The sequence below is a fragment of the Triturus cristatus genome, chromosome 2_1 (genome assembly GCF_964204655.1).
Source record: "Triturus cristatus chromosome 2_1, aTriCri1.1, whole genome shotgun sequence".
Classification (NCBI taxonomy): domain Eukaryota; kingdom Metazoa; phylum Chordata; class Amphibia; order Caudata; family Salamandridae; genus Triturus; species Triturus cristatus.
This window is the reverse complement of record NC_140581.1, coordinates 5,723,530-6,706,803: the sequence shown is the minus strand read 5'-3', so window position 1 is coordinate 6,706,803 and position 983,274 is coordinate 5,723,530. Positions and strand designations below refer to the sequence as shown.

General features: G+C 50.0%; 2 protein-coding genes across 2 annotated transcripts; one reads left to right on the top strand and one right to left on the bottom strand.

Moving 5' to 3' along the window:
- Positions 1–116,544: 116,544 nt before the first annotated feature.
- On the bottom strand, positions 116,545–594,774 carry LOC146863595 (NACHT, LRR and PYD domains-containing protein 3-like). Its single transcript, XM_085627604.1, has 12 exons — positions 594,648–594,774; positions 499,036–499,264; positions 488,935–489,115; positions 466,605–466,673; positions 354,134–355,841; positions 307,366–307,452; positions 292,228–292,395; positions 228,115–228,201; positions 217,291–217,458; positions 200,698–200,784; positions 174,794–174,961; positions 116,545–118,076 (listed from the first exon to the last, which is right to left on the bottom strand). The coding sequence occupies exons 2-12, from the start codon at positions 499,258–499,260 to the stop codon at positions 117,974–117,976; spliced, it is 3,051 nt and encodes a 1,016-aa protein (XP_085483730.1). The 5' UTR covers positions 499,261–499,264; positions 594,648–594,774; the 3' UTR covers positions 116,545–117,973.
- Positions 594,775–773,904: 179,130 nt separating this feature from the next.
- Positions 773,905–979,908, top strand: LOC146863594 (THAP domain-containing protein 5-like). The gene is made up of 4 exons (XM_085627602.1): positions 773,905–774,061; positions 843,527–843,731; positions 933,726–933,866; positions 973,172–979,908. The coding sequence occupies exons 1-4, from the start codon at positions 773,979–773,981 to the stop codon at positions 973,445–973,447; spliced, it is 705 nt and encodes a 234-aa protein (XP_085483728.1). The 5' UTR covers positions 773,905–773,978; the 3' UTR covers positions 973,448–979,908.
- Positions 979,909–983,274: the final 3,366 nt, after the last annotated feature.

The window sequence follows — 983,274 nt, the reverse complement described above, 5'->3', positions numbered from 1 at the left end:
CGGCGACAAGGTGTGCAGGAGACCAGACCCTACCAGGCATAGGGAACAAAGAGCTGCACTGACAAGGTGTGCAAGAGACCAGACCCACCCAGGCATAGGGAACAAAGAGCTGCAGGGACAAGGTGTGCAGGAACTAGACCCACCCAAGCATAGGGAACAAAGAGCTGCAGTGACAAGGTGAGCAGAAGGACAGTCCCACCCAGGCATAGGGAACAAAGAGCTGCAGTGACAAGGTGTGCAGGAGGACAGTCCCACCCAGGCATAGGGAACAAAGAGCTGCGGTGACAAGGTGTGCAGGAGACCAGACCCTCCCAGGCATAGGGAATAAAGAACTGCAGTGACATGGTGTGCAGGAGACCAGACCCACCCAGGCATAGGGCACAAAGAGCTGCAGTGACAAGGTGTGTAGGAGATCAGACCCACCGAGTCATAGGGAACAAAGAGCTGCAGTGACAAGGTGTATAGGAGACCAGACCCTCCCAGGCATAGGGAACAAAGAGCTGCAGTGACAAGGTGTGCAGGAGGACAGTCCCACCCAGGTATAGGGAACAAAGAGCTGCAGTGACAAGGTGTGCAGGAACCAGACCCACCCAGGCATAGGGAACAAAGAGCTGCAGTGACGAGGTGTGCAGGAGACCCTCCCCTCCCAGGCATATAGAACAAAGACCTGCGGTGACAAGGTGTGCAGGAGGACAGTCCCAGCCAGGCATAGGGAACAAAGAGCTACAGTGACAAGGAGTGCTGCAACCAGAGCAACCCAGGCATAGGGAACAAAGAGTTTTGGTGACAAGTTGTGCAGGAGACCAGACCCTCCCAGGCATAGGGAACAAAGAGCAGCAGTGACAAGTTTTGCAGGAGACCAAACCCACCCCGGTGTAGGGAACAAAGAGCTGCAGCGACAAGGTGTGCAGGAACCAGACCCACCCAAGCATAGGGAACAAAGAGCTGCGGTGACAAGGTGTGCAGGAGACCAGACCCACCCCGATGTAGGGAACAAAGAGCTGCAGTGACAAGATGTGCAGGAGACCAGATCCTCCCAGGCATAGGGAACAAAGAGCTGCAGTGACAAGGTTTGCAGGAGACCGGACCCTCCCAGGCATAGGGAAAAAAGAGCTGCACTGACAAGCTGTGCAAGTGGCCAGACCCTCCCAGGCATAGGGAACAAAGAGCTGCAGTGACAAGGTGTGCAGGAGGACAGTCCCACCCAGGCATAGGAAACAAAGGGCTGCAGTGACGAGGTGTGCAGGAGACCAGACCCTCTCAGGCATAGGGAACAAAGCCCTCCGGTGACAAGGTGTGCAGGAGGACAGTCCCAGCCAGGCATAGGGAACAAAGAGCTGCAGTGACAAGGTGTGTAGGAGATCAGACCCACCCAGGCATAGGGAACAAAGAGCTGCAGTGACAAGGTGTGCAGGAGGACAGTCCCACCCAGGCATAGGGAACAAAGAGCTGCAGTGACAAGGTGTGCAGGAACCAGACCCACCCAGGCATAGGGAACAAAGAGCTGCAGTGACAAGATGTGCAGGAGACCAGACCCTCCCAGGCATAGGGAACAAAGAGATGCGGCGACAAGGTGTGCAGGAGACCAGACCCTACCAGGCATAGGGAACAAAGAGCTGCACTGACAAGGTGTGCAAGAGACCAGACCCACCCAGGCATAGGGAACAAAGAGCTGCAGGGACAAGGTGTGCAGGAACCAGACCCACCCAAGCATAGGGAACAAAGAGCTGCAGTGACAAGGTGAGCAGAAGGACAGTCCCACCCAGGCATAGGGAACAAAGAGCTGCAGTGACAAGGTGTGCAGGAGGACAGTCCCACCCAGGCATAGGGAACAAAGAGCTGCGGTGACAAGGTGTGCAGGAGACCAGACCCTCCCAGGCATAGGGAATAAAGAACTGCAGTGACATGGTGTGCAGGAGACCAGACCCACCCAGGCATAGGGCACAAAGAGCTGCAGTGACAAGGTGTGTAGGAGATCAGACCCACCGAGTCATAGGGAACAAAGAGCTGCAGTGACAAGGTGTATAGGAGACCAGACCCTCCCAGGCATAGGGAACAAAGAGCTGCAGTGACAAGGTGTGCAGGAGGACAGTCCCACCCAGGCATAGGGAACAAAGAGCTGCAGTGACAAGGTGTGCAGGAACCAGACCCACCCAGGCATAGGGAACAAAGAGCTGCAGTGACGAGGTGTGCAGGAGACCCTCCCCTCCCAGGCATATAGAACAAAGACCTGCGGTGACAAGGTGTGCAGGAGGACAGTCCCAGCCAGGCATAGGGAACAAAGAGCTACAGTGACAAGGAGTGCTGCAACCAGACCAACCCAGGCATAGGGAACAAAGAGTTTTGGTGACAAGTTGTGCAGGAGACCAGACCCTCCCAGGCATAGGGAACAAAGAGCAGCAGTGACAAGTTTTGCAGGAGACCAAACCCACCCCGGTGTAGGGAACAAAGAGCTGCAGCGACAAGGTGTGCAGGAACCAGACCCACCCAAGCATAGGGAACAAAGAGCTGCAGTGACAAGGTGAGCAGGAGGACAGTCCCACCCAGGCATAGGGATCAAAGAGCTTCAGTGACAAGGTGTGCAGGAGGACAGTCCCACCCAGGCATAGGGAACAAAGAGCTGCGGTGACAAGGTGTGCAGGAGACCAGACCCTCCCAGGCATAGGGAATAAAGAACTGCAGTGACATGGTGTGCAGGAGACCAGACCCACCCAGGCATAGGGCACAAAGAGCTGCAGTGACAAGGTGTGTAGGAGATCAGACCCACCGAGTCATAGGGAACAAAGAGCTGCAGTGACAAGGTGTACAGGAGACCAGACCCTCCCAGGCATAGGGAATGTTAGAAATGAGGGGGCTCTGGTTGACGCAGGTGTGTACCCACAACAAGCAGGGCCCCTTTACTTCTTGTCAGGGCGAAGGATGACTCCCCAGAATAACCCCTGCTCACCCTCTAGGTGCGTGGCGCGAGCAGTCTAGGCTAAGTCTCAGGCGTACACGGTTAAGCAAATGCAATTACACATACAGTAAACCCCTTGCATGCACCACAAACGGACGCCAATCAGGAAGTATATAAAAATAAGCTTTTATGTAGATTCAGCAGATTCAAATACAAGGCCCAGTAACGTTGAACTGATGGGGCCTCAATTCTCAGGAATACGGTAAAGTTCTCTTTGTTACGGAAAGTTCTTTAGGCGGGCACAAAGTAACTGTAGGCCTCAGCGCACTTCGTGCTGAGGCGGCGCCCGGGAAGCACGCGGCAGATGACAGGGAAATCAGAACGTTGCGGACCCTGGATCCGATGCGAGCTCGCGGGTGAGTTCGTAAGTACAGTACCTTATTTCTTGACGCAAAGGCGGGTGCGGGATTTCAGCGGCTCTTCGACAGAAGGGCGAGAGGGCGTCCGAGGCTCCCACACTTCACGACTGGAGTCTGATCTTCAGGCTCACGACAAGAGCGGGGTGTTGCAGGTGGCGGGTGAACAAAGCGGGGCAGCCGGGCACGCAGGTTACGTCCGGGCCGTCCGAGGCTTGGAGATGCTCACAACGCCGATTCCGGCGGGAGGGTGAAGGTGCACAGCGAGACTCCAACGAGCGAGGTGACAGGGGCAGCCCAGCACAGCGTAGGGGGAGCGGCTCCGATCGAGTGAGGCTCTTCCCAAGGCGGGGGCGGCTAAGCAGTCCTGGTCACGGCTCAGGGAGGGACTGGGGCACGAGGGTCACAGCTCCGGCGAGGGGAAAGGACACCACAGTCCAGCGGCAGGCGAGTGAAGATCAGGTAGAGCCCAATGGTCCTGGGGCTCAGTTCAGGGGGCAAGCTCAGTTCCAAGCCCTTGGAGATCGTTTTGGAAAAGCACAAGTCTTGAAAGTAAAAATAAAGCAAAGTCTTCAGCAACAGTTTCTCTTCTCCCCTTTGGCAGCAAGGTCACCACTGCAGGCCAATCCCCGAGGATAGGGACAGTCTCCTACAGGTTTCCCGGTGCCTCCTCCTCAGGCAGAGATTCTTCTTGGTCAAAAGCGGATCTAGTTTCTTAGGAGCAGGGCTCCTCCATTTATACAGCAAATCTTTTGTTCTCCCAGGCCAGGGGGTCCTTTGCCTAGTTCAGTCCGGTTTCTGAGCACTTTGTTTACGCGATGCAGGCTTCTACTTTCAGAGTGCAGGGCACAGTCCTCAGACGCTCCACAGGGGGCAGAGCCGGCATTGAGGTGGCAGAGCACTGTCCTATTCAGAGCCTAGGAGCACTCTTCCCACCCATCTACCTGTCGATCGTCCTATTCACCACCAGGCTACCTAGCCCTGCCCATCTGGGTTCCCTCTGCCCTGTCACTCACACCAGCCAGACATCAGATACACATCACGCAGAGGCGGGCTGAAATGTTTAGGCAAGCAAAGGCCAGCTTTCTAAAAGCGGCATTTGCAAATGTGGAATATTAAAATAAACCTTGGGAAAAGATGTACCTTATTATTCCGAGTTCAGGCATACTAAACTCGATCTTCTACCATGTTCCCTGGGTCGGCTAGGATCGTAGGATGTAACAATCCCAGCCGCCCATACTGGCCTATGAGAACAGGGTAGCCTTACAGTAGTGATCAACAAGATGGCGGTCATTCACTACTAGGAGATGCCACGCATCCAGGCTTGTCCTACCTTATGGCTGCAACGCACCCTGCCCGTGGGCCTACCAGAGGGGTGACTAACATGCAGCTAAGGGAAGGTGTTAGGGACCGGCAAGTGTGGGCACTTGCCAGTCAGCATGTCAGTACCAGACTGCACGCAGGTTCTGCGATGGCAGACCTTAGACATATTTTACCGGCCGCTTCTGTGGGTGGCACAACCAGTGCTGCAAGCCCACCAGCGGTGTTTGCATTTACATGCCCTGGCGCTCCTGGCGCACTTTACTGGGGTCTGACAGTAAACCAAACAATCCAATCATGGAATCCAACCAACATATACAATTTACATAGGGAGCACTCGCACCGCGACACTGGTTGGCAGTGGCACAGCGCGCTGAGCGGCCAACACCATAAAAACACATGAGGCACAGCGACAAAAAGAGGGAGGGAGACTCACGCCAAGGTGCCAGGTCTAACAGGGAACAAAGAGCTGCAGTGACAAGGTGTGCAGGAGGACAGTCCCACCCAGGCATAGGGAACAAAGAGCTGCAGTGACAAGGTGTGCAGGAGACCAGACCCTCCCAGGCATAGGGAACAAAGAGCTGCGGTGACAAGTTGTACAGGAGACCAGAGCCTCCCAGGCATAGGGAACAAAGAGCTGCGGTGACAAGGTGTGCAGGAGACCAGACCCTCCCAGGCATAGGGAACAAAGAGCTGCAGTGACAAGTTTTGCAGGAGACAAAACCCACCCCGGTGTAGGGAACAAAGAGCTGCAGTGACAAGATTGCAGGAGACCAGACCCTCCCAGGCATAGGGAACAAAGAGCTGCGGTGACAAGTTGTGCAGGAGACCAGACCCTCCCAGGCATAGGGAACAAAGAGCTGCAGTGACATGGTGTGCATGAGACCAGACTCTACCAGGCATAGGGAACAAAGAGCTTCAGTGACAATGTGTGCAGGAGACCAGACCCTCCCAGGCATAGGGAACAAAGAGCTGCAGTGACAAGGTGAGCAGAAGGACAGTCCCACCCAGGCATAGGGAACAAAGAGCTGCAGTGACAAGGTGTGCAGGAGGACAGTCCCACCCAGGCATAGGGAACAAAGAGCTGCGGTGACAAGGTGTGCAGGAGACCAGACCCTCCCAGGCATAGGGAATAAAGAACTGCAGTGACAAGGTGTGCAGGAGGACAGTCCCACCCAGGCATAGGGAACAAAGAGCCGCAGTGACAAGGTGTGCAGGAGACCAGACCCTCCGAGGCATTGGGAACAAAGAGCTGTGGTGACAAGTTGTGCAGGAGACCAGACCCTACCAGGCATAGGGAACAAAGAGCTGCCTTGACAAGGTGTTCAGGAGACCAGACCCTCCCAGGCATAGGGAAAAAAGAGCTGCACTGACAAGGTGTGCAGGAGACCAGGCCCACCCAGGCATAGGGAACAAAGAGTTGCGGTGACAAGGTGTGCAGGAGACCAGACCCTCCCAGGCATAGGGAACAAAGAGCTGCGGTGACAAGTTGTGCAGAAGGACCGACCCTCCCAGGCATAGGGAACAAAGAGCTGCGGTGACAAGTTGTGCAGGAGACCAAACCCACCCTGGTGTAGGGAACAAAGAGCTGCATTGACAAGGTGTGCAGGAGACCACACACACGCCGGCATAGGGAACAAAGAGCTTCAGTGACAAGGTGTGCAGGAACCCTCCCTTCCCCGGTGTGTGAAACATGGATCTTCTGATGGATACATCTGCCAGTGGATTCCTCACCTTGTGAATATCCCCTGCGCCAGCAACATTCGGAAACTTTTGTAGCAGTCCACGCCGATGGGGTCGAAGATGACGTCACAGAGGCACGGCTCCGCTCGCGACTCCACTGACGTCACCGGCTACATAAGAAGACCTCCTCGGCGTGATGACGTCAGTTCCCTTTTTTCCGCGCCGACGACGCCAACGGATTTCGGGAATCGTTACTGGTAGCTTTACCTGTTACTTTGTGTTTATTCCGAAGTTTCTCTGTCTTTCTTCGAGAATGTCGGCAAGGAAGTCTGGTTTCAAGCCTTGCCATGAATGTGGCAAACACATGTCCATCACTGACCCGCATGACGACTGCGTTTGGTGTTTGTCATCGGACCACGATGTTGAAGGATGTTCGTGTTGCAGGAAGATGAGCTCGAAGGCTCTTAAGGAAAGAGAGGCAAAGCTCTTTATCGCCCGGATGAAGAAAAAGGAGAAAAGAGGTAGAAGAAGATCCAGGTCGAGGTCGAGGTCGAGGTCGGCTTCCAGGTCGACTTCGGGACATGCTTCAAAGAGCAAGAAGCATAAGAAGAAAAGGAGGCATTCGTCTCATCATAAGGCCTTGACGTCGAAGTCTAAATCACCTGCTCGGCGTCGAAGGGAGTCAGTGTCTCCTTCTCCTGTCCCGGCTTCACCTCTTGCTCCTTCTCCTGTGTCTTCTCCGGCTCCGGCTGATTCGCCGGTGCCGGCGTCCTCTCCGGCGCCGATGGCTTCTCCAGGTCCTGCAGGTCCTTCGGCTCCGTCTCCGACTCCGGCCCAGGATGAGGATGATCAGGCTCCGGGTGAGTCTGTGACGCCGCAAGTTCCACCGTCGGCGCCGGCAGGCCCGAGTCCGGTGTTACCTGACCAGTATCCGGCTTTCCCTAATCCAGGTCAGGACCCCTCGCATTATCTCAATGCGATGTATGGGGTGTTCTCACGGGCCATGTATTCCTCTGGTGCACCTATGGGTCCGATGGGTCCGATGGCTTTTAATCTGGGAGTGCCGCAGGTTTATCCTCAAGCACCGTTTATGCCTTTCTTCCCAGCGACGCCGTCTTGGCAGATGCCGGCGCCGAGAACATCGATGCCGCTTCCCTCTTCACCGGCGCCGACTCGACCTCGTTCGACGCCGGCTGCTCCAGCTGATCCGCGTTCGACGCCTCTGCCGGCGCCGGCGGATTCGATCACGGCGCCGCCGACGCCGCAGGTGCGGATCCGTTCCAGAAGGGAGGCACAGAGAGTGCTGGAGGAGAGGCGCTATCTTATGGATGAGGCTGAAGAGGGAGAATTGGTCGAATCCGATGAGGTGTTTGACGAGTTGAAGGAGGCAAGTGGGTTGGATTTGTCTCCGGAGTGGGAGATCACTCCTCCTTCAGATGAACCTTCTAAAGACGCGGCACCTTATCATGCTGTAATCAGAAAGGCTGCAGAGTTGTTGGACCTTCAATTGCCATCTGTTGAGTTCAAGTCCAATATCTTGACTGAGGTGTTGCACTCTCCAACTGCGGTGTCAGAGCCGCTGTTGCCTTTTAATGAAGCAATATTGGAGCCTGTGTTGGATGTGTGGCGCAAGCCTTTTTCGGCTCCTGCGGTGTCCAAGGTGGTTGCAAGGAGATATAGGGTGGCTCCGGGGGATCCTGAGTTTTTGTCATCACACCCTTCACCTGAAAGTCTGGTCGTTCAGGCTGCTTGTTCTGGACGTTCAAAAGGTGCGTTTCCTCAGGTCCCAGGGGACAGAGAGGCCAAGAAGGTAGACCAATCAGCCAAGAAAGTCTTTTCTTCAGCCAGTATGGCATTAAAGTCTTCTAATGCGACTTGTTTATTGGGGCGCTATATCCATGCGCTTATGGATTCAGCTAAAAAGTTGGCACCGAAGCTGTCGGAGGAGGATAGGGCAGGCTTCAGTGAAGTACTGTCGGATGCCCAGGCGGCTGCTCGCCAGGTTATACAGAGTGGCTTGGATACAGCAGACTCAGTTGCCAGGGTCATGGGGTCTTCAGTTGCCACCAGGAGGGGTGCATGGCTTAAGTCCTCCGAATTTTCTTCGGATGTCCAGTCGACCTTGTTGGACTTACCTTTTGATGGGTCTGGTCTGTTCGGGAAGAAGGCTGATGCTGCTCTCGAGCGCTTCAAAGAGAGTAAGGCTACGGCTAGGTCGTTGGGCCTTCAATCCCAGCCGAGAGGTACTTTCAAGAGGTACAGAGGTTTTGGAAGGGCGAGTTTTCGTTCTTATAGACCAGCCCAGCAGCAGCAGCAGCAGCAGCAAAGCTCCAAGGGATATAGAGGAAGACTTAGAGGTCGCTCACGTGGCCGTCAACTCTCCTCCTCCTCTTCCTCTTCCTCAGCCCCTCCCACCACCGCAAAACAGCCCTAGATTCGACATTCCGGATCATGTTGGTCCTGTGGGGGGCCGGCTTACCCATTTTCTGCAAGATTGGGAGTCTGTAACTACAGATCTCTGGGTTCTGGATCTTGTAGAAAATGGGTACGCCCTTCCCTTTCGGGAATTCCCTCCAATTTACCCTCCTTGCCAGGGTGCTTGCTCGGAGGACCACCGTCTTCTCCTGCAGGAAGAAGTCCTGAAGTTGTTTCAGAAAGGTGCGATAGAGGTGGTTCCGGAGCAGGAGAGGGGTCAGGGATGCTACTCCCGGTATTTTCTGATCCCGAAGAAGGACGGAAGATTGCGTCCGATACTAGACCTCAGAATCCTGAACTTTTACCTGAAACAGGAAAAGTTCAAGATGCTCACCCTTGCGCAGGTTCTTCAGGCGCTGAATCAGGAGATCTGGATGGTGTCGCTCGACTTGCAGGATGCGTATTTTCACATCCCCATTCTGAAGTCGCACAGGAAGTATCTCCGTTTCACGGTAGGGTCGCAACATTATCAGTTTGCGGTCCTCCCGTTTGGTCTTACTTCGGCACCTCGAGTCTTCACAAAGGTGATGGCAGTGGTGGCAGCCCATCTCAGAAGATCGGGAATTTCGGTTTTCCCTTATTTGGACGACTGGCTGATCAAGGCGGAGTCGTCGGAGAAGGTGCTGTGTCATCTGCAGGATACAACTCGGCTGTTGTACAGATTGGGTTTTTCGATCAACGTGCCCAAATCTCACCTGGTGCCCTCTCAGCGCAACCTGTTCATAGGTGCGGTACTGGACACTACTGTGTGTCGAGCATTCCCTCCTCCTCAAAGGATTCTCGACATACAGGAAATGATTCCTTTGTTTTTCAGCGGAGCGGTTGTTCCAGTTCTGAAGGTCCTTCGCCTGCTCGGTCTGTTCGCTTCCTGCATACTGTTGGTCAACCATGCACGCTGGCACATGAGGGCGCTCCAGTGGTGCCTCCGCAAGCAGTGGTATCCGCACAAAGGGGATCTCAGGGAGTCTGTGAGGATCTCCAGAGAAGCTGCAGCGGATCTATCTTGGTGGAGCGTGGAGGGCAATCTGTCTCAAGGAAGGCCCTTTCATCTACCTCCATCGGTGACCACAGTGATAACGGATGCATCCACCTTAGGGTGGGGTGCGCATCTGGGGGATCTGGAGATCAAGGGTCTTTGGTCTCCAGAGGAAAGGTTGCTTCACATCAACCTTCTGGAGTTACGGGCGATACGCTTGGCGCTCAAGGCCTTCCTCCCTTCCCTTCGCGATCAGTCTGTTCAGGTCCTGACGGACAACACTACCGCGATGTGGTATATAAACAAGCAGGGAGGAGTGGGGTCTCTTTGTCTATGCAGAGAGGCCCTGCGTCTTTGGTCCTGGGCTCAGGACCATCAGATTTGTCTGATGGCAAATCATCTGGCCGGGGTGCTGAACGTGCGTGCGGACAGTCTCAGTCGGCAGTTCTCCGCCGACCACGAGTGGAGGCTCCATCCGGAGGTAGTTCGTCACGTCTTTCGGACGTGGGGAACTCCTCGGGTGGATCTGTTTGCCACTTTCGAGAACGCGCACTGCCTGTCATTCTGCAGTCTCCAGTATCCGATGCAGGGGGCGTTGGGGGACGCGTTTCAGTTGAGTTGGGGCTCACGACTCCTCCCATACCCTTGATTCCTCGGGTTCTGAGGAAGATTCGCCAAGACCGGGCCCAAGTTATATTGATCGCCCCAGATTGGCCAAGAAGGGTGTGGTACACAGATCTTCTCCACCTCTCCTCGTGCCCTCCGCTCCGTCTCCCTCTGAGGGCAGACCTCCTCTCGCAGTCGGAGGGGCAGGTTCTACACCCCCACCTCCAGAGCTTACACCTTCATGCCTGGAGATTGAACGGGGCAACCTGAATTCTTTCTCTCTCCCGCCAGATGTGGTGGATGTTATTTTATCGGCCAGGCGACACTCCACCAAATCCATATACTCCTATAGGTGGTCTAAGTTCGTTCTCTGGTGTGGAGAGAGGTCGATTGATCCCTTGAAGGCTCGTTTGTCTAACATTCTGCAGTTTGCTCTTTCTCTTGCTCAGCAAGGCTTTGCTGTGGCTACTGTAAAGGGATATTTATCTGCTTTGTCGGCTTTCCTATGCCTGCCGGATCAGCCGTCCTTATTTAAATCACCTATTGTGCTTAGGTTTCTCAAGGGCCTTACGAATAAATTTCCTCCTACTCCCTTAATTGTACCTCAGTGGGACTTAAACCTTGTACTGACTTATCTTATGGGTTCTCCTTTCGAGCCCTTACATAAGTGTCCCTTGAGGCTGTTGTCTTTTAAGACGGTTTTCCTCGTTGCTATCACTTCGGCAAGGAGAGTAAGTGAGCTTCAAGCTCTTAGTTCAAAACCCCCATTCTTGACTGTGCATGCTGAACGAATGGTTCTCCGGACCAGGGCTGCGTTTTTGCCTAAGGTGGTAACTCCCTTCCATCTGGGGCAGTCCATTACCCTTCCTACCTTTTATCCTCCCCCTCACCCTTCCAAGGAGGAGGAGAGACTTCACCGCTTGGACCCTAAGAGGGCGGTGAGCTTTTACCTGGACAGGACTAAGGACTACAGGATTGATGACCAGCTCTTTGTGGGCTTTGCTGGCTGCAGAAAGGGTCGTGCGGTGCACAAGCGCACCCTTTCAAGATGGATTGTGCTATGCATCAAGATCTGCTACTCCCTAGCTGGTAAGGAGCCTCCGGAGGGTTTAAGAGCTCATTCCACTAGAGCAAAGTCTTCTACCTCTGCTTTGTCTAGGGGTGTTCCTGTGGAGGACATTTGTAGGGCGGCAACTTGGGCCTCCCTTCACACCTTTGCAAAACATTATTGTTTAGATTCTGAGGTGAGGAGGGACGGACATTTTGCCCGTTCCGTCCTTCAGGATTTTCTGGTATAGGGGGATGGACACCCTCCTCCGGGAGTGGGGACTGCTGTGGAATCTATTCACAAGGTGAGGAATCCACTGGCAGATGTATCCATCAGAAGAACAAGTTACTTACCTTCGGTAACGCTTTTTCTGGTGGATACAGTATCTGCCTGTGGATTCCTCACTGACCCACCCGCCTCCCCGTTGTCCATCCTTCTATTCCAGTGACTCTATGACGGTAATTCTATTGATGATTTCAAATGTATTTATGACTGTCAAGGACATTGGGTTATTTCTAGTGCTTTGATGTTTCTTCTCCACACTGTGTGTGTTGATATGCATATTGTGTACTGTGTATGCTGTTTATGTACATATTGCTGTCAGTCCGTCCGTGTGCCTCGAAGGCACGGAAAAAAGGGGCGGAACTGACGTCATCACGCCGAGGAGGTCTTCTTATGGAGCCGGTGACGTCAGTGGAGTCGCGAGCGGAGCCGTGCCTCTGTGACGTCATCTTCGACCCCATCGGCGTGGACTGCTACAAAAGTTTCCGAATGTTGCTGGCGCAGGGGATATTCACAAGGTGAGGAATCCACAGGCAGATACTGTATCCACCAGAAAAAGCGTTACCGAAGGTAAGTAACTTGTTCTTCACTGACATGGTGTACAGGATACTACACCCACCCAGGCATAGGGAATAAAGAGCTGCAGTGACAAGGTGTGCAGGAGACCAGACCCACCCAGGCATAGGGAGCAAAGAGCTGCGATGCCAAGTTGTGCAGGAGACCAGACCCTCCGAGGCATTGGGAACAAAGAGCTGTGGTGACAAGTTGTGCAGGAGACCAGACCCTACCAGGCATAGGGAAAAAAGAGCTGCAGTGAAAAGGTGTGCAGGAGACCAGACCCTCCCAGGCATAGGGAATAAAGAACTGCAGTGACAAGGTGTGCAGGAGACCAGACCCACCCAGGCATAGGGCACAAAGAGCTGCAGTGACAAGGTGTGTAGGAGATCAGACCCACCGAGTCATAGGGAACAAAGAGCTGCAGTGACAAGGTGTACAGGAGACCAGACCCTCCCAGGCATAGGGAACAAAGAGCTGCAGTGACAAGGTGTGCAGGAGGACAGTCCCACCCAGGCATAGGGAACAAAGAGCTGCAGTGACAAGGTGTGCAGGAACCAGACCCACCCAGGCATAGGGAACAAAGAGCTGCAGTGACGAGGTGTGCAGGAGACCCTCCCCTCCCAGGTATATGGAACAAAGACCTGCGGTGACAAGGTGTGCAGGAGGACAGTCCCAGCCAGGCATAGGGAACAAAGCGCTGCAGTGACAAGGAGTGCTGCAACCAGACCAACCCAGGCATAGGGAACAAAGAGTTTTGGTGACAAGTTGTGCAGGAGACCAGAGCCTCCCAGGCATAGGGAACAAAGAGCTGCGGTGACAAGGTGTGCAGGAGACCAGACCCTCCCAGGCATAGGGAGCAAAGAGCTGCAGTGACAAGTTTTGCAGGAGACAAAACCCACCCCGGTGTAGGGAACAAAGAGCTGCAGTGACAAGATGTGCAGGTGACCAGACCCACCCAAGCATAGGGAACAAAGAGCTGCAGTGACATGGTTTGCAGGAGACCAGACCCTCCCAGGCATAGGGAAAAAAGAGCTGCAGTCACAAGGTGTGCAGGAGACCAGACCCTCCCAGGCATAGGTAACAAAGAGCTGCAGTGATAAGTTGTGCAGGAGACCAAACCCACCCCGGTGCAGGGAACACAGAGCTGCAGTGACAAGATGTGCAGGAGACCAGATCCACCCAGGCATAGGGAACAAGGAGCTGCAGTGACACGTTGTGCAGGAGACTAGACCCTCCCAGGCATAGGGAACAAAGAGCTGCAGTGACAAGGTGTGCAGGAGACCAGACCCTCCCAGGCATAGGGAACAAAGAGCTGCAGTGACATGGTGTGCAGGAGACCAGACCCTCCCAGGCATAGGGAACAAAGAGCTGCAGTGACAAGGTGTGCAGGAGGACAGTCCCACCCAGGCATAGGGAACAAAGAGCTGCGGTGACAAGGTGCACAGGAGACCAGACTCTACCAGGCATAGGGAACAAAGAGCTTCAGTGACAATGTGTGCAGGAGACCAGACCCTCCCAGGCATAGGGAACAAAGAGCTGCAGTGACAAGGTGTGCAGGAGGACAGTCCCACCCAGGCATAGGGAACAAAGAGCTGCGGTGACAAGGTGTGCAGGAGACCAGACCCTCCCAGGCATAGGGAATAAAGAACTGCAGTGACATGGTGTGCAGGAGACTAGACCCACCCAGGCATAGGGAACAAAGAGCTGCGGTGACAAGGTGTGCAGGAGGACAGTCCCACCCAGGCATAGGGAACAAAGAGCCGCAGTGACAAGGTGTGCAGGAGACCAGACCCTCCGAGGCATTGGGAACAAAGAGCTGTGGTGACAAGTTGTACAGGAGACCAGACCCTACCAGGCATAGGGAACAAAGAGCTGCAGTGAAAAGTTGTGCAGAAGGACAGACCCTCCCAGGCATAGGGAACAAAGAGCTGCGGTGACAAGTTGTGCAGGAGACCAAACCCACCCTGGTGTAGGGAACAAAGAGCTGCATTGACAAGGTGTGCAGGAGACCACACACACCCCGGCATAGGGAACAAAGAGCTTCAGTGACTAGGTGTCCAGGAACCCTCCCTTCCCCGGTGTGTGAAACATGGATCTTCACTGACATGGTGTACAGGATACTACACCCACCCAGGCATAGGGAATAAAGAGCTGCAGTGACAAGGTGTGCAGGAGACCAGACCCACCCAGGCATAGGGAGCAAAGAGCTGCGATGACAAGTTGTGCAGGAGACCAGACCCTCCGAGGCATTGGGAACAAAGAGCTGTGGTGACAAGTTGTGCAGGAGACCAGACCCTACCAGGCATAGGGAACAAAGAGCTGCAGTGAAAAGGTGTTCAGGAGACCAGACCCTCCCAGGCATAGGGAAAAAAGATCTGCACTGACAAGGTGTGCAAGAGACCAGACCCACCCAGGCATAGGGAACAAAGAGCTGCAGTGACAAGGTGTGCAGGAACCAGACCCACCCAAGCATAGGGAACAAAGAGCTGCAATGACAAGGTGTGCAGGAGATCAGACCCACCCAGGCATAGGGAACAAAGATCTGCACTGACAAGGTGTGCAAGAGACCAGACCCACCCAGGCATAGGGAACAAAGAGCTGCAGTGACAAGGTGTGCAGGAACCAGACCCACCCAAGCATAGGGAACAAAGAGCTGCAATGACAAGGTGTGCAGGAGATCAGACCCACCCAGGCATAGGGAACAAAGAGCTGCGGTGACAAGGTGTGCAGGAGGACAGTCCCACCCAGGCATAGGGAACAAAGAGCTGCAGTGACAAGGTGTGCAGGAGACCAGACCCTCCCAGGCATAGGGAACAAAGCCCTCCGGTGACAAGGTGTGCAGGAGGACAGTCCCAGCCAGGCATAGGGAACAAAGAGCTGCAGTGACAAGGTGTGTAGGAGATCAGACCCACCCAGGCATAGGGAACAAAGAGCTGCAGTGACAAGGTGTGCAGGAGGACAGTCCCATCCAGGCATAGGGAACAAAGAGCTGCAGTGACAAGGTGTGCAGGAACCAGACCCACCCAGGCATAGGGAACAAAGAGCTGCAGTGACAAGATGTGCAGGACACCAGACCCTCACAGGCATAGGGAACAAAGAGATTCGGCGACAAGGTGTGCAGGAGACCAGACCCTACCAGGCATAGGGAACAAAGAGCTGCACTGACAAGGTGTGCAGGAGACCAGACCCACCCAGGCATAGGGAACAAAGAGCTGCACTGACAAGGTGTGCAAGAGACCAGACCCACCCAGGCATAGGGAACAAAGAGCTGCGGGGACAAGGTGTGCAGGAACCAGACCCACCCAAGCATAGGGAACAAAGAGCTGCAGTGACAAGGTGAGCAGAAGGACAGTCCCACCCAGGCATAGGGAACAAAGAGCTGCAGTGACAAGGTGTGCAGGAGGACAGTCCCACCCAGGCATAGGGAACAAAGAGCTGCGGTGACAAGGTGTGCAGGAGACCAGACCCTCCCAGGCATAGGTGTGAGACCGGCCTCGTGGCGTGGGCCCTCCCGACCAGCAAGTTACACTACAACCACGCCGAACCTCGTGGGCACGGCCTCCCGGCTTCCGTGGACCAACATCCCGAGGGCCGACCAGATCCCCAACATGCATGCCCGGCCGAGGGAGAACGAAACCCCCCCCCCCCCAAACCAGACCGAGAGGCGCCGACCCTGTCACACCTCTGGTCTCTTCCCCGAGGGAGGTTTCGATCGATCACCAGGCCCCCGGTGAGCGGGCGCCTCTCCTGCTGGGCGTCTGGAGTCCCTCCCGGACACACCTGAACAGATCAAGGGGCCGAGCGACAGGAAACCCCGACACACCGCCCCCCAGGCACCAGACCCCTCTCCGCGAGGACTCCGGACTTCAAAGAGGAGGGGGAGTATAACAAGGGGGGCTGAAGGGACGAGAGGCAGAGAAGACCTGGACTGACGAGAGCCTGCGGACTAGGTCGCGGCTCGATCGCTCCCCGAACAGAAGAACACTACCCGAACTCTGAACAATCTGAGCCCTGCGGACGCTGTCGCGGCTCCCCGAACTCTGAACCATCTGAGCCCTGCTGACGCTGTCGCGGCTCCCCGAACTCTGAACCATCTGAGCCCTGCTGACGCTGTCGCGGCTCCCCGAACTCTGAACCATCTGAGCCCTGCTGACGCTGTCGCGGCTCCCCGAACTCTGAACCATCTGAGCCCTGCTGGCGCTGTCGCGGCTCCCCGAACGCTGAACCATCTGAGCCCTGGTGACGCTGTCGCGGCTCCCCGACTCTGAAGCATCTGAGCCCTGCTGACGCCGTCGCGGCTCCCTGAACTAAGACCCTCCGGTGCCTGCTGAGTGACTCGCGGCACGCTCCTCCAAGAGAATCGGCAGAGATCGCCGAGAGAAGCAACATCCCCTCAGCTCGAGGATTGAGAGCTGGGCGCCGGATACCTCGCAGAGACACTGATTGAAAGACTGTCCCGCTACCCCTTTCCCCTCCATCATAAGATCGCTGCCGCTTGTGGCATTAATCCTGCACCTGCCGGCCGGATCATAAAGATCCCTGATAACCACCGATAAAAGCTTATTATCTTGCAACGATTTACTGTGTGGTGTCCCTCTATCCGCAGAAGAGAGAAGCGTAGCGTGTGCGATCCTAGGTGCGAGACCCTTCCAGGAAGGGCCTCCCTGCTCTTGCTCGGCCTAACTCTGGGAAAGGTGGGCCTCAGGGTGGTCAGGAACACATTCCGCAGCCTCTCCGGGGAACGCCTTCCAACATTTGGTGGCAGGCGACGGGATCCGAGCCAACACCTAGAGATCGTGCAGTAGACGACATACGCATTACCAAGAAGGATGGAAGGAGAAACTTCCCTAGGTGCCGCAGGCACCAACCCGAGCACGGCATTCCAAAAAGACCAGTTAGAATCTTATACACACCGAGAACTGAAACAATTTTGCAAAGACTTTGGAATCGCTACCACCGGACTAAGCACGAAAGAGGACTTCCAGGGGGCATTAAAAACCTGGGTCGAGGCAGAAACTCCCCGGACACAAACAGAAGGAGAACCTCCCAACGAACCACGAAGCAACCCGGGGAGGAACGGTGCCCCCGAGAGGGGCCTATCCCCAGAGGAACTAGCGGACCGAGAAAGAGATCGCAACCACGAACTAGAACTAGCAAAATTAAAAATCGAAGGAGAGCTAAAGCTGGCTGAGAAAAAACTGGCGGTGGAACAGTTACGCCTACAAGGAGAACTAGAGGAAAAGAAACGACAGAGAGAACACGACGAGAAAAAACTCCAACTAGAGCACGAACGTAGCCTAAAAGAAATCGAGCTCAAGGCTAAGAAGGCGGAGGCCCGACCCTCGGAAACCCAACCCATCTCCTCCACCGTGGAACCAAAGGTCCACATCCCCAAAGATGTGGTGAAAGAATACTATAAGAACGACGATATTCAGCAATAGTTCAAGGCCTCCGAAGTCGCCATGACCTCCCACCGAGTCCCGCAGAAGGACTGGGGGGCTGGGCTGTGGGGCCGGTTCCTGAGCGAGGGGAGAGATACCCTGCTGGACCTGCCCTCCACCGTGATGAACTCCTACAGTCACATGAAAGAGGCTCTAATAGCCAGATATGGGCTCACCCCTGAAATGTACCGGCAACGGTTTAGAGACTGCAAAAAGATACCCGGTACCACCTGGGTGGAGTACGTGAACTTCTACAGCCGGGCCTTGGACGGATGGATCAAGGGCAGCAAGGTCTCCACCTTCGAGGAGCTGTTCGACCTAATCGCATGGGAACACTTGTCCGCGAATTGCTTCGTAGAGCTGCGCCAGCACCTCCTGGACAGCAAACTCACAGACCCTCGAAAACTGGCCGTCGAGGCTGACCGATGGGTGAACACCCGGGCCTCCCGGGGCCCCGTGGGGGACTGCGGTCGCCACAGTCAGGGACCCCCCCGCCAGAGGGGCGGAGGGAATCAAGGCCGGCAAAGGGAGCTTCCGGGGGGATCCCCGCTCGGCCCTCCCAGAGGACAATCTCCGCCCTTTCCAGCTCCACCTCCGGCCAGCACCGGGCCACCAGGGAGGCCTGGCCCCGAGTGAGAATCACCTGTTTCCGCTGCCAACAGACCGGACACTATGCCAGCGACCCCCAGTGCCCCCTGTACCAGCGGTCCACCAAAACAACCCCGCCGACTCGACAGATGGCCTCCGTAGCCCTGGGGGAAGAGATAGAAGACTCCGAAGAATGGGAACCAGCCGCCATGGCCTTGGTCTCCCTAGGGGATCGAGAGATGGTCCCCGGAACGTCCCTGCCCGCCAACACGAAGAAGTACCGACAGCAGGTGACGGTCAACGGTCACCGCATCGAAGGCCTCCGGGACACGGGGGCGAGTGTCACGGCGGTTCATTGTCACCTGATCTCCGAGGATCAGATCCTGCCTGGCGCCTTTTGCCCCGTCATCTCCTCAGACAATTCCGAGAGCCTCTGTCGGATGGCCCTAGTCCCCTTCGAATGGGGGGGAGTCACCGGCAAGTTAAAGGTGGCGGTCCGAACCTCCCAGCCCGTGGACTGCCTCCTGGGCAATGACCTTGAGAACTCCCCGTGGGGACAAGTGGAACGAAGAGCCCACCTCGAGATGATGGGCCTCCCCGAGTGGGTATGCGCCACCACGCACTCAATGACTCTCCGGGCACCTCCCTCCGAGGGGGAAGAGCCCATGCCGCTAGACACCGCCACCACCCCCGAGATCCAGAATACACCACCAGAGGCCAACGACCCCCTTCTGGACGAGCCGACCGCTCCCGACGAAGGGTTAGTGCCTTCCGACCCCGAAGCCCTGACTCACCTCGAGGACCTGCCAGAACTGGCCCAGTGGCCCTGCGAAGGGGGCCCCTCCCGTGAAGAATTCTGCCAAGAACAATCCACCTGCCCGTCCCTCATCGGACCCCGACAACAGGCCGAGGCCCAAGCAGCAGGCGACCAGACTGGCACCCACTGGGTATACTGGGAGGACGGCCTCCTGTACAGCGAACAGAAGTCGGCCGAGTTGGGATCGGCCCGGGTACTAGTGGTACCCCTACGCTTCCGAAGTCTCCTCCTGGGCCTGGCCCATGATGTACCCCTGGCCGGACACTTAGGCCAAGATAAGACCTACCAATGGCTCGTCACCCACTTCTATTGGCCCAAGATGCGAGCAAACGTGGAGGCCCACTGCAAATCCTGCCCCACGTGCCAGGCCAGCGGAAAGAGTGGGGGCAAGCGCAAGGCTCCGCTACAGCCCTTCCCCGTCGTCAGTACCCCTTTTGAGCGGGTCGGAATCGACATTGTGGGACCGCTGGACCCCAAGACCGCCCAGGGCCACCGGTTCATCCTCGTTGTTAGAAATGAGGGGGCTCTGGTTGACGCAGGTGTGAACCCACAACAAGCAGGGACCCTTTACTTCTTGTCAGGGCGAAGGATGACTCCCCAGAATAACCCCTGCTCACCCTCTAGGTGCGTGGCGCGAGCAGTCTAGGCTAAGTCTCAGGCGTACACGGTTAAGCAAATGCAATTACACATACAGTAAACCCCTTGCATGCACCACAAACGGACACCAATCAGGAAGTATATAAAAATAAGCTTTTATGTAGTTTCAGCAGATTCAAATACAAGGCCCAGTAACGTTGAACTGATGGGGCCACAATTCTTGGAAATACGGTCAAGTTCTCTTGGTTTTACGGAAAGTTCTTTAGGCGGGCACAAGGTAACTGTAGGCCTCAGCGCACTTCGTGCTGAGGCAGCGCCCAGGGAGCACACAGCAGATGACAGGGAAATAAGAACGTTGCGGACCCTGGATCCGATGCGAGCTCGCGGTCGAGTTCGTAAGTACAGTACCTTGTTTCTTGACGCAAAGGCGGGTGCGGGATTTCAGCGGCTCTTCGACAGAAGAGCGAGGCGGCGTCCGTGGCTCCCACACTTCACGAGGGTGTCTGATCTTCAGGCTCACGACAAGAGCGGGGTGTTGTAGGTGGCGGGTGAACAAAGCGGGGCAGCCGGGCACGCAGATGCGTCCGGGCCGTCCGAGGCTTGGAGATGCTCACAAACGCCGATTCCGGCGGGAGGGTGAAGGTGCACAGCGAGCCTCCAACGAGCGAGGTGACGGGGCAGCCCAGCACAGCGTAGGGGGAGCGGCTCCGATCGAGCGAGGCTCTTCCCAAGGCGGGGGCGGCTAAGCAGTCCTGGTCACGGCTCAGGGAGGGACTGGGCACGAGGGTCACAGCTCCGGCGAGGGAAAGGACACCACAGTCCAGCAGCAGGCGAGTGAAGATCAGGTAGAGCCCAATGGTCCTGGGGCTCAGTTCAGGGGGCAAGCTCAGTTCCAAGCCCTTGGAGATCGTTTTGGAAAAGCACAAGTCTTGAAAGTAAAAGTAAAGTAAAAGTCTTCAGCAACAGTTTCTCTTCTCTCCTTTGGCAGCAAGGTCACCACTGCAGGCCAATCCCCCAGGATAGGGACAGTCTTCCTCCTACAGCTTTCCCGGTGCCTCCTCCTCAGGCAGAGATTCTTCTTGGTCAAAAGCGGATCTAGTTTCTTAGGAGCAGGGCTCCTCCATTTATACCACAAATCTTTTGTTCTCCCAGGCCAGGGGGGCCCTTGCCTAGTTCAGTCCGGTTTCTGAGCACTTTGTTTACGTGATGCAGGCTTCTCCTTTCAGAGTGCAGGGCAGAGTCATCAGACGCTCCACAGGGGGTGGAGCCGGCATCGAGGTAGCGGAGCACTGTCCTATTCAGAACCTAGGAGCACTCCTCCCACCCATCTACCTGTCGATCGTCCTATTCATACCAGGCTACCTAGCCCTGCCCATCTGGGTTCCCCCAGCCCTGTCACTCACACCAGCCAGACATCAGATACACAACACGCAGAGGCGGCTGAAAGGTTTAGGCAAGCAAAGGCCAACTTTCTAAAAGCGGCATTTGCAAACCCGGAATATTAAAATAAACCTTGCGAAAAGATGTACCTTATTATTCCGAGTTCAGGCATACTAAACTCGATCTCCTACCATGTTCCCTGGGTCGGTTAGGATCATAGGGTGTAATAATCCCGGCCGCCCATACTGGCCTATGAGAACAGGGTAGCCTTGCAGTAGTGAACAACAAGATGCCACGCATCCGGGCTTGTCCTACCTTAGGCTTACAACGCACCCTGCCCGCGGGCCTACCAGAGGGGTGACTAACATGCCGCTAAGGGAAGGTTTTGGGGACTGGCAAGTGTGGGCACTTGCCGGTCAGCATGTCAGTACCAGACTGCACGCAGGTTCTGCGATGGCAGACCTCGGATATATTTTACCGGCCGCTTCTGTGGGTGGCACAACCAGTGCTGCAAGCCCACCAGCGGTGTTCGCATTTACATGCCCTGGCGCCCCCGGCGCACTTTACTGGGGTCTGACAGTAAATCAAACTATCCAATCATGGAATCCAACCAACATATACAATTTACATAGGGAGCACTCGCACCGTGACACTGGTTGGCAGTGGCACAGCGCGCTGAGCGGCCAACACCATAAAAACACATGAGGCACAGCGACAAAAAGAGGAAGGGAGACTCACGCCAAGGTGCCAGGTCTAACACGTGTCCCCTCCAGCTGAAAAGTGGGGAGAACTACCCTACCCCAGGGAGTTCCTCATCACTAAGGCGGAAAAATCTGGACAGACCGTCAGCATTGGCGTGATCTGTACCAGGGCGATGTTCCACCGTGAAATCCATACCCTGTAGGGAAATGGACCACCTCAACAGCTTTGGATTCTCACCCCTCATATGCATCAACCATCTGAGGGGCCTGTGGTCCGTCTGAACCCGGAAGTGAGACCCAAACAAGTAGGGTCTTAGCTTCTTCAGCGCCCAGACCACAGCAAATGCCTCACGCTCAATAGCACTCCACCTTTGTTCCCGTGGAAGTAACCTCCTGCTAAGAAAGGCTACGGGTTGATCTAGGCCCTCCTCATTAATCTGTGAAAGAACAGCCCCCACACCATGCTCTGAAGCGTCTGTCTGAACAATAAACTCTTTGGAGAAGTTGGGAGCCAAGAGCACGGGCGCCGTGCACATAGCAGTTTTCAAGGCCTCAAAAGCTTTCTGACAGGTGTCAGTCCAGTCCAGATCACTTTCCTGGGCTGCTTCTTCGAAGTCAGCGCTGTCAAGGGGGCAACCATGTTGCCATACCCCTTGACAAACCTCCTGTAGTACCCAGTGAGACCTAGGAAGGCTCTCACCTCCGTCTGGGTTTTGGGCGCCTCCCAATTCAGGATGGTTTCTATCTTGGGCTGAAGGGGTGCCACCTGGCCACTCCCAACTTGGTGTCCCAAGTACACCACGGAACCCTGCCCGATCTGGCACTTACTCGCCTTGATCGTGAGGCCTGCCTTGCGCAGCGCCATCAACACCGCCATCAACACTTCCCAGAGGTGACGCAAGTGTTCCTCCCAAGTGGAGCTGAACACTGCGATGTCATCCAGGTAGGCTGCACTGAACGAATCCAATCTCTGGAAGGTGGCAGGGGCATTCTTCATCCCAAATGGCATAACCCGGAACTGGTAGTGCCCATCTGGGGTGGAAAATGCTGACCTCTCTTTGGCCCCCTCGGTCAAGGCGATCTGCCAATACCCAGACGTTAAATCAAACGTGCTGAGGTAGTTGGCAGCCCCTAGCCGATCGATGAGCTCATCAGCTCTGGGGATGGGGTGTGCGTCGGTCCTAGTGACCGAATTGAGTCCTCTGTAGTCCACACAGAACCGGAGTTCGGGTGTGGCTCCCGGCGCTGCAGCCTTTGGGACCAAGACCACGGGGCTGGCCCAAGGACTGCTAGAAGACTCAATTACCCCCGAGGGCAAACATCTTGGAGACCTCCTCCTTGATGCAGGTCCTCACCCTGTCAGTCACCCTGTAGGCCTTGTGCCGCACAGGTGGACTATCCCCAGTGTCCACATCATGGACGCACCAATCAGTGACACCAGGGACCAGGGAAAACAGGTCAGAAAACTGTCCCAGCAACTGGCGACAATCATTCTGTTGCTCAGGGGTCAGGGTGGAAGAGAGGATGACACCATCCACTGACCCATCTTGCTCCTTGGCTCACAGGAGGTCAGGAAGAGGTTCTGTCTCCTCTTCCATTCCAGCATCTGTTGCCAAGAGCATGCCCACTTGGGACCTCTCCAAGTGGGGCTTGAGGCGGTTGACATGTAGGACCCTTAAGGGGTTCCTAGGAGACTTCAGGTCCACCACGTAGGTAACAGGACTCTTGCGCTCCACCACCTCAAAGGGACCGGTCCACTTATCCTGGAGCGCACACGGCTCCACGGGGGCCAAGACCCATACTTTCTGTCCAGGCTGAAGCTCTACCAGAGTGGCATTCTGGTCGTACCACCGCTTCATCTCCTCCTGGCTGGCTTCCAGATTTGCCTCAGCAAGTTGCCTGAATCGCCTAGTCTGATTCCTGAAGGCCAGCATGTAACTATATACATTCTGGGGAGGCTTCCTGGGAGATTGCTCCCAGCCTTCTTTGACCAGACTTAGAGGTCCTCTGACTGGGTGACCATACAGAAGCTCAAAGGGACTGAACCCCAGAGACTTCTGTGGCACCTCACGGTAAGCGAAGAGAAGGCATGGTAAGAGGACGTCCCACTTACGCCTCATGGCTCCTTCTAGGCCCATTATCATGCCTTTGAGGGTTCGGTTGAATCTCTCAACCAACCCGTTTCCTTGGGGGTGGTAAGGGGTGGTGAACTTGTAGGTTACACCACACTCTTGCCAAAGAGATTTCATGTACTTGGACATGAAATTGGTACCCCGGTCAGACACCACTTCTAGAGGGAATCCCACTCGGGAGAAAATTCCCATCAGTGCCCGTCCCACCACGGGGGCCGTCACTGTCCTTAGAGGAATGGCTTCCGGGTACCGGGTGGCATGGTCCACCAGGACCAGGATGAACCTATTGCCCATAGCTGTCCTGGGGTCCAGTGGCCCTACAATGTCAATCCCCACTCGCTGGAATGGGGTACCGACCACAGGGAATGGCTGGAGTGGAGCCTTCTGCTTCCTTCCACTCTTTCCACTTGCCTGGCAAGTCTGGCATGTCCTGCAGTGAGTATCTGAACTCCTGCGCATTTGAGGCCAATAAAAGTGGGTGACAAGCCTTTCAAAGGTCTTGTCCTGCCCCAAATGCCCTGCCAATGGCACATCGTGAGCCAGCCCCAGTAGGAAGGCTCTGAAGTCCTGGGGTACCACCAGCGCACGGGCTGACCCAGGCTCAGCAACCTTAGGCTCTGTATATAGGAGGTCGTTCTCCCAGTAAACGAAATGCGATCCTGACTGATCACCTGCGGCCTGGTCTGCAGCCTGCTGCCGCACACCCACGAGAGAAGGGCACTCCTTCTGTGCCTTGCAAAAGTCCTCCCTGGTGGGACCCCCTTCCTGCTGCCAATGGGTCAGCTCCGGCAGGTCTCCCAGTTCAGCTATCTGCTCCCCTGTAGGCTCCAGGGCATCCCCCTCAAGGTCTGCTTCCTCCTGGACCGTGGGAACTTCAGGGGCCGGCTTCCCGCGCCCCTTGCTCCTTCTCTCTGAGGCCGGTTCCTGGGCCTCCCTCTCAGGCTCCAGGACCTCTTGAGTACCTCTACTGGCTGCCATGGACCGTGTGGTGACTCACGCCCAATCCGGCATACCCAACATCTCCAGGTGAGCACTCCGCTCCACCTTAGCCCAAGGTGAGCTCTCCAAATCGTTCCCTAACAAACAGTCTACAGGCATGGCGGGCCTCACAGCTACCTGAAGAGTACCAGAGACCCCCCCCCACTCGAAGGGAACCTGAGCCACCTTGCAGTGCCTCTCTGTGTTGTCAGCGGCAACAACGGGATAGAATGCATTGGGGACCACCTGCTCCTGAGACACCAGGTGACACCTGACAGCTGTCACACTGGCTCCTGTATCTCTAAGAGCTTCCACTCTATGGCCATTTATGGTCACCCACTGCCTGTACTTCTTAGTGTTCTCAGGCAGCTGGGTTGGAGGGACCACCTCACGGTCTCCTAGCGAGACCAGGGACATCTCTGCGGGACCCCACCCACCTTGGACATCCCTCTCCTCCCCCAAGGCTACACTAGTCACCTGCCGGGATGGAGCACCAGTGGGTGCTGGTTTACCAAACAATGGACATTTTACATCAGAGGCAAAATGCCCCAAATTGTTACACCTGTAACATCTTACGGGCCCCTTTTGAACAGGAGGACCTGTCGGGGCCCCGGTCGGTTTCTGGGGTGGGGGAGGCTGAGAACCCTTCCCTTGGTTCCCTTGGGGACTATTTTGGGGCCCTTTTTGGAACTGCTTCTGTTTACCCCTGTCCCCCCCACTCTTCTGCTGGGGACCCTGCCCACCTTTGGCGGAATCTCCCACGGTACCCTTGTGGACCCTGGCACTGACCCAGCCGTCCGCCTCCTCAGCAAGCTTCCTCGGGTTAGTCAGCTTACTATCTATCAGGTGCTGGCGTAGCTCAGGAAAACAATTACTGGACAAGTGCTCCCATGCCATTAGATCAAGAAGCCCTTGATAATCATTCACCTTACTACCCTTTACCCAACCATCCAGCGCTCTGCAAAAGAAAGTCACATACTCCACATACGTACTATTGGGAATCTTAGTGCAACCCCTGAACCTCTGTCTATATAACTCAGGGGTCAACCCATACCTAGCCATCAATGCTTCCTTCATATGGGCATAAGAATTACGAACATCAACAGGTAAATCTAACAGTGTGTCCCGCCCTTCACTCAGGAACCTTCCCCACAACCCCGCTCCCCAATCTTTCTCAGGGACCCGGTGGGAAGACATGGCTACCTCGTAGGCTCTGAACCACTGCCCGATGTCGTCATTCCTGAAGAACTCCTTCACTACATCCTTGGGAATATAAACTCTTGGTTCCGCCGGTACTGGCGGTGTGCTGCCACCAGCGGGATTAAGCTCCAAACTTTTTGCTTTCAGCTCCAGCTCCCTCAGCTTCATGTCATGCTCTAATTGTAGTTTCTTTTCTTCCATGGCTAATCTTTGTTTTTCCATATCCATCTGCCCATGAAGTTTTGCCATTTCCACCTCGTGTGCCCGGGTTGCTGCCCTGTCCGCCAACTCTTCTGGCGACAGGCATCTGCCAAACTCATGGACACTTTCCGGTGGAACCACTTCCACCTGATTCTCTGGTGCCTTTGACTCATACCAGGCCCTCAGCGCCTTCACAAATTGTTCCTTCTTTTTCAATCCCGTTTGGGCAATCCTGAACTTGGAGCAAAGACCTTTCAAGTCTTCATTGGTACGATTCAGAAGTGCGTCTTCTTCCCAATCTACGTCTTCAAATCCAGAGATTATGGAAGCCGCCCTTCCGGCGGAAAGTGAACCAGGCATGGCTCTAACAACGGAGACTCTTGGCAAAACAAAAACAAATGCTAGTCTTGTGGCTGTGTCACTGGTCTGCTCTCACTACGTGGTGATCAGTGGTTCACTATACGCAAACCGCAAATGCAAATCCGTAAATCCTCACCGCTGCCACCAATGTTAGAAATGAGGGGGCTCTGGTTGACGCAGGTGTGAACCCACAACAAGCAGGGACTCTTTACTTATTGTCAGGGCGAAGGATGACTCCCCAGAATAACCCCTGCTCACCCTCTAGGTGCGTGGCGCGAGCAGTCTAGGCTAAGTCTCAGGCGTACACGGTTAAGCAAATGCAATTACACATACAGTAAACCCCTTGCATGCACCACAAACGGACACCAATCAGGAAGTATATAAAAATAAGCTTTTATGTAGTTTCAGCAGCGTCAAATACAAGGCCCAGTAACGTTGAACTGATGGGGCCACAATTCTTGGAAATACGGTCAAGTTCTCTTGGTTTTACGGAAAGTTCTTTAGGCGGGCACAAGGTAACTGTAGGCCTCAGCGCACTTCGTGCTGAGGCAGCGCCCAGGGAGCACACAGCAGATGACAGGGAAATAAGAACGTTGCGGACCCTGGATCCGATGCGAGCTCGCGGTCGAGTTCGTAAGTACAGTACCTTGTTTCTTGATGCAAAGGCGGGTGCGGGATTTCAGCGGCTCTTCGACAGAAGAGCGAGGCGGCGTCCGGGGCTCCCACACTTCACGAGGGTGTCTGATCTTCAGGCTCACGACAAGAGCGGGGTGTTGTAGGTGGCGGGTGAACAAAGCGGGGCAGCCGGGCACGCAGATGCGTCCGGGCCGTCCGAGGCTTGGAGATGCTCACAAACGCCGATTCCGGCGGGAGGGTGAAGGTGCACAGCGAGCCTCCAACGAGCGAGGTGACGGGGCAGCCCAGCACAGCGTAGGGGGAGCGGCTCCGATCGAGCGAGGCTCTTCCCAAGGCGGGGGCGGCTAAGCAGTCCTGGTCACGGCTCAGGGAGGGACTGGGCACGAGGGTCACAGCTCCGGCGAGGGAAAGGACACCACAGTCCAGCAGCAGGCGAGTGAAGATCAGGTAGAGCCCAATGGTCCTGGGGCTCAGTTCAGGGGGCAAGCTCAGTTCCAAGCCCTTGGAGATCGTTTTGGAAAAGCACAAGTCTTGAAAGTAAAAGTAAAGTAAAAGTCTTCAGCAACAGTTTCTCTTCTCTCCTTTGGCAGCAAGGTCACCACTGCAGGCCAATCCCCCAGGATAGGGACAGTCTTCCTCCTACAGCTTTCCCGGTGCCTCCTCCTCAGGCAGAGATTCTTCTTGGTCAAAAGCGGATCTAGTTTCTTAGGAGCAGGGCTCCTCCATTTATACCACAAATCTTTTGTTCTCCCAGGCCAGGGGGGCCCTTGCCTAGTTCAGTCCGGTTTCTGAGCACTTTGTTTACGTGATGCAGGCTTCTCCTTTCAGAGTGCAGGGCAGAGTCATCAGACGCTCCACAGGGGGTGGAGCCGGCATCGAGGTAGCGGAGCACTGTCCTATTCAGAACCTAGGAGCACTCCTCCCACCCATCTACCTGTCGATCGTCCTATTCATACCAGGCTACCTAGCCCTGCCCATCTGGGTTCCCCCAGCCCTGTCACTCACACCAGCCAGACATCAGATACACAACACGCAGAGGCGGCTGAAAGGTTTAGGCAAGCAAAGGCCAACTTTCTAAAAGCGGCATTTGCAAACCCGGAATATTAAAATAAACCTTGCGAAAAGATGTACCTTATTATTCCGAGTTCAGGCATACTAAACTCGATCTCCTACCATGTTCCCTGGGTCGGTTAGGATCATAGGGTGTAATAATCCCGGCCGCCCATACTGGCCTATGAGAACAGGGTAGCCTTGCAGTAGTGAACAACAAGATGGCGGCAATTCACTACTAGGACATGCCACGCATCCGGGCTTGTCCTACCTTAGGCTTACAACGCACCCTGCCCGCGGGCCTACCAGAGGGGTGACTAACATGCCGCTAAGGGAAGGTTTTGGGGACTGGCAAGTGTGGGCACTTGCCGGTCAGCATGTCAGTACCAGACTGCACGCAGGTTCTGCGATGGCAGACCTCGGATATATTTTACCGGCCGCTTCTGTGGGTGGCACAACCAGTGCTGCAAGCCCACCAGCGGTGTTCGCATTTACATGCCCTGGCGCCCCCGGCGCACTTTACTGGGGTCGGCCAGTAAATCAAACAATCCAATCATGGAATCCAACCAACATATACAATTTACATAGGGAGCACTCGCACCGTGACACTGGTTGGCAGTGGCACAGCGCGCTGAGCGGCCAACACCATAAAAACACATGAGGCACAGCGACAAAAAGAGGAAGGGAGACTCACGCCAAGGTGCCAGGTCTAACACTCGTCCTAGTGGATCATGCCACCCGTTACCCCGAGGCCATCCCTCTCCGCACCGTGACGGCCCCCGTGGTGGGCCGGGCCTTGATGGGGATCTTCTCCCGCATGGAGTTCCCCCGCGAAGTCGTGAGTGACGGGGTACGAACTTTATCTCCCGTTATATGAAATCCCTCTTGCAGCAGTGCGGAGTATCGTACAAATTCACCACCCCGTACCACCCCCAAGGAAACGGACTAGTCGAGCGCTTTAACAAAACGCTGAAAGGAATGATCATGGGCCTCGAGGAACCCCTACGCCGGAGGTGGGACGTCCTCCTCCCATGTCTCCTGTTCGCCTACCGGGAGGTTCCCCTAAAATCCCTGGGGTTCAGCCCATTCGAACTATTATATGGACACCCCGTCCGAGGACCCCTGAGCCTGGTCAAGGAGGGGTGGGAAACAACCCCCCGGGGGACCCCTCCGGACGTGTTCCGATACATCTTGGCGCTCCGCAACCAGACCCGAAAATTCAGGGAACTCGCAGAAGCAAACCTCGAGGCCAGTCAAGAAGAAATGAAGCACTGGTATGACCAGAATGCTACGCTGGTCGAGTTTCAGCCGGGCCAACAAGTCTGGGTCATGGCCCCGGTGAGACCCTGCGCTCTCCAAGATAAATGGACTGGGCCCTTCAAGGTGGTCGAGCGGAAGAGCCAAGTCACATATCTCATCGATGTGCAGTCCCCGCGGAACCCCCTCCGGGTTCTCCACGTGAACCGCCTCAAGCCCCACTTTGTACGGACCGAATTAAGTCTACTCCTGGCCACCGACGATGGGGCCGAAGAAGACACCGAGCCCCTTCCAGACCCCCTGGGGGCGAAGGAAACCGATGGATCCGTGGAGGGAGTGAGACTGTCGACCGCCCTCACAGCCCAACAGACCGACGACTGCCGCCAGCTACTAGGGCAGTTTGCGGATCTCTTCTCCCTGACCCCCGGGGTCACCAGCTGGTGTGTCCACGACGTGGACACCGGAGACAGCCCGCCAGTGAGACATCGGGCCTACCGGGTCCCTGATCGGGTCCGGACCTGCATCCAGACCGAGGTGGCAAAGATGTTAGACCTCGGGGTGATTGAACCCTCCGACAGCCCCTGGGCCAGCCCGGTAGTCCTGGTTCCGAAAGCGACTACCCCGGGTGTTGCCCCCGAGCTGAGGTTTTGCGTGGACTACCGAGGCCTCAATGCGGTCACCCGAGCAGACACTCACCCTATCCCCCGTGCCGACGAACTCATTGACCGCCTTGGGGCCGCCTGCTACCTCAGCACCTTCGACCTGACCAGTGGGTACTGGCAGATTGCCCTCACCGAGGGAGCCAAGGAGCGCTCCGCCTTCTCCACCCCGGATGGGCACTACCGCTTTAGGGTGATGCTGTTCGGAATGAAAAATGCCCCGGCCACCTTCCAGCGGCTGGTGAACAGGGTCCTGTCCGGACTAGAGGGGTTCAGCGCAGCATACCTCGACGACATAGCGGTCTTCAGCTCCCAATGGACCGAGCACCTCCAGCACCTCCGCCAAGTCCTGCTGGCTCTGCGCCGAGCCGGCCTCACCGTCAAAGCTAGCAAATGTCAAATTGGGCACGGCTCCGTAACCTATCTGGGGCACCAGGTGGGGAGTGGGCAGGTCGCCCCCCTCCAGCCGAAGATCGACGCCATCTTGTCCTGGGAACCCCCTGCAACCCAAACGGAAGTCCGGGCCTTCCTGGGCCTCACCGGCTACTACCGAAGGTTTATTAAAAACTATGGCAGCATCGCAGGCCCTCTCACAGAACTAACCTCCAAAAAACACCCCAAGAGAATACACTGGACTCCCTCCTGCCAGAAGGCGTTCGACACCCTAAAGGCCGCAATATGCGCGGCTCCAGTGCTCAAAGCACCCGACTACGCCCAGGAGTTTGTGGTCCAGACGGACGCCTCGGAACACGGCATCGGGGCAGTCCTCTCACAGTACGACGACAAAGGCATAGATCAGCCCATAGCCTTCATCAGCCGAAGGTTACTGCCCCGGGAACAGCGGTGGAGCACAATTGAACGAGAGACGTTCGCAGTAGTCTGGGCCCTCAAAAAGCTACGGCCCTACCTGTTCGGAACACACTTCCGAGTGCAAACAGATCATCGACCCCTGCGGTGGTTGATGCAGATGCGAGGGGAAAACCCCAAGCTGCTACGCTGGTCCATCTCTCTCCAGGGGATGGATTTCACTGTGGAACATCGCCCCGGGACTGACCACGCCAACGCGGACGGCCTGTCCCGATTCTTCCGCTTCAGCGAGGAGAACTCCCAAGTGGATGGGTAGTTCTCCCCGCCTTTCAGCTGGGGGGGGCACGTGTGAGACCGGCCTCGTGGCGTGGGCCCTCCCGACCAGCAAGTTACACTACAACCACGCCGAACCTCGTGGGCACGGCCTCCCGGCTTCCGTGGACCAACATCCCGAGGGCCGACCAGATCCCCAACACGCATGCCCGGCCGAGGGAGAACGAAACCCCCCCCCCCCAAAACCAGACCGAGAGGCGCCGACCCTGTCACACCTCTAGTCTCTTCCCTGAGGGAGGTTTCGATCAACCACCAGGCCCCCGGTGAGCGGGCGCCTCTCCTGCTGGGCATCTGGAGTCCCTCCCGGACACACCTGAACAGATCAAGGGGCCGAGCGACAGGAAACCCCGACACACCGCCCCCCAGGCACCAGACCCCTCTCCGCGAGGACTCCGGACTTCAAAGAGGAGGGGGAGTATAACAAGGGGGGCTGAAGGGACGAGAGGCAGAGAAGACCTGGACTGACGAGAGCCTGCGGACTTGGTCGCGGCTCGATCGCTCCCCGAACAGAAGAACGCTACCCGAACTCTGAACCATCTGAGCCCTGCGGACGCTGTCGCGGCTCCCCGAACTCTGAACCATCTGAGCCCTGCTGACGCTGTCGCGGCTCCCCGAACTCTGAACCATCTGAGCCCTGCTGACGCTGTCGCGGCTCCCCGAACTCTGAACCATCTGAGCCCTGCTGACGCTGTCGCGGCTCCCCGAACTCTGAACCATCTGAGCCCTGCTGACGCTGTCGCGGCTCCCCGAACGCTGAACCATCTGAGCCCTGCTGACGCTGTCGCAGCTCCCCGACTCTGAACCATCTGAGCCCTGCTGACGCCGTCGCGGCTCCCTGAACTAAGACCCTCCGGTGCCTGCTGAGTGACTCGCGGCCCGCTCCTCCAAGAGAATCGGCAGAGATCGCCGAGAGAAGCAACATCCCCTCAGCTCGAGGATTGAGAGCTGGGCGCCGGATACCTCGCAGAGACACTGATTGAAAGACTGTCCCGCTACCCCTTTTCCCTCCATCATAAGATCGCTGCCGCTTGTGGCATTAATCCTGCACCTGCCGGCCGGATCATAAAGATCCCTGATAACCACCGATAAAAGCTTATTATCTTGCAACGATTTACTGTGTGGTGTCCCTCTATCCGCAGAAGAGAGAAGCGTAGCGTATGCGATTCTAGGTGCGAGACCCTTCCAGGAAGGGCCTCCCTGCTCTTGCTCTGCCTAACTCTGGGAAAGGTGGGCCTCAGGGTGGTCAGGAACATATTCCGCAGCCTCCCCGGGGAACGCCTTCCAACAATAGGGAATAAAGAACTGCAGTGACGGGGTGCAGGAGACCAGACCAACCCAGGCATAGGGAACAAAGAGTTTTGGTGACAAGTTGTGCAGGAGACCAGACCCACCCCGGTGTAGGGAACAAAGAGCTGCAGCGACAAGGTGAGCAGGAGGACAGTCCCACCCAGGCATAGGGAACAAAGAGCTTTAGTGACAAGGTGTGCAGGAGGACAGTCCCACCCAGGCATAGGGAACAAAGAGCTTTAGTGACAAGGTGTGCAGGAGGACAGTCCCACCCAGGCATAGGGAACAAAGAGCTGCGGTGACAAGGTGCACAGGAGACCAGACCCTCCCAGGCATAGGGAATAAAGAACTGCAGTGACATGGTGTGCAGGAGACCAGACCCTCCCAGGCATTGGGAACAAAGAGCTGCAGCGACAAGGTGTGCAGGAGACCAGACCCACCCAAGCATAGGGAACAAAGAGCTGCAGTGACAAGGTGAGCAGGAGGACAGTCCCACCCAGGCATAGGGAACAAAGAGCTGCGGTGACAAGGTGCACAGGAGACCAGACCCTCCCAGGCATAGGGAATAAAGAACTGCAGTGACATGGTGTGCAGGAGACCAGACCCTCCCAGGCATTGGGAACAAAGAGCTGCAGTGACAAGGTGTGCAGGAGGACAGTCCCACCCAGGCATAGGGAACAAAGAGCTGCGGTGACAAGGTGTGCAGGAACCAGACCCACCCAGGCATAGGGAACAAAGAGCTGCAGTGACGAGGTGTGCAGGAGACCCTCCCCTCCCAGGTATATGGAACAAAGACCTGCGGTGACAAGGTGTGCAGGAGGATAGTCCCAGCCAGGCATAGGGAACAAAGAGCTGCAGTGACAAGTTTTGCAGGAGACCAAACCCACCCCGGTGTAGGGAACAAAGAGCTGCAGCGACAAGGTGTGCAGGAGACCAGACCCACCCAAGCATAGGGAACAAAGAGCTGCAGTGACAAGGTGAGCAGGAGGACAGTCCCACCCAGGCATAGGGAACAAAGAGCTGCGGTGACAAGGTGCACAGGAGACCAGACCCTCCCAGGCATAGGGAATAAAGAACTGCAGTGACATGGTGTGCAGGAGACCAGACCCTCCCAGGCATTGGGAACAAAGAGCTGCAGTGACAAGGTGTGCAGGAGGACAGTCCCACCCAGGCATAGGGAACAAAGAGCTGCGGTGACAAGGTGTGCAGGAACCAGACCCACCCAGGCATAGGGAACAAAGAGCTGCAGTGACGAGGTGTGCAGGAGACCCTCCCCTCCCAGGTATATGGAACAAAGACCTGCGGTGACAAGGTGTGCAGGAGGATAGTCCCAGCCAGGCATAGGGAACAAAGCGCTGCAGTGACAAGGAGTGCTGCAACCAGACCAACCCAGGCATAGGGAACAAAGAGTTTTGGTGACAAGTTGTGCAGGAGACCAGAGCCTCCCAGGCATAGGGAACAAAGAGCTGCGGTGACAAGGTGTGCAGGAGACCAGACCCTCCCAGGCATAGGGAACAAAGAGCTGCAGTGACAAGTTTTGCAGGAGACAAAACCCACCCCGGTGTAGGGAACAAAGAGCTGCAGTGACAAGATGTGCAGGTGACCAGTCCCACCCAGGCATAGGGAACAAAGAGCTTTAGTGACAAGGTGTGCAGGAGGACAGTCCCACCCAGGCATAGGGAACAAAGAGCTGCAGTGACAAGTTTTGCAGGAGACCAAACCCACCCCGGTGTAGGGAACAAAGAGCTGCAGCGACAAGGTGTGCAGGAGACCAGACCCACCCAAGCATAGGGAACAAAGAGCTGCAGTGACAAGGTGAGCAGGAGGACAGTCCCACCCAGGCATAGGGAACAAAGAGCTGCGGTGACAAGGTGCACAGGAGACCAGACCCTCCCAGGCATAGGGAATAAAGAACTGCAGTGACATGGTGTGCAGGAGACCAGACCCTCCCAGGCATTGGGAACAAAGAGCTGCAGTGACAAGGTGTGCAGGAGGACAGTCCCACCCAGGCATAGGGAACAAAGAGCTGCGGTGACAAGGTGTGCAGGAACCAGACCCACCCAGGCATAGGGAACAAAGAGCTGCAGTGACGAGGTGTGCAGGAGACCCTCCCCTCCCAGGTATATGGAACAAAGACCTGCGGTGACAAGGTGTGCAGGAGGATAGTCCCAGCCAGGCATAGGGAACAAAGCGCTGCAGTGACAAGGAGTGCTGCAACCAGACCAACCCAGGCATAGGGAACAAAGAGTTTTGGTGACAAGTTGTGCAGGAGACCAGAGCCTCCCAGGCATAGGGAACAAAGAGCTGCGGTGACAAGGTGTGCAGGAGACCAGACCCTCCCAGGCATAGGGAACAAAGAGCTGCAGTGACAAGTTTTGCAGGAGACAAAACCCACCCCGGTGTAGGGAACAAAGAGCTGCAGTGACAAGATGTGCAGGTGACCAGTCCCACCCAGGCATAGGGAACAAAGAGCTGCAGTGGCAAGTTGTGCAGGAGACCAGACCCTCCCAGGCATAGGGAACAAAGAGCTGCGGTGACAAGTTGTGCAGGAGACCAGACCCTCCCAGGCATAGGGAACAAAGAGCTGCAGTGACATGGTGTGCAGGAGACCAGACCCACCCAGGCATAGGGAACAAAGAGCTGCGGTGACAAGTTGTGCAGGAGACCAGACCCTCCCAGGCATAGGGAACAAAGAGCTGCAGTGACATGGTGTGCAGGAGACCAGACCCACCCAGGCATAGGGAACAAAGAGCTGCGGTGACAAGGTGTGCATGAGACCAGACTCTACCAGGCATAGGGAACAAAGAGCTTCAGTGACATGGTGTGCAGGAGACTAGACCCACCCAGGCATAGGGAACAAAGAGCTGCGGTGACAAGGTGTGCAGGAGGACAGTCCCACCCAGGCATAGGGAACAATGAGCCGCAGTGACAAGGTGTGCAGGAGACCAGACCCTCCGAGGCATTGGGAACAAAGAGCTGTGGTGACAAGTTGTGCAGGAGACCAGACCCTACCAGGCATAGGGAACAAAGAGCTGCCTTGACAAGGTGTTCAGGAGACCAGACCCTCCCAGGCATAGGGAAAAAAGAGCTGCACTGACAAGGTGTGCAGGAGACCAGGCCCACCCAGGCATAGGGAACAAAGAGCTGCGGTGACAAGTTGTGCAGGAGACCAGACCCTCCCAGGCATAGGGAACAAAGAGCTGCGGTGACAAGTTGTGCAGAAGGACAGACCCTCCCAGGCATAGGGAACAAAGAGCTGCGGTGAAAAGTAGTGCAGGAGACCAAACCCACCCTGGTGTAGGGAACAAAGAGCTGCATTGACAAGGTGTGCAGGAGACCACACACACCCAGGCATAGGGAACAAAGAGCTTCAGTGACAAGGTGTGCAGGAACCCTCCCTTCCCCGGTGTGTGAAACATGGATCTTCACTGACATGGTGTACAGGATACTACACCCACCCAGGCATAGGGAGCAAAGAGCTGCGATGACAAGTTGTGCAGGAGACCAGACCCTCCGAGGCATTGGTAACAACGAGCTGTGGTGACAAGTTGTGCAGTAGACCAGACCCACCCAGGCATAGGGAACAAAGAGCTGCAGTGACAAGGTGTGTAGGAGATCAGACCCACCCAGGCATAGGGAACAAAGAGCTGCAGTGACAAGGTGTGCAGGAGGACAGTCCCACCCAGGCATAGGGAACAAAGAGCTGAAGTGACAAGGTGTGCAGGAACCAGACCCACCCAGGCATAGGGAACAAAGAGCTGCAGTGACGAGGTGTGCAGGAGACCAGACCCTCCCAGGCATAGGGAACAAAGACCTCCGGTGACAAGGTGTGCAGGAGGACAGTTCCAGCCAGGCATAGGGAACAAAGAGCTGTGGTAAAAATTGTAAATTGATACTTGTATAGCGCACTACTCACCCGCAAGGGTCTCAAGGCGCTTGTACGAATACCGCTGTGGAACCCATCCTGGCTTTCCCTGTGAGGCGTCCACTCCTGGGCACCCCCAAGGTGGAGGCCAGGCATCCTTGGCGTTGTGGGGGCCGTTGTGGAGATTTGAGCCCAAGACCCGCCGAGGCGGGGAATTGAACCCTGGTCCCGGGCTAGACCTCTGCATCAGGGTCTGCCGCTCTAACCATTGAGCCACACTTCTCCACACTTCTCCACACTTCTCCTCCGCGGTGACAAGGTGTGCAGGAGACCAGACCCTCCCAGGCATAGGGAACACAGAGCTGCAGTGACATGGTGTGCAGGAGACCAGACCCACCCAGACATAGGGAACAAAGAGCTGCAGTGACAAGGTTTGCAGGAGATCAGACCCTCCCAGGCATAGGGAAAAAAGAGCTGCACTGACAAGGTGTGCAAGAGATTAGACCCACCCAGGCATAGGGAACAAAGAGCTGCAGTGACAAGGTGTGCAGGAACCAGACCCACCCAAGCATAGGGAACAAAGAGCTGCAGTGACAAGGTGTGCAGGAGATCAGACCCACCCAGGCATAGGGAACAAAGAGCTGCGGTGACAAGGTGTGCAGGAGACCATACCCACCCCGGCATAGGGAACAAAGAGCTGCAGTGACAAGGTGTGCAGGAACCAGACCCACCCAGGCATAGGGAACAAAGAACTGCGGTGACAAGGTGTGCAGGAGGACAGTCCCACCCAGGCATAGGGAACAAAGAGCTGCAGTGACAAGGTGTACAGGAGACCAGACCCTCCGAGGCAAAGGGAACAAAGAGCTGCAGTAACAAGGTGTGCAGGAGGACAGTCCCAGCCAGGCATAGGGAACAAAGAGCTGCAGTGACAAGGTGTGTAGGAGATCAGACCCACCCAGGCATAGGGAACAAAGAGCTGCAGTGACAAGGTGTGCAGGAGGACAGTCCCACCCAGGCATAGGGAACAAAGAGCTGCAGTGACAAGGTGTGCAGGAACCAGACCCACCCAGGCAAAGGGAACAAAGAGCTGCAGTGACAAGGTGTGCAGGAGGACAGTCCCACCCAGGCATAGGGAACAAAGAGCTGCGGTGACAAGGTGTGCAGGAGACCATACCCACCCCGGTGTAGGGAACAAAGAGCTGCAGTGACAAGATGTGCAGGAGACCAGATCCTCCCAGGCATAGGGAACAAAGAGCTGCAGTGACAAGGTTTGCAGGAGACCGGACCCTCCCAGGCATAGGGAAAAAAGAGCTGCACTGACAAGGTGTGCAAGTGGCCAGACCCTCCCAGGCATAGGGAACAAAGAGCTGCAGTGACAAGGTGTGCAGGAGGACAGTCCCACCCAGGCATAGGAAACAAAGAGCTGCAGTGACAAGGTGTGCAGGAACCAGACCCACCCAGGCATAGGGAACAAAGGGCTGCAGTGACGAGGTGTGCAGGAGACCAGACCCTCCCAGGCATAGGGAACAAAGCCCTCCGGTGACAAGGTGTGCAGGAGGACAGTCCCAGCCAGGCATAGGGAACAAATAGCTGCAGTGACAAGGTGTGTAGGAGATCAGACCCACCCAGGCATAGGGAACAAAGAGCTGCAGTGACAAGGTGTGCAGGAGGACAGTCCCACCCAGGCATAGGGAACAAAGAGCTGCAGTGACAAGGTGTGCAGGAACCAGACCCACCCAGGCATAGGGAACAAAGAGCTGCAGTGACAAGATATGCAGGAGACCAGACACTCCCAGGCATAGGGAACAAAGAGATGAGGCGACAAGGTGTGCAGGAGACCAGACCCTCCCAGGCATAGGGAACTGTTAGAGTCGGGGATCTCTGATTGGCGCAAGGATGTCCTTGTGTCAAGCAGGGACCCACTCCTCCACGTCAGGGCAAAGGATAACCCCTTTTGGAATGACCCTTGCTCACCCTCTAGGTGTGTGGCGTGAGCAGCCAAGGCGATTATTCAGGCATTGTTGGTTAAGAAATTATAATCACACACACAGTAAACACATCAATCCCCCCAGAAACGGACACCAGGCTTAGGTATGTGAAAATACGCTCCTTTATATAAAAATAGTTATCTCAATATGCAGACTCATCACAAGACTAGTAACGTTGTTTGGATGCCACCAGGTTGTAAAGCAGACAAGCAGTTCTTTAAGCGGGTACTTCTTTAGTCTTTTACCAATGTCACTTGAGGGATTCCAGTCTTGACTTACTTCAGGCCTACCGCGGCTCACACGGATCACTGACATATTATCGACAGACACATTATCGAACTACACAAATATCGCATCAAATATATCGACATCAAAAATATCGACATTGTATACTTATTTAAAAAACTACACTAATATCGACACTACAATATCGTAATACAATTATATCGATCACTCAAAAATCGCACACATAAATATCGCAATACTAAATATCGACATGAGTAAATAAATATGACACATGTCACAAATATCGATAACCAAAATATAGACATCAATAATATCGTTTTTTTAAAATATATCGACAATTCTAATACTAATAAAACCAATACTTTAAACAACATAAGGACAATATTTTCCGAAAACATACATTTTCAAATGAGATTCTACTTAAACATAAACCTAACATTTATAACGATCTCAATATTTAACAACATAATAAAAAAACACTGAAATAATTATCACATTGGCATTTCGAACACATTTAAAAAAAATTACAACACATTATAAACAATCTGTTTATATATAATTATTTAAAACTCTCCTCCTTTAAAACTAAATATACTCTTACTTAGCATTTTCCATAAAAGGAAACCAATTAACTAAAAAAAATTCAAACCATCCAATAGAAAGGCCACATACAGAAAACAACCAATAACATTCAAGAAACAATTAAAAACCACTATATAAACCAATTAAAACAAGTCTTCTACTGTGCCTTCAACCAAAGCATTGAACGAAGAAGAAACTCTGCTAAACAGAAGAAACCTACATCCTACTACTATTCTAAAAACGTAAGTAAATATTCTTTTCTAACTAAACTGCCAAATTAAACTAAAACACTAATTTATCTTTACTCAAATAAATAACTAACTTATATATTCCATCTCTTTATGTTTCCACTACAGATATTACTCCAAACAGCTAAAGAAAATATTGAAGATTGCCAGAAAAGACTCACTAAAAAGTAAGTATACTATCAAAATACTTTATAAAATATTAATTAAATCCTACTCAAACCCCAAAACATCCTAAACCCCTAAACAAATCCATGTTCTCTTTTTTTAAATTTTAAAAAACCTGTATAAATTAACACCTATAGTCTATACCACTGGGCATGAGGGAAGGCTCTGTTTGCTTAGGGAGAGGTTGGGCTACTGCATGTTATTTATTAGGGAGGAGGGGCACATAGTAAGAGGGGTAGGGGACGGGGGTACATTGACATGTGGTGGGGGAGGGGGGGGGTAGAGAACTGGGTGGGAAGGTTGTTCCTTCTCCTGAATAATTGGTCTTGATGATAAATGTGTGGTACTTCCGGGACAGGTGAAGGCGAGGGAATGTTTGTTACGTTGTTGATTTGTAAAACAATAAAATACGTTTCAACAAAAAAAATATAGTCTATACCAAACAGCAATACCACCCCACTTAAAAAAATAAACCAACCAAAACAATATATGTTCTTTAACTTTCAGAGACTACATCAACTAAACAGCATTTTGTCTACAAACAACATCTTCATTCAAATACAACCAAAAACACTTGGTAAGTATATATAAAAAAGTAGTTTGTTTCCTATTTTTATACAAATATATAAAGTACTATAGCATATATTTTCATATACATTTTTTCCAGATTTCTAACACATCACGATGACAAAAGAAGCCCAATTTATAACTTCGCAGAAAGGAAAATTCCTCTTGTGTTACATGGGTTACACATACACCCAAGAAAAGCAGACGAACCGAAAAGTGAACTGGAAGTGTTCTAAATATTATTCGAACAAATGCTACGGACGAGCAACAACAAGAGAAACAACTGTACTATATACAAGAGAGCATAACCATCCACCCAATCTCTCTGAAATAGAAATCAGATCAACCCTCGAAAATATCAAAGAATTAAGCACTGGTTCACAAACTGCTACAAGTGTAATCCTAAAAGAACTATTACCTAGAGTGCCCAAAGAAGCAAGAGGCCAATTACCATCAATTGCTTCTATAAAAAGAACTATTGCTAGGACCAAAAAAGCAACCACGACAACTATCCCATCCCCTAAAACTTTTCAAGATATCATCATTCCACCAGAATTAACTATCACCCACAATAATGAACCCTTTTATTTTTTTTGATAACAAAAGCACAGAAAAAAGAATCATAATGTTTGCTACTGCAAACAATATAACTAAACTCCAACAATGCCAAACATGGATGATGGATGGCACCTTTACAATATGCCCAAAACCATTCTACCAGCTTTACACAATACACGGTCAATATCACAACACTTCCATACCTTTAATTTATGCACTATTACCTAACAAACAAAACACAACATATAATGAAATGCTAGGAAAACTAAAACAAGAAACAAATGATTTTTACCCTCAAAGAATTATCATAGACTTTGAGCAAGCCATGATAAATTGCATTCTAAAACTGTACCCCCATACAGCTATCCAAGGATGTTACTTCCATCTAAACCAATGTATATGGAGACATTTACAAAAATCTTCACTAAGTGTAGAATATGCCACTAACATAAGTTTTGCACATCAAATAAAACTTCTAACAGCCCTAGCTTATGTACCAACCACAGATGTTGCAGTACATTACAATCTTTTATTAGAAAGTCCATTCTACAAACAAAATGAAGTAACGTTATCTCCCCTATTAGATTATTTTGAAGATACGTGGGTGGGGAGACTACACAGATCAGGCCATAGACGTCAGCCCAAGTTCCAAATACCTTGGTGGAATGTATATGTAAGTACACTCAACCAACAAGCCAAAACTAACAACGCCGTCGAGGGCTGGCATAATGCATTCCTAACTTCTACTGGGAGAACAACTTCAACACTACAAAAACTACTAATTGCCATACAAAAGGAACAAAGTTTCCAAGAATTAAGAATGCAACAATCTGTCCTACAATTAAAACCAAAACAATCTAGACAAACTACTCAAATGTATAATTACCTACAACAACAGGTACAGCTATACCCATCCACAAGAGGACTTGAGTACTTAAATATAATAGCTCAAACTCTCTTCTAAACCCTTTCCTAAATATTAACCCACAATTCTACTAAAACAACTATCACAACATAAATAAACCACTTTATTATATCACATATTTAATTATGTGGTCTAAAATATATAAATCAATTATATCGACATATATTTAGACAACATAATTAAACAAACCAAGTACACAACAACAATATTAAATATATAAGGTTTGGCCACCAACAATTAAAATATTTAAATGAACTTACCTGTGTAGTTGCTCCAATGGGATAATAACATTCCTTCCAAATAAATCCAGGTAGTTCAAAATCCATAGGTATCAAAAAAAATTCAAAATAAAATGTAAAAATACAACTGTTTATCGAAAACAACATCCATTAACCATAAAAATCCCGAAAAATATTAACAAGGTAAATAACCGCTCCTGGAAACCGGAACAATAAAGGAAGTGTAAAATAAAGATTAGTAAACACAACTAATACACACTTCCTTTAAAAAAAAAAGGTATTTGAAACCGACGAAAATATCTTCTCCGTAAAACCTACAAAAGAGAAACAAACATTCCCACCCACCCACAAACACACATAAGTCACCTAAAAACATCACTACAAACATTATTCAAACACTATAAAACTTTAACACACCGAAATAACAAAACACTAACCAAGCCACAAACACGGAACACAACGTAAATTATAAAACCGTATACAAACTATTACTAACACCCTAGCTTCTAAAACATCAATCCATACACACTTATTACAACATTACTACTCCCACAAAACACTTAAAACTATTTAATAATAAAGAAAATAACTCTTACCTTCTCAAACGCGAAACAGCTCCCGACCGCGACCTGGATTCGACCAAAATAACCCAAAACAACAGCGAGCGGTTACAAAATAAAAGACCCAAACAAACATAACAACTAAAAAAATACCAATAAATGCCCTATTTATTTAACATTACACATTACTTTAAAAATTAGTAAAACATTCGAATAAAATACTCAAAAATAATACCTATTTTTTTTATCTATGTGAAAATTATTTAACGTATAAAAATAAATATAATAAATAAAATATATTTATTAATATAATAATAAAACTGTATATATTACCAAAATAAATTGATGAACATGATATAATTAATATATTGTATCTACAACATACCAAAAATTAAAATTAAAATACATATTCTAAAATGTAAACAATTTCAATATTAATTTTCTAATATAAATATTAATAATTAAAATATATTTATCATATATTTCAAAACATACAATTTCTTATGAATTCAAATAAAGTCTAAAAATATTGAGATTACACAATATAAATTTAAAAATATTAAACAGCTATAAAAATCAATTTTTTTTATTTTTTATTATTTTGTGTGTTGATATATTCATGTCCAAAATATACATTAAACAAATATATATCCATTATAAAAAAATTATGACAATAATACAAATGTTAAATATTAATATTTTTATTACATGTTTATTTCAATAATTTAATTAGAATATGCGTAATAATAAAAAATATTTTCTCTCTAATGAAAATACATTCCAACAACTATAAAACAAATCTTATTTTCCTTTCTACAATTTTATAAAAAAAATTGGAATTTGCATTCTGATATAACTTCTATCTTTTATCCAACCAAAACTAAAATCTACAGATTTTTTGTAAATTAAAACAAATTAATTTAACTGTTCCTATTCAACTCTATATTTAATTCTAATATTTGCTATTTACCAAACTTAATTAACATACTACTGCCACTACAGACTGAACTTAATTAATTTACCATTCTCACTCCAACCTATATTAAAGTAAAGTAGGTGCTGTACACTGAACTAAATTAATTTACTATTCCCACTCCAGTCTATATTTAATTAAGATAAGTGCTGGACACTGAACTTAATTATTTACTATTCTCACTCCAACCTATATTAAATTAGAGTAGCTGCTGGACACTGAACTTAATTAATTTACTATTCTCACTCCAGTCTATATTAAATTAAGATAAGTGCTGGACACTGAACTTAATAAATTTACTATTCTCACTCCAACCTATATTTAATTAGAGTATGTGCTGGACACTGAACTGAATTAATTTACTATTCCCACTCCAGTCTATATTTAATTAAGATAAGTGCTGGACACTGAACTTAATTAATTTACTATTCTCACTCCAACCTATATTGCATTAGAGTAGGTGCTGGACACTGAACTTAATTAATTAACTATTCCCACTCCAGTCTATATTTAATTAAGATAAGTGCTGGACACTGAACTTAATTAATTTGCTATTCTCACTCCAACCTATATTGCATTAGAGTATGTGCTGGACACTGAACTTAATTAATTTACTATTCCCACTCCAATCTATATTTAATTAGGATAAGTGCTGGACACTGAACTTAATTAATTTACTATTCTCACTCCAATTTATATTTAATTAGGGTAGTTGCTGGACCCAGAACTTAATTAATTTACTATTCCCACTCCAATCTATATGTAATTAAGATAAGTGCTGGACACTGAACTTAATTAATTTACTATTCTCACTCCAACCTATATTAAATTAGAGTAGGTGCTGGACACTGAACTAAATTAATTTACTATTCCCACTCCAGTCTATATTTAATTAAGATAAGTGCTGGACACTGAACTTAATTAATTTACTATTCTCACTCCAACCTATATTAAATTAGAGTAGCTGCTGGACACTGAACTTAATTAATTTACTATTCCCACTCCAGTCTATATTAAATTAAGATAAGTGCTGGACACTGAACTTAATAAATTTACTATTCTCACTCCAACCTATATTTAATTAGAGTATGTGCTGGACACTGAACTAAATTAATTTACTATTCCCACTCCAGTCTATATTTAATTAAGATAAGTGCTGGACACTGAACTTAATTAATTTACTATTCTCACTCCAACCTATATTACATTAGAGTAGGTGCTGGACACTGAACTTAATTAATTAACTATTCCCACTCCAGTCTATATTTAATTAAGATAAGTGCTGGACACTGAACTTAATTAATTTACTATTCTCACTCCAACCTATATTTAATTAGAGTATGTGCTGGACACTGAACTTAATTAATTTACTATTCCCACTCCAATCTATATTTAATTAAGATAAGTGCTGGACACTGAACTTAATTAATTTACTATTCTCACTCCAATTTATATTTAATTAGGGTAGTTGCTGGACACAGAACTTAATTAATTTACTATTCCCACTCCAATCTATATTTAATTAAGAGAAGTGCTGGACACTGAACTTAATTAATTTACTATTATCACTCCAATCTATATTTAATTAGGGTAGATGCTGGACACTGAACTTAATTAATTTACTATTCCCACTCTAGTCTATATTTAATTAAGATAAGTGCTGGACACAGAACATAATTAATTTACTATTCTCACTCCAACCTATATTAAATTAGAGTAGGTGCTGGACACTGAACTAAATTAATTTACTATTCCCACTCCAGTCTATATTTAATTAAGATAACTGCTGGACACTGAACTTAATTAATTTACTATTCTCACTCCAACCTATATTAAATTAGGGTAGGTGCTGGACACTGAACACAATTAATTTACTATTCCCACTCCAGTCTATATTAAATTAAGATAAGTGCTGGACACTGAACTTAATAAATTTACTATTCTCACTCCAACCTATATTTAATTAGAGTATGTGCTGGACACTGAACTAAATTAATTTACTATTCCCACTCCAGTCTATATTTAATTAAGATAAGTGCTGGACACTGAACTTAATTAATTTACTATTCTCACTCCAACCTATATTACAATAGAGTAGGTGCTGGACACTGAACTTAATTAATTAACTATTCCCACTCCAGTCTATATTTAATTAAGATAAGTGCTGGACACTGAACTTAATTAATTTACTATTCTCACTCCAACCTATATTTAATTAGAGTATGTGCTGGACACTGAACTTAATTAATGTACTATTCCCACTCCAATCTATATTTAATTAAGATGAGTGCTGGACACTGAACTTAATTAATTTACTATTCTCACTCCAATTTATATTTAATTAGGGTAGTTGCTGGACACAGAACTTAATTAATTTACTATTCCCACTCCAATCTTTATTTAATTAAGATAAGTGCTGGACACTGAACTTAATTAATTTACTATTCTCACTCCAATCTATATTTAATTAGGGTAGATGCTGGACACTAAACTTAATTAATGTACTATTCCCACTCTAGTCTATATTTAATTAAGATAAGTGCTGGACACTGAACATAATTAATGTACTATTCTCACTCCAACCTATATTAAATTAGAGTAGGTGCTGGACACAGAACTTAATTAATTTACTATTCCCACTCCAGTCTATATTTAATTAAGATAAGTGCTGGACACTGAGCTTAATTAATTTACTATTCTCACTCCAACCTATATTAAATTAGGGTAGGTGCTGGACACTGAACTAAATTAATTTACTATTCCCACTCCAGTCTATATTAAATTAAGATAAGTGCTGGACACTGAACTTAATTAATTTCCTATTCTCACTCCAACCTATATTTAATTATAGTATGTGCTGGACACTGAACTGAATTAATTTACTATTCCCACTCCAGTCTATATTTAATTAAGATAAGTGCTGGACACTGAACTTAATAAATTTACTATTCTCACTCCAAACTATATTAAATTACAGTAGGTGCTGGACAATGAACTTAATTAATTTACTATTCCCACTCCAGTCTATATTTAATTAAGATAAGTGCTGGACACTGAACTTAATTAATTTACTATTCTGACTCAAGTCTATATTTAATTATGGGATTTGTAAAATTCTAAATTATATTTAATTTTTCTAAATAATTATTTTTTAAAATTAAAAAAAATATAATTTTTTTTAAATAACTGCCCACCCTTATCCCCTATAACCCAACATCCCGCTCCTAAAATTATTAGTAAAATTCTAAATTTAATTTTCAATTTCTAAATAATTTTTTTTTTAAATTAACAAATATCTAAAATATTTTTAAAACACTTCCCACCCTTATCCCCTATAAACCAACATCCCGCTCCTAAAAATATTTGTAAAATTCGAAATTTAATTTACAATTTCTAAATAATTTTAATCAAAAATTAACAAATATATAAACGTTTTTAAAACACTTCCCACCCTTATCCCCTATAAACCAACATCCCGCTCCTAAAAATATTGATAAAATTCGAAATTTAATTTACAATTTCTAAATAATTTTAATAAAAAATTAACAAATATATTAACTTTTTTAAAACACTTCCCACCCTTATCCCCTATAAACCAACATCCCGCTCCTAAAATTATTTGTAAAATTCTAAATATAATTTACAATTTCTAAATAAATTTTACAAAAAAATAAACAATATATAAACATTTTTAAAACACTTCCCACCCTTATCCCCTATAAACCAACATCCCGCTCCTAAAATTATTTGTAAAATTCTAAATTTAATTTACAATTTCTAATTTTTTTTTTTTTTAAATTAAACAATATATAAACATTTTTAAAACACTTCCCACCCTTATCCCCTATAAACCAACATCCCGCTCCTAAAATTAAATATACATTTCAAATTTTAAATAAAATTTACTAATTAAATTTGACAATATATTAAAAAAATTAATTAACTTTTTTAAAACACTCCCCACCCTTATCCCCTATAACCCAACATCCCGCCCCTAAAACAATATAAATATATCTCATATTATATACATTTTAACTATTTATAAAAACAACTACAAAATATTTACTAAACACACAATAACGATATTTTCACATGTCGATATTATTACTAACGATATTACTTACATCGACATATAAGTAAAAAAAAAAAACGATATTTTTCACATCGATATCATCTATTTCGATATTTTGTACATTCGATATTTTTGACTCGATATTTATGTCCCTCGATATTAAAAAGTCGATATATAGACTGCTCACCGGCTCACACATCTGTCGTGGGCGCGCCTGCGCCGTGCACAGCTCTTCCCGGCAGCTCCGGGGCGGCGGGAGGTGAGACGGGCGTGCGGTGCGGTGACTCACTTACCCTCACGGGGTAAGTCCATCGGACCTTGCTGGTCTGAACCATCCAAGATCTTCATTCCACACGAGACTTGCAGTTGCCCAGGTTTGTTGGCTCCAATCCGAGTGCCGACACCGCCATCAGCTGCAGACGTTGTGGGACCCTCCAAATCCAGCTGCTGGTCTTCCTCGATCTCTCCTGGACCACGTGGGCGAAGAGACAAAACACCATCAGCGGCGTGAAGAGACTCGACAGTTGTGGTCATCTATCCTGAAGGCCACTGGTCACTGGCAAGTGACTCTGAACTCTGTCCCCTCAATTTCTAGGTCGCCTGCAACTCCAATCCATCGTTGGATTTCCACGGACACTTCACCCGACGACACAAGCAGCAAGACTTCAACGATTCCCATTGAAAGCAGCATCGCGACCCGACACCAAAGGACACCTCTGCACCCGGCTCCCCTGAGTGAGGTAACTCTGGCATTACGGTGCCCAAGTGCGCATTGGCTATCGAAGTACTTACCCTGTAAGTTGTTTGCTTGTTGTCCATTCCGAAGTGCCCTAGAACTGTAAAATACAAACCGCGACATTTGCCATTGAAACGCATTGAAACCCGCGTGCGTGTTTAGACACTGCACGCGTCTCCTGTGGGCTGATTACTTACCTATAAACACTGCAGCAGTGAAGCCCCAGCGATTCCCAAGGCCCTAGGCCTCTTACTTTTGCAAGTCGAGTTTGTTATACCACTATTTTAGTATATGGTCTGGTACGCCCCTAGGGCTACAGCCATATTTGTGCTTAATTTATTGAGAACTGTTGATCTTTTGAATGTTCACCTGGCCCTAATCTCATAAAGAGATTAGTAGAGTATATTTAGAAATAAATACATATATATTTGATATATATACCTGTGTGGTGTCTTTTCATTTGGTAATTCAAGAGATTATAAGGTAAAACAAGCTGCTTTACATTCCTCAGAGACTTAGCCTGAAGGCTGCTCTCCACAGCTACCACTAGGATAGCTTTCTTTAAAAGGTTGTCTTTAAACCTATCTACCAAGAGTCGAATTGGACTGGTGCAAGGTGACCACTATAACTAGTGACCAGCATATGCCAGGCCAACTTCTCACATACATGGATCTCGCAAATAACCAATCCATGCAAAGAGATCTGTCTGAGAGACTTTAGCCTTCAGTGGGTGACACCGGAGACTCAGTCCTCATTCTCTTTGCCTTTTTTCCTTCTGGAAATGATCTGACCCAACATAACCTAAGACCAACGAGTACCAGAGAATCCACACTCGACTTAATGATAGCACAGAGGACCTTCTCGCAGTGGAGGAACTCGTAGCGGGGGACTGTTCGATGGGCAGAATCGCTTTTAATTCTTACCCCTGCGGCTCTCAGATACTCTGACCCTACCAGGGGTCTCCAACCTTTGTGTAATGGGAGCTGCTTCTCTTCAGTGTAAATCGTTCAGAGCTACTATTATTGCCAGTGTTGTAATACTGAGCGATTGAGCAGAGGCCACTGTACGCAGGATTGCCAGCAGTGGACTCCATGCGTCCGGCTCGGCTGCCAGGAGGAAGGTGTAAAACATTGTCGATGTTGAATGCCTCTGTATGTTTAATACACGACAGCCATAGTTGCCATTCCCCTGGCACCAAGATATTACGGGGCATATTAACAAGGGCCGGCGATAAATATCGCAAAACGCGCTTAGCGCTTGCATATTTATCGCTGGCTATCTCTGGAATTTATCGCCCGGTTAGAGCGTCATCAACAACGCGCATCGCCGAGGCGATAAAAATTCCAGAGATAGTGTGGATATCGCCGTTTTCCATGGTGGAAAACGTCGATATCCTCGATGATGTCGAGATCCTCGATGGTGTCAGCCACTCAATCCCCCCCCATGTTAAGTATGCCTTAGTCAGGAATTTAACAGATGTTAAATTCCTGCGTTAAGGCATACTTAACGCGATTTAAATAATCGCTACCCTTCCTTGTTAATATCACGAAGCTGCCTTTGCGATATTTTCCCTGGTTGGTTTCACAGCCATACCTACTTTGCATCTCATTAGCGATGCAAAGTTGGGCGTGCTGGAAACAGGCGCTAAGTCAGCAAAACACGCGATAGCGTGTCTTTGCTGATAAGGTGATAAAATTATCACCGTTTTTCGGCCGAAAACAGCCGCAAAAGTGGCGATAATTTTATAGCGCCGCCTTGTTAATATGCCCCGTAGGGTCTCCATTATGGTGCATAATTAATCACTCAAATATCAGCTTTAAATTTATTTTGCAGCCATTTTCCTCCACACATCAGTTTATAGGTTGTGACAATGCACATACTTCCATCTCAAATAACAGACTTGTCAATGTTGGTATTCATATATTAATTCAGCCAAGCAGAAGCGCGCAGTTTAGTTGGCATGTCTGCAGGCAGGAGAGCTACTGCCAGGCAGCTAGACAGCTACCAGGAGCTCTCAAGCTACTCGTTGGAGAAGACTGCCCTACGCGAACTGAAAAGAGACAGAGCCTGGCTTTGTGACACCAACAGCATTGAAATCAACTCACTGAGCCACACTGCACGAGACTGCTGCTGCCCCTCAGCTGTCATGGGTGCCAACGTCTCGACTGCCCGATGGGACGAGTTTCTTTCAGATCTGCTAGCGGTCGCTGCACTTTAAAGCAAAAGAAGAGACCTAACCACCCACCACGCTTCAACAGGGAGCTATATAAAACAAGCATTGGCAATGCAATAGGTCTCGCATTTGCGATAGTTTAAGCTATTGGCATTGTAATGACAAACCTTTTATTTATCTGCTTTCAAAACCAACACATAAATAAAAGGTTTGTCATTTACAATGCCAAAAGCTCAAACTCTTGCAAATGCGAGACCTCTTGCATTGCATACGCTTGTTTGCATTTGCCATCGGGTTGATTCGCAGAGTTGGCCGGTGAGCAACTGCAAAAAAAGCATTTTGGCGTGCACGAAACCCAAAGCAAATACCGATTCGGTGCTCGGAAGAGGAATCTCTTTCAAATATCGAATCAAAATGGTGGGTATTCATATTTTGCGACCAAGTTCCGGTCCCAACACCTTAATAAGTTACCAGCTCCAAACACCCACCATCGCTGAGGGACCCCTTTCCCTTGGTAATTGTAAAAGGCTGTTTCAAATGAGGCCGTGGTCCATGGGCCTTCTTAAATAAACAAAAAAAGAACGACATTTTTTTTTTTTTTAAACGCAGTCCCATTTTATTTAAGGGAAACGAGCTGCTTTAAAAAAATAGTTTGCATTATTAAACAAGCATTGGCATAGCCAACAGGTCTCGCCTTTGGGACCTTATAAGTGTTTAGCCATGCAGCACATTATCCCCGCTGGCATGCCCACACACGCTTAACATCTTCGAATAATTGTACAATTTGTTTTTTTCTTTTTTTAAAGTCGATATGAAACAAGAAATGTTAAAAAGTGTAACAATTGCTTATTATTAGTTGACATTTTTTGTTGAATTTTCTCCTTTGCACCTCTCTGCTACCATACACTAAGTGATCTTTTTGCTGTTTTTTGAGAGAATGCCACATTTGTGTAGTGTCCCTGCGGCTCACGTCTTGCCAGCACTCTCCGTGCTGGATGAGAAAAAGGCAGTTTATGGAACCTATGTACAAGAGCGGGCAGCACTCGGCGATATATTCCAAATAATAATGCAAGCTGCCACTTTCGGAGTGCACATGCCCTAAATGGCAAACCACTGCTCTTCCCTCGCTCTTGCTGCAGCCCCAGCTCCCATTGCGTCTGTTGTCATATATGCATTTATTATTCACCTCAAATGCGTGGCACGTTATGTGTAAGGGAAGCTCCGGCTGATTGAAGCCTCATACAGCAAGCAAATTCCCGACTTTAGACGTTGTGCGTAACAGGAAAACTGGTGAGAACACTTCAGTCCTGCTTAGTAGCAACTTGCTTTTATGCTCAGCCATAACTAGTTTATTTGCATATATCCCCTTCCAGTTTACCTCTTGCTGGCTCCGCCTCTACTAATCCGCCCAGAGCAGAGCACCTCACGCTGATACCTTCAGACCTTTGCGTGACTCTGCGATAGAATGCGTGCGCGGTCACGACGATGGGCCCGGGAATCATTCCTTTATTCTGGCCAAATCCCCCAGTCTCCTCGTGCTTAAAAACTGACTGTGACCCCGTGTAACTGGTGCTAATGTAAAGCGCTCCTCGGATTCAGGCTCGCACTATATAAAAGTGCAAAAATCCGAAACAAACAACATCAGAGGCAAATCTTGTCAAACACAGAAACTGTTAACTGCTCCCTCGCGCGCATACGGTGGTCACGATTGTAACTGAAACCATCTTAAACATTTTAGCACTAAAACCTCCTGGTGTTAATGAAAATGTGACCCCGCTTACATTTCAAGTGCAAAGGAGAAGGCGTGGCATAACGGCCAAAGCAGCCGACTTTGGAGCGGACGGAACCAGGTTCGAGCGTCCTCGTCGGCTCAACATCCTGTGATTCTGGGCAAATCACTTTATGTCCCCATGCCCCCTGCCAAACAAACATGAATGTGTCCTTGTGTAACCTAACGGGTGCTCATGTAAAGCGCTCCAAGACCTTTGGGTCGAGTTCATGCTATAAAATCTTGAGGGGAAAAAAGTGCAAAACACCTCAATGGGGCCAGAGTTTCCCATGCGCATCCTGTGAGAAGGTGGCCTGATAGATGCTGTCCACTAGTTCTAGTGGGCACCCTGTATCAGTCCAAACAAACCCTTATGGTGATTGGTTAAAGACAACCTTATGTGAAAGCTATCCTAGTGGAAGCTATAGAAAGCAGCCTTCAGGCTAAGTCTTGAAGGAATGTAAAGCAGCTTGTTTTACCAGTCTATAATCTCTTGAACAATCAAATGAAATGACAACCACACCAGGTATATATTCAAAATATATGTATTTAGGTTAACACACACCCCTCTAGTCTCTTTATGAGACTGGAGTTTGAAGTACTTAAGTTACAAGATAGCAATCATCAGTAATAGCACAAATACACGTTTGGGCCCTAGGGGCGTACCAAACCATATACCAAAAAAGTGGTATAAGAACCACGACTGGATTAGACACAAGGCCTATAGGCTCTAGAATCGCTGGGACCCCAAGGGAACCACCCAAAGTAGTGACACAAGGGACCCACGGGTAATGTATGCAGTGTGTAAACACAACCGTGGGTTTCCGTTATCTTCTATGGGCAATGTCGTGGTTGGAAATTTAAAGATTAGGGACACTTCTAATCGACTCAGGACCAAACCCTTTTCGACTTAGGAAGTTCTAGGGCTAGCACCCACGAGAGCACCGGAGTACTCGACTTACCTCACCCAGGGAAACCGGGTGCATAGGTGTCTTTTGGTGTCGGGTCGCGTCGTCGATTTCAATGGGAGCCTGCAAAGAACTGCTGCTGCCGTGAAGAGGAGAAGTGTCTGTGGAGATCCAAGGCCGGATCTAGGATGGAAGGAACCTGAAAGCAGAGGGGACAGAGTCTGGGTCCCTTGCCAGTGACCAAGGGCAGGATGGACCAATGCCCACGGATGTCGGGTGCTTCAGGTGAGTTGATGGGTGTCTTGACTCTTCAGCCACGAGGTCCAGGAGGCATCAACAAAGTCCCCGCGCCGGATTCGAGCTGTTCCATGAAGTCTGTCAAGTGCTGCAGTATCGGCGACCAGAATGGACCCAACAAGCCTTGGCAACAGCAAGTCACTGGAATTCAGAGAAAGGACTGTGGTGCAGACCAGCAAGGTCTGTGGGACTCACCCAGGAAGGGTAAGTCAGGGCACGTCTGGAGCAACCAGGAAAGCCCAATCAGAAAAGGAGTTGCCTTTGTGGGGACCTGCTAGCCAACAGGCTAGTGATTGCGAAGGAGCCTCGAGCGGTTGCACTTGAAGCTGGCCCACGGGTCACTCGTGGAGTGGAGGCCAACAATCGTTGGTGCAGGAGGTGCTCAAGGCTGGGGCTACTCGGAGCCCAAAGCACAACTTCGAGGAGTACCAGGAAGATAGTATTGCTGCAAACGTTCACGGTGTCCAGGGGTCATGGTTCCTCGTCACCCACGATAGCCACGGGCCTCAGCTTTGCTGTGGACTCAGGGTAGCCTCGGGGAAGTTTGGAAATCCACCTCTGGTGATGCAAAGACTTCGGCGTCCGGCAGGAGCTTCAGCAATGCAGACCGGTCAGTTGCTTCTTTGGTGCCTGCCAAGCAGGGGAGTCACTCCTTGACCCCAAGGGAGATCTCTTCAGTCTTCTAGTCAGCATAGAACGTCAAAGGTCCAGGATGTACGTTGCAGAGTTTCATCCAGGGTAATCTAATTCCTATACTGATAGTAAGTTTAGGGATGGAACTATGGGTGGGTCTGGAAAGATGGGTGGTTACACCCATTTCCTTTGTCCAGTTTCGTGCCAGAGCAGGGGCAGGTAGCCCCTGGAACCGGTTTGATCTGGGCTATGCACAGGGACAGCAAACGTGCCCCCAGTGCAGGACTTCAAAGCACCAGAGAGTGCTCCCGCCCAGCCCCAATACACATCTGCCTGTCTGGGGAGGTGGTTACACCTCCATTCAACAGGAAACCCATTGTCCAGACCTCCCCTGCCGGAGTTTCGGTCAGCAGCAGGAGGCCAGACCCGTGTCTGTGGCATCCATTTTGTGAAGCCAGGGCTCAGGAAAGTCCTACCGGGTTTAGCCAGTGTGAACATGTCTCACCCTCTGGAAGGGTTGAATGCTATCCCCGCCACCAGAACTGGCGGTGGAGGGTAGTATTCCAAAGCGTTTGACACGAAACACAACATGTTTTGATGCAGCCATCCCAAAGTTAGCATTTACCGTAAGGTTATAATGCACTTAAGAGTATATGGTATGGCTGTATCACAGAACAGCCATAAGGAAGTATTTCCGAAAGCTGCAGAGGAGCTCAGCTCATGGTTGGGCACCCTCTCACATAAAACCAAGCAGTCTGCCTTCAGGATTGTCAAGGCCTGCCATTTGAGTGGCTTATAGGTTTATATGTGTCTGTATATATGTGTGGATATAGGTAGCCTATACCATTGTAAGGGGTGCAAGCACACCCTTACCCAGGCTGCAGTAGCAGACCTGTGGTGCCATTTTGGAGTGCTTCCCAGGGGTGGCATAATATATGCTGCAGCCCCTGGAAGGCCTCTGAGGTACCTATGCCCTAGGTACATAGTATACCATATACTAGGGGCTTATAAGGCACTCCAGAATCCAATTAGATATGTACATAATGTACATGGAAACCATTTTAGAGAGGGAGCAGCTAGACTGTGGTCCTGATTAGCAGGGCCACAGCCAGACTAAGGTCGAAAAACAGTGAAACACCAGTAAAAAGTGGGGGTACCCATGTGAAGCAGATCCTACTCTCCTACACATCCTACAACAGAGCCTCCCTGAGTCACTGCACTGATAAAAAGTAAAGACAGCGCCACCACATGCTCCAAAAGCAAAATAGCAGCACACTGGGGGGCAACGACCTGAGTGGGCACACACTCGCTGTGCTTTGTGACACTGTGTACCTCCCTATAACATCCTTCTGTGCACAACGAAAGGCAAGAAGAACAAGATGCCAGGCAGCACACGACAATGAGCGGAAGGAAATCGGAGTACCTGCGTGCCGCTGAAGCCAAATGCCTGCTTCAGCACTGTAGCCTTGAGACCCACGCCGCCCCTAGTCCAGAATCCACCAAACAGTCCACACACTGGAAAAAATTAGTCATCCAACACCGTGGCACACCATAAGTGAGGGAGGGACATCTTGTGGCCACAGTGCCGTTAACCTGCCTTGAGAGGGATAAACCAGCACCAGAAACACAAAGGCGAGGGAGGCCAGGGCTGTGAATGGGAACCGATCGCCCCCCAAACACATGGTGCTGGCAGCCTCCCCAGGGACCAGGAAAGCATCTCCTAATTAGATCCGTAAATGAGGGAAACCTTTCTCATTACCTGCGCTTGCAGCTGCGGGCCATGAAGATGCTTTCTGGCAGAGCAGGCCCGTGTGTCACAAAGCAAGTGTCTTGGGGTATGATTGCGGGGAGGGGGGCGGCGGGCTGCAGCAAGCAGAAGTCAGGGGGATACCCAGTTACGCCACACTCAGACAAACAAGCGCAGCCGTGAAAGCGGCATGGCCGTGAAAGTGAAAGGCAAGGCTAATTAAAAACATATGGCGCCTGCGGCTGTAGATGCTGAGGGCATATCTGGTGTTTCCCTTGCGGGACCAAGCAGCAAGGCACGATAATTGCTGACAGATGCCACCACTGCTCGCTCCCGCAAGGGAAACGACAAACGTGCCCACGTTGCAATAGAAACCAATGCAAAAGGTCAATCAATCAATCAATCAATCAGTGACACTTATAAAGCGCGCTACATACCCGTAGGGTCTCAAGGCGCTGGGGAGGGGGGGTGCCGCTACTGCTCGAACAGCCAGGTCTTCAGCTTCTTCCTGAAGGAGAGGTGGTCTTGGGTCAGGCGCAGGTCGGACGGGAGGGAGTTCCAGGTCTTGGCGGCCAGGTAGGAGAAGGACCTTCCTCCTGTAGTCGCTCTTCGGATGCGGGGGACGGCGGCGAGGGCGTGGTTGGCTGATCGGAGGTGGCGTTTGGGAGCGTAGAAGTTGACTCGGCTGTTGAGGTAGCTCGGGCCTTGGTCGTGTAGGGCTTTGTGTGCGTGGGTGAGGAGGCGGAAGGTGATTCTCTTGTTGATGGGGAGCCAGTGAAGGTCTCTCAGATGACCGGAGATGTGGCTGGATCGTGGGATGTCGAGGATGAGTCTGGCTGAGGCGTTTTGGATCCGCTGGAGTCTCTTCTGGAGCTTGGCGGTGGTCCCGGCGTAGAGGGCGTTGCCGTAGTCCAGTCGGCTGGTGACGAGGGCCTGGGTGACGGTCTTCCTGGTCTCTGAGGGGATCCACCAAAAGATCTTTCGTAGCATGCGTAGGATGTTGAAGCACACCGAGGAGACGCTGTTGACTTGCCTGGTCATGGAGAGGGAGGAGTCCAGGATGAAGCCCAGGTTTCGTGCATGGTCTGTCGGTTTGGGCGCGGTGCCCAGGGCGGGAGGCCACCAGGAGTCGTCCCAGGCGGAGGGTGAAGAGCCCAGGATGAGGACCTCCGTCTTGTCCGAGTTCAGTTTCAGGCGGCTGGTCGTCATCCACTCGGCTACCTCTTTCATCCCTTCGTGCAGGTTGGCTCTGGCGGCGGCGGGGTTGTTGGTCAGGGAGAGGATCAGCTGGGTGTCGTCGGCGTAGGAGATGATGCTGAGGTGGTGTTTGCGTACGATGGCCGCGAGGGGGCTCATGTAGACGTTGAAGAGGGTGGGGCTCAGTGATGATCCTTGGGGGACGCCGCAGATGACTTCGGAGGCCTCTGACTTGTACGGTGGTAGGCGGACTCGCTGTGTTCTTCCGTCGAGGAAGGAGATGATCCATTCCAGCGCCTTGTCCTGGATACCGATGTTGCTGAGGCGCCGTGTTAGGGTGCGGTGGCAGACCGTGTCGAATGCCGCGGAGAGGTCTAGGAGGATGAGGGCCGCTGTTTCTCCCTTGTCCATCAGGGCTCGGATGTCATCGGTGGCGGCGATGAGGGCGGTCTCGGTGCTGTGTTTGGCTCGGAAGCCGGACTGTGAGGGGTCGAGGGATCCGTTCGTCTCGAGGAAGGCGGCCATCTGCTTGTTGACGGTCTTCTCGATGACTTTGGCTGGAAACGGTAGAAGCGAGATGGGGCGGTAATTCTTGAGGTCGGTGGGGTCCGCTGTTGGTTTCTTGAGTAGAGCGCTGAGTTCGGCGTGTTTCCAGCTTTCGGGGAAGATGGCGGTGTCGAAGGATGTGTTGATGATGTCTCGCAGGTGGGGTGCGATGACAGCGTCGGCCTTGTTGAAGACGTGGTGAGGGCAGGGGTCGGTTGGTGAACCGGAGTGGATGGAGTTCATCGTGCGGATGGTGTCTTCTGTGCTGATCGGGGTCCAGGCGTGGAGGGTGGTGGTGGGGGGGGGTGGCAGGTCGGTCGTGGTGTGCGTTGGTTGGTTGTTGAAACTGCTGTGTATGTCCGTGATCTTGTTGTGGAAGTATGAGGCGAGGGAGTTGCAGAGGTCTTGCGATGGGGTGATGTCGTTGTTTCCTGCGCTGGGGTTGGAAAGCTCTTTCACGATGTTGAAGAGTTCCTTGCTGTTGTGTGCGTTGTTGTCCAACCGGTCCTTGAATGCTGTTCTCTTGGCGGCGCGGATCAGCTGGTGGTGTTTCCGGGTGGCCAGTTTGTAGGAGGTCCTGTTGTCCGGTGTCGGGTCCTTTTTCCAGACTTTCTCGAGGGCTCGGCAGTTCTTCTTGGAGCTCTTGAGTTCGTCGGTGAACCATGGGGCCTTCTTGCTGGCGGGTCTGCTGGGCGGGGTCCTCAGCGGGGCGAGCTCGTCCGCGCAGGTGGTGATCCACTTCGTGAGGTTGTCGGCGGCCTGGCTGGGGTTCGCTGAGCTGGCAGGAGGGTGTTGGCTCAGGGAGGTGGCGAGCTGGTCTGCTGTGATCTTGTTCCAGCTTCTGCGGGCGGTGTGTTGCTGGTGTTGGTGGGTCGTCGTTCTCTTGAAGGTGAAGTGGACGCAGCTGTGGTCCGTCCATTGAAGCTCTGTGGCGTGGCTGAAGTTGATGTCTGTGCTGGATGAGAAGACGGCGTCGAGTGTGTGTCCGGCGAGGTGGGTGGGGGTGGACACCAGTTGCTTGAGTCCCAGGTTGGCGAGGTTGTCGAGCAGGGTGCTGGTGTTGTGGTCGTTGTTGTTCTCCAGGTGGAAGTTCAGGTCCCCCAGGAGGATGTAGTCGGCGGAGGGGAGGGCATGCGGGCTGACGAAGTCGGCGATGTCCTCGCTGAATTGCGTGCGTGGTCCAGGGGGTCGGTAGATCAGGGTGCCTCTGAGGGTGGTGTTCGGGTTGGTGTGGATCTGGAAGTGCAGGTGTTCGGCGCTGGTCAGGGTGTTGTCGGTGCTGGTCGTGAGACGGATGGTGTTCCTGTGGATGATGGCGATGCCTCCTCCCATCTGGTTGGCGTTGCGGTCCCTCCGGATGATCTTGTAGCCCTCTGGGATGGCGATGGCGATGTCGGGAGCTGAAGAGGCGTTCATCCAGGTCTCCGTGAGGAAGGCAACGTCAGGGGCTGTGGCGTCTAGGAGGTTCCAGAGTTCGATGGCGTGTCTGTGGACGGAGCGGGTGTTGAGCAGGATGCACTTGAGGTGGGTGCTGCTGGAGTTCGACTTGTCGGGTGCTGGTGCGGGGCTGGTCCGGATGCAGGAGAACTTGCAGGCGTGGCAGCTGAAAGGTCCGTGGGTGTGTCGTGGTGTGGCTTGATGGCATTCTGGGAGTCGGCCGGTGTTGAGTGCGATGAGGGTGGCGGCGGAGTACGTCAGGCGGGTCGGTCGGGCTCTTCGGGGGCCAGGGGTCCTGGCGCTGGTCGCGATCCGGTCGCGGACGGGCGCAGACGGGCTTACCTTTGGCGCGCCTTCGGCGCACAATCGGCGCGCCCGCTGCGCGTGACCGCTGCGCGTTCGCACGGTCGCCATTTAAGGCCAAGTGCGCGGGTGGGCGGGGCAGCTGGGAGGCGGGAGCGGGGAGGGTTACAGAAGAAAAAGGGGCGGGGACAAGCGGCGGTGGCGGGAAGGGAGGGCGGGGGGTGGCGTGGTAGGCGGGCAACAAGGAAGGAGAGCGCACACTTTAAAATACAAACAGGCAAAAATAAACGACAAAAAACGGGCAAAACAGAGGAAAACACAGATCGGCAAGACAAGCACAAATGCTTGACAAAACCTGGAAAAAAGCGGCAAAAGCACTCGCAGCGGCGGCAGCCGGCAAACGAGGCTCAACGAGGCAGCAGGGCAGGCAAGGGGCACACGCAGCAGCTGGTGGCCGTGCGGCGCGGGGGTGTCCCACAAGTGGGTCACACTCACCTGCGTCGCACGGTCGCCATTTAAGGCCAAGTGCGCGGGTGGGCGGGGCAGCTGGGAGGCGGGAGCGGGGAGGGTTACAGAAGAAAAAGGGGCGGGGACAAGCGGCGGTGGCGGGAAGGGAGGGCGGGGGGTGGCGTGGTAGGCGGGCAACAAGGAAGGAGAGCGCACACTTTAAAATACAAACAGGCAAAAATAAACGACAAAAAACGGGCAAAACAGAGGAAAACACAGATCGGCAAGACAAGCACAAATGCTTGACAAAACCTGGAAAAAAGCGGCAAAAGCACTCGCAGCGGCGGCAGCCGGCAAACGAGGCTCAACGAGGCAGCAGGGCAGGCAAGGGGCACACGCAGCAGCTGGTGGCCGTGCGGCGCGGGGGTGTCCCACAAGTGGGTCACACTCACCTGCGTCGCACGGTCGCCATTTAAGGCCAAGTGCGCGGGTGGGCGGGGCAGCTGGGAGGCGGGAGCGGGGAGGGTTACAGAAGAAAAAGGGGCGGGGACAAGCGGCGGTGGCGGGAAGGGAGGGCGGGGGGTGGCGTGGTAGGCGGGCAACAAGGAAGGAGAGCGCACACTTTAAAATACAAACAGGCAAAAATAAACGACAAAAAACGGGCAAAACAGAGGAAAACACAGATCGGCAAGACAAGCACAAATGCTTGACAAAACCTGGAAAAAAGCGGCAAAAGCACTCGCAGCGGCGGCAGCCGGCAAACGAGGCTCAACGAGGCAGCAGGGCAGGCAAGGGGCACACGCAGCAGCTGGTGGCCGTGCGGCGCGGGGGTGTCCCACAAGGTGCACACTTTTTGCCAAATGTTGATCGATTCCAAAAGATCCCCTCCTATGCAACGCATGCGTGCTGCGTAGGCGAGACCTAAAAAGCAATCACAGACATGGTGGTCTGCTGACACAAGCAGGACACTATTCCTGTGACGGAAAAAAAGGTGAGAACAGTTCCTCTTGATGGCCAAGTTAGTAGGGATCACTATTAGCCAGCTGTTAAATCTGATCTGGGAGGGAAATTTAAATTTCAGATCTTGTTGCCCTCACACACCTGTTAGGGTGTCATGCTTCATCATTGGGCGCTCCTCGTCGGACCGGCGCTGCAATGTCCAACGGGCCTGGTGGCATCTTTAGCGGAGATCTTCTGATCTGAGAACGCCGTTAAGGGAAGACCATGTGTGAAATTGTGGAGGGCAGTGACTCCTAAATTATGTGGGGACTCGAAAGAGCTAAAATAGACCCTGGCCCCTAAATGATTTTAATTAGGTTATGTACGGCTGGGACTAAATAAAACCAGGGAGGCTACTCATGTGATTCTAGGTATCAGGGTAGCCTATAGTTGACAGAGGTCAACATGTTTCGTGTCGTTAGTGCTCAAAATCGAGCGGCACTTCTTCAGGACCGTGGGACCACCTAGAAGTGTATATACCTCAATTCTTATCAAAGGGTATCCTGGGTCAACCACAAGTAATGCTGAACCTTAATTATGGTCCAGATTTGAAGTCTCCGCCTCAAAAAGAACGGGTCAGAGCTTCATAGATGATGGAGAAGCAACCGGACCACTGGAACGGTCCCACCGAATGTGGCTTCGGGCAGGCCAAAAAAGGACGCGTCTTCTCCTCACCTGGATATTCCTGTGACGACATCGACTCCTAGTGGTTCACAAATTGTGACCTACCTCATAATGTTCATGAGGTAGCTTAATTTGCGATACTCTAGGAGTTGCTAATTTAAAATTAAACTTTACATACATTAGGAATTGTAACTTCCGAATTGTGATTCTGTAAAACTCTCAATTTGGAAATCCCAATTACTAATCTTGATACATATGGTCCTTGGCAACTTTGCTGGAAAATGCTAAACATAGCAACACAAAAACGACTTCCTTGACAACAACATACAGCTCGCCCATAAAAAACCCAGTCACCCATCGCCCCCATTGCCCTCCAAAAACTAACGGTCGGCTAAAATGACTGATGCATTACCACCTTTCCACTCTAGTTCATTACACATTCATTTCTTCAGCCAAAGCCATGTACATGCAATACAGCCACGTAGGGCATACAACATTATATAACACGTGTATTTGTAAAGCACAAGTACAGGGCGTGGCCTGCAGCCAAACGCTTCCGATAGCACGCACAGGGTCTGGCCTTTGGCCATGCAGTGTGCAAGCCAAGTACAGGCGTGGCCTGCAGCCAAACGCTTCCTATAGCACGCACAGGGTCTGGCCTTTGGCCATGCAGTGTGCAAGCCAAGTACAGGGCGTGGCCTGCAGCCAAACGCTTCCGATAGCACGCACAGGGTCTGGCCTTTGGCCATGCAGTGTGCAAGCCAAGTACAGGCGTGGCCTGCAGCCAAACGCTTCCTATAGCACGCACAGGGTCTGGCCTTTGGCCATGCAGTGTGCAAGCCAAGTACAGGCGTGGCGTGCAGCCAAACGCTTCAGATAGCACGCACAGGGTCTGGCCTTTGGCGATGCAGTGTGCAAGCCAAGTACAGGCGTGGCCTGCAGCCAAACTCTTCCTATTACACGCACAGGGTCTGGCCTTTGGCCACGCAGTGTGCAAGCCAAGTACAGGCACACCAGTCGCACTTTCATCCTGGGTGCATTGGGCGTGGCCGTCAGCGCTTCACTTTCAGTGGTGCATACAAAGATACTAGGTAGATAGAGCATGGCCTCTATCTTTGATGATGTCACATGTTTTCAAAGATGTCAATGATAAGGGCGCTTTCTATGTCATATGGGAAGTCATGTGTGAGGTTATGATCAGTGCTCTTGGGCGTGCAATGGTAGCAGCTGGCTATAACAACAGACTGTCAGTGTGTTTGTTGTTTTTGATTGTTATGATGATAGCTCTTCAACAACTGTTCGATAGTGAACTTTGTGTACTGCATGTTGATGTACTTTGTGTAACGTTTGCAGTCTATACAGGGCATAAACTCTGCCATATCCTGGGGTTCTGTGCACGGGGCCTTTGGCCAGACTCGTTGCTCGCTACCCATTAATGTACAATTCGCAAGGCAAGGCCTGCAGCCATGCCTATGGGGACTGGGCACAGCTCATGGCATGTACCCATGGCCTGTAGCCATGCCTATGGGAACTGGGCACAGCTCATGGCATGTACCCATGGCCTGCAGCCATGTGGACTGGGCACAGGTCATGGCATGTACCCATGGCCTGCAGCCATGCCTATGGGGACTGGGCACAGCTGATGGCATGTACCCATGGCCTGTGTCTAATACCTATGCTCTCAGCAACTAGAACGATGGCCTGCAGCCATGCCTATGGGGACTGGGCACAGCTTATGGCATGCACCCATGACCTGTGTCTAATACCTATGCCCTCAGCAACTAGAAAGATGGCCTGCAGGCATGCTATGCAGACGCTGTACTCCGGCTAATGCCCTGTTCTCAGCACCTAGTAACATAACATGTGTATTGATAAAGCGCACGTTCCCCCGTGAATACAATCTTGCCGCTAAACAACTATTGTTTGTTACCCAATTCAATGGTACTCATCTTATCGACCTCAGAAGGATGAAAGGCTGAATGGACCTGTTGGGATTGGAACCTGTGACCATGAGTTCAAATACAGGCACCTTGGCGTGAGTCTCCCTTCCACTTTTTGTCACTGTACCTCATGTGTTTTGCTGTTGTTAGCTGCTCAGAGCACTGTGCCACTGCCAACCAGTGCCACAGTGCAAGTGCTCCCTATATCAAATGTATATGTTGGTTGAATTCCATGATTGGCTTATTTGGTTTACTGTCAGACCCCAGTAAAGTGCACCAGGAGTGCCCATGGCTTGTAAATACAAATGCTGCTGGTGGGCTTGCAGCACTGGTTGTGCCACCCACAGAAGCGGCCTAGTAAAATGTGTCTAAGGTCTGCCATTGCAGAACCTGCGTGCAGTCAGGTACTGTCATGCTGACTGGACAAGTGCACCCACTTCCCAGTCCCTAAACCTTCCCTTAACTTCATATTAGTCACCCCTATGGTAGGCCCAAGGGCAGGGTGCATTGTAAGCATAAGGTAGGACAAGCCCTGATGTGTGTGGCATGTCCTAATAGTGAATTACAGCCATTTTCGTTTTTCACTATTGTAAGGCTACCTGTTCTCCGTGGCCAGAATGGGCTGTTAGAATTGTTACATCCTATGATCCTAACAGACCCAGGGAACATGGTAGAAATTCGAGTTTAGTATGCCTGAACTCAGAATAATGAAATACATCTTTTAGTAAAGTTTATTTTAATATTCTGTGTTTGCAAATACCACTTTTAGAAAGTTGGTATTTGCTTGCCTAACCATTTCAGCCCGCCTCTGCTATGATGTGTATCTGCCTGTCTGGTTTGTGTGAGTGACAGGGCTGGGGAAACCCAGAGGGGCAGGGCTAGGTATCCTGGTGGTGAATAGAGAGATTGACATCCAGATGGGTGGGAGGAGTGCACCTGGACTCTGAATAGGGCTGTGCTCTGCCACCACAATGCTGGCTCCACCTCCTGTGGAGCGGCTGATGTCTCTGCCCTGAACCCTGAATAGAAAGGCAGAGTCATGTCAACAAAGTGCTCAAGAACTGGTTTGGACTGGGCAAAGGCCCCTCTACCCCAGAGGAACAAAGGAATTAGGGGTATAAGTATTGGGACCCTGCTCCCAATAAATTAGATCCTGCTTGACAAGAAGAACCTCTGCCTGAGGAGAAGGAACTGGGAAAGCTGTAAGGAGGAGTAATGTCCCTGACCTCGGCGATTGGCCTGCAGTGGTTGCCTTGCTGCTGAAAGGAGAGGAGAAAGACTACAAAGACTTTATTTCAACTTGTGCTTAAAATATCTCCAAGGGCTTGTGCTGAGCTTGCCCCCTGAACGAAGTCCCAGGACCAGTGGACTTCACCCCCCAGTTCCCCAGAGTTCTTTGGAAGTGCCTGCTGCTGTTGTTGGGCCTTTTGAGGGACTGCGTGTCGCAAGGAGCTGGAAACGCGACTCAAGAAGGAGAAGCGTGCCGCCATCGGAACTGCTGTCTTCGCATCTCGAAAAGGGTGTCGCTGCTGCAGCATCGCATCGAGCGGAAGCGTCTCGCATCATTCCGGAGGTCTCGCAACGCCGAAGAAGCGTGTCGCCATCGCAGCCATCGTAGCTGACGCATTGCACCGCATCAAGAGAAGAGTCTCGCATCGAGGAAGAAGCGTGTCGCCATCGCAGCCATCGTAGTTGTCGCATTGCACCGCATCAAGAAAAGCGCCTCGCATCCACGGAGAAGCGTGCCGCCGTCGGAACTGCTGTCGTCGCATCGCGTAAAGGGGTGACGCCGCTGCAGCATCGCATCGAGCGGAAGCGTCTCGCAAACGTCAGAGAAGAGTGCCGCTGCCAAGGCCGCTGTCGTCGCATCGCGTAAAGGGGTGACGCCGCTGCAGCCGACGCATCGAGACGAGTCTTCTCGCAACATCGGAGAAGCGTAACGCATCTGGAAGATCTTCACGTCTTTATTTCTTTGCACCAAAAACTTCATTGCATCAGCATCGTTGCAACACTTTCGTTGCCCTGCGTGTCGCATTTAAAAGGTACATTGACTTTAAGTGTCGCATTTAAGAACTTAAGAGATCTAAGCAAACTTCTACCATCTAAAGTAACAGTATTGTGTATTTTTGTCGTTTAATGGTCTTGCGGTAACTCTATATAAAGAATCCTTATTTTTAATATAAAAACCTGTGTGGTGTCCATCTGTAGTGTTGTCACTTGGTTACTTTATGTGTTCACAAATGCTTAACCTATAACGCTCTGAGATAAGTCTTGTCTGCTCGCGCCAAGCTACCTAGAGGGTGAGCAGGGGTTATTTTAAGAGTGTAACCCCTTACCCTGTCTAGAGGAAAGGTTCCCTGCTTGTCACAAGTACCTACCTGTGCCAACCAGAGAACCCGGATGCTAACATTGGTGGTCAGCGGTGAGGATTCTGGACTTGCATTTGTGACTCATGTACAGTGATTGGTGAACACTACTTAGTGAGTGCAGACCTTAAACGCAGCCAATACTTGTTGGTAGATTTCTTTTTGGGACTGTCTATTTTTGAGCACTGCCAAGCTTAACCATGGTGGAGAAAGCAGCATCCATAGTCTCTGTTAATACTGAATTTGAATGGGAAGAAGAGAAATTGGATAGCTACACTGCCAAGCAGCTGAAATTCTTCTGCAAGAAATTTAATGTTTCTACAACTGGATGTAAAAACAAGTCAGAGTTCTACAAGGCGCTGATGGCCTGGGTAGAAGCAAGCAATGCCACTGAGGATGATAATGCAGAGGAGCAGCTGGATGGGCCAGTGGGCTCAAGAGGAAGGAGAACCCCTTCCCCTGCAGGTAGCAGTGTGTCTAACCACAGTCTATCTCCAGAGGAGTTGGCAGACAGGAAGGAAACCAGGTCATGAAATAGAGATGGCGAAACTAAATGGACAACTGGCAATGGAACAAAAGAGGCTGGAAATGGAAGAGAGAAAAAGCCAAATGGAGCATGAGATGAAATTGAGGGAGCTGGAGTTGAAAGCCCTGGGCTTGGGAAGCACTCCCTCTGGTGGCAGCACACCCCCAGTGCAGGTAGAGTCCAGAGTGTACATACCCAAAGATGTAGTGAAGGAATTTTAAAAAAATGATGACATAGGGCAGTGGTTCAAAGCCTACAAAGTAGCCATGTCCTCCCACCGGGTCCCTGAGAAGGATTGGGGAGCGGGGTTGTGGGGGCGGGGTTGTGGGGGCGGTTCTTGAGTGAAGGGCGGGACACACTGCTGGATTTGCCCTCAGATTTGCATCACTCTTACCCCCATATGAAGGATGCTTTAATGGCCAGGTATTGGTTAACCCCTGAAATGTATAGACAGAGGTTCAGGGGTTGCACTAAGATTCCCAATAGTACGTATGTGGAGTATGTGACTTTTTTTTGCAGAGCACTGGATGGTTGGGTGAAGGGTAGCAAGGTTTATAATTTTCAAGGGCTTCTTGATTTAATGGCATGGGAGCACTTGTCCAGTAATTGTTTTCCTGAGCTACGCCAGCACCTGATTGATAGTAGGCTGACTAACCCTAGGAAGCTTGCTGAGGAGGTGGACCGCTGGGTCAGTACCAGGGTCCACAAGGGTCCCGTGGGAGACTCCGCCAAAGGTGGGCAGGGTCCCCAGCAGAAGAGCGGGGGAGACAAGGGTAAACAGAGGGAGTTCCAGAGGAGGCCCCAAAGTAATCCCCAAGGTAACCATGGGAAAGGTTCTCAGCCTCCCCCACCCCAGAAACCGGCTGGGGCCCCGACAGGTACCCCTGTTCAAAGAGGGCCCCCAACCTGTTACAGATGTGGTGAGCTGGGTCATTTTGCCAATGATCCCAAGTGTCGCCAGTTTGGTAAACCAGCGACCCCTTGGGCAACCCCCCGGCAGACGGCTAGTGTAGCCCTGGGTGGAGAGATGGGTGTCCAAGGTGGGTGGGGTTCAGTAGAAATGTCCCTGGTCTCATTGGGAGACCGTGAAGTGGTCCCCAAAACCCAGCTGCCTGAGAACACTAAAAAATACAGGCAGTGGGTGACCATAAATGGCCATAGGGTGGAAGCTCTCAGAGACACAGGAGCCAGTGTGACGGCTGTCAAGCGCCACCTGGTGTCTCAGGAGCAGGTTGTCCCAGGAGCATTCTATCCGGTTGTTGCCGCCGACAACACCGAGAGTCACTGCCCGGTGGCTCAGGTTCCCTTTGAGTGGGGGGGGGGGGTCTCTGGTACTCTTCAGGTAGCTGTGAGGCCCGCCATGCCTGTAGACTGTCTGTTAGGGAACGATCTGGAGAGCTCACCTTGGGCTAAGGTGGAGCGGAGTACTCACCTGGAGATGTTGGGTATAGCATATTGGGCGTGTGTCACCACACGGTCCATGACAGCGAGTAGAGGTGCTCAAGAGGACCTGGAGCCTGAGAGGGAGGCCCAGGAACCGGCCTTAGGGAGAAGAGGCAGGGGGCATGGGAAACCGGCCCCTGAAGTTCCCACAGTCCAGGAGGAAGCAGACCTTGAGGGGGATGCCCTGGAACCTACAGGGGAACAGATAGTTGAACTGGGAGACTTGCCTGAGCTGACCCATTGGCAGCAAGAAGGAGGACCCTCCAGGGAGGAATTCTGCAGGGGGCAGAAAGAGTGCCCTTCTCTCGTGGGTATGCGGCAGCAGGCTGCAGACCAGGCCAACGGTGATCAGTCTGGAACACATTTCATTTACTGGGAGAACGACCTCCTGTATTCTGAGCCTAAGGTTGCTGAGCCTGGGTCAGCCCGTGTGCTGGTGGTACCCCAGCGCTTCAGAGCCTTCCTACTGGGGCTGGCTCACGATGTACCATTGGCAGGACATTTGGGGCAGGACAAGACCTTTGAAAGGCTTGTCACCCACTTCTTTTGGCCCCAAATGCGCAGTAGTTCAGACACTCACTGCAGGACCTGCCAGACTTGCCAGGCAAGTGGGAAGAGTGGAAGGAAGCAGAAGCATTCCAGCGAGTGGGGATTGACATTGTAGGGCCACTGGACTCCAGGACAGCGATGGGCAATAGGTTCATCCTGGTCCTGGTGGACCATGCCACCCGGTACCCGGAAGCCATCCCTCTGAGGACAGTGACGGCCCCCGTGGTGGGACGTGCGCTGATGGGAATTTTCTCCCGAGTGGGATTCCCTCTAGAGGTGGTGTCTGACCGGGGTAACAATTTCATATCTAAATATATGAAATCCCTTTGGCAAGAGCGTGGTGTTACCTACAAGTTCACCACACCTTACCACCCCCAAGGAAACGGGTTGGTTGAGAGATTCAACCGAACCCTAAAGGTCATGATAATGGGTCTCGAGGAACCCATGAGGCGTAAGTGGGACGTCCTCTTACCATGCCTTCTCTTTGCTTACAGAGAGGTGCCACAGAAGTCTCTAGGGTTCAGTCCCTTTGAGCTTCTGTACGGACACCCAGTGAGAGGACCTCTAAGTCTGGTCAAGGAAGGCTGGGAGCAATCTCCCAGGAAACCTCCCCAGAATGTATATAGCTACATGCTGGCCTTCAGGAACCAGACTAGGCGTTTCAGGGAACTTGCCGAGGCAAATCTGGAAGCCAGCCAGGAGGAGATGTAGCGGTGGTACGACCAGAATGCCACTCTGGTAGAGCTTCAGCCTGGACAGAAGGTATGGGTCTTGGCCCCAGTGGAGCCCTGTGCGCTCCAGGATAAGTGGACCGGTCCCTTTGAGGTTGTGGAGCACAAGAGCCCTGTCACCTATTTGGTGAACTTGCTCTTAGCGTCAGATGCTGGGATGGAGGAGGAGACCGAGCCTCTTCCTGACCTCCTGTCAGCCAAGGAGCAAGATGGGTCAGTGGATGGTGTCATCCTCTCTTCCACCCTGACCCCTGAGCAACAGAACGATTGTCGCCAGTTACTGGGACAATTCTCTGACCTGTTTTCCCTGATTCCCGGTATCACTGATTGGTGTGTCCATGATGTGGACACTGGGGACAGTACACCTGTGCGGCACAAGGCCTACAGGGTGACTGACAGGGTAAGGGCCTGCATCAAGGAGGAGGTCTCCAAGATGTTTGCCCTTGGGGTAATTGAGTCCTCAAGCAGTCCTTGGGCCAGCCCAGTGGTCTTGGTCCGAAAGGCTGCAGCGCCGGGAGCCACACCCGAACTCCGGTTCTGTGTGGACTACAGAGGACTCAATTTGGTCACCAGGACTGACGCACACCCCATCCCCCGAGCTGATGAGCTCATAGATCGGCTAGGGGCTGCCAACTACCTCAGCACGTTTGATTTGATGTCTGGGTATTGGCAGATCGCCTTGACCGATGGGGCCAAAGAGAGGTCAGCATTTTCCACCCCTGATGGGCACTACCAGTTCCGGGTTATGCCCTTTGGGATGAAGAATGCCCCTGCCACCTTCCAGAGGTTGGTCAACCAGGTGTTTGTTGGGCTGGATTCGTTCAGTGCAGCCTACCTGGATGAAATCGCAGTGTCCAGCTCCACGTGGGAGGAACACCTGCGCCACCTCTGGGAAGTATTGATGGCGCTGCGGAGGGCAGGCCTCACGATCAAGGCGAGTAAGTGCCAGATCGGGCATGGTTCAGTGGTGTACTTGGGGCACCAAGTTGGGAGTGTCCCAAGATAGAAACCATCCTGAATTGGGAGTCGCCCAAAACCCAGACAGAGGTGAGAGCCTTCCTAGGTCTCACCGGGTACTACAGGAGGTTTGTCAAGGGGTATGGCAACATTGTTGCCCCCTTGACAGCGCTGACTTCAAGGAAGCAGCCCAGGAAGGTGATTTGGACTGACACCTGTCCGAAATCTTTTCAGGCCCTGAAAGCTGCTATGTGCACGGCGCCCGTGCTTTTGGCTCCCAACTTCTCCAAAGAGTTTATCGTTCAGACAGACGCTTCAGAGCATGGTGCGGGGGCTGTTCTTTCACAGATTAATGAAGAGGGCCTAGATCAACCTGTAGCCTTTATTAGCAGGAGGTTACTCCCACGGGAACAGAGATGGAGTGCTATTGAGCGTGAGGCATTTGCTGTGGTCTGGGCGCTGAAGAAGCTAAGACCCTACCTGTTTGGGTCTCACTTCCGGGTTCAGACAGACCACAGGCCCCTCAGATGGTTGATGCATATGAGGGGGTGAGAATCCAAAGCTGTTGAGGTGGTCCATTTCCCTACAGGGTATGGATTTCACGGTGGAACATCGCCCTGGTACAGATCACACCAATGCTGACTGTCTGTCCAGATTTTTCCGCCTTAGTGATGAGGAACTCCCTGGGGTAGGGTAGTTCTCCCCACTTTTCAGCTGGAGGGGACACGTGTTAGACCTGGCACCTTGGCGTGAGTCTCCCTTCCACTTTTTGTCACTGTGCCTCATGTGTTTTGCTGGTGTTAGCTGCTCAGAGCACAGTGCCACTGCCAACCAGTGCCACAGTGCAAGTGCTCCCTATATCAAATGTATATGTTGGATGGATTCCATGACTGGCTTATTTGGTTTACTTTCAGACCCCAGTAAAGTGCACCAGGAGTGCCCAAGGCTTGTAAATACAAATGCTGCTAGTGGGCTTGCAGCACTGGTTGTGCCACCCACAGAAGCGGCCTAGTAAAATGTGTCTAAGGTCTGCCATTGCAGAACCTGCGTGCAGTCAGGTACTGTCATGCTGACTGGACAAGTGCACCCACTTCCCAGTCCCTAAACCTTCCCTTAACTTCATATTAGTCACCCCTATGGTAGGCCCAAGGGCAGGGTGCATTGTAAGCATAAGGTAGGACAAGCCCTGATGTGTGTGGCATGTCCTAATAGTGAATTACAGCCATTTTCGTTTTTCACTATTGTAAGGCTACCTGTTCTCCGTGGCCAGAATGGGCTGTTAGAATTGTTACATCCTATGATCCTAACAGACCCAGGGAACATGGTAGAAATTCGAGTTTAGTATGCCTGAACTCAGAATAATGAAATACATCTTTTAGTAAAGTTTATTTTAATATTCTGTGTTTGCAAATACCACTTTTAGAAAGTTGGTATTTGCTTGCCTAACCATTTCAGCCCGCCTCTGCTATGATGTGTATCTGCCTGTCTGGTTTGTGTGAGTGACAGGGCTGGGGAAACCCAGAGGGGCAGGGCTAGGTATCCTGGTGGTGAATAGAGAGATTGACATCCAGATGGGTGGGAGGAGTGCACCTGGACTCTGAATAGGGCTGTGCTCTGCCACCACAATGCTGGCTCCACCTCCTGTGGAGCGGCTGATGTCTCTGCCCTGAACCCTGAATAGAAAGGCAGAGTCATGTCAACAAAGTGCTCAAGAACTGGTTTGGACTGGGCAAAGGCCCCTCTACCCCAGAGGAACAAAGGAATTAGGGGTATAAGTATTGGGACCCTGCTCCCAATAAATTAGATCCTGCTTGACAAGAAGAACCTCTGCCTGAGGAGAAGGAACTGGGAAAGCTGTAAGGAGGAGTAATGTCCCTGACCTCGGCGATTGGCCTGCAGTGGTTGCCTTGCTGCTGAAAGGAGAGGAGAAAGACTACAAAGACTTTATTTCAACTTGTGCTTAAAATATCTCCAAGGGCTTGTGCTGAGCTTGCCCCCTGAACGAAGTCCCAGGACCAGTGGACTTCACCCCCCAGTTCCCCAGAGTTCTTTGGAAGTGCCTGCTGCTGTTGTTGGGCCTTTTGAGGGACTGCGTGTCGCAAGGAGCTGGAAACGCGACTCAAGAAGGAGAAGCGTGCCGCCATCGGAACTGCTGTCTTCGCATCTCGAAAAGGGTGTCGCTGCTGCAGCATCGCATCGAGCGGAAGCGTCTCGCATCATTCCGGAGGTCTCGCAACGCCGAAGAAGCGTGTCGCCATCGCAGCCATCGTAGCTGACGCATTGCACCGCATCAAGAGAAGAGTCTCGCATCGAGGAAGAAGCGTGTCGCCATCGCAGCCATCGTAGTTGTCGCATTGCACCGCATCAAGAAAAGCGCCTCGCATCCACGGAGAAGCGTGCCGCCGTCGGAACTGCTGTCGTCGCATCGCGTAAAGGGGTGACGCCGCTGCAGCATCGCATCGAGCGGAAGCGTCTCGCAAACGTCAGAGAAGAGTGCCGCTGCCAAGGCCGCTGTCGTCGCATCGCGTAAAGGGGTGACGCCGCTGCAGCCGACGCATCGAGACGAGTCTTCTCGCAACATCGGAGAAGCGTAACGCATCTGGAAGATCTTCACGTCTTTATTTCTTTGCACCAAAAACTTCATCGCATCAGCATCGTTGCAACACTTTCGTTGCCCTGCGTGTCGCATTTAAAAGGTACATTGACTTTAAGTGTCGCATTTAAGAACTTAAGAGATCTAAGCAAACTTCTACCATCTAAAGTAACAGTATTGTGTATTTTTGTCGTTTAATGGTCTTGCGGTAACTCTATATAAAGAATCCTTATTTTTAATATAAAAACCTGTGTGGTGTCCATCTGTAGTGTTGTCACTTGGTTACTTTATGTGTTCACAAATGCTTAACCTATAACGCTCTGAGATAAGTCTTGTCTGCTCGCGCCAAGCTACCTAGAGGGTGAGCAGGGGTTATTTTAAGAGTGTAACCCCTTACCCTGTCTAGAGGAAAGGTTCCCTGCTTGTCACAAGTACCTACCTGTGCCAACCAGAGAACCCGGATTCTAACATTGGTGGTCAGCGGTGAGGATTCTGGACTTGCATTTGTGACTCATGTACAGTGATTGGTGAACACTACTTAGTGAGTGCAGACCTTAAACGCAGCCAATACTTGTTGGTAGATTTCTTTTTGGGACTGTCTATTTTTGAGCACTGCCAAGCTTAACCATGGTGGAGAAAGCAGCATCCATAGTCTCTGTTAATACTGAATTTGAATGGGAAGAAGAGAAATTGGATAGCTACACTGCCAAGCAGCTGAAATTCTTCTGCAAGAAATGTAATGTTTCTACAACTGGATGTAAAAACAAGTCAGAGTTCTACAAGGCGCTGATGGCCTGGGTAGAAGCAAGCAATGCCACTGAGGATGATAATGCAGAGGAGCAGCTGGATGGGCCAGTGGGCTCAAGAGGAAGGAGAACCCCTTCCCCTGCAGGTAGCAGTGTGTCTAACCACAGTCTATCTCCAGAGGAGTTGGCAGACAGGAAGGAAACCAGGTCATGAAATAGAGATGGCGAAACTAAATGGACAACTGGCAATGGAACAAAAGAGGCTGGAAATGGAAGAGAGAAAAAGCCAAATGGAGCATGAGATGAAATTGAGGGAGCTGGAGTTGAAAGCCCTGGGCTTGGGAAGCACTCCCTCTGGTGGCAGCACACCCCCAGTGCAGGTAGAGTCCAGAGTGTACATACCCAAAGATGTAGTGAAGGAATTTTAAAAAAAATGATGACATAGGGCAGTGGTTCAAAGCCTACAAAGTAGCCATGTCCTCCCACCGGGTCCCTGAGAAGGATTGGGGAGCGGGGTTGTGGGGGCGGGGTTGTGGGGGCGGTTCTTGAGTGAAGGGCGGGACACACTGCTGGATTTGCCCTCAGATTTGCATCACTCTTACCCCCATATGAAGGATGCTTTAATGGCCAGGTATTGGTTAACCCCTGAAATGTATAGACAGAGGTTCAGGGGTTGCACTAAGATTCCCAATAGTACGTATGTGGAGTATGTGACTTTTTTTTGCAGAGCACTGGATGGTTGGGTGAAGGGTAGCAAGGTTTATAATTTTCAAGGGCTTCTTGATTTAATGGCATGGGAGCACTTGTCCAGTAATTGTTTTCCTGAGCTACGCCAGCACCTGATTGATAGTAGGCTGACTAACCCTAGGAAGCTTGCTGAGGAGGTGGACCGCTGGGTCAGTACCAGGGTCCACAAGGGTCCCGTGGGAGACTCCGCCAAAGGTGGGCAGGGTCCCCAGCAGAAGAGCGGGGGAGACAAGGGTAAACAGAGGGAGTTCCAGAGGAGGCCCCAAAGTAATCCCCAAGGTAACCATGGGAAAGGTTCTCAGCCTCCCCCACCCCAGAAACCGGCTGGGGCCCCGACAGGTACCCCTGTTCAAAGAGGGCCCCCAACCTGTTACAGATGTGGTGAGCTGGGTCATTTTGCCAATGATCCCAAGTGTCGCCAGTTTGGTAAACCAGCGACCCCTTGGGCAACCCCCCGGCAGACGGCTAGTGTAGCCCTGGGTGGAGAGATGGGTGTCCAAGGTGGGTGGGGTTCAGTAGAAATGTCCCTGGTCTCATTGGGAGACCGTGAAGTGGTCCCCAAAACCCAGCTGCCTGAGAACACTAAAAAATACAGGCAGTGGGTGACCATAAATGGCCATAGGGTGGAAGCTCTCAGAGACACAGGAGCCAGTGTGACGGCTGTCAAGCGCCACCTGGTGTCTCAGGAGCAGGTTGTCCCAGGAGCATTCTATCCGGTTGTTGCCGCCGACAACACCGAGAGTCACTGCCCGGTGGCTCAGGTTCCCTTTGAGTGGGGGGGGGGGGTCTCTGGTACTCTTCAGGTAGCTGTGAGGCCCGCCATGCCTGTAGACTGTCTGTTAGGGAACGATCTGGAGAGCTCACCTTGGGCTAAGGTGGAGCGGAGTACTCACCTGGAGATGTTGGGTATAGCATATTGGGCGTGTGTCACCACACGGTCCATGACAGCGAGTAGAGGTGCTCAAGAGGACCTGGAGCCTGAGAGGGAGGCCCAGGAACCGGCCTTAGGGAGAAGAGGCAGGGGGCATGGGAAACCGGCCCCTGAAGTTCCCACAGTCCAGGAGGAAGCAGACCTTGAGGGGGATGCCCTGGAACCTACAGGGGAACAGATAGTTGAACTGGGAGACTTGCCTGAGCTGACCCATTGGCAGCAAGAAGGAGGACCCTCCAGGGAGGAATTCTGCAGGGGGCAGAAAGAGTGCCCTTCTCTCGTGGGTATGCGGCAGCAGGCTGCAGACCAGGCCAACGGTGATCAGTCTGGAACACATTTCATTTACTGGGAGAACGACCTCCTGTATTCTGAGCCTAAGGTTGCTGAGCCTGGGTCAGCCCGTGTGCTGGTGGTACCCCAGCGCTTCAGAGCCTTCCTACTGGGGCTGGCTCACGATGTACCATTGGCAGGACATTTGGGGCAGGACAAGACCTTTGAAAGGCTTGTCACCCACTTCTTTTGGCCCCAAATGCGCAGTAGTTCAGACACTCACTGCAGGACCTGCCAGACTTGCCAGGCAAGTGGGAAGAGTGGAAGGAAGCAGAAGGCTCCACTCCAGCCATTCCCTGTGGTGGGTACCCCATTCCAGCGAGTGGGGATTGACATTGTAGGGCCACTGGACTCCAGGACAGCGATGGGCAATAGGTTCATCCTGGTCCTGGTGGACCATGCCACCCGGTACCCGGAAGCCATCCCTCTGAGGACAGTGACGGCCCCCGTGGTGGGACGTGCGCTGATGGGAATTTTCTCCCGAGTGGGATTCCCTCTAGAGGTGGTGTCTGACCGGGGTAACAATTTCATATCTAAATATATGAAATCCCTTTGGCAAGAGCGTGGTGTTACCTACAAGTTCACCACACCTTACCACCCCCAAGGAAACGGGTTGGTTGAGAGATTCAACCGAACCCTAAAGGTCATGATAATGGGTCTCGAGGAACCCATGAGGCGTAAGTGGGACGTCCTCTTACCATGCCTTCTCTTTGCTTACAGAGAGGTGCCACAGAAGTCTCTAGGGTTCAGTCCCTTTGAGCTTCTGTACGGACACCCAGTGAGAGGACCTCTAAGTCTGGTCAAGGAAGGCTGGGAGCAATCTCCCAGGAAACCTCCCCAGAATGTATATAGCTACATGCTGGCCTTCAGGAACCAGACTAGGCGTTTCAGGGAACTTGCCGAGGCAAATCTGGAAGCCAGCCAGGAGGAGATGTAGCGGTGGTACGACCAGAATGCCACTCTGGTAGAGCTTCAGCCTGGACAGAAGGTATGGGTCTTGGCCCCAGTGGAGCCCTGTGCGCTCCAGGATAAGTGGACCGGTCCCTTTGAGGTTGTGGAGCACAAGAGCCCTGTCACCTATTTGGTGAACTTGCGGTCTCCAAGGATCCCCTTGAGGGTCCTTCATGTTAACCGCCTCAAGCCCCACTTGGAGAGGTCCCAAGTGGGCATGCTCTTAGCGTCAGATGCTGGGATGGAGGAGGAGACCGAGCCTCTTCCTGACCTCCTGTCAGCCAAGGAGCAAGATGGGTCAGTGGATGGTGTCATCCTCTCTTCCACCCTGACCCCTGAGCAACAGAACGATTGTCGCCAGTTACTGGGACAATTCTCTGACCTGTTTTCCCTGATTCCCGGTATCACTGATTGGTGTGTCCATGATGTGGACACTGGGGACAGTACACCTGTGCGGCACAAGGCCTACAGGGTGACTGACAGGGTAAGGGCCTGCATCAAGGAGGAGGTCTCCAAGATGTTTGCCCTTGGGGTAATTGAGTCCTCAAGCAGTCCTTGGGCCAGCCCAGTGGTCTTGGTCCGAAAGGCTGCAGCGCCGGGAGCCACACCCGAACTCCGGTTCTGTGTGGACTACAGAGGACTCAATTTGGTCACCAGGACTGACGCACACCCCATCCCCCGAGCTGATGAGCTCATAGATCGGCTAGGGGCTGCCAACTACCTCAGCACGTTTGATTTGATGTCTGGGTATTGGCAGATCGCCTTGACCGATGGGGCCAAAGAGAGGTCAGCATTTTCCACCCCTGATGGGCACTACCAGTTCCGGGTTATGCCCTTTGGGATGAAGAATGCCCCTGCCACCTTCCAGAGGTTGGTCAACCAGGTGTTTGTTGGGCTGGATTCGTTCAGTGCAGCCTACCTGGATGAAATCGCAGTGTCCAGCTCCACGTGGGAGGAACACCTGCGCCACCTCTGGGAAGTATTGATGGCGCTGCGGAGGGCAGGCCTCACGATCAAGGCGAGTAAGTGCCAGATCGGGCATGGTTCAGTGGTGTACTTGGGGCACCAAGTTGGGAGTGTCCCAAGATAGAAACCATCCTGAATTGGGAGTCGCCCAAAACCCAGACAGAGGTGAGAGCCTTCCTAGGTCTCACCGGGTACTACAGGAGGTTTGTCAAGGGGTATGGCAACATTGTTGCCCCCTTGACAGCGCTGACTTCAAGGAAGCAGCCCAGGAAGGTGATTTGGACTGACACCTGTCCGAAATCTTTTCAGGCCCTGAAAGCTGCTATGTGCACGGCGCCCGTGCTTTTGGCTCCCAACTTCTCCAAAGAGTTTATCGTTCAGACAGACGCTTCAGAGCATGGTGCGGGGGCTGTTCTTTCACAGATTAATGAAGAGGGCCTAGATCAACCTGTAGCCTTTATTAGCAGGAGGTTACTCCCACGGGAACAGAGATGGAGTGCTATTGAGCGTGAGGCATTTGCTGTGGTCTGGGCGCTGAAGAAGCTAAGACCCTACCTGTTTGGGTCTCACTTCCGGGTTCAGACAGACCACAGGCCCCTCAGATGGTTGATGCATATGAGGGGGTGAGAATCCAAAGCTGTTGAGGTGGTCCATTTCCCTACAGGGTATGGATTTCACGGTGGAACATCGCCCTGGTACAGATCACACCAATGCTGACTGTCTGTCCAGATTTTTCCGCCTTAGTGATGAGGAACTCCCTGGGGTAGGGTAGTTCTCCCCACTTTTCAGCTGGAGGGGACACGTGTTAGACCTGGCACCTTGGCGTGAGTCTCCCTTCCACTTTTTGTCACTGTGCCTCATGTGTTTTGCTGGTGTTAGCTGCTCAGAGCACAGTGCCACTGCCAACCAGTGCCACAGTGCAAGTGCTCCCTATATCAAATGTATATGTTGGATGGATTCCATGACTGGCTTATTTGGTTTACTTTCAGACCCCAGTAAAGTGCACCAGGAGTGCCCAAGGCTTGTAAATACAAATGCTGCTAGTGGGCTTGCAGCACTGGTTGTGCCACCCACAGAAGCGGCCTAGTAAAATGTGTCTAAGGTCTGCCATTGCAGAACCTGCGTGCAGTCAGGTACTGTCATGCTGACTGGACAAGTGCACCCACTTCCCAGTCCCTAAACCTTCCCTTAACTTCATATTAGTCACCCCTATGGTAGGTCCAAGGGCAGGGTGCATTGTAAGCATAAGGTAGGACAAGCCCTGATGTGTGTGGCATGTCCTAATAGTGAATTACAGCCATTTTCGTTTTTCACTATTGTAAGGCTACCTGTTCTCCATAGGCCAGAATGGGATGTTAGAATTGTTACATCCTATGATCCTAACAGACTCAGGGAACATGGTAGAAATTCGAGTTTAGTACACCTGAACTCAGAATAATGAAATACATCTTTTAGTAAAGTTTATTTCAATATTCTGTGTTTGCAAATACCACCTTTAGAAAGTTGGTATTTGCTTGCCTAACCATTTCAGCCCGCCTCTGCTATGATGTGTATCTGCTTGTCTGGTTTGTGTGAGTGACAGGGCTGGGGAAACCCAGAGGGGCAGGGCTAGGTAGCCTGGTGGTGAATAGAGAGATTGACATCCAGATGGGTGGGAGGAGTGCACCTGGACTCTGAATAGGGCTGTGCTCTGCCACCACAATGCTGGCTCCACCTCCTGTGGAGCGGCTGATGTCTCTGCCCTACACCCTGAATAGAAAGGCAGAGTCATGTCAACAAAGTGCTCAAGAACTGGTTTGGACTGGGCAAAGGCCCCTCTACCCCAGAGGAACAAAGGAATTAGGGGTATAAGTATTGGGACCCTGCTCACAAGAAATTAGATCCTGCTTGTCAAGAAGAACCTCTGCCTGAGGAGAAGGAACTGGGAAAGCTGTAAGGAGGAGTACTGTCCCTGACCTGGGGGATTGGCCTGCAGTGGTTGCCTTGGTGCTGAAAGGAGAGGACAAAGACTACAAAGACTTTATTTCAACTTGCGCTTAAAATATCTCCAAGGGATTGTGCTGAGCTTGCCCCCTGAACGAAGTCCCAGGACCAGTGGACTTCACCCCCCAGCTCCCCAGAGTTCTTTGGAAGTGCCTGCTGCTGTTGTTGGGCCTTCTGAGGGACTGCGTGTCGCAAGGAGCTGGAAGCGCGACTCAAGAAGGAGAAGCGTGCCGCCGTCGGAACTGCTGTCGTCGCATCTCGCAAAGGGTGTCGCCGCTGCAGCATCGCATCGAGCGGAAGCGTCTCGCATCATTCCGGAAGTGTCTCGCAACGCCGAAGAAGCGTGTCGCCATTGCAGCCGTTGTAGCTGATGCATTGCACCGCATCAAGAGAAGAATCTCGCATCGAGGAAGAAGCGTGTCGCCATCGCAGCCATCGTAGTTGTCGCATTGCACCGCATCAAGAAAATGGCCTTGCATCCACGGAGAAGCGCGCTGCCGTCGGAACTGCTGTCGTTGCATCGCATAAAGGGGTGACGCCGCTGCAGCATCGCATCGAGCGGAAGCGCCTCGCAAACGTCGGAGAAGAGTGCCGCTGCCAAGGCCGCTGTCGTCGCATCGCGTAAAGGGGTGACGCCGCTGCAGCCGACGCATCGAGACGAGTCTTCTCGCAACATCGGAGAAGCGTAACACATCTGGAAGATCGTCACGTCTTTATTTCTTTGCACCAAAAACTTCATCGCATCAGCATCGTTGCAACACTTTCGTTGCCCTGCGTGTTGCATTTAAAAGGTACATTGACTTAAAGTGTCGCATTTAAGAACTTAAGAGATCTAAGCAAACTTCTACTATCTAAAGTAACAGTATTGTGTATTTTTGTCGTTTAATGGTCTTGTGGTAACTCTATATAAAGAATCCTTATTTTTAATATAAAAACCTGTGTGGTGTCCATCTGTAGTGTTGTCACTTGGTTACTGTATGTGTTCACAAATGCTTAACCTATAACGCTCTGAGATAAGCCTTGTCTGCTCGCGCCAAGCTAGCTAGAGGGTGAGCAGGGGTTATTTTAGGAGTGTAACCCCTTACCCTGACTAGAGGAAAGGTTCCATGCTTGTCACAAGTACCTACCTGTGCCAACCAGAGAACCCGGATTCTAACACCCCTTCAGTGGACAGTACATCGCCGGATGCATACCCTGATTCCGTTCATTCAAGCCCCGACTCTACTAACCATGCGATTGCAAACTGGAAACAAGTTCTTTGTAACCCTCATTCAGTAAAGTTACGCACAGACTCGCCAAATAGAGTCACATTTAAAAACACTCCAAAGCGCCTTTTTAATAGAATAAGACTCAGTGATTGAACCAAAATATAGCTTTCTTGCAAACCTTGGGGCAGATTTATGTTTCCTGGCGCATCCCTGCAAATCAGCAAGGATGCGCCAGGAATGATGCGTCACGCAAGTTTACCCTTGCGCCACACATGATGCGCCGCATTTACAATGCGGCGCATCATGGCGCAGGAATAAACAGATGCGTGACGCATCCGATGGCGTAAGGTTGGCGCAGTGCTTCAGTTGCGTCGCAAGCGCGACGCAACACCAGCACTGTTCCAACCTACCCTATCCCTAACATGGTGCGTCAAGCCTTACGCCTGCTTCAAGCAGGCGCAGGGTTTTGGCGCATCAGCGTTGGGAAAGTGACTCAGTCAAATCTTATAGATTTGACTGAGTCACTTTTCAGGGGCGTTCCTGCGACGGAACGCCCCCCCCCGTGTCGAAACGCCCACGTGAAACCTGATGCAGGTTTTACGTGGCGCAGGGCTTTACATCGTGACACATCTCCATAGATGCGTCACGATGTAAATATGGCGCAACGTGGTGCAGGGTTTACACCGCCGCTGCGTCACAAAAGTGACGCAACGGCGGCGTAAAAGTGGCGCATCTCCAATATAGATCTGCCCCCTTGTGTTATCCTTTCAAATGCCCACAGTGATATGTGTGTGTCCAAGATAGCGGTACAAAAGGGGGTGGTGATTGACGGAGCATCAGAACCAATCAAACACTCACACCCAGTCAACAGATCTGGGTTTGATCCATCACCGTTCTTTAGCCCACTCTGCCACCCCAGTTCAGACATGGCCATATGCAAATCAGTCTGACCCTGTGCCTCATGGGAACAGTCCAGCCCGAACTGCCAAGCCATGCCTTCCCTGGACCGGAAACAAGCTTCCTAGGACCGGTTTCTGGCATTTCAGCCGTCGTCAGCCAGGATAGCTTGACTCCAGTGGCAAAGTGAGCAAGGGACTCATGTCTGAGCATATCCTGCCAACTTATGGCGAACAAAGCGGTACAAAAGGGGGTGGTGATGGACGGAGCATCAGAACCAATCAAACACTCACACCCAGTCAACAGATCTGGGTTTGATCCATCACCGTTCTTTAGCCCACTCCAAGATAGCACACACCCAGCTGAACAGAGAGACAATGACTTGGTCATCACAGCTCATCGTGGGGAAAATAAACGTATTTTTGTGAATACTTTCAACCGTTTCCTAGATATCTTTAAATCAACCTACAAAAAACGCATAGTTCTTGTGGGCCAGATACTATAGTCTTGAGTTTGAAAGGTGGGTGCATCCTTTGATGCCCCTTGACCTCTGGAGCTATTTCTAAAGCACTTTTTTTGCATTGTAAATCGTCTCTTCATAGTCAGGAAATTAGCAATATATATATTTTTAAGCTGGCACAAGTGTATGTCATGCGTGGACCTGTAGTGGTCCTTAGGGGAATTGCTTCTGGGTACCTGGTGGCATGATCCACCACCACCAGTATAAACCTGTGCCCAGATGCAGTGTGAGGATCCATGGGACCAACAATGTCAATCCCTACCCTCTCAAAGGGAACCCCCACCACAGGTAGTGGTATCAGGGGGGCCTTTGTAGTGCCACCTGATTTGCCACTGGCTTGGCAGGTTACACAGGAGCGACAAAGCTCCTTTGTGTCTTCAGACATGTGTGGCCAGTGAAAGTGAGGAACAATTCTGTCCCAAGTCTTGTTTTGGCCCAGGTGTCCTGCTAGGGGAATATCATGGGCTAGTGTCAATAGGAAGCCCCTAAACCTCAAAGGTATTACCAAGCTCCTGGAAGCACCAGGCTTGGGGTCTCTACTCTCTGAATATAGGATTCCATCATCCCAATATACTTTATTGGACCCACTAGCATTCCCAGCAGCCTCATCAGCAGCTTGCTTTCTGAGGGATTTAAGAGAGGGGCAGCTAAGCTGCTCCTGGCTCAGATCTGCCCTGGAAGGGCCCCCTGTCCCCAAGAACTCAACCTGGTCAGGTTCAAGCTCCTCTGGGACAGTTCCTTCTTCAGGTCCAAGATCATCTCCCTGAGGAGACTGATCTGCATTCTGAGTCAGGGGGAAGGCACTGCCTTAACCCTACTGCTCCTCCTCTTGGGAGGCACCTGGTCCATTCTTCCAGAATCCAGGGCCTGTTCAGTGTTTGACATTTTGGCCTGTGACCTGGTCACAGAAAATACATGTGCAGGGACCCCTAGCATTTCTGCATGTGTCCTGTGCTCCACTTCAGCCCAAGCTGAAGTTTCTAGGTCATTGCCAAGCAAGCATTCAACAGGGAGGTGTGCACTTAAGCCTTTTTGAGCCCAGTTACCCCTCCCCAGGAGAAATTAACAACTGCCAAGGGATGGTCTGTCCTGACATTGCTAGCATTGGTCACTTTTCACCAAGTATAATCTGCTCAGGACCCACAAGATCAGGTCACCATTTTGACACTTGCTCCTGTGTCCCTTAATGCCAAAGCCTCTTTTCCATTTATCAAAGGCTGCTGTCTGTATTTGCCCAAGTTACTGGGACTCACAAAGGAGGACATATCCATGCCTCCATCGCAGATCTGTACAGCCTGAGTTGGAACTCTGACTAGGCCAGAGTCCATCTCAGAACCCAGGGTTAACTCTACTACACCCTTATTCTGAACATTACCACCACCAATTGTAGCTGCACTAGGGGGAACAGTTGCCTTAGGGGCAATGGTGGCTGGAGTTGAGTCTTTGGGCTTTGTACAGTCACTAGTCCAATGGGTTTTCTGTTTACAGATTTTATACCATGGTTTCTTTTGGCCATTACCTTTGTTACCCTTTTCCCCACCCTTGTCAGAGTTCTTTGAATTTTGCTTCTTTGAGTCACCACCTTGGTTCTGAACCTTCTGCTTCACCCTGGTTCTGAACCATTTGTCTGCCTTCTTTCCCAATTCTTGGGGAAAGGTCAGCTCAGAGTCCACCAGGTACTGATGCAACAGCTGATTTTGACAATTATTAAGGATCTGCTCCCTCATAATTAGGTTGTACAATCCTCTGAAATCACACACCTTGCTGCCAAGCTACCAGCCCTCCAGAGCTTTAGTAGCACAATCTACAAAGTCTACCCAGTCCTGATCCTGTGCCTTTTGGGTATCTCTGAACTTTATCCTGTATTGTTCAGTGGTTGGGCCAAACCCTTCAATCAGTGCACTTTCAAGCTTTGGTAATCATCAGCATCCTCTTCTCTTACAATGAGGAGCTTATCTCTGCCTTTGTCTGCAAAGGAGAGCCACAAGATTGCTGCCCACTGCTCCTGAGGGACCTTCTGTACTTTACAGGCCCTTTCCAGTGCAGTAATCCATTTGTGGATGTCATACCCACTCTGGTAGGGAGGGACAATCTTGTTTAGGTTTCTATGGTCATTGGACCTCTCCCTAACAATAGGGATATTGGGATGTTGCTGCCACCATGGGACTCTAGTCCCAACTTTTTTGTAGCTCTATGAATCTCTAGGGACTCCCTTTCTAGGGTTATCTGCTCTCTTCTGATCCTAAGCTGAGCTTCCTCATACTTGAGCAGTCTCTCTTTCCTCTCACAAGTAGATTCCCTCCTATGAGAGGAAACAGAGGTCCCTATGGAGGTGTCAGAATGGTTAGACTCCTGAGAAGGAGATCTGGACCTTCTAGGCACACTCTGAGGAAATTCGATTTTCGATCACGATCGTATTGAGCCTCCATTTTGTGCTCCGCTGCCATTTTGTGTTGCCCGCACTCAGGCAGCACGATGAACGAAGTCTTTTCTGCTTTTCCTGCAGTATTGTGTCAAAATAGCCTTGTGCCTCTGTTTACAAAGCTGGTGTTAGAGACTGGCCGAGTACACTAATCCCTGTCTGGTTTTTCTAATCCCTGTCTTAACTATCTGTTGGTTCACACTATTCTCTTCTGACTTTATCATCTTCTGGCCTTCGCTGTCCTCTGCTCGTATTCTCTTGTTTCACAACTGTCCTCCAAAACACACAAACGTATGTCGCCACCTGCAAGTCAGTTACAGACACGTTAATACCTTAACCTGTGGGGAGGGGTGGCAAACACAGTTGGAGGAGAGGCTTCTTCGGGTTACTCGATACTCTTGTCTTTCAATTCTTTCTACTGGCTCTGACTTACTTTCAGACTATTCTTATTGGTTTTTCATGTATGTCTTAGGTGTGTCCTTCGTTAATGTATATGTCACCTATGTACTATAAAAGATTGTGCGCCACGGAGTGAAGTGGCAGTCTCTTGAGAACATACCGTGTGTACTTCTAGGATAACTGTACTAGCTGCAGCTAATAAAATCTGATCTATTACGCCGACAGAGTGTCCCCGTGTCTCTGTTAGCTGAAGCAGGAGAACCCAGGAGATTAAGGCGTACCCTGCGCCGCCAGGCCCATAAGGTTTCTGGTTCTTCAAATGGCGCCCAACGTGGGACGGCTTCAGAGGTAGTGGTTCTGCCTGAAGGTCGTGAGGAACCCCGCAAAAAATATTCTGGAGGAATCGCGAACCACGTCAAGCGACCCCTGTATGTCGAAAGTGGTCCAAAGGTCTTTTGCAGCGTGGTTACTCCTTCCTGACGGCTACTGGTGACTGCCGCCCTGCCATGGTCCTCTTTTTGGTGATGTATGGTAAAGCGAGACGATAGACGGGCCTCTGTTGGTGTAAGAAGACATCTTAGTTAAGTATTGGTGGGTCGCTCCCACATTTGGTTCTTTGGTTCTTTGGGTCTTTGATTCGGGTATTGCAATAACCGAAGCCGAGGGGTAAGTACATTTGTGCTGTGTTAATTGAGTTAACCCCCTTGATGTTTGTGAACAGTCCAGTGAAATAACGATGCCTGGTCTGACTAAGTTTAAGAAACTTTGTTGCTTTGGTTGTAATAGGGATTCCCGGCTGGAGGACTCTTGTCCGATTCCTTCGGTTGGACCTCCCACTTATGAGCTCCATTCTAAACATGGTGTTGGCCCCATTGCCTTTAACGAGACATGGATCCGATACACGAAGAATGATGGTGTTTTAAAATGGCCAGAAAATGGTAGTTTTGAGCCTGACATACTAGATAATTTGGAAACTATTTTAATTAAAAGAAAAGTCCGGCCGGCAATGTTTGACTCTTTCCGCCTTTGGCGTAAGGAAGCCAAACAGCAATGCGATGGAAATTTCAGAGAGACAGCATCATATGGCAATAGATAAATGCTATCCGATGTTGCCAGCTTCCCCTTCTGATAAAAGAAAGGATTTAGAGGAAGATCCCTTGATGTCTCACCTATTGAGATTGCCTCCGCACTATGTACAAGGTGCTAATGCACCCCCGTTGTTACAGCCTGTTCAGCCGCCAGTTGCGCCTCCGCTTGCTCCGGCTCTTCCACATTTGCCCCCTCAAGTATTGCTGCCTCTGCCAGCTTTGCCTTCGACTCCTTTTCCTTCATCTTCTTTGCCCTCTGCTTCCCCGGTAATTACTGATTCCTCTTTAGTTAGTTCACCTAATACCTTGTCCCCTATCCTTATGTCCAATTCTCCGTCTATGCGTAAACGACTCACAGATACGGTCTCTGGTCTTTTATCTCCTTTCTTTGAGGCGTTAAATGTGTCTCCGGCATTTTCTCGAAGACAGTCTCATAGTCAGTGCCCAGCTTCCTAAGAACGAGAAAGGTTGGACTCTTTCGCTCGCAAATGGATTGAGAAGGGTCCTCAGTATTGTGTACTCGACATTATGCCTACCTTCTCACAGTGGAATGCGCCTACGCAGAGATATGTTTTCAATGTTATGTGTGATACTCTTGTTAAAAGTTGGGAGGATATGGGCTTGGGTTCGGTTCCTCAGGGTCTGTTAGATATTCAGGCTAATTTTGATAAGGGACTCATTGTAGATTCTAAGGTTGAGGACGCTGTAAAGACACTTGTTATCTTTAGAACTTTATTAACCTCACAGACTTTTCTTGACTCCGATCCCTCAGTTAGGTTGACACTGAAAAATTACCCAATGAGAGAGGTTCCTCCGGTATGGAGAGAAGAGGTTGCAGCAGCAGGTGCTAATCAAGCTATTCCTGCTCACTTCCAGCGAATATGGGTACATGTCCCCTGGAAAAGATCTGAAGTTTTGGCTCTTAAACAGTCTCTACCGGATCCTCGTAAGAACCCTGCAGGTTATTATAAAGAATTGTCACAGACTGTTGATGCCTGTATTATGAATTTAGCAGATATTGATATGTTGATGGGGAATGTAGTCCCACAAGCGTTATGGGCTAGGATTCGTAAAGAGAATCATGCCCAAGAATTAGGTGGAGACTGGGATTCTATAATTGCCGCAGATAGAGACCAAGTGGGTGGTGCGAAGCCTGATGCTTTGATTTCAGAACTCCCTGGTAGGATTATTGCATTAATGAAAACGATGATGCCTGCCTTGAGAGTTAACTGGGATAAACTAGCCGCGTGTAAACAGAAGAAAGATGAGAGTGTCTCCGATTTCTTCACTCGTTTCGAGGAGACATTCATTGATCACAGTGGTCAGGACATGACTACGGAGGGTGGACAGCGATTATTTGTAGATAAGTTCGTATTTAATCTGTTACCCGAGCTGTCGCATAAGTTGAAAGACTCCGAGAGTTCATGGGCTGTTTCCTCTTCAGCCCAGATATTGGCTACTGCTCAATATTATGAAAATAGAGATAAAGAAGAAAAAGATAAGCAAGAGAAAAAGACTAAAGAATTGAAAACTAAGGTTCTCTTGCAACAGGCTTATCCACCTCGTTATGCTCAGCCCCAGTTTCAACAGCCTCCACAGTTTCAGAGGGTGTATCAAAAGCCTGAGCCATATATTCCACGACCTTTGTTAGGTCCTAATCAATGTGCCTATTGCAGAGAGGAAGGTCATTTTAAGAATAGTTGTCCGGTTTTATTACAGCGCAATGGGACACTATCTGCTCCACGAAGTCGTGGTGGCCTCCAGTCAGCAAACAGAGGTAGAGGTCGAGGTATGTTGACCCAAGAACAGCGTACCCTTCCTCCTCCTAATTCCGTGAACTACTTTGATCAGCAAAATGTTCGGTCTACACAGTATTACAATGAGGATTGTTATGTTGAAGGCGAGAATGAAAGTCTTCATGCTAACTAGGACAGCCATGGACAAAGTAAGAGAGTTATGTCGATTCCAGTAGATCAGAATGGACCGTATGTTAATGTCACTACAATGGGTGTTTCAGAGCCATTTCTTTTAGATACTGGTGCGATGAGAAGCTCTATCATTCATTCAAAACTCCCTGGGGCACCTTTGTCTGGCTTAACGAATGTATCTGTAGGTTTTTCTGGTGCCCCAGTTCGCAATCCGGTCTCTTGCCCTTTGCCTATTTCAATTGGCCCTTATGATTTAGAAGTTCCGCTTCTATTAACGAATGGTTGCGGCGAGAATCTATTGGGCTTGGATCTATTGAAAAGATTACATGCAACAATATATTGCTCTCCTTCTGGTGTATATATTACTTTAGGACAGAAACTGACTTCTCCAATGTATTTGTCCAAAGATCAGTTTCCACCTGAATTGCTTTCTCTTCTGGCAACCCTTTGGGCCACGGGTCCGAACGATGTGGGTTGTCTTGAGATTCCACCTTATGTTGTCACTCTTAAGCCCAATGCTGAATTGCCACGTGTTCCTCAATATAGAATTTCCACTGAAGGTGAAAGAGCGCTTTTGGAAATCATTCATGACTTGATTCAGAAGGATGTGGTTGAGGAAACGAGAGATAACATATGTAATAGCCCTATTCTTCCTGTTCTTAAACGCACTGATCCTTCTCAGCCTCCTGTTTATCGCTTTGTAATTGAGCTTCGGGGGGTAAACAAAATTGTTGTACCACAGTTTCCTGTTGTCCCAGATATCACTGCGCTGTTGACGTTGATACCTTCTACAGCGGTTTGGTTTTCTGTTATCGATCTGAAAAATGCTTTCTTTAGTGCTCCCATTGCCGAAGAGAGTAGGGATATTTTTGGCTTCTCTCTTGGAGGCCGAAGCTTCTGGTTCAAGCGAGCACCTCAAGGCTATTGTGAAAGTCCCTCTATTTATAGTCAAGCTCTGAAATGTCATCTTGATGCTTTTTCTTTGCCGTCTGGTGCTGCTCTCATTCAGTACATGGACGACTTGTTAATCGCTGCTGATTCAGAGGATATATGTAAGAATGTGACGGTTGCATTGTTGCGACACTTATCCAATCTTAATAATAAGGTTTCACCTTCTAAGCTACAATATGTTCGCCGAGAGGTTACCTACTTGGGTCATCTCTGATCGAAGGAGGGAAGACGATTAACCCCAGAACGTATCCAAGCTATTGCGCAAATGTCTGTGCCATCCACACAAAGAGAGGTACGTGCCTTTCTGGGCATTACTTCCTATTGTAGGCAGTGGATCCCTAACTTCTCTCTGTTGGCCAAACCTTTGTTGGCACTCACTTTGAAAGATACGCCTCAGCCCCTTCCATGGACTGACGAATGTTAGAGGAGTTTTACTGACTTACGTGTTGCTCTGTGTTCCGCTCCTGTACTAGGTACTCCTCATTACAGTAAGCCTTTTATGCTCTATGTTCATGAAAGAGAAGGTTGTGCGTTGTCAGTCTTAACACAATGATTTGGAGATAAACAACGACCATGTGCTTATTTTTCGGCTACGTTAGATCCAGTAGCTAAAGCATTGCCTAGTTGTCTTAAAGCGACAGCAGCAGCAGCAATTTCTATTCGACAGTCTGCTGGAGTGGTGCTAGATAATACTCTCATTGTTATGGTGCCACATGCAGTGGATACCTTACTAAACAGAACGAAAACGCAGCATCTTACGAGTGCTCGTTTGTCTGGATATGAGCTGACGCTCTTGGCTAGCCACGTGCATATCAAACGATGTAACACTTTAAATCCAGCTACTTTGTTGCCTCTTCCAGAAGAGAAAGGTATTCAAGAACAACATGATTGTTTCTTCCGTACTGAGGAAGAGACAAAAGGTAGAATTGACTTGACAGATACGCCATTAGTGAACCCGGATGGAACGCTATGGGTAGATGGTTCTTGTTTTAAGCTTCCTAATGGAGAGACAACTTCAGCCTATGCTGTTACTACCTTGCATACAGTCGTGGAAACAGCACGCATCAGACATAATTCAGCTCAGGCAGCTGAACTGATAGCCTTAACCAGAGCGTGCGTGTTATCCAAAAGAAAAAGAGTGAACGTGTATACTGATAGCCAGTACGCTTTTGGTGACGCATTCAATTTTGGACGTTTGTGGAAAGAAAGGGGATTCCTTACTTCCCACGGCACTAAGATACAACATGGTCAGTTGGTGACTGACCTTCTTGAGTCACTTGCTTTGCCTACCCAGATAGCAATTGTGAAGTGTAGCGCACATAAGAAGATTACTGACGATGTTGGTCGTGGGAATGCATTTGCGGATAAGGTAGTGAAAAAGACAGCCAGAGATGCTACAAGTCGCATGTATGTTGCAGGCCCAGCAAATTGGGTCAGAGAAAAAGGAATGTATGAGGACACAGTAGAAAGTGTGAAATCAATTCAAGAAGAGGCTACAGAGAAAGAATTGAGAAAGTGGAAAGAAAGTACAGGAATGTTAGACGAGATGGGATGTTGGGTGGAATTGTCCGAGCACCAACGTTGGCTGTTACCAGACGCTTATGTACTACCTGTAGTTACTATGGCGCATGGTCCAGCCCACCTAAGTGCGAAAGGAATATGCAAGCTTCTGGCTCCAGTGTGGCAAAACAAAGGAATCCCAAAGTGTGCAGAAAATGTAGTGAAACATTGCATTATTTGCTTAATGTACAATCCGGGAAAGGGAACCCCAACTCCAGCAGGTCATTTTGCTCCTCCGACCTATCCATTTGAGGTGTTGCAAATCGATTACATTCACATGGAACGATGCAACAATCTCAAATATGTTCTAGTGGTGGTATGTGCCTTTTCCAGATGGATAGAGGCTTACCCCCTGAAAGACAATACTGCTTTATCTACAGCCAAAGTAATTCTAAAAGAGTTTTTCCCTAGATTTGGTTTGCCGCGCATTGTCTGGAGTGACAATGGGAGCGAATTTGTGGGCCAAGTCATGCAAAAAGTTTGTGCAGGTCTTGGTATAAAACAGAAGTTCCATGCGGCAAACCATCCACAGTCAGCGCGTCTAGTGGAATGCTACAACGGTACTTTAAAGCTTAAGCTTGCGAAAGTGCAGGCTAGTACAGAACTTAGTTGGCCCGATGCCCTACCTTTGGCTCTTCTATCCACCAGAACAGCTGTGCATTCTCGTTAAGGACTTAGCCCTTATGAGATAGTTTTCGGACGCCCAGCTAATATATGGGGAGTCCCTCGCCCTAAAAAGTACTCTGATATACCATACCCGATGTTGATTGATTATTTGCACGACCTCACAACTAAATTGCGTGTTCTCCATCAACAGGTTCAGAGCGCTTTGCCAGAGGCCTCCACAGACTCAGGTCATTCCATCCAACCAGGTGACTGGGTTTGTGTGAAGAATTTCCAAAGGACGAGGAATTTGGAGCCTCGCTGGAGAGAACCCCGTCAGGTTCTTTTGACCACTCGTTCAGCAGTGAAGGTTGAAGGAAAGAAGAACTGGATTCACGGCGTGCACTGCAAAAAGGTTCCTTTGCCTTTGCCCTTTGATCAGTGGGTCCGTAAGGCTATAAGTGACTCTGAAAGAGAGAAGGTTCCCCGATTTATACCTTTTAGTGATGCACGCTTGAATGGAACACTGTCAGAAAAAGAAAACAACGACATTCTCCAAGAAGCTGTACCACCACATTTTCGCTTAAATACCACAAATCCACAAACATTGTTTCAGGATCAGACTGTACCTAATAAGGCTCATTACGATTTAAGACCTAGATTGAAGAAGAAAACTTGAGATTCTCTCTTCCATGTAGTTTCTATCCCGGTTGCAGGGTCACGGTAGGAGTCTTGGTTGTGACCTGAGTAGTGGCAATAGGCCTGCAGGACTTGCAGTGTCATAGGACGGCAGACAATCGTGACCAAGTGATTAAGGAAGATTGCCGTGAGCATCCATTTAGAAGATGGAGACTATATTAGACGAGAGAGAGAGAAAGAACAAAGTGAAAGACAATCATTGTAAAATAATGTACAGTCGTTGTGGTATAACTTTATGTGTTTTTATATTATTATGTATTTTATTGGCGTGTATAGGTTGGATTGTTCATGCTATGCAGCAAAAAGTTGTCCCTTCTTCTATTACTGTGCCTCCTTATTCTACTATCTCTCCACATCTATTTCATACACTTCCTCAACATGAACTCGTTAGAAGAATTGAATATTACAATAATTTGTTTATCCAGTTATTACACCAACACCAATTAGTAATTAATACAACCGATTGTTGGGTGTGTGGACTAATGCCTCATACCACAGAAAAAGGAATGCCATATTTAGTCCTTCCGTTCTCTTATGAAGGTTCTGCTTGGGCTTATTTTGTAATTTTCTCTAACGCCTATCAAAGCCGATTTAAACGACCTGTCAGTTCTTATATTGGTGGACCATATTTCAGTCTTAGTTCATTGATAAAGGGAATGGTAGCTATGGCCAAATCATGGAAAATAGTAAAATTTCTGTTGATGAGAGAAAAGCATATACTAATTGGAACGTCACTCATTATATCACTAGCCTTAGTGATAAGGTTAAACAGGGAAAATCTCCACCAATTTGGACTGTACCTCATCAAGGCAATTTTTGTTTGCAAATAAATGGCCAGACTACTGACACCGAACAGAGAAAAATCTTTTGTTCCCATACTTACATCCACTCATCTCAGAATTCGCCGCCGTTAGTGCCATCTCAGGGCACGTATTTTATCTGTCACGATAGAGCCTATACGTGGTTGCCAACTGATTTCTCTGGAACTTGCTATATAGCTTTTCTTCTTCCCCCTACATACACTGCTTCTTCAAATTTTCATAGAAACAGATATGGCAGAGCAGGACAAGAGGGAGGAGACTTCCTAAAAGGATTTCTTCCTTTTTGGGGTCCTATGACAAATAGCAGGAATATGAGACAACTGGTTTGTGTTGTAGAGACTACCATAGACATCACTGTAGGAGCTTTGAGTAATATTACAGCGGAACAACAGGCGGATCGTCTTATGACTTTACAGAACCGAGTTGCCTTAGATGTTATTCTTGCAGATTGTGGTGGAGTCTGTAAATTGATCAAATCAAGTTGCTGTATTTATATACCTGATGATGCTCCGACAGTATACTAGGCCATCTCTAAATTACATATAATCTCCGAGTCGATTTATCAGGACGAAGGAGATTGGTCGTTATTGGGATGGTTTTGGGGACTACTGTCCAAATGGGGTTGGAAAGTACTAACATTCCTTGGTATGGTTTTAGCCATTGTTTTTTCTTGTTGTCTTTGTATGCACTGTGGTCCCGCCATCTGCGACCTTTGTGCTACTGTGTGCATCCCAAAACCTAAGACACAAAGAACAGAAAATATTAGAATGATGTTACAGCAACAGCTCGATGACCTCATGGCCATCGACATCGACTCAGATTAACGTGAGTCTGTGTATCTTACCTGAGTTCTGGCAAAAGGAGGGTCTGAGGAAATTCGATTTTCGATCACGATCGTATTGAGCCTCCATTTTGTGCTCCGCCGCCATTTTGTGTTGCCCGCACACAGGCAGCACGATGAACGAAGTCTTTTCTGCTTTTCCTGCAGTATTGTGTCAAAATAGCCTTGTGCCTCTGTTTACAAAGCTGGTGTTAGAGACTGGCCGAGTACACTAATCCCTGTCTGGTTTTTCTAATCCCTGTCTTAACTATCTGTTGGTTCACACTATTCTCTTCTGACTTTATCTCATCTTCTGGCCTTCGCTGTCCTCTGCTCGTATTCTCTTGTTTCACAACTGTCCTCCAAAACACACAAACGTATCTCGCCACCTGCAAGTCAGTTACAGACACGTTAATACCTTAACCTGTGGGGAGGGGTGGCAAACACAGTTGGAGGAGAGGCTTCTTCAGGTTACTCGATACTCTTGTCTTTCAATTCTTTCTACTGGCTCTGACTTACTTTCAGACTATTCTTATTGGTTTTTCATGTATGTCTTAGGTGTGCCCTTCGTTAATGTATATGTCACCTATGTACTATAAAAGATTGTGCGCCACGGAGTGAAGTGGCAGTCTCCTGAGAACATACCGTGTGTACTTCTAGGATAACTGTTCTAGCTGCAGCTAATAAAATCTGATCTTTTACGCCAACAGAGTGTCCCCGTGTCTCTGTTAGCTGAAGCAGGAGAACCCAGAAGATTAAGGCGTACCCTGCGCCGCCAGGCCCATAAGATTTCTGGTTCTTCAACTCCTAACTCTTCCTGGTGGAGTCAAGAGAGGGCCATCTTCCTCATCTTCCGGAGGAGTTGCATTGTCCAGGTTAAGATCCTTGTCATCTTCCTGGCCAGCACCAGAGGTCAGGGGGTCTGTACCCCTGGGCCCTTCCTCATCTGCTGCCCCGCCGACTCTGCTTTTTATTTACAGCACCTCTATGAGGCGTTGGGTGTTTGCACTTTTTCCCGTCTTCAACTTCCTAGTACTACACAATGCTCTCAATTCCAAGAATGGGAGTTTGTCATACTTGGAGGCTAGAAGCCCACTGTCTTCTGGCAGGGACCCACTGGGTCCTGGCCTTGAAGACATCACTAGTGAGGTGTGGTGTATGCACTACCTACTCTAGTGTGGCCTACTAAACTCTCTTTAGTTGTAGAAAGGGTGTGCTGAGTGTAATAACGTGAATCCACACCAGATGAAGATATGTGGTAGGAGGTATTTATTACAGCCTCAACCAACAGGCAGCATATATCAACTGTCATGCATAGAACCCTGCATGAGAGTACCTCAGAGCAAGCTGGTTCCATGCCCAGTGTTCTGGCATGGAGCCATGTTACATCATTACACTTCTTCCTCTTTACATTAGAACAAAAGTAACATGAGAACAATAAACACATTTGAACAACAAGAAAAAGAGGGTAGAAAGAACTACACAAAATCACGCAAATGTAAAGGAAACCTGCGTGTTCTGACACTCCTACAAGTATTATCAGACCTTAAATCAATGTCAGAGGGAAAACGATAAGAAGTATCATCCCTCCTGTCGGCCACACCACACCCCCCAAAATGTGCTACACGACTATGATTCCAGATGCGACCATCATCCGTCTTGACAGCATTTTTAAACAGCTTAATGATAGTTTTTGGAGAGGTATATTTTGACCAATTTTGACACCCAACAGGAGCTTTGACCTTTACTTTATCTCCAACCTCAAAATGTGTAACTTTCGCATTATTCCTTTTATCAACATAAATCTTTCGTTTTGTTTGCAGAGACACTTCTTTGTCTCTCCATTCCCCAATACCATTGTTTTTCAAACCCTTCCCAGCAACCATCCAGCCAGGACACAAACAAGTATTTGGAGACCTTCCCCTGAGCAGTTCAAAAGGAGTCTTCCCCGTTGATGCATGAGGAGTGTACCTGTAGGCTGTTATACGACCCTGCAGTTCTTTTCTCCAATCTAAACAGTTTACCTTTGCTAATTGTATACTCTCCTTTAAAGTCCTGTTAAATCTCTCCAAAGCACCATTCGCCTCTGGATGATATAACGCAATTTTTTTATGTACAATTCCACAGTTTACAAAATACTCCTCCATCTGAGCAGAACAGAACTGCGGACCATTGTCAGAAAGAATAGAGTTAGGAAAACTCTTGCGTTTGAACACAGATTCTAAAAAACTGATCACAGAATGAGAAGTGATCTCTCTCACCAAACTCACCTCCACCCATCGTGAATACAAATCCAGCAACACCAACAGGTAAGGAGTCTGATGTTCTCCATGCAATGGTCCCACAATATCGATAGCTAATTCATCCCATGGACATTTTGGTAAACTTCTACAAACCATAGGTGAACATATTGGTTTGAGCACCTTATCACTAGCTTGACAAGGTGTACACTCCCTAACAGTACGTTCCACCATCAAATCTAATCCAGGCCACCAGAAATCCTGACGGATGCACTCTTTGGGTTTAGAAATGCCCATATGCCCTTCATGAGCCATGTTCACGATGACTTCTCTCAAACTCAATGGGGGAATCATTCTTGTGCCCCTCATTAGAACACCATCAACAATGGCTAACTCATTCGCAACTAACGACCAAGGTTTAACCAGACTTCGAGGCTTATGCTGTTCCAAAAGAGACATCAAAGAACACAATTCACTATCCTTTTGCAACTCATCCCTCCATTCATCTTCCTTTACAGCCCCCAGCGTAACATCACAAACTCTTATGCCACACTCAGCATCACATTGATCATTTTCATCCTGAGATTTATCATTCTCTACCACCTCCACCAATCTCGACAGACAGTCTGCCGTTACATTTGCCTTTCCTGGAATGTATTCAAACATGAAGTTATACTCCTGTAAGGAAATGACCCATCTCCTGATCCTCGAGGAAATTGAGTCCAAACCCTTCTTCTCAAAAATTTCTTTCAGGGGTTTATGATCAGACCTGACTACGAAAGAAGATCCCCACACAAATTTTCTGAACTTGTTTATGGCCCAGAAAATTGCCAACGCTTCTTTCTCTATAACAGAATAACCTATCTCCGCCCGTTTCAAGCATCTTGAAGCACAAGCTATTAGCACCTCTTGGCCCTTCCTGATCTGAAAGAGAAGAGCACCCAGCCCCTTTATACTCGCATCAGTAACAATGAAAGTGGGATTCCCAGGTACAAAAGCTTGTAAGTTTGGTGCATTCCTGAGATCCTTTTTTACTTGTTTAAACTCTGTACCACACTCTTCCGTCCAAACAAACTCTGCATTCTTACACATCAACTTCCTTAGATTTACTGTCTTATCTGCAAAATTTCGTATAAATTTGTTATAAAATTCTGCCATACCTAAGAATGAAGAAACCTCATCTTTTGTACACGGTTCTTTTAACATTTCGATAGTGTCCACCAAATCCTTTTTAGGACTCACCCCCTGCCGTGAAATATGATGACCCAAATAGTCCAGTTCAGTGACTCCAAATTTACATTTGCTTCGCCTAAGAGATAACCCAGCATCAAGCATCCTTTTAAGCACAGCATGCACCCTCTCATCATGTTCTCTCACGTCTCTCCCACATATTAATACATCATCCTGGTAGCACTTTACACCTGAAATGCCTTTAAAAAGATCTTCCATAATCCTCTGGAATACTGAAGCCGCAGAAACCAGCCCAAACGGCATACGCAAAAACTTGAAGGCCCCCATTCGCGTAATAAAAGCCGTTAATTCTTGACACTCTTTACTCAACGGAACCTGATGGTATGCTGATGCCATATCCAGAGTGGTAAAATAACCAGCACCATCCAACGATGATACTAATTCCTCAATATTGGGAAGTGGGAACTTGTCAACCACCACTTCTTTATTTAAGGCACGAAGATCCACACATAAACGGATTTCATTATTTGGTTTACGTGCCACAACAATGGGAGCTAACCACTCCGTTGCCTCTACAGGCTGTATAACACCAGTGGACAACAATTTATCTATCTCTTTTTGTACAGCATCTTGGATACAAATGGGAATGCGTCTAACTTTTGCCACAATTGGTACTGCACCCTGTTTCAACTTAATATGGTGATTGTACCCCTTTAAACACCCCAAGGTGTCACTGAACAATTCACCAAACGCTCTCACAAACTTGTTTTCGTCACCCTCAATAGATTGTACCTGAACAGATGGATGTGCATTAGGATTGAGAATGACACCCAAACGTGCTTGATGACTCCAGCTCAAAAAATTATCGCCCCTCTCAGCAACATAAATCCTAGCATCAGTGAACCTACCATTGTACTCAATGCAGTCATCAAAATAACCTATTAACTTAATTGGCAACCCACCATAACCCGTAGGTTTAATATTAGGTTTGAACAGTTTCTTCCTTCCTTGAAAATTCTTCATAAAAAGATCCTTTGAGAGAAACGTGATGTGAGAGCACGAATCAAATTTCATTTTGACTCTAACATCCCCCATCAAAACCCACTCAGAGGGATGTTCCACCTCACTCTCACTAACTTGAAAACTGACTTCCTTTATTTCTGATCTAGAATCTCTCCTATTCCTCATCCTACAATTTTTTCCAAAATGTCCTCTTTTTCCACAAACATTGCAAGTAACCCTATTAGCAGGACACTCACGTGCATTAGCCATGAGTCCAAATCTTCCACATCTGTAGCAACTTCCCTGAAAAGGTGTTGCAAACCTCCCATTCCCTTGTGTCTTTCCTGCGTTTTTTTCTATTACAACACCTTTCTCACAGACACCCTCATAATTTTTTTCCTTCTCATCTTTTTGTATGACTCGACACTCCACTTCTTGTGCTTTTACACTGACCTTGTCTTCTTTATGTTCTTTACTTAGTTCTCCAACACACTTTAACATATGCTCTACCCTTTTTGCAATACTAACAACCTCATCCAACGGTGGCTCGTCCTTTAGCCAGAGTTCTTCCCTCACTTTATCACTGCAACACCTCAGCACAAACTGATCTCTAATCCTTTCCTCTACCAACGCCCCAAATTTACAACTTGAAGCCAACTTCCGTAAAGCCGTAATATATTCTTCAACACTCTCCTCTTTCCCTTGCTCCCGCAAACCAAAATGGTACCTTTCCATAATAGTACTAATCTTTGGCAAGTAATGTAAATCTAGTTGTCTTGCACATATTTCATATTCATTCAACCCCCTCTGATCAGTTTGCGACAATGGAGGTAGATTTTCAAACACCTCCTGTCCTTCACCCCCTAAACAATTTAACAAAAGTGCCTGCTTCCTTTCACCACTCAAATTCGTACCACACACCCTGGCGTAATTCTCAAAAATCTTTTTCCATTTCTTCCACTTAATAACCGGTTCTCCTGGATCTGACAAGAAAAACGGCAGCGCTGTAACATTCTGCATACTCACAAGAGGTGTAAAACACTTCTTCCCCACAATATATTCCAAACCCTACTAGTTGCTAAAAGTACTTAAAGTCCATCAGGTGTGTCAGTCACCGTATGTCCCAGCACGATACCGCTATATCAAACACGTTTCTTGAGGTGTTTGTCACCGCAGAGATGACCTTTTCAGTTTAATTCATTTTACAACGCTCAAATACTTGTATTCCACAAGTGCAATAAAGTTTCCAAAGAAATGTATATTCCCGTGACCACAAACCAATATAGTGATCCTTATCCAGTCTCCGTCTAAGTTTCAACTTCGAATAGACCGTCGATGATCTTCTTCGATGTCCTCCAACAAATGTGCTGCAAAAAAAAAATTTAAAAAAATTCCTTCTTCCTCATCTAAGATGGCCGCCACGAAACATTTGGTCCGTTTTCTTCAGGCAGTTGGGCTTGCTTTCTCTTTGAGCAATCTCGGATCGTTTTCCTCACTCCAAATGGCCGCAACCAAACATCCGGTCTATTTTCTTTAGTTAATCTGGCTTGTTCTTCTCCTTTCACCACACTCAAGATGGCCGCCAACAATTCCCACAGCCTTCAGTCCTTTTTCAATTGCTCACTGACCTTCTGACGTCGTGAAGCATACAGAGACAACTTAGATCCTCAGTACATGCTCAAACAGCTTTCCACAAAGCCCCTACAACCGCAATTTCCCACTTTTCTCCGCTAGAACATGCTGCAAGACGCTCGATCCTCGTCCAGCACGTCTCTGTAAGTTATCACCGTTTTTCTCTTAAATAATCCAAGCTCTTCCTTTTTTGTTGTTGTTGAGGCTGTCCCTTCCTCTGGGTTCTTTTCTCCGCCCAATCGTCGCCAGTGTAATAACGTGAATCCACACCAGATGAAGATATGTGGTAGGAGGTATTTATTACAGCCTCAACCAACAGCCAGCATACATCAACTGTCATGCATAGAACCCTGCATGAGAGAACCTCAGAGCAAGCTGGTTCCATGCCCAGTGTTCTGGCATGGAGCCATGTTACATCATTACACTGAGCCCTTAACACACAACTCTAAGTTCAGTAGAACTTACTTTAGTTTAAGCTTGTATTATATGTACCTTAGGTACCTTTAGTGGTACCTTTAGTGGTTTTCAGTTAGTCACTTACTTGAGATTATCTAGTAAAACAATGGCAAGCTTGAATCCAAACCGCTGCACACCAATGTGAGAAGTTGGCCTGGTATATGCTGTCCACTAGTTATAGTGGGCACCTTGCACCAGTCCAAACAACCCCTTATTGATGATAGGTTAGAGACAACCTTTATTGAATGCTATCCCAGTGGTAGCTGTGGAGAGCAGCCTTCAGGCTTAGTCTTGAAGGAATGTAAAACAGCTTGTTTTACCAGTCTATAATCTCTTGAGTGGCTAAATGAAAGGAGGCCTCACCAGGTATATATATAAACTATATGTATTTATTACTAAACACACCCCTCTAGTCCCTTTATGAGGCTAGAGGCAAAAGCACATAAGTTACACTTAAAATATTACAGTAAATGACCACAATACACGTTAGGCCCCAGGGTCGGACCAAACCATATACTAAGAAAGTGGTATAAGAACCACGACTTGACTAGACTCAAGGCCTAGAGCCTGTAGAATCGCAGGGACCCCAAGGAACCACCCAAGGTAGTGACACAGGGGACCACGGGGGCCGTGTGCAGTGTGAGAACACAGCCGCGAGCTCCCGTTAGCTTCTATGGGAAAAGTAGCCGTTAGAATTTTAAAGTTTAAGGACATCTAGGGCCAACACTCACAGGAGCACCGGAGTACTCGTGTTACCTCACCCAGGGAAACCGGGTGCATAGTTGTCAAATGGTGTCGGGTCGCGTTGTTGTTTTCCATGGCAGATGACTGAAAAGTGCTGATGCCGGGAAGAGGAAAAGTGTCAGAAGAGATCCAAGCCTGGATCCAAGATGTGAAGAACCTGAAAGCAGAGGGGACAGAGTCTGGGTCACTTGCCAGTGACCATGGGCACGATAGACCAATGCCCACCGATGTCGGTTGCTTCAGGTGTGAAGAGGGGAAGCTTGACTCTTCAGCCACGAGAGAACCAGGAGGTGTCGAGGATGACCAGGAGCTGGATTTGAGCTGCCCCACAAAGGATGTTGAGTGCTGCAGCATCGGTGCCCAGATAGGACACAACAAGCCTTGGCAACAGCAAACCACACAGGAAGAGAAGAAATGCTTCGGTGTGGACCAGCAAGGTCCTGGGGACTCCCCAAGCGATGGAGAGTCAGGGCATGTCTAGAGCAACCAGGGAAGCGCAATGGAAGTAAGAGTTGCCTTCACAGGGACCCACCAGTAAATGGACCAGGGATCGCGAAGGTACCTCGAGCGAACACACAAAGGGTGGGCTCACGGAACACTCGTGGAGTATAGGCCAGTGATCTTCAGTGGAAAAGGTGCTCGGGATCTGGGCTACAAGTAACCCAATGCACAGCCTCAAAGGACGTCGAGAAGCTGATGCACTTGCAAATGTGCACGGTGTCCAGGGGTTCCAGTTCCACAGTACCCATGAGGGCTACGGGTCTCAGCTTTGCTGGGGACTTGGGTCAGCCTCTGGGATGTCTGGAAACCCACCTCCTGAGTTGCAAAGTCTTCGGCGTCCCGTGGGAGCTTCGGAGATGCAGACCGGACAGATGCGTCTTTGGTGCCTGCCAAGCAGGGGAGTAACTCCTTTACTCCAAGGGAGATTCTTCAGTCATCTAGTCGTGTAGATCGACGAAGTTCCAGGATTCTGTAGCAGAACTTCGTCCAGGTGTACTCTAAAGCCCTGTAGTCAGGGGTTCCTTCTTTATACCCAAGGAAGGGGTTGAACTAACTCTGGGGACCCACCTATGGGAGGGTTTGGAAAGAGGGGTGGCTACACCCATTTCCTTTGACCAGTTTTGCGCCAGAGCAGGGGCTGGTAGCCCCTGCAACCGGTTTGAGCTGGACTATGCGCAGGGACACCAAATGAGCCCCCAGTGCAGACTTCAAAGCACCCCTGGAGTGCTCCCACCCAGCCCTGATCCACTAAGGCCTGTCTGGGAGGTGGTAACACCTCCCTGTGATAGGGAACCTGATGTCCAGGCCGCCCCTGCTGGAGCTTAGGTCAGCAGCAGGAGGCCAGACCCGTGTCTGTGGCTGGCAGCATCCATTTTGTGATGCCACGGCTCGGTTAGCTGGCACCGGATATACCTGTGCTGTCGTGTCTCTCCCTCTAGAAGGGTGGGATCATACTCACACACCAGTTACTGGTGTGGGGGTATGATTCCAAGGTGTTTGACACCAAACACGACATGTTTCCGTGCAGCTAGTCCAAAGTTAGCATTTACCGTTTGGTTATAATGCACTTAAGAGTATATGGTGAGGCTGCATCACAGACAACCCCTGAGAAGAGATTCCGAAGGCTGCAGAGGGGCTCATCTCATGCATGGTCACCCTCTCACACAAAACCGAGCACCCTGCCTTCAGGATTGATAAGGCCTGCCATAGGGGTGACTGATAGGTTTCTATGTGCAGTGATAGGTGAGATATAGTGAACCTATATCTCAGTAAGGGGTGCATGCACCACCTTACCCAGGCTGCAGTAGCAGACCTGTGGTGTCAAGTTTCAAAGAATCTTTATTCGAATTATTGCAACTCATAAAAGCACATCTTATAACACACGAAAAAATCTAATTTCCTTAGGAACATACAGATTAGAACGCATTATTATTTACACATTTCCATCGTTCTGCGCGCATGGACAGCGATCTTTAAAAAAGTGAAATCACGAAGGATTATTTCCTCATTTTCAAGTGTTAACAGTGCCTGATAAGATTTGACCAAATTAATTGGTCTAAGTTTTTTAAAATAAGGAATTAAAAACCGTTTTGTATATTTCAAGTAAAAATTACAGAGGAAAAAGAAGTGCAAATCACTTTGTTTACTTTGCCCATTGCAAGGACAGCTCATCATAATCGTACTTTTCTGATAGCCCAAAGGAAAATTTAACAGGCACCTAATAGTTCCAGCCCTCAAACGACATAGAAGACTTCTTTCCCAATTTGTCAATTGTAAAGTTAAATATAATGCAAGGGGGTATCTGGGTACTACTATATCCATGTACCTCGTGACTGTGGGTTTCTCTTGCTCCCTCCTAAGTCTCCTTAAAGAGTACAGTGCGCTTAATGCCTCTTTTAATTCGAGTTTCTTAGTTTTACTGGCATGGCTAGGATTAATAAAGATGTGATCCATGCCTATTTCTCGCAAATTTGTGTATACATAAGAAATCCACGGAATCTTCAACCCCCTGTCACAACTTAAACAATCAGTTAATATCTCTTGCGTAAGTGACGCTGATTTGTTCATCCAGACCGAGTGCCAAAATAGCACTGGTCGGGAACTGACAAAATCCGAGATAAAATTTAAATTTAATTCATGATGTGTGATAAAATTGGACGTAAAAATTGGCACATTTAATAGTCTCCTACAAAACCGATTCTCTACTTGCTGAATAGAGATGCTGTTCCCAATGCCCCATACTTCTGCTCCATAAGTTGCCACTGGGACACATTGAAGTTTAAAAATCTTAACAATCGCCTTAGTAACTCCTGATCTCTTTGGTTTAGGAATGCTTAAAATCGAGTTCGTGGCCTTTGAGAATTTGCTCGCGGCCTGGGCCAAATGCCCAGACCACGAGCCATTCGCAGCAAAGGTCACGCCACAAATACGGGAAGGTGTTGGTTGCAATAAGTTTTTCTCCCCCGACTTGTATGGAACTCAATTGTTGTTTACCTGGACCACATGCCATTATAAAAGATTTTTTAAAATTGACTCGTAAGTCCAGGTCATCCATAAATGTGGTAAAATTAAGACCCAAAGAGCGAAGTGAGTTTGGCGTACGGCCCATTAACACCACATCGTCTGCGTACAGAAGAGCGGGTATGGCTTTGCCATTTATTAAGGGTACGTCCGGTCTTGACTTTACAAGATAGTTACTAAGCCCATTTATATAAATAATAAAAAGCAGGGGTGCTAAAACGCACCCCTGCCTAACTCCTCTTCCAATTTCAATGGGTCCAGAAAGTTCCCCACCTACGCCTATTCTCACTCTGGACTTTAGGTCCGTGTGTAAAAAAGCTAAAAAATGGACCAGGTAGCTATCCAAACCATACTCTAATAAAATAAACCAAAGTTTGGACCGATTAACCAAATCAAAGGCGGATGACAAATCCATAAAAGCTAAGTAAATGGGTGCAGAACGGGCAATATTATACTTATCAGTGATTAATTTAAGATTAAGGCATTGTTCCACTGTGCCAACCCTTGATCTAAATCCTAGTTGATAGGGGGATAATATCCCAGTTTCCTCTGTCCATGTAATTAACCTATTATAAATGACGCGACCTAATATTTTCAATGTATTGTCTAACAATGAGATTGGTCTATAATTTATAGGATCAGACCTATCCCCTTTCTTGTAAATGGGGACGATTATGCTGGTGCCCCATGTATCAGGCATTGTTGATTCGGGCAAACTATTGAAAACATTCACCAATATGGGTGCCCAAAGATCGGGTTGCCATTTGATGAGGTCTATCGGAAGCCCGTCTGGGCCAGGAGCCTTATTGCCGGGACTCTGGGCAATTGCCTCCTCCACTTCTCCCGCAGTTATCTTTAAATTGACAATGGTTTCGGAGATGTTAGTGATTGAGCCTTTTACCGGGGCGGCATAAATTTTAGAAAAGTGTAGTTCCCAGGATCTGGCGGAGATGGTACAGCTAATTGGGGTAAATTGTTGGCCCATATTCCGGAGTTCTTTTACTGCTGGCCAGAATAAGTTACTCGATTTCCTTCCTGCAGTCAGTGCCAATGCTTCCCAGCGTTCACCCAGGAGCATAGATCTCCTTTTCTCTAGGGCTGATTTGTAAGCCTTCCTTGCTACACTTACTTTTGCCCCAACTCTAGGGATTTCTGTGAGTACCTTACGTAGGTTCCTGTTTGCCACAGAACAACTGTGGTCGAACCACCTGTGATCTTTGGGGCTCTGGGAGGCTGCGACCAGCAGCATAGTCCTAACTGTGGCACATATTTTACTAAAATGTGTTATAATTAGCTGGCCACTAGCTGTTGGATCTAGACAAAAATCTATAGACTGCTGATTTTCCCTTAACAAAGATTCCATGGTTCCTGCTTTGTCTATACCTTTCCACTTTAACCGTAATTTATCAGTAGTTACACTTAGGTCTTTCGCTCCCTGCATTGAACTATAGACCGGTTTTGGCGCTAGTTTAAATGTTACAGTTATAGGGTTATGATCCCCAAAATCTGTCACTACCGTGTCAGTTTCCGTTATGCGGTCAGCCATACCAGGGGAAACAAAAATGAAATCAATGGTTGAGGTACTGACTGGTCCTCTATGTGTGGGTGCCTGCTGCGGCGATAATTTTGGTCCACAATCCATTATATTACTAAAAGGGCTCTCAGTTCCTGACCCCTTTGATTGGCGAGATACCCCTTTCGCTGTTCTACCTGCCATACATTTCTTGGGAGCTGAGCATTGAAGTCCCCGGCCACAACAATTTCAGTTTCGGGCCCAGTAGTTTTTCCCCATCTATCAACTGATTTGGAAATGAAATTAGACAATGCTATAAAATTCTTATTTGGAATTGTTATAAAATCATTATTATAAAAATTTATTTAAACAAAAGGGGTTTTCCGCTTATACTCAATGGCCTGTATGTTAACATTATTGGTGTCGATAGCCCTATGATTTCCCCCGGCCATTATACTGAAGCCTACAAACAACCCACCAACAGCCCGACCATATTGCAATTTGCACGCTGGTATATTATAACAGTGGAACCCATTAATATGCAGATTATATGGTGCCCAAGTTTCTTGGAACATAATTATGTCGTACCTTGTAATTAGCTCAACCCAGTCTTTATCCTTTAGTCTGGGTTCAAGGCCAGCGACGTTCCAACTAAGTATTTTTAAATCGGAGACTTTATTCTGCTCTGTGTTTGGGAATCTTATAGGTTCACACATATATGGGGGTAAATCCTTAGGTGGGTTTTTGTTAATCAATGATTCATTAGCGACCACCAATTGTCCTGGGTATTTCTTATTCTTGTCCTGGTCCCCAAAGATATTTACGGACAGTAAATTGGGGCTGGCCTTCCGGTCGACAACTGGATTCAAGGTTACCTGCGCCTGTTCTTTGATTACTGCACTACCTTTTAATTCAGATGGACTAAAAATTGGTAGTGTCAAGATCTCTTCAGAAAGTCAATCCACACCCTCTTAGCCTTGGAAATTAAAGGCATCAAAAAGATTATAGATAGGTATCCTATATTGATTGTCATAGTAGTCAAAATGCCTACTTTCATATATGGATTTTGGGCGTGTGTGACTTTGAGCCATGAATCGGTTATCATAATGATCGAAGTGCCTACTTCCCTGTGTGTAGTTTCGAGACATATTTCTTTGGGCAAACGGGGGGGGGGGGTGGATAGAAATAGCTAAGGTCCACTGTTTGAATTCTGCTTTCTAAGTCACCCTCCCTCCACCCACTAATGTAATTTACTAAACGTCTATCTGTAAAATTTATAATAATGCAGTCACCTTCATAATCCTTTTTCCTCTGTCCCACCCAGTTTAATCTTCTAACATTAAGTATTTGGCCATTAAAATATGGGGGAATAGGCCTATGTCGGGATAGCCAATGGCTGACCTTATTCTTCAATTCAATGTAATTTTCTGACTTACCCTCTCCTAAAGTTGGTACTCCTATCATGGCCACAGTGAGAGGGTGCGATTCTGGTGGTAAGTCGACACGTATACTCTTACTAAGTGGCCTAGGTCTCTCGGATTGTTCCTGGGTGGCATTGCTGCTGTTACCACATAGTCCCTCGGCTGCCCGCTCACTCCCATCCTTCCCAATGGTGCGATCTGTACCTAGATCTCCAATCTGTGCACTAGGGGGAGATGGCGCTTCTTTTACCTCATCCCAGGTCTTTTATGGGGCCGTTAGCGACTCCTTATGCCCATTGTTTGAAGTTATGAGTCGCTGGGATAATTGAATATGCTTGCTAATGCCCGATGCATCTCTTAAAATGTTCTTATTGTTTCGTGGATGCCCTGGCTTGTCATTAATGTTATTTTGACTCTGTGTTTGTAGAGACTGGGCAAATTTCGACAGGATTTCATTATTTTGCTGTTGGGCTTTTTCAATTTTCTCCAACCTTTCCCCTATTATTTTTACCCTTTCATTCATAGGAAGCATGAGGACTTCATTAACTGTTCCATTCTAGACATAAGGTTCTCCATACAGAAATTGTTAATACTTTCCTGGTTACACAAAACAGTATTAACAGTTTCGTGACCTGTATTTCCCCGAGTAACTGTTTTCTGTAATTGATCTGTATGTATTATAGGTTGTATTACCCTATTAGTGGTCCTTGACGCAGGGCTCGCATTTCTACCCTGCCCTAATCCGTGTTTGGGCCTTACAACTTTTGATTTTACCCTTAATTTATTAGCAGCCCTCACCTTTCTTTTGGGTTCCAGCTTGTCTGTACATCCTTTCTCTCTCGGGTGATTACATGTTGGATTAACTTTATCAGATACATTGCTATCTTCGTTAAGGATACAGACATCCGTCCCTACCTCGCCTTCTACGACGTTGATAAGTGACGGAGATTCTATATTTGTCTGAGTGTTTGGGGTCACTAACAACCTACTTTCCCAGTTTACAAACTCAGGGGGGAGATTTGTTGTGAGGGAATTATCTGATTTATCTCTGTTACTGGGAGTCCAGCAAATGAGCCCATAAGAATAGAATCCTGTGAATATGCGGTGGTAATAGAAGTATTTGCACCGATATTTATACCCTCAGTCGATTGGGTCGATAGGCACATGCTTGGTGGTAATGAAAGACGCCTTTCGGTACTCTCAATCGCGTTGACTACGACTCCTATGGTCTTTTGAAGCATCCTGTCTATAGCAGTGATGCTAGGGAGTGATGTAATAACCTGAGCCTTTTTCCTGGAAATTGAGCGAGTTGCAATTGGTGTGCACTTGATTTTGCTCATATTCTTCCCACTTGGTGCTCCTATGGGTTTTAAGATGGTACTATTCCCCTATAAAATCTGAATATCGTATGGATGAAATGAAATAGCTTACAAATAAGATATGTCAACAATGAAGTCACCCCTTAGATAATACAGGTATAGCAATGAGAAATCAGAGAGCTTGTGATTCTAATGTCTGTAGTGGACGAACAGCCAAGGTCCCTGGCCCAGTCCAGTCTCCTCGGGCCACAGAGGGCCCGCCCTTTGCCCGGCGCTGCCCGCGCGCTGTTCCCGCGACGCGGGAGATGAGCAGGAATTTAACGAGCCTCCAGGTGCGTCAGCAAGGGTCTCAGGTTCCGCCTTCCGGCGCTTGGGTGCCTGGGAGATGGAGTCCTCCTCACAGCGGCCGCGATGTGTTTGAAAGGCGGCGGCGGGAGGGAGATACAGCAGCAGCACACAGGGCGATTGCAAAAGAACACGAGTAAGTTAGTTCAAAGGTCCCAGTAAGAGCCACTGACCAGCTACGGGTCCCGCTCCACCGAAGGTGAGCAGGAATTTAACGAGCCTCCAAGTGCATCAGCAAGGGTCTCAGGTTCCGCCTTCCGGCGCTTGGGTGCCTGGGAGATGGAGTCCTCCGCACAGCGGCCGCGATGTGTTTGAAAGGCGGCGGCGGGAGGGAGATAAAGCAGCAGCACACAGGGCGATTGCAAAAGTACACGAGTAAGTTAGTTCAAAGGTCCCAGTAAGAGCCACTGACCAGCTACGGGTCCCGCTCCACCGAAGGTGAGCAGGAATTTAACGAGCCTCCAGGTGCGTCAGCAAGGGTCTCAGGTTCCGCCTTCCGGCGCTTGGGTGCCTGGGAGATGGAGTCCTCCGCACAGCGGCCGCGATGTGTTTGAAAGGCGGCGGCGGGAGGGAGATACAGCAGCAGCACACAGGGCGATTGCAAAAGTACACGAGTAAGTTAGTTCAAAGGTCCCAGTAAGAGCCACTGACCAGCTACGGGTCCCGCTCCACCGAAGGTGAGCAGGAATTTAACGAGCCTCCAGGTGCGTCAGCAAGGGTCTCAGGTTCCGCCTTCCGGCGCTTGGGTGCCTGGGAGATGGAGTCCTCCGCACAGCGGCCGCGATGTGTTTGAAAGGTGGCGGCGGGAGGGAGATACAGCAGCAGCACACAGGGCGATTGCAAAAGAACACGAGTAAGTTAGTTCAAAGGTCCCAGTAAGAGCCACTGACCAGCTACGGGTCCCCTGTGGTGTCATTTTGGAGGGCTTCCCAGGGGTGGCATTAAACATGATGCAGCCCGTGGTAGGTCTCTGGGGTACCTATGCCCCGGGTATATAGTATACCATATATTAGGGACTTATAAGGGCACCCCAAAATCCAATCTGTGGTGTACCTAAGGTACTAGGAATCCATTTAGAGAGGAAGCAGCTAGGCTGGGGTCCTGAATAGCAGGGCCCCGATCAGACTAAAGTCAAAAAACAGTGTTACATCAGCAAAAAGTGGGGGTAACCATAAGAAGCAGATCCTACTCTTCTACATGCAAGAGATTGGAGTTGCATGGCTTGACTCTCAAAGCACAGAAGTGCACATTTTGCTGTAAAACTGTAGAATATTTGGGACACACTTTATCTGGTAATGGAATTGTACCCAAGAAATCTCTGGTAGAAGCTATTGTAAGACCTCCTGCGCCAGATACAGAGAAAAGTTGTTGTCATTTGCTGGGTTAAGGGAATATTACAGCAAATTAATGCAGAAGTTTGCTTCGAAAATGGAACCTCTCAGGGAATTAATAAGGAACAAAGCCGAGTTTGTATGGTCCGAGAAACAACAAAATCCATTTCAAAGTATCAAGGAGGAGATAGCACATGCCCCTCTCTTAGATCATTTTGTATGAACAAATTGTGTGTGATAACCGTGGATGCCAGTTTATATGGAATTGGTGGAGTGCTGAGTCAAAGTAGTGGGAAGGATGAATGGCGCGTGGCTTTTGCATCCGAAACATTGACGGAACGTGAAAGGAGATATGCTCTTATTAAGAAAGGGTCCCAGCATCTATTTGGGCCATAGAACACTTCAGAAATTACGTTTGGGGCAACAAATTTCGTTTTAGAACTGACCACATTTTGTCACCAGGAGGAGGCTGGAGTTCCACTGCACGTACAGCCAGACTTACTTCTAGGTTACAAGAACCACATTTCGAGTGTAGCATGTTCCTGGCAGATGCAATGTCACAGCTGACTTTTTGTCCAGTAACGAAACAGGATGAAAGAGAGGAAGAGTGTGAGGTGGTTGCTACCTGGGGAGATTTTGTGAGTGTGCGGTTCGAAGGAATTTCAGAGGAAGAGTGGGAAAAAGGGACGGATGAAGACCCAGTGTGCAATGTAATAAAGAGTGAAGTGAGGCCTTATGCTAAAGTTGTGAGTGAGATTGAGTTGGAAGGAGGACTTCAATTCAAGGGTGGAAAGTGACCCCACCGGGGATTCTGCTGGAAGGGATTTTGAGGTTGGCTCATGTGCGACACCAAGGTACGTCTTCTATGGAACGCCTTATCCTTATAAGAGAAAGGTTTTGGTGGCCAGGTTTGGATAAGATAGTGGACCACTTGGTCAGAGAATACACGGAATGTGTAAAAAGTGATAAAATGCTTAGAACATTTACGGTTCCATTGAAATGATGTTTCATACTTTTAAGGATGTGGATAGTTAATTGAAATGTTTCCAAGATGGTGGTCCAGCTGCCAAATAAACCGGATTTTATACCACTATCGGCTTCAAGTATTACTAAACCTAGCTCCCCCCAGCCTCGGCTCCCCCAGCTCCGGCCAGCCCCAGCTTACCCAGTCTTGCCTACCCTCCCCCCAGCCCCAGCTCTCCGGAGCCCCAGCTCCCCCAGCCCCAGCCCCAGCCCCGGCTCCCCCCGAGCCCTGATCCACAGTCCCCACTCCCCATAGCCCCGGCTCCCCCCAGCTCCTGCCAACCCTAGCTCCCCCCAGCCCTAGCTCCCCATATCCCCCTCCAGCCCTGGCTCCCCCCAGCCCCGGCTCCCCCCAAGCCCTGCTCACCAGTCCCCATTCCCCATAGCCTCAGCTCCCCCCAGTTCCCGCCAACCCTGGCTGCACCCAGCCCTAGCTCCCGATATCCCCCTGCCCCAGCCCTGGCTCCCAGCAGCCTCGGCACTCCCCAGACCCAGATTCCCCCAGTCCCTGCTCCCCATAGCCTCAGCTCCGCCCAGCTCCCGCCTGTAGAGAGCCACTCGGGCTCTCCACTACAATGTTGCGCTAATACACGCATCCACACACCCCTGGGGGTGGGCTCGCCCCGAGGGGATAAATAAAGGTGGGCGAGACCGCACGTGCCATGGTCTCTATGGTGTAGCCCAGTAACTGAGAACTGCGTTTGTGTCCTTTACTGTCACCCTTACCGTAACTGCGACCCTGGGCCCGCACCTCTACACTGGCGACGAGGCCAGTCGTGCCCGTGCGTGCGACGCTGCTGGAGAAGCGAGAGGAGCAGGCGGAGCCCACCCGCGCTGGTCGCGCTCCCACCTCGCGATCGTCTCTGCCGCTGCCTGCGGTGCCCACCCGCGTGGTGGAGGAGGCGGCCTGCCTCCGGCGGAAACCTGCTGTCGGCGGAGCCCACCCGCATGCTGGAGCGCTCGTCTGGAGCTGCTGGTGCCTTTTTGATGCTTGGCCGGGTGAGTGGCAGCACACGCGCACTCCCCGGTGCTCTGCAACGCCTCAGTTCCGGCGAGGGGGCCTAGGCAGGCTGCCCTTCGCGCTGCCGATGGGGAAATCCCCGATTGTGCCGCTCTCGGCTGCCGGCTGCAGCGCGAGGACTCCCTGGTGGGCGGAACTCGACGGCCCAAGGCAGGGAAACCTGGTCAACAGTCACTAAGCATTGCCACATCCAAGTCAAGGCGCATGAGGACACTGTCTAACCACACAAATACAAAAGCATAAGGAAAGGGGGAAACACGTACCCCATCAGGGCAACACTCCAGCACTGGTAAAATACAGGCAGCCCCAAGCCACAAGATGACCACGAGGCCGGCAGCTGCCGCAGGGACGTCGCAAGGGAGCGGACCCGCCGCGGGGGCTGGCAACAATCCCCCGCCGCCTTCGGTGGTCACCCACACAGCAGTAGCGCCTTTACCCCCCTTCAGCGAAGCATCGGACCCAGCTACCGCCGCCCCAAGATGGAAAGCATGGGTAGGTCGCTTGAATCACTACTTCAGAGGGACCCGAGAGACTGACGGGGCGGTGAAGAGATCGTTACTGATCTACTATGGAGGGGCTGAAATATACGAACTGTTCGGCACGCTTACCGACACCGGGGACGAGGATGATTATGACGCCACAGTCGCGGCGCTGAACAAGCATTTTGATCCCCAACTGAACCCGGACTTCGAAAAATTTAAATTCAGGAGGGCGTGTCAAACTGACGCGGAGTCGGTTGACATGTTCTATGCGCGGCTGCGCCGGCTGGCCAGTACGTGCCCGTTCACAGATCAAAGGGCTGAGACAAGGGATCAAATTATTTTAGGATGAGGCCGAAGTTTGCACAACAACAGGTGCGTCAGATCGTACACGAGGATCCTCTGCCGAGCGGAAGACCTCAACACCAGGCGCAAGACCCGGTGTACGAGGACGAAGACGACGAGGTATTTGTGGTGTCGTTCGTCAGCAGGACAAGTTCCCGGCAGAGGCCACCGCCCATGTGCTCAGTCTCCGTGGGAAGTGCAGAGATCCAGGCCCTCATCGACACAGGCGCGTCGGTCAACGTCATGGACTCAGACCAGTATGACCGACTATCTCCAAGACCCCCGTTGGCGTCGTCGAAGGCGCGAATATACACATACGGAGGGACGGACCCCCTTCCTCTCCGTGGTGTCATTACCACCACCATCGCCAGCGGAGGGTATTCCACGCAGACGCAATTCTATGTCACGGAGGGCAAGAAGGGGACGCTGCTCAGCTGTCACACTGCCGAGGACCTTGGCCTGGTCTTCTTTGCGAATCAAGTTCACGACTCCCACGCGGAGGACATACTCCAAGAATTCCCAGCTCTCTTCACCGGCCTGGTCAAACTGAAGGGCAAGAGGTTCAAACTGCACATAGACCCCTCCGTGAGGCCGGTAGCCCTTAGACACAGGAGGGTACCGTTCAACTTGCGCCCGCAAGTGGAAGAGGAGCTGAGGAAACTCGAGAAACTGGATGTAATTGAGAAGGTATCCGGCCCCACGCCCTGGGTGTCCCCGCTGGTCGTGGCACCCAAGCCCAAACAGCCCAGAGCCATTCGACTCTGTGTCGACATGCGGTTGCCCAACACCGCGGTAAAAAGGGAAAGGCACATCACCCCCACGATGGACGACATAGTGGCAGATCTCAACGGGGCCAAGTGGTTCTCGAAGCTGGATCTAAATGCGGGATACCACCAGCTGGAACTGGATCCCAGCAGCCGATACATAACAACCTTTTCAACACATGTAGGTCTCCGCAGATACAAGAGGCTAAGCTTTGGCGTCTCCTCTGCGGCAGAAGTATTCCAGAACGCCATTCGGGAGACATTGTCGGGACTGCAAGGGGTGATCAACCTCAGCGATGACATCCTGGTCTATTCCAACACCCTGGAGGAGCACCATGCTCACCTGAGAGCCACGCTCAGGAGGCTGGAGGAGTGCGGGTTGACCCTGCACAAGGCGAAATGTTCGTTTTATCAAGACAGGGTGGACTTCTTCGGATATACGTTCACACGCGACGCACTGCTGGTAGACCCGAAGAAAGCGGAGGCCATCAGAGCGGTACCCACCCCTCGGAGCCCTACCAAAGTGCGAAGCTTCCTCGGAATGGCTACATACTGTGGGCGGTTCATTCCCCGACTGGCCGCGATGTCTGAACCGCTGCGTGCCCTCACGCGCCAAGATCGACCATGGGAATGGACCCCTGAGGCCCATAAAGCGTTCCAAGAGATCAAGGAAGGGCTCCTCGACAAGACAATCATGGCATACTTCCACCCGCGACGGAAAATGGAACTGGTGGTGGACGCCAGCCCGGTGGGCCTGGGGGCCGTCCTCCTGCAGCAGCACAACTCTGAAGTATGGAAGCCGGTGGCATATGCCAGCAAGGCACTGACAGACACTGAAACGAGGTACGCCCAAATTGAGAGAGAGGCGCTGGCAATCAAATGGGCGTGCCAGCACTTCCATTTGTATCTCTGCGGACAAGACTTCACAGTGGTCACCGATCACAAGCCTCTGCTCCCCCTGTTCACGGGATCGGCGAGGCTTGCCCCGCCCAGAATCAAAAGGTGGGCCGTCCAACTGCAGGGGTACCAGTTCAAGGTGGACTACCGGCCAGGGGCCCACAACCCTGCGGACTACCTGTCCAGAAATCCAAAGTCCAGCCCCGATGCAGGAGTGCAGGAAGACACCTGCAACACGGAGGCGTTCGTGAGTATGATGTTGCAAGGAGCCTGTCCTAAAGCGATGACTCTAGAAGAAATCGGCATAGCCACACGGGAAGACCCCACTCTTACCCGAGTCCGGAAAGCTCTAGATCGTGAGGGATGGACCCATTTCCTCGATGGGGCTCGGGCTCTGCGGCCAGAGGTCAGTCATGCTCGCCAGCAACTGTGGCACATCCGGAGTGAGCTCAGCGTGGGGGACAAAGACGTCATCCTGAGGGGACGGCTGATAGTGGTCCCAGAGAGCCTCCAGCAGAAGGTCTTAGCACTTGCGCACGTGGGCCACCAAGGCACGGCCAAGACCAAAGCACGACTCCGAGACAAGGTGTGGTTCCCGGCGATGGACACCAAGGTCGATGAAATGGTCAGGCAGTGCCATGCCTGCACCATCACTGGAGGGAATCCAGCCCCCGCCCGGGTGATCACCGAAGAGGCAAACACGTCGCCATGGACGCATCTCAGCATAGACTTTGGAAGTTTTCCGGATGGACGGCAGATGATGGTTCTGATTGACTCCTTTTCAAAGTTCCCGATAGTGGAAGTCATTGCGTCCACAGCATTTCCCCAAGTCAAGAGAGCTCTGGACCGCGTGTTTGCAACGATGGGACTGCCCGAAGCGATAAAGTCGGACAACGGGCCCCCATTTCAGGGGCGGGAGTTTCATGAGTACCTCACGAGTCAAGCCATCCGCCACCGGAAAATCACACCCCTGTGGCCGCAAGCTAATGGGGAGGTGGAACGGCTGATGAGGACACTCAACCGGGCACTGCGGATCGCCGTGGAGGCCAGGGAGGATCCGGAAGCAGCCTTAAGTCAGTTCTTGGGAGTGTACCGTCAGACCCCCCATAGCACCACGAAATGTGCACCCGCGCACCTCCTGTTCAAAAGAGCCCCGAGGGACAGCATCCCGACGGATCCCGCCTGGACTCCTGCAGAGCGAGACGGAGCTGCCATTCAGGCCAGGCGAGAGGTGATGAACCGGAAGGCGAGTGAAGCGCGCTGAGCCCAGGACATGGAGCTCAAGGTTGGAGACTGTGTGGTCATTAAGGACCGGCACCCCGGCTGGAAGTTCCGAACCCCCTATGAACCCGAGAAGTGGACAGTGACTGGGGTGCAAGGAACCATGATCACGGCACGTCGGGGCCCGCAGGCCATCACAAGGAATGTGTCGAGCTTCAAGGTGGTGCCGGAGACGGGCCTGGAGGTCGAAGATCCTGATCTGGCCCGGGGCGGGGCCATGGATGGGGCTCCAGCGTCTCCCACCCGAAAAGCTTCCCCTCTGGCCGGTGGACGATCGTCCGAGTCAGGTGAGGAGGTCAACCAGGGGTCCGGGAGTCAAGACATCGGGGCGGGTGATTCTGGGACTCTCCTGTGGGACAGGTCACTCGACTCTTACTCCAGGTGCCCGAGGTATGGGCTGCGCCCCATTCCGGCGCCTTGTCAGAGACTAAGAGACTATGTATATACTTTTCCAAGAGTGTGGATTTTGTGTGGACTATATAGCTAAAACAAAGGAGGGATGTAGAGAGCCACTCGGGCTCTCCACTACAATGTTGCGCTAATACACGCATCCACACACCCCTGGGGGCGGGCTCACCCCGAGGGGATAAATAAAGGTGGGCGAGACCGCACGTGGTCTCTATGGTGTAGCCCAGTAACTGAGAACTGCGTTTGTGTCCTTTACTGTCACCCTTACCGTAACTGCGACCCTGGGCCCGCACCTCTACACCGCCAACCCTGGCTCCACCCAGCCCTAGCTCCTGACATCCCCGCCCCCCCCCCCCCCAGTCCTGGCTCCCAGCAGCCTCGGCACCCCCCAGCCCCAGATCCCCCCAGCCCTGATTCTCCCCAGCCCTGGCTCCCTCCAGCTCCCACCAACCCTGGCTCCCCCCAGCCACGGCACCCCCCGCCCCGGCTGTCCCCAGCCCTAGCTCCCCCAGCCCCAACTCCCCACAGCCCCAGCCAACCCTGGCTCCCCCAAGCCCTAGATTCCCCTAGACTCAGCTCCCCCCAGCCCCGGCTCACCTCAGCCTCTGCTTCCCCCCAGCCCTGGCTCCCCCAAGCCCATTTCTCACCCCAGCCTTGTCTTCCCCTCCAGCCCCCCCAGCCCCAGCGCCCCCCAGTCTCGGCTGCCCCTCCATTCCCGGCTCCTCCCACCCCATTTCTCCCCCCAGCCCCCGCCAGTGACTGCATCTTTGAGTGGGCTGCATCTCCAGTCCAGGAATGGGTTGTTCGAGGTACTTCTTTTGGGGGGCTTCACAGGGGTAGGGGGCTGCTTTAAATTAAGCTGCTTGAGGTATCCCCCACCCACAGGCGTTATGCGCCACCACTGCCCTGACATGTAATTATTAATAACGCACATCACACAAGGCTCTTAAGAGACGGACCAATAAATATATACTTTATTGTAACAGCTGCTTGAATATAAATAAAAGTGTAACATTTCTGAGCACAGTACTCACGACATAGCGTCACGACATAGCGTCACGACATAGTGCCCCTCAGGCATTCTCCTGCCTGGAGTAGCTACAAAGGGTCTGGTAGTAACTGGGTGACACAAGCTTTTGACCTTTCGTTCAACTCTGGATGACCAGCCTTCTGCCAGGATAGAAGCAGACCGACCCAGAAGGGCGAATACTGGCAGACAGCGCCCAGGGATGGTTAATGCAGTCTAAGGCGCTATACGTTGGCGAGTCTAGTTACCAGAGGCGTCCCAATGACCTAGTGCCGGTTTTCGGAGGCATAGTGACGTAGGCAGTCTAGCCACCAGAGTTGCTTCCTTGATGTCTAGGCACTATACCTTGAAGAGTCGGTCTAGTGCCAAGAACTTGTGCCTTGAGTCATAGGCACTATATCATATGCAGTCTAGCATCAGAGGGCAGCTTGAACACTGGGCCCTATAGTCCAGGTAGTGCGCCTAGCACCAGAGCTGGCTGCTAGGCGCTATATCATAGGTAGTCTAATTATTAAAGAGTTTCCCTTGTCTTCCAAGTAACATTCCTTATGTAGTCATTAAAGCTACTGAAAAGGCTTCCCTGAGTTTTAGGCACTATACCTTAATGGCATATTTATCAATATGTCACACAGCGCAGCAAGCCACCTCGCTGCGCTGCGTGACAGGGAAAGGGCAGGAATGCGCCGTACTTAACATAATACAGCGCATTCCTGCCTTGTCCCAGCGCTGGCGCACAATGTGCTGCCGTGCGCCAACGCAGGCACTCTGAAGCCATGGCCCAAGGGTGCCGGCGTTGTAAGCAGGATTGTTTCTGTGCAGAAAGGGGCACCTTCCTCTTTCTATGTCTGCTGCAGAATGCAGCGCACTTAAAAAGAAGAAACAATGAGGAGAAATAAAGATATTTATTCTCGTTACACCTCACCTGGTGAGGCCCAGGATGTTGATGCATTCCCAGGTTTACCTCTAATAGTAAATCTAAGAAGGTGCCAAAATCCATGGGCGTTGCATGGAGCACCATGGAACACCTCCCAGGGGCAGAGTAAGGCAACGCAGCAATTTGCACTGCGTTACTCTAGATTTATCAAGACACTCGGCCATGCAAGGGGGCCGTGCATGGCTTGATAGATCGCTTCTTAGGGGTTGTTTCACCAGCACAATGAGTCGCGCAACGCTGACGCAACCGCCTGATCAATGTGGCCCTGACTAGTCTGTGCAGCGATCAGAACTGGCTCTTTGAGAACTGCATTCTACACAGTAGCTACGCTTACACCTGCAGGTAAGTCCTTGAGTACTCAGAGTAGCTCACAGAGTTGGTTACTAGAGACAGTCCGTCTAGGCACTAGAGGGAGTGTTAGAGCATCACTCTCAGCTTGGGGCGGCAGCTCTTCAGCTCCGTGTTCAGGTCTCGGAGAACCTTCCTTCCCTCGGCACTCAGCATGGTGTTTCCAAAGAGCCTGCAAATGGAGAGCAGAGAGACGGTCAGTGTAAAGCGCCTCGACGCGGGAGGGGGGTGAGGATGCAAAGTGAGAGCAGAGAGACAGTCAGTGTAAAGCGCCTCGATGCGGGAGGGGGGTGAGGATGCAAAGTGAGAGCAGAGAGACAGTCAGTGTAAAGCGCCTCCCTGTGGGAGGGGGGGTGAGGATGCAAAGTGAGAGCAGAGAGACAGTCAGTGTAAAGCGCCTCGACGCAGGAGGGGGGTGAGGATGCAAAGTGAGAGCAGAGAGACAGTCAGTGTAAAGCGCCTCGACGCAGGAGGGTGGTGAGGATGCAAAGTGAGAGCAGAGAGACAGTCAGTGTAAAGCGCCTCGACGCGGGAGGGGGGGTGAGGATGCAAAGTAAGAGCAGAGAGACAGTCAGTGTAAAGCGCCTCGACGCGGGAGGGGGGGTGAGGATGCAAAGTAAGAGCAGAGAGACAGTCAGTGTAAAGCGCCTCGACGCAGGAGGGGGGTGAGGATGCAAAGTGAGAGCAGAGAGACAGTCAGTGTGAACGGCATCCTTCGGGGGGCGGGGGGTATGGACGCAAAGTGAGAGCAGAGAGACAGTCAGTGTAAAGCGCCTTCGTGCGGGGTGTGTGGATGCAAAGTGAGAGCAAAGAGACAGTCAGTGTAAAGTGCCTCCTCACGGGGTGTGAGGATGCAAAGTGAGGGCAGAGAGACAGTCAGTGTAAAGCGGCTCCCAGCGGGAGATGGGGTTAGTACGTAAAGTGAGAGCAGAGAGACAGTCAGTGTGAAGGGCATCCTTCGGGGGCGGGGGGTATGGACGCAAAGTGAGAGCAGAGAGACAGTCAGTGTAAAGCGCCTCCCTGCGGGAGGTGGGGTGAGGACGCAAAGTGAGAGCAGAGAGACAGTCAGTGTAAAGCGCCTCCTTGTGGAAGGGGGGGTGAGGATGCAAAGGGAGAGCAGAGAGACAGTCAGTGTAAAGCGCCTCCTCTCGGGCGTGTGAGGATGCAAAGTGGAAGCAGAGAGACAGTCAGTGTAAAGTGCCTCCTCACGGGGTGTGATGATGCAAAGTGAGAGCAGAGAGACAGTCAGTGTAAAGTGCCTCCTCTCGGGGTGTGAGGATGCAAAGTGGAAGCAGAGAGACAGTCAGTGTAAAGCATCTCCTCGCGGGCGTGTGAGGATGCAAAGTGGAAGCAGAGAGACAGTCAATGTAAAGTGCCTCCTCACAGGGTGTGAGGATGCAAAGTGAAAGCAGAGAGACAGTCAGTGTAAAGCGCCTCCCTGCGGGAGGGGGGGTGAGGATGCAAAGTGAGAGCAGAGAGACAGTCAGTGTAAAATGCCTCCTCACGCGGTGTGAGGATGCAAAGTGAAAGCAGAGAGATAGTCAGTGTAAAGCGCCTCCTCACGGGGTGTGATGATGCAAAGTAAGAGCAGAGAGGCAGTCAGTGTAAAGTGCCTCCTCTTGGGGGTGTGAGGATGTAAAGTGAGAGCAGAGAGACAGTCAGTGTAAAGTGCCTTCTCACGGGTTGTGATGATGCAAAGTGAGAGCAGAGAGACAGTCAGTGTAAAGAGCCTCCTAACGGGTTGTAATGATGCAAAGTGAGAGCAGAGAGACAGTCAGTGTAAAGTGCCTTCTCACGGGTTGTGATGATGCAAAGTGAGAGCAGAGAGACAATCAGTGTAGAGTGCCTCCTCTCGGGGGGATGAGAATGCAAAGTGAGAGCAGAGAGACAATCAGTGTAGAGTGCCTCCTCTCGGGGGGGTGAGGATGCAAAGTGAGAATAGAGAGACAGTCAGTGTAAAGCTCCTCCTAGCACGGGTGTGAGGGTGCAAAGTGAAAGCAGTGAGATAGTCAGTGTAAAGTGCCTGCTCTCGGGGTGTGAGGATGCAAAGTGAAAGCAGTGAGATAGTCAGTGTAAAGTGCCTGCTCTCGGGGTGTGAGGATGCAAAGTGAAAGCAGAGACAGTCAGTGTAAAGCACCTCCTTATGGGGTGTGAGGATGAAAAGTGAGATCAGAGAGACAGTCAGTGTAAAGCGCCTCCTCACGGGAGGGGGGGGGGGGTGAGGATGCAAAGTGAGAGCAGAGAGACAGCCAGTGTAAAGCGTCTCCCAGCGGGAGATGGGGTTAGTACGTAAAGTGAGAGCAGAGAGACAGTCAGTGTAAAGCTCCTACTCGCAGAGGTGTGAGGCTGCAAAGTGAAAGCAGTGAGACAGTCAGTGTAAAGCGCCTCCTCTCGGGTGTGTGAGGGTGCAAAGTGAAAGCAGAGAGACAGTCAGTGTAAAGTGCCTCCTTGCGGGCGTGCGAAGATGCAAAGTGAAAGCAGAGAGACAGTCAGGGTAAAGCGCCTCCTTGCCGGCGTGCGAAGATGCAAAGTGAAAGCAGAGAGACAGTCAGGGTAAAGCGCCTCCTTGCAGGTGTGTGAGGATGCAAAGTGGAAGCAGAGAGACAGTCAGTGTAAAGTGCCTCCTTGCGGGTGTGGGACGATGCAAAGTGAGAGCAGAGAGATGGTAAGTGTAAAGTGCCTCCTCACGGGGTGTGAGGATGCAAAGTGGAAGCAGAAAGACAGTCAGTGTAAAGTGCCTCTGTGCGAGGTGTGAGGATGCAAAGTGAAAGCAGAGAGACAGTCAGTGTAAAGCACCTCCTTGCGGGCGTGTGAGGATGCAAAGTGAGAGCAGAGAGACAATCAGTGTAAATCGCCTCCTTGCGGGATGTGAGGATGCAAAGTGAAAGCAGAGAGACATTCAGTGTAAAACACCTCCTCACGAGGTGTGAGGATGCAAAGTGAAAGCAGAGAGACAGCCAGTGTAAAGCACCTCCTCACGGGGTGTGAGGATGCAAAGTGAAAGCAGAGACAGTCAGTGTAAAGCATCTCCTCACGGGGTGTGATGATGTAAAGTGAGAGCAGAGAGACAGTCAGTGTAAAGTGCCTTCTCTCGGGGGTGTGAGGATGCAAAGTCAGAGCAGAGAGACAGTCAGTGTAAAGTGCCTCCTCTCGGGGGGGGGGTGAGGATGCAAAGTGAGAATAGAGAGATAGTAAGTGTAAAGTTCCTCCTAGCACGGGTGTGAGGGTGAAAAGTGAAAGCAGTGAGATAGTCGGTGTAAAGTTCCTGCTCTCGGGGTGTGAGGGTGCAAAGTGAAAACAGAGGGACAGTCAGTGTAAAGCATCTCCTCGCGGGCGTGTGAGGATGCAAAGTGGAAGCAGAGAGACAGTCAGTGTAAAGTGCCTCCTCACGGAGTGTAGGATGCAAAGTGAAAGCAGAGAGACAGCCAGTGTAAAACACCTCCCTGTGGGAGGGGGGGGGGGGGTGAGGATGCAAAGTGACAGCAGAGATAGTCAGTGTAAAATGCCTCCTCACGGGGTGTGAGGATGCAAAGTGGAAGCAGAGAGACAGTCAGTGTAAAGCGCCTCCTTGCGAGGTGTCAGGATGCAAAGTGAAAGCATAGAGATGGTCAGTGTAAAGAACCTCCTCATGGGGTGTGAGGATGCAAAGTGAAAGCAGAGAGACAGTCAGTGTAAAGCGCCTCCTCACGGGCATGTGAGGAAGCAAAGTGAGATCAGAGAGACGGTCAGTGTAAAGTGCCTCCTCACGAGGTGTGAGGATGCAAAGTGAAAGCAGAGAGACAGCCAGTGTAAAGCGCCTCCTCATGGGGTGTGAGGATGCAAAGTGAAATCAGAGACAGTCAGTGTAAAGCGCCTCCTCACGGGTTGTGATGATGCAAAGTGAGAGCAGAGAGACAGTCAGTGTAAAGTGCCTTCTCTCGGGTTGTGATGATGCAAAGTGAGAGCAGAGAGACAGTCAGTGTAAAGTGCCTTCTCTCGGGTTGTGATGATGCAAAGTGAGAGCAGAGAGACAATCAGTGTAAAGTGCCTCCTCTTGGGGGGGGTGAGGATGTTATGTTATGTTAAATAGTTTATATAGCGCATGAATCACCCCCGAGGGGGTCTCTCGGCGCTTGCGGAGCTGTGAAAGGTAGGCGGTAAGATGTTATTCTAAAAAGAGGGTGGTTTTCAGAGTCTTTCTGAATTTGAGGTAATCAGAGCATTGTCTTAGGGGTAGGGGGAGGTGGTTCCACGTTAAAGGCGCTTGGTAGGAAAAGGTTTTACCTCCTAATCGTGTTCTTTTTATCCTTGGGATTAACAACAGGGATTTAGAACGAGATCTCAGGTCTCGTCTCGGGATATATAGGTGGAGCCTCTCCGCAAGGTACAGAGGGCCAGGACCCCACAGTGCCTTGTGTGTCAGGCAGCAAAGCTTAACCTTCACCCGTTTCCGCACAGGCAACCAGTGAAGTTGTTGAAGCAGAGGTAGTGAGGCTGACCTGTAGGGTGCCTTGGCGACTAACCGTGCTGCGGTATTTTGTACCACTTGCAAACGGCTAAGGGCGGTCTCATTTGTGGCGACCATAAGGGCATTACAGTAGTCCAATTTGCTCAGTACAAGAGCCTGTACGAGTGTCTTACGGAAAGAGTCCGGTAACGCTGACTGTATAGGAGACATGGTCTTTCATGGTCAAGGCCTGGTCAAGACGCACAACTACGTTTTTTGATGTCATTTTAGGGGAAGGGGCAGAGCCCAGTTCGGTTGGCCACCAGGTAGGTGACCACAGAAGGGGAGCATCTCCGAAGAGAATAATTTCCGTTTTGCTGGCGTTCAACTGGAGAAAGTTGCTGCTCATCCACTGCGAGATGGCCAGCATACCCGAGGAGAAGGATGCTTGGGCTGTCTGAGAAGATTTGTCAAAAGGAAAAATAAGTTGGGTATCATCCTCATAGGATACAGGGATGAACCCGAGTGTTCTCAGAAGTGAGGCCAAGGGGGCCACGTAGATATTAAACAGCGTAGGGCTCAGACAGGAGCCCTGTGGCACACCCTTGGTCAGTTTTTCAGTGGTGGAACGGAATGGGCCCAGATTGAGAGTTTGGGTACGGTTGGAAAGGAAGCTGGTTACCCATTTCAGCGCCGATCCCCCCAGTCCTGTCTCCCTTATTCTCCCGAGCAAGGTCTGGTGGTCGGCCGTATCGAAGGCGGCGGAAAGATCTAAAAGGACCAGGAGGGTAGACTGTCCTTGATCTAGCGCGAGCCTGATGTTGTCAGTAACGGCTACCAGAGCAGTTTCCAGTGCTATAGTTTGCACGGAAACCCGATTGAGACGAGTCTAGGTAGCCAGTTGCTTCGATGTGGTCGGAGAGGTGTTTGTCCACATGTTTTTCAAGGACCTTACTCAGGTAGGGGAGGAGGGAGATAGGGCATAGGTTGGAGAGGTCGTCCATAGGGGCTTTGTTGTTTTTTTGCAGCGGAATGACCTGGGCCGCTTTCCAGATGGAGGGTACCAGTCCTTTTTCAAGGGAGGAGTTGAGTAGGGGACTGATGTAGTCGGCAAGCATGTGGGCAAGGGAGGCCGAAATCTTTGCAGGCATGACATCTAGGGGAGAGCCAGATTTGACCTTGCACATAAGTGCTATGGTCTCCTCACGTGAGAGGGGAGGGAAGGTCAGCAGAGTTACACGATCAGCGTTGGGGGTTTCGGGGTTATCGGCTGACGTAGATGTGTGGCATGATTTTGGGAATTTGTCGTATATGGTATCGATTTTTTGTATAAAGAAAGAGCTAATTTTATTGCAGAGCGACTGAGAGGGGTTGTCGTCTAGATCACAAGCTTTGGGCCAGATAAAATCTTTCAGAATTTTATAGAGAGTTTTGGGAGTGTTACCTGCCTGACTCAACTGCTGAGCTATATGGGATCTGCGGGCCTGTTTGATGTCATTGTGATATAGAGTAAGCGCGGCTCTGTAGTTCTCTTTGTCGGTATCACGGTGGGTGCGACGCCACCTTCTTTCCAGGTTTGTGCAGCGGCTTTTAGTCTTGCGTAGTTCGGGAGTAAACCATATGGCCAGGGTACTTCTGGGAACTTTGGAAGAAGTCTTTAAGGGGGCAATCGCGTTAATGGTCGCTAGGGCCGTAGTATTGAAGAGAGTGAGGTTTTCTTCGAGGTTGTTGGTCGGGGTATACCTGGGCGGTGTGAAAGCTGAGGGAAAAGACTCAGGGCTGATTTTATGCCACTGTCTGTAAGAGAATAGAGTATGTGCTACCATTGTGGGGGGCGCGTGGAGCCGCTGCACTTGAAAATTAATGAGTGCATGGTCCGTCCAGCACACAGGACGTGGGGCTTCACAAGTGAGCCGAGGAGTGTTAGTGAAAATGATGTCAATAGTGTGGCCTGCTGAGTGAGTAGGGCGGCCATTCATTTTGGTAAGCTTCAATGCAGATAGGTCGGCAAGAAAGGATGATATTTCAGGAAGCGCAGAACTTTCGCTATGTATATTAAAGTCTCCTAATAGTAGAAAATGACTAGTGGAGATTACATGGGGGGCTATTATTTCCATAAGTTGTGTGGAAAAATCTGTGAAGGGGCCCGGAGGCCGATACACCAGTGCCCCTCTCCATAAGTCGTGGGGGACCACTTCCATCCTAAAGATCAAAATTTCGATCTGTGCATTAGTGCGTTGTTCGAGAATCGTGATTTTTACGCGCTCGTTATGAATAATAGCGACCCCTCCTCCAGTTTTAGACTGCCTGTCGAGTCTCTGAATCCTATAGCCTTCTGGAATGGCGACCGAGTTTGCAGGGCCACTACTAGGTTTCAGCCATGTCTCGGTCAGAAAACCCACATCGGGCGATTCGGTGTTTAGTATGTCCCAGATATCAATGGCATGTTTGGGGAGAGATCTTACGTTACCCAGAAACCCTTTCCAGGTGTTGCGATGTTTAGAGGGAGCAGCCTTGGGGGTCAGGGTATAGCCGGTAGTGTCGGCAGCCAGGGGGGCATAGGTAGCTGTGACGAGCTGCCCAGGAATAAGTGTTGTAGGGGCGTTTTGTGGGATTTCTATGGGGATTTTGCTGTGATGTCTGCATTGAATGCAGGAAAAAGGCCCTTCCAGATATTGCAGCCCCCCATTGGGGCACAGCAAGCTGGGGGAATGATAGTTATCCCGAATTAGCCGGAGCTCTGCCCCACTGTATGTGGGGTTGCTCTGGCCAGGATTAGAGGCTGCGTTGGCATAGTCCCAGGCGCCTGGCGATGTCCTGGCGCGGACGGGCGCGGACAGGCTTGCCTTTGGCGCGCCATTGATGCGCGTCCGCTGTGCGCTCCGGGAACCATCTGCATTTAAGCAGTGCGGCAAGAACTAGTGCGCTGACCTCCCCCCTGGCCGGAAGTACCTCCCTCCACTCAATCAGGACAACCCGTGGTGGACCGGGGAGAACGGCTCGGGGGAGGGAGCGCGAGGCAGTTGTAGTGACAGGTAGTATTTTCAATTACAGTTTGTTTCTACACAACAAGTGTTGTCGCCGCAGATAAAAGGAATAAAATATCCTAAAAGCAGTGATATGTTTTAAAATAACAGTAAAATAGTTCAGACCACACTGGGGAAAAAGGAGCAGCTTGCACACCGTACCGAATGCTTTCAAGTGTGCGTCCGCTGCACGCTCCGGGAACCATCTGCTTTTAAGCAGTGCGGCAAGAACTAGTGCGCTGACCTCCCCCCCGGCCGGAAGATGCAAAGTGAGAATAGAGAGATAGTCAGTGTAAAGCTCCTCCTAGCACGGGTGTGAGGGTGCAAAGTGAGAGCAGAGAGACAGTCAGTGTAAAGTGCCTCCTCTCGGGGGTGTGAGGATGCAAAGTGGAAGCAGAGAGACAGTCGGTGTAAAGTGCCTCCTCACGGGGTGTGAGGATGCAAAGTGAAAGCAGAGAGACAGTCAGTGTAAAGCGTCTCCTCGTGGGCGTGTGAGGAAGCAAAGTGAGAGCAGAGAGATGGTCAGTGTAAAGCGCCTCCTCGCGGGGGGTGAGGATGCAAAGTAAGAGCAGAGAGATGGTCAGTGTAAAGCGCCTCCTTTCGGGGTTTGAGGATGCAAAGTGAAAGCAGAGAGATAGTCAGTGTAAAGCTCCTGCTCTCGGGGGTGTGAGGATGCAAAGTGGAAGCAGAGAGACAGTCAGTGTAAAGCACCTCCCTGTGGGAGGGGGGTGAGGATGCAAAGTGAGAGCAGAGAGACAGTCAGTGTAAAGTGCCTCCTTGCGGGCGTGCGAAGATGCAAAGTGAAACCAGAGAGACAGTCAGGGTAAAGCTCCTCCTTGCCGGCGTGCGAAGATGCAAAGTGAAAGCAGAGAGACAGTCAGGGTAAAGCGTCTCCTTGCAGGTGTGTGAGGATGTAAAGTGGAAGCAGAGAGACAGTCAGTGTAAAGCACCTCCTTGTGGGAGTGTGAGGATGCAAAGTGGAAGCAGAGAGACAGTCAGTGTAAAGTGCCTCCTTGCGGACGTGCGAAGAAGCAAAGTGAAAGCAGAGAGACAGTCAGGGTAAAGCGCCTCCTTGCAGGTGTGTGAGGATGCAAAGTGAAACCAGAGAGACAGTCAGTGTAAAGTGCCTCCTTGCGGGCGTGCGAAGAAGCAAAGTGAAAGCAGAGAGACAGTCAGGGTAAAGCGCCTCCTTGCAGGTGTGTGAGGATGTAAAGTGGAAGCAGAGAGACAGTCATGTTATGTTATGTTATGTTAGCCAGATTTATAAAGCGCACAGCTGCCCCAGCAAAGGGGCGTCCCTGCGCTACGATAGACAAGATATCAGGCCACAGCATAACCAGAGACAAAAGCATAGCATTAAATGTTCTGAGGAAAAAGGAAGGTTTTTACAGCTTTCCTAAAAACCAGAAGATCGTCTATAGCACGAATGTGGACAGGGAGAGAGTTCCAGAGCCTGGCCGCTAATACTCTGAAAGAGCGACCACCGGCCCTCACCCTCTTAAAACGTGGAACTATAGCAAGATGAAGTCCAGCAGACCTTAAAGTACGCAAAGGGACATAAGGCTGAATAAGAGGCTCCAAGATTTGAGGAGAGGAATACTTGAGAATTTTAAACAGTAAGCAAAGAGACTTAAACTTAATACTCTGAGAAACGGGAAGCCAATGTATTTGCTCAATGGATTTTTTAGCCGAGCAGAATCTCGGTAAGCCAACGAGAGCTCTGGCGGCAGCGTTCTGAACGCATTGGAGTCTAGCAAGTTCGGCTAGGTTGGCTCCTAACAGAAGGGAGCTTGCATAATCCAGCCGAGACAAAATCGTAGCTTGGGCAATGAGTTGTCTGGTTGGAGCATCAAAAAATGTAAAAGTAGGTCTTAGCCTTCTAAGTATCCCAAAACAAGTGGCAGCAGTTTTCTTTGTGTGAGAAACAAAGCTGAGTTTGGAATCTAACCAGATCCCAAGATTTTTAACCTCCGTGGCAGGGAGAGGAGTAGGACCAAGCTCCGATGGCCACCAATGATCGCACCAAAGATGACTCTGCTTGCCGACAATGAGCACCTCGGTCTTTTTAGCGTTCAATTGCAGGCAATTATCAGTCATCCAGCGCGCTACTGAGCTAGTTCCCTCCCGGAACTTAGCAGCTTTGAGGTCGGAAGCCCCACTTAATGCTACCGCCAGCTGAGTATCGTCCGCGTAGGACACCAGAGTCAGGTTCCCACGTTTGGCGACAGCAGCCAGCGGCTGTACATAAAGATTGAAAAGTGTGGGGCTGAGAGCCGACCCCTGTGGCACGCCCTGGGCAATAGGGTAAGGTTTAGATTGGAAAGGAGGTGTAATAACCCTAAATGTGCGATCAGATAAAAATGATCGAAACCATTCCAGTGCTGTGTGACCGACACCAGCCTCACCCAGACGTTGTAACAAAATGGCATGGGAGACGGTGTCAAACGCGGCACTGAGATCGAGAAGCACCAGTGCCGCCGTTTGACCTGAGTCGACCAAGGTTCGCAAATGGTCGACCATGAAAAGCAGCGCCGTCTCCGTGCTATGGCCGGGTCGGAAGCCATTCTGAGTGGGGTCCAGAATATCAGCGCGACAAAGATGATCCGATAAGATGGCGTTAACATGGGCCTCGGTCAGTTTAGCCGCCCACGGAAGGAGTGATATAGGGCGATAATTCTCCAACTTAGATGGATCCAGGGCTGGCTTTTTCAGAATGGGCATCACCTGAGCTTGTTTCCAACTGGCAGGGACAGACCCGGATGTTAAAGATAAATTGACAAGGTCGCGCAGTGGAGGAAAACAGAGTGATGCAACCTCTCTAAACTGAACAGGACGAAGAGGGTCCCTGGGTGAGCCTGATTTAACTTTCACCACAATTTTTGTGAACTCCTCTAACGAAAGCTCAGGAAAAGAACACAAAGACAGCGTTGTCATTGGAGGAGATTCCACCTTAACCGGGGGAACGGATAAAACAGGAAAAGAACGGTATATAGCCGCCACCTTTTCCACAAAGAAGGCGGCCAGGTCCTCGCAATGCAAGGCAGAACAAATCTCATCAAGTGAGGCTCGGCTGGCTGTGATATCCTTAAGTACCCGGGTTTTACAGACCGCTCTATGATAAAGTCTAGTCTTAGCACGATACTCCCGTTTTTTGTCGGGTAGGTAAGCCTTACGCCAAGCTCTTTCGGCTTGTTTACAGGATTTCCTTAAAAGCCGAAGCGTATCGTCATACCAAGGACTAGGCTCACCACGACGACATTTAAACTCGACAATAGGAATCAAACAATCCAGCGCTCCAGTCAGCCAGTTGCAAAATAGATCATAGCCCGTCTCCACATCGGAGAAAGGACCCAAAGCCTGCTGACCAAGGAGCCGATGAAGATCAGCGAATTTCAATTTGCTCCATGGACGTCTCAGTGACACAGGAACCGTTGTTTTATAAGGGGAATCCTTAATGTCAAGATGTAGCTCAATGAGATGGTGATCTGTCCAAGCCATAGGTTTGGGGGGTAACACTTTAGCCGATGTCAGTGTAAAGCGCCTCCTTGCAGGTGTGTGAGGATTTAAAGTGGAAGCACAGAGACAGTCAGAGAGACAGTCAGTGTAAAGTGCCTCCTCGCGGGCGTGGGACGATGCAAAGTGAGTGCAGAGAGACGGTCAGTGTAAAAGTGCCTCCTCACGGGGTGTGTGGATGCAAAGTCAGAGCAGAGAGACAGTCAGTGTAAAGTGCCTCCTCTCGGGGGTGTGAGGATGCAAAGTAAGAATAAGGAGATAGTCAGTGTAAAGCTCCTCCTGCACGGGTGTGAGGGTGAAAAGTGAAAGCAGTGAGATAGTCAGTGTAAAGTTCCTGCTCTCTGGGTGTGAGGATGCAAAGTGAAAGCAGTGAGACAGTCAGTGGAAAGTGCCTCCTTGCGGGCGTGCGAAGATGCAAAGTGAAAGCAGAGAGACGGTCGGGGTAAAGCGCCTCCTTGCAGGTGTGTGAGGATGTAAAGTGGAAGCAGAGAGACAGTCAGTGTAAAGCGCCTCCTTGCAGGTGTGTGAGGATGCAAAGTGGAAGCAGAGAGACAGTCAGGGTAAAGCGCCTCCTCGTGGGCGTGGGACGATGCAAAGTGAGAGCAGAGAGACGCTCAGTGTAAAGTGCCTCCTCACGGGGTGTGAGGATGCAAAGTGGAAGCAGAGAGACAGTCAGTGTAAAGTGCCTCCTCTCGGGGGGGTGAGGATGCAAAGTGAGAATAGAGAGATAGTCAGTGTAAAAGTGAAAGCAGTGAGATAGTCAGTGTAAAGTTCCTGCTCTCGGGGTGTGAGGATGCAAAGTGAAAACAGAGAGACAGTCAGTGTAAAGCATCTCCTCGCGGGCATGTGAGGATGCAAAGTGGAAGCAGAGAGACAGTCAGTGTAAAGTGCCTCCTCACGGGGTGTGAGGATGCAAAGTGAAAGCAGAGAGACAATCAGTGTAAAGTGCCTCCTCACGGGGTGTGAGGATGCAAAGTGAAAGCAGAGACAGTCAGTGTAAAGCGCCTCCTCACGAGGTGTGAGGATGCAAAGTGAAAGCAGAGAGACAGTCAGTGTAAAGCGCCTCCTCACGGGGTGTGAGGATGCAAAGTGAAATAAATTTTTTAAAATTTTATTTTGAAGGTTTTATCAAGAAGTATAAGCAGGCAGGTCTCGCCATTGTCAAGTGATTGATGGATGTCATCTATGACATTGAGCATTGCCGTTTCGGTGCTGCAGCCTTTTCTGAAGCCAGATTGAAAGGGGTCGAGAAGGTTGAAATTTTCTATGTGTTTGTCTAGTTGTAGTAGGACACATTTTTCAAGTACCTTTGAGAGAAGGGGGAGGTTAGTGATGGGGCGGAGATTTTTTACGTCATTGGGGTCCGCATTGGGGTTTTTGATTATGGGCGAGATTTGACCAAGCTGAAGGGAGGAGGGGACACAGCCGGTGGAGAGAGAGCTGTTGATGATTTTGGTCCAGAATGGGGTGATGATGTGCTTAAGGGCAGGGACAAGGTTGGAGGGTATTGGGTCTTTTGTGTGGGAGGACGGTTTTAGATTGCCAATTATATTGAGGACTTCAAGCTCAGTGACGGGGAGAAAGTTGAGCAAGGAGGCATTGTTCTTAGGGTGAGATTTAGGGGAGTTGGTTACTGGAGATGTGGAAGGTGAGAGGCCTGTGGAGTGGTGGGGGGAATGGAAATGGGCAGGTGAGGAGGCTCGCTGGGGAGCGGTAGGATAGAGGGCAGAGGAGAGAGAGTGTCACCTGGAAGGGGGATGTGGAGTAGGTATTAGAGGTGAGGACAGGATTGGATTGGAAGTTGGAGGATAGTTTTGTGGGAAGAAAGGATTGGTCAATTTTGGCAATTTTTTCCGAGAAGAAGTGAGCAATTTCTTCACATCTGTCTGATGAGGCTGTCATATTTGGAGGTGCGGGGGAAGTTTGGTTTCAGATCATTTTGAAGAGTTCCCTGGGTCTGTTTTTGGCACGGTCAAGTTGGGTGCGGAAGAAGGATGCCTTTTCCTTGAGGATGTGTTTTTTGTAAGTGGATCTGGCATGTCTGAGAAGTGTAAGATGGGAGGGTGAGGGATGGTGTCTCCAGGTTCTTTTTGACAGTCTGAGTGCCCGTCTCTCATTATTTATCTCTGTATTAAACCAAGAGTTGGAGGGGGTGTTTCTTTGGATTTTTAGTTTAGGCGGGGCTAGTTGGTCAAGAATATCTGTAACAGTATTGTTAAATAGTTCAGTGAGCTCATTCGCATTTTGGGAGGGGGGAATGAGAAGAAGTTGAGCTTGGAGTTTCGATTGTAGAACTCCTGGGGGGATGCCTTTTAGGTTTCTGGTCAATTTCTTAGGTCTGGGAGTTTTAGGGGCAGGGAGGTTTGCTGAGATAGCAAAGGTGAACAGAATAAGGTGATGGTCGGACCAGTCAGTGGGGATGATATTGGTAACGGAGGTCAGATCATCGTTGGACAGAATTACGTCAAGTATGGATCCTTTAGTGTGAGTTGGAGATTGGCAGAGTTGTTTGAGTTCGTTGATTTCAAGAAGTGTAGTGAGGAGGGAGATGGTGGGGTCATTGGTATCATTCCAATGGAGGTTGAGGTCCCCAAGAAAGAGATTTTTTGAGTTGGATAATGCTGATTGCGCCAGTAGATAAGATAAGTCCTCAATGAAGGGCTGTGGTGGTCCCGGGGGGCGATAGAAGTTGTGTAGACGAATTGGGAGGGAGTTTTGAGTTAACAGTTCTGCTTCCAGGTATTCGCATGAGGAGTAGCCTGGGTTAGTGATAAGGGAAATCTGAAGTTCCTTTTTGAAGATGATGGCTAGCCCTCCCCCAACTCTGTTAGGTCTGTCTTTTCTAAGAATAGAGTATCCCGGGGGGGAGAGAAGGTCAAGTATGCTCGTTGAGTGGTCATTTAGCCATGTTTCAGTGAGGAATGCAATATCAATGGATTCACTCAGGATGGTTTCCGAGATTTCCGTGGCGTGTAGGACCGCGGAGCAACAGTTAACTAGCATGCATTTCAGTGGTGTGGGGTTGGGTATGGAGGGTGGACAAGAGTGGATCAGCGAAGTTGGGGTGGTGGTCTGGGGGAAGCGGGGGAGGAGGTGGTTCTATTTGTCCCTATGATAACAGGGATGGGGGCATAAGGGAATGGAGGGTTGGTGGTTGGCAGATTAGGAAGGTAGGAGTTACAAAGGTTGGCGAGGTCGGACGGGGAGAGATGGTTCGAGGTGCGGAGAGGTCTATGCTTACGGCATCGGAGAGGGAGTGATCTCCAAAGGTTGTGTTTGTTATTGGGGATGTTTGAGGGAGGGAGGATGGTGGTTTTATGGTGAGGGAGGGATCTGGTGCTGTGGACAAAGAAGTATTTTCTGAGTCTGGCAAATTCAGTAGTTAAATTAGATAGGTCACATTCAATTTTGTGTAGGATCTGGGCAATTGAGGAGAGGGGAGGTATCAGGAGTGTGTGGTCTGAATTATTTGCAGAGGGTGGACTAATGTGTGAGGGGGGAGATGTGGTGGATGGTGTGGGGTGAGCGGTGACGGGGCTGGGAGGAGTGAGGGGTTCGGAAGTTAAAGTAGGTAGGACGAGTACAGTGTTGTGTAGGCTCGGGGTATTCCGGGTACGGGGAAGGAATGACGGGGCGTAGGAGGTGGGAGGAGAATGGTCTGGGGATAGGGAGTGGTCGAGATGAGTTGCGGATGAGGCCTACAGTGTGAGGGGGGAGATAGGGTAGTAGGTATGGAGTGATGGCTGACGGAGCTGTTAAGTGAGAGTGGAGGGGTTAGGTTCTACAAGGGGCAGAAATCTTCAGGTGATGTGGTCAGAGAGGATAAAAGGGCATGAGGCAAGTGAGAAACAAATATATTGGTGTGATGGGGATGTGTAATAATTAATGGTTGGGGTGAGGGGGTGTGAGGGAGATGGGTGTTTATTGCGGGTTGAGGTGTGGGAAGCAGAGACAGTCAGTGTAAAGTGCCTCCTCACAGGGTGTGATGATGCAAAGTGAGAGCAGAGAGACAGTCAGTGTAAAGTGCCTTCTCTCGGGGTGTGAGGGTGCAAAGTAAGAGCAGAGAGACAGTCAGTGTAAAGTGCCTCCTCACAGGCATGTGAGGATGCAAAGTGAGAGTAGAGAGAAGGCCAGTGTAAAGCACCACCCTGCGGGAGGGGGTTGAGGATGCAAAGTGAGAGCAGAGAGCCAGTCAGTGTAAAATGCCTCCTTCCGAGGTGTGAGGATGCAAAGTGGAAGCAGAGAGACAGTCAGTGTAAAGTGCCTCCTCACAGGGTGTGTGAGGATGCAAAGTGAAAGCAGAGAGACAGTCAGTGTAAAGCACCACCCTGCGCGAGGGGTGGTGAGGATACAAAGTGAGAGCAGAGAGACAGTCAGTGTAAAGTACCTCCTCACGGGGTGTGAGGATGCAAAGTGGAAGCAGAGAGACAGTCAGTGTAAAGTGCCTCCTTGCGCGGTATGAGGATGCAAAGTGAAAGCAAAGAGACAGTCAGTGTAAAGCACCTCCCTGCGGGAGAGGGGTGAGGATGTAAAGTGAGAGCAGAGAGACAGTCAGTGTAAAGCACCACCCTGCGCGAGGGGGGTGAGGATACAAAGTGAGAGCAGAGAGACAGTCAGTGTAAAGTGCCTCCTTGCGGGGTATGAGGATGCAAAGTGTAAGCAGAGAGACAGTCAGTGTAAAGCACCACCCTGCGCGAGGGGGGTGAGGATACAAAGTGAGAGCAGAGACAGTCAGTGTAAAGTGCCTCCTTGCGGGGTATGAGGATGCAAAGTGAAAGCAGAGAGACAGTCAGTGTAAAGCGCCTCCTCGCGGGGGGTGAGGATGCAAAGTAAGAGCAGAGAGACAGTCAGTGTAAAGCGCCTCCTCACGGGGTGTGAGGATGCAAAGTGAAAGCAGAGAGACAGTCAGTGTAAAGCGCCTCCTCGCGGGGGGTGAGGATGCAAAGTAAGAGCAGAGAGACAGTCAGTGTAAAGCGCCTCCTCACGGGGTGTGAGGATGCAAAGTGAAAGCAGAGAGACAGTCAGTGTAAAGCGCCTCCTCGCGGGGGGTGAGGAAGGAAAGTGAAAGCAGAGAGACAGTCAGTGTAAAGCGCCTCCTCGCGGGGGGTGAGGATGCAAAGTAAGAGCAGAGAGACAGTCAGTGTAAAGTGCCTCCTTACGGGGTGTGAGGATGCAAAGTGGAAGCAGAGAGACAGTCAGTGTAAAGCTCCTCCCCACGGGAGGTGGTGTGAGTACGCAAAGTGAGAGCAGAGAGACAGTCAATGTAAAGCGCCTCCTCGCGGGGGGTGAGGATGCAAAGTAAGAGCAGAGAGACAGTCAGTGTAAAGTGCCTCCTTACGGGGGGTGAGGATGCAAAGTGAATGCAGAGAGATTGTCAGTGTAAAGCGCCTCCCTGTGGGAGGGGTGTGAGGATGCAAAGTGAATGCAGAGAGATTGTCAGTGTAAAGTGCCTCCTCACGGGGTGTGAGGATGCAAAGTGGGAGCAGAGAGACAGTCAGTGTAAAGCGCCTCCACACGGGGGGGGGGGGGGGTTGTGAGGACAAAAGTTGCACATCTGCAGCTCACAGCTGGATCTGCCCATAGGGGCGTGGCCTGTTTGTGGGAGAGCAGCTGGTTCCCCTTGGTAACAGGAGCAGAGCTGGAGACTGCCTGTGAGGCCTCAGTGTGTGTCTGTCGAATAGGAGGGTGGGTATGATGGTGTGTGGGGGTGCTGGGCCTGGGGGACTCTCATGTCCACCTGTATTATGAGCAGGGGGTGCTGAGTCACCCCCATATCCATTTGTGTGATCGGTGAGTATGATAGGCCGGGGGTGAGTCCTGTGTCTGGGGGACTCCCATGCCAATCTATATCATGGGCAGGGGGTGCTGGGTCTCCCCTTATCATTTTGCATGATGGGCGGGTACGATGGGCCGGGCGGTAAGCACTGGGTTCGGGTGACCTCCTAGGTCAGTCTGCATGAGGGTTGGGTATTACGGGTCTCTGGGTGGGTGAGGGGGGTCGCAATGGGGCGTGGTTATTGCTAGGTCTTACGTTTTCTGGGTCAGTCGGACTTTGCTTGGGGCCTGCTTCACACCAGGCGGTTCTCTTTCTTGAGTAGTGCCCGCAGGGTCTCGTGTGGTGCCAAGGGTGTATAAGAGTTCATAATGGGGCACCATGTACGCATGAGCCATGGAGGCAAGTTCCCATGGGGGAGCCCCTATACCTCTCAATGGTCAGGGTTTGTGGTGACTGACATGGGTCAGGGGGAGACCAGTGAGTGGGCAGCCTCGTTGGGCACCGTGCAGGTGGAAAGCATATCAGGGGCAGTCCTGCTTAACTCTTTGAAGATCCCATGTCCAATATCTAGACAGTGGTGACGCCAGGCCAGGATACGAGACGTCAGGACGGAAACCTTCAAGACACCTATGGGGGAACCTTCAAGACAGCTATGGAGGAACCTTCTAGGCAGGGAACCTTCAAGGCACCTATGAGTCGAGAGCTTCAAGGCACCTATGAGTCGAGAGCTTCAAGGCACCTATGAGTCGAGAGCTTCAAGGCACCTATGGGTCGAGAGCTTCAAGGCACCTATGGGTCGAGAGCTTCAAGGCACATATGGGTCGAGAGCTTCAAGGCACCTATGGGTTGAGAGCTTCAAGGCACCTATGGGTTGAGAGCTTCAAGGCACCTATGAGTCGAGAGCTTCAAGGCACCTATGAGTCGAGAGCTTCAAGGCACCTATGGGTTGAGAGCTTCAAGGCACCTATGAGTCGAGAGCTTCAAGGCACCTATGAGTCGAGAGCTTCAAGGCACCTATGGGTTGAGAGCTTCAAGGCACCTATGGGTTGAGAGCTTCAAGGCACCTATGGGTCGAGAGCTTCAAGGCACCTATGGGTCGAGAGCTTCAAGGCACCTATGGGTCGAGAGCTTCAAGGCCATCAGCTACCTCTGTTCACCATTGTCCAGCACCAAGATTTCATCAATAGGGTCCTTTGGGTTCTTAGGCCTTGTTTTTCACAGGTGGGAGGGGCCCACAATCTGCTCTTCGTTATAAAGGTGCAGCTTTTGGCTGCCACATGGGCATCTACGACTGCACATATAAATGAATGAGGCCCCTTATAGTTTAATTTATAAACTTGACTGTACATTCAAAGGATGTCATCCTAAGGAGGTCTCAGGAGGATAAAGTGTCAGAGTGGGCCTCCACCGTGCAGAGAACGCAACTTCCCTCTGTGCCTCGTGTTCTAGAGCATCGCAGCACTCAGCATGTTGGAGTCCTCAGCGAAGACAACATGGCGGCACCGGGATTCGCATACTTTGTTGTGGGAAAAGGCAACGGGCTACAAACATACGCAAGACATCACTGTGAGCCCTCTGCTGTTCACCTACACCGATGCCCCCTCCTAGGGTCTGCGTCTCTGAGGAGGGATATTTACTGGTCCCAGTGCAGCTAAAAGCAACCAAGAGCACAAACGCCTACATAAATGTAGTGACTGTGGGAAGAATAGAAGCAAACACCATATCTGGGAGAAATATCGCGAGAGCAAGACCTTCTGATGACTTCTCCCAACTCTACCTTGTTACAGGACTGGTAGACAACATCTCCAAGCGTGTCCTGGTGAGGCAGGAACCGCAGGCATCATAGACAGTGGTAGCACCAGCACTGGTACTCATGAATACCCCTTTACTTAGGATTACCATGACTACCACAAAGGTGATGCCCAACCTGAACATCTTAGGTGGCCCCAGATGTTTTACATGTACCGCAATAGTGTCTAAGGTAGGGAGCGCCAGCTCGGCTTGTGAAGATCTGTTACCGAGCATGACACAGCTGGAAAATATCCTGATTTAGGAGAAAAACAGTTACAGAAATGTGATGAGGAGCAGATGATAATGATGAGCAGTTTTTATTGAACGCGAACAGCTCATCAAGCAGGTGTCCCACTGCTAGATCAGCACAGCCATCTGTCAGTCAGACTAACCAAGCAGACACATGCTTGGCAGGTTTTTACAAACCAGAGAAACTAGCAGATCATTCCGTACTTTCGGAGCCTGGGAGCAGAAGGTCTTGCCTCCCAACTCTACGTATCTAGTCCTGGTATAATTGTTAATCCTGTATCCTTAGATCATTCACTGTGACTTGGAGTGTAGTGTTCCAGCTTGTAGGAACCTCAGCCACATTGACTGTCTGCTCTAAGACACATAGGTCAGCTTTTAAAAGTGATCCTTTGCTGGACTGGCGGCCAGGGACGTTATCTCAAATGCCCTGTGCTGGGTTGAGTGAGGGGAGTGTTAGGAAAAACCTGCCTGCTGCAGTCAGATGTTTTATACAGCCCTTGGTTAGATCATGTTGGTAGCTCTATGTAACGCATATTACAGTGATCAATGCTTGATGAGTGATGGAGTCAGTACTTCCCGCAGCATCTTGAGATGATGGAAGCCCAGAGATCTAATGGCATCCAAATGTTGAGTAAAAGTAAGTGTCTCATCCATGAAAACATCCAGACTCCTTACACCTTTTTGGGGGGTGGAGACAATCCCAAATCAGATGGCTCCCTTCTGGAGACCAGACTATAGAGACTCCCCCAAACAGGAGCACCTTCGTCCTGGCTCCAGCGAGTGAGTCCCATCCATTCCACCACCGATCGCACACACTCCTGGAAGTGTTCTCTACAAGCCTCCATACCTTGAACAAACGGCAGCACTACCTGGGTGTCATATGCGTATGCCGTTAGCAACAAACCAGATCTCCACATGAGCTCTGCAATGGGCATCATGCAGATATTAAACAGAGAGGGCCTGGTGCCAATCTCTGGGGCACCCCCAACCTGCAGCTTTTTTGGCTCCAGTGGAAATGGTTTTACAGCCATAGCTTGGGCTGTATCGTCAGTATGATATCAGCCATTTTAGTAATTAATTACAAATACCAAACTCTGCCAGTCTATTAAATAAACAACGATGTGAAATCATGTCAAATGCTGCGCTTAAGTCCAGGAAGATAAATGCTGTGCTACCTCCTTGGTCCAGAGTTACCCGAATATCATCCGTCACTGCCTGTAATGCGGCCTCAGTCCCATGAAGGGAGTGGAAACTTGCCTGATAAACATCTACTCTCTGGTATTATTCTCGATACAGGGAGGATTGACCGCCAGTTCCTCTTTCAAGTACTTTCACAGGCTGCCGGAATACCGATACTGGACAATCATCGTTTCATACTTTACGGTCTTCTGTAGGCTTCATCAGATGCAATCCTTAAGGACCAGGTACAGCCCCCTGTTTGACATGGATCAGAGCTAACCCCAAGTTTGTTTTTTCCTTCTCGATGATCTTTGACAGCCATGAATTGGAATACCAGAAGCATGTCGAAGACACAATATCCATGTAAGGGCAACCAGTGAACCTAGGAACTGTCGTCTCCTAGCGAATAACAGACTGCTTAAGACGTGACTAAATCTTAATGCATCAGACCTTGGGAGGCTCAGCGGCAAAAACTGATTCCTTGCTACTGAGTGCTGGAAACACAACCTCAGTCTCATCTGACTGTTTCCCTACAACCTCCCTGTCCTTTGTGGATCCTGGACCTCCAAGGATCTCCTTTCTATCCTCGCTGGATCCCATACCTCCAAGGATCTCCTTTCTATCCTCGCTGGATCCCATACCTCCAAGGATCTCCTTTCTATCCTCACTGGATCCGATACCTCCAAGGATCTCCTTCCTATCCTCGCTGGATCCAATACCTCCAAGGATCTCCTTTCTTTCCTCACTGGATCCGATACCTCCAAGGATCTCCTTTCTATCCTCTCTAGATCCGATACCTCCAAGGATCTCCTTTCTATCCTCGCTGGATCCCATGCCTCCAAGGATCTCTTTTATATCCTCTCTGGAGCCTCTACCTCCAAGGATCTCCTTTCTATCCTCGCTGGATCCCATACCTTCAAGGATCTCTTTTATATCCTCTCTGGAGCCTCTACCTCCAAGGATCTCCTTTTTATCCTGTAAGTGTCCTGTGTGGATCCTTAACCTCCAAGGATCTCTTTTTCATCCTCTCTGGATCATCTACCCCCAAGGATCTCCTTTCTATCCTCGCTGGATCTGATACCTCCAAGGATCTCCTTTCTATCCTGTAAGTGTCCTGTGTGGATCCTTAACCTCCAAGGATCTCTTTTTCATCCTCTCTGGATCCACTACCTCCAAGGATCTCCTTTCTATCCTCGCTGGATCCCATACCTCCAAGGATCTCCTTTCTATCCTCTAATTGTCCTTTCTGGATCACATTAATCTAATCATTTGTTTGTATCCTCCAAGTGTCCTTTTTGAATCCTGCACCTTAACCTCCATGGATCTCCTATCTTTCCTCTAAGTGTCCTTTTGGGTCCTGGACCTCCTAGGATCTCTTTTCAGTCCTTTAAGCATCCTGTCTGGACGCTGCAAGTGTCGTTCACGGAGCCCATTCCTCCAAGGATCTCCTTTCTATCCTCACTGGATTCCATACCTCCAAGGATCTCCTTTTCATCCTCTCTGGTCTCATAAATCCAAGGATCTCCTTTCTATCCTCACTGAATCCCATATCTCCAAGGATCTCCTTTCTATCCTCTAATTGTCCATTCTGGATCACAAATGTATCTAATAATCTCTTTCTACCCTCCAAGTGTCCTTTGTGGATCCTGCACCTTAACCTCCAAGTATCTCCTTTCTATCCTCTGAGTGTCCTTGTGGATCCTGGACCTCCAAGGATCTCTTTTCTGTCCTTTAAGCATCCTGTGTGGATGCCACAAGTGTCCTCTCCAATGCCCATTCCTCCCATGATCTCCTTTCTATCCTCGCTGGATCCTATACATCCAAAGATCTCCTTTTTATCCTCTCTGGTCCCATACCTCCAAGGATCTTCTTTTCATCCTCTCTGGATCCCATACCACAAAGGATCTCCTCTGTTGATCCTTAACCTACAAGGTTCTCCTTTTCACCCTCTCTGGATCCCATACCTCCAAGGATCTCCTCTGTGGATCCTTAACCTCCAAGGATCTCCTTTCTATCCTCTAGGTGTCCTTGTGGATCCTGGATCTCCAAGGATCTCCTTTCTATCCTCTAAGGGTCCTTGTGGATCCTGGACCTCCAAGGATCTCTGTGCTGTCCTTTAAGAAACCTGTGTGGATGTCACACCTCGAAGAATCAGCTCTCTGTCCTGTAAGTGTGCTCTCTGGAGCCCATTCTTCCAAGAATCTCTTTTCTGTTCTCTAAATGTCCTGTTTGGATCCTTTACCTCTAATGGTCACCTTTCTGTCCCCTCTGGATCCCCTGTATCTCCATGGAATGCTTTTATATGCTCTAAGTTTTGTGAATGGATCCCGTCCTTTGAAAAATCCTCTTTTTATCCTCTATGTGTCTTGTGTGAATCTCATACCTCAAAGGATCATCTTTTCATTCTCAAAGACTTCTCTCAGGATGTTTTACCTCCAATGATCTCCTTTCTATTCTCGAAGTGTCCTCTCCGGATACGATAACTCCAGGGTTCTCCTTCCAATCCTCTGTGTCTTATCTGGATTCTATACCTTGAAAGGTCTCCTTTCAATCCTGTGAATGCCCTGTGTGGATCCGATGCCTCAACTGATCTCCTTTCTATCTTCTAAGTTTCCTATGTGGATCATGTAATACAAAGAATCAGCTTTCTATCCTTTAACTATCCTCTCTGGAGCCCATATCTCTAAGGATCTCAATGTCATCCTCTCTGGGTCCAATACCGCCAATAATCTCCTTTCTATCCTCTAACTGTCCTCTCTGGATCGCCTTTATCGAAGAATCTCTTTCTAAGTTCTAAGTGTACTGTGTGGATCCTGGACCTCCAAGGATCTCCTTTATATCCTCCGAGTGTCCTGTGTTCATCTGATGGCCCCATGGGTCACCATTTGTTCTCTAAGTGTCGTTTGTGGATCCTTTACCTCCAAGCATCTCCTCTCAGTCCCCTAAGTGTCTTGTGTGGGTTGCGGACTAGAAGGTATTTCCTTTCGATCCTCTCAATGTACTCTGTGGATGGACACAGAATTTAAAAGGATCACTCTCTCCTTTCTATCCTATCAATGTGCTCTGTGGAAAGACACAGAATCTGAAAGGATCACTCTTGTCTCTCAGTCCTCTCAATGTGCTCTGTGGATGGACGCTGAACCTGAAAGGATCACTCTTGTCTCTCTATCCTCTCAATGTGCTCAGCGGATGGACGGTGAACCTGAAAGGATCATTCTTGTCTTTCTATTATCTCAACATGCTCTGTGGATGGATGCTGAACCTGAAAGGATCACTCTTGCCTTACTATCCTTTTAATGTGCTCAGTGGATGGACGCTGCACCTGATAAGATCACTCTTGTCTCTCAGTCCACTCAATGTGCTCAGTGGATGGACACCGAACCAGAAAGGATCACTCATGCCTGTCTATCCTCTCAGTGTGCTCTGTGGATGGACGCTGCACCTGAAAGGATCACTCTGGCCTTTCTAGGATCTCAATGTGCTCTGTGGATGGACGCTGAACCAGAAAGGATCACTCTTGCCTTTCTATCCTCTCAATGTGCTCAGTGGATGGACGCTGAACCAGAAAGGATCACTCTTTTCTCTCTATCCTCTCAGTGTGCTCTGGGGATGGACGCTGAACCAGAAAGGATCACTCTTGCCTTTGCTATACTCTCAATGTGCTCTGGGGATGGACGCTGAACCAGACAGGATCACTCTCTCCTTTCTATCCTCTCAGTGTGGTCTGGGGATGGACGCTGAACCAGAAAGGATCACTCTTGCCTTTGCTATCCACTCAATGTGCTCTGGGGATGGACGCTGAACCAGAAAGGATCACTCTTGTCTTTCTATCCTCTCAACGTGCTCTGGGGATGGACGGTGATTCTGAAAGGATCACTCTTGTCTCTCTATCCTCTCAACGTGCTCTGGGGATGGACGCTGCACCTGAAAGGATCACTCTGGCCTTTCTAGGATCTCAATGTACTCTGTGGATGGACGCTGAACCAGAAAGGATCACTCTTGCCTTTCTATCCTCTCAATGTGCTCAGTGGATGGACGCTGAACCAGAAAGGATCACTCTTGCCTTTGCTATCCACTCAATGTGCTCTGGGGATGGACGCTGAACCAGAAAGGATCACTCTTGCCTTTGCTATCCACTCAATGTGCTCTGGGGATGGACGCTGAACCAGAAAGGATCACTCTTGTCTTTCTATCCTCTCAACGTGCTCTGGGGATGGACGGTGATTCTGAAAGGATCACTCTTGTCTCTCTATCCTCTCAACGTGCTCTGGGGATGGACGCTGCACAGGAAAGGATCACTCTCTCCTTTCTATCCTCTCAATGTGCTCTGGGGATGGATGTTGAACCGGAAAGTATCACTCTCTCCTTTCTATCCTCTCAATGTGCTCAGTGGATGGACGCTGAACCTGAAAGGATCGCTCTTGTCTCTCTATCCTCTCAGTGTGCTCTGGGGATGGACGCTGAACCAGAAAGGATCACTCTCTCCTTTCTATCCTCTCAATGTGCTCTGGGGATGGACGCTGAACCAGACAGGATCACTCTCTCCTTTCTATCCTCTCAGTGTGGTCTGGGGATGGACGCTGAACCAGAAAGGATCACTCTTGTCTTTCTATCCTCTCAACGTGCTCTGGGGATGGACGCTGCACAGGAAAGGATCACTCTCTCCTTTCTATCCTCTCAATGTGCTCTGGGGATGGATGTTGAACCGGAAAGTATCACTCTCTCCTTTCTATCCTCTCAACGTGCTCTGGGGACGGACGCTGAACCAGAAAGGATCACTCTTGTTTCTCTATCCTCTCAGTGTGCTCTGGGGATGGACGCTGAACCTGAAAGGATCAGTCTTGCCAGGCTTACCTGCCAGGACACTGGAAAAGCCACAAAAGTAGGGGACTGTGCAGCCCACGGGTTACTTGAAGAGCGCAAACCGTTTGCTCCACTCTCTCCACAGACAAACCAGAGAAGACACTCTGCAGGGCTCTGGCATGACAACATCAACATTTCCCAGTCCTAACAGCTGCGCCAATCCCAACGGAGCCCTTATTTTATTCTACCCATGACAGAGAAAGAGGCCCCTTTGCATTGCTTCAGGTGAAGAGGACATCCTTAGTTCAAGAAAGCCTCTTTGTTTTCAGGCACAGACACACCTCTGGAGAGGTATGGTGCATCCTGCTTAGCATGTCCACATGTATGTTCTTTCCTGCCTCCAAGTAGACTCTTATAAGAGTTTGCAGTATTAAAAAACACATAGGTCACTTCTCGAGGGGGCTCATAGCTTCAGAAAGGAACCCGTGTGGTGGTGAAGCTCGCAACTGCTTATTAGATTTTACACTGTTCTAGTTTTCACCTGAACTACACAGAAGTCATCGATAATGATTGTAATATGCATCCCCAGGCGCAATAGGCTACAGCCAGGTGACAAACTCAGGCAGGATGGAGACGCAGGCTGTTCAAGTAACCTAGCCGTCATGTCTCTGGACTACAAGCCTCTTTATCCCAATGGCCAAGGATGTGGTTCTAACTTTTGACTTCTGAGGACTTCCCCAAATCACTACTGGTAGCTGGGGTCCCCAGAACTTGTCTAGAAGGTAGCATGTCACTTTGTTATTTTGCTTCTAATGCATGCTCTCTTTTTGTTGCTGCATGTCTGCTGCGTCAAATAAAATCACCAATCGTCTGCACTAGACGTCATTTGGCGTACTGCGCGTCTCCCACGAATCAAGCTAAGGGTGACAGCTTAATTGTTTGCTTCCAATTTCACATTGCGTCAAATGTACAAAGCAATGTAACACTGTCAATTGTTGCTTGTTTATGTACATATACTTTAATAATCTGATAATGTTACTCAATTTTCTAAACAATCACAGACTCCCTAATTAGGCATTGCCGGCCCCCATGTGTCCACAGCCCCCCGACTAGGCGTTGCCAAACACTGTGTGTGCACAGACTCCTTAACTAGGCGTTGGTGAACCCCAAGAGTCTGCTGCCCCCGACTAGGCGTTGCTAACCCCCATGTGTCCACAGACTCCCTAACTAGGCGTTGCCAAACCCCACGTGTCTGCTGCCCCGACTAGGGGTTGCCAACCCCCATAATAATCCACATTTGTAAAGCGCGAACAATCACCCGTATGGGTCTCTAGGCGCTGGGGGCCGTTGGGAAGATTAAGCAAGCTATTGCCCAGAGTCACATGGTGCTGGGCTAATCTGCTGCCGGCGCCGGAGATCGAACTGTGATCCCCAGGTTCTGGAGTCAGTCACCCTGGCCGCGGCGCCACACCTCTTCCCATGTGTCCACTGACTCCCTAACTAGGCTTTGCCGAACCCCACGTGTCCGTTGCCACCCCAACAAGGCGTTGCCAACCCACATGTGTCCACAGACTCCCTAACTAGGCGTTGCTGGACCCCACGTGTCAGCTGCCCCTGATAAGGCGTTGCCAACCCCCATGTGTCAACAGACTCCCTAACCAGGCGTTGCTGGACCCCACGTGTCAGCTGCCCCTGATAAGGCGTTGCCAACCCCCATGTGTCAACAGACTCCCTAACTAGGCATTGCCGAATTCCACGTGTCCGCTGCCCCCAACAAGGCGTTGCCAACCCACATGTGTCCACAGACTCCCTAACTAGGCGTTGCCGAATTCCACGTGTCCGCTGCCCCCAACAAGGCGTTGCCAACCCACATGTGTCCACAGACTCCCTAACTAGGCGTTGCTGGACCCCACGTGTCAGCTGCCCCTGATAAGGCGTTGCCAACCCCCATGTGTCAACAGACTCCCTAACTAAGCATTGCCGAATTCCACGTGTCTGCTGCCCCCGACTAGGTGTTGCCAACCCCCATGTATCCACAGACTCCCTAACTAGTCGTTGCCGAACCCCACGTGTCCACTGCCCCCGACTAAGCTTTGCCAACCCCCATGTGTCCACAGACTCCCTAACTAGGCGTTGCCGGACCCCACGTGTCCGCTGCCCCCCGACTAGGCGTTGCCAACCCCCATGTGTCCACAGACTCCCTAACTAGGCGTTGCCGGACCCCACATGTCAGCTGCCCCCGATTAGGTGTTGCTAACCCCCATGTGTCCGCTGCCCCCCGACTAGGCGTTGCCAACCCCCATGTGTCTACAGACTCCCTAACTAGGCGTTGCCGGACCCCACGTGTCCGATGCCCCCGACTAGGCATTGCCGAACCCCACGTGTCCGTTGCCACCCCAACTAGGCGTTGCCAACCCCCATGTGTCCACAGACTCCCTAACTAGGCATTGCCGGACCCCACGTGTCCGCTGCCCCTGACTAGGCGTTGCCGAACCCCACGTGTCTGTTGCCACCCCAACTAGGCATAGCTAACCCCCATGTGTCAAAAGACTCCCTAACTAGGCGTTGCCGAATTCCACGTGTCTGCTGCCCCCGACTAGGCGTTGCCAACCCCCATGTATCCACAGACTTCCTAACTAGGCATTGCCGAATTCCACGTGTCCGCTGCCCCCGACTAGGCGTTGCCAACCCCCATGTGTCCACAGACTCCCTAACTAGGTGTTGCCGGACCCCACGTGCACGCTGCCCCCCGACTAGGCGTTGCAAACCCCCATGTGTCCGCTGCCCCCCGACTAGGCGTTGCCAACCCCCATGTGTCTACAGACTCCCTAACTAGGCGTTGCCGGACCCCACGTGTCCGATGCCCCCGACTAGGCATTGCCGAACCCCACGTGTCCGTTGCCACCCCAACTAGGCGTTGCCAACCCCCATGTGTCCACAGACTCCCTAACTAGGCATTGCCGGACCCCACGTGTCCGCTGCCCCTGACTAGGCGTTGCCGAACCCCACGTGTCTGTTGCCACCCCAACTAGGCATAGCTAACCCCCATGTGTCAAAAGACTCCCTAACTAGGCGTTGCCGAATTCCACGTGTCTGCTGCCCCCGACTAGGCGTTGCCAACCCCCATGTATCCACAGACTTCCTAACTAGGCATTGCCGAATTCCACGTGTCCGCTGCCCCCGACTAGGCGTTGCCAACCCACATGTGTCCACAGACTCCCTAACTAGGCGTTGCTGGACCCCACGTGTCAGCTGCCCCTGATAAGGCGTTGCCAACCCCCATGTGTCAACAGACTCCCTAACTAGGCATTGCCGAATTCCACGTGTCCGCTGCCCCCAACAAGGCGTTGCCAACCCACATGTGTCCACAGACTCCCTAACTAGGCGTTGCCGAATTCCACGTGTCCGCTGCCCCCAACAAGGCGTTGCCAACCCACATGTGTCCACAGACTCCCTAACTAGGCGTTGCTGGACCCCACGTGTCAGCTGCCCCTGATAAGGCGTTGCCAACCCCCATGTGTCAACAGACTCCCTAACTAAGCATTGCCGAATTCCACGTGTCTGCTGCCCCCGACTAGGTGTTGCCAACCCCCATGTATCCACAGACTCCCTAACTAGTCGTTGCCGAACCCCACGTGTCCACTGCCCCCGACTAAGCTTTGCCAACCCCCATGTGTCCACAGACTCCCTAACTAGGCGTTGCCGGACCCCACGTGTCCGCTGCCCCCCGACTAGGCGTTGCCAACCCCCATGTGTCCACAGACTCCCTAACTAGGCGTTGCCGGACCCCACATGTCAGCTGCCCCCGATTAGGTGTTGCTAACCCCCATGTGTCCGCTGCCCCCCGACTAGGCGTTGCCAACCCCCATGTGTCTACAGACTCCCTAACTAGGCGTTGCCGGACCCCACGTGTCCGATGCCCCCGACTAGGCATTGCCGAACCCCACGTGTCCGTTGCCACCCCAACTAGGCGTTGCCAACCCCCATGTGTCCACAGACTCCCTAACTAGGCATTGCCGGACCCCACGTGTCCGCTGCCCCTGACTAGGCGTTGCCGAACCCCACGTGTCTGTTGCCACCCCAACTAGGCATAGCTAACCCCCATGTGTCAAAAGACTCCCTAACTAGGCGTTGCCGAATTCCACGTGTCTGCTGCCCCCGACTAGGCGTTGCCAACCCCCATGTATCCACAGACTTCCTAACTAGGCATTGCCGAATTCCACGTGTCCGCTGCCCCCGACTAGGCGTTGCCAACCCCCATGTGTCCACAGACTCCCTAACTAGGTGTTGCCGGACCCCACGTGCACGCTGCCCCCCGACTAGGCGTTGCAAACCCCCATGTGTCCACAGACTCCCTAACTAGGTGTTGCCGGACCCCACGTGCACGCTGCCCCCCGACTAGGCGTTGCCAACCCCCATGTGTCCACAGACTCTCTAACTAGGCGTTGCCAGACCCCATGTGTCCGCTGCCCCCCGACTAGGCGTTGCCAACCCCCATGTGTCCACAGACTCTCTAACTAGGCGTTGCCGGACCCCATGTGTCCGCCGCCCCCGATTAGGCGTTGCCAACCCCTCATGTGTCCGTGTACCCAGGCTGAGAATCGCTGGCCTAAAGGAAGGCCTTGGGGCAGGGTATATGTCCTAAAGAATGAAAGTGAAGATTTTCTATCAAAAGGTCCTGTTACCATTTCTGTGCATTAAAACACCAATATCTCAGTGGATTAACCCATTCCTATGTAAAGTGCACACTGACTGCGCTTCATAAATGTTGTGAATAAAATAAATGAACAACTGCAAAAAGAAAATAGGTCTGGGTGGCATTTTCAATAATAAACCAGGGGGCATATTTACTATTATTTCACGCAAACAGTACTTAATTTGAGCTGTTGGTTGCCGGTGGGGGGCACTGACACTTACTTTTGGGGGACGACACTTATTTTATTTTCCCCATCAGAAACTTACTGAGTGCAAAAGAGGGAAAAGAAAAGACGCAAATCTGAAAGACGAAGGAAGATGAAAACATAAATCCCGTCACACAAAGGGAGAATGCTGGAGCCTGCAAGAGTTAGTTGAAGATAGAGGAGTCTCAGGTAATGGATCAAAGAGACATTGAGTGGGGTTAAGACTTTCAGCCTGGCATTCAGCGCACCGCCGCTTAAATGTATTGACTGCTGGCATCCGAGCGAAGCTTCGGGCCTGGCACTTTTATTTCACAAATTAAGCACTGCACTCAACGCAGGCAGCGCTGTAAAGGAACTTTCTGCGCTGTGAGAAAGGGAGAGAGCAGAAATGCTCCATATTTACGAAGATATGGCACTTCCCTGTTCTCTCTGCGCCGGTGCACACAGTGCCGTCCAGCGCTGGCATAGGTACCCCTGCGCCGGTGCATACAGTGCCATCCAGCGCTGGCATAGGTACCCCTGCGCCGGTGCATACAGTGCCATCCAGCGCTGGCATAGGTACCCCTGCGCCGGTGCATACAGTGCCATCCAGCGCTGGCATAGGTACCCCTGCGCCGGTGCATACAGTGCCGTTCAGCGCTGGCATAGGTACCCCTGCGCCGGTGCATACAGTGCCGTCCAGCGCTGGCATAGGTACCCCTGCGCCGGTGCATACAGTGCCGTCCAGCGCTGGCATAGGTACCCCTGCGCCGGTGCATACAGTGCCATCCAGCGCTGGCATAGGTACCCCTGCGCCGGTGCATACAGTGCCATCCAGCGCTGGCATAGGTACCCCTGCGCCGGTGCATACAGTGCCATCCAGCGCTGGCATAGGTACCCCTGCGCCGGTGCATACAGTGCCATCCAGCGCTGGCATAGGTACCCCTGCGCCGGTGCATACAGTGCCGTTCAGCGCTGGCATAGGTACCCCTGCGCCGGTGCATACAGTGCCGTCCAGCGCTGGCATAGGTACCCCTGCGCCGGTGCATACAGTGCCGTCCAGCGCTGGCATAGGTACCCCTGCGCCGGTGCATACAGTGCCATCCAGCGCTGGCATAGGTACCCCTGCGCCGGTGCATACAGTGCCGTTCAGCGCTGGCATAGGTACCCCTGCGCCGGTGCACACAGTGCCGTCCAGCGCTGGCATAGGTACCCCTGCGCCGGTGCACACAGTGCCATCCAGCGCTGGCATAGGTACCCCTGCGCCGGTGCATACAGTGCCATCCAGCGCTGGCATAGGTACCCCTGCGCCGGTGCATACAGTGCCGTTCAGCGCTGGCATAGGTACCCCTGCGCCGGTGCATACAGTGCCATCCAGCGCTGGCATAGGTACCCCTGCGCCGGTGCATACAGTGCCATCCAGCGCTGGCATAGGTACCCCTGCGCCGGTGCATACAGTGCCGTCCAGCGCTGGCATAGGTACCCCTGCGCCGGTGCATACAGTGCCGTCCAGCGCTGGCATAGGTACCCCTGCGCCGGTGCATACAGTGCCGTCCAGCGCTGGCATAGGTACCCCTGCGCCGGTGCATACAGTGCCGTCCAGCGCTGGCATAGGTACCCCTGCGCCGGTGCATACAGTGCCATCCAGCGCTGGCATAGGTACCCCTGCGCCGGTGCATACAGTGCCATCCAGCGCTGGCATAGGTACCCCTGCGCCGGTGCATACAGTGCCGTCCAGCGCTGGCATAGGTACCCCTGCGCCGGTGCATACAGTGCCGTCCAGCGCTGGCATAGGTACCCCTGCGCCGGTGCATACAGTGCCGTCCAGCGCTGGCATAGGTACCCCTGCGCCGGTGCACACAGTGCCGTCCAGCGCTGGCATAGGTACCCCTGCGCCGGTGCATACAGTGCCATCCAGCGCTGGCATAGGTACCCCTGCGCCGGTGCATACAGTGCCGTCCAGCGCTGGCATAGGTACCCCTGCGCCGGTGCATACAGTGCCGTTCAGCGCTGGCATAGGTACCCCTGCGCCGGTGCATACAGTGCCATCCAGCGCTGGCATAGGTACCCCTGCGCCGGTGCATACAGTGCCGTCCAGCGCTGGCATAGGTACCCCTGCGCCGGTGCATACAGTGCCGTCCAGCGCTGGCATAGGTACCCCTGCGCCGGTGCATACAGTGCCATCCAGCGCTGGCATAGGTACCCCTGCGCCGGTGCATACAGTGCCATCCAGCGCTGGCATAGGTACCCCTGCGCCGGTGCATACAGTGCCGTTCAGCGCTGGCATAGGTACCCCTGCGCCGGTGCACACAGTGCCGTCCAGCGCTGGCATAGGTACCCCTGCGCCGGTGCACACAGTGCCGTCCAGCGCTGGCATAGGTACCCCTGCGCCGGTGCATACAGTGCCGTCCAGCGCTGGCATAGGTACCCCTGCGCCGGTGCATACAGTGCCATCCAGCGCTGGCATAGGTACCCCTGCGCCGGTGCATACAGTGCCGTCCAGCGCTGGCATAGGTACCCCTGCGCCGGTGCATACAGTGCCGTTCAGCGCTGGCATAGGTACCCCTGCGCCGGTGCATACAGTGCCGTCCAGCGCTGGCATAGGTACCCCTGCGCCGGTGCATACAGTGCCATCCAGCGCTGGCATAGGTACCCCTGCGCCGGTGCATACAGTGCCATCCAGCGCTGGCATAGGTACCCCTGCGCCGGTGCATACAGTGCCGTTCAGCGCTGGCATAGGTACCCCTGCGCCGGTGCATACAGTGCCATCCAGCGCTGGCATAGGTACCCCTGCGCCGGTGCATACAGTGCCGTCCAGCGCTGGCATAGGTACCCCTGCGCCGGTGCATACAGTGCCATCCAGCGCTGGCATAGGTACCCCTGCGCCGGTGCATACAGTGCCGTCCAGCGCTGGCATAGGTACCCCTGCGCCGGTGCATACAGTGCCGTCCAGCGCTGGCATAGGTACCCCTGCGCCGGTGCACACAGTGCCGTCCAGCGCTGGCATAGGTACCCCTGCGCCGGTGCATACAGTGCCGTCCAGCGCTGGCATAGGTACCCCTGCGCCGGTGCATACAGTGCCGTCCAGCGCTGGCATAGGTACCCCTGCGCCGGTGCATACAGTGCCATCCAGCGCTGGCATAGGTACCCCTGCGCCGGTGCATACAGTGCCATCCAGCGCTGGCATAGGTACCCCTGCGCCGGTGCATACAGTGCCGTTCAGCGCTGGCATAGGTACCCCTGCGCCGGTGCATACAGTGCCGTCCAGCGCTGGCATAGGTACCCCTGCGCCGGTGCATACAGTGCCATCCAGCGCTGGCATAGGTACCCCTGCGCCGGTGCATACAGTGCCATCCAGCGCTGGCATAGGTACCCCTGCGCCGGTGCATACAGTGCCGTCCAGCGCTGGCATAGGTACCCCTGCGCCGGTGCATACAGTGCCATCCAGCGCTGGCATAGGTACCCCTGCGCCGGTGCACACAGTGCCGTCCAGCGCTGGCATAGGTACCCCTGCGCCGGTGCATACAGTGCCATCCAGCGCTGGCATAGGTACCCCTGCACCGGTGCATACAGTGCCGTCCAGCGCTGGCATAGGTACCCCTGCGCCGGTGCACACAGTGCCGTCCAGCGCTGGCATAGGTACCCCTGCGCCGGTGCATACAGTGCCATCCAGCGCTGGCATAGGTACCCCTGCGCCGGTGCATACAGTGCCGTTCAGCGCTGGCATAGGTACCCCTGCGCCGGTGCATACAGTGCCGTTCAGCGCTGGCATAGGTACCCCTGCGCCGGTGCACACAGTGCCGTCCAGCGCTGGCATAGGTACCCCTGCGCCGGTGCATACAGTGCCGTCCAGCGCTGGCATAGGTACCCCTGCGCCGGTGCACACAGTGCCGTCCAGCGCTGGCATAGGTACCCCTGCGCCGGTGCACACAGTGCCGTCCAGCGCTGGCATAGGTACCCCTGCACCGGTGCATACAGTGCTGGCATAGGTACCCCTGCGCCGGTGCACACAGTGCCGTCCAGCGCTGGCATAGGTACCCCTGCGCCGGTGCATACAGTGCCGTCCAGCGCTGGCATAGGTACCCCTGCGCCGGTACATACAGTGCCGTCCAGCGCTGGCATAGGTACCCCTGCGCCGGTGCATACAGTGCCGTCCAGCGCTGGCATAGGTACCCCTGCGCCGGTGCATACAGTGCCGTCCAGCGCTGGCATAGGTACCCCTGCGCCGGTGCACACAGTGCCGTCCAGCGCTGGCATAGGTACCCCTGTGCCGGTGCACACAGTGCCGTCCAGCGCTGGCATAGGTACCCATGCGCCGGTGCATACAGTGCCGTCCAGCGTTGGCATAGGTACCCCTGCGCCGGTGCACACAGTGCCGTCCAGCGCTGGCATAGGTACCCCTGCGCCGGTGCATACAGTGCCGTCCAGCGCTGGCATAGGTACCCCTGCGCCGGTGCATACAGTGCCGTCCAGCGCTGGCATAGGTACCCCTGCGCCGGTGCATACAGTGCCGTCCAGCGCTGGCATAGGTACCCTTGACTGCACTTGCCGGCTTCCCCTGTTTGCTGCTGCCGGTTTTAGGGCTTCGATGCCTCTTTGATTTTATGCGCTTTATAAATTCCAAATTCAAAGTCTGCGTTAAGGACAGAATTGTTTTTGTGAAGGGAGGGCCACCTTCCTGCAGAAAAACAGTCCTTAGATGCATCGTTCTCGCTTTATGCGTGATACAGAATGCAGTATGCATAGAAGGAGAAAGTGGCAAGGAGAAAATAAACTGTTTTCTCTTCTTTACACCCTCATCTGGGCTAGAGGGGTACTGATTTGACTCAATCCCATCTGGATTCAGCAGGGGCTCCTCCGTTCAGGCGGAGGAGCATTGCCCCACCTTCTGCGAGCGCATAACCATTTTATCATTCTGTGTGTGGCCGCCGGCCGGCCGTGCAAGCGTGATGGTAGGGGTGGGGCAGACATTCTTGTGCATTGCAGGATGACTGCTTCAAGTGCTTGGATTGGCCGGTTGCCTCTAGCCGGCCAATCTGTCATGTCGTTTCAGAGCCTGCAGTCCCAGTGTTGTAAAAAAGCCAGGGGATTGCAGGGATAGGCCCACAGCCTCAAAATGATCCCAGGGTTAGCCTGCTTTTTAACCAATTCTGGAGCTGCTAACAGCATGAGAACAACTCCAGGATTGGTTGGATTTGTGTGCAGGAAGTAAACCACCTGCCTTTCCTGCTCGTCATCGACAGGAGCAGATAAAGGCAACAGGCCTCATTTATGGAAAGTGACGCATCACTGCGTGAAAGCAGTGATGCGTCACTTTTCACTGCGCCCTCCCTGCGACTCCAATGATGCGTCATATTTACAGTATGACGCATCATGTCGCAAGGAGTCACAGATACGTCAGTATTTCTGACGTATCTGTAGGCGCAAAAGTGACGCATTGCTGGAGTGTGTCACAAAAGTGACGCAACTCCAGCAATGTGTCCTTTCACATGGGGCAAGCCCCATGTGATAGGGACAGCGTCAGTCTTACGCCTGCTGTGAGGCAGGCGCAAGATATTGACGCATTTGCACCCGAGAAGTGATGCAGTGAAATCTCGTAGATTTCACTGCGTCACTTCTACGATGCTTACTTACGTGGGAACGCCCACCCTGCATACATTATACCTGACGCAGGTATAATGTAGCGCAGGGGTTTATAAAGTGACGCATCTAGGTAGATGCGTCACTTTGTAAATATGGCGCATCATGGCGCATGTTTTACGCCACTGGTGCATCACAAAAAGTGACGCACCGGTGGCGCAAAAGTGACGCAGGGGGCTCATAAATGAGCCCCAACATATCTATGAGTTTTACGTTGCGCCACACCGACATTTAACGTTGCAAGCTGCCCCTGCCTGGAATTATCTCAAATCCTTCGGTGGGTACTCAGGATCACTCATTCTCCACCCACGGATGTCTCCCAGCTCAAATTATAATGTAAAACAGCGCAGGAGGCTGCGTTACATTACAGTTCTTTACAAAGTCAAGCAAGGTAGCACAAATCCCCCATTGCGTGGCTTTGTAAATCTCAATTAAAGAATTGTGGGGGGCGTGGCCAGGCGCCTTGGGAAATGGCCGCTTGATCCCGGAGCTCCGCCAGAGCCGTTGGTGTTCTTCGCTATCCGGCCATAATCCGCACGGAGGGGAGCGCCCTGAGCTTCCCCCCAGATCCCCTTGATCTGGTGCCCCAGAGAGCTGCTCGGCGACCTCCGAAGAGAACCACGCCGCACGGGAGATCGACCGCGACGGGCGGCGGCGGCTGGGCGCATCGGCCCTGGAGCTCCGAGACTGCTGCGGGCGCTACTCGAGGCCCCGGCTCGAGGCCTGCCTGGTGGCCTATGCGGAGGAGCGCCGGCCCGGAGGGGCACGGCCTCGTGTGCGGCGCTGGATCGCTCCTGAATCCGGGCGCCTGTCGCCAAGGCCGGCGACCAACAGTGCGGAGGGACGCGACATCGCGATTGAGGCTGGTGCGGAGTGACTCCCTGGCCGGGAGAGGGCGCCATTTGCAGCCGCAGGAGCGGGGTGACGGGGCCCGGCCGGGGCTGTCTGCCAAGGAACACCTAGCACAGACGACAGGTGGGGACCGCCGATCGCGTCCGGGGACAGCCTGCCGCCTAGGAGCCGGGAGTGGGGCGTCGAGGCCCGCGCCAGATTGTGGGCCTGCCTGAGTGCGACGGAGGCCTCCTTCCACATTGGCCGTGAGAGAGCCAGGGACGCGCCGGAGGGCGCAGGTGCCGACCGGGGGGCGCTCGACTGCGCGGCGGGCGGAAGAGAGCTCTTGGCCCCCGGGGCACCCGGACCACCATGAGGCCCAAGGGCGGCGCCGCGACCCAGGCCAACAAGCTTGACCAATACACGGTGACAAGGGCGCCGCCTCCGACAGAAGGGGCTACGAAGGAGAATGCAGGTCCGGCGGAACCGTCCTTGCAGTCCATAATGGCCGCGATTCAAACCCTGGGCACAACCCTTGAAACGAAGATGGACAAAATCACTATTGAAGTGAACCTGCTCCGAGCCGACCTTGGGACGACAACGGACCGCTCCAAAGCCAATGAAGTCGATATCAAGGCACTGCAGGACTCGGAGAAGAGGCTCGAGGGTCGGGTAAATGAGCTAGTGCACCAGCACCGCCTGATGGCCCTGCGGCTGGACGATCAGGAAGGCAGGGCCCGGAGAAGCAATATCCGCGTCGTTAGTGTGGCGGAGGGGCTTGAAGGGGACTGTATGGAGCTCTTTCTAGAAGACCTGATCCTCAGGCACCTGAAACCCAAGTGTCTCACCAAGTTCTTCACAATTGAGAGGGCGCATAGAGCCCCTGTCCCACGACCCAAACCTGGGGCTATGCCACGGACGATCATAGCGAAAATCCTGAACTTTCGCGACAGGGACGCAATCCTCCAGGCGGAGAGACAACAGGATGATCTAAAGTACGAAGGGGCCACGGTCCGATTCTTTCCCGACTTCACGCTCCAGGTCCAGCGGGAAAGGCGCTCCTTCCAAGGGGTCAAGGCGGCGTTGCGAGATCGTGGAATCAAATACATGATGTTCTTTCCCGCCAAACTGAAAATTATAGCTGGTGGCCGCTCCCTCTTTTTCAACTCGCCTGAGGCGGTACAGGAGTGGCTGGATGCCGGAGAGGCGACTCAGGGTTCACGGCGTGAAAATGAGCGGCGGCGCAACGCGGGCCTTCCCGCCACAGAGAGAGAGTCGGCGGTGGGACGCCCAGAGGGTGGTGAGCTGAGTCAGCGGTCCTGGCGTTCTAGGTCGAACAGTCCCCGTTGGGACTCGCCGGGAGAAGGAACGCCGCGTCGGAGCCACGAGAGCTGACACCATGAAGGCATCGAATAGTAATGTATAACACATGTGCTTTCACTCTGAGACTAGATGGCCCTGGGGCGCTATGGTTGCAAGTCCTTTGGGGGCTGGCTCCAGTTTCCATTTGGCACCAGGCCTTGGGGACTGAATGAACTGAGACACCACGGACGGGCGGCCAGGAGGGGGCTTGCCCACGAACTTCCCAAGTACAGTTTCTCGGTGGGTTCACCGGGGCAGGGTTGGGCGACAGGCGCTCTGCTAATTGGGGTGGTGGGTAGTTCGAAACCCGCGGAGCAGGGGGCAGGGAGGGGGGGTTTGTTTTTGCAGGAGGGGGTAGGGATGTTGGGGTCAGAAACGGGAGGGAGGGTTGGCCGGATTGGCTTACTAGCCTTGTTGTACACTACCTGTCTTGCCATGGTGGGGTGGGACCCAGGGAGGGGGGGGAGTTGGGGAATTGGTACGGTCACACGAATCTTGTCGAAACTTATGATACCGGGGTGGTGGGACTTGGCACCCTGATGAGACGTTGCTATGGCTAGGAGATGGGAGAAAAGTTTGAAGATCCTCAGCTGGAATGTCAATGGATTGGGGGACAGATTAAAACGTACTATAGTGTTACAATTTCTCAAACGGCACCAGCCAGATGTGGTGCTATTGCAGGAAACACACTTGCTGGGGAATGTGTGTCAGGCCTTAAACAGATATGGCTACACGCTAGCGGCGCACTCAGGTTTCACCATGGGGTCGAGGGGAGTGGGGGTCCTCTTGCGCCGCTCGCTGCCTCTTCACATAGACCTCACCAAGACTGATCCGCAGGGACGCTTCACGGCGGTGTTGGGGCGTTGGGAGGGCCGGACGCTTAATCTCCTCTCAGTCTATGCCCCCCCGGGCCTCCAGACCGGGGCCTTTGCTGACCTGGGCTCGTTTCTCCTCTCGCTTCCTGAAGGACAGCTGGTGCTTGGAGGGGACTTTAATGCAGTAGTATCGGGATCACGAGATAGGCAGCCCCCTAGAGAATTGCCACAAGGGCAGAGGTGGATGGCGGACTTTCTAGAGTCCTTTGGGCTTACTGACATATGGCGCATGCTCCACCCCACCGAAAGTCAATTTAGCTTCTTCTCCGGGGCACATCACTCCTTCTCGCGGCTTGACCACATCCTTACCCTGCTGCAGCACGATATGGAGGTGCTGGAGGCTGCACTCCTCCCTCGCGGCATCTCTGACCACTCACCGGTCCTTGCACACATCGTATTCGGGAATAGACGAGAGGGCTGCACTGCACCAATAAACGCCTGGCACCTGAAACATGAGGTCACGAGGAAACACATTTCCACCTCCATATCGCGTTACTTTGCAGAGAATGAGGGGTCGGTGGACTCCCCGGTCACCCTGTGGGAGGCATTCAAACCCGTGGTGCGGGGTGAGGCGCTGTCGGCCAGCAGGTCACTACACTAGAGGCGCAACTGGAAGAACTGGAAAGGGAGGCGACGGCTAGCGGGGACCGGGAGGTTAGGCACAAGATGCAGCTCAAGGCTGCGGAATATAGAGCGCTGGCGACCCACGAAGCTCAGGCGGTGGCGCGGCACAAAATCGGCAGGATATACGACCAAGGTGATAAAGCCGGGAAACTCATTGCTTGGCTTGAGCGGAAACAACGTGCCGGTCGGGTGGTGCCTGAGGTGCGCACTGAAGACGGGAGAGTGCTTACAGAGCCGCGGGAAATAGTACAACAGTTTGCTGATCACTATCAGCAGGTCTATAGGCGGGAATCGGACCGGCCAGAGGAGGACTCTCTGGACCTCCTTGCTGACATACGCATGCCCACTCTCTCGGACACAGACCGGGAAGCCTTGGATAGCCCACTCACTGAGGCTGAGATACAGCGGGCGATTGGGGACCTCCGCCCGGGTAAGGCGCTCGGTCCAAACGGAATTCCCATAGAGCTCTACAAGCTCCAGCCAGACGTCACTAGTAAACACCTTAAACCCATGCTGCCCCGGGATCAGCGCATAGCGACCATAGTAGCACTCCCGAAAGAGGGAAAACCTAAAGACCTATGTGCATCATACAGGCCCATTTCGCTCCTAAACGCGGAACCCAAAATACTGGCGAAGACGTTGGCCAATAGGCTTAAGCCGGTGCTAGCCTCACTAATACACCCCGACCAATCAGGGTTCATGCCCGCCGCAACACGGCCCTCAATATCAGGAGACTCCATGGGGTGCTAGGGCAATGCCATAGGCTGCAGGAGGATGCGGTGGTGGTCTCATTGGATGCCACCATGGCCTTCGACACCCTGGAATGGCCGTATATGTTCGCAGTCTTACGCAAGTTGGGCTTTGGACCTCGCTTCATCGAGTGGGTGCGCTTAATGTACGCAGAACCCCTGGCGCAGGTGCTGGTAAACAACAAGGTGTCTGAAGTCTTCACGCTGGCCAGAGGGACGCGGCAGGGTTGCCCCCTTTCGCCACTTCTTTTCGCCCTCTCTCTGGAGCCGCTTGCGGCCTGGATAAGACAGGTTGCCACCGTGCAGGGCATAGCATTGGCGGAGGGGTGGGAGGATAAAATATCGCTGTATGCTGATGACATACTTCTTTACCTCTCTAAGCCGCGTGGCTCCATGATCGCGGCGTTGGACATCCTGGCTAGTTTTGGTCGCAACTCTGGGTTCCGAGTCAACTGGGCTAAATCGCATCTCTACGTCTTGCGCGGGGACCCTCCCAGACTCCCTGCCACTTGTCCTATTCGGGTGGCAAAGGACGGGTTCAAGTATCTCGGAGTATACGTCACCGTTAATAAGGCCCTCCTGTACGAGCACAACCTCAAACCGCCGCTGCTCCGGCTCCAGAGGGAGGCGAAATCCTGGCAGAACCTTCCACTGTCCTTGCTGGGCCGAGCAGCGCTATTTAAGATGTTATCGCTCCCGCGCTTCCTCTACGCGCTGCAAAACTACCCAGACCTGGTTCCGAACAGTTACTTTCTGGCGATCGAGACCGCGGTACGCACCCTCCTCTGGGCCGGGATGCCCCGTATCTCGCTGGCTAAGCTCACACTGGGGTGGTACGATGGTGGAATTGCTCTCCCCGACATCCGTAAATACTACTGGGCGACTCACCTGTCCGCGATTAACCAAGGGACATACGGGGACGGGACCGACCCAGCATATGATATGGATAGGTGGTTGCTCCCCGGTGGGAATTATGAAATAGCACTCTACTCTAAGAGAGGGGCGCGTGGACTCACCAGTCCGACACTCCACTCGGTGCAGATATGGCATATCGCCCAGAAGAAGCTGGGTTGGTATGGCGTCCTCACGATGGCCACGCCACTTTGGGCCTCCGAAGCACTGGGCAATCTCAGACGCACCAAGGGGTTCCGTAACTGGGACCTGATTGGCATCTCCCAGATCAAAGACATCTGGGGGTCTACAGGGATCCGCACGTTCGCCCGAATGCGAGAAACGTACGAGCTGGCGGAGACTGAATGCTTTCGGTACTTGCAGATAAGTCACTCCCTGCAGGCCAATATCTCACCGGAGGCCAAGCTGCCACCTGCCTCCCCCCTCGAAGATAGGCTGCTGGACGGTCATCTCGCGGAGCACGCCATCTCCCTCACATACAAAAAACTTGTCAATAACCCCCCAGATATGCTTCTTCCCCTCAAAGAAAAATGGGTCGCGGAAGGGTTGGAGATAGATGACGAGGAGTGGCTTTATGCCCTGGCTTCCCCGCGTGAAGTCGCGATATCGGCCCGATTGCGGCTAATTCAATTGAAGATTCTACATAGAGTCTACATCTCTTGCACGAGACTACACATGATGGGGAGGGCGGACACAGCACGCTGCAGGAGGGGTTGTGGGGACACGGGAACCTTTTTCCACATTTTGTGGGGCTGCCCGAAGATTCAGAGGTATTGGAGGAGGGTGATGCGGTGTATGGAGGAGGTGTGGGAGGTGGAGATTCGCCCGGAGGCCAAAAAATGCATCCTCAATATATGGGAACCAACCGACCTGCCGCCAAAAGGGAGGCTCTGGGTCACACTTGGCCAAATGGTTGCTAAGAGGAACATAGCTAGGCTCTGGGGAACAACGATATAGACTGGTGCATGCTGCAGGAGAGAACTGTGTATGTGGCGAGAGGGTGCCCTCGTAAGTGGGTTGAGGTATGGACCAAGTGGAACGATTATAGGGGCGGCATTTGTGAACCTCCTGCCATCGCGCAGGAAGAACCAGGAGATGTATAGTATCCTGCTGTTGCGGCTGGGGTGCTGGGAGGGTGGCGGCGGCTGCAGCCCAGAGCCTTGGACAAGTGAGACGAGCGTAGTGTTGACCGGTAGTTAATGGGTGGGAGGAGTTTGGTTGTTTGGCACCTTAATGCAACTTGGGGCACTCTGCCCATATCTCTGTGGACGTTCTGAAGGACACTAGACCTGCCACATTTTGGTCACACCTTGGTACACCTGTATCCTTAAACGCCGCCGTACCTCCGGGTTGACGGCATAGGGCTGTGTGATTCGAGACCTATGCAAGTATATTTATCGCGGCCGGCCCATAATGGTTGTAGGCTCTCTGCTGTGTACCTTGAATTCTTTGAATAAAGGATTTAAAAAAAAAAAAAAAAAAAAAAAAAAAAAAAGAATTGTGCTTCCTTGCTTTGTCTTGTGTGATGCAAGGACAATGCAACTTCTCAATAAATCTGCCCCTGGCCTGTTGGCACTGCCAGTGCTAATTTCCTTTAGCTTATTTCAGGAATCACCAACAGGTCGATCACGAGCTACCAGTAGCTTGCTGCCTCAGTTTCAGCAGAGCTGCATCCATCTCAGTAGTTCGCTGACTCTCAGCAGCTTACTTCCTCCGTCTCAGCAGCTCACTGCCTCCCTCTCAGCAGGTCACTGCCTCCCTCTCAGCAGCTCACTGGCTCCCTCTCAGTAGAGCTGCCTCCCTCTCAGCATCTCGCTGCCTCCCTTTCAGCAGAGCTGTCGCCTTCTCAATAGCGCTGCATCCCTCTCAGCAGCTCACTGCCTCTCTCTCAGCAGATTGCTGCCTCCCTCTCTGCAGCTCACTGCCTCCCTGAAAGCAGAGCTCCCTCCCTCAAAGCAGAGCTGCCTCCCTCAAAGCAGCTCACTGCCACCCTCTCAGCAGCTCCCTGCCTCCCTCTCAGCGGCTTGCTGCCTCCCTCTCAGCAGCTCACTGCCTCTCTCTCAGCAATTTGATGCCTCCCTCTCAGCAGCTCACTTCCTCCCTCTCAGGAGCTCACTGTCTCCCTCTCAGCAGATCACTGTCTCCCTCGCAGCAGAGCTAACTTCCTCTCAGCAGCTCACTGACTACCTCTCCGCCAAGCTGCCCCACTCTCAGCAGCTCACTGCCTCTCAGCAGCTTGCTGTTGTCCTCTCAGCAGAGCTGCCTCCCTCTCGGCAGCTCGCAGCCACCCTCTTAGCAAAGCTACTGCCCTCTCAGCAGAGCTGACTTTCTCTCAGCAGCCCACTGCCTCCCTCTCAGCCATTCACTGCCTCCCTCTCAGTAGTTCGATGCCTCCCTCTCACTAGTTCGATGCCTCCCTCGCAGCAGCTCACTGCCTCTCTTTCAGCAGTTCGCTGCCTTCCTCTCAGCAGAGCTGCATCCCTCCCAGCAGCTCACTGCCTACCTCCTCAGCAGCTCGCTGCCCTCTCTCAGCAGCTCGCAACCACTCTTTCAGCAGCTTGCTGCATCCATCTCAGCAGAGCTGCCGTCCTCTAAGCAGGGTGGCCTTCCTCTCAGCAGCGCTGCATCCCTATCAGCAGATCTGCCTCCCTCTCAGCAGCTCACTGCCTCCCGTTTGGCAGCTCACTGCCTCCCTCTCAGCACAGTGGCGTAAAGAAAGTTGAAGGGGCCCCCCTGCAAGGTACACAGAGTGGCCCCCGTCTGGATTTAATCCGGAGCTCTCCGGTGTAAGTACAGTGCTGAGGGGGCCGCTGCAGCTCTGGGCCCCCCGCACTGCGGGAGATGCAGGGGCCTGTGTTGCGTCCCTGTCTCAGCAGCTCACTTCCTCTCTCTCAGCAATTTGGTGCCTCCCTCTCAGCAGCTTGCTTCCTCCCTCTCGCCAGCTCACTGTCTCCCCCTCGGCAGCTCACTGCATACCTCTCAGACAAGTTGCCGCACTCTCAGCAGCTCACTGCCTCTGTCTCAGCAGCTCACTGTCGCCCTCTCAGCAGGGCTGCCTCCCTCTCAACAGCTCTCTGCTACCCACTAAGCAGAGCTACTGCCCTGTCAGCAGAGCTGCGTTTCTCTCAGCAGCTCACTGCCTCCCTCTCAACCGCTCACTACCTTCCTCTCAGCAGCTCACTGCCTCCCTCTCAGTAGCTCACTGCCTCCCTCTCAGCAGCTCACTGCCTCTCTTTCAGCAATTCACTGCCTTCCTCTCAGCAGAGCTGCTGCCCTCTCAGCAGCTCACTGCCGCTCTCTTAGCAGCTCACTGCCTACCTCCTCAGCAGCTCACTGCCCCCTCTCAGCAGCTCGCAACTGCTCTCTCAGCAGCTTGCTGCGTCCCTCTCAGCAGAGCTGCTGTCCTCTCATCAGAGCTGCCTCCCTCTCAGCTGCTGGCTGCCTCCTCCTCAGCAGAGCTGCCGCCCTCTCAGCAGCTCACTGCCTCCCTCTCAGCAGCTCACTGTCTCTCTCTCAGCCAAGATGCCTCTCTCTCAGCCAGGCTGCCGCCTCCTCTCAGCAGTTCACTGCCTCCCTCTCAACAGAGCTCCCTCCCTCTCAGCAGCGCTGCTGCCCTCTCAGCAGAGCTGCCTCCCACCCAGCAGCTCGCTGCCTCCCTTTCAGTAGAGCTGCCTCCCTCTCAGCATCTCACAGCCTCCCTCTCTGCCATGCTGCTGCCCTCTCAGCAGAGCTGCCTCCCTCTCAGCAGCTCACTCCCTCTCTCTCAGCAGCTTGGTGCCGCCCTCTCAGAAGAGTTGCCTCCCGCTCAGCAGCACGCTGCTTCCCTCTCATCAGAGATTCCACCCTCTCAGCAGAGTTGCCTCCCTCTCAGCAGCTCAATGCCACTCTCAGCAGCCCACTTCCTACATCCTCAGCAGCTCGCTGCCTCCCTCTCAGCAGCTTGCAACCTCTCTCTCAGCAGCTCACTGCCTCCCTCTCAGTTGAGCTGCCATCCTCCCACCAGAGCTGCCATTCTCCCAGCAGTGCTGCCTCCCTCTCAGCAGCACCGCCTCCTTCTCAACAGCTCGCTGCATCCTTATTAGTTGCTCACTGCTCCCATCTCAGCAGAGCTGCTGGCCTCTCAGCATAGCTGCGTCCCTCCCAGCAGCTCACTGCCTACCTCCTGAGCAGCTCGCTGCCCTCTCTCAGCAGCTCGCAACCGCTCTTTCAGCAGCTTGCTGCATCCCTCTCAGCAGAGCTGCCATCCTCTAAGCAGGGTGGCCTTCCTCTCAGCAACGCTGCATCCCTATCAGCAGATCTGCCTCCCTCTCAGCAGCTCACTGCCTCCCTTTCAGCAGCTCACTGCCTCTCTCAGCCAAGCTACCTCCCTCTCAGCAGCTCACTGTCTCCCTTTCAGCAGCTCACTGCTTCCCTTTCAGCACAGTGGCGTAACAAAAGTTAAAGGGGCCCCCCTGCAAGGTACACAGAGGGGCCCCCGCTCCGAATTTAATACAGAGCTCACCAGTGTAAGTACGGTGCTGAGGGGGGCCCCTGCATCTCGGGCCCCCCCACTTCGGAGGATGCTTGGCCTTGTGTTGCGTCCCTGTCTCAGGAGCTTGCTGCGTCTTTCTCAGCAGCTCACTGCCTCTCTCTCAGCAATTTGATGCCTCCCTCTCAGCAGCTTGCTTCCTCCCTCTCTGCAGCTCACTGCCTCCCTCGCAGCAGAGCTGACTCTTTCTTGGAAGCTCACTGCATACCTCTCAGCCAAGTTGCCGCACTCTCAGCAGCTCACTGCCTCTCTCTCAGCAGCTCACTGTCACCCTCTCAGCAGAGCTGCCTCCCTCTCAACAGCTCTCTGCTACCCTCTAAGCAGAGCTACTGCCCTCTCAGCAGGGCTGTGTTAATCTTAGCAGCTCACTGCCTCCCTCTCAGCAGCTCACTACCTCCCTCTCAGCAGCTCACTGCCTCCCTCTCAGCAGCTCACTGCCTCTCTTTCAGCAATTCACTGCCTTCCTCTCAGCAGAGCTGCTGTCCTCTCAGCAGCTCACTGCCGCTCTCTTAGCAGCTCACTGCCTACCTCCTCAGCAGCTCACAACTGCTCTCTCAGCAGCTTGCTGTGTCCCTCTCAGCAGAGCTGCCGTCCTCTCAGCAGAGCTGCCTCCCTCTCAGCTGCGCAGCCTCCCTATCAGCAGATCTGCACCCCTCTCAGCAGCTCACTGCCTCTCTCTCAGCACTCTCTGCTGCCCTCTCAGCAGAGCTGCCTCCCTCTCAGCAGCTTGCTGCCTCCTCCTCAGTAGAGCTGCCGCCCTCTCAGCAGCTCACTGCCTCCCTCTCAGCAGCTCACTGTCTCTTTCTCAGCCAAGATGCCTCTCTCTCAGCCAGGCTGCCGCCTCCTCTCAGCAGCTCACTGTCTCCCTCTCAACAGAGCTCCCTCCCTCTCAGCAGCACGGCAGCTCTCTCAGCAGAGCTGCCTCCCACCCAGCAGCTCACTGCTGCCCTCTCAGCAGAGCTGCCTCCCTCTCAGCAGCTCACTCCCTCTCTCTCAGCAGCTTGGTGCCGCCCTCTCAGAAGAGTTGCCTCCCACTCAGCAGCTCGCTGCTTCCCTCTCATCAGAGCTTCCACCTTCTCAGCAGAGTTGCCTCCCTCTCAGCAGCTCAATGCCACTCTCTCAGCAGTCCACTGCCTACATCCTCAGCAGCTCGCTGCCTCCCTCTCAGCAGCTCACTGCCTCCCTCTCAGCCAAGCTACCCTCTCTCAGCAGAGCTGCCTTCCTCTCAGCAGCTCACTGCCTCTCACTCAGCAGTTCACTACTGCCCTCTCAGCACAGCTGCCTCCCTCTTAGCAGCTCGCTGCCTCCCATTCAGCAGAGCTGCCTCTCTCTTGGCAGCTCACTGACTACCTCTCAGCCAAGCTGCTGCCCTCTTAGCAAAGCTGCTTCCCTCTCACCAGCTCACTGCCTCTCTCTCAACAGCTTGCTGCTGCCCTCTCAGCAGAGCTGCCTCCCTCTCAGCAGCTTACTATTTCCATCTCAGCAGCTCACTGCCTCCCTCTCAGTAGCTCACACTTTATTGCCTGTCAGCTGACTTCAAAGTATGCAGCTGCCCTTTTGCACAGGCAGCAATTTGAAGCAACGTGCACCCACTGTTCTGTGAGGCCAGGGACGCTTACAGTGCTGTGTACCCTCTTCTGAAAATGTTCTCAACTGCTCCTCATTTTCTATCTACTTTTAGGTCTCGCCTGACCCAGCGCATATGCTGGTCTGGCGAGACTTATTCAGAGGGCTCCAAAAAGTGCTACCAGGCCAGCCTAGAGCTACAGTGCATGTGCGCGAGCGCGCGCGCCGCGCTTTACCGCAATTACTTTCACTTTTGCGGCTGCTTTGATGTTTGATCGCGATCACTTTCACTTTCGTGGCCGCACGGCCGCTTTGCATAGCCAATAGGTGTCGCTTTTGGGACCTTATAAGTATTTAGCTATGCAACTGTTGCATAGCTAAACACTTATAAGGTCCCAAAGGCGAGACCTATTGGCTATGCCAATGCTTGTTCTTCTTACTTTCTCTACCTCCTTTCTTGGTTCGTTCTCTTTCTTTTCTTTGTAGACTTTATTTGCTTTCTCTTCTTTTTCATTCTTTTTCATTCTTTCTCTCTTTCTTCCTATGTCTTTCGTTCTTTGCTTCTTTCCTTCTGCCTTGACTTTGTTTTTCTTTTTCTTACTTTGTTTATCTTTCTTGCAGTTTTTTTCTCCACTTTTCTCTTTCATATGCTTTCTTCAACTGTTTATCTTTTTTGTTTTTATTTCAGTTTTGTTCTAATTCTTTTTTAATTTTGTTTTCTTTTTTTCTGGCTCACTCTTCTTTCTTATTATTCTTTATTTTATTTCCTTCTTCCTCGCCTTTCATTCACTCAATTGTGTTTATTTCTTTTTGTTTTCACTTCTTTCTTTTCTTTCTCTTCATCTGTTTGCGTACTTTCTCTTTACTTCTTTACTTTACTGCTTCTTTCTTCCTTTCCTATAGTTCACTTTTTCGTTCTTTTAGAATTTTTTTCTTTAGTTTGTCCTTCGTTTGTATGAAAATGAAATGAAAATATCATTTGTAAACCGCAGCTACCTCCCGGGGGTGTCTAGGGGCTGTCTACTGAGGTGCCAATAGAAATAAGCGCTCTGAACAATTACTGGTTGAACAGACAGGTTTTTAATTTTGTATAAATTCCCTCAGGTTCCGCTTGTTCTTAATCGTAGGGGGTAAAGAGCTCCACAAGCTGGTGGTGCTGGAGACAAAACTCTTTTCGCCCTATCTGACAGTTTTGGACGTGTGGACGACAAGATTACCACTCAATGAAGAGCGAGAGATCTGGACGGGACATCGGGTAGAAAAGGCTGTGTTAGTTGAGCAGGGCCAAGGCCGTGGATAGACTTGAAGGCAATACACGAGGCCTTAAATGTAATCCGCTTTTTGACCAGCAGCCAGTGTAGCTGGACTGGAGCCACGTTCTGAGGAATCTGTAGCTTTTTTAAGCCTCTGTTGTGGGAGCTAGTGCAAAGGGCATTGCAGTAATCGAGTCTTGATGATATGAGTGCTGCCACTGCGGCTTTCTGCAAAGTCGATGGGATATATGGAAGGACCTTCCTGAGAACTTTTAAGATAAAAAACATGAGGCGGTGGTGTGGTTGATCGGTTCATCAAAATATAGTTTTGTGTTGAAAATTACACCCAGGATTTTAGCTTTGACACTGGGAGCTGGACGGGGTCCAAGTGCAGACGGCCACCACTCAGAAGACCAAAAGGATGGATTGTTACCGAAGAGTAAAATCTCCGTCTTTGATGAGTTCAGTTTTACCCCTCATCCAGGGCCCTCTGTGGAGCATACAGTTGTGGAGCTGAGTCGCTGTTGTATCTAGGTTACCTGTTACCGACACAGAGTTGAGTGCCGTCAGCGAATGATACCAGAGAATCCATGAGATCTGATCAGGCCAGCCAGTGGGGTAACATTCACATTGAAGAGCGTGGGGTTCAAGAGGATCCCTGGGGTACCCCATATACCAGAGAATCCATGAGATCTGATAAGGCCAGCCAGTGGGGTAACATACACATTGAAGAGCGTGGGGCTTAAGGGGATCCCTGGGGTACCCCATACACCAGAGAATCCATGAGCTCTGATCAGGCCAGCCAGTGGGGTAACATACACATTGAAGAGCGTGGGGCTCAAGAGGATCCCTGGGGTACCCCATATACCAGAGAATCCATGAGCTCTGATCAGGCCAGCCAGTGGGGTAACATACACATTGAAGAGTGTGGGGCTCAAGAGGATCCCTGGGGTACCCCATACACCAGAGAATCCATGAGATCTGATCAGGCCAGCCAGTGGGGGAACATACACATTGAAGAGCGTGGGGCTTAAGGGGATCCCTGGGGTACCCCATACACCAGAGAATCCATGAGATCTGATCAGGCCAGCCAGTGGGGTAACATACACATTGAAGAGCGTGGGGCTCAAGAGGATCCCTGGGGTACCCCATATACCAGAGAATCCATGAGCTCTGATCAGGCCAGCCAGTGGGGTAACATACACATTGAAGAGCGTGGGGCTCAAGAGGATCCCTGGGGGACCCCATATACCAGAGAATCCATGAGATCTGATAAGGCCAGCCAGTGGGGTAACATACACATTGAAGAGCGTGGGGCTTAAGAGGATCCCTGGGGTACCCCATACACCAGAGAATCCATGAGATCTGATAAGGCCAGCCAGTGGGGTAACATACACATTGAAGAGCGTGGGGCTCAAGAGGATCCCTGGGGTACCCCATATACCAGAGAATCCATGAGCTCTGATCAGGCCAGCCAGTGGGGTAACATACACATTGAAGAGCGTGGGGCTCAAGAGGATCCCTGGGGGACCCCATATACCAGAGAATCCATGAGATCTGATAAGGCCAGCCAGTGGGGTAACATACACATTGAAGAGTGTGGGGCTTAAGAGGATCCCTGGGGTACCCCATACACCAGAGAATCCATGAGATCTGATAAGGCCAGCCAGTGGGGTAACATACACATTGAAGAGCGTGGGGTTTAAGGGGATCCCTGGGGTACCCCATATACCAGAGAATCCATGAGCTCTGATAAGGCCAGCCAGTGGGGGAACATACACATTGAAGAGCGTGGGGCTCAAGAGGATCCCTGGGGTACCCCATATACCAGAGAATCCATGAGATCTGATCAGGCCAGCCAGTGGGGTAACATACACATTGAAGAGCGTGGGGCTCAAGAGGATCCCTGGGGTACCCCATATACCAGAGAATCCATGAGATCTGATCAGGCCAGCCAGTGGGGTAACATACACATTGAAGAGCGTGGGGCTCAAGAGGATCCCTGGGGTACCCCATATACCAGAGAATCCATGAGATCTGATCAGGCCAGCCAGTGGGGTAACATACACATTGAAGAGCGTGGGGCTCAAGAGGATCCCTGGGGTACCCCATATACCAGAGAATCCATGAGATCTGATCAGGCCAGCCAGTGGGGTAACATACACATTGAAGAGCGTGGGGCTCAAGAGGATCCCTGGGGTACCCCATATACCAGAGAATCCATGAGATCTGATCAGGCCAGCCAGTGGGGTAACATACACATTGAAGAGCGTGGGGCTCAAGAGGATCCCTGGGGCACCCCATATGGCAGAGAGAAGGATGGTGATAGCAATTCTCCCAAGGCCACCGATTGGGTGCGGTCTGTGAGAAATGAGGACAGCAGGGCCAGAGCTCTGTCCTTGACACCAACAGATGCAGGACGGTCAGTCAACACTGCGCGTCGACCGTATCATGTGCGGCCAACAGATCCAGTAGGATCAGGGCCGCCTTCCCTCCCTGATCCAGCGACTGCCTCAGTTCTTCAGCAGCGGTAACTACAGCGAGTTCTGTGCTTTGCTGGGCACGGACCCTGAACTGGGAGGATCGCGAGATTGAGTTGTCAGTTCTTGATTAATGGACTTCTCAACTACCTTTGATGGAACTGGAAGATGCTGTCTTGGCCTAGAATTGCTCGGGTCGCTACCATCTAAATTCACTTTTTTCAAACGTGGAGTGATCAAAGCTTTTTTCTCCTCCTTTGGGAAGTGACTTGACCAGAAGATTTCAATGAATATAGGCGTGAGATGTGTGGCAAATGCCTCCGGAGCAACGTGCAGGATTCTTGAGGGCAGGGATCCCCTGGTGAATCGGATTGGACTTGTTTTAAAAGTTTTAATGTCTGGTCGGCGTTAAAGCTGGGAGACCAGACAAGGTGTAGTTCAACGTATTATGGAGAGAGGGGGCCTCCGCTGTGGGATACTTGATGTGCTATCCTTCTCTAGTCGAGTGTTTGATCCATTACTCGGAGAGGAAAGGTTCCTGTTGTGTGGCTCCTCATATCCGATCCTGTAGTGCTAGAGATGGAGAAAGAGTCGTGCACCGTTTTCACCTTAGCTTGAAAAGCGGCTACCAAGGTATCACAAAACTCTTGGCTTGCCGATAAGTTTTTCTTCCCAGGTAATTTTTTATTTTATTTCAAATAATTTTTATTAAGATTTCTAGAAAATAAACAGCAAAGTACACAGAAAGTAAAACAAAGTATAAAATCACAACAGAAGGATAATAAACATAATTCCGGTCAGAGAGATGCTACTGCTGGGATGTTTAAAATTAAAGTAAATAGAATCAGAGGTAATTTTGAAAGTTTTTTAACGGTTATAAATAATTCCTTGGATGAGTTTTTGAAGGCATCTATTTTAGCTATAAAATATTTAGATTTTTCGGTGTGAATCATTTTTTGTAAAGTAGTATAGATGCCTTATATAGTTTTTTGTCAGTAGGCTTGAAATCTAGTCTCCATTTTCTTTCTAGTCTGCGACATTTCTGTTTCTGAAGTCTAGTGTTCTGGTTGAACCAGGGCTCTGAGGGAGAAGATTTGCAGTTGTTGCCGGCCCAAACTGGGGCGAGCCGATCTGTGCATGATTCCGGCCGATGGTGGTGATTCTAGTCGCTTGATCGAGAGCCATAGAGATATCGGGGACAGTCTGGGCAAGTTTTAAAGTTGACTGTTCAGCACTGATTTTACGCCAGGGTCGGTGTTGGGCAAGTTCAGGAGCAGTGTCTGGGTTGACTCTGCCGGAACGACCCCTGATCTCAAACCTGATCGCCCAATGAGCAGACCAGACTCAAGGAGGAGAAGTTAGCCAGAAAAGCTGTGTGTTTTCAGTAGAGATTCCATCGAGAAGATGGCCAGCCACATGTGGGGGGCCCTCGACCACGTGAGTTAAGCCTGCTCTTGACATTGGGTCTAGGAGACTGATAGAGCCCTTACCTGCAAGGTTTTCTAAATGGTAACTGAAGTCAACAAGTATAGTGAGATCCGCGAGGTTCGCTTCTAATTCCACCAGACGACCAATCGTCTCGGTAAATTCAGTTCTAGGCCCAGGAGGGCGGTAAAGTAAAACTCCTTTGGAGGAGCAGTGGCTGCTGTATTCAATTTTGGGATCAAGTGCTTCGCGATCTTTTGCTTGAGAGAGGGCCTCGAAGGAAGTTTTGAATTGACGCCTACGGATAATCGCCAGCCGCCACCTCTTTTCCAACACGGTCAAGCCTATAGATCTTGAATGCTGCTTTCTTTTTCTTTCTTCCTTTCTTTCTATTTTTCTCCTTTCTTTTTTCCTCTTTCTTCATTACTGTTTCTACATTCCATTCCTTTACATTCACTTCCATTTCTTTTCTTTTCTTTTCTTTTCCTTTATCTGCTCCTTTCCTCTCCCCTCTTGTGATATGGCTGTCGCAACAATGCGATAATGCTCACTGGAGTGCACCCGGGGTACTCGAGTCACGGTGTTTAAGTTGTGATCCCTTTCGGAATCCTTATTTTGGGCAGGGGCTTAGGAAAGTTTTCCATGACTTAAAGTAGGTCCCACTATGGACAAGTTTGGAGGCCCCTGGTTTTATTGCTGTTGGATGTGCATTTCGTCACCTGCACAAGAAACCGCCACAACTGTGCGATGGCTGTTGTAGCAGTCGGTGAGCTTACACATGCACTTTCTTTACTTTTACAACCTAAGCATTTTCCTCCACTTTATGACAGTTGTTTTTAGACTTCCAATTATTGTTTTTTGCAGTTCCTTCTCGGATTCCACGCTGAGTTGTTTTTCAGCAGTTTGACGTCTTGTTCACTCGCTCTCGAGTTGTCAAGCAGACCTTTCAGATGTTTGATGTTCTTCCAGTGTTCTTTTAATGTACTAACACAGGCAAAAATTCTACTTGTGTGTGCTTGCAAACTGAGTCCAAACCTACAGACTTCTCCAATGCTTAGTGTCCTGACAGAGAGCAGAAGCCTGCAGAACCACAGGCCATCATGCCACGAGGTGTCCACCTGACAGTGAAGGGACCTGGCCTGCAGTACAACAGGCCGTCACGAGGCGTCCACCTGACAGTGAAGAAACCTAGCCTGCAGTACCACAGGACGTCACAAGGCGTCCACCTGGCAGTGAAGAGCAGAAGCCTACAGAACCACAGGCCATCACGTCACGAGAGGTCCACCCAACAGTGACCAAGGGTCACATAGTGCAGTGCAGCAAGTCACCGTGCTTTGCTGCACTGAGTGACAGGGAGACGGCAGGAACGCGCAATGCAGTGCACATAAAAAGAGGAAATAAGGAGAAATGAAGATACTTCTCATTGCTACGCCTCTCCTGGGAGGGCTCATCTTTTTGGCGCTATCCCAGGTTCAGCCTTACTTTTAATCTAATAATGCATCGAAATGCATGGGAGTTGCCTGGGAACACCCACGCACCACCCATGGAACGCCTTCCTAGGGCAGTGTAACGCAATGCCATGATTTGCGCCACACCGCTGTACTCCGGATTTATTGAGCCACTCGGGGCCATGCAAAGTGGCCTCGCGTGGCTTCATAAACCTCACTTAAGGTTTGCGTCATGCATGTACCACAATGTGTGGTGCAAACGTGACATAAACAAGGTCATAAATGTGGCCCCAAGCCTGCAGTACCACAGAGTGTTACTAGTAGCCCACGAGTGAGCATCAGAGGCTCTCACCAGGTGTCCTGGAAGTGAGCAACAGCAACAGGTGGCACCGCAGAGCCGCGGCTCTTAAACTGTGGTCCGGGAATCCCTGCGGGTCCGCAACGCCTACTCAGAGAGTCTATGACTGCTTAGAAAGTTAAATAATATAAATAGATCAATAAAGTGTATATAAATAAATAAGTACAATTTACAATTAACGTTCTGTATATGTGAAGGAATTTGGAATTGAAGGCTGAAAATTCAGTTCGCATCCTCAGATTGATTCGTGGGAGCAGCGCAAGAGCATCAAACTGAATATAGGACTGACGATGAGTGACTGCAACTGAATTTAGAAATGGTCAAACCTTCCAATTGATTTTTTTCTTTTTACATTTGTTTGTTAATTAAATAAAATATTTCAGCATTTGTGTATTTATTTTATGAATGCTTGTTTCTGTATTTTTTACGTAATATTTTGCAGATCAAACCATTGAAAATGCTTAAGCCACGGTCTCTCTTCCAGTAATGATTAAGTGGGGGTCTCTCACTTCCAGTAATGATTAAATGGGGGGTCCTCAGAAGTGATAAGGGCAATAACCGTTGCCATAGACTGTTACCAGGTGTCTCCATAACAGTGAACAGAACACACCTGCAGTGCCAGAGGCATACGTAGAAGAGAAGTGGCGGAGCGTGTCGTTAGCCTCCTTGGCTTAACGCAAAACTCCGCCACTTCAGAAACGCAGGGCTGCACCATATTTACAAGAATATGGTGCAGCCCTGAGTTTCCCCCTGCGCTGGTGCTGTACTTAGCAGCCTAGCGCCAACGCACGCACCCTTGCACCATAGTGCAAGGGTGTCTGCGTGCAGGGGAAGATTGTTTATGTGATGGAAGGACCCTTCCTGCACAACAATCTTGAAATGCTGTATTGTAACTGCTACTTAAGGCAGCACACACAGAAGTTGCAAAACGGCATTTTAAAAAAATTATTTTTTATGTGCAGATAGGGACCCCTACCGGCACGTAAACAATCATTGGCCTTTTGTGTTTTCATGCGTGCTGCACAATGTAGCACACATGAAAACAGCAAAAACAAAAACAAATTAAACATTTCTCCTCGTTGCACCAAGTGAAGACCAGGTTTTCCCTGGTCTTAATTCTGGCGCTGCCTCCTATTTACGCTGCCCTTGTACATAGGGGGCAGCGTCAGAATCAATGGGTGTTGAGGGGAAGCGCCCATCGCTAAAGACCCACTGCCCGCCCCTTTCATGCTAAACACAGCGTGTAAGGGGGCCTTATTTAGAAGGCAGCGCCAAGCCACCTTTAGTGGCTTAACGCTGCCTTGTAAATAAGGCGAAGCACATATCGCCACAGGAACGTCCTAAAAAGTGATGTTGTGGTGGCGATAGGGACTTGTAAATATGCCACTAGGTGTCCCGAGAGTGAGAATCACAAGCCCGCAGCATCACAGGATGTCACCAGGTCTCCCAAGGGTGAGGTATATTAGCCGATAGTACCACAGGCTGCCGGCCTATGAAATAATTCTGTTTGTAGCCGGACCGACTAAATTACACATCATCAGGAGAGAAGGGAAAGCTTGGAAGTGTGTAGAGAAGTAGGGTGAGGAAGGCACATGACAGAAAGGGAGGCGCAAGGCATGCACTAAAGCCGGGTGGAGAAACCACCTGGCAGGAGAAGGATCATGGCATGTGGTGAAACAGGATAGGGAAGGGACATGGCATGAAGAGGGGTATTGTGGAGATGATGGCGGAAAAGGCACACAGCAGGTCGGAGAAGGTGGGTAACATGCAGAGATTCAGGGTGTAGAATCTACACTGTAGGGTGGAGAAGGTACGTGGCATGCAGAGAGGCAGGGTGGAGAAGGTGTTTGTCATTCAGAGAGGCAGGGTGGAGAACATGTGTGGCATGCAGAGAGGCACGGTGGAGATGGTGTATAGTAGAGTGGAAAAGGCACACAGGGCCCGATTCACAGAACAAACTTAAGACTAAATCCTAAACTTAGTACCATTCTGGTATTCACAGAATGCACCTAGTACTTCTGGTATTCACAGAATGAACTTACTACTTTTGCTATTCACAGAATGAACTTAGTACTTTTGCTATTCACAGAATGGATTTACGACTCCTAAACTTACGTCCGCACTCGGGCCGGAAATTCCGGCCCGGAGGCGGAGCTTCCGGCCCGGAGGCGGAGCTTCCGGCCCGGAGGCGGGGCTTCCGGCCCGGAGGCGGAGCTTCCGGCCCGGAGGCGGAGCTTCCGGCCCGGAGGTGGGGATTTTGGCCGATTTAGCTATGGCTGAAATCTCCACCTCCGGACCGGAAGCTCCGCCTCCGGGCCGGAAGCTCCGCCTCCGGGCCGGAAGCTCCGCCTCCGGGCCGGAAGCTCCGCCTCCGGGCCGGAATTTCCGGACCGAGTGCGGACGTAAGTTTAGGAGTCGTAAATCCATTCTGTGAATAGCAAAAGTACTAAGTTCATTCTGTGAATAGCAAAAGTAGTAAGTTCATTCTGTGAATACCAGAAGTACTAGGTGCATTCTGTGAATACCAGAATGGTACTAAGTTTAGGATTTAGTCTTAAGTTTGTTCTGTGAATCGGGCCCACAGTATGTAGAGAGGCAGGGTGGAGAAGGCATGTGAAATGCAGGGTGGAGAACGTGCATGACATGCAGAGAGGCAGGGTGAAGAAGGCATGTGAAATGTAGAGAAGCTGCGTGGTATGCAAGGTGGAGATGATGTGTGGTGTGCAGAGTGGCAGGGTGGAGAAGCTGCGTAGCATGCAGAGAGGCTGCATGGCATGTAGAAAGGCAGGGCGGAGAAGGCATGTGATATGTATAAAAGCTGCGAGGCATGCAGAGAGGCAGGGTGGAGAAGGTGAGTGGCATGCAGAGAGGCAGGGTGGACAAGCTGCGTGGCATGCAGAGATGCAGGGTGGAGAAGGTGAGTGGCATGCAGAGAGGCAGGGTGGAGAAGCTGAGTGGCATGCAGAGAGGCAGGGTGGAGAAGCTGCGTGGCATGCAGAGAGGCAGGGTGGAGAAGGTGGTGGCATGCAGAGAGGCAGGGTGGAGAAGCTGCGTGGCATGCAGAGATGCAGGGTTCAGAAGGTGGGTGGCATGCAGAGAGGCAGGGTGGAAAAGCTGCTTGGCATGCAGATTGCCTGCGTGGCATGCAGAGAGGTAAGGTGGAGAAGTAATGTGGCTGGATGGGATAGGACTCACAATATGTCTCTCAGGCGGGTGCAGCTTCGGATCATGGTGCTGAGATGTGGGACAGAGAGGTCACTGAAGGCGTTCCCGCAAAGGTCCAGGCGCCGCAGAGACAGATTGGTCCTGAGCGTTGAGCAGAACTCTTGGGCACCAATGTCGGTCAGGTTGTTGTCTCTCAGTCTGAAAGGAAAGAGCCCACCAATTTAAAATGTGCCTATACAATACAAACACATTACAAAGCGCACGGCTGCTTCCTAAGAGGCGCCCCGGCGCTAGCAGTTTTTTGGTGCACTAAAGGATTGAAACATGACCAGTGCTAGTTGCCTCGTTATCCAACAGGCAGAGTATCGTCATTGGCATCCTTTTACACCCCTCCAACAATATATACATTTCCCAAGAATAAACACACAACACAGATTATTTGTTTGGGTAAAATTGCTGCAGGTTTATTACATACACCGTTATGTAATAGGTGGGTTATCTTACGGGCGATCCAAGGGCAGGCAACCAACTGGGCCGCCTGCCCGCCTGATGAGCCAGGCAGCACCGAGGCGAACCCGCATGTGCTGCCCTTACTAGTGATCCTCTTCTCAGATCACGTGACCATTGATACCTTCTTACTCACGCCCCTTTCAGGGCGGAGCGTCGCATAGCAAACTCCCCGGTTGTTCAGGCCCACAACCGCCCAAAGGACTAGCGGGGCGCCGACACGGTTTCAAGGACCCTCCCATGAGGCTCCTCAGATTTGGCTCTGGCACCCCCTATGGTGCCGCTCAGAGGTACCCTTGGTACCGGCCTGCTTCCAGATCGCCCTGTAACTCCGCCACAGCTCTGGAGGTGGCCCCCATCACTGCCAGGGCCCCCCACCACAGCTATGGTGCTACCTGCAACCTCTCCTGTCTAGAGCTTCCTGCAAATATAGATGAAAGAGAACCATCCCTACTGGTTATAGATGGCCCCATCTATATCCCAAAGCCCTTGACGCTAGCCTGGGTCAATAGTGTCTGATGAAACAAAAGGCCCGTTAGGCCTGAGAAGTTGTGCCAAGAACTATTCACCCCCATGAGGGAAAGTTCCACTGCTTCACTTGCCTCAGCCCGAGCCAAATCTGGGCGGGGGCGATGCCGACACCCAGGCTCACAAAGCCCCATCTATTTGCTGATGTCACCTAGCTGCCGTCCCTTCAGCACCGAGTGTGCCTGAACACCTGCGTGCCCATCTATGGGACAGCAGCCCACTTGCTAGGTGACCACTCCCCCACCCGCCTGCCTACTTTGGCTATTATGGCGAGAGGGAGTATACTTAGCCTTTGAACATTCCCTGGGCTTGCCACTGAAGGCGCACAGGAATGTCCATGTACTGTGACAATGAGCCAAGTTGCCCTCCAGCACTTGCCCTGCAACCCTTATTCCTGCAGGGAATTTCGCCCGCTCGGCTCCCTCTGGTGGAGCCCCCTAGGCATACCCGCTTAGAGGATCTGTCTGATTCGATACAGGGTGCACTGTCTGTACTATGGTACCCAACATTTGATGCGGGAGATGCCACGCACCGCTTAGTCATGGGAACCTTAGGGAGCACAGCATTTCCCCCCAGGCGTGCCTCTAAATGGGCCTGGCTCCACCCAGCTGTAAGGCCAGAGAGACATATATATTCCTCCAATCTACTTGGTTTTTGCCCCCTGGTACCCGACTGGTTGCCGCTCTGTGGTTTTGTGAAGCGCGCGTGCCCCCGGGGCCCGATGTCACTGCACAGCCGGTGTCTGTTACCCACTTGCTGTTACTTATCTATCTCCAACTGCCCTTACTTGGATTGGAGGAATGCTGGGTGCTTCCTAAGGACTGTGGATTTAAAGCTCCAACCTAGTTTGACCCCCAAAACTTAGGGAAAACCCAAGTAGTAATCATGCCCTTCATGGTATATCTACCCCGGCGTTGACTATCAACGTATTAGTGGTGCCGGTCGCAGAAGGTGCCCCTTCCAATCTTCAGGTTCTGGCCCATAGAAAGAAGACCCAGGGGGCAGGCAAGTCTGTAGGAGACAGACGGGAACCTTCTGTGCAACTACTTGCCCTTTTCCGGAATAAATGAAATGCCAGGTCATTAATACCCTGTTGCCAATTGGCTCTGGCGCAGTGTTTACTAACTTTTACGCATCGCAGCACCCTTGTTAGATGACACTACCACCACCCGCCCGCTGTCCTGACTAAAGCGCGGGTGAATGTGTCTTTCTGAAGCGACCTAAAACCTACCCATGGTTGCAGAGGGATGCCCACCCAAGCACATGGTATTCGTCTATTTGATGCCAGCCGATGTTTGAATAAGGCCCTCGTGCCGAATGCAGCTCAGCGTTTCGCAGCGCCTCTCTTTGCGTTGTAATTTCCAGAGTGAGAGTGAAATTATACTTCCCACCGTAGGGCTGTTCACCAGTGGCAAAGGCAGGCAGACTCGGGCATAAGAACAGATTCAGAGTAACGTCCCTCACCCAGCCTATGTGTCCCATAACAAAGTTTGCTACAGTATCCCAGCGTGCCAAGAGGTTAGTCAATGTACTTGGATAAGAGGAGAGGGCGTAAACATACTCAACACTTGCCCCTTCTGAAATAGAGAAGCCAACTGGACAGGTAGCTGTGGGCAGTCGTGCTCCAACCACATCTTCCCAGCCTGGCGAATGACGGCACCGGTTCAGAAAGCTCCTGTGCTGGGGGGAACAAAAACGTTCACATTTCCTCTTCGGACTGATTGAATACCTTCACCCGGTGGTATCTAGGCGCTGACTAACATAGCCAACTCCATGTGCTTGCAAAGGACACAGTCCTTTATCAAGTTGGCGCCAACCAAGAACTGGTTTCTTTTTAATCCTCTCAACCTGTGGGAGCAAAACTAACATCAATGGTCGCACTACCGACCCACAGCGCTCCGATTACCGACCCCGGTATGCCTACCTGCAAAGCTTACCATGCGCTGCTTGGGCCATGTGTTCCACACTTACCATCACTAGCAGGTTTCACTGGTAAAACAGAACCTCCTATCTGCTAAGTGGTGGAGTCACCTTTTATTTTCAGTAATAATAGTGAGCTGCTGCTGTGTAACCGTGTTGAAAACACGCCACCATCCCTGAATATTGAATGCAAACTCATTTAGAAGTTGGAAGGGTGTGCCCGTGCACTGTCAGTAACTTTCCCAAAGTGGGCATAAAAGGGCTGGACTTTATCAAAACCAACGCTGTTCCAAACAGGGGCCCTCAATTAAGTGTCTACCAAGGGCAGCTGCTAATACTACCGCATGTGCTGTAGTGCACGGGTGGGCATTCCTGACCTCAAACCTTAAAAATGCCATGTTAAACGCGCCAGAGACAAAGGCACAAGTTTTTTTTTTTTTTTGTTTTTTTTTATATTGCCCAAGTAACTGCCTTTAGTCTTACTTTGCACTTTGGCGAATGGCCAGTGCAAAATTGTAGCATACATTAAGGTCCCTGACTGGAACCATAAAAACCCCTGCATTTCATCGGTAGCATGTATCCACTATGTGCTAGCCTTTCATATGGGCAGCTGGGTCACTGGATCTTTGCATGCCCTCAGGGCTGGACTAAGAATATTTGTTTATTTGATTTCTTCATAGAGTTTTTATATGGCGTGAACTACGACCCGAGACGTCGGGTAACCGAGCGCTTTACATGAGCACCAGTTCCGTAACCTGAGGAGACTACATATTGTAAGGCACGGGGAGGTTAAGTGATTTGCCCAGGATTCCAGGCTGTTGAGCACACTTATCCTGCCCACCACATTACTTAGCACCATGGCACGGGAGATAATTGATTTGCCCAGCCACCGACGGTATTGGCACGCTAACGTGCGTGAGCACATTACAATGCACAATCTGGCACAGGAGTCAGTATCCTAGTAACCCACGAGCAATCGTGTCGCACTCATCCAGCCCGCCGCGAGGAAGATGATTTGAATCGCTACCTTCACTGGATGGGGGGTGCACCCACCACCCGCCGCACTCAAGCTATTCTGAGTAATGGCGGCAGGCAGAATCAACACATGGGCACTCATCGCCCGACCCCCCCCACCTTCCGGGCCAAGCCCACGACATAGCTTAAAACGTATAGCGATGCAGGCCACGCTGACTTTAAAATAGGCAAGAGTGCCGGAAATATACAAATAAAAGCAGGCTACTGCATGCGCATGGAGCTCGAACCCCCCACCATCCGGGACAGGCAGGCAGCATTGCTTAAGGCATATCGCAATGCATGCCCCGCCGGATTAAATAAGGCAAAAGAAGCCTGTCATGGGGGACAGCAAGGGCCTCCAGGCCCGACCTACTTCCTTCGGGACAGACTCGTCAGGCAACGGAAAGGACGCGACTCCCGAGGGACGAAACCCCTGAAATCCAAGTGCCCTGGGGCGGGCCTTGCATCCAAATGTTTTCCGCCGGTTAATTTAAAGACTTGCATCCTCTAAATTAGGCAGCGGCCACCCTAGCGTACATCTTCTCAGTTTTGTGTGCTGCCTTAAAATCAGCCCCCCCCCTCCCATGCGGGTGGCACACGAGGGGGTGCGTCCCCTAGGCACCGACCCTGCCGCTGACCGCGGCCCCCGCAGGGGGCCACTCGGCGGTCGGCGCCTTAGTGGCCCCGGGGCCCCGGTCACCCCTCCCCACTCCCTCCTTCGGGGGGGGCAGGGATCCTGATTGTTGCCCCCCCTCCGTGTCGGGGGCCGGAAGTGACGCGCAAGGCGCGTCACTTCCGGGCCCAGGTGTGAGGGGAAGGCTATTTAGCCTTCCCCCACCCCACCTCGCCTTTTGATCGGTCGCTGTCTCGGGGTCGTTGCCGTCGTCATCGCCTCGCGGGCCCCATCGCCATCATGCGTTTGCACTACGGTGAGTCTTGCTTTACCCTTCCCGCCCCGGCCCCGTCCCTGGGCAGTACCAGGGTGACGGGGCCCTGTGGCCCGGATGGCCACGGGCGGGGAGGGCGCAAGTTGGGCCAAGAGGGCGCAGGGCCTCGTTAGGGATGCGGTGTGAGTGGCAAGTCCGGTTGCGTGCGCGTAACTCCCCCCCCACCCCTCGCACGATGCGCTGTGGACGGGATGGCTGCACTGCCCATTGTGGGATCTGGGAGGCTGTCGGCTAACGCGCGGTTTCGCGCGGACACCCTGCCTCACCTGCTGCTCACGGCTGGTGGGGGGGGGGGGGGGGGGGGATCTGCGCCCGTCCTTGGAGCTTCGGGAACCGGGTTCGAACCTCGGATACGGGTTGGCGTTCTGGGAGTACCCTGCCTCATAAAACAAGATCCCCCCCCCTCCCTCCACGGCCACAATTCGGCTGCTCGCCTGAGGTCCACGGGGGCTGAGCGTGCTGGGCGTGATTGTGGTGCACGACAGAACCGGGAGGCAGGCAGCGCTTACCGGGTATGCGTGCAGAGGTATGCGAGAGGGAGCCAGCCTAGTTCGGCCTGTTTGTCCAGGTCCTCTGATACCGGGCGGCCGCAGTGTCAGGGGGCTTTACCTTGTGCTCTCCTGACGTTCGTATTGCATATTGTAAGCATTATTTTAATTAAAGATTAAAACGACCCTAATCTCTAAAACGGTGTCTTTTTCACCAATATCAGCGCGAGAAAAAGAGGTTGTGGCGTAACGGCCAGAGCTGCCGACATTGGAAATAGGAACCAGGTTCGAGCCTTGGCGTCGGCAAAACATCCCGTGAGTCGGGGCAACTCACTTAATCTCCCCGTACCCAACAAGAAACAAGCATTTACGCGAGTTTAGATTATTCACGGCCCCGATGTGTAAATTTAGATGGTGATTAGGACATTCGAGCACCTGCGTGGCCCGGTGATCAAAAGGCATATCATCGGTTGACTTATGCGCCTAGTGCCTGGTTGGGTAATGTAATTAGGGCACTTATGTAAAGCGCTCGAATACCGCCTCTATCACGCCGCGATGAGGATGTCTCGCGGCCGTCAAAGGTGTGGTTTGCAGGTTGCAAATCTCTGAGGCGCGTCCACACCCTGTGTTCGTAGTGTACCTTAAAAGCCCGCCGCCATTTCTGTTTAGAGTTTCACACTGTAAATTGCCAATTTAACTGCAGTCCTCAAACTTTTGTCAGAAAATATTGGATGGATCGTATTTCTGTTATTTGAGACTCTTTTGGGAAATCCCACATAGTCGCTAAACATTCTTATATTTACCTCAGAACAGAGTGCGATCACGTGATCCATTGAAAATATGGTGGCATTGAATGTTTATTATGTCTGTAGCATTGATCAATGACACTGTGAATGTACTCCGGTTTCAGCTTAAGTAGACTGCGATGAGTGCGTTCCAGGAGGGGCCATTGTCGGTTTTAATCAGCCTCCTCCTATTTGTCCGCATATGGGGTGCTGTGGTCCTATTTGTCCCCATGTGGGGTGCTGTGGTCCCACCTCCTGATGTTGCGGCACCCAGGGTGGGAGCGCAACGGCACGGGAAGCTTTCCATGGCTAGCATGTTGGCTCAATTTGGTGTGTTGGGCTTAGGGGGCGGTGTGATTGCAGTGCGTTCGTGCTGCCTTCCGCCCGTCGATCCGCTTTTGATTGCTCGGACTTCTGCCGAGTTACGCGGCTTTAGGCCACCACCGGGTTGTGAGTGAGGTGCGGGGGGCGTTACGTTCCATCGTCACGAAAGACACATAGGATGCATTGCCAGGGGCCGCGCTAACCATGGGGGATGGCTTGTTGTTGGCCATATTTGCTTTGCAGAGGTCTCCGTGTCCGCGCGTGGCATCTGAGCAGCTCTCAGACTTGCTACCCAGTAAGCCACATTGTTTGGAAATTGTGGCGGCAGAGCTTTTAAGCCTCCAAACGAATTTTGAACTTAATGGTACTTCTGCTCGCTAAGTATTTTCCTGTGTGTTCAATTTCTTGGCTGCTCTCAGAAAAGTGGACAAGCTGCAGAAAAAGAAAAACGTTTGCCGCGTGCCTCTAGGTAGCGCTACCCATGTTGACTTGAAGCACATTTCACGCGCACTAGCTGACTTATTAACGAAAATGGAAAGCTAGGTCTTGCTTTACAGACTTCAAACTCTTTCTAAAAATGAGCTTCGTTCGGTTGCGCGATATAGTATCCTGGGCAAACCAATTAATCTTTCCTTGCCCTGAAAGGTATTTTAAATATGTACTCAGGCTCAGCACTCAGAGGACCTTTGAGTCTAGCCCGCGCAGTGACTGGGTGATTCATGTAGCGAGAGGGTTGGCCTAAGGGCTCGGGCGGTCATCATTGAATGTGGGGACCTGGTTTCAAGTCTCGGCAATAACGCTGTACAACCCAGTGATCCTGGGCAAATCACTTAATCTCCCTGTGCCGGATATAAAGGGAATGGTGTCCGCATCTGTGCTCCGCCTCGCTATGATACCCGATGTTCCTCCAAGCGCCTGAGCCCACCCCCACTCACTGCCTTATAACATCTCATGTCAGGAGCCCGAAGAAATGTTTAAGCTGTCCCATCAATCGGATCAACTCTTTCATCCCATTTGCTAGACAACCCCGAATTAAAAAATAGACGCCCGCCTTCCTGCTATCCCGGTAGCCGCCTCATTAGCGGTAAGGCTTGGGAGCATATGTGCAAGCAGGGCTTGATCCCACATAACGAGATGAACGCGTCTCAGCATCGCCGGCACTGTTGTCTGCTCTCCAACAGAAAGAGACAGATTACCGGCGTCGGTAACAGATGGCGCACAGAACGGCACACTGTGGGATATCAGAAAGAACATTAGATCTTGTTATATTCAGTGAAGTAGTATTTACCGCCACTGCTATCCACCTGTCTGATACTTTTCCCCGCAATGAAATGCACTCAATGGATTGTCAGGAAATGACGTCAGGCCAGAATATTCACTCATTTGGAGATAGTGCTGGGTATGTAGCTTCTTCAAGGGTCCCCCGTGGAGAGGAGTTCAGCTTTACCGAAAGTTACGAATCGATAAAGATGTAGTTAATAAATAGTGATTATTTGGCAGATATCCTTTGTAAAGACCTAACTAAAACGTCAAAATGCAAACCTGGTAGCTAGAGGGCGTAGTGTTCAAACACTAGTACCATCAAACATATAAGGCGCTGAAAGGGCTGTGCAAAGGGGGTGACCAAGGATTGCCTGCATAGAAGGTGACATCGCTGTAATCTTTCTTGTCAACTCGGAACCCAATACACTTTAAATCTGCATCTGCACATGCATAATATTTAACTTTTATGATGTGATGGTTGGACGCTAAGATGTACATTTTTGGGTCGTGGGTGAAATCAACAGTCTCTACTTTGTGATTTAATGCAGACTGTTGACGAGTCAGCCTGCAAAGGGACTAGTAGAAGTAGCACTCGATCACGTAATATTGTATTTTGAATTAAGCGCCCAATGCCTGGATGTGTAACGTAAATAGGGCACTCATGTAAAGCGCTCCGGTCGATCTCGCACTATATAAATATGCAACATGTAATTGCGGGCTGCCTATATAGGCAGATCCATAATACCAGTGCATGCATTACTCGCAAGATTTTGCTCCATATACTCGAGCACGTAGGAGACTAGCGGGGTTCACGGCCCCAAAACACCAGCACTGCACGGCTGGGAGCTGCCTGGGTCCCCGCTGATCGCGGGAGGTGCAACACATGTGGCGCTCCCTGGTTAAGGTTATCGCCCCCCCTCCCGTCGGCTACGCTGCCGTTGAGGGTGGGGGGGCATGCAGTGGGCTGCGTGCGGCAGGCACAATGGACCTGGCACGGGGATTGTTTAGTATGATACGAATCTTGTAAGCTCCCCGTGCTTGAATGTGTAATGTAAATAGGGTGCTCAGGTAAGGCGCTCCAACACCTTCAGCTTGCGCTATATAATTATGCAACATGTATTGCTGGCTTCCTATAAGGCAGATAAATAATACAAGTGCATGCAATTTTCACATACGCGATTACTGGCATTAATAAACCCCCCGCACCTCAATGGAGAATCTGGTGCGGGACTCGCGCGGTTCGGTCGGGGAGCGGGTAATATGGTATGAATGTCGTAAACACCCCCTGCCTGAAGAGGTAATATAAATACGGTGCTCATGTTAAAGTGCTCCAATGCCTTCCGGTCAAGTTCGCGCGATATAACTATTCATCATGTAATTGCAGGCTTCCTATAAGGCGGACACATGATACCAAGACATGCACTGTCCACATCACGCGATTACGGGTATTACTAATCCCGCCCCGCAAGGGTTAATCTGGTGCGGTGCTCGTGTGGCCGGGCACGGCGATCGTGTTATATGGTACGAATCCCCTATTCTCCCCGTGCCGGCTTGTGTAAGTACGGTGCTCATATACAGCGCTTCAATACCTTTGGCGTCGAGTTTGCGCGACACAAATATGCAACATGTATGTGCTGGCTTCCTATAAGGCAGATACTTGATACAAGTGCAGGCATTGTTCACAAAATTTGCACCAATACCTTCCGGTCGAGCGCGCGCTAGATAAATAGGCAACATGTGGTGGCTGGCTTCCTATGATGCAGACACATGATACAGGTACATGTATTACTCACAAGTAGTTGCTCGTGCCCACATTCGCGCGATTTAGGCGATCCCGGGCATTACGACTCCTCCTGCACCTGAACGGGTTATTTGGTCGGTGCTTGTGTCCGGCGCTCTAATTATTTGGTGCGCAGTACGGTTTGAGCTAATCACTAATCGACCGTGCCCGAATAAGGTATGTAAATACGGGGCTCATGTTCTGCACTCCCAACACCTTCGGGCGGGTCACGCGGTGACTCTGGCCAGATAATTATTATCCACGTGCCTGATGATGTATGTATATACGGTGCTCATGAACGGCGCGCCATTACCTTCGGGTCGAGTTCGCGCGACATATAAGTGCTAATTACAGTAAGGGTCGCGCAGTCCGATCCTGACCACATGTGACCACGTGTCGCTCGTCTCCAACCTTTTGCTGAAAGGGGGCTTGGGTCGCTTGTCATTGTGTCTCGTTACCCACCCCCATTGCTTACGGCCTCGCCCTCCCAGGTGCATCAGTCCTTGGGCAGGGCGGACCAGTGTGGGGATAGTCCTAACGGAGAACTGTCATTGCCATGTTAGTAACAGTTAAACACGGGTCGCTGCCGACAGTCTAAAAGAGGTATGCTTAAGCCCGCAACTGCCCCCGCGCCGCCTTCAACGGTCACTGACATGGGGAACTCACACATATCTAACGGTAACCTAGACACCCGGGTGGGTGCCTAGTCGGGCAGGGCAACGCAACCGAGATGGAATGGTAGTTATTATCTAAGGCTAAAGGAAGTCTGGATTGAGCCACTAGATGGGTTAGATATGGGTGCAGCTCAGCGCCCCAATCGCATTGAATTCGGGTACGCTTTGACATAGCGGCAAAAGAATAAGTGGTCGCCACATAGCGCATCACTAGGGCCTAAATCACGGCACAAGGTTACCGGCGTGATTGTCCAAGTGGTGGCGGGTGCGCCGCTCGCGAGCGGATTGCAACCCGTGGTTTACCTCTGAGCCGATTGGCCTGCAGAACACTGAGCTGGGCACCATAACCAAGAGTTAGGCCTGCAGGAGGAGTGGTATGGTTGTTATATAGCAAGTGTGCGGTCGTTCAAAGTTTGGTAAAGACCACGTAGAGCCCCAGGGCATCAGGGCATTATTGACCGTGCAGCACTCGCTACGTTCAGAATAGGGCCGGTATTTGCACCAAAGTTTCCGGTTGGTTCCCACAGACTTGTCTGCTCCCAAGGTTAGCCTCTAGGGGTAGAACTTGAGATTAAGGGGGCATTGCCTGCTTCGGCGGCACAAATAAGCGATACCTACGCCGGGATGGAGTTACCATTCAGGTCCTGCCACCACTGGGTTCCCCCCAGGTGATGGGATCAAGTTAGGTGGGACCGCGAAGTCTACGGTTCTTGGGAAACTTCCTGCAGTAGGGCATTTAGCAACAGATAAGGTACCAGCGTGTGAGCATCAGATATCTGCTTTCCAGCAGCACCATGCCCGGGGAGCACACGCGTTGCCCTAACTCTGTGGCCCGCCCACAAGGGAGCCGGGTAGCAAAACAAGTGCATAGGCTCCTTGGGCGGGCCTCTGGCCTTCAGCTGGGTGTAATCACCATCAATTGGAGAGAGGCCCAGGTAAAAATGGGCTTTCCGTACTGCTTGGAGGACCATTGCGGTTGGTGGCACCCCCCACCGGAATCACTGGTCGCGTACGGCAGCTGCAGGAGACTGGTGCTGCTGTCCCAATTCTGGGGTGTCAGCGGGGCAAACACAAGGGGACATTATGACAGCGCGCAACGCTTAAGCCAAACAGATTCCCGAAGCTGGTATGCCTAAGGGATCATCACTGAGGGATCCGTAGGGGCATAATTCCTATAAGGTATAAGGGATGGTGGGCAGGGGCAAGAGTCGCCCCTTGCCCATGGTCACGCGCTGGCAGTGAGGTGCACTCCTGTGCCCCAGGTTAACTATCTGAGGGGACTGTACAAATGTTAAGTAACCCTTCTCGTCATAATAGTCAAAGCGGGCAGGCCCAGGATTGTGAATAGGTGTAACCTTCCCGCTGGGGGGCGAATAGTTATCGCACATCTTCACAGGCCCCTCTATTTCAACAGACCCTATCCGGTTGGGATAGCGTCTAGGGATTGGGGACATAGATGGGGCCATCTACAATCCAGGAGCTATAGCTCACTGATATGTCTTGGGCCTGTGGTTATAAGGGATCTCACAGGGTTTGAGTCCCGCCCAAAGGGGTTTGGGCTTTATTCGCCATGAGATGATTCGGGGGAATGTAAAGGGGTACTTCGACTTGGATGGAGTACACCTCTCCCAAATAAGCATGGACCTGTTTTTATTGGATTTAAGCGAAGCATTGGTGAATAGAGGGTGCAGGTAAAAGAGCTAGGTTGGTGGGGGGCCCTGGCTGCGACTGTTAGCCGCCTCCAGGGCTGTGGCGGAGTTACAGGGCGATCTGGAAGCAGGCCGGTACAAAGGGTACCTCTGCGCGGCACCACGTGGTGCCTGAGCCAAAACGAGGAGCCTCCAGAGAGGTCCCGGAAGCCGGTCGGCGCCCCGCTAGGCCTGCGGGCGGTTGTGGGCCTGAACAACCGGGGGCTTGCTATGCGACGCTCCGCCCCGAGAGGGGGGTGTGAGTAGAATTTCAACGGCACGTGATCGAAAAAAGAATCACTTGGGGGGCAGCACTTGCGGGTCGTTCCCGTGCTGCCCGGCTCATCAGGCGGGGCAGGTGAAGTAGATGGCCGCCTGCCCTTGGATCGCCCGTAAGATAACCCACCTATTACATATCCTGGAATTATGTAATAAATCCTGCAGCATTTGTTACCCATTTACAACGGTTTCTTGTGTCTTCTTTGGGTAACCTAATTTGGGGGAGGGGGGAAAGCGGGGTGCCCCTGGGGGTACTATGCCGCTGACCGCGGCCCCCGCAGGGGGCCACTCGGCGGTCGGCGCTTTAGTGGCCCCGGGGCCCCGGTCACCCCTCCCCACTCCCTCCTTCGGGGGGGGCGGGGGCAGGGATCCTGATTGTTGCCCCCCCTCCGTGTCGGGGGCCGGAAGTGACGCGCAAGGCGCGTCACTTCCGGGCCCAGGTGTGAGGGGAAGGCTATTTAGCCTTCCCCCACCCTCACTGGCGACCTCTTTGTCGCCCACCTCGCCTTTTTACCCTCCCTACCGCTTACCCGGCGTGGTGTGGTGGGGTGGGGTTTTTGGCTGAACGTTTTAATGTTTTTCTTTTCGTTGCAGGCGGAGTTACAGGGCGATCTGGAAGCAGGCCGGTACAAAGGGTACCTCTGCGCGGCACCACTTGGTGCCTGAGCCAAAACGAGGAGCCTCCAGAGAGGTCCCGGAAGCCGGTCGGCGCCCCGCTAGGCCTGCGGGCGGTTGTGGGCCTGAACAACCGGGGGCTTGCTATGCGACGCTCCGCCCCGAGAGGGGGGGTGTGAGTAGAATTTCAACGGCACGTGATCGAAAAAAGAATCACTTGGGGGGCAGCACTTGCGGGTCGTTCCCGTGCTGCCCGGCTCATCAGGCGGGGCAGGTGAAGTAGATGGCCGCCTGCCCTTGGATCGCCCGTAAGATAACCCACCTATTACATATCCTGGAATTATGTAATAAATCCTGCAGCATTTGTTACCCATTTACAACGGTTTCTTGTGTCTTCTTTGGGTAACCTAATTTGGGGGAGGGGGGAAAGCGGGGTGCCCCTGGGGTACTATGGTTTCCCACCCCAGAGTCGGCATTGTATAGCGCCGTCAAGGGTATAGGAACGCTATACACGAGCCCCATATTTCATTGCACATTCACGCATGGGCAGATTGGGGATAAGGACTAAAATACCCGAATGAGGATTGCTCTGGCGCGATCCATCAAGCACAGAGCGAGGAATGTTCGTCATTCTCGATCACCAGCAAGGTCTGTCTGTCACACGCGGCCCCGTTCTGCACCCAGCTACGGGAGCCGCGCGCCGCACCCCGACCACCACCCAGAGATAGGCAGACACCCGCACTAAGTCGTCTGTCTCGCCAATGAGTCTCATCCCCTCCCGATGGGGAGGGGGGCCCCACAGGCCACAGCAGGACCAGGAGCTGCCGTGCGCCGGCACGTTCAGCCGTGGGAGAGGGAAGGTGCCTGAGCACAGGGAAGCAGGCAATAGGACACGCAGCCCAGAGTGCCCAAAATGCAACCCTCACAGGACTTCACCCGATGGCTAAAAACCCCAAGGACAGCCGTTCGCATGCTACTCGTCAGCCAGCCAGCTGACGGGCCACGCATGACCCCCATCCGAGGCGATGGGGCCGGGGCCCTGTGGACTCCGCACCCCCATGTGTCCTGAAGTCCACACACTGGGAGGATGCCACGCTGCCACACAACGCGTGCACCGCCTCAGGGCCACAAGCAAGGTGAAGGCCTCCCAGCCACCAAGGGAAGAGCCAGGAGCGAGGGAAGGGCAATCGGGAGCGCATACAGGCAAGTCCGGTACCAGCGGGGGAAGGGAGGGTGGGTGCCCAGTAGTAGGCCCGCTGAAGGGCCTGCTACATGCGTGGCACGCGGTTCCCCACTGCTGCATCTCCTCACAAGGAGCTGGCAACTGTGGACCCAGAACCCCCGCAACCTACCGCTTTCACCATCCCTCACACAGCCCTGACCGCGGGCACACTCGGCGGGCCTCTGAATTTCCATGGACAGGGATCTACCCGGTTCGAGGCCAGCATGGTGACGCAGCCCGCAGGGATGGGTGACCGAGGCCGCAGGGAATGCCGCCGCGGAATGCGACCGGGAGTTGAACCCCCTCCGCCCCAAGTGCCGACTGAAGCCGCCCCCAGCTGGACCACGTCCCGGGATGCACAAAAGTGGCGGGGCCCCCCACTGCCCGTGGCAGTATGGTGAAACGGGGGGAGAGGGGTGACCATTAGAGGTGTTGAGTTCACCTCAATTAACTCCACTCGCCGTCCGCCAAGTCCAAGATGCCCAGGAAGTGACACCCCTCGTGTCACGACCAGGCAGGAAGTAGGGGGGACTCCAACCGGGGGGGGTTTTGGTGCCCAGGCGACACTAGAGCGCCGACCTCTCTAGTGGCCCTCTGTGGGTGCCTCGGTCAGCGGCATGTGTTCAGGAGTTTACAGAAGACTGATTCAGAGGGCGCAAAATGGAGCTCGGAAGGCAAAGAGTTCCCAAGTTTGGCGGTTAAGGAAGAGAAGGAGTGACCGCTCTTCTCGCCGTACGGATCCTCGGGATAAGTAGAGGTTTTTGTCCATTGGAGCACAGGGCTCCCTCCTGATAGTAGGGAAGCAATCTTTGGCTCAGATAGCCGGGGCCTTTGTGCTCACATGCTCTGTAGGCCAGAGTTGGGGCTCTAAATTCAATGCAGCTAACAATGGGCAGCCAATGAAGACTGCGCAAGGAAGCCACGACTGTGCAAGGAAGCCACGACTGCGCAAGGAAGCCACGACTGAGCAAGGAAACCACGACTGCGCAAGGAAGCCACGACTGTGCAAGGAAGCCACGACTGTGCAAGGAAGCCGCGACTGCGCAAGGAAGCCGCGACTGCGCAAGGAAGCTACAACTGCGCAAGGAAGCCACGACTGTGCAAGGAAGCCGCGACTGCGCAAGGAAGCCGCGACTGCGCAAGGAAGCCACAACTGCGCAAGGAAGCCACGACTGCGCAAGGAAGCCGCGACTGCGCAAGGAAGCCACAACTGTGCAAGGAAGCCGCGACTGCGCAAGGAAGCCGTGACTGCGCAAGGAAGCCGCGACTGCGCAAGGAAGCCGCGACTGCGCGAGGAAGCCGCGACAGAGACTCGAGCTGGTATCTTCAGAATCAGCCGGGCTGCCGCGTTCCGAGTAATCTGCAGATGGTGAAGCAGATAGGGCGGTAAAACTGAGTGCAGGGTATTCGCATAGTCTAGTTTGGATGTTACCAGAGCGTGGATGACAGAGTTACGGCGCTTCTCCGGGATCGAGTGGATCATCTTCCTAACCGATTTCAGCCTGAGGAAACAGCTGGCAGACACAGCTCAAGCCTGGGGCTCAAAGGATTGACTGGAGTCAAAGTTGACGCCCGAGGTATTTTACCACCGATGCAGGGGACGCAGGAGAGCCTAGCTCACAAGGCCAGCAGTGGCAGGCATCTGGATGATGGCAAGTGCCCAAAAAGAATCTCTGTTTTATCAGAGTTTAGCTTGAGGCAGCTCGCATCATCCATTCGATGTCGGCCCTCGGGCATCCCTCAAACACAGTCAATGCACGCGCCGCCTTCTCCTGGAAGGAGAGCATCAACGGCATATGTCTGCATAAAAATGATCCTTACGTCCCACTAGCTGAGCCAAAGAGGCCTAGGAGAGATTCAAAAGCGTTGGGCTCAGGGCAGAGCACAGAGGTGCCCCGGAATCAGGTGAATTACTTGTGGATTTGGGGGAGGGCGATAAACGCTTTGTGAGCAGTCCTCAAAAAAGACTACAGCCAGGCCCAAGCTGGACCTTGGATACCCACATCCCATAATCTGCCCAAGAGCATGCAGTGGGAGACCGTATCGAAGGACACTGACAAGGCAAGGACAGCCATGCCAACCGAACCCTGATCAAGAGCGACCTCCAAGAGTGCAGAGTCCATGCTGTCGCCTGCACGCAATCCCGACTGAGTAGCTTGGAGCAAGTTGTTATTTTCCAAGAAGCTGGAGTTTTGCCCCACTTCTCTAACATTTTGACAACGGCCAGAAGCAGGGAGAAAGGCCAAAGATTGTTACGTCCCTTGGGATCCGCATTAGCTTTCTTCAGCAGAGGTAGAAGCCTAGCCTGTGACCAGGTCTGTGGCACTATCGCTGCCTTCAGAAAAGTGTTCACCAGCTTATGAAAGATGGGGTTGATTTATCGAGCAGCCATTGTGAGGAGAACCGGGGGGCATGGCTCCAATGGGCCCAGACTTGCAGCTGGTCAATAAGGTGGATGAGTCCATAAGCATTGTAGGTTTAAAAATAATCACAGGGCTATGCCCCTTATGTTACGCCCTTTAGATTAGCCTTACATAGCTAAATATAAATGTGGTAGTCATCCATATTTACAGCCCACTGAGCTAAATTATTAAAGATGATGTTTTGCAGTATAGGTTTGTCTAGGACAGGTGGCAGCCATTGTGTATGATGGTTTAGTTATGTTAGCAAATGTGCTCCAAACTGTGAAAAGGTAGGCCTTAGTGATTGCGCAACATTGTGCAGCACTTGTTGTTCAAAGAGTTTTGCTCCTACGTTGGGCGGAGCAGGGATGCAGCTGGCTGACCTTGGCTAAGAGATACCGTGTGCCTGCCTCGGGCTGGTGATGGACGCCCCTCTGCCTCCCTAAAGAACGCATCTCTAAACCTGTAATTTTCCATTGTAGGCGTGCTCTAGAGGTTCATGGCGTGTTTGAATGTATCATACTATGCTGCGCATCATTATTGAGTCAGTCCGTCAGCAAGCATTGCATGGTGCATGTTGTATTTGGGCTCCTCTGCGGAGTATAGATAATAAACTGCTTGTTTGCATTCTCTACCGGCTGACCGACTCTTCATTGATATAGGTAAGGTCGAGAGGTGGTTTAGTAACCCGAGTGACCCTAGTCGGGTCACTTCCTTCAGCGTGAGGGAATCTAGGTTGCCTAGTAAAGGGCTAGGATGGGTGTTCCTGTCAGTGATGGGAACTGGAGTAACTTGCAGGGGTAACTTGTCATAAATAATTTGGATTTGATTACAGAATCTGTCTGATTATTTTTTGCACAGTGTAGCCAATGGAAGCAGGGTGTTTTGCCGAGCACTGGGTGACAGAAACAAGTTCACTGCTTAAATAGGTTTGTGAGGTTTATTAGTGGCGGTGGTAATAGAAGATGAAATAAAGTCTTTACGTGCCGTGCGCACTGCACTCCGCAGAGTATTTAGCACTTTTTATAGGTTCCTTTTGCATCACTGCCATAGGATTTCCTCCTCCTGTATTCAAGGATTTTACAGGATTTCTTAATTGGCTAAGAAACGCATGACCGCGGTCTCCGCATGTTAGAGCAGTCCCGCTTTTCTTGGTTAGCGCTCTAGCTTTTTTGGGCGCCATTTCTACAAAAAACCAGATGCAGCGTCCGCGCAGCTAGTGACAGTAGAGCTTTTGTTGGGCTCTCTGCTGTGTTGGCGTTGCACCGGCATCTTTTCTTAACTATTTTCATGCACTTTGAACTTTAGTCCCTCAGGGCATGCCGGAGGGTTTTTGAGAACCCTCGTTGCCCCTAGATTTAAACACTTCTTGGTCCTTGGGGATTTTAATATCCACTTAGATAACCAAGAGAGAGCCGATGCTTCCTCTTTACTGGAGTCAATGGAATCATTGAACCTCGGCCCGCATGTGACATCCCAGACTCACATTAAGGGACATACTCTAGATCTATTTTTATGAACTTTTCTATCCAAATTGATGCTCCCCCACCATTGATCGGACCATTTTCTGATTAGTTTTGAGATCCAGAAACTTCTCAAACCACGACAGTCCCAGGCGAGGCAGGTATTGACTTCCTCTAGACCACTGCATAAAATGACTCCAGAAGCTTTCAAAGAGGAGTTAGCCAGGCCCCCCATGGTCTTATGTGGAATATAGAACGGGATGTAGAGTACCTAGAAAGTTGGGTCAGTTCTGGCACTAGATCTTTAGCCCCCCTGACTGTTTGTCCAGCGAGATCGGTAAGAAGGTCTGCACCGTGGTTTAATGCCACTTTGCTGCAGGCAAAGAAAGACTGTAAATGTCTGGAAAGGTTTGGAGGAGAGATTTTAGTAAGGAAAGGAAAGAAAAATATAGGCAAACAATAAGAATCTATCATAGAATGATACGGGAGGAAGATAAGTCTTTTTTCATTCAGAAAATTGAATGTGCTGGGAATAAAAGTCGAGAACTCTTCAACATAGTGAAAAGTTTCTCGTCGCCCAAAGCGGGAGCCAACCATCCCTCCTTTTCCGCGGATTGGATCAATCAGCTAGCCAGCTTTTTTTATTCTAAAATCACAGAGATCCAATCCTCTTTTGGATTGTCGGACGGATCAGTGAATAGAGATTCCTCCTTGGTAAATTGTTAAACTACGATAGGAAAGGTTTCCCCCGATCTCCTTAGAATCCTCCTTAATAATAATGAAGGGCCTGAAGTCCGGTTCCCCGTTTGACCCTTGCCCGGCCAAATTTCTGGCCAAGATGGCAGAGATACTGAATTCAACTGTAAATACCATTCTGAATCTGTCTCTGAGCTCGGGCCAGGTACCCGAGATATGGAAAAGTGCGACAGTGATTCCGTTGCTGAAGAAACCCTCTGCAGATCAGACTATACTTTCCAACTACAGACCTGGCTCCCGTCTCTCATTCTTTGCTAAAACGCTGGAAAGATATGTACATTCGGTAGTTTCCAACTTTGCTGAAACTAATGACCTCCTTCATGCAAGTCAATCAGGTTCCGTTCTAACTTCAGCACGGAGACGGCCTTACTTGAGGTCTCTGAGACCATTAAAGAAACCCTTGATAAGGGTGGAAAAGCTGTCCTGATTCTTCTAGATCTTTCGGCAGCTTTCGACACCGTGCCCCATGATCGCCTGCTGCAGAGATTGCAGCAGCGTGGTTTTGGTGGCACAGTGCTGAAATGGTTTGCCTCCTTTTCAAAAGGATAGAAAGCAGGAGGTTTGATCGCCTCCCTTTACCGCCAGGATCCCGATCCCGTTCCTAAATGTGGGGGTCCCCCAGGGCTCTATTCTGAGCCATGTATTATTCAACCTGTATATGTCCCCCCTTGCAAAGTTGGCAGAAGCAGGAGAAGCAAAAATGATATCCTATGCGGACGACACTCAGTTGTTGTTCACTTGTGGGAAGGGTGAAGACTTTCATGGGCAGAAGATTAGAGCCTGCCTGACCGAAGTGTTCCTCTGGTTTCAATCCCACCAACTCAAATGCAATCCGGGGAAATCTGAGATCATTTTCTTCGGTTCCCCTCCGTCGGACATTTGGAAACATTGGTGGCCTGACGAAATGTCGCCACCCCAGACGGCTGTTAACATGGTTAAAAATCTGGGGGTGAAAATGGACGATGTGTTATCAATGAAAACACAAGTCCAGACTGTGACTGGAACTTGTTTTGGTTTATTAAAGATGATCAGGAAATTTCTCTATCTCCTGCCAATGACACATAGAAAGGTGTTTGTGCAGGCCCTCATCACCTCTAGATTGGATTAAGTTAACGTCCTGTATCTTGGCATAGCAAGGGCTTATTGAGCAGACTTCAGGTCGTGCAGAACTCTGCGGCCAGAGCGGTCCTGAAGTTAGGAGCCAGAGAACGGATTTCGCACCATTTGAAGAAATTGCACTGGCTCCCAGTTCGGTTCAGGATTCTTTTCGAAGCACTAACCCTTGCTTTTAAAGCTTTACACGGGTTAGGGGCTCATTACTTGCGTAAAAGAGTTCTTTATTACATCCCACACAGATCGCTTAGATCAGCCCATCAACATTTGATCTCGGCGCCAAGGTTCTGTAGAGCACGATGTGGTGGACGGTCTTTCCAGGTACAAGTAGCCCGTGCTTGGAATACCCTGCCTCTCCCCCTGAGACAGACTACCTCCCTTTTGGAGTTTAGAAAACAATTAAAAACCTGGATGTTTCAACAGCTAATCTAATCCGCCTCCCCTCAGTTCAATTGTCTGGGTGCATCGCCTTTGCCTCTATCTTTACTGTCGTAGCGCCGGGACACTCTGTTGAGTAGCTGAGCGCTCTATAAATCCCTGTTTAACATAACATAACAGTGTGATCCCTTTTATTAGCGCAGCAGTAAACCAGGGGCAGACGGAGTTGATCTCCATTGAGATACTGCTTTTAGAGTAGGGAGCCATATATTTACTCCGGTCAGCTCAGGGCATACTGCACCTGAAAGTCCAAGCAGAGGAGCCTGTAGAGCTTCTGAGAATAGGGGTTCAGATGCTTGCTTCCACGGCCTCTAGACTTCCTGCAAGGGGAGATGCTGTTTCTTGGGGCAGAGACTGACCATTTTAAAAGGTACTAAGAAGTAATCTGACCATGCTCATTTAAGGATCGGGTCCATCTGTTATCTCTAGAGGTTGGCCGGTGGGATACTCCATCGAGGGGTCCATAGTCTTGATGAATGTGTGCACAACACCATCGGGTCTGCAGATGTCAGTAGATCACGAAGCATGAACGCTGGCCGGTGTGCGAGGTGTGGATTTCACTCTGTTGTCGGTAGGTCCCACGTCGGCAGTGGATTGTGTTGAGAGTCAAGTTCTCTTGCATCTTCTGGTTCTCATGAAATGAGAGAGCAGCCGAAGCAACGGTCAAAGTGTCAGCAGTTTAGGGGCCATCGATGCATCACTGCTCAGCAGACGGCGAGCCCCTCACAGGTCTTCAACACAGAACCACAAGTACTTGAAATGTCTCCGCAGATTCATGAGCAAAATTATGAGGTGGAGAGAAGGCGCTCCACTGTTTGAATCAGCTATGAAATCTACAGCGTAATCACGAAGGGTGGAAAACCTGAACTTTCTTCCCAGCTGAGACATCCAAGGAGGCCTCTGATGTGTGACGTCAGGAGGTTCCATGGCTAAAAGACCCTCAGGATCGCCCCTGGCTCAGATGGGCATGGAGACCAACTATGTTAGGATTCTCCCCAAGTAGGAGATGCTATGGTACTTTCGTGTCTCTCTTCCAAAAGCAGGTGGTGCAAGATAGCTTATCATTCAAGCACAGACTGCACAGGAAGGATCAAAACCTGGAACGACGTCCCAGGCCAGAGATCCACAGGAGAGCCTAAACTGGCTAAACTGGCTCCTCAGCTCAGAGATCGGTAAGGGACCTTTGCTGTAGTGAGTCGGGATCTTCACAGGCTCAGAGATCCATGGGTGGCCTAGACTTTGATAGGTCTAGATCCTCCCAGGCTCAGAGATCCATGGGTGGCCTATGATTAAATGAGTCTGGTTCTTCCCCGGCTCAGAGATCCAGTGAGTGGCCCATGCTGTAGTCGGTCTGGATCCTCCCTGGCTCAGAGATCCAGTGGGTGGCCTATGATGAAGTGAGCCTGGGTCTTCCCCGGCTCAGAGATCCAGTGGGTGGCCTAGGCTGTGGTAGGTCTGGATCCTCCCTGGCTCAGAGATCCAGTGGGTGGCCTATGATTAAGTGAGTCTGGGTCTTCCCCAGCTCAGAGATCCAGTGGGTGGCCTAGGCTGTGGTAGGTCTGGATCCTCCCTGGCTCAGAGATCCAGTGGGTGGCCTATGATTAAGTGAGTCTGGGTCTTCCCCGGCTCAGAGATCCAGTGGGTGGCCTATGATTAAGTGAGTCTGGATCCTCCCCGGCTCAGAGATCCAGTTGGTGGCCTATGCTGTAGTCGGTCTGGATCCTCCCCGGCTCAGAGATCCAGTGGGTGGCCTCGGCAGTGGGGGGTCTGATTCAGGCACAATCTTAAGTACCGGGAAGAAATGAGAATGTTACTTACTCTGTAAGCATCTGTTTGTGGCATGTTGGGTTGTAGATTCACATGCTCTGCCGACTCCTGCCACTCCTATTTGGCTTGGATGTTGTGCAACTTGTTTTTCTTTGAAGACGTCTTCGAGTCATGAAGTACAGTGACTCCTTCCATGACTGGTAATGTGCATGGGCAGGAGCATCATTTTTAGATTGCTTTCCTGCACATCTGATGAGGATAGAAATGGAACTCAGAAGTGAAAGAAGAAGGCCATGCAAGTAAATATAGAAACGGAACGTATCTGCAACAGCCAAAGGCTTACAGGGAGGAGGATGGGGTCATGTGAATCTACAGCACTACACACCTCCAACAGATGTTTACAGGGCGAGGTCTTGACATGCATAGCTGTAGCTACACATGCTCTGCATAGAATGTAAAGCAGTTCCACCCCAAAGCGGTGGTTAGCCTGAGGATGGCGCAAAGGATTGGAAAAGTGTACGTAGTACAGCTTGGGCCACTTGAGCTGTTAGCATGCTAGGATATCTACACAGTAGTGTTTGGTGAACGTGTGTGGGGTGGACCAAGTAGGTGCCTTACAGATGTCAGCTATTGGGATGTTACCCAGAAGGGCCGTGGAGGCTACCTTCTGGCAGGGAGGTGTCTTTTGGCCTTGGCATCGCAGGTCTGAATGCAGCTGACTAACCACAGAGCTACCCCTACTATAAATAGTTGTTGTGTTTTATGAAAAGATTTTGTCTTCTCGATGTAGTACGTGAGGGTTCTTTTAACGTGGAGGACACTCGCTGCTACTGAGTTTGGGTGCAGGAAGAACACCGGGAGGTCAGTCGTCTGCTTTAGCTGGAAATGAGAGAGCACTTTGGGCAGAAACCCTGAGTTAGTTTACAGGACAACTTTGTCATTGTGAACCTGGATAAAAGGTTCCTCCAAAGTGAGAGCTTGGACCTCACTTACACACCTGAGTGAAGTGGTGCTCCACACGGGAGCCACCAGGATGAGGGTGAGGGATTTTGCTGTAGTCTCTGGATCACTTAAGGAAGTAGTGGGAGAGGTGAAAAAGCATAGGTAAATATCACTGACGGGTTCATCCACAGTGCATTGCAGCATCTGACAGGATACAGATATGGACCCGGGATGAAGCGGCAGCCCCGGGCCGCGGCTGCAGCATCTGACAGGATACAGATATGCACCCGGGATGAAGCTGCATCCCCGGAACGCTGCTGCAGCATCTGACAGGATACAGATATGGACCCGGGATGAAGCTGCATCCCCGGAACGCTGCTGCAGCATCTGACAGGATACAGATATGGACCCGGGATGAAGCTGCAGCCCCAGGACACTGCTGCAGCATCCGACAGGATACAGAGATGGACCCGAGATGAAGCTGCAGCCCTGGAACACTGCTGGAGCATCTGACAGGCTACAGCTATGGATCCGGGATGAAGCTGCAGCCCCAGGAGGCTGATGCAGCATCTGGCAGGATACAGATATGGACCCGGGATGAAGCTGCAGCCCCAGGACACTGCTGCAGCATCTGACAGGATGCAGATATTGACCCGGGATGAAGCTGAAGCCCCAGAACACTGCTGCAGCATCTGACAGGATACAGATATGGACCCGGGAAGAAGCTGCATCCCCGGAACGCTGCTGCAGCATCTGACAGGATACAGATATGGACCCAGGATGAAGCGGCAGCCCCGGGACGCTGCTGCAGCATCTGACAGTATACAGATATGGACCCGGGATGAAGCTGCAGCCCCAGGACGCTGCTGCAGCATCTGACAAGATACAGATATGGACCCGGGATGACGCTGCAGCCCAGAACACTGCTGCAGCATCTGACAGGATAAAGATATGGCCCCGGCATGAAGCTGCAGCCCCAGGACGCTGCTGCAGCATCTGACAGGATACAGATATGGACCCGGGATGAAGCTGCCGCCCCGGGACGCTGCTGCAGCTTCTGACAGGATACAGATATGGACCCAGGATGAAGCTGCAGGCCCGGAACACTGCTGCAGCATCCGACAGGATACAGATATGGACCCGGTATGAAGCTGCAGCCCCAGTACACTGCTGCAGCATCTGACAGGATACAGATATGGACTCAGGATGAAGCTGCAGCCCCGCACCGCTGCTGCAGCATCTGACAGGATACAGATATGGACTTGGGATGAAGCTGCAGTCCCAGGACGCTGCTGCCGCATCTGACAGGATACAGATATGGACCCGGGATGAAGCTACTGCTCCAGGACGCTGCTGCAGCACCTGACAGGATACAGATATGGACCCGGGATGAAGCTGCAGCCCCAGGACGCTGCTGCAGCATCTGACAGGATACAGATATGGACCCGGGATGAAGCTGCAGCCCCAGGACGCTGCTGCAGCATCCGACAGGATACAGATATGGACCCGGTATGAAGCTGCAGCCCCAGTACACTGCTGCAGCATCTGACAGGATACAGATATGGACCCAGGATGAAGCTGCAGCCCTGGACCGCGGCTGCAGCATCTGACAGGATAAAGATATGGACCGGGATGAAGCTGCATCCCCGGAACGCTGCTGCAGCATCTGACAGAATACAGATTTGGACCCGGATGAAGCTGCAGCCCCAGGAGGCTGATGCAGCATCTGACAGGATACAGATATGGACCCGGGATGAAGCTGCAGCCCCAGGACACTGCTGCAGCATTTGATATGCTACAGCTATGGACCCGGGATGAAGCTGCAGCCCCAGAACACTGCTGCAGCATCTGACAGGATACAGCTATGGACCCGGGATGAAGCTGCAGCCCCGGGACGCTGCTGCAGCACCTGACAGGATACAGATATAGACCCGGGATGAAGCTGCAGCCCCAGAACACTCCTGCAGCATCTGACAGGATACAGCTATGGACCCGGGATGAAGCTGCAGCCCCGGGACGCTGCTGCAGCATCTGACAGGATACAGATATGGACCCGGGATGAAGCTGCAGCCCCAGGACGCTGCTGCAGCATCTGACAGTATACAGATATGGACCCAGGATGAAGCTGCAGCCCAGAACACTGCTGCAGCATCTGACAGGATACAGATATGGACCCAGGATGAAGCTGCAGCCCCGGGACGCTGCTGCAGCATCTGACAGGATATAGATATGGACCCGGGATGAAGCTGCAGCCCCGGGACGCTGCTGCAGCATCTGACAGGATACAGATATGGACCCAGGATGAAGCTTCAGCCCCAGGACACTGCTGCAGCATCTGACAGGATACAGATATGGACCCAGGATGAAGCTGCATCCCCGGGACGCTGCTGCAGCATCTGACAGGATATAGATATGGACCCGGGATGAAGCTGCAGCCCCGGGACGCTGCTGCAGCATCTGACAGGATACAGATATGGACCCGGGATGAAGCTGCAGCCCCGGAACACTGCTGCAGCATCTGACAGGATACAGATATGGACCCGGGATGAAGCTACTGCTCCAGGACGCTGCTGCAGCATCTGACAGGATACAGATATGAACTTGGGATGAAGCTGCAGCCCCAGGACGCGGCTGCAGCATCCGACAGGATACAGAGATGGACCCGGGATGAAGCGGCAGCCCAGGACCACTGCTGCAGCATCTGACAGGATACAGATATAGACCCGGGATGAATCTGCAGCCCCGGAACACTGCTGCAGCATCCAACAGGATACAGATATGGTCCCGGGATGAAGCTGCAGCCCCAGGACGCTGCTGCAGCATCCGACAGGATACAGAGATGGACCTGGGATGAAGCTGCAGCCCAAGGTACCACCAGCTTGACACAACCTTGAGAAGATGTTGACAACCTTCCCATCCCAATTCCTCAATTATCACTAAGGTATTACAGATATGACATCAGTGGATTAATAATTAGGATGAGCGTTAAACCTCACCCCAGCCAGAGGTCACCACTCACCCTAGTTTCCTGAGTTTACACGTTGGGCTCTTCAGTTCCTCTGCGAGCTGCTGTGCCCCAGAATCCCCCAGGCGGTTCTTGCTCAGACTATCAAAGGAGAAAAAAGACAACATCTTAGAAGCCGAGCTACATCTGGTTTTTACTGTACAGTCACAATGTGCAGACAGAAACCACAGACAGAAAGCACTGAGCAGGGCAGTTCATGCACTCAGGAAAGGTCCCACAGAGAGATCAGCTATCCCATACATACTGAACGCACAGAGATGAGCTCTTAAACCCACTCATAAAACAACAATAGGATGAACTGCTTCACACAGGAAAACTACAGAGCGAATGAGCTGTTTCACACCGAAAAACTACAGAGAGGATGAGAGGATGAGCTGTTTCACACAGGAAAACTACAGAGAGGATGAGAGGGCGAGCTGTTTCAAACCGGAAAACTACAGAGAGGATGAGAGGATGAGCTGTTTCACACAGGAAAACTACAGAGAGGATGAGAGGATGAGCTGTTTCACACAGGAAAACTACAGAGAGGATGAGAGGGCGAGCTGTTTCACACCGGAAAACTACAGAGAGGATGAGAGGATGAGCTGTTTCACACAGGAAAACTACAGAGAGGATGAGAGGATGAGCTGTTTCACACCGGAAAACTACAGAGAGGATGAGAGGGCGAGCTGTTTCACACAGGAAAACTACAGAGAGGATGAGAGGGCGAGCTGTTTCACACTGGAAAACTACAGAGAGAATGAACTCTTTCACGCAGAAAAAATACAATGATGTTGAGCTATTTCATGGACAGAAACTTACAGAGAGGATGAGCTGTTTCATGGACAGGAAACATACAGAGTGCAGGAAATTCATATTTTGCCATGTTTATTTTAATAGTCTATGCTGGACCTTGCCCTCTCGGCAGGGTCACCCCCAAACCTTTTCCCTTTACCCTCCATGTTTGATGGATTTGTTTTTGTTGGCTTAGGACTCTGTGCACTTTACCACTGCTCACCAGTGCTAAAGTGTGTGTGCCCGCTCCCAAAAACATGGTTAAATTGGTTTATACCCAACTGACACATTTAGTTTACTTATAGGTCTCTTGTAGACAGGTATACCACATACACAGGTCCTATAAATAACATGTTACCAATAGGCCTGCAACACTTATTGTGCCATCCACTTAAGTAGCCCTCCAAACATGTCCTGGGCCTACCATTGCAGTCTGAATGCACTGTCCCAGTGCCATGTCCGACTGGCATTAAAACCCGCTTTCCAAGCCATAACCTTTCCTTATATTACATATAAATCAACCCTAAGGTAGGCCCTAGGTCACCCATAGGGCAGGGTGCTACATAATTAAAAGGCAGGACATGTACATTTAAGTTTTACATGTCCTGGTAGTGAAAAACTCCTAACTTCATTTATCACTACTGTGATGCCTGCCCTTCCCATTGGATAACATTGGTGATTCCTTATTACATTTACTATCTGTAATTGTTAATTGAGAGGAAGTGGATGTGTCATATTTGGTACCCATGAAATTGTAGTGATAAACCCTCTTTGATGGTGAAGTTGAACTTACATTTGCATTTTGAAAATGTCACTTGTAGAAAATTATACCAAAGGAGATGATGGACGGAGCATTTGAGCAAATCAAACACTCACCCCCAGTCAACTGATCTGGGTTTAATCCATCATCATTCTTTAGCTCACTCCGCCACCCCAGTTCAGACATGGCCATATGCAAATCAGTCTGACCCTGTGCCACATGGGAACAGTCCAGCCCGAACTGCCAAGCCATGTCTTCCCTGGACCGGAAACAAACATCCTGGGACCGGTTTCGGGTTCATAACCCTCATCAGCCAGACTATCTTGAATCTAGTGGCAAAGTGAGCAAGGGACCCACGTCAGGGCATAAGCTGCCAACTTAAGGCGAACAAAGCGATACCAAAGGGGATGATGGATTAAACCCAGATCAGTTGACTGGGGGTGAGTGTTTGATTTGGTCAAACGCTCCGTCCATCATCCCCTTTGGTATCGACTTGTAGAAAGTTGGCATTTTTCTGTCCTTAGCTCCGTGTGCCTACAGCCTGTCTCTGGTCACATGACTAGGTGTAGTTGACAGTTCGACTTTGTAAATTCCTCCCAGACAGTCACAAAATAAATGGATTAGGTGTGCCTCAATGGGCCATCCGTTGGCAGGAGGGGGGGTGGAAAGCACCACAGCCCCACTTACACCTGAATAGCCTATGCTCTGCCTTCACACAGCCAGCTTGGAGCCATGCAGGGTATTCAGAAAATTCCATGCACCACAAATAACCTTTCCAGAAGCTTCTCTCACCTTCCAGAAAAAGAGCACCAGGGTGTAAAAATAGGCCCTTCAGACCCATGGCTAAAGGTGTCCAGATAGTCAATTTCCAAAACTGAGGACTTTGAAAAAAGTGGCCAAAAGGTGCTCTATGAACCAGGAGGAGACTAGGACCATCCTGCTTGCCTATCCACCCTAGGTGCATCTCTGATACAATTGACTTTGTGGCTTTTCCCGCAACATTTTCCCCCACAGCAGCAAGTCGGTTTCCGCAGTCCTTTCGCCAAAGGTATTTCTGACATTGTGGAACTTACTTTGGCTACAGCCTTCTGACTCGTCCTGCTGGAATTTCTCGACATCCATTTCAGCGGCTAATTCCGAATGTAAAAACCCTCCCTGCGGCTTCAACCCAAGGCTATCCGACGAGAAAGCTGTCTCCTCGCACACCTCCCGCAGTCTTGCCCTGCTGAACTTTGCGACTTTGGCCTGGCCTCACGCAACCAGATGGTTCACAATTCATAACTCCAGTTCTACTAATTGGATTTTTGTCATTTTGATGTCAATTAATGTATCCAAATTCCCTTATTTTTCTTTATTGCTTTAGGGTTTTTCCTGTGTTGTGTAATAGATATATTTCTGTTTGTGTGCTGCATAAATACTGTGCACATTGTCCAGTATCCGGTAGCTCCTTGTGAATATGCCTCTGTATCTGCCATGGTATAGCCAACCTTCCTTCCCTCCCCTAACCATTTCTCATCATATTAACAACTTAACCAAAGCAGAGTCACCAAACTTACTTTTAGAATCTTTATATTCTCAGGGCCTTATTTATGAAGGACTGTGTCACGTTTGTGCCGCCGTTGCGCCCCTTTTAGTGATGCAGTGGCGGCGTAAATAATGTGCCATGTTGCACCCTATTCATGAAGTGACACATCTAGGCAGATGTATCACTTCGTAAACCCCTGCGCTACATTATTCCTGTGTCAGGTATAATGTATGTAAGGTGGGCGTTTCTATAAGATTTCACTGCACCACTTCTAGGAATCCAATGTGTCAAAACTGTACACCTGCCTCATGGCAGGCGTAACAGTGACGCAGGCGCTTTCACATGGGGCTTGGTCCATGTGAAATGAACATTGCTGGAGTTGCGTCACGCTTCCGACACAACTCCAGCAATGCGCCACTTTTGCGATGACAGATACTTCAGTAATACTGACGTATCTGTCATTCCTTGCGACACAATGCGTCATACGGTAAATATGATGCATCATTCCTGTTGCAAGGAGGGCGCACTGAGAAGAGTTGCATTGCCGCGTTCACGTAGCGATCAACACTTCTCATAAATGAGGCCTCAATTCTTACCCTACAGTAAGTCCGGATCAGTTGTGCCTTGGTCAGCACATTGCGCCCCAGCACAGGGACAGGACAGGAGCACATTGCATAATGTCAAATATGGCAGATTCCTGCCCCTTACCTATCACGCAGCGCAGCAAGGTGACTGGCTGGACTGCGCTGCACTGCGTGATTGCTTGATAAACATGCCCCCCAGTCTAATTAGTTCAGTGGAGATGAGGCCCTGGGCTCCAACCACTCTTTGGCTTTTAGTGCCCAATCAGTGGAGCTGATTGGGATTTGCATAATTTCTGGCCTGTTTCAAGCACGCCCCTTATGCATGTGAGCTACCTAATGCTTGCTCAGGGTTAGGTGAAACACCTTTGCAACTTCCTTCCTAAGTTGCCCAACAACACCCGGGGCCTTCTGTTGCCTGCCAGGCCTGAGACACCATGTTGAGTTCTAGCAGCCAGGCCAACGCTGGGGTCTAGTTCCTATGACAGAGGAGAAGGCCTCCTCTCTGAACCTCAGACTGCCACCAAGCCACCCTTTCCTTGCTGGTGCGTATCTACCCCAACTTACCCCACGCGGCCAGGTCTTAAAACTGAAATGTTTCTAATGAGCCTTTTTCAAATGCCATGAAGGCCTCTTACGGCTTCATGTCCATCAGGGGCATGGATGCCGGTTTGTCTTTGGAAATGTCGGTCATGTAAGGGGTTGATGGTCCAGAGGCTTGGAGCAGCTGAGAGGTGCTTGGACCTTCTGCTTCTGTACTCAAGTCCTGATTCTGATGCAGTCTGACCTGCTGGGGTCAGAAGGTCAGAGCTGTCTGCGCATGTATATGTAAGTTGGAAGACCTCAGAGATGATGCAGCTCCAGCAGGGAGCATGTGTATGCATCCGCGGTTTGAGGCCGGCCTTGTGAAAGCCCCCCATGACCCTCCTCCTTTGTGGTCCAAGCCCCTCTCCACCTGTCTGTTCAACTCAGGCCCACCATCTAGCGCCCCTCATACAGAGCCGCTTCTCCATATGTGCTATGAACTTCATCACCTCATCAATGCCTCATCAGGACCCATGAGGTATCAGCGGTGAGCCCCTCTTTCACACCGGGCTGAGGGGCACTTGATTCCTGCCACCGAAGGGGTGGAAATGATTTGCCCCCACCAGCCTCCTGACTCGGTTCCAACGACAGTGTGGTGCATGCCTACCGCCCCATGTCATCTCACCCTACAACGACTCCAATATCTGGACCCGGTTCCAAGACTGTATGCGGGCGATCAGCCTATGGATGAAGAAACGCTGCCTCAGGCTGAACTCAGGAAAGACCAAGGTCATTTTGTTTGGAAACTTTCCCCTGATTGGGCCCCATCCTGGTGGCCGGAGGAGTTAGGAACTGTTGGACAGGCCTCACAGACGGCTCGCGCCCTCCCCGCTCGACAAGGCCCGGACCCCGGGCCACCTGGCATAATCCCGCGACAAGCACCTGTACCCCGTCCCCCGACGGACCCTCTGCCCTCGGACCCCTACGCATCACGGGGTCCAGCCCCACCGGCTTTCCCGGCCGGGTCAAGCCGCCATCTTGGACCCTGTACCACGCGGCCGCCTGGCCTCCCCTCGACCCTGACCCCGGGCCTGGCCGGCCCCGACATCCCGGCACCACAATCCCCCCAGGAGGTGAGCGGACCCCTTGACAGGTCAATGGGAGGCCGAAGTGTCAAGGGCTCTCCCCCGCCAGGTGCCGATCGCGCCCAGCTCCCCCGGGCACTGGCTCCACCCCCTGCTGGGTGTCTGGACACCTTCATCCCGGACTCTCCGACCTCCAAGTGCGAGGGTCCGGACATCAAAGGGCACCAGCCCTATAACTGGGGCAGCTCCGGAGCAGGAAGGCAGTTGTATCCTGGAGTCGAGAGACACCGAGTGAACTCAACCCTGACGGTCTACTGGCGTCGCCGTAGCCCGCTCTTGTGAACCATCGTCCTGCCTGCTGGCGCTGCCGCGGCCTTCTGCAACAATCATCTTCCTGGGACCTGCTGGCGCTGCCGCGGCCCGTTGTACCGACCATCCTCCCCGGGACCTGCTGGCGCTGCCGCGGCCTTCTGCAACAATCATCTTCCTGGGACCTGCTGGCGCTGCCGCGGCCCGTTGTATCGACCATCCGCACCGGGACCTGCTGGCGCTGCCGCGGCCCATACCACCTACTCACCAAAGCTCGAGGATCGTGAGCTTATCACCACCGCATCCGAGTTACCTGATTGGTAAATAGACTGTCCCGCTACCCCCTTCCCTACCTTGCGAGACTCTGATCGAGGGGACCCCTGAGTCCAGACCTCCTTGTACCCTTTTCACCGTACCTTAAATAAGTGCTTATAAAGATCACTGAACCTTATCCGTGAGTGGTATTTGTCTGTGGGGGGGGAAGTTACTTGTCTGTACGATCGCTGGAGACGGCTCTCCCCGGAGACCTCTCCTCCTGACCCCGGCCGGCCCTCCCGGTCCGTCTACCCTTTCTAACATTGGTGGCCAGCGGCGCGATCCGAATCAACGCGTAATCGTACAGAGAGTAGCTCACCCCACGACAAAGCACGATGTCGACCAAAGATAGCAGCTCCACCGAGAAGTTCCAAATGGAGAAACTAGAAGAATACAACCACCGCGAACTGAGACAATTTTGCATAGAACTTGGCATTGCTACCACTGGCCTGAGTACCAAGGATGATCTAAAGCGCGCCCTTGAGTCGTGGACAGAAACGGGGGTCACAAGACCCTCCGACCAAAGCAGCGTCACACCAGACCAAAACAGCGTTACACCAGAAAGAAACGCCACGACTCCCGAAGAGCGGGGAACGGGCCTCTCACCGGAGGAGATACGAGAAAGAGACAGAGTCAGACTGCACGAATTAGAGATGGCACGACTCAAGATGGATGGGGAGCTCAAGTTAGCCGAACAGAAACTCAACCTCGAGCATATGCGGATTCGAGAGGAACGGGAAGAAAAACAGAGACAGAGAGAGCTGGAAGAGAAAAAGATAACGCTCGAACACGAGCGCCAATTGGCAGAAATAGAACTGCGCAAACAGCATAAGGACTTGGGGGTGCCTGAAAGACCACACACCCCGGGACCAACTGAGAAAAAAGTTCACATTCCCAAGGATGTGGTCCGCGAGTATGTCCGAGAAGACGACATACAACAGTGGTTTAAGGCCTATGAGATCGCAATGACCTCCCACCGGATCGACCGGAGTGACTGGGGAGCCGGACTTTGGGGGAGATTTGTCAACGAGGGTCGCGATGCCCTGCTGCAGCTCCCCGATCACCAGATGTCGTCCTACGACCACATGAAGGCTGCCCTCCTCACCCGCTACGGCCTCACACCCGAGATGTACCGCCAGAGGTTCAGGGATTGCACCCGGATCCCAGGTACAACTTGGGTGGAATACGTGAACTATTTCAGCCGGGCCTTCGAGGGTTGGATCAAGGGAAGTCAGGTCACCACATACGAACAACTCTTCAACCTCATGGTGTGGGAACACCTGTCAAACAACTGTTTTGTCGAGCTCAGGCAGCACCTACTCGACAGTAAGCTGACTGACCCCCGGCAGCTCGCCGCCGAAGCTGACCGATGGGAAAGCACCCGAGTGGGCCGAAAAGGGCCACACGACCAGAACAGAAGCAACCAAGGCCAGCACCGTCCTCGGGGAGGAGGAGGAGGCCAGGGGCGTGGGAGAGACGCCTTACCGGCAACCACCGTGGCCAGCACCCCGCCGCCGGCCGGCCGGGGCAACCCCCCGTTGCGGCCTGGGTACCGGGCCAACGTCACGTGCCACCGGTGCCAGCGAATAGGCCACTACGCCAACGATCCGAACTGCCCGCTGAACCAAACGCCCAAGCCCCGCCAGGTAGCTGCCGCTGCCCTGGGGGAGGAGCAGTCGTCGGAAGGACCCGAGGAGTATGAGCCGGACCAGCAAGGGTGGGAACCGGCCGCCATGGTCCTGGCATGCTTAGGGGGAAGAGACATGGTTCCGCGGGCTCCCCTACCCGCCAACACCAGAAAATACGGTCAGTGGGTGACCATTAATGGACAGAGAGCTGAGGCCTTGCGCGACACCGGCGCCAGCGTGACGGCCGTCCGCTGTCATCTGGTGAAGCCCGAGCAGATCCTGCCGAACATTCTCTGCCCCGTCCGCTCGGCAGATAACTCTGAGAGCATGTGTAGGATGGCCTGCGTCCCGTTTGAATGGGGGGGGGGTCTCCGGCCTACTGAAAGTGACGGTCCGGGACGATGCCCCCGTGGACTGCCTCCTGGGGAATGACCTTGAGAGTTCCCCGTGGGCCACCGTCGAGAGAAGAGAACACTTGGGGATGCTGGGCCTCCCGGACTGGGCCTGCATAACCACCCGATCCATGGCCGGCCGTGCCGCCCCCCGATCAGAAGAAACCGAATGGCCGGCACCTCCGCCCCCAGTTGCCCCCGTAGAGGACAACGGCGGCTCCGACCTCCCAGACCAGACCACCGAAGAAAACGCGCAACCCCAGGACCTTCCGGATCTGGCTCAGTGGCGGCAAGAAGGGGGGCCCACCCAGGAACAGTTCCGCCAGGAGCAAAAGACCTGTCCCTCCCTCGAGGGACTCCGCCAACAAGCCAGCACCCAAGCCGCCGGGGACACCACCGGGACCCACTGGGTCTACTGGGATAACGACCTGCTCTACAGCGAGCAAAGAATCGCCGAGCTGGGGGCCAGTCGAGTTCTGGTGGTCCCGCTCCACTTCCGAGACTTTCTGCTCAACCTAGCCCACGATGTCCCCCTGGCTGGGCACCTGGGCCAAGATAAAACGTACAGTCGACTGGTGACCCACTTTTTTTGGCCAAAAATGAGGAATGACGTCCTGAACCACTGCCGATCGTGCCCCACATGCCAAGCCAGCGGGAAGAGTGGCCGGAAGCTTAAGGCCCCCCTACAACCCTTCCCGGTGGTCACCACCCCGTTCGAGAGGGTGGGGATAGACATTGTGGGACCGCTGGACCCCCGCACGGCACAAGGACACAGGTTCATCTTGGTACTAGTGGACCATGCCACCCGCTATCCCGAGGCGGTACCCCTACGGACCGTGACCGCTCCAGTGGTTGGCCGGGCCCTGATGGGGATCTTCTCCCGGGTAGGCTTCCCCCGAGAAGTCGTCAGCGACCGAGGTACGAACTTCATATCGAAATACATGAAGTCCCTCTGGCAACAATGCGGGGTCACCTACAGATTCACGACCCCCTATCACCCCCAGGGGAACGGACTAGTGGAGCGGTTCAACCGCACTCTCAAAGGGATGATTGGGGGATTGGAAGAGCCTCTCCGTCGCCAGTGGGATGTACTGCTCCCGTGCCTCCTCTTCGCCTACCGGGAAGTACCCCAGAAGTCCCTCGGCTTTAGCCCCTTTGAACTCCTGTACGGACACCCTGTGCGAGGGCCCCTCAGCCTAGTGAAGGAGGGCTGGGAATTGGCCCCCCTAACGACCCCTCCAGACGTCTTCAAATACATCCTGGCCTTACGAAACCAAACCCGGCGCTTCCAGGAGATGGCCAAGGCGAACCTCGAGGCCAGCCAGGAGGACATGAAGAGGTGGTATGACCACAATGCCTCCTCCGTGGAATTCGAGCCGGGGCAGCAGGTATGGGTGATGTCCCCCACCGAACCGTGTGCCCTGCAAGATAAGTGGACGGGGCCCTTCAAAGTGGTCGAGCGCAAAAGCCCCGTCACTTACCTCATCGACATGGGGCCCTCCCGGAACCCCCTTCGGGTCCTCCACACCAACCGGCTCAAACCGCACTTTGTGCGCTCCGAACTCAGCCTCTTGATGGCTACGGACAGTGGCACAGAAGAAGACTCCGAGCCCCTCCCGGATCTCCTGAAGACTCAGGAGAAGGACGGCTCCGTGGACGGGGTCCGGCTCTCCGACGCCCTCACTACGGAGCAACGACAGGACTGCCGGAACCTCCTGCTGCAGTTCGCGGCCCTGTTCTCCCTCACCCCCGGGGTCACCCCCTGGTGTTTGCACGACGTAGACACCGGGGACAGTCCCCCTGTCCGGCACCGGGCCTACCGCGTGCCAGATCGGGTACGGGCCTGCATACAGGAGGAGGTGGCCAAGATGCTCACGATCGGGGTCATCGAGCCCTCGGACAGTCCCTGGGCCAGTCCGGTCGTACTGGTTCCCAAAGCCGCTGCCCCTGGCACCGCACCTGAACTGAGATTCTGCGTCGACTACCGGGGCTTGAACGCTGTCACCCGGACCGACGCTCATCCCATCCCCCGAGCAGACGAGCTGATCGACCGGCTGGGGGCCGCCCGCTATCTTAGTATCTTCGACCTAACGGCGGGCTACTGGCAAATCGGCCTCACACCCAGGGCTCAGGAACGGTCAGCCTTCTCCACCCCCGATGGCCACTATCACTTTAAGGTCATGCCCTTTGGCATGAAGAATGCCCCCGCCACGTTCCAACGCCTTGTGAACCAGGTCTTGGCGGGACTTGAAGAATTTAGCGCTGCCTACCTGGACGATATCGCTGTGTACAGCCACCACTGGGCCGACCACCTCCGTCACCTACAAGAGGTCCTACAAGCCCTCCAGCGGGCCGGCCTCACCATTAAGGCCGGCAAGTGCCAGATTGGCCAAGGATCTGTGACCTACCTTGGGCACCAAGTGGGGAGCGGGCTGGTGGCCCCACTACAACTTAAGATTGCTGCCATCCAGTCCTGGCAGCCCCCCGTCACCCAGACCGAGGTCCGAGCCTTCTTGGGGCTCACCGGCTACTACCGGCGGTTTGTGAAGGACTACGGCAGCATCGTGGGGCCCCTCACGGGTCTCACATCTAAGAACCAGCCAAAGCGGATCAATTGGACTCCTGACTGTCAAACGGCCTTCGAGGAGCTGAAGGCCGCCCTGTGCACCGCCCCGGTGCTCCAGGCCCCCGATTACAGTCGAGAGTTTGTGGTGCAGACCGACGCCTCCGACCACGGCATCGGAGCCGTCCTCTCTCAGTTGAACTCCGAAGGTCATGACCAGCCGGTGGCCTTCATCAGTCGACGTCTCCTGGCCCGAGAGCAGCGTTGGAGCACCATCGAGAGGGAAGCATTTGCAGTAGTGTGGGCCCTAAAAAAACTCCGGCCCTATCTCTTCGGTACCCACTTCAGGGTACAGACCGACCATCGACCCCTGCAATGGCTGATGCAGATGCGGGGGGAGAACCCAAAACTCTTGCGCTGGTCCATTTCCCTGCAGGGAATGGACTTCACCGTGGAGCACCGACCGGGCCAAGACCACGCCAACGCGGATGGCCTGTCCCGCTTTTTCCGCCTCGACGAAGAGAGTCCCCAAGGAGATGGGTGACTCTCCCCGCCTTCAGCTGGGGGGGACGCATGTTGGACAGGCCTCACAGACGGCTCGCGCCCTCCCCGCTCGACAAGGCCCGGACCCCGGGCCACCTGGCATAATCCCGCGACAAGCACCTGTACCCCGTCCCCCGACGGACCCTCTGCCCTCGGACCCCTACGCATCACGGGGTCCAGCCCCACCGGCTTTCCCGGCCGGGTCAAGCCGCCATCTTGGACCCTGTACCACGCGGCCGCCTGGCCTCCCCTCGACCCTGACCCCGGGCCTGGCCGGCCCCGACATCCCGGCACCACAATCCCCCCAGGAGGTGAGCGGACCCCTTGACAGGTCAATGGGAGGCCGAAGTGTCAAGGGCTCTCCCCCGCCAGGTGCCGATCGCGCCCAGCTCCCCCGGGCACTGGCTCCACCCCCTGCTGGGTGTCTGGACACCTTCATCCCGGACTCTCCGACCTCCAAGTGCGAGGGTCCGGACATCAAAGGGCACCAGCCCTATAACTGGGGCAGCTCCGGAGCAGGAAGGCAGTTGTATCCTGGAGTCGAGAGACACCGAGTGAACTCAACCCTGACGGTCTACTGGCGTCGCCGTAGCCCGCTCTTGTGAACCATCGTCCTGCCTGCTGGCGCTGCCGCGGCCTTCTGCAACAATCATCTTCCTGGGACCTGCTGGCGCTGCCGCGGCCCGTTGTACCGACCATCCTCCCCGGGACCTGCTGGCGCTGCCGCGGCCTTCTGCAACAATCATCTTCCTGGGACCTGCTGGCGCTGCCGCGGCCCGTTGTATCGACCATCCGCACCGGGACCTGCTGGCGCTGCCGCGGCCCATACCACCTACTCACCAAAGCTCGAGGATCGTGAGCTTATCACCACCGCATCCGAGTTACCTGATTGGTAAATAGACTGTCCCGCTACCCCCTTCCCTACCTTGCGAGACTCTGATCGAGGGGACCCCTGAGTCCAGACCTCCTTGTACCCTTTTCACCGTACCTTAAATAAGTGCTTATAAAGATCACTGAACCTTATCCGTGAGTGGTATTTGTCTGTGGGGGGGGAAGTTACTTGTCTGTACGATCGCTGGAGACGGCTCTCCCCGGAGACCTCTCCTCCTGACCCCGGCCGGCCCTCCCGGTCCGTCTACCCTTTCTAACAGGAACTCCCCCCATTCCCGTAACTAAGGCAAAGAACTCATTGACAACAAACTGAGTTTTGGAAGCCAGGTAACGCTGCTGCCTCCTCGGTTTCCTTCACCCTGAGGGTGATTACAAACATTCTTCCCCGTAGGTCTGGCCAAGATAGATTATTGTAATGGATTATTTGCAATTATGCAGGAGCAATACTTAAAAAGACGTAAAATCCTGCAAATCGCAGCAGCCAGGCTGCTCTTGGCTCTGCCTGAATTTCGATCCGTTTCCCTAGAAATCTACAAGCTCCCCTTGCTGCCAGTTAGAAGCCGCATTAAATTCAAGGCGCTTTGTGCAGCCCTCAAGGCCCTACAGGACCCAGGTCCTGAGTTTCTTAGACACGTCTTTGACTGGTAGACCCCTGCGCTCATCTGGAGCTAAGAAGATCCTGGTTCCCACATTTCGTAGGACGAACTGGGGCGGTAGGAGCTTTGTCACAGGAACTGCCAAGTTTTGGAACGGCCTTCCTGCACGTCTCAGGGCCCCACCCTCCCTGACTGGAGAAGGTGACCGGCTATACAGACTTCGCTAGCGCTAGCAGCGCTTTCTGGATGCTTTCTTGGTTTTTAAAAACCCCGTTTTGTATTTTATTTCATTTGTGTATTTTATACCTTGTTTTTACTGACACTGACCTTCCTGGCCTCATCCTTGCACCTTAGAACCCCCCTGGGGACCATCTACACCGCCTTTGGCGGGTCCGGGATCACGGGGAAGCGGGGGCCACGATTTTGAGCGCCATCTTGCTTTGGGCTGGTGCACTCTCGCGTAATCTCGCGAGATCTCGCACTGTGGAGCCTATTTGAGCCTTCTCTCGGTCGCGCAGCGGTGACGCGCAGCGGTGCGCCTTCATCACGCCTGAGTCAAGCCAGAGTCTGCCCGTCTGCGCCCGTCCGCGCTAAGGAGGCGCTGGGGCGGCAGACTCCTATATCTTTCCTATGGCTGCTCTGCCTTTCAGGTATGGTAGAGCTGATCTATTGGCCGTTCGTGACCTTTGCCCCGTTTGTCCACTCCCGCCTGTAGCACCACTAAGGGGCCCTTATCGGTGTACCTGTTGCTGTTGGCACCTGCCGCCCCCATCTTGCATTCGCTCCAGCCACAGTCCATCTCGGCAGATCAGCGCGTTGGAGGGGAATGTTGCCAGCATATATAGCCTAAATGTCAGATCTCTGGTTAAACATCAGGCGGAGATCTTTGACATGGTCACTAAGGACTCCCCTGATGTGCTTTTTATGACTGAGACATGGCTACAAGACGATGACACAGCGATCTTAAACCTTGCCTTCCCCCCTGATTACACCGTGGTAACTCTCAATCGCGGCTCGAGAGGTGGTGGGATTGCAATGGCTGTGAAACGGCGCTTTCCTTGTGAATGGAAAGAATTAAAACTTCCAGGCTGTGAATGTGCTCGTTTCAGAATCTCTCTGTCTCATTGCTTTAGCTTCTCAGGTCTTTTAATATATCGGCCTCCGGGCTGCGATGCGGCATTTAGGGCTGCTCTCCCGGACGTCATTAGTATAGAAGCGCTCGGCTGTGCTAATTTTAATGTGGTCGGTGATCTTAATTTGCATTTTGACTGCCCTTCTCAATCTTCCATTAGGAGCTGTTTAGCTGATTTGGAAGCTTTGCAGCTTACACAGAGAGTGATGTCTCCTTCCCATTCTGGTGGTCACATATTGGACCCGTTCTTTACCACCTTAGAGGAGATTACCTTATGCCACCCTGTCCAGCTGGCCTGGACAGATCATTTGCTGGTGAAAGCTGCTCTCCCTGTGGCAGATTCTCTGTTCGTGGCACTGAATAAAACATCTCTGTCCCGCCAGTGGTGTAAATTAAAGCTCGATGATTTTTACCTTTTATTAGGTAAATCACCCCTACCCCTCCTCTCTGACGTGGACGGTGGGTATGATGCTTTCTGCACTTGGATTGCCTCAGCCTTAGACTCTCTTATTCCCTGTGTACGTTCCAAGTGCCGGACCAAGGCTCATAGCCCGTGGTACGATGAGACACTGGTGTCTCTCAAGAGAGAGTGTAGGCAAGCGGAAAGGCGATGGAGGAAAGCCTATGATCCCGCGCTTAAGATCTGTTACCTCACTATATCCAAGGCATATCACAGAGCGGTGTGTCGTACACGTGCCACTTTCTATGCGCAGGAGTTTCGGAACAGCCCGAACCCCTCCAAATTAATTTTTAAGGTCCTAAAGGACCTCATAACTAAGAGGACCCCTGCGGCTGAAATATGCACAGACTCCCATTGCGAGCGCTTGGCCATGTTTTTTGTTCAGAAGGTGCAAGCTATTTACCACTCCTTCCCTGCTGCCGTGCACGGTTTGAATCCTGTTGTCTGTCCTGAGTTCAAGGATAGGATCCTGGACTGTCTGGCCCCCCTATCGGAGGAGGGATTTGATCTCTTGAGCCAAAAAATTAAATCTGGCTCCCCGGCAGACCCCCTTAAACCGGCCTTATTTAAAAACATGCGGGATACATGCCGTGCTCCCTTACTTTCCCTCATCAATATGTCTCTGGGTTCTGGGACCGTACCTTGCAAGTGGAAGCAAGCGGTAGTCACTCCCATCCTGAAAAAGCCTACCCTCGACCCCACTAAACCTGAGAACTACCGCCCCATCTCCTTGCTGCCGTGGGCTGCTAAAGTCATTGAAACCCATGTGAATGGGATCCTGGCGGACCATCTTGATAAAGCTAACATCTTGGACCCCACGCAAAATGGTTTCCGTAAAGCCCACAGCACGGAGACTGCCTTGCTTTATATGGCTGAACATCTGCGCTCCGTGCTGGACACCGGTCAAACAGCGGAACTCCTTTTGTTAGACCTGAGCGCCGCTTTTGATACGGTGTCCCATGACATCTTGATGCGGCGGTTAGAGGAAGCTGGGGTTAGGGGGTTGGCACTAGGCTGGTTCCGCTCCTTTCTTTCCAACAGATCTTTCCAGGTTTCGATACCACCCGGTAAGTCCACCTCTCACCCGCTCACGTCGGGGGTTCCTCAGGGTTCATCTCTGAGCCCCACTCTTTTTAATCTTTATGTGAGGCCGCTATCTGCGGTAGTCAAAAGCTGGGGCCTGACAATGGTTTCCTATGCGGATGACACGCAGCTGGCGGTCACACTAAGTGGGGACTCAGCTATGGATGCCCTCAACTTTTGTGAGGGGCTGCGTTCGGTGGCCAATTGGATGAATCAGAACTGTCTCCAATTGAACACTAAGAAGACAGAGGTGATGGTGTTTGGTAAGCTTCCTGGATGCTGGAATGATAGTTGGTGGCCCCCCGAGCTAGGTATGACCCCTTCTCCTGTAATGGAGTTAAAGAACCTTGGGGTCTGGCTGGACCCTTCCCTTAGTTTCACCTGCCATACGAAAAAGGTGGCTGCCTCTTGCTTCGGCATTATCAGGAGCATTAGGCCGGTGCTCAAATTCTTTGATGCCAGCACGAGACAGCTGGTGGTCCAGGCCTCGGTACTATCTAGGATAGACTATGCCAGTGCTCTGCTTGCAGGCACGAACAAGGCCGAACTCTTGCGGCTTCAACGAGTGCAGAACGCTGCTGCAAGAGCAATATTTGGGTTGCCCAAGCGTTGCTCAGTGTCCGGTGTATTGCACACTCTCCACTGGCTGCCTGTGGCGCGGCGCATTGAGTTTAAGGTGCTTTGCCTGGCCTTTAAAATTTTGAAAGGCTTGGCTCCTCCTATTCTCACGGATCTTCTTACTCCGTACACCCCTTCTCGCTCTTTGAGATCCTTGGGCCAGAACTTAGCTGTTGTTCCCCGTTTTCGGTTGAACAGGACGGGTGGCCGCTCCTTTCGAGTAGTAGCTGCCAAGCTCTGGAACGCTCTTCCCTACGACATCCGTGATGAGGAAGATTTAACTAGGTTCAGAGGTGTTATTAAAACGTTTCTTTTTAATAAAATTTAGCAACCTGTTGCATTCTGTGTTGTTGTGTCTACCTTTTCTGGCGCCAGGACGCCCCTTTGCTGGGGCAGCTGTGCGCGGTACAAAAAACAGTAACATAACATAACATAACATAACATAACATTTAGAAAGGAGCTTAAGACTTGGCTTTATAATAACTAAAGGGTCATTGCTAGTTGTGTTAGAGTGAGCTTAGCGCCAAGACTCCTTCGGGTATTCGAGCGCCCTATAAATCCCATTAACATAACATACCATGTCCCACATCTCACAGGGTTCCCGCCTTCAAACACTCTTTGTGCCTCAGCATCGACTTTAGGAGGCGAGGGACATTTCTCAAGGTGACCCTGGAGCCATGCAGGGAGGCGTAAGGTACCACGTGGGACCACGGACAAGACTTCTGTGGAGCCCTTAGATGTAAGGTGAACTCTAGGGACACCGTGTCTTCTTCTGAAAAGCCTCCTGAAGTGTCTAATGATACTCACTCCAGGCTCTCCAGGCTCTGAGAGGCTGCGATGAGGCCGACAAAGCTGCGGGTGGACTCCGCAGTGAAGGCGTTGCGGCTGAGGTCGAGCTGCGTCACGTATTCGCTTGTGGAGAAAGCTGAACATAGCTCCTCAGCGCCGGCATCAGTGAGGCTTGCATCAAAGAGACTGCAGAGAATGAATATCAGGGTGAGTGCTCAGTGCAGTCATTAAGAAGAGAGGCTTCAAATCCCCACGGAGCAAAAGGAGGCTGGGTGAGGCGGTGGAGGAGAAGGTGGCAGTGTGACAAGGAGGCGGGTGAGGCGGTCGAGGAGAAGGTGGCAGTGAGACAAGGAGGCGGGGGTGAGGTGGTCAGGGAGAGGGGGGTGGCAGTGTGACAAGGAGGGGGGTGAGGTGGTCAAGGAGAAGGTGGCAGTGTGACAAGGAGGGGGGTGAGGTGGTCGAGGAGAGGGGGGTGGCAGTGTGACAAGGAGGCGGGTGAGGCGGTCGAGGAGAAGATGGCAGTGTGACAAGGAGGTGGGGTGAGGTGGTCAGGGAGAGGGGGGTGGCAGTGTGACAAGGAGGCGGGTGAGGCGGTCGAGGAGAAGGTGGCAGTGTGACAACGAGGTGGGGTGAGGTGGTCAGGGAGAGGGGGGTGGCAGTGTGACAAGGAGGGGGGTGAGGTGGTCAAGGAGAAGGTGGCAGTGTGACAAGGAGGGGGGTGAGGTGGTCGAGGAGAAGGGGAGGGTGGCAGTGTGACAAGAAGGCAGGCCTGAAGTGGTCGAGGAGAAGGTGGCAGTGTGACAAGGAGGAGGGGTGAGGTGGTCGAGGAGAGGGTGGCAGTGTGCCAAGGAAGCGGGTGAGGTGGTCGGGGAGAGGCCGGAGGGTTGCAGTGTGACAAGGAGGTAGGGATGAGGTGGTCAGGGAGAGGGGGAGGGTGGCAGAGTGACAAGGAGGCGGACCTGAGGTGGTCGTGGAGAGGAAGAGAGGGTGGCAGTGAGACAAGGACACAGGGGTGAGGTGGTCAAGGAGAGGGGGTGGGTGGCAGTGTGACAAGGAGGCAGGGTGAGGTGGACGGGGAGAGGTGGGAGGGTTGCGGTGTGACAAGGAGGCGGGGTGAGGTGGTCAGTGAGAGGGGGTGGCAGTAACACAAGGAGGCAGGGCTGAGGTGATCGAGGAGAGGGAGGGTGGCAGTTGACAAGGAGGGGGCATAACTGGCAGTGTAACAAAGTAGAAGTGCAGGAGTTTTACTCAGATGGAAAATAGACAGGAATTAAAAGGTGTTGAGGAGGAGGGGACACTGTTAATGCACACTGTGATGATGTCCTCATAGCTCAGGCTTCCTTTCTCCCAGGATCCTTTTACCCCAGTCTCCACTCACCCAAGTCTTCTACTACCTCAGCCTCTTCTTACCTTGGCCTCCTCTTACCCAACCTCCTCTTACCTCACCCTCCTCTTACCTCTGCATTCTTTTACCTCAGCCTCCTCTTACCCAAGCCTTCTTGTTTCCCAGACTCTTCTTACCCGGGCCTCCTCTTACCTCAGCCTTTTCTTACCCCGGCCTCCAATCACCATAGTCTTCGACTATCTCAGAATTCTCTTATCTCAGTCTCTTCTTAACCAACCTCTGCATATGTCGGCCTCTTCAAATCCCAGCCTCTATTCACCCAAGTCTTCTCCTACCTCAAAATCCTCTTTCCTTGGCCTCTTCTTACCCAACTGCCTCTTACCTCTGCCTCTTCTTACCCCAGCCTCCATACACCCCAGTCTTCTACAACCTCAGAATCCTCTTTCCTTCGTCTTTTCTTACTCTGTCTACTCTTACCTCGGCCTCTTCATACCCTAGCCTCCACTCACCCTAGTCTTCTACTACCTCAGAATATTCTTTCCTCTGCCTTTTCTTACGCAAACTCCTTTTACTCCACCCTTCTAGTTTCGCAGCCTCTCCTTACCCTGGCCTCCCTTTATCTTAGCCTTCTCTTACCCAACCTCCTCTTTACACAACATCCTCTTACCTTCCTCTTACCTCTGCCTCCCCTCACCCCAGCCTTCTTGTTTCACAGACTCTTCTTACCCAGCCTCCTCTTATCTTATCCTTTTCTTACCCGGCCTCTACTCATCCTAGTCTTCTACTAACTCAGAATCCTCTTACCTCAATCTCTTCTTACCCAACCTCCTCTTACCACAATCCTCTAGTTTCCCAGCCTCTCCTTACCCTGTACTTCCTTTACCTCAGCCTCATCTTACCCCAACTCCTCTTACCTCACCCTCCTCTTACTTCAGCCTCCTTTTACCTCGGCCTCCCCTTACCCCAGCCTTCTTGTTTCACAGACTCTTCTCACCCCGGTCTCCTCTTGCCTCACCCTTTTCTTACTGCGGCCTCCACTGACTCCAGTCTTCTAATACCTCAGAAAACTCTTACCTCATTCTCTTCTTACTCAACCTAATCTTACCCCAATCCTCTAGTTTCAGAGACTCTCCTTACCCTTGCCTCCCTTTACCTCAGCCTCTTCTCACCCCACACTCTTCTTACCTCACCCTCCTCTTACCTCAGCCTCCTTTTACCTCAGGCTCCACTTACCCCAGTCTTCTTGTTTCCCAGAATCTCCGTATCCTGGCCTCATTTTATCTCATCCTTTTCCTACCCCGGCCTCTACAGGCCCAAGTCTTCTACTACCTCAGAATCCTTTTACCTTGGTCTCTGCTTACCCAGCCTTCACTTACCTTGGCCTCTTCATACCCGGGCCTCCACTGACTCCAGTCTTCTACTACCTTAGAATACCCTTACTTCATTCTCTTCTTACTCAACCTCATCTTCCCCCAACCCTCTAGTTTCCCAGCCTCTCCTTATCCCGTCCTACCTTTACTTCAGCCTTGTCTTACCCCAACCTCCTCTTACCTCACCCCCATTTACCTTAGGCTCTGCTTACCCCAGCCTTTTTGTTCCACTGACTCACCTTACCTCACCCTCCTCTTACCTCAGTCACCTTTTACCCCAGCCTTCTTCTTTCTCAGCCTCTCCTTGCCCCAGCCTCCTCTTACCTCAGCCTCCTCTTGCTTCAGCTTCCTCTTACTTCAGCTTCCTCTTACCGCAGCCTCCTCTTAACTCAGCTTCCTCTTACCTCAGCTTCCTCTTACCTCAGCCTCCTCTTACCTCAGCCTCCTCTTTCTTCAGCTTCCTCTTACCTCAGCTTCCTCTTACCTCAGCTTCCTCTTACCTTAGCCTCCTCTTACCTCAGCTTCTTACTTCAGCTTCCTCTTACCTCAGCTTCCTCTTACCTCAGCCTCCCCTTACCCAGCCTCCTCTTACTTCAGCTTCCTCTTACCTCAGCTTCCTCTTACCTCAGCTTCCTCTTACCTCAGTTTCCTCTTACTTCAGCTTCCTCTTACCGCAGCCTTCTTGCTTCCCAGCCTCTCCTTACTCTGGCCTCCTCTTGCCTGACCCTCTTCTTACCCCTGCCTCCTCTTACCTTGGCCTCCTCGTACCTCAGCTTCCTGTTACCTCAGCCTCCTCTTACTTCAGCCTCCTCTCTCCTCAGCCTCCTCTTACCCCAGCCTTCTTGTTTCCCAGCCTCTCCTTACTCTGGCCTCCTCTTGCCTGACCCTCCTCTTACCCCTGCCTCCTCTTACCCCTGCCTACTCTTACCTTGGCCTCCTCTTACCTTAGCCTCCTCTTACCCAAACCTTCTCGTTTTCCAGCCTCTCCTTGCCCCAGCCTCCTCTTAACTGAGGATCTTCTTTACTACATCTGCCTCTTTTTATCTCACCCCTTTTCTTATCCTGGGCTCCTCTTACCTCAGCCTCCTCTTACCTCATCCTCCTCTTACCACAGGCTTCTTGTTTCCCAGCCTCCTCTTATCCTAATCTCGAATCTGATTCCCACACCCCCTCCTAACTCAGTCTCCTCCTGTGCAGTCTACATGTAGTTCTTCCTTCTAACAGACTGAAATGTAATCACACGTTCCTTCTTTTGACCCGGCCTCGTCGCGCCCCACTCTCCTCTAGCTCCATCTTTTCACACCAGCCTCCATGTATCTCTGTCCCCCTTACCTCTGTCTTTCCCCCACACATCTCTTGCTACCGCCATGTATGCTACATCCTTTTATCAAAGCCATTTCCACATCCTCCTTTTTACACAGCCTTGTATTACACTAGTCCATCTTACACCAACCTCCTGTTCCTCAATACCCCCACCTCCTAATTTTACCTTCTTGTATGCTACTTACTTTCTACCCTAGCCTCCACCTACCCCAGCCTCCTCCTACCTAAGCTTCTTCTCACCCTGGCATCCACTTACTTCAGCCTCTTCTCACAATAGCCTTCTCTTACATCAGCCTCTGCTTATCCCAGCCTCCTCTTACCTCAGCATCTTCCTACCCCGGCCTCCTCTTACCTCAGCCTATTATTACACACTCATTACGACAGTGTCCTTTTTAATCAGTCTCATCTTACTTAGGCCTCCTCTAACTTCAGCCTTTCCAAACCCCATACTTCCTCTTACCTCAGCCTCTTCTTACACCAGCATCTTTTTACCTCAGCCTCTATTTACCCCAGCCTCCTCTTACCCCTGCCTATTATTACACTTGCCTCTTCTTACCTCAGCCTCTTCTTGCACCAGCCTCTTTTTACCTCAGCCTCTTTTTACACCAGCATCTTTTTACTCAGCCTCTCCTTGCCCCAGCCTCTTCTTACCCCAGCCTCCTCTGTCCCCAGCCTATTCTTACACCAGCCTCTTCTTACCTCACCCTCTTCTTACACCAGCCTCTTCTTACACCACCCTCCTCTTACCCCAGCCTCTTCTTACCTCAACCTCTTCTTACACCACCCTCTTCTTACACCAGCCTCTTCTTACCTCAGCTTCCTCTTAGCCCAGCCTATTCTTACACCAGCATCTTCTTACACCAGCCTCCTCTAACCCCAGCCTATTCCTTCACCAGCCTCTTCTTACCTCAGCCTCTTCTTACACCAGCCTCTTCTTCCACTAGCCTCTTCTTACACCAGCCTCCTCTTAACCCAGCCTCTTCTTACCTCAGCTTCCTCTTAGCCCAGCCTATTCTTACACCAGCCTCTTCTTACACCAACCTCCTCTTACCCTAGCCTCTTCTTACCTCAGCCTCTTCTTACCTCAGCCTCTTCTTACCTCAGCCTCTTCTTACACCAGCCTCTTCTTACCTCAGCCTCTTCTTACACCAACCTCCTCTTACCCCAGCCTCTTCTTACCCCAGCCTCTTCTTACCTCAACCTCCTCTTACCACAGCCTATTCTTACACCAACCTCTTCTTATCTCAGCCTCTTCTTACCCCAGCCTCTTCTTACACCAGCATTCTCTAACCCCAGCCTATTCTTACACCAGCCTCTTCTTACACCAGCCTCCTATTACCCCAGCCTCTTCTTGCTTCAGCCACTTCTTACCTCAACCTATTCTTACACCAGCCTCTTCTTACACCAGCCTCCTCTTACTCCAGCTTCTTCTTACCCCAGCCTCCTCTTACCCCAGCCTATTCTTACACCAGCCTCTGCTTACACCAGCCTCCTCTTACCCGAGGCTATTCTTACACCCACCTCTTCTTATCTCTGCCTCTTCTTACCCCAGCCTCTTCTTACACCAGCCTTCTCCAACCCCAGCCTATTCTTAAACCAACCTCTTCTTTTCTCAGCCTCTTCTTACCCCAGCCTCTTCTTACACCAGCCTTCTCTAACCCCAGCCTATTCTTACACCAGCCTCTTCTTACACCAGCCTCCTCTTACCCCAGCCTCTTCTTGCCTCAGCCTCCTCTTACCACAGCCTCATCTTACCTCAGCCTCTTCTTACCGCAGCCTCTTCTTACACAAGCCTCTTCTTACACCAGCCTCCTCTTACCCCAGCCTCTTCTTACCTCAGCCTCCTCTTACCCCAGCCTATTCTTATACACACCTATTCTCACACCAGCCTCTTCTTACAACAGCCTCCTCATACCCAGCCTCTTCTTACCTCAGCCACTTCTTACACCAGCCTCTTCGTACCTAGCCTCCTCTTACCCCATCCTCTTCTTACCTCAGCCTCTTCTTACACCAGCCTCCTCTTACCGCAGCCTATTCTTACACCAGCCTCTTCTTACCTCAGCCTCTTCTTACACCAGCCTCTTCTTACCTCAGCCTCTTCTTACACCAGCCTCTTCTTACACCACCCTCCTCTTACCCCAGCATCTTCTTACCTCAGCTTCCTCTTAGCCCAGCCTATTCTTACACCAGCCTCTTCTTACACCAACCTCCTCTTACCCTAGCCTCTTCTTACCTCAGCCTCTTCTTACCTCAGCCTCTTCTTACACCAGCCTCTTCTTACCTCAGCCTCCTCTTACCCCAGCCTCTTCTTACCTCAGCCTCCTCTTACCCCAGCCTATTCTTATACACACCTATTCTCACACCAGCCTCTTCTTACAACAGCCTCCTCATACCCAGCCTCTTCTTACCTCAGCCACTTCTTACACCAGCCTCTTCGTACCTAGCCTCCTCTTACCCCATCCTCTTCTTACCTCAGCCTCTTCTTACACCAGCCTCCTCTTACCGCAGCCTATTCTTACACCAGCCTCTTCTTACCTCAGCCTCTTCTTACACCAGCCTCTTCTTACCTCAGCCTCTTCTTACACCAGCCTCTTCTTACACCACCCTCCTCTTACCCCAGCATCTTCTTACCTCAGCTTCCTCTTAGCCCAGCCTATTCTTACACCAGCCTCTTCTTACACCAACCTCCTCTTACCCTAGCCTCTTCTTACCTCAGCCTCTTCTTACCTCAGCCTCTTCTTACCTCAGCCTCTTCTTACACCAGCCTCTTCTTACCTCAGCCTCTTCTTACACCAACCTCCTCTTACCCCAGCCTCTTCTTACCTCAACCTCTTCTTACATCACCTTCTTCTCACACCAGCCTCTTCTTACTTCAGCTTCCTCTTAGCCCAGCCTATTCTTACACCAGCCTCTTCTTACACCATCCTCCTCTAACCCCAGCCTATTTCTTCACCAGCCTCTTCTTACCTCAGCCTCCTCTTACCCCAGCCTCTTCTTACCTCAGCTTCCTCTTAGCCCAGCCTATTCTTACACCAGCCTCTTCTTACACCAACCTCCTCTTACCCTAGCCTCTTCTTACCTCAGCCTCTTCTTACCTCAGCCTCTTCTTACCTCAGCCTCTTCTTACACCAGCCTCTTCTTACCTCAGCCTCTTCTTACACCAACCTCCTCTTACCCCAGCCTCTTCTTACCTCAGCCTCTTCTTACCTCAACCTCCTCTTACCATAGCCTATTCTTACACCAACCTCTTCTTATCTCAGCCTCTTCTTACCCCAGCCTCTTCTTACACCAGCATTCTCTAACCCCAGCCTCTTCTTACACCAGCCTCCTCTTACCCCAGCCTCTTCTTGCTTCAGCCTCTTCTTACCTCAACCTATTCTTACACCGGCCTCTTCTTACACCAGCCTCCTCTTACACCAGCCTCTTCTTACCCCAGCCTCCTCTTAATCCAGCCTATTCTTACACCAGCCTCTGCTTACACCAGCCTCCTCTTACCCCAGCCTATTCTTACACCCACCTCTTCTTATCTAAGCCTCTTCTTACCCCAGCCTCTTCTTACACCAGCCTTCTCCAACCCCAGCCTATTCTTAAACCAACCTCTTCTTATCTCAGCCTCTTCTTACCCCCGCCTCTTCTTACACCAGCCTTCTCTAACCCCAGCCTATTCTTACACCAGCCTCTTCTTACACCAGCCTCCTCTTACCCCAGCCTCCTCTTACCCCAGCCTCTTCTTGCCTCAGCCTCCTCTTACCACAGCCTCATCTTACCTCAGCCTCTTCTTACCGCAGCCTCTTCTTACACAAGCCTCTTCTTACACCAGCCTCCTCTTACCCCAGCCTCTTCTTACTTCAGCCTCCTCTTACCCCAGCCTATTCTTATACACACCTATTCTTACACCAGCCTCTTCTTATAACAGCCTCCTCTTACCCAGACTCTTCTTACCTCAGCCACTTCTTACACCAGCCTCTTCGTACCTAGCCTCCTCTTACCCCATCCTCTTCTTATCTCAGCCTCTTCTTACACCAGCCTCCTCTTACCACAGCCTATTCTTACACCAGCCTCTTCTTACCTCAGCCTCTTCTTACCCCAGCCTCTTCTTACACTAGCCTCCTCTTACCCCAGCCTATTCTTATACCAGCCTCCTCTTACCCCAGTCTCTTCTTACACCAGCCTCCTCTTACCCCAGCCTATTCTTACACCACCCTCCTCTTACCCCAACCTCTTCTTACACCAGCCTCTTCTTACCTCAGCCTATACTTACACCAGCCTCTTTTTACCTGAGCCTCTTCTTATCCCAGCCTCATCTTACCCCAGCCTATTCTTACACCAGCTTCTTCTTACCTCAGCCTCTTCTTACCCCAACCTCTTCTTACACCAGCCTCCTCTTACCCCAGCCTCTTCTTACCTCAGCCTCTTCTTACACCATCATCTTCTTACCCCAGCCGCTTCTTACCTCAGCCTCTTCTTACACCAGGCTCAGAAGAGCCTGGTGTAAGAAGAGGCTGAGGTAAGAAGAGGCTAGGGTAGGAGGAGGCTGGTGTAAGAGGAGGCTGGTGTAAGAATGGGCTGGGGTAGTAGGAGGCTGGTGTAAGAAGAGGCTGGGGTAAGAGGAGGCTGGTGTAAGAAGAGGCTGGGGTAAGAGGAGGCTGGTATAAGAGGAGGCTGGTGTAAGAGGAGGCTGGTGTAAGAGGAGGCTGGTGTAAGAGGAGCCTCTTCTTACACCAGCCTAATCTTACACCAGTCTCCTCTTACACCAGCCTCCTCTTACACCAGCCTCCTCTTACACCAGCCTCCTCTTACACCAGCCTCCTCTTACCCCAGCCTCTTCTTACCCCAGCCTATTTTTACACCAGCCTCTTCTTACACCAGCCTCCTCTTACCCCAGCCTATTCTTACAGAAGCCTCCTCTTACCCCAGCCTCTTCTTACCCCAGCCTCTTCTTACCCCAGCCTCTTCTTAGCTCAGCCTCCTCTTACCCCAGCCTATGCTTACCCCAGCCTCTTCTTACACCAGCTCTTCTTACCTCAACCTCTTCTTACAGAAGCCTCCTCTTACCCCAGCCTCTTCTTACCCCAGCCTCTTTTTACCCCAGCCTCTTCTTACCCCAGCCTCCTCTTACCCCAGCCTATTCTTACACCAGCCTCCTCTTACCCCAGTCTCTTCTTACACCAGCCTCCTCTTACCCCAGCCTCTTCTTACCCCAGCCTCTTCTTACACCAGCCTCCTCTTACCCCAGCCTATTCTTACAGAAGCCTCCTCTTTCCCCAGCCTCTTCTTACACCAGCTCTTCTTACCTCAGCCTCTTCTTACCTCAGCCTCTTCTTACCTCAGCCTCTTCTTACACCAGCCTCCTCTTACACCAGCCTCCTCTTACACTAGCCTCCTCTTACACCACCCTCCTCTTACCCCAGCCTCTTCTTACACCAGCCTCCTCTTACCCCAGCCTCTTCTTACACCAGCCTCCTAATACCCCAGCCCATTCTTACACCAGCCTCCTCTTACACCAGCCTCCTCTTACCCTAGCCTCTTCTTACCTCAGCCTCTTCTTACACCAGGCTCTTATTAGCCCAGCCTCTTCTTACACCAGCCTCTTCTTACCTCAGCCTCTTCTTACATCAGCATCTTTTTACCTCAGCCTCTACTTACCCCGCCTCCTCTTACTCCAGCCTATTCTTACACCAGCCTCTTCTTACCTCCCCTCTTCTTACCCAGCCTCTTCTTACCCCAGCCTATTCTTACACCAGCCTTTTCTTACCCCAGCCTATTCTTACACCATTCTCCTCTTACCCCAGCGTATTTTTACACCAACCTCTTCTTACACCAGCTTCCTCTTTCCCCAGCCTATTCTTACACCAGCCTCTTCTTACCTCCCCTCTTCTTACCCAGCCTCTTCTTACACCAACCTCTTCTTACACTAGCCTCCTCTTACCCCAGCCTATTCTTACGCCAGCCTTTTCTTTCCCCAGCTTATTCTTACCTCAGCCTCCTCTTACCCCAGCCCCTTTTCACCTCAGCCTCTTTTTACCACAGCCTCTTCTTACACCAGCCTCTTTTTACCTCAGCCTCTTGCACCAGCCACCTCTTCCCTTAGTATCTTCTTACTGCGGCCTCCACTAACCCCAGTCTTAACATACCCCATATTTCCTCTTACTTCAGCCTCCTCCTACCCTGCATCCTCTTACTGCAGCTTTTACTTCACAGCCTTTTCCCTCTGATATCAGCCTTATCTTACCCCAGCCTCTTCTTACACCAGCATCTTTTTACCTCAGCGTCTTGCACCAGCCTCCTCTTACCCCAGCCTCTTCTTACCCCAGCCTCTTTTTACCTCAGCCTCTTTTTACCCCAGCCTCTTCTTACCCCAGCCTCTTTTTACCCCAGCCTCTTCTTGCCGAAGCCTCTTTTTACACCAGCATCTTTTTACCTCAGCCTCTTACACCAGCCTCCTCTTACCTTAGTATCTTCTTACTCCGGCCTCCACTAACCCCAGTCTTAGCATACCCCATATTTCCTCTTACTTTAGCCTCCTCTTACCCTGCATCCTCTTACTGCAGCTTTTACTTCCCAGCCTTTTCCCTCTGATATCAGCCTCTTCTTACCTGAGGCCTCATATATGTGCTAAACAGCCTGTCCCCTGATACCACTGCCTTTACCTCCCCCAGACTCCTGTCATCGCCCCTCTTCACCCTGTCTTATCCCACCCTGTCCCCTCACACAGCTGCTTTCCCCCAGACTCCTTTCTTCACTCTGCCTCCTCCAGGCCTACCCCTCTCTATCCTGGCCCCTTAGTGAGGTACACAGGCTTACCTCAGCTTCAGCAGCCTGCAGTCTCTGTGCATCAGGGCCGTCTTCATCATGGTCACCCCTAAGTCTCCGAGAGGGTTGGAGCCGATGCTGCAGGCAACAGAAAAACAGAGTCTTAGACAAGCTCAAAACACAAATCCAGGACAAGAGACAAGAAACCTTTTAACAGGTAATCCTGCTCAACCTATCACAGGAGGTACAGAGAGGTCAGCATATCACATGAGGTACAGAGATAACTTTATACCACAGGAGGCTGAGGTAGATCAGTGTCTATATATAATATGAGGACTAGAGAGATCTGTACATCACATGAGGTGCAGAGAGGTCACGATGTCACATGAGATAGGGGGAGATAAGTATATCACATGGGTGCACAGATATCACAATATCACATGAGATACAGGGAGATCAGTATATCACATGAGGTACAGGGAGATGGGTGCACAGATATCACAATATCACATGAGGTACAGGGAGATCAGTATATCACATGAGGTACAGGGAGATAAGTATATCACATGGGTGCACAGATATCACAATATCACATGAGGTACAGGGAGCTCAGTATATCACATGAGGTACAGAGTGAGCTATACAGCATATGCGGTCCAGAGAGCTCAGCATAAATTATATCATATTAGAGATATCAATACATGAGGAACCCACATCACTAATAAATGTGATATAGAAAGATGAAACTATTGCAAGGGGTTTGGAGATCAGTTCATCGCATGAGGCCTAAAGAGATGTGTACATATCAGAGAGAGATCTGTATATATCACAGATAGAGATCAGTATATATCACAGAGAGAGAGATCTGTATACATCACAGAGAGAGATCTGTATATATCAAAGAGAGAGTTCTGTATAAATCACAGAGGGAGATCTGTATATATCAAAGAGAGAGATCTGTATAAATCACAGAGGGAGATCTGTATATATCACAGAGAGAGATCAGTATATATCACAGAGAGAGAGATCTGTATAAATCACAGAAGGAGATCTGTATATATCACAGAGGGAGATCTGTATATATCACAGAGAGAGATCAGTAAATATCGCAGTGAGAGATCTGTATATATCATAGATAGAGATCAGTATATATCACACAGAGAGATCTGTATATATCAGAGAGCGAGAGATCTGTATACATCACAGAGAGAGCGATCAGTATATATCACAGAGAGAGATCAGTACATATCACAGAGAGATATCTGTATATATGACAGAAAGAGATATGTATATATATATCTGAGAGAGATCTGTCTATATCACAAAGAGAGAACGTCTATATCACAGAGAGAGATCTGTATATTTCATAGATAGAGATCTGTATATATCAGAGAGCGAGAGAACTGTATACATCACAGAGAGAGATCTGTATATATCAGAGAGCGAGAGATCTGTATAAATCACAGAGAGAGAGATCAGTAAATATCACAGAGAGATATCTGTATATATGACAGAGAGAGAGATCTGTATATATATATATATATATATATATATTACCTACTGGCGGTCGCCAGTAGGTAGTTATAGTTAGGACCCCTTTTCCATAGGAAATCCGCAACATTCTATTTGGAATAACTTTGGCGCCGGTCGACGAATGTTCGCGAATTTCTCAAAATAGGTGGGGCGCTACGCTCCGCTCCTACCCTGAAAGTCTCGGGGGGATTTGTCAAGCGGGGGCTGAGATAAAAGGGGGGTCCCAAAACGCGTTTTTCCCATGCATTTTTCCATAGGACCTTTAGACAGGGCTACAGCCCGAACGGCTGAACAGAATTACTAGAAACTTGGCAGAGAGGTAGTCCCCAGGTCAAGGAAGTGCCTTTTGTAGGTCTGGTGTAAATCTGTTCAGTAGATTCTGAGAAAATAGCCTTTAAATCAATATATATATCTATAAGCGCGCAGAGTGCGCGCTGGGTGCGCGCACCTCGCCGTGCGCGAGCGCAATTCTGATTGGTTGTTAGATCTTAGTAAACATTCGAATCGGTGGAAATCAGGAAGCGGCGGCCGCCATTTTGTCTATCGCATAAAGAGGGGGTGATAAACAAAGGGGGAGAACTTGAAAAGGGGGCAGAGTGGGTAGAAATAGACCCAGTAGGCATTGTAAGGGGGTTAAAAGTAGGACATTGTAGGGAAAAAAAAAAGGTTAATATTTTGTAAAAAAATATCGCCGAGTGCGCGCACCCAGCGCGCACCCGAAAAAAAACTTAAAAAAAAAAAGAATTAAAGCGAGTGGGGTTTTGAGGTTTGTACTTCTGTACAATCACATTTTCAATTTTTAATTGTAGTCTCTCAAAAAAAAAAAATTAAAAAAAACATGGGTGCGCGCAGGGTGCGCGCACCTCAAAAAAATTTCAAAAAAAAATTCTAAAAAAAAAATTTGTTTGATTAAGTTTATAAGTGGCTCTTAAAAGAGCCCTTGAGTTAATGGAGGGAAACAGGAAGAGAAAAACGCAAAAAAAGAAAAAACATCTATGGCCTAGTGCACGTATGCGCATCAAATTTTCTCTGAAGGAGATCAAGACTGGTCTCCCCCACAGAAATAAGAGAACCGCAATCGGTGCACCGTGTAGACAACCTCGCCAAACAAGGTGGACCAACAAGAGGTAAAGAAACAGGTGAAGGCACCATCGCAGCTGAAGTGCTCGCCTGAGCTGCCGAAGATGTGCTCGGTTGAGCTGCTGCAGATGTCGTCGGCTGAGCAGGTGGAGGGTTTTCTCCAGAAGCTCGACGATAAGATACTGGATGCATTTTGTAAACATGTCTCAACATAGTGTGAATGCTAAAAGAATATTTCTTGTTAGGATTCCCACGAGATAAGACTTTTTTACAAAGTACACATGTAACTTTCGGTGCATTTACCTTTTTCTCATTCTCTGGAAAAGTGAAAAACTGCCATATAAAGCTGTCTTTCTGCTTCCTGTTCCTCTGCCTCTCAAGAGTGTCCTGCTCACTGTCTGAAGTAGGTTGCTGTTCAGCCATTGTCTCTCAACAACAGAATAGCTCCTTCTCCAAAGGAATCAGAACTAATAATGAGGGGAGTAGGTGTGGTTTGGGAAGAATCTGGAACAGAAAGTACTTCAAACCAATCAAAAGTGAAGATTCTTGATCACATGACTTGCCATGAGGGGATTGGGTGTGGTATTGATACAATTAGAAACTGAAAGTAATGATAACCAATAAAAAATACTGTTTTATTATGTATAAACCCGAGGTGCGCGCACTGCGCAAGCTCCGTGCGCGCACCCCGCGATGACGTATGCACGAACGCGTAAACGCGAAGGTGCATACGTCATATACGCGTACCTAGCGCGCATACGTTGAACACGCGTATACGCGACCGTTATTGCGCATAATTTTAGCGTATGCGGAAGTAAACCGCGTCGAGGGCGTAGGACGCATGCCTACGTACGTACGCATACGTACTGGGTGCGCGCTCCCAGCGCGCACCATTAAGTATATTTGCGTACGTAAATAACGTACGCCGGAATTCATAAAATAGTACTAGGTGCGCGCTCAGAGCGCGCACCCCAAGAATTTATAAAAAAAAAAAAAGTGGACATAAAAAATTAAATAAAAAAAAATATCCAAATTGAATTTTTAAAAAAAATAATTTATAAAAAAATACAGATAATATATAAATGAATATAAAGTAATTTTATTTAAATAAAAAAAAATATCTTTAATTAAAAATACATCACTTAGCATATAAAAAACCATACAAATTCTCTGAAAAAACCAAAGGTTTCAAAAACGATATAGTTAGGGATTAGCATTTAAAAAACCTTGCAAATTCACTGAAAAAACCATAGGTTTCACACACGTTATAGTTAGGAATTAGCATTTAAAAAACCTTGCAAATTCACTGAAAAAACCATGGGTTTCACACACGTTATAGTTAGGAATTAGCATTTAAAAAACCTTAGAAATTCAGTGAAAAAACCATAGGTTTAACACATGTTATAGTTAGCTGGACATTTTACTCGTAAAAAACCAATGAAATTCCCCCGTTATAGTTAGTTCAGCTAACTATAACTCGCGCGCCCGCAATGCACTGCTGATGACGTCACATATTACATCACTCATGACATGGTCAGTGACATCACTCATGACATCACTGATGACATCTCAAATGACATCACTGATGACATCACTGATGACATCATCCTTGAGATAGAGTGGCAGAGCTCCTCTTCCCCTAATATAACCTTTGATACACACACTCAAAAATACAAACTAACATTTTCAAAACAATGGACATACCAATACCAATTACAACAACCTCTTCAGTAATTCTAAGATTCACATACACATCCACTCATTCACCAACAGTCCTATACAGTCACTCATACATGTACTCACTCATCATATGTACTCATACACCTATACACCCTGTTACACAATGCCACTCATCCATGGAGTTACTCACACACATAGTCACTCATGCTAATAAAGAATCAAACATCCATTTACTTAAATATACACACACCACCACACTTACTTTTACGGAAACTTACACATACTTACTCTTTTAAACAATCACTTATAGAACCACATACTTATTCTTTCAGGAACTCTTTCAATCTCTCACTCTCACATATACTCACTTATATACACCAATAGTCACATATACTAGTTTAAAACATATGTAGTTACTCATAAAGACACTATAGAGACAGTCAATCACTCACTAACACACCCATACACACACTCATGCACCCATAGAGTCCTGCACACATGCTGACTTCAACACATACAAAGACTGAGTCATTCATTCATGCACCTATGCACTACGTAATACCCCCCACCAAACCATACAGACATCAGACACTGATACTCAAAAAACCAACAAATAACCTATATAGACACTCATGGAGCTACTCACCAACCCATGCAGCCACTTATACACAAAGAGAGAGACTGATACAGATATTTAAATATTTAAACAATACTCACTAAGCCATGTATTCACTATGATACACTTAATCAGTCAGTTACACAATCAATTTTTCAAATAAAAATCATCCATTTAGACACTTATATACCCATTTATTCTTCCATCGACCTTGAGATATACATATATAAAACATATTTAATTTTCAGAAAAACACACATTCACTGGATGATGTCATCAGTGATGTCATTTGAGATGTCATCAGTGATGTCATGAGTGATGTCACTGACCATGTCATGAGTGATGTAATATGTGACGTCATCAGCAGTGCATTGCGGGCGCGCGAGTTATAGTTAGCTGAACTAACTATAACGGGGGAATTTCATTGGTTTTTTACGAGTAAAATGTCCAGCTAACTATAACATGTGTTAAACCTATGGTTTTTTCACTGAATATATATATAAACAAAGAAAGTTACCCTGAAGAGCCGCACTGCAAATGTGATAATCCGCTTTATTGTGTGCAAGGCAGCAATCAGACACGGTGGAAAAACATCACGATATTCAGCCAGCCAGACGCGTTTCGAGACTTGGGGCCTCATGTAGGTAGCATACCAGTTACCACTTCTAAAATACCGAACGTTACCGAATCGGTATTTTAGAAGTGGTAACTCGTATGTAGGTAATGAGTCGGTATTTTTTACCGATTCGTTACAATTCGGTAATTACCGAATCGGTATTTACCGATTCGGTAATGAGGCATACCTTCCCATTGAGGGGAAGGTATGCCTCATTACCGAATCGGTAAATACCGATTCGGTAATGGTGGAGAACAAGCAAGGGTGGCAGGGTGTCACATTGACACCCTGTTGCACCCCTGATTCGGCCATGTGTGCACATGTGGCACACATACATGCCCTAAGGGCATGTATGTATGCCACATTGCACACTGCTACGCGCTTCAAAATGCCCATACACATACATTAATTATTTACCACCAACTATAAGTTGGTGGTAAATACCGACTCTTAAAAACACCCACACACTCCCCCTACATCTCGATTTTGGTTTCGGAATTTACCGAATCGGTAAAATTACCGAATCGGACAAGTTACCGATTCGGTAACATTACCGATTCGGTATTATTACCGATTCGGTAAATTCCAAAACCAAAAATTGTCCCCCTACATACCAATAGCCAAAATACCGGTCGGTAACGGTATAATTACCGAAAATCGGCCGTTACCGACCGGTATTTGGCTACCTACATGAGGCCCTTGGTCTCTTCCTCAGTGGCAAACTGTTGACTGGTAAAAAAGCGGAATGACGGCACACCTTGATTTTCACTGTTCCTGCCCCAGTGGGCGTGGCCGAAGGCATTCTGGATCATGTAGTGCCGGCAATATAACCTCAAGTGAGTCCGCTTCATTACTGTCACTTAAAAACATAGTAAGTCCCAAGTGGGTTGACGTTTGAATCCATAACGTGGCATGCTGCTTAGTTTGTGCCTTACACTGCTACCACTTGCCTTGAGGTCATATTGCCGGCACTACATGATCCAGAATGCCTTCGGCCACGCCCACTGGGGCAGGAACAGTGAAAATCAAGGTGTGCCGTCATTCCGCTTTTTTACCAGTCAACAGTTTGCCACTGAGGAAGAGACCAAATCTCGAAACGCGTCTGGCTGGCTGAATATCGTGATGTTTTTCCACCGTGTCTGATTGCTGCCTTGCACACAATAAAGCGGATTATCACATTTGCAGTGCGGCTCTTCGGGGTAACTTTCTTTGTTGTTTATATATATATATATATATATATATATATATATATATATATATTCACTGAAAAAACCATAGGTTTCAGGGGTGTTATAGTTAGCTGGACTTTTCACTTGTACAAAACCATTGAAATTCCCCCGTTATAGTTAGTTCAGCTAACTATAACTCGCGCGCCCGCAATGCACTGCTGATGACGTCACATATTACATCACTCATGACATGGTCAGTGACATCACTCATGACATCACTGATGACATCTCAAATGACATCACTGATGACATCACTGATGACATCATCCAGTGAATGTGTGTTTTTCTGAAAATTAAATATGTTTTATATATGTATATCTCAAGGTCGATGGAAGAATAAATGGGTATATAAGTGTCTAAATGGATGATTTGTTTTTGAAAAATTGATTGTGTAACTGACTGATTAAGTGTATCATAGTGAATACATGGCTTAGTGAGTAATGTTTAAATATGTAATTATCTGTATCAGTCTCTCACTTTGTGTATAAGTGGCTGCATGGGTTGGTGAGTAGCTACATGGGTGTCTATTTAGGTTATTAGTTGGTTTTTTGAGTATCAGTCTGAGTGTCTGCATGGTTCGGTGGGGGGTATTACGTAGTGCATAGGTGCATGAATGAGTGACTCACTGTTTGTATGTGTTGAACACAGCATGTGTGCAGGACTGTATGGGTGGATGAGTGTGTGTATGGGTGTGTTAGTGAGTGAATGACTGTCTCAATAGTGTCTTTATGAGTAACTACATATGTTTTAAACTAGTATATGTGACTATTGGTGTCTATATGTGAGTATATGTGAGAGTGAGAGATTGAAAGAGTTCCTGTATGAATAAGTATGTGTTTCTATAAGTGATTGTTTAAAAGACTAAGTATGTGTAAGTTTCCGTAGAAGTAAGTATGGTGGTGTGTGTATAACTGTATATGCAAGTAAATGTATGTTTGATTCTTTATTAGCATGAGTGACTATGTGTGTGAGTAACTCTATGGATGAGTGGCATTGTGTAACAGGATGTATAGGTGTATGAGTACATATGATGAGTGAGTACATGTATGAGTGACTGTATAGGACTGTTGGTGAATGAGTGGATGTGTATGTGGATCTTAGAATTACTGAAGAGGTTGTTGTAACTGGTATTGGTATGTCCATTGTTTTGAAAATTTTAGTCTCTATTTTTGAATGTGTGTATCAAAGGTTATATTAGGGTGAGAGGAGGTCTGCCACTCTATCACAAGGATGATGTCATCAGTGATGCCATCAGTGATGTCATCAGTGATGTCATTTGAGATGTCATCAGTGATGTCATGAGTGATGTCACTGACCATGTCATGAGTGATGTAATATGTGACGTCATCAGCAGTGCATTGCGGGCGCGCGAGTTATAGTTAGCTGAACTAACTATAACGGGGGAATTTCAATGGTTTTGTACAAGTGAAAAGTCCAGCTAACTATAACACCCCTGAAACCTATGGTTTTTTCAGTGAATTTCTGAGGTTTTTTAAATGCTAATTCCTAACTATAACGTGCCTGAAACCTATGGTTTTTTCTGTGAATTTCAAAGGTTTTTTAAATGCTAATTTCTAACTATGCCTACAGAGATAGGACATGTGAAGAAAGAAGAAAAAATGCACAGAAAGAAACAAAAGAAGTGCAGAAAGAAGCAACAGAAGTCCTCAAATACGAAGATAAGTGCAGGAAGAAGGATAACGTGCAGAAAGAACAAAAAGAAGAGCAGAAAGAAGCCTTGTTGCAAAATCATCCTGTACCCTCAACTTTTTCAGACGGATACTGGTGGTAACTGAGTCTGACTAACCAGTCCTAGAGCCAGTGCTATGTTAAAAGACACTTAGAATACAGTGAAAACACCTACATACACTAGGGAACATTATGCGTTGGGGTCCCCCTGTGATTAGCATGACCTCCTCTGTAAGCCCCTAGTGTATAATAGGGCATGGGGATTAAAACTACCTCTTAAAACAGGCCACAGGGCGTTTTTGCACACGTTAACTCAGGCCCCGTCCCCTCCCTTCACCACTGTGTAAACACGCCCTGTGTCCATTTTTAGTTGGGAGATTAAGTTCATTTGAATCCTGAGGGTCCCTAGGGTCCAACTAGCCCACTAGGTACCTCCAGTAAGTGCCACAGAGCTGCGTTGCAGAGAGGTGTAAAAAGTGGCACGGCCTGGACCACCTCTCTGCAATGCAGCTCAGTGGCGCTTACTGGAAGCACTTGGTGGGCTAGTTAGCCCCCAGGGGCCCTCAGTATTGAAGGGAAATTATATCCCCAATTTAAAACGTGCCATAGTGCGTGTTTGCACACGTCACCTCAGGCCCCGTCCCCTCCCTTCACCACTGTGTAAACGCGCCCTGTTGCTGTTCTAAGTTGAGAGATTAAGTCCCCCTGAATCCTAAGGGTCCCTAGGGTCAAACTAGACCACTAGGTACCTCCAGTAAGCGCCACAGAGCTGCGTTGCAGAGAGGTGTAAAAAGGGGCTTGGCCTCAGAACACCTGGCTGCAGCGCAGCTCCCTGGCGCATACTGGAGATGCCTGTTGGGGGCGCGTTTGCAGAGTGCTGCACGGAGGGGGCATGGCCTCCGGCACGATGCCAGTCTTTTATTTATTTTAGTTTTTTAAGAAGGGGGGCTGTTTGGTTCCCCTTCTTATTCTAATTTATTGGCCCTGATGACCCCATCCCCCAGGGCCAGTCTCCTAATTATATTTTTTTGACCCCAATCCCCAGGGCTGGCCACTGTTTTTTATTATTTTTAAAAAATATATATTTATAGACACACCTAGGACATGCTGGACAAACCGTACGTACCTATCACCATGACGATTTGCGTGATATTCATTAAAAGGCGACTATGCATGCAATGAATCCACGTGGAATGTATTTACACCACTAGTGAAGCTCTGACATGTCTGATGCCCTACCGTGCCTAATCCCGGTAGACACCCTTGTCGTTTATTTATACAAACATGGGTAGCTATTGACGGGCACATTTAATACACATGCACACCAAGCCATTCAAAGGGGATTCGACAAAAATTCGACCAAAACTATGCAAGAAACCCCCCTCACGGTTAATAAAACACACATCCACTGCCGGATGTGTAATACTTTTTATTTTACTCTCTGGAAAGGGGACGAACATCACTTGAGAGTCACAGCGTGCTCCTGACAGAGCCCAATGCTGTGTTACACCCACCATTGCCTGCCGAGTGCCACACACCTCTGTGTTGTATTCCACTAGCTAGTGCATATGCTATGACACTCTCTAGCCCATGTGCACTGTAACACCACCCCGTGAATATGTCATGCCACACTTGTCTTCGCACGGGTTATATTGCCCCATCTAACGTGCCTTTCTCGATGCCTATGTTATAACGCACAGTGCTATGCCATACATATTACAATCTGGGATCCATATCTTTGTCACAGTGCATATGCAACGTTACACTCCCCAGCACATATTTTATATTACAACTTTAGAGACTAGTTAGGTTACACAACACTGCCCTGTGCATATTACACTCCAAGGCGCATATCGCATAGCACGCGCTAGTGCCTGTGCTATCTCGCGCTCTCCAATGAATCTGTCATTGCGCACAATGTATTGCATATTATATTTCACGCCCGGTTCATCTTATATCACACTTTTTGGTGCATAGTTTATACCATACACTATATCTAGTTTTCATTTTCAATCGTGCTCTCAGGACTATGTTCTATATAACACTGTGTTCACCTACCCTTTTCACGGGCATTACATTTTGCGATAGGGGGTGGAGGGTCAGGGGGTGTTTCTGCCAAGTGAGCCCGGAGTCACAGTCACAAACGTCCTCTTCTTCCTGAATAAAAGTGAGATTATGCTGCATACTTGTTCATATTTTAAGTAGTTCGCACAGACACAATGTTTTAAAAACAATAAAGTTCCTAATACCCGCCTTCTCTGAACAGTTAGCTTGCTGCCCCATCCCCTTCCTCCCTATCCTCTGTTGTGTGAATCCATGGACTAGCCTCCTCCCTCCTGCCATGCATGGTCTGATGTGCTGCCACTGCCCTCAATTTAGTATGATGTACCAGTCCACTCCTCCTGCCCTCCATTGCCCAATTCTATGCCCCATCATTGACCTCCTGCTTAAACTCTGTGCTTAGCTTGCTGCCCCTATTCTCCTTCCCCCTGCCCTCCGATGTCTTTGTGCATGCCCCTGCTCCATCCTTTTTGCCCACCATGTCCCATGGACCTGCCACTCCTATCTACTCTGAGTGTTCTGTTGAGCTGCCACTCCCCTCCCACCTGCCTAGCATTGTCAGATGACTGTAACCTGTCCCTGCCACCTCCACCCTGCCTGTCCACATGCCATGCCCCTATCCTCTTCCTCCTGTCCTACATGGTCCATTGTACTGCCACACCCTTCTGCCCTCCCTGGTCTGTTGTGCTGCAACTGCTCCTCCTGGCTGCCCCGTGTGGTCTGTTGTGAGGTCCCTTCCCCTGAACTTTCTTGTCTGTGCACAGGTCCTGACCCTCCCTTCTATCCTCCATCGTCCTTTGTGCATGCCCCTCCACCCTCCTTCTTGCCCATCATAGCCATTGTGCTGCCACTAACCCTCCCACTTGCCATGCATGGTCTTCTGTGCTGCCATGGCCGCTCCCACCTTCCCTGTGTGGTCAGTTAGCTGCCCCTGACCCCCTCCCACCTTCCCTCCATGGTCTGTGTGTATGCCATCACAGTCTCACTGTTGCTCTTCATGGTGTGTCTTGCTTCTAGTGCCCATCCTGCCTGACCTCCATGGCTATCTTGCTGCTCCTGCCCTGCCCCCTTGCCCCCAGCCCTACTCCCTCCCTCCTGGCTTGTCTGTTCCATTGTAATGCCCCTGATCCGTCCCTCCTGCCCTTTATGGTCTGTTATGCTGCAGCTTTCTCTCCTGTCTGTCCATTATGGTCAGCTAGCTACCATTGCCTCTTGCCCCTCTGTTCTCTGTTGTCCATGTGCATGGTCCTGTCCCCTCCCTCTTGCTTTCTATGGATTGTTGTGCTGCACTCCCGTCCTGCATGCCCTGTGTGGTGTATTGTGCTGCTGCAAACCCTGATGCCTGCCCTGCAGGGTCAGTTTGGTGCACCTCTCCATGTCCCTCCTGTCCTCTGTTATCCAAGTCCATGTCCCTATCCCATTTCCTTCCATGATCCAATGTACCATACTTGCGAACATTTTGAACTTGGTAAGAGGGAGATTTTGAAAAAAAACTGGGGTATTGATTTTCCCCTTTGAGTTACATTGAAAAAGAGGATATTGTAGACAGGAGACAGATCAAATAAAGCCCATTTGAGCTTAAAAACATTGGACGTTTCCTGACTGAATCGGGTCTGTTGGCATGTATGGTTGTACTACCATTGCCTCTTCCTTCTGCCCACAATGGTCTATTACATTGCCACAGCCTTGAAGGAGGGTAGATTTTGTATCACAGGGGGCCCCTGACCCGTTCTGTCCACACCTGAAGTATGAGACCCTTGTCCTTGCCCTGCCAGCTGCATTTGTAGGCCGTATTAAATTGACCAGCGGGTCCTGTGTTGCTATATAATTATCCTGAGACATCCTTACCACTCAGCCAGCATAAAACCCCTGTGTAGGCCCTTCTGTTCAATATGTAGGCCTCTTTGTTAAATTGACCATAGCTCTGCAATTTTAGTGTATAGCAGTCTGAAGGCAGGTCTGCGAGGCCTTCTGATCCAAACTAGTAGCCCCCACCCTACCCGAGTGCTCCGTGCCCGGTATCAAAGTTCAACATCCCCCTGAAGCTGTCGACATACAGTAGGCTGCATCCTGGACTGGTACTTGCTTCCTGGGCAGGTTTCCCGCTTTTAAGGAAGTGGCAACCGCAGAGCGTCAAGTTAGGAGAACTGAGGAGATTTTATACATGAATATATTGAATTCCCGTACAATACCCATTATTTTCTGCTTGCTCTATGGAACTTACAATAAGCGATTGACCTGAGAGACTGACCTTTTCACCCAGTCCATTGTCAGCATTAAGTGGGTAAATGACGAAATGTCTGGTAAAATCTGCAGACGAAGCTTTTGGGTAGCATACGTAGGTAGATGTAGCGTGCAAAGGAGCCCACAAAATTATATAAAAAGGGAGCACCCACAGATATCGACGGACTACCTCGCCGTCTGTATGTAGGTTAACAGGCAGTGCAGGTTTTCCCCAAGAGCTGGGAGCTCTTGTCTTCCTTTGCTTAAAATGTCTTGCTCTGCTTTGCTTGAAGTATCTTATTCTATTTTACCTATATGAAATGTCATGTTATGTTTAACCATTGTTCTCTTTACTTTTGCATTTAAAAGATTTTGTATTGTAATTGCAGGAATGCTTGCTCTAAGAGTAAACGTGAGTGTTCCTAGGTAACATTTTCCTTGGTGTAACTTGTTTCTCATGATGCATTTATAGATGTGTTTTCTCTCTCTCTCTGTCAGTACATTAATTGAGATACAGAGAATATTATGACAGCTGTATGATTATCTGGATTCTGTATTTTGTACTTTATGTCTCTATTCTGCGGTTTCTTTGAAGTTGCATCTTCTCATTAAACTGCCATTGTATTCTGCCTCCAATTCCATGTCTCATATGTCTGTTTTCTTCATTTTTGGAGCAAGCGTTCCTAGGCACCCCGGCTCAAATTAAGGTGCCCCTTTTGTCCCTGACTCACTCTCCTGCTCAGTTCTGTGGTGGCTCCCGGGGATCTGGGGACCGCCCCTAGCTTCCTTGACCCGTAATAGATCTTCCCTCCAACAGCCTCTCTTGCAAGTCCTGTATTGTTGGTTTGTTGCCCCTGCCCCCCTTTCCACTGCCCTCCATAGTCTGTTGTGCTTCCACGGCCCTTCCTGCCTGCTCAGTGTGGTTAAATTGTTGCCTTTGCACCCTCCTACCTGCCTTCAATTTTCAGAGTCCGTGCCCCTGGCCTCTGCCTCTCAACAGTATCCTAATGAACATTCTATATTTATTACAAAAGTGTGGAACGCCTGACATCATCTTGATGTAATCAAAACTGTAATACCTAGAGCATTTCCTTTAGAAATTACATATATGAGAGGGTCTTATTGGCATCAAAATTATGGTTAGTGCTCTAAAAGACTAAAATAAGGACATATTTTCTGAGTTTTCAAATAGCGACAAAGCACTTTTAAATTATTTGTTATCTTTATGTTTTTTTATCCAGTTGACCACTTGATTAAATGTTGCACTTAGGGGAGAGGATGTGGTGTTACTTCCAGAACTGCAGACTTTGCAACTGGGGAACCAGGTTGGAGTTTCTGCTTCAGCTCGACATTTTGTGATTCTGGTCAAATCACTTAGTCTCCCCATGTCTACAACCAAAATGAATTTGTTCTTGTGTGATGTAACCAATGCTCATGTAAAGCACTCCAATACCTGACAAGTCTGCACTATATAACACTGCAAAAACACAAAATAATAAGTGTTTTGCACACTTCTGTCATTGGGCTATATTTGGGCTACATCTGGGTGATTTTGGGCTACATTTGGGCTCTTTTGTCTCCGGTGGCCATCTTGGGAGATTTATTTGTTATGAAGTTACCTAATTTCCTCATGTACTGCAGTCTCCTCAGTAGGAAATGCTTTCAGTTTTTTACTTTGATTCCATCATGAAGGTATTCAGATATGTCACACATTTGCCATAAATTCTGAATGTTAGCACTCTAGTTGCTCATTAGATCACTGTAGTAAAACTACTGCACCATGGAAGTCTGCTCCTGGTATTAAAAGTGCATGTTTCAGTCTGCATGTCAGAATTTTTTAATGAAATAGAAGAGGATTTGAGAAGTCACTCAAAATGTGCCCTCATTTTCTTTCTTCAGCATTAATCATAATTTCTATGGCAAAATGAACCTCCTCATTGTGTTCCTTTTTAAATTAAATGTTTTAAGTGTTACCAGTTTATTCCAATCAAGATGGCTTCAGGTGTGCCATACTTTTGTCATAATGAAGACAGTAAGCGCTCTAGTTGTTTTTAAGAACATTCTGGGACATTCTGTCATTGGGCTATACTTGGGCTACATCTGGGTGATATTTGGGCTACATTTGGGCTCTTTTGTCTCTGGTGGCCATCTTGGGAGACTTATTTGTTATGAAGTTTCCTAATTTCCTCATTTACTGCAGTCTCCTCAGTAGGAAATACTTTCAGTTTTTTACTTTGATTCCATCAAGAAGGCATTCAGATGTGTCACACATTTGCCATAAATTCAGATTGTTAGCACTCTTTTTGCTCATTAGATCACTGTAGTAAAGCTACTGCTCACCAGGGAAAACTGCTGCTGGTATTGAAAGTGCATGTTTCAGTCTGCATGTCAGAATTTTTTAATGAAATAGAAGAGAATTTGAGAAGTCACTCAAAATGTGCCCTAATTTTTCTTTCTGCAGCACTAATCATACTTTTTATGGAAAAATGAACCCCCTCATTTTGTTCCTTTTTAAATTAAATGTTTTAAGAGTTACCACTTTAATCCAAGCAAGATGGCTTCAGGTGTGCCATACGTTTATCATAAGTAGGACTGTTAGCGCTCTAGTAGTTCTTTGGAACACTCTGGGAAGCTGCAGTAGAACACAAAGGAATCAACTGACAGTCTCTGCCCTTGTTGGATGTACATGTTTTACTGAGAATGTCAGACTTCATTCTCACATGACTGAGAAAGATAATGTGAATTTACAGAAAATAAGCTCTCAGTTTAGCCTATAGATCACCTTCCAAACCTCTGTGGTAAAAGCATGAGAAAATATTTTTCTCTCAATCATGATATCCCAGCAGAAGGCTTTTTCACATGGTGAAATCACCTTAGAACATACCACAATTCCTAAAATGAGTATGGTACTGATGAATACAGGCCCCAGCTAGGCCCGCAAGAACAAGGGTTCGCTCTCCTGTAACGGAATCTATAAGGAAGTTGGCACGGAAACTGCAAAGTACAAAGACAACGTTTATTAACCCTTAAGGGTGGTCCTACAATCCACACAACACTCTTCAGTATTGCCTGGAGTAGCACAAAGAACATTCGTACACAGTCCCCTTTTATACACTACAGAGGGGCTCATAGTGGGTGGATACAACGTAAGGCCGAAGAACATTACCATTTATGGTCATTCTCGATACTGAATCAATACATGGGCGGAGCCAACACGCTCCTTGAGCCTGCGAAACACATGGTCAAGCAAAGCTAATTATAACAGATGTGGTCAAGTCTGGGCATGCGCCAGATGGACAAGAGGGAGCTATTTATAAACTGTTGCTAGGCAGATTACAAGAGCAACTAACACAGAGGTCGGACTCTCCTCGTGACGAACACGTGGCAGCATGTCAATATAAAAATGGAGTCCGGACTTCGGTCAACATAACGAAGAAAACATGATCGCAAGGGAAAGCATTAATGTTTTCAGTAAATGCTTAATCACATTCTGCCTTAATTTACAACAGACGACCCTTTCAGCATTTACTGAAGACATCCGGTTTCCAAGAATAATCATCATATATATCAATTATCATCATTCCCTTAACCTCTTTAGCTAGACCCTTCTGTCGAGCAACATCGGCAATAGCTTTCTTATCTGGAATGCAGGATGAAATGCATACGGAACAGCACAATGGTCCACATTGAATACACATTCAGAAAAGGAACAGAACTGCTATAATAATGCAGAGACCAGTTAAGACCTTCCATCCCCAGGCAGTAACCAACGCCCAAAACCATCCAGAAAAGGACCAAGTGCCGTTTTCTGTGTGGATTTCAGCTGCTATTTTATGCAGCTTGTTAATGGCGTTATAAACGGATGGCGTATGATCAGGAATGAACACACAGCAGCTACTTCCAATAATTTTACAGGCTCCTCCTCGATCAGCTAGCATTACATCTAACACCATACGATTCTGCAACGCAACAATCCTGGTTATTTGTAACTCTTCCGTAAGATTCCCAAGAGCAGCGGCAGTCTGATTGGTCACAGCTTCTACCACTCTTGTTAATCTTCGGATCTTCCTACTATTCAAAGCAGCTCCAACAAAGAAAAACAGTCCTAAGTTAAAATCAATATACTGTTGCAAGCTGGTATCAGTTTGATCCACATCATCAATTGATAGAGTACGTTTATATCTATTTACAGTCACATTATTCAACAGTTTTAAATCCTTATGATATGACGCGGGTGCTAGGAATACAGGAGGTAATAGGAATGATACATAGCATACCCCAGACCACCCAGCCGGCAAACGGTAATAACCTTTATTTCCACATACAAAATAGGTATTATGGGACGCTAGGAAGGTACTGTTATTTAACCCGTCGATGTTTAATACGGTTATGCAATCACTGACACCAACAGGGATAAAACCCACACTCTGGACACACAGGTCCGCTTGAGCTTGTGCTACTTGGATTACGAATTTGTCCTTCCCCACAGTGTCTCTTGTGTTCGTGAAGATATAGGGAATGGATTCATTGTCCGGTCGGTACTCTTCCCACTCCCAAATTGTCCCATTTGCTTGTGGATATCCATTTTTATCTTGATGACATTCTTTATTGAGTCTGAAAAGCAATCGTCCCACTGTCGGTTTCCGAGTGGCAAACAGCAAAGTGTACCATGCTCTACAAGAGCCATTATGAGAGAAAGGAAGTGGTATAAATGGCGTACCTCCTTTCTTCTGATGGGCTGGCATCATCCCACATATCCAACAGTTCGTAGCGTTCGTAGCAACGTGGGTGTGATGCAGCATCTGAATGAAAGTGTTATTCAAATAGGATTGTCGATGCTTCAACTCTTGATATGGCAATGTATAAAAGTAGTGCTCCGCAGGCACTGGAGTCGTCAACACAAGCGTCTTTCGAGCAGGAGTTGCCTCCTCCACAAACCATGTGGCTATACCAACGATAGCTACTGTTAGCATAAACCCCAACGCACAAAGGATTTTCTTCTTCTCCATGTCAAAAGAAACAATACCCTGATATCTTCCTGAAACTAAAAAGTCTGTCAGAACTCTTCCCCTTGGGCAGCGGTTGATTTCTTCACCAGCGGGCCAAGACGGGTGTCGCTACACTAATGCAGGGCTGATCCCCCCCCCTTGCCTCATCGGCTCTCCGTTTCACTAACCCAAGGGCCGTTCTGACAGTATGTCCCGGTACTGGAAACCTCACTTCCTTGGTCGCAGGTGATATCGCCTTCCTCCAGAAGTCGCGTAGTCCGGAAAAAGCTCCTCAGTGTCGTTTGGCTCCGCAGCACGGCCTGTCTCTGCTGCTAGGATTTCTCGTTGATCGGTCAGCACGGCAGACTCCACCAATCCGGGCGGTACCTTTCGACAGTGTAAGGAATGGATCCAATTCTTCCTGTTCGAGACTCGCACTGCCGTCCTTGTTGCAAGGAGGACTTGCTCAGGTCCGACCCATCTCGGCTCCAAACTGTTCGTTCTGTCGAAGACCTTTACCATGACATGATCCCCAGGTCGGAGACCATGTCCTTCGCCGGTAGACCGATCAGGGAGCGCCTCTCGGACCTGTTGATGAATAGAAACCAAATTATCCGTTAACTGTGCCAAATAATCGCTCATCATTACACAAGGTACATCATACACAGCCTTAGGCCTTGGTGGACCCCAAATATTCATTGGGCGTCCAAATACGATTTCATATGGCGTAAGGCCGGTTCGAGAGTGTGGCACTGACCTAATTGACAATAACGCCAGCGGCAGGGCGTCTGGCCAAGTCAAAGACGTTGAAGCTTGGATTTTGGCGATCTTAAGCTTCAGTGTACCATTATACTTCTCGACTAGTCCTGCAGACTGGGGGTGGAATACGGCGTGGAACTTCTGGGTGATGCCTAGACCCTTCAAGACGTACTTTATAACATCCGCTACAAAGTGAGGGCCATTATCACTCCACAGAAGTCTACAGACGCCATATCGAGGGAAAAACTCTTTTAGCAGTAGCTTCGCAGTAGTCATTGCAGTATTATCTTTCGTAGGGTACGCTTCAACCCACTTGCTGAAAGCGCAGACCACTACTAGAACATACTTCAGATTGTTACAGCGCTCAAGCTGGATGTAATCCATCTGCAGAACCTCAAAGGGTGCAGTGGGCGTCGCAAATCCTCCTGCTGGAGTTCGAGTACCTTTCCCTGGGTTATACCTCAGGCAGATCATACAGGTCTGCACCACCCTCTTTGCTGTGCTAGCAATCTCTGGATGCTCCCAGACTTGGGTAAGCAATTTCACAATTGCGGAAGCTCCAACATGTGCTAGCCCATGTGCCATCTGAACCATAGGTTGTACAAAGGCCGTGGGTAATTTCCATCTATCCATCTGCTTATTTCTCCAACAGCCCTCATCATCCAGTTCCCCTTCGCTAGCCCATCGTTCCCGCTCTTTGTCAGAAGCGGTCCTCTGTATTTCTCGCACTTCTTCCTTCGCATCTCGCCATCTTTCCACCTGTGACTTTACTACATACATGGCAGTAGCGCCAGGCTGCATCGCGGTCTCCCGTGCTACTCGATCCGCTAACGCATTCCCTTCTCCAACTTTATCAATTACTTTCCTATGGGCACTACACTTAACAATGGCAATTTTCTTCGGGTATGTCAATGCAGTTAAGAGATTGTGGACTAACTCCCCATGCATTATCTGTACCCCATGTGACGTTAAGAACCCTCTCTCCTTCCAGAGTAGGCCGAAATCGTGCGCTACTCCGAAGGCATAGCGGCTATCTGTGTAAACATTCACACACAATCCTGTACTGAGCTCACATGCTCGTGTTAAGGCTATCAGTTCCGCTGCTTGAGCTGATTTCTGTGGTATGCGTGCTGTCTCCACTATCGTGTGTAATGTGGTAATTGCATACGCTGCTGAAGTCGTACCATCTGGTAGCTTCAGGCATGATCCGTCTACCCACAACTCTCCATCTACCTCTGAAAAGGGCGTATCCTGGAGATCAATACGACCCTTTGTTTGTTCCTCAGTCACAAGAATACAATCATGCGCTTTCTGCGCCTCAGGCTGGGTCTCGGGGTATGGCAACAATGTGGCCGGGTTTAATGTCACGCACCTTTTCAACGTAATATGAGGAGCCAAAAGCGTCAGCTCATACCCCGTTAAACGGGCACTGGTCAAATGCTGCGTCTTTGTTTGATTAAGCAGGGCATCCACAGCATGGGGAACTAACACCAACAATTTATGGGACAACACAATTCCTTCACTTTGGCGTATTGACACAGCTGTCGCCGCTACCGAGCGAAAACACCCTGGTAATGCTCGGGCGACAGGATCAAGCACAGCCGAAAAGTATGCACAAGGGCGCTGCTTGTCGCCGTGCATCTGTACTAAGACTGACAATGCACATCCATCTTTCTCATGCACATACAACGAAAAGGGTTTTGTATAATCAGGGGTCCCTAACACTGGTGCTGAACAAAGGGCCTGTCGCAGTCGCTGAAAAGCAGCATCACACTCATCTGACCAAGGGATCGGGATAGGCGTGTCCTTTGTCAAAAGAGCTAGTAATGGCTTAGCTATGTGTGAAAACCCCAATATCCACTGTCTACAAAAAGAAACAAGACCCAAAAATGCACGCACATCCTTCTGCGTGGATGGTCTCGGTGTGTCCAAAATTACTTGGATACGATCTGGTGTGAGTGCACGCCCCTCCTTAGACAAAAGGTGACCTAAATAAGTCACCTTTGGTCTACAGAATTGCAATTTCTTCCTAGAGACCTTGTGATTGTGGGATGCTAAAAAGGAAAGTAAGGATAACGTGCTTTTCTCACACAACTCCAGGGTGTCAGCCGCCAACAGGATGTCATCGACATATTGAATGAGGGCGACCCCCGCGAGTAAAACAAAGGAATCCAACTGTCGTTTCAAAGCCTGACTGTAAATACTAGGGCTTTCTGTGTAGCCTTGGGGAATTCTACAAAAACGATAAGATCTATTATTTAATGTGAACCCAAAAAGAAATCGGCTATCAGGGTGAATGGGAATGGAAAAGAAGGCATTCTTCAAATCAATCACTGAAAACATGGTCGCCGTAGGCGGGACCAAGGTAAGCAACGTCGTGATATCGGAAACCACCGGGTACTGAGGTATCACGATCTTGTTTACCTCCCTCAAATCAATTATGAACCGATAGACCTTTGCATCCGTATCCTTTTTCAGAATAGGGAGAATCGGACTGTTACAGATATTGTAGGGAACTTCTTCCACTACCCCTACTGCGATCAAATCTTGCACAATCTGTATGAGAGCTTCCTCGCCCTCCTGGGAAATACGATACTGCGGGAGGCGTGGTAGCACCGCCCCCTCCTGGACACTAATGTGGACCGGAGGAATCACCATTTGTCCCACATCTGTGTCCGAAGTCGCCCATAAAGCTCGGGGGAGGGTAGCCAACAATGCATCCTCTGATATCGTACACATCCGCCCAGACCTGGGATAGTTGTCATTTAAGATCACCCTCACACCCTCAGGGGAGCAGCGGATTGTAGCCCTAAAATACTTTAACATATCAAGGCCCATAATGTTATCCGGTGTATACGGAGCAAGCAAAAACGGACAGGGCGCAGAAAAAGAATCAACCTTAAATGTAAGGGGCTGTGAAAGAGGGCTTCGAGAGAGTGTACCGTCAAACCCAACCGATGTAACTATTGAGCCGGATGGGGGAGCCCCCGGAACCAAGTACCTAGACAATGCACTACGTGTCGCTCCTGTATCCACTAGGAACTGATCAGTAGAACCTAAAACCTCAGCCGATACATAAGGACCCGTCTGATCGACCGGCACCTCAACTGATTCGGACCCCCATCCAACGCATTCCTATGCATGCTGAGAATCATGATATCCCGATTGATCGATGTCCGATACATGATACTGGTGCTGGCGATCAAAAACATTTGAGCCATCTCGGTGCCGCCCGGCAGTATCGAAACGGACATTATCGTTAGAATTCCCTCTAAAGTTCGAGAAGCCCCCTCTACCTCTCAGGCCACCCGGAGTGTGCCCCTGACGCGAAGCACGCAACGCTGGGCAATCCCTGGCCCAATGGCCCAACTGCTTGCAGTACGCACACTGGTTCCTGTTCAAATCAGATCGGCCCGAAGGGGGACCATAAGATCCGCCCCTTCCTCTATTACTATTACCCCGTCGGGGCGGGCCATATACTTGTGCTAACATCACCTTGGTTTTGAGATCTTTCGATTTCTTCTCCTCCTGGCCCTTCGCCTCGTGCTCCTGACGCTCATAATACTGAGCGATGGTCAGAAGGGCCGTCGGTGTCGCGGAGGACCAAGAACTTTCGCTCGCTTTTAACCGGGCCGCAACTGCCGGTAGCAGATTAGCCACATATTTGTCCGCGAAAAGGTGGCGGCCCGTGTCGTCAGTAAGCGACTGGCCACTAAAATCATGAAACGTCTCCTCAAAGCGCGTAAAGAAGTCCGCAACTGACTCGTCAACTTTCTGCTTACATGCAGTTAACATATTCCAGTCAATCTTTTTAGGGGGGATAATCGTCTTCAACTTAGCCACAATAGCCGCAGGGAGATCTAAAATATTCTGGGGTGGTTTCTGTGCGGGCTTCCGTTCCCTATCCTCATCCTCAAGGTCAGACCACCGGGCCTTGAAGGCAACCGCATCATCTACCTTTCGGACAGAGCGCCACGTATCCGGCGGTAGGATAAGGCCAAAGAACAGGTCTATATCCGCTAAGGTCATAATGCAAGAATTCAAGGCCCCCTCGACTTCTTCATAGAAGGCCGCTGGATTCTTGCGGGGGTCAGGCAACGCATTCTTTAGTGCCATAACATCGGCCCTATGCCATGGAGTGTAAACCCAATTATATACGAAATATCCCCTTGCATCGGCGGAGTTAATATCCGAGCTAGTCCCTGCTCCCTTAGGAGGAACATACAAAGGCGCCGCCTCTCGCATTGGTTTAGCATGCACTATGTCATCCTTATCTGACTGGGAGGCGGATGGGTGGCCCCCTGCTGCAGACGAATCCGACTGCTTCTCCTCCTCCGTTTGTTGACGTGCTTTCTCTCGAAGGGCCAGCACCTCGTCCCGCAAGGCGAACAGCCGCCGAGCCGCCTCAGGAGCCTTAGAGGGAGAAAAAGCACCGTTACGTATTGCTCTAGCGTCCGAAGACACTTCGTCAGGCTCAAGAACATGAGAATATTTTCGGAAAGCAGTAATCACTTCCTCCGCGAAATGACCCAGAAAATACACTTTATCTCTCTCCTGCCACTGCCCCCAAGTCTGAAATAAGTCCTCCATGGATACCTTGCCTTTAAGCGCACGGAAGGAAAGTGTCCGAAGCTCAGCCATTTGCTCGGCCGACAGCATGGACCGTGTGTCTACCTTACCCGAAACCGGGTCAGAATCTTGCGGCCGTGGAGCAGATGCGCCAACATAAGGGGGCGGAGAGCGATCTAGCAAATAAAAATCATCATCAGAATTATTAAGGACAGGATAAAGTGGCTGACGAACAACATATTGACCCGAAACCTGTAGCCTACGCTCTTTCTCTTGTCTGTCCGTGTGCTCTTTGTCCTCCCGACGCTTCGCTTCCTGCGCTCGCACATGATCATTCTTCCGTTGTTCTTTATCAAACAGCGCTTTCTCACGCTTCTCTCGCTCACGCACTTCCTTCACCCATAATCGCACACATTCAAACATATCCTGACGAGCACGCCGCTTACACATACACTGTTCCACGTACTCAATCTTACGTATATCAAACGATCCATACAGAGGCCATCGCAACTCAGGATCCTTCCTCGTGTATTTCCTCCATAGCGTGCTGTACATTATGGAAGAAAGACCATGCTTCACATACATATCCCTATTAGGAGTCCCCTCTGGGGGAGCTGGAGCAGATTCCTCGAGGTTCAACCGGTTTCCAAAACAGCAGCACCACTTACGGAGTGCGCTAAAAGCAGGCATGCTAGGAATAATGCAAAATATGCAGTATTATAAAAAAAATGGCGCTTAATCGTTGCGCCGTTCAGAGTTAACACAGCTCCTGGAGAAATTTCTCCACATTACCTGCCTATATGTGTTGCAACGCATATATTTTCACAAAGACAAATTCAAAATATGACTAGTCACCATCAATCAAACTCAAATAGCCAGACCAGGCTTCAAAACTCGGAGCAAGTACCGTACAACGGTTCTTACCAATCAAGAGTCCAGGTTCCAACTGCCAAGCTCCACAATCGCCCAAACGGCTCTCACGGCAGGACCGACAGAAGAGGTCTCAGTCGAGGACCGGCGCCACCCAGACGGTCAGCTCGGAAGGGAAGGAAGAAAAACCTCGGGATGCCAGGGCTAAGACGCCGCTGGCAGTGATCACGTCCCCGGCCAAACTCCTCACCTTCGTCGCGACCAGTCCTTCGAGCATCCGAGTCGCCGATGAGCCCCACGTGACGGGCGCCAATTGATGAATACAGGCCCCAGCTAGGCCCGCAAGAACAAGGGTTCGCTCTCCTGTAACGGAATCTATAAGGAAGTTGGCACGGAAACTGCAAAGTACAAAGACAACGTTTATTAACCCTTAAGGGTGGTCCTACAATCCACACAACACTCTTCAGTATTGCCTGGAGTAGCACAAAGAACATTCGTACACAGTCCCCTTTTATACACTACAGAGGGGCTCATAGTGGGTGGATACAACGTAAGGCCGAAGAACATTACCATTTATGGTCATTCTCGATACTGAATCAATACATGGGCGGAGCCAACACGCTCCTTGAGCCTGCGAAACACATGGTCAAGCAAAGCTAATTATAACAGATGTGGTCAAGTCTGGGCATGCGCCAGATGGACAAGAGGGAGCTATTTATAAACTGTTGCTAGGCAGATTACAAGAGCAACTAACACAGAGGTCGGACTCTCCTCGTGACGAACACGTGGCAGCATGTCAATATAAAAATGGAGTCCGGACTTCGGTCAACATAACGAAGAAAACATGATCGCAAGGGAAAGCATTAATGTTTTCAGTAAATGCTTAATCACATTCTGCCTTAATTTACAACAGTACCATCAACAAATGATTTATAATGTAACTAAAGTCTTAAAACCTTCTATTAACTGCAATGCTTTTTAATGAGGTGCTATCATGTATATTGGTCCCAAGATGGCTGCCAACACTTCTTGGATGAAGTGCTGACAGCCAATCAGATCTCAGGATGAGATGTGTGGTTAGGCTCCGCCCACATATATATATATGCTTTTAAATGGTATTTTCTCAGGAAATACTAAACAGATTTACACCAGACCTGCAAAAGGCACTTCCTTGACCTTATGGCTACCTCTCTGCCAAATTTCAAGTAATTCTGTTCAGCCGTTCGGGCTGTAGCTGTGTCTAAAGGTCCTATGGAAAAATGCATGGGGAAAACGCGTTTTGGGACCCCCCTTTTTTCTCGGCCCCTGCTTGACGAATCCCCCCGAGACTTTCAGGGTAGGAGCGGAGCGTAGCGCCCCACCTATTTTGAAAATTTCGCGAGGATTCGTCGTCCAGCGCCAAAGTTATTCCAAATAGAATGTTGCGGATTTCCTATGGAAACAGGGTCCTAACTATAACTACCTACTGGCGACCGCCAGTAGGTAATATATATATATATATATATATATATATATATCAGAGAGAGATCTGTCTATATCACAGAGATAGATCTGTATATATCACAGAGGGAGATCTGAATATATCAAAGAGAGAGATCTGTATATATCACAGAGAGAGATCAGTATATATCATAGACAGAGATCTCTCTATATCAAAGATAGAGGGATCTGTATATATCACAGAGAGAGATCTGTCTATATCACAGAGAGAGATCTGTATATATCACAGAGGGAGAGCAATATGTATCACAGAGGGAGATCTGTATATATCACAGAGAGTGATCTGTATGTATCACAGAGGGAGATCTATATATATCACAGAGAGGGATCTGTATATATCACAGAGGGAGATCTATATATATCACAGAGAGAGATGTGTATATATCACAGAGAGAGCTCTGTATATATCACAGAGGGAGATCAGTATATATCACAGCGAGAGATGTGTATATATCACAGAGAGAGATCTATATATATCACAGAGGGAGATCTATATATATCACAGAGGGAGATCAGTATATATCACAGAGGGAGATCTGTCTATATCACAGAGAGAGATCTATATATATCACAGAGAGGGATCTGTATATATCACAGAGGGAGATCTATATATATCACAGAGAGAGATGTGTATATATCACAGAGGGAGATCAGTATTTATCACAGAGGGAGATCTGTATATATCACAGCGAGAGATGTGTCTAACAGCGCACAGTACATGCCTCCTCGTTATTAGAAGTCAGCGCTCTGCATATACTTCTCGCTGCAGGGACACTGGCTTCAGGTTTACGACTTATCTTTCAAGGTGTGGAGAGCTCAATATATCATATAAGGTACAGCTAGGTAATTATTTCATATAGATTTATATGATGTATGTGGACTCCGAGGGTAACTTGACGTAAGCCAGCACTAGCCCCAGTATAGGGCTCTGTGAGCACCTAGGGGCGAGCCCTGATGTTACACCAAGAACATACTTCAGAACCAGCCCCGGGGTGAGGCTGGGTCGGCACCAGGGGGCAAGCCCCAATGCTGAGTCGTAAACACACTTCAGAACCAGCCACAGGGTTATGCTGGGTGGGCACCGGGGGCGAGCCCCAATGCTGAGTCGTAAACACACTTCAGAACCAGCCACAGGGTTATGCTGGGTGGGCACCGGGGGCGAGCCCCAATGCTGAGTCGTAAACACACTTCAGAACCAGCCACAGGGTTATGCTGGGTGGGCACCGGGGGCGAGCCCCAATGCTGAGTCGTAAACACACTTCAGAACCAGCCCCGGGGTTAAGCTGGGTGGGCACTGGGGGGCGAGCCCCAATGTTGAGTCGTAAACACGCTTCAGAACCAGCTACAGGGTTAGGCTGGGTGGGCACCGGGGGGCGAGCCCCAATGCTGAGTCGTAAACACACTTCAGAACCAGCCACAGGGTTATGCTGGGTGGGCACCGGGGGCGAGCCCCAATGCTGAGTCGTAAACACACTTCAGAACCAGCCACAGGGTTATGCTGGGTGGGCACCGGGGGCGAGCCCCAATGCTGAATCGTAAACACACTTCAGAACCAGCCCCGGGTTTAAGCTGGGTGCGCACCGGGGGGCGAGCCCCAATGCTGAGTCGTAAACACACTTCAGAACCAGCCCCGGATTAGGCTGGAGGGCACCAGGGGGCGAGCCCCAATGCTGAGTCGTAAACACACTTCAGAACCAGCCCCGGGGTTAGGCTGGGTGCGCACCGGGGGGCGAGCCCCAATGCTGAGTCGTAAACACATTTCAGAACCAGCCCCAGGGTTATAAGGGGTAGTTTGGACTGATACAAGGTGCCCACTAGAACTAGTGGACAGCATATATCAGGCCACCTTCTCACACTGGCGCTCATAAATACAGCCTTGCTCAGTCATTGAAGGATACGTCACATCCGACGTGCTGCGGATCAAAGGATTGTCAGACTGGGAAGGAATGGTGAGAGAGGTCGGCGCACGCTGCTAGTCTATGCTAGACTTCGACCTAACAATGACACCCTAACATCACAAGCATGTGTGCAAGTCCAGCAGGAGGGAGAGTGAATCACCTGTCAGTACTTTTTCAGCAACACAGGAATTACCATGATAGACAGACCTGCCGCTCCGCAGGGTGGGTTCAGTGCAATCTGGTCTGGGGATAATCCTCCATTCTACCCCAAGAATGTATTCCATGCCGGCTAGATGCTCTGACCAGCGGTGACGATAGCGGCCAGATGCAGAAGGAGACTCTGTGTCTGAAAAGAGAAGCCCACCAGATAGTAGTTGTGAGAAGGTGGCCTGATATATGCACTCCTTGACCCCAAGGGAGATTTCTTCAGTCTTCTAGTCATGATAGAAAGTCGAAGGTCCAGGATATATGTTGCAGAGTTTCGTCCAGAGTAATCTAAAGTCACAAGGACTGGGTTCCCATACTTATACTAAGTTTGGGGGTTGGACATACTCTAGGGATCTACCTATGGGAGGGTTTGGAAAGAGGGGTGGTTACACCCATTTCCTTTGTCCAGTTTCGTGCCAGAGCAGGGGCAGTTAGCCCTTTCAACCGGTTTGAACTGGACTATGCACAGAGACACCAAGTGTGCCCCCAGTGCAGGACTTCAAAGTACCAGAGCGTGCTCCCGCCTAGCCCCAATACACATCTGCCTGTCTGGGGAGGTGGTTACACCTCCCTGCGACAGGAAACCTATTTTCCAGGCCTCCCCTGCTGGAGTTTCGGTCACCTTACCCAGGCTGCAGTAGCAGACCTGTGGTGCCATTTTCAAGGGCTTCCCAGGGGTGGCATAATACATGCTGCAGCCCCTGGTAGGCCTCTGAGGTACCTATACCCTAGGTACATAGTATACCATATACTAGGGGCTTATAAGGCACTTCAGAATCCAATTAGATATGTACCTAATGTACATGGAAACCATTTTAGAGAGGAAGCAGCTAGGCTGGGGCCCTGATTAGAAGGGCGACAGCCAGACTAAGGTCGAAAAACAGTGAAACACCAGCAAAAAGTGGGGGTACCCATGTGAAGCAGATCCTACTCTCCTACTGTGGCCACCACTTCGTAATATTCTTTATTGGTTTATGAGATTTAGAATTCTACTCTTGTTTATACAGATTGAGTACGTACTGCGTTGCCATATTGTGATATTTATTTTTACCAGGCCATGTTGATCAACATCCCGAGAACCACAGTGCACGTGTGTTATGCACCTATTGCGTTTCCTGCTTAATTTATTAAATTTGTATGGTTTATGACACCACTACCTGATATGTACTATATTGTCACTCATACATTTGGCTAATATTATGCAAACTCACATGCTAGGAATATGGAAGAATTTTATTAACTCCTATTGAGAGACCTTTCGACTTTGAGCGCGGATATACTATTCCTCTTATTATCATTTCAGGTGAAAATTGTGGCCCTTTGTTCATATCCTTGTCTGGTTGACTATGCATTTACCTTGCATTTTGTGATTCACTTGGACGGGTATCTGGACTTGTCTCTGATTTAGATATGACACTTTGCTTCTGCTTTTTCGTCTCTCCCTTTTCTTTGGGTTTCTTCTTTCCCCTTTTTTCTAATCTATTTTTGTTAACAATACAGACAATAATATGATTGAAAACTAAGGTAATTCTTAAGAATTGTAATATCTGTTTCACTCTGTTGTTTGTTTTGTATATTTTTTTGTTGTTATGTGTAAATTTCAATGTAATACTTTTTAATTGAATATATTTATGAATTATATGGTTTTCCATATACGTGATGTGGAATTTTTTAGTTGGGTCGTTCTGTTATGTTATTGTATGATATTGTTATATATTTGTTTGTGGAATTTTATATGTCTGTTTTCTAATTGTGTGATTTTTAAATGTTGATGTTGTGATTTACTTAATGTTTTGTATATATGTTTTAAGCCCTGATGAAGTTACCTCAGTGGAACGAAACACGTTGACTTTTTTACTGTCAACTACAATAAAGAGATTTTTTGTATATAGTTGGAGAAAATTGACTCTACTCTTGGTGCACCTTCCCTTTCCTACAAAGATTGTTTATCTGGTTGCCAGTGGAGTGGAGCCGTCACCAACCAACTCGCCACCTTAATTGAAGAACACAACATCCTCGACCCATCACAATCCGGCTTCGGAAAAAACCACAGCACAGAAACGGCCCTCCTCGCTGCAACAGACGACATCCGCTCCCTACTGGACAAAGGAGAAACAGTAGCCCTCATCCTCCTTGACCTCTCAGCAGCCTTCGACACAGTATCCCACCGCACCCTAATACGCAGACTCCACGATGCAGGTATCCGGGACAAGGCCCTAGACTGGATCTACTCTTTCCTCTCCGGGAGAACGCAACAAGTCAGACTCCCCCCTTTCCTCTCGGACCCTACACTAATCACCTGCGGAGTCCCCCCGGGGTCCTCCCTCAGCCCAAAGCTCTTCAACGTCTACATGGCTCCTCTCGCCCCCATCGTCAGAACCCATGGACTCAACGTTGTTTCATACACAGACAACATGCAACTCATCCTCTCCCTATCCAACGAAGCCAACGCAGCCAAACACAACTTCCAAGAAGGCATGGAAGCTGTCGCCAAGTAGATGAGCAGCAGCTGCCTACAATCAACACCGACAAGACAGAAGTACTCATAATATACCCACACCCCAACACCTGGAACGACACCTGGTGGCCCCCCACCCTCGGCAGGCCACCCGCCCCCATGGACCACACACGCAACCTGGGAATCATCCTAGACTCCGAGCTCAAAATGGACCGCCTGATCAACTCTGTCACATACTCCTGCTTCCACATCCTCCGCCTCCTACGGAAGACCTTCAAATGGATCCCCAATGAGCATAGAAAAACCGTCACCCTCGTCGCCAGCAGACTTGACTACGACAACGCACTCTACACCGGAATAAACAAAAACCTCACCCATAAGCTACAAAACATCAAGAACGCCGCCCTAAGACTGGTCCTCAACCTACCACAACACTGCCACATCTCCAAACTCCTGCGTACACTCCACTATCTCCCCATCGAGGCAAGAATCACCTTCAAGATCCTCACCCATGCACACAAAGCCCTCCACAACTCCGGACCAGCATACCTCAACAGCCGAATCAACTTCCATGCACCCCAAAGAACTCTACGATCAGCCCAGCTCTCCTACTCCGTAGTTCCTGCGCCAGAAAAACTAGAGCAGGAGGCTGCTCTTTTTCCTTCCTCGCAGCCAGAGCATGGAACACCCTTCCGCTCCAACTCAGTCAGACAACATCACTCCCCATCTTCACAAGAAACTTCAAAACCTGGCTCTTCGACAGAACTTGATGAAATGGATGCTGCACCTCCCCCCCTGCGCCTTGAGACCCTTACGGGTGAGTAGTCGCGCCTAATAAACCAATGATTGATTGATTGATCGATTGAGTCGAGTGAACTGCTGTTCCAGGGTTGGGGCATGTACCAAGATGTCATTGCTCATGTTCAGCATGCCGGGGAGGCCTTTATGATGTGCTGAAAGATTTTGGCTGTGCTGGAGATGCCAATAGTTCAAGCGAGTATACCTCCAGAGGCTGGTATGCCTGGAGAATGTGGTAATCAGATGTGAATTTGGATTTAGAGCTATTTGGTGATAACTGGACTAGAGGTCCATCTTGAGAACCACTTTGATCCTCACAGTTCGCCAATGTCATCTAGGGTTGGCGTGAGGTGGCGCTCACGCTTGATGGTTAAATCTTTTTCACCACTACGATGGGGGAGACCCATAGAGCCGGGCCTCATACCCTTTTGATAATGCCAGCTTTTTTGAGGAGTGTCAGTTCTTTTTCCACCCTGGGCCAGAGATGGACAGCAATCCTGCGATGTCGAAGTACCAGTGGGGTTACTGTGTCATCGATTTGAAGGCAGGCCACCTAACCCACAAGGCAGCCTATGCCGTTGAACAGAGCAGCGAAATATGCATGAGCTTGTCTAGGTCGTTGGCATTGATACTGAACGCAGATTTGACCAGGTTAAGTTCCTGAACGTTGTGACAGCTGAGGAGTAACCCAGTGCCTTCCCAGGAGACTTAAACTTCGTCAGTCTGGTTTGTAGAGTCATGGGTGAGTTCTGCCTGGAAGAGAACTTCTAGCCGCAGGTGTGATTGGTTGCCAAAGGTGTAGACCTGAACTCTGGTGTGGGGGAGGGCCAAAGGTTTTGACAGGTTGCGAGAGACATCAGCTGGCATGGTTTATGGAGGCCCCTGTGTCGATGAGGGCTGAGGCTGGGTGACCTTGAATGGCTACCTGACACATGAACATCGACTGGTACGCTCTGTGGTACGGTGGCTCTGACCAAATGGACGGCCTCTACATCTTCATCGTTGTCTATGTTGCTGTCAGCTGGCTTTGCTAGGTGAGACTCCACTGCACTGACAGGTTTCTTCGTGGTGGATGGATGCTGTTTGGAGGGGAATTATCGGCACACCTCTGAGAAGTGGTTGAGCTTGAGTCAGGTGCTGCAGAACTTCCCTTTGGCAGAGCATTCTCCTGAGTGGGGGCAGTCACACCAACTACAGATGTGACTAGGTATTTTCTGTTTGGTAGATTCTGGCTTTGGCTTGCATGCGTCTTTGTGAATGGCGTTGCCTGGTTCTTCTTTTATGGGCTTAGGATGACTCAGGTCCATGTGGGCTGCATTGGCTTCAGAAAGGTCTTTGGAGCATCCTAGAGATAGGATGTCCCGCATTGACATTCTGGGTTCCTGCAGGACTCTTTCATGGAGCTTGGAGGATGCACACTCTTTGACAAATAGTGCTCTCACCTTGTCAGCTTCGTCTGGGAGTGTGCATGTGCTTGGCAGTTCTTTAAGGCAGTGAAAGACCTCAACAACAGACTCCTCTGGCTTCTGTTGTGCTTGGCAAGAAGAAATCGTTCATAGTCTGGGTTTGCATAAGGCTCAAAGTGAGCGCTGATTGCAATTTACAAGGTTGTGTAGTTGAGTTGGGGCCCAGCTTGAACAAAAGTCTTTGAGATTTTGTGGATTTCAACCCCACCTAGGTGGGGAAGCATGGCATGCTTTCTGTCAATCGCCATCTCTATTGCCTCAAAGTCATTCTTCAAAATGCTCCACCCGCGCCTTGTAGTGAGTGGCTTGCGATAGTGAAGGGCTCTAAAGCCTGGACAGAGGGCATCCTACCGAAGGACAGGGATGTCGTAAATGGGGGCAGAGCACGTGGATGCCAAACGGACGTGGTGCGCTGCCCAGCAATGGTTGGAGAAGAACTTAGAGGCAGCATCACTAGGTTAGGTAGATCCAGGTGGGCGGGGCGTGGCTTGGAGCCCAGCGGAGCCCAGCGGAGATGGCGGCGCCGGGGTGAGGTTCCCGGACCGGAGCGAGGAAACAGCGCCTATCTCCTCGCATTTCGTCTGTTTCATGGAGAAACATGCGGGTGAACTGACGCTCGCACAGAAGCTGCATCGGCAGAAGCCCTTCTGGTAATCCTTGAGGCTTTATTTGACAATTTGAGTGCATCGGTAAAATCGCGCTATGCCGGCCGCCATTTTGGGTTTTTTTTCCGTTTTTTTTCACCGGGGCTGACAGGACACGAGCTCACAAAGGGAATGGACTTTCTTCATAATTTTTGCCCATTTAACTCTCAGTTGGCTATTTTGTCTTCCTGTGGGAGCATGTGGGGGCGCAGCAACCTAGGTTTTCCTTATTTTTTCTGGATGTTTCGTTTTGACTAGGATGTAGCCGCCATTTTGCCTCACCTGTTAATTTTTTTTTTTTTTTTTTGTGAATGCTCCTGTACAGCCAAGGGAAGCCCTAATAACTCAAACAGGCGCTTCATTTAAGTCAAGCGGTCAGCAACTTCCTGTACGCTAGTGACGCTGCAATTTAATGTTTATTTCCCCGTATAGGGGGGGTCCTTGTCTCCTCACAAATTGACTGCCTCATTCAGGTTTGCCAGCTATTGTCCTGCGTTGATAATCAAGCCCACCTCGCACTTCCTACATATTTTTCGAGGTTTGGGTCTGGGTCCTACATTCTGACCATAGCGAATTTATGGGACGTGCTAAAAGGACTTCCTATGCCACTTCGAAACCTAAACGTATTTTTATCAAAAATTCAAAAGTCTTCACTGAGCTTTCTCAGTTAACTGCTTCAGGTCTCCTCACACCGGATTTCTGTCACGCAGGTATGGAATCTACACAGGCTGTCACCGGGAAGGCTAATATGAAACGTCAAAAAAAAGACCCCCCCGTCACCACCTAAATCGAATTCTCCGGTTTCCATGGAACTGTTGTTGCAGGAAATACGAGCCCTCAGGCCGTTTATGGAGGAAACTAATTCCAAGTTACAAGTTCTTTCGGATAATTGGTCACAGATGGATGCCAGGCTTACAACAGTGGAACAGACTGTCTCCTCTTTTCAAGACACTACCAAATGTGTTACGTCCTTGCAATCCCAGGTATCCACGTTACATAAACAAGTCGAGGACCTTGAAAATCGAAATAGAAGGAACAACCTGCGCATTTATAATCTGGCAGAAGTAGTTGAGGGTACAGATCCTGTCGCCTTCTTCAAGTCCTTCCTCCCGAAAGTTCTTCATTTGCCAGAGGCCCCTATGCTGAACATACAACGTGCTCACAGGCTGGGGCGTGTCGCCTCTGCAACGGCGTCCTCACAGAAACCGAGGGGTGTTATTCTCTACTTCTTGGAATACACTGATTTGTTAAAAGTTCTAGCTGTTGCTAAAGCTCGTCAACCGATTACCTGGTCAGGAACTACATTATTTTTTGCGCAGGACTACTCCAGAGCTACGGCGTCAAGACGTAAGGCTTTTCTAGACATGAGACCGGTTCTTCGATCCATGGGTGCTAGATATGGTCTGTACCACCCATGTCTGTTTAAAGTCACTTACAACAACAAGACTACTTCCTATGAAGACCCAGTGCGTCTGCAGAGCTTCATCAATGCACACAAGATAGACTTAATGGATTCTTCGAGACCCTCTTCCTCTCATGGAACTTGATTGGTTTGAAATTCTTTGTTAAGGCTGTTCTCTTTCACTCACTCTGTTTCTCCCTAGTTGATTGCAGGAGTTATGTTGTTGTTATTTATTTAGATAATTACGCATATTGTTCCTTCTTTTCTCTTAGAAATGGCTAACTGATTTCTTACTTTCACGATTTCTCCACAGTTACGTTTATGTCTTGGCGTGTTTCCCCTTGGTTCCGGTTTGAGCTTCACCGCAAGGCCCGTCTGTTTCATGCTGCTCCACCTTCCCCCCAACTTCTCGTTCCCTAATTGTAGGTATGTCTTTCGTTTTGTCTTTTGTCGTTTGTTCAGTATTTCTATTTTTCCTTATTTTCGCTTCAGGTATCCCTTCTATTCTTCTCCAGTCCTATTTTCTGTCCTACTTATCTTCGTTCACTTTTCTACTTTCTTTCTTTCCAGTATATGGCGTCATTATCTTTCCCTCACAACTAGTTTTTGTCTATTTTTTCCAGCTTTTCCTCTTTTCCTCAACATTCTTGCTACTTGATTCTCCTTTTTATCTTTTATCTGAGTCTCATTTTCCTCTCCAACTTTCTTTATTCTTACTCATTTACATACAATGCTGCACTTGTAGAATGGTTGTGCGTTTTACAGGTTTGGATCATTATCTTTTAAATTACTTATGTCATTGAGATTTATTTCATGGAACGAAAGGGGTATGAATTCGCCCATCAAAAGGCAAAGAGTTCTCACCCATTTAGCCAAATTGAATGCTGACTTGGTGTTTTTGCAAGAGACTCATTTAACGGACATCGAGTCATCAAAACTAAAGAGAGGGTGGGTGGGAGACGTCTTTTCATCCCCGGGTGATGGGAAACGCAACGGGGTAACAATATTATGTCGCAAGTCACTTCCAATCTCATTTGTATCACAAGAATCTGATGGGGAGGGCAGATGGTTGCTTGTCAAATTGTTGTTAAAAGGAGTATCGGTATCTCTTCTTAATGTTTACGCCCCTACTTCGGGCGAGTCCTCCTTTTGCTCTACACTGGCTCGACAGATCACACACGCTATGGAGGACAATTTTATAATGGCAGGGGACTGCAACCAGGTTTTTGACCCATTTATTGACAGAAATTCCAGATTCCCTTTTCTCCCTACCAAACAGCACAAGTCCTTTGTTCATGCCATTAACCAACACAAACTTTTAGATGCGTGGCGTTTGTGTAACCTTACAATCAGAGAATACACTTTTTATTCACCTACCCATCACACCCAATCTAGGATTGATTATATTTTTGTGTCTCATAACATATCACAAACCCTCACACATGCAGAGATAGGCCCTATTTTACTTTCAGACCATGCTCCCGTTGTGATTGGTATTGTTATCTTACCCAAATCCTTAACTCCTAGAAGATGGCGCTTCAATAATGCGCTTCTCTTAAACCCAGACTTTACTGCTTCTTTCAATGATTTTTCTAATGAATATTTTCAACTTAATCAAACTGATTGCCTATCGTTCTCAACAATATGGGATGCATATAAGGCATCGGCAAGGGACTTTATTATCCGTTATGTTGCTAAGAAACGAAGGTCTGCCCGTTTGTACACCAAGAATCTTCTTCAAGACATTAAAAAGTTGGAACATTCTTACTACACATCACACTCGAAGGAATGTCTAGCTGCTCTTATTAATGCTAAATTGCAGTTCAATAAGAAGTCGACAGATGATGCTTACTTGTACCTGCTGAAATCTAGTGCAAAGTTTTATGGTGGCAAGAATAAGGCCGGGAAAGTACTGGCTAATTACCTAAAAGTCAAGCAAAACAAGTTGAACATCGATTCAGTCTATGATAGTAATTCCAATCAAAAATTTAAGGATGAAGAAATCTTAAATGAATTCTCCTGTTTTTACCAATCTCTATATTCTTCTGAAACGCAACCCACTGATGATTCCCTCTCATGTTTCTTCTCTACTATACCAAAACTGAATCCTCCCTCTCTAGATCTATCCCCTTTGGAATCGGACGTTACGCAACAAGAGCTGGCGGATGCGCTTCAGCATCTCAAAAAAGATAAAGCGCCTGGCCTGAATGGTTTTACTGTTGAATTTTACCTCCATTTCTCTAAGACCCTTTTACCTAAACTGTACCTCTTGACAGAGTCTTTTTGCTCCTCCAAGAAATCCTCCAGTTCCTTCTCTGAGGCGCATATTTGTCTCATTCCCAAGGAGGGTAAGGATTCCAAATTCTGTAAGAATTATAGACCCATTTCCCTAGTTAATATTGATTACAAAATTTTTTCCAAAGCTTTGGCTATTAGATTAGATTCTTATTTGCCAAAATTACTGGGGAAAGAGTAGTCTGGCTTCGTAAAGGGGCGCTTTATCACTGATAACACCCGCCTTCTTTTTAACATCCTGTCTAAATCGGCTCGGTTAACGCATTCCCTAGCAGCCATAGCATTGGACGCGGAGAAGGCGTTTGATAGGGTTGAGTGGACTTATTTGTTCTACGCTCTTAACTGGTTCGGCTTTGGTCCTACATTTATTTCTTTGGTTTCCCTTCTTTATTCCAATCCTCGGGCTGCAGTATGTGCTAATGGTTTAGTTTCTTCTTTCTTTGACCTAGGTAGGGGAGTTCGCCAAGGGTGTCCCCTATCCCCCTTTCTGTTCAATCTTGCTTTAGAACCTTTCCTCTCTAAATTACGCCATAATCCCTGCTTACATGGCTTTCAAACGTCTCACCATCATATTAAAATGGCAGCTTATGCTGATGATATTTTGCTTTTTGTTTCTCAACCAAGCGAATCGATTCCTGCTTTTCTAGCTGACGTCCACGCATACTCCCTCATCTCTGGATATAAGCTGAATAACGACAAGTGCGAGATTTTACCCCTAACCAAATTTACTTTCAAACCAGAGTTTAGTGACTCTAACTTCACATGGAGCCCCGAGCATATTAAATACTTAGGATTGCATATCACACCTAATATTTCAGATACAGTGGCACTGTGTATGAGCAAGTGCAATCAGAAGCTTTCAGACCTGACCACTAGATGGCATCCTCTTTACTTATCTTGGTGGGGTCGTTTGGACACAATAAAAATGATGCTGTCGCCGATAGTCTTATATACTATATCTAATATGCCAGTTCCGATTCCTATTAAATCACTTAATAAAATTAACTCTATACTAGTTTCCTTTTTATGGAATAAAAAAACGCCCAGAATGTCATTGCAATGGTTAATTTGCTCCAAAGATAAAGGTGGAGTTAATTTTCCGGATTTCCGAGCGTACCACCAAGCATTTCTCCTGCGCCAGGCATCTTTTTGGTTGCTCGAGTCTACGGGTGACTGTCCTTTATGGACCTCAATCGAACGTCTTTCTATATCTCCCTTTTCTTTTCAGGAATACCTCGCCTTTTTGCGTCCGCCGCAATCTATCACGACTCCTATAATCAAACTGACTTCGAAGCTCCTTCGGCTATTGCATCCCCCTACTCAACTTACTAAAGATTCCTTCCTCCAAACACCCATTTGGCATAATAGAAATCTTCTCATTCGCAACAGACCCTTCTATTGGAAGCCTTGGCGACAGAGGGGATTACTCTGGGTTCACCAATTATTTTCCCACTCCGACTTTTTATCTTTTCCCTCGCTTAGCCAATCATTTAATCTCCCTCCTTCATTCATCACCAAATATAACCTTCTAAAGGAAGCTGCGATGAATGCTTTCGCCTACTTACCCGACGCATCCAGCTCTTCCAATAATCCAGATACCCTGCTGCAATTTCACAACATGTTAAAGAGTGCTCCTAAAGCTTTTACCATATATAGTTTTTTGCAGAACATTCACGTAACCGGGCAGAAATCAAAAATAGAGGAAGCATGGGAACGTGATTTTCATACCTCTTGGCAAACTCCTATCTGGAAGAGTTTATGGATTAAGATTCGTAAATCCTCTAGGGCTGCCAGTATCACGCAAACATTGTTTTTTATATATAATAGGCTCTTACTAACACCACAGGCCTTAACGCTTTTCAGATGTACCGGATGCATGCTGGACGTGCTCTTCTCCAAACGCTGACTTGCTCCACATGTTATTTTCGTGTACACATGTAAGTGATTTCTGGAAGCAAGTTTAGGCTCAAATTAATCTAATTTTTGGTACTGCATGTTCTTTTTTCTTCACCAATGTCTTTCTTGGCAGTCTCTCTCCTGCCTGGGAAAACACATTGTCCAATGTTAAGATTATTGACTTGCTAATTGCAGTCGCTTTTCAACAGATTACTGTTAATTGGAAAGACTCTACTCAAATTTCCTATAGAGCATGGTGGTATGCTGTATGCCATAACCACAGATTGGATACTGCTTTTGTTTATCCCGCACATTTGGCAACAAAGCGTCTGGCGTTATGGTCCCCTGTCACACAGTTTATTGACAGGCATGCTAAACAGTTTTCCCAGATGCAACCGTCACAACAAGAGGTTCTCAAACCCCCCTGATCCCCAAATCGTTCCAATTCTTCTTTCTCCTTCTTAATATGTAAATGATGCTCAGATTTTTATATGTATTATTAATATCTCATTTACTATTATTCACTGCTTAGTTTGTGTATCTTAGAATATGCTTTTATGGATATGTTGATATGAGGCAATTGTCATGTATTCTTTATGGACACCTGTACGCTTCTTAATAAAAACTCTTTTTGAACTTAAAAAAGGTAGATCCAGGTGGTGAGAGCGGTGACTGATAGATGGGCCCAAGCTGGGTGCGGGCCTACCTCTCATGCAGGTGTCAGGGGGCCGGTAGAGCGTGGTCAAGCCCTTCTGGGCCCACAGTAGCGTTGCACACAGGCGTGAAACAGGGCAGGCCAGGCAGGAGGCAGGCAACAGCACAGAAAAGCGTGGCCCTTCGAGGAGTGTTAACCATAACGGGCAGGTGCCAGGATGACCGGCGATGCATCCTAGGTGTTGAGATTTACTGTCATACACCTTAAAGATAGTCCGGCTTGCTGGGGCTGAAAGCGGTGGCCGGCATCAGCAGCATGTTTCTCCTAGGGATCCTTGAAGGTTGTATCCGGTCATCATGGGATCTGTGAAGGTTGTATCTAGTTATCATTGGATCCGTGAAGGTTGTATCTGGTTATCCAGGGATTCGTGAAGGTTGTATCTGGTTATCCAGGGATCTGTGAAGGTTGTATCTGATTATCTAGGGATCCGTAAAGGTTGTATCCAGTTATCATTGGATCCGTGATGGTTGTATCTGGTTATCCAGGGATCCGTGAAGGTTGTATCTGGTTATCCAGGGATCCGTGAAAGTTGTATCCAGTTAACATCGGATCCGTGAAGGTTGCATCCAATTATTTTGGGATCTGTGAAGGTTGTATCTGGTTATCCAGGGATCCGTGAAGGTTGTATTTGGTTATCCAAGGATCTGTGCAGGTTGTATCTGGTTATCCCGGGATCTTTGAAGGTTGAATCTGGTTATCATTGGATCCGGGAAGGTGGTACCTGGTTATCATGGGATTCATGAAGGTTGTATCTGGTTATTCAGGAATCCGTGAAGGTTGTTTTCGGTTATCATGGGATCCTTGAACCTTGTATCCAATTATCAAGCAATCCGTGAAGGTTGTATCTGGTTATCCAGGGATCCATGAAGGTTGTATCTGGCTATCCAGGGATCTGTGAAGATAGCATTCAGTTATCATGAGATCTGTGAAGGTTGTATCTGGTTTTCATGGGATCTGTGAAGGTTGTATCCGTTTTTTATGGGATCCATGAAGGAATTATCAGGTTGTCATGGGATCCATGAAGTTTGTATCTGGTTATTAATGGATACGTGAAGTTGGTATCCAGTTATCATGGGATCCGTGAAGGTTGTATTAATTTATTTTGGGATCTGTGAAGGTTGTATCTGGTTATCCAGGGATCTGTGAAGGTTGTATCTGGTTATCCAGGGATCTGTGAAGGTTGTATTTGGTTATCCAAGGAACTGTGCAGGTTGTATCTGGTTATCCAGGGAACTTCGAAGGTTGAATCTGGTTATCATTGGATCCGGGAAGGTTGTATCCGGTTATCAAGTGATCCGTGAAGGTTTTATACGGTTATCATGGGATCCGTGAAGTTTGTATCCGGTTATCCTAGGATCCGTGAAGGTTGTCTCTGGTTATCATGAGATCCGTGAAGGTTGCATCTGGTTATCCAGGGATCCCTGAAGGCTATATCCGGTTATCCAGGGATCTGTGAAGGTTGTATCCGGTTATCATGGGGTCTGTGAAGGTTGTATCTGGTTATCTTGGGATCCGTGAAGGTTGTATCTGGTTATCTAGGGATCCGTGAAGGTTGTATCCGGTTATCATGGGATCCGTGAAGGTTGTATCTGGTTATCTAGGGATCTGTGAAGGTCGTATCTGGTTATCTGTGAAGGTTGTATCTGGCTAACCAGGGATCTGTGAAGGTTGTATCTGGTTATCCAGGGATCCGTGAAGGTTGTATCTGATTATCCAGGGATCTGTGAAGGTTGTATCCTGTTATCCAGGGATCCGTGAAGGCTGTATCCAGTTATCATGGGATCCGTAAAGGTTGTATCTGGTTATCCAGGGATCTGTGAAGGTTGTATCTGGTTATCCAGGGATCCTTGAAGGCTGTCTCCGGTTATCCTAGGATCCATGAAGGTGGTATCTGGTTATCATGGGATTCATGAAGGTTGTATCTGGTTATCCAGGGATCCGTGAAGGTTGTTTCCGGTTATCATGGGATCCTTGAGCCTTGTATCCGTTTATCAAGCAATCCGTGAAGGTTGTATCTGGTTATCCAGGGATCCATAAAGGTTGTATTTGGTTATCCAGGGATCCATAAAGGTTGTATCTGGCTATCCAGGGATCTGTGAAGGTAGCATTCAGTTATCATGAGATCTGTGAAGGTTGTATCTGGTTTTCCTGGGATCTGTGAAGGTTGTATCTGTTTTTTATGGGATACATGAAGGTTTTATCAGGTTATCAGGGGATCCATGAAGTTTGTATCTGGTTATTAATGGATCCGTGAAGTTGGTATCTGGTTATCATGGGATCCGTGAAGGTTGTATCTGGTTATCCAGGGCTCCGTGAAGGTTGTATCCTGTTATCAAGGGATCCGTGAAGGTTGTATCTGGTTATCCATGGATCCGTGTAGGTTTTATCCAGTTATCATGGGATCTTTGAAGGTTGTATCCGGTTATCATGGGATCCGTGAAGGTTGTATTTTGGTATCCAGGGATCTGTGAACGTTGTATCTGGTTGTCATGGGATCCGTGAAGGTTGTATCCTGTTATCCAGGAAGGTGTGAATGTTGTGTACGGTTCTCAGGGGATCTGTGAAAGTTGTATCCAGTCCCGGTCACTTGCATGCGGCTCTCTGAAATCCTCCCATAGCAGCATTAATGCAGTTCCCATTTGGAGGGTTGTCTCCACTGTGTCTGTCCTCTGAAGCGCTTGTTAGAGAGTGCAGAGTTCTGATTGTATTCATGCAGCACGTGTGTCCACGCACAGTAGTTTGCAAACCCTGGGGCATATGTACAAGGAGTTAACGCCGCCGTAGCAGTACTTTTTTGACTTTCCGGCAGTGATTCTTTTATCACCAAAGGTACAAGCTGTCGCTAACCTTAGTTAGCGGCAGTTTTCCGGCGAAAACTTGCATTTTAAAGATTTCCACTTCTGTTAGCGATAGTTAATGAAAATGAGATGCAAGGTAGGCGTTCCCATGCAAAAACGCCCGCTAACCCCACTTCGCGATATTTACAAGGAATTTCTTGTATGGAGCAAGACCAAATATATTGCCTCCAGAGGCAGTTTTTTAGGAACAGAAAATAGCTGGGCTTAAAAATGGTGCAAAGACTTGGGACCTTATTTCAGCAGGTTCTGGTGCTGGACAGCGCTGCAAGTAAGGTTGCTGCGTAGCCCTGTGACAAAACTACAGGGCAGGAATGTGCACCGTCAATAAGATAGGGCACATTCCTGGGCCTTATTCATGAAAAGTGTTGCAGCGCTGCGACAAAAGAGCGTTGCAACACTTTTCACTACGCCCTTCTTGCAACACCATGGATGCGCTGTATTCACTTTGCAGAGCTCCATGTTGCAAATAATGACAGATACGTCTGGAATCCTGGCGTATCTGTCAGCACTAAAGTCATGCATTGCTGCAGTTGTGTCACTAGCATGACACAACTCCAGCAATGCATGGGGCCAGCCAATCCCTGTGGCACTGCTAACCCTTAATGCTGCCAGGAGGCAGGGGTAAAGTACTGACGCAGTTCCATCCTCCTATTGTCACAGGGACATCTGATGGATTTAGCAGCCATCAGGGATGGCGATGGCGATGTCCAGTCCGGAGCAGAGGTTGCTCCAGCTATCCGTGAAAAAGGCAATGTCTGAAGAGGTTGCGTCGAGGACGTCCAAGATTTCTGTTGCGTGTTTGTGGAATGACCGCACATTGAGGAGGACGCAGTTGAGCTGGTCCGGCGCACTGTTGGTCGGCTGGGTGGCACGAGGCACTGGTGTGCTGATGTGGCAGAAGGTGTGTTTGTAGTTTCGACCGGCGCAGGGTTCAAGAGAATTCCACAGTGTTGCTAGATGGCAGGCGAAGTGGCGTCCATGGTTGATGGCGAGGAGGGTGCTGGCGTCGTAGCGGTGGAGTGTCTGACAGGAGGGGTCCTTGATGCTGGGTGTGTGAGAAGGTGGCCTGATAGATGCTGTCCACTAGTTCTAGTGGGCACCTTGTATCAGTCCAAACAACCCCTTATGGTGAATGGTTAAAGACAACCTTTATTGAAAGCTATCCTAGTGGTAGCTATGGAGAGCAGCCTTCAGGCTAAGTCTTCAAGGAATGTAAAGCAGCTTGTTTTACCAGTCTATAATCTCTTGAATGACCAAATGAAAGGACACCACACACTGGAGTACTTGAGGTACCTCACCCAGGGAAGCCGGGTGCATAGGTGTCTTTTGGTGTCGGGTCGGGTCGCGTCGTCGATTCCAATGGAAGCCTGCAAAGAACTGCTGCTGCCGGGAAGAGAAGTGTCCGGAGAGAACCAAGCCTGGATCTGGGATGTAAGGAACCTGAAAGCAGAGGCGGCAGAATCTGGGTCACTTGCCTGTGACCTAGGGCAGGATGGACCAATGCCCACAGATGTCGGATGCTTCAGGTGAGTTGATGGGTGTCTTGACCCTTCAGCCACGAGGTCCAGGAGGCATCGACGAAGTCCACGAGCCGGATTCGAGCTGTCCCACAAAGTCTATCGAGTGCTGCGGTATCGGCGACCAGAATGGACCCAACAAGCCTTGGCAACGGCAAGTCATAGGAATTCAGAGAAGGGACTGCGTGCAGACCAGCAAGGTCTGAGGGACTCACCCAGCGAGGGTAAGTCAGGGCACGTCTGGAGCAACCAGGAGAGCCCAAGTAGAAAAGGAGCTGCCTTTGTGGGGACCTGCTAGCCAACGGGCTAGTGATCGCAAAGGAGCCTCGAGCGTTCACACTTGAAACTAGCCCATGGGTCACTCGTGGAGTGGAGGCCAGCAATCTTCGGTGCAGGAGGTGCTCACGGCTGGGGCCACTTGGAGCCCAAAGCACAACTTCAAGGAGGACCAGGAAGATGCTGTTGCTGCAAAAGAATAAGGTGTCTAGGGGTCGCGGTTCCATGTCACCCACGATAGCCACGGGCCTCAGCTTTGCTGTGGACTCAGGATAGCCTCGGGGAAGTCTGGATTTCTACCTCTGGTGATGCAAAGACTTTGGCGTCTAACGGGAGCTTCAGAATTGCAGACCGGTGAGTTGCTTCTTTGGTGCCTGCCAAGCAGGGGAGTCACTCCTTGACCCCAAGGGAGATTTCTTCAGTCTTCTAGTCAGGATAGAACATCGAAGGTCCAGGATATATGATGCAGAGTTTCGTCCAGGGTAATCTAAAGTCCTAAGGACTGGATTCCTATACTTATAGTAAGTTTAGGGGATGGACTAACTCTAAGGCCCCACCTATGGGTGGGCTTGGAAAGAGGGGTGGTTACACCCATTTCCTTTGTCCAGTTTCGTGCCAGAGCAGGGGCAGGTAGCCTCTGCAGCCGGTTTGAACTGGGTTATACACAGGGACAGCGCAAACGTGCCCCCAGTGCAGGACTTCAAAGCACCAGAGAGTACTCCCGCCCAGACCCAATACACATCTGCCTGTCTGGGGAGGTGGTCACACCTCCCTTCGACAGGAAACCTATTGTCTAGGCCTCCCCTGCTGGAGTTTCAGTCAGCAGCAGGAGACCCGTGTCTGTGGCAGAGGCATCCTTTTTGTGATGCCAGGGCTCAGGAAAGCCCTACTGGGTTTGCCCAGTGTGAACGTGTCTTTCCCTCTAGAAGGGCAGAAAGGTACCCCCGCCGCCAGAATTGACGGGGGGCGGTAGTATTCCAAAGCGTTTGACACCAAAAACAACATGTTTTGATGCAGCCATTCCAAAGTTAGCATTTACCGCGAGGTTATAATGCACATAAGAGTATATGGTATGGCTGTATCACAGAACAACCATAAGGAAGTATTTCCGAATGCTGCAGAGGGGCTCAGCTCATGCTTGGGCACCCTCTCACATAAAAACAAACACTCTGCCTTCAGGATTGTCAAGGCCTGCCATAGGAGTGGCTTATAGGTTTATATGTGTCTGTATATATGTGTAGATATAGGTAGCCTATACCACTGTAAGGGGTGCAAGCAGTAGCAGACCTGTGGTGTCATTTTGGAGTTCTTCCTAGGGGCGGCATAATACATGCCGCAGCCCCTGGTTGCCCTCTGAGGTACCTATGCCCTAGGTACATAGTACACCATATACTAGGAGCTTATAAGGCACTCCAGAATCCAATTGGATATTGTTGGACCCGGCCTCGTGGCGTGGTCCGTAACCCCCTGGATTGTGCCCGTTCCCCGCCCCGGCCGTCACGGGCCACCCGTCTGAACTGCACCAAGGCCCTTCACCCGGAGCTGCACGTGGTCGCATACTCCTCGTGGCTCCGCCATCTTGTTGGCATCCACGTCACACCGTGCACCAGCCGGCGCGACCCCGCTCAACCCGGCCTCGACCCCAGCGAAGCCCCGACATCGAGGCACCACGAACTAGCCAGGGGGTGCCGCAGGAACCATTCATCGCCCCCGGCGGAGGACAGTATCGATGGGACCCCCAACTGTCCTCCCCTCTCGAGGTGTGATCGCCCTGCAACTCCCATGGGCCTGGCGCCTCTCCTGCTGGGCGTCTGGCCACCTCCACCTGGCCACTCCGCCCCCTCGGGCGCATAGGTCTGGACATCAAAGGGCTCCAGACCTATATCTGGGGCGACCCCACCACAGCTCGGCAGTTGTATCCCGGAGTCGAGAGCCCTGCTGATTGAATCGCGGCTGACCCTACGGAGAAGAACTCTTGTCGGAACCATCACGAGCCCTGCTGACTGCGTCGCGGCTCCTTCTTGTGAACCCTTTCTGAACCACCTGGAACATCGGAGCCCTGCTGACGCTGTCGCGGCCCAACCTCGCTGAAACCTTCCTCGGAGCCCTGCTGACGACGTCGCGGCTCAAGCTGAGCAGAAACCATCTTGAGAGCCCTGCTGATTGAATCGCGGCTCTCCACGAACTGTACGCCAGAGCCCTGCTGACGCCGTCGCGGCTCGACCCATCCGAGATCCGGAGGTCCTCCAGCTTGAGGATAAGAACTGGGCCCCAGGTACCCTCGTACCGCACTCCTGCCAAAGACTGTCCCGCTACCCCTACCCTTCCAAAGAGACACTGAGACTTTTGGTGGATCCCTCGATCCCTTCGTGTAAATATTGACCTCGTAACCTTTTTATTGCTGATAAAGAATTGCTTGTCACCAGACAACCTCCTTGAGTCCTGTGTGGTGGTGTTACTGTGCTAGTACGTGATAGGAGAAGGATCTCTCAGGAGACTTCTCGGCAGCGCTCGGCTACTTCGGCAGTGAGAGGGCCCCCCCCTTGGTGGTCTCACCGACTCCTCGGGGTCCGCCTTCCAACATTTGGTGGCCAGCGACGGGATCCGAGCCGAACGCAGTACGTACCAGCCAGTACCCACTAGCTACCCATCCAAACGAATAGCATCATGAGCAGCCAGGAAAACAACGCGACAATGGAGTTCCAGCCCGAACAGCTGGAAGAATATACGCACAAAGAATTAAAACAGTTCTGCAAAGACAAAGGCATTGCAACCACCAGCCTAGGTACCAAAGAAGAGATGCAGAAAGCTCTGAGGGCATGGTTGGAGGCCGGGGCAGGCCCCTCCCAGGAAGAAGGGCCCTTGCCCCTGACGGAGACCACAGCAACCGCACTGACTCCGGCAACCGGAGGAAGAAAGAGCCTAGAAACCGGCCTCTCCGAAGAAGAAATACGAGAGCGGGAAAAGGTCCGGAGCCACGAGCTAGAGCTCGCCCGACTGCGGCTGGACGGCGAACTCCAGCTGGCAGAAAAGAAACTGGCCCTCGAGCAGCTACGCCTTCAAGAAGAGATAGAAGAGAAGATACGACACCGGGAGTTGGAGGAAAAGAAACTAACTCTTGAGCACGAGCGCAGTCTCAAGGAGCTCGAGATCAAGGCCAAGAACGGAGGGACCGACACCCCCAGTACTAGAGACACTCTACCGCCTTCCGAGGCCAAGGTACATATCCCGAAAGAGGTCGTCAAGGAGTATTACAAGAATGACGACATCCAACAATGGTTTAAGGCCTACGAGGTGGCCATGACCTCCCATCGGGTGCCCCGAAAAGACTGGGGCGCAGGCCTGTGGGGGCGATTCCTGAGTGAAGGGCGGGACACGCTGCTCCAGCTACCGGAGGAGGTGATGACCTCCTACGATCACATGAAGGAGGCCCTGCTCACCCGCTACGGGCTAACAGCGGAAATGTACCGCCAGCGGTTCAGAGACTGCAAGAAAATCCCGGGTACCACATGGGTGGAATATGTGGACTTTTTCAGTCGGGCCCTAGAAGGGTGGATCAAAGGAAGCAAAGTAACCACCTACGGGCAGCTGGTCGACCTCATCGTGTGGGAACATCTTTCCAACAATTGCTTCGTGGAACTGAGACAGCACCTCCTCGACAGCAAAATGACCGACCCGCGAAAACTTGCCGTCGAGGCCGATCGATGGGTCAACTCCCGGGTCCCCCGGAGCTCAATGGGGGAGTACCAGAGGAACCCCAATGGACCCCCACGCCAGCGCGGTGGGGGGGAGGGCCGACCAGGAACCGAGACCCTCCCGCCGGGGCCCCCAGGAGCCCCCCTCGAGGGCCACCGCAGCCACATCTCTCCCCGAGCCTAGCTCGAAGGGTGGGCCCGGCCCGACCCGGACCACGGCCACCAGTGACCTGCTATGGCTGCCAACAAACCGGACACTTTGCCAGCGATCCGGCCTGCCCTCTGAACCGAAGAAACGGGGCCGGCGGGCCCCCGCCCCGGCAGCTGACAGCCGCCACCTTGGGGGGAGGAGAAGAGGAAGAGGAGGCCCTCGACCGAGAGAACACTGAGTGGGAGCCGGCAGCCATGTCCCTGGTCTGCCTGGGTAGCCGAGAGATGGTACCCTGCACCCCCATCCCAACCAACACCCAGAAGTACCGGCAGCAGGTCACGGTCAACGGACAACGGGCCGAAGCCCTTCGCGACACAGGCGCCAGTATCACCGCTGTCCGCTGCCACCTGGTGACCCCTGAACAGATTCTACCGAATGTGCTGTGCCCCGTACGGACGGCCGACAACAGTGAAAGCCTATGCCAGATGGCCCTGGTCCCCTTCGAGTGGGGAGGGGTGACGGGCCTGCTGAAGGTGACAGTGCGCGACGACGCCCCGGTCGACTGCCTCCTGGGGAACGACTTGGAAAGTTCCCCCTGGGCTCAAGTAGAGCGACGAGAGCACCTCCGAATGTTGGGACTGGCTGATTGGGCCTGCGCCATCACCCGGTCCATGACCGCCCAGGCCCCCCGCTCATCCTCGACCTCCGGGACCGTCCATCCCGAGGGGCTCACACCCCCTCCCACCAGCAGCGAGGAGGAGGCGGACACCGACCCTGGGCCCAGCGAATCCTCCCCCGAAGAGATGGCTTCTCCGAGCGCCCTACCAGAGCTGACGCAATGGCAACACGAAGGGGGCCCCACCCGAGAGCAGTTCCAGCAAGAGCAACAGTCCTGTCCCTCTCTCGAAGGGGTCCGACAACAGGCGACCGCGCAAGCCAACGGTGACCAGACCGGCACCCACTGGATCTACTGGGCCGAGGGCCTGTTGTACAGTGAACAGAAAGTAGCAGAACTCGGGGCCAGCCGCGTGTTGGTGGTCCCCCTCCGCTTCCGGGAGTTCCTTCTCAACCTGGCCCATGATGTGCCCCTCGCCGGACACTTGGGGCAAGACAAAACGTACAGTCGTCTGGTGACCCACTTCTACTGGCCCCGGATGCGGAGAGATGTGGACAACCACTGCCGGTCCTGCCAGACCTGCCAAGCCAGCGGAAAGACGGGGGGTCGGGTCAAGGCCCCCCTCCAGCCCTTTCCCGCCGTCAGCACCCCGTTCGAACGGGTCGGAATCGATATTGTGGGACCCCTGGACCCCCAAACCGCCCTGGGCCACCGCTTCATCCTGGTCCTCGTGGACCACGCCACCAGGTACCCGGAGGCGGTCCCGCTAAGAACTATAACGGCCCCTGTGGTAGGCCGGGCCTTGATGGGGATCTTCTCCCGAGTGGGATTCCCCAGCGAAGTGGTGAGCGACCGCGGCACGAACTTTATCTCCAGGTACATGCGGTCCCTGTGGCAACAGTGCGGGGTCACATACAAGTTCACGACCCCCTATCACCCTCAGGGGAACGGACTGGTTGAGCGGTTCAACCGAACATTAAAAGGGATGATCCAGGGCCTGGAAGAACCCCTCAGGCGGAAGTGGGATGTCCTGCTGCCCTGCCTCCTGTTTGCCTATCGGGAGGTCCCGCAGAAGTCCCTGGGGTTCAGCCCGTTTGAACTATTGTATGGACACCCGGTCCGCGGACCGCTCAGCCTGGTCAAGGAGGGCTGGGAGATGAAGCCCCGAGGCGCCCCTCCTGACGTCTACCGATACCTCCTGACCCTCCGAAACCAGACCCGCAAGTTCCGAGCCATGGCCGAAGCCAACCTCGAGGCCAGCCAGGAGGACATGAAGCGGTGGTACGATCGCAACACCTCTACTGTAGAATTCGAGCCAGGTCAGAAAGTATGGGTCATGGCCCCGGTCGAACCCGGCGCCCTCCAGGACAAGTGGACCGGGCCCTTCAAGGTGGTGGAGAAGAAAAGTCCCGTCACCTACCTGGTCGATCTGGAGTCCCCCCGGAACCCCCTCCGGGTCCTACATGCTAACAGGCTAAAACCCCACTTCGCCCGGACCGAACTGAGCCTGCTGCTGGCGACCGACGAGGGGGGCGAGGACGACTCCGAGCCCTTGCCCGACCTCTTGCAATCCGACATTCACGATGGATCGATCGAAGGGGTCCAACTCGCCTCGTCCCTGACCCCGGAACAGCGCAACGACTGCCAGCAATTACTGCGGGACTACGCAGCCCTCTTCTCTCTCACCCCGGGGGTGACCCACTGGTGCGTCCACGACGTCGACACCGGGGAGAGCCCCCCCATACGACACAGAGCCTACCGGGTGCCTGACCGAGTGCGGGCCTGCATCCAGGCCGAAGTAGCGAAGATGCTGGCCCTGGGGGTCATCGAGCCTTCCGACAGCCCGTGTGCCAGCCCTGTCGTCCTGGTGCCCAAGGCCGCAGCTCCCGGTCACCCCCCGGAGTTGCGATTCTGCGTGGACTACCGAGCCCTGAATGCAGTAACCAAGACAGACGCACACCCGATACCCCGGGCCGACGAACTCATCGACCGCCTAGGGGCCGCTCGCTACTTGAGCACGCTGGACCTCACCGCCGGGTACTGGCAAATCCAGCTCACCCCTGGCGCCCAAGAAAGATCCGCCTTTTCGACTCCGAATGGGCATTACCACTTTCGGGTGATGCCCTTCGGAATGAAGAACGCCCCGGCCACCTTCCAAAGACTGGTGAACAAGGTTTTGGCCGGGCTTGAGGCCTTCAGCGCGGCCTACTTAGATGACATTGCCGTGTACAGCAACCACTGGGCCGAGCACCTCCTCCACCTGAAGGCCGTCCTGGCCGCCCTCCAGCAGGCCGGGCTCACAATCAAGGCCAGCAAATGTCAAATCGGCCACGGATCCGTGACCTACCTGGGCCATCAAGTGGGGAGCGGGCAGGTGGCCCCCCTCCAAGCGAAGATAGATGCCATCCAGACCTGGGAACCCCCCACTACCCAGACCGCTGTCCGGGCCTTCCTGGGCCTCACCGGATACTACCGGCGGTTTATCCGGGACTATGGGAGCATTGTTGGCCCCCTCACAGAGTTAACGTCCAAAAAGCAGCCCAAGAAGGTACACTGGACACCCCGCTGCCAAACAGCCTTCGACACCCTAAAAACAGCCATGTGTACTGCTCCGGTGCTGCAGGCCCCGGACTACCAGAAGGAGTTCGTGGTACAGACGGACGCCTCCGAGTATGGGATCGGGGCCGACCTATCCCAAGCCGACGAAAAGGGGCTCGACCGACCAGTGGCCTTCATCAGCCGACGACTACTGCCCCGAGAGCAACGCTGGAGCACTATTGAGCGCGAGGCCTTCGCTGTGGTGTGGGCCCTCAAGAAGCTCCGGCCCTACCTCTTTGGCGCCCACTTCCGGGTCCAGACCGACCACCGGCCCTTGCAATGGTTAATGCGAATGCGGGGCGAGAACCCCAAGCTGCTGCGATGGTCCATCTCGCTACAAGGGATGGACTTTGACGTCGAACACCGGCCCGGCAATGACCACGCCAACGCCGACGGCCTGTCCCGCTTCTTCCGCCTTGACGAGGAGAATCCCCAAGGAGATGGGTGACTCTCCATGCCTTCGGCTGGGGGGGACGCCTGTTGGACCCGGCCTCGTGGCGTGGTCCGTAACCCCCTGGATTGTGCCCGTTCCCCGCCCCGGCCGTCACGGGCCACCCGTCTGAACTGCACCAAGGCCCTTCACCCGGAGCTGCACGTGGTCGCATACTCCTCGTGGCTCCGCCATCTTGTTGGCATCCATGTCACACCGTGCACCAGCCGGCGCGACCCCGCTCAACCCGGCCTCGACCCCAGCGAAGCCCCGACATCGAGGCACCACGAACTAGCCAGGGGGTGCCGCAGGAACCATTCATCGCCCCCGGCGGAGGACAGTATCGATGGGACCCCCAACTGTCCTCCCCTCTCGAGGTGTGATCGCCCTGCAACTCCCATGGGCCTGGCGCCTCTCCTGCTGGGCGTCTGGCCACCTCCACCCGGCCACTCCGCCCCCTCGGGCGCATAGGTCCGGACATCAAAGGGCTCCAGACCTATATCTGGGGCGACCCCACCACAGCTCGGCAGTTGTATCCCGGAGTCGAGAGCCCTGCTGATTGAATCGCGGCTGACCCTACGGAGAAGAACTCTTGTCGGAACCATCACGAGCCCTGCTGACTGCGTCGCGGCTCCTTCTTGTGAACCCTTTCTGAACCACCTGGAACATCGGAGCCCTGCTGACGCTGTCGCGGCCCAACCTCGCTGAAACCTTCCTCGGAGCCCTGCTGACGACGTCGCGGCTCGAGCTGAGCAGAAACTATCTTGAGAGCCCTGCTGATTGAATCGCGGCTCTCCACGAACTGTACGCCAGAGCCCTGCTGACGCCGTCGCGGCTCGACCCATCCGAGATCCGGAGGTCCTCCAGCTTGAGGATAAGAACTGGGCCCCAGGTACCCTCGTACCGCACTCCTGCCAAAGACTGTCCCGCTACCCCTACCCTTCCAAAGAGACACTGAGACTTTTGGTGGATCCCTCGATCCCTTCGTGTAAATATTGACCTCGTAACCTTTTTATTGCTGATAAAGAATTGCTTGTCACCAGACAACCTCCTTGAGTCCTGTGTGGTGGTGTTACTGTGCTAGTACGTGATAGGAGAAGGATCTCTCAGGAGACTTCTCGGCAGCGCTTGGCTACTTCGTGCAGTGAGAGGGCCCCCCCCTTGGTGGTCTCACCGACTCCTCGGGGTCCGCCTTCCAACAGATATGTACCTAATGTACATGGAAACCATTTTAGAGAGGAAGCAGCTAGGCTGGGGTCCTGATTAGCAGGGCCACGGCCAGACTATTGTCGAAAAACAGTGAAACACCAGCAAAAAGTGGGGGTACCCATGTGAAGCAGATCCTACTCTCCTACAGCCAGGGGGCGTGTGAATGTAACGGATGGGTCCTTCTACCCATAATGCACGCACCACAATAAAACGGTCTTCTGAATTTCTCCAGATCCTGCTGGGTTGGGTGCCCTGTCCACCTCCCCCTCTCTACAGTCTTCTGGACTCCTGTTCCGGCTCCTCGTCCTGATTCAATGTGCTGGGCATCCGCTGGAGTGAAAGGTGCCCACCTCTCTCGCTGAGGTGCTCACTATCCCACCCTTGCGTCTTGGTGCACTGATGTACCCTGGGAAGACCCTCCTGAACTTCCATCTTTCCCTTTCAGAGTTAAATTAGGCTCTTTGTGGTCAGGTCCTGTGGCCCTCACCTTCTCTGAGGGGGCCCAGCCTCTGCTCCACACTGTCCAGTTTTCTTGAGGTTATCTGCACTCCTCTCGCACTTGCGGGGGTGACCCACACAGCTGCACCACATCTCGGACTCCAGCAAACAACACCCTTAATATTTCTGCTTTGTGAGGTCCCAGCATCAAGAGCCATCGGCCCCTCCCCCACTCAACACTGCTATGGCCCCTAGACATATGGCTCCAGACAAGGACCTCCTGCAGCCATCTTTTCTCTTTGAATGCTCACAGGAAAATCATTTGCCTATGCACATATGTCCTATATAATACACCTAAAAGGCTGCTGTTCCGTCGACATACCGAGCTTCAGTGATCCCAGAACATCCCTGGGTGGAGCGAGTCCTCCCTGGTGGAATTTAACAGAGACACATGAGTGTGACCATCACTCCTTCAGGCTGTAACAGTGTGAAAGGACGTAGCGGGACTCACATGAGTGATACTCACCGGTACTCCTTCAGGCTGCGGCAGTGGAGAAGGACGCAGCAGGACTCACGTGAGTGATTCTCACCGGTACTCCTTCAAGCTGTGGCAGTGGAGAAGGACACAGCAGAACTCATGTGAGTGATACTCACCGGTACTCCTTCATGCTGCGGCAGGAGAGAAGGACACGGCAGGACTCACGTGAGTGATACTCACGGTACTCCTTCAGGCTGCGGCAGTGGAGAAGAATGCAGCAGGACTCACATGAGTGATACTCACTGGTACTCCTTCAGGCTGCGAGAGTGGAGAAGGACGAAGAATGGCTCACATGAGTGATACTCACTGGTACTCCTTCAGGCTGCGAGAGTGGAGAAGGACGAAGAATGGCTCACATGAGTGATACTCACCGGTACTCCTTCAGACTGCGAGAGTGGAGAAGGACGCAGCAGGACTCATGTGAGTGTTAGAATCGGGGATCTCTGGTTGGCACAGGTAGGTACTTGTGACAAGCAGGGACCCTCTCCTCTAGTCAGAGTAAGGGGTTACACTCCTAAAACAACCCCTGCTCACCCTCTAGGTAGATTGGGCAATCCAGGCCCTCAGAGCCTTGAGTAGATCTGCCTTGAGCTTACATCCAACAATGGGGACTTGGAACTTTGTAGAGAAGCCCTTCAGCTGGGCCTTGGTGTAGCTCTCTAGTCTCTCCTCTTCCCATTCAATATCTTCAATTTCAGAGACTACAGATGCTGCTCTCCCCACAACGACTGAACCAGGCATGATTTCTTCAAAAAAATGGCGATTTCCAGCAAAACGAAAATTAAAAAGTGTGTAGCTGCGTTATGGTCTGAACTCACTAAGTGGTGTTCACCAATCACTGTACATGAATCACAAATGCAAATTCACGATCCTCACCGCTGACCACTAATGTTAGAATCAGGGATCTCTGGTTGGCACAGGTAGGTACTTGTGACAAGCAGGGACCCTCTCCTCTAGTCAGGGTAAGGGGTTACACTCCTAAAACAACCCCTTCTCACCCTCTAGGTAGCTTGGCGCGAGCAGACAAGGCTTATCTCAGAGCGTTATAGGTTAAGCATTTGTGACCACATACAGTAACCCAGTGACAACACCACAAATGGACACCACACTAGATTTCTATCAAAAATAGTGATATTTTATAAATAGGTTTAGCACAAGACCAAATAACGACAAAAATGACATACACAGTTCAAGAATATGATTTTAGAAAAAGTTCTTAAGTTAGCGACAAAATCATTCACCTTAGCGTCCGTTTTAACCCACAGTACCTTATGATGCGATAAAAAGTTCCTAGCGGCACTTCAGCGTTGAAAATCAAGGTGTAGCTTATCCGGTAGAAATTTACTCGCTAAGGCACAATGCGACAAAATTCGGCCCGCTAATGAGCGGGGCGACAATTTCACCAGCAGTTATCTCGGTTGAGTCTGCAACGATTTTCGCAGCGATAAAATTACTCACGCTAACGAGCGGTGCGATGATCTTGGCTTGTTCTGCGACGATTTCACACAGCAGCGGCAGGCTCTGCGACGAAGTTCGCAGCGATAGAATTCTTCCCGCTAACAGGCGGAGAGTGGATCTGGGCTGGTAGTGACCAAATTCGGCCCGCTAACGAGCGGGGCGATGATTTTTCCAGCGCTGATCTGGCTCAGCGGCAGCAGGCTCTGCGACGATGTTTGCAGCGATAGAATTCTGCCCGCTAACAGGCGGAGTGGGGATCTTGGGCTGGTAGCGATCAAATTCGGTCCGCTAACGAGCGGTGCGATGATTTTCCCAGCACTGATCGGGCTCAGCGGCAGCAGGCTCTGCGATGATGTCCTCAGCGATAAAATTCTGCACGCTAACGAGCGGTGCGATGGAAATTTTCTCGCTAAGCCGGCTGTGCGTGAAAAAGTGGAGATCTTTGATTTATTTCTTCTTGGCCAGCTCCCCAACACCAGACACAGCTCCCAGAGGTCCAAAAACTGGTTCCAGCACTCAAGGAGGGGCAGAACTCACACAGCAGAGTTCAGGGGGAAGCTGGGGGTGAAGTCCTTTTGTTCCTGGGACTTCTTAACAGGAGGCCAGCTCTACTCAGGCCCTTGGAGATCTTTTTAAGCACAAGTTGAAATAAAGTCTTTGTAGTCTTTCTCCTCTCCTTCAGCAGCAAGGCAACCACTGACCCCAATCCCCCAGGTCAGGGACAGTACTCCTCCTTACAGCTTTCCCAGTTCCTTCTCCTCAGGCATAGGTTCTTCTTGTCAAGCAGGATCTAATTTCTTGGGAGCAGGGTCCCAATACTTATACCCCTAAATCCTTTGTTCCTCTGGGGTAGAGGGGCCTTTGCCCAGTCCAAACCAGTTCCTGAGCACTTTGTTGACATGACTTTGCCTTTCTATTCAGGGTGCAGGGCAGAGACATCAGCCGCTCCACAGGAGGTGGAGCCAGCATTGTGGTGGCAGAGCTCAGCCCTATTCAGAGTCCAGGTGTATTCCTCCCACCCATCTGGATGTTGGACAGGCCACACAGAGGGCTTGCTCCCTCCCCGCACGACAGGGCCCGAGCTCCGGCCCACCAGGAATACCCCCGCGACAAGCACCTGTACCCCGTCTCCCGACGGATCTTCTGCCCTCGGACCACTACTCATCACGGGGTCCAGCCCCACCGGCTTCCCCGGCCGGGTCAAGCCTCCATCTTGGGCCCTGCACCACGCGGCCGCGTGGCCTCACCCCGACCCCAACCCCGGGCCTGGCCGGCCCCGACATCCCGGCACCACCATCCACCCAGGAGGTGAGCGGACCACTTGGCAGGTCAATGGGAGAACGAGGTGTCAAAGGCTCTCCCCCGCCAGGTGCCGATCGCCCCCAGCTCCCCCAGGCTCTGGCTCCACCCCCTGCTGGGTGTCTGGACACCTTCATCCCGGACCCTCCGACCTCCAAGTGCGAGGGTCCGGACATCAAAGGGCACCAGCCCTATAACTGGGGCAGCTCCGGAGCAGGAAGGCAGTTGTATCCTGGAGTCGAGAGACACCGAGTGAACTCAGCCTTGACGGTCTACTGGCGCTGCCGTAGCCCGCTCTTGTGACCCATCGTTCTGCCTGCTGGCGCTGCCGCGGCCTTCTGCAATCTCCATCCTCACCGGGACCTGCTGGCGCTGCCGCGGACTGTACATCGACCATCTTCCTGGGACCTGCTGGCGCTGCCGCGGCCCGTTGTAACAACCATCTTCACCGGGACCTGCTGGCGCTGCCGCGGACCGTACATCGACCATCTTCCTGGGACCTGCTGGCGCTGCCGCGGCCCGTTGTACCAACCATCTTCACCGGGACCTGCTGGCGCTGCCGCGGACCGTACATCGACCATCATCACCGGGACCTGCTGGCGCTGCCGCGGCCCGTACCACCTAACCATCAAGCTCGAGGATTGTGAGCTCATCATCTCATCCGAACTACCTGACTGGTAAACAGACTGTCCCGCTACCCCCTTTTCCTACCTTGCGAGACTCGAATCGAGGGGACCCCTGAGTCCAGACCTCCTTGTACCATTCAACCGTACCTTAAGAAGTGCTTATAAAGAACACTGAACCTTATCCGTGTGTGGTATCTGTCTGTGGGGGGGAAGTTACTTGTCTGTACGATCGCTGGAGACGGTTCTCCCCGGAGACCTCTCCTCCTGACCCCGGCCGACCCTCCCGGTCCGTCTACCTTTTCTAACATTGGTGGCCAGCGGCGCGATCCGAATCAACGCGTAACCGTACAGAGAGTAGCTCACCCCACGACAAAAACACGATGTCGACCAAAGATAGCAGCCCCACCGAGAAATTCCAAATGGAGAAATTAGAAGAATACAACCACCGCGAACTGAGACAATTTTGCATAGAACTTGGCATTGCTACCACCGGCCTAAGTACCAAGGATGATCTAAAGCGCGCCCTTGAATCATGGACAGAAACTGGGGTCGCAGGACCCTCCGACCAAAGCAGCGTCACACCAGACCAAAACAGCATCACACCAGAGGGGAACGCCACGGCTCCCGAGGAGCGGGGAACGGGCCTCTCACAGGAGGAGATCAGAGAAAGAGACAGAATCAGATTACACGAGTTGGAGATGGCACGACTCAAGATGGATGGGGAACTCAAGTTAGCTGAACAGAAACTCAACCTCGAGCACATGCGGCTCCGAGATGAACGAGAAGAGAAGCAGAGACAGAGAGAGCTGGAGGAGAAAAAAATAACGCTCGAGCACGAGCGCCGACTAGCGGAGATAGAACTGCGAAAACAGAATAAGGAACTGGGGGTGCCTGAGCGACCACACACCCCGGGGCCAATTGAGAAAAAAGTCCATATCCCCAAGGATGTTGTCCGCGAGTATGTCCGAGAAGACGACATACAGCAATGGTTTAAAGCCTATGAGATCGCCATGACCTCCCACCGGATCGACCGGAGTGATTGGGGAGCCGGACTTTGGGGGAGGTTTATCAACGAGGGTCGCGATCCCCTACTGCAGCTCCCAGATCACCAAATGTCGTCCTACGACCACATGAAGGCTGCCCTCCTCACCCGCTACGGCCTCACACCCGAGATGTACCGCCAGAGGTTCAGAGATTGCACCCGGATCCCAGGTACAACTTGGGTAGAATACGTGAACTATTTCAGCCGTGCCTTCGAGGGTTGGATCAAGGGGAGTCAGGTCACCACCTACGAACAACTCTTCAACCTTATGGTATGGGAGCACCTGTCAAACAACTGTTTCGTCGAGCTCAGGCAGCACCTCCTCGACAGTAAGCTGACTGACCCCCGGCAGCTCGCCGCCAAAGCTGACCGATGGGAAAGCACCCGAGTGGGCCGGAAAGGGCCACACAACCAGAACAGAAGCAGCCAAGGCCAGCACCGTCCTCGGGGAGGAGGAGGGGGCCAGGGTCGAGGGAGAGACGCCTTGCCAGCAACACCCGTGGCCAGCACCCCGCCTCCGGCCGGCCGGGGCAACCCCCCGTTGCGGCCCGGGTTCCGAGCCAACGTCACGTGCCACCGGTGCCAGCGACTAGGCCACTACGCCAATGACCCGAGCTGCCCGCTAAACCAAACACCCAAGCCCCGCCAGGTAGCGGCCGCCGCCCTGGGGGAAGAGCGATTATCGGAAGAACCCGAAGAGTATGAGCCGGCCCAGCAAGGGCGGGAACCGGCCGCCATGGTCCTGGCGTGCTTAGGGGGAAGAGACATGGTCCCGCGGGCTCCCCTACCCGCCAACACCAGGAAATACGGTCAGTGGGTGACCATTAATGGACAGAGGGCCGAGGCCCTGCGTGACACCGGCGCCAGTGTGACGGCCTTCCGCTGTCACCTGGTGAAGCCCGAGCAGATCCTGCCGAACATTCTCTGCCCCGTCCGCTCGGCAGATAACTCTGAGAGTATGTGTAAAATGGCCTGCGTCCCATTCGAATGGGGAGGGGTCTCCGGCCTGCTGAAAGTGACGGTCCGGGACGATGCCCCCGTGGACTGCCTCCTGGGGAATGATCTCGAGAGTTCCCCGTGGGCCACCGTCGAGAGAAGAGAGCACCTGGGGATGCTGGGCCTCCCGGACTGGGCCTGCATAACCACCCGGTCCATGGCCGCCCGTGCCGCCCCCCGGAGCAGAAGAACCCGAATGGCCAGCACCTCCGCCCCCGGTCGCCCCAGTAGAGGGCAACGGCGAGGCCGGCCTCCCGGACCCGACGACCGAAGAGGACGCGCAACCCCAGGACCTTCCGGATCTGGCTCAGTGGCGTCAAGAAGGGGGGCCCACCCAAGAACAGTTCCGCCAGGAACAAAAGACCTGTCCCTCCCTCGAGGGACTCCGCCAACAAGCCAGCGCCCAAAACGCAGGGGACGCCACCGGAACTCACTGGGTCTACTGGGATAACGACCTGCTCTACAGCGAGCAAAGAATCGCCGAGCTGGGGGCCGGTCGAGTTCTGGTAGTACCTCTCCGCTTCAGAGACTTTCTGCTCAACTTAGCCCACGATGTCCCCCTGGCTGGACACCTGGGCCAGGACAAAACGTACAATCGCCTAGTGACCCACTTTTTCTGGCCAAAAATGAGGAATGACGTCCTGAACCACTGCCGATCTTGCCCCACATGCCAAGCCAGCGGGAAGAGTGGTCGGAAGCTGAAAGCCCCTCTGCAACCCTTCCCTGTGGTCACCACCCCGTTCGAGAGGGTGGGGATAGACATTGTGGGGCCTCTGGACCCCCGCACGGCACAAGGACACAGGTTCATCTTAGTGCTAGTGAACCATGCCACCCGCTACCCCGAGGCGGTGCCCCTACGGACCATGACAGCTCCGGTGGTTGGCCGGGCCCTAATGGGGATCTTCTCCCGGGTAGGCTTCCCCCGAGAAGTCGTCAGCGACCGAGGCACAAATTTCATATCCAAATACATGAAGTCCCTCTGGCAACAATGCGGGGTCACCTACAGATTCACGACCCCCTATCACCCCCAAGGGAACGGACTAGTGGAGCGTTTTAACCGCACTCTCAAGGGGATGATTGGGGGATTGGAAGAGCCCCTCCGTCGCCAGTGGGATGTACTACTCCCGTGCCTCCTCTTCGCCTACCGGGAAGTTCCCCAGAAGTCCCTCGGTTTTAGCCCTTTCGAACTCCTGTACGGGCACCCTGTGCGAGGGCCCCTCAGCCTAGTCAAGGAAGGTTGGGAGATGGCCCCCCTAACAACCCCTCCAGACGTCTTCAAATACATCCTGGCCCTACGAAACCAGACCCGGCGCTTCAGGGAGATGGCCAAGGCGAACCTCGAGGCCAGCCAGGAGGACATGAAGAGGTGGTATGATCACAATGCCTCCTCCGTTGAATTCGAGCCTGGTCAGCAGGTATGGGTGATGTCCCCCACCGAACCATGTGCCTTGCAAGATAAGTGGACGGGGCCCTTCAAAGTGGTCGAGCGCAAAAGCCCCGTCACTTACCTCATCGACATGGGGACCTCCCGGAACCCCCTTCGGGTCCTCCACACCAACCGACTCAAACCACACTTTGTACGCTCAGAACTCAGCCTCCTGATGGCTACGGACAGTGGGGCAGAGGAAGACTCCGAACCCCTCCCGGATCTTCTGAAGACTCAGGAGAATGACGGCTCCGTGGACGGGGTCCGGCTCTCTGACGCCCTCACTTCGGAGCAACGCCAGGACTGCCGGAACCTCCTGCTGCAGTTCGCTGCCCTGTTCTCCCTCACCCCCGGGGTCACCCCTTGGTGTTTGCACGACGTAGACACCGGGGACAGTCCCCCTGTCCGACACCGGGCCTACCGCGTACCAGATCGGGTACGGGCCTGCATACAAGAGGAAGTGGCCAAGATGCTCACGATCGGGGTCATCGAGCCCTCGGACAGTCCCTGGGCCAGTCCGGTTGTATTGGTTCCCAAAGCCGCTGCCCCCGGCACCGCACCTGAACTGAGATTCTGCGTCGACTACCGGGGCTTGAACGCTGTCACCCGGACCGACGCTCATCCCATCCCCCGAGCAGATGAGCTGATCGACCGGCTGGGGGCCGCCCGCTACCTTAGTATCTTCGACCTAACAGCGGGCTACTGGCAGATCGGCCTCACACCCAGGGCTCAGGAACGGTCAGCCTTCTCTACCCCCGATGGCCACTATCAATTCAAGGTCATGCCCTTTGGCATGAAGAATGCCCCCGCCACGTTTCAACGCCTTGTGAACCAGGTCTTGGCGGGGCTCGAGGAGTTCAGCGCTGCCTACCTGGACGATATCGCTGTATACAGCCGCCACTGGTCCGACCACCTCCGTCACCTCCAAGAGGTCCTACAAGCCCTCCAGCGGGCCGGCCTCACCATTAAGGCCGGCAAGTGCCAAATTGGCCAAGGGTCTGTGACCTACCTTGGGCACCAAGTGGGGAGCGGGCTGGTGGCCCCCCTACAACTTAAGATTGCGGCCATCCAGTCCTGGCAGCCCCCCGTCACCCAGACCGAGGTCCGAGCCTTCTTGGGGCTCACCGGCTACTACCGGCGGTTCGTGAAGGACTACGGCAGCATCGTGGGGCCCCTCACGGGTCTCACGTCCAAGAACCAACCGAAGCGGGTTAACTGGACTCCTGATTGTCAAGCGGCCTTCGAGAAGCTGATGGCCGCCCTGTGCACCGCCCCTGTGCTCCAGGCCCCCGATTACAGTCGGGAATTTGTGGTGCAGACCGACGCCTCCGACCACGGCATCGGGGCCGTCCTCTCTCAGTTGAACCCCGAAGGTCATGACCAGCCGGTGGCCTTCATCAGTCGACGTCTCCTGGCCCGAGAACAGCGTTGGAGCACCATCGAGAGGGAGGCATTTGCAGTAGTGTGGGCCCTCAAAAAGCTCCGACCCTATCTCTTCGGTACCCACTTCCGGGTACAAACCGACCATCGACCCCTGCAATGGCTGATGCAGATGCGGGGGGAGAACCCAAAACTCTTGCGCTGGTCCATTTCCCTGCAGGGAATGGACTTCACCGTGGAGCACCGACCAGGCCAAGACCACGCCAACGCGGATGGCCTGTCCCGCTTTTTCCGCCTCGACGAAGAGAGTCCCCAAGGAGATGGGTGACTCTCCCCGCCTTCAGCTGGGGGGGACGCATGTTGGACAGGCCACACAGAGGGCTTGCTCCCTCCCCGCACGACAGGGCCCGAGCTCCGGCCCACCAGGAATACCCCCGCGACAAGCACCTGTACCCCGTCTCCCGACGGATCTTCTGCCCTCGGACCACTACTCATCACGGGGTCCAGCCCCACCGGCTTCCCCGGCCGGGTCAAGCCTCCATCTTGGGCCCTGCACCACGCGGCCGCGTGGCCTCACCCCGACCCCAACCCCGGGCCTGGCCGGCCCCGACATCCCGGCACCACCATCCACCCAGGAGGTGAGCGGACCACTTGGCAGGTCAATGGGAGAACGAGGTGTCAAAGGCTCTCCCCCGCCAGGTGCCGATCGCCCCCAGCTCCCCCAGGCACTGGCTCCACCCCCTGCTGGGTGTCTGGACACCTTCATCCCGGACCCTCCGACCTCCAAGTGCGAGGGTCCGGACATCAAAGGGCACCAGCCCTATAACTGGGGCAGCTCCGGAGCAGGAAGGCAGTTGTATCCTGGAGTCGAGAGACACCGAGTGAACTCAGCCTTGACGGTCTACTGGCGCTGCCGTAGCCCGCTCTTGTGACCCATCGTTCTGCCTGCTGGCGCTGCCGCGGCCTTCTGCAATCTCCATCCTCACCGGGACCTGCTGGCGCTGCCGCGGACCGTACATCGACCATCTTCCTGGGACCTGCTGGCGCTGCCGCGGCCCGTTGTAACAACCATCTTCACCGGGACCTGCTGGCGCTGCCGCGGACCGTACATCGACCATCTTCCTGGGACCTGCTGGCGCTGCCGCGGCCCGTTGTACCAACCATCTTCACCGGGACCTGCTGGCGCTGCCGCGGACCGTACATCGACCATCATCACCGGGACCTGCTGGCGCTGCCGCGGCCCGTACCACCTAACCATCAAGCTCGAGGATTGTGAGCTCATCATCTCATCCGAACTACCTGACTGGTAAACAGACTGTCCCGCTACCCCCTTTTCCTACCTTGCGAGACTCGAATCGAGGGGACCCCTGAGTCCAGACCTCCTTGTACCATTCAACCGTACCTTAAGAAGTGCTTATAAAGAACACTGAACCTTATCCGTGTGTGGTATCTGTCTGTGGGGGGGAAGTTACTTGTCTGTACGATCGCTGGAGACGGTTCTCCCCGGAGACCTCTCCTCCTGACCCCGGCCGACCCTCCCGGTCCGTCTACCTTTTCTAACACTGGATGTAAATCTCTCTATTCACCATTGGGCTGCCCCAGCCTGTCTCCTGGAATTCCCCAGCCCTGTCACTCACAGAAACCAGACAGGCAGATACACATCATAGCAGAGGCGGGCTGAAATGGTTAGGCAAGCAAATACCAGCTTTCTAAAAGTGGTATTTGCAAACACTGAATATTAAAATAAACTTTACTAAAAGATGTATTTTATTATTCTGAGTTCAGGCATACTAAACTCGAATTTCTATCATGTTCCCTGGGTCTGTTAGGATCATAGGATGTAACAATTCTAACAGCCCATTCTGGCCTATGGAGAACAGGTAGCCTTACAATAGTGAAAAACGAAAATGGCTGTAATTCACTATCAGGACATGCCACACACATCAGGGCGTGTCCTACCTTATGCTTACAATGCACCCTGCCCTTGGGCCTACCATAGGGGTGACTAACATGAAGTTAAGGGAAGGTTTAGGGACTGGCAAGTGGGTGCACCTGCGCAGTCAGCATGACAGTACCAGACTGCACGCAGGTTCTGCAATGGCAGACCTAGACACATTTTATCAGGCCGCTTCTGTGGGTGGCACAAACAGTGCTGCAAGCCCACCAGCAGCATTTGTATTTACAAGCCCTGGGCACTCCTGGTGCACTTTACTGGGGTCTGACAGTAAACCAAATAAGCCAATCATGGAAGCCAACCAACATATACATTTTAAATTGGGACCACTTGCACTGTGGCACTGGTTGGCAGTGGCACAGTGCTCTGAGCAGCTAATACCAGCAAAACACATGAGGTACAGCGACAAAAAGTGGAAGGGAGACTCACGTCAAGGTGCCAGGTCTAACAGTGAGTGATACTCACCGGTACTCCTTCAGGCTGCGGCAGTGGAGAAGGACGCTGTTAAAGCTCACAATAGAAGTGCTGGTGAAACGGTTTCTGGACAGCAAGACGTGCTTTAGGTGCTGGTTGATCTGGAGAGCATCTGCAAGGGCCTCGGCGCAGGCATCGGTGAGGTTATTGCTGGCCAACCTGTAGTGGGAAGAGCCAAATAATGGGTCAATGCTCCGGTGGAGTGACAGACGTTAACAAAGGAGTTTAGACAGGACTAGAAGAGACCACCCCACCTCAGTACGTATTACACCCCGGTGGACTCTGGCAATACAGACTGCACCTGAGCTAGTAGCACATGTGACCTCACACAGTGAGTTCCACACTAGAGACCACCGCACCTGTAGACATGGGCAATATATACTAGACCAGAGACCATCGCACCTGTGGACTCTGGCAATAGATACTATACCAGAGACCATCGCACCTGAGGACCCGGGTAATAGATACTACACCAGAGACCATCGCATCGTTGGACTCTGAAAATAGACACTATACCTGAGAACATTGTCAATGTGGACTCTGGTAATAGATACTACACCGGAGACCATCGCACCTGTGCACTCTGGTAATAGATACTACACCAGAGACCATCGCACCTGTGGACTCTGGCAATAGATACTACACCAGAGACCATCGCACCGTTGGACTCTAAAAATAGATACTATTCTTGAGAACATTGCACCTGTGGACTCTGGTAATAGATACTTCACCGGAGACCATCGCACCTGTGCACTCTGGTAATAGATACTACACCAGAGACCATCGCACCTGTGGACTCTGGCAATAGATACTACACAAGAGACCATCGCACCTGTGCACCCTGGTAATAGATACTACACCAGAGACCATCGCACCTGTGCACTCTGGTAATAGATACTACACCAGAGACCATTGCACCTGTGGACTCTGGCAATACATACTACACCAGAGACCATCGCACCTGTGGACTCTGGCAATATATACTACATCAGAGACCATCGCACCTGTGGACTCTGGTAATAGATACTACACCAGAGACCATCACACCTGTGGGCTCTGTTAATAGATACTACACAAGAGACCATCGCACCTGTGCACCCTGGTTATAGATACTACACCAGAGACCATCGCACCTGTGCACTCTGGCAATAGATACTACACCAGAGACCATCGCGCCTGTGGACTCTGGTAATAGATACTACACCAGAGACCATCGCACCTGTGGACTCTGGCAATATATACTACATCAGAGACCATCGCACCTGTGGACTCTGGCAATAGATACTACACCAGAGACCATTACACCTGTGGACTCTGGTAATAGATACTGCACCAGAGACCATCGCACCTGTGGACTCTGGCAATAGATACTACACCAGAGACTATCGCACCTGTGGACTCTGGTAATAGATACTATACCTGAGACCATCGCGCCTGTGGACTCTGGTAATAGATACTCCACCTGAGACCATCGCACCTGTGGACTCTGGTAATAGATACTACACCAGAGACCATCGCACCTGTGGACTCTGGCAATAGATACTACACCAGAGACCATCGCACCTGTGGACTCTGGTAATAGATACTATACCTGAGACCATCGCACCTGTGGACTCTGGTAATAGATACTACACCTGAGACCATCGCACCTGTGGACTCTGGTAATTGATACTACACCTGAGACCATCGCACCTGTGGACTGTGGCAATAGATACTACACCAGAGACCATCACACCTGTGGACTCTGGTAATAGATACTATACCTGAGACCATCGCACCTGTGGACTCTGGTAATAGATACTACACCTGAGACCATCGCACCTGTGGACTCTGGTAATTGATACTACACCTGAGACCATCGCACCTGTGGACTCTGGTAATAGATACTACACCAGAGACCCTCGCACCTGTGGACTCTGGCAATAGAAACTACACCTGAGACCATCGCACCTGTGCACTCTGGCAATAGATACTACACCAGAGACCATCGCACCTGTGCACTCTGGTAATAGGTGCTACACCAGAGACCATCACACCTGTGGACTATGGTAATAGATACTACACCTGAGACCACCACACCTGTGAACTCTGGCAATAGATACTACACCAGAGACCATCGCACCTGTGGACTCCGCCTCCGCCTGGAACGAATCCTGGTGGCCCACCGCCCTGGGCACAGCACTGACACCTACCGACCACACACACAACCTAGGGTTCGTCCTGGACTAATCGCTCACTATGACCAAGCAAGTCAACGCCATCTCCTCCTCCTGCTTCAACACCCTCCGCATGCTACGAAAGATCTTCAAATGGATCCCCACGGAAACAAGAAGGACTGTCACCCAAGCCCTCGTCACAAGCCGGCTCGCCTATGGCAACGCACTCTATGCAGGGACAACGGCCAAGCTACAGAAAAGATTGCAACGCATACAGAATGCCTCCGCCCGCCTCATCCTGGACATCCCCCGCCACAGCCACATCACCGCCCACCTGAGAGACCTGCACTGGCTCTCCGTCAACAAGAGGATCACGTTCAAGCTCCTCACCACGCACACAAAGCGCTCCACAACGCCGGACCCGAATACCTCAACAAACGCCTCTCGTTCTACGTCCCAACTCGCCACCTCCGCTCAGCCAGCCGCGCCCTCGCCACCGTACCACGCACCAGAAGAACAACAACAGGCAGCAGATCCTTCTCCTACCTCGCCGCCAAGACCTGGAACTCCCTCCCCACTCATCTCCGACTGACCCAAGACCTTTTCACCTTCAGGAGACACCTCAAGACCTGGCTGTTCGAGCAGTAGCAGCACCCCCCCACCCTCAGCGCCTTGAAACCCTCGCGGGTGAGTAGTGCGCTCTATAAATGTACTGATTGATTGATTGATTGATTGATTGACTCTGGTAATAGATACTACACCTGAGAACATCGCACCTGTGGACTCTGGTAATAGATACTACACCAGAGACCATCACCCCTGTGGACTCTGGTAATAGATACTACACCAGAGACCATCACCCCTGTGGACTCTGGTAATAGATACTACACCAGAGACCATCACACCTGTGGGCTCTGTTAATAGATACTACACCAGACACCATTGCACCTGTGGACTCTGGTAATAAATACTACACTAGAGACCATCGCACCTGTGGACTCTGGTAATAGATACTACACCAGAGACCATCGCACCTGTGGGCTCTTGTTAGAAAGGATAGACGGACCGGGAGGGTCGGCCGGGGTCAGGAGGAGAGGTCTCCGGGGAGAGCCGTCTCCAGCGATCGTACAGACAAGTAACTTCCCCCCCACAGACAGATATCACACACGGATAAGGTTCAGTGTTCTTTATAAGCACTTTTTAAGGTACGGTTGAATGGTACAAGGAGGTCTGGACTCAGGGGTCCCCTCGATTCAAGTCTCTCAAAGCAGGGTAAGGGGTAGCGGGACAGTCTGTCTACCAGTCAGGTAGTTTGGATGAGATGATGACTAGCTCACAATCCTCGAGCTTGGTGGTTTAGTTGGTACGGGCCGCGGCAGCGCCAGCAGGTCCCGGTGGAGATGGTCGGTACACGGTCCGCGGTAGCACCAGCAGGTCCCGGAAAGATGGTCGATGTACGGTCCGCGGCAGCGCCAGCAGGTCCCGGTGAGGATGGTCGTTACAACAGGCCGCGGCAGCGCCAGCAGGTCCCGACGAGGATGGATGTTGTAGAAGGCCGCGGCAGCGCCAGCAGGCAGGACGATGGTTCACAAGAGCGGGCTACGGCAGCGCCAGTAGTCCGTCAAGGCTGAGTTCTCTCGGTGTCTCTCGACTCCAGGATACAACTGCCTTCCTGCTCCGGAGTTGCCCCAGTTATAGGGCAGGCGCCCTTTGATGTCCGGACCCTCGCACTTGGAGGTCGGAGGGCCCGGGATGAAGGTGTCCAGACACCCAGCAGGGGGTGGAGCCAGCGCCTGGGGGAGCTGGAGGCGATCGGCACCTGGCGGGGGAAGAGCTCTTGACACTTCGTCCTCCCATTGACCTGCCAAGTGGTCCGCTCACCTCCCGGGTGGATGGTGGTGCCGGGATGTCGGGGCCGGCCAGGCCCGGGGTTAGGGTCGGGGCGAGGCCACGCGGCTTCGTGGTGCAGGGCCCAAGATGGCGGCTTGAACCGGCCGGGGGAGCCGGTGGGGCTGGGCCCCATGATGAGTAGAGGTCCGAGGGCAGAAGATACGTCGGGAGACGGGGTACAGGTGCTTTTCGTGGGTTATGCCTGGTGGGCCGGAGCTCGGGCCCTGTCATGCGGGGAGGGAGCAAGCCCTTCGTGTGGCCTGTCCAACATGCGTCCCCCCCAGCTGAAGGCGGGGAGAGTCACCCATCTCCTTGGGGACTCTCTTCGTCGAGGCGGAAAAAGCGGGACAGGCCATCCGCGTTGGCGTGGTCTTGGCCTGGTCGGTGCTCCACAGTGAAATCCATTCCCTGCAGGGAAATGGACCAGCGCAAGAGTTTTGGGTTCTCCCCCCGCATCTGCATCAGCCACTGCAGGGGTCGATGGTCGGTTTGTACCCGGAAGTGGGTACCGAAGAGATAGGGCCGGAGCTTTTTGAGGGCCCACACCACTGCGAAGGCCTCCCTCTCGATGGTGCTCCAGCGCTGTTCTCGGGCCAGGAGACGTCGACTGATGAAGGCCACCGGCTGGTCATGACCTTCGGGGTTTAACTGAGAAAGGACGGCTCCGATGCCGTGGTCGGAGGCGTCGGTCTGTACCACGAATTCCCGACTGTAATCGGGGGCCTGGAGCACAGGGGCGGTGCACAGGGCGGCCTTCAGCTTCTCGAAGGCCGCTTGACAATCGGGGGTCCAGTTAATCCGCTTCGGTTGGTTCTTGGACGTGAGACCCGTGAGGGCCCCACGATGCTGCCGTAGTCCTTCACGAACCGCCGGTAGTAGCCGGTGAGCCCCAAGAAGGCTCGGACCTCGGTCTGGGTGACGGGGGGCTGCCAGGACTGGATGGCAGCAATCTTAAGTTGTAGCGGGGCCACCAGACCGCTTCCCACTTGGTGCCCAAGGTAGGTCACAGACCCTTGGCCAATTTGGCACTTGCCGGCCTTAATTGTGAGGCCGGCCCGCTGGAGGGCCTGTAGGACCTCTTGGAGGTGACGGAGGTGGTCGGGCCAGTGGCGGCTGTATACAGCGATATCGTCCAGGTAGGCAGGGCTGAACTCTTCGAGCCCCGCCAAGACCTGGTTCACGAGGCGTTGAAACGTGGCGGGGGCATTCTTCATGCCGAAGGGCATGACCTTGAATTGGTAGTGGCCATCGGGGGTAGAGAAGGCTGACCGTTCCTGAGCCCTGGGTGTGAGGCCGATCTGCCAGTAGCCCGCTGTTAGGTCGAAGATACTGAGGTAGCGGGCGGCCCCCAGCCGGTCGATCAGCTCGTCTGCTCGGGGGATCGGATGAGCGTCGGTCCGGGTGACAGCGTTCAAGCCCCGGTAGTCGACGCAGAATCTCAGTTCAGGTGCGGTGCCGGGGGCAGCGGCTTTGGGGACCAATACAACCGGACTGGCCCAGGGACTGTCCGAGGGCTCGATGACCCCGATTGTGAGCATCTTGGCCACCTCCTCCTGTATGCAGGCCCGTACCCGATCTGGTACGCGGTAGGCCCGGTGTCGGACAGGGGGACTGTCCCCGGTGTCCACGTCGTGCAAACACCAAGGGGTGACCCCGGGGGTGAGGGAGAACAGGGTAGCGAACTGCAGCAGGAGGTTCCGGCAGCCCTGGCGTTGCTCCGAAGTGAGGGCGTCAGAGAGCCGGACCCCGTCCACGGAGCCGTCATTCTCCTGAGTCTTCAGAAGATCCGGGAGGGGTTCGGAGTCTTCCTCTGCCCCACTGTCCGTAGCCATCAGGAGGCTGAGTTCTGAGCGCACAAAGTGTGGTTTGAGTCGGTTGGTGTGGAGGACCCGAAGGGGGTTCCGGGAGGTCCCCAGGTCGATGAGGTAAGTGACGGGGCTTTTGCGCTCGACCACTTTGAAGGGCCCTGTCCACTTATCTTGCAAGGCACATGGTTCGGTGGGGGACATCACCCATACTTGTTGTCCAGGCTCGAACTCAACGGAGGAGGCATTGTGATCATACCACTTCTTCATGTCCTCCTGGCTGGCCTCGAGGTTCGCCTTGGCCATCTCTCTGAAGCGCCGGGTCTGATTGCGTAGGGCCAGGAGGTATTTGAAGACGTCTGGAGGGGTCTTTAGGGGGGCCATCTCCCAACCTTCTTTTACTAGGCTGAGGGGCCCTCGCACAGGGTGCCCGTACAGGAGTTCGAAAGGGCTAAAACCGAGGGACTTCTGGGGAACTTCTCGGTAGGCGAAGAGGAGGCACGGGAGTAGTACATCCCACTGGCGACGGAGGGGCTCTTCCAATCCCCCAATCATCCCCTTGAGGGTGCGGTTAAAACGCTCCACTAGTCCGTTCCCTTGGGGGTGATAGGGGGTCGTGAATCTGTAGGTGACCCCGCATTGTTGCCAGAGGGACTTCATGTATTTGGATATAAAGTTCGTGCCTCGGTCGCTGACGACTTCTCGGGGGAAGCCTACCCGGGAGAAGATCCCCATTAGGGCCTGGCCAACCACCGGAGCTGTAACGGTCCGTAGGGGCACCGCCTCGGGGTAGCGGGTGGCATGGTCCACCAGTACTAAGATGAACCTGTGTCCTTGTGCCGTGCGGGGGTCCAGAGGCCCCACGATGTCTATCCCTACCCTCTCGAACGGGGTGGTGACCACAGGGAAGGGTTGCAGAGGGGCTTTCAGCTTCCGACCACTCTTCCCGCTGGCTTGGCATGTGGGGCAAGATCGGCAGTGGTTCAGGACGTCGTTCCTCATTTTCGGCCAGAAAAAGTGGGTCACTAGGCGGCTGTACGTTTTATCTTGGCCCAGGTGTCCAGCCAGGGGGACATCGTGGGCCAGGTTGAGCAGAAAGTCTCTGAAGCGGAGAGGTACCACCAGTACTCGACCGGCCCCCAGCTCGGCGATTCTTTGCTCGCTGTATAGCAGGTCGTTATCCCAGTAGACCCAGTGAGTTCCGGTGGAGTCCCCTGCGTTCTGGGCGCTGGCTTGTTGGCGGAGTCCCTCGAGGGAGGGACAGGTCGTTTGTTCCTGGCGGAACTGTGCTTGGGTGGGCCCCCCCTCTTGACGCCACTGAGCCAGGTCAGGAAGGTCCTGGGGTTGCGCGTCCCCTTCGGTCGTCGGGTGTGGGAGGCTGGCCTCGTCGTTGTCTTCTACTGGGGCGACTGGGGGCGGAGGTGCTGGCCATTCTGGTTCTTCTGAACGAGGGACGGCACGGGCGGCCATGGACCGGGTGGTTATGCAGGCCCAGTCCGGGAGGCCCAGCATCCCCAGGTGCTCTCTTCTCTCAACGGTGGCCCACGGGGAACTCTCGAGGTCATTCCCCAGGAGGCAGTCCACGGGGGCATCGTCCCGGACCGTCACCTTCAACAGGCCGGAGACCCCTCCCCATTCGAATGGGACGCAGGCCATTTGACACATACTTTCAGAGTTGTCTGCCGAGCGGACGGGGCAGAGAATGTTCGGCAGGATCTGCTCGGGCTTCACCAGGTGACAGCGGACGGCCGTCACACTGGCGCCTGTGTCACGCAAGGCCTCGGCTCGCTGTCCATTAATGGTCACCCACTGACCGTATTTCCTGGTGTTAGCGGGTAGGGGAGCCCGCGGGACCATGTCTCTTCCCCCTAAGCACGCCAGGACCATGGCGGCCGGTTCCCACTCTTGCTGGGCCGGCTCATACTCCTCTGGTTCCTCCAATGATCGCTCTTCCCCCAGGGCGGCGGCAGCTACCTGGCGGGGCTTGGGTGTTTGGTTCTGCGGGCAGCTCGGGTCATTGGCGTAGTGGCCGACTCGCTGGCATCGGTGGCACGTGACGTTGGCTCGGACCCCAGGACGCCACGGGGGGTTGCCCCGACCGGCCGGAGCCGGGGTGCTGGCAAGGCGTCTCTCCCTCGCCCCTGGCCCCCTCCTCCTCCCCGAGGACGGTGCTGGCCTTGGTTGTTTCTGTTCTGTTCGTGTGGCCCCCTCCGGCCCACTCGGCTGCTTTCCCATCGGTCAGCTTCGGCGGCGAGCTGCCGGGGGTCAGTCAGCTTACTGTCGAGGAGGTGCTGCCTGAGCTCGACGAAGCAGTTGTTCGAGAGGTGCTCCCATACCATCAGGTTAAAGAGTTGTTCGTAGGTGGTGACCTGGCTCCCCTTTATCCAACCCTCGAAGGCACGGCTGAAATAGTTCACGTATTCTACCCAAGTTGTACCTGGGATCCGGGTGCAATCTCTGAACCTCTGGCGGTACATCTCGGGTGTGAGGCCGTAGCGGGTGAGGAGGGCAGCCTTCATGTGGTCGTAGGACGACATTTGGTGATCTGGGAGCTGCAGTAGGGCATCGCGACCCTCGTTGATAAACCTCCCCCAAAGTCCGGCTCCCCAATCACTCCGGTCGATCCGGTGGGAGGTCATGGCGATCTCGTAGGCTTTAAACCACTGTTGTATGTCGTCTTCTCGGACATACTCGCGGACAACATCCTTGGGGATGTGGACTTTTTTCTCGATTGGCCACGGGGTGTGTGGTCGCTCAGGCACCCCCAGTTCCTTATTCTGTTTCCGAAGTTCTATTTCCGCCAGTTTGCGCTCGTGCTCGAGCGTTATTTTTTTCTCCTCCAGCTCTCTCTGTCTCTGCTTCTCTTCTCGTTCATCTCGGAGCCGCATGTGCTCGAGGTTGAGTTTCTGTTCAGCTAACTTGAGTTCCCCATCCATCTTGAGTCGTGCCATTTCCAACTCGTGCAATCTGGTTCTTTCTCTTTCTCGGATCTCCTCCTGCGAGAGGCCCGTTCCCCGCTCCTCGGGAGCCGTGGCGTTCCCCTCTGGTGTGATGCTGCTTTGGTCGGAGGGTCCGGCGACCCCAGTTTCTGTCCACGACTCTAGGGCGTGCTTTAGATCATCTTTGGTACTCAGGCCGGTGGTAGCAATGCCAAGTTCTATGCAGAATTGTCTCAGTTCGCGGTGGTTGTATTCTTCTAATTTATCCATTTGGAATTTCTCGGTGGAGTTGCTATCTTTGGCTGACATCGTGTTTTTGTCGTGGGGTGAGCTACTCTCTGTACGATTACGCGTTGATTCGGATCGCGCCGCTGGCCACAAATGTTAGAAAGGATAGACGGACCGGGAGGGTCGGCCGGGGTCAGGAGGAGAGGTCTCCGGGGAGAGCCGTCTCCAGCGATCGTACAGACAAGTAACTTCCCCCCCACAGACAGATATCACACACGGATAAGGTTCAGTGTTCTTTATAAGCACTTTTTAAGGTACGGTTGAATGGTACAAGGAGGTCTGGACTCAGGGGTCCCCTCGATTCAAGTCTCTCAAAGCAGGGTAAGGGGTAGCGGGACAGTCTGTCTACCAGTCAGGTAGTTTGGATGAGATGATGACTAGCTCACAATCCTCGAGCTTGGTGGTTTAGTTGGTACGGGCCGCGGCAGCGCCAGCAGGTCCCGGTGGAGATGGTCGGTACACGGTCCGCGGTAGCACCAGCAGGTCCCGGAAAGATGGTCGATGTACGGTCCGCGGCAGCGCCAGCAGGTCCCGGTGAGGATGGTCGTTACAACGGGCCGCGGCAGCGCCAGCAGGTCCCGACGAGGATGGATGTTGTAGAAGGCCGCGGCAGCGCCAGCAGGCAGGACGATGGTTCACAAGAGCAGGCTACGGCAGCGCCAGTAGTCCGTCAAGGCTGAGTTCTCTCGGTGTCTCTCGACTCCAGGATACAACTGCCTTCCTGCTCCGGAGTTGCCCCAGTTATAGGGCAGGCGCCCTTTGATGTCCGGACCCTCGCACTTGGAGGTCGGAGGGCCCGGGATGAAGGTGTCCAGACACCCAGCAGGGGGTGGAGCCAGCGCCTGGGGGAGCTGGAGGCGATCGGCACCTGGCGGGGGAAGAGCTCTTGACACTTCGTCCTCCCATTGACCTGCCAAGTGGTCCGCTCACCTCCCGGGTGGATGGTGGTGCCGGGATGTCGGGGCCGGCCAGGCCCGGGGTTAGGGTAGGGGCGAGGCCACGCGGCCTCGTGGTGCAGGGCCCAAGATGGCGGCTTGAACCGGCCGGGGGAGCCGGTGGGGCTGGGCCCCGTGATGAGTAGAGGTCCGAGGGCAGAAGATCCGTCGGGAGACGGGGTACAGGTGCTTTTCGTGGGTTATGCCTGGTGGGCCGGAGCTCGGGCCCTGTCATGCGGGGAGGGAGCAAGCCCTTCGTGTGGCCTGTCCAACAGCTCTGTTAATAGATACTAAACCAGAGACAATCACACCTGTGGACTCTGGTAATAGATACACCACCAGAGACCATCTCACCTGTGGACTCTGGCAATAGATACTACACCAGAGACCATCGCACCTGTGCACTCTGGTAATAGGTGCTACACCAGAGACCATCCCACCTGTGGACTCTGGCAATAGATACTACACCAGAGACCATCGCACCTGTGGACTCTGGCAATAGATACTACACCAGAGACCATCGCACCTGTGGACTCTGGTAATAGATACTACACCAGAGACCATCGCACCTGTGGACTCTGGCAATAGATACTACACCAGAGACCATCGCACCTGTGGACTCTGGTAATAGATACTACACCAGAGACCATCGCACCTGTGGACTCTGGTAATAGATACTACACCAGAGACCATCCCACCTGTGGACTCTGGCAATAGATACTACACCAGAGACTATCGCACCTGTGCACCCTGGTAATAGATACTACACCAGAGACCATTGCACCTGTGCACTCTGGTAATAGATACTACACCAGAGACCATCGCACCTGTGGACTCTGGCAATAGATACTACACCGGAGACCATCGCACCTGTGGACTCTGGCAATATATACTACATCAGAGACCATCGCACCTGTGGACTCTGGCAATAGATACTACACCAGAGACCATTACACCTGTGGACTCTGGTAATAGATACTACACTAGAGACCATCGCACCTGTGGACTCTGGCAATAGATACTACACCAGAGACTATCGCACCTGTGGACTCTGGTAATAGATACTACACCAGAGACCATTACACCTGTGGACTCTGGTAATAGATACTACACTAGAGACCATCGCACCTGTGGACTCTGGCAATAGATACTACACCAGAGACTATCGCACCTGTGGACTCTGGTAATAGATACTACACCAGAGACCATCACCCCTGTGGACTCTGGTAATAGATACTACACCAGAGACCATCGCACCTGTGGGCTCTGTTAATAGATACTACACCAGACACCATTGCACCTGTGGACTCTGGTAATAGATACTACACTAGAGACCATCGCACCTGTGGACTCTGGTAATAGATACTACACCAGAGACCATCGCACCTGTGGGCTCTGTTAATAGATACTAAACCAGAGACCATCACACCTGTGGACTCTGGTAATAGATACACCACCAGAGACCATCTCACCTGTGGACTCTGGCAATAGATACTACACCAGAGACCATCGCGCCTGTGGACTCTGGCAATAGATACTACACCAGAGACCATCGCACCTGTGGACTCTGGCAATAGATACCACACCAGAGACCATCGCACCTGTGGACTCTGGTAATAGATACTACACCAGACACCATTGCACCTGTGGACTCTGTTAATAGATACTACACCAGACACCATTGCACCTGTGGACTCTGGTAATAGATACTACACCAGACACCATTGCACCTGTGGACTCTGGTAATAGATACTACACTAGAGACCATCGCACCTGTGGACTCTGGTAATAGATACTACACCAGAGACCATCGCACCTGTGGGCTCTGTTAATAGATACTACACCAGAGACCATCACACCTGTGGACTCTGGTAATAGATACAACACCAGAGACCATCTCACCTGTGGACTCTGGCAATAGATACTACACCAGAGACCATCGCGCCTGTGGACTCTGGTAATAGATACTACACCAGAGACCATCGCACCTGTGGACTCTGGCAATAGATACTACACCAGAGACCATCACCCCTGTGGACTCTGGTAATAGATACTACACCAGAGACCATCACCCCCGTGGACTCTGGTAATAGATACTACACCAGAGACCATCACCCCTGTGGACTCTGGTAATATATACTACACCAGAGACCATCGCACCTGTGGGCTCTGTTAATAGATACTACACCAGACACCATTGCACCTGTGGACTCTGGTAATATATACTACACTAGAGACCATCGCACCTGTGGACTCTGGTAATAGATACTACACCAGAGACCATCGCACCTGTGGGCTCTGTTAATAGATACTAAACCAGAGACCATCACACCTGTGGACTCTGGTAATAGATACACGACCAGAGACCATCTCACCTGTGGACTCTGGCAATAGATACTACACCAGAGACCATCGCGCCTGTGGACTCTGGCAATAGATACTACACCAGAGACCATCGCACCTGTGGACTCTGGCAATAGATACTACACCAGAGACCATCGCACCTGTGGACTCTGGCAATAGATACTACACCAGAGACCATCGCACCTGTGGACTCTGGTAATAGATACTACACCAGAGACCATCACACCTGTGGGCTCTGTTAATAGATACTACACCAGACACCATTGCACCTGTGGACTCTGGTAATAGATACTACACCAGACACCATTGCACCTGTGGACTCTGGTAATAGATACTACACTAGAGACCATCGCACCTGTGGACTCTGGTAATAGATACTACACCAGAGACCATCGCACCTGTGGGCTCTGTTAATAGATACTACACCAGAGACCATCACACCTGTGGACTCTGGTAATAGATACTACACCAGAGACCATCGCACCGGTGGACTCTGGCAATAGATACTACACCAGAGACCATCGCACCTGTGGACTCTGGTAATAGATACTACACCAGAGACCATCACACCTGTGGACTCTGGTAATAGATACTACACCAGAGACCATCCCACCTGTGGACTCTGGCAATAGATACTACACCAGAGACTATCGCACCTGTGCACTCTGGTAATAGATACTACACCAGAGACCATCGCACCTGTGGACTCTGGTGATAGATACTACACCAGAGACCATCGCACCTGTGGACTCTGGCAATAGATACTATACCAGAGACCATCCCACCTGTGGACCCTGGCAATAGATACTACACCAGAGACTATCGCACCTGTGCACTCTGGTAATAGATACTACACCAGAGACCATCGCACCTGTGGACTCTGGTGATAGATACTACACCAGAGACCATCGCACCTGTGGACTCTGGCAATAGATACTACACCAGAGACCATCGCACCTGTGGACTCTGGCAATAGATACTACAGCAGAGACCATCGCACCTGTGGACTCTGGTATAGATACTACACCAGAGACCATCGCACCTGTGAACTCTGGTAAGAGATACTACACCAGAGACTATCGCACCTGTGGACTCTGGCAATAGATACTACACCAGAGACCATCGCACCTGTGGACTCTGGCAATAGATACTACACCAGAGAACATCGCACCTGTGGACTCTGGTATAGATACTACACCAGAGACCATCACACCTGTGGGCTCTGTTAATAGGTACTACACCAGAGACCATCGCACCTGTGGACTCTGGTAATAGATACTACACCAGAGACCATCACACCTGTGGACTCTGGTAATAGATACTACACCAGAGACCATTGCACCTGTGCATTCTTGCAACATGCACTATATATCCTTACAGTACTGCACTATCAGCCAATGAAAGGCTGCACACATCTTTACAGTACTGAACTGCCACTCAATGCAAGGCTGCACATATTGTTACAGTACTGAGTTGTCGGTCAATGCCAGAATGTGCGTTTCTTTACAGCCCTGAACTGCAACTCAATTCAAGGCTGTACTTACCTGTAAAGTACTGAACTGCCAGTCAGTGCAAGGCTGCACACCCCTCTACAATACTGAACTGCCAGTCAGAGCAAGGCTGCACACACCTCTACAGTACTGAACTGCCGCTCAATGCAAGGCTGCACACACCTCTACAGTACTGAACTGCCAGTCAGAGCAAGGCTGCACACACCTCTACAGTACTGAACTGCCAGTCAGAGCAAGGCTGCACACACCTCTACAGTACTGAACTGCCACTCAATGCAAGGCTGCACACACCTCTACAGTACTGAACTGCCAGTCAGAGCAAGGCTGCACACACCTCTACAGTACTGAACTGCCAGTCAGAGCAAGGCTGCACACACCTCTACAGTACTGAACTGCCACTCAATGCAAGGCTGCACACACCTCTACAGTACTGAACTGCCGCTCAATGCAAGGCTGCTCACACCTCTACAGTACTGAACTGCCAGTCAGTGCAAGGCTGCACACACCTCTACAGTACTGAACTGCCAGTCAGTGCAAGGCTGCACACACCTCTACAGTACTGAACTGCCAGTCAGAGCAAGGCTGCACACACCTCTACAGTACTGAACTGCCAGTCAGTGCAAGGCTGCACACACCTCTACAGTACTGAACTGCCAGTCAGAGCAAGGCTGCTCACACCTCTACAGTACTGAACTGCCAGTCAGAGCAAGGCTGCTCACACCTCTACAATACTGAACTGCAGTCAGAGCAAGGCTGCTCACACCTCTACAGTACTGAACTGCCAGTCAGAGCAAGGCTGCACACACCTCTACAGTACTGAACTGCCAGTCAGTGCAAGGCTGCACACACCTCTACAGTACTGAACTGACAGTCAGAGCAAGGCTGAACACACCTCTGCAGTACTGAACTGCCAGTCAGAGCAAGGCTGCTCACACCTCTACAATACTGAACTGCCAGTCAGAGCAAGGCTGCTCACACCTCTACAGTACTGAACTGCCAGTCAGTGCAAGGCTGCACACACCTCTACAGTACTGAACTGCCGCTCAATGCAAGGCTGCACACACCTCTACAGTACTGAACTGCCACTCAATGCAAGGCTGCACACACCTCTACAGTACTGAACTGACACTCAATGCAAGGCTGCACACACCTCTACAGTACTGAACTGCCAGTCAGTGCAAGGCTGCACACACCTCTACAGTACTGAACTGACATTCAATATAGCGCTGCATAATACTTACACCAGCTTCTGTATCCGGCACTCAGAGGTCTTCAAGGCGCTGGAGAGGAGCACAGCTCCCAGGTCCCCCAGGTTTAAATTTTCCAGCCTGAGGAGAGAGAGAACATGGTGTCCGCAAGGAGCCCCACAAACAGTGTCCCTGTCTGAGGAATCAGTGAGCACACAGTAAAATCAAGGGGCCCCTTAAACATTGTCAGTGAGCACAAGACAATATAGTGAAACCGAGAGGAGAAGAAGTGTGTGAAGCAGCAGGGAGGGGTTGGGGCAAGGACTGTCAATGAGGCGGGGGAGGGGTACTGCCCAGAATTGGTTGGGGATGGTAAGGAATGCCAAAGGCCAGAATGGGTTGTGAACAAGGGTGAATATACTGAACGCTCAAGTCTGGAAAGTTCTTAGCATGAGAACTGATTAGCACACTTGATGACATCAGAGGAAATAATGTCAGGCAATCTTTGACATCAATGACAACACAGGAAGTGACATAACGTACATGTGATATGAATGTAGTAGCACTGAATCTCACTAAGATAGACACATGTGAGCCCCACTCTCAGGGGTACAAGCACCTCCTCCTATCCGCCCACCCCAGAGGAGCAACCCCTTCACACCTGGGCTCTGTCCCACACCTCCCGGCCTCCTTTCCACTTGCCACACACAGCACCTTGGGCTGGGTGATGTGTAACGACCGCAGTTTATAAGTTAACTCACATATTATGACGGGTCAGAAATTAGCACGATAAAATCGATCATTACAATGAGCTGCAGTCATGCAAGTAGGGCAGGTCACAAACTATTAGCAAATCATTGCTTCGCAGTCATCAGCTGGTTGTCGTCAGCAAAAGTCATCACTGACAGTACCTTCCAACATGTACCCCTAGGGGTCAGGCGCCGCAGCTCCTAGGCTTCCCTTGCTACCGAATGTCTGGCATTCGTGGCCTGTGGCCATGCCTGTGCGGCAAGTGTCGTGTCCGCCCTGTGGCGAACCCCTCCTTGGCCCTCTATGTGTCCTCAGTGCCTCTGCCATGAGACATCCCCAGGACACAGTTAACTGTTGTAGGAGAATAGGATCTGCTTCTTATGGTTACCCCCACTTTTTGCTGGTGTTTCACTGTTTTTTGACTTTAGGACCCCAGCCTAGCTGCTTCCTCTCTAAATTGATTCCTAGTACCTTAGGTACACCACAGATTGGATTCAGGGGTGCCCTTATAAGTCCCTAGTATATGGTATACTATGTACCCAGAGCATAGGTACCCCAGAGGCCTACCAGGGGCTGAAGCATGTGTTATGCCACCCCTGGGAAGCCCTCCAAAATGACACCACGGGTCTGCTACTGCAGCCTGGGTAAGGTGGTGCATGCACTGAGATATGGGTTCACTATATCTCACCTATCACTGCACATAGAACCCTATTAGTCACCCCTATGGCAGGCCTTATCAATCCTGAAGGCAGGGTGCTTGGTTTTGTGTGAAAGGGTGCCCATGCATGAGCAGAGCCCCTCTGCAGCCTTCGGAATCTTCTCCGGGGTTGCCTGTGAGGCAGCCTGACCATATACTCTTAAGTGCATTATAACTAAACGGTAAATGCTAACTTTGGACTGACTGCACATTAACATGTTGTGTTTGGTGTCAAACACCTTGGAATCATACCCCCACACCAGTTACTGTGGGAGTTAACTGGTGTAGGAGTATGATCCCACCCTTCTAGAGGGAGAGACATGACAGCACCGGTATACCCGGCATCACAAAATGGATGCTGCAGCCACAGACACAAGTCTGGCCTCCTGCTGCTGACCGAAAGTCTGGCAGGGGAGGCCTGGACAATATGTTTCCTGTCACAGGGAGGTGTTACCAACTCCTAGACAGGCTTTAGTGTATTGGGGCTGGCTGGGTGCATTCTGAGAGTGCTTTGAAGTCCTGCATTGGGGGCACATTTGGTGTCCCTGTGCACAGTCCAGCTCAAACCAGTTGCAGGGGCCACCAGCCCCTGCTCTGGCGCAAAACTGGATAAAGAAAATGGGTGTAGCCACCCCTCTTTCCAAACCCTCCCATAGGTGCGTCCCCAGAGTTAGTCCAACCCCTTCCTTGGATATAAAGAAGGAACCTCTGTAACCAGAACTTTAGATATTCCTGGACGAAACTCTGAAACTGAATCTTGGACCTTCGACGATCTGTTCAACGCCAGATGACTGAAGAATCTCCCTTGGGGTAAAAGAGTGACTCCCCTGCTTGGCAGGCACCAAAGACACATCTGTCTGGTCTGCATCTCCGAAGCTCCCGCTGGATGCCGAAGACTTTGCAAAACCAGAGGTAGATGTCCAGACTTCCCAGAGGCCGAACCGAGTCATCAGCAAACCTGAGACCCGTAGCCCACGTGGGTACCGTGGAACCGGAACCACTGGACACTGTGCACATTTGCTAGTGCAATAGCTTCTCAACGTCCCTGGAGGTTGTGCATTGGTTTACTTGTAGGCCAGACCCCAAGCAGTGAATCCACCGAAGACTGCTGGCCTGCCCACTCCGAGTGACCCGTGGGCTGCCATTTTGTGATTTCTATCGAGGTCCCTTCGCAATCTCTTGTCCGTCGGCTTGTGGGTCCCTGAGAAGGGTAACTTTACTTTAATTGGGCTTCCCTGATTGCTCCAGACGTGCACTGACTCTCCATCACTTGGGGAGTCCCCAGGACCTTGCTGGTCCGCACCAAAGCATCTTTCTCCTTTCTGTGTGGGTTGCTGTTGCCAAGGCTTGTTTTGTCCAATCCGGGCACTGATACTCCAGCACTCGACATCTTTTGTGGGACAGCTCGAATCCAGCTCCTGGTTGTCCTCAATGCCTCCTGGTCCTCGTGGCTGAAGAGTCAAGCTTCACCTCTTTCACCTGAAACACCCGACATCGGTGGGCATTCGTCTATTTTGCCCCTGGTCACTGGCCAGTGACCTAGACTCTGTTCCCTCTGCTTTCAGGTTCTTCTCATCTCCGATCCAGGCTTGGATCTCTTCAGACACTTCGCATCTTCCCGGCAGCAGCAGTTCTTTACAGGCTCCCATTGAAATGGACGACGTGACCAGACACCATTTGATACCTATGCACCCGGCTTCCCTGGGTGAGGTAACTCGAGTACTCTGGTGCTCCTGTGGGTGTTGACCCTAGAACTGTCTAAGTCCAAGAGAGTTTGGTCCTAGTCCATCTCTAAGTGTCCTTTATCTTTAAAAACCTAACCGCGACTTTCCCCATAGAAGCTAACGGCGCTCGCGGCTGTGTTCCCACACTGCACATGGATCCGTGGGTCCCCTGTATCATTACCTTGGGTGGTTCCTTGGGGTCCCAGTGATTCTACAGGCTCTAGGCCTTGTGTCTAGTTAAGTCGTGGTTCTTATACCACTTTCTTAGTATATGGTTTGGCTCGCCCCAGGGCCTGACGTGTATTTGTGCTACTTTACTGTAATATTTGAAGTATAACTTATGTGTTTTGACCTCTAGTCTCATAAAGAGACTAGGAGGGTGTGTTTAGTAATAAATACATATATTTTATATATATACCTGGTGTGGTTGTCTTTTATTTAGCCACTCAGAGATTATAGACTGGTAAAACAAGCTGCTTGACATTCCTTCAAGACTTAGCCTGAAGGATGCTCTCCATAGATACCACTAGGATAGCTTTCAATAAAGGTTGTCTTTAACCTATCATCAATTAGAGGTGGTTTGGACTGGTGCAAGGTGCCCACTACAACTAGTGGACAGTTTACACCAGGCCAACTTCTCACAACTATCCGCCCTGCGGCAAACCCCTTCTTGGCCCTCTGTGTGCCCTCAGTCTCTCTGCCATGAGGTGCCCCAGGACACAGTTCACTGTCCGCTCCGAGGCGAACCCAACCTTGGCCCTCTGTGTGCCCTCAGTGTCTCTGCCATGAGGTGCCCCAGGACACAGTTCACTGTCCGCCCTGCGGCAAACCCCTCCTGACCCGCTGAGTGCCCTCCGTGTCTCTGCCATGAGGCATCCGAGGACACAGTTCACTGTCCGCCCTGCGACAAACCCCTCCTTGGCCCCATGTGTGCCCTCAGTGTCTCTGCCATGAGGTGCCCCAGGACACAGTTCACTGTCCGCCCTGTGGCGAGCCCCTACTTGGCCCTATGAGTGCCCTCAGTGTCTCTGCCATGAGACATCCCGTGGACACAGTTTGGGCACTTCTTTACGGTGGCTTACTGTCTGTCCTACTGTGTTACTACCGGAATGGTGCTGGGCCCACCATCCCCTGGCCGCCCCTTAACGTGGCTGCAATGTCCGTGCTTGGGTTAAGTGTGGGTAGATGGGACGATGATCGCGACATGCAGAGGCCGCTTGCTCTCGCTTCCCTGTTTTGAGCTGCGCAGCTGCCATGCCTACATCTTTACACCTTGGCTGTGGCCCCTGCTCCGTGACACTAGGGCCCTCGGGTGAATTAGGCACGGTCCCCTAAGGGCTAGGCTCCGCTTTCTTGGACGGGCATCAACTGTTTGGGTTTGGCGGAGGGCTCAGTCTGTGGTGGGACGCTCTCCGGACACATCTATGGTTGCCAGTCACTGCTCTGTACTCTGCTGTGCTAAGGTATGCTATGCTGTGCTATACTATGCTATGGTGTGCTATACTATGCTGTGCTACGGTATGCTATGCTGTGCTATACTCTGCTGTGCTATTGTATGCTATGCTGTACTATACTATGCTGTGCTATGCTATGCTATGCTGTGCTATGATATGCTATGCTGTTCTACACTATGCTGTGCTATGGTATGCTATGCTGTGGTATGGTATGCTATGCTGTGCTATATGATGCTGTGCTATGGTATGCTATGCTGTGCTATGGTATGCTATGCTGTGCTATACTATGATGTGCTATGGTATTCTATGCTATACTCTGCTATGCTATGGTATGCTATGCTGTGCTATACTATGCCGTGCTATGGTATGCTATGCTGAGCTATGGTATGCTATGCTGTGCTATACTATGCTGTGCTATGGTATGCTATGCTGTGCTATGGTATGCTATGCTGTGCTATACTATGCTGTGCTATGTTATGCTATGCTGTGCTATACTATGCTGTGCTATGGTCTGCTATGCTGTGCTATGGTATGCTATGCTGTGCTATACTATGCTGTGCTACGGTATGCTATGCTGTGCTATGGTATGCTGTGCTATACTCTGCTATGTTGTGTTATACTATGCTGTGCTATGGTATGCTATGCTGTGCTATGGTATGCTATGCTGTACTATACTCTGCTGTGCTATGGTATGCTATGCTGTGCTATACTCTGCTGTGCTATGGTATGCTATACTGTGCTATACTATGCTGTGCTATGGTATGCTATGCTGTGCTATACTATGCTATGCTGTGCTATACTATGCTATGCTATGGTATACTATGCTGTGCTATACTATGCTGTGCTATGGTATACTTTGCTGTGCTATGGTATGCTATGCTGTGATATACTATGCTATGCTATGGTATGCTATGTTGTGCTATACTATGCTGTGCTATGGTATGCTATGCTGTGCTATATTATGCTGTGCTATGGTATGCTATGCTGTGCTATACTATGCTATGCTGTGCTATACTATGCTGTGCTATGGTATGCTATGCTTTGCTATACTATGCTCTGCTGTGCTATACTATGCTATGCTATGGTATGCTATGTTGTGCTATACTATGCTGTGCTATACTATGCTATGCTATGGTATGCTATGCTGTGATATACTATGCTGTGCTATGGTATGCTATGTTGTGCTATACTATGCTATGTTGTGCTATACTATGCTGTGCTATACTATGCTATGCTATGGTATGCTATGTTGTGCTATACTATGCTATGTTGTGCTATACTATGCTGTGCTATGGTATGCTATGCTGTGATATACTATGCTGTGCTATTGTTAGAATGGGGAACCTCTGGTTGGCACAGGTAGGTACTTGTGACAAGCAGCGGTCCCTTCTTCTATTCAGGGCGAGGGAATTACCCCTTCAGGACAACCCCTGCTCACCCTATAGGTAGTGTGGCGCGAGCAGTCAGGGCTAAACTTCAGGGCGCTAGTCAGTTAAGCATTTATGATAACACACAGTAAATCACAACGATCCCCCACAAACGGACACCAGGCGTAAGTTGTATCAAAAATACGGATGCTTTATATAAAAGATTCTGTGTTACGCCGGCATGTACAAGACCATCAATAACGGTTACGAAATGGAAGCCACAAGATGATAGTTAGGCACTGTCTTGTCTTTGGTAACTTATTCGATCACGAGCGCTTCACAGGGCTCGGTTGAGTCGGTCCAGTCACGGTGAGGCGCAGCGTACCCGGGATACAGTGATACGGGGAAATCAGAACGTTGCGGACCCCGAGTCCGATAGAGAGTTCACTGTACCTGGGAACGTGCGGTGTGGTTGGACGAGTCTTCAGGGGAGATGCAGGTTCTGCACCTCGTGGGTCTTCCGGGTCAAGAATTCAGCGGGCGGCTCTCGGTAGACAGGTGCGGCCCAGGGCCTCCGACACGGACTGCGCGGGAGGTCACTGCGGAGGGCGGCACGGTCAGACTCAGGCTGGGAGGTGAAGCGGGGCGGCCGGATACGTTACGACGTACGGGCGGCCGTCCGAGGCTGGATTTCACTTCCCCACTAGAAATCCGGCGGGAGGGCGAGAGGGCACCAAGCGCGCTCCAGTAGCAGGCAGGTGACAGGGAAGCGGGACGGCCAGACTCGATGGGTCCAGAGCGACTCAGGTAGAGCGGGGCTCTCGGCGAGTGGAGGCGGCCAGGCTTCTGGGTGTCACGGCCCTAGGAGGGATGCGAAGGTGCGCAGGGCACTCCGGCGGGAGAAAGCACACGGCTCGAAGTCTCAGACGAGCGGAGACACGGTGAACCCACTGGTCCTGGGGTTCAGTTCAGGGGGCAAGCTCTTCTTCCAAGCCCTTGGAGATAGTTGAAGAACAAAGTGCAAAAGTCTCTTTCAGTCTTTTTTCCTCTCCTTCCTTAGCAAGGCACCTACTGCAGGCCAGTCCCTCAGGTCAGGGAAAGTTACTCCTCCTTCAGCGTCTTCCAGGTCCTTCTAGTCAGGCAGAGTTCCTTCATGGTTCAATCTGGATCTGATTTCTTAGGAGCCAGGCTCCTACTTTTATACAGGGATTCTTTTGTTCTTTAGCGCCAGGGGGCCTGGGCCTGGCTCAGTCCAGTTTTGGAGCACTCTGTTGTGGTGATTTGGCTTGTTCCTTTCAGCAGCAGGGCAGAGACATCAGCCGCTCCACAGGGGGGGCGCCGGCTTTGTGGTGGCAGAGCACAGGTCTATTCAAGAGTCAGGGTGCACTCCTCCCACCCATCCTGGGGTAATCTCCCTACCCACCACCTGGCAGCCAACCTGTCTCCTGGAATCCCCCAGCCCTGCTCCTGTACTGTTGCTAGGTCAGAACACACACACACAGCAGAGGCAGACTGAGATGGTTAGGCACGCAAAGGCTAACTTTCTAAAAGTAGCATTTGTAAACTCGGGATATTAAAATAACCTTTACTAAAAGATGTACTTTATTACCCCGAGTTCAGGCATACTAAACATGACCTTCTACCATGCTCTCTGAGTCCACTGGGGTCACAGCGCGTAGCGATCCCAGCAGCCCATTCTGGCCTATGGAGAGCAGGTAGCCTTCAATAGTGAAAAACGAAAATGGCTGTAATTCACTACTAAGACATGCCACACACATCAGGGCATGTCCTACCTTATACCTACAATGCACCCTGCGCTTAGGCCTACCAGAGGGGTGACTAACATGTAGTTAAGGGAAGGTTTAGAGACTGGTAAGTGGGGACACTTGCTCAGTCAGCGCGACGGTACCAGACCGCGCGCAGGTTCTGCAGTGGCAGACCCTAGACACATTTTACCCCGCTGCTTCTGTGGGTGGCACAACCAGTGCTGCAAGCCCACTAGCAGCATTTGGATATACAAGCCCTTGGCACCCCTGGTGCACTCTACTAGGGACTGATAGTAAACCAAATAAACCAAACGTGGAAGTCAATTCACATAATACATTTTACCATAGGGAGCACTTGCACTGTGGCACTGGATGGCAGTGGCACAGTGCCCTGAGCAGCTAACATCAACACAAAAACACATTGAGGCACAGACAAAAATGGAAGGGTGACCCACGCCAATGGTGCCAGGTCTAACACGTGTCCCCTCCAGCTGAAAAGTGGGGAGAACTACCCTACCCCAGGGAGTTCTGCATCACTAAGGCGGAAAAACCTGGACAGACCGTCAGCATTGGCGTGATCTGTGCCAGGGCGATGCTCCACCGTAAAGTCCATACCCTGTAGGGAGATGGACCACCTCAACAGTTTTGGGTTCTCACCCCTCATTTGCATCAACCATCTGAGGGGCCTGTGGTCGGTCTGAACCCGGAAGTGAGACCCAAACAAGTAGGGTCTTAGCTTCTTCAGCGCCCAGACCACAGCAAATGCTTCTCGTTCTATCGCACTCCACCTTTGTTCCCGGGGAAGTAGCCTCCTGCTAATAAAGGCTACGGGTTGGTCAAAGCCCTCCTCAGTGATCTGTGAGAGAACAGCCCCTACACCATGCTCTGATGCATCCGTCTGCACCAGGAACTCTTTGGAGAAGTCAGGAGCCAAGAGCACGGGCGCCGTGCACATGGCAGTTTTCAGGGTGTCGAAGGCTTTCTGACAGGTGTCAGTCCATATCACTTTTCTGGGCTGCTTCTTCGAAGTCAGCTCTGTCAAGGGGGCAACGATGCTGCCATACCCCTTGACAAACCTCCTGTAGTACCCGGTGAGTCCTAAAAAGGCCCTCACCTCCGTCTGGGTCTTTGGGGGCTCCCAAGCCAGGATGGTTTCAACTTTGGGTTGGAGGGGCGCCACCTGGCCGCTCCCCACTTGGTGTCCCAAGTACACCACTGAACCCCGCCCGATCTGACACTTGCTTGCCTTGATCGTGAGGCCTGCCTTGCGCAGCGCCATCAACACTTCCCAGAGATGTTGCAGGTGTGCTTCCCATGTGCCGCTGAACACTGCGATGTCATCCAGGTAGGCGGCGCTGAACTCGGTCAGCCCAGCCAACACCTGGTTGACCAGTCTCTGGAAGGTGGCAGGGGCATTCTTCATCCCAAAGGGCATCACCCGGAACTGGTAATGCCCATCTGGCGTAGAGAATGCGGACCTCTCTTTGGCCCCATCAGTCAAGGCGATCTGCCAGTACCCAGACGTTAAGTCAAACGTGCTGAGGTACCGTGCAGCCCCTAACCGATCGATGAGCTCATCAGCTCTGGGGATGGGGTGCGCGTCAGTCTTCGTGACTGAGTTGAGTCCTCGGTAGTCCACACAGAACCGGAGTTCGGGCGTGGCACCCGGCGCTGCAGCCTTTGGGACCAAGACCACTGGGCTGGCCCAAGGACTGCTGGAGGACTCAACCACCCCTAGAGCAAGCATCTTCGAGACCTCCTCTTTGATGCAGGCTCTGACCCTGTCAGTTACCCGGTAGGCCTTGTGCTTCACAGGTAAGCTGTCTCCCGTATCCACATCATGGACGCACCAATTTGTGATACCGGGAACCAGGGAGAACAGGTCGGGAAACTGCCCCAGCAGCTGGCGGCAGTCACCCTGTTGCTCAGGGGTCAGGGTGGGTGAGGGGTTAACTCCATCCACTGACCCGTCTCGCTCTGAGGCTACCAAGAGGTCAGGAAGAGGCTCGGACTCCTCTTCCATCCCATCATCGGTGGCCAAGAGCATGCCCACTTCGGACCTCTCCAAGTGGGGCTTCAGTCGATTGACATGTAGGACCCTTAAGGGGTTCCTAGGAGACCGCAAGTCCACCAAGTAGGTGACAGAACTCTTGCGCTCCACAATCTCAAAGGGTCCTGTCCACTTGTCCTGGAGTGCACAAGGCTCCACAGGGGCCAGGACCCACACTTTTTGGCCAGGTTGAAGCTCAACCAGAGTGGCATTCTGGTCGTACCACCGCTTCATTTCCTCCTGGCTGGCTTCCAGGTTTGCCTCAGCAAGTTGCCTGAAATGCCTAGTCTGGTTCCGGAAAGCCAGCATGTAACTGTATACATTCTGGGGAGGTTTCCTGGGAGATTGCTCCCAGCCTTCCTTGACCAGACTAAGAGGTCCTCGTACTGGGTGGCCGTACAAAAGCTCAAAGGGACTGAACCCTAGAGACTTTTGTGGCACCTCGCGGTACGCAAAGAGAAGGCATGGTAAGAGGACGTCCCACTTACGCCTCATGGGTTCCTCGAGACCCATAATCATGCCCTTCAGGGTTCGGTTGAAGCGCTCAACCAACCCGTTTCCTTGGGGATGGTAAGGGGTGGTGAACTTGTAGGTTACACCACACTCTTGCCAAAGGGACTTCATATATTTCGATATGAAGTTGGTCCCCCTGTCAGACACCACCTCTAGAGGGAATCCTACTCGTGAGAAAATTCCCATCAGTGCCCGTCCCACCACGGGGGCCGTCACTGTCCTCAGAGGGATGGCTTCAGGGTACCGGGTGGCATGGTCCACCAAGACCAGGATAAACCTGTTGCCCATGGCTGTCTTGGGGTCCAGGGGCCCCACAATGTCAATCCCCACCCGCTGGAATGGGGTACTGACCACAGGGAAAGGTTGGAGTGGAGCTTTCAGCTTCCTTCCACTCTTGCCACTTGCCTGGCAAGTCTGGCATGTCCTGCAGTGAGTGTCAGAACTCCTGCGCATTTGGGGCCAATAAAAGTGGGTGACAAGCCTTTCAAAGGTCTTGTCCTGCCCCAAATGTCCTGCTAACGGTACGTCGTGAGCCAGCCCCAGTAGGAAGGCTCTGAACTTCTGGGGTACCACCAGCGCACGGGCTGACCCAGGTTCAGCAACCTTAGGCTCGGAGTATAGGAGGTCGTTCTCCCAGTAGATCAAGTGAGTTCCGGACTGATCACCATTGGCCTGGGCTGCAGCCTGCTGCCGCATACCCTCTAGAGAGGGGCACTCTTTCTGCTCCCTGCAGAATTCCTCCCTGGTGGGGCCTCCTTCTTGCTGCCAATGGGTCAGCTCAGGCAGGTCCCCCAGTTCGGCTATCTGTTCCCCGGTAGGCTCCAGGGCATCCCCCTCAAGGTCTGCTTCCTCCTGGGCCGTGGGAACGTCAGGAGCCGGATTCCCGTGCCTCCCTTGCCCTCTCTCTAAGGCCGGTTCCTGGGCCTCTCCCTCAGGCTCCAGGGTTCCTTCAACACCCCTACCGGCTGCCATCGACCGGGTGGTCACACACGCCCAATCAGGCAAGCCCACCATCCGCAGGTGAGTCGTCTTCTCCACCTTTTCCCAAGGGGAGCTCTCCAAATCGTTACCTAGGAGACAATCAACAGGCATGGCCTCTCTCACAGCCACTTGCAGAGTACCAGAGACCCCCCCCCACTCAAAGGGAACCTGAGCCATTGGACACTGACTCTCTGTGTTGTCAGCGTTGACAACACGGCAGAATGCGTGCGGGACAACCTGCTCTTGAGACACCAGGTGCTGCTTGACAGCAGTCACACTGGCTCCAGTATCTCTAAGAGCCCCCACCCTTTTGCCATTTATGGTCACCCACCGCCCATACTTTTGAGTATTGGGGGGCAGCTGGGCCTCAGCGACCATCTCACTGTCTCCTAATGAGACTAGGGTCATCTGTACGGGATCCCCCGCCCCTTGGACGTCTATCTCCCTCCCCAAGGCTACACTATTCACCTGCTTGGGGGGTGGGGCACCAGAGGGTGCTGGTTTACCATACAGGGGGCACTTGGGATCCACGGAAATGTGCCCCAGGTTGTTACACTTGTAACATCTGAGGGGCCCTCTTTGAACAGGGTTACCTGTCGGGGTCCCGGTCTGCTTCGGGGGTGGGGGTGGCTGAGAACCTTTCCCTTGGTTCCCTTGGGAATTACGTTGGGGCCCTTGGTAGAACTCCCTCTGTTTACCCTTGTCCCCCCCACTCTTCTGCTGGGGACCCTGAACACCTTTGGCGGGGCCTCCCACGGGACCCTTGTGGACCCTGGTGCTGATCCAGCGGTCCGCCTCCTCAGCAAGCTTCCTCGGGTTGGACAGCTTGCTATCGATCAGGTGTTGGCGTAGCTCAGGAAAACAATTATCCGACAAGTGCTCCCATGCGATTAAATCAAACAGCCCTTGGTAATCATCCACCTTGCTACCCTTCACCCAACCATCCAGCGCTCTGCAAAAAAAGGTCACATATTCTACATAAGTGGTACCAGGTTTCTTGGTGCAATCCCTAAATCTCTGTCTGTACAATTCAGGAGTCAACCCATACCTTGTCATAAGAGCCTCCTTCATGTGTGGATAGGATGTGTGGACATCAGAGGGGAGGTCTAGCAGTGTGTCCCGCCCCTCACTCAGGAACCTTCCCCACAACCCCGCTCCCCAATCCTTCTCAGGGACCCGGTGGGAGGACATGGCTACTTCATAGGCCCTAAACCACTGCCCAATATCATCCTGCTTATAATATTCTTTGACTACATCTTTAGGAATGTGCACCCTTGACTCTGTTGAATTGCTGCCACCAGAGGGTGAGTTGTCTAAACTCCTGGCCTTGAGATCCAACTCCCTCATTTTTACCTCATGCTCCATGGCCAGTTTCTGCCTTTCTCTCTCCATTTGCAGTTTTGCCATCTCCACCTCGTGTGCTCGGGGCCCCATGTGTGCCCTCAGTGTCTCTGCCATGAGGTGCCCCAGGACACAGTTCACTGTCCGCCCTGTGGCGAGCCCCTACTTGGCCCTATGAGTGCCCTCAGTGTCTCTGCCATGAGACATCCCGTGGACACAGTTTGGGCACTTCTTTACGGTGGCTTACTGTCTGTCCTACTGTGTTACTACCGGAATGGTGCTGGGCCCACCATCCCCTGGCCGCCCCTTAACGTGGCTGCAATGTCCGTGCTTGGGTTAAGTGTGGGTAGATGGGACGATGATCGCGACATGCAGAGGCCGCTTGCTCTCGCTTCCCTGTTTTGAGCTGCGCAGCTGCCATGCCTACATCTTTACACCTTGGCTGTGGCCCCTGCTCCGTGACACTAGGGCCCTCGGGTGAATTAGGCACGGTCCCCTAAGGGCTAGGCTCCGCTTTCTTGGACGGGCATCAACTGTTTGGGTTTGGCGGAGGGCTCAGTCTGTGGTGGGACGCTCTCCGGACACATCTATGGTTGCCAGTCACTGCTCTGTACTCTGCTGTGCTAAGGTATGCTATGCTGTGCTATACTATGCTATGGTGTGCTATACTATGCTGTGCTACGGTATGCTATGCTGTGCTATACTCTGCTGTGCTATGGTATGCTATGCTGTACTATACTATGCTGTGCTATGCTATGCTATGCTGTGCTATGATATGCTATGCTGTTCTACACTATGCTGTGCTATGGTATGCTATGCTGTGGTATGGTATGCTATGCTGTGCTATATGATGCTGTGCTATGGTATGCTATGCTGTGCTATGGTATGCTATGCTGTGCTATACTATGATGTGCTATGGTATTCTATGCTATACTCTGCTATGCTATGGTATGCTATGCTGTGCTATACTATGCCGTGCTATGGTATGCTATGCTGAGCTATGGTATGCTATGCTGTGCTATACTATGCTGTGCTATGGTATGCTATGCTGTGCTATGGTATGCTATGCTGTGCTATACTATGCTGTGCTATGTTATGCTATGCTGTGCTATACTATGCTGTGCTATGGTCTGCTATGCTGTGCTATGGTATGCTATGCTGTGCTATACTATGCTGTGCTACGGTATGCTATGCTGTGCTATGGTATGCTGTGCTATACTCTGCTATGTTGTGTTATACTATGCTGTGCTATGGTATGCTATGCTGTGCTATGGTATGCTATGCTGTACTATACTCTGCTGTGCTATGGTATGCTATGCTGTGCTATACTCTGCTGTGCTATGGTATGCTATACTGTGCTATACTATGCTGTGCTATGGTATGCTATGCTGTGCTATACTATGCTATGCTGTGCTATACTATGCTATGCTATGGTATACTATGCTGTGCTATACTATGCTGTGCTATGGTATACTTTGCTGTGCTATGGTATGCTATGCTGTGATATACTATGCTATGCTATGGTATGCTATGTTGTGCTATACTATGCTGTGCTATGGTATGCTATGCTGTGCTATATTATGCTGTGCTATGGTATGCTATGCTGTGCTATACTATGCTATGCTGTGCTATACTATGCTGTGCTATGGTATGCTATGCTTTGCTATACTATGCTCTGCTGTGCTATACTATGCTATGCTATGGTATGCTATGTTGTGCTATACTATGCTGTGCTATACTATGCTATGCTATGGTATGCTATGCTGTGATATACTATGCTGTGCTATGGTATGCTATGTTGTGCTATACTATGCTATGTTGTGCTATACTATGCTGTGCTATACTATGCTATGCTATGGTATGCTATGTTGTGCTATACTATGCTATGTTGTGCTATACTATGCTGTGCTATGGTATGCTATGCTGTGATATACTATGCTGTGCTATTGTTAGAATGGGGAACCTCTGGTTGGCACAGGTAGGTACTTGTGACAAGCAGCGGTCCCTTCTTCTATTCAGGGCGAGGGAATTACCCCTTCAGGACAGCCCCTGCTCACCCTATAGGTAGTGTGGCGCGAGCAGTCAGGGCTAAACTTCAGGGCGCTAGTCAGTTAAGCATTTATGATAACACACAGTAAATCACAACGATCCCCCACAAACGGACACCAGGCGTAAGTTGTATCAAAAATACGGATGCTTTATATAAAAGATTCTGTGTTACGCCGGCATGTACAAGACCATCAATAACGGTTACGAAATGGAAGCCACAAGATGATAGTTAGGCACTGTCTTGTCTTTGGTAACTTATTCGATCACGAGCGCTTCACAGGGCTCGGTTGAGTCGGTCCAGTCACGGTGAGGCGCAGCGTACCCGGGATACAGTGATACGGGGAAATCAGAACGTTGCGGACCCCGAGTCCGATAGAGAGTTCACTGTACCTGGGAACGTGCGGTGTGGTTGGACGAGTCTTCAGGGGAGATGCAGGTTCTGCACCTCGTGGGTCTTCCGGGTCAAGAATTCAGCGGGCGGCTCTCGGTAGACAGGTGCGGCCCAGGGCCTCCGACACGGACTGCGCGGGAGGTCACTGCGGAGGGCGGCACGGTCAGACTCAGGCTGGGAGGTGAAGCGGGGCGGCCGGATACGTTACGACGTACGGGCGGCCGTCCGAGGCTGGATTTCACTTCCCCACTAGAAATCCGGCGGGAGGGCGAGAGGGCACCAAGCGCGCTCCAGTAGCAGGCAGGTGACAGGGAAGCGGGACGGCCAGACTCAATGGGTCCAGAGCGACTCAGGTAGAGCGGGGCTCTCGGCGAGTGGAGGCGGCCAGGCTTCTGGGTGTCACGGCCCTAGGAGGGATGCGAAGGTGCGCAGGGCACTCCGGCGGGAGAAAGCACACGGCTCGAAGTCTCAGACGAGCGGAGACACGGTGAACCCACTGGTCCTGGGGTTCAGTTCAGGGGGCAAGCTCTTCTTCCAAGCCCTTGGAGATAGTTGAAGAACAAAGTGCAAAAGTCTCTTTCAGTCTTTTTTCCTCTCCTTCGTTAGCAAGGCACCTACTGCAGGCCAGTCCCTCAGGTCAGGGAAAGTTACTCCTCCTTCAGCGTCTTCCAGGTCCTTCTAGTCAGGCAGAGTTCCTTCGTGGTTCAATCTGGATCTGATTTCTTAGGAGCCAGGCTCCTACTTTTATACAGGGATTCTTTTGTTCTTTAGCGCCAGGGGGCCTGGGCCTGGCTCAGTCCAGTTTTGGAGCACTCTGTTGTGGTGATTTGGCTTGTTCCTTTCAGCAGCAGGGCAGAGACATCAGCCGCTCCACAGGGGGCGGCGCCGGCTTTGTGGTGGCAGAGCACAGGTCTATTCAAGAGTCAGGGTGCACTCCTCCCACCCATCCTGGGGTAATCTCCCTACCCACCACCTGGCAGCCAACCTGTCTCCTGGAATCCCCCAGCCCTGCTCCTGTACTGTTGCTAGGTCAGAACACACACACACAGCAGAGGCAGACTGAGATGGTTAGGCACGCAAAGGCTAACTTTCTAAAAGTAGCATTTGTAAACTCGGGATATTAAAATAACCTTTACTAAAAGATGTACTTTATTACCCCGAGTTCAGGCATACTAAACATGACCTTCTACCATGCTCTCTGAGTCCACTGGGGTCACAGCGCGTAGCGATCCCAGCAGCCCATTCTGGCCTATGGAGAGCAGGTAGCCTTCAATAGTGAAAAACGAAAATGGCTGTAATTCACTACTAAGACATGCCACACACATCAGGGCATGTCCTACCTTATACCTACAATGCACCCTGCGCTTAGGCCTACCAGAGGGGTGACTAACATGTAGTTAAGGGAAGGTTTAGAGACTGGTAAGTGGGGACACTTGCTCAGTCAGCGCGACGGTACCAGACCGCGCGCAGGTTCTGCAGTGGCAGACCCTAGACACATTTTACCCCGCTGCTTCTGTGGGTGGCACAACCAGTGCTGCAAGCCCACTAGCAGCATTTGGATATACAATCCCTTGGCACCCCTGGTGCACTCTACTAGGGACTGATAGTAAACCAAATAAACCAAACGTGGAAGTCAATTCACATAATACATTTTACCATAGGGAGCACTTGCACTGTGGCACTGGATGGCAGTGGCACAGTGCCCTGAGCAGCTAACATCAACACAAAAACACATTGAGGCACAGACAAAAATGGAAGGGTGACCCACGCCAATGGTGCCAGGTCTAACACGTGTCCCCTCCAGCTGAAAAGTGGGGAGAACTACCCTACCCCAGGGAGTTCTGCATCACTAAGGCGGAAAAACCTGGACAGACCGTCAGCATTGGCGTGATCTGTGCCAGGGCGATGCTCCACCGTAAAGTCCATACCCTGTAGGGAGATGGACCACCTCAACAGTTTTGGGTTCTCACCCCTCATTTGCATCAACCATCTGAGGGGCCTGTGGTCGGTCTGAACCCGGAAGTGAGACCCAAACAAGTAGGGTCTTAGCTTCTTCAGCGCCCAGACCACAGCAAATGCTTCTCGTTCTATCGCACTCCACCTTTGTTCCCGGGGAAGTAGCCTCCTGCTAATAAAGGCTACGGGTTGGTCAAAGCCCTCCTCAGTGATCTGTGAGAGAACAGCCCCTACACCATGCTCTGATGCATCCGTCTGCACCAGGAACTCTTTGGAGAAGTCAGGAGCCAAGAGCACGGGCGCCGTGCACATGGCAGTTTTCAGGGTGTCGAAGGCTTTCTGACAGGTGTCAGTCCATATCACTTTTCTGGGCTGCTTCTTCGAAGTCAGCTCTGTCAAGGGGGCAACGATGCTGCCATACCCCTTGACAAACCTCCTGTAGTACCCGGTGAGTCCTAAAAAGGCCCTCACCTCCGTCTGGGTCTTTGGGGGCTCCCAAGCCAGGATGGTTTCAACTTTGGGTTGGAGGGGCGCCACCTGGCCGCTCCCCACTTGGTGTCCCAAGTACACCACTGAACCCTGCCCGATCTGACACTTGCTTGCCTTGATCGTGAGGCCTGCCTTGCGCAGCGCCATCAACACTTCCCAGAGATGTTGCAGGTGTGCTTCCCATGTGCCGCTGAACACTGCGATGTCATCCAGGTAGGCGGCGCTGAACTCGGTCAGCCCAGCCAACACCTGGTTGACCAGTCTCTGGAAGGTGGCAGGGGCATTCTTCATCCCAAAGGGCATCACCCGGAACTGGTAATGCCCATCTGGGGTAGAGAATGCGGACCTCTCTTTGGCCCCATCAGTCAAGGCGATCTGCCAGTACCCAGACGTTAAGTCAAACGTGCTGAGGTACCGTGCAGCCCCTAACCGATCGATGAGCTCATCAGCTCTGGGGATGGGGTGCGCGTCAGTCTTCGTGACTGAGTTGAGTCCTCGGTAGTCCACACAGAACCGGAGTTCGGGCGTGGCACCCGGCGCTGCAGCCTTTGGAACCAAGACCACTGGGCTGGCCCAAGGACTGCTGGAGGACTCAACCACCCCTAGAGCAAGCATCTTCGAGACCTCCTCTTTGATGCAGGCTCTGACCCTGTCAGTTACCCGGTAGGCCTTGTGCTTCACAGGTAAGCTGTCTCCCGTATCCACATCATGGACGCACCAATTTGTGATACCGGGAACCAGGGAGAACAGGTCGGGAAACTGCCCCAGCAGCTGGCGGCAGTCACCCTGTTGCTCAGGGGTCAGGGTGGGTGAGGGGTTAACTCCATCCACTGACCCGTCTCGCTCTGAGGCTACCAAGAGGTCAGGAAGAGGCTCGGACTCCTCTTCCATCCCATCATCGGTGGCCAAGAGCATGCCCACTTCGGACCTCTCCAAGTGGGGCTTCAGTCGATTGACATGTAGGACCCTTAAGGGGTTCCTAGGAGACCGCAAGTCCACCAAGTAGGTGACAGAACTCTTGCGCTCCACAATCTCAAAGGGTCCTGTCCACTTGTCCTGGAGTGCACAAGGCTCCACAGGGGCCAGGACCCACACTTTTTGGCCAGGTTGAAGCTCAACCAGAGTGGCATTCTGGTCGTACCACCGCTTCATTTCCTCCTGGCTGGCTTCCAGGTTTGCCTCAGCAAGTTGCCTGAAACGCCTAGTCTGGTTCCGGAAAGCCAGCATGTAACTGTATACATTCTGGGGAGGTTTCCTGGGAGATTGCTCCCAGCCTTCCTTGACCAGACTAAGAGGTCCTCGTACTGGGTGGCTGTACAAAAGCTCAAAGGGACTGAACCCTAGAGACTTTTGTGGCACCTCGCGGTACGCAAAGAGAAGGCATGGTAAGAGGACGTCCCACTTACGCCTCATGGGTTCCTCGAGACCCATAATCATGCCCTTCAGGGTTCGGTTGAAGCGCTCAACCAACCCGTTTCCTTGGGGATGGTAAGGGGTGGTGAACTTGTAGGTTACACCACACTCTTGCCAAAGGGACTTCATATATTTCGATATGAAGTTGGTCCCCCTGTCAGACACCACCTCTAGAGGGAATCCTACTCGTGAGAAAATTCCCATCAGTGCCCGTCCCACCACGGGGGCCGTCACTGTCCTCAGAGGGATGGCTTCAGGGTACCGGGTGGCATGGTCCACCAAGACCAGGATAAACCTGTTGCCCATGGCTGTCTTGGGGTCCAGGGGCCCCACAATGTCAATCCCCACCCGCTGGAATGGGGTACTGACCACAGGGAAAGGTTGGAGTGGAGCTTTCAGCTTCCTTCCACTCTTGCCACTTGCCTGGCAAGTCTGGCATGTCCTGCAGTGAGTGTCAGAACTCCTGCGCATTTGGGGCCAATAAAAGTGGGTGACAAGCCTTTCAAAGGTCTTGTCCTGCCCCAAATGTCCTGCTAACGGTACGTCGTGAGCCAGCCCCAGTAGGAAGGCTCTGAACTTCTGGGGTACCACCAGCGCACGGGCTGACCCAGGTTCAGCAACCTTAGGCTCGGAGTATAGGAGGTCGTTCTCCCAGTAGATCAAGTGAGTTCCGGACTGATCACCATTGGCCTGGGCTGCAGCCTGCTGCCGCATACCCTCTAGAGAGGGGCACTCTTTCTGCTCCCTGCAGAATTCCTCCCTGGTGGGGCCTCCTTCTTGCTGCCAATGGGTCAGCTCAGGCAGGTCCCCCAGTTCGGCTATCTGTTCCCCGGTAGGCTCCAGGGCATCCCCCTCAAGGTCTGCTTCCTCCTGGGCCGTGGGAACGTCAGGAGCCGGATTCCCGTGCCTCCCTTGCCCTCTCTCTAAGGCCGGTTCCTGGGCCTCTCCCTCAGGCTCCAGGGTTCCTTCAACACCCCTACCGGCTGCCATCGACCGGGTGGTCACACACGCCCAATCAGGCAAGCCCACCATCCGCAGGTGAGTCGTCTTCTCCACCTTTTCCCAAGGGGAGCTCTCCAAATCGTTACCTAGGAGACAATCAACAGGCATGGCCTCTCTCACAGCCACTTGCAGAGTACCAGAGACCCCCCCCCACTCAAAGGGAACCTGAGCCATTGGACACTGACTCTCTGTGTTGTCAGCGTTGACAACACGGCAGAATGCGTGCGGGACAACCTGCTCTTGAGACACCAGGTGCTGCTTGACAGCAGTCACACTGGCTCCAGTATCTCTAAGAGCCCCCACCCTTTTGCCATTTATGGTCACCCACCGCCCATACTTTTGAGTATTGGGGGGCAGCTGGGCCTCAGCGACCATCTCACTGTCTCCTAATGAGACTAGGGTCATCTGTACGGGATCCCCCGCCCCTTGGACGTCTATCTCCCTCCCCAAGGCTACACTATTCACCTGCTTGGGGGGTGGGGCACCAGAGGGTGCTGGTTTACCATACAGGGGGCACTTGGGATCCACGGAAATGTGCCCCAGGTTGTTACACTTGTAACATCTGAGGGGCCCTCTTTGAACAGGGTTACCTGTCGGGGCCCCGGTCTGCTTCGGGGGTGGGGGTGGCTGAGAACCTTTCCCTTGGTTCCCTTGGGAATTACGTTGGGGCCCTTGGTAGAACTCCCTCTGTTTACCCTTGTCCCCCCCACTCTTCTGCTGGGGACCCTGAACACCTTTGGCGGGGCCTCCCACGGGACCCTTGTGGACCCTGGTGCTGATCCAGCGGTCCGCCTCCTCAGCAAGCTTCCTCGGGTTGGACAGCTTGCTATCGATCAGGTGTTGGCGTAGCTCAGGAAAACAATTATCCGACAAGTGCTCCCATGCGATTAAATCAAACAGCCCTTGGTAATCATCCACCTTGCTACCCTTCACCCAACCATCCAGCGCTCTGCAAAAAAAGGTCACATATTCTACATAAGTGGTACCAGGTTTCTTGGTGCAATCCCTAAATCTCTGTCTGTACAATTCAGGAGTCAACCCATACCTTGTCATAAGAGCCTCCTTCATGTGTGGATAGGATGTGTGGACATCAGAGGGGAGGTCTAGCAGTGTGTCCCGCCCCTCACTCAGGAACCTTCCCCACAACCCCGCTCCCCAATCCTTCTCAGGGACCCGGTGGGAGGACATGGCTACTTCATAGGCCCTAAACCACTGCCCAATATCATCCTGCTTATAATATTCTTTGACTACATCTTTAGGAATGTGCACCCTTGACTCTGTTGAATTGCTGCCACCAGAGGGTGAGTTGTCTAAACTCCTGGCCTTGAGATCCAACTCCCTCATTTTTACCTCATGCTCCATGGCCAGTTTCTGCCTTTCTCTCTCCATTTGCAGTTTTGCCATCTCCACCTCGTGTGCTCGGGCGGCACTCCTGTCGGCCAACTCCTCTGGCGACAGGCCTCTGCTAGGCTCAAACACACCTTCGGGGGGTATCACCTCCCGGGCATTCTCTGGGAACTTTGATTCGTGCCAGGCTCTCAGTGCTGTCACGTACTGATCCTTGTTGCTTAGTCCACTTTGCTTGATTCTGTACTTGGAGAGATATCCCTTCAGGACATCATTTGTGCACTTCCTCAGTGCCTCGGGCTCCCAATCGATGTCATCTACTCCAGAGAATACAGAGGGCGCTCCGCCTCCGTTGACTGAGCTAGGCATGGTTTCTTAAGGTGGAGATTTTTCTTTAGCAACCACTGTCACTCAATCTGTGGCTGCGTTATAGGTCTGCTCTACGTGGTGATCAATAATTCACTGTATGTAAATCATAAATGCAAATTCGAGATCCCACCGCTGCCACCAATGTTAGAATGGGGAACCTCTGGTTGGCACAGGTAGGTACTTGTGACAAGCAGCGGTCCCTTCTTCTATTCAGGGCGAGGGAATTACCCCTTCAGGACAACCCCTGCTCACCCTATAGGTAGTGTGGCGCGAGCAGTCAGGGCTAAACTTCAGGGCGCTAGTCAGTTAAGCATTTATGATAACACACAGTAAATCACAACGATCCCCCACAAACGGACACCAGGCGTAAGTTGTATCAAAAATACGGATGCTTTATATAAAAGATTCTGTGTTACGCCGGCATGTACAAGACCATCAATAACGGTTACGAAATGGAAGCCACAAGATGATAGTTAGGCACTGTCTTGTCTTTGGTAACTTATTCGATCACGAGCGCTTCACAGGGCTCGGTTGAGTCGGTCCAGTCACGGTGAGGCGCAGCGTACCCGGGATACAGTGATACGGGGAAATCAGAACGTTGCGGACCCCGAGTCCGATAGAGAGTTCACTGTACCTGGGAACGTGCGGTGTGGTTGGACGAGTCTTCAGGGGAGATGCAGGTTCTGCACCTCGTGGGTCTTCCGGGTCAAGAATTCAGCGGGCGGCTCTCGGTAGACAGGTGCGGCCCAGGGCCTCCGACACGGACTGCGCGGGAGGTCACTGCGGAGGGCGGCACGGTCAGACTCAGGCTGGGAGGTGAAGCGGGGCGGCCGGATACGTTACGACGTACGGGCGGCCGTCCGAGGCTGGATTTCACTTCCCCACTAGAAATCCGGCGGGAGGGCGAGAGGGCACCAAGCGCGCTCCAGTAGCAGGCAGGTGACAGGGAAGCGGGACGGCCAGACTCGATGGGTCCAGAGCGACTCAGGTAGAGCGGGGCTCTCGGCGAGTGGAGGCGGCCAGGCTTCTGGGTGTCACGGCCCTAGGAGGGATGCGAAGGTGCGCAGGGCACTCCGGCGGGAGAAAGCACACGGCTCGAAGTCTCAGACGAGCGGAGACACGGTGAACCCACTGGTCCTGGGGTTCAGTTCAGGGGGCAAGCTCTTCTTCCAAGCCCTTGGAGATAGTTGAAGAACAAAGTGCAAAAGTCTCTTTCAGTCTTTTTTCCTCTCCTTCCTTAGCAAGGCACCTACTGCAGGCCAGTCCCTCAGGTCAGGGAAAGTTACTCCTCCTTCAGCGTCTTCCAGGTCCTTCTAGTCAGGCAGAGTTCCTTCGTGGTTCAATCTGGATCTGATTTCTTAGGAGCCAGGCTCCTACTTTTATACAGGGATTCTTTTGTTCTTTAGCGCCAGGGGGCCTGGGCCTGGCTCAGTCCAGTTTTGGAGCACTCTGTTGTGGTGATTTGGCTTGTTCCTTTCAGCAGCAGGGCAGAGACATCAGCCGCTCCACAGGGGGCGGCGCCGGCTTTGTGGTGGCAGAGCACAGGTCTATTCAAGAGTCAGGGTGCACTCCTCCCACCCATCCTGGGGTAATCTCCCTACCCACCACCTGGCAGCCAACCTGTCTCCTGGAATCCCCCAGCCCTGCTCCTGTACTGTTGCTAGGTCAGAACACACACACACAGCAGAGGCAGACTGAGATGGTTAGGCACGCAAAGGCTAACTTTCTAAAAGTAGCATTTGTAAACTCGGGATATTAAAATAACCTTTACTAAAAGATGTACTTTATTACCCCGAGTTCAGGCATACTAAACATGACCTTCTACCATGCTCTCTGAGTCCACTGGGGTCACAGCGCGTAGCGATCCCAGCAGCCCATTCTGGCCTATGGAGAGCAGGTAGCCTTCAATAGTGAAAAACGAAAATGGCTGTAATTCACTACTAAGACATGCCACACACATCAGGGCATGTCCTACCTTATACCTACAATGCACCCTGCGCTTAGGCCTACCAGAGGGGTGACTAACATGTAGTTAAGGGAAGGTTTAGAGACTGGTAAGTGGGGACACTTGCTCAGTCAGCGCGACGGTACCAGACCGCGCGCAGGTTCTGCAGTGGCAGACCCTAGACACATTTTACCCCGCTGCTTCTGTGGGTGGCACAACCAGTGCTGCAAGCCCACTAGCAGCATTTGGATATACAAGCCCTTGGCACCCCTGGTGCACTCTACTAGGGACTGATAGTAAACCAAATAAACCAAACGTGGAAGTCAATTCACATAATACATTTTACCATAGGGAGCACTTGCACTGTGGCACTGGATGGCAGTGGCACAGTGCCCTGAGCAGCTAACATCAACACAAAAACACATTGAGGCACAGACAAAAATGGAAGGGTGACCCACGCCAATGGTGCCAGGTCTAACAGCTATGGTATGTGGACTTCTGAAGCACATGGCTACCCGAAGGCTTCCAGTCGCTGGAGCCGCCGCAGTGTTGCCCTCGAGCTGCTGTAGTTGACGGGCTTTAGTGGGAGTGGAGCCAAGCTTAAATCAGTTTCCTAAGGTGAGCCTCCTTGTCCAGGCATCTCAATTCTACTTGCAGTGTTTCCAAAGTTTAGGAATGAGATGTGTGTAGGATCTGCCACCCCCATCTGGTCCTGTGAATTTGTGGCACCTTCAGGAGCTGGGCAGTTGATGTTTTAAATGCCCTACTGGCGATATAGGGTGTCGAAAGTGCCCTGATCAAGGAGGGTTGTGCCAGACAGAGGAGCATGTTTACAAGCCCCTGTGGCGATATGAGCTGCGCCTTATTTACAAGGCAGCGTTAAGCCACTTAACATGGCTTAACGCTGCCTTGTAAATAGGGCACCCTTTCACGCTACACTTAGCATGACAGGGGTGGCCAATGGGTGTTGCGGTGGGCATTCCATCGCAACACTCATGCGTTTTTACCCTGCCCCCTATTTACAAGGGTGGCGTAAATAGGAGGCTGCGCCAAAATTAAGACCAGGGAAAACCTGGTCTTAAACAGGCGAAACAAGGAAAAATGCTTTATTTCTCCTGGTTTTTGCTGTTTCTTTGTGTGCTGCGTTCCGCAGCACACATGGAAATAGCAAACCGCCATTGATGGTTTATGTGCAGAAAGGGACACCTTCCAGCACATAGGCAATCATTTAAAAAAATGACATTTTATAACTTCTAACTGTGCTGCATTAAGCAGCACACATAGAAGTTACAAAACGCCATTTAAAGATTGTTTATGAGCAGATAAAGGGGCCTTCTGTACGTAAACATTCTTCCCCTCAACGCAGACTGCCTTACACAATGGTGCACGGGTGCCTGTGTTGGCGCTAAGCTGCTAAATTTAACACCAGAGCAGGTGGAAATGCAGTGCTGCGTTTCAGGAGGAAGGCTAACGCCGCACTCTGTCGCTTCCTTGTACGTATGCTCCAGAGCGTCTTGATCTTTATCCTTTCTTCGATGGGAGCCAATGACGGGGTGCCAAGGCGCTCTTTGCTGAAGGAAGTTTCGGGGCATTGAGTGGGTTCCTTGCAACCGCATTATGGACGACCTGGAGTCTTTTTGTTATGTATTTAGGGGAGCCTATATATAGGGAATTCCCGTAGTCCACTTGAGAGAACTAGTGCCTGGAACCCTATTCTTCTGGACGCTATTGGAAGACCGTCTAGGATTTTTCGAAGAGTTCTTTGGGTGCCAAAGCAAGCTGAGGCGAGATCTTTACCGGTGTGCGCATTGAGAGGGACTGTCCAGCCACAACCCAATGCTTTCTATGGGGGGGGGGGGGATAGGTGGGTGTAGGAGAGTAGGATCTGCTTCACATGGGTACCCCCACTTTTTGCTGGTGTTTCACTGTTTTTCGACCTTAGTCCGTCTGTGGCCCTGCTAATCAGGACCCCAGCCTAGCTGCTTCCTCTCTAAAATGGTTTCCATGTACATTAGGTACATATCTAATTGGATTCTGGAGTGCCTTATAAGCCCCTAGTATATGGTATACTATGTACCTAGGGCATAGGTACCTCAGAGGCCTTCCATGGGCTGCAGCATATATTATGCCACTCCTGGGAAACACTCCAAAATGACACCACAGGTCTGCTACTGCAGCCTGGGTAAGGGTGTGCTTGCACCCCTTACTGTGGTATAGGCTACCTACATCACTACCTTATACAGGCACATATAAACCTATAATCCACTCCTATGGCAGGCCTTGACAATCCTGAAAGCAGACTGCTTGGCTTTATGTGAGCGGGTGCCCAAGCATGAGCTGAGCCCCTCTGCAGCTTTCGGTAATACTTCCTTATGGCTGTTCTGTGATACAGCCACACCATATACTCTTAAGTGCATTATAACCTCGCGGTAAATTCTAACTTTGGAATGGCTGCATCAAAACATGTCGTGTTTGGTGTCAAACGCTTTGGAATACTACCCCCCTCCCCCTGCCACCAGAACTAGCATCCCACCCTTCTAGAGGGAGAGACATGTTCACACTGGCTAAACCCGGTTAAAACTTTCCAAAGCCCTGGCATCACAAAATGGATGCCACTGCCACAGACACGGGTCTTGTCTCCTGCTGCTGAGGGAAACTCCGGCAGGGGAGGCTTGGACTATACGTTTCCTGTCACAGGGAGGTGTAACCACCTCCCCAGACAGGCAGATGTGTATGGGGGCAGGGTGGGTGCATTCAGAGAATGCTTTTGAGACACTGCCTGGGGCACACAAGGTGTCCCTGTGCATAGCCCAGTTCCGGTTGCAGGGGCACTCAGCCCCTGCTCCGGCGCGAAACTGGACAAAGGGGAAGGGGTGTAACCACCCCCACCCCAGGTCCACCCATAGGTGGGGCCTTAGAGTTAGTCCATCCCCTAAACTTAGTATAAGTATAGGAATCCAGTCCCTAGGACTTTAGATTACCCTGGACGAACCTCTGAAACATATATCCTGAACCTTCGACTTTCTATCACGACTAGAAGACAGAAGAAATCTCCCTTGGGGTCAAGGAGTGGCTCCCCTGCTTGGCAGGCACCAAAGAAGCAACTGACCGGTCTGCAATTCTGAAGCTCCCGCCGGACGCCGAAGTCTCTGCATCCCCAGAGGTCGATTTCCAGACTTCCCCGAGCCTACCCTGAGTCCACTGCAAAGCTGAGGCCCGTGGCTATCGTGGGTAACGTGGAACCGTGACCCCTGGGCACTGTGAAATTTTGCAGCAACACTATCTTCCTGGTATCCTCGAAGTTGTGCTTTGTGCTCTGAGTAGCCCCAGCCTTGAGCACCTCCTGCACCGAAGATTGTTGGCCTCCACTCCACGAGTGATCCGTGGGCCAGCTTCAAGTGCGACCGCTCGAGGCTCCTTTGCGATCACTAGCCCGTTGGCTAGCAGGTCCCCATGAAGGCAACTCCTTTTCTGATTGGGCGTTCCTGGTTGCTCCAGTCGTGCCCTGACTTACCCTCCGCTGGGTGAGTCCCTCAGACCTTGTTGGTCTGCACCGCAGTCCTTTCTCTGCATTCCTGTGACTAGCTCGAATCCGGCTCATGGACTTCGTCGGCGCCTCCTGGACCTCGTGGCTGAAGAGTCAAGACACCCATCAACTCACCTGAAACACCCGACATCTGTGGGCATTGGTCCATCCTGCCCTAGGTCACTGGCAAGTGACCCAGACTCTGTCCCCTCTGCTTTCAGGTTCCTTACATCCTAGATCCAGGCTTGGATCTCTCCGAACACTTCTCCTCTTCCCGGCAGCAGCAGTTCTTTGCAGGCTTCCATTGAAATCGACGACGCGACCCGACACCAAAAGACACCTATGCACCCAGCTTCCCTGGGTGAGGTAACTCGAGTACTCCGGTGCTCTCATGGGTGCTAGCCCTAGAACTTCCTAAGTCCAAAGGGTTTGGTCCTGACTCGATTAGAAGTGTCCCTAATCTTTAAAATTCCAACCGCGAAATTGACCATAGAAGATAATAGGAACCCGCGGCTGTGTTCTCTCACTGCACACAGTCCCCGTGGGTCCCCTGTGTCACTACCTTGGGTGGTTCCTTGGAGTTCCAGCAATTCTAGAGGCAATAGGCATAGTGCCTATTCCAGTCGTGGTTCTTATACCACTTTTTTAGTATATGGTTTGGTACGCCCCTTGGGCTAAAACGTGTATTTGTGCTTTTACTGATGCTTGATCACTTGTAAATTAAGTACTTCGAACTCCAGTCCAATAAAGAGACTAGAGGGGTGTGTTTTATCTTAAATACATATATTTTAAATTTATACCTGCTGTGGTTGTCCTTTCATTTGATCATTCAAGAGATTATAGGCTGGTAAAACAAGCTGCTTTACATTCCTTCAAGACTTAGCCTGAAGGCAGCTCTCCATAGCTACCACTAGGATAGATTTCATAAGGTTGTATTTAACCATTCACCATAAGGGGTTGTTTGGATTGATGCAAGGTGCCCACTAGAACTAGTGGACAGCATATTTCAGGCCACCGTCTCACAGCGGGTTGCCCAGACTCTCCGCCATTGTCTAGATGGGGGTAATCTAGGTAGGTACTCACCAAAGCTTCACACAGGGGCATCTAAAGCTCAGGTTCTAGCCCTTCTCACCAGAGGTGACACATCAGCCCTCGGTCCAAGTTGCCAAGAGGGGTAACTCCTGCTCAATTCTGGGTGACCACAAGTTTTGGGTGCCTTTGAGCCTGGCATTTTCAGGTCCTCAAGCTCTGGACCCGATAACTGCATGCCAGAGACAATGGACCCCAAGACTTCTGGTCAGCTGTGGGTGCTGCAGGCAAGTGCCCCCCGGGACCAGGGGGAGCAGAACAGGCCCCCCAGACAAAGTTAAAGAAACTGTGAACTAATTCCCTGCACCCCTCCTCATGCCCGGAGCCCACCCAAGGGTCGGGATAAAAATCCCCTGTAGCATTTAGCAGCTGCTCTAAGCCAGGGGCATGTTTGTCGATTTGGGTCTGCCATTCCCTCTAGAGGGGGAAAACATGCAGCATTGTGCCCACTGTTCTGGGTCTACACGTTATTCCCCATTCAGGGACAACGTGCAACGCCTGTTCTTTGTGGGGAGATACAGGCGCTATTGTAAGTTCCGGCCCTCAGAGATAACGGGGACATTCGCACAAGGTCCTTCATCCCCCGCAGGTGACACCAGAACCCCAAAACCCGAGGTCTCAGTCAATATGGCAGCAGGAAGCAGGACAAGGAACCATTGATGGTCCCAGTGAAAGGACAGCAGCTGTCAGAGGGCAGAACTGTGGACTGGCAGTGAGCCAGGAGGGGCGGGGCCAAGGACTGGTAGTCGGAGAGGACAGAGCTGTGGACTGGCAGTGAGCCAGGAGGGGCGGGGCCAAGGACTGGGAGTCAGAGAGGACAGAGCTGTGGACTGGCAGTGAGCCAGGAGGGGCTGGCCAAAGACTGGGAGTCGGAGAGGATAGAGCTGTGGACTGGCAGTGAGCCAGGAGGGGCGGGCCAAGGACTGGCAGGGAGCCAGGAGGGGCCAAGGACTGGCAGGGAGCCAGGAGGGGCGGGCCAAGGACTGGCAGGGAGCCAGGAGGGGCGGGCCAAAGACTGGGAGTCGGAGAGGACAGAGCTGTGGACTGGCAGGGAGCCAGGAGGGGCGGGGCCAAGGACTGGGAGTCGGAGAGAGCAGAGCTGTGGACTGGCAGTGAGCCAGGAGGGGCGGGCCAAGGACTGGCAGTGAGCCAGGAGGGGCGGGGCCAAGGACTGAGAGTCAGGAGGGGGCAGTGCTGTGAACTGTCAGAGTCGGGAGGGGGAGGGGCCAAGGACTAAGGGCAGAAGCAAAATTGTGCCACCCTATGGGGCCCCTCACCAAGCTCATGCAAGCTGCCATGCCAGCCTGCGTGTCTTAGTGCAGAGCAAAGCCAAAGAGTTGACATGGCACACACCCCTGCGTGTCAGGCCAGCAAAACAATGCATGTTGTATATGTAAGTCACCCCTACAGCAGGCCTTAAAGCCCGAAGGCAGGGTGCACTATAGCCCATGTGTGGACATATACTCATGAGTGGATGTGTCACCATGATGTCTAAGTTCATCCTTAGATATTACAAGTGCAGAGGGAAGCCGTAACCAGTGCATGGGCTGGACAACCGTGATTACGAGTTCCCCAGCTACACGATAGCTTCACTGTACCCCAAGGTGTTTGGTACGGAACACCTCGTCTCAATAAACCCACACTGATGCCGGTGCTGGATTTCTTAATAGATGCACCCAGATAGCACCTTAGAGATGCCCCTGAAAACCTTCCAACTACTAGTGTAGAGCTCAAAGACCTCCTCCTCAACAGATTTCTCCCTCATGTATAGCTGCAACCTAACATTCGAAGCATGCCCACTGCAGCACACAATCACTTTGGCGCTATGAACTCTACCTCATGACAGTAAAAAATCTCTACCTCTATTGCCCCAGGACTGTCTCCTGTACCCCCCCGGCCAAATCGCATGACGTGTCGTTATGCTCTCTTTGACAATAAGGCCTTGTATATACTATTGTGATAATTTACCTTACGATTGACATCGTGCACTCCACGCGGATATTCTGTGATACGTCCTGAGACATTGTACATACTTATATGTTAATATATCTTAAAAGTGTTCATGCTGTAAATCGCTACGATACCTTCGGGTCTGGCTAGCGCTATATAAAACTCTTAAATAAATAAAATAATAATGTGTTGACTGACCTCTGCTTCTGGAGCCGGGAACAAAGCTTGTTCTAGGCGGAGGTGTTCACGACCCCTGCAAGCAGGATGGGCATTCCAGGGTGGGAAGCTTCAAAGCCCCTGCTACCTTTGTTAGGCGACCCAGCCTCTCTAGATACTGGAGAGGCCCACCCCCCAGTCCTGACCCCACTTTTCGGCAGCACGAGAGGCGGGAAAGTTAATAAGATTAGGAGGTGTGTCCACACACAGCCTGCTACTCCTCTAGGGCGGGCCAGCTGATGTGGACCTCAGTTTTTAGATTCCTCCATGTTGTTTTGGATTGAATTCACATTCTAGGGTCAGGGTTAAGTCCCCTTCCCACAGGAAGTGGTCATATAGAGGGTGTAGATACCCTAAAGGTGGGCAGCCCATTAACCACTACCTATCACCCCATGTAATCACCCCTAAATTGAGTATTTAGGTGCAGCCCTAAACCCAAGAACTCAGATTCGACGGATCAACAGAAGAAACATGAAAAAGAGTTGCTGCTGGTGAGAACTGCAGCAGAACTCTGGCGGGAAACACTGTCGCCCTCAGCCCTCTCGACAATGGTGACAGAGTGACTCGTCTTGCGAGCTGGAGAACTACCAAAGCCTTGGGTGGCCTGCCAACATTTTGAAAATCGCCTACAGTCTCCCTTGGAGTAGAGGAGCTACTTCCCTGCAGTCCGCGGCCACCGACAAGCAGAGTCCGGTGCACCGCCTTCCAGATGATCAGGAGAAGGTGCTCGTGTTCTGGATGGTCAGATGTGTCTCTCCACCGAGTGTGAAGACACCAGGGCCAACCAGAGCTGTACTGTATCAACCCCCATGGTACCGGATGCCCTGCACCAAATACCAACAGTGAGAGTCCAGTCCGGATTCTCACTGCACCAGAACCAAGTAGCCATAGAGGGGCATCACCATCATTGAGACCCACCTCAAGAGCGACCCTGCTGCTTCGATTTCTCCTCTTCCAGATGTTTGTCCCTGACTACGAGCTGCATCTTTGCACACCCAGCTCGGCTGAACAAACCACACTGCACCCGAGCCGCCCAGCATGGGTACTGACAAACCGGCTGTGCCCCTTTGCTCCAAGGCGCCGTGCCACCTAAGCCCCAGTTTGTGAGCCCTCTGATTTGTCTGCAAGTCCCCCTGTGCAGCCTGTTTTTGGGTGTGTCCCCCTGCCCAGCTACCAACCTCACCAGTGCCCTGCTCCCGGTAGAATCAAGGGGGTTCCCGAATAACTGCTGGTGGTACTTTGGACCTTGGCACCTACAACCCTAAACCCCGAAGGTGAATCCCTGAAACCGCCCGTACCTACCTTGATGCATCTTTGACTTTTTCTCCCATTGGATTGCATCGTGCATGAAAGCGCACAAGTTTGAACATTTTACTGTGATTGCTTATATCAAAAACAGTACTTACCTATGAACAAGGCTCTTGGTTCTAAAATATATATAAAAAGAAGTGGTATTTTCCTAATTCATCTCGCATTTATTGTTCAGCGTGTGTCTCATTGCCTCTGTGAGTACAACAGATGCTTAGCTGAATCCTCTGATAAGCCTAACTGCTCGCCCCCGCTACCACAAATAGAGCATTAGTATTATCTAGTCTTGCCTCTGACAATCAATAAGAAACCCACTGGACTCTCAGCACGATGTACTTCGTTTTAGTGCGCTATATAGAGAGCTAGCGTCCTACAAAAGGGCAGAGCTGTGGACTGTCAGTGGGTCAGAAGGGGGCGGGGCCAAGGAAGTTCATAGAGCCAGAAGAGGGCAGAGCTGTGGACGGTCAGTGGGTCAGGAGGGGGCGGGAACAAGGACTCACGGTCAGGAGGGGGCAAGGCCAAAGACGGTCATAGAGCCAGAAGAGGGTAGAGCTGTGGACTGTCAGTGGGTCAGAAGGGGGCGGGGCCAAGGAGGGTCAGAGAACCAGAGGAGGGCAGAGCTGTGGACTGTCAGTGGGTCAGGAGGGGGCGGGGCCAAGGACTCAGGAGCAGGAGGGGGCGGGGCCAAGGACGGTCAAAGAGCCAGAAGAGGGCAGAGCTCTGGACTGTCAATAGGTCAGAAGGGGGCGGGGCGAAGGACGGTCATAGAGCCAGAAGAGGGCAGAGCTGTTGACTATCAGTGGGTCAGGAGGGGGCGGGGCCAAGGACTCAGGGGCAGGAGGGGGCGAGGCCAAGGACAGTCATAGAGCCAGAAGAGGGCAGAGCTGTGGACTGTCAGCGGGTCAGGAGGGTGTGGGGTCAAGGACGGTCATAGAGCCAGAAGAGGGCAGAGCTGGGGACGGTCAGTGCGTCAGAAGGGGGCGGGGCCAAGGACGGTCAGAGAACCAGAAGAGGGCAGAGCTGTAGACTGTCAGTGGGTTAGGAGGGGGCGGGTCCAAGGACTCAGGAGCAGGAGGGTGTAAAGTCGTCGCATAAATTACTCCAGACACATGTAATTCTTTCCGCTATGTTTATTAGAATATCACATAAGCTGTTACTCCGAGGAGCGCCGGCCAACCCTTACTCTCCTCGCTGCAGCGCGCTCACTCTCCCCCGCCTCCGCGCTAGCTCTGCGCGCGCAACCGGCGCCAACGTGCCATGCCGACGTCACGTCTGCGTGACGCGGTAACAACTAGACCGCTACATATCTCCCCCTTTTTCCAACCCAAAGTACAGTCACTTACAGTTCGCAGTCCAGTTCAAAGTCTTGGAACCTGGAGGGTCTTACAACTTGTCTACCGCTCCTGGTCACCTTACCGCTGCACTCTCGAGTCACTTGGCTCTGTGTTTCCTCCTGTTCTGCTCCTTCATTCATCACTCCTCCACTGTTCCTGTTCCCTCTCGGTCTATCCGTCTCTGCCTCTAGGGGTTCACTCCTTTGATCCCCTACTTGCTCCTCTCCAGCATCTGCTTCTTCCCTTTCTTCACTTCCACTCGCCTTACTCCCTTCGTCCCTGTCGACCGTGCCTTCACCTTCCGGTTCCCACTGATCCCAACTCAATATTTTGTTGCACCGGGCCATGCGGTCCTGCGACCACACGTTCCCATCACTGAGCAGGGCCGCTCTGTCATACACTTCCTTGACTTGCAGGGGCTTACTGTACTTGCTGTCTCCTTTCCTTTGTAGGGTAGCCAATTTTACCCTCACCCATTCTCCTCTCACTAACCGAGTGTCTTTCACACTCTTCCTCTTGTTGTAGTTATTGGTGTAGATGGCTTGTGCCCTCTCCAGATTTGCTCTTACGACCGCCGGGGACCATTCACTGGTCACTACCTTCTCCTTCCAGATTCTGTTGTCGTGCGTGAAGGGTTCCCGTCCTCTCAATATTTGAAACGGACTGTAACCCGTACTTGTGGGTGTTATTCGGTAGGCCCATACCATCTTCTCCACCGCCTTCTTCCAGTCTTTGTTACAGGTGATGGCCGCTTGTATGGCTCCCATCACCACCCTGTTAAACCGTTCCACCAGACCATTTCCGGCCGGGTGGTACACGGCCGTGTGCTTTACCGAGATGCCATTTCTCTCCATGAACTGTTTCCATTTATCTGATTTGAATTGGGGCCCATTGTCACTTAAGATGGATTTGGGAATTCCCTCTCGGGTGAATGTCTCCGATAGGAACTCCAGGATGTTCTCCGTGTCCATGGATTCACTGACTTTTATTTCCGGCCATTTGGAATAACGGTCGATGAGAACACACACATATTTCTGTACGCTCTGGTCATCCAGCAGCGGTCCTAAAATATCTATCGACAACTCTTCCCATGGGTTTGAGGGAGTGTCGAATTTCCCCAGTGCTGGGCGTAAGGGCTTCAACGTTTTGTCGGCCCCTTGGCATTGGGGACACTCTCTGACATGTCTTTCCGCTCTCATGTCCATGCCTGGCCACCAGTAGTTCTGTTTCGATCTGGCCTTGAGTTTCCCGATGCCCAGATGACCTACATGCAATAAGTCCAGCAGCCTGTTGATGAGGTTAGTCGGGGGAATTACTCTCTCTCCCCGGTAAATGAATATGCCCTCGTCTCCCACTGTCAGTTCTTCTCTCACCTCATAGAAGGGTTTGAGGTTGGGTTTCACCTTTTTTTTCTCAGGCCACCCTTGGGTGATGTGCACTTTTGCCTCCCTTAGGTCAGCATCTTCTTCATAAGCTTCCGTCCACTCTTGTATGCTGATGACCTTCTCTTGGTCCTCTATGAGAGCCACCATCTCTCCTCTATCCGCTGGGTCTTCTTCTCCCGGCTCCCTGGCCGCCGCTCGGCTGAGGTAGTCCGCCACTCGGTTCTTGTTTCCAGGGATGTACTCCACGTCGTATCTGAATTCCAACAATTTTAGGGACATCTTCGATATCCTGGGCGTGGCGCTGGCGTGTCCGCATGATGTTAACACTTTCACTAACGGCTTGTGGTCCGTTTTGAGCAGGAATCGGGTGCCCCATAAAAACTGCCGGAACCTTGTCATTGCCCACACTACCGCCAACATCTCTTTCTCAATGACGCTGTACTTGCCTTCTGTCTCCGTAAGTGCTCTGGAGGCGAAACTTATTGTCTCCATGTTCCCACTTCCTCGGTCTTGCATGAGTACAGCACCTAACCCCTTGTCGCTGGCATCCGTGATGAGTATGGTGGCGCCTTGTGGGTCGTACCCCTTGAGCGGTATAGCTTCCAGGATCCCCTTCTTAATGACTTCAAATTCCGCTTGGGCCTCCGGTGTCCATTGGAACACCGTGCTTTCCCTGGTCAGCCTCCTCAAGTTGTAGGTCTTGGATGCGAATTGTACCACAAACTTGCTGTAGTACTCCGCCATCCCCAGGAATGATCTGACCTCCTCCTTGTTCTTGGGTGGCGGTGCTTCCACAATGGCTTTCACGTTTTCCCTCTTGGGCGTGATCCCCTGTTGCCCTATTTCGTGGCCTAGGTAGGTCACAGATTGTAGTCCCAGACGGCATTTCGCCCATTCCGCTGTGAGGCCTTTGGCTTCTAGCGTCCGTAGTACCTTATCTAGTGTCCGGTCATGGTCCCTTCTATCTCTGCCCATCACTAGTATGTCGTCCTGGAAGTACTGTACGTCTTTGCAGTCCCCGAACAGTTGGTGCATCATCTTTTGGAAGACAGCTGCCGCTGAGGCTAGACCGAACGGCATGCGACAAAACCTGTAGCACCCAAACGGGGTGATGAACGATGTGAGACTTTTGCTGTCCGGGTGTAGCGCTACCTGGTGGTAGGCTGACGTGAGGTCGATGGTGGAGTACCACTGGACTCCTCTGGTTCTCGCCAGCATTTCCTCTATCTTGGGAAGGGGAAATTTCTCCACCACTATGTTTTTGTTGAGTTCCCTCAAGTCCACACAGAGTCTGACCTTCCCGTTGGGTTTCATCACAACCACCAAAGGCGACAGCCATTCAGCACAGGTTATGGGTTCTATGATGCCCTTCTCTTCCAGATCTTGAAGTTCTGTCTGGACAGCTTCCCTCACTGCAATGGGTACATTCCTCACTTTATGTGCTACTGGTGTGGCTCCTTCCTTAAGTACTATTTTGTGTTGGAATTTCTCCATTTTTCCTACTGCGCCCCCAAACACCTTTGGGTAGTTCTTTTTCCATCGATCCATGTCCGGCCATTCCTCCTGGTCTGTGATCAGGATCTGTTCCTTCCCCCCAGGGTCGAGTTTTATGCCCAGGTCGCCCTGATCTAACCAACCCAGGACGGAGGGTCCTTTCTCGGCCACGTACAGTTTGCACCATGCTGATCGACCCCTGAACTCAAACAGCAGACGTCGGAAGCCTAGCATGGGAATGCGATCACCATTATACGTTACAGGTCGTATGTCTAGTTTCTCCAGACCAGGGCCCAACTCGGTTTGGAATCGTTCTACCCACACTGCTCTCTGTATGATGGTGAATGGGGATCCGGTGTCTGCCACCACCGAAATTGTTATGCCGCCCATGGACATCTCTAGGACCGGTTTGGTGGATCTTTTGGCGTCCACGCTCAATACCTGATCGTATATACACAAGACAGTGACCACCTCTTCCTCCGTGGCTTCCTCCAGATCTTCTGTGCTTTGGTCCATATACTTCACCACACCTTTCTGCTGTTTCTTCCGACACACCTTCTCGTAGTGTCCCATTATACCGCAGTGCAAGCATTTGGCTCTGAAAGCCGGGCACCTCCTATCGTGGGCTTCGTGGGACCAACTCCCACACCTGTAGCATGTTTTCTTGTTCTCGCTGTCCGCTTGTTTCCCTTGCCATCTGCTGGTCCCTCTGGCTACGGGTGGTTTGGGTTTCTGGTCCCTGCGGTGATCTCCCTCTTGTATCCTGTTCACCATGGTTGGGGTGACTGTCTCTTTTCTGGTAGCGTCAGCGCACCTCTTCGAGAGTTCTGCCCTCTTCACTATGACCATTACTTCTTTGAGTGTGGTGTCCCCGCTCGCCCACAGCTTGTCTTGCACATTTGCACTGGTGGTGTGCATGATCACCTGGTCTTTTATGAATTCGTCCTCCCACAGAGCGTACCTGCACGGGGCTGCTAGCTTCCTTAATGCTGCTACGTACTCTTCGATGGATTCCCCCACTTTTTGTTTCCTTTGTTGGAAGTTGTATCTATCCACTGAGACACATACGGTGGGACGGTATCGCTCATCTAGGTCCTCCACCGCATGCGCATATACATCATCGTCTGTGTCTTCTCTCTTCGTGGGTACCAGACTCTTGTATATCCTCAGACCTTCTGGCCCTAGATTCAGTAGTAGGATGCGTTTTTTTCTCTGAGGAGTGAATTTTTCTTCGTTCTCGTCCTCCAAGACCCCAATAAAATTGTCTATATATTCCTTCCAGTCCTCCCATTTCATCATTGGTTCACCGGGTTTCGTTAGGAATTGCACTGGTGCGATCGCATACCCTGCTGGGGAACTCATCTTCGCTTCCTTGGTGCTCGTTCCGTCAGTAGCTTTGTTCGGGGGGCTACCTGGGGTGTTTTCGTTGTTTCTTGTGTGCTTGATCCTCTGGGGGCTCTTGTCACTGGACCCCACTTCTTCCTCTTTGGTAGCCAGTGCAGCGCTCTCTGTGCTTGATTACGTGCAAAGGCGGCTCGTGTGCTTGTGGCGGTTGTGGGCGGCGTCGTCCCTGCAGCCTGTGTGTCGTTTGGGCGCTGTTCCGTGGCTCTGCCACGCTCCTCGGTAGCTCTGTGTCTTGGGTCGACCTGCGCGGTCGGCTAGGGCGTGTCCCGTGACTCCCCCCGCTCCAGGCGGCCTGTGCAGTGTTCTATTCGGGCCTGATGACCTGTTAACGTGTCTTCCTTCGACTCCCGGGGCCACGTGGGATGTCGCCCTCTGCTGCGCTTCTCGTCGGTCCAGTTTCCGTCCCGACCTCGTCGCCACTGTAAAGTCGTCGCATAAATTACTCCAGACACATGTAATTCTTTCCGCTATGTTTATTAGAATATCACATAAGCTGTTACTCCGAGGAGCGCCGGCCAACCCTTACTCTCCTCGCTGCAGCGCGCTCACTCTCCCCCGCCTCCGCGCTAGCTCTGCGCGCGCAACCGGCGCCAACGTGCCATGCCGACGTCACGTCTGCGTGACGCGGTAACAACTAGACCGCTACAGAGGGGGCGGGGCCAAGGACGGTCAAAGAGCCAGAAGAGGGCAGAGCTGTGGACTGTCAGTGGGTCAGGAGGGGGCGGGGCCAAGGACTCAGGGGCAGGAGGAGGCGGGGCCAAGGACGGTCATAGAGCCAGACGAGGGCAGAGCTGTGGACTGTCAGTGGGTCAGGAGGGAGCGGGGCCAAGGACTCCGGGGCAGGAGGGGGCGGGGCCAAGGACGGTCATAGAGTCAGAAGAGGGCAGAGCTGTGGACTGTCAGTGGGTCAGAAGGGGGCGGGGCCAAGGAGGGTCAGAGAACCAGAGGAGGGCAGAGCTGTGGACGGTCAGTGGGTCAGGAGGGGGCGGGGCCAAGGACTCAGGAGCAGGAGGGGGCGGGGCCAAGGACGGTCATAGAGCCAGAAAAGGGCAGAGCTGTTGACTCTCAGTGGGTCAGGAGGGGGCGGGGCCAAGGACTCAGGGGCAGGAGGGGGCAGGGCCAAGGACGGTGTAAAGATCCAAAACTCCAGGAAACAAGGTAATTTTAAATGTTGTAGCTTTATATTCAGGAATAGAGACACAGCACTACAAGCTACCAGAGAAATACAGCAACTGTTGACTTCTGGAACATGGAACACAAACTGTACCACGCAGGCACTATGTTCCATATTCCAATGAGCCTAGATTACACAGCAATGCATACAAGCTTGTATAATACAGAATGTAACACATTTCCCCCCTAACAAATAAAACATATCTATCTAAAAACCGTACAGGTAATCTTCTTTCACGAAGATTGTTCTTGACTCTACACGCCACTGAATATATGGAATGAGGAACATCACTTGAAAAATCAGAAGAATTATGTAATGCATAAGGTTCACCACAAACAGGCATTTTGCACTTTGCAACCCTCCTTACATTCCAGACTCTACCATCCTGAGTAATCACACTGTTCTTACAAACCTTCACCACCTTAATGGGATGGTAACATTTGGAATACCCCTTAACCAAAAACCCAGGCTTCCTGATCCTGACCCATTCCCCTACCACAAAGTCAGGAATCTTGACATTCCTTTTATCGTCAAACCTTCTTTTCATTACATCCTGTTTACCTTTAACGTGTCTAGCAACATCATTTATATCAGTTGTATCATCTGTTTTATTGAACTTTTTAATCCACCATGGACAAATTTCAGATGAAGGTTCTCTCCCTTTCAATAACTTGAAAGGACTTATACCAGTCACCGAATGCGGAGTGATCCGGTAAATCCACAGCTTCTTTCTAACCACATCTAACCAAGGTTCACTTGACCTTTGTGCCACTTGAACACTGTCTTTGAGAACTCTGTTAAATCGCTCTACTTGACCATTTCCCCTTGGTTCATATAGGGACGTAGTCACATGTTTAATATTGCACATATCTAAGAACTCTTGCATTTCATGAGATGTGAGCTGTACCCCATTATCCGTTATAATTATCTCAGGATACCCTTCACGAGCAAAGACTTCCCTAAAGAAAGTAACAATCACCTGGATTGACGTATTAGCCACAAACTTGACCTCTGGCCATTTGGAATGATAGTCGACCATGACTAAAGCAAAACGAGCACTAGGGGGCAGACTGCCGAATGGTCCAGAAATGTCAAAGGCCACTTTTTGCCAAGGGAACACTGGCCACACCACGGGCTTAAGAGGAGCAGAAGAAGTATGGAGCATCCTATCGCTATTAATGCACTCTGGACATTCCCTAACAGTTCTATCCACCATTTTGTCAAGGCCCGGCCACCAAAAGTTAGCCCTAATCAAACGCTTCATAGAAGACATACCCAAATGAGTTTGATGTGTAAGTAATAAAATTCTCTTTTGCATGGAAATAGGAGGAACGATCTGACCCCCTTTGAAAGGTAAACCATCACTTTCCTCAATGTCCGCAGATACCCGACGAAAAGGAGCGAGATCAGCAGAAACACACTTTTCTTTAGGCCACAACTCAATATTTTCTGATCTAACGGGTCATTACCCATCTCCAATGTCCATTCATTTTCAGACAATTTTACAAAATCCCGAGATACAAAATCTTTTAATGTTGCAACTATGTCCAAATCCTGTTCAATCGAAGAAACACAGTCATCACTACAAGGTAACCTAGACAAAAAATCCGCAGTGACATTGTTTCTGCCCAGAACATATGCCACTTCAAAATCATACTCCTGTAAACGAGATGTAAGGCGAGCTATACGGGCAGTGGAGTTCCAACCACCCCCTGGAGATAAAATACCAACAAGGGGTTTATGATCAGTTCTCAGTGTGAACCTGCTTCCCCAAATATAGTTGCGAAAATGCTCAATCGCCCAGATGCATGCCAATAGTTCCCTTTCAATTACCGCATACCTTCTTTCCGTCTCAGACAGAGTCTTTGAAGCAAACGCTACACACCACTCATCTTTACCAGCACATTGGCTAAGAACTCCTCCCAGTCCATAAGGACTGGCATCCACAGTGATAATGCATCTTTTGTTGACACAAAATGACCTTAAAGTAGGAGCATTAACAATCTTTTTAATACATTTGAACGCTGTATCCTGTTTGTCTGTCCATACGAACTCAGAAGATTTCCTCATTAATTCTCTGAGAGATTCCATTTTGGTTGCAAACTTTTGTATAAACTTGCTATAATATTCACATAACCCTGCAAACGACAGTAATTTATCCTTATTATCAGGAGCTGGTGAATTGATGATAGCATCTACTAAAGCCTTCTTAGGTACTACACCCTCCCCAGAAAGTGTGTGTCCTAGATATTCCACGGATTTACAGAAAAATTTACATTTACTAGCTTTGAGTGTTAACCCGTACTCACTTAACCTGGAACAGACTTCTTTAAGATGGTGATAATGCTCATCATCATTTTTTGAAAAAATCAAGATATCATCTTGAAAACATTTCACAAATGTAGACAGGTCTCTGAAAATGTGATACATAGCTCTCTGGAAAACAGAAGCGGCCGAAGCCAAGCCAAAAGGCATCCTTTTGAACTGAAAGAGGCCATGTGGTGTTATGAATGCAGTGTAATGTCTAGAATCCTCTGTAAGTTTGATTTGATGATAGGCTGACCGAAGGTCAAGAGTGGAAAATACACATGCTCCATCCAACATACATAACATTTCATTGATATTTGGAAGAGGATGACAATCCACAACTAGATTAGTATTAAGAGCTCTTAAGTCAACACATAACCTAATACTGTTATCTGGTTTAAGGGCTAAAACAATGGGAGACACCCATTCCGAAGACTCCACTTCCTCAATAATGTCATCCTTAATCATAGTATCCAACATGTCTCTTAGGTCATCTCTGATATTGATGGGAACACCCCTTAACTTTTGTTTTACAGGAATAGAACCCAACTTGAGTTTGATCCTGTGAGTGAAACCTTTGAGTTTCCCTAAACCATCTGAAAAAACTTGAGGATACAACTATGAAAAATCTACTGTAGACAAAGATAAAGCAAGTCCCAAAACTGGTTCCTTGTCTCTGGGATTTAACAGAATACCTAGCCTGGCTTGGTCACGCCAGCCTAGCACATTGACACCCTTGAAGATAACACACAACTTAATAGTGGTGGAATTACCTTTGAACCGAATAGGTACTTCTTTGTAACCAATAAAATCAATTTTAGAGCCATCAAAATTGAAAGCCAAAATATCCGGCTCGCCAGATCACCCAAGCACTCTTTAGCAATGATTGTCCAAGGGGAACCAGAGTCTGCCATGAGTTCCAAGCGTTTCCCCAAAATATCAACAATAAATTTGGGCGAACCAATTTTATCCACTTCCAACAAATCAAAGGAACTCTGAATTGAAACTACCACACCAGACTCTTCCCCTCCAAAGGAACAATCATTTGGCACATTCTCACATGCAACACAAGAAACCTTTCCTCTTCCAACATTGGAAGAAGCTGGATTACATTTTTTGTAATCAAATTTACGTTTGAATACATTTTTGCACAATTTTGAGAAATGCCCAGGACGTCCACATTTATTACACTCCTTTCCTATAGCAGGACAATGCGGAAACTAAGCTATGTGCTCCGGATTACCACATCTATAGCAATAAAATTGTTTGGACTTACTCTCATTCTTGTAAGAAGAATATCCCTTTGAACTAACTACACTAACCTCATTGGAAGTGACAGATTTAGTATCTTTGTCAAGTGCTTTAATCCATCTATCAGATTGTTCAAGAGCTTTAGCAGTACTAATTGCTGTCTCCAAGCTAGGGTCACCTAAAATCCACAGTTGTTCTTGAACTTTTTTACTTTTAACATGCACAATTATCTGATCCCTGATCATCTCATCAGTCATGAGACCAAAATTACAATGCAAGGATAACGCACGCAGAGCAGTGAGAAACTCATTAAAACTCTCACTATCCGCTTGAGCTCTTGTATAGAATTTGAACCTATTAAGTGCTACACTAGTAGTAGGTTTAAATCTTCCCTCAATACGTAAAATAGCCTCATCATAAACATTGTGATCCCCGCCAGATCTAACCAGCGGAAGAGTTCTAAAAACTAACTGTCCTTCAGAACCCAACGAATGAAGAAAAATGTTTTTTTTTCTTTCAGCCGACATGCGTTCTCCATCGATGGCCTTTAAAAAAGTAAAAAGTTCCTCCTTCCATCTTGTCCAGGGAATTGGTGGTTCACCCTTGTCTTGTAAAAACTTAGAAGGCGGATCAAATTGCATGTTTGACCCAAAATAAAAAATAGTAGTCCAAACTATAAAGTTATGTACCAAAATGAACCACAACGTGTATCCTTACAAAAAGTTATTTCACACCCTAAAATTCATACTATGCAGCAAGTTACAAACTTGGGCTTTTTTTTTTCTTTGACTAAAACACTCACTGGAATATGATGTGCATTCCCATATACATTCAGAATTGAATAAATATAGACGTTGCCAAGTTTTTTTTTTTTTTAAATCACCCCAATTTCAATTACATAGACTGCTGCAATTCAAATTCTTAGAACTAAGAAGGAGAAAGAAGAAAAAAAATATTTCATAGTCATCTTCCAGTTGAATAAACTGTTAATGTCACACACAAAAATACCTCACGCAAATAATTCCTCTTCCACGAAGCGATCACTTAACAGGAGCAAAAACGAACAAAATAACTCTTTCCGACGAAATAGCTTCTCCTTTACACCGTGTTACACCAAGATGGCCGCCAGCGTGATGACATCACGCGTATCCAATCGCAGGCTTTCTCACATCTTCCTTTGCATCGCGCGCATCCAATCATAGAGTCCCACTTTAAACTCGTATGCCTCTGCTTACGGAGCGTCTCTCTCGGTATCCCAGCTACCGAAGGCAACGTACTCGTGCTCCTTGCGCAGCATTGACGTATCCAGGCAACGTATCCTGACGTATCCGATGCTCGTACAAACCAGGAAAATGAATTAAATTCAAAACTTGCGAATCCAAACACCGTCAGTCTCAGGATTTTTGGGAACAGCACGAAATGACATCAGCATTGAAATGAGGATGTACACCGCGTCTTCAAACACCGCAGATAACGTGGATCCGGAGGAAAGTTTCAGCACACCTGTGTCTCGTCAATGTAGTGGCAGCAGACGCCTTCCACAACTCATCGCCACTTGTAAAGATCCAAAACTCCAGGAAACAAGGTAATTTTAAATGTTGTAGCTTTATATTCAGGAATAGAGACACAGCACTACAAGCTACCAGAGAAATACAGCAACTGTCGACTTCTGGAACATGGAACACAAACTGTACCACGCAGGCACTATGTTCCATATTCCAATGAGCCTAGATTACACAGCAATGCATACAAGCTTGTATAATACAGAATGTAACAGACGGTCATAGAGCCAGAAGAGGGCAGAGCTGTGGACGGTCAGTGGGTCAGGAGGGGGCGGGGCCAAGTACTCAGGGGCAGGGCCAAGGACTGTCATAGAGCCAGAAGTGGGCAGAGCTGTGGACGGTCAGTGGGTCAGGAGGGGGCGGGGGCGGGGCCAAGGACTCAGGGGCTGGAGGGGGCGGGCCAAGGACGGTCATAGAGCCAGAAGAGTGCAGAGCTGTGGACGGTCAGTGGGTCAGGAGGGGCGGGGCCAAGGACTCAGGGGCAGGAGGGGGCGGGGCCAAGGACGGTCATAGAGCCAGAAGAGGGCAGAGCTGTGGACGGTCAGTGGATCACAGCGGCTGCCCGAGCAATGGCAGTTCTGGAGCCGAGGGTTGTTAACCTATGCTGACGCACACTAGCACCCCCAAGGCCTGGGTCGATAATAGCTGAGGAAGAATCTTCCACCTTTATATGTCTCGTCAAACAAATGACATAACATATAAAAGCCTCAACCTGCCTCATGCAGATGTGGAGGGAACTCTCAGCATCAAGGAAGGTTTCACAGAAGCGTGTAAAGATGCTGCCTGGTCAACATATGATTCAGGCTGAATCTTTGCTCTGCACAGAGGGGTCTCAAGACAACGTTGCTGCAGTGAAAGGTCTGTACAACTCTCTGTTGGAGACGAACTGCAGCCCACCTTCTAGCAGAGTCCAGGCAACGGAGGCTGAGTAACCCGTGACACAAGTAGGGACTGATTGAACTATGATGCCTACATAGGGACACATTAACAGCAGCCAGGATGGAAAGTGAGGGGGCACATTAATAAAGGCTGAGATTAGAAGTGAGGGGCACATTAACCGAGGCCGAGATGAGAAGTGAGGGGGCATATTAACAAAGAATGAGATGAGAAGTGAGAGGGCACATTAACAGAGGCCGAGATGAGAAGTGAGGGGGCACAGTGACAGAGGCTGAGATGAGAAGTGAGGGGGCACATTAACAAAGAATGAGATGACAAGTGAGGGGGCACATTAACAAAGAATGAGATGAGAAGTGAGGGGGCACATTAACAGAGGCCGAGATGAGAAGTGAGGAGGCACAGTGACAGAGGCTGAGATGAGAAGTAAGGGGGCACAGTGACAGAGGCCGAGATGAGAAGTGAGGGGGCACATTAACAGCAGCCGAGATGAGAAGTGAGGGGGCACAGTGAGAGAGGCTGAGATGAGAAGTGAGGGGGCACAGTGACAGAGGCCGAGATGAGAAGTGAGGGGGCACATTCACAAAGAATGAGATGAGAAGTGAGGGGGCACATTAACAAAGAATGAGATGAGAAGTGAGGGGGCACAGTGACAGAGGCTGAGATGAGAAGTGAGGGGGCACATTAACAAAGAATGAGATGAGAAGTGAGGGGGCACATTAACAGAGGCCGAGATGAGAAGTGAGGGGGCACAGTGACAGAGGCTGAGATGAGAAGTGAGGGGGCACAGTGACAGAGGCTGAGATGAGAAGTGAGGGGGCACATTGACAGAGGCTGAGATGAGAAGTGAGGGGGCACATTAACAGAGGCCGAGATGAGAAATGAGGGGGCACATTAACAGAGGCCGAGATGAGAAGTGAGGGGGCACATTGACAGAGGCCGAGATGAGAAGTGAGGGGGCACATTAACAGAGGCCGAGATGAGAAGTGAGGGGCACATTGACAGAGGCTGAGATGGGAAGTGAGGGGGCACAGTGACAGAGGCTGAGATGAGAAGTGAGGGGAACATTAACAGAGGCTGAGATGAGAAGTGAGGGGGCACAATGACAGAGGCTGAGATGAGAAGTGAGGGGGCACAGTGACAGAGGCTGAGATGAGAAGTGAGGGGGCACAGTGACAGAGGCTGAGATGAGAAGTGAGGGGGCACAGTGACAGAGGCTGAGATGAGAAGTGAGGGGGCACAGTGACAGAGGCTGAGGTGAGAAGTTAGGGGGCACATTAACAAAGGCTGAGATGAGAAGTGAAGGGGCACATTAACAGAAGCCGAGATGAGAAGTGAGGGGGCACATTAACAGAAGCCGAGATGAGAAGTGAGGGGGCACATTAACAGAGGCCGAGATGAGAAGTGAGGGGGCACACAAATAAAGCAAGACCTGAATATTCAGCCAACTTCTCAGCATTCCCATTATTTACTAATGTGCTATATTTTCTTTCCTCCAGGTTCAACTATAGTACGTCCTCCGCTACGAAAGATGCAAGAGTGTTATTTGCTGCTAGCTGTGACAAGGTGTTTGTCTGAACATAAGTCTTCACTCTTTGAGAAGCATCCATGAAGGAATGTAAGTTGGAAATGTGCCGGACAAACATAGCCAAACCACAGCGGGCACTGGGCTGGGTCACATGTCCCCTTGACTCAGTCATCAGTGAGACTGTTGGGTCAATTGTCTGCATGATATTGACTGTTACCTCTCTCACAGTTGTGAAAAAAGTTCAAGGCTTACATGGGGAGCCGCAGATCCCACAAGATCACAGACTTGCCAGAGTGGCCATCTGCTGCTCAGGTTGTAATTTCCAGCCAACTACAAACAGCAACACTAAATTGTTTTTTTTTTATCACTTCAGTAATTCTTCATCATTTTAGCAGGCAGGTAAAACCAGAAACAGAAGCCACCCAATCCTGCAACTTTCTAAAGCCAGAAAAAGCTAAACTTCAAAGCTAGCCGCCTCTTCCTTCCCTCCAACACTGCGGGGATCCATCCTGGTCAACATCAGAAACAATCTGAAAAAAACCCATCTTCAGAATTTCTCTTTCAGATTAAATTGGCTTCTGAGGTCCTCTTAGGCCTTTCCTGCAACAACCATCTTTTCTCTCAGAACCTTCTTTGTGACTTTACTACCACGTCCTTGTAATGTTTCTTGTGAAGTGATCCTCTAACCGGTGGCTTCTAATAAATAACTCAAAATAGGTTACTGTAACACACTATGACTGCAGTTGAAATACAAATAGAATGTTTGCTTACTGTGAGTCCTGCGTTGCCTTCTTACCAGAGCTCGGTGCACTTGTGCAGGACCGGGCACAGCTTTGAGAGTCCCTCCTGGGAGACGATACAGGACTGGAGGTTGAGGGTCTCGATGCTGTCACAAGAATGGAATGCCCAGGCCAAGACGTAGCAGTCCACTGGTGAAAGGGTCATCTTTCTCAAGTTTATCTGTTTTATCTGTGAAACAATGGCTTGGGTCAGGCCTGTGTTCTGACACTCATACAGGCAATGAAAGGCATTAAGGCGCTTTCTCTTATTGCGCGTCTTCCTTTCCAGCTTTTTCTTCACCCAGTCTATGACGTGACGCGTGGTGTCATGCGGCATCTCACCAAAGAAGGGAGCAAGCTTCCTGTACCATGGGCAGGAGAGGCCGGCGAAGAAGCGGAGGAAGATTTCATAGCGCCCGTCCTTGATGTCGCTGGCCCGGTCTAGGAGAGTCATGACCTGTTCAGGAGGCGTGTGGATGAACTTTGTAAGGGCGGCTACAAACTCCTGCACGGTGAGGTGGAAGAAGGTGTAGGCCTCGCTCTGCAGGCAGGTTTCTGTCTGCAGAATCTCCATCAGGAACCCGGAGAGGAATTGTGACGGCTCCAGGTGCTGCGATTGCAGGTGGCTTTTATTGAACACAATGATCCTGCTCGAAACGCCCTCATAGGCCATGTTGCCGAGGTTGCTGAGGGCATCCTGAGAGTGGCCACTCTCCCGTGGGTGGTTCTGTAGGATGTTGTAGATGTAATTGGAGAAGAGCTCTGTGATGGTCCGAGGGCGCGGGTGGGTTGCTCCACTGCCTTCCCTGAAGGTGGTCTCCAGGGAGGAGCAGATGATCCAGCAGTACGAGGGGTTGTAGCACATGGTGTACAGGATGTCATTCTGCTCGACATATTTAAAGGCTTCCTCGCCCATCTTTTCATCTTTATAAAAGTTTAGAAAGTATTTTTTCCTTTGCTCAGCGTTGAAGCCAAGAATTTCTGCATGGAGGTGGATGACTGACTTTTTTAGGCTCTTTAGGACAGTGGGACGTGTGGTGATCAAGACTGAGCTGTCGCCCAGCATGTCCCCTTGGACAAGATAGCGGACTATGTCTCTGATGGGGCAGAATCTGGTGGGGTCTGGACAGACACTAACGCCAGGCTTGCCTCCAATGAGTTTCGAGAAGGTGATGCTACTTCGAAACTCATCCAAGCCATCGAAGATGAAGAGGAGACTAGAGGGCTCTGCAAGGATCCTGTCTAGATGCTCACTGAGATACGGATAGGAATCCAAAATCAGAGTTCGGAGGTTGGTTTCACGATAACAGTTTAAATCCCTAAATTTGAAGTGAAATATAAAATGGAATTCATCATAAATCTTCCCGCTTGCCCAATCATAGACAATCTTCTGGAGTAATGTGGTTTTTCCAATGCCAGCAACGCCGCTGATGGCCACGGAAGTGGACCTGCTCTCTGTCCCAAAGCTGCTCCGGAAGATCTGATGGTGCTGGATGGTCTCCAGCTCCTTGCTGATGGCCTTCTGCCGCCACGTCTCGTGGTCCCGGCCCCTGGCCAGCAGCTCGTGCTCCACCACTCTCATTTCTCGCAGAGAGGAGATGACCACCAGCTCTGTGTATTGGTTCTCCAGTAGGAAAGACCTCACCTTCTCCTTCCCTGAGATGGTGTTCACCATCAGCGTCCGGTTCCGCTCACGCAGCGTCTCTTTATGGCGCAGGTGACAATCTGAAAGAAGAAGGAACAGCTCTGGACATCAACACCTCATAGTACGATACTGAACATGAAATAATTCAACATTTGCATTCGAACGGAGCCGCAAACAGCACCTCTGTAGCAGAACGAAAGCAGGATCATAGGAATTAGCTTAGATGATGGTAAACCTTCCTTGTGAGTATGTGAGTAGGGACATAGTGGAAACTCTGATGGAGAACTGCAGAGCAAGGGTATTTTCTATTTAAGGACATTTACTAAGCACGCCCACCCACACACGTAGGCTGGATTGGCACAGAAAGAGGGGCCAGAATGTATATCTTCCACTGATGGAAAAAGAAGAGGTGCAGTGTCCTGAACCTATTGGAACTTTGTGATGCTCCTTTTAAATTGACAGAGGTGACTGAGTGGTAGAAGTCAATGCAAGACTAAACGTAACACTTTAATGAAAGAATGTAAGGGCAGATTTACAAGCCCCTTGCGTCACTTTTTGTGATGCAGTGGTGGTGTAAACAATGCCCCACGTTGCGACACATTTACAACATGACGCATCTAGGGAGATGTGTCATGTTGTAAAGCCCTGCGCCACATTATACCTGCGTCAGGTAAAATGTATGCAAGGTGGGCATTCCCACGCAAGAAAGCCTCGTAGAAGTGACGCAGTAAAATCAACAAGTTTATACTGCGCCACTTCTAGGGCGACACTGCGTCAAAACCTTACACCTGCTTGGAGCAGGCGTAAGTAGTGACGCAGTGTAGTGAGAATAGGCCTCAACATGCATTGCTGGAGTTGTGTAGTTCTAGTGGGCACCCTGTATCAGTCCAAACAACCCCTTATGGTGATAGGTTAAAGACAACCTTTATTGAAAGCTATCCTAGTGGTAGCTATGGAGAGCAGACTTCAGGCTAAGTCTTGAAGGAATGTAAAGCAGCTTGTTTTACCAGTCTATAATCTCTTGAATGATCAAATGAAAGGACAACCACATCAGGTATATACTTAAAATATATGTATTTAAGATAAAACACACCCCTCTAGTCTCTTTATGAGGCTGGAGTTGAAGTACTTAAGTTACAAGTCAGTATTCAACAGTAAAAGCACAAATACACGTTTGGGCCCAACGGGCGAAAAAACCATATACCAATAAAGTGGTATAAGAACCACGACTGAAATGGACACAAGGCCTAGAGCCTGTAGAAGTGCCTGGAGCACAAGGAATCACCCAAGGTAGTGACACAGGGTGTTGGACCCGGCCTCGTGGCGTGGTCCCGAACCCTCCTACCCGACCCGACGGGGGCAGCCCCCACCCTTCGGGGTCCTTACGGATTATACTTTGCTACCCGCACCAGCCTACGCGACACGGCTCGCCCCGGCCTCGGCCCCAGCGAAGCCCCGACATCGAGACACCAAGATCCGGCCAGGGGGCACCAAGTGGCCACTCCACCAATCCCGGAGGAGGGGAGTTTCGATGGGACCCCCAACCGTCCCCCAACGCCTGGTTTCGATCGCCCTCTGGCCTTCCTGGGCGCTGGCGCCTCTCCCGCTGGGTATCTGGCCTCTCCCATCCCGGCCCCTCCGCCCCCCAGGCGCAAGGGTCCGAACATCAAAGGGTTCCAGACCTATATCTGGAGCAGCCTCAAACCAGGACAGCGGTTGTATCCTGGAGTCGAGAGCCCTGCTGATCGGATCGCGGCTGACCCTACGGAGAGAGACTCATTACTTGGAACGTGGAACTCTGAGCCCTGCTGACTGCGTCGCGGCTCCCCCCTTGCTGAGAAGAAGACCCTCACGGAACATCTGAGCCCTGCTGACTGCGTCACGGCTACCCCCTTGCTGAGAAGAAGACCCTCACAGAACATCGGAGCCCTACTGACCTCGTCGCGGCTCGACCTCGCAGAAATAAACCCTCGGAGCCCTGCTAACCTCGTCGCGGCTCGACCTCGCAGAAGTAAACCATCGGAGCCCTGCTGACCTCGTCGCGGCTCGACCTCATCGCGGCAATCCCCCGAGCCCTACGGACGACGTCCCGGCTCCCGGAACCCCCCGGCTCGAGGATTGAGAGCTAGGCGCAGGGTGTTCCCGTACCAGGCTAATACTGAGACTGTCCCGCTACCCCATCCCTACAAGACTTTGAGACTCTTTTGGATCCCTCGATCCACCTGTAAATATTACCATAGAAATCTGCCTTGGTTACCGATAAAGACTTATGAGAATTGATACCCTGGTTGTGTCCCTTTGTGGTGGTTGGGTTGCTTGGCTGATACGATCATAGGAGAAGGACCTCGCCCAGGAGGCTTCTCAGCGGCGCTCGGCTTCTCGCCTACGGAACGGTGGCCCTCGGGGTGGTCAGTCCGACACCATCGGGCTCCCGGAGGGCGCCCTTCTAACATTGGTGGCCAGCGGTGCGATCCGAGCCCGACGCAGATCGTACAGCGAGTAACTCACCCACTACCTACCTAGACACAGGGTAACCATGAACGACCAACAGACCACCCCAACCGCGGAGTTCCAACAAGAACGGTTGGAGGAATATACCCATAAGGAACTAAAACAGTTTTGTAAAGACAAAGGCATCGCGACCACCGGATTAAACACAAAAGAGGACCTGCAAAAAGCCCTAAAGTCCTGGGTAGAGTCCGAAGCGGCCTCCCACCAAACCGAAGAAAACCCGGTGCCAAACGTACACCGGCAACTAACCGCAGCCCCGGCAGAGGGGAGAACAACCAGCATAGAGACCGGCCTCTCCCCGGAAGAGATACGAGAACGGGAGAGGGTCAGGACCCACGAGTTGGAGCTCGCCCGACTCCGCCTGGACGGCGAACTCCTACTAGCCGAAAAGAAATTGGCCCTAGAGCAACTGCGGCTGCAAGAAGAAATAGAGGAGAAAAAGCGGCACCGAGAACTAGAAGAGAGGAGGCTAACCCTCGAGCATGAGCGGGGCCTTAAAGAACTTGAAATCAAGTCCAGAAATGGAGAGACCGGCACCCCCGGAAACCGAGACACCCCTCCGCCGGCCGAGGCGAAAGTACATATCCCCAAGGATGTCGTCAAAGAGTACTACAAGAACGACGACATTCAACAATGGTTCAAGGCCTACGAGGTAGCCATGACCGCCCATCGGGTACCCCGGAAAGATTGGGGTGCCGGCCTATGGGGACGGTTCCTCAGCGAAGGCAGAGACACCCTGCTACAGCTCCCAGACGCAGTGATGACCTCTTATGACCATATGAAGGAGGCCCTGCTCACCCGCTATGGGCTCACCCCAGAGATGTACCGCCAACGCTTCCGGGACTGCAAGAAGCTCCCCGGTACCACCTGGGTGGAATACGTAGACTTTTTTAGCAGAGCCCTGGAAGGTTGGATCAAGGGCAGCAAGGTCACCTCCTACGAACAACTGTTCGACCTCATTGTATGGGAACACCTCTCCAACAACTGCTTCATCGAGCTGAGACAGCACCTCCTCGACAGCAAGCTGACCGAGCCGCGGAAGCTCGCCGCCGAGGCCGATCGATGGGTGAACACCCGGGTCCCTCGGAACTCGATGGGGGAGTACCAACGGAACACCACGGGGCCCCCCCACCAGCGGGGCGGAGGAGGGGGATCGAACAGGAACAGAGACTTTCCAGCGGGGCCGCCCCGGAGTCCTCCCCGGGGACCGCTCTCGAACCGCACGTCCCCGTCCCTCGCCCGAAGAGGGGCCCCCCCAGCCCGACCAGGGCCTCCACCGACGGTAACGTGCTACAACTGCCAACAGCCAGGGCACTATGCCAGTGACCCTACCTGCCCCGTGAACCGACGGTCGGGGACCACCGGGCAACCTCCCCGCCAGTTGGCGGCCGCTGCCCTGGGGGAAGGGGGAGAAGAGGAAGAGAACTACGACGCCGGGCCAACCGAGTGGGAACCTGCCGCCATGACATTGGTATGCCTAGGCAGCCGGGAAATGGTACCCTGGGCTCCCATCCCGAGCTACACCCAGAAGTACCAACAGTGGGTCACCATTAATGGACGCCGGGCCGAAGCCCTCCGAGACACCGGAGCCAGCGTGACAGCCGTCCGCTGCCACTTGGTGACCCCCGAACAGATCTTGCCTAATGTACTGTGCCCCGTCCGGTCGGCCGACAACACCGAGAGCTTGTGCCAGATGGCCCGGATCCCCTTCGAGTGGGGGGGAGTGTCGGGCATGCTGAAGGTGACCGTCCGCGACGACGCACCCGTGGACTGCCTCATCGGGAACGACCTGGAAAGTTCCCCCTGGGCCCACGTCGAGCGCCGAGAGCATCTGGGGATGCTGGGACTGCCCGAATGGGTCTGCGCAACAACCCGGTCCACGACCGCCCGGGCCATCCGACCGAGCGTAGAGGCTCCCCCTGAAGAGCCGGAGTGGCCCAAATCACCACCTCCCTCCGTCGAAGAAGAAGCCGACACCGAGGCCGGGCCGCCAGAACTCGCCCCGGACGAGGTCGCCGCGCTCGGCGACCTCCCCGAACTCGCCCAATGGCGCCAAGAAGGTGGCCCCACAAGGGAGCAGTTCCGCCAAGAACAGAAGACCTGCCCCTCCCTCGAAGGGACCCGACAGCAAGCAGCCGCCCAGGCCGCCGGAGACCAGACGGGGACCCACTGGGTCTATTGGGACAATGACCTCCTCTACAGCGAGCAGAAGACCGCAGAATTGGGGGCCAGCCGCGTGCTGGTGGTCCCCCTCAGATTTCGGGACTTCCTCCTCAATCTGGCGCGCATGATGTGCCCCTCGCCGGGTGTAGGAGAGTAGGGTCTGCTTTCTATGTTCACCCCCACTTTTTGCTTTTGCTTTACTGGTTTTCGACTTAGATGTGGCTGTGGGCCTGCTAATCAGACCCACAGCCCTGCTGTTCTCTCTCTAAATTAATACTATGTACTTTAGGTGCATAACCCATTTGGATAGGATCACCTTATTGGCCCCTGTACAGTGTACCCTAGGTACCCAGGGCATAGGTGTACCCTAGGCCTACCAGGGGCTGCAGCATGTATTATGCCACCCCTGGCCTGGCCTTCCATTTTGACACAACTGGCTGATCACTCAGCTGGGGCAAGGTCGTGTAATCACCCCTTGCTTAGGTGTAGTATTCCTATACCTAACTTACATATAGACACATGTGTACCTTTCAGTCACTCCTATGGCAGGCCTTAACAATCCTGGAGGCAGAGTGCTTGGTAACATGTGAGATGGTGCTCTAGCATGAGCTGAGCCTGTCTGCAGCTTTCGGAACCACGTCCTTATAGCTGTTCTATGAGATAGCCTACCATATACTCTTAAAGTGCCTTATAATCTTAGACGGTTATGGTAACTATGGTTTGGCTTTATCAAAACATGTCGTGTAAGGTGTCTAACACTGTGGAATAATACCCCCATGCCATTTCTGGACATGAGGATATTATTCCCCCCTTCTAGAGGGAAAGACATGTTAAAATCATACTTCACTGTTAGCCTCTGACCAAAGCCTCAGCATCACAAAATGGATGCTGCTGCCACGACACAAGTCTGACCTCCTGCAGCTGGGAGTGATCCCAGCCAGGGAGGCCTGGACAATAGGTTTCCTGCTTGGGGAGGTGCTAGCACCTCCCCAGACAGCCTTTAGTGTATTGGGGCAGGGTGGGCTGAAAGGAATGAGACATGCCTGGGGCACACAAGGTGTTCCTTGCATAGTCCAGTTCAAACCGGCGCTGGGGCACTCCAGCCACAGCTCTGGCGCGAAACTGGACAAAGGGAAGTGGGTGTAACCACCCCCTCCCAGGTCCCACCCATAAGGCGTGACCTAGCAGGTATCCCAGCCCCCCAGATTAGTATAAGAGTGGGAGTTGGGCCTCAAGACTTTAGATTATCCTGAACCTGCAACTTGAACAGAAACTCTGGACCTTCGACATTCGACGAAAGAAGAAGACTGAAGAATCTCCCTTGTGGCCAAGGAGTGGCTACCCTGTGCAAACAGGCACCATCAAGAGACTACCCTTTGCTTTGCCCACGTTCTACGAGGAACCGACTGCAGAGCCCGACCAGAGCCTTGACTTCCAGACTTCTCCGACCCTGATCCACATCCACAGCAGAGCTGAGATCCGTGGAGGCGACGAGCGACGTGGGACCAGCTACCTGGGAAAAGTGGCTAGTAACTTCAAGCGCAGCTTCTGAGGCACCCTCGAAGTTGTGCACCGGGGATTGAGAAGCCCCAACCCCAAGCATCATCTGCACCGAAGATCAGCCCCCCACACTCCACGAGTCCTGCGTGGGGCCCTTCTGCATTTTCCTGCTTGCCGCGTCTGTCCGGTTGCTTGCCCGCTGGCTAGTGGCCTTTGTGACGACGCACCCTGAAATCTTCTGCGCTGGTTTGGCTCCTCCAGACTGGCTCCCGCTTCTCTGCAAAGAAGAAGCACCCCAGACCTTCCTGGTCTGCACCAGAAGCAAGTCCTCCGTTCTTCGTGGGTTCCGCTTGCCAAGGCTTGGTGAGTCCTAGTCCAATTTCGACGCCGCTGACAGCAAGAGCCTTCGTGGGACAGCTCGCCTCCTGGTCCTGGTCGTCCTCGACGCTTCCTGGTCCTCCTGGCTGCAGCGACAAGCTTCACCTTCACCTGCAATCTTCACGACATCGCCTGGTTCCTTCCTGGTTCCACGTGGTCACTGGCTAGTGACCTTGACTCTGTCCCTTCTGCTTGCAGGTCTCCTCTCTTCTTGATCCCAGCCTTGGGATCCACCGGACACTCTTCACTGACTGCCTGTCAGCATCTTTCTTCAGGCATCCATAGGAGTCGACGACGAAAACCGACGCATCTTCACCCCTATGCACCCGCAGCCTGTGGGCTAGGTAACATGGGTACTCCGGTGCTCATCAGGATAGTGACTATCCTAGTGTCTAGTTTTCCAGTCTCGACTTCCTAGCTACTCCGGAAGTGTCCTAAATCTATCGTTTTCTAAACTGTACTATTGCTAGTGACTTTTACGCATTACGCGTGAGTGTTTCCACTCTGCACACAAATCCCGTGGGCCTCCCACTTCCTAACTAACGCTAGTGTAGTGTAGCCCCAGCGATTCCCTAGGCCTAGGCCTATTCTATTTCCGTGACAGTGGTCCTTATACCACTTACTTAGTATATGGTTTGCGTGGCCCCTAGGGCCTAACTGTATTACTTACCTGTGTGACTTAATGTATGCTTAAATAAGACTGTGTTGTACTTACCTCTAATCTCATAAAGAGTGCTGAGGGTTTGACTAGAATAAATACACTTTATTTTATATATATATCTGTTGTGGTGTCCTTTCATTTGGTATTCAAGGGATTATATATGGTAACACAGCTGGCTTCACATGCCATTCAGAGTTTAGCCTAAGACTGCTCTTGTCCATGCTACCACTAGGATAGCTGGTCTATAAGGTTGACTTTACAACCAATCACCATAAGGGTATTTGGACTGATATAAGGTGTACACTAGAACTAGTGACATCATACATCAGGGCAACTTCTCACATTGGTGAGCAGCGGTTGGGATCTGAGCTTGCTGTTGTAATACCATTGTAATCTTGAGATACTAAATTGAAAGATCACACAGATATTGTCTAGTAGTTGTAGGTTGAAGGGAGTAACACACCCTGACTACAACTACTAGAGAGGTTTAGTAGAAACAACTAGTGTAGGTAGGTGAACACACCACACCCTCACTAGATCATGTCTCTGAGAGGAGATCAAGTAGATGCTCTCTCAGGAGGGTCAGGTCTGCAGAAGACCCCCTCTAGATAAGATACCTTAACATTCCAGGAGATGAGACAATTGTGTACCTCCAGAGGAATAAAACAGGGTGCAAACCCTACCCTCCTTCAGTTAAGACAACTCCTAGAGGAGTATGATACTCTTAGGGCATCTCAGGCAGGTACCCTAGGTACAGAGGAGGGTCTACCCACCACAGAGGAGTCAGATGGGGCTTCAGATGGAGAGGTAGACAGCCAGGGCCAAGTAGAAAGACTTAGCCAGGCTAACCTAAGTTTACATGGGAGTTTGCATGGGGTCCCCCCATACAGACCCCCAAGTGGGCTTAACCAGAGAAACAGGAGGGACAGATCCCCTTCAAGGGAATCCATCCACTCCCATGTCTCCAGCATCTCTAATGCTTCCTCTCACAGGGGAATGACTTCACCTGAGAGAAAGGAACATGAAGCCAGAATGAGGGAAGCTAATCTGAGGATTCAGAGGAAAGAACTTGCCCTTGCCAAGGAGAAGCTTGCTCTGGCTAGAGAGCAAAAGTTAAGTGGGTCAGAACCCACTGGTGGCAGCAATATCCCTAAGGATAGAGACAGGCACTATGATAATAGAAACCTGAGCAAGATTGTCCCTCCCTACAAGTGTGGGGATGACATCCACAAATGGATAACTGCTTTGGAGAGAGCTTGCAAAGTACAGCAGGTACCCCAAAGTCAGTGGGCAGCTATCTTGTGGCTCTCCTTCTCTGAGAAAGGTAGAGACAAGCTCCTCACAGTTAGTGATGAGGATTCAGATAATTACACTGTCCTGAAGAGTGCTCTGATTGATGGGTTTGGCCTAACCACTGAACAATACAGGTTATTGTTCAGGGATACCCAGAAGACACAGACTCTGGACTGGACTGACTTTGTAGATTGTGCCACTAAGGCTCTGGAAGGCTGGCTAATGGGAAGTAAGGTTAAGGACTATACAGGATTGTATAATTTGATCATGAGAGAACAAATACTTAACAACTGTCAAAACCAGCTATTGCATCAACACCTGATTGATTCTGATCTGACTTCTCCCCAAGAATTGGGAAAGAAGGCAGATAGATGGGTCAGGACTAGAGTTAAGCAGAAAAACCAGAACCAGGGCGGTGATCAGAAAAAGGCAGACCAGAAGGGTAATGATCAGAAACAAAAAGACCAGAAGTCTTCACCAGGCCCCCAAAAGACTCAGGGGGAGGGTGGTCCCAAAAAGGATAAAAAGAAAGATGGCCAAAAGAAACCATGGTGCAACTATTGTAAGTCCAACTCACATTGGTTTAGTGAGTGCACCAAAAAGGATAAGCCCCCAGCCACCATTGCCCCTAAGGCAACTGTACCCCCTAGTTCAGCTGTAAGTGGTGGTTCCCAGCAAAAGGGTGTAGTAGGGTTAACCCTGGGAACTGAGGAGGATTCTGGCCTAGTCAGAGTACCTACTCAGGCTGTTCTGATCTGTGATGGGGACTTAGCCTTGTCCTCTACTGTAGGCCCCAGTAACCTGGGCAAGTACAGACAGACTCCTTTTATCAACCAAAGAATGGCTCAGGCCTACAGGGACACTGGGGCTAGTGTCACAATGGTGACACCTGCTTTTGTGGACCCTGGACAGATCATACTAGGTGAGAATTACCTAGTGACCAACGCTAGCAATGCCACTACCTCCCATAGTGTGGCTATTGTTAACTTCTCCTGGGGAGGGGTAACTGGCCTCAAGAAAGTTGTTGTTAGTTCAGACCTTCCTGTAGAGTGTTTACTGGGCAATGATCTTGAAACTTCAGTTTGGTCTGAAGTGGAGTATAGGACCCATGCAGAAATGCTGGGGATAGATGCACATGTCCTTGCTGTGACCAGGTCACAGGCCAAAAAGTGCACCACTGAACAAGTGCTGGATCCTGAAACTATGGACCAGTCACAACCCAAGAGAAAGAGCAGTAGGGTTAAGGCTGTGCCTTCCCCCCTGCCTCAGGTGGTGGATCAGTCCTCCCTGGAGGATGATTCTGAGAGCCCTGAAGGAACTGTCCTAGAAGAACTTGAACTTGATCAGGTTGAGTTTCTTGGGACAGGGGGACCTTCAAGGGCAGATCTGAGGCAGGCTCAATTAGACTGCCCCTCTCTTGAACCCCTCAGACAGCTGGCTGCTGCTGAGGCTGCAGGGAATGCTCAAGGTACCCATAGAGTGTATTGGGATGAAGGGCTACTGTATTCAGAGGCTAGAGACCCCAAGCCTGGTGCATCCAGGAGGTTGGTCATACCACTGAAGTTCAGAGGCTTCCTTCTTACCTTGGCCCATGATATTCCCCTTGCAGGACATCTAGGCCAGAACAAGACTTGGGACAGGCTTGTCCCTCACTTTCACTGGCCCCATATGTCAGAAGATACTAAGGAGTTTTGTCGCTCCTGTGTCACCTGCCAAGCCAGTGGCAAATCAGGTGGCACCACAAAGGCCCCCCTCATACCACTACCTGTGGTGGGGGTTCCCTTTGAAAGAGTGGGCATAGATATTGTAGGACCAATGGACCCACAAACAGCATCTGGGCACAGATTCATACTGGTGATAGTGGACCATGCCACCAGGTACCCAGAAGCAATTCCCCTGAGGACCACAACAGCTCCTGTTGTGGCAAGGGCCCTGCTTGGAGTATTCTCCAGAGTGGGCTTTCCAAAGGAGGTCATTTCTGACAGAGGTGCCAACTTCATGTCAGGATACTTGACTGCAATGTGGAAGGAGTGTGGTGTTAACTACAAGTTCACCACACCCTATCACCCACAGTGCAATGGGCTTGTTGAGAGATTCAACAAGACCCTAAAGGGAATGATAAAAGGATTACCAGACAAGCTTAGGCGAAGATGGGACATCCTTTTACCCTGCCTTCTGTTTGCTTACAGAGAGGTCCCACAAAAGGGGGTTGGCTACAGCCCTTTTGAGTTTTTGTTTGGGCATCCTGTAAGAGGACCCCTGTGTTTGGTGAAGGAAGGATGGGAGAGACCTCTCAGACAACCCAAACTAGACATAGTGGATTATGTACTTGGTCTCCGCTGCAGGATGGCAGAGTATATGAAGAAGGCTTCTAAAAACCTTGAGGCAAGCCAAGAACTCCAAAAAGCTTGGCATGACCAAAAGGCTGTACTGACTGTTTACCAGCCAGGACAGAAAGTGTGGGTGTTGGAGCCAGTGGCCCCAGCAGCACTCCAAGACAAATGGTCTGGACCCCACACTATTGTTGAGAAAAAGGGAGAAGTCACCTACTTGGTGGACCTTGGGACTCCCAGAAGCCCCCACAGGGTGCTTCATGTCAACAGATTGAAGGCATGTGTTGACAGGGCAGACATGGGGCTACTCATGGCTACAGATGAGGGGCAGGAGGAAGAGAGTGACCCTCTCCCAGACCTGTTGACTCAGAACCCTGATGATGGCTCAGTTGATGGTGTGGTCTTTTCTGACAGCCTCACTGTCCATCAGCAACAGGACTGCAGACAAGTTCTGCAACCCTACAGACATATGTTCTCTCTGACCCCAAGTCAGACAAACTGGTGCACCCATGAGGTGGACACTGGTGACAGTCTGCCTGTGAAGAGTAAAATCTACAGGCAACCTGACCATGTCAGGGACTGCATAAAAATTGAGGTACAAAAGATGTTGGAGCTGGGAGTCATTGAACCTTCAGAGAGCCCTTGGGCTAGTCCTGTAGTTCTTGTGCCAAAACCTCACACCCAAGATGGTAAGAGAGAGATGAGGTTTTGCGTGGATTACAGAGGTCTCAATGCTGTCACTAGGACAGATGCCCACCCAATACCTAGGGCAGATGAGCTCATTGACAGACTGGCAGCTGCTAAGTTTTTGAGCACATTTGACCTGACAGCAGGCTACTGGCAAATCAGACTAGCTGAGAGTGCAAAGGCCAAAACTGCTTTCTCGACCCCAGGAGGACATTATCAATTTGTGGTAATGCCCTTTGGTTTGAAGAATGCACCTGCCACTTTCCAAAGGTTGGTGAATCAAGTCCTTACTGGGTTGGATGATTATTGTGCAGCTTATCTTGATGATATTGCTGTCTTTAGCTCCACCTGGGAGGATCACCTGGTCCACCTGAGGAATGTTTTAGAGGCCCTGCAAAAGGCAGGCCTCACTATCAAGGCCACTAAGTGCCAGATAGGGCAGAGCAAGGTTGTATACCTGGGCCACCTAGTTGGTGGGGGTCAGGTTCAACCACTGGAGAGCAAGATCCAGACCATAAAGGACTGGGCTCCTCCTACTACCCAGACTCAGGTCAGAGCTTTCTTGGGCCTGACTGGGTACTACAGAAAGTTTGTTAAGAACTATGGGTCCATAGTGACAACACTTAATGACTTGACCTCCAAGAAGATGCCAAAGAAAGTTCAGTGGACAGTAAGCTGTCAAAAAGCATTTGATGACCTGAAGCAGGCCATGTGAAGTGCACCTATTCTGAAAAGTCCAGACTACTCCAAAGAGTTCATTGTCCAGACAGATGCTTCTGAGTTAGGTGTGGGAGCTGTTCTTTCACAACTGAATGTAGATGGTCAAGACCAGCCCATTGCTTTTATAAGTAGAAGGCTGACCCCTAGAGAGAAACGTTGGTCAGCTATTGAGAGGGAGGCCTTTGCTGTGGTTTGGGCCCTGAAGAAGCTGAGGCCATACTTGTTTGGCACTCACTTCAAGATTCAGACAGACCATAAGCCCCTCTTGTGGCTAAATCAGATGAAGGGTGAAAATCCCAAACTTCTTAGGTGGTCCATTTCCCTGCAGGGGATGGACTTCACAGTGGAACATAGACCTGGGACTGACCATGCCAATGCAGATGGGCTCTCCAGATATTTCCACTTAGAACATGAAGACTCAACTGGTCAAGGTTAGTTTAATGTCCCTAAATTTGGGGGGGGGGCGTTGTGTAGGAGAGTAGGGTCTGCTTTCTATGTTCACCCCCACTTTTTGCTTTTGCTTTACTGGTTTTCGACTTAGATGTGGCTGTGGGCCTGCTAATCAGACCCACAGCCCTGCTGTTCTCTCTCTAAATTAATACTATGTACTTTAGGTGCATAACCCATTTGGATAGGATCACCTTATTGGCCCCTGTACAGTGTACCCTAGGTACCCAGGGCATAGGTGTACCCTAGGCCTACCAGGGGCTGCAGCATGTATTATGCCACCCCTGGCCTGGCCTTCCATTTTGACACAACTGGCTGATCAATCAGCTGGGGCAAGGTCGTGTAATCACCCCTTGCTTAGGTGTAGTATTCCTATACCTAACTTACATATAGACACATGTGTACCTTTCAGTCACTCCTATGGCAGGCCTTAACAATCCTGGAGGCAGAGTGCTTGGTAACATGTGAGATGGTGCTCTAGCATGAGCTGAGCCTGTCTGCAGCTTTCGGAACCACGTCCTTATAGCTGTTCTATGAGATAGCCTACCATATACTCTTAAAGTGCCTTATAATCTTAGACGGTTATGGTAACTATGGTTTGGCTTTATCGAAACATGTCGTGTAAGGTGTCTAACACTGTGGAATAATACCCCCATGCCATTTCTGGACATGAGGATATTATTACCCCCTTCTAGAGGGAAAGACATGTTAAAATCATACTTCACTGTTAGCCTCTGACCAAAGCCTCAGCATCACAAAATGGATGCTGCTGCCACGACACAAGTCTGACCTCCTGCAGCTGGGAGTGATCCCAGCCAGGGAGGCCTGGACAATAGGTTTCCTGCTTGGGGAGGTGCTAGCACCTCCCCAGACAGCCTTTAGTGTATTGGGGCAGGGTGGGCTGAAAGGAATGAGACATGCCTGGGGCACACAAGGTGTTCCTTGCATAGTCCAGTTCAAACCGGCGCTGGGGCACTCCAGCCCCAGCTCTGGCGCGAAACTGGACAAAGGGAAGTGGGTGTAACCACCCCCTCCCAGGTCCCACCCATAAGGCGTGACCTAGCAGGTATCCCAGCCCCCCAGATTAGTATAAGAGTGGGAGTTGGGCCTCAAGACTTTAGATTATCCTGAACCTGCAACTTGAACAGAAACTCTGGACCTTCGACATTCGACGAAAGAAGAAGACTGAAGAATCTCCCTTGTGGCCAAGGAGTGGCTACCCTGTGCAAACAGGCACCATCAAGAGACTACCCTTTGCTTTGCCCACGTTCTACGAGGAACCGACTGCAGAACCCGACCAGAGCCTTGACTTCCAGACTTCTCCGACCCTGATCCACATCCACAGCAGAGCTGAGATCCGTGGAGGCGACGAGCGACGTGGGACCGGCTACCTGGGAAAAGTGGCTAGTAACTTCAAGCGCAGCTTCTGAGGCACCCTCGAAGTTGTGCACCGGGGATTGAGAAGCCCCAACCCCAAGCATCATCTGCACCGAAGATCAGCCCCCCACACTCCACGAGTCCTGCGTGGGGCCCTTCTGCATTTTCCTGCTTGCCGCGTCTGTCCGGTTGCTTGCCCGCTGGCTAGTGGCCTTTGTGACGACGCACCCTGAAATCTTCTGCGCTGGTTTGGCTCCTCCCGACTGGCTCCCGCTTCTCTGCAAAGAAGAAGCACCCCAGACCTTCCTGGTCTGCACCAGAAGCAAGTCCTCCGTTCTTCATGGGTTCCGCTTGCCAAGGCTTGGTGAGTCCTAGTCCAACTTCGACGCCGCCGACAGCAAGAGCCTTCGTGGGACAGCTCGCCTCCTGGTCCTGGTCGTCCTCGACGCTTCCTGGTCCTCCTGGCTGCAGCGACAAGCTTCACCTTCACCTGCAATCTTCACGACATCGCCTGGTTCCTTCCTGGTTCCACGTGGTCACTGGCTAGTGACCTTGACTCTGTCCCTTCTGCTTGCAGGTCTCCTCTCTTCTTGATCCCAGCCTTGGGATCCACCGGACACTCTTCACTGACTGCCTGTCAGCATCTTTCTTCAGGCATCCATAGGAGTCGACGACGAAAACCGACGCATCTTCACCCCTATGCACCCGCAGCCTGTGGGCTAGGTAACTTGGGTACTCCGGTGCTCATCAGGATAGTGACTATCCTAGTGTCTAGTTTTCCAGTCTCGACTACCTAGCTACTCCGGAAGTGTCCTAAATCTATCGTTTTCTAAACTGTACTATTGCTAGTGACTTTTACGCATTACGTGTGAGTGTTTCCACTCTGCACACGAATCCCGTGGGCCTCCCACTTCCTAACTAACGCTAGTGTAGTGTAGCCCCAGCGATTCCCTAGGCCTATTCTATTTCCGTGACAGTGGTCCTTATACCACTTACTTAGTATATGGTTTGCGTGGCCCCTAGGGCCTAACTGTATTACTTACCTGTGTGACTTAATGTATGCTTAAATAAGACTGTGTTGTACTTACCTCTAATCTCATAAAGAGTGCTGAGGGTTTGACTAGAATAAATACACTTTATTTTATATATATATCTGTTGTGGTGTCCTTTCATTTGGTATTCAAGGGATTATATATGGTATCACAGCTGGCTTCACATGCCATTCAGAGTTTAGCCTAAGACTGCTCTTGTCCATGCTACCACTAGGATAGCTGGTCTATAAGGTTGACTTTACAACCAATCACCATAAGGGTATTTGGACTGATATAAGGTGTACACTAGAAATAGTGACATCATACATCAGGCCAACTTCTCACACCGGGCACCTGGGGCAGGACAAAACATACAGCCGCCTGGTGACTCACTTCTACTGGCCCCGAATGCGGAAGGACGTGGACAATCATTGCCGGACCTGCCCGACCTGCCAAGCCAGCGGGAAGAGCGGGGGAAGGGTCAAAGCCCCTCTCCAGCCCTTTCCAATAGTCAACACCCCGTTCGAGCGAGTGGGGATCGACATCGTGGGGCCCCTGGACCCCCGAACCTCCCAAGGACATCGCTTCATCCTCGTCCTGGTCGACCATGCCACCCGATACCCCGAGGCCATCCCTCTCCGAACAGTGACGGCCCCCGTGGTGGGCCGGGCCTTGATGGGAATCTTCTCCAGAGTAGGTTTCCCCCGGGAGGTTGTGAGCGACCGAGGCACCAACTTTATCTCGAAGTATATGCGGTCCCTGTGGCAACAGTGCGGGGTCACCTACAAATTCACCACCCCGTACCACCCCCAGGGGAACGGTCTAGTCGAACGATTTAACCGGACGTTGAAAGGAATGATCAAAGGCCTGGAGGAGCCCCTGAGACGCAAGTGGGACGTCCTGCTGCCCTGCCTCCTGTTTGCCTATCGGGAGGTCCCGCAATTGTCTCTGGGGTTCAGCCCCTTCGAACTCTTGTACGGACACCCTGTCCGAGGCCCTCTCAGCCTGGTCAAGGAAGGCTGGGAGACCACCATCCAAGATGCTCCCCCCGACGTCTACCGGTACCTCCTGACCCTGCGAAACCAAACACGGAAATTCAGGGAACTGGCCGAAGCCAACCTCGAGGCCAGCCAGGAGGAGATGAAACGCTGGTATGACCAGAACGCCTCCTCCATCGAGTTCGAGCCAGGCCAGCAGGTCTGGGTCATGTCGCCCGTCGACCCCTGTGCCCTCCAAGACAAGTGGACCGGGCCCTTCAAGGTGGTCGAGAAGAAGAGCCCCGTCACCTACCTGGTCGACCTGGAATCCCCCAGGAACCCCCTCCGGGTCCTCCACGCCAACAGGCTCAAACCCCACTTTGCCCGAACAGAACTTAGCCTGTTGATGGCTACGGACGATGGGGCCGAGGACGACTCCGAGCCCCTACCCGACCTCCTGAAAACCTCCGAAAAAGACGGCTCCGTGGAGGGAGTCATCCTCTACGCCACCCTGACTCCCGATCAGCGCCGAGTGTAACGTCCTGGCTTTCTCGGGGTTGGGACAAACAGACAATGGACCAGAGAAAGGGAGGTTAAGGATGATTTAATAAACAGATAAACAACTACAGACAACAAAGAATACCGGTACTGGAATTACCAGTTAAAGTACGATACCCATTCACAGCTCTTCTAACCGTCCTCCGCATGCACACCGGTCCCGGTATGCTCCAACGGAGGGCACAGTGCTAAGCAGTGGCCGACAATGCCACTCGACCGCTGTGAAGGGTAGTTCCAAGGTTGTGGAATATACGGGGGGCACGTGGGAGTCACCCGGCCGGGCTCTCTACCACCTGGGAACAGCCGCTCTACCAGTTTCCCCCAGAGTACTGCCACAACACAAAGACGCTGGGAACACCTCCTAGTGTGCGTCTCTTGTATCCGGGTTTAAGTGATGATACCCAAGGTGGTGCAGAGAATAGATGGGAGCAGCCGCTCTACCTATCCCAGTTCTCCTACGAGTGTCAATGGCTAAGACGCGGAAACACCTCCTGGATAGCGTCTTAGCTCTAAGCGTGTGTTTACCCAAGTAACAAGGGTTGGGAGCTTCGGCTCGCACCAACCTCGATTTCTCCAAATTGTCAGGCCGTTGGGAGCTTCGGCTCAACCAACGGTACTTGTGCCCAATGACGTTGAATACGGCTCTCAGAACGGGACAGGACACGGGCAGGAAGCACACGCCAGCACCTCTCCTCCGCTCCTTAGAATATTCCTTCCGCCGCTCCACTCTCCAACGGGTCCGTGTACCTCAACCAGGTACTCCGGCAAAGATCAGAATATCCGACGCCGAGTCCCAGTGATCTTCTCCTTAAGTAGTACTCTCGGCGTTGTATAACCATGACTCTTGAGTTGCATAACATGAAAACTAGGCGTTACCCTTGGTGTTATGTAACCAGAACTCTTGAGTTGCATAACATGAAAACTAGGCGTTACCCTTGGTGTTATGCAACCAGAACTCTTGAGTTGCATAACATGAAAACTAGGCGTTACCCTTGGTGTTATGTAACCAGAACTCTTGAGTTGCATAAGGCAATCGTTGCCGGAGGGCATTCTGGGAGTTGTAGTCCGCTCTCCTCCAAGCGCACCAGGATCACCGAAGTGGCATCGTGGGAGGGAATCCATGTGCGGGAGGGGATTCCTGACAGTACATCCCCCTCCCATCAGCGCCCCCCATCAGGACCAGCACAGGAGGGATATCGACGATGGAACGCCGATACCAGACGAGGAGCGTGAACCCCCGCCGCAGGTTCCCATGACTGCTCCTCGGGTCCGTACCCCTTCCATGCCACCAGATACCATAGTTTGCCCCTGCGCCACTTGGAATCCAAGATACCAGCCACCTCGTACTCCACCTCCGAATCCACAGTCACCGACACCGGCGTACGAGGCTTCACCGCGTTCGCGGGTTTCAAGAGGGAAACGTGGAACACGGGATGGATCCGCAGGGACTGAGGCAGGCACACTTTCACGTTCACCGGGCTGATGCATCGAAGGATCCTATATGGGCCCATGAAGCGGGGATGGAACACGCTACTTTTCTTGAATCTCATGTGCCGTGTAGAGACCCAGACGTAATCTCCAGGTTTGTAGACCGGTCCAGGCCTTCTCCTCCTATCAGAAAAAGCTTTATACGTGGCTTTAGCCCCCTCCAGGGCAACTCGAGAACTCATCAAGGCCTCCTTGATGCGGGCCACCCTCTTGGCTGTTGTTGGCAATCTGTCTTCCATGACCAGGTGCAGAAACGGCAAGAACCGGGGATGATGGCCGTAGTTACTATAAAAAGGGGAGGCCTTGGTGGAACAATGTGTGGCGTTGTTGTACGCGATTTCCGCGATCCAAAGTAGGTCCACCCACTCATCCTTTCCTTGCTCTACAAAACAACGTAGATATTGTTTGAGCGACTGGTTCAGGCGCTCCGTCTGGCCGTCCGTCTGCGGGTGATAACTCGTGGACATGGCAGACTTGACGTGTAACGCCGAACACCAAGTTTTCCAGAAGTGCGACGTGAACTGAGACCCCCTGTCCGACACGATCACGTTGGGTAGGCCATGTAGTCTCACTACATTCTTCAATAACAACGACGCCAGCTCTCCTGCCGAAGGTACCTGTTTGCAAGCGAGGAAGTGCCCCATCTTCGTGAGATAGTCCACCACCACCAGTATGGCCGTCTTTCCTTGATCCTTTGGTAGCCCGACAATGAAGTCTAAGGATATGTTTTCCCAGGGTTTGGTCGGTGTAGGAAGGGGTTGGAGGAGTCCTTGCGATCTTCTGTGGTCCAATTTCATGGATGCGCAAACGGTACATGATGAACACCTATTCCGGACGTCTGTTCTCATGGCAGGCCACCAGAACTGCCGTCCTAGGCTCGCTACCATCTCTTCGACACCCAGATGGCCGGCACAGGGAGACACGTGGCACCAGGTGAAGGCCTGTTTTCGAAGCCTAGGCGTGGGTAACAACATACATCGTCCTTTCACCGGAATCCCGTCCTTCATCTGCCACTCCTTGTGACTGTGAAGCCACCTCCGCCACATGAAGGTATGGGTCCCCTTCTGGACCCCCCTGAGGAACGTCTGTGGTTGAATCACCCCTATCACAACTCCTGGAGGGATGATGGAATGTTCGGCAACCGGCTGCGGATCCCTGGCATTCGATTGCCTCGAAAGCGCGTCCGCTTTCCTGTTCTCCGTACCGGGTCGGTATGTGATGTGGAAATTGAAACCGGAGAAAAAGATCATCCACCTCATTTGACGGGGAGATAAATGCCGCGCCGCCGTCAGAAACTGGAGGTTTCTGTGGTCCGTATACACTGTAACCACGTGTCTGGCCCCCATTAACAAATGCCTCCACTCAGCAAATGTGTCCTTTATTGCGAGTAGTTCCTTCTCCGCAATATGGTAATTGCGTTCCGCGTCGTTCAATTTACGAGACATGTACGCCACAGGATGGAGCAAACCCGACACCTAATTCCTCTGAGATAGAATGGCACCCAGCGCCACATCAGAGGCGTCCGCTTCTACCACATAGGGTAATTCCGGATTCGAGTGAGCTAGCACCGGGGCGGTGCTGAAGGCCTTCTTGAGGGCCACAAATGCTTTTTGTGCTTCCGGTCCCCACACGAACTCCTGAGACTTCCTTAGTAGTTGCGTGATCGGGGCAACCAAGCCAGAAAACCCCTCAATAAAACGCCTATAAAAGTTGGCGAAGCCTATGAAGCTCTGGACTTCCTTTACTCCTCGGGGCACCGGCCACTCCTCCACCGCTCTGATCTTGCGTTCCGCCATCTCCTGTCCGTTGGGGCTCAGCATCACCCCAAGGAATTCCACTGATGTGACGTGGAAGTCACATTTGCTGAGTTTGCAGTATAGCATGTTTTCCATCAGTTTTTTGAGAACCGCGGATACGTGCTGTACGTGTTCTTCCTCTGAGTAGGAGTAGATGAGTATGTCATCTATATAAACGACCTCGTAGATATCCAATACCTCCCGGAACACCTCATTGAGGAAGTATTGGAAGGCGGCAGGGGCATTGCATAGTCCGAACGGCATGACGAGGTACTCAAAGAGCCCGAACCTGGTCTTAAAGGCGGTTTTCCATTCGTCGCCGTACCTCATGTGCACTAGATGGTATGCCCCCTTGAGATCAAGCTTTGTGTATATTTGGGCCTTTTTTACCTGTTCCAGGAGAACGCTTATGAGAGGCAGGGGGTACCGGTTTTTTATGGTTATCGCATTCAAGGCCCTAAAGTCCACGCAGGCCCTCAATTCGCCATTCGCTTTTGGGATGAAAAAGACAGGCGATGCGGCAGGGGATTTCGACGGCCTGATGAACCCCAGCCCTAGTAACTTATCCAAATATCCCCGTAGATGTACATTTTCGGGTTCTGTGAGCGCATACAGTCTGCCGCTGGGAACGCCAGCCCCCGGAACCAGGTCGATTTGGCAGTCGAACGGTCTATGTGGAGGGAGCACCTCCGCTCGGATTTCATCGAAGACGTCCCCGAAACTGTGATACACTCTGGGCAGCTTTACGGCCTTTTCTGCTGCCGTGGCGACCGTGTGTCCTTCGCCTACCTCACCTACGTGGGGGTCCTGCCGCATGCCGCACCATTGTTCACAAAACGGGGAAGTCATCTCAATGTGATGCGTAGGCCAATCCACCGTTGGGTTATGTTTTTGGAGCCAGGGTAGACCCAATATGACCCCGTACTGCGGGGCTCTGATTATGCTAAAATCGAAACGTTTGTTATGCAGTTTTCCGAACCTCACCGGTACTTCTCCTGTGTGCTGTCCGATAGGTCCGGTCACCAGACTTCTCCCATCCACTGCATACACCTCCTCTGGTATCTGTTTGGGAAGGAGAGTGAGACCCAGTCTCCGTGCTTCATTGTAGTCCATGAACATGCCCGTGGCTCCTGAATCAATCATGGCTACCACAGGTATCCACTGGTCCTGCACTCCTACGTGTAAGGTAATAAACAAATGTCTTCGCCCTTCTTGATTCGGGCTCAACATGGAAGGGATGTGGGTGTGACTCCAAGATGCCCCTTCCCTAGACCCGGAGTCCCTCAGTTTTCCGCCAGTGCGTCCACCACTGCTGTCACCGTTTTGTTCGCTCGGTATCGTGAGGTCTTTGGCTTGGCTGGACACTCGCGTACATAGTGCCCCTTTTTTCCGCAGTAAAGGCAAAGGCCTTGCTTGCGGCGTGATTCTTTTTCAGTGGCTGTAAGGCTCGCCCTTATAGCTCCTATGTCCATGGGTTCTGTCCTGGTGGAGGAGTTGGTCTCAGGGCCACCCATCGAAACATACGATGGCAGCGCTTTCCCTTTTCTCTTGTGATCGCCCTTTCTTTCGTTCAATCTATGGTCCAGCCGTAGCACCAGGTTGATCAAGCCCTCACATGTCTTGGGTTGGGGGTCGATTTGTGCTACCACATCTTTGAGCTCTTCGCTCAAGCCCTGGTGAAACAGCGCGGTTTGTTTGGCTATGGGCCACTTGGTTTCGGCCACTAACCGTCGAAAAGCATTAAGGTACTGCACCAGATCATTGTTGCCTTGCCTCAGCTCCAACATCTCTCGATCGGCAGTATACGAGTCTGCCCTTCGATCAAACAACTTCAAGAATTCCTCGCGGAAGGCTCCCCAATCACATAGGATAGGGTCGTCCCTGCTCACCAGTGGGACTGCCCATTGCGCCGCGTTCCCAGCAAGATACAAGATCAGAAAGGCCACTCTGGCTTGGCTGGTCGGAAAGGCCTTTGGTTTGCAGGACAGATGCAGTGCTACTTGAGTGAGGAATACCTGCACTGTGTTGGGGTCTCCGCTGTACCTCTCTGGTGTCGCCAAAGGAATGGCTACGGGCATCTCTACCACAACCGCAGGAGCCGTGGCCGTGTGAGAGGCACCCGCCTGTAGCGGATCGTTCTGCAGAGCGTCCAGTCTAGCCTTAATGTCTGCTGTTTCCTTTCTGGAAGCGGTGAGCTCGATTTGCATCGCGGCTAAGACGGCCAACACATCCTCAATCGTGGCCATGTCGTTCGCCCAACCAGGAGATAGTTATGGAAGAGGTCGGATATTATGTAACGTCCTGGCTTTCTCGGGGTTGGGACAAACAGACAAGGGACCAGAGAAAGGGAGGTTAAGGATGATTTAATAAACAGATAAACAACTACAGACAACAAAGAATACCGGTACTGGAATTACCAGTTAAAGTACGATACCCATTCACAGCTCTTCTAACCGTCCTCCGCATGCACACCGGTCCCGGTATGCTCCAACGGAGGGCACAGTGCTAAGTAGTGGCCGACAATGCCACTCGACTGCTGTGAAGGGTAGTTCCAAGGTTGTGGAATATACGGGGGGGCACGTGGGAGTCACCCGGCTGGGCTCTCTACCACCTGGGAACAGCCGCTCTACCAGTTTCCCCCAGAGTACTGCCACAACACAAAGACGCTGGGAACACCTCCTAGTGTGCGTCTCTTCTATCCGGGTTTAAGTGATGATACCCAAGGTGGTGCAGAGAATGGATGGGAGCAGCCGCTCTACCTATCCCAGTTCTCCTACGAGTGTCAATGGCTAAGACGCGGAAACACCTCCTGGATAGCGTCTTAGCTCTAAGCGTGTGTTTACCCAAGTAACGAGGGTTGGGAGCTTCGGCTCGCACCAACCTCGATTTCTCCAAATTGTCAGGCCGTTGGGAGCTTCGGCTCTACCAACGGTACTTGTGCCCAATGACGTTGAATACGGCTCTCAGAACGGGACAGGACACGGGCAGGAAGCACACGCCAGCACCTCTCCTCCGCTCCTTAGAATGTTCCTTCCGCCGCTCCACTCTCCAACGGGTCCGTGTACCTCAACCAGGTACTCCGGCAAAGATCAGAATATCCGACGCCGAGTCCCAGTGATCTTCTCCTTAAGTAGTACTCTCGGCGTTGTATAACCATGACTCTTGAGTTGCATAACATGAAAACTAGGCGTTACCCTTGGTGTTATGTAACCAGAACTCTTGAGTTGCATAACATGAAAACTAGGCGTTACCCTTGGTGTTATGCAACCAGAACTCTTGAGTTGCATAACATGAAAACTAGGCGTTACCCTTGGTGTTATGTAACCAGAACTCTTGAGTTGCATAAGGCAATCGTTGCCGGAGGGCATTCTGGGAGTTGTAGTCCGCTCTCCTCCAAGCGCACCAGGTTCACGGAAGTGTCATCGTGGGAGGGAATCCATGTGCGGGAGGGGATTCCTGACACCGAGATTGTCAAGGACTGCTGCATCGCTTCGCTGCTCTCTTCTCCCTCACTCCCGGAGTCACCCGATGGTGCGTCCACGACGTCGACACCGGGGACAGCCCCCCCGTGCGACACCGAGCCTACCGGGTCCCCGAGCGAGTGCGGGCCTGCATCCACACCGAGGTCGCCAAGATGTTGGCCCTGGGGGTCATCGAACCCTCCGACAGTCCCTGGGCCAGCCCTGTGGTCCTGGTGCCGAAAGCTGCCACCCCCGGCACCCCCCCGGAGCTCCGGTTTTGCGTGGACTATCGGGTATTGAGTGCCGTCACCAAAACCGATGCCCATCCCATTCCTCGGGCAGATGAACTGATCGACCGCCTAGGAGCAGCCCGCTACCTTAGCACCTTCGACCTCACCGCCGGATACTGGCAGATCGGGCTCACCCCCGGCGCCCAAGAGCGTTCCGCTTTCTCCACCCCTGATGGCCATTACCACTTCTGCGTGATGCCCTTCGGCATGAAGAATGCCCCGGCGACCTTCCAGAGGCTGGTAAATAAGGTACTGGCCGGCCTAGAAGCGTTCAGCGCCGCCTACCTGGACGATATTGCGGTGTTCAGCAGCCACTGGGCCGAGCACCTGAGGCACCTCGGGGAGGTCCTGACCGCCCTCCAAAGGGCCGGACTTACCGTAAAAGCCAGCAAGTGTCAGATAGGCCAAGGATCAGTAACCTATCTGGGACATCAAGTGGGGAGCCGCCATGTGGCTCCCCTCCAGCCAAAGATCGACGCCATCGTGGCCTGGGAGCCCCCAACCACCCAAACCGCTGTGAGGGCCTTCCAGCCCAAGAGGGTGCACTGGACGCCCCGCTGTCAGGCGGCCTTCGAGACCCTCAAGACAGCGATGTGTACCGCTCCCGTGCTACAAGCCCCCGACTACAGCAAGGAGTTTGTGGTACAGACGGACGCCTCGGAGTACGGAATCAGGGCTGTCTTGTCCCAAGTGAACTCTGAGGGGGTTGACCAGCCGGTGGCCTTCAACAGCCGGCGCCTGCTGCCCCGGGAGCAGAGATGGAGCACCATTGAACGGGAGGCCTTCGCCGTGGTGTGGGCCCTCAAGAAGCTCCGGCCCTACCTCTTTGGTACCCATTTTCGGGTCCAAACCGACCACCGACCCTTGCGGTGGTTAATGCAGATGAGAGGCGAGAACCTGAAGTTGTTGCGATGGTCCATCTCTCTGCAGGGGATGGACTTCACTGTAGACCATCGGCCTAGCAACGACCACGCCAACGCCGACGGCCTGTCCCGCTTCTTCCGCCTCGGCGAGGAGAACCCCCAAGACGATGGGTGACACTCCCTGCCTTCAGCTGGGGGGGGATGCCTGTTGGACCCGGCCTCGTTGCGTGGTCCCGAACCCTCCTACCCGACCCGACGGGGGCAGCCCCCACCCTTCGGGGTCGCTCCGGATTATACTTTGCTACCCGCACCAGCCTACGCGACACGGCTCGCCCCGGCCTCGGCCCCAGCGAAGCCCCGACATCAAAGCACCAAGATCCGGCCAGGGGGCACCAAGTGGCCACTCCACCAATCCCGGAGGAGGGGAGTTTCGATGGGACCCCCAACCGTCCCCCCAACGCCTGGTTTCGATCGCCCTCTGGCGTTCCTGGGTGCTGGCGCCTCTCCCGCTGGGTGTCTGGCCTCTCCCATCCCGGCCCCTCCGCCCCCCAGGCGCAAGGGTCCGGACATCAAAGGGTTCCAGACCTATATCTGGAGCAGCCTCAAACCAGGACAGCGGTTGTATCCTGGAGTCGAGAGCCCTGCTGATCGGATCGCGGCTGACCCTACGGAGAGAGACTCATTACTTGGAACGTGGAACTCTGAGCCCTGCTGACTGTGTCGCGGCTCCCCCCTTGCTGAGAAGAAGACCCTCACGGAACATCTGAGCCCTGCTGACTGCGTCGCGGCTCCCCCCTTGCTGAGAAGAAGACCCTCACGGAACATCGGAGCCCTGCTGACCTCGTCGCGGCTCGACCTCGCAGAAGTAAACCCTCGGAGCCCTGCTGACCTCGTCGCGGCTCGACCTCGCAGAAGTAAACCATCAGAGCCCTGCTGACCTCGTCGCGGCTCGACCTCATCGCGGCAATCCCCCGAGCCCTACGGACGACGTCCCGGCTCCCGGAACCCCCCGACTCGAGGATTGAGAGCTAGGCGCAGGGTGTTCCCGTACCAGGCTAATACTGAGACTGTCCCGCTACCCCATCCCTACAAGACTTTGAGACTCTTTTGGATTCCTCGATCCACCTGTAAATATTACCATAGAAATCTGCCTTGGTTACCGATAAAGACTTATGAGAATTGATACCCTGGTTGTGTCCCTTTGTGGTGGTGGGGTTGCTTGGCTGATACGATCATAGGAGAAGGACCTCGCCCAGGAGGCTTCTCAGCGGCGCTCGGCTACTCGCCTACGGAACGATGGCCCTCGGGGTGGTCAGTCTGACACCATCGGGCTCCCGGAGGGCGCCCTTCTAACACAGGGGATCCACGGGGGACGCGTGCAGTGTGAGAACACAGCCGCGAATCGCCGTTAACTTCTAAGGGGAAAGTCGCGGTTGGAAATTAAGAGTTTAAGGACACTTAGAGGATGACTACGAGCGAACCCTTTTGGACTTAGAGGTGTCTAGGGCCAACACCCACGGGAGCACCGGAGTACTCAAGTTACCTCACCCAGGGAAGCCGGGTACATAGGTGTCAAATGGTGTTGGGTCGCGTCGCTGTTTTCAATGGAAGCTGCTCAGGAAGTGCTGCTGCCGTGAAGAGGAGAAGTGTCCGGAGAGATCCAAGCATGGATCGAGGATGGAAGGAACCTGAAAGCAGAGGGGACAGAGTCTGGGTCACTTACCAGTGACCAGGGGCACGATAGTCCAATGGCCACAGATGTTGGGTGCGTCAGGTGAGTTGACAGGTGTCTTGATCCTTCAGCCACAAGGTCCAGGAGGCGTCGACGATGATCAGGAGCTGGATTCGGGCTGCCCCACAAAGTCTGTCGAGTGCCGCGGTGTCAGCGACCAGATTGGACCCAACAAGCCTTGGCAACGGCAAGTCACTTGGAAATAGAAAAAGGACGTCGGTGCAGACCAGCAACGTCTGGGGGACTCACCCAGCAATGATAAGTCGGGGCACGTCTGGAGCAACCAGGAAAGCCCAATCAGAAGAGGAGTTGCCTTCGTGGGGACCCACTAGCCAACGGGCTAGCGATCGCGAAGGAGCCTCGAGCGGTTGCACTGGAAACTGGCCCACGGGTCACTCGTGGAGTGGAGGCCAGAGACCTTCGATGCAGGAGGTGCTCAAGGCTCTGGCTACTTGGAGCCCAAAGCACAACTTCAAGGAAGTCCAGGAAGATGATGGATCAGTAAAAGATCACGGTGTCCAGGGGTCACGGTTCCACATCACCCATGATAGCCACGGGCCTCACGTTTGCTGTGGACTCAGGGTAGCCTCGGGGAAGTGCGGAAATCCACCTCTGGGGGAGCAGAGACTTCGGCGTCCGGCGGGAGCTTCAGAATTGCAGACCAGACAGTTGCTTCTTTGGTGCCTGCCAAGCAAGGGAGTCACTCCTTGACCCCAAGGGAGATTTCTTCAGTCTTCTAGTTGAAATAGAATGTCGAAGGTCCAGGATATATGTTGCAGAGTTTCGACCAGGGTAATCAAAAGTCGCAAGGAATGGGTTCCCATACTTATACAAAGTTTGGGGGTCGGACATACTCTAGGGACCCACCGATGGGAGGGTTTGGAAAGAGGAGTGGTTACACTCATTTCCTTTGCCCAGTTTCACGCCAGAGCAGGGGCCGGTAGCCCCTGCAACCGGTTTGAACTGGCCTATGCACAGGGACACCAAGTGTGCCCCCAGTGCAGGACTTCAAAGCACCAGAGAGTGCTCCCGCCCAGCCCCAATACACATCTGCCTGTCTGGGGAGGTGGTTACACCTCCCTGGGACAGGAAACCTGTTGTCCAGGCCTCCTCTGCCGGAGTTTCGGTCAGCAGCAGGAGGCCAGAACCCTGTCTGTGGCAGTGGCATCCATTTTGTGATGCCAGGGCTGTAGAAAGTCTTTACCGGGTTAGACCAGTGTGAACATGTCTCTTCCTCTAGCAGGGTGGAATGCTACCCCCGCCACCAGAACTGGCGGGGGATAGTCTTCCATAGCGTTTGACACCAAACTCAACATGTTTCCGTGCAGCCAGTCCAAAGTTAGCATTTACCGCGAGGTTATAATGCACTTAAGAGTATATGGTCAGGCTGCACCACAAAAAGCATCAGAGGAGGTACTCCGAACGCTGCAGAGGGGCTCTGCTCATGCAGGGGCACCCTCTCACATAAAAACCAAGCACTCTGCCTTCAGGATTGTCAAGGCCTGCCATAGGATTGACTTATACGTTTATATGTGTGTGCAATAATAGTGATATAGGGAGCCTATACCACAGTAAGGGGTGCAGGCACCACCTTACCCAGGTTGCAGAAGCAGACCTGTGGCGCCATTTTGGAGTGCTTCCCAGGGGTGGCATAATACATGCTTCAGCCCCTGGTAGGCCTCTGAGGTACCTATGCCCAAGGTACATAGTATACCATATACAAGGGGATTATAAGGCACTCCAGAATCCAATTAGATATGTACCTAATGTACATGGAAACCATTTTAGAGAGGAAGCAGCTAGGGGGGGTCCTGATTAGCAGGGTCACAGCCAGACTAAGGTCAAAAAACTGTGAATCACCAGCAAAAGTGGGGGGACCCATGTGAAGCAGATCCTACTCTCCTACATGCTCTAACGCAGAGATGCGTCAATTTCTTTTAAATCTGCCCTGTAAAATTTGTGATGCATTCTAAGACAATAAAAACAAGTTGTAGTTATCGCAACTTATACTGTCTGGGGAGATACCCCAGGTGATTAGACCACAGCCACACGTCCAAGAGATTGAGATGAATTTACTTGTCAAAATAATCCTTGTTTTTGATGGATTTAGGTCTAAAAAAATTCAAGGCCAGCCATTCTCGAACAGCTTCAAGCACCCATAGGAAGCATCTCTCGGGGTCCTGTCCTTTTACACTGAGCGGATCTGGATGTCCCCAGCTTGAGTTCTAGACTAACTGGGTGAGGCATAACCTAGAAAGAAGAGGATACAATACAGATCCCTTCCAGACTCCCTAATAGACTGAACTCTGGGCACAGCTAAATTATTTGGGTCCTTCCACTAAGGAAGGAATCGACGACCCATCTCAGAGCATCACCTGGAACGGTATAGGACATGTTGAACAGCTGGTGGCTCACAGTCAGTGTCGAACCCCACTGGCCGAGTCAGCGAAATCAGATCACAACATCCACTGTCGTCAGAAGGTCATCGACCACAGATGTGACAACGGCATTAGTACTCAATCCCAGCCACAGTCCAGAAGGCTCTGCAGCTGGGAGGACGCTGGAGGACACTGGAGGATGCCAAAGGGCATCGGAGGATGCCCGAGGACGCTGGAGAACATTGGAGGAAGCTGGAGGACGCCAGAGGAAGCTGGAAGATGCTGAAGGAAGCTGGAGGATGCCGAAGGGTGTCGGAAGATGCCAGAGGACGCTGGAGGGCATTGGAGGAAGCTTGAGGACACCAGAGGAAGCTGGGGGGTAATGGAGGTCGCTGCCCTTAAGTCGAGAGAGATATCATTCAATGTGGGATTTATAAAAGGGGTCATGATGCTGGAGCAGGGTTTTCTGTTGAAAATTAATTGGGTTTTAAGCTCCAGTTTTGTCTATGTGACATAACTAAAATTATTAATTTGTAATCACTAATTATCGTTTTTCGTGACAGATTCTGACTAATCAACATACTAACAAGAGAAACTACATGTGGGAATGCATATATGTTGCTCAATAATATGTGCGTTTAAATAAATGACGAGAGTGCTATTTGTTTTATATTCATGTTTTTTTTAATAACGTGTACTAATGCTTAAATATGTCGCAGATGGCTAGATAATTACATACACATAAGGGTATTAGTGGGAATTAACACTGTTTAATCATTGCGATGATGTAGTAACGTTGTTTGTGTTTCTTTCAATTAAGATGGTCCGTTTTGGCCTAAATGAAAATGGCTGCCATTTACAGCCTACGTTCGAGTGAATGAGATGTGACAAAAGGCCTTGCTGAACATGGTTGAAAGTCACCTGATCGCAGCCTCTGCACAATTCGAAAAGCTTCTATGATGACAGCGATTCCAGGCGTGCTGCCAATCCGCTGAGTTGTTCTTGGTTGAGAATGAAGCCACAATGAACTATTCACAATTGTGATGGCTTTGCTATGATTCTGAGGAAGAGCTTCTATTAATGCAACATTTTCAAGATTGAGTTTCCTTCTTCCGTCTTTTTATTTTTGTGATTTTTCCTGAGCGGAGGTTTTTCAAATGTAGCGATGCTACATCCTTTCCTGCTTGCTCTGCTCAGCGGCTCAACGGACATTCAGAATTTGTTTGTAACATTTATTTCGTTAGTTCTGTTATAAATATACTAGACTAGAGAGGGTCCGTGTCTTTGCATTCGGGATTTTTTGAGGCCACTTCTTTCTGAACCCATGCTGGTGAGGATCGATGCTGTGAGGACGGCGACTCGAGAGACTTTACTGAGAGACCTGTCCTGACCCATTTAAGATATTTAGCTAGAATAGGTAAATATGAGAATAACGATTTTGCTATTGATTGACTTTCACTTGAACTAATTTTAGATAAAATTACTTATGTTTGAATTACAGTGTCGGGTGGTTATTTCTTTGTCAATTATTGAATTCCTTATTGTGACTATTATTGTTTAAATCATGACTCAAGGCAGTATCAATTTGGTCGCATCGGCCTTAGTGTAGATGCAGAGTATTCAAGGAGTTTCCTCTCAGGTTCAGTGCGGATAGAATAATAGAGCGTATGTTGGTGTGATGGGCCCTAGTGAATGAAGAGTGTATGTGCGTGTATCTGTGAAATTACTCTATCTGTGGAAGTAGGGAGAATTTATATGCTCTGATCTGCAGCAATTTCCTGGTAGCAGAGTAATGGTTTTGATTACTGTTTTGATTTGATAAGTTGCTTGTACATAGGCTTTTGATTTCATTGATTATTGATTAATGTTGATATATGTACTAATACTATATGTTGAAGTCGTTATGTTGAGTTTTATGTAGTGCTTCTGGAACTTGGGAGCTGGTGACGGTTCCGTAGTAGGGCAGAGGGAAGTGTGTGCTGCTCTCGGGAAAGACGGGATTGTTGGAATTACCTGTACGTATGCAGGAAAACGTGTGACAATTGAAGTTGCGCGTCACATTGTCTGGGTTCGGAATTAGTGACATCGTCGTGTGTTACTACTAGAGATATTTCAGTGTATAAGAGGAGTGTGTATGGTAGCAAAGGTTATCTGTGAAACTCTGGTCTTAAGTCCCAGGGATCCGTAAGGTTTGCCGTTAAAGCTTACCGCTGGAGAAGTAATAGGTATACTCTGAGCTTGCTTGAAGGACTGGGCAGAAGTAAATGCTGCTTGGTTAACGTGTGTTATAATTCTGTAGCGGGACAGATTGTTCGCTGTTCTGGGGAAAGGCAGGATTCTGTATGCATGTGCTATATTTTCTTGTGTGAAAGTGCGTGAATGTATGAGCATTTAGTTAATTGTAAAAACTCCTAGGAACAGTCCGGGAGGAAGCAGTTACTGGATGTGTGTTAGAAGGGCAGAGTAGAGGGATGTGCTACTGTGTCAACGAGAGTATTAATTCCGTGGTGGAGCAGAGGTAAGCGCTGTTCTAGAGAGAAGCGGGATTTTTGTGAGAAAGATTTCTTTACTATTCTGTGGTTAGCGAAGCAGACAATGGAGATGTTTATATGTTGTAACTAATAGATTTTGTAGAATTGTGAGACAAGGCCAACGGAGACGGCTTTGTAAAGGAGGGGTAGTGGAGTGACAAGAGACAGGAGACAAAGCGGCTGCAGCGACTACTGACGTCAGAAAGACCGCGCTCTGATTGGATAGTGAATCAGAACAGTGCTCGCGCTGGGATTGGTGCGTTAGTGTGAGCCGTGCGAGGATTGGAAGAAGTACAGAGTGACGTAGACGCTCCAGGATTGGTGCGTTGGTGTGAGTCGCGCTGTTATTGGACAAAAGATCCGCAACTGTACGGAAGGGACTAGAGAGTTTTGGTAAACGCTGAAATGTATTACCAAGAGGGGAAAAAGAAGAAATCCTTGTTCGGTAAAATAAAGAAATGGTTTGACAAGGATAAGGACATTAAAACAAGAGAAGGTGAATTGCTACCTCCGACGAAAACACCTGCATCCTTCATGGTTGCGAAATATGGGTATCATACTTGTATATGGTTGGACAATTGGGTTAGGTATACTAAAGAAGATGGTGTTTTAGCTTTCCCGGAACATGGTTCATTTAATTTGGCTGTGTTGAGAAATTTACGGGAAAAGATGTTGTGTCTTGAGCCGAGACCAAGGCCGACACAGTTCGAGGCATTGGTAGAATGGGAAGATGAGGTGCATGAGCGAGAGAAACAGAGAAGTGGGAGCCAGTATACGTATATGTTTGGGAGGAAATATGATCGTGAAACTCATCATGACCGAATGAGGAGATGGAGAGATGCGAGTATGACAGAGGGATTATACCCTATGAGGACAGTTGATGAAAAGGAGGACAGGAAGGAAGCAGGGAGGGTACCTGATGCAGAAGTGAAAAGGTTTGGAGCTAATGATTATGAGGATGAGGTTCTGGATGACATGATTTACAAGAGACCACCTCCATATAGACCAGAATCAGAAGAGAGCACGCCAGTGGCTACTCCAATAAGGGATACTTTGCGTATCATTGAGACAGAAGTTGTGTCTCCTGATTTGAAAGGTGGTAGCTCTTTCATGGAAAGGGAAAGAGAGAAAGAGCGAGAGAGAGAGGATCGAATTAGTGATGAGAAAACAAAAGAATTAGCCAGAACAACATCTGAGCTGACTGAAAAGATCAGAGAGCTGACAAAGAATCTAGAAGCTGTGACGGTACCTGTAACCATAGGTCCGGTTATGCCTGTTTTTGATAAGCAGAGGACGGGTGAAAGTGGTTTAACGGTTCCATATATAGGGAATGGATTGGCTGGTTCTTCGGGAGAGTCAGGAATAAGGATGAGAGAAAATCAGTTGAGGCATACCATAGGCGATGATGAGTTAAATGTACAGTCTAATTCAGGATTGAATACCAGTTGTGTAGGAATGCCAATATTGGAACCACAGAGGATGGCAGAACCAGTGAGCTCAGTAAAAAGATCTACGGAAATAACAGCTGAGGATTTGAATAATTGGTTGAAAGTTCTTCAAGAGAAGGAGAAAAAATCTCAAGCAATTGATGTAGCCTGGTTGCGCTTAGAATTGGAGGAGCTTATTGCAGGAACGGTTTCTATGGAAATTCTGAGAGATCATCATGATGGTGAATTGTTATATATGTGCAAGAGTATCACCTGGAGGGCTAAAAGTACACATGATAGGTTAAGAGGAATAGCGAGTGAATTGGGAGTAGACATGGATAAAGTGAAGGCTTTGCAGAAACCTTATCGAGTGGATTTTTCTGAAAAGGACATAGAAAATTTGAATAATGTAGGCAGAACAGGGCAAATTAAGGAGATGATTTCCTTGTTGCGGAAATGGGGTGATGTAGAAAGATGGAAGGACAGGTGGTACAAGGAAAGGCAAGAATCAGTGGATAGGACTTATTCAGCATTTCCAGTGAGGGAAAAGGAGAAAACAGTGGATGCTTATCCTATGAGAGAAATACCTGGAGGAGGATATGTACATGTTCCATGGACTAGACAGGATATTTTGTCATTTACAAATGATTTCCCTCGACTGAGAGAAAAGCCCGTCGAGTGGTATAAGCAGGTAGACAGGTTTGTGAAATTGTCAAAAGTGCTGTGGATTGACCTGAATAGTCTGTTTGATATAATTGTTCCGGCAGACTTGTGGGCTGAGTGTAAAATAGTTACAGGTTGGCCTGATAAGGAATACCCAAGAGATCAAAAGACAGGAGCTCCAGATCCAGAAGTTATGAAAAAATATGATCAGGTTATTGTGTTTCTGAAAAACAAGGTACCTCCAAAAGAGACAGACTGGGTTAAAATAGATCGAACACATCAGGAAGCAAAAGAATCAGTTCATGCTTTCTATGAAAGGCTGATACTAGCTTTTAAACAGTTCAGTGGAGATGAACACCTGGGTGATAAAGATTTGAGTCATTTTGTATACAGATTTGTATATGGCCTGAGACCTGAGATTAGTGAAAGAATTCGTGAGCATACAGTTGATTGGCAGAGTAAGAAAATTGATGAAATCCTGAGACATGCTAAGTATTTCAGTGATGAAATTGAAGCAAAACAAAGGAAGCTGAAAGAGAAGGCAATGTGGGCACAGGTGAAAGTTGCAGAGAGACAAGAAGCACAGTTGGTGGAACAGGCAAATAATCCAGGAAATAGGCCCAGATATGCAGGGAAAGGAAAGGGAAGCTTGGAGGAGGCCAAGAAGAAGTTCCCTTGCCACAATTGTGGTCAACTGGGACATTGGAGATCTGAATGTACGAATCCACCATTAGTAAGTAATGAGAATAAATCTTTGAATCAACAGGTGCAGAACGAGGGGTGTAATCATCAGCAGCAACAGCAGAAGGGTGTTAAGCAGCAGAGTCAAGAGCCAAAACCGCCCTTGCCACAGAATAGAGGGTCTCAGAAATATAACCAGGACTCAGGATTCTACAATGATGAGCAGGTAAACAAACCGAGACGTACTAACCCAGTACAGCAATACTGGTTAAAGAATGAGGGGAGTGAGTCTGAAGGGGACTATTGACGGTGCCGAAGAGAGGAGGAAGAGTGCATACTTGGTGCAACTCTAGAGATAGACCAGGCAGGACCATTTGTGGATGGGAAAATAAATGAAGAAAGTGTTACTTTTTTAGTAGACACAGGAGCGACGAGATCAACTGTCAGGTCAGCAGATATTAGAAATCTTCCTCTCTCGGACGAAGCAATCCAAGTAGTGGGTGTAGCCAACACACAGATTAAGACTTGTCTTACTGAACCAGTAAGGGTAAAAATAGGGAAATTTTCAGACATGCACATATTTGTGGTCTGTGATCCCAGTCCAGTGAACTTGTTAGGTAGGGATTTATTGTGCAAGATGAATTGTACAATTTTCTGTACTCCGGATGGAATAGCTTTTGAGACACCGGATGAGGATGTCTTGTACAGAATGACTCTAGATAATAGAGAAAGTGAAATCGTGAGTACATATGCTGTCTTTAATCCAGATGACTTGCCTAGAGAATTAAGAGACACAGTGAAAACAGCAGTTTGGGATTTTACTGGAGAAGATGTGGGATTGATGAATAATGTAGATCCAGTGAAAATTTCAGTGAAAGAGGGAATTACTTATCCTAATATTCCTCAGTACAAAATGACACCAGAAATAATTGAGGGAATAACGCCTATAATTGAGAAAATGATCCAGCAAGGAGTTTTGAGAGAATTACTGAGTAGCCCGTGTAATTCACCGATAATGGGGCTAAAGAAGCCTAATGGGAAGTTCAGGATTGTACAGGATTTGAGAAAGGTTAACAAAATTGTGGTGGCATGTTGTCCCATTGTGCCAAATCCGTCAGTGATTTTGTATCAGATTCCACATGATGCTGAATGGTACACAGTGATTGATTTGTGTCATGCTTTCTTTTCAATTCCATTGCATCATGACAGTCAGCCTATTTTTGCATTTAGGTTTGGCCAGCGTATTTTAGCATGGTGTCGTATCCCACAGGGGTATACAGAGAGTCCTTCAATATTTAATCAGTTATTGAAAAGGTCATTGGAGAGTTTGATCATGCCTGAGAGCTCAGTGCTAGTACAGTACATCGATGACTTACTTGTCATGGATGCCCAAGGGTAGCTGCGCGCTATATAAGATTTTAAATAATAATAATAATAATAACTTGTGGCATCGAGGACACGTGAAGCTTGTGAAGTAGATACCATAGCTTTACTGAATCATCTGGCAGATGGAGGGTTAAAGGTATCTCCAGCCAAATTACAATTTTGCAAGAAAGAGGTGCATTATCTTGGACACAATATTGAAAAAGGTCTGAGAAAAGTGACTGATGACAGCATTAGAATCATCAGAGGAATGAGAGCCCCAAAGACCCAAAGAGAAGTGAGGATGTTTCCGGGGATGGTGGGTTATTGTCGTCAGTGGATAAGTAATTTTTCCCTGATAGCAAGGCCATTGATTAAGCTGACCAAAAGTGAGGTGAGAGACCCATTGGAGCTGGATGGAGAACAAATGGCAGCATTTGAAGAGTTAAAGAGCAGAATGTGTGAAGCCCCTGCTTTGGGAATGCCTGATTATGAGAAAGAGTTTGAGTTGTACTGCAGTGAGAGAAATGGATGTGCACTTTCAGTGTTAATACAAAAGCATGGACAACTGAGAAGGCCTATTGCGTACTTCTCATCGACACTTGACCCTGTAGCTGTGGGTTTACCAGGTTGCTTGAAATCAGTAGCTGCTACGTGCAGAAGTTTGGAACAGAGTGAGGGTATTATCATGGGATATCCTGTAAGGGTATTCGTACCTCATAATGTGGCGATTCTTTTGACAAGAAGCAGAACTCAATATATGTCACATAGTCGGCTGACTAAATATGAGAAAATCATTCTGGGAGCATCAAATGTGACTCTTGAAAGATGTGTGAATGTGAATCCAGCGACATTGTTGCCTGATGCTGAAAATGTGGGTGTGAAGGATGAAATTGATCATGATTGTTTGGATGTACTTGACTACTGTACGAAACCAAGACCAGATATTAGAGATCTTCCTCTACATATGAGTGATCATGTATTGTTTGTGGATGGATCTTGTCTGCGGACTGACGATGGTGTGCTGAGTGCAGCATATGCAGTATGTAAAGTTTCAGAAGTGATGGAGGCATCTTCTTTGAAAGGAGTAAGATCTGCTCAAGTTGCTGAATTGGTGGCATTGACGAGAGCTTGCAAGATTGGAAAGAATCTGAGAGTGACTGTGATGACTGATAGTCAGTATGGGTTTGGAGTCGTGCATGATTTTGGCCAATTGTGGCTACAGAGAGGTTTCTTGACGTCGAGTGGAACTCCAATAAAGAATGCTGAAGTGATTGGGAAGTTGCTTGAGGCGATACAGCTGCCTAAAGAACTAGCAGTTGTAAAATGTGCTGCTCATGGACAAGGAGATGATTTTGTTACCCTTGGTAATAGATTTGCCAATGACATAGCACAATATTGTGCTAAGAATAACCAATCGATTAATCGGGAACGAGAAAAGGAAATGTCTTTTTGTTCTGTGATGTTTACTAATGTCCTAGAAACGTGGGATGAAGTGAAACTGTTGCAGGATGAGGCAGGAAAGGAAGAGAAGAAAGATTGGATTAAGGCAGGTTGTGCTCCGAGAGAATCAGATCATGTTTGGGTTTGTAAAGATGGAAGACCAGTCATGCCAAATAGCATGTTGTCGACAATGGCAAGAATGTATCATGGCCAGGGACACCTGGGGAGGGATGCCATGATTAGGTCTTTTAAACAGACCTGGTATAATGCAAAGTTCAGGCTGATTGCAGAAAGTATCTGTCAAAGATGTTTGATTTGTCAGCAATTCAACACTGGGAAGAAGACAGTGGTGAGCCTAGGAACAATAGGCAGAGAAGGAGGTCCTTTTACCAGAATGCAAATAGATTTCATTGAAATGACCCAAGTGAACAGGTTGAGGTATGTTCTAGTGGTAGTCTGTTTGTTCTCGAGATGGGTGGAGGCCTATCCGATTAGGAGAAATGATGGAATAACAGTGGCAAAGTTACTGTTAAGAGAACTGATTCCTAGGTATGGGTTTCCAGTAACGATTGAGTCTGATAGAGGTGGACACTTCTATAATGAGCTCATGAGTTTAATTTGTGAAGCACTAAGCATACAGCAGAAGTTACATTGTGCATACAGACCAGAGGCTTCTGGAGTTGTTGAACAGATAAATGGCACAATCAAGAACAGGATTGGTAAGATGTGTTTAGCTACTGGAATGAAATGGCCTGATGTCTTGCCTCTAGTGTTGATGACTATTAGGTCTACTCCAGATAGAACTACTGGTTTGAGTCCGCATGAAATCCTAATGGGACGTGCGATGAGACATGCATTTGTGCCTGTCAACAAGTTGATGACAATAACTGATGACATGATTTTGGATTACTGTAAAGGCCTGGCTGACGCAGTTCATTCTGTGTTTCACCAGGTTGGAGAAGACACCACTACACTTGAAAGGAAGCAAGCCCATGATCTGAGTCCAGGGGATTGGGTGAGGATAAAGGTGCACAGGAGAAGAAATTGCTTGGTTCCAAGGTGGGGAAGGCCAAGACAAGTCATTCTGACTACGACAACTGCTGTAAAGTGTGCCGGTGTGAAGAACTGGGTGCATGCAAGTCATACTCTGAGAGTTCCAAATCCAAAAGAAGGGACTGGTAAAGAGTATTTTGAAGAGTCGGACTCGAGTGATGATGAAGAAACTGAGCCAGTGAGAAGGGAAACGAATCCTGAAAGAGCTGAAGGAGAAAGAGAGTCAGGTGATTCTTTCCTTCCAAAAGAGGCTTCAAGGCAAGCATTGAGAGTTTCAGAGGAGAGATCAGATTCTGTAAGAGTGCCTGAAGTTCCAACGAGCAGTGGAGAAGAAAGGAGAGAAAAGAGCAATTCCACAGGGAGTACTCCTGAATCAGATGAGAAGGTTGAAATTCCACTTGAGATTACACCTGAAGAAGCAGGGTCAGAAGAAGATAGAGAGGGACAGATTGCGGAAGACCCCAGAGGAGGTGTAGGGAACATTTCTAATGAGCTAGGTGAAGGGACAAGTAGACAGCAAGAAGATTGTGTGTCGGAGACCCGAGGAGGGACAGGAATAGGGAAATCTCGAGTGGTGGAAAAGAAGTCTGTGGAGCAAAAAAGAATTGCTGAGGGACAAAAGGCAGATGAAACAGAATCGGATGAAAGTGAGAATGAGAAACATGAGGGTCGAGTTCTGAGGAAAAGGACTTGGATTGGAGAAAGAAACAATAAAGAAGTGAGACCGAAAAAGGTTGTACGAGGAGATATTTGGCCTAACAAGATAAAGAGGCTGAGGTACAGACTGACACGAGTGGATTCGTCAAAAGCTAAACAGGTGAACGAAGTGTCGAGTCAAAACCAAACAAAAGGTGGAAAACAAGGAGAATCGAAGGAACAAGGAAGAATAAAGAGAATTAGACAACCCAACCAAAAGTACAGATCACCGGAATGGTCTTATGTGGCACTGTCTGAAGGAGAAGAAGAAGAAGCAGAGAGTCAAGACAATCCGGAGGGGATCTTGAGAAAAGTGGTTGAGGGAGAGGAAAAGTCTGTTGGAATCTTAAAAGTTATCCTGACTGACATTGGAGAAGAGTCGGATGCACAGGATGTTGTTAAAGATCTGATACAATTCGATGTTGCTGAAGAAGAAGTGAAAAGTGATGAAAATCCAAATTGAGTGAACTGAAGGAGTCACTTGGAGAAAGTGAAAAGAAGAAAATTAGGAAAATTAGCTGTTTTGAGATAATTTAGAGTTCTAAATTCAGTAGTGGAGTAGAAGAGGCTAAGTCAAAAGACACTGCCAAAGTAGTAAAATGGCTAACACGGAGAATAATCGAAGTAGATGTGCCTTTTTGAAAAGATGGTGTAGAATGTGCTGCTGCTGTACTAGTTTATTAGTAATATTATGGTGTGTACTTGCTTTATTAGTTACCTTTAGGGTTACAATAGACACTTTTGGAATACACACTGAGAATATGACTAATGTAGGGAAAAGTTCACAGAAAATAGTTCCAACTAGAATTAGTAACATTTACATACATAAAGATAGGTCAATTAATGATTTTTCTAGCAATGTTTTTTCAAAGTTGTTGTATGAATACGTAAAGACAATGGAAGTTAGGGATTGCTACGTTTGTATGCAATTGCCTGCATCCGTTTCAGAGGGTGTTACTTATCACCATTTACCAGCTACGTATGGAATTTCATGTAGTGTGTTAAGTAGTGTTTTGTATTTGTTAGGGAAAATAGATTATGAGATGTCTAACAAAGATAATATTTTTGGGCAATTGCCTATGAACAAAAAGCTGAATCCAGCTAAAGAAGCTAACATTTTTGGTGAGATTTTTATTGAGAAAGAAGAATTAACATTAGATTACATTTTTAAGAACAATTTAACTTGCAGTTTGAAAGAAGAAGAGAAAGCTTTCTGGACATGGTAGAGGAAAGGAGAATGAGCATGCATGAGAAGGCAGGGAAATATAAAATGAGTGAGACAATTTGGGACATTGAAATGGGAAGAGAATTAAAAAATGGGGCCAGTCCAACTTTGGCTTTAGATGCACCACAGAAGGGTAAACTATGCATTACCAGGAAGAAATCCCAATATGATAAATATTTTGTTGGGACTAGTGAGTGCCATGATACATACTTTATTGCAACGGGATGGGGATTCAGAGGAGGAGAAGATCCAGTTTTCCCGGGAGTGTATTTTATTTGTGGGAACAGGGCTTATTACAGGTTGCCTGACCATTGGTATGGCACATGTTATGTTGGTCTGGTCTTCCCAAAGATTTTTCATATAGATAAGATAGAAGATGTAGAATAAATTAACTTACTAACACGTTTTAACCCCTTCCATGCTGCGCAAATTCCGCCGCTGTGCTGACGGTTTGTTGCGCGGGCGTGGTCATGACGGAACGGTTCCGTCATGAGCACAGCTCAACCGTGGCTCATGACGGAACCGTTCCGTCATGAGCACCGAAGGGGTTAAGAGAGAGACTTGGTCAGAAATAGTAGGTGATATTTTTAGAGCTTTAATTCCAGCAGTGGGAATTTCGCTAAATGCATATGGAATTCGGAAACTGTCAACAGTGGTAGATCGCTTATCGACAAGTACCGCTGGAGGGTTTCTTTTGGTAAATACGGAAATGGTTGCCGTACGTGCCATGTCTATGCAAAATCGACTTGCCCTTGATATTCTATTGGCCAAGGAGGGTGGAGTCTGTGGAATGCTGAAAGTTCAACATTGTTGCACTTACATTCCTGACGAAAGTAAAGACCTGAAGGTCTATATCAAAAATATTACTGATTTGCATGAGGAATTAGTACCACTAGAAGCTGAAAGTATTTGGACTAAATTAGCTAATAAGATGATAGCTGTTAAGAGTTTTATTGCTAAAATAGGTAGTACTATTATAGGTAAGGTGTTGTTTCCTTTGACATGTGTGATTGTTGCTCTATTGATATTAAGATTGGTGTGTTTGTGTTGTAAAAACAGGGGAGGGAAAAAGGAAAGAATTAGAGCTAATATTGAAAAGAAACAAAAGAGGTCAAAAAGAGACCCACAAGAAATAGAATTAGAAGAATTAAGAGAGAGTGTTTACTTGGAGACAAAAAGGGATGATGAAAGGGAGTCTGGTGTGTAAAGTTGGGAAAAAAGAAAGAGACATTTCAATTTCTCCTAAATTGGGACAACATTTTTTTGGGGGTTTTGATTTATTTGGTGATAATATCACCAAAGGGGGGATTGCTGGAGCAGGGTTTTCTGTTGAAAATTAATTGGGTTTTAAGCTCCAGTTTTGTCTATGTGACATAACTAAAATTATTAATTTGTAATCACTAATTATCGTTTTTCATGACAGATTCTGACTAATCAACATACTAACAAGAGAAACTACATGTGGGAATGCATATATGTTGCTCAATAATATGTGCGTTTAAATAAATGACGAGAGTGCTATTTGTTTTATATTCATGTTTTTTTAATAACGTGTACTAATGCTTAAATATGTCGCAGATGGCTAGATAATTACATACACATAAGGGGCCGCGTGTCATGAGGCAGCTCAGCAAACCTTTGGTTTAATAAAAACAAAATGTCAAAGCAGAGGTTAATGTTGTTAAAAAAAGCATGAGGCCTCGACATCTAGGCGCTTTTTCCAGAATATAGGGGCTATTTTTATTATTTTCTCTTTAGGGCCGCCATACTTGTTTTTGTGGTCGTTAACAGAAGGAAGGACATCAGAGCATTCCCTTTAATAAGGGTGGACAATCTGGTGTCCATAGAGCGAGCCCCAAGTATGTGGGGCTGTAGTGTTGGGTGTCCGCTCACAGAGCCTGCTGGGGCTCCACTTATGGAAACGTGATGGTCGCCGGACTCTAAACAGAGCGCACAGACCACTGGTGGTGTGGCTGACTGGCCGCTCCACCACAAACATGGTGGAGCGACATGTCAGCCAAACCACATTTGAGGAGGAGTGCCCTGTCCACCAAACTCTAGTCCAACCCCCAGAGCCTCGATCGCAGAGACGCAGTCATCAGGGCATCCCTGCCAATCATCTGCCACCCTTGTATGTTTCTAAATTCGTCTTCAGAAACTATTCATTTGAATGTTGTGAAGAAGTTTGTTTTATAATTTGGTGGCTCGGCTCGGGCCTTTTCTTTCTCTATCACGTGTCTGGCTTCACCCACTCTGGTTGGCTGAGTCAGTCTGGATGCCTGGTGTAAGAGGGGGGCGCAGAGACTGACCAGACCCTAAAGGAGTGTCTGCAATCTGCAAATACTCCATGAACGCCACTGACTAGACCTCAAGTTGGCAGCAAGACTCAAAGTTCTAAAGAAAAGAGTGGCCGTCAGACCCATGTGCGATGGGGTGGGCCATGATATGTCCGGGCTATTGGGCCATAACCATGGAGGCCGAGGTCGGGTGCCCTGGAGTCTGCAAACTGCGCCAAGTACACACCCTTCCACACTTGACTCTGCAGATAGTGAGCGTGGAGATGCGGGTGCATGTTACACCCAAACAAGTGGGGCCATTAAGCGTGGAGATGTGGGTGCATGTCACCCATACAAGTGGGGCCATTAAGAGTGTAGATGCGGGTGCATGTCACACCCATACAAGTCGGGTCATTAAACATGGAGATGTGGGTGCATGTCACACCCATACAAGTGGGGCCATTAAGCGTGGAGATGTGGGTGCCTGTCACACCCATACAAGTCGGGTCATTAAACATGGAGATGTGGGTGCATGTCACACCCATACAAGTGGGGCTATTAAGCGTGGAGATGTGGGTGCCTGTCACAGCCATACAAGTGGGGTCATTAAGTGTGGAGATGTGGGTGCATGTCACACCCATACAAGTGAGGCCATTAAGCATGGTGATGTGGGTGCCTGTCACACCCATACAAATGGGGCCATTAAGGGTGGAGATGTGGGTGCATGTCACACCCATTCAAGTGGGGTCATTCAGCATGGAGATGTGGGTGCATGTCACACACATACAAGTGGGGTCATTAAGCGTGGAGATGTGGGTGCATGTCACACCCGTACAAGTGAGGCCATTAGGCTTGTAGATGTGGGTGCATGTCACACCTGTTAAGCTTGGAGATGTGGGTGCATGTCACACCTGTTAAGCTTGGAGATGTGGGTGCATGTCACACCCATACAAGTGAGGCCATTAAGTCTGGAGATGTGGGTGCATGTCAAACCCATATAAGTAGTGCCATGAAGCATGTAGATGTGATGTGATGTGATGTGAAAGGCATTTATAAAGCGCGACGTACACTATACAGTTTCTTGGCGCTAGATGTTGGAGGCGGAGAGTAGCTACCTGAGGGGAAAGGGGGGGGAAAGGGAAGGGAGTTAGTCTAAGTGTAGGCAGAACAGAAAAGATAGGTCTTGAGGAGAGATCTGAAGTGAGTGTAAGAAGAGGCCAATCTTATATCCAAGGGGAGGGAGTTCCAGAGCGAAGGAGCGAGGAATGAAAATCTAAGACCGCCCCATTTCTAACGCTTGACTTTGGGGACTGTAAAGAGAGCCAGGTGAGCCGAGCGTAGATTGCGGGAAGGGACGTATGGATGGATGAGAGAAGAAATGAGTGGAGATGTGGGTGCATGTCACACCCATACAAGTGGGGCCATTAAGCATGGAGATGTGGGTGCATGTCACACCCATACAAGTGGGGCCGTTGAGCATGGAGATGTGGGTGCATGTCACACCCATACAAGTGGGGCCATTAAGCGTGGAGATGTGGGTCCCTGTCACACCCATACAAGTGGGGCCATTAAGCGTGGAGATGTGGGTGCATGTCATGCCCATACAAGTGGGGCCATAAGGCTTGTAGATGTGGGTACATGTTAAACCCATACAAGTGGGGCTATTAAGCGTGGAGATGTGGGTGCATGCCACAGCCATACAAGTGGGGCCATTAGGCTTGTAGATGTATGGTACATGCCACACCCATACAAGTGGGGCCATTAGGCTTGCAGATGTGGGTACATGTCACACCCATACAAGTGGGAGCATTAAGTGTGGAGATGAGGTTGCATGTCACATCCACACAAGTGGGGCCATTAAGCATCTCGAAATGGGTGCATGTCCCACCCATACAAGTGGGAGCGTTAAGCATGTTGATGTGGGTTAATGTTACACCCATACATGTGAAGCAATTAGGCTTTTATATGTAGGTGCATGTCACACCCATACAAGTGGGGCCATTAAGCATGGAGATGTGGGTGCATGTCGCACCCATACAAGTGGGGCCATTAAGCATGGAGATGTGGGTGCATGTCACACCCATACAAGTGGGGCCATTAAGCGTGGAGATGTGGGTGGCTGTCACAGCCATACAAGTGGGGCCATTAAGAGTGTAGATGTGGGTCCCTGTCACACCCATACAAGTGGGGCCATTAAGCGTGGAGATGTGGGTGCATGTCATGCCCATACAAGTGGGGCCATAAGGCTTGTAGATGTGGGTACATGTTAAACCCATACAAGTGGGGCTATTAAGCGTGGAGATGTGGGTGCATGCCACAGCCATACAAGTGGGGCCATTAGGCTTGTAGATGTGTGGTACATGCCACACCCATACAAGTGGGGCCATTAGGCTTGCAGATGTGGGTACATGTCACACCCATACAAGTGGGAGCATTAAGTGTGGAGATGAGGTTGCATGTCACATCCACACAAGTGGGGCCATTAAGCATCTCGAAATGGGTGCATGTCCCACCCATACAAGTGGGAGCGTTAAGCATGTTGATGTGGGTTAATGTCACACCCATACATGTGGAGCAATTAGGCTTTTATATGTAGGTGCATGTCACACCCATACAAGTGGGGCCATTAAGCATGGAGATGTGGGTGCATGTCACACCCATACAAGTGGGGCCATTAAGCATGGAGATGTGGGTGCATGTCACATCCATACAAGTGGGGCCATTAAGCGTGGAGATGTGGGTGCCTGTCACAGCCATACAAGTGGGGCCATTAAGAGTGTAGATGTGGGTCCCTGTCACACCCATACAAGTGGGGCCATTAAGCGTGGAGATGTGGGTGCATGTCATGCCCATACAAGTGGGGCCATAAGGCTTGTAGATGTGGGTACATGTTAAACCCATACAAGTGGGGCTATTAAGCGTGGAGATGTGGGTGCATGCCACAGCCATACAAGTGGGGCCATTAGGCTTGTAGATGTGTGGTACATGCCACACCCATACAAGTGGGGCCATTAGGCTTGCAGATGTGGGTACATGTCACACCCATACAAGTGGGAGCATTAAGTGTGGAGATGAGGTTGCATGTCACATCCACACAAGTGGGGCCATTAAGCATCTCGAAATGGGTGCATGTCCCACCCATACAAGTGGGAGCGTTAAGCATGTTGATGTGGGTTAATGTTACACCCATACATGTGGAGCAATTAGGCTTTTATATGTAGGTGCATGTCACACCCATACGAGTGGGGCCATTAAGCGTGGAGATGTAGGTGCATGTCACACCCATACCAGTGGGACGATTAGGCTTGTAATGTGGGTGCATGTCATACCCATAGAAGTGGGAGCATTAAGCGTGGAGATGAGGATGCATACCAAACCCATAAAAGTGGGTCCCTTAAGCATGTAGAAATGGGAGCATGTCACACCCATACAAGTGGGAGTATTAAGTCTGTAGATGTGGGTGCATGTCACACCCATACAATTGGGGGCATTAAGCATGTAGATGTGGGGGCATGTCACACCCATACAAGTGGGGGCATTAAGCATGCAGATGTGGGTGCATGTCACACCCATACTCAAACTCAAACTCAAACTTACTTTATTCGGCATAAAACTATACCATAAAAGTACAATATTAAAAAGGTATCTCAAACATTTTTTTTTTAACCCATACTAAAAATCTTTTTACCAATAATGCATAAAGTATAATTGATTCCACACAAGGTTCATCTCATGGAGCAACCATAAAATGTCCTAAAATAAAAATAATTCCTCCACAATATAATACAATGAGCAATTACAGAATCAAGACACCGATAAACCATTTTCAATACCTGAGGGATACCCTTCCTTTCTCAAAATGGCATATAGTAAATACACAGACCTTTATTCCTCCTCTCTGCTGGTTCTAAATCTCATTGCCAATCTTAGAAAATTGATTGTACAGAAAAGCATTAGAGGATCTGCAGACAATTTCAAGAACAATAGGGCCACCTTAGCTTGTTTAAACTTAGCGTTTCTTAAAATATCTTTTAAAAATAATCGCCTAGGGTGAGCATAAAAAGGACAAAATAAGACAAAATGAAGCATGTCCTGCGGAGACCGTTGGTCGCAGCCGCAAGGAACCTTCGACTCCAGGAACGTTATATACCCTGCTGGAACTGCCAACTTATAATGTAACAAATTTAGCCTGAAGCGGGTCATAATGAATCTGTCCTGGGGATTATAAATAAGGTACAGATAAGGTTCCAAGCCCAAACATGACTTCATTAGCTGGTGTGTTCTCACTGATAACTTAATCAACTCCCTATCTTCCCTATTAGATTTGACTCTATTTAAAAATTCTAACTTAATAGGGCCCTTGTCCATAGATAACAATTTTGTTGGGTGCATAAAGTGTTCAACATGACCCATGGCCACCAGGTTTTCCTTGACATATTTGAGCCACAGAATATTATGGCCCTGGGCCCGGGACATGCAGTCCCATATTATCTGATGGCTTAACATCGCCCCTGGGTTTGTCCATATTTTGATCCAGCATGCAAGGGGTTTCCACTGCAACCCGTCGCACAGATGGGCTATGCCCAGTTCCTCATGAACAACATAAGAAGACGTACTCTGGGGACCTTCAATACCCGCCTCAGGTATTTACTTTCCTCTATTTGTAACTTATGTAGGTCTATAAAGCCCCAAACCTCACTACCATATAGGATTTTGGCACAACTTACTGAACTGTAAAGGTTCAGGATTTGCTCAGGGGACCATCGACCGAACCTCTTTGCGAAGTTCATAGCTGCCCCTGTGGACTTAGTTAGTGTATGACATTTCTCCTCCACAAGGGCTTTAAAGTTAAGTCGACTATCAAATAAGATCCCCAAATATGAAAATGACTTGACCTTCTCCAGTCCATGTCTGCCTATTGTGTACTTAGTGTTCCTAGTTGGTCCTTTCTCTATCACCATAACATATGATTTAGTAAGGTTCGGTGACAAATCTAGATTATCCATAAACTGGACAAAGCCGTCTATAAGACGCTGCAATCCGCGCGCAGTGCGAGCCAAAAGCACAGCGTCATCCGCATACAATAACACGGGAATCCCTCTCCTTCCTATCTGTGGGCAGTCCACCCCCTAAGGCTACCAGCGCCTGTGCTAAGCCATTTATATATAGAGTAAATAGGAAGGGGGCCAGAATACACCCCTGCCTCACTCCTCTTGAACACGGGAATCGGTCAGTAACATTTCCCTCCTCATCATATCTGACCTGTGCAGAGGTATTCTGGTGCAGTGCTCTTAGTATATTTACCAGCTCCTGGGTCGACTCCCAAAGCCCCCAATAATTCCCACAATTTCTTCTGATTTACCCGATCAAATGCCGCCTGTGATCCATGAAAGCCAAGTACACTGTCCCCTCACTGGCCACAGTGTACTTGGCTGCCAGGAGATATAAATTGAGACATTGATCTGTAGTGGAGCGGCCATGCAACTAGGGCCATTAAGAGTGTAGATGTGGGTGCATGTCACACCCATACAAGTGGGGCCATTAAGCAAGTAGATGTGGGTGCATGTCACACCCATACAAGTGGGGCAATTAAGCCTGTAGATGTGGGTGCATGTCACACCCATACAAGTGGGGCAATTAAGCATGGAGATGTGGGTGCCTGTCACACCCATACAAGTTGGGCCATTAGGCTTGTAGATGTGGGTGCATGTCACACCCATACAAGTGGGGCCATTAAGCGTGTAGATGAGGGTGCATGTCACACCCATACAAGTGGGGCAATTAAGCATGTAGATGTGGGTGCATGTCACACCCATACAAGTTGGGCCATTAGGTTTGTAGATGTAGGTGCATGTCACACCCATACAAGTGGGGCTATTAAGCATGTAGATGTGGGTGTATGTCAAACCCATACATGTGGGGCTATTAAGCATCGAGATGTGGCTGCATGTCACACCCATTCAAGTGGGGCCATTAAGCGTGTAGATGTGGGTGCATGTCACACCCATACAAGTGGGAGCATTAAGCGTGAAGATGAGGGTGATTGTTACACCCATGCAAGCGGGGACTTTAGGCTTGTAGATGTGGGTGCATGTCACACCCATACAAGTGAGGCCATTAAGCGTGTGTTAGAAGGGCGCCCTCCGGGAGCCCGATGGTGTCGGACTGACCACCCCGAGGGCCACCGTTCCGTAGGCGAGTAGCCGAGCGCCGCTGAGAAGCCTCCTGGGCGAGGTCCTTCTACTATGATCGTATCAGCCAAGCAACCCCACCACCACAAAGGGACACAACCAGGGTATCAATTCTCATAAGTCTTTATCGGTAACCAAGGCAGATTTCTATGGTAATATTTACAGGTGGACCGAGGGATCCAAAAGAGTCTCCAAGTCTTGTAGGGATGGGGTAGCGGGACAGTCTCAGTATTAGCCTGGTACGGGGACACCCTGCGCCTAGCTCTCAATCCTCGAGCCGGGGGGGGGGGGTTTCGGGAGCCGGTACGTCGTCCGTAGGGCTCGGGGGATTGCCGCGATGAGGTCGAGCCGCGACGAGGTCGGCAGGGCTCCGATGGTTTACTTCTGCGAGGTCGAGCCGCGACGAGGTCAGCAGGGCTCCGATGTTCCGTGAGGGTCTTCTTCTCAGCAAGGGGGGAGCCGCGACGTAGTCAGCAGGGCTCCGATGTTCCGTGAGGGTCTTCTTCTCAGCAAGGGGGGAGCCGCGACGTAGTCAGCAGGGCTCAGAGTTCCAAGTTCCCAGTAATGAGTCTCTCTCCGTAGGGTCAGCCGCGATCCGATCAGCAGGGCTCTCGACTCCAGGATACAACTGCCGTCCTGGTTTGAGGCTGCCCCAGATATAGGTCTGGAATCCTTTGATGTCCAGACCCTTGCGCCTGGGGGGCGGAGGGGCCGGGATGGGAGAGGCCAGACACCCAGCGGGAGAGGCGCCAGCGCCCAGGAAGGCCAGAGGGCGATCGAAACCAGGCGTTGGGGGACGGTTGGGGGTCCCATCGAAACTCCCCTCCTCCGGGATCGGTGGAGTGGCCACTTGGGGCCCCCTGGCCGGGGCGAGCCGTGTCGCGTAGGCTGGTGCGGGTAGTGAAGTACAATCCGGAGGGACCCCGAAGGGTGGGGGCTGCCCCCGTCGGGTCAGGTAGGGGGGTTCGGGACCACGCCACGAGGCCGGGTCCAACAGGCGTCCCCCCCAGCTGAAGGCAGGGAGAGTCACCCATCGTCTTGGGGGTTCTCCTCGCCGAGGCGGTAGAAGCGGGACAGGCCGTCGGCGTTGCCGTGGTCGTTGCCGGGCCGATGGTCTACAGTGAAGTCCATCCCCTGCAGAGAGATGGACCATCGCAACAACTTCGGGTTCTCGCCTCTCATCTGCATTAACCACCGCAAGGGTCGGTGGTCGGTTTGGACCCGAAAATGGGTAGCAAAGAGGTAAGGCCGGAGGTTCTTGAGGGCCCACACCACGGCGAAGGCCTCCCGTTCAATGGTGCTCCATCTCTGCTCCCGGGGCAGCAGGCGCCGGCTGATGAAGGCCACCGGCTGGTTAACCCCCTCAGAGTTCACTTGGGACAAGACAGCCCCAATTCCGTACTCCGAGGCATCCGTCTGCACCACAAACTCCTTGCTGTAGTCGGGGGCTTGTAGCACGGGAGCGGTACACATAGCTGTCTTGAGGGTCTCGAAGGCCGCCTGTTAGAAGGGCGACTTCCGGGGAGTCAGATGGTGTCGGACTGACCACCCCGAGAGGCACCGTTCCGTGAGGAAGCAGCTGAGCGCCGCTGAGAAGCCTCCTGGGCAAGGTCCTTCTCCTAGGATCGTACAGCCAAGTAATCCCCTCCCACCACAAAGGGACACAACCAGGGTATCAATGCTCACAAGTCGTTTATCAGGATCGAGGGTAGGTTTCCGAGGCAATATTTACAGGTGGATCAAGAGATCCAAAAGAGTCTCAGGGTTTGGTTAGGAACGGGGGTAGCGGGACAGTCTCTGTAACAGCCCGGGGAATCATCCGCCGGGTTCGAGGGGTCGCTTCGGTGAGGTCGAGCCGCGACGAGGTCAGCAGGGCTCCGATGTTCCGTGAGGGTCTTCTTCTCAGCAAGGGGGGGAGCCGCGACGCAGTCAGCAGGGCTCGAGTTCTTGGTTACAGGCAATGAGTCTCTCTCCGTAGGGTCATCCGCGATCCGATCAGCAGGGCTCTGGACTCCAGGATACAACTACCGTCCTGGTTTCGGCCTGCCCCAGATATAGGTCTGGAGCCCTTTGATGTCCGGACCCTTGCGCCTGGGGGGCGGAGGGGCCGGGATGGGAGAGGCCAGACACCCAGCGGGAGAGGCGCCAGCGCCCAGGAAGGCCAGAGGGCGATCGAAACCAGGCGTTGGGGGACGGTTGGGGGTCCCATCGAAACTCCCCTCCTCCGGGATCGGTGGAGTGGCCACTTGGGGCCCCCTGGCCGGGGCGAGCCGTGTCGCGTAGGCTGGTGCGGGTAGCGAAGTACAATCCGGAGGGACCCCGAAGGGTGGGGGCTGCCCACGTCGGGTCGGGTAGCGGGGTTCGGGACCACGCCACGAGGCCGGGTCCAACAGCGTGTAGATGTGGTTGTATGTCACACCCATACAAGTGGGGTCATTAAGCGTGGAGATGTGGGTGCATGTCACACCCATACAAGTGGGATCATTAAGCATGGAGATGTGGGTGCATGTCACACCCTAACAAGTGGGAGCATTAAGTGTGTAGATGTGGGTGTAATAGCACTTGAACATATTATTTCCCTTCCACTTCTTTTATCTTCCTTCCACAGTCACAAATTCAGGTGTTAATCTTACTCATTCCTTTTAAGAATATTGGGACTTTCTCATCTTGGCATTACTACTTCATGTCTACAAAGGTATTCAAGTTCCTGCCACTGATATATAGACTCAGTGTAAGAGTAAGTGGTTTTTGACTATTATTTAATGTATTATAAATTCTTGCAGCCTTGAAGAAGTTGCTTGTGTGACGAAACGCGTGTTGGCTGTGCTTCTTGATGCCATGTATCCTTGTCATTGGAGATTCCGAGTTACACACAATAAACAGAATCGGATTGAGCTTCTCCTGATCTTTGGGCTTCCAGAACCATTCAGTTGAACTTTACTTGAAAACTGATTTTTGAGCTCTGCGATATCTTTTGTGGATGCAGAATTCATATGGTCACGGTGAGGTAATAAAAACATACAGTGTAAATGTTAGACGGCGACCTCAGAGGAGCCTGGAAGGGGTCCTGACTACCCTGAGACCCACCCTCGAAGTATCGTAGCCGGGCACTGGCGGGAGACTCCCCAGGGGGAGGAATCTCGTATCTAGGATCGTACTTCTGGCACCACACGACACAGAGTGACCACACCGGGTATTCTGAGAAAACAATCTTTATCAAGTAGGTTATCACGGCAAATATGTACAAGGTGAGCACGGGCTCAAGAGTCTCGGAAGGGGTAGGGGGTAGCGGGACAGTCTCTGGTAAAGGTTCAAGTAGGAACGTATCCGGCGCACAGCTCACAATCCTCGAGCTGGGGGATACGATGTTGTAGTCGGGGTCCGGCGGGACCGTGAGAGTCGGTTGGAGCCGCGAGTCACTCAGCAGGCTCAGGTACAAGTTCGGAGGTCTTACGATCTTCAGGGAGCCGCGAGTCACTCAGCAGGGCTCAGGTACAAGTTCGGAGGTCTTACGATCTTCAGGGAGCCGCGAGTCACTCAGCAGGGCTCAGGTACAAGTTCCAGGAGCCGCGACCACGTCGGCAGGCTCTCGTTGTTCCAGCGTCGAATCTGCCGGACAGACCCAGAGCACCCCTTGTTATAGGTCGACCCCTCTTTGATGTCCGGAGTCTGTGCAGGCAGGGGTCTTGTCACCTGGGGGTCGCTTGTCGGGACTTCCTGCTATAGTCTTTTGATCCTTACAGGGCCGGGTCGGGAGGAGTCCCAGACACCCAGCAGGCGTGGAGCCAGCCCTCAGGGAGGCCGGAGGGCCGATCGAAACCCATCGTCCCGGGGGAGTTCAGAGGTGCGATAGAAACTGCTCCTCCCTCTCTCATCCCCTGGAAGCGTGATGTCCTCCAGCCGGAGTGGCGCCTCTAGGCCCGGGTCGCGCTGGGGCCGGGCGGCCATCTTGGTGCATGAAGTGGGCACGCGGGCCCGGGGTGGCCGAAAGGAGAGAGGCCAGGGACGGGGATGTCCGGGTCGGTGCGGGTGTCCTGGTGGGGAGGTTCGGCTGGGCCGTGTGCTTGGGCTGTAGGTACCAGGTTTCGGTGGTGCGGGGGCACGGAGGGCCATTCTACGAGGCCGGGTCCAACACAGCCATATATGACATATAGAGTGGCATTATGCAACCGCGTACTGACTAACTCTAAAGTGGCTGAATCAAACCCTATCGTGTTTGGTATCAAACATGTTGGAATCATACCCCTACACCGGTAACCGGTGTTGGAGGTTTGATTCCACCCCTCAGAAGCGAGCTTCGTGTGGTCACTGGTGTTCCTAGTACCAGCCTTCTAGCTCTCGACAGCACAAAAGGGTTGCTGCCGACCAGAGACACACTTCTGCCCTCCTGCTGCTGAGCCAAGCTCAAGCAGGGGAAGGCAGAACAATAGGCATCCTGTCACAGGGAGGTGTGACCACCTCCCAGACAGGATTTAGTGCATTAGGACTGGGTGGGTGCGCTTGCAAGCGACTGAAAGTCTGCATGAGGGGCACAATTGGTTTCCCTGTGCATAGTCCAGTTCATACCAGTCCTGGGAGCCGTTGACTCCCGCTCTGGCACAAAACTGTACAAAGGACAGGGGAGTATCCTCCACATTGTCCAGACCCTCACCTGGGAGGGTCTACTGAATCTGTCCAACCCTCACCCGTGGGTACTTAAGGGCTTACCTGGCTGTAGGACCCTAGATTCGACGTGGACAAGATTCTGAACCAGAAACCACTGACCCTCGACAGTCTGTACACTCTGGACTTTGCTGGACTTCGTTTGGGCCCGACTTCGTCTCCCTCTCTGTACAAAGCATCGTCTGTGCCCTTGCACCATACAGGCTCCGTGCAGGACCTGTGGGGCATCAAGGACAACCGAAGATATCTCCCTTGGGGTGAAGGAGACACTCCCCTGCATCTGCAGCCAAAACATCACGACTGCTGTTCATGATCTCTGACAAACTCTGAAGGCTCCAGCAACACAGGAGGTGGGTCCCTACGTCCCTAGAGGTCCGAGCTGCCCTCTTACCAAATTTGAGGCCAGAATCCCTCATGGGGACGGCAAAATCAGTACCCCTGTGCACCACGTTCATTTGCAAGTGCATATGCTTCTTGCCATTTCCCGAGCAAGTGCACTGGGCTCTGAGTAGCCCCAACCTCTGGCACCATTTCCTACCAAGAACTCCGGCCTCCTCGCACCAAGTTCTCAGTGGGCTGATGTTTGGTGAAATCGCACGAGGTCATCTCGCGACTCATGTGCTTCTGGCCTGTGAGTCAAGTTAATCGTAACCTTCTTTGACCTTCTGCGTGGGTTGCCGTTGCAAAGGCTTGTTGGTGCTCCCGCTGGACACGGACCCCTCAATACTCGACATGCTTCATGGGACAGCTCGTGTCCAGCTCCTGGTCATCCTTGGAGGTATAAACTTGCGATTCAAGAGGCCAAACAGGAGCATTATACGAAACGCATTAAGGATGCCAGTAACTCCTCCAAGGAATTATTTCGCACAGTATCTTCCCTGACTGCCCTAAACCAGCAGAGATACCACCCAGTCGCAAATTATGCGAAGATCTGGCGAAATTCTTCCATGAAAAGGTAGAAAACATCTTTCTGGCACTTGACTCCCAAGTCAAGCTTGCCGCTCCTGAAACAAATCTGGAGGTAGATAGGAACCTCGCGAGGTTACTTAATTTCCTTCCCATTAGAGAGGAGGAGGTCAAGAACAGATTACAACGGATCAAATCTGGCTCCCCTAATAACCCCTGTCCGGCTAGTGTAGCCAAACTAGCCTCGTCAGCCATGGCCGCAGGACTCACCCCGCTGTGCAACGCGATGCTGGACTGCGGGGAATTTCCTCTGCGCTGGAAACAAACCTCCATTCTACCACTATTGAAGAAACCAAAACTAGATGTAACGGACCTGTGCAATTTTCGGCCTATTGCCAGGTTGCCCCTGCCGGCAAAAGTCTTCGAAGGTATCCTGAACACTCAGTTGAGTGCCTTCCTGGGGGCAGGCCATAGCCTGGATACATCTCAACATGGTTTCAGGGCAGGGCACAGCACTGAATCGGCTTTGATAAGATCAGCAGAAGATGTAAGATCTGTGATGGATACAGGGGGCAGAGCCGCCTTGATCCTGCTGGATTTGTCAGCGGCCTTTGATACGGTCCACCATAAGATACTTGTGGACCGGCTATGGGCTTGCGGGATTCGAGGAAAGGCGCTTAAAATCCTTCACGCCTTCCTTTCCGGCAGGACGCAGAAGGTGACACTTGGTGATTTTGAATCAGACCCATTCGTGCTCCCCTGTGGAGTCCCTCAGGGGTCCTCCTTGAGCCCTACTCTTTTCAACGTATATGTCTCTACCCTGGCACCAATTATTAGATCCTTTGGTTTCAATTTAACATCGTACGCAGATGACACTCAGATAGTGGTATCACTGCTACCGGGGGAATCAGACAGTACGGCAGAAAGGTTCAGAGGCTGTATGCGGGAAGTCAGTAACTGGATGGCGGAAAATTGCCTTAAATTAAATACAGCTAAAACTGAGGTGCTACTCTTTGGATCCAGAGACAACTTCTGGTCTCCTCATTGGTGGCCGGAGGAAATGGCCCCCCCCCCAGCACCGGTCTCGAAGGTCAGAAACCTGGGCGTACTAATGGATGATTCACTGTCCTTTAGGCCTCATATCAATGCACTCACCTCGGCTACCCATTTTGTTCTAAAAACTATCCGGAAAGTGCTGCCGTTTCCTGCCAACGAGCACAAGAAGACAGTGGTGACAGGATTGGTGTTGTCCCGTCTGGACTATTGCAACAGCCTACTGCTGAATGCCCAAAAGGGGCTCCTCAATAGGCTCCAAACTCTGCAAAATGCAGCAGCTCGTCTGATTACAGGCACACCCAAATTTGCCTCGGTAGCGCGGGATTTGGCGAAGCTACATTGGCTACCGGTTCGCAAAAGAATTACTTTCAAGTCACTATGCGTTACATTTAAAGCTTTGCATGGCTTAGGGCCCCATTGCATGACCCAACTTTTCCAATGGCACAGACCGACGAGATTGTTGAGGTCAGCCGAGCAGAGCCTGGCAGTTGTCCCCAGAGTTAGGAGGGCTCGATGGGGAGGTAGGAGATTCGCCTTGGGTGCAGCAAAGGCATGGAATGCACTGCCACTGAACCTCAGACAACTCCCCGACCTCCTGTCTTTCAGGAGAGCGCTTAAGACGTGGCTCTTCACACAGTAAGCTCTCGGCCTTCACACTTTGGCATTCAGCGCCAGGACACCTCCGGGTAACAGTGCGCTCTATAAATGTGAAAAATAAATAAATAAATAAATAAATCCTCGACATCTCCTGGTCCCAGTAGATGCAGAGTCAAGAACCCCCTCAACACACCTGAAGCACCCAATATCAGTGAGCATTTGTCTACCGAGCCCTGGGTCACTCCTGAGTGACCCTGACTCTGTCCCCTCTGCTTTCAGGTACTCTTCGACCAGAATACATTTGGATTCCAATGGACACTTTTCTCCTTTCCAGCAACGGCTCTTCTTCAAAGTCCTCCATTGAGATCAACGGCGGTTTCCGAGACCACTTCAGACCTGTGCACCTGGCTCCCCTCGGATAGGTAACTCTGGTACTACGGTATTCACGGGTGGGGTGGCTCTCCAACCTCCTAACTTCCACAGGGTTTCTTTGAAGTCCACTGGGAAGGGTCCTTAAACTTTAAAACTTCAACAACGACTTCCGCATAGAATTGCACGGAGCACACGGTCGTGTTCCCACACTGCATCCGTGCTCCGTGGGGGTCCCTACATACTCACCTTGGGTGGTTGCTTGGGTCCCAGCGATTCTACGCTCTCCAGACATCGTCTTGAGTCCAGTCGTGGTCCTTATACTACTATTTTAGTATATGGTTTGGTCCCCCCCTGGAGCCCACTTTATGTTGTGCTATTTACTAATTTACCCAACTGCCCAGCTGCTCGGTGAAATCCTGAGGACTGGTGCCGGGACCCGCAGCGTGTCACGCCAATATGGATCCAGCTAAACAGCGTCTGACAGATTGGAATGACTGAGGGAGCACTGCCAGGAACTTTGGAGTCACTGCATGCGAGGTGCCGAAGTCAGGTGAGTGCTTCTATAGCAATCACAGCACACGGGTCCCAATGACACAGGGAAGCCCGTTGACAGTTGGAGTGTTTGCCTTCTTGGTGCTTTGAGCCCGCACCCGAGTGAGCACTGGTTAAGAAATGGGTGAATGCTTTGTCTCCCCGCCCCCGCCTATTCGCAGAGCTCGGAACTGGCACAACTATGGGAGGACTGCCCCCAGAGAGAGCCGCTGGCTGGTGGGTCAAGGAAAAAAGGGGGGAGCACCTCCTCTAACTTCTCCACCGCGCCACGAAATCTTTCTCTCTCTATCTCCCTGCCCCGGAGTCTCACAGCCACACGCTTCAGCGCCGCAATGACGCATTGGGCCTCGGGACAACAGTGAGGTTTCCTGGTTTGGCAGTGTTTGAGCCGGTGAAGAGTTCCTTCGAGGAGGGAGCTTCCGATTCACATGGAAGTGAGGTTTGGGAAGGGAAGAAAGAAATGATGAAGGGATTGAAGGAGAAGGAAGTGGGTAATAGGGAATGAAGGATGCAGGGCTGCTCATGCCAATTACCTAAGTGTTACAACAAGCAAATAAATCTTCCCACCATTTTAGTTTGCCAACTCTAAGAATCACTCAATCCACACAAATTGGCGCCCCCCAGCGGTCGGAACTGAAAAAGTGTACCTTCAGACCTAGAAACTAAAAGAGGACTGCTTCATATTGTTATATTTCATATCGGTACCCTAATAGAGGTCCAGGGAACATCGTACACTTTCCCTGCATCATCTCCCCGTCATATGATTAAGCCGTATAAGGACATAACTCCAAATAAGGACAGAATGCCTTATAGGGACATAACGCCTTATAAAGACTGCAGCCTTTTATGGATTAAACCTTTCACCTAGTTCCATGCCGAGGGTGGGTTTTTCCCAATCGATATTGCTAAGACGTCATCCTTAGCACATATGAATAATTGATGAGTACACTGTCCAGGGGGTACACTTCACCTCTCCCATCGACGCACAAGGTTTAATCCCCAACATCATCCTCATACTGAACAAGGCTAACACACGCACATAGACTGTATAAATACAGCACCTCTTGCTATCAGTAGGCAGGAGGGAACTGAGACTTCAAGGATCACACACTGACCAGAGACGCTGCGGCTCCGGCATGCAGACACTCCAGCTGACAGTGGTCTGACGATCCCTTGTGGGGTGTCCAACTCAAGTCCAGGACGAAGTCCCACACTCTCACTATTCAGGTATGGGGGCTCGACTAAATCCTAGCGGGATTCTTGGCTCTTAGACTCTTAGGCTTAGGCTACAAAGCACCTACTCACATGCTAGGTACACTTAGGTACATCTAGTCAGGCATCTTAGGAGTACGCACTATCTTTTATAAATGCATTTTATATTAATGTATAGGTTCATGACGATTGAAAAATGGTAGATCAATACTATTCTTTTTCTTCACTGTACTGCTGGTTCTACATCTCTGCTACTGTGTCACAGTTGTAGCAGCCCATTTATTTTACATGAGAAGAACAACGGTACAATAAATTCTTATTGTAAACACGCTCGACTGTTTCTTCTGTGTATCTCTCTGAGAGCAAAACAAGCAAGCACGAGTGACTGGGTGAAAAGTAGTATATTGTTTCCACGGGTCTGAGGAATCAGGGTTTTTTGTGTTCTGAAGTTGCCAAAAACGAATCCCTCTGATAATAGGAGATTCTAGTGGCACTGCGAGCTAGCTAATGCAAAACATAGGCTAACATATTCGGCGGGGTGTACAGAGTCAGTTTGCCACCATACCCACAGTATATGTTATCCGTAAACAGCGCAGGTCCTGACAAGAAGAGCTCTATATTCCCCACAACTCTAAATTACCACTAACAGACTTATTAGCACAATTACTATGTTCTATACTGCTCACGTATTCCTGCATTAACCTTTAACATCATAAGGGCTGTCAGAAGCGCCATCCTAGAACTTTCACAACCCCTGGAGGTACCTCCCAGTTTCAAAGACTGGACATAAAACTGGAACCATTGGGCCACAATGCCTTTTCTATCAAATACCCCCCAACCTCTCCAAAAATCGCATCAAAAAAACTCAAACACCAATTACTCAAAGAGCATCCAGAAACACTTATCTTAGACCCTTATTTTAGTATCACCAATGGAACAAGAACTAATGACCTTATATTCCATGTAAGACACCAGAAAAACACCTCACAGACTTAGATTAGCGGTATCTCCCTCTACCCTTTGCAATGCAAATGCTACCATATCCATTTACAATAATTAGATTATATTAATACCGTAATAGACAAAATCTTCTATATTCTAAAAAAGGGGGTCTACAACAAGCCCGATCTTCCCTCCCAAAACCGCCCTAACGTGCACGATGGAAAACCATGATGGAAAACCATCATTCTCCTTAACGCACATGGCTACTCCCATCTCATTCCACTCAAGTCCGGTCACAGATGCTTGCCGACCCACCCTGAATGCCACCACCCTCTATCCAGAACCATCCTCCCAATCAAAGATTGAGATCCCTACCAGGAATAGTGGAACCAACTTCCCCGCTCACGCCCCAATATCAAGACTAGCTTAGACAACGACTTCTTGGAAACTTCATCCCCCCCACTCACCTCCTCTCACCTCACCAGATCGCACCAATGAGGTCTCTTCAATCACGCTCTCACTGACCCCCATAGAGGGAACAATAATGTCCAAAAACCCACAGCCCCTCACCAAATCAACCTTAGATCATCTAGATCCCCTAACTTTTTCACTACCTCCAGTACTACACTTCCTCCCATCTCGTCCAATCAGCCTCTTACATATACCCAACAAAAATGCCCAGCTAACAATGGCTCCCTCTCTCAACTGGGCACCCCTTACTACAACACACCACTATCGGACCTCTCTACGCAACCCACCACTACCCTTAAACTGGAGTACTGGGTAATGCGACTCAATAAAATTGATTGTTGCCTAAAACACCTTAAAGAGGATATGCAGAGACTTACATCCATCACAGCCAATCTTTGGCCCTCTAGCAGCTCAAATAGCTCCACGATAACCAGAACTGACACCCATACAGATGACCCCGCGCTCTAGGCCACTCACACAGCCAACCTTGCATGGCAAACGACACCTTCCCCCAACCATGCTTCTCGACCAAAGAGATCAAATCAAGGTCGAATAATGAGATCCATGAACTCCTCCTTAATTATAAGTCCGGAAAAAATATGAGCAAGGCTGATCGAAAACAAATCCAATCCATCCAAGCGAACCCTTTCAGAGAACCGAATCACAATCACAGAGGAATAAACAAGAACAACCTTAAGCACGTCACTTTATCAAACATGGCCTCTCCTCATAATAATAAACAGCTAAAGTGCATGCTCCTCAACTGCAGATCAGCAAAAGAACACACAGCTGATATCGAAGACCTCATTCTCTCACTTAAGTTCGATATAGTGATCCTCACGGAAACGTGGTTAAACAACTCATCTCATCCCATCATAGATCTGCTAGTCCCACCTAGTCACAAGATCATTCGACTAGACAGACCAGAGAAAACAGGTGGTGGAATAGCATGCACCTACCACAATACTCTTTCAGTATGCCAATTGGAAACAATAGCGGTAAGACCATGTGAATATCTTAGCATCAATATCTCTTTCAACAGCAAATCCATTTGTAATTTACATGCCTTCTATCACCCTCCGGGCGATAACCCTTTGTTCATCGAACAAATCATGGAAATCTTCACAATAAATGATAATCTTCAAAAACCCCAGATCTTCCTGGGTGATTTTAATGTGCACTGGAATGACCTAAATGACTCCTCAGTGAATAGCTTAAAATCCTTCCTATTAAACCATGAGATGTCCCAAATTTGCGACAGACCTACACACAACAAGGGTGAGACTTTGGACCCTATCATCTCATAGTCGGATACTAGCTCCTTAGAGACTATTACCCCATGTGATTAGACAGACTATTATCGCATCACCTTCCTCATCAACTTAAAGGAGATCCCAAAGAATGGCCACCGAAGAAAATCAAACATTGGAAAATGAATCTTCGTAATATGAACCACAATGAACTAACCGCTCAATGCGCCAACACCTTGATTCCACAGACCAACATGGAGGATGTCAATGCCCTTAGAGACTACTACAATACTTCTAAACAGGAAGTAATGGACTCTATCGCGCCCCTACAACAGAAAAAGATTTCCAATAAAACCTCAAAGCCATGGTTCAATGACAACTTGAACACAGAAAGACGCAATCTAAGAACAGCAGAAAGAGTATGGAGATACTCCCCATCCGTGCAATCGCTAAAGCGCTTAAAAGCAATGAGGAACACATACAATAGAAGAATAAGAAAAGCGAAAGCTAATTTTATCAGAACTCAGCTCGACCAAGCCATAAATAGACGCAAAAAACTATTCAAAATAGTCAAACAGCAGTCACGCAACACATCAAACCCGTTATACGCCGGATCCAGCACCCTGCCAAATTGCGAAGAATTGGCCACCTTCTACAAGGATAAAACAACAAAGATAGAGAACAAACTTCAACTAGCAAAGGAACTACTACTGGCTGCCTCAGTCAGCTTCTCATACAAAAGGGAAGGAACCACCCTGGCCCCCTCCAAAAACAAGGCCACTTGGAACACCTTCTCCCCAATTAGCGAACAGGAAATGTACAACATTCTCTCTTCTTTAAACCCATCTAACCACTTCATGGACCCTCTACCTCACAGTATATTCAAAGAGATCAAATCCTGTATTCTCCCACTATGTTCAAAGATTGTAAACGCCTCACTACGTCAAGGCACTATCCCTGACTGCCTAAAAATCGGTCAAGTAACACCCATCTTAAAAAACACTATGGCAGACTGCTCTGATCCTAACAACTTCCGGCCCATCTCCAACATCTTGATGCTGGCAAAGCTCTTAGAAAAATGTGTACAGAACCAACTCTGCAATCACATAGAAAACTTTCATCTACTCGATCAACACCAATGAGGCTTCAAGTTTCAAGTTTATTGTTCTAGTGTTTATTCTTCTTAAAACCATTACACTGCATGTTAAATATAAAACATGTGAAAAACATTCATAAAACCTTTTGTGCACTTATATTACAAAATTTGTTTAAAATAGAAAAATAAAAAATAAATAAATGTATGACAAAATTCATAGTGTCGTCTCTTTAAAATCCATAATATGCTTCACATATCTCTCATGAGACTGAACACAGGCAAACAAAGTTTCTTTACAGTTGGAATCGGATACAAAGCGATTCCTTTTTTCTTTCGGGTTTTGTTTATGCTGGGATTATTATATCCCGTCAGGATCGTTGTTTGTGGTTAATTTCAATATTGTCCTTGGTCCAGAGTTTTTCTTCTTGCTGGGTCCCATCCTTTATCATTTAATTTGGGATTGCTAAACTCTTGGTCGATTTGTAATCCAACTAAACTTTACATATATACTTTTTATGTCATTAATCCTTAATTTGGGCTATTTCTTTCAAATTAACTTTTAGAAATTTTACCCCTCTGCAGACAAGTGGGATTGAGATGCCTCCAAGCCAAGTTGTTACCGCTTGCCTGCAGGTTCGGATTTTTAGTATTGTAAAGATTGTTTTCAACTGTTTTTTCCCTTCTAATCCAAACTTTGGACACACACAGAGAATATGCGCTAATGACTCTTTCTTATATTTACACAGCCGACATTCTTCATTGTAAAACTGATATTTCCAATTAGGAGTAAGATCTTTAATTTCCCACATACCGAAGCGGAATTGCGTGAATTGTTGTTTTATGTTCTGTGAGCAATGAGCTGAGAGGGATTCCTGCGGCTGCCTCTTTTTATAGGGATGAATCACTGTCCAGGCGTGGCGTCTTCGTATGAGAATGTTCTTGTCAGTTGTATGAGACAACGTTTTGACTGTTGCTTTAATTGCCTGATAAAAGTCTGCTTTTCCTATAATCGCCATCCAGGCTTCGTGCACGCCTAATTCCTCTATTGCCTGCATTAAGTGAGCTCCCCAGAATCCTTTTTTATTGGTCGATTTTTGTTCTCCCATTTCCTGCCACCACAAGTTATCAATAGATTCTTTTTTGGCTGCGCTCAGTCTCCAACATAACTTAACAAAGGTTGCTTTGCTTTGAAATACTTATTTTATCAATCCAAACTCAAGACGAACTTGAGCCGGAGAAGCTGATTTTGATATATTAAAAACTGATTTATATACTCTCGTTTAAATTTTATTTAAGATGGGTGCTTCACGACCCTTCATCGTTTTTGTGCTGTACACCAATGAGGCTTCCGTCAAGATCACAGCACAGAATCTGCCCTTACTCATATTGTAGATGACATATTAAAAATGCTGGATCATAACAAATCATGCCTTCTAATATTGCTTGATTTATCGGCTGCCTTTGACACCGTCAAAAACAACAACCTTCTGAAACTACCGGAACAAAGGATGGGCTTATCAGGGGTCGTATTACGATTGTTCTCTTCATTCCTCCAAAACAGATCCTTAAGAGTCAAAATGAATCAATCTCTCTCTAAGTCCCACGCAATAACTCTTGGTGTTCCTCAGGGATCCTCTCTCTTCCCTATTCTCTTTAACCTGTTCCTGGAACCACTAGCAAACCTCCTAAAATCTTCTAATATCCACTTCCATATGTACGCGGATGACACTCAGCTATATCTCAAAGTCATCTCTCCAGTGGACATTATATCCCTCAATTCCATCCTACAAAACATGCACCTCTGGCTCACTGTTATCACCTCAAACTCAACGCAGATAAAACTGAATTTCTTCTCATCTCTCCACCGAATAACAACCCAAGATTGATCTGTGGTTGAAACATCTTACAGCCCTCAAATGATCACCCCACATCATAGACTCTGCCAGATCCTTAAGTAGTACATTAGACAAACACCTAAATATGCAGAGTCACATTAGTGCAGCCACCAAAGGAGCGAACTACCAATTGAGCATTCTGCAGAAACTTAAACCCTATCTACCACAAGAAGACCTAAAACAAGCGGTCCAAGCCCTAGTATTACCCAGACTGGATTACGGTAGTGCCACACTATGTGACCTACCTAGATACAAACTGGCCCCTCTAAGAGCCTCCCTCAATGCAGCAGCAAGACTTGTCCTCGGAACTAAAAGAAATGTGCACATCTCACCAGCCCTAAAAACCTTAAACTGGCTAACATGGGAAGAAAGAATCCAACTGAAAATTGCTTGTATGACGCACAAAGCATTATACTTCAACACCCCCAGTTACCTGGCCCAAAAGCTAGAAAAATCAGGGGGCAGCAGATCCTCACGTAGTGCGCTCACCCTGCTTCTGAAACCCCAATGAACCTACAAAGAAAACTAGGGCTAGAGCATTCTCGGCTATCGCACCCAAGATATGGAACTCTTTACCACCGGACCTTCGCCTAAGCAAATCTTATCTACAGACTAAGTTCTTACCCTAAGTCGATATATCGGTGACATTGAAAAGGTATAGATACCAAACTCTTATGTAGATTGTCCTTCCTAGTACTGGCTTTATTCCAGTCCAATCCCCGTTATCCTATTTTTTAATTTATGATATGTTCGGCTCTCACACATATGTTTGCCTGTTGATCAGACCAATTGTTAATCGTATTCTCTTCATGTAAAACGCTCTGGTATCCACTAGGGTCACGTTCGCGCTATACAAAACTTTATAAATAAATAAAATAAACACATTTCTGCTTAGGTATTGTGTGGTTTGTGATTATCTCTGTGTAGGACATACTGTGTCGTACTAGAGACTGTTATATTAATAAATATATATTTTTATAACCAATACTATAAGGTTGCATACTGGTAAAACAAGCTGCTTTACATTCCTTCAAGACTTAGCCTGAAGGATGCTCTCCACAGCTACCACTCGGATAGCTTTCTAAGGTTATCTTTGACCTCTCAAATCACCAAAAGGGTTGTTTGGACTGGTGCAAGGTGCCCACTTTAATTACTGGACATTATATACCAGGCCAACGTCTCCCAGTATACAGTTGCAAACCTTTAATGGAACCACTCTCTAAATATGTGGATTTCTTTCTCAACCTTTTTCCCAAGCTGACAGATTCCTTCATTCAGGATAAAGCAGACTTTGTCAAGAAAATAGAAGGGATCCCGTATAGTAGGGACATGCAACTGCTGGGGACATATCATGTTGGCTCATTGTACATCACATCCCTCAGGATGATGAATTAGAGGCGATTGAACTGGACTTAAATAAAAGAGATAGATGCACAGATAACTGAGTACATTCTAGCATAAGCTACAATTACACTTAAAAATAATTTATTTCTATTCAGCAGTGAGTTCAACCTACAGACAGAAGGAACTGCCATGGGATGTTCATTCACACCAGGTGATGGCAATACTATATATGGCTGAATATGAAGAAAAATGCATATTTCATAATAATTCATATGCAACAACATCACCAAACGGTATTGCTATACAGAGCAATGTATTGTGTATCTGGACAGGCACAAACCAAAGATCTAAGGGGGTTCACTCACTTGCTTAACATGAGAACACAACACATTACATGTAATAAGAGCTGTGAACAGCAAAAGATCAATTTCCTGGATGTCATAGCAACATCGGAAGAAAGATACTTAGGCCCACATTTATCAAGGCTTTGTGTTGCCTGTGCGCCATGCAAGGGAATGCAAGGGTGACGCAAAAACGAAATGAGCTCTACCAAGCCACGAAAGACCCCTTTCCGTGGATTGATAAATCTAGAGTAACGCAAAGCAGCGCAAATTGCTGCCATGTGTTATTCTGCAGGCAGGAAGCGTGCCATGGGTGGAGGGTGGGTGTTCCCATGCATATCCCATGCATTCTGACACATTCCCAGATTTACCAAAACTGGTAGACCTGGGAATGTGTCAGGATGGTACGCCTCTCCACCAGAGGTGCAAGGAGGAGAAATATCTTTATTGCTCCTTGTTATTTCCTCTTTCTCAGAGTGCTGCATTATGCAGCACATTCAGAAAGAGGAAAATGCCTCTGAGGATTGTTTTTCAGCAGAAAGGTGCCCTTCCTGCACAAAAACAATCCTACCTACAACGCAGGCACGCTTGGAAGATGATGAAAGGGTACCTGCGTTGGCGCTAGGAAGCAGTTTGTGCACCAGCGCAGGCAGAGAGCAGGAATGCGCCGTATGATGTTAAATAGGGTGCGTTCCTACCCTTTCACATAGCAAGGGCGCTTGCTGTGTTGCGATGTGCGAACTATTGATAAATATAGGCCTCAGAGGCCACCTAATACAAAAAACCTACAGATGAAAGTAGAGTGAGGGTTGGGAGCACACTGCCTCACATCCCAGCACAGTTTACCCCTTTGCATCCTGGTAAATGCTGTACACAGTTCATGCTTACTTCAAAATTAGCTGGTGTTTTTCACCAAGGTTGGTGCACACATTGCTGTATATCTCTAGACACGTGTTTGTGGGTTGAGCCAGTCATCAGTAGAGAGCAGCAGTATTAGAGAGCCAAGAAAAATCATCTGGGGTTTCTGGGAATGCTGCCAATTGAGGGATTAGGAGCAGCCTATCGGCATGATGGACCCTCAAACCTGTACGAGGACGCCGCAGATGCAGGGAGTGATCCAAAGGTGATCACACCTTTGATTCCCCTGAGGTCTGCTCCCAGAACAAAAAAGCTGCTCATAAAACCAATCAAAACTGTAAAACTAAGAACTTAATTTACAGGATAATCTGCCCATGCCAAAAACTGTATTGTGGGAAAACAAGCCAGGAGGTGCAACAAAGGTCTCAGGAAGAAAACCAGGATAACTGAAGGAAAAGACGATCCAAGGCCTCAGGACACCACAAAAAAAACGGGATAACTGAAGGAAGAAACAATCCAAGGTCTCAGGGTACCACAGACCCCATCATTGAATCATGACAAATAACCTGAATGGGCATCAAAAACAAGGTGATGGAAGGAATGGTTAAATTAATCTCAGCCACTGGCAGTGGCTCAGGCCACATTCCGATCCATTGTTTTTCACCCACCATGCCACCTGAGTTGAGACCGGGTCATACGCACATCAGCCTTAACCCTGCTCCAACAGTCTGGCCCTAACCGCCAGGCCAGGTCCTCCCTGAACTGAAACATAAGCAACCAGGACCGGTTTCGCCCTGGTTATGGGCTTATCAGTGAAGTACAGCTTAGTTCCAGTAACAGTGCGCAGTGGACCCACGTCTGCGCATCCTCGTAAAATAAGAAGAAATAGGATTTCGTTTTCTCTTGTTTTTTGTTATCCTCATTGTGAAAAAACCAAAAACAGAATGCCACATTTTTATAAAAGCAGTTCCGTTGAGGGAGGATATGTGATGGACGCTAACACCCTCTCATTCTCCCTTCTGATTTTTGGGGCGGACTACGAATAGACCTGCCCGAGACCCGTCCCTATTTAACAGTGACAATCAGAGGACCCCTGTGGGTGCCCGAGGTTGCACCAAATACTTTCACAACACTCTAGCCCAGGTGTGTCATCACAGAGGTGTGCACAAGGCTGGTGACGGGTGCAGGGATTTATATTTCTTATTTTTCTGGTTTTGATGGGGAATTACTGAGGTTCTATCACAGGTCTGGGGCAGCCTCCGGCCCAGGGCCGAAGGATATCAGGCCTGGGGGCACGCTTGGGAGTCACATTTGTGGAACTGTAAAAGCTCAAAGACACCCTAAATAGTTTGTTAGTTACTTTTGTAGGAATCATGAATGTTCTGTGTACAATCCTCTGGGTAGAACCAGCATTGAAATCTGTTGAAGAAATAGTTGGAGAAGCCACATCCTACATTAAATGTTGTCGTGTGAACGTGTGGTCAGAGGCCGACTCCCTGTCCACGGCTCCTCCCCTAAGTGAAACGCCCATTTCATATCTTACCAGGCTTCCATGGGCATCCTCGCCTTATTTACCTCCCTTTCCATTCCTAAGACCCATTGTCCCCGTGTTGGTACCGACGCAGAACCCCAGTTGTGACCTATATCCCTTTTGGCCAAGATGCACCCAATCACCACCAATATACAGGGGGTGCGCAGGTCCCCCCTCTTCGTGGAGGTCAAGGAGAGCCATCTTGGGAGTGGGTAGTCTTCCCAGTGCTAGTGCCAATGCTGATTCTATTTGGGACTAATATCTTTGCATTTGCCCCTTGACACGAGCGAGGTCTTGGCCCTGTCAGGGCCTTGAAGGACGCACCAAGCGTGCCCTCATTTTTCTGACAGTGGCCTCCCCTTTCTTTTTGGGTTCTGCTTGTAGAGCAGTATCGGCAGCGTAGCACCTTTTGTGAATCAGTAGTCGTGACCAGACCTTTTATGTGTGCCACTGGAGTGGAAGCCCTGCTTCTATGCTCTAACAAGGACAACCCTATAAGCCGACCTGGACTGGGGTAAGTGTTATATATATATATATATGACAGTGTTAGTTTCTGTATGAATAAGTGAGGTGGTGTGTGTATAACTGTATAGGTGAGTAAATTGCAGTGTGATTGATTATTTGCATGACTGACTAGGTGTGTGAGTAACTCTATGGGTGAGTGGCGGTGTGCGAGTGTCTGTATGGGTGTATGAGTGCATATATCAGAGGCTGTTTTGATGAGTGACTGCGTGTATGAGTGACTGTATGTGTGAGTGAGTGGATGTGTGTAGACCTATGAATCAGTGAGGGGGTATGTACTAACTGGTATTGGGGTGTCTATGGTTTCGAGAATGGTAGTTTGCATTTTAGTGTGCGTGTATCAAAGGTTATATTAGGGTGTGAGGAAGTGCATCAGATAATCACGTGGATAATGTCATCAGTGATGCCATCAGTGATGTCATTTGTGATGTCACTGACCATGTCATGAGTGATGTAATATGTGATGGCATCAGCAGTGCATTGCGGAGGAATGAGTTACAGTTAGGTCAACTAACTATAACGGCCGAATATCTTTGGTTTTGTATGAGTAAAACGTCCAACCCACTATAACGTCCCTGAAACCTGTGGTTTTTTCAGTGAATTTCAAAGGTTTTTTAAATGCTAATTTCTAACTATAACGTCCCTGAAACCTATGCTTTTTTCAGGCAATTTCTAAGGTTTTTTAAATGCTAATTTCTAACTATGCCTACATAGGTAGGACATGTGCAGAAAGAGGAAGAAAGGCGCAGAAAGAAGCAAGAGAAGTGCAGAAAGAAGCAAGAGAGGTGCAGAAAGAGGAAGAAAGGTGCAGAAAGAAGCAACAGAAATGCAGAAAGAGGCAACAGAAGTCCAGAAAGAGGAAGAAAAGTACAGAAAGAAGCAAGAGATGTTCAGCAAGAGCCAATAGAGGTGCAGAAAGAGGCCTACTTTGACTGTAACTTACAACAGACTCATACAAAGTAGCCTAATCACTAATCCATCTCCCAAGATGTCATAAACCTCACTTTTCTTTTGAATGTTCAATATTCATCGACTGCTCAAAATGTTAGGCCTACCAAATATAAAATAGCAATACTAAGCATATAACTGTTGTAAGTCTGACAAAGTTTGTGAAGGTATGCATGCGTGTGTCTGTGCTTATACCTACTGACACGTTACATAAAAATAAACATACAAATACTTGAATACCTTTATTAATTTGAAAAGTTTTATAAAGCGTGAACAAGACCCAGACGGGTATCAGAGCGCTGTACAAAGAAGCAAATTAACGTTAACATGAAGAAACAGTAACTGTACAAAACAAAATAGCAGCATAAGAGGAGCCTGAGACATAAAAGAAAATGTGGGTGCTAGGGGAGGATGTGATGGCAGGAGGACAAACAAGTAAAAGCACGACTAGACGTGCCATGTAGTTTAAGCAGCATACTACGTCCAACCAATGACAAAATACATTTCAGATCCAAAGTAAAAGTGATTGTCAAGTACATATTTCAAAACATAAAGAGAAAAGATTGTCAGGCATACATTTCAACACACAAAGTAAAAATGATTGTCAAGCTCTAGAGGGAAGTGACTATCACATGGCCTAGAAGTTATTGCTGCCGAAGTTCTTCCAGAAGTATCCATTTAGCCTGTTTCTTGAATGAAGCAGTTGAGGGGTTGGGCTCTAATCTCCGTCGGTAGGGCATCTCAGATTCTTGGAGCCAGACCTGAGAAGGTGCGATTGTAAGTACTTTTTTTTTTAATTTAGGTGGTTTCAGGAGTAAGATATTAGAGCTTCTTAAGTTTTGCCTGGAACCAGAGAGCTTGAGTTTTTTTTCCAGGTAAACAGGGATATTACAGTGAATAGCCTTATGTGTCAGACAGGCTATCTTGAAGCGGATCCTTGCTTCAATGGAAAGCCAGTTAAGTTGAATTAAGTCAGGTGTAATATGATCATGCTTTCTGGAGCCTGTGATTAGTCTGGCAGAGGCGTTCAGAGTAGCTCTTAGCGGAGCTAACCTAGATTTAGGAATCCCAGCTAGGGTCACCAAGCCATATTCAACTCGCGAGATAACAAGTGATTGGACTACTGCCTGAATGTCCTCAGGAGGTAGGTAAGGTTTGATTTTCCTAAGAGTCTTGAGCTGATGATTGGCACTCCTAATGGTGGCACTGATGTGACCTTGCATGTTTAGAAATGTGTCCAGGGTGACACCTAAAGGACAAGCGGAGTCCACCATATGCGGGGTGCAGTTGAGTGCAGAGATTTTTTTGATCTAATTTTGCGTTGGGGTCTCTTGGTTGCGGGGGGTAATCAGGAGAAATTCTGTTTTGAGGGACTTTAGTAACAGATGGTTATGTGTTTGCCATTGTTGAGGTTTTTGGAGTTAAGAGTTTTAATGTCATCTGGAGAGGAGATCTTCAAATACAGTTGAGTATCGTCCGCGTACATATGGTACTGAATGTTTGACCCGTTCAGAATAACAGTTAGCGGTTCCATGAAGAGATTAAAGAGAGTGGGCGAGAGCACAGATCCTTGAGGTACCCCAATGGTGACCGTGGAGCTGTCAGCCAAAGATTGATTGACTTTGATTCTTTGTGTTCGGTTATGCAGGAAAGAGAAGAACCAATTTAAGACAGGGCCAGATAACCCAATCCTGTATTGCAGAAGGTTACTCAAGTTATCGGGCCCGATTCACAGAACTAACTTAAGACAAAATCCTAAACTTACTACCATTTTGGTATTCACAGAAGGCACTTACTCATTTTGGTATTCACAGAAGGCACTTACTCATTTCGGTATTCACAGAAGTTAGGAGTCCTAACTTTAGGACTCCTAAATGCCTTCTGTGAATACCGAAAGTCTTAAAATTAGGATTTTTCTCAGTTTAGTGGTAGTATAGTTAGGACCCCTAACTTTAGGACTCCTAAATGCCTTCTGTGAATACCGAATGTCTTAAAATTAGGATTTTTCTCAATTCAGTAGTAGTAAAGTTAGGACTCCTAACTTTAGGACTCCTAAATGCCTTCTGTGAATACCGAAAGCCTTACAATTAGGATTTTTCTCAGTTTAGTAGTAGTATAGTTAGGACTCCTAACTTTAGGACTCCTAAATGCCTTCTGTGAATACCGAAAGTCTTAAAATTAGGATTTTTCTCAATTTAGTAGTAGTAAAGTTAGGACTCCTAACTTAGGACTCCTAAATGGCTTCTGTGAATACCGAAAGCCTTAAAATTGAGATTTTTCTCAGTTTAGTAGTAGTAACGTTAGGAGTCCTAACTTTAGGATTCCTAAACTGAGAAAAATCCTAATTTTAAGACTTTCGGTATTCACAGAAGGCATTTAGGAGTCCTAAAGTTAGGACTCCTAACTTCTGTGAATACCAAAATGAGTAAGTGCATTCTGTGAATACGAAAATGGTAGTAAGTTTAGGATTTTGTCTTAAGTTAGTTCTGTGAATTAGGCCCTCTATGTTTGATAGTGTCAAAAGCAGAGGACAAGTCAAGAAGAATTAGAAGACAAGGTGTATCTTGGTCCAGAGCTCTCAAGGGGTCATCAACAATGTGAGTTAGCGCTGTTTCTGTACTATGACCTGATCTAAAGCCTGACTGATGTCGGTCAAGGAGCTGACATTCCTCGATGTGGTCACAGAGCTGTGTGTGAACGCATTTCTCAAGCAACTTCGCAAGAGACATGATGCTGGTGATCGACCGGTAGTTATTGGGGTCTGTGATGTCTGCATTGGGCTTCTTAGGGGTGGTTGTGACTTGCCCCATTTTGAGGCAGTCTTGAATCATCCCCTGTATGAGAGATTGTTGGATGATCTTGGACCAGAGAGGCAGAACGGCCAGGTTAAGGTCTTTGAGCAACTTAGCGGGGAGTGGATCACTGAAATAGTTGGATGGTTTAAGAGATGCCAAGGAATGTGATAACCCCTCCCGGTCCAGGAGTAGAAAGGTACTCCAGCATTGTTTTGGGGTGTGTACTCTGTAGGATAGGGCGGAGCACTCAATGCTGTCAAACCGAGGGGCTCATCGACAACAGGTTTGCAGTGGCACGTTGCAGCTCCAGATCAATACTCCTAGTCTTGCTCAAGTTGGAACCAGCGGATTTGATTGCTGGAGTAGGATTAGCCTGTTAATTGATGATATCAAACAGTTTTTTGGAGCGGTTTTTAGCGCTGTCCAGCTGATCTCTGAAATGATCTGATTTAGCAATGCGAATGTATGTGTGTTATAAGAGCTTCTCATCTTCCTTAACTGTTTGAGACTGGAGTTAAAGGGGGCATTTCTCCAGCGTGTCTCAGAGAGCCTTAGATTGCATCTTTCATCATGAAGGGCACCATTGAACGAAGGTTTGGATTGTTTGCAAGGGATCCTTTGAGTTGCTTCGGGGCTGCAGAGCCGAGAATGTTTGACATGGTGTTGAAGTAGTGTTCTGTCAACTCTTCCAAATTATTCATGTCAGTGGGAGGTTCTAGAAGATTCTTGCTCAAGTTGGAGAGGTTATGGATGTTAACGTATCTCAGATTACGGGTCAGTTGCTTGTTTTTGAGCAGCTGACCTTGTCTGAGCAATACCTTTTCTTGAATGTGAAAGGAGATTTGGTGATGATCAGACCAATCACATGGTACTATGTCATCCAGTTGAATGATGTGATCTCTAGCTATGATAAGGTCGAGGGTAGCGACCTTGTAGTGGCTGGGTCTGTTGCAGGCCTGTATATAGTTGAGGTCAGAGAGGAACGTCTTAAAAGAGCAAACTAGTGGATCATTAGTGCCATTCCAGTGAAGGTTGAAGTCACAGAGTAAAATATGGTTAGGGTGGACAGCTGAGCTGGCAGAGATGTATTCCATAAGTTGCTCTACAAAAGATAAGGTATCCCCAGGGGGGTAATAGATCGAGTGTAGCACTCAGACAATCTTGCCAAATTTCAGTGACTAGGATCTCACAGGATGACATCAGATCCTTATGAGTCTGCTTCAGACTGAGGCTACCTGTGTTTCAAACAGCATACTCTGTGAATGTGTGTACAAAAAGGTAGAAGCAAGAGAAGTACAGAAAGAGGCAAGAGAGCTGCAGAAAAAAGCAAGAGAGATTCAGAAAAACACAAGAGAAGTGCAGAAAGAGGCAAGAGAGCTGCAGAAAAAAGCAAGAGAGATTCAGAAAAACACAAGAGAAGTGCAGAAAGAGGCAAGACAGGTGCAGAAACAGGCAGTAAAGGTGCAAAAAGAGGGAACAGGGTGCAGAAAGAAGCAAGAGATGTGCAAAAACAGGGAAGAGGGGTGCAGCTAGAGGCAAGAAGGGGGCAGAGAGAAGTGAGATGCAGAAAGAAGCAACAGAGGTGTAGAAAGAAGCAAGAGAAGTGCAGAAAGAGGCAAGGTAGGTGCAGAAAGAGGCAAGAGAGGTGCAGAAAGAGGCAAAAGGGGTGGAGAAAGAGGGAACAGGTGTGCAGACTGTAGGTGTCAAAATAATCACAGGGCTATGCCCCTTATGTTACGCTATTTAGATTAGCCTTATATAGCTAAATATAGCAGTGGTAGTCATCTATATTGACAACCCACTGAGCTAAAATAATAAAGATGATGTCTTGGACGGGTGGCAGCCATTTTGTATACTGGCCACCATCTTACATTATGGCTATGTTTAAGCACGTGGTGAGCTCTAAACTGCGAACGAGGTAGACCCAGACAGCTGTGCCATGACACTTGTTGTTCATCTAATAAGTATACTCCCAGTTTCGTTTCTCTATCTAATAAGGGGCACTGCCTTGCTTATGAATAGTGCAAAAATAACTATTGATGGACAGAATGCAGAACAATGTCATACATTCACCCCAGTACAGAGATCTGGGCCCAAATCCATCGTTTTTTTGCTCACCATGCCATTCCAGTTTGGACCCAGACATATGCAAATCAGTCTTGACCCTGTGCTCAATGGGAACAGTCCAACCGGAACTGCCAGGCCAGGTCCTCCCTGGACTGAAAACAAGCATCCTAGGACCGGTTTCGGGGTTTCACCCCTCTTCAGCCAGGATAGCTTGATTCCGGTGGCATGGAGAGCACAGGACTCACGTCTGAGCATACCCGTCCCACTCGGGGTGACAAATGCAAAAATAACTATTGATGGACAGAATGCAGAACAATGTCATACATTCACCCCAGTACAGAGATCTGGGCCCAGATCCATTTTTTTCTTGCTCACCATGCCATTCCAGTTTGGACCCAGCCATATGCAAATCAGTCTTGACCCTATGCCCAATGGGAACAGTCCAGCCCGAACTGCCAGGCCAGGTCCTCCCTGGACTGAAAACAAGCATCCTAGGACCGGTTTCGGGGTTTCACCCCTCTTCAGCCAGGATTGCTTGATTCCAGTGGCATGGAGAGCACGGGACTCACGTCTGAGCATACCCGTCCCACTCGGGGTGACAAATGCAAAAATAACTATAGATGGACAGAGTGCAGAACAATGTCATACATTCACCCCAGTACAGAGATCTGGGCCCAAATCAATAGTTTTTTTGCTCACCATGCCATTCCAGTTTGGACACAGCCATAGGCAAATCAGTCTTGACCTTGTGCCCAATGGAAACAGTCCAGCCCGAACTGCCAGGCCAGGTCCTCCCTGGACTGAAAACAAGCATCCTAGGACCGGTTTCGGGGTTTCACCCCTCTTTAGCCATCAATTGTGTGTCTTTTGCTTATGAATAGGCCATTTTTGTGTGCATAGGTAATATTCTATTTTTAGCACCTCTCCTACGTTGGGAGGAGCAGGGATGCAGCTGGTTGACCTTGGCTAAGAGATACCGTGTGCCTGCCTTGGGCTGGTGATGGACGCCCCTCTGCCTCCCTAAAGTACGCATCCCTAAACCTGTAATTTTCCCTTGTAGGCGTGCTCTAGAGGTTCATGATGTGTTTGAATGTATCATACTATGCTGCGCATCATTATTGAGTCAGTCCATGGTGCATCGCATGGTGCATCGCATGGTGCATTGCATGGTGCATGTTGTATTTGGGTTCCTCTGCAGAGTATTGTTAATAAACTGTTTGTGTGCATTCTCTACTGGCTGGCCGACTCTTCATTGATATAGGTAAGGCCGAGAGGTGGTTTAGTTACTCGAGTGACCCTAGACCAGTCACTTCCTTCAGTTGATGCCCGAACAGGGACCCCGCGATTAATCACCCATCACACCTGCAAACGGGTCGTGAGGTCGGGGTGCAGGCTGGTCTGGCAGGTGGACCGGGGGCCCCCACAAGATAGAGCTCTGTTTCCGTGGCTTGCCTCGCCCATCTGATCGAGGGTGCCCTGCCTAGTGGTGATACACTGGGGTCCAGAGACGGCGAGACCTTGGAGCTGACCAGATTGGTCTGGAGAGTCGGCGGTTAAGAATCACGTGTGAAACCTGCGTTTGACGGGTGAGTGACTTTGTGTACATTTTAGTACCTGAAAATGTACTAGCGCCAGTCCTGAGGTGGTGTTGGACTGAACCGTGCGAGGCAGACCGTTGACCGCCTTTCGGTGTGAATTTGAACTGCTCCGGGTAATACGTGCTTTTGAGACCCGTCTCATAGTGGTTCTTGGGTAGCACCGGGAGGGGCAGGGCCTTCGGAGCGTGTTTCGTGGACGGAGCCACACTACCAACCTGAGGGAGACAGAACCGATCGGTCTGTGCTCCATAAGTGGTACCAGACTGTGAGGGTGAGGTTGCCCATCGAGCTGTATCTCAGTGGTTTTGAGCCACAGATGAGATGAGCCTTAGTGGCGAACCTCTCAGGCAGTGCCGGACCACGTCTGACAAGGCAGAACCTTGAGTTGTACCCTGAAGTATTGTGGAGAAACTACTTGGACTGTGCTTTAATAGCGAGTTTGAACTGTATTGTGTAAACGAGTGCTGGGGCTGAATCTCGTGGGGATTTGAGAGTCGTTAACGGCTCAATGAGCTACATGATGCGGGATAGGCTTTAGATCGTGTCTAATAACAACAGGGTCGAGCTGGGCTATCCATACAAATAACAGAGATTCTTAGGTGGTGCTTAGTGAAAGGCTGTTTGGGCCGTGTTGTGCTGATTTTTGAGTGTATCGTGTGTACGATTTTCGGACAGAGAAGTGGATTCGCTTTGCGCTCGCACAGTGGGAATTGTATAAGTATCTTATATTAAGATGCCGTGTTTTAGTAAACTTGGATGTTTTGTATGTCGATGTTGTTGTTCAAGTGATCGACTGGAGGAAAGACAACCTGCTTCTCCAGAGGGTACCCCGAATGTACATAAAGCACGGTATTGGCCTTATTATGTTTAGCACCTTATGGCATAAATATACGAAGGACAATGCTGATTTGCAGTGGCCACTTGTTGGCTCGTTCGATGAACAAAAGTTTAATTTTCTAGAAGGAACGCTGTTTACTAAGAAGAGTAGGCAGTCAATGTTTGATATGTTGAGGGTTTGGCAGAAGGAGGCAAAGCAGCGGCGAATTAGCGAGGAAACAAATATGAGGAAAAGACAGGCGCTGACGATCATGCAGAAAGCCATGGCTTATGATAAAGCGACAGTAAACAAAGGTGTTGAGTGCGCAGATAGGGCGTTTCGGCTGCAAGCTGAGAAGAGTTATGTCATTCAAAATGAAGGTGATGCTTTTGTTGAAGATTTGTTAGACACCCAACCCCACCACCTTATGCTCCTCTACGGATATATCCTGTTGTTCAAGCTTCCCAGGACCTGGCTTCAAGGGCTCAGGCCCCAGTTCTTGGCCCCACCAGTCCTCCTCCTCCTCCTAACATTCCGGGTCTACATTTCACACCCTCTGGGTAATATACTGCTTTACTGATGTCCGGGTTGGAGGGTGATAGCTGTCCGTCTGTGGCTCCTGTTTCTGCATTTTCTGGTTCGACTTTCTTTACTCCCTCTAGTCAAGATCATTCATTGATGGTACCTGTCTCTTCATCCACTCTTTCACCGGTGGATATTTGACTTCCCATGATGCAATCTGACAGAACGCCTGTGAGTGGAATGTCCCCGGGAAGTCGAGCGAAAGGGCAATAACGCGTGAGTGTTGGTGCGTTCTGCAGTAAGTGATCGAGAAAAGGAGATGGTGGCGAATCAGGCTGCGCAGTGGATTCAAAATCTGATCTATATGGTTGAGGATATATGGAGTATGATGAGACAGTATGAACCGCTTATGCAACAACTTGTGCTTAAGCATATGTGTACAATGCTGATGAGTTTGTGGGAGCAGCGCTTTAATGCTGAGGTCCCAAGGGAGGTTTCTGAGATACGAGATGAAATGTATGGTTCCGGTATGGATCCTGCTGCTGTGTTGAATAAAGCTACCACTTTGTTAAAATATCGAGGTAGGATGCTTAAAGAGGGTTCCACAGCATTAGCGAAGTTCCCTATGAGAGAGGTTCACCCCATATATCATCCCGTGATACCAGCAGAAAGAAATACAGCGGGTGACATTGTTCGGCCCCGGGAGGGGGCACGGTCTCAAAAACAATGGGTTTCTACCCCCTTGAAGAGAAGCAAAGTACTTTCTCTTAATAATCAGTTGCCAGATCCCAGAAAGAATCCGACTGCCTATTATAAAGAACTGACAGAAGCGGCCGATTCGGCAGTTGACATTAGCTGACATTATGTTGTTTTTTGGGTTCCTGATGCCGATTGATATATGGAGGCAGGTGCACTTGGTGGATCACGTGGTAGAGTAAGGAGCAACATGGGATCAGATAAAGCTGTGGGATCAAGAACGTAAGCCAGGTGATAAGCCAAGAGCAGAAGTGTTAGCTTTACCTGGCTGAATTATTACGTACCTGCTTTCGTTTATTGCTCCCAAGAAAGTGGATTGGGAAAAAATTACAGCATGTTGTCAAAAGAAAGAGGAGAGTATGTCAGATTTCTTTACTAGGTACGAGGGGGTGTTTTTGGTTTTCAGTGGTCAGAATTTGTCAGTGGATGGGGGAGTCCGACTATTTGTCGACAGGTTTGTTAATAATTTGCTTCCTGAGATTGCAGCCCGGGTGAAGGCAGCGGAAAGTACCTGGTCCACATCCACTCCCTCTGGAATATTGAGTATGGCGCAATATTATTAACATCAAGAGAACGAACAGCGGCAGGTTGTAGAGAAGAAAGGGAAGGAATTGAAGACAAAGGTGTTGTTGCAGCAGGGAAGTAGTTAAAGAGGAAGGGGTCAGCCACAAGTGCAGCAGCGATGATCTGTACCGCAAGGTGGTGGAACGAGTGTCCCATATGTACCTGTGGGACCTAATCAATGTGCGTATTGTCGGAAGGAGGGGCATTGGCGAAATGAGTGCCCTGAAATGCTACAGGCTGGTGGGATCCCCAGAAGAGGGGTTTTGCGAGGACGTGGTAGAGGAACAGGAAGTCAGGGTGAGATAAGACCAGAACGAACTGAGAATGTTGAAAAGAATCAGAATTACTTTGATGATCCTAGAGGACGACAGTATTGTTGCGAGGATTATGATATAGATGAAGGAATAATAATAATAATAATAATCCACATTTGTAAAGCGCGAACAATCACCCGTAAGGGTCTCTAGGCGCTGGAGGCCGTCGGGAAGATTAAGCAAGCTATTGCCCAGAGTCACATGGTGCTGGGCTAATCTGCTGCCGGCGATCGAACCGTGATCCCCAGATTCCGGAGTCAGTCGCCCTGGCCGCGGCGCCACACCTCTTCCCTAGGAACAGGGATGCCTATCCACAGCTAGGACAGTGAAGGACAGGGTGGGGGACCAGTTTTGGTGAATGTAGATCTATGTTGTTGCAGGTTTGTTTGGTACCTTTCAAACATTTTTGATTGACATGGGTGCTATGAACAGCCCCGTTTCCCGTTCGCTGGTTCCTGAGGCAGCTCTGTCTGGCAAGAATAATGTTTTGGTGGGATTCTCAGGTACGCCAGTTGTTAGTCCCATCTCTAAGCCCCTTGCTTTGACGATTGGTCCGTTTTCAGTGAAATCCTCATTTCTTTTTACTTCAAATTGAGGGGAAAATTTAATGGGGCTTGATCTGTTGAAACAGCTGTATGCAACCATTTTCTGTTCCCCAGACGGTGTTTACACGACGATTGGACCTGATGTGGCACGGGCGAAGCAACACTTTGCCAAAGACGCCCCTCTCTCCGATGAGTTCAAGGGCGTGCCTATTATGCTGTGGGCTACAGGTGACACGGACATAGGACTGTTACAGGTGCCGCCAGTGTCTATTCAGTTTAAGGACAATGTTTCTCTGCCTCGTATTCCACAGTATAAAATATCACAGGCAGGAGAGACTACTTTGTTGAAAATCATAAATGATTTAATTGTGTCTGGTGTGGTTGAGGAAACAGTTTCTAATGTGTGCAACAGTCCTATTCTTCCGGTTCTTAAAAAGGCCCGACAGATCCACCTGATGCACATTCTGATGTGTACCGATTTATTATTGATCTTAGGGAAATTAATAAAATAGTGGTACCACAATTTCCTGTTGTTCCCGATATCACTAAGATTTTGAGTATGATCCCTCCTACAGCTCAGTACTTCTCTGTGATCGATTTGAAGAATGCGTTCTTTAGTATTCCGATTCATCTGCATACCAGGTATCTTTTCGGGTTCAATTTATCTGGCAGAAGCTTTGTGTTCTGTCGCACTCCTCAAGGGTAAACTGAAAGTCCTAGTATGTATAGTCAAGCCTTGAAAGCGCAATTGGAGTCACTAGTACTTCCGGCTGGTAATGTATTTTTGCAATATGTTGACGATCTCCTCGTTGCTTCTGATGCCGAGGAAGGATGTAAGGAAGCCACGGTCAAATTGTTAATGCATCTGGCATCAAATGGACATAAAGCGTCCCTTTCTGAGTTTCAGTATTGTCAACAGGAGGTTACCTATTTAGGTCACCTCCTATCGAAGGAGGGTAGAAGATAGACACCTGAATGTATTTCTGTAATCAATCAAATGGGCGTCCCAAAGACACAGAGAGAAGTGCGCAGTTTCATTGGAATTACCTCATACTGTCGACATTGGATCCCCAACTATTCTCTGATTGTGAAACCCCTTCTTTATTTAACTACGAAAGGTGTGTGAGAACACTTGCCGTAGACGCTTGAGTGTCAACATGCCTTCAAGCAACTGAATCATGCGCTTTGTTCTGCTCCTGTCCTTGGTAATCCTGACTATAGGAAGCCCTTTGTATTGTATGTACATGAAGTGGATGGTTGTGCGTTGAGTGTCTTAACACAGGCTTTCGGTGGTAAGTACCAGCCCTGTGCTTATTTTTCTGCAGTCCTTGACAATGTGGCAAGAGCGCTCCCGAGCTGTCTGAGAGCCGCTGCTATGGTGGCAATTGCAATCAGACAATCGGCAGGGCTCGGTCTTGACACTGACCTAACGGTCATGGTGTGCCATTCTGTAGACATTCTATTGACTGGAACGCAGACACAGCACCTTACCAGTGCGTGTCTGACTGGATATGAGCTAACTTTGTTCGCTCCACATGTCACCATTAAACGATGTGTCACTCTGAATTCAGCCACATTACTAATACATGTGGGGAGCTCTAAACTGCGAACGAGGTAGGCCCAGACAGCTGCACCATGACACTTGTTGTTAATCTAATAAGTATACTCCCAGTTTCTTTTCTCTATCTAATAAGGGGACTGCCTTGCTTATGAATAGGCCATTTTTGTATGTGTAGGTAATATTCTATTTTTAGCACCTCATCTACGTTGGGAGGAGCAGGGATGCAGCTGGTTGACCTTGGCTAAGAGATACCGTGTGCCTGCCTCGGGCTGGTGAGGTACGCCCCTCTGCCTCCCTAAAGAACGCATCTCTAAACCTGTAATTTTCCCTTGTAGGCATGCGCTAGAGGTTCATGACGTGTTTGAATGTATCATACTATGCTGTGCATCATTATTGAGTCAGTCCATCAGCAATCATTGCATGGTGCATTGCATGGTGCATTGCATGGTGCATCGCATGGTGCATCGCATGGTGCATCGCATGGTGCATTGCATGGTGCATGTTGTATGTGGGCTCCTCTGCAGAGTATATATAATAAACTGCCTGTTTGCATTCTCTACAGGCTGACCGACTCTTCATTGATATAGGTAAAGCCGAGAGGTGGTTTAGTAACCCAAGTGACCCTAGACCAGTCACTTTCTTCAGTTGGTGCCCGAACAGGGACCCTGCGATTAATCACCCATCACACCCACAAACGGGTCATGAGGTCGGGGTGCAGGCTGGTCTGGCGGGCGGACCGGGGGCCCCCACAAGCTAGAGCTCTGTTTCTTTGGCTTGCCCCGCCCGTCTGAGAGGCAAGACCTTGGATCTGACCAGATTGGTCTGGAGAGTCGGCGGTAGAGAATCACGTGTGAAACCTGCGTTTGAAAGGTGAGTGACTTTGTGTACGTTTTAGTACCTGAAAATGTACTGGCGTCAGTCTTGAGGTGGTGTTGGACTGAACCGTGCGAGGCAGACCGTTGACCGCCTTTCGGTGTGAACTTGAACTGCTCTGGGTAATACGGGTTTTTGAGACCCGTCTCATAGTGGTTCTTGGGTAGCACCGGGAGGGGCAGGGCCTTTGGAGCGTGTTTCGTGGACGGAGCCACACTACTGACCTGAGGGAGACAGAACCTATCGGTCTGTGCTCAATAAGTGGTACCAGACTGTGAGGGTGAGGTCACCGATCGAGCTATATCTCAGTGGTCTTGAGCCACAGATGACATGAGCCTTAGTGGCGAACCTCACGGGCAGTGCCGGACCACGTCTGACAAGGCTGAACCTTGAGTTGTACCTTTAAGTATTGTGGACACGCTACTTGGACTGTGCTTTAATAGCGAGTTTGAACTATATTGTGTGAACGAGTGCTGGGGCTGAATCTCGTGGTGGTTTGAGAGTCGTTAACAGCTCTATGAGCTACACGATGTGGGATAGGCTTTAGATCATATCTAATCACAACAGGGTCGAGCTGGGCTATCCATACACGTAACAGAGATTCTTAGGTGGTGCTTAGTGAAAGGCTGTTTGGGCTGTGTTGTATCGCATACCTTAAGAGGTCTGTTCGTGCTGATTTTTTAGTGTATCTTGTGTACGATTTTCGGACAGAGAAGTGGGATGCAGCTGGTTGACCTTGGCTAAGAGATACCGTGTGCTTGCCTTCGGCTGGTGATGGACACCCCTCTGCCTCCCTAAAGTATGCATCCCTAATCCTGTAATTTTCCCTTGTAGGCGTGCTCTAGAGGTTCATGATGTGTTTGAATGTATCATACTATGCTGCGCATCATTATTGAGTCAGTCCATCAGCAAGCATTGCATGGTGCATGTTGTATTTGGACTCCTCTGCGGAGTATAGATAATAAACTGATTGTTTGCATTCTCTACTGGCTGACTGACTCTTCATTGATATAGGTAAGGCCGAGAGGTGGTTTAGTAACCCGAATGACCCTAGACGGGTCACTTCCTTCAAGACAGAGGCAAGAGAGGTACAGAAAGAGGGAGGAGGAATACAGAAAGAGGCAAGAGGGTTGCAGAAATTTGCAACAGAGGTGCAGAAAGAAGCAAGAGCAATGCAGAAAGAACCAACAGAGGTGAAGAAAGAGGCAAGAGGGGTACAGAAAGAAGCAAGAAAAGTACAGAAAGAAGCAAAAGAGGTACAGAAAGAGGCAAGAGAACCACAGAAAAAGGTAGGAGAGGTGCAGAAAGAGGCAAGAGAGATGCACAAAGAGGCAAAAGGGGTACAGAAAGAAGCAAGAGAACTGCAGGAAGAAGCAACAGAGGTGCCAAAACAGGGAAGAGAGGTGCAGAAACAGGCAAGAAAGGTGCAGAAAGAGGGAACAGGGATGCGGTAAGAGGGACACAGAAATTTGTAAGAGAGGTGCAGAAAGAAGCAAGAGCAGTACAGAAAGAAGCAAGAGAAGTGCAGAAAGAAGCAAGAGGGATGAATACATTTGCAAAAGAGGTGCTGAAAGAAGCAAGAGCAGTGCAGAAAGAACCAACAGAGGTGCAAAAAGAGGCAAGAGGGGTGCAGAAAGTGGTAGGAGAGATGCACAAAGCGGCAAAAGGGATACAGAAAGAAGCAGGAGGGTTGCAGAAAGACGGAAGAAAAGTGCAGAAAGAGGCAAGAGAGGTGAAGAAACAGGAAGGAAAGGTGCAGAAAGAAGGAACAGGAGTGCAGAAAGCGGCAAGAGGGGTACAGAAAGAAGCAAGTGAGATGCAGATAGAGGAAACAGAGGTGCAGAAAGATGCAAGAGAATTGCTGAAAGAAGCAACATAGGTGTAGAAAGAAGCAAGAGAAGTGCAGGAAGAGGCAAGTGAGGTACAGAGAGAAGCAAGAGAGGTGCATAAAATATCAAGAGAACTGCAGAAAGTGGCAAGAGTGATGCAAAAAAAAGAAAAGAAGGGTGCAAAAAGAAGCAATAGAGGTGAAGAAAGAAGCAAGAGAAGTACAGAAAGAAGCAAGAAAGGTACAGAAAGAGGGAATATGAGTGCAGAAAGAGACAACAGGGGTGCAGAAAGAAGCAAGAGAGGTGCAGAAAGAGAAAAGATGTGCAGAAAGAAGCAATAGAGGTGCAGAAAGAGGCAAGAGGGGTGCAGAAAGAGAGGAGAGAAGCGAGAAAAGAAGCAAAAGAGGAGCAGAAAGAGGCAACAGGGATGCAGGAAGAGGCAATAGCAGTGCAGAAAGAACAAAGAGATGTGCAGAAAGGGGCAAGAGAGGTGCAGAAAGAGGCAAGAGATGTGAAGAAAAAGGAAAAAAGGGTTCAGAAAGAAGCAAGTGAAGTGCACAAAAAGGCAAGTGAGGTACATAATCAGACAAGAGAACTGCAGAAAGAGGGAACAGGGGTGCAGAAAGAGGCAAGAGAAGTGCTGAAAGAAGTAACAGAGGTGCAGAAAGAGGCAGGAGAAGTGGTGAAAGAAGGAACAGAAATGCAGAAAGAGGCAAGAGAAGCGCAGAAAGAACCAACAGGGGTGCAGAAAGAGAGAAGAGAGGTGCAGAAAGAGGCAAGAGAGGAACAGAAACAGGCAAGAGAGGTATAGAAAGAGGGAACGGGGTGCAGAAATAGGCAAGAGAGGTGCAGAAAGAGCAAAGAGGGGTGTACAAAGAGGTAAGAGGGTTGCAGAAAGTGTAGGAGAGTAGGATCGGCTTCACATGGGTACCCCCACTTTTTGCTGGCTACCTATATAACTACCTTATACAGACACATATAAACCTATAAGCCACTCCTATGGCAGGCCTTGACAATCCTGAAGGCAGAGTGCTTGGTTTTATGTGAGAGGGTGCCCAAGCGTTAGCTGAGCCCCTCTGCAGTATTCGGAAATACTTCCTTCTGGCTGTTCTGTGATACAGCCATACCATATACAGACCCTCCAGGATTTCGCGATTTCGCGGTTTGCCGCGAAATCGGCACTTTTGTAAAAATGCCGCGATTTTTACAAAAGTGCCCGCGAAATCGGCTCTTTTGTAAAAATGCCGCAATTTTTACAAAAGTGCCTGCGGAATCGGCAAAGTACAACCCCTGGACCTAATCCCATAGTTGATGATGTTCTGCCCCCACAGGCAGAGGCGCAAATAGAGCCAATTGTCATACATAGTTCGTTATGAGGATGACAGAATGAATTATACATTTTTATAGAAAATGCTTTTGTGAAGCCCAGACTGTAGTAGCTGGTTTTCGGGTTGCCAGCTCGCTTACTAATTCTTATTTAAGGTCCCTCTCAACTTTGATCTGTGACTGGCAGCTCTCCAAACACAAACTAATAAATGGTACTGAAATGGAATCCTATGAGAAAGTTCTGGGAAGAGGACAGTAGAGTTGCATCAGTGCTTATCAGAGTGAAGAGAAAAAGAGAGATTACGAGAATTTCAAAGAGAAAAGATGTGAGAGCTGCAACTGGAAAGAGAACTTGGAAGGAAAGAGATTAAATTAAAGGGGGATAATGTAAGAAAAGATGGAAGAGAGGAAGGAAAGAAGGAAATGAGAACAAATGGAAGAAATGATGGAAGGAAAGATGGCTGGAGAGGTAAAATAATGGAAGAATAGGAGGAAAGATAGAAGAATAGAAGGAAATATGGAAGATAGGAAAGAACAATGAAAGGAAATAAGAAAGGTTAGATCTAGAATAAACAGAACAATGCAAAGAATGACGGAAGGAAAGGAGGAAGATGAAATGGAAGAAGAATGAATGGTGGAAGGAAAGATGCGAGGGCAGATGGAGCACTGGAGTAATGAAGGAAAGATAAGAGGAATTACTGAACAATGGAAAGAAGAACAGAAAATGAGTGGATGGACGAGAAGATGTAAGTAGGGACGCAGTGATGAACAAATAATGGAAAGAAGGGACGAAGGATGAAGTGACAAGGAAGGATAACAAATTTGAAGGATGGAATTCTGGATAGACGGGTTTAGGGAAAGATGAAACAATGGAATGATGAAAGAAAGATGGAGGAGGGGAGGAAAGATGACAGGTGTATATTAAACTAAACAGGAAATGAAAAGAAGAGGAAATGAAAGTAGACAAACAGCAAAGAAAATAGTGGATAAATGAAGACCTAGGAGATAGAAAGAGAAAGAAAGACAATGAGGAAAGCCAGGAGATGAAAAGAACGAGAAGGACTTAAGGATCAAAGAAAGAGGAAGGTGGGAGGAAAGAAAGTGAAAGTGTGAATGTAAGAAAAAGAAGGACCTGAAGTTGGCATTAACCAAACAACAACAACAACCATTAACAAAGGTGAGTAGCTACAAAAAGGCGACCAAGTCACGGAAAAATGCCCTACAAAATGAAGCATGGGTTTCTCTAAGAGAAGCTGCCGAGCTTAAAGACATGAGCAGTTTCTGGAGGGTAATAAACGCCCCTTGTTTCCAACCCCCAGATAAACCACAATTGGCCTCCCATATTTTACCAGAGGCGTGGGAGGCACACTTTTCCAGATTGTATAATCGCGGGGCACCTGAGGCACAGTTAACACCAGTAAATGGCTGCCCCATTAGTGCCTGGACACCCATTATGGTGGACGAGGTTCATTTGGGCATAGAAGGCCTAGTAGTGAGGAAGGCGCCAGGGCCAGATGGGATACCCCTGATCTATTTAAAAGCCAGATAGATCTTTGGGCCCCCATTTTAACTAGGGTTTATAACACAGCTATGGAGGTGGACATGCCAAGATCATGGTCTACGGCCGTCATTGTGCCCATATTTAAGAAGGGTAATAAAAATGACCCTCAATGTTATCGCCCAATATCCCTAATAGATGTAACGGCGAAAGTCTTGGGAAGAGTCATTCTAAATCGTCTAATGATATGGGCTGACGAAAATAATATTATCACTGACGTACAGTATGGCTTCCGAAAAGGGCGCTCCACAACTGACCAATGCCTTAACCTTTACCACCTGGTGGCAAAGTATACTGTGGCCAGGGAGGGGACAGTTTACCTGGCATTCATGGATCTCTCAGCGGCCTTCGACTGTGTGAACAGAAGAAGGCTGTGGGAAATCCTGAGTGCCATGGGCGTGGATCCTGGTTTGATCCACGCCCTGCGTATGCTTCACAAAAACACCACGGCACGGGTCAGGTATACAAATGAGGGCGACGTCACTGAGGAATTTCAGTGTAAGGGCGGGGTGAGACAAGGATGTATCCTGGCACCCTTCCTATTTACGCTTTATATCAATGGGCTAGACAAGGCGCTCGGAGCCCTGGAGGCAGATTGCCCCAGCATAGGAAAGAGAGGAATACCCGTCCTCCTTTACACAGATGACGCGGTCCTCCTGGCGCGCACTGGCAGGAGCCTGCAGGCCCTCATTGGGGGATTTGTCAGTTTTATGGCAGACCTTGATTTAGTCCCTAACCTCACAAAATCTTTCATTATGGAAGTAGGAAAAACCCCACACAAGAATTGTGTTTTCACCATAGGCACACACAAACTGGAGAAGGTGAAACATTTTAACTATTTGGGTATGGTTTTTGACAAAGACTTAAATTTTAAACCCCTTGTAAGTCATAAATGTACCCAACAACTTGGTGCAGAGGGGTCAATTATGAATTACGCACGCAGACTGGGTCGCTGGTCACCCAACGAAATTGTACATTTATATAGTCTTGTCTGCTGCGCCAAAACCCTGTACGGAAGTGAGGTGTGGGGCTTTACAAATGGGAGAAAAATTCAGATTGAGGAAGATAAGTTCTTGAGGAGACTTTTGCAAGTCCCTCAAAGCATCCCCTCTTTCATAGTCCACGAAGAGCTGGGTATCCCCTATATTAGCGATAGGGCATGCCTCAAACCCATCACCTGTTGGATCAAAATCTGGATAAACCCTGAGGCAAGCCTTAGCAGGCAAATCTTGGAGGACTGTCTGAAGGGGGACAAGGGGCTGCAAATACCCTGGCTCAAATACGTAAAGGACACACTGACTAGTTTGGGCCATGCTAATCTTTTTGATGACCCCTCCACAATAGGAACGAGAGACAAAGGGGCCATAAAGGCAGACTTCTCACTATATGTAGCTAACGTTAGAGAGGAAAGGGAAGGGCGGAAATCTACCGTAAGAGAACACCAGCTTACAAAAAATTGTGCGGGGATGGAATTTTATCTGTCCAATATACATAACAGACATGACAGATTCCTGATAACAAGATTCAGATTAAACCTCCTGCACCATATTTTATCAGTTCCAGCTGGTTACACGAGTGATGTTAGCAAAAAAGGGTGTTGCGGCTGCGATCAACGATCTCCGCAAGACACCATCCACTTTGTTCTCATATGTCCATTTTACGACCTCCCCAGAAAGCGGTTTCTAAAAAACATCTTGAAACGCGCGGAAATTAGACAGGCTAAAGTGGCCCTCTTGTTTCTCAAACTCTCTGCTGACCCATTTGTATTATTTAGCACCGTGCACTTTTTGCGACTGGCAGTTAGATTAAGAAATACCAGAGGAGAGGACTAACTGCTAGGATTGCTCCCTTGTTACTATGATTATAAAAGTATCCTCTCTGCTACAGACAATCATTAATAGGCACAAGAAGGTTGCCGACAAATGAACCTTAGCACTTAATTGTCCTGCTTTTTATGATCTCGCATTTTATGTATTGATGATTTTAGGGTATTATGTATATTTGATCGTGGTTTTTAACAAAAGTATGTTGATTTGATGATGTGCATCTTTTATGGTTATTTGTAAATATCCGAATAAAGATATTTGATTTGATTTGACAGGTGTATATTAAACTAAACAGGAAATGAAAAGAAGAGGAAATGAAAGTAGACAAACAGCAAAGAACAAATAATGGAAAGAAGGGACGAAGGATGAAGTGACAAGGAAGGATAACAAATTTGAAGGATGGAATTCTGGATAGACGGGTTTAGGGAAAGATGAAACAATGGAATGATGAAAGAAAGATGGAGGAGGGGAGGAAAGATGACAGGTGTATATTAAACTAAACAGGAAATGAAAAGAAGAGGAAATGAAAGTAGACAAACAGCAAAGAAAATAGTGGATAAATGAAGACCTAGGAGAGAGAAAGAGAAAGAAAGACAATGAGGGAAGCCAGAAGATGAAAAGAACGAGAAGGACTTAAGGATCAAAGAAAGATGAAAGTATGAATGTAAGAAAAAGAAGGAAAAATGAATAGCAATAGGCAGAGTGGAGCTGCAGGGGCTCTTAGAAGGGGTGAAACAACAGCGAGGCCTCATTAACATGCAAATGGTCTTTGAAAGACCTGTGAAGTGCTAGGGTGCGGCTGTGTGCGTGTCCGGGAAGCTGTCCGGGCTGCCACACATGACGGGGGGGCTGAAGCCCTTTGCGTCCAATGGGTGTTGCGCGCCTGCCCACAGGGGTATCGAAAACAACTCCCCATTAAACTCTTTTCCCCTCAATCAGGTCACCTGCTGTCCATACTCTTCTGTGAGGTGGAGGCAGCATCTGATCTACTCAAGACATCTGATGGCCCAGCAAACCGGGAGCGCTTTCTACTCTGCAGGATCCTGATCCAATATAAATAAAGGACCTGATCCAAAAGGCCTTGAAGTCATGTAAAGCACAAGGGCAAAGAACAACTCTGTGTGGTGCAGACCTGTGGGTTATCGCCAGCGCCTCTGACCTATTGCGGAGACCCTGATTAATCCCATTTAAAATATTAGGAGTGCCCCCATACCTACTCATTTCCCGTTTCCTTGACATGATGTTAAAATTATAATCTTAATTTATTTATATAACATTAATTTAGAGGTTGACTTTTAAGTGCCATTTATTTAGGTCTATCATGTGTGTTTTATTTTTGTTTATTTTACTGATATGGTTTTATAGGTTTTGTCCCAAAACAAACTATATTTGATTGATTGAGAATATATTTTTACGTGCCAAACATTTTCAAGGCTTGGCTCGTGCATGGTCTCTTCGAGCCAAGACTGACCCTTAGCTCGGCTTGTGGTTAATTTATTGGCTCACTCACCTCTGCTTAATAGAAATATCGATCCTGGGCAGAGATAACGTGTCTTTAATTATTCTGCAGTAAAACTAGGGGTTAAATTCTGTATATTAGCTGGTTACAAATTGAGGCAAACGTGAGAGGATTATTTACAAATATTCTTCCCTTCTGCAAATCAGGAAGTTAGATTTAGGATGTGGGAAGATGAAACCAGAATCACTTCGAGCTTTAAAATAAATGGGTAGTGGTAGGATTTCAGTGGACCTTCTCGGACCTGCTCAACAGGCCATGGCCTGTCCACGAAAGCGGTGTCCAGCCGCCCTCAGACTTTCAGGCAAGAAAAGAGTTAAGGATGTGCCAAACACCGGTCCCGCAATGTGTCAAAAGGTGTGATAACTGCTACCAACCTATACTAAAGCAAATGGAGAATTGCATTTCCAAAGGATAACAGCCTTCACCTGTGGGCTGCTTCCTCTGTTCCATATTCCAGGTTGCCTATTCAAAGTGGAATACTCTGCTAAAAGAGTTTCCATTGATTTAAGGCTGAAAATGAATGATTATGAGTGAAATAAAGTGCCGTAAAAATGCCGCTAAATTTCCATATTTGTGCCGCTAAATTTCCATATTTGTGCCGCTAAATTTGCGAATCCATGCCGCTATATCCTGGGGGGTATACTCTTAAGTGCATTATAACCTCGCGGTAAATGCTAACTTTGGGATGGCTGCATCAAAACATGTCGTGTTTGGTGTCAAACACTTTGGAATACTACCCCCGCCAGTCCTGGTGGCAGGGGTAGCATTCCACCCTTCTCGATGGAGAGACATGTACACACTGGCTTAACCCGGTTAAATATTTCCAAAGCCCTGGCATCACAAAATGGATGCCACTGCCACAGACACGGGTCTGGCCTCCTGCTGCTGAGGGAAACTCCGGCAGGGGAGGCCTGGACAATAGGTTTCCTGTCACAGGGAGGTGTAACCACCTCCCCAGACAGGCAGATGTGTATTGGGGCAGGGTGGGTGCATTCAGAGAATGCTTTTGAGACACTGTCGGGGGCACACAAGATGGTCCTGTGCATTGCCCAGTTCAAACCGGTTGCAGGGGCACTCAGCCCCTGCTCTGGCGCGAAACTGGACACAGGGGAAGGGGTGTAACCACCCCCACCCCAGGCCCACCCATAGGTGGAGCCTTAGAGTTAGTCCATCCCCTAAACTTAGTATAAGTATAGGAATCCAGTCCCTAGGACTTTAGATTACCCTAGACGAACCTCTGAAACATATATCCTGGACCTTCAACTTTCTATCATGACTAGGAGATGGAAGAAATCTCCCTTGGGGTCAAGGAGTGACTCCCCTGCTTGGCAGGCACCAAAGAAGCAACTGACCTGTCTGCATTACTGAAGCTCCCGCCGGACGCCAAAGTCTCTGCATCCCCAGAGGTGGATTTCCAGACTTCCCCGAGGCTACCCTGAGTCCACAGCAAAGCTGAGGCCCGTGGCTATCGTGGGTAACGTGGAACTGTGACCCCTGGACACCCAAAAAGTTTGCGACAACACTATCTTTCTGGTCATCCTCGAAGTTGTGCTTTGGGCTCTGAGTAGCCCCAGTCTTAAGCACCTCCTGCACCGAAGATTGTTTGCCTCCACTCCACGAGTTACCTGTGGGCAAGCTTCCAGTGTGACCGCTCGAGACTCCTTCGCGATCACTAGCCCGTTGGCTAGCAGGTCCCCACGAAGGCAATCCCACTTCTGCTGGGGCATTTCTGGTTGCTCCAGACTTGCTCTTACTTACCTTCACTGGGTGAGGCCATCACACCTTGCTGGTCTGCACCGCAGTCCTTTCTCTGATTTCCTGTGACTTGCTGTTGCCAAGGATTGTTGGGTCATTTCTGGTCGCCGACACCACAGCACTGGACAGACTTTGTGGGACAGCTCGAATCCAGCTTGTGGACTTCGTCGACGCCTCCTGGACCTCGTGGCTGAAGAGTCAAGATACCCATCAACTCACCTGAAGCACCCGACATCTGTGGGCATTGGTCCATCCTGCCCTAGGTCACTGGCAAGTGACCCAGAATCTGTCCCCTCTGCTTTCAGGTTCCTTACATCCTAGATCCAGGCTTGGATCTCTCCGGACACTTCTACTCTTCACGGCAGCAGCAGTTTCTTGCAGGCTTCCATTGAAATCGACGACGTGACCCGACCCGACACCAAAAAAAAACTATGCACCCGGCTTCCCTTGGTGAGGTAACTTGAGTACTCCAGTACTCTCGTGGGTGCTAGCCATAGAACTACCTAAGTCCAAGAGGGTTTTGTCCTGACTCGATTAGAAGTGGCCTTAATCTTTAAAATTCCAACCGTGACATTCCCCATAGAAAGTAATAGGAACCCGCGGTTGTGTTTTCACACTGCATACAGTTCCCGTGGGTCCCCTGTGTCACTACCTTGGGTGGTTCCTTGGGGTCCCAGCGATTCTAGAGGCAATAGGCCTAGTTCCTATTACAGTCGTGGTTCTTATACCAATTTTTTGGTATATGGTTTGGTACGCCCCTAGGGCTCAAACGTGTGTTTGTGCTTTTACTGATGCTTAATCACTTGTAACTTTAGTACTTCGAACTCCTGCCTCATAAAGAGACTAGAGGGGTGTGTTTAACCTTAAATACATATATTTTGAATATATACCTGGTGTGGTTGTCTTTTCATTTGATCATTCAAGAGATTATAGACTGGTAAAACAAGCTGCTTTACATTCCTTCATGACTTAGCCTGAAGGCTGCTCTCCATAGCTACCACTAGGATAGCTTTCACATAAGGTTGTCTTTAACCATTCACCATAAGGGGTTGTTTGGACTGATACAAGGTGCCCACTAGAACTAGCTTCCTCCAACTAAGAAAGGTGGTGCTGCAGCGTGAGTCGAGATCGCTTTGCATTGATTCCCAATTGACACAATCATATGGAATTCTAATTCGGATTGGATTCGCTGCATTTCATTCACCCGATTCGGCCTTTCTTACAGGAAAACGCCGTTTGAGAGACCCCATTGGAGGAGGCGCTCTGTCCTTCAACACTTGAACGCTTGATTGATAGGCCATCCTAGACCATTGGCTAGGTTGCCATCGTTTATTTTAATGTCCTGATGAAGACCCTACATGACGATTTAATGTCGCTTACACTGGGTTGAAACGTCGACGATAATTGCTAGGACCAGTTCAAGACCTGTTTCTATACATACTTTGATTCATTCATGAAACGGCGTCATTGTGACTCTCCTTAATACTGGCCCTCTTCTTGTATATTTTGTACATAAAGTTTTTTGTATTCAATATCTGTAAATGTATATTTTGCACAATTCTGTCACTTATGTCACTTTGTCACTGACTCACTGATTCACTTTACAGTTCGTTACTTTGGTAACCTCGCCTTACAAGTGATATGGGTGTCTATATAAATGATGCAATTTATATATAAAGCACAGCATTTCACCCCTTAAATTTGGCTTTACCGTGATTTGTACTCTTATCTTGTGCACGTCATCTGTACTTCATAATTTATGTGGTCCATCTTTGATTGATTCCTTATTTTTCCTTGATTCATTTATATAACAAAGTAATTGTTTTGCTCATACCCGACAGAACCATTGTTACTTGTAATAGAACTAGTGGACAGCATATATCAGGCCACCTTCTCACATTGGTGTGCAGCGGGTGGGATTCCAGCTTGCTATTGATTTACCAGATAATCTCAATTGAATTGATCAACTGAAAACCACTAAAGGTACCTGAGGTACATATAATATCAAGTTTAGCTAAAGTAAGTTCTACTGAACTTAGAGTTGTGTGTTAAGGGATAGCACACCCTTTCTACAATTCAAGAGAGTTTAGTAGGCCACACTAGTGTAGGTAGTGCAATACACCACACCACATTAGTAACGTCTAACCAGCCAGGAACCACTGAGTCCCTACCTGGAACCAGTGAGCTCCTTCCCTATAAGTATGAGGATTTCACCTTTGTTCAGCTTAGGTCCTTGTGTACAATTAGGAAGCTGAAGACAGGCAAAAGCCCATCCACTCAGCATCTCATAAAGATACTGAAACTGGATGATATCACAAGTCCTAGTGGGCCTGTGGATGGAGATAGTGTGGGTGGGGCAGCACCTGAGGGTGGGTCCAGGGGTGGAAACTCCCCTGACCCTAACTCTAATGCTGACCAGACTGGTGACAATGACCAGACTCTGGTGGACACAGACCATCAGGATGAGGATGAGGATGATGACAATAATGCCACTTCCTTCATTCCTCCTGGTAGGCCTGAAGACAGGGCTAAAAGGGATAGATCTCTGTCAAGACGATCTATTCAGTCTAACTCCTCTATTGGAACCTCTGTTTCTTCTCACAGAGGGAGGGAAACCTCCCAGGAGAGGAGAGAGAGACTGCTGAAGTATGAGCAAGACAAGTTCAACCTCAGAAAGCAGCAGATGGCCTTAGATAGGGAAGCCCTGGAGCTCTACAGAGCTAGTAAAAAGGAGGGACTAGAGTCCCTTGGTGGCAGCACTTTCCTTAGAGATAGGGAGAGGTCTTATGACCATAGAAACCTAAGTAAGATTGTCGCTTCCTACCAGAGTGGGGATGACATCCACAACTGGATAACTGCCTTGGAGAGGGCCTGTAAAGTACAGAAGGTCCTTCAAGGTCAGTGGGCAGCAATCTTATGGCTCTCCTTTGCAGACAAAGGTAGAGACAAGCTCCTCACTGTAAGAGAAGAGGATGCTGATGATTACAAAGTCTTGAAAAGTGCTCTGATAGATGGGCTTGGCCTAACCACTGAACAATACAGGTTAAAGTTCAGAGATAACCAAAAGGCACAGAATCAGGACTGGGTTGACTTTGTTGACTGTGCTGCTAAGGCTCTGGAAGGTTGGTTATTGGGCAGTAAAGTGTGTGACTTCATAGGATTGTCCAATCTGATAATGAGGGAGCAGATTCTTAATAACTGTCAAAATCAGCTGTTGCACCAGTACCTGGTAGACTCTGATCTGACCTCTCCCCAAGAATTGGGAATAAAGGCAGACAAATGGGTCAGAACCAGGGTGAGGCAGAAAGTACAGAACCAAGGTGGTGACCCTAAGAAGCAAGATTCTAAAAACTCTGATAAGGGTGGGGACAAGGGTAAAGACCAGAAGTCTTCACAAGGGCCCCAACAATCTTCTTCAGGGTTGGATTCCCAGTCAGGAAAGGGAAAAGGCCAAAAGAAGCCCTGGTGCAAAATCTGTAAGCAGAAAACTCACTGGACTAGTGACTGCACCATGGCTAAAGAAAATACTCCAACCACCACCAATGCTCCTAAGGGTATAGTAGGGTTGACCCTGGTTTCTGAGATGGACTCTGGCCTAGTCAGAGTACCAACTCAGGCTGTGCTTGTCAGTGATAGGGGCATGGATATGTCCCCTTTGTGAGCCCCAGTAACCTGGGCAAATACAGACAGCAGCCTTTAATTAATGGAGTAGAAGCTTGGGCATTCAGGGACACAGGAGCAAGTGTCACAATGGTGACAAAAGGTCTTGTGGATCCTGGGCAGATTATACTTGGTGAAATGTACCAAGTGACCAATGCTAGCAACGTCAGAACAGACCATTCTCTGGCAGTTGTTAACTTCTCCTGGGGAGGGGTAACTGGCCTTAAGAAGGTTGTGGTAAGTGCGGACCTACCAGTACAATGCTTGCTTGGCAATGATCTGGAAACTTCAGCTTGGGTTGAAGTGGAGCTCAGGACACATGCAGAAATGTTAGGGATCCCTGCACATGTCTTTGCTGTGACTAGGTCGCAGGCTAAAATGTCAAAAGCTGGACAGGCCCTGGATTCTGGAATAATGGACCAGGTGCCTCACAAGAGGAGGAGCAGTAGGGTTAAGGCAGAGCTTTCCACCTGTCTCAGGAAACTGATCAGTCTCCTCAGGGAGATGATCTTGAGCCTGAAGAAGGAACTGTCCCAGAGGAGCTTTAACCTAATCAGGTTGAGTTCTTGGGGACAGGGGGCCCTTCAAGGTCTGATCTGAGCCAGGAGCAGAAAACCTGCCCCTCTCTTGAAACCCTCAGACAGCAAGCTGCTGGTGAGGCTGCTGGGAATGCTAGTGGCACCCATTAAGTTTATTGGGATGATGGACTCTTTTACTCAGAGAGTAGAGACCCCAAGCCTGGTGCATCCAGGAGGTTGGTGTTACCTCTGAAGTTTAGGGGTTTCCTATTGACACTAGCTCGTGATATTCCCCTATCAGGACACTTAGGCCAGAACAAGACTTGGGACAGAATTGTTCCTCACTTTCACTGGCCACACATGTCTGAAGACACAAAGGAGTTTTGTCGCTCCTGTGTAACCTGCCAAGCCAGTGGCAAAGCAGGTGGCACTACAAAGGCCCCGCTGATACCACTACCTGTGGTGGGGGTTCCCTTTGAGAGGGTAGGGATTGACTTTGTTGGTCCCATGGATCCTCAAACAGCATCTGGACACAGGTTTATACTGGTGGTAGTGGATCATGCCACCAGGTATCCAGAAGCAATTCCCCTAAGGAACACTACAGCACCTGTGGTGGCAAGAGCTCTCTTGAGTGTGTTCTCAAGAGTAGGCTTTCCTAAGGAGGTAGTGTCTGACAGAGATGCAAACTTTATGTCAAGTTACTTAACTGCAATGTGGAAGGAGTGTGGAGTGAATTACAAATTCACCACACCCTATCACCCACAATGCAATGGTTTAGTTGAAAGGTTCAACAAAACCTTAAAGGGCATGATCAAAGGGCTCCCAGAAAAGCTTAGGCGAAAATGGGACCTTCTCTTGCCCTGCCTTTTATTTGCATACAGGGAGGTGCCTCAGAAGGGGGTTGGCTACAGCCCTTTTGAACTTCTGTTTGGTCACCCGGTCAGGGGTCCATTGTGTTTGGTTAAGGAAGGAGGGGAGTTACCTCTCAAGCCCCCAAAGCAAGACATAGTGGACTATGTACATGGTCTCCACTCCCGGATGGCTGAGTACATGAAAAAGGCAAACAAAAACCTTGAGGCTAGCCAGGAACTGCAAAAAGCCTGGCATGACCAAAAGGCTGTACTGACTGTTTATCAGCCAGGACAGAAAGTGTGGGTGTTGGAGCATGTGGCCCCAGCAGCCCTCCAGGACAAGTGGAGTGGACCCCACACTATTGTTGAACAGAAAGGGGAGGTTACCTACTTGGTAGACCTTGGAACCCCTAGGAGTCCCCATAGGGTTCTCCATGTCAACAGGCTGAAGCCATGTGTGGACAGGGCTGACATGGGCTTGCTCATGGCAACTGATGAGGGACAGGAGGAAGAGAGTGACCCACTCCCTGACCTCCTCTCACAGAACCCTGATGATGGGTCAGTTGATGGTGTAGCCTTGGCAGGCAGCCTCACTGCCCAGCAGCAAACTGATTGCAGACAGGTTCTCAATCAGTACAGACACATGTTTTCACTGACTCCAAGTCAGACTACCTGGTGCACTCATGAAGTGGACACTGGGGACAGTCTGCCTTTTTAAAATAAGATTTATAGGAAACCTGACCATGTCAGGGACTGTATAAGGACAGAAGTCCAGAAAATGTTGGATCTGGGTGTGATTGAACCCTCAGATAGCCCCTGGGCTAGTCCAGTGGTCCTTGTGCCAAAACCTCACACCAGTGGTGGAAAAAGAGAGATGAGGTTTTGTGTGGACTACAGGGGTCTCAATGCAGTCACTAGGACGGATGCCCATCCAATACCAAGGGCAGATGAGCTTATAGATACTTTGGCCTCAGCCAAGTACCTTAGCACATTTGACTTGACAGCTGCCTACTGGCAGAACAGACGAGCTGATGATGCAAAGCCAAAGACAGCATTTTCAACCCTAGTGGGCACTATCAATTTGTGGCTCGTGCCCTTTGGTTTCAAGAATGCACCTGCCACTTTCCAAAGGTTGGTGAATACAGTTCTCACAGGCCTGGAAGCCTTTAGTGCAGCATATCTAGATGATATTGCTGTCTTTAGCTCCTCCTGGGAGGATCACCTGGTCCACCTAAGGAATGTTTTGGAGGCCCTGCAAAAAGCAGGCCTAACTATCAAGGCTACTAAGTGCCAGATAGGGCAGAGTCAGGTTGTGTACCTGGGCCACCTTGTAGGTGGAGGCCAGGTTCAACCATTGCAGAGCAAGATCCAGATCATAATGGAATGGACTGCTCCCACTACCCAGACTCAGGTGAGAGCCTTCTTAGGCCTGACTGGGTACTATAGGAGATTTGTCAAAGGGTATGGATCAATAGTGACACCCTTGAATGACTTAAATTCCAAGAAAATGCCCAAAAAGGTTCAGTGGACAGCTAGCTGTCAAAAGGCATTTGATGACCTGAAGCAGGCCATGTGTACCGCTCCCATTCTGCAGAGTCCTGACTACTCCAAAAAGTTAATTGTTCAAACTGATGCATCTGAATTGGGGGTTGGGGCTGTACTGTCACAATTGAATGAAGAAGGTTAGGATCAGCCAGTAGCTTTTATAAGCAGAAGGCTGACCCCTAGAGAGAAACGTTGGTCAGCCATTGAGAGGGAGGCCTTTGCTGTGGTTTGGGCTCTGAACAAGTTGAGGCCATACTTGTTTGGTACTCACTTTCTTGTTCAGACAGACCATAAGCCCCTCTTATGGCTAAAACAAATGAAGGGTGAAAATCCCAAACTGCTTAGGTGGTCCATTTCCCTATAGGGGATGGACTTTACAGTGGAACATAGACCTGGGAGTAACCATGCCAATGCAGATGGACTCTCTAGGTATTTCCACTTAGAACATGAAAACTCAACTGGTCACGGTTAGTTTAATGTCCCTGCGTTTGAGGGGGTGGGTGTAGGAGAGTAGGATCTGCTTCACATGGGTACCCCCACTTTTTGCTGGTGTTTCACTGTTTTTCGACCTTAGTCTGCCTGTGGCCCTGCTAATCAGGACCACAGCCTAGCTGCTTCCTCTCTAAAATGGTTTCCATGTACATTAGGAACATATCTAATTGGATTCTGGAGTGCCTTATAAGGCCCTAGTATATGGTATTCTATGTACCTAGGGCATAGGTACCTCAGAGGCCTACCAGGGGCTGCAGCATATATTATGCCACTCCTGGGAAGCACTCCAAAATGCCACCACAGGTCTGCTACTGCAGCCTGGGTAAGGGTGTGCTTGCACCCCTTACTGTGGTATAGGCTACCTATATCACTACCTTATACAGACACATATAAACCTATAAGCCACTCCTATGGCAGGCCTTGACAATCCTGAAGGCACAGTGCTTGGTTTTATGTGAGAGGGTGCCCAAGCATGAGCTGACCCTCTCTGCAGCATTCGTAAATACTTCCTTATGGCTGTTCTGTGATACAGCCATACCATATACTCTTAAGTGCATTATAACCTCGCGGTAAATGTTAACTTTGGGATGGCTGCATCAAAACATGTCGTGTTTGGTGTCAAACGCTTTGGAATACTACCCCCCCCCCCCCCCCTCCGACAGTCCTGGCGGTGGGGTAGCATTCCACCCTTCTAGAGGGAGAGACATGTTCACACTGGCTTAACCCAGTTAAATCTTTCCAAAGCCCTGGCATCAAAGTGGATGCCACTGCCACAGACACGGGTCTGGCCTCCTGCTGCTGAGGGAAACTCCGGCAGGGGAGGCCTGGACAATCGGTTTCCTGTCACAGGGAGGTGTAACCACCTCCCCAGACAGGCAGATGTGTACTGGGGCAGGGTGGGTGCATTCAGAGAATGCTTTTGAGACACTGCCGGGGGCACACAAGGTGTCCCTGTGCATAGCCCAGTTCAAACCGGTTGCAGGGGCACTCAGCCCCTGCTCTGGCGTGAAACTGGACAATGGGGAAGGGGTGTAACCACCCCCACCCCAGGCCCACCCATAGGTGAAGCCTTAGAGTTAGTCCATCCCCTAAACTTAGTAAAAGTATAGGAATCCAGTCCCTAGGACTGTAGATTACCCTGGACGAACCTCTGAAACATATATCCTGGACATTCGACTTTCTATCACGACTAGAAGACGGAAGAAATCTCCCTTGGGGTCAAGGAGTGACTCCCCTGCTTGGCAGGCACCAAAGAAGCAACTGACCGGTCTGCATTACTGAACCTCCCGCCGGACGCCTCTGCATCCCTAGAGGTGGATTTCCAGACTTCCCCAAGGCTACCCTGAGTCCACAGCAAAGCTGAGGCCCGTGGCTATCGTGGGTAACGTGGAACTGTGACCCCTGGATACCGTGAACTTTTGCGGCAACACTATCTTCCTGGTCATCCTTGAAGTTGTGCTTTGGGCTCCGAGTAACCCCAGCCTTGAGCAGCTCCTGCACCGAAGATTGTTGGCCTCCACTCCACGAGTGACCCGTGGGCCAGCTTCCAGTGCGACCGCTCAAGGCTCCTTTGCGATCACTAGCCCATTGGCTAGCAGGTCCCCACAAAGGCAACTCCACTTCTGCTGGGGTTTTTGCTCTTACTTACACTTGCTGGGTGAGTCCATCAGACCTTGCTGGTCTGCACCGCAGTCCTTTCTCTTATTTACTGTGACTGGCCGTTGCCAAGGCTTGTTGGGTCCTTTCTGGTCGCCGACACCGCAACACTCGACAGACTTTGTGGCAGAGCTCAAATCCGGCTCGTGGACTTCATCGACGCCTCCCGGACCTCGTAGCTGAAGAGTCAAAACACCCATCAACTCACCTGGAGCACCCGACATCTGTGGGCATTGGTCCATCCTGCCCTAGGTCACTGGCAAGTGACCCAGACTCTGTCCCCTCTGTTTTCAGGTTCCTTAAATCCTAGATCCAGGCTTGGATCTCTCTGGACACTTCTCCTCTTCACGGCAGCAGCAGTTTCTTACAGGCTTCCATTGAAATCGACGACGTGACCCGACACCAAAAGACATCTATGCACCCGGCTTCCGTGGGTGAGGTAACTCGAGTACTCCGGTGCTCTTGTGGGTGCTAGCCCTAGAACTACCTAAGTCCAAGAGGGTTTGGTCCTGACTCGATTAGAAGTGTTCCTAATCTTTAAAATTCCAATCGCAACATTCCCCATAGAAAGTAATAGAAACCCGCGGTTGTGTTTCCACACTGCATACAGTTCCCTTGGGTCCCCTGTGTCACTATCTTGGGTGGTTCCTTGGGGTCGTAGCGATTCTAGAGGCAATAGGCCTAGTGCCTATTACTGTCGTGGTTCTTATACCACTTTTTTAGTATATGGTTTGGTACGCCCCTAGGGCTCAAACGTGTATTTGTGCTTTTACTTTTGCTTAATCACTCGTAACTTTAGTACTTCAAACTCCAGCCTCATAAAGAGACTAGAGGGGTGTGTTTAACCTTAAATACATATATTTTGAATATATACCTGGTGTAGTTGTCTTTTCATTTGATCATTCAAGAGAATATAGACTGGTAAAACAAGCTGCTTTACATTCCTTCAAGACTTAGCCTGAAGGCTGCTCTCCATAGCTACCACTAGGATAACTTTCACATAAGGGTGTCTTTAACCATTCACCATAAGGGGTTGTTTGGGCTGATACAAGGTGCCCACTAGAACTAGTGGACAGCATATATCAGGCCACCTTCTCACAGAAAGAACCAACAGAGGTGCAGAAAGAAGCAAGAGAATTGATGAAAGAGGCAAGAGGGGTGCAGAAAGAGGCAAGTGAGATGCAGACAGAGGCAAGGGGGTACAGCAAGAGGGAAGAGAAGTGCAGAAAGAGGGAAGAGAAGTGCAGAAAGAGGGGAGAGACATGCAGAAAGAGGGAAGGGGTACAGAAAGAGGCAAGAGTGGTACAGAAAAAAACAACAGTGGTGCAGAGAGAGGAAAAAAAAATTGCAAAAAGAGACAACGGAGGTGCAGAAAGAGGGAAGAGGGGTGCAAAAAAAGAGAAGAGGGGTGCAGAAAGAGGCAAGGGGGTGCAAAAAGGGGAACGGGCTAGACAAAGTGGTAAGAGGGGTGAAGAATGAAGATAGAGAGGTACAGAAAGAAACAAAAGAAGTACAGAAAGAATGAACAGAGGTGCAGAAAGAGGCAAGAGGGGTGCAGAAAGAAGCACGAGTGGTACAGAAAGAGAGGCGTAGAAAGAAGCCAGAGGAGTGCAGAAAGAAGCAACAGAGGTGCAGAAAGAGGCTCGAGGGGTGCAGAAAGAAGCAAGAGACATGCAGAAAGAAACAAAAGAAGTGCAGAGAGAAGGAACAGAGGCGCATAAAGGGGCAACAGAGTGCAGAAAGAGGGGTGGAGAAAGAGGCAAGGGGTGCAGAAAGAAGCATGAGAGCTGCAGAAAAAAACAAAAGTGCAGAAAGAAGGAACAGAGGTGCAGAAAGAGGCAAGAGGGGTGCAGAAAGAGCCAAAAGGGGTGCAGAAAGAAGCGAGAGGTATAGAAAAAAACAAAAGAAGTGCAGAAAGAAGGAACAGAGGTGCAGAAAGAGGCAAGAGGGGTGCACAAAGAGGGAAGAGGGGTGTGAAAGAGGCACGAGGAGTGCAGAAAGAAGCAAGAGGAGTGCAGAAAGAAGCAATAAAGGTGTAGAAAGAGGCAAGAGGGGTGCACGAAGAGAGAAGAAGAGCGTAGAAATCAGCACATTGGGTGCAAAACGAAGCAAGAGATGTGCAGAAAGAAACAAAAGAAGTACAGAAAGAAAGAACAGAGGTGCAGAAAGGGGCAACAGGGGTGCAGAAAGAGGGTGGATGGGTGGAGAAAGAGGCAAGGGGTTGCAGAAAGAAGCAAGAGAGCTGCAAAAATAAACAGAAGAAGTGCAGAAAGAAGGAACAAGGGTGCAGAAAGAGGGAAGAGGGGTACAGAATGAGGCAAAAGGAATGCAGAAAAAAGTGAGAGGTGCAGAAAGAAACAAAAGAAGTGCAGTAAGAATGAACAGAGGTGCAGAAAGAGGCCAGAGGGGTGCGGGAAGAGGGGTGTGAAAGTTCACGAGGGGTGCAGAAAGAAGCAACAGAGATGCAGAAAGGGGGAGAGAGGTGGAGAAAGAGGCAAGAAGGGTGCAGAAAGAAGCAAAAGAGGTACAGAAAGAAACAAAAGAAGTGCAGAAAGAAGGAACAGAGGTGCAGAAAGAAGCAGGAGGGGTGCAGAAAGGGCAACAGGGATGAATGAAAGAGGCAAGAGAGGTGCAGAAAGAGACAAGAGAGGCTCAGAAAGAAGCAAGAGTGGCTTGTACACCATTAGTACCAATTTAACACCCACATTTAGTAGCAATAACTAACAGGTGACCATTCAAGGTTTACAAAGGACCTTCCAACACGCTGTAACACTTGTTGCTACATTTTTGTTAACGTTTGAGCCGTTTGAGCTAGAAACAAGGCATTTTGGGTTCAAATCTGCAGATTAGGCAGCAGATGATGTATTATGTGGTTAATGCGGAAAATTGATAATTGTGCAAAAGTCAGTGCAGCCAAGCAGTCGCATAATTCCACTGGCCCTGCTCATACCTCTGACAAGGTCCAGAAGGGCTCCTCAGTGATTCCTTTTTTGTCTCACTGAGTTCATAGTTGAGCTTCTATGGAAACGACGAAGACAAAACCTGAGGTTACCACTCCACAACACAGACTGCCATACCACATAATTACTCTCCATAACACATAATCCCACTCTACATAATTCCTATACACTAAATACCACAAACTTTCTATCCACATAATTTCACTGCACAATATACCACATAATTTCGCTACACACAACATACATCCACTCCAAAAAACATTAGTAAAAAACGTTTACATGGACAATGCCAATAGCTCTAACTCTTGCAAATGCAAGACCTATTACATTGCAAATGCTTCTTTAACTAGTACTCGCGTTTGCAGAGTGGTGGAGAAAGGGTGATGGGCCTCCGACCAGCACTCAGGAATTCTGCTTGGTAGGACTTACAGGGGGTACCAGAAGGGCCTCTTGCCCCACAAAGTCCCTCAGGGGTAAAGTGGACTTCCCCCCCCAACCCGTAGTGTGCCAGGAGCCACGTTTGCAGAGTGGTGGAGAAAGGGGGCCAGGGCCGTGGCCTTCGAAGACCTCTTAGCAATCCCACTGTGAGGGACTTATGTGGAGGTAACAGGAGGGGTAGTCGGCCCCGAAGGATATCTTTGTATATATATATATATATATATATATATAAAGAAACGCCTACCACAGAAAGATTAGATGATCTAAAGCAGACTTTTTCAGTAATCAATTGGACCAGGCCAAGAATCGTACCAAAAAACTTTTCGAGCTACTCAAAACACAATCTAAGGATGCACCTCACCCCCCCAAGCTAATACAGGTGCATCTCCCATAGAAACTGCGAAGCATTTGCCTTCTTCTTCACTCTGAAGACCAAAAAACATAAAGAAGGACATACTCAACGACTTATCTGTACACAAGGACACACACATTAACTCTTCATCATACCTTCCAGGGGTCCCACACCGGACCTCACCAAAGCTCGACCTAAAGAATAATGCATCTTGGTCCTCCTTCAATAATCACAGCGAAGAAGCTACATTAAAAATGCTCACTGTCTTGAATCCTGCCAACCACTTCACTGACCCTCTTCCCGCAAACTGCATAAAAGAGTTCATCCCACTGATACTGCCTCTTTGGACCGAGATGATAAATTCCTCTCTCCTTCAAGGAACCATCCCTGAAATCCTCAAATCCTCAAATCCAGGCAGGTATCCCCCATCCTAAAGAAACCAACGGCTGACCCCGCGGACCTAAATAATTACCGATCAATATCTAACATCCCTACCCTGGCCAAACTCCTTGAAAAATGTGTACATCTTCAGCTTGGTAAAAACATAGGGGCAGATTTACGTTTCCTGGCGCATCCCTGCAAATCAGCAGGGATGCGCCAGGAAAGATGCCTGCCGCAAGTTTACCCTTGCGCCACCACAGATGCGCCGCATTTACAATGCGGCGCATCATGGCGCAAGGATAAACAGATGCGTGTCGCATCTGCCGGCGTAAGGTTGGCGCAGTGCTGGAGTTGTGTCGCGGGCGCGACGCTACTCCAGCACTGTGCCATCCCGGCCTATCTTCTACATTGTGCGTCACACCTTACGCCTGCTTCAAGCAGCCGCAAGGTTTTGATGCAGCGGGGTCGCAAAAGTGACTGAGTGAAATCTTGTAGATTTCACTCAGGCACTTTTCCGTGGTGTTCCTGCGCCGGAACGCCCACCCTGCGCCAGGAAGCCCACATGAAAAGTGACGCAGGTTTCATGTGGCGCAGGGCCTTACAACGTGACACATCTCCCTAGATGCGTCACGTTGTAAATCCCCCGCAGCATGGCGCTGGCTTTACGCCACCGCTGCGTCACAGAAGTGATGCAACGGCGGCGCAAAAGTGGCGCACGGGGCTTGTAAATGTGCCCCATAGACCATTTCAATCAGCTCAATGAATACCAATCTGGCTTCCGTGCAAGACACAGTACTGAATCAGCTTTGACCCACATAATAGACGATGCACTACAAATCCTAGACCAAAAAAAAACCTGCTTACTTATCTTGCTCGACCTTTCCTCGGCATTTGACACCCGTCAAACACAACAACCTGCTAGACCTTCTGAAGCACAGAATGGAATTATCCGGAACTGTTCTAAATTGGTTCACCTCGTTTCTCCAAAACAGATCTCAATGATTCAGGGTTAATCATTCCCTGTCTGAACCCGTCCCAGTCACCCTAGGAGTCCGACAAGGATCATCCCTCTCTCCGACACTCTTCAATTTATTCATGGAACCACGCACCGAAATTCTTAACTCCTCCAACGTACAGTTTCATATGTACACAGACGATACACAACTTTACTTAAAGATCCACTCACAAGAAGACATCAAATCTCTCAACACAACACTAGGAAAAACTCAGACCTGGCGGCCAAAAACCATCGAAAACTGAAGACCATCAAAACCGAACTCCTCCTCATCGCTCCTCCCTCCCAAGTACCAATAATTCTAGATTGGATCAAACACCAAACAGCACTCAACTGCCAACCTCTTATTGTCGACTTAGCGAAATCACTGAGAGTAACTCTGATAAGAAAATTACACATGCAGAAACACATCAGCACCGCACAAAAGGAGCAACTTTCAGTTGAACACATTGAGAAAACTAAAATCTTTCCTGCCTGAAAAGGACTTCAAACTGGCAGTACAAGCTCTAGTTATCCTGAGAGTGGAATATGGGAGTGTCTCTCTCTGCGGCCTTCCAAGATCCTCACTGGCCCCTTTAAGAGAGTCAATCAACGCATTAGCTAGACTCATTACTGGCTCCAAAAGAAATGCTCACATATCCCCGGACCTAAGATCCCTTTCGAAGCCAGAATTCAACTAAAAATCGCATGCATGACGCATAAAGCCATTCATCACAACACTCCCACCTACCTGGCACACTGGTGCCTGCATGTGGCAACAGAACATCCAGAAGTGCCAATAACCTGTTACTGAAACCACAAAGATTCATCAAGAAAAAACATACAATCAAGCTTTCTCGGGGATGGCACCCAGGACCTGGAACGCTTTGCCCCCAGAAACTAGACTGAATCCCTCTACTGCATCTTTCAAAAATGAAGTTAAATCCCTTCTCATGGCTAAATTCACTTGAGCCAGGTTTATCGTGATTATTACTCTTGATTTGTATGGAACTGTATGTTATTTACTATATGCTTATGTATCCTCGATATTGACCTTGTAAAGCGCTCTGATACCCGCAAGGCTCTTGTCCGCGCTATATAAAACCTTCAAAATAAAAAAATAAAAATATATTCACTGGAAACAATAGAGGTTACAGGGATGTTATAGTTGGGGTTACATTTCACGCGTACAAAACCAGAGAAATTCAGCAATTGTAGTTACCTGAGCTAAATATAACTTACATACCAGCAATGCACTGCCTATGACGTCATATACTATATCTCTCATGACATGGTCAGTAACATCACTGAGGCCATCTCAAATGACATCCACAGAACTACTCACACACCCATTCACACCCCTTTACAAGCACACATACCCCCTTCCCACTCCCACACAACCACTTACAAACCCACTCACCGACCCATTCACTGATTCATAGAGCCACTCACACATCTGCTCACTCATACAGCCACTTACACAACCCCTAACACACCCATGGAGCCACTCATGCACCCACTCCCTCACCAATACAACCACTCACACATTCAGTCAAACAGACACTAACACTTCCACTCATTCACCCATACAGCCACGCACACGAGTCAGTCACCAATACAGCTACTAACACATGTACTCACTCACCTATACAGTCACTGACACAAGCACATCATTCAATCTGTAGGAATCATGTCCTTAATAGGTGATCCGAATCACAAGGAGAGGGACTGGGGCTTAACAGGTCCAACATACGTGCCCGTAAGTCTCAAAGCAAGAACAAGGATATGCCGTTCTTGAAGGTGGCAGGACGGTGTGATGCGGTAGGGGGGGGGAGGATGATATTCCAGGTGTCAAAAGAAGAAGGGTACAGGGGGAGTAGCTCCTTTAGGAGCAAGGGCCCGCACACACCGCAAGAGGTGTCATGCTTCATCATCGGGCAGCTCCTCGTTGGGCCGGCGCTGAAATGTCCAACGTGCCCCGTGAAGAGGATCTTTGCCGGAGGTCTTTTCTGTTGCCTGAAGTCAGATGGATGGGGTGGAGGGGCATATGTGTTCAATGTAGTATGAGTGGAGGTGGTAAAGAGTGTTGTGAAAAATAAACATAGCTACAGAAATCCCAAAGAGTACTTTTATTGGCTGGGTCCCTATGCTATAGTAAAAAAAAGAGACTGTAAAGTCTTAGCTGGAGAAGAAATGTTTTACCCCTCGAGCTCAAGTTCGTTTAGGTAGGGTGAAAGGGGTCAACATGCTTCATGCTTTTTGTAGTCCAATGGATCTCGGCATTTCATCAGGGGATCCTTATCCACTCAAGTAGGGACGATGTAGGTGTGTGTCTGTGAAGTACTGTACCCTATAATTTAGATGTGTGGTGTCATATAATATATGCAAAAATACAATGTACCTTCTGGCTACACCTAATGAGGGGGCTACATGCCCCTGTCATAACAGCTGGAGCGCTCATACATTGGCAAAGTCTGAGACCATGGATTGGTGCTCCGGGAGGGAGGAGACCCACCCGGTATCCAGACATCACGGAGCAAGTGGTGACCATGAGACATCATTCTGAAGTGCCCTGATGTTGCATCCCTACATAGCCCTTCAGAATTATGTCTTATGGTCACCACATGGCATCATTAATAATTGTGACCATTGTGCCCAATTTTGTATTACCAAAGATTTCAATATTTATTGTATTTCCATAATATATATTGACACTAAGCATGATGACTAAACAATGTTAGATAGGATGAGTGTGAGTCTGTCTAATGACCCATTATTTTTATGGTATGTATTTAAATCTATATCATTGTCCATTAATTAAATATATTTTTCTATTCTTGTTATAAATTTACATGACTTGTTGTGTTGTGTTTTGTGCCTGTAATTTGCTTGTATGTCCCTGCACTTGGCCATCTCATTGAAGGGGACCCCTCCTTTTTCAAGATAATTTTCCCACTACACCCATTGCCTACTATCAACACCCATTAACCAGAACCCTACTGGGACCAGGACAAGAAAAGAGCTTCACCAAAGAGCCTCCTTGTTAAGGGGCTCACTGAGTATTGCAGACCCCCCGCCTCTCCAGCGCAGAGCACGGCCAGAGGATGAAGCCACCTCGGTGGATAAGGGTGCCTGAATCTTGGAAAGAAGATCCTGTGATAAGTGTAAAAACAAGAATAACCAGCAATTCTTTTCCTCTTAGGAGCAGATTTACAAGCCACTTGTGACACTTTTGCACCGCAGTTGAGTCACTTTTTGTGACGCAGCGGCGATGCACACAATGTGCCACGTTGCAGCCCATTTACAACATGACACATCTAGAGAGATGTGTCACGTTGTAAAGCCCTGGGTCACATTATACCTGTGTCAGATATAATGTATACAGGGTGGGCGTTCCCACGCAGCAAAGCCTCGTAGAAGTGATGCAGTGAAATCTACTAGATAGCACTGCGCCACTTCTAGGACGCCACTGCGTCAAAACCTTATGCCTGCTTGGAGCAGGTATAAGGAGTGCCGACGCAGTGTATTAGGTATAAGCCTCCCCATGCATTGCTGGAGTTGCGTCGTGCTTGTGACACGACTCCAGCAATGCGTTACTTTTGTGCCAACAGATGCATCAGAGTTTCTGATGCATCTGTTTCTCCTTGCGCTATGGTGTGCCGTATTATAAATACGACTCATCCATGGTGGTGCAAGTATTTTTTTAACTGGCAGAAAGAAACCGACGCATCTCTGCTCTACTGCAGAGATGCGTCAGATTCTTGTAAATCTTCCCCTTCATTTTTTATCGTCATTGTGACATTCCCTTGGGTTTTGTCCCAGCCAGGCAATGAGACACAGGAGCATAATTCCACACCACAGTGCCTCTGATGATATTCACCAGCCACCCAATGACACCAGGAGCATAACAATACTCCACAGCGCCTCTGATGATATTCACCAGCTGCCCAATGAGATGCAGTCGCATTACAATACTTCACAGTGCCTCTGATGATATTCACCAGCCGCCCAATGAGATGCAGGAGCAAAACAATACTCCACAGTGCCTCTGATGATATTCACCAGCCACCCAATGACACGCAAGAGCATAGCAACACTCCACAGTGCCTCTGATGATATTCACCAGCCGCCCAATGACACGCAGGAGCATAACAATACTCCACAGTGCCTCTGATGATATTCACCAGCCACCCAATGACACGCAAGAGCATAGCAACACTCCACAGTGCCTCTGATGATATTCACCAGCCGCCCAATGAGATGCAGGAGCATAACAATACTCCACAGTGCCTCTGATGATATTCACCAGCCACCCAATGACACGCAAGAGCATAGCAACACTCCACAGTGCCTCTGATGATATTCACCAGCCGCCCAATGAGATGCAGGAGCATAACAATACTCCACAGTGCCTCTGATGATATTCACCAGCCACCCAATGACACGCAAGAGCATAGCAACACTCCACAGTGCCTCTGATGATATTCACCAGCCGCCCAATGAGATGCAGGAGCATAACAATACTCCACAGTGCCTCTGATGATATTCAGCAGCTGCCCAATGAGATGCAGTAGCATTACAATACTCCACAGTGCCTCTGATGATATTCACCAGCCGCCCAATGAGATGCAGGAGCATAACAACACTCCACAGTGCCTCTGATGATATTCACCAGCCGCCCAATGAGATGTAGGAGCATAACAATACTCCACAGTGCCTCTGATGATATTCACCAGCCGCCCAATGAGATGCAGGAGCATAACAATACTCCACCGTGCCTCTGATGATATTCACCAGCCGCCCAATGAGATGCTGTAGCATAATAACACTCCACAGTGCCTCTGATGATATTCACCAGCCGCCCAATGTGATGCAGGAGCATAACAACACTCCACAGTGCCTCTGATGATATTCACCAGCCGCCCAATGAGATGCAGGAGCATAACAACACTCCACAGTGCCTCTGATGATATTCACCAGCCACCCAATGACACGCAAGAGCATAATAACACTCCACGGTGACTCCGATGATATTCACCAGCCGCCCAATGAGATGCAGGAGCATAACAATACACCACAGTGCCTCTGATGATATTCACCAGCCGCCCAATGAGATGCAGTAGCATAACAATACTCCACAGTGCCTCTGATGATATTCACCAGCCGCCCAATGAGATGCAGTAGCATAACAATACTCCACAGTGCCTCTGATGATATTCACCAGCCACCCAATGACACGCAGGAGCATAACAATACTCCACAGTGCCTCTGATGATATTCACCAACCGCCCAATGAGATGCAGGAGCATAACAATACTCCACAGTGCATCTGATGATATTCACCAGCCACCCAATGAGATGCAGGAGCATAGCAATACTCCACAGTGCCTCTGATGATATTCAGCAGCCACCCAATGAGATGCAGGAGCATAACAATACTCCACAGTGCATCTGATGATATTCACCAGCCACCCAATGAGATGCAGGAGCATAACAATACTCCACAGTGCCTCTGATGATATTCAGCAGCCACCCAATGAGATGCAGGAGCATAACAACACTCCACAGTGCCTCTGATGATATTCACCAGCCACCCAATGAGATGCAGGAGCATAACAATACTCCACAGTGCCTCTGATGATATTCAGCACCCACCCAATGAGATGCAGGAGCATAACAATACTCCACAGTGCCTCTGATGATATTCAGCAGCCGCCCAATGAGATGCAGGAGCATAACAATACTCCACAGTGCCTCTGATGATATTCAGCAGCCGCCCAATGAGATGCAGGAGCATAACAATACTCCACAGTGCCTCTGATGATATTCAGCAGCCACCCAATGAGATGCAGGAGCATAACAATACTCCACAGTGCCTCTGATGATGTTCACCAGCCGCCCAATGAGATGCAGTAGCATAACAACACTCCACAGTGCCTCTGATGACACATTAGGCGTCTCTCATAGCTGGACACATGTTCAACACTCAGACTGAGACTAGACTCCCAGGAAAGTAACACTTACCCTGCAGGTCATCTGGAACTTTTCGGACATCCAGAAATTTCCTGGAGGCTTCGTGTAGCAAGGAAGCACCTGCAGGAACAGGAGTGGCTTTATTAACATACATGTACCATATGATAAGGCGCACATCTTTACTTTAGCGTGAGGGACAACATCTTGCCCATGCCGCCCTCTTCCAGAAACACTGGCGTAGATTGGCACAAGGCACTGTCTGGCACCTGCGCATCCCCGTCACATCCCATGAACCCTGTACATGAAGGACGCCCGATTAGTTGTAGGTGTTTTTTCTCAGTCCCCCTTTGCTGTATCACATCAATGCACCTGTATGAAGACACAAAGGGGCAGGTTTACTAATTCAATGCAGGGCAGCAAGCAAAGTTGCCGCATTGTGTTGCCTGAAAGAGAGACTGCAGGAATGAGCAAATCTACTAAGATATGGTGCATGTCTGCAGGCTCCTAGCACGCTCCACACACTGTGCTGCCTAGCGCCAACGTAGGCACCTTGCACCATGGTGATGGGCGCTTGTGTTACAGGCCAGATTATCTTAATGCAGGACAGGACCCCTTTTTGCACAGAAACAACATTTTAAGTTATTTTCCTCTTTTTACCCGTGCTGCAGAATGCAGCACGCATAAAAAGAGGACAATATTTCTCCTCGTTACCCCAGGTTCAGGGAGGCGCAGCATTTGGGTGCAATCCCAGATAACTCAACCTAATTCATCTGGGATTGCCTCCAAATCTATAGGTAGACGCCCACGCTTCACCAATGGATCGCCTTCCTGACACAAAGTTACGCAAGGCAGCATCCATATGTTGCCTTGTGTTACTTTTTGAGAAAAGTCCCATGGGGAGACACACAAGTCTGATTTGCATGGCTTTGTAAATCTCAACTAACATTCTACTTTGTAGCTACACCAAAAAAGTGCGCAACCACGACGCGAAATGTTAGTGAATCCGAGCCGTAATGTCTATGATGCCTGTGGTGATGAAGTGGTGGAGGGGCGTCTGGCCCCAGGATGGCACCCAGGATGAGCCTGTGCGACATGCCATCACAGGAAATGACATCACTTGACCATTGACTTGAAGTAATCACTAGCACTACATTACATTTCCCATCTAAGAGTAAATGCCTCTGTGGCTCCGGACACTGATGACGTACACTTCAAACCTCCGGCCTCCCTGCATTGCTGCAGCAGCTCAAGGGTAGAACAGCATTTCCCGCCAGCATGACCACTGCGTGCATTCTTCTGAGCAGAGAGCCATAGGCAACGGTCCAGGAACACAGAAGGAAGGCACAGGGATTCGTCTGCACCTATTGACAATCCACGGGGAAGGGTCCGTCCAGGGGGTTGTAGGAAGGTGAGTATTATGCAGAGATGCTGCCTAGACTTCACTATGTAATACTCTCACGATACTCCAAATAGTTCCTCGAATTCAAACTAATAAATCCCCAGCCTAGTCGTGGTAGAGTGGACAGAGCAGTCAGGCTTTGCTAGAGGAACATGTGTGAAGCATTCCAGAGCACCAACATGGACGATGAGTAATTGACAAGACTCAATAGAAACCTGACACCAATTTATACAAATAAAGGTAAAAATCAACTATCCGAGCCTGGTCCTAGGACCCGCCTCATCTTCACACACAGTGGTTTCAACTAAACTCGACCTGAACGTGACCGATTGTCACTAGTCCATTTCCACACTGACCGCAACGTTAGTTTTGCAGGAGTGAAATGCACAGATTTATTTTTCAATTAAAAATCTATAACTCCGGTTATACTCATCTGATAGTGTGCGTTTTAGTGTCCAATTTAAGCTAAAAATAATCTTTATTTTTATAAATTGGTGTCGGATTTCTTTCAAGTCGGGTCAATTACTCCTCCATACTGGTACTCTGAAATGTTTAACACATGTTTCCATAGTAAAGCCTGACTGCTCTGTGCCACACTACCAGGACTGAGTTAGGGGTTTATTAGGGTGAGTGCAAGGGCCTATTTGGGGTACACTGAGATGATTGCATAGTGAAGCCTAACCAGCCTCACTGCATAATACTACACTTTCCTACACCCTGTCTCTCTCAGTGTCTCCCTCCTTCCATCCCTCTCTCTCTCTCTCTCTCTCTCTCTCTGTATCTCTCAGTCTCCCTCTCTCTGTCTCTCTCTCTCTGTCTATCTCCCTCGGTTTCTCTCTCTCCTCTTCTCTCCCTCTCTCTGTCTCTCTCTCTCTGTCTACCTCCGTCCCACTCTGTTTCTCTCAGTCTCCCTCGTTCCCTCTGTCTCCCTGTCTCTCTCTTTGTCTCCCTCCCTCCCTCCCTCTCCCCCACCCTCTCTCTCTCTCGCTCTCTCTCTCTCCCCCTACCTCCCTACTTCCCTCTTTCTGTCTCTCTCTCTCTCCGTCCGTCCTTCCCTCTCCCTGTCGCTGTCTGTCTGTCTCTCTCTCTCTCTCTCTGCCTTCCTCCCTCTCGCTCTCTGTCTCTCTAACCCTGTCTCTCTCTCTCTCTCTTTCTCTCTCTCTCTCTCTCTCTCTCTATGTCTCCCTCCTCCCCTCTTCATGTCTCTCTCTCTCAATGTCCCCCTTCCTCATTCCCTCTCTCTGTCGCTCTTTCTCTGTCTCCCTCCCTACTTCCGTCTCTCTGTTTCTCTCTGTCCATCTGTCTCTCTCTGCCTCTCTCTCACTCTCTAGCTCTCTCTCTGTCCCTCTCTGATTGGCGTCTCTTCCATAGGTTTCAGATTGTTTATGTGTTACATATTCATAATGTTAATGTAATTATGAGTGACATTCAACGACTATGAGTGACACTTTCTCACGATTAAAATCAAGCAATGAAATGAAGAGGAGGGAAACATTTAATAACAGAAACTAAACCCATCTGAGCAACGAGAAACTCTAAAAAGATCTTAATATTGCTGCAAAGGTCCAGAAATGGAAGGGTACTGACCTAGTAACAGCTGTACTCACAGCTAATCCTCATAAAATACAGTTTTGCTGGACATGTCATGCTGTGTTGTATTTCTGTAGCACACTGGAAGACAGAGGTAAGTCATGGGGTCTGTGGTAGGACATGTCATGCTGTGCTGTTTTTGTAGCACACTGGAGGACAGTGGCACGTCCTGGGGTCTGTGGTAGGACATGTCATGTGTGCTGTGCTGTTTCTGTAGCACACTGGAGGACAGTGGCACGTTCTGGGGTCTGTGGTAGGACATGTCATGTGTGCTGTGCTGTTTCTGTAGCACACTGGAGGACAGTGGCACGTCCTGGGGTCTGTGGTAGGACATGTCATGCAGTGCTGGGGTTCTGCAGCCCACTGGAGGACAGAGGCCTGCCATGGGTCTGTGGTAGGACATGTCATTCTGTGCTGTGTTTCTGTAGCACACTGGAAGACAGAGGCAAGTCATGGGGTATGTGGTAGGACATGTAATGATGTGCTGTGTTTCTGTAGCACACGGAAGGACAGTGGCACGTCCTTGGGTCTGTGGTAGGACATGTCATGCTGTGCTGTGTTTCTGTAGCACACTGAAGTACAGAGACACGTCATGTGGTCTGTGGTGGGACATGTCATGCTGTGCTGTTTTTCAGTAGCACACTGGAGGACAGTGGCACGTCCTGGGGTCTGTGGTAGGACATGTCATGCTGTGCTGTGTTTTTGTAGCACACTGGCGGACAGTGGCACGTCCTGGGGTCTGTGGTAGGACACGTCATGCTGTGCTATGTTTCTGTAGCACACTAGAGTACAGTAGCTTGTCATGGGGTCTGTGGTGGGACATGTCATGCTTGCTGTGCTGTGTTTCTGTAGCACACTGGAGGACAGTGGCATGTCCTGGGGTCTGTGGTAGGACATGTCATGCAGTGCTGGGGTTCTGCAGCACACTGGAGGACAGAGGCCTATCATGGGTCTGTGGTAGGACATGTCATTCTGTGCTGTGTTTCTGTAGCACAGTGTAAGACAGTGGGACGTCATGGGGACTGTGTAGGACATGTCATGATGTGCTCTGTTTCTGTCGCACACTGGAGGACAGTGGCTTGTCATGCGGCCTGTGGTAGGACATGTCATGCTGTGCTGTGTTTCTGTAGCACAATGGAGGAAGAGGCCTGTTAGACTTGGGGGTCTCTAGTTGGCACAGGTATGCACTTGTGACAAGTAGGGACCTCCTCCTCTAGTCAGGGTAAGGGGGTACACTCCTACAATAACCTCTGCTCACCCCCTTGGTAGCTTGGCACGAGCAGGCAGGCTTATCTCAGAGGCAGTGTGTAAAGCATTTGTGAACACATACAGTAACCAAGTGACAACACTACAGATGGACACCACACAGGTTGTATATAAAAAATAAGTCGTTTTTATATAGATTTACCACAAGACCATTAAACGACAAAAATCCACAATACTGTTACTTTAGATGGTAGAATTTTGCTTAGTTCTCTTAAGTTCTTAAATGCGACAATTGAAGTCAATGTACCTTTTAGATGCGACACGCAGGGCAACGAAAGTGTTGCAACGATGTTGATGCGATGAAGTTTTTGGTGCAAAGAAATATAGACGTGAAGATCTTCCAGATGCGTTACGCTTCTCCGATGTTGCGAGAAGACTCGACTCGATGCTTCAGCTGCAGCGGCGACACCCTTTACGCGATGCGACGACAGCAGCCTTGGCAGCGACACTCTTCTCCGACGTTGCGAGACGCTTCCGCTCGATGCGATTTTGCAGCGGCGACACCCCTTTACGCGATACGACAACAGCAGCTCCGACGGCGGCACGCTTCTCCGTGGATGCGAGGCGCTTTTCTTGATGCGGTGCAATGCATCAGCTATGATAGCTGCGATGGCGACACGCTTCTTCCTCGATGCAAGACACTTCCTGGATGATGCGAGATGCTTCCGCTCAATGCGATGCTGCAGCAGCAACACGCTTTAAGAGATGCGACGACAACAGCTCCGACGGCGGCACGCTTCTCCTTCTTGAGTCGCACTTCCAGCTCCTTGCGACACGCAGTCCCTCAGAAGGCCCAACAACAGCAGCAGGCACTTCCAAAGAACTCTGGGGAGCTGGGGGTGAAGTCTGTTGTTCCTGAGACTTCAGCAGGAGGCAAGCTCTTTTCCAAGCCCTTGGAGATCCTTCACGAGTTGAGCAAAAGTACACACAAAGTTCCTTTCTCCTCTCTTTGGCAGTAAGGCAACCACTGCAGGCCAATCCCCCAGTTTCAGGGATAGTTTCCTCCTCAGCTTCTTCTGGTTCCTCCCTCAGCAGAGGTTCTTCTTGTTTTCCCAAAGTGATCTAAATTCTTGGGATCAGGGTCCCAATATTTATACCCAGAAATCCTTTGTCCTCTGAAGGCAGAGGAGCCTTTGCCCAGTCCAAACCAGTCCCTGAGCACTCTGTTTACCAGACCTCTCCTTTCCTTTCACAGTGCAGGTCAGAAACATTAGACGCCGTACAGGAGGTGGAGCCAGCATTGTGGAAGGCAAGTACAGCTCTGGAGCACTTTGTTGACAGGATTCCTCCCCTTCATTCACTGTGCAGGGCAGAGACATCAGCCGCTCCAAAGGAGGTGGAGCCAGCATTGTGGAAGGCAGGCACAGCCCTATTCGGGTCCCAGGTGCAACTCCTCCCACCCATCTGGATGCAGATCTCTCTATTCACCACTGGGGCACCTCACCCTGTCTCCTCAAACTCCAGACAAAGGAATACACACATCCTAGCAGAGGCAGGTTTGAATGGTTAGACAAGAAAATGCCTACTTTCTAAAAGTGGCATTTTCAAACACAGAATGTTAAAACCAACTTCACTAAAAGATGTATTTTATCATCCTGAGTTCAGGCATACTAAATTCGAATTTCACCATGTTCTCTGAGTCAGTTAGGATTATAAGATGTAGTAACCAAACTGCCCATTCTAGCCTATGGAGAACAGGTAGCCTTGCAATAGTGAAAAACGAAAATGGCTGTAATTCAATATTAGGACATGTCCTACCTTACACTTACAATGCACCCTGCCCTTCGGCCTACCATAGGGGTGTCTGATATGAAGAAAAGGGAAGGTTTAGGGACTGGCAAGTGGGTGCACTTGCCCAGTCAGCATGACAGTACCAGACTGCATGCAAGCTCTGCAATGGCAGGCCTTAGACACACTTTTACAGGCTGCTTCTGTGGGTGTCACAACCAGTGCTGCAAGCCCACCAGCAGCATTTGGATTTACAAGCCCTGGGCACTCCTGGTGCACTGTACTAGGGTCTGACAGGTAAACCAAACCAACCAATCATGGAATCACTAATTCGTACAATAATTTACAATAGGGAGAGCATATGCACTTTAGCACTGATCAGCAGTGGTAAAGTGCCCAGAGTCATAAAACAGCCAATAACAGGTCAGAAAAAATATAGGAGGAAGGCAAAAAGTTCAGGGATGACCCTGCAAAAAGGGCCAAGTCCAACAAGGCCCATCATGGGGTTTGTGGTAGGACATGCCATGCTGTGCTGAGTTGCTATAGCACACTGGCGGACAGAGGCAAGTCATGAGGTCTGTGGTAGACATGCCATCCATGCTCTGCTGTGCTGTGTTTCTGTCACACAATGGAGGACAGTGGCATGGCCTGGGGTCTGTGGAAGGACATGTCATGCTGTGCTGTGATGTGTTTCTGTACCACAATGGAGAACAGTGGCATGTCCAGGGGTCTGTGGTAGGACATGTCATGCTGGGCTGTGATGTGTTTTTGTAGCTGTTGGAAATGGCCCTTTTTGCAGGGTCATCCCTAAACTTTTTGCCTTCCTCCTGTATTTTTTCTGACCAGTTTGTGTTGGTTTTAGGACTCTGTGCAATTTACCACTGCTGATCAGTGCTAAAGTGCATATGCTCGCCCTTTGTAAACATAAATTGGTATATCCATTATTGGTTTTTTTGGTTTACCTGTTAGTCCCTAGTAGTGTGGCCTGTGTGTGCCCAGGGCTGGTAAACCAAATGCTGCTGGTGGGCCCGCAACGCTGGTTTGTGCCACCCACAGAAGCAGCTTGTAAAGTGTGTCTCAGACCTGCCACTGCAGAGTCTGTGTGCAGTCCAGAACTGCCATCTTGGCTGTGAAGTGCACCCACTTCCCAGCCCCTGAACCTTCCCTTGGCATCATGTAAGTCACCCCTATGGTAGGGTGCATTGTATGTGTAAAGTAGGACATGCCTGGGTGTGTGTAGCATGTCCTGGTAGTGAATTACACCCAATTTAGTTTTTCACTACTGTAAGGCTACCTCTTCTCCATAGGCCAGAATGGGCTGTTTGACTATTACTTTCTATAGTTCTAACTGACCCCAGGAACATGGTAGAAAAACAAATTTAATATGCCTGATCTCTGAATATTAAAATATATCTTTTAGTGAAGTTTATTTTTATATTCCGTGTTTGAAAATACCACTTTTAGAAAGTAGGTATTTTCTTGCCTAAGCCTTCCAGTGTGCTCTGCTGTTATGTGTATTGGCTGTCTGGTTTTGGAGGGACAGGGCAGGCTGAGTCAGACCTGGGTTGAATAGAGAGATCTGCACTTGGAGTATGGGGAGGGGTAGCTCCTTTACCTGAGTAGGGCTGTGCCTGGCAAGGTGAATGCTGGCTCCACCTTCTCCTGTGCGTCTGATGGCAGACCCCCTCTTTCTGAAAGGAAGGATGCCGCCTGGTAAACAAAGTGCTCCAGGATTGAGCAAAACTGGTTCTGGCTGGGTTCAGTGACTTGTAGCTTTTGAGAACAAAGACGTTTGGGGTATAAATATCTGTGCTGAAACCCCTACATTTTGTATTGCTCCTGGACAAAAAGAGGAACCTCTGTCCGTGTAACTGAAGGAATCTGCAGGAGGTGACTATCCTTGTGCTTGTGTGCTGTTTCTTGGATTGGCCTGCAGTGGTTACTATTGGACTTGGACGAAGAGGGAAAAGGACTTTGATGGAACTTTTATTTATCTTGCTAGAGCAATCACCCAAGGGCTAGAAGAGAGCTAGCCTCCTGTTGAAGTCTCAGGCCCATCAGACTTCACCACCAGCCTCCTGTTTCCTCCCAGCGAGGATTTCTATCTGCAGGTGAGGCTCCTGTGAGTTCCAGGGCCTCTAGTTCTACTACAGAGAAGAGAGTGCTGAAATCGTCGCTAACGCCCGTTTGCAAGCCGCCGCAGCCAAAAGCGCTCGGAAAATCATCGCACTGCTGCCGCTGAGTGCTCGCAACCGAAGAACAACTCATCGCACGTTTGCGGGCCGCCAAGTGCTCGCTAACCCCAAAGATCATCGCATCGCACATTTGCGGGCTTCCAAGTGCTCGCTAACTCCAAGAGATCAACGCATCGAGATCGTCGCTTCACGACATCGCAGCGCGGAAGCCGGGCGTCCGCCATTTTCATTGCATCGCATCAGGATCGTCGCTCCCTCGCGGAGCGCCATTTCTTCGCATCGCAACCTCATCGCACATGCAACAGGATCGTCGCATCGTCTACTCCCTCGCGGCAAGGAGTGATCGCATCAACGGCCTAGCGTGCAGAAGTTTGTCACATCATCTCCGCACGCATCAGCAGATCGGCGCTCACCCTCTCTAGCGGCAAGGATTCAACTCATCGCCAGCCTCACGTGCAGAAAATCATCGCTACAGCTCCTTTGCGACATTTTGGTTGTTTTGCTACAAAATCCAGGTACTTTGTAAGTAAAAGGGTCGCAGAGACCACTACTTTGAACTGAACTCCTCTTTTCACACTTTGAACTATTTTTGCAGCATTTCAAGAATAATCCTATTTTACAGTATTGTGGCTTTTTACCGTTATTGGTCTTGTGTTAAGTCTATATATAAAGATACTTATTTTTTATAATTACTTGTGTGGTGTCCCTTTGTAGTGTTCTTCACTGTGTTACTGTGTATGGTCTTAAACGCTTCACACACTGCCTCTGAGATAAGCCTAGCCGCTCGTGCTACGTTACCACAGGGTTGAGCAGGGGTTATCAAAGGGTGTAGCCCTATTACTCTGACTTAGGAAGAAGGGTCCCTACTTGGACAGTGGCTGGCCATTGCCAACTAGAGACCCCCATTTCTAACAGTAGCACACTGGAGGACAGTGGCACATCATGGGGTCTGTGGCAGGACATGTTGTGCTGTGCTGTGTTTCTGTAGCACACTGGAGGACAGTGGCATGTCTAGGGGTCTGTGGTAGGACATGTCATGCTGTGATGTGATGTGTTTCTGTAGCACACTAGAGGACAGAGGCATGTTTTGGGGTCTGTGGTAGGACATGTCATGCTGTGCTGTGATGTGATTCTCTATCAAACTAACGGACAGAGTCACGTCATGGGGTCTGTGGTAGGATGTCATGCTGTGTTCTGCTGTGTTTCTGTAGCACACTGGAGGACAGTGGCATGTCATGGGGTCTATGGTAGGACATGTCATGCTGTGCTGTGTTTCTGTAGCACACTGGAGGACAGTTTCATGTACCAGGGTCTGTGGTAGGACATGTCATGCTGTGATGTGTTTCTGTAACACAATGGAGGACAAAGGCACATCATGGGGTCTGTGGCAGGACATGTCATGCTGTGCAGTGTTTCTGAGGCACACTGGAGGACAGTGGCACGTCATAGGGTCTGTGGTAGGACGTGTCATGCTGTGCTCTGCTGCGTTTTTGTAGCACACTGGAGGACAGTGGCACGTCATGGGGTCTGTGGTAGAACATGTTATGCTGTGCTGTGATGTGTTTCTGTAGCACACTGGAGGACAGTGGCATGTCCTGGGGTCTGTGGTAAGAAGTCATGATGTGCTGTGATGTGTTTCTGTAGCACACTGGAGGACAGAGGCACGTCATGGGGTCTGTGGTAGGATGTGTCATACTGTGCTCTGCTGTGTTTCTGTAGCACACTGGAGGACAGTACATTTCATGGAGTCTGAGGTAGAACATGTCATGCGGTTCAGTGATGTGTTTCTGTAGCACACTGGAGGACAGTGACATGTCCTGTGGTAGGACATGTCATGCTGTGCTGTGCTGTGATGTGTTTCTGAAGCACTCTGGAGGACAAAGGTACGTCATGGGGTCTGTGGTGGGACATGTCATGCTGTGTTGTGTTTGTATAGCACACTGGACGACAGAGGCACGTCTTGGGGTCTTGTCTTGCTGTGCTGTGATGTGTTTCTGAATCACACTGGAGGACAGTGGCATGTCCTGGGGTCTGTGGTAGGACATGTCATGCATGATGTGCTGTGTTTCTGTAGCACACTGGAGGACAGTGGCATGTCCCGGGGTCTGTGGTAGGACATGTCATGCTGTGCTGTTTCAAGAATAATCCTATTTTACAGTCTTGTGGCTTTTTACCGTTATTGGTCTCGTGTTAAGTCTATATATAAAGATACTTATTTTTTATAATTACTTGTGTGGTGTCCCTTTGTAGTGTTCTTCACTGTGTTACTGTGTATGGTCATAAACGCTTCACACACTGCCTCTGCAATAAGCCTAGCTGCTCGTGCTACGTTACCACAGGGTTGAGCAGGGGTTATCAAAGGGTGTAGCCCTATTACTCTGACTTAGGAAGAAGGGTCCCTACTTGGACAGTGGCCGGCCATTGCCAACTAGAGACCCCCATTTCTAACAGTAGCACACTGGAGGACAGTGGCACATCATGGGGTCTGTGGCAGGACATGTTGTGCTGTGCTGTGTTTCTGTAGCACACTGGAGGACAGTGGCATGTCTTGGGGTCTGTGGTAGGACATGTCATGCTGTGATGTGATGTGTTTCTGTAGCACACTAGAGGACAGAGGCATGTTATGGGGTCTGTGGTAGGACATGTCATGCTGTGCTGTGATGTGATTCTCTATCAAACTAACGGAGAGAGTCACGTAATGGGGTCTGTGGTAGGATGTCATGCTGTGCTCTGCTGTGTTTCTGTAGCACACTGGAGGACAGTGGCATGTCATGGGGTCTATGGTAGGACATGTCATGCTGTGCTGTGTTTCTGTAGCACACTGGAGGACAGTTTCATGTACCAGGGTCTGTGGTAGGACATGTCATGCTGTGATGTGTTTCTGTAACACAATGGAGGACAGAGACACATCATGGGGTCTGTGGCAGGACATGTCATGCTGTGCAGTGTTTCTGAGGCACACTGGAGGACAGTGGCACGTCATAGGGTCTGAGGTAGGACGTGTCATGCTGTGCTCTGCTGTGTTTTTGTAGCACACTGGAGGACAGTGGCACGTCATGGGGTCTGTGGTAGGACATGTCATGCTGTGCTGTGATGTGTTTCTGTAGCACACTGGAGGACAGTGGCATGTCCTGGGGTCTGTGGTAAGAAGTCATGATGTGCTGTGATGTGTTTCTGTAGCACACTGGAGGACAGAGGCACGTCATGGGGTCTGTGGTAGGATGTGTCATACTGTGCTCTGCTGTGTTTCTGTAGCACACTGGAGGACAGTACATTTCATGGAGTCTGAGGTAGAACATGTCATGCGGTTCAGTGATGTGTTTCTGTAGCACACTGGAGGACAGTGACATGTCCTGTGGTAGGACATGTCATGCTGTGCTGTGCTGTGATGTGTTTCTGAAGCACTCTGGAGGACAAAGGTACGTCATGGGGTCTGTGGTGGGACATGTCATGCTGTGTTGTGTTTGTATAGCACACTGGACGACAGAGGCACGTCTTGGGGTCTTGTCTTGCTGTGCTGTGATGTGTTTCTGAATCACACTGGAGGACAGTGGCATGTCCTGGGGTCTGTGGTAGGACATGTCATGCATGATGTGCTGTGTTTCTGTAGCACACTGGAGGACAGTGGCATGTCCCGGGGTCTGTGGTAGGACATGTCATGCATGATGTGCTGTGTTTCTGTAGCACACTGGAGGACAGTGGCATGTCCCGGGGTCTGTGGTAGGACATGTCATGCTGTGCTCTTTCAAGAATAATCCTATTTTACAGTATTGTGGCTTTTTACTGTTATTGGTCTTGTGTTAAGTCTATATATAAAGATACTTATTTTTTATAATTACTTGCGTGGTGTCCCTTTGTAGTGTTCTTCACTGTGTTACTGTGTATGGTCATAAACGCTTCACACACTGCCTCTGCAATAAGCCTAGCTGCTCGTGCTACGTTACCACAGGGTTGAGCAGGGGTTATCAAAGGGTGTAGCTCGCTTACTCTGACTTAGGAAGAAGGGTCCCTACTTGGACAGTGGCCGGCCATTGCCAACTAGAGACCCCCATTTCTAACAGTAGCACACTGGAGGACAGTGGCACATCATGGGGTCTGTGGCAGGACATGTTGTGCTGTGCTGTGTTTCTGTAGCACACTGGAGGACAGTGGCATGTCTTGGGGTCTGTGGTAGGACATGTCATGCTGTGATGTGATGTGTTTCTGTAGCACACTAGAGGACAGAGGCATGTTATGGGGTCTGTGGTAGGACATGTCATGCTGTGCTGTGATGTGATTCTCTATCAAACTAACGGACAGAGTCACGTCATGGGGTCTGTGGTAGGATGTCATGCTGTGCTCTGCTGTGTTTCTGTAGCACACTGGAGGACAGTGGCATGTCATGGGGTCTATGGTAGGACATGTCATGCTGTGCTGTGTTTCTGTAGCACACTGGAGGACAGTTTCATGTACCAGGGTCTGTGGTAGGACATGTCATGCTGTGATGTGTTTCTGTAACACAATGGAGGACAGAGACACATCATGGGGTCTGTGGCAGGACATGTCATGCTGTGCAGTGTTTCTGAGGCACACTGGAGGACAGTGGCACGGCATAGGGTCTGTAGTAGGACGTGTCATGCTGTGCTCTGCTGTGTTTTTGTAGCACACTGGAGGACAGTGGCACGTCATGGGGTCTGTGGTAGGACATGTCATGCTGTGCTGTGATGTGTTTCTGTAGCACACTGGAGGACAGTGGCATGTCCTGGGTTCTGTGGTAAGAAGTCATGATGTGTTGTGATGTGTTTCTGTAGCACACTGGAGGACAGAGGCACGTCATGGGGTCTGTGGTAGGATGTGTCATACTGTGCTCTGCTGTGTTTCTGTAGCACACTGGAGGACAGTACATTTCATGGAGTCTGAGGTAGAACATGTCATGCGGTGCAGTGATGTGTTTCTGTAGCACACTGGAGGACAGTGGCATGTCTTGGGGTCTGTGGTAGGACATGTCATGCTGTGATGTGATGTGTTTCTATAGCACACTAGAGGACAGAGGCATGTTATGGGGTCCGTGGTAGGATATGTCATGCTGTGCTGTGATGTGATTCTCTATCAAACTAACGGACAGAGTCACGTCATGGGGTCTGTGGTAGGATGTCATGCTGTGCTGTGATGGGTTTCTGTAGCACACTGGAGGACAGTGGCATGTCCTGGGGTCTGTGGTAGGACATATCATGCATGATGTGCTGTGTTTCTGTAGCACACTGGAGGACAGTGGCATGTCCCGGGGTCTGTGGTAGGACATGTCATGCTGTGCTGTTTCAAGAATAATCCTATTTTACAGTATTGTGGCCTTTTACCGTTATTGGTCTCGTGTTAAGTCTATATATAAAGATACTTATTTTTTATAATTACTTGCGTGGTGTCCCTTTGTAGTGTTCTTCACTGTGTTACTGTGTATGGTCATAAACGCTTCACACACTGCCTCTGCAATAAGCCTAGCTGCTCGTGCTACGTTACCACAGGGTTGAGCAGGGGTTATCAAAGGGTGTAGCTCGCTTACTCTGACTTAGGAAGAAGGGTCCCTACTTGGACAGTGGCCGGCCATTGCCAACTAGAGACCCCCATTTCTAACAGTAGCACACTGGAGGACAGTGGCACATCATGGGGTCTGTGGCAGGACATGTTGTGCTGTGCTGTGTTTCTGTAGCACACTGGAGGACAGTGGCATGTCTTGGGGTCAGTGGTAGGACGTGTCATGCTGTGCTCTGCTGTGTTTTTGTAGCACACTGGAGGACAGTGGCACGTCATGGGGTCTGTGGTAGGACATGTCATGCTGTGCTGTGATGTGATTCTCTATCAAACTAACGGACAGAGTCACGTCATGGGGTCTGTGGTAGGATGTCATGCTGTGCTCTGCTGTGTTTCTGTAGCACACTGGAGGACAGTGGCATGTCATGGGGTCTATGGTAGGACATGTCATGCTGTGCTGTGTTTCTGTAGCACACTGGAGGACAGTTTCATGTACCAGGGTCTGTGGTAGGACATGTCATGCTGTGATGTGTTTCTGTAACACAATGGAGGACAGAGACACATCATGGGGTCTGTGGCAGGACATGTCATGCTGTGCAGTGTTTCTGAGGCACACTGGAGGACAGTGGCACGTCATAGGGTCTGTGGTAGGACGTGTCATGCTGTGCTCTGCTGTGTTTTTGTAGCACACTGGAGGACAGTGGCACATCATGGGGTCGGTGGTAGGACATGTCATGCTGTGCTGTGATGTGTTTCTGTAGCACACTGGAGGACAGTGGCATGTCCTGGGTTCTGTGGTAGGAAGTCATGATGTGCTGTGATGTGTTTCTGTAGCACACTGGAGGACAGAGGCACGTCATGGGGTCTGTGGTAGGATGTGTCATACTGTGCTCTGCTGTGTTTCTGTAGCACACTGGAGGACAGTACATTTCATGGAGTCTGAGGTAGAACATGTCATGCGGTGCAGTGATGTGTTTCTGTAGCACACTGGAGGACAGTGACATGTCCTGTGGTAGGACATGTCATGCTGTGCTGTGCTGTGATGTGTTTCTGAAGCACTCTGGAGGACAAAGGTACGTCATGGGGTCTGTGGTGGGACATGTCATGCTGTGTTGTGTTTGTATAGCACACTGGAGGACAGAGGCACGTCTTGGGGTCTTGTCTTGCTGTGCTGTGATGTGTTTCTGAATCACACTGGATGACAGAGGTACGTCATGGGGTCTGTGGTAGGACATGTCATGCTGTGCTGTGATGGGTTTCTGTAGCACACTGGAGGACAGTGGCATGTCCTGGGGTCTGTGGTAGGACATGTCATGCATGATGTGCTGTGTTTCTGTAGCACACTGGAGGACAGTGGCATGTCCCGGGGTCTGTGGTAGGACATGTCATGCTGTGCTGTTTCAAGAATAATCCTATTTTACAGTATTGTGGCTTTTTACCGTTATTGGTCTCGTGTTAAGTCTATATATAAAGATACTTATTTTTTATAATTACTTGCGTGGTGTCCCTTTGTAGTGTTCTTCACTGTGTTACTGTGTATGGTCATAAACGCTTCACACACTGCCTCTGCAATAAGCCTAGCTGCTCATGCTACGTTACCACAGGGTTGAGCAGGGGTTATCAAAGGGTGTAGCTCGCTTACTCTGACTTAGGAAGAAGGGTCCCTACTTGGACAGTGGCCGGCCATTGCCAACTAGAGACCCCCATTTCTAACAGTAGCACACTGGAGGACAGTGGCACATCATGGGGTCTGTGGCAGGACATGTTGTGCTGTGCTGTGTTTCTGTAGCACACTGGAGGACAGTGGCATGTCTTGGGGTCTGTGGTAGGACATGTCATGCTGTGATGTGATGTGTTTCTATAGCACACTAGAGGACAGAGGCATGTTATGGGGTCTGTGGTAGGACATGTCATGCTGTGCTGTGATGTGATTCTCTATCAAACTAACGGACAGAGTCACGTCATGGGGTCTGTGGTAGGATGTCATGCTGTGCTCTGCTGTGTTTCTGTAGCACACTGGAGGACAGTGGCATGTCATGGGGTCTATGGTAGGACATGTCATGCTGTGCTGTGTTTCTGTAGCACACTGGAGGACAGTTTCATGTACCAGGGTCTGTGGTAGGACATGTCATGCTGTGATGTGTTTCTGTAACACAATGGAGGACAGAGACACATCATGGGGTCTGTGGCAGGACATGTCATGCTGTGCAGTGTTTCTGAGGCACACTGGAGGACAGTGGCACGTCATAGGGTCTGTGGTAGGACATGTCATGCTGTGCTGTGATGTGTTTCTATAGCACACTGGAGGACAGTGGCATGTCCTGGGGTCTGTGGTAAGAAGTCATGATGTGCTGTGATGTGTTTCTGTAGCACACTGTAGGACAGAGGCACGTCATGGGGTCTGTGGTAGGATGTGTCATACTGTGCTCTGCTGTGTTTCTGTAGCACACTGGAGGACAGTACATTTCATGGGGTCTGAGGTAGAACATGTCATGCGGTGCAGTGACGTGTTTCTGTAGCACACTGGAGGACAGTGACATGTCCTGTGGTAGGACATGTCATGCATGCTGTGCTGTGTTTCTGTAGCACACTGGAGGACAGTGGCATGTCCCGGGGTCTGTGGTAGGACATGTCATGCTGTGCTGTGCTGTGTTTCTGAAGCACTCTGGAGGACAGAGGTACGTCATGGGGTCTGTGGTGGGACATGTCATGCTGTGTTGTGTTTGTATAGCACACTGGAGGACAGAGGCACGTCTTGGGGTCTTGTCTTGCTGTGCTGTGATGTGTTTCTGAATCACACTGGACGACAGAGGTACGTCATAGGGTCTGTGGTAGGACATGTCATGCTGTGCTGTGATGGGTTTCTGTAGCACACTGGAGGACAGTGGCATGTCCTGGGGTCTGTGGTAGGACATGTCATGCATGCTGTGCTGTGTTTCTGTAGCACACTAGAGGACAATGGCATGTCCCGGGGTCTGTGGTAGGACATGTCATGCTGTGCTGTGATGTGTTTCTGTAGCACAATGGAGGACAGAGGCACGTCATGGGGTCTGTGGCAGCACATGTCATGCTGTGCAGTGTTTCTGTAGCACACTGGAGGACAGTGGCATGTCCTGGGGTCTGTGGTAGGACATGTCATGCTGTGCTGTGTATCTGTAGCACACTGGAGGACAGTGGCATGTGCTGGGGTCTGTGGTAGGACGTCATGATGTGCTGTGAGGTCCCCTGTGTCACTACCTTGGGTGGTTTCTTGGGGTCCCAGCGATTCTATAGACTCTAGGTCTTGTGTCTAGTAAAGTCGTGGTACTTATACCACTTTTTTAGTATATGGTTTGGTCTGCCCCTAGGGCCTAACATGTGCTACTTTACTGTCTATTGGAAGTGTAACGTATGTGCTTATGCCTCTAGCCTCATGAAGAGACTAGAGGGGTGTGTTTAGTACATACATTTTATATCTATACCTGGGGCCCGATTCACAGAACTAACTTAAGACAAAATCCTAAACTTACTACCATTTTGGTATTCACAGAAGGCACTTACTAATTTTGGTATTCACAGAAGCACTTACTCATTTCGGTATTCACAGAAGTTAGGAGTCCTAACTTTAGGACTCCTAAATGCCTTCTGTGAATACCTAAAGTCTTAAAATTAGGATTTTTCTCAGTTTAGTAGTAGTATAGTTAGGACTCCTAACTTTAGGACTCCTAAATGCCTTCTGTGAATACCGAAATTCTTAAAATTAGGATTTTTCTCAATTTAGTAGTCCTAAGTTTAGGACTCCTAACTTTAGGACTCCTAAATGCCTTCTGTGACTACCGAAAGCCTTAAAATTAGGATTTTTCTCAATTTAGTAGTCCTAAATCTAAATTTAGGACTACTAAATTGAGAAAAATCCTAATTTTAAGACTTTCGGTATTCACAGAAGGCATTTAGGAGTCCTAAAGTTAGGACTCCTAACTTCTGTGAATACCGAAATGAGTAAGTGCCTTCTGTGAATACCAAAATGAGTAAGTGCCTTCTGTGAATACCAAAATGGTAGTAAGTTTAGGATTTTGTCTTAAGTTAGTTCTGTGAATCAGGCCCCTGGTGTGGTTGTCATTTCATTTAGCCACTCAAGGGATTATAGACTGGTAAAACAAGCTGCTTTATATTCCTTTAAGACTTAGCCTGAAGGCTGCTCTCCATAGCTACCACTAGGATAGCTTTCAATAAAGGTTGTCTTTAACCTATCATCGATAAGGGGTTGTTTGGACTGGTGCAAGATGCCCACTATAACTAGTGGACAGCATATACCAGCCCAACTTCTCACATTGGTGTGCAGCGTGTGGGATTCCAGCTTGCTATTGTTTTACCAGATAATCTCAATTGAGTGACTAACTGAAAACCACTAAAGGTACCTAAGGTACATACAATACAAGCTTTAGAATACAGTAAGTTCTACTGGACTTAGAGTTGTGTGTCAAGAGCTTAGCACACTCTTTCTACAACTCAAGAGAGTTTAAATAGGCCACACTAGAGTAGGTAATGCATACACCAAACCTCACTAGTAATGTCTTCAAGGCCAGGAACCAGTGGGTCCCTGCCAGAAGCCAATGTTCTTCTTCCCTCCAAGTATGATAACCTCCCATTCTTGGAATTAAGAGCATTATGCAGTACAAGGAGACTGAAAACAGGCAAAAGTGCAAACACTCAACGCCTCATAGAGGTACTTCTGTTGGATGATCTCAGAAGACATACAGGGTCTGAAGGGGTAGGCAGAGTGGGGGGGGGAAGCTGAGGAGGAAGGGCCTAGGGGTTCAGACACCCCTGACCTGACCTCTGAAGCTGGCCAGGAGGATGACAGTGATCCTAACCTGGAAAATGCAACTCCTCCTGAGGATGATGAAGATGGGCATGATGGCCCTCTCTTTACTCCACCAGGTAGAGTTGGGAGTGTGCCTAGAAGGTCCATTCTGACACCTCAGTAGGGACCTCTGTCTCCTCTCATAGGAGGGAAACCTCTCAGGAGAGGAGGGAGCTCTAGTATGAGCAAGCTCAGCTGAAAATTAAGAGAGAGCAGATAGCCCTAGAAAGGGAGTCCCTAGAGCTCCATAGAGCTAGACAAAAGATGGGACTAGAGTCCCATGGTGGCAGCAACATCCCCATTGTTAGGGAGAGGTCTCATGACCATAGAAACCTAAACAAGATTGTCCCTCCCTTCCAGAGTGGGTATGACATCCACAAATGGATTATTGCACTGGAAAGGGCCTATAAAGTTCAGAGGGTCCCCCAGGAGTAGTGGGCAGCAATCTTGTGGCTCTCCTTTGCAGACAAAGGTAGAGATAACCTTCTCACTGTAAGAGAAGAGGATGCCGATGATTACCAAAGCTTGAAGAGTGTACTGATTGATGGGTTTGGCCTAACCACTGAGCAATACAGGTTAAAGTTCAGAGATATCCAAAAGGCACAGAATCAAGACTCGGTTGACTTTGTAGAGTGTGCTATTAAGGCTCTGGAAGGTTGGATACATGGCAGCAAGGTGCATGACTTTGTAGGATTGTACAATTTGATTATGAGGGGGCAGATCCTTAATAATAGTCAACACCAGCTTTTATACCAGTACCCGGTGGACTCTGATCTGAACTCTCCCCAAGAATTGGGAAAGAAGGCAGACAAATGGGTCAGAACCAGGGTAAGGCCTAAGAATCAGGGTGGTGTCCAGACGAAAGATTCTACCAAGCCCCAAGAGAAAGGTGGGGACAAATCTAAAGATAAGTACACTACAGGGCCCCAAAAGTCCTATTCTGGGGGTGGGTCCCAAACTCCTTCCTCTCCTGAAAAGAAACCATATTGCCATATTTGTAAAAAACCTGACCACTGGAAAACTGATCCCAGTTGCCCCTGGATTGGCAATAAAGAAAATGTTCCTCCAACTAATACTACCATCCCTCCTGGTACTACTAGTAGTAATCCCCCAGGTGGTAATGTTGCACCCAAAAGGTTAGGTGCATTCTCATGGGGAACAGAGGTGGGCCCTAGTTTAGACAGGTTCCCCTCACAAGCCTCCTTAGTCTGTGATGGTGGTATAGGATTTGCCACTTTTACTACGGGTCCCAATCCTTTGGACAATTACAGACAGGTGCCCTTAATCAATGGTCAAAAAGCTTTGGCATTCAGGGACACAGGGGCTAGTGTCACCATGGTGACAGGGAAACTAGTCCCCCCTCAACAGCTTTTACCTGAGTTCAAATACCAGGTGACCAACATTGATGGTATCAGGACAGATCATCCCATGGCCATAGTCAATCTCAGCTGGGGAGGGGTCACTGGCCAAAAGAGAGTGGCAGTTTCCCCAAACTTGCCTGTAGATTGCCTGTTGGGCAATGACCTAGAAATTTCAGCCTGGGCTGAAGTTGAGATCCAGGCCCATTTAAGGATGTTAGGCCTCCCTGAGAGAGTTGGTGGGGCTGTGAGGACCACAGCCCAAACCCAGGGAAATTTTGGAGTGGTGGAGCCTGAAAGAATGGCCCGCTCTCCTCCACAAGAGAGCACAAGGGTTGAAGAAAAGTCTTCTTCCCCCCAGACTATAGGTAAGGGTCACCGGTATACCGAGTACCAACTTAAAAGAGCCCTGGCATCACAAAATGGATGCTGCACACACAGACACAAATCTGGCCTCCTGCTGCTGACCGAAACTTCGGCAGGGGTGGCCTGGACAATAGGTTTCCTGTCACAGGGAGGTGTCACCACCTCCCACACAGGCTAGTGTATTGGGGCTGGGTGGGTGCACTCTGAGAGTGCTTTGAAGTCCTGCACTGGGGCACATTTGATGTCCCTGTGCATAGTCCAGCTCAAACAGGTTGCAGGGGCTACCAGCCCCTGCTCTGGCGTGAAACTGGACAAAGGAAATGGGTGTAGCCACCCCTCTTTCCAAACCCTCTCAAAGGTGGGTCCCCTGAGTTAGTCCGACCCCTTCCTTGGGTATAAGATAGGAACCCCTGGCAACAGGACTTTAGATATCCCTGAACTAAACTCTGAAACTGAATCCTGGAACTTCAATGATCTGTTCAACGCCAGATGACTGAAGAATCTCCCTTGGAGTAAAGGAGTTACTCCCCTGCTTGGCAGGCACCAAAGATGCATCTGTCCGGTCTGCATCTCTGAAGCTCCCACCGGATGCCGAAGACTTTGCAACACCAGAGGTGGATTTCTAGATTTCCCAGAGGCCGAACCGAGTCACCAGCAAAGCTGAGACCCGTAGCCCTCGTGGGTACCATGGAACCAGAGCCCCTGGATGCCATCCACATTTGCAAGTGCATCAGCTTCTCGATGTCCCTGAGGCTGTGCATTTGGTTACTTGTAGCCCAGACCCCGAGCAGAGAATCCACTGAGGATTGTCGGCCTACCCACTCTGAGTGACCCGTGGGCCGCCATTTTGTGATTCCTCTCAAGGTCCCTTCGGAGATCCCTGGTCCATCAACTGGTGGGTCCCTGTTAAGGTAACTCTGACTTCCTTTGGGCTTCCCTGGTTGCTCCAGACGTGCCCTTCCTCCTCGCTGGAGGAGTCCCTCGGACCTTGCTGGTCCGCACAGAAGCATCTTTCTCCTTTCTGCGTGGGTTGCTGTTGCCAAGGCTTGTTGTGTCCAATCCGGGCACCAATGCTGCAGCACTCAACATCCTTTGTGGGACAGCTCAAATTCAGCTCCTGGATGGCCTCGATGTCTCCTGGTCCTCTTGGCTGAAGAGTCAAGCTTTACCTTCTTCACCTGAAACACTCAACATCGGTGGGCATTCGTCTATCGTGCCCCTGGTTACTGGCAAGTGACCCAGACTCTGTCCCCTCTGCTTTCAGGTTCTTCACATCTCTGACCCAGGCTTGGCTCTCTTCAGACACTTCGCATCTTCCCGGCAGCAGCACTACTTCGCCAGCTTCCATTGAAAACGACGACGCAACCCGACACCATTTGACACCAATGCACCCGGCTTCCCTGGGTGAGGTAACTCGAGTACACCGGTGCTCCCGTGGGTGTTGACCCTAGAACTGTCTAAGTCCAAAAGGGTTTGGTCCTAGTACACTTCTAAGTGTCCTTTATCTCTAAAAAGCTAACCGCGACTTTCCCCATAGAAGCTAACGGGAGGTCGCGGCTGTGTTCTCACACTGCACACGGCCCCGTGGGTCACCTGTGTCACGACTTTGGGTGGATCCTTGGGGTCCCAGCGATTCTACAGGCTCTAGGCCTTGTGTCTGATTAAGTTGTGGTTCTAATAACACGTTTTTAGTATATGGTTTGGTCCGCCCCTAGGACTGAACGTGTATTTGTGCTACTTTACTGTCTATTTGAAGTGTAACGTATGTGCTTTTGCCACTAGCCTCATAAAGAGACTAGAGGGGTGTGTTTAGTAATAAATCCATATATTTCATATATATACCTGGTGTGGTCTCCTTTCATTTAGCCACTCAAGAAATTATAGACTGGTAAAACAAGCTGCTTTACATTCCTTCAAGACTTAGCATGAAGGCTGCTCTCCATAGCTACCACTAGGATAGCTTTCAATAAAGGTTGTCTTTAACCTATCATCAATAAGGGTTTCTTTGGACTGGTGCAAGGTGCCCACTATAACTAGTGGACAGCATATACCAGGCCAACTTCTCACAGAGGCCAGTTGATGGCGTGACACCCAGTATATCTGGGGTGATAGCCCCCCTCATACCCACCTTTGGAGCAGATCTCTCTCAGTAGGGCCCTCAGTTTACAGGACTCCAGGCTGCTGTGGAAGCTGCTGAGCTCGGCCCACAGGGCTCTGCCTGCTCCGGCATCCGGCTTTCCAAGCACCACCTCCAGCAGGTGCCTTGCCGCCTCCTTTTTCAGACTCTCTTTATCCAAACATTCAATTACCTGCAAGGAATAAAGAACACAGTCTGTAACTCCCTTTCAACCACTAGATGAAATGAGGAGCGGAACAGAAGGACTTTGTTTCCATCGAAAAGGAGCACAAAACCTCATCAGAAGAGGGGTTGCAGGTTCCTTCAATGTGGAGCTCTGCGTGCAGCGGATGAGGAGCTCTGAGTGCAGTGGATGAGGAGCTCCGGGTGCAGTGTTTGAGGAGCTCTGGGTGCAGCAGATGAGGAGCTCTGGATGAAGTGGATAAGTAGCTCTGTGTGCAGTGGATGTGGACCTCTGGGTGCAGTGGATGAGGAGCTCTGTGTGCAGTGGATGAGGAGCTCTAGGTGCAGCCGATGAGGAGCTCTGGGTGCAGCGGATGAGGAGCTCTGGGTGCAGTGGATGAGGAGCTCTGGGTGCAGCGGATGAGGAGCTCTGGATACAGTGGATGAGGAGCTCTGGGAGCAGTGGACGAGGAGCTCTGGGAGCAGTGGATGAGGAGCTCTGGGTCCAGTGGATGAGGATCTCTGGGTCCAGTGGATGAGGAGCTCTGGGTGCAGTGGATAAGGAGCTCTGCGAGTAGTGGTTGAGGAGATCTGGGTGCAGTGGATGAGGGGCTCCGGGAGCAGTTGATGGGTAGCACTGGGTGCAGTGTATGTGGAGCTTTGGGTGCAATGGATAAGGAGCTCTGGGTGCAGTGGAAGAGGAGTTCTGTGTGCAGTGGATGAGGAGCTCTGGGTGCAGTGGATGAGGAGCACTGGGTGCAGTGGATGAGTAGCTCTGCGAGCAGTGGATGGGGAGCTCCGGGTGCAGTCTATGTGGGGCTCTGGGTGCAGTGGATAAGAAGCTGAGGAGCTCTGGGTGCAGTGGATGAGGAGCTCTGGGAACAGTGGATGAGGAGCTCTGGGAACAGTGGATGAGGAGCTTTGAGTGCAGTGGGTAAGGAGCTCTATGTGCAGTGGATGAGGTGCCCTGGGTGCAGTGGATGTGGTGCTCTGGGTGCAGTGGATGAGGTGCTCTGGGTGCAGTGGATGAGGAGCTCTAAGTGCAGTGGACGAGGAGCTCTGGGTGCAGTGGGTGAGGAGCTCTGGGAGCAGTGGGTGAAGAGCTCTGGGTGCAGTGGATGTGGCGCTCTGGGTGCAGTGGATGTGGTGCTCTGGGTGCTGTGGATGTGGTGCTCTGGGTGCAGTGGATGGGGAGCTCTGAAGGCAGTGGTGCTCTGGGTGCAGTGGATGTGGTGCTCTGGGTGCAGTGGATGTGGTGCTCTGAGTGCAGTGGATGAGGAGCTCTGGACACAGTGGATGAGGAGCTCTGGGTGCAGTGGATGTGAGGTTCTGGGTGCAGTGGATGAGGAGCTCTGTAAGCAGTGGATGAGAACGTCTGTGTGCTGTGGATGAGGAGCTCAGGGTGCAGTGGATGAGGAGCTCTAGGTGCAGTGGATGTGGAGCTCTGGGTGCAGTGGATGAGGAGCTCTGGGTCCAGTGGATGTGGTGCTCTGGGTGCAGTGGATGTGGGGCTCTGGGTGAAGAGGATGTGGGGCTCTGGGTGAAGAGGATGTGGGACTCTGGACCAAATGGATGAGGAGCTCTGGGTGCAGTGGATGAGGAATTCTGGACCCAGTGGATGAGGTGCTCTGGGTCCAGTGGACAAAGAGCTCTGGGTGCAGTGGGTGAGGAGTTCTGGGTGCAGCGGATAAGGAGCTCTGGGTGCAGTGGATGAGGAGCTCTGGGTGCAGTGGATGAGGAGCTCGGGGTGCAGTGAATGAGGAACTCTGGGTGCAGTGGATGAGGAGCTCTGGGTCCAGTGGATGAAGAGCTCTGGATGCAGTGCATGTGGTGCTCTGGGTGCAGGTGATGTGGGGCTCTGGGTGCAGAGGATGTGGGGTTCTGGACCCACTGGATGAGAAGCTCTGGGTGCAGTGGATGAGGAGCTTTGGACCCAGTGGATGATAAGCTCTGGTTCCAATTGATGAAGAGCTCTGTGTGCAGTGGATGAGAAGCTCTGGGTGCGAGTGGATGAGGAGCTCTTCATGCAGTGGTTGAGGAGCTCTGTGTGCAGTGGATGAGGAGCTCTGTGTGCAGTGTATGATGAGCTCTGTGTGCAGTGGATGAGAATCTCTGTGTGCAGTGAATGAGGAGCTCTGGGAGCAGCGGATGAGGAGCTCTTGGAGCAGCGAATGAGGAGCTCTTGGAACAGCGAATGAGGAGCTCTGTGAGCAGTGGATAAGGAGCTCTGTGTGAAGTGGATGAGGAGCTCTGGGCGCAGTGGATGAGGAGCTCTGGGCGCAGTGGATGTGGTGCTCTGGGTGCAGTGGATGTGGTGCTCTGGGTGCAGTGGATAAGGAGCTCTGGGTCCAGTGGATGAGGAGCTCTAGGTGCAGTGGATGAGGAGCTCTTCATGCAGTGGTTGAGGAGCTCTGTGTGCAGTGGATGAGGAGCTCTGTGTGCAGTGTATGATGAGCTCTGTGTGCAGTGGATGAGGATCTCTGTGTGCAGTGAATGAGGAGCTCTGGGAGCAGCGGATGAGGAGCTCTTGGAGCAGCGAATGAGGAGCTCTTGGAACAGCGAATGAGGAGCTCTGTGAGCAGTGGATAAGGAGCTCTGTGTGTAGTGGATGAGGAGCTCAGGGTCCAGTGGATGAGGAGCTCTGGGTCCAGTGGATGAGGAGCTCTGGGAGCAGTGGATGAGGAGCTCTGGGACAGGCGGATGAGGAGCTCTGGGAGCAGTGGATGAGGAGCTCTGGGAGCAGTGGATGAAGAGCTCAGGGAGCAGTTGATGAGGAGCTCTTGGAGCAGTTGATGAGGAGCTCTGCCGTGGATGAGGAGCTCTGGGTGCAGTGGTGCTCTGTGTGCAGTGGATGAGGAGCTCTGTGTGAAGTGGATGAGGAGCCCTGGGAGTAGTGGATAAGGAGCTCTTGGAGCAGTGGATGAGGAGCCCTGGGTGCAGTGGATGGGGAGCTCTGGGAGCAATGGATGAGGAGCTCTGGGAACAGTGGATGAAGAGCTCTGGGAGCAGTGGATGAAGAGCTCTGGGAGCATTGGATGAGGAGCTATGGGTGCAGTGGATGAGGAGCTATGGGTGCAGAGGATGAGGAGCTCTGTGTCGAGTGGATGAGGAGCTCTGGGTCCAGTGGATGAGGAGCTCTGGGAGCAGTGGATGAAGAGCTCTGGCAGCAGTGGATGAAGAGCTCTGGGAGCAGTGGATGAGGAGCTTTTGGAGCAGTGGATGAGGAGCTCTGCAGTGGCTGAGGAGCTCTGGGTGCAGTGATGCTCTGTGTACAGTGGATGAGGAGCTCTGGGAGCAGTGGATGAGGAGCTCTGGGTGCTGTGGATGAGGAGCTCTGGGTTCAGTGGATGAGAAGCTCTGGGTGCAGTGGATGAGGAGCTCTGGGAGCAGTGGATGAGGAGCTCTGGGAGCAGTGGATGAGGAGCTCTGGGTGCAGTGGATGAGGAGCTCTGGGAGTAGTGGATGAAGAGCTCTGGGAGCAGTGGATGATGAGCTCTGGAAGCAGTGGATGAGGAGCTCTGGGTGCAGTGGATGAGGAGCTGTAGGAGTGTGGGATGAGAAGCTGTAGGAGCAGTGGATGACGAGCTCTGGGAGCAGTGGATGAGGATCTCCCTATGCAGTGGATGAGGAGCTCTAGGTGCAGTGGATGAGGAGGCCTGCAGTTGATTAGGATCTCTGTATGCAGTGGATGAGAAGCTCTGAGTGCAGTGGATGAGAAGCTCTAGGTGCAGTGGATGAGGAGCTCTGTGTGCAGTGGATGAGGATCTCAGGGTTCAGTGGATGAGGAGCTCTGGGTGCAGTGGATGTGGTGCTCTGGGTGCAGTGGATGTGGGGCTCTGGGTGCTGAGGATGTTGGGCTATGGACCCAGTGGATGAGGAGCTCTGGGTGCAGTGGATGAGGAGAAAAATCCGATTGGCTGCACTCTGCTAGTCCTATCAGCGTGTTGCCCCCAAGAATTGTGGTCCATGAAGTAGCGTCGGCGGGTACGCCTATGCCAAAAGTTTAAAATGAAAGTGAGTGTCGCGTTAGCCATCCCTGGACACGTGTTTCGAGGTAGTTGCCTCTCGTCAGCAGGGAGTAGGTATGTGTGTGGGGTTGCTGCGTAGGCTGCCCAAAAATATTCTCAGGTAAAGTACCACTCAAGGCACGCAGGTGCGTAGCCATGGGCTCGTCAGCCCCACCGGCTCAAGGGAGCCTGAATATAAACAAAAATCCGATTGGCCGCACTCTGCTAGTCCTATCAGCGTGGTGCCCCCAAGAATTGTGGTCCATGAAGTAGCGTCGGTGGGTACGCCTATGCCAAAAGTTTAAAATGAAAGTGAGTGTCGCGTTAGCCATCCCTGGACACGTGTTTCGAGGTAGTTGCCTCTCGTCAGCAGGGAGTAGGTATGTGTGTGGGGTTGCTGCGTAGGCTGCCAAAAAATATTCTCAGGTAAAGTACCACTCAAGGCACGCAGGTGCGTAGCCATGGGCTCGTCAGCCCCACCGGCTCATGGGAGCCTGAATATAAACAAAAATCCGATTGGCCGCACTCTGCTAGTCCTATCAGCGTGTTGCCCCCAAGAATTGTGGTCCATGAAGTATCGTCGGCGGGTACGCCTATGCCAAAAGTTTAAAATGAAAGTGAGTGTCGCGTTAGCCATCCCTGGACACGTGTTTCGAGGTAGTTGCCTCTCGTCAGCAAGGAGTAGGTATGTGTGTGGGGTTGCTGCGTAGGCTGCCAAAAAATATTCTCAGGTATAGTACCACTCAAGGCACGCAGGTGCGTAGCCATGGGCTCGTCAGCCCCACCGGCTCAAGGGACACACACACCTACTCCCTGCTGACGAGAGGCAACTACCTCGAAACACGTGTCCAGGGATGGCTAACGCGACACTCATTTTCATTTTAAACTTTTGGCATAGGCGTACCCGCCGACGCTACTTCATGGACCACAATTCTTTGGGGTAACACGCTGGTAGGACTAGCAGAGTGCGGCCAATTGGATTTTTGTTTATATTCAGGCTCCCTTGAGTCGGTGGGGCTGACGAGCCCATGGCTACGCACCTGCGCGCCTTGAGTGGTACTATACCTGAGAATATTTTTGGCAGCCTACGCAGCAACCCTACACACACACCTACTCCCTGCTGACGAGAGGCAACTACCTCGAAACACGTGTCCAGGGATGGCTAACGCGACACTCATTTTCATTTTAAACTTTTGGCATACCCGCCGACGCTACTTCATGGACCACAATTCTGTGGGGTAACACGCTAGTAGGACTAGCAGAGTGCGGCCAATTGGATTTTTGTTTATATTCAGGCTCCCTTGAGCCGGTGGGGCTGACGAGCCCATGGCTACGCACCTGCGCGCCTTGAGTGGTACTATACCTGAGAATATTTTTGGCAGCCTACGCAGCAACCCTACACACACACCTACTCCCTGCTGACGAGAGGCAACTACCTCGAAACACGTGTCCAGGGATGGCTAACGCAACACTCATTTTCATTTTAAACTTTTGACATAGGCGTACCCGCCGACGCTACTTCATGGACCACAATTCTTTGGGGTAACACGCTGATAGGACTAGCAGAGTGCGGCCAATTGGATTTTTGTTTATTTTCAGGCTCCCTTGAGCCGGTGGGGCTGACAAGCCCATGGCTACGCACCTGCGCGCCTTGAGTGGTACTATACCTGAGAATATTTTTGGCAGCCTACGCAGCAACCCTACACACACACCTACTCCCTGCTGACGAGAGGCAACTACCTCGAAACACGTGTCCAGGGATGGCTAACGCGACACTCATTTTCATTTTAAACTTTTGGCATAGGCGTACCCGCCGACGCTACTTCATGGACCACAATTCTTTGGGGTAACACGCTGGTAGGACTAGCAGAGTGCGGCCAATTGGATTTTTGCAGTGGATGAGGAGCTCTGGGTGCAGTGGATGAGGAGCTCTGGGTCCAGTGGATCAGGAGCTCTGGGTCTAGGGGATCATGAGCTCTGTGTGTAGTGGATTAGGAGCTCTGGGTGTAGTAGATAAGGAGCTCTGGGAGCAGTGGATGAGGAGCTCTGGGTCCAGTGGATGAGGAGCTCTAGGTGCAGTGGATGAGGAGCTCTGTGGGCAGTGGATGATGATCTCTGTGTGCAGTGGATGAGGATCTCTGTGTGCAGTAGATGAGGAGCTCTGGGAGCAGCAGATGAGGAGCTCACTATTAACAACAGCCTGAGCCTTGAGACTAACGTCAACAAGCAGGTCGGCAGCTGCCTTGCCTTATTGCGAGGATTGCGAAAGCTGCTACCTCTCCTGCCCCCACAGACTAGAGCTAATATAGTCAGGAGTACCATCCTCAGCCGCCTGGACTACTGTAATGCCCTTTTGCTGGAATCCCCTGCCTATCTCATCTCCAGACTTCAAAGCATCCAGGCGGCTGCAGCCAAACTGGCACTCTCTCGGGAACGAAGATCTTCCACCACTCTTGCTCTGGCTGATCTCCACTGGCTGCCCATACACCAGAGGATCTGTTTCAAATCTTTATGTATTGTCTTCAGGGCAGTTCATGGGCTAGGCCCCGACCACTCCAAAATAAATTTAACTGGTATGAGCCCACCCGGTCTCTTCGATCCTCATCTTCAAATCTTATCAGCCTTCCTAGGATCAAGAAAGCCACCTGTGGGGGAAGAGCCTTCAGTATAGCCGCAGCTCATTTATGGAACAATCTCCCTATTGACATCAGGAAAACAAATGAATTGACGGCCTTTCGCAAAAAGGTGAAAACATGGCTCTTCCCAAAAGAATCTACCAAAAAAACCTGATTGATCAGCATCTTGTCCACTGTCCTCTTCTGTTCTACAGGGTTCTCAGCTATATGTACCTAGCGCCAGGATGCCCGTAGGGTTGCAGTGCGCTCTACAAATGCTATAAATAAATAAATAGGGGATCATGAGCTCTGTGTGTAGTGGATGAGGAGCTCTGGGTGTAGCAGATAAGGAGCTCTGGGAGCAGTGGATGAGGAGCTCTGGGTCCAGTGGATGAGGAGCTCTAGGTGCAGTGGATGAGGAGCTCTTCGTGCAGTGGATGAGGAGCTCTGTGTGCAGTGAATGAGGAGCTCTGTGGGCAGTGGATGATGATCTCTGTGTGCAGTGGATGAGGATCTCTGTGTGCAGTGGATGAGGAGCTCTGGGAGCAGCGGATGAGGAGCTCTGGGAGCAGCAGATGAGGAGCTCTGGGAGCAGTGGATAAGGAGCTCTGTGTGTAGTGGATGAGGAGCTCTATGTGCAGTGGATGAGGCACTCTGGGTCCAGTGGATGAGAAGCTCTGGGTGCAGTGGATGAGGAGTTCTGGGTCCAGTGGATGAGGAGCTCTGGGTCCAGTGGATGAGGAGCTCTGGAAGCAGTTGATGAGGAGCTCTTGGAGCAGTTGATGAGGAGCTCTGCAGTGGTGCTCTGTGTGCAGTGGATGAGGAGCTCTGTGTGCAGTGGATGAGGAGCCCTGGGAGTAGTGGATAAGGAACTCTGGAAGCAGTGGATGAGGGTCTCTGGGTGCAGTGGATGAGGAGCTCTGGGTACAGTGGATGAGGAGCTCTGGGAGCAGTGGATGAGGAGCCATGAGAGCAGTGGATGAGGAGCCATGGGAGCAGTGGATGAGGAGCTCTAGGTGCAGTGGATGAGGAGCTCTGGGAGCAGTGGATGAGGAGCCATGGGAGCAGTGGATGAGGAGCCATGGGAACAGTGGATGAGGAGCTCTAGGTGCAGTGGATGAGGAGCTCTGGGTCAAGTGGATGAGGAGCTCTGGGAGCAGTGGATGAGGAGCTCTGGGAGCAGTGGATGAGGAGCTCTGGGAGCATTGGATGAAGAGCAGCTCTGGGAGGAGTGGATGAAGAGCTCTGGGAGCAGTTGATGAGGAGCTTTTGGAGCAGTGGATGAGGAGCTCTGCAGTGGATGAGGAGCTCTGGGTGCAGTGATGCTCTGTGTACAGTGGATGAGGAGCTCTGTGTGCAGTGGAGAGGAGTCCTGGGAGTAGTGGATTATGAGCTCTGGGAGCAGTGGATAAGGAGCTCTGGGTGCAGTGGATGATGAGCTCTGGGAGTAGTGGATGAGGAGCTCTGGGTGCAGTGGATGAGGAGCTCTGGGTGCAGTGGATGAGGAGCTCTGGGGGAAGTGGATGAGGAGCTCTGGGAGCAGTGGATGAGGAGCTCTGGGAGCGGTGGAACTCTGGGACCAGTGGATGAGAAGCTCTGGGAGCAGTGGATGAGGAGCCCTGGGAGCAGTGGATGAGGAGCTCTGGGAGCAGTGGATGAGGAGCTCTGGGAGCAGTGGAGGAGGAGCTATGGGTGCAGTGGATGAGGAGCTCTGGGTGCAGTGGATGAGGAGCTGTAGGAGTATTGGATGGGAAGCTGTAGGAGCAGTGGATGAAGACTTCTTTGTGCAGTCATAAGGAGCTCAGGGTGCCTGGATGTGGAGGTCCAGCTACACTGGATGTAGTCCTCAGGGTGCAGTGAATATTGACCCCTGGGTGCTGTAGATGAGGCACTGGCCTAGCCTATCACACCTCCAGAATGACCCGGACATATCACACCTCCAGAAAGAACTGGCCATATCACACCTCCAGAATGAACCTGCAATATCACACCTCCAGAAAGAATTGGCCATATCACACCTCCAGAATGAACAGGCTATGTCACACCTCCAGAACCAACTGTCCATGTCACACCTCCAGAATTAACTGGCCATATCACACCTCCAGAATGAACAGGCTATGTCACTCCTCCAGAACCAACTGTCCATGTCACACCTCCAGAATGAACTGGCCATATCATACCTCCAGAATGAAACAGCCATACCATAACTCCAGAATAAACCAGCCATATCAAACCTCCAGAATAACTGGGCTATGTCACACCTCTAGAAGGAACTGGTCATGTCACACCTCCAATATGAACTGGCCATATCATACCTCCAGAATGAAAAAGCCATACCACAACTCCAGAATAACTGGGCTATGTCACACCTTGAGAATGACCCAGCTATGTCACAACTCCAGTATGGATCGGCAATATCACACCTTCAGAATGAACTGACCATATCACACTTCCAGAGTGACCCGGCCATGTCACAACTTCAAAATGAAGCAGCCTTATCATACCTCCAGAAAGAACCGGCCATGTCACACCTCCAGAGTGAACCGGCGATATCACACCTTCAGAAAGAAAATGGCCATGTCACACCTCCAGAACGAACTGGCCATGTCACACCTCAAGTATGAACCGGCTATGTCACACCTCCAGAATGAACTGGCCATATCATACCTTCAGAATACCAGCCATATCATACCTGCAGAATGAAACAGCCATACCACAACTCCGAAATAAACCAGCCATATCACACCTCCAGAATAACTGGGGTATGTCACACCTTGAGAATGAACTAGCTATGTCACAACTCCAGTATGGATCGGCAATATCACACCTTCAGAATGAACTGACCATATCACACTTCCAGAGTGACCCGGCCATGTCACAACTTCAAAATGAAGCAGCCGTATCACACCCCCAGAATGATCCGGCCATGTCACACCTACAGAATGAACCTGCGATATCACACCTCCAGAAAGAAATGGCCATGTCACACCTCCAGAGTGAACTGGCCATGTCAGACCTCCAGAAAGAACTGGCCATGTCACACCTCCAGAGTGAACCAGCCATTTCACACCTACAGAATGATCCAGATATGTCACAGCTTCAAAATGAACCATCCAGATCACACCTCCAGAAGAAAATGCCATTTCACACCTCCAGAATGATCCAGCTACTTTACAACTCCAGAATGAATCTGACATATCATACCTACAGAATGACCAGGCTATATCACACCTCCGGAACGAACTGGCCATGTCACAACTCCAGAGTGACCCCGCCATGTCACACCTCCAGTGTGACCCTCCCAGTACCTGGTACTCTTCCTGCGTGATTAGACCCTTCTGGTTGAGCACCGCCCCGATGAAGACGCTGATCTCCGCAATGGCCTCGGCCAGCCTGGGGAGCACAAACTCAGTCAGTCGTCGGAGTGATATGTCATCGTAGGATGCCAACATGTCGCCGACAGAAGATCCTGCCACATCCGAGATGTCATCCTTGGAGGATGCCAGCACGTCCTGCGCTGCGTGCCCAGCCATGGTCCTGAAACAGACAAAAGGAAGTCTAGAACTTTAATCTTTTCTATCAAAAAGTTATTCATTTCTTGCAGTCTGTTTCACTTAAAGAACTTTTCGAAGTGATAAACAGGAACAAAGATGCCACACGTGATCTACCAGGAAATATAGGCCAATACTTACAGATGACACAGCAATAACATGCCTTCTCAGTGCTTTTCTACAAGTCTAACCTTGAAAGGACCAGAGGAGGTCTCCCTGTGTACAGTAACGCTCCTTAGTGACACCCCAGTCCCCTCAGTGACATCGCAGCCCCCTCGGTGACACAGCAGTCTCCTCAGTGACATGCCAGTCTCCTCAGTGACATGCTAGTCTCCTCAGTGTCTGGCCAGTCCCCCCAGTAACACCCCAGTCTCCTCAGTGACACATAATTCTCCTCAGGGACATGCTAGTCTCCGCAGTGACATACCAGTCTCGTCAGTGACTTGCCAGTTTCCTCAGTGACACGCAGGTCTCCTCAGTGACATGCCAGTCTACTCAGTAACATGGCAGTCTCCTCAGTGACACGCAAGTCTACTCAGTGACATGCCATTCCCCTCAGTGACACCCCAGTCTCCTCACTGACACACAAGTCTCCTCAGGGACATGCCAGTCTTCTCAGTGACACAGCAGTGTCCTCAGTGACACGCAAGTCCCCCCAGTAACATGCCAGTTTTGTCAGTGATACAGTCTCCTCAGGGACATGCCAGTCTCCTCAGTGACATGCCAGTCCCCTCAGTGACAAGCTAGTCTCGTCAGGGACGTGTCAGTCTCCTCAGGGAGGTTACCTACTTGGTAGACCTTGGAACCCCTAGGAGTCCCCATAGGGTTCTCCATGTCAACAGGCTGAAGCCATATGTGGACAGGGCAGACATGGGATTGCTCATGGCTACTGATGAAGGACAGGAGGAAGAGAGTGACCCACTCCCTGACCTGCTCTCTCAGAACTCTGATGATGGGTCAGTTGATGGTGTAGCCTTGGCAGGCAGCCTCACTGCCCAGCAGCAAACTGACTGCAGAAACCTTCTCAGCCAGTTCAGACATATGTTTTCTCTGACTCCAAGTCAGACCACCTGGTGCACTCATGAAGTGGACACTGGGGACAGTCTGCCTGTGAAGAATAAGATCTACAGGCAACCTGACCATGTCAGAGACTGTATAAGGACAGAAGTCCAAGAGATGTTGGATCTGGGTGTGATTGAACCCTCAGTTAGCCCTTGGGCTAGCCCGGTAGTCCTGGTACCAAAACCTCACACCAGTGGTGGAAAGAGAGAGATGAGGTTTTGTGTGAATTACAGGGGTCTCAATGCAGTCACTAGGACTGATGCCCATCCCATCCCTAGGGCGGATGAGCTAATAGACACTTTGGCCTCAGCCAAGTTTCTAAGCACATTTGACCTGCCAGCTGGCTACTGGCAGATCAGACTAGCTGATGATGAAAAGCCAAATACAGCATTTTCTACCCCTAGTGGGCACTATCAATTTGTGGTAATGCCCTTTGGTTTGAAGAATGCACCTGCCACCTTCCAAAGGTTGGTGAATCAAGTCCTTACAGGCCTGGTGGACTTTAGTGCAGCATATCTAGATGATATTGCTGTCTTTAGCTCCACCTGGGAGGATCACCTGGTCCACCTAAGGAATGTTTTGGAGGCCCTGCAAAAAACAGGCCTAACTATCAAGGCTACTAAGTGCCAGATAGGGCAGAGTCAGGTTGTGTACCTGGGCCATCTTGTAGGTGGAGGCCAGGTTCAACCATTGCAGAGCAAGATCCAGACCATAATGGACTGGACTGCTCCAACTACCCTGACTCAGGTGAGAGCCTTCCTAGGCCTGACTGGGTACTATCGGAGATTTGTCAAAGGGTATGGATCAATAGTACAAACTAGAAATTCCCACCAGAGACTGATACTTGGATCATATGTAATTTTCAGTGTGGTGTAACAATATTCACAATATCTATGTGGCTAATAAAAAACATGTACCGTGATCTAGAACAAAGCTTTCAAAGAGGGAAAATTATTTTAAAATGTTCAATTTTTATTCATCATTAAAAACAGTTTATGAAGTTGATTTTTGTGCACATTAAAAACCGTATCCTGACCCCAGAAGATAGAAGCAGTTTGTAGGAGCAGGGGGACCGCGGTATTTTAAACAGATTTTATAAACTATATTGCCAGTAAAAAATCTGGGAACAAAACCAGTGAGTTTTGCCGTCATATACAAGACGTTACCCTACAGCCAATGGGCACAATCACGGCTCATCTGAATCAATGATATGAAAAGATATTGGCTTTCAAAGATTCTCAACTATCCTATCTACAACGGTGGCTCCTACGAACACTTTTCAATTGGACTGTACCATATTAAAAGGGTATCACTACGCATACATTCGTAGACTAAAGGATAGTCTCCCAATTGAATAAGGGTTTAAGCCTTCACAAATATAGAAAACTTGGTCCTGAAGAAGGTGTTCGATCCATGTTTCACCGAAACGCCGCGTCGACTGCCTTACAGTTTTCTTTTGTATATAGAAACAAGTGGTTCTGATTGCTTTATAGTTGCCCAACTACATATAGAAGAAAAGTATCGCTGCATTGTGTATAATACGATATCACGCACAGTTTTGTACTCAATAGATATGATATTAACATTTGTATTTGTGAAATTTTAATGGTTTTTAATGTGCACAAAAATCAACTTTATAAAATGTTTTTAATGATGAATAAAAATTGAACAATTTTTAATAATCTTCCCTCTTTGAATGCTTTGTTCTAGATTACGGTACATGTTTTTTATTGGCCACATAGATATTGTGAATATTGTTACACCACACTGAAAATTACATATGATCCAAGTATCAGTTTCTCGTGGGAATTTCTAGTTTGTACTTTGATTACCCTTTCCCTACTGGAGTTTTTAGGGTGCCTCCTTCTCTTTTTATGGATCAATAGTGACACCCAAGAATGACTTAACTTCTAAAAAGATGCCCAAAAAGTTCAGTGGACAGCCAGCTATCAAAAGGCATTGTATGACCTGAAGCAGGCCATGTGCACTGCTCCCATTCTGCAGAGTCCTGACTACTCCAAGAAGTTCATTGTCCAAACTGATGCATCTGAATTGGGGGTCGGGGCTGTACTGTCTCAACTGAATGAAGAAGGTCAGGACCAGCCAGTAGCTTTCATAAGCAGAAGGCTGGCCCCCATAGAGAAACGTTGGTCAGCCATTGAGAGGCAGGCTTTTGCTGTGGTTTGGGCTCTGAAGAAGTTGAGGTCATACTTGTTTGGTACTCACTTCCTTGTTCAGACAGACCATAAGCCCCTCTTATGGCTAAAACAAATGAAGGGTGAAAACCCCAAACTGCTTAGGTGGTCCATTTCCCTACAGGGGATGGACTTTACAGTGGAACATAGACCTGGGAGTAACCATGCCAATGCAGATGGACTCTCTAGGTATTTCCACTTAAAACATGAAGACTCAACTGGTCAAGGTTAGTTTAATGTCCCTGCGTTTGGAGGGGGGGGGGTTGTGTAGGAGAGTAGGATCTGCTTCACATGGGTACCCCCGCTTTTTGCTGGTGTTTCACTGTTTTTCGACCTTAGTCTGGCTGTGGCCCTACACCCTGCTAATCAGGACCACAGCCTCGCTGCTTCCTCTCTAAAATGGTTTGCATGTACATTAGGTACATATCTAATTGGATTCTGGAGTGCCTTATAAGCCCCTAGTATATGGTATACTATGTACCTAGGGCATAGGTACCTCAGAGGCCTACTAGGGGCTGAAACATGTATTATGCCACACCTGGGAAGCACTCCAAAATGGCACCACAGGTCTGCTACTGCAGCCTGGGTAAGGGTGTGCTTGCACCCCTTACCGTGGTATAGGCTACCTATATCCACATATATATACAGACACATATAAACCTATAAGTCACTCCTATGACAGACCTTAACAATCCTGAAGGCAGAGTGCTTGGTTTTGTGTGAGAGGGTGCCCAAGCATGAGCTGAGCCCCTCTGCAGCTTTCGGAAATCCTTCCTTATGGCTGTTCTGTGATACAGCCATACCATATACTCTTAAGTGCATTATAACCTCGCGTAAATGCTAACTTTGGAATGCCTGCATCAAAACATGTCGTGTTTGGTGTCAAATGCTTTGGAATACTACCCCCCGCCAGTTCTGGCAGCGGGGGTAGCATTCCACCCTTCTAGAAGGAGAGACATGCTCACACTGGTCAAACCCGGTAGGACTTTCCTGAGCCCTGGCATCACAAAATGGATGCCTCTGCCACAGACACGGGTCTGGCCTCCTGCTGCTGAGGGAAACTCTGGCAGGGGAGTCCTGGACAATAGGTTTCCTGTCGAGGGGAGGTGTAACTACCTCCCAAGACAGGCAGATGTGTATTGGGGCTGGGCGGGAGCACTCTATGGTGCTTTGAAGTCCTGCACTGGGGGCACACTTGGTGTCCCCGTGCATAGTCCAGTTCAAACCGGTTGCAGGGGCTACCTGCCCCTGCTCTGGCGCAAAACTGGACAAAGGAAATGGGTTTAACCACCCCTGGTGTAACCACCCCTCTTTCCAAGCCCACCCATAGGTGGGGCCTTAGAGTTAGTCCATCCCCTAAACTTAGTATAAGTATAGGAATCCAGTCCCTAGGACTTTAGATTACCCTGGACGAACCTCTGAAACATATATCGTGGACCTTCGACTTTCTATCATGACTAGAAGATGGAAGAAATCTCCCTTGGGGTCAAGGAGTGACTCCCCTGCTTGGCAGGCACCAAACAAGCAACTGACCGGTCTGCATCTCTGAAGCTCCCGCCGGATGCCGAAGTCTTTGTATCAAAAGAGGTGGAGTTCCAGACTTCCCCGAGGCCACCTTGAGTCCACAGCAAAGCTGAGGCCCGTGGCTATCGTGGGTGACGTGGAACCTTGACCTCTGGACACCGTGATCTTTCGCAGCAACAGCAGCTTTCTGGTCCTCCTCGAAGTTGTGCTTTGGGCTCCGAGTAGCCCCAGCCGTGTGCACCTCCTGCACCGAAGATTGCTGGCCTCCACTCCACGAGTGACCCGTGGGCCAGTTTCAAGTGCAACCGTTCCTTCACGATCACTAGCCCGTTGGCTAGCAGGTCCCCACAAAGGCAACTACTTTTCTGCTTGGGCTTTCCTGGTTGCTCCCGACGTGCCCTGACTTACCCTTGCTGGGTAAGTCCCTCAGACCTTGCTGTTCTGCACCGCAGTCCTTTCTCTGAATTCCAGTGACTTGCCGTTGCCAAGGCTTGTTGGGTCCATATTGGTCGCCGACACCGCAGCACTCAACAGACTTCATGGGACAGCTTGAATCTGGCTCGTGGACTTTGTCGACGCCTCCTAGACCTCGTGGCTGAAGAGTCAAGACACCCATCAACTCACCTGAAGCACCCGACATCTGTGGGCATTGGTCTATCGTGCCCTTGGTCACTGTCTAGTTACCCAGATTCTGTTCCCTCTGCTTTCAGGTTCCTTCCATTCTAGATCCAGGCTTGGATCTCTTCGGACACTTCTCCTCTTCATGGCAGCATCAGTTCTTTGAAGGCTTCCATTGAAATCGACTTCGCGACCCGACACCAAAAGACACCTATGCACCCGGCTTCCCTGGGCAAGGTAACCCGAGTACTCCGGTGCTCTCGTGGGTGCTAGCCATAGAACGTCTTAAGTTCAAAAGGGTTTGGTCCTGACTCGATTAGAAGTGTCCCTAATCTTTAAATTTCCAACCGCGACAATGCCCATAGAAGATAACGGGAACCCGTCGTTGTGTTTACACACTGCATACAGTCCCCGTGAGTCCCCTGTGTCACTACCTTGGGTGGTTCCTTGGGGTCCCAGCGATTCTACAGGCTCTAGGTCCTTGTGTCTAGTTCAGTCGTGGTTCTTATGCCACTTTTTTCGTATATGGTTTGGTACGCCCCTAGGGCCCAAACGTGTATTTGTGCTATTATTGATAATTGCTAACTTGTAAACAAAGTACTTCGAACTCCAGTCTCATAAAGAGACTAAAGGGGTGTGTGTTAAGTTAAATACATATATTTTAAATATATACCTGGTGTGGTTGTCCTTTCATTTGATCATTCAAAGGATTATAGACTGGTAAAACAAGCTGCTTTACATTCCTTCAAGACTTAGCCTGAAGGCTGCTCTCCATAGCTACCACTAGGATAGCTTTCATAAGGTTTTCTTTAACCATTCACCATAAGGGGTTGTTTGGACTTATACAAGGTGCCCACCAGAACTAGTGGACAGCATATACCAGGCCACCTTCTCTCATTGGTGTGCAGCGTGTGGGATTCCAGCTTGCTATTGTTTTACCAGATAATCTCAATTGAATTGATCAACTGAAAACCACTAAAGGTACCTGAGGTACATATTATATCAAGTTTAGCTACTGCAAGTTCTACTGAGCTTAGAGCTGTGTGTTAAGGGATAGCACACCCTTTCTACAACTCAAGAGAGTTTAGTAGGCCACACTAGTGTAGGTAGTGCAATACACCACACCACATTAGTAATGTCTAACCAGCCAGGAACCTTTAATTCCCTACCAGGAACCAGTGAGCTCCTTCCCTACAAGTATGAGGATCTCTCCTTTGCTAGACTTAGGGCTTTATGCACCATTAGGAAGCTGAAGACAGGCAAAAGTCAATCCACCCAGCATCTCATACAGATACTGAAACTGGATGATATCACAAGTCCTAGTGGGCCTGTAGATGGAGACAGTGTGGCTGGGGCAGCACCTGAGGGTGGGTCCAGGAGCTCCGAAGAATAATAAGCATAGGTGGGATTTTATATATCGCCCTGGCTTCCATAGGGAGTCTGCAAAGAGTGAAGCGTAGGTGGGATCTAATATATCGCCTTGGCTTCCATGGGGACCCCTGAAGAGTGACAAGCATAGGTGGGATCTTATATATCGCCCTGGCTTCCATAAGAAGCCCCAAAGAATGACAAGCGTAGGTGGGATCTTATATATTGCCCTGGCATCCATGGGGAGCCCCAAAGAATGATAAGCATTCGTGGGATCTTATATATCGCCCTGGCTTCCATTGGGAGCCCTGAAAAATGACAAGCATAGGTGGGATCTTATATATCGCCTTGGCATCCATGGGGAGCGTGCGAACAGTGACAAGCGTAGGTGGGATCTTATATATTGCCCAGGCTTCCATGGGGAGCCTGCGAAGAGTGACAAGTGTAGGTGGGATCTTATATATCGCCCTGCCATCCATGGGGAGCCCCGAAGAATGATAAGTGTAGGTGGGATCTTATATATCGCCCTGGCTTCCATGGGGAGCCTGCGAAGAGTGACAAGCGTAGGTGGGATCTTATATATCGCCCTGGCTTCCATGGGGAGCCCCGAAGAATGACAAGTATAGGTGTGATCTTATATATCGCCCTGGCATCCATGGGGAGCCCCGAAGAATGATAAGCATAGGTGGGATCTTATATCTCGCCCTGGCTTCCATGGTGAGCCCTGAAGAATGATAAGCATAGGTGGGATCTTATATATCGCCCTGGCATCCATGGGGATCCCCGAAGAATGATAAGCATAGGTGGAATCTTATATATCGCCCTGGCTTCCATGGGGAGCCTGCAAAGAGTGAAAAGCGTAGGTGGGATCTTATATATCGCCCTGGCATCCATGGGGAGCCCCGAAGAGTGACAAGCATAGGTGGGATCTTATATATCGCCTTGGCATCCATGGGGAGCGTGCGAACAGTGACAAGCGTAGGTGGGATCTTATATATTGCCCAGGCTTCCATGGGGAGCCTGCGAAGAGTGACAAGTGTAGGTGGGATCTTATATATCGCCCTGCCATCCATGGGGAGCCCCGAAGAATGATAAGTGTAGGTGGGATCTTATATATCGCCCTGGCTTCCATGGGGAGCCTGCGAAGAGTGACAAGCGTAGGTGGGATCTTATATATCGCCCTGGCTTCCATGGGGAGCCCCGAAGAATGACAAGTATAGGTGTGATCTTATATATCGCCCTGGCATCCATGGGGAGCCCCGAAGAATGATAAGCATAGGTGGGATCTTATATCTCACCCTGGCTTCCATGGTGAGCCCTGAAGAATGATAAGCATAGGTGGGATCTTATATATCGCCCTGGCATCCATGGGGATCCCCGAAGAATGATAAGCATAGGTGGGATCTTATATATCGCCCTGGCTTCCATGGGGAGCCTGCGAAGAGTGAAAAGCGTAGGTGGGATCTTATATATCGCCCTGGCATCCATGGGGAGCCCCGAAGAGTGACAAGCATAGGTGGGATCTTATATATCGCCCTGGCTTCCATGGGGAGCCCCGAAGAGTGACAAGCATAGTTGGGATCTTATATATCACCCTGGCTTTCATGGGGAGCCCGCAGAGGGTGAAGCGTAGGTGGGATCTTATATATCGCCCTGGTTTCCATGGGGAGCCCGCAGAGGGTGAAGCGTAGGTGGGATCTTATATATCGCCCTGGCTTTCATGGGTAGCTCGCAGAGGGTGAAGCGTAGGTGGGATCTTATATGTCGCCCTGGCGTCCATGGGGAGTCCCGAAGAGAGTGAAGCATAGGTGTGATCTTATATATCGCTCTGGCATCCATGGGGAGCCCCGAAGAATGACAAGCATAGGTGGGATCTTCCATATCGCCCTGGCTTCCATGGGGAGCCCACAAACAGTGACAAGCGTAGGTGGGATCTTATATATCGCCCTGCTTCCATGGGGAGCCCACAAAGAGTGACAAGCGTAGGTGGGATCTTATATATCGCCCTGCTTCCATGAGGAGCCCACAAAGAGTGATAAGAGTAGGTGGGATCCTATATATCGCCCTGGCTTCCATGGGGAGCTCCGAAGAATAATTAGCATTGGTGGGATCTTATATATCGCCCTGGCTTCCATGGGGAGCCTGCGAAGAGTGACAAGCATAGGTAGGATCTTATATATCGCCCTGGCATCCAACGGGAGCCCGCACAGAGTGACAAGCATAGGTGCGATCTTATATATCGCCCTGGCTTCCATGGGGAGCCCACAAAGAGTGACAAGCTTAGGTGGGATCTTATATTTCGCCCTGGCTTCCATGGGGAGCCCACAAAGAGTGACAAGCGTAGGTGGGATCTTACATTTCGCCGTGGCTTCCATGGTGCCCCGAAGAATGACAGGCATAGGTGGGTTCTTATATATCTCCCTGGCTTCCATGGGGAGCCTGCGAAAAGTGACAAGCTTAGGTGGGATCTTATATTTCGCCCTGGCTTCCATGGGGAGCCCACAAAGAGTGACAAGCGTAGGTGGGATCTTACATTTCGCCATGGCTTCCATGGTGCCCCGAAGAATGACAGGCATAGGTGGGATCTTATATCTCGCCCTGGCTTCCATGGGGAGCCCGCAAAGAGTGATAAGAGTAGGTGGGATCTTATATATCGCCCTGGCTTCCATGGGGAGCCCACAAAGAGTGACAAGCGTAGGTGGGATCTTATATATCGCCCTGGCTTCCATGGTGCCCCGAAGAATGATAAGCGTAGGTGGGATCTTATATATCGCCCTGGCTTCCACGGTGCCCCGAAGAATGATAAGCGTAGGTGGGATCTTATTTATCGCCCTGGCTTCCACGGTGCCCCAAAGAATGATATGCGTAGGTGGGATCTTATATATCACCCTGGCTTTCATGGTGCCCCGAAGAATGATAAGCATTGGTGGGATCTTATATATCGCCCTTGCTTCCATGAGGAGCTCCGAAGAATGATAAGCATTGGTGGGATCTTATATATCGCCCTGGCTTCTATGGTGCCCCGAAGAATGATAAGCGTAGGTGGGATCTTATATATCGCCCTGGCTTCCATGAGGAGCTCCGAAGAATGATAAGCATTGGTGGGATCTTATATATCGCCCTGGCATCCAAGGGGAGCCCCGAAGAATGATAAGCATAGGTGGGATCTTATATATCCCCCTGCTTCCATGGGGAGCCCGCAGAGGGTGAAGCATAGGTGGGATCGTATACATCGCCCTGGCTTCCATGGGGAGCCCACAAAGAGTGACAAGCGAAGGTGGGATCTTATATATCGCCCTGGCTTCCATGGGGAGCTCACAAAGAGTGACAAGTGTAGGTGGGATCTTATATATCGCCCTGGCTTCCATGGGGAGCCCACAAAGAGTGACAAGCATAGGTGGGATCTTATATATCGCCCCGGCTTCCATGGGGAGCCCACAAAGAGTGACAAGCATAGGTGGGATCTTATATATCGCCCTGGCTTCCATGGGGAGCCCACAAAGAGTGACAAGCATAGGTGGGAGCTTATATATCGCCCTGCTTCCATGAGGAGCCCACAAATAGTGATAAGAGTAGGTGGGATCCTATATATCGCCCTGGCTTCCATGGGGAGCTCCGAAGAATGATTAGCATTGGTGGGATCTTATATATCTCCCTGGCTTCCATGGGGAGCCCGCGAAGAGTGACAAGCGTAGGTGGATATGGTGGTTTCTTTTCACCCCGGAGATGAAACGACTGCTGCAGTAGGAACAGATTTTAGAGGATGGGGGGGGAAGGGGTTTGGGGAGGTCTGTCAGAGGACACATACAATAGTTGATTTGCAGGAAACCGGTGATTGGACAAAAGATTTCAGATCTTGCTCAGGGATGTAGTGGTGGAGTCCCCACAGAAGATGTTGTTGATATTGCGCATTCTATCATAGGGTACCCCTTCTTATGGGAGGCTTGACACAGAGCGCATCGGTGCATGCCCAGACATGCCTCAACGGCTTGTCCTATCAGCCTGTCACCTTCGTACCCACTTCCTCCCTCGTCCCACTCTCTTCCACGGTTTAATCCTCTTCCATCCCCCTTACCCCTTACCCCATCCCTCACACCTCCCCAGCCCTTTCTTCCCCACCTCCATTCTCCCTCCTTTTCAGTCCTGTTACCAATCACCCCTCCCCTTCTACCAATAACCCTAACCCCCCCACATCCTCTCATCATCACTCTGCTCATTGTACGTAGTGTTCATCCCAGCTAGCCCTCCGGCTCCCACAGTTTCTCGCCTGTTGACACCCCGCACTCCTCCCTGACCCCCGTTGTTGACGCAAACTAACTCGTGAATAGGTCTCTCAGATGGTGTGTGGCCTTCAGCGCCTTACATGTTGCCTGTCTTCTCCACTGCATGTTGGAGGCTCCTGTCATACTGCTCCCACAGGTGGGTGTGGACTGGGATCTTGTGTGACAGATGTGGCCAGCGGGTGTAGACATGGGGATGTAGTGCTCGGTCTCCACTCCTCTGGCCTCAGTCTTGTCCTTCTGTGGCCAGACTGTGGCCTACCAACCAGTTCTAGTAACTTACTGCTTTAAGGGTTGACATAAAGTAAGTTTGCCTTTGGTTCAAGTCGCCTCTCCCGAAAACTGGTCCATGCCATATTTGAGCCTGACAGTAGAGCTGACCCAGACCTTCTCCTGAAACCTTCTTAACGATAACCTGGAGGCTCATTCCTAATGGTATTGTGCCGACGGGCTACCACATGCCCAGATGCGACCAGTCCCCAGGTGCCAGGCTGACCAAACAGGTACCACCTGGTGCCACCATGCTACCGCCTTTCCACCAGAAATGGCGGCTTACTGATGGACCGCCCGATTGCCTGGAGTCCCTGAATGATGAATGAGTGAGGAATGGTAGCATCTGGATCCCAGCTGGTGACTGAGTGACCACTGCATCTGTCAGTTCCTTCATGTAATCTAATGCCTGCCACAACCCTCTCAATCTCTTCCTGGACTATTATGGGCCGAGAGCCCTGACACCCAGACATATCCACCCAGTGCAGTGCTGGTGGGTTTAAAAGCCTGTCTTGCCATGGGTGGGGAAGTGGCCAAAGTTAAATAACCATTGGCAAAGCCAACAGGTCCCGCTTATAACATAATTACAATATTTGTCAATATTGTTTCGCTTTGTTGTACTAGGGCGCGTCTGTTGTGCAGCATGGCTGAAAGTACAAAAATGATTGTGCTAAGAAGGCCTCATAGTGCTTTTTGTTTTACTGACGGGATGGGAGACAGGGTGGGGTCAACACAAAAGGAGAGACGGGAAACGATGTGGGGGGGCAACATGGACAATGAAGGGGGTGGGAAAAGAGAGCTAGGACTCGGGGGACGCTGGCTGCGTCATTTTGTTTTGTTTAATGCGGCCGGGAGACAGCACATAGAGGGTGTGGCAGGAAAAACAGAGGGGGCGACAGGAAATGACACGGGAGCAGGATGAGTCACGTGCAACTAACCCCCCGAACCAGAGGGTGATAACTCCTTGCACCCTAATAAAAGCTGAAACTAGGAGAACGGTTGGAATAATGGTAGGAGTGCACTGAATCAATATTAATTTGCATATCAGGCGCTGATGGGAGGGGTTGGGAGAGGTAGAAACAGGGTGCATGGGGGTAGCAACAACTTCAGCACCAACGAAGGAGGGAGGGCGGGTGGGAGCAAGCAACAAGGACAACGGAGGAAGGAACACAGAGGTGGGAGAAGTACACAAGGGAGCCAGCCGAAAAAAAGATGCACTGTTGGAGAGTGCTTTAAACACAAAGAAACAAGCATTTGCAATGCAGTAGGTCTCGCATTAGTAAAAGTTTGAGCTTTTGGCGTTGCAAATAATAATGCAACACCAATAGCTCTAATTTTTAGTAATGTGAGACCTAAGTATGCTACTATGGCACAAAATGCACACAAAGATGACAGGACATTGGGAGTACGTATTTGGTAAACTAAAGATATGTGATTGAAGTAGGCCATAGAAACAACACATTAAAAAAAGCTTTGGCATAGCCAATAGGTCTCGCTTTTGGGACCTTGTAAGTATTTAGCCATGCAACACAATATCCTTGGTGCAACAACATCAACTGTTGCAAGGCTAAACACTTATAAGGTCCCAAAGGCGAGACCTATTGGCTATGCCTATGCTTGTTTGCAAATCGTTGTTTCTAGTTATGTTCGTCTTATTGTGTCAACTATGGTAATCCAGAGCTACAACTCATAGAATGCATATTGTTGTCATACAAAAATCAGTGAAAGGAGAGCTGTGCCCTCGCTGATGACGTTATTTGGCTCTTCCATGATCCTCCACTACCTGAGTGTGTGCGGCAATCAGGTCTCCTGATTCCAGAGCTAACAATCTGACCACTCCACCACATCCTCGGCAGTCGAGGCTACTCGTTGCCGGCTTCAGCTGACCGGCTGTACAACGGTGTGCGGTGGATGAACGTGCAGTGATGTGTTCATAATTGGCACTCGAATGCCTTAAAATATGTCATTAGTATGGTATTGATGGACAGATGAGATGCAAACACGTTTATCTGGGGGCGGCCTCCTGATGGCCACACTGGGCCCAGAGATCATGAAAGGAGGAGCCATTCGGGAACCCCTGTTGTTGACACTACAGTTTGGGCAAAGATACCTTTAAGAATGCCGACTTCCCAGATCTCCGATCTCTCCAGGAATAGCTCACCAAATCTAGAGTTTTTCTATGCATTCTTTGACCTGTTCTGTTTTTCTAATTATAAAAGCGGGTTTACAAGTACCAGAAAAAAAGAAAAAAGCTTGCCTGGATTAGCGACCTGCTTGCGCATAGACCTAGAAACATTGAGAGTAGGGAGACGACCGAGGCCAACAAACACAATTAGGCAAAAGAAAATAATTAAAGACTAAAACACGCCGAATGATACCACTGAAAATTCCACAAGGGTTGAAAAGCGAACAGGAACATGTTATAGAAAAAGTAAGAACGGAGGGATTTATGATAAGTGCTCTACTCTATACTGACTGTAGGTATTCTTGCCTCCTTTGCTGGAAGTCTGTGGCAGGATCCAGGGTGGATTTGGAGCAAAGAGGTTGTCGTTGGCGTGCTTCTTTCCAAAGAGCCCTGGTCAGGGTCCCAGATTTGGAGTGGGTCTTCTTCATGGCGTCGGGTGCTGTGGGCCGGACCTGGGGTGCTCCAGGCCTGCTCCTCTAGCAGGGCATGCTACGGTACTGGGGGCGCGCGGTGGCTCTATACTGACGGGCACAGGTGGAGCGCGTTGGGCTGCTCCACGGGGGAGGAGAGCAGGGAACACCCAGCCCTCTTCCTGCAAGACTGAAACTCACACAGGTAAGGAGGACACCTCTCTGCCAGGGATCTACCCTGCCCTTCCCAAGGACGAAACTGCCCTCCTCCCGGTTAGAGCTGTCAAGAGGAGCTGCCCCGTCACTGTCTGCTGCCAGAGAGTGGACTTTGGGAGGGTGACGCACCAGGGAACACCTCCGTGAAAATATTTCACAGGGTCTGCAGCACTGTCCTGCAAATTATGTCCGCAAAGCACGAACAGACGCTCCGTAGGGAGAGGGCACCACACGGGTGCTGCTGTGCTGTGTTGTCCCACAGATTCACGGAGGATAAATGTACTAAAAGCGATGTCAAAATGGCGTGTGAACTGGGGTTCTGTTATACAAATCCTGTCCCTACACACCGTCGCTACTGCAGGTTGGGAATAAGGCTGTTCTTGGCGTGCTGCTGCCCTCTCACAGAGCGCCTGTCCTTTCAGAGTGTAGAAATGCCATGGCAACAGTACGGTGAAAGTAACCAAGGTGCTGCTCCGCTTTTCACCACGAAAGCCCTGGTAACATGAGAGTTAAGGTAAACCGGTGCTCTTAATAATCCTGCCCGGCACAATGAGCAAACAAGAAGAGATATATATCTTACTCCTGGTGATGTGTTGTCTCTCAAGTGCACCTTTGTGGTCAGCCTGTGAGGTGCTGCTGTACGTTTGCACGTGTGCCTCCATGTTGGTTCACTAGTGCTGCTGCGCCTTGTTTCAGAACATCAGCAAGGACCTGGACGGAGCAGAGCAAACAAGCGCCATTACTCATCAAATCTAAAAACACACAAGCCTGGCTTCCGGGCAGTTTGTAGCAGAGTTTAAAAACACACAGGTAGCTGTTGACTCTAAGACCCCGTCCTTCCGAGGCAGAAGGTGCGTAACAGGCAGTGATGTCTGCTCTCCGCTGAGACCAGCGATCCCGCGTTGCGATTAAACACCCAAGCAGCGGACAGGTGACGCGCTCATTCCTGTCAGTTCACTCCGCTCGTCTTACCTTTCCCCTAACCACACCCTCTTTGTAACTACACCAACTGCCTGGGCCACATTCTTAGCTGCTATCGCAGCCTTCTCACAACGAGGCATTGTTAACAAACGCAGGACACTCCATAAAAGTGCAAGTGTACTGCATGCACGCTTATAGCTGAAGAGTGGAGGATCATGACAATCAGTGGAGGAGCAAAGATACCATGCTCACGCATTTATTTCATGGCTTGAAGCCCGCGAGTGGTGCCCGTGCGCGCGCCACTGCAAGCATTGTGCTTTCAATTATCGCGCCCGTGCCTGGTCACGATAATTGAAACCACATGACGGCCTATTGGTGTCTATTACGCACACCAAGCGCGTAATAGACACCAATAGGCCATGGGCGGAGCAATGTGCCCACCTTTGACCAATTGCGTGCAGTCTTTAATAAAAAGATGCACACAAAGGCCAATCGGGTAGCAGAAAAGGAAATGCGCACGCACGAGCGTGTGCAATTCCTAGGTCAGCTACCAAACCCCGTTTTTCCCTTACAAAATGTCTCGCGCTGCGCCAGCACCGCTGCTCAGTGCACCGCTAGGCGCGAGACCTAAAAAGTAGGGTCTAAAAACATTTGCAGTAGAAGGATGCAAGTGATGTGTCGATGCTCCTTCAGTGATGGAAACAAAAGGTCTCAAAGAGACAGTACATGCGCGGTCCAGATGAGACCTAAAAATCAGAGTTACAAATATAAGGTCAGTTTACAAAGCAGAGGGTGTTTTCCTGCATCAGTTAAATAGTGTTTGGGACAAATGCATCCTTCACCCCAGCGCCCCGCATTTGTACTGGTGGCTGCTGTAGGAGGCTGGCTCGGTATATGGTACACAACTGTTGGTGAGGCACCGTGCACTGAGTCCGCACTGAGTCCAGGCAACCTTTAGTGATAGCTGTAGTGGGACCAGAAAAACGGAGCACTCAAGGGGTAGCTGTGGAGGGCGTAAAGTGGGTGCATGTACCACAATTCTCAATCAGTGAAGCCTACACACAAGAAAGAACCACACAAGTGTCAGAAAAATACATTGGTATTTATTAAACACAGTACTAAGAACTGCTTGATATATCTTCTACCCAAAGAAGTACTTTAAAAGAGGTAAGTAAGCATGGGAAAACACATAGGCCCCTATGGGGGGGCAAACCATATACTAAAGAAATGGGATGTGAGCTAAGTAACCAAACGAGACTGGTGCCCAAGGATGAAGAAGCCAGGGGAAGCACGGAACCACCAAAGCTAAGCAGCTAGGGACCCTCGGGCGCCTGGGTGCAGTGGTGTTACACTGGCTCAAATGTCCATGGGATAACACGGGGAAAGTCGCAGTTGGTATTTTATTGTTTCAGGACCCTTCACAAATGACCCCGAAGACACCAATTGGAGCAAGGGAGTTTGGAGGACACCCCCACCCATGCATACCCAGGGAACCAGCATACCTACACCAGGGAGCCCGGGTGAATAGGTACGAATTGGTGTCAAAGGAGGATTTCGAAAGTCCGGCAGCTACAGCGTCTCATGGACTGGGTCGGGGGACCCAACCATGGATTCTGGATGAGAAGTATCTGAAAGCAGAGGGGAGAGAGTCAAAACCAGCCAGAGGTGTCAAGGAGGAGCAGAAGCGCTATGCTATCCCTTGTCGGAGGTACTTACTGTAGCACAATGGTCTTGATGAAGCAGCTGTGGAGCCCAGGCAACGATGCAGGAGCACAGGAGCCGCCCACAAGCTGTCCAGCAATGCTTGAAGAATGCAGGAGGGTCAGTGGCTGGCAGAACCACCAATTTGGCTTGGCAAATGCAACAGTCAAGTTGCAGAAAACAACACATAGTTGCAGACCAGCAAGGTCTGTGGGACTAACCCAGCAAGGGTAAGTCAGGGCTGGGACCCTACACACAGGAGAGCTAGCAGGAATCAATGGAGACCCCAAGAGCACCCTCGGGTAGCACGCACAGGGAGTCGAAAGGAGGCCTCAGCAGCACAAAGGAGATGGGCCCACATCACAGGAGATGCAGGGAGGACGACACTCTGGGAACTGTGCTATGCTTGAGGTTGGGGCTTCTTGGAGCTCGAAGATCTTAAGTCAGGAGAGTCGACAAGCCTTGACTACAGCAAACAGATGCAGTGCATATGGATGCGGTTCAGGTCGGCTAGAGAGCGATTACAGTCACCCAAGTTGCAGGGGAACTGGTGCGGCCTCTGGGGAGCCAGCAAACCACCACACGCAGGGACGTGTCGGGGAGACATCAGGATCAGCAAACCGATCATCGATGTCCAGGTGCCTGCAGATGAAGGAAGTGACTTCTTCACTCCAAGGGAGATTCCATCTTGCTTGGATGCATGAAGAGTTGTAGGAGACTCGGGGAATGCACGGCCAAGGAGTTGCATATACTTGATAGAGCACGGAGACAATGTTGCGGTAGGAGTCTTTCTACCAGAAGCAGTCTTGTCTTGGTTCCTGGCTCGATCCAGCAGCAGAGTTCCAGTGTCCCACAGCAGACGTGTCTTCAGATAGGCCTTAACAAATCTTGATTGTGTCCAGGACGAATCCAAGGATCAACCCTCAGGGAAGCCATTAAGTAACTCTAAAAGGGGGAATGACGCCTTCTGCGGTGACCCACCTATAACAGGGAGTCTGGGACGCTACTCTGAGGACCTAACCAGTCAGATGCTCCCAGGGGTCTCTGCCCAGCTAAGATTGAAGATGGTATAATCAAGTGGCCACCTGGAGGAGCTGGACAGGGGGGGGGTCACTCCCCTGTCCTTTGTGTGGTTTCATGCCAAAGTGGGAGCTGAGGCCTCCTTTACTGGAGTAAACCGGTTGAAGCAAGGAGGGCACCAAATGTGCCCTTCAAAGCAGTCTGGAGGCGCTCGGAAGCCCCCCATCCTAGCCTTAGACACCTATAGCTAATGAAGAAGTGGTCACACCTCTCCTGCACAGGAAATCCTGTTCTCCCTTTCGCGGCCCGACTTAAGTTAATCAGCAGGAGGGCAGAACAGTGTCTGGGGCCGGCAGCAGCACTGGCTTGCACGCAGACCCTGCAAGGCTGCACAGGTAGGTATGTTGGGTCCACTAAGCAGCCCCCTCAGTAAATGGTATCATGCAACTAACATTGGAATCAGTGTAGTTGCATGATTTCAACATGTTTGATACCAAACATGACCAGGATCAGAGCAGCCATTATGTGGTTGGACATCATAACTTGCCAGTGTCTCCTAAATACCTTAAAATGGCTGCCCACACCTACAAAGGCCAGGCAATGTATTCCGGGGTTTGTAGGGGGTTCTCTGCTCATACAGGGGCACCCTCACAATTAGAGCAATGCACCCTGCCTGTGGGCTGTAAGGTCTATGTTAGGGGTGACTTATAGGTTTAAAGTACAGTGACCGGGACATAAGGAAAACTTTATATCTGAAGTGAAAGGTGCAAGCACCATTTGACGCAGTCTGCAATAGCAGACCTGCAGACACAGTTTGCATCGGCTCTCATGGGTGGCTTGATACGTGCTGCAGCCCATGGGAGACACTGGCGTACCAATGCGCTAGGTACGTCATTATCATATACTGGTGACTTACAGGGGTACGCCAATTGTAGGGTGTGCAAAGTACTTACCAATGAATTGAGGGGAGAGAGGACAGACACTGGTGGCCTGATTAGCAGGATCCCAGTGTACTACAGTCAAAACACACTGACAACAGGCAAAAAGGGGGGTGTAACTATGCCAGAAAGATCCTACTTTCCTACAGCTGCTTTACAGGAAACCTCTGCACAGCGAAAAAGAGTGGTCGAGCACAAAGGCCAGTTATAGTGAAGTGGCAAATAAAACAGACGTTTTCATAAAGCACCTGCATCTGAGACTCTGCAGAAGACTGCAGCCACATCCGAAGTCAAAAGATGGGATGTACAGGGCAAAGAAAAACAGGAGAGAAGCCCAAAAATACGGGATTCATCACAGCCACCACGGATCTATTGATTTTATACATTTATAGCACTTAGAAATCCAAGCCATTGCCCCTGAGATCAGAAGTGCTATCGTGTGCAAAGAGGCTTCAAATGGGGCGACAGATGAACCTAGGGAATGCCCGATAGGCCGACATTCCCGCCTTCTAGTCTCAACGCACTGCAGCTTTACTGACCTCCTTGAAGTCTTCTTGAGGTAGGACAGGTTTGATCCCTCTGATGAGTCTCAATGGGTGGATTATGTTTCCAGCAAGTTGGTCTGTTTGTGAAGATCACATCTATTGTCCCAGATGAATACACGGGGTTTAGTGTTGTCCATGGTGGACGGAGAGCAGTCTAATATGGACTCAAGCGAATCTTGTACTGTGCAGATGACATCTGGGAGAAAACAGAAGGGACTCCAGTTTGGGGGGTGGGGGGTGGTGGACCTGGAAGTGGTGCATCATCATCCAGTCCTGAATGTTCTCAAGTTGAGCCCCAACATGTGATGCTGGAAGGAGATGAGGCTTTCATGTAGATCTGGATGTCATCAGCACACTGGAGGTGATATGAGCCAAATTCATTCATCAAGTCACCCTGGGGCTCACGGTGCAGGTGGAAATGTGCGGGGCTCGGACACTCCTATCGTAGGGCTCCATGGGACGCCATAACTGAAGGTGACGGTGAGTGGTCCACGAGGGGTCCTCTTCCATCCGCTGTGAGTGGTCCAGCGAAGTGGGATTTGACCTCCTCAAATATCGCCTTGTTGAACTTTGTGTTACAGGTTCCGGTGTTTCTGAGGCCACAAGAAATCCACTGGATGGCGTCTCAAACTCCTTCGGGTTTGGGTAATCCGGTGGTTGATGAAAGAAGGGACTAGTTCAGGGCGATTAGTCTAGAGGGAGGGTGGTCCAGAAGCAAACCTCTGGGAGACAGTGGAGGGGAGACAGCATCCACAGGGGTTCTTGAGTGTACCCCCACTTTAAGGGATCATGCCTCATAAACCACTGATGACAGTCAGAAACCTCTGGCACTCGGGGTACCATCAGGTCCGGGTTTATGGATGTAACTCAAAGGCTTCCAAAAACAGCCTCGTCGCCCCAGCCCGTGGGACACTGCCGCTCCCTCCCAAGGTGAAAGAGAAGGCCCCCTCGTGGGGTTGGAAAAGAGTGACAAGGACTCCCACAAATTTGGGTATTTGCAATCTCACCAACAGGTCCTTCTTCTGATGATCTTAGCATCTCCTCTACCTTCAGGGAGGCGCTGTCAATCTTCATGGCGCGTCCATCTGTCTGTAGACCGCCGTGGCTCATGGTTGTCCTCCTTGCAGGTCTCTAAGCCGTGTCTTATGCCTCAACTCCAGGTCAGGCGATGAGCAGATGCCCACCGATGTCGGGTGATTTCAGGTGAAGGAGGTGAAGCTTGACTCTTCAGCCACGAGGACCAGGAGGCATCGAGGACAACTAGGAGCTGGATTCGAGCTGTCCCACGAAGGATGTCGAGTGCTGCAGCGTCGGTGCCCGGATTGGACACAACAAGCTTTGGAAACAGCAACCCACGCAGAAACGAGAAAGATGCATCAGTGCAGACCAGCAAGGTCTGTGGGACTCACCACTTGGATGGGAGTCAGGGCGCTTCTGGAGCAACCAGGAAAGCCCAAGGAAATGCAAAGTTACCCCCTCAGGGACCCACCAGTCAATGGACCAGGGATCGCAAAGGGACCTCGAGACGAAACACAAAATGGCGGCCCAAGGGTCACTCGGAATGACCAGGCCGACAATCTTCGGTGGATCTTCTGCTCGAGGTGGGAGCTACAAGTCAGCCCAAGCACGACTTCAAGAAACATCAAGAAATCAATTCACTTGCAGAAATGCATGGTGACCAGGAGTTCCGGTTCCACGCTACTCACGAGGGCTGCGGGTCTCAGCTTTGCTGGGGACTCGGGTCGGCCTCTGAGATGTCTGGAAATCCTCTTCCTGGGCTGCAAATACTTTGGAGTCCGGCAGGAGCTTCGATGGTGCAGAAGGCCAAATTGCTTCATTGGTGCCTGACCCCAAGGGAGATTTCTTCAGTCCTCTGGTCTTGAGTAGAGCGTCGAAGGTCCAGGATTCAGCTTCAGAGTTTCGTCCAGGGTAATCTAAAGTGCTAAGAACAGGGGTCCCATACTTATACTAAGGTAGAGGGTTGGATATACTCTGGGGACCCACCTATGGGAGGGTTTGGAAAGAGGGGTGGCTACACCCATTTCCGTTGTCCAGTTTCGCGCCAGAGCAGGGGCTGGAAGCCCCTGAACTGGTTCGAGCTGGACTATGCACAGGGACACCAAATGTGCCCCCAGTGCAGGACTTCAAAGCACTCAGCGAGTGCTCCCACCCAGCCCCAATACACATAAGCCTGTCTGGGAGGTGGTTACACCTCCCTGTGACAGGAAACCTATTGTCCAGGCCTCTCCTGCCGGAGTGTCAGTCAGCAGCAGGAGGCCAGACCCGTGTCTGTGGCTGCAGCATCCATTTTGTGATGCCAGGGCTCTATTAAGTTTCTACTGGGTATACCGGTGCTGTCATGTCTCTCCCTCTAGAAGGGTGGGATCATACTCCCACACCAGTTGCTGGTGTGGGGGTATGATTCCAAGGTGTTTGACACCAAACACGACATGTTTCCGTGCAGCCAGTCCAAAGTTAGCATTTACTGTTTGGTTATAATGCACTTAAGAGTATATGGTCAGGTTGCACTACAAACAGCATCAGAGAAGGGTCTCCGAACATTGCAGAGGGGCTCTGCTCATGCAGGAGCACCCTCTCACATAAGAACCAAGCACTCTGCCTTCAGGATTGATAAGGCCTGCCATAGGAGTGACTTATAGGTTTATATGTGGGTATATGGTGAGATATAGTGAACCTATATCTCAATAAGGGGTGCATGCACCACCTCACACAGGCTGCAGTAGTAGACCTGTGGTGTCATTTTGGCTGGCTTTCCAAGGGCGGCACAATACATGCTTCAGCCCCTGGTAGGCCTCTGGGGTACCTATGCCCTGGGTACATAGCATACCATATACTAGGGACTTATAAGGGCACCTCAGATCCAATCTGGAGTGTACCTAAAGTACATGGAATCAATTTATAAGAGAAAGCAGATAGGCTGGGGACCTGGATAGCAGGTTCCCAGCCAAACTAAGTCAAAAACCATCAAAACATTAGGAAAAAAGTGGGGGCAACCATGCAGTCAGATTCCACCTTCCTACACATTCCATTTAGACGGGGCTTCTTTGGAGCTCATAGAGTCCTTTATGTACCTAGTCCTCTTCTTTGACTCCGAATTTAACTGGTCCGCCATGGTTGCAAACAGAATAAACATGTTGCAATAAACCATAGCTGCCCTGTGGAAATTCGCCTCTAAATTGGGCAAAAAATCAATTCGGGAAATGGTAGAAATATACCAGGCAAAATCTCTTGCCACAGCCACCTATGGCGCAGAAATCTGGGGCACAGCTGAAGTGCGTGCTCTGCAGAAAGTGGAGGATACGTTAGTTAAAAAGCTGCTTTTAGTTAATCCAGGCTCTTCAAATCTGATCGCTCACAATGAACTTGGCTTCCCTTCCATTATTGATGCAGTCAAACTGGCCCGACCACTTATGGCTGCGCATATGGAAAAGGGACTCGGTTGGTCTGAACCAAGCTAGAACTAAAGATATAACTAATCTCGACCGACAGTATCCCCTAGCATGTTTACGTTCGGAAGTCTTTTACGGATCCGGGCTTGGCTCTCTTGTACACATCACCCAGTGAATGCTTGTCTTTTGCTAAGAATAAGCTAAAAGAGGCTTTTATTACCAAATGTGAGTTAGAAAGATGGCAACGCGATAAAAGCAAAGTCGCGGCTATATCCCACCAACACGTCAAGATTCATATCTCTCCTTTGTGACTAACAATATGCACCGATCTCTTTTAACAAGGATGAGGTTAAACTCTCTTCCCCTCATGGCAGGATACCCAGCTCTTGAACATTCATTAAACAACTTATCACGCTGTCCCTGTGATGGCCTGTGTACCCAAACAATGTCACACATTTGATCCTTTTGTGGCTTTTATAAGACGGAAAGGAATCAGATAAACAGCCCTGAGCCCATGCGCTCACTCCTCAGCTTTTACAGTTATGTATTCCTTGGAAACCCCCTATATTTGTTTCATGTTAGTGAACTTTTTATACTCAGTCCTTCGGACTAGCAGAAGATCTACAGACAGGGGTGTTGTTTTATGTGACGCCGCACACACTCCGAGATTAACAGTGGGACCCTGTATGTATCTCACCACACACACTCTGGGATTAACAGTGGGACCCTGCATGTATCTCACCACACACACTCTGGGATTAACTGGTGATCCTGTATGTATCACACCGCACACACTCTGGGATTAACAGTGGGACCCTGTATGTATCTCACCATGCACACTCTGGGATTAACAGTGGGACCCTGCATGTATCTCACCACACACACTCTGGGATTAACAGTGGGACCCTGTATGTATCTCACCATGCACACTCTGGGATTAACAGTGGGACCCTGCATGTATCTCACCACACACACTCTGGGATTAACAGTAGGACCCTGGATGTATTACACCGCACACACTCTGGGATTAACAGTGGGACCCTGTATGTATCTCACCACACATACTCTGGGATTAACAGTGGGACCCTGGATGTATCTCACCACACACACTCTGGGATTAACAGTAGGACCCTGGATGTATTACACCACACACACTCCGAGATTAACAGTGGGACCCTGTATGTATCTCACCATGCACACTCTGGGATTAACAGTGGGACCCTGCATGTATCTCACCACACACACTCTGGGATTAACAGTGGGACCCTGTATGTATCTCACCATGCACACTCTGGGATTAACAGTAGGACCCTGGATGTATTACACCGCACACACTCTGGGATTAACAGTGGGACCCTGTATGTATCTCACCACACACACTCTGGGATTAACAGTAGGACCCTGGATGTATTACACCGCACACACTCTGGGATTAACAGTGGGACCCTGTATGTATCTCACCACACACACTCTGGGATTAACAGTAGGACCCTGGATGTATTACACCGCACACACTCTGGGATTAACAGTGGGACCCTGTATGTATCTCACCACACACACTCTGGGATTAACAGTAGGACCCTGGATGTATTACACCACACACACTCCGAGATTAACAGTGGGACCCTGTATGTATCTCACCATGCACACTCTGGGATTAACAGTGGGACCCTGCCTGTATCTCACCACACACACTCTGGGATTAACAGGTGACCCTGTATGTATCACACCGCACACACTCTGGGATTAACAGTAGGACCCTGTATGTATCACACTGCACACACTCTGGGATTAACAGAGGGACCCTGTATGTATCACACCGCACACACTCTGGAATTAACAGTGGGACCCTGTATGTATCACACCGCACACACTCTGGGATTAACAGTGGGACCCTGTATGTATCACACTGCACACACTCCGAGATTAACAGTGGGACCCTGTATGTCTCACACCGCACACACTCTGGGATTATTTTTTTTAAAAATGTTTTTATTTTATTTATTTTTCCCCACAGATAATAAACCCCACCCTAGCTCAGAACAATCCAATACATACAGATAACAATATTTTATCTTAACATGTGGGGCCCGATTCACAGAACTAATTTAAGACAAAATCCTAAACTTACTACCATTTTGGTATTCACAGAAGGCACTTACTCATTTTGGTATTCACAGAAGGCACTTACTCATTTCGGTATTCACAGAAGTTAGGAGTCCTAACTTTAGGACTCCTAAATGCCTTCCGTGAATACCGAAAGTCTTAAAATTAGGATTTTTCTCAGTTTAGTAGTAGTATAGTTAGGACTCCTAACTTTAGGACTCCTAAATGCCTTCTGTGAATACCGAAAGTCTTAAAATTAGGATTTTTCTCAATTTAGTAGTCCTAAATTTAGGACTCCTAACTTTAGGTCTCCTAAATGCCTTCTGTGAATACCGAAAGTCTTAAAATTAGGATTTTTCTCAGTTTAGTAGTAGTATAGTTAGGACTCCTAACTTTAGGACTCCTAAATGCCTTCTGTGAATACCGAAAGTCTTAAAATTAGGATTTTTCTCAATTTAGTAGTCCTAAATTTAGGACTCCTAACTTTAGGACTCCTAAATGCCTTCTGTGAATACCGAAAGTCTTAAAATTAGGATTTTTCTCAGTTTAGTAGTAGTATAGTTAGGACTCCTAACTTTAGGACTCCTAAATGCCTTCTGTGAATACCGAAAGTCTTAAAATTAGGATTTTTCTCAATTTAGTAGTCCTAAATTTAGGACTCCTAACTTTAGGACTCCTAAATGCCTTCTGTGAATACCGAAAGCCTTAAAATTAGGTTTTTTCTCAGTTTAGTAGTTGTAAAGTTAGGAGTCCTAACCTTAGGACTCCTAAACTGAGAAAAATCCTAATTTTAAGACTTTCGGTATTCACAGAAGACATTTAGGAGTCCTAAAGTTAGGACTCCTAACTTCTGTGAATACCGAAGTGAGTAAGTGTCTTCTGTGAATACCAAAATGAGTAAGTGCCTTCTGTGAATACCAAAATGGTAGTAAGTTTAGGATTTTGTCTTAAGTTAGTTCTGTGAATCGGTCCCGATACGTTTTGGACAACATTGGAAAAAAACGGACAAAGACTTCAACAGGAGATTACCACTATGCATTATCTTTGCAGCCATCGTAGAAGAGGATCCCAGATTGCTAACCCTTTTTTGCGTTTGATATAGCCCTTTCTTTTATATATAGCTACTTCTAGACTGCAAACTGCTAAAAACCGAGCTCTCCATTGTTGAAACGCCGGAGCACTGGTATCTAACCAAGCTGAAGCAATACACAGTCTAAAAACAGCCATTGCAATGAATATTAACCCGTGCATATGTTTAGGTCGTATAACATTTGACATGCCCAGCATGATTTCTGCAGTAGAAATTTCTATTCTTTTATTAAAAATATCGGAAAGAAAAGTGGAGATATCGTTCACAGTGTTCGATAATACCGTGCAAGTGGCAAAAATATGAATGCTATCAGCTTCAGGTAGCGCGCATCTGGGGCACGTAGTTCCTTTCCCTGAACCCCATTTAGCTATTTTATAAGGGGTATAATACAAGAAAAAAAAAGTTTTATAGAATTGAGTCTGAAGCTTGATTGACATAAAACTAGACTGATATAGGCTAAATGAGAATTGAACGATTTCAGCTGAAATCCCAAGTTTATCCTGCCATTTACATATATATTTATCCATATCATCTGGATTACAAAAATGTAATAGTTCATAGATTTCCCCAATTTTAATTTTAGAGTTGTTTAATAAATTCTCGATCAGTGGGACTGTCAAGAATCTTGACCCGCTCCCCCCTCTCTTCAAAAGAAAGTCTCGAAACAGCAAGAATTAAAAAAAATCCCGGTGGTCTAAATTAAATTCAGTCCGCAATTCATCAAAAGATTTGATTCCGGATATGGTATATAAACACCCAAGTTGTGTAACTCTTTTCGTTATCCACCTTTCCGAATATAAGTTGCTATTATTGAGAATTGGAGTGTAATAAGATAATCGTCCAATACCGACTAATTTCCGTACAAAGTTCCGGATTTTATGAATACACGTTATTGACTTAAATCTTACTTTTTTAAAGTAACCATCGTTCATATGACGCCATAAGCAGCCGCTAAACTAATTTCCTAGCAGTAGCTCTTGTGGGGTTGGGATATCTCCTCCGTTATTATTATTTATGGAAGAGAGTAAACCGACGCAAAATTTTAAGGTGGTAGCCCAATAGTATAATTTGAAATTGGGCAGTGCCAGTCCTCCTCTATCTTTAGGTAAAGTGATGGTTTGTAATGCCCTTCGTGGTTTCTTGTAACCCCATAGAAATCTACTGAACATACTGTCCATATTCTTAAATATTTGCGGGGGGAACTCCAAACAGATTGATCTAAAAAAATATAGAAATCTAGGCAAATTAAGCATTTTAATTAAATTACAACGACCTCCAATGGATAGGTGAAGATTGTTGTAGCGAATCATATCCTTCTTAGTACGCTGCATTAAAGGAGAGATATTATCATCAACTAGGTTTTCTAATTTTGAGGTTATGCTCACTCCCAGGTAGTTAGCTTTTTCGGTCACCCGTGAGTCTATCAGACTTATTTTGCTATTGGGGATAATCTGGGTTTTGGCTTGATTCAATTTGTAGCCTGACACTTCCCCAAAAATCTTCGCTTCTTCTTCGATCGCCCTGATGGAGTTCGCAGGGTCGCTAGTGACCACTGCGATGTCATCCGCATATGCTAGTATTTTCGTCGCTTGGTCCCTTACCCAAACAGGTGAGATCCGAGCGATGTTCTCCAATCTCCGTATGAATGGGTCAATGTATATAGCGAATAAGAGAGGAGAGCATGGACATCCCTGTCTTGTCCCTCTAGTTATTGGCAGAGATTCTGAAGTTGACCCATTCACCATGACCACTGCAGTTGGCTCTCTATACAGCATCTGCGTTGCTTTGATAAAGGGTTCCCCTATACCATTTTTAGTCATGATAGTCCAGAGATATTTCCAGGAGACCCTATCGAAAGCTTTCTCGGCATCTAATAATATCAAAGCCATAGGGTCTCCTGAAACCTCGCACCAATCAAATAATGAAATTACTCTCTGGATATGGTCGGTGGTGCCCCTTCCAGGGATAAACCCATGTTGTCTGGCCGAGACTAATTTATGTATGTAAGGAGCTAATCTTGTAGCCAATAACTTCGAGTAAATTTTGGATTCGCTAGTTATTAACGTGATAGGTCGATAGGACCCTAATTCTGTAGCGTCTTTATGTTTTTTTAAAAAGACTACGATTTTAGCCATAGACCAAGATCCCGGGGGTCGTCCCCCTTGGAATACATGAGCGACTAGCTCAGACAATATATCTTTCATTTGTGAAGAAAATTTAATATAGAATTCAGTAGGAATTCCATCCATACCCGCCGCTTTACCTATAGCAAGGCTATTCAATGCGAGGAGGATTTCCTCCCATTTTGGGATCTCATCCATGCTATCGGCATCATTGCTCTCTAGCCTCATGTGGACATCTTGTCTTATGTATTCATTAATTGCATCGTGAATATTATGGTGTATGAGAGTTTCCCTGTATAGAATCTGATAATATTTATGGAACACGATCCTAATTGCGTCGGGATCTGTCAAGAGCCCGGCTTCCGGATCTCTAATAGCCTTGATAAGGTTAGCAGTGTTTGATTCTCGGGTGCGCATAGCTAGTTGGTGCCCTACCTGTTCACTTAATTCATAAATATTTTCTTTATGTATTGTGGCTTGGTCGATAGCTTTAGCTGTTAATATCTCGATCACACGGTTCTTGGCAATTGTGATCTGTTTAAGCTCTTCTTCGACTTCCCTTCCCTCCCGAATAGCTTTAATTAGGCTTTCTTCCGCGGTTATGACATTATTCTGTAGTACTGCCATCTCTTGATTTATTTTTTTGTTAGCACATATTGAAAATCGGAGAGTTTCACCTCTGATCCCGGCCTTAAGAGCATCCCAGACTATCTCGATTGGCGTGCTACCAATATTCTCGGCTAAAAATCTAGGGATCCATAGTCGCATGAGCTCACAATACGTCTCGTTAATTAGTAGTGCCCTTTCAAACGTCCATATATTAGTGTTACTTTTAATTACAGGAATTTCCATGGTCAATAAAAGAGGGTTGTGATCAGAGAGTACCCTAGGTAATTTCTCAATAACGCAACTAGAAACCATAGAATTGGACACTAAAAAATAATCTAACCTTGCGTGACAAGCATGGGGGTAGGAGTAGTGGGTATAGCCTGGATCGTCCGGGTGTTTAGTTTGCCAAATATCGATAAGACCATGGGTCGAGCATAAATTCTTAAATGCTTGAAAGACTCTAGGCTTCCTCCCTTTGTATTTAAAGCATAAATCATCTGACCAATCAGTCGGTAAATTCAGATTGAAGTCTCCACAGATTATTACCGGGAGTGGCCAGTGGGCGAGCTCATTAGAGATATGATCCAAGAGATCAGGGTCATCACTGATACTATTGTATATTGAACAAATGACTACTGTAGATCCATTGTTCAAGAGACACTCTGTGATGGCCCATCGTCCGTGTTTATCAGCTTTTGAGCGGTTAAATTGTGTCCCGTGTATCTTCCCTAAAATAGCAACACCCTTAGTTCTAACCCCTTGTGTTGTGGCAGTAATCAATTTAAAGCCGAGTTTATGAAGCAGATGCATATTAGATCCCTCGATATGTGTTTCTTGGATACAAACGATGTTTGGTCCTATAGATTGTAGCCCCATAGCCACTCTGTGCCTTTTTCTCTCATCATTTAGACCACAGATGTTAATGGTCAGAATCTTTACCCTGTCCATCTTGAAATTTTAGCTCTCCCAGCTAAGAGCATTTTTATCTTTCCTATAGACGCTTATTTTCCTGTATTCTTTGATCTGATGTCCTTTACAACTAAAAACTTTACCTTCACAATTTATATGTATTTTAGTACTGAGCTTGTCTCCTCCCAACCCTCCCTCGGGTCCCCTACCCCCACCCCCACCAGTATGTAGGCAATCAGGCTCAGTCCTGACCCTGTTATGATGGCGTCTGTACTGTCCCCACACAGCCCCCGCCACGGTCCGTAAACTTAAATGATAGTGCCCCCCTTTTTTGTTTTTTTTTCCTTCCTTCTTTTCCCTTCCCCCTTCTCCTTTCTTTTCTTTCCCCCCTTTCCTTTTCCTCTCCCCCCCTTTTTTGTTTCCTTTTTCCTTTCCTTCTTCCCTTTCTTTCCCCTTCCCTTCCTTCCCCACAAAAAAATAAAAAATAAAGAAAAACATTGTGTATATATTTTCCCCTCTTTTTCTTTTTTCTTCTTTATATATATTCTTTCTCTTTCCTCTTTTCTTTCCTATCCTTTCTCTTTCTCCTTTTCACCCCCCGGACACATAAATTTGCTCTCAGGAAGATTTTTTCTTTTGATCAGCGGTGATTTCATCTAAGAATTTCTGGGCCTGAACTTCAGAAGTAAAATAATGGAACTGCCCCTGAACATTAATCTTGAGTTTCGCAGGATTTTGCAAAAAGGCAGTGGCGCCAGTTTTCTGGAAGGGTGTAATCAATTGTCTGAGTCGCCACCTTCTTTCTACAGTAGCATGGGCAAAATCTGGGCGCACAAAATATGAAAAAGTCTCCCAGTTCCTCCTTTTATCTGGTCTTGCAAGTTCAAATACTGATTGCCGGAGCAAAAAGTTCCCAAAAAAGATTAAAATCGCTCTGGGATATTGTGAATCAGCTGAACGTCGCTTGGATATATTTAGAGGGAATCTATGCACCCGCTGAATTTCTTTGTCCCAGTCCCATTGTGCCAGTTCCGGTGGAGAGCTTTTAAGGAGGTTAATGACAAATTTCCTGATATCTCCTCCCTCGCTATTCTCTGAAATTCCAAGAAGTCTCAGATTGTTCCGGCGTTGACGGTTTTCCGCCTCCTCCAATTTCCACATTACATCGATCATAGACTTTACTTGAGATGCAGAGTTTTGTTTCAGACCTTCGACAGAGGCTTCGAGTAGATCAGTTCGATTTTCTAATAGGCTTAATCTTTCGACAATCTCAGTACAGGTTTTACCGACTTTTCTGATGGAGCCTTGTATTTTTTTAGAGACCAGACATGCTTGACGACTCTCGGCTTTAGCTTCATCTTGGAAAGCCTTCAGAGACTGTAATATTAAGGATAGGGGCGGTTCTCCGGGGTCAGTAGGGATACACATGTCTACCTGTCCGAGCACTAGCGTACTCTGCGGTTGTTCTTTTGAAGTTGTTACATCCTTAAATGATAAGGAGAGTGTATCAGAATAATCCCAGCCAAGGTCCCCGTCCTCCTCCATCGTCCTCCGTTTCATATTACTTTTTTTCCTCTCAGAGAGTCTCTTAGCTCTCCTAGGTAGTTTCTCTCCCTCACCCTCTTGCTGACTGTAATGACTTGTAGATGTATCGCCACCTCGCTCTGCGTCGGAAATCGAACTAGAGATTGAGTTGTCTGAGTTGTCAGAGTCTACAGAGTCTTCGTTTAACGAGTAGAAGTTCTCTAGAGGGTCTGGCGAGAGAGATCCTGCTTCCTGATCGCCCCCCCCTAGGTATACACTTTCCTTCCGGGATAGAGTGTAGCGGTAGAGTCGTGTTTTTACTGTCAGCAGTATTGTGATAAGTGGGGGATTCTATCACCCCACTCGGAGTCTTGCCTGGAACAGCCATATCCGGACTAGGGCTTTTAACTGTAACTTTGGTAGTGTTTAAATATACTTCTGGCATACCCATGACGGTCGTCTCACCACTGGACCCCCAAGAGTACCGCCCATCTCTGGCCTCCATCTGAATGTCAGTAGCGGTAGTATTGGGGCTGGAAGGGCCTATACCAGGTATTCCAGAGTTGGCTACATTAGCTATATTGCCATCGTTAATAGGAGTAATTGTGGCGGTCGAGCCATCCGTAACTGTGTCTTTTAGATGCGTTATATTTTTTGCAGCGACAGGCATGTCTTTAGATGGAAACAAGCTAGTGATAGCAAGCTGTTTTTTATTTGGGTCCGCATTAATAGACTTTTTAGAAAAGGGATTTTTATTCATTTCTTTTTTTTCCCCATTCTTACCGCTAGTTGCAAGCCTCTTATCGGTTTCAGTCCTCTTGATTACTTCTGTGGTTGCGGATCCAGGGATTGCCGGTGTCTGGGCTATGGAGCGCGTCTTGCTCCGAGCTCCGCGGGCAGCCATCCAGCTCGTAGAATGTGTGGAGTGAGCAATAAGAGTCCCAGCATCTGCGTTGCCTAGCTGCCACGCCTCAGCGTAGGGAATCCCGTAACCGGCAAACGCCGTCAGCAGAAGCCGAGCGAGGCTTTCCCAGCGTCTCGCTTGATCTGGAGTTTTCGGCAAACAGTTTCTGCACCATCAATTTGGGGGAGACCCACCCAGGCCTCTCTCGCGAGCCCCACAAGCCGCCAGAACCATGGAGAGTTTAAGGTAGGGGGTAGCTTCGAGGGGGGGTCTCAGATCATTGAATCCGAAAGGGAACGCTGCAGGGGTGGATATCGGGGGAACTCGCTACGGCGCCATCTTGCCTGTCGCCTAGGAGAGTAGCACTATGATGTTTAACAGTGGGTTCCCTGTATGTATCACACCGCACACTCTCCGAGATTAACAGTGGGACCCTGTATGTATCTCACCACACACACTCTGGGATTAACAGTGGGACCCTGTATGTATCACACCGCACATACTCCGAGATTAACAGTGGGACCCTGTTTGTATCTCACCATACACAATCTGGGATTAACAGTGGAAACCTGTATGTATCACACCGCACACACTCCGGGATTAACAGTGGGACCCTGTATGTATCTCACCACACACACTCTGGGATTAACAGTAGGACCCTGGATGTATCACACCACACACACTGGGATTAACAGTAGGACCTTGTATGTATCACACCTCGCACACACTGGGATTCACAGTGGGACCCTGTATGTATCACACCACACACACACTGGGATTAACAGTGGGACCCTGTATGTATCACACCGCACACACTCCGGGATTAACAGTGGGACCCTTTATGTATCTCACCACACGCACACTGGGATTAATAGTAGGACCTTGTATGTATCACACCGTACACACTCCGGGATTAACAGTAGGACCCTGGATGTATCACACCACACACACTGGGATTAACAGTGGGACCTTGTATGTATCACACCGCACACACTCTGGGAATAACAGTGGGACCCTGTATGTATCACACTGCACACACACTGGGATTAACAGTGGGACCCTGTATGTATCACACCACACACACTGGGATTAACAGTGGGACCCTGTATGTATCACACCACACACACTGGGATTAACAGTGGGACCCTGTATGTATCACACCGCACACACTCCGAGATTAACAGTGTGACCCTGTATGTATCTCACCACACACACTCTGGGATTAACAGTGGGACCCTGTATGTATCACACCGCACATACTGGGATTAACAGTAGGACCTTGTATGTATCACATCGCATAGAGTCCGGGATTAACAGTGGGACCCTGTATGTATCTCACCACACACACTCTGGGATTAACAGTAGGACCCTGGATGTATCACACCACACACACTGGGATTAACAGTAGGACCTTGTATGTATCACACCGCACACATACTGGGATTCACAGTGGGACCCTGTATGTATCACACCACACACACACTGGGATTAACAGTGGGACCCTGTATGTATCACACCGCACACACTCCGGGATTAACAGTGGGACCCTGTATGTATCACAATGCACACACTCCGTGATACACAGTGGGACCCTGTATGTATCTCACCACACGCACACTGGGATTAATAGTAGGACCTTGTATGTATCACACCGCACACACTCCAGGATTAACAGTAGGACCCTGGATGTATCACACCACACACACTGGGATTAATAGTAGGACCTTGTATGTATCACACCGCACACACTCCGGGATTAACAGTAGGACCCTGGATGTATCACACCACACACACTGAGATTAACAGTCGGACCTTGTATGTATCACACCGCACACACTCCGGGACTAACAGTGGGACCCTGTATGTATCACACCGCACACACTCCGGGATTAACAGTGGGACACTGTATGTGTCATACCGCACACACTACAGGATTAACAGTGGGACCCTGTATGTATCACACCGCACACACTCTGGGATTAACAGTGGGACCCTGTATGTATCACACCGCACACACTGGGATTAACAGTGGGACCCTGTATGTATCACACCGCACACACTCCGGGATTAACAGTGGGATCCTGTATGTATCACACCACACACACTGGGATTAACAGTAGGACCTTGTATGTATCACACCGCACACACTCCGGGATTAACAGTGGGACCCTGTATGTATCACACCGCACACACTGGGATTAACAGTGGGACCCTGTGTGTATCCCACCGCACACACTCCAGGATTAACAGTGGGACCCTGTATGTATCTCACCACACACACTCCGGGATTAACCGTGGGACCCTGGATGTGTTACACCGAACACGTTCCGAGATTAACAGTGGGACCCTGTATGTATCTCACCACGCACACTCTGGGATTAACAGTGGGACCCTGTATGTATCTCACCTCACACACTCTGGAATTAACAGTAGGACCCTGGATGTATTACACCGCACACACTCTGGAATTAAAAGTGGGACCCTGTATGTCTCCCACCACACACACTCTGGGATTAACAGTAGGACCTTGGATGTATTACACTGCACACACTCTGGGATTAACAGTGGGACCCTGTATGTATCTCACCACACACACTCTGGGATTAACAGTAGGACCCTGGATGTATTACACCACACACACTCCGAGATTAACAGTGGGACCCTGTATGTATCTCACCATGCACACTCTGGGATTAACAGTGGGACCCTGCATGTATCTCACCACACACACTCTGGGATTAGCAGATGACCCTGTATGTATCACACCGCACACACTCTGGGATTAGCAGTAGGACCCTGTATGTATCACACTGCACACACTCTGGGATTAACAGAGGGACCCTGTATGTATCACACCGCACACACTCTGGAATTAACAGTGGGACCCTGTATGTATCACACTGCACACACTCCGAGATTAACAGTGGGACCCTGTATGTATCACACCGCACACACTCTGGGAATAACAATGGGACCCTGCATGTATCACACCGCACACACTCTGGGATTAACAGTGGGTTCCCTGTTTGTATCACACCGCACACACTCCGAGATTAACAGTGGGACCCTGTATGTATCTCACCACACACACTCTGGGATTAACAGTGGGACCCTGTATGTATCACACCGCACACACTGTGGGATTAACAGTAGGACCCTGTATGTATCACACCGCACACACTCTGGGACCCTGTATGTATCACACCGCACACACTCTGGGATTAACAGTGGGACCCTGTATGTATCACACCGCACACACTCCGAGATTAACAGTGTGACCCTGTATGTATCTCACCACACACACTCTGGGATTAACAGTGGGACCCTGTATGTATCACACCGCACATACTCCGAGATTAAGAGTGGGACCCTGTATGTATCTCACCGCACACTCTCCGGGATTAACAGTGGGACCCTGTATGTATCTCACCACACACACTCTGGGATTAACAGTGGGACCCTGTATGTATCACACCGCACACACTCTGGGATTAACAGTGGGACCCTGTATGTATCACACCGCACACACACTCTGGGATTAACAGTGGGACCCTGTATGTATCACACCGCACACACACTCTGGGATTAACAGTGGGACCCTGTAAGCAACGGGTGATCCATTTTCACGCAATACCCTGAGGGCAGTGTTTGTACAGCACCTGGACGCAATAACACACGCTGCATATCACACTCCCTCCACTGCACTCAACGCACACTCACTCAGAAGACAAGAAGGGCCCTGGAAACAGAGATGCGGCGGGTTTTACACCTCGTGACCAGGGAACCCTGAATGGAACTGCCCCAAATACGGTTAGAAATACCATGCAATGTTTAAACACAACTGTGTTCTCGGATTTATGATCTTCGCCTCATGCACCACACAGGGACTTCAACCTTCAAACACGGTTAGAAATAATATATTTTATCTACTCGCGGCGGTGTCAACAGACGAATACCACATCATAATGCAATATTTGCGTCAAGTTCCCCACAGGGAATTGTTAGAAGACAACAGTGTTTACAGTTTCTGTCCAGTAATGCGCTATTGGCTTCTAACATTTAGAGTTCACAGGAAGCATGCGTGACCCTCTAACCTTTAGGGCTTTGAGCCTTTAACGTTTTAACCCCAAGGTCACATTGAAAGCAGAAAAACAGACTTTTCCCTTCGTAAACCGGGTTTAACTGAAGAAAAGGCGTCATTTTATCCATCGGGGAAGACCTGCGGGCTCCCAGAGCCAGCCTAACTCCTGGCACGAAGAACCGTCTAGAACTAATGCCCCCGCGAGGGTCTGGCAGAGTTAATGCCCCCGCGAGGGTCTGGCAGAGCTAATGCCCTCACAAGGGTCTGGCAGAGCTAATGCCCTCACAAGGGTCTGGCAGAGTTAATCCCCCTCAAGGGTCTGGCAGAGTTAATGCCCCCGCGAGGGTCTGGCAGAGTTAATGCCCCCGCGAGGGTCTGGCAGAGTTAATGCCCTCACAAGGGTCTGGCAGAGTTAATCCCCCTCAAGGGTCTGGCAGAGTTAATGCCCCCGCGAGGGTCTGGCAGAGTTAATGCCCCCGCAAGGGAATGGCAGAGTTAATGCCCCCGCAAGGGTCTGGCAGAGTTAATGCCCCTGTGAGGGTATGGCAGAGTTAATGCCCCCACGAGAGTCTGGCAGAGGTAATGCCCTCACAAGGGTCTGGCAGAGTTAATGCGCTCACAATGATCTGGAAGACTTAATGCCCCTCAAGGGTCTGGCAGAGTTAATGCCCCCGCAAGGGTCTGGCAAAGTTAGTGCCCCCGCAGTGGTCTGACAGAGTTAATGCCCTCGCAAAGTAAATGCCCCTGGAAGGGTCTGGCAGATTTAATGCCCCGCATAGGTCTACAGAGTTAATGCACCCGCAAGATTCTGGCAGAGTTAATGCCTCTGCATTGGTCTGGCAGATTTTATGCCCCTGCTGTGGTCTGGCAGAGTTAAACCCCGCGAGGGTCTGGCAGTGTTAATACCCTTGCAACGGTCTGGCAGAGTTGATGCTCCTGCAAGGGTCTGCCAGAGTTAATGCCCCCGGAAGAGTCTGGGAGAGTTAATGCCCCCGCAAGGGCCTGGCAGATTTTGTGCGCCTGCAGTGGTTTGGCAGAGTTAAGCCCCCCCCCCCCCCCCAAGGTCTGGCAGAGTTAATGCCCCCACTAAGGTCTGGCAGTGATAATGCCACCGTAAGGGTCTGGCAGAGTTAATGCCCCTGCAGTGGTCTGGCAGAGTTAATGCCCCGCCCCACCGGTGGAGACTCAAACAAAAAACTGTATCAATGACTCTCAAGCTGTTGTGAACAGCAACACTCACACCAAACCTTGCATTAAAGTGTGCTTTGTGAGGTGGGGCTGAAAGCAGCCCTTTCACATACTAAGCAAACTCTCAAATCAGATCTCAGCTCCCAAGAGGCACGTCATACGTCACACTCACACGTCACACAGCACACAGGTGCCAGCTGTACTGGACCCAAGCAGCAAGAACAGAGGGCCCCTCTTTTCACAGAGGGTTGATGTATTCTTATGTTGTCACTTCCTGGCCAGGAGAGCAGGGTCATGGGAAATGTAGCGCCTGAATGTGCGATTCAATGAGCAGGAAGAGAAGAGTTTGCATAGGATTCGCCTCCTGTAAAACCAGGCGCCTCCTTCGCCAACTGACTACGAATTTGTGTTGTTTGTATTAAAATCTTTGTTTCCATCACACTTTAGAATTAGAAAAACTTGCTTCGGTTGTGCTTTCTTAACTGCTGATTTATGCTGAAGAGTTTCTGCAGTCCTTTTAAAGGCATTTACATTGAGTTGTGTGTTAGAAAAAACAGGCGCCTTTTCTTTTCTTCTCAATACTCCATCAAGAGGGTCGAATAGACCCCTTTACCAAAGAGAAGCAAACACCATTGCAAGAGAGTAGGATCGGCTTCACAGGGGTACCCCCACTTTTTTCTGGTGTTTCACTGTTTTTCGACTTTGGTCTTGCTGTGGCCCTGCTAATCAGGGCCCCAGCCTAGCTGCTTCCTCTCTAAAACGGTTTCCATGTACATTAGGAACATATCTAATTGGATTCTGGAGTGCCTTATAAGCCCCTAGTATATGGTATACTATGTACCTAGGGCATAGGTACCTCAGAGGCCTTCCAGGGGCTGAAGCATTGTGAGAAGTTGGCCTGGCATATGCTGGTCACTAGTTATAGTGGCCACCTTGCACCAGTCCAATTCGACTCTTATGGTAGATAGGTTTAAAGACAACCTTTTAAAGAAAGCTATCCTAGTGGTAGCTGTGGAGAGCAGCCTTCAGGCTAAGTCTCTTGAGGAATGTAAAGCTGCTTGTTTTACCTTTTAATCTCTTGAATTACCAAATGAAAAGGACACCACACAGGTATATATATCAAATATATATGTATATATTTCTAGACACACTCTACTAATCTCTTTATGAGATTAGAAGTCAGGAACATATGCACAAATCAATGTTTCACAACAAATTAAAAATTAATAATAATAATAATTAAAAAAGAGGTATAAGAAGAACGACTTGAGAAGGGAGAAGGTCTAAGGTCTTCAGAAGCGCTGGGGCCTCACTAATCCACCCAAGGCAGGTAAGTAAAGGACCCACAGGAGACGCATGCAGTGTGAGAACACAGCCGCAGACCCCAATAGACTTCAATGGAGCAAGTCGCGGTTGGAATTTTAAAGTTCTAGGATACTTCGAGAGAGTCTACAAGCAAGCCACTTACAATGTAAGTAGTTTGAGGGCCAACACACACAGGAGCACTGGAGTGCACGAGTTACCTCACCCAGGGAAGCCGGGTGCATAGGTGTCTTTTGGTCGTGGCGCCGTTTTCAATGGGAGCCAAAGAAGGCTTGCTGCTTGTGAAGACAGGAGAAGTGTCCGGTTGAATCCAAGGCTGGATTCTGAAGAAAGAAGACCTGAAAGCAGAGGAGACAGTGTTCAAAGTCACTTGCCAGTGACCCGGGCCCAGGAAGATGGATGCCTACAGTATCAAGCTTCGTTGTTCCGCAGGTACGGTCCGTACGCTGCTAAACGTACTGTGCCATGCTCAGAGCCGAGAAGCCGCCTATCCGCACTGAAGGTACGGCTCGAACGCCGAACGCCACAGACTCTGCAAGGCGATCCGGACCATCCGCATCGTATCCCTGAAGGTCCGTAACCAACGCCGCGTCCCGACGCCGCGACCCAACAAGACCGAATACGCTGCCGAACTACGATCCGGACCCATCGACTTGTCCCGCACTATCCGTCGCGGACCCCACGATACCAAGGTACTTTGTTCTGTTCGCACTGCAGCGTGCACGTCCCGGACCCCGAAGTCCGCAACGATTGTCCGACTCGTACTTTCTTTGTTTTTAAACGCCAGCGAGTTGCACACCCAGGTACGAATCATACAGAGCCTTGAAAGAAGCGTATTTAACTAAAAGAAGCCTATTTTTGTGTTTTAAGCCTTTCCACAAGAACATTGAACTTTAAAATAATACTGTGGTCATTTTCTCGTTATTCTGGTCTTGTGCTAAGCCTTATATAAAGAAACCTATTTTTATACAACCTTGACTGGTGTCCATTTGTGGTGTGTCATCGTATTACTGTATGTGTTCACAAATGCTTAACCTATGACGCCCTGAGAATAGTCTTGACTGCTTGCACCACACTGCCTAAAGGGTGAGCAGGGGTTATTTGAAAGGGTGATCCCCTTATCCTGACTTAGAAGTAAGAGTCCCTGCTTGGCACAAGTGCAGACCTGTGCCAACCAGAGATTCCCAATTCTAACACCACCCCTCTTTCCATGCCCACCCATAGGTGGGGCCTTAGAGTTAGTCCATCCCCTATTCTTATTGGTTCTTTTCATGTGTTTTAGGTGTGTTCTTAGTTAATGTATATGTCACCTATGTACTATATAAGATTTTGCGCCACAGAGTGAAGTGGCAGTCTCCTGAGAACATACCGTGTGTACTTCTAGGACAACTGTACTAGCTGCAGCTAATAAAATCTGATCTTTTACGCCGACAGAGTGTTCCCGTGTCTCTGTGTAGCTGAGCAGGAGAACCTAGGAGATTAAGGCGTACCCTGCGCCGCCAGGCCCATAAGGTTCTGGTTCTTCATGGGTGCCGACTCAGATACCTGCTTTCTCGAGCACGTTCCCTGGTGGAGGTCCAAACAACACACACCCTAACTAGAGTGATACACTGATCTAGCATTGACAGAGTTAAGTTTTGACATGATTGACATGACGCGTGCTTTGACATCTTTATTACAAAAGTCAAATGTTACATGTTATTTTTATTTTAGAATTTCAAAGCCCCTGAGGAAGAGCCAAGAAGGCTCGAAATGCATAGGGCAACTAAAAGAATGTTTTGATCAACCGAAAAGTTAATTTTAAACAACAAGGAATGAACTATATCATATCCAATGAATAAAATTGTGATGTGCTGAATTCAGAAGATAGTCCATATATTTTTTCCACTGAGAAAATGAAGTACCGAAGCTTAACCTCTGAATGGTTTATTGATTTGAAAGAAACCTAGGAAAACCCAGCAGCGACAGTGCGCTGAGATAGGGTCCCAATGACCCTTGACTTGTTGTGTATAGATTAGCAAGTATCGACTGTCACTTGCTTTCTCAGCAGCACGCTTTTTTTGAAAAATTATTAATTGAATTGAAGTTTACAATTGGAAAATAAAAAGGAGTGCCTCCTCTACCTATTTTGGTGTCTAGTCCTACAGTCATTAGACGAGAGCACCCAAACCATGTCATTCGACACAATTTCAAGTTTAACAGAAAACAGAGCTAGTACTCTAGCCTATACTTCAGAACAAGCATCAGAAATGTATGCACTTATCCAAGATGTTAAAGCGTCAGATCTACAAGGAAGTTCCATAATTCAACAACTCAAACAACTAGAATACACAGTCAAGAGAGAAATGAACCAACGTCTTCATGCGTCTACATTGATACAATATCACCGAGCAAAAAGGATACCACGAGGCTTGAGAATGACCATTAAACCAATGTTGTTCAGGTTTCATATGAATAAAGACTTTATGGAACGGTGGTATTCAATTCTGAACAAATGTTCATTAGATTTAATCCTACTTCTAGTAGAAGAGCTGTCCAAAGTCATCAATGAGTTATCACACGAGATAGAGGAGATCAAACATAACTTATGGGAGAAGAAGATCTTAAAAAAGCCTTGGAAGACATTAACAACAGACTTGATAAATACACAAAAGAAATCCAAGAAGGAAAGTTGCGTAAATTCAAGCGAGATACATTGGATTACAAGCTAAACGAGGTTTACACATGGGTAGATGTCTATGCACAACGTAGAGCATATCAAAAGAAATTCACAACTACTACCTCATCTGAAGAAAGCTTAGCCACTGATACGGATACTGCAACAACTAGACCATCAGCAAAAAGTCAACTCATAGTTCCAGATACCTCCAAAGACAACACTGAACTATCTGCCACACCAAGTTCAACGCATTTTTTATCCAAGGACCAAGACTCCAACCAACCACCAGGTCCGTCAAAAAACGTAAAACAAGGAGAAGTCACGGCAAAAACAACACGCACACGGAGCCAGAAACAAACCTAGTAGTAAATATTTCCACAAAAGAGTTTACTCCAGTCCAAATACAAACACTGAACAAAGGATTAGGATTTGTCCCCACTTACGACACAAACTCACTTGAGTGCGAATTAGCTCTCTTTAAATTTGTACGAGTATTACGACTACGCCATTTTTTCACCAATGTTCTTCCTCCTAAACCAGAAGGTGAAACCACAGAATTTTTGGAATTTCGCCCCAAATCAAAATACCAAGCACCTGTTTCTCACAAGATACTTGATTCATTTGACAACCTTGTAAGGAAAGATTTTCAACAAATCAACTTTAAAAGATCCAAAAGAACAAATTTAACCAAACACGAGATACATACTTTAAAGTCATTACAAAGAGACACTGAAATTCAAATTCAAAGAGCCGACAAAGGAGGAGCTATAGTGTTAATGGATAGTTCTTTCTATTTTAAAGCTGTACAAGAACATTTGGCAGACACTCAGACATACTTGCAATTGATAAAGATCCCATAACAGATTTAAAAACCACTCTAGGAAGTATTCTAGAACATGCTTTAGAGATGGGATGGATCAGCACAGCTACCAGACAATTTCTCACAGTGGAGTATCCTCGGAAACCTATTTTATATATGCTCCCGAAGATTCACAAGAATCTAATGAATCCTCCAATGCGACCGATCGTGACGGGTTGTGGCACCATTTTTGAACCTCTTGGTGACTATATAGACTATTTTTTGCAACCCTTTGTACAAGGTTGGCACTCATACGTTAAAGACACTAAAGATTTTCTTCAGAAACTAGAGAAAGTTATTCCCTCAGAAGAAATGATATTCTGTACAATAGATGTAAAATCGTTGTACACTTCAATCCCGCACATAGCAGGCATGGAATCAGTAGAATGGGCACTGCTGTGCCAATCCTCATTAAGAGCGGATAAGGTTTTCATCCTAGAACTTCTACACTTCTGCTTATACCATAGTTATTTTTTCTGGAATGATTTATTTTTCCTGCAACAACAAGGAACATCCATGGGCTTTGCCGGGGCTCCGGCGTATGCCAATACGTACATGGCCAAATTTGATTCGGATCATATATACAATGACACTGAATGGACCCACAACTCATCGCTATATTGTAGATTTATAGATGACATATTTATCTTATGGACCAACACTCAGGAACTCCTTGAGAAAAAAATACGAGACCTGAACCTAAAAGATGAACATATTCAATTCACACATTTAATCAACCATTCCAAGATATCGTACCTTGACGTGACACTCATCAAAGAAGGAAACAAATTCAAAACGGAAGTATACAAAAAAGCAACAGATGTCAATAGTGCGTTACACTTTCAAAGTTTTCACCCCAACAGCCTAAAACAGAATCTACCACTTTCCCAGTTCTTAAGAATAAAAAGGATCTGTTCAAAAACGGAAGACATGGAGAGTCATTCTCTACAACAGCAAGAGATGTTTCGGAGAAGGGGATATCCCGAGGAAGTGGTGGAATATGCTAAACAACGTTCAACTAAATACACTAGAGAAAGTTTATTACAAGTACAACCACGTAAACAAACTACAAGACAAGTTTTTGTGTCCAAATTTTCCACTGCATCCAGCACAATAAAGAAAATAATAAGAAAACGTTGGGAAATGCTTCAAAATGAACCAGATTTTAACGATATCTTTAAAGATCCACCAATGTTCGCGTATCAACGTTCGAAAAATATCAAAGAAATTATCAACGCACTTACCAAACAACATCACACCAACTACAAAGGAATGACCAAATGCCGTAACTGTGTTCACTGTAATAATGTGATTGTTGGGAACATTCTACATCATCCTCTCACAGGAGAAAAGATCAACCTTTATCACAATAGTGATTGTAATTCATTGAAACTAATTTACTACATCAAATGTCCATGTGGAAAATTGTATGTCGGTAAGACTGAGAGGAAGATTAAAGTTCGAATATCTGAGCATAAGAGCACAATCAGGACACAGAACAAAAACAGCAGTTTAGCCACTCACTGGAATGATGAGAAACACAACATAGCCCAACTACAGTTCTCCGTGCTTGAACTAGTGGACCAACATCCAGATACAGATCTAACCAGGAGTCTCCTTCAACGAGAGACATACTGGATCAAGCGTTTGGACACTCTAGTAAATAAGGGAATGAATGATAAAATTGATTATGTCTGTTATTTATAACACACTTGTATTTGTCCAGCCTTGACGCATGATCACTGAACGTAGTTTGTTTCTAGACAACTGTGTTATTCTTTTTGATTTCATGTACACTACATTAGTTTCACTCATACACGCATGATGAGTCCTCCTCCACCAGGTTTATACCTTTCCAAGATGGTCGCCTTTTTTCCTCCCCACTCTCCCTACGAAGATTTCTACCGTTCCATTTCCCATGATTTCTCTCTTGGTTTTTCTTCAATTTTTGTTTCCTCTTTGAGTACTGTTGTCTCCTACTTCTTCGTAGTTTCACCCGTGAAACGCTCCTTCCATTGAGAAGTCTACCCTTTACACATGGCCGCCGAGTCTGTCCATAGTCTTATTGTCGCGAGATTTTGCTCACACTCGCACATCCGGAAGTATTCTTATCAGTTTACCGGCAAATACTATTCGAAGAAGACCGTGGCCACAGTATTAACGTCTATCTCCCTGCATTGATCCTGAGGAAATATGAATTTTGTGATCAGTTATGTCCCCTATCGTAGACCCCAACGGCTCCATGTGCATGCTATAAGTACATGTATGTTCCCTCCAGTTCCAGTTTTGAAGACGCAAATACATGTGCGTCCACCGTCAACATGTCCTCTTTCAGATCCGCAATGAATGGGTCAGATATTCCATTCCTAAGTATGAAAGGCCACCGACTTTATGTGGTTCACTTTCCACATTTTACAGATTCAGGCGAGTAGGCCCTGAATTCTGTCATCAAGCCTTTTCCTGCCTTCTGCCTCTGAAAGCTCCAGTCCGAGCCTGCATCTGTATCCATGAACTTTGTCCTACTCCCTGCGCGGCTAACGGTGCCTGATCCAGCCTGTTGCCTGCCAAAAACTGTATTTCACCTTCAAGATTATCTGCTCCGCTCCTCATCCGATGCATTCCTGTCTAGTAGTTTAGGTAAACATTCTTCCAGCTACCGTGCAAAGGGCCGGGCCTCACTGTCCAAATGCAAGTAATTCATAGCCCCTGTTACCATGGAAGATTCCTGCCCCCTCGCATCTCATGTAGACACTTAGACGCTTGTACACGCACTAACAGTCAGTATAGAATAGATTTCATCATAGAGACCTTTCCTTTTGGATAATACAGTTCTTTAAACATAAGATATTAGATATGATTTGGGATTAGGTTGACATAACCCCCCAGACTTCTGTCTCCACATGTAGAGCTAAATGTCAAGTCCCCTACACCCTCTAGTTGCACGTCAATCACACGTCATGCGGCTGCGCGCGCATCTCTGCCAAATATTTCTGCTGACATTGCAGGATTCTCTTATGGATCCACCCACTTGTGACATCATGTATAATGACGTTTTCTAAGTTACGCCTATATGTCCGCCTTTTTAGTTACGTATGCCTATTTTATCTATCTTATCAACTGTTACACCTCCTGCATCTGTTTCACTGTAATGCATTTCTTATAAAAACGATTACCTGTCAATAATGTATTGCCTTCCTTCCTGAACCCCCATGGTGATGGAATTGGAAGCCTGCAGTTCGAATTGTAATTCCTTTGAAGAGGAATAAAGCCTTTTAGAACCTCTAATACCACGGATTCTGCCTCTTATATTTACTGAGTTATTCTTACTAGACTTTACCGCATAAAAAATAGTACCGGTAATGAAATATTTACCACATAAATTGGCGCCCGAACAGGGACACTTTCTCATCTCACGCGCCGGAGGTGCGTTGCAGGCCCGGTCTCCTGCCACAGCTGAACGGACAAAAACGCGTACCTGCAGGATTTCCTGTATCTCCCTCCGGCCAAGCGGGGGTGACTGAGGCTGCGATCAACACCCAGACGAGGCGGTGAGAAGTGCGAAGTATCCCGACCAGAGCCTAGCTGAGAGAGCAAGATCCGAGGTATACAGAGGCCCACCAGGTTCCGAAGTTCCGAGTCCAGTTGAGTCGAGTCCAGTCCGGTCCAGTTTCAGTTCAGTTCCGAGGCCTTCCGTTCCGAGCTACCCGGTGAGTACCATTGCCGGGGAGGCATTTAACGTGCACATAGTCTGTGCCGGTCAAGACGGGTTTGGGTACACAAATCCGGTCTGCACTGTTTCAGCAGTGTATCTGTACTGTTTAGCAGTATATCTAGTATGTCTTACATATAATTAAGTATTATCTAGTGTCAGTAATATGTCAGTAACTAGTTTCTTATTAGTTATCATCGTTCGTTAAAACTGTTAAATGTTAAATGTTTTAAATACGTTCTACATATTGTGGTGTGAATGATTGTTCCTCATTGTGTTTTACTGTATTAAGTGTGTTTAAGATTAAGTAACCAGATCTAAAAATGCCGCTCTTTTCGAAACTAAGACAGATCAAAACCAGAAAAGGTGTACTCGAAGAAGCTGTTCCCATTCCACCTAGGGACACTCCAGGATACTTCATGTATCATAAGCATGGCCTAGATGCCGTATTATTTCTTGATTTATGGGTGGACTACACCAAGGATTTGCCAGAAAGTCAGAGATGGCCCGCAGCGGGGACCTGGGATGCCGATTGCATCATGAGAGTAGAAGAAGAATTATGGAAAAAGAAAGCCAGACAGTCACAGAAAGATGCCATTGAATTATGGCGTAAAGAATCATATAGACGTACAGAAAAAGCGCTCAGACAGGAAGAGAAAAGTATGGAGAATTCAAACAAAGCCCGAGAAAATCTATTAATTGAGGAAGGTACCCGAGTAAAATCAGAACAAGTAGATAGACAAAGAAACACTCTTATGAATGGTATGTATCCTCTTCTGGCCGAAGGGTTACCTAAGGCTACCCCGGAAATACCAAAAGACTTAACTCCTCCATTGCTCCCGATAAAAGCACATCCCAAAACACATCCCAAAACAGCAAAAGACGTTTTCCTTTCCTCCTATTTAGATGACGTAGCTCCCGAGTATGCTAATACCATGCCACATACACCGCTTGCCGATGGTGTTCAACGTCAAGATCATCCGTCTGTATCCTCGCAACCACAAACTCCTACGCCCATTCCCACAGGTCCATCCGTTTCGACTGTTTTTCCCGCATCTACAATTTCTATCTTACGTCCAACGAATCCTTTCTTGCCCAGCACCTCAGATGGTGCTACAGGAGGTGCGACAGACATGTTTGCCACACCGCCGCGAAATAAACAGACCCTTAGAGATTTAGCACTCCAACGTACACCCCAACTAGCGACATCCGACATGTTTAAAGAACAGCTTGTGGATTGTAGATACGATCCAGTACCGGGTAAACAGGACAGATTACTAATATCATCACTACGTATACGACGAGCTACATTGTATTTAATGACGATACCAGGAATGGTTGAACACCTAGACAATATATATCACTTTGTCCAAACAGGGCGAGGTCCAGAAAGTATTAACGAAGCTATGGAATACCAAAAAGTGGATGTCCAAAGACAACTACTACGTTTTTTCATAAACTGCGTGATTAGGAATCAAGACAGGCCTGGGGCAGATCATGATACCATACAAAAACTTGCCAAATGGGGTCAGAACATATCAGACGAGAAACATGATAAACAAGCGTGTATAATCGCCATGTATCGAAAGATCCGCAAGGAAGTAGAACGAATACATAAAGAAAGACGAGAAGCAGACAGAATTGAATCAGAGGAAGAGGAGGAGCAAGAATCAGAACAATTAGAAACGATAGCTTACGTAGGTAGAGGAAGACCCCATAATAATGCTAGGGGCTTTAATGATCCGATACGTCCGATACGTCCAGAATGTAACAGACATTTTCAAGCCCCTATGTTAAATACAAGGTCCCCTGAACACCTATTCCAAGCCGCTGATAAATTACTCCGAGACCAAAGGGGGTACCATATGCTCGATTCCATGGACGAACAAGAATTAGCTAGGTCAGCAGTACAATGGGCTGACAGTCCCAGTAAATACAGTGATGATGCACTAGCACACACGTTTCTGAATCTTGCCCATACGAACAGCGTTTAGCTAGTATATACATGATTCAACACCTCCTTATATTATATAAAAGCCAACACTCCGATCCAGGACCCTTACCTGACATATTGACCGAATTACTCACGAATAAATGGAGAGGGTCAGGTACTGATTTAATTAAAGAAATTCTAGAATTTCGAAACCAGTATATAGCTTTCGTGTGCCCAGAACACGTTCCAGTTCCCATTATGGGAAGAAAAATGTATCACATAGATAGACAGAATCCGTTACGCGAAGTACACCCAATCAGAGGTGAAGGTAATAACTTTACACGCGTGTTTGTGTACACGCCTATAACCAAAATTGAATTATTAGAAATGAAGAAAGTAGTACCCAGCCATGACAAGGATCCAGCAGGTTTCCACCGTGAGATAAAAGACATGTTACTCATGGGAGAGTATACCTACCCCGACATTATGAAAATATTGAAAGTGTTAATGCCTGCCGGTGTTTACGAGAAACTCAAAGAAAAGGAATGGGAGGTGGGAGACCAAAAGATAGATTGGACAGCACTAGAAACCGAAGAAAAGGCCCGAGCTGCAGGAGCAGGGCTTGGGGAAAAGACTACCGCACTACCAGGATTACTAGTGCAGGTACTGCCACGTTTATTAACTACGAAAAAGGAGGACTGGGGTGCAATATCAGCCTGTAAACAAAAGCAAGATGAAGACACTAGTGATTTCTATTCCCGATTTGAAAAATGTTTTGGTATAAATAGTGGCATAAAAGCCAGTAGTGAGTCATATCCACATCTGTTTGTGACAAAATTAGTTGAAAATTCCCTGCCACAAGTTAAGAATAGAGTATTGAAATTTGAGAGTACCTGGCAAGGTAACACCCCGTCACAGATGTTACAGATGTTACAATATCACCACAATAGAATTAGAGAAGAACAAGAACATGAACAAAGATGTATGAAAGATACGAAAATGAAAATGCTTGTTGCTCAGTCAGTTCCAGCTGATGGTCATAAAACGGGTGATTCCGCAGGTCCAACGAAAGGGACATGCAACTATTGTAAACAACAAGGTCATTATATACACGATTGTCCAGTCCTGAAACATAATATTGCCACAGGTAGAACACAGGAAAGAACACGTCCACCTAGACAGGATCAGAATCAACAACAAATCCCTCAGCATGCACAACCTAGGTCAGCTCCGCAACAACTAGCTCCGCAACAGGCAGCTCCACAACAGACCGTAGCACCACCACAAGCGCAGCCTATTGCTGCCACACAAGCAACAACACAACAGATGTATCAGTATGCACAAGCAGATTATCCCGATTATCAGCGATACACATGAAATAGCCTAGAGAGGGAAGTTGGCTTACCCCTTATCGAGGTTCCCGTAGACCAAGAGGGACCTTATGTACATAGTGAACTATTAGGGGAAGACAGAAAGTTTTTACTTGATACAGGGGCAAGCAGAACAACTATACGACGCAGTGAAGTTCCAGGGGCACCCCTCTCAGGCTCACAAAATATTTCCCTTGGATTCTCAGGAAAACCTATAATTAATGAAGTAACGCAACCTCTTCCACTTACGGTTGGTCCATTGACACGAACTACAGATTTATTGCTTACTAAATCATGTCCAGAAAACTTGTTAGGTATAAAAACATTGAAAGCTCTAGGAGCTATAATATGTTGTTCTCCGGAAGGAGTACGACTATTTTTACGTGACTTTAAAGGTCACTACGTGTCCAGAGACATGGATCACCGGCTGCAGAATTTACCTACACATTTATGGGCACAAGGCCCCACTGATGTTGGTTGCATGAACATTACACCATATCGAGTCACACTGAAAACAGGAGTAGTACTACCACGAATGCGACAATACAAATTACCACCCGATGCTGTTGTGGCTTTGCTGCAAATAATTGACGAGCTCATTGCACAAGGAGTGGTTGTAGAAACCGACTCCAATGTATGTAATTCCCCAATAATTCCGATTCTTAAAAGAACGGATCCAAAAGCACCACCAGTATATCGATTAGTTATTGATCTGCGCGAATTAAATAAATGTATTGTACCACAATACCCTGTGGTCCCAGATATCTCTTCATTACTAACAGCTATTGACTCAGAAGCAACGTTCTTCACTGTAATTGATCTCAAGAATGCTTTCTTTAGCGTCCCAATAGATCCGGAAAGTCAATATCTGTTCGGATTCAGTTTAAATGGACGAAGTTTTAAATTCACACGCGCACCTCAAGGATTTACAGAAAGCCCCAGCATCTATAGCCAAGCACTGAAACGAGAACTTGACAGTATCCACATGCCAGTCAACACTGCCTTGCTTCAATATGTCGATGATCTGCTGATCACCGCCCGAAGCGAATCTGAATGTGAAACAGCGTCACTGACGGTTTTAAAATTTCTGGCCGACAAGGGGCACAAGGTGTCCCCTTCTAAGCTGCAATTCTGTGTCCAGCGAGTTGTTTACCTTGGGCACTCGCTGTCCAAGGAGGGAAGACAGCTTACACCCGACCGCATCCAGTTAATTGCTAACATGCCACCGCCCAAGACACAAAAGGAGGTGCAGGCTTTTATAGGTCTCACTTCATACTGTAGGCAGTGGATCCCTCAATATGCATTTCTAGCAAAACCACTCATCCAGTTGACAACACAGGAGGCAGCCACATCGACTGTCCTCCCTTGGACTCAAGAACATACACATGCTTTTGAAAGCTTAAAGAAAGCTTTATGCCAAGCACCTGTTTTAGCAACACCATGTTATAGTAAACAGTTTACACTCTTTGTTACAGAACGCGACGGTACTGCCTTGTCAGTACTCACTCAGGAACAAGCAGGATCACACAAACCATGTGCTTATTTCTCTAGTACATTAGATCCAGTAGCTCAGGCTCTTCCTGCGTGCCTGAAATCAGTGGCAGCAACAGCTTTAGCAATCAGACAAAGCGATGCCATAGTGTTAGGACATCAATTGACAGTACAAGTACCACACGCAGTAGAGGTTCTCTTGAACCGCACACAAACACAACACTTGACTATAGCGAGACTCACCGGTTACGAATTGACATTGTTTCAGCCACACATAGAAATCAGACGTTGTAATACGTTAAATCCTGCCACACTTTTGCCAGTAAATGGAACAGATCCATTGGCACATGACTGTATTGAAGTCATTACTATCACGACGAAACCCAGACAAGACTTGACAGACATCCCTTTATCAGATCCAGACCTGACATTGTATGTAGATGGTTCATGTATGAGAACAAGTACAGGAGAGTTAGTGGCCGCTTACGCAGTCACAACAGACACTGAAGTCATTGAAACAAATTGTATTAACACTTTGTCAGCTCAAGCAGCAGAGCTCATCGCTCTGACACAAGCCTGTATCCAAGCCAAAAATAAGAAAGTCAACATATACACAGATTCACGTTATGCATTCGGAGTCGTCCATGACTTCGGCGTACTGTGGCGAGAGAGAGGTTATTTAACTTCTCACGGTGCCCACATCCAACACGGACCCCTCATTCAAGCCCTATTAGACGCGATTCATTTACCTACTGCAATATCGATTATGAAATGCAAAGCCCATACAAAAGTTACCGATATCATTTCTCAGGGTAACGACTTAGCTGACAGAACAGCTAAACAGACTGCTCAGAATCAGACTCACACAACTGACGCGACAAAGACAATAGTTCCGACACCAACACATTGCATGACAGTTAAGGATCCTGCCCTTGATGTAATTGACATACAGACACATGCTACACCAGAAGAAATAAAGAAATGGACTGAATTAGGAGGGATCCAAACGGATCAAGGATGGATGACGAAGGAAAAATCTATATGGTTTCTTCCCGACTCCATGGTTCAAGTCATCATTAACACAATACATAGTCCAGCGCACCTAGGAGAAAAAGCTATGCTAGACAGTATTCAACACATTTGGTTCAACAAACACTTGCGAGCAGCAGCCAAACAGAAAGTACGTACCTGTATGATATGTTGTCAGTTTAATCCAGGTAAAAGCATCCCCGTAGAGCAGGGTGGATTTCAACCTCCCGATCATGCTTTTGAAGCCCTCCAGATGGATTATATCCAGATGGAACGATGTCGAGGATTCAAATATGTTCTCGTAGTTGTTTGTGCTCTTTCCCGTTGGACAGAAGCCTACCCGGTTTCAGATTACACTGCCCCGACTACTGCCAAACAGTTAGTTCGAGAATTCTTCCCACGGTATGGTTTGCCACGTGTTGTCTACTCAGATAACGGCCAGCCATTCTCATCCGAACTAATGAAACACGTTTCCCTTTTGTTAGGCTACCAATGGAAATTCCACTGTGTCCGACATCCCGAGGCAGCAGGTCTCGTGGAACGCCATAATCAAACTCTGAAAATTAGATTGTCCAAAATATGTAGAGAAAAAGGAGTCGATTGGATAGTAGCCTTACCAGTTGCGCTCTTTTACATGAGAATGGTAGCACATTCTCGAACAGGGCTATCCCCGTACGAGGTGATCTTCGGTAGACCACCAAATATGTGGGGGACGCCTATACCTCGCAAAATCACTGATGTTGACTGTAATATGCTGACAGATTACCTGGCTTCCTTGATGTCTGCACTACAATCTTGTCGTTCACAGGTAGCTGCAGCTTTTCCCGATAACACTGAGGTGAAGCCCCATGACGTGGTTCCAGGTGACTTGGTTCTGGTACGGAATTTCGACCGGAAGACCCAACTGGAGCCTAGGTGGAAGTCGCCTAAACTCGTTCTACTAACAACAAGGACAGCCGTGAAGATCGAGGGACGTAAAGGGTGGTTGCACTCGAGTCATATCAAAAAATTTTATGGACTACCGTCCAGTGTGAACACTCAGCCCTGCATGCCCTCACAGACAGACTCAAAGCTCCCCTTGGTTGAACCAACAAAACACGAACTTTATAAACTGAAATTAAGGTCTAGCAAGTCAGACAATTTGATTGTTTAAGTCCTCTCCAAGGTGAATCGGTTGAATTTGTCTCTGACATGTATCCTCTAGACCGGAATAGAGAAAGAAATCGACAGATGCAACTTAAAAAGCATGCGTATTGTAAATCACTTCGTAGTCACTGCACAGTAACATTATTAATTTTGTTTTTTCTAAGTCTTCTGATCATCATTTCTAGTATATTGCTGCATATGTATTACCCTATTTCTAAACGTGCTTACAATGTTACTGCTGAACATTCTTTTAGTGAATTACCCCCGCATGAGTTGTCCTATAGATTTGCGCTGCGCAACAACACATTCATTAGTATGTTACATCATTCCCATCAGACCAGCAATGCTACAAATTGTTGGATATGTGGCCGACTCCCTCCCTATCAGAACTATAAGGGAGTTTTGCCCCTCTTTCCGTATCCGTTCACACACAATGGCTCCTGTGGAGCATGGTTTAGTTTGATTAATTCCCTAGATTCAAATTCCGCAGTTTATCAAGACAACTGGGTATGGGGAAACCTGAACCTAGTTTTGCTTAAAGTCTGCTACCCTAACAAGGAGGGACTTCCCAAAAGAACAGGAACTGATCTAGAAAATGAAGTATATGGATTAGGTAATTTTACACTTAACCTCATGATCCTGAACGTTGAATCTGAAACTACACCAATCTTGCCCGCCATGTCAGTATTCCCAGTTAAAGGGGAATTATGTGTAAGAAAGAATGGTTCCATACACATGGGCCATAGTAAATGCACCACTGTAATAAAATTCAGTGATCAAGGCAAGTCTACATTTAGAGCTTCCCGTCATTCCTACTTCATATGTGGCCAGACCGCATATATACGTCTACCTCTAGATTGGGATGGTACCTGTTACATAGCATTCCTTCTGCCACCTGTTTTCCTAGCTCCTCCTGATTATCATAGAAATACCCATTTAGTACACAATAGACAGCAGAGAGATCTCCCGATTGTCGATTACACTGAAACGGCATGGGAGCAATACACAGATTTCAATAAAGGTTTCTTTCCCTATATAGGTACAGTCACTAATAGTAAGCTGATACGTAGATTAACTAGAACCCTTGAAGCAGTAGTGAACGAGACTACTTCCGCCTTAGGCAATTTAACAGAAGAGCAGTCTGCTATGCGGATTGTTGTGCTTCAAAATCGTCTTGTCCTTGACGTCATACTGGCCGATAGGGGCGGAGCTTGTAGGGTCATCGGATCAAGTTGCTGCATTTTCATACCAGAAAATTCGCCGTCAGTATATAAAGCCATAACCCGCCTTCATAAGATTATAAGCCAGATACACCAGAGTCCAGGCACCTGGACTTGGTCCGGTTGGTTCTGGGGCGTGTTGTCCGCCTGGGGATGGAGGATCCTATCCTTCCTAGGTATTGGCTTCCTCATACTATTCAGTTGCTGCTTATGTCTACAATGTGGGCCAGCGATTTGCGGCCTGTGTGCCACATCGTGTATCCCACCTCCAAGTTTTCGTTCAAGATCCCGGAAGAAGAAAGAAGAACAAATGATGCTATATGAACAGATCGATGGATTGATGAAGATCGATATCTCCTGAGGGTCCGTAGGGGACAAGGAGGGAATGAGGAAATATGAATTTTGTGATCAGTTATGTCCCCTATCGTAGACCCCAACGGCTCCATGTGCATGCTATAAGTACATGTATGTTCCCTCCAGTTCCAGTTTTGAAGACGCAAATACATGTGCGTCCACCGTCAACATGTCCTCTTTCAGATCCGCAATGAATGGGTCAGATATTCCATTCCTAAGTATGAAAGGCCACCGACTTTATGTGGTTCACTTTCCACATTTTACAGATTCAGGCGAGTAGGCCCTGAATTCTGTCATCAAGCCTTTTCCTGCCTTCTGCCTCTGAAAGCTCCAGTCCGAGCCTGCATCTGTATCCATGAACTTTGTCCTACTCCCTGCGCGGCTAACGGTGCCTGATCCAGCCTGTTGCCTGCCAAAAACTGTATTTCACCTTCAAGATTATCTGCTCCGCTCCTCATCCGATGCATTCCTGTCTAGTAGTTTAGGTAAACATTCTTCCAGCTACCGTGCAAAGGGCCGGGCCTCACTGTCCAAATGCAAGTAATTCATAGCCCCTGTTACCATGGAAGATTCCTGCCCCCTCGCATCTCATGTAGACACTTAGACGCTTGTACACGCACTAACAGTCAGTATAGAATAGATTTCATCATAGAGACCTTTCCTTTTGGATAATACAGTTCTTTAAACATAAGATATTAGATATGATTTGGGATTAGGTTGACATGACCCCCCAGACTTCTGTCTCCACATGTAGAGCTAAATGTCAAGTCCCCTACACCCTCTAGTTGCACGTCAATCACACGTCATGCGGCTGCGCGCGCATCTCTGCCAAATATTTCTGCTGACATTGCAGGATTCTCTTATGGATCCACCCACTTGTGACATCATGTATAATGACGTTTTCTAAGTTACGCCTATATGTCCGCCTTTTTAGTTACGTATGCCTATTTTATCTATCTTATCAACTGTTACACCTCCTGCATCTGTTTCACTGTAATGCATTTCTTATAAAAACGATTACCTGTCAATAATGTATTGCCTTCCTTCCTGAACCCCCATGGTGATGGAATTGGAAGCCTGCAGTTCGAATTGTAATTCCTTTGTAGAGGAATAAAGCCTTTTAGAACCTCTAATACCACGGATTCTGCCTCTTATATTTACTGAGTTATTCTTACTAGACTTTACCGCATAAAAAATAGTACCGGTAATGAAATATTTACCACAATCCGAGATTTAGAGACTCTGCTGATCACGATTCGAGTAAGTTTAAGGCGATGTTTCACTTTTCCTTTTTCGCGATGTTCCTTTTAGATTCGATCTCATCCTTATTTATCCTTATTTATTATTTTCTACATATTTACCTTTTCAGAACGGGTAATTTTTTCACCTGTTTCGAACCAGGTATGCAATCATTATTTTTCGTTGCATGACACTATATGCCCCACTTTCTCGAGCACGTTCCCTGGTGGAGGTCCAAACAACACACACCCTAACTAGAGTGATACACTGATCTAGCATTGACAGAGTTAAGTTTTGACATGATTGACATGACGCGTACTTTGACATCTTTATTACAAAAGTCAAATGTTACATGTTATTTTTATTTTAGAATTTCAAAGCCCCTGAGGAAGAGCCAAGAAGGCTCGAAATGCATAGGGCAACTAAAAGAATGTTTTGATCAACCGAGAAGTTAATTTTAAACAACAAGGAATGAACTATATCATATCCAATGAATAAAATTGTGATGTGCTGAATTCAGAAGATAGTCCATATATTTTTTCCACTGAGAAAATGAAGTACCGAAGCTTAACCTCTGAATGGTTTATTGATTTGAAAGAAACCTAGGAAAACCCAGCAGCGACAGTGCGCTGAGATAGGGTCCCAATGACCCTTGACTTGTTGTGATGACTCAGATACCTGCTTCACCTGTGGGTGCTGACTCAGATAACTGCTTCACCTGCGGGTGCCGACTCAGATACCTGCCTCACCTGTGGGTGCCGACTCAGATACCTGCTTCACCTGTGGGCGCTGACTCAGATACCTGTCTCACCTGTGGGTGCCGACTCAGATACCTGCTTCACCTATGGGTGCAGTCTCGGATACTGGCCTCACCTGTGGGTGCAGACTCGGTGTTAGAAATGGGATTTCTGGTTGGCTAGGGCTTGCGCCAAAGCCAGGCAGAAACCACCACTCTAGTCAGGGTTGGGGAGTTACACGCCAAAGATAACCCCCGCTCACCCCCTTGGTAGCTTGGCACGAGCAGTCAGGCTTATCCCGGAGGCAATGTGTAAAGCGTTTGCGCGCGCACCTAGCAACAACACCCAAGGCCCACCACAAAAGAAACTCCACACAAGGTATTATATAACAATAGCCTTTGTATTATACCAAAACACATTAGATAATATTCACACAATTTACACTGTGCCAACTGGCACGGGCAGAATTTACAGGGGACTATTTACACAAGACAGGGCCACATGGACCACTGTCAGAATCATCACAAATCACCAAAGTATAAATGTAGAAATGTAGAACAAATAATAAATGTAGCACACAACCAGTAACCACTGGTAACAGGTAAGTACCACCTACGCATCCCTAACTACCTTAGGAAAATATTACGCAGGGAACCATGAACACACTAGCATAATTTCTACTAGCAAAACAATCTCCTACGCATAAACACAGTTTAGGAACAAATATGGCATGAAGGCAATGCGCAGGCGCAAAGGTACACTTGTAAAAATGCTCATGTACCCTAGGTGAGGGCACAACACAGGAAAACTGTCCCCAGGCCAACTTGGCCTCTCAGGGGCTCAAACGCCCTTTGTCCAGCAGAGTCAGGGCTAGCTGCGAATGCAGCAACGCACAGGGTGCAGGGCGCAGAGCACCACCTAAACGTTGCAGCTGCCCACTAAGTGCTGGGCAGCTGGGAAGGAACCTGGCACCGGCGTGCCTCTTGAGCCCTCTCCGGGCTCTGGAATGCCCAGAACAGCGTGGGAGCCTCGTGGGCTCTAGATCGGCAAAAGGAATATGCCCCAGTCACGTTGGAGCCTCGTGGGCTCGACAACAAACGCTGCGCAGGGATGGAGCCACCTAGGCTCTGGAACAGTGTCACGTTGGAGCGCACTAGCGCTCTAAAACAAATAATGCCCGGCGTGGGAGCCTTTTCTGGCTCTTTAACAAACAATGCCCCCAAACGTTGGAGTCCCACTCGGGGGACTCTTTAACAAAAATTATGGCCCCTTCGTGGGAGCGCACTAGCGCTCTAGGATAATAAAGCCCCTCCTGGGGCGAAGGGACGCTCACTTCAGTGGGGCCCCCGTTGGAGCGACCCGTAACTGCGGCGCCGCTGTGGGGAACAGGGGGCAGAGACCACAACCATGTGGAGTCCCGCTTACCTGGGACTCCCGCGTTGTCTCTGCTCGGTCCTTCTCCCGGGCGCCGGCTTTCACTGAGGCCGGGCAGCAGCGTCGCGCTGTCTCGCTGCCTCGCTCTCTTCACTGGCGGCTGGGGGGCGTCTGCCAGAGCGTGGTAGGCTCCCGCCTGGCTCCTCGGTGGCTGTGGGGCTTTCCTTCGGGACGGCCTGGAGGGATCCGGACGTACACGTCCCAGAGCGGGGTGGGCTCCTGCCTGGGTCTTCTCCTGGGGCCGCGCGGGGATTGGCTGCCCTGTGCAGCTTCTGATTGGCCAGATTACGACGCCTGTCTTCCGGGTCACGCCGACAGCGGCCCGGAGGGAGGTCCTCTCCTCACACCGAAGCGCGGGGTGGGCTCCCGCCTTCGTTTCAAAGGCAACTAATAAAATAAGCGGGGTAGGCACCTGCAAGAGCACCGCAATGCGGGGTGGGCTCCCGCTCAAAAGGGCCACAGGTCGGGGGAATCCCACACGGTGCAGCTTCGTGCAGCAGGCACCCACCGTCCTCCACAGCGCCTCCTTGGACTGCCACAAATAAAGCGTTTCTCTCACAAGAAGGCAAAATAAAGCGCTATTCCAGGCGCTAGGTTCAGGCAAGGTCCAGAAAAAGGCTTTAGATGCAGGGGGGCAAAGACTGGGCCCAGGGGCCAGCTCACAAGGCCCTCCAGCAGGGAGGCAGTCCCTAGTGGCGGTCTCTCCTGGCGCCCAGCAGCAGCAGGCCCCCCTCAAGTTAGGATCAGCAGAGAACCTTTTGTAAGGGGTCACAGCCCCTTTTTATACACATGTTACCTTTGTCTCAAGGTGCAGGGGAGGGCCGAACCAGATGCAAATGGTTCTTGAGCACTTTGTTTTGCTCAGCCCCTCTCCCTATTCACAGAACAGGCCAGGGTCATCAGTCGCACCACAGGGGGCGGAGCCAGCATTGTGTGGGGAAAGCCCAGCCCTATTCAGGTCCCAGGTGTACTCCTCCCACCCATCTGGCTGCTGATCTCCCCATTCACCACTGGGTGACTCCTCCGGACTCTGGGGATTCCCTAGCCCATCACATGACCTCAGCCAGCCAATCGCCAGACAAGGCACTCATCTCACACTGCACACAAAAATGCCAACTTCTAGAAGTGGCACTTCCACACTGGGTACATTGACGCCGCACACATCATTGCGCAGCATTTCATCACACGAGTCCGCACATACCAAACTCGCACCTGCACTCCCCACGCATCAGAAACTACCAGGGACACATACATTCCCCCATGCATTCCTATGGGAGGGCAGGCCAACCTCACTACACGGGACACAGTGGTAAAGTGCACAGAAGCCAAAAATCACTAACACCAGGTCACAATAAAAAGCAAAAAGTTTTAGGGGTGAACCTGCCTGAAGGGCCAAGTCCAACACTAGGATACTGGCCTCACCTGTGGGTGCAGACTCGGATACTGGCCTCACGTGTGGGTGCAGGCCAGATACCTGTCTCACCTGTGGGTGCAGACTCGGATACTGTTCTCACCTGTGGGTGCAGACTCAGATACCTGCCTCACCTGTGGGTGCCGATTCAGATACCTGCTTCACCTCTGGGAGCAGGCCAGATACCTGCATCGCCTGTGGGTGCTGACTCAGATATCTGCTTCGCCTGTGTGTGCCGACTCAGATACCTGCTTCACCTGTGGGTGCAGGCCAGATAGCGGTCTCACCTGTGGGTGCAGACTCGGATACTGGCCTCACCTGTGGGTGCAGACTCAGATGCCTGCTTCACCAGTGGGTGCAAGCTGGATACCTGTCTCAACTGTGGGTACAGGCTGGATACCTGTCTCACCCTTGGGTGCAGGCATATACCTGTCTCTCCTGGGGGTGCAGACTCGCATACCTGCCTCATCTGTGGGTACAGGCTGGATAGCTGTCTCAACTATGGCTACAGACTGGTTACCTGTCGCACCTGTCGGTGCTGGCACGATACCTGTCTTACCTCAGGGTGCAGGCCGGATATCTGCCTCAACTGTGGGTACAGGCTGGATACGTGTCTCAACCTTGGGTGCAAGCATATACCTGTCTCCCTTGTAGGCGCAGGCCGGATACCTGTTTAACCTGTGGGTACAGGCCGGATACCTGTATCAACTATGGTTGCAGGCCGGATACTTGCCCCACCTGAGGGTGCCGGCCGACACCTGCCTCTCCTCTGGGTGCCGGCCAATACCTATCTCACCTGTGAGAGCAGGCCTGAAATCTGCCTCAGCTGTGGGTGCCGGCCCGCACCTGCTGCAAGGTTTTTTTTGTCTTCCCAGCAGTATTCAAGGCATCAGTAAAAATGTCAAGATAACTCTGGTGATTAATGTTCCTGCTGCAGGGAGAGTAGAGTTTGGTCTACTGGCAGTTTTGACTCATCATACAATTGCTCAGAGGGTTAATGTGCCTACTGCAAACAGCGTGCACCATGCAGATCACTGAACTGTAGTTCATGTGGATAGCTCAGTGGGTTACTGCTTTTGTCGCAGAGATCCTTTTGTTACCTCCACTTCTTAAATTACAGCCCTGATATAGAACAGTGACTCATGAACTGTCATCAAAGAGCTGCATCTAAAATGCATACTATAGACTAGGAGGTTGTTTTTTTATCCCAGTCTTTTATTATCTATTCCTAATGTTGCTTAAAAGGGTTTGTTTGGGTAGAAATGCATTCTTATAAGGAAAGCCAATCCCAAGCAGCGCTGTATAATAAATGCAATGCATGTGAGCGAGGCGCTATGGAGAGAGAGGCAGAGGCGGAGGGTGGGAGTGAGGGAATCTGTGGGGAGGTCACTATGCCAAAAACCGGTCGTGTGCTACTGGGAATCCCGTGTCATTCATCTATACTACCTTCTCTGCGCTATCAATGTTACTACTGAGGAAAAATTAATAAAAATATTATTTTAAAAAAAACATTGTTAAACTGGGCAACGCAAGTGCAAAAAGCATTGGCATAGCCAATAGGTCTCGCCTTTGGAACCTTATAAGTGTTTAGCCATGCAACAGTTGATGTTGCACCAATGATATGGCGCTGCATAACTAAACACTTATAAGGTCCCAAAGGCGAGACCTATTGGCTATGCCAATGCTTGTTTGTATGGGTTTTAAGCTCTGCTGAAACACGTACAAGGCAAATGTTAGTTGGCTGGTTAGCTCCAGATTGTTGGTGGTTTTTAGATTACCAGAAACCTGGGATTTTATAAATATGCAATGAGTAGGACTGCTGCATCTGCTCTTCCTCTTGGCCCTTATTGTGGAGGACGCCATACTCCTGTCCTGAGTCGGAACCCTCAGGTGAGGCAGGTATCTGGCCTGCTCCTACAGGTGAGGCAGGTATCTGAGTCGGCCCTTATTGTTGAGGACACCATACTCCTGTCCTGAGTCGGAACCCTCAGGTGAGGCAGGTATCTGGGTCGGCCCTTATTGTTGAGGACGCCATACTCCTGTCCTGAGTCAGAACCCTCAGGTGAGGCAGGTATCTGGCCTGCTCCTACAGGTGAGGCAGGTATCTGGGTCGGCCCTTATTGTGGAGGACGCCATACTCCTGTCCTGAGTCGGAACCCTCAGGTGAGGCAGGTATCTGGCCTGCTCCTACAGGTGAGGCAGGTATCTGAGTCGGCCCTTATTGTTGAGGACACCATACTCCTGTCCTGAGTCGGAACCCTCAGGTGAGGCGGGTATATGGGTTGGCCCTTATTGTTGAGGACGCCATACTCCTGTCCTGAGTCGGAACCCTCAGTTGAGGCAGGTATCTGGGTCGGCCCTTATTGTTGAGGACGCCATACTCCTGTCCTGAGTCGGAACCCTCAGGTGAGGCAGGTATCTGGGTCGGCCCTTATTGTTGAGGACGCCATACTCCTGTCCTGAGTCGGAACCCTCAGGTGAGGCAGGTATCTGGGTCGGCCCTTATTGTTGAGGACGCCATACTCCTGTCCTGAGTCGGAACCCTCAGGTGAGGCAGGTATCTGGCCTGCTCCTACAGGTGAGGCAGGTATCTGAGTCGGCTCTTATTGTTGAGGACGCCATACTCCTGTCTTGAGTCGGAACCCTCAGGTGAGTCAGGTATCTGGGTCGCCCCTTATTGTTGAGGACGCCATACTCCTGTCCTGAGTCGGAACCCTCAGGTGAGGCAGGTATCTGGCCTGCTCCCTCAGGTGAGGCAGGTATCTGAGTCGGCCCTTATTGTTGAGGACGCCATACTCCTGTCCTGAGTCGGAACCCTCAGGTGAGGCAGGTATCTAGGTCGGCCCTTATTGTTGAGGACGCCATACGGATGCTCGTTTAGAGGAAGGGATAAGAGCAGTGGCTGATGGGACAGAATAGTCAAAGATTAGGTCTGAGGGATGCCCACTCATTTCACATGTAAAACCTCCAAGCGGACACCTCTCCATGCATTATTACCTTCTGACCACAGCAGGCAGGAGGGAGAGGAGGGGGATGATAGGAGCAGGCAGAGAAACCGAGCTTTACCTCCCGGGGCTTTGCTAGACCTTGGAGTGGCACCAGGCTTTCCAAGCTGAAGTGGGGATTTAAGGCGCACGAGCTGACCTGACATTGAAGCCTTACCAACATGCAACTGCACAATGTGCTTGATGGATGAACGGTGCTCTTGAGCAATGGGGTAAACTCTGGAGACTTGAAATACTGTTTATAGACGACCTCCTGGGCCAGAGTGAGGGAGCAGGGGAGAGAGGCACTGAGTCCTACAAGGAGCCACAACTGGGACAAACAGAGCAGGGACACAAGGGAGGAAGACACAAGGAGGAACACAATAGAATGGTGATGACAAGGAAAGAGGCACAAAATGATGTAGGGCAACAAAAAGTTGATGGAATAAAGAGGCCGCAACGAAGACGTGGCAGGGCAAAGGGGATAGGAAAGACGAGGTGAGGGAAAAACAAAATGGGGGCTTTTGAAGAGACCGCGCTTGAAAGCGATGAGGAGATGGGGCAAAAACATTGGAGGCCATGAGGAGAGTGGGAAGAAACATCTGCAACGAGACGAGGCCAAAAAACACAAGCATTAGCAATGCCAATAGTTCTGGCTTTAGCATAATGTTGTTTGGTAACATGAAGCATTTCAAGTGAATAGCATGGGAATGAATATGTATTTGTTTGGAAGCAAAGAACTGTAGGAATATACTGGTGTAGGTTGAAAGGGCAGGCGACAGTTGCACTGCCAAGCCAGACCTAAAAATCCATGTAGGTAAGTGACTGCTCTACTCCCATCTGTGCTGCTGCCCGAGAAAAACAACATCAATTATATAGTTTTTTAAGAAATGTTAGCAGCATTCCAATGGCATGCGTGTGCCCCTGAAAGTTCAAGCACATGCAGCTGAATAAATAAAAAAATTATCACAGCTGTGTGAAAGGCACGCACTTTTTTTGTGGAACCACACAGCTTCTGCCCCATCAAACTTGACTCCCAACGTGAGGGCGGAGTCAAAGCCCCTCTCTAGGAATGCACACACAACTGTCTGGTGACAACTGCACATTCAACTCAGACAATAAAAATGGAAGTAAAGGAGGCAAGAAGATGCCCTCAAGGAGCCAGAGCTTGGACAGAAGTGTGAGAAGTTGGCCTGGTATATGCTGGTCACTAGTTCTAGTGGGCACCTTGTAGAAGTCCAAACAACCCCTTATGGTGAATGGTTAAAGACAACCTTTATTGAAAGCTATCCTAGTGGTAGCTATGGAGAGCAGCCTTCAGGCTAAGTCTTGAAGGAATGTAAAGCAGCTTGTTTTACCAGTCTTTAATCTCTTGAATGATCAAATGAAAGGACAACCACACCAGGTATATATTTAAAATATATGTATTTAAGGTTAAACACACCCCTCTAGTCTCTTTATGAGGCTGGAGTTCGAATTACTTAAGTTACAAGTCAGCAATCATCAGTAATAGCACAAATACACGTTTGGGCCCTAGGGGCGTACCAAACCATATACCAATAAAGTGGTATATGAACCACGACTGGAATAGACACAAGGCCTAGAGCCTGTAGAAACGCTGGGACCCCAAGGAACCACCCAAGGTAGTGACACAGGGGACCCACGGGGACTGTATGCAGTGTGAGAACACAACCGCAGGTTCCCGTTATCTTCTATGGGCAATGTCGCAGTTTGGAAATTTAAAGATTAGGAAAACTTCTAATCGAGTCAGGACGAAACCCTTTTGGACTTAAGAAGTTCTAGGGCTAGAACCCACGGGAGAACCGGAGTACTCAAGTTACCTCACCCAGGGAAGCCGGGTGCATTGGGGTCTTTTGGTGTCGGGTCGCGTCGTCGATTGCAATGGAAGCCTGCAAAGATCTGCTGCTGCTGTGAAGAGGAGAAGTGTCCGAAGAGATCCAAGCCTGGATCTAGGATGTATGGAACCTGAAAGCAGAGGGGACAGAGTCTGGGTCACTAGCCAGTGACCGAGGGCAGGATGGACCAATGCCCACTGATGTCGGGTGCTTCAGGTGAGTTGATGGGTGTCTTGACTCTTCAGCCACAAGGTCCAGGAGGCGTCGACGAAGTCCACGAGCCGGATTCGAGCTGTCCCATGAAGTCTGTCGAGTGCTGCGGTGACGGCGACCAGAATGGACCCAACAAGCCTTGGCAACGGCAAGTCACTGGAATTCAGAGAAAGGACTGTGGTGCAGACCAGCATGGTCTGAGGGACTCACCTGGTGAAGGTAACTCAGGGCATGCCTGGAGCAACCAGGAAAGCCCAAGTAGAAAAGGAGTTGCCTTCGTGGGGACCTGCTAGCCAATAGGCTAGTGATCGCGAAGGAGCCTCGAGCCGTCGCACTTGAAACCGGCCCACGGGTCACTCGTGGAGTGGAGGCCAGCAATCTTCGGTGCAGGAAGTGCTCATGGCTGCGGCTACTCGGAGCCCAAAGCACAACTTTGAGGAGGACCAGGAAGATAGTGTTGCTGCAAAAGTTCACGTATCCATGGTTCACAGATCAACGTCACCCACGATAGCCACAGGCCTCAGCTTTGCTGTGGACTCAGGGTAACCTTGGGGAAGTCTGGAAATCCACCTCTGGTGATGCAAAGACTTCGGCATTCGGCGGGAGCTTCAGCGATGCAGACCGGTCAGTTGCTTCATTGGTGCCTGCCAAGCAGGGGAGTCACTCCTTGACCCCAAGGGAGATTTCTTCCGTCTTCTAGTCGTGATAGAAAGTGCAAGGTCCAGGATATATGTTGCAGAGTTTCGTCCAGGGTAATCAAAAGTCCTAGGAACTGGATTCCTATACTTATAGTAAGTTTAGGGGATGGACTAACTCTAAGGCCCCACCTATGGGTGGGATTGGAAAGAGGGGTGGTTACACCATTTCCTTTGTGCAGTTTTGCGCCAGAGCAGGGGCAGGTAGCCCCTGCAACCGGTTTGAACTGGACTATGCACAGGGACACCAAGTGTGCCCCCAGAGCAGGACCTCAAAGCACCAGAGAGTGCTCCCGCCCAGCCCCAATACACATCTGCCTGTTGGGGATGTGGTTACACCTCCCTTCGACAGGAAACCTATTGTCCAGGCCTCCCCTGCTGGAGTTTCGGTCAGCAGCAGGAGGCCAGACGCGTGTCTGTGGCAGAGGCATCCATTTTGTGATGCCAGGGCTCAGGAAAGTCCTACCGGGTTTGACCAATGTGAACATGTCTCTTCCTATAGAAGGGTGGAATGCTAACCCCGCCGCTAGAACTGGCAGGGGGGGGGGGGTAGTATTCCAAAGCATTTGACACCAAACACAACATATTTTGAGACAGCCATTCAAAGTTAGCATTTACCGCGAGGTTATAATGCACTTAAAAGTATATGGTATGGCTGTATCACAGAACAGCCATAAGGAAGTATTTCCGAAAGCTGCAGAGAGGCTCAGCTCATGCTTGGGCACCCTCTCACATAAAACCAAGCACTCTGCCTTCAGGATTGTCAAGGCCTGCCATCGGAGTGACTTATAGGTTTATATGTGTCTGTATATATATATATGTGGATATAGGTAGCCTATACCACTGTAAGGGGTGCAAGCACACCCTTACCCAAGCTGCAGTAGCAGACCTGTGGTGCCATTTTGGCGTGCTTCCCAGGGGTGGCATAATATATGCTTTAGCCCCTGGTAGGCCTCTGAGGTACCTATGCCCTGGGTACATAGTATACCATATACTAAGGGCTTATAATGCACTCCAGAATCCAATTAGAAATGTACATAATGAACATGGAAACCATTTTACAGAGAAAGCAGATAGACGGGGGCCCTGAATAGCAGGATCCCAGTCCAACTAAGTCATAAACCAGCAAAACACCAGGAAAAAAGTGGGGCAACCATATAGTCAGATTCCACCTTCCTACAAGAAGAACCAGGCAAAAAAGACAAATCAAAAAGGTGAGGGTCAAAAAGATGTACCATCGAGGGGAGTGAAGCAAAATGGGAAGGGCCACAAGGAAAACTCAAAGAGGAAAGGCCAAGGGCATGAGAGAAGGAAGTAAAATAGCCATTTGAGGTATTAAACCAGCCGGGGATATATCCGGAGAGCAGACTGGGCAGTAGAAAATGGAGGGAATGCCAAATATGATGGGGGCGGGGTGCAGGGTGAAGTGTCGACTGTATAGTACCAGGGAAAGGCCCAAAATGCAATTTTTCTCTGCACTGTCCCCTCATAGCAGCTAGCGCTCCGCTACTGAGCCTCTCAGCAGCCAGCAGTGGCAGTATGATAGCAGCTGCTGAGACATAGCATACGTCACTTCCTTGGAGAAAAACAAGCTCCACTGTCCTTTCTCGAAATAGAAAATGAAGACCATACATACCGCTGACAAAACAGAAGGTACAAACACCAGAGTGGCCAGCCTCTGAGCATGACACGGCTGCATGCCTCCTACACCACAAGGCAGAAACCCACAGGCTCATCGGCCACATTCTGTTTCCAAGGTTCACTGACTGCGTTTGCTTAGCCTTTTCAACAACCCAAGGTTTTTGAGCAGAACGTGTTCCACTCAAACATCATTTCACATAAGATTGGGATTACTACGGGGAAGAAAGCTTAGAGGAGAAACGACATTTCTCAGCGATAACCTCATACCAGACCACGAGATAATGTCGCACTTATACACCATATCTGATTTCACATTGGCTAGCAGTAGTACAATTAGAGAAAATGCTGCATGTTTTTCTGTTCGACATTTCAACCGCTCTCGAGCAAATACGTCATCGACACTATGAGCTCCCTCGAGAATAAGAGGTGCTCTACGTTCATATACTTTAAAAGCCGGATATGCACCCTCCTCGTTTATTTTATGTCAACCCTCCTCCCCAGTTGGTGAATTTCCAGCGGGCTTGTTGAAAGTGGCTTCAAATGGATCCAGTTGCTAACATATTTGTGCACATCGAATGACAAAATGCCTATAAAAAAACAGCTGATCTTGGGACTTGTAATTGTCATCTACCAGTGTCTGGTGATTTATGTTTGTATCTGTCTAGCCAACAGAATGACTTTTCTTTTTTCAGCTGCACATGTATAGCCCAAAGTTCAAAAATCCATACGCCGCAGCTGAATCAGCAGAAACCATTTCTAGCTAACTGGAATTTCCACCAGGCATACATCTTTCAGATTATGAAAAGCCCAGTAGGGAACTAACACTGTACACTGGCATTCAGAGAAATGTGCGGAAAGAATACAAATGTATAAGCACATGTAGACTGGTATCTGTAGACAGGCATTTTTAAACCGTGTGCAGTGTATCTAACTGAAGTAACCAGGCAGAAGTAATAAGTTGTAAGCTGGTTATTTATTTGGCTACATAGGAAACAGAGCTCAGTGAACCTGCTCTGCCAACAGCCTCCACAGGAAAACCAGTACAGCAGGTTGCTAGGACACAAACATTCCATAAGTAAATGCATCATGAAAGATGCTTAAAGAAACATCACTTAATAAAGAGATACATTACAACATATCTTCTTTCCCTACAGATAATAAAATAAAATAAACAAAAACAAAACAACAAAATTAAACTGAATCCCAAAAAATACAACTACACCCTGTATCTTGTGGGTTTAACGACAATTCTGGAACTCTTCCTGCAAGGCATTTGAACGGGAACAGAGCAAGCATTTTTTGTTGAAACAGATGTAACATTCTTTTCTTTAATCCTGACTATCCTGTTCAGATTCCACCAGTGACCACCCTCTATCATTACAGCATTTCTATATATCTTCACAACTTTGACCGGCTCACTGAATTTACTGTTACCTTTCATGGAATGAATCCCAGACTTAATCTTAATCATGTCTCCCACATTCAGTGGAACTTTTTTCACACCCTTCAGTGAATCAATATACTCTTTCTGCTTTGTTTGAGTGATGGCCATTTTTTCACTGGCTAATGACATCAGTTGACTAACATCAGATTCAGACCTGACCCACTTGCTCATCCATGCAGGTCTAAAGCTGGTGTTAGGTTTACGCCCGTGCAAAAGCTCAAAAGGCGAAATTCCGGTAGAGGAGTGCGGAGTGGTTCTGTAAAACCACACCATTGTGTCTAACGATTTGCTTATGTCATGTCTTCCTGCCTTTGCCCATTTAACACACTCACCTACCACTCGATTCATACGTTCAACTAGACCATTTGTTTGCGGATGATAAAGCGAGCTTTTATAGTGTTTAACACCTGTGTCTGCCAGAAAAGCTTCAAATTCCGAGCTAACAAACTGTTTTCCATTGTCCGAGACCAGAGTTTCAGGTAGTCCCTCTCTCATCCAAACCTCTTTTAAAAAATCCACAATAACCTTAGTGTTGGCTTCCTTAACTATCTTCACTTCCGGCCACTTGGATGCGTAATCCATCATGACCAAAATGAAACGACAACCCCCAGGGAGAATTTCATAAGGCCCCATGACATCTATACCCACTTTTAACCAAGGACCCTTAGGACACTCGATGGGGATCAAAGGAGGAACAGACACTTTCAAAGTTTTATCAGACGCCCCACAGACACAGCAATTAACAACAACCATGTCAATCTCAGCGTCCATGCTAGGCCACCAATATATGTCTCTGATGCGTCGTTTTGTAAGGGTAGCACCCAGATGACCTTCATGGGCCTTATGAATGATAGTTTCGCGAAATATCTCAGGAGGCACAAACTTATCCCCCCCTTAACAACACACCATCCTCAACAGAAAGCTCATCACCAATCTTGCAGAAAGCTTGAAGAGAGACCGGAAGAACCTTCTCTCTAGGCCAACCATTTCTAACAAGAGAAATGACCTCACGAATTACTGGATCAGAATTCAAAGCGTTGACCCAATCAATTTCTGAATTAAGATTAAACTCAGGAAGATCCAGCACAGCCACAAGACAATCATCACAATCTTCATTTGAAAAATCTTCCAAACAAACCTCATCCATTTCATTTGCCTTAACAGGAAAGCGGGAAATAAAGTCCGCACGCACGTTCTTCCCTCCAGAAATATGTTGTACTCTGAACTGGTACTGCAGCAATTTAGTCACCATACGCATGATTCTAGGAGAGCAACATTTACTAACACCTCCCACCAGAATGTTCACGAGAGGTTTATGATCAGTTAACAATAAAAAATACTTTCCCCACACATAAGGCCTAAATTTTTCTATGGCCCACAAGCATGCCAACAACTCCTTCTCTATTACTGAATACTGCACTTCAGGAGTACGTAACACACGAGACGCAAAACATACCGTGTTCTCACAGTTTCCCTCCCTTTGGGTTAACGTGGCACCAATCCCTGCTTGACTAGCATCAACTGTCACACAGCAAGACAAATTTGGATCAAAAGGTTTCAAAATGGGTCCACCCTCTAAAGCTGACTAAACCAATTTAAGAGCAATCACGCACTCCTCATCCCACTCAAATTTAACACCTTTTTTAAGAAGGTTACTGATTGGACGTGCAATAGATGCAAAATTGGGAATAAATTGTGAGTAGTACTCACATAATCCTAACAATGACTTGACCCCTGCCTTGTCAATAGGTTCTGGGGCATCTAGGATGGCTCGAAGTAGACCTGGACGAGGACTCACCCCATCTTCAGATATGACATGACCTAGGTATTCAACATTAGAACAAAGGAATTTGCACTTCTCTTCCTTTAACACAACACCACGTTTTTTGAAGAGTGTTAAAACTTTCCCCAGGATGTTATCATGATATGAAATATCACTCCCAAAAACCAGCACATCGTCTTGAAACACCACCACTCCATCTACACCCTTGAGTATATTAGTCATTATTTTCTGAAACACAGACGCCACTGAGGCAAGGTCAATCGGCATGCAACAGTAGCGAAACGTTCCCAAAGGTGACACAAAAGCCGTAAGGTGACGTGATTCAGGGTCTAGCTCAACCTGGTGGTAGGCGCTTGCTAAATCAGGCTTTGTGAAAAATCGTGCTCCCTTTGTGAGTGAAAATAGGTCACTAATTTTTGGTAACGGGTATGAATCTACCCATATCTCTTTATTAAGGGATCTCAGGTCCACACAGATTTGAAGATCCCCACCCCTCTTCCTTGCTACGACTAAGGGAGATAAACACAATGAAAAATCTGTAGGTTCAATGATCCCTCGTTCACACAACTCCTTTAGTTCTTTTTCTAGGTCGGCTCTAATACTAAATGGTACACCTCTTAATTTATGTTTAATGGGTGTTGCGCCATTCTTTACAATGACCTTGTGCTTAAAGCCCTTGATCTTCACTAAGTCCTTACTGAATACTTCTGGGAATTTTTTTTCCAAGAAAGACTGACATCTTCACAATCCACAACCAATACTTGTTCCTTGGCTCCTGGCCTCAATATCATTCCAAAGAGCCCCTGGTGGAACCACCCCAATATGTCAAGCCCTTTCACTGCAACGTAAATCTTCCCCTTTATTTTCCTGCCTTTGAATACCATTTCTTTTTCAAAGAAACCCAATAAATCTATTTTACGTCCTTCATAAGAGACGGGGGAGCGATCAGGAGGAGAAAGAGCAAGAGAACCTTTCCAGGTCGCATCAAACAGTTCCTGTGTAATCATTGTGATTTTTGCTCCAGAGTCTACTAACAACTTAACTGTATGGTTGCCAATGTTGATATCTACTATAGGACCCACACAAGAGGAAGGGTCGCCAACAACTACTCCTTGATGCAGATCTTGATACAAATTCTCACCCAAACTTTGTAAAACAGAAATGACCTCAGGTTCGGAGTCGCACTCAGATTCAACAGTGCAAACAGTATGCTTCCTAACACTCCTACTCCTCTTGAGACATACCTTTGCAAAATGCCCCAACTTTTTGCAGTAATTACACATTACTCGCTGGGCACCGAGAACCTTTGTTGTGTGGAGGATTGCCACACCTCATGCACTTATTGGAACTATTTCCATATGATGGACTTACTGTATCTGGCTTTACTTTGACAGGAGGGTTAGAGGAAACCACTGTTTTACTTCGTGGTTTTACAGAATTTGTGGCATTAATAACATTTATACTCTCAACAGGTTTGTCGTCTAGTTCTTTTAGTGAGACAATTGACAGGTTGACAGGTTGCTAGGACACAAACATTCCATAAGTAAATGCATCATGAAAGATACTTAAAGAAACATCACTTAATAAAGAGGTACATTACAACACTAATGTACTGTACATTTCTTCAAGTCTCACGAGAAACATGTCCTCTGGAAAGGACCGCACCAAGAGATGGGCAAAAATATAATGCTTAGCTTTTCAGCTGGACATCATGGAGGCAGATGAAACTAAAACAAGGCGATGGTCCCCGACAGCAGAAACGGGGGCACACCGGCACTGAACAACAACAGCAAAACAGGTGTGCTCGTGCCTGTAGATGCTGAGGGGGGAGGGGTGGGGAAGGTTTGCAGCCGAGAGCACACACAGCGTTTCCCTTGCGGGAGCGAGCAGGGGCACCATCCAAAGCTCGCTCCTGCAAGGGAATCACCATACGTGCACGTGTTACAATTTAAAGCAATGCAACACGTGCACGTTTTTCACCGAAAAACCGAATTGAGCGTGCTGCGTAGGCGAGACCTAAAAACCGACCCTGGGTGTGAGTGTGTTTGTGTACATGACGGCGAATACATGTGTGTGTGCATGTGTGTACATGTGTGTGTACATGCATACATGGGTGTGAGAGTATGTGTGATTGGGTGTGTGGGAGAGAGAGTATGTGTGTCTAAGTGTACAGGTGTGTGTGGACGTGTGTGTGAGTATGGGTTTTTGAGTGTGTGAGGTTGTGTGTGTGCCTGTTTGTTTGTGTGTTGTTCACATAACATCTGAATAATATCAGTGTCTGTGTGTTCATGAGTGCCTGTGTGTGCCTGTGTGTGTGTTTGTGCATGCCTGTGTCAGTGTGTGTCTGTGTGTGTGTGTGTATGCATGCCTGTGTGTGCATGTGTTCATGCATGCCTGTGTGTGTCCGTGTGTGTGTGTGTGCCTGCATGTGTGTGTGTGCCTGTGTGTGTGTGCTCATGCATGTGTGTGTGTGTGTGCCTGTGTGTGTCTGTGTCACCTAACATCTGAATAATATCAGTGCCTGTGTGTGTGTGTGTGTGTGTGCCTGTGTGTGTCTGTGTCACCTAACATCTGAATAATATCAGTGCCTGTGTGTGTGTGTGTGTGTGTGTGTGTCTGTGTGTGTCTGTTTGTCTGTGTGTTAATGGACTCCTGCAATCAGTGTAACAAAAAGGCTCCCTGATGCCCCATCACAGAAACCCAGTAGTATGGGAAATGGGGCAATGTAAGCATTCTACAATGCCCTGGCCTTGATGGACAGCCCATCCAACCAATCACAAGCCATGAAAACACATGAAAGGCGCTCGCTGGAAGGCGCTTACCCAAAGACTCATTATCAGCAATTTTTTTTTATTTTTCTTTAAATTGGTCACATAAGATCTGCCATGAGCTAACTGAAGCCGTCCACAGCCAGACCTAATGAACCTTAAGACTGAGTTTGTAGTCAGAGGCCCTGCTTCTTCCAGCCAGGGCTGTGCTAAAGCCCCAGTGACAAGGGACTGAAGCAAGGAGTGATATCTGAGGACTGATTATCAATGTCCCAGGAGGGTGGAGCATGGGGGGCGAGGGTGTCCTACAGCCCTGGTGACAAGGGACTGAAGTAAGGATATCTGAGGACTGATTATCAATGTCCCTGCAGGGTGGAGTATGGGGGGCAGGGGTGTCCCACTGCCCTGGTGACAATGGACTGAAGTAAGGAGTGATATCTGAAGACTGTTTATCAATGTCCCAGGAGGGTGGAGACTGGAGGGCGGGGGTGTCATACAGCCCTGGTGACAAGGGAGTGAAGCCAGGAGTGATATCTGAGGACTGATTATCAATGTCCCAGCAGGGTGGAGCATGGGGGCGGAGGTGTCCTACAGCCCTGGTGACAAAGGACTGAAGCCGGGAGTGATAGCTGAGGACTAATTATCAATGTCCCAGGACGGTGGAGTATGGGGGGCAGGGGTGTCCTACAACCCTGGTGACAAGGAACTGAAGCCAGGAGTCATATCTGAGGACTGATTATCAATGTCCCAGGAGGGTGGAGTATGGGGGGCTGGGGTGTCCTACAGCCCTGGTGACAAGGGTCTGAAGTAAGGGGTGATATCTGAAGACTGATTATCAATGTCCCAGCAGGTTGGAGCATGGGGGGCGGGGGAGTCCTACAGCCCTGCTGACAAAGGACTGAAGCCAGGAGTGATAGCTGAGGACTGATTATCAATGTCCCAGCAGGGTGGAGCATGCGGGGTGAGGGTGTCCTAAAGCCCTGGTGACAAGGGACTGAAGCCAGGAGTGATATCTGAGGACTGATTATCAATGTCCCAGGAGGGTGGGGCATGGGGGGCGGGGGTTTCCTAAAACCCTAGTGACAAGGGACTGACACCAGGAGTGATATCTGAGGACTGATTATCAATGTCCCAGCAGGGTGGAGCATGGGGGGGCAGGGGTGTCCTAAAGCTCTGGTGACAAGGGACTGAAGCCAGGAGTGATATCTGAGGACTGATTATCAATGTTCCAGCAGGGTGGAGCATGCTGGGCGAGGGTGTCCTAAAGCCCTGGTGACAAGGGACTGAAGCCAGGAGTGATATCTGAGGACTGATTATCAATGTCCCAGGAGGGTGGGGCATGGGGGGCGGGGGTTTCCTAAAACCCTAGTGACAAGGGACTGACACCAGGAGTGATATCTGAGGACTGATTATCAATGTCCCAGCAGGGTGGAGCATGGGGGGGCAGGGGTGTCCTAAAGCTCTGGTGACAAGGGACTGAAGCCAGGAGTGATATCTGAGGACTGATAATCAATGTTCCAGCAGGGTGGAGCATGCTGGGCGAGGGTGTCCTAAAGCCCTGGTGACAAGGGACTGAAGCCAGGAGTGATATCTGAGGACTGATTATCAATGTCCGGAGAGAGTGGGGTATGGGGGAGGGGTTTCCTACAGCCCCGGTGAGAAGGGCCTGAAGTAAGGGGTGATATCTGAGGACTGATTATCAATGTCCAGGTAGGGAGGGGCATGGGGCAGGGGTGTCCTAAAGCCCTGGTCCCAAGGGACTGAAGTAAGGAGTGATATCTGAGGACTGAATATCAATGCCCAAGGAGGGTAGAGCATGTGAGGGGGCAGGGAGATTAGAGGAGATTGGATTTAGAGCCTCCGCTTTTCAGTGGATGACTAGTTTTCTGTCTTCACGCTCCCAGATTGTCAATCTGGGTCCTTTCCGGTCGAAGCCTCTGGAATTGACCAAGGGAGTTCCTCAGGGCTCGTGTCTGACCCCCACATTGTTTAATATCTACATTGCTCCCTTGGCCAATCTTCTTAGATCCTGTGGCTTCACGCCGATTTCTTATGCTGAGGACACCCAACTCCTCTTTTCATTCAACAAGTCCTCCTCGATGGCTGAGTCCTCTTTCTCCGTGGGTATGATAGCTACCGCAAATTGGATGAAAAGCAATTTTCTCCAACTTAATCCTGAGGAGGAGATTATGCTCTTCAGTGAGGCTCCTCTGCTGTGGTCACCTGATTGGTGGCCGGCAGGCCTTGGTTCTCCCCCTGCCCCGAAGGCTATGGTTAAAAACCTGGGCATTCGCCTCGATCGCGCTTTGTCATTGAAGGAGCACGCTGCCCACACTGCCAGCGGTTGCTTTTATGTGCTGGGATTGCTACGACGAGTCTTCCTGCTCCTCCCGGCCTCTACTCGCAAAACCCTTGTTCAGACCATGGTTATGAGCCGGTTGGACTGCTGCACTGCTCTCGTGATCTCTGCTAATGAGTCCTCACTAAGCAGATTGCAGGTGGTCCAAAATATGGAGGCACGTCTTGTTATGAATGCCCGCCAAGAACTCCCTCCCTTCCCTTGCTTCAACATATACACTGGTTGCCAATCCGCAAGGGTGTAGCATGGGGGGTGGGGGTGTCCTAAATCCTTGGTGACAAGGGACTGAAGCCAGGAGTGATATCTGAGGAGTGATTATCAATGTCCCAGCAGGGTGGAGAATGGAGGGCGGGGGTAATTTAAAGCCCTGGTGACTAGGGACTGAAACCAGGAGTGATATCTGTGAACTGATTTTCAACGTCCGAGGAGGGGGGGAATATGGGGGGCAGGAGTGTCCAAAAGCTCTGATGACTAGGGACTGAAACCAGGAGTGGTATCTGAGAACTGATTATCAATGTCGGAGGAGGGTGGAGTATGGGGGGGTGGGGTGTCCTAAAGCCCTGGTGATAAGGGACAGAAGCCTAGAGTGATATCTGAGGACTGATTATCAATGTCCCAGCACGGTAGAGCATGGGGGGCAGGGGTGTCCTAAAGCCCTGGTGACAAGGGACTCAAGCCAGGAGTGATATCTGAGAACTGATTATCAATGTCAGAGGAGGGTGGAGTATGGGGGGAAGGGGTGTCCTAAAACCCTTGTGACAAGGGACTGAAACCAGGAGTGATATCTGAGGACTGATTATCAATGTCTGAGGAGGGTGGAGTATGGGGGCAGAGGTGTCCTAAAACCCTGGTGATAAGGCACTGAAGCCAGGAGTAATATCTGAGGACTAATTATTAATGACACAGCAGGGTGGGGAATGGGGGGCAGGAGTGTCCTAAAGCCCGAGTGACAAGGGACAGAAGCCAGGAGTGATATCTGAGGACTGATTATCAATGTCTGTGGAGGGTGGAGTATGGGGGGCAGGGCTGTCCTAAAACCCAGGTGACAAGGCACTGAAGCCAGGAATAATATATGAGGACTGATTATCAATGTCCCAGTAGGGTGGAGCATCGGGGGCGGGGTGTCCTAAAGCCCTGGTGATAAGGGACAGAAGCCAGGAGTTATATCTGAGGACTGATTATCAATGTCCCAGCAAGGTGGAGCATGAGGGGGCAGGGGTGTCCTAAAGCCCTGGTGACAAGGAACTCAAGCCAGGAGTGATATCTGAGGACTGATTATCAATGTCCCAGGAGGGTGGAGTATGGGGGGCAGGGGTGTCCTATAGCCCTGGTGACAAGGGACTGAAGCCAGGAATGATATCTGAGGACTGATTATCAATGTCCCTGGAGGGTGGAATATGGGGGGGCAGGGTTGTCCTAAAGCCCTGGTGACAAGGGACTGAAGCCAGGAGTGATATCTGAGGACTGATTTGCAATGTCCGAGGAGGGTGGAAGATGGAGGGGGGGGGGGCATGAGTGTCCAAAAACCCTGATTCCAAGGGACTGAAGCCAGGAGTGATAACTGAGGACTGATTATCAATGTCCCAGGAGGGTGGAGCATGGGGGGCAGGGGTGTCCTAAAGCCCTGGTGACATGGGACTTAAGCCAGGAGCGATATCTGAGGACTGATTATCAATGTCCCAGGAGGGTGGAGCATGGGGGGCGAGAGTGTCCTAAAGCCCTCGTGACAAGGAACTGAAGCCAGGAGTGATATCTGAGGACTGGTTTTCAATGTCCGAGGAGGGTGGAATATGGGGGGGCAGGAGTATCCAAAAGTCCTGATGGCAAGGGACTGAAGCCAGGAGTGATATATGAGGACTGATTATCAATGTCCCAGCAGGGTGGAGCATGGGGGGTGGGGGTGTCCTAAAGCCCTGGTGACAAGGGACTGAAGCCAGGAATGATAACTGAGGACTGATTTTCAATGTGCGAGGAGGGTGGAATATGGGGGGCAGGAGTGTCCAAAAGCCCTGGTGACAAGGGACTGAAGCCAGGCGTGATATCTGAGGACTGATTATCAATGTCCCTGCAGGGTGGAGCATGCGGGGCGAGGGCGTCCTAAAGCCCTGGTGTTGGACTTGGCCCTCTTTGCAGGGTCATCCCTAAATTTTTTGCCTTCCTCCTGCATTCTTTCTGACCTGTTGTTGGCTGTTTTATGACTCTGGACACTTTACCACTGCCGATCAGTGCTAAAGTGCGTATGCTCTCCCCATTGTAAATTGATATGTTGGTTGGATTCCATGATTGGCTTATTTGGTTTACTGTCAGACCCCAGTAAAGTGCACCAGGAGTGCCAGGGCGTGTAAATGCAAATGCCGCTGGTGGGCTTGCAGCACTGGTTGTGCCACCCACAGATGCGGCCTGGTAAAATGTGTTTAGGTCTGCCATTGCAGAACCTGCGTGCAGTCTGGTACTGACATGCTGACTGGGCAAGTGCACACACTTGCCAGTCCCTAAACCTTCCCTTAAGTTAATGTTAGTCACCCCTATGGTACGCCCAAGGGCAGGGTGCATTGTAAGCATAAGGTAGGACAAGCCCTGATGTGTGTGGCATGTCCTAATAGTGAATTACAGCCATTTTCGTTTTTCACTATTGTAAGGCTACCCTGTTCTCATAGGCCAGAATGGGCTGTTAAGATTGTTACATCCTATGATCCTAACATGCCCAGGGAACATGGTAGAAGATCGAGTTTAGTATGCCTGAACTCAGAATAATAAGGTACATCTTTTCGTAAGGTTTATTTTAATATACTGCGTTTGCAAATGGCACTTTTAGAAAGTTGGCCTTTGCTTGCCTAACCATTTCAGCCCGCCTCTGCATGATGTGTATCTGCTGTCTGGCTTGTGTGAGTGACAGGGCTGGGGAAACCCAGATGGGCAGGGCTAGGTAGCCTGGTGGTGAATAGAAAGATTGACAGGTAGATGGGTGGGAGGAGTACACCTGGACACTGAATAGGACAGTGCTCTGCCACCACAATGCTGGCTCCACCCCCTGTGGAGCGTCTGATGACTCTGCCCTGCACTCTGAAAGAAGAAGCCTGCATTGCGTCAACAAAGTGCTCCAGAGCTGGACTGAACTAGGCAAGGGCCCCCCTGGCCTGGGAGAACAAAAGAAATGTAGTATAAATGTAGGAGCCCTGCTCCTAAGAAATCAGATCCGCTTTTGACCCAAGAAGAATCTCTGCCTGAGGAGGAGGCACCAGGGAAGCTGTAAGGAGGAAGACTGTCCCTATCCTGGGGGACTGGCCTGCAGTGGTGACCTTGCTGCCAAAGGAGAGAAGAGGAACCTTTTGCTGAAGACTTTGCTTTACTTTTACTTTCAAGAAACTTGTGCTTTTCAAAACGATCTCCAAGGGCTTGGAAGCGAGCTTGCTCCCTGAACTGAGCCCCAGGACCATTGGACTCAACCTAACCTTCACTCACCCGCCGCTGGACTGTGATGTTCCTTCCCTTGCCGGAGCCGTGACTCTCTTGCCCCCAGCCCCTCCTTGAGCCGGGACCTGACTGCTCAGCCGCCCCTGCCTTGGGAAGAGCCTCGCTCGATCTGAGTCGCTCCCCTGATGCCGTGCTGGGCTGCCCCCGTCACCTCGCTCGCCGGAGGCTCGCTGCGCACTTTCACCCCTCCCACCGGAATCGGCGTTGTGAGCATCTTCCAGCCTCGGACGGCCCGGACGCAGACTGCGTGCCCGGCTGCCCCGCTTTGTTCACTTGCCACCTGCGACACACCGCTCTTGCCGTGAGCCAGAAGGATCAGACCCCCCTCATGAAGTGTGGGAGCCCCGGACGCCGCCTCGCCCTTCTAACGAAGAGCCGCTGAAATCCCGCACCCGCCTTCTCGACAAGAACCAAGGTACTGTACTTACGAACTCGACCGCGAGCTCGCATCGGATCCAGGGTCCACAACGTTCTGTTTTCCCTGTCATCTGCCGCGTGCTTCCCGGTTGCCGCCTCAGCGCGAAGTGTGCTGAGGCCCGCAGTCACCTTTTTTTTTGCCCGCATAAGAACTTTCCGCATAAAGAGAACTTGTTCCGTATTTATAGCAATTGTGGCCCCACCGTTTCACCGTTACTGGGCCTTGTACTGAATCTGCTGAAACTACATAAAAATCTTATTTTCGTATACAACCTGATTGGTTTCCGTTTGTGGTACATGCAAGGGGTTTACTGTATGTATAAGTGCAATTGCTTAACCGTGTACGCCTGAGGTTTAGCCTTGACTGCTCGCGCCACGCACCTAGTGGGTGAGCAGGGGTTATTCTAAGGAGTCATCCTTCGCCCTGACTAGAGGTGAAGGGTCCCTGCTTGTCGCTGGTACTTGCCTGCACCAACCAGAGTCCCCTCATTTCTAACATTGGAGGCAGCGGTGAGGATTTTCGAATTTGCATTTGTAGTTTGCATATAGTGGATCATTGATCGCCACATAGTGAGTGCAGACCAGTAACACAGCCACAATACTATTGATTTTTTTTGTTTTGCCAAGAATCTCCATTTTTGAGAAACCATGCCTGGTTCACTCCCTGCAGGAAGGGCAGCCTCTATAGTCTCTGGAATGGATGATATGGAATGGGAAGAAGAGAGATTAGAGAGCTACACCAAGGCCCAGCTGAAGGGCTTCTGCAGGAAATTCAAAGTACCCACTGTTGGATGTAATCTCAAAGTAGATCTTTGCAAGGCGCTGAGGGCCTGGATGGAGTCAAGAAAAGACTCTGATGAGGTGGAGGAAATTGAGCGGGCAGAGAGCATCGCTCGCTTGGGCAGAGGCCTGTCACCAGAGGAGTTGGCCGACAGGAAGGAAACCAGAGCTCATGAGATAGAGATGGCGAAACTAAATGGACAACTGGAGATGGAAAGCAAAAAGCTGGCTCTGGTAGAAAAGAAAATGCAGATGGAGCATGACTTGATAATGAGGAAGTTTGATATGGAGCTCGAGAGGCTTGAGGCCATGAGTGTCTCAGCCCAGCAACAAGAAAGGTGTGTAGCTCAGAGATTGAGCTTTGCTGAGTGGGAGGAGGAATCCAGCTCAGATGGTGGCAGCAATACTGAATTTTTTAGTGCTGAGAGAGTAGTACACACCCAGAGACTTGGCACCTGACTTGAAGGAGGGGGTTAACATACACCAGGAGGTTCAAGGACATGAGGTAGCTCCAGTAGTGCGCAGTGTCCCTGAGAGGAATAGGGTAACTGGCGCAGGGGTTCATGGTCCTAGTGGTGGGAGGGACACTCTACTGACTCTAGATGAGAGGTGCAGGGAGAGGGGTTCCCCCATAATTGAAGTCCTGGTATGTGAGTGTGAAGACCGCCCAGAAGAGTGTGGGTTGTGTGACAGAGACAGTCAGATACTGTCTTGCCGGTCTCAGGGGAGGGGTGTGGAGTACGTGTGTGAGGCACTGGATGGTGAGGTGAAGGATAGTTTGTTTCACCCTGCTAGGGGGCTGTGTGATCCAATTATGGGAGAGCATATTGTAAGTCCCTGTTTTCCAGAGCTATGCCAACACCTGTGGGAGAGTGAGTTCTCTGACCGCAGGGAGCTTACATTGGAGGCAGACCTTTTGGTGGAGCCCAGAGGGTCTGGAAAGGCATCGGGGAGTGATCCCAAGATAGTGGTTCAGGTATCTTCAAACCCAGTGTGGTGGAAGTGGCTCAGAGTAGCCCAACTAGGTCCGGTAGTAGTGAGAGGGGTGTAGGGCCTCACGTCCTGTCTTTAAGGGGAAGGAGTGAGAATGGGTTATGTCCCGGTAGTGCCCAACCTCAGTCTCAGAACTTGGATGGTTCTTTAAGGGAACACCAGGTGGGGAGCCTAGTCTGTTCTGAGGGGCTGCCCGTTGTGCGGGATCCCCTAGTGTCTGGTGAACGGGGAGTGTCTGTAAGCAGGCCTCCCTCAGTTCTGGTGTCTGGCAGTACCGCTCCAGTTGGGAGGGTGCAGAAGTCCAGATTGAGGGGTGAGAGGGGGAAAGAGTCCCCAGTGGAAGAACCAGTGGGTCAGGGGCCAGCCAGAAGGGCTGCGGCACCAGTGAATGACCATGGTGACACCACTTCTGTCCTGGGGGATCTTCGTGCACTGTCAGATGGACAGGGGTCGGGAGATCTGCGCCAGGCACACATGAGTTATGTGTCACCCTCAGGGGGACGTGAGTGTTCCCCGGGAAGTCCTGGTGCGCCAGGCAAGCGTTCAACCGCATGGGTTGGTCCCAGGGTTGGGAAGCCAGGTTCAGGTGTTATCTGACCTGGAGGGTGGGACAACTGTAATCTGTGTCCTGACCCATGTTGCATCTAGGGGTACCACTCCAGTTGGGAGGGTACAGCCATCTGGAAGGGGGTACAGAGGGAGGGAGTCCTCGCCTCTGACCCCGGCTCAACTGAAGGGTTTAGACCCTAGGTTGGAGGGCCAGGTTCAGGGTGTCCCCCCTGACCTGGACACCCAGTTGCAGGATAGAACCCCTGAACTGGTGGGCGAATTGCACAGGACACCTGCCACAGGTGCCCTGGCAATTCTGGAAGGGGGTACCACTCCAAGTGGGAGGGTACAGAACCCCAAAGAGGAGGACCGGGTGTGGGAGAGGCCACCCCAGTCTTTGGTCCAGCCGCCGGGTACAGGCCTGGGGCTGGTAAGTCGGTGCCAGGATGTCATACCTGACCTGACAGGAGAGAGAATGGACAAAGGTTGCCAAGCACCTGGGGCTACTGCCCCCCGCTCCCTGGCGCCACAGAGGTTTGAGAGCCCTGAGAGGCATAAGGCCTGGGTCTCATCCCGGACTACTGTCAGTAGCCACTGTGGCATTTTGCTGTCTGTCTGTTGGAACACACCTGTGAGCCAGTTAAGGTTAGGTGCTGCACAGGTGGTGTCCACAGGTGAGGAGAAGGGTTCCCCATGGATTGGCTTGGTGGGCCCTGAGAGAGTGGACAGAGGGATTCCATTAGGTTCAGATTGGCGTAGAACTGGACTCTGCCCCTGCAGTTGCGGGCCAGGTCCTTGTTCTATCGCCCCAAGCAGGGAAGACCATCACGGTGGTGATTGGTCTTCCCTGCATTTTGGCTGGAAGGGGATAGTGTTGGACTTGGCTCTTTTTGCAGGGTCATCCCTAAACGTTTTGCCTTCCTCCTGCATTTTTTCTGACCCGTTGTTGGCTGTTTTATGACTCTGGGCACTTTACCACTGCCGATCAGTGCTAAAGTGCGTATGCTCTCCCCATTGTAAATTGATATGTTGGTTGGATTCCATGATTGGCTTATTTGGTTTACTGTCAGACCCCAGTAAAGTGCACCAGGAGTGCCCAGGGCGTGTAAATACAAATACCGCTGGTGGGCTTGCTGCACTGGTTGTGTCACCCACAGAAGCGGCCTGGTAAAATGTGTCTAGGTCTGCCATTGCAGAACCTGCGTGCAGTCTGGTATTGACATGCTGACTGGGCAAGTGCACACACTTGCCAGCCTCCAAACCTTCCCTTTGCCTCATGTTAGTCACCCCTATGGTAGGCCCAAGGGCAGGGTGCATTGTAAGCATAAGGTAGGACAAGCCCTGATGTGTGTGGCATGTCCTAATAGTGAATTACAGCAATTTTCGTTTTTCACTATTGTAAGGCTACCCTGTTCTCATAGGCCAGAATGGGCTGTTAAGATTGTTACATCCTATGATCCTAACATGCACAGGGAACATGGTAGAAGATTGAGTTTAGTATGCCTGAACACATAATAATAAGGTACATCTTTTCGTAAGGCTTATTTTAATATTCTGCGTTTGCAAATGCCACTTTTAGAAAGTTGGCCTTTGCTTGCCTAACCATTTCAGCCCGCCTCTGCATGATGTGTATCTGCTGTCTGGCTTGTGTGAGTGACAGGGCTGGGGAAACCCCGATGGGCAGGGCTAGGTAGCCTGGTGGTGAATAGGACGATCGACAGGTAGATGGGTGGGAGGAGTACACCTGGACTCTGAATAGGACTGTGCTCTGTCACCACAATGCCGGCTCTGCCCCCTGTGGAGCGTCTGATGACTCTGCCCTGCACTCTGAAAGAAGAAGCCTGCATTGCGTAAACAAAGTGCTCCAGAACTGGACTGAACTAGGCAAGGCCCCCCTGGCCTGTCAGAACAAAAGAAATGTAGTATAAATGTAGGAGCCCTGCTCCTAAGAAATCAGATCCGCTTTTGACCCAAGAAGAATCTCTGCCTGAGGAGGAGGCGCCAGGGAAGCTGTAAGGAGGAAGACTGTCCCTATCCTGGGGGACTGGCCTGCAGTGGTGACCTTGCTGCCAAAGGAGAGAAGAGGAACCTTTTGCTGAAGACTTTGCTTTACTTTTACTTTCAAGAAACTTGTGCTTTTCAAAACGATCTCCAAGGGCTTGGAACTGAGCTTGCCCCCTGAACTGAGGCCCAGGACCATTGGGCTCAACCTGACCTTCACTCGCCCGCCGCTGGACTGTGGTGTTCCTTCACTCGCAGGAGCCGTGACTCTCGTGCCCCCAGCCCCTCCTTGAGCCGTGACCTGACTGCTCAGCCGCCCCTGCCTTGGGAAGAGACTCGCTCGATCTGAGCCGCTCCCCCGATGCCGTGCTGGGCTGCCCCCGTCACCTCGCTCGCCGGAGGCTCGCTGCGCACTTTCACCCCTCCCGCCGGAATCGGCGTTGTGGGCATCTTCCAGCCTCAGACGGCCCGGACGCAGACTGCGTGCCCGGCTGCCCCGCTTTGTTCACTTGCCACCTGCGACACACCGCTCTTGCCGTGAGCCTGAAGGATCAGACCCCCCTCATGAAGTTTGGGAGCCCCGGACGCCGCCTCGCCCTTCTAACGAAGAGCCGCTGAAATCCCGCACCCGCCTTCTCGACATCAACCAAGGTACTGCACTTACGAACTCGACCGCGAGCTTGCATCGGATCCAGGGTCCACAACGTTCTGTTTTCCCTGTCATCTGCCGCGTGCTTCCCGGTTGCCGCCTCAGCGCGAAGTGTGCTGAGGCCCGCAGTCACCCTTTTGCCCGAATAAGAACTTTCCGCATAAAGAGAACTTGTTCCGTATTTATAGAAATTGTGGCCCCACCGTTTCACCGTTACTGGGCCTTGTACTGAATCTGCTAAAACTACATAAAAATCTTATTTTCGTATACAACCTGATTGGTGTCCGTTTGTGGTGCATGCAAGGGGTTTACTGTATGTATAATTGCAATTGCTTAACCGTGTACGCCTGAGGTTTAGCCTTGACTGCTCGTGCCACGCACCTAGATGGTGAGCAGGGGTTATTCTGAGGAGTCATCCTTCGCCCTGACTAGAGGTGAAGGGTCCCTGCTTGTCGCTGGTACTTGCCTGCACCAACCAGAGTCCCCTCATTTCTAACACCTGGTGACAAGAAACTGAAGCCAGGAGTGATATTTGAGGACTGATTATCAATGTCACAGCAGGGTGGAGCATGCGGTGCGAGCGTGTCCTACAGCCCTGGTGACAAGGAAGTGAAGCCAGGAGTGATATCTGAGGACTGATTATTAGGTATTCTTCTTTATTTTCCATCTAGGATTGCAATTGCTCTACTCAATGTTTACTCTAGACCGGTTAGTCGCAGCCAAGAGTCAAGGACACCCCAATAACTGGCTGGTGATTCTCGTGGGGCTCCTGGATGGCCTGAACGGAGGCAATCCCAATGAAGAAGACCAACACTGGGCTCTCCCCGAGACCGCTCGCCAGTCAGTAAGAGTCAGGACCCCTCTGGTGCTCCAGATGAATTCTCTGACATTAAAACATTCCCTGAGGGCGTGTACTGGTAGAACAGAAACAGATTCACCAGGTGACCACACTTTCAATGGAACTGGGCATGCATCCATTCTAGATTATATCTTGATAGACATAAAATCCTGGCACAGGGTAATAGATTTTAAGGTTGTGCCTCGGCATGACAGCGACCACAATGCCTTGATTCTAGAGATGGTCTCGCCTTGCCCTGGGAGTGTATCTGGTCCGGCATCATCATGATAGGTAAACCCTTACCAACTGTAGGAAGAGAGTTCAATGGGTGGATATATGTCAATCTCAAGAAAAGTTATCCTCCCTATACCAAACCATCATCCCGATTCTTTTGAATGTGATGCAATCTGCTTTAGCTGATGGCACCTCAATTGTACTTCCAAAAGTAGCCTTAAACCACACTAGACTGTCAACTACTATGGCCAATTCTTTTTAACCGAACAAAAGAATCAGGAACTATAAAAAATATCGGCATCCCTGGTTTAATGAATGTTTCTGTAAGGCCAAATTAGCTTTGATTGCTGCCAGTAAGGCCAAGGATAGGCCGCTAATTAAAGAAAAAAGAGCGGCCTACAGGAATAATATGGATGAGGCCAAAAAAGAGCGGGAACGAGATAAGTGGGTTACTCTGAAAAGTTCCTTGAATACTCATGATATGAGGACTTTTTGGAACGTTGTAAACACGGGCAGTTCAGAGGGTAAGTCAGTGATAGAACCCAATTTAGGGGCGGATGTGTGGAAGGGCCATTTTGAGTCCCTCTACTCGAGGGTAGAGGCAGTAGATAGTAAAGTAGATAATGAGTCCTCTCCCCCACAGGTTAACAGTCCTGAGGCATACACGATCACCTTCAAGGAGAAAAAAGATAGCCCGGTGATAACACTTAAAGAGACAACTGCAGCATTGAGCAAAATAGCGCCAGCAAAAGCCCCAGGGCTTAATAAGATTCCCGGGGACCTGTTCCAAAGTGAGCCTAGCATCTGGGCACCCTATTTTTGGACTCTATTTGATGCCATCTGCTAGGATTGGCAATTCCCGCCACTTGGGCAGGTGCGGAAATTGTATTGTTTATAAAAAGGGTTCACCTCTTCTCCCTACAAATTATAGGCCCATAAGCCTCATCGACATTAGTCAGAAAAATATTTGCATGAGTGCTGTTGGGTCATCTACAGAGCTGGATGGAGGAGCACAATGTCCTTAGCCCCTTCCAAGCTGGGTTTAGAGAAAAAATGTCCACACTAGATCAGATTTTTAGGCTCCAATTACTAGACTGGAAGACCGTGTGTCTAGAGGGTGGCAGTATCTATCTAAGATTTGTGGACCTAAAATCTGCATTCGATTTCGTGCTGAGAGATAAACTGTGGGTAACCCTACTGGACCTGGGAGTTCCAGTGTACCTGCGCCATCTTCCGAGGTGATTACACAAAGGTAATTTTGCACAAATTAGGTTGGGTAAACATGGGGATTTCACTTTGCCCATCCCTGAAGATAGAGGTGTCCGTAAGGGATGTGTCCTTGCCCCGACTCTCTGCTGCTTATTTATAAACGGGTACGTTGAAGTTCTAAATACAGGGAAGGACATAGATGCCCCCAAGTTGGTAAACCGCAAACTCCCGGCCATGATGTTCGCTGATGATACTTTGCTACTTTCAAAAACACCCATGGATACACAGAGGGTCTTGATAAGTTTGACGTCTTCTGCAAGGAAAGAGGGCTTGAGATTAACCTACAGAAAATAAAATGTATGGTGTTCAACTCAGGCAACAGTACCCAACCAAAACCGTGCCTGGAAGGCAGACCACTGGAGAGGGTATCTGTATTTGAGTATCTCGGCATCACGATTACAGAAAAAATGGACTGGGGGCACAAACTAACCAGTCTGAAGCTAACCCAGACAACTGGGAGCCTGACAAAGCTATTCTGAAATTCTATCCACAAACCTGTGGTTCCGGTAGTAGAAATCTACAAGGCGCAAGCCAGAGGTGCTGCCTTATATGGGGCTGAAATTTGGGGCCGCTGTCTCCTTGACAGTTGGGCAAAAGTTGAGAATACCTTTGCTAGGCAGTTATTTAGCCTCCCTCATAGCTCCCCCTCATACCGCTTGGATTAGACCTTTGGGTCAGATCAATTTCAGAAGAAGCCGCCCTTAGACCACTTCTATTCTGGCGACGTTTGTGGGTCACCCCACAATTGGCAGAGTATAGGGAGGAACTGAAAGAGGTGTTGAGTATATCAGGGGTGGGAAAGCTACCATGGCTGGCTTTTATCCGGGACACCTTTCTGACTATGGGAAGGTGTCATTTGTGGCGTAGCCCAGAAGTAACTTGCCCCATGGTATCAAGGAAGGAACTGAAGGGGAGCTCCTGGGCGAACAAACTGGCACCCTCCAGCGGAGCTCCACATTAGGGGAGCTCACCACAGTGTTCTTAGAAATCAAAGCGCAGCACAGATTAGAGCCCGTACTGGGTGACATTAGGCCGGCTGCTGCAAGGAAGCTGTATCTGCAGTTTAGGCATGGGGTACTGCCACTACGTGCTTTCACAAATAAATGGGCGGGTTCACACATTTTGGGCTGCCTGGCATGCAATAACGCAGCAGAGACAGAATATCATGTGGTTTTTTTCTGCCCAGGATCCAAGAGGGTGAGAAAACGAAGGCAGATTCAGCTATACAGAAATCTGGGAACCAGGCGCTGCCTAGAGGCTTTTAGGATATTGAAATATGATCCATGCCTTCCTGTAGCAGGTTTTTTATCCTCTGTGTGGTGTACACGCAGAGCATTATTGAAGTTCACCCCATAGACTCTGGCTGATCTCTGTTATATATTTTTTAACAGACTCTGGATGTCTTTTTACTTGTATGTAACACTTATGAATTTTATGAGCTCTTTTTTATTACATTATTGATGTATATTTGGTTTGATGAACAGTGCGCAAGCTGAATGGTGGCTTTCGGGCTTCGCCTGTGCTCGTGCGCATAGTGTTTAATTGATAAGATACGAGCACTTTAGACAAAACGACTGCAATGGATGCCCATCGGGCTAGAGCCGGGTTTATTAGGCCCGGCATTGTGGATTGCACATGGATTGCACATGCACTTAGTGGGCTTGGACTGACTGTAATATAGAATGTCTGTATGCTACCTCTACGTCTTATACATGAAGAACGGATTTCCTCTCACTGTTTTATCTTTGAATCAAATGAAATGTATGTTATTGTATATATATTTTTATGGCCAAATTGGCCGAAATAAAGTTTTATTGATTGATTGATTGAATCCCAGCTACATTTTGTTGGAAGATGTAGGAAGCTGGCTCCTGTAGAGTGAACCAAAACGAAGTACACTGCGCCGAGAGTCCAGAGAATCCCCAAATGGTACACAGAGGTAAAACACATAATTCTAATGCTCTTTTTGTGGTCGTGTGGGCGAGCAGTTAGGCTTATCAGAGAGTAGTGCTAAGCATCTGTTGTACTCACAGAGGCAATAAATGAGACACACACTCATGAATAAATTCGAGACCAATTTATAAGCAGAAAGTAGTAGTATATATATGTTTTAAGAGCAAGAACACAGTTCTAAGGTAAGTACTTTCGGAGTTACGTTTTTCAAAATTCAGAAAGTCCACCGCTTTTTTGTGCAATTACGCACCATAGGAATCAATATGAAAAAGAGGAAAAAATGCATATAAAAAACCTTAACGAAGTTCACCGTCTTGTTTTAGGTCGATGTCAGGACCAGGTCCAGAGTTCCAGCAGAAGTTTGGGAACTTACCGGGTCGGCCGGGAGCAGAGTGCTGAGGGTCTTGGAATCTGGTGCACAAAGACGAAGGGGCCACTTGAAAATGCACTGCACAGGTGGACTCTGTTATGTTTGAAAACCCCATTCCTGCTATGCACTCGTTTCATGTTATAGGCAAGTCTGGTAGGTCTCCTTAGAGGGAGGAAGGTATAAGGGACCTAGGGACCACAGGAGCAAAGCTGGTTGGTCGGTGTTGGGGCCGGTTGGGCTGGGTGCAGAGCAAACAGGTCAGCCGGGCATTGGGCGTCTTATTTATATTTATTCGAAATAGTCATTAGCAGGCAACTTGAAAGGGGATCCCAGGACAGCTGGGCCTCTCAGGAAGTGGGTCTCGGGTGTCTCGACATCCCTCGACGGGTGCTCGCTTCTGGTGCTTTGGGAGTCTGGAGTGGGTTCTTCGTCTTGGTTTTTACCAATGGATGACTGGTACCCCTGGTATTGGTACACCGGGGCTACGGTAGGTTCCGGTGCCTCCAAACTTGGAGAAGAGGCAGATCTGACCCTTCAGATCTGTTATATCTCTTCTTGCTTCGGTGGTGCGTTCAGGTTGTCGGGGAGCAGCAACTCAATAAACTAGACTTCATGGGATCGGTACCGGCGGTGTGCCGGGGAGTGATACCTTCACACCATGAGAGCTTCTCAGCGCTTTCTCAAAGGTTGTAGGTGCTTCGGGGTTCATGGAGTCCTTGCAGGGGATCACTGACAAAATATCGAGGAAAAAATATAGAATGCCAAAATATCGAATCCCTATCTACAAACAGGTAAGTACAAAAACATAAAATCCAAAATATCGTTGTAAAAAATATAGTTGGTCAAAATATCGAATTTTTTAAATGTCTTAAAAGTAATGTAAAATTAAGGAAATAATACATATAATTAACTAAAACATACTTAAAAATACTTAAATAACTTTATAAATTAATAAATAATTAATGTAAGTTAAAAAAGAAAATGTAATACATATATATTAACGTAATATTAATTAAAAATATTCAATATTTTTTGCGTAGGATAGCGGGCGGGTAAAATTTACTATTACCACTCCAGTAAGTGCAATAGTAGGGAAAGCGTTGGATAGCGGGAGGGTAAAAATTACTAATCCCACTCCAGAGAGTGCAACAGTAGGGAAAGCGTTGGATAGCGTAGGGGTAAAAATTACTATTCCCACTCCAGAGAGTGCAACAGTAGGGAAAGCGTTGGATAGTGGGAGGGCAAAATTTACTATTCCCACTCCAGTGAGTGCAACAGTAGGGAAAACGTCAGATGGCGTAGGGGTAAAAATTAGTATTCCCACTCCAAAGAGTGCAACAGTAGGGAAAGCGTTGGATAGCGTAGGGGTACAAATTACTATTCCCACTCCAAAGAGTGCAACAGTAGGGAAAGCGTTGGATAGCGTAGGGGTAAAAATTATTATTCCCACTCCAGTGAGTGCAATAGTAGGGAAAGCGTTGGATAGCGTAGGGGTAAAAATTACTATTCCCACTCCAGTGAGTGCAATAGTAGGGAAAATAATAATTTAATATTTTATTAAAAATAAATTAATCATTAATACCAAAAAAAAGTATTAAAATTAATTACCAATCACACAATATTTAATAATTAATTAATGATAAATACCAATAAATAGTTTTTTTATTAATTACCTACTAATAATTAATTAACAACCAATTAATTTTCAATACCAAAAATTAATAAATACAAATAATGCCAATTAATAGTTAATTAATAATAAATTAATTATCAATATACAAAAAATATTTCAATAATGAATTATTTACAATTAAATTACTTCCCACCATATTCCCCTATAAACCCACAACCCGCTACAAATAATAAATTAATACAATTAACATAATTATCAATTAAACAATTAATACAAATTAATTACCAATTAATACAAAATATTTACCAATTAATAGTTAATCATCAACCAATTAATTTTCAATACCAATTAATAATTACTTAATAACAATTAAATTACTTCCCACCCTATTCCCCTATAAACCCACAACCCGCTACAGAAGTAAAACGCAAAATTAAATTAAAAAGAAATAATAATTCCTAAAAATTATTATTTAATGTACTATAATTAAATTTCTTCCCACCCTAATCCCCTATAAACCCACAACCCGCTACGGAATTAAATTACACAAAAATTAAATAACATAAAATTCATTACTTTAAAAATATTCAAACATACATTCCAAAATTAATACATACTTTTAACACATATACTAACACTTAAAACACTATAAAAAAATTCGATATTTTTAACAACTATATTATGACTGTCGATATTACTTACTTCTATATTATGTAAATCAATATTTCTTACCTGATTTTCGATATTCTTCACCACTATATTTTGGCAATTCGATATTCTGTCCATTCTATATTAAAAACTCGATATTCTGTCCAGTCGATATTTTTTTTCGATATTATGACTGTTTACCCTTGCAGGTTCAGGCTACACAGAAGGCAGCAATTGTTGAGTCCCTGGTGCCCCTGGCAGGGTGTGGCACCTTTTTCTTCTGCAGTAGGGCTTCCGTTCTCGTGCAGCGGGTCTTCTTTGTCCTAGTCTTCTTTGATCCGGTAAATCTGAGATTCAGGTCTCAGTGAGCCACGTAAATACTGAATTTAGGGGCGTAACAAGGGGAGACAGGTAAAAGTCAATGGGCTCTCTACCGTTAGGGTGTCTACACCCTCTAGTGATCACTTCCTATGGGAAGGGGCACTACCCTAGCCCTGATTGGAGTTTTTCCACCATCTCAAGATGGTGGAATTTCAGGAGAGGGGTTACAGGTGATGCAGGCTAAGGGGGGACCCTCCATCTCACCAAACTAATTTTTCTGCCTTTCCTCCCACCAAGGGTGGAGCAGGAAAGAGGGTTTGGCCTCCCTCACTATCTGGGGTTCCTGGGTTGGATTTCAAAGGCGACATTGCCTTTGAAGCTTCCAGCCCAGGAAGGCCATCCTGTTCTTGAGGAAGTGTGAAACTCATGCAACAGGAACAATTGATGGATGGAATGCTGAGTGAATCAAACATTCATCCCCAGTCACAAAGATCTGGGTTAAATCCATCATTCTTTGGCTCACTTTGCCACCCCAGTTTGAATCCAGCTAAATGCAAATAAGTCTTGACCCTGTGCCTAATGAGAACAGTCCAGCTCGAACTGCCAAGTCAGGTCCGCCCTCGACTGGAAACAAGCATCCAGGGACCAGTTTTGGGGCATCACCCTTCATCAGCCAGGCTAGCTTGAATCCAGTGGTGCGGTGAGCACGGGGCCCACGTCAGGTTATACCCTTCCCAATTAGGGTGACAAATGCCTGCAGTGGCAGAGTGCATAGCCTTGGTGAGGGGGTCCCTGAGGTGGCACAGCCAGTGCTGCAGCCCCCAGGACACTTTTCAGTACACATGCCTAAGTACAAGGGGTACCACTTACTAGGGACGTACAGGGGTAGCTGAAGTTGTGCCAATCGTGGTACACTGGTTAGCAGGGACCCAGTGCACTTACAGATCGAAATCACATCAGGCAAAGAGTGGGGGCTCTTTCCTACAGAAGATAAAAAAACTCTTCATCCAAGTTGAAAAAGAAATGGCTTGATCAATGCTTGTTTGCTTTGGTACTACTGGACTAGCAGCCACAGGGAGGCTTGAAATGTTAGCCATTTCTGGAGTCCCTATTTCTGAAAGTTGTAATTCACCCTTCTAAAAGGGCTTGAATTCTTTCTAAACGAAGAAAAAACTCAAAGTTGCTCTGAAGTTAAAGCCCCAAACTATGTCTTACGGGATCCCCAAAAATCCCTAGCATGGTGCCGTGGTCTCTTTCTACCCACCTATCGCCCATGGTCCTCCTCTCCTGTGACCATCTCCCATCCGGTCTTTCCTGATTTTTTCCATATTGTCCAGGAGGGGCCCAGCGGCCTGGCCACCGAGCGCTGTGTGTAATCCTGCCTGTCAAGCCCCTCTTCTTCACACTTTGGGCCTTATTTATCAAAGGGCGCTTTTGTGCCACGCAATAGGGTGCAAAAGTGACGCAACGCTGGCGCGATTTATCAAGACACGCAAGGCCCCCTTGCATGGCCCTGAGTGGCTTCATAAATCTGAGGAAAAGCAGCGCAGCGCATATCGCTGCGTTGCGCTATTCTGCCCCAGGGAGGCGTTCCATTGGCGGAGCACGGGCGGAGCATGGGTGTTTCCACGCATCCACCCATGGATTTTGATGCATTACCAGAATTCTATGACAAAAGAGTTATGCTGTTCCTCTGGATTGAGTCAGATATAGGGAATATAAACCAACCTGACCAGAGTGGTTCAAAGTTGGGAATCCATTTCTTTGGAATGTAATGCCCTCACACACCCTGTCGGGTGTCATGCTTCATCATCGGGCTGCTCCTCGTCGGGTCGGCGGTGCAATACCCGACGGGCTCCTATAGTAGGGGCACTTTAGCGGAGATCTTTTTGCAACAGCCGTTTGGTGAAGTGGGGATGAGGGGCCTGGTGTGTGTAGATGAATGTGTTTCAAGTGAATCTAAAATAGGGTTGGGAGCACCTGTGACAACAACTTTAATCAAGGGGTCTCCTACCCTAAGTAAAAACAAAGGATATAAGGTGCTAGTCTGAGGTTATGTCTCAAGTTATGGCGCACTTATAGGTAGTAGGTAGTAGGTAGGTTGGATTCCCAACTTTGAACCACTCTGGTCGGGTTGGTTTATATTCCCTATCTCGGACTCTCAATCCAGAGGAACAGCATAACTCTTTTGTCATAGACTTCCCGGAGGCCTTTATGCTGGACCTGTCCAAAAGCCCTTTGTCCCCTCTTTGAGTACACATTTCAAGAATTACCATTAGTGGTGGACCTGAGAATTCACCAAAAACGCTCGGCCTACCCAGGTGAGGTGTAACAAGGAAACGTATCTTTATTTCTCCTCGTTTTTCCTCTTTCTGTGTGTGCTGCATTCTTTGTACGCAGGCTCCCTTGCACCATGCGCGTTGGCGCTAGGCAGCACATTGTGCGCCGGCGCTGGGAAAAGACGAGAATGCGCCGTGTAATGGTCAATATGGCACAATCCTCCCCTTTTCCCTCAGGATGTAGAGAGCAGAGCTTTGCCCTTGTTTACAACATGTCTGACAGGCCGAGACATCAGAGCTATCGCTCAAGTTACTAACACTTTAGCAGTTTGCATGACACCGGTGCTTCTTAAGGTGCCCCGGTGCAGGCTCAGACTGCAGTGACGATGGTGACGTCACAAAAAATAATAACAGTACAGATTTCTTCGCAGCCATGAAATGCGCGTTTATTGCCCTCTGGCATCAACAAAACAACATCAGCAATAAGTTTCCCTGAACTCCACCTTCGCTCTCTGTCCTCATCACTCCAGTCTGTGATCTCTTCCTACCCGCTTACACACTCACTTTACTTACTTACTCCATCCTCTCCACCCTCCCCTCTCCACCCTCCCCTCTCCACCCTCCCCTCTAAACCCTCCCCCTCTCCACCCTCTCCTCTCCACCCTCCCCTCTCCACCCTCCCCCTCTCCACCCTCCCCCTCTCCACCCTCCCCTCTCCACCCTCCCCCTCTCCACCCTCCCCTCTCCACCCTCCCCCTCTCCACCCTCCCCTCTCCACCCTCCCCCTCTCCACCCTCCCCTCTCCACCCTCCCCTCTCCACCCTCTCCTCTCCACCCTCCCCTCTCCACCCTCCCCCTCTCCACCCTCCCCTCTCCACCCTCCCCTCTCCACCCTCTCCTCTCCACCCTCCCCCTCTCCACCCTCCCCTCTCCACCCTCCCCCTCTCCACCCTCTCCTCTCCACCCTCCCCTCTCCACCCTCTCCTCTCCACCCTCCCCTCTCCACCCTCCCCTCTCCACCCTCCCCCTCTCCACCCTCTCCTCTCCACCCTCCCCTCTCCACCCTCCCCCTCTCCACCCTCCCCTCTCCACCCTCCCCTCTCCACCCTCCCCTCTCCACCCTCTCCTCTCCACCCTCCCCTCTCCACCCTCCCCTCTCCACCCTCCCCCTCTCTTCCGTTAATCTGCAGCTCTTTATGTTTTTTCCTCCCTTGTTCTCCTTTCCTTAATCGCTTCCTCTCTTTCTCCACTCTCCTTGCGGTCTCTTTTCCGTCCTAAATGTGCTCTTTGCCATCTCTCCCTCCTTTCACTTCCCATCCTCCTTTTCTCCCCTCAAGCTCTCACCTCCATCGCCCCTCCTGGATCTGTTCCTCCCCCGGTCATACCTCCCTGTACATTTCCTTCTTCCCTCGGTGTCCTTTCCTTTCCTCCAGCTGCTGTCAATCCTCTGTTCCCTTCTCTCTCCCACTCCCTGCCCTCCCCTTCCTCACTCCTCTCTTCATTCTCTTCACTCTCCCTCCTCTTTCTCTCTCTGTTTCACTCCCCCCTCTTCTCTCTTTCCTTCACTCGCCGCGCTCTTCATCCTCTCTCTCTGTCCAGATGCTCTGTCAATACTTCTTTCTTTCTTTCTTTTTCTTTGTCTCTTCATCTATTCACTCCTTTCTCATTCTTTCTCTGCAGCACACTCCCTCACTCCCTCCCTCTCTCTGTCTCTCTCCCTCTCCTTTGCCCCCTCTCTCTCTATCTCTCGTCCCTCTCTCTCTTTCTCCCTCCCACTCTCCTCTTCCTCTATTACTCTTCTCTCTATTTCTCTCTCCCTCTCCTTCTCTCTCTATCTCTCTCTCCCCTTCTCTCTCTCTCTCCCCTTCTCTCTCTCTCTCTCTCTCCTTCTCTCTCTCTCTCTCTCTGTCTCTCTCTTTCCCCTTCTCTCTCTCTCTCTCTCCTCTTTCTCTGTCTCTCTATCTCTCTCGTTCTCTCTTCCTCTCTCTCCCCTCTCTCTCTCTATCCTCGCTATCTCTCTCTCTTTCTCTCCCTCCCCCACTCCCCTTCTCCCCACCCTCTATCACTCTTCTCTCTGCTCTCACATTCCTCGCACACTCTCTCCTACCTCTGCCCTCCCCGGGGGTCTCTTCCGTGACTGTCTCTCTCCTGATGACGTCCTGTGATGCTCTCCCTCGGCCCCCTCTTCCTCCTGGCAGGGTCACTCTTAGACACGGTTGTGTTATCCCTCCACCTCCAGTGCTTGAGACAGCTCCCCACCCCCCGCCCTCATCAGCTGATGACGTCAGATCCACACCTCCTTCCTCCCGCCTCCTCTTACTCATGCTGTGCAAAAGCCATGTGACTTCCTCTCAGTGCCAGACTGCCTCGGTGCTTTTTGTGCTCCCCTAGTTGTGCTCCCAGCCCCTCTGTGCTCCCAGGCTCCTCGGTGCTCCCAGCCCCAGCCCTCTCTGTGCCCACAGCCCCCTCTGTGCTCCCTGCCCGAGCCCCTTCTGTGCTCCCAGCCCTCTCTGTGCTCCCAGGCCCCTCTGGGCTCCCAGCCCCAGTCCTCTCTCTGCTCCTAGCCCTCTCTGTGCTCCCAGCCCCCTCTGTGCTCCCAGACCATCTGTACTCCCAGCCATTTTGTGCTGCCAGCCTCTCTGTGCTCCCAGCCCCTCTGTGCCCCCAGCCATCTCTGTGCTCCCAAGCGCTCTGTGCCCCCAGCCATCTCTGTGCTCCCAACCCCTCTGTGCTCCCAGCCCCTCTGTGCCCCCAGCCCCCACTGTGCCCCCAGCCCTCTCTGTGCTCCCAACCCCTCTGTGCTCCCACCCACTCTGTGCCCCAGCCCTCTCTGTGCTCCCAGCCTCCTCTGTGCTCCCAACCCCTCTGTGCTCCCAGCCCCCTCTGTGCACCCAGCCCCCTTTGTGCTCACAGCCCCCTCTGTGTGCTCCCAGCCCCCTCTGTGCTCCCAACCCCTCTGTGCTCCCAGAATCCTCGGTGCTCCCAGCCCCCTCTCTGCTCCCAGCCCCCTCTGTGCCCCCAGCCCTCTCTGTGTTCCCAACCCCTCTCTGCTCACAGCCCCTCTGTGCCCCCAGCCCCCTCTGTGCCCCCAGCCCCTCTGTGCTCACAGCCCCCTCTGTGCTCACAGCCCCCTGTGTGATCCCCGTGCTCTCTGTGCTCCCAGCCTCCTCTGTGCCCCCAGCCCTCTCTGTGCTCCCAGCCCTCTCTGTGCTCCCAGCCCCCTCTGTGCTCCCAGCCATCTCTGTGCTCCCAGCCCCCTCTGTGCTCCCAGCCCCCTCTGTGCTCCCAGCCCCCTCTGCCCCCTCTGTGCTCCCAGCCCCTCTGTGCTCCCAGCCCTCTCTGTGCTCCCAGCCCCCTCTGTGCTCCCAGCTCCCTCTGTGCCCCAGCCCTCTCTGTGCTCCCAGCCCCCTCTGTGCTCCCAGCCCCCTCTGTGCTCCCAGCCCCTCTGTGCTCCCAGCCCCCTCTGTGCTCCCAGCTCCTCTGTGCTCCCAGCCCCCTCTGTGCTCCCAGCCCCCTCTGTGCTCCCAGCTCCCTCTGTGCTCCCAGCCCCCTCTGTGCTCCCAGCCCCCTCTGTGCTCCCAGCCCCTCTGTGCTCCCAGCCCCCTCTGTGCTCCCAGCTCCCTCTGTGCCCCAGCCCTCGCTGTGCTCCCAGCCCCCTCTGTGCTCCCAGCCCCTCTGTGCTCCCAGCCCCCTCTGTGCTCCCAGCTCCTCTGTGCTCCCAGCCCCCTCTGTGCTCCCAGCCCCCTCTGTCCTGCCAGCCCTCTCTGTGCTCCCAGCCCCTCTGTGCTCCCAGCCCCCTCTGTGCTCCCAGCCCCTCTGTGCTCCCAGCCCCCTCTGTGCTCCCAGCCCCCTCTGTGCTCCCAGCCCCTCTGTGCTCCCAGCCCCCTCTGTGCTCCCAGCCCCCTCTGTGCTCCCAGCTCCCTCTGTGCCCCAGCCCTCTCTGTCCTCCCAGCCCCCTCTGTGCTCCCAGCCCCTCTGTGCTCCCAGCCCCCTCTGTGCTCCCAGCTCCTCTGTGCTCCCAGCCCCCTCTGTGCTCCCAGCCCCCTCTGTCCTGCCAGCCCTCTCTGTGCTCCCAGCCCTCTCTGTGCTCCCAGCCCCCTCTGTGCTCCCAGTCCTCTCTGTCCCCCAGCCCCCTCTGTGCTCCCAGCCCCCTTTGTGCTCCCAGCCCCCTCTGTGCTCCCAGCTTCCTCTGTGCTCACAGCCCTCTCTGTGTTCACAGCCCCCTCTGTGCTCACAGCCCTCTCTATGCTCCCAGCCCCCTCTGTGCTCCCGCCCCAGCCCTCTCTGTGTTCCCAACCCCTCTTTGCTCACAGCCCCTCTGTGCCCCCAGCCCTCTCTGTGCCCCCAGCCCCTCTGTGCTCCCAGCCCCTTTGTGCTCCCAGCCCTCTCTGTACCCCCATCCCCCTCTGTGCACCCAGCCCCCTCTGTGCTCACAGCCCCCTCTGTGCTCCCAGCCCTCTCTGTGCTCCCAGCCCCCTCTGTGCCCCCAGCCCTCTCTGTGCTCACAGCCCCCTCTGTGCTCACAGCACTCTCTGTGCTCCCAGCCCCCTCTGTGCCCCCAGCCCTCTCTGTGCTCCCAGCCCTCTCTGTGTTCACAGCCCCCTCTGTGCTCCCAGCCACCTCTGTGCTCCCAGCCCCCTCTGTGCTCCCAGCCCCCTCTGTGCTCCTAGCCCCCTCTGTGCTCCCAGCGTCCTCTGTGCTCCCAGCCCCCCCTGTGCTCCCAGCTCCCTCTGTGCTCACAGCCCCCTCTGTGCTCCCAGCCCCCTCTGTGCCCCCAGCCCCTTTGTGCTCCCAGCCCCCTCTGTGCTCCCAGCTCCTCTGTGCTCCCAGCCCCCTCTGTGCTCCCAGCCCCCTCTGTCCTGCCAGCCCTCTCTGTGCTCCCAGTCCTCTCTGTGCTCCCAGTCCTCTCTGTGCTCCCAGTCCTCTCTTTGCTCCCAGTCCTCTCTGTGCCCCCAGCCCCCTCTGTGCTCCCGCCCCAGCCCTCTCTGTGCTCCCAGCTCCCTCTGTGCTCCCAGACCCTCTGTGCTCCCAACCCCTCTGTGCTCCAAACCCCTCTGTGCTCCCAGCCCCTCTGTGCTCACAGCCTCTCTGTGCTCCCAACCCCTCTGTGCTCCCAGCCCTTTTGTGCTCCCAGCCCTTCTGTGCTCACAGCCTCTCTGTGCTCCCAGCCCTGCCTGTGCCCCCAGCCCCCTCTGTGTTCCCACCCCAGCCCTCTCTGTGCCCCCAGCCCTCTCTGTGCTCCCAGCCCGAGCCCCTTCTGTGCTCCCAGTCCTCTCTGTGCTCCCAGCCCTCTCTGTGCTCCCAGCCCCCTCTGGGCTCCCAGCCCCAGTCCTCTCTCTGTTCCTAGCCCTCTCTGTGCTCCCAGCCCCCTCTGTGCACCCAGACCCTCTGTGCTCCCAGCCCCTTTGTGCTGCCAGCCTCTCTGTGCTCCCAGCCCCTCGGTGCTCCCAGCCCCTCTGTGCTCCCAGCCCCTCTGTGCTCCCAGCCTCTCTGTGCTCCCAACCCCTCTGTGGTCCCAGCCCCTCTGTGCTCCCAGCCTCTCTGTAATCCGAACCCCTCTGTGCTCCCAGTCCTCTCTGTGCTCCCAGCGCCCTCTGTGCTCCCGCCCCAGCCCTCTCTGTGCTCCCAGCCCCCTCTGTGCTCCCAGCCCCTCTGTGCTCCCAGCCCCTCTGAGCTCCCAACCCCTCTGTGCTCCCAGCCTCTCTGCGCTCCCAGCCCGAGCCCCTTCTGTGCTCCCAGGCCTCTGTGCTCCCAGCCCTCTCCGTTCTCACGTCCCAGCCCTCTCTGTGCTCCCAGCCCTCTCTGTGCTCCCAGCCCCCTCTCTGCTCCCAGCCCCCTCTGTGCTCCCAGCCCTCGCTGTGCTCCCAGCCCCCTCTGTGCTCCCAGCCCTTCTGCGCTCCCAGCCCCATCTGTGCCCATCTCCAGCCCTGTCTGTGCTCCCAGCCCCCTCTGTGCTCCCAGCCCGAGCCCCTTCTGTGCTCCCAGGCCTCTCTGTGCACCCAGCCCTCTCTGTGCTCCCAGCCCCCTCTGTGCTCCCAGCTCCAGCCCCTTCTGTGCTCCCGCCCCCTCTGTGCTCTCAGCTCCAGCCCCTTCTGTGCTCCCGCCCCCTCTGTGCTCTCAGCCCCAGCCCTGTCTGTGCTCCTGGTCTATGGTATGTGGCGCCAGTCCTGGACTCCAGCTCTTTACTCCTACCTGTACTGAATTCTGTGCTTTCTGCGTCTATGCTCTCTACTATCAGCTTCATGCTCACAGCTGTTCGCCAGCTCCATGAGGCTAGACCGATTTATATACATCTATCTCTGCGCTCCTTGTTTATGGTATACTCTCTCTGCCCTAAGCTCCTTGTCCTGTTCTCCCGGGCCCATACTTCCTGCCCTGCTTCACCAGCTCTGTGCTCAGTTCTCTCAGGTCCATGCTCCCAGCTCTGCTTTACCAGCTCCCTGTTGTGTTCTCCAAGGTCCATGCTCCCAGCCCTGCTTTACCAGCTCTGTGCTCAGTTCTCTCAGGTCCATGCTCCCAGCTCCGCTTTACCAGCTCTGTGCTCTTTTCTTTCACGTCCATGCTCCCAGCTCTGCTTTACCAGCTCCCTGTTCTGTTCTCCTAGGTCCATGCTCCCAGCTCTGCTTTATCAGCTCACTGTTCTGTTCTCCTAGGTCCATGCTTCCAGCTCTGCTTTACCAGCTCCCTGTTCTGTTCTCCTAGGTCCATGCTCCGAGCTCTGCTTTACCAGCTCCCTCTCCTGTGCTCCCAGGTCCGGGCTCCAAGCACTACTTTACCAGCTGTGTGTTCTGTTCTCCCAGGTCCATGCTCCCAGCTCTCCTTTACCAGCTCTGTGTTCTGTTCTCCCAGGTCCGGGCTCCAAGCACTGCTTTACCAGCTCTGTGTTCTGTTCTCCCAGGCCCATGCTCCCAGCTCTGCTTTACCAGCTCCCTGTTCTGTTCTCCCAGGTCTATGCTCCCAGCTCTGCTTTACCAGCTCCTTGTCCTGTTCTCCCAGGTCCATGCTCCCAGCTCTGATTTTCCAGCTCCCTGTTCTGTTCTCCCAGGTCCATGCTCCCAGCTCTGCTTTTCCAGCTCCCTGTTCTGTTCTCCCAGGTCCATGCTCCCAGCTCTGCTTTACCAGCTGTGTGTTTTGTTCTCCCAGGTCCGGGCTCCAAACACTGCTTTACCAGAACTGTGCTCTGTTCTCTCAGGTCCATGTTCCCAGCTCTGATTTACCAGCTCCCTGTTCTGTTCTCCCAGGTCTATGCTCCCAGCTCTGCTTTACCAGCTCTATGCTCTGTTCACCCAAGTCCATTATCCCAGCTCTGCTTTAGCAGCTCCCTGTCCTGTTCTCCAAGATAAATGCTTACCAGCTGTGAACTCTGTTCTCCAGGTCCATACTCCCAGCTCTTCTTTACCAGATATGTGTTCTGTTCTCTCAGGTCCATGCACCCTGCCCTGCTTCACCAGCTCTGTGCTCAGGTCCATGCTTCCAGCTCTGCTTTACCAGCTCCCTGTTCTGTTCTCCTAGGTCCATGTTCCAAGCTCTGCTTTACCAGCTCCCTCTTCTGTGCTCCCAGGTACGGGCTCCAAGCACTGCTTTACCAGCTGTGTGTTCTGTTCTCCCAGGTCCATGCTCGCAGCTCTCCTTTACCAGCTCTGTGTTCTGTTCTCCCAGGTCCGGGCTCCAAGCACTGTTTTACCAGCTCTGTGTTCTGTTCTCCCAGGTTCATGCTCCCAGCTCTGCTTTACCAGCTCTGTGCTCTGTTCTTTCACGTCCATGCTCCCAGCTCTGATTTACCAGCTCCCTGTTCTGTTCTCCAAGGTCCATGCTCCAATCACTGCTTTACCAGCAGTGTGTTCTGTTTTCCCAGGTCTATGCTCCCAGCTCTGCTTTACCAGCTCCCTGTCCTGTTCCCCCAGGTCCATGCTCCCAGCTCTGATTTTCCAGCTCCTTGTTCTGTTCTCCCAGGTCCATGCTCCCAGCTCTGCTTTTCCAGCTCCCTGTTCTGTTCTCCCAGGTCCATCCTCCCATGCTTTACCAGCTGTGTGTTTTGTTCTCCCAGGTCCGGGCTCCAAGCACTGCTTTACCAGAACTGTGCTCTGTTCTCTCAGGTCCATGTTCCCAGCTCTGATTTACCAGCTCCCTGTTCTGTTCTCCCAGGTCTATGCTCCCAGCTCTGCTTTACCAGCTCTATGCTCTGTTCACCCAAGTCCATTATCACAGCTCTGCTTTAGCAGCTCCCTGTCCTGTTCTCCAAGATAAATGCTCCCAGCTCTGCTTTACCAGCTGTGAGCTCTGTTCTCCAGGTCCATGCTCCCAGCTCTTCTTTACCAGATATGTGTTCTGTTCTCTCAGGTCCATGCTCTCAGCTCTGCTTTAGCAGCTCTGTGTTCTGTTCTCCCAGGTCATTGCTCCCAGCTCTGCTTTTCCAGCTCCCCGTTCTGTTCTCTCAGGTCCATGCTCCCAGCTCTGCTTTAGCAGCTCTGTGTTCTTTTCTCCAAGATAAATGCTTCCAGCTCTGCTTTACCAGCTCTGTGTTCTGTTCTCCCAGGTTCATGCGCCCCTCTCTGCTTTACCAGCTCCCTGTTCTGTTCTCCCAGGTCCATTCTCACAGCTCTGCTTTACCAGCTCTCTTCTATTCTCCTGGATCCATGCTTCCAGCTCTGCTTCACCAGCTCTATGGTCTGTTCCCCTAGGTCCATGCTCCCAGCTTTACCAGCTCTGTTCTCTCCTCTCCCAGGCCCATGCTCCCAGCTCTGCTTTACCAGCTCTGTCCTCTCCTCTCCCAGGCCCATGCTCCCAGCTCTGCTTTACCAGCTCTGTGCTCTCCTCTCCCTGGTCCATGCTCCCAGCTCTGCATTACCAGCTGTGTGTTCTATTCACCTAGGTCCATGCTCCCAGCTCTGCTTTTCCAGCTCCCTGTTCTGTTCTCCCAGGTCCATGCTCCCAGCTCCGCTTTACCAGCTCTATGCTCTGTTCACCCAAGTCCATTATCCCAGCTCTGCTTTAGCAGCTCCCTGTCCTGTTCTCCAAGATAAATGCTCCCAGCTCTGCTTTACCAGCTCTGTGCTCTGCTCTCCCAGGCCCATGCTCCCAGCTCTGCATTACCAGCTCTGTGCTCTCCTCTCCCTGGTCCTTGCTCCCAGCTCTGCATTACCAGCTGTGTGTTCAATTCTCCTAGGTCCATGCTCCCAGCTCTGCTTTCCAGCTCCCTGTTCTGTTCTCCCAGGTCCATGCTCCCAGCTCTGCTTTACCAGCTGTGTGTTTTGTTCTCCCAGGTCCATGCTCCCAGCTCTGCTTTTCCAGCTCCCTGTTCTGTTCTCCCAGGTCCATCCTCCCATGCTTTACCAGCTGTGTGTTTTGTTCTCCCAGGTCCGGGCTCCAAGCACTGATTTACCAGACCTGTGCTCTGTTCTCTCAGATCCATGTTCCCAGCTCTGATTTACCAGCTCCCTGTTCTGTTCTCCCAGGTCTATGCGCCCAGCTCTGCTTTACCAGCACTATGCTCTGTTCACCCAAGTCCATTATCCCAGCTCTGCTTTAGCAGCTCCCTGTCCTGTTCTCCACGATAAATGCTCCCAGCTCTGATTTACCAGCTGTGAGCTCTGTTCTCCAGGTCCATGCTCCCAACTCTTCTTTACCAGATATGTGTTCTGTTCTCCCAGGTCCATGCTCCCAGCTCTGCTTTTCCAGCTCCCCGTTCTGTTCTCTCAGGTCCATGCTCCCAGCTCTGCTTTAGCAGCTCCCCGTTCTTTTCTCCAAGATAAATGCTCCCAGATCTGCTTTACCAGCTCTGTGTTCTGTTCTCCAGGTCCATGCTCCCAGCTCTGCTTTACCAGATATGTTTTCTGTTCTCCCAGGTTCATGCGCCGCGCTCTGCTTTACCAGCTCCCTGTTCTGTTCTCCCAGGTCCATTCTCCCAGCTCTGCTTTACCAGCTCTCTGTTCTATTCTCCTGGATCCATGCTTCCAGCTCTGCTTCACCAGCTCTATGGTCTGTTCCCCTAGGTCCATGCTCCCAGCTTTACCAGCTCTGTGCTCTCCTCTCCCAGGCCCATGTTCCCAGCTCTGCTTTACCAGCTCTGTGCTCTCCTCTCCCAGGCCCATGCTCCCAGCTCTGCTTTACCAGCTCTGTGCTCTCCTCTCACTGGTCCATGCTCCCAGCTCTCCATTACCAGCTGTGTGTTCTATTCTCCTAGGTCCATGCTCCCAGCTCTGCTTTTCCAGCTCCCTGTTCTGTTCTCCCAGGTCCATGCTCCCAACTCCGCTTTACCAGCTCTGTGCTCTTTTCTTTCACGTCCATGCTCCCAGCTCTGCTTTACCAGCTCCTTGTTCTGTTCTCCTAGATCCATGCTCCCAGCTCTGCTTTACCAGCTCCCTGTTCTGTTCTCCTAGGTCCATGCTTCCAGCTCTGCTTTACCAGCTCCCTGTTCTGTTCACCTAGGTCCATGCTCCCAGCTCTGCTTTACCAGCTCCCTCTCCTGTGCTCCCAGGTCCGGGCTCCAAGCACTGCTTTACCAGCTCTGTGCTCAGTTCTCTCAGGTCCATGCTCCCAGCTCCGCTTTACCAGCTCTGTGCTCTTTTCTTTCACGTCCATGCTCCCAGCTCTGCTTTACCAGCTCCCTGTTCTGTTCTCCTAGGTCCATGCTCCCAGCTCTGCTTTATCAGCTCACTGTTCTGTTCTCCTAGGTCCATGCTTCCAGCTCTGCTTTACCAGCTCCCTGTTCTGTTCTCCTAGGTCCATGCTCCGACCTCTGCTTTACCAGCTCCCTCTTCTGTGCTCCCAGGTCCGGGCTCCAAGCACTACTTTACCAGCTGTGTGTTCTGTTCTCCCAGGTCCATGCTCCCAGCTCTCCTTTACCAGCTCTGTGTTCTGTTCTCCCAGGTCCGGGCTCCAAGCACTGCTTTACCAGCTCTGTGTTCTGTTCTCCCAGGTCCATGCTCCCAGCTCCGCTTTACCAGCTCTGTGCTCTGTTCTTTCACGTCCATGCTCCCAGCTCTGCTTTACCAGCTCCCTGTTCTGTTCTCCCAGGTCTATGCTCCCAGCTCTGCTTTACCAGCTCCTTGTCCTGTTCTCCCAGGTCCATGCTCCCAGCTCTGATTTTCCAGCTCCCTGTTCTGTTCTCCCAGGTCCATGCTCCCAGCTCTGCTTTTCCAGCTCCCTGTTCTGTTCTCCCAGGTCCATGCTCCCAGCTCCGCTTTACCAGCTCTGTGCTATGTTCTTTCACGTCCATGCTCCAAGCACTGCTTTACCAGCTGTGTGTTCTGTTCTCCCAGGTCAATGCTCCCAGCTCTGCTTTACCAGCTCCCTGTCCTGTTCTCCCAGGTCCATGCTCCCAGCTCTGATTTTCCAGCTCCCTGTTCTGTTCTCCCAGGTCCATGCTCCCAGCTCTGCTTTTCCAGCTCCCTGTTCTGTTCTCCCAGGTCCATGCTCCCAGCTCTGCTTTACCAGCTGTGTGTTTTGTTCTCCCAGGTCCGGGCTCCAAACACTGCTTTACCAGAACTGTGCTCTGTTCTCTCAGGTCCATGTTCCCAGCTCTGATTTACCAGCTCCCTGTTCTGTTCTCCCAGGTCTATGCTCCCAGCTCTGCTTTACCAGCTCTATGCTCTGTTCACCCAAGTCCATTATCCCAGCTCTGCTTTAGCAGCTCCCTGTCCTGTTCTCCAAGATAAATGCTTACCAGCTGTGAACTCTGTTCTCCAGGTCCATACTCCCAGCTCTTCTTTACCAGATATGTGTTCTGTTCTCTCAGGTCCATGCACCCTGCCCTGCTTCACCAGCTCTGTGCTCAGGTCCATGCTTCCAGCTCTGCTTTACCAGCTCCCTGTTCTGTTCTCATAGGTCCATGTTCCCAGCTCTGCTTTACCAGCTCCCTCTTCTGTGCTCCCAGGTACGGGCTCCAAGCACTGCTTTACCAGCTGTGTGTTCTGTTCTCCCAGGTCCATGCTCGCTGCTCTCCTTTACCAGCTCTGTGTTCTGTTCTCCCAGGTCCGGGCTCCAAGCACTGTTTTACCAGCTCTGTGTTCTGTTCTCCCAGGTTCATGCTCCCAGCTCTGCTTTACCAGCTCTGTGCTCTGTTCTTTCACGTCCATGCTCCCAGCTCTGATTTACCAGCTTCCTGTTCTGTTCTCCAAGGTCCATGCTCCCAGCTCTGTTTTACCTGCTGTGTGTTGTGTTCTCCCAGGTCCGGGCTCCAATCACTGCTTTACCAGCAGTGTGTTCTGTTTTCCCAGGTCTATGCTCCCAGCTCTGCTTTACCAGATCCCTGTCCTGTTCCCCCAGGTCCATGCTCCCAGCTCTGATTTTCCAGCTCCCTGTTCTGTTCTCCCAGGTCCATGCTCCCAGCTCTGCTTTTCCAGCTCCCTGTTCTGTTCTCCCAGGTCCATCCTCCCATGCTTTACCAGCTGTGTGTTTTGTTCTCCCAGGTCCGGGCTCCAAGCACTGCTTTACCAGAACTGTGCTCTGTTCTCTCAGGTCCATGTTCCCAGCTCTGATTTACCAGCTCCCTGTTCTGTTCTCCCAGGTCTATGCTCCCAGCTCTGCTTTACCAGCTCTATGCTCTGTTCACCCAAGTCCATTATCCCAGCTCTGCTTTAGCAGCTCCCTGTCCTGTTCTCCAAGATAAATGCTCCCAGCTCTGCTTTACCAGCTGTGAGCTCTGTTCTCCAGGTCCATGCTCCCAGCTCTTCTTTACCAGATATGTGTTCTGTTCTCTCAGGTCCATGCTCTCAGCTCTGCTTTAGCAGCTCTGTGTTCTGTTCTCCCACGTCCATGCTCCCAGCTCTGCTTTACCAGCTCTTTGATCTGTTCACCCAAGTCCATTATCCCAGCTCTGCTTTAGCAGCTCCCTGTCCTGTTCTCCAAGATAAATGCTCCCAGCTCTGCTTTACCAGCTGTGAGCTCTGTTCTCCAGGTCCATGCTCCCAACTCTTCTTTACCAGATATGTGTTCTGTTCTCCCAGGTCCATGCTCCCAGCTCTGCTTTTCCAGCTCCCCGTTCTGTTCTCTCAGGTCCATGCTCCCAGCTCTGCTTTTCCAGCTCCCTGTTCTGTTCTCCCACGTCCATGCTCCCAGCTCTGCTTTACCAGCTCTATGCTCTGTTCACCCAAGTCCATTATCCCAGCTCTGCTTTAGCAGCTCCCTGTCCTGTTCTCCAAGATAAATGCTCCCAGCTCTGCTTTACCAGCTGTGAGCTCTGTTCTCCAGGTCCATGCTCCCAACTCTTCTTTACCAGATATGTGTTCTGTTCTCCCAGGTCCATGCTCCCAGCTCTGCTTTTCCAGCTCCCCGTTCTCTTCTCTCAGGTCCATGCTCCCAGCTCTGCTTTAGCAGCTCCCCGTTCTTTTCTCCAAGATAAATGCTCCCAGATCTGCTTTACCAGCTCTGTGTTCTGTTCTCCAGGTCCATGCTCCCAGCTCTGCTTTACCAGATATGTTTTCTGTTCTCCCAGGTTCATGTGCCGTGCTCTGCTTTACCAGCTCCCTGTTCTGTTCTCCCAGGTCCATTCTCCCAGCTCTGCTTTACCAGCTCTCTGTTCTATTCTCCTGGATCCATGCTCCCAGCTCTGCTTTTCCAGCTCCCTGTTCTGTTCTCCCAGGTCCATGCTCCCAACTCCGCTTTACCAGCTCTATGATCTGTTCCCCTAGGTCCATGCTCCCAGCTTTACCAGCTCTGTGCTCTCCTCTCCCAGGCCCATGCTCCCAGCTCTGCTTTACCAGCTCTGTGCTCTCCTCTCCCAGGCCCATGCTCCCAGCTCTGCTTTACCAGCTCTGTGCTCTCCTCTCACTGGTCCATGCTCCCAGCTCTCCATTACCAGCTGTGTGTTCTATTCTCCTAGGTCCATGCTCCCAGCTCTGCTTTTCCAGCTCCCTGTTCTGTTCTCCCAGGTCCATGCTCCCAACTCCGCTTTACCAGCTCTGTGCTCTTTTCTTTCACGTCCATGCTCCCAGCTCTGCTTTACCAGCTCCTTGTTCTGTTCTCCTAGATCCATGCTCCCAGCTCTGCTTTACCAGCTCCCTGTTCTGTTCTCCTAGGTCCATGCTCCCAGCTCTGCTTTACCAGCTCCTTGTTCTGTTCTCCTAGATCCATGCTCCCAGCTCTGCTTTACCAGCTCCCTGTTCTGTTCTCCTAGGTCCATGCTTCCAGCTCTGCTTTACCAGCTCCCTGTTCTGTTCACCTAGGTCCATGCTCCCAGCTCTGCTTTACCAGCTCCCTCTCCTGTGCTCCCAGGTCTGGGCTCCAAGCACTGCTTTACCAGCTGTGTGTTCTGTTCTCCCAGGTCCATGCTCCCAGCTCTGCTTTACCAGCTCTGTGTTCTGTTTTCCCAAGTCCGGGCTCCAAGCACTTCTTTACCAGCTCTGTCCTCAGTTTTCTCAGGTCCAAGCTCCCAGCTCCACTTTATCAGCTCTGTGCTCTGTTCTTTCACGTCCATGCTCCCAGCTCTGCTTTACCAGCTCTGTGCTCTCCTCTCCCAGGCCCATGCTCCCAGCTCTGCTTTACCAGCTCTGTGCTCTCCTCTCCCTGGTCCATGCTCCCAGCTCTGCATTACCAGCTGTGTTTTTTATTCTCCTAGGTTCATGCTCCCAGCTCTGCTTTACCAGCCACCTGTTCTGTGCTCCCAGGTCTGGGCTCCAAGCAGTGCTTTACCAGCTGTGTGTTCCCTTCTCCCAGGTCCATGCTCCCAGCTCTCCTTTACCAGCTCTGTGTTCTGTTCTCCTAGGTCCGGGCTCCAAGCACTGCTTTACCAGCTCTGTGTTCTGTTCTCCCAGGTCCATGCTCCCAGCTCCGCTTTACCAGCTCTGTGCTCTGTTCTTTCACGTTCATTTTCCCAACTCTGCTTTACCAGCTCCCTGTTCTGTTCTCCAAGGTCCATGCTCCCAGCTCTCCTTTACCAGCTCTGTGTTCTGTTCTCCTAGGTCCGGGCTCCAAGCACTGCTTTACCAGCTCTGTGTTCTGTTCTCCCAGGTCCATGCTCCCAGCTCCGCTTTACCAGCTCTGTGCTCTGTTCTTTCACGCTCATTTTCCCAACTCTGCTTTACCAGCTCCCTGTTCTGTTCTCCAAGGTCCATGCTCCCAGCTCTGCTTTACCTGCTGTGTGTTCTGTTCTCCCAGGTCCGGGCTCCAATCACTGCTTTACCAGCAGTGTGTTCTGTTTTCCCAGGTCTATGCTCCCAGCTCTGCTTTACCAGCTCCCTGTCCTGTTCCCCCAGGTCCATGCTCCCAGCTCTGATTTTCCAGCTCCTTGTTCTGTTCTCCCAGGTCCATGCTCCCAGCTCTGCTTTTCCAGCTCCCTGTTCTGTTCTCCCAGGTCCATCCTCCCATGCTCTACCAGCTGTGTGTTTTGTTCTCCCAGGTCCGGGCTCCAAGCACTGCTTTACCAGGACTGTGCTCTGTTCTCTCAGGTCCATGTTCCCAGCTCTGATTTACCAGCTCCCTGTTCTGTTCTCCCAGGTCTATGCTCCCAGCTCTGCTTTACCAGCTCTATGCTCTGTTCACCCAAGTCCATTATCCCAGCTCTGCTTTAGCAGCTCCCTGTCCTGTTCTCCAAGATAAATGCTCCCAGCTCTGCTTTACCAGCTGTGAGCTCTGTTCTCCAGGTCCATGCTCCCAGCTCTTCTTTACCAGATATGTGTTCTGTTCTCTCAGGTCCATGCACTCAGCTCTGCTTTAGCAGCTCTGTGTTCTGTTCTCCCAGGTCCATGCTCCCAGCTCTGCTTTTCCAGCTCCCTGTTCTGTTCTCCCACGTCCATGCTCCCAGCTCTGCTTTACCAGCTCTGTGTTCTGTTCTCCCAGGTTCATGCGCCCCACTCTGCTTTACCAGCTCCCTGTTCTGTTATCCCAGGTCCATTCTCCCAGCTCTGCTTTACCAGCTCTCTGTTCTATTCTCCTGGATCCATGCTTCCAGCTCTGGTTCACCAGCTCTATGGTCTGTTCCCCTAGGTCCATGCTCCCAGCTTTACCAGCTCTGTGCTCTCCTCTCCCAGGCCCATGCTCCCAGCTCTGCTTTACCACCTCTGTCCTCTCCTCTCCCAGGCCCATGCTCCCAGCTCTGCTTTACCAGCTCTGTGCTCTCCTCTCCCTGGTCCATGCTCCCAGCTCTGCATTACCAGCTGTGTGTTCTATTCTCCTAGGTCCATGCTCCCAGCTCTGCTTTTCCAGCTCCCTGTTCTGTTCTCCCAGGTCCATGCTCCCAACTCCGCTTTACCAGCTCTGTGCTCTTTTCTTTCACGTCCATGCTCCCAGCTCTGCTTTACCAGCTCCTTGTTCTGTTCTCCTAGATCCATGCTCCCAGCTCTGCTTTACCAGCTCCGTGTTCTGTTCTCCTAGGTCCATGCTTCCAGCTCTGCTTTACCAGCTCCCTGTTCTGTTCACCTAGGTCCATGCTCCCAGCTCTACTTTACCAGCTCCTTGTTCTGTTCTCCTAGATCCATGCTCCCAGCTCTGCTTTACCAGCTCCCTGTTCTGTTCTCCTAGGTCCATGATTCCAGCTCTGCTTTACCAGCTCCCTGTTCTGTTCACCTAGGTCCATGCTCCCAGCTCTGCTTTACCAGCTCCCTCTCCTGTGCTCCCAGGTCCGGGCTCCAAGCACTGCTTTACCAGCTGTGTGTTCTGTTCTCCCAGGTCCATGCTCCCAGCTCTGCTTTACCAGCTCTGTGTTCTGTTTTCCCAAGTCCGGGCTCCAAGCACTGATTTACCAGCTCTGTGCTCAGTTTTCTCAGGTCCAAGCTCCCAGCTCCACTTTATCAGCTCTGTGCTCTGTTCTTTCACGTCCATGCTCCCAGCTCTGCTTTACCAGCTCTGTGCTCTCCTCTCCCAGGCCCATGCTCCCAGCTCTGCTTTACCAGCTCTGTGCTCTCCTCTCCCTGGTCCATGCTCCCAGCTCTGCATTACCAGCTGTGTTATCTATTCTCCTAGGTTCATGCTCCCAGCTCTGCTTTACCAAACACCTGTTCTGTGCTCCCAGGTCTGGGCTCCAAGCAGTGCTTTACCAGCTGTGTGTTCTGTTCTCCCAGGTCCATGCTCCCAGCTCTCCTTTACCAGCTCTGTGTTCTGTTCTCCTAGGTCCGGGCTCCAAGCACAGCTTTACCAGCTCTGTGTTCTGTTCTCCCAGGTCCATGCTCCCAGCTCCGCTTTACCAGCTCTGTGCTCTGTTCTTTCACGTTCATTTTCCCAACTCTGCTTTACCAGCTCCCTGTTCTGTTCTCCAAGGTCCATGCTCCCAGCTCTGCTTTACCTGCTGTGTGTTCTGTTCTCCCAGGTGCGGGCTCCAATTACTGCTTTACCAGCACTGTGTTCTGTTTCCCAGGTCTATGCTCCCAGCTCTGCTTTACCAGCTCCCTGTCCTGTTCTCGCAGGTTGATGCTCCTAGCTCTGATTTTCCAGCTCCCTGTTCTGTTCTCCCAGGTCCATGCTCCCAGCTCTGCTTTACCAGCTCTCTGTTCTATTCTCTTAGGTCCATGCTCCCAGCTCTGCTTTACCAGCTGTGTATTTTGTTCTCCCAGGTCCGGGCTCCAAGCACTGCTTTACCAGAACTGTGCTCTGTTCTCCAGGTCCATGCTCCCAGCTCTTCTTTACCAGATATGCGTTCTGTTCTCCCAGATCCATGCTCCCAGCTCTGCTTTACCAGCTCCCCGTTCTGTTCTCTCAGGTCCATGCTCCCAGCTCTGCTTTAGCAGCTCTGTGTTCTTTTCCCCAAGATAAATGCTTCCAGCTCTGCTTTACCAGCTCTGTGTTCTGTTCTCCAGGTCCATGCTCCCAGCTCTGCTTTACCAGATATGTTTTCTGTTCTCCCAGATCCATGCTCCCAGCTCTGCTTTACCAGCTCCCCGTTCTGTTCTCTCGGGTCCATGCTCCCAGCTCTGCTTTAGCAGCTCTGTGTTCTTTTCCCCAAGATAAATGCTTCCAGCTCTGCTTTACCAGCTCTGCGTTCTGTTCTCCCAGATCCATGCTCCCAGCTCTGCTTTACCAGCTCCCCGTTCTGTTCTCCCAGGTTCATGCGCCCGCTCTGCTTTATCAGCTCCCTGTCCTGTTCTCCCAGGTCTATTCTCCCAGCTCTGCTTTACCAGCTCTCTGTTCTATTCTCCTAGGTCCATGCTCCCAGCTCTGCTTTTCCAGCTCCCTGTTCTGTTCTCCCACGTCCATGCTCCCAGCTCTGCTTTTTCAGCTCCCTGTTCTGTTCTCCCAGGTTCATGCTCCCAGCTCTGCTTTACCAGATATGTTTTTTGTTCTCCCAGGTTCATGCGCCGCGCTCTGCTTTACCAGCTCCCTGTTCTGTTCTCCCAGGTCCATTCTCCCAGCTCTGCTTTACCAGCTCTCTGTTCTATTCTCCTGGATCCATGCTTCCAGCTCTGCTTCACCAGCTCTATGATCTGTTCCCCTAGGTCCATGCTCCCAGCTCTACCAGCTATGTGCTCTCCTCTCCCAGGCCCATGCTCCCAGCTCTGCTTTACCAGCTCTGTGCTCTCCTCTCCCAGGCCCATGCTCCCAGCTCTGCTTTACCAGCTCTGTGCTCTCCTCTCACTGGTCCATGCTCCCAGCTCTGCATTACCAGCTGTGTGTTCTATTCTCCTAGGTCCATGCTCCCAGCTCTGCTTTAGCAGCTCCTTGTTCTGTTCTCCTAGATCCATGCTCCCAGCTCTGCTTTACCAGCTCCCTGTTCTGTTCACCTAGGTCCATGCTCCCAGCTCTGCTTTACCAGCTCCCTCTCCTGTGCTCCCAGGTCCGGGCTCCAAGCACTGCTTTACCAGCTGTGTGTTCTGTGCTCCCAGGTCCATGCTCCCAGCTCTGCTTTACCAGCTCTGTGTTCTGTTTTCCCAAGTCCGGGCTCCAAGCACTGCTTTACCAGCTCTGTCCTCAGTTTTCTCAGGTCCAAGCTCCCAGCTCCACTTTACCAGCTCTGTGCTCTGTTCTTTCACGTCCATGCTCCCAGCTCTGCTTTACCAGCTCTGTGCTCTCCTCTCCCAGGCCCATGCTCCCAGCTCTGCTTTACCAGCTCTGTGCTCTCCCCTCCCTGGTCCATGCTCCCAGCTCTGCTTTACCAGCCCCCTGTTCTGTGCTCCCAGGTCTGGGCTCCAAGCAGTGCTTTACCAGCTGTGTGTTCTGTTCTCCCAGGTCCATGCTCCCAGCTCTCCTTTACCATCTCTGTGTTCTGTTCTCCTAGGTCCGGGCTCCAAGCACTGCTTTACCAGCTCTGTGTTCTGTTCTCCCAGGTCCATGCTCCCCGCTCCGCTTTACCAGCTCTGTGCTCTGTTCTTTCACGTTCATTTTCCCAACTCTGCTTTACCAGCTCCCTGTTCTGTTCTCCAAGGTCCATGCTCCCAGCTCTGCTTTACCTGCTGTGTGTTCTGTTCTCCCAGGTGCGGGCTCCAATTACTGCTTTACCAGCACTGTGTTCTGTTTTCCCAGGTCTATGCTCCCAGCTCTGCTTTACCAGCTCCCTGTCCTGTTCTCGCAGGTCGATGCTCCTAGCTCTGATTTTCCAGCTCCCTGTTCTGTTCTCCCAGGTCCATGCTCCCAGCTCTGCTTTACCAGCTCCCTGTTCTGTTCTCCCAGGTCCAAGCTCCCAGCTCTGATTTACCAGCTCTCTGTTCTATTCTCTTAGGTCCATGCTCCCAGCTCTGCTTTACCAGCTGTGTATTTTGTTCTCCCAGGTCCGGGCTCCAAGCACTGCTTTACCAGAACTGTGCTCTGTTCTCTCAGGTCCATGCTCCCAGCTCTGATTTACCAGCTCCCTGTTCTGTTCTCCCAGGTCTATGCTCCCAGCTCTGCTTACCAGCACTATGCTCTGTTCACCCAAGTCCATTATCCCAGCTCTGCTTTAGCAGCTCCCTGTCCTGTTCTCCAAGATAAATGCTCCCAGCTCTGCTTTACCAGCTGTGAGCTCTGTTCTCCAGGTCCATGCTCCCAGCTCTTCTTTACCAGATATGTGTTCTGTTCTCCCAGATCCATGCTCCCAGCTCTGCTTTACCAGCTCCCCGTTCTGTTCTCCCACGTCCATGCTCCCAGCTCTGCTTTAGCAGCTCTGTGTTCTTTTCCCCAAGATAAATGCTTCCAGCTCTGCTTTACCAGCTCTGTGTTCTGTTCTCCAGGTCCATGCTCCCAGCTCTGCTTTACCAGATATGTTTTCTGTTCACCCAGGTTCATGCGCCCGCTCTGCTTTATCAGCTCCCTGTCCTGTTCTCCCAGGTCTATTCTCCCAGCTCTGCTTTACCAGCTCTCTGTTCTATTCTCCTAGGTCCATGCTCCCAGCTCTGCTTTTCCAGCTCCCTGTTCTGTTCTCCCACGTCCATGCTCCCAGCTCTGCTTTTTCAGCTCCCTGTTCTGTTCTCCCAGGTTCATGCTCCCAGCTCTGCTCTACTAGCTCTGTGCTCTCCTCTTCCGGGTCCATGCTCCAAGTTCTGATTTAACAGCTCTGTGATCTCTTCTCCCGGGTCCATGCTCCCAGGTCTGCTTTAGCAGCTCTGTGCTCTCCTCTCCCAGGTCCATGCTCCCAGGTCTGCTTTACCAGCTCTGTGCTCTCCTCTCCCAGGTCCATGCTCCCAGCTCTGTTTTACCATCTGTGTGTTCTGTTCTTCCAAGTCCATGCTCCCAGGGCTTTGCTACTAATACTATATTCATCTCTGTGCTCTTAGTTTATGGAATATGCTCACTGTGCTTTACTCCCACCTCTGCTTTGTCTGCTGTGTTGTCTGTTCTCCCAGCTCTGTTCTTCCAGCTGTGTGCTCTGTTTTCCCAGCTCGGTTCTTCCATCTGTGCTTTGTTCTTCCAACTGTGCTGTTATCCCACCTCTGTTCTTACAGCTGTGCTCTGTTCTTCCAGCTGTGCTCTGTTCTCCCAGCTCTGTTCTTCCAGGTGTGCTCTGTTCTCACAGCTGTTCTTCCAGCTGTGTTCTGTTCTAGCTCTGTTCTTCCAGCTGTGCTCTGTTCTCACAGCTGCTCTTCCAGCTGTGCTCTGTTTTCCCAGCTCTGTTCCTCCATCCGTGCTCTGTTCTCACAGCTGTTCTTCCAGCCCCATAGTCTGCCCACTCAAGAATAAGGTCCAGTTCAACTGGACTATCACCTTGCTTTGCCGCTGCTTTGTTGTGCTGACCTGCTGCCCACTTGCCTAGCTGAGAAGGACTGGGCCTGCATCTCTTGAACCTAAAGCCCAGGGTGACTCCAAGGCCTAGTTGGCTGGCTTCCTGATCTGAAGCCTCAGGGGCATAATATGCTTCCAAAAACCTTGAACCTGCAGTATTCTCGGACAAGTGGTACCACCCCAATCTTGGACCCTTGGAAGTTGGCTTGAGGTGCTCTGCCGGCCTCTGTGGATACAGTGGAACCAACGCATCTCCTCTGCTGCACAGTGCAACCCCGATCAGAACTGACACATCACTGCTCCTGAGCAGCGCAAACCTGTGCAGAACCAACGCATCTCCTCTGCTGCACAGTGCAACCCCGATCAGAACTGACGCATCACCGCTGCTGAGCAGCGCAAATCTGTGCAGAACCAACACATCTCCTCTGCTGCACAGTGCAACCCCGATCAGAACTGATGCATCACCGCTGCTGAGCAGCGCAAATCTGTGCAGAACCAACGCATCTCCTCATCTGCACAGTGCAACCCTGAGCAGAACCAATGCATTGCTGCTGCTGCACAGCGCAAACCTGAGCAGAACCAACGCATCTCCTCTGCTGCACAGTGCAACCCTGAGCAGAACTCATGCATTGCCGCTGCTGTGCGGCGCAAACCAAAGCAGAACTGACGCATCTCCTCTGCTGCACAGTGCAACCCTGAGCAGAACCCATGCCTTGCCGCTGCTGTGCGGCGCAAACCAAAGCAGAACTGACGCATCTCCTCTGCTGCACAGTGCAGCCCTGAGCAGAACCCATGCATTGCCGCTGCTGCGCGGCTCAAACCAAAGCAGAACTGACGCATCTCCTCTGCTGCACAGTGCAAACCTGAGCAAAGCCCATGCATTGCCGCTGCTGCGCGGCGCAAACCAAAGCAGAACTGACGCATCTCCTCTGCTGCACAGTGCAACCCTGAGCAGAACCCATGCATTGCCGCTGCTGTGCGGCACAAACCAAAGCAGAACTGACGCATCTCCTCTGCTGCACAGTGCAGCCCTGAGCAGAACCCATGCATTGCCGCTGCTGCGCGGCGCAAACCAAAGCAGAACTGATGCATCTCCTCTGCTGCACAGTGCAACCCTGAGCAGAACCCATGCATTGCCGCTGCTGTGCGGCGCAAACCAAAGCAGAATTGACGCATCTCCTCTGCTGCACAGTGCAACCCTGAGCAGAACCCATGCATTGCCGCTGCTGCGCGGGGCAAACCAAAGCAGAACTGACGCATCTCCTCTGCTGCACAGTGCAAACCTGAGCAGAGCCCATGCATTGCCGCTGCTGCGCGGCGCAAACCAAAGCAGAACTGACGCATCTCCTCTGCTGCACAGTGCAACCCTGAGCAGAACCCATGCATTGCCTCTGCTGTGCGGCACAAACCAAAGCAGAACTGACGCATCTCCTCTGCTGCATAGTGCAACCCTGAGCAGAACCCATGCATTGCCGCTGCTGTGCGGCGCAAACCAAAGCAGAACTGACGCATCTCCTCTGCTGCACAGTGCAACCCTGAGCAGAACCCATGCATTGCCGCTGCTGTGCGGCGCAAACCAAAGCAGAACTGACGCATCTCCTCTGCTGCACAGTGCAACCTCGATCAGAACTGACACATCACTGCTCCTGAGCAGCGCAAACCTGTGCAGAACCAACGCATCTCCTCTGCTGCACAGTGCAACCCCGATCAGAACTGATGCATCACCGCTGCTGAGCAGCGCAAATCTGTGCAGAACCAACGCATCTCCTCATCTGCACAGTGCAACCCTGAGCAGAACCAATGCATTGCTGCTGCTGCACAGCGCAAACCTGAGCAGAACCAACGCATCTCCTCTGCTGCACAGTGCAACCCTGAGCAGAACTCATGCATTGCCGCTGCTGTGCGGCGCAAACCAAAACAGAACTGACGCATCTCCTCTGCTGCACAGTGCAACCCTGAGCAGAACCCATGCATTGCCGCTGCTGTGCGGCGCAAACCAAAGCAGAACTGACGCATCTCCTCTGCTGCACAGTGCAACCCTGAGCAGAACCCATGCATTGCCGCTGCTGCGCGGGGCAAACCAAAGCAGAACTGACGCATCTCCTCTGCTGCACAGTGCAAACCTGAGCAGAGCCCATGCATTGCCGCTGCTGCGCGGCGCAAACCAAAGCAGAACTGACGCATCTCCTCTGCTGCACAGTGCAACCCTGAGCAGAACCCATGCATTGCCGCTGCTGTGCGGCACAAACCAAAGCAGAACTGACGCATCTCCTCTGCTGCACAGTGCAACCCTGAGCAGAACCCATGCATTGCCGCTGCTGTGCGGCGCAAACCAAAGCAGAACTGATGCATCTCCTCTGCTGCACAGTGCAACCCTGAGCAGAACCCATGCATTGCCGCTGCTGTGCGGCGCAAACCAAAGCAGAACTGACGCATCTCCTCTGCTGCACAGTGCAACCTCGATCAGAACTGACACATCACTGCTCCTGAGCAGCGCAAACCTGTGCAGAACCAACGCATCTCCTCTGCTGCACAGTGCAACCCCGATCAGAACTGATGCATCACCGCTGCTGAGCATCGCAAATCTGTGCAGAACCAACGCATCTCCTCATCTGCACAGTGCAACCCTGAGCAGAACCAATGCATTGCTGCTGCTGCACAGCGCAAACCTGAGCAGAACCAACGCATCTCCTCTGCTGCACAGTGCAACCCTGAGCAGAACTCATGCATTGCCGCTGCTGTGCGGCGCAAACCAAAACAGAACTGACGCATCTCCTCTGCTGCACAGTGCAACCCTGAGCAGAACCCATGCTTTGCCGCTGCTGTGTGGCGCAAACCAAAGCAGAACTGACGCATCACCTCTGCTGCACAGTGCAACCCTGAGCAGAACCCATGCATTGCCGCTGCTGTGCGGCGCAAACCAAAGCAGAACTGATGCATCTCCTCTGCTGCACAGTGTAACCCTGAGCAGAACCCATGCATTGCCGCTGCTGTGCGGCGCAAACCAAAGCAGAACTGACGCATCTCCTCTGCTGCACAGTGCAACCCTGAGCAGAACCCATGCTTTGCCGCTGCTGTGCGGCGCAAACCAAAGCAGAACTAACGCATCTCCTCTGCTGCACAGTGCAACCCTGAGCAGAACCCATGCATTGCCGCTGCTGCACAGCGCAAACCTGAGCAGAACCAACGCATCTCCTCTGCTGCACAGTGCAACCCTGAGCAGAACTCATGCATTGCCGCTGCTGTGCGGCGCAAACCAAAACAGAACTGACGCATCTCCTCTGCTGCACAGTGCAACCCTGAGCAGAACCCATGCATTGCCGCTGCTGTGCGGCGCAAACCAAAGCAGAACTGACGCATCTCCTCTGCTGCACAGTGCAACCCTGAGCAGAACCCATGCATTGCCGCTGCTGCGCGGGGCAAACCAAAGCAGAACTGACGCATCTCCTCTGCTGCACAGTGCAAACCTGAGCAGAGCCCATGCATTGCCGCTGCTGCGCGGCGCAAACCAAAGCAGAACTGACGCATCTCCTCTGCTGCACAGTGCAACCCTGAGCAGAACCCATGCATTGCCGCTGCTGTGCGGCACAAACCAAAGCAGAACTGACGCATCTCCTCTGCTGCACAGTGCAACCCTGAGCAGAACCCATGCACTGCCGCTGCTCTGCGGCGCAAACCAAAGCAGAACTGACGCATCTCCTCTGCTGCACAGTGCAACCCTGAGCAGAACCCATGCATTGCCGCTGCTGTGCGGCGCAAACCAAAGCAGAACTGACGCATCTCCTCTGCTGCACAGTGCAACCTCGATCAGAACTGACACATCACTGCTCCTGAGCAGCGCAAACCTGTGCAGAACCAACGCATCTCCTCTGCTGCACAGTGCAACCCCGATCAGAACTGATGCATCACCGCTGCTGAGCAGCGCAAATCTGTGCAGAACCAACGCATCTCCTCATCTGCACAGTGCAACCCTGAGCAGAACCAATGCATTGCTGCTGCTGCACAGCGCAAACCTGAGCAGAACCAACGCATCTCCTCTGCTGCACAGTGCAACCCTGAGCAGAACTCATGCATTGCCGCTGCTGTGCGGCGCAAACCAAAACAGAACTGACTCATCTCCTCTGCTGCACAGTGCAACCCTGAGCAGAACCCATGCTTTGCCGCTGCTGTGTGGCGCAAACCAAAGCAGAACTGACGCATCACCTCTGCTGCACAGTGCAACCCTGAGCAGAACCCATGCATTGCCGCTGCTGTGCGGCGCAAACCAAAGCAGAACTGATGCATCTCCTCTGCTGCACAGTGTAACCCTGAGCTGAACCCATGCATTGCCGCTGCTGTGCGGCGCAAACCAAAGCAGAACTGACGCATCTCCTCTGCTGCACAGTGCAACCCTGAGCAGAACCCATGCTTTGCCGCTGCTGTGCGGCGCAAACCAAAGCAGAACTGACGCATCTCCTCTGCTGCACAGTGCAACCCTGAGCAGAACCCATGCTTTGCCGCTGCTGTGCGGCGCAAACCAAAGCAGAACTGACGCATCTACTCAGCTGCGCAGCGCAAACCTGAGCAGAACCCATGCATTGCCGCTGCTGTGTGGCGCAAACCAAAGCAGAACTGACGCATCACCTCTGCTGCACAGTGCAACTCTGAGCAGAACCCATGCATTGCCGCTGCTGCGCGGCGCAAACCAAAGCAGAACTGACGCATCTCCTCTGCTGCGTGGATTGGTCCCAGGGGCATAGATTCATCAATAATATAAGGGGGGTGAGAGCTTGAGATTTCCCAACAAGCAGCATGGTGGACCCAACTAAAATGGGCAGCGGATGGGCTGGGGCAACAGAGGGTGAGGAGGGCCGGGACAATGTGGAGGCTTTACTTGGAAAATAAAGTGCATTCCTGGTAAAAGTGACCTCTGCATTGAGACATAAACCACAACACAAAATGACGCTGGACTCATATCTATTTGTTTTGCAAAGTGCAGTATGCTCTTACTAAAGATGCGTTCCCTCTTCTTAAGGACATGGCAGCATACGTCAACAGTTTTTACTTGACAACTTCAACCCTTTAATTGATTCTTTTCCACAGGTGCCATACTAACCACTGAGAGCCAGTATCCTGCATCTGACTGGTCTGTTGTCATTCTGCACTCCTTTATGTCATGGCATCATATTGTGGTTTTCACACAAGAGAAGTGTTCTCGTTTTGCATCGATAAACTTCTCCTGAACTGCTAAGCACTGTGGGCCTCATTTATGAAAAGTGACGCATCGCTGCGTGAAAACAGCGATGCGTCACTTTTCACTGCGCCCTCCTTGCGACACCAATGATGAGTCATATTTACAGTATGACACATCATGTCGCAAGGAGTTACAGATACTTCAGTATTTATGACGTATCTGTAAGCGCAAAAATGGCGCATTGCTGGAGTGTGTCATGAAAGTGGCGCAACTCCATCAATGGGTCATTTCACATGGACACGTCCCATTTTAAATGTGCCTGCATCAGTCTTACGCCTGCTGTGAGGCAGGCGTAAGAAATTGACGCATTTGCGTCCTAGATGTGGCGCAGTGAAATCTCATAGATTTCACTGCGTCACTTCTACGACGCTTACTTGCGTCAGAACACCCCCCTGCATACATTATACCTGGCGCAGGTATAATGTGGTGCAGGGGTGTACAAAGAGACGCATCTAACTAGATGTGTCACTTTGTAAATATGACACAACATGGTGCATTTTTTACGCTGCTGGTGCATCACAAAAAGTGACGCAAGGGCTCATGAATAAGCCCCTATGAATCAGATTCGCGACCGGTCTGATGTCTGATCGTGCCAGCACTGACCGAGCGGCACAGAACCCATCTCAGATGTGCTGTTTTAGTAGAACGTCCTTGACATGTCATTCTGGTGGATGCAGGCTTTGCAGCTTTCATTGTGATCTCCCACACTTCCTTTACTGGTGGTGTATCGCCCTGTGTAGTAAGTGTATGTCGAGCCCTGATGGGTTTCACTGGAGAGGGAGCAGCACTCATCCAGGGGGTGGGTTTGGAGCTATTTGTGTCTTCGCTGCACTGATGATGTGGTGCAGGATTTCTGACCAAGAAGGTCTGCTGGGCATGGGTTTGTCCTATGGGAGGGAAGCATGGACATGCACTTGTCCTATGGGAGGGAAGCATGGACATGCAGTTGTCCAAACGGAGAGAAGCATGGACATGCGCTTGTCCCATGGGAGGGAAGCATGGACATGCGCTTGTCCCATGGGAGGGAAGCATGGACATGGGCTTGTACTATGGGAGGGAAGCATGGACATGCGCTTGTCCCATGGGAGGGAAGCATGGACATGGGCTTGTACTATGGGAGGGAAGCATGGACATGGGCCTGTCCCATGGAAGGGAAGCATGGACATGGGCTTGTTCTATGGGAGGGAAGCATGGACATGCGCTTGTCCTATGGGAGGGAAGCATGGACATGAGCTTGTCCTATGGGAGGGAAGCATGGACATGCACTTGTACTATGGGAGGGAAGCATGGACATGCGCTTGTCCTATGGGAGGGAAGCATGGACATGAGCTTGTCCTATGGGAGGGAAGCATGGACATGCACTTGTCCTATGGGAGGGAAGCATGGACATGCGCTTGTCCAAAGGGAGGGAAGCATGGACATGCGCTTGTCCCATGGGAGGGAAGCATGGACATGCGCTTGTCCCATGGGAGGGAAGCATGGACATGGGCTTGTACTATGGGAGTGAAGCATGGGCATGCGCTTGTCCTATGAGAGGGAAGCATGGACATGGGCCTGTCCCATGGAAGGCAAGCATGGACATGGGCTTCTCCTATGGAAGGGAAGCATGGACATGCGCTTCTCCTATGGGAGGGAAGCATGGACATGGGCTTGTCCTATGGGAGGGAAGCATGGACAAGCACTTGTCCTATGGGAGGGAAGCAAGGACATGCGCTTGTCTAATGTGAAGGAAGCATGGACATGGGCTTGTCCTATGGGAGGGAAGAATGGACATGGGCTTGTCCTATGGAAGTGAAGCATGGACATGCGCTTGTCTTATGTGAGGGAAGCATGGAGATGGGCTTGTCCTATGGGAGGGAAGCATAGACATGGGCCTGTCCCATGGGAGGGAAGCATGGACATGGGCCTGTCCCATGGGAGGGAAGCATGGACATGTGCTTGTCCTATGGGAGGGAAGCAAGGACATGGGCTTGTCCTATGGGATGGAAGCATGGACATGCGCTTGTCCTATGGGAGGGAAGCATGGACATGTGCTTGTCTTATGTGAGGGAAGCATGGACATGGGCTTGTCCTATGGGAGGGAAGCATGGACATGGGCCTGTCCCATGGAAGGGAAGCATGGACATGGGCTTGTCCTATGGGAGGGAAGCAATGACATGCACTTGTCCTATGAGAGGGAAGCATGGACATGCGCTTGTCCTATGGGAGGGAAGCATGGACATTGGCTTGTCCTATGGGAGGGAAGCATGGACATGTGCTTGTCCAATTGGAGGATAGCATGGACATGTGCTTGTCCAAAGGGAGGGAAGCATGGACATGCGCTTTTCCCATGGGAGGGATGCATGAACATGCGCTTGTCCCAAGGGAGGGAAGCATGGACATGGGCTTGTCCTATGGGAGTTGAAGCATGGACATGGGCTTGTCCTATGGGAGGGAAACATGGTCATGAGCTTGTCCTATGGGAGGGAAGCATGGACATGGGCCTGTCCCATGGAAGGGAAGCATGGACATGGGCTTGTCCCATGGAAGGGAAGCATGGACATGCGCTTCTCCTATGGGAGGGAAGCATGGACATGGGCCTGTCCCATGGAAGGGAAGCATGGACATGGGCTTGTCCCATGGAAGGGAAGCATGGACATGCGCTTCTCCTATGGGAGGGAAGCATGGACATGGGCTTGTCCTATGGGAGGGAAACATGGACATGCGCTTGTCCTATGGGAGGGAAGCATGGACATGTGCTTGTTCTATGGGAGGGAAGCATGGTCATGGGCCTGTCCCATGGAAGGGAAGCATGGACATGGGCTTGTCCCATGGAAGGGAAGCATGGACATGCGCTTCTCCTATGGGAGGGATGCATGGACATGGGCTTGTCCTATGGGAGGGAAGCATGGACATGCGCTTGTCCTATGGGAGGGAAGCATGGACATGCGCTTGTCGTATGTGAGGGAAGCATGGACATGGGCCTGTCCCATGGGAGGGAAGCATGGACATGGGCCTGTCCCATGGGCGGGAAGCATGAACATGGGCCTGTCCCATGGGCGGGAAGCATGGACATGGGCCTGTCCCATGGGCGGGAAGCATGGACATGGGCTTGTCCTATGGGAGGGAAGCATGGACATGCGCTTGTCCTATGGGAGGGAAGCATGGACATGCGCTTGTCGTATGTGAGGGAAGCATGGACATGGGCCTGTCCCATGGGAGGGAAGCATGGACATGGGCCTGTCCCATGGGCGGGAAGCATGGACATGGGCCTGTCCCATGGGCGGGAAGCATGGACATGGGCTTGTCCTATGGGAGGGAAGCATGGACATGCGCTTGTCCTATGGGAGGGAAGCATGGACATGCGCTTGTCTTATGTGAGGGAAGCATGGACATGGGCTTGTCCTATGGGAGGGAAGCATGGACATGGGCCTGTCCCATGGGAGGGAAGCATGGACAGGGGCCTGTCCCATGGGAGGGAAGCATGGACATGTACTTGTCCTATGGGAGGGAAGCATGGACATGGGCTTGTCCTATGGGAGGGAAGCATGGACATGCGCTTGTCCCATGGGAGGGAAGCATGGACATGCGCTTGTCCCATGGGAGGGAAGCATGGACATGGGCTTGTACTATGGGAGGAAAGCATGGGCATGCGCTTGTCCTATGGGAGGGAAGCATGGACATGGGCCTGTCCCATGGAAGGCAAGCATGGACATGGGCTTGTCCTATGGAAGGGAAACATGGACATGCGCTTCTCCTATGGGAGGGAAGCATGGACATGGGCTTGACCTATGGGAGGGAAGCATGGACAAGCACTTGTCCTATGGGAGGGAAGCATGGACATGCGCTTGTCTAATGTGAAGGAAGCATGGACATGGGCTTGTCCTATGGGAGGGAAGAATGGACATGGGCTTGTCCTATGGAAGCGAAGCATGGACATGCGCTTGTCTTATGTGAGGGAAGCATGGACATGGGCTTGTCCTATGGGAGGGAAGCATAGACATGGGCCTGTCCCATGGGAGGGAAGCATGGACATGGGCCTGTCCCATGGGAGGGAAGCATGGACATGTGCTTGTCCTATGGGAGGGAAGCAAGGACATGGGCTTGTCCTATGGGAGGGAAGCATGGACATGCGCTTGTCCTATGGGAGGGAAGCATGGACATGTGCTTGTCTTATGTGAGGGAAGCATGGACATGGGCTTGTCCTATGGGAGGGAAGCATGGACATGGGCCTGTCCCATGGAAGGGAAGCATGGACATGGGCTTGTCCTATGGGAGGGAAGCAATGACATGCGCTTGTCCTATGAGAGGGAAGCATGGACATGCGCTTGTCCTATGGGAGGGAAGCATGGACATTGGCTTGTCCTATGGGAGGGAACCATGGACATGTGCTTGTCCAATTGGAGGATAGCATGGACATGTGCTTGTCCAAAGGGAGGGAAGCATGGACATGCGCTTGTCCCATGGGAGGGATGCATGAACATGCGCTTGTCCCAAGGGAGGGAAGCATGGACATGGGCTTGTCCTATGGGAGTTGAAGCATGGACATGGGCATGTCCTATAGGAGGGAAACATGGTCATGCGCTTGTCCTATGGGAGGGAAGCATGGACAAGCGCTTGTCCTATGGGAGGGAAGCATGGACATGGGCCTGTCCCATGGAAGGGAAGCATGGACATGGGCTTGTCCCATGGAAGGGAAGCATGGACATGCGCTTCTCCTATGGGAGGGAAGCATGGACATGGGCCTGTCCCATGGAAGGGAAGCATGGACATGGGCTTGTCCCATGGAAGGGAAGCATGGACATGCGCTTCTCCTATGGGAGGGAAGCATGGACATGCGCTTGTCCTATGGGAGGGAAGCATGGACATGCGCTTGTCCTATGGGAGGGAAGCATGGACATGCGCTTGTCTTATGTGAGGGAAGCATGGACATGGGCTTGTCCTATGGGAGGGAAGCATGGACATGGGCCTGTCCCATGGGAGGGAAGCATGGACAGGAGCCTGTCCCATGGGAGGGAAGCATGGACATGTGCTTGTCCTATGGGAGGGAAGCATGGACATGGGCTTGTCCTATGGGAGGGAAGCATGGACATGCGCTTGTCCTATGGGAGGGAAGCATGGACATGCGCTTGTCTTATGTGAGGGAAGCATGTCCATGAGCTTGTCCTATGGGAGGGAAGCATGGACATGGGCCTGTTCCATGGGAGGGAAGCATGGACATGGGCCTGTCCCATGGGAGGGAAGCATGGACATGGGCTTGTCCTATGGAAGGGAAACATGGACATGCGCTTGTCCTATGGGAGGGAAGCATGGACATGTGCTTGTTCTATGGGAGGGAAGCATGGTCATGGGCCTGTCCCATGGAAGGGAAGCATGGACATGGGCTTGTCCCATGGAAGGGAAGCATGGACATGCGCTTCTCCTATGGGAGGGATGCATGGACATGGGCTTGTCCTATGGGAGGGAAGCATGGACATGAGCTTGTCCTATGGGAGGGAAGCATGGACATGCGCTTGTCGTATGTGAGGGAAGCATGGACATGGGCCTGTCCCATGGGAGGGAAGCATGGACATGGGCCTGTCCCATGGGCGGGAAGCATGGACATGGGCCTGTCCCATGGGCGGGAAGCATGGACATGGGCTTGTCCTATGGGAGGGAAGCATGGACATGCGCTTGTCCTATGGGAGGGAAGCATGGACATGCGCTTGTCTTATGTGAGGGAAGCATGGACATGGGCTTGTCCTATGGGAGGGAAGCATGGACATGGGCCTGTCCCATGAGAGGGAAGCATGGACAGGGGCCTGTCCCATGGGAGGAAAGCATGGACATGTGCTTGTCCTATGGGAGGGAAGCATGGACATGGGCTTGTCCTATGGGAGGGAAGCATGGACATGCGCTTGTCCTATGGGAGGGAAGCATGGACATTGGCTTGTCCTATGGGAGGGAACCATGGACATGTGCTTGTCCAATTGGAGGATAGCATGGACATGTGCTTGTCCAAAGGGAGGGAAGCATGGACATGCGCTTGTCCCATGGGAGGGATGCATGAACATGCGCTTGTCCCAAGGGAGGGAAGCATGGACATGGGCTTGTCCTATGGGAGTTGAAGCATGGACATGGGCTTGTCCTATGGGAGGGAAACATGGTCATGCGCTTGTCCTATGGGAGGGAAGCATGGACAAGCGCTTGTCCTATGGGAGGGAAGCATGGACATGGGCCTGTCCCATGGAAGGGAAGCATGGACATGGGCTTGTCCCATGGAAGGGAAGCATGGACATGCGCTTCTCCTATGGGAGGGAAGCATGGACATGGGCCTGTCCCATGGAAGGGAAGCATGGACATGGGCTTGTCCCATGGAAGGGAAGCATGGACATGCGCTTCTCCTATGGGAGGGAAGCATGGACATGCGCTTGTCCTATGGGAGGGAAGCATGGACATGCGCTTGTCTTATGGGAGGGAAGCATGGACATGCGCTTGTCTTATGTGAGGGAAGCATGGACATGGGCTTGTCCTATGGGAGGGAAGCACGGACATGGGCCTGTCCCATGGGAGGGAAGCATGGACAGGAGCCTGTCCCATGGGAGGGAAGCATGGACATGTGCTTGTCCTATGGGAGGGAAGCATGGACATGGGCTTGTCCTATGGGAGGGAAGCATGGACATGCGCTTGTCCTATGGGAGGGAAGCATGGACATGCGCTTGTCTTATGTGAGGGAAGCATGTACATGGGCTTGTCCTATGGGAGGGAAGCATGGACATGGGCCTGTTCCATGGGAGGGAAGCATGGACATGGGCCTGTCCCATGGGAGGGAAGCATGGACATGGGCTTGTCCTATGGAAGGGAAACATGGACATGCGCTTGTCCTATGGGAGGGAAGCATGGACATGTGCTTGTTCTATGGGAGGGAAGCATGGTCATGGGCCTGTCCCATGGAAGGGAAGCATGGACATGGGCTTGTCCCATGGAAGGGAAGCATGGACATGCGCTTCTCCTATGGGAGGGATGCATGGACATGGGCTTGTCCTATGGGAGGGAAGCATGGACATGCGCTTGTCCTATGGGAGGGAAGCATGGACATGCGCTTGTCGTATGTGAGGGAAGCATGGACATGGGCCTGTCCCATGGGAGGGAAGCATGGACATGGGCCTGTCCCATGGGCGGGAAGCATGGACATGGGCCTGTCCCATGGGCGGGAAGCATGGACATGGGCTTGTCCTATGGGAGGGAAGCATGGACATGCGCTTGTCCTATGGGAGGGAAGCATGGACATGCGCTTGTCTTATGTGAGGGAAGCATGGACATGGGCTTGTCCTATGGGAGGGAAGCATGGACATGGGCCTGTCCCATGAGAGGGAAGCATGGACAGGGGCCTGTCCCATGGGAGGAAAGCATGGACATGTGCTTGTCCTATGGGAGGGAAGCATGGGCATGGGCTTGTCCTATGGGAGGGAAGCATGGACATGCGCTTGTCCTATGGGAGGGAAGCATGGACTTGCGCTTGTCTTATGTGAGGGAAGCATGTACATGGACTTGTCCTTTGGGAGGGTAGCATGGACATGGGCCTGTTCCATGGGAGGGAAGCATGGACATGGGCCTGTCCCATGGGAGGGAAGCATGGACATGGGATTGTCCTATGGAAGGGAAACATGGACATGCGCTTGTCCTATGGGAGGGAAGCATGGACATGTGCTTGTCCTATGGGAGGGAAGCATGGACATGGGCCTGTCCCATGGAAGGGAAGCATGGACATGGGCTTGTCCCATGGAAGGGAAGCATGGACATGCGCTTCTCCTATGGGAGGGAAGCATGGACATGGGCTTTTCCTATGGGAGGGAAGCATGGACATGCGCTTGTCCTATGGGAGGGAAGCATGGACATGCGCTTGTCGTATGTGAGGGAAGCATGGACATGGGCCTGTCCCGTGGGAGGGAAGCATGGACATGGGCCTGTCCCATGGTTGGGAAGCATGGACATGGGCCTGTCCCATGGGTGAGAAGCATGGACATGGGCCTGTCCCATAGGAGGGAAGCATGGACATGGGCCTGTCCCATGGGAGGGAAGCATGGACATGGGCTTGTCCTATGGGAGGGAAGCATGGACATGCGCTTGTCCCATGGGAGGGAAGCATGGACATGAGCCTGTCCCATGGGAGGGAAGCATGGACATGGGCTCGTCCTATGGGAGGGAAGCATTGACATGGGCGTGTCCTATGGGAGGGGAGCATGGACATGGGCGTTTCCTATGGGAGGGAAGCATGGATACCACACCAGTCATTTGTTTAGGCTCAAGACATCAGCAAATATGGACTAAATAAACAACCGGACACTGGTTGTCCTGTCGATAGTGGTGCATTCAAAGCAAGGGGCCCATAGATATGGGACCAACCTGGTGGGCAGGTACACCCCAAAACAATGCTCTCCGGAAATGCAAAAGCTCCATAACTCGAACCTCCAACCTCAACAGTCCCATGCCAACAGCAACGCTGCAAGCTTGCAGGACGCCTGTGAGGTACACAAAGTGATACATACATGGTGGAGAAATGCAAGTTTATCAGCTCTCCACAGGGCCTGCTCGAGGTCACACTGCCAGGAGAACTGATTGGAAACTTCACTTCAGATGATAGCCCTTTCAAAACTAGTAGGATCTTAGAAGCGTGCTCATCCAAAGCCAACCATCGGCATCTCACTCAACAGCAGCGTCCCACCGGAGGCTGCCAGGGCCGGCTCTAGGGCAGTGCGACCGGTGCAGCCGCACTGGGCACTGACCTGTGAAGGGGCGCTGACCTTTAGGGGGGGCTGTGTTTAGCAATAACTTATGATTGGAGAGATTAGAGGGCCTTTCCAACCTAGTAGGATCTCAGATGCATGCTCATCCAAAGAGAACCATCGGCATCTCGCTGAACTGCACCGTCCCACCGGAGGCTGCCCACCCCCACCCAACACCAGGTGCACCAGGAGAGGCCACCCCCGAAAGGGCATCAAGCGACACAGCGAGGGTTTGTAAAAGGGTCAGGACTCAATCTTTGTGTACCCGCTCATACAGTCCTACCCTCACTGCCTTACAAGACTGTTACTTTTCTTATAACTTGTTGCCAAGTTCACTGATACTGAAGTTGGCTACCGTTGCTTTTCTGGAGGACCGACTCTTCTGGCCTCCTACTGTTTTGAGAAAGCTGAGAACAAGCCTGCCAAGAGGATCAAGCTAGCCACGGCAGAAAGACAAGTTGCAAACAACCTTCTGAGAAGCGCAAATCCCTTTAAATGCCCCCTTGCCTGCTGCTGGGCTGCTTATATCACAGACATGTTTACTGGTGAGCAGAGATGTAAGAGGAGTAAAGGCCAGACATGGTGCTCTGAATCAAACATTTATGTGATCAGAATCATAAGATCATTTCCTCTAATCTGCTCAGTGTCATGTGATGTCATCTTCCTGAAACCATTGGTACTGAGGTCAAGTGATGTTATCACATGTGATGCAATCTTGTATGAGCTCACACACATTTGCAAAAGGCATTCTCTCTCCAACACACACTCTTGCAAGGGTACCCAAACCGTGCGTGCGGGGTTTGTTATGCCATGACCCCTCCCCTGGCAAAGGATAAGGAATTGGTATGGAGCCTCGGGTCCCTAAATGTAAGAACATGGTTGGAACGGAGATAGGAGGATGTTTGGGCGGCGACAGATGTGGGAAGGCAGGCGATGCGAAGTCCAAGCCAAAAACTCCCAGCCCTTGCACGGTGTGACCCTTACACAATGTGACTTTTGCACGGTGTGACCCTACACGGTGTGACCCTTACACCTGAAACCCTTACACGGTGTGACTCTTACACGTGTGACCCTTACACGGTGTGACCCTTACACCTGAAACCCTTACACGGTGTGACTCTTACACGTGTGACCCTTACACGGTGTGACCCTTACACGGTGTGATCCTTAAACTGTGTGACCCTTAAACTGTGTGACCCTTAAACTGTGTGACCCTTAAACGTGTGACCATTAAACGTGTCACCCTTACACGGTGTGACTCTTACACGGTGTGACTTTTACACAATGTGACTTTTACACGGTGTGACCCTTACACCTGAAACCCTTACACGGTGTGACCCTTACACGGTGTGACCCTTACACGGTGTGACCCATACACCTGAAACCCTTACATGGTGTGACTCTTACACGTGTGACCTTTACACGGTGTGACCCTTACACGGTGTGACTCTTACACGTGTGACCCTTACACGGTGTGACCCTTACACGGTGTGACCCTTACACGTGTGACCCTTAAACTGTGTGACCCTTAAACTGTGTGACCCTTAAACTGTGTGACCCTTAAACTGTGTGACTCTTAAACCGGGTGACTCTTACACCGGGTGACTCTTACACCTGGTGACTCTTACACGGTGTGACCCTTACACTATGTGACCTTTACACTATGTGACTATTACACGGTGTGACCCTACACAGTATGAATTTTACACGGTGTGACCCTATACAGTATGAATTTTACATGGTGTGACCCTTACACCTGTGACCCTTACACGGTGTGACCCTGTTAGACCTGGCACCTTGGCGTGAGTCTCCCTTCCTCTTTTTTGTCGCTGTGCCTCATGTGTTTTTATGGTGTTGGCCGCTCAGCGCGCTGTGCCACTGCCAACCAGTGCCGCGGTGCAAGTGCTCCCTAGGTAAATTGTATATGTTGGTTGGATTCCATGATTGGATTGTTTGATTTACTGTCAGACCCCAGTAAAGTGCGCCACGAGCGCCAGGGCATGTAAAGGCAAACACCGCTGGTGGGCTTGCAGCACGGGTTGTGCCACCCACAGAAGCGGCCGGTAAAATATGTCTGAGGTCTGCCATCGCAGAACCTGCGTGCAGTCTGGTACTGACATGCTGACTGGCAAGTGCCCACACTTGCCGGTCCCTAAAACCTTCCCTTAGCTGCCTGTTAGTCACCCCTCTGGTAGGCCCACGGGCAGGGTGCGTTGTGAGCCTAAGGTAGGACAAGCCTGGATGCGTGGCATGTCCTAGTAGTGAATGACCGCTATCTTGTTGTTCACTACTGCAAGGCTACCCTGTTCTCATAGGCCAGTATGGGCGGCTGGGATTGTTACATCCTACGATCCTAGCCGACCCAGGGAACATGGTAGAAGATCGAGTTTAGTATGCCTGAACTCGGAATAATAAGGTACATCTTTTCGCAAGGTTTATTTTAATATTCCGGGTTTGCAAATGCCGCTTTTAGAAAGCTGGCCTTTGCTTGCCTAAACATTTCAGCCCGCCTCTGCGTGATGTGTATCTGATGTCTGGCTGGTGTGAGTGACAGGGCTGGGGGAACCCAGATGGGCAGGGCTAGGTAGCCTGGTGGTGAATAGGACGATCGACAGGTAGATGGGTGGGAGGAGTGCTCCTAGGCTTTGAATAGGACAGTGCTCTGCCACCTCAATGCCGGCTCCGCCCCCTGTGGAGCGTCTGAGGACTCTGCCCTGCACTCTGAAAGAAGAAGCCTGCATCGCGTAAACAAAGTGCTCAGAAACCGGACTGGACTAGGCAAAGGACCCCCTGGCCTGGGAGAACAAAAGATTTGCTGTATAAATGGAGGAGCCCTGCTCCTAAGAAACTAGATCCGCTTTTGACCAAGAAGAATCTCTGCCTGAGGAGGAGGCACCGGGAAAGCTGTAGGAGGAAGACTGTCCCTATCCTGGGGGATTGGCCTACAGTGGTGACCTTGCTGCCAAAGGGGAGAAGAGAAACTGTTGCTGAAGACTTTGCTTTATTTTTACTTTCAAGACTTGTGCTTTTCCAAAACGATCTCCAAGGGCTTGGAACTGAGCTTGCCCCCTGAACTGAGCCCCAGGACCATTGGGCTCTACCTGATCTTCACTCGCCTGCCGCTGGACTGTGGTGTCCTTTCCCTCGCCGGAGCTGTGACCCTCGTGCCCCAGTCCCTCCCTGAGCCGTGACCAGGACTGCTTAGCCGCCCCCGCCTTGGGAAGAGCCTCGCTCGATCGGAGCCGCTCCCCCTACGCTGTGCTGGGCTGCCCCTGTCACCTCGCTCGCTGGAGGCTCGCTGTGCACCTTCACCCTCCCGCCGGAATCGGCGTTGTGAGCATCTCCAAGCCTCGGACGGCCCGGACGTAACCTGCGTGCCCGGCTGCCCCGCTTTGTTCACCCGCCACCTGCAACACCCCGCTCTTGTCGTGAGCCTGAAGATCAGACCCCTATCGTGAAGTGTGGGAGCCCCGGACGCCGCCTCGCCCTTCTGTCGAAGAGCCGCTGAAATCCCGCACCCGCCTTTGCGTCAAGAAACAAGGTACTATACTTAAGAACTCGACCGCGAGCTCGCATCGGATCCAGGGTCCGCAACGTTCTGATTTCCCTGTCATCTGCCGCGTGCTTCCCGGGCGCTGCCTCAGCACGAAGTGCGCTGATGCCCACAGTTACCTTGTGCCCGCCTAAAGAACTTTCCGTAACAAAGAGAACTTTACCGTATTCCTAAGAATTGTGGCCCCATCAGTTTAACGTTACTGGGCCTTGTATTGAATCTGCTGAATCTACATAAAAGCTTATTTTTATACTTCCGGATTGGTGTCCGTTTGTGGTGCATGCAAGGGGTTTACTGTATGTATTATTGCACTTGCTTAACCGTGTACGCCTGAGACTTAGCCTAGACTGCTCGCGCCACGCACCTAGAGGGTGAGCAGGGGTTATTCTGGGGAGTCATCCTTCGCCCTGACAAGAAGTAAAGGGTCCCTGCTTGTTGTGGGTTCACACCTGCGTCAACCAGAGCCCCCTCATTTCTAACAATGGTGGCAGCGGTGAGGATTTACGGATTTGCATTTGTGGTTTGCGTATAGTGAATCACTGATCACCACGTAGTGAGAGCAGACCAGTAACACAGCCACAAGACTAGCAATTGTTTTTGTTTTGCCAAGAATCTCCGTTGTTAGAGCCATGCCTGGTTCACTTCCCGCCGGAAGGGCAGCTTCTATAATCTCTGGATTTGAGGACATAGATTGGGAAGAAGGCGCGCTTGAGGGCTATACAAATGAAGAATTGAAAGGTTTTTGCTCCAAGTTCAGGATTGCCCAAACTGGATTGAAAAACAAGGCCCAACTCGTGAAGGCGCTGAGGGCCTGGTATGAGTCGAAGGCACCAGAGAATCAGGTGGAAATGGTTCCACCAGAAGGTGTCCATGAGTTTGGCAGAGGCCTGTCGCCAGAAGAGTTGGCAGACAGGGCAGCAACCCGGGCACACGAAGTGGAGATGGCAAAACTTCATGGGCAGATGGATATGGAAAAACAAAGATTAGCCATGGAAGAAAAGAAACTACAATTAGAGCATGACATGAAGCTGAGGGAGCTGGAGCTGAAAGCAAAAAGTTTGGAGCTTAATCCCTCTGGTGGCAGCACACCGCCAGTACCGGCGGAACCAAGAGTTTATATTCCCAAGGATGTAGTGAAACAGTTCTTCAAGAATGACGACATCGGGCAGTGGTTCAGAGCCTACGAGGTAGCCATGTCTTCCCACCGGGTCCCTGAGAGAGATTGGGGAGCGAGGTTGTGGGGACGGTTCCTGAGTGAAGGGCGGGACACACTGTTAGATTTACCTGTGATGTTCATAAATCTTATGCCCATATGAAGGAAGCATTGATGACTAGGTATGGGTTGACCCCTGAGTTATATAGACAGAGGTTCAGGGGTTGCACTAAGATTCCCAATAGGACGTATGTGGAGTATGTGACTTTCTTTTGCAGAGCGCTGGATGGTTGGGTAAAGGGTAGTAAGGTGAATGATTATCAAGGGCTTCTTGATTTAATGGCATGGGAGCACTTGTCCAGTAATTGTTTTCCTGAGCTACGCCAGCACCTGATAGATAGTAGGCTGACTAACCCTAGGAAGCTTGCTGAGGAGGCAGACCGCTGGGTCAGTACCAGGGTCCACAAGGGTCCTGTGGGAGATTCCACCAAAGGTGGGCTGGGTCCCCAGCAGAAGAGTGGGGGGGACAGGGGTAAACAGAAGCAGTTCCAAAAAGGGCCCCAAAGTAGTCCCCAAGGGAACCAAGGGAAGGGTTCTCAGCCTCCCCCACCCCAGAAACCGACCGGGGCCCCGACAGGTCCTCCTGTTCAGAAGAGGCCCGTAAGATGTTACAGGTGTAACAATTTGGGGCATTTTGCCTCTGATGTAAAGTGTCCATTGTTTGGTAAACCAGCACCCACTGGTGCTCCACCCCGGCAGGTGACTAGTGTAGCCTTGGGGGAGGAGAGGGATGTCCAAGGTGGGTGGGGTCCCGCAGAGATGTCCCTGGTCTCACTAGGAGACCGTGAAGTGGTCCCTCCAACCCAGCTGCCTGAGAACACTAAGAAGTACAGGCAGTGGGTGACCATAAATGGCCATGGGGTGGAAGCTCTTAGAGATACAGGAGCCAGTGTGACAGCTGTCAGGTGTCACCTGGTGTCTCAGGAGCAGGTGGTCCCCAATGCATTCTATCCCGTTGTTGCCGCTGACAACACAGAGAGACACTGCAACGTGGCTCACGTTCCCTTTGAGTGGGGGGGGGGGGTCTCTGGTACTCTTCAGGTAGCTGTGAGGCCCGCCATGCCTGTAGACTGTTTGTTAGGGAACGATTTGGAGAGCTCACCTTGGGCTAAGGTGGAGCGGAGTGCTCACCTGGAGATGTTGGGTATGCCGGATTGGGCGTGTGTCACCACACGGTCCATGGCAGCCAGTAGAGGTACTCAAGAGGTCCTGGAGCCTGAGAGGGAGGCCCAGGAACCGGCCTCAGAGAGAAGGAGCAAGGGGCGCGGGAAGCCGGCCCCTGAAGTTCCCACGGTCCAGGAGGAAGCAGACCTTGAGGGGGATGCCCTGGAGCCTACAGGGGAACAGATAGCTGAACTGGGAGACCTGCCGGAGCTGACCCATTGGCAGCAGGAAGGAGGTCCCACCAGGGAGGACTTTTGTAAGGCGCAGAAGGAGTGCCCTTCTCTCATGGGTATGCGGCAGCAGGCTGCAGACCAGGCTGCAGGTGATCAGTCAGGATCACATTTCGTTTACTGGGAGAACGACCTCCTATATATAGAGCCTAAGGTTGCTGAGCCTGGGTCAGCCCGTGCGCTGGTGGTACCCCAGGACTTCAGAGCCTTCCTACTGGGGCTGGCTCACGATGTGCCATTGGCAGGGCATTTGGGGCAGGACAAGACCTTTGAAAGGCTTGTCACCCACTTTTATTGGCCCCAAATGCGCAGGAGTTCAGATACTCACTGCAGGACATGCCAGACTTGCCAGGCAAGTGGAAAGAGTGGAAGGAAGCAGAAGGCTCCACTCCAGCCATTCCCTGTGGTCGGTACCCCATTCCAGCGAGTGGGGATTGACATTGTAGGGCCACTGGACCCCAGGACAGCGATGGGCAATAGGTTCATCCTGGTCCTGGTGGACCATGCCACCCGGTGCCCGGAAGCCATTCCTCTGAGGACAGTGACGGCCCCCGTGGTGGGACGTGCGCTGATGGGAATTTTCTCCAGAGTGGGATTCTCTCTGGAGGTGGTGTCTGACCGAGGTACCAATTTCATGTCCAAGTACATGAAATCTCTTTGGCAAGAGTGTGGTGTAACCTACAAGTTCACCACCCCTTACCACCCCCAAGGAAACGGGTTGGTTGAGAGATTCAACCGAACCCTCAAAGGCATGATAATGGGCCTAGAAGGACCCATGAGGCGTAAGTGGGACGTCCTCTTACCATGCCTTCTCTTCGCTTACCGTGAGGTGCCACAGAAGTCTCTGGGGTTCAGTCCCTTTGAGCTTCTGTATGGTCACTCAGTCAGAGGACCTCTAAGTCTGGTCAAGGAAGGCTGGGAGCAATCTCCCAGGAAACCTCACCAGAATGTATATAGTTACATGCTGGCCTTCAGGAATCAGACTAGGCGATTCAGGCAACTTGCTGAGGCAAATCTGGAAGCCAGCCAGGAGGAGATGAAGCGGTGGTACGACCAGAATGCCACTCTGGTAGAGCTTCAGCCTGGACAGAAGGTATGGGTCTTGGCCCCCGTGGAGCCGTGTGCGCTCCAGGATAAGTGGACCGGTCCCTTTGAGGTGGTGGAGCGCAAGAGTCCTGTTACCTACGTGGTGGACCTGAAGTCTCCTAGGAACCCCTTAAGGGTCCTACATGTCAACCGCCTCAAGCCCCACTTGGAGAGGTCCCAAGTGGGCATGCTCTTGGCAACAGATGCTGGGATGGAAGAGGAGACAGAACCTCTTCCTGACCTCCTGTCAGCCAAGGAGCACGATGGGTCAGTGGATGGTGTCATCCTCTCTTCCACCCTGACCCCTGAGCAACAGAATGATTGTCGCCAGTTACTGGGACAATTTTCGGATCTGTTTTCCCTGGTCCCTGGTGTCACTGATTGGTGCGTCCATGACGTGGACACTGGGGATAGTACACCTGTGCGGCACAAGGCCTACAGGGTGACTGACAGGGTGAGGACATGCATCAAGGAGGAGGTCTCCAAGATGTTTGCACTCGGGGTAATTGAGTCTTCTAGCAGTTCTTGGGCCAGCCCCGTGGTCTTGGTCCCAAAGGCTGCAGCGCCGGGAGCCACACCCGAACTCTGGTTCTGTGTGGACTACAGAGGACTCAATTCGGTCACTAGGACCGACGCACACCCCCTCCCCAGAGCTGATGAGCTCATCGATCGGCTAGGGGCTGCCAACTACCTCAGCACGTTTGATTTAACGTCTGGGTATTGGCAGATCGCCTTGACCGAGGGGGCCAAAGAGAGGTCAGCATTTTCCACCCCAGATGGGCACTACCAGTTCCGGGTTATGCCATTTGGGATGAAGAATGCCCCTGCCACTTTCCAGAGATTGGTCAACCAGGTGTTGGCTGGGCTGGATTCGTTCAGTGCAGCCTACCTGGATGACATCGCGGTGTTCAGCTCCACTTGGGAAGAACACCTGCGACACCTCTGGGAAGTGTTGATGGCGCTGCGGCGGGCAGGCCTCACGATCAAGGCGAGTACGTGCCAGATCGGGCAGGGTTCCGTGGTGTACTTGGGGCACCAAGTTGGGAGCGGCCAGGTGGCGCCTCTTCAACCCAAGATAGAAACCATCCTGAATTGGGAGGCGCCCAAAACCCAGACAGAGGTGAGAGCCTTCCTAGGTCTCACTGGGTACTACAGGAGGTTTGTCAAGGGGTATGGCAACATGGTTGCCCCCTTGACAGCGCTGACTTCGAAGAAGCAGCCCAGGAAAGTGATTTGGACTGACACCTGTCAGAAAGCTTTTGAGGCCTTGAAAACTGCTATGTGCACGGCGCCCGTGCTCTTGGCTCCCAACTTGTCCAAAGAGTTTATCGTTCAGACAGACGCTTCAGAGCATGGTGTGGGGGCTGTTCTTTCACAGATTAATGAGGAGGGCCTAGACCAACCCGTAGCCTTTCTTAGCAGGAGGTAACTTCCACGGGAACAGAGGTGGAGTGATATTGAGCGTGAGGCATTTGCTGTGGTCTGGGCGCTGAAGAAGCTAAGACCCTACCTGTTTGGGTCTCACTTCCGGGTTCAGACGGACCACAGGCCCCTCAGATGGTTGATGCATATGAGGGGTGAGAATCCAAAGCTGTTGAGGTGGTCCATTTCCCTACAGGGTATGGTGTTCACGGTGGAACATCGCCCCGGTACAGATCACGCCAATGCTGACGGTCTATCCAGATTTTTCCGCCTTAGTGATGAGGAACTCCCTGGGGTAGGGTAGTTCTCCCCACATTTCAGCTGGAGGGGACACGTGTTAGACCTGGCACCTTGGCGTGAGTCTCCCTTCCTCTTTTTTGTCGCTGTGCCTCATGTGTTTTTATGGTGTTGGCCGCTCAGCGCGCTGTGCCACTGCCAACCAGTGTCGCGGTGCAAGTGCTCCCTAGGTAAATTGTATATGTTGGTTGGATTCCATGATTGGATTGTTTGATTTACTGTCAGACCCCAGTAAAGTGCGCCACGAGCGCCAGGGCATGTAAAGGCAAACACCGCTGGTGGGCTTGCAGCACGGGTTGTGCCACCCACAGAAGCGGCCGGTAAAATATGTCTGAGGTCTGCCATCGCAGAACCTGCGTGCAGTCTGGTACTGACATGCTGACTGGCAAGTGCCCACACTTGCCGGTCCCTAAAACCTTCCCTTAGCTGCATGTTAGTCACCCCTCTGGTAGGCCCACGGGCAGGGTGCGTTGTGAGCCTAAGGTAGGACAAGCCTGGATGCGTGGCATGTCCTAGTAGTGAATTACCGCCATCTTGTTGTTCACTACTGCAAGGCTACCCTGTTCTCATAGGCCAGTATGGGCGGCCTGGATTGTTACACCCTATGATCCTAACCGACCCAGGGAACATGGTAGGAGATCGAGTTTAGTATGCCTGAACTCGGAATAATAAGGTACATCTTTTCGCAAGGTTTATTTTAATATTCCGGGTTTGCAAATGCCGCTTTTAGAAAGCTGGCCTTTGCTTGCCTAAACATTTCAGCCCGCCTCTGCGTGATGTGTATCTGATGTCTGGCTGGTGTGAGTGACAGGGCTGGGGGAACCCAGATGGGCAGGGCTAGGTAGCCTGGTGGTGAATAGGACGATCGACAGGTAGAAGGGTGGGAGGAGTGCTCCTAGGCTCTGAATAGGACAGTGCTCTGCCACCTCAATGCCGGCTCCGCCCCCTGTGGAGCGTCTGAGGACTCTGCCCTGCACTCTGAAAGAAGAAGCCTGCATCGCGTAAACAAAGTGCTCAGAAACCGGACTGGACTAGGCAAAGGACCCCCTGGCCTGGGAGAACAAAAGATTTGCTGTATAAATGGAGGAGCCCTGCTCCTAAGAAACTAGATCCGCTTTTGACCAAGAAGAATCTCTGCCTGAGGAGGAGGCACCGGGAAAGCTGTAGGAGGAAGACTGTCCCTATCCTGGGGGATTGGCCTACAGTGGTGACCTTGCTGCCAAAGGGGAGAAGAGAAACTGTTGCTGAAGACTTTGCTTTATTTTTACTTTCAAGACTTGTGCTTTTCCAAAACGATCTCCAAGGGCTTGGAACTGAGCTTGCCCCCTGAACTGAGCCCCAGGACCATTGGGCTCTACCTGATCTTCACTCGCCTGCCGCTGGACTGTGGTGTCCTTTCCCTCGCCGGAGCTGTGACCCTCGTGCCCCAGTCCCTCCCTGAGCCGTGACCAGGACTGCTTAGCCGCCCCCTCCTTGGGAAGAGCCTCGCTCGATCAGAGCCGCTCCCCCTACGCTGTGCTGGACTGCCCCTGTCACCTCGCTCGCTGGAGGCTCGCTGTGCACCTTCACCCTCCCGCCGGAATCGGCGTTGTGAGCATCTCCAAGCCTCGGACGGCCCGGACGTAACCTGCGTGCCCGGCTGCCCCGCTTTGTTCACCCGCCACCTGCAACACCCCGCTCTTGTCGTGAGCCTGAAGATCAGACCCCTATCGTGAAGTGTGGGAGCCCCGGACGCCGCCTCGCTCTCCTGTCGAAGAGCCGCTGAAATCCCGCACCCGCCTTTGCGTCAAGAAACAAGGTACTGTACTTACGAACTCGACCGCGAGCTCGCATCGGATCCAGGGTCCGCAACGTTCTGATTTCCCTGTCATCTGCCGCGTGCTTCCCGGCCGCCGCCTCAGCACGAAGTGCGCTGAGGCCCACAGTTACCTTGTGCCCGCCTAAAGAACTTTCCGTAATAAAGAGAACTTTACCGTATTCCTAAGAATTGTGGCCCCATCAGTTTAACGTTACTGGGCCTTGTATTGAATCTGCTGAATCTACATAAAAGCTTATTTTTATATACTTCCGGATTGGTGTCCGTTTGTGGTGCATGCAAGGGGTTTACTGTATGTATTATTGCACTTGCTTAACCGTGTACGCCTGAGACTTAGCCTAGACTGCTCGCGCCACGCATCTAGAGGGTGAGCAGGGGTTATTCTGGGGAGTCATCCTTCGCCTTGACAAGAAGTAAAGGGTCCCTGCTTGTTGTGGGTTCACACCTGCATCAACCAGAGCCCCCTCATTTCTAACAGACGCTTACACGGGGTGACCCTTACACGGTGTGACACTTACACGGCGTGACCCTTACACTGTGTGACCCGTACACGTGTGACCCTTACACGTGTGATCCTTACACAACGTGACTATTACACGGTGTGACCCTTACATCTGTAACCCTTACATGGTGTGACTCTTACACGTGTGACCCTTACACGGTGTGACCCTTACATGGTGTGACCCTTACACGGTGTGACCCTTACACGTGTGACCCTTACACGTGTGACCCTTACACGGTGTGATCCCTTAAGCTGTGTGACCCTTAAACTGTGTGACCCTTAAACTGTGTGCCCCTTAAACTGTGTGACCCTTAAACGTGTGACCCTTAAACGTGTGACCCTAAAACGTGTGACTCTTACACGGTGTGACTCTTACACCGGGTGACTCTTACACGGGTGACTCTTCAACGGTGTGACCCTTACACGGTGTGACCCTTACACGGTGTGACCCTTACACTATGTGACTATTACACGGTGTGACCCTACACAGTATGAATTTTACACGGTGTGACCCTACACAGTATGAATTTTACACGGTGTGACCCTTACACCTGTGACCCTTACAAATTGTGTCACCCTTACATGGCGTGACCCTTACACGGTGTGACCCTTACACGGCGTGACCCTTACACTGTGTGAACCTTACACGTGTGACCCTTACACGTGTGACCCTTACATGTGTGACCCTTACACGATGTGACTATTACACGGTGTGACCCTTACACCTGTAACCCTTACACAGTGTGACCCTTACATGGCGTGACCCTTACTTGGTGTGACCCTTACACGGCGTGACCCTTACACTGTGTGACCCTTACATGTGTGACCCTTACACGTGTGACCCTTATACAACGTGACTATTACACGGTGTGACCCTTACACCTGTAACCCTTACATGGTGTGACTCTTACACGTGTGACCCTTACACGTTTGATCCTTACACGGTGTGACCCTTACACGGTGTGACCCTTACACGGTGTGACTCTCACACGGTGTGACTCTTACACTGGGTGACTCTTCAACGGTGTGACCCTTACACGGTGTGACCCTTACACTAGGTGACTATTGCACGGTGTGACCCTACACAGTATGAATTTTACACAGTGTGACCCTTACACGGTGTGACCCTTACACGGTGTGACCCTTACATGGTGTGACCCTTACATTGTGTGACCCTTACACAGTGTGACCCTTACACGGTGTGACTCTTACACGTGTGACTCTTACACGGTGTGACCCTTACACGGTGTGACCCTTAAGCTGTGTGACCCTTAAGCTGTGTGACCCTTAAGCTGTGTGACCCTTAAACTGTGTGACCCTTAAACTGTGTGACTGTTGGACAGGCCACCCGAAGGGCTTGCTCCCTCCCCGCATGACAAGGCCCAAGCCCCGACCCGCCAGGCGTGACCCACGAAAATCACCCGCAACCCGTCTCCCGACGGAACCCCTGCCCTCGGACCCCCATGTATCACGGACCCCAACCACCACCGGCTCCCCCGGCCGGGTCAAGCCGCCATCTTGGGCCCTGCGCCACGAGGCCGTGTGGCCTTCACCCGACCCTAACCCTGGGCCTGGCCGGCCCCGACATCCCGGCACCACCATCCACCCAGGAGGTGAGCGGACCACTTGGCAGGTCAATGGGGGAACGAAGCGTCAAGGACTCTCCCCCGCCAGGTGCCGATCGCCTCCAGCTCCCCCATGCGCTGGCTCCACCCCCTGCTGGGTGTCTGGACACCTTCATCCCGGACCCTCCGACCTCCAAGTGCGAGGGTCCGGACATCAAAGGGCGCCTGCCCTATAACTGGAGCAGCTCCGGAGCAGGAAGGCAGTTGTATCCTGGAGTCGAGAGACACCGAGAGAACTCAGCCTTGACGGACTACTGGCGCTGCCGTAGCCCTATCTTGCGAACTATCGTCCTGCCTGCTGGCGCTGCCGCGGCCTTCTGCAACATCCATCCTCGTCGGGACCTGCTGGCGCTGCCGCGGCCCGTTGCAACGACCATCTTCACCGGGACCTGCTGGCGCTGCCGCGGACCGTACATCGACCATCTTCACCGGGACCTGCTGGCGCTGCCGCGGACCGTGTATCGACCATCTCTACCGGGACCTGCTGGCGCTGCCGCGGCCCGTACCAGCTAATCCACCAAGCTCGAGGATTGTGAGCTACCCACCAGACCATCTCAATTACCAGACTGGTAACCAGACTGTCCCGCTACCCCCTTTCCCTACCTTGAGAGACTTGAATCGAGGGGACCCCTGAGTCCAGACCTCCTTGTACCATTTCATCGTACCGTAAGAAGTGCTTATAAAGAACGCTAAACCTTCTCCTTGTGTGGTATCTGTCTGTGGGGGGGAAGTTATTTGTCTGTACGATCGCTGGAGACGGCTCTCCCCGGAGACCTCTCCCCCTGTCCTCGGCCGACCCCCCCGGTCCGTCTAACAGTGACCCTTAAACGTGTGACCCTTAAACGTGTGACCCTTAAACGTGTGACTCCTAAACGTGTGACCTTTAAACGTGTGACTCTTACACGGTGTGACTCTTACACCGGGTGACTCTTATACGGGTGACTCTTTAACGGTGTGACCCTTACACGGTGTGACCCTTACACGGTGTGACCCTTACACTATGTGACTATTACACGGTGTGACCCTACAGAGTATGAATTTTACACGGTGTGACCCTACACAGTATGAATTTTACACGGTGTGACCCTTACACCTGTGACCCTTACACAGTGTGACCCTTACACGGCGTGACCCTTACACTGTGTGACCCTTACATGTGTGACCCTTACACGTGTGACCCTTACACAATGTGACTATTACACGGTGTGACCCTTACACCTGTAACCCTTACATGGTGTGACTCTTACACGGTGTGACCCTTACACGGTGTGACCCTTACACGGTGTGACCCTTACACTATGTGACTATTACATGGTGTGACCCTACACAGTATGAATTTTACACGGTGTGACCCTTACACTTGTGACCCTTACACGGTGTGACCCTTACACGGCGTGACCCTTACACGGTGTGACCCTTACACGGCGTGACCCTTACACGTGTGACCCTTACACGATGTGACTATTACACGATGTGACTATTACACGGTGTGACCCTTACACCTGTAACCCTTACATGGTGTGACTCTTACACGTGTGACCCTTACACGGTGTGACCCTCTCATGGTGTGACTTTTACACGGTGTGACTCTTACACGTGTGACCCTTACACGGTGTGACCCTTACACGGTGTGACCCTTAAGCTGTGTGACCCTTAAGCTGTGTGACCCTTAAACTGTGTGACTCTTACACGGTGTGACTCTTACACCGGGTGACTCTTACACCGGGTGACTCTTACACCGGGTGACTCTTACACGGTGTGACCCTTACACGGTGTGACCCTTACACGGTGTGACTCTCACACGGTGTGACTCTTACACTGGGTGACTCTTCAACGGTGTGACCCTTACACGGTGTGACCCTTACACTAGGTGACTATTGTACGGTGTGACCCTACACAGTATGAATTTTACACAGTGTGACCCTTACACGGTGTGACCCTTACACGGTGTGACCCTTACATGGTGTGACCCTTACATTGTGTGACCCTTACACAGTGTGACCCTTACACGGTGTGACTCTTACACGTGTGACTCTTACACGGTGTGACCCTTACACGGTGTGACCCTTAAGCTGTGTGACCCTTAAGCTGTGTGACCCTTAAGCTGTGTGACCCTTAAACTGTGTGACCCTTAAACTGTGTGACCCTTAAACGTGTGACCCTTAAACGTGTGACCCTTAAACGTGTGACTCTTAAACGTGTGACCTTTAAACGTGTGACTCTTACACGGTGTGACTCTTACACCGGGTGACTCTTATACGGGTGACTCTTTAACGGTGTGACCCTTACACGGTGTGACCCTTACACGGTGTGACCCTTACACTATGTGACTATTACACGGTGTGACCCTACAGAGTATGAATTTTACACGGTGTGACCCTACACAGTATGAATTTTACACGGTGTGACCCTTACACCTGTGACCCTTACACAGTGTGACCCTTACGTGGCGTGACCCTTACACGGTGTGACCCTTACACGGCGTGACCCTTACACTGTGTGACCCTTACATGTGTGACCCTTACACGTGTGACCCTTACACAATGTGACTATTACACGGTGTGACCCTTACACCTGTAACCCTTACATGGTGTGACTCTTACACGGTGTGACCCTTACACGGTGTGACCCTTACACGGTGTGACCCTTACACTATGTGACTATTACATGGTGTGACCCTACACAGTATGAATTTTACACGGTGTGACCCTTACACTTGTGACCCTTACACGGTGTGACCCTTACACTATGTGACTATTACACGGTGTGACCCTACACAGTATGAATTTTACACGGTGTGACCCTACACAGTATGAATTTTACACGGTGTGACCCTTACACCTGTGACCCTTACACGGTGTGACCCTTACACGGTGTGACCCTTACACGGCATGCCCCTTACTCTGTGTGACCCTTACACGTGTGACACTTACACATGTGACCCTTACACAATGTGACTATTACACGGTGTGACCTTTACACCTGTGACCCTTACATGGTGTGACTCTTACACGTGTGACCCTTACACGGTGTGACCCTTACACGGCGTGACCCTTAAACTGTGTGACCCTTAAACTGTGTGACTCTTAAATGTGTGACCCTTAAACGTGTGACTCTTAAACGTGTGACTCTTAAACGTGTGACTCTTAAACGTGTGACTCTTACACAGTGTGACTCTTACACCGGGTGACTTTTACACAGGTGACTTTTACACGGGTGACTTTTACACGGGTGACTCTTCAACGGTGTGACCCTTACACGGTGTGACCCTCACACTATGTGACTATTACACGGTGTGACCCTACACAGTATGAATTTTACACGGTGTGACCCTACACAGTATGAATTTTACACGGTGTGACCCTTACACCTGTGACCCTTACACGGTGTGACCCTTACACGGCGTGACCCTTACACTGTGTGACCCTTACACGTGTGACCCTTACACGTGTGACCCTTACACGGTGTGACTATTACACGATGTGACCCTACACAGTGTGAATTTTACACCGTATGACCCTTACACCTGTGACCCTTACACGGTGAGGCTCGTACACGGTGTGACCTTTACACGGCATGACCCTTACACGGCGTGACCCTTACACGGCATGACTTGAACAAGGTGTGACTCGTACAAGGTGTGACTTTTATATGGTGTGACCCTTACACGGCGAGACCCTTACACGGTGTGACCCGTATTTATTTATTTTATTTATTTAAAAGGTTTTATATAGCGCTGGCTAGACCTGGAGGTATCAGAGCACTTTACATGAGTAGCAGACCATAATTGCAGGCTACATCGTTACAAAGGTTACAAAGTTATTAGAGCCTGGCAACATAGTGACAAGTAAGGTCGAGACAAACAAAAAGGACATATATGTAAGGAAAGAAGCAGGCAAGGGGAGAGATTCAGGGGAGGGGGTAAGAGCAGGGGAAGTAGACAGAGAATGGAGGAGGGAAAGAGGAGGGGAGGGTGAGAGACACAGCATGGAAAGAGGAGGGGGAGGGTGACGGGAACACAAACCGGTAGACGAGTCAGAGCTGCGTCCAAAGTCCAGTAAGCTGTGATCCCAGGGGAAGTGGTATCATTTCCCCATCTCTGTTGTGAGAGGCTCCCTATACGCAGTGGACTCTCTCAGAGGGGTCTCTGAGACTCCAAGGCCTACATACTGGATCCTTCCCCAAAAAGGGGAGAGGGAGTGCTTTGGCAAGGGGTGCCATACCATACCTCAACTGTGAATGGCTCCCTAGGCGCTGTGGATTCTCTCAGCGGGTTCGCTGAGACTCCAGAGTATAAACATTGGATCTTTCCCCAACGAGGGGAGTGCTTAGTCAAAGGGCACAAAAGGACAGGGGGCTAGGCGGTGTAGCGGGCAAGGGGAAAGATTCAGGTGAGAGGGGATAGGAGCAAAGGAAGTAAGACAAAGAAAGAAAGAGTGCTAAATGGGAACAGAAAGATAGTTAGGAGACAGGGAAAAAGCAGAGTAACAGAAATACGATGGGGGGGTGGGCGAGACAGGGAGGCGGGGAGAAAAACTGTGCCCAAACTCCGGCTGGGTAGGTGACGGTCAGGAGATGAACCAAGGCCGATGTCCTCAATAGCTGAACAGAGCAGCTCCACCGGGCGTCGGACATAGTGCTCGGATTCCGCTGTCAGGATGGAGATCAGGAGTACTCAGAGATTGTCAGATCTGGGGGGGAGGTTGGGAGAAACCATGGTCCGAATGAATTCCAGGCGCCATCTTGAGGTCAGGCACAGTCCTGGTAGGACTTCACTGTGATCATGTGGCGATTGTAGTTATCCCCTGTACTGACCGTTTAAACGTAGAGCAATGGCATGCACTTTAATGCCGTGTTATGTGGCCTCGAAAGTTGGGGTAAACTTTATGCTGATCAGCTGTTTTTTTAGCGGCATCGATCTTCCGCATGTAGCCACCTACTCAGCGTTCGTAATTGCTGTGTTTCGCTATCCACACGCTGACAATGCTCCGTAGGTCTCCAAACAGTGTCTGCAAATTCCTAGCACGGTCTGCTAATTTAGTAGTCTGCACACAGGAGAGCTGTTCAAATAGACTATTTCCGGGTGTTGTCTGTAGAGAATCGGATCGAGCCCCCCCTCACCGCAGATCACTGATGTTTCGTTAAGAGTCACTATTCGTAATAGTGCAGTCCTTCAATGAGCCTGCTCCACCGGCATCTGACGCTGTGGCTTTCCGCTCGTACTTAAAGTGGCATCTCGCACTGCAACGCCATTATTGCCGTACACACACGTCTTTCCCCAACTGCGTCTTTCTCCACTTCCCCCACATGTGCCCTTCAGCGTAGCTATTTACATCGCCCTGGATGACCACTCGACGGCCCGGCTACCGAGCCTGTTCAAGGAGGTGTATTTACTTGCTCGGGACTCCCCTGCCTCTCCGCTCTCTCCCAGGCAGTCAGGGGGGTCGCTCCGTGTATTGAAACAGCCCACAGCCGCTGGTCTCCTCACTCACCGATGGCTCTCAGGGGGCCCCAGTTCCCAGCACACAGGCAGCGATGGCTGGCTTTCCATGCAGTGTCTTCGGTACCCTCCGGCCGGCTCCACCGCACTGCGATGCATCGGCTGCTTGCTTTCTGCAGGGCAGAGCTCCCCACAGTGTCCCAGGAATTCGCGCTGGGCCACATTCAAATGTAGGAAGACGTGCCGATTAACCGCGCGGGGGTCTCCTCTGATAGACAGCTTAGTTCCACAGGGCAATGAAGTCCAAGACACTCTTGTTGTATGAAACGTCTTTATTCCAAATGAGTATTTCCCCATATGTTAATAGCACATTCAGCTCAGCCAACACGTTTCGTTCTCTCAAGGAGAACTTCATCAGGGATATCTGAAGTCCACTGTTCATCTGCGTGTGAGAGAGCAGCTGTAAGGAGAGGTCACCTGGTCCTGATAGACAGGCCAGCATGACAGGCAGGCACTAACACACCATTGAGCAGGCACTTCTAGCACTGCTGCGTGTCTTCTCCCAAATATTTCAGGGGGCAGAGTTACTATTCTAACTCTACTCTCTCGGAGCCTATCCGGGATTCCTCCCCTCTCCTCGCCACCTTTAAGATGCAAGTTGATAGTGCACAGGAGGCCAGGGGTATCCCATTGACATTTCACCATTTAGATTTTTTTCTCCACCCCCCCTAATTGTGCTAAAGAACAACAGCCACGTGCTGGAAGGTAATATCCCATAATAAATGTGAAAAAAGTTTTAGAGAGCCTGAATTTAGAACATTCTGGCTCGTGGAGACCTTCACTAAGTTGGATCCTAATATTCTATTTTGATTGAACCGTATAGCATTATCTTTGAGCTGGACAACTCTGTTTCTCTTCAATTTGTGGTATTCGACGACAGTATCTGATTTTTAGCTAAAAAACATGATAGAAAAATACAGATATAATATTCCTAGAGTTTCCAGTATTGATATTTAATGTATTTTGTGCTGACTATTACCTTTTTAGAATCAATCATTTATCTCCAATTGAGTGGCTTATTGGAATTTCTATTCACTTTCCACTATTATTTTGACGTTTCTTTATTGTTTTGCAATCCTCTAGTTAAAGATATAAATTCATATACATTAGACAAATGTCTTCAATATTTTTTTTATACAAAACCACAAGGATTAACATTTACTATTTCTTGGGGGATGTTTACCTTTTTTGTTAGTAATCTGTAATCCTAAACCCAATTGGTTAATTTTGATGAAACGTAAATTGCGATGAGGACAAATGTTTTCTTTTCTTTCGAGCCTTGTTCTGTTATGTGTTTTCTTCAAGCTGAAAAAAGAATGATCACAATGTATAGCTTTTATGCGGTTACATGGTTGTATTACTAGCACCCTCTGTTGGACCCGGCCTCGTGGCGTGGTCCTTAACCCCCCTGGACTGTGGCCGCTCCCCGCCCCGGCCTTCACGGGCCACCCGTCTGAACTGCTCCAAGGCCCTTCACCTGGAACTGCACGTGGTCGCATGCTCCTCATGGCTCCGCCATCTTGTTGGCATCTACGTCACCCCGTACACCAGCCGGCGCGACCCCGCTCAACCCGGCCTCGACCCCAGCGAAGCCCCGACCTCGAGGCACCACGGACTGGCCAGGGGGTGCCGCAGGAACCATTCATCGCCCCCGGCGGAGGACGGTATCGTTGGGACCCCCAACTGTCCTCCCCTCTCGAGGTGTGATCGCCCTGCAAACTCCCATGGGCCTGGCGCCTCTCCTGCTGGGCGTCTGGCCACCTCCACCCGGCCACTCCGCCCCCTTGGGCGCAAGGGTCCGGACATCAAAGGGCTCCAGACCTATATCTGGGGCGACCCCACCACAGCTCGGCAGTTGTATCCCGGAGTCGAGAGCCCTGCTGATCGAATCGCGGCTGACCCTACGGAGAAGAACTCTTGTCGGAACCATCACGAGCCCTGCTGACTGCGTCGCGGCTCCCTCTTGTGAACCTTTCCTGAACCACCTGGAACATCGGAGCCCTGCAGACGCAAACGCGGCCCCACCTCGCTGAGACCTTCCTCGGAGCCCTGCTGACGACGTCGCGGCTCGAGCTGAGCAGAAACCATCTTGAGAGCCCTGCTGATTGAATCGCGGCTCTCCACGAACTGTACGCCAGAGCCCTGCTGACGCCGTCGCGGCTCGACCCCTCCGAGATCGGAGGTCCTCCAGCTTGAGGATAAGAACTGGGCCCCAGGTACCCTCGTACCACATTCCTGCCAAAGACTGTCCCGCTACCCCTACCCTTCCAAAGAGACATTGAGACTTTTGGTGGATCCCTCGATCCCTTCGTGTAAATATTGAACTCGTAACCTTTTATTGATGATAAAGAATTGCTTGTCTTGAGACAACCTCCTTGAGTCCGGTGTGGTGGTGTTACTGTGCTAGTACGTGATAGGAGAAGGATCTCTCAGGAGACTTCTCGGCAGCGCTCGGCTACTTCGTGCAGTGCGAGGGCCCCCCCTTGGTGGTCTCACCGACTCCTCGGGGTCCGCCTTCCAACATTTGGTGGCCAGCGACGGGATCCGAGCCGAACGCAGTACGTACCAGCCAGTACCCACTAGCTACCCATCCAAACGAATAGCATCATGAGCAGCCAGGAAAACAACGCGACAATGGAGTTCCAGCCCGAACGGCTGGAAGAATATACGCACAAAGAATTAAAACAGTTCTGCAGAGACAAAGGCATTGCAACCACCAGCCTCGGTACCAAGGAAGAGATGCAGAAAGCTCTGAGGACATGGCTGGAGGCCGGGGCAGGCCCCTCCCCGGAAGAAGGGCCCTTGCCCCTGACGGAGACCACAGCAACCGCACTGACCCCGGCAACCGGAGGACGAAAGAGCCTAGAAACCGGCCTCTCCGAAGAAGAAATACGAGAGCGGGAAAAGGTCCGGAGCCACGAGCTAGAGCTCGCCCGACTGCGACTGGACGGCGAACTCCAGCTGGCAGAAAAGAAACTGGCCCTCGAGCAGCTACGCCTTCAAGAAGAGATAGAAGAGAAGAGACGACACCGGGAGTTGGAGGAAAAGAAGCTCACCCTTGAGCACGAGCGCAGCCTCAAGGAGCTCGAGATCAAGGCCAAGAACGGAGGGACCAACACCCCCAGTACGAGAGACACTCTACCGCCTGCCGAGGCCAAAGTACATATCCCGAAGGAGGTCGTCAAGGAGTATTACAAGAATGACGATATCCAACAGTGGTTCAAGGCCTATGAGGTGGCCATGACCTCCCATCGAGTGCCCCGAAAAGACTGGGGCGCAGGCCTGTGGGGGCGATTCCTGAGTGAAGGGCGGGACACGCTGCTCCAGCTACCGGAGGAAGTGATGACCTCCTACGATCACATGAAGGAGGCCCTGCTCACCCGCTACGGGCTAACAGCGGAAATGTACCGCCAGCGGTTCCGAGACTGCAAGAAAATCCCGGGTACCACATGGGTGGAATATGTGGACTTTTTTAGTCGGGCCCTAGAAGGGTGGATCAAAGGCAGCAAAGTAACCACCTACGGGCAACTGGTCGACCTCATCGTGTGGGAACATCTTTCCAACAATTGCTTCGTGGAGCTGAGACAGCACCTCCTCGACAGCAAAATGACCGACCCGCGGAAACTGGCCGTCGAGGCCGATCGATGGGTCAACTCCCGGGTCCCCCGGAGCTCAATGGGGGAGTACCAGAGGAACCCCAACGGACCCCCACGCCAGCGCGGTGGGGGGGGAGGGCCGAACAGGAACCGAGACCCTCCCGCTGGGGCCCCCAGGAGCCCCCCTCGAGGGCCACCGCAGCCACATCTCTCCCCGAGCCTAGCACGAAGGGTGGGCCCGGCCCGACCCGGACCACGGCCACCAGTGACCTGCTATGGCTGCCAACAAACCGGACACTTTGCCAGCGACCCGGCCTGCCCTCTGAACCGAAGAAACGGGGCCGGCGGGCCCCCGCCCCGGCAGCTGACAGCCGCCGCCTTGGGGGGAGGAGAAGAGGAAGAAGAGGCCCTCGACCGAGAAAACACTAAGTGGGAGCCGGCAGCCATGTCCCTGGTCTGCCTGGGTAGCCGGGAGATGGTACCCTGCACCCCCATCCCAACCAACACCCAGAAGTACCGGCAGCAGGTCACGGTCAACGGACAACGGGCCGAAGCCCTTCGCGACACCGGCGCCAGTATCACCGCTGTCCGCTGCCACCTGGTGACCCCTGAACAGATTCTACCGAATGTGCTGTGCCCTGTCCGGACGGCCGACAACAGTGAAAGCCTATGCCAGATGGCCCTGGTCCCCTTCGAGTGGGGAGGGGTGACGAGCCTGCTGAAGGTGACAGTGCGCGACGACGCCCCGGTCGACTGCCTCCTGGGGAACGACTTGGAGAGTTCCCCCTGGGCTCAAGTAGAACGACGAGAGCACCTCCGAATGTTGGGACTGGCTGATTGGGCCTGCGCCATCACCCGGTCCATGACCGCCCAGGCCCCCCGCTCATCCTCGACCTCCGGGACCGCCCGACCCGAGGGGCTCACACCCCCTCCCGCCAGCAGCGAGGAGGAGGCGGACACCGACCCTGGGTCCAGCGAATCCTCCCCCGAAGAGATGACTTCTCCGAGCGCCCTACCAGAGCTGACGCAATGGCAACACGAAGGGGGCCCCACCCGAGAGCAGTTCCAGCAAGAGCAACAGTCCTGTCCCTCTCTCGAAGGGGTCCGGCAGCAGGCGACCGCGCAAGCCAACGGTGACCAGACCGGCACCCACTGGATCTACTGGGCCGAGGGCCTGTTGTACAGTGAACAGAAAGTAGCAGAACTCGGGGCCAGCCGCGTGTTGGTGGTCCCCCTCCGCTTCCGGGAGTTTCTTCTCAACCTGGCCCATGATGTGCCCCTCGCCGGACACTTGGGGCAAGACAAAACGTACAGTCGTCTGGTGACCCACTTCTACTGGCCCCGGATGCGGAGAGATGTGGACAACCACTGCCGGTCCTGCCAGACCTGCCAAGCCAGCGGAAAGACGGGGGGTCGGGTCAAGGCCCCCCTCCAGCCCTTTCCCGCCGTCAGCACCCCGTTCGAACGGGTCGAAATCGACATTGTGGGACCCCTGGACCCCCAAACCGCCCTGGGCCACCGCTTCATCCTGGTCCTCGTGGACCACGCCACCAGGTACCCGGAGGCGGTCCCGCTCAGAACCATAACGGCCCCTGTGGTAGGCCGGGCCTTGATGGGGATCTTCTCCCGAGTGGGATTCCCCAGCGAAGTGGTGAGCGACCGCGGCACGAACTTTATCTCCAGGTACATGCGGTCCCTGTGGCAACAGTGCGGGGTCACATACAAGTTCACGACCCCATATCACCCTCAGGGGAACGGACTGGTTGAGCGATTCAACCGAACATTGAAAGGGATGATCCAGGGCCTGGAAGAACCACTCAGGCGGAAATGGGATGTCCTGCTGCCCTGCCTCCTGTTCGCCTATCGGGAGGTCCCGCAGAAGTCCCTGGGGTTCAGCCCGTTTGAACTATTGTATGGACACCCGGTCCGCGGACCGCTCAGTCTGGTCAAGGAGGGCTGGGAGATGAAGCCCCGAGGCGCCCCTCCTGACGTCTACCGATACCTCCTGACCCTCCGAAACCAGACCCGCAAGTTCCGAGCCCTCGCCGAAGCCAACCTCGAGGCCAGCCAGGAGGACATGAAGCGGTGGTACGATCGCAACACTTCTACTGTAGAATTCGAGCCAGGTCAGAAAGTATGGGTCATGGCCCCGGTCGAACCCGGCGCCCTCCAGGACAAGTGGACCGGGCCCTTCAAGGTGGTGGAGAAGAAAAGTCCCGTCACCTACTTGGTCGATCTGGAGTCCCCCCGGAACCCCCTCCGGGTCCTACATGCTAACAGGCTAAAACCCCACTTCGCCCGGACCGAACTGAGCCTGCTGCTGGCGACCGACGAGGGGGGCGAGGACGACTCCGAGCCCCTGCCCGACCTCTTGCAATCCGACATTCACGATGGATCGATCGAAGGGGTCCAACTCGCCTCGTCCCTGACCCCGGAACAGTGCAACGACTGCCAGCGATTACTGCGGGACTACGCAGCCCTCTTCTCTCTCACCCCGGGGGTGACCCACTGGTGCGTCCACGACGTCGACACCGGGGAGAACCCCCCCATACGACACAGAGCCTACCGGGTGCCTGACCGAGTGCGGGCCTGCATCCAGGCCGAAGTAGCGAAGATGCTGGCCCTGGGGGTCATCGAGCCTTCCGACAGCCCGTGGGCCAGCCCTGTCGTCCTGGTGCCCAAGGCCGCAGCTCCCGGCCACCCCCCGGAGTTGCGATTCTGCGTGGACTACCGAGCCCTGAATGTAGTAACCAAGACGGACGCACACCCGATACCCCGGGCCGACGAACTCATCGACCGCCTAGGGGCCGCTCGCTACCTGAGCACGCTGGACCTCACCGCCGGGTACTGGCAAATCCAGCTCACCCCCGGCGCCCAAGAAAGATCCGCCTTTTCGACTCCGGATGGGCATTACCACTTTCGGGTGATGCCCTTCGGAATGAAGAACGCCCCGGCCACCTTCCAGCGACTGGTGAACAAAGTTTTGGCCGGGCTTGAGGCCTTCAGCGCGGCCTACTTAGATGACATTGCCGTGTACAGCAACCACTGGGCCGAGCACCTCCTCCACCTAAAGGCCGTCCTGGCCGCCCTCCAGCGGGCCGGGCTCACAATCAAGGCCAGCAAATGCCAAATCGGCCACGGATCCGTGACCTACCTGGGCCATCAAGTGGGGAGCGGGCAGGTGGCCCCCCTCCAAGCAAAGATAGATGCCATCCAGACCTGGGAACCCCCCACTACCCAGACCGCTGTCCGGGCCTTCCTGGGCCTCACCGGATACTACCGACGGTTTATCCGGGACTATGGGAGCATTGTCGGCCCCCTCACAGAGTTAACGTCCAAAAAGCAGCCCAAGAAGGTACACTGGACACCCCGCTGCCAAACAGCCTTCGACACCCTCAAAACGGCCATGTGTACTGCTCCGGTGCTGCAGGCCCCGGACTACCAGAAGGAGTTCGTGGTACAGACGGACGCCTCCGAGTATGGGATCGGGGCTGTTCTCTCCCAAACTGACGAAAAGGGGCTCGACCGACCAGTGGCCTTCATCAGCCGGCGACTACTGCCCCGGGAGCAACGCTGGAGCACTATTGAGCGCGAGGCCTTCGCTGTGGTGTGGGCCCTCAAGAAGCTCCGGCCCTACCTCTTTGGCGCCCACTTCCGGGTCCAGACCGACCACCGGCCCTTGCAATGGTTAATGCGAATGCGGGGCGAGAACCCCAAACTGCTGCGATGGTCCATCTCGCTACAAGGGATGGACTTTGACGTCGAACACCGGCCCGGCAATGACCACGCCAACGCCGACGGCCTGTCCCGCTTCTTCCGTCTTGACGAGGAGAATCCCCAAGGAGATGGGTGACTCTCCATGCCTTCGGCTGGGGGGGACGCCTGTTGGACCCGGCCTCGTGGCGTGGTCCTTAACCCCCCTGGACTGTGGCCGCTCCCCGCCCCGGCCTTCACGGGCCACCCGTCTGAACTGCTCCAAGGCCCTTCACCTGGAACTGCACGTGGTCGCATGCTCCTCATGGCTCCGCCATCTTGTTGGCATCTACGTCACCCCGTACACCAGCCGGCGCGACCCCGCTCAACCCGGCCTCGACCCCAGCGAAGCCCCGACCTCGAGGCACCACGGACTGGCCAGGGGGTGCCGCAGGAACCATTCATCGCCCCCGGCGGAGGACGGTATCGTTGGGACCCCCAACTGTCCTCCCCTCTCGAGGTGTGATCGCCCTGCAAACTCCCATGGGCCTGGCGCCTCTCCTGCTGGGCGTCTGGCCACCTCCACCCGGCCACTCCGCCCCCTTGGGCGCAAGGGTCCGGACATCAAAGGGCTCCAGACCTATATCTGGGGCGACCCCACCACAGCTCGGCAGTTGTATCCCGGAGTCGAGAGCCCTGCTGATCGAATCGCGGCTGACCCTACGGAGAAGAACTCTTGTCGGAACCATCACGAGCCCTGCTGACTGCGTCGCGGCTCCCTCTTGTGAACCTTTCCTGAACCACCTGGAACATCGGAGCCCTGCAGACGCCGTCGCGGCCCCACCTCGCTGAGACCTTCCTCGGAGCCCTGCTGACGACGTCGCGGCTCGAGCTGAGCAGAAACCATCTTGAGAGCCCTGCTGATTGAATCGCGGCTCTCCACGAACTGTACGCCAGAGCCCTGCTGACGCCGTCGCGGCTCGACCCCTCCGAGATCGGAGGTCCTCCAGCTTGAGGATAAGAACTGGGCCCCAGGTACCCTCGTACCACATTCCTGCCAAAGACTGTCCCGCTACCCCTACCCTTCCAAAGAGACATTGAGACTTTTGGTGGATCCCTCGATCCCTTCGTGTAAATATTGAACTCGTAACCTTTTATTGATGATAAAGAATTGCTTGTCTTGAGACAACCTCCTTGAGTCCGGTGTGGTGGTGTTACTGTGCTAGTACGTGATAGGAGAAGGATCTCTCAGGAGACTTCTCGGCAGCCCTCGGCTACTTCGTGCAGTGCGAGGGCCCCCCCTTGGTGGTCTCACCGACTCCTCGGGGTCCGCCTTCCAACACCCTCTATACGCTATTAAGCAAGTCTACTGCCGCCTTCCTTTTCCACATACTTCGGGGCATTAGTAATTTAGATTGAACTTCCATTTTATGCTATGTCGATTTTGTCTGTGCCAGTTTTAATAAAGCGCCCCTATTGTATGCTCCATTCTATCTTATGCATACAATAGGGTCCGATAGCCATACGGTTGAATTACGACATATGGGGAACATAATGCAACCTCTTGTGTCTGTTTATATGGTTGCTTCCTGATTTGGACATATTTAACGAGGGGGAAATATTATAACGCCATCTTTGTCTTGTTTATAGTTACACATCCACATATTTGTTGTAATCTGATGTGGTCTATTTCTATCTTAAACCCAGTCGCGTGCTAAATTATTACTAAATTAGAATGCAAACTTCTATATCAGTTTGGTTAACCCGAGTGACATCTTTAATAGGTATATTTCGTTATATATGTTTTGTATTAGGGAAGTAAACAAAAAGTTTGTTAAGTGGTCCAGCTATCCCTACTGATATTTACACCCTCATACCTTTGTACAGCTTCTTCTTATTGTATCGATTATGGTCGCGCTCATTTTATTTAATCTTTTTTTTTAACATAAGTATGCATTCTAGTTTTTATTGGTAAAGGCTCTATGACAAACGGTGCATTTATGCCTCTCCGAGGCTGTATCCCTCCCATTTAATATCTCTGAAATCCATATCTCTTCACTTACCTATAATGCTCACTCACGGAAACTCGCACGTAACCGTGTGTTTAAAATGCAACCCATTAAGTAGTGAATGCGACCCTATACGTAAGCTGATCCCAGGGTATCTCCCGATTCAGCCCTTTTGTCGCTGTTTCTAATGTATAAACCCAAAAGACCTCTCTGCACTTTCTGATGGACTCTGTATTCAAACCTGGTTTACCTTTGATTTGCTCAGCGATACCGTTGCATATCCTCCGGATTGTGATTATGTTCAATATAATGTTGAGCAATTGGTGCTGTCAATTTCCGATTTCTAATCGCAGATCTATGTTCTGTTAATCGTACATTAACTGCCCTGCTGGTTTCGCCTAAATCAGAAGGTAGACCACATCTGTCGATTTGCAGTTTGTTAAAGATGTTGGCACTATCAGATGTCTATTAAATTGTAATGTTACTGACTCAGGCGCTGTGGTACAGGATTTACAGGCATTACACCTGTAATTTCCCACTAATGGATTCGGGCCATCAGTACTTCTCTGAATAAATGTACTAGTTTGTTTCATCCTAGATCTCACTATGTGATCTTTTAGGTTCTTATTTCATCTGTATGCAAATAGAGGTTTCGGAATTGATGGTATAGTGTCTGATTTATTTATATTAAGGATATTCCAACTTGAGCATACTGCTTGTTTTACTCTCTCATTTATCATAGAGTGTCTTGCTACAAAGACCACAGATGTATTAGTTTTTGTCCGAGAGTTGTATAGTAAATGTTGCCTATCGTAAAACCTAGCTCTTTTGTAGGAGTCACGAATAAGGTATTTAGGATATCCTCGGGCCTGAAATTTCGGTTTCATGCTTTCAGATTTGATGTCAAAATCTTTGATGTTTGTGCAATTACGACGCAATCTTATAAACTCACCAAAGGGTATGCTATTCTTTTGAGTTAGCGGATGATGGCTATTGTAGTGTAGCAACGTATTTCGTGCTGTTGGTTTAGTATACAGGTCCACTATTAGATGACCGGAGTCATTTTTGATAACAATATCTAGATATTCAACTTGACTGGTACTGATGTTATATGTGAAGTGAATGTTATTGTCATAAAGATTTATCCAGTCAAGAAACTCCATCAATTTATCCTGTGTGTCTCCCCATATGAAAAAGACATCATCGATGAATCTCGACCACTTGGTTACAGATTCAAAGAATGGCGCTATTTCATTATAGATAAAGGAATTTTCAAACAATGACATCTATATATTTGCCACCGTGGGGGCACATGAAGCACCCGTGCTCACGCCTTGCTTTTGTTTGAATAATTGGGTGTTAAATTCAAACACATTATGTTCTAGCACTATTTTTAAACATTCCAATACAAAGACAGTCGGGCATCGGATGTTGTGGGAATTTATGAGCCCGTTTACAGCTTCTATTGCTCCTGTAATAGTGATATTGCTATAAACTGCTTCTATATCCATAGTTACTAGATGTTGAGTAGAAGGGTAGAAAGGTGTGTCCTCAATTAGATTTATTATGTGCCTTGTATCTTTAACATACGCTGGCGTACGTGACACATGGGGGCATCTACATATTTTGAGAGAGGCTCTGTGATGATTGATTGATTGATTGGGGTACTTATAGAGCGCAACTATCACCCTACGGGCATCTTGGCGCTTGCATTGGGAACCCGTCCTGGTTTTTCCCTGTAAGATAACCTGTACTGGGCATCCCCAAGGTGAAAGCCAGGCATCCCGCCGCGGGGGGCCGTTGTGGAGATTAAGCAGGCTTGTTGCCCAGAGCTGCATAGTGTGAACTCGTGCTTAGAGTGGGCACCGAAGCGAGAATTATCGAGTCCGTGGACAATTGGGTTCTGGACCCTGCCGCGTCGGGAATCGAACCCAGGTCCCGGGCCCGATCTCTGCTTCAGGGTATGCCTCCTCTAACCAGTGAGCTACACTTCTCCACCTATCATTGTTACAATGGGTCTGAGCGGTGGATTAACCTCATCTTTATGAATCTTTGGGATGCCATATATGCTCTCCATTCTGGGTTGTTCTACATGCAAGAACTCAAATTATTTTTCGCATATGTCTCCTTCCCTAAGACCTCTAGTTGTAAGTCTATGGATTGTAGGTGCAATCTGAGTAGTTGGGTCTCTAGTTATTTTGGTGCAATAACGATCATCCCCTAACAGTGCTTCCATTTTGGTGACATTTGTCTGAGTATCAACAATGACAATCCCGCCTCCTTTATCACATGCTTTGATTGTGAGTTTGTTTAAGTTCTTGCAGCGCTTGGTATTCATCTCTGCTGAGGTTGAATGGTGTCTTCTGTACATGTTTGGTGATATTTATGATTTTATTATAAACCACCTGTTCAAATACCGCCACTTCAGCAGGAAGCTGGTCTAAAGTGGGGGTAAAGATTGATATGGGGGAAAGTCCTGATTGATTCTCTGCATCTAACTGTCTCTTTTTTGGGCAAAAAAAACCTGTTGGCGGATTTTTCTGAAAAAGGACATCAGTTCTCTCAAAGGTTCAAATTTATTGAGCCCTGAATGAGGAGCACATGACGGCCCTTTAGTCCCTTACTGGAGACTGACTCAGATTAAAAATAGGAATACTATCTATTCCCGCCAGTACTGGGCATTTCGTGTTACCAGATACTGGCTGGAGTCCATCTGAGGATTGCCCTGGAATCGTGGCTGATACGATGGTCTCCAATTCGTTCTCCTTGTAAAGCCCCTCTCTAAAAAAGGATGGGCAAATCTTGTTCTTCTAGTGTTATAGCCTCTGCGATCATAGTTGTTTATTGATCCTTCAGTATCAGAAAAGGTAGTAATTTTGTGATTATACTGTCTATTTGGTTGTTGATCATATTGTGTACCTTCTGATTGATTATAATAATTGTCTGATAGGTACGGGTAAGCATTCTCCTTACTTACTTTCAATTTTTCCGCTTTCCTTTTTGTTATAACCTCGCGGTAAATGCTAACTTTGAATGGCTGCATCCAAATATGTCGTGTTTGGTGTCAAACGCTTTGGAATACTACCCCCCTGCCAGTTCTGACGACAGGGGTAGCATTCCACCCCTCTAGAGGGAGAAGCATGTTCACACTGGCTAAACCCGGTGGGACTTTCTTGAGCCCTGGCCTCACAAAATGGATGCCTCTACCACAGACACGGTTCTGGCCTCCTGCTGCTGACCGAAGCTCCGGCAGGGAAGGCCTGGACAATATGTTTCCTGTCGAAGGGAGGTGTGATCACCTCCCCAGACAGGCAGATGTGTATTGGGGCTGGGCGGGAGCACTCTCTGGTGCTTTGAAGCCCTGCACTGGGGGCACACTTGGTGTCCCTGTGTATACTCTAGTTCAAACCGGTTGCAGGGGCTACCTGCCCCTGCTCTGGCGCGAAACTGGACAAAGGAAATGGGTGTAACCACCCCTCTTTCCAGGCCCACCCATTGGTGGGGCCTTAGAGTTAGTCCATCCCCTAAACTTACTATAAGTATAGGAATCTAGTTTCTAGGCCTTTAGATTACCCTGGACGAAACTCTGCTACATATATTCTGGACCTACGACGTTCTACATTAACTAGAAGACTGAAGAAATCTCCCTTGGGGTCAAGGAGTGACTCCCCTGCTTGGCAGGCACCAAAGAAGCAACTGACTGGTCTGCCATTCTGAAGCTCCCGCCGGACGCCGAAGTCTTTGCATCACCAGAGGTGGATTTCCAGACTTCACTGAGGCTACCCTGAGTCCACAGCAAAGCTGAGGCCTGTGGCTATCGTGGGTGACGTGGAACCGCGATCCCTGGACTCCTTGAACTTTTGCAGCAACACTATCTTCCTGGTCCTCCTTGAAATTGTGCTTTGGGCTCCGAGTAGCCCCAGCCTTGAGCACCTCCTGCACCGAAGATTGTTGGCCTCCACTTCACGAGTGACCCATGGGCCAGCTTCAAGTGCGACCGCTCAAGGCTCCTTCGCGATCACTAGCCCGTTGGCTAGCAGGTCCCCACGAAGACAACTCCTTTTCTGCTTGGGCTTTCCTGGTTGCTCCAGACGTGCCCTGACTTACCCTTGCTGGGTGAGTCCCCTCAGTCCTTGCTGGTCTGCACCGCAGTCCTTTCTCTAAATTCCAGTGACTTGCCGTTGCCAAGGCTTGTTGGGTCCATTCTGGTCGCCGACACCACAGCACTCAACAGACTTCATGGGACAGCTCGAATCCGGCTCATGGACTTCGTCGATGCCTCCTGGACCTCGTGGCTGAAGAGTCAAGACACCCATCAACTCACCTGAAGCACCCGACATCTCTGGGTATTGGTCCATCCTGCCCTCGGTCACTGGCTAGTGACCCAGACTCTGTCCCCTCTGCTTTCAGGTTCCTTCCATCCTAGATCCGGCCTTGGATCTCTTCGGACACTACTCTTCATGGCAGCAGCAGTTCTTTGCAGGCTCCCATTGAAATCGACGACACGACCCAACACCAAAAGACACCTATGCACCCGGCTTCCCTGGGTGAGGTAACTCGAGTACTCCGGTGCTCTCGTGGGTGCTAGCCCTAGAACTTCTTAAGTCCAAAAGGGTTTGGTCCTGACTCGATTAGAAGTGTTTACACACTGCATACAGTCCCCGTGGGTCCCCTGCGTCCCTACCTTGGGTGGTTCCTTGGGGTCCCAGCGATTCTACAGGCTATAGGCCTAGTGTCTATTCCAGTCGTGGTTCTTATACCACTTTTTAGGTCTTGCTTAGGCAGTGCATGCGCTGTCTTGTTGAGACATGCAGTATAACTTTTAGTAGGGGAATCCTCGCCTCCGTTTTCCTATTCGTCATTGAGTATGTCTTTTAAAATGTCCTACTTGCTATTGGGTTAGCCAGTTTTATGTCCCTCCTTTTTCCCTGTTGGGCACGCCTATGGCTATTGGCCCCTTTACTAGTATTAGGGCCTGTTGTTTTTAGTAGGTCTCTTTTTAGTTCTCAGCTAGCGTGGCTTCGCACATGCGCAGCTCGCTCGGCGAAATTTAATGTTTTTGAGGACTTTCAGTAAAGGGCGTTAAGCTCCGCCCCTCTTTTCCATTGGCTGGTATCACCGTTTATGCTAAACGGTGGCCAGCCATTGGAAAAGAGCTTTCCACGTTGCCTCCCTTTGGCTTTTTCAGACAGCCCACTTGGACAGGCTGGCCTGTTTTCCTTCCGTCGCAAAAGGTTTCTTATCTTTATGGGGCCATGTGTTTCAAACACATGGCCCCATAAAGACAAGCTCCGGCGCGATTCTCTTTCGCTTTCGGGACCGCGCTTGTCTTTCCTTTCCTTAAGTGTGTTTGAATTTGCTTGTGCCCCAATCAGACCCCATGCAGAACCTATCTCGGAACTTTCCACACATGCTGCTGATGCCGAGCAGACTCCTACTGGGGGTGAGTGAGATGGCTATGTGGGCAGGGGTTAGTGGCATGCATCCCAGGGTTGTATATTGCTAACCCCCACTCTGGGGGAGGTAGGGTTGGGGCGACTTTGAACGAAGGCCTTTACCTGTGGGGTTATCAAGGTGCGAGAGTGTGAAGGCGGGGGCTGTACACATTTGTATTAGGTGGCTACTCGTTTCATGGGCATCCTGGAGCATTTTTCTCGTAAGTAGGTGTGACATAATGCAACGTGACTTTATTGCAGTTTAAATATTGAAGTCGATGAAAGTATTGGGGTGCTTTACATGAGTTCCAGTTACATTAGGCACGTTCATTTTTGGTAGGCACGGGAGAAGGAGATTAAGTGATATGCCCAGAATCACAGGGTGCAGAGCTGATGCCGAGACTCGAACCCGGTTTCCCAGTGCCACGTCGGCAGCTCTGGTGTTACGCCACACCCTCGCCCCAAAAATTTCTATTTTAAATGCGCACTTTCCGTTCTTCACATCACTATCATCACCACTACTCGTATTAGGCCAGTTAGGGGCCATTACACGGACAGAAAGGGACGGCCACCTTAGCACGCACGTGGCGCACAAGAAGAGGGTGCACTGCTCCATTCACATAGGGCGAGAGCAGAGCTGTGAATGGCACTTCAACTTCCTTTCGCACGAGATTTTCATTACTTGATTTGGGAGAGTACCGGCACTTCACAGTTTGAAGCAGGCACTCCAATAGTGTGAGTACCGGCACTTCACAGTTTGAAGTAGGCACTCTAATGGCACGAGTGCCCGCACTTGTATATTCTCATTTAAAGCATCGGGAGAGAGCTGCTCGCTTCACAGCGACAGGACACAGAGAAGGGGCCTTTTTTGCTCCACCTCAGGATGCTGCACTCGGGGAGGCTGGAGGCGGGGGGCGGGGTGTTCCTCTTTTCGTGGGCTGGTGGGGACTTTCCTGACTGATGTCATTTTCACGCAAGGTCGGTCGTGATAAAAACACCACCAGGGGAGATGACAGTCGCTTCAGAACTCAGGGTAGGTGAGGCGTGCTTTGCATCGTGAGTCTGGTGTCCGTGAGGCTCAGGAGCCCCATGGAGACGCAGCCCTCCTACCCCAGTATGGAGGAAACCAGCCCCCCCTCCACCAATGCCTGTGCATGTGACCTGCTGAGACGCAGAGTTTGCGTCACTGCTGTCAAAATGTTGGAACGCATTGTGTACAGTGTATGTCTTCATAAACCAGTCCATGTCCAGACCTCAAGCTCGAGGGTCAGAAATGAGTGGAATAATTGAGAGGAGCGCAGGTCCCCAGGCCACCTGTCGGTTCTGTGAGCTTGGGGTTTTATCACTATTAAAATATTCCACCACAGAGTCTTGTGTTTCACAATAAGTTTTCAGTGTAATATGAAGCGCTTAGAAGCTACAGCAGTATGGCACAAGTGAGGTGAATTTGGAAAGTTAAAAATAAGCGCGCCCAGCCTTATTCACACAAAGGGCAAATGCTGAGAGGGGCGGCCGCAGTTTCTTTAAATATGGGCAGCTGGGGCCGAAGTGTTGTCACGTGAACAGTATGCCGGATGAATTAGATCTGGCACGGGTTTACTAGTTAGCATCGGCTTAAATGTTTCCAAGAGTTTCTGACCCGTTATACAAAGGTTCCTTAACCTCTGACCTCGACCACAAACCACAAATTGTTTCCAAACATCCTCTGCCACTTTTCTAATTTTAGTAAAAATAACTGCGGCACATTGGGAAAGCAGGAACATTTCAGATAAGCCTCATCGACCGTTACCCCGCTGCTGCACGTGCAGTGGGCTCTTGTGTACTATTTATTGCTATAAAAATGTCTGCAGCATCAGGTACTGCTGAAATATTTCACAATAACGAATGCTATCGTTTAATATCTGCCTAGAGTATTGGAGCAGGCAAGAAGAAGCTGCCAGCACTGCAAGGACAAAAAACTAGAGACATGTCTATATTCTTTCTTTAATGGGGTCCTTCAGTTGTACATAATGTCATCTCGGTTATATTTAAGGTAATAAAAATGCTTATAACACTTTTTTATTATAACTTTTCAGCACACTGCACAGCAGCCACACTGCTCTACAACACAGCTCAGAGACATTGCAAAGCCAATAGCTCTGGCTAAACACTTATGAGGTCCCCAAGGCGAGACCGATTGGATATGCCAATGCTCTTTTGTTAATCTTCTGACAGGGCGAAATTCTGCAATTAGAGAGGCAGAAACATACATTCCTCGGACTCCAACATGGCTTCTCTCGCTCTCCCCCCCCCCCCCCCCCCAAGTGTCATCTTTAAAAAAACACCAGAAAACCTACTTTATAAAACCCACCCACATTGTTAGAGTGCTTCAGTTCTTTACTAAAGGCTGAAGATTCCACACAGAAGCATGACCAGGGCTGGCTCCTCACATTCAAAAGTTGGCAAAGCCCGACTGGGCTTTGCAGATTATTTAGTTTTACTGTGGGTTTGTAACACTATTCTTGAGGGAGCCGTCGGGGTCACACCAATATGTATAAAACAGTGGCTAAAAGTTAAAGAAAATGTTTTTGTCTCAAAAACACGCATTATCATAGTTGTCCATGGCACTGAAGGGAGCTCATTTTGTGTGGCTGCGTTCCTTGTGAAAGAGCTGAGAGCTTTCACTCATCAGTGGAGTTCACCATTGACATGAATGGAATGTACCGTTGATGTTTACTGTAGTGGGCAAAAGGAAAATGTGAATCACAAACCAATGGACAAAGAGGACCGGCTCAAAGCCTCTGTAAGTATATTATATATAAATAAGATTAGTAAGATTAAAGGTTCTTGGCAAACAACAGAAATAAAAAGCACAACCTAACACACCATAATGTATAAAATTGACTCAGGTTTTGCAAAATAGCTAGCTTTAATCTAAAAACTGTCCAACCAAATCCAAAGTTACCATACAACTGCATTCAATATATTATAGATAGCCCATGCTTGGGTTTACATTCGACATACAAAAGCACTCCGGTGTCAACAAAAACACCACAGACCATTATTCTAATCTTACCTGCAAATGGCCATACTCAAACGGCACATATTATACAGAACCTTAAAAAAACAGAAAAGCACACACACACACACACACACACAGCCCCTGTGTCACATGTTGGGTAAATCAATAACAGCATCAAATCAGTGGGCATAAAAAGCACTATTGTCTGACCAACCAAATGACAAATGATCCCCCCAATTGAGAAACAAGCATAAAAAATGCAGTAGGTCTCACCTTTCATTAAGTTAAAGCCATTTGCTTTGCTATACAATGCCAATATCAAAGCAAATGGCTTTAACTTAATCAAAGGCGAGACCGATTGCATTTTCAATGCTTGTTTGGTATATGGTTTGGTACGCCCCTAGGGCCCAAACGTGTATTTGTGCTATTACTGATAATTGCTGACTTGTAAACTAAGTACTTCGAACTCCAGTCTCATAAAGAGACTAGAGGGGTGTGTTTTAACCTAAATACATATATTTTGAATATATACCTGGTGTGGTTGTCTTTTCATTTGGTCATTCAAAAGATTATAGACTGGTAAAACAAGCTGCTTTACATTCCTTCAAGACTTAGCCTGAAGGCTGCTCTCCACAGCTACCACTAGGATAGCTTTCAATAAAGGTTGTCTTTAACCTATCACCATAAGGGGTTGTTTGGACTGGTACAAGGTGCCCACTAGAACTAGTGGACAGCATATATCAGGCCACCTTCTCACATTGGTGTGCAGTGGTGGGATTCAAGCTTTACCAGATAATCTCTTTGAGTGACTAACTGAAAACCACTATAGGTACATAGGTATGTTGAAAACTAAAACAGCGATATGATTAAGCATTCACTAAAGACATGAATTCTCTCTAGTTGAAACATGTTTCTTGTCTTATGTTGACTAATGTCAGGACTCCATTTTGTACTGTCGTGTCTCCACGTGCTCAGCACGAGAAGAGTCCTACCTCTTTGCTAGTTGTCCTTGTAATCTGCCTAGTAACAGTCTATAAATAGCTCCTTTGTCCGTCTGGCGCATGCCCAGACTTGACCACATCTGTTATCAGTTAGTCCTTGCTTGACCATGTTTTCGCGGGCTCAGGAAATTAGTTACTCCGCCCACATATTGATTCTGTATCGAAAATGCCCATAAAAGGTAATGAATTTCGCTTCATGTTGTATCCACCCACTTATGAGCCCCTCTTTTGTGTATAAAAGGGGACCATGTACGCAAGTTCTTTGTGCTAATCTATGCAATACTGAAGAGTGTTGTATAGGTTGTAGGACCACCCTTAAGGGTTAATAAACTCTGTCTTTGTACTTTGCAGTTTCCGTGCCAACTTCCTTCCAGTTTGTATTACAGAAGAGCGAACCCTTGTACTCTGCGGGCCTAGATGGGGCCTGTATTCATCAATTGGCGCCCGTCACGTGGGGCTCATCGGCGACTCGGATGCTCGAAGGACTGGTCGTGACGAAGGTGAGGAATTTGGCCGGGGATGTGATCACTGCCAGTGGCGTCTTTTAGCCCTGGCATCCCGAGGTTTTTCTTCCTCCCCTTCCGAACTGACCTTCTGGGTGGCGCCGGTCCTCGACTGAGACCTCTTCTGTCGGTTTTGCCGTGACAGCCGGTTGGGCGAATTTTGGAGCTTGGCAGTTGGAATCTGGATACTCTTGATTGGTAAGAACCGTTGTACGGTACTTGCTCCGAGTTTTGAAGCCTGGGTTGGCTATTTGAGTTTGGTTTTGTGATGACCGGTCATGCTTTGTATTGATTACTGAGAGAATATATGCGTTGCAACACATATAGGCAGGTAATGTGGAGATATTTCTCCGGAGCTGCGTAAATTTGCACGGCGCAACGTTTAAGTGCCATTTTTGATAATACTGCATATTTTGCATTATTTTTGAGCATGCCTGGTTTTAGCGCACTCCGTAAGTGGTGCTGCTGTTTTGGAAACCGGTTAAATCTCGAGGAATCTGCTCCAGCTCCCCCCCAGAGGGGACTCCTAATAGGGATATGTGTGTGAAGCATGGTCTTTCTTCCATAATGTACAGCACAGTATGGAGGAAATACACCAAAAAGGATCCTGAGTTGCGCTGGCCTTTGTATGGATCATTTGATGTGCGTAAGATTGAGTATATGGAACAGTGTATGTGTAAACGGCGTGCTCGTCAAGATATGTTTGAATGTGTACGGTTATGGGTGAAGGAAGTGCGTGAGCGAGAAAAACGTGAGAAAGCGCTGTTTGATAAAGAGCAACGGAAGAATGATCATGTGCGAGCACAGGAAGCGAAGCGTCGGGAGGAAAGAGAACTGGCGGAGAGGCAAGAGAAAGAGCGTAGGTTGCAAGTCTCGGGTCAATATGCTGTCCGCCAGCCACTTTATCCTGTCCTTACTAATCTTGAAGATGATTTTTATTTATTAGATCGCTCTCCGCCTCCTTATGCTGGCGCGTCGGCCCCGAGATCGCAGGAGTCTGGATTGGTTTCAGATAAGGTAGACACGCGGTCTATGTTGTCAGTCGAGCGTATGAGTGAGCTTCGGAAAATTTCTCTCCGTGCACTTAAGGGCAAGTTATCCCTCACTGAATTGTTGGATTCTTGGGAAAAGTGGCAGGATAGAGAGAAGTTGTATTTTTTGGGACACTTTTCTGATGAAGTGATTTCTGCCTTTCGGAAATATTCAGAAGTTTTTGAGCCTGATGATGTAGTATTAGATGCTAAAGCATTGCGTAACGGTGTTTTTTCTCCCTCTAAGGCACCTGATGCGGTTCGACGACTGTTTGCATTATGGGACGCGGCGAGTGACCTTAAGGAGAGAGCGCGCCAAAAGGCAGGGGAACAGGAGCAGTCGAATCTGCGTGACGGCGATGACCAGTCATCTACCTCCCACTCAGATAAGAGCGAACTAGTGCATGCTAAACCGATGCGAGAGGCAGCACCTTTGTATGTTCCTCCTAAAGGAGCAGGAACTAGCTCAGATATGTCTTCCCCCGATGCTAGGGGATATTTTGTGTATAATTGGGTCTATACTCCCTGGCATAGGGCTGATGTTATGGCATTGAAGAATGCTTTACCTGACCCCCGCAAAAACCCAGCGGCCTTTTATGAAGAGGTCGAAGGGGCCTTGAATTCTTGTACTATGACTTTAGCGGATATAGATTTGTTCTTTGGGCTCATTTTACCACCGGATATGTGGCAATCTGTGCGGAAGGTGGATGATGTTCCCGCTTTTAAGGCTAAGTGGTCTGAAATTGAGGATGAGGATAGGGAAAGAAAACCCGCGCAAAAACCACCGCAGATTATTTTAGATCTTCCCGCTGCTATCTTGACTAAATTGAAAACGAATATTCCCCCTAAAAAGATTGACTGGAATATGTTAGCATCGTGTAAACAGAAGGTTGATGAATCAGTCTCAGATTTCTTTACGCGTTTTGAGGAGACATTTCATGATTTTAGTGGTCAGTCACTTACGGATGATACGGGTAGACATCTTTTTGTGGATAAATATGTGGCGAATTTATTACCGGGAATAGCAGCTCGTTTAAAAGCGAGTGAAAGTTCCTGGTCCACTTCGTCTCCGGCATCCCTCCTGACTATGGCTCAGTATTATGAGCGTCAGGAACAAGAAGCGAAGGGGCAGGAGGAGAAGAAATCGAAAGATTTGAAAACAAAGGTGATGTTAGCGCAAGTGTATGGTCCGCCTCGTCGGGGTGCCGATAGAGGTAGGGGAGGATTCTCTGGTCCCCCTTCGGGTCGGTCAGATGTAAATAGGAATCAATGTGCGTATTGTAAACGGTCGGGCCATTGGGCCAGAGATTGTCCGGTGTTGTATGCATCTCGTCAGGGACGTGGTCAAGGTCCAGCAAGAGGTAGAGGGGGTTTTTCGAATTTCAGAGGGAATTCTAATGATCGTGCTCGCTTTGAACCTAACGCGCAGCAGCGAGATAGACCCAATGTATTTGATCGACAGCACCAGTACCAAATGTCAGGGATTGACAGCTCTGGGTACCATGATTCGCGGCATGCATAGGAATGCGTTGGATGGGGTTTGGAGTCAGTTGAAGTGCCGGTTGATCAGAAGGGTCCTTATGTTTCAGCAAAGGTTTTGGGTTCTACTGATCGGTTCCTAGTTGATACAGGAGCGACCCGCAGTGCGCTATCCAAACAATTGGTTCCGAGGGCTCCCCCATCTGGCTTAATGGTTACATCGGTAGGGTTTGATGGTACACTCTCTCGAAGCCCTCTTTCCCGACCAATTGCATTCCATGTTGATCCCTTTTCTGCACCCTGTCTGTTTCTGCTTGCCCCGAACACGCCTGATAACATTATGGGTCTTGATATGCTCAAGCACTTCAGAGCTACGATCCGCTGCTCCCCCGCTGGAGTACGTGTGATATTAAATGATAATCACCCGATGACAGACCGGATGTGTGTGGTTGCGGAGGAGACGGCATTAGCTTCCCTCCCTCGTTCTTTGTGGGCCACTTCGGATACTGATGTGGGACAGATGGTGATTCCGCCTGTCCGCATTAGTGTCCAGGAAGGTGCGGTGCTACCACGCCTCCCTCAGTATCGTATTCCCCAGGAGGGGGAGGAGGCACTCATACAGATTGTGCAGGATTTGATTAAGGCGGGAGTAGTGGAAGAAGTTCCCTATAATGTTTGCAACAGTCCTATCTTACCCATTTTGAAGAAAGATACGGATACCAGGGTTTATCGGTTTATCATTGATTTAAGGGAAGTGAACAAGATTGTGATGCCTCAGTATCCAGTGGTTTCTGACATCACGACGTTACTCACTTTGGTCCCGCCAACGGCGACCACGTTTTCAGTTATTGATTTGAAAAATGCCTTCTTTTCGATCCCTATTCACCCTGATAGCCGATACCTTTTCGGTTTTACTCTGAATAATAGGTCTTATAGATTTTGTAGAGTCCCTCAGGGCTATACAGAAAGCCCTAGTATTTCCAGTCAAGCATTGAAAAGGCAATTGGATTCCTTTGTTCTGCCCGAGGGTGTCGCCCTTATACAATATGTCGATGACATCTTGTTGGCGGCTGACACTCCTGAGCTGTGTGAGAAGAGTACGTTATCCTTGCTTTCCTTTTTGGCATCTCACAATCACAAGGTGTCGAAGAAGAAATTGCAATTCTGTAGACCAAAGGTGACTTATTTGGGTCACCTTTTGTCTAAGGAGGGGCGTGTACTCACGTCAGATCGTATTCAAGCAATTTTGGACACGCCAGTGCCTTCCACACAGAAGGACGTGCGTGCATTTTTGGGTCTTGTTTCTTTTTGTAGGCAATGGATATTGGGGTTTTCACACATAGCTAAACCATTGTTAGCCCTTTTGACAAAGGACACACCAATTCCTCTTCCCTGGTCGAAAGAGTGTGAAATTGCATTTCAGCAATTGCGACAGGCCCTTTGTTCAGCACCAGTGTTAGGGACCCCTGATTATACGAAGCCCTTTTCACTGTATGTGCATGAGAAAGATGGATGTGCATTATCAGTTTTAGTGCAGATGCACGGCGACAAGCAGCGCCCTTGTGCATATTTTTCAGCCGTACTTGATCCTGTTGCCCGAGCATTGCCTGGTTGTTTTCGCTCGGTTGCGGCGACAGCTGTGTCAATACGTCAAAGTGAGGGAATTGTGTTATCTCACAAACTATTGGTATTAGTCCCCCATGCTGCTTAATCAGACAAAGACGCAGCATTTGACCAGTGCCCGTTTAACGGGATATGAGTTGACGCTTTTGGCTACTCATATTACGTTAAAGAGGTGTGTAACGTTAAACCCGGCCACATTGTTGCCGTTCCCGGAAACTCAGTCTGAAGCACGGAAGGCACACAACTGTATTCTTGTGACTGAGGAACAGACAAAGGGTCGTATTGATCTCCAGGATACGCCCTTTACAGATGTAGATGGAGAACTGTGGGTGGACGGATCATGCCTGAAGCTACCAGATGGTACGACTTCAGCAGCGTATGCAATCACCACACTGCAAACAATAGTGGAGACAGCACGCATACCACAGAAATCAGCTCAAGCAGCGGAACTGATAGCATTAACACGAGCATGTGAGCTCAGTGCAGGATTGTGTGTGAATGTTTATACAGATAGCCGCTATGCCTTCGGAGTAGCGCATGATTTCGGCCTACTCTGGAAGGAGAGAGGGTTTCTAATGTCACATGGAGCGCAGATAATGTACGGGGAGTTAGTCCACAACCTCTTGACTGCATTAACATATCCAAAGAAGATTGCTATAATTAAATGTAGTGCCCATAAGAAAGTGGTTGATAAAATTGGAGAAGGGAATGCTTTGGCAGACCGAGTGGCACGAGAGACTGCGATGCAGCCTGGTGCTACTGCAATGTATGTTGTGAAGTCACAGGCAGAAAGATGGCACGATGCTGGGAGAGAGGTGCTGGAAAAACAGAGGACCGCTTCCGATAAGGAACGGGAGCAATGGTCCAATGATGGAGAATTAGATGACGAAGGATGTTGGAGAAATAAGCAGATGGATAAATGGAAGTTACCCACAGCCTTCGTACAACCTATGGTTCAGATGGCACATGGACTAGCGCATGTCGGAGCTTCCGCAATTGTTAAACTACTCACACGAGTTTGGGAGCATCCGGAGATCGCTAGTACGGCAAAGAGGGTAGTGCAGACTTGCATGATTTGCCTGAGGTATAACCCAGGAAAGGGTACACGAACTCCAGCAGGAGGATTTGCAACACCTACTGCACCCTTTTAGGTTTTACAGATGGATTACATTCAGCTTGAGCGCTGTAACAATCTGAAGTATGTTCTAGTAGTGGTTTGTGCCTTCAGCAAATGGGTTGAGGCATACCCTACGAAAGACAATACTGCAATGACTACAGCCAAAATGCTATTGAAGGAGTTCTTCCCTCGATACGGTGTTTGCAGATTGCTATGGAGTGATAACAGACCTCATTTTATAGCAGATGTTATAAAGTATATCCTGAAGGGTCTAGGCATTACCCAGAAGTTCCATACAGTATTTCACCTTCAGTCTGCGGGATTGGTAGAGAAATATAACGGTACTCTGAAGCTTAAGATCGCCAAGATCCAAGCTTCGACTTCTTTGACTTGGCCAGATGCTTTACCGCTGGCATTATTGTCAATTAGATCGATACCGCATTCTCGAACCGGTCTCACACCTTATGAGATCGTCTTTGGGCGCCCAATGAATATTTGGGGTCCACCAAGACCTAAGTCCGTGTATGATGTACCTTGTGTAATGATGAATGATTATCTGGCGCAGTTAACGGATAATTTGGTTTCTATTCATCAACAGGTCCGAGAAGCGCTCCCTGATCGGTCCACAGGTGAAGGTCATAATCTCCGACCTGGGGACCAGGTGATGCTGAAGGTTTTCGAAAGGTCGAACAGTCTGGAGCCGAGATGGGTTGGTCCTGAGCAAGTCTTGCTCGCAACGAGGACAGCTGTGCGGGTTTCCAATCGAAAGAACTGGATCCATTCCTTGCACTGTCGCAAAGTGCCGCCCGGATTGGTGGAGCCTGCTGTATTGACCGACCATCGAGAAATTCTGACTGCGGAGAAAGGCCGTGCTGTGGAACCGAACGACACTGAGGAGCTCTTTCCGGACCAAGCGATTCCTGGAGGAAGAAGATATCACCTCAGACCGAGGAAGTGACTGCTGTATCCAAAGTTGTCAGAACGGCCCTTAGGTTAGTGAAACGGAGAGCCAATGTGGCAAGGGGGGGGGATCAGCCCTGCATTAGTGTAGTGACACCCGTCTTGGCCCGCTGGTGAAGAAATCAACCGCTGCCTAAGGGGAAGAGTTCTGACAACCTTTTAGTTTCAGGAAGATATTGACTTTTTACTCTAAGATGGAGAAGAAGAAGATTCTTTGCGCAACAGGTTTTATTATTACAGTAGCTATTGTTGGTATAACCACATGGTTTGTTGAGGATGTGACTCCTGCCCGGGAGTTGCTTGTTTTGACTACTCCAGTGCCTGAGGAGCACTACTTTTATACACTTCCGTATCAAGAACTGAAGCATCGTCAGTCTTATTTGAATAACACTTTCATCCAGATGTTGCATCATACCCACGTTGCCACGAATGCTACGAACTGTTGGATATGTGGTATGATGCCAGCTCATCAGAAGAAAGGAGGAACGCCATTCATACCTCTTCCTTTTTCTCATAATGGCTCCTGTAGAGCATGGTACACTTTGCTGTTTGCCACACGGAAACCTACAGTGGGACGATTACTTTTTAGACTTAATAGGGAGTGTCATCAAGATAAGGATGGTTATCCACAAGCGAATGGGACAATATGGGAATGGGAAGAGTATCGACCGGACAATGAATCAATTCCCTACATCTTCACGAACACCAGAGACACTACAGGACAAGAGCGCTTTGTGATTCATGTGGCACAAGCTCAAGCGGACCTGTGTGTCCAGAGTGTGGGTTATATTCCTGTTGGTGTTAGTGACTGTATCATTATCCTGAACATTGACGGGTTAAATAACAGTACTTTCTTAGCTTCCCATAACACATACTTCGTATGTGGGAATAAGGGTTATTATCGTTTACCGGCCGGTTGGTCCGGAGTATGTTATGTAGCATTCTTATTACCTCCCGTATTCTTAGCACCTGCATCTTATCATAAAGATTTGAAGTTGTTGAATAATGTGACTGTAAATAGGTATAAACGTACTCTATCTATTGATGACGTTGACCAAACTGATACTAGCTTACAGCAGTATATTGATTTTAATTTAAGATTGTTTTTCTTTGTTGGAGCTGCCCTAAATAGTAGGAAAGTTCGAAGATTAACAAGAGTTGTAGAGGCTGTGACAAATCAGACCGCTGCTGCTCTTGGGAATCTTACGGAAGAATTGCAAATTACTAGAATTGTTGCATTACAGAATCGTATGGTATTAGATGTTATGTTAGCTGACCGAGGTGGAGCGTGTAAAATTATCGGAAGTAGTTGTTGTGTGTTTATTCCTGACCATACGCCATCAGTTTATAATGCCATCAATAAGTTACATAAGATTGCAGCTGAAATCCATACAGAAAATGGCACTTGGACGTTGTCTGGATGGTTTTGGGCAATGATCACCACATGGGGGTGGAAGGTTTTGACTGGTCTTTGTATTATTGTAGCAATTCTGTTTTCTTGTTGCATTTGTGTCCAATGTGGTCCTTTACTTTGTTCCCTATGTGTGTCATTCTGTATTCCTGATAAGAAAGCTATCGCCAATGTCACCTATCAGAAACATTTAACTAAAGAGATGATGAAAATTGACATATATGATGATTATCCTAATAAGCCGAATGTCTTCAGTAAATGCTGAAAGGGTCGTCTGTTGAAAACTAAAACAGCGATATGATTAAGCATTCACTAAAGACATGAATTCTCTCTAGTTGAAACATGTTTCTTGTCTTATGTTGACTAATGTCAGGACTCCATTTTGTACTGTCGTGTCTCCACGTGCTCAGCACGAGAAGAGTCCTACCTCTTTGCTAGTTGTCCTTGTAATCTGCCTAGTAACAGTCTATAAATAGCTCCTTTGTCCGTCTGGCGCATGCCCAGACTTGACCACATCTGTTATCAGTTAGTCCTTGCTTGACCAAGTTTTCGCGGGCTCAGGAAATTAGTTACTCCGCCCACATATTGATTCTGTATCGAAAATGCCCATAAAAGGTAATGAATTTCGCTTCATGTTGTATCCACCCACTTATGAGCCCCTCTTTTGTGTATAAAAGGGGACCATGTACGCAAGTTCTTTGTGCTACTCTATGCAATACTGAAGAGTGTTGTATAGGTTGTAGGACCACCCTTAAGGGTTAATAAACTCTGTCTTTGTACTTTGCAGTTTCCGTGCCAACTTCCTTCCAGTTTGTATTACAGAAGAGCGAACCCTTGTACTCTGCGGGCCTAGCTGGGGCCTGTATTCATCAGGTACATATAAATCAACTTCTCACAGCTTGTACCATAGGACGTGGAGGGCACTCAAATGTCCGCCATTTGGTATTTAGGTATCTTTTGCAGCAGTTTGTGGTCGTTTTTGTCTGAGTTAGTGCCAGGAGGGAGACACTTGGAATCTTTTGCGCTACCGTAACGCTTTCTAAAAATGGCCGCCTGCTGCATGCTCACTGCTGATGCAGTGGCGGCTCCTCTGCTAGGGCGGGGGAGTGTCGCCCCACTGCCAGGAGATGCAAAGCAAGGAAAAAATAAAATGCTAATAACGGAATCGTATTGTCATTTTATGTTTTCCTCCTGCTGCGGCGGTGCGTGAGGGGCCGGCGGAGCTGCAGGGAAGGAGTGGCGGGCACTCCTGTGAGCAATGACTGTTTGGTCGGCCCTCTCGGGCCGCCCAAAACAGTCGAGCACACTCCTCTCTTCTCCATACAGGCTGCATTACGGCCTGCATGCAGAACATGCCCACCCCTCCAGCCCCTGGCAGAGCATCGAGTCACGGCACTCAGACCAATCACAACGCTCCACTGGAGCGTTGTCATTGACTTAGGGGCTGGATCCTGGTTGCCTGGTTTCTGTTCCGACCTGGAGTCGTTCACAGGCCAGCAAGACACGGGATCAGCAGCGGTAGCAGCAAGGTAAGGTTTGTTTTGTGTTTTTTCTAACACAGCCCGCGTCCCCTCCACCGCTCCACCCCCCCACTCGCGAGCTCTGCTGGCTGCCCTTGCCCCAGTGTGAAGCTGTTATATCTAAGGTTTTATACCATGCATCTTCCCTGTGTCTCTGCCTCTGCCGCTCAGCCAGTGTGAATGTGTTGGGTAGCATGTTGGTGTGGATGGTGATGTCATTGGAGTGTGAGGTTTGCTGTGTGGTGGCGTCAGTTGGATCCTGGGCCGAGCAGCAGAGAGGTTGCTCCTGGTGGGGCCTTATTTACATCTTTACTGGAAAACCTACTTAACATCTAAGAACAATAAACGTATTCCTCTGTAACCTAACCACGTCTTCTGGAGCCCCTTACTACGACACAACAGAAGCTTCCTGTGTGTGAACCAGAAAAGAAGCAGCGGGCCCTTTCCAACAGGTCGCATCAGTCGCTGCGACACCCGTCCCTTTAGAACATGTTCCCTGCCAGCTGCAGCCCCTGGAGCTAACAAGGGCAAGTTACAACCTACACTCATTGGGCACCCTAATGTTACAATCAAAATGGACCCCATTTATTGAGTGTGTGTTTTGTTTCATTTTATCCCTTGCACTTGTTGTAAAATATTATCTGGATTTTTCTGTTCACAGTAAAGCTGTGGTTACAAATACAGCTGGAAACAGTTCTTGAATGAATAAATGAGGCTGTTACACACTCATGTACGTTGGAGTGTGACTGGAAGCAGCGATTGGTGGCAGCTTCCTGTGCACTCATGAGAGGTGGGCGAAGTTTAGGGTACCGGAATCATCATCAGCTTTGTTGCTCGTCTGGTCATACCTGAACCCAACCTTGGGGCCTGTCTATGACAGCACTGAGGTCACTGGTGCCCCACCCACATCTGGCCGTGTCGTTGGTGGCCCTCCAAGCTCACCTGCTCCTATGAGGTGACTGAAGGACCCAGGACCACATTCATTGTGACTCTTTCACCTGCTTTGCACATATGCTCCACAGAGTCCTTTCTCTTCTTCCAGCTGACTGTCGCGACCTGTCAACCAGCCCGACATTCGCTTCTGCCAGGACGACGGCGCCGCACTGTGCTTAGGTCTCCCGTTTGCCCTCATTCACTGATTACAAGTTGATTAGAAGCGGCTGAGCGGCTCATTCAAGCGCTTCATGCCCACACCTGGGCTACCACCTCCTGGCACCAGATTGGAGTCCCCTCGCCAAGCGCTCAAGAACTGTGCATCCTCCCCCATGGGTCCTGTGCATCTGTCTTACTGTTTCACCCTCTGCCCTCACTCTCCTTCTGCATGGTCCGTGCAGCCGGAAACCCTGCACAGGAAAAGGCCCCTTCGCTTATTTGAGTGTAAAACATCAGAATTGTCTCGCTACCTCACTATGGGGCATATTATCAAGCCAGGCGATAAAAGGCTTGATAATATGCTCTATGGAATTCCAATTGATGCCCAGGTTAGATGTGAAGGATAATTTTATCGCCTGGCTTGATAATATGCCCATGGGTCCTCGTAGAGAGGTTAAAACCTCGCTATCTCTTCTACTCATCAATCCACAGCTCCAAGTCACTCTAGTGATTAAAAGAGGTTCCTCTAAATGATATCAATTTGTTGAAAACTAAAACGGCGATATGATTAAGCATTCACTGAAGACATGAGTTCTCTACAGTCAAAATGTGTTTCTTGTCTTCTGTTGACTAATGTCCGGACTCCATTTTGTATTGTCATGTCTCCACGTGCTTTGCACGAGAAGAGTCCTATCTTTTTGCTAGTTGCTCTTGTAATCTGCCTAGTAACAGTCTATAAATAGCTCCTTTGTCCGTCTGGCGCATGCCCAGACTTGACCACATCTGTTATCAGTTAGTCCTTGTTTGACCATGTTTTCGCGGGCTCATGAAATTGTTAACTCCGCCCATATATTGATCCTGTATTGAAAATGTCCATAAATGGTAATGAATTTTGCTCTATGTTGTATCCACCCATTTATGAGCCCCTCTGTTGTGTATAAAAGGGGACCGTGTACGCAAGTTCTTTGTGCTACTCTATGCAATACTGAAGAGTGTTGTGTAGGTTGTAGGACCACCCTTAAGGGTTAATAAACTCTGTCTTTGTATTTTGCAGTTTCCGTGCCAACTTCCTTCTAGCTTTCGTTACAGGAGGGCGAACCCTTGTATTTTGCAGGCCTAGCTGGGGCCTGTATTCATCAATTGGCGCCCGTCACGTGGGGCTCATCGGCGACTCGGATGCTCGAAGTACTGGTCGTGACGAAGGTGAATAATTTGGCCGGGGATGTGATCACTGCCAGCGGCGTCTTTTAGTCCTGGCATCCCGAGGTTTCTTCCTTCCCTTCCGAGCTGACCATCTGGGCGGCGCCGGTCCTCGACTGAGACCTCTTCTGTCGGTTTGCCGCGTGATAGCCGTTTGGGCGAATTTTGGAACTTGGCAGTTGGAATCTGGACGCTCTTGATTGGTAAGAACCGTTGTACGGTACTTGCTCCGAGTTTTTGAAGCCTGGGTTGGCTATTTGAGTTTGATTTGTGATGACCGGTCATATTTTGTATTGATTACTGTGGGAATATATGCGTTGCAACACATATAGGCAGGTAATGTGGAGATATTTCTCCGGAGTTGTTTAAATTTGAACGGCGCAAAGTTTAAGTGCCATTTTTGATAATACTGCATATTTTGCATTATTTTTGAGCATGCCTGCTTTTAGCGTACTTCGTAAGTGGTGCTGCTGCTTTGGGAACCGGTTAAAACTCGAGGAATCTGCTCCAGCCCCCCCAGAGGGGACTCCTAATAGGGATATGTATGTGAAGCATGGTCTTTCCTCTATAATGTACAGCACAGTGTGGAGGAAATACACCAAAAAGGATCCTGAGTTACGATGGCCTTTGTATGGATCGTTTGATATGCGTAAGATTGAGTATGTGGAACAGTGCATGTGTAAACGGCGTGCTCGGCAAGACATGTTTGAATGTGTACGGTTATGGGTGAAGGAAGTGCGTGAGCGGGAGAAACGTGAGAAAGCGCTGATTGATAAAGAGCAACGGAAAAATGATCATGTGAGAGCACAGGAAGCGAAGCGTCGGGAGGAAAGAGAACTGGCGGAGAGACAAGAGAAAGAGCGTAGGTTGCGAGTCTCGGGTCAATATGCTGTCCGCCAGCCACTCTATCCTGTCCTTACTAATCTTGAAGATGATTTTCATTTATTAGATCGCTCTCCACCCCCTTATGTTGGCGCGTCTGCCCCGAGGTCACTGGATTCTGGATCGGTTTCGGATAAGGTAGACACGTGGTCCATGTTATCAGCTGATCGTATGGGTGAGCTTTGGAAAATTTCTTTTCGTGCGCTTAAGGGCAAGCTATCTCTTACTGAATTATTGCCATCTTTGGACAGTTGGCAGAATAGGGAAAAGTTATATTTTGTTGAAACTTTTTCTGATGAAGTGGTTACTGCCTTTCGGAAATATTCTGATGTTTTTGAGCCTGATGATATAGTATTAGATTCTAAAGCATTACGTAACGGTGTTTTTTCTCCCTCTAAGGTACCCGATGCGGTCCGACGGCTGTTTACATTGCGGGACGCGATGCTTGAACTTAAAGAGAAAGCGCGCCAAAAGACAGGGGAGGAGGAGCAATCGAATCCACATGTCGGCGGGAAACAGTCGTCTACCTCCCATTCAGATAAGAGTGAACTAGTGCATGCTAAACCGATGCGAGAGGCGGCACCTTTGTATGTTCCTCCTAAAGGAGCGGGTACTAGTTCAGACATGTATTCCGCCGATGCTAGGGGATACTTTGTGTATAATTGGGTTTATACTCCCTGGCATCGGACTGATGTCATGGCATTGAAGAATGCATTGCCTGACCCCCGCAAGAATCCAGCGGCCTTTTATGAAGAGGTCGAAGGGGCCTTGAATTCTTGTACTATGACTTTAGCAGATATAGATTTGTTCTTTGGGCTTATTTTACCGCCGGATATGTGGCGATCTGTGCGGAAGGTGGATGATCAAGCCGTTTTTAAGGCCAAATGGTCTGAGATTGAGGATGAGGATAGGGAGAGAAAGCCCGCGCAAAAACCGCCCCAGCTTATTTTAGATCTTCCTGCTGCTATCTTGACTAAGTTTAAAACGATTATTCCCCCTAAAAAGATTGACTGGAATATGTTAGCCTCGTGTAAACAGAAGGCTGATGAATCAGTTTCAGACTTCTTTACGCGTTTTGAGGAAACATTTCATGATTTCAGTGGTCAGTCACTTACGGATGATACGGGTCGACATCTTTTTGTTGATAAATATGTGGCGAATTTATTACCGGGAATAGCAGCTCGATTAAAAGCGAGTGAAAGTTCTTGGTCCACCTCGTCTCCGGCATCCCTTCTGACTATGGCTCAGTATTATGAGCGTCAGGAACAAGAAGCGAAGGGGCATGAGGAGAAGAAATCGAAAGATTTGAAATCTAAGGTGATGTTAGCGCAGGTGTATGGTCCGCCTCGTCGGGGTGTTGAGAGAGGTAGAGGAGGATTTTATGGCCCCCCTTCGGGTCGGTCGGATGTTAATAGAAATCAATGTGCGTATTGCAAACAGTTGGGTCATTGGGCCAGGGATTGTCCGGTATTATATGCACCCCGTCAGGGACGTGGTCAGGGACCGCCGAGAGGTAGAGGAGGCTTTTCGAATTTTAGAGGGAATTCCAATGATCGTGCTCGCTTTGAGCCTACCGTGCAGCAACGAGATAGGCCTAATGTATTTGATCGGCAAAATCAGTATCAAATGTCTGGGAATGACCGCTCTGGGTACCATGATTCGCAGCATGCGTAGGATTGCGTTGGGTGGGGGTTGGAATCAGTTGAAGTGCCAGTTGATCAGGAGGGTCCTTATGTTACAGCAAATGTTCTGGGTTCTACTGATCGGTTCCTAGTTGATACAGGAGCTACTCGCAGTGCGCTGTCCAAACAATTGGTTCCGAGGGCTCCCCCATCTGGCTTAATGGTTTCATCGGTAGGGTTTGATGGTACACTCTCTTGAAGCCCTCTATCCCAACCCCTTGCATTTCATGTTGACCAACTTTCTGCACCCTGTCCGTTTTTGCTTGCTCCGAACACGCCTGACAACATTATGGGTCTTGATATGCTTAAGCACTTCAGAGCTACGATCCGCTGCTCCCCTACTGGAGTACGTGTGATATTAAATGACAATCACCCCATGACAGAACAGATGTGTGTGGTTGCAGAGGATACTGTATTAGCTTCTCTCCCTCGTACTTTATGGGCCACTTCGGATACTGATGTGGGACAGATGGTGATTCCGCCTGTCCACATTAGTGTCCAGGAGGGTGCTGTGCTACCACGCCTCCCTCAATATCGTATTTCCCAGGAGGGGGAGGAGGCACTCATACAGATTGTGCAGGATTTGATCAAGGTGGGAGTAGTGGAGGAAGTTCCCTACAATGTCTGCAACAGTCCTATTTTACCCATTTTGAAGAAAGATACCGATACTAGGGTTTATCGTTTTATTATTGACTTAAGGGAAGTGAATAAGATAGTGATACCTCAGTATCCAGTGGTTTCTGATATCACGACGCTGCTTACTCTGGTCCCGCCAACGGCGACCACATTTTCGGTTATCGATTTGAAAAATGCTTTCTTTTCGATTCCTATTCATCCTGATAGCCGGTATCTTTTCGGCTTCACTTTGAATAATCGGTCCTACAGATTTTGTAGAGTCCCTCAGGGTTATACAGAGAGTCCTAGCATTTACAGTCAAGCATTGAAAAGACAGTTGGATTCCTTTGTTCTGCCTGATGGTGTAGCCCTTATACAATATGTCGACGACATTTTGTGGGCGGCCGACACTCCTGAGCTGTGTGAGAAGTGCACGTTATCCTTGCTTTCCTTTTTGGCATCTCACAATCACAAAGTGTCGAAGAAGAAATTGCAATTTTGTAGACCAAAGGTGACTTACTTGGGTCACCTTTTGTCTAAGGAGGGGCGTGCACTCACACCAGATCGTATTCAAGCAATTTTGGACACGCCAGTACCTTTCACACAGAAGGACGTGCGTGCATTTTTGGGTCTTGCTTCTTTTTGTAGGCAATGGATATTGGGGTTTTCACACATAGTTAAGCCATTGTTAGCACTTTTGACAAAAGATACCCCAATTCCTTTTCCCTGGTCAAATAGTTGTGAAATTGCCTTTCAGCAATTGCGACAAGCCCTTTGCTCAGCACCAGTGTTAGGTACCCCTGATTATACGAAGCCTTTTACATTGTATGTACATGAGAAAGATGGATGTGCATTATCAGTTTTAGTGCAGATGCACGGCGACAAGCAGCGCCCTTGTGCATATTTTTCGGCCGTACTTGATCCTGTTGCCCGAGCATTGCCTGGTTGTTTTCGCTCGGTTGCGGCGACAGCTGTGTCAATACGCCAAAGCGAGGGAATTGTGTTATCTCATAAGCTGTTGGTATTAGTTCCCCATGCTGTTGATGCCCTGCTTAATCAGACAAAGACGCAGCATTTGACCAGTGCTCGTTTAACGGGATATGAATTGACGCTTTTGGCTCCTCATATTACGTTAAAGAGGTGTGCAACGTTAAATCCAGCCACATTGTTGCCGTTCCCGGAAACTCAGTCTGAAGCACGAAAGGCACATGACTGTATTCTTGTGACTGAGGAACAGACAAAGGGTCGTATTGATCTCCAGGATACGCCCTTTACAGATGTTGATGGAGAACTATGGGTGGACGGATCATGCCTGAAGCTACCAGATGGTACGACTTCAGCAGCGTATGCAATTACCACATTACAAACAATAGTGGAGACAGCACGCATACCGCAGAAATCAGCTCAAGCAGCGGAACTGATAGCATTAACACGAGCATGTGAGCTCAGTGCAGGGTTGTGTGTGAATGTTTATACAGATAGCCGCTATGCCTTCGGAGTAGCGCACGACTTTGGCCTACTCTGGAAGGAGAGAGGGTTTCTAACGTCACATGGAGCACAGATAATGTATGTAGAGTTAGTTCACAACCTTTTGACTGTATTAACATATCCAAAGAAGATTGCTATAGTTAAATGTAGTGCCCATAAAAAGGTGGTTGATAAAGTTGGAGAAGGGAATGCTTTGGGAGACCGGGTGGCACGAGAGACTGCGATGCAGCCTGACTCTACTGCAATGTATGTTGTGAAGTCACAGGCAGAAAGATGGCACGATGCTAGGAGAGAAGTGCTGGAGATACAGAGGACCGCTTCCGATAAGGAACGGGAGCAATGGTCCAATGATGGAGAATTAGATGATGAAGGGTGTTGGAGAAATAAGCAGATGGATAAATGGAAGTTACCCACAGCTTTCGTACAACCTATGGTTCAGATGGCACATGGACTAGCGCATGTCGGAGCTTCCGCAATTGTAAAATTACTCACACGAGTTTGGGAGCATCCGGAGATCGCTAGTACGGCAAAGAGGGTAGTGCAGACTTGCATGATTTGCCTGAAGTATAACCCAGGAAAGGGTACACGAACTCCAGCAGGAGGATTTGCAACACCTACTGCACCCTTTGAGGTTTTGCAGATGGATTACATTCAGCTTGAGCGCTGTAACAATCTGAAGTATGTTCTAGTAGTGGTTTGTGCCTTCAGTAAATGGGTTGAGGCATACCCTACGAAAGACAATAATACTGCAATGACTACAGCCAAGATGCTAGTGAAGGAGTTCTTACCTCGATATGGTGTTTGTAGATTGTTGTGGAGTGATAACGGACCTCATTTTATAGCAGACGTTATCAAGTATGTCCTGAAAGGACTGGGAATTACCCAGAAATTTCATGCAGTATTTCACCCTCAGTCTGCGGGATTGGTTGAGAAATATAACGGTACTTTGAAGCTTAAGATCGCTAAGATCCAAGCTTCGACTTCTTTGACTTGGCCAGACGCTTTACCGCTGGCATTATTGTCAATTAGATCGATACCGCATTCTCGGACCGGTCTCACGCCATATGAGATCGTGTTCGGACGCCCAATGAATATTTGGGGTCTACCGAAACCGAAGTCAGTGTATGATGTACCTTGTGTAATGATGAATGATTATCTGGCACAGTTAACGGATAATTTGGTTTCTATTCATCAACAGGTTCGAGAAGCGCTTCCTGATCGGTCCACAGGTGAAGGACATAACCTCCGGCCTGGAGAACCATGTTATGATCAAGGTGTTTGAAAGGACGAACAGTCTGGAGCCGAGATGGGTTGGTCCTGAGAAAGTCTTGCTCGCAACGTGGACAGCTGTGCGAGTCTCCAATCGGAAGAACTGGATCCACTCCTTGCACTGTCGTAAAGTGCCACCTGGATTAGTGGAGCCTGCTGTATTGACCGACCATCGAGAAATCCTGACTGCAGAGAAAGGCCGTGCTGTGGAACCGAACGACACTGAGGAGCTCTTTTCGGACCAAGCAATTCCTGGAGGAAGAAGATATCATCTCAGACCGAGGAAGTGATTTCTTTCTGTATCAGGACACGTTGTCAGAACGGCCCTTAGGTTAGTGAAACGGAGAGCCAATGAGGCAAGGGGGGGGGATCAGCCCTGCATTAGTGTAGTGACACCCGTCTTGGCCCGCTGGTGAAGAAATCAACGGCTGCCTAAGGGGAAGAGTTCTGACAACCTTTTAGTTTCAGGAAGATATTGACTTTTACTACAAAATGGAGAAAAAGAAGATTTTTTGTGCGACAAGTTTTATTATCATTATAACTATTGTTGGTATAACCACGTGGTTTGTTGAGGATGTGACTCCTGCCCGTGAGTTGCTTGTTTTGACTACTCCAGTGCCTGAGGAGCACTACTTTTACACCCTTCCATATCAAGAATTGAAGCATCGTCAGTCTTATTTGAATAATACTTTTATCCAGATGTTGCATCATACCCATGTCGCTACAAATGCTACGAACTGTTGGATATGTGGTATGATGCCAGCTCATCAGAAGAAAGGAGGAACGCCGTTTATACCTCTTCCTTTCTCTCATAATGGCTCTTGTAGAGCATGGTACACTTTGCTTTTTGCCACACGGAAACCTACAGTGGGACGACTACTTTTTAGACTTAATAGGGAATGTCATCAAGATAAAGAAGGCTATCCACAAGCGAATGGGACAATATGGGAGTGGGAAGAATATTGACCAGATAATGAATCAATCCCCTACATCTTCATGAACACTAGAGACATTGTCGGAAATGAAAAATTTGTAATTCAAGTGGCACAAGCTCAAGCGGACCTGTGTGTTCAGAGTGTGGGTCATATTCCTGTTGGTGTTAGTGACTGTATTATTGTTTTGAATATAGATGGATTAAATAATAGTACTTTCTTAGCTTCCCATAATACGTACTTCGTATGTGGGAATAAGGGTTATTATCGCTTACCAGCCGGCTGGTCCGGAGTATGTTATGTAGCGTTCTTATTACCCCCTGTATTCTTAGCGCCTGCATCCTATCATAAAGACTTGAAGTTATTGAACAATGTAACTGTAAATAGGTATAAACGTACTCTATCTATTGATGATGTTGACCAAACTGACACTAGCTTACAGCAGTATGTTGATTTTAACTTAGGATTGTTTTTCTTTGTTGGGGCTGCTCTAAATAGTAGGAAGGTTCGACGATTAACGAGAGTTGTAGAGGCTGTAACAAATCAAGCTGCTGCTGCTCTTGGGAATCTTACGGAAGAATTACAAATCACTAGAATTGTTGCGTTACAGAATCGTATGGTATTAGATGTTATGTTAGCAGACAGAGGTCGAGCATGTAGGATTATCGGAAGTAGTTGTTCTGTATTCATTCCTGACCACACGCCGTCAGTCTATAACGTTATTAATAAATTGCATAAAATCGCAGCTGAGATTCATACAGAAAATGGCACTTGGACCTTTTCTGGATGGTTTTGGGCATTGATCACTACATGGGGATGGAAAGTTTTAACTGGTCTCTGTATTATTGTAGCAGTTCTGTTTTCCTGCTGCATCTGTGTTCAGTGTGGTCCTTTACTCTGTTCTTTGTGTGTGTCATTTTGTATTCTTGATAAGAAAGCTATTGCCAATGTCACCTATCAGAAACACTTAAACAAGGAGGTGGAAGAGATGATGAAAATTGACATATATGATGATTATCCTAATAAGCCGAATGTCTTCAGTAAATGCTGAAAGGGTCGTCTGTTGAAAACTAAAACGGCGATATGATTAAGCATTCACTGAAGACATGAGTTCTCTACAGTCAAAATGTGTTTCTTGTCTTATGTTGACTAATGTCCGGACTCCATTTTGTATTGTCATGTCTCCACGTGCTTTGCACGAGAAGAGTCCTACCTTTTTGCTAGTTGCTCTTGTAATCTGCCTAGTAACAGTCTATAAATAGCTCCTTTGTCCGTCTGGCGCATGCCCAGACTTGACCACATCTGTTATCAGTTAGTCCTTGTTTGACCATGTTTTCGCGGGCTCAGGAAATTGTTAACTCCGCCCATATATTGATCCTGTATTGAAAATGTCCATAAATGGTAATGAATTTTGCTCTATGTTGTATCCACCCATTTATGAGCCCCTCTGTTGTGTATAAAAGGGGACCGTGTACGCAAGTTCTTTGTGCTACTCTATGCAATACTGAAGAGTGTTGTGTAGGTTGTAGGACCACCCTTAAGGGTTAATAAACTCTGTCTTTGTATTTTGCAGTTTCTGTGCCAACTTCCTTCTAGCTTTCGTTACAGGAGGGCGAACACTTGTATTTTGCAGGCCTAGCTGGGGCCAGTATCCATCAAATTCACTAACGTATCTAGGGGCATATCAACAACGAGGCGATAGAAAATTATCGCCGCTTTTGCGGCCGTTTTCAGCCGAATAACGGCGATAATTTTATCGTCTAATTAGCAAGGCCACGCTAACGCGTGAAAACTTGCTTTAGCGTACGAAATCTTAACGTCCAGCTTTGCATCTCTATTGAGATGCAAAGTGGGCATTCCTGACCTGACATGATATTAGAGACCAAAGCCCACCCTTCCTCTACATGAGACGACCCTTCCTGCTGCTCCAGAGTCACCTTGTTACTCGGAAGATCCCTGCACACCTTGGCGGAGAGATGCTGAGATAACCCGAAGGTGCCCTTGAAAGAGCAGCAGATGTACCTGAGGGCTGGGGAGATGCCTTTGCTGGACTCCCTGGGGCGTGGGGGATCTCTCACTTCAGCCTCGGGTCTGAGTGGACTGCTCTGGGAACCCTTGTTGAGCACGAGTCCAACCAAGACTGAGGCACAGAGTGAGTTGCGGATCTGGACAGAGAGAAGAGGCCATTGGAGCGAACCATTAGCAGTCAGCATGTTGCCGGGACTTCTCTTACCCCGCCTTGGTGACAGAGCACGCTGAAACCTTTCAGACACTCACCCCCAGTCACAGATCTGTGTTCAATCCATCATCATTCTTTAGCTCACTCCGCCACCCCAGTTCAGACACAGCTATATGACCCTGTGCCTCATGGGAACAGTGCAGCCTGAACTGCCAAGCCAGGTATTCCCTAGACCGAAAGCAAGCTTCCTGGGACCGGTTTCTGGCTAATCAGCCATCATCAGCCAGGCTAGCTTGAATCCAGTGGCAAAGTGAGCAAGGGACCCACATCTGGGCATACCCTGCCAACTTCGGGCGAACAAAGCGATACCAAAGGGGATGATGGACGGAGCATCAGAACCAATCAAACACTCACCCCCAGTCAACTGATCTGGGTTGAATCCATCATGATTCTTTAGCTCACTTCGCCACCCCAGTTCAGACATGGCCATATGCAAATCAGTCTTGACCCTGTGCCTCATGGGAATAGTCCAGCCCAAACTGCCAAGCCATGTCTCTTCCCTGAACCGGAAACAAGCATCCTGGGACCGGTTTCGGGGTAAAACCACTCTTCGGTCAGGCTAGCTTGAATCCAGTGGCAAAGTGAGCAACGGACCTGAACTGAGGTGGCGAAGTGAGCTGAAGAATGATGATGGATTCAACCCAGATCTGTGACTGGGGGTGAGTGTCTGAAAAGTTTTATCAGTCTGTCCATCATCTTGTGTTTGCTTTGTTCGCCCTAAGTTGGCAATGCTGGCCCTCTCCAGAGCACATGAGCCTCAGTCCTACCATCGCTGATAAAATTCCCAAACAGATTTAGTCAAATTAAGAATATTTTATGGATTAAGGATGTTTACAGAATTAAAACACAACGGGCCCGATTCACAGAACAAACTTAAGACTAAATCCTAAACTTAGTACCATTCTGGTATTCACAGAATGCACCTAGTACTTCTGGTATTCACAGAATGAACTTACTACTTTTGCTATTCACAGAATGAACTTAGTACTTTTGCTATTCACAGAATGGATTTACGACTCCTAAACTTACGTCCGCACTCGGGCCGGAAATTCCGGCCCGGAGGCGGAGCTTCCGGGCCGGAGGCGGGGCTTCCGGGCCGGAGGCGGAGCTTCCGGGCCGGAGGCGGAGATTTCAGCCATAGCTAAATCGGCCGGAATCCCCACCTCCGGGCCGGAAGCTCCGCCTCCGGCCCGGAAGCCCCGCCTCCGGGCCGGAAGCTCCGCCTCCGGGCCGGAAGCTCCGCCTCCGGGCCGGAATTTCCGGCCCGAGTGCGGACGTAAGTTTAGGAGTCGTAAATCCATTCTGTGAATAGCAAAAGTACTAAGTTCATTCTGTGAATAGCAAAAGTAGTAAGTTCATTCTGTGAATACCAGAAGTACTAAGTGCATTCTGTGAATACCAGAATGGTACTAAGTTTAGGATTTAGTCTTAAGTTTGTTCTGTGAATCGGGCCCCACATCTACAGACTCTGCAAAAGCAGTACCAAGGAGAGAAGGTCACACCTCCACCGGGACAGCCATTCCCATCCTTCACCTCGCACCTGCACATTGTAGTGTTGCAATGTTCTAGACAACACGTGTGGGGTGCCCGGATTTTGTAGTATCAGGCCAAGGGCGTGAATGGCTTTGGTTTGGTCCGATGCTCATGTCACACTGAGAATAAATAGCCGGTGATGAACGGGCGTGGTTAGTTTAGAGATGCAAACAGATAACAACCCTGTGGGGCATATTCTCAAGGACTCATCGCCAATTTAGCAGCACTTTTCTGCCACAAAAGTGGCAATAGATTTATCACCCTATTCACAAGCCTGCTTTAACAGCCGACATCGTCAGTTTACCTGCGATAGCTGCCGCTAAAAACATCGCCATGTCTGACTGCGACAACTAACGCTAATCATATGCAGAGTAGGCGCTCCCGTCCAAAAACTCATGATAACACCACTTCGCCATATTCTCAACGATGAGCCAGATCGGCGATGCGGTCCAAACACTGACGATAAGGTACGTTAGCAATAGTGACTTAAGACCTGCTTTTTTCTGGTCTTGAGTAGGACAAAAACCTGCAGTAGAAAGGGAGCCCAGCCCAGAGCCACATCTGAAGGCCAACAGATGCTATGCAGTTCGTAGACCCAAGAGGGCCACAACACCCACCGCCACCACCTCCAGGACCACCCCCACGACCACCCTCCCCCCGGACTACCATCGAGGCAGCACAGAACAAGATAGCGGACCTTCTGAAAGCGCACCAGCCTCAGAGACTTAACGCCAGAGGATGACATTGCCCACTACAGGCTCCAAAGGACAACCACCCTCCGCATCCTGACCCACATTACCCACAGGCTGAGCGACGGTACCAACACAGCGGACAACCAACATCCCTCCGCAGACAAAGCTGCTGGCTGTGCTGCACTTGTTGGCCTCTGGTATCTTCCAACCAACAACTGCCAGAGTCGGAGAAGTATCACAGCCAGCCCTATCAAAGTTCCTCACACCTGTCTTGGATGCCATCATCAGCTTGATACCCCAGCACCTTCACTTCCCCCACACTGCGCAGGAACAGCTGGAGACCAAGCAAGGCTTCTACGCCATAGCTGGTTTCCCGCACGTGTTGTGGGCAATTGACTGCACTAATCATACTAACCCCAGGATTTAACTGGGGGAGGGAAATAGACGCAAGGGGCGCCAGGAGCAAGCCAGCCTCCAACATAAACTGTTACACACACATGGGGCCGCTTCCGGTATTGTGACTGCAGGTGGTCAAGGTTCAATTGTGAGAGTGAGTGTGCACATCTCACAAAAAGTGAAGGCCTCACACACCACCTGGTGTCATGCTTCATCATCGGCCGTCCTCGCCCTCTAAAAACTTGGTTTGATAGAGGCTGGGCATACACCTGACGACAGGGATGCACTTCTAAGCTAAGTGGGGGCTCAAAGTGAGTGAGTGAAATTTAAAAACCATTACAGTTGCCAAATTAAATTTTTAATGGAGACGGTAACTGTATGGTATTAAAAAACAGTAGACGGTGTTATGGGGAAATCTATTATCCCCTCACCGTTTTCTTTAGAGTCAACATGTTTCTGCCTAGTGCCCTAACGTGGTACATGGCATTCATCAGGACCTATGTTATAAAGGGCTCCGTTCTTACCAAATTATTGGCGAGAAAACCACTTGGCGGGGTGACCTTTGTCACTCTCCACTTCTGGGGATCTCTGTCACCCTGTAAAAGAGAAATTATATACTAGAGGACCATCAGTATACTTGAGTCACTTAAGAGAAGACCCATTTGGAACCATGCCACACAAATTAGCGTGGGTGCCTATATGTGTGACACGTGACTGTCATACATGCTCACATACACAAAGATTAAAAAAGTGGGAGAATCACCTCTCACATGTTACCCAAGAACTTCAACCTACGTGCTCCATGGGAGGAGGAGTAAAGGGAATGCCCCTATAGTCAAACCCTGGGGGAATAAAAACACAAGTAGCTATGGTAAAGTCATGGAAATGAATACAACAATAGTAGGAGGTCTCTATTTCCAAAAAACATGCTTTCACCACACATTCATCTTGCATTCCCTCACTGCGTCAAGGTGCGCTCCCCACAATATCACCTAGTAGTATTCTGCTCTCCTCCCCGGTGATACCTGAGCGGGGATGTGCTAGGTACAAGTAGTGCAGTAAATTGTGCTGAATGGCGGGAAAGGACTTTAATTGGTGCTAATTGGTAGCATCTGTGTTAGATTCGATGTCTCAAAATGCGCCACTGAAGCCGTGCAGAAAATGCTTGACCTGTAATCGGCGTTCCTAGTTAGTATCGCATACCCATTACACCGATATCCGGTGTCCGCTGGAGCGCGTTGATCTCTCGTCAGGCACGCCTGATGCGGGGCGTTGTCAGTGTGGCGCCGAACGCGCGCGTCACATCAAAGTGTGTGCGCGGTACGTAGGTCATAGGCATTGTCTGTGCTAAAGAGTCAGGCACGCCTGATGCGGGGCGTTGTCAGTGTGGCGCCGAACGCGCGCGTCACATCAAAGTGTGTGCGCGGTACGTAGGTCACAGGCATTGTCTGTGCTAAAGAGTCAGGCACGCCTGATGCGGGGCGTTGTCAGTGTGGCGCCGAACGCGCGCGTCACATCAAAGTGTGTGCGCGGTACGTAGGTCATAGGCATTGTCTGTGCTAAAGAGTCAGGCACGCCTGATGCGGGGCGTTGTCAGTGTGGCGCCGAACGCGCGCGTCACATCAAAGTGTGTGCGCGGTACGTAGGTCATAGGCATTGTCTGTGCTAAAGAGTCAGGCACGCCTGATGCGGGGCGTTGTCAGTGTGGCGCCGAACGCGCGCGTCACATCAAAGTGTGTGCGCGGTACGTAGGTCACAGGCATTGTCTGTGCTAAAGAGTCAGGCACGCCTGTCCTACATATTGAGAATAGAAACAAGTAATAGAAGCACCAGATGGGATATTCAGTGACGACCCCTAGTGCAGAAAATGGCATGTGCTGGGTACCTCTATCCATAATTTGGAGTCTCACAGCCGAGTGAGGCAGGAATGCCACATCTTCGTGTAGCTGTTAATTAGTACTCACATACGGGTCCTACGCCTGGCGGCAGTAAATGTATCACATGTAGAGTACAGTAGGTCCACATTGGGAATATATTAACATAATTATGTGTAGTATAAAGGGCTATAAACATTAGCGTCTATTAGACCCCAGGCTTGGTCTGTGATGTTGAATAAACGCTATTGGTACTCAGATGGGTAGTTGATTGTGTACACCTTCAGTACAACATTGGTATGTATCATGATATCATGTTCTATAGATATCGGGATAAGGAAAAATCTCCCAATGTCCCACTCTATACATACCGTATACGTCCCTTCAAGTAAGGGGGAAAACATTTAAAATATCGGGATAAGCGGTAGAAGTTTCATAGTGCCCTTTTCAATGGAAAACTGTGTCAGGCCAGGAGTCGTTCATCTTGTGGAATCAAAACATTGGTCTGCTGTTATTGCCCCATTTGTAACCAATCATTTAGACCAGACTGCCAAGAGCGGAGTCTGAACACCCATCGTTGTTCTCTAACGTGCAGCCTCTTCGCAATATCTGTCTTTTGTTTCTTCAAGGCTTCCAGAACCACCCATTTAAGGTCGGTGTCTTTATGGGTTAGTTCTAGGAAGTGTTTGGTAAGTTTAGTATTAGATTTCCTACATCTGATGGTACTCCGATGTTCATTTATACGGGTTTTAATTTTTCTTGTGGTCATGCCCATGTACCTATAGTCACATGGGCATGTGAGTAAATACACCACATTTTCAGTGTGACAGTTACTGCAGTTCTTTAGTCCCCATAGGGTGTCAGGGCCTATATCCACTTCTTTAGTTGTATAAGTGAGTGGACATGATACGCAATTTCCACATGGAAAGTGTCCATAGGGGCTCTGATGGTTCCAGAGTGTGGTTTGCTCTGTTATTGTACAGTGGATTATCCAATATCTCAGTTTTTAAACAGTTCTCCTGGTTACACGCACCTGACTGTTCTTTACAATTAACTTTATAGGCTGTCCATCCACCCTCCCATTGTCCTGAGGAAGACCCGCTCTGATGCACTTCAAATTTGGGCTTCTACAAGGGTCGAAACGTCGACAAGTTTCATATGTCCACATAGTCTCCAAAATCACAAATTAATTCATCAATGAATCTTGGAACATATGTGCATATTCATATAGGACAATAAGAAAAATACCCCCCTTTTTATCCCCACCTGTTTTACTTCACGTTTATTCATCATGTATAAAGTGTACAGTCCATATCACTAATCACTATATGTCACTTAGTCACAATTGTCACATATTATGTCTATTGCAATTGCGTTTGCATGTGTGACAGCCTCAAGGATTTGATACTTACTTTAAATATACGATTTGAATTCTGTTTTGGTGTGTGTTATCCCCCTTTTTTCATGCATAATATTGCTATGTGTATCATAAATAAGTTATTTCTACACTAGATAGCAGCTCTCAAAGTAATTGCTGATAACCCAACAGAACCATTTGTTTTATTGAATGTTAATACCCAGGTTCTGAGGGACACCAGGTCGCCCCATTATTTGTGTTATTATATTCTGACCATAGGCCTACACACACATGGCCGACCACCTTCAATGGCAAACCGGCAAAGAGGTGGCTACGTCACACGCCACCCGGCGCACATCTCGTCATCCCCTGCAGGGGCGTGTCTGCCAGGGCAGCGCCACTCACCCCGCCAAGTGGCCGCCACCCTGACCAGTGGTGCCTGGTCGATGCTGTGCCCCTGCTGCACCCCATCCCGCTGGTCCCCAGACCCCTCAGGCGCCCAGCGGTGATTGCCCGCCCCTGGGCACCCAGGCCTCACTGCTCACCTGCCGCCACCGGCATGTCTCCAAGAGGGCTCACCACGTGCCGGTGCAATCTTCAACCTCCTCAGCCGATCGCTGGCTTCCATGCAACAGGCCCCCAGTGCACCCTGCGGCACCGCACGGCGGAGTTCTATGTGTGCTGACTGCTCCTTCTGGCCTACACTGCGGCCCAGCAGGCCTCAGATAAATCCTTTCCTGGCTGAACCTCCAGGCCTACTACATCATCGCAGGCTGCACACCCGCTCAGCTCTTCAGGTGGGCCTACCTCAGTGCACCGCAAGTCATCGCCACGTGGCGGTAGGTCCGTGCCGGACACAGTGCCTCGGGTGCCACTACCTCTGTGCACCACAAGTCATTGTCCCATGTGGCTACCCCTCAAGTCCGCCTCCAGCAGCCAACAGCATGTTCTCGGTAACGCCACTGGAGCCCTTCACAGTCACGGGGCCACCCCCGTCCCAGGCAGGCCACTGGAAACCCTGGGTTGAACGTCTGGAGACGTACTCCGAAGCGCCTGACATCCCAGCGCCGCCGCGGCAGCCCACATGTAGGCATGTGAGGAGTGTGAAGAAATGGCCCGGGGCTCTGGGCATGGTTCAGTTCTGGGCTCTGGGCGTGGTTCAGTTCCAGGCTGGCCACAAAAGTAACTATGGCGTGTGTCTCTGTAGTAGTGTCGCGCCACCCGGCCCTTAATCGACAATGTTGCAATGTAGCATGCACCCAGAGGGTAGGCTCGCCCGAATGGATAAATTAAGGAGCGTAAGACCGCTCGGGGTCTTGGCTCATACATGCCAACTGTTGTGTGTGTATGTTCATTGCCGCAGCATAAGCCAAAGGCCTAGCCTCAGTCGCAGCGCGAATTCAGCCAGGCCTGAACTCTACATCTGTCCTATCCTTACCATAGGCCTACACACACGTGGCCGCCCACCTTCAACGACCAACATTACAGTGTTGATGTCAGGCTTGCGGACATGCGCAAACAGGCATGACAATGGTGTGCCGTAGGAGTGCAAGTGATGCAACCGCGCATCGCACACAGGTAAATAGGCTCGGGGGAGGGAGGAGCCGCTGTGAGGCCACGTAATACACATTGATACCACACATTTGCCAGAAGCAATACATGCAAACATGAATCCCAACGTCGCACAAATCATACACCACAAAACTTGTAAGTCTGCCAACACAGCTTGCAGATCCACCAATTTACACTAATCTCACTTACCTCTCACGGGTGATCAAGGATATGCACTCTGCCCGTGGATGATGACACCCCTCAGAGCCCCCAACACCCCGGCCCAGAGGCAGTACAATGTGGCCCACAAACGCACCTGGGGCATTGTGGAGCGCACATTTGGCATGTTAAAGTCACGTTTCTGGTGCCTGGACATCACAGATGGAAGACTCCTGTACAGCCCAGAAATAGTGTGCAAGCTCATCAGTGCAAGTTGTGTGTTGCACAACATGTGTACGCACCAATGCCCCATGAATCCAAGTGCCAGATGCACCGGACGATGATGAGGAAGATGAGGCAGGGGGACCACACCCCACTGCACCTGCAGCAGGAATAGCCCGAAGGAACACAATCATTAACAATTTCTTCGCATGAGCACGTCACATTGTGACTGTCCTTAGCAATCATGAAACAGTACAAAATGACCACATGAACAGGTGTGTGACGGCATTATGATCTGAATTTCAGATCTCCCCAGATACCATTTATAATCGTGCAGAAAGCCATTGATACTCTCTACTTAGGCCCCAAGAGAGGAACTGTTCCCTTCTGATGTATATTGACATGCCTAGGAGCACAGGAACAGGACCTCTATAAACAACCAGCTCTAACGTCCCCCCTTCTGATTATACGCCACAGCTAGTCACACATTCCCAGTCATCTCACTGCTTATCTGGGTCACGGTCAAACATGAGCATTAATATCAGTTCCCAGGGGGTACCTTTTTTTGGAATCACTGCCTCTACATTCATCCATACTTTCATACTTGCATGATCATAGACATGACACATCTGTGTGAATTAGAATGTTTTAATCATATTCGGTGGTGTTGAAGCTGGACCAGTACATGGCCATGCAAACCCCACTTTACATTGTTGCCCCGTGGAGGGCCAGCCAGAGTCCTTTAGGGAATGACAAGTTCATAGGAAGAGGAAGAGTTCAGTCCGCAGTCTGATTGCTGTGTCATTGGTAACCAAACCAAATATGGCAGTCCATGTGGAGGGCCAAGGTGAGTGTCGCAGAGTGTATCAGGGGACAGTGGAAGGTGTTATTCCAGGGCATGATGCAGAGGGCAGAACCAAGCTGAACAGGCCATATGGCGGAGATGAATGCTACCGCTTCCTTCTTACCAGAATGGCAGAATCATCCACATCCTCGTCCTCTGATGTGTGATGTGCCTCATATGTGGATGGTGGGGTTTTGTCTGTCGCACTGTGAGGCACTGACTCATCAGGGGGCGGAGATGTGGATGGAGTAGTAGCAGCAGCATGCATCAGCACCAGGCCTCGTGGCAGCAATGCCATGACGAGGATCTGCAGGGCATGGAAGAACCCAGCTACTTCTCGCTGGTGTGCAGCCGTGGCAGCCGCTCTTTCCACCTGCGTCTGCTCCATGTTCTCCATGATCCCCCGCATGTGTCCCAACTCCCGGCCGACATCGCTGGAGCCACTCTGACTGGACAGTTGTTCTTGTCTCAGAGTTATGACTCCAGCGATGTCAGCCATGGCTTGTTGGAGAGCATGGAGCAGACTGTGGGTGTCTGTTAGGGACTGTAAGTGGTCCCTGATGAGACTTAGACACCCACGTATAGCAACTAGTTTGGCTGCCATGAGGTCAAACCCCACTCGCACCAGATCAGCCATCTCCTTCTGGCCCTGTAGCACACATCGTTGGAATGCCATGTGTTGGTCATGGGGGTCCTGGGAGACAGCCATGGTGGTGGGTGCTTCCTGCTGTGGGGTCTGTGCAGGGGATGGGGTCTCCTCGATGCGGCTGGGCTGCCCTGCTCCTGGGTGTGGGGTGCTGAGGGTATCCATGAGCTGTTGGTGTCAGTGTCGATGTTGGGGAGGTCCTCTTCATCCTCAGTGCTGAGTTGTTGGGTCTGCTCTGCAGGAGGTATTGATTCTCGCTCTGCAATGTAGAGGGGAGCCGCAGTTCAACAGTGTGTTCCATGTATGTTCACGCATTGGACAAGTTTACAGACAGACTGCATGACAGTGTACGTTGTGACTGTTTGGGAGGAGATGCCTATTTGATGCGGGACAGTTGACATTTCTACACCATCAGGGATGTGTGTTTGTACTTGTACATCATCATCTCACATTTCCCTGCTATGCCAAATGTGATTGGCCAGTTTCTACACACAAGCGGCAGTAGTTGTGTCCTCTGTTCCTCTGAACGTGTTGCAGTTTTTTTTATCAACGTCCTGGTAATTTTAACGCGGACATTTGACGCGTTATCGGGAATCTATCACCTGTTGCCGGCGTGTTAAGAATACGCTGTTAACTCGGCGTTAGTTTCCCGCGATAGACAGCGTTATGTTAAATTGCGTTAACCTAGGTTGGCGATAATTATTGCCCGTTCTTGAGAATATCCCCCTGTGTGTCTTCATTTATTAAAGCTGCCACGCCACTGCAGACATGAATTGAGCTGTCACTTTTGTTAAAAATAAATAAATGCATTCACCTCCGTACTGTGCAATCTTCTGAATAAATTAGAACACATATTGCTATCGACAACCAGAAAACACCTAAATAGCCGTTCTAACCTCCTTTTTCCACTTATCACGGTGCATTTATGGGCTTTTGTGTTTCTTTCTTCCATATTTTTTGCGTGAAAAATATACAAAATATTGTTAAGTTCCTTTTTTTATGATTTTGAGAAATATGATGAATTTGACAAAGATTCCCCTCTGTGCCTCACACCAGTGAAGCTCTGACGCAAGCAATCACGCACTAGAACCCTTCAGCAATGCCTGGGAAAATGTATAGCCAAGGCCCAAGATTACATATCGCTTCGGCTTCAGCTGACATGTTGGTAAATCAATGCCCACGCCTAGGGGTGTATGACATTCGCACGCGTGCCTTCACAACGCACACATGCACTACACAGTTTGTAGCTCGCAGACCTTTACCACGCAAACCATTACCACGCATGCCTTTACCACGCAAACCATTACCACGCAGACCTTTACCATGCAAACTATTACCACGCAAACCATTACCACGCATGTCTTTACCACGCATGCCTTTACCACGCAAATCATTACCACGCATGCCTTTACCGCGCATGCCTGCCTTTACCACGCAAACCATTACCACGCATGCCTTTACCATGCAAACCTGTCAAGAATTCCTGTCATGCGTGGGGAGGAAAACGGTAACCAGCGACAACGGACTACATCTCCCAGGATGCTTAGCGGTTGAGAGGTTATGAAAACAGGAGAGCTGTTACAGAACTCAAGGAAAACACGCCCTTATGTAAACAGGAGAGCTGTTACATAACTCAAGGAAACAAGCCCTTATGTAAACAGGAGAGCTGTTACATAACTCAAGGAAAACACGCCCTATAAAGGGAGGAACCGGGAGGTACAACGCTGTCGGATATTGTGTTTACACCGACGTACCTGCTTCGTGAAGAGCAGTGTTCCGGAGTGGTGCTCCAGTAAGGCAAGAACGGAGGTAGGTCGAGTCGTTACTCCCTGGGCCGTGTCTTGCCCCATCGTCACCTGTGAAGGACCCGGAAGCTCTACCGGTCAACCATTGAGCTTCGCTTTTTGACTCGGCTGAGTCAAAGCGCAGTGGCGCTTTTGCTGGTTGGAGTCGTAACTCCCAGCCCGACCAGAGATACAGGGACTGCCAGCTGTCACGCACACCAGGAGGTGTTTGCCGCGTTACAGACTCGGAAGTCCACAGGATCGATCGAGCGGCTGCTCTCGGTTCAGTCTTCTTTGCTTGTGATTGGGGTATCGGTGACGCATCACCAGGAGGTGACTCCGCGTCCCGGTGCAGTCTGAGGAAGAGGTTGAGCGGCTGCTCCCTTCAGGTAGAGACCCCGGCTGGGTGTTTCCCTGACTCCTCAATTCTCCCCAACACTCTTCGTGCCCCTCACAGCCTACCGATTGGCATTGTCGGCCATTTCATTTCTGCCCTCTGTTGGCATACGCCGGGACCGGCGTATATGCAGAGGACGGTTAGGACCATCCGTGCGGTGGGCTGGTAACGTACATAGCCTGGAGGATTCCAGTGACTATAACTTTTGTTTATTCTTAGTGTTATTTGTGCCTTCATTAAAATAACTTACCCTTCACAAGTGGTTGCGTCCTCATTATCGTGTCTGTTAAACGATCCTGAGACGTTCAGGGCGTTACAAAATATCCGACCCTAAACAACACTAACTGTCTCCCGGTCGATAACAGACATGGCAACACTTGATGCTGTGCTGGCTGCTTTAGCGACCGTGCAAGTTGAATTGGCTGCCTCTAGGCAAGAGACAGCCGATGTAAAAGCCAGACTGGACGCTATCCAATTGGACCCGCTCACGCCCAGCACCTCCCTCACGAACCAGACCCCTGCGGTAGTAGTGGAAATACCGGTAGCCATCCCCTTGGCAACACCAGACAGGTACGGTGGGGATCCTAACACAGTGCAGGTATTCCTCACACAAGTGGCGCTACATTTCTCGTGCAAGCCAAGGGCGTTCCCCACGAGTCAGGCTCGCGTGGCTTTCCTTATTTCCTATTTGGCTGGAAACGCGGCACAATGGGCCGTACCTCTGGTGAGCAGGGACGACCCCATCTTATGTGATTGGGGTGCTTTTCGCGAGGAATTCCTGAAGGTATTCGATAGAAGGGCTGACTCGTACACGGCGGACCGTGAAATGCTTGAGTTGAGACAGGGATCCAACGAACTGGTGCAGTATCTCAACGCGTTCCGAAGGCTGGTTGCGGAAACCAAGTGGCCTGTTGCTAAACAGACGGCGCTCTTCCATCACGGACTGTGCGATGAGCTCAAGGACGCCGTGGCTCATATTGACCCGCAACCTAAGACATGTGAGGGCCTTATCAACCTGGTATTACGGCTGGAACATAGGCTAAGTGAAAGAAAGGGGGATCATGGGAGAAAAGGAAAATCCCTTCCATCCTATGTGACGGTGGGAAGTCCTGAAACTTCCACCGCATCCAAGGGAGAACCCATGGACATCGGCGCAATACGAGCGAGCCTCACAGCCACGGAGAAAGAGTCACGCCGTAAACAAGGATTGTGCCTATATTGTGGCAAAAAAGGCCACTACGTACGTGAATGCCCTGCCAAACCGAAGACGTCACGTTATCGGGCCACCCGGTCGGTAACAGCCGTGGTGGACATACCGGCGGAAAACTGGAGGACTCCCAGACCGAAGAAGGGGCATCTCGGAGTCACTCATCCATCCCTTCCCTTTCCAACTCAGTCACTAAGGGGCACCGACACCTGTTTCTCACGGTGCACGTGGGAGTGCATGACCAGTGGATACCCGTTGTGGCCATGGTGGATTCAGGGGCCACTGGCATATTTATGGACCACAACGAGGCATGCAGGCTAGGGCTAGTGCTTCTTCCCAAAGCTGTACCCGAAGACGTCTATGCTGTAGACGGAAGGCGATTGGTGACGGGGCCCATCGGGCAGCACACGGGGGTCCTTCCGATGAGATATGGGAGGAACCATTTGGAACAAATCGATTTTAACATCATCCGAGCGCCCCAATATGGCGTCATATTGGGATTGCCGTGGCTACAGAAACACAACCCCTCTGTGGATTGGCCAACACATCGCGTCGAAATGACGTCACCGTATTGCATCCTGCATTGTGGAAAAAGAACGGAATCCCTTGACGCAGATGAGAGTGGGAGTCAGACGGTGGCTACAGCGGCGGAAAAAGATGTGGCTCTCCCCCAGGCTTATCACAGTTTTGAGGATGTATTTGATGAGGTGAAGGCGGAAGTGCTACCACCACATAGACAGTTTGACTGCCAGATCGACCTGGTGCCAGGGGCCAGCGTTCCCAGCGGCAGGCTGTATGCCCTGACGGAGCCTGAAAACGTGCATCTCCGGGGGTACCTGGATAAACTCCTCAAACTAGGATTCATCCGCTCGTCCAAGTCTCCGGCCGCCTCGCCACTCTTCTTCATCCCGAAAGCTAATGGGGAGCTGAGAGCCTGTGTGGACTTTAGGGCATTGAATGCGATCACCATAAAGAATCGGTACCCCTTGCCTCTCATCAGTGTACTTCTGGAACAGGTCAAGAAAGCTCGTATCTACACCAAGTTGGATTTGAAAGGGGCATACCATCTGGTGCGCATGAGGGACGGAGACGAGTGGAAGACCGCCTTTAAGACCAGGTTCGGCCTTTTTGAGTACCTCGTCATGCCGTTCGGGCTGTGCAACGCCCCGGCAGCCTTTCAGTACTTTTTGAATGAGGTATTCAGAGAGGAGTTGGATATCTACGTGGTCGTATATATCGACGACATCCTCATCTATTCGTCCAGTGTGGAGGAGCACGTACACCACGTCAAAGCTGTGCTCCAAAAGCTGAGGGAAAACAAGCTGTTTTGTAAACTCAGCAAGTGTGACTTCCACGTCACATCCGTGGAATTCCTCGGAGTAATGCTGAGTCCAGAGGGACAGGAGATGGCAGAACGAAAGATCAAGGCGGTGAAAGACTGGCCGGTGCCCCAAAGCGTGAAGGACGTCCAAAGTTTCATTGGCTTCGCCAACTTTTACAGGCGGTTTATAGATGGATTTTCAGGATTGGTGGCCCCAATCACACAGCTACTGAGGAAGTCCAAGGAGTTTGTCTGGTCCCCTGAAGCGAACGCAGCCTTTGAGGCCCTGAAAAGCGCCTTTGGTAAGGCGCCGGTGTTGGCTCACCCCGATCCGGATCTCCCCTACGTGGTGGAAGCGGACGCATCGGATGTGGCGCTGGGGGCTATCTTGTCCCAACGCAACCACGACACAGGGGTGCTTCATCCCGTTGCGTACATGTCCCGCAAACTCAACGACGCCGAACGCAACTACCATGTTGCGGAGAAGGAGCTTCTCGCAATCAAGGACGCCTTCACCGAATGGAGGCATTGGTTGATGGGGGCAAGACATGTGGTATCGGTGTACACGGATCATCGGAATCTTCAGTTCATGACGGCCACACGACACCTTTCTCCCAGGCAGCTGCGGTGGATGATCTTCTTTGCGGGGTTCAACTTCCGCATCACTTATCGGCCGGGGACGGAAAACCGGAAGGCGGACGCCCTGTCCCGTCAATCTACGGTTAAGGAACCATTGCCTGCGACCGAGCATTCCATCATTTCCCCGAGGATGGTATTGGGAGTTATCCAACCGGATACGTTCCTGAGGGGAATAAAGAGAGGGATCAGGTCATTCGCATGGCGGAGGTGGCTCCTCAGTCACAGAGAATGGCAGCTGAAGGACGGGATACCCCTGAAGGGCAGGTGCCTATTGATACCCACGCCTAGGCTAAGGAAACAAGCATTCATCTGGTGCCATGACTCTCCATGCGCAGGTCATTTGGGCTTTGAAAAAACGGTGGCTAGCATGGGACGGCATTTCTGGTGGCCAACCATGAGAGTGGATGTCAGGAGGTGGGGACAGGAGTGTCCTACGTGTGCCACCATGAAGGCCGACCATGGCCGAACCCAAGGGCTCTTACATCCACTTCCGACCCCGGATAGACCATGGGATAACATATCACTGGACTTCGTAGTGGGCCTCCGGGTAGACCAGGGGATGACGGCAATACTGGTGGTGGTGGATTACTTGACGAAAATGGGGCACTTCATCCCCTGCAAGAGAGTCCCTACGGCCGGGGAATTGGCGTCACTACTCCTAAAGAATGTGGTACGACTGCATGGATTACCTGGGGTGATCGTGTCGGACCGGGGGTCGCAGTTTACTGCGCAATTCTGGAAGACTTGGTGCAATACGCTGCATGTTAAGACCGCCCTGTCCACCAGCTACCACCCTCAAACGGACGGCCAAACCGAGCGCCTGAACCAAACGCTCAAACAGTATCTGCGATGTTTTGTGGACCAGGGCAGGGACGAATGGGTCGACTTGCTATGGGTTGCAGAGATAGCCTATAACAACGCCACTCACAGCTCCACACAGTCATCTCCGTTCTATAGCAACTATGGCCATCATCCCAGGTTCTTGCCATTTCTACATCCGTTCAGAGAGGACAGGATTCCCGCCACAGCGGACAGGGTGGCACACATAAAAGACACGTTGATGCGCTCAAGGGCTGTCCTAATAGAGGCCAAGAGAAGATACAAGGCTGCGGCAGACAGGAAGAGAAGGCCCGGGCCGCTGTACCGCACTGGAGACTACGTCTGGATATCCACAAGAAACATGAGGTTTCGAAAGAACAGTGTGTTCCATCCCAAGTACATGGGCCCCTATCGAATTACCAAGTGTATGGGTCCCGTGAACGTGAAGGTGTGCTTGCCCCAGTCATTACGGATACACCCTGTCTTTCACGTATCATTGCTCAAACCAGCACCCTCCAAGCCGTCTGGGACACCTAGGCCGATATGCGTGGAGTCGGAGGTGGAGTATGAAGTGTCGGGCATACGGGCGTCCAAATGGCGCAGGGGGAAGCTGTGGTACCTGGTTGCGTGGAAAGGATATGGCCCGGAGGAGCAATCATGGGAACCGGCTGAAGGGGTTCATGCTCCGCGCCTGGTCTCCTTGTTCCATCGGCGTTTTCCTGCCAGCGCTGGACCCGTGGGGAGCCGCTGAGAGGGAGGATGTACTGTCAAGAATTCCTGTCATGCGTGGGGAGGAAAACGGTAACCAGCGACAACGGACTACATCTCCCAGGATGCTTAGCGGTTGAGAGGTTATGAAAACAGGAGAGCTGTTACAGAACTCAAGGAAAACACGCCCTTATGTAAACAGGAGAGCTGTTACATAACTCAAGGAAACAAGCCCTTATGTAAACAGGAGAGCTGTTACATAACTCAAGGAAAACACGCCCTATAAAGGGAGGAACCGGGAGGTACAACGCTGTCGGATATTGTGTTTACACCGACGTACCTGCTTCGTGAAGAGCAGTGTTCCGGAGTGGTGCTCCAGTAAGGCAAGAACGGAGGTAGGTCGAGTCGTTACTCCCTGGGCCGTGTCTTGCCCCATCGTCACCTGTGAAGGACCCGGAAGCTCTACCGGTCAACCATTGAGCTTCGCTTTTTGACTCGGCTGAGTCAAAGCGCAGTGGCGCTTTTGCTGGTTGGAGTCGTAACTCCCAGCCCGACCAGAGATACAGGGACTGCCAGCTGTCACGCACACCAGGAGGTGTTTGCCGCGTTACAGACTCGGAAGTCCACAGGATCGATCGAGCGGCTGCTCTCGGTTCAGTCTTCTTACTTTTGATTGGGGTATCGGTGACGCATCACCAGGAGGTGACTCCGCGTCCCGGTGCAGTCTGAGGAAGAGGTTGAGCGGCTGCTCCCTTCAGGTAGAGACCCCGGCTGGGTCTTTCCCTGACTCCTCGATTCTCCCCAACACTCTTCGTGCCCCTCACAGCCTACCGATTGGCATTGTCGGCCATTTCATTTCTGCCCTCTGTTGGCATACGCCGGGACCGGCGTATATGCAGAGGACGGTTAGGACCATCCGTGCGGTGGGCTGGTAACGTACATAGCCTGGAGGATTCCAGTGACTATAACTTTTGTTTATTCTTAGTGTTATTTGTGCCTTCATTAAAATAACTTACCCTTCACAAGTGGTTGCGTCCTCATTATCGTGTCTGTTAAACGATCCTGAGACGTTCAGGGCGTTACAAAACCATTACCACGCATGCCTTTACCACACAAACCATTACCACGCAAACCATTACCACGCATGCCTTTACCATGCAAACCATTATCACACATGCCTTTACCACGCATGCCTTTACCACGCAAACCATTACCATGCAAACCATTACCATACATGCCTTTTCCACACATGCCTTTACCATGCAAACCATTACCACGCATTCTTTTACCACACAAACTATTACCACACATGCCTTTACCAAGCAAACTATTACAACGCATGCCTTTACCATGCAAACCATTACTACGCATGCCTTTACCACGCAAACCATTACCACGCATGCCTTTACCATGCATGCCTGTACCACCCAAACCATTACCATGCAAGCCTTTACACAAAAAACATTAACAAGCATGCCTTTACCATGCAAACCATTACCACACATGCCTTTACCACGTGTGCCTTTACCACACATACCATTACCACGCAAACCATTACCATGCAAACCATTACCAAGCATGCCTTTACCACGCAAACCATTACCACGCATGCATTTACCACGCAAACCATTACCACACATGCCTTTACCACGCAAACCATTTCCACGCATGCCTTTACCACGCAAACCATTACCAAGCGTGCCTTTACTACGCAAACCATTACCACGCATGCCTTTACCACGCAAACCATTAACACACATGCCTTTACCACGTAAACCATTACCACGCATACCTTTACCACGCATGCCTTGACCACAAAAACCATTACCACGCATGCCTTTACCACGCAAACCATTACCACGCACACCATTACCACGCGTGCCTTTACCACGCAAACCATTACCAAGCATGCCTATACCACACAAACCATTACCACGCATGCCTTTACCACGCAAACCATTACCGCACATGCCTTTACCACGCAAACCATTTCCACGGATGCCTTTACCACGCAAACCATTACCAAGCGTGCCTTTACCACGCAATCCATTACCACACATGCCTTTACCACACAAACCATTACCACGCAAACCATTACCACGCATGCCTTTACCACGCAAACCATTACCATGCAAACCATTACCATGCGTGCCTTTCCCACGCAAACCATTACCACGCGTGCCTTTACCACGCAAACCATTACCACGTATGCCTTTACCACGCAAACCATTACCACGCATGCCTTTACCACGCATACATTTACTACACACTTTTGAAATGCAAAAAACCTTTAAATACATATAAAAAAACATAATAAAGCAGCCGTCTACACTATTACTACATAATTAAACATGTATTGACAATAACATTATATAGGTTTCAGTTAACTTAAAAGTGCCTCCACCAAGATGACGGTCGTCATCACATTTAATTGTACAAAAAATCATTGAGCACCAAATTTACTGGTTCAGTCATGTTTTAAAAGTACAAAAAAAATCTGCAGCTTATTTTATTTTTAAAAAGTGGTTATACATCGTAAGCTCTCTAACTTCGACCGTCCACCATTTTGTGACCAGTGGTACACTGCCCTCTGTAGGGACCGGACGTGCCTGCAAGCCTAGGAGAGTCTCTCATCGATCACTTATAATACACTGCCTCCTACCTACACAAGTAAGTACTGCAACAATACCTCAATAAAGAGCCAATATAACATAGAAATATTTAAATACAATTATTTTCTTTGAGTTAAATACTATATAATTCACAGAAAGATTTCAAACAAAAAAAGCAATCACACAACATCAAAGCTGTATTATAGTACCTTATAAAGACTGTTAGGCCTGGCACATTGGCGTGAGTCTCCCTTCCTTTTCTCGTTGTGCCTCATGTATGTTTTTGCTGGTGTTAGCTGCTCAGGGCACTGTGCCACTGCTGTCCAGTGCCACAGTGCAAGTGCTCCCTATTGTAAATTCATGTATAATTTGTGATTCCATGATTGGTTGGTTTGGTTTACCTGTCAGACCCTAGTACAGTGCACCAGGAGTGCCCAGGGCTTGTAATCCAAATACTGCTGGTGGGCTTGCAGCACTGGTTGTGCCACCCACAGAAGCAGCCTGTAAACATGTGTCTAAGGTCTGCCATTGCAGAGCCTGCGTGCAGTCTGGTACTGTCATGCTGACTGGGCAAGTGCGCCCACTTGCCAGTCCCTAAACCTTCCCTTTTCTTCATATCAGACACCCCTATGGTAGGCCCAAGGGCAGGATGCATTGTAAGGATAAGGTAGGACATGCCCTGGTGTGTGTGGCATGTTCTAATAGTGAATTACAGCCATTTTCGTTTTTCACTATTGCAAGGCTACCTGTTCTCCATAGGCCAGAATGGGCAGTTTGGTTATTACATTTTATAATCCTAACTGACTCAGAGAACATGGTGGAAATTTGAATTTAGTATGCCTGAACTCAGGATGATAAAATACATCTTTTAGTAAAGTTGGTTTTAACATTCTGGGCCATATGTAGGTAAATTATATTTACCGATTCTTAAATACCGAATTTTACCGATTTGGTATTTATGAATCGGTAAATGTAATGTAGGTAACCAATCGGTAATTATTACCGATTCGGTAAATATCTATATTTAAGAATCGGTATTTACCGAATCGGTAATAATTTATCCCTTCCCATTCATTCCTATGGGCCTGGCGGCCCATAGGAATGAATGGGAAGCCAGTTACCATTACCGATTCGGTAAATACCGAATCGGTAATAGGGGAGGCATTATCATGGGTGGCAGGGTGTCACATTGACACCCTGTTGCACCCCTGATTCGTGCATGTGTGCACATGTGGCGCACATACATACCCTAAGGGCATGTATGTCTGCCACATTGCACTTTTCAAATAGCACAAAAATGCTTTTTGAAAGGTATTCGTCATTTACCATCAACTAGTAGTTGGTGGTAAATAACGAATCCAGACACCAATGATGCACTCACTTGAGTGCCCCCTACATAGCATTTCTGGATTCGGTATTTACCGATTCGGTATTTTACCGCTTTCTTAATTTCCGAATCGGTAAATACCGAATCCAGAAAATCAGCCACCTACATCGCAAATGCCTAAATACCGGTCGGTAACGGGATATTTACCGAATTTCGGCTGTTACCGACCGGTATTTGGCTTCCTACATGAGGCCCTCTGTGTTTGAAAATGCCACTTTTAGAAAGTAGGCATTTTCTTGTCTAACCATTCAAACCTGCCTCTGCTAGGTTGTATATTCCTTGTCTGCGGTTTGAGTGACAGGGGCTGGGGAATTCCAGGAGACAGGGTGAGGTGCCCCAGTGGTGAATAGAGAGATCTGCATCCAGATGGGTGGGAGGAGTTGCACCTGGGGCCTGAATAGGGCTGTGCCTGCCTTCCACAATGCTGGCTCCACCTCCTGTGGAGCGGCTGATGTCTCTGCCCTGCACAGTAAATAAAGGGGAGGAATCCTGTCAACAAAGTGCTCCAGTGCTGTACTTGCCTTCCACAATGCTGGCTCCACCTCCTGTGGGGCGTCTAATGTTTCTGCCCTGCACTGTGAAAGGAAAGGAGAAGTCTGGTAAACAGAGTGCTCAGGAACTGGTTTGGACTGGGCAAAGGCCCCTCTGCCTTCAGAGGACAAAGGATTTCTAGGTATAAATATTGGGACCCTGATCCCAAGAATTTAGATCACTTTGGGAAAACAAGAAGAACCTCTGCTGAGGGAGGAACCAGAAGACGCTGAGGAGGAAACTATCCCTGAACCTGGGGGATTGGCCTGCAGTGGTTGCCTTACTGCCAAAGAGAGGAGAAAGGAACTTTGTGTGTACTTTTGCTCAACTTGTGAAGGATCTCCAAGGGCTTGGAAAAGAGCTTGCCTCCTGCTGAGGTCTCAGGAACAACAGACTTCACCCCCCAGCTCCCCAGAGTTCTTTGGAAGTGCCTGCTGCTGTTGTTGGGGCTTCTGAGGGACTGCGTGTCGCAAGGAGCTAGAAGCGCGACTCAAGAAGAAGAAGCGTGCCGCCGTCGGAGCTGTTGTCGTCGCATCTCGTAAAGTGTGTCGCCGATGCAGCATCGCATCGAGCGGAAGCGTCGCACATCATTCAGGAAGTGTCTCGCAACGCCGAAGAAGCGTGTCACCATCGCAGCCATCGTAGCTGACGCATTGCACCGCATCAAGAGAAGAGTCTCGCATCGAGGAAGAAGCGTGTCGCCATCGCAGCCATCGTAGTTGTTGCATTGCACCGCATCAAGAAAAGCGCCTCGCGTCCACGGAGAAACATGCCACCGTAGGAGCTGCTGTCATCGCATCGCGTAAAGGGGTGTCGCCGCTGCAGCATCGCATCGAGCGGAAGCATCTCGCAACGCCGGAAAAGAGTGTCGCTGTCAAGGCCGCTGTCGTCGTATCGCGTAAAGGGTGTCGCTGCTGACGCATCGAGTCGAGTCTTCTCGCAACATCGGAGAAGCGTGCCGCATCTGGAAGATCTTCACGTCTTTATTTCTTTGCACCAAAAACTTTATCGCATCAACATCGTTGCAACACTTTCGTTGCCCTGCTTGTCGCATCTAAAAGGTACATTGACTTAAAGTGTCGCATTTAAGAACTTAAGAGAACTAAGCAAACTTCTACCGTCTAAAGTAACAGTATTGTGTGTTTTTGTCGTTTAATGGTCTTGTGGTAACTCTATATAAAGAATACTTATTTTTGATATAAAACCTGTGTGGTGTCCATCTGTAGAGTTGTCACTTGGTCACTGTATGTGTTCTCAAATGCTTTACACACTGCCTCTGAGATAAGCCTGTGTGCTCGCGCCAAGCTACCAAGGGGGTGAGCAGGGGTTATTTTAGGAGTGTACCCCCTTACCCTGACTAGAGGAGAGGGTCCCTATTTGTCACAAGTGCATACCTGTGCCAACTAGAGACCATTGGTGGGCAGCGGTGAGGATTCTGGACTTGCATTTGTGACTCATGTACAGTGATTGGTGAACACTACTTAGTGAGTGCAGACCTTAACGCAACCAATACTTGTTGGTAGATTTCTTTTTGGGACTGTCTATTTTTGAGCACCGCCAAGCTTAACCATGGTGGAGAAAGCAGCATCCATCGTCTCTGTTAATATTGAATTTGAGTGGGAAGAAGAGAAATTGGATAGCTACACTGCCAAGCAGCTGAAATTCTTCTGCAAGAAATGTAATGTCTCTACTACTGGATGTAAAAACAAGGCAGAGTTCTACAAGGCGCTGAGGGCCTGGGTAGAAGCAAGGAATGCCACTGATGATGATAATGCAGAGGAGCAGCTGGATGGGCCATTGGGTCCAAGAGGAAGGAGAACCCCTTCCCCTGCCGGTAGCAGTGTTTCTGTTAAAAGTCTATCTCCAGAGGAGTTGACAGATAGAAGAGAGGGTAGGATGCACAAAATGGAGATGGCAAAGCTCAAATTAAATGGGCAACTGGAGCTGGAAAGCAAAAAGCTGGCTCTGGAAGAGAGAAAAATCCAAATGGAGCATGATATGGCTTTGAGGGAATTGGAGCTGAAGACTAAGAGTTTAGAGTCTACTCCCTCTGGTGGCAGCACGCCGCCAGTGCAGGTAGAATCAAGGGTGTACATACCAAAAGATGTGGTAAAGGAATTCTTTAAAAATTATGATATAGGGCAGTGGTTCAAGGCCTATGAGGTAGCCATGTCCTCCCACCGGGTCCCTGAGAAGGATTGGGGAGCGGGGTTGTGGGGACGGTTCCTGAGTGAGGGGCAGGACACACTGCTAGACTTACCTTCAGATGTTTTTAATTCTTATCCCCATATGAAGGATGCTTTGATGTCTAGGTATGGGTTAACTCCTGAGTTGTATAGGCAAAGGTTCAGGGGTTGCACAAAGATTCCTAACAGTACGTATGTTGAGTATGTAACTTTTTTCTGCAGAGCATTGGATGGTTGGGTGAAGGGTAGCAAGGTTGATGATTTTCAAGGGCTTCTTGATTTAATTGCATGGGAGCACTTGTCCAGTAACTGTTTTCCTGAGCTACGCCAGCACCTGATTGATAGTAGGCTGACTAACCCTAGGAAGCTTGCTGAGGAGGCGGACCGCTGGGTCAGTACCAGGGTCCACAAAGGTCACGTGGGAGACTCCGCCAAGGGTGGGCAGGGTCCCCAGCAGAAGAGTGGGGGGGACAAGGGTAAACAGAGGGAGTTCCAAAAGAGGCCCCAAAGTAATCCCCAAGGGAACCAAGGAAAGGGTTCTCAGCCTCCCCCCCAGAAACCGTCAGGGGCCCCGACAGGTCCACCTGTTCAAAGAGGGCCCCCGAGATCTACAAATGTGGTGAACTGGGTCATCTTGCCAATGATACCAAGTGTCGCCTTTATGGAAAACCAGCACCCACTGGTGCAGCCCCCCGGCAGATGGCTAGTGTAGCCCTGGGTGAGGAAAGGTGTGCCCAAGGTGGGTGGGGTCCCGCAGAAATGTCCCTTGTCTCATTAGGAGACTGTGAGGTGGTCCCTAGGGCCCAGCTGCCTGATAACACTAAAAAATACAGGCAGTGGGTGACCATCAATGGCCATAGAGTGGAGGCTCTGAGAGACACAGGGGCCAGTGTGACAGCTGTCAAGTGTCACCTGGTGTCTCAAGAGCAGGTTGTCCCTGGAGCATTCTACCCAGTTGTTGCCGCTGACAACACAGAGAGTCACTGCAAGGTGGCTCAGGATCCCTTTGAGTGGGGGGGGTCTCTGGTACTCTTCAGGTAGCTGTGAGGCCTGTTGAATGTTTGTTAGGGAACGATTTGGAGAGCTCACCTTGGGCGAAGGTGGAGCGGAATGCGCATTTAGAAATGTTGGGTATGCCTGACTGGGCGTGTGTGACCACCCGGTCAATGGCAGCGAGTAAAGGTGCTCAAGAGGACCTGGAGCCTGAGAGGGAGGCCCAGGTACCTGCCATCAAGAGTAGAGGCAGGGGGCGTGGGAAGCCGGCCCCCGAAGTTCCCACGGTCCAGGAGGGAGCAGACCCTGAGGGGGATGCCCTGGAGCCTACAGGGGAACAGGTAGCCGAACTGGGGGACCTGCCTGAGCTGACCCATTGGCAGCAAGAAGGAGGACCCTCCAGGGAGGAATTCTGCAAGGAGCAGAAAGAATGCCCTTCTCTTGTGGGTCTGCGGCAACAGGCTGCAGACCAGGCAGCAGGTGATCAGTCAGGATCACATTGGATCTACTGGGAGAATTACCTCCTGTAAACAGAGCCTAAGGTTGCTGAGCCTGGGTCAGCCCATGTGCTAGTGGTACCCAAGCGCTTCAGAGCCTTCATTCTGGGGCTGGCTCATGATGTTCCATTGGCAGGACATTTGGAGCAGGACAAGACCTTTGAAAGGCTTGTCACCCATTTTTATTGGCCCCAAATGCGCAGGAGTTCTGACACTCACTGCAGGACATGCCAGACTTGCCAGGCAAGTGGTAAGAATGGGAGGAAGCGCAAGGCTCCTCTCCAGCCTTTCCCTGTGGTCAGCACCCCCTTTGAACGGGTGGGTATTGACATTGTGGGGCCACTGGACCCCAAAACAGACATGGGCAACAGGTTCATCCTGGTCTTGGTGGACCATGCCACCCGGTACCCGGAAGCCATACCTCTGAGGACAGTGACGGCCCCCGTGGTGGGACGAGCACTGATGGGAATTTTCTCCCGAGTGGGATTCCCTCGCAAGGTAGTGTCCGACCGGGGTACCAACTTCATTTCCAAGTATATGAAGTCCCTGTGGCAAGAGTGTGGTGTAACCTACAAGTTTACCACACCTTACCACCCCCAAGGAAACGGGTTGGTTGAGTGATTCATCAACAACTCAAGAAAATAGGCTCTACCTTAACATATATCAATGGATCAAAGAGATCTCTCTGATTAAATAGCCAAATTTGCCACCATAAAGAGAGGAACACACATTCATAGAAGGCATCAGGCAGTTGATGATGAAAATTATAATATTTTTATTATTATTTTTTTTATATAAATCATATAAGGTAAAGAATTCAATCAGTGGGTTTACAAATAGCTCCTAGACAGAAAATAAATACACATATGATGATTAATAATGCACAATACACATAGTAATCAAAAGTGGGCCCCCTTCGGGGGTAGAAAAGAGTAAATGTATAATTAAATAACAATCAAATAATCAGGCATACAATACATTCAAACACAATCAATCTTAAATGGTAAAAGCATACATTGACTCTTAATTAAAAGTAGAGGAAAAAAGAGGTGAGCAGAGGGGAAATCTCCTCGTAGTGTAAGGGTGTCTAGGGTCAGGCACCACTAGCTCATAGGGGGGGGATGCGTCAGGACAAATGCAGTGGGACACGCCGACGCGCGTTTCGGTGCAATCACCCATAAGAATGGGGTGCCACCTTCTTCAGGGCGTTTTCTTTGATGTCAGGGGGCCTGCAGATACATAACATATAAAAAGGCGAAAATTAAGAAAAAAGAAATGGAAGAGAGAGGTAATAAATAGCAACACATAATTGGAGCTTTACACATTCTAATTGATAGTGCCGTAAATTTAAAGTAAATCAAATATAATAATGCAACAACTTAATTCTCAAGTCACAGATAGACCAAACTTTAGGTGGCAAATAGATATTCATATTCGGTACAACATAAGTAAATTAGATATTAAAGATTTCGACCAATGTTCAAAGAACAATCTAAATCTAGAGAAACAATATTTTAGCACCTCGTTGGTCATCTTGCATGGGATGGACCACCCATGAATAAACCAAAGACAGATCAGAAAAACTACGCATCAACAGGATAAGAAAATCAAACAATGAAGAAATGTTCACTTCTAAGGGAGAAAAATTAATAAGTAAATAATGATTATAAATATATATAATGGGGCCTCACCCAACTCAGGTAAATGGGAAGCTTCAGGGATGGTAGCGGTAGATGGCAGTGAGAGAAAAGGATAGTACCACTTGCGTAGGGGTTCTAAAAAGTAGAAACAATTAGAAAGTGGAAACAGATAAGTCAACGTAGGAGCTTACTAGTAATCCAATCTTGAAATAAGGATAGAAAGGCAAAGGAGGGATGAGGCTTGCCTTTAAATATGAGCGACTGAGGAGGTCATAGGATAAGTCTTCTTAGTTCATGTAGGTTCCATATGATAGAATGAAAACAGTAGTTGACTAGAAAGTTCCTATAGGGTTAAGAGAACAGGCTGAATGATGCTGACGAAAATAGAACACGAGTGAAGCATCAGTTTCAGTTAATAAATGGACAGCATCAGCTTGGTAACAAGAATTAAACAATAAAGAGAGGATAGACTAAACAACACATGGAGTGCTAGATGGAAAGTGGATGATAGTAATGAGAATGCAAATATTACCTGTGGGCGAGTGTAATATAGAGCTTAAAAATGGAGGCTCTTAAATCCTTAAGGAGAATCCCCTCGGGTCGGGAGGTCAGTTCCGTGACGTCCGGGGGTTAACTGAGGAGAATGCATAAACCGGAATAGGTTACTGAGTTAAATAACTAAGAAAAAATGAATAATTACTAGGGAGTGTTAACATTAGCAACGAAAATGGATAGCCCAAACAATAAATATGTTGATAACGCGGTTTCATAATACCTTTGGAGGGTCTGTATACCACGCCTGAACGTTTTTATATCCAATTCACAGTGGAAATGGTAACGTGGAATCTCCGAAGGATGGCCGCTTAATGGCAAGTAAGATAAGTAATGAAAAGCGTAGACGTTGTTACTAAAAATAATGAAAACACAATTTATGAGCGAAGAATAAAGAAGTACGTCCTCGCTGACATGCAAAGCTGTAGCCGCAGGGGCGCGGGGGAGATACTGAAAGCTGCATGCGATGAAAACAAACAGCTGAATGCAATTAAAGGAACAGTCTGCGCCAGAGACATGCAAACATGCAAGACTGTTGCCGCAGAGGCGCGGGGGAGAAGATAAACTGCATGCGATGAAAGCTAAAGGCTAAACTCAATTAAAGGAACGGTCAGTGTCGCCGAGTAAGTACCTAAATAAACGCTTCATCAAGTTCAGAGCCGACAAGGGGCTCATCGGTCAGGGTAGAGGATAACAAGTTGCCGTAGCCAGGAACCGCGGGAAACGAAGGGTGAAACGTCAGTATTTTAAATATGATCGCCGTCCAATCACAGGATAGCATGGTCTCACCGAGCAGGGGCCAATCAAGGAAGGGCAATGTCAATGCCGGAATAAGAGAAGATTTAAAACTCAATACTCGGAAACAGGAATAACCCAAAGGCTAGTTGAAAAAGGCAAATGACGAGCTGAGATGAGTGAAGGTGTCTCACTCGTTAGACAGAAATGCACAGTTCCGAGATAAAGATGTAACAAATAATTAAACAGCATCAAATAAAGGAACCATGTTAAACGCGGTCAAAATGGGCGTATAATGAGGTGACCCGGGAGGGACAGCAAGATGGAATAGATTAACAACGCAGAGTTGCCACGTTGGTGGAAAAACCAAACAGGGAGATTCATAAAATTGCGTTTTCCCATGGAAGGGATTCGTTGAGGCCGTTTTTCTGGGAGTCTAGAAGAAAAATCCAAAAAACCTCCCGTTTTTTGCGGATATTGGTGATATTGGCGCCCTTATGGCACTGAATTTTTTCCAGGATAGAATAGCGTAAATCGCTTTCAATGTGACCGGCCTCTTGCCAATGGGAGACGAGTGGGGCTGAGAGGTTGTTCCTTCTGATATTTGATTTATGCTCACCGATGCGTATCCTGCATTCCCTACCTGTTTCCCCGACATAGGGTAGTTCACAGGGGCACAGGATAACGTAGATGACATTGGCGGTCCGGCAATTGGTCATAGCACCCAGTTCGACTGAGCGATGGCGGAAGTTGATCTTCTCACCAACCATGGTGTTCGCGCATGCATGACATGTACCACATTTGTGGTGGCCTCGAACCGGTTGGTTGCCCGTGATGGATCGTTGTACCAGTAATGGCTTGGAGCTGTCATATTTGGCCTTGACTAATAAATTCCTCAGGTTTTTATTGCGTCTAAAGGCAAATAGTGGTTTGGGGATCCTGGGAGAGTTGGCATCAAGGTTGAGAAGATGCCATTGAGAGTTTACAATGTGTCGGATTTTGTTGTTAAGTACCGAATGTTTGGTAATGCATATCAGTTGCTCCGTTTGTTTTTTCTCCTTGGGGGTAAACAGAACGTCTCGGTTGTAGTAGCGTGCTCGTTTAAAGGCATCGCGCACTACTTTCTTCGTGTATCCTCTTTGGATAAATTTAAGCTTCATGTTTTCTGAATGATGGAGATAATCTTGAACAGAGGTACAATTTCTGCGCAGCCGGAGAAACTGACCAAATGGAATGCTGTTCTTTTGACTGGATGGGTGGAAACTGTCGAAGTGGAGGAGGGTATTCCTAGATGTAGGTTTGGTGAAAAGTGAGACATTAAGTAGGGCATTTTCATGCTTGACTACCACGTCCAGGAATTCCAACATGGTGTTGCTGATTTGGGCAGTGAATTTCAAGTTTGAATCAGCAAGATTGATCCAAGTTAAAAATTCATCTAAGACATCTCTCTCGCCCTGCCACACGAAAAAGATGTCGTCGATAAATCGTGCCCAGTATCGAATATTTTCATAATATGGGGCCACTTCATTGTAGATGTTCTTTTTTTCAAAGTGCCCCATGTAAAGACAGGCTACACTTGGGGCACAGGCGGCCCCCATGCTGACTCCTTTGATTTGATGATAGATGTCTCCATCAAATTCAAAGTAGTTTTCCTCTAGCACTGTTCTGAGGCAGTCAATGAGAAAAATGCTATTGTGTAATGTTGTTTGAGTTTCCAAGATGTCTTTGATGACAGTAAGTGCATCTTTTTGAGGGATATTAGAATATAAAGATTCGATATCCATCGATACTAGGAATTCTCTTTGATGGTTGAATTGGAGACCCTCAATCTTAGATATAAAGTGTCCGGTGTCTTTGACATAAGATTCCAGATTGGTCACTATCGGTTGGAGAAATTTGTCAATGTATTTCGACAGTGGTTCTGTCGCTGAACCAATCGTAGAAACGATGGGTCTGAGAGGTGGATCGGTTTGGTTTTTATGTGTCTTAGGGACCCCATAGATGATGGGGAACCTAGTGAAAGTAGGGGTGAGAAATTCTGCTTCTTGATGGCATATTTCCCCCCGTGCAATGGCAGTTTCCACCAATCGAAGGATTCTCATTTTCAATTTGGGTTCAGGGTTACTCAGAATCTTGGTATAGTGTTGGGGGGAGTTCAATAGGTTGTTCATTTTGGATTTGTAGTCATGGGTGTTAAAAATGACAATCCCCCCTCCTTTATCGCAGGGTTTGATGGTAATCTCGGGATTCTGTTTCAAATTGATGAGGGCCAGTTTTTCTTGTTTAGGTATGTTGTCAGAGGCATATGGTACAAATTTAAGAGCTTTGTGGACTTTATTGAGGACCGCCTTTTCAAAGCATTCCACTTCTTTGCCAACTTGTTCAATATTGGGTGTGAAATTGGATGGTGGTTTGAGACCCGATAAATTGTCGTTGGAAACAGGGTCACTAGAGTTTAGAAAGAAAATTTTAAGACGTATTTTGCGAAAAAATGCGTGAAGGTCCTTGATAAGTTCGAATTTATTGAGGTTCGTCGCAGGGACAAAGGAGAGACCCTTCGTAAGGAGGGTTTCGGTGGAATAGTCCATAGTTTGGTCCGACAGGTTAAAGACTGGGATTTTAGTTACTTTCTCCAGTATTGGTTGTGGCGCGTACGGATGTATCGCTGTGGTTGTGCTGGTTCCTGGAACCTCTGGGCTGTTTGAGGTTCCTGGAAAATGCCACTCGAGTGGGGGTTTTGGTATTGGCCTCGATGTTGGTTTGAATATCGATTTTGATATCTGGGGCGAAAACCACCCCTTCGATTGCCTAAAAAACGATTCTGTCCCCGGTAGTTCTCTGTATCAAATCGTGGGTTATAGTGTGGGGATCCCTCACTGTCAGAATCGGTGGTGTCAGAGAAGGTGACAACTCGTTTATAGGTATGTTGTTGTCCAGCAGTATACTCACCTGGTTGGGTATAAAAGTTGTCAGATAAATATGGGTATGTCCGTTCCTGGGTGAACAGTCTGATGTCCTTCCTAAGTTTATCGGTTTTTCTTTTGAGAAGATATTCACTAAAAGATTCCAGTTCCAGAGTGATTTCTTCTAATTTCTTTTTTCCTTCTTCGAGGCCGCTGGCCAGTTTGAGTTTATCTTCAAGTTCTAATATCTCCACGTTTAACAACCGAATAACTTCCCTGGCTGTTTCCACAATGAGGATCATCCAATCCCGTGAGCACCTGTTGGAAATCAGGGCCCACTTTTCAAGGAATTGCCTAATTTCCACAAAGAGCCCAGGGATATTTCTAACTCTAAGGCCGATCGGGATGGTCCCCGCTTTGAGGTATTCTAGGATGAAATTAGCATGTGCCTCCGTGCGTTTTGATTTTTTCTTCAGGTTATATAATTTCATCCATTCCTCATCGGGGCCTTTGGGCAAGGAGAAGGGTCTGTCTGACTCGGTGTTGGGGCCTATAAGTCGTGCGTAATCCTCATCCGAGAAGCCAAATGTTTTGATGCTGTCCATGAATAAAAAATAAAGATAGATGAATGAAGTAGAATGCACAGACAAGTTCACAAAAAGGATGATGTAAAAAATGGAAACCGATAGATGAGAAACAAGAAACTGAAAAAATGATGCGTTTATTTAAAGATACAGTCTAGGGAGGAGGTGAAGAGGGTAGATCTCCCAGGAGAAACGAGTGTGCAATGGTCGATAAAGAAAAAACCATAAATTAGAACGCGAAAAAACCCCCCAGCAATCAAGGCTGGAAAGAAATGTCCACTAGAAACAGGGGTACCCCAGTTAGGATAATAAGGAGAGCGAAGGGGAAAATAAGCTCATCAACAACTCAAGAAAATAGGCTCTACCTTAACATATATCAATGGATCAAAGAGATCTCTCTGATTAAATAGCCAAATTTGCCACCATAAAGAGAGGAACACACATTCATAGAAGGCATCAGGCAGTTGATGATGAAAATTATAATATTTTTATTATTATTTTTTTTATATAAATCATATAAGGTAAAGAATTCAATCAGTGGGTTTACAAATAGCTCCTAGACAGAAAATAAATACACATATGATGATTAATAATGCACAATACACATAGTAATCAAAAGTGGGCCCCCTTCGGGGGTAGAAAAGAGTAAATGTATAATTAAATAACAATCAAATAATCAGGCATACAATACATTCAAACACAATCAATCTTAAATGGTAAAAGCATACATTGACTCTTAATTAAAAGTAGAGGAAAAAAGAGGTGAGCAGAGGGGAAATCTCCTCGTAGTGTAAGGGTGTCTAGGGTCAGGCACCACTAGCTCATAGGGGGGGGGATGCGTCAGGACAAATGCAGTGGGACACGCCGACGCGCGTTTCGGTGCAATCACCCATAAGAATGGGGTGCCACCTTCTTCAGGGCGTTTTCTTTGATGTCAGGGGGCCTGCAGATACATAACATATAAAAAGGCGAAAATTAAGAAAAAAGAAATGGAAGAGAGAGGTAATAAATAGCAACACATAATTGGAGCTTTACACATTCTAATTGATAGTGCCGTAAATTTAAAGTAAATCAAATATAATAATGCAACAACTTAATTCTCAAGTCACAGATAGACCAAACTTTAGGTGGCAAATAGATATTCATATTCGGTACAACATAAGTAAATTAGATATTAAAGATTTCGACCAATGTTCAAAGAACAATCTAAATCTAGAGAAACAATATTTTAGCACCTCGTTGGTCATCTTGCATGGGATGGACCACCCATGAATAAACCAAAGACAGATCAGAAAAACTACGCATCAACAGGATAAGAAAATCAAACAATGAAGAAATGTTCACTTCTAAGGGAGAAAAATTAATAAGTAAATAATGATTATAAATATATATATGGGGCCTCACCCAACTCAGGTAAATGGGAAGCTTCAGGGATGGTAGCGGTAGATGGCAGTGAGAGAAAAGGATAGTACCACTTGCGTAGGGGTTCTAAAAAGTAGAAACAATTAGAAAGTGGAAACAGATAAGTCAACGTAGGAGCTTACTAGTAATCCAATCTTGAAATAAGGATAGAAAGGCAAAGGAGGGATGAGGCTTGCCTTTAAATATGAGCGACTGAGGAGGTCATAGGATAAGTCTTCTTAGTTCATGTAGGTTCCATATGATAGAATGAAAACAGTAGTTGACTAGAAAGTTCCTATAGGGTTAAGAGAACAGGCTGAATGATGCTGACGAAAATAGAACACGAGTGAAGCATCAGTTTCAGTTAATAAATGGACAGCATCAGCTTGGTAACAAGAATTAAACAATAAAGAGAGGATAGACTAAACAACGGGTTGGTTGAGTGATTCAACCTAACCCTTAAAGGCATGATAATGGGTCTTGAGGAACCTATGAGGCGTAAGTGGGACGTCCTCTTACCATGCCTGCTCTTTGCTTACCGTGAGGTGCCACAGAAAACTCTAGGGTTCAGTCCCTTTGAGCCTCTCTATGGACACCCTGTAAGAGGACCTCTAAGTCTGGTCAAAGAAGGCTGGGAGCAATCTCCCAGGAAACCTCCCCAGGATGTATATAGCTACATGCTGGCCTTTAGGAACCAGACTAGGCGTTTCAGACAACTCGCTGAGGCGAATCTGGAAGCCAGCCAGGAGGAGATGAAGCGGTGGTACGACCAGAATGCCACTCTGGTTGAGCTTCAGCCTGGTCAGAAGGTGTGGGTCATGGCCCCAGTGGAGCCCTGTGCGCTCCAGGATAAGTGGACCGGCCCCTTTGAGGTTGTGGAGCGCAAGAGTCCGGTTACCTACTTGGTGGGCTTGCGGTCTCCCAGGAACCCCTTGAGGGTCCTGCATGTCAACCGCTTGAAGCCCCACTTGCAGAGGTCCCAAGTGGGCATGCTCTTGGCAACAGATGCTGGGATGGAGGAGGAGACCGAGCCTCTTCCTGACCTCCTGTCAGCCAGAGAGCAAGATGGGTCAGTGGATGGTGTCAACCTCTCTTCCACCCTGACCCCTGAGCAACAGAATGACTGCCACCAGTAGCTGGGACAATTTTCTGATCTGTTCTCCATGGTTCCCGGTGTCACTGATTGGTGCGTCCATGAGGTGGACACTGGGGACAGTACACATGTGCGGCACAAGGCCTACAGAGTGACTGACAGGGTAAGGGCTTGCATCAAAGAGGAGGTCTCAAAGATGCTTGCGCTAGGGGTAATTGAGTCCTCTAGCAGTCCTTGGGCCAGCCCAGTGGTCTTGATCCCAAAGGCTGCCGCGCCGGGTGCCACACCCGAACTCCGGTTCTGTGTGGACTACATAGGGCTCAATGCAGTCACCAGGACTGATGCACACCCCATCCCCAGAGCTGATGAGCTCATAGATCGGCTAGGGGCTGCGCGGTACCTCAGCATGTTTGACTTAACGTCTGGGTACTGGCAGATCGCCTTGACCGATGGGGCCAAAGAGAGGTCAGCATTCTCCACACCAGATGGACACTACCTTTGGGATGAAGAATGCCCCTGCCACCTTTCAGAGGTTGGTCAACCAGGTGTTGGCTGGACTGGACTCGTTCAGTGCCACCTACCTGGATGACATCGCAGTGTTCAGCGCCAGTTGGGAAGAACACCTGTGCCACCTCTGGGAAGTGTTGATGGCGCTGCGGAGGGCAGGCCTCACGATCAAGGCGAGTAAGTGCCAGATCGGGCAGGGTTCCGTGGTGTACTTGGGACACCAGGTAGGGAGCGGCCAGGTGGCGCCCCTACAGCCCAAGATTGAAACCATCCTGGCTTGGGAGCTGCCCAAAACCCACACAGAGGTGAGAGCCTTCTTAGGACTCATGGGTTACTACAGGAGGTTTGTCAAGGGGTATGGCAACATTGTTGCACCCTTGACAGAGCTGACTTCCAGGAAGCAGCCCAGGAAAGTGATTTGGACTGACACCTGACAGGAAGCTTTTGAGGCCTTAAAAACTGCTATGTGCACAGCGACCGTGCTCTTGGCACCCAACTTCTCCAAGGAGTTCATAGTACAAACAGACGCTTCAGAGCATGGTGTGGGGGCTGTTCTTTCACAGATTAATGAGGAGGGCCTAGATCAACCTGTAGCCTTCCTTAGCAGGAGGTTACTTCCACGGGAACAGAGGTGGAGTGCTATTGAGCGTGAGGCTTTTGCTGTGGTCTGGGCACTGAAGAAGCTGAGACCCTACCTGTTTGGGAATCACTTCCTGGTTCAGACAGACCACAGGCCCCTCAGATGGTTGATGCAGATGAGGGGTGAGAATCCAAAGTTATTAAGGTGGTCCATTTCCCTACAGGGGATGGATTTCACGGTGGAACATCGACCCGGTACAGAACACGCCAATGCTGATGGTCTGTCCAGATTTTTCCGCCTTAGTGATGAGCACTTCCAGGAGGTAGGGTAGTTCTCCCCACATTTCAGCTGGAGGGGACACGTGTTAGACCTGGCACATTGGCGTGAGTCTCCCTTCCTTTTTTTGTGCCTCATGTATGTTTTTGCTGGTGTTAGCTGCTCATGGCACTGTGCCACTGCTGTCCAGTGCCACAGTGCAAGTGCTCCCTATTGTAAATTCATGTATAATTTGTGATTCCATGATTGGTTGGTTTGGTTTACCTGTCAGACCCTTGTACAGTACACCAGGAGTGCTCAGGGCTTGTAATCCAAATACTGCTGGTGGGCTTGCAGCACTGGTTGTGCCACCCACAGAAGCAGCCTGTAAACATGTGTCTAAGGTCTGCCATTCCAGAGCCTGCGTGCAGTCTGGTACTGTCATGCTGACTGGGCAAGTGCACCCACTTGCCAGTCCCTAAACCTTCCCTTTTCTTCATATCAGACACCCCTATGGTAGGCCCAAGGGCAGGGTGCATTGTAAGGATAAGGTAAGACATGCCCTGGTGTGTGTGGCATGTTCTAATAGTGAATTACAGCCATTTTCGTGTTTCACTATTGCAAGGCTACCTGTTCTCCATAGGCCAGAATGGGCAGTTTGGTTATTACATTTTATAATCCTAACTGACTCAGAGAACATGGTAGAAATTCGAATTTAGTATGCCTGAACTCAGTATGATAAAATACATCTTTTAGTAAAGTTGGTTTTAACATTCTGTGTTTGAAAATGCCACTTTTAGAAAGTAGGCATTTTCTTGTCTTACCATTCAAACCTGCCTCGGTGAGGTGTCCCAGTGGTGAATAGAGAGATCTGCATCCAGATGGGTGGGAGGAGTTGCACCTGGGAGCTGAATAGGGCTGTGCCTGCCTTCCACAATGCTGGCTCCACCTCCTGTGGAGCGGCTGATGTCTCTGCCCTGCACAGTAAATAAAGGGGAGGAATCCTGTCAACAAAGTGCTCCAGTGCTGTACTTGCCTTCCACAATGCTGGCTCCACCTCCTGTGGGGCGTCTAATGTTTCTGCCCTGCACTGTGAAAGGAAAGGAGAGGTCTGGTAAACAGAGTGCTCAGGAACTGGTTTGGACTGGGCAAAGGCCCCTCTGCCTTCAGAGGACAAATTATTTCTGGGTATAAATATTGGGACCCTGATCTCAAGAATTTAGATCAGTTTGGGAAAACAAGAAGAATCTCTGCTGAGGGAGGAACCAGAAGAAGCTGAGGAGGAAACTATCCCTGAAACTGGGGGATTGGCCTGCAGTGGTTGCCTTACTGTCAAAGAGAGGAGAAAGGAACTTTGTGTGTACTTTTGCTCAACTTGTGAAGGATCTCCAGGGGCTTGGAAAAGAGTTTGCCTCCTGCTGAAGTCTCAGGAACAACAGACTTCACCCCCCAGCTCCCCAGAGTTCTTTGGAAGTGCCTGCTGCTGTTGTTCGGCCTTCTGAGGGACTGCGTGTCGCAAGGAGCTGGAAGCGCGACTCAAGAAGGAGAAGCGTGCCGCCGTCGGAGCTGTTGTCGTCGCATCTCGTAAAGTGTGTCACCGCTGCAGCATCGCATCGAGCGGAAATGTCTCGCATCATCAGGAAGTGTCTCGCAACGCTGAAGAAGCGTGTCGCCATCGCAGCCATCGTAGCTGACGCATTGCACCGCATCAAGAGAAGAGTCTCGCATCGAGGAAGCAGCGTGTCGACATCGCAGCCATCGTAGTTGTCACATTGCACCGCATCAAGAAAAGTGCCTTGCATCCACGGAGAAGCATGCCGCCATCGGAGCTGCGATCGTCGCATCGCGTAAAGGGGTGTCGCCGCTGCAGCATCGCATCGAGCGGAAGCGTCTCGCAACATCGGAGAAGAGTGTCGCTGCCAAGGCCGCTGTCGTCGCTTCGCGTAAAGGGTGTCGCCGCTGCAGCTGACGCATCGAGTCGAGTCTTCTCGCAACATCGGAGAAGCGTGCCGCATCTGGAAGATCTTCACGTCTTTATTTCTTTGCACCAAAAACTTCATCGCATCAACATCGTTGCAACACTTTCGTTTCCCTGCTTGTCGCATCTAAAAGGTACATTGACTTAAAGTGTCGCATTTAAGAACTTAAGAGAACTAAGCAAACTTCTACCGTCTAAAGTAACAGTATTGTGTGTTTTTGTCGTTTAATGGTCTTGTGGTAACTCTATATAAAGAATACTTATTTTGTATATAAAACCTGTGTGGTGTCCATCTGTAGAGTTGTCACTTGGTTACTGTATGTGTTCACAAATGCTTTACACACTGCCTCTGAGATAAGCCTGTCTGCTCGTGCCAAGCTACCAAGGGGGTGAGCAGGGGTTATTTTAGGAGTGTACCCCCTTACCCTGACTAGATGAGAGGGTCCCTATTTGTCACAAGTGTATACCTGTGCCAACTAGAGACCCCCAAGTCTAGCAAAGACCTCATAGCAATAGTAATTGGTGGATTATTCTCAGAAAAGAAACTATAAGTAAAAAGTGTATGAGACATTTTTTTACCTTCCATTATTAGTAAAATAAAATGTTGAAATACTTATTAGGAAACATATTAACTATTCAAACACGAGTCGGGGTGACCTCAGAGACATTGCTGGGCAGTGGACAGAGCAGATTTACTATTCAAACACTAAGGTAAATGTATCATGCTTGCTTAGTTAAAACTTTTGCACTAATAAAACAATATTAAAATTCATATTAAAATTGCCCAGTTCAATTTGTTACTCGTCTACAAATCCTAAAAATACAAGTGTATCAAGATCAAGCAAACAGATTATAGTTGTCCTCGATCAAGGAGGTTTTAAAGTGCTTCTGCTTCAGGAACACATTAAGCTGTTTGTAGTTCTCCTGAATTAAGCAACAATTTGCTGAAACGAAGCAGTATTAAATCCACTTGTAAACATTATTTAAAATTACACAAATGAGTATAATATTGATCGGCGAATCTTAAGGTGCTTGCGCTTCAGGTTTAAATAAGCCGGACATAATTTCTTGAGTTGGGCAAATCTCAACAATGCTTCTGCTTCTGGATCGAGTAAGCTGATCGTAATTGTCCTGGATTAGGCAACAGTTTGCAGAAACAAAGCATTATTAAAGTCCACTCTTGGCGTTGTTTAAGGTTGCACAGTTCAGCATGGTACTCGTCTGCAGACCTTAAAGTGCTTGTGTAAACTGGACATGATATCTTGGGTTGAGTTGATCTCAAAGTGCTTGTGCTTCTAAATCACGTACACTGGTGGTATTTGTCCTGGCTCCAGTTGTAAGATTTATTGAAGGTTATGCAGGACAGTAAAGTGCTCATCGATTGAGTTGAAAGTGCTGGTGCTTCAGGATCAGTAAGCTGGTCATTATTGCCATGGATTGAACAGATCTTAAGGTGCTAACACTTCAGGATCAGGTGAACTGGCCTGGCTTAGATGTGCCTTGAGGTGCTGGTGCCTCACGACTAGACTAGATTTGATTATCCAAACTTAGAAAGGACGCTGCTTCTAGCGCTAGTAGTCTAGTTTCAGGCTGTTCTTTTGCACATCTTACCAGCATCATCCAGGACAGCAGTAATCGATAGGCTATAATGGTTAGTATTTTGAGCTAGCATCAAGCAGTACCCTGACCAGCTACATTTGTTTGTGCATGCAACATGTTTTTATGCCTCCTTATTACTAAGTCGAAAAGTATTGTAAGCTGGCAGTTTAGCTGTGTCTCAGCTGGGTTGAAGCACAGCTTTACTGCCTGCCTGCAGGTCCGGATACCGTGATAAAAAAAGGTCGTTGGAAGCTATACCTAATGTCCTTTAAATTGGGGCAAATACAGATGACATGGATAATATCCTCCTTACCGGCTCCACATACCCGACAGGACTGCAAACTGTCTCTCCTCTCCCAAGGTGGCAGGTGAGGGGTAATCGGAATAACACCAAATCGTAGCTTGTTGCAGGGTCGGGATGCCCGGGGAGGTGCTACCCAGAACGGTGGACTGGTGGGAGGCGTAGCCTGATAAGACACTTCTCTTTTCTACACGGCAGGATGACTGGCTAGCAACATTACATGACGATAGCAAGAGTCCCGCTGCCCCTGAGTACTGTACCTTTAACTGGGACGAAGTGGTATTCGACTCCGCCCCCAACCGTGACGTGGCAGGCTTCGTACCAACAAGACACGACGAACCCCGGAAGAGGGTGTGTATCTACACCGGAGGAAGAGAGGAGAGCAAGGAATGAAGGAGCGAGGAGAGTGGAAGCCGAATCAAACCTGGAGGAGCAAGAGAGCGAGGAGGAGCGCGAATACGAGCTGGCGGAGAAGACGTCGGGAGGCCGAATGCATCAGGAGAGCCGAGGAGCGGCCAGGACCATGCTTCGCCCAGCCACGTTCCTGGAGGAGCGTGGCTAACCCAGGTACGCAAGCGGTTCCTGGGCTGGGTGGGGAGGTGGCAGAGACCGGACGCATAGGGGACACGTACTCTCGCCTGAGTCCTGCACTCATCACTACCCCCTCCCCGCACTATCACTACCCTGTTTTTGAGCTGACGTCACTCGTTTAGAGGTGCTCCTTCACTACCCCGCCCCACCTCATTTACACTGACCTCGAGACTCACCAGCTGCCTTTCCTTTTATTTTCTATATATGTTAGAAGGCGACCTCAGAGGAGACAGGGAGGGTACCTGAGCACCCTGAGACCTACCCTCGGGGTATCGTAGCCGGGCACTGGCGGGAGACTCCTCAGGGGAAGAGCCTCATATCTAGGATCGTACACCCTGCACCACACGACAAAGAGACACCACACTGTATGCTCTTGGGAACAGATCTTTCTCTAATCAGCTTCGTAGGATCTTTATGATCAACAAGGTGGATATGTACAAAATAGAGCACGGGCTCAAAGAGTCTCGGTAGGGTTAGGGGGTAGCGGGACAGTCTCTAGGGATCCGGATCAATGCAGGGACGTACCCGGCGCGCACTCACAATCCTCGAGCTGGGGGATACGCTGTGGTCATTGGGGTCCGGCCGGACCGAGGGAGTCTTTAGGAGCCGCGAGTCACTCAGCAGGGCTCAAGCACAAGGTCGGAGGTCTTACGATCTTCAGGGGAGCCGCGAGTCACTCAGCAGGGCTCAAGCACAAGGTCGGAGGTCTTACGATCTTCAGGGGAGCCGCGAGTCATTCAGCAGGGCTCAGGTGTTCCAAGGTTGCAAGGGAGCCGCGACCATGTCAGCAGGGCTCTCGTTGTTCCAGAGTCGAATCTGCCAGATAGTCCCAGAGCGCCCCTTGTTATAGGTCAACTCCTCTTTGATGTCCGGAGTCTGTGTAGGCAGGGGTCTTAGCACCTGGGGGTCGCTTGTTGGAGTTTCCTGCCATGTCGTCCTTTGATCCTTTCAGGGCCGGGTCGGGAGGAGTCCCAGCCACACAGCAGGTGTGGAGCCAGCCCTCAGGGAGGCCGGAGGGCCGATCGAAACCCATCTCCCAAGGGGAGGTCAGAGGTGCGATGGAAACTGCTCCTCCCTTTCTCACTCCATGGGAGCGCGATGTCCTCTAGCCGGGGCGGCGCCTCTGGCCTGGGTCGTGCTGGAGCCGGGCGGACATCGTAGGTGCATGAAGTGGGCACGCGGGCCCTGTGGTGCTGGGAAGATGGAGGGCACGGACGGGGAAGTCCGGGTCGGTTGTGTGTGGGTTCTGGCGGGACAGACCGGCTAGGCCGTGTACTCGGGGGCTGAATGAGGTGCACGGGTCAGGGTGTGTGGCTAGGGGTCAGGGATGGCCATGCCACAAGGCCGGGTCTAACAATATATAACTCGAGACACCATCTGTTGTGAACCAAGACCGGGACCCCTGAAGGCCACGAGGGATGCCAGACGACTTCGTGAGAGGGGAAGAGGACAGAGGGAGCCTAGGACTTATCCCTTGTTGTTGTGGGTTCTGTGTATTCGTCCTGGCATCAAGAAAGACTCTTGTATCGTGTGAATAAATCCTCCTTACAACCACAAAGAGTCGTGCCTGTTCCCACTGACCCGCTAACATAGCTTTAAGAGCTTTTCTTTTATCTTCATTTTGACACCACATTTGAGGTAAGATTGCGGTTGTGGTATTCCATAATCGCGAAGCATTATCCAGCCGTGTGCCCGTTTAGCAAGTATTTCCTTGTCCTCTATGGCGGATACGATTCGTGTTGATTTTTTCACAAATATTTTAAAAGACGAATGGTCAGTAGGGGTTCCCCAGAGATCCGACAATCCCAGTACTTTAAGCGAGTCAAACAGATAGTCCCTAGTTGGAGATTTTCTGTGGCGGAACAACTCGAGCCAGAGGTGGGAGTTTAACTATCCAACCTCTGCGCTGCGGATCTTGTGCCAACTACTTACGTACACACCCCTTCTTTCCACCGATTGTTTTCGAAGCCCAAATTCCAACCGTATTTGGTCTGGTGAAACGTATATTGGCAGGTGGAAGATTGCTCTATAGGAGTCGGCTATCACTATAACCAGGGCTGCGGCAACCTTCCCTTGGAGAGATTCACTCCCATATGTTAGAGTCGGCTGCACTTTTGCCCACAGCACCTGTAGCAAGGGGTCAAGTGTTAAGTTGGGCAGTGATTTCATCGCCAGGTAAGTCGCAGTTCCCTTCCCCCGAAGAGACTCCAACTGTGGTTCGAATGTGTTTTTATGGTCCATAAGCACTCCCAAATATTTGTAGCAGGTTGTTGAATCCATGCCTTGTCCGTTTAAATGCCAATTAATCCTTTTCTTTTTTAAGTAATTTACTGCCAGGATCTTATTTCTCTTAAGACTTATTTGCAGGGAATTCCTTTTTGAAAAGGTAGCAGTTGCATTCAAAAGATGTTGGAAGCCAATCCGGGTCCGACTCATCAACACCAAATCATCCGCGTACAACAAATGTGACAGCAATGTGGCCCCAGTTTTGGGGCATGAGAAGAGCACTTGTAGCGTTCGCCCGGCAACTCTGCTAGGAAGAGGTTGAATAAAAACCTTGCTTTAACCCTTTGAAAGCCGGGATTTGTTTGGAAAGGTGCGTGCCTGCTCCTCGCTCGATCCTTATCCAGGTGTCTGTGTGTACTAACACTAGTCAGGGGTGACTTCAGGGAAGGAACCATGGTTTCCTATCGAGTGGTGGAACTGCTTTACTACCTGTCTGAAGGAGAGACGAAAACAAATAATGCCTTCGAGGGGTGGCCGAACTGTTTCAATGATGTGATTGGCAAAAGTCACCCTGACTTGTACCATTTGTTGACATTTTTTTTGAAGGAGCAAAGTTTTCAAGAAATGAGGAAAGCGCAAAACTTTGGCAGGCGCCTGCAGCCCTGAATATCTAACGGAAGCGCAGAAAAGTTTCAAAGATCGGTGTTATAATGACAAGATGTGTATTACTCGAGGTTGCAGACTACCTGGAAAACATTTTACACTATAAACTAGAAATACTCTTTTGAAATAATTTCCTGTTTTGCCAACCATAACACCATTGAAATAATCTTCTTTTAAAAGTGACATTAAAATTGCTATCCGCAGTTTTTCAATTATTGTTAATGTTTTTTCAGGGCAGTATCCCCCAAGAATCATCCGGTCCAATTATCCAGATTGAAAAAGCACACGATCCCTTAAAAAATATATTTTGCCTTCCCCCAAAAAAAGTTCATTTGTGAAAAATAAATCCCCTTTTCTGCCTAATCTTTGCGTCTTGTTCTCTTCTTTCAATCTTCGTGTCTTTCTCTTTACTCGTCTCCGGTTCACTTTTTTTTTTAAAACACGAGGCTAAAAAGTAAACAAAACAACAGCTGTATTTCAAGCCCAGTGTAAGGTTTATTCTTTTTTTAGATTGTTTTGATCCTTTTATATTTTGAAAACAAGTGACCCAATGCGAATGCAACCTGCGATGGAATACATGTTCCTGTGAGCAGATATCAAAATCTATAAAACCACTCGAATTGGTTTAACACTGACTCCCTCTCTCTCTCTTTGCAGTAAATGTACTAACCTAGCGCTACCAGTGCTACTAATACCAAAGACAAAACATGATTAAATAACTTTTTAATTAATTTTCTTATAATGTTAAAATTATATTAAAAATGAATGCTCAGTGTTTTAAGCATTTACCTGAGTCATAATGCACTTACCCACCCGTAGCCCTTATATACCATGCATCCCACCCCGGTTTCAAAGTGTTGCAATACCAAAACTTTATTTAATAGTTTTTAAAAATACTTTTCATTAATATTAAATTTGTATGAAAATGTAATACTTAAGTATTTTAATTAATACTTGAAAATTAATGCACTACCCACCCTTAGCCCAAATATCCTATAAATCCCACCCAGTTGGTGAGTGCTGCAAGATAAAATGATAATTAAATAATTCTCAATTTGTTTTATTGATAATATGTTTATATTTAATAATGAATACTCCAATATTTAAATGTATGCCTCAGTAATAATACACTGCCCACACATGAAAGATCATACACAATCAGTTAAGCTTGCCCCCTGCAGCTCTGCCATAGTCACCACAAACAGTGGGGGTCCACAGGCATCCTCTCTGCCCCCCCACTTTTTTAACCTCTGCATGCGCCCCTGATTCATTCCCTTTAACACTTGAAGGTTAATATTTCCAATTACGCGGACGACGTGACGAGCCCCGGGAATCAAAGGTATTCCTCCAAAACACTGTGCTATACATTAAAGACTGGATGAATCACAACCACCTTAAACTGAACTCTGATCAAGCAGAGATAGTCTAAACTATTGGACTCCTACACACTGGCCTAATGCACTAGGAAGCCCACTAACCCCTACGAGTGTTGTAAAGCGCCTCGGCGTTCAAATAGACGCTAACCTTTCAATGCAATCCCAGATGAGCACGGTTACGTCATCCTGCCTTTAGCAAATGAGAAATTTTAGGAAATTCAGAAGATTCTTCACTAGAGAGGCCAGCATGTCTATCATGATGACCATGATTCTATCCAGAATTGATTATGCAAATGCCATCTGCTTAGGTTTACCTGTCAATCAAACCTATAAGTTTCAGTTGAACCAAAATCAAGCTGCCAGAATCGTTGTTCAACAGCCTAGGCTCTGTCATACGATGCCGCTGATGAAGGACAACGGTCCATGTTAAAGACGGGCTGCATTATCTTTAAGGCAATCAACAACAAGTGCCCCAAATTCTTTTCTACAAAGATCCACCGATACCTCCCAAGACGGAATCTCAGATCGGCCCCAATGAACTTGTTCACAGTCCCCAGATTTAAGCGCGAAAGAATGGGTGGCTCGCGCCTTTCCAAGTTGGGTCCCCACCTTTGGATCTCCATGCCGATCGAGATCAGACACACGACTGATCATATGTGTTTTAGAAGAAAATTGAAAACCTTGCTCTTCACTCAAGCCTAGCGCTAGATACAACTTCTGTGGTGGTTTTTTAACTCAGCGCCAAGAGACCTGTTGGTGTACATGCGCTCTACAAATTCCCCATAACTTAACATAACATAACCTCAGTTTGAAAGTGTTCCAAGACAAAAACATGTTTAAATAATTTTACAATTACATTTCTAATATTTAAATTATATAAAAAATTAATTTTCTTATAATTTTAAAATTGCTTTAAAAAGTAATGCCCCTCTATTTAAATTAATGCCCAAGTATGAATAAACTTACCCACCCATAGACCCATATATCAGATGCATTCCGCCCCAGTTTGAAAGTATTGTAAGTCAAAAACATTATTCAATAATTTGTGTATTATATTTGTATTTATGTTAAATGCGCAATGAAAATTAATACTCAGGCATTTAGGGTAACACTGGAGTAATCATACACTTACCCACCCATAACCCACAGATCCCATGCATCACATCACAGTTTGAAAGTGTTGCAAGACCAAAACACATTTAAATAATTTTAAAATTACATTTCTAATTTTTAAGTTATATTGAAAATTAAAGCTCAGGTATTTAAGTTCATACCTGGGTATTAGTACACTTACCCACCCATAGCACCTATGTCCCATGCATCCAATCCCTGTTTTAAAGTGTTACAAGATCAAAACATTATTTAATATCTTTTAATAAATGTTCTATCAATATTAAATAGGAAACAGCGTTTACAATGCTGGTAATACCATGCGGGTTGATAACAACGCGGACGTTACATCGTCCGCGTTGTTACCACGCATGGCATTACATTGCAAGTCATTTCAACGACTTGCGCTAGATGGCGCCCAACACCAGGGAATGTGTTGGATTTTAAATCCAACACCTTCCTTGCTGTTGCGCTAACTGGAGTAGCAATAGTAGTTTATACTATTCCTAAGTCCAGCGTGCCATCTAGCGCAAGTCGTTGAAACAACTTGCGATGTAATGCCATGCGTGGTAACGACCGCGTTGTTACCTACCGCGTGGTAACACCACACGTTGTAACATCATATATTCTTATTAAATGTATATTAAAAATTAATGCTGCGGTATTTAAATTAACACCTAAGCATTGATATACTTTGCCACCAATAGCCCGTATATCATATGCAACCCTTTCCAGTAGCTAAGTGTTGCATAACCAATACACTATTAAATTATATATATTTATTACCTATTCTGAGAAAATGGGGTTCTGATGCAGTGCCCCCCACACACACATTTTGCCTGGCTTTTGAGGCTATTTTGACTGTAGAACACTGGGTCCCTGTTGACCAGGTTCCCAGTACCAGTATAATTTACCCAAAAAAATGTCCACAATTGGTACTTCTACCCCTTGTAAGTCCGTAGTAAGTGGTACCCTGGGTACCTAGGGTCTGGAGGCTAAGGAGAGTCCCCTGCGACCCCCTCACTAGGACCATTCCAATGCCGCTGCAGCTGGCATGCCCCTGTGAGGTGAAAACATGATCAAGTCGACATGGCACGCCGCCTGTGTGCCATGCCAATGAGCACTGCCTACGATGTAGGTAACTCACCCCCCTAGCAGGCCTGGACAGCCCTAGGGCAGGGTGCGCTATATCACAGTTGTGGGCCCAGCTGCATGAACAGATATGCCCCTATGGTATGAGGGTCCATTCCCTAATATTGCAAGTACCAGGGAAGCTATAAAGAGTACATGGGCTGGGAACTTAATAACTCGAGTTTGACAGCACCATGATGGCGTCTCTGAAAACAGGAGTGTTTGGTATCAAACAAGTCCTTGTAATAAATCCACACTGAAGCCAGTGTGAGACTTATTAAAACATGTACTCAGAGGGTACCTCAGAGGTGCCCCCTGAAAACCTACCACCCTGGTGTGGGCACTGCCTGGCTTTGGGCAGCCTGCCACCACCAGATATCATTCTGGACCCCTGGGTGGAGAGCCCCTGATCTCTGAGGCCCGAAACAAAGCACATCCTGGGCAGAGGTGTCACACTTCCTTCCCCAGGATGGGCACAGTGCTCGAAGGGGAAGCTGCAACGGCTTGTCCCTTTTGTGATTCGACCCACAATCTCTGCTGCTAGCAGCAGATGGCAGCCCCCAGTTTACACCACCTCTTTGGTCGGGAAAATCGGTGGAAAAAACTTAAAAAGTCTAGAAGGTGTGCCCACCTTTGCCAACTCCACTTCTCTGGTGGAGGCAGTGAAGCTAAGCACAATTTTCAGTCTCCTCCATCTTGAAGATGAGGGGACTCCTCCAATCGGGGCTCGGTATACGCCCCCTCATACAGGAGCGTGGCATAATTAAGCCAGCTTTATTTGACCTCTCCTGAACCCCACAATGGCAAGTGCAGAGTGAATCTGAAGGGTCGCCCCAACCGCGAACGGAGCAGTAAGAACAGGCACGGTGCGTCGATTGGGGCGTTGCCCCCCCCCCCCCGCCCCCGCACCTGCCCGCGCCCGCAGCTCCCTCCTCGGTGTCTCTGAACTTAGTTTACTTAAGTTCAGAGACGCCGAGGGTGGGGAGAACTGACAATGCGTGTCAGTCAGCATGACGTCGGACCGTGGGCGGTCCGGCGTCGTGTTGACTGACATGCATTGTCAGACGCCAGGGAAAGGCAGCACAAGTGCGCACGAGTGGGCATGGAGATTAATTTTTAGCCCGTGCCCAGTCATGCTTACTTGTGTTTTTACTGCCTTGCGCATGCCCATTAGGAGCCCCTCGGTCTCCTAATGGGCAGGCGGCGGGCGAGGAGTAGGCTGTGCCCTCAGCCAATCCTGGCACTGCAGCAGCGCCAGGATTGGCTGAGGGGTTGCCAGTCACTTGACTCCAGTGCTGACGTCACGTGGTGTTCCGGACCGGTTTGAAGGGGCAGAGGCGCCAACGCGGACCAGGAGAAGAGGCGGTCAGGTAAGTGTCTTTTAATTTTATTAATTTTAATTTCTCCCGCTGCTGGTGGTAGGGTTGGGGTGGTGTTTAGGGTTAGGTGGTAGGGTAGACGATCGAAGTAAGGGAAGTGCGAAAAAAAAAGCATTTTTTGTGAAGGCCCGAATTGCAATGTTATCCAATGGGCGGTGTTGGGGTGGTGGAGAAGTGGTTTTTAGGGTGTTCCAGTGGATCGACAGGAACGGGGCTGCTGTGAGTGGCAGGGAGGGGGAATTGATGGGTGTGCAGGAAGTTTGGGAGGAATCGATGGATGGGAAGGGTGTTTTTTGTGAAAGTCGAGGAAGGGAAGGAGCTGCCATAGGAGCCCATGTTAAATGTGAGTTTTGCATGTTTTTGGGGTTCGATTGTAGGGTGTTGCAGGTGGTTCCGAGTGGATGTACTTAGCTGGGATCAGAGTTGGGAAGGTCTAATTTTGATTGCAAGTGTTTTGAAGAAAATCCATGGAGGGGAAGGGGTGTTTTGGTCCTAGTTTGAGAGTGCGTTTTGACGCGACTTTCTTACGGGGCACTCCTCCAGCACTTTTACGCCTCGCCATTTTCAAATGTCACCAGCCGCCACTGAGTAAGAAGATTTCAGACGTCTAAAGGCACCCCTGCACCCACAGCCCCTGGGCTTAGGTGAGCGTGGTGCAGATCGGAGCTCTCAAATCCCCTCTACTTCCACGGACGGAATGATTCCACAGTCACACACGCATACATACATCACACGCTGGTGGGGCCCATTACACCAACATTCAAACCTAAATCACCCTATCCGTGCCTTGTAAAAGGAGAAGAACACTTTCAAAATATACCTATCCGATCTGTCTATACTTTGAGGCCAATGCGACCAGCTTAGTTGCTTGTGAATCTAGCAAAATACATTTCAAAGAATATACACAATAATTCAATAAACATGACAAGAAATAACCACACGAGACAGAAATTCAAACAGATTGTTCATTTATCTAAAATTGTAAGAAAAGCCAATTAAATGCAAATTCATTTCTCTCATATTTACCTATTCTGTCTAAATGTCAGATCCTAAGTCAGAACCGGTCCTCAGTAGATGAAACAGAGTTTCCTGCCGTCATGTAGAGTCAACGTCCTCTCCGTCAGCATAGGGACCTCGGATCATTAGCTCGGAAAGAAGTGGCGCTAGACCTCTCTAGCCTACTATTATTTATACTAAAATTTACATATCATAAAGTAACAATTCTTTGTTCAGAACGGATGAATGGCAGAAATAATATCATCTTGGTACATTTTCGATATTGTGCGAGATTTTCCCACACCTAGATTGTTCCAAATGATGAATAGCAGAATTGAACGTCCATGACTAATTCGATACTTGAACGGATGTCTCTACTAGATGAATTTGTTTCAATATGGGGTTCATTGCAAAGTTCATTGCAAAGTTCATGTTGTCAATATTTCCACTTTTGTATCTTTTCCCTCTTCCAGGCTCTTTTGGCAGATGTCCCAGACTTGTCATCATGCTTATGGCTTTTCAGTTCATCGGAGGTGCAAGGTCACAGGCAGAGCGAAGCCTTTTTGCAAATTTCCAGCAACTCCAATGCAGGCTGCGGGTGGTGGCCATTTTGCGACAGGCCACAATGGACAACTTAAACAAGAGTAAACACAAAACACAATTACTACACGGAAATGATTATACAGTGTTATTCCCCTACTAATACCCTTATGTGTATGCATTTATCTAGCCATTTGCAACATTTAAAGCCAATAATGAATATTAATTATAAGCGCAAAACACAATAACATCACATAAGCAACATCCATTTCTGTCAGTTTGCTCACCAACTTAGTTCACTTATTATTTTAGCCATGCAATAGCATTCCCACGTGTAATTCTCTTGTTAATAAGGTTGATTAGTCAGCATTTCGACAAACTTTTAATACTTAATAATTAATCAGTAGTACTTTTAGTTATAACATGCGAAAATGAAACCGGTATTCGGGTTTAAAGTAAAAACCCTGCTCCATCAATCCCCCCTTTGGTGATATATAATCACCACAAAAATCAAAAACCCAAAAATCAATTTAGTTTCCCCTTTTGGAAGAATTCAAAATATCTTCTTGTTCACGATTTAGACCCTTGTTTCCATCTCATCTTCTTTCTTAGTTTCTATATACATGCTTTCTCTTAGCTCTTCTAATTCTATTTCTTGTAAATCTCTTTCTGGTTTCTTCTGTCTCTTTTTAACATTTTCTTTTGTGATTTTCTTTTTATTTCTTCTATATCTACAACACATACATCCTAATCTAAGGATCAATAATGCAACAATTACACAGGTTAATGGAAATAATATCTTACCAGAAATGGTACTACCTATTTTAGCTATGAAATTCTTTATAGCAATCATTTTATTAGCCATTTTAGTCCAGATACTTTCAGCTTCCAGTGGTACTAATTCTTCATGCAAATCAGTAATATTTTTGATATAGACTTTTAGATCTTTGCTTTCGTCAGGAATGTAAGTGCAACAATGTTGAACTTTCAGCATTCCACAGACTCCACCCTCTTTTGCCAAAAGAATGTCAAGGGCAAGTCGATTTTGCATTGCCATAGCGCGTAAAGCAACCATTTCAGTATTTACTACAAGGAAACCTCCAGCGGTGCTTGCTGACAAGCGATCCACTACTGTTGACAGCTTCCGAATGCCAAATGCATTCAAAGAAATTCCCACTGCTGGAATTAAAGCTCCAAAAATATCTCCTACAATTTCTGTCCATGTTTCTCTTCTATAGCGTGTTAATGTGTTAGAATGTTCAGCATCATCTACTCTATCCATGTGAAAAATCTTTGGAAAGACCAGGCCAACTTAACATGTACCAAACCAATGGTCAGGCAACCGGTAATAAGCTTTATTCCCACAAATATAATACACTTGAGGAAATATGAATTTTATGATCAGTTATGTCCCCTATCTTAGACCCCAACGACCCCATGTACATGCTACAAGTACATGTATGTTCCCTCCAGTTCCAACTATGAAGACGCAAATACATGTGTGTCCAACGCCAACATGTCCTCTTTCAGATCCGCCATGAATGGGTCAAATAGTCCATTCCTAAGTATGATTGGCACCGACTTTATATGGTTCACTTTTCACGTTTTACAGTTCAGGCGAGTAGGCCCTGAATTCTGTCATCAAGCCTTTTCCTGCTTCTGCCTCTGAAATGTTCCAGCCTGGACCTGCATCCGTGTCCATGAACTTTGTCTTACTCCCTGCGCGGCTAGCGGTGCCTGACGCGGCCTGTTGCCTGCCAAAAAACTGTATTCAGCCTTCAAGTTATCTGCTCCGCTCCTCATCCAATGCATTCCTGTCTAGTAGTTTAGGTAAACATCCTTCCAGCTACCGAGCAAAAGGCTCGGCCTCGCTATCTCTATGCAAGTAATTCATAGCTCCTGTTACCATGGAAGATTCCTGCCCCCTCGCATCTCATGTAGACACATAGACGCTTGTACATGCACTAACAGTCAGTATAGAATAGATTCCGTCCGAGAGACCTTTCCTTTTGGATAAAACAGTTCCTTAAACAAAGATATTAGATACGATTTGGGATTCGGTTGACCTGACCCCCCAGACTTCTGTCTCCATATGTAGAGCTAAATGTCAATTCCCCTTCACCCTCTAGTTGCACGTCAATTACACGTCAATCACACGTCATGCGGCTGCGCGCGCATCTCTGCCAAATATTTCTGCTGACACTGCAGGATTCTCTTATGGATCCACCCACTTGTGACATCATTTTAAATGACGTTTCTAGTATACGCCTGTATTTACGCCTATTTTCATTACGTATGTGTATTCTTATCTGTATTATCAGCTGTTACGCCTCCTGCATCTGTCTTAATGCAATGCTTTTCATATATATATTGTTACTTGTCAATAATGTATTGCCTATCCCTTCCTGAACCTTCGTGGTGATGGAATAAGATTGCCTAGTTCGAACTATAATTCCTTTGTAAGGAATAAAGCCCTTTTCAGAACCTCTAATACCACGGATTCTGCCTCTTATTTTGACTGAGTTATTCTTACTAGACTTTACCGCATAAAAAATAGTACAGGTAATTTAAATATTTACCACATAAATTGGCGCCCGAACAGGGACACTTTCTCATCTCACGCGCCGGAGGTGCGTTGCAGGCCCGGTCTCCTGCCACAGCCGGACGGACAACAACGCGTACCCGCAGGATTTCCTGTATCTCCCTCCGACCAAGCGGGGGTGACTGAGGCTGCGATCAACACCCAGACGAGGCGGTGAGAAGTGCGAAGTATCCCGACCAGAGCCTAGCTGAGAGAGCAAGATCCGAGGTATACAGAGGCCCACCAGGTTCCGAAGTTCCGAGTCGAGTCGAGTCCAGTCCGGTCCAGTTCAGTTCAGTTCCGAGGCCTTCCGTTCCGTGTTACCCGGTGAGTACCGTTGCTGGGGAGGCAGTTAGACGTGCACATTAATTTGTGCCGGTCCTGACGGGTTTGGGTACACAGATCCGGTCTGCACTGTTTTAGCAGTGTATCTGTACTGTTTAGCAGTATATCCAGTATGTTCATGTATATAATTCAATATTATCTAGTATTAGTATTATGTCAGTAACTAGTTTTCTTCTAATTATCATTGTTCGTTAAATGTTAAATGTTAAATGTTAAATGTTTTAATGTGTCCAAAAATTGTGGTATGAATGAGCGTTCACTATTGTGTTTATTGTATTAATTGTGTTCAAGTCCAGTTCAAGTAAGAATCAAGTAGCAAGGTTTAAAGATGCCGTTCTTTTCAAAATTAAGACAGATCAAAACTAGAAAAGGAGTACTCGAAGAAGCTGTTCCCATTCCACCTAGGGACACTCCAGGGTACTTTATGTATCATAAACATGGCCTAGATGCCGTATTATATCTTGACTTATGGGTGGACTACACCAAGGATCTAGAAGAAAGTCAGAGGTGGCCCGCAGCTGGGACATGGGATGCAGATTGCATCATGAGAGTAGAAGAAGAATTATGGAAAAAGAAAGCCAGACAGTCACAGAAAGATGCCATTGAGTTATGGCGTAAAGAATCGCATAGGCGCACAGAGAAAGCGCTCAGACTGGAAGAGAAAAGTAGGGAGAACTCAAATAGAGCCCGAGAAAACGTATTAGTTGAGGAAGGTATCCGAGTAAAAACAGAACAAGTAGACAGACAACGAAACACTCTTATGAATGGTATGTATCCTCTTTTGGCCGAAGGTTTACCTAAGGCCACCCCGGAAATACCGAAAGATTTGCCACCCCCATTACTCCCGATTAAAGCACATCCCAAGACCGCAAAAGATATTTTCCTTTCCTCCTATTTAGACGATGTAGCTCCGGAATATGTTAATGTTCCACCACACACGCCACCTGTCGATGGTGCTCAACGCCGAGAACAAACGCCCCCAACTCCGCAACCACAAACTCCTCCGCACAATCCCACGGGTCCATCTGTTTCCGCCGCTTTTCCTGCATACACAGTCTCTACCTTACATCCCACGAATCCTTTCGTGCCTAGCACCTCAGAAGGTGCGACAGCAATTTTTGCCACGCCACCATCACGAAGTAAATCGTCTCTTAGAGATTTAGCAAACCAACGTACACCCCAAATAGCAACGTCCGACATGTTTAAAGAACATCTTGTAGATTGTAGATATGATCCAGTGCCCGGTAAAAATGACAGAATGGTGCTATCATCACTACGTATACGACGAGCTTCAATATATTTAACGACGCTACCAGGAATGATTAAACATTTAGACAATATATATCGCTTTGTCCAAACAGGGCAAGGCCCTGAAAGTATTGACGAAGCCATGGAATACCAGAAAGCGGATATACAGAGACAACTGTTACGTTTCTTCATAAACTGCTTGATCAGAGACAGAGATAGGTCCGAGGTAGACCAGGATGAAATGCAAGTACTTACCCGATGGGGTCAGAATATATCAGAGGGAAAACATGATAAACAGACATGTATAGTAGCTATGTGCCGAAAGATCCGCAAAGAAGTAGAACGAATACATAAAGCCAGATTGGAGGCAGACAAAACTGAATCAGAGGGAGAGGAGGAGGAAGAATCAGAAATGACCACAGGACAATTAGAAACGATAGCCTATGTAGGTAGGGGAAGACCTTGTAACAATACCAGATACTTTAATGACCCGATACGTCCGATACGTCCAGAATGTAACAGACATTTTCAAGCCCCTATGTTAAATACGAAGTTCCCTGAACACTTATTCCAGGCTGCTGATAAATTACTCCGAGACCGAAGGGGGTATCATATGCTCGATTCTATGGATGAACAAGAATTAGCCAGGTCAGCAGTACAATGGGCTGACAGTTCTGAAAAATACAGTGATGATGCGTTGGCACACACGTTTTTGAATCTTACCCCAGACGAACAGCGTTTAGCTGGTATATACATGATACAACACCTCGTTATATTATATAGAAGCCAACGTTCCGATCCTGGTCCCCTACCTGATATACTGATAGAATTACTCACGAATAAATGGAGAGGTTCAGGTACTGATTTAATTAAGGAAATTCTAGAATATCGACACCAGTACATTGTCTTCGTATGCCCAGAACATGTTTCAGTTCCCCCCAAGTTGGAAAGAAAAACGTACCACATAGACAGACAGAATCCCTTACGCGAAGTACACCCAATAAGAGGTGAGGACAATATTTTTAAACGCGTGTTTGTGTACGCGCCCATAACTAAAATTGAATTATTAGAAATGAAGAAAGTAGTACCTAGCCATGACAAAGACCCAGCAGGTTTCCACCGTGAGATAAAAGACATGTTACTCATGGAAGAGTATACTTATCCCGACATTATGAAAATATTGAAAGTTTTATTGCCTGCCGGTATTTACGAGAAACTCAAAGAAAAGGAATGGGAGGTGGGAGACCAAAAGATAGACTGGACAGCATGAGAAAACGAAGAAAAGGCCCGAGCTGCAGGTTCAGGGCTTGGGGAAAGGACTACAGCATTACCAGGATTATTAGTGCAGGTACTACCACGTTTATTAACTACGAAAAAGGAAGACTGGGGTGCAATCTCAGCCTGTAAACAAAAACAAGATGAAGACACTAGTGATTTCTAATCCCGATTTGAAAAATGTTTTGGTATTAATAGTGGCATAAAAGCAAGTAGTGAGTCATATCCACATCTGTTTGTGACAAAATTAGTTGAAAATTCCCTGCCCCAAGTTAAGAGTAGAGTACTGAAATTCGAGAGTACTTGGCAAGGTAACACCCCGTCACAGATGTTACAAATGTTACAATATCATCACAATAGAATTAGAGAAGAACAAGAACATGAACAAAGACGTATGAAAGACACGAAAATGAAAATGCTTGTTGCTCAGTCAGTTCCAGCTGACAGTCATAAAAAGGGTGCGACACAGTCAAATGATACAGTAGGTCCTGTTAGAGGGACATGCAACTATTGTAAACAGCCAGGTCATTATATACACGATTGCGCAGTTCTGAAACATAATATCTCTACGGGTATAACGAAAGAGAGACCACGTCCGCCTAGACAGGATCAGATCCAACAACAAGTACCTCAGAATATACAGCCTATGCCAGCTGTACAACAGACCGCACCACAACCACAACAACAACTACAACAACAGCCACAGCCTATTGCTGCAACACAAAACACGACACAACAGATGTACCAGTATGCACAAAATGACTACCCAGAGTATCAGCGCTACACATGAAATAGCCTAGAGAGGGAAGTTGGCTTACCCCTTATTGAGGTTCCAGTAGATCAAGAGGGTCCTTATGTACAGAGTCAGTTATTAGGGAAAGACAGAAAGTTTCTACTCGATACAGGGGCAAGCAGAACCACTATCCGTCACAGCGAAGTCCCAGGGGTACCCCTCTCAGGCTCACAAAATATTTCCCTTGGTTTTTCAGGAAAGCCTACTATTAACGAAGTACCACAACCACTTGCATTCACAGTCGGTCCATTAACACGGACTACAGATCTATTGCTTACGAAATCATGTCCAGAAAACTTGTTAGGTATAAAAACATTGAAGGCTCTAGGAGCTATAATATGTTGTTCTCCGGAAGGAGTACGACTATTTTTGCGTGACTTCAAAGGTCACTACGTGTCTAGAGACATGGATCACCGGTTACAGAATCTACCTGCACATTTATGGGCGCAAGGCCCCACTGATGTAGGTTGTATGCACATTACACCATATCGAGTCACAATCAAAACAGGAGTGGTATTACCACGAATACGACAATACAAGTTACCCCCAGATGCTGTTGTGGCTTTACTGCAAATCATTGACGAGCTCATTGCACAAGGAGTGGTTGTGGAAACCGACTCCAATGTATGTAATTCCCCGATAATTCCGATTCTTAAACGAACTGATCCAAAAGCACCACCAGTATATCGATTAGTTATTGATCTGCGAGAATTAAATAAATGCATTGTACCACAATACCCCGTGGTCCCAGATATCTCTTCATTGCTAACAGCCATAGATTCAGAAGCAACGTTCTTTACTGTAATTGATCTCAAGAACGCTTTCTTTAGCGTCCCAATCGATCCGGAAAGCCAATATTTGTTCGGATTCAGTTTAAATGGACGAAGTTTTAAATTCGCACGCGCACCTCAAGGATTCACAGAAAGTCCCAGCATCTATAGCCAAGCACTGAAAAGAGAACTTGACAGTATCCACATGCCAGCTAACACTGCCCTGCTTCAATACGTCGATGATCTGCTGATCACCGCCCGAAGCGAACCTGAATGTGAAAAAGCATCACTGACGGTTTTACATTTCTTAGCAGACAAGGGGCACAAAGTGTCCCCTTCAAAGCTACAATTCTGTGTCCAGCAAGTTGTGTACCTTGGGCACTTGCTGTCCAAGGGGGGAAGACAGCTTACACCCGACCGTATCCAGTTAATTGTTAACATGCCGCCACCCAAGACACAAAAGGAGGTACGGGCATTCATAGGCCTCACTTCGTACTGTAGGCAGTGGATCCCTCAATATGCATTTCTAGCGAAACCACTCATTCAGTTGACAACACAGGAGGCAGCGACATCGACTGTCCTCCCTTGGACTCAGGAACATACACAAGCTTTTGAAAGCTTAAAGAAAGCTTTATGCCAAGCACCTGTTTTAGCAACGCCATGTTACAGCAAACGTTTTACACTTTTTGTTACAGAACGTGAAGGTACTGCTTTGTCAGTACTCACGCAGGAACAGGCAGGATCACACAAGCCATGTGCTTATTTTTCTAGTACATTAGATCCCGTAGCTCAGGCTCTTCCTGCGTGCCTGAAATCAGTCGCAGCAACAGCTTTAGCAATCAGACAAAGCGATGCCATAGTGTTAGGACACCAATTGACAGTACAAGTACCACACGCAGTAGAGGTTCTCTTGAACCGGACCCAAACACAACACTTGACTATAGCAAGACTGACGGGTTATGAATTGACATTGTTCCAGCCACACATAAAAATCAGACGTTGCAGTACATTAAATCCTGCCACACTTTTGCCATTAAGTGGAACAGACCCATTGGCACATGATTGTATTGAAGTTATTACTATTACGACGAAACCCAGACAAGACTTGACAGATATTCCATTATCAGATCCAGACCTGACATTGTATGTAGATGGTTCATGCATGAGAACAAATACAGGAGAGTTAGTGGCCGCTTATGCAGTCACAACAGATACTGAAATTATTGAAACGAATTGTATCAATACCTTGTCAGCTCAAGCAGCAGAGCTCATCGCTCTGACACAAGCCTGTATTCAAGCCAAAAATAAGAAAGTCAACATATACACAGATTCACGTTATGCATTCGGAGTCGTCCATGACTTCGGCGTGCTTTGGCGAGAGAGAGGTTATTTAACTTCTCACGGTGCCCACATCCAGCACGGTCCCCTTATTCAAGCCCTGTTAGATGCAATACATCTGCCGACTGCAATATCGATCATGAAGTGTAAAGCCCATACAAAAGTGACTGACATTATTTCTCAGGGTAACGACCTAGCTGACAGAACAGCTAAACAGACTGCTCAGAATCAGACTCATCCAACTGACACGACAAAGACAATAGTTCCGACACCAACACACTGCATGACAGTTAAGGATCCCGCCCTTGATGTAATTGACATACAGACACATGCTACACCAGAAGAAATAAAGAGATGGACTGAATTAGGAGGGATCCAAACGGATCAAGGATGGATGACGAAGGGAAAATCTATATGGTTTCTCCCCGACTCAATGGTTCAGGTCATCATTAACACAATACATAGTCCAGCGCACCTAGGAGAGAAAGCTATGCTAGACAGCATTCAACACATTTGGTTCAATAAACACTTGCGAGCAGCAGCTAAACAGAAAGTACGTACCTGCATGATTTGTTGTCAGTTCAATCCAGGAAAAGGCGTACCTGTAGAACAGGGTGGATTCCAACCCCCCGATCACCCTTTTGAAGTCCTCCAGATGGATTATATCCAGATGGAACGATGTCGAGGATTCAAATATGTCCTCGTAGTTGTATGCGCTCTTTCCCGGTGGACAGAGGCGTATCCCGTCTCAGATTACACTGCCCCGACTACTGCCAAACAGTTAGTTCGAGAATTCTTCCCACGATATGGTTTGCCCCGTGTCGTGTACTCAGATAATGGCCAGCCATTCTCATCCGAGCTAATGAAACATGTTTCACTTCTGTTAGGCTACCAATGGAAATTCCACTGTGTCCGACATCCCGAGGCAGCAGGTCTCGTGGAGCGACATAATCAAACTTTGAAAATTAGACTGTCCAAAGTATGTAGAGAAAAAGGTGTCGACTGGATAGTAGCTTTACCAGTTGCGCTCTTTTACATGAGAATGGTAGCACACTCTCGAACAGGGCTATCCCCGTATGAGGTGATCTTCGGTAGACCACCAAATATGTGGGGGACGCCTATACCTCGTAAAATCACTGATGTTGATTGTAATATGTTGACAGATTATCTGGCTTCCTTGATGTCTGCACTACAATCTTGTCGTTCACAGGTAGCTGCAGCTTTTCCCGATAACACTGAGGTGAAGCCCCATGACGTGGTTCCAGGTGACCTGGTGCTTATAAGAAATTTCGACAGGAGGAACCCGCTGGAGCCTCGCTGGCAGTCGCCTAAACTCGTCTTATTGACCACAAGGACAGCTGTGAAGATTGAGGGACGTAAAGGGTGGTTGCACTCGAGCCATATAAAAAAATTTCATGGACTATCATCCGACTTGAATTATCAGCCCTGCATTCCCTCACAGACTGACTCAAAACTCCCCCTGGTTGACAAGCCAGAAAGGGAAAACTATAAACTGAAACTAAGGTCTAGCAAGTCAGACAATTTGATTGTTTAAGTCCTCTCCAAGGTGAATCGGTTGAATTTGTCTCTGACATGTATCCTCTAGACCGAAATAGAGAGAGAAATAGACAGAAACAGCTCAAGAAACGGGCGTACTGTAAATCACTTCGTAGTCACTGCATAGTGACATTGTTAATTATGTTTTTTCTAAGTCTTCTGATTATTATTTCCAGTATATTATTACACATGTATTACCCTATCTCCAAGCGTGCTTTCAATGCTACTGCCGAACATTCTTTTAGCGAATTACCCCCACATGAGTTGTCCTATAGATTTGCGCTGCGCAACAACACATTCATTAGTATGTTACATCATTCTCATCAGACCAGCAATGCTACAAATTGTTGGATATGTGGCCGACTCCCTCCCTATCAGAAATACAAGGGAGTTCTGCCTCTCTTTCCGTATCCATTCACATACAATGGCTCCTGTGGAGCATGGTTTAGTTTGATTAATTCCCTAGATTCAAATTCAGTAGTTTATCAAGACAACTGGGTTTGGGGAAACCTGAACCTAGTTTTACTTAAAGTCTGCTACCCTAACAAGGAGGGACTTCCCAAAAGAACAGGAACTGATCTAGAAAATGAAGTATATGGATTAGGTAACTTTACACTTAATCTTATGATCCTGAATATTGAATCCGAAGCTACACCAATCTTGCCCGCTATGTCAGTATTTCCAGTTAGAGGCGAATTATGTGTAAGAAAGATTGGTTCAATACACATGGGCCATAGTAAATGTATCACTGTAATAGAATTCAGTGATAAAGGCAAGTCTACATTTAGAGCTTCTCGTCACTCCTATTTCGTCTGTGGTCACACCGCATACATACGCCTACCCCTAGATTGGGATGGTACCTGTTACATTGCATTCCTTCTACCACCTGTTTTCCTAGCCCCGCCTGATTATCATAGGAATACCCATTTAGTACACAATAGACAACAGAGAGATCTCCCGATTGTCGACTACACTGAAACAGCATGGGAGCAATATACAGATTTCAATAAAGGTTTCTTTCCCTACATAGGTACGGTCACTAATAGTAAGCTGATACGTAGATTAACTAGAACCCTTGAAGCAGTAGTGAATGAAACTACTTCCGCCTTAGGCAACTTAACAGAGGAGCAGTCTGCGATGCGGATTGTTGTTCTTCAAAATCGTCTTGTCCTTGACGTCATTCTGGCCGATAGGGGCGGAGCTTGTAGGGTCATCGGATCAAGTTGCTGTGTTTTCATACCAGAAAACGCGCCGTCAGTATATAAAGCCATAACTCGACTTCATAAAATCGTAAGCCAGATACACCAGAATACAGGCACCTGGACTTGGTCCGGTTGGTTCTGGAGCGTGTTGTCAGCCTGGGGATGGAGGATCCTATCGTTCCTAGGTATTGGCTTTCTCATACTATTCAGTTGCTGCTTGTGTCTACAATGTGGGCCAGCGATTTGTGGTCTGTGTGCCACATCGTGTATCCCGCCTTCAAATTTTCATTCAAGATCCCGGAAGAAGAAAGAAGAACAAATGATGCTATATGAACAGATTGATGGATTGATGAAAATGGATATTTCATAAGGGTCCGTAGGGGACAAGGAGGGAATGAGGAAATATGAATTTTATGATCAGTTATGTCCCCTATCTTAGACCCCAACGACCCCATGTACATGCTACAAGTACATGTATGTTCCCTCCAGTTCCAGCTATGAAGACGCAAATACATGTGTGTCCAACGCCAACATGTCCTCTTTCAGATCCGCCATGAATGGGTCAAATAGTCCATTCCTAAGTATGATTGGCCACCGACTTTATATGGTTCACTTTTCACGTTTTACAGTTCAGGCGAGTAGGCCCTGAATTCTGTCATCAAGCCTTTTCCTGCTTCTGCCTCTGAAATGTTCCAGCCTGGACCTGCATCCGTGTCCATGAACTTTGTCTTACTCCCTGCGCGGCTAGCGGTGCCTGACGCGGCCTGTTGCCTGCCAAAAAACTGTATTCAGCATTCAAGTTATCTGCTCCGCTCCTCATCCAATGCATTCCTGTCTAGTAGTTTAGGTAAACATCCTTCCAGCTACCGAGCAAAAGGCTCGGCCTCGCTATCTCTATGCAAGTAATTCATAGCTCCTGTTACCATGGAAGATTCCTGCCCCCTCGCATCTCATGTAGACACATAGACGCTTGTACATGCACTAACAGTCAGTATAGAATAGATTCCGTCCGAGAGACCTTTCCTTTTGGATAAAACAGTTCCTTAAACAAAGATATTAGATACGATTTGGGATTAGGTTGACCTGACCCCCCAGACTTCTGTCTCCATATGTAGAGCTAAATGTCAATTCCCCTTCACCCTCTAGTTGCACGTCAATTACACGTCAATCACACGTCATGCGGCTGCGCGCGCATCTCTGCCAAATATTTCTGCTGACACTGCAGGATTCTCTTATGGATCCACCCACTTGTGACATCATTTTAAATGACGTTTCTAGTATACGCCTGTATTTACGCCTATTTTCATTACGTATGTGTATTCTTATCTGTATTATCAGCTGTTACGCCTCCTGCATCTGTCTTAATGCAATGCTTTTCATATATATATTGTTACTTGTCAATAATGTATTGCCTATCCCTTCCTGAACCTTCGTGGTGATGGAATAAGATTGCCTAGTTCGAACTATAATTCCTTTGTAAGGAATAAAGCCCTTTTCAGAACCTCTAATACCACGGATTCTGCCTCTTATTTTGACTGAGTTATTCTTACTAGACTTTACCGCATAAAAAATAGTACAGGTAATTTAAATATTTACCACACACTCCCGGGAAAACTGGATCTTCTCCTCCTCTAAATCCCCATCCGGTTGCAATAAAGTATGTATCATGGCACTCACTAGTCCCTATGAAATAATAATCATACTGGGATCTCTTCCTGGTAATGCACAGTTTCCCTTTCTGTGGGGGCATCTATAGCCATAGTTGGACTGGCTCCATTTTTCAACTCCTTTTCTTTCTCAATATCCCACATTGTGTCACTCATTTTATGCCCTTCTGCTTTCTTGTGCATATTCAATCTTCTTCTCTCAACCATGTCTAGAAAATTCTTCTCTTCTCCTTTCAAACTGCAAGTTAAATTATTTCTAAACACATATTCTAACGTTAATTCTTTGGTTTCTAAAAAAATCTCTCCTAAAGTGTTAGCTTCTTTTGCAGGATTTAGTGCTTTATTCATAGGCAACTGCCCAAGAATATTATCTATATTAGACATATTGTAACTAATCTTCCTAACTGATAAAAAATACTAATCAACACACTACAGGAAATTCCATACGTAGCCGGAAGATGATGGTAAGTCACTCCTTCCGAAACAGAGGCAGGTAATTGCATGCAAACGTAGCAATCCCTTACTTCCATTGTCTTTACGTACTCATACAACAATTTGGAAAAAACATTGCTAGAAAAATCATTAATTGACCTATCCTTATGTATATGTACATTACTGGTTCTAGTTGGAACTATCTTCTGTGTACTCTTCCCTATATTAGTTTTGTTCTCAGTATGACCTTCTAAAGTGCCTATAGTGACTCTAAATGAAATCAGTAGAGCAAGCACGCTCCAAAGCAGCATTAATAAACCTGTACAGCAGTAGCACATCTTGCACCATCTTTTCGGAAAGGTACATCTACTTTTATTCTCAGTGTTAGCCATCTTGTTAATTTGACTGTCTCTTTTGACTTAGCCTCTTTCTACTCCACTACCGAACTTTTCAGGGCAGCAAGTACCCAACAGATTATTACAATCTATTCGTTTTTAATTTTACTTCTTCACTTCTTCTTTTGAATCTATTCAATTTGGATTTTCATCACTTTTCACTGTTTCTTCATCATCATCAAACTGTATCAGGTCCTGAACATCCGTCTCTTCTCCAATGTCGGACAAGATAACTCTCAGGATTCCCACAGCTTATTCTTCAGCAACCTCCTTCAGTAAAGCCTCCTCTGGACTTCCTTGACTGTCTGCCTCTTCTCCTTGTTCAGGCAATGCCACATACGTCCATTCCGGTGACTTATACCTTTGGTTTGGTTTTCTTGTTCTTTTAGTTCTCTCAGGTATCTTTGTTTCTTCTTCTTTGGTTGGATTTTGACTTGACACTTCGTTCACTTGTTCAGCTTTTGATGAGTTAACTCGTGTCAGTCTGTACCTTAGTCTCTTTATCTTATTCGGCCAAAGATCTCCTTTAGCATTTCTCTTCTGTTTTCCTTCTTTATTGTTTCTTTCTCCAAGCCAAGTTCTCTTTCTCAGAACTCGTCCTCCATGTATCTCATTGTCACTCTCCTCAGACTCTGTCTCAGTTGCTTCTGGTTCATTAACAGTTTTTTTTTCTCCAATAACTCCCTTTTCTCCAACAGTCTCTTTTTCCACCAAATGAGATTTCCCTACTTCTGTCCCTCCTCGGGTCTCCGACACGCAATCTTCTTGCTGTCTACTTGTCCCTTCACCTAGCTTGTTGGTGCTGTTCCCTACACCTCCTCGGGGTTTTTCCGCAATCTGTCCCTCACTGTCTTCATCTGTCCCTTTTTCTTCAATATTTATCTCAGGTGGAATTTGTTCAATTTCCTCATGCGATTCAGATGTCTCTTCTGTTGGAATGTTCTTTTCTTTCCTTTCTTTCTTTTTGTGTTGGTCACTGTCAATTGGAACCTCAGGTAATTCTTCTGAGTCTGAACTTGCTTCTGCAGTTTGCACTGTTCTCTTCAGAACATCTTCTGGTGGGATGAAAATCTCCCTTGACTCATTTTCCCCACTTTCAGGATTCTTTTTTCTTCTTACTGCCTCACTGTCTGCATCATCACTGGAATCTGATTCTTCAAAGTATTCTTTTCCAGTACCATCTCTTGGATTTGGAACTCTCAATGTGTGACTTGCATGTATCCAATTCTTCACACCAGCACACTTCACAGCAGTCGTTGTGGTCAAGATGACTTGTCTTGGCCTTCCCCACCTTGGAACCAAGCAATTCCTTCTTCTGTGGACTTTTATCCTTACCCAGTCCCCTGGGCTCAGATCATGGGCTGGTTTCTTTTCAAGTGTGGTGGCGTCTTCTCCAACCTGGCGAAACACAGAATGGACTGCGTCAGCCAGGCCTTTACAGTAATCCAAAATCCTGTCATCAGTTATAGTCATCAGCTTGTTGACTGGTACAAATGCATGCCTCATCTCACGTCCCATGATAATTTCATGTGGACTCAAACCTGTTGTTCTGTCTGGAGTAGACCTATTCGTCATCAGGACTAGAGGCAAGACATCGGGCCATTTCATTTCTGTGGCTAAGCACATTTTGCCAATTCTGTTCTTGATAGTTCCATTCATTTGTTCAACTACACCAGAAGCCTCTGGCCTATATGCACAATGTAACTTCTGCTGTACACTCAATGCTTCACAAATTAAACTCATGATTTCATTATAAAAATGTCCTCCTCTGTCTGATTCAATGGTTACTGGGAACCCGTACCTTGGGATGAACTTTCTTAACAGTAATTTAGCCACTGTTATCCCATCATTTCTTCTTGCTGGATACGCCTCCACCCACCTTGAGAACAAACAGACCACCACCAGGACATACCTCAATCTGTTGACTGGGGGCATTTCAATGAAGTCTATCTGCATTCTTGTGAAGGGTCCTCCCTCCCTGCCTATTGTTCCTAGGCTCACCACTGTTTTCTTTCCAGGATTGAATTGCTGACATATCAGACATCTCTGACAGAGACTCTCTGCTATCAGCCTGAATTTTGGACTGTACCAAGTTTGTTTGAAGGCTCTTATCATAGCATCCCTCCCCAAGTGTCCTTGGCCATGATACATCCTTGCCATTGTTGATAGCATGCTGTTGGGCATGACTGGTCTTCCATCCCTATAGACCCACACATGGTCTTTTTCTCTGGGTGCACAACCTGCTTTCACCCAAACTCTCATTTCCTCATCTCCTGCCTCATCCTGCAACTGCTTCACATCCTCCCACGTTCCCACCTCATTAGTGAACATTAAGGAACAAGAAGATATTTCTCGCTCTTTACTCCGGTTAATTGTTTCTTGCACAGTATTGTGCTATGTCATTTGCAAATTTGTTACCACTCTTACCATGAGCAGCACATTTGCAAACTTATTTCCCACAGTTACAAAATCATCACCATGACCATGAGCAGCACATTTTACAACTGCTAGTTCTTTAGGCAGCTGTATCGCCTCTAGCAATTTTCCAACCACTTCAGCATTCTTTATGGGAGTTCCGCTTGAGGTCAGGAAACCATAGCTGGCCAAAATCATGGACAACTCCGAAGCCATACTGGCTGTCAGTCATCACAGTCACTCTCACACTCCTCCCAATCTTGCAGGCTTTGGTCAGTGCCACCAGTTCTGCCACTTGAGCGGATTTAACTCCTTTCAAGGGTGATGCTTCCACAACTTCCGAGGCTTTGCACACAGCATATGCAGCACTCAACACTCCTTCTTCTGTTCTCAGGCAAGATCCATCCACAAACAACACATGATCACTTTCAGGCAGTGGTAGATCTCTTATGTCTGGTCTTGGTTTTGTGCGGTAATCAAGTACATGCAGGCAGTCATGATCAACTTCATTTCTCACTCCCACACATTCAGCATCAGGCAACAGTGTCGCTGGATTCACATTCACACATCTCTCCAGGCTTACATTGGTTGCACCAAGAATGACTTTCTCATATTTAGTCAGCCGACTATGAGACATGAACTGTGTCCGGCTCCTTGTTAAAAGGATTGCCACATCATGAGGTACAAATACCCGTACAGGGTATCCCATTATGATTCCCTCACTTTGTTCCAGACTTTTGCAGGTAGCAGCTACTGCTTTCAGGCAACCTGGTAAACCCACAGCTACTAGGTCAAGAGTTGCTGAGAAATAGGCAATTGGCCTCCTCAGACGTCCATGTTTCTGGATTAACACTGAAAGTGCACATCCATTTCTCTCACTACAGTACAGCTCGAATTCTTTTTCATAATCTGGCATTCCTAGGGCAGGGGCTTCACACAGCCTGTTCTTTAGCTCATTAAACGCTGCCATTTGTTCTGGGTTTAATTCCAATGGGTCTTTCACCTCACTTTTTGTCAATTTAATCAATGGTTTGGCAATCAGGGAAAAGTTACTTATCCACTGACGGCAATAACCCACCATTCCCAGGAACATTCTCACCTCTCTTTGTGTCATTGGGGCTCTCATTCCTTTAATGATTTTGATCCTGTCAATGGTCACTTTCCTCAGGCCTTTCTCAATATTATGTCCCAGATACTGGACTTCTTTCTTACAGAACTGCAATTTGGCTGGAGATACCTTTAATCCTCCATCTGCCAAGTGATTCAGCAATGCAATGGTGTCTACTTCACAAGCTTCCCGTGTTTTTGATGCCACAAGTAGGTCATCAATATATTGAACCAAGACCGAATTTTCAGGCATTGTTAGACTTTCCAGAGATTTCTTCAGCAATTGATTAAATATTGAGGGGCTCTCTGTATACCCCTGTGGAATTCGGCACCATGCCAAAATGCGTTCTCCGAATCTAAAAGAAAATATTGGCTGGCTGTCATGATGCAATGGGATTGAAAAGAAAGCATGACACAAATCAATTACTGTATACCATTCTGCATCATGGGGAATCTGATACAAAATCACTGATGGATTTGGTACAATAGGACAACAAGGCACAACAATCTTGTTAATCTTTCTCAAATCTTGTACTATTCTGAACTTTCCGTTGGGTTTCTTTAGTCCCATTATTGGTGAATTACATGGACTGCTCAATATTTCTCTTAACACCCCTTGCTGGATCATCTTTTCAATTAAAGGTGTTATTCCTTCAATTATTTCAAGTGTCAATCTGTATTGTGGTATGTTTGGGTAAACCACTCCCTCTTTCACAGTAATCTTTACTGGATCTACATTTCTCATCAGACCCACATCTTCTCCAGTAAAATCCCAAACGGCTGCTTTCACTATCTGTTTCAACTCTGGGGGTAATGCTTCAGGATTAAATATTGCATATGTTCCCAAAGCCTCACATTCTCTGTTATCCATGGTCATTCTGTATAGAACATCCTCATCAGGTGTCTCAAAGGTTACTCCATCTGGAGTACAGAAAATAGTGCAATTCATCTTGCACAGCAAATCCCTACCTAATAAGTTCACAGGACTCGTGTCACACACCACGAATCGGTGCATGTCTGAAAATTTCCCTATTCTAACCCTTACTGGTTCAGTAAGTAGAGTTTTAATCTGTGTGTTGGACACACCAACCACTTGGATTGCTTCGTCCGAGAGAGGAAGATTCTTTATATCAGCTGACCTGACAGTTGATCTCGTGGCCCCCGTGTCAACTAGGAAAGTGACATTTTCACCATTAATTTTTCCATCTACAAAAGGCCCTGCCTGGTCTATTTCTAGAGTTGCACCAAGTACGCACTCCCCTTCCTCTCTTCGGCAACGTCAGAAGTCTCCCTCGGAGTCACTTCGCTCATTCTTTAGCCAGTACTGAGAAACTACGCTTGCGCGTTTTGGCGAGATTACCTGCTCTTCATCGTAGAATCCCGACTCTTGGCTGTACTTCTGAGATCCTTTTCTCTGTGGCAAGGGTGGTTTTGGCACCTGATTCTGCTGCTTATCAGCCTTCTGCTGTTGCCGATGCTGACCACACCCCTCGTTCTGCACCTGCGAATTCAATGATGAATTATCTTCATTAGTAGACGGCGGATTCTTACACTCTGATTTCCAGTGCCCTAATTTTCCACAGTTGTGGCATGGGAACTTCTTCTTGGCTTCTTCTATGTTTCCTTTCCCTTTTCCTGGACCAAACCTAGGCTTATTTCCTGGGTTATTTGCCTGTTCAACCAACTGAACATCCTATCTTTCTGCAACTTTCACCTGTGCCCACATTGCCTTTTCTTTCAGCTTTCTTTGCTTTGCCTCAATCTCATCACTGAAGTATTTTGCATGTCTCAGAATCTCATCAATTTTCTTACTCTGCCAGTCGACGGTATGCTGCCGTATCATTTCACTGATTTCAGGCCGCAAACCGTACACAAATCAGTACACAAAATGACTCAGATCCTTGTCACCCACGTGTTCATCTCCACTGAACTGCTTAAAAGCTAGTATCAGTCTTTCATAGTAAGCATGGACTGATTCTTTCAATTCTTGGTGTGTTCGGTCTATTTTAACCCAGTCTGTTTCCTTGGGGGGTACTTTATTTTTCAGGAAGGCCATAACCTGCTCGTACTTTTTCATTACCTCCGGGTCTGGAGCTCCTGTTTTTGGGTCTCTCGGGTATTCCTTAGTGGGCCAGTCTATGACTATTTTACATTCTGCCCACAAGTCTGCTGGTACAATTATATCAAACAGACTATTCAGGTCAATCCAGAGTACTTTTGACAGCTTTACAAATCTGTCGACCTGTCTGTACCACTCCACAGGCTTTTCCCTTAAACGAGGGAAATCATTCGTAAATGATAAAATATCCTGTCTGGTCCATGGGACATGTACGTACCCACCTCCTGGAATCTCTCTCATGGGGTAAGCTGTCACTGCCTTTTCCTTTTCTTTCAGGGGAAATGCCGAGTAAGTTTTATCTGTCCCATCCTCTCGCTTTCGGTACCATCTGTCTTTCCATCTTTCTACATCTCCCCATTTCTTCAGCAAGGCAATCATTTCCTTAATCTGTCCTGTTCGACCTGCATTGTTCAGATTCTCAATATCTTTGTCTGAAAAATCCACTCTGTAAGGCTTTTGTAAAGCTTTCACCTTATCCATGTCAATCCCCCATTCATTGGCTATTCCTTTCAGCCTGTCATGTATGTTCTTTGCTCTCCATGTGACACTTTTGCTCAGAAAGAGGATCTCTCCTTCCTGATAATCCTTCAGCGTTTCTATAGGTATTGTTCCTACTATCATCTCTTCCATTTCCATACGCAGCCTAGCTACATCAATTCCCTGTGATTCTTTCTCCTTTTTCTGTAAAGTTTTCAGCCAATCATACAAATCCTCAGCCGTTATCACAGATTTTTCTGCACCCCCTGGTTCTGTCACTCTTTGCGGTTCTAAAATTGATCCTCTGCTCCCTTCCATACATCCGGAATTCAAACTTGAGTTAGTCTGCACACTCAATTCTCCTCCACATATGGTATGTCTCCATTGATTTTCTCCAGTTCTCCACTGAGTTTCTCCTGCTCTCATTTCAGCCTGCTCCGGAGGAACAATCAATCTGCTGCCCACATATGGTACCGTCAAACCACTCTCACCCGTCCTCTGCTTGTCAAAAATCGGCATAACCGGGCCTATTGTCACAGGCACTGTAACGGCCTCAAGATTTTTTGTCAGTTCTCTGATTTTCTCTGTCAGTTCAAAGGTAGTTCTTGCTAGTTCTCTGGTCTTTTCATCCTCAAGTTCATTCTCTCTTTCTATCTCTCTCTCTCTTTCTCTCTCTCTCTCTCTCTCTCTTTCTCTCTTTCTCTCTCTCTTTCTCTTTCTCTTTCTCTATCTTTCTCTCTCTCTCTATCTCTCTCTCTTTCTCTATCTCTCTCTCTTTCTCTTTCCGCCAGAGAACAGCTACTTTTCAACCCGGGGTGGTACCCTCTGTTTTAATAATCCGCAGGGTGTCTCTCATCGGGGTCACTGCTGTCCCTACCTCTGGTTCTCGTCTATACGGGGGTGGTCTTTTATAGAGCATGTCCTCTAAGACATCATCATCAGACTCTTTTGCCCCATATCTCCTGGGTTCTACATTATGTTCTTTTTCTGTACACTTTCTTCCTCCTGATTCCTCTGCTGTTCTTACGGGATATAATCCCTCGGTCATACTGGCATCACGCCACCTTCTCATCCGGTCATGATGGGTTTCGCGATCATACTTTCGCCCAAACATGTACCTGTAGTTACCCCCACTTCTCTGCTTTTCTCGCTCATGTACTTCATCTTCCCATTCCACTAATGCCTCGAATTGCGTCGGCCTTGGCCGTGGCTCTAGAATCATCATCTTTTCCCGTAAATTTCTTAACACGGCCAGATTAAATGAGCCATGTTCTTGAAAAGCCAAAACCCCATCCTCTCTAGTATACCAAATACAGGTATGATACCCATATTTTGCAACCATAAAGGATGCAGGGGTTCTGGTCGGAGGAAGTAACTCTCCTTCCCTAGATACAATGTCCTTATCCTTGTCGAACCAGGTTTTTACTTTACTGAATAAGGACTTCTTTTTCTTCTCTCCATTATGGTAATACATGTTCTTATTTTCCTCAACTCCTTGTCTGTGCTACAACTGTACGATGTCCTGTCCAATTGCAGCGCGACTCACACTAACGCACCAATCCGGAGCTTCTACGTCACGGTCTCAGTCCACGAATCCCAGCGCGACTCACACTAACACACCAATCCTGGAGTGTCTTCGTCACTCTGTATGTCTCCCAATCCTAGCGCGGCGTACACTAGCACACCAATCACCGTGCTTCCACCGTCCTAACCCACTGTCCAATCACAGCGCGGTCTCCCTGACGTCAGCAGTCGCTGCAATCGCTTCTGCTCTTGTCTCCTGTTTCTCGTCTACCCCTCCTTTACAAGACTACTTTAGTAGACTTTGTTTCAATTTCTACGAGTCTGTTAGTTACAACATACAAACATCTCCATTGTCTGCTTCGCTAGCCACAGAAAAGCAAAAAGACCTTTCCCACGAGAATTCTGCCTTTCCAGAGAGCAGCGCTTACCTCTGCCCTACTACAGAATTGTTACTTCCGTTGGTAAAGTAGCACATCCCTCTACTTTACCCTTCTTACAAGCATTAATTAACTGTTTCCCTCCGGAATGTTCCTAAGAGTCTCACAATTAACCAAAATGCCTTCTCATTCACGCACTTTCATACCAGAAAAATGTAGTACATTCACACAGAATTCTGTCTTTCCCGAGAACAGCGAACAGTCTGTCCTACTACAGAATTATATCACACGTTAACAAAGCAGCGCTTACCTCTGCCCTGTCCTTCTAACAAGCTCCGAGAATACCTATTACTTCTCCAGCGGTAAGCTTTAACGGAATCCTTTACGGACCCCTGGGACCTAAGACCAGAGTTTCACAGATAACCTTTGCTATCATACAAACTTCTTTCACACAGAAAATACGTTTCTAATGGCAACACACGGCGATGCTACCTCATCGAACCCAGACAATGCGACGCGCAACTTCAATTGTCACACGTTTTCCCCTGTCTGCATACAGGGCCAACAATCCCGCCTTTTTCCGAGAGCAACACTCCCTCTGCTCTACTACGGAACTGTCACCGACTCCCTACATCCCAGAAGCCGTTCACAATACATAAAACTCAACACAACTTCAACATATAGTGTTAGTACAAATATCAATCAATAATCAATAAGCCTATATACACGCAATTTCGCCAGATTCAAGACAATAGCTAACCATCATTCTGCTACCAAGAAACTGGTGCAGATCGGAGCTCTCAAATCCCCTCTACTTCCACGGACGGAATGATTCCACAGTCACACACGCATACATACATCACACGCTGGTGGGGCCCATTACACCAACATTCAAACCTAAATCACCCTATACGTGCCTTGTAAAAGGAGAAGAACACTTTCAAAATATACCTATCCGATCTGTCTATACTTTGAGGTCAATGCGACCAGCTTAGTTGCTTGTGAATCTAGCAAAATACATTTCAAAGAATATACACACTAATTCAATAAACATGACAAGAAATAACCACCCGAGACAGAAATTCAAACAGATTGTTCATTTATCTAAAATTGAAAGAAAAGCCAATTAAATGCAAATTCATTTCTCTCATATTTACCTATTCTGTCTAAATGTCAGATCCTAAGTCAGAACCGGTCCTCAGTAGATGAAACAGAGTTTCCTGCCGTCATGTAGAGTCAACGTCCTCTCCGTCAGCATAGGAACCTCGGATCATTAGCTAGGGAAGAAGTGGCGCTAGACCTCTCTAGCCTACTATTATTTATACTAACATTTACATATCATAAAGTAACAATTCTTTGTTCAGAACGGATGAATGGCAGAAATAATATCATCTTGGTACATTTTCGATATTGTGCGAGATTTTCCCACACCTAGATTGTTCCAAATAATGAATAGCAGAATTGAACGTCCATGACTAATTCGATACTTGAACGGATGTCTCTACTAGATGAATTTGTTTCAATATGGGGTTCATTGCAAAGTTCATGTTGTCAATCAATCAATCAATATCAACTTTATTCGGTAGTTTTGAAAAAACACCATAAAAGTTCAAATAGAATAAAAACACAGTTACAATTGTATAAAAAAAAAAAAAAAAGTTTAAAAAGATTATTAAAATGTACATTTTTGGGCACCGCCAGCAATACATGGAAGTAAAAAGTGCATCACAATTTCATTAGGGCAAATTTTTCCAACATGTGCAAAGGCGTACAGTTTTTCTGTTATCTCAGTCCCTTCGTTAATATGTATAAGCGATGTTGTTCGAGGTTATAAATTTGTGCGGTGGCGTATACAAAATTTAAGGTAAGATACAATCGCTTTCGCATAGTTTTCATTTTCCAGAAATTGTAGTGCCAAATACGCTGGGCGACATTGACGGAAACCCCAGAACTTCAAGATAGGGAGTATCCAGCGCTTCCGGGGCTCGCTATAGAATTTGCAGAATAACATTGTGTGTATCGTTGATTGTGGCGATACCAAATCACAAGGGCACATAGAGGTGTTGGAAGTCCTGACATTTTGCTCAGGAAATAGAACTAGTAGATGGAACAAATCAAGTCTGAAGCGGGTAAGCAGCATTCTTTCAAACTGTGTTATTTTAAAATTTAGGTAAGGTTCAGCAGAAAACGCAGTCTGGACTAGCAGGGAATGTTGGACTGATGGCTTGTGGACCTCGAATAATAAACGTAGCTGACGTAAATGAGTTAAACACTCCCTTTTTAAGGTCTTTTTAGGGATTTCCTCTATCAGCGATGGATGGTCAAAGTATTTCCTATATCCAAGATCTGTCAATAACGCTTTGACGTACGACAGCCATTTGATTTTCTTAGCGTGATCTAGCGTTAAAATATCTTGTATAATCGTCCTGGTCAAGTGGCATTGCTCGGTAACCCATATTCTGCGCCACAGCATTATTGGTTGTAGTTTTATGATGTCAGTGATGTAGTCAATGCCCAGCTCAGAGTGGCAGGCATAGGTGGAGCAGGTTTTGGGCACCGCCAGCAAATATCTAAGGAAAGAGTTCTCTATTGTTTGTATTGAGTCCACGTTTTTAAAACCCCAGATCCCCGCCCCATATGTTGCAGTGCTTACACATTTTGCGTTATATATTTGCACTAGTTCTTTAATTTGTCTCTGCCCCAATCTCTGCGAGAAGGTTTTTAGTGATGATGTCTCTCGGAGGAAAATCAATTTTCTTGTATTAATGGCTGGAGTCCATTTGAATTTTTCGTCAATGACAATCCCTAAATAGGGATATGTTTTAGTCCTATCCAGGTGTTCACCCTGCGCCATTAACTTCCTGTGTTTTACGTTTCTTTGCTCCCCTGAGTGCATTGTGTACGTTTTTTTTGCGTTTAGTTTCAGGTTTAAACTTGCCATAAAATCACAATATCTGTTCAGGGCCATTTGTAATTCGTTTGATGTTCTTGCTAGAATAACAGCATCGTCGGCATATAGAAGTGCTGGTATCTGCCGACGAACTGTTGCCGGGAGGTCCTTACTGCCTTGTAGCATGGCAACCTCTAGGCCATTCGTGTATAGGGTGAATAAGAAGGGGGCCAATACGCACCCCTGCCTGACCCCCTTTTCCACTCTGAAGAAGTTAGTGAGCTCGCCCTTTGTCCCAAATCTTACCCTGCCAGTGGTGCCTGTATATAGTTCGCGTAAGAAATCCACAATTGGCGTAGGAACGCCCATTTTCAAGATTGTATTCCACAGCATTGAGTGTGACACGCAGTCAAATGCTGCGGAAAGGTCGACATAGGCCATGTGGAATGAGGACCCTTTGGCGTCCAGGTATTTGCTCGCCAGTAGGGACAGGTTTAGAGCCTGGTCAGTTGTTCCTAGTCCCTCCCGGAAGCCATATTGTAGATCGGAAATAATTTTGTGTTCTAAGGCCCACTCCTGGAGGCGGTCAAGTAATATTCGTCCTGCCATTTTGCCTAGGGAGTCCAGGAGGGAGATCGGCCTATAGCATGTTGGACTGTTTCGATCTCCTTTCTTGAAGATAGGTACCAAGATTGATGTTTTCCAAGATTCCAGGATACCTACTTCAGTGGTGGCGTTCAAGACGTTAGTTAGTAGCGGGGTCCAAAGATCTGGAAGGTGTTTAAAAACGTCAACCGGAACGCCGTCCGGGCCTGGTGCTTTGGCTGTTTTTGAAGATTTTAAAGCTTTTTGGACCTCTTCATGGGAGAAGTGAAGATTTAACGGATAGACAATTTGTGGTAGAGGTTCAGGCTGATCTGTGTCTTCGGTCGGGTCTATGGCAAAGACTTTAGTAAAATGGTTCACCCATTCGTGTTGGCTTATAGATACATCAATTGATGGAAGGTTGGATTTCTCTGTTAGGAGTGGGGAACGAACTATCTGCCAGAACAAAGCACTATCGTTAAGTTCCGAGCTTTGGATCAGTTTTGACCATAGTTCAGCTTTTACTTCCTTTTTCCTGTTTTTTAGGGCGGCTGTATACTCTTTTCTAAGTCTGATGATTTCGACTCTGTCCTTATGTTTACTGTTCAGAGCTTCCTTTAGGCGTGTAGATGCTTTAGTACATGCTGTATCAAACCACCCTTTCTTCAGTTGGGGCCTTTGTTTGTGCTTTTTAGTCAATTCTTTTTGTATGGTTGTTGTAATTGATAGAAAGCTTACTATAGTTTCACTAGGGCGGGTAGTGAAATCCAAGCAGTTAATAATATCCGTTTGGTTATTTGTGACAATTTTTTTTGTTGTGTCTTCTTTATCAATATTACCCCACTTCAATGTAAAGCCATTCAAAGAGCCTAGCTCTAGATCGCTTTGATTTAGAGCGGTCAGAATGTCATATGGCTTATTCTTTGTTCTTTCAGCGAGGACCATGGTAATGGGGAAATGGTCACTTAAGGGGTTGTTAAAAACCTTAAAATCTTCTACGATGGATCCTATGGGTGATGAGATCAGTATAAAATCAATTATACTTGTTAAACCTCTTCCGTTGAATGTGGGCTGAAATTGAACAGGTGGATTCTTTGTTTCGTTAGCAAAGTTTAGTTCTAGTTCAGCCATGAGTTCATTCATTTTTTCCCCCCCATTAGAGTGTGTAAAATGCGTGAGGTTTGTATCGGACTCATCACTAATACCACATTTATTATTGTCACTATTACTGCATAGATGTAAGTTGAAATCTCCGCCCCAGATTATTATGCATGCCTTTTTGATGTGAATAGTTCGTTGCTTTTGTATTATTGCGGAGATCTCTGGGAGTAGCGTGTTCATAGCGGAGTTGGAGAGGTTATTATAAAAGTTTATAATAAGGTAAAGTCTTTGTTTGGTGACCTTAACTGCTATGATCTGAAAATTTGTATCTAAACTTATGGGAATTATCTCATCCACGGAAAGGGTGTTTTTGATATAAATAACTAAGCCTCCGCTATTTCTGCCAGAAGTTGATTTCGTCGCAGGTGACCAAAAAGTTTTAAAGCCTAGTATATGTATAGGCCTTATGGCCCACATCTCCTGAAGACAGATACAACCGCTCAAATTGATCTGGGTTAGGAAGGCGGGGTCGATTTTCTTTGCGGAGAGACCTGCGATATTCCAGTAGGTAAAATGAAACTGCAAAGTATCTAAGATAGAGTCAACTGGATTGCCTGCTTTAGCCCTCCGTTCGATGATTTCCTGATTAGTTTGGGTCGGTGTTGCAATTGTAATAACTTCATAATTGATTTTTGAGCACTCAGGTTTAATGAGAGGAAGAGGCAAATGCGTAGGAGTTATTGCAAAGGTGGGATATGAGTTAGATGATGAAGTTGGGTTCGTTTTGGATGATTGTGAGAATTCCCCAATATTGTAAGGGTTGAAAAGTCAATCGTTAAAATCTAAACCAGAAAAGGCATTAAATCTGTTATATATTGGGATGTTAAAGGAAGTAGCTAGCGGGGGAACTGGTTGTCTCCATCGATTATCTCCATTCTCTTGATGGGGAGTATCAGAGAGATAAGGATGGATAGATGGGGGTATGGACGTTTGGCTCTGATGCCACTGGACCGAGCCTGTTGGGTATAGAAACTTAGAGTTCTGGTGAGGGATGGAAGGGTAAGAGGTAATAGGATAAGGTCTTTCTAAAAAAGGATTGGTAGGGGCAGACGGGATGTTGGTGGTTGTATTTAGTAAATGCCTGTAAAAATAACCTAATGGGAGAAGGGTTGTGTTGAATTCCCAAGTAGAGGGTGGTGGTGCTTTGGCTAGTGTCTTTTCGGCCCACTGGGGGTTTCTGAAAGTAATAACTACACAATCCCCCTCGAATTTTTTACGTAAGGGGCCTATCCAACCTACTCTTTGCGTGTGGGAAATTTCCCCTACACATTCTATTGGGAAGTTACAATTCAGGCTTAACCAATGAAGTATCTTATTTTTCAGGGATGTTGTTGTTTCACTCTGTTCTTGCTTAAGTGTTGGAACGTTTACCAATACAAGGGCGTAGGCTCCGCATTCAGGTGGAAGGGTAATGCGTGCCGGTATCTGTCTAGATTTATAAGGTTGTTCGTATGGTATCTTTGGTTGCTGGGATTTTGCATTAAGCTGATTTAGTTGTGTAGGTTTCTGCGCTGGTTTCTGCGAAGCTTTCTGGGATGGTATAGAGGTGCTTACCGTTTGTAAGTTGGCTGTTTGAGTGTTTAAATTAGTGGTAAGTGATGTTATATTGGGCGTGGGAGGTTTGCTTTCGGCAATTATACTGCTACTGTGAGATTTTTGTTTCGGGAGGGTTATTAACGTCGATATGGGTTTCTTGACTGTGACTGTCTTAGAATGGGTGGAAGTCGTGGGAGCCAGAGGAGCTAAGGTGGTAATGGGTGGCATAAGGTGACTAGTGTTGCTGATTAATCTTGCCATCTGTTTTTCGATATTATTTAAGGTTCGCTCTATTGGTGTTAGTTGAGTTTTTATAAGGTCCTTAATTACATCTAGTACTTGTGAGTTAAGCTCAAGATAGTTCGAGTTGGTAGCGCCATACCCCCTGTGATCGTCAGGCGGTACGGTTGCAACAGAGGGGTCGTCCGCGTTTCCCGATGGTGAATAGCTTATGTTATTCCGGTTATTATTGCGGGTCGTCTTTTTGGACCTCAGGCGCCTTGGTGTATTTTTTTGCTTGATCTTGTTCTTGACTACTAGTCTTGTACTATCTTCATTAGAAAAAGGACCCTCCCTTATCTCCTTATCAGTTGTTGTTGGAGGAGCTACTATTAGAAGTGAGGGCTGGGTTAAGAATTGTGGCCCGATCACAGTTGGTAGTTGACTTTGGGTGATTTGGGTGGGGCTAATCATCAAAGTTGGTGTTTTTTCGAGATCATCCAAGGTATCTTCTTCAAGTGATAAGCGAGTGACAGATAGATCAACGCTTGTTGGTATGGTATGAAGTTCAGCACGGGTTTCGCGCAGTAATGGGACATTTATTTCCTGCTGGGTGGGTGTTTTAGCTAGGGCCAAAAGGCCCATTGAGGATCTACGTGCTGCTGCGAGGTCCTGGGAGACGCGTCTCTCTAAGAGGACTATCCCCTGATTGATCGCGTCATTAGCTTTACTGATGAATTGATCGATCGGCCCGATTATGGGACCCGCTCCTTGTGCTGTTTTATTCCTCATTGCCCTAGTTGTCATAGTGGCAGCTATAATTATGGTTATTATAATCTTCCTGGGGCCACGCTGCAGGATGGATAAAGATGGATTTAGTGAGGATGACAATGGATTAGCCCAGACCAGACTTGCCCAGGCTTGAACAGGCCCGCCCTTGGCCCGGGCGTCGACCCGCGATGCGCGTTGGCAGCCTTGCTTAAGACTGTAAGTGGTGAAAGGGGGCAGGGCACTGGGAGGGGGCGCGGCCCGCGCGGGAAGAGAAAACAGCTGATGGTGCTTACGCTGTGGCTCGCAGTCCCGGGGCCGCGCCTCGCACCTCCTCTGCGGCCGCGCTGGTTGAACTCCTTCCTCCTTGGGCAAGTAAACAGATTTGTTGGTAGGCTACTCCTATAGCGAGTTGTGGGCAAAGTCCAGAACAAATACACAGACCTCTGTGCAACGACAGTCAAAGATTGCACGAATGACAATAGACTGGGAACTGTAACAGCAACAACTTACTTTTGGAACGTAATATCAAGGGGAGAGCCCAGCCCGGCCTGGTCGGCCCCGGACGGCCCGCCCTTTGCCCGGGCTTAGCCCGCGCGCGGTCCCGCGACGCGGGAGACACGGCGATCTTTTGTGCGCCTCCTGGCGCGAAACCAGCAACGCGGCTCCCCTGGCGCTTTGAATGATGGGGAGTGTAGTCCCGTCCCCGCTCCGCGGCCGCAGATGGTGTTAGCGGCGGCGGGGGACGGAAACACTGCAGAAGAAGGCAGTTTGGCAGCGTGGAACGTTTGGATCCCAGGTAGGTCCGCAAGGTCTCAGGAGCAAGAAGAAACCCGCTCAGCAGCAGACACGGCGATCTTTTGTGCGCCTCCTGGCGCGAAACCAGCAACGCGGCTCCCCTGGCGCTTTGAATGATGGGGAGTGTAGTCCCGTCCCCGCTCCGCGGCCGCAGATGGTGTTAGCGGCGGCGGGGGACGGAAACACTGCAGAAGAAGGCAGTTTGGCAGCGTGGAACGTTTGGATCCCAGGTAGGTCCGCAAGGTCTCCTGGGATCCTCCACTTTTGTATCTTTTCCCTCTTCCAGGGTCTTTTGGCAGATGTCCCAGACTTGTCATCATGCTTATGGCTTTTCAGTTCATCGGAGGTGCAAGGTCACAGGCAGAGCGAAGCCTTTTTGTAAATTTCCAGCAACTCCAATGCAGGCCACAATGGACAACTTAAACAAGAGTAAACACAAAACACAATTACTACACGGAAATGATTATACAGTGTTATTCCCCTACTAATACCCTTATGTGTATGCATTTATCTAGCCATTTGCGACATCAGAAGCCATTAATGCATATTAATTATAAGCGCAAAACACAATAACATCACATAAGCAACATCCATTTCTGTCAGTTTGCTCACCAACTTAGTTCACTTATTATTGTAGCCATGCAATAGCATTCCCACGTGTAATTCTCTTGTTAATAAGGTTGATTAGTCAGCATTTCGACAAACTTTTAATACTTAATAATTAATCAGTAGTACTTTTAGTTATAACATGCGACAATGAAACCGGTATTCAGGTTTAAAGTAAAAACCCTGCTCCATCAATCGCGCCCAGCTGTGCCCCTGTGACCCCCAACACCTCCACTTACCTGTGCTGTCGCTGGTGCAGTTTGACACGTGCAGCCTGTTTCCAAAAAGAAGAAACTCCATTGGATTGCATCGGGCGCCCGATGCTGTGTTTGCACCCTGCACCCGGCCGCCCCTGTGCCGCTGGTGGTATATCTTAGGTGCTGCTTTGTGTCCCCCTATGTGCTGGTCCTAACACCCAAAGCTTGGCTCCTACAACCATCCCACTTACTCACAAGCAGCGTTGCTTCACGGACCTCCAGTCTCCATTGAAACATATTGAGCCAAAGGCTGATTTTGACCTCTGCACCCGGCCACTCCTGTGCCGCTGGTGGTGCAGTATTGGTACTTACATGACCCCTGCCCACTGCTGACCCATGGACTCAAAGGCTGGCCCTGCAAGTTACGTACTTACCTAATTAACTGCAAAGCTGTTTTTCCCGTAGGATAACATTGAACTGTGCTGAAAATGTCCTGTGTTGATTTTTCAAAGTGAAAAGTACTTTGAATTAAAAACGTACTTACTTTGTTGCGAAGACCCTGGTCTTAAAATAAAGTACAAACAAAGTATATTTTTCTAAAATTGGTCTGGGTCTCCTTCTTTGGTCGTGTGTCCATTATTCATCACTGTTGTGCAATAAATGTCTTACGCTCCTCTGAGTTAGACCTATGACTGCTCGCTCACACTATCACTAGTAGAGCACTTTGGGGTTTGCACTGAGCCCTGTACACTTCTGGGGAAACTCTGGACTGTGTGCACGGTATTACCACCTAATGGCATACCATATACAGACACCGTTATGACGAGAGAGCTTGGACGCCGTACACGGAAGTTTAGCAGATAGACACAGCAGTGAACCTTACAGCTTCATTCATGCGGAGCGACTCAAGGATGCATATCGGACCACGCAGAGAGATTTGAAACTGAGTCACATAACAGCTGCGGCTTACAGTTGCTCAGAGACTTTGAAAACGCTCAAATCTTAATCACAAGGTGGCCAATTACTGTTGCTTAGCCGACATCGAATGTGCACCCCTGACGAAGTGTTGCAAGAGCCCGAAATGCATTGGGGCTGGCATAAGAAATACGTTTACGGATTCTGTTCAATGCATTTATCATTGTTCGCTGAGAAAATATCAATGTTTAATTTAAAGTGGGTTGTCACCTAAATGTCAATGTCACTTGATGAAATCTTGAATTGATAAATATATGTGTATATCAAAAATGATCTTTTGTTGAATTGTTGTAAATTTGTTCACCATTGATTACATATTAATTTTGTGTTGAACCTTTTTTGGGTCACTGCGTTGTGCGCTTCAATACGGTGCGCAGTTTTCTGCGCACGCAGCTTTGCAAGTATTTATTGAGGGACAGTGGCAGATCCCATGCATGAAGCAGCACACACGGATTCATGGGAATTGTTGGAGTACATACAGTAGAAATGTATCAAAGAGGGCGGGAAGGTAGATACTATTCAATACCACATACAGAGCCAGCGCCCGACACCTGTTAATATTACATTTACTTTAAAAAGAACAGGTATTACTACACTTCCCATCCATAACCCAATATCTCAATTCTACTTATTTTAATCATCACACATAGATAATAATATGTCACACATAAGGTATAAATATTCACACAAAAGGTATTAATAGTCACACATTGGTATCGATATGTCATACATAGTTATTGATATGTCACACATGTGTATCACAAGTCACACATAGGTATTAATAATTCGCACTTAGGTAATAATATTCCACCCGTAGGTATTCAATTGGTATTAATATGGCACACTTAGTGTTGATATGTCACGCCTTGGCATTGATATATCACACATAGGATTGTAATATGCCACACACAGGTATTAATGTGTCGTACATTGGAATTGATATGTCACACCTATGTATCGATCTGTCGCACACAGGAATCGATATGTCACACATAGTATCGATATGTCACACATCAGTATTGATATGTCACACATAGGTATAGGTATTGATATGTCGTACAAAGGTATAGCAATTGATATGTAACACATAGGTATTGATATGTCACCTAACTTACTGACCCTGGTGTGGGCGCTGACTGGCTTTAGGCAGCCAGTCACCACCAGTCATGTTTCTGGACCCCTGGGTGGAGAGCCCCTGATCTCTGAGGCCCGAAACAAAGCACATCCTGGGCAGAGGTGTCACACTTCCTCCCCAAGGATGGGCCCTTCTAGGTCATAGGTGTAGGAGAGTAGGATCTGCTTCACATGGGTACCCCCACTTTTTGCTGGTGTTTCACTGTTTTTCGACCTTAGTCTGGCTGTGGCCCTGCTAATCAGGACCACAGCCCAGCTGCTTCCTCTCTAAAATGGTTTCCATGTACATTAGGTACATATCTAATTGGATTCTGGAGTGCCTTATAAGCCCCTAGTATATGGTATACTATGTACCTAGGGCATAGGTACCTCAGGGGCCTACCAGGGGCTGCAGCATGTATTATGCCACCCCTGGGAAGCGCTCCAAAATGACACCACAGGTCTGCTACTGCAGCCTGGGTAAGGGTGTGCTTGCACCCCTTACTTTGATATAGGTTACCTATATCACTACCTAATACAGACACATATAAACCTATAAGCCACTCCTATGGCAGGCCTTGACAATCCTGAAGGCAGAGTGCTTGGCTTTATGTGAGAGGGTGCCCAAGCATGAGCTAAGCCCCTCTGCAGCTTTCGCAAATACTTCCTTATGTCTGTTCTGTGATACAGCCATATCATCTACTCTTAAGTGCATTATAACCTAGCGGTAAATGCTAACTTTGGAATGGCTGCATCAAAACATGTTGTGTTTGGTGGCAAACGCTTTGGAATACTACCCCCCCCCCCCGCCAGTCCTGGCGGCGGGGGTAGCATTCCACCCTTCTAGAGGGAGAGACATGTTCACACTGTCTAAACCCAGTAGGACTTTCCTGGGCCCTGGCATCACAAAATGGATGCCTCTGCCACAGACACAGGTCTGGCCTCCTGCTGCTGACCGAAACTCCGGCAGGGGAGGCCTGTACAATAGGTTTCCTGTCGAAGGGAGGTGTGACCACCTCCCCAGACAGGCTGATGTGTATTGGGGCTGGGCGGGAGCACTCTCTGGTGCTTTGAAGTCCTGCAATGGGGGCACACTTCGTGTCCCTGTGCATAGCCCAGTTCAAACCGGTTGCAGGGGCACTCAGCCCCTGCACTGGCGCGAAACTGGACAAAGGGGAAGGGGTGTAACCACCCCCACCCCAGGCCCACTCATAGGTGGGGCCTTAGAGTTAGTCCATCCCCTAAACTTAGTATAAGTATAGGAATCCAGTCCCTAAAACTTTAGATTACCCTGGACAAACCTCTGCAACATATATCCTGGACCTTCGACTTTCTATCAGGACTAGAAGACTGAAGAAATCTCCCTTGGGGTCAAGGAGTGACTCCCCTGCTTGGCAGGCACCAAAGAAGCAACTGACCGGTCTGCAATTCTGAAGCTCCCGCCGGATGCTGAAGTCTCTGCATCCCCAGAGGTGGATTTCCAGACTTCCCCGAGGCTACCCTGAGTCCACAGCAAAGCTGAGACCCGTGGCTATCATGGGTGACGTGGAACCGTGACCCCTGGACACCGTGAACTTTTGCAGCAACACTAAAGGTAGTGTTGCTGCAAAAGTTCACGGTGTCCAGGAACTTGTCCTCGAAGTTCTGCTTTGGGCTCCGAGTAGCCCCAGCCTTGAGCACCTTCTGCACCGAAGATTGTTGGCCTCCACTCCACGATTGACCCGTGGGCCAGCTTCAAGTGCGACCGCTCGAGGCTCCTTCAAGACCACTAGCCCGTTGGCTAGCAGGTCCCCACGAAGGCAACTCCTCTTCTGCTTGGGCTTTCCTGGTTGCTCCAGATGTGCCCTTACTTAACCTCGCTGGGTGAGTCCATCAGACCTTGCTGGTCTGCGCCGCAGTCCTTTCTCTGCATTCCTGTTACTTGCCGTTGCCAAGGCTTGTTGGGTCCTTTCTGGTCGCCGACACTGCAGCACTCGACAGACTTCGTGGGACAGCTCGAATCCGGCTTGTGGACTTCGTCGACGCCTCCTGGACCTCGTGGCTGAAGAGTCAAGACACCCATCAACTCAGCAGAAGCACCCGACATCTGTGGGCATTGGTCCATCCTGCCCTAGGTCACTGGCAAGTGACCCAGACTGTGTCCCCTCTGCTTTCAGGTTCCTTACATCCTAGATCCAGGCTGGGATCTCTCCGTACACTTCTCCTCTTCACGGCAGCAGCAGTTCTTTGCAGGCTCCCATTGAAATCGACGACGCGACCCGACACCAAAAGACCCCAATGCACCTGGCTTCCCTGGGTGAGGTAACTCGAGTAATTCGATGCTCTCGCGGGTGCTAGCCCTAGAACTTCTTAAGTCCAAAAGCGTTTGGTCCTGACTCGATTAGAAGTGTCCTTAATCTTAAAAATTCCAACCGCGACATTCCACATAGAAGATAATAGGAACCCGCGGTTGTGTTTTCACACTGCATACGGCTCCCGTGGGTCCCCTGTATCACTACCTTGGGTGGTTCCTTGGGGTCCCAGCGATTCTAGAGGCAATAGGCCTAATGCCTATTACAGTTGTGGTTCTTATACCACTTTTTTTAGTATATGGTTTGGTACGCCCCCAGGGCCCAAACGTGTATTTGTGCGATTACTGATGATTGCTATCTTGTAACTAAAGTACTTCGAACTCCAGTCTCATAAAGAGATTAGAGGGGTGTGTTTTATCTTAAATACATATATTTTAAATATATACCTGGTGTGCTTGTCCTTTCATTTGATCATTCAGGAGATTATACACTGGTAAAACAAGCTGCTTTACATTCCTTCAAGACTTAGCCTGAAGGCTGCTCTCCATAGCTACCACAAGGATAGCTTTCAATAAAGGTTGTCTTTAACCTATCACCATAAGGGGTTGTTTGGACTGATACAAGGTGCCCACTAGAACTAGTGGACAGCATATATCAGGCCACCTTCTCACAATAGGTGTCAATATGTCACACATGGGTATTGATGTGTCACACATAGTTATCGATATGTTCCACATGGGTATCCATATGTCACACATGGGTATTGATATGTCATACAAGGGTATCAATATGTCACACATGGGTATCGATATGTCACACATAGGTATTGATAAGTCACACATGGGTATCGATATGTCACACATAGGTAACAATATGTCACACATGGGCATGGATACGTTGATATGTCATACATGGGTATTGATATGTCACATATAGGTAATGATATGTCACATATGGGTATCGATATGTCATACATGGGTATCGATATGTCACACATGGGTATCGATAGGTCACACATAGGTAACGATATGTCTCACATGGGTATCAGTATGTCACTTATAGGTATAGGTATTGATATGTCACACATAGGTATCAATATGTCACACATAGGTATCAATATGTTACACATAGATACCAAAATGTCACACTTGGGTATCGATATGTCACAGATAGGTAACGATATGTCACACACTGGTATCGATATGTAACACATAAGTATTGATATGTGACACATGGGTGTTGATATGTCACACATGGGTATGGAGATGTCACACGTGGGTATGTTACACATTGGGATTGATATGTCACACATGGGTATTGATATGTCACACATGACTATTGATCTGTCACACATAGGTATCGATTTATCACACATAGGATTTGATATGTCATACGTGTGTATGGAGATGTCATATTTAGGCATCGATATGTCACGCATGGGTTACAATACGTGACACATTGGTATCGATATGTCACACATGGGTTTTGATATATTACACATGGATATGGAGATGTCATTCATGGGTATAGAGATGTTACACATAGGTATCGCTATATCACACATGGGTAACGATATGTCACACATAGGTATTGATATGTCACACATGGGTATCGATTTCAATATGTCACACATAAGTATTGACATGTCACAAATGGGTGTTGATGTGTCACACATGGGTATTGATATGTCACACATGGGTACACTTCTTTCACACAGAAAATACGTCTCTAATGGCAACACACGGCGATGCTACCGAATCGAACCCAGACAATGCGACGCGCAACTTCAATTGTTACACGTTTCCCCTGCATGCATACAGGGCCAACAATTCCGCCTTTCCCGAGAGCAGCGCTTTCCTCTGCCCTACTACGGAACTGTCACCGAATTCCTACATCCCAGAAGCCGTACGCACTACAAAAAACTCAATACGACTTCAACATATATTGTTAGTACATATATCAACACAAATCAATAATCAATAATCAATATACGCGCAAATTCATCAAACCAAGACAATAGTCAACCATCATACTGCTACCAAGAAACTGATGCAGATCTCAGTCTCCAAATCCCCTCTACTTCAACGGACGGAATGATTTCACAGTCACACGCACACACACTCATCATACGCTGGTGGGGCCCAGAACACAAACATTCATTCTACCACCCTATCCGTGCCTCGCAGAAGGGGTAAAAGACCATCTGTTCTTAATCAATTTGCATTACTTTGATGAAAGAACCACTGTCCCTAGAATCACCCTAACGGTCCCTCCATCAAATGGGTCGATCGAATCGACTAGTTGCTTTAGGTTTGATGCAAATCTTAATACTCAAAACATTCAATAAACATTTCAATAAAATAATCACTCGACTCAGTAATTCAAATAATAGTTTCTTTTATCTAAATCAAATGCATGTTAAAAGCCTAGTAAATGCAATATCATCTTTGTCATAATTACCTATTCTGACTAAAAGTCGGTTTCTAAGTCAGAACTGGTCCTCAGCAACTCTGTCAAAATTCTGTGCCGTCATGTAGAGTCACCGTCCTCTCTGTCAGCATAACCTCAGGATACTGGAAATGACGAACTCCCTACCTCTCTAGTCTACCAATATTTATACTAAAATGTACATTACAAATGTTGCCAAAATCAGTTTCTAAACATTCAATTGGTGGAAAAATATGTCATCTTGGTACATTAGGAAACATTCATTAGTTTTCACACGTATTATAAGTTTCAAATGCTGAAATAGAAATTAGAAGTCCATGGCTAATTCGCAACATTTACGGATGTCTCTCAGGGCAAAAATGTATCTAATCCATGGGACCATTACAAGTTCATCGGGTCGTATTTTAAGTTGCAACAATTTCTTCACGTTCAGGGGCATCTGGCTCCCTTCCCGGAGAAGTCATCATGGACATGGCGTGTCAGGTCAGCCAAAGTACAGGGTCGCTGTCAGTGCAAATGCCTTTCTCCATTGTATTTTTCAGGAGATTTATTCAATTCTGCTAGGCCTCAGTCGGCAGCCATCTTGCGATAGGCCACAATGGTCAACTTAAGCAAAGAAACATAAAAATCGTAATTAATACATAGAAATAATTAATACAGTGTTATTCCCCTGCTAATACCCATATGTGTGTGCATTTATCTAGCCATATGCAACATCTAAAGCCATTAGTGCATGTTTATTTTAAGCGCAAATCACAATAACATCACATAAGCAACGTTTATTTTATTAATATGCATACAAACTTAGTTCACTTATTATTTTAGCCATGCAGATGCATTCCCACGTGTATTTCTTCTGTTAATAGGGTTGATTAGTCTTAGACTCTGCAAATCATTAATTATTATTATTAATCTCTAGTCATTTTAATAAAGACATACGAAAATGGAATAGGTATTTCAATAAAAAGTATTATACCTGCTCCAGCAATATGTCACACATGACTATTGATCTGTCACACATAGGTATCGATTTATCACACATTGGCTTTGATATGTCATACGTGTGTATGGAGATGTCATATTTAGGCATCGATATGTCACGCATGGGTTACAATGCGTGACACGTTGGTATCGATATGTCACACATGGGTTTTGATATATTACACATGAATATGGAGATGTCATTCATGGGTATAGAGATGTTACACATAGGTATCGCTATATCACACATGGGTAACGATATGTCACACATAGGTATTGATATGTCACACATGGGTATCGATTTCAATATGTGACACATAAGTATTGACATGTCACAAATGGGTGTTGATGTGTCACACATGGGTATTGATATGTCACACATGGGTATTGATATGTCACATATGGGTATGGACATGTCACACATGGGTATGGAGATGTCACACATGGGTATGGACAGTGCTCTAAATGTGAAAAAATAAGTGCAGGTACTTTTAAAATCAGCTATGAGTGTAGCAAGTGGGCGGGGCTAGGGGCGGGGCTAAGGACAAGACATGCAAGACATTTCTACTATGTGGCCGAATACTTGAGTGCGCTCCCACAGAAACAAGCAGCAGTGCTCACGCAAAGCATTCCAAGAATGTCCTTTAAAATACCTCCCTAGTGTCTGGATGATCTCCCTCTTTCACTCACTTTTCTCACACACACAAAAACATGCGCACAAAGCAGGCAAACACCCCGACGCAAGCAGACACTCGCACAAAAGACTCCGGTGGGATAAAGGCCACTCCTCATCTCCTGCTGCTATTGCTGCTGCCAGTGGGATGCCGGGATTGAGTGTGTGCACAAGTGCACTCCATGGTGTGAATGGGATTGACAGCACAGGGCCTGAATGGACCCTGCTCTGTCACTCACAGCGTGGTGGTGAACACCGGGCGTATGCAGCTGAGCCCTGCTGAATTGTTCAGAGGTGGCTCCGCTGGGCTAGAGGCGCTTTGGCTGTCAGGCAGCCTCGTCCGTGCTCGAGAGCACTGGCAACAATGAGCCTACCTTAGAGGAGCACCGGTACTCAGAGTGATACAAATGAGAAGTGCTGGTACTCAGTACCGGTGACTACCGGCCCATTTAAAGCACTGGCTATGGAGATGTCACGCATGGGTATTGATATGTCACGCATGGGTATGGATATGTCAGAGACAGGTAAACGTGCCTGTCATTTGCTGTATCCTGCAGTGGTGGTGGGGGTGTGTGACGGTATTCATGAAGCCCGCACCCCCCTCCCTGCCCTGCCTCCCCCCCCCCCTCCCCCACCTCCACGTGCACTGCCCCTGTCTCGCCTCCGGGGGGCGCTGCCGCGGACACACTGCGGCCTCCTCTGCCTGGTGCTTGTGTATCCGCTCCTCGTCGTTGTGCGGGGCGGGCCCTGCGGGAGCGCTCGGGCTCCTTTCGAGCGGCGGTCGGGCTTGTTTCCCGCCAGTGCCATTCCCGCTCCAGGCCCGGGGCGCGCGCCGCTGCCGCCCCCTCGCGCCCGTCATGACCCGGTACTGCGTGGCCCAGCGGTGCTCCCGGAACCAGCGGCGGCGGGACGCCCAGGGCCGGCCGGTCACCTTCCACAAGTGAGTGCGGGGCGGGGCTCGAGGCGCTGCACCGAGCATCACTGCACCGAGCATCACTGCACCGAGCATCACTGCACTCCCGCTGCACCGAGCATCACTGCACTCCCGCTGCACCGAGCATCACTGCACTCCCGCTGCACAAAGCATCACTGCACTCCCGCTGCACAAAGCATCACTGCACTCCCGCTGCACAAAGCATCACTGCACTCCCGCTGCACCGAGCATCACTGCACTCCCGCTGCACCGAGCATCACTGCACTCCCGCTGCACCAAGCATCACTGCACTCCCGCTGCACCGAGCATCACTGCACTCCCGCTGCACCAAGCATCACTGCACTCCCGCTGCACCGAGCAGCACTGCACTCCCGCTGCACCGAGCAGCACTGCACTCCCGCTGCACCGAGCATCACTGCACTCCCGCTGCACCAAGCATCACTGCACTCCCGCTGCACCGAGCATCACTGCACTCCCGCTGCACCAAGCATCACTGCACTCCCGCTGCACCGAGCATCACTGCACTCCCGCTGCACCAAGCATCACTGCACTCCCGCTGCATCGAGCAGCACTGCACTCCCACTGCACCGAGCAGCACTGCACTCACCACTCCTGCTGCACCGAGCAGCAGTGTAGATCACTATACTACTGGATGCACTGCACTCCCACTGCACTGACACGGCATTGCTGTCTTGCACTGATTGTGTTGTACAATACTGCATACAATACTCTACACTGCACGCAGCTAGGACCGGCTGGTTCCATGTCATGGCTGAGTGCAGGAACCTCCACTCACTGCACTGTGCATGACTGAAGTGCACTGAATGGACTACACAACACAATGCACATTGGACTGAAGATTGCTCCTTAAAATACACTGCACACAGCTGGGACTGGCCAGTGACATTCCACAAGTGAATACAAGACACTACACTCATCTTGCACTGTACATCACTATCCTGCTCGGAGCTCACTGCACAGCACCAAGCAGTATAGGTTGCTATTCCAGCACTGCAGAGTACATCAGTGTACTACACTACACTGCATGCACAATACACAATGCTTTTCCACACATCCAGACATGATTACAGGCACTGTAATCAGTGCACTGTATTATGCACTGCATAATAATACACTACACTGCACACAGGTAGGTGTATCCTGTGACTTTTCACAAGTGAGTACACGACTCTGCACATTATTGCTACACTACATGAACTTCACAACACACTGCTCCTACTCTACAGTGCACTGCACAATAAACTGCACTTCATACAACCAGGGCTGCCAGAGACCTTCCACAAGTGTCAACAAGGCTCTGTACTCACATTGCACTGTACAGTGCACCGCATACTGAGCTGCAGAGCAGTGTTAAGAGTACAACACTGCATACGTGTAGGACCGGCCAGCGGCCCTTCACAGTGCAGTGCACGGTGCTGTACACACATTGTACTGCAGCACACTGCATGCGACACAGCCAGGGCGGCCGGTGCCCATGCACCCGTTATAATTAAAGTTGGGGAGCAGTCAGGACACTGTGGTCACATCAGGAACCCCTGCAGGCTGGGCACTGGTGGAGCAGAGACAGCTGACTGGTGGAAGTGACGTCAGTCTCTTTATAAAAGGCCCTTCCTGGATTCCCTCCACCTGAGAGTGATGGAAACACTGAGGGGCCCTTCAAGCCTCGGATCTTAATACCTGGATTAGTGTCTTTCAACACTGCGACCCCTCTTAAGATAAGACCAAGAGAAGGGGCCCCCAGCAGCCCCCCAGGACCTGCGCTGCCACAAGATGCTGCAGAGCCTGGAAGGTCAACAAAGAGCTTCTATCAGCGAGAGTTAAGGACCACTGCAGGTAGACCATCCAGTCGTAGGTTTCAAGAAGGTTATTCAGCAGCACAGCCGTGACTGGTCAGCGGGATGGCCCAGCGCAGCTCCCTCCAAGCTGACTCCACACCCAAGGTCCAGGGTGGAATAGAGGCACAGATGAACACATGCACAGCTGAGTGATACAGAGGAGCGAACAGGATGGTGGTCGCATGCAGGAGCACGCGAGGAACTAACACAGACTTAGAGGAGTCCTTGCAGGTTAGCAACAAGAACACTCCTCTGAGAGACTTTTAGCCGCTGGCAATTCCTCGCGCGAAGTTATTAAAAGTGTGAAAAGCCTCTGTCTCTTCTCGTTCGCACAAGAAGGTACGATTGGTTCAGAGGCAGTGAGTGAACCCTTCTCAGCTCCTTCCATGAAGAGGTCACTAATGTAACCCAGAGTCTTGCACTTGAACACGACCTTCTCCCATATCCCGGGTCCACGGTGTCAGACTCTAAGCTTTGGAAGCCTGGTCCGGTGAAGACCTTCTCCCTGATCCCGGGTCCACGCTGTCAGACTCTAAGCTTTGGAAGCCTGGTCCGGTGAAGACCTTCTCCCTGATCCCGGGTCCACGCTGTCAGACTCTAAGCTTTGGAAGCCTGGTCCGGTGAAGACCTTCTCCCTGATCCCGGGTCCACGCTGTCAGACTCTAAGCTTTGGAAGCCTGGTCCGGTGAAGACCTTCTCCCTGATCCCGGGTCCACTCTGTCAGGCTCTGAGCTTTGGAAGCCTGGTCCGGTGAAGACCTTCTCCCTGATCCCGGGTCCACGCTGTCAGACTCTAAGCTTTGGAAGCCTGGTCCGGTGAAGACCTTCTTCCTGATCCCGGGTCCACGCTGTCAGACTCTAAGCTTTGGAAGCCTGGTCCGGTGAAGACCTTCTCCGTGGTCCCGGGTCCACGCTGTCAGACTCTAAGCTTTGGAGGCCTGGTCCGGTGAAGACCTTCTCCGTGGTCCCGGGTCCACTCTGTCAGGCTCTGAGCTTTGTAAGCCTGCTCCGGTGATGGCCTCTGGTTCAGCCATTCATCCGGATCTCCCATGGACCCTTGTCCAGCCTCTTGCCTTCATATGGCCGCAGATATCTTTGCTCGAGTGATAACAAACTTGCGCAAGGCTCCCTTCCAACAGCAATAAGTCCTCAGATATGGAAGGGCGCTCAGATCCAGCCGGTGGAGAGAAAGCCCCGAAGACCCTCAGCAGCTGAGCAGTTAGAGGGACATTTCTCGTCTTCCCTTCTCGGTGAAGATTCTGGAAAAGGAAGGTGGTAAACAACATCGACCATCCATTGAAGCCAATACGGTCCTAGATAAGACCCAAGTAGGCTCTCTTTCATTACAACCGATGATGAACTTTGTATTAATCTTGTATTCTTTCATGACCAGGACATGGTCGAATAACGATCTTTGACTGACTGACCCAAGAAGGCTTCCGGCCTATGCATGGTGCAGAACCTGCCCTGCTAACAGTACTTGACAACCTAACAGTGCTCTGGGACGAGGGCCATAGTGCTACTGTGGTGGTACTCGATCACAGCGCCACCTTCGATGCAGCCACTTACTATCTTGATATACAGATAACATCAAATGAGCATTAAGGGGAGAGTATCGGACTGACTTGCCTTCTTTCTGTCGCACACACTTAGGCGGTGAATATATCATCTTTTCTAAGAGTATATTTTGTTCTTCTGGAGTCCCCCAGGGCTCCACGTAAAGCCCCAGACTCTTTAATCTGCAGATCTCACATCTGGATACAGAATTTTGTCCTCTTTGCCCCTTATGTCATATGTAAATGAACCACAAACTGTAGTCATCATTATCAATGCAACATAAGCTGTGAATCATTTTTGCGTATGTATGGCCCTGGTGGCCCCATGGATGTGTATGGATGCACTGAAAGTGAATGGAGATAAAACTGAACTTTTGAATTTAGGCCCCCTATCAATTTTCCATCACCCAAAATGGTGGCCAGCAGGGCTGGGAAGTCCTTCAACTTAGTAGCATCCACTAAAAACTTGGGACTCCTCATAGACCACAAACTCCAGTGTGGAAAAGCAGGTGGATGTTCTTCTCCACTGGAGAATTCTCCATAAAGTGCTCCCTCTGATACCAGTACAGGCGCGTACGCTTGCGGCCAGGCTGCTGTTCTCTCTCGGCTGGATTACTGCAACACACTGTATTATGACCCAATTGCAAAGGGTCCATGTGGGAGAACGAGGCAGCATCTGTGAGGCCTGCACGAATAACATGTCACATTTGTCCTTCACTGGGAAGCAAACACCCCATTGTAGCTCTTGACGCTCAGAGGGTAGTGTTGCAGAGCAGTCTGAGGCTTACTCGAGGGAGGTGGTGTGGGCTAGTAATCACCATTTACCAGTACGCAGAAATAACTCAATAATTGATTGTCCAGTCTGTACTTTGCCTTATAAAAGGAACAGTATATTTATTAAACACACACACACTACTCAACACTATGCACCAATGTACAAATATACATAAGCTGTTGGAATTACTTTGTGACCTTGCATAACATTTACACCCCTCCCGCAGGTGGGGTGGGGTCTAGTACCACCACTCCCATGTATGCACATCATCCTGCCCCCTAATGCAGTGTGTTGACAAAACCCGGAGTGAGGGCCTTGCCCACTGGCACCATCCCAGTGGCGACCCACCCCATCATCTCAAGAAGCATTTAAAATAGGTACCCCTGCCCTGGTGACACATAACCCAGACTGAACCTCTCATACTGACCATACAGTATACACCGCTACATCTTAGTGGCTAACAGTCTGGGTAGTTCTTCACCTAAAGCAGTAGCTAGAATGCACGTTTGGGCATCACTTAGAACGACAGTACTCATCATAGTTGATAACAGTTATAATGCATTGCAACTAAAGCCCCTCAAAGGCGTCGCAGTTAAAATCACAGGATTAAGTATATGCAGCCAGACACCCTAGCAGGAATGACCAGCAACATAACCCCACTCGGCTTATGATTTCACCTTCCACAGGTACTTCACATAACACATGTAGCTTTCAGTCCCTCTAATAGATATACCATTAGTAAAGGGGGGATGCCCTTCTCCAGACATCCCCAGCACAGCCCTCCACACCTTGAGGCGGTCCCTAAAGCACCCCCAGCTGTAGAACAAAAGTTCCAGCCTCAGGATGCTTTGACTGCTGGCTGAGCCCTAGAAGGGTTATTTCTTTGGAATCCCCAGAGACTTGGGGGGGGGGGGGGAGGGGGGGACTTTCCTCTTCGTGCTGGGGGAGACTGCGTTGCTCCTGCAGCTCCCCCTGCACCTTTTCAGGCATCCCTGGGGCCACCACAAACCGAACACCATCCTATTTTTCCTTGCAGGCCGGTCCAGGTCTGCAAGGCATTATGGGGCAAAGTGCTCCTTGGTCATGCATATTATAGCAGTATGCCCGCTACTCCGGGGAGAGCTGTGACGCGCTCCTGGCGGCCTCTGGCAGCGTCCAGACCTCGGTGGAGTGCCCGGTCCCACCCAGACTCCGAGGTGAGTTATGGCAGCTCGGGGAGCACAGCCCCGGCTGCTCCGGCTGTTTTTCGGGGGCCTGGTTCCACCCCTGGCAACACTTCGCTCCCAAATGTTGGGGAGCCCACCCCTAGTGGCTCCCACCGGCTCCCCGCCTGGCCCGCACCCTCGTGTACGGCCGCGGGAGCCGGAGTGTCCATTTCGTGCAGACACGGAGGCGGCCTCTCCTGCGGCAGGTCTTCAGGAGAGTGCGCCGGCACTCCCCCACCTTCCAGCTTCTGTGAGGGAGTGCGGAGGCATTCGGGTCCCGGGCCCCAGGACATCTTCACCGGGAGCACGACTGCTCTCCCCGGCTGTTCTTCTTGTGGCAGGGGGGACGCGCCACGACACGCCACCCTCCACTGCACCGACACCATCGGGGCCCGGAGTTGGGATCCCGGGCCCCTGCAATCTTCAAGGGGAGCGGGACGGCGCTCCTCAGCTTCATTTTCAGTGGGGCCCAGAGTTGGGGCCCTGGGCCCCCAGAGACCTGTTCAAGGGGGGCGCGACGGCGCTCCCCTCCCTCTGAAGTCTTCGGGGGCCAGGGTGGGCTCCTGGCACCCCGGCTGGGGCAATTTTCACGGGGAGCGCGACGGTGCTCCCCGACTGGACTTCGGCAATTTGGGGCCCGTAGTTGGGATCCCAGGCCCCTCTCTCCATTCCCCGGGGGGCGCAACAGCGCTCCCCGGTCTCCATTCTCATCAGTGGTCAGGGTGGGCTCCTGGCACCCCACGTGGTCAGTTTTCTTGGGGATCGCGACAGCGCTCCCTGACTTTTCTTCTTGTGGGAGCAGCCCCTGGGGCTTGACCCACCCCAGGGGTATATTTGAGACCAGCAGCGGAGCCCCATGCGCTTTGTCATCGGTCTTCTCAGAAGTCAAAGGTCGCCTATCTTCTGGGGGGCATACCTCAGCCCCCAGGGGACCGAACCTCCCCATTTTGGCCTCTTCTTGCTCCTGGTGGCGCACCCCAGCCACTGGGAGCACTTTTCTTTGCCCTCCTGGTCCCAAGGAGGATGAACTCAGCAGGGAGCTGTCTTCACTGGCTCCCTGCACCAGCCTTTCACCTGGCCTTCCTCCTGGGCCTCTCTTTTCTTTGCGCAGAGGCCCAGGCTTCTGCTCACTGGTCCTGGGCTCCCCTTTTTGCACAAGCCGGGGTCCTGGGACAGTCTGCAGGTTCTTTTCTTCAACTGCCCATGGCGCCAGTCTCCAGCACCAGTCTTCCTTAGCCAACCAAACCCCAGAGAGAGCTCCTCTTCCTGTGCAAGCTCTTTTAAAAGAAGTTGGAGGGGGCTGGCAGGAAGTCTCTTCTTGCCCTATCAAACAGCGACACTTCACCTCTCTGCCCCCGCTCCCTCCTTCCTGCCCAGGCCTCTGGGTTAGTTCAGAATGGCGTCGTCCAGGGATCTCATGCCACAAGGTCTCTGAAAGCCCCTTCCCCCCTTTCCCCCCCCCCCTTTCTGCCGTCTCTGCAGAGCAGCTTGGTGCTTGGCACCAGGTGATATCTGCTGATGGATAACTGGGTAGCTCCACCCATCTTCTCTCCCTTTTGGAGAGGAGACCTTAGCCCTTGGAATGCTTGTCGTGAAGGGCTAGGCCTCTAATGCTGCAGTTTTGGGAGGAAGGTCATTGATCCAGCCTGGCAGTGTCAGCCCCAACCAGGCTCTGGTTATGAGCTGACTCAGAGGAATATGACATTTCTGGATGACCCATAAGCAGTACATCTATGGTTTTGAATTCAGCAGAATACTTCTTCTCACCTGTGTTACAGTGGACTTTAGTGCGTGTCTGGAATTTGTAGGCCCTAGGGAAGTGAAACTATCCCATGTGGCCCTCATCCTCGTAGGAGAATAATGAAGTGGTCTTTCAGTGAAAACAGTAAACACACTGACTTTCCCTTACATGTTTCTTCCCATTGTCTTAAAGCCTATTCCATGTTACCACCCAGCTCTGCATAATTCCTGCCACACAATTCAATCTGTAGCTGCTCCTGGGCTGCACACGCCAGGAATCTCCCCTGCGCAGCCCCTACACGTTTGCACATGCATGTACACACGTGTCTGCATGTAACCAGCCCTGTGCCCCTTACTCCGGCTGCAGCGCAGTGGCCTACTCTCACTAGGGGGACACCGGCAAAATGCAAATGCAGACCCTTTCATCATGAGTTCACTGTGGGTGAGTCCCAACTTATGAGGCTCCCCCACAGTAAAAGCTCAACAATTAGGTGTTCAAAAAGCGAAAAATCCGGGCGGCTCAGATGGTCAGAACCACCTTCTAACAGTCCAGAACGGACTCCTGCAGGCCTGAAACGTAATGACTCCATCACCCGGGCACAGAGAGCTTTGCATTGGCTCTCCGTGGAAAAGAGAGCGCTGTTCAAGATGGGCAGTTTGGCACATAAAGCTTTCTACAGACAAACTCTGGAGGTTTTCTTTCTCTAAACACACGGAAGACATACTCCATATAGACCTCTAAGACCTGTCTATGCTCTGTTACTCGAGGTTCCTAAAATTACCTAGAAGCATAAGGGTGGGAGCGCTTTCTCCTTTCCGGCCCCTATGCTTTGGAATAGCATCCCTTCTACCTGCATACCAAACCGAACTCCTTGAAAATCCATAAAAGTTTGAAAACTTGGTTATTCAAATATACTTGCTGTGTTCTTCAGTGCAACGCCCCCTTTTAAGGTATTTGTTGCACTTTGTAAATATATTTTAATCCGCATTAATTACAGGACAGTGCGCTGCGAACGGTACACTACACAGATCCCGGTTTGAACTTCCACAAGTGAGTACAGGATGTTGTGTTCGTAATTCCATGGGATTCGGATTGCGTACTCACAACCATTGATGTTGTAAGCCTGTACAGGTCAATCCGACATGAAGATGGTATTGAAGCCGTATGGAAAGCACTACAGGACCGGCAGATTTCTTTGAATCAAACCAAATGATACTCGAGCTGCTACTCTTCTGTCTCACCAACAAGCTGTTTGCGTTCAACACTGAATATTCTCAGCAACTACAAGGAAATGCGATGGGGGCAAAATCCTGCCAAGCTTGTATTACATGCGACCATATCTTTGTTACTTCTGTACCAGCCCACTTTGTTCTTTTATTTATGTTCACACTTTTCAAATCAGCTTTGAAAAAGCCCTTGGCTTGCTAGCCATTTGGGCGAAATACGTGACGTCTGTTCCTGTGTTTACTTGTATTTATGATCACCAATAAATACTGAATACTATATCTAAAATGCAATTTCGGAATTTCTATATCAAAAACGCAAAATCGGATTTTGGGATTTCCTTGCCCCAGGTTTCCACATATATATACTTTTGGCACAAACCTGTCACAGTTCCAAACCTTTGAGTATTGGTTGCTGCACTTGCACTGCACTCTACACTGAACAACACTTCATGCATTGCACTGTAAAGTGCACCTACACAATGCTCTACAGCACACACTACCAGAGCCGGACGGTGGCCTTCACCTATGAGTACAGGTTGCTGCACTCTACAGCACTGTACTACACTTCCTGCACTGCACAATACACTACAGCACACACTACCAGTCCGGTTTACCCATTTGCCGGCACACTGGTTTCAGCCTCTTGGCCCTCGGCAAGTTATAAGCCATGCAAGCAAACAGAACATGGGCTACTCTTTCTACCGGGGCCCTGCAACAAGAGCAGGCCTCTGGTGTTTGTTTGCGTGGGTGCCATTTCGCTGTGGTCTCACAGTCGGAGCGTGCCGAACCTGAAGTGGATATAGAGCATCCTATCCCGTGAGGCCTGAATGATGTCTAAAAAGGGCTCTAAGTGTCTGTTCTGCTTGTGGAGATAAAATTCTGCTGTTAATCTACCTAGATTCGGTTTGTAGATTTCCTGGCGGTCCCGCCATTCCCAGTAAAGACGTTTTAACTCTTCTTTCATGGTCGGTTGCTGCCTGTCCCAATGAGCTTGGAGCCCCAAAGCTGACAGCATTTCCCCAACATTGGAAATCCAGCCTATTTTGGAGCCTTTGTCCAGTCGTATCACCCCAGTAAGGGCTTCAGCATAGGGGAGGAGCTCGGGGGTTCGTCTAATGCGAGCCCAAAAGAGGAGCGGGTGCAACCTTGCTATGTCGCCAATCGATCACCTGCCCATGTCGAGCATTAGCGGGGCGAGGGGGATGTATTGGGGCAACGTCACCAGGTCCCTGAGAAACTTGTGCTCAGATCTACAGAGGTCATGGGCCTTGTCAAACCCCCATAACTCTGCTCCGCACAGTGCTGTGGTAACCGCTTTGGCATCATAAACCTGGAGAGCTGAAGCGACTGGTCTGCTGTGTGAGAGGCGGTGTTCTCTCCCAAGAGCTCCCGCTACTCGTTTGTGTCCCATCAACATCTTTGCTAGGTGGGGCTTCCATGACAGTTTGTCGGAGAGTCGAACCCCAAGGTAGTCAAAGGTGCCGACCCTTCCAGAGGTATCCCACCAAGTGAAGGGTTGCTTTTGTGGGACCTACGGGGGTTGAAGGCCATGAATTTGGTTTTTAATGTGTTAATAACCAACCCCCGGTCGTCGCAGAAAAGATGGAACCTGTTGAGTAGACGTTGTAACCCTGCTTGGGTCTTAGACATCAGCAAGGTGCCGTAGGCGAACAAGAGGGTCGGTACCTTGTCACCCCCCAAGGTTGGTGAGTCTGCTGAGTCTTCTTGCAGAAAGCTGACCACCCCATTCATGTAAAGGGAGAAGAGGGAGCCAAGACACAACCCTCCCACACTCCCCTGGGATGCGCCCCCACCTAACCTGGCCGTAGTTTCCTTCATGTAGCTGGACCAGCAAGCTGAGAATAAATGGGGGGATGCCCATATCTTTGAGTGACTGACATAATTTGCTCCTGGGGACCAGGTCGAAGGCCTTTAGATCGATAAATGCCAGGTAGAGACTGCCCCAGTCAATCACCACTACTTTCCAGCAGACTTTGTTGTGAGAGGCCCTTCCTGACATGCATTGGGCTGTGGGGGGTGCGGGAGGGGGCGGGGTAGTGCTTCCTTAGGGTCACCAGACAGGTCCAGTAGAGGTGTAAACCTGTTTGAGCAAGGGATAGTGTCTGGCTGCGAGGTGTTACTGCTAGAGGTGTTGTGGGGGCTGCTGGGGGGTGAGCAAGTCCTCGCAGGAGCTAGTGGTGCCTCCTTATTTGGTAAGAGGGTCCCTTTGGGGGACGTTTTCTGGAACATTGCTGGGATGGTAGATGAGCGGCTTGGGCCAAAAGTGCGGGGAGGGGATAGATCAGGTGTAATGCGTTTGGGAGCAGGGGACAGTGGTAGTTTTTTTAGGTCTCGCCTGACCCAGCGCATGCGCTGGTCTGGCGAGACTTGTACTAAGGGCTTCAAAAAATGCTGCCATGGCTGGCCTAGCGCTTGCGTTCACGCGAGCTTGCACGCGTGCAGCCGCCATCTGTCTTTCACGGGTCATTAAGCGTGTGAACGCTGCAGCTGCTTTCACTTTTGCAGCCGCGCGCCCACTCGCTCCGCCCTGTCCGTGTCCATGTCTTTACTTTTGCTGTAATCGCGGCCCCCTCGCTTTATTTTTAACATTAAAAGTAAAGCACGGGTGCCGCGATTATAGCAAAAGTGAAGAAATAGACAAAAACATCTATTATGCTTGAGGAGCACTCGTTTGGGGCGAGACCAAGGGGTGTGTGTGTGCGTGTGCGCGTGCGTGCGTGTGCGCGTGTGTGTGTGCGCGTGTGTGTGTGTGCATGTGTGTGTGTGCGCGCGCGTGTGTGTGCGTGCGTGTGTGTGCGTGCGTGTGTGCGCGCGTGCGTGCGCGTGTGTGTGTTCGATCGATCGATCAGTGGAGACATCAAACAGCTCGTCCAGGGTGCCTTGGGACCTCTCAGAGGAAGCAGGGTAACTGAAAATATGAATAATTATTAAAAGATGATAATACAGTAGCACGAAAGGACTTGTCGTTTTGTCTGAGTGTTAAAAAGCCTTGTTTTTGTCGCGGCTCCTTCTGTTCGCTCACCTCCCCCGTAGTTATTTTAAGTTATGAAATTGCATTTACTATGAATTAATGATGGTGCTGTTGTGTTTAAGCTGATTTATATTTATTTGTATTTAGTAGTTTTGCTGCCAACGCGCTGCACTTCATCCTCTTCAGAGGGTCTGAGACACTGAAAGCAGACAGACTTTTAGAAAAGAAATGTCATAGATTATAAAATGCAAATAGTGCAGTAAATCGCCTGAGAACCGTGCACCATCTCCGCATCCGAACAGCACCGCCCCCTCAACAGTGCACCACGACCAGAGCAGACCCACATCAGGAGCATCGCAGTCCCACCTCAGCAGCAACTCGACATCAATGCAGCACCACTTCAGCATCAGCACAGCACCACTTCAGCATCAGCGCAACACTACCGCAGCACCACCTCCACATCAGTGCACCACGACCAGAGCAGACCCACACCAGGACCATCGCAGTCCCACCTCAGCAGCAACTCGACATCAATGCAGCACCACTTCAGCATCAGCACAGCACCACCTCAGCATCAATACAACACTACCGCAGCACCACCTCAGCATCAGCACAACACTACCGCAGCACCACCTCCACATCAGTGCACCACGACCATCGCAGTCCCACACCAGGACCATCGCAGTCCCACCTCAGCAGCAACTCGACATCAATGCAGCACCACTTCAGCATCAGCACAGCACCACCTCAGCATCAATACAACACTTCCGCAGCACCACCTCAGCATCAGCACAACACTACCGCAGCACCACCTCCACATCAGTGCACCACGACCAGAGCAGACCCACACCAGGACCATCGCAGTCCCACCTCATCAGCAACTCGACATCAATGCAGCACCACTTCAGCATCAGCACAGCACCACCTACGCACCAGCACCACTACCTTAGCATGTCCCAGCACCACCCTAACATCACTCTGCACAGCTCCACTACCTTAGCATGTCCCAGCACCACCCTAACATCACTCAGCACAGCACCACTTTAGTTACACCGCAGCATCAGCACAGCACCACCTCAGCATCAGTACAACACTACCGCAACACCACCTCAGCATCAGTACAACACTACCGCAACACCACCTCAGCATCAGCGCAACACTACCGCAGCACCACCTCAGCATCAGTACAACACTACCGCAACACCACCTCAGCATCAGCGCAACACTACCGCAGCACCACCTCCACATCAGTGCACCACGACCAGAGCAGACCCACACCAGGACCATCGCAGTCCCACCTCAGCAGCAACTCGACATCAATGCAGCACCACTTCAGCAACAGCGCAACACTACCGCAGCACCACCTCCACATCAGTGCACCACGACCAGAGCAGACCCACACCAGGACCATCGCAGTCCCACCTCCGCAGAAACTCGACATCAATGCAACACCACTTCAGCATCAGCACAGCACCACCTCAGCATCAGCGCAACACTACCGCAGCACCACCTCCACATCAGTGCACCACGACCAGAGCAGACCCACACCAGGACCATCGCAGTCCCTCCTCAGCAGCAACTCGACATCAATGCAGCACCACTTCAGCATCAGCACAGCACCACCTCAGCATCAATACAACACTACCGCAGCACCACCTCAGCATCAGCACAACACTACCGCAGCACCACCTCCACATCAGTGCACCACGACCAGAGCAGACCCACACCAGGACCATCGCAGTCCCACCTCAGCAGCAACTCGACATCAATGCAGCACCACTTCAGCATCAGCACAGCACCACCTACGCACCAGCACCACTACCTTAGCATGTCCCAGCACCACCCTAACATCACTCAGCACAGCACCACTTTAGTTACACCGCAGCATCAGCACAGCACCATCTCAGCATCAGCAAAGCGCTACCCCAGCACCACCTCAGTCTGCCCTCGGAAACTGGAATCTGTTTATTCTCCCCTAGTGCTCGTCCTCTGCTCGTGTTGTATTTCCCAACCTCCACCCTCCCGTTGTTTATGGCCCCATAACGACGACAAAAAACTATAACAAATGAGCCTTAGAACAGCAGGAAGAATGTGCCAGGATTGCAAGGACAGAAAAACTAGAAGCCCTTGTATATGTTCATTTTTTTTTTTTAATAAGGTCATTCTTTTATACATAATGTCTACTTGGTTGTATATAAGGTAAAAAAAATGCTTATATCACTTTATTATAACTTTTCAACATGCTGCACGGCAGCCACACTGCTCTACAACACACCTGAAAGACATTGGCAAAGTCAATAGCTCTGGCTAAACACTTATAAGGTCCCAAGGGCGAGACCTATTGGCTATGCCAATGCTTGTTTAAGTTGTTTCTAGTTAACTTTGTTTAAACAGGCAGCGTTGAGTCGCCTTTTTCAAGATGTTCAGTATTGTGGATTCAAATTGTGGATTTAATTTAACTGTTCCTTAGTGCACTGCGATTACATCGTGCATTAAAAATGTTTTTTTTACTGTTTCTTACTGCATCGTGATTAGGTTTAGAAACAAGTTGTGTTTTTGTGAATGCCCGGTAGCATTCTTTGTTTAAATAAGCAACACATGCTGCCCTTTAAACTGTAAAACATAGTGCAGTCTAATTGTTAATTTTATTCAACTGGTGCTTAGCGCACCTCGATTATGTTGTTTTTAATTTTAAAGTGTTGTCCTTTTGGTGTATGGGGTCAGTTGTCAGTTTGGATTTAAGATTTGTTTGTTTGTCTGCGTTAAGTGTAAATATGCAGGGGGTGAGTTGATATTTGTAGGTTGCCATGTAGCTGATTTTCCATGTTCTTGCAGTACGTTTATATACCTCCATTCTTCCCGATTGCTACATCGTATTTAAGAGATCCAACTTTTTGGCCTTTTTTCCAAGCGTTTCCTTTGGGATATGAACATGTGCTTCCAACGCTTTCTGTCTTCAGGGGAAATTTCATTCACCCTTTTTAGGTCTCGCTGAGCCAGCGCATGCGCTGCTCTGGCGAGACTTTTAGTAAGTGGGCTTCAAAAATCCGACCACACGCTTTTCGTGTGGCCTAAAGCGTGCGGTCACGTGCACGATTACGCGCACAGGCGCCATCTGGCTTTCCTCTCTCGTTATGGCGGGCACCCTTACAGCGCACGCACAACATCTGCTCCCACCCAGTGCTGCGCCGAGAGCTGCAGAACGCGTGGTCAAACTCCCTTTTCAAAAACTTGCGCCCGGCTCGCATGGGGGCACTTCCTAAAGCAAAGATGACATGGTTTTTATTAAACCATGAAAGCAGCACCCTCGGACAACAGGAGCTCTCGCCGAGTTTAAATACTAACGAGGCCTCAGTGGTATTTATGAGAATTGTCGAGCTTCATTTGCATTCACAGTTTATCGTCATTCCCCTTTTCACCCATCACTTCACTTCCTCAAGAAAAAGAGCAGAAGTGTGGCTCAATGGTTAGAGCGGCAGATCTCGATGCAGAGCACTGGTCCGGGACCAGGGTTCGATTCCCGCCGCGGCAGGGTCTCGGGCTATAAATTCCTCGGACTGGATATTCTCGCCTCAGTGCCTATTCTAATCATGGGTTCCACGCTGCAACTCTGGGCAATAGCTTGCTTAATCTCCACAACGGCCCCAACAGCGCTGGGATGCCTGGCTTCACCATGGGGGTGCTCAGGAGTGGACACTTCACATGGAAAGCCAGGAAGGGTTCCTTCAGCGGTATGAGTACAGCGCTGAGATACCCCTAGGGGTGATTCGGCGCTATATAAGTACATACACATTTACATTTACATTTACATTTTTATTAAACCATGAAAGCAGCACCCTCGGACAACAGGAGCTCTCGCCGAGTTTAAATACTAACGAGGCCTCAGTGGTATTTATGAGAATTGTCGAGCTTCATTTGCATTCACAGTTTATCGTCATTCCCCTTTTCACCCATCACTTCACTTCCTCAAGAAAAAGAGCAGACCCAGTTTTGACTAAATTAAAATGCTGCAGATTTATACATTTATCTCAGTTACAAAGGTAACTTCATAGCATTTGGTCTGGTCACAAGAACATATGTAGAATAAGAGCGGATATAAGGTTGCTGCATCAGAGGAGGCCCCGGCATCATGTGACGCACATTCATGCTTACTTGGAGGGTTCCAGCCTGTTTTCATCCAGAGGTTAGTGCTGGCCAGGAGGCGGGGTGCTTGGAGCGGCACTCTACAGCGCCGCTATGCTGCATGTGCACGTGGCTAGCAAATACACAAACCAGCCCTCCTCTTTGCCTTTATGCCAGATACGCCATGTTTGCTCTTTTATGGTAGGTGAGGGCCCAAACTACTATGGGTCGCCCTCGGTCTGCCTCCTTGTACTCTGACATGTATGTGTATGTAATGTCCATGACGCAGCAAGAGAACAGCGGGCCCAATGCATGTCAGGAAGGGCCTCTCACAACAAAGTCTGCTGGAAACGCAGCAAGCCCCTTAAGCTGCTGGGCCCGTGTGCCTCTGAAGCTAGCCGATATCCCCATGTAATGGTAGTTGTATTGCGTGACCCTACCTGGAAAGTGGCAAACGTCTGATTAACGGGGTAGCTTCTGAGCATTAATTTAGCCAATTAAATACAGAAATTAACTGAATAGAGGTGAAAAGGCATTGTTGTCCGTTCCCTCCTTAATAGTCCAGTGGATGGCGTTCAGAAATGATTACAAGAACCATGTCCCTGCGTCGACAAATGCCAATTTAGAACTCCCCCGCTGCTTTCCTCACCCCTCCGTTTCGAGTCTCTAAAGATAACGTAGGGTCTGATGGAGAATACATTTGCCGTAAATTGTCACGATGGTCCCCAGATCTTCCGAAGTTTGAGGAGACATCCCTGAAAAGACACAAATGGGAGCAAAGGTACCAATGAACGCACATGCGCACATTTAGTAATACAGAGTAAAGGTGAAATTCTAGTTTATTACTGCAGTGCAGCGAAATTGGCTCAAGAAAAACACTATTTACTGCTTCAAAGATTGACTATTACATGAGCAAACAACTCTGTTTGAGGATCCTGATACGGTGAGCTCATTTTGGGTGGATGTTGAGTGCGGGCGCCACACATTGTATCCACTCATAATTGAATTACCTCTTCAAGTGGAATACGGTTTAATTCTAAAATAAAATATAAATTATATTTTTCTATTTGTTTAATCAATTTATGTTTACCCTTCTGCATTTTGATTGTAATTTAGGTCTAAACATTTTTTATACACAAAAAGCAGTTGTTGACTATGTAACGTGTGTGCATGCATGCGTGTTATTGCATGATTTGTGGACAATAATTCCATTTACATTGTAAAAGGCCATTGCAGACCAAAACGTTCACTGGACTTTAAGTACTTTTATGAAGTAACCATTTTCTACAACTTTCAAGTTGAGGACGTTGGCAAACGTTTGCGTTTAACCCCTTCAGCGCTGCGCGGATTCCCCCGCGGTGCTGAAGGGTTCTAGCGCGGGCGGGGCCATGACGGAACCGTTCCGTCATGAGCATCGAAGGGGTTAAGGATAGCAGTCGCTCCCCACCTCCCGCTCGCCCTTTTTTCTTCAAGATTTCTTTGTGATGCAATTAATCAATCGATATATACTTTATTCGATGATAAAAATAAAATCATAAAAGTTGAACACAATGTGATACATTACATACATGACGATATCGACACAAATTACAGTATAACTTGCTTTAAAACACCGGGGAGATAGCTTGATAAACAAGCATTTGCAATGCAATAGGTCTCGCATTTACGCAAGTTTGAGCTATTGGCATTTTAAATGACAATGCTTTTTATTTATGTTTTGGTTTCTACAACATAAATAAAAGGCATTGTGATTTACGATGCCAATAGCTTAAACTCGTATAAATGCGAGACTGTGTTTGTTTTTCCGTACTTAGTCTGCATATCAGTGGCGGCTGGTGACATTTGAAAGTGGTGCGGCGTAAAGTTAACATGGTACTGCACTGGGGCGAGCGAGCGAGCCCTAACAACTCCTCCGAGAAAATTTTGAAAAAAGAGTGGATAAATGGAGCATTTTCAAGCAAATTTGAGGAAGCAGGAAGGTTGATAAAGCACTTGCGAAAGTATTATGACAGGATCTGTAATAACATCCTTATATCCATCACCTTTACCCAACACAAGTACAAACACACACTCAAACTCTTTCAAGCACACACATGAAGCACGAGTCACAAACATTTGTTTAGGCTTAAAGACCTATAAACAAAAAAGTATACAGAGCCCGCGGCAGCTGCAAGCAGACGTGAAATACTCGATTTACTCACAAAGTGACAAACACAAAACCCGCAGCCAGACATACTGGGCCCGGTGCCACCTCATAAGCACCCCTGGTCACACCTTCCCCTTTCTGGGAGCTTCCAGGAGCTTCCAGGAGACGTGCTGGGCAGGATGAGGAAATACTGAGTGCTTGTCCCAGCAAGTCGAGTTTCTTTCTGTGTTAAAAAATTACCACCTTCCTTTTTCTGCCTCCCACTCATTTCTGTGTTTCGGTGTCTTTGTGTCTCACACCCTTCACCATCTCTGCCACCCTCTCCTCAGCTGCCCTCTGCACTTCACCCTCAGCTTTAGGTCTCCCCGTCACTCTTTCTGCCTCCTGTTTTCCCCCATACAGCTCTGCCTGATTTGCACCCTCTTTCATGTTCATCCGTTCACTCTCTCCTAGCTGTCACTCTTACTACTCCCCTTTGCCCTCCCCCTCCTCTCTGTGAAACTCTCTCTGTCACTCTCCTCTCATTGCCACTCTTTCCACTCTCATTTGGCCCTTATGAATCTCATCTCACGCTCTTCCTCTCCATCCGTGTCACTCTCACCTTGCTGTCACTCTTTCCACTCCCTTTTGCCCTTCCCTCCTTTCTGTGAACCTCTGTCTCTGACCTCCATCTCTGTCACTCTCCTCTCATTGCCATTGTTTCCACTCTCATTTGGCCCTTATGAACCTTATCACAACACACGCTCTTTATCTCCATCTGTGTGACTCTCCTTGCTGTACCTCTTTCCACTTCCCTTTGTCCTGTCCCTCCCTGCAAGTCTCCCTCATCTGCATCCCTGTCACTCTCCTCTCATTGTCACTCGTTGCACTCCCCTCTGTCCATCCCTCCTCTCTGTGAACCTCTCTCTCTTCTGCACTCCCTGTCCCCATCCTTTTATTGTCACTCTTTGCACACCCCTCTGTCCATCCCTCCTCTCTGTGAACCTCTCTCTCTTCTGCACTCCCTGTCCCCATCCTTTCGTTGTCACTCTTTGCACTCCCCTCTGTCCATCCCTCCTCTCTGTGAACCTCTCTCTCTTCTGCACTCCCTGTCCCCATCCTTTCGTTGTCACTCGTTGCACTCCCCTCTGTCCATCCCTCCTCTCTGTGAACCTCTCTCTCTTCTTCACTCCCTGTCCCCATCCTTTCATAGTCACTCTTTGCACTCCCCTCTGTCCATCCCTCCTCTGTGTGAACCTCTCTCTCTTCTGCACTCCCTGTCCCCATCCTTTCCTTGTCACTCGTTGCACTCCCCTCTGTCCATCCCTCCTCTCTGTGAACCTCTCTCTCTTCTGCACTCCCTGTCCCCATCCTTTTGTTGTCACTCGTTGCACTCCCCTCTGTCCATCCCTCCTCTCTGTGAACCTCTCTCTCTTCTGCACTCCCTGTCCCCATCCTTTCATTGTCACTCTTTGCACTCCCCTCTGTCCATCCCTCCTCTCTGTGAACCTCTCTCTCTTCTGCACTCCCTGTCCCCATCCTTTCATTGTCACTCGTTGCACTCCCCTCTGTCCATCCCTCCTCTCTGTGAACCTCTCTCTCTTCTGCACTCCCTGTCCCCATCCTTTCATTGTCACTCGTTGCACTCCCCTCTGTCCATCCCTCCTCTCTGTGAACCTCTCTCTCTTCTGCACTCCCTGTCCCCATCCTTTCATTGTCACTCTTTGCACTCCCCTCTGTCCATCCCTCCTCTCTGTGAACCTCTCTCTCTTCTGCACTCCCTGTCCCCATCCTTTCATTGTCACTCTTTGCACTCCCCTCTGTCCATCCCTCCTCTCTGTGAACCTCTCTCTCTTCTGCACTCCCTGTCCCCATCCTTTCATTGTCACTCTTTCCACTCCCCTCTGTCCATCCCTCCTCTCTGTGAACCTCTCTCTCATCTGCACTCCCTGTCCCCTCCTTTCATTGTCACTCGTTGCACTCCCCTCTGTCCATCCCTACTCTCTGTGAACCTCTCTCTCATCTGCACTCCCTGTCCCCTCCTTTCATTGTCACTCGTTGCACTCCCCTCTCTCCATCCCTACTCTCTGTGAACCTCTCTCTCTTCTGCACTCCCTGTCCCCTCCTCTCATTGTCTCTCTTTGCACTCCCCTCTGTCCATCCCTCCTCTCTGTGAACCGCTCTCTCTTCTGCACTCCCTGTCCCCTCCTTTCATTGTCACTCGTTGCACTCCCCTCTGTCTATCCCTCCTCTCTGTGAACCTCTCTCTCTTCTGCACTCCCTGTCCCCATCCTTTCGTTGTCACTCGTTGCACTCCCCTCTGTCCATCCTCCTCTCTGTGAACCTCTCTCTCATCTCCATCCCTGTCACTCTCCTCTTATTGTCACTCGTTGCACTCCCCTCTGTCCATCCCTCCTCTCTGTGAACCTCTCTCTTCTGCACTCCCTGTCACTCTCCTCTTATTGTCACTCTTTGTACTCCCCTCTGTCCATCCCTCCTCTCTGTGAACCTCTCTCTCTTCTGCACTCCCTGTCACTCTCCTCTTATTGTCGCTCGTTGCACTCCCCTCTGTCCATCCCTCCTCTCTGTGAACTTCTCTCTCATCTCCATCCCTGTCACTCTCCTCTTATTGTCACTCGTTGCACACCCCTCTGTCCATCCCTCCTCTCTGTGAAACTCTCTCTCATCTCCATCCCTGTCACTCTCCTCTTATTGTCACTCGTTGCACTCCCCTCTGTCCATCCCTCCTCTCTGTGAACCTCTCTCTCTTCTGCACTCCCTGTCACACTCCTCTTATTGTCACTCATTGCACTCCCCTCTGTCCATCCCTCCTCTCTGTGAACCTCTCTCTCTTCTGCACTCCCTGTCCCCTCCTTTCATTGTCACTCGTTGCACTCCCCTCTGTCCAATCCTCCTCTCTGTGAACCTCTCTCTCTTCTGCACTCCCTGTCCCCTCCTCTCATTGTCTCTCTTTGCACTCCCCTCTGTCCATCCCTCCTCTCTGTGAACCTCTCTCTCTTCTGCACTCCCTGTCCCCTTCTTTCATTGTCACTCGTTGCACTCCCCTCTGTCCATCCCTCCTCTCTGTGAACCTCTCTCTCTTCTGCACTCCCTGTCCCCTCTTCTCATTGTCACTCGTTGCACTCCCCTCTGTCCATCCCTCCTCTCTGTGAACCTCTCTCTCATCTCCATCCCTGTTACTCTCCTCTTATTGTCACTCGTTGCACTCCCCTCTGTCCATCCCTCCTCTCTGTGAACCTCTCTCTCATCTCCATCCCTGTCACTCTCCTCTTATTGTCACTCGTTGCACTCCCCTCTGTCCATCCCTCCTCTCTGTGAACCTCTCTCTCATCTCCATCCCTGTCACTCTCCTCTTATTGTCACTCGTTGCACTCCCCTCTGTCCATCCCTCCTCTCTGTGAACCTCTCTCTCTTCTGCACTCCCTGTCCCCTCCTTTTTATTGTCACTCTTTGCACTCCCCTTTGTCCATCCCTGCTCTCTGTGAACCTCTCTCTCTTCTGCACTCCCTGTCCCCTCCTCTCATTGTCTCTCTTTGCACTCCCCTCTGTCCATCCCTCCTCTCTGTGAACCTCTCTCTTCTGCACTCCCTGTCCCCTCCTTTCATTGTCACTCGTTGCACTCCCCTCTGTCCATCCCTCCTCTCTGTGAACCTCTCTCTCTTCTGCACTCCCTGTCCCCTCCTCTCATTGTCACTCGTTGCACTCCCCTCTGTCCATCCCTCCTCTCTGTGAACCTCTCTCTCTTCTGCACTCCCTGTCCATCCTGTCATTGCCACTCTTTGCACTCCCCTCTGTCCATCCCTCCTCTCTGTGAACCTCTCTCTCTTCTGCACTCCCTGTCCCCTCCTTTCATTGTCACTCTTTGCACTCCCCTCTGTCCATCCCTCCTCTCTGTGAACCTCTCTCTCTTCTGCACTCCCTGTCCCCTCCTCTCATTGTCACTTGTTGCACTCCCCTCTGTCCATCCCTCCTCTCTGTGAACCTCTCTCTCATCTCCATCCCTGTCACTCTCCTCTTATTGTCACTTGTTGCACTCCCCTCTGTCCATCCCTCCTCTCTTTGAACCTCTCTCTCATCTCCATCCCTGTCACTCTCCTCTTATTGTCACTCGTTGCACTCCCCTCTGTCCATCCCTCCTCTCTGTGAACCTCTCTCTCTTCTGCACTCCCTGTCCCCTCCTTTCATTGTCACTCTTTGCACTCCCCTTTGTCCATCCCTACTCTCTGTGAACCTCTCTCTCTTCTGCACTCCCTGTCCCGTCCTTTCCTTATCACTCGTTGCACTCCCCTCTGTCCATCCCTCCTCTCTGTGAACCTCTCTCTCTTCTGCACTCCCTGTCCCCTCCTCTCATTGTCACTCGTTGCACTCCCTTCTGTCCATCCCTCCTCTCTGTGAACCTCTCTCTCTTCTGCACTCCCTGTCCCCTCCTTTCATTGTCACTCTTTGCACTCCCCTCTGTCCAATCCTCCTCTCTGTGAACCTCTCTCTCTTCTGCACTCCCTGTCCCCTCCTTTCATTGTCACTCTTTGCACTCCCCTCTGTCCATCCGTCCTCTCTGTGAACCTCTCTCTCTTCTGCACTCCCTGTCCCCATCCTTTCATTGTCACTCGTTGCACTCCCCTCTGTCCATCCGTCCTCTCTGTGAACCACTCTCTCTTCTGCACTCCCTGTCCCCTCCTCTCATTGTCACTCTTTGCACTCCCCTCTGCTCCCGCCCTTTCCATTTCTTGATCCGTGGCTACTTCTTCCCACTCTCCCTTTCCCTCTCTCTCCTCGTACGCTTTTATTTTAACTCCCTGTCCATATTACCAACTTTCCTCGAGCAATGCTTGTTTGTAAACTCCGGCTTTGCGAAATGAAGGGATCAGGCATGCGGAGGTCAAGCAATGCCAGTGAGACTCGGGGTCCAGTTCTCCGGCCGAGACTTTAGTCAGTGGCCCATGTGCTCTCCTCCCCCTGCGCTTGTGGGGAGGCGCACCACATGCCACTTGGCCAGGCTGATGGCAGCGCCCAGCCCTGCCCCTGTGGGCGACCGCTGGGCAAACGCGAGCCTGTGGCACGACGCGACAGCCAGGCTGGAGGCAGCTAGTACAGACCCCAGGGTGACAAATGTAGTGTGAGAAACAAAAAAACAAAAATCGGCCGATCTTCAGACGCATTGCCAACCAATGAGCGAGTAGCTCGCCTTGTATAGCGCCAAACGTCAGAGCGGTCCGTGTCAAGCCGCTTTGCTTGAGGGCGGTGATGGGAGCCCGAGGGCTGGCCTTGGAAAGCAGGGCAGCTTTCATCACCGCGACAAGAGAGGCATCTGCTTAATTACACACAATGAAAAGCTACAAGTGTGTTCTTCCAGCGAGACAGACCATGTAGTACGTTTTTAAAGAACGCCGCTCGTGTTTCTGCACTAACTGAAGCCAAGCGCCGTTCAGCCTTCATTGTGCGCAGGCCGTTCTATTCATGTTCACTTCAATTTAATTGATTTTATTGCATTCAATAACCCGTGCATTTTGTAAACAGAAACAAGCGTTGGCGAAGAAAATAGGTCTGGGCAGTGAAATCTTTTGGCATCCGCAGTGTCCAACTTGGAAAAGCATTTATTAAAATATTACAAACGGGTTTGCTGCATGTATATCCACAGCGGCCATAAAAAACAACACAGATGGCTTCTGGGATGCGCTAGAAACACAGCTGCCTTTTTGAGAATGCATTTGTGAAATGTTTCTAAATCTAGCTCAAAGAAGGCTGCTGTGGGTGCGCGCGCGCGCATCCATGAAAGCCAGCTTTCAATGGGGTGTTCAAAAGTAATGTAAAAAAATTCCTGTCTGCCTGCTGTACATGCATATTATCTACCACCCATCTTGAAAAACAGTCTAAGATTTAAAAAAGAAAGCTAAGCTTACCAGACCAGGTCCGCGCGGCGCCTCTCTGCTTCTCGGCCGGGTCCCGTTGGCGCCTATTCTAGTAAGCAACCCCTCTAAGCCAATACTGACGCTGCTCCAGCACCGGAGAAGTGGAGAAGTGTGGCTCACTGGTTAGAGTAGGCAGACCTGGAAGCAGAGGTCAGCCTGGGACCAGGGTTCAATTCCCGGCTCGGCTGGGTCTTGAGTCCATAAATTGTCCATGGACTCGATAATTCTCGCTCCAGTGCATACTCGATTCATGGGTTCACACTCTGCGACTCTGGGCAATAGCTTGCTTAATCTCCACAATGGCCCCTCGCGGCGGGATGCCTGGCTTTCACCTTGTGGATGCCCTGCTGGGTTATCTCACAGGGGAATACCAGGACGGGTTCCCTAAGCAAGCGCTTAGAGACCGGTTGGTGATTTGCGCTATATAAATATCTGCACATTTACATTTACCGCCAGCATTGGCTTAGAGCTGGGTGACTCACCGCCCGCCTGCCCATTAGGAGACCGAGGTTTGAGCCTTTGCTCAACCCTTGCTCTCCTAATGGGCACGCGCCAGCCAGAGCAGACAGTAGTGCGCATGACTGGGCACGGAGCGAAAATTCGCCTCCTTCACCCAGCATGCGCACTGCTGCCTGCTGTGCGCTCTGCGCCACCCCTGGTCTGCTGCATGTCAGTCACTCAGCAGCATGACGTCGGACCGCCCTCCCCCTTCAGAATCTGAAGGGGGTGGGCAGTCTGAGTTCATGCTGACTGTGACTGACATGATTCTCGACGCCGAGGGAGCTGCCGGTGCGGGCGGCTTGTGGGGCAACGCCCCAGCGCCCTTAATGGACGCACCGCCACTGCTGCATATCATTTGCCAGACAGTGCCTGGCTAGGGCGTCTAACAGTCTTTGAAGCCCTACCGGCGTCTGGCTGAGCAAGACGATGTCGTCTGCGTACAGCAGAGAGGAGATGTGTTGATTCGCGAGTTTGGGAGCATGCCTATTGACTTGATTTAAGGCAGGAACCAAATCACACATATACAAATTAAAAAGGGTGGGTGCTAATACAGACCCCTGTTTGACCCCTTGTCCCATATCGATTTCCTCTGAGACAGCCGTATTTCATCCTAGTTTGACTCTCGCCCACGTGTTGGAATAGAGCAACATGATCATTGGTTTTCTGTTCCCCGCCATCCAGAGACATTTATGAGTTATGGTCATTTCGGGCCTACTCCAGTCTTGGTTTTCATCATCTCCAACCATGGCACCACCTACATCGAAAGGGTGCACGGATTTGTAGCGCTACAGCCAAAATAGCATCTTACCACTGGAGCACCGCCTCACAACGTCCCATTGTTGCATGTAATCTGCTGCTTCCTCCAGGTTGCACACTAGGGCTTGTATCACCGCGCTTTCCGGACTCTCCAGGGCTGCAGACACAGTTTTCCACTCGTGACACATTTTTAGAGACTAGAGCCAGGTTGTGTGCCGCCTTTCACAACTCTCAACTGAAATGGAGGGAGGTGTGCATTACACTCGCCATCACACATCACTTCAGGAAATTTACAAAACAAACCCTTTTATTTGCCAGCAATAAAAGCAACAGGAAGAAAGAGTGTGTTAAATCAACATTTATTTTGATTTCGTCAGAGGGTTCAGTATGAAAGTAAATTAGGTCCATGGGTTTAAAACCAGCTACAAAATAGAAACACAAATTGTAGTAATAAATAAATAAGAAAGGCAGATTAATCAAGAACACTGAGGCAATGAGTCAAGATGAAGGTAAGTTGAAAGTACTAATGTCCACTAGGGTGACGTAGTATATATTAAGGGGTGGGGGGGAGATGCCAGGGGAGTTTGGCTGACTATACACATTGGCCGCATGCAGGTAAGATATATTGGAAGTAAAATCTGTGCTCGAGGCAAAATATAATTTTGGTGCGGGAGTACTCCAAATCTACAATTTCAGGCACTTTCGTCCATTTGGTGCCACCTGTTGACTGCGCCTTACAGCTTGACCTCGCTTTAAGGCGCGGTGTCTTTTTTCACGACTACATGTCCCTCCCAAAACATATTTACATAGACAAGATCCTATAATGTTTAGCTATGTTATTCCCTCACTGTTGAAATCTGTAGGTAACTGTTTGTAATTCGACTGACCCTGTGTTGTCACTGATACCTGGTAGTTGTGTTTTTACACTGCCGCTGCAACGCTTTGTCTTGCATTATAGGTGTGCAATAACTAGAACGGAAACAACGCAAGTAATGCTACATTGCCCCATGAAGGTTTCTTTCAAATCGACCTTGTCTGCATAAGGATTTGAGTGGTAAATAACTCAGATCTCATCCGCATGGGCTATCGCAGCATTCCAGAAAGAGATAACCCGCACTCTATTGTGCAATCTGTTTACCGCTGTGTTTTAATTCCTAAAATAGCCACAAGGTGGCAGCCTTATATTAAAAATCATCAAAGACTACTCGGTGCACTTAAATAAAGCCCAGACAATTGGCTGAAAAATGCTGGTATAGATTGGATATTCATAATTAATGAAGTAGGAATAATGAGAATGACTGAAAAAAAATACCTTACACAAATTAATGATTACAGGTGAAGTTCCGCTTTCCAGGTTTCGTATTTGCGATGACAGTGAGAGCCCTGCCTCAGATTATTTTGCAAGTTTGAAGGATGCCTCGCTTCAGAGCTATAGGTAACAAGCTGCAAGACGCGCTCTGTGGTGGGGGAGGGGCATTGAAGTGAGGCGCGCGCGCTTGGCCGAGCGAGAGTAAAGCCAGATGGCGCCTCTGCTCGTGCCTGTGCGCGTAACCGCACACTGTATGCCACACAAAGCTGTGGTCGGACTTTGAAAACTCCACTCCTAAATGTCTCGCCAGGGCAGCGCATGCGTTGGCTCAGGCGAGACCTAAAAATAAGATACTGTAGGGGTAGTTAAAAACTGTGAAAACAGTAACGTTGGTGTCACTTGATTAAAATTCATGGGCATCAAAAGTGGACTTATGAATTTATAGTGCAAATTGTCATATCTCGGGCAAATCACACAACTATGTGCAAAGTATCACTAATAGAGACATCGGCGAACAAGATCTTTATTGATGCTGCATCCAGGCACTCATTCAACTTCATCCAGTGCACTGTAAAGTGACCGCTTATGCCTTCATGTAGATACAGTGTGTGGTCGAGGTATCCGTACTTGCTGATGTCAGCTGCACATGGTTAAGGCTCAGTGGAATTATGCAGCAGAGAAGGACCAAATTATGTCGCTGACTAAATCATGCGGCAAGAAAATGTGGCGTAACGTGGCACATTTAGTAGCAGTATTATTCAGTGATTTTGTAATTTTTACTCATGTTAACACCAACTGGGCAAAGGTTTCACCCCATTAGTTTTCCTTTAGAAACTAAATACCGCAATCAGCAACTGAAAGGTGGCCAGCTAATCTTTGCAAAGGGCCTTCCGCAGCATTGCAACACGTGTTTGGTATTTCCAGCTTGTTTGACCACACAAGAGTTGATTTCCACCTTTTGTTAAGCGACCTTCCCGAGTGACCTCAGCTGGGTCTGGTGTCCATAACTTATGCTTTTCAATTCACAAGAGGTATTTATAGACAGTGCTCTCCATATTACTTAATGCTTAAAAATAAAATGTTTAGCACTAATTGTGCTATATTGAATGGACTAGTAGTGGTCATTATTACTTCTTAATCGACTGTCACACATTATGCGCCAGATGTTATTGTAAGGGTGCCTTAATATGGAAGAGACAGGCCTGTAGCTCTCGGCGTTGTATCTAGCCCCTGCTTCATGGATTTTTTTGCTTTAGAGAACAATGTGGTGTGCGTTTTGGCTTTTAGTGTCAGAGCAGATGCACCAGTTTTCATATCAAAGCTTTTGTTCTGACATTAAACGCTGCAAGCCGATTATTGTTTGATAATGCCATAATGTACTTTTAAAAACTAAAAAAAATTACAAGTAAAGAGTTTCGCACTTTCGCCCAGAATCTCCTTACTCCTTGAGCCAATGATACCTCTTCATATAACAATCGTTTTATGTCAGGGACCGCCAGAGGGAAAAGTTAACGGACTCTCCATTAGAAAATTGAAAGCCTGAGGTTTAGCGGGGCATAGCCAATAGGTCTCGCCTTTGGGACCTTATAAGTGTTTAACCATGCAACAGTTAATGTTGTTGCACCAAGGATATTGTGCTGCATAACTAAATACTTATAAGGTCCCAAAAGCGAGACTTATTGGCTATGCCAATGCTTGTTATAGGACTTTTATCGGTTCCCCGGCTTCAGCGGCCTCTGATCTGCAGATGAGGAGACGTGCATTGCTGTGTGCGACCGAGCGACCCTTGACCCTGTTTCAGGCAGGTCGCTCCCCCACGCCTCACAGCACCACCTGTGCGTCCCTGCCCTTCGGCTCACTGCGGCTGTAAGTCCGAGGCCCCTGCCTCAGCTGTGTCTCTCTGCCTCCCCCATGCCCCCTGTGCCCCGTTGTTGCCCTGCTTATTTTCTGTGCCCCACTGTTGTGACTATTTATTTTTTCTTTCGTTTTTGTGCCCCTTTGTTGCCTTGCTTATTTTCTGTTCCCCACTGTTGTGACTTTTTCGTTTTTGTGCCCCTTTGTTGCCTTACTTATTTTATGTGCCCCACTGTTGTGACTTTTTCGTTTTTGTGCCCCTTTGTTGCCTTGCTTATTTTCTGTGCCCCACTGTTGTGAATTCTTCGCTTCTGTGCCCACTGCTGCGCTTGTCTCTGTGCCCCATTGTTTCCTGCCTCCTCCGCTCTCCGCCCGTTCCTGCCGCTACAGCCCCGCCCCCCTGCTTGCCCATTCGCCGCCACGCTCCCGCCTCCCCGCTGCTCCTCCCTCCCACCTTCCCTTATATGGTAGCCGCTGAGCGGTGAGGAGAGTGACCCTTGACCCTGTTTCAGGCAGGTCGCTCCCCCACGCCGCACAGCACCACCTGTGCGTCCCTGCCCTGTGCTCGCTGCCGCTGTAAGTTCGAGGCCCCTGCCTCAGCTGTGTCTCTCGCCCACCTTCCCTTATATGGCGGGCGCTGCGTTGCCGCGCTGCTAGTTCGCCGAAGGCGCGCCTAAGACAAGCCCGTCTGCGCCCGCCCACGCCTGGACCGCGCCCAGTGCCAGACCCCCTGGTCCCCGCGAACGCCACGACGCCGTCGAACTCTGGGACCTACTCGACACATCCTCCCCGGACGTCGCCTTCCTGACAGAGACCTGGATGAATGGCTCCTCGGCACCCGACATCGCTTCAGCCATCCCGGCCGTCTACAAGATCACCCACAGAGACCGCACCAACTGAGTAGGAAGTGGAATCGCCATCATTCACAAGAACACCCTCAAGGTCTCGACCAACTCAGACGACACCCTCCGCACCGCCGAACACCTGCACTTCCAGATCCACACTGACCCCACCACCACCCTCAGAGGAACTCTGATCTACAGACCCCCCCGGACCCCGGCCTCAGTTCAGCGACTCCATCGCCGACTTCGTCAGCATGCACGCCCTCGCCTCCACGGACTACCTCCTCCTTGGAGACCTGAACTTCCACCTCGAGAACAACGACGACACCAACTCCACCACCCTGATCGACAGCCTCGCCAACCTCGGATTCAGACAGCTCGTTACAACGCCCTCCCTCTCCGCCGGCCACACGCTCGACCCCATCTTCTCCGCAAGCTCCCACGTCTCCTTCAGCCACACCACCGAACTCCACTGGACTGACCACCGCTTCATCCACTTCACCTTCTGGAAACCCACCACGCACCACCGCACCCAACAGATCCCCCGCCGCTGCTGGAGCAAGATCACGAAGACCAGCTAAACACCGCCCGAAGCCCACCCACCGACTCCGACACTGCCGCCAGCAACCTCAGACGTTGGATCGAGGACAGCGCCAACACTCTCGCCCCGATCAAGAAACCCTCCAACAGACGCACCAACAAGAATACCAGCTGGGTTACCGCTGATCTCCAGATCTCCAAGCAAACCTGCCGAAAACTAGAGAAGAAATGGCAACGCGAACAGACAACGGAGAACCACGCAGCCCACCAGAACGCCATTCGCCAACACCATCACCTCATCAGATCCGCCAAAAGGACCTCCTTCAAAGACTGCCTCGACAACAACGCACAAAACAGCAAAGACCTCTTCAACATCGTGAAGGAACTCTTCAACCCCAGCTCCAACATCCAGGATATCCCACCATCGCAAGACCTGTGCGACTCCCTCGCCACCTTCTTCCACCGCAAGATCGCAGACATCCATGACAGCTTCGACAAACCGACCGTTCCGGCAGCCACCAACACCTCAGACCACACGGCCACCACCGATATCGACCCCCTGCTCACCTGGACTAACATCAACGATGACGACACCATCAAAATCGTGAACACCATCCACTCCGGCACTCCGTCAGACCCATGCCCACACCACATCTTCAACAAAGCCAGCGCCACCATCGCACCCCATCTCCGCAAGGCCATCAACATGTCCTTCGAGACCGCGACCTTCCCGGAGAGCTGGAAGCATTCCGTGATCAACACCTTGCTCAAAAAACCCAAGGCGGATCCGAGGGACCTCAAGAACTTCCAGCCCATGTCCCTGCTCCCGTTCCCGGCAAAGCTCATCGAGAAAACCATCAACAAACAGCTGACCCAATACCTCGAGGAGAACAAAATACGGGACCCGTCCCAATCCGGGTTCCGCAGCAACCACAGCACCAAAACTGCCCTCATCGCCACCACCGATGACATCAGGGCCCTGCTGGACAACGGTGAAACCACGGCCCTCATCCTCCTGGACCTATCAGCCGCCTTCGACACTGTCTGCCTACGCACACGCCTCCACGACGCAGGAATCCGAGACAAGGCTCTGGAATGGACAACCTCCTTCCTCTCCGGCAGAACCCAGAGAGTCCGCCTCCCCCCTTTCTGTTCCGAAGCCTCCGAAATCATCTGCGGCATGCCCCAAGGATCATCCCTCAGCCCGACATTGTTCAACGTCTACATGGCCCAGCTCGCCCACGTCACCAGACTGCATGACCTTAACATCATCTCCTACGCCGACGACATACAGCTGATCCTCTCCCTCACCAAAGTCCCCCTTCTCCGCCAAAACCAACCTCCACGAAGGAATGAAAGGCATCGCCGAATGAAGAACAGCCGTCTGAAACTGAACTCGGACAAGATGGAGGTCCTCATCCTTGGCTCCACCCCCTCAGCCTGGGACGACTCCTGGTGGCCGACCACCCTGGGAGCAGCACAGACGCGACCTGGGGTTCATCCTCGACTCAACGCTCTCTATGGCCAAGCAAGTTAACGTCGTCTCCTCCTCCTGCTTCAACACCCTCCGCATGCTCCGCAAGATCTACAGGTGGATCCCCACTGAAAAAAGAACGGTCACCCAGGCCCTCGTCAGCAGCAGGCTGGACTACGGAAACGCCCTCTACGCAGGAGCCCCGGCCAAACTCCTGAAACGGCTGCAACGTATACAGAACGCCTCCGCCCGCCTGATCCTCGACATCCCTCGACACAGCCACATCACACCCCACCTGAGAGATCACACCCCACCTGAGAGAACTGCACTGGCTCCCCGTCAACAAGAGGATCACCATCAAGCTCCTCACCCACGCACACAAGGCACTCCATGACACCGGACCAGCATACCTCAACAGACAGCTCACCTTCTACACCCCGAACCGCCAGCTCCGCTCAGCCGATCTCGCCCTTGCTACCGTTCCCCGCATCCGAAGAGCGACCTCCGGTGGCAGATCGTTCTCCCACCTCGCTGCCAAGACATGGAACACCCTCCCCATCCTCCTACGGCAGACCCAGGACCTACTAACCTTCAGGAGGCTACTCAAGACCTGGCTATTCGAGCAGTAGCAGCACCCCTCCCCCCTAGCGCCTTGAGACCCTCACGGTGAGTAGTGCGCTCTACAAATTTCTGATTGATTGATTGATTGTGTGTTTCATTATGTGTAGAGCTGTGGCCTTGGAAGCTGGGGGACCCCATTCAATTCGCAGCGGTGCCACAACTTCTTGTGATTGTGGTGCAAATTAGTTAATGTGGACATGTTAAAACAGAGTAATCCAGCCGTCCCCCTCAACATTGCAAATAAAACCGGCATCGCAAGCACATTTTCTCATCTCAAGTGAAATGGACCTTGCATGGGAGGGCTTGTTTATTTGCCTTTTTTCCACCTCCAACAAAGCATTGCATGTGTTGTGTTAGAGATCTTTAAACAATATTTCAACTGCATCTCAACCACAACCGAAGTTTTACTACCGTCGAACAATGCTGCCTTTCAAATCTTTTGTTGGTCAGCTCTAAACAATAGTTGTGACTGCAAAGACACAAGATATGTGCCAGGCGCACGGGAGAATGTTCACTTAGTTTAGCTCACGGGTGTCAAAAAAGCAACCACGAGGGCAACGTTCACATTCAGCTTTAAATTCGCCGTTGCATTAGCGGGCGGGGTTTATGACGAGCTGGTCTCGTCATGGGCACAGCGCAACCGCGGCCCATGACGAGACCAGCTCGTCATGGGCATTGAAGAGGTTAAATTTACCTTTATTCCACATTGGGCAACGCTGCCTTTCATTTGCGGATTTCAAATTCAAATGTATTTCCAAAGTGCATTGTTAATTAAAACCATTACATAGTCGAATCAGAGCGAAAACACTTTAAAAAACAATATATAAGTGGTGATAAAATTGAATGCATTTTGGTTATCATACATTCTATTTCGCCCTTCTCAGTCAGGTTTTAGAACGGCACACTCCACAGAATCAGCACTACTAATGGCGACCGAGACCTTGAGAAATTATGCTGACGAAGGGCAGACAGCCGCGCTGATCCTATTGGACATCAGCGCAGCGTTTGACACCGTCTCGCACCCACTGTTACTTCATAGACTAGAGGCTTGTGGCATCAGGAGTAATGCCCTTAAATGGCTGACTTCATTTCTATCCGAACGGAGCTTTCAAGTTGCCCAACGTGACTGCCAAGTGGCCCAGAGTTATGCAACAGCTTCAGCAGCTCCTGGAGTTCGATTCTCATGCTTGCAGGCTGGCCGTGTACACTTCAACATACACAATGAACAATGTCTACGGTACTCACCCTCTCTGACCCCGGTACTCTTATCTAAGCTTATAAAACGGCTGATGCACCGGAAGTGAAAGCAGGAAGGCTGTAAACACTCTAGCTGAAAGAAGAGAGAAGCAAAAGCAGAGATCTGCTGGGGTGTGTCTAAATACGTATGCATAGACAAAGGACATAAAAATAAGTACCATGGCACGGCTCAAGCAACGAAGAGACAGGGGGTTGGTGGGACGTACAAGCCAAACCTGGCAATCAAATAAAGAAGCCTGAGAAACAGAGGAGAATGGGAAACGATAAAAGCGGTTTTAGAGGAGTAAAGAATGTCCAAGACAGAGAGCGCCCACAGCTGCCACTCACCCGATATCGCCAGCAGCTCATCCCGGAAGCTGCAGTGTACGCACAGCGGCACAGGCAGGGAGCTGTACACCTCTTTGTCACAACACGCTAGGAGCACACACCCCCACGTCACAGAAACAAACATGGCGTCAGCCTGTCGAAATGGGCCGTACTAAAAGAGGACGAGGCGGTAACAAATAAGCCCAATTGCCAATCACTTGCCAGCGTTTAACATAAACGCTGACGCAAGCCAAATAAAAAGAATGGTGTGGCTTAAAGCACTCTTCTCAACCATATCGATTGCAAAAAGCCCTCGCAGAGCGAGCAACGCATGCGCTGCAACGCCAGGCAAGACCTAATAAACTGGAGGCAAGCCCATGGTGTGGATAAGTAGACTCTAACACTCGTCCTCTCCATCTGCCCGGCCATGCTGCAAGATCGTAGAATGATGCTGTGGGCGTCTTTAAACAGTCCTTCATCCGTACATGCCGACAAGCCCATATCACTGCACTCAATGCAGAAATTACCCATCTTGACACCAGGGTGCTAAACTTCCTGGAAATCTCTGAAGCCAGAATAAGGGCCACAACGGAGCCACAAAGGGTGTCTGCAGCACGATCATCTGAACAAACTGATGACAGAAGGGCCAATTCAGCGACCCCTGCCACAGACTATCATAGTGGCAGATGAGCTCTGTAGCACCTCTTGAGGGTTCTAGCACAGCTAAGCCCACGTTTTACTTTATTTTAAAATGCACTATAACTATCTCATGCTAAATATTTATTTATTTATTTGTTTATAGAGCGCCTGGTTACACTGACGGTGTGTCCCCGCGCTGAGACACATAAAACGAGTATACTGATGTACCTAGGTGGCTGTTCAGCTGTTCATTATTCTATTTTTGTAAACGGCCATGCCTTCAGCTGTTTGCGGAAGATACTTTCGCTGGGTTGTGTTCTAATGGTAATTGGCAAGGTGTTCCAGAGTTTAGCTGCTAGGTACCTGAAGGAGCGGGCCCCCATTCTGGCTCTAAATATTCTAGGGACAGTCAGCAAGGCCATATCCATGGATCTTAGATTTCGTCCAGGGATATATCTGGTCAGTAGTGTTTGAAGGTATCTAGGGCTTTTGTGTGAGAGGATGCGATGACAGTAGCACATTGCCTTAAATACGACTCTCTTCTCCACTGGCAGCCAGTGAAAGGTAGTCAAGGCCTTCTTTGTATTAGTTCTCCTTGGGAGCCTGAGGACCAGGTGCGCCGCTGCGTTTTGAACCCTTTGTAGTTTAGTTAATCCTTTTTTGGAGGCACCCAAATAAAGTACATTTTCATAGTCTAATTGTGAGGTGTTTACTGCATGAACTATGGTTCTCCTGGCTTTAGATGGTCACAAATCTATAACTTTCCTCAGGTTTTTCATGGCCCCGTACCACTTCCCCACAACCTTCCGGATCTGACTGTCGAAAGACAGTTTGGAGTCAACCCAGAATCAAAGATTCTTTACCTTTTTTGGGAGGGGAACTTGGCCCAGTGTTTCTGGCCACCACGCCGATGACCATATGGGGGTGTCTTGCCTACAACTAACACCTTCGTCTTATTCCCATTTAGCTTGAGGCAGTGGTTTGACATCCAGTCCGCAACCCCCTCTAAGCATTTGGTAAAGCGGATCGCTGCCTGATCTTTGTTTTGGGATAACATTACGATTAGTTGCGTGTCGTCCGCATAGGATACGATCGATACTTCATGTTTCTCTACACAGTCTGCTAGTTTTCCCACATACATATTGAAGAGGGTGAGGCTCAGAATTGATCCCTGTGGGACCCCTTGGGGCAAAGGGTGAACAGGCTACATTTTCAATTTCGCAGATTGTGGAAATGCGATCTTCACAAAGCTCCCCCGGGGAATCCGAATTCTATCTACCTTTTAAAGCGGCCAGAGCAGTCTCCTTCATAGGGACAGCACTTTCCCTGTCCTAAGCTTCCGATTTACAAATCATTGTCAGAAGGAGCGTTATTCGAATTATTTTATGTTAGCAAATAAGTGCTCAGTTACCAGAACGAAATGATAAAAAGTTCCCTCCGGTCGCAACACAAAGGGGCGTCTTATCGATTCAATTTGCCAAAGATCCGTTACGTGCGAGGCACTATTCACCGTCTGTTTAAGGGGCAATTGGCGGTTTCACCTGCATTCATACTAACGCCTGTTTTGCCTTTTTGTTTATGTTTTTACAAATAACCGTTCATGTCTTCATAAACAATATTTAAAAGAATAGCAGCATAATCATAAGGTCTCCAAATCATGTAGCAATGCACTCTTCTAAAACATAAGTGAAAATGTGTTAAAATAAAAACCTCCTGTCTCCTAATGATAATACACAAAGGTCACCATTAATCACACTACGCGGGATCATTGACGCAGCGCACAACTTGTGCAGAAATTAAAAAAAGGGCAAAACAGACTATTATCGTCCAAGTTTTGACAATTAAACGTTAGTCATTCCTTTACTGATGTTCTTGTAACCAATATTGCCAAAAATGCTCTGTTTACAAATTCCTAGCCCATTGCTGCTCATTTTGACGTCCCTTCCAGTAACTATCATGTTAGAAAAGTATTTGCAATTCAATAGGTCTCGCATTATGTATTTTAAAAACACTGCGCGCGGTGCGTGAACTCACACTTTGTACTTCTAGTCATCGCTTACGACAAGCACGGCTGGCAGTAACTGCGCCTCTTTTACTGCCAGCCTTGCTTCTCGTGTGCAAGGACTATAAGTACAAAATGCGTGCTTACGCACCACTTGCAGGGTTTCAAAACACATAAATAAAAGGCTTTGTCATTTACAATGCCAATAGCTCAAACTCTGCCAAATGCGAGACCTGTTGCATTGCCAATGCTTGTCTTGTCTGGTTTTTGCCTGGGAGGTAGTTTGTCCAATGCTGCTGAATGCCTAGGCTTGAGTTTTGAGTGGAATGGATAGTCTGCCAAGTGTGGGTCCGCTGTGCCACTCTCGCTTTATCCTCTAGCATGGAAAGAAGTCTTGTGGGTTTTTTGTGTGCTTTTTTAAACAGCGGGAGACGTCCTATTTATGATTTTTTTGTAATTGTAACTTTTATTTAACGCAAACTTGGCCCAAGGGCATCACAGGGCGCTTTACAAGGGGTGCAAATACAGCGATAACAGGAGATATAAAATAATATGTTGTATACAGGAGATATACATTTACAGGTAGGAAGCATACAGTAAAATGCAATATATCACTGGGCGGAATATACAATGGGGGAGGGAGAGGATTGTCAATGCAGTTCTGGGGTAGTTAAAGGAGATTGCGGCGTGGGGTGGAGAATCGTGGGTCAGGGTGGGACAGCTTGTTCCTAGGACGGGATGTACGATGTGCAGCTTGGCGGCAGGATTTGATTTAGGAGGGAGCATTTACGTATTTGTTGAGAAGAGATAGTTTTAGGATTTTCTTGAAGTTTAGGTTGGATTCGTTGTCACAGTTATTTTAGAAGGGTGTTCCAAATTCTGGAGCATTCCTGGAGAAGGTTCGGGTGACAGATTTATTAGTCTTGAATTTAGGAGGAATCCAGAGAAGAGTGTTCGAGCTTCGTAGGGGTCTCTTTCGGCCCGCTTTTGAGAGTTTGTTGGTGAGCTATGTTGGCTGTCCAGAGTAGAGGGCTTTGTGGGTTATGCATGCTGTTTGGAATATACTTCTCGCTTCAATTGGTAGCCAGTTGAGTTTTTTAAGTGTGGGGTAATGTGGTCGAATCGTTTCTGTCCAGAGAGGAGTCTAGCTGCTGCGTTGAGTGTAGATTTAATTGATAAGAGGTAGATTTTTGGGGTGCCTTTGCTTGTTGCTTTGCCGTAGTCCAGTTTGAACAGAACCAGGGGACTAGGGATTGGGTTATAGAATTGAGATCATCAAGGGGGGTGAATGGTTTAATTTTTATTAAGATGTTTTAGCACGTAGGGAGCGCTTTTTTCTGCGGCGCTGATGTGGACTTTCATGTTCAGGTTCTTTTCGACAGACAAGACATTTAACCAAATTGGAGGTGGATAGTTTACAGTTCGGTGCCGTTAGGCTGTCGAGCCAGCTATGGATAGGGAGCAGACTAGAGTTTGGCTGGATGAGGAGGTGTTCAGTTTTGTTGGGGTTGAACTTTAGGTAGTTGTTGGTCAGTCAGGTTTGTATCAGGGACAGAGTGTTATTTAGATGTTGGATGTCTTTAGGTGACAAGATTTGATGTAGATTTGGGTGTCATCAGTGTAAAGGCGGTAGGCTGTCTTGGCTTGTTTTAGGATCTCAGCAAGGGGTTCCACGTAGATTTTGAACAAGGCACGGGATAGGATTGAGCCTTGGGGAACTCCTCGTTTGACTGGAGCTGCTGGTGAAGTGGAATTATTTATTTTGATTTGGTGAGATCTTTTATTCAGGTATGATGCAAACCGTTGCAGGACAGTGCCGCACGTTGTGAGAGGGTATTTAGAAGACAGTTGTGGTTGACGGCATCAAAGACCGTGGAGGGCTTCTGCAGGATTAGGAGGCAAGCGTCATCGAGGGATCTATGTAGATCGTCGGTGATGTTCAGGATTGCTCTCTGTACTTCAGCCTTTCCTGAATCCAGATTGGAAGGTGTCTTGCAAGTTGAATTGTGGTTGTTAAGCTTGGGAGAGCACGCATTTTTCCATGGTTTTGGCAAGGAGAGGGAGGTTGGTTATAGGGCTGTAGTTGTTGAGGTTGTTGAGGAGGGGGCTGCTTTGCCTGAGTGTGAGAGAAGCTGTCATGGAGCTGCTGGATAGGGAGGCGTTGATGATTTTTGTCTAGTTTGGGGAGATTATGTGTATGAGATTTTTGGCAAGTAAGGAGGTGAGAGGGCCAGAAAGGTGGTAGGTCAGCTTCAAGCATGATAGTATTTCCAGGACTTAACTTTCAGAGATGATTTCAAAGCTGGACCATGTTGCGTTGTTTTTTTGTTGGCAGTGATTGGAGATGGAGCAGGAGTGGCCCGTGCAGGTAAGAGTGATGGCGCGGGTTGGGGGGGGGCACTTGACAGTCAACGAGGAAAAACGATTTATTAAAATGTTCCCTTGTCGACATCTGTCAAGTCCCCACCCCCAACCCCGCCACACTGCTCTTCCCTGCGTGGGCGGCTCCTGAGATGGAGTATTGGTTCTCTGTGGGAGTGGAGTTGAGAGGACCATCCTCGGTTGATGAGTAGGCAAGTGTGGAGCCATCTTTGGGAAGGGGGTTGCCTTTAGTAGAAGGGGGGCGGTGAGATGGTCCAGAAAAAGTTAAATGTTTGATATTTTGTCTGTGAAGAGCACTCTTCACAGCGCTTGATGGAGGTTTCAGCAGGATGTTGTGGATTCGAGGAGGTTTGGTGTCTTGATAATATTGAAGTGGACCTGTTTCTGGTATGGTCCGGTTGGGTTGGGAGGAAAGCTGATTTTTCTCTGGATGTGTTTTTTTTTATTGTATACGTTCCGCACGGAGGAGAGAGATGCGCTAGTGATGGTTGTTACCTCCAGTTTCTTTCAGTCTCTGTTGTTGTCTCTCCTTGTTAAGCTTTGTGTTGAACCAGGATTTGGAGGGGATGCGTCTTGTGTTTTTGGGAGTTTTAAGGGAATGATAGTGTTCTGCCACTTTTGTGTTATGGTGGGAAGCAGAGGTAAGTTCAAGGAGGGGGTAGAATTTGGGAGCTGATTAGAGATTCTAGCTTTTATTGTGGGTGTGTTTTTGCAGTGTTGAGTGAGACCTTTCGATTCAAGGAGCTTGTCCTGTTATGTCATTGGCATCATTCAGATGCAAGTTTAGGTCTCCTAGTACAATGTCTCTGGAATCCTACATGGAGTTTAGTGTTATGAGGCCTGTCAGCTCTTCAAGAAATAGAATCATTTCACCTGGGGGTGAGAGATGGTGTGGAGTTTGATGGGGTTTGAGTCTTTAGAGGGGAGGCCGACTCCTAGGTATTCGAAGGTTGAGTATTCGATTGTGTGGAGGGCCTTGTTGTGTATGATGGCTTTTGCTTCTTACACTTATTTTTATACTGTTCTAATTCCTCTAACTAAGATATCGCGTTCTATTGGATCACCTGCACTAAATCTCCCAGACTACATTATGATGTTAAATAAAAATACAGGACTGGGGTATGGTGCCCCTGGTGACATGGCCGGCTCTGGTAGACTTACTTACAGGCCATGCTGTGACCTCACACCACTGAAAAGCCTCCGTAAATGTTCTGTAACAGCATGAACTCTCAGCCCTTTACACATGGTTTGACGCTGTGCACAAGAGGTCATTTTGGACTACAAAACTGCCTGGGAGTATTTAAAATGGTTAACTCTGTTGCTCCAACTCTGTCGGGAGATCAAGGATGGACGAGGCGGACAGGATAAACTGACAACCTGCTCCCCACTGTGTTCCGAATCTGACATCCTGATGCTCCGTGTGCAGGCTGCGGAGTGCCCCTTTAACTCGCCACGAACTATCCTGGAGGAGGTGTCTCGTGGGGTGACATCATCCCCTACAGCCCTATCAGGTGGAGGCGACAAAGAGGAAGTAGTTGCACGTCAAGGGACGAACAAGGGAGCGACTACCGGAGGACATGGAGCAGAAGAAACCACGCCAAGCGAGTGGATGAGACGTCGGACTTTTGGAGAAAAGGGAGCTGAGGTGAATGTCTCGGAGGACAAGGAGACACCAGGAGGCCAACGGAACCACGCGTCCCCCCCACCACTCTCCAGGAGGAGCGTGGCTGGACCAGGTATGCCTCCGACTACGGGAATTCTCTGGGCACTAGGTGGGGAAGGGAGGGTCCTAGAGGGAGGACACTGTTTCTCTCCTCAAGCGGGGCTGCACAAGGTGGCGGTATTCGGTGATCCCTCACACTCCCCTTCCTGGCTCTAAGAGCGTCTCGGCTTCTCCACTGACCCGTGGTTTTGTTTTTGTTTTATCTTTTTTCCTGGACTCCTGGAACAACTACGGAGATCCACGCGCTCCGGCAGTATCCTCCATGACTCAGTAAAAAACAGGACCGACCCCTGGAACCCAGACTGCCATTGTAGAAAGATTGATGTTTTGTTTCTGAATAAAAGAGACACCAAAGACCCATAAGGTTTCTGGATCCTCATTTCCTGTGGGGCACCCCCCTCGCAGTGGGACCCTTGAAAAACTCCTAACAGGATTTAAATCGAAGCAAGTGCAGATGGAGTACTAGTTCACAGGACTACCACACTCGCAGGCCTACTACCACTCATAGGCTTGCCACACTCACAGAACTGAGGTGGAGGGGCAGGGTGTTCAGGTCCTGGCAGCAAGGTTGGACAACGGCCTTCCTCCGGTTCTGGTCCTGTGGATCCTGGGGACGGATGCAACGGAGAGTTGGGTGGATCAGAGTTGTCTGGTGGGTACGTGGAATGTGAGGCGGTGGTTCAGGTGTGCTGGGCCTTCGTTGCGTAGAGCTTTGTAGACATGAGTGAGGAGCTTGAAAGCGATTATCTTGTTTACTGGGAGCCAGTGGAGTTGTCGGAGATGTTGCGTGATGTGGCTGTGGTGTGGGATGTCGAGGACCAGTCTGCTTGCAATGTTTTGGACATTCTGTAGTTTATTGAGCTATTTCTGGGTGACGCTGGTGTACGAAAGTGGCTCTGTATATACTGTTCCCAAATAGGTACAGGGTGTACAGACTCCAATAGTCCCCAGAGGTTTGGCAGAGGCTAAAGTTAGATATAACCTTACTCTCTAAATTGGTAGCTTGGTCGAGCAGTAAGGCAGTATCAGAAGACAGGGAAGAGGTGTGGCGCCACGGCCAGGGCGACTGATTCCGGAATCTGGGGATCACAGTTCAATCGCTGGCGGCAGATTAGCCCCGCACCATGTGACTCTGGGCAATAGCTTGCTTAATCTTCCCGACGGCCCCCAGCGCCTAGAGACCCTTACGGGTGATTATTCGCGCTTTACAAATGTGGATTATTATTATTAAAGCATTTGTTATACACACTCAGTCAGCAAATGGTCTCACACACTCAAGAACTGAACTCTAGGCCAATGGTTTAATATTTAAAAATATATAGTTGTTTTATTTTAGAACCACAGGTAGGTATCAAAATACTTTCTCAGAATGAAATGCTCTAGTTGAATACTTTCAATAAGCAATAGACTTTTAAATGCTATAGTTAGTTGTTGCAATAGGCAACACAATTCAAACACAATTATAACATTGAGCTCAATGGGACTTATTAAGTAAATGCAATTTCAATTACTTAGCGTATGATTTTCTTACTCCGGGTTGGATCCTGGATTCAACCCTGGTGCATTTCCTGTAAACAGTTGAAAGAAATCGTTTTTGTTACACAGGCGATTTTTAAGGAATATTTGTGTGTTTCAAAAATCGACACTTGGAAGAATTTCTGGCAAAAAACAGGCAATGTTATCCTATGGAGGAAAGTTTGGTTATCGGAAAATCGCAGTTGTAACTACTTTTCAGGGTCGGTGCTGGGCACCAAGATCCAGCACTGGGATCTCTCCTGATAACAGGTGAGTAATTTTGTTTTCGTTGATCGGGTGATTTTTAGTGAATATTTTAATGTTTAAAACTCGACACTTAAAAGAATTTCCAAGTGAAACCAGTCAATGTTACCCTATGGAGAAAATGTAGGTTATCGGCTTTCAGGTGAGTACTCGACTGGCATAGTTGAGGTTCTGGGCATAGACTCAGGGGTCTCCCAGGGTCAGGTAGGTACAATTGTTACACCCTCAGCGGCACAGGGGCAGCCGGGTGCAGAGAGAGTTAGGCCCAATGTTAGCCTGTGGCGGGCAGGAGGCCTTTGATTGGTGGCTGCTAGCAAGCAGGCCACACGGCTGTGGGAGCGGAGCTCCTGGTCACTTACATAGGGCAAGTGGGGAAGTAAGATAGGACAGATGCTGCACTTCCAGGGGCACTCGGGCAGCTGGGTGCAGGGTGCTTTTGGGCCGTCGGGCGCTCAATGGTTTGCAATGGGAAAGCTACCAGATGAACAAAGGCTGCAAGCTCGGGGACGGAGATTCTACAGGTGCGACTACCACTTTGAGAGGTAAGTTGGGAAGCTGTAGGTTAGGCAGGCACCCAGGAGCTGGGCGCCGGGTGCAGGGGTGTCTTTTGGTGTCGGGAAATCTTACCCTCTGCTGGTCGCGGTTGGGGGGGGGGGGGGGTCCCTGGAGTTGAGGCTGCAGGCGTCGTCAGGAGCGTCGAGGAGGGTCCTTGGGTGCTGGAGTCTTGGTCACAGTCGCCGGGGGGACGTCCTCGTGGTTTTTGTTCACTCAGGCACAGGCCGGGCTCGGCGGGTGCAGAGTGTGGTGGATTTGCGGTTCCTGGCTGGCACCAGGGGTTGTTGCTTGTTTGAGTAGAACAACTGCTCGTGGGAGTCCCAGTCTTTAGATGAGCAAGGCAGTCAGGTCCTCCGGGGTTTTTGAGGTTGCTGACCACTGGAGATGCTGGGGTTTAGCAGGAGCATGTTCAAGGGTCGACAGGCCGGTCAATCAATCAATCAATCAATCAAGAAATTTGTATAGCGCGCTACTCACCCGGAGGGTCTCAAGGGGGTGGGGGGGGGTTCGCTACTGCTCGAACAGCCAGGTCTTCAGTTGCCTCCTGAAGGAGAGGTGGTCTTGGGTGAGGCGGAGGTGGATGGGGAGGGAATTCCAGGTCTTGGCTGCCAGGTAGGAGAAGGATCTTCCTCCCATGGTGGTTCTTCGGATGCGTGGGACGGCGGCGAGGGCGTTGTTGGTCGATCGTAGTTGGCGGGTGGGAGTGTAGAAGGTCATGCGGTTGTTGAGGGTATGTGGCCCAGGTCGTGGAGTGCTTTGTGTGCGTGGGTGAGGAGGCGGAACGTGATTCTTTTGCTGACGGGGAGCCAATGCAGGTCTCTCAGGTGTCTGGAGATGTGGCTGTGGCGGGGGATGTCCAGGATGAGTCGTGCGGAGGCGTTCTGGATGCGTTGGAGTCTTTTCTGCAGTTTGGCTGTGGTTCCGGTGTAGAGGGTGTTTCCGTGGTCTAGTCGGCTGGTCACAAGTGCCTGGGTGACCGTCTTCCTGGTTTCGGTGGGGATCCATCTGAAGATCTTTCGGAGCATGCGTAGGATGTTGAAGCATGAAGATGAGACGGCGTTGACTTGTCTGGTCATCCACAGGGAGGAGTCCAGGATGAAGCCCAAGTTGCGTGCGTGGTCCGTTGGTTTGGGTGCGCAGCCTAGGGCCGGGGGCCACCAGGAGTTGTCCCAGGCAGATGGTGTTGACCCAAGGATGAGGACTTCCGTCTTGTCTGAGTTCAGTTTCAGGCGGCTGTTCTTCATCCACTCGGCTACTTCTTTCATCCCTTTGTGTAGGTTAGTTCTGGCGGTGGCGGGGTCGTTGGTGAGGGAGAGGATCAGCTGGGTGTCGTCGGCGTAGGAGATGATGTTGAGGCTGTGTCGGCGTGCGATGGCTGCGAGGGGGCTCATGTACACGTTGAAGAGGGTGGGGCTGAGTGATGAACCTTATGGTACGCCGCAGATGACTTCGGTGGCCTCAGATCTGAACGGGGGGAGGCGGACTCTCTGGGTTCTTCCGGCGAGGAACGAGATGATCCACTCCAGAGCCTTCTCTTGGATTCCGACGTTGCTGAGGCGTTGAACTAGGGTGCGGTGGCAGACAGTATCGAACACTGCGGAGAGGTCCAGGAGGATGAGAGCCGCTGTTTCCCCGTTGTCGAGCAGGGTTCGGATGTCGTCAGTGGCTGCGATGAGGGCGGTCTCGGTGCTGTGATTGGCTCGGAAGCCGGACTGTGAGTGGTCGAGGGATCCGTTCGTCTCGAGGAAGGCGGCCAGCTGTTTGTTGACGGTCTTCTCGATGACTTTGGCGTGAAACGGGAGCAGCGAGATGGGGCGGTAGTTCTTGAGGTCGGTGGGGTCTGCCGATGGTTTCTTCAGGAGGGCGCTGAGTTCGGCGTGCTTCCAGCTCTCCGGGAAGGTGGCGGTGTTGAAGGAGCAGTTGATGATGTCCCGGAGTTGGGGTGCGATGACGGAGTCTGCCTTGTTGAAGACGTGGTGAGGGCATGGGTCGGTTGGTGATCCGGAGTGGATGATGTTCATCGTCCGGATGGTGTCATCGGTGTTGACTGGGGTCCAGTCGCGGAGGGTGGTGGTGGGGAGCGTTGGTTCTATGGTAGGGTGCGTGGTCTGTTCGCCGAAGCTGTTGTGTATGTCTGCGATCTTGTTGTGGAAGAACGTGGCAAGTGAGTCGCAGAGGTCTTGTGAGGGAGTGATGTCGTTGTTTCCGGCGCTGGGGTTGGAGAGCTCTTTGACGATGCTCAACCGGTAGGGCTGGAACCAAGTCAGTTGGTGTCGTCCTCTTGTTAGCAGCTGCACGGCAGGTCTTCTTTCTTCTTGTTCTTCTTCTTGTTTCGGAATCGGGATCTGAGGAAGGAAGGTTCAGGGTGCCCCTAAATACTAATTTTAGGGGCGTTACAAGTAGGGGAGGGTCAGGGACCAATGAAGCCCTTTCCTGGGGTGAGTACACCCCCTATCCTGCCACTCTCCAGTGGAAGGGGGGCAGGAGCCTAGTCCTGATTGGGTAGGGCTTCCCATCATCAAGATGGCGAGAGCCCGGAGTCCTGCTTTACCTCGCCTTGTCAGAGGCTGGCACATCCCCCTTTCCTCCCTTGGGTTTTCCCGCCGGTGTTCCCGCCAGAGTGGCGGTCAGAACCGGTGGGGACCAGTTGCTGAGTACAGCAAGTGGTCTGGGGAGGCTCACAAAGGCTCCATGCCTTTGAAGCTTCCCCTGCCATCCTGGGGGAGGAGGCTTGGCACCTCTCCCCAGGATGTGCATTGTTGCAGGCCCACAAGAGCGGATGGCTCTCTACCCAGGGGGCCAGCAACCTGTCTGCTGGGTGGCAGCCTAGGCAGCCTCTCAGTTAGGACACGGGTTGTTGGTTAGTTTCAAGGGGCAACTCTAAGTTGCCCTCTGTCGTGCATTTTACATTAAATCTCACACTGGCATCAGTGTGGGTTTAATGTGCTGAGAGGTTTGATGCAAACCTTCTCAGTCTTCAGTGTTGCCATTATTATGCTGTGGAGCTCACAATGACAACCTCCCAGCACCATATACTCTTAATGGCAGCACTGCACTTACAGTGCCTAGGAATGGACCTGGGTACTGTAGGGGTACAGGGCTCATGCACCTGTACCCACACCACTGGCATAGTGCACCCAGCTAGAGGGGTGACTGAGGTATGCCAAGGCAGTGTGTTTGTGAGCATGGCACACAGGGATGTGTGCCATGTCGACTCTCTGTTTTGTTCTCCACCAAGACACTCACCCTGCAAAGGCAGTGTGCGTGTGTCAGGGTACAGGGCCTCTAAGGGTGGCACAATAAGTGCTGCAGCCCTTAGGGGCCTTCTCTGGTCACAGGGCCCTGGGTACCTAGGGTACCATTTACCAGGGGGTGACATGTGGCCAGAGATGCCAATTGGGTTTAGGCTTCAATGCAGTTCTAGGAAAGGAACTCAGGCCCTGGGCACCTGATTGGCAGGAGCCCAGGGCACACTCAGTCAAAGTACATCCGCAATTCAGCAAAAAGTGGGGGCATACCATGCAAGAAAGATGGCACTTTCTCACAGCCGGAGTAGAGTGCATTGCCGTATTTGAGTCTGCTGGTGATGAGTGCGTCGGTAACCGCCTTTCTGGATTCTGTCATGATCCATCTGAATGTCTTTCTAAGTAGGCGGAGTGTGTAGAAGCAGACTGGGGAAACTGCATTGATTTGGTGGTTCATGGTGAGTGATGAGTCCAGTATGATGCCATGGTCAGGTGCGTTGTCTGTCGGGGTGGGAGGAGATTCCAGAGCGGCTGGCCACCTGGAGTCGTCTCAAGCTGAAGGGGTGGGTCCCATGATGAGTACTTCGGTCTTTTCCGAGTTGAGCTTGTGGCAGCTGTCTTTCATGAAGGTAGCAACGGCCTTCATCTCACTGTGGAAGGTGGTTCTGGCGGTTGTGGATTTGTTGGTGAGGAAGAGGAGCAGCTGGGTGTCATCAGCATGTGAAGCGATGTTGAGTCCGTGGCCTCTGATGATGGCTGCGAGGAGGGTCATGTAGACGTTGAAGAGGGTGAGGCTAAGGGAAGAACCCTGGGGCACTCCACAGCTGATCTCTGTGGGTTCTGAGAGGGACAGTGATAGTCTGACTCGCTGGGTCCGGCCGGTGAGAAAGGAGTGGATCCACTCCATTGCCCTGCATCGTTGAGTCTCATGATTAGGGTGCAGTGGGAGATGGTGTTGATAGTGGCTCAGAGGTCTAGAAGGATGAGAGCTGCAGTCTTATCCTGGTCGAGGAGGGAGTGGATGTCGTCGGTGGCGGCGAGGAGTGCGGTCTCAGTGCTGTGGTTGCTTTGGAGGCCAGATTGGAAGGTGTTTAGGACATGGTTCTCTTCGATGAACTCTGAGAGTTGGGCGTTAATGGCCTTTTCGTTGACCTTGGCTGGGAAGAGGAGGTGGGAGATCGGTCTGAAGTTCTTGAGGTCTGTCAGGTCCGAGGACCGTTTCTTTAGCATGGGGTTGATCTCACTGTGTTTCCAGTCACCGGGGAAGGTGGTAGTTTCGAATGAGTAGGTGAGGGTGTGGTGAAGCTGAGGGGCGATGGCTACGGCTGCTCTGTGGAAGATGTGGTACGGGCAAGGATCCATCAGGGCTCCTGAGTGGATGCTTTTCATGGTCTTGAGTGTATCTTCTCTTGTGAGCGGGGTCCAGCAGAACACGGTCTACTGGGGTGTGGTTTGGTTATGTGCGATGTTGACGGGTGCAGTGGCCGGGTCTAGTGTGTTGAAGCTGTTGTACATATTACTGATCTTGTGGTGGAAGAACGTGCGAAGTTTGTAGCAGAGGTCTTGGAAGGGGGAAACTTCTGTGGTCTCGCTAATGGGCCTGGTGATCTCCTTGACGATGGTGAAGTTCTTTGCTGTTGTGTGCATTGGCGTTGATTCAGTCTTGGGGGCTGTTTTCTTCGTGGTTTTCAGGAGGAAGTAGTGTGCGTTGATGGTGTATTTGAAGGTTGCATGAGTTTCTGGGTTTTTGTTGTTCCTCCATCTCTTCTTGAGTCGTCTGAAAGTGCTTCTGGACTGGTGAAGGGCAGAAGTGAACCGGCTGGCCTTCTTGTAGTGTTGCTTGCCTGTTTTTTACTTGAGGGATGCCAGGGTGTCCGCGGCTCAGTTGGAGACCCATTGGTGGAGGTTGCGTGCTGCGGAGTTGGCAGAGTGGTTGTGCTGATGAAGTTGACAAGAAATTCTTCAGTGGCCTCAATCCAGCTGCGACGGGACGGGGGTGATGATGGTGGTGTACAGTGGGTGTGACGAAGGCAAGATGCACGCAATGACAGTCCAGGAGAGTTTAGTGTTGTGGCTGTAACTGATGTTCCTGCTGGGGGAGAAGACTGGGTCGAGTGTGTGTCCGGCTGTGTGGGTCAGTGTGGTGACTAGCTGCATGAGTCCGATGTTGACGATGTGCTCCAGAATGGAGGCGGTGTTCTGGTCCTTGTGAAATTTGAGGTCCCCGAGTAGGATGCAGTCGGTGGATGTGAGAGCCTGGGGTGCGATGAGGTTTACAATGGCATCAGTGAAGAGAGGTCAGAGGCCAGGGGGCCTGTAGAAGAGGGTGCCGTGGAGAGTGGTGTTGGGGTTGGTCTGGATCTGGAAGTGAAGGTAATCCATGGTGGTCGTTGGAGTGCGTAGTCAGGAGTGTGCTTTTGTGGACAATGCCTCCTCTTGGGCGGTCGAGGTGGTCTTTGCGGGTGATTTTGTAGATGTCGGCGATGGCGATGTCCAGTCCAGAGCAGGGGTTGGTTCAGGTTTCCATGAAGAAAGCGATATCAGGAGAGGTGGTGTTGAGGAGGCCCCAGAATTCTGTGGTGTGTTTGTGGAGGGACCACATATTGAGGAGGATGCTGTTGAGCCGGACGGATGCGCTGTTGGTTGGCTGGGCGGCAAGAAGAACTGGCGTGTTGGCTTTGCTGAAGGTGCGTTTGCCGTTCCGGCAGGCGAAGAGTCCAAGGGTCTTCTTCGGTGATGCTAGATGGCTGGCAGCGTGGCGTCCCGGGTTGAGGGCGAGGAGGGTGCTGGCGTGGTAGCAGTAGAATGTCTGAAAAGCAAGGTCCCTGCCGCTGGGCTGGATCCAGGCGCGGATGGTCGCAGACGGGCTTGCCTTTGGCATGCCAGCGGCTGCCATTAAGCAATGCTGTGGGGGGGCTGGACAGCTGGGAGGCAGGAAGGGGCACTGGAGGGGGGCGGTACTATGGGTGATCGCAGCAGCAGTGGAGAGAAAGAAGAAGGAAAAGCCAAAAGGCAGAAAAACAAAAGAGAAAAGCAGAAAGAGGGTCAGAAAGAGCAGCAGAAGAGGCAGAAAGCGAGTCAAGCAGCAGAGCAGTGGCGCTCTACCACTGGACCCCCAGGAATGAGGCTCAGGCAGGAGCCTGCGGGGGGAGGAGGGCCCCGAACTCCTGACCTCCAGGTCACTAGCAGCAGCAGCAGCAGCTGTGTACAGCAGTAGCAGCTACCAGACGGCGCTACGCAGTGGAAGGAGCAAGTCCACTAAAGGATAGTCAGCAAACCTGGGTTCATGGACTATCCACGAACGAACAGTTAAACCTTTGGACTCTTTCAAGTACACCACAAATGTTTTTAAATGCTAATTTCTCGAAAGCATCTGAACAGATTTATGCCAAACCAAGCAAAGGAACTTTGAGTAAGGTTCTCCTTTGATGCCAAGCTTCGTATAATTCCATTTCACGTTTTTTCGTGTCGCAGAGAGCAAGGTTTGTGTGGGAGTTAAATTGCAAATAGTTGGTTTTGTTACGCACTTTTTTGCACCTACCTCTGATGGACCAACAGGAAATGTAAAATAAGAAAAGGTTGAGCCTGCACACCAGTGTAGCAAAGTTTTTTCAGGTTCTCTAATTACATTTAATGTGGTTAACAAACTGTTAGGTGTGCTGTCATGTGTAGGGGTGTTGCCCTAACCCCTTGAGGAAAATGTCAAAAGTGGAGGAGTGGAGTGACCCAAACCTACATGACGCACTACACAAGACTGTAAAAGTCTATATCCTTGTTTTAATATTCTTCTGAATATTTCAAACATCAAAAATACGTAAATGTTTTTACATGTACCAACTTGTTAAAACATATTGTAGTCAGAACATCGTGAGTACAAACAACTGTTTTGCAAAAATTATAAGAATATGAAGAATCATAGACATGTTCAATCCATGTAAATTTCTGACTCTAGAAGCAACATAAATGATATTCTTTTGTGTTACAATGAAAGTTCCCAATGCATTTCGGGTTAACGAAACCCTTCTTCAGGGGATACACATTGTAGAGAAGAAGTCAGTTTTCAACCTGGTCCACCATTCTGAGAGCTACAACGAAACAGAAAGTCTGATTGACTAAGTATAAAAATACAACATTCTAAGGATAGGATTTGCACTCCTAAAAACATTCGTAAAAGCAAACTGTTAAAAAGTACGTGGTTTTTAAGGAAGGAGATAGTAACGGAAAAACTCTAGTTGTAGAAAAGTTGCCCAAACGTGCCAAGCGTATGCGTGTGTAAGAACGCGATTAACGCCAAAGATGGGTGTGGTACAGAAACGAGGGAAAGTGCTGCTAAAGCCTGATATACTGAGTGATCCAGTGCATAAAATATAGTATCGCTGAGTATTCTACTTACAGCGAGGTCTATAGTGAATAACGATCACTGAGGGATACGTCGCTTTCGCAGGAAGTAAAATATCTGTGAAGCAGAAATGTTAACTATGAGATGTAATCTCTCTTAGGTCTTATGACCTGTGTTGTCCTTAAACAAACACCCGAGTGTCTGAATCGAAGTCTTACCTAAATAGTGGTAACGTTCCACACGTTCACAGAAAAGTAAGCTGTCGGGAATTAAATGAAAATTCAATAAAACTCAGGAAGAGATTAAAGGGGCTGAAAACCAGAATTTTCGTGTTACACGGACGCCGCTTACCAGCTGATCTAAGCAGGCTCCGACCGAGTGCAGAGTCCGTCGTCTCCAGAGAACGTGCGTGATGACGCATATGTTCCCGAGACTTTTTTAAAGGGGCCTTCCTTTCAATTAGGCAACTCGAGTTGAAAAACTTTATGAACATGAACAAAATTACGAACAATAAATGAAAGAAAGGGATTAAACGAAATTTTAAGAGAGTTCAATCATGGGAGACCTACGTTAAGGACACAACTGACTGCCTACTTAAACTGGAGACCGTAAAATACCAAAATGAAGAAGATATTATCCTATGCACAATAGATGTGGTAGCCTTATACACATCCATAGCTCACAACGAAGGTCTCGAAGCGGTGGAATGGCGACTTTTGGAGTCTACGTTAGAACAGGACATGAGCGTGTTCCTACTGGAACTTTTACACTTTTCACTTTATCACAGCTACTTCAGCTGGAAAAAACATCATTACTTACAAAAAACAGGAACTTCAATGGGATTTCCCGGGGCACCGTCGTATGCCAATACCTTCATGGCACATTTTGAATACCAACACATTCTTCAGAATTCCACATGGCGGAAGCACGCAATTCTACTGCTACGGTACATAGACGACTTATTGGTCATTTGGAAGGGACCAATCCAAGTGTTAAAAGATTGCATTCAAGAACTGAACCAACACAATCCACGCATTCAGTTTACCTCAGAAATCCAAACAAATGAAATACACTTCTTAGACATTGAAATTTCTAAAACACCAACAGGGCTTCAAACAAGAGTATACAAGAAACCGACAGATGTTAACAATGCGCTACATTTCTTTAGCGCACATCCATATTCCTTGAAAAAACATCTTCCGGTGTCTCAATTTATAAGGATCCAGAGGATAACTTCAGAGGAAACACAATGCACCAAACTAATAGAGGAGCAAAAAATGAGATACATGGAACGCGGATACACGGAAGAAGTGCTTTCACAAGCCCAAAAGACAGTGACACTCAAAAAACGAAAGGAATTTCTCCAACCCTCACAGAAACAAACGAAACAACGCGAAGTGTTTGTCTTAAAATACTCAGCACAAACCTCTCAAATAAAGAAAATCATTCACAAACGACGGGAGATCATCTCACAGGAAACGGACTTCAAGGACTTGTATAAAGGCCCTCCCTTGTTCGCCCACCCTCGATCTAAAAACATTCGAGAATTATTAAAACCGAAAGATTCATCCAGAAGACAAACCTATAAAGGTATGCAAAAATGCCACAACTGTGGCCAATGTGGCAATGTCATCGTGGGCAACTTATTCTCACACCCACAATCAGGACAACCTCCAGAAAAATAAAAACAAGAATAGTGGAACACAAAAGCACTATACGTAATAAAAATTTCAAGTCATGCTTAGCAACACACTGGGTAAACACCTCGCACACAATAGCACAATTACGCTTTACAGTGTTAGAAAAAATACAATCCATGCCAGGCATTGATTTCAACACAACCCTAGCACGAAAAGAAACTGTTTGGATAAAACAACTTGGCACCCTAACCCCGGGGGGCCTCAATGACCATGTAGAATTGCTATGTTTTTTGTAAACAGCTCCTCTATCATTAATATCATAGATCAAGAGGTTTTTCCAATACATACTTAATATAGAAGAGGTACCATTCATTTGTAAAGGATTTGCACTCTCTTAAAATTTTGTTTAATCCCTTTCTTAATTTCATTTATTGTTCGTAATTTTGTTCATGTTCATAAAGTTTTTCAACTCGAGTTGCCTAATTGAAAGGAAGGCCCCTTTAAAAAAGTCTCGGGAACATATGCGTCATCACGCACGTTCTCTGGAGACGACGGACTCTGCACTCGGTCGGAGCCTGCTTAGATCAGCTGGTAAGCGGCGTCCGTGTAACACGAAAATTCTGGTTTTCAGCCCCTTTAATCTCTTCCTGAGTTTTATTGAATTTTCATTTAATTCCCGACAGCTTACTTTTCTGTGAACGTGTGGAACGTTACCACTATTTAGGTAAGACTTCGATTCAGACACTCGGGTGTTTGTTTAAGGACAACACAGGTCATAAGACCTAAGAGAGATTACATCTCATAGTTAACATTTCTGCTTCACAGATATTTTACTTCCTGCGAAAGCGACGTATCCCTCAGTGATCGTTATTCACTATAGACCTCGCTGTAAGTAGAATACTCAGCGATACTATATTTTATGCACTGGATCACTCAGTATATCAGGCTTTAGCAGCACTTTCCCTCGTTTCTGTACCACACCCATCTTTGGCGTTAATCGCGTTCTTACACGCGCATACGCTTGGCACGTTTGGGCAACTTTTCTACAACTAGAGTTTTTCCGTTACTATCTCCTTCCTTAAAAACCACGTACTTTTTAACAGTTTGCTTTTACGAATGTTTTTAGGAGTGCAAATCCTATCCTTAGAATGTTGTATTTTTATACTTAGTCAATCAGACTTTCTGTTTCGTTGTAGCTCTCAGAATGGTGGACCAGGTTGAAAACTGACTTCTTCTCTACAATGTGTATCCCCTGAAGAAGGGTTTCGTTAACCCGAAATGCATTGGGAACTTTCATTGTAACACAAAAGAATATCATTTATGTTGCTTCTAGAGTCAGAAATTTACATGGATTGAACATGTCTATGATTCTTCATATTCTTATAATTTTTGCAAAACAGTTGTTTGTACTCACGATGTTCTGACTACAATATGTTTTAACAAGTTGGTACATGTAAAAACATTTACGTATTTTTGATGTTTGAAATATTCAGAAGAATATTAAAACAAGGATATAGACTTTTACAGTCTTGTGTAGTGCGTCATGTAGGTTTGGGTCACTCCACTCCTCCACTTCCAACAGGAAATGTGCCAGGACAATCCTAAATCATATTTATTTATTTTTCAAAAACATTTTGTGCACATTTGTCTTAGAATGACAGTTTTATTGAGAAAAACAAAAATGCCCTTCAAAGGAAACTCTAACCTAACCATAGCTACATCTGACCGTTTGGAGATTTGGGGCCGCAGTTTCCAGAGACATGCTGGTCGTTTTGCTGCTTATACACAGTCTCCTTGTCCCACACACATGTCAGGCTACACAGTAGGTCACACGCAGAACCACTCACCCGCCTATGAGATCTGCATGGATTACATGGAAGAGGCCGGCACCCATGAACCCAAATCACAGCCATCAACAGTCAGGCACCCCAAAGCCTGGCACCATAGGTCGGTAGCTTCTCTCAGCTGTAGGTGAGGGCACACTTTGAGTAAACCCCCTATTCTAATATTGAGTGCACCGGGAGCCTTTGCTGTGGGATCAGAGCTTGGCGAGTCTTAATAGGCGATAGACTGTTGGACGGAGGGCGGGGCAAAGCTTCATGCAGGGAACCACGGGCTTTCTTTAGAGTTCGCTGGATATAGGGCAACCTCCCTAAAGTGGCAGGTGTCCGTGTCATCATAAATTGGGAGGGCTGGACATTTGACACTTCTTATTGGCTGCTCCTGTATCCTTGTAAATAAGGGCTTTTGTCCCTAAACTTGGACTCACTGGTCGCAGCTTCTAACAGTCGTTGGGTGTTTGCCGCCCGTGACTCCGGGCTTAATTTAGATCACGGGGAGGGGTCACTCTGTCTCAACGGTGATGGACATCCCGTCCGCTGAAATATAAATCCCATTATAGGCCCTTGATAATTTCTTAGGACGCGCCTGAGACGTGCTTGCGCTGTCTGCAAGACATGTTGGGCTTTTGGTGTGACCCTCTCTTGCCATGTGCTCTGTCTTGTGCTCGTCTTAAATGCTTGAGTTTTATTGGTGCATTTTGGTAAATGTCCCTCCCTTTCTCTCTTAGTTCCATCCCAGGCGATATCACTCGATCAGGCGATATTTTGTTGGCCAATCGCACAGCGCAGTGTTCAGTGGGTTCAGACCTCCTTTTGTTACATCGCAATGATGGCCCCTCCTCCCTGCCTTCCTATTGGGTGTCCAAAGCAATTTGTTTACACAACACCAGTGAAAACACAGTGTTCGTAGAGTGTTGAATCACAGTTTATATTCACAGAGCTGTGATAGTAACGGTAAATATACCAACACATCTTATATTATTATTTTTATTTTTCACAAACAATTCGATCATATCAACTCATGTACTTTCACATTCTCAACAACAACGCGCATGATGTGTAGACATGAGCGAACCACTTTATTTCTCTGTGTCTACCAAAAATGAATGTGCCCTTAACTGGTGCTCAAGCGCCAGTGTTGATGATTAAGTGCCGGAGCACCGGAATCCATCGGCTCAAAGCACTATCTGGCACATGCATCAACAATGCCATTTGCGATTCCTTATTAGCGAAAAATAAGGATTCGATAATAAGGAATAGCAAAAGGCTATGCATGTAGAAATCGCTTACAAAATAGCAATTTCTAAACATTCCTTAATTGGGACTCGCAAATTGCTAGTCGCAATTAAGGAATACCTCCCCATTAGGCCCATGGGAATGAATGGGAAGATATTCTCAATTTGCGATTCTCAATTAGAGAATCGCAAATTGCTCATGCAATTTCAAGGGTGCCAGGGTGTCAAAAGGACACCCTGTTGCACCCCTGAAATCTGCATATGAGTACATCTTGCACACACACATGCCCCAAGGGTGTGTGTGTGTAGAATGGAACTTTGAAAAATGCACTTTAGTGCATTTTTCAAAGTTTTTGCAAATTACCATGAAGTTCAACTTCATGGTAATTTGCTCCCCCTATTAGCGAAATTGCTAATATTTTTACTTTAATGCATTGCATTTAAGGAATCTCAATTTAAGATTCCTTAAATGCAATCGCAATTAAAGTAATCCCAATTTAGAGATTACTTAAATTGCGATTTTTGCATTTGGGATGATGCATCCCAAATGCAAAAATACCGGTCGCTAAGGGTAAGATTCTGAGAACCTGCCCGTTTGCGACTGGTTTTTGCTTTGATGCATGTGGGCCTATGTGCCTCCAATGTTCAAAACTGGAGCAGGAGAAAAGTGTAGGAAAAGATATGACGATAACAAGATACCTTTGCACATTTTTGCCGGCGCATACCCGCCGGGTTGTCTGCTTGGGAGCCAGAGAGCAGGTGCGTAGGTGTGGTTAGTGTAGCAGTGGGTGGAGTGACACAGGAGCCCATGGTCGTGGACACCCTGCTCTCCTTCCTTTACTAACCTCCCGGAGGGTGCAAGTACAGACCCGTTTCCCTGCCTTGCATTAAGCCAATGGTAGTCTTTCTTTGACAAAGTTCCCTATCGGAAGCTCTACACTTTGCACACATTCCTGTGCCTACTTCAGGTGGAGTCTGTGAATGTGGGTAGATGTGCCAGTTCACACATCTTCCTGCCCGAGGACGCAGGGCAGCTCAGAGCTCACTGATGTGAGCTGTGCCAGTGAGGCAAGGGAGGGGGGGAAACATCGTTAACATCGCAGTCAGTACACCGCGATGCTGTTACATCGTGGTCGTTACAACGAACGCGATGTAACCACGCGATGCCATTACAACGCAAGTCTTTACATCAACTTGCGCTAGATGGCGTGCTAACATTACAAATAGTGTAGTTTACTATCCCAACACCTTCCCTACTGTTAAGTGGACTGGAGTAGGAATAGTAAATTACACTTTTCTAATGTTAGCACGCCATCTAGCGCAAGTCGATGTAAAGACTTGCGTTGTAATGGCATAGTGTAGTAACACCGCAGTCGTTGTACGGATTGCGATGTAACTGCACGCGTTGTAATGACTCGCGTTGTTACATCATACATCCAGGGAGGGGTCTCATGCTTGAGACCACACTACTACAGAGACGTGTCTAACCCCACTCTTGCGGGGTGCACTAAGGACAAGAGGTGGAAAACTTGTCTCGCCTTGTGAGGGTGATGTCCAGGATCACATGTGCGTCATCCTCTGTAGTGACATAATGTGTTCCTGCTGCCTAGCACAATGTGCAGCCTCGGGTGCTGCTTTCCTCGTCTTCGACAGGTTATCGGTTCGGGCTGTGGGCTTGTTATTCAGCCTCTGAAGTATACTTTTAGGGGGGCATGGCCCGCAGCTATGACCAAACCATAACGCTGTGCGGTAGAGGTGCATTTGTTCCCAAATACTGCGATCAGCGCCGAGTCGCCCAAGGGTATTTATGCGCTCTACAAATTGCTTAAATTTTTAAATTGTACTACTAAATACCAACCCCTAGAGCAGGGGTACTCACAAACTTTCTGTCGGGGGCCAAAATTACAGTGTGGTTAGTGGCCGAGGGCCGCACTGATAGGGGTGGAGTCAATGGGGGCAGGATCCGTGGGGGGCGGAGCTAGAGTAAAAAAAAAAAACCTTTCCAAACATTAGACAATGCTGTATTTCACAATCAGATCACCATACTGCCCCACTTAGAGAAACTTGCAGTGCACTGACCCGCTATAAACACCTGGATGTGACTCAATTCTAATTACGCACTTGACAAGAACAATATGCTGCCTAAAAAAAATCAACATCCTAGAAAAAGCAAACACTCATAGGGAATGCAAGATTAAGTAAAGCATGTGAAATGTAAGCAGTGAGTGCTTTCGCATGAAAAGGTAAGGCCATGAATACAGGGCCCGGAAAGGACCCATTTCAGTGCCCATTGCTTATATTCTTTCAAAACATAGGCGGTATGGCTTAAAAAGACCATATTTGTAAACATACAGATGCTGTATACATTTTGTTTTCTAATTCACCCATCAAGCTGGTATTTCAGTACCTCCAGGCAGGGCCGGGGGCGGGCGTTACGCGCGCTCTCTTTGTTTACTTAAACAGCAGTAACAACGGATTACACCTCCGACGAGTGTAAACTACAAACACCGCTAACCAAACAAGGCCCTGCCACATGGCCATGGGATCACACGTCACGGTCCATGGTAATCCACCATCAGGTAAATCAATATTGAATGTTTGATTGTGGATTTAGTGTGCATTATGTAAGGTTACGGAATTGTTTCATGTAGGATTGCCCTACTGAACATTTTGCCTTTACATTTCTTGCACAATCAAGGACAGCCACACGCACGTCAGAGGGTTACACCATCCCTTGGCACTTACGAGCAAAATCAAGAAATGAAGACGAGGGACAAATATAAATGCCAGAAATTGTACCCATTTGAGCAACAAAAAACTCTAAGAAGATCGTAAAACATCTGCAAAGCACTAGAATTGGAAGGGCACTAACCTAGCGCCCTTATAATGGGTGGGGGTAAAGTGTTTTCTATTTATTCATTGTGTCTCGCCTTGGTCTGTTTATTTTTTTTTATTTTTGCATTTTGGTACGAATAATAACAATAAACATTAAATTGCAAAGAAAATTCCAAGGCTGGGTGAACCATTCATACAGGATAATGAACATATTGCAATCTCTCATGCACCGTTTCTCCCACAACAGACATCCGATTAAGTAAGTATATTTTATTGGAGGCAGCACAGCATTTCTAGATACCACTTAGCTTTAAAACCTAAGCTGTTAATTCAAGCAAACGACAAAGCCCACCGGGACTCGCATCTCTGCTGCATGCTGAAGTGGCTTGCTAAGTGAAGCGCGTGCTGCAGAGTCAGAGGCCCTGGCAATGAAACAATCGGCCACATATCCGAATCCAGAGGAAGCTTTCCACCGTTCATAGCAGCGCTGTGAAGGTTCTCCGGGGCTGCGGGCAGGAAGGACGTCATCCACAGGAAGCTCACCAAAAGGTCCTTTAAAAGTCAGCTGTAACTAGCGCTAGTTACAGCTGACTTTTAAAGGGCGTGAGCTTCGTGTGACGTCAGAGGCAGGCAGGCCAATCAGAGGCAAGCAGTAAGCAGAGACGATGGCCGCAGGATGAAACATTGTGAATACGTATTAAAGCGTATTCGCAACGTTTGCTCCTGCGTCCATCTTCCCTGCTTACTCCAAGGAAGTGTACTTTAAGCATCAAGGTCCGCGGGCCGCCAATGAAGGCCGGGGGGGCCGCCAGCGGCCCGCGGGCCGTACTATGAGGAACCCTGCCCTAGAGTATCGCGGTGCAGGAATATCGAGGGCAGAATATTGAAAGGTGAGAGCATACACGGAAGGACAGATTTACTATTCCTAACTCCACAGCTACATATCTTAAAGATGTATATATTGCGTAGGTGCACATATGTGGAGTACGGTATGGAAACACTATACTTACCTGTTGATATTTTAGATTCGATATTCTGTCATCGATATTCATGTCATCAATATTGTGGTTTCGATATCCGGGTGCCCAGGAATATTTGGATTTTTACATATTCAAGCACACTCGATCAACTATCCGCAATCCAAATGTAAACCCTATCAATTAGATGGGATTTACTGTACAAGAATTTTAAGTTGTAAAGTAGGCTGACTCCCAACTTTTTGTAATTTTTAAATTGTTCAAGCATTGTGCAATGCAAAGCTTATCAAGTTATTTTCTTAAAAAAATAAGCTGGTCTCAGGTCAGAGCCCTCCCACCCACACCTCTTACCTGCGGTGGCGAATGTCCAGCCTCTGCCCAGAGCCCTCCCACCCACACCTTACCTGCGGTGGTGGATCTCCAGCCTCGGCTCAGAGCCCTCCCTCTCACACCTCTTACCTGCGGTGCTGGATGTCCAGCCTCTGCCCAGAGCACTCCCACCCACACCTCTTACCTGCGGTGGTGGATGTCCAGCCTCCGGTCAGAGCCCTCCCTCTCACACCTCTTACCTGCGGTGGTGGATGTCCAGCCTCAGGTCAGAGCCCTCCCTCTCACACCTCTTACCTGCGGTGGTGGATGTCCAGCCTCGGTTCAGAGCCCTCCCTCTCACTCCTCTTACCTGCGGTGGTGGATGTCCAGCCTCGGTTCAGAGCCCTCCCTCTCACTCCTCTTACCTGCGGTGGTGAATGTCCAGCCTCAGCTCAGAGCCCTCCCTCTCACACCTCTTACCTGCGGTGGTGAATGTCCAGCCTCAGCTCAGAGCCCTCCCTCTCACACCTCTTACATGCGGTGGCGGATGTCCAGCCTCAGCCCAGAGCCCTGCCACCTCTTACCTGCGGTGGTGGATGTCCCGCCTCAGGTCAGAGCCCTCCCACCCACACCTCTTACCTGCAGTGGTGGATGTCCAGCCTCAGGTCAGAGCCCTCACACCACACCTCAAACCTGCAGTGGTGGATGTCCAGCCTCAGGTCAGAGACCTCATACCTGTGGTGGTCGATGTCCAACCTCAGGTCAGATCCCTCCCACCCACACCTCTTGTTAATGTTAATGTTAAGCCGAACTTTTTGAGCGCACGGCTACCCCAAAAGGGTGTCCCGGCGCTTTAGCAAAGAGGCCCAGAGAAACAGGAAACCAAAGGCAAACCTACTACAGTCACAGCGGATTACTTGGTAAAGAGCAGAGTCTTCAACTCCTTCCTGAAAGCCAGGAGGTTGTTCGCTTTCCGAAGGGAAAGTGGGAGCTCGTTCCACAAGCAGGCTGTCACGTATTGGAAGGAACGACCTCCCATCCGAACACGTTTGACCACAGGCACCTCCATTTTAGCCAGGTCCGCCGACCTCAGCAACCTCCGCGGCACATAGAAAGCAATACGCTTCCTCAGATAGTTAGGGCCAATCGCATGGAGGGCTTTAAATGCCAGAGTGAGGAGCTTAAATCTGATTCTCCCCGAAATTGGCAGCCAGTGCAGCCTAGCCAGGAGCGCAGAGGCGCTAGCTCTCCTGGGCAGCCCATAGATGGCTCTGGCCGCCGAATTCTGGACAATCTGCAGTCTGGATAACAGATACTTAGGTAGGCCTGCAAAGAGTGCATTAGCATAGTCCAGGCGGGAGCCCACAAGCGCCTGGACTACATTCCTACGGTACTGCAGTGAGAGCAGAGGAAGAAATTTCCTAAGCATCTTGAGGATGCTAAAACATTTCCCTGCTAATCCCAGGATGTGTGGACGGAAGGATAGATCATCGTCAAACACCACTCCGAGATTTTTTACCTGAGAAGATGGTTTCTCTGGGGGGAACATGTCCTGGGGCCACCATGTCTTCCAGCCCGGATCAGGGGCACAGCCGAAAAAGAGCAGCTCAGATTTGTCTGAGTTGCATTTCAGGCTGTGCCGCTGAAACCACGCAAAGACTGCGCTCAGACAGTCCTTGATTCTGCCGCCGTTAAAGGCCTCTCCCTTCCTGCAGGTGAACAAGAGCTGGGTGTCATCAGCGTATGAGATGACCCGGGCCCCAAACGCCTCCGCTACCTCCGCTAGAGGGGCCATGTATATGTTGAAGATGGTGGGGCTCAGGATGGAACCTTGAGGCACCCCCACCTCCAGCGAAAGCATTTCGGCCGAGAACGGCGGAGCCCAGATCACCTGTCGGCGGTCGGCAAGAAAGGATTGAAACCAGTCCAGCACCGTCCCTCGCAGACCAATCTCCCTGAGTCTTGAGAGGAGACCTGCGTGTGGGACGGTGTCGAACGCCGCCGATAGGTCCAACATGACTAGCATAGCCTTTCCCCCATGATCGAGCGTCTCCCTGATGGCGTCGGTAACCTCTACCAGAGCCGTCTCCGTGCTGTAATTCGCACGAAAGCCGGACTGGGAGTCATGCAGCAGTTTGTTGTTCTCAATAAAGGTGGTCAGAGTATGCTGAACATGTTTCTCCAACACCTTCGCCAGAGCAGGGAGGAGGGAGATTGGTCTATAGTTAGCGCATTGCAGGGGGTCGAGCAGAGGCTTCTTAACCAGCGGCAGAATGAGTGCGTGTTTCCATTGTCGTGGAACCACCCCTGAACTCAATGATAGATTAAGCAGGGGGTTCAGCAAGCTGTTCAACGCTGAGGCCACCTTGCCCAAGCATTTCGCCGGACAAGCGTCCAGAGGCGAGCCCGATTGCAGCCGGGATAACAGCTCAAGCGATGTCTCACAGGACAGCTGGGGAAAGACAGATAGTAAAGGCCCAGATTCAGCCTGTGAGGGAGCTAAATAGGTCGACTTATCCCCTAACACAGCGTCAGCCGTTCGGGAATCCACAGATGGAAAAGTGTCCTGAATCTTTAAGATTTTAGTCACAAAAAAGTCGGCGAGCTGTTTGATCCATTCTTCCGTGTGTGAATGGACCGGGGTCCCTACTACAGGGTTGACAAACTCCTTCACAATCCTAAAGAGTTCCCGGCTCGTATTATCGGCTTTGTCAATTCTCTGCTCAAGATAGTTCTTTTTGGCTGCGGCAATCTGTTTATAGTAAGACTTTATCGCGTCGCGGTATTTCGTTAGCTCCACACGATCGTACTTGCGCCGCCACCGCCTTTCCAACTTTTTGCAGTCTTGTCGCATTGTACGTAAAGTGGAAGAGAACCAGGAGCAGAATTAAGATGAGGTGCTGTTCTAGCAGGCTTCAATGGGGCCAGCTCCTCGAATCTTGCCTGCATCCAGTTCTGGACCAGGATTAGGTCGGTTTCCAGAACCCCTGTCAGTTGACACGGGTATTGGCAGAGAGCATCGGAGAGCATATCTGCTGTCACTAGGTGGTAGGCTCTAGATTGCCGGGACCCTTCCTTCCGAGCCCTTTGGCTAAGCTTAGATTCAAACACTAAGGCAAAGTTTATCAGATAATGATCTGACCAGAGGACCGGGAGTGGAGGGGACACCTCAATAGGCTTGGAGGAAAAGATCACAGCTAATGTGTGGCCTTTCACGTGAGTGGGGCTGTGGATAAAAGGGGCTAGCCCTAACATCGCCGTGATATCACGGAGTTTGGTAGCTTCAGCATCGGTTAGACAGTCCATGTGCAAATTTAAGTCGCCTAATAACAAGCAATGCGCAGAACGCATGCAAGGTACTGATAAGGCCGACTGTAGGTCCTCGAAAAAGGACCCGATGGGTCCAGGGGGTCTATAGAGGAGAATTCCGGTACAGGTCTGGGACGCCGATAGATGGAGTGTAAAACCTAAGGCTTCACATCCGGCAATGTTGTCCACCACAAAGGAGGAACAGTCAAAGACCTTGTCCACTATCAGAGCCACCCCACCGCCTCTTCCCTCAGTTCTATCCCTCCGTAAGATGGAATAGTTAGGCGGGACAGCACAGGCAATGTCGGGTTCCGAGCCCACTCCCAGCCAAGTCTCAGTTAGAAATAAGCAAGAGATCTTGGAGTGCGCGAGAAGATCCCATATATCCGAGGTATGACGAGGAAGGGACCTAGTGTTAAGCAACGCGCAGTGACAGTACTGAGGAGGGGTAGATGGACCATGAGTAGATGATAATGTGGGGAGCCAGTTACACACGGGGCAACCCTTGCCTAAACGGCGACCGCCGGGGAAAAGAGACAGACAGGCCGAGCGAGGGGGGCGCAAAGCAAACAAGGAAGCAGCGCTATACGTAATCATCCTAGAGCTGCGGGTAGTCAACCTCTAACCCGGCAGACAACAAGAGCCGAGGACCAGAGTCCGACCTCGTCCGCCTCCGAGACGCGGACGAGCGCAGACGGGCAGGACTCTGGCACGACTCAGGCGCAGGGAAAGGCGCTCCGCTGCGCGTAACCGCTGCGCGAGACCAGCGAGCATTAAATAGCGTCGTCTCGGCGTCCCAGGTGACCTGGACGCTCAAAGATGGCGCTCGCGCTTCCTCCCAAAGCAAGATGGCGCTGAAACCCACAGAAACCCACAACCTCCCGGTAACCCGGACCCGCCAAACAGCGGTGGTGATTCCTGAATTACGGTGCAAGGTAGGGGCCAGGAGCGCTTTTAAAAACAGGGGGGAAGGCAAAAAGTAACACAAACAGAAATCCGAAAACGGGATATTTTAAAAATAAGCTAAGCAGAGAAGGCGCGCGACCAGCGCGAACAGCAGCGGGGCACCAGTGATATTCTCGCCCTCAAGGGCACTAAGCTCTTACCTGCAGTGATGGATGTCCAGCCTGAGCCCAGAGCCCTCCCACCCACACCTCTTACCTGCGGTGGTAGCTGTCCCACCTCAGCCCAGAGCCCTCCCTCTCACACCTCTTACCCAAGGTGGTAGGTGTCCAGTATCAGGTCAGAGCCCTTCCTCCCACACCTCTTACCCAAGGTGGTAGATGTACCGCCTCAGCCCAGAGCCCTCCCTCCCACACCTCTTACCCGAGGAGGTAGCTCAATCAATCAATCAATCACTGCATTTCTAAAGCGCACTACATACCCGTGAGGGTCTTAAGGCGCTGGGGGGGGCCGCTACTGATCGAAGAGCCAGGACTTGAGGAGTCTTCTGAAGGCCAGCAGGTCCTGGGGCTGTCGTAGGCTGGTAGGGAGAGTGTTCCAGGTCTTGGCGGCGAGGTAGGAGAAGGATCTGCCGCCGGCTGTGGTTTTCCGGATACGAGGGACTGTGGCGAGGTTGGCTGAGCGGAGGCTTCGGGTGGGGGTGTGGAAGCTGAGTCGGTTGTTGAGGTAAGTAGGTCCGGTGTTGTGTAGTGCTTTGTGTGCGTGGATGAGGAGTTTGAAGGTGATCCTCTTGTTGACGGGGAGCCAGTGCAGGTCTCTCAGGTGGGGTGTGATGTGGCTGCGGCGGGGGACGTTGAGGATCAGTCGAGCCGAGGCGTTCTGGATTCGTTGTAGTCTTCTCAGGAGCTTGTGTGTTGTTCCTGAGTAGAGGGCGTTCCAGTAGTCGAGTCTGCTGGTGATGAGGGTCTGGGTGACGGTTTTTCTCGTGTCGAGGGGGATCCATTTGAAGATCTTGCGGAGCATTCGGAGGGTGTTGTAGCAGGACGCGGAGACGGCGTTGACTTGCCTGGTCATGGAGAGAGTGGGGTCGAGGATGACCCCCAGGTTGCGTGCGTGGTCCGTGGGTTCCGGGGCTGTGCCTCGCGATGTGGGCCACCAAGAGTCGTCCCAGGCTGAAGGGGTGGGTCCGAGAATGAGGACCTCCGTCTTGTCTGAGTTCAGCTTCAGTCTGCTGTCCTTCATCCAGTCTGCTACGGCCTTCATTCCTCTATGGAGGTTGGCTTTGGCGGTGTGGGGGTCGTTGGTGAGGGAGATGATCAGCTGAGTGTCGTCGGCGTAGGAGATGATGTTGAGGTTATGTTGTCGTGTGACGTGGGCGAGAGGTGCCATGTAGATATTGAACAGCGTCGGACTGAGGGAGGATCCCTGTGGGACGCCGCAGATGATCTCGGTGGTTTTTGAGCGGAAGGGTGGGAAGCGGACGCTCTGGGTTCTGCCGGAGAGGAAGGATGTGGTCCAGGCCAGGGCCTTCTCTTGAATACCGGCGTCATGGAGGCGTGCTGATAGGGTGCGGTGGCAGACTGTGTCAAAGGCTGCTGATAGGTCCAGGAGGATGAGGGCGGCTGTTTCTCCTTTGTCCATCAGGGTCCTGATGTCGTCATTGGCGGCGATGAGGGCGGTCTCGGTGCTGTGGTTGCTGTGAAAACCGGATTGGGAAGGGTCCAGGATGTTGTTGTCTTCGAGGTAGCGGGTCAGCTGTTTGTTGACAATCTTCTCAGTCACTTTTGCCGGGAATGGGAGCAGGGAGATGGGCCGGAAGTTCTTGAGGTCCTCCTTGGGCTTCTTCAGAAGGGCGTTGATCTCGGCGTGCTTCCAGCATTCTGGGAAGGTTGCCGTCTCGAAGGAACAGTTGATTATTTTCCGGAGGTGGAGCGCGGGAGGTGGGGCGCGATGGTTGTGCTGGCTTTGTTGAAGACTTGGTGAGGGAAGGGGTCCGATGGGGATCCGGAGTGGATGGAGTTCATGGTTTTGATGGTGTCTTCGTTGCTGACGCTGGACCAGGCGGTCAGGCGACTGGTGCAGGTGGTAGTCGCAGGGGTGGTGGACTCGGTGGTGGGTGCGGGGGGGTCGGAGTTGAAGCTGTTGTGGATGTCGGTGATCTTGCGGTGAAAGAAGGTGGCCAGGGAGTCGCACAGGTCATGTGATGGTGGGATGTCGTTGGAGTTGGGGTTGGAGAGTTCTTTCACGATGCTGAAGAGCTCTTTGGTGTTGTGTGCGTTGTTGTCTAGGCGATCCTTGAAGGCGGTCTTCTTGGCGGTCCTGATGAGTTGGTGGTGTCTGCGGGTGGCGCTCTTGAGGGCTGTGTGGTTGTCTGGTGTTCGGTCGTGGAGCCATTTCTTCTCCAGCTTCCGACAGGTGTGCTTGGAGATCTGGAGGTCTTCGGTGAACCAGGCGGCTTTCTTGTTGGTGTGGTTGGTTGTGGAGGTCTTGAGAGGGGCGAGGGTGTTGGCACAGTCGTTGATCCACTGTGTGAGGTTGGTCGCGGCGGTGTCTGGGTCGGTGGGGTCGGTGGGTGGTCTCAGGGCGAGGGTGGTGGTCAGTTGGTCCTCGGTGACCTTGCCCCAGCAGCGGCGCGGTAGCTGTTGGGTGCGGTGGGTTTCCTGAAGGTGACGTGGACGCATCTGTGGTCGGTCCAGTGGGGTTCGGTGGTGTGGTTGAAGGAGACGTGGGGGCTTGCGGAGAAGATGGGGTCCAGCGTGTCCAGCGGCGTGGGTGGGTGTTGTTACGAGCTGTTTGAGTCCGAGGTTGGTGAGGTTGTCGATCAGGGCGGTGGAGTTGGCGTCGTTGTTGTTCTCGAGGTGGAAGTTCAGGTCCCCGAGGAGGATGTAGTCCGTGGAGGCGAGGGCGTGGTTGCTGATGAGGTCGGCGATGGTGTCGCTGAACTGTGGTCGGGGTCCGGGAGGTCTGTAGATAAGTGTTCCTCTGAGGGTGGTGTTGGGGTCGGTGTGGATCTGGAAGTGCATGTGCTCAGCGGTGGTGAGGATGTCGTCGGTATTAGTTGAGATTCTGATGGAGTCTTTGTGGATGATGGCGATTCCTCCTCCCACTCCGTTGGTGCGGTCTCTGCGGGAGATCTTGTAGCCCTGTGGGATGGCTATGGCGATGTCTGGTGCTGAGGTGGCGTTCAGCCAGGTCTCCGTCAGGAAGGCGACGTCGGGGGCGGTGGAGTTTAGGAGGTCCCAGAGTTCGATGGTGTGCTTGCGAGCGGAGCGGGTGTTGAGGAGGATGCAGCGGAGGTGGTTGGGTTCTCTGGCTGGTGGTTTGGAGGGTTGGATGCTGGTGAATCTGCAGTTCCGGCAGGTGAAGGGCCCTTGGGTGCGCTTCGGGGTGGCCCGGTAGCAGGGGTGGTCTCGTTCGGTGTTGAGTGCGTGGAGGGTGCTGGCGTTGTAGTGCAGTCTGGCGTTGCGGGGTCAACGGGCGCAGACGGGCTTGCCTTTGGCGCGCCTTGGGCGCGTCCGCTGTGCGGCCTCCATATGAGGCGAAGTGGGAGGGAGGAGCAGCTGGGAGGCGGGAGCGGGGCGGCCAATGGGCGAAGGCAGGGGAACCAGAAGGGAAAGGGGGCGGGGCCGCGGGGGAGCAGCGGCGGGGAGCGGGGGGGCACAGAGGGTTGCAGGGAGCGCCCAAAAATACAATACAATACAATACAAGGATACAAATAAAATACAGACCACGGCGAGTACAGTGGGGGAAAGACAAAAAACACGGTTACCGGATACCAGGGGCGAACCCTCGGCAGCGGTGGAGCAGAGGACAGAGACTCGGTCAGCCACGAGGAGCCGTGCGGCTTGGAGGGTGATCTGGGGTCAGCTGTCCCACCTCAGCCCAGAGCCCTCCCTTTCACACCTCATAACTGCGGTGGTAGATGTCAAGCCTCAGGTCAGAGCCCTCCCTCTCACACCTCTTACCTGCGGTGGTGGATGTCCAGCCTCCGCTCACAGCCCTCCCTCTCACACCTCTTACCTGCGGTGGTGGATGTCCAGCCTCCGCTCACAGCCCTCCCTCTCACACCTCTTACCTGCGGTGGTGGATGTCCAGCCTCCGCTCACAGCCCTCCCTCTCACACCTCTTACCTGCGGTGGTGGATGTCCAGCCTCCGCTCACAGCCCTCCCTCTCACACCTCTTACCTGCGGTGGTGGATGTCCAGCCTCCGCTCACAGCCCTCCCTCTCACACCTCTTACCTGCGGTGGTGGATGTCCAGCCTCCGCTCACAGCCCTCCCTCTCACACCTCTTACCTGCGGTGGTGGATGTCCAGCCTCCGCTCACAGCCCTCCCTCTCACACCTCTTACCTGCGGTGGTGGATGTCCAGCCTCCGCTCACAGCCCTCCCTCTCACACCTCTTACCTGCGGTGGTGGATGTCCAGCCTCCGCTCACAGCCCTCCCTCTCACACCTCTTACCTGCGGTGGTGGATGTCCAGCCTCCGCTCACAGCCCTCCCTCTCACACCTCTTACCTGCGGTGGTAGATGTCCAGCCTCCGCTCACAGCCCTCCCTCTCACACCTCTTACCTGCGGTGGTGGATGTCCAGCCTCCGCTCACAGCCCTCCCTCTCACACCTCTTACCTGCGGTGGTGGATGTCCAGCCTCCGCTCACAGCCCTCCCTCTCACACCTCTTACCTGCGGTGGTGGATGTCCAGCCTCCGCTCACAGCCCTCCCTCTCACACCTCTTACCTGCGGTGGTGGATGTCCAGCCTCCGCTCACAGCCCTCCCTCTCACACCTCTTACCTGCGGTGGTGGATGTCCAGCCTCCGCTCACAGCCCTCCCTCTCACACCTCTTACCTGCGGTGGTGGATGTCCAGCCTCCGCTCACAGCCCTCCCTCTCACACCTCTTACCTGCGGTGGTAGATGTCCCGCCTCCACACTCAACATTGCTTTGCTGTGTGATGTGCTTCCTGGGACATTCTGCATCAGGAAATCATCGTGCCCGGAAGCACCGAAAGGAGAAACCTCGCCTCAAGTAAAGTTAAGGAACTTTGTCTGCTTCATAATGTGGGGAGTTTCCTAATCCGGAGCAACTTTAGCGGTAAAGTTTTAGTTTAACTCGCTACTAATTTAAAATAACTTCACAAAGAGCTTTGAGCCAGTCCATCAAGAAGATTTTGGTAAAATTAGTGGCGAAGAGTGTGTTTTAAACATTTTAGGGATTTAACAGTGGTGAAAACGAAAGAGAATGAGTTTGTCATTTTACAGGGGAGGTTGCAACGGACCCACAATGAATTTCACTCTAAGGTTGTGACAAGTGATGGATCGTTCATTTACATTTCATTAAAAGCACCAGTCAACACGTCACAGACTTGAAGCAGGCTCCGACATTGACATAAACCCCTTTTACTTACAGGCAGGTTGTGCGAAAGGTGTTGTAGAAAAGGAGACCTTGGTTAGACATCGGCCAGCAGGACAGACAGACATGGTAAAGTATAGGTGATTGTGTGCACCTGGGATGGGTCCCTTCGAGGCCTGTGGCCTGGCTCAGCAGACTAGCAGCAGCACGGCCTCCGATGCTGAGAGGGGCCGTTCTGTGATGACCCCTCCCTTTGATGCCCTTGCGTGATACTTCCCAAATGGATGCCCCAGAGACCCTCACCTCCAGAACTATAGACATTCTCTAATCTTTCTCATGCGCTTTACTTTGGTGGACATTGGGTTTGCAAAGCAGATACTGCAATATATTAGTACGCATCGGTGGGGTGGTCTGTTGCGGTATCGGAGTTGGGGTCCAGGATGTTGCTTTGTCTGGGGGTGGTCGCTAGGTTAGAAGCAATGAGGTGGTAAAAGTTGGGAGCAGTGAGCAGCAGGTAAGTAATGATTCACCCTTTGATGTTGAGTGATCTTTGATCATGGAAGACACAAGACAGAACACGTCCTGCTGCCATCTGCTAGGACCACCGTCTCTACCGAAGCACCTCTATTATGTTCAGAACCCCTAATAGGTCCACAGGTCTCTGCCAGAGCACCTCTATCCATGCCTGCAGCGCCACCTTCCACCAAGTTATGGAATCACACCGTGGTGTTATACAAGTGCGTATCGTTGCGATATTCGGCCCTTATGTAAAGTATTATTTATAGGCGTTGTGTGCCTTGGAAGGCAGCCCTCAACAGCACACCACATCATTAAACTCCACTACATACCACTCCACGACACAAAATACCATTCTACATAGTTCCACTCCAAAACACACATTCCCATTCCAAATAATTGCAGTACACTCAAAACCACATAATTATCCATATAATTCTACAATACATCATGCCACATAAATCCAATACACAAATCCCTTCCACACTACGCAATTCCACGCCACCCAATTACACAACTAACCAATGCAATCTAACCTACATAATTCCACACCACATACATACACTCCATAACACATAAGTAAAAACTATTGCCACTTACAATGCCAATAGCTCCAACACCAAATAATGCGAGAACTATTGCATTTCCAGTGCTTGTCTTGACATTCATTTGTGACTTCTCGTCATGCCCTGCTTCTTAGGCACCTTGTCATTTTCTGCCTTATAGACGTACAATAAGAACAGGCTCTTTGTTCCACAGCTCCAATGATTCTGTGAAATCATGGAATGAAAAGGGCCCATAAAGGGACACCCGGAGTCTTCAGAGCCTCTCTGACCCTGCGCCAAAGGGTGTGGCTGCCACAGCACCTCACAGAATCCTAAGCACCTCCTTTTCTCTTGATCTGCAGGTTTCCCAAGGACCCTGAGCTGCGCCAGAGATGGGTGCTTGCGGTGCAGCACAACACGAAGCATGGAGACCTCTGGCAGCCCTCCTCGTATAGCGCCTTGTGCTCGCTGCACTTCACAGAGGAGTGCATGGACCGCACTGGGCAGACGGTGCGCATCTGGAAGGGGGCAGTGCCAACCTTGTTTAACGAGCCGAAGCACGAGCAGGTGAGTGTCCAATCACAACACTAGCTTCTGGCGTCAGCCCTTCCTATGCACCGTGGTGGCCCCTAGGGCTCCCCATACTTAGCATGGTTTAGTACACTTTCAGAACTTATTTATACCATGAATGGGCTACTGGCTCCCTCACGACTCAACCCTTTATGAACTGTGCAGAAGTTAGTATTTTCTTTCTCATGGAGCTTGAAAGTGATTCTGTTTCCAGAGCGTTGGGTATCTGCTGGTATTCAGAGGCAGGGAACAGTCCAGTGAAGAGGCTCCCATTGCTGCGCTGGACTGGTCTTTGTGATGGAAATGAAACCTACAAGCACAGGGTGGACTCTGTGGAGGGCTTTTACAAGTCTTTCAAATAATCATAAAGGGCCAGATGTACGAAAGCATTTTGCATTTCTTCACGGACCAGATCTCTATTTCGGGCCATTAAGAAAGGCTTAATGGCCTTTCCATAAATGTACAACAGCTGTTTGAGAATCACAAAAAGTGATTTCTACCCACTAGAAATCTCATTTTGTGATTTTATTTTATTTTATTTTTAAGGTTTTATATAGCGCGAACCAGACCCGTGAGGGTATCAGAGCGCTTTACAGGATTGAGGGGGGAGTAAAATTAAAGTATGCAGAGTAACAATACAAAACAAAGTTTCCAATCCACGAGGTGCATCCTAGCTGCAGTTGACGCTACAAATGGGATAAAAAGTTTGAGCAGGCAGTTATAGGGCACACGCGGCAAGTCTGAAAGTACCCAAAAATGAAATCGGATTGCCTATTTGTGATTTCCTTTGCACATGTACAAGGCATTTCCTAAATGTGAAATGGTATTTAGGTAATGCGATTACCAAGTCTATGGTAACTGTGTGCAATTTAAAAAATGCACTCAAAATGTTTTTTTTAAAGTGCCATAAAACACACACATGCCCTTAGGGCATGTGTGCGCTTTGCATGTGCACCACTTGTTTCTGGGTGCCTCAAGAAGGGCCTTAGGCCAATAGTCACCCTTGCTTTAGCATTTCTTAATTTGTGATTTCCTATTAGGAAATTGCAAATTAGGAAATGCTAAACCATTTATACCTATGGGCCTTTAGGCCAATAGGAACGAATAGTTTGGTGTGAGACCGGCGTCGTGGCGTGGGCCCTCCCGACCAGCAAGTTACCCTACAACCACGCCGCACCTCGTGGACACGGCCTTCCGGCCCCCGTGGGCCAACATCCCGAGGGCCGACCAGATCCCCAACACGCATGCCCGGCCGAGGGAGAGAGGAACCCCCCCAAGCCAGACCGAGAGGCGCCGACCTGGTCTCTTCCCCGAGGGAGGTTTCGATCGACCACCAGGCTCCCGGTGAGCGGGCGCCTCGCCTGCTGGGCGTCTGGAGTCCCTCCCAGACCCACCTGAACAGATCAAAGGGCCGAGCGACAGGAGACCCCATCACACCGCCCCCCAGGCACCAGACCCCTCTCCGCGAGGACTCCGGACTTCAAAGAGGAGGGGGAGTATAACAAGGGGTGCTGACGGGACGGGGGCAGAGAAGACCTGGACTGACGAGAGCCTGCTGACTTGGTCGCGGCTCGATCGCTCCCCGAACAGAAGAACGCTACCCGAACTCTGAACCATCCGAGCCCTGCTGACGCTGTCGCGGCTCCCCAAACTCTGAACCATCTGAGCCCTGCTGACGCTGTCGCGGCTCCCCAAACTCTGAACCATCTGAGCCCTGCTGACGCCGTCGCGGCTCCCTGAACTACGAACCTCCGGTGCCTGCTGAGTGACTCGCGGCCCGCTCCTCCAAGAGAATCGGCAGAGATTGCCGAGAGAAGCAACATCCCCTCAGCTCGAGGATTGAGAGCTGTGCGCCGGATACCTCGCAGACACACTGATTCAAAGACTGTCCCGCTACCCCTTTTCCCCTCTTCACGAGAGCGCTGCCGCTTGTGGCATTAATTCTACACCTGCCTGCCGGATCATAAAGATCCCTGACACCCACCGATAAAAGCATATTATCTTACTACGAATTACTGTGTGGTGTCCCTCTATCCGAAGAAGAGTGTAAGTGCAGCGTGTGCGATCCTAGGTACGAGACCCTTCCAGGAAGGGCCTCCCTGCTCTTGCTCGGCCTATCTCTGGGTAAGGTGGGCCTCCGGGTGGTCGGGAACGCATTCCGCAGCCTCCCCGGGGAACGCCTTCCAACATTTGGTGGCAGCGGTGGGATCCAAGCCAACACCTAGAGATCGTGCAGTAGACGGCTTACGCACTACCAAGAAGAATGGAAGGAGAAACTTCCCTAGGTGCCGCAGGCACCAACCCGAGCACGGCATTCCAAAAGGACCAGTTAGAATCTTATACGCACCGAGAACTGAAACAATTTTGCAAAGACTTTGGAATCGCTACCACCGGACTAAGCACGAAAGAGGACTTCCAGGGGGCATTAAAAACCTGGGTCGAGGCGGAAACTCCCCGGACACAAACAGAAGGAGAGCCTCCCAACGAACCACGAAGCACCCTGGGGAGGAACGACGCCCCCGAGGGGGGCCTATCCCCAGAGGAACTAGCGGACCGAGAAAGAGGTCGCAACCACGAACTAGAACTAGCAAAATAAAAAATCGAAGGAGAGCTGAAACTAGCTGAAAAAAAACTGGCGGTGGAACAATTACGCCTACAAGGAGAACTAGAGGAAAAGAAACGACAGAGAGAACACAAAGAGAAAAAACTCCAACTAGAGCACGAACGTAGCCTAAAAGAAATCGAGCTCAAGGCTAGGAAGGCGGAAACCCAACCCATCTCCTCCACCGTGGAACCAAAGGTCCACATCGCCAAGGATGTGGTAAAAGAATATTATAAGAACGACGATATTCAGCAATGGTTCAAGGCCTACGAAGGCGCCATGACCTCCCACCGAGTCCCGCAGAAAGACTGGGGGGCTGGGCGGTGGGGCCGGTTCCTGAGCGAGGGGAGAGATACCCTGCTGGACCTGCCCTCCACGGTGATGAACTCCTACAGTCACATGAAAGAGGCCCTAATAGCCAGATATGGGCTCACCCCTGAAATGTACCGGCAACGATTTAGAGACTGCAAAAAGATACCTGGTACCACCTGGGTGGAGTACGTGAACTTTTACAGCCGGGCCTTGGACGGTTGGATCAAGGGCAGCAAGGTCTCCACCTTTGAGGAGCTATTCGACCTGATCGCTTGGGAACACTTGGCCGCTAATTGCTTCGTAGAGCTGCGCCAGCACCTCCTGGACAGCAAACTCACAGACCCTCGAAAACTGGCCGTCGAGGCTGACCGGTGGGTGAACACCCGGACCTCCCGGGGCCCCGTGGGAGACTACGGTCGCCACAGTCAGGGACCCCCCCGCCAGAGGGGCGGAGGGAATCAAGGCCGGCAAAGGGAGCTCCCGGGGGGATCCCCGCTCGGCCCTCCCAGAGGACAATCTCCGCCCTTTCCAGCTCCACCTCCGGCCAGCACCGGGCCACCAGGGAGGCCGGGGCCCCGAGTGAGAATCACCTGTTTCCGCTGCCAACAGACCGGACACTATGCCAGCGACCCTCAATGTCCCATGTACCAGCGAACCACAACAACCACCCCGCCGGCTCGACAAATGGCCTCCGTAGCCCTGGGGGAAGAGATGGAAGACTCCGAAGAATGGGAACCAGCCGCCATGGCCTTGGTCTCCCTAGGGGACCGGGAGATGGTCCCCGGAACGTCCCTGCCCGCCAACACGACGAAGTACCGACAGCAGGTAACGGTCAACGGTCACCGCATCGAGGGCCTCCGGGACACGGGGGCGAGTGTCACGGCGGTTCATTGTCACCTGGTCTCCGAAGATCAGATCCTGCCCGGCGCCTTTTGTCCCGTCATATCATCAGACAATTCCGAGAGCCTCTGCCGGATGGCCCTAGTCCCCTTCGAATGGGGGGGGAGTCACCGGCAAGTTAAAGGTGGCAGTCCGAACCTCCCAGCCCGTGGACTGCCTCTTGGGCAACGACCTTGAGAACTCCCCGTGGGGACAAGTGGAACGAAGAGCCCACCTCGAGATGATGGGCCTACCCGAGTGGGTATGCGCCACCACGCGCTCAATGACTCTCCGGGCGCCTTCCTCCGAGGGGGGAGAGGCCATGCCGCTAAACACCACCACCATCCCCGAGATGCAGAATACGCCACCAGAGGCCAACGACCCCCTTCTGGACGAACCGACCGCTCCCGACGAAGGGTCAGTGCCTTCCGACCCCGAAACCCTGACCAAACTCGAGGACTTGCCAGAACTGGCCCAGTGGCCCTGCGAAGGGGGCCCCTCCCGTGAAGAGTTCTGCCGAGAACAATCCACCTGCCCGTCCCTCATTGGACCCGACAACAGGCCGAGGCACAAGCAGCAGGCGACCGGACTGGCACCCACTGGGTATACTGGGAGGACGGCCTCCTGTACAGCGAACAGAAGTCGGCCGAGTTGGGATCGGCCCGGGTACTAGTGGTGCCCCTACGCTTCCGAAGTCTCCTCCTGGGCCTGGCCCATGATGTACCCCTGGCTGGACACTTAGGCCGAGATAAGACCTACCAACGGCTCGTCACCCACTTCTATTGGCCCAAGATGCGAGCAAATGTGGAGGCCCACTGCAAGTCCTGCCCCACGTGCCAGGCCAGCGGAAAGAGTAGGGGCAAGCGCAAGGCTCCGCTACAGCCCTTCCCCGTCGTCAGTACCCCTTTTGAGCGGGTAGGAATCGACATTGTGGGACCGCTGGATCCCAAGACCGCCCAGGGCCACCGGTTCATCCTCGTCCTGGTGGATCATGCCACCTGTTACCCCGAAGCCATCCCTCTCCGCCCCGTGACGGCCCCCGTGGTAGGCCGAGCCTTGATGGGGATCTTCTCCCGCATGGGGTTCCCCCGCGAAGTCGTGAGTGACTGGGGTACGAACTTTATCTCACGATATATGAAGTCCCTCTGGCAGCAGTGCGGAGTATCGTACAAATTCACCACCCCCAGGGAAACGGCCTCGTTGAGCGCTTTAACAAAACACTGAAAGGAATGATCATGGGCCTCGAGGAACCCCTACGCCGGAGGTGGGACGTCCTCCTCCCATGTCTCCTGTTCGCCTACCGGGAGGTTCCCCAAAAATCCCTGGGATTCAGCCCATTCGAACTACTATATGGACATCCCGTCCGAGGACCCCTGAGCCTGGTCAAGGAGGGGTGGGAAACAACCCCCCGGGGGACCCCTCCGGATGTGTTCCGATACATCTTGGCGCTCCGCAACCAGACCCGGAAATTCAGAGAACTCGCAGAAGCGAACCTCGAGGCTAGTCAAGAAGAAATGAAGCGCTGGTATGACCAGAATGCCACGCTGGTCGAGTTTCAGCCGGGCCAACAAGTCTGGGTCATGGCCCCGGTGACACCCGGCGCTCTCCAAGATAAATGGACTGGGCCCTTCAAGGTGGTCGAGCGGAAGAGCCAGGTCACCTATCTCGTCGATATGCAGTCCCCACGGAACCCCCTCCGGGTTCTCCACGTGAACCGCCTCAAACCTCACTTTGTACAGACCGAATTGAGTTTACTCCTGGCCACCGACGATGGGGCCGAAGAAGACACCGAGCCCCTTCCAGACCCCCTGGGGGTGAAAGAGACCGATGGGTCTGTGAAGGGAGTGAGACTGTCAACCGCCCTCACAGCCCAACAGTCCGACGACTGCCGCCAGCTACTAGGGCAGTTCGCGGACCTCTTCTCCCTGACCCCTGGGGTCACCAACTGGTGTGTCCACGACGTGAACACCGGCGACAGCCCGCCAGTGAGACATCGGGCCTACCGGGTCCCTGATCGGGTCCGAACCTGCATCCAGACCGAGGTGGCGAAGATGCTAGACCTCGGGGTGATTGAACCCTCCGACAGCCCCTGGGCCAGCCCGGTAGTCCTGGTTCCGAAAGCGACTACCCCGGGTGTTGCCCCCGAGCTGAGGTTTTGCGTGGACTACCGAGGACTCAATGCGGTCACCCGAGCGGACGCTCACCCTATCCCCCGTGCCGACGAGCTCATTGACCGCCTTGGGGCCGCTCGCTACCTCAGCACCTTCGACCTGACTAGTTGATACTGGCAGATTGCCCTCACCGAGGGAGCCAAGGAGCGCTCCGCCTTCACCACCCCGGATGGGCACTACCGCTTTAGGGTGATGCCGTTTGGAATGAAGAATGCCCCAGCCACCTTCCAGCGGCTGGTGAACAGGGTCCTGTCCGGACTAGAGGGGTTCAGCGCAGCATACCTCGACGACATCGCGGTCTTCAGCTCCCAATGGACCGAGCACCTCCAGCACCTCCGTCAAGTCCTGCTGGCTCTGCGCCGGGCCGGCCTCACCATTAAAGCCAGTAAATTTGAAATTGGGCACGGCTCTGTAACATATCTGGGGCACCAGTTGGGAAGTGGGCAGGTCGCCCCTCTCCAGCCGAAGATCGACGCCATCTTGTCCTGGGAACCACCCGCAACCCAAACGGAAGTCCGGGCCTTCCTGGGCCTCACCGGCTACTACTGAAGGTTTATTATGAACTATGGCAGCATCGCAGGCCCCCTCACAGAACTAACCTCCAAAAAACACCCCAAGAAAGTACACTGGACTCCCTCCTGCCAGAAGGCGTTCGACACCCTAAAGGCCGTCATGTGCGCGGCCCCAGTGCTCAAAGCACCTGACTATGCCCAGGAGTTTGTGGTCCAGACGGATGCCTCGGAACACGGCATCGGGGCAGTCCTCTCCCAGTTCGACGACAAAGGCATAGATCGGCCCATAGCCTTCATCAGCCGAAGGTTGCTGCCCCGGGAACAGCGGTGGAGCACAATTGAAAGAGAGACCTTCGCAGTGGTCTGGGCCCTCAAAAAGCTACGGCCCTACCTGTTCGGAACACACTTCCGAGTGCAAACAGATCATCGACCCCTGCGGTGGTTGATGCAGATGCAAGGGGAAAACCCCAAGCTGCTACGCTGGTCCATCTCCCTCCAAGGGATGGATTTCACTGTGGAACATCGCCCCGGGACGGACCACGCCAACGCGGACGGCCTGTCCCGATTCTTCCGCTTCAGGGAGGAGAACCCCCAAGTGGATGGGTAGTTCTCCCCACCTTTCAGCTGGGGGGGGCACGTGTGAGACCGGCCTCGTGGCGTTGGCCCTCCCGACCAGCAAGTTACCCTACAACCACGCCGCACCTCGTGGACACGGCCTTCCGGCCCCCGTGGGCCAACATCCCGAGGGCCGACCAGATCCCCAACACGCATGCACGGCCGAGGGAGAGAGGAACCCCCCAAGCCAGACCGAGAGGCGCCGACCCGGTCACACCTCTGGTCTCTTCCCCGAGGGAGGTTTCGATCGACCACCAGGCTCCCGGTGAGCGGGCGCCTCGCCTGCTGGGCGTCTGGAGTCCCTCCCAGACCCACCTGAACAGATCAAAGGGCCGAGCGACAGGAGACCCCATCACACCACCCCCCAGGCACCAGACCCCTCTCCGCGAGGACTCCGGACTTCAAAGAGGAGGGGGAGTATAACAAGGGGTGCTGACGGGACGGGGGCAGAGAAGACCTGGACTGACGAGAGCCTGCTGACTTGGTCGCGGCTCGATCGCTCCCCGAACAGAAGAACGCTACCCGAACTCTGAACCATCCGAGCCCTGCTGACGCTGTCGCTGCTCCCCAAACTCTGAACCATCTGAGCCCTGCTGACGCTGTCGCGGCTCCCCGAACTCTGAACCATCTGAGCCCTGCTGACGCCGTCGCGGCTCCCCGAACTCTGAACCATCTGAGCCCTGCTGACGCCGTCGCGGCTCCCCGAACTACGAACCTCCGGTGCCTGCTGAGTGACTCGCGGCCCGCTCCTCCAAGAGAATCGGCAGAGATTGCCGAGAGAAGCAACATCCCCTCAGCTCGAGGATTGAGAGCTGTGCGCCGGATACCTCGCAGAGACACTGATTCAAAGACTGTCCCGCTACCCCTTTTCCCCTCTTCACGAGAGCGCTGCCGCTTGTGGCATTAATTCTACACCTGCCTGACCGGATCATAAAGATCCCTGACACCCACCGATAAAAGCATATTATCTTACTACGAATTACTGTGTGGTGTCCCTCTATCCGAAGAAGAGTGTAAGTGCAGCGTGTGCGATCCTAGGTACGAGACCCTTCCAGGAAGGGCCTCCCTGCTCTTGCTCGGCCTAAATCTGGGTAAGGTGGGCCTCCGGGTGGTCGGGAACGCATTCCGCAGCCTCCCCGGGGAACGCCTTCCAACATTTGGTATTACCCAAATAGCGATTTCCTAATAGCCATTCCTACTCTGTAGGACTCGCTATTAGGGAATCTCTATGTTCGCGGCATATGAGCTGCAGATTGTATACTTTTGCATAGATCGCCATCTGATGTTGGGCTCGGATGTTTCCAGTTTGTTTTTGTACTGGAAGAAGTCTTTGTAATCACGAGGTAGGTGACTCCTCCCTAGGACGATAGTGTGCATGGGCATCGACTCCATCCTTACATTGTTTTTTTCCGCCATCGGGTTCGGATGTACATTGCTGCGCTCCGGGTCGATAACTGTTTTGAATCCCCCTTCGACGCGTAATTCTCTCCACTCAACGGTATTGTCTCGATTGAGTTTTCCCTTTTCGACTCCTTCAAAACAAACTTCTCGACTTCCATTTTCGACGCGGGCGTTGGGCCTCTCCGCGCCGACCACGCCTTCAGTCAATGGTATGGTGCTTACTTCCCACAGAGAGACTTGCACGAGGTGTGCAATCTCTGCCTCTCCCCGGAGCACAAAGAAAAGAACTGCAAGGCCTGTGCATCCTTCAGGTCGAGGAAAACCATCAGTGATCGTTGGGATCGATGTCACAAAATGTCTCTTGGAAACAGCTCGATTCGGGACTTCTTCGGGGCAGATCCCGAAATTCAGCCGGACCAATCGGATGACGAAGAAGACATCTACGTCTCCGAAGGTGATGACTCCGACGCCGAAGAGGAGACAGTCACCCCGGCTCAGGGGTCCTTGAGTACCGAAACCCCTCTCCCCAAAAACAAACTGAAGGCCCCGGTAACACCCTCGCCCTCTGGCTCGGGTCGACACCGACAACATACTTCAGACTCCCCGCCCTTGGGCCCAGCTATGAAACCTAAACATAAGTCTTCCGACTCGGGCTCGAGTCAATCAATCAGGGGTTTATAAAGCGCACTGCTCACCTGTGAGGGTCTCAAGGCGCTGGGGAGGGGTGGGGAGCCAGCTCCGGCTCAGTCAGAGAGAAAGGTCTTGAGGTCCTTCCTGAAGATGTGCCGGTTAGGGGAGCGTCTGATGCTGGCCGGGAGCTCGTTCCAGGTTTTGGCTGCGATGTAGGAGAAAGCCCTTCCTCCTGTTCTGTGGATGCAGATGCGGGGTGTCTCCGGTAGGGCGAGATCGGCGGATCAGAGCGTTCTTTTGGGTGCATGGAAGCAGACTCTGTCGTTAAGGTATTTGGGTCCGATGTTGTGGAGGGATTTGAAGGCGTGAGTGAGAAGCATGTAGGTCATTCTCTTCTCGCCCGGGAGCCAGTGTAGGTCTCGAAGGTGTTGTGTCATGCGTTCGTGCCATGGGGTCCCGAGGATGAGTCTGGCCGCGGCATTCTGGATTGTTTGGAGCTTGTGTAGAAGGGTCCTGTTGATGCAGACATAGAGGGTGTTTCCGTAGTCCAGTCTGCTGGTTATGAGTGCGTGGGTGACGGTTTATCTGTGTTCGGGGGGGGATGCATTTGAAGGTCTTTCGGAGGATGTGGAGGCAGTTAAAGCTGGTGGAGGCAACGGCGTTGCTCTGGCGTGTCATGGTGAGAGAGGAGTCCAGGATGATGCCGAGGTTCCGAGCGTGGTCTGTCGGGGTGGGGGGACCCCCGAGGGCAGACGGCCATCAAGTGTTGTCCCAGGCGGTGGTCGGGGGTCCAAGGATGAGGACCGCAGTTTTCTCAGTGTTGAGCTTCAGGCAGCTGTCCTTCATCCATGCCCCGACGTCCCTCATTCCTTCCTGGAAGCTGAGCCTGGTGTCCTCGGGATCCTTTGTGAGGGAGAGGGGGAGAGGATGAGCTGGGTGTTATCGGCGTAAGATACTATGCTGAACCCATACTGTCTGACGATGGCGGCGAGGGGGGCCATGTAGATTTTGAAGAGCGTGGAGCTGAGCGATGATCTCTGTGGTACTCCGCAGTTGATCCCTGTGGGTTCTGAGATGAAAGGGGGCAGTCTGATCCTCTGTGTTCTGCCGGTGAGAAATGATCAGATCCACTTGAGGGCGGTTCCTTGTATCCCGGCATCGTGCAGTCGGGCTGCGAGGGTGTGGTGTGGGACGGTGTCAAAAGCCGCTGAGAGGTCTAGTAGGATGAGGGCTGCGGTGAGACCCTGGTCGAGTAGCATGCAGATGTCAGAGGCAGCGAGGAGGGCGGTCCCGGTGCTGTGGTTGTTGCAGAATCCGGACTGGGAGGCATCTAGGATGGAGTGCTCTTCGATAAATGCGTTCAGCTGGGCATTTACTACTCTTTCGGCGATTTTGTCTGTGAACAGGAGCAGAGAGATGGGCTGGTAGTTCTTCAGGTCCGTAGGGTCGGCCGTGGGCATCTTAAGGAGGGGCTTGACTTCTGCCTGCTTCCAGTCGTCAAGGAAGGTGCCGGATTGGAGGAAGGCGTTGATGGTCCATCCTAGTTCGGGGGCGATGGTGGTGGCGGCCTTCTGGTAGATGTGAGGTGGGCAGGGGTCCATGGGGGCGCCAGACCAGATTTTCATCATGGTTGTACTGATGAGTTCCACCGTGGCGGGGGTCCAGGTGGTGATGGTCGGCTGGTGGTCAGCGGAGGGGGGAGGGGTGGTAAATGGCATCTGGTCGCTGAAGTGGTCTTAGAGGGTCTTGATCTTCTGATGGAAGTAGGTGCTGAGCTTGTTGCAGAGGTCCTGGGATGGTGTAACGTCTGTGGCCTCGCTGGGGGGTTTGGTGAATTGCTATATGACGTTGAAGAGTTCTCTGGTGTTCGTTGCATTGATGTCGAGTTTGTTCTTAATGTAGGTCCGTTTGGTGTCCCTTATGAGCTGGTGGTAGTTTTTCAGGGCGCTCCTGTGATTGTTTAGGTCTTCCGTGGTTTTCCAGCTTTGCCATGTTTTCTTGAGGCATCTGTGGGTGCGCCTGGCGACTTGGAGTTCGGTGGTGAACCAGGTGGCCTTCAGGGGGCGTTGTTTGGCAGGGTTGCAGAAGGGGGCAATCTTGTCGGTGCATCTGGAGATCCATCGATGGAGTTCTTTGGCTGCGGAGTTGGCGTCAGTCGTGGTGGGGGTGTCTAAGAGGAGGGTGGAGTTGAGGTGCCCCTCTGTGATTTTGCTCCAGTTCCTTCGTGGCGGGCGTGGTGTCGGCTTGGGTGTGGTGGTGGTGTTGAAGTTGAAATGTACGCAGTGGTGGTCAGTCCACGGGGGCGGTGTGGTTTGGCTGAATTGGGCGTTTGACCCTCCTGCGAAGATGGGGTCGAGGGTGTGTCCTGCTCTGTGCGTGGAGGTGTTGACGAGCTGCTTCAGTCTGAGGTTGAAGAAGTTGTCGAGGAGGGCGGTGGAGCTGGGGTCGCTGCGGTTGTCGAGGTGGAAATTGAGGTCTCTGCGTAGGATGTAGTCCGTGGAGGTGATGGCATGGGGTTCGACGAGGTCGGTGATGGCTATTGTGGCTGGGGAGCAGGGTCCCAGGGGTCTGTAGGCAAGGGTCCCGCGGAGCGTTGTCCTGGGGGAGGTCTGGATCTGGAAGGGAAGGTGTTCTGTGTTTGAGTGGGGGTAACCCGTGCTGGAGGTGGAAAGTCGGAGGGAGGTCTTGTGTATGATGGCAAGTCCTCCTCCTGGGCAGTCCTTCCTCTTGATCTTGTAACCGTAGGGGATGGCGGTGGCGATGTCGTGTCCGGAGGTGGCGTTGGTCCAGGTTTCCATGAAGAAGGTGACGTCGGGCGCGAGGATGTCGATCAGGTCCCAGATCTCAACGGCGTGTCTGTGGATGGAGCGCACGTTGAGGAGGATGCATGTCTGGCCTTCGGGGTCCTGGGCGTCCCGTGAGCCTGCAGCAGACGTGGTGGTGCTGTAGATGGTGAAAGAGCGATGGCAGTGTCTACAGGAGAAAGGACTATGGGTGGTGGTCGGTGAGTACTTCTGGCAGTCTGTGTGTCTTCTGGGGTTGAGAGAAAGGAGGGTGGCGGCGTCATATCGGTGGGGCTCTGGGGAGTCAGGGTTCCTGGCGCTGGCTGCGGACGGGCGCAGATGGGCTTGCCTGAGGCGCGCCAGCAGCGCTCCCGCTGCGCACGTCTGCTGCATGACCGCGCAGTGGTCGGCATTTTGTAGGGGAGGGAAGGGACACTCAGCTGGGAGACGGGAACTGGGCGGGGGGAGGGGCCGCGGGTCAGGAGCGGCGGGGATCAGGGAGAAGGGAATTGTGAGGGGAAAGAGAAGGGCAGCGCTTACAGTGGAAGATGGGTAGGAGAAAAAAACACAGTGAAAGGGGCAACAGTGCACCGTAATGAGCAAGAGAAAAAACACAGTGAAAGGGGCAACAATACACAGTAATGAGCAAGAGAAAAAAACACAGTGAAAGGGGCAACAATGCACACTACTGAGCAAGTGAAAAACACAATACGAGCAGAGCCAACAGTTACCGCAATGCGGCGGCGGGCAACAGCAACCTCTAACACCCTGGCAGGGGGCTCAGCGGTGGCGATGGAGGGAATGGAGCTGCAGGGGGAGAGTGCAGGCCTGTGACCAAGGTCAAGGTCTTACAAGCGCTCCCCCGCAGCGGTCGGCATTTTGTAGGTGAGGGGAGGGACGCTCAGCTGGGAGGTGGGAAACAAGCGAGGGGAGGGTCCGTGGGTCAGGAGCAGCGGGGATCAGGGCGAAATGAACGGTGAGGGGGAAAGAGAGGGGCAGCGTGTACAGTGGAAGATGGGTGAGAAAAAAAACACAGTGAAAAGGGCAACAATGCAGTCAACTTCATTCCGGCGCCGGAAAGTTGTCCCCGTCACCGAAGCCACAAGGCAAAGACTCTTCGTTGACGTCTAAGCTCTCGGCGTCAAAGTATACCAAAGACGAAGACTCTGAACCAAAGAAATCTTCGGAGCCGAAAAAGGCATCGGAGCCGAAAAAGACCTTGTGAGAAGTTGGCCTGATGTATGATGTCACTAGTTCTAGTGTACACCTTATATCAGTCCAAATACCCTTATGGTGATTGGTTGTAAAGTCAACCTTATAGACCAGCTATCCTAGTGGTAGCATGGACAAGAGCAGTCTTAGGCTAAACTCTGAATGGCATGTGAAGCCAGCTGTGATACCATATATAATCCCTTGAATACCAAATGAAAGGACACCACAACAGATATATATATAAAATAAAGTGTATTTATTCTAGTCAAACCCTCAGCATTCTTTATGAGATTAGAGGTAAGTACAACACAGTCTTATTTATGCATACATTAAGTCACACAGGTAAGTAATACAGTTAGGCCCTAGGGGCCACGCAAACCATATACTAAGTAAGTGGTATAAGGACCACTGTCACGGAAATAGGATAGGCCTAGGCCTAGGGAATCGCTGGGGCTACACTATACTACCAAAGGTTAGGAAGTGGAAGGCCCACGGGATTCAGGTGCAGAGTGGAAACACTCACGCATAATGCGTAAAAGTCACTAGCAATAGTACAGTTTAGAAATAGACAGATTTAGGACACTTCCGGAGTAGCTAGGAAGTCGAGACTGGAAAACTAGACACTAGGATAGTCACTATCCTGATGAGCACCGGAGTACCCAAGTTACCTAGCCCACAGGCTGCGGGTGCATAGGGGTGAAGTTGCGTCGGGTTTCGTCGTCGACTCCTATGGATGCCTGAAGAAAGATGCTGACAGGCAGTCAGTGAAGAGTGTCCGGTGGATCCCAAGGCTGGGATCAAGAAGAGGAGACCTGCACGCAGACGGGACAGAGTCAAGGTCACTAGCCAGTGACCACGTGGAACCAGGAAGGAACCAGGCGATGTCGTGAAGATTGCAGGTGAAGGTGAAGCTTGTCGCTGCAGCCACGAGGACCAGGAAGCGTTGAGGACGACCAGGACCAGGAGGCGAGCTGTCCCACGAAGGCTCTTGCTGTCGGCGGCGTCGAAGTTGGACTAGGACTCACCAAGCCTTGGCAAGCGGAACTCACGCAGAACGGAGGACTTGCTTCTGGTGCAGACCAGGAAGGTCTGGGGTGCTTCTTCTTTGCAGAGAAGCGGGAGCCAGTCTGGAGGAGCCAAACCAGCGCATAAGATTTCAGGGTGCGTCGTCACAAAGGCCACTAGCCAACGGGCAAGCAACCGGACAGACGCGGCAAGCAGGAAAATGCAGAAGGGCCCCACGCAGGACTCGTGGAGTGTGGGGGGCTGGTCTTCGGTGCAGATGGTGCTTGGGGTTGGGGCTTCTCAATCCCCGGTGCACAACTTCGAGGGTGCCTCAGAAGCTGCGCTTGAAGATACTAGCCACTTTTCCCAGGTAGCCGGTCCCACGTCTCTCGTCGCCTCCACGGATCTCAGCTCTGCTGTGGATGTGGATCAGGGTCGGAGAAGTCTGGAAGTCAAGGCTCTGGTCGGGCTCTGCAGTCGGTCCCTCGTAGAACTTGGGCAAAGCAAAGGGTAGTCTCTTGATGGTGCCTGTTTGCACAGGGTAGCCACTCCTTGGCCACAAGGGAGATTCTTCAGTCTTCTTCTTTCGTCGAATGTCGAAGGTCCAGAGTTTCTGTTCAAGTTTGCAGGTTCAGGATAATCTAAAGTCTTGAGGCCCAACTCCCACTCTTATACTAATCTGGGGGGCTGGGATACCTGCTAGGTCACGCCTTATGGGTGGGACTTGGGAGGGGGTGGTTACACCCACTTCCCTTTGTCCAGTTTCGCGCCAGAGCTGGGGCTGGAGTGCCCCAGCGCCGGTTTGAACTGGACTATGCAAGGAACACCTTGTGTGCCCCAGGCATGTCTCATTACTTTCAGCCCACCCTGCCCCAATACACTAAAGGCTGTCTGGGGAGGTGCTAGCACCTCCCCAAGCAGGAAACCTATTGTCCAGGCCTCCCTGGCTGGGATCACTCCCAGCAGCAGGAGGTCAGACTTGTGTCGTGGCAGCAGCATCCATTTTGTGATGCTGAGGCTTTGGTCAGAGGCTAACAGTGAAGTATGATTTTAACATGTCTTTCCCTCTAGAAGGGGGGAATAATATCCTCATGTCCAGAAATGGTATGGGGGTATTATTCCACAGTGTTAGACACCTTACACAACATGTTTCGATAAAGCCAAACCATAGTTATCATAACCGTTTAAGATTATAAGGCACTTTAAGAGTATATGGTAGGCTATCTCATAGAACAGCTATAAGGACGTGGTTCCGAAAGCTGCAGACAGGCTCAGCTCATGCTAGAGCACCATCTCACTTGTTACCAAGCACTCTGCCTCCAGGATTGTTAAGGCCTGCCATAGGAGTGGCTGATAGGTACACATGTGTCTATATATAAGGTAGGTATAGGAATACTGCACCTAAGCAAGGGGTGATTACACGACCTTGCCCCAGCTGAGTGATCAGCCAGTTGTGTCAAAATGGACGCCAGGCCAGGGGTGGCATAATACATGCTGCAGCCCCTGGTAGGCCTAGGGTACACCTATGCCCTGGGTACCTAGGGTACACTGTACAGGGGCCAATAAGGTGATCCTATCCAAATGGGTTATGCACCTAAAGTACATAGTATCAATTTAGAGAGAGAACAGCAGGGCTGTGGGTCTGATTAGCAGGCCCACAGCCACATCTAAGTCGAAAACCAGTAAAGCAAAAGCAAAAAGTGGGGGTGAACATAGAAAGCAGACCCTACTCTCCTACACACCTCAGACTCCAAAAAGTCGTCAAAGCCCAAAAAAGCCTTGGAGCAGAGAAAACACTCACAGACTCCGTCCAAGGAAGACTCGGTTCCGAAATCTTCGGCACCGACCAAAGACAGTTTGCCCACTCAGCCTGATTTTTCGGACCCAAAATAAAAAACTTTGTTTATTGATCGAAACATGGGCAACCTAGTCGCCAAGCCTTCAAAAAAGAGGAAACTGGACACTTCAGAGGACCCTTCAATACCTCCTAAGAGACAGGACATGAGCACTAACACTTCCCCACCTCCTTCTCTTCCAGTTAATCCACACTTATTGATTTCTCCGCCATACTCCCCACAACCTCACACATCAGATACTGACTGACGTAGGTAGGGTTACAGATCCACAAGGGGATGATAATGATGATTCACATACCATCCCACACAACGTAGATCCTTGGGAGGACTACAATACAGACCCCGACCCACATAATGACCCGGATGTCTATCCATCTAAGCCGTCACCACCAGATGACAACACTGGCTTCGCACAACTAATCACCAGAGCTGCCCAATACCATGGAGTCTCCTTACACTCTGACCCCTTAGAAGAAGATTTTTTGCTAGAAACCTTCGCACCCTCGACAAAAACAACAAGCACCCTGCCAATGTTAAACGGCTTGATAAAACATGCCCCAGAAGTTTTTTAGGACCCAGTAAGAGCCAGGGTTCTCAACCCCAGGGTGGATAAAATATACAAAGCAGCTCCTAATGACCTAATTTATATTAAAGGTCAAATCGCCTTGGATTCCCTAGTGGTAACTAATGCACGCAAGCGGGCAAACTCACAGGGTACAGGCGACACTCCACCTCCTGATAAGGATTCCAAATTAATTGACACATCAGGGAAACGTATCACGTCACAGGCCGCAAAACATTGGCGTATCGCCAATGCCCAAGCTTTATTGGCCAGATACGACAGAGCCCACTACGACGAGCGTGAAAAGCTCATGGAACATCTTCCTGACCAGTATAGGCAACAATCTTATCTAAGAGGGCAAATTAATTACCAACACCTCAATAAAATGTGCATTGGATGCAGCCGATACCGCATCTCGTGCACTCAATACTAGTGTCTTGTTTCCCAGACACGCCTGGCTCCGGATTTCCGGATTCAAGCAGGAGGTTCAGACTGCTATTTTAAGCCAGCCTTTTGATCAGGAGCATCTTTTCGGGCTTACAGTTGACACATCCCTAGAAAAGATGAAGAAGGACTCCGAGTGCGAGACTGCTAAGTCTATGGGGGCCTTACAGTTCCCTTCCCCTAGAGGCTCTTTTCGCCGCTCCTTCTACAGAGCCGGCTCAAAAACCACGGGTTCAGAACAGCCCTCTTCCTCATAGAAAAGCCCCACTCAAACATCCCCCAAAGGATACTTTCGCGGAGGATACAAAGGCAACAATAATAAGGGGAGAGGTCACTGCAACAACAACCGCACCTCCCCTATCACTAAACAGTGACTTTCCTCCACTTCCCCCCGGTTATTCCACTCCTGTCGGGGGACGTCTGTCAAAGTTCCTACCTGTCTGGAATTCCAACAGACAAGTGGGTAAGACAAATAATCCAGTATGGTTATTGCCTGAAACTCACTTCTACCCCACCAAATATTCCTCCCAGACAGCACCAGATGTCCTTACAACATCTAACACTTCTCAAACAAGAGGTTCTCTCTCTATTACAAAAACATGCAATAGAACCAGTCCCCTTGTCCCATCAAGGCACAGGGGTTTACTCCCTCTACTTCCTTATCCCAAAGAAGGACGGCTCTCTCAGGCCCATACTGGACCTCAGACCGCTAAACCTCTACAGTCAGTCAGACCACTTCCACATGGTCACTCTCCTACAGGTGCTTCCATTACTTCAACAGGGCGACTTTCTCTCCACCCTGGATCTAAAGGACGCCATATTCCCATCCACCCCGCTCACAGGAAATATCTCGGGTTTGTGGTAGACGGTCAGCATTACCAATTCAAAATCCTCCCGTTCGGGGTCACTACAGCACCCAGAGTCTTCACCAAATGCTTTGCAGTAGTTGCGGCCCACTTAAGAAGACATCACATTCCCTTATCTGGACGACTGGCTCATAAAAGCCAAATCATACAGCAACTGTGTGCAACACACAAACAAGAAAATTCAACTGCTTCACAGCTTGGGATTCACAATAAACCTCCCCAAATCCCATCTCCAACCGTCCAACATACAACAATACCTAGGGGCTACAATAGACACTTCAAAAGCTCGAGCATACCCCAATCTAGTCAGGATAAGCGCCATACAGGCTCTAATCCAAATGTTTCCGCCTCAACACTCCCTACCAGCGCGAATGTTCATGCAGTTAACTGGGATGATATCCTCCTGCAGGCTCCTTGTCCCTTACGCACGACTCCAATGCGTCCCTTACAGGAGTGTTTGGCACGACAGTGGAACCCGGCTCAAGGTCAGCTAACAGATCTGGTGTTGGTGGACAGCCTCACACATCGCTCTCTGCAGTGGTGGAACACACAAAACCTTTCCAAAGGGCGGCCATTCCTCGACCCAGTTCCACAGACAGTGCTAAAGGCAGATGCATCGCTCTCCGGCTGGGGAGCTCATCTGCAAACTCAAGCCATCCAGGGTATATGGACCCCCCAACAAAGACAATTCCACATAAACTACCTGGAATTGTTAGCAATCGTCCTAGCGTTAAAATCTTTTCAACTCCACCTCCTAGGCGAAGCTGTCCTGGTCCGTACAGAAACAGGGGGGGAACACACTCTCTGCAGCTTTCACACCCAGCTCGGAGCATATGGAGATGGGCCATTCCGGTAAACATATATCTCCTTGCAGAACACCTCCCAGGTGTACACAATCAAATCGCAGATCTGCTCACTCGTCAGACACGGCAGATCCACGAATGGGAACTTCATCCTCAAGCTCTTCTTCCATTCTTTCGCATGTGGGGCCACCCAGAAATAGATCTGTTGGCCACACATCAAACCACAAAATGCCCAACCTTCGCGTCCAGATATCCACACCCGCTGTCCACAGGCAATGCGCTATGGATGAACTGGTCAGGCAAATTTGCTTACGCTTTTCCGCCTCTCCCACTCATTCCGTTAGTGGTTCAGAAACTCAAACAGCATTCCCTCACAATGATCCTAGTTGCTCCAACATGGGCTCGACAACCGTGTTTCACAACCCGATTAGAACTATCAGTAGTACCTCATCAAACTACGTCTCTCACCCAAGCTTCTCACTCAGAACCATGCAGAGATAAGGCATCCTGATCCCAATCAACTAAAACTTGCGATCTGGCACCAGAGGTCTTAGAGTTTGGCTACCTCAATCTTCCGCCAGACTGTATGAACGTCATTAAAGAAGCTAGACGTCCTTCCACCAGAACATGCTACGCAGCAAAATGGAAACGATTTGCCATCTATTGCACAAACAACAAGATCAATCCACTAGATGCTTCTATTCGGAACATTACCTGCTGCCTCTTGCATCTACAACGATGTAACCTGGCATATACTTCTATTAGGCTACATCTAGCTGCCATAGCAGCCTATCTCCAAAACAGACGACACTTGTCTTCGTTTAGAGTGCCCGCTATGAAAGCTTTCATGGAAGGACTTAAAAGAATAATTCCACCAAGAGCTCCACCCTCGCCGGTGTGGAACCATAATGTAGTCCTTACCAGACTTATTGGTGCCCCTTTTGAACCTCTCCACTAATGTGAACTACAGTTCCTCACTTGGAAAGTAGCCTTTTTGGTTGCTATCACATCTTTCAGAAGAGTGAGTGAACTCCAGGCATGAACCACACAAGAACCATTTTTACAAACCCATCATAACAAAGTATGTTAAATGCATCCAAAAAGGTTATATCAAAGCCAAACACACGCTTACCATTCCCCCTAGAGCTCATTCCACTGTGGTAAATAAAATATTACGCTCTATGTATTTCAGAATATCAATAGGATCATGCATAAAGCAAGAGGCTGAGTCTGTGGTATCAGGTTCTAAAAGGGCTTTATTCCAATAACTCGAGTCAAAGGGAGAATATTACCATCACCAAAAAAGGATCTGGAAAGGGACTCAAAAGTATTCTCAATATTCTCAAAACATTATTCACAGAGTACAGTATATATACATTTCTCAATTGTACGTAAGCAAAAGAACAAGAGAGAATGAGATAAGAGCATGTGGGCGTGTAAGTAGGCGTGAAGGTGGGCGTCCATGTGGGCGTCCACTTGATGATAATGGGTAATTTGTCATGTGTGGGTGGATACCTGGAGAATCCTGCAATGTCAGCAGAAATATTTGGCAGAGATGCGTGCGCAGTCGCATGACGTGTGATAGACGTGCAACTAGAGGGAGAAAGGGACTTGACATTTAGCTCTACATATGGAGACAAAAGTCTGGGGTTATGTCAACCTAATCCCAAATCATATCTAACATCCTATGTTTAAAGAACTATGTTATCCAAAAAGAAAGGTCTCTCGAACAAAATCTATTCTATACTGACTGTGAGTGCGTGTACAAGCGTCTAAGTGTCTACACTAGATGCGAGGGCAGAAATCTTCCATAGTAACAGGGCTATGAATTACTTGCATAAAGACAGAGAAGCCGGGCCCTTTGCTCGATAGCTGGAAGAATGTTTACTTAAACTACTAGACAGGAATGCATTGGGTAGGGAGCGGAGCAGATAATCTCGAAGGTGAAATACAGTTTTTGGCAGGCAACAGGCTGGAGTCAGGCACCGTTAGCCGCGCAGGGAATAGGACAAAGTTCATGGATACAGATGCGAGCTCAGACTGGAGCTTTCAGAGGCAGAAGGCAGGAAAAGGCTTAACGGCAGAATCAGGGCCTACTCGCCTGGACTGAAAAATGGGATAAATGAACCATATAAAGCCGGTGGCCTTTCATACTTAGAAATAGAATATCCGGCCCATTCATGGCGGATCTGAAAGAGGACATGTTGACGGTGGACGCACAAGTGTTTGCGTCTTCATAACTGGAACTGGAGGGAACATACATGTACTTGTGATTTATACATGAAACCGTTGGGGTCCAAGATAGGGGACATAACTGATCATAAAAATCCATATTTCCACATTCCCTCCTTGTCCCCTACTTGCCCTTAAGAGATATCAATCTTCATCAATCCGTTGATCTGTTCATATAACATCATTTGTTCTTCTTTTTTCTTCCGGGATGTCGAACGAAAACTTGGATGTGGGATACACGAGGTGGCACACAGACCACAAATCGCTGGCCCACATTGTAGACATAAGCAGCAACTGAATAGTATGAGAAAGCCAATACCTAGGAAGGAGAGCATTCTCCATCCCCAGGCTGACAACACGCCCCAGAACCAACCGGACCAAGTCCAGGTGCCTGGACTCTGGTGTATCTGGCTTACAATCTTATGAATGCGGGTTATGGCTTTTATATACTGACGGCGAATTTTCTGGTATGAAAATGCAACAACTTGATCCGATGACCCTACAAGCTCCGCCCCTATCAGCTAGGATGACGTCAAGGACAAGACGATTTTGAAGCACAACAATCCGCATAGCAGACTGCTCTTCTGTTAAATTGCCTAAGGCGGAGATAGTTTCGTTCACTACTGCTTCAAGGGTTCTGGTTAATCTACGTATCAGTTTACTATTAGTGACTGTACCTATATAGGGGAAGAAACCTTTATTGAAATCTGTGTATTTTTCCCATGCTGTCTCAGTGTAATCGACTATTGGGAGATCTCTCTGTTCTCTATTGTGTACTAAATGAGTATTTCTATGATAATCAGGAGGAGCTAGGAAAACAGGTGGCAAAAGGAATCCGATGTAGCAGGTACCATCCCAATCTAGAGGTAGGCGTATATATGCGGTCTGGCCACATATAAAGTAGGAATGACGAGAAGCTCTAAATGTAGACTTGCCTTGATCACTGAATTTTATTACAGTGGTGCATTTACTATGGCCCATGTGTATGGAGCCATTCTTTCTTATACATAATTCCCCTTTTACTGGGAATACGGACATGGCGGGCAAGATTGGTGTAGCTTCAGATTCAACGTTCAGGATCATGAGGTTAAGTGTAAAATTACCTAATCCATATACTTCATTTTCTAGATCAGTTCCTGTTCTTTTGGGAAGTTCCTCCTTGTTAGGGTAGCAGACTTTAAGCAAAACTAAGTTCAGGTTTCCCCATACCCAGTTGTCTTGATAAACTGCGGAATTCGAATCTAGGGAATTAATCAAACTAAACCATGCTCCACAGGAGCCATTGTGTGTGAACGGATAGAGAAAGAGGGGCAAAACTCCCTTATAGTTCTGATAGGGGGGGAGTCGGCCACAGACCCAGCAGTCTGTAGCATTGCTAGTCTGATGTGAATGGTGCAGCATCTGAATAAAGGTATTGTTGCGTAAGGCAAGTCGATATGATAACTCATGGGATGGCAGATCACTAAATGTGTGCTTTATGGTATCATTAGTGGAGGAGTATAAGAGTGAGGCAATAGGAGGAAAAATAGCATGTAGTATTAAGCTGATACATATTATCGTGATGCACATCTTGCTCTTTTTTATCAATATTATTGTCCAAGATCTTATGCAAGCCAGAATACATGTTCAACCGCTTCACCACCTAGTGGACTTAATTGATCAAACGGGTTCTGACTTTTTAGATCTAAGTTTAGCTTTGTGGAAACTGCTGGGGAGTCTCCTCTAGAAAATGGTGTTCAAAATCCAAAATCCAAGTTCAAAGTCTTTTTCCTTTGTAAAAGAGTGGTGAAGGTGCAACCATCTTTTCCGCCCTTTGACTTTAACGGCCGTCCCCGTGGTCCAGAGCACTGACTTTGGCGCCTTTCATCCAGGAGCGATGGAGTATTCTTTGACCTGGGTGTTGTCAGGGAAGGCGGCAGCAACCTGCGAACAACAAGAGAGTAGTGCAGACATCAAGGAAGCCAGGTAATCTGTCAGCATCAGTAATCTTTTAGGCATTGGAGTGCCCCACATATTTGGTGGTCTACCAAAGACCACTTCATAGGGAGATAAGCCTGTTCTAGAATGAGCTACCATTCGCATGCAAAAGAGGGCAACCGGCAGGGCTACCATCCAATCTACACCTTTGTCTGCGCAAATTTTTAATGTCTGTTTATGTCTTTCTACAAGGCCTGCTGCTTCAGGATGTCGCACACAATGGAATTTCCAGGTATACCCTAACAGAAGGGACACCTGCTTCATTAGTACCAGGACATATTTGTAACCTCTACATCTGTTTATTTGGATATAATCCATTTGGAGCACTTCAAAAGGGTGGTCAGGTGGATGGAATCCACCTTGTTCCATCGGAATGCCTTTACCTGGATTGAATTGGCAACAGATCATACATGTTCTGACCTTTTGTTTCGCTGCTGCACGCAGGTGCTTGTTGAACCATATATTCTGTAAGCTATCTATCATTGCTTTCTCTCCTAAGTGTGCAGGACTATGTGCGGTATTTATAATCACTTGTACCATCGAATCAGGAAGAAACCATGTGGATTTGCCCTTATTCATCCAACCCTGATCAGTCAGTACCCCTCCTTGTTCCGACCATTTCTTTAATTCGTCCATAGTAGCATGTGTCTGTATGTCTTGTACATCCTTGGAAGGATCCCTAACTGTCATGGCTTTGGACACTTATTGAACCTGTAACTTTGTCATGTCTAGTGGGGTCTGAGCTGTCTGTTTAGCTGTTCGGTCTGCCAGATCATTGCCTTGGGAAATGGTATCTGTGGCTCTAGTATGTGCTTTACATTTTAGGATAGCTATGGCTGTTGGTAAATGTATTGCTTCCAGTAGGGCTTGAATATGGGGGCCATGCTGTATCTTGGCCCCATGAGAGGTCAAGAAACCTCTTTCTCGCCAGAGAATCGGTGTAAATGTTTACTCTCAGGTGCTTAGCTCTTATGCACGCTTGTGTCAGGGCGATGAGCTCTGCTGCTTGTGCTGACAATATGTCTATTCTTTTAGTCTCTATTATTACAGTATCAGTAGTCACTGCATATGCTGCCACTAATTCTCCCGCCCCTGTCCTCATGCATGAGCCGTCAACTTATAGTGTTAGGTCGGGGTCTGGGAGTGCAACGTCTGTCAAGTCTTGTCTTGGTTTAGTCACGGTATGTATTACTTCAACACAGTCGTGTGGTGAAACGCTTTCTGTACTGGAGGGCAAAAGGGTAGCAGGATTCAGTATGTTGCATCGTCTGATCTCTATGTGTGGTTGAAATAACGTTGGCTCATAGCCTGTCAGTCTAGCTACAGTCAGGTGTTGTGTTTGTGTCCGGTTCAAGAGAACCTCTACTGCGTGTGGTACTTGTACTGTCAGAGGGTGGCCCAGCACTATCAAGTCACTTTGTCTTATGGCTAAGGCCGTTGCTGCAACTGATTTTAGGCACGCAGGCAAAGCCTGTGCTACTGGGTCTAATGTACTAGAAAAATAAGCACAGGGCTCGTGTTTTCCTGCATGATCTTGTGTTAGGACAGATAGTGCTGTTCCATCCCGCTCTGTCACAAAAAGCATAAACGATTTGTTGTAATCAGGGTTTACTAAAACTGGTGCTTGACATAAAGCTCTCTTTAATTCTTCAAATGCCACAGTGTGTTCTTGTGTCCAAGGGAGGACTTTAGTAGAAGCTGTATTAGGGGCTTGGACTAATTCCCCTGAAAGATCACAATAAAACATGAGAAAAAGGGGAAAGCACCATACCTATTTCCTTGGCTTAATTTCTAAGGGGGCTAATTTCTAAGGGGCTTAATTTCTAAGGGGCTTGCGAGAAGCGAACCTCCTCAGGGGCCAGCAGAAAGCCAATATTCTCCTCCTTCCCCCCCTTTTTGACAGGAGGAAATCTGAAACAGATTTCACTGCTGTCAAACACTATCAAACCCTGTGTCTTGTCAACACTATTAATCCCTGTGTGTAGCTACTGGGCGTAAGCAAAATTATAGGAGATACACAGCGTATTTGAAACGGCGAGAAATCCTTCAAATTAATGTACAAACCTCATTGTGTTAGCTCATAAGCTGGCCAAATGACATCTCATATGCAAATGTCCCTATTACATGAACCTACACCAACCTGAAGTCAATATTAATGCTAGGAGGCCCTAATAGGAATGCTAAATTACCTAAATATTCGGAAAACCAAGTTTAAGAACAGTTGTTAATGTTGATAATTAATAATTTATCTGTTAAAGAAATCAGTCATTTTGCAATAATTTCCACCTATACAATAAATAGCCTAATTTAAAAACAAGTCAACTTTTGGGGCCACCACTTACAAGAATGAGCTTACTAAAGCAAACTTTAAAAAGGAAATCCTGTCAGATATTTTCTCATTACCCTAAATACCGAGCCTCATTTGTCACTCTGTGGTGGCAGTCCTTATTTAAAACAGGCCTTTCAAGAGTTAAGATGCGAGTGCACAGATCATAATTGTTCCTTAATGTCCAATCTGGAAACATATGACCGAGGCTGCCTGTCTATAAGAGAAAGGCAGTTATGTGAAAAATATTTTAGTCTTGCATAGCCTATTTCTTTTGTTTCATTCATCTCCAACACCAATTAGACATACACTGATAACGTGTTGTCTGCTATTTTGACAGCATGATAATGGTAATATCATGTCTGTGAATTTTAGTAATTGTGAACAAGTTCCAGCCAAGCGCTGTGCAAAGATTGCCGTCGTCACGACCATCTCTGTACTTGCACAGGAGAACTTTGTATTAAACGCTAAACAGACTGGTCAATACAACACAAAAACAAAACATATATAAAATACATATGCCAAGCCATCAGTATACCAAGCACAGAAAGCATAGACAATTACACTAACATATATAAATGAGCAGTGATGCGCAATTATAGTACCTACAGCTCAGAGGCGAACACTCTGGCCTGCTTAATTTGTCAGGCTTATAATCAATAACTTATTTACCTGCCCTATACACCCCCATCTGAAATCACCGTGTCAAGTCTGACACACAGAATCAGCAAGAATAATCAAAAACGAAGAACACACGAACCTGTTTGTTTTTTTGTTTTTTTCATAAAAATGAGCTATGCATCTTCGTCAACACAATGTACCCTAATGTCCCAGACGAAGACGCACCTCTCATCTCTCCCCACAGACTTTTAACCACTGGATCATTTATCCAATGCAACTGGTGGCAGCTTGTGGCCACAATTCAAAAATGTCTGAATTTGAAAATCGTTTTTATATAGGCACATAGCCCTTAAAATTCCAAGCAAGAGCAACATTTTACTTTCTGGCCAGAAGCAATATAACATTTGCTAAAAAATAAAACAAATCTTCTCCATAGACATTTCCCCGGGGCACTGGTTTAGCACAGAATAGACCAAGGGAATCTTTCTCGACTTACATTTCTCAGCTGTCCTGTCTTATCAGAGAAGCTAAAAATAGCCCCTCAGCGCGGCCTGAGCCTGGGCTGCCAGCCAACTTTTTTTTTTTTTTTGTTCCGGCTGCAGGCATTACACAGATGCGATGTCAGAGAAGCTTTCTAAGCAGTGCCTCTGTTCTGCTCCTCTCACCGGCCCCCACCTACACTGGCTACAAGGTCAGAATCTGTCTCCGATTTCTGTATCACATACTGCTCTACACAGCCCCCACCTTCTCCTCACTCTGAAGCTGTCAAAGACAAAAAGACTACTCAATTCCATAAAAACTGCAATAATTCGCTCAATTGAAAAATTATTTTTACATACAATTTGCACTCAGGGGGTCATAATCTCACCGACTTGACCCAGCACATTGGCTCACTGGACCACCAAGAACACAAACCTGTATTCTTGAACAATTTGCAAATTCGAAATACCCACAATTCTTTTTTCAAGCTAAACTTTTCAAAAATTACTTTTTCGTTAGCACTTTGTACATTAGGGGTGTCATCAAATCACAGGTGTTGCTCCTTCTCTAGCTACACCCCTCTCAATTTTCATATAGACAACGTAGTCAAATGTTGGACCATGTAAACACCAGCTATGCGCTGTTCATTTGGTGGGTGGCTCAAGAACCTTTGGGCTACTATATCATTATTATATGTATCGTGGTACTTGCGGTGGCACTCTAACTGGTCTTTCTACTGGGGCCACTCTTGCTAGGTCCTCTGAAAGGACGGGATAAATACCAGCAACATCAGTATTTCTTTCTCTGTCAGCCTGCGCTCATTTTACCTGCTCCACTTCCTCCTGTAACATCTTTTCCTTGGCTTTTCCAGACTCCAGTCTACTTCTCTCTGCTTCGTGAAACACTTACTCTGACCTCCTATGTGACTCCTTGCGCCAAAACTCAATGGCATCCTTCCAAGCTGGTCTACATTTTCTCTTTCATAAGAGTGTTTCGTTGTCTATCTACTTGTTCTGCTTTTACTCGGATACCTTCCTCAACTAACACGTTTTCTCGGGCTTTGTATGAATCCTCCCTACTTTTCTCTTCTTTTCTGAGCGCTTACTCTGTGCGTCTATGCTATTCTTTACGCCATAATTCAATGGCATCTTTCTGTTACTGTCTGGCTATCTTTTTCCATAATTCTTCTTCTACTCTCATGATGCAATCTGCATCCCATGTCCCAACTGCGGGCCACCTCTGACTTTCTGGTAAATCCTTGGTGTAGTCCACCCATAAATCAAGAAATAATACGGCATCTAGGCCATGCTTATGATACATAAAGTACCCTGGAGTGTCCCTAGGTGGAATGGGAACAGCTTCTTCGAGTACCCCTTTTCTAGTTTTGATCTGTCTTAATTTTGAAAAGAGCGGCATTTTTAGACCTTATTACTTGAACACACTTAATACAATAAACACAATAATGAACAGTCATTCACACCACAATATGTAGAACGTATTTAAAACATTTAACATTTAACATTTAACGAACAACAATGGCCATTAGGGAACTAATCACTTAGCATAATACTCGACACTAACTAGGTGATTCTGAATTATATACTAGACATACTAGATATACTGCTAAACAGTACAGATACACTGCTGAAACAGTGCAGACCGGATCTGTGTACCCAAACCCGTCTTGACCGGCACAACCTATGTGCACGTCAGAACGCCTCCCCGGCAATGGTACTCACCGGGTAGCTCGGAACGGAAGGCCTCGGAACTGAACTGGACTGGACTGGACCGGACTGGACTCGACGCGGAACTTCGGAACTTCGGAACTTCGGAATCTGGTGGGCCTCTGTATACCTCGGACACAGCTCTCTCGCAGGTGGGCTCTGGGTAGGACAATCTGCGTTCCTCACCGCCTCGTATGGATGCCTGGTCGCAGTCTGTCCCCTTCGTTGGCCTGAGGGAGTTGGCGGGAAGACCCGCGACGTGCGCGCTTGAAGTCCGTCACGGCTATGGAAGGGGGCAAAACTGGACCTTCATCTCCGGCGTGTGGGGAAAGAGATTAAACTGTTCGGGCGCCATTATGTGGTAAATAAAATATTACGCTCTATGTATTTCAGAATATCAATAGGATCATGCATAAAGCAAGAGGCTGAGTCTGTGGTATCAGGTTCTAAAAGGGCTTTATTCCAATAACTCGAGTCAAAGGGAGAATATTACCATCACCAAAAAAGGATCTGGAAAGGGACTCAAAAGTATTCTCAATATTCTCAAAACATTATTCACAGAGTACAGTATATATACATTTCTCAATTGTACGTAAGCAAAAGAGCAAGAGAGAATGAGATAAGAGCATGTGGGCGTGTAAGTAGGCGTGAAGGTGGGCGTCTATGTGGGCGTCCACTTGATGATAATGGGTAATTTGTCATGTGTGGGTGGATACCTGGAGAATCCTGCAATGTCAGCAGAAATATTTGGCAGAGATGCGTGCGCAGTCGCATGACGTGTGATAGACGTGCAACTAGAGGGAGAAAGGGACTTGACATTTAGCTCTACATGTGGAGACAAAAGTCTGGGGTTATGTCAACCTAATCCCAAATCATATCTAACATCCTATGTTTAAAGAACTATGTTATCCAAAAAGAAAGGTCTCTCGAACAAAATCTATTCTATACTGACTGTGAGTGCGTGTACAAGCGTCTAAGTGTCTACACTAGATGCGAGGGCAGAAATCTTCCATAGTAACAGGGCTATGAATTACTTGCATAAAGACAGAGAAGCCGGGCCCTTTGCTCAATAGCTGGAAGAATGTTTACTTAAACTACTAGACAGGAATGCATTGGGTAGGGAGCGGAGCAGATAATCTCGAAGGTGAAATACAGTTTTTGGCAGGCAACAGGCTGGAGTCAGGCACCGTTAGCCGCGCAGGGAATAGGACAAAGTTCATGGATACAGATGCGAGCTCAGACTGGAGCTTTCAGAGGCAGAAGGCAGGAAAAGGCTTAACGGCAGAATCAGGGCCTACTCGCCTGGACTGAAAAATGGGATAAATGAACCATATAAAGCCGGTGGCCTTTCATACTTAGAAATAGAATATCCGGCCCATTCATGGCGGATCTGAAAGAGGACATGTTGACGGTGGACGCACAAGTGTTTGCGTCTTCATAACTGGAACTGGAGGGAACATACATGTACTTGTGATTTATACATGAAACCGTTGGGGTCCAAGATAGGGGACATAACTGATCATAAAAATCCATATTTCCACACCACATGCAAACTAGGGGCTCCCATGGCATTATTAGTGAACATTCCCCTTGATGACATCTGCAAAGCAGGAACGTGGGCTACATCACACTCCTTCACAAAACACTATTGTGTACATGTGCAAGCAAAACAACAAGCTAGTGTTGGCCAGGAAGTAACTGCTGTATAGTCTATGCAAAAGTATACAATCTGCAGCTCATATGCCTCGAACGGAAAATGCTACTTATCAGTAGGCGTCTATTCTTGGCATGTAGAGCTGCAGATCTACACACGCCCACCCGCCTCCCCGGATACCTCTATCTGTTGCAGTGCTATCTTACTTAGATACATCACACATGGACATCTCTTTCTATTTCTTCCTACTCCATCGTAACCCTTCGTGGCAAAAGCAATCTAAGGATGAATTCGATGCCCATGCGCACTATCGTCCTAGGGAGGATTCTCCTACCTCATGACTACAAACACTTCTTCCAGGACAAAAATAAACTGCAAACATCTGAGTCCAACACCAGATGGCGATCTATGCAAAAGTATACGAATCTGCAGCTCTATATGCCAAGAACAGATGCTACTGGTGAGTAGCATTTTCCTTTTGTACATTCCATTTTAAATTTCCTAAATAACGATTTCTTAGGATTCACTATTTAGGAAATAAAAAATTGGAATTTGCTACATCTAGCTGAAATCTCCTTGGCTGCGTGTAGGGTATCCGGTCTTCCACCGCCTGTCAGGGGTCACACATGGTGACTGTCAAGCTCGTGTTCCTCCTTCAAGCCTTGGGCCGGAGCAGCTACAGAGCTCCAGCCTCCAGGGAGACAACAGTTTGGGGTTCATCAGGAAAGATGTGCACAACTCTTTGTAACCGTTGCTAACCAGATAGCGCTCCATCTAACCATTTGAATTCTCTGCTTTAGAATATCTGTTCCAGGTCCCCCGCACTGCGCTCATTTAAGAAATCTGTTTGATATTAGCACCGCTCTGAACCATTTACCTAAAAATGCCATCCATCGAGAGAGCGCCACCTTATCGTTACTTCAGCCTGTCTAAGTGTTGGACTGACAAGGGTGATGAAGGTTAACCAGTCAATCAAAATGTTTATTCAGTCAGCACGACTATCAAAGTGCAAAAATGTACAGTACAAGGGCTTCACCAACGCGTACATTGCCATAATTCGTTATGCAGACAGTTAACTGACGGATCAAAATATATCAACTTCATAAAAGCAATTTAAATTGAGACATAAGAGGATGAAAATGCCAGAGAAGTAACTCGCGCACATTGGAACCCTGAAAGGATTACATAAAAGTGCAGGAGCATATAGGGCAAAAAACACATTATTGGATGCATAGTTTAAAACTAGTGCAGCGTCCATAATACAATTGGGTATTAAAAGCAGTAAAACCAGCAGATAACACCAGCAATTTTTTAAAAGCAATACATTGATGAGAATCTTCATACGGGTAGAATAAAACCTGAGCAAGACTGTACTAGAGAGAGGCTCTCGCGGGTTGTAGCTCTTGGGGAGGTGGAAGAAAGTGCAAAGGCACAATGCAGCATAGATGTTGGAAAAACCAATGAGGTCACAGAATGCATCGTTAGTCACTGTTCCATCAAAAGTGAAGCAAGAGCTCCAATAAGAAATGCAACCTTACAAAGGGCAATCGATTAATGGTACCAGGTACAGAAAGAGCCCAAAAGATATTATACAAACGGCCCTTGTACATGGACATCATTTCCAATGCTATTTATACATGAACCATCAAACGTGGCAATGAACTAGCTAAAACTCAAACGTCAATATAAAACTATAGGTGCAATTGAACCATTCTGCAGTGCAAACCTCACAATAAACCACATGTTCCCCAAGAATTTGGCTACTGCACAGCTATTAATGGCCTGGAGTCTGTTTTTAAGAATCGTAACACGTCTTGGTGGCGAAGGGTACCCATCTGCCTGCACACAGGCGCTAACCATTTAAGTCTCGGGGTTTTATATGATGGGCATGCAAATAGAACATGCTTAATCGTTGCAGAGACCCCTGGGCAACTAGGACAGCAACATGATGCAGCCGAGGCTCCCCGCTGCCATGCAGCTGTAAACTATTTCAAAGGGAGGGTACCAAATCTGAATGGTATGTACAGCTTTCTATCACACGGAATAGTGATGACCTCCATGTACACGCCAAGTAGCTTAAACTCAAGGAATTCTGATGTGAGACGACCTCCTGTTGTACGTGTGGCGTTTCTCTGCTCCACCCAATTCCAATGGTAGGTCTTAACATGGTCTCTACTGAGCAGGAAGCTGGCATCAGACGCATCCCACAAATTCCCCAGGCCTATAGCGGAAAGCAATGAGTGGATATTGCTAAACCACCCAACTTCTTTTAAACCGATCCGGCTTAAGGGCTTCTTCAAAGGCGGCTGAGCAATGGATAAACTCAGGTGTTTGTTTTAAGCGCAGCCAAAAGAGAAGGGGGCGTAGCCTTGCTTTGTCCACTGTGGTGGTTCTGCCCATATTGAACCATAGCGGGAGAAGCGGGGACTCTGGGGGAGTGAGCAGAGCTACCTCAAGAATTTATTGTCTGTACGGAGAAGGCCCTCTAAATTATGGATCCTCCAAATTTCAGCCCCATAGAGAGCCGAGCCTACCATCTTCTGATCATATATCTGGAGCGGGACTGCTATCGGCCTAGTTTTTGAAGCCCTGTGTTCCATAATCAGGGCCCGTGGTTTTCCTCTACTGAAGGATTCGCTTTGAAATGTGCTGCTTCCAGGACATTTTCTCCGTGAGGGTTACACCCAGATAATCGAAGGTGTCCACTCTCTCCAGTGGGGTCCCCCCAACGGCAGTTTGCCCCTGAATGATTTGTGGGGGTTCATCAGCATGAGCTTTTTTTTTGCGGTATGAGCCTCCAATCCGCTCAATCCACAAACGGCCATGAACGATCAAGTAGCAGCTGGAGGCCACTGGGGGTCTTGGAAACCAGCAGAGTGTCGTCTGCAAACAGGACAGTTGTTCTTTTTACTCTCCCCATTGAGGGGGCATCTGCTAGGTGTTTCACCACTCTGTTTCTGAAATGCGAGAATAGGGTGGGGGCTAAAACGCAGCCCTGCCGTCCCCTTCTGACAACTTTCATCGGGTCTGATAGCTGGCCTTGGTCCCCACAGCGCACCCGTGCATCGTCATCATCATGCAATGGAATTAACAGTGCCAAGATGTCGGGTGGAAGCCCCAGATCACGTAGGACAAGCCATCGTTTGGGCCTGGGGATAAGATCAAAGGCTGACCGTAGATCAATGAAGGCTGTGTAGAGACTGCCCTGTTCTAGTAACACTGTCTTCCAGGCCAACAAGGTGAAACGAAAGACCTGATCAATGGTGCTGATTTTCCTCCTGAACCCTGCTTGGAAGGGAGATAGTATGTTATCTTCCTCCATCCAGTCAATAATTTTATTTAAAAGAGCACGGGAGAAGACCTTCTGAACACCATCAATTAGGCTGATCGGCCTATAATTGGAGGGCAGTGAACGATCCCCGTTCTCAAAAATCGGGATAACCTCGGCTCCCTTCCATGATGGAGGTATTGGGGCCCCAGCAGCAAATATAGTTTGAACAATTCAGAGTGTCGGGGAGAAAGACATCTCCTGGTACACCGTCGGGACCAGAGGCTTTGTTTTTGACTATGGAATTGATGCTTTTCATTAGATCATCTAAAGAAAAGAAGTCACTGTTAAGCTGAATGCTTGTGAATTCCTTAAGGGGATGTTCGATGTCCGTCTCTCCGGATCCCGTATAAACTGCAGAGAAATTATTAGACCAGGCAACCTCTGCAATACTAAAATAAAAATGAAACAAAATAAGGGGGTGTTATATTTATGTCAGGTCCCTACTGAGCGCACTGTAGATCACGTTGATGTATGAGCCTGAATAAATCTGCAACGGTGCCACAGGAGAGGGAAAATTTACCCCTAAAACCCTCCAATGGTGGACCAAAAGCCCACTCGTACGAACAAAATGCAAGCTGTGCACACGTTTGATGGGTGTAAAATGCGTATTAGCATAAAATATCGATAAACAATCATTGAACAAAGCAGTTGTCAAAACAATGGACCACAGGAAACAGGATTATATTCAGTCTCGCTGTTTATGGAGAGTTAGGAGATCCAACCAGCCAACACGTGTTTCGTCACAGGGCAAAACCCCAGACTTCTTCAGGGCTGGTGAAAAAACATACATGAAGTACGTATCACAAGCAAATTCTTTAAATTATATTTCAGACATGTCAATTCTTAGAAATTCATTTGTGTTTGGTGGGAAAAGGCACCTGCTAAAAAGTGATTGCGTCCTGTTAAGGGATCCGGAATAAAAGATTGAAATCAAATTCAGTGAATATGCACAAATAACATATAAGAAGAATAAATTCCCTTATGACTGGAAATCAAAAACTAAATCAGTGAAAACCATAATTATTGGGATTCACGTCTGCAAAACTTGACAAAACACAGAGAAATGGTGTGATATTCGACATGCATAGAGTTGTAGAGTTCTAAAAAAATGTTAAGTGCCGATATGACCAACTGCAAACACATATCCCGATAAGTGAACCATCTATTGTGAATCTATTGTATGTAACAAAGTGAAACTGTGTCTATTCGCGTCACGTGATTAAGGGGTATTAATAATGCCCCACATCTATAAGAAAACATGCGAACGGTTTGTTGAAACCCCTACCTTCTATATGTGTAGAAGGTATATCAGACCTATTGGTCAGGAAGAAAATCAGTAACCGTAAGGGAACATCAAGCTTTACATGTTCTCAGATTATCAAGTGTGAGACGCATATCAATAACTCTTGAAGGTAAAACCAATTGAGGCTTACCTTGAAACCGGTGATAATTCCGACCCGGTAGGTCTTGACGGATAATGTGAACCGTCTACGTCCTCCAACAAATAAATGGCCATTCAAGTGTTGCCAATAAAAGCCGCTTCAAATCTGTAAGGTGCATATAGTAAATATAAACCCCTCTATTGTGAACTACGTAATCCGAATTATATCTATCCAAATGAAGTCCAAATAAGTAAAGGCTCCCCCTTACCTAGGACGAGTACATCCCGAAGTCTTAAGCCTCCATCAACTCGCGTGAATTACTTTCAGTGTTTGCAGCGTGCGCATACCCGGAAGTTCCTTTTAACGTGTGCGTCCGTAAAAACACTAGAACGTGTGCGTCAGTCAAAAAACTAGAACGTGTGCATCAGTCAAGACACTAGATCGTGTATGGTGATAGTGCGCATGCGTAACGTTACGTGCAGCGCATCCCGGTTTTTGTCAAGTGGCATAAATTTAAAAGATAATTAGAAGTTACTAGGAATAGACATTTTTTTATAGTTTTTACATGACAAGTCAAGAAGCTCTTAACACATACAGGAAAAGTCAAAACTAGGTGTTATATAAGATATAAATTGACAAACGCCAACATTCCAGAATCATTGTAATTCCTAAAGGCGGAACAGATAAGGTAACGAGATCACATGTCATTACTGTTGACTATGACACAAAGGGTGAAAATAATAGCAGCTGAAATTCCCCATGTTTCTAATAGGAAAAATTCCAAGCCTAAGAGTCATTCACTTAATAGTGTAAGAAAGACACATATGATATTGTCAACACGAAAACAGGATCACGAATTGCATGTAGAGATAAACACACCTATAAAAAATGATATTACATACAGTCCTGATGAGAATGTCCGCAATTAATTCTAATTCCCTATGAGACAGTATTACGATACCCGGTAAATATATCCTAGATGCATGTAATTGAGAAAACACCTGGATATTAATATATGGCGTTCTTTTGTTAATTGTAAGAAAATCACAATCCCTTTGGAGGCGTACTAGAATGAAATCCCGTTTGTATTCATTTAGTATTTCAGCTTTCTAGGAAATAGTGCATCTCACTATCGCTGTTAAAACCTAGGTCATGAGTGCGTAAACGCATAATCCAAAAAGCTTCAAGCCTCCTCAAATTCAGCTCCCTATTGCCCCCTCTGGGGTTTTGTTTACAGATATCAATTCCGTAGAACTTAAACTTCTTACTTGCATCTTGTGTGGGAACTCCAGGCACTAACCATTCAAGAGCCATTCATTCAGGTTCACGCAAACAGGGTCGTACTACGTACCAACCCCAAATTCATGCCTAAAGTAATATCGCAGTTCCACATGAATCAAACTATTGAACTGCCTGTTTTCTTTCAAAATCCACAAAATGTCGCTGGGAGAATGCTCCATACACTAGATGTAAAGAAGGCCCTCATGTACTATATAGACAGAACAAAGGACTTTAGGAAAACAAAACAACTGTTCGTTGCCTTTTCTCCACAACACAAGGGCAACGCCATTTCCAAAGCAGGTATAGCCAGATGGATCGTTAAATGTATTCAAATTTGCTATCAAAAGGCTAAACGCACATTAACGATTCCCCCCAGAGCCCACTCAACACGAAAGTTAGGGGCGTCCATGGCTTTCCTGGGAAACATTCCTTTACAAGAAATATGTAGAGCAGCCACATGGTCCACTATACATACATTTACCAAACACTACTGTGTAGATGTACACTCAAAACAGCAGGCAGCTGTAGGACAGGCTGTTCTCAAAACTCTTTTTCAGACTGCTGCAGCTGGCACTGGTAGCCGCCGCTAATAGGAGGTACTGCTATGTATTCTATGCACAGATATGAATTCAGCAGCCCACATGCCTCGAACTGAATATGCTACTTACCAGTATGCATCTGTTCTTGGCATGTAGGGCTGCTGACATTCATATCGCCCACCCTCCTCCCCGGCGCCTGTAGCGGCTGCAGCACTCAGAATTACTGTATAGCATGGTCATCACTTACTGTATCTACTCCATCACTGCCACAATGGCGAAAAACAATCTAAGGATGGAGAGGATGCCCATGTGCACTGTGGTCCAGGGGAGGAGTCACCTATCTCGTGATACTTCGAAGACTCTTCCAGGACAACAACGTGCAAACTTCCGGACCAAACACTAGGCGGCGATCTATGCACAGATATGAATGTCAGCAGCCCTACATGCCAAGAACAGATGCATACTGGTAAGTAGCATATTCAATACTCACTGTACTTCCTAAGCCCCAAAAAGGACAAGACTCTAAGACCAAAACTCGACCTCAGACTCCTAATTCTGTACATAAACTCAGATAATTTCCATATGATCAGTCTTCAACAAGTGCTCCCACTACTACAACAAGACGATTTCCTTGCTACACTAGATCTCAAGGACGCTAATTTCCACATTCCCATACATCCTGCTCACAGGAATTACCTAAGGTTTGTGGTGGACGGACAACACTATCAGTTTACAGTCCTTCCATTTGGGGTAACAACTGCGCCCAGAGTATTCACCAAATGTCTAGCAGTAGTAGCAGCGCATCTCAGAAGACAACAAATTCATGTCTTCCCGTATCTAGACGACTGGCTAATAAAAGCCAACTCATTCAACAAATGCGTTCTACACACTCACCGAACTATTCAAATCTTGCACAACTTGGGATTCACAATAAACTACCCCAAATCTCATCTCCAACCCTCCCACATACATCAATATCTGGGAGCCACCATAAATACCTCCAAAGCCCTAGCATATCCCAGCCCAGCCAGGATAGCCAAAATACAAGCTCTCATCATAAAATTTCAAACCCATCACTCTCTTCCAGCAAGAGTGTTCATGCAACTGATAGGCATGATGGCGTCATGCACCTTCATTGTGCCTTATGCAAGACTTCAAATGCGTCCCTTGCAAGAGTGTCTAGCGCGTCAGTGGAATCAGGCTCACGGACAACTAACAGATCTGGTGTTGGTGGACAGCCGCTCACATCGCTTTCTAAAATGGTGGAACACAATAAACCTGTCCAAAGGGCGGATGTTCCTTGAGCCTCTTCCACAAATAGTGCTAACAACGGACGCATCACTCACAGGATGGGGAGCCCATCTCCTAACACACACCACTCAGGGCACATGGACCACTCAACAGAAAGTGCTCCATATCAACTAGCTGGAACTGCTAGCAGTGTTCCTAGCACTAAAATCATTCCAAATACATCTCCAGAACAAAACTGTCCTCATCCGGACAGACAACATGACAGCCGTCTATTATATACAAAAACAAGGAGGCACACATTCTCTCCAGCTGTCCCAGCTCGCACAGAACATTTGGAGATGGGCCATTCCCCAGAACATATACCTGCTTGCAGAACACCTTCCAGGGGTTCACAATCAGATTGCCGACCTGTTAAGTCGACAAACTCAACAGATCCACGAATGGGAATTACATCCAAAAGTCCTAATCCCCTTTTTCCAAAAATGGGGCCAACCAGACATAGATCTGTTCGCCACACACGAAAACGCAAAATGCCCAACCTTCGCCGCCAGGTTTCCCCACCCACAGTCCAAGGGCAATGCGATATGGATGAACTGGTCAGGCAGATTTGCGTATGCTTTTCCGCCTCTCCCACTCATTCCATTCGTGGTACACAAGCTCCGGCAACAGTCTCTCAAACTGATCCTAGTAGCTCCCACATGGGCACGCCAGCCGTGGTTCCCAACACTGCTGGAACTCTCTCTAGTTCCACACCAAAAACTGCGCCTCTCCCAGTCCTTACTAACCCAGAACCATGGAGAAATCAGACACCCAGATCCAGGTCAACTGAATCTAGCGATCTGGCTCCTGAAGTCCTAGAGTTCGGTTACCTCAACCTACCACCAGACTGTATGAATATTATAAAAGAGGCCAGACGACCTACCACTAGAGCCTGCTACGCTGCAAAATTGAAAATATTTCCCATTTACTGCACTAACAATGATATACGCCCACTAGATGCATCCATACAGAACATCATTTGCTACTTACTACACTTGCAAAGATGTAATTTAGCGTACTCATCCATACGTCTCCACCTAGCAGCATTAGCAGCCTACTTGCAAAATTGACAATACTTGTCACTATTTAGAGTGCCTGCGATCAAAGCCTTCATGGAAGGCCTTAACAGGATTATTCCTCCCAGATTACCACCCTTTCCAGTGTGGAACCTAAACATTGTTCTTACTAGGCTCGTGGGACCCCCATTTGAACCTCTGCATAAATGTGAACTACAGTTCCTCACATGGAAAGTGGCTTTCCTTATCGCTATCACATCCCTTAGACGGGTAAGTGAGATCCAGGCTTTAACCATACAAGAACCATTCCTACAATTACACCGCAACAAAGTGGTTCTTAGAACAAATCCGAAATTCCTGCCAAAAGTCATATCTCCGTTCCATCTTAACCAATCAGTTGAGCTACCAGTGCTGAAAGAGCTCTTCATACCTTAGATGTTAAAAGAGCCCTACTTTACTACAGAACCAAAGCATTCCGCAAAACCAAACAATTGTTTGTTGCTTTCTCTCCACCACATAACGGCAACCCCATTTCCAAATCCGGGATAGCTAGGTGGATAGTTAAATGTATCCAAATATTCTACCACAAGGCTAAACGCACACTAACAGTTCCTCCTAGAGCGCATTCCACACGCAAAATAGGGGCTTCCATGGCATTCTTAGGAAACATTCCCTTAGAAGATATCTGTAAGGCAGCCACATGGTCTACAACACACACCTTCACTAAACATTACTGTGTTGACGTGCAAGCAAAACAACAAGCTTCTGTAGGTCAGGCTGTGATTAAAACTTTATTCCAAACTGCTGCAACTGATACAGATGACCACCGCTAGGGGAGACACTGATATATATTCTATCCTAAGTGTGTGATCTGCAGCTCATATGCCTCGAACGGAATATGCTACTTACCAGTATGCATCTGTTCTTGGCATGTAGAGCTGCAGAGCCACACACGCCCACCCACCTCCCCGGGACCTGTATCTGTTCCAGCATAGTCTTACTTAGACATTACACGTGGACATCCTTTCTTTATTTTTACAAACTCCATCATTTCCCATCATGGCGAAAAACAATCTGAGGACGGAGTGGATGCCCATGGGCACTGTAGTCCAAGGGATGAGTCACCTATCTCGTGACCAAAGACTTCTCCCGAAGACAACAACAACCTGCAAGCATCCGAGCCCAACACCAGATGGCGATCTACTATCCTAAGTGTGTGGCTCTGCAGCTCTACATGCCAAGAACAGATGCATACTGGTAAGTAGCATATTCCATTTGGATTTTATTAAAGACACGGAGGCTAATATTATCCCTCCCTTCACCCTACCCTGGTTGTATCTGAGGTCGTATTTGAATAGACATGAGAGGCACTAAGATATCCGTAGGCTTCAGGGTAGCGCTGCTTCCAAGTGGGATATCCTGCCTTAGTAGCGAGCTCGAGGACTGGTTGGATGCCTCTACTCTAGGTTGATCTTTAACCATAAGAGTATTAACCGGATTTGTGACCCTATAAGTGTCCATCCTTACTATCGGATGCTCGGCTAGATGACCCTCCCCCCTCCTCTCTGTAGGCTCTTTCTCGGTGTCCGGGTGTGCTACCACTAGACTTGGTGACAAAGGGGCCCTACCTACATCTTCCTGCCTTCCCATCATGCTTTCAGGCAAATCTTGGAGTAGCGAATATCGGTTGGTTCAAGTAATATTGATGCAGTATTTATATCTGTTATATCAATTATGTCAGTTGCGTCTTCTTCTATTAAACTTTTATCTGCCACTGCAGTGGGAAAGGGAAGAGTCCCTACTTCCCTAACAACCTTCACTATTTTGTGTTGCATGCGTGGTAATATTTGGTCTTGGGATCTTAGTCACAGCACTTCGTGTAGTGCGCTTGGTAAATATGGAGGGAATTAATTTAGCATAACATGTCGCCACCAGGTAGGTCGCCCCCCTCAGCCGCCACACGGTCCTCCTGTGCCGCTGTCCCACTGCCGCTACGCGCTGTGACCAGGATATGCTTGCTGCCTGAGTCCGACCTGTACTGAATTTCCACGGTTTGATTGACTGTTTTTGTTACTGTTGTGTTCGAGGCATGTGGGCTGCTGAATTCATATCTGTGCATAGATCGCCGCCTAGTGTTGGGTCCGGATGTTTGCACGTTGTTGTCCTGGAAGAGTCTTCGAAGTATCCTGAGATAGGTGACTCCTCCCCTGGACCACAGTGCGCATTGGCATCCTCTCCATCCTCAGATTGTTTTTTTCCGCCATTGGGTTCGGATGTGCTTATCTTGACTCAAGTTAGGAAAATTTAGTTTTCAGGCCAAAAGGCCTTTAGTTTTCGACGGTACTGTTCCCGATCGGTATCGACAGCTTACAGGCTAGTTTTCACGGCTTTAACAACTTTTCGGATCCATTAAATCCGACCATCGACCGAACTTCGACGATGGAATCGAGGACCCCATTTAAGCGGTGTCCTGTTTGCCACGCCAAATACCCCCATATCGACGTCCACCCGGTGTGTAACAAATGCCTCTCACCGGATCATGACGAATCGAAATGCATGGCCTGTGCCCGATTCAGATCCAAGAAGACTCTCCGGAATCGACGCGCCGCGCGACTGGAAGCGCAGCAAGCGGCACCGGCCCCGACCAACATCTTCAGCACCGAGGACGAAGATGTGGAAAGCGTGGAAAATATACCCTCCAGCCCCACTTCCGAACACGGTTCCCGATCGGAAGATGTCGATGAAGAGCTTTTTCACAGGGAAGAAGCCGACGACGAGGTAGGAGACTACGATGAGGCCTTAGGGGCCAAAGAAGGTAGCTCCGGTGAGGAGCAAGGCCTACCCGTACAAATTGAGGCTATCCCAGTGTGTCAGTCGACGGCTCCGGTCGAGGGATCGCCTTCGGGCCTTACCCAAGACCAATCCTGCAGTTCTTCTGCCCCGCCCTCCGGCCCGGCCACGGACATACAGCAAGAGCCATTGTTACCTAAAAAGACTGGTTTCCCTACCACGAAACCGAAACCAATCATCGCACCGGTTAAACAGAAACCGAAAGTGAAACTGACACTGGTCGGCTCGAGGACCACCACACCTTCGACGCCAGCCAAACCCGTCGGCTCCGACCGCACCAAAAGGGACTTCGGTGCCGAACTCGCTGCAGCCGATGTCGGCGCCGACCCAAAAAGAAAAGCCGTCGGTCCCGTCAAAGCGCCTCGGCCCCCGGCACCGAAGCAATCGGCACCGACCACCAAGGTGAAAATAGCCACTGCATCGCTATCCACCTCGAAGGCAGCGACTGCGGTACACTCATCGACGCCGTCGACGGCTCCTACCCCTCCTCGACTCGATGACCCGGTCACTTCAAAGAAGTCCACACCTGCCTCTACGGAACCACTCGGCGCCAAAGAACCGTCGGAGTTCCAGGTCCGACAAGTGGCAGCGTCCTTGCAACGCATCAGGGAAAAGGCAGCCCTCCAAACCTCGTCGGGCTCCGCACCGACACGGGCACAGAAGGCACCTTCGGCGCCAGCCAACATCACCTTTGGTTTGCCGCCATCCACGGCGCCGAAAATGTTCGAAATCAGAACCCGCGTTACCCAGACAAGGTCCCCATCTACCGAACACTCGACTACTGGGACATCACCGTCCCACTTCATCGACGCCGACACCGGCAGGCTCATGCTCCGAAAGCGGAAGATCACTTCAGGGCAAGCTTTGGACTCTTACAGGATCCCGCTAAAACAAAAAATGCCGGCGGAATCGGAACCAGTTCTTTATGAACGCATCCACACCTCTTACACAGATCCATCATTCTCTCCAACGCACTCCGACACGGATGCAGTGGAGGACTACATGGGTGACGACACCACCTACCCCGAGGACATAGACCCTGAGGGACAGCAAGACCCTGATCAAGTCTGGGATGACCCTGTAGACCCAGGTGCCGCTCTGGATACACAGGACACGCAACTTTATGGCGCAAAAACGTCCCCCACAGAGGACACTGCTGCATTCAATGCCCTCATTGAACGTGCCGCAGCCAATCATGGAGTGCAACTCCACTCAGACACTATCGAGGATGATTTCTTGGTGGACACTTTCGCGTCCTCCGAGAGGACTGTAAAGACTCTGCCCATGTTAAAAGGTGTCCTCAAGCCAGCAAAGGACATTTTCAAGGAAACCACCAGGGCACGGGTAATAAACCCCAGGATCGAGAAAAAGTACAAACCCGCACCTGGGGACCCCACGTACATTAGAAGCCAGTTGCCTCTGGACTCCATTGTAGTTGCCAATGCTCGCAAACGGGCGCACTCTCAGACAACTGGTGATGCTCCTCCCCCGGACAAAGAGTCCAAGGTTCTAGAAACCTCCGGCAAACGGATTGCAGCCCAGGCAGCAAACATATGGCGCATCGCCAATACACAGGCCCTCCTAGCTCGCTACGACCGCTCACACTATGACACGTTAGAGACCCTACTCCAACACCTGCCAGACGAGCACAAAGAGGCAGCGGAGCTCCTCATCAGGGAGGGACAACTGCTCACAAACGCATCCATCAAGTGTGCACTGGATGCCGCAGACACTGCTGCAAGGGCAATAAACACCAGCGTCATGCTACGACGACACGCCTGGTTACGAATCTCCGGATTCAAACCTGAGGTCCAAAATAACATCCTCAATCAGCCGGTCAACCCCGACTACTTGTTTGGACCGGAGGTTGACACCACCTTAGAAAAGATAAAGAAAGACACGGACACTGCGAAGTCAATGGGGGCTCTGCAAACGCAGACATTTCGTAGTGGCTCCTTTCGTCGCCCCGGAAATAGAGGTGCAGGTAGAGGACAGGGGGCACAGCAAACCTACAATAAAGGGGGCACACAGAGTTCCTACGATAAAAACACCCGAGGTGGATATCGTGGCTCCAGCACCAAGGGCAGAGGACGTGGTTACGGCAATACCAGGTCCTCCCCCAAGAACAAACAGTGACGCCCTCTCCCTTCCCCCCGCCCACATAACACCTGTCGGGGGAAGGCTCCAGCGGTTCCTGTCCACGTGGGATTCCATCACCACGGACAGGTGGGTCAAAGATGTTATCCAACACGGTTACTGTCTCGAATTAACCTCCACTCCACCCACCATACTGCCAAGGCACCATCCTATGTCCTCAGAGCACTTAGCGTTATTACAGCAGGAGGTGCTAAGTATGCTGCAAAAAGGCGCAATAGAGGTCGTGCCCGTACACCAGCAGGGAACAGGGGTGTACTCTCTGTACTTCTTAATACCAAAAAAGGACGGGTCACTCAGACCTATCCTAGACCTGAGACCCCTCAACCACTACATTCTCTCAGAGCATTTTCACATGCTCACCCTACAGCAGGTTCTCCCGCTCCTCCGACAGGGAGATTTCCTAGCCACGCTAGACCTCAAAGATGCGTATTTCCACATACCCATACACCCGTCACACAGAAAATATCTCCGGTTCACCATTCAGGGGCAGCACTATCAATTCAAAGTCCTCCCCTTCGGAGTGACAACAGCACCCAGAGTTTTCACAAAGTGCCTAGCTACAGTGGCTGCACATCTACGAAGGCAACACATTCACGTCTACCCTTACCTGGACGACTGGCTTGTTCAGGCAAAGTCAGCCCAGCAATGTGCCAGCCACATGTCCCGCACCATTCACCTTCTTCACAGTCTGGGATTCTCACTAAATTACCCGAAATCACATCTCCAACCCGCACACGTACAACAGTACCTAGGTGCGACCATAGACACTCTGGCAGCCACAGCTCAGCCAAATTTAGTGAGGATCAACAACATGCAAATGCTGATTTCCAAGTTCAAACCCCAACACTCCCTTCCCGTGCGAGTGTTCATGCAGTTGATAGGCATGATGGCCTCCTGCATTTTCATAGTCCCGCACGCGAGACTACACATGCGCCCGCTTCAGGAGTGCTTAGCACGTCAATGGAATCAAGCTCACGGGCAATTAAAAGACCTAGTGTTGGTGAGCGGTCGGGCATACAACTCTCTGCATTGGTGGAATCCACAAAACCTTTGCAAGGGCCGACCGTTCCAAGAGCCTGTTCCACAAATAATACTGACAGCGGACGCGTCTCTCCAGGGATGGGGAGCCCATGTACTCAATTACACAGTGCAGGGACTATGGACTACACAACAAAAGAAGATGCACATCAACCTTCTGGAACTGATGGCAATCTTCCTGGCTATGAAAGCATTCAAAGTACACCTGTGCAACAAGGTCGTGTTGATCCGGACGGACAACATGACTGCCATGTACTACATACAGAAGCAGGGAGGAACACACTCTCCACAATTGTCTCATCTGGCTCAGAGCATGTGGAAGTGGGCCATTCAGAGGAACATATTCCTCATGGTGGAACACCTCCCAGGCAAGGACAACCAGATGGCGGATCTGCTCAGCAGACACAGCCACCAGATGCACGAGTGGGAGTTACACCCATCAGTACTCCAACCATACTTCCAGCAGTGGGGTCATCCAGAGATAGACCTATTCGCCACAAGGGAAAACGCAAAATGCCAAAGCTTTGCCGCCAGGTTCCCACATCCACAGTCGCAGGGCAATGCGATATGGATGAACTGGTCCGGCAGATTTGCGTACGCTTTTCCCCCAGCGCCGTTGATACCGCTAGTGGCACGCAAACTGCGACAGCACTCACTGACACTCATCCTGGTTGCTCCAACATGGGCACGCCAGCCATGGTACACCACCTTTCTGGAACTTTCCGTGGTGCCGCATCAAAGGCTGCGGATCAAACCCGCGCATTTGACGCAGAACCATGGAGAAATTCAGCACCCAGATCCGCAACAGCTGAACCTGGCAATCTGGCTCCTGAAGTCCTAGAGTTTGGCTACCTAAACCTGCCACCTGACTGTATGGAGATCATTAAGGAAGCTAGGAGACCCACTACCAGAGCTTGCTATGCAGCCAAATGGAAGAGGTTTGTCATTTATTGCAATAACAATGACATTAACCCGCTAGACGCATCCATTCAAAACATAATCTGTTACCTCTTACACCTATACCGATGCAATCTGGCATACACCTCAATACGTATCCATTTAACCGCAATAGCAGCCTATCTACAAAACAGGCAGCACCTCTCTTTATTCAGAGTGCCTGCCATCAAAGCCTTCTTGGAGGGACTTAAACGAGTAATTCCCCCAAGACACCCACCAGCACCAGTGTGGAACCTCAACTTGGTCCTCACCCGACTGATGGGTCCACCCTTCGAACCTCTCCACTCATGTGAGATTCAATTCCTCACCTGGAAGGTAGCTTTCCTAGTAGCAATCACTTCGTTGAGAAGAGTTAGTGAACTCCAGGCACTAACCATTCAAGAGCCATTCATACAGGTTCACGCAAACAGGGTTGTACTACGTACCAACCCAAAATTCATGCCTAAAGTAATATCGCAGTTCCACATGAATCAAACCATTGAACTGCCTGTTTTCTTTCAGAATCCACAAAATGTCGCTGAAAGAATGCTCCATACACTAGACGTCAAAAGAGCCCTCATGTACTATATAGACAGAACTAAAAACTTTAGGAAGACGAAACAACTTTTCGTCGCCTTTTCCCCACAACACAAAGGCAACGCAATCTCCAAAGCAGGTATAGCCAGATGGATCGTTAAATGTATTCAAATTTGCTACCAAAAGGCTAAACGCACATTAACGATTCCCCCACGGGCCCACTCAACACGTAAGTTATGGGCCTCCATGGCTTTCCTGGGAAACATTCCTTTACATGATATATGTAGAGCAGCCACATGGTCCACTATACATACATTTACCAAACACTATTGTGTAGATGTACACTCAAACCAGCAGGCAGCTGTAGGACAGGCTGTTCTCAAAACTCTTTTTCAGACCGCTGCAGCTGGCACTGGTGGCCGCCGCTAATGGGAGGTACTGCTATGTATTCTATGCACAGATATGAATTCAGCAGCCCACATGCCTCGAACTGAATATGCTACTTACCAGTATGCATCTGTTCTTGGCATGTAGGGCTGCTGACATTCATATCGCCCACCCTCCTCCCCGGTGCCTGTAGCAGCTGCAGCTCTCAGAATTACTGTATAGCATGGTCATCACTTTCTATATATACTCCATCACTGCCACAATGGCGAAAAACAATCTGAGGAAGGAGAGGATGCCCATGCGCACTGTGGTCCAGGGGAGGAGTCACCTATCTCAGGATACTTCGAAGACTCTTCCAGGACAACAACGTGCAAACATCCGGACCCAACACTAGGCGGCGATCTATGCACAGATATGAATGTCAGCAGCCCTACATGCCAAGAACAGATGCATACTGGTAAGTAGCATATTCATTTCTTTTTCACCCTCTAGTCCCTTTGTGCCCTCTCCCCCCCGCCCTCTGTTTTTCCTTCTGTATCACCCCCTGCCCCCTGTTTTTCCTTCTGTACCACCCCCCCTCCCGCTCCCCCCTCGCGCTTCCCGCCGCTGCCTCCCCTGCGGCCCCGCCCCCCTTGTGCCCCATTCGCCACCCAGCTCCCGCCTCCCAGCTGCTCCTCCCTCCCACAACCCCTCATATGGAGGCCGCGCAGCGGACGCGCGCAGTGGGCGCCCCAAAGGCAAGCCCGTCTGCGCCTGGACCGCGTCCAGCGCCAGAACACCTGGCCCCCGCCGGAACCAAGAAACCCGCCGGAGATACGACCCCACCACCCTCCACGCACTCAACACCGGCCGATCATCTGCCTGCTACCAAGCCACTCCGAAGCGCACCCACGGACCCTTCTCCTGCCAAGTCTGCAAATTCACCTACGTCCAAACCTGCACCCCACCACCCGGACCAGGCAACAACAACAAACACCTCAAGTGCATCCTGCTCAACACCCGCTCCGTCCACAAGCACGCCGTCGAACTCTGGGACCTCCTCGACACAACAGCACCAGATGTCGCCTTCCTCACAGAAACTTGTGATGAACGCCTCATCAGCCCCAGACATCGCCACAGCCATTCCGGACGGCTACAAGATCACCCGAAAGGACCGAGTCAACCAAACCGGAGAAGGAATCGCCATCATCTACAGGAACACCATCGGCGTCACGACCAACTCCGAAGATGCCCTCACCACCGCCGAACACCTACACTTCCAGATCCACACCGACCCCAAGACCACCCTCAGAGGAACCCTCATCTTCAGACCCCCGGGCCCACGCACACAATTCAGTGAAACCATCGCCGACTTCATCAGCCCACATGCCCTGGCCTCATCAGACTACATCCTCCTAGGGGACCTGAACTTCCACCTGGAGAACAACAATGACAACAACACCACCTCGCCAACCTCGGACTCAAGCAACTGGTGAACACCCCCACCCACTACGCTGGCCACACGCTCGACCCCATCTTCTCTGCCAGCAGCCACGTTGCCTTCAGCCACTCCACCGGACTACACTGGACCGACCACAGCTGCATCCACTTCACCTTTAAGAAGACCACATCCCACCACCGCCCGCAACAGATCCCCTGTAGATGCTGGAGCAAAGTCACCGCAGTGTGAGGGGAGGTTCTTCTAAGCAGGCAGTGGTGCTAGCCCCTCAGTGTGAGGGGAGGTTCTTGTAAACAAGCAGTGGTGCTAGCCCCTTGGTGTGAGGGGCAGTTCTTGTAAAATAGCAATGGAGCTACCCCCCCCAGTGTCAGTGAGGATGTGTGTAGAAACCGTGGGAGGACGAAGATCTAGACATACACCGCTCACCCCTCTTTTGTGTATGAAATGATGCTAGTCCGCAGTGGGGGAATGGTTCCTGTAAACAAGCAGTGGTGCTAGCTGTCCGGTATAAGGGAAACTTCTTGTAAACAAGCAGTGGTGCTAGCCTCTCAGTGTGAGTGGTAGTTCTTGTAAAAAGGCAGTGTTACTAGCCCCTCATGTGTGGGGAATGGTTCTTGTAAACAAGCAGAGGTGCTAGCCCCTCAGTGTGATAGACAGTTCTTGTAAACAGGTAGTGGTACTAACCCCTGAGTGTGAGGGGTAGTTCTTGTAAACAAGCAGGTTTGCTAACCCCTCAGTGTGGGGTATGGTTCTTATAAACAAGCAGTGGTGCTCGCCCCTCAGTGTGAGGGGCAGTTCTTGCAAACAAGCAGTATCGCTAGCCTCTCAGTGTGAGGGGTAGTTCTTGTAAACAAGCAGTGTTGCTAGCCGCCTGAGTGTGAGGGAGGGTTCTTGTAAACAAGCAGTGTTGCTAGCTGCCTGAGTGTGAGGGAGGGTTCTTGTAAACAAGCAGTGATGCTAGTCCCTCAGTGTTGGGGAGAGTTCTTGTAAGCTGGCAGTGGTGCTAGCCCCTCAATGTGAGGGGCTGTTCTCGTAAACAAGCAGCGGTGCTAGTCCCTCAGTGTTGGGGAGAGTTCTTGTAAGCTGGCAGCGGTGCTAGCCCATCAGTGTGAGGGGCCGTTCTCGTAAACAAGCAGGGATGTTAGCCCCTTATTGTGAGGGACAGTTCTTCTAAATAAGCAGTGGTGCTAGTTCCTCATTGTGAGGGACAGCTCTTGTTTACCGGCAGGTTCTCGCCCCTCCCCACTTTGAATGCAACTACTCCTACCATTGGTCCTTCGCAGCAGGAGGACCTGAAGCTACTCCTAACATTGGTCCTTTGCAGTTGGAGGACCTGAAGCTACTCCTAGCATTGGCCATTCGCAGTGAAGACCTGAAGCTACTCCTAGCATTGGTCCTTCGCAGTGGGGTGGACCTGAAGCTACTCCTAGCATTGGTCCTTCGCAGTAAGGCAGACCTAAAGCTACTCCTTGCATTGGCCCTTCGCAGCGAGGACTTGAAACTACTCCTAGCATTGGCCCTTTGCAGTGGGAGGACCTGAAGCTGCTCCTAGCATTGGCCCTTCACAGCGAGAGGACCTCCAGCTTCTCCTAGCATCGGTGCTTCGCAGTGAGGACCTGTAGCTACTCCTAGCATTGGTCCTTCGCAGTGGGGTTGGCCTGAAGCTACTCCTGGCACTGGCCCTTCACAGTGAAGACCTGAAGCTACTCCTAGCATTGGTCCTTCGCAGTTAGGAGGACATGAAGCTACTCCTTGCATTGGTGCTTCGCAGCAAGGACCTGAAGCTACTCTAGCATTGGTCCTTGGCAGTGAGGATGTGAAGCTACTCATAGCATTGGTGCTTCACAGTGGGAAGACCTGAAGCTACTCCTTGTATTGGTCCTTCGCAGCGAGGACTTGAAGCTACTCCTAGCATTGGTGCTTCGCAGTGGGGTGGATCTGTAGCTACTCCTAGAAATTGGTGCTTCGCAGCGAAGACCTGAAGCTACTCCTAGCATTGGCCCTTTGCAGTGGGTTGGACCTGAAGCTACTCCTAGCGTTGCCCCTTCGCAGCGGGAGGACTGGAAGCTACTCCTAGCATTGGTCCTTCGCAGCAGGAGGATTGGAAGCTACTCCTAGCATTGGTCTTTATCAGCGAGGACCTGAAGCTACTCCTAGCATTGGCCCTTCACAGCGGGAGGAACTGCAGCTTCTCCTAGTATTGGTGCTTTGCAGCGAGGACCTGAAGCTACTCCTAACATTGGCCCTTCGCAGCAGGAAGACCTGAAGCTACTCCTAGCATTGGTTCCTCACAGCAGCGAGGACTTGTAGCTACTCCTAACATTGGTCCCTCACAGCAGCGAGGGCCTGCAGCTTCTCCTAGCATTGGTGCTTCTCAGTGGGAGGACCTGAAGCTACTCCTAGCCTTAGTCCTTTGCAGCGAGGACCTGAAGCTACTCTTAGCATTGGTCCTTCGCAGTGGAAGAACTTGAAGCTACTCCTAGCATTTGGCCTTCGCAGCGAGGACCTGAAGTTACTCTTAGCATTGGCCCTTCGCAGTTAGGAGGACTTGAAGCTATTCCTAGCATTGGTGCTTCACAGTAAGAAGACCTCAAGCTACTCCTAGCATTGGTGCATCGCAGTGGGGTGGATCTGTAGCTACTCGTAGAAATTGGTGATTCGCAGCGAGGACCTGGAGCTACTCCTAGCGTTGCCCCTTCGCAGCGGGAGGACTGGAAGCTACTCCTAGTGTTGCCCCTTCGCAGCGAGGACCTGAAGCTACTGTTAGCATTGGTCCTTCACAGTGGAAGAACCTGAAGCTACTCCTAGCATTGGTCCTTCGCAGAGAGGACCTGAAGCTACTCCTAGCATTGGTCCTTCGCAGCAGGAAGACCTGAAGCTACTCCTTGCATTGGTGCTTCGCAGTGGGGTGGATCTGTAGCTACCCCTAGAAATTGGTGCTTCGCAGCGAGGACTTGAAGCTACTCCTAGCATTGACCCTTCGCAGCTGAAGGACCTGAAGCTACTCCTAGCATTGCCCCTTCGCAGCAGGAGGACTGGAAGCTACTCCTAGCATTGGTCCTTCGCAGCAGGAAGACCTGAAGCTACTCCTTGCATTGTACCACAGGGATCGGCGTTGAGCCCTCTACTTTTCAACATCTATTTGACTCCGCTTGCGGAGCTTATCGCCAACACTGGGATCAAGGTGACATCTTTTGCCAACGACACTCAGCTGATGTTTACTGTGTTGTATTGTCTCTCATTCTATGTTTTTATTCTGTTTCATTCTATTTTTATTCCCCTGTTATTCGTCTTGTATTGTACTGTGTCTTCTGTTGATTTCTCTGCCCGTTTTTCCCGCCGCTGCGGCCCCGCCCCCCTGCTAGCCCATTCGCCGCCCCGCTCCCACCTCCCAGCTGCTCCTCCCTCCCACCTCCCCTTATATGGCGGCCGCACCGAAGGCAAGCCCGTCTGCGCCCATCCACGCCTGGACCGCGCCCAGCGCCAGACCTCCTGACACCCGCAAATGCCACAACTCCCGACGCCGCTACGACACCAATACCCTCCACGCACTCAACACCAGACGACCGCACACCTGCTTCCTGGCCGCCCCGAAGCACACCAAAGGACCCTTCTCCTGCCGGAGCTGCAGCTTCACCAGCCTCCGAGCCGCCAAACCACCCACCGTGACAGGATCCTCTCCCTCACCAAGGACCCCCTCACTGCCAAAACCAACCTCCAGAAAGGAATGAAGGCCGTCACTGAGTGGATGAAGAACAGCCGCCTGAAGCTGAACTCGGACAAGACAGAGGTCCTCATCCTATGCTCCACCCCCTCAGCCTGCGACGACTCCTGGTGGCCGTCCACACTAGGAGCAGCACAAACATCCACCGACCATGCACGCAACCTGGGGTTTATCCTCGACTCAACACTCTCCATGACCAAGCAAGTCAACGCTGTCTCGTCCTCCTGCTTCAACACCCTCCGCATGCTCCGCAGGATCTACAGGTGGATCCCCACAGAAACAAGAAGAACGGTCACCCAGGCCCTCATCAACAGCAGCCTGGAATATGGAAACGCCCTCTACGCTGGAGCCTCGGCCAAACTCCTGAAATGACTACAACGCATATAGAACGCCTCGGCCTTCCTGATCCTCGACATCCTGCACCACAGCCACATCACACCTGAAAGACCTGCACTGGCTTCCCGTCAACAAGAGGATCCCCTTCAAGCTCCTCACCCACGCACACAAGGCACTCCACAACATCGGACCTGCATACCTCAAGATTCAACTCACCTTCTACACCCCGAACTGATAGCTCCACTCCGCCGACCTCGCCCTCGCCACCGACCCCCGCATCCGAAGAGCGACCACCGGCAGCAGATCGTTCTCCCACCTTGCCGCCAAGACCTGGAACACCCTCCTCATCTTCCTACGGCAGACCCAGGACCTACTAACCTTCAGGAGGCTTCTCAAGACGTGGCTATTCGAGAAGTAGCAGCACCCCTCCCCCAGCGCCTTGAGACCCTCACGGGTGAGTAGTGCGCTTTTCAAATGTACTGATTGATTGATTGATTGATTGATTGATTGATTACTTTCAGTGGAGTCGGCACCTTCCTTTTACTCTCTTAAACTGTGCCTAAAAAACATCTCTGCCTGGATGAGCACTAACTTTCTTAAACTTGATGCTGACAAGACGGAGGTCCTGTTCTTTAATCAAGCTGTAGCACCCTCCTCAGCGTTATGGTGGCCAGCTGACTTAGGACCTCCCCTCACACCTAAGGTCTCAGTTAAGAATTTAGGAGTCAGGTGGGACAAAGACCTGTCCCTTGCCACCGAGGTTCAACAGGTATCCGCGGCCTGCTTTGGCAAGATAAAAATCATTGAGAAATTTATTGATTTCTTGCCTGAGTCAGGACGTAAAACCGTTGTGCATGCCCTAATCACATCCCATCTTGATTATGCTATCGGTCTCTACATGGACTGATCTGTAGGCTTCAGATAGTGCCGAATTCAGCGGCCAGACTGGTCTGCAAGGTCCCTCTTCGCAAACGTATTTCCCCTTACCTGAGACAATTGCATTGGCCATCGGTGGCCAAGCGCATTGAATTTAAGGTCCTTACAATTGCTTTTCGGGCATTCCAAGGAAGGGGGCCCCAGTACTTGAGGAAGAGGCTTCGTCCTTACCAGCAGAACAGATCTCTTAGGCCGAACCACAAACGATACCTTACCACCCGCCGTTTCGCAAAAGCCAGAATGGGGGGAAGGACTTTCGAGGTGGGGACCTCTAAATGCTGGAATAACTTTCCTCTTCAACTGCGCGCATTGCAGTCCGAACAAGAATTTAGAAAGGCCTTGAAAACTTGGGTCTTTATTCGTAATGACTAAGGTATACTGACCACTATCTCTATCAATGTTGGTGTTAGCGGCGGGACACCCCATCTGGGGTAGTGGTGCGCTTTATAAGTTTCTTTATTATTTTTATTACCGTTGTATTGAGGTGGACCTGAAGCTACTCCTAGCATTGGTGCTTTGCAGCGAGGACCTGAAGATCCTCCTTGCCTTGGCCCTTTGCAGTGGGTTGGACCTGAAGCTACTCCTAGCGTTGCCCCTTTGCAGCAGTAAGACCTGACACTACTCTTTGCATTGGCCCTTCGCAGTGAGGAGGATCAGAAGCTACTTCTAGCATTGGTGCTTCGCAGAGGGTGGACCTAAAGCTACTCCTTGAATTGGCCCTTCGCGGAGGGAGGACCGGACGCTACTCCTTGCATTGGCCCTTCGCAGAGGGTGGACCTGACGCTACTCCTAGCATTGACCCTTCGCAGCTGAAGGACCTGAAGAATCCTAGCGTTGTCCCTTTGCAGTGAAGATCTGAAGCTACTCTTAGCATTGGCCCTTCGCAGAGGGAGGCCCTGAAGCTACTCCTAGCATTGGCCCTTCGCAGTGAAGACCTGAAACTACTCCTAGCATTGACCCTTCGCAATGGGAGGACCTGAAGCTACTCCTAGCATTGGCCCTTCGCAGAGGGAGGCCCTGAAGCTACTCCTAGCATTGGCCCTTCGCAGTGAAGACCTGAAGCTACTCCTAGCATTGGCCCTTCGCAGCAAGAAGACCTGAAGCTAGTCCTAGCATTGGCCCTTCACAGTGGGAGGACCTGAAGCTACTCCTGCCACTGGCCCTTAACAGCGGGAGGACCTGAAGCTACTCCTAGCATTGGCCCTTCACAGCGGGAGGACTTGAAGCTACTCCTATCATTGGTGCTTCGCAGGGAGGACCTGAAGCTACTCCTAGCATTGGTCCCTCACAGCAGTGAAGACCTGCAGTTTCTCCTAGCATTGGCCCTTCAGAGTGGGGTGGACCTGAAGCTACTCCTAGCATTGACCCTTCGCAGCAGGAAGACCTAAAGCTTCTCCTAGCATTGGTGCTTCACAGCGAGGACCTTAAGCTACTCCTAGCATTGGTCATTCACAGCAGGAAGACCTGAAGATACTCCTAGCATTGGTGTTTCACAGCGAGGACCGGAAGTTACTCCTAGCATTGGTGCTTCGCAGCTGAAGGAGCTGAAGCTACTTCTTGCATTGATCCTTCACAATGAGGAGGATCTGAAGCTACTCCTAGCATTGGTCCCTCACAGTGAGGAGGATCTGAAGCTACTCTTACCCTTAGTCCTTTGCAGTGAGGAGGACCTGAAGCTACTCCTAGGATTGGCCCTTCGCAGCAGCGAGGACCTGAAGCTTCTCCTAGCCTTAGTCCTTCACAGTGAGGAGGATCTGAAGCTACTCCTAGCATTGGTGCTTCGCAGTGAGGACCTGAAGCTACTCCTAGCATTGGTGCTTCGCAGTGAGGACCTGAAGCTACTCCTAGCATTGGCCCTTCGCAACGAAGACCTGAAGCTACTCCTAGCATTGGCCCTTCGCAGCAGGAAGACCTGAAGCTACTCCTAGCATTGGTCCTTCGCAGTGGGGTGAACCTGAAGCTACTCCTGGAATTGGTGCTTCACAGCAGGAAGACCTGAAGCTACTCCTAGCATTGGCCCTTCGCAGCGAGGACCTGAAGCTACTCCTAGCATTGGTCCTTCGCAGCGAGGACCTGAAGCTACTCCTAGCATTGGTCCTTCGCAGCGAGGACCTGAAGCTACTCCTAGCATTGGCCGTTCACAGCTGGGGGACCTGCAGCTTCTCCTAGCATTGGCCCTTCGCAGTGGGGTGTACCTGAAGCTACTCCTTGCACAAAATACAGTGATCTCCAGGGGGAGACCAAACCATATACTAAAAAAGTAAAATGTGAACTGCAACTTTAATCGAGACTTGGATGAGGAGACTCGGAGGAACTGGGGCCACAAGAAACCACTCAAGGTAAGTACCCAGGAACCCCACAGAGGTTGTGTGCAGAGTGAAACACAGCAGTGTAGAAGTCAACGGAAGAGCCATGGTTTCAGTTTTCAAGACGAAGGACCCTTCCCAGCAGACTCTGAAGAAACCCCGTGGATGACAGGAGGTTGGAGAGTCGCCCCACCTGTAGATACCCCAGTGTGAGAAGTTGGCCTGGCATATGCTGGTCACTAGTTATAGTGGCCACCTTGCACCAGTCCAATTCGGCTCTTATGGTAGATAGGTTTAAGACAACCTTTTAAAGAAAGCGATCCTAGTGGTAGCTGTGGAGAGCAGCCTTCAGGCTAAGTCTTTAGAGGAATGTAAAGCAGCTTGTTTTACCTTATAATCTCTTGAATTACTAAATGAAAGGACACCACACAGGTATATATATAAAATATATAAGGATTTATTACTAGACACACTCTACTAATCTCTTTATGAGATTAGAAGCCAGGAACACATTCAAATATCAACGTTTCATAATAAGTTAAGCACAAATATGGCTGGGGCCCTAGGGGCGTACCAGACCATATACTAAAAAAGAGGTTTAGGAAAGTTGACTTGCAATGGGACAAGGCCTAGGGTCTGTAGAATCGCTGGGGCTTCACTAATGCAGCAAAAGCAGGTAAGTAACAGAACCACGGGAGACGCGTGCAGTGTGAGAACACAGCCGCGGGTTCCCTATTGATTTCAATGGAGCAAGTCGCGGTTGGATTTTTAAAGTTTTAGGGTACTTCGAGGAAGTCTACAAGCAAGCCACTTACAAGGTAAGTAATTCGAGGGCCAACACACACTAGGGCACCGGAGTGCACGAGTTACCTCACCCAGGGAAGCCGGTGCATAGGTGTCTTTTGGTGTCGGGTTGCGTCGCTGTTTTCTATGGAAGCCAAAGAAGATTTGCTGCTTGCGAAGACTGAAGAAGTGTCCGGTGGAATCCAAGGCTGGATTCAAGATAAAGATGACCTGAAAGCAGAAGGGACAGTGTTCACAGTCACTTGCCAGTGACCCGGGGCCAGGAAAATGGATACCCACGGATGTCGGGTGATTTCAGGCGATCAAGGGTGTTTTGACTCTTCGCTCACGAGGACCAGGAGGCATCAAGGATGACCAGCAGCTGGATTCGGAGTGTCCCACGACGTCTGCAGCTGACTGAGGTGTCGGCAACCAGATTGGAGCCAACAAGCCTTGGCAACAGCAAGTCTCGTGGAAAGTGAATTTAATCAATGGTGCAGACCAGCAAGGTCTGAGGGACTCACCCAGCGAGGGTAAGTGAGGGCAGACCTGGAGCAACCAGGGGAGCCCTTTGGTTCGATCAGAAAGTCTTCAGGGGAACCACAAGCCAACGGGCAAGGGATCGCGAAGACGCCTCTTGAGGAAATGCTTCACTGGAGCCCACGGTCACTCGGGACGGGGTAGACCACTGATTTTCAGTGCACAACCTGCTGGAGGCTTGGGCCACAAATGGTCCAAAGCACAAGTTCGTAGAACGTCGTGAAGGGGTTGCACTCGACAATAGTGCACGGTACCCGGGTATTGCTGTTCCTCGTCACTCGTGGGGTCCACTCGCCTCAGCTCTGCTGGGGACTCACAATGGCCGTCGAGAAGTCAGGAGATCCGCTTTCGGGGCTGCAGGGACTTCAGGCTCCAGCGGAAGCAGGAAAGTTTGCGACCATTGATTCAAAGTTTTGGTGCCTGCCAAGCAGGGGAGTCACTCCTTGACTCCAAGGGAGATCCTTCCGTCTTCCAAAGGTAGTGGAACGTCGAATGGCTCGGATTCTTCTTGTAAAGCGTCGTCCAGGGATATCTGATTTGCAATGGCAAGGTTTCCCTATCTTATACTAAAAGACAGGGAGGGACTAGCTCTATGACCACTCCTCTAGGAGGGTCAGGGTAGGGGTGGTTACACCCACTTCCCTTTGTCCAGTTTCCCGCCAGAGCAGGGACAGGTTGCCCCTGAACCGGTTTGAGCTGGCATATGCACAGAGGAGCCTACTGCTCCCCCAGTGCAGGACTTCAAAGCACTCTAGGAGTGCACCCACCCAGCCCCAATACACTAAATCCTGTCTGGAAGGTGGTGACACCTCCCTGTGACAGGATGCCTATTGTTGGGCCGCCTCCACTGCGAGTTTCAGTCAGCAGCAGGAGGGCAGCCCAGTGTCTCTGCTGGTGGCATCCATTTTGTGATGCCAGGGCTCTTTCAGATTTCTACCGTGTTACCACAGTAGGTACATGTCTGCCCCTCTAGAAGGGTGGGATCATACTCCCACACCAGTTACTGGTATGGGGTATGATTCCAAGTTGTTTGACACCAAATTCGACATGTTTTGATGCAGTCATTCCAAAGTTAGCATTTACTGTTGGGTTATAATGCACTTAAGAGTATATTGTTTAAACGCATCCACAAACAGTCACAGGGAATAGACTCTGCCAGCTGCAGAGGGGCCCTGCTCAGGCAGAGGCACCCCCTCACATTGTAAACCAAGCACCCTGCCCTCAGGATTGATAGGGCCTGCCTTAGGGGTGACTGATAGGTTTATATGTGTGTGTATGGTGAGATATAGGAACCTATACCTCAGTGAGGAGTGCTAACACTACCTCATCCAGGCTGCAGTAGCAGGCCTGTGGTGTCAGATTTAGTCTGCTTCCCAGGGGTGGCATAATACATGCTTCAGCCCCTGGTAGGCCTGTGAAGTACCTATGCCCTTGGTACCTAGGGTACCATATACTAGGGGCTCATAAGGTACCACAGTATCCAATCACTAGTGCATCTAGTATGCACTCAAAGTTGTTTAGAGAGAATAGAGAGACTGGGGCCCTGATTAGCAGGGACCCAGCCAGACTATAGCCAGAAACCAGTGTTAACATCAGAAAAAAAGTGGGGGCAACATAAGTGCAGATCCTACTCTCCTACACAAGCCCCCCCCCCCCACAAACGCAGGGACACTAAACTAACCTTGACCAGTTGAGTCTTCGTGTTCTAGGTGGAAATACCTTGAGAGTCCATCTGCATTGGCATGTTGGGTCCCAGGTCTATGTTCCACTGTATAGTCCATCCCCTGTAGGGAAATGGACCACCTTAGCAGTTTAGGATTTCCACCTTTCATCTGTTTGAGCCATAGGAGGGGCTTGTGGTCAGTCTGAACTATGAAGTGAGTGCCAAACAAGTATGACCTCAGCTTCTTCAGGGCCCACACCACAGCAAAGGCCTCCCTCTCTATAGCTGACTGTTAGAAGGGCTAGCCCCAGGGAAGGACAGAATATGTGCCTGACCACCCTGCGCCCACCCTTCCGGGAGAAATAGCCGAGCACCGGTCGGAGACCCTCTTCAGGACTGGGTCTCACACCTAGGATCGTACACGCTGCTTCAGCACCAGGTAACACAGAGACACCACACCGTAGATTCTGGAATACGTATGCTTTATCTAGCAATATCAGGACCTTTATGATCCGCAGGAGTATGTACAAGTAGAGCAAGGGCTCACAAAGTCTAAGTTGGGGTAGGGGTAGCAGGACAGTCTTAGGATCTGGGTCAATGCGGAAGCGTATCCGGCGCACAGCTCTCAATCCTCGAGCCGGGGGATACGAGACGATCTTTGGGGTCCAGCCGGACCGGAATGTCTCTTGAGTGTGTCCGCTCTGCAGGACTCAAGTCCAGGTGTCGGAGGTCGGACAATCTTCCAAGAGCCGCGAGTCACTCAGCAGGGCTCAGAGTTCTCTAGGGTGCAAGGTAAGCCGCCACCACGTCAGCAGGGCTCGGATGTCGTAAGGCAGAAGTCCGTCTCTGCCAGGTAGAGCCGCGACGCTGTCTGCAGGGCTCACCAAGGTTCCAAGAATTCCGTAGGATGTTGTGGGGATGTTCTTCAGCCACGACCACGTCAGCAGGGCTCGTTCGTTCCAGGATTCAACTGCCGAGGGTCCCAGGACGCCCCTTGTTATAGGTCGACTCCTCTTTGATGTCCGGAGTCCTCACGGGCAGGGGTCTTAGCGCCTGGGGATCGTTTGTTGGGGGTTCCTGCCACGCAGCCCTTTGATCTTTTCAAAGCGGGGTCGGGAGGGATCCCAGACACGCAGCAGGCGTGGAGCCAGCCCTCAGGGTGGCCAGAGGGGCGATCGAAACTATCTCTTGGGAGGAGGCCAGGTGTGAATGAAACTACTCCTCCCTCTCCTGCTCACCAGGAGCTCTCTCTCCCCCCAGCCGGCATGGCGCGACTAGGCCGGGGTTGCGCTGTGGTCGAGGCGGCCATCGGGGGTGCTGGGCCGGGTACTGGAGGCCGCGAGGCCGAGGGAATGGGAAGGGTGCCTGGTGTCGGGAAGATGGAGGGGAGGACAGGGGTAACCCCGGGTTCCGGGTCGGGGAGACTACTCTAGTCAGTGTAGTGTGGGGTGTAGGCGGTAGCCTGGTGTCGCTACGGGTCTGAATGGGCCACGCCACGCGTCCCCCCCCCCCCCAGCTGAAGGCCGGAGAGAACTACCCATCTTCTTGGGGTTTCTCTTCGCTGAGGCGGAAGAATCTGGAGAGGCCGTCAGCGTTGGCGTGGTCGTTGCCAGGGCGATGCTCTACTGTAAAGTCCATCCCCTGGAGGGAGATGGACCAGCGTAGCAATTTGGGGTTCTCCCCTCTCATCTGCATGAGCCACCGTAAGGGTCGATGATCCGTCTGGACTCGGAAGTGGGTTCCGAAGAGGTAGGGTCGCAGTTTCTTTAGAGCCCAGACTACGGTGAACGCCTCGCGTTCAATGGTGCTCCATCGTTGCTCTCGGGGCAGTAACCTTCGGCTAATGAAGGCCACAGGCTGATCAACGCCCTTCTCATTGAGCTGGGAGAGGACGGCCCCGATGCCATGCTCGGAAGCATCCGTTTGGACCACAAACTCTTTGGAGTAATCGGGGGCTTGGAGCACAGGGGCTGTACACATGGCGAGTTTCAGGGCGTCGAACGCCTCCTGGCAGGCAGGGTTCCACTGTACCTTTTTAGGTTGTCTTTTGGACGTGAGCTCCGTGAGAGGTCCTACAAGGCTTCCGTAGCCTTGAATGAACCTCCGGTAGTAACCAGTGAGGCCCAGGAAGGCTCGGACTTCGGTTTGGGTGGTTGGTGGCTCCCAGGCCAGGATGGCGTCAATCTTAGGTTGGAGAGGGGCGACCTGTCCGCTGCCGACCTGGTGCCCCAGGTAGACCACCGATCCTTGCCCAATCTGGCATTTGCTGGCCTTCACTGTGAGGCCGGCTTGGCGCAGGGCCCCCAAGACCCTCCGGAGGTGCTGGAGGTGCTCACCCCATTCGGAGCTGAATACCGCAATATCGTCCAGATAGGCGGCGCTGAATTCTTCCAGCCCGGCCAGGACCCTATTCACCAGTCGCTGAAAGGTGGCCGTAGCATTTTTCATCCCGAATGGCATTACTCGGAAGCGATAGTGCCCATCCGGGGTGGAGAAGGCGGACCGTTCCTTGGCGCCCTCCGTGAGTGCAATCTGCCAGTATCCGCAGGTCAAATCAAAGGTGCTGAGAAACTGAGCAGACCCAAGGCGGTCAATGAGCTCATCTGCGCGGGGGAGAGGGTGAGCGTCTGCGCGGGTGACCGCGTTGAGCCCCCGGTAGTCCACGCAGAACCGTAGTTCGGGGGCAACACCAGGGGCAGCTGCTTTCGGGACCAGTACCACGGGGCTGGCCCAAGGACTGTCTGTGGGCTCGATCACCCCGAGGGATAGCATCTTCGATACTTCTGCCTGGATGCAGGCCCGGACTCGGTCGGGGACGCGGTAGGCTCGGTGCCGTACCGGTGGGCTGTCTCCTGTGTCCACATCGTGGACGCACCAGTCGGTGACCTTGGGGACGAGGGAGAACAGGTCGGAGAACTGGCCCAAGAGCCGGCGGCAGTCCTCGTGTTGTCGGGGTGTGAGGGAGGGGGAGAGGATCACCCCCTCCACGGAGCCGTCTTTTTCTTTGACCCGCAGGAGGTCTGGAAGAGGCTCCGTTTCCTCTTCCGCCCCGTCGTCTGTGGCCAGGAGCAAGCTCAACTCCGTCCGCACGAAGTGAGGCTTGAGGCGGTTCACGTGGAGGACCCGAAGGGGGTTCCGAGGGGATTGGACGTCCACCACATAGGTCACCTGACTTTTCCGTTCGACCACCTTGAAGGGCCCGGTCCATTTGTCTTGGAGGGCGCACGGCTTCACGGGGGCCATCACCCAGACCTGCTGCCCGGGCTGGAACTCGACCAGCGTGGCGTTCTGGTCGTACCAGCGCTTCATTTCTTCCTGGCTCGCCTCGAGGTTGGCCTCGGCCAGCTCTCGGAACTTCCGAGTCTGGTTCCTGAGAGTCAACAGGTACCAGAACACGTCCTGTGGGGGGTTCCGGGTTGCCGTCTCCCATCCCTCTTTGACCCAGCTCAGGGGACCTCAGACTGGGTGCCCATACAGCAACTCAAATGGACTGAACCCCAAGGACTTCTGGGGGACTTCCCGGTAGGCGAACAGGAGGCAGGGGAGGAGGACGTCCTACTTACGCCGCAGGGGCTCCTCGAGACCCATGATCATTCCCTACAGGGTCCTGTTAAACCGCTCCACTAGACCATTGCCTTGGGGATGGTAAGGGGTAGTGAATTTATACGAAACTCCACACTGTTGCCACAGGGATCTCATATATTTGGAGATAAAATTGGTACCTCGGTCGCTCACGACCTCTCGGGGGAACCCTACCCGGGAGAAGATCCCCATTAAGGCCCGGCCCACCACGGGGGCCGTGACGGTGCGGAGGGGGATGGCCTCCGGGTATCATGTGGCATGGTCCACTAGGACAAGGATAAAGCAGTGACCCTGGGCGGTCTTGAAGTCCAGGGGCCCCACGATGTCAATTCCGACCCGCTCAAAGGGGGTACTGACGACTGGGAAGGGTTGGAGGGGGGCCTTACGCTTCCCTCCACTTTTACCACTGGCTTGGCACGTGGGGCAGGACTTGCAGTGGGCCTCTACGTGGGCTCGCATTTTTGGCCAATAAAAGTGCGTTACTAGGCGATGGTAGGTTTTGTCCTGGCCCAAGTGGCCGGCCAGGGGTACATCATGGGCCAAGCCCAGGAGGAAGTCTCGGAAGCGTAGGGGTACCACCAGGACCCGGGCTGACCCTAGCTCGGCAGCCCGCTGCTCGCTATACAGGAGGTCATTCTCCCAATACAATAAGTGGGTTCCCGTTTGGTCGCCCGCGGCTTGGGCGGCGGCCTGCTGCCGGGGTCCGACCAGGGACGGACAGGTCGCTTGTTCTCTGCAGAACTCCTCTCGGGAGGGGCCCCCTTCATGACGCCACTGGGCCAACTCGGGCAGATCACCTAACTCCGTGATCCGCGCGTGGTCGGGCTGGGTGGATCCGTCGGCGGCGGGGGGCTCTTCTCCTGGGGATAGGGGGTGAGGTTCAACAGGATCATCTCCGGGTTGGGCCACGGAGGGGGTGCTGGGGGTTTCGTCCTCGACCCCCCCCCCCGCGGGGGGGTAGTCGGGCCGCCATGGATCGGGTGGTTGCGCACACCCATTCTGGTAGACCCATCATCCCGAGGTTGGTCTTGCGCTCGACCTGTCTCCAGGGGGAACTTTCCAGGTCGTTTCCTAGGAGGCAGTCCACGGGTTGTGCTGTTCGGACAGCCACCCGCAAGGTTCCGGTTACTCCCCCCCCCCCCCCCCCCCCCATTCGAATGGTACCAGGGCCACCTTACACAGACTCTGTGTTGTCGGAAGCTATCACAGGGCAAAAGACATTGGGGATGATCTGGTCCGCTTGGACTAAGTGGCTGAGGACACCAGTGATGCTAGCCCCGGTGTCGCGAAGGGCCTCCACCGGGTGGCCGTTGACCTTTACAATCTGGCGGTACTTCTTGGTGTTTGCGGGTAGGGGGGCCCCGGGAATCATATCTCGATCTCCTAGAGAGACTAGGGCCATGGCTGCAGGTTCCCATCCCTCGGGGTTCTCAAACTCCTCCCCTAGGGTCACGGTGGCCATGTGTCGGGCTGGGGGAGTTGTCATGGGGGGTTTCGGGGCCATGGGGCACTGAGGGTCGCTGGCGTAATGCCCTAGCCGTTGACAGCGGAAACATGTGATATTCATCCGGGGCCCTTGTCTGCCGGGGGTGGCAGCACTGCCTGGCGGAAGAGCTGGGAACCCCGGGGGTGGGTTCCTCGGGGGGCTACGCGGGGGCCCGGATGGGAACTCCCTCGGTTTCCCTTGATTCCCCCCCCCCCCCTCTCTGACGGGGAGGTCCTTGCTGGCTGCGGGTGTAGTCTCCTACGGGGTTCCAGGGGACCCAGGTGTTTACCCAGCGATCTGCTTCGACGGCCAGCTTCCTCGGGTCTGTGAGTTTGCTGTCGAGCAGGTGCTGGCGTAGTTCTACAAAACAGTTGGTGGACAAGTGTTCCCAGGCAATGAGGTCGGTCAATTCTTCGAAGGTGGTTACCTTGCTGCCCTTGATCCACCCTTCCAGCGCTCGGCTGTTAAAGTTTACGTATTCCACCCAGGGTGGTGCCTGGGATCTTTCGGCAGTATCGGAACCGCTGCCGATACATTTCGGGGGTGAGGCCGTATTTCGTGAGGAGGGCCTTCTTCATGTGGCTGTAGGATGTTTGCATGGAGGCCAGTAGGTCGAGGAGGGTGTCTCGTCCTTCGCTCAGGAATCGCCCCCACAACCCGGCCCCCCAGTCTTTCTGCGGAACGCGGTGGGAGGTCATGGCTACCTCGTAGGCTTTGAACCATTGCTGAATGTCATCATTCCGATAGTACTCTTTGACCACGTCCTTAGGGATGTGGATTTTCGGTTCCCCCAGGGGTGCGGGTTCTTGGCCCCCCGAGGGTCGAGTTCCCTCGCTCCATGCTCTGAACTCTATTTCCTTCAAACTGCGCTCGTGCTCCAGCCGAAGTTTCTTTTCCTCGTGTTCCCATTGTAACTTCTTTTCCTCTAGCTCTCCTTGTACTTGGAGTTGTTCTACCGCTAGCTTTTTTTCGGCTAGCCTTATCTCGCCCTCTATTTTCAGTTTGGCCATTTCTAGTTCATGACTTCGGTCCCTTTCTCTGTCTGTGGCATCTTCCGGGGACCAGCCCCCACCCGCTGCATTGCCTTGCGTTTGGGGGTTATTGCTTGTTCTCAGGAAGCTCCTGCGCTCGTCCGGCCGCTCTGTCTCCTCACCGAGTTCGTCCAGTCGGGGAAGGGAGGCCCCGGACTCCACCCAGGCTTTCAGGGCTTGTTGCATGTCTTCCTTGGTGTTTAGACCAGTGGTAGCGATCTTCCGTTGTTTGCAAAATTGTTTCAGCTCCTTGTGTGTATATTCTTCTAAACGCTGTACACAAAACGTAGCGCTCGCGTCGGTTTCCGTGGTGCTCATGGTGGCTTCTTCTGTCGTCTTTGTTCGGTAGTGCGTCAGCCGTTCGTTATACGATCTCTAGATTGCAGGCTCGGATCCCATCGCTTGCCACCAGTGTTAGAAGGGCTAGCCCCAGGGAAGGACAGAATATGTGCCTGACCACCCTGCGCCCACCCTTCCGGGAGAAATAGCCGAGCACCGGTCGGAGACCCTCTTCAGGACTGGGTGTCACACCTAGGATCGTACACGCTGCTTCAGCACCAGGTAACACAGAGACACCACACCGTAGATTCTGGAATACGTATGCTTTATCTAGCAATATCAGGATCTTTATGATCCGCAGGAGTATGTACAAGTAGAGCAAGGGCTCACAAAGTCTCGGTTGGGGTAGGGGTAGCGGGACAGTCTTAGGATCTGGGTCAATGCGGAAGCGTATCCGGCGCACAGGTCTCAATCCTCGAGCCGGGGGATACGAGATGATCTTTGGGGTCCAGCCAGACCGGAATGTCTCTTGAGTGTGTCCGCTCTGCAGGACTCGAGTCCGGGTGTCGGAGGTCGGACAATCTTCCAGGAGCCGCGAGTCACTCAGCAGGGCTCAGAGTTCTCTAGGGTGCAAGGTGAGCCGCGACCACGTCAGCAGGGCTCGGATGTAGTAAGGCAGAAGTCCGTCTCTGCCAGGTAGAGCCGCGACGCTGTCTGCAGGGCTCACCAAGGTTCCAAGAATTCCGTAGGATGTTGTGGGGATGTTCTTCAGCCGCGACCACGTCAGCAGGGCTCATTCGTTCCAGGATTCAACTGCCGAGGGTCCCAGGGCGCCCCTTGTTATAGGTCGACTCCTCTTTGATGTCCGGAGTCCCCACGGGCAGGGGTCTTAGCGCCTGGGGATCGTTTGTTGGGGGTTCTTGCCACGCGGCCCTTTGATCTTTTCAAAGCGGGGTCGGGAGGGATCCCAGACACGCAGCAGGCGTGGAGCCAGCCCTCAGGGTGGCCGGAGGGCGATCGAAACCATCTCTTGGGAGGAGGCCAGGTGTGAATGAAAACTACTCCTCCCTCTCCTGCTCACCAGGAGCTCTCTCTCCCCCCAGCCGGCATGGCGCGACTAGGCCGGGGTTGCGCTGGGGTCGAGGCGGCCATCGGGGGTGCTGGGCCGTGTACTGGAGGCCGCGAGGCCGAGGGAATGGGAAGGGTGCCTGGTGTCGGGAAGATGGAGGGGAGGACAGGGGTAACCCTGTGTTCCGGGTCGGGGAGGCTACTATAGTCAGTGTAGTGTGGGGTGTAGGGGGTAGCCTGGTGTCGCTACGGGTCTGAATGGGCCACGCCACGAGGCCGGGTCCAGCACTGACCAACGTTTCTCTCTAGGGGTCAGCCTTCTGCTTATAAAAGCTACTGGCTGATCTTGACCTTCATCATTCACTTGAGACAGTACAGCTCCTACACCCAGCTCAGAAGCATCGGTTTGGACAATGAACTTTTTTGTGTAGTCTGGACTCTGCAAGATGGGAGCAGTGCACATGGCCTGTTTCAGGTCATCAAATGCCTTTTGACAGCTAGCTGTCCACTGAACCTTTTTTGGCATTTTCTTAGATGTAAGATCATTTAAGGGGGTCACTATAGATCCATATCCCTTAACAAACCTCCTATAGTACCCAGTCAGGCCTAAAAAGGCTCTAACCTGTGTTTGGGTTGTTGGATCCCTTAACAAACCTCCTATAGTACCCAGTCAGGCCTAAAAAGGCTCTAACCTATGTTTGGGTTGTTGGAGCTACCCATTCCATTATGGTTTGGATTTTGCTTTGAAATGGTTGAACCTGGCCTCCACCTACAAGGTGGCCCAGGTACACAACCTGACTTTGCCCTATCTGGCGCTTAGTGGCCTTGATAGTGAGGCCTGCTTTTTGCAGGGCCTCCAAAACATCTCTGAGGTGGACCAGGTGATCCTGCCAGGTGGAACTAAAGACAGCAATATCATCAAGATAAGCTGAGCAATAAGTTTCCATAACTGTCAGAACTTTATTCACCAACCTTTGTAAAGTGGCAGGTGCATTTTTCAAACCAAAGGGCATTACCACAAAGTGGTAGTGCCCACCAGGGGTTGAAAATGCTGTTTTGGCATTGGCATCATCAGCTAACTTGATTTGCCAATAGCCTGCTGTAAGGTCAAATGTACTAAGATACTTGGCTGAGGCCAAAGTATCTATCAGCTCATCTGCCCTGGGAATTGGATAGGCATCAGTCCTGGTGACTGCATTGAGGCCTCTGTAGTCATCACAAAACCTCATTTCTTTGTTACCACCCTGGGTATGAGGTTTAGGCACAAGGACTGCTGGACTAGCCCAGGGGCTATCTGAAGGCTCAATCACACCTAGTTCCAACATTTTCTGGACTTCAGTCCTGATACAGTCCCTGACATGGTCAGGTTGCCTGTAGATTTTACTCTTGACAGGCAGACTGTCTCCACCTTCCACCTCATGGGTGCACCAGGAAGTCTGACTAGGGGGTCAGGCCAAACATATGTCTGAACTGCTGCAGAACTTGTTTGCACTCAGGTTGCTGATGGTCAGTGAGGCTGCTTGCCAAAGCAACACCATCTACTGACCCATCATCAGTGTTCTGTGAGAGCAGGTCAGGGAGAGGGTCACTCTCCTCCTCCTGGTCCTCATCAGTTGCCATGAGCAAGCCCATGTCAGCCCTGTCCACATATGGCTTTAATCTGTTGACATGGAGCACCCTAAGGGGGCTCCTGGGAGTTCCAAGATCCACCAAGTAGGTGACTTCTCCCTTTTTCTCAACAATTGTATGGGGGCCACTCCACTTGTCTTGGAGAGCTGCTGGGGCCACAGGCTCCAACACCCACACTTTCTGTCCTGGCTGATAGACAGTCAGTACAGCCTTTTGGTCATGCCAAGCTTTTTGCAGTTCTTGGCTAGCATCCAGGTTTTTGGTTGCCTTGTTCATGTATTCAGCCATCCGGGAGCGGAGACCAAGTATATAGTCCATCACATCCTGTCTGGGAGGTTTGAGAGGTAACTCCCAGCCCTCCTTCACCAAACATAATGGACCTCTGACAGGGTGCCCAAACAGAAGTTCAAAAGGGCTGTAGCCAACCCCCTTCTGTGGGACCTCCCTGTATGCAAACTGAAGGCAGAGAAGTAAAAGGTCCCATTTTCGCCTAAGCTTTTCTGGGAGGCCTTTAATCATTCCCTTTAGGGTTTTGTTGAACCTTTCAGCTAACCCATTGCATTGTGGGTGATAGGGAGTAGTGAACTTGTAGTTTACACCACACTCCTTCCACATTGCTTTTAGATACCCTGACATGAAGTTTGTACCTCTGTCAGATATAACCTCCTTAGGGAAACCCACTCTGGAGAAAACTCCAATGAGGGCTCTTGCCACCACAGGGGCTGTGGTAGTCCTGAGGGGAATTGCTTCTGGGTACCTGGTGGTATGATCCACAACCACCAGGATAAACCTGTGCCCAGATGCTGTTAGAGTGTCAAGGGGACCAACAATGTCAATCCCTACCCTTTCAAAGGAAACCCCCACCACAGGTAGTGGTATAAGGGGGGCCTTTGTTGTGCCACCTGACTTGCCACTGGCTTGGCAAGTGACACAGGAGCGACAACTCCTTGGTGTCCTCTGACATGTGTGGCCAATGAAAATGTGGAACAAGCCTGTCCGAGGTCTTGTTTTGGCCCAAGTATCCTGCCAATGGGATATCATGTGCTAGGGTCAAGAGGAACCCCCTAAACTTCTGAGGTATTACCAACCTCCTGGTGGCTCTAGGGGTAGGATCTCTAGCCTCAGAATATAGGAGTCCCTCATCCCAATAAACTTTATGGGAACCACTAGCACTCCCAGCAGCCTCAGCAGCAGCCTGCTGTCTGAGGGGTTCAAGAGAGGGGCAGCACTGTTGCTCCTTACTCAGATCTTCTCTGGAAGGTCCCCCTTCCCCCAAGAACTCAACCTGACCAGGCTCAAGTTCCTCTGGGGCAGTTCCTTCTTCAGGCTCTGCTTCTCCTCCCTCAGGAGGGGAATCTGAGATCTGAGACAGAGGGGAAGGCACTGCCTTAACCCGACTGCTCCTCCTCTTGGGTAGCATCTGGTCCATAGTTTCAGGATCCAGAGCTGGTTCAGCTTTATGCATTTTGGCCTGTGACCTGGTCACAGCAAATACCTCTGCAGGTATGCCCAACATCTCAGCATGAGTCCGTAACTCCACTTCAGACCGGGCTGAAGTCTCTAGATCATTGCCCAACAGACATTCGACAGGGAGGTCTGCACTGACTACTACTTTCTTGAGGCCAGTTACCCCTCCCCAGTAGAAATTCACAACTGCCAGACTATGGTTGGTCCTGACATTGCTTGCATTGGTAACCTGGTACATTTCACCCAGGATGATCTGTGCAGGGTCCACTAGATCCTCTGCCACCATGGTGACACTAGCACATGTGTCCCTGAATGCCAAAGCCTGTTTGCCGTTTATTATAGGCTGCTGTTTGTATTTGCCCAGATTACTGGGGCTCACTAGGAAGGACATGTCAAGGTCTCCCTCACAAACCAGCAATGCCTGAGTGGGTACTCTGGCTAGGCCAGAGTCCACATCAGAACCCAGGGTCAACCCTACTACACCCTTATTCTGATTTCCACCTCCACCAGTAGCTGCACTAGGGGGAACAGTTGCCTTCGGGCCAGGAGTGGTGGTGGTTTGGTCTTTGGACTTGGTGCAATCAGAAGTCCAGTGCCCTTTATGTTTACAGAATTTGCACCAGGGCTTCTTTTGGCCTTTTCCCTTTGTAGATTGTGAATCCCCACCAGATGCAGATTTTTGGGGCCCTTGTGAAGACTTCTGGTCTTTTGCTTTATCCCCACCTTTCTCTGAGCCTTTAGGATCTTGCTTCTTGGTGTCACCCCCTTGGTTCTGGGTTTTCTGCCTCACCCTGGTTCTGACCCATTTGTCTGCCTTCTTTCCCAACTCTTGGGGAGAGGTCAGATCAGAGTCCACCAGGTACTGATGCAACAACTGGTTTTGAAATTATTAAGGATCTGTTCTCTCATCATAAGATTATACAATCCCTTAAAATCACTAACTCTACTACCAACCAGCCAACCCTCCAGAGCCTTGGTTGCACAATCTACAAAGTCTGTCCAGTCCTGATTCTGTGCTTTTTGGGTGTCTCTGAACTTCAACCTGTACTGTTCAGTGGTTAAGCCAAACCCATCTATTAATGCACTTTTCAGGACATCATAATCATCAGCATCTTCTTCTCTAACAGTGAGGAGCTTGTCTCTGCCTTTATCTGAAAAGGAGAGCCACAAGAGTGCTGCCCACTGTTTCTGGGGGACCTGTTGAACTTTAGAGGCCCTCTCCATAGCAGTTATCCATTTGTGGATATCATCCCCACTCTGGTAGGAAGGAACAATCTTGGACAGGTTCCTATGGTCTGGGATGTAATCCCTGCCTCCAGGGACACTGTTGCTGCCACCAGGGGGGTCTAACCCCTCCTTTTTAGAAGCTCTCTGGGGCTCAAAGGCTTCTCTATCTAATGCCAATTGCTTGGTTCTGAGGGCAAGCCTGGCTTCCTCATACTGGAGCATCTTGTACCTTCTTTCAGAGGAGGTCTCTCTTCTATTGGAGTATGAGTTCCTCTGATGGACAGATTCTCTGTCAGAGTGATAGGAGTGGTTAGATTCCCTTGAAGGGGACCTAGGCCTCTCTTCCACTCTGTCAGCTCTCTTAGGGAGAATGCCTCTGTCCTGTGCAGACCCTTGTGGGTCTGGCTCTTCAATCACAGACTCCAGGTCATCTTGATTTTCATCATCTGACCCAGAGACTATGGCTGACCCACCCCTTGATCCAGATCCACTAGCTCCTAGAGCCAGTCTAAGATCATCTGCTATAAGTAGATTTATCAGGTGTAGTGTGGAGGGACTCTGTCCTAACCCCAGGTGTCTTGCAACACACATGGCCTTCAAGTCAAAGAAGGTCATGTCCTTATACTGAGGTTGGGTGGACCCACTGGCTCCATCCCTTGAGGACATTCTAGTGTTATGCAGTGTTGCACTACCTACACTAGTTTGTGGCCTACTGATCCTAGCTTGAGCTGTAGCAAGGGTGTGCTATCCCTTCACAAACAACTCTAAGTTCAGCAGAACTTATTGATACTAAGCTTGACTTGTATATGTACCTTGAGTACCTTTAGTGGTTTTCAGTTAGTAATTCAAATAGAGATTTTCTGGTAAAACAATGGCAAGCTGGAATCCCACACGCTGCCCACCAATGTGAGAAGTTGGCCTGGCATATGCTGGTCACTAGTTATAGTGGCCACCTTGCACCAGTCCAATTCGACTCTTATGGTAGATAGGTTTAAGACAACCTTTTAAAGAAAGCTATCCTAGTGGTAGCTGTGGAGAGCAGCCTTCAGGCTAAGTCTCAGAGGAATGTAAAGCAGCTTGTTTTACCTTATAATCTCTTGAATTACCAAATGAAAGGACACCACACAGGTATATATATCAAATATATATGTATTTATTTCTAGACACACTCTACTAATCTCTTTATGAGATTAGAAGCCAGGAACACATTCAAATATCAACATTTCACAATAAGTTAAGCACAAATATGGCTGGGGCCTTAGGGGCGTACCAGACCATATACTAAAAAAGAGGTTTAGGAAAGTCGACTTGCAATGGGACAAGGCCTAGGGCCTGTAGAATCGCTGGAGCTTCACTAATGCAGCAAAAGCAGGTAAGTAACAGACCCACGGGAGACGCGTGCAGTGTAAGAACACAGCCGCGGGTTCCCTATTGATTTCAATGGAGCAAGTCGCGGTTGGATTTTTAAAGTTTTAGGGTACTTCGAGGAAGTCTACAAGCAAGCCACTTACAAGGTAAGTAATTCGAGGGCCAACACACACTAGGGCACCGGAGTGCACGAGTTACCTCACCCAGGGAAGCCGGGTGCATAGGTGTCTTTTGGTGTCGGGTCGCGGTTTTCTATGGAAGCCAAAGAAGATTTGCTGCTTGCGAAGACTGAAGAAGTGTCCGGTGGAATCCAAGGCTGGTTTCAAGATGAAGATGACCTGAAAGCAGAAGGGACAGTGTTCACAGTCACTTGCCAGTGACCCGGGGCCAGGAAGATGGAAGCCCACGGATGTCGGGTGATTTCAGACGATCAAGGGTGTTTTGACTCTTCGCTCACGAGGACCAGGAGGCATCAACGATGACCAGCAGCTGGATTCGGAGTGTCCCACGATGTCTGCAGCTGACTGAGGTGTCGGCAACCGGATTGGAGCCAACCAGCCTTGGCAACAGAAAGTCTTGTGGAAAGTGAATTTAGTCAATGGTGCAGACCAGCAAGGTCTGAGGGACTCACCCAGCGAGGGTAAGTGAGGGCAGGCCTGTAGCAACCAGGGGAGCCCTTTGGTTTGATCAGAAAGTCTTCAGGGGACCCACAAGCCAACGGGCAAGGGATCGCAAAGACGCCTCTTGAGGAAATGCTTCACAGGAGCCCACGGTCACTCAGGGCGGGGTATGCCTCTGATTTTTGGTGCACAGCCTGCTGGAGGCTTGGGCCACAAATGGTCCAAAGCACGAGTTCGTAGAACGTCGTGAAGGGGTTGCACTCGACAATAATGCACTGTACCCGGGTATTGCTGTTCCTCGTCACTCGTGGGGTCCACTCGCCTCAGCTCTGTTGGGGACTCACAATGGCTGTCGAGAAGTCAGGAGATCCGCTTCCGGGACTGCAGGGACTTAGGGCTCCAGCGGGAGCGGGAAAGTTTGCGACCGTTGATTCAAAGTTTTGGTGCCTTCCAAGCAGGGGAGTCACTCCTTGACTCCAAGGGAGATTCTTCCGTCTTCCAAAGGTAGTGATGAATACCGGCCCCAGCTAGGCCCGCAGGACACAAGGGTTCGCTCTCCTGCAATGGAATCTATAAGGAAGTTGGCACGGAAACTGCAAGGTACAAAGACAAGGTTTATTAACCCTTAAGGGTGGTCCTACAATCCATACAACACTCTTCAGTATTGCATAGAGTAGCACAAAGAACTTGCATACATGGTCCCCTTTTATACACAGCAGAGGGGCTCATAAGTGGGTGGATACAACATGAGGCACAGAATATTACCATTTATGGTCATTTTCGATACTGAATCAATACATGGGTGGAGCTGACACACTCCTCAAGCCCGCGAAGACGTGGTCAAGCAAGGCTAACTGATAACAGATGTGGTCAAGTCTGGGCATGCGCCAGATGGACAAAGGAGCTATTTATAGACTGTTACTAGGCAGATTACGAAGGCAACTAACACGGAGGTAGGACTCTTCTCGTGCTGAACACGTGGAGACATGACAATACAAAATGGAGTCCGAACTTCAGTCAACATAACAGAAGAGACATGCTCTAAAGAAGGGGAATTCATGTCTTTAGTAAATGCTTAATCACATCGTTGTTTCAATTTACAACAGACGACCCTTTCAGCATTTACTGAAGACATCCGGTTTGTTGGGATAATCATCATATATGTCAATTGTCATCATTTCTTCGACTTCCTTAGCTAAACGTTTCTGATAAACGACATCCGCAGTAACCTTTTTATCGGGAATACAGAATGATACACATAAAGAACAGAGCAAAGGACCACATTGGACACAGATACAACAAGAAAATAGAACTGCTACAATGATACAGAGACCAGTTAAGACCTTCCACCCCCAGGCAGTGATCAATGCCCAAAACCATCCAGAAAAGGACCAGGTGCCGTTTTCTGTATGGATTTCAGCTGCAATTTTATGTAACTTGTTAATAGCATTATAGACTGATGGCGTGTGGTCAGGGATAAACACACAACAGCTGCTTCCAATAATTTTACAAGCTCCACCTCGATCGGCTAACATAACATCCAGCACCATGCGATTCTGCAATGCAACAATTCTAGTAATTTGCAATTCTTCCGTAAGGTTACCAAGAGCAGCAGCAGTTTGGTTTGTCACAGCCTCTACCACTCTTGTTAACCTTCGAACCTTCCTACTGTTTAGGGCAGCTCCAACAAAGAAAAACAATCCTAAATTAAAATCAATATACTGTTGCAGACTGGTATCAGTCTGATCTACATCATCAATCGATAGAGTACGTTTATACCTATTTACAGTCACATTATTCAACAATTTCAGATCTTTATGATAGGATGCTGGTGCTAAGAATACAGGAGGTAATAGAAATGCCACATAGCATACCCCAGACCAACCAGCCGGCAAGCGGTAATAACCTTTATTTCCACACACGAAATATGTATTGTGGGAGGCTAAAAAGGTACTATTGTTCAACCCATCGATGTTCAAAACAGTAATACAATCACTAACGCCAACAGGAATAAAACCCACACTCTGGACACACAGGTCCGCTTGAGCTTGTGCCACTTGAATCACAAATTTGTCTTTTCCCACAGTGTCTCTAGTGTTCGTGAAAATATAAGGGATCGATTCATTGTCTGGTCGGTACTCTTCCCATTCCCAAATTGTCCCATTCGCTTGCGGATATCCATTTTTATCCTGGTGACATTCTCTGTTGAGTCTGAAGAGTAATCGTCCCACCGTCGGTTTCCGAGTGGCAAAAAGCAAAGTGTACCATGCTCTACAAGAGCCATTATGAGAGAAAGGAAGTGGTATGAATGGCGTTCCTCCTTTCTTCTGATGGGCTGGCATCATCCCACATATCCAACAGTTTGTAGCGTTCGTAGCAACATGGGTATGATGCAGCATCTGAATAAAAGTGTTATTCAAATAAGACTGTCGATGCTTCAACTCTTGATACGGTAATGTATAAAAGTAGTGCTCCTCAGACACCGGAGTTGTCAACACAAGTAATTTTCGAGCGGGAGTCACATCCTCCATGAACCATGTGGTTATCCCAACGATAGCTACTGTCAGCATGAACCCTGATGCACAAAGAATTTTCTTTTTCTCCATGTCAAAACAAAGAACCAATATCTTCCTGAAACTAAAAGGTTTGTCAGAACTCTTCCCCTTGGGCAGCGGTCGATTTCTTCACCAGCGGGCCAAGACGGGTGTCGCTACACTAATGCAGGGCTGATCCCCCCCCCTTGCCTCATTGGCTCTCCGTTTCACTAACCCAAGGGCCGTTCTGACAACATGTCCCGGTACTGAAGAATTCACTTTCTTGGTCTGAGATGATATCGCTTTCCTCCAGGAGTCGCGTGGTCCGGGAAGAGCTCCTCAATGGCGTTTGGCTCCGTAGCACGGCCGTTCTCCCCAGCCAGGATTTCTCGGTGATCGGTCAATACAGCGGGTTCCACCAGTCCAGGCGGCACCTTCCGACAGTGCAGGGAATGGATCCAATTCTTTCTGTTGGAAACTCGCACAGCCGTCCTCGTTGCAAGGAGAACCTGCTCAGGGCCCACCCATCTCGGTTCCAAGCTGTTCGTCCTGTCGAAGATTTTTATCATGACATAGTCGCCAGGTCGGAGACTATGTCCTTCACCGGTAGACCGATCAGGGAGCGCCTCTCGGACCTGTTGATGAATAGAAACCAAGTTATCCGTTAACTGTGCCAGATAATCATTCATCATTACACAAGGTACATCGTACACAGTCTTGGGTTTTGGTGGACCCCAAATATTCATTGGGCGTCCAAAGACAATCTCGTATGGTGTAAGACCGGTTCGAGAGTGTGGTACCGATCTAATTGACAATAACGCCAGCGGTAAAGCATCTGGCCAAGTCAAAGACGTCGAAGCTTGAATTTTAGCGATCTTGAGCTTCAGTGTACCATTATACTTCTCGACTAGTCCTGCAGACTGAGGGTGAAACACCGCGTGGAACTTCTGAGTGATGCCCAGGCCCTTCAAAACATACTTTATAACATCCGCTACAAAGTGGGGTCCATTGTCACTCCACAGAAGTCTACAAACGCCATATCGAGGGAAGAACTCCTTCAATAGCAGCTTAGCGGTAGTCATTGCAGTATTGTCTTTCGTAGGGTACGCTTCAACCCATTTACTGAAGGCGCAGACCACTACTAGAACATACTTCAAATTGTTACAGCGCTCAAGCTGAATGTAATCCATCTGCAAAACCTCGAAGGGTGCAGTAGGTGTCACAAATCCTCCTGCTGGAGTTCGGGTACCTTTCCCTGGATTGTACCTCAGGCAGATCATACAGGTCTGCACCACCCTCTTTGCCGTGCTAGCAATCTCTGGATGCTCCCAAACTTGAGTAAGCAATTTCACAATTGCGGAAGCTCCAACATGTGCTAGCCCATGTGCCATCTGGACCATAGGTTGTACAAAAGCCGTGGGTAATTTCCATCTATCCATCTGCTTATTTCTCCAGCAGCCCTCATCATCCAATTCTCCCTCACTAGCCCATTGCTCCCGCTCTTTATCAGAAGCAGTCTTTTGCATTTCTCGCACTTCTTCCTTCGCATCATGCCATCTTTCCACCTGTGACTTCACTACATACATGGCAGTAGCACCGGGCTGCATCGCAGTCTCCCGTGCCACTCGGTCCGCTAACGCATTTCCCTCTCCAACTTTATCAACTACTTTCCTATGGGCGCTACATTTAACGATGGCAATTTTCCTCGGATATGTCAATGCAGTTAAAAGGTTGTGAACTAACTCTCCATGCATTATCTGCACTCCATGAGACGTTAAAAACCCTCTCTCCTTCCAGAGCAGGCCGAAATCGTGCGCTACTCCGAAGGCATAGCGGCTATCTGTATAAACATTCACACACAGTCCTGTACTGAGCTCACATGCTCGTGTTAATGCTATCAGTTCCGCTGCTTGGGCTGATTTCTGTGGTATGCGTGCTGTCTCCACTATTGTTTGCAGTGTGGTAATTGCATACGCTGCTGAAGTCGTACCATCTGGTAGCTTCAGGCATGATCCATCCACCCACAGTTCTCCATCTACATCTGGAAAGGGCGTATCCTGGAGATCAATACGACCCTTTGTCTGTTCCTCAGTCACGAGAATACAATCATGCGCTTTCTGTGCTTCAGACTGAGTTTCGGGGTATGGCAACAATGTGGCCGGATTTAACGTTACGCACCTTTTTAACGTAATATGAGGAGCCAAAAGCGTCAACTCATATCCCGTTAAACGGGCACTGGTCAAATGCTGCGTCTTTGTTTGATTAAGCAGGGCATCAACAGCGTGGGGGACTAATACCAACAACTTATGGGATAACACAATTCCCTCGCTCTGGCGTATTGACACAGCTGTCGCCGCAACCGAGCGAAAACACCCTGGTAATGCTCGAGCAACAGGATCAAGTACAGCCGAAAAATACGCACAAGGGCGCTGCTTATCGCCGTGCATCTGCACTAAAACTGATAATGCACATCCATCTTTCTCATGCACATACAGTGAAAAGGGTTTTGTATAGTCGGGGGTCCCTAACACTGGCGCTGAGCAAAGGGCCTGTCGTAATTGCTGAAAAGCAGCGTCACACTCATTTGACCAAGGAATCGGGATAGGCGTGTCTTTTGTCAAAAGAGCTAATAATGGCTTAGCTATGTGTGAAAACCCTAATATCCATTGCCTGCAAAAAGAAACAAGACCCAAAAATGGACGCACGTCCTTCTGTGTGGACGGCGTCGGCGTGTCCAGAATTGCTTGGATACGATCTGGTGTGAGTGCACGCCCCTCCTTAGACAAAAGGTGACCCAGATAAGTCACCTTTGGTCTACAGAACTGTAATTTCTTCCGAGATACTTTATGATTGTGGGATGCCAAAAAGGAAAGCAAGGATAACGTACTTTTTTCACATAACTCCGGGGTGTCAGCCGCCAGCAAGATGTCATCGACATATTGAATGAGGGCGACCCCCTCGAGCAGAACAAAGGAATCCAATTGTCTTTTCAAAGCCTGACTGTAAATGCTAGGGCTTTCTGTGTAGCCCTGAGGGATCCTACAAAAACGGTAAGATCTATTATTTAGAGTAAACCCAAAAAGATATCGGCTATCAGGATGAATGGGAATAGAAAAGAATGCATTTTTCAAATCAATAACTGAGAACATGGTCGCCGTAGGCGGAACCAAAGTAAGCAACGTCGTGACATCAGAAACCACTGGGTACTGAGGTATCACGATCTTGTTTACCTCTCTCAAATCAATGATAAACCGATAAACTTTGGCATCCGTATCCTTTTTCAAAATGGGGAGAATCGGACTATTACAGATGTTGTATGGAACTTCCTCCACTACTCCCACCTTAATCAAATCCTGCACAATCTGTATAAGAGCCTCCTCCCCCTCCTGGGAAATACGATACTGTGGGAGGCGCGGTAACACCGCCCCCTCCTGAACACTAATGTGAACCGGCGGAATCACCATCTGTCCCACATCAGTATCCGAAGTGGCCCACAACGCAAGAGGGAGGGTAGCTAACACAGCATCCTCTGCAACCACACACATCCGTTCAGACCGAGGGTAATTATCATTCAGTATCACCCGCACACCAGCAGGGGAGCAGCGGATCGTAGCCCTGAAATGTTTCAACATATCAAGGCCCATAATGTTATCCGGTGTGTTCGGGGCAAGCAGAAACGGGCAGGGTGCAGAAAAGGAATCAACCTGAAATGTGAGGGGCCGCGAAAGAGGGCTTCGGGAGAGTGTACCGTCAAACCCTACCGATGTAACCATTAAGCCAGATGGGGGAGCCCTCGGAACCAATTGTTTAGACAGCGCACTACGAGTCGCTCCTGTATCCACTAGGAACTGATCAGTAGAGCCCAAAACCTCAGCTGATACATAAGGACCCTTCTGATCAACCGGCACCTCAACTGATTCTAACCCCCATCCAACGCATTCCTACGCATGCTGAGAATCATGGTACCCAGAACGATCAATCCCCGACACTTGATACTGGTTCTGGCGATCGAAAACATTAGGTCTATCTCGGTGCTGCCCGGCAGGGTCAAAACGAGCGTGATCGTTAGAATTCCCTCTAAAATTCGAGAAACCCCCTCTACCTCTCGGTCCACCCTGACTATGCCCCTGACGCGAAGCATGTAACGCCGGGCAATCTCTGGCCCAGTGTCCCGATTGCTTGCAATACGCACATTGATTCCTATTCAAATCAGATCGGCCCGAGGGAGGACCATAAAATCCTCCCCTACCTCTATTGACACCCCGTCGGGGCGGGCCATATACTTGTGCCAACATCACCTTTGTTTTTAAATCTTTCGATTTCTTCTCCTCCTGGCCCTTCGCTTCTTGCTCCTGACGCTCATAATACTGAGCTATGGTCAGGAGGGCTGACGGGGTCGCAGAGGACCAAGAACTCTCACTCGCCTTTAGACGGGCCGCAACTGCCGGCAATAAATTAGCCACATATTTATCAGCGAAAAGGTGTCGACCCGTCTCATCCGTAAGCGACTGGCCACTAAAGTCATGAAATGTCTCCTCAAAGCGCGTAAAGAAGTCTGCGACTGACTCGTCAACTTTCTGCTTACATGAAGCTAACATATTCCAGTCAATCTTTTTAGGGGGGATGATTGTCTTCAGCTTAGTCAGAATAGCAGCGGGGAGATCTAAGATAATCTGTGGTGGCTTCTGCGCGGGCTTCCTCTCCCTATCCTCATCCTCAAGCTCAGACCACCGAGCCTTAAAAGCGGCCACATCGTCCACCTTCCGGACAGATCGCCACATATCCGGTGGTAGAATAAGACCAAAGAACAGATCTATATCCGCTAAGGTCATAACGCAAGAATTCAGGGCCCCTTCGACTTCTTCGTAAAAAGCCGCTGGATTCTTGCGGGGGTCAGGCAATGCATTCTTTAATGCCATAACATCAGCTCTATGCCAGGGAGTATAAACCCAATTATACACAAAATATCCCTTAGCATCGGCGGAGGTGATGTCCGAACTAGTCCCCGCTCCTTTAGGAGGAACATACAAAGGCGCCGCCTCGCGCATTGGTTTAGCATGCACTATGTCACTCTTATCTGACCGGGAGGTGGATGAGTGGCCCTCTGCCGTAAACGAATCCGACTGCTTCTCCTCCCCAGCTCGTTGGCGCGCTTTTTCTTTAAGGTTCATCACCGCGTCCCGCAATGCAAACAGCCGCCGAGCCGCATCAGGCGCCTTAGAGGGAGAGAAAACACCATTACGCAATGCTTTAGCATCCAATACCACATCATCCGGCTCAAAGACACTGGAATATTTCCGAAAGGCAGTAATCACTTCCTCAGAAAAATGGCCCAAGAAATACAATTTTTCTCTATCCTGCCACAGCTCCCAAGAGTGCAACAATTCATCCAGGGACACCTTGCCCTTGAGTGCACGAAAAGAAACTTGCCGAAGCTCACCCATGCGCTCAGCCGATAGCATGGACCGCGTGTCTACCTTACCCGGAACTGATTCAGAATCTTGTTGCCTCGGGGCAGATGCGCCAACATAAGGGGGCGGAGAGCGATATAATAAATAAAAATCGTCATCAAGATTATTAAGGACAGGATAAAGTGGCTGACAAACAGCATATTGACCCGAGACTTGCAGCCTACGCTCTTTCTCTTGTCTCTCCGCCTGTTCTTTTTCCTCCCGACGCTTCGCTTCCTGTGCTCGCACATGATCATTCTTCCGTTGCTCTTTATCAAACAGCGCTTTCTCACGTTTCTCTCGCTCACGTACTTCCTTCACCCACAACCGCACACACTCAAACATATCCTGACGAGCACGTCGCTTGCACATACACTGTTCCACATACTCAATCTTACGCATATCAAACGATCCATACAGAGGCCATAGTAACTCAGGATCCTTCTTAGTATATTTCCTCCATACTGTGCTGTACATTATGGAAGAAAGACCATGCTTCACATACATGTCCCTATTAGGAGTCCCCTCTGGGGGAGCCGGAGCAGATTCCTCGAGGTTCAACCGGTTTCCAAAGCAGCAGCACCACTTACGGAGTGCGCTAAAAGCAGGCATGCTCAGAAATAATGCAAAATATGCAATATTATAAGGAAAATGGCACTTAATCGTTGCGCCGTTCAAAGGTACACAGCTCCGGAGAAATCTCTCCACATTACCTGCCTATATGTGTTGCAACGCATATATGTTCACAATAACCAATACAAAATATGACCAGTCATCTCAAATCAAACTCAAATAGCCAGACCAGGCTTCAAAAACTCGGAGCAAGTACCGTACAACGGTTCTTACCAATCAAGAGTCCAGATTCCAACTGCCAAGCTCCAAAATTCGCCCAAACGGCTTTCACGGCAGGACCGACAGAAGAGGTCTCAGTCGAGGACCGGCGCCACCCAGACGGTCAGCTCAGAAGGGAAGGAAGAAAAACCTCGGGATGCCAGGGCTAAAACGCCGCTGGCAGTGATCACATCCCCGGCCAAATTCCTCACCTTCGTCGCGACCAGTCCTTCGAGCATCCGAGTCGCCGATGAGCCCCACGTTGGGCGCCAATTGATGAATACCGGCCCCAGCTAGGCCCGCAGGACACAAGGGTTCGCTCTCCTGCAATGGAATCTATAAGGAAGTTGGCACGGAAACTGCAAGGTACAAAGACAAGGTTTATTAACCCTTAAGGGTGGTCCTACAATCCATACAACACTCTTCAGTATTGCATAGAGTAGCACAAAGAACTTGCATACATGGTCCCCTTTTATACACAGCAGAGGGGCTCATAAGTGGGTGGATACAACATGAGGCACAGAATATTACCATTTATGGTCATTTTCGATACTGAATCAATACATGGGTGGAGCTGACACACTCCTCAAGCCCGCGAAGACGTGGTCAAGCAAGGCTAACTGATAACAGATGTGGTCAAGTCTGGGCATGCGCCAGATGGACAAAGGAGCTATTTATAGACTGTTACTAGGCAGATTACGAAGGCAACTAACACGGAGGTAGGACTCTTCTCGTGCTGAACACGTGGAGACATGACAATACAAAATGGAGTCCGAACTTCAGTCAACATAACAGAAGAGACATGCTCTAAAGAAGGGGAATTCATGTCTTTAGTAAATGCTTAATCACATCGTTGTTTCAATTTACAACAGAAGTGGAACGTCGAAGGGCCAGGATTCTTTTTGTAAAGCGTCGTCCAGGGATATCTGATTTGCAATGGCAAGGATTCCCTATCTTATACTAAAAGACAGGGAGGGACTAGCTCTATGACCACTCCTCTAGGAGGGTCAGGCTAGGGGGTGGTTACACCCACTTCCCTTTGTCCAGTTTCGCGCCAGAGGAGGGACAGGTAGCCCCAGAACCGGTTTGAACTGGCATATGCACAGAGGAGCCTACTGCTCCCCCAGTGCAGGACTTCAAAGCACTCTAGGAGTGCACCCACCCAGCCCCAATACACTAAATCCTGTCTGGAAGGTGGTGACACCTCCCTGTGACAGGATGCCTATTGTTGGGCCTCCTCCACTGCGAGTTTCAGTCAGTAGCAGGAGGGCAGCCCAGTGTCTGTGCTGGTGGCATCCATTTTGTGATGCCAGGGCTCTTTCAGATTTCTACTGTGTTACCACAGTAGGTACATGTCGTCCCTTCTAGAAGGGTGGGATCCTACTCCCACACCAGTTACTGGTGTGGGGGTATGATTCCAAGTTGTTTGACATCAAACACGACATGTTTTGATGCAGTCATTCCAAAGTTAGCATTTACCGGTAGGTAATAATGCACTTAAGAATATATGGTTTAACCGCATCCACAAACAGTCACAGGGAATAGACCCTGCCATCTGCAGAGGGGCCCTGCTCAGGCAGAGGCACCCCCTCACATTGTAAACCAAGCACCCTGCCCTCAGGATTGATAGGGCCTGCCTTAGGGGTGACTGATAGGTTTATATGTGTGTGTATGGTCAATCAATCAATCAAGAAATTTGTAGAGCACGCTACTCACCCGGGGGGTCTCAAGGCGCTAGGGGGAGGGGGGACCGTTACTACTAGAACAGCCAGGTCTTGAATTGCTTCCTGAAGGAGAGGTGGTCTTGGGTCAGACGGAGGTGGATGGGGAGGGAGTTCCAAGTCTTGGCTGCCAGGTAGGAGAAGGATCTTCCTCCCATGGTGGCTCTTCGAATGCGTGGAACGGCGGCGAGGGCGTGGCTGGTCGATCGTAGCTGGCGGGTGGGAGTGTAGAAGGTCAGGCGGTTGTTGAGGTACCTGGGGCCCAGGTCGTGGAGGGCCTTGTGTGCGTGGGTGAGGAGTCGGAACGTGATTCCCTTGCTGACGGGGAGCCAGTGCAGGTCTCTCAGGTGTCCGGAGATGTGGCTGTGTCGGGGGATGTCCAGGATGAGTCGTGCGGAGGCGTTCTGGATGCGTTGGAGTCTTTCCTGTAGCTTGGCTGTGGTTCCGGTGTAGAGAGTGTTTCCGTAGTCCAGTCGGCTGGTGACGAGTGCCTGGGTGACCGTCTTCCTTGTTTCGGTGGGGATCCATCGGAAGATCTTTCGGAGCATGCGTAGGATGTTGAAGCATGATGATGAGACGGCGTTGACTTGTCTGGTCATCGAGAGGGAGGAGTCCAGGATGAAGCCCAGGTTGCGTGCGTGGTCCGTTGGTTTGGGTGTGCTGCCCAGGGCAGGGGGCCACCAGGAGTCGTCCCAGGCAGAGGGTGATGATCCAAGGATGAGGACTTTCGTCTTGTCTGAGTTCAGTTTCAGGCGGCTGTTCATCATCCACTCGGCTACGTCTTTCATCCCTTCGTGTAGGTTGGTTCTGGCGGTGGCTGGCTCGTTGGTGAGGGAGAGGATCAGCTGGGTGTCGTCGGCGTAGGAGATGATGTTGAGGTTGTGTTGGCGTGCGATGGCTGCGAGGGGGCTCATGTAGACGTTGAAGAGGGTGGGGCTGAGTGATGATCCTTGTGGTACGCCGCAGATGACTTCGGTGGCCTCGGATCTGAACGGGGGGAGGCGGACTCTCTGGGTTCTTCCGGCGAGGAAAGAGATGATCCACTCTAGTGCCTTCTCTTGGATTCCGATGTTGCTGAGGCGCTGCACTAGGGTGCGGTGGCAGACAGTATCGAACGCTGCGGAGAGGTCCAGGAGGATGAGGGCTGCTGTTTCCCCGTTGTCGAGCAGGGCTCGGATGTCGTCAGTGGCTGCGATGAGGGCGGTCTCGGTGCTGTGGTTGGCTCGGAAGCCGGACTGCGAGTGGTCGAGGGATCCGTTCGTCTCGAGGAAGGCAGCTAGCTGTCTGTTGACGGTCTTCTCGATGACTGTGGCAGGAAACGGGAGGAGCGAGATGGGGTGGTAGTTCTTGAGGTCGGTGGGGTCTGCTGATGGTTTCTTCAGGAGGGCGCTGAATTCGGCATGCTTCCAGCTCTCCGGGAAGGTGGCGGTGTTGAAGGAGCAGTTGATGATGTCTCGAAGTTGGGGTGCGATGACGGAGTCAGCCTTGTTGAAGACGTGGTGGGGGCAGGGGTCGGTTGGTGATCCGGAGTGGATGGTCTTCATCGTGTGGATGGTGTCTTCGGTGCTGACCGGGGTCCAGGCGCGGAGGGTGGTGTTGGGGGGCATCGGTTCGGTGGTTGGGTGCGTGGTCTGTGCGTCGAAGCTGTTGTGTATGTTGGCGATCTTGCGGTGAAAGAACGAGGCGAGTGAGTCGCAGAGGTCTTGTGAGGGAGTGATGTCGTTGTTTCCGGCGCTGGGGTAGGAGAGCTCTTTGACGATGCTGAAGAGTTCCTTGCTGTTGTGTGCGTTGTTGTCTAGTCGTTCTTTGAATGCTGTCTTCTTGGTGGTGTGGATCAGCTGGTGGTGTTTGCGGGAGGCATGCTTGAGGGCGGTCATGTTGTCTGTAGTCGGGTTTTTTCGCCAGGCTTTCTCGAGGGTGCGGCAGTTCTTCTTGGAGTTCTTGAGGTCGTTGTTGAACCAGGAGGCTTTCTTGCTGTTGGGCCTGATGGGATGGTTTTTCAGAGGTGCGAGGTCGTCAGCGCAGTTGGTGATCCACTGTGTGAGGTTGTTGGCTGCTTGGTTGGGGTACGCTGAGCTGGCGGGAGGGTTCTGGCTCAGTGATGTGGAGAGCTGGTCGGTGGTGATCTTGTTCCAGCTCCTGCGGGGAGCCTGTTGCGGGTGGTGGTGAGTCGTGGTTCTCCTGAAGCTGAAGTGGACGCAGCTGTGGTCTGTCCAGTGGAGTCCGGTGGAGTGGCTGAAGGAGATGTACTTGCTGGAGGAGAAGACTGGGTCAAGCGTGTGTCCGGCGTAGTGGGTGGGAGTGTTCACCAGTTGCTTGAGTCCGAGGTTGGCGAGGTTGTCCAGCAGGGTAGTGGTGTTGTTGTCGTTGTTGTTCTCCAGGTGGAAGTTGAGGTCCCCTAGGAGGATGTCAGCGGAGGGGAGGGCGTGTGGGCTGATGAAGTCTCCGATGTCTTCGCTGAATTGTGTGCGGGGTCCTGGGGGTCTGTAGAGGAGGGTGCCTCTGAGTGTGGTCTTGGGGTCGGTGTGTATCTGGAAGTGAAGATGTTCGGCGGCTGTGAGGGTGTCGTCGGAGTTGGTCGTGATGCGTATGGTGTTCTTGGGGACGATGGCGATGCCTCCTCCTGTCTGGTTGACTCGGTCCCTCCGGGTGATCTTGTATCCGTCCGGGATGGCGATGTCGGGCACTGAGGAGGCGTTCATCCAGGTTTCTGTGAGGAAGGCGACTTCTGGAGATGTGGTGTCGAGCAGGTTCCAGAGTTCCACGGCGTGTCTGTGGACGGAGCGGGTGTTGAGCAGGATGCACTTCAGGTGGTTGCTGCTGGTGCTTGGCTTGGCGGGAGCGGTACGGGTCCGGATGCAGGAGAACTTGCAGGATTGGCAGGTGAAGGGTCCGTGGGTGCGTCTTGGGGCGGCTCGGCAGCAAACGGGGATCCGGCTGGTGTTGAGTGCGAGGAGGGTGGCGGCGTCGTAGGTCCGGCGGGTGGGCTGGCAACTGCGGGGACCAGGGGGTCTGGCGCTGGGCGCGGTCCAGACGCGGACGGGCGCAGACGGGCTTGCCTTTGGCGCGCCTTCGGCGCGCCTGCTGCGCGGCCTCCATATGAGGGGAAGAGGGAGTGAGGAGCAGCTGGGAGGTGGGAGCGGCGCGGCCAATGGGTTGCAAGGGGGCGGAGCTACCAGGACGCGGCGGCAGGAAAACAGGCGGCGAGGGGGTGACGCGGTGAGACGAGGGAAACAAAAAGTAAAAGGGAGCACAATCAGGGCAACAAAAGTAAAGGGAGCACAAATCAGGGCAACAATACCAAGGACACAGGCACTCGGGGCACAGAATGAAAAAGCGGACACAGGCACTCGGGGCACAAAATCAGAGAAGAGGACACTGGCACTCGGTAACAGAAGGCAGGCACAGGCAGTTAGGGCACGGCAGCGAGAAGAGGTCACACTGGGGGCTGCGTGGCGGTGAGGGGAGCGACCTGCCTGGGAACCAGGGTCAGAGGTCGCTCTCTCTACCGCTGCGCGGCCTCCATATGAGGGGAAGAGGGAGGGAGGAGCAGCTGGGAGGTGGGAGCAGGGCGGCCAATGGGGTGCAAGGGGGCGGAGCTACCGGTACGCGGCGGCGGGAAAACGGGCGGCGAGGGGGTGACGCGGCGAGACGAGGGAAACAAAAAGTAAAAGGGAGCACAATCAGGGCAACAAAAGTAAAGGGAGCACAAATCAGGTGAAATATAGGAACCTATACCTCAGTGAGGAGTGCTAACACTACCTCACCCAGGCTGCAGTAGCAGGCCTGTGGTGTCAGATTTAGTCTGCTTCCAAGGGGTGGCATAATAAATGCTTCAGCCCCTGGTAGGCCTGTGAAGTACCTATGCCCTTGTTACCAAGGGTACCATATAGTAGGGGCTCAAAAGGTACCACAGTATCCAATCACTAGTGCATCTAGTATGCACTCAAAGTTGTTTAGAGAGAACAGGGAGACTGGGGCCCTGATTAGCAGGGACCCAGCCAGACTATAGCCAGAAACCAGTGTAAACTTCAGAAAAAAAGTGGGAGCAACATAAGTGCAAATCCTACTCTCCTACACCCAGGAACCAGGATACCTACACCAGGGAAGCCGGGTGCATAGGTGCGAAGTGACGTCGGATATCGCCGTAGACCACAATAGAGGACTTCAGAATGGATGCTGCTGGAGAAGACTGTGCAGGAGTCCGGTGGATTCCATGTGTGGATTCTTGAACAGAAGAACCTGCAAGCAGAGGGTACAGAGTCTATGCCACTTGGAGGTGACCACAAGGCACGTAAGAGCAATGCACACCGACGACGGAAGATGCAGGAGTGATAATAGTGGCCTTGTTGCTGCAGCTGTGAGGACCAGTTGACTCTGAGGAAGACCAGGAGCTGTGCACAAGCTGTTCCACATCGGTAGTTGAGAACCAGGGGGTCGGTGTCTTGCGGGAGCTCCAACAAGCCTTGGTAACGGCAACTGGTGTGGAGAATGGAGAAGGAGCAACGTTGTTGCCAGCAATGTGCAAGGGACTCGCCACAAGCAAGAGATTCAAAGCAGGCCCCAAGTAAGCAGGGGAACCCGCTGAAGCAGGAGAAGACCCTCGATAGGACCCACAGGCCGAAGAAACAGGAGTAGCCAGAGGACCTCGAGCATCTCACCAAAGAAGAAGGCCCACGGTGCAGAGGATACAGTGAGGGCGCTATGCCTGGCAGGAAGAGATGCTGGAGGCTGGAGATTCTTGTAGAACAAAGATCTGTGGAGTGCAGAGCCAACAAGCCTTGGCAGTAGCAAGTCGACACATTGCACAGGGGTTTGGAGCCAGCTGTTCCGACGAGGGAGATTGGCCTTAACATTGTAGTCAGGAGAGGTCGGGCCATGAGGGAGTTGCAGAACCACCACCTGTGATGCTGAGCTTTCGAAGTCCGTCGGACATCAGGAGCAGCAGGCCGGTCAGCTTCATTGCGGTGCCAGCAAATGCAGGGGAGGACTCCTTCACTCCAAGGGACATTACCTCGGGTGTCTTTCATGCCACAGGTCTGTGGAAAGATCCTGGAAGAAGCACAGACACAGACGACGGAGACGTGCAGAACAGCAGGAATCTACCTTGATGCAGTTTCGGTTCCAGGGGAAGTGCACGTGTCCAGAAGTTCGAAGAGTAACGTGGTTTTCAGGCTTGAGTTCTGTTTCACGACAAATCTAAAGAACCACCTACAGGTAAGCCCTTAAGTATCTTAGGGAAAGGGTTGGAATGACTCAGCGGTCCCTCCCAGAGGAGGAGCTGGACAGTGAGGCGAGGATAGTCCCATGTCCTTTGTCCAGTTTCGCACCAGAGCAGGAGCCAAGGGCTCCCTGAACTAGCTCAAACTTGAGTATGCAGTAAGCAGTCTTGTGGTGCTGGCAAGCACCCCCACCCCAGCCCAATACACTAAGGGGCATATGCATCAACATTAGCATTTGCGATTCCTTATTAGCGAAAAATAAGGAATCGCTAATAAGGAATAGCAAAAGGCTATGCATGTAGGAATCGCTATTCAAATAGCGATTCCTTAACATTCCTTATTACCGAATCGGTAATACCGAATCGGTAATAAGGAATACCTACCCATTCATTCCTATGGGCTTGGAGGCCCATAGGAATGAATGTAAAGCCATTCTGTATTAGCGATTCGGTATTACCGAATCGCTAATAGCTGGAGCACTTTCAAGGGTGCCAGGGTGTCAAAAGGACACCCTGTTGCACCCCTGAAAATGATATGTGCACATATGTTGCACACACACATGCTCTAAGGGCATGTGTGTGCGCAACATGACACTTTGAAAAATGCACAAAAGTGCATTTTTCAAAGTTTTTGCAAATTACCATGCAGTTCATCTTCATGGTAATTTGCTCCCCTTATTAGCGAAATCGCTAATTTTTTAACTTTGATGCATTGCATTTAAGGAATCTCACTTTGGGATTCCTTAAATGCAAGAGCTATTTAAGGAATCGGTATTTAAGGAATCCCTATTTAAAGAATCGCTATTTAAGGATTCCTTAAATACCGATTTCTGCTTTTGGGTTGATGCATTGGGATTGGGTATTTTTTACTTAATACCGGGAGCTAATAAGGAATCGGTATTTTACCGACTGGATTTTGGCTTGATGCATAAGGGTGTAAGTCCTGTCTGGGAGGTGGTCACACCTCCCTTTGACAGGAAACCTATCGTTCTACCTTCCCCTGCTCTGGCCAAGCCCAGCAGCAGGAAGGCAGAATCATGTCTGTGGTCGGCAGCCGTACTCCCTTGCTGTCAGACCCTAAAGGCTGTTACTGGTAGTACAGGGGGGTACCTCAAGGGAGCCCCTCAGTACATGGATCATACTTCCAACACTGCAATTGGTGTTGGGGTATGAGTCCAACATGTTTCATACCAAATATGAACAGGTTCGGTGCAGCCACTATATAGCCAGACATCTCGTAATGACTGACGTCCACTATATGATTCAAAATGGCTGACCGAATTTTCAAAGCCTGGAGAATCACCTCTGGTATTTGTAGTGGTGTCCTGCTGATGCAGGGGCACCCTCACACTTATAATCAAGCACCCTGCCCTCAGGACTGAAGAGCCTTGCGTAGGGGTGACTTATAGGTTTTAAGTGTAGTGACCTAAGACGTAAGGAAACCTATATCTGTCGTAAGAGGTGCAAGCACCAACTCACACAGGTTGCAACAGCAGGCCTGTAGTCCCAGTGTGAATGCGCTCCCATGGGTGGCACAATACATGCTGTAGCCCATGGGAGACCCATTGTGTACCTTTGCCGTGGGTACTTTAGTACCATATACTAGGGACTTAGAAGAGTACGCCAATAGCCAATTGTGGAGGTACCTATTTACTCACCATAGTCCACTCTAGGGAGAGAGCACAGAGACTGGAGCCTTGGTTAGCAGGATCCCAGTCAGACTAGTCAAAAAGACACTGATACCAGGCAAAAAGTGGATCCAACCTTCCCACAATGTCTAAGGGAGAGGAGACTTTCAGGTAGAGTTGGTGAATCTTGACGCTGTGTCTGCGAGTGAAGCACCAAGCGGCTCCGTAAAGGTTGATGGAGTGGCGTTGTGTCTCTTCGCCATACTGGTGAATCTTGATGCTGTGTCTGCGAGAGGAGCGGCTCCGTGTAAAGGTTGATGGAGTGGCGTTGTGTCTCTTCGCCATACTGGTGAATCTTGACGCCATGTCTGCGAGTGGAGCACAGAGCAGCTCCGTGTAAAGGTTGATGGAGGGCGTTGTGTCTCTTCGCCATACTGGTGAATCTTGACGCTGTGTCTGCGAGTCGAGCACCGAGCGGCTCCGTGTAAAGGTTGGCGGTTTGGCGTTGTGTCTCTTCGCCATACTGGTGAAGCTTGACGCTGTGTCTGCAAGTCGAGCACCGAGTGGCTCCGTGTAAAGGTTGAAGATGACAGAGGACAGTAAGGAACCGTGGGGGACTCCACGGGTGCTGCGGATCTTTTGTGAATTGGAGGTGGCCTTGTGCGCATATGTTCTATGTCTTTTGCATGAACATAATTTTTCCTCTGTTTAGAAAACTGTTCCATCACCACAAGCGCCGCAGAATTCCCTAATGATTGCCGAACATACATCTGTTGGTGGCAGGGTTCTTACCAAGTGGAAACAGACACCATCCCAGACCTCAAATGATGACTCTCTTGTTAAGCGCTCGCCGGTGAGTCTACAGCTTCCCTGAAGCATGATGTGAAATCACAAATGTGAAAAATGATGCACTGTGATTGTGAATTTCCTGATCTCCTGTAGCCACTGTTTTTTTGCCTGGATTCTGCTCCTGCATGGCTTTGCTCTTTTCTGTGTCCTGGTGGTTGTGTGCAGCTTTGATTTTGCTGCAGTTTTGTTGTCTTCTGAAATACTGTTCTTACAAAAGCTTTGCGCTTTAAGGAGATTTTGCTCTTGTGTAGGTTTGTCGGCAGCCTGGCTCTTCTTTGCCTATGTTCTTACATGTGTGTGTCGTGTCTATGTGTATGTTCTTTCTGCCTGTGGATGCTTGTGTGGCCCCTTCTGTAATACAGATAGCACTGGCGTACACGTAGCACCAGTGCTAACCAAGAGAGCCTTCTCTCATTTGCATAAGGGAATCAATTTACCTCTGCGCCCACGCTGTATTATGGAAACAGACATAAATAGGCTATCAGCAGGCGCACTGAAAGTACGCCACAAAAAGGTGGAGCAGTGCCAGTGCGCCCCCTGATGGCAGCCCTCAGAAGGGGGTGTGGGGTGGCTTAGGGACCCCTCCAACATCCTTCAGACGGGTGCAACCACTCACGGCACCCGCCTGCAAGGGGATCTCTAATCCGGATTTAAAGTGCAGGCGGGTTGCCACCTGCACAGTGAAGCACGGGGTGGCTTGAAAGCAGCCGCTCCGTATTTCACAGGGAAAGTGTTCTACGGCACACTTTCCCTGTTTGTGCCTAGTCCAGTAATTTAAAGGTGCACAAACAGGAAAGGTGCGCTCTGTCTTTATTTGGTCCCCAGATATTACACTTTGACATAACAGAACTCGATACACTGTTCCCACACAAATCCAATGTCTCATGGCAACATAACTGCGTGCCACTAAACGGAAAGAACTGTGTCTATAGTGAGTTGTATATTTTATAACGATAATGTGTAAAACAGCAGCTGAGAGCAGATCAAAGGAGAAAGAGAAAATCAATGAGAAAGGAAAAAAAGAAAGAAAAACCCCTTCTTCCTAGTTCAGATGACGCACAATTCAACCATATCGGGCAAAGGATGCTGGCCCGCTTCCATTAGTTTATGATTAAACTATGGATTTACAATCCCCAGAGCCACACGAAGGTGATGGGAGAGATGCTTGCTATAAGTCTACCCATCGGCCATCGCTCGGGTACCAGCCCTGTCCATCGTTCTTTCACACACCATGCCTCCTCAGTTTGAACCCAGCCATATGGAAATCCGTCTTGTCCCCACATACAATCCCCAGAAACCTTCAAGCAGTGATAATTGGTTGTTTAATTCCTAAATCAAGTGTTAATGAACTGTAATTTGCCCCATGGTTTCTAACTATTCTTCAAAAGACAGAGCCGACAAAGACTTCCATTGTCTCCGGACACAGATTTGGCCACGCTAGACCAGAGCGGAGGAAGAGGTGTGGCGCAGCGGCCAGGGGCGTGACTCCGTAGCGCAGGGCTTCGGTTCGATTCCCGGCGCCAGCTCAGCTCAGCACCATGTGACTCTAGGCAATAGCTCACTTAATCTCCCCGACAGCCCACAGCGCCTTGAGATCCTTAGGGGTGAGTAGTTTGGCTTAACAAATACCAGCTGTAGATTTAGCAGAGCCTATTCAAACTTTCTTATGTTTGGTGAGCCGCAAAATCCCTTGGGTGTCATGTAAGATAGCGTGTTCCCTGGAAGGGGCAATCTCCAACTCACTCCTGGTCTCAAGTGAGCTCCAGACAGAATCCTTGAAGGGATGCAATCCCGGACAAGCCAGAAGGGTGTATATCAGGTCTCTATCCGCCTGTGGCACTTCCAACGTTTGGAAGTGGGTGCGATTTGGCCTTGTGTCATCTATCCGTTGACCAATGCCAGTCTTGTACGATTTTAAAATAGTAGAGCTTCAGTTGAGACTCTTTGGTATATTGTTTTTGGAGCCTTGGTCGGGGGGGTTTGAATGAAGTTTTTTTGATCAGGATGTTATAGGTGCCTCAACCAATTTCTTCTAGCCTCCTGGCTTTTTCTAGATAGGAGTGTGGAGTTGAAAGCTGCCGGCTGAAGGGTTGTGTCCCAAGTTTCTTTGATTGACAAGTTCTGAGTTGCAAGAACCACCAAAACCAATTAAGAGTCCAGAGGGAACGCAGAACACAGGTCAATAAGGGATTTCAGGGCATCGTCCAGTATTAAGTGTCCAGAGGTCATGATGCTTTTATTCTACTTTAGGGCCAATTATGCGATTTCCCACCCATTGACAAAGCCATTCCCGCCCAGATGTATATGGCCCCAGACCACAAATTAATCGAAATGCCTATTATGGCGTTGGCCACCCCCTGCCACTTTCATACTACCTAAGGTCCTTGGACATCCCACTGAATATGGTTCCCCATTGTAACCCAACCCAGGTTCCAGACTGCGCAAAATGATCTGCCAGCAGTAAGAGGTGCTGAGCTAAATGTTATAGTTCTATTTGGGGCAAGCGCAGGCCACCAGACGCGGCAGTAGCATAGAATGTTGATGCTGCCAATCTCCAATGTTGGCCTTGCCAGACAGAGGCTTTGATCTGGTGAGCCACAAGCGTAGCACGGAATAAGGCACTGTGATCGGGAGCACGCCAAGTGCATAATTTAATGGAGGATTCGCCACCATTTATATTGCTTTACGGTGCCCACCATCAAACCAGGAGCTTCTCCCATTTAAAGAAATCCGTTTGCACTTGATCGATTAATATGTCCAGATTGCCTTTCACCACCTTCTGGCTTTTACCAATCACCAATAACCTCATTATTTCAGCTTCGGTTGTGGCCTCCCAGTGATGAAGGGGTTGTCAACTTAGTCTTGAGTAGCACTCCACGCTTGCTCCAGTTATTTTTATAGCCTAAGAACACAGAGAACTCTGAGGCTGTCGACGACAGTGCTGTAATAGACGTTCTGGTTGAGGATTAGGTCGGTAGAAGGCCTTGCCGGCTAGCATAGATTTCATCGCCTCCACTATTTCTTCATCAGTAATAGCCCCTTGTGGCTTTTGCCATGGTCCCACTGATAAGTCTCAGTATAGAGTCGCTTCATAGATCTCTTTTTAGAGGTCTTGTCGGGGCGCCTCTGTGGTGCATAACCACGAGGAAAAAGAGGCAAAATCTCTTGTTATATCCAGTGGGCAAGGAAGTGAGTCATTTTGGGAATTCTAGACTGCTGGGATGTCCGCTCCAAGCTGCACTGGCAGGTGTCCTTCTGCTCGAAATGGTTTGCCTTTGATGTGTTGTAAGGCTTCTCAGCCTGTGTTGTGAAATGGGTTCCGGTTCGTGTTTTCTATCGACGAGCTGATGTAAAACACTAGTGGCCAGTATTCTGCGATTAGAAACTCGAGGTCGCTATGTGTCTTTTTCCAGCATGGCTTTTCACTCCACCTCTAGCTCACACAGCATGGCAGAATCCCCAATCATAACGCCTCTCGGGTATGTAGGGGACGCAGAGTGCTCATAAAGACATACAGCGACTTCCCGGTATTCTTTTACTCGGTTTTACAGCTCCTTTTTCTCTTCAAGCAGCTTATTCTGTAGAGTGTCCCTCCTCCATGACCTGGTTTTCTGCATCTTGACCCTCAGATCCAGATTAATTAACAGCGGGCATGGTCAGAAGTGAAGCAAACTGCACTTTAACAATTGTGGCTGGGTGGAAGCAAATTAGTGTGTGTGAGAAATAATCTTTCCTTCTTCCTGTGCCTTGCGGACAAGTCAGTAATGTATATTTCTTGTTGAGTATAGAAATCTCCAGGGTTCAGTAAAGGAGTGATCTTCCAGAAGGTCTTTAATTAAGCCCCTTTTGTTGTTTCGCAGATCGAGAGGGCCTGAGCGATCGAGTATAGGACTAAACGCTGCCATCTGAAGTCAGTTAGGATTTTGATGAGTCTTGGATAGTAAGGTAAATTTTATGCAGTTGGCGGTAAAAAGTGAACCTAGTATGAGAGGATGACATGGAGTAGCGACCTGCCCATCGGGTCTAGCCATGTCATCTGTGTGAGAAAGTGCCATCTTTCTTGCATGGTATGCCCCCACGTTTTGCTGAATTGCTGATGTACTTTGACTGAGTGTGCCCTGGGCTCCTGCTAATCAGGTACCCAGGGCCTACGTTCCTTCCCTAAAACTGCATTGAAGCTTAAACCCAATTGGCATCTCTGGCCACATGTCAGCCCCTGGTAAATGGTACACTAGGTACCCAGGGCACTGTGACCAAAGAAGGCCCCTAAGGGCTGCAGCACTTATTGTGCCACCTTTAGAGGCCCTGTACCCTGACACACACACACACACTGCCTTTGCAGGCTGAGTGTCTGGGTGCAGAACAAAACAAACAGACAACATGGCACACATCCCTGTGTGCCATGCCCACAACCACACTGCCCTGGCATACCTCAGTCACCCCTCTAGCTGGGTGCCCTATGCCAGTGGTGTGGGTACAGGTGCATGAGTCCTGTACCCCTACAGTACCCAGGTCCATTCCTGGGCACTGTAAGTGCAGTGCTGCCATTAAGAGTATATGGTGCTGGGAGGTCGTCATCACGAACTCCACAGCACCATGATAGCTCCACTGAAGACTGAGAAGTTTGATATCAAACTTCTCAGCACATTAAACCCACACTGATGCCAACTTAGAGTTGCCCCCTGAACCTAGCCCACAATCCAAGTCCTGCCTGAGAGGCTCCCTAGGCTGCCACACAGCAGACATGTTGCTGGATCCCTGGGTAGAGAGCCATCCGCTCTCCTGGTCCTGCAACAATGCACATCCTTTATATAATAATATTTTATTAAATTTTGTCAAGCACACAGATAGATTCACATTTGTGTCCGCAGCACCATAGCACACCAAAATGGATAACATATGTAAGATTACATTCACAATGTTAACACTTTTCTAAGTTCCTTCCGCCTTAACGTCAGGTCCACCAACGGGGATGTGCATAGGGACCCTCTATAGCTATTCCACGCCTTCCATTTCTTTTCCCACTTTCTGGGGCACCCTCTAATGATGAACACTTCTTTTTCAGCTATCATGCATCTGTCGAGCTCCTGTACCCACACTCGTATGGATGGTGCCTCAGCAGCCCCCCAGTGGCGTGCTATCTCTCGCTTGATCAATGTGAAGGCCAACGTTACCATCTGCTGCTCGATCTCGGTGAGGTCTGTGGCTTCCCATATATTAAGTAGGCCTAACTGAGGCGTGAGGGTCAATGTTTTTCCCAGCGCGGTATGAAGCTTAGTCGCTGCCCCCTCCCACAGTGATCTGAGTGCAGGGCATTCCCAGACCATATGATAGAACGTGGCCTCCTGCTGACATCCCCTGCTACAGAGTGAATCGTCCTTGGCCCCCATTCGTGCTAGGACCACCCCTGTCATATAGGACCTATGGAGAATCCGTAGCTGGATAAGTCGGTGTCTAAGGGTAATCGCCGCCCGTCTAGGAGACATCAGTGCTTCCCTCCAGTCCTCTTCCTCAAGGGGTCCTATGTCCTGTTGCCACTTCTCTCGGAGCCTCTCGAATGTATCAGGGAGGTTGTTGCAAAGCTTTTTGTACGTCAGGGAGATGGCCTTCGAGTGCAGTTGGCCATCTAAGAGTCTGTCTTCGAGGGGCGAAACGTCTGGAATATTCTGCAAGTCAGTAAACGCCGTCCAGAGGGCATGGCGGACCTGAAGGTAGCGAAATAGCTCACTTTGCGCCATATGGTAGGTTCCCTGAAGTTCCTCAAAACTGAGGATGGCACCGTTTCGTATCAGGTCACCGACCTTTGAGATGCCAAGTCACCCTGGCTGGAAACAAAGGGTACCGAGTTCCTGGGCTTGCCATAATGGTGCCGCCTTAGTGAGGGTATTCGCCCATCCCAGTTGAGAGTTCGCTCTGCGCCAAATGCTGACTGTATGGGCCATTGGGCCCATGAATGCTGGTTTCCTCCCTTTGAAGTAGAGCGCTCCCAGATATCCTGCACGTCCCGTTTGGTAGTTATCTAATGTGAACGCCGGGTCGTGGGGGGGTCGGTATATCCAATGATTCACCACTACCAGCTGCGAGGCCCGGTAATATAATTTCAGGTCCGGCAGGGCTATACCGCCATCGTACCACCCTTTGGTAAGCTTCCTCATCGATATCCTGGGGGCTCCACCGTTCCATAATAAAGTACGGATCTCTTCCTCTACCGCCGTGAAATAGGCGTCTGGAACTTTATTGGGGCAGTTTTGAAGTATGTATAGGAAACGCGGGAGAGCAAGCACTTTGAAGAGGGCAGCACGGCCCGCCAGGGAGAGCGGCAGGGACCGCCAATGCTCGACGTCAGACTTCAGCCGGGCCAGTGGGGGGGCCAGGTTGTAGTTGTGAAACAAAGCCGGGCTCGCCGTAGCATATATTCCCAGGTATCGAAAACCATCTTCTGCCACCTCCAACTGACAATCAGCCGGGAGGGGAGGGACCCTCCCGTGGAGCATATATAATATGGTTTTGGTCCAATTGATGGCGTACCCGGAGTACTTCCCAAAATTGGTAAATATGTCTAATACCACCCGGATGGACTGAAAGGGGGAGGCAAGATAGAGCAGGATATCATCCGCGTAGAGTGATATTTTATCCACCAGGTCTGGCGCCCATCGCAACCCTCTTACCATGATGTCACGCTGAATCCATGTCGCCAGTGGCTCGAGCATGAGAGAGAATATTAGCGGCGAGAGCGGGCAGCCCTGCCGGGTCCCTCTCCGGAGCCGGAAGGCCCTGGATGTATGATTGTTAACCCGTATTTGACCCCATATGTCTTCATAGAGTAATCAAACCCACTTTACAAACTTAGGACCGAACCCAAATCTCTCTAGTACCTCAAATAGATAAGGCCATTCTATGGAGTCGAAAGCCTTGGAGGCATCTAACGATAGGATCGCCGCATCCTCCTCCAAGAAGCTTTGGCGGGCTAGAACGTTCTGAAGCCGACGAATATTTTGTGCCGTATTCCTCCCTGGCATGAAGCCAGATTGGTCCGGGTGTACTAGAGAAGAAATGACTGCAACCAACCTGGTGGCCAGTACCTTCGCCAGAATTTTGGCTTCTACACTGATCAGGGAAATAGGTCTATAGGACTCGCATTTGTCCCCGGGCTTTCCGGGTTTGCGAATCACAACAATAGTTGCCAAACGTTGGTCAGGCGGGAGTCTGCCCGCTGCACAGCTTTCGTTATACATGGCCCGGAGATGCGGGGCTATCTGGGAGCTCGTCACCTTAAGGAACTCAATAGGGGTGCCGTTAGGTCCGATCGCCTTGCCTGAGCGAATTTGGGCGATGGCTTTCTGGATTTCCTCATCCGAGAGGTCACTAGCTAGGGATTGTCTATCGGCTTCGGAAAGGGTGGGCAGGGCGCTATCCGCAAGGAGCTGACGGGAGTCTTCTGCAGTGTATGCGGTGGATGGGGAGTAGACTTTCTCGAAGTAGTCCACAAACGCTTCTGCTATGTCTTTGGGGTGTGTAATCGTCTCTCCATTTGGCAGAGCTAGTCTCTGGACCCACCTATCCCCGTGATCCCTCTTCTCTAACCATGCTAGCAGCCTGCCCGTCTTGTCTCCCATTTCATATAATCTATGCTGCATATTTAGATGTTTAGTCACCATATGCTCCCTCACCTTAAGTTTGTACTCCTCCCGCTTGAGTGCGAGGCGATGTAGAGTATCATCTGCGGGGTTAGTGGCATGTTCAGCTTCCAATGTTGAAAGCTCATCTTCTAACTGGAGAAGCGTTCCGCGTTTGTGACGCAGATAACCGGTCTTCATTGCTAAGGCCCGCCCCTTCAGTACCACCTTAAATGCCTCCCAGAGAGTAAGTGCCGAATCCACCGAGCCCAGGTTGTCTTCAAAATAGTGTTTGGTGCTATTACAGAGGTCCTCTTTGATATCAGGTATCTTTAACAACCACGGGTCGATCACGATCATAGTTCGGGGTTGTCGTTCCCAATGGGTATATTCGACCCACACCGGGGAGTGGTCAGAGATCCCTCTCGGGAGGACCCGAGGTTGCGAAAAACCTCCTGTTGTGGTCGCGTATGTCAGGAAGTAGTCAATGCGGGATGAACTCTTATGTGCGTTTGAATAGTAAGTGAACCGCGGCACTGTCAGGGGCGTCTCGCGTCCAACATCTACGAGGCCCATCGCCGTCATGAAGTCGCGCATGAGCCTATTCGGTGTAACCCCTGGCCTCTGCGGATGTCTGTCGGCAGTATCATCAATAGTGAGGTTGTAGTCGCCTCCCAGAATCAGGGTACCTGCGGGGAGGTCCATTAATATCTTGCCCAGATCTGCTAGAGCAACTTTACCCAATGCAGGTGGTAGGTATGATGACACAATAATTAAGGCTTTCCCTCCCCATTGGGCCTCTAAGACAGCAAATCTACCCTGAGGGTCAGACCAGGTCCGGTGCGTAATCAGAGCTAAGTTTTTCTTGACTAGTATAGCTGTCCCTCGGGACCCTGTGGTGTAGTCCGCATGCACCAGAAGTTTATAGCCCCAGCGCGTGAGAGCCTTGTTTTTGTTCCCTACTAGATGTGTCTCTTGTAGGAGCACTACGTCTGGAGATTGGCGTTTGAGACACTGTTGTGCCACCCCTCGCTTTATTTTATCCCCCATCCCATTGACGTTCCAGGTAAGGACGGAAAGTGTCACCTCTCTATCACCCCCAGTCATCGCAAAGGTAGTATATCCACGTGTGACAATTTAACAATAGTGTGCACAATCTAGAAGATATCTGGTGTCTCAGTGCTGGTATAGCTCTGCGTGTAGTCCTTCCTCTTTCTGGATGGTCATGGCTGTCTGTGATCATAAACTTTCCGCTTAACAAAATAAGAAAACTCCCCATTTTCAAACCCCCTCCCGGTTCCCGCCCAGCCCTACCCTCCCCCCTCCCTGTCCCCCTGACCGTGGATTTAAAACTACCCACTCCCCAACACGGCAGAGTGCCTCTCACCCCCCCCAAGACTGCGAAAAATGTTCGCGGGGTCAGCAGCTCCAGCCCCGCATAAACATATCACAATGGTCATGGTTTGCCATCCATTAAGATTATCCATTCAGTCTCTAGTTCGTCACCCCGTCCTAGGGCCCCGCCCCCCACCCCCAGCATCGATATCTCCCGAGGTGCAGTCCCAACGTTCATCTTCCACAATCTCTCCAGCAGGCGCAGCCGGACGCCTCCGCCCTCATGTCTCATCTGGAGTAGTTAGTGTGGGTTCTCTGATTGGCCTCCAACCTCAGGGGCCCCGGGCACCGGCGGCGTCTGACGACCCCCAGCCCGCCGACGCGGTCCGCCATTATGTCGTGGCCTCTGGATGCCAACTCCGGTCTTACCCTCCATCCAGTCCCATGCCTCCTCCGGGGACTCGAAGAACCAGGTGGACTCACCCGATTCCACCCTCAATTTCGCCGGAAAAATCATGGCGTATTTGATTTCTCGCTCCCGTAGTTCCTGCTTCACTGCTTGGAAGCTGCGTCTTTGGGCTTGTACCTTTGCAGTAAAGTCTGGAAAGAAGGCCACTTCACTATTCCCAACTTTCAGTGGAGGCCCAGCCCTCGCCGCCTGCAATATGCTGTCTCTGTCCATGTAGTTGAATACTTTGGCAATAATTGGTCGCGGAGGGGCCCAGGGTCTAGGCCGTCCCCCGGGCACTCTATGTGCCCTCTCGATTGAAAAATACTTGGACAAAGCTTTAGGCTTGAGCTTTTGAGTGATAAGTTCTTCCACTTATAGGTCCGTAGCCGACCCTTCCTCCCGCTCCGGGATCCCAAGGATGCGCACGTTATTGCGACGCACGCGCCCTTCGTACTCATCAAGCTGCCGCGCCATTCGATCTTGCTTTTGCTGCATATCAACCATTTGCGCCTGCAGTTCGGATGTGTCCACTTGTAAAGCACCGGTCGCTGTCTTTAGTTCTTGGACCTTTTCGTCCATTTTCCGGAGGTCCGCTCTGATCGAGGAGGCCTCCATTGTCGCCGAATCCAATGAGGCTCGAATTCCATTGATGGCCGCCATAACATCATGTAGTGTCGGCTCAGGTCCCTTCTCGGAGCCGGATGGCGACAATTCCCCCTCCGCCGGTGACGACCCAGCCGCTTCGCCTGTGCCCGATCTGGCGAACTTAGCCAATTGCTTTTGTACATGTGTTTTAGTCCCTTTTCCTCCCGTCGCCATTTTTGCTGGTCTCCCCTTGTCAGGGACGGCTCCGAGATCAGCACCACCTCGCGCGTGGTCGTCGCCTTCAACTGCGTGTTTCGTTACCTCAAATAGCCTGTCGGCGTTCCGTGGCTAGTTTGCCCGCCCCTGACCCGCGGGCAACCAGCCGACCCCTCGACGTTTCACCCGCGAGTGGGCGTCCCGGGCAGGCCGCGTATAGACCACCACGCTCCAAAGTCGACTGACCTCTGAACGTTACAGGCCCTCACCTCACCGCCAGGCCGATTGCCCAGGTCTTCTGGCCGGTCGTCGATCGCCCCCGCAACGCACCAGTTCTGGCACAACCCAAATGTCGCCACCCGTCCCAGGCCGACCGCGTCGCAGCAGAAATCAGCAATGTGGCAAGGAAGGCCGAGGTTCCAGTCCCCGCCACCACCTCCAGAGTTAGGGCCACACAGTCCAGCCTCGCCCAACGATATCACTGCCACCCAGGGCCAATCCAAGTAGTCCTTACCCTCAGGTTCTCTCGTCAGGCGCTGTACTGGAGATCGCAGGCCGCACGCCACCATCACTGCCCACACCACTCTCTCCGCTGCGGTCTGCCTTCCGCTAAAACGGCAAGCCTACGCCGTCAGGCCCTGGCATCCACAAGTCACGGTGCAATTTGTGCAGCAGACGGCAATCCATCCCCGTCTGCAGCGACAGTCAACTGTTCACGTCATGGGGCTCCGAATCATTGCCATGCCCCCGCCGCCGATCTCCCAGGGAGCGAGGGGACAGCGGAGCGCCCGCAGCGCCTGGGGAGGCCCAGCAGAGCAGGCCCCGGTCGCGGTCTCAGGCCGCTCAGCGTCTCCACCTCCGTGTCAGCTGCCGCCCGGTCGGTCGCAGGGAACTCCTCCACCATTCCACACCAGCTTCTGTGTCGGCGGGCACCGGAGGCACCAGCGGCGCAGGCCACACCCCCGAGCAGGTCCACCGTATAGGCCCCGTAGCCGGGGGCTCAAGTAGAGATCCGGGCCTCCCAACGCTTCTCACACAGCTCCGCTGGCGACCGGGCGGCCTCGCGCCACCACGGCCCGAGCTCCGCTGCACCCTCGACGTCCAGCAATCACCTCAGGATCAAAGCTGCGCTGTTCCGCCGCCGCTCACCGCTCCGCGATCACAGCCGCTTCCCCGACCTCAAGCTGCGCCGCCTCAGGTATTTCGCCGGGGGATCTGGGTCCGGTCTCGTAGCTCCAACCGAGGAAGGATGTTAATCAGGTACAGTGTGGGGTCCCCGGGCCACTTTCCGGGCGGTTAGGCTTTTCTGGATGGCACAGGATAGAACGATTTTAAATGCGGGGCTCGGAGCTCGCTCAAGCGGCCGCCATCTCAGTCGGCTGCTACCCACGCCAACAATGCACATCCTTGGCGAGGTGCTAGGTCTCCTCCCCCAGGATGGGCAGGGGAAGCTTCAAAGGCATGCCGCCTTTGTGAGCTTTCCCAGGCCACTTGCTGTACTCAGCAACTGGCCCCCACCAGTTCTAACCCCCACTCTGGCGGGAAGACTGGTGGGAAATCCCAAGTGAAATAAGGGGGTGTGCCAGCCTCTGCCAACCCCACACATCCGGTGGGGGAGGCGAGGTGAAGCACAACTCGGGGCTCTTGCCATCTTGAGGATGGGGAGCCCTACCCAATCAGGACTAGGCTCCTGCCTACCCTCCCACTGGAGAGTGGCAGGCTATGGGGTGTACCCACCCCAGGGAAGGGACCCATTGGTCCCTGACCTCTACCTACCTGTAACGCCCCTAAATTTAGTATTTAGGGGCACCCTGAACCTTCCTTCCTCAGATTCCGAAACAAGAAAGAACAAGATGAAAGAAGACCTGCCGTGCAGCTGCTAACAAGAGGACGACACCAACTGACTTGGCCCCAGCCATACAGGCCTGACGACCCTCGCACCTGCCCCTGCTAAACCCCGGTGTCTCCAGCGGACAGCAACCTTGAAAACCCCGGAGGACCTGCCTGCCTTGCTCATCTAAAAGACTGGGACTCCCACGAGCAGTGGTTCTGCTCAAAACAAGCAAAAACCCCCGGTGCCAAGCCAGGAACCACGAATCCAGCACACTCTGCACCCGCCAAGCCCAGCCTGTGCCTCAGTGAACAAAGACCCTGAGGACGTCCCCAGCGACTGTGACCAAGACTCCAGCACCCAAGGACCCTCCTCGACGCTCCTGACGATGCCTGCAGCCTCACAACCAGGGACCCCTCCAACCGCAACCAGCAGAGGGTAAGATTTCCCGACGCCAAAAGGCACCCCTGCACCGGGCGCCCTGCGACCCCCTGTGCCCAACTCCTGGGTGCCTACCTAACCTACAGCTTCCCAACTTACCTCTCGAAGTGGTGGTCGCACCTGAAGAATCTTCGTCCCCGAGCTTGCAGCCTTTGTTCATCTGGCAGCTTCTCCATTGAAATACATTGAGCGCCCGACGGCTCAAAAGCACTTGCACCCAGCCGCCCGAGTGCCCCTGGAAGTGCAGCATCTGTCCTATCTTACTTCCCCACTTGCCCTGTGTGAGTGACCAGGAGCCCAGCTCCCACAGCCGCGTGACCTGCTAGTCAGCAGCCACCAATCAAAGGCCCCCTGCCCGCCACAGGCTAACATTGGGCCTAACTCTCTCTGCACCCGGCTGCCCCAGTGCCGCTGAGGGTGTAACAACTGTACCTACCTGACCCTGGGAGACCCCTGAGTCTATGCCCAGAACCTTAACTCTGCCAGTCGAGTACTTACCCAAAAGCCGATAACCTACATTTTCTCCTTAGGGTAACATTGACTGGTTTCACTTGGAAATTCTTCTGTGTCGAGTTTTGAATCTTTAAAATATTCACTAAAAATCACCCGATCAACGAAAACAAAATTACTCACCTGTTACCAGGAGAGATCCCAGTGCTGGATCTTGGTGCCCAGCACTGACCCTGAAATGTAACTACAACTGTACTTACAGATAACTTCATTTTCCTCCATAGGATAACATTGCCTGGTTTTTGCCAGAAATTCTTCTGTCGATTTTTGAAACATACAAATATTCCTTAAAAATCGCCTGTGTAACAAAAACAATTTCTTTCAACTGTTTACAGGAAATGCACCAGGGTTGAATCCAGGATCCAACCCAGAGTAAGAAAATCACACGCAAAGTAATTGAAATTGCATTTACTTAAAAACTCCCATTGAGCTCAATGTTATAATTGTGTTTGAATTGTGTTGCCTATTGCAACAACTAACTATTGCATTTAAAAGTCTATTGCTTATTGAAAGTATTTAACTAAAGCATCTCATTCTGAGAAAGTATTTTGATACCTATTGTTGGTTCTAAAATAAAACAACTATGTATTTTTATACACAAAACAATTGGCCTAGAGTTCAGTTCTCGAGTGTGAGAGACCATTTGCTGACTGAGTGTGTACATCAAATGCTTTACACTGTCCTCTGATACTGCCTTACTGCTCGACCAAGCTACCACTTTAGAGAGTAAGGTTATATCTAACTTTAGCCTCTGCCAAACCTCTGGAGACTGGGGACTCTGTGCACACTGAACCTTACTTTGGTGCAGTTTATACAGAGCCACTTTCTCACAATCTGCACCCTGGCTGCGACTCTGCAGTGGAGGAGTTTGGCCTCTCTGTTTTTCCTGTAAGGCTTTGACTCAGTGCCAGAAGCGTCTGTCTCATGTTTGGAATAGGAGATGAAGACCACCTTCCCTACCCACTCTCTCTTGGGGTTTTCAGATCCCATATGTGGTATGGGAGTCTCCTGTTAGAAAGCAATGTCTGGTTTATTATGAGCAAAGAGCTCGTCCCTTTTTCATTTTTATCTAGTCAGTCAAGCATTTAACATCCTGAGACCATACAGAATGATCTTCATCTCTGGACCCTGTGGGAGATCAGCTCTGGAGTGGGCAAGGAGCGTTCTGCCGAACACTTGGTCAAGAAAGTCTTATGCATAGTGTTTTTTTGTAACAGAATGAGTTGGGTACAACTGATCAAGTTATGAACTGTTGTGTCACTCCAACTTTGTAAGTTTTCCTTCTGGTGTTTTGACTTGGGCGTCCCCTCATGATTGTAGCTCCAAGTATAAAATATCTAAAATTTCCAAATTGTGCCTCTTGCTCTGGATAACACTGACGTTTTGATGCGTGATCCAAATTTATACCTACCTTTTGGAGGGGGTTCCTCTCTGTTGTGGTCTGGAGCTATTGTGTCACCGTCTATACTAGGCATTTTGGTAAGTAGAACTGGTTGGTGGGGTGGATCATGACAAACATCAGAAGATGCTCATCGGAGACATCACAAAATTCCCTGCCAGTTCCAGGACTCCGTACCGGAGTTCCTTCTGCCTCAGAAAATGTCATAAGGCATAGCGTTTCCTCATGGCTAAACTGGTTTCCTAAAGAAAGTCCACAGATAGTGGGATTTTATGATCTTTGAAGGAGAACAAACTATGTTTTTAGCCGTCTGTATGATGAGACGAGCCTGCTGGAAGGAGACCCATTATGATCGGCCTGGGGGGGTCATTCTAGTCATTCGATTTCGGACGAAGCCTATGCACCTGATGATAAGCCAATCATATCTTCTTTTTTCTCACTCTTAGGGACTCTACAAGTGTACACTGTCCCTCTAAATTCTGTTCTCCAGATCTGTGACCTTTTGCAAGTTCCACACTTTTGACCCCCAGTCTGAAGTATATATTACATTTTCTTCCAAGGTCTGTGTTGGACCTGGCCCTCTCTACCGGGTCACCCTCAAACTTATTTTTGTCTTTGTCCCTCCAATTTCTGCTGAATGGATTTTTGTTGGCCTTAGTACTCTGTGCACTGTACCACCGTTAACCACTGCTAAAGTGCATGTGCTCACCCCCCTAAAACATAGTTAAGTTGGTTTATATTCACTTGGCATATTTAATTTACTTACAAGTCCCTTGTACAATGGTGTACCATATACACAGGGCCTATGAATGACATGCTACCTGTGGTCGCTCCCCACGCTGCTGCACCGCCCCGGTGGTACCTGTCTCCTGATCGCATTTGCCTGTATTGCCTGTATTGTTTTCTCCTGATTGCGTGCTCCTAATTACCTTTTCTTCCCTGATTGCCATTGCCTGTATTGTTTTTTCCTGATGCTCTTCCCCCAATTACTTTTTCTTTCCCTGATTGTCATTGCCTGTTTTGTTTCCCCCTGATTGCGTTTCCCCCCAATTACTTTTCTTTCCCTGATTGTGATTGCCTGTTGTGTTCTCCCCAATTGCATCTGCCTCTGATTACTCTGTTCCCCCCTCCCGCCATTTTCTGTGTCCCGCTTGCCTTCTGTTCCCCCCTGCCATCTTCCACCCGTTTTTTCCCGCCGCTGCATCCTTGCGGCCCCAACCCCATGCACACCCATTCGCCTCCCCGCTCCCGCCTCCCAGCTGCTCCTCCCTCCCACCTCCCCTTAGATGGAGGGCGTGCAGCGGGCGCGCGCAGCGGGCGCACCGCAGGCGCGCCAAAGGCGTGCCTAAGGCAAGCCCGTCTGCGCCCATCCGCGCCTGGACCGCGCCCAGCGCCAGGACCCCCGGCCCCCGCGAACGCCACGACGCCCGCCCCTGCCACGACTCCAGCACCCTCCACGCACTCAACGCCGTACGACCACGCACCTGCTGCCTGGCTGCCCCGAAGCCCACCCAAGGACCCTTCTCCTGCCGAAACTGCAGCTTCACCAGCATCCGACCCGCCAACCCACCTACCGAAGAACCCAACTTCTTCAGATGCATCCTGCTCAATACCCGCTCCGCCCGCAAACACGCCGTTGATCTCTTGGACCTATTTGACTCAACCAACTCCGACGTCGCCTTCCTGACTGAGACCTGGCTGAACCCCTCCTCGGCACCCGACATCGCCATAGCCATCCCAGAAGGCTACAAGATCACCCGCAAGGACCGCGGCAACGGAGTAGGAGGAGGGATTGCCATCGTCCACAGGAACACACTCATAATCTCGACAGGCGCCGACGACACCCTCAGCACCGCCAAACACCTGCACTTCCAGATCCCCACCGACCCCAACACAACCCTCGGAGATACCCTCGTCTACAGACCCCCCGGACGCCAACCGCAGTTCAGCGACTCCATCGCCGACTTCATCAGCACACACGCCCTCGCTTCCACGGACTACATCCTCCTCGGGGACCTGAACTTCCACCTCGAGAACAACAGCGACTCCAACTTTTCCACCCTGATCGCCAACCTCGGACTCAGACAACTCGTCATAACACCCACCCACTCCGCCGGCCACACGCTTGACCCCATCTTCTCAGCAAGCTCCCACGTCTTCTTCAACCACACCACCAAACTCCACTGGACCGACCACCGATGCATCCACTTCACCTTCCGGAAACCCACCACACACCACCGCACCCAGCAGATGCCTCGCCGCCGCTGGAGCAAGGTCACCGAGGACCAGCTAACCACTGCCCTCGCCCAGAGCCCACCCGCAGACCCGACCAACCCCGACGCCGCAGCCTGCAGCCTCAGACAATGGATCAACGACTGCGCCAACACCCTCGCCCCGCTCAAGAAGCCCTCCAACACCCACACAAAGAAGAAAGCCAGCTGGTTCACCAAAGACCTCCAGGCCTCCAAGCGAACCTGTCGAAAACTCGAAAAAAAACTGGATCCGTGAACGAACACCGGATAGCTACACAGCCCACAAGAACGCCACCCGCAGACACCACCACCTCATCATATCTGCCAAAAGGACCTCCTTCAAAGACCGCCTAAACAACAACGCACACAACAGCAAAGAGCTCTTCAACATCATGAAGGAACTCTCCAACCCCAGCTCCAACACCAACGACATCCCACCGTCACAAGACCTGAGCGACTCGCTGGCCATCTTCTTCCATCGCAAGATCGCAGACATCCACAACAGCTTCAATGCCGTCACCACCCCGGCAACCGCTGAGACCCCCACTCCCACGACCACCACCCGCACCAACCGCCTGCTCGCCTGGACCAACATCAACGAAGATAACACCATCAAGATCATGAACACCATCCACTCCGGATCCCCGGAAGACCCCTGCCCACACCACATCTTCAACAAAGCCAGCAGCACCATCGCACCCCATCTCCAAAAAACCATCAACATCTCCTTCGAGACAGCGACCTTCCCGGAGAGCTGGAAGCACGCAGAGATCAATGCCTTACTCAAGAAACCCAAGGCGGACCCCAAGGACCTCAAGAACTTCCGACCCATCTTCCTGCTCCCGTTCCCAGCGAAGGTCATCGAAAAGGCCATCAACAAACAACTGACCAGCTTCCTCGAGGAGAACAGCATCCTGGACCCGTCCCAGTCCGGGTTCCACAGCAACCACAGCACCGAAACTGCCCTCATCGCCGCCACTGACGACATCAGGACCCTGCTTGACAACGGAGAAACCGGGGCCCTCATCCTTCTGGACCTGTCAGCCACCTTCGACACGGTCTGCCACCGCACACTACGAACACGCCTCCACGGCGCCGGAAACCAAGAGATGGCCCTGGATTGGACCACCTCCTTCCTCTCCGGCAGAACACAGAGCATCCGCCTCCCCCCCTTCCACTCCGAAGTCACCGAGACTCATCCCTCAGCCCAACGTTGTTCAACGTCTACATGGCCCACTTCGCACGACGGCATGACGTCAAGATAATTTCCTACGCCGATGACACCCAGCTGATCCTCTCCCTCACCAAAGACCCCCACAGCGCCAAAACCAACCTCCACGAAGGAATGAAGGCCGTCGCCGACTGGATGAGAAACAGCCGACTGAAGCTGAACTCGGACAAGACGGAGGTCCTCATCCTCGGATCCACCCCTTCGGTCTGGGACAACTCTTGGTGGCCGACCGCACTGGGAGCACCCCCTACAGCCACCGACCACGCACGCAACCTAGGGGTCATCCTCAACTCCACCCTCTCCATGACAAAGCAGGTCAACGCCGTCTCCTCCTCCTGCTTCAACACCCTCCGCATGCTCCGCAGGATCTACAAGTGGATCCCCACCGAAACGAGAAGAACGGTCACCCAGGCCCTCGTCAGCAGCAGGTTGGACTACGGAAACGCCCTCTATGCAGGAGCCTCGGCCAAACTCCTGAGACGGCTTCAAAGTATCCAGAACGCCTCGGCACGCCTGATCCTCGACATCCCTCGCCGCAGCCACATCACACCCCACCTGAGAGACCTGCACTGGCTCCCCGTCAACAAGAGGATAACCTTTAACCTCCTCACCCACGCACACAAGGCACTCCACAACACCGGACCAGCGTGCCTCAACAGACGACTCAGCTTCTACCCCCACCCACCAGCTCCGCTCCACCAACCTCACCCTCGCCAGAGCGACATCCGGCGGCAGATCGCTCTCCCACCGCGCCGCTAAGACCTGGAACACCCTCCCCATCCACCTACAGCAGACCCAAGACCTGCTGACCTTCAGAAGACTCCTCAAGACCTGGCTTTTCGAGCAGTAGCAGCGCCCCCCAGCACCTTGACACCCTCACGAGTAAGTAGCGCGCTTTTTAAATAACATGATTGATTAAAATCTGCACACTTTTAACTAATCGCACCGGGCAACCTTTGACAACTAGGCAATGAATACATTTTTATGTACCCCCGAAGCCCTCCTGCCTCCGTCCCCTTGGCAAACTTCATTGGCTCCCAGTGTTTGGGGGATAACCAAGACGCAGGAGAGTGAGTCAAATAGTCTAGAAAATTAAAGAGAAGCTGGGTTTCGGATTCACATGCTCTTATCCCGATCGCGTTTGTTAGTCTGTAAGCACTACTTTTATTAATGAGTTTCGCATTAGGAAAGCACCACGGTGTGCATGTGTGGCGAAACTTCACCCATGAGGTACGTGCCAAGCATTTGTTGACACATTCCACACTTTAAGTCTTTTTCAATATATTTATTACCAAATGCAGGACCTTTCCAATGGATTTTGCACACTACATACATGCACTCCAAAAATAAAACGTGCAGCTAAAAAACATTGCCATTTACAACGTCAATAGCTCTAACTCACAAATGTGACACCTACTTGCATTGCAAATGCTTGTTTAAAAATACAGCCCGTTTTCTTCGAAGGAAAACAGGCTGCGTTTAAAAAACAAAAATGATATGTTTTCCTTAAATTTTTTAGGAGTAGGCAGTGGTCCATGAAACATTTTCGCCACCATTCCCAAAGGGAAAGGGGTCCCATTTGCGAATGGCTTACCACCAACTTCAGGTTCAAAAACACTCATACATACCACTGCGATTTGCTGTTTGGAAGGGATGCCCTAAACACGCCCCTTCCAAATCCCGAATGGCTGACCCATTACTGAATCGCTAAATAGGATTTGATACACGTAAATTGCCTTTTTGCATTCACAAAAGGGCCAATTCTGCAATATTGATTGATGCATGTGGCCCTAGATTACTGCAATAGTCTTTATGCAGGCGACTCCAAACAAGTGCTGCGGAAGCTGCAGACGGGCCAACCTGCAGCCGCTCGACCTGTATTGAAACTGCCACGCCGCTCGGCGGCTTCAGCAGCTCTTTAGGCTCTTCATTGGCTGCCGATACATAAGAGGGTCTTGTTCAAGAGCCTGCTGATTACCTTCAGAGCATCGGGTCTAAAATATGTAGCCTCCAGATTTACGCCTCACGTGACTGCTCGTACTCTCAGATCTTCCTTAGCGAATGTTCTTGAACCCCCGACCTTTAGGCACAAGACCAAAGGTGGTAAATCTTTGGCGGTCCTGGGGACTAGGGCGTGGAGTCTCCTTCCCAGACTCCTCAGATTCACTGATTCAGAGCCTCTCTTTAAGAAACAACTGAAAACCTGGATCTTTGCAGCTCCCGATTCGTTATGCTGTTCTCTTATACAGGGACTTTTGCGTATGTTCATGTGTCCGCTAGGAACTTATTTTAATTTCTGCAGGCGCCAGGATGATCCATTTGGAGTGACACTTGCGCTTTACAGATGCAAGATTCATTCATTCATACTCTTTTATTAATGGGGAGCCAGTGGAGTTTCGTGAGCACGGGTCTCAGAGAGCAGCGTCTGGGAATATTCAGGAGCAGTGGGCTGCTGCGTTTTGTACTCTTTGGAGCATCTTCAACCTGCCTTGGGTAACACCCAGATAGAGGATGTTACAGGAATCTATTCTGGAGACTGGGAGTGCTTGGATGAGTCTTTCCGGCTGCTGCTGGCAGGAGACCAATGATCTCGCATAGCATTTTCAGAATGCCAAAACATTCCCCTGCAAGGTTGGATATCTGGTTGTCAAAAGTAAGATTGCTGTCAAACCACAGTCCCAGGTTCTTTATTTTTGGTTTTAGAGTTGGTACTGGACACAAGGCATTCGTCCACCAATCTGTGCACCAGATGGATGGCTGTTTCCCAACATCGGATACATCACTTCTCTCTGCAGTCAGTCTGAGGCAGCTCTGGTCCATCCATGCTGCCAGGAGAGCCAACCAGGTTCGAAAACCGGCCGTGGAGGTCCCATTGTCCTATGTCAGAGTGATAATAAGTTGAGTGTCGTCGGCGTGTGACACTATTTTTACACCATGACGCTCAACCACTTCAGCGGGGGGATCCATATATGAGTTAAAAAGAGTCCACTCTACCACAACACTTATTTACTCCACCCTACGACACTCCACTGTATGACACTCTACTCTATGACACTCTACTCCAAACTACAACACTCCACTGAATGCCATTCCACTCTATGAACTCTGGTCCACTCCACCCTACGCCACTATACCCCATGGCATTCTATGACATTCTACTCTACAACACTCCACTCTACTCTACTATACTCCACTCAATGTTATGTTATGTTATCTGGGGTTTTGTTAAGTGCTCAGCTACTCAGGCAGAGTGTCCCGGCGCTATCAGACCCATAACCGTAGAGCTCCAGCAGGGGAGAAAAAACTTATTGGCCAAACAGCCATGTTTTGAGCTTCTTTCTGAAGGCCATCAAGCTCTCACTCTTTCTTAAGGACAGTGGGAGGGCATTCCAGGCCCGGGGCGCAAGATATTTAAAAGACCGCCCCCCGATCCGGGCACGCCCTAATTGCCGGGACCGTGGTGAGAGACAGTGATGCAGAACGCAGGGCTCTGGCAGGCAGATGAAAACCGATCCTCTTCCTCAAATAGAGGGGACCAGTGCCATAGAGGGTCTTAAATGCCATAGTGAGCATCTTGAATTCAATGCGCCTCTGAATAGGCAGCCAGTGAAGAGACTGCAACAGTCCCGTAGCGTGGGAGCGGTGGCCGAGGCCAAAGATTGCCCGAGCGGCCGAGTTCTGCACTAACTGTAGGCGTGAGAGAAGAAGCTTCGGAAGACCAAGATAAAGGACATTGGCATAGTCCAGCCTAGATCCTATCATGGCCTGCACCGTAATTTTCCTATGGGCAATGGAAAGGAAAGGAAGAAATTTTCTTAGCATTTTTAGAATCCCAAAGCATTGACCAACCAGGCTCATAATCTGTGGTTTAAAAGTAAGACAGTTGTCCATCTTAACACCGAGATTTTTAGCCACCGAGGCCACATCGGAAGGGGGAAACATATCCGTCGGCCACCAGGACATCCAACAGGGATCAGGAGGACAACCGAAGAAAAGAACCTCGGATTTATCCGAGTTGCATTTAAGCTGGTTGCATTGGAACCAGGTAAAAAACGCGCCCAAACAGCTTTTAATGCGATCTCCGTTGAAGCCCATATCTTTTCCACATGTGAAAAGAAGCTGGGTGTCATCAGCATATGACTCAACCAGCTTCGCCAAAGGGGACATATAGATATTAAAGAGAGTCGGGCTTAATATTGACCCTTGTGGAACTCCCACTTCCAGAAGCGGCACTGCCGCGGAGTACGGAGGAGCCCAGACTGTCTGTTGGCAGTTGGCCAGAAAGGACTTGAACCATTTGAACACCGTTCCTCCAACACCAATCTCCGCAAGTCTTGCCAATAGGCGATCGTGTGGAACGGTGTCAAACGCCGCCGAGAGATCAAGCAGCACCAGCAGTGCCTTCCCCCCGGAGTCCTGAACTTCCTTAATGGCCTCAACCACCTCCAGCAGAGCCGTTTCCGTGCTCATATGCGCACGGAAACCGGATTGGGTATAGTGCAAGACACCGTGGGACTCAACAAAATGTGAGAGGACGGACTGAACATGCTTTTCTGCCACTTTAGCCAGGGCAGGGAGCAAAGAGATAGGTCGGTAATTAGCATGAATGGCATGGTCCAGGGAAGGCTTCTTCAGAAGGGGAATAACCATCGCCTGTTTCCAGGCAGGCGGCACTATCCCTGTTTCCAATGAGCAGTTTAAAATTGGGTTGACCATAGGGTTAATAGCATGCGCCACTTTAGCTAGAAACTTCGCGGGACAGGGGTCCAGTGGAGAGCCGGATCTCATTTTAGAGAGAAATTCCAGTGAGACCTGAGGCGCAATAGGTGGAAAACTCATCAAACTGGGCATTCCCGGGTCAGACGCATCGGACTGGGTTTCGGGACAGGGCACTCCCCCCAGCGCAAAAGAAGGAAAAGTCGCCTGAATGCTTTTGATTTTATTGGCAAACAAGCTGGCTAATTGCAAAACCCAGGGTTCCGAAAAAGAGCACTTAGGAGTGATGGAGGCTGGTGATGTGAATTCTTTCACAATCGCGAAGATTTCTTTGCTGGTGTTGGCAGCCTCCTCAATCCTTTGAGCAAAGTAGGCTTTTTTGGCCAGATAAATTTCCTTATGGTAGGCCCTGGTGCAACACCTATAGGCCTCCCTCAAAGGATCCAGATAGTTTGCTCGCCATGCTCTTTCGGCTTTATTACAGAGCCTTCTGCTGGTATTAAGCACAGGCGTGAACCATGGGGCAGACGCTCGCGAAGATTTCTTATAAGACCGCCTAGGCGGGGCCAAATCCTCCAAACACTGCACGAGCCATGCTTGAAAACGGGTTAGGTCCACTTCTAAATCACCTGTACGGGAGCAGGGGTGAGTTAGCCGATACTGATCAATCATTTCAGGTGTTACTCGATGGAAAGCACGCGACATCCGGGGTTGACACCCGTCACCTCTAATAGTCACAGTGATTTTAGACTGGATATTAAAAGTCACCAGTAGGTGGTCGGACCATAACACAGGAAGGGGGGGGCGCAACTGTAACAGAAGAGGTAGAGAAAATCTGATCCAATGTATGCCCTTTGTTGTGAGTGGGCGACACTACGTAGGGTGATAGGCCCAGAGGAGTGGTAATATCTAAGATTTTGATAGTATCTGCAGCATCCGCATTATCAAAGTGAACGTTAAAATCGCCCAGAAGAATGAAGTGCTTAAATTGAACACTCATAACCGAGATCACTGCGTCCAACTCCTCGTTAAATGATCCAATAGGACCTGGGGGTCTGTAAACCAACAAACCCGTGCAAGATTGAGCGGGTGAAAGTGTTAGACAAAAACCCAATGCTTCAACCCCAAGAATGTCTTCAGTGGGTATGATGGAACACTCAAAGCGTCTGTCTATCACCAGTGCCACTCCCCCTCCTTTGCCTTTGCGCCGGTCTTTCCTTAGCATAAAGTAATTAGAGGGCAGGGCATTTGCTACATCTGGGCCTGATGCTTCGCCAAGCCACGTTTCCGTCAGGAAAAGGCAGGCGGGATTAAAGTCAGAGAGAAAGTTAAACAGATCCTGAGCATGTTTGCTCGCAGACCGAGTGTTCAAAAGAGCACAGCTGAAAAAACGTTCAGCTGAACTCCGCACCGTTGTTGCGATTACATGTTGGTTAGGCTTTGCGGGGTCTGTCTCCGTCCACCCACCCTTCAATGACCACCCACAGCCAGTGCAAGGATATTTACCCCGAAAGGAGAGGTCATGGACACTGCAGCCACTATTAATACGCGGTCTTAAAGCTAATAGCTGTAAGGCGGTGTAATCTTTGATTCCCCCGTGGCACAGTGTCTCTGGGTCCCCAACCCGTCCGCATCCGGGACGCTCTGACGGGCGCAGACGGGCTTTCCTTAGGCGCTCCTTTGGCGCAGGAAAGGCGCATCCGCTGTACGCGTCCGCTGCGCGGAGCCATCCCCGTCTTACTTTATACTTCCCGCCCGTGAGGCAGCAAGCCTAGTCCACCGACTAGCAAGCCTGCCTCACCAAAGATGGCCGCCGTACCAGTGCGTCTGTCCCGCTGCTCGAATCGGCAGAGAGAGGGTTGCCCGGAAAGCACAGCAGGAGGAGGGCAGGGGAAGAGCGGCGTGGCCCCAAGAGCAGCAGCAGACTACTCCACTGCCCCAAAAGGTAAGAGCCGAGTCCCCCACACCAGAGAAAGAGAGAATGCAGCAAGAAATCTCCCGGCTTTCCGCCTCAGGAGAGAAAGGCAGTGTGCAGTTCCCAGCGGTGACACAATACACAAAACACAATACAGAATAAGTTTAAAATAGATTTTTAAAACAGCGCGCTAAATGTGCAAAAAAGCAATTAGCTAAAAGCTACCAAAGAGAAGCTCACTCCGATAGGCAACCGCCCCGGGAGTCTCAATGGCGAAGGTAGAATGACATTCTACTCTACAACACTCCACTCTACTCTACTATACTCCACTTAATGACATTCTACTCTACAACACTCCACTCTACTCTACTATACTCCACTTAATGACATTCTACTCTACAACACTCCACTCTAATCTACTATACTCCACTCAATGACATTCTACTCTACAGCACTCCACTCTACTCTACTATACTCCACTCCACTCAATGACATTCTACTCTACAACACTCCACGCCACTCCACTCTACAACACTCAGTGTCACTCTACTCTACTCCACGCCACTCCCCTCTACAACACTTAATGCCACTGCACTCTAGTCTACTCCACTCTATTCAACTCCTGGTGACTTAGTGGGCTAATGTGTCCACTGTAAGAGCCTGTGTTTGACCTCATGGTCACACGTTCAAATTCAGGCAGGTCCACTCAGCCTTTCATCCTTCTGAGGTTAGTAAAATGAGTACCATTGTGCCGGGTAGCAATAACCATCTGTTATTCAGTGCCAAGATGCCCACGGGTGAACGTGCGCTTTACAAATACACATTATGTTATTCTAAGACACTCTATGCCACTCCAGTCAACAACACTCTACTCTGCACCTCTCCACGTCACTCCGCAACACTCTTCACCACTTTACTTTACTCTATGCCACGACACTCCACACTACAATGGGGCATTAGCTTTCTTTCAGATGGGAATTATTTGTGCGGCCTTCCACTCTACTGGTAGTTGACCCTCTCTCATAGAGAGATTGAGGATTGAGCAGGTAGACAGAGACAACTGCTGGTAAAGTGGAGAGGAGATTTTAGCTGGAATAAAATCTCTACGTGAGCCAGATGTAACTTTTATCAGCAGTGTCTCCACCATTGTTCCCTGTAAGCTGCGCGCTTGTGTGCGCACGCACAGGGCCTTTCCCAAGCGTGCACGTCTCTGCTTCGCAAGAGATTTAGACCGTTTACCAGCCACAGCATTTTGAATGGGAGCGCCGTGAAAAAAAATGTGTTTTTCTTGGTGATGAAGTGCACTGAGTGTGCACATATGTGCGTACATTTAAGGCCCTTCGCAAAGGTTAGCTGGTCATCTTTCAGCCGCTTAATTCTGTACTTGGTGGGTAAACTGGTACTAATGAGATGAAATCATTGTCAAGACAGGATTACTAAGTGTAAAAAAAATATATAAAATAATGAAACACCACTAGGAAAATTGTGCTGTAGTGTGCCATATAACTTGGATACTCTTGCTACATAATTTAGTCAACCCTGCAAAATAATTTGGTGCTTGTATTCGCAAACGCAGTTTTTTTGCGATTCGCAGCGTTTGCGAATACAAAATCGGTTGATACATATGCCCCTAGCTCTCAAATATGTGCAATACAGAACTGAAGCATATGAACTTGGCGAAAATACGGGTAGGGTTCTGGCTAAGCGACTACAGCAGAGGGAGGTCTTAAATAGAATTAGCAGAATTCAAGATCAGTCTGGCCAAATTCAGGACTCTTCAATAGGGGTCCTGAAGGTATTCCATAAATGTTATCAACAGCTTTATTCTGCGGGAGAAAGTGAAGGAGTAGACGGAAATGGGGAGGAACCCTTAGAGGAATTTTTTGACGATCTTCAAACCTCTAAGGTTACATCAGACCAAAATACGATTCTAGTGGCCCCAATTACCTGGGAAGAGATAGAAACAGCTATAACCTCTCTTGCTACCGGTAAGGCTGGCGATCCGGATGGGATCCCTCTCGAATTTTTCAGAACATTTCGGAATTTATTAAGATCAGACCTAACATCTCTATTTCAGTCAGCACAGAGGGGTCTTATTCCTGATTCTTGGAGGAGAACTACTATCGTCGTATTTTAAAAGAAAGGGAAACCAGAATTAAATCCATCATCGTACAGACCCATTTCACTCATTAATGCAGACAGTAAGATTTATTCAAAAATGTTAGCATCTACACTAGGAGGTATTATTAATCCTTTGGTTTCCATACGACAGCATGGGTTCATTCCGGGGAGGGACACGGCTGATCATGTTAGGAGGGCTATCTCCCTTCTTGACTGGGTTCGGGCCACGGGGTCTCCGCTCGGGATGATCCTGATGGATGCCGAGAAAGCGTTCGACGGGGTCTCCTGGCGGTTCCTGTGGTCCGTCCTTCGATGGAAGGGGATGGCTAATGAATTTATTCAGGCAATCCAGGCTTGGTAGCTGCTTCCGGAGGCCGGGATTCGTATTTCGGGACAGGAGTCCAACACGTTCAATATAAGCAGGGGCACCAGGCAGGGATGCCCCTGTTCTCCCCTCCTGTTTTCGTTATACATAGATCCCTTTTTGCAGAAATTAAAACAATGCAGCAACATCCAGCCAGTGAAGGTTAATGATACGGAATATAAGACACTGGCCTATGCCCACGATGTCGCGATATTAACATCTGATATTATTTCGGCAAACCGGCAGTTAAAGATCAGGCTGAGCGCTTTGGTATTCATTCAGGGTATAAATTAAATACCGATAAGACTCAGATTCTCTATTCTGGCAGGGAGTCTTTTCCGGATTTGCCGATCGTGCCAGTAGCAACATATCTGGGGGTTAAGCTTACTGCGGAGGTTGATCAAATCCCAGATATAAATATTGGCCCCATGATTAATACAATCAATCAGACATTGGAAAGGCTAGACCATCTACACATGTCTATGTATGGGCGAAGTAATGTAATAAAAATGACGGTATTTCCAAACATTTTGTATTTGTTCAGGACTATTCCTTTGGAATTTCCAGCTCCATGGTTTAAAAACATTGAAAGGATGTGTTCTAGGTTTTTGTGGAGCTATCATAGGTCCAGGAGAGCGGCCAAGCGGCTGACCCTCCCCAGGTCGCGGGGGGGCCATTCCAAAATTTTTGCTTTATTATTGGGGATGCATGATGCAACATATGGGGGTACTTTTAGTTGGAGATCAGATCCAATGTTCAGAGGCGGTCAGTCCAACTATTTATGAAATTGGTATGGGGGATGATGCTAAACATTGTTTGGTTAAGATTTTAGAACCTAGTTATTATAAAAAGACTAGATTCAAGACAACTAAGGCGGCTTATCTGAGTTGGAGAAAGATATGTAGCAGATTTCAAATTTTCAATATTAACAGTTACACGCCATTTTCGGCCTCTGGGATCTTACCTCCAATCTTTCAAGATCGAACCACGCACAGATGGGGTAACCTCGGGATCAGCACGGTGGGGGATCTGGGTCATGAAGATCAATTAGCCTCCTTTTCCTTTTTGCAACAAAAATATGGGTTGGACAAACGAGATTTCTTTAAATATTTACAGATTCGTAGCTTTTTAGACAATAAAACACAAGGATCTGTCGTAAGATATGGGAAGGTATCATTAGTTGAATTCATTCAAAAGAAATCTCGGATGGGGGAATTTATCAGATGTTGGAAATCCTTCCTGATCAATCAATCAATCAATCATAGCATTTGTAAAGCGCACTACTCACCCGTGAGGGTCTCAAGGCGCTGGGGGGGGGGGAGGGGTGCTGCTGCTGCTCAAAAAAGCCAGGTCTTGAGGAGTCTTCTGAAGGTCAGCAGGTCTTCGGTCTGCCGTAGGTGGATGGGGAGAGTGTTCCAGGTCTTGGCGGTGATGTGGGAGAACGATCTGCCGTCGGAGGTCGTTCTTTGGATGCGGGGGACTGTGGCGAGGGCGAAGTTGGCGGAGCGGTGCTGGCGGGTGGGGGTGTAGAAGCTGAGTCGGCTGTTGAGGTACGCTGGTCCGGTGTTGTGGAGTGCCTTCTGTGCATGGATGAGGAGCTTGAAGGTTATCCTCTTGTTGACGGGGAGCCAGTGCAGGTCTCTCAGGTGGGGTGTGATGTGGCTGCGGCGAGGGATGTCGAGGATCAGGCGTACAGAGGCGTTCTGGATGCGTTGAAGCCGTTTCAGGATTTTGGCTGAGGCTCCTGCATAGAAGGCGTTTCCGTAGTCCAACCTGCTGCTGACGAGGGCCTGGGTGAACTTTCTTCTTGTTTCGGTGGAGATCAACTTGTAGATCTTGCGGAGCATGCGGAGGGTGTTGAAGCAGGAGGAAGAGACCGCGTTGACCTGCTTGGTCATGGAGAGGGTGGAGTCGAGGATGACCTCTAGGTTGCGTGCGTGGTTGGTGGGTGTTGGAACTGTTCCCAGTGCGCTCGGCCACAAGGAGTCGTTCCAGGCCGAAGGGGTGGATCCGAGGATGAGGACCACCGTCTTGTCCGAGTTTAGCTTCAGTCGGCTGCTCCTCATCCATTCGGCGACGGACTTCATTCCTTCATGGAGTTTGGTTTTGGTGGTGTGGGGGTCCTTGGTGAGGGAGAGGATCAGCTGGGTGTCACCGGCATAGGAGATGATGTTGAGGTCGTGCAGTCGGGCGACGTGGGCGAGCGGTGCTATGTAGATGTTGAACAGCGTTGGGCTGAGGGATGAGCCCTGGGGTACACTGCAGATGATCTCGGTGGCTTCGGAGCGGAAGGGGAGGAGGCGGACGCTCTGTGTTCTGCCTGAGAGGAAGGAGGTGGTCCAGTCCAGAGCCTTGTCTCGGATCCCAACGTTGTGGAGGCGTGTGCATAGTGTGCGGTTTTTTCTTTGTCCAGTATGGTCCTGATGTCATCGGTGGCGGCGATCTTGCGATGGAAGAAGGTGGCCAGCGAGTCGGCGAAGGTCATCGAGAAGACGGTCCGGGTTCCTGATGATTTATTAAGTCAGAATGATAAATGGGATCGGAAATTTCGGGAAGAGGGTATTAATATTGAAGATTCACTTGAATTAGCCAGCTAGACTCTATTATCAGGGAGCCTTCGGAGCCAACATTTTATGTCTATTTTTGATCTTTATTATACACCCGCAAAAATTGCCAACTGGGGAGGGAATGTTGGCGGCTCATGTAGTAGATGTGGGATGCTGTCAGCAGACACAGTACGTATGCTTTTTTCTTGCCCTATGTTAATGACATGTTTGCAGAATGTTGAACACTTTCTGACAAAGATTTTAGGGCTTTCAATTTCTATCTCTCCAGATATGGTCATTTTGGGAGTAGCTAGAAATGTGAGCTGGTCTCGTGCTGCTACTGGGCTTGTCTTTATGTCAATGGCCATAGTCCGATTGTGTATTACCTCCAACTCGATTAGCCCTGACTCCCCTACTTTTTGTAAGTGGCGTTCCAGGCTTCTAGCTGTATGTAATATAGAAGTCTCCGTTTATCGTCTAAAAGGGCGAAGGAGACGGGAAAAGGGACAAAACCTGTGGGCCCCTATAACAGATTGGCTTCAGTAATGAGTAGTGACGGATATCATCAGCTGGTATTTTCCTTAGGTGTAAATATGTAAATATGCTAGAACTTCCAGTTTGGAACTTTATGTTCTCTTGATTATGTTTATGATTTTTGATCTCCAGATATTTAAGTTTTTATAAACTATAAGTAGAAACTGGTTTTTATTCTGGTGGTCAAATATTGGTGTATCTAAAGATGATTTAAGTGTAGTATCTGGAACTAGGCATAACGTGTCAATATGAAATCTGGATTTGCTTCTTGCTATGCTTCCTTTGTATTGTTCTCACGTTTGTAAACAACAATAAAAATTAATTTAAAAAAAAGAAATTAGTAATAGGTGTTATTTGCAGGCCTAAAATATTTTTGCTTTTAACCAGTTGTTTAAATTATTTTAGACTGATGAGGGCACACCAGTTTACCCCCAAAAATAATTTTACAAAACCAAAAGAGAAAAGAAAACTGAATTGCCAAAGCCAAAAGACAGCGGCTAGCACCAGGCCGCTTGGCTTTGCTAATGTTTGTTTATTTTTGGAGAACAAAGATCTCTTCATAATCAAATTGTGTGATTCAATGAAAATATTTTATTTCAGCGCACCTCCGTTTTGTTCATTATTAAGAGACCACCATCAAACACGTGAGTACAAGATGTGCACTATACAGAAACCTCGTGTTTTGGTTAAATAGGCTAAAATATTTCTCCAGCTACAGCACAAATCAAGCCACCAACTAATGTATACATGATAATGGACTTGCCTCTTAGTTCAGTAGCATTCATTGTAAAGACGGGGCCTGAAATATAAGGTGAAACACTTCTGTGTGTTAAGGAAATACTTCCTTGGATTTTGAATGCACCTTCTCCTACTCTAACTCTAACCCTTGGCTCTGTTCTACTCATTAATTCCTTGGCTTGTCTGCCTCTACTCTGAAGTTTTCCTTCTCCTGTATTGCTATATTCTGGGGTCAGTGCGTTAACGTGACTGAAATGGGGATGGTCAGGGTAATTGAGTATTTCTTATGTTGTTCTTGTGTCAGCCTTCCACATTACTTAATGATTTTTTACAGGTCCTACGTGATGCATCTGTCTGTCACTAAAGCAAACATACAAGCTGATAAAGGTACACAAGAACTACATTTTATCTTTCCTTTCTCAGCTTGACATATACCACCTGCTGTTCTTGAATGCCCAACCAATAGCATGCTTTGCACTATGTGGCTTGTCAATCATGTTCCAACATGTGAGTCATCGAGTGCAGACTGTGAACGAGGATTCAGTCTCTTGAACTCTATCAAGTCTAAATCAAGACCTAGACTGGAGGAGAATCGCGTGGTTACGCTGATGATGACAAAGGCCTATCTCTTAAATGGCAAAGATGACCTTGATATAATTTATCAGCACTGGGAGAATGGCAAGGACCAGCGAGAGAAGCAAATATGTCACACATCTAGTGATGGCACTTGACTTGTCTGACCCACCCTTTCCCACAGTCTCTGTTTGGCCTGGATGGGCACATTTCACACACTTCCTCTTAGCAAAGACATTAATCATTACGTTGTACATCAAAATGTAACTGTGTTATGTAATTGTCAACTTGCTAAATATATATTCCCTTGTATAGTCCTCCAGCGAATCCCCACCAAACGATCAGTGCTCCAATCAAGAATATTCCGTAAAATCTTATAATGGGGCTCCCTTCCGAGTCTTGTCCTTCTCTAAGGCTGGGGTACAGATGCAACTCGGGCAAACAATTCATGTCATGATGATCTGTCTCCACAATGCAAAACTGTCACAAGACCCTGTTAATTAGAGATATGTGTGGGAAAATCACTTGTTCTCGATCTCGTTGTAAATAAAAGTTTTGAGTGGTAGTTGCCACGGATTTATATGCTCACAGGCTGCACTGGCATACGTGGCGCACACAACCTTGGCTGCAGCGCACAGAGATCTTGCACTGCCTCAAACAGAGGAAAACAATTAGAGGGAACATTGGTCTCCACTATATTTACTGTAAGAGGAGTGAAACTTCCCAGAGGGTGCCCGTTGGTCACAGCTGGGGGACAGGAGTTTAAAGTGTCATTCAAAGGGTTCCTGTCTCTAGTGATTTTATCATGGATGAGCTCGATTTTTTGTTCAAAATGATTAGCAATCTTATTGCAAAGTTCTTGAGCTGGAGAAACTTCATTGTTGCAGGACTTCGGGTTGGTAAAAGATTTGAGGATTTGATAGAATTCTTTCGGAGCATTCCCTGCCTGGTTGATTTGCGACGCAATGTGGGTTCAACGCACGTTTTTTTAGGTTCTTATGATATCGAGCTAAAGAGATCTTATACCTTTCTTTGTCGTTTAAATCATGGGAGTGGCGCCAACGTCTTTCCAGATTTTTACTGAGGCATTTTTCCTTTCGTAGATCTGGAGAGAACCACGCTGCATGTGGGCGTCTGGGCAAGGTAGGCGATTGTTTCAGAGGGGCCAGCTGATCTGCGGCTGTTTTTACTGTGGTATGGTAGCTGGCTAAGCAGTCCTCAACGTTCCCTGATCCCTGGTTAACAGTTGCCGGGAATATATTCATGAAAAGGTCAGGTGTGATTTTATGCCACTGTCTCCTGAGACTATAGGGGGCTGCGGAAGGGGCAGGGTTGAGCCTAGGTGTCCCAATTGGGTGTCAATTAAATGATCTGACCATATGAGAGGACGTGGAGCCTCACACAGGATGTTTGAGGAGCTGCTCAGGATAAGCTCTAACGTGTGTCCCGCTAGATGTGTAGGCCCTCGTTGATCTTTCCTAAACCTAAAGTGGCCAAGTCAGCGAGCAACATAGAGGCATCCAAATTAAACGTAGTCTCACTACGTACATTGAAGTCCCCTAATAACAGGAAATGTTTAGAGGAGATAATATGGGGGGCAATTAGTTCCATCAATTGGAGCAAAAAAAGTCTTGAAGGGGACCCGGAGGCCAGTATACAAGGGCGAATTTCCAGCAGTAGTGGGGCAGAAAATCAATTCTAAAAACAAAGATTTCTATTTTATAATTTCAACATTGCTCGAGTATCGATACCTTAATAGTGTCTTTATGGATAATGGCTACACCTCCACCCACCTTAGTCCCTCTATCCAGCCTTTGAATACGGCAGTCATCAGGGAGTGCCCCCGCAATAGCGGGGGTGGAGCTAGGTTTGAGCCAGGTTTCAGTCAGAAACCCGATATCGGGATTCCCAGAGCAAAATAAATCCCAGAATTCAATGGCATGCTTGGGCGATGATCTGACATTGCCCAAACAACAATTCCAGCCCAGACTGGGTTTGTTGGTCAAAAAGTCTGGGGAGGGAGGAAGACTATCTAAGTTATAATTAGGGCTCCCGGTTTTCCGTTTAAATGGATTTTTACATATAAATACAGACGGAAAACAAGTTTTCCTTTATCTGTATTTATATATAAAAACGGGAAAATACTAGTACATTTTGCGGAGCTGCCGTGCTCCAGCAGACCAGCCTACAGTAACAATGCTTTTGTTGATGCCCCAGCCCCGCTTCCCCCCTCGAGTGAGGTCTTCATTGACGGCAGTAAAAATCACACCCCCAACCATCTGGTGTCTACCCCTCCTTAGAGGGTTAAGATGTGTCCGCGCGGGCTGAGACAGCTTCCTGGGCAAACACAGAGCCGCACCCTAGTACTTCACAGGTCTTTGAAAGACCAATTACTTGTGAACAAAAGCCTGCCAACCTTATAACGAGGGCCTGAGGCGCCCTGGGGGCACACCACACACAATCTAATGCAAAACAGAGGCTGAGCAGGAACACATGGACCATCTCCGCCAGACACTGGTGGCAAGAAGTCGAAGCAAAGAGATCGGGAACAGGATTAACAATTCAGTTCCAGTGAGAGATCGAATTTCCATAAGGACTGCAAACTTGCAAGAACTTTAAAATACACGCCCTCCCAAAACTCTTCCGTGTGCAAAAACGAGCCTGGTATGCTGAGCGGAACCGAGAGAAAAGTGTCCCGAGCTGACAGGGGAAAAACATGACAGTTTACTGAAGAATTACAATAAATGTGGATAAATACAGAAAAAATGCCCCAAAAATAAATATGGATAAATACAGACGGAAATGGCAAAAAAATAAATACCATAAAACCGTGAGCCCTAGTTATAATTGCCCATTGTTTGATCAGATACCAGATGAGCCGCATGCTTCTGCTTCAGCTCCAGGCTTTGAAATCGACAATTTCTGCAAGCGAAAGGTCCCTCCATGTCAGGGAAGGCCCCAGATGTGCCGTGTAGGCAGTTGATACATTTGAATGTACTTGACCTTCTAATTTCAAGGGGTTCCAAGCTCGGGTCGGAATGTTTCTGCCTATGTCCCAAGTCTGGCTTAAAAGGAGCAGAGGTCCTGGCTCCCGCCGATGGCTGGGCACGGACGGGCACAGACGTGTGTGCCTTTGACGTGCCGGCAGCGCGCCCGCTGCGCATGGGGGCAGGCATGTGTTTAAATAGTTTTAGGTAGCAGCTAGACTGCTAACCCCGTGGCTCCACCCCAGCCTGGAAGTAGGAAAAAGGTATGTCCGCTTGCTCCCTCCACACAATCGGGAAAACCGGTGGTCAACCAGGGAGCAGACGTGGTACTGTAGCTGCAGGCAGGGGAAGAGTGCAAGTAAAAGATTAAAAGGTTAAATTTAAATTAATATTGGGTCGTAAAATAACCATCAAACCAGCTGAAGGGCTGATAAAATCCGACCAATACAATCAGCAGCAACAATTGATATATATCAACTAAGAACAGCCTTACTGCAAAGCGCGCGCGTGGCTCCATGGCATTCTATTTCACTCGACGTCACTCCACTCTATGGCACTCCACCCTACTTTACTCCACTTTACGTCCCGTCACTGTGACACTCCACTCTAGTCTACAATATGGTGCTCCACAACACAGTTATTCCAGTCTATGCCACTCCACTTGACACCATTCCACTCTTCAACACACCAATCCACTCTATGACACTCTACTTTATTCCACGCCACTCCACTACACTGCACTCTGGCACTCTACTCCGTTCTACAACACTCCACTCCATGCTACTCCAATCATCAACACTCTACAACACTTTCCTCTACTCTACATAACGCCACGCAGCGACACTCCACAACACTCCACTCTACAACACTGTACTCCATTCCACTTCATTCCAGTCTACACCATCCACTCTTCAACACTCTACTCCATTCTATGCCACTCCACAACACTACACTCCGCTACTTTACAACACTCTACGCCATTCCATGCTACTCCAACCATCAACACTCCACTCTACGACACTCCACTCTACCTCACGCCATTATACTTCACTCCACAACACTGTACTCCACTCTACACCACTCCATTCCACTCTACACCACTCCATTCCACTCTACTCCATGCCTCTCTACCTCACTCCACTTTATGACACTCTAGAGTAGAGTGGAGAAGAGTGTCCGTGACTGGAGTGGCGTATAGTGAAGTACAGTGTCAAAGTGGAGTATAGTGTTGTAGAGTGGATTTGAGGTGTGTAGAGCCAAGTAAAGTGGAGTGGCGTAGACTGGAACGGTGTAGAATGGAGTAGAGTGTCATAGACTGGAGTGCCACAGAGTGTCGCTGAGTAGAGTGTCGTGGAGCGGGGAATCGCGAAAGAGAGTGGAGTAGAGTGTCACGGGTGGAGTGGAATAGAATGCACTCCACTCCACGACACTCTATTCTGCTCTACACCTCTCCAGTATAGGCCATTTTACTCAACATCACTTCACAACACTATGCCCCACTTTACTCTTAGATACTCCACTCTACCCCACTATACGCCACTACATGCTACTTTGCTCCACTCCAATCTGCCACTCCACTCTACAACACTCTACGCCACTCCACTCTGACACTTCACTATACTCCACTATACAGTACTCAACTATACTCCACTCCATGCTACTTTACACCACTCTACAACACTGCACTCTTGACACTCCACTCTATAACACTCTGCCCACTCCATGACATTCTACGCCACTCCGTGTACGCCATTCCACTCTGCACCAATCCACTCTAATCTATGGTACACTACTTTGCAACACCCTACTCCACACCACTCAACACTCTACTCCATTCCACTATCTTCCACTCTTTGCCACTCCAGAATACTATTCCCCTCTACTCTTCACCTTTCAATGCCACTCTACAGCACTCCAATCTATCACAATTTAATCCACTGTACACCACTCCACTCTACAGCACTCTACACCATTTCACTCTACAACACTTCACGCCATTCAACTCTGACACTGCACTCTACTCTATTCACTGCATTCGCTCTACAATACTCTACTCCACGCCACTTTACTCAACTGCGCCACTGTACACCACTTCACACTACGAGACTCTATTCCAGTTTACTCCACTCTGCACCTCTCTACCCTACTCCACTCTACGCCGCTCCACTCTCCGACACTCTTCTCCACTCTAAGCCACTTTACTTTGGCCATGGCACTCCATGACACTCTACTCTATACTACTCACTCTATGCCACTCCATTCTACTCTACTGCATGCCACTCCACTCTACTCTACTCCACTGTACTCCACTACACACCACTAGACTGTATGCCTCTATACGTCCCTCTATATCACTCCACAACTCTAAATTCTACCCCACTGTACTCAGCTCTACAACACTTCATTACTCTAAACTCTATGCCACTCCACTCTGCCACACCAATCCATGCCACGCATCTCTACTCACTCCACGACCCTCTACACCGCTCTATCCACTCCATTCTCCGACTCTGTACTCCACACTATAGTCCACTCTGCACCACTCAACTCTCTAACACTCTTCTCCACTCTACGCCTCTTCATGCCACTCCACTCCACAGCACTCTATGACACTAATCTATGCTACGCCACTCTACTGTATGCCACTTCACATAACACTGCCCGACTATACGCCACTCCACTCTTAAAACATCACTCCATGCCACTGTACTCCACTCTTTATCACTCCATAACTCTAAACTCTATGCCCCTGTACTCCACTCTACGACACTCCACTCTATGCCACTCCACGACACACCGCTCTATAACAGTCCACTCCACTACAGTATACAACACTCTACTCCAGAACGCTCTATGCCTCTCCAGTCTATGCCACTCTACTCTTCTTTATGAAACTGTACTCCACTCCACGTCACAACACTCTACGCTACTACATTCTATGACACTGTCACTACACGACACTCTACACCTATCCACTCCACAACACTGTACACCACTCTGCAAAACTCAACTCTACGCCACTCCACTCAATGCCACCCCACTCCACAACACTACTCCACTCTACACTATTCCATTCCACAATACTCTACTCCACTCTATTTCACTCCACTCTACACCAGTCCACTCCACTCAACTCTACATCACTTTACTTCAGTCTACACAGCTGCACTGTACACCACTCCACTGTACGACATTCCACTACTCAACACCACTCTACTCCACTATACGCCACTCCACTCTATGCCGCTCCCCTCTATGCCACTGTACTCCACTCTCCAACACTCCATGGCACACCAATCTAGGCCACTCCACTCTATGACACTATACTACACTACGGCACTCTACTACACTATATGCCACCCCACTCTACACCAATCAGCTGCACTCCACGACACTCAACGGCACTTTACTTGACTAATTCACTGTACAACACTCTACTCTGCACTTCTCTTCCCCACTCTACGACACTGAACTGCATATGTTTTTTATTTAGCTTTTGAATGTCCTCTTTTAATCTCATCACTGGTTTTTGTTTGTGTCTGGGGGATTCTGGTCTATACTGCCTGCCTCCAGGAGATTTAGTTTGGCCAGTATGTTCTTTTTTTGTTCTCTGTGAGTTTTGATCAGAGCTTAACTAATTCTTATGACCCAATTCTTCCAGTGATGGTTCCCACCTCAAAGTCAGTCTAGGGTAAGCAGAACCTAGGCCTTGAGGCCAACTTTGCTGACATAACAAATCCAGTTTCCTTAAAGGTAATCACTTTGTCTTGCTCTCTTTTTAGGTCTACACCACAGAGCTGAGAATATTTCCACCACATGTCTGTCTGTTTCCCCTTCTGATGTCTGCCCTGCAAGATATTGCACCCGCCGGGTCCCTTTCTAGCCTCTAATCTTGCCACCCTGTTCAACCTTTCTCGCAGGCAAAGAGTAGTTCTGGAAGAGTGGAAATCCGCCATGGAAAACCCTTCACTAAAGAAATCTTCTCTCTCTCCAGAATACCATAATACCTTCTGCCCCAACTCACTGCTTCCATATCTTTGAAAAATCCTGGAAAATTGGTCTTTGCCAGTTAGAGGCTCTCTTGGAGGCCAATGACCTTCATCCCTTTCAGGCCAGCTTCAAACCCAGAGCACACATCGCATCAGAGCACATTTACTTGTGACGTCAGCACTGTCTACACTGGTGATGTCAAGGCACTGGTTCTTTTTATATCCATCAGCTTGTGGCCTCATTAACGCCTCGCCGCTTCATGCCAGAATAAAGGCGATGGCTCTTGATCATCTATTCCTTAAGTCTGCGTTTTCTTCTCGCTACCAGGGTGTTCTCAGGTCATTGTTTCTCTCTCCTACAAGTTTGAAACCAGATCCATCAGCTGTGATGTTCCCCAGGCTTGAACCCTTCTGCTTGATGAATACATGCTCCTCCACTTCATGGGGTTTCAATTCTGCATGTCCGCAGAGGTTACTCACACGAGACTTGAGCTCTTCATTGTCCAGCGTCCCCCGGCTGCTCCTCGTGCATGCTAGATTCGTAACATTCTGAGACAATGGACGGCCTTAGACTTTCTACGACTTACTGCAGTTCAGAGTCCTGACCAGAGGCCATGCGCTCACTGCCATCTCCTACAAACATCGTAGGACACTTAGGAGTCCACATCACCTCACACCGTTCTCTAGACCCTGAGATCCTCAAAGCAGCCTGCACCTGTTTCTGGCAAGTAAGTGGAGGGGCCCCACTGCAGGCTGGCGGGTACACATCAGTAATATCTCATCATGTGTCCTGAGCATTGGAAGGCACAGACTTCCAATCCCCCCCCAATCTTCTCGCCAGCCCTCATGCCCATGTGTTGCCTTAACTAAAGAATGTGCAGTGTGTATGATCGAGATGCTCTGTTCATGGGTTTCGTTTAGTATGTGCATTAAATATTATTCTTGATTCCTTCCTTTAGATGCGAACATCGAAAAGCTGCGAGACCCAGCAGATCGGCGTGCAGAACCAGATCGACCTGACTGGCGATGACCCAGTCGAAAATACTGTGCGCGAAGCCCACCCTGCAAGCAAGCACGTGCCGCGTGAGGACTGCGCAGCACCTCTGCAAGAATCGTCATTCATATGTAACACCTGTGGAAAAAACATCACTGGCTACTCTGTTTTTATGCAACATCTCAAAATACACAACAGTGAACTGATTCGCTTTGGGAAATCATATGGGTACAAAGTATAAAAGAACCTTCATGGAAAATCCATAGAATAAAAAGGCTTATGTTGGGTTTGGGGGAGTGCTTGTTTACTATCAAGAGCCCTCTAGACCTTGGACTCCTCTAAACTGAGCTGCAGTCACAGACCCTGGTTTACTCCATCTTCTGAAGAGCCGGCTGTCACGGGGCAAAGGCTGCCAAGCCTTCACTTCAACAAGAGCTCGTTTTTGCACAACGTCAGCAGCTTATGGAGCATTAGTGGTTCTACCAGTATAGAGTGGGCCCACACTTCAGTAAAAGAGTTGCCTGTGACCCCTTGAAAGGGAGCACAGAGTGCCAGCAAATCAGCAAAGGAAGATCCTGTCACCTTGTCAAGGGGTCTGCCGAGTGCCACAAGATCAGCCTATGAGAGCGTGCCCCCTCTTCAAAGGATGCGCAGTGGCACCTGTTCACCTAGTCAAGAGCCCATCACCTCGTCAAGGGTCTACCAAGAGCCACGAGTTCAGACTTTAAAGAGCGTGCCACCTCTTGCAGGGGTGTACAGAGTGCCATGAGGTGGAGCTGTAAAAAGCGTCTCACCTCCTCAGGGGTTTACAAGGTGTCACTAGTTTAATACGTTTTATTACTGCTCAAGTGTGTATACAGGATGCCATTGGTCCAACATGTTAAAGGCATATCCCTTCCTCAGGGGGCGTACAAGATGCCACAAGTTCAACATGTAGAGCAGGTCACCTCTTCCTGCCGTGTACAGTGTGGCACAAGCCCAGCGTATGAAGAGGACACCCTCTCCGAAGGGTGCACAGTGGCACCTGTGAAGAGCCTGGCGCCTCCTCCAGGGGTCTTCGGGGTGTCACTAATTTAATAAGTGTGTTACCGTCTCAGCGTGTCTTCAGGATGCCATGGGTCCAGCGTGTGAAGAGGACACCCTCTCCAGAGGGTGCGCAGTGCCACCTGTTCAACAAGTGAACAGCCTTTCACCTCCTCAAGGGTGCAGAGGGGGCCATAGGTTCATGAAGTGAAAAGCAGGTAAACTCTTCAAGGGGTGTATAGGATCTCACGAGCTCCATAAGCGATGAACACGTCTCCACTTCTGGGTATCTAGAGATACCACCAGTTCAGCACGGCGTTCCACTGTGTGTTTAAGTTACCATGAGTTCAACAATTGGAGAGCGTGTCTCCTATTCAATGCGTGTACACAATGCGTACAGTGTGACAATAGTTGAAAGTCCCTGCTGCTGAGAATGAAAGGATTGAACTTCGGAGAGCAGAGATTTATGCGCACAGTAGGAAAGGTGAAGGGAAAGTAGGCAAGGCGTGGGTGGCTACAGGGTAGAAGCAGCAGCTGGGTAGGTTTAAGGAAGTGGGAGACTAATCGGATATGGCTTGTGGTGAGAGAAGAGCTGCAGGAATGGAGTCTAATGAGTATTGGAGGGGGAGGTGGGGCTTCCCAAGGGACGTGCAAGATCCCCGGTCAGACGGAGAAGGCAGAGGAATCCTTTCCTGGCAGGAAGATCCGCTGTGGATCTTAGGACTTCTATCAGGAGCCTGAGTGCTCATCCTTGGTTTATACCTTTAAGTCCATAAACCTTTATTTGAAGTGAAACCTCTCGGCGGATGATGTGGGATCGATATTATTTGCCTTGTTCAATACATTTGTCAGAATGCATAATGCCTGGAGATGTCCAGAAGGGGATTGTGAAAATGCAATTGGCAAAAATCCCTCCCGTTCCATCTGATCACTGTCATCACCTTGGACATTCGCTCCAAGCTGATGGAGAGATCTGTGAATCGGCAGCTTCATTGATTTGTGAATGCACCCGTTCTCTTGCTCCTCTAGGGTCTGTTGTGGACCAGCCCGTTGGACTCATGCAGCAGCTCCCTCTTTCAGATCTGCATGGAGGCCATCAAGAGAGTCATCCCTTCTAGGGTCCCCCCTGCACCAATGTAGAACATCAGTATCTTACCAGGCTCATGGGTCTCCCACTCGAACCCTTACCCTCGCGCCTGCTCCAGCACTTCTCCTGCAAGGTAGCCTTTGTGATGGTAATAACTTCTTTACACAGCTTTAGGCTTTCACCCTGAAAGAAGTTTTCACATTTACAAGGACAGGGTAGTACTCAGCACAAACTCTAACTTCCTTTCAAAGGTAGTTCCGCTTCCACCTCAATCAGACCACAGAGATCACAGTTTTTTCCCCTGGCCAGACTCGAAAGCAGAGAGAGCGATCCATACCTTAGACATCAAGCACGCTTCCATGTATTACATTGAACTAAACCTCTTTGCAAAGCTGACCAGCCCTTCCTGGCCTTCGCAAGATCTCAAAAAGAGCCGCCTATTCCCAAAGAAGAAATCGCTAGATGGCTAGTTAAGTGCATCAAGACTTTTTATCTCAAAGAGAACCGTCCCCATCATACCTGGGGCTCACTTTACTCAAGCGAAGGCTGCTACCATGGTCTTTTTGGGGAGAATTCCCCTACCTAACATGTGCATGGTGGCTACTTGATCAACCCCACACACTTCTACCATTCAATACTGTGGGGATGTTCTGGCCAGACAATAGGCATCAGTTGGGCGGCCATCGCTTATGGAGGGTACAGCTTTACAGTCACATAGAGTATATGTATCTACAGCAATGCAAGGTATGAACAGAAAACGTTACCTACCCTTTCAGTTTCTGTTCGTAGTGTGTAATGCTGTAGATTCACGTACACACACCCTCCTGTCCAGATGCGTGCTGCTCTGATCACACATCTCTTTTTCTTGAATCACTATTCCTTTTGCACAATACACAATTGCATCAGTTACTGTTCGCTCACAACGGCATACTACTCTCACCCACTGCACGGAAAACAATCTAACATGGAGTCGATGCCCGCACGCTTTGCCAGCTGAGCGAGTGTCACTAAACCTCGTGACTTAAAAGACTTCTTCAAAGAACAACAACTTGCAAATATCCGACCCAACACTGGATAGCAGGAGAGTATGTAGAGTACAGGAATCTACAGCACTACACACTGCGAACAGATGCCTACAGGGTAACGCTACAGCACTACACGCTACGAACAGATGCCTACAGGGTAACGCTACAGCACTACACGCTACGAACAGATGCCTACAGGGTAGCATTGTCCTTTTGAATGATCAGACCTTCAGGCACAAAGAGTGGGCTATTGGTTTTATTATCAGCCCCTTGCTCGTATGCCTCTTGCTAACGGTCTATTGATTACACCGGTGCTCACAAGCAGAGCGCTGTGAATCCATATTGAACAGGTTCCCAATGACCCACATTGTGCTATATTTATTTAATGATCACGGTCAGGGTGTTATTGGTCTCCTCAGCAAATCCTTGATCACAGGCCTCATGCTGTGGGTGCCTTCATCAGGCCTTCCTTCACATACAGCTTGCTATGGAGCCATCGTGTTCAGACCTGTGTTCACGCAGCGTGCTGTAGGTCTATTGATCTGAACTTCGATCACACACAGCCTGCTATAGGTCTATTGATCTGACCCTCGATCACACACAGCCTGCTATAGCTCTATTGATTTGACCCTCGGTCACACGCAGCCTGCTATAGGTCTATTGATCCGATCCTCGATCACACACAGCCTGCTATAGGTCTATTGATCCGACCCTCGATCACACGCAGCGTGCTGTAGGTCTATTGATCTGACCCTCGATCACACACAGCATGCTATAGCTCTATTGATCTGACCATCGGTCACACACAGCATGCTATAGGTCTACTGGTATGACCCTCGATCACACGCAGCATGCTGTAGGTTTATTGATCCGACCCTCTGTCATACACAGCCTGCTATAGGTCTACTGATCCGACCCTCGATCACACACAGCATGCTATAGGTCTATTGGTCCGACCCTCGATCACACACAGCCAGCTAAAGGTCTATTGATCCGACCCTCGGTCACACGCAGCGTGCTATAGCTCTATTGATCCGTCCCTCGATCACACACAGCCTGCTATAGGTCTATTGATCTGACCCTCGATTACATGCAGCCTGCTATAGGTCTATTGCTTCGACTCTCGATCACACACAGCCTGCTATAGGTCTATTGATCCGACCCTCGGCCACACACAGCCTGCTATAGGTCTATTGATCCGACCCTCGATCACACACAGCCTGCTATAGGTCTATTGATCAGACCCTCGGTCACACACAGCCTGCTATAGGTCTATTGATCCGACCCTCGATCACACACAGCCTGCTATAGGTCTATTGATCTGACCCTCGATTACATGCAGCCTGCTATAGGTCCATTGATCTGACCCTCGATCTCACACAGCCTGCTATAGGTCTATTGATCTGACCCTCGATCACACACAGCCTGCTATAGGTCTATTGATCCGACCCTCGGTCACACACAGCCTGCTATAGGTTTACTGGTATGACCCTCGATCACACGCAGCATGCTGTAGGTTTATTGATCCGACCCTCGATCACACACAGCATGCTGTAGCTCTATTGATCCGACCCTCGATCATACACTTCATGCTGTAAGTATTGATCAGACCCTCTAACAGACATCCTGCTATAGGATTATAAAGATCAGGCCATGAAAGAAAACACAGTTTGTTAGCGACAGTTATCAGGAAATGACCCAGAACAAAGGACATTAGGACGTCACATCCACCGAGGATGAAAGCAGCGTGTGACAACACTGCCAGACGCACATCACTTGTTCTGCTATACTATCTTCTGTTGACATGCCCACCAAGTACATGTAACATGACACACTTATGCACCCTCCCACGCACACACTAGGGACTCTTGAGGCGTGTGTGGCATTTAAAGCTGTCTCTATACGTCACTTCATGTGTCTGCTGGAACACAAAGGGGCATATTATCGACAAACTGCGATAAATATTGCAGAGAGCGCTTAGCGCGTTTTTTTCTATCGCTGGATTTCATCGCCAAGATAGCACGTTATTATCAACGCATATCTCAGAGGCGATGCAAAATCCAGCAATAGCGCAAGAAAACAAGTGCTATTCTCACTGCACTATTGCAAAGCTTGCTAATAGGCAAGTGCGGACTCAGCCTGACAATCCACCTCCCATTAACAAGATGGGTAAGTCAGGTTTTCGACAGGCTTTAGAAACCAGCGATAATCGCGGTTAGCGTGTCTTTTGTCATCGCAACGCGGGTCCCGATTGATAATAGGTGGTAGTTGTGTTAGCGACAGTATTCATGGCATTTTGTTGAGAAATACCACTTTGCATGTCATTAGCGATAAATATCGGGTGCTACCTCAAGGAAAAACGCGTTAGCGTGTCCTTGATAATTGTGCGATAATAAAATCGCCGCTTTTCGGACGAAAACGGCCGCTAAAGCCGCAAAATTGGGCTTGATAATATGCCCCTAAACCTCAGATCTAGAGGCCTGAGCTTGAAATCTTCTCAATTTCTACCATGCTTCTTGACTGTGGAACTCTCTCCCAGAAGACAGCAGACACCAAAAGGACATTGGTACTTTCGGGAAACCACTAAAAATTCTGTTGTTCCATCTTCATCTCAACATCTCGCAGCTTGTTGCTGCTCGCCTGAAGAAGGACCTGTCTCAGGGCCGCATTCAGTGCTCTTTGACCTCTAGAAAGGGGGCACTATTTCTCCTTAAGCACCTCTATCCTTCCTGAACTGTCCTTTTAAATCTTTCTGTTCCAGGATTTTCCTGCTTTTAGTACTACTTGTTTGATAGTTTCTCGCCCCACCTCTTAGCCTTCTTACTGTGCAGCCCTCTTCTTTATTTGAATTTCTAAGACTTCTACCTTGCTGGTTAAAAGTCTCTCTGTAAAGTGCAGACACCCCCGGGATTGAGTTAGTGCTGGGAGGGGGCGCAGCGCAGTTATGCCGCCTTAGTGGTGGGTAGCCCCCTCATCAGCAGCACTGGCCTGAATCCAGGGACTCGTGAATTTGAAGGCATCTGCTGCCCGAAGATACACCCTGCAGCCTTCATTCAGAGGTTCATCTCTGCCCTTGAACCCCTCTGTAAAGATGTGGGCACTGCCCCTGGTGCCACATTAACCAGTCCAGCACTAGTAAAAGGAAATGGACGCCGGGCAAGTAATAATGCAGGCGGCACAGGCGCCTGATGCTTCTCTAGGACGTGTGTCCCTTCAGCATCCCCCAGACTACAAAGGAAGGGCTGAAGGCACACATGTCCTAGAAAAGGAGATCCAGGCACGAGGACAGGGCAGACGACGGGCCACGAGGGAGCACGTGGGAAACAAGGGCTCTGGCGAGATGGGCTCTGCTGAAACAGGAGGGGCACAGACATTCCGCTGCTGCCAGTCAAGCTTTGATCTTGCATCCCAGTAAGATGTCCACAGAGCAAGAGGGGAAAATTGTACAGAATCCTTGTTATCCAATTTTAGTGATGTATGATGAATTTGTGTATTTGTATACAGAACGGTTTTGTAAGTTATTTATATGGTTAAGTGTCAAATAAACACATAAATAAGATTCAGAAACTTTGCATGGAAAGATTTGTGGTTGTACTAATTTCCTGGTAGCAGAGCTGACACGGACTACAGGCGTGAGTGGGTTCACGGGACGTGGGACTCCTCAGTGGATAACTGTTCTAACAACCCAAGTGGGAGGCTGGAGACTAGGGGGGGTCGGGGTCAGAAGAAACTCTCCTAGTGGAAATTCACTCTTGCAACGCTTGTCACTGTCACCAGGGATGTGGGCTTGGTCACCACGGACATGGGCTCGGTCACCAGGGACGGGAGCTGGGTCACCAGGGACGGGAGCTGGGTCACCAGGGACGGGAGCTGGGTCACCAGGGACGGGAGCTGGGTCACCAGGGACGTGGGCTCGGTCACCAGGGACGTGGGCTCGGTCACCAGGGACGTGGGCTCGGTCACCAGGGACGTGGGCTCGGTCACCAGGGATGGGGGCTCGGTCACCAGAGACGGGAGCTCAGTCACCAGGGACGGGGGCTGGGTGACCAGGGACGTGGGTTGAGTTGCCAGGTCGTAACACTGTCACCAGGGACGTGAGCTTGGTCACCAGGGACGTGGGCTCAGTCACCAGGGACGTAGGCTCAGTCACCAGGGACATGGGCTCAGTCACCAGGGACGTGGGCTCAGTCAACAGGGACGGGGGTTTGATCATCAGGGACGTAGACTGTCATGAGGGACGTGGGCTGGGTCGCCGGGGAAGGGGGCTCAGTCACCAGGGACGTGGGCTAAGTCACCAGGAACGTGGGCTAAGTCACCAGGAACATGGGCCCAGTCACCAGGGACATGGGCTCAGTCACCAGGGACGGGGGCTCGATCATCAGGGACGTAGACTGTCATGAGGGATGTGGGCTCGGTCACCAGGGCCGGGGACTCGGTAACCAGGGACGGGGGCTCAGTCATCAGGGACGGGGGCTCAGTCACCAGGTACGGGGGCTCAGTCACCAGGGACAGGGGCTCAGTCACCAGGGGCTCGGTCACCAGGGACGGGGGGCTCGGTCACCAGGGACAGGGGGCTCGGTCACCAGGGACGGGGGCTCGGTCACCAGGGACGGGGGCTCGGTCAGCAGGGACATAGACTGTCATGAGGGACGGGGGCTCGGTCACCAGGGACGGGAGCTCGGTCACCAGGGATGAGAGCTCGGTCACCAGGGACATGGGCTCAGTCACCAGGGACGTGGGCTCGGTCACCAGGGATATGGGCTCAGTCACCAGGGACATGGGCTCAGTCACCAGGAATGGGGGCTCGATCATCAGGGACGTAGACTGTCATGAGGGACGTGGGCTGGGTCGCCAGGGACGGAGGCTGGGTCACCGGGGACGTGGGCTCAGTTACCAGGGACATGGGCTCAGTCACCAGGGACGGCGGCTCGATCATGAGGGACGTGGGCTGGGTACCCAGGGATGGGGGCCGGGTCGCCAGGGACGGGGGCTGGGTCACCAGGGACGGGGGCTGGGTCACCAGGGGCTGGGTCACCAGGGACTGGGGCTGGGTCGACAGGGGCTGGGTTGCCAGAGACGTGGGCTGGGTCGCCAGAGACGTGGGCTGGGTCGCCAGAGACGTGGGCTGGGTCACCAGAGATGTGGGCTCGGTCACCAGAGATGTGGGCTCGGTGACCAGGGACGGGGGCTCGGTGACCAGGGACGGGGGCTCGGTGACCAGGGACGGGGTTTGAGTCACCAGGTTGTAAGACTGTCACCAGGGACATGGGCTTGGTCACCAGGGACGGGGGCTTGGTGACCAGGGACAGGGGCTCAGTGACCAGGGACGGGGGCTCAGTGACCAGGGACAGGGGCTCAGTGACCAGGGACGGAGGCTCGGTGACCAGGGACAAGGGTTGAGTTGCGAGGTCATAAGACTGTGTCACCAGGTACGTGGGCTGGGTAACCAGGGACAGGAGCTGGGTCACCAGGGACGGGAGCTGGGTCACCAGGGACGGGGGCTGGGTGACCAGGGACGGGGGCTGGGTGACTAGGGACGGGGGCTGGGTGACCAGGGACATGGGCCGGGTCGCCAGAGACGTGGGCTGGGTCGCCAGAGCTGTGGGCTGGGTCACCAGAGACGTGGGCTCAGTCACCAGAGACGTGGGCTCGGTCACCGGAGACGTGGGCGCGGTGACCAGGGACGGGGGCTCGGTGACCAGGGACGGGGGCTCGGTGACCAGGGACGGGGGTTTGAATCACCAGGTTGTAAGACTCTCACCAGGGACATGGGCTCGGTCACCAGGGACGGGGGCTCGGTGACCAGGGACGGGGGCTCGGTGACCAGGGACGGGGGCTCAGTGACCAGGGACAGGGGCTCAGTGACCAGGGACGGAGGCTCGGTGACCAGGGACAGGGGTTGAGTTGCGAGGTCATAAGACTGTGTCACCAGGTACGTGGGCTCGGTCACCAGGGACGTGGGCTCGGTCACCAGGGATGGGGGCTCGGTCACCAGAGACGGGAGCTCGGTCACCAGGGACGGGGGCTGGGTGACCAGGGACGTGGGTTGAGTTGCCAGGTCGTAACACTGTCACCAGGGACGTGAGCTTGGTCACCAGGGACGTGGGCTCAGTCACCAGGGACGTAGGCTCAGTCACCAGGGACATGGGCTCAGTCACCAGGGACGTGGGCTCAGTCAACAGGGACGGGGGTTTGATCATCAGGGACGTAGACTGTCATGAGGGACGTGGGCTGGGTCGCCGGGGAAGGGGGCTCAGTCACCAGGGACGTGGGCTAAGTCACCAGGAACATGGGCCCAGTCACCAGGGACATGGGCTCAGTCACCAGGGACGGGGGCTCGATCATCAGGGACGTAGACTGTCATGAGGGATGTGGGCTCGGTCACCAGGGCCAGGGACTCGGTAACCAGGGACGGGGGCTCAGTCACCAGGGACGGGGGGCTCGGTCACCAGGGACGGGGGGCTCGGTCACCAGGGACGGGGGGCTCGGTCACCAGGGACGGGGGGCTCGGTCACCAGGGACGGGGGCTCGGTCAGCAGGGACATAGACTGTCATGAGGGACGGGGGCTCGGTCACCAGGGACGGGAGCTCGGTCACCAGGGACGAGAGCTCGGTCACCAGGGACATGGGCTCAGTCACCAGGGACGTGGGCTCGGTCACCAGGGACGTGGGCTCAGTCACTAGGGACATAGGCTCAGTCACCAGGAATGGGGGCTCGATCATCAGGGACGTAGACTGTCATGAGGGACGTGGGCTGGGTCGCCAGGGACGTGGGCTCAGTTACCAGGGACATGGGCTCAGTCACCAGGGACGGCGGCTCGATCATGAGGGACGTGGGCTGGGTACCCAGGGATGGGGGCCGGGTCGCCAGGGACGGGAGCTGGGTCACCGGGGACAGGAGCTGGGTCACCAGGGACGGGGGCTGGGTGACCA

Bases quoted from the DNA above. Each gene is read 5' to 3' on its own strand.
- LOC146863595 (XM_085627604.1), bottom strand. From the start codon at position 499,260: ATGGCTGGGCACGCAGCGCAGGACGTGCTGGCATCCTCCAAGGATGAC. The intron at 489,116-499,035 runs GTACTGGGAGGG...TATTCCTTGCAG, and splicing joins TCACGCAGGAAGAGTACCAG to GTAATTGAATGTTTGGATAA. The intron at 292,396-307,365 runs GTAAGTATTATG...TTCCCACTACAG, and splicing joins TGCCGGATACAGAAGCTGGT to GTTGGCCAGCAATAACCTCA.
- LOC146863594 (XM_085627602.1), top strand. From the start codon at position 773,979: ATGACCCGGTACTGCGTGGCCCAGCGGTGCTCCCGGAACCAGCGGCGG. The intron at 843,732-933,725 runs GTGAGTGTCCAA...TCCTCTGTTTAG, and splicing joins ACGAGCCGAAGCACGAGCAG to AAAACTGTTCCATCACCACA. The intron at 933,867-973,171 runs GTGAGTCTACAG...TCCTTCCTTTAG, and splicing joins CTCTTGTTAAGCGCTCGCCG to ATGCGAACATCGAAAAGCTG.